General features: G+C 47.2%; 15 protein-coding genes, 2 long non-coding RNA genes and 3 other non-coding genes across 41 annotated transcripts; 13 read left to right on the top strand and 7 right to left on the bottom strand.

Annotated features, from left to right (window-relative positions):
- The first annotated feature begins 9,920 nt into the window (after nt 1-9,920).
- On the top strand, nt 9,921-60,308 carry LOC139057188 (transmembrane protein 272-like). 4 transcript variants are annotated; one of them, XM_070534996.1, is made up of 6 exons: nt 9,921-10,516; nt 47,762-47,933; nt 55,988-56,089; nt 56,154-56,213; nt 58,693-58,914; nt 59,989-60,308. In XM_070534996.1, the coding sequence occupies exons 2-6, from the start codon at nt 47,804-47,806 to the stop codon at nt 60,156-60,158; spliced, it is 684 nt and encodes a 227-aa protein (XP_070391097.1). In that variant the 5' UTR covers nt 9,921-10,516; nt 47,762-47,803; the 3' UTR covers nt 60,159-60,308. The 4 variants fall into 4 exon arrangements, with proteins under 4 accessions (XP_070391097.1, XP_070391098.1, XP_070391096.1 ...); XM_070534997.1 differs by having other exon boundaries at nt 9,925-10,516; nt 47,762-47,867; XM_070534995.1 differs by lacking the exon at nt 9,921-10,516 and adding an exon at nt 23,499-23,594 and having other exon boundaries at nt 47,762-47,867.
- A 14,926-nt stretch (nt 60,309-75,234) lies between these two features.
- Nucleotides 75,235-95,566, bottom strand: LOC139057186 (rho-related GTP-binding protein RhoC). The gene is made up of 3 exons (XM_070534992.1): nt 95,184-95,566; nt 82,813-83,043; nt 75,235-76,224 (listed from the first exon to the last, which is right to left on the bottom strand). The coding sequence occupies exons 1-3, from the start codon at nt 95,337-95,339 to the stop codon at nt 76,033-76,035; spliced, it is 579 nt and encodes a 192-aa protein (XP_070391093.1). The 5' UTR covers nt 95,340-95,566; the 3' UTR covers nt 75,235-76,032.
- A 3,752-nt stretch (nt 95,567-99,318) lies between these two features.
- Nucleotides 99,319-125,271, top strand: Hpf1 (Histone PARylation factor 1). The gene is made up of 7 exons (XM_070534991.1): nt 99,319-99,607; nt 99,673-99,709; nt 99,817-100,059; nt 101,808-101,997; nt 108,616-108,714; nt 118,242-118,471; nt 124,699-125,271. Exons 1-7 carry the CDS (start codon nt 99,491-99,493, stop codon nt 124,992-124,994), a joined length of 1,212 nt encoding a protein of 403 aa, XP_070391092.1. The 5' UTR covers nt 99,319-99,490; the 3' UTR covers nt 124,995-125,271.
- Nucleotides 125,272-133,630: 8,359 nt separating this feature from the next.
- Nucleotides 133,631-144,926, bottom strand: Spase22-23 (Signal peptidase complex subunit Spase22-23). The gene is made up of 5 exons (XM_070534993.1): nt 144,682-144,926; nt 144,463-144,536; nt 144,157-144,233; nt 143,159-143,274; nt 133,631-133,866 (listed from the first exon to the last, which is right to left on the bottom strand). Exons 1-5 carry the CDS (start codon nt 144,822-144,824, stop codon nt 133,737-133,739), a joined length of 540 nt encoding a protein of 179 aa, XP_070391094.1. The 5' UTR covers nt 144,825-144,926; the 3' UTR covers nt 133,631-133,736.
- A 6,912-nt stretch (nt 144,927-151,838) lies between these two features.
- Nucleotides 151,839-232,938, top strand: LOC139057183 (uncharacterized). 3 transcript variants are annotated; one of them, XM_070534988.1, is made up of 14 exons: nt 151,841-152,020; nt 152,145-152,208; nt 162,093-162,254; nt 163,270-163,379; nt 174,520-174,778; nt 181,806-181,976; nt 187,828-187,975; nt 195,234-195,382; nt 207,438-207,640; nt 208,389-208,553; nt 211,967-212,083; nt 212,322-212,423; nt 218,436-218,658; nt 232,762-232,938. In XM_070534988.1, exons 1-14 carry the CDS (start codon nt 151,935-151,937, stop codon nt 232,885-232,887), a joined length of 2,085 nt encoding a protein of 694 aa, XP_070391089.1. In that variant the 5' UTR covers nt 151,841-151,934; the 3' UTR covers nt 232,888-232,938. The 3 variants fall into 3 exon arrangements, with proteins under 3 accessions (XP_070391091.1, XP_070391089.1, XP_070391090.1); XM_070534989.1 differs by lacking the exons at nt 218,436-218,658; nt 232,762-232,938 and adding an exon at nt 214,033-214,347; XM_070534990.1 differs by lacking the exons at nt 163,270-163,379; nt 187,828-187,975 and having other exon boundaries at nt 151,839-152,020.
- Nucleotides 232,939-234,975: 2,037 nt separating this feature from the next.
- Nucleotides 234,976-474,098, bottom strand: LOC139057174 (sushi, von Willebrand factor type A, EGF and pentraxin domain-containing protein 1-like). Of its 3 annotated transcripts, XM_070534969.1 has the most exons (21): nt 473,907-474,098; nt 438,901-438,974; nt 438,626-438,686; nt 376,073-376,280; nt 348,299-348,456; nt 343,835-344,042; nt 303,685-303,876; nt 294,867-295,025; nt 288,274-288,456; nt 283,300-283,482; nt 280,439-280,642; nt 276,003-276,257; nt 272,526-272,653; nt 269,910-270,018; nt 266,354-266,554; nt 256,728-257,005; nt 252,900-253,113; nt 247,213-247,374; nt 241,261-241,422; nt 238,802-238,963; nt 234,976-235,158 (listed from the first exon to the last, which is right to left on the bottom strand). In XM_070534969.1, exons 1-21 carry the CDS (start codon nt 474,081-474,083, stop codon nt 235,145-235,147), a joined length of 3,492 nt encoding a protein of 1,163 aa, XP_070391070.1. In that variant the 5' UTR covers nt 474,084-474,098; the 3' UTR covers nt 234,976-235,144. The 3 variants fall into 3 exon arrangements, with proteins under 3 accessions (XP_070391070.1, XP_070391071.1, XP_070391072.1); XM_070534970.1 differs by lacking the exons at nt 438,626-438,686; nt 438,901-438,974; XM_070534971.1 differs by lacking the exons at nt 438,626-438,686; nt 438,901-438,974; nt 473,907-474,098 and adding an exon at nt 382,887-383,068.
- On the top strand, nt 371,519-371,593 carry TRNAS-GGA (transfer RNA serine (anticodon GGA)). The gene has a single exon. It is a non-coding gene; the product is annotated as a tRNA-Ser (tRNA).
- Nucleotides 371,799-371,873, top strand: TRNAS-GGA (transfer RNA serine (anticodon GGA)). The gene has a single exon. It is a non-coding gene; the product is annotated as a tRNA-Ser (tRNA).
- Nucleotides 436,826-437,013, top strand: LOC139058323 (U2 spliceosomal RNA). Its single transcript, XR_011513313.1, has one exon. It is a non-coding gene; the product is annotated as a U2 spliceosomal RNA (small nuclear RNA).
- Nucleotides 443,310-507,365, top strand: LOC139057178 (uncharacterized). Its single transcript, XM_070534981.1, has 4 exons — nt 443,310-443,606; nt 476,834-477,049; nt 489,615-491,663; nt 505,173-507,365. Exons 1-4 carry the CDS (start codon nt 443,561-443,563, stop codon nt 505,610-505,612), a joined length of 2,751 nt encoding a protein of 916 aa, XP_070391082.1. The 5' UTR covers nt 443,310-443,560; the 3' UTR covers nt 505,613-507,365.
- LOC139057176 (signal peptide, CUB and EGF-like domain-containing protein 2) lies at nt 477,004-685,135 on the bottom strand. 10 transcript variants are annotated; one of them, XR_011512612.1, is made up of 23 exons: nt 684,899-685,134; nt 671,713-672,033; nt 658,492-658,644; nt 647,379-647,501; nt 641,824-641,949; nt 632,277-632,414; nt 621,273-621,395; nt 611,950-612,192; nt 608,952-609,074; nt 593,199-593,321; nt 591,733-591,888; nt 588,941-589,063; nt 582,263-582,388; nt 580,503-580,625; nt 567,137-567,328; nt 554,456-554,674; nt 549,036-549,284; nt 542,586-542,722; nt 539,735-539,837; nt 537,656-537,838; nt 520,981-521,061; nt 520,391-520,642; nt 477,004-477,130 (listed from the first exon to the last, which is right to left on the bottom strand). XR_011512612.1 is itself a non-coding variant. In XM_070534972.1 (22 exons), the coding sequence occupies exons 1-22, from the start codon at nt 684,978-684,980 to the stop codon at nt 520,482-520,484; spliced, it is 3,408 nt and encodes a 1,135-aa protein (XP_070391073.1). In that variant the 5' UTR covers nt 684,981-685,134; the 3' UTR covers nt 516,715-520,481. The 10 variants fall into 10 exon arrangements, 9 of the variants coding, with proteins under 9 accessions (XP_070391081.1, XP_070391077.1, XP_070391075.1 ...); XM_070534972.1 differs by lacking the exon at nt 477,004-477,130 and having other exon boundaries at nt 516,715-520,642; XM_070534974.1 differs by lacking the exons at nt 477,004-477,130; nt 621,273-621,395 and having other exon boundaries at nt 516,714-520,642; nt 684,899-685,135.
- On the bottom strand, nt 576,810-577,667 carry LOC139057180 (uncharacterized). The gene has a single exon (XM_070534986.1). The coding sequence runs from the start codon at nt 577,665-577,667 to the stop codon at nt 576,810-576,812; it is 858 nt and encodes a 285-aa protein (XP_070391087.1).
- On the top strand, nt 577,710-580,492 carry LOC139057181 (uncharacterized). 2 transcript variants are annotated; one of them, XR_011512614.1, is made up of 4 exons: nt 577,710-577,992; nt 578,136-578,310; nt 578,917-579,072; nt 579,889-580,492. XR_011512614.1 is itself a non-coding variant. In XM_070534987.1 (3 exons), exons 1-3 carry the CDS (start codon nt 577,964-577,966, stop codon nt 579,013-579,015), a joined length of 303 nt encoding a protein of 100 aa, XP_070391088.1. In that variant the 5' UTR covers nt 577,710-577,963; the 3' UTR covers nt 579,016-580,492. The 2 variants fall into 2 exon arrangements, 1 of the variants encoding a protein (XP_070391088.1); XM_070534987.1 differs by having other exon boundaries at nt 578,917-580,492.
- LOC139057173 (sushi, von Willebrand factor type A, EGF and pentraxin domain-containing protein 1-like) lies at nt 682,070-855,749 on the top strand. 2 transcript variants are annotated; one of them, XM_070534968.1, is made up of 34 exons: nt 682,070-682,168; nt 692,835-693,049; nt 702,806-702,970; nt 712,178-712,336; nt 714,812-715,042; nt 715,826-716,008; nt 718,581-718,674; nt 721,770-721,891; nt 739,089-739,352; nt 739,921-740,018; nt 742,076-742,220; nt 744,653-744,862; nt 747,203-747,558; nt 748,735-748,930; nt 756,432-756,590; nt 759,868-760,029; nt 763,930-764,091; nt 770,974-771,225; nt 784,345-784,499; nt 791,067-791,349; nt 798,094-798,358; nt 799,193-799,397; nt 805,639-805,789; nt 805,897-805,953; nt 808,367-808,501; nt 812,769-812,891; nt 816,768-816,805; nt 817,128-817,226; nt 817,292-817,343; nt 819,521-819,669; nt 822,481-822,789; nt 838,800-838,924; nt 843,876-844,063; nt 855,438-855,749. In XM_070534968.1, the coding sequence occupies exons 2-34, from the start codon at nt 692,998-693,000 to the stop codon at nt 855,656-855,658; spliced, it is 5,565 nt and encodes a 1,854-aa protein (XP_070391069.1). In that variant the 5' UTR covers nt 682,070-682,168; nt 692,835-692,997; the 3' UTR covers nt 855,659-855,749. The 2 variants fall into 2 exon arrangements, with proteins under 2 accessions (XP_070391069.1, XP_070391068.1); XM_070534967.1 differs by lacking the exon at nt 682,070-682,168 and adding an exon at nt 688,482-689,172.
- LOC139057182 (uncharacterized) lies at nt 708,468-729,281 on the bottom strand. 2 transcript variants are annotated; one of them, XR_011512616.1, is made up of 4 exons: nt 729,046-729,281; nt 728,407-728,574; nt 727,212-727,401; nt 708,468-708,659 (listed from the first exon to the last, which is right to left on the bottom strand). It is a non-coding gene; the product is annotated as an uncharacterized lncRNA (long non-coding RNA). The 2 variants fall into 2 exon arrangements; XR_011512615.1 differs by having other exon boundaries at nt 727,212-727,392.
- Nucleotides 775,901-778,844, top strand: LOC135897800 (uncharacterized). Its single transcript, XM_070534982.1, has 4 exons — nt 775,901-776,198; nt 776,790-776,936; nt 777,204-777,278; nt 777,543-778,844. Exons 1-4 carry the CDS (start codon nt 775,997-775,999, stop codon nt 778,652-778,654), a joined length of 1,536 nt encoding a protein of 511 aa, XP_070391083.1. The 5' UTR covers nt 775,901-775,996; the 3' UTR covers nt 778,655-778,844.
- Nucleotides 777,836-783,736, bottom strand: LOC139057179 (uncharacterized). Of its 2 annotated transcripts, none has more exons than XM_070534985.1 (5): nt 783,307-783,736; nt 782,553-782,668; nt 781,922-782,124; nt 780,468-780,574; nt 777,836-779,316 (listed from the first exon to the last, which is right to left on the bottom strand). In XM_070534985.1, exons 1-5 carry the CDS (start codon nt 783,648-783,650, stop codon nt 779,202-779,204), a joined length of 885 nt encoding a protein of 294 aa, XP_070391086.1. In that variant the 5' UTR covers nt 783,651-783,736; the 3' UTR covers nt 777,836-779,201. The 2 variants fall into 2 exon arrangements, with proteins under 2 accessions (XP_070391086.1, XP_070391084.1); XM_070534983.1 differs by having other exon boundaries at nt 780,460-780,574; nt 783,307-783,733.
- Nucleotides 855,750-885,644: 29,895 nt separating the features above from the next.
- On the top strand, nt 885,645-888,355 carry LOC139057172 (uncharacterized). The gene is made up of 2 exons (XR_011512611.1): nt 885,645-886,574; nt 887,572-888,355. It is a non-coding gene; the product is annotated as an uncharacterized lncRNA (long non-coding RNA).
- A 24,466-nt stretch (nt 888,356-912,821) lies between these two features.
- On the top strand, nt 912,822-958,102 carry LOC139057117 (vitamin D 25-hydroxylase-like). Its single transcript, XM_070534890.1, has 8 exons — nt 912,822-913,000; nt 917,291-917,412; nt 919,888-919,994; nt 921,002-921,306; nt 928,862-928,977; nt 931,735-931,993; nt 950,268-950,458; nt 956,893-958,102. The coding sequence occupies exons 1-8, from the start codon at nt 912,822-912,824 to the stop codon at nt 957,075-957,077; spliced, it is 1,464 nt and encodes a 487-aa protein (XP_070390991.1). The 3' UTR covers nt 957,078-958,102.
- Nucleotides 958,103-969,250: 11,148 nt separating this feature from the next.
- LOC139057171 (gem-associated protein 8-like) lies at nt 969,251-985,392 on the top strand. Of its 2 annotated transcripts, XM_070534965.1 has the most exons (4): nt 969,252-969,575; nt 969,719-969,772; nt 975,358-975,483; nt 984,954-985,392. In XM_070534965.1, the coding sequence occupies exons 1-4, from the start codon at nt 969,401-969,403 to the stop codon at nt 985,148-985,150; spliced, it is 552 nt and encodes a 183-aa protein (XP_070391066.1). In that variant the 5' UTR covers nt 969,252-969,400; the 3' UTR covers nt 985,151-985,392. The 2 variants fall into 2 exon arrangements, with proteins under 2 accessions (XP_070391067.1, XP_070391066.1); XM_070534966.1 differs by lacking the exon at nt 969,719-969,772 and having other exon boundaries at nt 969,251-969,575.
- Nucleotides 985,393-990,845: the final 5,453 nt, after the last annotated feature.

The following is a 990,845-nucleotide window of genomic DNA, read 5'->3' as shown; positions in this document are numbered from 1 at the left end:
TGGACTACAACCACGCGTTTTGCTACATAAAACCACAAAGTGATTAGGCTGGCTCCCAGTCGACGACCACTTGTGCTAATTAATTTAATCCTACGGTGACACAGCTTAACTGTTTGACCAGTCACGTGGGTGGAAAATGATTTGTATCCACTGCGGTGCCTGCGCATGGCCATTTTTTATTAACTGTGTCGCAGAAAATCCGGTGTCGGCGGAGTTGTCTATGAGCAAAAATTTCCGTATGGATGCAAAAAAAGTTTGTTTCAGCAAAGGACGATACGAACACTTTGAGTCATAATGACAGCACAATTCCACCAGGACGATAACAAATACAAAGTACGAAGCATTGTCACGTGGTAGTGACGGTTAAGAAGGCAGCAAAACTGTGATTAACGAAACGAGCGTTTTATTGGGCAAACTTGTGCCCTCAAAAACAGGCTACACTCGAAGAACAGCGACAACGGCGAACACAGTCGACGATCATCAAAAATCTGATCAGCTGGTCAAGCGCATTGGCTTTTATAGATCAATCGTCGAATGTTCCAGAGTAATCACTGGGACCCGCATGCCTTCCACAAAGTTCTAAGCAATTCGCGTCGCGCACACATGCAATCAGATTACGCAAGGTTCGGTGACAGCGGATGGAACCATCGATAACATTCCAGAAACTTCCGACACATGCAAGCGCGTCCTGCGCTTTGCGATAACATTTGTTAGGCGGTGAAACGTGTCGCCCGATAAAGACAAGTACACATGTCAATATACACGGCACGTCTTCAAATAAGTGTCCAAGTCCACATTGCCTCGCTCACATATTACAACATAGACGCACGGAAAGGCACGGCCGCAACTAATTGTAACAATATATAAAATTATGTTGAGTGTATACGTATGCAATGTACACAATGGTTATGTGGGTACGCAATGGTTAACTTTACATAATTTTGTAGGGATGCTATGAAATGTGTATATACAAAAATTATCGTGCATACGAGAGCACGCCCACATGAGTCCTGGGCACCTGCATACTACGCACATTCATAATGTTTTTGATGGTCTGGCTACAACAACCAGGCTTCTCAAAAACTAAGCCATAGGCGTCCACCAGCCACCGACTGGAAATGGCATGACCACTGTCGAAGGAACTCCTCTTTGCCAAGGGAGAACAACTCTTCAGAGAAAGGCTCAGGGTATGGAGCCTCTTCAGAAGCCTTAACAGAGCGCGGTGGCGATGTCCCGCGGCCACGGACCGCTTACGCCAAAGACAAAAGGCCCCCGCAGCAATTAAAACTCGCCCAAAGCGGCAACGACCAGGTGTGACAAAGCGGTTAATTCCAAGGCCACGGAAACCATCATATACAGCAACGACGCATTGCCGCAGCATATGTGGACAGACGAATGCGAACGCGAACCCACCACGAGAGCGTGGTTGCCCAAGCGCCGCGCAACAGACCAATCCTGTGCTGCCTGACCAGAAGAAGGAACCAAGAGGAAAGGACTGGAATGATCTAGTAACCCGTAATGGTGGTTGTACGACGTGACAAACGTACCACACATGGCCGCAAAATACAGACTGTGCTAAGTACCTTCTTTCTAATAAAGGCGAGTCATATCCTTGAACATTCTAAATATTTCGCCTTAACTCTTCAAGAATTGAAAGCCACACTGAGTCTGATATGCTATCATAGGTGTAATCAAGGCCTAAAATACGAATACAATCGCTCTTTTGAAGACAGGCTTAGGCGTGTCTATAGGCAACCCATAAACAATTAACAATATTTTGAAAAATTTAGCGCAGCACCTGAAATATTTCCGTACCCGGTGAAAATTCGAAAGCTACGGGATAAGCTATTTTGGTTCCCGAGATACAATGTTATGTCATCGGCGAAGGCTGCCACCTTCACAACACCTCTACCCGGCAGTGGGAGATCGCGCACGTAAGGGTCTCAGTACAGAGTGCAGAAATGACTCAAGGCTAAGCACACTTGACGAACACCATGAGTAACGGGAAATGGTGTACTTTCACGACCATCAAGAAACACTGTGCTTCTGATATTCAAATAAGTATTCATAATAAGTTCAACAAAATTTGACGAAAAGCCAAACGAGGTCAGTAGACTAAATATGTAGCTATGTTCAAGGCTATCGAATGCGTTTTCTTGATTTAGTGAAACCAAAAGACCATGTGCTGACCTGACCAGCGTGTACGTGATTATGTCATGCGTAACAAACGAGGCCATGTATCTCTCTTCCAGGGATTGGGCATGTCTGATGGTGTCCTATTAAAGAAGGCAGCAGGCTTCCCAAGCGTCAAGTCGCAACAGCTACAAAGGTTTCGTGGTCAACGTTAAGAAGTGTAATTGGTCTCCATTCCTCTGTACAAACTCACGATGTATCGTGGTTAGGAATCGGCACAATGCGACCATCGCGAAAACTAACCGGGCATTCAAAGTTCTCAAAGCAGCGGCTGATAACAGACATGAAAGTGGCACCAATATCTTCCCGGAATGTTAGATAAAACTCAACTCACGGGCAACCCATCCGGCGCAGGGTCCGAGCTACGCTTTATGAAATACCTCATCAACTGATGGTCGTGCACAAAGACGGTCAGCTACCTCAGGTGGAACTTGAGGCATCCGACTAATCATTGTGTGAGATCCTTAAGTACCATGATCCATTTGCGTAGTCATATGCGCCATGTTTTTAAAATGCGTTACGAGTGAATGATCACGCGCGGGAAGAGACATAGCAGGGATCTCTGCTATGGCAAGAAGAGGCAGGTTATGTTGATGACCTGCGGACCGATGGTAACGACATGCAGGACAACGCTCGCCATCGATGACAAGGCAGCCAGCATCGACGATTCGAGTCATGGAATCCATGCTCTTGACGGTAACGTGAGACCTCCCATATGGTGGACGCAGTAGACCTCAGAGAGGCCAACTATTGAGGCCGTCGTGTCGACGACGGTCCATTCCCCGTAGGGACAACAACGTCGAAGACTTGGGCCTTCGAGGGAGTCCACGGCACTGTAGGCGTGGGAGGTGGACGTCTCTGATGTGAAACACGCAGGGACGTCAGCAGAAATTATCTTCTGCTTCCTCCTCTTCACTCCGTCCCGTGTGCACACGTTCGTCAGGCGCGCAACGTATATATTTAGGTATATGTATATGCCATGCCTTGCTATATGTGACATGCGGTATATGCCGGTTATAATGCCACACCATTCTATTGCTAAAGTTGCTCATACCTTGTCTTACATTGTTGTCAGTTATTCCGAGGATGATAGCCCACAAACAACTGTCATGAAACAAAACACCGATAGCGCATGCCTTTTATGTTAAAGAACCCCAGACTTAAATATTAAAAGTGCGCAACAATTACAGAAACCTGAAAATGACGTAATTTTTTTTTGTTGCGGCTTTTCACTACTTACGGGATAGGCCCACGCAAGAGGCCGCGTTTCTAGTAGAAAGCTCGCCTTCGTGCGTATAACGTTCGCCGCCAGCGTTTCCTGGCAGACATTACGGTTACACAAGCTGCAGAAACAGTCAGATATATGTGAATGCAATCGGGCGTTCCACTTTAAAGGCGAAGCATAAGCATCCTCCAAATTTTTTAATGCGTTTCTTGGGGCACTTCACGTACTTTCAGGGAGCCAACTCTCTATGTATGTATCTAACGATTTTCCCGCCTACCTGGGTCACTTGTACGTGGTCGAATGGGTAGCCTATCGGGCTGCTGCGCTGAGGGAACAAGCGGCGTTCGAAACCAACAGTCAGACACCACTTTGTCACCGAGTATGTGGCATCGTGTACGTACAGTACGTGTCGCTCTTCAACGAACCTCTTTCACGCCGACACAGGTCACTCTAGATGCGGGACTGGGCAGGTATTGCTGCCCGAAAAAAACTCTGACCTGGAACTGGATATGTGCACTGGGTATGTACCACTCGGTCTTGGCGAACCTCTTTGATGCCAACAACGAACCTCTTTGATGCCAACTTGGGCCACTGGGTATCTTCCAGTAGGCGTGTGCCGCTTGTCGCGGCTCGAGGTCGTTTGGGCCAGGATTCCATCAAGCCCATGGACGAGTACGTTCAGTAGTAGGAATGCAGGAAAAAGGGTTTATTTTACATTATTTATACTGGCTCCAGATACTGAAGCCCACTTCATGCAGGAGCATATATGCACGTTTTTAAGAAGAAAAAAAAAACAGTCAAAGTTCACTCTAACAGGCCGACTTTCCACCATAGACGCAGTATGCACCGCTCACCAACTGGACACCATCCATATCGGTGGCCTTGACGTTGACACACATTGTTCTTGGGAAACCGGAGTGGTCCATCAGGCAATTAACACAAGATCGTGAAGCAGACTGCGCCAACTTTGTAACGACGACACCAAGAACAACTACATGCCATACGGTTGCCATTGCTGCTGCTGCTGATGATGATGGCCTCATATTATGGCTCATACCCACACTGGGCGATTGGCCAAGAATCGCGTGCTGAAGCGATTAGCTATTGATGATGATGGTAGCAACTTTATTGTACCGCCGGATAAGGAGGCCCCTACTCCCCGTCCCCGGCACACAGGCCTTGGGGACGGGGGCCGGAACCTCCGCGATTAGAAGCAAGCAAAGAGGTCTTGACTCTTCGCGGCTTCTTCGGAGTTATTCGTCTACAACCCAAAGCGATTAGCTATTCTTTGGAAGTGTTACATATTCGATGAAAAAAAAAGAAAGAAAAGGAGACATACAAAAACAAGAGAAAAATAAAAAAGTTATTCGTTTTGCTAATTGTATGTAACCGCAAACGGCATCAAACACGTCCCTGTGGCTGACCCCTATTAGCCCCGAGAAAGAGGAATGGCGCCCTCTCGCGAGTGACGTCACGGCCAGGACGCCGCTCGCTCCGGCTCGCTCGGCTGCCGCGCGCGCTCGTTCCCTTCGTGTATGCTTGGGGTATAGGTGGCTCGAGCCGTACGTATTGAACAATAAGTCGGCTTCTTTCAGCTGCAATACCTTAACCACAGTTTCTTCATCAAAAGCGTGTGAGTCGAGAAACTTTGCGGCTTGGATATCGCAAGCTAAGCAGCGTTAAAGGGGTCTACTAGGTTTTGCAATGCATATATGCGCCGTGTCTATCGGTAAATTTTGACTAAATAAAGAATATCTGCAAATTCAACGCGCGAAGTTGTGTATGATGCTTCGCTAAACACTTAACATTCCTTTAGTATTTAGCTATGAGAGGTATTGCATTTTACGTGGAAGAAAAATTTGGTAATTGGCGTCAACATGTTATCCGATGTTAGAAAGACACTGCCCAGCGAAGCTGTCATCATGATTCCTATTACTCTGGTGTGTTGTTCTATTCAAATATGGCCATTCATTAATGCGTAAAAAAATAGTTAGGCGCGCATTTCTTATGAAAATGTTTGCTGCTACTTTCATCCCCCTCTGAAACAGGCCTCCAAAAAACGAATTGCTCATGGCTGCTAACACGACGGCGTGTCATGTAGAGTATTTACATAGTTAATTCACAAACACCATAGTAGCAATCACCTGAGAGAAAAGTTTCGTTGTTTAGATCTACAGCCACTCAATTGAAAGTGATGAAATGTATCATAGTGGCCCTCAGTAGCCTTTATCGACAATATGGCACACCCCTGATCACGTAACGGTAGCAATCGACTGTCCGTATTGCGAGGCACGCTATGTTCGCGAAACCCATCAGTTCACTTCAACTTCGAATTAAAACCATAAAGCATTTTTTTACAGCGCCAACTGGAATGGCTAAAGTATTCTCGAGCTACTACTACGCAGCTTAGATTGCCTACAAAAGGAAAATTCAAGCACCTTTTGTCTCACCATGTCTCGATCCAGCGTTATTTAATTATACAAACGGATAACTATTCGCTTCGTCGGTACTTAAAAGAGAACCTTGCAGGCTAATTTAAGTTTGCTCCAATCCAATCGCAAACATTCATAAAGAAAGCACCACAAGCCTTGCATATACTTTCACTTGATTTCTGACCCTCCACAGGGGGAATTTTGATATCTTCAATATGTCCCATACTACTAGTCATTGACGCTTCGACTGCTTTCTGGCTGCAGCTATGTGGTCCAGCAGGCATACTTCACTAAAAAAATTGGGCCGAGCAACATGTGTCAGTTTGCCAAACAGATTCGTCATGTATATTCCTCAAGCAACAAGCACCAGTAAATTTCTCAAGTGAGTTTGATTTGATTTGATTTATTAATTTCCATTTACACACACACATGTACAGAGGAGTGGTAAATGGAGGTGGGTGAGGGAAAAAAGCCGCACAGACGCGGCTTGAGGTAATCTCACCCTCTTAGGTACAATATGGCTGCATGGGGTAACACATCAAGCGCCATATAAATTACATTTATATAGTGGCCATAAAACATTGCAGTTATACAATATATGAAAGCACAGTGAAATATTTCCACGATAACAATGCAAAACACACTGCGGCATTGAAATAAATAAATGATATACACTTGGTAACATAGACAAAAAAAGAGGAACATAACATGCATTATTAATCATTAACAAACCCACTCTAAAGAGGTGAGTTGAACGTGTAGCACGGAAAAGGGAATATATATTGGTACATTCCTATTTGTACTCTGTAAATAGCTGTAAGCCTTCATTAACTTTACTTCAAATTTCCGCCGCTTAAAAAAAATAAACACGTGAAGAACCGCCTAATGTTGACAAGCAGTTAAAGAAGCAAGTGAGGCGTGTAGAATCTAAGCTCCAGTATTAGTTAAGTCACCGTGCTACTGCCGAGCGTTTCTGTGAGGAAATGCAAAAATTCGATATTATACCATGAACTACTCGTCGTGAGCAAACCTGTTTTAGCGGAATAAAATCAACGTAACTGCTGTAGAAGTCATATATAGCCAGCTTTGTGACATACTTGTTGCACCGCGGCAGGTATGGTATCATAACTGGATTCCTATAGGCTATGTTTTTGCGATTGTCTATCCGCGTATGAAAAACCCGCAATGGGCTGGTCTGCGTCGCTTCGGCTGGCACTGTAGCGTTGCCTTCGAGAGCTGCATTGTTGTCTAAGAAATTAGCTCTTTGAATAAATGTTCGCAAAGGAAGACGTCATAAAAATATATTTGAGACGGCCACCATAAGTATACAAGCAGAGAGAACGAGGGCGAACAAACGAAAACACCGCAGAAAGCGCCCGTACAACGCCCGAACTGTAGCAGACGACAGGCGCGAGTCCCCGCCCTGACGTCACGCGAGCGGCGCTCGCAGCGCCGCTCGTGTTCGTTCTCGGGGCTAATAACTGACGCACCGAAAGATAGTACGATTTCTGATTATAACATTAACCCTAATTTAGCAAGCGGAACTTCTAGATGTCCTTTTCTTAACAGTTTGTATCGCCGACATACCAAAAAATAGTGATCTAGAGATTCTGTTTCTTGGCAGTATGGACACAGAGGCGATATAGCGTAAGACCAGTCCTGTGTAAATACAGTCTAAGAACAGTTTACACCCTTTGGCGTGCCCCTTCTGCCACACAACGATAATCGTTATCTGCCTTGATGCGTTTACCGGTACTTTCCAGTAACGAACGGCGCGCGCGTTATCAGCATAAAACAATTTACAGCCTTTCTTCTGATAACGCGCGTGCCGTTCGTTAACAGTGAGTCTCTATACGTAGTCCATATTGTCGGTTACGCATTCTGTGCAAAATCCATAAAGCACGTTGTGCCTTACACGCTACACTTCCTATGTGTGGACTCCAGTTGAGTTTTCTATTATATATGATCCCCAAATATTTTAGAGACTCAACCTGTGGAATGGGTGCTTGCTTATAAGCTATAGAAATTGAAATCGGATCTATGACCGGGAACAATAAAATTGCGCTTTTGCTTACATTTAATGACATACAAATTATCTGAAGCCATACCTCAAGCATACTCATGTATCTGTAGTTTTTTTTATATAAAGTGTTAATGTCACTGTCAGCCGCAAAGAATGAAATGTCATCTGCATACACGTAAACGTGCACGTCCTGACAAGTGGCGATGGAGCTCATTAATTTATTAAATAATATTGTGGACAGGACTGCTCGTTGGGGAACACCGCGAGTCTGTCTGAATTTAGACGAGGAACATCCGTCCTTGAAGCAATAAAATTCTCTTTATCGCAAAGATTCTGCCAACCACGCGATAATATAATTTGGGAAATTACGACGCTGCAGAATATCCAGTAAAATTGAATGTTCAACGCTGTCATAAGCTTTAGCTATATCTAATTTCTAATATCTAATTTCTATATCTAATTCTAATTATATCTCCTTTTCCGGGCAAGTTGGGCGCGGCCCTCTAAATCAGCATGGGCACACTATATTGAGCAATTAGCTCTGAAGCCTATTTGATTTGGACTTATTATTAAATTATCCGTCGTCCAGATAGTAATTCTGCAATGTAATACCCTCTCTATGAGCTTGCCATATTAGAAGTCAGAGTAATATGTCTGATGTTTTCTATATTATATTCTACTCTTTGTTTTTTAGGTATAGGGATTGCTTTAGCTACTTTCCAATCGTAAGGTATCCAGGCTTTGTTTAAGGACTAGTTTATAACGTTTAGAAGGTCTCCAGGAGAAACATCAAATAAAAATTTTCTCATGTGAACGGTAATTCCATCAGGACCAGGTGCTGACAAGTGTAAGTTTCGAATCACTTGAGCTAATTCCGGCAATGTAACTTCAGTAAACACTGATTTGGGGGCTGATTTTTGCAAAATATAGAACATCGATGACGTGAATCTACTCTCCAAGCCAAGCTTTAGCAATGAGTTCAAGAGATTTTCTCATTTCATCGGGCGACAGATTGACATAACCAATATTAATTGGCGATGGCAGAATTTTCCGATATCTCATATCTAAACAACCATTTTTTGTTTTTTGATTTAGAAAGGAAATGATAGTGTTTCCTATCATAATCTTCTTTAGCTTGAGAAACTGTAAGTTTAAATACAGCAGTGTGAAATTTGTAATCAGACCAATTCTTGGGGCATGGGTTGTAAAGGAGCTGCTTCCAAGCTGCCTGTCGGCCTCAGTGGTCTCGCGTGCAGTCTGTATTCCACCAAGGGTTATAAGATGCTTTCTTTGCTTGTAACACTAAATTCAGCCTTGTTGTATGTTTTTTTAATTACAGCACAAAGTTTCATAGCGTTGGTGTCTTCACGCTCTTCAGAATAGGAAGCCAAATGTACCTTAAGGTTGGATTTAAATTTATTATAATCTACAAATACGCGTACCTGGGAGCATGATGGCATAATCGGGCAAGCAATGTCAAACATTATTGGAAAGTGGTCACTGCTGGTGGCACAGTCCAAGGCTGTCCAGGATGAGCTAGTGAGGGACGAACTTACCAAACTTAAATCCAATGCTGAGCGGGACTGTTTACAAATATATGCAGGAATTCTAGAGTTCAGACAAGACAGGTTATTATCTATTTTCCAATCCCACAAGCGCTTGCCACATTGGTCAGTTCGAAAGGCCCAGCACGTGTGATGGGAGTTGAAATCTTAATCAAGAATTTCGCCCTTACACCATGAAGTCACTGCTGAATCCAAATATCGTTTTCTGTACACCCGCAGGAAATTACAAATTTACAAACGAGAAAGGTAGACACCCTGGTATGGTTATATTTAAAGCAAAAATTTTACTTTCTGGAGACATATGTTTATATGAAATGTTTGCCTTAGGGCTAATGCTGTTAGTGATAAGGAAAGCTGAACCTCCGCCCTTCGATAGACGATCCAGTCGAAAAGATCGGTAGTTATTTAATTGAAAAGATTGATTGATTGAATCACATTGGCTGTGGCGGTGAAGCGCAAATGACAGGGCACTTATCGCTCTTTCTGTGTTTCTCAGGTTGGCTGGGGACCCAACGTTACCACAACCGGACTGCAGTACAACTTTTCTTGGACCTGCCCAGCTGCTTCCATCTGCAGTACTATGCTACCTGCCAAAAGCATTTTCATCGCCTCTGCTAAACTGGACATTTGAACTTCGCGCCTTCTGTTCGCAAGCCGGACCACGTGTGCCGCTATCGTCGTCGACGAAGCGCAGCTCGTAACTGAGCTGGGGGCGTCTCCTATCACATTGGCTGTGGCGGTGGAGCGCGAAGGACACGGCACTTATCGCTCTTTCTGCGTTTCTCAGGTTGGCTGGGGACCCAACGTTACCACAACCGGACTGCAGTACAACTTTTCTTGGACCTGCCCAGCTGCTTCCATCTGCAGTACTATGCTACCTGCCAAAAGCATTTTCATCGCCTCTGCTAAACTGGACATTTGAACTTCGCGCCTTCTGTTCGCAAGCCGGACCACGTGTGCCGCTATCGTCGTCGACGAAGCGCAGCTCGTAACTGAGCTGGGGGCGTCTCCTATCACATTGGCTGTGGCGGTGGAGCGCGAAGGACACGGCACTTATCGCTCTTTCTGTGTTTCTCAGGTTGGTTTCTTTCTCTACGTTACTCATCTTGCAACGCGCTCTTTCCGCTACAGCCAATCTACAAATTTGTGTTCATTTGTTGTTCTCATTGCCCTATTTTGGAAAGTCATAGACCTGCACAGCCGCAAACCATGTGGCGTTGCTGTGAATGTCGGTTTGTGATAGATGAAAGCGAATTGTTTCTGACTTGTTCACAATGTGAATTTTCGTATCATAGCGGTACCTGCTCCGGCGTTGCTGAAAGTGCCATTAAGGGCAAACGAGATCAATTCAAAAAGAATTGGAAGTGCGAATCATGCAAACCTACAGGAAGTAAAAGCTCCTCCTCTGCTAAAGCGTGTAAGAATGAAAGTGAGATAATAAATAAACTTGCTGAAATGGACCAAAAACTAAACTTGCTTGTTAGTCTACCAAACAAGGTAGACGGGATCGAACAGTCCATCCAAACACTTTCCGATCACTTTGATGAAATTCAACGAAGGCTTGAGAGCCACGAAAAGGAATTAAACACTGTCAAACAGAAAGTAGAAAAAATAGAGAAGTACGCTTCTCCTATAGGGAGCTCGATCAGATTCAGGCTGACATAGACGCACTTGAATGGCACAGCAGACGTCTTAACATTGAGATACACGGTGTACCTGAGGCTGACAATGAAAACCTACTCGAAAAGGTAAATGATCTTGCAAAGAAGCTTGAACTTCAACCTCTCTCTGAGGAAGATGTGGCAGTTCACAGGCTCCCGGCAAAGAAAGGAAAAATGCGAGGAATTATTATCCGTCTTGCACGGCAGGAACTGAAGGATGCGTGGATTGCCAAAAGGCGAGCCTTAAGAGACAATCAGGGCAACATCTTCGTTAACGAAAACCTAACCTCTCGCTCGAGGAAGCTCCTTGCCACTGCCAAAGAATGGGCAAAGGAGGCGGGATACAAGTTCGTGTGGCACTCAAATGGAAAAGTTCTCGTACGTAGGGCAAACGGTGAATCGGCAGTTGTCGTTAAGGGTGAAAATGATCTTCGTGCTCTATTGCAATGAACGCCAATTTCTTGTTGCTATTATTTGACTCTTTGCCGAAATGAATCATCTGGCATGTATTAGCAAGCAGGATTGGTTCACGTTATTGGCCACTCAAAAGAAGGGACTGTCTTTCATACATATGAACATTCAATCAGTCTCCAGCAAGCTACCTGAATTAGAAACTTTTTTTCTGATATAAATAGTCAGTGTAATGTAGTCATGCTAAGCGAAACATGGTATTGCTCTGATGATGTTTTTCGCCTGCCTTGCAAAAAAGTATTTTATAAAAACCGAACCTCACGTCGCGGTGGAGGAGTATCTGTTCTGATAGATGATTCTCTAACATGTGAACTGTTAGCCGAGTATTCTTGTATGACAGAAAACTGTGAAATGTTGTGTGTACAAACACCGGGTGTACTCTTTGCAGTATGTTACCGCCCGCCGGATGGTTTATTGGAACCTTTTTTTCATTTTTTTAGAGCGCGCGCTAGAATTTGCGTCAGAAAACAAATATAAAGTGGTCTTAGGAGGAGACTTCAACATTGATATGAGTTCCGATGGTGCTAGGAAAACGATATTTCAAAGAATTTTTGTGGCAAGCGGATGTATAAATGCGGTTGAAACCTTCACGAGATTAACAGAAACTACGAAAACCACTCTTGATCTCTTTATAACGAACTATAATCCATTCTTAGTAACTAGTGGAGTCTTAAACTGTCCTCTCAGTGACCACATGCCAATAGTCATGTTTATCCACACAAGAGCAAACGATACCGAAAAAGATAACACTGAAAAAACATTTCAGACAATAAACGAGCACACATTAACTGCCTTTCAAGATGTCTTGAGACAAGTATCTTGGAAGGAGGTTTTTCAACAAAACGAGGCAGAGCCAGCATACAACATCTTCTTAAAGAAATTCTCAGCTGTTTATGCACAACATTTCATACATAAGAAAATAAACCACAAAGCTTATCGGAAACCTTGGATGACCAAACAGCTTCTAAGAAAAATAAAGAAAAGAGATAAGCTTTATGCCAGGTTCATAAAATCTCGGAACGGCGAGGATATAAAATCCTTCAAAATTTTTAGAAATAAATTAAATAAAGAGCTAAGAAATGCAAGAAATCGCTATTATTTACGTACTTTTTCTTCATGCGAGGGACAAACAGAGAAGATGTGGAACAAGTTAAATGAACTAATGGGACGTAAACAGAACACTGAACCTATAAAGAAAGTTTCTGTAAACGGATGCATTTTAACCGGAGATAATTTAGTTAACGCATTTAATGATTACTTTACAGACACTGATTCCCATTTATCACTAAGCCTACCATGTACATTTCAATTCCCTGCAACTATGGACACTATTTTTTTCCAAGCGACAACACCTACCGAGGTTTGTTCAGTTTTTCTCAAAATGAAAGATTCATGTAGCTGCGATGCTGATGGCCTCCAAATAAGACCTTTCAAACACGTCATTCGTGACATTGCACCTGTGTTAGCTTATATTTACAACTTATGCATAACGTCAGATATTTTTCCTGAAAAAATGAAAATTGCCAAAGTAATTGTGTTATATAAGAGAGGTGACAAGCTTGGTTTAAAAAATTAGCGTCCGATATCTATTCTCCCGCAGTTTTCTAAAGGTCTTGAAAAAATCATTCTTAACCAATTAACATCTTTCAGCAATAAACATAAACTAATAACAGACGCTCAATACGGTTTTCAACAAGGTAAATCAACAGAATTAGCACTAGTAGCACAGAAAGAATATATACTGCAGAACCTCGAAAATAAGTCACTTGTAATTGGTCTATTCATAGATTTCACAAAAGCGTTCGACTGCATAAACCATGACCTCCTAGTACTTAAGCTTGAAAGATGTGGCATCAGGGGCCTTCCTCTACAGTTACTGACATCCTACCTTAGAAATCGACAGCAATATGTGGCTATAAACACTAGCATATCATCTAGACGAAAAATACAAACAGGTGTCCCTCAGGGAAGTATCCTTAGCCCATTTTTGTTTAACATCTACATAAACGACATAGTTCTTACCCACCGAGAAGCAAAATTCATAAACTACGCTGATGATACGAGTGTTTTTTTATCAAACAACTCTTTTACAGGCCTCATTGGTGCAGCGAACAACCTATTAACCCATCTCTCAAAATGGAGCCAGGAGAACTTTTTAAAAGTAAACTCGAATAAAACACAAGCAGTCATCTTTAAAACAAGAGGTACATGTACTCCATTGACCCACCACATATTTTACAACTCTGAGAAAATAGAGGTTGTTGACACGGTAAAAGTACTTGGCGTATATTTCACCGACACATTGCAATGGGACGCTCACGTGGATTTTGTACTGCAGAAACTGAGCCGCGTAAGAGGTATACTACATCGAAATCGCTACGTTTTACCAATGTCAGCTAAATTGATCATTTATAATGCACTGTTTGCCTCGCATGTAAATTATTGCCATCTTGTATGGGGCACGACATCAGCTTCCAATCACTCTAAAATACTATTGATGCAAAAAAAGATAATACGCGCTATCGCAAATGTGCCATACAACTCACACACTGAGAATCTTTTTACCAAGTACAACATAACAAAAAGTCATCATCTCTACAAACAAACCCTCCTACGCACCTATTACTTTCAGGTAAAAAACAGAAGCAACTTAATTACAAATATAGCAAACTTAAACGAGAATACACCCACATATGAGACGCGCAGCCATGAAAAATGGCTCATACCCTTTCGAGGACAAATTACGGCCATCAAATGGTCGCAAATACCTTGCCACGGCTACTAAATTCTTACCTAGAAACCGGCATTGACATCCATGCCTTGACACCATCGGAGCTCATCTGTCTGGTGAAAACTACCATTTAAATCGCCATGGTTCCGTAAAACCATATGTATTCATTGAAAGAAATGTAATTTATTTGATGTAACCCACTGTTCTTTATTTTTTTCATTTCTGAAAGTGTTCTTTGCCACCGGTCTGCCAATATGTAAAGGGGGCCAGGGACCAATCAAGCTGCCAATACGCAGCTTTCACCTTTGCCCCCTCCATTTGCTTGTAAATGGGCACAAATAAAATGAAATGAAATGTCCTGAAAGCCATGTTTCTTGCAAAGCAATTATATCCAGGGAGAATTTCGATGATAAATACAATAAATCTGTAGCTGCAGAGTGAATTGATCGGCAATTCCAATGAAGAAATTTGAGGACTCCTATGGTTGCGAAAGTATGGACTCAGTAACTGCCTTACTTAAAATGCTTTCCTTTAAGAATTCTTCCTTCGTAAGGCTGTCTTTCATATTTTTTTTGTCTTTGACTGAGTCAGAGTCGTAGCTTTTTTGACCAAGGGGATCTACATCGTTTTAACGATCGAGGATCCATGTCCATTTCATCTGCGCCCTGTGTGTTATCATTGAAGCCTGCGCATTGGCTCTGGTTGACATCGACGAATAGGCCTACAATTTGGGCATCTTGGGACGTGAAATTGGCGGTTACTTCTTCATTTGAAGGACGTGGACAGTTAATTGTTTGAGAAGTTATACCAACAGCTGTTGTGAGTGAGTGAAGTAACATTATTTCGGTCCAGAGAAGACGCAGGGGAGACCCCGCGCCACCCGGCTAGTCCCACGTAGGGACCGCCAAGCCGAGCTTGACGGCCCGATCGCGGGCAGTCTGGACGGCCAGGGTTTGGTCGCGCTGAGTTCAGGGCTGCCCAAGAGTGCAGCCCACCTATCCTCGCTGAAGGAGGAGCCGATGGCTCCACACTCCCACAACACATGGTCCAACGTTGCCCTTAGTCCACAGGCAGGGCAGTCCGCACTGGGATATCTTTCAGGGTATATGGCATGAAAGACCGCGAGGTCAGGTTAGGCACGGGCTTGTAAAAGTCGGAGGGTAACCGCCCGCGCCCTGCATAAGGCGGGGTACGGGAGGGGGAATACCCGTCTTGACAGATAGTTGTGCGTGGTGATTTCATTAAACGTAAGCAAGGCTTCCCCGCCGGGCTGGGGGACTGCTGAGGCGGCGCGGTCAGTGAGTCCTCGCGCGGCCTCGTTTGCGCCCTCGTTAGGATTAGAGGGACAACCCTCAATCGACCCCAAGTGAGTGGGAAACCAAATGAGAGAATCCGGAGAGATACTTTTGGCACATTGGAGGATGCGGAGGGCCTGGGGGGAGACCATACCGGTTTGGTAGGCCTTAATGGCTGCCTTAATTGGAATCACTATATATTGCCTCTCTCTGCGACCATCGAGCACAACCAGCGCGATTGCAACCTGTTCGGCTACCACGGGCCTCGAAGTACGTACCGTAGCGCAGCAAGTGAGCCTTGAATTGGAGTCTACGATGGAGACGGTGAATGCCTCTTGTTGATGTTGTTCCGAATATCTGTGCCATCTGGCTAGTTAGAACTTGTGCCAAGGACTCGCAAAGGTTTTCAGCTAGGCGCTCCATAGCTTTTTCCATTGCCCTTTCGACAGCATCAGCAATAGAAAGTGAAAGAGACGCGTCCGTTGCTGCCGCCTGGCGGGCTGTGACACCGGCGCATCACTGTGTCCTAGCATGAATTTCAGTTACGGCTTCTCTACGGGAACAACGTCTTCGTTCAACGATTTCCAGGATTTTATTTTCCCGTGCCTTTGCTGAGCAATTAGAATAATCAGCAGAGTGCGCGCAGAGGAAGCACCTTTCTTCCTTGCTTTGGCACTCGATTCGGCACCTCGGAGCAGGTCTACATCTTTTTCCATAACGCCAGCACTTTACACATTGGAGGGGACGAGGTTGCCCTCTGTAGATTAGAGGCCATGCCTTAATCTCTGATGGTCGAATTGTCCCTGCAAATGTGGCCATAACCGACTCAGTAAAGATCCTGTTTTTCTCGACCACACGTCCACACCGATAAACTGAAATTACACCCGCCGGTGAAAACATCTACTTCTGCCGGTGTCATGTTCACGTCGACGCTACGGACAAGCCCTTTCACACATGCCAAGTGGGGAGGGATAAATGCGCTCACTGGATTGGCGGCAAACAGCGAACACTTTAAAAGGGATTGTACACAGAACCGCGGTCTGCGGAAAAGCAGAGGATACCACCTCTGCCAAACTGGCGGACCTCAGTGATGTTCTGGAAATGGGCCGTCATCGATTGCAATTCCGCCTGTATGACTTTTGGATTCTTCATCCGTATGACTCCGTCATTGGTTGGAACAAGAGCCACATGAACTGATGTGGCGCCGTTGCGTAGATCGAAACACATCCACAGGTAACTCCTGCGGAGGAATAGAAGCGGACCAGGGAAAGGCCCCTGGTGAAGAAAAGGGCATCTGCCTGCTGTGATTCGCTAAATAATCATGATACTATCACAACAGTTGGAAATCGATAAGAGAAAAAAAGAAACAGCTACTCAATCCTTGGCCAAAACCCTGGGAGGCAAGAACAGCTCCACTGGAAGCGGCACTGGACCGCGCCGTTCGATCAGGATCAACGCCTTGTTCATTTCCTGCATCTGCTTCTTAAGTTCTTCATTTGCTTTATTTAGTGATATACCACTGTTTATTCTCCCTTCTTCTTCCTCGACTCCTCAAGACTGTACACTCGCGTCATCTTTTTCTTTAACCTTACATTTTATAGTATAACATTGCTGCAGCTTTAAGCGATCCTAAATAGTTTGTACAGTCCATGTTACCGATTGTGAGACTGGTAATAATCTTTTGCAATTAATGAACAATCTACTATAGTAGTGTTGACACAATCGTGTCTGCCTTCAACTCATATATTCAATTTGTTTTTACTCCAAATAAGTTCCACCGTTCAACTAGTAAATTCCTTTAGTCAACTAAAAGGTGACATCTGAAATTGATGATGTCACTGTGCCACACGACGGCGACATCATATCGAGTGCAACACGAGGTGTTGCGCTCGATAGTAGGAAAACGAGTGATTCTGATGGCACTTGCAATTTTTCTCTCTTAGTTACTATGCATGGAAAAGTCATGTCTCACAGTTATATTTGACAATTCATTATCAACTGAATCTTTTCTTCGTGGTGATGTGCGAAAATTATACATTAAAATAAGTTCGGTAAAAAGCAGATGCGACAGACCTCCATAAGCTCTCGCTCTTTATAGAACATGTAGAATTTATAAGCACATCATGTGGACCACCTGAAGTGTAACGTGGTAAGTCAGCGTGGCTTTTACCGTGGTGTCAGTGCCATGACGCCTCTGGTTGAATTACAACGTAACCAACAGGAGGGCTAGCAGCTTTACTAAATTATAAATAGTATTTATAATTTGATTATGTCTCAACTGGCGTACCATAGGACACTGTTCTCAGTTCTTTTGAAGACAAGGTCTTCTCTGGCAACTTCACATGGGTTTGGCGAACGTGGGATCGTGCTATCTATTTGTCCTCTTGGCCTAAAAACGGACTCTTCGCGCATCCAGAGCGTCTTAGTGAGTCGCAAAACGTATCAAAATATAGGTCTCAAGTTGACAAGAAGCGATAATTAGGCGCAGAGTATGGAAAATTAACGTTAGAGGCGTAATAAGCGCCAGTATATACTTGAAAAATAACCACGTACACTGCACCATAGACTGCATTTCTTCCGCGATCGGCCCGCCTGGCCTCCTGCGGAAACAAAAAAGCTTGTCGAGCAACGTCGACGCGAAAGTAGACAACGCCGACTTACATGCGCGAAAAAAAAGCGAATGAAAAAAACCTAACATGAATAAAAGAACTAGAATGCCAGGGGAAAAGGTAGTCTGACAATGTAACAAAGAAAATTATACAAAAGACCCGAGCACACCTAAGCACTTCTTATCAATTCTGAATGCGAAGCCACCATTGTTCAATTTAACGACGATGAGCGGCCCTTCGAGTTTTGCGCTGTGAGTAATGTACCATAGTGGTACGTGTTGCCCTAGCCAACAAGCCGCAGAGAGAGAGAGAGAGAGAGAGAGATATTGTTATTGTTAAGAAACGCTATTTTCTGCAGCCCTTTAGGGAGTACGACTCAGCGCCTTGGGGAAGGGGAGGGGGCATGAGGCGATAGCAGAGCCCAGTATCGTTAGGCAGCCATGCGGCGCATTCACAGTTTACACGACAGCCCCGTGTCCTCAAGGAAAGTGCCTGAAGGCGGAGCCGTGGTGCCGGCCGGGAAAGAACAGCTGGGATGCCGAGACCGCTGGGAGTCCGAGGCGTCGGAATGACACGCAGAGAGAAGCCCTCTCTTTGGAGAAGGCGGGACAGAAATAAAGTAGATGGTCGATTGTTTCGTCCTCGCCGCACGCTGAGCAGGCCGGGGATGAAGCCTTTGCTGTACCTCTGGAATGCCGTCCAGGAGTGGCCATTCCGGAAGAGCCGCAGGAGAGACTGCTCCTGCCTTGTGAGGCCGCTATCAGGAAGCGTGTGGGGAGGGCAACCACTGGCGACGCGCCGATCAGGGTGGATCGCCGTTAGGTGCCGCTGCAACGTGTGCCTTGCATAGTCGAAGCCTGTTACAGTGGTGCTGACCGTGACATGGTGTGCTGCCTTTGCCAGGGCGTCAGCCTCCTCGTCGCCCTGGACGCCGACGTGAGAGGGGAGCCAATGCAGCGACAGCTTCAAGCCACTGGAAACAAGGGCGCGAAGCTTATCCGCCAGCAGGGCAACGCCAAGGCCGGCGGTCTCCGGTCGATGAAGAGCTAGGAGCGCCGCTCGCGAGTCACAGAGGATCACAACCGTGGATCACAACCTGTTTGCAGCCAGATAGAGGCCACCTCAGCACCGGTGGACCTTGCCGCGAAAGGCAGCCGGCACACTCCCGAACACCGAAGGGCAGGGATCACGCAGGAGGCAGTGGCAGATCCTGAGTCTGCATGGATCGAGCCGTCCGTGTAAATGTGGAGATGTCCTTCCAGCCGGTCCTTCAACAGGAACGCCGACGCCTGGTACAAGGGGCAGGATGGGAATCGCCTCTTCGTGAGGCCCTCCGGCGTAGTAGAGACCTCCAATGGATGATGGTGCGGAGGAGGTGGCGGGATGGCTAGTGTGGGAGGACGGCCGACAACATCCTCGTACAGCTGACACGAGCTGCCCATGCGCGAGTGAGGTCGATTCAGCAACCTTGAAAGCAGAGCCACCCTACCCGGGGCACGATGTAGCCTATCATCGTGATGGAGGCCACGCTGTAGAAGCAGCAGGGACAGCGGCCAAGTCTTTGTCTTGGCTAGGGTGGCAGCGATGTGCGAGGTCCCTGACAAGCCAACAATCATCCGGATGGCTTTCCGGTGCTATAGCTCCAGGCGGTGTACGCGAACCCAAGGGAGAGCCACGAGAGGGAGTGCATAAAGAAGCCTTGACGTAGCCGCAGCGGCATATAGACGGATACCCCATTGTGGTGTGCATCTTCTGCCGCGGAGCCGCAGACGGCCAACTGCCTTTTGGACCTTGTGCACTTGAGCGATGAGCGCCTTGGCAGCTGGCGCCTACGAGAGCAATCTGCCGGCCCAAGTAGGTCACAACCTGCTTCCATGTAATGCGGTTTCCACCTAGCACCATCGGGACTGCTCGCCGGCGTTTGGCCACGCTGGGGTGGACGAGAAGAGCTCCGTCTTTGAGGACGACACGGAGAGGCCCACTGTCTGGAATTAGGAAACAACTTCGTCTAGGGCTCGCTGCAAGCAGGACCGAATGCCTGGAAGGCTTCCAGTGGGACGCCGAGTCCACAGAGCTACATCATCAGCGTGTATACGGAGATGTAGACGCGATGGAGACGGGATGTTGGAGGTCTGCTCTGATGGCCAAAGGAAGAGAAGCCAGGACCAAGCTGAAAAGGAAGGAGCTTTGGACGGATCCCTGCGGCACTCCGGTAGAGACCAACACGCAGCAGCAGCAGCCTGCGGTGCAAACGTGTCGCAGCCCTCTCCCGCAACACCTGGCGCGCTATTGGCCTCGAGCTCCACCACTGGAAAAGCTGGCGCCACCGTCGGCGTGACGTGCTAGGAGGGATCACGTGGACATAGCGGCCGCGTCGGCTGCTTCGGGCGCGCCGAAGCGAGCTGAAAACGAGTTTAAATTCCCTCGTACGCTGCGGTTTTCATTTAGTGGCGAAATTTTCCCGCTTCGAGTGTCTCCTTTACAACGCTTGAAAGCACTACAATATGTAGTGGCTGCCTTTGAAGGCGCGCGACATGGTAGGCTACTGCTCGGTGCCGCAGGGCCGGACGCACGTAACGGAGGCCGGTGTCAGCCTTATTCACACATAGCCGCAGGACAAGAAGCTGTGTGAAGCTTGGCTCGCGAAACATAAAACCGGCAAACAGTCATCGGCAACAACTCGGGTATGCAGCAAGCACAGACGCGAGGAAGATTTCTGCTACGGCGCCCGGTCTGCGATGTTCTGAAAACGCGCACTGAGACGCACGCCCGAGTCCCCTGCCCGACTAATGTCATGACGGTTTGGTCTATGAACTTGTCGATACTATAGATACTGGCAAGTTCAGTGGAGTGGAAAGGTAGCGGTAAGAAGCACATTTAAAGAAAGCATGGCATATGGTCATGTTTGTGTTATGAAATAATGCACTGGATTACAAAAAAGGAGCAGCGGGAAATTGCGCGCTGAGAACGCCGATAAACATACAGTGCGACGCAACTCGAGAAATAGTATCGAAAGGTCAAAGAATTTTCAAGAAAAAAAAGATTGAATCGTCGCGACGGCACATCACAGTATCACAGTCCCCGTAGGCGTCGAAGTCTCTACAATGAAATTATTTTTGAACAGCTCTGATAGCGCCCACGCAACAATGGTTGCTTGTATACTGTCAAATGCTCATATTCTGCGGCCTAAAGCTCATGGCACGGTGCGAAAACGCGCGCGCGGAGAAAGCGAAACAGTGCGCGGACAAGCATGCAGACGCGCAGTCGGTCGCTGCGAATCTACGCGATCGCTGCATTGAGGCTTCATTCTATTACGCTCCATTTAGTTATACAAACACTATAAGAACATATTTAACATAGTTTGCTCTCAGCGTTTACCTACCTTTCACGCAAGTAGCCGGTTCGGCAGACTCCATCGTGGCGACCTCGCGCAGTGGCGTTCACTGTACGTATTCGGTAAAGAGATAGCGACTGTAAACGATTGTGTGCTTTCAGTTGGCCCAAGATTATTATTTAGACAGTAAGAAACTTCTCTTGTTGCGAAAGTACTTACAGAAATGTCCGGGAAAGCTCGCGCGTGGTGTTTTCAGTGAGCTCTGACAGCAAAACCTATGAGGAGCGCGCCACGTGATCCCTCATACTACGCCAGCGAGGCGCTTCCGATAGAGGGCGACTCCGTAACTCCTCGCCGCCAATAGCGCCGCAGCAAGTGTTCCATTTCGCTTGCTCTGCTAACGCCTCCTAGATAGCACAAGGCCTGTGCACTTGGAACCCTGACGTCGTGCTACGTTGCCCGCCTGCCGTAGAATGTAATGGGGTGCTCCCGAGTAAGCCGCGGTGACTTTGACGTCGCCGCTATCGTCACGCCGGGCTTAACTGTCAGTTAAAATTTCGGTTCAAGTATAGCATGACGTCGTAAAGCACAGCGCACAGGCCTGGCTGTGCTCCGAGAGCGAGGCCGCATTCAGCTTGCAGCCGCATTCATTGCAATGCAGTGATAATTGACTATCTCTAGTTCGTTTTTGAACCTTGTTCGAGTGTTCGCGCAATGAATGCGGCTGCAAGCCGTCTTTTAAAGATGTGACCTATCTGTCAAAATACCGCGATGACCGTGCACGTCTTATTTCCGAAGCTTTCCACATTCATAATAGCGGCGAAGCATGTGTAAACCTTCCCTCTATTTCTCTCCTTCCGAAGGAGATAGCCTTCCTATCTCATTGATTGTAATTTTTGGCCCCTGCACATGCGGGATTCTGTTGATTCTGTGCTTTGAGATAGTGGCGGAGTATCTATGTGCTGACTGAAAGAATATAAGGCACTTGGTTGTTAGTCAGCGCTGTTGTCTGTGTCCCTTTCCTTGTTGTTTAGCGCTGTTTACTGCTCGTAATGTATCAGAAGTTTCTCGAATGTTATCGATAGTTCTATCCGTCTGTTGTTGTAATCTGATTGTATGCGCGATGCAAGCTGTGTAGTACTTTACAGAGAAGCCACGCGGGCACCAACGATTATACCCTGGAAAGTTGGACGAGTCATGCATAAAAGCCGACGCGCTTGACCCGTTGATCAGATTTTCGACTATCGCCGGCTTTGCTCACCGCTATCGTTGCGCTTGATTGTCACTGCTTTTGCTGGGCAAAGGTTCGGCAAATAAAAAGAGTTCAATTTGTAATTGGCAGTTTTGACAGCTGTGTCGTTATTCTCAGTCGCATGGCAATATGAATAACTGCGGTTTATGTCGAAGAGTCTGGCTCTCAGAGCGAAGCAGGGCACTCAATAATTTTGCCAACAAATCTGTAGATGTGTCACAGTTGTCCAAAAAAACAATGCGAGATCAGTTCCTGTGAACTATGATGCATTTATTTATCTATTTTCATATATTTTGCTCATTAATGTGAAGTTTTCTTTTGTATTTTGCAAAATGCTTATGTTCCGTTGTGCAATCATTGTCCGTGCATATGTATGAAAGCAGTCATTTGTAAGAAAATTGTTTCATAACTACTGCTGCTGCTGCTGTGTAACGGGGCAGCCACCTCGTCAAGCTACTAATCTCAGTAGCTTTTTGTGGCTGCTCCTTCCTTGTGTATTTGTTGAAGGAGAATAAAGTTCAATTCAATTCAATACATGCGTAACTTGCAGTTCTTTGAATTCAGTGCCGTGGCATGGGGGCAGTAGCCAAAGAAATCAGCTTGCTTGTCGCGTCGACACGTATCTCGTCCTCGAGGCACTTTCGCACTCGACTCGAGCCGCCGCGCATGTTCCCACGCCACGCGTGCTTCCGTCGCGAGCACCGCACGTCATCGAAGCGGCGGCAGCTGCGCGAACAGCTGCGCTCTTTCCGCCGCCGCGCCACACGAGCATGTACCGCAGCAAGGACAACCTGCTTCAGAATGTGAGTGGACTTGGTGGGATCGCGCGTTGGCCGTGCACGCAGGGCGACGCGTCTGCCGAACCCGCGATCACCCTGCACGCGACGGTCGTCCGTGCTTTGCGATGCGCAGCTCCGGCTTATATGCTACGTGCTTTCCGGGAGTCTCGGGCGTGCATGCTGAGGCAAGCGTGTGCTGTACAAACGAGATTCTCCGAGATGGCACGTATACCTATATGTCGACCGAAACACGGCGGTTTATCGTTCATATTCAAGCACGTACTTGGCTACCGTCGCGACTTTTTGCGCAGTTTGTGTGTATCGACTAAGGGCGCGTTGCAGAACCTCATAGTAGAACGAAGCCGTAAGGCGTTAGCTGTTTGCTCAATCTTTGTGCTTTAGAAACAGCGAAGAGCATGTCATATATGATGTCGCGTTGAATTTTGTTTTCTTGCGAAGAAAGAAATACGCTCACCGGTACTACAGCTTGTATGTTGCCGAGATCTGCAGCTGTGTGCAATCTGTAAGCGCTATTCTAGGCGTTACCAAAGAATATGTAACAAAATACGTTACTCGTTACGTTAAAATAAAATGAACGCGTTACCACCCTACGTTATCTATAAATAAGGCGTTATACCGTTACCAAAAGAATTGTCCGCCACAAGCGCGACGCACGCTGACTTCGATAGTGCGAAGTGGCGCTTCTCGGACGGTGTTCCAGCTATACGCGTCCGTCTATAGTGCGTGCCTGTAAAACTGCGTCACTTTCAGGTTTGAGCGCCGATATTGCTTTGCGCTTTTTAGAGTGAGACGATCTAAGGGTATGCGCTAGCCGTGAATGTTATGTTTCGTGACATTCGTTTGTTGGCTGCCGCGTTCTCAAAATCCTGAGGAGTTATTTAGTCTGGAACGTAAGACCTGGTACGAGCAACTTTAGTGATTAAATATTATAGCAGTACAACTCGCATATTCGGCACAGGTACACCTTTAAGTATGGGGTGTCCCACGGCGACGACGAAAATTCGCTTGGAGTGTCCATATAATTGCATAAAAAGTAATGCAGCTAAGTTTATCGTTACTCCATGCTCAGACATTTTAGATAGCGTGTCTTCGTTAAAGGAACTAGTAACGTGACCTTTCATGTTAATGAAAAATGCTAATGTATGTACGTCACCCTTTACAGTTGTAAAAGGTAACGGGTACGTTACGAAGTTAACGAAAGAAAAAAAAGTTCCATGTTACCGGTAACGCCGGGTTTTTTTTGTTTTTTTTTTTTTGTAACGAGTTACCACCAACACTGTGCATAGGTATATAGGAAATGCAGGCTCAGTAGTTAAAGTTCAAAATTCGCACCACGTCTACCCTCGGCTTGGTGATCTGTATCGGTGACATCAGCTGTCCTGCATAAGAAGCTGCAGGTATGTGGACCGTGGACACGGCTGACTGTTGTGCTTAACTTATTCAAACACTTTGAAATAGCTGCGAGTATTGGGGCTTGCCGAAGCTACGGGAGGCAGCGAGCTCGCGACGTTCCCGTGAAAGAAAGGCAACGCTGATGTGCACAGACGCTGCACACAACGGTCGTCTGCCCAATCGAGAAAGGTGAATTTCTTTTTCCAGAAGACACATTTGTCGAATAAAAGGAGTGCGGCCCGTCAAGGGAAGAAAACCATGGATCATTAACAACTTAATACAACTGATCGATCGTAAAAACGCTTTATATGCCCTGTCTGTGAGGTCAAGAGATCCGGAACAGCTTGAAAATTTAAAGGTTTTAGGAACCACATGATGTCGAAAACAAGAGAAGCGAGATACTCAATGTTTTCGGGCAAAAATACGCTTCGCTCTGACCTGCATGGGTTGGCGTCGACTGAGCACTCTTTTGCACTCAAATAAGTCGCTACCGATTCTCGGTGGTCTCCACCATTCGGAACAACATCTTTACGATGTGCCGTTAGCTGACGAATTTAATTAATTTCTCATTCGGCAGTCTAATTTGTCCAGTGATCCTAGGAGCAACAGTAATCCTGTGGACCTATTCTGCGACCCTCACTATAGCCTTCGCGTGACGTAGTGCTCAACCAGCCAATCCTTTTCGGCGTCGCCGAAAGTGGTCGTCGCAGAATGCGCCCCCCGATCGGTGTGTATACCGCGGAGTGTCTCCTACGAGCACTGCAGAAGTTTTTCTTCGCCTAAAATATATTGAAAACAGTCAAGCGCTGTCAGATGTCGATGACATACATTCAAATAGGCCCTGTAGAGCACGTGCCTAATAGCCCCAGTGGTTACGCACGTATATACGGTAACCTTACTTTATCTGCCTTGCCCAAATCTGTGCAAATTGCCCGTGTCGTGCCTATCTTTAAGCAAGAACGCGTTCAATAAGCACCAACAAATCTCGATATTACCGGTATATGATCGTGCCTTGGTGGTGAAGCAGCGCAGTGACAAGGACAACGCGAAGACGCACAAGAAAACACGACACTTGCTGCTCGCGTGCGTCTTGGCGTTTGTCCTTGTCAGTGCGCTGCTTCACCACCAAGACATGGTGATTAGTCACCAACTCGCCCAACTTTCTACATTACTGGACCGCTATATTCCAAAGGAATTGAAAAACATAATGCATACAAGATTGTTAGCCTACTACACAAAACACAATTTACTCGTCAACTTTCGGCATAGATTTAGAAAGCATCACTCCTGTTAGGCATCACTTGTAGCTCAAAGTCAAGAAAGTAGCTGACAGATGGAATCGGGAAATGGAAATTTGAACGCTGAACAAATAACAAATATAGTCACTTGAGTCGAGGAAGAACTTGGCCACTGGCCAAATAAAGAATGGGAATATATTGAGCTTCTAAGTGTAATAACGACAAAAATACGGAAAGAGAAACAACGTGTTCGTTGGAAAGGAAAAAAGAAACCGAAAAGCTGGTGGAACAAGGAGATACGAGAAGCGATCGCCGAACGAAAGAAGGTACCTGAGAGCACAGGCAGGAAAAGAAGGCGCAGTCGCCACAGGATGAAGTAGCCAGTAAATGGGAAATTTACCGGGCCAAAAAGTCTATGGTTCAAATACTGGTGCAAGCAAAGATAAAAGGTCAAAGTGAACATTGGTTGTCAGAAATACGTAAGAAAAAGAAGGCCGCACCTAGAATATTTTGGAACCACATAAAATTATTAGGCAGGAGGTCAACAACAATACAACATATCCTAGACGAAGATGAAAACAGACTAAAAGGAGAAGTGGCAATAAATTACGTCCGAAAAGTAACAGCCGAATCTTTCCAAGGCAATGACGAGGTTGTATTTGAAGAAAGAAAGAGCGTGAAAGAAACCCAAGTGGAAAAGGAGCTGGTGCTGACAAATTTAAACTGTAAGAAAGCGGAAGAGAAAATTCCTAAGCGCACAGCCACAGGGCTAGACGAGGTTCCCGTTAGGCTGATAAATGAACTAGGACCAAAAAGTAAGGAAGCTCTGGTGAAAGCAGTGGAAAAAACTTTAATAGATAGACGAATACCAGACAGTTGGCGACAAAGTAGAATGAATTTAATTTATAAAGGTAAGGGGGAGAAAGATAGAATCCACTCGTATTGACCGTTGACCATTACATATGTAATATATAGGCTAGCAATGCAGGCAATCAAATTAAGGCTGCAAGCATGGACAGAGAATAATGGCATTTTGGGAGAACTTCAGAATGGCTTCAGAAGAGGTAGGCGTTTGGATGATAACTTATTTGTTTTACTCAGTGTATTTAAATATCAAAAGCAGAAAGCAGACCGTTATATGTGACCTTTTTAGACATTACAGGAGCCTATGACAACTTAGACGGCAACATTTTGTAGAATATTCTCGAAGGGGAAGGCTTAGGTGGCGATTGTCTAGAGCTTTTGAGAGAGATTCACCTAGAAAATACCATTTGCGTTGAATGGGAAGGGATGAGGAGCGCGGAGAAAGTTCATATCAACAAGGGACTGAGGCAGGGGTGCCCTTTATCCCCGCTGCTGTTTATGATGTACACGGTGAGGATGGAGAGGGCGCTAAAAGGAAGTAATATCGGGTTTAATCTTTCATACAAACAGGCAGGTACAGTAATAGAGCAGCAACTCCCAGGTTTATTTTATGCGGACGACATTGTGTTGCTCGCAAACAAGCAAAGTGATTTGCAACGTCTGGCTAATATCTGTGGACAGGAAGGCAACAATTTAGGTTTGAAATTTAGTGTTAGAAAATCAGGGGTTATTGTATTCAATGAAAACATTGAACAGACAGTGGAGATACAGGGCCAAGAAATACCTCGGGTAACAGAATATAAATACCTTGGTATATGGATAAACGAAGGCAACGGATATATGGAAAGACAGGAAAAAACCATAACAGTCAAGGGGAAGAGATATACAGCCATAACGAAGCACAGAGCGCTATGGGGATATAATAGGTACGAGTTGCTCCGGGGTATATGGAAAGGTGTAATGGTTCCAGGACTTACTTTTGGAAATGCGGTTGTTTGCTTTAAATCAAGGATGCAAGCAGGACTCGGCGGGAACCAAAGGTCAGTGGGTCGCCTCGCATTGGGCGCTCACGGGAAGACTACAAATGAAGCTGTGCAGGCTGATATGGGCTGGACTAGTTTTGAAGTGAGGGAAGCTCACAGTAAAATTGCTTATGAAGAACGACTGAGCAATATGGAAGAAGGTAAATGGGCTGGAAGAGTGTTCAGGTATCTGTACAGGCAAAACGTTGATTCACAGTGGAGGAAAAGAACTAGGAAGCTTACCAGAAAGTATGCGGCCTGTAGGGTGGGCAACACAGCAACAAAGAACGTCAAACAGAAAGTCAAGAGAGGCTGAAATAATCTCATGAGTGGCGGCAATGGAAAAGAAACCTGCCATGAAAAGAAACCTGCCATGAGTAACTACTTAAGAGGAAAAAACGAAATCAGGAAAGAAACAATTTAATAATAATATAATAATATTTGGGGTTTTACGTGCCAAAACCACTTTCTGATTATGAGGCACGCCGTAGTGGAGGACTCCGGAAATTTTGACCACCTGGGGTTCTTTAACGTGCACCTAAATCTATGCACACGGGTGTTTTCGCATTTCGCCCCCATCAAAATGCGGCCGCCGTGGCCGGGATTCGATCCCGCGACCTCGTGCTCAGCAGCCCAACACCATAGCCACTGAGCAACCACGGCGGGTGAAAGAAACAATTTATGATAACTCAAAGGGAAGCTCACTACTTTTTGAAGCGAGATTGGGAGAACACGCACCTATAAAGCGAGATATAAGAAAGAAAAAGAAGCATGTGCTTGCTGCGGTAAAGCAAGGGAAACGATGGAGCATGTTTTATTGGAATGTGAAAATATCTGCCCAGCGGTCGATTTATGCACCACTGGCCGCATTGAAGCCCTTGGTTTCAGCGACAGCAACTGAAAAGTAAGCATGTCCGCAGTAGAGACTAGTAAGAGGCGATTGGAGGATTGGTGGAAGAAAAGTAGGGAAACGACTAAAAACGGAGACGTGCAAAAGCACAGTTCGAAACAGGGATCAGAAAATTTGGTTGTGGGAGTTCATAGCGTTTTTTTTTACCTAGGTAGGACATTAAGCAGTATAATAGAGGCGCGAAGCACCACCCCGTTCCAAAGTGAACGAACATCCAACCGTACGAGTGCACGCCTCGGCGTGACGTCTGAGCGACGGTCTGTGTGACGTCTCTTTACTCCCTTCATTACTCCCTTCATTACCGCATTTATATATATAAATATGTGTGTGTGTGTGTGTGTGTGTGTGTGTGTGTGTGTGTGTGCGCGCGCGTGTGTGTGCGCGTGTGTGTGCGCGCGTGTGTGTGTGTGTGTGTGTGTGTGTGTGTGTGTGTGTGTGTGTGTGTGTGTGTGTGTGTGTGTGTGTGTGTGTGTGTGTGTGTGTGTGTGTGTGTGCAAAATTGCAAGAAAAATTGGAGGACGCTTAAGCTTCGCCTTCAAGAGTGGGACGCGACAGCGTTCCCGTCGACCCGCCAAGGGGTATAAGACAATGCGCTACGGCACAGCGATCACTTACGATGCGCACCGCATCGGACTTGGCGCCCACCTATCACGCGGTGCGCGTCGAGCAACGCAGCGTTCGGCGCGGCAACGAAACGTGCGCCTGAGCGAACGGAACGAACCAAAGAACTCGGTGTCTCGGAGGGGAAACGATCTACGCCAGCCAAACGTCGCCATCGGCACGGGCAGAGAGATAGATAGTAATCTAAAGAAAGGACCGGGAGCACGGCGAAGCGTCGTCAGGGGAGAGGGAGTCCCGCGACGCGCCTGGCAGCGGTCCCATAGAGTTACTATACTGACTCTAGAGGACAAGCTACCCATAGGGCCCATGCATTAAAATCGGGAACCTCAAGAGCGCCGCCATGTTGCTACGCGCCGAGGTTGCCAGCTCCTGAGACGCTTGCTAGACTTGGTGACAGTAGTCAGTTTTAATCCGGCAACAGTAGCAGCGTAGCAGCATGGCGTCTCGCTTGAAGTGTTGTGATGTGTGCGTGCAGCCGTGTGTTTGGGCTTCATAAGTCGGTTCTTTATTCTATGTTGCGGGATGGTGTGGGTGTGGTCCATGTTGGCCGTAGAGCTGGCAGTTATGCAACCGAGGGATGATCCTGTTCAAGCTTCTGGCGCTATGCGGTTTTCAGCGGTCACGCCTGTTGCAGGAGTGTCACTCGACGACGTTACGAGCTCGAAGCTATGGTCAGATTCCTCGTTGGCGTTCCGTAATTATCTTCGCACGGGCGCGGTATGTTGCAAAAGCCGCTTTCGCGATCTATCGTCGTGACGATAGATCGGGTTTTTTATTATTATAAGTAATGATCCAGCTGTAGGGCACATGTAACCGACAAACGGAAGTCTCAGGAGAGCACCTGAGATGGTAGTAGAGCAGGCGGCGCAGGAACTCCAGGGCACCCGAGGGACAGTGGGGGGATCAAAGCTCGAAGCAGAACGGTACGTAGGTTGGGGCCGCCGAGGCAGGTGTGTGCCAGGGAGTGTTCGCACGGACAGCTCCCCTGGCACGCGCAGCCGTGCCTCGCAAGGTCGAGATACTTTAAAGGCAACTGCGCCCATGGTCTTTCTTTTGCCTCGGCGCAGTGAGCACGATTAACGAGAATAATGTGGAGGGCATCCGGTGCAGTCGCGAATGCATCATGACAAATGTAGCTCGCGTCGCCTGGCGTCTGTAGTAATATCAGAGTTGGTTGTATGAACTTTATGCATAATACGTTTTGTTACGGTACCTCAACGGAATGGGTCTAGAGGACGGTGTTGGTACATTTTTTCGTACCGCCCTAATCCTATACCCCCACTACAAACACACACATACCCCCCTTTTTTTATGTATACATACAATTCCTTGCCATGACGGATCATAGCCTCCTTTATTTTTGAAAAATAGAGGAGGCTATGGACCGATTGACCAGTTCAAGTTGTCAACTTGTCAGTAACTGTCGTAGGAATCACTGTAATAAACATAATTCCACGATCGGATTGTTTACTTTCATTTTTTGTTGTAACACTGAGGACTACATAGAACTTTATTTTGTATATGTGAGAGAAGTATGTGGATATCACGAGCTTAAGCCAATGTGCGATACACAGACAAAGCAGCTGCTACAACATGAACTGCATTGAGGGCCACACAACACATACGTAATTAAAGGTGCATAATATAGGGGGAAGCTTCATAATACGCTCTGTAGCACTGCAAAGTATAACATATATTGTATGTGTACAATAAATGTTCAAAAATACAATGCATCAATGTACCATTTGCCTTCAAGTTTATTATGAAGTTCAAGTTTACTGAAGTTTATTATGAGCATATGTACAACAGGGATCAACTAACACACCCGCAGTCGAGGTGGCTGTACGAGGTGTGCTGGCTGCCTCAGTGTAAGAAAAAGAAATTGGGTAAATGTCGACACCAGTGCCACTGCTTCTTGCCTCTGACCTGCACGTGCCTCTGCGGCATCTTTGTGCACAAGTGTGCTGGCGTGGTGAGGCGTAGGAGTCATCCGAGAGAAAGAGTATTGTTTACATGGAGGAGTGGCTGTTCACATTGCCTGTCACTTTCCCTCAAATGTTTCCTTGGCGACTAGGGTGACACACTCGCAATCAAGGTGGCTGTTCGAGGTGTGCTGGCTGCCTAAACGAAATAAAAAGAAATTAGATGAATGTCGATACCAGTGCTATTGCTTATTGCCTCTTACCTGCATTTGCCTCCACGGCCTCTTGGTTTGCGGAGTCTGTATGAGGGAGCTGCTGTGGCTAGGCGTAGGCATTGTCTAAGCAAAAAGAAAAGGCCATTTAAATGGGGAATTATGGAAATAAATGCAGTTATGTCTGCTTCTTGCACTCTTCTTGCCTAAAAGTTTTCAAACATAGTGTCCAGAACACACCAGCACTTTGACTGCTTCTGCTTTTTACCTGCAGGTGTTGTTGCGAGATCCTTAGTATGGCTGCGTGCAGCATTGTAACACTTGGTGGAGGCATTTGAAGTGGTAGCCAAAAATATAAAGAATCATCCTTGTCTGCACGAATGCTTTCAATTTCTAAATGCAGTGGTAACTATCACTATTGGTGCAAGGCCCCCCCCCCCCCACATCTATGCGGCAAGTGCCATAGCTCGAAACTGAATTGTTCCTTTATGTTTCACAAGGCATCTGATATGTCCACATTAGATGTGATGTGTTTGTTTTTATTTATCCCAGTGTGGAGAGAGCATCATTAAATGGCTGAAGTACTATAGCGCCAAACAGACGACACAAGAAGAGACACGGACGAGCGCTTATGTCCGTGTCTCTTCTTGTGTCGTCTGTTTGGCGCTATAGTACTTCAGTAATATGCACCAACTAGCCCAACAAAAAGTTCTGCTGAAATATCATTAAATGTTTTGTTTATTTTTGCGTGTCTTGTTTTTTGGTTTATTTCTGAATTTATCATGGTGCTAGTGACTTATGTAATGGCAATCAGCTTTTGTTTTGCAGAAAAACAACGAATTTCCTGACCCATTGTTTGACATCCCCTCACTCGCATAATTTTGCAGAGTATTCTACCTATATTGACTTGCTTGACCTCCACTAAAGGGTCTTGCATTTTTAAATACGACTCTTTCCTTAAAATCATTCGACACTTCTCATAATTTCTGTACCTTGGGCTTCTGATACTCTGCATTCACTATTTTTGCTTGTTTCTGACTAGAAATGTCTGCTTTAATTTAGAGCTTAAATTTTACCTTTGGAACACACGGAAGGGCTTGCCATTGCATATCTGCATAAAAGGGAAACATGTTTCATTAAACATTTGCAACATCCCATTGAAGATTGATGAATGCAGCTTGCAGTGTGATATGACTGAATGAGCCATAAAAGTAACTCATCTCACTTGGTAAATGAAAGCACATATTAGTGTGATGCACAAGATACGTTACACTAACGTGGTGGGTTCTCTTGCTTATAAAGCAAAATAATCGGTGCGCGAGAAAAAAATTATTTTTGCATAACCCTTGTACACACTGACTTAAGGAAAATGAGCTGGAGCTGTCCACATGATGTACTTATTTTACCTGCGAGTATGGTCAACAAAAATGTGTCCCAGCTGCTTAGTGGTATTCCGGATTATGTCAGTATTGCATATGTGCCTGTTGTCGAAAATAATTGAATTTTGAAAGTGCTCGCAGGGATCTGATGTGCATATCTTCAGTTTATGGGTACATGTAAAAGACTCAGCATCAAGTGCAAGTGAACGGTCCCACAGGCCCGGAGTCGATCATGCAAATAGATTCGCTGCACAAATTTGTGACCAGAAAAGATATGCCACATGAAATGGCATGCAAGGAAGTGTTGAAAATATTGCACAGTTAATAAAACGCCTAAGCTATTAATATGTGGCATGATGCACTCGTTATGCAAAACGGAGGTGAGGCGTGTAGACAGGAAACAAGAGTAGAGTATTTACAAGCAAACAACACGCGCGCCGCCAACTTCTCTACTCTTGTGTCCTGTCTGCACGCCTCACCTCTGTTTTGCATAATGAATCCTTACGAACTAGCTCAGCTTTCTGTCGTTCTAAGTCTCGATGCACTCTATTTCGTCCGCATTAGGCACTCGCCTCTTGATTACTTCGTGGCACAGAAATACTCGGTCATCAGGCTGTTTTTCTGCTGTGGCCTTTGTAGAAGCATGATTGTTCAAAGTGCAACAATTAAACAGATTCTTTGAGTTGCTTGTGGCTTCGCCAGTACAATTCCGGTGCGCTGGTCCGCCTGTCCAGCAATTTCCTACTGAAGGGAAACCTGCAAATAAAAACACCGCTCCGCATGCAGAAAAATGCTCTACTGTGACGCTTCTCGAACGATTGTGATGTACCACAAGAGCTGCCTACTCGCGTGATATTCTCAACAAGGAGATAAATTCGTTTACTTACATGTGAAGGTATATGCCAGACCACTTCGGGGCTTCGGTGGCACATAAGGCACGAGTGTGTCATAGCGTCCGATGTCGACGCGCGATCGCATGTCAAACGAAACTACTACGCATCCAAAAAACAGATTCGAAACCGAAATTCGCGTCATCCTTTATTGCATGAATGCGTACATCGTGATTTACATAAGTCACGGACTTAGCGATCGCTTTCTGTAAACTTAATATTAACGTACCACCTTCATAAAGCCATCAGGTATGCGTTTTTAGGTGACAAAGCATAAGGTGACCTGTACTTGTTCTCAGCTCTTTCAATAGTAATTGCGCTGGCCACATTGACCAGTAGCAACAGGGCGGCGCCCTAGAGGTTCCCACTTTTCCGGCCCAGCTTTTCCTCTAGAGTTGTTCTACTAACTCTATGAGCGGTCCCAATGCGCGCGCGGCGCGCCTCCTGTCGGGGCAGCGCCGTACATTGAGAGGAGGGGGTCTTCTGTGTTTGCCGCAAGATGGCTCTGCGTGTGTGGATAGCGCAGAAGAAATGCAGCGGAAACGCACTTCGCAACTCGTGTAATTGTGACTTCTGTACGTTACATGTTCATAATTACCGATATACACCGCAGTATAACTTTCCACGGCTCGTTTCGAAGGCAACACCGCATTCACTAGAGGCGCGTTTGCACCGCTTGGAAGCATCGAACTCGTGGCTGAGTGGTAGCGTCTCCGTCTCACACTCCGGAGACCCTGGTTCGATTCCCACCGGGCCAATCTTGGAAGTTGCTTTTTATTTATGAAGCGCCTGCCGTGATTTATCGCTCACGGTCAACGCCGCAAACGCCGACACCGACGACGACACCGACGCCGACGACACCGGCTTTTCTGTGACACGAGCTCCTTAACGCTATCGCGTTAAAAAGCGCGCAGCTACATTATTTAGTTCCTTAGTGAGTTTTGTCACGTTTACAGAATGTGGACTCCGTGAAAGCTCGCTGCAGGAACATCAACTATTTCGTGTCTAGCAGGCTCGAAAAGCACCTTTCGAGTTACTTGAAAATTACGCGTAATGCGACGCATTGCGAAAAACAACGAAAGAAGTGAACCCGCAATATACAACGGGATACTGACACGAAGCAAAAATGCACAACCGTCTACAATTCCCACTCGTTTCACGTTTTGCATAGAACATAACATTCAAACTTGCAGCACCATTCCAATCACAAGTGTGTAGCGCCGCGAAACGGCGCTTCCGCACTTCAAGCAGCAGCAGCCTCGCTACACTTCCCTCGCTACCTATCGTAAACTGCTGTTCTCTTCCGAGACTGTTACATTACTTTAGTTTTCTGCAGATTAATTTTTAGACCCACCCTTCTGCTTTGCCTCTCCAGGTCAGTGAAGATGCATTGCAATTGGTCCCCTGAGTTACTATATAAGCAAGGCAATATCATCAGCGAATCGCAAGTTACTAAGGTATTCTCCATCAACTCTTATCCCCAATTCTTCCCAATCGAGGTCTCTGAATACATTCTGTAAACACGCTGTGAATAGCATTGGAGAGATCGTATCTCCCTGCCTGACGCCTTTCTTTATTGGGATTTTATTGCTTTCTTTATGGAGTACTATGGTGGCTGTGGAACCGCTATACATATCTTTCAGTATTTTTACATACGGCTCGTCTACACCCTGATTTCGTTATGTTAGCGTTCTTCCAAGATTCCGGTACGCTCGAGGTCATGAGGCATTGCGTATACAGGGTGGCCAGTTTTTCTAGAACAATCTGCCCACCTTCCTTCAACAAATCTGCTTTTACCTGACCCTCCCCAGCTGCCTTTCCCCTTTGCATAGCTCCCAAGGCTTTCTTTACTTCTTCCGGCGTTAATTGTGGGATTTTGAATTCATCTAGACTATTCTCTCTTCCATTATCATCGTGGGTGCCACTGGTACTTTATAAATCTCTATAGAACTCTTCAGCCACTTGAACGATCTCATCAATATTAGTAATGATATTGCCGGCTTTGTCTCTTAACGCATACATCTGATTCTTGCCTATTCGTAGTTTCTTCCTCACTGCTTTTAGGCTTCCTCCGTTCCTGAGAGCATGTTCAATTCTATCCATATTATACTTCCAGTGGCGTAGCCAGAAATTTCGTTCGTGGGGGGCTCACTTTGCAGCTCGGCCTCCCCATTATAATTTAGTCGAGGGATAAATAAATAAATAAATAAATAAATAAATAAATAAATATATATATATATATATATATATATATATATATATATATATATATATATATATATATATATATATATATATATATATATATATATTTCTGTCATTCAACAACCTTGTTTACATTTTCGTACATATGCAACGACCAGGGGAAAATCTCAATGACGCTGTCCTTTGTTAAAATGTATTGAGCAGGAGCAGCTGTCACCGGTTGTGTATTGCGAGTAATTGCTCGGAAATTATAGTCGCAACAGAGAGCACATATAAAAAGCAGGAGTTCTGCAAAACATACGAGGGCGAGTCAAATGAAAGTGAGCCAATGCGAATATATGAGAAACGGGGTACTTTATTTAAAAGAAGTCACCATGAGTATTTAGACACTTGTCCTACTAACGAGTCGCGTGATTCCCGTCTCATAAAACTCCTTGGGTTGCTGCCTCAAAAATCTGTAAATGACTACACGTCATCTTCCGACACGAATGTGGTTCCCTTGAGCAGTTTTTTTTCAAATTTTAGCGAATGTGGAAGACGCCAGGCAACAGGTCTGGGCTGCATGAGGGATGTTGAAGCGTTTCCCACTTGAACTTTGCCAGTTTTGTATTAACCACATCAGCGACGTGGGAACGGGCAATGTCGTGAAGCAAGATGTTCCCAATGCTCAATTTTCCACGTCGTTTGTTCTTGATTGCGACACGCAGCCGATTCGACCTTTCACAATATCTGAAACGATTTAGAGTTTCTCCAGGTTTAGAAAATTCGATCAATAATGGCCCCTGACGATCTAAAAAGAAGTCAACATGACGGCCCTTGTTTCCCTTGGGAATGGTGAATTCAAATGTTTCCACTGTAAGCTTTGCCGTAGTGTTTCAGGCTAGTAGTAGCGGCACCACGAGTCATCCCCGGTCACAATTGCAGACAAAAAGTCGTCACCCTCATTTGGGGTTCTTTGACATGCACCTAAATCTAAGTACACCGGTCTTTTCGCATTTCGCCTCCATCGAAATGCAGCCGCCGTGACCGGGATTCAATCCCGCGAACTCGTGCTCAGCAGCCTAACACCATAGCCACTGAGCAACCACGGCATTTTCCATTGTGTTGGGGGTGATTGTACGCTGGCTTTGGCCCCGCCATGGATCTTCTTTGTAACTTTCATGTCCTTCTTTGAACAGTTGGCTACAACGCTTCGCAGTGGCCAATGAAACGCAATGTTCAACGTATACGGCAGCCATACGGCGAATAATTTCTTTTTGGGAAACATCTTCATTTGTCAAAAACCTCACTACATCAAGCTGTCCCACTTTTGGAGTGTCCATTATGCCACGCAACCATGTTCAACCCAGTGTATGAGAGCATTAAAGAACATTTAACCTCACCTCTGCATGTCACTTGTAAATGAGATGTGTATGTGCTACGCGCATGCCTCGAAAATAATGAACCGAACCATTATTGCGCGGGGTGAAGATACAGCTTGATACAGGGCAAAAAATTGCCACTGGAAACAAATTTCACTGCGCATATGCACAAAACCTCGCAACAAGATATTTAAATATACGTATAAGTCTCCAATAAATCTACGTACCTAAGAAAAAGTCGCTATATATAATGCGTCAAACAAGGCAGATAAACAGGTTGCGCAACCACAGATTCACAGATCACCCCCCCCCCCCCTCCCTCCACTCCCAATATGTATCGCGTGCGACGGAAGGCGACGCGGTTCGTCCCCGCTTTTCCCTCTTGCGCACACAAGACTCATCGTCGGCTCACCCCCTCCCCCTTCCCCCCCACGCTTTCATTCGCACATAGAGCATGCGGCGCGTGGTCAAGATGCTATCGCCCTTGGCCTTTATTTATACGGAACATGCGGGCAACAGCAGGAATGCGCCTGGAGTCTTCATATAGCTGCTATCGCAATAATATAATAGTATCCGGCAACTGAAGCGTCCCGTGGCCCATTACTTTCCGCAAAAGAAGTAACAAAATCGAGAGAGAGAGAGAAAACTTTTATTGTAAAGTTTTAGTGGAGCTTTCTTTCCCAGCGGTGTGGGCTAGCGTGGCGTCTGCTTTGCCGCGACGCTATCAGCCCATTCCGCCAACCGTATCTGGTCTAGCGGGTTGGAAGTTTTCGTTTTTTTCTCCCACTCGTCATGTGAGGGAGCTCGCCTAAAGAGTTCTCTCGGGGGAGGGTTCTTTTGGCATCCCCACAAGATGTGATCTTGGTCCGCAAGGGGACAGCTACAATGTTTGCAGTTTGTTGGATATTCACCACCGGTCATTGCAGCTAGCCTTTTTGGACTAAGTACAGATCTAGTCTGTACTCTCCTGAGGTTAGTGGCCTGTATTCTTGTCAGTGTCTCGTGCGGGGATGGATATATTCGCCTGGATTCGCGGTAATAAACGGTCATTTCGTTGTAGGTGTGGATACCTTCATGTCGGTCAACCCCGTCGGGCAAGCCCACCTCCCGGTTACTAGCTGCTCGGGCGGCTAGGTGGGCGGCCTCATTGCCAGGGTTGCCCGCATGAGCGGGTACCCACACCAACTTCAATTGATTGAGGTTTTTGTTAATTATTCTGAATGCTCGAGGGGAAATGAAACCTGAGGTGTAGTTACGAATCGCTGTTTTCGAGTCGGATATAATAATCTTGGTGCCCGGAATGGAGGTGCCCATGGCGATGGCGGCCTCTTCCGCCTCCACAATGGAAGATGTGTTTACCGTCGCACAGCTGATGGTGTGCCCGTCGCCATTAGTGACGGCTATGGTGTGTCGACCATCACTGGTGCGAGCAGCATCCACGTATATGGCGGGTTGGTTTTTGTAACATTGCCAGAGTGCCGCCGCCCTAGCTTTGCGTCTACCGCTGTTTTCAGTGCTCATGTTTTTCGGAAGCGGGGGGATAATGATCTTGGTGCGGATAGAGTTAGGTATTCGCTGTCGTTGCGGGATGTCTAAGGCTGGGCGATACCCTAAGGTGTCGAGGATCCGCTGTCCCGCATGTGTGCCGGATAATCGAACTATTTGAGCCCATTTGTGGGCCTCTATGATTTCCTCAGCGTTATTATGCACCCCTAGACTCAAGAGTGCCTCTGTATTAGTCCATTTTGGTAGCCCAAGAGCCTGTTTGAATAACGTTCGGATTAGACCATTAATCCGTTCCAAATCCCTCTTTCTGAGATGCAGGTAAGGGCAGACATACGCCACTCGGCTCAGAAAGAAAGCCTGGATTAACCTGCAGGCATCTTTCTCCTTAACTCCGTGCCGTCGGTTGGAGACCCTCCTGAGAAGGTTCTGTAATTGCCCAGCTGTAGTTTGGAGTCGTGCTATGGCTTCTTGGTTGTGCGTGTTTTGCTGGATCCACAATCCTAACACTCTGATTTTAGGAACGGGTGGGACCGGTTGTCCAGCTACCTGCACCTGAATGTGTGCCGGCAAATTAGCAGCCGCATTTGCGGGATTTTTTTTCCGGACTATAAGCAATTCTGACTTTTTCGGCGAACAGCTCAGGCCATTGTTGCGAGCGTGTTTCTGCACTGCGTCAGCCGCTGCCTGCAGTGATTCTGAAATCTCTCCATCCGACCCAGTGCACGTCCAGATCGTTACGTCATCGGCGTAGATGGCGTGCCTGATATGAGGAATCTCTTTGAGCTGTCGGGATAAGCCACTCATGGTGGTATTAAAGAGGAAAGGAGAAAGTACTGCTCCCTGTGGTGTACCTCTAGTGCCGAGCTCTATGGTTTTGCTTTCAATATTGCCTATGTTTACGGTGGCAGTACGTCCCTTGAGGAATGTGGTAATATAGGTATATGTTCTTTTACCTACGTTCATGTTGGATACGTTTTCTAGAATGGCTCGATGTGAGACATTGTCAAACGCTTTGTGTATGTCTAATGCTAACACTGCTCGAGTTGCACGTATAGGCGCTGGGTTAAGGATATCATTTTGTACTTGCCACAGTATGTCTTGGGTGCTCAGTTTAGGACGAAAGCCGATCATTGTCTCTGGGAAGAGGTTGTTGGTTTCGGCATAGTCAACCAGTCTATTGAGAACCACATGCTCCATAGCCTTACCAAGACAAGAGGTAAGGGATATGGGTCTGAGGTTCTCTAGACTGAGTGACTTGCCCGGTTTAGGAATGAAGACCACGCTAGCGTGCTTCCACTCTTGCGGGAGTGTACCGTTTTGCCAGTGCTGATTAAAAAGCTTAGTGATCATTGTTATGGTAGGGTCATCTAGATTCCTGAGCATTTTGTTGGTGATCTTATCTTTACCGGCTGATGATGTCGTGCGTAGGCAGCTGAGAGCGGCGCGTACTTCGGCCTCGGTGATGTCTTCGTCTAATGTTGTGTTTTCGTCTCCTCTGTACTCTATATATGCACCCGGCTCCCGTTCGGTATTAAGATATTGCCCGATCAAGAGGTTTACGAATTCAGAGTCTGTTCCCGGGAAACTGTGTACGATTTTCTGAATCCTTTTATGAGCAGCACTTTTAGAGTGTTGTGGATCTAGCATGTGTTTAAGCAGGGTCCAGGGGTTCTTTTTGCTTAACTGGCCATTCATATTGTCGCATAATTGGTTCCATTGCATAGTGCTGAGCTCGCTAGAGTAGTCCTGAATCTCTTTCTCTAGGGCGGCGAGTTCGTGGCGCAGCGTGCGGTTGATCTTATTCTTAAGCCATCTCTGCTGAAGGTCTTTATGCTTTTCCCATAGACCTAGGAGTTTTGAGTCTGGCACGGGGCCTTCCTCTTCTATCGGTGCCATGGTTGTGGCATTGTCCACATCCTGGATAAGCTCATTCGTCCACGCACTGAGGTCAGCTATATCGGTGAGCTGTTTGCGGTTTCTTACGTATCGGAATACATCCCATTTGGTATGTGGAATCAGCTTCATTTTCCTTTTATGCCCTTTTGAAGGGATAGTGATAACAACGATATAGTGATCGCTCCCCAGACTAGTTTCGGTGTTATCCCAAAGAGCACCATTGGCATTTTTGACGAAGCATAAGTCGGGTGTGGTATTCCTGCTTACACTGTTGCCGATACGCGTGGGCCTATCTGGGTCAGTGATGAGTGTAAGTTCCAAGTCACTTGCCACTGAATATAGTGCATTGCCTTTCCTAGTGCAGGTTTGGTATCCCCAGACTGTGTGCGGAGCGTTAAAATCTCCTACAATAACCAGTTGTTCCTTCTCTGCGGCTTTACATGCTTTTTTCAGGAGGGCAATAACTCTGTTGCTTTTATCTTTCGGGGAGCTGTACAAGTTAAGGATGAATACACATCTGTGCTCCTTTTTCCTAGGCAGTAGCTGTACAAACGTGTAAGGAATTTTGTCTTCCTCCAGATCAATTTGCATCGCCGTTAAGTTGCGTTGTATCGCAACTGCCGTAGAAGGTTTATTGTCGGCTTCAGTTAACTCATTGAACGTGGTATACCCAGTAATTTTGACTTGCGTGCCTGTTTCCTGTAGGGCTACAACATCTACCTTGGGATCAAAGTTAGCGAGTTGGAACTGCAGTGCTGCACGCTTTTGCTTGAAGGATCTGCAATTCCATTGTATAATCTTAATAGTTTCAGCCATCTTTTTTGGTGTACGGTTCTGCCCTTACCGGCAATACAGATGTCATTTTGAAGCCCTTAGTGTTGAGCACTTTGGTGGCTGTGGTGGAAAGTTGTTCGTGTTCCGGGCTTTGTGTAAGGCTCTGTGTACATTCAGCTCTATACACAGCACCTATCCTGGTAAGCTCGTGGGCTACCATCTGCTGAAATTCTGCGGTAGACTTTATGTGACTGGAGACTGTCTCAGCTAGCTGAGCAATTGCTACTTCTAACTTATCTACTCTGTCCATATGGTTTGAGGCTTCGGACTCCTTGGGTGTGTCCCGCACTGACGCTTTGCGTTTGTTTGACGGTTCTGCCTCCATCGATTCAAGTTCACCTTTCCGAACACAGGCCACTATTTCGCGTGCAGCCGGCGTCATAGAGGCGCCTCCAATTGGCTGCCTACTTTCTAGGGCCCTGATTTTGGCATTGGCTGCCTCTAGTTGTTGTCTCAGTGCTCTAATCTCTTCAGCGAGCTCCCTCACCTGGTTTGCACCCTGTTGAGGTCGTGCGGGCGTGGGGTTGGGCTCGGGATTGGCTGACCAGGCGACTTTCCGCGATACCGCCTGGTCACTTCGTTGTTTGGAGTTGGAGTGGCTGCGAGACTGGCTGTTGCTCCGGCTGCGCTGCCTGCTGCCACTTCTACTATTTGAAGCTTCGCGCTGCTCGGAACGCACGGAAGGGCGGCCGTGCCGCACGGCGTCTCGGTAGCTCGTTCCGCCCTCTGTGCCAGCGCCAGATGCGTTTTGTGTGCCACTCGCCGGTGGCCCTGCTGTCATCGACGTGGTCGCGCTTCCTCTTTTTCCTTCCCCGGCTGGTTGTCTGCGCTGCGCAGGTGGATAGAAGCGATAGCGGCAGCTGGGAGCGCCGGTAGGGTGACCGCCGCGGCAGATGATACAACGCGCTTTGCATGCTGCCACAGTTCCCCGTGGCGGCGTCTCATGTTCTTCGTCGCCGCAACGGTGACATCGTTGTCGTCTTGGGTCCGGACAGACATCGGAGCGATGGCCAATCCGGCGACAGTTAAAGCAGGCTTCAATCCGTTCGCGGAATGGATGCACGTTAAAGATTGAGGCCCAAAAGCGGACGTGCTTGGGTAATGTTTGTCCGGCAAATGTCACCACAATATGGCGAGAGGATCCTATCCTTCTTGCTCCAGCGATTTCCAAACCTGGATTTCTCGTGCATATTTCCTTGAATATGTCGGCGTCAGTCTCATCCGAGTAAGCGTAATAGATAACGCCTTTCACTGAATTTTCTGGGGCCGGTGCGTATGCCAAAACGGCACATTCCTGTTGCTCAATTTTAAGGCATTTGATGTTATAATAAGCTTCAGCTCTTACCCTGGATGGGGTGCTGATCAGCGCAGTGTTGCTGGTAGGGTGTACTCTGACTTGATCTTCTTGCACCGCTTCATCCAGGTTAGCTTGGGCCGCAGCACACACTGTACGCAGAATCTTGGCTGGGCCGTAAGACAGCAGGTTGATCGCGCACTGTGGGCGAATGATGATCTTGTAATCTTCGGCCGGGAGCTTCGGTAGGGGTCTTCTCTTCGGTAACGACGGCGGGCGAGCGCGATATCTCGGTGCGCTGCTTGGCGTTTCATTCGGCGTCCCTTTGTTCCCTTCGGCGGCTGGCTGCGTCTCGGCGTCAGTCTTGCGTCGGGCATATCGCCGCTGCGTGTCGAGAGCGGTCCAACTGCCGTCATTCAGTTCTGCGTCGGTGATGTTTTCCCCATCCACGAAGATTTCCATGCTGCAGAATTTTCGGATCACTAGGGTAATGCAGTGGTGTCGGCGTGGAGTCCCGCCCACGCCGGCGCCGACAGGCTTCTCGATGAGCAGAGCAAGAAGTGAACGCCGGCTAAAAACACTGGTAATAAGGCGAAATGTCCACCCACCGACCAAAACTTGGTATCAGCGTTGTCCTCTCGTCTTTAGGCTTCCGTTGGTAGCAAAACCCACTCGGAAACTTTCAAAATTCTGGCCGGAAACATTTTAGAAAGCGGGAGCCGATGTTCGCAAGACTGTCCTACTCCAACAAAATCGAACTTTCACCATGCGACAATTCGCTGCGCCGCAACAATGTCTTCCTTTTTTTCTTTTGTGGCGGGGGGCGGCGAAATAGAATAACGCAAAGGAACGCATGTTGGCTACAATCGAATGCCTGCTTTGGGCACCTAGTGTGGCTACCGAAGCAATATCGAAGAAAACGTGTGACGCTTGGTCCACAGAAAACCATACGCATAATGCTCGGTATCCTACACCGGCGAAACAAAATTTTCCGGAGAGGTTGCGCTCAAGCGAACTCGTTGCAATCCGTCGAGTCCCCGCAGTGCTGGCGGCGAGCGACTATGCATTGTTTCTTTTTCTCGTCTGCTAGCCAGAAAGCGTCCAAAACTCTGCCAGGCAAAAATGCAGTCGGCCAGAGAAAAGGAACGCGCATCCAAGTGCGTAGCGTGGTTGTCGATGCAGCACGAGAAAAACGCATGCGCTCTGGCTGGATCGGCAGCTCGCGCGTTACGAGAACAAACGAAAAAAAGAAGAGAAAGGGGCTCAATGTATCCTCGCGGATAAAAGTCTAGGTAGAAAAATAAATAAGAACGGCGGATTTAGTGTCTTGACATGGATGCTTTGGCGCAGGTGAAAAAAACGCTCATATTCTTTTCTGTGACCTGACGGCACAAATGAACCACCACAACGCTTTGTCTCATCGGACCTCGCTGCGCGCTTTGTCAGCTTGTCTGATAGCATGTTGATTTTGCCTGTCTCGTTGTATGGCCCGATGTACGACTTTAGAAAAGTCGATGCACCTTTGGCGTCAAATGTTTACAACAGCATTAAACCCACAAAGTTCAGTAATTGAAAATCTAAAGCACGACTTCGGAAATGTCAATGCACCTTTCGCATCAAAATGTTATGAAACTTTATACCCACAAAGTTTCAGAATTGAAATCCAAGCGCTCCGTATATAGATTCCGCGGCCTCCGCGAGATGCCGAGACGAGCCCGCTCGCCATCAAAACGCCCTTGAAATTTTGTGCTCGGTGGGGCTCCTTGCGTTACGATATGTGACTCCCGATGCATGGGCGTTGCCGCGATATCCAGCCCGATTTCGCAATGTTCGCGCTGAAATGTCTTTTCGAGCCTGAATTAAGGGCATTCTAGACAAAATTGAGCATGCTTTCCGGCGCCGGGAGTTGTTTTGGTCGGCGGCGCATGACAGCACGAAAAAATTTCGGGGGGGGCTGAAGCCCCATAAGCCCCCCCCCCTGGCTACGCCCCTGTATACTTCCTTATGTCAGCTGTCTTACGCTTGTTGATTAACTTCACGTTTCAACGGAGAAGCGAAGACAAGAGAACGAACGAAACTTTACTCCAACTATGATGTTCCTCCAGTGTTTTCTTTGTATGATTACAGTTCTCAACCGTGTGTCACAAATTTATATTACACAACAATACTATTACTACTTTGACTAATCTCCAAGCGAATACGGGAGTAACGATGACTAGGTTTATTAACGAGCCCTGAAAGCTTGTCCACATTCCCAGAGCAATGTATTATACCGTGAGCGGTCATTGGTTTACCCTGTGCTAACTGAATTAATTTATCTCTCCGAATAAAATTTTGACCCTTTTCATGGCGGGAATCTCGTAATCAAGTCGTTTTGCAAAAAGTAATCTTTCACTGCGATGGAAATCTCTGCCACTGTGAACATTGTATGTACTTTTTTCGCTTTTTATATTTTTCACTTGAATTAGTCTGCCTATTATGATTACTGCTATTGCAGGTGTAATTTTCTTGCACTACGCGATTTATTGCAAAATGTACGCATCTGTGTTTAAATTATTTTTTCTGCGGTTAAAATAACTTTATTGTGACGACCAGGCTCGTGTTGCCCTGAACGCCACTATAAGTTTCTTTTTTATTGCCTGACTGGGCCGCATCAGCAGCATACGTACATTTTTACGCTGTGCACGAAGAATATTGAAAAGTGCGTGCCAAATCTAAAATACAGCGATCACAAATCACACCAACATTTTAGTTTATTCCATCCATCCCTATTGAAAATAATAATTCTATTGCAAATGTTTACATATATCACGCGATTTATTGCAAACTGTATGCAATGTCTCCAAGCTGCATATTGCCAGGGACCTCAGTCGAGACTACAAGCACGGCTTTTAGTCCTGGCCCCTGCTTTCTCGAAGAAAAATAATTTTTTATCGAAACTTTTTAAAATTTCGATTATCAAAAACAATCAACGAGCTTTCAATAGGCCCTCTTCAGGACCTATTTAAAACGCGTACAATACATTCACTTCGGTTTATTCAAATTCTGCTAATGCGTTCAAGAACATATATTGGTCGTGCTGTGTCTCAGGTATGACGACCGAACAACATAGGTCTTGAAATCTTATCTTGCGCCATGTTTTCTTAATAGATTTCTTTTTGTTTTCGTAGAACAGTTTCGTTAATTAACGTTAGCTGGGAATCCTTTTATATGAGGTCGACACTGACAACTGAAGTATACGGCATCAACGCGCTTATTTCATGTTTTGCAGCGAAACATGCAGAGACGCGGCCACATTTTTGAAGTTCTATGCACGGAGGCGTTTGTGCCACGTCTTTTGTTTTTTCCTCGCAATAACTGCCAGCTTTCTTTCGAGTTGCTACTAAGCTAAGAAAACACAACAGGAGGATCACTTTTGTTGCCTCTTTGTTTTTACTAAGTGTATGGAAATCTACATTGGTATCAAACCGGTGCGTAGCCACGGGGGGGGGGGGGGGGGGGAGTCGCCCCGATCACAGCCCCCTCCCCTTCCCTCACTGTCTGTGTAACAGGGGATCCACCTGCCCTCCTCCCCTGGAAAAATTCTTGACTACGCCACTGGCGTCAGGTACAATCGTGGACGAATGAAGCAAAGGAGTGATGAAACGTTCTTTTTACGTAAACTAGATGAATGACCGAAATTCTTGAAGTTCCTTTGTAGCAGTGCACGGAACCACCCCGAAAACGCGCAGCTTGGGCACAGTTCGAACGCAGCACCTCGGAAACGCAGTGGTATATCAAAACATTCACAAAGTTGCCTGCTTGTCCCCCTTTTGCAGGCGACAAAGGAAAACACATATCGCTAGGCACTGATCCGACTGCTGTACAGACGTTTCTCGACGCGCGATGTGGGTGGCATCCGAAGAAGAATCGCAGCATTCCGGCGTTGTGGTATTTCACCTGACGTCCCCGGGCTGTCGTCCGGAAATCCGTTTGTGGTTAGCGTGGCCGTATCGGCGCTGCAATGACGTTGGTGCCTTTCTTTCGCGAAAAAGGCGCTCCTCGAGAACCCTCCCGCGTTGACGCCGCAGAGCACGCAGAGAGACCCTCCGCGGGATCTGCAGCCTTCGTGCGCACACGCGCTCTGTTTGCCGCCGAAGTTGGAAGGCCGCCATTTTGTTCCCCAATTCGGCTGGAAGCGCGTTGCATTGCTAGCTGTTTTGATACGAACACGTGCCGACGATGGCACGATATTAATCCTGTTTCTTTACTAAATTTATTTACACTTCAGGTATACTGCAGCACGCGAAGGAAACCTGCATAAGCCTTCAACACACACGTGGTCTTACGTTTCCTTTATTTAAACACATTGAATTTTTTAAATATGTTTTAGGTGCAACCTCCCAATGTAGCCTGTAAATTTCTGGGCCGTCAACACTGAGCGCGTGTACTTCCTGGTTGCTGTGATGCGCGCGTACACAGAATGCAGCTGCTAGCCATGCAGCTGGGCTCGATCGGGAAATGGATTGTCCGCGGGCATGTTTCCGAACGCCACGAGCGATGTTCGGCCCGCGGCATTGCAGCTGTTTGCTGGTCGACGTGCTGAAAGCGGCTCTCTTTTTTTTGTTTTTGTTTTTGCGCGCAGGCGACGGGGATCGGCGGCGAGCCCATCGACCTGGCGGCCGCCATGCATTACGGCAGCACCATCAACGCCCCGGCGCCCCCGGCGTCTCGCTTCTGGTTCGGCAACGGTGCGCGATTCGCCGCGTTCACGGCGCGCAGACATCGTCGTCGCCTCTGTTTGTTTTACCCTCGGGGTAAAATAACAAGTGGATAAACAGGGTAGTGGATAAACAAAGCACAAGAGTGTTCCTAATTGTACAGTGATATATTAGAGAGACGAAAGCGCGGCAGAGTATGTGACGAGATTTAGGCGGAGCATCACGCGACGTAAAGCAAGGGAATGCGCAAGGTTGAATTTTCCTCGATGTTAGGTTGTAGTTAGACAACGAACCGAGCTTTAGTTTGTGCCAGATATTGCATTAAGCTAGTTTGTTACGGATGGCCAAATCAGCGGACTTAGTCAAGTTTTGTATGGATCTGAGTGATTTCTGTAACGTTAATTTGACGGATGAAGGTGATTTGGCGAAATTACGACCAAGGTATCCTACATTATATTAGCGTTGTTGATAACGAAAGGTATGTGTAGTCCATGTTATATTGTAACTATAACGAACACTCAGGTAATTATATTAAGAAGCACAGACTAATTGTGCATTATTTACGGGGTAAACAGGTAGATTAGTATACCTTGTCTAGGCACACACGTGCATTTACACTTACTACGGCAGAAGAAGCTTGATGTGGGCGAGTTGGTTTTGCATACTTGAAGAAATGAGAGCTACGAAGACGCGGACTAAAGGAGGAACATGTACAATGGACAAGGCGCTACTTTTAACTAAATGTTCTTTTTTTTTTAGGAAACAGGAGTTTATATATATTCAACCTAGAATAGTCACCACCGTAACATCACGACCTCCCTATCTCATTAGAAAAGCTAACTCTTTTTCGATAAGTGTCACTGACGGGCAGCTAGTGCACGTGCCCTCGGAATTTGCAATGTAGAAAGCTTCTGATATCTCCCGTTCTAGTCTATTTCTAGAACGTGCCAGAAACCTGGTGTCACGAAGATACGGACGGCAATTGTGACGTTTGCAGTGTTCAGCCAGATGACCCCCTGCATTGTTATTTACGGCCCAGTTGTGCTCACGCCCCCTTTCATTGAAACACCGTCCGGTTTGACGGTTTGACGGACCTGTTGGCAACTTAGGGGTATCTCATATACGACATTACTTTTGCAAGCCGTGTACTGCGCTGCATGTTTCTTAGAGCATGGTTCGGGTTTTGCCTTTGTCAGCATAGGGCATATCTTGGCCAACTTACACGGTGCACTGAAGAGAAGATTAACACTGCGCCTTTGCGCAACCTTCTTGAGGTTGTGGGACACTATGTGCCAATAAGGAATCACATGTAATCTCTTCCTATCAAATGGCTTTTCTGTGGTAATGCCCACTCTTGCCTGTTTGATCTTTTGAAGAAGCTTATCGCAGACGCTAGAAACCAAAAGTGAAGGAAAACCGGCTAGGTGTAGCCTTGAAAACTGGTTATTAAAGCTGCTTTCTACTTTGTGAATGCAAGATTTATTTCGAACTTCCTTTAGACAAGTCATTGCAACTCCTCTTTTTTTACTAACTTGGAGTGGGCACTGTCGTATGAAATTAGCTGCTTGCTCAACCTCCGCTGACATTCGAAACAGACATGCGTGTTCATTGGAGTGAGATTGAGGTCCAGAAAGCTAATGCTGTTATCACAAGGCCTTTCGCACGTGAAGTTTAGAGCCTCCAATGCATTTCTAAAAGTGTTAATTATCGATTCTACAGTGTCATCTAGCCTCGACCCTGGAACCACGTTAACAAGCACCAGGTAGTCATCGACGTACCTCATTATGGAAGGAGCACATGAATGATTCAGAATGCTATTTACACACTTGTCAAAGGCGCTAAGAAAGATGTCTGAAAGAATGGTAGCGAGCGACCATCCAATGCAAATACCCTTGCGTAGTATATACTGTTGGTTTTTGAAACTAACGACAGTGGAATGAAGATAAAAGTTTAACACTTCTAGAAACTGGCCACTATTCACTCCGGTTGCACAACTGAACCTAACTTCACCAAAGTCTTCGATCTTGTTCCTAATGGCACTGAGCACACCGTCATGAGGAATCGCGTAATACAGGTCTTCAACGTCCAGTGAAAACGCGTACACATTGCTCCAAGTACCTTGTTCTAAAGTCAGCACGACTTCTCTAGAGCTCCGCACAAGGAAAGGGTCATCTAGGGGCAAGTGGCATAAATGGCGCTTCAGGTAGTGCCCTACTTGCATCTGCCAAGTCTTCTTCTCAGATAGCCTTTAGGGCTATTGTACGACCGAAGAGCGAACCCGGTGCCGCAACTCGCTGTCCAAGTCGGTGCCGTTACCTGAAACAAACTGAGAACACTTTGTAAGGAAAAGCTCAATCCAATTTAAGGGGTTGCCATCAAGCTTAATTATTCTTAGTTTGCATATGAGCGGTTTGTGACATACTTTATCAAACGCTTTAGAGAACTCAAGGAAGATGCAATCGGCAAAGGGCCTTTCGCCAAGAATAAGATTGCGTTTGTGTATGAAGAGTGTTAATGGAGTTCCACATGCGTACGTGTTGCGAAATTTACACCGCGATGGCGCGAAAAAAGAAAGCGACGCCAGAAAAGTAGACGCGTGGCCAATTCTACAAGGAATGCCGGCTAATGTCTGCAATTAAAGGGTTAATGTTCTTTACTTCTGCCTTCTAAAGATAAAGACAGCGGAGGCGCAGGACAAGCTGTCAGATACAGCTTGACAAAGCCGAAGCCCCCTTTCGCTTGGCAGTGGCTTCACAGTAAGGCTTTAAAGGTGCATGTTAGAGAAACGCAGTTGGTTAAAATTAATATGGAGCCCCCCCACTAGCGGCGTGGCTCATATCGCGTTTTTGGTGCGTATACACTCAAGAATTCATTATTATTTCGTTTGCCGTAATTGCCACGTAACGCTTCGTCGTGGTAAGTCCCCAACTGCAATGGGGGTCACTTTGCCATATTATTCTGAAAATTTGAACCCAGTTTACTGAGAGGAACGAGTGTTGCGCGTGTTTACATGCGTCAGCTGACCAGCGGAAGCATTCAGAATTATTATACGAGTGCACAGAAAGAAAGACGTTATGCCTTGTGCATGTATCTAGGGTTGGCTTTGCCAGCAAACGGATAAACCTAACTCTCAGGATTAGGTATGGTACTCCAAAGGGAAATATTCATGGTGATATTCCACTGACATGTGCAAACGTACAAATAATATTTCAGCTATGGTGCAGCAAGCGTTAAGAAAGTTTTTTTTTTTTTGCGGAGAAAATTTGTGTGTTCTGCTGCTGGCATTAATTACCTACTGCGTTCATCAGCCTTAAGGCTGGATGGGGCGAGAAATTGTGCACCAAGTGTGAAATGATAGTGTGCAATTATTTATCGCTTCTTAGTGTATATAGTTGCCGCTCGAGTAAGCATTACCATCACTAAAGCCAGTAAGATCCTGCAATTATTTATCGTTTATCATTATACGTAGTTGCCGCTCAAGCAAGCGTTACCATCACTAAAGGCAATAAACGTTTAAATGTTAATTACATCGAACACAAGAGCACCATTGACTGTTCCGCATGTCTGCTTACAGCATGTTTGTTTTTACAGTCACAACAATTACACGTACACTGCAGGCGAATTTCCGCCGTCGTTAGCGACGTCGCCGGGATGCTCCGTAGAAAGTCCAAGTGCGAGGGTGTAAGTGAAAATGCGCGAGGGTAAACCGAGAAGGATGACGCCCCGTCTGCTTCCCAGCCCAGCGATATCGTGCACGTTGCAAGACTGAAGCAGTGCCACCCTCCCAGTGATGACATTTAGACGCTCCGTAGCGTCGCTTCTGCCGCCGGGGGATTATACAACATGCGTGTGGTATTTGATTGCTTGAACGAGGCGCGTGGGCGCAATCACTCGAGAGAAGAGGAGGAAGAACGAACTGGGCTCGCGCTGTGAATCTAACCGGTCAGCGCTTCAACCGCTGCTGTAAATATCACCTCTAAATAGTTGCTCGTCTTACTGACTCGTCCTTCGCGTAACAACATATATATGTGTGCGTATATATGAATATATCATGCATGTCTTCAGGAAGGCATGGAGTAAGGGTAGAATACGGTTACATCAGCGTGAAATAGCGTTATTCACAAAAGGAAAAAGAAAGCGTCACATAAAAGCAGTGTTGCCACAAATACCAGTAATATTGGTGAAGTTTGTGGTCATTTATGCCCGCTACCATGGAAGCGCATTATTCTTGCATAAAACGATAGCACGCTACATCAAATTAAATACAGAAAATAAGTACGGGCGAGAATATATTAGTGAATATTACGCAAACATCACTTCACTGCAGCGTAGGTGTACCAACGAAAAATAGCCATATCAAGTGCTGGATTGCGGCGACGCACAAAAAATGGAAAAGTGGGAAAAAGAGAAGACCGAAAGAAGAACTAGGCAGACAGCAAATAACCTCTGCCATCTAGGCTGCCAGTTCATTGACAATAAATGGTGTGTGAACGCGCACGTGATTTGTGTAGAAAAATAAATTAATAAACATAAGTACGCGTACTACAGACACACTACAATATCAATGGATAAGCATTTTAACAAGGTACCGGGAAAATAGAGGCATAAAAGGACTTGTCGGAGCTAATGCGAGGACAGACAGACAGACAGACAGACAGACAGACAGACAGACAGACAGACAGACAGACAGACAGACGGACGGACGGACGGACGGACGGACGGACGGACGGACGGACGGACGGACGGACAGACGGACAGACGGACAGACAGACGGACGGACAGACAGACAGACAGACAGACAGACAGACAGACAGACAGACAGACAGACAGACAGACAGACAGACAGACAGACAGACAGACAGACAGACAGACAGACAGACAGACAGACAGACAGACAGACAGACAGACAGACAGACAGACAGACAGACAGACAGACAGACAGACAGACAGACAGACAGACAGACAGACAGACAGACAGACAGACAGACAGACAGACAGACAGACAGACAGACAGACAGACAGACAGACAGACAGACAGACAGACAGACAGACAGACAGACAGACAGACAGACAGACAGACAGACAGACAGACAGACAGACAGACAGACAGACAGACAGACAGACAGACAGACAGACAGACAGACAGACAGACAGACAGACAGACAGACAGACAGACAGACAGACAGACAGACAGACAGACAGACAGACAGACAGACAGACAGACAGACAGACAGACAGACAGACAGACAGACAGACAGACAGACAGACAGACAGACAGACAGACAGACAGACAGACAGACAGACAGACAGACAGACAGACAGACAGACAGACAGACAGACAGACAGACAGACAGACAGACAGACAGACAGACAGACAGACAGACAGACAGACAGACAGACAGACAGACAGACAGACAGACAGACAGACAGACAGACAGACAGACAGACAGACAGACAGACAGACAGACAGACAGACAGACAGACAGACAGACAGACAGACAGACAGACAGACAGACAGACAGACAGACAGACAGACAGACAGACAGACAGACAGACAGACAGACAGACAGACAGACAGACAGACAGACAGACAGACAGACAGACAGACAGACAGACAGACAGACAGACAGACAGACAGACAGACAGACAGACAGACAGACAGACAGACAGACAGACAGACAGACAGACAGACAGACAGACAGACAGACAGACAGACGGACGGACGGACGGACGGACGGACGGACGGACGGACGGACGGACGGACGGACGGACGGACGGACGGACGGACGGACGGACGGACGGACGGACGGACGGACGGACGGACGGACGGACGGACGGACGGACGGACGGACGGACGGACGGACGGACGGACGGACGGACGGACGGACGGACGGACGGACGGACGGATAGACGGACACAGACAGACGGAGACAGACAGATAGACGGACACAGACAGACGGAGACAGACAGATAGACGGACACAGACAGACGGAGACAGACAGACAGACAGACAGACAGACAGACAGACAGACAGACAGACAGACAGACAGACAGACAGACAGACAGACGGACACAGACAGACAGATACAGACAGACAGACAGACAGACAGACACAGACAGACGGATAGATAGACGGACACAGATAGATAGATAGATAGATAGATAGATAGATAGATAGATAGATAGATAGATAGATAGATAGATAGATAGATAGATAGATAGATAGATAGATAGATAGATAGATAGATAGATAGATAAACATTATTAAAAGAATTATCGGAATAATCGCTAATGGTCGGGGCCCCTAGTCTAGGGCTCCGCTGGTTCTTGCCATCTCAGCACTGTGGATCAGCATGAGTTGGTCGTCGAGGGCCGAGCTGGACAGCAGTGCCTTCCATTGCTCCTTCGTGATGTTCCTGTCGGGGTGTTCTATGCTGTGTAGCATGCACTCCCACGTAAAGTGGTATAGGGTTGGTGTGGCCCCGTACCGCGCGCATTCGTCCGTGTAGGATGTGGGGCGTATGCGATGTAATATGCGTAGATTCGTGTAAGTGCCTCTCTGGAGCCTACGCCAGGCAGCGGCATCCTCTGTCTTTAGATTTCAATAGGGTGGTGGATATCGCAAGCGACTCCCTCTGCGGTAGTTCACGATGGCTGAATAGTCGAGGTAAACATGGGTCCGGGTCTTCTGCAGCTGGCGTGATGAGTGCTCGGTTATGCACGAATCGTCGAGCTTCTCTGTCGGCCTGCAGGTTGCCCGTGATGCCAGTGTGGCCCGGTATCCAGATGATTGTTTGGGTGGTGATGTCCTCGGGGTCTTCCTTGAGTATTTGGGCTAGGATTTGTGCAGCAGGTGTTCCGATTCGTCCCTGTAGGAAGTTGCGGCAGGCCTGCTGGGAATCCGCGAGGATCGCCAGTGGCTTGTTTGCGTGTTGACCTTCGCGGCTGGCTAACGCGATGGCCAGCTCTTCGGCTTTAGTGATCGTGCAGAGGCAGGTCGATGCAGCGGAGGTAACGTGGCCTCGGCGATCGCATACCACTGCCACTGCGCGCTTTTCTTCGTCCAATACATGGCGGCGTCCGTAAAATGGGCCGTGTTGTGGAACCTGAATGCTTTCTCCGTGTACTGGGCCCTTGCTCTCCTACTGCCGTAGCGTAGGTTAGGCTCCATGTTGCGTGGTATCGGGGCAACGTGATACCTGTCCTGGACGTGACGAGGTATCGAGCAGGTGTCTTGGGTTCGTGTTGTTACAGCTTGGAAGCCCAAGGTTTGTGGGGCCTGCCGGCCCGTGCGAGTCCGCGCAAGTCTATGTTGTTGCGAGACGTAAAGCGCTTCTGTCAGTTCGCTGAGGGTGTTGTGTAACCCTAGCGCCAATATTCTTTCAGTCGATGTACTCATGGGCAGGCGGAGAGCGGTTCTGAAAGCCATCCTCAAGAGCGTGTCGGCCTGCTCCGTCTCGGACTGTGTGAGGTGGTAGCAGGGCAGGCTGTACGTAATTCTGCTCACCACCAGGCTTCTGACGAGGAAGACCCAGCTCCGGCAGCGTTGAGCTTTGAGCTCGGTTATTTTTTATTTATTTATTTTTTTATAGCGCACTGCGCACGCTGCGCGGCCTCCGGGATTCCTAACTTCCTCCTCCTTGACGGCCGTTGCACACGGATGCGGCCTGAGGCGCTACAGACTAAACGCTCGAGACGCCAAAGCAGCCAAAGCGTGCGAGGTAGCTCGCGAGGCAGAGCCGAGATTAACAAGAGCCGCCGCCAGAGCACTCGGCGGAAGCCGCGTGACGCTTTTTCGCTGGCGACGGCCGGAGCGAAACCTGCCAGCGCGCGCAATCTCGGAGGCTGCACTTGGACATTACAGAGGACACCACGGCGACGACGAGAAATCGACTGGATTCTTTGCGTAATTGCTTTCGCAGTGATATGCAGTACTTTATTTGATACCCGCAACATCAGTGATCACGCTGACTCAGTGTGATGGTCCCGCTGCATGAGGTACCGCCACTGCAGTTCGGCTGCGAAATAGAAGGAATATTTGGCCTTTGTTTTGTTCAAACAAGTGTGCATGCATATTGAGATCGTGGCCTAACTCTCCCGTCGGTGACTGTCATTCTACGAGTGAGAGTCGTCTGTTCGCGTCTTCGCAGACGAGTCCGTGCTCGAGCGTCTGCGGCAGGCCCGCGAGGACTACCCGGACCACGACCCCAAGGAGGTGGCGGCCGCCATAGTGACCCTCTGCTTGAACCACAGTGAGCGCACAGTGTATGTGCACCCCGGCTTGTTCATCTTACTGCGTCATTGTTTTTTCTTCAGTTCTCTTCACGCTCGTGGTCCTGGCAACATTCCTGGTTCCTGCTGCTTCGCTGATTATAGGTGCGTTGCGGTTGACTCTCGTGAAAGGCTCGAGGTAAAAAGCGTAGCACATGAATGTGACCGAAGGTTTAAAGAAAGGTCATAGCGTATCGGTCTCTATATTTGTCAAAACTGCACCCACTTTATTCGGTTTTTATTTCCACCCGAAAGTTGAGTGTTTTTTTAGTGAATATGTTTTATTGCGATAGCAATTATACAGACGCTCGGGGCACAGCAGACACTTTCAGTTGGGCGTCCACAACCCCCACAACCACAATGAAGCTCGCGCGCACGAAACGGTTTGCCGGACGCAGCAGGTTAGGAGTGCTGACGCGCAGGACCCGGTAGTGTGCCATACTTAGCGCCGCCACGAAGGCAAACCACAAGCCGGAGACACATCTTCGGCAAGAGCCGTATTGAAAAGCGCGCTCTCGTGGACACGCGAAAACACGCGAGAACGTCCCGCAAAGCCCGCTGAGCCCGCAGCGGACGCTACGCCGCTTTCGAAAAGCTGCGGGCACACGCAGCAGACCGTGCGTGCTCCTGCGTAGTGCGCATGCGCACTGTCGCCTCCGCAGGTTTTCTGCGTACGCAGGGCTGTTGCGGACGCCCAACTAAAGCAGTAACGACGTTTGCGCAACCGCCGTTATTGTGCGTTCCAGCTTGACGGCGCATGCGCGCGTTGGGTGAGAGCTATAGAGTTTCCTTCATTGAAAGAAAGCATATACCACAGAAAGTAAAAAAAGAAACCTTTTAATGTACGCTTGTTTGCACGTTGTAAAAATTATTGTAACATTCCGAATAATTTGCTGAAGAAGTCGAGGTGACAGTATGACGAAAACGAATTTGCAATACGCAAAAAAAAAATCCCAGAAAACAATGGTAACTACTTTATGCGTTCATGAATTTACCTAAGCCTGGAAATACTGCTGATGAAATAAATTACAGCAATAAATCTCTTACTAATTCTTTTAGCATAGCACATTCTTTGAGTGACTACGTCTATAAGATATACAGCAGTCGTTGGATGACCTCTGCTTATACCATTCATCGCAGCAATCAATCTTCTTTTTAGAGCGCAGCTCCTTGGCGCCCGTTCCCGCGTTTCGCGTCGCCGTCGGCCTCGCCCATAACGTCGCTGAAACGTGCGACCTTCACGGCAACTAAACAACATCCTGTGCGTGTGTGGAAACTAGTGCGCCAACAGTCTTCTTGCCGCGGAGTGTGTCTGTCGTGTAGCGATTACACGACGACTGTTGTGTTTTGTGGTTCAGTGCTACGAGCCAGTGCAACTGTCGCGACATCCTGAAAAGGCAGTATGGATCGTGCCATCGAGTCTCCTCGATCGGGTTCGGGCTGCCAGCGCGATCTAATCTCGCGGTACACCAACATCGAGCGTAGTATGTGCGCGTGTGGGAATGCGGTTGACTGTTCTCGTGAACCGTGCGACGTCGCCACGTAAACTTGAATCATGACGCGTGTTGTGTTTATGCCTTTTCGTCCCCGTGCACCGATAAAGAATTAGAGTACCATTATACGAAACGCACGCGGATTGGCCTAGCTATTGCTGCACAGTGTTTTGCTAACAATCCGTGTATTGCTTCTTTTGTTAATTTGCACTTGTGTGTTTTTCATCAGTAAAATGGCATCGCCGATTACTGAAATATTTTCGAGTGTAAGGGAAACTTGGAAGGAACGAGCTCGCAGCTGTATGCAATGTACTTTGATATATTGCATTATAATTTATTATTTGAAGGCCAGCAATTGCCCGACCCTCTGCGGCGGTGAAGCAGACGCTAGCACTCCCCATACGCGGGCCGATTCCGAAGATAGTTCTATACCGACCCGCGGCGGAGGTGAAGCAGGCGTTAAGCACTCCCCATACATGGGCCGATCCCGAAAATAGTGTAATACCCGCTCAACCCGCGGCGGAGGTGAAGCAGGCGTTAAGCACTCCCCGTACGCGGGCCAATACCGAAGATAGTGCAATGCCGGGCAGACCCGGCGGCGGAGGTGAAGCAGGCGTTAAGCACTCCCGATACGTGGGCCGATACCGAAGATCGTGCAATGCCGGGCCGACCCGCGACGGACGTGAATAAGGCGTTAAGCACTCCCGATACGTGGGCCGATCCTGAAGATAGTGCAATGCGGGGCCGATCCGCGGCGGAGGTGCATTTCGGCATTAAGGGGCCCACATACGTCACAGCTTCACAGGTTATCCTTCTTCACAGAGTGGAAGGGCACTGAGTGCTTTTTTACTTAGTGGAAATGTTGAAGTGACCGATCACCCTTTCATTAGACAAGGTGTATGTTTCGCACAAAATACCCTTATGGCACCTTGAAATTAATTGAAGACGGGTTTTCTGCTAAGGAATGCACCAATTTTCAACATGGTCAAAGAAAGCAGGGGTGTCGAAATGGTATTAATTTCCTCAGTATTGCGGCCTACTTCAGGCTCGCGCCGCCAAATGAGAGAGCTCCTGTGGCACGCCGCATGCAGGTGCGCTGACCGTCCACGAGTGCCCGCGCCAGCCCATGGTTCCGGTGCTGCTGGTGCTCAGCGGTGTGCTGGCGCTCGCCAACTGCGTCGGCAACGTGGTCGTCCGTTCGGGGCGCCTCCACCCGGCCGACTGCGGCGACCAGCAGGACGGGCGCAAGTTCCTCCTCCTGGGCGCCGTCACGGCGCTGCTCAACGTGGCGCTGTTCGCCGTCTTCATCGCTGGTCGGTACACTGCGTCTGTTTTCATGCTGCTCGAAAAGCAGTTAGTCACGCAGGGTGCGGCTTTCTCACGGGCAGGCTAATAGAGATGCAAGGTTTGGCACATAGAGGCAACAACAAATGAAATTTGAAAACACTGTGGGATAAATATAATAGTTGTAATTAATTGGTCATATGGATGGAGTGTACAAGCGCTCCAGTATGGCGATCAAAGTGCACATTTAACATCGTCATCATGGACAAGCTAAAGAGTTCGCAGTGATTCTGCCCAAAGCGCTGACTGTGATAGCAAAGTCTAGCGTTGCGCCCGAACTTTTCGGACGGTGTGAAAAATTGGTATGCGGGTTCGACTAACACGGATGCCAGAATTTCTGGCACAACTTAGAAGGCCGCATACGGGGCCTCTAATGACAACGCACAGGAGCCACTACGTTGCCCGTAAGGTGCCGCACCAGTAAAATTACATCACTTTCAGGTTTGAGCACTGATATTGTTTTGCGCGTTTAATAATAGTCTGAGAAGATTTAATATAGAAGGCATGCGCTGTGAATGTTACGCCTCACGAAATTTGTGGGCTGTCATTCTCAAAATTCTGAGGAATAACTTGCATTTGTGTACTAGAGAACCAAAGCAAGCCTCACCGTGCCATGTTTGATACAGTTAGGGAGAGTTACGCCTAAGAAAGAAAGAACACAGGAGAAAAATGGCCTTTAGGAGCTTTTCACATCCAGGAAAAGGGCGATGACTGCTTAAGTCTCACTTCTGTTGCCTTATATCATGCTGTACAAGATTTTCTGCGCAGCTTGTGTTGGCATGAAGAAGGCTTGATTTGCCCTTTCCTTCTGCTCCCCCCTTCCTTTTTTCGTCACGTGTGTACACTGCCTATATGTGCAGCTTCGAAACGAATAAAACCAGTTGATAGCTTGCGCTCTCTTTCAGTTTGTCTCGTTTTTTTGCCTGTATTCATCCTTTCATGCGCGCGACTCTTCCACACATAGACACGCACCAACTCGCCTAGCAAGAGGTCCTGCCTGACTCAGCGCGTGCCTGCCTTCCACTGGCCCGTTTTGCTCGCAGGCTGTGTTTACGTGTACGGCAGCCTTTGGCCATCACAAGACCGTGCCAGTGCCGACTACTGTTCACCGACGGCCTTCTACTTTGCCTTCTGGCTGCACACCGGCACGTTCATCTTTCTGGCGCTCTTGTTCGTCATCGGTCTGCTGGGAATGCTGTCCAGGTGCCGCTGAGCGGCATCGTCGCCGTGGTCAAGTGCGAACAAGACGCCTCCGTCGACGATCTCCGCAACCGTGCACTGCTCGCATCCACATGCGGCCGCACGACTGTGCTTTCAGATGTGCCAGTAAATTCGTGTCAAGAGGCACTTTTGAGGACGGTCACACAGTGTCCGTGTTTCTCAAGCGCGCCTACCCGCTCGCATAGTCAGATGAAATATTTTACACCGATCAAAAACGTTATGTGCGGTTATCACGGTTCTATGAAAAAAACTAAATCACTCACCAAATCTACATTTTGAGGAAATTTTGGGATTGCTAAGTCAACTAAACAGGGAAGTTAGACATGTCGGTGTCAACTATAGAGTCTAAATGAAAAGTGTTAAATCCTCGTTTTCGGCCCACAGAGAAGCTTCAAGTGGAACACTTAAAAAGTTTTCTCTCTTCCGTGCGAGAACGGTAAAGCCAGAGCAGAGATGTCATATCTTGAATAAATCGGTGACACTTAACGGAAGGCGTGTACCCAAAACTCGAACTATCTAGGGTAATTATGCTCTGAAATGAATTACTCAATAAGGCTCTTTCACATGCTGCGACTGTAACGACGAAAATCGGTGCAGTCGCACGCGTCGCAATGCGATTTTTAGAGGGCTCATTTCACATCATTGCGATTTCAACAATGCGACTAGTGCGACGCCCAGGGTTGCTTACTGCCAGGTTTCGTGGCACACGCTGCATAATTCTTTTATTGTAATGAATAAAACGTTTACATTATAATATTATTGACTTTTCTTGATTAGAAGCAAATAATATGCACGTTTACTAATTTAAAGACGTTAGTTAATATTTCTCTTGGAGTGCGCAACAGCGGTTTCTGTAGTTCAGTGCGACATGGCGCACGTAAACAGCTGTTCCCAGGATATCGCAGGTGGTTCAGCGCTGTGTGTTGTCTCATCTGCCTTCTATGACCGATATTACTTCCTTCTAGCGCCCTCTCCATCCTCACCATGTACATCATAAACAGCAGTGGGGATAAAATGCAACCCTGCCTCAGTCCCTTGTTGATATGAGCTTTCTCCTCGCTCCTCATCCCTTCCCATTCAACGCAAACTGTATTTTCTAGGTAAATCTCTCCCAAAGCTGTAGACAATCGTTACCTAAGCCTTCCCATTCCAGAATATCCCACAACATGTTGCGGTCTACGTTGTCGTAGGCTCCTAATGTCTAAAAAGGCCATATGCAGCGGTCTGCTTTCTGCTTTTGATATTTCAATACACTAAGTTAGAACAAACAAGTTACCATCCAAACGCCTACCTATTCTGAAACCTTTCTGAAGCTCTCCCAAAATGCCATTATTCTCTGCCCATGCTTGAAGCTTTAATTTGATTGCCTGCATTGCTAGCCTGTATATTACCGATGTAATGGTCAACGGTCTATACGAGTGAATTCTATCTTTCTCCCCCTTACCTTTATGAATTAAATTCATTATACTTTGTTGCCAACTGTCAGGTATTCGTCTATCTATTAATGTTTTTTCCACTGCTTTCACCAGAGCTTCCTTACTTTTTGGTCCTAGTGCATTTATCAGCCTAACGGGAACCTCGTCTAGCCCTGTGGCTGTGCGCTTAGGAATTTTCTCTTCCGCTTTCTTCCAGTTTGAATTTGTCAGCACCAGCTCCTTTTCCACTTGGGTTTCTTTCATGCTCTTTTTTTCTTCAAATACAACCTCGTCATTGCCTTGGAAAGATTCGGCTGTTACTTTTCGGATGTAATTTATTGCCACTTCTCCTTAGTCTGTTTTCATCTTCGTCTAGGATATGTTGTATTGTTGTTGACCTCCTGCCTAATGATTCTATGTGGTTCCAAAATATTCTAGGTGCGGCCTTCTTTTTCTTACGTATTTCTGACAACCAATGTTCACTTTGACCTTTTATCTTTGCTTGCACCAGTATTTGAACCATAGACGTTTTCTCCCGGTATATTTCCCATTTACTGGTTACTTCATCCTGCGGCAACTGCGCCTTCTTTGCCTGCCTGTGCTCTCGAGATGCTTTCTGTCGTTCGGCGATCGCTTCTCGTATCTCCTTGTTCTACCAGCTTTTCGGTTTTTTTCCTTTCCAACGAACATGTTGTTTCTCTTTCCGTATTTCTGTTGTTATTACACTTAGAATCTCACCATATTCCCACTCTTTACTTGGCCATTTGCCAAGTTCTTTCTCAACTCTAGTGACTACATTTGCTATTTGTACAGCGTTCAAATTTGCACTGGCCATTTTGCTCTCCTTGCTCTCTTTCCCAACTACATATCCCATTTTCAAAATTATGCGTTGATGGTCATTCCCTATGCTGCTAAACCCTTCCTCATCGATGATCATTTCTCTCAACTTATCATGAATTCCTTCTGTCATCAGACAGTAATCAATGGTCGACTGCCGGTTTCCCACTTCCCACTTGATCTGTCCTTCACAGAGCCCTGTATTCACGATAACGAGGTTATGTTGCTCACAAAGGTCTAGCATTGACTTCCCGTTATTGTCGGTATAGCCATCTAAATCCTGTATGTGGGCATTCATGTCACCTAATAGGGCAATTTCACCACCATTCCCGAAACCATTAATATCAGCGCTTATGCATTCCACTAACTCTTTACTCTTCTCTGTGCAATTTTTTCCGGTCCGCAAATACGTACCGCCCAGCCAAGTTTCTTTCACACTCATTGTACCTGATAACCAAAGATGCTCTTGACATTGTGAATTTACTCTTTTCTATTTGGCTCCCTGATGGATGAGCATTCCGACTCCCCCTCCCTTTCTTTCCGACTTAGTTCTATTGCACCCTTCCCAAACATAATTCTCAATAACTGGCGGCTCTTCTGAGCCTCTAATCACCCTAGCGATAATGCGTAGGAGAGAGCGATAATCACCCTTTCGCTCTCTCCTACCTCTCCCTGCTTCCCTTTGTCCTTTTCCGCGTGATTCGGGCTCGACAAGGGGCATTGTCCCCTGGGCTCCTGCTTTTTCCGCGTGGCGGCCTCAAGGTAGGTGCCGCTCTCTCCGGCTAACCCTTGATCACCCTGCATTCATTCCACGTATATCGCTGACCCTCCCTTGCCGGTCGCGTCGGGGGTCTGCGTTCTATTGTCACGCATATTCTCGTTCACAATGGCGGCCCTGTTCAGCTTTTCCTCGGCTGCTTGAAGTCTCTTTTCAACTACCTTCCGCGCATCACGCTCCCTGTTTAGCTCATTTTTGAGCTCTTGCACCTGTTTGAGCTTTTCCTGGAAAGCCTCCATTTTCTGCAGCCTAGCATCGACATCACATTGTGTGCCGGTTGATTCGATGCCCTCGCCATTCTCATCCGTTTCCTCATCTGCCTTGAGGGACCCCCCGTGCACTGCTTGCTTTCCCGTCTTTCTCGCCATGTATTGCACGGCTTTTTGCAAATACTGCAATAATATAATAATGCTACTACTGATGCAAATACTATAATACTATATCAATGCAGAGCGCGTGCCTTTTAGCAAAGACCGATACGCACAGGATCCAAATCCTCAAAATGTCGCAAAGCAACTCTCACCACTGTTTCAAAGACAATCAATGCCGCGGAGACCGAAGGTATGACACGCTCTCGCACGCGCTTAACCACGCGGCCACGCTCTCACTTTCCTACCAAAACACGCACAGTAAAACCACTGATAGCTATTTGTCTTGCCACTTCCAAGCTACCATTTAAAGACTACAAACACTCAACGTCCCACCCGGCTGCACGTGTTGGAGCACGTGGCACGAAAGGACGCTCTAACCATCCTGCAAAACAAATATACACGAAGCACACCCGCGCACCCGAAATACGAGACAAAAAAAGGAAAGAAAAAGAAAACCACCCCATTACTATTTAAAAGCAAAAATCAGCAAATAAAAAACAGAAGCAAGCTCGAAGCGTGCACAAAAACTTATGATTTCGTCGCCGCCACGAAGCCCCGAAAAGCACGTCCATTCGCCACAAAATCCAAACCCAGCCCATGTTCCTACAGTGCCATCTCATACTATCTACATGGAGTGCTTCAGCGGCGAGCGCTTCCTGAACACACTGTCCCTATTTAGTACACTGTGGTCGCGGTAAAGAGAGGAGACCGATCATGGAGGAAGGAGACTGAGAGGCCCTACCCCATGCGTGTCGAGCATAGAATTGAGTCGAGAATAACGCCCTTGTAAACAAAAGAAGCCGGCGCAAGGGCCCACGCGATACCATTAGGCCAATTAGCCCCGAGAACGAACTACAGGGGCGTTGCGAGCGCCAATCGCGTGGTCAGGGCACGGACTCGCGCTTGTCGTCTGCTACAGTCCGGGCGCTTTCTGCGGTGTTTTCGTTTGTTCGCATTCATTCTCTCTGCTTGTATACTTATGGCCGTGATATCAAATATATTTTTACGACGTCTTCACTCGCGAAAATTTATTCAAAGAGCTTATTTCTTAGACGACAATGCAGCTCTCAAAGGCAATGCTACAGTGCCAGCCCAAGGAGCGCAGATCAGCCCATTGCGGATTTTTCATGAGCGGACCTACAACCGCAAGACATAGCACTTAATAATAATCCAGTTATGATACCATACATGCCGCGATGCAACAAGTATGTCACAAACGCTGGCTATATATGACCTTTACAACAGTAACCTTGATTTTAATCTGCTAAAACAGGTTTGCTCATGACGAGTGGTTCGGGGTATAATGTCGAATTTGTGCATTTCTTCACAGAAATGCTCGGCAGTAACACGGGGACTTCATTAAACCTGCAGTTTAGATTCTTAAAGCACCACTTGCTTCTTTACCTGCTTCTCAACATTAGGCGGTTCTTCAAGTGTTCATGTTAAGTGGCGGTAATTTGAAGTAAAGCTAATGAAGGCTTACGGCTATTTGCAGAATACGAAAAGGAATGTACCAATATATATTTCCTTTTCCGTGCTACACGTTCAACCCACTTGAGAAATTTACTGGTGCTTGTTGCTTGCGGAATATACATGACGGCGAATATACATGCTTGGCGAACTGACACAGGCTGCTCGGCCCAAATTTTTGTGTGAAATATGCCTTCTCAACCGTATGGCTACAGCCAAAAACAAGTCGAAGCGTCAATCATTAGTAGCATATGGGACATATTGAAGATATCATAATTTCCCGGTGGAGGGTAAAAATCAAGTGAAGTATGTAAGGCTTGTGGTGCTTTCTTTATGAAGGTTTGCGAGGTTCTCTTTTATGTATGACGAAGCGAATAGTTCTCCGTTTGTATAACTAAACAACGCTGCATCGAGACATGGTGAGGCAGAAGGTGCTTGAATTTTACTTTTCTAGGCACCCTAAGCTGCGCTGTAGTACCTCGAGAATACTTTAAGCATTCCAATTGGCGCTGTAAAAAAATGTTTTATGGTTTCAATTCGAAGTTGTAGTGAACTGATGAGTTTCGCGAAGAACGCGTGCCTCGCCACACCGACAGGTTCCTACCGTTGCGTGAGGGGTGTGCCATATTGTCGATAAAGGCTACTGAGGGCCAACATGAAACATTTCATGCTTGCAGTTGATTGGCTCTCGATCTTAACCACGAAACTTTTCTCTCAGGTGATTGCGACTATGGTATTTGTGAATCAACTATGTAAATACTCTACATGACGCGCCGTAGTGTTAGCAGCCATGAGCAATTCGTTTTTTGGAGGCCTGTTTCAGAGAGGGGTGAAAATAGCAGCAAATTTTTTCATAAGAAATGCGCGCCTAACTCTTTCTTTTACGCATTAATAAATGACCATATTTGACTAGAACTCACCAGGGTAATAAGAATCATGATTACAGTTTCGCTGGGCACTGTCTTTCTAACACGGATAACTTGCTGACGCCAATTACCAAAATTTTTCTTCCATGTAAAATACAATGTCTCTCATAGCTAAATACACACGGAATGTTAAGTGTTTAGCGAAGAATCATACACAACTTCGCGTGTTGAATTTGCAGAAATTCTTTTTACGCAATATCTATGGACAGACACGGCGCACATATGCATTGTAAAACTAGTAAACCCCTTTACCGCTACATAGCTTGCGATATCCAAGCCGCAAATTTTATCTACTGTCGCGCTTTACGAGAAAGAACTGTGGTTCAGGCATGGCAGCAGAAAGAAGCCGACATATCCTTCAACAATTACGGCTCCAGCCACCCATACCCCAAGCATACACGAAGGGAACGAGCGCGCGCAGCAGCCGAGCGAGCCGCAGCGAGCGGCGTCCTGGCCGTGACGTCACTCGCGAGAGGGCGCCGCTCCATGCGGCGTCTGCCTCAGCCAGAGCCCGAGAGGAGGAGGCAGCATTCGTCAAAGCGTGTCGCTGCCCGATGACGAAAAATAGTGTAGCCACACAACAATAATCGTTATCTGTCTTGTCCGCATTTCCCTTTAACGCGGTGGGGCCGGTACTTCCTAGCAACGAACTGCATGCGCGCTATCAGCATGACATAGCATTCCCGACAAGAAGTGTAATCAAAGTGTAATCATATACTCTCTTAAGCAAAATTACACCCTTTTGCCACACAACAATAATCGTTATCTGTCTTGTCCGCATTTCCCTTCTTTAACGCGGTGGGGCCGGTACTTCCTAGCTAGGTAGCTTTGGCACTCCTCAGGGATCTGTGCTCTCGCCGTTTCTATTTAACCTAGCTATGAGGTCTATTGCTGGGAAGCTAGCACAAATACCAGATCTCCAATATTCTTTATATGCAGACGACATTACCCTATGGATTAAGGGTGGCTCGGATGGCTACATTCAAGATACCTTACAAGAGGCTGCAGACGCAGTGGCTACGAGAGCCAGGTTCATGAACCTCGAGTGCTCGCCCACCAAATCTGAGCTGTTAATTCTATCCGCAAATAAACGTGTTACGCCGAACATTCAGATTAACGTTAACGGGAAGGAAGTTCCCGTAGTAGACAAAATCCGTGTACTTGGCATGCACATTCAATCTAATAGACTCAATACGTATACACTTCAAACGGTTACTGCCAGCGTAGGTCATACCACACGGCTAATAGGAAGGGTGTGCAATAAGCACGGAGGTCTCCGCGAGGCAGAATTGCTAAGACTGGTACAGGCGTTTTCTGTCAGTAAAATCACATTCTCCCTACCCTATCTCCACTTAACTAGGGCCGAGGAAGATAAAGTTAACTCACTGATACGCAGACTCTACAAATTTGCCCTTGGAGTGCCAAGTAGAGCTTCTACTGAGACTTTTGGCTACAGGTACCTTGAATACCTTTCGTGAGCTCGCAGAAGCCCACCTGACTGCTCAATACCGGCGCTTATCGAACACCCACACTGGTAGGCACATCCTAAACTCCCTAAGTATTGCCCCCGCATCCATGACCAATGAGAAATTCAATATTCCCCACTCGATACATGAGCACTTTCATATCCCTCCTCTCCCTAAGAATATGCACCCTGTTCATCACGAACATAGAAGGCAACAACGAGCTAAAGCCCTGCAGAAAAAGTTATTTAACTACAAAGACGTGCTCTATGTCGATGCCGCAGAGTATCCATGTGGACATAAATTCGCCATATCAGTCGTTGACTCCACTGGCAGTATTGCGACGGGAGCATCCATTATAGCCTCTTCCTCGGAGGAGGCAGAGGAGGCGGCGGTGGCACTCACTGCAACAATACCCAATTACTCTGTCATAGTAAGTGACTCCAAAACTGCCATACACAACTTTGGAGCGGGTAGGGTTTGCAGGACAGCCCTGGCCATTCTATCTCACAATCCGCCAGCCCAACTTCTGAGCTTAATCTGGACACCTGCTCACGCAGGCCTAATCGGCAATGAAGCGGCCCACCTAAGTGCTCGAGCTTTCACGAACCGGGCACAGGCAGGGGACGGTTCAGACGCCAATAATCTCCCTCAAGCATTCACCTCCAAAGACAAATTACTTACTTACCACGACATTTGCAGGCATTACAGCCTAGGTCGCCTAACCCTCCCTCCTTTAATGATTCGGTCGTCACGCATACACGAGGTACTATGGCGTAAACTACAGACTCGCACTTTTCTATCTCCTGCCTTACGTCACAAAATTCACCCGGGAATATACCCTACTTCAGCCTGCAAGTTTTGTCCTGCCAGCAGAGTGGACCTTGACCACATTATGTGGCAATGCAAAAACCACTCCCCTCCCCCTAACCTTTCTAGAGTTTTAGGTGGTAGGGAGCTGTGGGAGGCTGCCATGCACAGCTACAACCCCGAACTTCAGGAAGCTATCCTGAGGTGGGCTGAGGTGGTAGAGGAGGCCTACCGCGAGTAGGATAACCTCCCTCGCCTTCTTCCCGCACTTCCTTTCCCTTTAGGATGGGATAAATAAAGTTGTCTCTCTCTCTCTCCTAGCAACGAACAGCATGCGTGCTATCAGCATGCCATAGCATTCCCGACAAGAAAGTAGCGGGCGCGGCGTTTTCAAGAAAGGAAACGCAAGCAAGGCAGATGACGATTATCGTTGTGTGGCAGATATACACCTCAAAGAGTGTACCTTTGCCTAAGAGTGTAGCTGTAACTATTTAAAGCCCATTTATTCTGGGCTTTAAGTGTACACTCTTATACAAAGGTACACCGTTTGGGGTGTGTATCTGCCACACAACAATAATAGTACAATACACAACTTCTCGAAAGACAGACTGCTTCTCCATAATGAATAGTCTTAATAACATAAACAAATCATATGATGTATTACTGATTGTCTTTCTGAAAGGAAGGAACCGGATACCATATGATGCAAGAGGAAATTCTCTTTTCATAGTTTTTTGTAAAATGATCCAAAAATAAAATGCGTCATGAGAAAGAATAAAGCAATGTCCTACTGTCTCGGGCTGAATGCAAAGTGTATAATCATACATATAATCCATATATATATTATACATATAATCCTTTTTCATGAAGCCATGTTTTAACTGGCAGGGTGGAACTGTGCAGCTTAAAGAAAAAAAATTCAAAACCCTTCTGCCCTGAAAAGGTGGATGACCAGCAGAGCTGTAAACAACATGGTAAGAAAACTTGTGGTAAAGACTTATTGGCATCGCTCATTGTCACTTTGTGGTCGATTTGATGTACACTGATCAGCATACTGGCAACTGCAAACGCAATCTTTGATAATGTCAAATTGATGCATGTACGCCACTGGGTGGGTGGTTGGGCTGGACCGGTGTGGTATCACAAGCAATATGTCTGCAACACGAAAAGCGCAAACCACTCCCTTTTCGGTCTCGACACATCCACATTGAAACCACTGACGACCACAGGCATAGTGTCATTGCAACTAACCCACGCAAAGTATGTAGACATGCACCTTACGGGGCTACAAGCCATTGCATTTTTTACTTGCTTACTGGAGTATGAGCCATTGCTTGCAGGGGTATGACAGTTTTCGACGTGCTGTTCTGCATGTTGTATGCATGATTAGAAAGAACGTAAGCACTGCTCACTTCACTTTGCTGAGTGCTTGTAGCCTCTGCCTTATGGGGCTACGAGCCATTGATGATGATAGTTTTTGTGTGCGGACGTGAAACTTCTATGGTACCCTAGCCATATACAGCTCTGCTATAAAATATTTTCGCTGCTGGCGTTATACATATTCTGAAGACACGGCAAAGATCTTGACCAAACAGAGACAGATAAGGCTTTCGACACATAGGTTCAGGGAAAAGGTTATGTACAATTATATATATCTCACGATGTTTGATCAACGCTAAACAAATATTGTAGAGTGAATCTGGCTTTTAAAAATGAAATAGCACCGACATGATATTTTAGGAAGTCCCATAAAGGCAATTCTTGAGTAAAGCCTGTTGACAAAAAGAAAAGGGATGAACTTGGTGAAAACACGTTGGCGGGCTATTTGGTTAGAATCCATGGTAGAGTGTATAAGCGCGACTGAACGAGGACGTAGAAAGAAACAGATACACAGACGAAAGAAGCTTGGAAGCAAGAAATACATTGCATGCCTTACCTCTCGCAAAAATGGAGGTCATGTCCCTGCCAGGTTGTCACCTTTCGACAGATGGTGGTTGTCGCAGACATCCAATGAGGTCTAGTACTATGGAAATTATTGAGAGGCACACCAAGATATCACAGCGGAATATGGTTACAATGGATATTCGAGAGCAGAGAGAGAGTTAGAGCACACATGTCTAGCCAAAAACCCCTACTTTTATGAAAATTTACACTGCAGTTCCACAGAAATGCAGGGTAGTGTTATTGCCTCAGTAATACTGGACTTATTGATGCAAAAGAAGGCAATGTCATCCGCACAAGCTAGAACTTCAATTTACTCACCTGTGCACCTGTATCATTCAGTACTTGAATTGGCAAAGCAAAGAAGGGCAAACTTGGAGCCACTTATGCAAAGTGGTTCCAAGTATATTGCGAAAACTAAAGGCAAGAGCGGACAACCCTGGTGGACAAATGGCTGTACTCGATGCTTAAAGCACCTACTCGACAAGCGCTGGAGGTGATTTTATTACCACTAGTGCCTTGTGCGGGGCAATTCTAGCCCTCTAGTTTTTCAATTAATGATTGCTATTTATCTGTTGATATGGCATGAGAAAAAACACAAAAGCAGGTATTGTCATACTGCTGTATGCATTTCCCTGAGGCACTGCACATGAAAGTCACCACCCTTGCTCGACCAAGAATCTTGGCACACCATACTGTTTCATGAGCCAACCGAGCGTGAAGCTACATGCTCGTGAATTAGTGAAGGTTCACCTTGGCTTCTGTAGGTTGCCAGTGAAATTCATTTAGTTGTGCATCGAGTGCTGTGTTACACCAAAGACGCTTACATATTGTCTACTTTTATAGGTAAGGTGGAGCGAAACCATAAAATATATTGTTGTAGCACCTGAGGTTGTCAATAAAGCAAGGCAACTAGTATTCTGTGTTGCAGCTAGAGTTATTTTCTTTGAGTTCACATACCTTGTACTCTTTACCTCCAGAGTTATCTTTGAAAGAAATCGTTCCCACAATGCTAATCTTTTCCAAATCCTTTATAAATCACCAAATTAAATAAATGCCCAAAATACAGTCAACATTCATAAAATTTAATTCTAGAGAAAGTTGGCTTCACTACATCGCTTGAAGTTGGCTTTTATTCTTTGCTTTTATATATATATATATATATATATATATATATATATATGTATGTATATATATATTGCTACGCAAATGAGGGGTAAACACTGAAGGCTATTTACACTGTATATTTACAAAAACAACAAACAACAGCAGTTAGTCTTCGTCGGGGTGCCCGCGTGTACCGTTCAAAAGAAACGCACAATATGCATGTAGCATTATCGCCGGTGGCAGAAGCACCGTCCTGGTGCACCTAAAGAGTGGCGTCAACAGGAGAGTAATAGGATTTGAGGCACGTGACATGCACATCAGTGGAATGCAGGGCACATGAGGCAATGGCGCTGAATGGGACGATTTCATATGTAACTGGAGTAACGGTATGCAGCACTCAGTATGGGCCTGTGTGCTAAGACTAGTTTTTCTGACAGCCCAACATGACGAGTCGGGGACCACAGCCATACCAGAGATCTGGGCGAAAAGTGAATGTCTCTGTGTTGATGATTGCACACACCCTGTTGGTTCTCTTGGGCTGCCAGGAGGTGAGCATAGGCAATTTCGCATGCTTGGCCTGCCCTGGTGATGGTGTCAAGGGCATATTCGCTGGCCTCCGCTGCGGTGCATGGAAATGATGTGTCAAATGGTAATGTGGGTTCTCGGCAGAAGAACAGAAAGAATGGAGAATAACCGGCAATGTTGTGGCGCGAAGAACTGTATGCAAATGTGACATAGGGTAGAGCAAAGTAGCAATTAGTATGGTCGGAAGAGACATACTTTGTAAGCATGTCTTTCAGGGTTTTAGTCAGACACTCCATGAGACCATTAGTTTGTGGATGGTAAGACGTAGTCAGCTTGTGCTTCGTTGAGCAGGACTGCAGGATATCGGCGATGACCTTCGAAAGGAATGTCCGGCCACGGTCAGTGAGCAGTTGGTTCGGAGCTCCAAGTTCTAAAATCACGTCGTGCAGAAGAAAATTGGTGACATCTGTGGCACAGCTTGTTGGAAGCACTCTGGTGATTGCGTAATGCGTGGTGTAATCTGTCACCACAGAGACCCACTTGTTGTCAGACGCTGATAGAGAAAGGGCCAAGTAAGTCCAAGCCAATGCGAAAGAATGGCTCCGAAGAGACGGTTTAAGGCACCCGGCAGGGAGCATTGATGGTGTTTTTCAGCACTGGCATTTCTCAAAAGCCACCACATATTAGCAGACAGAGTGGGCGAGGCCTGGCCAAAAAGAAGCGACGGTGAATACGGTCACAAGTGCAGGAGACGCTGAGGTGACCGATTACGTATTAGGGAGCACAACCTAGAGAGCTGACAAGGGGCTGTAAAACTATGCCCATCTCATGCTTGCATCCTTTCTTCAGGTTGTGTGAAACTGTGTGTATGTATAACATCACCACAACCTTTTTTGGTTTCCGCTTTTCCTGTGTGGTTGCGGTAGTGCCATTTGAGAAAAGCTTAAAAAGTGCATGTGAGGAGAGATGTGTAAAGCCCCTCGCAACTTGCACCACCGGGATTGTTTACAAGATTCCGCTCTGCTGCAATAAAGTTTATGTTGGCCAAACGGGTTGATGCATAAATGACCGACTCAGGGAGCACTGTCTTTAATGGCTGTAGCGGGTGGTATGCACCTACCTGCGCACATCAAAGATTGCGGTTGCACTCTGCTGTATAGAAATGCAAAGATTTTAAAGAAGTCTAATGACAGACTGGCGAGGGAAATATTTGAGGCCGGCCATATGTACGCACAATCTGCCTTGTGTGTCAGTGTCCCATCAGTTGCGCTGACTGATGAAGAAATTAGTTGTTTCCTAGGGGATTAGCATTTTTACAACTTCTGCATCTGAATGTGTACGAGCTTTGTACCTGCCTTCCGACTGCGCCCCTCCGGTTCCTGGAAAACCGTTTATCAACTTCAGTTGCGAGTGTCTGTCCTGTCCACTGTTTCTTCCTGGCTGTACTTCCGCTCAATGGCACTACATGATGTACCAACTGGCCCAACAGTCTATGCTTCTGAACTTAAATTCTAGTGACTGTTGAAAGCAGAAATTCGATTCAGGTCCCGAATTCTTTCTATGGAATTTTCAAAACATGGCAAGTTTGAAAAATACAGAAGCATAAAGTTTAAAAACTCCCATCTCTGCACCTAAAACAGATACCGCACTTTTGTAAACTTTATCCATTAGAGCATCCTAAGCAGACAAATTTGATAGATCAAGTTATATCTTACGTGAATCCGTTACACTGTTTGCAAGGGTATTGCAAATGTTTTACTCAATTCCGTGGTCTCTTTGAAAACCATGTATATCAATTTTGTCCACTTTAGATGTACTATTAGGTGCAATTTAGAGAATTGTGATATCATTTATCATTGCTGAGCTCGAGTTGTAAGCTTCATAGTTTTGTTTTGTGAAAACTTGAGATTTTTGTCGATATTTATTAAAAAATTGACAACCTAAATAAAAAATTTGCAATGAAAAGTCATTGATTTAAAATTTTTCTTTTAAAATGATAAACGTCTTCAAATTTCGTGCAGTGGTTACAGGGAAAAACAATTTCTCTTTTCCCATGTATTTAGATAGGAAGCCCCGAGCTAAATGGCCACAAGTGCATGCATAATGGCCACAAGTGCATGCTACAAATGTTACAACAAATGCTGCAGGCACGGCACACTTTAGCGTTCAATATGAACAGCAGCAAGGGACAATACAGACTAGCCAGTGTAAGGAATGCTTTGTATAAAACTAAAAGTCGGAGAACAGCATAATTGTCTTTCGTTTGACAGTGCAGCGTACCCCACCACCTATACTGGCCACTTCGCAATTTGACTTTGACCCACTGTGGTTGCTCAGTGGCTATGGTGTTAGGCTGCCGAGTATGAGGCCGCGGGATCTAATCCCGGCCACAGCGGCCGCATTTCGATGGGGGCAGAATGCGAAAATACCCGTGTACTTAGATTTAGGTGCATGTTAAAGAGCCCCAAGTGGTTGAAATTCCCAGGGTCCTCCACTTCAGCGTACCTCATAATCAGAAAGTGGTTTTGGCACACAAAACCCCATAATTTTTTAAAATTTGACTTGCACAAGTGCCAGTTCTTCACAAGCCAATGGTTATCTTGCACGCACTACTTTGGAAATACAGGCAACGTGCAAGCTCTTAGTAGCACACTACGTGGTGCAGCACTAGTCAATACGTGCAAGTAAATATCTCCCGCTATAGTTATGACAGTTACTCAAGCTAGCATAACGAGGCATGGTTTAAATTCAATGCCTGAATGCTTGTCAGGGCACATTGGTAAGGTTTGCAACATGCTAAATTGATTTTATATGAACAGCTTTCTTTGTGGCCACTATTCTGTTGCCACCATGTAGTACTAAAACAACTGCAATTATTGCGATATCTTAAACAAAATATCCTTTCTTGGTTAAGAGGCATTTGTTGGAAAGGTTTAACCTTCCAAAGCAGACGACTGGGCTGGATCATTCCTGCATGTTTTATCTTCCAAGGACCACGATGCTCTGCTGCATATGTCTGATGTGAACTCACTCAGTAACACGCATGGCTTTCGAGAACTGGTTCAGTAGGTGCAGCCAAATTGGAAAACTAAGCTTTAACGACACCAGCCGCTGTCGCTTACGTTGAGGAAAGAGTTCCCCCTTTCTGCAAGTGTACAGCCGTGCATGCCCAGCTTAAATAGACAATCACACAAGCCTCCCCCCCCTCCCCCCCACTGCATGCCGCACTCTACCTCTTCCTTGAATCCGGCAAGGCTTCAGTTATCAAGCTCATGCAAGCCGTGAAAGGGGTATGCACTCATTGCACAGAGTGTCATCTAATTTTTGTTGAAGACCATCCGGCCACCAAGAATAGATGGAAGCTGCATCACTTAAACCAGTGTCACAAATGCACTTACCCCTCATAATTAGAAAAAGAATTGCCACAGGCTTTAAGACAACATTTATTCATCAACCAGAGAGATCATACATAAAAAAAAAAAAACTACAGCATCTAGCTGCTCTTCCATGACGAAGTCATGGTCTTGAAGCAGCAGAAGAAAGCTAACACTGTTCAGTGACATTACATGCCACAAAAATAAGGAGCAGTACAAACAAAACGCGCAAAACCGCGATCTTTAAGGACAAAAAAAAAAAAAAAAAACTTTGCAAGTGTTGAACTGCCATGCTAGTCAATTTGGCCACAGGGCATGCTGTATTTTGAGCGATAAACAGCACATAGCAGAGGTGTCTAACTGTAGCAAGAAGGCACGAGTCATGATAGAAAACGTGTGACTGGCATCTCGTGACGCTGCCTCCCCGTGAAGCCTAAGCAGATAAGGGCATTATCTACTCAGAGAGACATGTCCATGGTGGTGTCTTCAGCCTGGACTAACAGTGTGAGTACATAACCAGGTTCATCAAAGAGAGTGGCAAACTTCCTACCAGTAGAAGCCTTTCACTGGCGGGGGGCAAAATGCTTTGCAGTAACCATTGTAAACACGACACAGTACTATAAAAGAGAAACAAGATCCTAGCATGGAAAATGAGAACTTGCGCAGTCATCGTGACCACACAGGAGAAACAAAAAACACAATTGTGGCACTGTGCGCAGGTAACGACTGGGGGCAGTACAGCAGAAATAGCATTTAACTAGAGCAAAAGAACACAAGTCCAGAAAAAGATTTGTTGCTTGTGGCTGCCGGTATGTGCAGGAGGGGGAGGGGGGGGTAATTGGCAGCACTCTACATAAGGCAGCACCTCTTCTTCCTCTTCTTTTTGACCTGCAGCGCTGCCCTGGTGGCCATCTCAAACACCTCCCGCACGCCCTCCTTAGTCTTAGCCGAGCATTCGAGGTAGCCAAAGGCGCTGATCCTGTCTGCCATGGCACGACCCTCCTCGCTTTTCACAGGTTCCTGCTTCATCTTGGCCAGCTCCTGTAAGATGTGGTCATTGTGAATCACTCACTTGCAAGTATTCTGTCAGCTGCAACAATGTGGTATGCATGGGAATGCCGGTATATTGCAACTTCGGATTGGCATCATTCTCAGAGAGCCAGGCAAGCACCGTTCCGTCTGTCACAAATATAAATTTTCTACTAAAACAGCACAACAGGGAAAAGCTGTTTTAGCTTTATTATTACAGAAAAACATGTTTTATTTAACTATGAGAACTTGTTATTTCACGTACAATTATATGAAACGTAAAAAGTATCAGCGGGCCGCTAAAGTTGGAGGACAGACGGCAAGATTCGTGCTCGCTTTGGAACAGTTTGTCGTCTGTTCCTGCTTTTCTTCGCTTGGTTATGCATTGTAGGTGAGTAAACTTCACTGGAGGATGTAATATGCATGAATGGAAACATTTTATGAAGATTTTACTCGAACACATTCTTTGTGTAGCCCTATCCACGTTTTAGACGAAGCCTCTTACAACACCAGCAACACAAGCCTCGCAGACACATGTACTGCCATTCCCATGACGGCACAGTGCCCCTTAGGAAACTCCCATAGACGGTGGTGCCAGATTTCCCTCTAGGTGTTATAGTGAGAAACTCTAGTAGCACTGTACTGTATGCTCATCATAGAAAAATGTGCGAATGATTAACTGGACGACTCCAATGGGCCCATAGAGTTTCTCACTATAGAGTGCGAAACTATGGATGGGCCTCTGCCCCCCCCCTTTAATGATGATGATGATGATAGCATGCTGTTGGTTTTTATTTCAGTTTTGCTAGCTGCAAAGCATTGATGGAAGGAGGGTGTCACTCTTATGCGTGCTTCGGCACAGCCTCCGCACAATTTTCTGCTAAAATGCTGTTTTGGCACCGGATGGCGCAGCTCTTCCGCCACTGGAATGAGATGAATAGGTCAACTGCGACAGGTAGATGTCACTTGGCTGTAAAAGCCCTAAAGCTAAGTCACTGTTAAGTGCTTAAAATGTACAGGTATTAAAATAATGACAATGAGTAATGTGTGTGCTACGATCATAAAAGCTTCAATACTAAAGAATGATTTACTAAACATGTCAATAGTAGTAGCACTCGTACCTCACCAGTGAGCTCTTGACTGCAAGGGCTGGGAGGTAATACTTTATAAAAATGCTATTGCAGCAGCGTCCTCTAGTAGGAGGATGTGCTACGTATACCTTGGGCTGATAACATGCAATGTTCAACATCATGTAAAAATGCTAAAACTTTCTTATTGTCAAATAGTGGATAAATGCCTAAAAACATTGCTGGGTGGAAGGGAATATGTTGTCTATATGCAGGGGCAAAGTACTTTTTTCTTTGAGTTTCTACTTCCCAACACTAAGAAGATATGAAGGACTGTTAGCACCTTGCCACATTTATCGCAGACAGGAGGATCATCACCAGTTAACAAGTATGAGTGAGTGCCATACGTACGACCTATCCTAAGATGGCAAAAAACAACTTCAGTTTGACATATTTTTTTTATTGGTAGACAGTTTCCTAGGTTTGGCTTAATAATGTGAAGTTTATTATGTGTTTGAGTGTCCCACGTATGCTGCCAATGGCCTCTCAGTTTCTTGCATAGGCAGGGCTTTAATTCTATGACAAGACAGCTATGGAAGAATTACATGCTTTTGTGGTTACTAATGTGGCTATACGGTTGGCAAGCATCACACTCAATGCCTCTGTGGCCATGTACCTAGAATAATATATGTTGATGAAGTGTGTGCAAAGCGCAGAAGATCGCATAAAGTTCAGTAAAGACAGGAGTTATTCCTTTGTGGTCAGTTTAGGGCTTTGACGACGCTCAATGGATCTCTAAATATTGCTCCCTTTTCTAGTTTTCTTTCCTTGATGTGCCGTACAGCTGACAAGAGTGGATAGGCCTCTGCTGTAAAGATACTTGTTTCCAGATGCAAACAGCCAGATTCTGAGAAGGATGGGCCAACTGCAGCACAAGAAACGCTGGCATGCGACTTTGAAGCATCAGTGTAAAATTCTAAGCATGAGTATTGCATTTACTCGAAATAATGATCGCACTTTTTTGTCCAAAGAATTGACGCAAATGCAGGGGTGCGATTATTACGTGGGTTAAATTTCCTGCAAAAACATTTTTTTTTAAACCCGCATTTGATGCAGGATGACAACAGGTCAACAAACAGGCAGCTTCCGCTGCAACAGTGTGGGACAGCAAAACATAAATGGTGGCCGGCGGAGCAAACCGAGCGCGCCGAACGCAATTTCTTTTCTTTGCTTGAGTACATTACGCGCATTGAAACAGTTTCTTCCGTGTCAGTAATGAATAATATCGTTAATATCGGAAAGTTTGCGACAATAATGTAGCCGTGTCCACTTTGAGGCGACAAAAATAGTGATGGGCGCGCTTAGCTGCCAGTGACATAGAAACGCATGGCAGGCATGCTGCGGAAACTGCGGCATTTGTCTTCACTACTATCCTAATATGGCACGTTTCCACTAAGGGTGGGCGAACATCTTAGCTGTGTTACAAGCGTCAATGTATGAATAGGGTACACTTCAAACGTATTAGTGTAAACATGGCCACTATTGTTGCCAGCCGCGATTTGTTGCGTGCCCACGAGTGCAGACGAGAAGAATCGAAAGGCGCCCTTTGTGTTGTTGACCAAAACCATTATGAAGCATACAAATAATAAAGCCAAGGCAAGTTTGGTTGTAGCTTCTTTTTTTCATAGAAGTTCGGAAAGTGATGAAAGGATTGAAATGGGGCATCTGCTTAAGAATGTTGGGTGCGTGCAGACCACTTGGTATGTCTTCAAGAGTCGTTTGCATAGCATTCGACAGATGGTAACCGCGATCATCATTAGCTAAACTTGGCACACGACATATAGCTGCGACAAGTTCAGGGTACGATCATTTACGGGAAAGAAAAAGAAATCGAATTTTGACGACAAAATTCAAGGGTGCAATCATTACTCCAGTGCGATCATTATGCCAGTAAATACGGTACTTGGACTGGAGTTTTAGGAAATGCATTGTAATGTTTGCCTGTGGTACATGTTTTGTAACTTCTGTGAACAATGTGCCACATTTTATGAGCTGCCACTGCCACGGTGGCAATGGCTTCGCTGGGACCATCAGGCTTCACTTAACGATCAAAACTCCCATTTCCAGAGAAAGTTCCCTTACGCGCACAGAAAATGGTTTTCTAGCTGAAGGTCGATTACAAAACAGCATTGCAGATGTCAAGTCGTTTATAGTTGAATAAGAGGGATGTTGTAGGTTCGCATGCACGTAAAAGAAATATGTGCTTAACTTTCTAATTGGAATTTTCCCCCTAGCTTCGTTTCTTTAGAAGTTGGTTAAATAATCTTGACTAATGATCTCATTAAGCAAAATACAAGAAAAAGGGTGACACGCTACATACAAAAGTGAGCACCATGCATTTGGTCGTGCCATATTAGAATGCATCGGCATATTCTTAAACTCTGGCTAAAGTTAGCTGAGTATGTTGCAGTTTTGTCTTTTACGCTACAAGCACATGACATTTGCCCTTTTACATGTGTCTAAGGCACACAAGTCCTCCAGTGGATTGTTTCGCCCCTGCAGCTTCTGGTATTTTTTTGGTAACCATTTACTTATTTCTTTTGGAAAGCTAGTCATACAGCAGCCACTCTTTACTGGAGACCTTGTTTCTAACCAGGCTCTAATCTTATTGAGAGGCTATTCATCCAGTTTTTCTACTAAGATTGTTTATACTGTGTTTAAAACTGATCATCTATCCCTGATAGCTGTATATTTTTGCACTAGTCAATACAAGTGTGACACCAAATTATACTGAAATAAATATTCCTGCTGTGAATATATGCGTCTTTGTTTAACTATTCAATATTCAATAAATACTATTTGTATTTGGAAAAGTTGATATTCGCCCCCCCCCCCCCCCCCCAACCTCTAGCAATACAGTCTAACCCACTTACGACGATACCAGTTTAAATAATATATCAGTAATCACAATGAGAAGCTGCTGCACCATCAATATTTGTAGGTTTTTTCATGGTGAAACAATGCACTCACTACAATGCCCCCATGCCGCATTATCACTTGTAACAACGAAGTCTGGCTGCTGGGCGTCAGTGCCAAGTGTTAATGGAATGCAAAATCCCCTATACGAAAACTTGCAGTTTCGTCCGCAAGGCGAAGCATCGATTGCGATAGCAAATTAGTAAACAGCCTGTCCGTCATTGGAGCACCCGGCTTGCTCCTGTTTACATTAGGGGTACGAAGAGCCTGAAAAATCTGCACATGTGCAATCAGTTGCCATTTAATTTCTGTTAAGCCCCCAGTCCAGTTTTTAATAAACCCTTCACAACTGGATAAGCTCTTTCGATCACAGTTTGAAGCTACCACAGTGTCGTGATATTTACAATGCTGTCTTGCTTTGAGCTTTGATGAATTTTGTTACCAATGATTGAGTAAACGGTCCTTGCAATTGTACCTTTGTTGTTTTATCTGATGCTGAGTAATTTCGTGCTGCTAGTGCCAAGTGCAGAGAGAACTTCGCATGTGTGGAGTTTGCCGATATGTCATAATACACAGGAAGGCCACCAAGCCTGATGGACAATGCCAACCATGCCTAGCCATTGACCAAGTATTTGGGCTGCTGCAGTGATGAGCGACCAGCCGTTCAGCTCACTGCTCATTACCAGCCAAGGATAGCGAGACAAAAAAAGCAGCGGTCATGTTCGAAACATCCTTTCACTCAGCAGCTATTGAAATACAGTATTTACTCGAATCTAATGCACACTTTTTTTCCAATAAAACGGGTCCAAGAATTGCACGCACGTTAGAATCGAGTACGACCCTAAATCTGCGTTACCGTATCACCATCGACAATACAAAATGGCCACCTAATACATGCTTCGAACCAAGCTGCTGTAGCTTCCTCCATGTGTTGCAGTACATGTGCTTAGGCAATGCTTCCTTTGGCTTAGGTTAGTGCACTGTCCGTCTTCCCGTTTTCTGCATTTGCTCTATCAACATGAAAGTGCCGACAGCAAGGACATGTCGCGTTCATCATGATATCTCAATTAAAAGGAAAGAGATCACATGTGCGGAGACACATGGAAATCTGGCCGTATCATGGGCACTTGGAGTTCCCGAAACTTGCATGCAGGACTGGTGGAAACAGGAGAGGCATTCTACACCGGCGGCTGCTACGTACAGCATGGCAGTGAGGCCCCTATCTTGGAAACAATCTGCGACGGAGACAGAGTCTACGCGTCTAAACACACAGCACTGTGTTCTCGTCACTTAGTTCACATTGAAGCGAGAGGTCACACAAAGGTCAATTCCTTCACTCCTGTTACTGCACTTCCTCGCTCCAGCATTTTGATAAAGAGTTTCTACAGTTATTGAGCGAGACATGTTCTTGTTGATTGTGCATGCGTGACACCATGCTTGTTAATTTAGCTAGTAAGCGAATGTTTAAAAGTTTATACGGCCGATAAATCTACTATCCTTACTTTTCGTATAGCTCTACTAATTTGCTATCGTGATCGATGCTTCACCGTGTAGGTGAAACCAACTTTTTAAAATTTATCGCAACTTCAGTGCATTGGGAGTAAATTCTTGTTTTTTTTAACTTGGAGAAAGTTGTATTTCTGTATGAAAGAATGAGGTGTGCGGTGCTGTAAAGGACTTTTTTTAGGTCATGGCAAACAGGTGTGTTACACAATTGAGAATATTCCCCTCCCCCCCTTTTTTGGTCATGGGAAACAGGTGCACATTACAATTGAGGGCGCGTTAATATCAAGTAAATACAGCAATTGTGGGCCTCCAGAGCCTTGTGTGCCTCTATTTTAGTCAACAATATGTAATTTGTAGACAAGACTAAGTAGTTGATGACAGTGCATCGTAATTTGGCACATGAGAATGGATTGATGCCATCGCACAAGTTTACTTTTGCTTTGTAGCAAGCCCTTGTGGAAATCCCAAGCTAAACAACAGAAGGTCCCGATTCACGCTGTTTGGTCTTCACTATCACAATTCACAAGAAACTTGGAACTCTCACAGCAGAGAAGCAGTGTCTTGCTGTGTTAGCAAATGCTTCTGTGGTCTTCAATATGGCACATGACCAAGTCCAGAAGATAATGTGACATTGTGAACACTATGTATGGGGACAGGAATCTGAACACAGCCCCAGAGGATATGATTCAAACTGATCTTGTGGCCTCTTTCACTGCCAAGTGGAAGAGCACAAACCAGTATTCCTTATGGTTTTACACCTGCCACTTTGTGAATGAAAATGAAGGCACAGTCATTCTCGAAATTAAATGCTTTCATTGTTTCTCACAAATGTCACTCGAGCTCATTTCTTAAATAAAAAAATTCAACTTTTCCACGATCCCACAATGAAAATGAATCAGCACTGCAGCGCTCTGATCAAATTGCTATACAAAAAGGGCAGCATTTGAGCTTCTTCAAGAACAGGCATATGGAAGGTAGGGGAAGAGAGCAATAAATGCTGATCTTGCATTTACAACTGCATGCATGCATGCATGCTGTCATGCTGACACACCTTGATTGTCGCTGGGTCTGAACGCAGGTCCTTCTTGTTAGCGACCAGGACTATGGGGACGCTTGGGCAGAAGTGTTTAACTTCCGGGTGCCACTTCTCTAAAATGTTCTCCAGGGAGTCAGGCGAATCAATACTGAAGCACATTAAGATTACGTCTGTGTCTGGGTAAGACAGCGGCCGCAGCCGGTCGTAGTCCTCCTGACCAGCCGTATCCCAGAGTGCCAACTCCACCTGGTAGTAAGAGAGAAGATTGGACACGAAGCAAAGGTAAGCATACTATAGGGTCTGCACCCCCTGCACCAGTTCACCATGCTCTACGACAGATACCATGATTTACCAAGTGCAAAACATGGTGCAGGCACAATTTATTTTATTTACTTGTACAGTTGACCAAAAATGGTTGTAGACCATGGGATATAATGCTAAAAATTCATGGTGAGTAAGATGCGCTGCATCTTACCCACTAAGGTGATGCTTTGCCAACACAGCCGGTGCTTCTACACGAAAGCTTCACAAATAGTTTGACAACACTGCTATTCCAAAATGACCGCCTCAGAACACTAAAAATAAGAAATGCAATACAAAAAACAATTTTCACTGACTAAGCTTTACAGCAGCAGCAGATGACAAAATTTGTGTGATAATCTGTTATACTATTATTAGTTAATGTTTCATCAATTGCTTTAGAAAGCAAAGTCAAATCATGGGGTTTGTGTCCCAAAGCAACTCGCAGGCTACAAGAGATCTTGTGCTATAGATTAATTTTGACCACTTGTTGTCCTTTAAAGTCTGCATCTAAGTGCACAAGCATATCTGGTTTGCTCTCCTATAGGAATGTGGCTGCACACTGGCAACCTCGGTGTTCAGCAGCAGTCCTTGATCACGTTGGGTTACAGAGCATGCTGTGATTGCACAAATCGGGCAGTGCTTGACCGTTTGCCTCTCTGCCTTTCACCAATTGCTTACTGCTACAGTTAATGTGCTTTTGCATTGCAAAAAAATGGGGTATTACTGGAGCAGCAACACATTTCAAGGCACATTTCGAGTCCAAATTTCTTGAATTTGGTGCCTGGCAATAACTTTCTAACAGGTTATACTTTGAGTACTGTCCCACTTTAATACTGCAAGTACAGGATTGTACGCTAGAGACATTAACTGAAATGTTTATTGAAATTTAAATAATTGTACTTATACTGCAAAATTCCGTTGTCTGCCACTACTATAAAGCTTGCTGAATAAATGTCATCTTTAATCTGAGCAAGCTGTTGCAGGAGCTCGCTATAGCCAGAATCTTTAAAGGCATGGACCATCAAAGAACAAAACAAAAATAAACAACATTCAACACATGATACACTTCAGCACTCGCTTGAAAGGGGCAAGCAACCTGCTGCTAGTAATGCTATGTGCATTGTTAACGTTTAATCCCAGCTACAGCTCAGTCACAAATCTCCCGGCACTGTTAATTATATTATGTCTTGTTTATTTATATAAAAAAACTTTGTGTGCAATACAAACAGGGACAAAAAAAAATGCAACACAAGGAGGAGCGTGTGGGTTTGGGGTCCCTTCCGCCGGCGAGGGCTTTCAGAAAAGCTACTCAGGCAGTACTTTGGTCCGTACAAGGTTTTACGACGCCTCAGCGACCTGAACTATGAGGTTATCCCTGACAGTCCTGCTTCCTCCAGGGCGAGGCAGCATCCACCAGAAGTTGTGCACATTGTGCGCATGAAGCGCAGGGCTGGCCTTCTGCTAAACTCCTCCAAGTTCTATTTCGGTCGCCGTGAAATGAACATGCTCGGCCATCTCGTAAACGCCGCTGGAATCCAACCTGAACCACAGAAAGTTCACGCCATGCGAAATTTTCCTGTACCTTGTTCAACAAACGATGTCCGTAGTTTTCTGGGCAAGAGTGATGGTCTGTAACGATGGTGAAAGGACGCCCGTACAGGTATGGCCAAAAGCGCTGCACTGCGAAAATCACCGCGAGACATTCCTGTTCTGTGACGGTGTAATTGCGCTCAGCAACTCACGCTTGCAACTCACGTAATTGCGCTTGCTTAGAGAGCAACTCACGTACGCTTCGACGTGTTCTTTGTTGTCAAAGTGCTGGGTAAGAACAGCGCCGAGACCAATACCGCTAGCATCCGTGCGCAGTTTTGTGGGAGCCAAGGGGTCAAAGTGTTTGAGAACTGGATGGGACGTCCAATAGAACTTCAGTTCACGAAAAGCACACACACATTCTGGGGTCCAGTCAAGTGAACGCCTTTCTGGAGCAGACACGTCAGCGGATGCGCGATGTGAGTGAATCTGGGAATAAACCAACGGAAGTATGAGCAAAGGCCCAAGAAGCTTCGTACCTCTTTTACTGAGCGAGGTTGCTGAAGGGCTTTGACCGCCGCAGTTATTGCTGGATCAGGTGTTACGCCCTCTTTGTTCCCTAGGTGGCCTAGAACTAGTGTTTGGCATTCTCCAAAGAGACATTTCTTGGAGTTTAGTAACAAGCATGCTTTGACTAGGCACTTTAGTACAAGACTGAGGCGAGCGTTGTGTTCACTAAACGTGCGCCCGAAAATCATGACATCATCCAGATAACACACGCAGACTTCGCACTTCAAGCCATGCAAAATGTTGTCCATGAAGCACTCAAAAGTTGCAGGCACGTTACACAACCCGAACGACATCACATTAAATTCGAAAAGTCCGTCTGGTGTAACGAATGCCGTTTTTTCCTTGTCTGCCGTGTGCATTAGAATCTGCCAGTATTCAGACCACAAGTCTACACTTGAAAAGTATGAGGCCGAAGAAAAGCAATCTATAGTATCATCAATCCGTGGCAAAGGGTATACATCTTTGTTGGTAACGGCGTTGAGGCGGCGGTAGTAAACGCAAAATCGCCATGTGCCATCTTTCTTTTTGACTAGAATTACTGGGGCTGCCCACGGACTATTTGACTCTAGGATAACGTTCTTTTTTTAGTATGTCATGGACTTGGTCACTGATCATCTTGTGCTCCAAAGGCGACACCTGGTATGGCTTTTGTCGCAGAAGCTGGCGAGATCCTGTGTCTATGCGAGGCTGTACACGAGAAGGGGGAAAAGATGGCGGAGCCTCTTGCTGGGACAATTCGAACGCTGCGAAGTGTTTTCGCAGAACATTTGCCAGTTCCTGACGTTGGTTAGTACTGAGTGATTTGTTTATCATAGCCATCATGGAAGTGACCGTGGCACATGCATCCGAATAGGACTCATCCTTGGCATCAGGGGCTTCTGCAAGGATGGCGAGCGCCAATACTTGATGTTCATGAATAGCCGCAAGTTTCAGACCCTCCGGTAGTATTGTGGGTTCATTGGAGCAATTTATCGTACATAAGACAGTGTGCCCGTCGATAACCGACAGTCTACAATAGGGCCCTAGAACATTCTTCTTAATGCAACTGTTCTGTCTGTTGCAGGAGAGCAGGCAACTGGAGGTCTGTTCGATTTACCTTGCACTGCGTGAACTAGTTCCTGGCAGTTCAGAAAAAGTGTCATACTCATGCAGCGCCAGTTCAGCAGTGCAGGCATAGCGCGACACTAGCGCCAAACTGAAACGAATGCTGAAGTGCAGGTAGTGCAGGCCTTCTGCTGGTCTTGGCGCTTCGCCAGCTGCACGTCGACTTTTGTTCATGGATTGATCCAGCCTGCCCGCGGTTAGGCGAAAGTGTTTTGAAGGGTGTACAGGCTGATAGATATATGGTGGAAACCGCTATGGATTGCGGCGCATCATCTGCAGCCATCGTTCAAACAGTTATTGAGCTGATGGACTCGGACACCCGCCGTGGTTGCTCAGTGGCTATGGAGTTGGGCTGCTGAGCACGAGGTCGCGGGATCGAATCCCGGCCGTGGCGGCCGCATTTCGATGGGGGCGAAATGCGAAAACACCCGTGTACTTAGATTTAGGTGCACGTTAAAGAACCCCAGGTGGTCGAAATTTCCGGAGCCCTCCACTACGGCGTGCCTCATAATCAGAAAGTGGTTTTGGCACGTAAAACCCCATAAATTAATTAATTAATGGACTCGGACAGTGAAGACGAGGATTTCGACGATGTTGTCACAATTCTAACGCTGTAGCTAACTAGGTTGCAATGCAATAGAATTCCTAAGTACTGTGAAGAAGTCGTGAGTCGCTACTTTGATTTTGAATTTAAAAGACTTTTCCGCCTATCGCACGGTTCCCAAACACGGTTCCCAAACACGCCTATCGCCAAACACGGTTCCCATCTTCATTGACGATCGGCGTCAGCTTCGTTGCCACGCCGCCTATTGCAACGCAAATGCTGCCGTCGTCTGCTGCCATGGCTGTAGCGCCTGTGCACGACCGGCACCACCTCTCAACACGGTGCAGGATCTGCCTGAACTAGCCCTGCACGACGCCTGCACTTGTTTGAAACGAAGGCCGTAGTTCAGAGGGCGCCACGTTGCACTGCCAAAACGAATGGCCGAGTGTGGCACTACATGAACTAGTTCAGGTAGTGCAGATAAATCGAACTGACCTTGGGACACATTTGGAAGACAACAGCGGTATGACGGTATCTACGGACACACAAAGCGCACTTTCGTAACACTGCAGGTGTTCCACAAATATGATGGGAAGGCTCGAATCTACTGTAATTTCTCCCGTTTAGCAATTTACATTGGCACCACACAGCTTCAGGAAATCGAGACCCAGAATTATGTCATGCGTAGCATAATTTAAAACTACGAACTCCGCGTTAAACTTTCACAGCCCAACCTAACTGCTGCACTGCACACACCTACAAGGTACAATAGTTCTCCACTCACTCCACGAACCACATCGGCACGGTCCCATGAAAACAGCACTTTTCATCCTAGCAGGCGTTTGAATGCATAACCCATTACGGAAACGGTCGCTCCAGTGTCCACTAAGGCCATTGTGAAGACGGCATCTACATGTACACAAACCTTATTTTTAAATATGCAAATTGGCAGAGGTATTTCTGTCATAATTGAAGACTGTCCAGCGGCCTCACCTCCAACAGCTGCACTGACTAGTTTTCCGGTGAAGGCGAAGGGTAGCAGCACCAGGGAGACGGTGACTGGCTTACGCAAGGGGCAGGCAGTGGTGTCAAGTTCCTATCGGAGGCCAATGAACGATTTCGCAACATTCCCAGGGTCTTGTTGGACATACCGTGTGGGTATGTGTATACATGGATAACGCGTTATTAGCCAGATATTGTTGACCGGTTGTACGTGGGTGGCTGGCGGCATTGTGCGGCCACGTTGCAGTACCTGGCGATGCAGCCCTCGATACCACAGTTGTAGCACAAGGGCAGAGGATGCTCGACGAAATGCCACTCAAAGCGTTTAGCGGGCAGAGGTCGCTGAGCTGGGTACGGCACCTTAGTAAGCTGAACAGAAGCCGTTCGCCTTGGTACATCACGGCTGGGGTGAAAGCGTTGCTTATATCGCTGTTCTGTCGGATACGTCTCTGGATGTGGCCACATCGTTTCAGCCACACTGACGTCCGTGACACACAGACGGTGGCAAAGTAGCGCATGCTGTTGCGGGTGCCGAGCGAGTGATATACTGGGTACGTAGCTGGTGGTTGAACTGTGTTGCACACAAGTTCATTGTGTCGCTACAGTCCTTCGCGTACCATTGCCCTAATAGTAGAGGCAAGGTCAGTGGACGGACTCGGGTATCGACACTGGCGACAGTTGTCATGTTCCCCAGTCCTCCAAATTTGGGTGCAATACGACGTGTCTTCAACGTCTCAATTGTACGGCAGTAACGCAAGACATCTGAGACGGACGTGAGGTCTTCTCTACCTGTCTGAAAATTGTAGACGTCTACTGCAATGCCTTTCAGAAGATGTCCGACTGCCTTCCTCAGACATCTGCAGGTTTATGATCTTGCACAACTTGAGTATTTCTTCTATACATGCAGTGCATGTCTCTGTCAGAGTTTGAGCTCTTTTGGCAAGTGTTCTTGCCGTATGTTTTTTTTTTTTGGCATCAGAGTCGCCAAAAAATTTTCCTATTTTCTCAACAAAGAGTTCCCATGTTAGGGATTCTTCGTGATTCTCCAACTGCATCAGTGCAGTCTCCCAAAAATAAAACGACAAGCTTTGTGATCGAGTTACAGTGGTTATATTGGCTCACTCGATTGTAATGTGTAAGCCACTCGTTCACATCTTCTCCCGCTCTTCCCGTGAATGAGCGTGGTTCCATGTAATGGTGTGCGGCAGCAGCTGGCAATGACCTTTGCGCGATTGCAACTGGCTCCGAGTCTGGTCCTCCGTTCTGTGGCATGATGACTGTTGTCGGCGAGAGACCGGCTAGACGGTGGCTCCAGCAAAGTTCAAGCGGTTGCGACTTCGTAGTACGGCGACGTCATGTGCCCAGCACTTCCACCACTCTGTTATGGGCTACTCTGTGTGTAGAGAGGGTTTATTAAGAAGCAACCAATGGTCCTGAGCACCAGCCGAGGTTCCGTTATCGCTAGGCCAATGTCTTCCTCTTCCTTCTCTTACCCCGTGTTCTACTACTGCTGGCAGCACATACCCAAATCATAAGAGACTTTCACACTTGTAACAATATATGGCACAGGAGCATGGCCAAGTGGGGCTGCAGCTGAGAAAGACAAAGGAGCCGCTATAATACATAAACAAAAAACGTTAGGCAACTTGTTCTCTGGAAACTGAGGACAGGCGAACTGCTATATAATTACAGGAAAAATTAGCTCCACCACAGAGAAAAGGAAATATCCCATGATCATTTTCATGAAATATTTACAGAACAGACTAAAATTTCAGTTGCTGTTGTGCAGGTTCTGAGAGAGAATGGAATTGCTACTGGTAGGTCAGAATAAATGTGCACGTCTGAAAATTAGCCCCTGAAAAATTGTTGGGCGACTGTACCTCTACTCTTAAGATGAATTTTGCCTTAAGCTGTCGACAAATTAAGAACTGTAAAACAATCGGTATGAATACGACAATCATAAGCAAGCTCCAAAATCTCGCATCTTATGATAAAATCATAAAAGCTGGCAGATATGGTGTTGCACACATCTTAAGGACTCTTCTAATTGTACTTATGCAAAATTTATTATGTGGAACCTATACAAGTTGTACGATAGGACTAACTGTTTAGTCTTGCATAGCTGATGAAGGGAATAAGCACATGGAAAAAACTGGAAGGGGGGAGGGGAAGACTCCGGTGATGTGTGTGTTACACTAATTCTCACACCTTTACAAGACCATAGGACATTTGTTTGTGGCACCACTATGTGGTCATGTAGTAGTTGGCTCCTCTCCCACAAATTCAGAATCTCTCTTCTCGAATGGCTGATCATAATTGAAGTACACTGCATGTGAAATGGCTGATTGTGTTTTTTGCGATTATTTTTTTATAACTAAGATATGAAGTCCTCATTTGATCATGCAATAGAACTCCCTGAAAAATTCCAGGTCTTCATCTTTTCCGAACCTGTACATAATGGTGCTGAAAATGATGCTTAATGTGTTAGAACCGACTTTCCCACAGAAAATTACTTTTTGAACGGGCTGCACAAGGCGTTTCTATTGTAATTACCTGTGGGTGGAGTGGCATATTCCAAGACTGCTATACAGCATGTCTAATGGCGAGTTGATGATGCCCCAACAGCAGATGTCAAGACCTCTTTGATGCATGCGCCCACAAATCTGATGTCAGCACTCAATCATTCCTGCCAAGCAGGTTTTGCCCAAAACTTCCTGGACTTGTCTACATTGCAACATTGCAATTTGCTGTGTGGTGTAATGAGAAATGCAGGATGGGAAGCCGGTATTCATTTGTTTGACTTTTTGAACTTGTTAATTATATAGCTTCTGTTTGTGACCACCAACTTCTGTTCTCGCAGTTTTCGAGATGCTGGGCATCCATATAAATGGGGCAAAATCTGGTAGCATTGAAAAGCTGCTTCAAGACCCTTGTGAGCAAAATATTTTTCCTTTGCACAGCAGACAATAACAGTGAGTAACAAAGGTATCCCACAGTGAGCACAGGCTATGTACGTATTGCATAATCCATGTTGCTGCCTTGCCTGCTAAGCACCTCCTAAGACAAAATCTAAAGGTACCAACAACAGACCAAAATGAGATTATGGCGCAAAAGAAAGGATCATGATTCACGCTGACGAATTCGAACATGATGGTTGTTCGAAGAGAAATTTGAATTCTAAATACTGTGACGGGGCATCAAATAGATGAAAACGAAGCACGATTATAAGCAGAGACAATTTACAGGGATGGCCACGATAGCTGAACATGTGCAACCTCCTGGCCATCGTCGTCGGCTTCATTAGTCCAAGGAGGTGGCTCGTAACATCTAGCTTCCCTGTCGGGCAGAGCGCTGTCTTGGCACAGACTAATTACACAAGGAGGCGGCGGCGGAAAAGTATGGCATCAACTGGGATATGTGCATGACGTCATGAGATGACAGGGTATATGGTGAACTGTACAGTGACCTGACCTCACAGTTAACATCACTAGTTGCCATAAGACTTTGTAACGTCCAGTGTAACGTGACAAAAGCTTTTAAGAAAGACACGAAGAGATGGAGTCCAGAGAAGCACAAGAGATTCCGGAGAAAAGCAGAGATGTCGGTGGTTGCAGTCACAGCGGTCTTTCTGAAATAATTGTGTCTGAGAGTTGCTCACAAGCAACTTGACGTGCCAGATGGGCTTGTGCGGCAGCATCACGGGCATACTCTGTGCAGTGTTGTGTGACAGCAGGTGGTAGTAACGGGTCAAAAGGCAATGCTGGGTGGCAGCCAAACAGGAGGTAAAATGGCGAAAAACCAGCGGTGTCATGATGGGATTAGTTGTATGCGAATGTGAAGTATGGCAAAGTGCTGTCCCAGTCTTGATGATCTTCTTCACCAGCATGTTTAAAGTGTGGCTCAGCCTTTTGGTGAGCCAGTTGGTCTGCGGGTGGTATGCTATAGTGAGCTTGTGCTCCACAGAACAGGAAAAGAGGTCATCAACAACTCTGGACAAGAAATAGTGGCCTCAGTCTGTGAGCAGGTGCCTAGGGACACCATGATAAAGGATAGCTGTCAGTGGCACAACTGGTCGGCAAAGCTCGCGTGATGGCACACCGCGTGGTATAGCCGGTCAGAAGTACGACCCTCTTATTCCCTGAAGTGGACATAGGGAATGGGTGGAGGTCTACACTGATGCGGTAGAACGGCTCCTTGGGTATGTCAATGGGCTGTAGAAGTCCTGCAGGTAATGCCGAAGGCCGTTTACGTCGCTGACAAAGGTCACACGCAATGTAGCATTGAACAGATCAGAACAGACAAGGCCAGAAAAACTGGCGCTGCACGCAGTGATATGTGCAGGGTACTCCTGAAGATGGCCAGTGGCTGGGCCATCGTGGAGTTATTTGAGAACAGTAGCATGAAGTTACTTGGGGAGAACAAGCAGAAGCTCCGGGACAACGGGGGTGGTACTAAACACCTGACAGAAAAGAATATTGTTGTGAAGCTCAAACAGACAGAGCAATGGGTAGGGCCAAAAAGAATGGAGGCGGCGTATTATAGATTGAAACGTGTAGTCACGTTTCTGTTCAGCGTGGATGTTGGCTAGATCTGAAATAGCCATGATGAAGTCACTGGTATCATGCACAGCAGTGTCAGGAGGGTAGACAGGGTAGCGTGACAAACAGTCAGCATCTCTGTGCATCCGGCCAGACTTGTACGGAACGCCAAAGGTGCACTCCTGTAGCCTTAAAGCACAGCGACCAAGCCTTCCTGTATTATCCTTCAGCAACAAGAGCCAGCAAAGGGTGTGGTGGTCCGTGACGACAGAAAACATGCAGCCATATAAGTAAGGGCTGAATTTTGCGACAGGCCAGACTAAAGCGAGGCATCCACGCTCGGTTGCCAAAAATTACGCTCCGCCGACGAGAGAAGGTGGCTGACGTAGGCAATGATATGTTCCTGGTCCTTGTCGCGTTGCGCAAGGACTGCACCTATGCTGTGGCCACTAGCGTCGGTGCGAACTTCTGTAGGGGCCAAACAGTCAAACTGTGCCAAAATGGGCAGTGATGTAAGTAAACAGGATGCTAAATGTGGTAGCTTGCTCTTGACACCAACAAAAAGAGATGTTCTTTTTGAGCAGGTCAGTAAGCGGCTGGGCAAAGTCGCCACAATTCTTGACAAAGCTGCGGATATCTCCGACTGAGCGAGGAACAGGAAAGTCTTGAGCTGCACGCACCTTGCCAGAGTCAAGTTGGACACCCCTAGCACTAACAAGGTGACCAAGAATGACGATGTGATGTCGAGTGAAATGACACATAGAGGAGTTAAGCTGCAGGCCAGTGCGGCGAAATACATTGAGATGGCTGACAGGCAGGACAGGTTCTCAAAAGTAGGCGAAAAGACAATCACATCTAGCAAAGACAAGTAGACTACTTATAGCCCCTAAGGAGAGAATCCATCATTCGTTCGAAGGTTGCGGGGCCATTATGCTACGCATTACACGGACACTTGCTTAAATAAAATTAGTGAGATCGCGAAACAAACTCCAGTGCTACAGTCTGCCTTTCACCCTCCACAATTTCTAATCGGCTTGTTGTTAAACACACCTTGTGTTTAAAAGGCTCTCGTCGTACATTATCAGCGTTTGTGCTCTCTTCAAAGAGTATTACGAAGACGATTAAAAGAAATCGTCAACTACCAGTTGTCAATCTTCTAACATCTGCGCAATTTTCGGTCCCAAATTCGTCTTGGCATGTAAACTTTTATTGAAGTGGCTAGCGCAAGCTGGGAATTTCAGAACGTCACTTTTTCACAGCTCTAGGCGCTCGCTGAAGGAAACGCGGCGAGGGGTACCCACAGAGCGCTATCGCGACCGGCCTCCTTACGTGGTACGAATCGCGAAGTGCTTCACCGGATCAGGTTTCCTCGGGGGCATCCAGCTACCGCATGCAACTTGAGGTTGTCGAGAAAAAAATAAACACACAATAACGGCGGGGCGATCATTACTATTACGTTCAGTGTGAGCTACAACGCGAAAGCACGTGGCAAAGCGGTCCCGCGTTGTAGCTCATACTGGGCACAAAAGTAGTACGTTCGAGATTCGTTCCTGCCTGGCGGCCGAACTCTAACCGAACGGCCGCGGACTGTCGGTGCCGACGACGACCGCTCGCGTCACACGGTCCGTTTCGGGAAGTACAGGAAACGTGCTAGTGATTTTTTTAGGAAGGGTGAAGAGAAACGAGACAGCTCGCTCCCATCGTCCGCGCGGGTTTTTGTGCCAAAACGCGCCGCTGGACAAAGTGCACTGGCAGACGGACTGGGATGACATGCCATCACATAAAACCTATATAAGCATACGCCATATCGATCCACCGTCGACCACCGGGCGTGCGAGCTCGCTTACATCGAAACCGGCGCACGCTAAGTGCAGATCGACGACGCAGCTTGCTCACTGCGCGATTACCAGAAGAACGCAAAGCCCGAAGCCGCATCGACAGATTTCGCGCTCTCAATTTCCGCACTACGTTACGATGAGCCGGCGCTCCTCGAACGTCAAGGCGGCCAGTAGCGCAAATGGATGTCAAACGCAAAACGCGTGCAGAGAAAGAAAAACAACAAAAAAAGAACCCCTTTTTCTCCCACACCTCCCTCACACTGTCGGCGGGGGTTAGTCATGCACTCCGCATCCTGAAGCACGCCCTCGGACAATTTCCTCAGACTAACGTGCTTGATAACGTCGCTGCCGCGACCGTCGGCGACGAAGCAACAGACGCGTTCAGCGTTCTTAACTCAGAAATAACTAATGTTTAGGCTCTGTCGAACAAGCCGCATTTCACCAGTACCCACAGAAAGAAAGGAGAGGCAAAAGAAAACGGTACGATGCCACGCGCGACCCCCGCCCCCTTCAACAGTAACCAACCATCGCAGCACGCAGGCGCTTGTCTGGGTGACCAATCTACACTGAGCACATGCAAATAATAAGCTACAGGGAAGTGGCAATAAAGAACTCTGAAATCGCATAAGTACGGACAATGGTAAGGAAGGCGACGCCAAGAACACCAACGTGATCACTTTCGCAACGAAGCCGGGTTCAGCTATGTGCTACTCTCGGATCATTCGTTGGCGACGGTTGTCAAAGCAAAGCTTATCGACAACCATATTTAGCTAAACGAGTGCACTCTGGAGCGTCCGTGTGCACGCATGTCAAATGATCGCGGAAACGTGATTAAAGAGATTTGGAAAATTTGTTTACAAGGGACGCCGCGGCCTCATTAGGCTTAAAGTGGGAACGGAACAGGGCGAGTCAAACCGATGGATAGCAACCGCTCGTACAGCTACCGGCCATACGCACCTGCTTGCCATCCACTTCGATATCAGCCACGTAATTTTCGAACACTGTTGGGACGTAAACCTCTGGAAACTGGTCCTTGCTAAACACGATGAGAAGGCAGGTCTTTCCACAAGCTCCATCGCCAACTATCACAAGCTTTTTCCGGATAGCGGCCATCTTCCGGTGCTGGTCTCACGGCCGAGCCTCGCTGTTGGAGCCGTGCTGATGCGAGTTGCGACGCGGTCAAGGCCGACACAAACGCCAAAGCTTAGGACAATCACTCGCTCTCGTATCAAAAATACTCGCATGAGACGGATAAGATACCTCTAATGACAAGCAGTCCACTCCCCGCACTTCTTACAAGAAAATATTCACCATGGAGCAGAGTTGCCAGATGCTGCCGAGCAAATAAGCAAATAACCACCCCAAAACAAGCCCGAAAAAAGCGGCGCGACTTTTGCTAAGAAGCCCAAAAGAAGCGGATGATAACAAATTTTCTCATTCTTGCAAATCGTTTAATTATAGTATTTAAAAATGGTACAAATACGAAGGGAAGGAAAACAAATCACTTTAATTATTTTGAACAGCAACAATATCAGCAAGAATGAGCGAAAACACTCATGCACTTTTTAACATTGTCCCCAGGGTAGTCTGCACCCTGTTCATTGCGCGTTTGCCAGTACATGAATGAAGTTACTTGTTGACTCCTCCAATCAATGTTTGATTTCACGGTTCAACTACATACAGTAATCGTCGGATGTGTTCGACACATCAGGAAAACCCTCTGCGTCCACTTTGGAACCATACATGTTTTTAGAGTTGAGTAGCTGCAACATTTTTAATGTCGGTTGAAAGTCCCGGCAGCAAAGACCTCGAAACTTTAGGCCATAACGTACGTGCAGGATGCCGCTAAACATAGGATTCTTCATTATGTTTCGGTGGTGCGACTTCACCAGGTTCATGTGCGAGAGCACGCGCTCGACATCGGCATTGCTAAGAGACATGGCCAACAACGACGGAGCGAACTCTGCTATTTCCTTGAAACAACTTTCGCCGCTTGCATCCTTGAAATCTAGCACTTCTACCCAGAAAGGAGCGCCGTCCTTGTTGTTTACATTTTTCCAAGGAAGGAGGAACAGCCGTCTATACTGAGCATCCAGGAGCCCTACATCACCCTTGAACAGTTTGAGGAGAGGCACATCCTGAAGGGGCAGTTTTACCTGGCTCAGTATGTTCTCGGGTGAGAATGATTTCATGGAATTCCAAAGATGAATGTTGGGAGGAAGCCTACGGGCATTAAAATAACAATATTTGCAGGAAAAGCGCGAGTAAGCCCAAAAAAACGCGACAAGCGACTGTAAAAATTTACAAGCGACTCGGTGAAAAAAGAAGCCCACATTCGCTTATATTAAGCGGAACTGGCAACCCTGCCATGGAGGTATGATGGAGGTAAAACCTACGCGACTCCACCTAGCGGCAATAATTTGCTGCTAAAATTCCTCAAATACTGTTACGGTGTACTGAAATGGAACAGTGTGTCGTCCGTACAATGGCAGAACCGGGGGGCGCTTCTGCGATGACGCCACAAGGAATTGCTGCAATCGACCGGCGAGCTCAGCGCGCGAAATTTAAACATGTTGTGCAAAACTTTCTGCATTTATGAACTAAAACATTCTCAAAACAATTGAAATTAACATAATTCAGAAAAAACAAACACTGCAAATTGTTAGGATATATCAAAACGGCATGTAAGCTTGCACGTTTCCAACGACAGATCATGCAGTCTTCCTGATCGTCTGCTCAGCGTTTCGGTTGAAGTAGAGAAACACACACTCGTCTACTCGTTCCGTTCGGTAAGCACGCATATGTTTTTAGTATTTCGAATCGTATCATGATAAGAAGCCCGGAAGGAGCACATGCATAGTGCCTGGTGGGTTGCATATGATTCCTTTCAAGTTGCATCAGCCAGAAAGGCCGTTGTCAGGTTTCACTGAAGAAACGCACATACACACACAGAGATATTTAAAAATGCAGCGCTTCCCGTGCACATAAAGGATATGCAAATGCGGTAGGAAAAGCTACAACAAGCAATCGGCGAGCTCCGTACGACCACCATAACTGCCGATCCCGGAGGTCCTGTGTTGTACCATTGTTCTCCCTCTTGCCTGCAATGACTCCAAGCTGCAGCGACAGGCGGCGCTGCATTAGACCGGCGTGCTGAAGACGTCTGCCCAGCGGTCTAAGAAGGTACCACTGGCATATTTGAATGCCGTGGGTTCAGCCCATAGAGTTTCTCATTATAATGAGAAACTCTATGGTTTAGCCGAGAAACTATATGGGTTCAGCAATTGGTTCAGCGAGAGCAGGGAAAAAGTAATAGAGTTTCATACATAGAGTCTCCAAATAAAACTCTATGCTCACTATAATCTTGTGAGAAACTCTATGCCCATAGAGTTTCTCACTGTAACACTGTATGTTGGTACAATGGTTGGTAACATGGTGAGAAACTATGCCAGCCCCGCCGCCATCGGACTAAGAGGCACGTTATTCAGGGGCGCTATTCTGGACATTCCGCCATTTTCTTCGGAGCGTGACGTAGGCGCGACGCAAACAAAATGGCGCTGGTGGCCCGGTTTTGCTTACGTAACGTGACGCCAACTTGACGTTTCGCCTAAGAAACTGAAATGAAGACACTGAATGTAGCGTTATAGGTAAAGCAAAACAGTTTTCCTCCGCAGTAAAAATAAAGCAGCTATCTCAAAGCGTATGATTGTTCCGTCGAAAACGCTTCGCGCTTCCGTCGTCTGCTGCGTACAAGCCGTCGTCTGCTTCAGTAGCTCGGATGCGTGTCCCTGGAAAATGGAATGAGTCATCGCATGTTCGTGCCAACGCGCTTGTTTTCTTTCTTGAGACAACATACGCGAACTACCAGTGGTGATGCGCGCACGTTCTAGGCCACGTTATCGCTATTTCGTGAAACGCAAGTGACTCAGCCCGACTCGGCTGGCTTAGAAACGGCCGAATATCACCGATAGCGTTGCGCGCGCCAGAGATATCCACTAGAGCGACGCAAGCGCCGGCGCTGCCATCTCTTGTTCATTTCGCTGGTTACTCGCACCGCGGGAGGAAACTTCAAGGCGCCGCCTTGCGTACATTTCTTTTTGTAAGTTAGAAAAAGGCCGTTGTCATAACTTTTGATTGTGCGAAAAGGCATTAATCTCGATTACAATACAAATGCAGCAGTGAAAAGTGGACAACATTGCTGAAAGTTTGCTGTATTCAACCAATATTATTTCGTATTTACGCGTTCATTTAAAAAACGATGGCCCAAAACACAAATGCCAACACCACCCGAGAGCGATGCAAATACTATGAGCACGCGTTATGAACAAAAGATTTTCGTGGCGCCAAACGACGGGGAAAATGTGGCGATACGCATTCCTCTCGGCTGCCATTGCATATGGCTGCCCATTAGCATAATTCGCATGGCTCGTCGCAGCAAAAATTATGGCGGAAAATCTCAGCAATGGCGGCCCTGCGCAACGTCACGCATCGTCAAAATGACGTTTACGAAACAGCCCTTCCTGTGACGCTCCTCATGAGATATTCCTTCAGCCAATCAGCAAGCTGGCATGGCGCATATCTTGAATCGCCACCACATATTCGCGCAATTGCAGATGCATTGCACTGGCTTCTGCACGCTACCGCTCACATTCTTTTTGAAGCGCTAACATCACAATATATCTGCCAAGGACCAAAAAAATGTATTAGTCCATAACATTTGCAGCTCCACGTCACGTTTCGTCATCTTGATGAAAACGCAAAATTGCATTTTGCAATACTTCCGCTTCCCGGCACAAATTTCAAAACACGTGACTTCTCGACAGCCAATCAGAGAGTAAACATGGCGGATAATGGCGGCCGTGCAGCCGCCATGCGTGTCCAGAATAGAGCCCCAGTACACCATAGCAATGTAGCGATGCGCTCATATTGTATCAACATACAAGTCGGCTCATACTTTGTAGTTGAACAATGTGATCGTATAAAATGTTTATTTTGTTGAACGTAATAAAGTTTCAGGAATTGGCATTTGGAATGAAAGGCGCGAAACGTCCGGCGTTGCCGTCAACGTAGTAGCGGTAGTTGCCGTCGACCTGCACAAACACATCCGAACGAAGGCCATGCAAAGCTGATCCGGAAGCCAGTGCAGAAGTTTAGCCAGTTTAGCGCGCATTTTTTCCATGGCGTTATGCATGTGTCGGTGATTGCCCGCCTGAATTAGGCGTTTGCAGTTTGCACACAAGCTTTGCCAGTGACCGTGTCACAAAATGCCCCAGGGTCGAAAGCGGCCTGCAAAAGATGATAGGCTGCCATGCAAATACGGGTCCAAATGTTATCGAAGAAGTTCCGACCATTTAAACAGATTTAGCCACCCAGAGTCTAAGGTATGGTGTTTACAAACATTTGTGTTGTAGCCACGTCATTTTCTTGCGATTTATTTTTTCCTCAGGAATTGGAGTGTGACGCCAGTGTTTCTGGAGGCGCACGTAAGGACTATATGCGGTGTCGTAGACTTCCTTACGTTACCTTTATAATATCGCTCTTTGTAATCAGTATCGCTTTTGTTTCCTCTTATCATATTATTACAACGCAGCTAAGGTTGACAGAGATCTGGACGTGGCACGTGTGTCATCACCGAAAAAACTTAAACCAACCGCCAAGAAGCCTGACGTGTCTACCTCTGAAACAAAAGTGGATGCAAAGGAGCCTAGCGATCTCCCCGACTCGCCTGATGACGTCCGGGAGTCTATCCGACAAAAATTTTTAGTTGAAATGCCTGAAGACTTCTATGATTTCTGGGAATTCTGCACTTCTCTGAAAAAGGAACGCCCTTCAGGTGCGACATGTTTAAAACACTCCTGCGTACTTGATCAGATTGCATGTTTTGTAGCAATAGTGACAAAATGCTGGGAAGCATATTCGTTCAATATCGAAGATTCTGGAATTAAAGTTGCTGCATACACTGCACTTCTGGCGCAGTTATTTCTACTCTCGTCATATTGCTTGACGATTTGATTGCTCTACCAGTCGGCACTGCAGCCAAAAAGTCTCATTCACATACCATTCCTACCTTTTTAGTGAACGAGATAGGAAATAAGTACAAAGCGAGATGACGATTTCTCAGCAAACAGTTTCCTTGTCATGGTGCTTTGTGAACTTGAACAGCGCGAGCAACAAAAAGGGAGCACCCATTTCTAGATTTCTTCATAAAAAAAGTTACTTTTAGTGCAGCTTATATCTTGCATCGGCCGCGTTGCAGCTCATTTGCATTAAAAGACCGTTTATGGACTTTACATTACATTACATTTACATTACATTACATATTACAGACGAGATAGTTGGGAGTGCTATGTGCCGACTGAATTTCCTGCTTATACCCTGTAGCTTATAAATTCATTTTAAGGACAACACCTCTAGTAATCAAAGCAATGCCTCCCAGTGTTTTCTTTTGTCTACACATTTAATGTAGAACGGATGACTGCTGCCACTTAATGAGAGCAACCCTATTGGTTTCTCGTTTGGTGTCACGTAAAATGTTTTCAGCATTGCATTGCACAAATATTAACAGTATATATATACATGGCAATTTATTTGCCCAAAGAAATGGCACAAAACCAATTAATATATATAATTCTTCAAAGCAGTGGCTCATTTCTTGCTGAAAGCATGGACATTTTATTGTGGCTGCTGTCTATATGCAGCATTAGTGGGCATGTGCAAGGAAAAAAGCAGATCAGTTTATTCCAAAGAGCTGGGCCGAGTGGAAAGCCTCTTGGGTGGCATGGAGGAAAGGGATGGGGCGAGGAAAAATGTTGCAAACACTGGGGATGGCTGCTGGTCTGTGGCCATTTGAGAAAAGATCAATGTTTCATGGCATGATGGACGCCTTTGCTGCATGCACCTTCTGATGTGCCTTAGCTTGCCAGTGATGTGCTCTTACTTATGCCTCAAGGATGCTCGTTTAACATTGCTTATCTCTTAATGCTACTGGTGTGTGCAGCAAGTAATACATGCCGTAGAAAATGCAGGCACCCCACATAAACTTAAATGTGAAAGCACTGATGCCACAGTAACAAGAAAGAGTTGCAGAAACACATTTGTTCATATGGATCGAAAGCAGACTGCACTCGCGCATCACCTCTTTCTATTGTGCTCAAGGAACAAAGCGGGATGTTGTGGGACTTGAACATGTTGTTTTCGTGTATTAATTACCATTCCTTCAAAAAAGAACACACACACAACCAGTTGAGTGTTTGCGCAGCTCATGTCATCCGTACCTTCTGTTTTTGTCCGTGTGATTTTTTTTGGAACCCACAGTATGGCGGGATGTAGCTTATGGCTATGCTGAACACGATCTGAGTAGCAATGCTGTGGCTTTGGAGGGTAATTTTTAACCACTTGTGACTCTTTCATACAGTGTGCTCTCATAAAATTTTTGTGCAAAAGTTTTTCATGTGACATATGCTCTATGCGTAAATGATTCTCCTAGGCATAAAACAAAATATAATTTTGGAGAACCTTGAAGCAATATGCAAGAAATATTTTGCATTGCTCTTCAGCATGTTATGCTTTTGTTTCTTTCAGATGCACTCTATGACCTGCTTGGTTTGAAGCTTGTTGGCCCCTTTGATGTCCTGGCTGGAATACTAACAAACAAGAACGTTAGGACATCCGATGACTTCCTTTGTCATTGGCGCTACTTTTATGACCCTCCTGAAATGCAAACTGTCCTAAGTGGAGATGATGAGACAATGTACCACATTGGCTATTTTAGGTGAGGCATTTTTTTCATTAAAGTTGTAAAGAAGGCAGGTAAAATATGTTGTTTCTCACACACATATTGGCACACACCAAATATCATTGGTGTGTGTTACTTAAGTATCTGATTAGACAAATCATTAATGGCCTGATGTCTTTTTATGGACATTAAACAGTGAAAGCTTTTTTTTTTTTAAGCATTGTCTGTGTACAGCTGTATAGTGTGACCCATCTGGAAAGCATGTGGTAATATTTGAATATTGGGGTTTCATCATCATGTATTATCTCTTAAGGACCCCTGCCGGGGTATTACATAAGGGGGGGGAGGAGTTACGGAAAATAAGAATAGAAACAAACGCATGGTTACAGTTTCTTATAAAACTCGGCCTGTAGATTCGTATGAGAACAAAAAAAAATTACTAAGAGACACACTGAATAAAATGCAAAAGCAAATCAGCAGAACAGTCACAATGTGAACTTGTAATGTCTGGTAGCTTTAAACTGCTGTCGCGATGTTCATTGTAAGCCACTAGGAGTAAGCATTTGATGACATGCAGTTAATGAGGGTCCTCAAAACGTCTGTCAAAAGAAGAATGCATGTTCCGAGTACGCTAGAAGAGACAGCGAGATGATACGACATATATGATGTGGCCTTGGCATCTGAGCGACAGTTGCACTGCATGACTATCTTCGACTGCAGCAGTGGACTTTTCAGACGCTTGCTAGGAAACACTTTCAGAAGTGAGTTCAAATTAGATGTGAGAAGATAGGACAAGTGCTTCTCTTACCTGTTTATTTCCTGGGAAAGCGGCAGATGGAAATTCAAGATGATGAGCAAAACGAGAGCAAGGTGAAAGCAGGAGCCAATGTTTCGACAAGTGGACTTGAAAAAGACAAGTCCACTTGTCAAAATGTTGGCTCCCGCTTTCACCTTGTTCTCGTTTTGCTCATCGCCCTGTTTATTTCCTGTCATTCCACTGCTTTTTTCTGAAGCATGTTCCTTTGGCCTGGCCCTGTATTTTTGGTAATGATGTGTCCTGGGGCACACAACTTTGACAAGTCCTCTGGAGATAGTTTGATAAAATGTCTCCTTTATTATTCCTGATATTCCAATAGCTACATACAGCCGGATTTTTGTTCCTATAGCTCAGCGAATTCGCTCCACTTCTTTGCTTTACCTTATGCATTATTTCATTCTGTAATGTGCTTAGTGTTTTGCTATACTTGCTAGTAAGCTTCCTATATCTATCCCTTCTCAATGTGTTAATGCCTTTTGCTTTGTGAATATACCAGCTGTTTGTTTTCTTTTTAGTTCGAACACGTTTATAAAATATCACCTGTACAGCGCTGTTCCAACCTTTCAGCTGCATTTATCAAACAGGCAGACATTATTTGCATGGAAAATGATAAGAGTAGCTGACTTAAAAGATTCACTAAATAACTTTTAATTTATTCACTTTAGGGCACATTTTGCAATTGCCATATTGAGGCCAAGCAGTAGTGAAGTCATATTTGCTTAGTAGAAATGGTAAGTCTACCACCATTTTTCAGATAGCGAGCACTGAATTAAATTCTGGGGTTAACTGTAATGCCAATGCGTTTTTCAGCAGATCTTGTAGGCACATACCTCGAAAGTGATTATGCTCTTAAGATTAGGGGTGTGTGAATACCAAATAGTAGATTTCAAATTGAATATCAGAAAATTTTTTGCACAACCTAATGCTTACAAATTTTGGCCAAGAAAATATGGTGCTGCACATGCTGGGAAGTCACCTTAGCATTGCATAACAAGAATCTAGGAAGCTATCAGTAATATAAGTACATCGAAATCATGGCATACAGTACAGTCTACTCTTATTAAAGGAGTACTGACACAAACATTTTCAGTGTTGTTTTTTGTGCTGTAATAGTACAGTCAGATCCTGGCACAATGAAGTCCACTTCAACAAAGTTTTCAGCACGGCGAAGATTTTTTTCATTCTCAGTCAGTGTCCCATAGAACATAATGCATCGAAATTCCCTTCAAAACGAACTGCTTCACAGACACATTTTCACTTCAACGAAGTTTTTACGAAGCAGATGAGAGGAAGAGAGTGAACTTCAATGAGCACCAGCAGTTCAGTTGGCTGGGCCTAGGCCTCCCACGATGGGACGTCGAGGTCTTGCCTCTTTGCCGCTTGAGCAAAATTATTTGAACTGTAGCTCATTGAAACCCCTAAAACTGTTTTTTCATGCTTTGACAAACCATTGACCTGGATAGCATTAAAAAAAAACAAAAAAAAACGCACAAGGTGGAGCTGCTCAGGTCATGATGAAATGTAAACAAAACAGAAAGCCGCCATGCTGTGTTGGTGACGGCGATTCAATGCGGTTTCAGGAGGAGCATTCGAGCTCCGAGGAAATGTTTTGGGTCATATTGATGAGGAAAATAGTGTGTATAAATAACATTCACGCAATAATTCTATTTTTATAGTATTTCTAATTATTCATTTTCCACAAGGTTTCGTGAAAATGACTCAGGTGTGCAATACCAATTACTATATGAAGTAGCAGTTGCAAGGTCAAATCGCGGTAGGGTGCGACGAGGCGTTCGGGCGATGCACGCTTGACAACGAACGATTGCACGCCATTTGGTCATTGTCTCTCGAACCTGTTGGATTGTCAGCTGAATCATGTCGCAGCTGACAAATAAATGCAAGTTTTTGTTGCTAGAAGAGAAGGCTTGAGATATAACCCACGCTGAAGCTGGAAAGAAAAAATCAGTCATTGTGAAAGATTTTGTAATTCCGGCTAGCTTCAGGGATGTCAGCGAAGCACAAGTAAGTGACTCAGCCGGTGCACGAGGCCTTAGACAAGGCAGTTTACACCTTGTTCGCGGAGACGCGGGCCAAGAAAATCACCCTTAGCAGTGATATTGTGCTGCAAAAAGCCCTGATTTATGCCTGTATGCTAGGAATAGATTACTTAAAGGCCAGCGTAGGTTAACTGAACAGATTATTGTCATGCCACAGCATCATCGGCAAAGTTTTGTGCGGTGAAGCTGTTTCGGCAGATAGTGACAGCACCACTTCGTGGGTGTCAGCCGGCCTCGCAGGCATCTTGAAAGACTACGCACTCTCGGATATTTATAATGCCCATGAGACCCCAGGTTCTTCTACGAGATGCTGCCCACCAGGACCCTGGATTTTAAGGGGCTGCGCTGCCACGGAGGCAAGCACAGTAAGACGAGAATAACCGTGCTCCTGTGTGGTAATATGGACGGTCTGGACAAGCAGCTGTTCGTCATTGGGAAAAAGTGCCTAACAACGCTGCTTCAAAGGAAATTGGAGCCTTCCCGTGAAGTATGGAGATAACACACGGGCGTGGATGACCCGGGCTATTTTCGGTGAATGGGTCGAAGCCTTCGACCGGGGCGTGGGCAGGCAAGGCTGAAAGCTTTGTCTACTTTTAGACAATTGTTCCGCCCACATCATAGAGGATGCCAAGCTGGAACTTGTGCAGTTAAAGTTTTTCCCGCCGAACTGTTCCTCTATCATTCAACCCCTAGCCCAAGGGGTCATCCAGAGCGTCAAGCAGGCCTACCGTGAGCGCCGTATTTAAAGGGCCGCGAAACAAAAGTGGACCGCTTTATAATGCTCCAAATTATTGCCGCTTCGTGGTGCACAACGAGAAGCGCCATAATCTGCAACTGCTTCCACCAGGCTGGGTTCACTGCGCAGGCTGCCGAAACTTGCGACTCTGAGAACGAAGGTAGCAATGGAGACGGGTTGCCATCTGATGAAGTTGCAGCTGCGTGGGCAGCCCTGCTGGAAAGTGGAGATGTGCCCGCTGATCTACGTTTCAACGAGTACATCCAAGCTGACTCGTGCATGGTGGTATGCGAAGAATTGACAGACCAAAAAATCCTGAAGAGTGCCCGGGAAGACTGTGTGTCGTCAGATGAAGATGAAACAGCCGCGCAACGGGAGCCCGGACCACCGACATCATCAGGGGTCATGGACACATTTGATACAATCAGGCGTTGCATCGGGTCCCAGGACGACGATGAGGCAATGGTTCTGCTGGTGGCATGCGAGTCATGTTGTGCCATCGCTTGGCGAGAAGCGTAAACAAGCTAAGCTGACCGATTTTTGGAATTAAAGGTTGCTTTTTGCAAAACCGAGTCATGTGGCGCCTATGTATTTGATTATATCACGACAGTGAATTTCCACGACAAAATTTTTCGCGGGCCCTGTCAATTTCCTTGCAGCAAAATTCAACTATAAGTAGCTAATGACCCAGTAGTCACGGCAGTAATTGCTTCAGAGCCTGACAGGTAATTATTTGGAGTCTTGTTTGCAGTGACCAGTCCAAGTTTCGTTTTCAGAGAGTAACAAGAGGAGACAGTAGAACTTTGTAAACACAGCGTGCTAGCGCACCGCTGATGCGCTCGCCAGAGCACGAGGTTCATGTTGCTAGTTCGTCTGATACACTTGCACGTGCTCTGCGATGTCTTCACTATCATCGTGGTTCAGCAGCAATGATTTCGCGCAGGTGGTAGTCACCGGTGTATTAGATGTGGCCAACCACTTTCAATTCGATCCACTACAAAGCAGTGACTTGGAAAATACGACTAGCGACTGCTATCAATATCCGTACACGCATCGCTGCAAATAGTACGAACCTGTCGTTGAGGGCGGTTTGGGAATGAAGCGTATTCTGGAGCAGGACACAAAGGCATGGGGATATAAAAAGATATGACAAGGTGACGACATGTGATCATAGTTCGGGCCAGGCATACATCGTTCACTTGCACCCGTTCGCCCTGGCAAACTCGACCTCAGCTTCGATAAGCGCGATGGACGGAGTGCTTACGCACATCTCCTTTTCTTTAGCTATCGCAAGCGCCTCCCATATTTCTCGTTCCGTTTTTGTATTTGATGTGCAAATGACTGTGGTGCTTTCTAGTAGCGGAGAGCATTTGCATTGTTTGCAATGTGCAGCCAAGTTTATAGGTGCTGTCAGAAGCTGGCATGTGTATTTGTGCTCCCGTAACCTATCATTTAGACATCGTCCAGTTTGCCCAATGTATACTTTCCCGCAATCTAGTGGGATTTGGTAAACCACTGAAGTAGCACATTTTACGTACTTTTTCATGTGCTTAGTCTGACAGACCGTAGCACTAGGATTTCCCTCTTTGAATCCTGCGTTCACCCTCTTGCACATGCCCTTTAGTTTTTGCGGAGCGGAGAACAGTACTTGAACATCATGGCGTTGGGCTGTCTTTTTTATCCTATGTGAAAAGCCATGGATGTAAGGCAACACCACTCATTTTTTCAATTTTTCTTTTTCTTGTGTTTTTTGCCTTTTCCTGTTGGTTCTGATTTCCGGCAACAAGTTTTCAGATTTGCACCACCATACTGTTCGGGTACCCACTGTTTCTTAAGCGGCTTACTTGCAAATCGATGCTCTGCCTCACAGCATGGCGGCATGATTTTTCAACTGCTTGACTGATGCAAGCCTTGGCGATGCCTCTTTTTATGATTTTAGAATGGCAAGAGTCATACCTCACGATTTGTTTTTCTCCTCTAGTTTTGTAGCACCAGCATATGTGGGAGCCTGTGAGCCTAAAGAAAAAGCACAAATACACGTGCCAGCTTCTGACAGCACCTAGCAACTTGGCTGCACAATGCAAATGCTCTCCGCTACTAGAAAGCACCACAGTCACTGGCACATCAAAAACAAAAACGGATTGAGAAATATGGAAGGCGCTTGCGATAGCTAAATAAAAAGAGATGTGCGTAAGCACTCTGTCCATCGCGCTTATCGAAGCTGAGGTCGAGTTTGCCAGGGCGAATGGGTGCAAGTGAACCATGTATGCCTGGCCCGAACTATGATCACATGTCGTCACCTTGTCATATCTCTTTATATCCCCCCCCCCCCTCCGCGCCCTATCTCCTCGTATATAAGCGCGTTCTTTAACAGTATTAAACAGTTGGTAGTTTGCGCTATGTACGTCCACGTCCTGTCCTTCACTTAATATTGTCAGTGTAAAACTAAGCGCAATATAACCATGAGCACATAATCTTCATTAAGCTCCATAAATAATTCAGTTGCATAAAGCTCCTTAATGCCACTGTCCCAACTCGTAGCTGTGTTCCTTCAGTGGTTGCTGTTTACATGGCATGTGCCTATATTTACAGTTTGGCCGCTGTCATTTTTTTTAAGAGGCTGAAAAAAATATCGCCTACTAATCTTGATTTTTGTGGTCACTTTATTTCAGTTCTAAAACTGGGACTATTTATATGCAATTTTTAACTTGTTAGTTCTTTACATCAATATTTTTTAAAGCAGATAGCTTTCTTTGGCTCTTTTGGACGTTTCTTGGTTGGTGGTTGAACTCTGCAAGAAAAATGCTAATTAGCTCTCTCTCACTCCCATTTGTTTGTTCAGGCCATTCGTTTACATTGACAATCATTGTTGATGGTTTCTACACAATTTTATTTTTTTTTCGTTTGGTTTCTATTGAAAATTCTGTGCATTGTCCATGCTTGTGTATTTTTGGACAAATATTTATTTTGGCTTTTCGTTAGCTGGAGAGGACAGTACATTTATCACAGAGAACAGATGGCTAATGAGTCTGGAATCTTTTTAGGGATGACCCAAAGGAGATGCCTGTATTCTTGGTGTCAAATGTTGCATCAGAAGACTGCAAATTTGTAAAGGTAGCAGGAAACCTGTTCGCTGTACTCAGGTAAGGGGGAAGTTTCACAGTATATACTTTGACATATTGCTGGAAGCTACACGAAGTAAAACAAATTCGTATATGTGTTTTTTATCTTGTGAAACATAGTCGAGCACTGCTAGAAGGAACACCTGTACAACACAATTACCTCTTTAACGAAGGATTCCGTACTTCCCACCCAAATTATCACCTTTCATAAGTATTGTGAAAGCCTCTACAGCGAAGACCGTTGCAACAAATTCTCTTGTACAACAAAAAAAGTTAAGCATCCCCAATGGCTGAATTATTTCTTTGCAAAGAATGCACGCAGCTGCAAAACCACTAAACTTTGTAGCTGCCACTGAGCTGCGATCAGTGCTGGTGATGCACCTGAAAAACCTGCTGATGACAGTGTGTGTTCCAGTCCTCCAACTCATACACCACTTGTTGCAACACAGCAGGGAAGTGTTACGGCTGACAAAAATGTCATAATTGATGGCAACATGATTATCTGCTCAGAACTGAGGACCAATGATATCATTTAAGCCATCAAAGACATTTGGCAACAACAGAGGCAACAGTGGGAAAAAGCAGGAGGAGGAAGGCAACAGTGATGCAAAACTGTTAGTAAATTGACTGTCAATAGGACCGATAGTCCTCTGAAAATATTATTGCCATAAAAATGTAGGGGTGTACAAATAGTAGATTTCGAATCGAATATCAATCGAATCAAGAAAAAAAACTATCGAATCGATTATCAGAAAATTTTTCAGAAAATTTACTGCTTACAATTTTGGAGCAAAAAAAAACACGCTGCTGCACATTCTTGGGAGTCTCTTAGCATTACATAATAAGAATTTAGCAAGCAATCAGTGACTTCGGTACATAGAAATCAAGATATGCAGTATCGTCTACTCTTACTAAAGGGAACTCCAAATTAGTATACCAGCACTGATTTCAATTCACTTGTAGCATGTAGAGGTCTGGAAAACGTTTTCTTTTTTATTAATAATATATCTGTCGAACAGAATATTTTTCCTTCTTAAAATAAATAATTAATCACGTTATAATAAATTCTCGGGTTTTACGTGCCAAAACCAAGATGTGATTATGAGGCATGCCCCATGGCGAACTCTGGATTAATTTTGACCACCTGGGGTTCTTTAACCTGCATCCACTGCACGGTACACAGCTGTTCTTGCATTTCACATCCATTGAAATGTGGCCGCCGTGGCCAGGATATGGTACTGCTCCCTCAGGCTTAGCAGCACAACGCCTTAGCTGCTACGCCACCATGGCGGGTAATTAATGATGTTATGTTGTATTAAATACCAATGAGGTTCTTAGTTTAATAGTAGGCCAATGTTTTATATCAATCCTTTATGCATAAAAAGTTTTTCTTTCCCGTTTTCCTACAAAATACAGAAGGGCTTTCCCATCTTTATGGCAATGGGCTATCGTAGGACCAATCTGCGCAACAGACAAAAGTGCGGACAGTGCATAACGTGACACAAATACCACTCCGCATATAGCCATCATTAATGTTGTGCAGGCCGACTGTAGTCGGCGTGTGCACTATGGGCAGGCGTCTTTCCAATGTCAGGGTCGGCGTGCTTCCCACCTGTCAAAGATTATAAAATCGGGAGGCTTGCAGCAAATTTGTGCGATGTTCCTCGCCCTCCCCTACATCTGCCGTCCACTCAAATGTATGCTGCCGGGCAATCAGCGCGTAGTTTTGTTACACTTTCGCACCTTCCAAGTAAATGCCAAGCTAGCCTTGTGACGAGTTGCTCAAAGCTACAGAAATGGACTCATGTGCGTCTACGAACGGTGTTTGGAACGAGAGGCCACACTAAGGTGCATCACAAAGATGGTGGCCGGGAACGACTTATTGCCATCCCATACACTCACATTCATTTGTGAGGCAGTTTGTTCACTTTCTGAGTGTCGCTCGGCTGCTGCGAATAGATCTGCGTTGATTTGGCACCAAACTAACTTTAGTCGCTAACGCCCGATGAAGCAGTGCCGACTAGGCCTACTGGCATAGAGAGTGTGGCCGTGATAAAAATTTGTCTCTGGCCATTTTGATAATGGGTCACAAGCCGTTGTGGAATGCTTGCCCCTAATATATTCGTACGGTTGGCTCATTGGTCAATCCATGATCGTTCTCGAAATTACGCATATGGGTTACTTTGCAATCTTTGCACTTTCTGAAATACACGTAGCATTTGTTGCCGTTATTTCCATTTGCGTTGCATTGTTTTGATGGTGACCGTGAAGAGATGTAGGATACAAGGGTCTGCTTTTTCCCATTGTTACCTCTGTTGTTGCCGAAGTGTCGCCTAGTGACAGTGATGAAGATGATACAGAAAGCAACAGCACAGGTGATTCAGGCCCGACAGTGGCAGAAGCTGCGCGTTATGTCAGCCTCATGAATGCAATCGTCGTGACGAGAAGAGCACCCCACAATGAAAAAGGCGCCCCACAACATCTGCAGCGCTACCGCACCCATGCATAGAGAATGTGCAACGCGAATGAGGAATCTGCCATGTGAGTGCTTGCCGAGAAGAGGGGGCTGGCTGAAAAGCCGGCTCGCAGCTCCAGTAAGGTTGAGGCCGCGGTTGTCGCTGTTAGGCTGCTGCGGCATGAAATGAAAATAACAGTTTTGTCGCGCGAAGTGAATAAATACTGCACGTTTTTTTTTCCTTTCATCGCACTCTCTCTGATTTCCATTTTTGACAGGTAAGTGGGCAATCTCATGCTATTTTGGTTAAGCAGTACTACCGTTTAGTACATACTTTTTCTGAGCTTTTGCCAACTACGATTTAACGAGGTTTAACTGTAGTAGGTATTCGATTCGTGAATGGAAATGTTAGAGCTTTCACTATTCGATTTGATTAGATGATGTTCGAGTATTCACACAGCCCTTTAAAAAGGAATATTGATAGTTTTGCTACCGATAGCACTGTTGATACTACTGCGATCAACCAAAATTCATAGTGCGATGAGTGACCATCGCACTGTAAGAATAGCTCGCACCCTGTGGGGCTCATCTTGTCCCCAAACAGTACCGTGTTGACTGGAACCTAATGTGCACTTTTCTTTCCAATAAAATGGGTCAAAAAATTGTGTGTGCATTAGAATCGAGTACAACCCTAAATCTGCATTACCATATCGGCATCGGCATTGTATGCGCTTCAAGCCTAGCTGCAGTAGCTTCCTCCATGTGGTATAGTGTGTGTGCTTAGGTTAGTCTACTGTTCGTTTTTCCATTTTCTGCGTTTGCTCTATCGGCATACAAGTGCCAACTGCGAAGACACGCCAAGTTCATCACGATGCCGCAATTAAAGGTGATCACGTGTGTGGAGGCAGATGTAAATGGGGCTGCATCGCGGGCGTTCGGAGTTCCCAAAACTTGCGTGCAGGACTGGCACAAACCGGAGAGGTGTTCTACTCCGGCGGCTGCTGCGTATGGGGCTGCCATGCGGCTGCTATCTTGAAAGCGATCTACGAAGGAGACAGTGTCTACACATCTAGGCGCACTGTGCTGTGTTCTCGTTGCTTAGCTCGCGTTGAAGCAAGAGGCCGCACAAAGGTCAATTCGTTTGCTCCTGCTACTGTACTTCCTCATGCCCGTCTCACGTGGTGCAAATTTTTCAGCATTTTCGCACTCTTGAATTCACAGTTGCAGCAAATGGGCCGTCGGACCCTTCGTGTGTGCGATCTTTTTATATTTGGAGTGCTGAACTTCTCTGTGAAAACGCACATGCGGCAAGGACGGGGAACCAATCGCAAAGTGGATCATAGACACGTCACTGTGGCCTTCCTACTTGTGATTTTTGTTGTCATGTCACGATTTTTGTTGTGATAAAGTAATGCACTCAAACAAAAAAGTTTTATGAAAACAGTTTCTAAGTTGCTTTACTTTGTTCTTAGCAAAGCGAACCGACTCCAAGAACAATTCATTCCTCCGCTAAATGCTTGCAAATGTGAAAATCACAGCTGCCACGCCCAGTGCATGTGAAATGGAATGCAAAGTTCGCATTTGCAGAAATCGTAGCTGCGAAAAATGCAGTGTAATGCAGTGTACCATGCTGCCAAGCAAGACATTCTCATCCATTTACCCCATCTAGCCTCCGCAAGTGAAATTCCTTCTTTACGTTCTCCCATACCGGACCTTGAGGATCGCGTGACGCTTATGTCATGGGCTACTTGTAGTGGCTTTGATGGGGCGACCGGACAGAGGACCTATGGCATGAGGCCTAAACGGCTGGGGCGTGCAGCGCTGAACGAAGAGCCGGACTGCTCAAGTCGGAGACCAGACAAAGAATTTTTTAAATTCCAGCGAGGGAAAACACAGCAGGCAACTTACAGCGTTTGGTGCTGAGTGGCGCCCTGATGTAAACAATTCAAAACTAAAACTGGAAGCCGACACAGGATATTACATCACCTCTCCCTTGAGAGAAACATGCGCCACTTGCTCTCTGCACAACAAAGCAAGTCATGAGTTAAAGAAGAACGCATGTTAGCAGTGTAACATGCTTGTTTCGTGATGACATCTTTATAAAATAGAAAATTCAGGTACATGTACCTATCACAGATTTTTTTTTTCTAAGCGGACACCTTTGGCTTCCCCATTTTAAAAGAAATGCACAACATGAAGATTGAAAACGAACGTGATTGCACTACATTTCTGAAGAATTTCAGTATCCGTCTTGGGAAGATGACGAGATGCACACTTGCACACACAGATCACACATAATAAAGAGTTCACAGAGTACAAAAAGTAGACAGTGCAAACATCTGTGTGCCCCCTGGGACAGCACTAATGGGTGGCTCATTCACCCTGAGCCTGACTCAAGACAGCTCTGTGGTTGTTGTGAATTGAAGATTGTGCGTATAAAGCACTTTACACTCCAAGAAGTTGGGATAGTCCTCCGTGAGAATGCTAAAAACCTAAATGAAGTTCAAAACTTTTTGGCCTGAAAAACAAATTCGCATGACGATCAGTACCGTAGTGATGATGTGCGTACTGCACGTTTACGCTACAAGAAACGTAAGGTATCCCCTATACCAGTAGTAACTGGAAGGAAAGGTGGGAAACTATCATCAAGGGATGGGTAGTCACTGGAGTGACTCCTTTCAGTTGAGGTTTCAAGAAATTCCTGTTGTGCAGGGCATTTCACAAGTTTGGATGCATTCCAATGTTTGCCATTTTCAAGCTTGAAAGTATTTAGGACTGGACGTTCTCGAGTTACGTACTCGGTCAAGATATCCTAGACGAAAGTGAGGGAATTTTGCTGCACGACAACGGTCCACGTAAGTCTTATCATTTTTGGCGAAAAAGCTGAATTCGCGTGCAACAACTTCCTTAATAGCCTGGTAGCTGTATTCAGTATCCTGATCCCAGACAAACGGTTGTTCTTGCTTTAGCACTTTCCTAAGCGGTTCTACCAATTCAGCGTACTGCGGGATCAGTTAAGAGTAGTATCGTGTGAGACCAAGAAATGAATGCAGAGACTTCTTGTCAGTTGGCTGCAGTGCATCAACAATTGATTTCACTTTGTTTGCCAGTGGCGAAATGCCATTTGCACTGAACCTATGTCCAAGAAAAGTGAGCTCTGGGACACTGTATACACACTTTGCATTTAGCTCCATGCCAGTTGCTGAGATTCTGGAAAGCACTGTTTGCAGAATTTTATCATGCTCAGCTTGTATGCAGCCCCAAATCAAAACGTCACTTAGGCAGCACAAGGTACCTGGACAGTCTTTTAGAACTGATGACATTATCTGCTGAACAGCGGAAGGTGCAGATGCCAATCTGCAACACACGCTTGAAGCGAAAGAGACCATCATGAGTGATGAAAGTAGTAAGCTCACGGCTTTTCTCGGCCAATAAAACCGGATGATAAGTGGACTGCAAGTCCAACTTCCTGGAGATTGTAGCACCAGTGAGTCAATGCAACAGTTAGTCAGCCCTCGGTAGTGGAAAGGCATCAATGATGATAGCCTTGTTGTGTTCTCTAAGATCGATGCAAAGTCGAATGGAATTTTCTTTCTTCCGAATGACGACGTGCGGAGAAACCCACTCGGACACAGTGACTCGTTCGATGATATCAGCTGATTCCAGCCGTTGCAGTTCGGCGGAGACTTGCAGTGCGGTGGAGGACGCAGTTTAGGTGAGACTGGCTGCACTGAAGCTCGAAGACGCACATCGTGGATGAAGCCCTTTACAAGTCCCGATTGTCCTGAGAACAGATGGGCGAACTCTGATGGAGTATTGTGCAGAAGAGACGGAAGCTGAACGCTTGGGTCAGCTGGAGCACTTGACACTTGTTGGCATGTAGCAGAAACAAGCTGGGTTTGAGCAGGGAACTGTCGATGCGTTCAATTCCTCGAACGGCAAACTGAAGCATAACGTCCCACTTTTCTTCACGCACAGCAGGAAACGTACATGGCTGGACAGCCTGGATCGGATGCGATGTGTTGAGGTGAACAACATCGGTAGCAATGGACTGCAATGTCTCAACTGGCTTCGCGGAGTTCGGCCTCCCCAGGTCGCGACTTTCTGCCATGCCGTCGAGCGCCGTCTTGAAACTGCTGGGTCGAAGAAGAAGGGTGGTGGGAACCGCCATCTTGCACGCCCGGGCGAGGAAGGTGATGGCTGTCGACGCCATCTTGACGTTGCGTCGAGACATGCTGAACAGAGGAGCTTTTGAAGACTTGAAGTTCTTTGTGAACTTGCTGTATGCTTCGTCCGATTTCCTGGGCTTTCTTGAGCATGAGGGACGATCCTTCGTAGAGTAACCTTTCTCATATTCTTGCTGATGCAACACCTTGCAGGATTTGGTCGCGAAGGGACTCGTCGTGCCAAGTGCTGAACGCACAAGCAGGCGCTTTGTAGCGTGGTGACGAAGTCCTGAAAGGTTTCCCTGGGTAGTTGCTTCCCATTGGTAATGCGGTGCACCAGGGGATTGGTGCTTTCTTCGTAATGCTGGTCAAAGATGCGAAAAATGTCTTCATACGTAGTAGATGTCAGGTCCGTTTGCGATGCGAGGTCATAGTAGAGACGCTGCCCCTCGAAGCCTAAGTTGCTGAGTAAAATAGCCTTCTTCCTCTCGTCTTGTAGTGCCTCACATTCGGTTGCCTTGAGAAATGTGCAAAAGTAATGTTTCCATGTGAGCCACGGTACCGCATGAATACCGGGTAGCACCAGGAAAGGCGGCATGGGGGTACGAACGCCAGGCTGGGCACTTAGAGCAAAGGCAGGGGAGTTGCGGTTGATGGAGAAGGAGATGTAGATGCGGCGTCTTGCATGCCGGAAGCAGGAGAGCAGCAGAAGTAGAACGGCAAGGGCATGTAGGAAGTAGAGTAAACTGTTTACCTCGTCGCCAGATTGTAGTGGCTTTGGCGGGGCAGCCGGACAGAGGACCTACGGCAGGAGGCCTGAAGGGCCGGGGCGCGCAGTGCTGCAAAGAAGAGCCGGACTGCTCAAGTCGGGGACCAGACAAAAAATCCTTTATTCCAGCGAGGGGAAACGCAGCAGGTAACTTACAGCGCTTGGCACTGAGTGGTACCCTGACGTAAACAATTCGAAACCGAAACTGGAAGCTGACACAGGATATTACGCCCCACCTTCATTTTTTTTCTCCTTTCTTTCTTTTTTTTCGGTGCCGTGCACTTCTGCTGATGCCGTTGCGCACAAACTGTTGTGATTGTCTCGTTTCGCGCAGCACACGATTTTGCACGCGTTGTATAAGGACACATGACTAGCGGTATAATTCAGTGGTAGACGAATACTGAGGCAGAACAAGCGGATCACAGAGCATGCACCACCGTGGGAATCGCAGAGACTGCACCACCGTGGGAACAAGCAGACGAAGCGGAAGTACATCTCTCTCACTTCGGTGCGAAGTAAAAGAAAAAACATGCAGACATTCCGTTTGTATGTTTTATTATTTCTCTAAACTTCTATTCATAAATTCAAGCAACAGATCACACAAATAACAGGTGTTGCCTTGAATAATTCTCGAAGTCATGTGTCACCACGAGTGACTTCACACTGCGGACGCGAGTACGTAGGCGCAGGGACACGAGTACGTCACCGTCCGGCTTGGAGCGTGGTTGCCGCAAGGGAAAGGGAAAACGGAGTTCGGATTGAAATTTCAGACCTTTCCGCGTTGCGCAGCGATGTAATTCTTTGCAAACACGATCATTAGCGTGTATTGTATGCTCTGCACTTGTCAGCTGAATATGGCCAGACCTGGTGAAGGGCCCTTTAAAGGGATACTGAACAAAACTTTTGCCACCAAGATTTTTCAGCCCAAATGAAAGCTTGGGTGATGAAATTGTTTGACACAACCTTATTTTCAGGCAGAAAGTAGCAGAAAATAATTGATTTTATGCTTTTTTTGCAAAAGGCTCCTAGCGGCCGTGCCATGAACTAGCGACATTTCTGTGATGTCTGTGCCGGATACCGTCATGCCAGCCATCACTCGCGTCTCATCACCAGCATGGACGGCAGAGACCGATGTCTCAACAGTGCAGTTGCTCATAAAACGGAGCTTGTGCCCAAGCTTCGTGTAGTGTCCGCAGGGGTGCACCACAGTGCTGGTGCAAGTGAAAAGTGGACCGGTGCAGACGCTGAACGGATGCCACGGCCATTCTATGTATACACTCAATATTGTGCAAGGGTCGACTGCCTGTATCGGCATGTGAATATTGTCGACACAACGTGCAAATCAGCACAATCAGCACAACTTCAGCACAAATAATTTTGAAACAACTGCAACACCTTCTTTTATTTCCAGCTTCAACTGCGTTTGCAACAGCGGCTTAATTCATTATTCGAATTGTACACTTGGACTACTCCATCGTTAGAAACTGACTACAAAGCAGCTTTGCGTCGCACTTTTATGTAAGCGTGCTACTTGTGCAGTCGCTTTCACCCGCACCTTGCATGGTTGCGAGCTCATGAAACATTGTGAGTCGGACGTCAGGCAAGCGCTGGCTGCCCACTTCTGTTGCTGCTGCTGCAAGCCGGCACCGATGATGTCATTGCAGTCGCTGCGCAGCTCCGCATGAACCGGCATGCAGCCGCACGCTCACAGTCGTCCAAAAATCAGTGAAAAAATAAATGAAATAAACAGTGTGTATCGGAACAGTAATATCATCTCAGTTGAATTTCGATGCTTCCCTCATTTTTTAAATATATTTTTTTCAGTATTCCTTTAACGAGCTGACGATAAACCATGGAAACCACCTGCTATAAAGATGGCAAAAGCCTCCTGTTTCCTGGAAGAAAACTGGAAAGCAGTATTTTCTAAGCAACCGGAAGATTGCCTTTAAGCACTTTGCAATTTCCTGAGCTTCAGAGGCAAAAAAAGCATTTAATTCTATTTGACAGACATTCTATTGATAACCACCATGGCCTTATTTGTCGTTGTGTCTTGTCTTTTCGCACTATCAAAAAAATTTGTGATAGAATCGTGATGCAAGTATTTATCAACTTCATTATTGTCACAGTACGGTTCTCCATTGCACACTTTCTTTTCCAGCAAGGAGATTTCCAAGGCCCTGAAGAAATGTGACAACTCGCAGGAAAAGACGAAGCTGCGCAAGCTCAATGGGGCACTAGTGGAGTTTGCTGAGGGAAAGGGCCACTTGCTGCAAGAGGCTTCCAAAAAGCGGCCTAAGCCACAAAGTTCTGCTTTCCATGGTGCTGGTCTTGTGGTTCCTTATGACAGCAAAACTAGTGTTGGCTACCGCAAGATGCCTCTGTCAGACAGTAAGTGTTCCGTCACTCTTAAGGCCCATTCACACTTGCAAGTCGCAAAGGGCATGTGACTATCAGTTGCCTGTGACAAGGCAGTAGCTCGGCAACACTGAGTTTAACACTTGCAAGGGTGACCTCAGGTCGCCGTCTCGTTCGAAACGAGAACTCTTGAGAACATTGTCGTTTCGTGTTTGCTGCTGGCAATGACAACCGGATGCACAAAGTATTGTATGCTGCTTCCGGGGCCTTGCTGATTGGTTTAGCAGTTTGCGACTCACAATCGCCAGGCTGGAAATTCGAGCAGCTTGCAACTGGCCTGCGACCGTCGTTTTTCGACCAATGTGTCCATTTGCGACTGTTGCTTTTCGACCAGAACGGTCGCACGAACTCTGCGACTCGCAAGTGTGAATGGGCCTTTACTCTTCAAGTGGCTATGTCCCACTTCTCCATGGGGCTGCTGTGGTCTTGTCGAGTTTCTTCCACTTCAGGTGCCCCTTTCCCAGTGTCTGTGTTTAATATTGACACACATGTACATTGCTTGTCTACTTTTTCGGGACCATTTTTTACTGTCGAGCCACTGTTACAAAGTTATTTGTTGGTTCAAGACATGCCTACATTGCGATGGCAGGTCAGTAGGAGTACGGGACAGCCTGTCCCATGCCCAGGCAGTTAGTGTCGGAGTGTTTTTGTTTGGTCTTGCAAATCACAGTGATGCTGTATTCTTTCAGTCTGAGGCTCCATTGCGTGATGTGGCCTAAAAGGTCTGTCAAGTTTGCCAGCCAACACAAGGCATGTTGGTCACTTAATTAAGATATTGAAGGGCTTGCTGTATAGGTAAGGTCCAATTGATGGCAAGCTACTCTTTCTGTTGTAGAATAATTGGCTTTTGCTCTCGTTAATGACCAGCTAACTTAAGCTACAACTTTTGAAGCACACTCAGGCAGTTGATGAAAAAGACAAAGCTTAATACGCAGAGAGGGGACAGGGGGGGAGGAGAATAAAGAAGTTAGAAAAGGTGACGTGAAGAGTACTCGTACTCTGAAGAGTACAGTGTTTTATGTGTGGGCTTGTTACAATCTTTTCAAGTATGCCTTTCCTTTGGACTAGCAAGGCACAGACGCCTATGCTACTTGCGAAGAGATACTTAACTAATTAGATTGTGCATGTGACACGAATGGTGGTGTTGCATGTTGAACATACGTGAGCATCTGATTACACTGGAATGTACGATGAGTCGTGTATAAATAACTGCCGTGCTTAACCTGTAAGTCAGATTTTGATGAGCGACAACTATGTTTGCCGCTATTGTTGTTTTTCTGGGCACAAGTTTTCTCTGTAAAGAGTTAAAGGGCACATGGGTTGTGGAGATAACTTTGTTATTTCTTCATCAAATTTGATAAATCTGCATATGCTCATTCAGTGTTTTGTGTTTATTTTGAATATCAAATTATATTTTGCATATACGTAGCAGTTGCCGAGATAATACTTAGCTTCTATTGTTTGCTGCAACAATTAAAATTTACCTGCTAAAGGGAAAGTTGCAAACAACGTATAGTTGCACACTACAGTGCATAAGGATATCAATGCTAGAAACACATACGAAATTGAACAATTATTATAAAGGAAAAGTAATTTCGTACTGTAGGCTCCTTAGTGAGCTTGTGCACAAGGCAACGTGACTGTTACTGAACCATTTGTTCGATATATTGCTTTTCACCAGAGGTGATGCCTTAATGAAAATGCCACAGGCAGCTTGTTTCTGACTTTTGAACATACTACTTCTACTGTTGGTCGCCAAAGCATAATTGTCACTGCCGTCTCTTGGGGAACATTACGACTCTAGTGTATTGGGGTTGCGTTCGCCTGCACACTTTCAACTAATGAGTGGCAGCTTTTACATTGCCCTCTTGTTTCAGTGTATGAACCAGACAACACATCTGCATTTTCCAGTTACTGATATCCATCCTAATGTTGTTTTTAGTAGGGATGTGTGAATAGTGAAATAATAGTTGAATATCGATATTCATTGAAAGCTTTGCTTCAGAGATCAGATCAACTAGTGAACATTTCTTGCTATATCAAGATACAATCGAACCCACTTATAACGATACCGGTTGTAACAATACAGTATCAGTTACAACAATGAAAAGCTGCTGCACTGTCAACTTTTGTATGTTTTCCATGGTGAAAGAGCCCACTTACTACAATGCCCCGACGCCACATTATCGGTTGTAATGATGAAGTCTGAGTGCTAGGTGTCTGTACCGAAAGGTAGTGAAATGCAGAATCCTTGAAAAGAAAATAGAACACGAGAAATTGAAGCTGCTACATGATGGCCTGCTGCTCCAACAGCTGCCGTGCATTAATTTTCCATTCTCTGTGCACCTCTGTCCCATCGCCTTTCCACCCCTCCGAACACGAATGGGCTGCACCCATAACTCTATGCCGTGCCAGCCTCTGAAACACGAATGGACCATGTCAACTGCGCTGCTCCCAGATTTTGCTCACTGGATCCGCATTCAGTGCAGTTCTGCAAACAGCTTTAATTGTTTGCATTTGTCTTTGTTTGTTGTGTCGAAATCATTCTTGGCCATGTGGTTTCTCAGCCTCGTTTGACTCGCCTCCGAAACGGAAAATGGCTGATCTGCCCGCTTATTATTGGCAATGCACGGCATTGGTGATGAAAAGAAAGCGCATGGCTATAGATTTAGAAACTAAGTGCTTCTAACTGATGAGGCAATCGGTGCAAGCATGCTTGCAACAGATAGTGACTGCGATGACAGCAGCGATGACGGGGTAGGGCACGCTGCCTCAATATTGTCCTCACAGGAGGCCTTGCAGATGATTCACTCCTTCCCTCCGGGGCTTTGTTTTCGTGAGCAACCTTCCGTGGAACACCTGGATGCCTTGGAAAAGGATGTCGGCAAGCTTTGAGTAAAGCATGCAAGGCTGACGGACATGGGGTTTTACCCAGCAAGCCAGTGAGAAATATGTGGCGAGATGCTTGTGGTGATCTCACCTCAGCATTTCTTCTAGATTTCTCAAGCTGAGATGCTGCTGTGACAAACTTCCCGCATTTTTTAAGAGGCACCTTTTGGGGCCACCAAAGCGATGTCTTGGCGGAGCTTGCATATCACTCGCAGCCTGTGACCCCTCCTTGCAGTTGTTATAGTAGTGCCATGATTTAACACTGACAGCAGCAGCTTGTTTCATGCAATCGGAGCGCCCAGGAAGCAGTTAAACAAGTGAACATAATCAAAAACTGGATGGAGGAAGGTGGTGGGGAGATGCACTCGCCTCCCTGCCATTTATAGTTTTCTCACACCAGCTCTGCCATCTCCCGATTTTGATTTTTTTCCTGCAACCCGGTTATAACAATTATCGGTTAGAACAACGGAATTTTTGTGGCACTTGAATATTGTTATAAATGAGTTCGACTGTATACAAAGCGGTGGCATTACAAAGTGGTGGCTACACCACCACTTTGCCCAGAAATAACGAAGCTGGTTCCTTTTTTTAGACAACAGCCGACAACCATTGTTTTGACAGACATGATAACCGGTGCTTGTCTTCGTCATGCTGCAGCACACTGTGTTGTTTGTGACACGTCAGCTGCCTCACGCGAAGGTGGGTCAAAAGCGAACGGTGATCCTTCAATGCTCATATTGTTGCTGAAATCACCGCTGTCTACTTCTAAAGTCGATGAGGATAGCAATAGGGGCTTGTTGGTACGGCATATCTTATTTTGTTATTGCGCAAGCTTGACAAGGACAACAGAAGGCACATCTGACATATATAGCGATGAGAATGAACAATAAATCTGTTGTTGAAAGTAGCGCTGTGTGTGTCACATTTGCCTTCTGTTGTCCTTGTCAAGCTTGCGCTATAACAAAATAAGATATAGTTCTAAAGAGCTGGGAATAGTCAGCTTCACTTTTTTCGCATTAGCCGCACGTGTGGTGCATGTTTACATTACGGTAGTGTAGCATCTGATGTCATCGACTCGTCGTAGACGCCACACGAAGCAGCTACCCATTTCAGTACCTCGTTTCTTGGCTATTTAACACTATTGACGAGTTTCCAAGCAAATTGAACCAGCCTACTGGCGACACGACTGTCAATGCCATATTAAAATGACAATATCGTAATATGGTTAAAAAAGTGCCAGAGTTGCGCTTTAAAGGGGCCCTGCAACATGTTTTTCACGTCGCCATATTTGCTTTAGATCTATTCTTACGATGTCATAGGACGCAGAGCAAAAGGTATGAAAATTGACCCACACCAACCCAAGTTATTGGTCAGAGAAAATTCAAGATACAAGCGAAATTAGAGTTATCCCCCACTCAAATTTTCACGGCTCTAGATGCCACATTCACTCTCCCATGCTGTCATGTGGTGGCACCAATAGCAGCAGGACATTAGCAAAGCTGGTGGGCTACGGTTGCCGAGCCTGCTCAGCCTGTTGACGGTGTCACCATGGCTTCTGCAAAGGGGCGGCACGTGGTCATATATCAGTGGCCATTGCGTCACTTTTACAGTTACAACAGCTTCGTAATAAGGCTGTTGGTGTGCTTATGCGCATGACATGTGATGCATCATTCGCATAGTTGCAACACCTTGGCCGAGCGTTCCTTAATATGGTTGTAAAATGTAATGCATTAGCTTTTCTTGCAGTACTGGCAGTATCTTGTGAACATAGATCACACATTACATTTTTGACGAATGATGATAGCATTAGTTCTTGACGTCACGTCCTGTGTACAAGGTACACGAAATCACTCCGTCGAGGCATTGCTATCAGTGCTGCCCAACATGCTTTTCTTGGCGTGTTGCAGGCAAATGAAAGTGCACTTATTGGGCATGCGAAGTGAGCAGCAAATAAAAGGTCAGCCCATTTGACATAGTCATGGCCGTGAAATACAGCTACAGAATATGACCATAAAGTATGTTTTGTAGGTGCTGGTTTCAATGTAATGATGAAAGTGGCTTCTAGTTCTAAAAAATAAATTGCAGTAAAACACTCTCAATACATTTCTTAGAGGATCATAGAAAAAGGACATATGATCTGGGAAAACGTAACATTTGGTAATGCTTGTGGCAGCACTACTGATGAGACCAGAAGCTATTCTCACAGAATAACCATATTTGAAGTTGAATAGGAAGCGAACAAGCTGTTGAAAGCCTGTTCTGTAAAGCTTGTTATCGCTGTCTGGTGAAGGCTCGTTTTTGGAGTGGTTGTAGCTATGAACCACAGTAAATGTATCCTGTGATTTCCATCTGGTGCTCAAGTTGAATCTTTGATGATAATCTCTTTTCGAGGACTCGCAGCCATTTTTAAACGTAGGGCATTCCACCTCCTTTCAGTTCTCAATATGATAAGCTGCTTTTAGGGCAGCAACCAGCTGCAATCTCAACAGGGCAGGGGTCTTCCTGTGCTGCACCGCCGATTTTTGTGAGGTTAATGTTTTCATAGCGATATGCGGCAGTTAATGTAGGCGCAGCCCACAGATGATGCCACATTGGCCCCTTCATGACCTCAATTTTGGAAGGAATACACATTACCTTATGGAAAGTAAAAATAGCTGGTGCTGCAGAGTGCGAAAGCCAAGAAAATTGAACAGGGACATATCAACACAATTATGCTGTACCATGCACAATGTTGCTGATTTGAACATTTGACGTCATCACAAACAAAACAATTAATGTTGAAGAAGTCAAGGTAACAAATCTGTAGAGGACAAGGTGATCCTAGTTGGGTCATAAAAAATTATTATGTAGGATAACACTGTCAATGAAAAATGCTCTTCACATGGAGCAGAAGGGACAGCCTGATGCAGGCCAGCCACAAACGACTAGGATGTAAAGTTCTTGAATCATGGTCAATAATGCGAGATATTTAGTACAGACCTCATGAAATTACAATAGGAGATGGTCCATTCATACTGAATTATGCCAAGTAAAACTAATCACAGCAACTAACACAAATACACTGTATGAGAACGTGCAAGAACGAGATGGCCAGCTGTAGGGCACTATGCCAACTTCTACACCAGCCAAGATGCTATTTTATCTGCCGTTACGCACTGCAGAGAATCTTGCTTTTCTACGTTTCTTATTGCTTGGCTCACTGCCTGAGAATGGCTGACCAGTCTGTCAAGTTGTGCCATGTTTCTTTTTCTTTCTTTTTTTTTCTTTCTTTTTCTTTCTTTCTTTTTTTTCTTTTTCTCTTCACTTTACAGCTGAAATGAAGAAATTGTTGGCCAAGTTCTCAGATGACACCGAGGGAGGAGCTCACAAGGACAAACTGCAGGAGCTTGTCACTTGGGTCCACATTGCCAATGATGAGTGCGACTATGGCATGGGTCTCGAGTTCAGCATCGCCCTGTTTTGTGCTGGCCATACTAGTCTGCACCCAACCATCGACATGCTGGGTGGCCTTGCCTACCATCTCCTTGATCGGGAACCATTTGCCCGTATCCTCAAGGCCCACCTGAAGCGCAGACTTACATCGCCAAATGTCATTGTTCCAAGCTAAAATGCTTCTGTTTGGCTTGGCATAGCAAGCGAGTGTACTCCTATATGTAATAGGAGTGTGTGGCACTGAATGGAGTGGGCATAGCAGTGGTGCCCCAGTTTGCACAGAATGATGTAATGTTCGGATGTCTGCTCACATTTGAGTATCCGTGATGCTAAGTGGTGGATATAAGTGGCGTGATTTTTCCTTACAGATGTATGTTAGTGAAGAATTTAATAGAGCTGCTGTTTCATCTTTCAAACCACGCAAGGGCATAAACATGTTTATAAAACCCAAAGTTTCGTTTACGGATGTCTTATTAATATCCCTACTCATTCAGTTTTTGGGGTTCTAACACTCTAATCGATCGTGCATTGTCTAATCTTTTGAATCCACCTGACGCAGGAGTACTTGAAAGTGACATTACTATTTTCCCCTTTTTCTGTGCACTACATCTGCACATTGTTCCTATTCCCATTCTTACACCAAAATTGTTCTCAGCAGCTATATCTCAGTGATTGGTCTTTCGCTCTTGACACCAGTGATCCGCAGGTAGCCTTCTCGCGATTTATAACAAAGTTGATATCATATTATGATACCTACTCTCAGATAAGTAAATGCAGAAAGAAAGTGGCTTCACCTCAAAATCCCTGGGTCACCGATAGTTTGGTAAAGGCCATGCGCACACGAGAAAACCTATATAAAAAAACTAAGACAACGATTCAATATAAACCTACATGCGCGGTACAACAAATTCTGCAACACACTCTCTTCATGGCTTAAAAAAAGCTAAAACCAAATATTATGAAGAAAAAATACTTAGATGTGGTTCTGATGTAAAGAAAAAAATGGCAAATAGTGGGCTCATTTTTTAATAGGAAACAAAGAGCTGATAGCATAACTAAAATATCCCACGATGGTAATACTTATTGTCCTTTACTGTTCTTGTTCACAATGTACACTGTTATTTTGTTAATCATTTACATCCCTTTATAATATTGTTACAGATGGGATGGGTTTATTTACGAGATGAGATGGTTAGCGTAGAGCAAGCAACAGGACGGTCATGCAAGGCCAACAGGTGCCAGCCAGCTCTTCGTGCACACCTCTACTTTCTCTTCCTTCGGCTGTATTGTGCAGTGCGACAGCTTCTCCGGGGGCAGACGAAGCTCTCCGAGCGAGTTATGTAGCCCGATGGTGATAGAGCTTGCGGCGGGCGACATGCACGACTTATGTTTTATGTGACCACTGGCTGTGCGAAGTCACTCTTGCGATTACGTATGTCACATCACTCAAGTGTTTCAGTATGACGTATGGGCCAGTGTATCGTGATAAAGATTTTGTGTACAGCCCCTTTTTCTGTACCGGTGTCCAAAGCCAAACAAGGTCCCCAGGAGCAAATGTGACGAGCATATGTCAATCGTCATAATGAGCCTTCGCACGATTTTGAGAGGAGAGTCCTCTCAAGACGGGCTTCTTCGGCACGACATAAAGTCTGGCCTATGTAAGAGTCATCATGTGGAGACCAGGGACGGATAGTGTCGATAAAGGTTTGGGGGTTCCGTGCTTACAGAAGAAAGGTGCATAACCTGTGACTTCATGCTTGGCAGCATTGTAAGCGTGTGTAACCAATGGTAAAATAGAATCCCAATTTCCGCGATTTGTGGAGACACATGGGAAGCATGTTCGTCAGGGTATGATTCGTGTGCTCAGTGAGGCCGTTTGTTTGCGGGTGGTAAGGGATTTAGTGCCGGTAATCACACCTACAAAGACGTAGTAGTTCAACAAGGTCTGCAGTAAACTGCCGTCAACGATCACTAATCACAATGCGTGGAGCACCGCGAGGGAGAATCGCGAAGTACAGCAGGAAAAATGAAATGCCAGATGCTGTAGCCGAAGCAAGTGCCGCTGTCTCAGTATACCAGGTCAAATAGTCCACACACACAATAATCCAGCAATGTCCGGTAGTAGACTTGGGGGAAGAGAACCGGCAAGTCGACACCAACTTTTTCAAATGGCAAGGTCGGCAGCTTAACTGGCTGCAGGATACCCGCAGAAGGCGTCGTTAAGTGCTTATGTCATTGGCAAATTGCACAGCTGGAAACTTACTGCTTCGCTGTCTTCCAGAGCTTGGGCCAATAGAAACGTTGGCGCAGTCAGTGGAGCGTCCGAGCAAAACCAAGGAGGCCTGACGTGATGTCATCGTGCATAGCCTGAAGGATCATAGGTCTCAATGTTTGGGGAACAACGAAAATTAGAGGAGCACCGTCAGCAGAATAATTAGTCTTATATAATAAACCGTCAACAATAATAAAAGGTGAGCCCCGTGCTGGTGACCGAGCGGTGTCAAGAATAGGTCTAATGGAAGGGTCATGCTTTTGCTCACGCTTGAAGGCGGTCGCATCAGGAAACTGTTCAGAGACGGTAAGGAGGTATTCATCTAAGTCATCGTCCGTATTTCGCATGCTTGCTGATGGAAGGCGAGATAAACAGTTGGCATCAGTGCGACAGCGACCACTCTAGTATGGGATGTAAAAGTTGTATGCTTGAAGCCGTAATGATTACCGAGCTGATCGGCTAGATGGATCGCGTAGTCCAACCAACCAACAAAGAGAACGGTGGCCTGTCACTATCGTGAAGTGGCAGCCGTACAAGTATGGTCGAAACTTGTGGGTGGCAAAGACTACCGCGAGGCATTCCAATTTGGTTACGGTATAATTCCGCACAGCCTTGGTAAGAGTATGGCTTGTGCAAGTGACGACTTGGTTGGCATCCGCCGTCTTTGGCTGGTGGAAGTCACGAATAGCTGCAAGCTTCTGCGGGTCTGGGCGGATGCCTTCTTTGTCGATGAGGAAGCCCAAAACAATGGTTTGACGCTCGCCAAAATGGTATTTTTTGAAGTTTAATATCAGTCCAGCTTGCCCTATGCAGTCAAGGACAACTTCCAGTCATTGGTTGTGCTCATGAAATGTCTTTCGTTCTCTTCTTCAGTCCCCTTGCTATGCTATACATTCGTATGTCCCAAAAATTGTGTCCGAAATAACTGACATCAATGCTTCCATGTTTTTTGTCTATTTAATAAGTAAAGAAAAGATCACCCGAACTTTAGAACTATATCGGTTTGAAACCAGCAAAGCAGTGCTTCCCGCCGATATGAAAAATAGAAAGGCCATGAAATGAACAAGCTGAGGACAATTGTTTTTAGGAACCTTTGTCACTCAAAAACCTCGTTTATATTTTTGTACATATGCAATGACCAGGGGAAAATCTCAATGATGCTATCCTTTGTTCGAATGTATTGCTCAGGAGCAGTTGTCACTGGTCGTGTATGGGTAATTGCACTGAAATTATAGTCGCAACAAAGGGCACATATAAAAAGCAGGAGTTCTGCAAAATATATGAGGGTGAGTCAAATGAAAGTGAGCCAGTGCAAATATATGACAGACGGGGTAATTTATTTAAAAGTAGTCTCCGTGAGCATTTGGACATTTGTCCCACTGACTAATGACTCGCGCGATTCCCGTCTCATAAAACTCCTTGGGTTGCTGCTTCAAAAATCTGACTCATTCACGTCGTTGTCCGACACGAATCTGGTTCGCTTGAGCTGTTTTTTTTTATTGCCCCAAACTGAGGAAGTTGCGAGGTGACAGGTATGGGCTGTATGGCGAATGTTGCGTTTTCCACTTGAACTTTGCCAGTTTTGTATTATGTAATTACATCAGCGAAGTGGACACAGGCATTATTGTGGAGCAAGATGACCCGATTCGTCAATTTGCCACACCGTTCTTGATTTCGACACGCAGCCGATCGAGCATTTCAAAATATCAGAAAAGCTTTATAGTCTCCATAGGTTTAGCAAATATCAGTATGGGCCCCTGGCGATCGAAAAAAAAAAAAACAGTCAACACCTTTTTTTTCTTTGGGGGTGGCAAGTTTGAGTGTTTCCACTGGAAACTTTGCCGTCGTGTTTCAGGCTCGTAGTAGTGGCCCCATAATTCTTTCCTGGTCACAATTGCAGACAAGTCATCACCCTCATTGTGATACCGGATCAGATGAGTCAAGGCAGCGCCGAACTTCATCTTTTGGCGATGGTTCGAAATCCTGGCCATTCATTGCACACACAAGAACCAATAACACAGATGTTAGGAATTATGGTGTGAACCGAACCGCGATTTATTTTCACACGCACAGCTAGTTCATCGATGCTTATCCTCTGTTCTCGTCTAATCAGCTCATCGTTTACAGTTTCGCTGGGGGTGATTGTGCGGAGGCTTTGGCCTGGTCTTGGATTGTCTTTGCAACTTTCACGTCCTTCTTTGAACAGTTTGCTCCAACGCTTCACAGTGGCCAATGAAATGCAATGTTCAATGTACACGGTAGCCATACAGCGACTAAATTCTTTTTAGGAAAGACCTTCAGCTGTCAAAAACCTCGTGACACCAAGCTGGTTAACTTTTGGAGTGTCCATTATGTCACGCAACCATGTTCAACACTGTGTATGAGAGCATTAAAGAACCTTTATCCTCACACCTGCATGTCACTTTTGTAAATGAGAGATGTCTGTGTGCTATGCACATGCTTTGCAGATAATGAACAGAACCATTATTGTGCGGGGTTGGTTGGCTCGCTCTTATTTGACTCGTCCTCGTAAATTAGAAATGCAAAGATACAATGAAGTATACAAATGCAAAGAAACAGCTTGATAAAGGTCAAGGAAGTGTCATTGGCAACAAAATTCACTGCGCGTATACACAAAACCTCGCAATAAGATATTTAAATACAGGTATAGGTCTCCAATAAATCTATGTATTTAAGAGAAAATGGCTGTGGCTTAGCTAAGGTTAAGTCCAGGATGCGAAGCATACTAGCCTTTATTTTAGTTGTTGAACCACTGTTTAGCCTGGTGAACTGCTGTTGCTTGGCTATATTTGGTTCGGCTAGACGAAGAAACAACTCATGCAGGTGAGCGCACGAGCTGAGACCCGGCTATGTAGCTACGCGGCCGCAAGCGAGCGCACGAGTTGAGCCTCCGCTTTTGCAGCTGTTATGACGTCATATGGTAGCTACGCTGCCGCGCGCGGCGCAGCAAGGAAGAGCGTGGTTGTGCGGCTAGTATGCTTCGCATAAAAGTCACAGTATATAATGTGTCAAACAAAGCAAATAAGCATGTTCCGCAATCACAGATCACAGAATCCTAAGGCCCGCCCCTCCTCCCTCCACTCCCCCCCGATATATTGCGTGCGACAGAAAGCACCTCACTTCCTCGCCACTTTTCTTCCTTGTGCACAGAAGACCGAGCCACCATCGTCGGCTCACCCATGCCACCCCCCACTCTTTCACTCGCACATACAGCATGCGGCGCACGTTCATGATGTTATCGCCCTTGGACTTAATACGGAACATGACGGCGACGTCAAGAATGCGCCTGGAGCGTCCATATAATTGATCGCAATAATATAATATCCAAAACTGAAGCATCCCGTGGCCCATTACTTTCTGCAAAAGAAGAAGTAACAAATCGAACTTTCACCATGTGACAATTTGTTGCGCCACAACTATGCCTTTTGTGGGGGGGGCACCGAAAAAAAAAAAAAACGCAGAGGGAAGCATGTTGGCCACAATTGAATGCCTACTTTGGGGCACCTAATGTGGCTACCGAATGAATATGGAAGAAAGCGCAAGATGCTTGGTCCATAAAGAACCATACTCGTACTGCTCGGTATCCTACACCGGCGAGACAAGACTTTCCGGAGAGGTTGCGCTAAAGCGAACGCGTTGCAATACGCCGAGTCCCCACAGTGATGGCGGCGAGCGACCATTGTTTCTTTTTTTTGTCTGCTAGCCAGAAGGCGGCCAAAACTCTCCCAGGCAAAAAATGCACTGAGCCAGAGGAAAGCAAATGCGCACCAAAGTGCGCTGGGCAGTGGTCGGGGCAACACGAGAAAAACACGTGCTCTGGCTGCCTCGTAAACCGCGGGTAGTGAGAACATGAAAACTGAAGAGCCTCAATGTGTCCTCGCAAATAAATGTCAAAGTAGAAAAATAATTAAGAATGTAGTTACCTTTGCTGGCTTTAGTGTCTTCACCTGGATCCTTTGGAGCAGGTAAAAAAAATGTTCTTTTCTGTTGAATGACAGCATGAATGAACCACCACAACGCTTCGTCTCATCGGACCTTGCTGCGTGCTTTGTTGATTTGGCTTGTCTCGTTGTATGGTGCGATGTACGACTTTAGAAAAGTCTATACACTTTTGCCGTTATGTTTACAAGAACCTTAAACCCACAATCTTCCGGAATTGAAAATGAAAAGCATGACTTTAGAAATGTCAATGCACTTTTTGCATAAAATGTTTGAGAAATTTATACCCATAAAGTTTCGGAATTGAAATTTATTCGCTCCGTAGATTCTGTGGCCTCGGCGACGAGCCCGCTCGCCATCAAAACGCCCTTAAAACTTTGTGCTCGGATGGGGCGGCTCCTTGCGTTATGCGACTCCCCGGTGGCGTTTTTACAATTGCTAGTAGGTACAGCGGGGCATGGAACTTGCAGAGACAACAGATGTTTGCGTGCATGCACGAGTAAGAGCGGGTACAAGAGAAGAAATGTGGGGACTTTTGCTCCTTGAATATACGACTCTGCCTAGGCACTACAGAGGAGTTTCTAAGTGCATGTTGTATACGTTTGTTCCTAGGCTTGCCGGCAGAAGTCGCGGGGTGCGGTAGTGCTGAACTTAGCATCGCAGGTTGGCAGCTGGACGTAGTTATATTTATTCAATTGTGTTTTTTACTAATTAAGACAATGTGTCATTATTACACATTATTGGCGGCGCCTCCACGACACCAAAGCTAGAACCCGGACTGGTTCGTGGCTTGGGGCCGCGGAGCCCGAAGCGTCCGAGGAGGTGTTCGCGTAGTCGCTGACAGCCAATTTTTTATGCGAACACCCCCTGGCACACTTCGGCCTCTACGGCCCCAACTCATGGGCCGCCCTGCTTCCAGCTTTGATCCCCCGCTACTGCTTGGGTACCCTGGAAATCCTGCGCCGCCTGCTTTAATATAACCTCAGATTCTCTCCTGATGCCTCCGTTTGCTGGTTACATGTGCCCACTGGAGCAGTGCTTGTAAAAAATGCAATCTATCGTTGCAACTAAAAAAGCAACCCTCGACTTATACACCAGTCAGAACCTTGCCCCTTCAGACACAATGATCACCAAATGGGGCGTCCGTGCCCACTGCCTCACCATGCGGGCAGCCAGCAGCGGAGCGTGAACAAACTGGACCGCACTCCGGCATGCCTAGGGGACAAACGCATACAACACGCGTTAAGCCTCCTCCGTTGTGCCTAGGCAGACTCATATTCAAGGAGCAAAGGCCGCCAGATTTTCGCTCTCGCATCAGCTCTTATTTGTGCCTGCGCAGAAACAAGCGCCGTGAAAATTGCCACGCCCCGCTGTACCTACTAGCAATTGTAAATACGCGTCCTGGTACATGGGCGTTACCGCGAAAACCAGCCAGAGTTCGCAATGTATGCGCTGAGATGTCTTTTTGGGCGTGAAAAAGACATTCTAGACAAAATCCAGAATGACTTCCGGCGCCGGGGGTTTTGGTCGGCGGTGCACGACAGTAGGAAAAAATTTCGAAGGGGGGGGGGGGGGGGGGCTGAAGCCCCTTAAGCCCCCCCCCCTCCCCTCTACGCCCCTGCCTCTGGTAATGTCTCAACCAGTCTTCGATGTCCTCACTCGCTTTGCCTATGAATATGCGTGCTTCTCGATGAGGTGTCCAGTAGTCAGCTTGCCTAGGGCGAATGCTTTCTTCCGTGGTTTTCTTGCGAACGTCGCCTCCGTCCGAATCGCTCATGTCAGTGTCTCCCGGTGGTAGCCCGGCCAACTATTTGTTGTGTTGAAGGGGCTAGTATAGCTCGGTCGTCCAGTGTGATCTACCCAGCACCTCCACCAAAATTGTTACGGATGGGATGTGTTTATTTACAAGATGATAGATCGTTAGCGTAGAGTAAGGGACAGGACAGTCATGCAAGGCCAACAGGCAGCGGCCAGCTCCTTGTGCACACCTCTACTTTCTCTTGTTTTGGCTGTGTTGTACAGTGTGACAATATATTAACCTTGCACGCTAAACTTCTTATATAATGTGCATTGGTTCGTTTAGGATTCAGGACATATTGACAGTGTTCAGGTAAAATGCAGATAGCCTCAATGGTTGTGACAGACTAAGGCATTGCCTAGCTGCAGAGTCCAACCAGACTACAAGATGACAGCTTGAGTGCTGTCAGGTTGTCCAGGAATGCAGTTCCTGAATGTCATGACTCAGCAGGTCCAAATGCTTGCAGAAAATTTTGAACAGTATACAACTCGCAACACATGAGGTGCTTTGCTATGACCATTCCACATGTTTACACTATGAGTAACCCTAACCGTGATGAATAAATTTCGTTTCGTACAATGTTATCCAACATGATGAGCGCTCGTCCTATGTCCTTTCACTCCGTTGTCTTGTTCGCGCTGTTACCATTATGAATGTACACCGACTGGCCCAACTTTCCATTTTAATAATGATAAACTAAGTTGCCTCAATTTCCAGCTTTGCCAACAGATACCAGGTGCACTGCAACAGGGGAGGTGAGATAGGACCATCTTGAAAGCAGTTTATAGAAAAAAAAAAACACCATTTATTTTCCCCACCATTTTGTTGCTCCCTGGAAATATATTGTGCCGCCATTTGTACAATACAATTTACAACCATCAGGGTACCTACACCCTTGAGGTGGTGTACTCCACTGGGAAGGCGAATGAGTGCATGCCTGTGCCTAGGATGTTGGGCAGGCTGCCCGCATTGGGGATGACGTTCCAGGACAGGGTGAGCGTAATATTCCTGTTGCCCCTGGAAAGAAAACAGCAGCACATTACTAGTTGCTCTTTTCAATAAATGTCTTGTACTGCTACTTAGTGCTTGCTTTGTTTCAATTGTTTTCTAAGCTACATGTTGGTGAACAGTGGCATGATAAATAGTTGCTTCTTGACATCTGCAAATGGCACTACGTGTTTATGTTCATCATTAGTGCATTCTTCTCGAACAAAAAGCACTTGTTCAACAAGCTATGTCCTATGCAGTGTAAATACCAGATACAGGTCAGTGAAATAGATGAAAGGCATTCTCAGACATTTTGAAATTATCCGACATCCATGGATACAGATTGGGCACTCTGATTACCTAAGTGAGCTGTATGGAAGCACTTGTAACTCTTAATCGGTGGTTGCATTAACTCTGATGGGCATAAGATAACAGATTGCATTGTGTCTAAAGCATTATGCGAGTGTTCTTGGTTCCATATCGTTCACAGAAAGTCCAATTTGAAAGCTGACAAGCATCTTGTATCAGATAATGTGGGTCGCGTATGTCCCACTATCAATTCATCAGAATCCCTGTTGCCCACTTCAGACCTCCTCATGGTTATAGCCTGTGTGCACAAGCTGGTACACTGCACAAGCAGCATGTGCATATTTTGTTGTGTTTACAGCACAACCTTGGTGTGTGCCATATTTTTCAGGGCTGCCCAGTTTCACAGTTCCCAATAAAGAAAAGGTGCCCTTTGTCAAGGTACCTTCATGACAGAATATGAGGGAAGATGTGCTTGGGCTTTTTCTATGTCTTTACTCTAGTGGAAGAAAAATTTTGCTTGAAACAGTCTCCATTTATAATTGCAGCGGTCTGAAGAAATACAAAACAAATAACAAAACAGTGCAAGAGGAAGTAAACAGTCTTTGCTACTGTTATGCCTTAATATGGAATTAAACAGAAAAAAAGAATACTCTAATGAGGTCCAGAAACAGCCACACGGAAAAGGCCATTAGCAGTAGTGGTTGCCCTTAAAAGTGGCCATCAAAGGGTTAATACTATAATATATGAAGGAACTTGTTTCAGTTATGCATACCTTTCACGCCAGACATTTACGAAACATTAAAAATTTATTCATACAAAAATGTTAGTTTCTCCCGAAAGGCAAAGCACTGATTGCAATAGCAAATTAGTAGACAGCTACATAAAGTAAGAATAGTGGTTTTATTTGCCGTATGAACTTGTAAACACTCACTTAACAAGCATAGTGTCACGCACACACTCGCTGTCAAAACGCTAGAGTGAGGAAGCACAGCAGCACTAGCGAGCGAATTGCCCTTCGTACTGCCTATTGCTTCAATGCAAAGTAAGCGGCAAGAACACAGCATACACAAAGCTATCAGCACTCGGCGCACTATGTCCCCATTGCAGATAGCTTTTGAGATAGGGCCGGCGTGGCTGCACCATACGCAGCCGCTGCTGGAGTACTATTCGCCCCAGTGGTGCCTTGTGCGAGAAGAAAGACGGTGCGATTCTTCCACGCTTTGCTTGCATGCATGAGATTGAGTCACAATCTTCAGCTCACCTCCGCACATACAGCATACGATGCGCGGTGATGCCGACGGTGGAAATGCAACTTGAATGTCTATATAATTGTTATCGCAATAAAAGTTAGGCTGTAGTGTTTTTTTCTTTTTTTTATGACACCTGCACCCATGTAAACCACCCAGCATGAAATGATTGTGTGAGGTTTAGTGCACAACATGCAGCAACTCCATTCTGTAGACTTGAAATACCACATTACAGGTTTCAGGGTACAATTCTTACAGGCTGTACCATTGCTGTACAAATGAGGAACACTGACAAAATCGGCACCATTGCATACATACAATAGTACAGACATGGCTTACCCCAAGCTCTGCTCAGAGAGCAGCACCATGAAACAGGATTTCGTGTGCTAACACACACAGATCAAATGAGAACAAATTAAGGCCCACAAGAATGCATTCTTTTGTTCCTGCTTTCGCCACTCAATGTGCTGTTATGATTTCAGCTTGTGTGCTTAAAGGGACACTAAACGGCAACACTAAACCAAATTAAGACCTGTAAAGTATACTGTAAAAACTATTCTCAATAATTTGACAGAAAAAGTTTCCTAGTGAAGAAAATGAACACAAAACCTCAATTTCCTGAATTTTGGGCTGAACCAAGCTACAAGCTCAAATACTTGCAGCCTCGTTTATAAGTTTGCAGAATATTGTTCATTCATTTTCCTTTTAATTGAGTGCTACAAAACAGAAGAAAGAAATGAATCAGCTTACTTTGTCAATGCAATCTTTCAGTCAGTCAAATGTGTCAAAAGAATATGATGGAAAAAAATCACCTGCAATTACGATACTCCCTAATGCGAAATTTGAGCGCAGCACTGTGTTTTTATTTCACTATATACTGGCTGGCGTGGACTACCTTCCTAGTGCAGCACGTTGCGAACGGAGTTATGTGTGGCACGACTGCCTTGCTAATTGGAAGATCGCAAGACACAGCATGTGGGTGGCACGCGGGCCCAATTCACAGCAGCCGCTGCAGACACATCTCCACTCCTGCAGCGCTTTGTTTCCATACAGACGACGCGTGCTACTCTGCCGCAATCTCGAAGCCATCGTCGCCGCAAAGCTGGTCCTGCGCAGCACTACGCATTTCTTCTCACGCTTTCGCCACACCCTCCCTCCACCTTGCACTCTCTTCGCTATCGCAGTTTATTATCTCTCGTTGCGCTCCGCATTCGCTTTCATCCTTCACTGTGTTCGTTCACTTGGTTACGAGGGACAATGCCGACGCTCGCTGCAGGAACGGGCGCCTAAGAGCTGCACTCTAAAATAAAGGCCAACTTTTGCTTTCTTGAATTTTCTAATCAAGCCTTGGCACCTGTACATCACAGATGTCAATGTAGTGTATTTGGGCTATTATGGTACAGCCACAAGTTTGCCAGTTCGTGTCCTGTGTTCTCTTAGAATGCAATGTAGTCCAATAGACAACTAAATGTCCCCAAGTGAATGCGGCCAAAATCCATGATGTTGCAGTGAGCTGGTGCAGAAACTATAGCTGGTGCAGATGTGCTATAATCGTCACTTCTCACAACTTTGTGCATCCTTTCTGGGTTACCAAGCCTCTTTTCACGGTGATGGCAAATGCTTCGTGATTGGAGGAGGGTAATTCACTAAGGGTGCGTGAATAAAAGTTTTTGAGACAGAATCAAGTCATGCCAGTAGCCCATTGTGAACAAGGCTTCCCTAGCGAAGCCGAAACGTTTTAAGGAATTATATAATTTTAGCAATTCTTTTGGTCGGTGTCTGTTGTTTTATTGCTTCATGTCCTAATCTGTGGTCATCATGGCGATATAGGTATGCACACACATTTGCATATCACCTCTGTTAAATGTGCCCATGTAAGACAATGAGTAGCTCATACACCCGTAAACGACCTCTTCATTACGACAACAGAAGTGAAATTCCACGCTGAAATGATGAGCAGCAACTGAGTCAGCTGTGGAAGACTATGATGAATAAAGCTCGTGCAGTGGCACTAGCACGTTTGCGCAGTTGGTGCTGATAACCTTTTTTAACAGTCCTTTTTGAAAAAGTTGTACAAAACATTTTTTTCAAGAACACCCATTCTTACCATTGTGCCTGGGAGCTTCTTGGGTCCCACGTGTGACAAGTGTAGCTCAAGGGCGCATTACTGGTCCCCAAGCCCACAGGGGTATGTGTCAATGAGCTTGGGCCCTTTCTGCCCTATCACAAGAATCGGCCCACATGATTTGTTTTTGTCAACATCTCTGACAAATTTTTTTCCAGATCCTAGCCAAAGACAGCTTTGCTGTAAAACGTGCTGCGGAAGGGATGGGTCTGCGTGGCGATGAGAGAGGAGACCAACGGGAGCAACCGTTTCAGTCACATGCGCACATGGCAGCCAGTGTCCTTGGGACCTGCAGGGCGGCTCGTTTTGCATGCGTTAATCTGGCTTCAAAGGTAGTACAATGAGGTAGTACACTCTATCGAAGGGACGCGATACCTTTTAAGCTGTCAAGTGAGTGCCGCACCTGCATTTTAATGCCAGCTCTGTTCATTTTTTCTCAAGTGTGGCCTTGCCCTTCTCAGGCGGGCTCTCCAGCAGCAAGAATTTTACTTTTTTGCCTTCCCAGTGTTCAGGCAAGTCAACAGACCTATGGACGGCGATGAGTAAAGTCAAAACAAAATACACTATACTTACGGGCGACTTCAATACCAAGGTAGGCAAGAAGCAGTCTAAAGACAAGTCAGTGGGCGAATATGGCATAGGCTCTAGGAATAGCAGGGGAGAGCTAGTAGATTTTGCAGAACAGAATAATACGCGGATAATGAGTACCTTCTTTCGCGAGTGGGATAGCCGAAAGTGGACATGGAGGAGCCTGAATGGCGAGACTAGAAATGAAATAGACTTCTTACTCTGCACTAATCCTGGCATCATACAAGATGAGGACGTGCTCGGCAAGTTGAGCTGCAGTGACCATAGGATGGCAAGAACTCGAATTAGCCTAGACTTGAGGAGGGAACGGAAGAAACTGGTACATAAGAAGCCAATTAATTAGTTAGCGGTAAGAGGCAAAATAGAGGAATTCCAGATCAAGCTAGAGAACAGGTATTCGGCTTTAACTCAGGCAGGGGACCTTAGTGTGGAAGCAATGAACGACAATATTATGGGCATCATTATGGAGTGTGTAAAACAAGTTGGTGGTAACTCCGTTAGACAGGATACCAGTAAGCTTTATTAATAATAAAGGCTAGCGCGAATAACAGGGACACAGACAGAGAAGACAACGGGATACCAGTAAGCTATTGCAGGAGACGAAAGTTCTGATCAAGAAACGCCAATGTATGAAAGCCTCCAACTATACAGCTAGAATAGAACTGGCACAACTTTCCAAGTTAATCAACAAGCGTGAGACAGCGGACATCAGGAACCATAATATGGATAGAATTGAACAGGCTCTCAGGAACGGAGGAAGCCTAAAAACAGTGAAGAAGAAACTAGGAATAGGAAAGAATCAGATGTGTGCGTTAAGAGACAAAGCCGGCAATATCTTTACTAATATGGATGAGATAGTTCAAGTGGCTGAGGAGTTCTATAGAGATTTATACAGTACCAGTGGCACCCACGACGATAATGGAAGAGAGAATAGTCTAGAGGAATTTGAAATCCCACAAGCAATGCCGGAAGAAGTAAAGAAAGCCTTGGGAGCTATGCAAACGGGGAAGGCAGCCCAGGAGGATCAGGTAACAGCAGATTTGTTGAAGGATAGTGGGCAGATTGTTCTAGAAGAACTGGCCACCCTGTATACGCAGTGCCTGATGACTTCGAGCATACCGGAATCTTGGAAGAGCACCAACATAATCTTAATCCATAAGAAAGGGGACGCCAAAGACTTGAAAAATTATAGACCGATCAGCTCACGGTTCGTTGCCTACAAAGTATTTACTAAGGTAATCGCAAATAGAATCAGGAACACCGTAGACTTCTGTCAACCACAGGACCAGGCAGGATTACGTAAAGGCTACTCAACAATAGACTATATTCACACTATCAATCAGGTGACAGAAAAATGTGCGGTATATAACCAACCTTTATATATAGCTTTCATTGATTACGAGAAAGCGTTTGATTCAGTCAAAACCTCAGCAGTCATGGATGGAGGCATTACGGAATCAGGGTGTAGACTCGTATGTAAAAATACTGAAAGATATCTATAGCGGTTCCACAGCCACCGTAGTCCTCCATAGAGAAAGCAACAAAATTCCAATAAGGAAAGGCATCAGGCAGGGAGATACGATCACTCCAATGCTATTCACAGCGTATTTACAGGAGGTATTCAGAGACCTGAATTGGGGATAAGAGTTAATGGAGAATACCTTAGTAACATGCGATTCGCTGATGATATTCCCTTGTTTAGTAACTCAGTGGATCAATTGCAAAGCATGCTCACTGACCTGGAGAGGCAAAGCAGAAGGGTGGGTCTAAAGATTAATCTGCAGATAACTAAAGTAATGTTTAACAGTCTCGGAAAGAGAACAGCAGTTTACGATAAGTAGCGAGGCACTGGAAGTGGTAAGGGAATGCATCTACTTGTGGCAGGTAGTGACCGCGGATCCGGATCACGAGACAAATAAACAGACTAAGAATGGGCTAGGGTGCATTTAGCAGGCGTTCTGAAATCACGAACAGCAGGTTGCCACTACCCCTCAAGAGAAAAGTGTATAACAGCTGTGTCTTACCAGTACTCACAAACGGGGCAGAAACCTAGAGGCTTACGAAAAGGGTTCTACTTAAATTGAGGATGACGCAACGAGCTATGGAAAGAATGATGGGTGTAACGTTAAAGAATAAGAGCAGATTGAGTGAGGGAACAAATGCGAGTTAAGCAAGAAAAAGAAATGGTCATGGGTCGGACATGTAATGAGGAGGGAAGATAAGCGATGGTCATTAATGGTTACGGACTGGATTTCAAGAGAAGGGAAGCGTAGTAGGGGGCGGTAGAAAGTTAGGCGGGTGGATGAAACTAAGAAGTTTGCAAGGACAACATGGCCACAACTAGTACATCACCGGAGTAATTGGAGAAGTATTGGAGAGGGCCTTTGCCCTGCAGTGGGCGTAACCAGGCTGATGATGATGATGGACCATTCCAATATTTTGTACATGTACGAGGAAACTATTTTCCAACGAAAATGCTCTCAACCACTGACTAGTAGAAAAAAATTGGCCGCACTGAACAGTTTGGCTTTTAACTACATCAAGTACCTCTGCATTGCGGGGGTTCAGTAGTACAGTAAGTGCCACTGAATGGCAACAATTACCCTCTCAGTGGCTGGGTGTTGATTGCGCGAAACTAATACAGCATGACATTTTTGAAGTAATTTTCTGAAAGCTTTTCGGTTTGCTGGAGGTCGGACAGGGTGGAATGTATTTAGTGGACAAGTGTCAAGGAATCTGGTTGCATGGTTGACAGTCTCATCAAATGAAAAAAATGCTAAGCTTCTGGTGCCACAGGTAGTGACAATGGCTGCACATGTGAAATGCGGGAGAGGGACCTCTTGGGTTGGAGTGCAATGTTCTGCTGCTACAGGCAGGGCACCTTGCTATTTTGGAATGCTTGGATGGGGAAGCACTTAGCATAGTGTTACTAGAGTGTAGCTGCTGAACAGGAGACTATCCTGTGCTGGCGAATGCAAACTCAAAACCAGAGGGGGCAATGCAGGAGCCATTGAGATGTGTAAACAAGGTGGTCACCATCTGTCATTAATGGTTTGTCTGCTGAAACTGTGGCCGACAGCGCTTCGTAGACATACCATACTTTTCTCGTAGATGCACTTGTATACATTTTCTTCCAAAAGCGACATGCTCCTTGTGCTCCTTTGTGTGTATTGCAACAGCAACACAGCAAAAACTATTTGGGGGCGGTGTTCAGTGGGAAGGGATATGCAGTCTGATCATTGCCTGCATGTAGTAGCAAGAACAGATTTGAAAACTGAACATAGATATGTCGAAGCTTAATTTTCTTTTTGATGAACAAAGCAGGCAATGAACATTGTGACCTATTTTATTTATTTGAACAAGAAACAGCTTTCTTTTCTAGCTGGTTGCATGCGCTTACCCTGTGAACGCAGTCGTGATCACTGTTCTTTCTTTTTGAGTGCATGTGCATGACCATATAAGGCTTTGTGTGTCACCTTACAGATCATCACATCCAAGCACAGACACACAGATGGCTTGTCTATCCTGACCGGGATGTTACAGAATATATTGCCAAAAACATTCTTCTCAAGTCTCTGATGAACAAATTATTGTGTATTCAATAACAGTAAATATATTAAGGAACAGTTTTGGAAGACCTCATCTCGGTGAACGGGTTGTATGGAGGGTCGAGAATCGCTTACATATTCGACGCCACAGGCAGTTTTCTTCATTTTGCATATACAGTTTCTGGCATCTATTGGTGCTTGTGTTCGGAGGCTTGTTTGACCGAGGTTACCTTGGCCATTACCTCCGCAGACAGATGTTCACACCTTTTTGTATGTACTAGTGTACCACACCACTTGTGGTCCATGTGATCTTATATTGTACATGTATGCCACCATTTTACTTCGTCCTTTTCTCTCCCATGCTTATTTTCAAGCTGCCTACTTCTCCAACGATTATCTCAACACTTCTGATGATAGTATAGCCATTTGAAATAGCCTTTTGTGGATATTATGAAGCCCTTCATGCAGCAAGTGCTCTACTCTCCCAGGACAACAGTTGTCATAACTCAGATGCTTCCATACCAGTTGTCTCGTGTAAAATGCTCCACATGTTGCTTCTGTGTGGGATTGCTTTCTCAATCAAATTTTCAGAGTACAGCAGGTAAAGTCACGGTGCTAAGCTTGCTGAACACGAAGTTAGCATAGCATATTTTTTAGCTTGATTCTTTCCAACATAACTGCATGGTTTGAACATGCTCAAGCGCATTCACTAGAATTAAGCTTCTGCCAGAGTGCTTAATGACACTCAAGCTCATTTTTTTTATAAACATCACCTTTGCATCACATTTGTTGCCTTCGAGATATGATCACGAAGGCCCCCCCCCCCCCCCCTCTCAAAAGCAAAACAGAATTGTACCCGAAACCAGTGTCCATTTCTCGCGAGGAATCAATAGTTCTTTGTCATCATTAACATACTAGTAGTACTTCAAATTTAAGCATACTCTAAATGATGTTCACACACTTTCCACTTATCTGTGAGGCGTTTTTTTCTTTTGGCATAGCCTGTGTTCCTATTTTTACAGCTCTCCAATGTCGCGGCAGCACAAAAAAAAAAAAAAAAAAAAAACTGGTGGCTGCCATCATCACAATGTGCCTGGCCACTGGTGAAACCGAGTGCAAAGCAAGACCACATAGGAAACTTGTTACTGTTATGACATGCAGAAACGCTTCTGCACGAAGCTTCTCTGGAAAAAACCACTACACATCACGTGACCAGCAACACGACAAGAATAGAGCCAGACGAAACAGCACCACGGAAATGAGTCCGGAAGTGAAAGCAGAAACGGAACCAGAAGCATCACAAGATAAGAAAGATGCAATCACAGCACCACTAGTTCGCACTTCGATCACCACTTCGGTCACCTCTCGAGCGGAGTTGTGGAACTGAAGTATGTCTAAGAAAGTAGACCACCACATGGTTTAAATGTTACATCTTGAATAGTGGGTAAATGTCTAGCCCATATAATGAATGGAGCGCATATCTGTGTAAATATAACGGCACTCACTTCAGTCCGTGGCCATCATCCCAGAAGTAGTACTTGGTGTTCAGATTCTTGTAGTCCAAAATGGCATTATCTCCCCGCCTGATGATCTTGTCCCATAAGACAACTTGATTAAGTGCCTGAAAAAAAAAAAAGAAAAAAAAAGAGGTACATTGGCATGATAAAATAAGTTGGTGGAATGCACAATACTAACAGGGGTGAGATCATGCAAACAACTTGCTTTCTGAACATTCGCTTGTGCGCTCATGATTCATAGGCACCACGCTGTCGTCAGCGCAGCAAGACGGAAGTGCGAATTGTACACTGCCTACTTGGTGATGCAGGGGGCAAAGCGATCTTTTGGAAAGCGAGATGCTTGTGCAACCTTGCCCCAGCAGAGCGCGTAAACTATGTCAGAATGTCTAATGCCTCTTGAGCTGCATGTGTTCAAACAGATCTAGGGAACGTAGACACTGATAACTTCTGTTGTGAAGTTAGATTGTTGAAAGGTATAGAAATAGCCACTCTGTCTGAACTGTGTGCAAATTTGCATCATTTCTGTTGGCACCAGAATGTTTCCTGATGTCAACTGCTACGCCTTTTACTCCAGCAACGATCTCTGCGTTATCATATTGATCTAAGCAAAAACTCGTGGCGCACGTGACCTATCATCACCCTATTGGCCTCGGAAAACTACCTTCCTCTGCGCAACAAGTCACGGTGCAGGGAGCGACGTGCCGTACATGGGGCCCAATGTCTGACATGAGCTAGAGTCCCCTGAACTAACATATTTCATTAATAAACTGACACGCCAGTAATGCAGCTGTTTCAACAGAGCACAGCTTGACAGCTGCACCCAATGGCAGAACCGGATGTAGACGCGGCGTTTTCACTTCGCAAGGTAGTGGCACTATTCACAACTATAAATGCGCTGCCGGCCACTTTGCAAGCAGTGCAACTTTCGTTGAAACGTGAAAAAGCGAAGCCGAGAAAACTTCATGATGCAAAATGTGTCCACTTACGTTGCTCTCCGTCTCGTACTCTGCAGTTACATACAAGAACAGCTGCTTCACGTTCCAGTTGAACAGGTCGGTAAGATCTGTCTGAAGTCAAGGAGGCGTCGTCAACGACGTATGGGAAGTGTAGTCGGACGTATTTACCTTGTACCAACGTATTAAGTAACATGTAAAACATCAGGACTGAAGCCGAACGACAGCGACTAGCCATGCCGTTATTGCTGTTGCCCGGTTTCAGCGCTGTTTTCCAGTTGCTTCGCACTAACAGACCCAAGTATGCAATTAAAAAAAAAAAAACATTACAAAGGATACTGGCTTTAAGGTCGAACGTGACAAAACCCAGGTCATTCTTTCCTCTTGCTGTACTAAAGTCCTGGACGTTCTTCCTGAAACACACACACAAAAGCCGCTAAGTTCAAGTATTCGCAAAATACGCGAGTGGCTACGGGGCCAGGCGACTTTCGAATTCTTTTAATGCCCAACCAGAAACGAGCGTTTAAAGAACATGCGTGCTCGGCCGAGTCAACTTACACGACAGCTTTGATGGCTTGCAGATCAACTTCTGACTGGTACCTGTGAAATGCCGTGGACAAGAAGCAGCAGAAGGTTAGCGCTGTTAATACACTCAACGTAAATGCGAATATCGCGTTGGCTCGGGAAATAACCGTGTTCATAGCTGTACCGACTTAACACACGTAATCAAAGCTACGGCGGCTGTGGCAGGCTGTAGCTGTAGTGGCGACAACCGCGACGTGCCAGTTGCCGGCACATTGTTGCTGGTTGGATGCAAGTCTTTTGGCTGAATACGACGGTTGGTTACCAAAAACGGTTTCAGGTCACTTCATGCAAATCCAACCCTGATATTTTTACACGTATAGTCTAACTGTGGCACGTATACATATAACTGTGGCACGTATACAAGTCGAATAGCCTTCGTTGGCTCTTTCGGCTGTTTTCGTGGTTGGTCATCGCATACAGTTTCATACAATAATTAGTAGAGGGAACTTGGAAGACCTTGTTGGGCGAGTTGGTGCATATTAGCAAACAGTTTTATAACTGCGCAAACAAACGACCACAGAGAAGGACAGGTGCAGACTTGCAACTAATCTTTATTAAATTTTGGGCAGGAAAGAAAAAAGAGATACCTTTGTTTTAGTATGCGGCAATAATATTGTTTTATTGTGCTTACCTCTGGTCTGTAGCGATTCATTAAATTGCATGCAGTTGTCAAATCTCATTTTAGTACTGTAAACCACATATTTTCATACAGCGTTACACGCAGCTTGCGTGAAACACTTTTCGCGTCAAATTGACCGAATTCCAGATGAGTCACTGCATTCAAAGAGCGAGGATAAGCCGCCAGTCGGTCGGCCACCTCGTTTCCTGTTACACCAATATGACTGGGAATCTATGAAAAGTGAACGCTATGGCCGTAATGTGATGCAATCGTGAACGCCTTTGCTACCGCATACTTTCGCCAGCAAGAATCGTCTTAAGAAGAATCGTCTTGAGCCAATGACTCCCTTGCAGCTTTTGAGTCAGGTATGTGAGCTAATCATTATTTATTTTGATATGAGCTATATATACTGTTGCCTCGAGAATTCTAAATATTTCTGCTGAGGTAGATGACGTCTTGTGCGTCAAACGGTATGCTGTAGGTTATTTTACAATATTGGCATGCTACATCTACATCCTAAAAGAAGAAAGGATGGTTCACTTCTTGAAGAACTACACTGGCATCACTCTCCGACTTGCAATATGAACTTTTTTTATGATGTTTTCGCCTCTCTTAGTAACAAACAGCTGTGGACGTCATGAACACCTGTGAGGAACTGCTGCCAGGTAAGTGCGCGCTCCAATTCTAGCCTGGCCGTTGCTGCGCGGCTGAGTGCGGCCGCAATCTTGGAGTTGGCGGGTGCAAAGCTACGCGAGCCGCGGTGGCTTGTGGCTGCGCTGTGTTCTGGCGCGCCTGGCGTTGGAGGTGCTGAAGCCAGAGGCAGCGTGAAGCGTTCTATCACTGCTGCTGCTTTCGCTAGCGTTGCCCAAGGTCGTGGAGATGTATTCATGTTTGTCTGTGCACACCATGGATGTTTACTGGAATTCATACGGCCGACAAAACTATACTAACCTTACTTGGTATACCTGTTCAATAATTTGCTACCACAATCAATGCTTCATCTTTCGGGAGAAACTGCGTCTTTCTTCAATGGGCCCTAACATAAGAAGGATCAGAAATACAACTTCGCGGTTATCTTCGATTTTATTGGCCAGCGGCTTCGGTCGGTTAAAGAAGGTGAGATTGAAGACAACCGCGAAGTTGTGTTTATAATACCTATACTGCATTCATTATTTAAAAACTTTTTGTGTGCAAACAAAAAGGGACAAAGAAGAGGAGCAACACAAGGACGAGCGCTTACGGATTTTCTTTGTGCACACATTGCCCCTTGTTTGCATTGTATTGTAGTATTATAATGTTTTTGCATTTACTGGATATTGATTTTCTCCTGTACATGTATGGAACTGATACCAGTGTATGTCATGCTGTGGTGAACGGACCCAGTCAAGCCTTTTCAGGCTTTTTGTCCGCTCTCCAAGCAACTGACAGATGTTGAATAAAGCTGAATTGAATTAAATATATACATTCGATACTGCAACACATTTACTGGCAATGCGCTAAAATATGAATTTGAATATTTCGCTATGCGTTCTCAATTAACCTCGTACTCTCTTTATGTGCATAATGCCACTTTTAATCCCTTCTTTCTACCTTAATGTTTCTGCATGTTTCCCTAAATTCTTGCATACAAGTCGGTTACAACTCACGCGTTAGCACTGGTCGCTGTCAGAACCCATCTCATCCCTGCGCGAAGATTATTTTCTCATCCTTCCTTTAGGCCCAGGGCCGGTGTTGCTTGTTGTTGTCCTGTCAACTCGTGGCTCATACCCCCTGTGGTGGATTGGCGAAGACTCGAGATGATAAAGCTATAAACAAATTTAGGAAATAAATTTCACTCGTACATTAAAAAAAGAAACTGATAAATCCCACCTGACAGCTTCAAGAAAATGCATGACCCAATGGGCATTCGAACTCCTCTGGACGTCTACTGGACTACCACTTCTGGATATCTTGGTCATCCATAGGACGTCCGCAGATCGCCTAAGGGCGTACGGCGGACATCCACAGGACTAGCAGGCGCATACTAATTGGCAGTCCGAAGGGTGTCCCGTGGATGTCTAGAACGGATATACGGATGTTCCTCGGACGCAAGAATTTGTTTAGGTTTTCATTGCTAAACGTCCGTCAGACATCCGTACGACGAACTGCGGACCATTAAGGGATGTCTGCAGGATGTTCATTTTTATTTAAATGGGCTGAATAGCACAGTTAGCGTAAACATCGGCTTTGTGTAGAATCTGTGCTGCAAAGATGATGCAGTATACTGACATGCACCAATGAAAATACAACTTGCACCCATGGAACAAAGATTCCAAAGCAAGCTAAGTTTACATAAAATGGACAATCACTTTCACGGAAATTTTTATTCATTTCCATTACAAAAACTCGATTTAATACATGGAGAGCCGGTATAGTGATGCAAGTGTTACAAGTACTCAAACACAGAACTGGTCACGAGACAATTGATATACTGCAAACCTGTAACATTCAGAGAAAGAATATGTGACAGTCCTGCATTATAATAAAAGCCAACAACTTATTAGCGCAAACTAAGACAAAGTCTGCAGGTGACAGCTTTTACAGCAGTACATTAAAATTTCCAGCCCCCAAGGGCTACAAGGGTGAGATGTGATCACATAATATAAGAGTGTTTACTAAGCACCACTATCGGTAGTATATCTTTAGAAACATCAAGGTGGGCAGGGCCAGGTGTAGCACTCAGGGTACTTCAAAAGCATGGTACACTTCTTTCACTATAGTACGATTATTCTTCACCTTGACATCAGGGAGCATGAGAAAAAAGCTCAGAATGCCACATGGTATACGAGACAGCAACAGAGCGCAGGCATTCACTGTTTCATTAGCGTGAATGAGTCTTGAGGTGAGGCTCCTATCCCCGAAAAAAAAGTTGGCGATCAGTACGCTATCGCGTTTCACTACATTCAGTAATGAGTATACAAGGAACATAAAGGTACTAGCAATCCTCACACCTAAAATATCACACAGCTGAGACATAAATTATCTGGACTGCGCCTTTTTTTTTTCATATTCTAGCAATACCTTGGAAACGGCAAATGATCCCTCCTTGGTTTACACATGCATATGAACAAAACTATGCAAACAGTAGCTGAAATGTGACAAACTTGCAATGCACTACAAATAAAATACTGTTTCTTCTCGAAAAAGTAAGTCACAGTAAAACAAAATGCAAATAAGAACTGAAACAGTGATTCCCGCTATGTACTAGATAAAAACTCTGGGCTGACAGCAAGAAAACAAATACAACGCTACGCATAAAAGTAAAACGACTAGAAGAGAGCAGACTTTTTGCCGCCAGCAAAGACCAGCATAAATGATAAATACTTCACAGTGAAATAACTATCAAGGAAATTATTGTTTGTAACAAATAAACATAAATCTGGAAGTGACACAGAATGGTTAAATGTGAAATATGTGTAGCATTGACTTGCTACATGCTAGTAGCCCTGCCACCTCTTCCTGAGGAAAAGAAGTAAATAGCAATGAACGGAACGGTTGATATATACTGAAACTGGAGTCCTCATGCAGTACTGCTCAATATAGTGCAGCCTTTCCGACTCACGGCCACATCGTAACACAAAAGAGGCATAATAAAATGTAATCAAACTGTTTCGTAGCCTCACCTTGCAACACACTAGAACTTAGCCATCACTTGAATTGAGATAGTAGTAAGCTTACACTTTAGCATGGTTCCTACGATACCACGTAACATGACAATGGACAACAGGAAGTACACACAAGTGGTACTGTGCATTTATGCATGTTGTGCTGTATGCAAAAGTGTGAACATTTACCAGCTAGTTCAGCTTTCTTTAGTGGTAACACAAACTGCAACGGAAGTAGCCGCATAAGACTGACAAAAATACTGCAATGGAATCGATTACAAAATAATAGAAATATAGTGAGAGGACTACAAGAAAGGAGACATGTCAACAGCAAATCTATTAAGATCGATACACACAAAAAAGGCCGTTCAGAAGCATGCAGCCATGACTTGCGAGAAAGAAAGACTGCAGTGGACTGGCTGCCCTTCACTTATTGAAGTACTCAGTGAAGGCAAAATGCCCACTGATGCCTTGATGCCTTCTATTTCACACCCTTTTGTCACTCAGAATCTGAAAAGTGACATAAATATCAGCATTGTAAATCAGTCATTCAATGGAGAAGAAAACTGTGAAAACAATGAATTTAAGCACAAAATTGTGCACAAATAATGTTACAATATCAAATGATCAACTGCAGTCTATGAAGGCACTACTCCAGCCAATACACCAGAAAAGGAATTTTAAAGTCACAAGTATTCTAGCCCGCAGCAGTGGTTCAGTGGTATTGGCGCTCGGCTGCTCGGTCGAAGAACACTCCTGCCCGGTGCACGCAGAATGGAGAAGTTGAAGGGATTTTTTCGTCTCCCATGCCGCTTTCTCTTCAGCAAATCTCTTGCGAGCTTTCTGCATACTTTACGCGCACTACACTGTATTAATAGTGGGTAGCAGCTCCCAGCAACATATGCGACCGCAAGCAATCGCGTACAGCAGCACCTCCTTGCATATATGCGACTAAAAGAAAGGCGCTCACGCGAACTACTGCGCATATGTGGCCTGTAGACCACACCGACAACACATGGTACAGTATAAAGTCCAGGCACGCTTCATCTTACCTTTACTGCGGGGCCAACCCGGCCAGGAGCTCAGGAGAAAGAAACAACAGTCTTGATCACCTTGCGCAGCCGTAGTGACAACTGAAAATGGCGCCTCCGCACTCACAATAAACGCGCGAAACGCTCGCCTTCGCGCCTTTTTCGCAGGCCAAGTTTCATCCTAGAGGCCAGCACTCGCATGGTGCTCGCTTCTCTCCCGGCGGAATGATTTCACCTCCCACAGGTGTACGTTTTCGCTGCTTCCCGTCAAGGTCGCGCCCGCGCTTAGCTCGCGCTGCGCGCGAAACGTCTCTTGTTTCCGACGGCGCCTCTTCGAATGACTGGAAATTATTGTGTTGTTAACTGTCACAACATCAATGTAAACACGAAAGGGTTAATGCCACCAGTGAAATTCTGCCGATGCACACTTCCAAAAATATTGCCGGAAAGAACCCGCGCGATAAAAAGAAATGGCCTCCCGCAAAAAAAAAAAAAAAAAAATGCAGGGTATGCGAAGCTTCAGAAAAGATTGCATTGGTAGTATTGGGTATGCTTGCGGCGCGTTTTCTGCATCTCTAGAGAAGATCGAAATATTTATGAAGTTTCCAAATGTGTGGCTGCTGTTAATTATTATTATTTGAAAAGCGTCGTGAATGGACGTCAACTATACAATGGCGCAGTTGATCTCTGGTCACATCGATGCCTGGCGAGCGTGATGGCTCGCAAAGGATATGCGTGATAACGCGTGAGCACTGTAAGCACAGAAATCATTCTGTGGCTCTGCAAGTAGTAATAATGAGGCGGTCACATGTGCATGCACGTACCTTTTACGATCACGCTGTTCGTTATAATTAGAACCAGTCCACTAACCTGCCTCCGTGGGTACCTGTATGCTCTCCACCAGAAGAAGGAAATCCCATGGGCGGGTAGAATTAGATCGAATGTGGTTTATTTTATGCCGCATGTTTGAAGACTGATTGATATTTCGCCGACAAACGTTGATGCCTCTATTGAACAAAGTTAGCTGTGGCTATAGCTTGAACGAACTCGAGGTCGGTTCTACGTTGGTATTTGCAAGCGCAGAAATGCTCAGCAAGAGAGCAGTTCGTCACTCAAATACGAACAAAGTCATGCTCAGGATATTGGCGAAATGTCCAGCACGAATGACCTAAGGATGTCCGCAGGAGGATAAGAAGTGGATGTTAACGTTAGCCCGATAATGATATCCACTGGATGTCCCCAGGACGACTGCTGTAGGACTTGGATGTCGGGATCTTATCCGGACGTCCGAGGGAGTTTCAATGCCCATTGGGGACATGGACTGAACTGAAATTTATTAAAGTAATAATGATAAAGGAAGCAGATGTAACTGGGCAATGGCTTGGATACAACAATAAATTCCTGTACGGTGGTGCAAACATCCCTTGACTGCAGTCGAGAGTCGAAGCTTCCAATGAGAGAACAGCGAGGATTATAAAATCCACGCCGACGCTGCGAATGGGAATTCCAGATTTCTTTTTCTCAGTATAAAAAAAGCGGCGGCACGACAAGGAGAAGTGATCTATTGCCTTTCCCTATAGTTAGGGATAATGCTAAGGGGGCAAGCTTCATACCAGATTTGTGCAAGTAAAAACTTTGGTGAGCGATACTGCGATCTTGTGTGCATTGAATGCCAGGAACTTAGGAGGTGCCGGTGGTGTCGTTGCTCAGGGGGTGCAGTTAACATATGGGATTAGACAACGCGTGCTGTCCAACCTATGCATGCGAAGGAGGAACCTGTGGCTAAGCATGGAACTCGAGGGTACTTGGTCAATACCCCAGGGTGGGTACGTGCCGGTATTGCCAAGGATTTACATCGAACTTGGCCCAACAGTGGGTATGAGCCATAATGTAAGAGGACAAAAGCACTCGATCAGGTAAACAAGATCAACAATGTCCTGCTGCACGAAAGAAAATCAAACCGTCGTGCACCGAATTCTTCGAAATCCAACTGGCATCTTCAACACATTCGACAAAGCGTACGTATATTTCATGTGTGGTGCACAGGGACATTAGATGTTTGCAAGTCAAGGGCGACCACGGCCTCAGTTCGCGTTCATGAAACAAATTATTCGGTTGGTTTGCATGTGGCGTTCGCCGAAGGCTGCAGTTTGGTTTGCCACTACAAGATATATGCCTCGACAACAAGCTACCACCTCGGCTCAGGGTAAGGTTTGCTTCGCACTACGTCTCATGTGGGGGCGCATTTTCATTCGAACGCTCGATTTTCCACGATTGTCATGGAAATCTGTGAAATGTGTTAATTCCAGAACTCGTGCGCTGGCGTTTTTACAACTGTACAATTCCGTACCTCTGTGACATTAAACAATGGTTAAAAGTGATTCATCCTGTAGCTGACGTCGCTCAATGACAATGTCTTGCTGAGCGAGTTCGAGCACCTGAGTATGGAGCGGAGCCACTGTGCTCTTCCCTCGCGTGAGCAGGAGCGGAGGACGTTTAAACTACGCTATTTTTAGGATTGGCCCATGAAAAAGGCTAGAAGCCCACATACCCGACACGGAAAAGTGGGGCTAATTTGCAAAGAAAGACAGTCTGCCCCTGCTACTTATGAACATTTTGTTTGATTTTGGAAGTTTGCCGAACGACACAAATTTGTTTTTGAAGCGGTCAGAATTGATCTTCACTTCGCGTGCAGTTGCGCTGTGCTTGAAATCGTTACGCCACAATTGCATAACATTTTTGTGAAGTAAGACATACATCTGAATTTAATTGAATCAAGTGTTATAAATGAGGCTTTTGAAAATGCTGCTCAAGTTTTTTCAGAGGGCAGTAACCTTCTTCAGAAGGAACTTATTGGTGCGAAAGCATCACACGGCCCATTGATCGGAAAGGTCGGCGCCTGTAGCAGCGAAACGGCACGTAAATTCCCATTGGCTGTGACGTCACGTCACGTGCGCGACTCGACAGAGCTAAGCGGGCGAAAGGAGGGGCACCTGCTGCTGCGCGCTGCAGTTGTTGCGTGAGGGCATCGCCGCGTCGGCACGTCATCCTCGCTGTCGGCAGCCTGTGTTATCCACGCGTTCCTTGTTCGCGCAAGCTCTCGCCTGCGTTCTAGCTTCGCTTCGGTAATCGCCATAAACAGATTAATGTGTAAAAAAACACAAGAATTGAAAAACGTTACCGGTAGTGAGTTTCGGACCACCCTCACAACCCAACTCTCAGAAGCCGAGTGCCTTAACCACTGGGCTAAACCAGCGCTACCTAGGTAGATGCATGTGCACTCTGCTTTATGACATTATGCTACTTGGAAAGAAATTTCCATTCCCAAGCCCAGTGTGACGAAATCGGTGACGTCAAAACCACCGCGGCTTACTCGGGAGCGTCCACATTACATTCTGTGGCAGTCGGGCAAGGTAGCATGGCGTCATGAACCGAAGTGCTATCTAGGAGGCATTGGCCAAGCGTCTCAACGCTCTCGATTGCCCACCAGGAGTTTATAACTCGAAGGACTGCTCAGGGGTGTTCAATTGGACATTAATGCTTTCGCATTCACAGCTCATAAGTGATTAGGTTTCCTCAGATTTTTAAAATTCAAATATAAAGTTTTAAATATAGTGCTTCGTTGGTCCCTCATCCTTGAGGGACCAACGACCAAATATGGTCCCTCATCCTTGAGTTGAAAAAAATAAACTGATTTGATTTGAAAAAAAAAAACTAAAGTGGTTTCGTTCATGGCATGGGGATATTTCGACGCGCAATGGACCCGGGTGTCTAGGCACTAAGAATGAAAGCAGCCAAAGTGATGTCATGGGAGAGCTGGCGTAGTTCTATCGAGTTTTATTGTGCTTTCTTCGAGAAGACGGAACGAATGCGGTAGCAACGTGCGGTTACCGTAATACGACGTCCAGACGAGAAAAATACTGTGGTAGAAAATGAAAACAATTTCAAAAGCACGTTGCGAGAAAACGTTGGCAGACCGTTGGCCGAGCAGGGGCACACTTGCTCATCGAATAAAGCCTATCGTAATCCACACATGCTAGCAGTGTAGAGGTGGGGACGACTTCTCGGTTTACAGGGGAGGGGGGGGGGGAGGGGGAAGCAGAGACTGGCTGCTTACCCCGTGCTCTCCCCTTTCTCCCTCCGTCTATAGAAGGGGACAGCATGTGAACCATATCCGGTTTCTGGGAGGATTATGCTTGGTGCCTAAGGGTACTTTGCCGTCCCATTGTTTTACCTTATTGTCGTCGTGGCCACCACGCTTGTATAAGACATCCAGTGCTGCCAACTCAATGTACCGTATTATCTCTAGATTGATACTCGAGAAATCCCTAGATTGCGAAAAAATCCCTAACATTGCTATACAGTGACGACGTCATGCTTTAGAGGGCTTCGTGCGCCCTTCGGTTCACACCTTTATATGTACTGTTGAATGATCAAGTAAATTTGTTTCGTTTTACCCGGCACACTTTGCTCGTCGCCGCACGTTCAACAAGTTGTCATTTGCTTTCGTAATGCGTCTGCTGTAAACACAGCTCTTGGAACCAAGGACGTATGAGGTGCTGTAAAAGTAGGAATATTGTGAACTGCCACGCATGCGTTCTGGAGTGTGGGGCCGGAGCACCGAATTAAATAAAAGAACGCAAAGAAAAGCACGTTGGCCGCAATCGAATGCCTACTTTGGGCACCTAATGTGGCTACTGAAGGAATATCAAAGACGCTTGGTCCCCAAAGAACCATATGCATACGCTAAGTATCCTACACCGCCGAGACAAGGCTTTTGCGTAGATGTTGCGTACAAGCGAACACGTTGCAATCAGTTGAGTCCACACAGTAATGGCGGCGGGCGACCATCGTTTCTTTTACTCGTCTGCTATCCAGAAAGCGTCCAAAACTCTGTCAGGCTAAAATCCACTCGGCCAGACATAAACGAACCCGCACCGAAAGGCGCCGCGTGGTGGTCGGGCCAACACGAGAAAAGCGCATGCGCTCTGGCTGTCTCTGGCAGCCCGCGAGTAGCGAGAACATGAAAACTGAAGAGCCTCAATGCGTCCTCGCGAATACAAGTCAAAGTAGAAAAATAAGTAAGAACGCAGTTACCTTTGCTGGCTTTAGTGTCTTCACCTGGATCCTTTGGAGCAGGTGAAAAAAAAAAAGATATTCTTTTCTGTTGAATGACGGCTCAAGTAAACCACCACAATGCTCCGTGTCACCAGACCTCGCTACGTGCTTTGTCAATTTTAGAGTTGGTACAGTTGGTTGGTAGAGGGGTACACTTAGTTAACTTTGGCTTGCCACGTTGTATGGTCCGATGCACGACTTAAAAAAGTCTACACACTTTTGGCATCTAATGTTTGAGATAACTTTGGCATCTAATGTTTGAGACAACCTAATTAATCCCACAAAGCTCCCGAATGGAAAATTTAAAGCATGACTTTGGAAATGTCAAGGCACCTTTCGCATCAAAAGTTTGAGAGCTTTATACCCATAAAGTTTTGAAATTGAAATCCATGCGCTCCGTAGATTCCGCGGCCTCCGCGAGATGGCGCGACTAGCCCACTTGCCATCAAACGCCGTTGAAACTGTGCTCGGATGGGGCTGCTTGACGTTATGCGACTCCCTGTGCATGGGCGTTGCCGCGAAATCCAGCCCGATTTTAGCAATGTTCGCGCCGAAATGCCTTTTCGAGCGTGAAAAAGACATTATAGAGAAAATCCAGAATGATTTCCGGCGCCGGGGGTTGTTTTGGTTGGCGGTGCATGACATCACAAAAACATTTCGAGGTGGGGGGGCGGGAGGCTGAAGCCCCATAAGCAGCCCCCCTCTGGCTACGCCCCTGATGGACATTCATTTTCTCTGTTTGGGTGGTTATACTCTGTGACGGTTTTGAAATGGACAAGATAGCTAGCGAATAGTGCCTTTAAAGCGTCACGTGGAGAGTACGCTTTCTTGTAGGAAATCTTTGGCCGAAGTATGCGTACATTTTCATACATGATTCAATTTACTCTTTATCGTGACAAATGGCTGACATGGCACTGTAAGGCGTGGACCTGGCACCAAGACAACTCTCCCCTTCACCACTCGCGGTAGAAGTTTGCGCACAAGCGTGCGTGCCCCGTCTGTGAAATCGGCGAGATGATGTGTGTCGCCGCGAGGGAAGCGAGCGCCGCAGGAGGAATGCGCCTGGAGGTGGAAAAGAGAATCGCACGCCAGGAAAAGTACGGAAGAGCGCGCTGAGGATGGATGGATGGATGTTATGAGCGTGCCCTTTGGAACGGAGCGGTGGGTTGCGCCACCAAGCTCTTGCTATTATACTGCCTAATGTACTACTTAGGTTAAAAAAAAGAACAAAAAGCACTATGAACTACCACAACCAAATTTTCTGATCCCCTATTGCGAACTGTGCTTTTGTCCGTATCCGTCTTTTGTCGTTTCCCTACTTTTCTTACAACAATCCTCCAATCGCCTCTTGCTAATCCCTATTGCGGACATTTTTACTTTTCCGCTGCTCTCGCTGAACCCAAGGGCTTCAAGGAGGCCAGTGGTGCCTATATCGACCGCTGGGTAGACGTCTTCACATTCTAATAAAATATGCTCCATAGTTTCCCTAGCTTTACCGCAGCAAGCACATGCTTCTTCCTTCTTATATCTCGCTTTATAGGTGCGTGTTCTAAGGCATCCCGATCTTCGAAAAGTAATGCGCTTCTCTTTGAGTTATCACAAATTGTTTCTTTCCTGATTTCTTTTTTTCTTCTTAAGTAGTTACTCATGGCAGGTTTCTTTTTCATTGCCGCCACCCATGACATTATTTCAGCCTCTCTGACTTTCCGCTTGACATTAATTCTTGCTGTGTTGCCCACCCTACAGGCTGCATACTTGCTGCCTAAGCTTCCTAGTTCTTTTCCTCCACTGTGAATCAGTGTTTTTCCTGTACAGATAACTCAACACTCTCCCAGCCCATTTACTTTCTTCCGTATTCCTCACTCGTTCTTCGTACACAATTTTACTGTGAGCTTCCCTCACTTGAAAACTAGTCCAGCCCATATCACCCTGCACAGCTTCATTTGTAGTGTTCCCGTGAGCGCCCATTGCCAGGCGTCCCACTGACCTATGTTTCCCATCGAGTCCTGATTGTATCCCTGATTTAAAGTAAACAACTGCATTTCTAAAAGTAAGTCCTGGAACCATTACACCTTTCCACACACCTCGGAGGACCTCGTACCTATTGTATCCCCAAAGCGCTCTGTGCTTCATTATGGCTGCATTTCTCTTCCCCTTGACTGTTATTGTTTTTTCCTGTGTTTCCATATATCTATTGCCTTCGTTTATCCACGTATCAAGGTATTCATATTGTGTTACCGGAGGTATTTGCTGGCCCTGCATAGCCACTGTCTGTACACTATTTTCATTGAATACCATAACACCTGATTTTCTAACACTAGATTTGAAACCTAAATTGTTGCCTTCCTGTCCACAGATATTAGCCAGACGTTGCAAATCACTTTGCTCGTTAGCTAGCAACACAATATCGTCCGCATAAAATAAACCCGAAAGCTGCTGCTCTACTAATGTACCCGCCTGTTTGTATGAGAGATTAAAGCCGATATTACTTCCTTCTAGCGTCCTCTCCATCCTCACCATGTACATCATAAACAGCAGTGGGGATAAAGGGCACTCCTGCCTCAGTCCCTTGTTGATATGAAATTTCTCCTCGCTCTTCATCCCTTCCCATTTAACGCAAATGGTATTTTCTAGGTATATCTATCTCAAAAGCTGCAAACAATCGTTACCTAAGCCTTCCCCTTCCAGAATATCCCACAAAATGTTGCGGTCTGCGTTGTCATAGGCTCCTGTTACACGCGCGGCAAAGCAACGCCACCTTGTGGAAAGTCTAGGTGGCGTTGAGCAAAGCGGGGAAGAAGAAAGCAAGCGAAGCGTCTCGGAGGAGGAAGGTAGGAGGAGGCGCGCTGGGTTGACCTTCTCTGGCAGTTTCTACGGGTTCTGCGTGGGCCACGTATGTGGGCTATGGACGTACTGGGTTCCTCTCGTGGTCACGAGGCCGAGCGCCGGGCGAGAAGGACGGAGAAGCGATGCAAGCGGCGATTCGACCGACCCTGAAGTCTTCGCCAAGCGCGGGGCACGAGCTTAACAAGTCCGGCAAGAAAGGCACGGGCTTGCTGTGCCCAGGAAACTCCGGAAGAGGAAGGAGAAGAGGAAATAGAATAGCGTGAATTGTACATTAGCAAATTGCTTTGAATAATAAGTACTGTACATTTCCTTGCATTGCCTTACCATCTTTCCTAATGGTACTTTGCACTTTATAAAAATCGCAATAGGGGCAGAAAACATCCAAAATTAGAAATAGGCCTTGAAACACAATGCCACACTTAGGCAGAATCAAAGCATTTATAAAACATTCTACGCGGCAATGTACAAAAAGGGAACAGCACCCATTGCGCTTGCCTGTGACCCGTGTTAACGAAGTGAAACGTATCTAACTTTTTCATTTGTCTCGCGCGGTAGCGCATCGTGCCACATGTGTGAAGCATGCACTGTTTGGTTATCGACAACAAGCTTTCCCCAAGTTGACAAGCGACAGCTGTGTACACTTCGGCGCCTGCAACTTCGCCGTATCGAGCTACGCATACCTGGTATATTATTACACAGGAACGATATGGCCATCACGCTGAGGCATTATATTCCAGTTTACACAACTGTGATGCGCCGGATGCCAGTCATGAGGTGTCACATTCGTCAGACTCTTTCTCCGCCGAGCACCACAGTCTAACTTGGGGCTCTATTCTCCACACGCTTGGCGGCTGCTCGGCCACCACTATCCGACATGTTGACTCTCTGATTGGCTGTCGAGAGGTGATGTGTTTTGAAACTTGTGCCGGGAAGCGGAAGTTTTGCAAAATGCAATTTTGCGTTTTCATCAAGATGACGAAACGTGACGTCAAGCTGCAAATTTTATCGACTAACACTTTATTCTGCTCCTTGGCATGCAGCTACATAGTGCGACGATAGCGCTTCGAAAAGAAAGCGAGTGGTAGCGGGCAGAAGAAGCCCGTGCAATGCATCTGCGATTTCGCGAATATGTGATGGTGGTCCAAGATAGCCGCCATGTCAGCTTACTGATTGGCTGAAGGAATATCCCATGAAGAGCGTCGCAGGAAGGGCCATTTCGTAAACGTCAATTTGACTCTGCGTAACGTTGCACTGGGCCGCCATTGCAGAGATTTTCCGCCATAATTTGTTGTTCGACGAGCCGCGCGAATTATGCGAATTAGCAGACATATGCAATGACGACCGAGAAGCATGCGTATCGCCGCATTTTCTCTGTCGTTTACGGCCATGAAATTTTTTTCATTGCGCGTGCTCATAGCATTTGCATCACTCTCAGGTGGTGTACGTTGGCATTTCTGTTCTGGCCCATCATGCAAAAAAGAAACACGTTTTTTTGTAATAATATTGGTTGAACATTACAAATCTTGTGCGACGTTTTGCGCTTTTCACCTCTGTGTTTGTATTGTAATGAGGATGAATGACCTTTCACATAAGCAGAAGTTATGACAACGGCGGTTCTTTAAGGTAAAACTTCATTTTGGTCCTTCGGAACGCGTGTCAGTACGTTGCGGGTAGCTCCCACGTCGGTACAGAAAGGCCGAGCCTCTATGCTGCGTCGCGTGCCCCAGCCCATAGCTATGCTTCAGGGTCAGGCCAGCCTCTCAAGTGATAAAAAAGTTGGCAGTGGCTTAGCTCGGCTATGCCAGGATATACGTAGCGAAAGCTAAGGCATAGCATGGTTAACCTTGGTTAATCCTGATTGCAAGTACAGGTTAGTCTGGTTGTCTAGCTATGTTGCGGCGTTTAGCCAGTCGTTCGGCGCGCTGTTCCTCTGTTCCCTGGGTGATTCGTTTCCTCTTTATCTCGTTTCGATGTCGATTTCAGGCCTCCTCCTGCTTATTAGAATTGTCGCCGTCCATACTGCTGCCTCAACTGTGGTTGCGGCGCACGCGAGCTCTCCTTTTCAATCCTCAGACTTGACCCGCCGTGGTTGCTCAGTGGCTATGGTGTTGGGCTCCTGAGCACGAGGTCGCGGGATCGAATCCCGGCCACGGCGGCCGCATTTCGATGGGGGCGAAATGCGAAAAACACCCGTGTACTTAGATTTAGGTGCACGTTAAAGAACCCCAGGTGGTCAACATTTCCGGAGTCCTCCACTACGGCGTGCCTCATGATCAGAAAGTGGTTTTGGCACGTAAAACCCCAAATATTATTATATTATTAATCCTCAGACATGTTATCAGGCATGCGACGCAGCTGGCGAAGCGAGCGGAGGCGAGCGCAACGACGAGGAATGCGGTGTGACGTCATACCAAATGGCGGCGGCGGAGAGGCGCGGCGTTGCGCAGCGGCGGAACACCTGTGGCTCGGTGCTACTAGTGGCGCATGCGCAGTAGTGACTAGAGAGCTAGAGAGAGAGAGAGAAATGTCCGCGATGAGGCACAACGTTACTAGCGATGTGAGGCGCGCGTTGTGACGTCATGTGCCTCCTAAGAGCACCGCCATGGCGAAATCGCAAGTTCGCGACCAGTAAAGCTTTCGCTTTAGAAATGTACGCAAGGCGGCGCCTTGAAATTTCCTCACGCGGTGAAAGTAAGCAGCGAAGTGAACAAAAAGATGGCAGCGCTGGTGCTTGCGTCGCGCAAGCGGATACCTGTGGCACACACAACATCGCGGTGATATTCGGACACTTCTCAGCCAGCCCAGTCGGGCTGAGTCACTTGCGTTTCACGAGATAGCGATGACGTGGCCGACAGAACGTGCGTTCATCACCTCTGGTAGCGTCGCCTATGTTGTCTCAAGTTAGAAAACAAGCGCGTTGGCGCCAATATACGATGACTCATTCTGTTTTCCGGGGACACGCATCCTAGCTAATGAAGCAGATGACGGAAGCGAGAAGCGTTTTCGTCGGAATAATGGTACGCTTTGAGCTAGCTGCTTTATTTGTACTGTGGGGGAAAACGGTTTCGCTTCATCAAGAACGTTCAGTACCTTTACATCAGTTTCTTAGGCAAAGCGTGAAGCTTGCGTCACGTTACGAAAGCAAAACATCAGTGCCATTTTGAACGCGTCGCACCTACGTCACGCCTCGAAGAAAATAGCGGAATGTCCAGAACGGAACCTCTGGGGTGCTGTTCTAGACATTGGCAAATTCCGCCATTTTGTCAGCTCCGATTGGCTGAATGCTCAAAACGATGCCACTGGCGAGTGTGAGCATGTCGCACAATTGGGCGACGTCCAGAATGGCAGGCTTGAGCTAAAGATGCGCGGCACATCACTGTAGAGAACTAAGGAAATTGGTACGCATATAATCTTGGCGTGACATCGGCAATAAGCCTGCGAAAAGAGCCGGCCGTGCATGAGATTTCACGCGTGGCTGATGCCGGCAGATAGCGCAGCGCCGCAATTCAGTCGCCGTTCGCGCGTCTCGGTCACTTTCGTTGCCGATGGCACATAATCGCCACGTTCTGCCGCCACTAAACTGTGGGGCTGGAACTTTCGTGATAGCAAAGAAACTTGAGAAGAAGCGAAGTAACGCAAATGTCAGACGAGAGAGAAGACGGCAGTACATGCACTGGAGAATAAATGCATGTTGTGGTTGAGATGAAGTTAAACAAGTGCTGTTGGGCACGTGTATCATATGTAAATCAAATAACCACAGTGCTCTATTTTAGGCGCCAAGAAAAGAGCTGACGGCAAAGGATTAGGTGGACATCGTGAGATCTGCAGGCTGACGCGAGCTAGTGTTACACTTGCTGCCCGAGTTATTGGAATTGGCATAACATAGTTATTCCGATGACTATACAAGGAGACGTAAATATTGCAGTCATGTGGCATCTGCTGCAAAGCCCGCACGAGTTCGTTGTTTTTTGTTGTTTAATTTGTTCAGACGTTATTTGCCTCGGAACACCCAGGCGCATTATGCTGCATGCAGCAAGTCTCCATCTCGATGCGTTTTTTGCACGTCTATCATAACTTCGTCTCTTCAAATGTACAAAGAGCACTTTTCATCACCGAGAGCCGCAGGAGCTGCTGGAAGTCCTGTACGTGCATGGCTCGGAAAGCGTGCACGTGTTCGGCGTGCGTCCCCTGGTGTCGGACTGCGTGGAGCTCAAGTCCAAGTTGGAATGCGGAGATACCATCCAGTGGCACGCCTACTCCATTTACGTCCATGCTGCTGTGTTCCTGGTGACATTTGTTTTCTTGTGCTCGTCTATATCGCAATAGACATTGGCCTAAATCTAGGCCTATATCTAGGCCTTGTGATGCCTTAGTCTTGAAATGCTCATTGTTCCCGGGTGCAAGAAAAAGTCGCAATTTCGCCCGAGAGGCGAAGCGTCGATTGCGATAGCAAATTAGTAGACAGCGATACGTAGTAAGGATAGTAGCTTTATCAGCCGTACAAACTTGCAAACATTCACTTACTAAATAAATTAACAAGCGCATGGTGCCACGCGCGTACAAGCAACAGGGACACGACTCACTCAATGACCGTGGTCATTCGCTGTCATAATGCTTGCGTGAGGAAGGGCAGTCTCTCCTGGTGTCTCTCGCTTCACCGCACACTAAGCGGCCGGAGCACAACGCACACGAAGCTATCGGCCCTCGGCGCACCAGAGCCGCGCGGCCGGGCTCAGCCGCGCCACACGCAGCCGTCGCCGGAGTGTGTGTAGCCCTCACCCTCTCCACCGCCCTCCCTCCCCCCCCCATGCCTCGCGCGCGATGTACGACGGCGCGCTTGTCCCCGCGCTTTCCACCCTTGCGCGCTCGGGATCCGTTCTCGGGTCACCCTCGCACTCTATCACTCGCACACACAGCACACGGAGTGCGGCCACGTTGTTATCGCATTTCGACTTTATATACGGAACGCTCACGGTGACATCAACGGCAGAAATACGCCTGGTGTGTCCATATATCGCTATCGCAATAGAATGAAGGCAATCGCAAAATATTAACAAACGTTGATTTCCTATAATAACAGATGCGACTATGATACCATGCATCGGCTTCCAACTGAGCACCAGTAAATTAGGAAAAGTGCTGTACGTGAAGACAGGTTAATTGAAGTGGGCGCAGTCGTACCGGTGAAATACAATGTGTGGGGGTATATATATATATATAGCCAGTGGATTGCATAGAATGCTTGGCGCACGCATAGCTCTAATGTGTCGCTGCGACGCCCCCGCTTTCGTGCAACTTGCAGAACTTCTTGCAATGCCTGCCGACTCCACTGTTGGGACACGATTTTTACGATGACTGGATGGACGTGGCCACGTCCAAGAACACCCTCGAAACGAAGGCGAAGCTGATGAGGTCTGTTATTGCACAAAGTGTCACCCTGCCCTTACAAAAATTCTTGTAGACTGTTTTGCATTTCAATAGATTCGTTGGTTTGTCTAAGCGAAATTTACTGACTGTCTGTGTACAAAAGATGAAATGGCGTCTATTTCTTTTTGTCTACTCCCACCCTATTGTCAGCCTATAAACAAAAGTCGATAAGGTGTCGGTTTTTTTTTGTTATTTCCGAGTGTATGTATGATATTCAATCAGGTGTTAATTATTTTAGTCTACTCCCGGCTTTCAGACTGTCTATAGAGAAATCTCGATAAAACGTCTGTTTTTATTGTCTATTTGCAGTACTGTACGAAATTCCTTCAGCTATGTACTTAATTGACCAATTTGCAGTCTATAGAATGTCTACACTGTCGAGGTGACCGTTTCACCTTTGTCAGAATGGCACGGTCATTCACTTGTATTTTACCAGACAATTAAGCGGTCTGCTCGCAGAGTTTCATCGCGGAAAGCACTGGTTTTGAACACGTAGCCTCTGGCGCACCATTGGCTGGGACGCGTAACCGACGGCTGTTTGCACTTGCGAACCGTACTAATGCGGAATGTATACCACTGCAATTGTAACGATTCTTTACGGAAACCTGTATAGCTCTTGGTGAAGCCTATATGCTGTTTCACATGACGCGATTGGGGCGCAAAAATCGTTCTGCCGCGCACGTCGCAGAGCGATTTTCGCTGACCGCTTTCACATGCGATTGCGGCAGCGCCATTTCCGACGCAGCGATGCACGCCCCCTGCCCACGAAGTATCCATGCCTGCATCGTTAAATAAAAACATCATGGAAACTAGTCAAATAATCCAATTTTCCTGTTATTATTCGATAATAAAATAAGTGCACCATTTTTTAACCTTTCAAAGCGTTCAGACTTTACGACAGCTTGCGGATGCGTTGAGCAAGACGCTGCAGAACACCGCAAGTATATGAGCGTGCCGCTCGTGCGACATGGGTGGGGTGGCTCCGTTTAGTGCACTCTAGTTTCGTTGTTCATGCGGAAGCCACAACTTTCTTCCTGGATGAGCATTTGCTTTTGCAGAAGAACAAGCTGCTAATGTTTATGAAGCTCTTTAGCCACAGGCGCTGGTAGGTGCGGCCTATTAAAATGTAACTGCGCGCGACATTGCTGAACAGAGCTACCACCACGCGGTAAAACAGGAAAGCGCCTATTTTGACGGCACTTTGTTTCGTCATGCATGGCGCCGATCGCTGCGATTAATTTAATTATTGGATTTAACGTGCCAAAACCACTTTATGATTATGTGGCACGCCGCAGTGCGGGACTCCGCAAATTTCGACCACCTGGGGTTCTTTAACGTGCACCTAAATCTAAGTACGCGGGTGTTTTGGCATTTCGGCCCCATCAAAATGCTGCCGCGATGGCCGGGATTCGATTCCACGACCTTGTGCTCAGCAGCATAACACCCTAGCCACTGAGGAACCACGGCAGGTGATCGCTGCGACTCGGCGATCAACTTGTTGGAATCCAGTCGCCCACGACGTGCGTCGCCCAGCCACTAAGCGACGGAATTCGCTGTGTCGCTGACTGAAAATCGTGCCACGTGAAACAGTCTTATGGTGGATCGTCAGCAAAGGCCATGATGACTTGAGTGAACAGGTGTGTGTCGGCGATGTTGTCAGGGAAGCAGAGTGAATTACGGCAGCGACTGAAGAACATTACATTTAGTAGAGTGCAGGGCCATTGTCCAGTCCTCGCATCAGTTTCGAATCTGATCCAAGTCTTCGTTAAGAGCACTCTGATCTGATGAGTTAGTAATGGTCCTGTAAATCACACAATCGTCAGCGAACATGCGAATACTGGAAGGTACAGCCTTGGTAAAAAAAAACTTGAACCCTCTGTGAACGGCCGGGGAGCGGCTGCGGCGCTGTCGCCGCCGCTCGCTTGCGCCGAGGACCAAGAAGGCGACTCTCATAAGCACGCGTCGATAACATCACTCGTGAGAAACTAGTGCGTCGTTCGTTCTGCCAGCTGCGAGGTCGTCTTGCGGCCGCTGTGGTACGGCGCTTCGTGTGAGTAAATGCGCTCGCCTGGGCAAAACTGCCCGGCTTCCATGCAGCGCATTATACTATAAGAATGGTCCTATATAATAATCGAAGTTACCTATTACAATTTTATCCTACACATTCAAAGGCGACAGCCTTCGCGTTATGCTTTTAGATAAACAGTTTGAATGTGTTTCGGAGTGCGATGAAAAGAAAATGATAAAATATAAACTGACATCTCTCAGTGCTGTACAGCGTTGTTCCAGGTTTTATTGTAATATGCGGGCAATTCAATCATCGTTTGTTTAGAAGAAACCAGAAGCAGTAACTTCCACTACACAGGCTCTCTTCGGAAAGGGCCTGTAACCACCGCTACAATATTTCGAATGCGTTGACCGCACTTCTCCACTAAGGAACGACCACAGGAGTGCGTTTGGCGTGGAAGTTCTTTAATTAAACCCACAGTGAAATTATGGAGACTTTTCGAGAAGAAATTTGCCCTGCCTGAGTAGCCGATTGAGTTAGACCCATTCCCTCGACATTTTGGAAAATGCGCACTACCTAGCCTTTTTTTTTTATATCTTCGTGCACGATGCCTCGTTGTCGTTAGCGCCCACTTTCATGCACACATGAGGCCAGTGTGAATTCATCTAGTTTGCATTTGGCATCACGCGTTTGAATCGCGTAAAGTAAACCAGGGCCACGAGATTATAGGATTATCGCATAGTGAAGGCGTCACACCGGCGGTGCTGTCACTGTCATGGGTTCACTGGAAGAAGTATATTGTGGATATAGTTTACTGAGGTATCGTTCGTCTCTACGAGAAAGGGCTTCACAGGCAGTTTTTTTTTAAAAAAAAGGTTATACGTTGCGTCCTTTAACCAGAGACCTCGGCTATTTTACAGTCAAGCACATGGGCAAGCTGTAATTGTTAGGGGCAACCACACACCAAGCCACACTCAATGCCTTGAAGACATGCTTCCCCTGTGATTTCGTCGAGGGACGCAGGTGCCACCCTGAAGCTAATGCTTTCTTGATTAATTTGTTACTTGTGACTTCAATGACTACAAATTCGAGATGCCATTAGGGCATCTCGACTTTGTAATCATGAAAGTCGGATCTTAGCTACGATCCTCGCAAAGTGCCCATGTTCGAGCAGGCGCAGGACTATTGATAGCGCTGTTCCTTTAATTTGGTCCCGAAAAATATTAACTGATGATTACGATACTCGGAATTGCGAAATTTGAGCGTATCGCGTTTGACAGCGGCCGCCAGAGACCGCTCATCCAGCACACGCTGCAAGGCTAGCCGGTCGGGTGGCCTTCGCTTCGCCGCGCTAGTTTTTCACGGGCGCTGCTATCGACGCTCGAGAGACGTGCTTCCCTCGCCCTCTTTGTGCTCGACGCAAGCGAGCAGAGTCGACGGTGGCAGCGCCGCGATAGCGGAGCGCCGCTGCTCCCCGGCCCTTGAGAGCGGGTTGAAGTTTTTTGACCAAGACGGGGCACAGGGTGACCATGTTTAACTTTTACGTAACTTTTCAAAAACGCCTGTGGCAGATAGCATAATTCTTGTCATTGAGCTGGATTATTCAAAGAGGCGGACATAACTATAGCAGGAGAAATTGGAACACATATTCAGCTAATTAACGAAAATTTGCTGATTAACTTAATTAAATTACGGCACGTATTGCAGTTTGCGAATTGTATCCGGCGAATTTGCGAGACTTGAAATGAATTTGCAGGATTATTTCGAGATGTGGTTTTGCCAAGTGCGGGACGGAATACATGGGAGTTCCAGCTATTTTTACGCTTCAATGCATAAAAGAGCGTTTTCTTGAGAAAAGTAATTAGAACAGCAGTGCACTCTTACGGCGACTTTGATGGCGCATACCTCCAAACTAATGTCATTCAGGAAATGACATCAAATCTTTCACGAGGAAAGGCGCCTCTCCCACATTTATTTCAGCAAATTAGTAGAGTGTACAACAGGAACTTCTGGCAAAATAATTTAATGTGCGATGCTTTTGTGTTTAAATTATACACGACCCCATTTTATTATTGACTTCACCCGCCTCCCCCTTGTTAGTCTTCCTTGCACAAGCTGTTTCATTCGGCTGTCTCTATGGCTAATTTGTTTAGTTAGTTGGATAAGTCACTTATACTAGGTTAGCTAGTTCACAGTGTTAGTTATTAGTTCATTAGTTAGAAAGTTAATTATATTTGCTCAGATAACATAGGTCGGTTATGAGTGAATAATTTTGTTAGTTCAGTTAGAATAGTTAACTAATCAGTTGGTTAGCTTTGTTAGTTTGATTAGTTAAACGGTTTTGTAAGTTACCATATTTATTTAGTTTACTTGGTGCATTACTTATTATGCAATTAGCTTATTCGTAGAGCTGTTATTGTAGTTTGTAACGTTACTTATTATTGCGTTTAGTTAGTTCATGTAGTTGTTAGAATAGCAAGTAAAGTTTTGGGTATTAGCTTGATAATTAGTTGATTGCCTTTGCTAGTTTAGTGACCGATAATTAGTAATAGGTAAAGCAGACTGGTGGGATAGTTGGTGTTGCATGTTAATATATTTAGCGCGAATAAACACACGACACGAGAGAAGGCACACAGGACACAGCATTGTGTCCTGCGTGCCTTTTCTCGCGTCGTGCGTTTCCTTGCACTGAAAATATTAACAAGTGGTTAGTAATTCTCAATTAGTCGGTATCTAGTTTAGTTATTGGTTTCGTAATACTTTACTAATAATTTTATTAATTCGGTAATTAGTTTAGTAATAAGTTGGATAGCGTTGTTAGTTCAATAATTGCCTATTTGTCAAGTTCTTGATCAATTGGTGAGCTGTGTTAGTTTGAAACGCATTCTTCTTTTTCTTTTGTGCGAGACAGCATAAATGTGCGACGTGGTGTGTGGTCCGTTTCCAGCGTAGTCCGACGCCGTATAAAAGAAACGCTGAATTGGGAGCATTTAGATAATCGTCGTCGTAATGTTGCGATTGAAATTCTTTCATGCTGTTGACCATGGTCGTGTCGGGATAGAAAATACAAAATATTTGCTTGCACCTCACTATGTCTCTGACAGAGTTGATCACATGTTCACGGTAGGGAAAATCGCATGCAAGACTGATTTACTTCGATAGTCTTTCTTTCCTAGAACAATCAGCGAACGGAACCAATTGCCGTCAAACATTGCCTCTGTTATGTCTAATGATGTTTTCTTTTCTATGCTAGCATAACCGCGTTTAAGTTTGTGCCAATGACATCTGTATTTTGAGACTGAATGTGATTAATGGTTATTTTTATTAGTTGTATGACTGACACTGTATGTATTTCTTTATCTTTTTTGTGTATATCCTCCCCCACTGTAATGCCTGTTAAGGCGCTGTGGGTAATAAAGTAAATAAATAAATAAATAAAACTAGCGTTTTCTTTTTCTCGAGACGTTTTCGTTATCTATTAAACCACGGATTCTGAAAATTAGCGTGAAAACTGGTAGTTGGGATGAATTCGCACGTCAATTCGAATAACTTGTTTTTAAATGTGAGCTAGCTTTTATGAATACATTTAAGGTGAAAATTCGCCTTGTAAGTTACAAGATAGGTGCTAAATTCATTAGTAATGACTTCATAATTTCCTTTGTCATGTAGCGTTATTGTTCTATTGTGGATCCGGCGAAGAATGGAAGTAAATGTGAAGTGAGCATGAATAACCTTGTGGTCACTGCTTTCTTAGATGTTAGGTTATCAAGGTGATAGAAGTTCAAGATTAGTGGTCAATATAGGGTCAAAAATATTGACACAATCTCGTTTGACATGCGTTGGTTGTGTTACTAACAGTAATAGATTGTAATTTAGACAGATCTTTAGGAAGTGCTTGGTCTCCGTTGGGTTAGATAATGTTTCCCAATCAATACCTGGAAAGTTAAAGTCACTAAAAAAGTCGCAATTTCGCCCGAAAGGCGCAGCGTTCATTGCGACAGCAAATTAGTGGACAGCTATACGAAGTAAGGATAGTAGTTTTATTGGCCGTATAAACTTGTAAACATTCGCTTGCGAACTAAATTCACAAGCATGATGTCAAGCGCGTATAGGGCAAACATGGACACATCTCACGTGATGACCGCGGGCATTCGCTGTCCAAATGCTGGCACGAGGAAGCGTCGCAGCAGCAGCGAACGAACTGACCTTCGTGCTGCCTATCGCTTCAACGCGAACTGAGCGGCGAGAACACGGAGCACGCAAAGCCCTCGTCGCACCTAGACTCTCCCTCCCTCTCACTCCCGGTGCCTTGCGCGCGACGGAAGACGGCGCACTTGCTCCGCGCCTTCCTCCCTTGCGCACCCGCCGTGGTTGCTCAGTGGCTATTGTGTTGGGCTGCTGAGCACGAGGTCGCGGGATCGAATCCCGGCCACGGCGGCCGCATCTCGATGGGGGCGAAATGCGAAAACACCCGTGTACTTAGATTTAGGTGCACGTTAAAGAACCCCAGGTGGTCAAAATTTCCGGAGTCCCCCACTAAGGCGTGCCTCATAATCAGAAAGTGGTTTTGGCACGTAAAACCCCAAATATTATTATTATTATTATTCCTCCCTTGCGCGTGCGAGATCGAGCCACCATCCTCGGCTCACCCATGGCACGCTTTCACTCGGCGTCACGCGGGGTCACGACGTTGTCGCACTTGGTGACGCAACACCCACAGCGTACGGCGACGCTGACGGCGATGACGACGGAGGAATTGCGCTTGGAGCGTCCGTATAATTGCTATATCGCCATAAATGCCGTTGCTTTCGGCCGAACTCGGGAACGCTGTACTAAAAGCGGAAGTGCCGGTAATACCGGGGAGCTAGGTTAGGCATATATGTATAGGGTCCTTCGTTTTCTGGTTGTGTCTTTTGAAATTCGGGGGGTTAAAATCGGGCGGTAAGGAGCTAAACCGGTGAGAAATCGTTTTTTTTTCTTCTTGTCTGTCAGGAAACCCGGGGAGAAGTCGCCACATTTGTTTTTGGCGACGCAAGGCTTGCGATTCTTCTGATGACATTTACAAAAGAGTAACACAAAACTCAACAGTTTTTCTTTGGACACAGACGTTCTTTTAGAGAAGCGACATGACTTAGAGAAAATGCAATGGCAAATAGAGCTGCTAGTAAATCATGTGACGAACTCATCTCCACGAATCCTCGTTGTCAGGCATTATTAAAAGACTTCGAAGAAACCACACTATAGCAAGCCAACAAACAGGGTACGAATCGGCGATCTCTTCTTCAATTTGTTCAGATTATTTAAACAATGAAAAAGTGCAGCACGCAGTGCGAGCGGGCATGCTTCGCAGGAGATGTAGTGTTTTTCATTATATTACAAGACTTCATAATTGTTGACCTAGGTTATTGTGTGCAAACGGCAACATTTTGGTGTCCATCCTATAGGCCTGTCGAACCTTTAGTCTTTGTCTGTGGTCATGCTGTTTTACGATTCCCCAGTATGCGCTGTTGTAACAAAATTAATAGAATACCAAAGTCGAATCAGCCACCTTTCGAACGCAACGTAGTTTGCAATGCAGTGCGGCGTAGCACTGCGTTAATTCGCTCATCCGCGCATAAAATCGGTGTTTACAGGTATGTGACGAGCGGGAAATCAGATGCAGCGCGCCCTTGTTGTATTCTTGTAAACGTATGCATAAAAAAAGAAAGAGAAGAACAAGCTTTCGTTCACTTTTGGCCGGCATGCACTGAACACATATATTCAAATGCACCGGTTTTCGCTTGTTAGAGGAAAACAAGGCATATACCATATTCATATACTAATGATATTAACAATCTGATATAATCACGACCACTTGCTTGCAGAAGGTGAGCAGCGTTCATTAGTTTCGTAAAAGCTGCACCTATTATTATTCTTTGCGCTCAGCCACTCGATCCATGTTTACGAAAGGGTAAACTTTAGGTAGAAATCGGTTGTTACCCCCGATGTTTATCAATTGCGTGTTCCGGGTGCAAAAGTCGGGAGATATCTGGTTCTAACCGAAAACGAAGGACCCTATATATAGATCGAGGCTAATGGGGTTGTATGCTTCTGACGTTGCTCTAAAGCCTTGTTGTAGACTTCGGCATATACACAGCGTATACCTGTGCCTTTATTGACCACACTATATGACCTCCGTCGAACCGCCGTGGTTTCTTAGTGGATATATGGTGTTGGGCTACTAAGCACGTAGTTTCGGGATCAAATCCCGGCTACGGCAGCCGCATTTCGTTGGGGGCGAAGTGTGAAAACACCCGCGTAATTAGATTTAGCTGCACGTTAAAGAACCCCAGGTGGTCGAAATCTCCGGAGTCCCCCCCTAAGGCGTGCCTCATTATCAGATTGTGGTTTTGGCACGTAAAACCCCATAATTTAATATGACCTCCATAGTTGCTCTCGATACTCGCAAGCTGACCTGCCGTAATGGCTTTCGCATTGCGCTGCCAAGGGCGCGGGTCGAATCCCTGCTACGGCGGCCGCATTTCGATGGCGGTGAAATGCAAGAACGTCCGTGAACCGCGCATTGGGTGCATCTTACAGAATCCCAGGTGGTCAAAATTATTCCGGAGTCCCTCCTTACGGCGTGCTTCCTAATGAAATTGTGGTTTTGGTACGTAATACCACAGAATTTAATTTTTCTTAACTATTGTAATTAACAAGATACTATGCACATTTATGGACTTGTATTTGTGAATGTGCAACAGAGCGGCCACTAGTTTATTAGAACACGCGATTTATTTTCGTTGTACGACCAATTCTTCTTAAAGCACATTTTTTTTTTCACATCAGCTAGAGGAATGCTTGTTTTTTATTTTGCTCCTCGCGTCACTCGTAGGATAGCGTACATCGCATAATAACGCATACGTCATCTTAAATGCGCAAGAAAATGGCGAACTAGAGTCAAAACGATACTGGACATCGTAAAGAGCTACTTCTCGTACATTAGTGGCAACGTTAACGAAGGCGCACGGTGGAATAGGATATCGTGTCTCGATCATATAGCGCGTGCGCTGCTCTTAAGGCACCCTGGCCCCTCCATAGCGTTTCACACGAAAATTGCCGATCGAGGGGCTTTACCATAGAACAGTGCAAAGCGACACCTTGGGACAGTGACCCGCCGTGGTTGCTCAGTGGCTATGGTGTTGGGCTGCTGAGCACGAGGTCGCGGGATCGAATCCCGGCCACGGCGGCCGCATTTCGATGGGGGCGAAATGCGAAAACACCCGTGTGCTTAGATTTAGGTGCACGTTAAAGAACCCCAGGTGGTCAAAATTTCCGGAGTCCTCCATTACGGCGTGCCTCATAATCAGAAAGTGGTTTTGGCACGTAAAACCCCAAATATTATTATTACCTTGGGACAGTGTGCTTATAACTGCAACGAACTCTAAGCGTTCTTGTGTCGTCCGGCCTCTCCTTGACGAAAACAAAAAATAATAAAAGGATGCCTTTATACGTATGCTACAGGCCATGACGTCATACTGAGAGCTGTCTGCGGTGAACCTGCTGGCTTTGGCGGGCACATGTGATTCAACTTTTTGTGAGCCTTTTATCGTTCCTACAGGAAAAAAAAAAAAGCTTCGGCCACGCATTGCAGTGGCTCAACGCGAAATCGCAAGGAGTTTTTTTTTAGATAACAATTACATGGACACTCCAGGCGCATTGCTGCCGTAGCTGTCGACGTCGCTTTCATGTTCCGCATAAAGACCAAGGGCTATAACATCGTCACCGCGCGCCGTATGCTATATGTGCAAGTGTAAGCGTGCATAGCGGACCCGGCGATGGCGGCTCAGTCACGCGCGCGCAAGGAAGGAACGTGGGGAGGAAGTGCGTCGTCCTACGTCGCGCGCAATGCACCGTGGGAGGGGAGGAAGGGGGTGACACTCTACTGCGGCCGCTGCTGCGTTCGGCGCGGCCGCGCGGGCCCTGTCTGAGAGCGATCTGCGATGAGCACAGCTGATAGTTTCGTGTGCGCTCTGTCCTCGTCGCTTACTTGGCATTGAAGCGAGAGGCAGCATGAAGGTCAATACGCTCGCTGCTGCTGCTACCACGCTTCCTCACGCCAACGTTTTGACAGCGAGTGTGCGTGGTCATCGAGTGAGATGTGCTCGTGTTAGCTTGTGCCCGCGTGACACCGTGCTTGTTAATAATAGTTAGCCGATATTTACAAGTTTACAGGGCCGTTAAAACCACGATCGTTACTTCGTACAGCTGTCTACTAATTTGCTATCGCAATCGATGTTTCGCCTCGAGGGCGAAACTACGTCCTTTTTTATTTTGTTCCTGCACGCTAGCGACGTCATAGGTTTCTTGTTTACAACACGAGGCTCGTCTACAAAACTTGCGTTCCGGACGAAATATTCAGGCCAGCAGATAAGTTGAACAGAGCAATTCATAGTACGACACGTACACTGATGTTCTTGTGTTGACATCACGAATGGTAGCATGAAGCGGCCAGTAAATATCGCCATTTTAGGGGCATGTATCGCAAGCGTGCGTGCCGACCCTTAAGAATATCTTGCGGGAATTGTGTAACTCCGAGCTACACCGTTCGGTGCAAATAAATGAAATGTGCAGAAAAATAGGTGATACAAATTTCGTGCATATCCGCATGCACGCGCATGCATGCATCCGTCCATCGATCCATCGAAACATACATACATACATACATACATACATACATACATACATACATACATACATACATACATACATACATACATACATACATACATACATACGTACGTACGTACGTACCTACGCACAAACCAACAGCCACTCTTAATAATTCAAGCGGGAACTCATCAGAATGCCAGAAAAGGTGCAAAAAGGACCTACGGTGGCGACGCGGTGACGCTGCCACACTGGCTCTACCAGTTACTACGTCACAGCTCGCGCCATAGGCTGTACTTGTGAGGAGCAAGGGTTTTAAGGGTGGGACTGAACTTAGGCCTAATCTCTCGCGGCTGTGTCTGTCGTTACGAGTGCACTTTGCGTTTAGCCGAGAGTAGTCCCCCAGCAGTCGTCTTCATTTGCACGCGTTCTCTGCCCTCGTCACGTAACGAGACGTTCCGCCCGCAGGACGAGCAGGCGCCTGCCGCAGTGCCACCAGGAGCTCCTGCGCCAGTGGCTGCTGGTGCTGCGCAAGGTGTGCCGGGCCGTGCCGCGCAGCCACACCACGCCCGCGCTGGCGGGCCACTTCGTGGGACCCTCGATGCTGTGGCGACCCGGCGCCAGCTTCGTCGAGCACCCGGCGAGCGGAGAGCACGCCGCGCTCGCCACCGTGGTCCGCTGCTTCGTCCTCTTCCTGGACGACGTGTGGAACGACGTCGACGAGAAGGTCCGTCGCGCATTTGTTCTGGCACGCGTCGGCCAGGCTCCTGTGCAGGTTGCGAGCGGCGCGCTGTGCGAGGCATTCGAGGAGCAGCCGTCTCGCGCGTGCTGCACTGCCGGGTGGCCAAGCACGCGCGTTACGCTTGCTAATGCACTAGAAAGCAAACAACCCCGGTGGACACTATACCACCCGCAAATATAATTACGCGAAATGGGTTTTATAATGCGCACGTGCAGCAAAAAAAAGCAGAATATCTATTTCAGGCGTCGGTAGAGCGCCTCAGTTTCACTGGGGCGTTCTGAAAGAAGAGTGAGGCCCCTTTTAACGCGACAGCGTTAAGGAGCTCGTGTCGCAGAAAAGCCGGTGTCGTCGGCGTCGGTGTCGGTGTCGGCGTCGGCGGCGTTGGCCGTGAGCGATAAATCCCAGCAGGTCCTTCACGAATAAAAAACAACTTGCAAGATGGGCTGGGTGGGAATCGAACCAGGGTCTCCAGAGTGTGAGACGGAGGCGCTACCACTGAGCCACGAGTTTTTTTTTCTTTATTGCCTGACTTTGACAAAGAAAGAACAGCAATAGCAATACATAAAACAAAACATAAAATATACAATGAACAGGTCGTATTGACATAAACAGCCTGGTGGGAGGCTGGCTTCGTCACATTAAAATTCATTTAGAGCCATCAATGGCTCCACCCTTGACAGCCACTCGGGGGTATCCCCACCGGCCTTCAAAATCTCAACAAACCGATGCACAGTTTCACGGAAATAAATTCGCGTTGGTCGTGCGTCGGGATCGCAGTAGTATCCTGCCATTCGAGAGCGCCAAATACTGTGGAGGCCAATTAACATTATTAAATCAAACGGAAAACCATCCTCGTTGGCAATGGGTAGATACCGTATTCCATGAGGGTCGAGGGGAAACTGTTTCTTTAACGTTCTTTGTAGTACGTCCCAAAAAAATACCCCTCCCCAACAATGAAGAAAAACGTGATCTATCGTTTCTGGTTGTTTGCAGATAAGGCAGTGAGATCCCCATGGAAGAAATAAGCCCTTTTCCTGTAAAAACATTTTTACTGGCAATGTTCCAGTGTGTAACTTAAAAAAGAAGGTTTTAACCCCTGGCGCAACTTGCATTTTTTTTACTCTCTTTAACACGTCCCTACCAGGGCCTCCACTGTACAGGGCTCTGTACATTGGCTCCGGCAGAACAACGTCACACAAATCTTTGTACAATTTTTTCTTTTTTACAGTTGATAAATATTCATTTGAAAACCTTGTTGCAAGGAATCGTACACTTGCGACAACTTCTCTAAAATATCCAAAAATGCCTCCCGTGAGTGTTTCGGTTGAAACAACAAAGTCTGGCAACGCGCGCCCGAGCCTTACTTGGCATGCGGTGCGCAAAAAAGGATCGCTGACGTCGCGAAGGAAGAGAAACCTGTTCACAATCTGCCGCAAAAAAAGGTGTCCCAGGCCCAATCCACCATTCTTGACTCCTCTGAACAAATTTGTTCGGCTGCACCTTTCCCATTGCGCATCCCACACGAAAATGGCAAAAATTCGATGCAGCTTCTGTACATTGAGTCTTGCACAATGTAACACCTGCATTACATACCACAGCCTACTAATAAAGAACAGATTGCACACGGTGGCTCTAGCAAAAATCGATAAGTTTGTTCCTTTCCACCTTTCCGCCTTTCCACGTGTATCATGCGTCTGCGCTGTCCAATATGTCGCGCTATCACGGTAGCATTCTAAAGGTACTACCAAGCACTTCGTTGGGGTCGTAACCCAGGACACGTTTGCGAAGCGGTCGGGCGTCGATTGCTATTCTCCGTGCCAGAGCCCTAGTGATTTTGCTAAGTTCACTCTGCTGCCTGTGGCTTGGCAGAAGTTCTCTACACATTTAATAGCCTCAGTTACACCTTCCCTACTGGTTGAAAAAACCGCCACATCATCCGCATATGCCAACAGCTTGACTTCCGCTGCTTGCAACCGAAAACCGGGAATTGTCTGTTTTTTCATGATGTTTAAGCACATCGCCTCTATGTAGATGCAAAACAAAAGAGGGCTAAGGGGACAACCCTGGCGTACCGACCGCTGCACGCTAATGGGGGCCCCCAGACTCTGGTTAATGATCAATCTCGTCGTGCAGTTCCGATACGCCAGGGCGACACCCTCGCGAATAACAGAACCAACGTTAACGTGGTCTAGTATGCAAAGCAAAATTTCATGCGCGACACAGTCGAAAGCTTTTTCAAGGTCTAGTTGTAAGATGGCCACGCGGCTATTTGTAATATCGCAGCACTCCAGCACGCATCTTGCTGTGTGAATATTAGTCGTAATAGATCGTCCCTTAACCCCGCACGTTTGATGCGGCCCAACGATTTCCTGGATTACTGACTGTAATCTTCGCGCTAAAACTTTCATATAAATTTTGTAATCCACATTTGTGAGTGCGATTGGCCGGTACGCTGTTACGTGTCGTAACCTCTCCACTTCGTCAGTTTTGGAGATTAAGACAGTGTGTGATCTTGCAAAAGACGGAGGCAATTTGTTAATTTTGTAAGCTTCATTAAACACTACCGTCAATATTGGCGCGATTCCACGCTTAAAAGCTTTGTAAAACGCCGCGCTTAACCCGTCCGGTCCTGGCGATTTACCAGGATTTAAATTGTCTATCGCCGTTTCTACCTCTGATTCGGTTATTGGCAGCTCTAACCTATCCTTCTTCTCATCGTTGAGTCGCGGCAGTGCCTCAAGGAACTTATCATTAAACGTGTTCATGTCGGCGACCTGTAATGCGAACAATGCCTGATAGTACTGAAAAAATGCACGCTTAATATGTTCGTTATCTTCCGATAAGACGCCCCCCCATTCTATGTTGTCTATGTGATTTCGACGAGCGTGGGCTTTTTCAATTCCGAGTGCTCGTTTAGACGGTGTCTCCCCAGCAGCTACATGTTCGGCTCTCGCCCGGACCAGCGCACCACGATAACGCTCCTCTTCTATCACTTCGACTTTTTGTTTCGTTTTCCTAATGTCATCGATCCATTTACCAGGCGCTTCGCATTCTTTCTCGAGCAGTTTTGAAAGCATAGACCTTAGATTACGTTCATTTAGTTTCTCCTCGTACGCCATAGAACAAGACCGCTCTATTGCTTTTATTTTAAGTTGTTCCTTACAAAGCTCCCACTGTTGCCATGTTTTCAGTTCTTTATTCGGCTCTATTTTGCCGATTTCTTCAACTACCGCAAGGTTGAAAGCATCGTCTTTAATCAGCTTGTTATTTATCTTCCACAGTTCCCAGCTAAAAGCACTGCCACGTTCTTTTGCCCCAATCCCGCACTCTACTAAACAGTGGTCTGAGAAAGACACCGGCACTACTTGATAACTGTTGCATTTTGGAATCGCGTCCAACGTTAGATAAATGCGGTCCAGACGGGCATGACTTGCACGCTGGAAATGTGTGTACTTCACACCACCCGCGCCTTGCATACACTCCGCCACATCCTCAAGGTTCCATTTGTCTATGATTTGCGACAGTACCTCAGTACTTGCGTCCCTGAAGCGCAGATCACTAGTCTTATCACATGCACTCAGGACACAGTTGAAGTCGCCCATGATAATCAGCTGTTTATCGAAGCTGAGACGCTGCTCAACACTTCTAAAGAAATCGACCCTTTCATCCACAACATTTGGTGCGTACAAACATAAAACACGCCATTCTGTATCGCTGAGTGCGAAATCGACAGCAACACACCGACCTGACAAGCACGAGAAATCAGCATGCACGACCAGAGCCGGCAACTTCTTAATAAAAAGGACACAACCAGCAGATGTGCCGATAGCATGGCTTACAATAGCATAGAATCTAGACGTGAAACGTCGCACCATGCTCCCGGTCTCTTCCTCACCGTCAACTTTTGTTTCCTGCACGGCCAATATATCAATGTCGTGCTCCGTTAAAAGCCGATACACCTGACTTTGCTTTTTCTTTCCTGCCAAGCCCCTGACATTAAGTGTAGCGACCTTCAACGGAGATGCAGGAGCCATTTTCGCAAGGAAGTGAAAAGGCCGAGAGCATGGTGCTTACCCTCCGCGTCTAGCGCGTGGCTAGACGCCATCGTTGAAGCCGGAGCCAGCCTGTGCAGGCTCCAAACCTTGCAGCGTAGGTGCTGTATCGCCGGTTCGCCTCTCAGACGAAACGTTAGGTCGCTGCCGGAGACTGGCCCGCCTGGCTTGAGTTGTTTTTGCAGGCGGCTCCTCGACGCTGGTGGCTGCCACCTTATCCCCTTCGCTGCCGGTGTGGCCATAAGGGCGCTTGGCTGGCACGGAGACGCTGACTGCGCGGCCGCCGCTCAGGTCAGCGTTCGGTGAGCTGTTCGCTGGGTCGACGACTGTGGGTGCCGGAACGCTCTTCCCATTCTCCGACGCCTTCGCCCGAGACGCAGGCAATTCCTTCTCCTCTGGGTGCGTCTCTCCGTTGCTTGACTTGGTTGTGTCACTGCTGGCAGGCAATTCCTTCTCATCGGGGTGCGTCTCCCCATTGCTTGACGTGCTTGTGTCACCACTGGCAAGCCCCGACGGGTTGGTCATTCCTGCTGGCTTGCCCACTTCCTCGGCTCCTTTCGCTGCCTCCTCCGCCTCGTCGACGTCCATCAGCAGCTCAGTCGACTTGTCTTGCGATGCCGGCTCCGTAGCAACCGCATACGTGCGGACGCAATCGCTGTCGACGTGACCATAGCGTCTGCATTTTGAGCACCGTGGCACCTTGCATTCACGTCGAACGTGGCCCGTACCACGGCAGCGTAGGCATTGCATAGGCCGCCCAGGCGCCACCACAAGGGCCAACTCTCCTGCAACGCGTAGCTGGTGAGGTAGGTCATCGACCTTCAAACCGGGTTTCAGCTTCAGGAGCACGGTCCTCGTTGTGGACCCTTTCTCCTTGACGCCTGAGACTCGCCATCGCTCCCGGGTCACTTCGGAAACGCTGCCGTAAGCAGCGAGAGCCGTCCGAATGTCGTCGTCCGCCACGCCGTGCAACATCCAGTGCAGCCGTAGTTTCACCTGTTGGTTATCTGGATCGAAGATAATGCAGCGGCGTCCTTTTACTTCCAGTTCCTTGAGAGCGGCCAACTTCTTAGTTGCTTCGGTGCTGTTGAGAGTCACGGCCCAAACATGGTTGATTTGGTACGCCCCCAACGCCACCACGTCGGGAAGCGCACCAGCGTTGGCTAGGGCGTCGCGGAAGTCCTCAACCCTGTAGGGCCTAACTCGTACGTCGCCGTGCAAAAACACAGTATTAACCACAACACGTCCGGTGGGCAATGTAGGCAAAATGATCTCGTAGTCCTGACCATCATTGTCTTCAATCCTGTTTCCGCGGCTTGCAGAGGCCGCTATCGCCGCTCCGCTGGAGCACATGATTCCGCGTCCGCACCGAACGGTAGCCGGAAGAAGAAATGAGCCACGAGTTCCATGCTTCAAAGCGGTACAAATGCGCCTCTAGTGAATGCGGTGTTGCCTTAGAGGCGTGCGTCGCTTGCTCAGGCGCACATTTCGTTGCCGCGCCGAACGCTGCGTTGCTCGACGCTCACCGCGTCCGATGCGGGGCGCGTAGTCGCTGCGCCGAAGCCCATTGTCTTACATCCCTTGGCGGGTCGACGGGAACGCTGTCGCGTTCCACTCTTGAAGGCGAAGCTTAAGCGTCCTGCAGTTTTTTCTACAACTTCTTAACATTTCCACTCAGTGAAAGAAGTGGTGCATCGGGCGCCCATTTTGTACACGAAACAAAGCGCCTGGAAGGACAAAGATTCACACAAGTTGATGCGATAGCCTTCTTGAAGTGCTGTTTTTTTTTCCGGCGCTACGCATTTTCGCTGACGGCGTCGCGCGCGAGTCTCGTTTGCGCAGAGCACGGTCTCGCCCGTCTTTCTGCATACGACGCGCCATCTGGCGGTGCTGCTGAGAAGTGCACGCCTGGCCTCAGGTACAAGAAGCGCGGCGCTCCGGTGCCTGCGAACGCTACAATTAGTTCCCGCTTGCCGCACATCCAGTGGTGCATACACAGTGACCCATGTTGGCGATATGTTCATTGCAGATGATTATGTCTAGGTGTTTAGAGGCGCAAGGGCCAGGTATGGCCAAAGAGCGCGTATCTAGTGCATTCATGGCACAGCTCACTAAAGCATTGGCGTGAAAGACGTTCATTGAAAAACGGCGCTTAACCAGTGAGTTTGTGGCGCAGCCTGCCAAAGCGTCGGGCTCTTGCCCCTGAGGAATCCTTGTGACGTGGTTTCGATTCCGCCTATCATCGGATACATTTAAGGGATCCTCACTGCAGAGCGGCGTATTCCCAGTGGCGCATACCCAGTTATCCAAATTGGCGTCAAATACGTTCATTGAAGAGTAGTACGTACGTACTGGCACGCGCCCAGTGTCTCAAGCGGGCATCAAAGAGGCACAGACTGAGCGACACGTACCTAGAATTCAAAGTCGGTGTCAAAGAGTTTCATTGAGCACCTGCAGTACCTACCCAACCCCGCATCTGCAGTTACCCCTGCCGGAGTGAAAGAGGTTCCTTGACGAGCGGCACGGCACGTATGTGAACATTGCCACATACACAGCGACCCCAGGTCGACTGGCCAGTGATCCAGGCAGGCGGGACAACGGTTAGATACAAACAGAGACAGATAACTCTCGAAAAGTGCGCGAGGTATCCTAAGATGCTAACACATTAACAAATAACAACAATGACAAGCTTTGCTCCCAACATTGAACACGTTGAGCACGGACCTTACTTACATCACGAATCACGATAAAAATGCAACGGAGGGCTCCGTTGGCTGCCACCTTCGTGGTGTTTATTCCCTAATCAACATGTTCCAATGCCATGTCACATTGAAATACACGTATCTGTTTAAATCGCACGCCTTTAAAGAAAATTTAAAGAAAATATTTTGCTCCATCGACACCGTGACGGTGACGCCGTGACTCGGGGCCGCTTTTACCGAAGAGCGTCTTCTCCGCAGGCGATCTTCGCCCGCAAGCGCAGCACCCGCGAGTCGGTCGTCGAGGCGATGCCGGATGCGTTCGCGACTTGCACGGCGTCCCAGTATGTCGACAGCCTCGAGAGGGAGTCGAGGCGCCAGGCGGAGCTGCACAACATGATTGTGGCCGATTCGTCGCCGAAGCCTCCGCAGGTGAGAGCGTCGCACTCCTCGGTCGCATAGTTGTCACGAAGCCGCTGCACCCAACATATGGGCGAGAAGCCCCGGTCCAGGTTAAGCAATGTGCTGGTGCACAAACACACGAACGGGAAAAGAGCAGCTGTGTCAATGCTTTTTCACACCATACACTGTACCGCAGTATATGTAATCCACTAGTTGGCGGAGAGTTGGCAGGTGCTTTTGAGCTAGGAAGACTCTGAAGAGTGCCGCACGACCGTTCGAACACAGCTGCGCTCGTTCGCGACCAAATCTACGGATCCTCTTCCTGAAAAATAACACATTTTTTCTTGTTTATAAAATATATGTCAGGGAATAGGAGGCTGGACCCCGGCCCAAACGTGGGAAAAACGAAGTGCTCTCGTTTCGTGCGTCCTATCATTCAAGCACTATCATTCAAACTCGCTGAATGCAATGACGTGTTTGACTTCATATGTATATGTATACTGAGAAGTAACGGTTTTACTCGGCAGTTTTATTCCAAAAGCACGAGCTAGCGCACCGAAGATGAAGATGCGAAGTGATGGTGATGGTTATGTACAGATGAGCAATATGACGTCCACAATAGACACTGAGAGCTCAGCACTGTTGGTCAAGGGGTTGTCGGACGAGTCGGGCTGCAAACGGATTGACTACAAGGAATCGAGGCGCTGACACACAAATATAGCGTCATTACACTCGTGGGATTTCGCACCGCAAAGGCGTTGAAAGCGATAGATCCGATGCCTCTGAGATGGCGGCGGACGCGGTCAGTTTCTGGCGTGGCGTTGTCGACGCGACGGCACCCGCCGTGGTTGCTCAGTGGCTATGGTGTTAGGCTGCTGAGCACGAGGTCGCGGGATCGAATCCCGGCCACGGCGGCCGCATTTCGATGGGGGCGAAATGCGAAAACACCCGTGTGCTTAGATTTAGGTGCTCGTTAAAGAACCCCAGGTGGTCAAAATTTCCAGAGTCCCCCACTACGGCGTGCCTCATAATCAGAAAGTGGTTTTGGCACGTAAAACCCCATATATTATTATTCGACGCGACAGCAAAGCGCGAGAACATCCTCAATGTATAACGTGTAGGACTCGCCATAATACTGCACGTGCTCAGAGAGTTTTTTTCGCGACTTCAGAGCGGGCCGTAGGCGTGCCAAAAATACGCTGGAGATGCTCTTCAACGCCGAATCTGCTAATCAAAACTTTGCTCCAATTGAATGGTGGCAGCTTTTATTGAGAGCATTGTTAAACACAGGGCTGCTATGGCACGCGTCACTAATTTTGAGTGTGGCGATTCGAACGGTAGAAGCTGTTTCTTAGTGCGGGGCGCTATATACATCCAGCATACGCGCCTGGTGTTAGAAAAGGTTAGTTTCAAGTCTGAAAACCTTTTTGCATTCTGTGACGCCAATTCGCTAGTAAAATTCAAAGCTTTGCTGCATGCTTTGAATGAGCTATAGATGGAACATGATACTATATTTATCTCCACAGGGTTCTTCAGGTTAAAAAAAAAAAAGATCTACATACCTGAAGACAAATACCACCCTATCGTCAACGAACGAGCAACTCAATGCATTGTCGAATTCAGAAAGAAAAACATTCATACTTCCACCAGAAAGGCGAAGCAGCGATTGCAATAGCAAATCAGTAGATAGCTGTACGAAGTAAGGATAGTTATTTTAACGACCGTATAAACTTGTAAACGTTCGCTTACTAACTAAATTAACAATGATAAAATGTGTAAGCGTGACTCAACGAGGACGTAGAAAGAAATAAACACATGGAGACAGCGCTGTCTTTGTGTGTCTGCTTCTTTCGATGTCCTTGTTCAGTCGCGCTTACACATTCTATTATGTATTCAAACCAACTAGCCCGTCAATGTGTTTTAATTAAATTAACCAGCATGGTGTCACGCGTGCACAGGTAAACATGAACGCACATCGCTTGATGACAGCGGAAACTGTCTGTGAGAACGCTGGAGTTAGAAATCGCGGCAGCAGCCCCGAGCCAATTGGCCTCCGTGCGTCTGTCACCTAAACGCGTACGAAACGTCGAAAGTACAGCGCATACGAAGCTACCGGCACAAGGCGCACTCTGCAAACATCGCAGATTGAAAATGAGGCCCGCGCGGGCGCGCACTTCAGCCACGTCGCAGACCACTTTCAAGACACACGAGCGCCGGCAACGCGTCCCTACGGCGTCCGCCAAAGGCGTCTACTACGGCGTCCGCGATTCGCGTGGCCAACGCCGTATGAGACGCCGCGGTTGTCCCCACTCTGTACGGAGCAGTAGAGAAATGACGGAGCTGCGGGCGAGGAGGACATCGAGGCACCGCCGGCGAAGGAGAGGGCAGGCATCCGGGCAGCGTTCGTCACTCGCGCACGCGAGGTTGAACCGCGTTCCCCACTCACAAGCTTTCACTCATACGGAACCTCACGGCGACGGCAGAAATGTCCATATAATAGCTATCGCAATTACGCGGTTAGTTTGCGTGTTCCCGCGCTGCAGGCAGAGCCACGGCAGAGCAGCTGAACAAGCGCGCACCGAATAATTACTGGCATAACTACTGGGAACCAAACCTTTCAGCAAATCTCGATTCTTGCTCTATGGTCTCGACGCAAGAGGTCATGCGTTGGGCCACCTCTGTGGCTTCACGGAGCGTTCGCTTGCCAAGGCTGGCTGCGTGACCTAATGCTCCCTCCTACACAGGGACCTGAATATTTCGCTGCGCGTGTTCGAAAAAAAAGGTTTTGCGCTCACCGCTGTGCTGTTCTTGCTCAAATTTTGCAGAATGATTGCACTGGGTGTCGACTTCGTTTAGTATAACGCGTGGCTCAGTTCTCTGCCTAGTTTTTAAGAAACAAGTCCAAATTTGCCTGCGCTGGTGGGAATGCGAGCTGCTGCCACGACGGCGAAAGCATAAACTTGTGTCGCCGCCGGTCGTCATCTGCAGAAAGCAGCGTTTCAGGGATGGAAGTCGCCTGTTTCAGGAGCGGGCAACACGCGGAAATATTGTCTAATTTGAACCATGTTCTGCAAGTTTGAATTTATAGCCAATATATTATGCAGTTCTGAGAGTTGCTGACGATCAGCAGACGATAATTGCTCAATCCGGATCATTGGACCGTGAAGTACGACCCGCAACGGCCCCGATCGCGACCAGGGGCGGCTTGCACGAACATTTAATAATTAAACGAAAATAAGAACACATTTAAGAAGGCGTTCTTAAATGTTCCTAGACAACACCTAGTCCACGCTAGAACGAGTTCTTAAATTCGTTATTATTCTCGTTATTAAATGTTCGAGCAAGCCTACCCAGCTGTGTGCGTGCGACACCGGCATAACTTTTGCTCGCATAATTTGTCCGCCTTCGTTCCAACGCGTCCGCTTCAGCAGCTGTTGTCGGAGGCTCTGATTGCTTGCGTTATCCGTTCCTTCCCCGTCAGTGCAAGCCTGCCTTCTAACTGCACCTTGGCAAAGACAAATGAAAAGGGTGCGTAGACTCCCGTATGCAGAAATGCAACTTAAGTCGAAGCCCATGCTTGACTTGATTTAGATGACGCCTGGCCTTAACGTGCCCAAAGACGCTCACTGCGTTTCCGTCGGCGCGTTCCCGATAAGCGTCACTCAAGTCAAGTACGGGCTTCAACTTAAGTTGCATTTCTGAATACGGGGTAGACCGCTTTTCGATGCAAGCCTTCATGTAGTCATGGCTCCAATATCGGGATTGTGCACGTGGGTTCGAATCCTGCGGACGGACAATTTTAATGGCGCCTAATTATTCATAAAAGAGTACCTTGTTTAAAATGATGAGTTTACAAAGTCACGAAGCTCTTTGAAGCCAGAAGGACGAAGTCTAGGCGAATATATGGGCTGACCATCGCGCCCATGCCGGCTGATGAAATTTCGCATCGGAGGCGATTCCTATGAAAGAGGGATCAACCGTAGTTTTCCAAGTCCTTTCCTCGAAGCATATGACGTACGCTACGCAGAAGCTGTGCGACAATATACCGCCTCGAGTATTGGCCTACGTCGCACCAATGTTACGTTTCTTCGCCGGAGTACAAATGCCATCGTCGATTTAACAGAGATCACATGACACAGGCATCGGTAGGGACCATTGTACAACATTACCTCGCTATCACATTACAATCCGTTTCATTTATAACCCCAACAAACGGCATGCCGTAAACTCGCGTCCAACGGCCGGAGTAGAAATCATGCCGTCGTCTTGTGATGTCACCACGCACGTGCTCGCGTCACACGCACAGCTTTTTGCCTTGCGCGAACACGCTGGTTCACCTGGAGCCCTATAACGCAAAGCTATTGCTATCCGTTTTATTCGAATCTCCTGACGTGAAATTTACGTAGCCGCCGACGCAAGCATCGACGGTGGCTCGCAGCGTTTTTTAAACAGCTCAGTCAAGAGAATTCCTTGTTTATTGTAGGTCGCCTTTATTTGCTTTCAGAACGAATAGCATTGCGTACCTTAGCATGTCTTCTTTATCAAATTGCCTGACAAAAGGTGAGGAGCACGCCGAGAAAAAGCGGGTTTCCAAGGGGCCGAGCGCAGCGAAAGTACATAACCAGAAAAGGAGGGCGGTGCCGGCGTCTGCGACTGGTCCGTTTCCCTTTGTTTCGCTTACGGTGGCTGGTCGTGCAGCGCAAGGCTATAAACGCGGCTAAAACGCATCCTCAGCGAATAAGAGTTGGACGTCGTACGCGTAGCCGAAAGGGCTCAACAACTTTATACCGCCATGCAAAAATTTGCTTTATACGCAAATAAGACTTGTTTTCCCGGCAGCTCTGAGTAGCCAGTGCCAGAGCGATGGGCGGGCAGCCATCTTCTATTCCTTTCTGAAGGGGGCATTCTCTTATATTTTTAGAAAAATTAGCTTTTGTTTGACATATTGATGTACCTTCAATGCATACAGGTCAATTTGACATGCTCAGTTTTCTTTGTGACATCCCGTAACTGACAGGTGAAGCGGGCGCAGCCCGAGATGTTTTGTCCTAAAGGGGAAAACTAATGACAAGAAAGGGGCAGAATCGCAAATAATTCTTTTTCTTTTGTTTGGTCTAACCATGCATGCTAAGTGTGTACAGTTATATCAGACGGAAACATTTCGCTGTTCTTGTGATGTCGCGTGACAGACAGGCGAAGGGCGGTGGCCACAAAAATTTGTCCAGTTGTAGAAGGCTGATAGAAGGAATAGAACGGAAACAGTTTGGAATAGCTTTATGTTATAACGCCCTTGGTAATACTTTATAAAACCCCAGACAATGCGGGACAGTCAGCTGTCTGAAAAATGTTTCGCACAATACGGACTGACGAAGTGCATCGGATGTGCATTAATGTTGCTTTCTTTTCACAGTGCCTTTAAGTTCTTTTTACAGCTTCCGTTCTATAACACCTACCAATCATGTTTTCTTGAAAGGACTACAATGATATATAAGACCAAGTCGGAAACGTATAAGCCGTTGCATGAGTGCTTTCTGAGAGCTGATTTCCCGTGATCAAACAGAAGCAATAACTAGTAATGCGAAAAGCCAGCGAGCGCCCATGTGTTTTTGCCTGCAGTAATAGTCGTATGCAAGGCGGCGTAAAATTGGTATGCAAAATTTGTTGCTAGAAGTTGTCGCATCCAGTGTATAGTCGTCTGGATGTTCGAGTTGTCGCTGCCTTTCCTGAAGGCATCGACGTACTTTTTTACGCGTAGTAAAAGGAGTTATCTACACAAATACACCAGAAAGACAAGATTACGAGGTTTCGAGGAACATGTTTCCGGTGTTTTGTCCGAACGCCAAGATATTGCACGGGTGTTCACGCGAGCGGTGACTCGCAGGTCGGTGCGCTGCGCCGGTGCAGTCGGTCTGTGCACACGTGGCCCGGGCGCGTCCGGCGGAGCCCCGCGTCACCTCCGGCCCCGTCGGGCGCGGTCTCCAAGGTGGCCACGTTTCCGCGCCGCTCGCACTTGGACGACGGCGAAACGGGTAACTACGCGCGGCTTCGAAGGGCGCCCCGAAAGGCGCTCCTCGGCCCGTTTCCGTGAGAGTAAGCCGCTCTAGTTGAGATCGACGTTGGGCCTCGATTAACTCGTCTAGCGTGTTGTGGATGCCTTAATTGTAGCAGAAGTTCCGTGCTGGTGTGGTTGGGTAGTCCTAAGGCCTGCTTATAGGCTCCCCTAATGATGATGTCCAGTTTAGTCTTTTCAGCTTTGTACCAGTTGAGAAAGGGCGCAACATAAGTAATGTGACAGACGATAAAAGATTGGACAAGGTGGATGAGGCTTTCTTCCTTCATACCCCCTCGCCGGTTGGTCACTCGTTTCAGCAGTCTGGATGTATTGGCGGTCTGTCGAAGGATCTTTGAGATAGCCGTAGAGTTAGCTCCGCTGGCTTCTATGGTCATACCAAGAACGCGGATGCAAGGGACCACGGGTATAGGTCTGCCATCCCTCAGGTTGAGCTCTATTTCCTCCTATTGGCGTTTAGTTGTGGAGCCCCGCGGGGGGCGTCCACGGAGTGTGGGGCGGTATAGGAGAAGCTCCGACTTTTCAGGGGAACAGCGGAGTCCCGTGACTTCAAGATAATTTTCTACGACGTCAATGGCGTCTTGTAGGGCAGTTTCGATTTGGCCGTCACTGCCCTTTGCAGCCCAGATTGTAATGTCGTCGGCGTATATGGTGTGTTCAATGCCGTCGAGTTTTTTGTAGTTCTTGTGCTAATCCGAGCATAACCAGATTAAACAGTATTGGGGAAATTACAGAGCCTTGTGGTGTGCCCGTGCTGCCGAGGGAGAGTTCCTCCGATCGAATGTCTCCGACCGACAGGAAGGCCTTCCGATTGGATAGAAAGTCTCTTACGTAGTTGTAAGTGCGTTCTCCACGGTTGAGCAAGGAGATGCGCTCGAGGATGGTGGAGTGCCTTATATTATCGAAGGCGCGCTCGAGGTCGAGGCCCAAGATCGCCTTCGTGTGACGGCATTTGCCATCTAGGATTTGATGCTGAAGTTGGAGCATAGCGTCTTGGGTGGAAAGATGCTGTCTAAAGCCAATTATCGAGTGGGGGTAAGCACATGTGTCTTCGAGGTGAGTGTTTACACGGGTTAGGAGTGCGTGCTCCATGACCTTGCCTACACATGAAGTTAGCGATATGGGCCGGAGATTGGCGAGGCCAGATGGCTTACCGGGTTTGGGGATGAGAATTACTTTGGCCATTTTCCATGTCCAGGGAATGGATCCCTGGCGCCAGCAGTTGTTGATGTATTCGGTGAGTTGTTGCACCGAGGGGTCATCAAGATTTCTTAGTGTTTTATTCGTAACACCATCTGGGCCTGGCGCCGAACGGCTGTTCAGCTTATGTAGGGCAGCATGAATCTCTGCCACGCTGAAATCTTCATGAAGGGCAGGGTTGGAGGTCCCTGTGTATGGGCCGTGAGGTTGAGTGGGCGCAGATGGCATGTACTTTTGACATAAGCTATTCTTAACGTGGTCCTGGCCATGTGTCTTCCTTTCTGTGAATAAAAGCTTGGTGAGGCGATCTTGTTGATATGAGCGGGTGGTGGTGCTATCAATCAAATGTTTGAGGATTTTCCACGATCGGGGGTGGTGCAGTTGCCCGTCTAGAGAGTGACAGAGTTATGTCTATTGCTGTTGACTTAGAACGCGGCAGTGAGCTTCAATTTCCTTGTTGAGAAGTGCGACCTTCCGTCTGAGTCTTCTATTGAGCCGTTGTCCCTTCCATCTAGAGAGGATGGATGATTTGGCCTCGATAAGGTGGGCGAGTCTACTGTCCATGCGCTCAGTCGGGGCGTCTGTTGTGATAATGCGGGTGGCCGATTTAGTATCAGACAGTAGATCGCATGACCATGATTCTATGTCGGTAATGGGGGTGTCCGTCGTTGCTGTTACAGGGCATTTACGGAACGCATCCCAGTCCGTCCAAGTAAAGTCCCTAGTTTCTCTCATAACGGATGGTAGGTGTGGGAGAGTAATTTCAATGATAGAGTGATCACTCCCGAGGTCGTGTTGGGTGTTGCGCCAATGGGTGTTGTCTTCGTTTTTGGTGAAAGTGAGGTCTGGCGTCGTGTCTCGTTCAGTAGAAGTGCCGAGGCGAGTGGGGAAGGCTGGGTCAGCAATGAGTGTAAGCCCGAGATCATGGGAGTCTTGCCATAAGTTACGACCTGCAGCAGAGCTGTGTCTGTAACCCCATCGTGTGTGCGGGAGATTGAAGTCACCTCCGATGATAAGGGGGCTGCTGCCTGCGATGTTAAGGGCCTTTTTGAAGAGGGTTAGAAATCTGCTATGGCGTTGAGATGGAGTATTGTAGATATTGAGAATAAATATTCCTTCCTTTCGTTTTCTGTGCGGGATGAGCTCAATGAAGAGGTGTTCGGTGCGCCGATCGTTCAAGTCGTGCGGTAATTCTTTTTCGAACGAGTGTGGAGACTCCGTGTGGAGCGTTGTTCGCAGTGAGAGAGTGATATCCTGGAAGGCTGACCGGAGTATTGTGCGTTTCCTGGAGCAAGATTACGTCGGGTTGACATGCAATAGTACGGAGGTGTTGACGGAGAACGGGTTGTTTATGGAGGTAGCCTCGGCAGTTCCACTGCCACAATGTTGTGTCAGTTTTAGTGTCGGCCATGATGAAGGATAAAGGATGCCACAGGTGGCAGGGTGGCGGCGACGGTTCCTGTGGTGTCCATGGCTACGGTTTGAGCGGTGGAAGCGGTGTGCGTGAAAAGGGTTTGAATATTAGCTTCCATGGCGGTGACTCTGTGCATAAGGGCGATTAGAGAATTCTGTAAAGTTTCCACCGTGCTTTGGAGTGTTACGAGCATATCCTTGACCTCCGAGCGTACTTGGCCCTGAGCTCCTTCTTGGAGGGCTCGCTTTTTTAGGGCTGGTCTTGAGAGTTCTTCAGTTTGGCTGTTGGTAGTGGGTTCCGGGGTGTTCGGTGCGGGTTGGGTTTTGGGTTGTTTGAGACTGTGAACCTCCTGGGTAAGCTTTTCGATTAAATCACGCATAATTGCGTTTTCTTTCTTAAGGTGTTCGATGTCTGTGTTGTCTGTGTTAGGTTTAGGCAGTGGGGGGGATTTTACGTGACCCTCTCGCGAGACGCCCGTCAGGGCCTCTGCGAAGCTCACCTTTTCTGAGGTATATCTGGCTCCTTGAGTTGACGTGGATCTTGATCTGGACCGACCTCGGTCCGACCTCGGTCTGGAGAGGGAGCGCGACCGGGACCAGTGCTTGGTCTCCATGGACGGGAAATCTTCCGATTGAAGGGCTGAATGCTGTGCTACTCGGCGTTCTCCGAGGCGCCTTCGTATAACGTACGGCGTTTTGTATCTGGCAGTACAAGCTTTGTCCGCTGTGGGGTGGGGTCCACCACACAACATGCACTTGGGTGTACACTGATGATCTTGATCTGGGTTGCGAGCTCCGCAGCCCCGGCAGATCTTGTTATTAGGGAACGGGCAAACGTCCATGCGGTGCCCGAGACGGCCGCAGTGGTAACAGATATCGATCTGTTTGTGGTACAGGGAGCATGGGATTAGTGTTGCGCCATACCGAACCATGTATGGTACGTTAGGTCCGTCGAAGGCAATGACGATGGTCGTGGTGGAACCGATTCGCTTTGCGGCCAGGGCCAGAGGATTGAGATCATTTATGATGTTAGCATCGACTTGTCTGGCGTCATCGGTGAGAGGGATGCCTCTGATGACTCCTTTGGTGGTATTATCTGCATGGGGTGGCTTCGTACGCGCTGACCTCGTGGGTTACCCCGTTGACTTGGATGGACTTGATTCTTACGTACCGGTCCGCATTTTGCGGCTGGGCGTGCTGATCACCATGATGTTTTGCTGGTTCTTCGAGCACATTGTGTCGTTTTGACTGGCTTCTGAGCTAAGTTGCGCTGCTTGAAGAATAGCTGCAGTCACTGTAGGGCTGCCGACCTTGGAAATATTGAGTGCTCCTTTGGGTCTGACGATGATCTTGATCTCATTTGTCTGGTAGTGGGAGCATGCGCCCGGCCTTGAGAACCTGAGTTCTAACTTGCTTCCTGGGTCTATAGCGAGAGCGAGAGTCTTGCTTCCTAGGTTGTTGGTCTTGGGATAGTTTTCGGCGCCGCTGCTCGTCTGGGCGACGGGCGGTACACCGACGGGAACGGGCGGTACACCAGCCCATCTCGGCGGTTAACTCTTCCGGGGAAATATCTTTGCCACATACTTGGACTTCCATGCTTCGCAGATTTGGCCAGGGGCTTGTGCGTCGTGGCAGAGCTCGCACGGACACGCGCGGGAACGTGCCAGGTAGCCTGGTAGGCCGAGCACCTGGCGCACGCGCTTAGACTTAGCACGGCGACGGCTTGGTCGTAACACAAAAGTGGTCGCAGTCCCGGAAAAATAAATGTCCCACCTGCTAACATGGTATCTACAGAGTCCTGGTGGTCTCACGGTTCGAATGGTACAAAATTAGGGCTGGTATGCACAGAAAATCGCGGCGAAAACATTTCGAGAAGATGGAGCCGATGTTAACACAAGCTATGGACGCTGCACTTCATCACGCCTCGAAGAAAAAAAAAATGTGGGAAGTTTGCCCTAGGCGTGCAAGGCTGGGTGACAGTAAAGCTAGGTCTGCTTTTGCTAAGTAGTGCTTGTTTTGCTAAGTTTTGCTAGGTCAGATATGGCTCGGGTAGGTTCATACTAAGTGTTGCTAGGTTTTGCTAAGTCTCACAAGGTTATGCACGGCTGAACTATGCTCATACTAAGTGTCGCCAAGATTTGCTAAGTAGTTTCGACAATTTCTTGTGAGGTCATACACGGCCAGGCCGGTAAGCCACACAAGCTCCAGCAAGCCACACGCATACAAGCCACAGTACGTCACAATTTATTTATTATTATGTACAATACTTCAGTACCAGTCGTCATCATCGTCGATCCGGTCTTCGTCCTCGACGTCCGACCGTCGTCGTGGTCGGGGCCGTCGGGGAAGGCTTCGCGGAGCACTGGCAAGGCAGAGCTCTTCTGTTCGAAGTTGCGCACCGAGCTGGTTACCAGAGTCGAACCAGAGCCGGTTACAGACGCGACAGCTGTGCCCAAACTCTATGCTCAGAAATTCGCGCTGGAAGCGGCCGTTCGCACCTCCCATGGATTTGCGGGCTTGGCGTTGGAAGTTCTCGGTGACGCGCAGGCCTGGAACCGATTCCCGGCGGCGCCGAGCATTCAGTCGGCAGCGTTCGTTGCCTCTGGCCCGATACTCGGGATCCTCGGCTCGGCGACGGCGTTTGTCGGCGGCGGCCTCGGCGCGATGGGCTCTCCTTCGTCGATCGTAGTCCCGCTGAGCCGCGCGCCAAGCTTCCTTGTAGGTCACAGACGCGGCAGCTGTGCCCAAACTCTGTGCCCAGAAATTCGCGCTGGAATCGGCCATTCGCACCCCCCGTGTCTCGCCGGACTTAACGCTGGAAGTTGCGAGGTGTGCCGCCGCGCTGGCTCGAGCGTTTACTCGCCTGTAACGTCATGACTCCGCCCTACGCGCGTGAGGTGCGAGGAATTTACGTGGCTCGGCGCTCTCGCAGGTGGTTGCTGGGCACCGTGAGGCGGTGTACTGCTGGGCTGATTTTTCTGGTAACGCTCCACGGCAGAACGAAAGTTTAAACAGCTCCGCTCTTAAAAAAGTCAAAGCCCCTTTCTTAAAGACAGACGGTTGAACGCAAAGCTTTACCCCAATGCAAGCTGAATCAAAGTTAAGATCAAAAGCCAGTGACCACGCAATGAACCCAAGAAATGCTGAGTGACACGATGTTATGCATATGCGACTCGATTGCTTGTTTAGGATTGTATTTTTAGAACATTGAAGTTGAATGAAAACACCTTTCGTAAGTTGCATAGCCTTTATTTTAGATCATGTAGCCGTTGATTACACGCGCACACTCTCGCGGATGACTCACCACGTGCACAGTATCGCCTTGTGATTGCTGTGGTAGACGGTCAGAGGCGTGACGTGCGTAATGCAATGCAGCTATATGCAATTCATCTGGGTAGCGTGGCGTTCAACCATCTTTCTTTACGAAGGAGCTTTGATTTTCGTCCCAGATCATAAGACCTTGTACACGCGCACTTGCTGTCTCCGATAAGCAGGGAACGCTCAATTAGTTAATCGCCACAGGGGCGATGTCATGCCTAGCAGACGCAACTTGCGCTTCCAGTGATCTGTGTGCGCATGCTCTAGTCTTGCTGAGCTCGTCGGTTCGTGCTGTTATCAGGTACTGGCCGCCTGCCAGTCGACGCTGGCGCAGCACTGCGAATGTAAACTGTAGTGTTCTACTCAGATGTGTAAGTTGGCTTTCCTTCAATGGGTTTTCGGCGCTCATGGACGAATCAGTGATACATAGAATGCTTCACTTAAAAAAAAAAATTGAAGGCCCAATCCAATCTGTGAAGGTGGTTTGCCAGCGAAGCTGTTACCGTCCACTTAACCTATTCTAATCTAACGAATGAAATTAGTGCGCCGTTAAATGCAGCGTATAACCATTTATTGCGCAACGACATTCACGACAGCTTTATGATCGCTGTGGTATACACTGAGGTTTTCGGTTCTGACAGTTGCCACGTTCTTCGCCAACGTTAGGTCGACACACGAGTCACGGATGGTGGCTGGTAGTTTCTCATTCGCTTCTACCCAGGAACCTCATAGCAGCGCCTACCCATTGTTCGGCGACTCTCGCCGCGATCCACCACGCACGGTGACACCATGCCGCCCGCGTGCGCGTGCTCTACATGTGTTTATTGCGCTAAATCGTCGATTTCTAGAAAGCCGAGTTTTCTGTGGACCGCCACGAAAGAATCGCTGGTCGGTAGCACTCTTAGAAAAAAAATTACACCCTTTGGGGCGTATCTTGTCCCACAACAATAATCGTCATCTGTCTTGCCACGTTTCCTTTCTTTAACGCTGCGAGCCCGGTACTTCCCAGTCACGAACGGCATGCGCGTTATCAGCGTGACGCAGCATTCTCGACGCGAAAGTAGCGAGCGCAGAATTTTCAAGAAAGGAAACGCAATCAAGGCAGATGACGATTATAGTTGTGGGACAAATATACACCCCAAAGGGTGCAACCGTTTTAAGAGTGAGAGGTAAGCAGCTTCGCTGTAAATGTATCGAGCCTCAGGTGGTCTTGTCATTCGTCAACGTCTGCTCGAGCTGCGCATGAAAGGTGGCGCGTCATGACGTGAGGTTCTTGGCGAACGCAGGCTTGCCGCCGCTGCATGACGAAGACTACCTCTACCCCGACTGGGCGTTTCGGTATCCCGAGTGGCAGCTGTGCGGAGAAGAGTTGCCAGCGTGGGCAAGTCGCTCCTGTTTCACCATGGACCTCAACAGCCTGCACGACCAGACCACGGTTAGTGCTCCGTGCATTTGCTGGCAGCTGAAATATATAGACCGCGCACGGAGGCGAACGCGCTTTCATGGGCGCCGGGCAACGCGGCGTGCCAGCTCACGCGCATTTCGACGGTGCAGCTAACTCTCAAGCCATTGCACAAATTCATCCTGCGGTTAGTGCAACAACACGAGAACGAATTTTGTCCATGTTTTGGACTGCACTTGCTCTGTGAGGTCACGAAGCCACGAGTTCTCGCGTAAGCCGCTCAAAGAGGCGCCATGGAATGCTGCTAAGCTTTGGACAAACTACCACCTTCGAGATGATGCGCGCAGGTTTTTTCGGTGCCAGCGGATCGCATCATGACCGCAGGCGCTCCTCAGGTCGCTATCGTGAGTAGGACTACCATGCGGTACCCGCTACCTTCTTCTTTTAACCGCCTATCTTTCATATTTGTCCGTGTTCTTCAACCACTATATATTAATCTTAAAAAGCATTCAAAAAGACCTATACCCTACCATATATTTATTGGTTTCCTACTGCCTATTTAGTAACACGGACATCTCACAGATATTGATTTTGTTCACCAAGTTCGTCTAGACGACTATCGTCTCTGCCATGGTCTGTGAATGTGCTATAGTGTAAAATACAGGTGCGCCATACTTTGGTGTGGTGCATGAAGAGTTGCACGCTCTTTCTTGCGTGCACGTGTGCACGCAGTCTTGGCTTTAACAGTAACCGTACAGTGAATGTGGCAAGTGACTTCTGCGGTAGCCGGCAATGTTGATGATAGTTCGTTAAAGGAAAAAAATGACGCCCACCCCAGTGTATTGCACGAATGTTCAAAGGAAACCCGATCGGGTTTCCATTTCCTACGCGCTCATACGTCATCGACGTCTGCGCCGTTTGTTCCAGTGAATGTCCCTGGATGACGAGGATTCGAGAAGGCGACCGGCGACGGGTCTTTTTGATCAGACATCGTGATGTGCAACAACGAGCCGTCCGCTGCGGAAATTCATTTCCCTGCGTTGTAGCAAACCTCCCCAAAGGCGTTACGAGGTGAACGTATACTACAGAGGGAATATATCCTTAAGGCGAGATGCGCGACGCTGTGGTAGGGCCAGCTCGTGCACCGTCGCACAATAACAATAGGCCGGCACGGCCTTAAATATGTTCGGGGTCCCCGGCTCGCCATTCCAGTTTTGGGCACAAGAAGGGACGAATTTGTTTGCCACGGGAAAGCAGTCGCAGCGGACCCTGTACGCGCTCGCTTAATCGCCCGCACATGTTTGCGTAGGTAAAAAGCTGTTATTGTTTCCCAGAAGACGGCCCCAAACGCGACGAATTGCCTTCGGAAGGGTGGCTAGGTTGCCTGCACACGTTTGCAGGGCGAAAGGTTTGCCACGAGTGACCGGCACGAAACGTGACCCTGTGAGGTGGGTTATCCTTCTTTCGTTACAGCTTTGGCGCCTCTCTACTGTTTGAGTGGCGAGCCGCGTCAACGTGGTGTGTTTAGAAAGCTGAGCTATTTGATAAGGATTCATTATGTAAAAAAGAGGTGAGACATGCAGACAGGACACAAGAGTAGAGAAGTGGACAACACGAACGCCGTTCGTGTTGTCCACTTCTCTACTCTTGTGTCCTGTCTGCACGCCTCACCTCTTTTTTTTTGCGTAATGAACATGATGTGTGGTGGTTCAGTTCCTTACCTGAATGACATAACACGGACTTGACTGTTCCACAGACTTGAATTGCTTCACTAACCTCGGTATGCGTTTGGCAAACCTACTGTGTGCGCACATTCCGAAACCCCCGCAGTAGACGCAATCAAAGGGAGCCGACTAAATCTACCGCTTGCCTATCACGTGACGGCCTATTTCTCGTTAAAATTTTTTAGACTAGGCTTCAAAATTGTCATGCACGCTCCCTCCAAATCTTTCCCTTCCTCCACACGCGGTGGAGGCAATGTGCGTGTGCGTGTGTGCGCGTGCGTGTGCGTGCGTGTGTGTGCGTGCGTGTGCGTGTGCGTACGTGTGCGTGTGTGTGTTGAGTGAGCTCGTGAATACTTTGCAGCGGGGTGAACGCGGTTTAAATCATACATACGGAACCTCAACGAGGTGCGACGTCATGCTCACGCAGTTCTCTTGCATTTACAGCTAAATCGTTATTGAATTTCTTTTCTGTGCGTTATTTCGGGGCCTTTGCCCAGAGGTCGTCCTCTTCACGCTGGATTCGCTTTGCGTGACTGGTCTGAAATCTGCATGCGTGCATAAAGTCACACTGCCTTCATTTTGCTTCACAGAGCAAGTGGATCGCCATCAACACGGCTCTCTACAACCGAACACTGAACCTTGCTACGCCAGAAGCTCCGCCTGCGCACGACACACTCTCGGGAGTGAGCTTTTGAGCGAAAATAAAATAGAGACTCTGAGATGAGATTCATCTGGCTGCCGTGCATGGCAGCCAGATGACAGAGCCAACAGAGATGAGCCAACAGATGACAGAAATGACAGAGCCAACAGAGCCCATGGGCTCTGTTGGGCGTCTTCCTCTCGGCTCGCGTCCGTTCGTCGTCGTTTTACGAGTCCGGTAACAATGGCCTGAAATACCGTAAGTTTGGGCATGTTTGTGCTCTATTACTGCAGCTAGCGCACAACGCAAGGACCGAGTGCCTTCGCCGGTATTCACTCTGTCCTTTCTTGTCTTGCCTTGAGAGCTAAATGCAGTAATATGGTCTTGCCGATATGGTGCGCGATAGCCAAGTGTGCTATAAGGTTGGTATTAGTGCGATATATACCGGTTCTTAAAATTTAAACTGATGCTATATACGCTTAATAAAAACACAATGCCAGTTACGCAAGATATGCTTAAGTCTGTGGTTTATGCGCTTTGCAGGACATTATCTAGCAATTAGAGTCACCAAACGCATAGTTAACAATAATTCCGTAATCAGGTTTCGCTATCACAATTACGGTGTAGGTTTATATTTGAAACGTTAACACCATCTATTTGAAGACAATTTAACTTTGTTTGATTGCCTTGGTGCGCTTCTGTTCCGATATATTCATCGTCAAATTGGACACTCAGCGAGCTAATTTTACATTCAGGGTCGTGAATCTCGACGCAATTTCGATAGGAAAAAAGAGAATTGATTGAAATGTTTTTGTAAATTATGCTCGGTGAATGTAATTTGTTGCGAAAATTGTATGCCAAAGCGTATAAGCCACGTGTGCAAGCAGATATTGCGTAGCCAGCCTTTCTACTTAAATTACCATTAATTTAAATGCGAAGACTCTATATAAGAATGGTTTAAATGCGGCACTCCTCAAAAATGAAGAACTTTGTAGAAGGTAGCGCTGTGTGGTCGTTTAGATTCTACATATGTCCTTGCGCCTGCATGCATTACCTCTTCATATAGTGAATTTTATTTTACAGCTGCGCTATGACCACATTTGACGTAACAATGACAACTTGTGTGTGCGTGTTTGTGTTGATCTTTACGCACACGCAACTCATTCATGACTGTTGAGTGCTTTTCGCACACAAAATAAGTTCAAATTTGCGCAGTGCGCATTTAATTTATGGTTTTTTTAACATTCTGTTGTTGGACTTGAACGAGATTGTTGTTACTACACACGCACTGCAGCTTGTTTAGCTCGCTCGTTGCTATAATCCAGCCATTCACAGTATAGCGGTGTTCTTTCTTTATCACTATATTTACGTATTGTTGGAAACGCGTCCATCTTTGTATACACAACAGCGATAAACGCGGACTAGACTGGATGATAATGGGGCGCACATACGCGTATTAAGCGACAAACGGCAATTCTCGATCGGTCCTTGTACAGGTAGTCCACTCGACATCATCATCATCATCATCATCATCATCATCATCATCATCATCATCATCATCATCATCATCATCATCATCATCATCATCATGGTTACGTCCACTGCAGGGCAAAGGCCTCTCCCATACTTCTCCAACCACCCCGGTCATGTACTAATTGTGGCCAAGCTGTCCCTGCAAACTTCTTAATCTCATCCGCCTACCTAACTTTCTGCCGCCCTCTGCTACGCTTCCCTTCCCTTCGAATCCATTCCGTAACTCTTATTGACCATCGGTTATCTTCCCTCCTCATTACATGTCCTGCCCATGCCCATTTCTTTTTCTTGATTTCAACTAAGATATCATTAACTCGCGTTTGTTCCCTCACCCAATCTGCCCTTTTCTTATCCCTTAACGTTACACCTATCATTCTTCTTTCCATAGCTCGTTGCGTCGACCTCAATTTAAGTAGAACCCTTTTTGTAAGCCTCCAGGTTTCTGCCCCGTACGTGAGTACTAGTAAGACACAGCTGTTTTAAACTTTTCTCTTGAGGGATAATGGCAATCTGCTGTTCATGATCTGAGAATGCCTGCCAAACGCACCCCAGCCCATTCTTATTCTTCTGATTATTTCAGTCTCATGATCCGGATCCGCAGTCACTACCTGTCCTAAGTAGATGTATTCCCTTACCACTTCCAGTGCCTCACTACCTATCGTAAACTGCTGTTCTCTTCCGAGACTGTTAAACATTAGTTTAGTCTTCTGCAGATTAATTTTTAGACCCACCTTTCGGCTTTGCCTCTTCAGGTCAGTGAGCATGCATTGCAGTTGGTCCCCTGAGTTACTAAGCAAGGCAATATCATCAGCGAATCGCAAGTTACTAAGGTATTCTCCATTAACTCTTATCCCCAATTCTTCCCAATCCAGGTCTCTGAATACCTCCTGTAAGGTCAGACTGGCAGACCTCCTGTAAACACGCTGTGAATAGCATTGGAGAGATCGTATCTCCCTGCCTGACGCCTTTCTTTATTGGGATTTTTATGCTTTCTTTATGGAGGACTACCATGGCTGTGGAGCCGCTATAGATATCTTTCAGTATTTTTACATACGGCTCGTCTACACCCTGATTCCGCAATGCCTCCATGACTGCTGAGGTTTCGACTGAATCAAACGCTTTCTCGTAATCAATGAAAGCTATATATAAAAGTTGGTTATATTCCGCACATTTTTCTATCACCTGATTGATAGTGTGAATATGGTCTATTGTTGAGTAGCTTTTACGGAATCCTGCCTGGTCCTTTGGTTGACAGAAGTCTAAGGTGTTGCTGATTCTATTTGCGATTGCCTTAGTAAATACTTTGTATACAAGCACCGAACCGTCAGCTGATTGGTCTATAATTTGTCAAGTCTTTGGCGCCCCCTTTCTTATGGATTAAGATTATGTTGGCGCTCTTCCAAGATTCCGGTATGCTCGAAGTCATCAGGCATTGCGTATACAGGGTGGATAGTTTTTCTAGAACAATCTGCCCATCATCCCTCAACAAATCTGCTGTTACCTGATCCTCCCCAGCTGCCTTCCCCCTTTGCATAGCTCCCAAGGCTTTCTTTACTTCTTCCGGCGTTACCTCTGGGATTTCGAATTCCTCTAGGCTATTCTCTCTTCCATTATCGTCGTGGGTGCCACTGGTACTGTATAAATCTCTATAGAACTCCTTAGCCACTTGAACTATCTCATTCATATTAGTAATGATATTGCCGGCTTTGTCTCTTAACGCATACATCAGATTTTTTCCAATTCCTAGTTTCTTCTTCACTGCTTTTAGGCTTCTTCCGTTCCTGAGAGCATGTTCAATTCTATCCATATTATACATCCTTATGTCAGCTGTCTTACTCTTGTTGATTAACTTCGAAAGTTCTGCCAGTTCTATTCTAGCTGTAGGGTTAGAGGCTTTCATACATTGGCGTTTCTTGATCAGACCTTTCGTCTCCTGTGATAGCTTACTGGTATCCTGTCTAACGGAGTTACCACCGACTCCCATTGCACACTCCTTAATGATGCCCACAAGATTGTCGTTCATTGCTTCAACACTAAGGTCTTCTTCCTGAGTTAAAGCTGAATACCTGTTCTGTAGCTTGATCTGGAATTTCTCTATTTTCCCTCTTACCGCCAACTCATTTATCGGTTTCTTATGTACCAGTTTCTTCCGTCCCCTCCTCAGGTCTAGGTTAATTCGAGTTCTTACCATCCTGTGGTCACTGCAGCGCACCTTGCCGCGCACGTCCACATCTTGTATGATGCCAGGGTTAGCACAGAGTATGAAGTCTATTTCATTTCTAGTCTCGCCGTTCGGGCTCCTCCACATCCACTTACGGCTATCCCGCTTGCGGAAGAAGGTATTCATTATCCGCATATTATTCTGTTCTGCAAACTCTACTAATAACTCTCCCCTGCTATTCCTAGTGCCTATGCCATATTCCCCCCACTGCCTTGTCTCCAGCCTGCTTCTTGCCTACCTTGGCATTGAAGTCGCCCATCAGTATTGTGTATTTTCTTTTGACTTTACCCATAACCGATTCCACGTCTTCATAGAAGCTTTCGACTTCCTGGTCATCATGACTGTGACTTGTCATCATGACAAGGAGGCAGTGTGGGACGGTATTATAAAGCTGCTGAGCATCACAGTAGCCCGTGCCGTTAGTCATTTCTGCGTGTCGACTCAGTTCCTGCCGCACGATCAAGCTAATAGTCGATATGAGATCGAGTGATGGGCAGTCGCCTATGCTGGCAACAGTCGTAACAGTTGCGAGCTGGCCAAACTTCGGTGTTATGCGCCGCGTCTTGAGGGTCTCGAAAGTGAGTCAATGTCGTATTGCGTCGGTGACTGAGTTGAGGCTCTCCTTGCCGATGAGGAAGTTATAAACATGCTCGGCGATTCCCTTCAACAAGAGGTCAAGCTGGTTCTTCTCTAACATGCGAAGAGTGACCGTTCCGCAGAGCTTCACTATGGCTTCTACATACGTTGTGCGAGTCTCGCCTGGAACTTGGCCTCTTTGAAGCAGCGTCTGCTCTGCTTACTTCTTTTTCGTGACGGAATCACCGAAATTCTCTTTAATTTCAGACACGAAGCGATCCCATGTTGTAAGCGTATCCTTGTGGTTATCGAACCACACGAGTGCCATGTCTGTCAAGAAGAACACAACCTTTGAGAGCTGGCTTATCACTTCCCAATGGTAGCGGCTGCTCACCTGTTTGTAGTGGGTGTGCCACTCGTCCACGTCGTCGCCAAACTTGCCTGCGAAAATCGAGGCTCTATAAGGTGCTGGCGTTGCCAGGAACCAACCACTGCTGAAACTGGTACCGAAGAGGCCGCTAGAGTGGGTACAGTCCGAGTTCCATCTTCTTCGCGTGACATATCGACCACCAACGGCAATGGAGGCAGTCCAGCCAGGCGGCGGCTTCGGCGAAGGTCATGTGGTTGGGGAACCGTAGTGGCATGGTCGAGGTGCCCCGCAACTCCGCCGAAACTGTTACGGGTGAATGTGTGTTTATTTACAGGTGAAGGCTGGCAGAGCTGATCGATTGGGACGATAGCATTTGAAATGCTGCTGGCCTTCTCTCCAAATACTGGCTCATACCCACTACAAAGGATTGGCCAAGAAGCAGGTAATTTCAACTATGTTTATTATAATTAAAACAAAAACTAAATTTGCATAACTGAGGTTTGGTTAAACAAATATAATTTAGAAATCAGAAAAATGCTGTTAAGAACATTCAGATGCAATCAGTTAGCATAAAGGAGTGAAATAATAGGAATAATTGATAATTTTAGAAGTTCAGCAAGGTACACTTTTTGTGTTTCTGATAAACTTGTAAACTGCGAGAAAATTATCCCTATGACTCGATTCCAGGGAAGTCGCCTCAAAAGAATGGTTGGCGAGGTTAGCCTAACCCAAGTTGTCGAAATGAAATTTCTAAGAGTTTTCTTGGTCTTAAAAATAGGCGGCACGAGAAAAAAAAGTGCTCAATATATTCAGGTGCGTTGGAGGAAAAACAACATAGAGGAGACATAGCGAGACCGGACCTGTGTTGGTAGAAATTTAGAGGCGGTATACGGCGTCTCACTTTGGCAAACTCTTTTTCTCGCCGCGCTGGGAGCGGAGGAGATAGGCGAACAACTTTTCGCATTAGAACCGAGGCTCAAGGTTCGCGAAGGCCTGCTCGGAACTTCAAGGAAAGCCAGGGACAGAACTGCCTCGATGTTTGCGAGTGTAAAGGGAACGAGGCACTGAAAGACAACATTCGGCCCGTGAGCACACACTCGAGTAGGTATAAAAGCCATTTCCGTCTTTCCAGCTCGACACGGTGGCACGCTCAGCGTGTTCTGGTGGTTTCACAGGGCTGCCCTACGGCATAGATTTGAAAGAAAATACGTATGGGTAAGTGTGATATATTGTTCCTAATCAGATAAGGATAATGTGAGCGTTGAAAGGGAATCTAACATAATACAGCAGCGCCTTGCCGATTAGAAAGCGAATAATTAACGCTGGTCTTGGAAGACGCTGGGCTCCGCGTCGATGACGCCATTATCTCTGCTATAAAATAACTTGATGTGATGGCACTTTTACGAGCTGATATATCAAAACACTTCTGCTTACTTTTGCGATAGCAATTATATGAACGCTCCAGGCCCATTTTTTTGCCGTTGCCATCTCCGCGATGCAGTGTGTATAGTGCAAGGGCGATAACACCGTTGCCGCGCGTCGTATGCTGCACGCGCGAGTGAAAGCACGTGAGGCAAGCCGAGAATCGCGGCTCAACTTGGCGCGCGCGAAGGAGGAAAGCGAGGCGTAAACGCGCCGTCTTCCGTCGCGCGAAAGGCCACGGGGTGGATGGTGTTATGGCATCAGCTGCGTATTTCACGACCGGCCGCAAGGGGAAAGACGATCGCGGTTCAATCTCGAGTGCGAAACAGAGGAAAGTGAGCAGGTTGGATATCAGAGGCGAAGTTCTGTGTAATGTACGCCTCTGATTGGCCGCAACAATGTGATTGGATTCCCTTGTGTAGGGAACTAGGGAAGAAGAACGTTTTAAAAGCGGACCTTTGGTGCTGAGAGAGCGTGTGCTGAGGTGTCCTGACGGCTGCAGACATGTGTGAGCTCTGACTAGAATGTGACGACTTGTTTCAATATGTAAATAATGTAAAACAAACGCCTGATCGTTCTCTCCTACTGCCGGACGTACTCATCCACATGGCACGACTAAGGATTCGTTGCCTAAACGCTACCGCGAGTCTCAACAATGCATAATCTTTCATACCCGACGCATATCAGCACTATTTGTGCCAAAGCTTCCAGGACATGCGTATCTGTGCCGTAACTTGCGCAATTCCCCACACAATGTGAGAAAAACTGATCCATCTAACACTTGCGCAGCCGCCGCTAGAATATGCAGCCTCCACATGGTCCCCATATCAAAACTACCTGATAAACCTGCTAGAATCCGTACAGAATAAAGCCGCTCGCTTCATTACACGCAACTACAGTTTCTTTTTGAGCATCGCACAAGTCAAACTTGATATTTCTCTGGAACCATTATATATTCATTGTTCATTCGCTATTTTATGCTTGTTTCATAAACATCGCCACAGCACCAGGCCATCTCTGTTACCTCTCGGAGCGCCCTCATCCATTTCGCGCCGTTTGCATAATCAGTACGGCATCCAAGCGCATACACGAAGAACATAGGCCTTCAGTTCACGAGCCCTTCCACGTGTCATCGTTTTTTGGAATTCCCGGTATTTTAACATCCACATGCAACCACGAATCATGTCATGATCAGCTGCGGGAATACCTGCAGGTGACATCGGGACGTTAGTAGTCATCATCATCATCATCATCATCATCATCATCATCACCAGCAGTAGCAGCAGCAGCGGCAGCCTGTTTTATGTCCACTGCAGGATGAAGGCATCTCCCTGCGATCTCCCATTTCACCTGTCGTCCGCCAACCGATTCCAACTAGCACTCGAAAATTTCCTAATTTCTTCGCTCCACCTAGTCTTTTGTCGTCCTCGATTTCGTTTCCTTCTCTTGGTACCCATTCTGTAATCATAATGGTCAGACGGTTATCTAGGTGCACTACATGACCTGCTCAGCTCCGTTTTTTCCTCTTGATGTCAATTAAAATATCGTCGATACCCGTTTGCTCTCTGATACAAACCGCTCTCTTTCTTTCTCTTAACGTTATGCCTAGTAATCTTTGTTCCATCACTCCTTGCGTGTTCCTTAACTTGTTCTTAAGATTCTTTGTCAGTCTCCAAGTTTCTGCCCCATATGTCAGCACTGGTAAAATGCACTGATTGTACACCTTCCTTTTTAATGACAATGGTAAGCTTCCAGACAGGAGCTGGCAATGTCTGCCGTATGCGATCCAACCCATTTTTATTCTTCTGTGAATTTCCTTCTCATGATCAGGTTAACCTGTGATGAATTGACCTAGGTAAACTTACTCCTTCACAGACTGTAGAGGTCAACTGGCGATCCTGAACCGTTGTTCCTTTGCCCGGCTATTTATCATTATCTTTGTATTCTCCATATTAATCTTCAACCCTATTCTTACACTCTCTCTGTTAAGGTCCTCAATCATTTGTTGTAACTCGTCTACATTATTGCTGAATAAAACAATGTCATCGGCAGCCGAAGGTTTCTGAGATATTCGCCGTCAATTTTTACTATTAAGCCTTTTAAGTTTGAAAGCTTGAATACTTCTAAGCACGCAGTGAATAGCACTGGAGAGATTGTGTCTCCCTGTCTGACCCCTTTCTTTATAGGTGTCTTCTTGCTTGTCTTGTGTAGAATTAAGGTAGCTGTAGAACCTCTGTAGATGTTTTCCAAGGTATTTACGTAAGCATACTGTACTCCTTGATTACGTAATGCCTCCATGACTGCTGGTATCTCTAGTGAGTCAAATGCGTTTTCGTAATTTATGAAAGCCATATAGAGAGGCTTATTGTACTTTGCGGATTTCTCGATAACCTGATAGTAATGATTGTTTTGTATATCATATTGTGTTTCTTGGTTCTTGCGTTTTTTTAATCCCAGTTTTTTTTCTTTCTTTAGTGTGCAGTACTTTACCTTTCGTTTTATGCTCTGCATATTTTCCACTTCCGTCTCCCTTACTCGATGCCCTCGGGGCCCTGTAAGGTATTTGAAATAAATAAATAAAGAAACAACGGGAAGCTAAGGCGTGCATCAGTAACCTAAATTTGTTTTACCCTAACTGTGTGTTCGCGTGAAAGATTACTATGGAGTCGTTTAGTTTGTTTAATAGCAAACCAAGATAACCACAGCGCATATTCATTAACATACCCGTTGCCACGTGGTTTCTGTTTAACCAGGTATTGCTCTGTAGCCTAAATGCTAAGAAGCGTCTGGAAAGACGCTTTCATACATTACTAACGGCGTTGTGAAGCGCCTTACTTCAGTTGGACATTGCGACAAAATACAGCCGCCTTTCCTTCTCTTCGCCGCCATTCATTGCCAAGAACTTGAGCTGAGGGCATTGATGTTTGTAAATGTGAACTGGAGAGCGGACATTTAAGGCGAGATTTGGTGCAGTTATGCGAGCCTGCCGTGCTTTGGTAATTTAGTGTTTCTCGAGGTGTTTAAACTATACAATTACGGCAGGAACTCGGGCAGCATTTCGTACGGGCACATGGTGACACATTTTATTATCTTGTTGAACTACGGCTTCTTGAATACATTCTCCGATTTCCTTTATCAAGGTAATATGGTTTTCATTCACATTGTGTGGCGTAACCTTGATCTCGACACTTCCGAAAGGACTGCGTTGTTGGAAAGAAAGTATGTTGTGTTGGTCATGAACCAGGCGTGCTTGTATAATACAGCCATTTGGAAGGCGGCATTCTGAAAACGGTGATTCACCCTACTGTAGCACGAAGCTAGGAATAGAGCCTCTTACAGTTTTCTGAGAAAGAAAGATTCGCAGTTGAATGTGAAATGGAATAAAATTACAGACAGTCTGTATCTTTTGCATGATATGGTTACAGCTGTGACGGCGTGTTTTGCGGTGGTATGAAATAACTGACGTCTGTATTTTTCGCGGCATATAGTTGGGAGCCTGACACTGCCGGGAATGGCGTATTTCTTGCAGTTCGGTGCTTGCAGGGTGTAACAAAGTGTGGTATGAGTGGAGCACCCGTTCCCCACCCTCTGTGTATCCGCAGGCCCTGCCGCCGACGGGGCCGAGCTCGGCGCCTTCGGCGTGGCCCCGGTGTCCTGGCACGAGAGGCTGCTGGTGTGGCTCCTCAGCCTGGGGCCCGTGCCACGATCCGTGGGCGTCATCCCCGACGGAAACCGGCGCTTCGCCAGGAAGCGTGGCGTCACCGTGGACCAAGGCCACGTCGCTGGCTCGCACGCGCTTGGCCGGGTAAACAAAGATTGGCGCCGCGCTCCTCATTGTCGCCCATGCACCTTGGCGCCGCGGGACACATCCTCGTGTGGTTCGAGCGCTCGCTCCCCGTCTTATTTCACACAGCGAGGCGCACGGACGGCGGCTGCAGGAGCTCAAAGCCGCCTAATCGTAGCGCTCTCTCAGGCTTGTCGCTCGTTTTTTGCGGAAGAAGAAAAGAAATTAGATAAATTGGGGGTTCGCTTCCAACGCTTTTCGCTCAGTCCGATCCACGTGACGTCGGCTGGAACATTCATTCAGATGCGCAACTGTTTGTCGCCGAGAACTGGATGGATGAGCGCAATGCGTCAACGAGAGTCCGTTTTGCATAAATATTTTTCAACAAACCAGCCTTCTCCTCAAATATGTATGAGCATAATGTAAAAATTAAACCTTATATTGAATTGAACTCCTTAATGTAAGATAGTCCAATTGTTTCTCGCAAAAGTCGTGGTGCTCAGTGATATATATATATATATATATATATATATATATATATATATATATATATATATATATATATATATATATATATATATATATATATATATATATATATATATATATATATATATATATATATATATATATATAGCGCGGCATACGATTTCGTGGGTTTTCAGCGGAATCAAAGCATATGCTCCAAATTATTCGCGCATCGCGCGAGAACGGAAAATGAGGCACGCACAGCGCTTTCGACGTGATCTGTTTATCTCGTATAATGTAGGGTGTCGTGCTGCGCGGAGCAGGTCGGGACCTGGTGCTCCCTGGCGGGCGTGAAGGAGTCGATCATCTACGTCTTCAGCGTCGACAACTTCCAGCGTCCCCGAAGCGAGCAAGACGGCCTCTTTCGAGAAGTCTCTCGGCGCTGCCAATACATTCTGGACAACTCGTAAGCACACATGCTTGTCGACAGAGCTTTCGAGAGCTTAGCGAAAAACGAGCAGTGGAAAAATACCTCGAACGTTGCCCCATTCCGCTCTTGCACGCTTGTGTCCATCATAATTTTATAGTGGTGGCTGTTACATGGGCTTGGATGTAGGTCCAGATTCAGCGGCCCCTCGTGACACATCCCACTTAATTTCATAAAATAAAGCCTTAACAGTGCGACAAAATAAACATGGCGAGATTACATTATGTATGTAGCTGTACGTACCACCTACTGGAGACTTGGCAGTGAGTGCTGTCACGCTGATGTAAGCAATAGACGTTCGAATTAAGAAATTCTGGGCGTTGTCAGTTGAGAGGAAGCCGCAAACTATTACTTTGTCTCATTGGCTAAGTTAGGAGAAATACATTTATTCAAGAATCAGAAGAATATAGGTTAATAATATATGACACTCAACTCGACAAGTGCAGTTGAATGGTCGACTAGAAATCGTTAGTTCGTCACGATCGTTTGCGTACTTACGAATTACCGGTGCAGAAACCTAATGATGTATGTCAAAACGTCATGTCAAGCTGCATCGTCATAGAGCTTCAGTTTATGGATTGGCAAATATATTATATGGTTGTCGTATATTAAATGCAAATTACAGACAGAAATGTCAATCCAATCCGAGTGGCATGTTGTTGAAATATTAATTCAGACAAATTAGGAATAAACTCAAGCAGAAGTTAGATTCGCAAGAAAGCATTACCACTTCAACGAGTTTTCAGATTGCCGTGGTGGTACGAAGACGACCTGGAGAAATGTGAACTAAATTATCGGAAGACTGGCAATGAAATAACATTGGGATTATACAGAGATATCACAACCGAATTTGATTTGGAACTTGCCTATAATTTTAACAAACATCTTCTTCAATTCCTTCGGAAGATGCAAGCTCAAATTCACCGGTGGGGTGTTTGAATGCCTCCTCATTTCGTAATGGAATAGCGCGTTCTCCCCGCAGGTGCCTGGCCTGGATGAGAATGCTTAATACAGTGGCATACCGGAATCCGTCTCTGGAATACCACACCACCGGCAATCAAAAGTTCTCAATCAACTGGAAAACTAAAAAAGAAGAACTGAAAGCTTTCCTCACACCCATGCCATATGATGCATAATTCTGGTTACTTCGTTTTGTTGTCCCGCTCCCTATCCTGCCTACTTGTTCACAATCTTTTCTTGATAAAGTATCTGATCAGGGGTTCTTTTACATTGCTGTAAATAGATGAGACTTTTTACGTTCTCTTTTTTTTTCGTTTATTTTTAGTATTTTCACCCTGTAACCATCCTACAACTACTTAGACGTGTTGAATTACCTTTGCTTTTTACCCTGTCTAATTGTGGCTTTTGGATCCTTTGTTTGCTGCTATCTGTTTCTTTTTTTTTGCCTGCGATGTATCTTATTGCTTGATTTCGCTACTGATGTTTATTGCTTTAATTAATTTTTCTGCATTCACTACCCTAGGAGGTACCGATTCATTCTCTGGCTATGGGACCTGCTTCTGTATCCACAAATTCTGTAATTAATTTATTAAAAAAAGGTCATACTTTCACGAAATTCAGTTCAGAGATATTGAGTGAAATTTTATGGAACTCAAGAACGTTTTGATTTACTTAATAGCTAAAATATTTGCCATATTTAGAAGAACCTGAACGTGTGCATTCTGAGACCGTTGCAAGATGATCAAATAAATATTCCGATAACTTGAGACTCACAGTGATTCTCAGTGTTACAGCACATATGCACACGAGAAAAAGTTCTTCACGCAAGCATATGCCGTCCATTTTTGTTAAATTCAAGCTCCCATCTCCTACTTAATTTGGTTTTCGCAATGAGTTAGCACAATTCCACTTCTAGAAAACTTCAGTGATATTATGTGACATAATATCGCTCTGATACTTGTGCTCTTCGTCGGTTTAAACAAAGACATTCGACACTATTGACCACGAGCTATTTGCGAAGTTATGTAGCTTTTTCTCCTTAAAAATACTCCAATGAGCTCTTGCGCTGTCTGTGTATAGGGGACCCATTCCGTTAAGCATTAATTCAAGTTTGCCTCAATGCTTATTATGGAACCGCCTTTATTTAAATTATACCATTAGTGATAATGCAAGTGTGACATTCAAATCTAAAAAAGAATTCTTTGATACGCTGATGATAAGAGTCACCTTATCTGCTTTAGCTTGTGGTAATGTCTCCATCAAAATCCAGCTTGACATTCAGTGTCTTCTTCACTGGCTAGACTACAACGTAATATTTATAAACAAATGTTTAAAATATGTTTTTATATTCATCCGCAATGCAAATAAGAGGCCTTTTAACGGTGTATTTAAAATATCTTTTATAAAAAATGATGAGGATGTCTTTTAAGGTGTACTAAAGATATCGTTTATACAAAAGTAAGAAAAAAGTATTTTAACGGTGTATTTACAATATTCTTTATACAGAAGTAAGAAGGAAGTCTTTTAACGATGTATATAAAACATTCTTTACACAAAACTAAGAAGGAAATCTTTTAACGGTGTATTTAAAATATTCTTTGTACATAAGTAAGAAGGAAGTACTTTGACAGCGTATAAAAAAATGTCACTGGACTGTAAATAGACTGTCAGTAGAGTAAATAGGAAGTTGGTAGAAGTTCTAAATAATGTTAATAGGCATTCTTGTAAGGGATATACAGGCAATACAGCAGGCATATATCCGTTTTTTCGCAAAGATTCTGTGTAGAATACGGAGTTTCTGGCTAAATGCCTCCGGCCAACGCTGAAGGGCAGGTTGCAAGCGTCATTTGTTCGATTAGAATAAGAATCGAGAACGGCGAAGTCGTTTAGCGCACAGTCGCTCTCTCTTGAAAGCACGTTATTTACTATTCTGTGTAAATGAAACTACCTGTTTCTGGGCTAGCATGTGCTACTGACTGCAAGGCTCTTCGCAGCGAGAGGCAGGAGACAAGCTCCCCGGCCGTAGCACGCCTAAGTCCGATGAGCTGTAGAAATTTCAAACGCGCTGAAACTCGCCTCCACTGTTCTACCGGGTGTTGCCCGCCTGCTGCTGAAAAAGTGTCCACAACATATTGTTACACGTGTGAAACTATTTACAGGATGTACTTATAAAGAGAGAGTGTTGAACGGAGGTGGAAGGGAGTCCAGAGAGGCTCAGTTTATTTTGAACCCCATTATCCTTCTCTTCTCTGAATATTCTTATTCTAGGCTATCTCGCTCATTTCGATGAAAAGTAAGCATTTTGTTCTGGTATTTTCACGTCTTGCCCTTAAATAGTTCAAGTGAATCGATATTATCTAAACGAAGCAACACCTGACAGTTTTGCTTGAAACTGATGTATTCATCCGTATAAATAGATGAACTTTACGTAGGGACAACTTCAGGAAAATGGGTCGTCGAGTACGGTGTGTTGGCGACCTGGAGATGCTTCCGAAGGACCTTCAGCGCTCCCTGGCGAAAGTAGATCTTGCCACCGCGGATAACGCCAGGTGCGTGCCTTTGGCTTACGTCACTCGAATGTGATGCGTACTTTCTGATCGCGCCGTGGTATGGGGAGCCAGGAGCGATCGGCCATATCATGAAATGATTCAGAGGGACAGTTGCCGTGTGATATACTTCCATCATTCGGTGTAATTTTGGGAAGGTGTATACGCTTGGAGCGCTGTGACGTCTCTCCGTGAGGAGGGAGCGCGTCTGAGCGCCGCCTTCGTTGGTTTTTCGGTGCAGGACGCTGACGGTCGCCTGCGTCGCCTACTCCTCGCGCCGACAGGTGACGCGCATGGCGCGCCGCCTTGCGCAGGCCGTCAAGGAGGGACAGCTTCGTTCCGAGTGAGTACCGTCAGTGTCTGCTCGGGGGTTCATTCACACGGGCTATCAGTGCGTATGTATGTATGTATGTATGTATGTATGTATGTATGTATGTATGTATGTATGTATGTATGTATGTATGTATGTATGTATGTATGTATGTATGTATGTATGTATGTATGTATGTATGTATGTATGTATGTATGTATGTATGTATGTATGTATGTATGTATGTATGTATGTATGTATGTATGTATGTATGTATGTATGTATGTATGTATGTATGTATGTATGTATGTATGTATGTATGTATGTATGTATGTATGTATGTATGTATGTATGTATGTATGTATGTATGTATGTATGTATGTATGTATGTATGTATGTATGTATGTATGTATGTATGTATGTATGTATGTATGTATGTTTTTTATCTGTGTGTGTGTGTTGGTGAGGGGAGGAGAATGGCCCCCTTGAGCTCCCCTTGACCTTAAGCACGGCTTGTAGTAGTAGTATACTAAAAGCGGCTCTCATTGAAAGAATGTCCTCAAGGCTAGCGAAAGTACGAGGGAATGGCTCAGTTGTTCACACCAGTAATTCCGAAGTAAGCAGAGGAGCGTGGAGTATGCAGTGATGTCTGAAGGCCATCTTCCATATTGGCTTTTGCCTGGGCGGCATGTGACGTCATACTTTTGTCGCGCTTTTGCCCTCCTTCCGCAACATACAGAGCACGCTCGCTCACGAGAGATAATTACGAACATTAGTATACTTTCGTAAATTACGAATATCCGTAAATATTCAATAAGATGAGCATAACGAGAACAACCTAAAAGCGAGAGCCAACGTTTCGACAAGTGGACTTGTCTTTTCCAAGGCCGCAGGTGCTTTTCTCGGCGCAGTTTATATAGGTAGGTCGCTTTTAAAGGGGAGAGGGGGTAAGCCGACTGGGCGAGGCAACGTCAGAGGGTGTGTTAGCGGCGAGGGTGTAGAATTGAAAAGAAATGTGTGCTACTCAACGTCGGTGGAGGAATGTGAGGTAGCGCCCTGCGTCAGCTAGTTGACGTGCCGCTGTAGGTTCCTTTTTTCGTGTGGAGGAGCAAGATTGTTTCGCTCGGCAATTAGCACACCACCGCAGTATTTAACACGCGCATCATACACGCGATCACATCTGTGAACTGTGAATTCCAGTGGAAAGTAATTCTTAGACAGTAAATCATTCAAAGGCCAAGTTCCAGTTAAGCAAATAAGACGGCACGAGCATGCTAGCATGTTCTCGTACAAATAGGAGGATTCCGTGCGTAGACCACGAACATTTTCGTGAAAATCGGAGCACGTTATATTAGTGAGGTTAGAAAAGAAATTACGTTATTTTGTCGCTGGCGTCCCTGGATGCATCATGTTTGCCGTTGAAAGGCCTGAACAGCCAACCCTTCCACCGAATGCTCTCCAAATTGATTTTTCGGAAAACGTTCGCGTTCATTGTGTCTGATAAGGAAGCGTGACTTTCGCACTTTGCTTTGAGCTATTGACAGTCGCTGCTATCGACAACTTTTTCCAGCGTAGCAAAAATTTCCTCGCGAGTTGTAGAAAGGGCCAAGCGCGATGCGAAAGCTGAACGCCTTTCCTGCAGAGAAACCAGTGCGCTGGAAGTACTTGCCCCCAGCGACAGCTTCGCCGTCGTGTTGGCCCCGAACTCAAGACCTAGACGCGCACTTGCCCCTCGCGATGACCCCGCCATGGGAGCCGGTGCCGATTTGAGGCTGGGCTGTTCTTCACGTGCGACGAGAAGCTGGCGGAGAGGATAACTTGACTTGCGACGTGGGACCAAAGGGACTCCAAAGGAGGCCACTCGTTTCCGTCACCTAGCTGCTGCGCGCATTTGCACAATATCTCTGTGGCCAGGTGCAGGCGAAGGCTGTCGTTTTCCTTCTTCACATCAAGAGCCACACTTGTAAGTGACGCGATTCAGTAAGCCTTGCTCGTTCAGTGCAGCATCGTTCATCGCATGACATCATCGCATGACACGATCCTGCCAGCCTTCCGCGTGAAGCTTACGATATTCGCTTTTGATGCGTTTATGATCAAATAATAATAATAATAATAATAATAATAATAATAATAATAATAATAATAATAATAATAATAATAATAATAATAGTGACCTGGAGAAGAACTGCGAAGCAACTGACCACGGCGGCGGTCAGACCTGTGACGCAGCAGAGGGTGCTAATAATCTCTGGGTCCGGACAGGCCGCCATTGGAATCTGAAACTGGCAACGTTTAACGCTAGAACGTTATCTAGTGAGGTGAGTCTAGAAGGGCTATTGGAGGAATCAGTGGGCAGTAAATGGTATATAATCGGGCTCAGGGAGGTCAGGTGGACAAAAGAAAAATATACAGTGCTAAAAAGCGGGCACCTCCTGTGCTACCGGGGCTTAGCGGAGAGACGAGAACTAGGAGTCGGATTCCTGATTAATAAGGATATAGCTGGTAACATACAAGAATTCTATAGCATTAACGAGACAGTGGCAGGTCTTGTTGTGAAACTTATTAAGAGGTACAAAGTGAAGGTCGTACAAGTCTATGCCCCTACATCCAGTCAGGATGATAAGGAAGTCGAAAACTTCTATGAAGACGTGGAATTGGGGTTGAGTAATGTCAAAACAAAATACACTATATTGATGGGCGACTTCAATGCCAGGGTAGGAAAGAAGCAGGCTGGAGACAAGTAAGTAGGGGAATATGGCAATAGGCTCTAGGAATAGCAGGGTAGAGTTATTAGTAGGATTTGCAGAACGGAATAATATGCGGATAATGAATTCCTTCGTCCGCAAGCGGGATAGCCGAAACTGGACGTGGAGGAGCCCGAATGGTGAGACTAGAAATGAAATAGACATCATACTCTGCGCTAACCCTGGCAACACACAATATGTGAACGTGCTCGGCAAGGTGCGTTGCAGTGACCATAGGATGGTAAGAACTCGAATTAGCCTAGACTTGAGGAGGGAACGGAAGAAACTGGTACACAAGAAGCCGTATAATGAGTTAGCGGTAAGAGAAAAAATAGAGGAATTCTGGATCAAGCTAAAGAACTGATATTCGGCTTTAACTCAAGAAGAGGACCTTAGTGTTGAAGCAAGGAACCACAATCTCATGGACATCATTAAGGAGTGGGCAATAGAAGTCGGTGGTAACTTCTTAGACAGCATACCAGTAAGCTATCGCAGGAGACGAAAGATCTGATTAAGAAACACGAATGTGTGAAAGCCTTTAACCCTACAGCTAGAATAGAACTTGCAGAACTTTCGAAGTCAATCAACAAGCGTAAGACAGCTGACATGAGGAAGTATAATATGGTTAGAATTGAACATGCTCTCAGGAACGGAGGAAGCCTAAATGCAGTGAAGAAGAAACTAGGAATAGGCAAGAATCAGACGTATGCATTAAGAGACAAAGCCGGCAATATTATTACTAATATGGATGAGATAGATCAAGTGGCTGAGGAGTTCTATGGAGATTTATACAGTACCAGTGGCACCCACGACGATAATGGAAGAAAGAATAGCCTAGAGGAATTCGAAATCCCAAAGGTAACGCCGGAAGAAGTAAAGAAAGCCTTAGGAGATATGCAAAGGGGGAAGGCAGCTGGGGAGGATCAGGTAACAGCAGATTTGTTGAAGGATGGTGGGCAGATTGTTCTAGAGAAACTGGCCACCCTGTATACGCAATGCCTGATGACTTCGAGCATACCGGAATCTTGGAAGAGCTCCAACAGAATCTTAATCCATAAGGAAGGGGGCGCCAAAGACTTGAAAAATTATAGACTGATCAGCTCACGGTTCGTTGCCTACAAAGTATTTACTAAGGTAATCGCAAATAGAATCAGGAACACCTTAGACTTCTGTCAACCAAAGGACCAGGCAGGATGCCGTAAAAGCTACTCAACAATAGACCATATTCACACTATGAATCAGGTGATAGAGAAATGTGCGAAATATAATTAACTCTTATATATAGCTTTCATTGATTACGAGAAAGCGTACGTTTGATTCAGTCGAAACCTCAGCAGTCATGGAGGCATTACGGAATCAGGGTGTAGGCGAGCGGTATGTAAAAAAATACTGAAAAATATCTATAGCGGATCCACAGCCGCTGTCACAGCCACAGTCAACAAGGGGACGCTGCAGGACGATGAAAAAACACGGCCAGCACGCGCCAGTTGTACGACACTACTATAACCAAATCCGTGATAACCAAGGTTGGCTATCCCACACAAGATTAACCCTTGCTGCCTGGAAAATGTGGAAGTAAAAAGAAGCCAAGAGAAGACAGGAAAGACCGAAAGCAAGAGAAAGACGAAGATTAGAGAGGAGGACAGGAAAAGGTAACTACCGATTTCCTCCGGGTGGGTCAGTCCGGCGGTGCCGTTTACGTGAACCGAGGCCAAATGGGTGTGTTGCCTCTGCCGAGGGGCCTCAAAGGTCCTGACGCTCAGCATCGGCTCAATCCCCAGGATCCGCTTTTCCGCGGACACGGCTAAGCCACGCACGGTTAAACGCGTGGCTTAGCGCGCTTGCTTATCGCACGCTTCCTCTCCTTCTTCATCATCATCATCATGAGCCTGGCTACACCCACTGCAGGGTAAATGCATCTCCCGTATTTCTCCAACTACCCCGGTCATGTGCTAATTGTGGCCATGTTGTCCTGGCAAACTTCTTAATCTCATCCGCCCACCTAACTTTGTGCCGCGCCCTGCTATGCTTCCCTTCCCTGACCATCGGTTATCATCGGTAATGACCATCGGTTATCTTCCCTCCTCATTACATGTCCTGCCCATGCCCCATTTATTTTTCTTGCTTTCAACTAAGATGTCATTAACTCGCCTTTCTTCCCTCACCCAATCTGCACTTTTCGTATCCCTTAACGTTACACCCATCATTCTTCTTTCCATAGTTCGTTGAATCGTCCTCAATTTATGTAGAACCCTTTTCGTAAGCCTCCAGGTTCCTGCGCCGTACGTGAGTACTGGTAAGATACAGCTGTCATACACTTTTCTTTTGAGGGATAATGGCAAACTGCTGTTCATGATCTGAGAATGCCTGCCAAACGCACCCCAGCCCATTCTTATTCTTATGATTATTTCAATCTTATGATCCGGATCCGCGGTCACTACCTGCCCTAAATAGATGTATTCCCTTACCACTTCCAGTGCCTCGCTACCTACCGTAAGCTATTGTTTTCTTCCGATACTGTTAAACATTAGTTTAGTTTTCCGCAGATTCATATTTAGACCCACCCTTCTGCTTGCCTCTCCAGGTCAGTGAGCATGCATTGCAATTGGTCCCCTGAGTTACTAAGCAAGGCAATATCATCAGCGAATCGCAAGTTACTAAGGTATTCTCCATTAACTCTTATCCCCAATTCTTCCCAATCCAGGTCTCTGAATACCTCGTGTAAACGCGCTGTGAATTGGATTGATCCAATTCACAGCGCTGCACGCTGTGCTGATCCACGAATTCCGATCCACGCTGCATTGGAGAGATCGTATCTCCCTGTCTGACGCCTTTCTTTATAGGGATTTTGTTGCTTTCTTTATGGAGGACTACGGTGGCTGTGGAGCGGCTATAGATGTATTTCAGTATTTTTACATACGGCTCGCCTACACCCTGATTCCGTAATGCCTCCATCACTGCTGAGGTTTCGACTGAATCAAACGCTTTCTCGTAATCCATGAAAGTTATATATAAGGGTTGGTTACATTGCGCACATTTCTCTATCACCTGATTGATAGTGTCACCTGATAGGCTGGATAGATACTGAGCTCCCATGTGCGCCAAAGCTACGGGAAGTCGCCAAGGAAGACCTTATGTTCAAAACACATGCTACAGTTGTTTGAATAAGTTCACGTCTGGTGTGATCCTTTCTAGTGGATGTTTTCCCTCAGAGATCTTATTGTGATTTTAAGCATCGCCAAGAGCCATCACAGATCTTCGCTCAATTCGCCCGCCTCGCTCTTTCCGACTCGTGCCTCAGCGACATCACGACCAACCTGGTGGACGACTACGCGTCGCTGGACGACGGGGCCCGCGTGCAGCTGCTGCTGAGGACCTCGGGCGAGACTCGCCTTAGCGACTTCCTGCTCTGGCAAAGCAGCTACGCGCGCCTCCACTTCGAGTCCAAGAACTTGCCCGAGATCGGCTTCACCGATTACCTGTGGGCACTGATTGAATATCAGCTGCAACGTCCGCAGCTTCAGGTGAGCCTGTCATTGTCCACTTTCTAGGATCGCATAAGTGCCCCAGGAACGCGTATGTTTATGAAGGAGGGCAGTGGAATTTCCAAGTCCTTGGTCGTTATTTTCGCTGCTGAGAGCACTGACCGAACATTCAGGTTGCTTTGTTCGTGAAGCACACTGTCGAGGTATTTATGGTGAGAGCGTAGCCTAGGTTATGCCTGGAAAGTTATCCGACGACTTTCGGCCAGAAGGGGCAAAGCGCGCTGCATGTTGGAAATCCGCTAATGAGAACACGGGAAGAACAGTCGGTGAACAGAAGAACAAAATCGCCTCTTATCTTGGCAGAATAAGTATGGACAGCCACTCGCAATCGCTCACTAACATTTTTTTGAAGATATGCACTCATTCGCGCTCGTGCGCATCAGTGCTCAATCATACTTGCCTTCAAGGCGGACTGTTCGTACTTAATATGCTTTCGATGCCGTGACTGTAAAGTCCAATAAGATAACATGGTGAACAACTTTTATTTGGTCCTGCAGGGCATTATGCAATCGGTCCTAGACGTGGGGACGGTGAGCTTTTTGCCTCAGCGCCGCCTCGCGGGCCTGCTGGACGGCCCAAAACTGCTCGTCAAGGCTCAGGGCGGCGGCCCAGAAGGGTCTCGGCTGTAGTGAATGTCTTATCGCCTATAATCGCTCATAACATGTGATTTATTGTGGCCGGGGGACGATCTGCATATCTTGCATATATTTGTGGTGTATACCTCTGGGAAGATTCTATTTAACTGGACTGGGTTTGGCTAGGAATTCGTTTGTAGCTGGCGCCTAGCGACTGCTTGCTCCCTGTTAAGCTTGGCGTGAGGTGGTGGAAACGTTCTTCTGGAGTTAAAGTGCATTGTGGTGATATTGTATCTAGCCATACGGTCTCGCTCAGCCCGTCCTGCCCCACTGTTACCCGAATTAGCGTGGTCGGTCATGTCGCGCGCGAGATTGGGCGCTACCGGTTGGGTGGTGTTTCTCCCTCCGAAGTAATGTGTGCGGGGAACCAGCGACAGTGCTGTGGTCTTTGGGTCTATCTGAATTCTTGATAATGTTGTACGCTATAGCAGATATCCTGTCTTTGGGGAAGTTACGGATGGCTGAGAGTCACTGAAGACGATTTGACCTTTTCCGCCGGCTAGGGCTAATGGTGGTTTATGGTGCAGGCGTTTTTGATCTGAGAGTTAGTGTCTGTGACTGCCGGGCGAAAGGCCTGTGGATTTGGCGATGCAGCGGTGTCCACGAGCCGCACTTTTTCCCCCTTGCCATAAGAGCGCACCAGGGCCGTTGCTCTGCTTTCCTTCGACCTTGTTTGTATGCTGGGTAGACGTTTCTCGGTATATTCTGGACCCTGATGCTGTCACAGACCTGACGCGGGAGCCGAACTTTCGGGCCATGCTGGGTGGGGTAAGTGATATGTAGTTTGGCAAGGATGCTTCGCCCAGCTTCGCTTATAGTGAGTCGCTCCAGGTGAGATATTCTCTGGCCCTCAGCAAATTCCTCCAGGGTATTGCGCACCCCCTGTTGCAACCGTAACTCCGTACTCGCGGAGTTGGGTAGGCCTAGTGCTGCCTTGCAGGCTTTGCTTGTAAGGGCGTCAGGCACGTACCCAAGGGGGGGCCCGGGGGGGGCCCGCCCCCCCCCCGAAATTAAGACGCATACCCCCCCCCCCTCCCCACCCATGCCACCACTTTTCACACACATTCCTAAAGCGCCTCGAAATCAATGTTGAAACTTGACACCTCTTCGGCGGTCAACATTTTGCTGCCTTTTTCACTCCTTTTGGATGGCGGTAGTTATCGGCATCTTTTGGGGGTGTGAAGGACAGTTTCCTCATCGATTCGGTGTCCACGCGATTATCTCGAGATGTGTTCAGTTGTCACCATCTTTTCGACGGTCACGCGCTTCGCTGTTGCTTCGTTAGTACAACCTTCTTCGTTTAGACTGATCCAGGGACCAAGAAGGGGATTCGATTCGTGGTCAGCTGGTCTGTATGCACGTGGGACGAGTTGCGGACAGAGAAAACGCCAATTGCGTTTAACTTTTCCTTTTGCTTCATTATTTCCTCGAGTAACGCTGACAGATTCTCGGAACCATATACCCGCGATATGGGTTAGGTAAGGTGAAAAATAAAATAATGCGAAACAGCGTCCATCATCAAACCCTGCAATAACCGTTAAATCCATAAGCAACATGAATGTCATCTTTTACCTCGTCTGGTTTTTGCCTAATTTTACAGCATTTTTCGTGCAAAATTGGCAACCGGAAACAAGAGCTGCAAGGCGTTGAGAAATTAAGCGATCTACTAAGGAATCCATTGTCGGCAACCGAGGCAACAACCAAACAGGAATAAAAGTGAAAGTTAACAAATTGAACCATTGTTTATGAAAATATTTATAGATCAACATTTTTTTATTTAAAGAGGAAGTAGAAAAAACGCCGCCGGAAGTGGGGAACAATTCCGTGTGTTTTGAATGACGCTTCTACAGTTATCAGTCGAGCCGCCTGACGTAGCCATTTCTCTGCTGTGCTTATGTGAGTCTTATGAAGTGTCTTTCTAAGCTTCCGCGGTGGGCGTAGTACGTCTAGATTCGCAGCGTCCTGCGCCCTACGAGGTTTCACTGGACTGGAAGCCACGCATCGTTACGTACCTTCCCGAATAACCATACGAGTCGTTTGCGGCACTTGGTAGAGCATAAACCAGGGATCCAAAAGAACTGTGACTGTTCCGGAAATACATATTTCTCTATAGTTCTTCCAGAGCTAATTAGAAAAACGCTACTATAGTCGGATACAAATTCAGTCTGCAGTGAAGCCCCGCCCACGCCCCATAACCACCAGCCACTGTTCCTCCGGGAGGCTGCAAATAATTCGTACTTCAAACTTTTTCTGTTACCCAAATAAGGCGGTAACCACAAAAATAGAATTATTAGCGCGCAATTTTATACCCTTTGCCTCGCCTTTTATAGTGGAACGGCCAAACCCTAATTCTTTATTGAACTGAAATGATATGCCTGCCTTGCTGCAACTATTTATTGTCAAGTTTCACTTTAGTTGGCAGTGAAGTTTCATGAGTAAAATGGGTTCAGCAGTGAAATGAACGGCACCGCGGACTTTTGAAGAGTGGAATGCTCAGACTCCATACACTTTGTTCATGTCTGTTGCACACCTCATTGCTTCCGCGATGAAAATACTTTTCAAGAACAGACGCTCCGGAGGTATCAATTACGACGCCATTTTGAAAAGGCCGCATGCCGGCGATTTCATTTGCTTCTGTGATCGGCTGGCGAAAAAAAAAACAACCCCCCCCCCCCCGCAGTTTGTGTGCCTTGGTTGCCAACTGCTGTTTCTTTAAGTTGTATTCTACTAAAGTAATCTTTATTTTACAATTTGGCTCTTTTACTTGTCCTTGGCAGTGTTCTTCCTGCGCAAGTCCATTTGACGTAGTTCCTTGTTTGCCAAGTAAAGGAGAAGTGTATCGCACAGGGCGTACCTGTAAAATACACCTTATTTCATTTCTCTCTTGTGGGTTTACGTGTTTTTATGACGAATGGTGGACGTTATTCACATTTGTACCAGTAAAGTAGCCCCCCCCCCTAATTTGCATAGAAGTTACCTTGGGTTGGGCCCCCCCCCCCCCCCCCGAAGAAAAATCCTGCGTACGTGCCTGAAGGGCGTCGATCTTGTTTCGTTCGGCCATGGTCCAGTTATGGAACCTTGCCACATACGCAATGTGGCTGATCACAAAAGAATGTATGAGGCGGAAGATACTTTCCTCTCACATCCCACATCTTTTGCTCGTGGTTCTCCTGGTCAGGCGCATTGCGTTGGACACCTTGGATGTTAATTTCCGGACGGTTTCCCCGTTGACATCATTCGTATCGATAATAATTCCGAGTACTTTAATCCTCTTGACTTTTGGAATTATTCCTCCGCATTGTGTGCTTAGTTCAATTTCTTCGTAGCTTCTCCCGCGGTTGTATCCCTTCGGTGGACTGCCTTTCAGGTTAGGAGGATATAGAAGCAGCTCGATTTATTGGATAAGCAACGGAGACGCGTGTCTTTGAGCTAGTCCTCAACTTTGGTTTTGGTTCTTGTAGTCTTGTTTCTACCTAGCCGTCGCTGCCCTTCGTTGTACATATTGACACGTGTATTTATATTTATCGGGCGACCAGGTTTCACCGCCTAACAAATCTTATCGCGCAGCGCGGGACGCGCTTGCATGTATCCGAAGTTTCTGGAAAGTTATCGATGCTTCTATCCGCGTGTCTGTTGTCGCCGAACCTTGTGTTATCAGATTTCATCGCGTGACACGAATGGTGTAGAACTTTGTGGAAGACACGCGGGTCCCATCAGGTAATCTGGAACATTCGACGACTGATCTATAAAAGCCGACGCGCTTGACCCGCTGATCAGATTTTCGACGATCGCCGAGCGTGTTCGCCGCTATCGTTGTGCTATAAGTGTAGCCTGTTTTGTGGGCACAGGTTCGCCCAATAAAAGTTAGTTTTCTCGTTCACAGTACTGCTACTGTGTTATTCAACGTCACGACCACGTGACATCTGGTGGAGGTGCTTTTCGTCCATGTACAGGACGCCCCCGACAAGCCGTGATCCCAGCCCAGACCGCGAACAGAACACCAACGTAATCCCGGACCACCGAGCAAGCCGCCGTCTTCAACAGCTGCCCCCGGAGCACGGACTTCTACCTGAGAAGACCAAGAAGATTGTGGCCAAGGCAACCGCAATGGCAGCCCCAGCGTCCCCCATCGTCCTGCAGCAGCCCAGGGAACCACCGACGTTCCGCGGTTCCACATTTGAGGACCCGGAAACCTGGCTGGAAACGTATGAGAGGGTCGCTACGTTTAACAACTGGGCAAGCGACGACAAGCTACGACATGTCTATTTCGCATTGGAGGACGCCGCCAAGACGTGGTTCGAGAATCGAGAAGCCACCTTGACGACGTGGGACCTCTTCCGAAGCGGCTTCCTGAAAACATTTCAAAGCGTCGTGCGAAAAGAGCGAGCCCAAGCTCTACTGGAGACAAGAGCGCAGCTGCCGAATGAGACGATCGCGATTTTCACTGAGGAAATGAGCCGTCTGTTCCGCCACGCCGACCCAGAAATGTCCGAGGAGAAGAAAGTACGTCTACTGATGCGTGGCGTAAAGGAGGAACTTTTCGCCGGTATGGTAAGAAGTCCACCGAAGACCGTCGATGAGTTTCTTCGTGAGGCGACGAGCATCGAGAAGACACTGGAATTGCGGAACCGGCAATTTGACCGACGCACCAAGCCAACAAGCTACTCCGGAATTCAATCACTGGCCACGGACGGTTTATGCGAGACCATCAGGGCCATCGTGCGCGAAGAACTGCGCGAGGTCTTGCCATCGTCGCAGCCTCAAGTGGCCTCGATCGCCGACGTCGTGAAAGAAGAGGTGCACCGATCGCTAGGAGTTCCTGAGGTGCAACCACAATTACCGCAGCCCCAGCCAGAAGCGATGACTTACGCCGCCATCGCACGCCGTCAAGCTCCCCCTCCGCGACAACGCCAGGTCCCTGTAACGCCGCAATTCCGTCGTCCACCGCCGCCGCCGCCAGCACGCCCACCCGTCGCCCAGCGCACCTACGCGAGGAAGACGGACATTTGGCGCGCCCCCGACCACCGCCCGCTCTGCTACCACTGCGGCGAAGCCGGGCACGTGTACCGCCGATGCCCATACCGCGACCTGGGATTGCGAGGCTTCGCCGTGAACGCACAGCGCCCGAGGGAAGGTGAACGCCCTCGTGACATCGCCGATTACCTCGCCGCTACTCAGTGGAGCCCTCGACGACCATCCCGTTCGCCGTCACCAGGCCGCTACCTGTCGCCGCAGCACCGACCATACACCGGCCCAGCCCGGGGCCGCTCTGCGAGCCCATATCCGGAAAACTAAAAGCAGCAACCGATGGAGGTGCGGTTGCTGTTCGTCGAATTGACGAAGATCCTCCGCCGCCGACGAAGACGACGAAGAAACCGTCTCGACGACCTAATGACGACACGCCGCCGTCCCGACGAAGTCAGGAAGCCAAGACTACACCGACGAAAGACGACTTGACGAAGCGACGTTCCAGCTTCAGTTCAACACGACGCAGCCGTGATCCGACGCCACGACCTAACTGCAACGCCAGACAAAGAACCACCGACCTTGACGTGCTTCTCGACGGCCACGCAGTCACTGCCTTAGTCGACACAGGGGCCGATTACTCCGTAATGAGTGGACGCATCGCCGCCCAGTTGAAGAAGGTTAAGACTGCATGGGAGGGCCCCCAAATTCGGACCGCTGGAGGGCACCTCATTACGCCGACTGGAATCTGCACGGCAAGAATTACCATTCATGACCGGACTTACCCTGCCACCTTCGTTATCCTGCAACAGTGTTCACGAGACGTCATTCTCGGCATGGACTTCCTGAACCAACACGGCGCCATCATCGACCTGAAGTCGCAGTCAATAACGCTGTCGGAAGATCAAGCGATACCATCGGAGCGCCCTTGTAGCCACCACGCCTTGAGTGTGTTCGAAGATCAAGTGAGCATCCCGCCTCGCTCCAGCATCGTTATTTCGGTCGGCACCGAAACACCCGCTGACGTAGAAGGCGTCATCGAAGGCGACCAACGTCTACTACTCGACCGTGAAATTTGCGTCGCAAGAGGGATCGCTCGACTGCACGGAGGAAACACGAGAGTGTTGCTGACAAACTTCAGCCAGGAGTTCAAGCACATCAACAAGGGCACGACGATCGCATTCATCGAGGAAATACAGGAAACCAGCGATGCCTTCGTCCTCTCGGATTCTGTTGCATCTACCCCGACGACCGTGGTTCCCGAGCCAGACTTCAACATAAATCCAAGTCTCCCCGTGATTAAGCAGCAACAGCTCAGAAGTCTGCTTCGACGATACAAAGACTGCTTTTCGACGTCATCAAGGATTCGACAAACACCAGTCGCAAAGCATCGCATAATCACCGAAGAGAGCGCTCGACCACTACGCCAGAGCCCTTACCGAGTTTCGACGCGAGAACGCGAAGCTATAAGACAACAAGTCGACGAAATGCTGGGCGACGACATCATCCAGCCGTCGAAAAGCCCGTGGGCGTCTCCAGTTGTTTTAGTGAAGAAAAAGGACGGAACCCTACGTTTCTGCGTCGATTATCGTAGACTGAACAAAATCACGAAGAAAGACGTATACCCCCTCCCACGGATAGACGACGCATTAGATCGGCTCTGCCATGCTAAATACTTCTCATCGATGGACCTCAAGTCTGGCTACTGGCAAATAGAAGTCGACGAAAGGGATCGCGAAAAGACCGCCTTCATCACGCCAGACGGCCTCTATGAATTTAAGGTTATGCCGTTTGGACTGTGCTCGGCGCCTGCAACGTTCCAGCGCGTGATGGACACGGTTTTAGCAGGATTGAAGTGGCAGACCTGTCTTGTTTACTTGGATGACGTCGTCGTCTTCGCCGGAAATTTCGACGATCACCTTAAGCGGCTTGCGACAGTATTAGAGGCCATCAAGTCATCAGGGCTCACCCTGAAGCCGGAAAAGTGTCACTTCGCTTACGATGAGCTTCTATTCCTAGGCCATGTCATCAGCAAATCTGGAGTACGCCCCGACCCGCAGAAGACAGCTGCCATCGCAAAGTTCCCGCAGCCAATCGACAAGAAGGCAGTGCGCAGATTCCTTGGCATGTGTGCCTACTATAGGCGCTTTGTCAAGGACTTTTCACGCATCGCTGAACCGCTGACGCAGCTAACTAAATGCGACGTCGAGTTCAAGTGGGAAACGCCGCAGGCCGAGGCATTTCAAGAACTCAAACGACGCATGCAGTCGCCGCCCGTACTTGCGCACTTCGACGATCACGCCGATACCGAAATCCACACTGACGCCAGTAGCCTAGGCCTCGGCGCCGTCCTGGTCCAGAGAAAAGATGGACATGAACACGTGATAGCTTACGCTAGCCGGTCGTTGTCAAAAGCGGAAGGCAATTATTCTACAACCGAAAAGGAATGCCTCGCCATCGTTTGGGCTACAGCGAAATTTCGCCCTTACCTATATGGCAGGCCATTCAAAGTCGTCAGCGACCATCACGCCTTGTGTTGGCTAGCGAATTTAAAGGATCCCTCAGGACGGCTGGCACGGTGGAGCCTCAGACTACAAGAATACGACATCACCGTAACATACAAGTGCGGACGAAAACACTCAGACGCCGATTGCCTATCCCGCGCCCCCATTGACCCGCCGCCGCAAGATGACGAGGATGACGACGCCTTCCTTGGAATAATAAGCGCGGAAGACTTCGCCGAACAACAACGAGCGGACCCGGAACTTAAAGGCCTCGTCGATTATTTGGAAGGGCACACCGACGTTGTCCCCAGGGCATTTAAGCGCGGATTATCTTCCTTCACGCTTCAAGACAGTCTACTCGTGAAGAAGAACTTCTCGCCAGTCCGCGCCAATTACCTTCTTGTTGTCCCGTCAGGACTTCGTCCAGAAGTATTGCATGCCCTACATGACGATCCGACCGCTGGACACCTCGGATTTTCCCGGACACTATCAAGGATACAAGAAAAGTATTATTGGCCGCGCCTGACCGCCGACGTCGCCCGTTATGTCAGAACATGCCGAGACTGTCAGCGACGCAAGACACCGCCGACAAGGCCAGCCGGATTACTACAGCCAATCGAGCCTCCTTGCCGACCATTCCAGCAGATCGGGATGGACTTGCTGGGACCCTTTCCGACGTCAATAACCGGAAATAAGTGGATCGTCGTGGCGACGGACTACCTCACCCGCTTCGCTGAAACAAAAGCACTGCCGAAAGGTAGCGCTGCCGAAGTGGCGAAATTCTTTATCGAAAACATCCTGCTGCGACATGGCGCCCCAGAAGTCCTCATCACCGACCGAGGAACGGCCTTTACAGCGGAGCTCACCCAAGCCATTCTGAAATACAGTCAGACAAGGCACAGGATGACAACGGCTTACCACCCGCAGACGAATGGTCTTACGGAGCGGCTGAATAAGACCCTCGCCGACATGCTAGCGATGTACGTCGACGTCGAACACAAGACCTGGGATGCCGTCCTGCCGTACGTAACATTCGCTTATAACACGGCGGTGCAAGAAACAACACAGATCACGCCGTTCAAGTTGGTTTACGGCAGGAACCCGACGACGACGCTCGACGCCATGCTGCCGCACGTAACGGACGAAGAGAATCTTGACGTCGCTACCTATCTCCAGCGCGCCGAAGAAGCCCGACAGCTCGCCCGCCTGCGAATCAAGAACCAGCAGAGGACCGACAGCCGACACTACAATCTCCGACGACGCTTCGTCGAGTACCAGCCCGGCGACCGTGTTTGGGTATGGACCCCTATACGCCGACGAGGACTGAGCGAGAAGCTTTTGCGTCGCTATTTTGGACCGTACAAGATCATCCGACGTATTGGTGCACTGGACTACGAGGTCGTGCCAGACGGCATTTCGCTGTCACAGCGGCGCCGCTCACGACCTGAAATTGTCCACGTTGTGCGGCTCAAGCCGTACCACCAGCGTTGACGAACTTTGGTACTTCGCGTAACTGACCTGTGGACTTTATTTCTTTTCGTTGTTTTGTTACTTACGTTTAATAAGTGTCCCTTTGTGTTTCGCTCTCTTTGTAGCATCGGGACGATGCTTTTTAAGAGGGGGGTATTGACACGTGTATTTATATTTATCGGGCGACCAGGTTTCACCGCCTAACAAATCTTATCGCGCAGCGCGGGACGCGCTTGCATGTATCCGAAGTTTCTGGAAAGTTATCGATGCTTCTATCCGCGTGTCTGTTGTCGCCGAACCTTGTGTTATCAGATTTCATCGCGTGACACGAATGGTGTAGAACTTTGTGGAAGACACGCGGGTCCCATCAGGTAATCTGGAACATTCGACGACTGATCTATAAAAGCCGACGCGCTTGACCCGCTGATCAGATTTTCGACGATCGCCGAGCGTGTTCGCCGCTATCGTTGTGCTATAAGTGTAGCCTGTTTTGTGGGCACAGGTTCGCCCAATAAAAGTTAGTTTTCTCGTTCACAGTACTGCTACTGTGTTATTCAACGTCACGACCACGTGACAATATCGTGATATCGTCCACGTAGAAGTATGGCTGCATATCGTCAACTTCTTATAGTTTCTGTGAAAGGCCCAGCATGACGAGGCTGAAGAGCATTGGGGAGATGACAGATTCTTGGGGAGTCTCTCACTGCCCAGCGTACGCACTTCTGTTCTGATGTCGCCCGCCCACAAGGTAGCCTTGTGGTTGGTCAGCAAGTCCCTTACATAATTGTACGACCTCTTGCATAGGTTTAGGCTTTGTATCTGGGCGAGGATAGCTGCGTGTTTGACGTTCTCAAAAGCCTTTTCCACGTCCAGGCCGAGGATGGCTTTAGTGTTTCTGGTACTGTCGTCTAAGACGTGGTGCTTGATCTGGAGCATGGGGTCTCGCATAGACAGGTGAGCCCAGACGGAAGCCGATCATGCTGTGTGGGTGGGCTCCAGTGTCTTCAAGGTGATTATTAATGCGGTTGAATAATGCATGTTTCGTACATTGCGGACGCATTATGTTAGAAATTTTGGTCGTAGGTTGTTGAGGCTTGTTTGTTTGCCTGGCTTGGGAATAAGGATTACCTTGAATGTCTTACTTTGTGCGGTGATGCTGCCCCAGGTCCAGCATTCTTTAATGTAGCTTGTCAGCTTGTTGATCGAGCTGTCGTTGAGGTTCCTGAGCATTTTGTTGGTTATCTTTTCGGGACCAGGGGCTGACTTCCCGTTGCAGTGGTGTAAGTCTTTCCTGATTTCTACATCACTGAACTCCTCATCCAGCTGAGAATTATCCCTCCCCGTGTAATCGCTGTGGTGGCTCGTGGGGCGTTGAGGGAGGTACTTGTCTCTGAGCGTCTCTGCCACCGCGCGCGTGCCAGCTGTTGCCGATTCACTATGGAGGAGTTTCTGCAGAGTATCCTTCTGGTGAGATGTACCTTTAGTGTCATCGAGGAAGTATCTGAGAAGTTTCCACGTCTGGGTATTGTGGAGCTGACCATCAGCAGCATTGCAGACTTCGTCCCATTACTGGCGACTGAGAGTCCGACAATGATCCTCTATAATCCTGTTAATTTCGCCAGCTTTCTTGCCTAATGAGCCGTTGTTCCTTCCATCTGTTCTGCATGGATGACAGCTTCAATGAGATGTGCGAGCCGGCTGTCCCTTTTTTACGTTGCTATTTCTGTATCAGAGGGCTGTGCCGCCTCCCACGCGTCAGCGACGAGCTCGGTCATCCATGCCTCTATGTCTATGATTTGTTCCTGTTCCCTATTAGTCTGTGTTTTCGGAATTTTTCCCAATATTTCCAAACAAACTTCTTCGGCGGTAGAGGAATTCCAGCTAGCGAGGATATTGTTATTTCAACAATTGCCTGATCGCTGCCTAGATCATCTGTTGTATTGCGCCACTCGGCTCTTTCTATGTTCTTCGTCAAAGATAGGTCGGGCGTGGTGTCCCTGAAGACTGCCTTTCCCGTTCTGGTTCATATTCTTGGGGCAGTTATGATTACAAGAGCGAGTTCTTGTGTGGTTTGCCATAGCCGTTTCCCTTTGGCCGTTTCATAGCCATATCCCCATGTGGTACTTGGAAAACTGAAGTTCCCACCAATTATTATCGGATTTTGGCCCGCAAGGTCCCACTCGCAGCGTTCTCTTCCGAATATTAATCGTGTGCCTATGTTATCATAATACAATATATTGACACGCAAAATGGAAGCATGAAGTTTGAGCGCTGCTCAAATTTCGCATTAGGGAATAACGTAATCTTTGGTAATTTTTTTGTTGTTGGTTACACTTCACCGGATCTCAAGAGCAAGTTTAATTTCTGACTTGCAAAGTTAGGTAGTCTTTTTCACAACTGTGTTCTACCCAAAGGATCTATGTATTTTTAGTGTATTTCATCGTCAGCAGTTTGGTCGTGTTATATAGAAAACAAACCTCTCCTGAAACATTTCGAGCCGACTGTTCATGACGTGACGTTGAAGCGTTGTAGTCACATTGAACGCCGCGTCGATGTCATAGATTAACCTTACCGTTGTTCTAATGAATGCCCTTTATATTGCAAGCTCTGCCTCCTTGTGGCTGTCAGTTGGCGAATGAGGACGGCAGGTTGCATTGACCCCGCTCGTCCCAGCGAATCTCTGCATGGGCTCGTCGTCAGTTGGTCCTGTATTTGCTCGGTTGTTGATTAATACAGGTACCGGAATTTACGGCGCCATTTGTTGGAAATACGCGCAGGAGCACACGGTGTTACGACGTCGGATCCTGGAACCTTGCCCTTGGCATCCGACGTTACGATGCGGTGGGCGACCAAGGGTGACTTGCCATGGGCGCCATTGAACAAGCGTACGAGTAGGGACGAGAAGTAGCTTTTTCAAAAACTTTACACTTGATTTACATGTTGAGTCAGCGAAGGATGAGAGATAAGAGATAGAAATGTGCATGGCGAGGCCACTTATGTAGCACCGAGGACCTTAGAAAGGTCCCTAGTTCTTTATGCAGGGAAACCATTGCCATTTCCTCCACAGGAGGTAAGCACCGTGCATTAGCGGGTTCGCTTGGGCCATTGTCTTCCAGTGGATTGCAAGGCTACCTTTTTTGGGCCTTGGGTGAGGAAGTCGTTCCGTTGGTGGTTCCAACTGGGCTACCCCTTTTCCTCCGGAAAAAGAAAATGTCTGCATGGTGGCCGAGGGAGTTTCTGGCCCGAAGTGGGAGATGCATTTATTCGGAGCACGAGAAACACACATCCAAGGTGGGGCACTTAACGTCACATTACCGCAAAGCCACTTAACTTGAAGAGATTATCCCCTTGTTGGTGGCCGGAAGTCTTTTTTCCTTGGTGGTCCCACAAAAGCGCAATCGAAACCCACGCCAGCGGGTGGGCACCAGGCCACCAGGCCTGCAGACGTGAGTGGCGTACAACACTTTCCTTTTGTTGAAGTAGCGAGGCGTAATAGCGGGAAGAACGGGTGTTGAACAAACGCGGCGATATAACAGAAGTTCAAAATAATGATCATTAAGGGCAAGTGGGGATGAAGTTTTGCCCTATTGCCAATTTAACGCCTTTTAGTTTAGTTCTCAATTCGTTAACTCTGCTTACAGTGGCCCGATTCTTGGCGCATCTCCCATAGTGGGTACGAGCCATGTTCCGAACGTGCATCTTTATCATGATCATCATCATCATTGTCTTGAACGTATTCAGAGAAAGGCAGTAAGGTTTATTTTTAAGAAATTTTCAGCATTAGATTCACCTTCTCATTTACTACAAGCAAATGGCATTCCCGTATTACAGGCACGAAGGCAAAAATTTAGATTAAAATTTGTTTCCCAACTTTTGGAAAACAAACTAGCGCTATATACATCAACCTAATTGTCACCCTTAGCTAGCAGGCCCACCCGAAACCACAATGAAAACGCCCTAACCCCATATTTTGCTCGCACAGACATATTTAAGTTTTCTTATTTCCCGAGAACCATTAGTGAATGGAACTGCCTTATCAAAACAAGTGGTCAAACTATGAAATAACCTTTCTGAGCCTGTGTTATTGTTTTTTTTCGTTGCTGTTTCTTTTGTACTTCTTGTATTTGTATCGACCACCCTGCTTGGACCATGAGTCCGCCGTATTGTATAAATAATTAAATAAATAAAATAAAATCATAATCACCGTCATCATAATGAACAGTCGTTCAGCTTCGCCAGCTTGTTAGTGAGTACAGGGGCTTTCGTGGTCTGTAAACTAATTAATCATTCCGCCACCATGGTAATGTTTTGCCACTAAAAATAAACCACACCTTTATTGAGAATGAAACGGAGAGCATAACTTTCAAACAGCCAGCTGAGCTACTGCCGACTATGCTCACCCTCATAGTGTTATTTCACGTGCGCCAGCCTAAGAGCGATCCCCGAGAGGCATTATGCTGTGTAAGCGTGCGCCTGTAGCATTCTTTATTTTTTCTCTTTATTTTCAGGCGGCAAGCCATGCTTCTGGTGCGGCAACCGGCACTTCTGTTGACCGGGCTCTGCGGCAGCGTTCTTTTCTGAAACGTGTCGAAGCCGAGAGAAGTGCCAACCTCGAACGACTCGCACGTCTATGATGGACACCAGCTGATACGACAGGAATAAAGAGGCGCTAACTAGAGTGGTCATTCCTCGAAGTCTGTTCAGGTGCACAATCAAGTGGCTGAGAGCAAGTACTATAGCCAGGACAAACATTGCTGCAAGGACAGAGCAGAACTTTTTTAGGCTTGTAGCGCAGCTCAGAAAGAGCAATAAAGGAAGTCGGAAGTTAGCGCTCACTCTGTTTTCCGTTCCCTTTCATTACCCCTACCTCCTACCTTTTTTGCTCTTTCTGAGCTGCGCTACAAGGCTAAAAAAAGTCATGACATACCAACTCGCCCAAACTGCCACGCTTTTGACAGAGCAGAAACCTTGACAAACAAGCAAGTGCTCGCGTTCAAACACACTGGCTGAGAAAAAAGTGCGGCAGTCTTACCCCCGTGCTCAGAAATGTATCTTACCTTGAAGCCCACGCTTGACTTGAATGAAAGGACGCCTGTTGTGGATGCACCAAAGGAAACGCAATGAGCGTCTTGGGAACGTTCACCCGAGGCGTCCTCCATATCAAATCAAGCATCGGCTTCAATTTAAGATGCATTTCGGAATACGGAAGTTAGGCTATATTTTCAAGTGACTTCGATGGCCGACTTGAACTGGTAGTGATCCATCATCAAAGCGATGCAGATCTTGATTGTGTCACTTTATGGTGTAACACATGGGAACTAGGTCAAATGCAGATAAAAGCTACCGCGTAGCATTTAGCAAAGGGAAGCACATACCGAACACAAGGTACACAGTCGGTAATAAAGTACTCTGAAAAGTCGCCGAACTCAAATGTTTACGCGTGCTTCTTTCAGAAGATATTTCATTTAGTCAGCATATTAACAACGCCGTAAAAAAAAAAAAGCTGCCAGCAAGCTTAGCCTCGTTATTCGGAATCCTGCAAATGGTGGAGTGCTGATCACTATAAGACTGCACTGAGAACACGCGTCCAACTTATGGGACCGTGATCAAAAATGGCTTATTTAAAAAAATTGAGGGCATACCTAAATGTGCAGGTGAGGTTTATATTAAAATATAAAGGGCCCGTTTGGAATTAGTACTCCTTGTATAGAACAGACACAGTGGCAGTAAGCCCAACGACAATAGCAGAGAATAGTGTGATCCTCAAGCTTGTCAATCGCCGTCATTTTCTTGCGTGAGCTATGCTTCACTATGCTTATCCAAATAGCGACAATATTCTTCACGACAAAATCAATATTCCTGGGGAGATAGTGTCATACACACGAAGGGTAGCATTGGAATCAAACTTTTTGACAGAAGGCGGTAGGAAAACCAGCTGAAGCTAATGCCTGCAATCTTTGATAACTCAACTCGTATGAACAAGTTCAGATATATCAAGCCCCACTGACTCTCAAGCAGGAGGGATCACAGCTGTAAAATTAGAGAAATTAGCTGTTGTACAAATTGCATGAAATTCGCTCAGCTGATCAATAATTTGTAACTAACAGAGTAATTCTTGCGCGGTGTTGTTCTCATGGCTTGTATAGCATATTCTAAAATTGCGAATCCCTCGTTTTATAGTCATCATCACTTCAACTGTTGGCTTATTTGCATTGTTGTTATTTTTGTACCCACTGTCCTGCTGTAACGCCTTGGAGCTGGAGGATATGTTGCAAATAAACAAGACGGCCGAGGAAACGGTAGCAACAATATGTTATCACGAGGTATGCAAGAGACATTGTTGAAATAATGCACGTGGCGTAAGAAACAGACATCGCAACTGAGCATAGCTGTAATGCTGCTTCTGCATCGCGCGCTGACGGACCGCAACATTGGGCGTGATTTTACGTCCTTCGCTTTCCGCGTTAAGAGACCCAGCTTTATGACGAATGGATGGTCCAATATGACGTCACTAAAGTAGAGTACATGCAGCTGATAAGCACGTGCCAGGAAGGCGCAACCACGTCTTTCCTCCACTTGGAAAGCATACCATCCGGCAAACCGGCAAGCGCAGTCCTCGCTTTCCGAAGCGCCACAACTTTTTCAATTCTGCAGCTTCTTCCGTTTTCCTTTCACCGGGAACGAATGAAGTTGTGGTCTTGTTAAAAGCGGAAGTCACCATGTCATGTTTGAAATTATTTTAATATAAAGAAAGGAAGGCACCCAGACAGCTGATATGACTCCACTCTTCCTCCCTTGCTCCGCTTTTCTTTCCTGTGCCGCAGTGGTTTTCGCAATGGTCGCTGTGAAATCAGTGCTGGCGAACGGCACCTTCTCCTTTTGCACAGATGATCATTGTTCAAGCTCTGAAAGAAAATGAGACAACGGCACCGTAAATTCATGTAGTCTTTGCTTAACGATGATTTGTATTCAGAAAGCGGAAAACACCATGCACTAGAGCGTGCGCTGCATGATGCCTTGTCGTCACGGAAGGCCTAGTGCATTTCCTCTCCATTATTTCCTATCCTGATCCAATACACGGATACGCTATCTGCTGCGGCGTTTACTATTATTGTTACTATATTATTATTAGTAGCAGTACGTTGCCTGTCGGTATACAATTGAATGAAATTGTCCGTCTCTCGCGATACATTTGCTTTAAAATTAAACCGACATGTCTGTTCGTCCTAAGAGTGCGTAGTTACATGGTGATATTAGGATATAATCACACTAAGAGGATAGAAAACTGAGCCAATTGGTATTGCTTCATGGACCGCCATGGATTAAGATGCAACTTTTTCTACAGCACTAGTATTCATCTAAAATAAAGGGGCCGACATAAGGGCAACAAGCAGATAACATTAAGTAAACAGACCATCTCGTTGCCGTCCGGTGCTGCTCATGTGACGCAATATGTTAAAGGCATGCCAATACAACCTGTATGCAAATACAAGCGGAAGTTTGCCCTGCACAGAAGGTACGCGTGTCTGCTCCGCTGACAGCCACGTCATAATGATAATAGCTGACCAAAATAAACTCAGTGCCCTTCAGCTCTGCGAGGAAGGATGACCAGCGAAGCTGTGCATGCGGGTCCCTTACGGCAACCTGCGCCGCGGGTCGGCCCGGCATTGCACAACCCTCGGGATCGGCCTACGTATCAGGAGTTTTGTGTTTACACATCGACGTGATCCTGGGGGAACTAGCCCTTAACAGCCTCGCTGTAGATTTGGTTGCGGCATTTTGTTTCTTATTTAATTGATCAATTAGATAATTAATTACATAATTAATGCCGAAAACCAAGGCGGGAGCAATGGCCCGAGCGTGTTCGCGCGGTTGCGCGGTGAGGCGCCAACGAAGAAGATGACGCTGGAACAAATTCTGATGATGACAGTTTTGTGTCTACACGCGGACACGGTCCTGGGGGAACTAGCCCTTTATAGCTTCGCTGTAACATCTTGCGCGCTTCGCGGAGTCACCCTCAATGGACTGTGAACCACGGGTACTTAGCAATTTGGGTGGCTTTTTTTGCGTTAACGCGAAGACCTAAAAATAAACAACAAAAGAAAGAGGCTAGCATAGACAAATGGGTGATGGAAATAAAAGCGCAGCTTTTACGCAGACCGTGCACAAGGAAGACATACAAGTGCTGAACTCACAACTGAATTTTTATTGAGAACTTAGCGACATATATGTGTGGAATAATTATCACAGTGCGAGAATAAAAAAAGGAGAAAACCTTTGCGCAACAACACGCAGTCTTCCGTTTGTGCACATACAATAAAGGCATTTTCCACTTATAAAGGTGCTGTATTCTTTTTTTGTTAATGTGGTTGATGAATGCTGTTGATGGCGCACTCGAAGGCGATAAAGCAGGGAAAGGCCGAATCTGCTTGCGTTCTGCTATCGGGAGGTTGTGTTGTCACAATGTGCTCGGTACTCTGCTTTCTGAAGTAGGAAGTCTAAGGTCAGCAGACACCCAGAGCACGTTGTGATGAGACTGTCTGAGAAAGTCCTAAAACAGATTAAGGAATGGGGTAAAGGTTCAAGTACACAAAGCCGGAAGGGGCAGCGGTTAGCGGCCCTATCGTACTTGCATCGTATGTCGCACGGTTTACAGATTGTCGGCGCCAGGTATGACGTCGGTATTGTTGCGTGCTCTGCACACCGTAAGTTATCTAGCTTCTGCCCCCTGTGTTTGAGGCAAGGTTGAGGGTGCTCTTAGCGAGGGAGCTTGCAATGTCAAGCACAGAAGAATATAAAATATATATATATATATATATATATATATATATATATATATATATATATATATATATATATATATATATATATATATATATATATATATATATATATATATATATGTCAGAAGAATATAAAACAGACATTGTGTATAAGCTGCCCTTATCGTGTGGACGGTGCTACATGGCTCAATAATAAAGAAGTATAAATGTCAGATTAAAGGGAAATGAAAATAGAAGAAAGAATAACCAATCGACACACCTTCACCTGCACAGCCTGCATGTAGGTGTATGCAGGACTTTAGGAAGACTAACCCCATCGCGAGTCATAAAATAGTAACGTGCTCGATCGGGCAAGCTTAACTCGTTCAGAAAGTACAAGAGAGATGCATCAACCGTTCATCAAACGCTAAAATAAAAACAAATACTGCACATTGACAAGTGGCAAACACCTTGATTGTGTGTGCGCGCGGAGCGGTGTGGTATGTACAAAAGGAAGATCTTCTGCTGTTGCGCATGAGTTCTCATTATTTGTACCCTCGCACTGTGATAGTCGTTATATATATATATATATATATATATATATATATATATATATATATATATATATATATATATATATATATATATATATATATATATATATATATATATATACATGTGTGTGTGTGTGTGTGTGTGTGTGTGTGTGTGTCGGTAAATTTTAAATAAAACTGTAGTAATGATTGCAGCGCTTGTGTTCCTCTTTTCCACGGTCTACGTAAAAGTTGTGCTGTTTGTTTCCATCATGTACCCGCACCAACTCGTCCAAATAGCTGCTCTTATGAGCATAGACAAAGAGCACAGCGTAGCATGCTCTTTGTCTCTGAAGAGCAGGTTTGAACGCTTCGAGCTATACCAACGTGATAGCAGGTCTGTATTCATCACACTGCAAAACAGGAGCAAAGATATACGCGGCGACGTGCCGCTGCTCGCGTACCGGGGCTTATCTGCGAATGCACAACTGTCGGCTTAATAGCGTGACGTCACGGCGCAGTCTTACTTCAGAGAAAGCGTTGAAGCAGCGCTAGTGTCGTTATATCACCACGTCATTGAGAACGCCTTGATAACAAGTTGCGAAAAGCTGGAGACTGCGCTCGCGTATGCTCTAGCTATAACATGTAATATTCTGTGAGATCATTTACGCAAAGACAGATGAACGAGGAACATTAAGTTACATTAGTAAAGCATGCTGCCGCAATAAGAAACACGCCGCAGCTACCGTAAGAGGAGACTCGGTAACCCAGCATAAGTGAAAGAAGGCGACGACACCGCTCTCACGCTGGCGCACCAGTCCGCCTTGACGCTGTCAATTTTGACAGCGTAGTCTAGTTTCTCTATCGGCAATAAGGAACTACGGTACATTACAAGAGAACAGCCTTCTTCCTCCGGAACGCATACGAGAATGTGCTTTGGAATCCGCGATGAAACGCTCGACGCTGGCGCCGGTGGTTCAGCCCGGACAGGAGAGCGGCCAGCTCATTTTATCAGTTTTTTTCCCATCAGAAGAGTGAAACAAGAAAGAATGATTTACCGGTTCTTAAACATATAGCATCACTACTTAGTGTCCCTTAAAAGACCTGTGCGAGAAAACAGCCGATTATGACTTGCACGGCAATTTTTTTTGAATGACACCCTACGGAATCGAATGCCACCCGAAGGACCGCGCGACTAACTCGTTGCGGTCATTTCGAACATCTTTGAGTGCATACATAAACCTGGTCCTCACCAATACACTCCAGGTGTGACTCGGAGCCTTCCTGCAGGGTGGTCGTCCGAGTGGGGCATGGGGCGCACGACTTTTGGCCCCTAAGCTCCTGGTAGGTGCCTTTCTCACACGGCATGCAGGGCTGCAGGCCGTTGAAGGAGTGCGTTCCGGGTGTGCAGTATTCTACATGACACGCGCGCAGCAAGCAAGGCGCACGTTTATGATAGTTAATACATTTTTTACTAAACGTTGAAGAAAACAAAAAGCAGAACCTTTTCAAACCGAGAAATAGCGATACCAGACACCTAGGACAGACAACATGACAATGTGGAATCCAGAAAGGAAATATAAATTTCTGCTCTAGCGCGCTTGTACTCTGAAACAAAGCCTAATGCAGTTACTTCTGTAGACTTTGGAATCGCAAGTCGGCGTTGCTTACTTCATTTCCTGCTTCGAACACCAGTGCGGTTAGGAGATAATGTCTTTCCGGATGTGCATTTCTCGCATAGGTTTGTCCAGTCAGTGTGCTTGAATTCACTGCAATCTGAATGGGGAAACGACTGTGGTGCTCGTATCTGCAGCTTGCTATTAGCATAGCGGCGACTCGATTTAACAACAGAAATGATCGGCTATAGTATAAAGCAGTAACCTTACGCACAATTTATTTTCGCCAAAACATCAACAATAACATCTGTGTGCTGCTTGCTTTGGGTAGAAAATGTGATGTTCCTTATCTGAACAGCGTTAATAACTGCCAAAGGAGGGGAGTTTTCAAATAATTTCATTTGTTATACCCTCGGATTCTTGTGGCATCACAGAGGGATCATAAGTGAAAACAATGAAAAATCTAAATAGTAAGTGAAAGGAAAATCAACCTGCGGTAGAGGATATGTGAAAGGCGACTGCAAGACTGATGGCGTAAATGTATAGGACAAACTGAATGAAAGCACATCGCTGCCTTAGAGTAATAACGTTATTGAACAATCCATGACGTTCATTACGAACTATGGTTAGCAGAAGTGTATCCAGCGAAAAGCCCTTCTCTGGCTCAAAGGGGACACTCGTGGAATCAATCCATTAATACATCCGCACGCCTGTTCGTGCACTGTAGCGCACATATGTTGTGCATCTTTTTTGGCACTGCGTGAAATCACCCTCCTATGCGAGGGGCACGCTTAGGAATTTCTACGGTAATACTCCAGTCAACACGCAGGCGGTGTTAGCTTAGTCGAGTCACATACTTTTAATTCATTTGAGATCTGATTAGCCAGGAAAACAGCTTTCTGAAACCAAAATTTTATCGCTGTACTCGCTACACTAATCATATCGAATCGTTGGATGTGGGTTATGCCCGCATAGAGGTAATGATAAAGCGGTTGTTAGTTAGAAGCGATGTACCGTTTTATGCGGTATCGTTCATAAGCGGCTTGCAGTGCGTATGCTCAGGGACGTGCCACGATGCATATTGCGCATACTCAAGTGAGCCCATTGTTTAGGAAAGTGGTGCACCGTACACTGTCCCTCATGCGAGCAGTGGTATAACACCGGAGATGATCTGCGCTCAACACAGAAGAAAATGTAAGCGCTTTCGCACTAATGGTGCAACTATGCTACGAAATCCTAATTACTACGTGCGGACTCACAGTCAAGGTTCATGTTCCGAGTACGATTGCCAATTCGCTCATAAGTAGTGATCGCTTTTTTTTATTAAGGGTTGGCTAGAAATAGTGAAAATACATAATACTGGGGTCGAAATGGACAATCAGGAGCACTGAAGAGAAATTTCTCCTGTGAAGAAGATCGGCATGCTGAAAATCCCCGTTGCCATCGCGTGGCTCGTACACAGTTGGATCTCCGGCTGCGCCCTACCTGCTGGCGCTGCGTTTGTCGCTGCTGCTCTAGGATCCGAATAAACCCCTTTTACACTCGCATTACATGTCAATCGTAGGCTGCAGCTAGAGAAAGGTAAATCTGATACTAAGTAACTAACTAAGATATAGATAGAGATAATTTATTTGAAAGAAGGCAGAGAGAGAGATGGGCCTGAGCTAACGCGCTCTAGCCTGCTACTCTACACATGGGGCAGCGGGAACATGGACTTAAAGGTGTGATGAGGGATGATGATGATGACAACTAACTAACTAACTAACTAACTAACTAACTAACTAACTAACTAACTAATTAACTAACTAACTAACTAACTAACTAACTAACTAACTAACTAACTAACTAACTAACTAACTAACTAACTAACTAACTAACTAACTAACTAACTAACTAACTAACTAACTAACTAACTAATTAACTAACTAACTAACTAACTAACTAACTAATTAACTAACTAACTAACTAACTAACTAACTAACTAACTAACTAACTAACTAACTAACTAACTAACTAACTGGCCAGCCAAATAAACAGAGGACATGCTAACTATGCAACGACGCTTGGGCGAATTCGCAATCGAGAGCGAAAGCAACCTTTGCAGTCGGCCTCGCGAGAGCTTCCAAAGGCCTCGGTGGTGGACCCAGCGGGACAGCGCTTGCATCGCACCTGCTGGCGTTCGTCCTGGTACATTCCTAGCGGACAGGCTCGACACGTCTCAAGGCCATCCTTGGAGAATGTGCCGGGAGAGCAAGCAACTGCGGGATCACAGAGAGCAGGCCGAGGTGAAAAGAAGCAAAACTGATCGAGTTTGCACTGCATAGACACGACGCGTATTATTGCTCTATTGGCAACGGCAACCGCCACATCGACGACGAGGTGCGCTGTCGTCATTTGCATGACGAGTATAGGAGTTTCAACCAGGGATAACGCTTTGAAATATCAGTGCGCACAGCTTGTCCGAAGACAGCCTTAAACAGCCGTAACCAACCACAAACATTTGAGTACTCAGCTTACATGAAATAAGGAAGCAGAAAAGAAAATGTGCCTACCCTGACAAAAGAACACGCTACTCCTTTCATGATGTACAGAACAGCGGTTGTTTACGATACTGTCCTGTAGCAAATGCTACACTGCGCTGGGCTATGTATAAACAACTAGTGAGGAGCATCGTGTCCAGACGTGTCTTAGCAGGGTTCGGTCATTTGCAAGACCCCTGTAAGCAATGCCCACCTTCATTTCACAGCACACATGTTCTGTGGTAATACAAAGAAGAAAACTGCACACTAAGAAACGAAGTTTATTGGACAAATACAGCCTGATAACTGCGTTCGTGCGACGCCTATTGTACTGTCTATGAGAAGAATGAAGCTTCCTATGTCAACTGCGTTGTGCTGCACGTCTGTGACAAATGATGCGACAAATGTACCTTGGTTTACTTATTTTTTAAAATTAGATTATGGGGTCTTACGTGCCAAAACCACTTTCTGATAAAGAGGCACGCCGTATTGGAGGACTCCGGAAATTTCGACCACGAGGGGTTCTTTAACGTGCACCTAAATCTAAGTACATGGGTGTTTTCGCATTTCGCCCCCATCTAAATGCGGCCGCCGTGGCCGGTATTCGATCCCGCGACCTCGAGCTCAGCAGCCCGTTTATTTATTTCTTACCTACAGCGCGGAATGGTGGCCGTTACAGTCAAGGGAATAGTACAATTAACGATATGCAAATACAGATTGTTTGAGGCCCTTCAGTCTCTTGCCGCGTGACTTACTAAATCTTTTTTGTGGACATTTCTCGATCCAGTAAAATAATTTTAAGGCCACACCCTTCCTACCTTGCCGTCTTTCTGCTTGGTTTCGTGCCCCTTAACCCTGGAAGTGTCTCAAATATAAAGTTTCCATTATCCCAGAGAGAGAAGGAAAGACAGGGTACGTCCAGTTTGCTAGCCTACACGTAGAAAGGAAGATCGAAGACTGAAGGACAGGGATTCATATCGGTTAGGTGCACGTGACAGGGAACAGCGTGTCTACAGCCGGGTCTGTAGCCTTCAAGCCCTATTCTGGCCTCATGAAGCAGTGAGGCCAGGCGTCCAGCCCCTCTGCTTCAATAAAATTGTTCAATCTGATCAAGCGCGACAAAGGAGGTCTCAATAGTATACTAACATCTGCACCGAGTGCACAAGGGCGCGTAAGCCATTACAATGCGATAACTGCTTTAGTTAGTGAAGACTACCCCTACCCACAGCCGACACACAGCAGTGTTGCGTCATATCTGCAGTTGAAATGATTGCATAAGCGCAATTGTAATTATGAAAAGAGGCTGTCTAGGCAACGGGTGTACTTCGGCGGAGTAATCCAATGATATTACGCGCAAGATGGCGGCGAATCTCTTTTCGCAGCGTCCGCACTTCATAATGGTATATATATGCAATGTCGGTGCTGAAGTGTGCGCCCATCGGGTAGTGCCGTCGGCAAGGTGGTTATTAGCCATGTGAGAATGACCCGGCAGCCGCTGAAAAATTATGCCCAGCTTCCTGCTTTGAGCACTGCTTTTCATGTAGTAAAATTGACTTCTTGCTCATTTCCGCATGTTATTTCGACAAGCGCATCGCGCGCAAAACACAAAGAAAAGCGGTAAGGACTCGTGCCGAGCAAGAAAACTGACATGCCGGCCAGGAAGGACGTACTTTTGGCTTAGCGCTGCTCTCGGCGACAGCTGACGCACCGGAAGCGCAGCGAAGAGGCCGTTTACCCCACGGTCGCGTGGCCCGTAAACTTTCACTGTCGACTGCACATACTAATGGCTCAACCACACTGAACGGCGCGGAACGAGCCGTAGCTTTCCTAGCGAGAGCAACTGCCTTCACTTTCAAGAGGCTGCGAACTCTTCACGCTGGACAGCTTCGAAAATGGTCGCAATACTCAAAGGCAGCACGTGCAGTGCCAGCTCAGCTGCACAAGGAAATGGTGTCAGAGGTTATACCTTGGCACTGGCTGCGTCCCTTACTCCCCCTACCAATCCCGCGAGGAAACCCTGAACGCGATCCCCGTAGGTGTCGTCGATACATAGTGGCGGCTGCGCGAGCTCGCGTCGATAACATACTCTGTTTAAGAATCATTTTGGATTGCTGACCTCATCAGCTTGCGCAGCAGAGGGCGATGAACACGTTGTGGTAGTCCCCAAAGGGACTCTAAAAGAAAATATTCAATCAACGTGGGCTGCTAAAAGACCATTCCAAAACCTCACAGGGCTTATTTCGTGGCAGGAAAAGACTTCGTTTACGCGTAGATAGCGTCTGAAAAGTGCGCATACCTTAAGCGCGATTCAAATCGTCTTCCCATAGCGGGGAGTGGTGACTTTGCAAGCGCCATCACTGTCCTTCACTGCCGTCGATGAGTAAACGGATGGTGCTACTGTTTTTTTGCGCAAAACGCAAACGTTCGTTCATTGAGAAATCGAGCGATTCGCCGCTGCAGCTCCTCTTGGTCAAGGGCGTGGTTCGTTCGGGCTACTTGTAATCTGTGCATGTTCCGCGAGCCAGCAAAACCAGCGCAGGAGTACGCTATAACGAAACTACTGAAAAGCCAAAGCGTATGCGGTGCAACGTCGAGCAAAAACGAAACATTTCGACCACCCGCGTCGTTTTCAAGAGTAACGTCAATGAGTTATTTTTTCTAAAAATAGCTAGAACTGGAGAACAAGCATTTTCTTCCGTCCTATAATGCAATACAACGTTTGTATTACGAGTGGTTGAGTGTTAGTGACAGAAATATAGTGAAGTGTGTCTACGTCATCGGGCTAGTGCTTGAATGGACCTGTTGAGTCTCGAATCGTACATTTACCTCAATTTCTCGATTACGAAAGATTTACTCGCAATAATACTGACACCTTAGACATTCTCGAGCATAATTGTATTAGTGTCCTTCTAAGGGCGACGACTCCCCGATTTATTCGTTGCTGCCTGTAGGTTGCAAGTCGTGTCCGACATTGACTCGCTTTTGTGTGCATTCCCACTCATCGCTGGCGCCATGGAAAAAGAAATGAACCTGGGGTCTGCCGAGGCGCTTTCATCCAGTAGGAGTTGTTTTCTCCTGCTGGCGTCGCGCTAACATGTCGCGCACCCTCGTATTAGCCCCGACAACGAACTACAGGGGCGCTGCAAACGCCGCTCAGGTGACGTCAGGGCAAGGAACCGCGCCTGTCGTCTGCCGCAGTTCGGGCGGACTCCGGGTAGCGTGCGTCTGGGCGCCTTCTGCAGTGTTGTCGCTCGGTTTGCTTTCGTTCCCTCTGCTTGAATGCTTATGGCGGTCATGTCAAATATATTTTGGCGAGGTCTTCGCTCGCGAAAATTTATTCAAGGAGCTTAGACGACAGTACAGTTCTCAAAAGCAACGCTACAGTGCCAGCCAAAGGAGCGCATACCAACCCATTGCGGGTTTTTCATGCCCGCTTATCGACAACCGCAAAAATATTGCATATAAGAATCCAGTTACGATACGATACCTGCCGTGGTGCAACAAGTACGTCACAAATGCTGACTATATATGACTTCTACAACAATTACCTTGATTTTATTCCGCTAAAACAGGTTTTCTCACGACGAGCTCATGCTACAACATCGAATTTTCGCGTTTCTTCACAGAAACGCTCGACAGTAACACGAGGACTTAACTAACGCTGCAGTTTACATTCTACCAGCACCATTTATTTCTTTAACTGCTTCTCAAAATTAGGTGGTTCTTCACGTGTTTATTTTAAGTGTCGGTAATTTGAAGTAAAGCTAATTGAGGCTTACAGCTGTTTGCAGAATACGAAAAGGAATGTAGCAATATATATCCCCTTTTCCGTGCTGCACGTTAAACTCACTTGAGCAATTTACTTGTGTTTGTTGCTTGAGGAATTTACAAGACGAATCTGTTTGGCGAACGGACACAGACTGCTCGGCCCAAATGTTTTAGTGAAATATGCCTTATGGACAGCATGGCTTGCAGCCAGAAAGGAGCCGAAGCGTCATTCATTAGTTGTATGGGAGATATTTACGATATCATAATTCCCCAGTGAAGGGTCACAAATCAAGTGAAATATCTAAGGCTTCTGGTGTCTTCCTTACGAAGGCTTGGGAGATTCTCTTTTATGTATTGATGAAGCGAATAGTTCTCCATTTGTATAATTAAATAACGCTGGATCGAGACATGGTGAGGCAGAAGGTGCTTGAATTTTCCTTTTCTAGGAACTCTAAGCTGCGCTGTAGTACCTCGAATATACTTTAGGCATTGCAACTGGCACTGTAAAAAACTGCTTCATGGTTTCAATTCGAAGTTGTACCGATGGGTGGCACCAACAATGCGTGCCTCGCCATAACGACAGTCGGTCGCTGCCGTTGCGTGAGGAGGGCGCCATGCTGTCGATAAAGGCTACTGAGGGCCGCCATGGAAGATTTCATTGCTTGCGATTGCTTGGCTCTCGATCTTAACCACGAGACTTTTCTTTCAGGTGATTTCTGCTATTTTATTTGTGAATTACTTATGTACATACTCTACATGACGCCCCGTCATGTTAGCAACCATGAACAATTCGTTTTATAGGGGCCTGTTTCAGAGAGCAGTGAAAGTAGTAACAAACTTTTTCATATGAAATGCGCGCTTAACTCTATTTTTTACGCATTAATATAGTGGCCATACTTGACTAGAACAACTCACCAGAGTAATAAGAATTATGATGAAATCTTCGCTGGGCAGTGTTTTTCTAACACGGATAACATGATTACACCAAATACCAAGATTTTTCTTCCATGTAAAGGCAATTTCGCTCATAGCTAAGCACTAAGGGAATCTTAAATGTTTAGCGAAACAGCATACTCAACTTCGCGTGTTGAATTTGCAGATTTTCTTTTTACGCACCATTTATGGACAGACACGGCGCATGTATGCATTGCAAAACCAGTAGACCCCTTCAACACTACATAGCTTGCGATATCCAAGCCGCAAATTTTCTCGGCTCCCGCGCTTTTGAAGAACGAACTGTGGTTCAGGCATGACAGCAAAAAGAAGCCGACATATATTCTTCAATAAGTACGGCTCGAGCCACCCATGCCCCGAGCACACACAAAGGGAACGAGCGCGCGCGACAGCCGAGCGAGCCAGAGCGAGCGGCGCCCTGGCCGTGACGTCACTCGCGAGAGGGCGTCACTCCACGTTCTCGCCGCTAATAGTTTAAACACCGTTGGAAGAGCGCTACGCTAACCCCTGCTATAGCTGTCACTGCTTCGCGCTCTGGACGAAACAGACAATTTTTGTTGTCCACAGTTATTTGCTGTCTTCAAGTAGGCTACTGCCTGAATTACATTCTTCCCCATTATAACGCACGTGCCACCCTGAGATGTTCCTTACATGTGGTCTTGATTCTTTGCCAGTTTTATTTCCCAGAAATGTTGCAGCCATTTTGCAGCCCTCCAAGACGTAGACTTCAATAATTTGTCCGCATCTCTAAGGTGATTTTCTGCGTATACACTTTCTTGTTAGCCATTAGATGTGGCGCGCACTCACGCTTGCAGTCGTCGATGCTTGTGCTTTTGGGAGTCGCGGTAGAAGCATTGCGAGGGCACGGCTTGCAGGACAAGGCGCCGTCTTCATCCTGGTAGCTGGCTACGGGACACGGAGAGCACCGGTCCTGGCTTCGCTCATGGAAAGTCCCTTTGGGACACTTGGCTGCATAGACGGAGTGAGTGAGAATAGTTGGACAATGTTACACAGAGTGTCTACCAACTGCAAAAACCGAGAATTCTAAGGGATTTTGAATAGTCCTGAAATACTGTGGGACCACTAAGGGAATGTCTGCTTGTATCATGGAAAATTAGGTGTTACGTTATTGAAAGGGAACGAAAGTCGCACTAATGCTCATTCGAATAACAGAGAGGAATCGCCACGAATCGACTTTGACACCGCGTCGTTGGCTGGAGGGGTTCGCAGTGTACAGTCGAAGCCAGATTTTTGGCACATGCGATAATTCAGATAGCTTCGTGGCACCAACACGTGCGCCATAGAATCAATGTATAACCAACCAACCACCAACGCGTGCGCCATAGAATCAATGTATAACAACGTCTGAAATTTCGGACGCAAGAAACCTTCGCTTAGAACTGGGGTTAAACAGCACGAAAAAGACGAGCACACAAGGAAACGAATACCACACACAAGCGCTGACTGCCAACTGGAAGTTTATTTGAAGTTCACCGGACATTTACACCTTCTTTCAGCATAGGCATGCACACATCAGTCGCAAAAACATCTGAAAATCAACAACATAATATTATTTCTTCCAAAATGTGATTTCTTTTCCCGACAAGGCAAGAGAGGGAGTGCTTACACATTTATCTCCTTCCTTTCTAATGTGAAAGGCCTCTACTATTTCGCTTTCCCTCTTACCCTTTCCTTTCCCAATGAATTTTGTCTTTTCAAATATGGGGGTGCAGTGACACTTGTTACAGTGTCCGGCTAAATGACTCCCATAGCCATTCTTTAGGTTAGTGCTGTGCTGACGAGCTCTTTCATTGAAACACTGTGCCGTTTGAACTAAGATCTTACTAACCCTTCGCTGTCCGATTTTCCGGACTTTTTGTCATGACCGCAGGTACGAAACGGCATTAGTCAAAGCAACCATCACTGCCATTTTGATTATCTCGCTGCCTCGAAGGAGGAGGAGGAGGAACTTTATTATTGCAGAAACCGTTGCGCGGTTTATTCCTGGGTGGTTCCCTCTGACAGGGCTCCACTGGCGATCGCGGCTCGCCGGGCCTGGTCGAGGGTCGCCAGTTGGCTTCCCAGTTCCAGTTCGGAGAGTCTCGCCTCCCAAGACCACGTAGTGAGTGTGTGTGTTGTGACTCGTGGCGAAATTGCGTCGCCCGGACGGTCGGTGCACTCGTGTGTTATGTGCGCGAGTGTCGCTGTGTGATTGCTACACCAGGGACATGTGTCTCGGACCGGCGCTCTCTCACGCAGATCCGCTGGCAGCCATAGCCATCACCGCGGCAGCGCTAGGCCTAGCGGCTTCGACGTTCGCTATTAACCTTCTTGCTGTTCGGTGCCGTGCTTTTCATTACGTCAATTCGCCATTTCCAGCAATGACACCGGCTCCGCCTTCGTAATCCTCGCGATTGGATTCGAAGCTAGGAAAACACGACGCGTTGAATAATCGCGCTTTTTGAAAGTCAGCTTTTCCATTATACATCATTGTTACGCGGTGAAGCATACGTGAAATGTTGCGGTGAAGGTTAACAAGTGTGTGAAGGGGCAATTGTGACGGGATAAATTAAGTATTCCTTAATTATACACGCCCGCACATGTCATCGCTTGTCACAGTACCAGCACCGATGTGCCTAATAAGTGTACTGACAGGCTTTCAGAGCTTTTTCAGACGCGCCTGTGACAATTTGAGCTCTTAAGGGCAGTAAAAGACATGCATTCATTTTTTTGAACATTTTCGCGGCTCCTAGGGAGTCCAAAGAAAGAGGGCGTTGACTGTACAACAGACCAAGAGGATGCTTCAAATGGTCCGTAGGGTGAACGCGAGATGGAAGGGCGACGAGAACACAAAGGACCGACGCATTGCGGAATGAACGGGAAAGGAAGTGTGCCGCCGCTTCTTTAAAGGAGCTTGCACTCTAAAAGCAAAATGTTGGCTGACGCAGGGATGCAGACGTCCCTCATCCGAACCAAAATAAACTGTTTAAAGCAGTGAAACGCAGCGATGAGGCGTTATTCATGGGCTAAGAGTATGTCAGGACAGTTGAGGTTGACTTTCCAGAGAATGTCACATGTGACAAAGCTCAGCCATCATACCAATGAGCTTCCTATAACTTGATAGAAATAGCTCATATTCAAAAATATTGGTTTCTGTATGCATCTCCTTTTTATTCGTATTTGAGAATGTTCGACTCGACTCCGCCGACCCGCGACGGAGGAGAAGCAGGGGTTCAGCCCTCCCCATACGTGGCCCGATCCCGAAGATAAGATAGTGCCATGCCGGGCCGACCCGCGGCGGAGCTGAAGCACGCGTTATGCACTCCCCATACGTGGGCCGATGCACAAGATTGTGCCATGCCGGGCCGACCCACGGCGGAGCTGAAGCAGGCATTAAGCACTCCCTATACGTGGCCCGATCCCGAAGATAGTGCCATGCCGGGCCGACCCGCGGCGCGAGCATCTCAATACCTCTAACTCTCGTGCAGAATTAAAGTGGAAAGTTGGGCGAGTTGGTATGCCTCCATAATGGTAACAGCGCTAACAAAATGACGACGGAGTGAAAGGACACAGCGCTCGTCCAGTGTGCTACGAAGTTTGGAGTTGCGTTTAAATTACATGACACAGCGGTAGTATGGGAAAAACCTTACAACCTCACTAGACAAAAGAAGGCATGGCTGAAATAAGAGCTTGCAAAGATAATGGACGCAAGTATTATCCATCCGTTCGTATCACCCTATGCATCGCTGATAACAACAGCACCCAAGGAAGATGTAAGCCTCTGACTCTGCGCGGGCTATAGAGAAATTAACAACCAGACACACCTCGCTCCATACGATACGCCTAGGATATATAGATTTATTGACGACACGGATGGATGTAGTTGGTTTTCTAGGATATACCTTTGTAAAGGCTTTTGGCCAGTACCACTACAAGAGGACACAAAGCAGTATACGGCTTTCGTAACTCCGTTTGACATCTACGAATACAACCGCCTCACCTTAGGATGTAAGAACTCGGCCAGGAAATTTCAGAAAATGCTGGATATAGTTCTGGATCCGTTCATTGGCCGCTTCTGCGATGTCTACGTAGAATATGTTACTGTGTATTCGAAAAGCGAGCGTCTACATAACACCTGGCACAAGTCCTCGCAGCTTTGTTAGAAGCCAACCTAAAGTCAGTTTTAAGAAACTTCTTCAAGAACAAGGTGATTTTTTATGGCCAGAGTACTGGATGACACTACGAAGAACACAAAGGAAGAATCAGTGGCACGCATTCAAAAACTCGTAAAACGTTTTGACATTAACTCACTACGGGTGGTCTTGGGGTTGGAAGGACATCTTAGAGCATTTATCGAAGACTATGCTCTCGAAACTACGTGTCCGACTAGACTAGCACAAAAAGACGTACCATTCTGTTGGACGGGTGACTGCGAGGGGGCCTACACAAGGAGCTTCAACGAGCTATCTCGTCTGATCCAGTCCTCAGGCTTCCGGACTTTGCTCTACCAATTGAGCTCAATACAGGTGCCTCGCACTACGGGACGGGAGTGAGACGCAAGCCAGCCGGATAATCGGCAACTAAGCGCAATGGGCTACTATAACTAAACATTGAAAAAAAAAATCGAGGTGAACTACACGACGACAGAGAAGAAAGCTCTAGCCGAGTTAAGAGGAAGCTTTAGCTCAGGCCCAACTCCGACGCGGCCTATTCAAATACATGTAAAAACGCAAAAACGTTTTTTGAAATAACCCCTGGACCGATTTTAATGAAATTAGTTGCATTTGAGAGAGAAAGTTAAATTCTAGTCACTGTTGGAAGCATAATTTTGATTTAGAGCTTGAATTTCGTTGAAAGGATTTTCAAAAATTCAGACGTTTGAAAAAAATAGAAGCACGAAGTTTACAAGCTAATAGCTCTACATCAAAAACAGATATCGCGATTATCTAAAAGGCATCCATTAGCCCATTCAAAGCGGACAAACTTGATATGTCAGTTCACATCTTACGTGAATTTGTTACGTTGTTTACGAGGGTTCTGCAAAAGTTGTAATTACACATTACTCCATTTTTCGAGGTTCATGTGTAACATATCAATTTTGTCCGCTTTACACGTGCTATCAGGTACAATTCACAGAATTACGATATCATTTTTTCTTGCTGAGTTACGGAGTTGTAAACTTGATAGTTTCGTTTTCTGAAAATTTGCGATTTTTGCCAAATCTTAATAAAAATTTGACGCCCTAAATCGAAAATTCAAAACCAACAGTCACTAGATTTTAAGATTTCCTTTTAAATGCAGCAAACCCCGTCAAATTTGGTGCAGTGGTTGCCGAGAAAAACTAATTCTCCTTTTACATGTATTTAGATGGGAGCACCCGAACTAAAGCTTCCTCTTAAGGGCAATTCGGTACTTCTGTTCCTACCTGGGAGGATCAGGTTGTACACAGTTCACGAGGCGCTCGCCCACCTTTTGATGATGGCGGAGCCGAAAGGAAACTCGCACGGTGGGTCAGCGAGCAGTGGGTCACCGCTGAATCAGCTTCTATAAAACGTTTTCAAATACCATCCCAGGTGAGATGAAAACAAGGGCGGCTTTAGGGAAACGGCCGGGGCACTTAAGGGGGCTCGGAAGCAGAGGAGAATCAAGACGTTAGAAATGGCGACATCAAGAGTACTCTGTTTATTATGTGCGCGATTACTGCCATTCTATGTTTGAAATTTTCTTGGAAATATATTACCGAACAGAACGCTTACCGAATTCCGACTTGTGATTCACCTTTCCCTAGCAAACGTGGACGAGCGCGACAAAATCCCGACGGCTTCCGTGCACGCTCCTATGCGGCACGGGAGAGTTGAGAACAAATGAGGCGCCGGTGGGGTCACGTTCCCAGATTAAAAGCCGGCCTTGGTATCGAGGCTCCCTGTTCCCACCAGACGGACTAGGCCGTCTAGTGGCGCTAGTCCACGCCTCGCATGTGCTTGTATATATATACGGAAAATATTGTCTGAAAAACATGGCGCGGGTTTAATTCAGCCTTGTGCGTCAGAAATTTGAATTAATTTTTCATTCATTGAAGAGCGGGACATACCCCGTGACCTAAGTTGGTGCAAAAGAGGTTCATTGAAGAGCAGTGCATGTTTAGCGGCACATACGCCATGCAACACACCTACTGAGCCAAAGTTGGCGCGACGCTTGATTTCGAACGCAGTTTCCTCAGCACACGATGCTCTGCTAATTGGAATTCTGGAATGAGGACGCCTCTCCAAAGCTTCAATTATGTAATAAACATGTTTATTCTCCACTCATTGGACAATGAACTACCTAGTAACCAAAGTTGGCGGGAAAGGGGTTAGACAGGGGCGAACGTAGACAAACATACCGCAAGCCGGGGGAACTTTCGAAAGAATGCTAATTGCACTAAAATTCCAATATTGGGTTCTGACACACTGGCGGCGATCGCACGAGGTCGCAGGTAGATACAACGCACTCACCGCAACCTTGAGCGCTGCGTGTCTCTCCCTCTGCGCAAACTATGACGACGTCTTCGGCCGATGAGTCGATGAGGTCCATCAACACGGTCAAGTTCTCGCGGCCGTTGACGTCTTGGAGAACAGAAGGAGATATTTCTCTGATGCTGTTGACAATTTCGTCAATGGCTGTTTCGATCTCTTCCATGCCAGTGACGAAGCGTCCGGTGCCATTCGCCTGCGACCAAGCACGTTCGTCATGTGCTTGTATTTCATTTACATTGTTTCAGTTTCATGAAGTCGATTATGATGTTATTTTATCAAGCATATCATAAAAATGTAGCTTCAAAGTACCACATCAGCCAGAAGCAAACAGTAATCACCCAGCCGTATCGCGTTACCGAGTCTTATTACCAAGTGTTAAGACGCGAACCAAAGTGAATTATGACAAGCATTGGAAAGAGCGCCGTTCGTAATCAAGTTTATTGAGGACATACAGGTTCACCCAGCGACTGGAAGGTAGGCAAAGTGCTTCTTGTCGTTTCAACTACAGAGCTATTGCGCTCAGCCATAGTCCCTAGTATTCCCTGCAAGCTTCTAGAGAGGATATTTATTCCAGTGTCGTAGTATTTCCTGAATCAAACAACTTAAATATCAACACGGTTTCCAAAAAACAGTTCGAGTGCGGAACACAACCACTCATGTTGACCAACGACTTATTCTCAATTGTTGACCGCTGTTCTTGCATTCATTGTAGCTTTAGAGATTTCTATGATGCTTTTGATACAGTGCGTCACCGTCTCCTCTTGAAACCTAATAATGACACCCAATTACTTACCTGGATTGAATGCTTTCTTCATAATGGAACAGAGGATGCATATGTTAACAATTCCGTTTCACTAACCACTCTTGTGTCTTCTTGCATGCCGCAAGGTTCAGTCCCGGGGATTTTGTTATTTCTTATTCATGTTAATGATCTCCCGAGCAACTTAACATCCAAATTGAGATTTCTTGCGGATGACTGTGACATATCGTGAAATAACCAACGCCAGAGATTCCCCTTCACTTCAACCAAATTTGAGCATCATCTCTTCCTGGTGTAATCACTGCTTAAGGAAACTATACGTTAATAAATGTAAAATGATCACATTTTGGCACCATAGTGCTGTTAGTACCTTTTCCTACAAAATTAACAACTTTAAAATATTGCTACGGAATAGTATTACCGATGACGAAGAGGCAAGCAGTACGAAGACGACGACAACGATTGGAGGCTAGCGCGGGCGGCACACATACCAATTACGGGGGCTGTTCCGCCATCGGCGACACGTACAACAAGCGTCGTGGCGGGCGTGATTATTTTTTTCAGGCGGGTACGAAAGTCCGCGCTCATTACCGACAAATGCGCCCCAGTGTCTATAAGAGCAGATACAGGAACACCGTCGACTTGCACGTCAAGAAGGTTCAGATGAGTGGGCAACGTCAGTGGAGGATTTGGCGGCGTAGGGAGCAATGCAGCGTCACCTCGAGGCGCTGCATCATTCAGTTTTCCGGCTGGGAGCGGCGTCCGAAGGGAGTCGGCGAAAAGGAGCGACGGGGCTGGGGAGAGCGAGATTGTCGTCCTTGGGGCGAAGGTGAACGAGAATAGGGGCGGTTCGGCGCAGGAGAGTCAGTGGCGGCATTATCGGAGCGTGCGGCATAAGGACGAGAAGGGCCACCCGAGGGTCGAGAATAGGCAGTATAAGCAGACCGGGTCGGGGAAGTCCAGCGACTTCGACAGTGCCGAGAAATGTGCCCGATGCGACGGCAGTGAAAACAAATGGGCTTGTCGTCAGCAGTGCGCCATTCAGCTGGGTTGCGGAAACGTGGTGGGTAAGACGATGCGGGACGGGGCGGAATCGAAGAAGCCGGATGGGTATCAGGGTGATGGGCCGAGCAGATGGTGTGAAGGCCCATGTTTTCGAACTCCTGGCGGACAACTGCCTGGATCAGGGAAACCGTGACTGCCGGTGCGTTGGTGGGGCTGGAGTCGAAGGCAGCCGGATAGGCGGCCTCAATCTCACGCCGAACGATCTTGGTAATATCGCCGGTGTTGTTGGGACGAGGAGCGTCGGCACAGGAAGAAGTCGCTGGGGTGTTGGGCAAACGGGCAAACTGCTGATCGATACGTCTGCTTTTAGCGAGTTCCAGGCGGCGGCACTCTTTGATAACAGCATCCACCGTCGCGACGTTGTTGAACACGAGCAAGTTGAAGGCGTCATCGGCAATGCCTTTGAGGATGTGGGATACCTTGTCTGACTCAGGCATGTGTGCATCAACTTTGCGGCACAGAGCCAGGACGTCCTGAATGTACGTGACATAGGGCTCTGTTGACGTCTGCACACGGCCGGAAAGCGCCTTCTGCGCGGCAAGTTTGTGACCGTAGGGGTTGCCGAACAAGTCTCGGAGCTTTTGCTTGAACGAATCCCAACTGGTGAGCTCCTCTTCGTGCGTCCGAAACCAAACTCGAGGTGTGCCACCGAGGTAAAAGACTACGTTGGCGAGCATGATAGTAGGGTCCCACCGGTTATTGCGGCTGACGTGTTCGTACAGGCTGATCCAGTCGTCGACGTCGTCCCCATCTTTGCCCGAGAATACGCCAGGATCACGAGGAGCAGGGAGAGAGATGTAGGTCGTCGAAGTGGCAGGAGGGGTCCTAGGCGGCTGAGTCGAATTGTCATCGCCGGGAGCCATGAAGCTAGGCTCGACGTACCGTCCACTGCGAAGCTCCGTGACGAGGTACAGGGAACGTCCACCTCCACCAGATATGTTACGTAAGAAGACGCAAATGAAAAGCTATATACAAGTATATTTACAACGTAATACGCCGCACTTGGCCAAGAGGCAGATTCTATAGCGTCAGATAAATATTTAGGTATTCGATTACTGAGGGTCTATAATGGCAAACTCACATCGAATAATTGACTTAAACACTTTCTGCGTCGCAATTATTCTCGTGCTGTCGCTTCCTTTAAACGCAAATTGTACAAAAAATCTGTAAGATCTAAACTAGAGTGCGCTTCATCAATTTGAGATCCACCTGCCGCACAGATAACATATATACTGGAATCCATTCAAAACCGTTTCGCGCGTTTTATTGTATGCAATAATTCCCGCGCTGAAGCAGTATCAGCCATTAACGCTCGCCTTGATCTGTCAGACCTCTCATTCAGAAGAAACCTCGCCTGTCTATTCCTCTTTCATAAAATTACTGCAAGAATGATCAACTAAAATGTCTTATGATTTCACCGCCTCTTTAGGCGTCATCGCTAAACGGACCACAATCTCAGGGTACAGGTGCTAAGTTGCCGAGCAAACCTTTTCTGCAATACATTCCTGCTGAGGACAGCATCAGACCTCCCCGCCTCGGCCGCCAGTAATCCTGATCATTCGTCTTTTCAAGCTGCCCTTTTAAACAGTGTTTTAACGCATGCGTAAACTACTTCTGCCCGGATGCTCCATAAGGATGCTGTGTAACGCCATTTGGCATTGAGAATTACCCATTCGGTACCCATAGCGCCGTCCATTTGGTCATGGGCCACCCAGTGACCCAGGTAGGCAGGAAAACGGTTGGAGACAGCCACATAGTTAGCCCCCGGAAATGCGTGAAGTACCCTAAGAATTTCTAACGCACAAAAAATGTACGTATATTACACGGAGTACAATCCCTGTCTTCTCTGTTCGTCCCCTGCTTCACTGGTTGTGCTGCTCACACATACACACGTCAACCGTGTTTTCCTTGATCACGCAGATGTTTCTGGTAACTGCGCAAGTGCACTTGAACCCAGCCGCACAATAGATCGCATGACTTACACCGAGTTGCAGCAGGAGCTCGGCGTCCACGCCTGCCACAGATGCCAGCACGCTCCTCCGCTGTCGCCGCCCGCGGTGCTCGGCATCCCCGCAGGTGACCGACACCCTGTCCAGGTTGCACGTGTTGCCGGCCGTGCACACCGAGAGTCTTTTGCGCGCTTGGTAGAAGTTGTCCTGGAAGGCCTTCTTGATGGCTGCCTGGACGCTAGGGTCGCTGCAGTCGCCCGAGTAGTAGTGCCCGTGGTACATTCTCTTGGCCTGCGTCGGTGATGCCATCCCTGTTCAAGGAGATGAAAGCGCGCGAGTGGCGCTGTTGTAAGTGCAACTGCTGCGCGTTGACAGACGCAAACAGAGGCCCTGTGGATGACTTTGTAGCCACACTCAGAAAACAGGGGTCAAAAAGGAAGAGAAAAATCAAATGAGAGGAGGAACCAACAAACCATATCGATGAGTTCGCCCTGTTCCGGCAAAAAAGAAAAGCAGAATAAAATACACTGCTTTTTTGCAGAACTTCGTTAAAGAAAGACATGCAGGGCAAACCAAGACCTTCATGTAGTGAGAATTAAACAAAGACGGGCGCTCCTCAACTAGTTTATACCACACCTGAACCACATATATGCACATGAGCACAGGTTTTAGATGCCGTAAAAGTCTAGTTTCCGATATCCATTCTAGACATTCACCAACTAACCAAAAAAGAGCTCCTTAGAGATCGGGGATAATAAGTGCATCCCCTTCAAAAAAAGTTAAATAATGGAGTTTTACGTGCCAAAACCACTTTCTGATTATGAGACACGCCGTAGTGGAGGACTCCAGAAATTTCGACCACCTGGGGTTCTTTAACGTGCACCTAAATCTAAGTACACGGGTGTTTTCGCATTTCGCCCCCATCGATATGCGGCCGCCGTGTCCCGGATGCGTCCCCTTCAGGCAGCAGCGCCAATCTGCATGCCAGCACGCTCGCAAAAGGTGCTGAGCATGCACCTCTGGCTTTTAGCGCGGCCGATACATGACCCCCGAAATCATTTTTCACGCTATAGTAACATTAAACGTACTGAAAAAAATAAACAGCGTTTAGTCAGTGGCAACTCTAGTATGTGCCTAGAGTCCCTAATTTCACATTGTTCTTGAATTTTTCAATGTTCATTTCTAGGTTGATCTGTATTGCGGAGTGGGATCACTGTAAGCCTAACTCCAGCTGCATTATTTTTTCAGAACTGAATTGGTTGGCAGCTCATTGACAAACGGGGAATATGAAGGCGTAAATAGCAGGTTAACCGGCTTTGATTACCTGCCAATTCGCGCCAACTGACTCGCGATGCAAAGCGGGATTTTCGTTACCGAACGAGGGTGGGCAGAAAATTGTCCGGATATACACCACCATACGCTGTGGTGCGCCTGTAGTTGTAAGAAACGTTTGTATATCAACGTGGTGGTCGCTACAAAGTGGTAGGTTTCTGTTGCGTGAGAGCACTAAATGTGGTGGTGGCTTGTCACAGAATACACAAATCATGGAGAAACAAATAGCAGAGACCACGAAAAACATAGATAAGAAAATTGATGCTCTTCCAGCAGGAGTGCGGCATTAGAAGGAGCTGGTAGGTAGCATGCAGCGGAGACCACGTATATGTGGCTAAAAAAATTTTTTTGTGGGAAAAGGGAAGGTGAGCAACAAGGAAATTAGATGGATATAGGTAGATCACAGCATATTGCTTAATTACAATTAAATTATGGCGTTTTACGTGCCATAACCACTTCCTGATTATCAGGCACGCCGTAGTGGAGGGCTCCGGAAATTTCAACCACCTGGGGTTTTTTAACGTGCACCTAAATCTAAGTACACGGGTGTTTCCGCATTTCGCCCCCATCGAAATGCGGCCGCCGTGGCCGGGATTCGATCCCGCGACCTCGTGCTTAGCAGCCCAACACCATAGCCACTGAGCAACCACGGCGGGTGTACAGCATATTGTAGACAACGCATCGACCACAGAAACAGAAATGCTGGCTCTCTCGTAATGGAGAGCAGATGCAAGAATGAAATGGCCACCGGCAAAGCAGATTGGTTGGAGATGATACTAGCCACTATTTTGAAATGGCTGTAGCGCATGTTCGCAACGGCACACCCCACGGCTTAGACGCTGCCGCATGCGCCGCGGAACTCGCGCACCGCTGCCGTTGAAAAGAGCACGCAGCGCCAAAAGATGACAATCAAGTGTATAAGTGCCCTGTGTCTGCCTTTTGAACGTCGCCTATCGGAAATGACAAATGAAACTTCAGCGCACTAGAAGACACAGCTTGAGTGATATTCTGAACGAACATCAGGAAGAACTCGGAAGCAATAGTTTTTTTTTTTACTTGTTTGGGAAGCCACTAGCGTATGCAATGCGGTCTTGACTGGTTTCTGTGATGATCTCGTTTTGTTCTCCCAACTTGCCCGAATGTTCTGGTTTGAGTGCCGGGATAACTGCTCTGGCTTGTAGCTCAAGGTAGCTCGAAGGCCGCCTACAACGGGACATAACAGCATTTCATGCTTAAAACACAAGGTGCTGTGCCTATCGCTTCTGCTGTCGTTCCTTGTCTACAATGCGTGGTGATCTACTTATATTTGTGCAAGGCCAACTACCTGAATTTCTCTTTTAGTCAACAAATGAGATGAGCTGTAGAATAGATAAATACGTGTTAGAGAATAGAGTGAAACCACAATGGTGGTATTACTAAAAACAATATTGATATGGAACTAGTAGCAGGAAAGGAAGACGGGAGTAAGTAAACTAATACAAGTAAGACTATTTGATTTCTGCACCACAGTAGGTTACCGCAAAGGCTGCGGTCCCCGAGTGACCATGGCAACAGTGAAGGCAGTCGAAAATTCGTTTACCATATGTGACGTTGAAATGTATATTAGTGTGTGGTCACCGATTTGCATAGCCTGAGGCACTATCATACCCAATAATCTTTATTTTCTCTTCGGCAAGCTGCTCAATTCCGCCGCCATACAACAGCGTAATAGGAGCATTCTGTAAAAATACATATATTTCAAAAGATTTGCCGAGTTTCAAAAAGTTTCAAACAGCAACGTTGAGAAAGTAATTTGTTTTTATAACATGGCATATACAGCATTTAGCCGTCAATATGCGATTGGTTAGGGCACTGTTTTGCTCCTGACGAAACTATTGCTTTAACGCAGCCATGATGCTGGGTAAGTGCCGTAAATGTGCATGGAAGTACCTTCTCGACGTTGCTATTTGAAACTTGTTGAAGATTGCCGGATGTTTAGAAATATGCTTTGTTTTTGAAAATGCTGCCCATTGAGCTACGCTGGTGTATTGCGGTGAAGTTAAACAAATTGTGCAAGCGGCAATGTCAAAAAAATCCTGGACATGACTGGTGCCAGCGTTCATTGTTCGTTTGGAAGGTACCACATGATTCTGAGAAATACGCTTTATATGGCGTTGCAGCAATTCGTTACCTTGAACGCGGCCGTAGCTCCTGACGGAGGCGTACAGGTTGCAACAGACGTCGCTGGAGCGTAAATTGGAGTTTAGCCAGGAGAAGCTCCTGTACGTAGGATGCGCTAATGAGTCATGAAACATTTATAAAAACGTTTTGACGCTTCCAAACATTAAAGCACTAGCGAGAGGCCCGAATGCTGCCGTATGCTGCCTGAATCTACGCTAATCCCAGCCAGTGCCAAGTGAGTAACCACTGCGGCGACACTGCTCAAAAGATGCAGATTTGTCTGCAATGGTATGGCGGCGCCATTTGTCACCACGCGGCGTGTTTCGTTATGTTTTGCCTCAGCGATGGCATTAGGCGCCACCATTCAGTTGCAGTGACATGGCGAGCTGCCTGCGTGTGACCACAGGCTGCGCCTACATCCCTCAATATCGAGAACTAATCTGAAGAAGACCCCTAAGATAACGTCCAAACTTTGCTGCCGAGCTGAGAGAAAGCATCGCGAAAGTGTTCAACACCATTCATTACCCGTGAAGGAGACGAAGGGGCTAGGAATGACGATTTGTTTAGCCTAAAGTGGGCAGGTCTAGGCAGGCGAAGTGGGGCCATGTAAGGCGATGATGTAACTTTCTTGGTATCCGATAGTCTGCGCAGACCTTGACAAAAGTGCTACTGCGGTGAAAATTGAATGTTCAAGCAAGCATAGGGCGCTAGGTATTTGCAAATAGGGATAAAGGTGCCGCCAAATATATTCCGGAACCTTATTAGGAAACTATGAAGAACAGCCATAGATCTAGAAACCTTTAGGAAGTGCATCCGTATCCTATGCAATGTGTCAGGAACAGCCCCGTGTGGATACCACGTCATGATTTCATTTGCCGCAAGAGAACTATGGAACTATATACAATACACAATCACTTCGATAATATCCTTTCTTGAATTCAAATAAACTGTTCGTACATTCGAAATTTAATCCCCATAATGCTCAAAATATTTGTAACCATGCGTATTCTGGCTGCAGCTAAGTATCAATTACTTTGTGTGCCGTGTTTTCAATTTTACAGCTTTAGTTAATACCACGTCTTCGCTCTTCTCCACGACCACATATTTCTTGTCGTAATAGACCGCAGTTTAGGTTTGGACAAAACATGTTAATGCGCTCTGGACTAATATGACAAGCTTCATACACGTTCTTCGAGTTATATCGGGGCTGAAGTGGGGCCCTTCTGGATGAAGTCTGCTCCAAGTGTCACAGGCGCTTTTCGTGCGCTAGATACATTGCAGCATGTCCGTTTTACCTAACATGAAGTCATCTTGTCTGCGTACGCTGGAGAGCCTTCAGGCACAAGCACTGCGGATATGCGTTGGCTTGCCACGCTGCACGTCAACCAACGGTATAGAATAGACGAAGCACGGGCTTGCCCTATCGACGTATACAGGTACTGTCAACATGTTCGATCCCATCTTCGCCTGCCGACCACACACTCACACCATACTCAGTCATCACTTTCAAGAACCAACCTAGATTTTGACTTTTCTAAAGCAATTTGCATGTCATGCAAGCATTATGTATGCAAGGTCACCGACATCCAGGCCACTGACATCCTCGAAACACCTCCTTGGACAATACCGACACCAGTAGTGAGGCTTGAAATACCTGGGATTGTGAGGAAGTCCCACGTTTCTTCCATTGGCTTGTCCCATATATTTACACTAGCTAGTGGGACTGTACAAGTATATAAAGATTGTTTAGTCAGACCATCTGCCACAGCGGTTGCATTTGTAGTCCCGCTCCTTGACATTACCCGGTATTTTCAATTGGACCGTAGATCGACATATACGGCTGAGGAGTCGTCTGGAATACTGTCCGTTTATGATTACTCGGACACCTCACAAATGGAGCTTGTTGTGAGATGCCGAATCAGCATTGCAGGCGCTAAAAGGCTTTTTCAATGAAGGGCCATACGACCTGCTTGTGCCGAATATCACAGAACATCATCACAGTGCCCAGCTTGGTAGTCACTTTGTCACTTTTAAATGTCGTTGTGATGTGATTGGCAGTGAGATCACTCACAGCGAGGCAACATCGGCACTCTCGTCCTCCGATGAAGTGTGCAGTGCCTACTGGCAACCTGACACCTGCAATGCATATTATGTGATTGCCCAACTTATATTCTGGGGCGACGGACGTTGGATAGATAGATAGATAGATAGATAGTACTTTTCCCCAAGCCAGCCTTGGTAGGCAACCACTGTCGGGGGCGCTATTACGGTCCATGGACTACTTCAATAGGGTCAACTCAAGCGCTGTTGAAGTTCCTGCATGGCGCGACACTAGACAAGCGACTCTAGTAAAGCCACCGCCTAATGTACATAAGCACTCACCACTTCTCATCATCCATCCCAGTGCTTTCAGTCCCCTTCCCTCTTTCCCAGAGCAGAGTAGCCGAGAGTAGCCGACTAGAGCCATCAGATCAGGTCGACTTCTCTGTATTTCCTAACAATAAAATCTCTCCCTATCGTTTTACTGAACACAAAACAGAGGGAAGCACTTGCTGTCTAACGTCATCTCCCAGGACGAGCTCGACCTGCTCCGGAGAGCGCGCCGGGCGGCTGTACGGCTCATGGGGCTGTGGCTCCGCCCGAGGCTTCCCCGCAGGGAGTGCCCCGGTAGGGAGCGCGTCTGTCTTCTGCACCTGCTTTGTGTGGTCGTTAGATATCTCCTGATGTTGTTTTCTCATATTGACGGAACTCTTACACAACTCCGACAGAAGTTCATGGGTCCTACCTGTATATACTTTTCTTTGTAATCAATTATGTTTACAAATATTTGCTTGATTGATGCTTCATTGATGATTGATTGATTTATTGATTGATTGCGCTCGTGCTCGCAGGAAGGTTGCATGGAGACGGCACTTTCGGCGCTGGCTTTCGCTCCTTTCTGCACCCCCTCCTTCCCGTTTCGTGGACAGACTTTCCGCAGCTAGGGACGAAACGCAGTGCTGCCGACGCTGCTGGTCTTTCAGCTGAAGACTAACATGATTGCATCTCGACTCAGCCTCGGAGACCGCCGTCCGCCCTGCAGCGTGCCCCGGCAATCGCGACCGACCTATGGGCCCAGAGTCGATAGCGTGGAGCCACGCGAGGAGAGCTCAACTCCTTTCAGCTTGTCCTCATGCGCTTCCACATTTGCGTTTATCACCTCAGCTGCACGGAACGCTGCGCAGCTGCGGCTTATTTGCAGCTCGTTGCCTTCGTGAGGAGGTGGGAATGAACACCTTCATACGGAAAAATTAGTTCCTGTCTCCACTGGTCTCAACAAGCCATGGTCGGGACTCATCGCGAAACGTGATCGGTTATGGTCTTATGGTTAGGCTTCACAGCTGTGATTGTTACGGCTGCCGCGAACGAACTATGAGCATCTGAAGTTTCGCTGGTCCGGTGCGTTCTCGAGAAAGGACGAACAGCGGGCTGTCATAAGGGATTATTAGAAGGCGCTAGGTGCAAGAGTTTTTAGCGCTGCATTCGGCCAACAAAACAAGGGCACTCCTAGCTCGGACAGATACAGCTACAGAGAAGCCTGAGAGTACAAAATGTAACTTAGAAAACGCAGGCGAGGGAAAAGTGGAATGAAATGTGCCTAATGAAACGGCATCCTGACCAACGAAGCCCCATTACAGCTGAGCAAGCGATCAAACAGTCGGGTGCGAGGAGCAAGGCCCAGCTGTCTACAGCGCCATCGAGGAAATGATAAAAACAAGGGAAACTACTACTGCGTGGCATGAAAGCAGGATGAATGCAGCCTACGACGGCAGAGGAGATAAGAATAAGGCAAGTTCACACGCACCACGCTATTACAGTGACGTGGGAATTATGCCGAGTGTGTCACATAGCTTAATCTAAGATATAAAAAGACAGTATTGCATCTTGGGAGATTGCAACGAAGCACATATCGTTCGAAGAATCTACCCTGTTTTCAGAATATGTTTTGTAATCACAGACAGAGATAAACGGGGTCGGAAAGGCAGGGAAGTTAATCGGAGAAGGTTCTGGTTTGCTTCCCTGCACTGGGGAAATGGTAAGTGAAAGACGGAAAGGACAGTGGAGGGAAAAAGCAAATGCAGGAAAAATAAATAAAACAGGTTGAGAACAGGGCTGGGCAACTATACTTTGCAGTTGTATCATGAAACCATACAAGATACTTGGGCAACAAGTATTAGAGATACAGATACAAGATACTACCGCAATTATTGTATGCGAGACGATACTTTCCACTTGTATATTAAGATACTTAGATACACTTACTTAGATACCACTTGGCCAATTTATTGTTATATATCTATGTAATGTAGCAGCAAACGCGTACGCAGAAAAATGTTTGCTCGGAAATTTCTGGACACCGACCAACTTTGTTGCATTTGAATGAAATGCCTGTTAGTATCAAAATTTCTGTCTTCCTTGTTGAAAGTATCAAATTTTCACTCCGAAACAATTTATCGAGGTTGCTTTAGCTGCTTAAGATGACAGCTCTTTATAGGCTGCACTGTCAGCGGTTTTTACTTGTTGCTTTTGTAATTGATGGGAGTCTCTGCTTGCCGACCAGCTAGCCGATCCCCATCTAATTATAAGAACGTGAACAAGAAGCCTCCGCACGATGGCGGAAATACCACTGTGTTGCTTTACCTTGTCCGTCAGCGTATTACCGTTTACGAATGCAACGTAGCCCAAAAAATAGCTTTTGGTGTTTTCGAGCAACAATCGCGGACATAAAACGGCCGTCTTATGCACCCTGGAAGCAGCGCCATCCACGCTTTAGTTCACAACAGTCAAACTTACACCCATGATGTCCTTCAAGTCGCGGATGTGTGAAAGCCACTATACTCCATACAAAGCCGTCAACGGTGCGGAGACTTCTTGCAGTCCCTTCGTTCGCAGCGCGCGACTGTTTTTTTGTAGGCTAAGTATTGAATGAAACAAGCTTTAATACTGACAAACAAGCGTACTGCGGTGTACGGCTGCGATTGCGTCGTTTTAGATCATTTTCATTTTTGTTCTTTTCGTTTTTTGCAACCCGTCGCGAAGAGCCTCACGTGCATGCTCGGGCCAGCGAACGCTGTCGGCGCGCAGCGAAGCGTGGACCATAGAGTTTCCTAGAAACTCTATGGACGGAACATAGCGCGGAGTGATACAATTCTTCTTGACCGAACTTCTTGCACCGCTTCCACAGCGTTGACTGCTACGTATGCAACGGAGTATAGACGCAAGGCAACTCCATTCTTGCATTCTTCAGACTTTGTAACAAAGCACTAGGCAAGAGAAACTTCGAGAACCACACTGTAGCTGCATCAGAATTTGCGCGAAAGACGCTGCACGCATGGGCGTACGCAACACAGTACGGCGGCTGCGAGCGTCATGGCACCGACGCAACTAAAATTAAAAAAAATCTGGAAAACAAAAGGTCGGTTGTGCCGCGCAGATGTTCATGCGTTTGTTTTTATCGAGATTGTGCGAGCACCACCACGTGATTCTGTTCGGACGCGCAGATCTCATCGTCTGCCCTCGCTGGAGGGCTCTGGCGGAAAGATGAAAGAATGCCGCTGCTTTTAGTTTTATTCAGGTTGCTTAGTGGCAGCAGTGGCAGCTTGAGAAGCGGAGTTGGGCCAACGTTTATAGTTTCGCACGGCGATGTTGCCATAGCCGTGCGAAACTTGTATGTTAACATGCATGACACATTCTTTCATGTATCGGAAATACAGATAATGACACACGTCTTGCCAAACGTATCATGATACAGATACAAGTTACCCAAAGACTATCCAAGATAGTATCTAAGATGGATGTATCTTCTATACTGCCCAACACTGGGTGGGAACGCCCGTGAATAGCTTCGTTAGTACAGCAAATTTTTTAAAAAAATGTTTTGAAGTTTGACTCTCAATGTTTTAAAGCGTGCTCGGAAATACCCAGTAAATTTTTTTCCGTGACATTTTTTTTGACGCATTACTTTTTTTGTGAGCACTCTAAAGAACCCTCGAAATATGGGGAAAAGAACTCATTGCACGCGTCTTGTTTGCTTGGTTTTTAAAGCTGGTTCGTGCACACCAGTCATGACAGGCGTGCATTGGAGACCTGTGTACGTCATTTTCACTGCGAAGTAGCAAGGAACTCACGAGCGCAGTCCGGCCACGGCACGCTCATCCCCTCGGGCTCGGTGTGCCATCGCCGGTCCTTGGCGCAGATGTACCACTCGGCCGGCTTCTCGAGGAAGTCGAACTGCTCGTTGCAGAACGGCTGGCAGAACTGGCCGTGCATCCATTCGTCGCACGACAGGGCCCCGTTCAGCGGCGCCGGGTGGAACGGACACTGACTCCCTGCGAACGAGTGTTGCCTTTTGTCCGGCGTCATTTTCCAAGGTGTTAGCACTGTGAAAGCCGGCTCCTACGACAACCGTAATCCACTCATAGGCAATCGTATTACCCTGTATCACAATAGCCGGCAACGAATGATGAAAACAGCACGACGGCTGCAAAAAGAGGCTTGATCGAATATTAGTGAAAGGCGCAACAGCGTTGGCAAATAATTGTCTGTTTGGTTTCTGGTATAATGGCTCAAGGTACTACGGGGGTATAGGCTACGAATCACAACGTTGCTCCAAGTAACGTTGATGAATCGAGTGTTAATAGGGACGTGGCAACGAATAAACGCTAAAATAAATTCTGTAAGTAACTATTCTGTAAATAACTCTAAATCGTGTTCATACACGACTCGCATTAATGACAAGGCAACTTGGTTGGTTAGTTTGCCTCTATGAATGGCTCGTACCCGCTATGAGGGATTGGCCAGGAGTTCGATGAGTTAGGCAAGTAGTTATTTAAAACAAAGTATTAGTCGGAAATTTTTGTAAGATCGAAGGAAAGCAAAGTAACATAGCATCTCAAGAAACGACATCGTCCTGATTCAGATATACATTTCTCAGTCTACGCGCAGACAATAACCTAAAGAGGAGGCATTCAAGAACAAATGACGGTATGGGATGTTCCTTCTTTGCGCTGCTGCGTCACAATTTTCACATTTTAACCTACAAAGAAACAGAAATTACAAAGTTAATTTTTTTTGCATAAAAATGTTTCATATGATAAGGCGTTAAGGCATTTAGACCTTCAATGATTATGTTGACGCACGGAGGAATTGCGTATGTTTGGGAAATATTAAGTAGCGCAGGGTTGACTAAGATAGAAAAATCTTGAAATGCGCTCTGCTATAGCACTGGCTTTCTGTCTTCTTTAGTTCGAACGGACGTTATTAAAAAATGGCCTGTGACAGCCCAGTCCCGCATTTGGAAGCGGATTTCAGGAAGAGGCAGAAAATATCAGTATGAGGAATCCCAAAGACCAGCTAGATAAGAACTAGATAAAAAAAGAGGGACGAATAATCATTTAGCCTTTTGTTTATTAAGTGCATTTCCTCTCTACGATTGTTTTGTATATGCAAAGCTAATATTACCAACATTAATTATTAATAATTTTAGGACACATGTTGCAGTTCTGAAATTGAAGCCGAGTAGTATGAAGAAGCAGTGTCCACCGCAAAGCGGTGGTGGCTGAAGATGAAGAGAAATAAGTGCAGTTTTTCATAGGTGTTTGCTTTATTTAATTTGGGTGCTTGGGCACTGGTGGGCCCAGACATGAATGAGCGGGCCAACTAATTATCAGACGCTTCCCAGTGTGGCCAGTTAGTTTCTGCCGTTCCCCCAAACGCCTATATCACTGCCGCTAGGTTTAGGAGATTAACAATGAGGAACGAGTTGCATAAATCTAGCCTGGCCTCGCATCCTGACCACTACCACCCACTGTTCCTTTAGAGCCGTAAATTCTGCTCAACATGTAAATTAGAGGTCACTCTAACGAGACTGCGTTGCCGCATCCCGACATTAAATTTCTATACACAGGGAGCTGGCTTGGCTGCATCTGCTTTGTGTGTGCAGTGCGGTGAACCGGAAACACCTCACCCTTTTCTCCTTACGTGTCATCGAAACGCGGCCTCTCGCGTGGGCCGCGATGCGGCAAGCGCCATCTGGAGGTATTGCAAGGAACGAGGAGTGGCCTCCAAAATACGCGCCGGCGCACGCAAATGGCAGACGCCGTGGCCGGTCTTTTCTAGTTTTCGCGTAGCAGAATTATGTTTTCTCGTATAGTCAAATTACCATCCCAAGGATGTTATGTCTGTAGGAGGTAAGTGAGTCGTAGTTTACAACTTTTTCACGTACTTTAGCTTGAGAAATTGAATTAGTTCAGTAGCTTCCTTCCGCTACATGAAGTGCCTGGTTACGGGTGGTTCGAAAATCATCTTCCAGAAACGCCGTCCGACGTAGGAGTTCCTGCGGCACTGGGCCGTTATCGCTATCGCGTTAATCTCCTACAAATTGATTGCCTGTGTAGTGCTCGAACGCTTTTGACCAGTTATGGGGGCCAATTGCGACAAAGGCGTGAGATTGGAAAGTATATTTAATCATGCATGAAGAGTGCGTATGCACGTGATTTTTTAGAAGGAGAGTGCAACACAAAATATAATAAATCTCAAATAAATTTAAAACACATACAGTGCACATTTTGCACATTTAGAAATGCTTATAAACTACTATACAGCGTAAATAAGTAATTTCAACCACTTGAGCGTATACGCTAAAGAGGATGAAGGCGAAAACCTGCGTGCTCACGAGGCATTCATTACATTACTTGACATTTTCATTCTAATGCGCTGTTACTTCCTGTTGTTTTCTCCCAACGAAGGTCGGGGTAAGAGTGTTTTAATTAGGCCTGTCTTCCCTAATTAACTTCGCGGTAATTAACACCAAAGTTAGGATGGATAGTTGGGGGCGTTGGTTAAGCATGATCTGAAATGAAACCGCTAAAACGACGATGGACGACGAAGGAACGCACACACACAGGGCGCCCTGTGTGTATGTGTTCCTTCTTCGTCCACCGCCGTTTTAGCACCTTCACTTCAGATCATTGACACCAGAGGACGAGGGTTCGACTCCCAATTTTGGTGCCATTGAATTTTGGGGCCATAACGCCGGATGGTCAAATTTTCGTAACACCGGACGATCACATTCGTCTCCCGTGGGCCGCCTAAGGGTTTCGCCTTAAAATACGTCAGAATTTTTTTTTTCTGTAGTTTACTTGCACAGGTACGTAATGCACTACGTGGAGCGATACGCAAATCAAAGAAGCCGCCTATGGTTTGATCACGTGACTTCTCCTTTTTAGTCAACCACGAGGAAACGCTTAAGTAATGATAACGGAAGGGTGAATCTTATAAGCCGATGCAACTTGCGGCATGCCGACGGCTGAATTGTTTGCAATGATACCATTCTTCTGAGGGCGTCGCAGAGCTCGTAGAGATCCCGAACGTTGCCGAACTCGGGCCATCCTGCATAGCACCCTAGGTTGGCAAGAGCTCTTATATATACGTTATAGTGGCTCTGGCAAAACCATTGTGTAGCGCAAATAAAATAGACACGAAAAACACAAGAGTGGACCCAACGGGCGGCATACACTCAAGAGTGATTCATTACAGAAGACCAGAAGAAAAATAGAACGCTCATGAGCACAGGTTCGCCCTGTGGTCTTGCCTTCCTAGTGTTTGTTCTATTTTCGCTGCAACGGCCTCAGCAATTCCCGCGTGTCGGTATAAATTGGAGTGAATACGGTATATCTTACTTACTTGACACTTTTACGTGGAACACGCAGGTCGCAGAATTGCCGTGCGAGTCTCGGGCTCTGTAGACGACTTGGTGAACTCCATGCCCGAACTTTGAAGGTGAGTAGTGGTTCTAAAAACATAATTCAAAGAGAAAAATTGGCACAGAGAATGCGTGTCTTTCTTTCTTTGTGATGCGTAGGTTCCCATTTAGCGGATCGACAGCAGAGCGCAGAGTGGGGATTGAGGCGTGTTCCACCACCCGACGCCGTCAGCGCCACAGAGGGCCCCATCCACGCGAGCGCAGTTTCACCGACAGCTGTTCAGGCAGCGCGACTACAACGCTGGGGCAAAATGTGCGACGAAAACTTCCGAAAAACACTTCATCGAAAGCCTGAAAATGGCTGTGCTAACGTTGAATGTTTTTCCCACGTCAAGTAAAGCACTCGATGAATACGTGAGTAAAATTATTAGTAGCCAATAATATGCCAAAATGCGCTTGAGGTGGTATTCAGTATAACTTAGACGATTGTGACCACTAAATATGTTCCAAGGTGGTCATATAGAACTGCTTGCTCGCAAGAAGTGCATATTCTTTATTTTAACACACCGACCCAAGCGTAAGTTAAACGCAGTCATATTCTTGCACAAGGAGGCCTGAATGCGGGCGCGAGCTCGCTGTACTGAAATACCTACGTAACTATCGATGAATGCACGACGAGTGGGGATGCTTAGGTGGTTCGAGAACACGCTGTGTTTTAGCCTGGCCACTGCGACCATGTCCGAGCTCAGCGGTCACTGCATAGCAACTGTGCTCCGCGAGTAGCGCAGAGGCGGTTTCCGACCAAGACATACGGCCTTGACAGAGCGTTGCCATATTTTACACATCTGGAGCCCTTCGTCCCGAATAGCCAAGAGGGCAAGTCGTGCTGCCCACCTTATTCTATAGGAATTTTTCCTCTGCTGGAAACATGAACGTAGGCGAACACTTTTCCGCCAGCCAACCAACCCGTTTTTAATTAGAGAGCTCGCTCCCTAGCTGGCTTCGTGCACAATTACCTTCGGGCATACCGGAAGGCCGTGGGGCGAGTCCCAGCAGTCGCGCAGAAACGTGTCAAAGAGCTATTATTGTCCTTTTGACAGAGCGCTGAAGGGAGCAGGGCACCAGAAGCAGGTTGGCTGACTCGATGCTAGGCATTATATACAGTGGACAACAAACGAGTTATCAGTTACCCACTCACCGCTAAGCGGGCAGAAACAGTGAAAGAAATTCCGCCTAGACTCGTACGAAGCCGTGTCGTGTTGCTGTGTGTAAGTGTCCTCGCTCTTTTTTAGGTCACGTGTATACCATCCCCTGTACTGGGTGACAAAAAAAAAATAGAAATGTCAGCATTATCAATAGATAAGTACAAGCGGTTCCGCGGGCCCAGGAGGCAGAAAATACTGCCGTGACCAGAAAAGACGACCAAAAATTACAGACGAAAATCACTTCGTATGACGAGGGCCGAAAAGTGCGCCGGTTAGTGGACCGCTGCTGCACGTCATTGTGGCACGTGGTCGAGCCTTCTTTGCTCTCCCTCCTCTCCTCTCCCTCCTCCCGCCGTTCGGGTGTCAGCAGACTGCGCTAGACAGTTGCATTTCAGTCGGGAGCAAATTTCCTTCCCTTCGTTATAATGCGAAATAATTATATGCCCCATTACGCGAAAATCCGGCGTTGTCATCGGCGGCGTGACCGAAAGACGGTACCAAATATGGCCGATGGCGCGATGAGTAAGCACACATCAGAAAATGCTTGAAATGACGTCAAATTCTACAGGCAGGTCTCTGTAAAGAAAGCAAAATCGAAAAGAAGATTAGATAAATTTCGCTCTGGGTGGGAATCGAACCCGGGCCTCCCGGATGCGATACGAGCACGCTTCCCCGATGCCAGCGTGGCTTTTTTCGTTCATTGCCTGTTTCGGGCTACTCCATGTTGACTACTCAAGGTTGACTAAAATTGTGCCTAGTGCGTGCGTCGCTGCACACGTGACGTCACTGCCTCTGTCACTGCGTCCCATGTGTCGCTTGCTCTTTGGCTTTCACCGGTACTGTGTCTACTGTGATGCACTCTCAACGACAAATCCTGAGTGCATAAAATGAGGTGTGCCTAGTCCCTTCGTCATTGCACACGTCAGGTCGCTGCCTCCCGCGCGTCAGTTGCTCTTAGGCTTTCATCGGTGCTGCGTCTACTGCGAAGCACTCTGAAGCGTCTACCTCAGCTGCAGCTGTGAAACGTGGTCGCCAACGGTAGCACTCCTCAGAAGACGAAGCAAGGGAACGCAACAGAAGACGACGTAGTCACTTCAGATCTACAGTCAGGCATAAAAAAAAAATTAAGCGTTCTGCAGCGAATGTTTCCAGCTTGCGACCAACTTATGCGCCAACATACACACCGATTCAGCAGAAACAACTTTAATGCATGTCGAAAACATCAATCGAAAACATTTCACCTAAGCGATTAAAATGCTTTCGCATTCCCACACATGAGCAGTCTTAAGTGCCTCTGCTGAATAGGTATTTAATTATTTTTTACTTATCTCTTCGTTAAATAAACAGTCAATTATTGCGTCGTAGAGGAACATGCAAATGTAAATAGCGCACCGCGTCTATGCGTAGCTGGTTGGAATTGTCCACAAAGAGTGGTTTCTCCCACGTGACCGTCACTTCGTTCTCACTCGTCTCGAGACTCTGGTCTTCTGGGCAGTTGATGACATGGGGCGCCTCGTCATCTGCGAGGAGCATGCAGTAAATAGATAGATGAATAAATAAATAAATAAATAAGCTTCCGCCCAACAGTGTACGTTGGTGAAGGAAGGGAAGACGGCTAAAAATCTGCACAGGCTGCAGCTTGACAAAGCAATGTCCATCCGAGCACCAATGCCAACAGGGATAACGTGTAAAATGAGAATACGCACAAAAATTTGCTACTCATCAATCATATCCCGCTCCGCGTCCGCTCTTTCATCTTTCATCCACGAAAATAAAAACGCCGACGTTCGCCGCAGGGACGGGTGCCTAGACCTGCGCGCTAAAAAACTGTCTGAAATTAAAAATTCTGGGGTGTTACGTGCTAATACCACGATCCGATGATGGGCACGCCGTAGTGAAGTACTATGGTATTACTCTGATCGCCTGGCTAGGCTTCCTCAACGTGCACCCAATGTACAGTACACGGGCGTTCTTGCATTTTGCCCCTAAAGAAATGCGGCCGCCGCGGTCAGGAGGTAATCCGTGACCTGCTTAGCAGCACAACGTCATAGCCCCTAAGCAACCACGGCGGGTAAACTTGGATTATTAAAGAACATCCCGCCTTGCGAAACTGGTGTTTAACCTCAGTAATGTGTCAGTGAGATACATTTTCCTTGACTGTCCCTGCAGTGTCGGGTTCTTAGCGGCGAGCTTGGATTTTTTAACCTGCTCTAAAGTGTATACCTTCACATTTTATTGCGATAGCAATTACATGTACAGTTCAGACAATTTACGGCCATCGTCGTGATGTTCTGTATCACGACGTCAACATCGCGTCAACATCGCGGCCGCGGTACCGCATATGCTATAGGTGAGAGCGAAAGCTTGCGAGGTTGAGCAGAGAAGGATGGCGGCTTGATGCAGCGGTGTCTTCTCGCGCTGACAAGGGAGGAAGGCGGGGACCGCGTGCACTGTCTTCTCGCGCGCGCAAGGAAGGGGGAGGGCACATGTGCGCACTCCAGTAGGGGGGGGGGGGGCAGGGGCAGGTCAGTCTCATCTTCTACTCCCGCTGCGGTGGCTGAGTGCAGCCTTGCACGTCCTATCTTGGAGGCGATCTACGCAGGCCTCGAAGGCCATATTGTCGCGCGCCTACTACGCGTTGAAGCGATACGTAGCGCAAATTGTAATTCGCTCGCCGCTGCTGCCACTCTTCATCACGCCAGGTTTCTGACAGGGAGTGTCTGGGGTATATATAATCGAGTGAGATGTGTTGATGTTTGGCTGATCGCGCGTGACAGCGGGCGTGTTGATTTAGTTTCTAAGAGAATGTTTAGAGCAATTCATGCAGCTGATATAAAACGACCAATCTCACTTGGTATAGCTGTCTAATAATTGGCTATCGCAATCATCGCTTCGCCTGTCTGGCGAAACTGTGACTTTTTAGTGCGATAGCAATTATAAGGACAGCCAGGCGCATTTGTGCCGCCGCCGTGATGTTCCGTATAAAATCCAAGCGCGACAACATCGTCGCCGCTCGCCGTATGCAGTGTGCGCGAGCGAAAGCTTGCGAGGGTCAGCTGACGATTGCGGCTCAATCTCGTGCGCTCAAAGCAGGAAAGCGGGGAGGAAGCGCGCCGTCTTCCGTCGCACGCGAGGCACCGGGAAGAGGTTAGGGCCGTTCTACTTCGGTGGCTCCTATATTCGGCGCAGCAGCGCGGGTGCTGTAAGAGTTGGGGTCGGGCGTTTATAAAGGAGTAGCTGGCCCATGCCGTCAAACACCTCATCCACACCGAGGAGAGGAACAGATTGTCATCGCGAACGATGAGTACTGGGTTTACTTCCAATATCTGCATGAGGAATAGATAACGTTGCCTCTGAACAGTCCAGCGAGACTGAATCGAAGCACCCCTGAGGAGCCTAAACAGTCCGCTTAAATCCCCTTGTACTGCCTATATCCCTAGACCAAGGAAATGTGCGGCCGCACCTTCCTCCAACCAGTGCGTCCAAAGTCGCCGAACGCTCCGCCATGAAAGCGAGTGTGTGCACAATCACTCCGACGCCTTTGTTCGCCGAACAGAATCGGAGAAATACCCCTAGGCGCACCCGGTTCGTTGGCCCACAGAAAGGAGGGGACGCTCGTATACGGGAGAATTCATGCTTGACTCAATTGTGTCTTGACTGCTGGCTTGGCCCAGCAATTAGCTGGTGTGTCTGCCGATCGGCTTTGGCGGCTAGCAGCGGCTGTAAGGAGGCGGCGTAGAACTACTTTTTCCTGGAGTTTCTTGGTCCCACTGTCGGGCTCGGCGGCAGAGTGGCATCCGTCAACCGCGTAGTCGTCAGACGTGTCTCACCGTGGTGTCGCCGCTGGTATGTCCGGTGAGACGTATTGTTAGCTTCACAAAGCTGAATGGTCGCAGAAAAGCAGGAGAGGCTCGAAGGACGCTGCCCCCGCTGGCAGATTGTAGCAACGCCTTATCTCGAAAGCGATCTGCAATGTGGACGAAGTACGCGGTCGCGCAGGCCTCATCTTCAAAGAGATCTGCGATGTGTACAGTGTGGGTGGCTTCTTATACGCTGTCCTTTTGACGCTTAGTACGCGCTGAAGCGAGACGCAGCATGAATGTCAATTCGCTCATTGCTGCTGCCGTGCTTCCCCACGCCAACGTTTCTACAGCGAGTGTCCGCGGTTGTCGAGTGATATGTGTTCATTCATGTCTACTTATGCGCGGATGACACCATAGTTGTTAATTTAGTTAGTAAGCGAATGTTTACAAGTTTATACAACCGATAATATTACTATCCTTACATCGTGTAGCTGTCTACTAATTTGCTATCGCAATCGATGCTTCGCCTTTCGGGCGAAACAGCGACGTCCCTTCTTGCTTACGGAATTTTCGGCTGGACTTCTCAGGGTGTCCCGGCGGCGCTACAACGTTGTACAAGATAAAAAAAAATAAAATTATGGGGTTTTACGTGCCAAACCCACTTCCTGATTATGAGGCACGCCGTAGTGGAGGACTCCGGAAATTTCGACCACCTGGGGTTCTTTAACGTGCACCTAAACCTAAGTACACGGGTGTTTTGGCATTTCGCCCCCAACGAAATGCGGCCGCCGTGGCCGGGATTCGATCCCGCGACCTCGTGCTCAGCAGCCTAACACCATGGGGACTGAGCAACCACGGCGGGTATTGTACAAGGTAGGATACATTGCAAGTATAATCTGGAATGCAGTCAGGCTTCGTTATCCATATCTGGTGCCGTAACAAAGTTTGGTTACGGCCTTATCTGACCTCTGCAGCGCTGCCGCAGAACACCACTCAACAATGCCGAGTGAACAGTGACCTTTTCCGGTAAACTAAGCTTGTCGCAGCCCCAGTACGGGGCACTTACCGTGTATGGTGATTGTGAAGGTGCAGTTGGCCTGTAACCGCGCGCGGTCGACCACCCTGAAGGCGATGCGATGCACGCCCAAGGGGAACCGGTGGGGCGACACGTAGTCGGCGGGCACCTGTTGCAGCACCAGTTTGTCGCCGCCGTCATTGTCATTGTACCGCGGTTGTGCCCACGAAACCTTGGCGGAATCCCTCCGTTGTTCCGCTGCCATGACGATGTCTTTGGGACACGAGATCTTGGGTTTCTCTACGTCTGGAACACAACATGTTCAATTGCCTCGTAGATCACGTGTTAGGCCATGGATCGGAGCGAACTCCAATTTTTTCATTCATGTAGACATAAAACGGCTGAATGCTCTCATTATACAACCGCTTTAGTGATCCTAACTAATGACGTACACTGCCAAAGCGCAAGCAAAAGAAGGGACGACACGAACGTTCTGTCCTTTCGCGCTGTCGATCATGATCCGATCACCCAGTCTGGTCTCAGCTAAACTGGCTGCACTTCAGAGAGACAGCAATACTGCTAAAATTCGACTGCTACAATCGGATTTTTACTCGAGGGCGAAAATGATGAAAAAGTGGGTAAATCCTAAACGAATAATTCGATGGCAATGTTTTCAGGTCAGTACCTGCTGCCCGTAAACCCATATCGCAATTCTGAAACACTCTATCCGTTGGATCATTTAAATCGGACAAGTAAGAACTGTTGGTTTAGAGAAAACAATTATAATGTTGGCGCGAGTTTTTCAAAAGTGTGACTACTTGAGAGCGCTGTGCAGGAAATGAACATTGCACGTGTTACGCGATACAAACGATGCATTCTACAGTTAGGGAGTCGCAAAATTGAGACTGCATTTTGAATTTCGAGTGTTTTGGTGTTTTGGTTATTGAATAATATTGGAAAAAAAAGGAATCATGACCAAAATAAGGATGCTCCTAACAGTGGGTTGATTATAACTTGTTTATTTTTTAAATGCAACATGCTTTATCAGAACTTGTGTAATGGATTCCGAACAATAGAACTGCTCGTTTTTCACGTATTGGTGGCGAGTACTTACGGAGTCGCCATCTGTCGGAAGCGCCACCCTTGCGCAGTATGAGGTAACACGCGGCGCGCTATTCATAGGTCTCGCTTACGTCGCTCAATAAAACACCACGCGGCAGCCCTCCTTGACATTTATGTAAGTATGTAAGTACTCTCAAAACGACGGAAGTTTTTGACTGTCGATATAATAATCTTGGACAAACTGAAAGCAAAGAATCGTTTACAGACGCTATCTCATTACCGATTACGTACAGTGAACGCCACTGCGCGCGGTCGCCGTGATGGAGTATCCAGAACCGGCTTCTTGCGTGAAAGGTAAGCAAACGCTGAGAGTAAACTATGTGAAATATGTTCTTATAGTGGGCTGTCTCTACAAACAAATGGGGCATAACAGGATGGAGCCTCAACGCAGCGATCGCACGGGTTCGCAGCGACCGACTGCGCGTCTTCATGCATGTCCGCGCACAATGTTTCGCTCTCGCTGTGAGCGCGTTCTCGCACCGTGCCGGGGGCTTTACGCCACAACAAATGAGTATATGACAGTACACTAGCAACCATTGTTGCGTGCACGCTATCAGAACTGTTCAAAAATAATTTCGTTATAGAGACTTCGACGTCTACGGCGACTCTAATGTGCTGTCGCGACGATTCAATCTTTTTTTTGTCTTCTAATTTTTGGACATTTCAATATTATTTCTCAAGTTGCGTCGCACTATATGTTAATCGGGCTTCTCAGCGTACGACTTCCCTCTGCTTCTTTTTTGTAATCCATTGCATGAATTCATAACACAAACATGACCATATGCCATATGCCTTTCTTAATGTGCGTCGCGGTAAGATCTTACCGCTCCCTTTCCGTTCCAGTGAATTTGCCAGTGTCTAGCAGCAACAAGTTCATAGACCAAACTATCGTGAGATTAGCTGGGCAGTGGGTGCGGGCGAGCGTCTCAGTGCGCGTTTTCTGCTACTCACCGAACATCGCAGTCCCGGCGCCATAGCAGAAATGTTTCTCGCGTCTGTGCTTGCTGCCGATGTAGCCGATGGCTGTCTGCCGGTTCTAACTTTCGCTAGCCAAGCTTCACGCAGCTCCTTGTCCTGCGGCTACGTATGAATAAGGCTGTCATCGCGCTCCGTTGCGTACGTCCGGCACTGCGGCACCGTGCAGTAGCCTCGCATGCTGCACGCATCTAAAGGCAGCCACTACCTATTATAGTACTTTCAAATGTTGTAGAGCAGACACCCAAGGCGGCAAAGCCTCCCCACTTAATCAGAACCGCGGCGCAGGTGCGACTTTAAACTTTCATTTTCAGCTCGCTTCGGCGCTTCCGAAGCAGCCGACGCGGCCGCTGTGTCCACGTGATCCCTCATGTCATGTCTACCTTGAAGGTGCCCCTGACAGCCGCGCTGAGCGCGACCTTGCGTGCGTTGCACTCTGCCACTGCATTTATGCCTGCGTGGGAAACGGGACGAGTGCAAGAGGTCCGGAAGGAGGCCTCGCTCATACTAATATCGAAACCCGGTAAACCACTTGCGGCGGAGAACATGCGACCAATATGGCTAACCTCGTGCATGGACAAGGGGGCGGAACATGCCATACATAACCGAGCATCGCGGCACATAGAGAGAGAGGGCCTGTTCCCACATAACATGGTGGGCTTCAGACCAGGCCTCTCCACACAGGACGTAATGTTACTACTGAAGAAGCATATAATTGACGGCATGACCACAGACCAGGTGCAGCGGTGATCGAAACCCGGTAAACCACTTGCGGCGGAGAACATGCGACCAATACGGCTAACCTCGTGCATGGACAAGGGGGCGGAAGATGTCATGCATAACCGAGCATCGCGGCACATAGAGAGAGAGGCCCTGTTGCCACATAACATGGTGGGCTTAAGACCAGGCCTCTCCACACAGGACGTAATGTTATTACTGAGGAAGCATATAATTGACGGCATGACCAGAAACCAGGTGCAGCGGTGGCGCAGAGATAGAGCATCCGCCTCGCGTGCAAGAGGACCGTGGTTCGAATCCCAGGGCCACGCAATTTTCCACCAGATTAAAAAAAATCCACGGGTTGATAAAATTGCATAAGCAGGCCTGGTGTGCGGCCTGATCCCGGTGACCAGAACCGGTAACGCACGCCCTGACCAGAGCAGGATTGGCCACCCTGGTGCAGCACTTGGCCACAACCTCCTATATGAATACAACAATCTAACCGCGGCTCTCAGTCTCCAGCAGCTGCGAAGCAACTGAACACGGCGTCGTTCAGACCTGTGACGCAGCAGAGGATGCTAAGAATCTGTGTATCCGGACAGGCCGCCATGGGAATCTGAACCTGACAACGTTTAACGCTAGAACACTCTCTAGTGAGGACAGTCTAGCAGTGCTATTGGAGGAATAAGCGAGCATTAAATAGGATATAATAGGGCTCAGTTAGGTCAGGAGGACAAATGAAGCATGTACAGTGCTAAAAAGCGGGCACATCCTGTGCTACCGGGGCTTAGCGGAAAGACTAGAACGTGAAAATTAAAACCACTGCAGCTATCATCACGGACAAAGTTTATTTCGACATTTCTCAATAGTCTCTACAACTTGTACATTCAAGATTTTGCGTTTATATCAGGGCTTTAAAAGCTGAGGAATTATTTATCATTAATTAATTACCTAAGCTTGAAGTAAAATACATTGAATTGCTAAAGAGGGTAGTTAACAATACCAAGTTGGTTTCATTCATGTAACTTACACGATGATTTTCTTGTTGGCCCAATTTAGCTGAAACGCCCTGTATAAAGATTCGCGCTGACGGAGAGTGCCGGCTTAAATATGCCCGTGCATTTTTTCTGTTGTTATGTAGCCGAGCCAACATCCGTGTTCCACGCGAAGCGATGAACAGGAATAAACAAAGCGAGAAGTCAAGTACATGGCCTAAAAGTTTAATTAAATGAGTTGCCCACTGGGTCTGCCAGCGGGACTGTGGCCCTGCCATAGCGACACCGGCAAGTACATAGCACGCGCTAAAATTTGTTCTGATCACGACCACGGACACTGATGCATCTACTCGTTGAACAGGTGTCAAGGCGCGTACTGAGTTAAGCTTAGTGCGCCCCTCTTTTGGTGCACAGTGGGCTGAGCCGCCGACTTGGTGCTAGATTTTCGTACACAATACTGCACGGACGCTGTTCTTGAGCGATATGCATCGCGGTACGCGATAGCGAAGGACAGGGTACTATGTATGCTCCCAACAGTAGTCCTGGAATGTATGACGCGTCATCTTGCGCCAACGGAGCTAAGCTGTTACGTTAGAACGTGGCCTCCGGGATCGCATTGGCGCGCTTCTACTCGGAGGCCACGATCGAGGACGGGCGTTCGGTGTGGACACTCACCAACACATGCCATTTTGGAGAAGTCCTCGCCGCCGCTGTTCCACTGGCCTCGGTCGTCGCAGTGCAGAAGGCGTGGACCTCGGAAGGCGAATCCCTTGCGGCACTTGGGGGCGAAAACATCACCGAATCGGTAGACCTTTGCCTGCCTGTAGTAGCCGACGTCTTGCGTGTTTGGCACGAAGGGAGGTGGCGGGCATGAGACCGCTGCGCGGAGACAGAAAACGCACTGTCCACGGGCGCGCACCGCCGCAGGCCCTGTTATATATACTTCACCAAATTATCGTAACAGCAGAAGACTGCAAATTCTAAAACGGTCGCCACTGTTGTACGCATGCTGAGGCTTGCCTTCACGTTCAGAAATTTCTCATATTGGCCAGAATAGCACGTAGTATACGAAGCGACACTAGGGGGCTCTATTGCAAAGGGATGCAGAGGGTTATACAGATAGATGAACAGCGAGATGAAGAACAGAGAGAACAGAGAGATGAAGATGGCATCGAGATAATTACTGAAGCAGTAACTAGGCTGGCTTCAGAGGCAGCAATTGAAGTGGGAGGCAAGGCACCAAGGCAACTAAATAACAAAGGACATAATAAAGAAACGACAAATAATAAATGTGTCCAACTCAAGAGATAAGACAGAATTCGCGGAACTCTCAAAACTGACCAACAAGGCGAAAATAAGCGATATTTGAAACTATAACGTGAGAAATACTGAAGAAGCTGTAAAAATTGATGCAGCCTGAAATCAGGGAGAAAGAAACTTGGTATAGGAAAAACCAAGATATATGCACTGAAAGATAAGCAGGGTAATACCATCAGCAATCTCGAAGATCTAGTAACGGAAGCGGAAAAATTCTGGCCTGTACAGTGCCCAGATCAGTCAGGATACCTCTACTAGACATAGCAATGAACATGATACAGAAACTCTTCCTATAACTAGCGATGAGGTCAGAAGGGCCTTGCGAGACGTTAAACGGGGTAGAGCGGCAGGAGAAGATGGAATAACAGTCGATTTAATCAAAGATGGAGGAGACCTAATGCTAGGAAAACTGGCCGCTCTCTATACGTAGTGTCTATCGACCGCAAAGGTCCCAGAAAACTGGAAGAATACAAAGATTATACTAATCCACAAAAAGGGAGACGTTAAAGAATTGAAAAATAATAGGCCGAATATCTTACTCCCAGTATTAAATAAAATATTTACCAAAATAGTCTCCAATAGAATAAGGGCAACACTAGACTTTAGTCAACCAAGAGAACAGGCTGGCTTCAGGGAGGGATACCCTGCAATGGATGACATCTATGTCAATAATCAGGTTATCGAGAAATCCGCAGAGTACAATAAGCCTCTCTATATAGCTTTCATAGATTACGAAAATGCATATGATTCAGTAGAGATACCAGCAGTGATAGAGGCATTACGTAATCAGTGAGTTCAGAACGCTTACGTAAATACCTTGGAAAATATCTAGAGATGTTCCACAGCTACCTTAATTCTACATTCTACACAAGAAAAGCAGGAAGACATCTATAAAGAAAGGGGTCAGACAAGGAGGCACAATCTCTCCAATGCTATCCACTGCATCCTAGGAAGAAGTATTCAAGCTATTAAACTGGGAAAGCTTGGGAGTAGGGATCGACGGTGAATATTTCAGCAACCTTCGGTTTGCCGACGACATTGTTCTGTTCAGCAAGAATGCAGACGAGTTACAACAAATGATTGAGGACCTTAATAGAGGGAGTGTAAGAGTGGGGATGAAGATTAATATGCAGAAGACAATGATAATCATGAATAGTCGGGCAAGGGAACAAGAGTTCAGGATCGCCAGTCAGCCTCTAGAGTCTGTGAAGGAGTATGTTTACTTAGGCCAATTAATTACAGGGAACCATGATGATGAGAAGGAAATTCATAGAAGAATAAAACTGAGTTGCATCGCATACGGCAGACATTGTGAGCTTCAGAAGCTTACGATTACCATTGAAAAGGAAGGTGTATAATCAGTGCCTTCGGCGGAGCTGACATATGGGGCAGAGACCTGGAGACTCACAAAGAAGCTTGAGAACAAGTTAAGGACCGCGCAAAGAGCGATGAAACGAAGAAAGCGAGGCATAGCCTTGAGAGACAGAAAGAGGGCGGTTTGGATCAGAGAGGAAACGGGTATAGCCGATATTCTAATTGACATTAAAAGAAAAAATGGCGCTAGGCAGGTCATGTAAAGCGCAGGCTAGATAACCGTTGGACCATTAGGGCTACAGAATGGGTACCAAGAGAAGGGAAGCGCAGTAGAGGAAGGCAGAAGACTAAGTGGTGCCATGAAATTAGGAAATTTGCGGGTGCTGGTTGGTATTGGTTGGCGCAGGACAGGGGTAATTGGAGGTCGCAGCGAGAGGCCTTCATCATGCAGTGGACATAAAATAGGCTGATGATGATGATAAAGTGGCAGCATTTGTACACAAATTGCGGCTGAAATTGCATATTGAGTTGTGTGCAGCGACCCTGATGCTGCTACATGCGTGACCAATCTTAATATTTTTCCTCCTGACGAGCAAATTATATTTGACATCCCACAAAAAAAAAATTACTTGAATCCCTTTAAATCCCGAATACCAAAGACAGATTGCTAAGCAAAGGGGTAGGTATCTGTTATCTCTTGCATATATATCAGTCACTGTAGAAGAAGTGCATGCTTACACGTGCTCCGATAAACAGCGTAAGAATGCTTTGTGAACAAGGGTTCCAATAATGCCTACTTTTGCCGCTAACGGTCAGGGACATAGGCAGAGGGGCATACCGGGAGACCCCTTCGAATTTACGGGGATGAAACGGCGTCACCCGCCCACCCCGGCAAGGTTTCTTACGCTCGCAGCGCAGCTCCTCGCCGGACCACACTTTCCACTCGAGGCACGTCCTGGTGGCGCCGCCGCCGACGAGCTCGTACCCGCGGTTGCAGTGGAACGTGCAGCTGTCGTTAACATTCCATGGGCTGTCGCAGCCTTGAACATAGCCGTTGTCCAGGTCCTGCGGCTTCTCACACGTTTTCGCTGCAACGACGAGCCAGTTGGGTTACCTGCCGCAGTGGCTGCTCCATTACATGCAATCTAAGCTGATATATAAAAAAAGTAAGCACTCAGCCAAATAAGTAATCTCCCCTGAAAACATCGTGGTAACCAGTGTTGACAACTCTTTTTGGAGCATGTTGCTAAAGAGAGACAAAGAAGACGACAAGTTTTCGCTGAATTTCCCGCAATGTCGGTAAAGTTGTCGCTCGAACGGCCGAGTGATTTTTAACAGCGTAAGCAGTTTGTAGCACTATAAGGTAAGCTTACATGACGCAACGCATCTACCGAAACATCTCACGTTGGTTCAGTGTCTGTGTAGTGAGGAATGAGCAGTAAGTTTTCCAGCAGGGTGCACATAGCTTTAACTTTACTGTTATGTTTCCAAGACAACGGATGATGACAAATGAAATTATGTCTGTACCTTCAAGCTGTAAGCTTCAAAATACCGCACGGCCGGCTAAAGGAACACGGGTAAGCTGATTTTCTTGGTACAACGATGCACGGTTAAGGTTAACCCTGTAGCTATTATATATAGTGACGTTCATGGGAGAACTGAGTTTTCTGGCACGCGTTAGTTCAAGTTGCTATAACAGCAAATGAAAATGACGTGACAATTGTAGCGGTCAAGTGCTACGGTGATGCCTCTTGCTCCAATTTAAAGCTGCGTGTAATATTAATTGATACGAAAGCCGTGAGAAACGGAAGCTGTGCATATTGACGCCTGCCTTTCTACAGTTGACGTGTAGTATTATTCATCTGTTGGGTTCTATGCCCTATTATAACGTTTATTACAAACAGTAACCATATCTACTGCTACGCCTGGTGACGTCCACCAACCGAACTTGTTTATATAAACTGCAGCAACAGCAGAGCTAACACCCGGTAGAATTAGCTTTGTAAAGAATGAAGGAAAATTAACAAAAATATGAATTTCGTAAGCCCAATTCGAGGTCTTTCGGCTCACTTAACCACTGCAGATGGCATCCGTGAGCGCCATCTTTCATCTTTCTTCCCCGCATCACCCGAAGTAGCGTTCCAGACCTGTCGCTGTATAGCCAGTATACCTGTCCCCCGTTATAATTATTCTTTATATCTCTCCTCCGCGAGGGCACAGCGCGGTTACTTTAGATTAATGAGTCCACGCGCTGTACAGCCAGTTTCTGTCACCTACTCTCATCAGTTCAACAAGGAACTGTGATGAAAAAGCAGTCCTTGAAGCAAGCTTCATGACTTCAAAATAGCTTAAGTGCGTCGCCGAAATCGTTCAGTCAGTCGTTAAAAGATCTCGCTTGTAACCAAATACAAAAACATTGTCACTAAACAGACCGACAGAAATGTAACAAAACTACCAATATGTTTTTACGCAAACATACACGTACACACACACGCACGCGCGCACCACAATTAGTGATGTCTCTTGCTTTCCGCTTCTGGTACATGCAAGTGCACCAAACATACACGTAAACTCTCGCAATGTAAGGTCCGCTGCGTCTGCCAGTAGTACGGTTGAAAAGCTTGGTCCTGATTGGCTTGGGGACAAGGCTTCCTCAAGACAAACTTATTGTATAATTCGTTTCACTTCTACTTTGTATAAACTTTGCACATGATAGTATCAGAAAGAAAGAATGTCAGCGGCTCATAGTGTCCTCAATTACTAAGACCAGTGACAGTAAGTACGACATATTCTGAATCAAGACTTTGCTCTTTTGTACGCAAGGCGGACAGCTTAACCTACCAACCCGTTGTAAAAATGAAGAAATAAATAAACAATACTGTTGCAAAATACACGCAGATGTCAGTAAGAGGGATAGGTCAAGTGTCTTCGTACGTGGCCAAATAATAGAAGGTAGCTGCCAGTGACCCCTGTTCGCTTATAATATATGTCAATGGCGTTGGTGCTGCTGAGCTCGAGGTCACTTGTTTGATTCCGGCCGCATTTTCATGCTGGCGAAATGTAAAAAACGCTCGTGCGCCGTGCATTGGGTGCACGTTCAAGAACGCCAGCTGGTCATATTAAATCCAGAGTCGCACATAACGGCGTGCGTCATAATCAGGTCGCGGTTACGGCATCTCAAACGACAGAATTCAATTCGTTGTTTGTTTATATCCTCCTTATCTGCGTGTCTTTCGCACCAGTATTCTTTTCCAGTCACACCTCAACTAATCAACCGGATGTACAGCTTGGCCCTCTGATTCTAAGCTCATTAGTAACCGGTGCTATATCGTTCATGGCATTTACTCAGAATGATGGAAGGATCTTTCGAAGAATACGAAAAGAATAAAATGGTGGCCAAGTATACTGGGTGTCCCACATAACTTGAGCCAAGAATGGAAAAATAAAAGGCGCGTCGGAAGCGAATTGAACCGAAGGCATACTATTTGCAGTAGCCTATAGTAACTCAGATAACCTTTTGTTTTCCCTATAACTCACTAATTAATTAAGTTTAATTACCCAACCTTTTCATTATTGGCTGAGGACCCCAGGTATGCTGCCCAGATTTGTAGAGCACCTTCAGAAACCACCGAACGAGTTGTTTCCTTTACGATACGTGTCACGTAGTCCATTCTGGCGAATCGCAAAGAAAGCCCGCGAAATATGAAAAACGCCACATGACGTAGAGCTTGCGCAGTGGTATTGTGCGGCTCTCCAGCGTGCGTTGGGTGAACAAGGTCAGCTGCATCGTGACTGGCGACGAGGAAGCGGCAGGGCGTTCCTTATCTCTTCGGCAGCGCTCGGCCAGCAGCAAGCATTTTCGCTGCCATCCGACGGCAGCCGACCTTGTCCACCGAACGCACGCTTGAGAACAGCACGATACCACTGCGCAAGCGTTTCGTCACGTGGCGTTTTTCATATTTCGCGGGCTTTCTTTCCGACCCGGCAGAGAAAGGACTACGTGACACGTATCGCAAAGGAAACTACTCCATCGGTGGTTTCTGAAGGTGCTCTATAAATCTGGGCATCATACTTAGGGTCCTTAGCCTATAATTAAACAGTTGGTTAATGAAACCTAATTGATTAGTGGAGTTAAGGGGAGAACAAAAAGTTATCTGAGTTACTATACCTTACTGCGAATAGTATGCGTCCGGTTCAATTCGCTTCCGACGTGCCTTTCATATTTAAATTCTTGGCTCTAGTTATGTGGGACATCCACTTGGCACACTAGCCGGGTCGTCGTAGTGCGTCGAATTGACAGATGCCGCGAACTTCTTCACTTTTTTTTCTGCGCAGCCTCGGCGCGCAGGCTAAAAGTAGTGAAGCTTACATGCGCCTGTTCATTGCATTTCAACAGCACAACTCCACGTTGCAAGGTTGTGTCAAAAGTAATTGACATTTTCGTGCTGATGCCATGGTTTCCAGACGTTTGGACCTGACTGTGCAAATATCGCTCCTAGATTTCTTAAGAAGGAGGGTACACATAGTAGGCTGTATGTCGGCATACATTTTTCTTTTTGCTTGTGGGAACGGTCACGAAGAAATGAAGAACGAAAACAGTGTAAATGTGGATTAAGTAATGCATATAGGCCCTGTCCGTGTATACAGACAACATCAAGCAGGTGGGCTGCTCAAGATAGTCGAGGTGTTTTTTAAAAAAATGCTGACTCCTGCTGCACGTTGGTTCTGTATACTCGCTGGGCTTTCGTATTAGGAACCCGGCATGTCAAGTCGAATGTGCCATTTATCGTCACATAACCGAAACAAATCCGCTTTGAACTTTGTCATTATTTGCCAGGGAGGTAACATGGGGGCACCTAGCGTTCTCCGCCCGGTTGGATACATCCGCTACCCTTAACAGCACCTTCTGATTCTCGCAAACGCTTACAAATGCCCTAAATTCAATGAGGAATCAGTATTAAAAGAGCGCAACGATCAGTTCATCGAAAAACTAAGAGAAGCGCATTCTGAGAGAAAAAAATAAATATATATGTGTTAGATTGCCATGAAGCACCATTTTTGATTGCGTGTTGCAATTTTTAGGCGTAATAGTGTGTTTTTCCATCTTTGCTTATTTCTGTATTTTACCGCTTGCAGGATTTTACCTCGTGGTGTGTATTTATATCTTGCGTATTTCTACGAAGATTGCCAAAAATCATGAAGATCCCCTGAAGGAGACGGAACAATTCCAGCCTTTGAGTTGCATCACTTATTGAGGCGGACATTACTTGCACGAAAAATTGAATTGCATAATTGACTAATTAGTAAAACTTACTAATTGCGTTTTGGCTAAATAAATCAGGGCAGATTATGCACTTTACAAGTTGTAGTTTGGGGAGTTCACAAGTCGGATCGGCTTGGAACGAATTCTCAGGGTGACATAGCAGTTTGGAGACAATAATTACCGAACTTTGCGGAGAAATACGTTGGCGGTCAAGTCACTTTGTGCTTCAATGCACAAAACAGCATTGTGCCAAAAAAAAAACTAAGTGGAACGACAACGTTTTTTTACCTCAACTTTAATGGCGCATATCTCGAAAATGGTGTCATTCACGGAATTACTTCCAAATGGATATTCTTTGTAGTCTCGCCGGTTACAATTTGTAAAGTGCAATATGTGCTGTAAGGTAATCAGTTAAACTTAATCAGTGAACTTTAGTAATTTGTGGATTATGCATTTAGATTTCTCATGCAATCCAGCCCATGGACTTCAAGTGGGGTATCTGCGACCGGCCATATTAAAAAAATTTGCCAGTCTTCGCAGAGCTACCTAGTATGCTTATTTGCAACCAATGGACATTAGTTGTGCCGTTCAGCCTTTGCGCTATGGGCGACCGCACCTTTGCACACGCTCGTCTCCCCGCTCCAGCTGCCGTCGGCTTCGCAGTAGCGAGTTGCGGTGTCACCTCCTTCGGCCATCTCGTGCTGGGAGTCACACTGGAGCAGGCACTCGCCTTCGTACTCGGTGTCGCATGCCACGACCCGGCCGTGCTCCGGCGCTTGCAGCGGCGGGCACGTGATGGCTGAAGAAAAGCAAATGACTGGATCACATACAACCGTGCGGCTTGGATGGCGACGCGGATGGTCGGCGTATGGCGAGGAGTGCTTTCTCGCCTACGCAGTCGCAACGTTACGAAGCCAACAGATAATGAGGGAAGCTTAGAGGACGGTACTTGCTGTCTTTTTTAGCATAAATGTAGAAATGGTAAATTAAAGTGAAACGAAAGTGGACGAAGAAACAAATTGCCGCCGCTGGGAGCCAAACCCACAACCTTCGCATTATAATGTGAAGGTTGTGGGTTTGGCTTTCACCGGCGGAAAATATTTTATTCATTCACTTTCATTCGTTTTATTTTATCATTTCTACATTTCAATTTGAGAAGAAAACTACAAGTACCTTCCCCTATGCTTGCCTTGGCTTCATTATCTGTTCGCTTCAGAAGGTTATGACTAAAAAAAATTCGACCCATAGCTCCACAAATATTACGGCTTCCAAAAAGGTTGTGGCCCCGCACACTATATAAAGAAGGTCACTTATAATTGTGTTCATTTCCATAAAAAATAAACCACAAGGAACACTCTACGCGATCTACATTCTTCCGATTCTCTCGCGATCAACACAAGCGCTATCCTTCTTGCTGAAAACCTTAAGCATCCCACGCCAAGTCCTCGCTTAAAATTAAGCCCCCATTATCAGGTTTTTGTGTGATTTTTGTGCAGCAGTGCTCTGTACTCTCTAGAATGGACATATGAAGCGACTGGCGTCGGCTGATGTCAGTTTGCAGCGTTGGCCGCTGCGTCATGGTTCATTCGGCACTAGTGTTTTGATTTCTAGGATGGGCTTGAGCCACCACTCCGAATCGCACCATAAAGGCCGGCGAAAGAAGGGGCGAGCAACGGGCCGCGCATAACCGCTCTCGGGCGGCCCATTTGTGAGCGCCAAATATGCCTCGGTCCGCCAAGGCCTCGCCAGCGGCGCATGCGTTGCGCTTGCTTCTGTTGTCTTGGCTGCAGCCTGGCCTCGCGGTTCAGTCGGGCCGCGTGCCAATGCGCGTACGGCCCACCTCGTCTGAGTAGCGAAGGAAGGCGACGCGAAGTGTTGCGTGGGGCCATGCAAAACAGGCGTCGGGCGATGAGGCAACCAGGAGCAGCGCCTCTCGATGAGTTATCGTTGGTCCCTCAAAGGCACGGTCCACCCCGACTGCAGCAAAACAAGCCCTCGCCGCAAGATCCGCTCTCGCGCGCGCCGCTTTCGCAGTCGTTTCAGGGCCCGCCATGCCTCGTCCTGCCGGGACGCGCTGCCCTGCGTAGACCGCGTTACTCATCTTGTGACTGACAGCGCTGCTCGAAAGTGCGTCGCTGCGCTTATAATGACACCGACGGCCGGACGGAGATTCGAATGAAATGCACGCCTTGAGAGGCTCACTGAGACTCGCCGCATCTTCGGGCTCCCAAGCCAGTCACCAACGCTGCTTTCAGCTCGTAACTGAGGCAGCGACTGTTCGTTTGAAGAAGCGTTTTTTCGAGGCTGCAGTTAACCGACTTGACGTTGACGTGGAGTATAGGGGTGAAGAAACTGTCCTTGACTAGTTTCCGTGAGTTCATCATAACAGAACGTTTTGGGGTTCACATTCCTTAACATCATTACGTGCTGCCTTGTCGGTTGTTAGAAATGTGGCACACAGAAACTCAATTCCAGTAAAACGCAACTGCCCTCGCAGCACGCATCAACTCTGAAGCGGGTACGCACACACACACACACACGCACACGCACACGCACACACACACGCATACGCGCACACACACACACACACACACACACGCACACACACACACACACACACACACACACACACACACACACACACACACACACACACACACACACACACACACACACACACACACACACATGTAAATACACGTACGCGTAAGGACGCTCGCACACAACACACGCATGTAAATACGCACATACACATACATACACACCCGCAAGCCAACACACACAGACATACACACACGCACGCACACGTACACAATAGACACATGTACACAACAAGAGAGTGCGTGTAGGCCGTTGCAGGAAATGTTAGAGCCGTAGCGGCAATGCCTCAGAGACATCACCGATTCTACAACTACGAAATTCTGTATACACATCATGGTCAGCTACGCCACAGAAACAGTCATACGTAACTTGCAAGGTACGACATATATACAATGTTCATCTCAGAATAGCAAGACGTAATAACAAAATTTTATTGACTTAGGAACCGGTTAAACAGTAGAATGCCTTGCCCTCCATAGTAAAAGAAGAAAAGAAGGAGATATTAATGTACTTCATCGTTCTCATTTGTATATACAGCCATCATTATTCCTGTTCTTCTTCGTGCGGCAGCCTGGGAAGTGCGTGCGCAATAAACGGGTCTGCTAGCGCTGCCTGTCCCCGTCTTCTTTAAAGGTGGTCGAGACACGTCAAGTTCCCGACGCTCCTGCGTTTTTCTCCTATACCTGGAGGCACGTTCCGGCGGCCGCCTGCGCCACCCCTATGGAAACGTCGGCCGCTGGCACAGCGCAATGTCAGGTTCTTGAGAGGATATCGTGCACGCAAGGGCAACCTTGGTGCGAATATTCTACAAAGCCGTTTGTAGACGGAATGCGACCTCTTCTCAGTGGACCCACACAAGATTGAATAAGCTATATTTACAGCACATGCAGGAACACTCAGAATGAAACGTCGTTATAGCTGGAATCAACAAGCAGGGTGCGATCACAGCTACAGAGTTGCTCTGCACGTTTCACTACTTCGCCCATTAACGACGCGGTAAGACAGAGTCACAATGATCGTATAAACGCGGGTTCACGGAGAAAAATTGTCTCGGCCCAGATGTCGGGGCCGTCACCGAGGATGCGGTCGTGGATGAAGCGCCGGGTTCCTTGTCGACGCTGGCCTCAACGCGACGCTTCGTAGTCGTGACCATGCAGCACGGTCGATGAACGGGTCCCAGCTGCGATCTCCGGGAGACATCAGTATGGCCGGGTGCTGGATCGGCACTTAGGAATGGTTGGCGCACGGGTCGTAGCCGCGATCTTTGGGATGTGTTGGTAAGGCCGGGGCGCAGGAGTAGCGCCCAGCAACGGTCAGCGTGGCCCAGATCGTGCGGCAGGCCCGGGTCCTTTCGCGTGACCGGTAAGACGGCTCCATCCACCAGGCAGAGCTCGACCGTGGACCGTCGTCCGTGAACATCACCGAAACAGTCCGATCCCTTGGAATGGCAGGGCCGCCTCCTGGTTCTGCTTAGGCACGCTTCTCCTTTTTCCCGCTCCACGAACCGGCATCGCCTCCTTGTCGCCAGTCTTCCGGGCCCCCGCAGCGCGCGCATTCACGCCTCGGGCCTGCCGCTTCTCTTTTTTCCTTCTCCTTCTTCAGCTTTCCGCCACCTGTCTGCTATTCTCTTTTTCCGGGCTTTTGCTTGTGTCTCCCAGGGATTGTGCTGCAATCGCCGACACAGCGTCTCAACACAAGTCCGACATCACGCGCATCATATCACACGCTATCACGACCCCTAACGCAGCCACACCCACGACATCGGCTGCACTGACATCGTGCACCATAACCGGCCCTCAACGCGATCCAGCAGACTTTATAGGTATTCGCGGGGACGACGTCGACAAATGGCTCGACAATTACAACCGCGAGAGTTCAGCCAATGGGCGGACTGACACACAGAAGTTGACTAAGGTCGTGCCCTATCTGACCGGTGCTGCGAAGACGTGGTATTTTAACCACGAAACTGACATCGCCGGCTGGTGAGCTTTTACCACCAGCCTACGGAAAACCTTCGCGTCTTCAGCTGCTCGTGCAGAAGTCGCCAAACAGAAGCTCGCTGCTCGTGTCCAATTTCCACATGAGCCATATACTTCGTACAGCGAAGACGTCCTGTCTCTCTGCCGCAGCACCAACATTGGAATGACGGAAGCAGAACGCATTCCCCACATTCTCAAAGGCATTGGTTCCGTCGCATTCAATGCCTTAGCTGTTCACAATCCTACCTCAGTTTCAGAAATTAAATCGATGTGCCAGCGCTTGGACGAGCTTCATTCCCTCCGTCTTCACCATGACAGCGACCTTTACCTGCCACATCATTCTAACCTACGTGCTCTTATCCGCACTATTATTCGCGAAGAACTTCAGGAGCAGCAACAGAGGTGATCCACTCTTGCTTCTGCCCATTCCCCAACGTTCGAATTGCGCAACATCCTGAAGCAGGAGCTGGCACCCATGAGGATCACGACAACGTTTGTTGCAACAGCAGCGTTCCAGAGGCCCACATACGCGGATGCCGTACCTTGGTATCCTCAGTGGCATACAACTCGTCCGTCTTGCTTCTACTGCGGTAAACGGGGCCCATACCACGTTACTGTCACCCCCGCCAGCTGGATGAAAGCCGAAGCTATGTCGATTTCGGACGAAACGGGATCCGAAGACCCGATCCTTACTACCCATGTCCGTCTACTTTCCCGCAGCGTCGTTCGCCATCTCCTGCAGCGTCTCTACATCTACCTGAGGGCTCCCGTTCGGCCCGACGACGTTCTCCTTCGCCCTACCGCCGCTCTGCATCACCGCTTCGCCCCATCTCCCGCCTTGCTGACCAACGCTTGGAAAGCTAAGGACTGCAGTCTTTGGAGAGATAACTGCTCCCTGTCGAACGCTAAAAATACCTTCTTGTCGCCCGGTGAATATGCTGTTTGCAACTCTCTAAGGTATTCCTGTGCAAGCTCTCGTCGGTACCGGTGCCGCTGTTTCCGTTCGGCGTAGTTATTTGTGCTCACGCCTTCGTAAAGTCAAAACGCCTTGTCTTGGACCTGTATTGTGCGGCTCAAATAGCATCCTAATTCACTCCGACGGACAATGTATGGCTCGTGCTTTGATCGACGGCACTCATCACAACATTGAGATGATTGTTCTACCCACGTGCATCCATGAACCTTCTGTCGGTTAGAACTTCCTGCATTCTGCCTGCGCTGCTACGTGTATATCACGTAGGGAGAGCGTCGTCCACATCACGGATAAAGCGGGTGCACCTATTTTGGAGTCGTCTCCCTTCATTCTTACCTTCGCTGTCTCTGCAGACTATGTCCTGCACTCTGGTCGCGAGCAAGTTGTAGCTGTCACATCCAGCCAGGTAGACGATGGAGACGCACTAGTTACCCTTTCTTCAGGCTGCACTTCACGAGGAATTCTCGTCGCCCCTTTTCTCGTCCGGTTTTCCTGTGGCTGAGCTGTTCTGTTGGCCTGCATCACAACATCAGACCCTGTGTTGTTGACAAAAGGGATGACTCTGCCAACATTCACTGACTCTCCACTGATCTCTGTCCAGCGCTCTCCCCTTCTTCGTCGCCAGTATCGGCCTCAAGTTTGCATTCTTGTTCTCTCCGACCCATAGCTGGTTCTGACCAAACCGTCGCCCAGTCAGACGCTTTATTCGCCCTTCTGGCTAAGCACAAATCCTGCTTTGATAGCTGTGCCAGTGCACTGGGCCATACTTCCGTGGCTGCACACCACATGGAAACCCATATCGCATTTCGCAGCAGAAACGGAAGGTCATTGAAGAACAAATTGGTGACATGCTAGCTTGAAATATTATACGACCTTCATTCAATTTCCGAACTCGGTCGCTCTGGTGAAAAAAAAAGATGGTTCCGTTCGCTTTTGCATTGATTATCGGGCGCTCAATAAGAATACACGCAAGGATGTGTATTGTATGCCTCGAAGTGACGATGCCTTATACACACTGCAAGGACAATCTCGGGTCATTTGGCTATTCATTGCCGGGATTGTTTCTGCAAACCTATGTTTGAAAGTACTTTCATTCTGTATAGGGCTCACAGCAGGATGACAAGGGAGATTGTGGAGGCCTACGAAATTGCAAAATTAGAGGAAAGCTGCTTGAGCAAGGCATCAGCGTCGCTGTCTGAAAAGAAGATCCGATTCCTCGGTTTATCTTTGTAGCCATTGCAGTATATGTTTTCACCATGCCTTACATACGTGTACGGTTCATCGACATGTACCACTGACTGTTCCTTTTTGCTGTCACGTTTATTTCCGCTCATACGGTATATATTTATCGATGCATGCGAAAATAAAATCTATAGTTGAAAGTGGAAAACTGTCTCTGTCTATCTGTTTCTTTCTATGACCTCGTTCAGTCGCGTTTATACACTCTATCATGGATTCTAACCAACTAGCCCGCCAACGTGTTTGAACCAAGTTCTTGCCAAAGTCATCTACGACTTACTTCGATCATGTGCTGCTAAACACAAGCTTACTAAGCTTACCATCCTCAAACTAAAAACTTTCTTTTATACCAGGGTATGAGCCATCTCTCCTTGATCAAAAATACAGGCGGCGCAATAGTACACCGGCTGCACTCACGAGTGCAGGGCACTCCAGCGGCGGGGTCTCCAGCGAAGCCCTCCTTGCAGGCGCAGTCCCTCAGCGAGCGGCTGCCTTCGTGGCGCGTCTGGCTGTTTGGTGGGCAGCTCGCACACGGGCCGCTCTCGTGCGTCTCCTTGTACGTGTCCGGCCTGCAAGCTGGATCGTCGTGAAGAGCACCACTTAGGCAGCGTTCTCGTGGGTTCCACACAGTTGGTTAGCGCAAAAAAAGAAAGAAAAAAAAAGAACCGTGTCGCATAAGACTGAACCGGTGGCAAGTTCCGAGAGGTTTTCCTGCGGCGAAGCGCCCAAATTACCTGAGTTTCAAATATGTAGAAATACGCGACGTTTGCCGTCTGCAGTGTGCCAACCATCACAAACTTTTTTTTTCGGTTCACAGTATACACTGCAGACCGTTGGAAGATCGGCAAAGGCCCATCCTCCCTTCCGTAGTTCGAGGACATGCGGTTGCAGCATAAACTTTACAAGAATGTTACAGTGCTTACAAAGTTACTAAGTGGAATTCAAGCATTTTCCATATCCCACGTAATAACAGCAACAAATACAACAATAACATGTACAAAGCTAAATTTTTTCGGCAACGCAAGTCATTATGTCGCGTGCGAAATAGTAGCATAAAAAGTCGGTCATGGGTAGTTGCAAAGCATTCATTAAAGAGGTAAAAATCATAAGAAAGCCACTAAACAAGGAAACTAGGCGAAAGGTACGAGGCTGGTTTACATCTCTCCTAACAGCAAACTGTTTAAAAGATTTGAAGGAAGGTTAACGTTCGAATGTTCCATGTTGAGAAAATCCTAAGCAAATCTGTAGGCGTCGCGCTGGCGTAGGAGTACCATGCTTTGGCGCGAATTTACGGAAGTCTTTTGCTTTTACTTTTGTTTTCATTTTTCAAGAAACGAATGAAGAGTTTCGAAGGCCAAAACGTCTTGCTTTCGGCTAGTTGGTTCATTATAGCCGCAAATTGTGCCAGAGAGTAAATGGGAGGAGGAAGGAGACCACGGTCATCGGGAAGCGCCTTGGGATGGTCGTACGTTTTTAGCTTGACTGAGCATTCTTCTCTCTATTTTAGTTTGGGCAGTACCGCACTTCACGGTTCGCTTCAGCGGTGCAACTCTGCACGACGCCGGTTGTTTCAAGAAACGCAAGTAAAGTTTAGACACAGTTGTTCAACTTTCGTTCGGAAGGCGTGCAATCTTTTATGCGCCGCGGCAACAGACGGCGCTACAATAGATATGACCGCGTTTCTGAAATGTGATGGAAATCGCGCCGTTAAACGGGCCGACGACAGCACACATGTCCATAAGAATAGCCAGCGTTCATGTGTGGCCCCCGAAAGTGTTCAGGGACAAGAGAAAAGGCGCGTTTGAAGTCAAGCTGAAAGTAATTTCTTCACCGCTTCTTCAACCTATCCACTTTTTGGCGCCACAGCCAATCAGCACTTCAGCAGCAGATGAAATGGACATGTCCACTAGGTGTACTCTTACAGAATACATCCCCAGCCCAGTTACGCTCTAGGACGAGCAGAAACAGAAGCAGCTGGAGCCCGAACGCTGCCTAGGGATCGTGGGGACAACCTAGTGGAAGCTGCGCTTCAGCTGCCGCGGCTGTGACCAGTGAGTAGAGGGACGCCCCACCGGAGGCCGCACCTGCAGGCTGACGGCACCGTCTCGAAGAATCCATGCGGCTACAATCGGCCGGCTAGCGAAGTCAGCCGGGATATCCAGGCACCTCGGTCACCTCTCTGCCCTGACCACCTGACCAGGTCAGCCTTGGGCCGAACGTCGGACACAGCGACATCGGACCTCGATACATCGGCGAGCCTACCGACGTGTCGTCGGGAGGAGTGACGACAAGGTCACGTGACCACGTTGATGGACGCAATATAAGTATTTTCAACTTGCTAACCCATCGTGTGTGAGGACTTTAAAGAGCACCTTACTTTTGGTTTGTAGTACGTATTCCTTGTAGATTGATATATATATATCCTGTACTAGAAGAGAAACTTGGGCGAGTTGGTGGTGATTCATGTTTCGAAAATTACCAGCGCAAAGCAGACAAGGACGAAGGAAAGGCAGAACATGAGGTTAAGCGCCAGTGTCGTAACCTTCTTTTTCTTCGTCCTTGTCTGTTCTGCGCTGTTAATTTCTGCAATATGGATATATTGTCCTTTGGTGTTTATGTCACTTCAGAGCTTTTCTTGGTTCAGACGTTCGTTGCGTTGTGCTTAACACCTTGAGACCTTGACAAGATATTGGTGATCCTACCAGGATATATTTCCTGAATACTCGGTCTCACACTTCGCGAGAACAAGGATTATGAGAAGCTGTTACGGTATCCAGTTCTCTGGGACTAATCCACGAGAAATTGCGTAGCCTTTTCGATTGAGTGCAACAAGAAGCTCGAGATACGCGAAGCCGGAAGGAAAATTCCGTTGTTGAAGTTACGTTTGGCTAACGCGTCTGTCAGAAGGGATGACGCGGACAGATCGTCTGTTTCTTTGGAGATGGAGCCACAGAGAACAAAGACGATTTGTTCCCGAAATTAATGGCTCCATTTAACGACAAGAGAGACGACTTTGACGCTTATCTGCGTTGTTTTGAAAGAATTGCTGTGGGACAATGTTGGGAGTGAACCGTGTGGGCGACAGCACTCAGTTTCTGTTTAGTAGTTAAAGCCTTGAACATGTTCACGAGAATGCCAGCAGCTGAGTCAATGGACTACGACAATGTCAAGAAAGCTCTACTGGAGAGATTCAGGCTTACTTCAGAAGGATTCCGTGGGAAATTCCGGAATTGTAAACCAGAACAATCAGAGACTGGTAAACGATTTTGATAGATGGATGGAAATGGCAGATACACAGGTGACATATGAAGGAGCCAGGGAGCGCATTGTGACCGAGAAATCGCTTGACCGAAAAATTTCTTACTTGTAGCCCAAAACTCAATGTTTTTTTGAAGGAACGTTAATTGAATCGCGCAGATGACTTCGCTGAATGTGCAGATCAATTTCTGGTAGCGCGAGGCTTAAAGAACCTAGGCAAACAAATGATGAAACAAGAAAAACAGAAGAGGATATAAAGCAAGTTAGGCAAGGTGCGTTACCTAAGGTACTCAGATGTTTCTTGTGCAACCACGTGGGTCATCGTGCAGTATATTGTCGTGTAGGAGGAAGCACACAAGCGTATAATATTGTGACTTGCTGACGAAGAAGGTGTTTTCTTCTTGGTCGAAAGAAGACGACGCTCTGGACTTCACGCACTGTCTACCATCTTGTACTCGCACGCCCAAATTGTTAACTCCCTTGTTATCATTATTATTTTTAGGCACCTAATTAAACCGCCCGATTCTTGGCCAATCCCCCACTGTGGGTATGTGCCACGGCCACTAAGGACAACAACAACAACAACAACAACAACAACAACAACAACAACAACAACAACAACAACAACAACAACAACAACAACAACAACAACAACAACAACAACAACAACAACGACTACCATCTTGTCAGCTGCTACAATTATTGTAAATATCCTGTAAATGTATGTCTGACTGTTTTTTAATTATGGTAACATTTTTGGTGGATGTTGCGGGATTATTATCAAGACGGATTTAAGCAGCTGGCGCTCCTTGGCTGCATCTACAATGCCAGCTGTAGGCGAGGATGCTTCGGGCTCGTCGGGACCCACGCCCACCGTCATTCTTGCACAACCCCGCGACACAGGAACCTTTTTTGGCACCGATGACACTGATGGGGAAGACTGGCTTCAACTATATGGGTGGGTGAGCGCCAGCAACCACTGGGGCCAGACCATCATGCTCGCTAATTTGATATTTTACCTCGCGGGCATGGCACGCGTCTAGTTTCAGAACCACGAGGAGGAACTTACCAGCGGGGACATTTGTAAACAGAAGCTCAGAGATTTGTTTGGCAATCCTGTTGGACGTCAGCGCACCACCTAAAAACACCTCGCTTCGCGTGTCCAGACGTGCACTGAATCCTACCTCACGTACATCCAGGACGTGCTCGCTCTGTGCCGCAAAGTGGATGCGAAGATGTCCGAACCCGATAAAGTTGCACATGTCATTAAGGGCATAGCAGATTATGCCTTCCATCTCCTTGTGTTCAAGAATTATTCCACTGTGTAAGCCATTATTACCGAATTCTACATTCTACATCTGAGGCAAGATCGGATATCCAATTTTTCAGGTTAGATATATCAGTTGCAGCGGTTTGCTCCCGAATTTTGCGAAATTTGTCCCAATCCGCTATTTTGGAGTTGCTTTTGGGTGTTTTTCTTGCTTCTATTTGGAAAGTTGTTTAGATGACCTAATAATCGCTGCCAAGTGAGATACATGTGTTGAGCCATCGAATATACCCTATGTTTCTGCACAGTGAGAGGTCTGGAGATGTATCGACACTGACACTGTTGCCAATTCTAGTGGCAATTCGCGCGTCATTGAGAAAATAGAGGCAAAGATTCTGTGCTGCAATCCGAATTTGGTTTCTTTGGTATTGCATCTTCCGTAGCCCCATGCGGTACGTTGGGCATTAAAGTCTCCCACTAAAAGAAGTTGGGCTCTTCCTGCTATTCTAGCAACCTTCTGAAGCAGACCTGGAAGCAAAGTGCCTTTGTCCCTAGGCGAACTGTATACATTTAGGACAAAGCAACTAATGTTTTCCTTACCCTGTGGAATGATTTCGATGAGTGTATAGGGTACTGTTGTTCTGGCGATGCTGTGCTGAATTGCTACCATATTGCTCTGAATGAGCATTGCAGTGGAAGGGAATCATCCTGTGCGGTCATCAATGAGAGACTGGAAAACCTTATAGCCAGGTAATTTTACGCGGCGTTAGTTTCTTGAACGGCTATAATCTCGGGATATTTTTGAAGGCTTTGAATGTGGAACTGCATGTCGGCTTTCTTGTTTCGATATCCCCTGCAGTTACACGTCATACCTGAATTGCCTGGCTGAGCGGAGCCATGTTGGCTGAGGGATGGGAGTACTATGCGTGGGGGTTGAATTTTCGGTGCTGGAAGCGGGCTTTGCAGTGGTTGAAGGGATTGAAGTCGTTGCATGATTTGAGAGTGAAAGATGAGAAACATGTTTTCAACTTTCTCCTCAAGCTATTACGTAACTGATACATTCGGCATCGGCTTTTGGCATGGTTACAGATTTAGATGTGGGTTCCCTATCTGAAGGGGCTTCCGCCATCTTTTTGGCTTGGGGTTCCCGATCAGAAGTTGCAGGGCGTTTGAGCCCATTGCTGCTGCCCGTAGTGTCCATGGTTTGGTCGTCCATGGTCCTAGGGCGCGGGTTACCAGCGCAGACATTTGGCGGATTGGCGAATAGATTGCTAATGTTAGCCTGATTAGCTGCTATCCGCTGATCCACAGAGTCAAGGTGCTTATTTATGTTTGGAATGGCTTGGAGAATTTCCTCAAAAGGGGAGTCAATTTATCTATTTCCTGCTTCTGGGACTTCTCTTGGGGGACCCTGGCTACCCAGCTCACCTGTTTCTCGGGCTTGCCTATGCCTTCCGGCCCCTTGCTGTTACTTCTTTCGCGGAAAGGTGACGCCACCTTCCGCATATAGGTGGAAATGAGCTAGACCGGTCACAGGCGGCGTATTGCGTTCCTTGTTCACTCGTCTTCTCTTGGCGTTGCCTTGGCCTTGATTCACGTCGTGGTCCAGCTTTGGAGTTCCAGTTCTTCGGCGCAGCGGGCTTAAGTTGATCTGCGAAGCAGTACTTGCAGTATTTGCTCAATGTTGCATGTGCGCCTCCACAAGCAATGCACTTGGGAGTGCAGTGGGGTGGTTCGTTAGGGCCTGGCGGTGGGTGTTGTTCGCCGCAGCTGTGGCACAGCTGCTGCTGCGGCTTGCTGAAGACATCAGCGCGGTGTCCAATCATGCGGCAATTAAAGCATGTCTCGACATTTTCTCGGAATTTATTGCCCTGTAACAATGCCGACCCGTAGTAAAGTTCGAAGGGCGCAGGTTTGCCGGGAAATGCGACGAAAACGAAACGAGGTTTGCCAATCCTTCGTGCAGAAATTATTGGCGATTCTGGGTTGCGACTTACTACAGCATCCAGTACTTCACTGGGCGTTTTTCTCAGGTGGTAGGCTCCGTACATAATAACCGTGAACGACTCGCCGGGTGATGGAACATATGGCATAGTCGGAAAATCCTTGCCTTCCAGAATGACAAATTGCAAGCGGCGATAACTTCTGAAGTGGTCGGGATTTTCGGTGCCGATAGTGATCGTGTTGTTGCATGGGTTGACTCGAACACAATCTTCCTTTAATACCAGTACAGGGTCTAGATTCACTGAGATAGCGATTGCCTGATGAACTGCTCTTGGGCTGTAAGCCTGAAACTCAAAGCCTCTTGGTCACACGACTACATTATGGCAGTCTGCCGGAAGGCGAGGAAGGGTCGCTCTGCGAGGGCGTAGAGCTGACTTGCTGCCGGCGGAGGGAATTTGGGACGCGCCTTCGATGAGGTTGAATCCTGTGGCTTCCATTTGGCGCCATTTCTTCCCGCGTTTTAGCCGCGGGCGGATTGCCTGGAACCGAGGTGGCTGCACTTCTGGTGGTGTCCCGGGACTCGTCCCCAGCCCTCTTCGGAGAGTTGTTGCTGGGAGACGTCTTCACCAGCAACGGAGTATTCCATTCTTCTTGGCTTAACGGGTTCGCATTAGCGCGGTGTTGTCGAGGAGCGTCGGATGACGCTAGGTCTAACACGACCCAGCGTTCCTGTACACTTGGCGATGCAAAAAGCCACTAAAGTGATCACTGGATGACCCACCTTCACAAGAACTGGCTTGGACAGTCGGGGAGCACTGTCCAGTATCACCATGGCATGGGAACAATTGCCTATATGGCGAGTAACGGGCATCGAGCAGGATAAGAACACGTCCGCTCGCTCCAGAGCATCACGATCGAGCGCCCTCCTCAAATTTTTCAAAATCTGTTTAACAAAATTCAAGCCCTAAAGCGAAATGCTGCTTCCAAAAGCCACTTGAATTTAACTTTTTCTCTCAAATGCAACAAATTCTATTAAAATAGGTCCAGGGGTTATGTGAGAAAAACGTTCTTGTGTTTTAGATGTATGTGAATAGGCCGCGTCGGAGTTAGGCTTGAGCTAAAGTTTTAGCTCGGGCCCAACTCCGATGCGGCCTATTCAAATACATGTGAAACGCAGAAACTCTTTAGAGAAAGCTTTAGCTCGGGCCCAACTTTGACGCGGCGTATTTAAATAAATTTAAGACGCAAAAACGTTTTTCTGAGATCACAAATGGGGCGATTTTATTTAAATTTGTTGTATTTGAGAGACAAAGTTAAATTCTAGAGACTGTTGTTAACGGCATGCTGATTTAGATGTTTAATTTTGTTACAAGGATATTCAAAAAGACTGAAATTAAAAAATACACAAGCGCCAAGTTTACAAATTATTAACTCTGTACGAAAAACAAATATCGCGGTTCTGTAAACGGCATCTATTAGATCACTCAAAGCGGACAAATTCTATGAGCCAATTTATATCTTACGTGAATTCGTTACGTTTTGTGCAAGGGTTCTGCAAAAGCTGCATTTCCATATTAATAAATTTTTGAGATTCACGTTTAACAACTTTGTCCGCTTTATATGTACTATTAGATGCAATTCACAGCATTGTTATATAATTTTTCTTGCTGAGTTACAGGGTTGTAAACTTGATAGTCTCATTTTCTGGAAATTTGCGATTTTTGCTATTCTTTTATAAACGATTGACGCACTAAATAAAAAATTCGAAACCAAAAGTCTGTAGATTTTAAGCTTTTCTTTCAAATGCAGCAAACCTTGTCAAATTCGGTGCAGTGGCTGCTGAGTCAAACGAATTCTCCTTTTACATGTATTTAGATAGGAGAACCCGAGCTAAAGCTTGCTCTTAAGCTTCCTTAGTAATTGTGCGCAAGGTCACGTCGGTTCTGCCATGCTAATTCTCTACAAGCAAGTTACACACGTGGAGCGGCGTGCCGCCATATTGGAAGAAGCTCCTGGCTTAAGGCATGATGCTATTTAGACAACGCTGTCACATGCAGTTAGAAAATTGCCACACAACGACATAAGGGCTGTTTCGAACTGCCTTTATATTTACCTGATCCACAGGTCGTCTGGTCGAGATGAATGTGCCTTGAATGGCGGTATTCTTGCACATCAAGCTAGCGCGCCATTACTCTTTCAAATGCTATACTGAATCATTCGTTTATGAAAATGTATTCTTTCGCGATAAGTGCATGGGTGAAATATCCCCCATGAATTCCCTTGCTTTTTAGAGTTTAAAAGCACTTTTGCTCAGTGCTCTGTTCCACACATTAACTTTTGTTTCGGGCAAACGAAAGCACCCACAGATTCGTCCACTCTTTCGCATTAGAGGTAGGCGAACCATGCGAGACAGGCACGCACGCACATACCGTGTTCTATTAGCTTACCTTGAACCATTCCTAGCTTTATTCGTATCTTGTGGATCATCTGCTTGCATTCGAATTTAATGTGAAATGAGCCGCCGGCGCCAAATCTCCCAGTAACCATGTATTGAAGATAGTTCCCCTTATCACATTCTTCTTGAGAATCAATCAATCAATCAATCAATCAATCAATCAATCAATCAATCAATCAATCAATCAATCAATCAATCAATCAATCAATCAATCAATCAATCAATCAATCAATCAATCAATCAATCAAGTAATCAATTAGTAATCAATCAATCAATCAATCAATCAATCAATCAACGAATGTGTCACTCACGTGTGCACTGTGAATGGAGCCCGCTCCCGTAGAATCCAGGTCCGCACAGGCAGGCACTGAGGCCCGTCGACAGGGAGCAACCACACACCGCGTTCTTGTCGCAGCAGGAGCGCCCTCCGGCCATCGTCCCGCGGCAGAAGCGGTCGCAGTCTCGTGGGTTGTCCCTCACAGTCCACCGGTCCGTCGGCACAGCTGCATGCGTGAAAAAAATAATACACGCACATCATGGCTCGACAGCTCTTGTCATGGCGTCGACTGATATGCACGGGTGTTGCCGGAAGTCTCGTGTATCCTAAGAATTTGCCCGCAACCAAACAATAAAAAGGAGTCAAGTGTGGGTTTTTATTTTACATGCCAAAATCGCAATCTTTCTACGAGGCATGCCATAAGGGAGGGGGGGCTCGCCGTCTCTCTTCCCCCGCTGCGCTCCACGTTCGCTCTTTCATCCTTCGCGGTGCTCGTTCGCTCGGTTACGCCGAGGGAAGCCGACACCGACGCTCCACGCCGGAACGCGCGCTTAAGAGCTGCGCTCTAAAAGGACGTCACCTGTATGGGCAATGGTGTTAGTCAGCTATCTAGATACGGAACGTTTTCAGACGCATGCGTGTGGCTATGAATGGTAATGCATACATAAGGATTATCTTGCGCAATAAATTCAGTTGGAAGTAGCGCTTTATATGTCCTCCTTCTTTCCGCTCTCCGTATTTCTGCGCTTTACCTGTCTTAAAAAGTCGCAGTAACAACCACCTCGGACGCAGACCGTAGCTGATTATGGAGACAGCTGCAGCTACACCGTTTCAAATGGGTGGCCACGTTTAATGACGGGGATGAGCGCCATAAGTTCAAGAATTTTTATATCTCACTTGAAGGCTCGGCTCGAGCATGGTACGAGAACCACGAAGATTCCCCCATCGGCTCTGATGTCGCTTTGCTAAGCACGAGGTGGCGGGATCCAGCTAGTTATAGCAATGGTCCTATGTGGGCGGCGGCAATAAAGCGAACGAAAATGTTGATCTTTGGGCCAACAGGAAAGGATGAAAAAAATACGACGAGGAAAAAGGCGGAAAGTCGCAGAGAGTCAGACGAATTAAAATGTAGCTCAAAGAGTGAAACTGATTTCCCAAGCCTGAAGCCTTCTCCAGCAATCCAGGACACAGTGGTGTCATCGCGCAGCGGACCAGCTAAAGCAGTCAAATCAACGAACAGAGGCCCCGTAGACGAGAAGACTTCTGAACAACCGGAACAGAGAAGGTATGTGTCTGCACTGCAGCGACCCCAATCGCGTTCCGATGAAAAAAACCACAAGAGGACTGTCAGCAGGTGCTACGTGCTCTCTTCAAGGCCTTGCGATCACACATAGAGAAGATGCCGGCGAGCTCGATGAAGGGCATGCTCGAGTCCTGGCTCTCGAGTCAGTGATTCTAAGCTCTGCCTCTTCTTAAAGTACTGTTAGGGTTGGCGTCCCGCACCTCGTGCACAAAAAACTTTCTCTCACCCGACTTTCTTCCACCAGGCCTCGTCGAAATGAAGCGTGACTCCCTAATTTGTCATGACCGTTTCGAGTGTCTGCTTGTCTGCCGGAATCCCCGCAGCGTACAGGCCTCTTTTGTGTGTGTATGTGTTCGTGGGTGTACGAGTTTAGAGAGGCCCTTTCCTCGAATTGGGCCTAGAGGAGAACTTCCACGAACCCGCAACACGCAAAAGAGACGGACAGGCGTCTACAATTCCAGGAGGCTCTCTGCAGGTTCCTCTCTGCAGCAAGCTCGGTAAAGGTCCTCTCTGCAGCACGCTCCTCTCTGCAGCAGCTCTTTCTGTGCCGTTCACATGACGTCGACGGAAGCAAGATCTCGCCCACGATTGTAGAGAGCCTATTTAAGGGGCTCCGAAATGCACTTTAAAACACTTCATGCTCTTCTCATTTTCTTTCATCTACCTTTGAATAAATCGTGCAAGTTTCGCACTAGAAATCGTCTCGCCGTTGCTTGGTCGCCATGGTCTACCGCATGCCTGCAGCCCGCCGACAACGTCACGCTACTCAATAAGTGACGTCGGTCGAGCTTCGATAGGCAGGCGACGCTACTCCTCGGCAGCAGACGATTCGCTACCCTGGAGTACGCAACAGCCCATAGCAATATGGATGCGGTCAGGACACAATGTTCACCATCTCGCCGAAAGCTGCCATTTATTATGCAATGGAACTGTGCGGGTCTTGCGTGCCATTTACCTGAACTGTCGCTTTTCTTACGCAACATGCCTGTGCCAATATTGGCCCTGTCCGAGGCTGGTCTTCCAAGTTCCAGGTCAATAGTTGGTTATGTCGTACATGGAAACGAAAGTATTCCGACATTTCCGAACGGAAGCGCCATGCTTCCTCTGATGTCACCAGCTATGTCACCAGCTACCTCTGATGTCACCCTCAGATAGCCAATACGAGTGCTTAGAAGCCATCCACAGAAAAGGTACTCGACTTTGCCTAGGAGTCCCTCAGCCAGCTTCAAACAAGAAAGTGCTCTTCGAAGCTGAGTGACACCCTCTGCGAATTCAGGCTTCTTATACCTGTGTCACACGGGCACATTTGGAAGGCCTTCCAGTCGACGGCCTTCGAAATGCCACAACTCTATCGAGTCAAAGGAGTTGTCGCGCTGCTACACGGCACTTTCGAAAGGCCGTTGAGTGGTTCAGGCGTTTCTCGTAAAATTGTGTGGCGCTGCGGATCTTTACTTTCGTTTTCATGTACCGAAAGGTTAAGCAACATTAAAACCACTTAAGAGCCCTATAATTTCTTTTATGTTTGTTTATGCATTTAAAGAAATGTTTATACATTGCCATACATATATGTTTAGCTTTTAAGTTGTTGAGTAGCGAAACTGCTGCAACGTTTGCGTCGCTGCATGTCGCTGTTGTCGAGAGTATGTGCAGATTGCGCATATCAAGTAGCAAAAATACTTTATTGAATAATTAATAACACTCATATATAGTATTTTTAGAGAATTTTGGTTTGATTTGTTCTTTCCAACTGATTGTACGAGCCCATTGTGAACGAGAGGGCATGTTCGCACTGTTTCCGTTTCCGTTGCTCAAAGGCCATCGAGATTTCGATGGAGTTGTAAGGTGCTCCGTTGACTCGATAGAGAATTGACTCGGCGGCCGTCGAAACCGCCCGTGTAGCAGCTCGAACTTGACCTTTGAGTCAACTGTCTATCGGTTGGAAGGCCTTCCAAACGCCCGTGTGACACGGGTATTAGGCTCTCGTGATCCAGCTACTACGATTGAGTGAGTCTACGCCCGGCAAAGCCCTGTTACGACGTATAGGTAATACGCCACGCTCACATTTTTATGCAGCACTGAACACGCTTCGCGTCTTAGGATGGCGCTGCTTGAGACAGAGGGAAATGATAGAGCCACCCTGGACATTCGAGGACATCATATGCAACTTAAGTGTACCACGATTACAGTCAAAGAGCTGCATTCCATCTGCAGAAGCCAAGTCACTAGCCCTGGAACATTTGAAAACGACTTACCCGAATCACCTACAAGTATACACAGATGGCTGTGTCAAAGCAGACGAAGACCGCTGCGCAGCTACATTCTATATCCCCCCTCTAAGATATACGTGGTCTGGCCGTTTGGACTGTATAGCCTCGTCAACAGTTGTGGAAGGCGTAGCAATAGCTTCTGCTTTGCGCAAACTAAAGACTGTGCCTCCACTGAATGTGGCTGTCCTTACGGACTCAAAGGCCGCATTACTACAACTATAGGGTGGTCTGCCATCCCTCTAGTTCCCACGCAAATCACTAGCCATAGTGAAAGAACTCAACAACAAAGGCTTTACAGTAATGTTTCAGTGGATTCCCCCCCACATTGGTATTTCTGGCAACGAAAAAGGTGACGCGCTTGCATACACAGCACTCTATCATCCTCCCAAAGTCAAGGCTCCAAAGAGCAATCAAGTGAAAAAAATCTGACATTTGAAATCACTTTGAGTCGCTTTGGGTTCCACCGCAAATGCCCTGCGTAACCAAGAGATTTCACCGAGAGGAAGCCTCACTTCTATATCGAATAAGGACAGGATCCGCTAGTACACCGGCCTGGTTATTAACGCGACAGCGTTAAGGAGCTCGTGTCGCAGAAAAGCCGGTGGCGTCGGTGTCGGCGTCGTAGGCGTTGGCCGTGAGCGATAAATGCCAGCAGACACTTCATGAATAAAAAACAACTTGCAACATGGGCTGGGTGGGAATCGAACCAGGGTCTCCGGAGTGTGAGACGGAGACTCTACCACTCAGCCACGAGTTCTTTTTTTTTCTTTATTTCCAGCTTGGCTACAAGCCTCAAAAGTGTTTGTGATCATAGATCACACTCGTTTTATGTGTGTCAAAGTATCCAGCATTGACAACACAGCTTCATCGCAGTCATTCATCTTGTACACGTCACGCACCTTCACAACCATTTCCACAAAATATTCATACACAGTTCGGCCTTTAACATCGCAATGTCTATATGCCAACAGACTACGCCATACTGCGTGCAGTCCAAGTAAAAAGATAACATCCATCTGTTCAAAATCGCGTTCAGGGGGTAAAAAACGAATGCCATGTGGATTGAGGGGTAGGTCTATCTTTAACGTTCTCTGTAATATATCCCAAAAGAATATGGCATTATTACAAGCAATGAAAACATGTTCAATCGTTTCAGCTTTGTTGCACAGAAAGCATCTGCTTCCCCATGGCACATAAATCCCTCTTTCCTCTAGCCACGTTTTAACAGGCAAGGTTCCCGTGTGAAGCTTGAAGAAGAATGTTTTCACGTTCGCCGGTATACACATATTTTTAACCCTTTTAAGTACGTCTTGCCCAGGCCCTTGTTGAAAATTTAACCGATATAATGGAACAGGGAACACACTTTCAATGAGATCCTTCATAAGACGCTTTCTTTTTACATTGGAGAGGTACTCAAGGGAAAATCTCGCCCTAAGGAAGCGATAGGACGTTACAACTTCACGCAAGAACTTTGAAATTGTGTAGTGAGGGTCAATGGCTGAAGAAACAAAAAATTCAGGCATAGAAACTGTTAACATGGTTTGAAAAAAACAACATAGAAACGGGTCTCTTTCGTCCCTTATCAATATGAAACGTGATACTACTTGCTGAAGAAACAAGTGGCACACCGACAGACCGCCTTTCTTTACTCGACGAAACAAATTTGTCCTTGATGTTCGCTCCCACGTCGAACACCAGATAAACGTGGCAAATATTCGGTGAAATTTTTGAATGTGCTTACGTGTACAATACAGTGCCTGCAGAAGATACATAATTTTCGCAACGAGAAAAACGTTACAAATAGTGGCACGTGCAAAAATCGACAACTCACGGCCACCCAATGCTTCGGCCATCGCACGCATTTCATCCGTTTTTTCGAGCCAAAGTGACTCGTTCTCACGATACCCATCCAAAGGTACCCCCAGGTAAGTGCTAGGTGTCGTGAGCCATCGAATATTTTCAAAAACACCGGGCGTGGCAGTCCAATGGCCATGCCAGAGACCAATACTCTTTTGCTTATTGATTTCACTGCCGCTTTTCTCGCAAAACCTTTCAGTAATTCTTAATAATGAGCTAACACTCTCCCCATCTGCAGCGAATAGGGCAACGTCATCTGCATAAGCTAGAACACGTACTTCCCAGGACTGTATCTTAAACCCCCTGATTTCTGTACTATTAACTATTTTTCTACAAAGCGGCTCCAAAAATAAAGCAAAAAGTAACGGACTTAACGGGCAACCCTGTCGAACGGAAGAAAGTACTTGTATGCGTTGTGATAGTTCACCATTAACAATTAAATTGGTACATGAGCTTTGATATGCCATTTTGATGCCTTTACACATGACGGAACCAAGCCCTACATAATTAATTAATAAAAAGAGAACACTATGTGGTACCATATCAAAAGCCTTAGCTAGGTCTATTTGCAGCATCGCTACTTTGAGGAGAGCGCTATCGCAATATTCTAAAATGCTTCTAGCTGTATGAATATTTGTAAATATTTTCCTACCTCTGATGCCGCATGTCTGATGCGGCCCAACTAACTTCCGTATAACTCCCTGCAGCCTTGCTGCAAGAACTTTCATGAAAACCTTGTAGTCAACATTAGTCAACGTAATTGGCCTGTATCCCGTTACATTACGTAGTAAATTTTTTTCTTTGCCTTTTGGGATAAGTACTGTGTGCGCACGATTGAACGATGGTGGTAAAGTCCCCCGCTCGAGTGCCTCTGAAAATACTTCATGCAATGCTGCTGCCATGTCCGTCTTGAACGCCTTGTAAAATGCCGCGGTAATCCCATCCGGACCAGGAGATTTGCCCGAGCTTAGTTCCCCGATAGCCCTCTCAATCTCTTCCATACTAATATTCATTTCTAATAAATTCGTTTCCTCTTTGCCTAGCGTCGGCATTTCTGCCAGAAAGTCATCCTCGTAGCCCGGAGCCTTTGGCTCACGACAAGCAAACAAATCTCTATAGTAACTTTCAAATGCCGTCATGATAACTTTCTGTTCTCTGAATATCCTACCATTATATTCTATTTCCAATATTTCATTTCCTCGGGCGTATGCCTTTTCATCCGACAAAGCTCGCTTTGTGGGTACTTCCCCCGCTAGGTATTTTTCGGCTCGTGCTCGTATAATTGCGCCTCTGTATTTATCCTCCTCTAAGCTTTCTAGTTTTCTTTTAATGACTTGCAGTTCTTGTGTCACCAACCCCGGATTAGCTGTTTCGATTCGCACCAAGTCTTCGAGCTCCTGCCGCAACATCTGTTCATGTTTTTGAGCCTGATACTTCAAATGCCCACCTCTTTCTATTGCGGTCAATTTTACCCTTTGTTTAAATAACTCCCATTTCTCTGCGGCACTGCGTAGTGTGTCATTAAAAAATTGATGTATTTCTTTTTTTGTTTCATCTATGAACACGTCATCCTTGAGAAGCTTGGCATTCAATTTCCATCTTTCCCATTCAAGCTTCCTTTTTTGCTTTTGGCCAATCTCGAAGGTCACTAAACAATGATCACTGAAAGAAACAGCATCAACATCGTAGTTCTGACACAAAGGCGCTATCTCCGAACACACATACACTCGATCTAGTCGTGCATGGCTGGTGCCTTGAAAGTGTGTGAAATGCTGGCGACTTCCACCTCTTGCGAACTGTGCCACATCATTTAAAGAGAATTTGCTCACGCATTCTTTAAGATACTCAGCACTTTCATCATTTACACGAGCAGTGGTTGAACGGTCTTGCTGATTAAGGACACAATTGTAGTCACCCAACACAATCAAACACCTCTCACAATCAAAATACATACTCAATTCGCGAAAGAACAAACATCTTTCATGCGGCTTTGTAGGTGCATAGACACAAATAACTCTAAATTTCGCTTCCCCGTAAGAAATATCGCACAAAACAAAGCGTCCTTGCAAGCAACTTGTAACCGTTTCAACGACAATGCCAATTGAATTTTTAACAAACAACATACACCCGGCTGATGTTCCCACCGCATGGCTCACGCATACATTGTACCTCAAAGAAAATTTTGCTACCAAGCCTTCGGTCGCCTCCTCTCTGCTAACCTTCGTCTCCTGGACCGCAAGCAAATCTAGGTCTCTTTCTTGCATTATGCGTTTGACCTGATATTGCTTGCGACTAGCCCCTAGACCCCGTACATTGAGCGTACCGACGCGTAATGGTGCAGGTATACTAATCATGATGATTGTAAGCGCGAGCCACCAGTACAACGCTAACCGTGGCTCGACCTTGCAGTGGGAGTACCAGGGTATTACTTATCGCGTCCCTGACCCCGAACCGGCGATGATGACGCCGACCGGACTTCGGGGACATATTTTTTACCCTTGGCGCCAGCAACGCGGTGCCACTGACGCTCCAGGCGTTTAACCTTGCGTTCGGTGTTGTCCTCCGTCAACTTCGGAATGCCTGTTCTGGGACGCTTCCCGCGTCCCGCGGTCGCTCCCGTAGCGTCTGCTTGATATTCGGCCGTAGTGATCTCGGTGCTGTCGCTCATGTCTTCCTCTTCACTTGCTTGACTTAAGGGCAGTGACTCTTGCGTGCAGCCTATTTCGGCACTTTCCTCAGTTGCCTTCGTCAAGTCCCGACTGTCAGGTGTCGTCCCTCCAGTTTTCTCGGCGTCAGTCTCCCGGGCCTTGTCTTCGCATTCCTTGGTGTTGCTGTTCGGGGCAGACTTTTCGGCCTCCTCCGCGTCCATTATGTTCCCTTGTACTTCTTCTGTTGGGAGAGCCGTTTTAGTTACTCTGGCGTAGCTCCTTGCACAATCATTACTTTCGTGTCCGAACGCCCGGCACACACCACATCGTGGCGTCTGGCAGTCCCGTCGAATGTGTCCTTGCCTGCGGCACCTCAAACATAGCGGGGACCGGCCCGGGGCCACAAGAAGGACGGTGCCACTTCCCAACTTGAAAAGATGAGGCAGGTCATCAAGCTCAACACCTTCCTTAAGTCTCATTCGCACCACTCTCGTCGTGGATGTCGCATGTTCAAAACCGGCGACGGACCAGTTGTCGTTCGACACGTCAAGGACGTCACCAAAGCTGCTCAACGCTTGCCGAAAGCTCTCACTTTGGACAGCAAAGTCGACCCAGTGCACTTTCACGGTGACGTCTTGCTGGACGGGGTCAATGACAGCGCAGAAGCCGCCCTTGACCTGAAGTCCACCCGTTTTCACCAGGGCATCCTTGTCCGCCTTGCTGCGCAACTTGACTAGCCAGACGTGATTCATCTGGTATGCTCCAATACCCGTGACGTTCTTGATGATACCAGCGTTCTCCAATGGTTCGCGAAAATCTTCCAGCCGATATGGTCTTCTTGCCAGGTCCCCGTGCAAAAAAACGCACTGCTGCATGCTCTCGCCTGAAGGCAATGTAGGCAGCAACATCCTATAATCCGAGGGTGCAGAAGAAAGCCTGTCACCGCGGCCAACGGCGGCCGCCAAAGAACCTCGCACGGAGCGAGCCATCACGCGTCCTTCCTCCTCGAAAGCCGAACGCGGAGTCCCAGCCACGAGTTCGATGCTTCAAAGCGGTACAAAAGCGTCTCTAGTGAATGCGGTGTTGCCTTAGAAACGAGCTGTTTCTAAGGCTCAGGCGCGCGTCGCTTGCTCAGGCGCACATTTCGTTGCCGCGCCGAACGCGGCGCTGCTATAGACGCTCACCGCGTCCGATGCAGGGCGCGTAGTCGCTGCGCCGTAGCCCACCGTCTTACACCCCTTGGCGGGTCGACGGGAACGCTGTCGCGTTCCACTCTTGAAGGCGAAGCTTAAGCGTCCTCCAATTTTTAACCCGGGGCGAGATGAAAGGGACGCTCTCCTGAAGAATCTGCAAAAAAAGGACCTTCCGCATGCGTGCCTGCACCACCTTACATTTCCCGAGGGCTCAGTTATAGCCCGCGAAGAAACTTCACGTCTCCTTATCAAATTCTTAACAGATACTGGTTTGATGGACATATGGTAAAATCCTTCAGCGGTATTGTAAGAGACGCTCGGGCGGAGCAATTTCCGACGTTGATCTCCAGGCTAAACGCGCCTGTTGCTACAATTCACCACCACCACCACTCAGTAAAACATTAAGTACCAACGGCGATAGGACTGATCCTTGGGGTAGACGTACCTCTTGACTGTTCGTACATTAATGAAGACAATCCGCATTGAGAGCAGTAAAATTTCCTGGTGTTTTAGAATTAATAAACACACGCGACAAAATACTTTGCCAGACAAGCATTATCAAGGGCCTTCATTAGGCTTACTTGTTATACGCTGTCATACGCTTTAGTGAATACCAAAGTGACTAAGGCTGCACATTTTTTGCGACATCGCGCTATAATAGTTGAATATAACTTTCTAGCTCGACATCGGCACGCCAAATCGAGCCCCCACGTGTGAAGCCAATTTGGCGTGGGCTCAAAATCGTGTTCTCTATCAGGCAATTATCTGTACGGTCGTGTAAGAATCTTTCGGTGAGTTTTATTTGGTTAGATGCAAGAGATATTGGCCCAATGTTATCTAAGACTTTGCCAGACAAGCGTTGTCAAGGGCCTTCATTAGGCTTACTTGTTATACGCTGTCATACGCTGTCCGGCACCTTACTTCTTTATTAATGAGATTGCTTTTGCAAGTGTCCATTACGGAGGAATCCACAAATTTTGATAGAATGGTTTACCGTGGTAAGTGACGCGTGCAGCGATATCTTAAATTAAGTTTTTATTATTACCGTAGTAATGTCACCGGGCCTGGTGCTGTATTAGGCAGCTGGGTTAGTATATTTTTCAGCTCTGAAAGTGTAACTTCTTTGAAGTATTCATCATGAGTAGGCGGCGTAGCCTGATAGGGCAAAATCGACTTAGAGCAGCTTTCTAGACCTTTAGCTATATATTCCAGTAATTTGGCCAACTCGCGGGGTGTTGGAACCACAAAGTGGAGTGCCACAGAGTTTATTTGTGCCGGAAGGACTTTTCTATTTCTCAGAAATTGAAAGCGTGCTTTGCTCTTGGTGGCCTTCGAAAGAAAGTGGAAGTGCTTGCAATCAAAGTTGTCTTTCGCATTTGCAACTGTTCGTTTAAATGTTGTTGCCGCGAACTTATAGTCTGTCCAATTGCTAGGATACTCGCAAGTAGTTTTTGCAACGCTGCTTTTTTTATCCTGTAAACGCGTGATCACTCTGCGTTTCACCAAGGGTTAGAAGACCCACACTGCTCTTGTGCGACGAAAACTAGAATATACGTGCATTGTATGGGACCATTATATTAAACGCAACATTGGTAGTCCTGAACGTATTCAGAGAAAGGCTGTAACGTTTAAATTTAGCAAGTTTTCCGCGTTAGACTCGCTCTATAATTTAATGCATTCTAATGGTATGCAACTGTAACAGACACGAAGGCAAAAATTGAAATTAGAATTTCTTTCCCAACTTTTGAATAACGAACTAGCTCTACATCTACCACCTTGTTTATCACCCTCAACTAGCAGGCCCACGCGACACGACCGACAAGATGCGCTAACGCCATATCGTGCTCACACTCACCTCTTTAAATCTTATTTTCGAAGGAGCATATATGATTAGAATTGCCTTACTGAAACAAGTGATCTTATGCTGAATTAACATTTTTGAGCTTGCATCGGTGATGTTTCTTTGTTGCTGTTTCTGTTCTTGCTGCTTTATTTGTACTTGTATCGTCCGCGTTGGACCTGCTTGGACCTTGAGTCCGCGCTATTGAATAAATAAGTAAGCAAGCAAGTAAGGAAGTAAGTAAGCAAGGGGAAGCAGGAAATTCACATTATGTGTCCATTGAGAACCGTAGCCAATCCCCCCTCGTGGGTTACGTGTCCTAATTTTGAATCGCGAAGCAGAACACGAAGCAGTTTGTTTCCATGTGACTGCTTTGGTGTTTCCCTTCGCAACGATACTGCCTGAAGGCTTGAGTGGAATTTTAAAGCAAGGTCAATTTATCACGCGTATATCGCATATATCTTTTTAACATTGAGCACGCTGTTATACGATAAACACCTCTTGGTGACAAAAGTACAACACTCTTGACGCTTGCGTCTTCTATGTCGAACTTGGGCAATGTGCGTTGTCATTCTTCTACACAATCAATGCGGCCTCTCGTATAGTTCCTGCGAACGGTTTCTATTGCTTAACAAAAGACGGGAAGGGGAGCCAGGGAAGCGGCTAAGAATTTAGTTACTAAATTTTAGTTATTAAACACCATCTCCCCGAATATTTCGCTATTTATATCCAGCAGCTTGAGTGCGAAAGCTTTGGTACTTACACAAATGAGCCATTTTTCAACCATCGTACGGTCTCGCCGTTTAAAGCTCTTTTGGAAGTCTCGTAACAGTGCGCCATGTTGCAAGGTAGCTTACAACACGATAACCACGCTGCAGCCTGTATACATTTAGGAAGGCTAACACTTCTCGCGTTGTCGCCTTCCTTACGTCGACTGCACGTACGCGCCCTGTAAGTAAACTTCGCTCGTTGTTTTTCTGTATTTTCGCTAACTGACTTAACAAATAAGTGCCTGTTTATTTTCGCGCTGCATGGAAACTGCGCACACGATGTCTACGAAATAACAGGATGACACATAAATAAGCTTGGTAACAGGCGCGCACACAATAACAGTCTGTACTGAAGTCGCCAGGCGCAACTAGTGTAGCGCATTGCATGATTCGAAACAGAGAACGTCCAGCACTGAACTCGACCTGCCAAGTTATTCGATTCATTGAAATATGAGCACGCGCTACTTGCAAGATGGCGATTCTCGCCGAACGCTTTGTGCTGTGTCGTTAGGGCAGAAGGGACCAGCTTTTAACAGGCGTGAAATGCGCAATACGAGATCCTTTACTGGGCGTCAAGCGAAGCGCGGAGGTCACTGCGAAAGCGGAGAAATGGAACACGTGACCGCGGCCTGCGTGCGTCCGAATGCCATTAAAGGATGCTTTGACGAAACGCGCGGGACCCGCTACGCTTGGCAAAGATAGCGCTTGTAGCGGAAATATGTCGGAGCACAGCGCGTAACGGCCCGCGCCATAAATTAGCACCCTTGTTTACCGCTGAGAAGGGGTGCACGGCCCACATGCGACGCGGCGCACGCATCGCGCCACTCCAAGCGCGCGCGTCTTCGTTAAGATTGCCGCGCTTGAACGGCGCGCTCTGTCGCCGCGTTTCTTCGCTATCGGCTGACCCCGCGCGTCCTAAAACGGAAGGGCTCGACCGGAAAGTTGCGCACAAAAACAAAAGCCGAAAATGTCGGTCGCCCAGCATCACGAGCGAAGCAGTAGCGCCGCGAAAGGGTTGGCACAGATTGAGAGCGGCCCCTTGAGGCCTTGAGTGCGCGCTCGAGCGCCTGCCGCCGAGTTGAGTGCAGCTCGTCGCGGACGGCGCCAGTGAAGTGTGCCGGCACCGCGCCGTCGAGCTACGCATGTTCGGTCCTTCGCTATGGAGCACCCAGGAGTGGTGCGCGCTTGCAGAGGTCACGTGCATTCGCTGTTGAGGCGCGGCCATTATGAGCGTGGCGGAATTCTCGCAGAAGCCCCGCCCCGCATTGCGAAGGGCTCGCGATAGGCTATCGTTACCGTTTAGCATCACACGCATTGTACACAGTGCTCCGTTTCACAGTAGTGCGCAGAGGCAGAGCGCCGTCGGAATCACCACACAAGACGCACGTGTCCTTGCGCGACCTGTCTTTCCACGACACAGCATCGTCTGCCCATTCGGGTCAGATCACTATAAATCAGAATGGAGAAAAACACTTGGTTTTGTTTGAACTGTCTGCATGCGGTTGTTCTATCAATGCAGGAAACATCGGCAGCAAATTAGATATCCACGAGGTTTCGTGTCATTCTACCTACCTTAAAAGCAAGTGGTCAATTATTTTTGTGCGTGTCAGTGCTTAAATTCCTTATTTTACTTCCTTTAATCTTTTTTTTTTACATACTGCAGGCCTTAGATGGGCCCAAGCAAGGTAGGGAAATTTCACTCTTATTCAACTAATTTCGTTCTTTCAGTAGCACACAATATAATTTAGAACACAAATAATAATTTCTCCACAATAAGTAAAGCTCAGGGAATGCGACTGCATGAATTTTCAACAGCCGTTTCGTAGATCTGCGAGTACTACCTATACTGATCACTATCATCATCATCAGCAATGGCTCCAGCCTGGTTGTCTTGGCTCGTCGGTGCGTCTCGGCACTAGCGCGCGAGCGTGCTCGTGCTCCCGCATTCGTCGGTGACAATTATTAATTAATTAATTAATAACTAATTAGTGGATACGACGACGTAACCAATAAATGAGAAAGACGTTAATGAACCGTCGGGATTTACCCAGTGATAAACACCAGGTAAGCCCGTTTCAGCTTCGCTGGTTAACCATCTGTACGGAGTTCTTTCGTTGACAGTTTTTTGTTTACATTCTATGCTTCCAATTTACTGTCTCTGTTTCTTTCACTTTCTTTTTTATGACTCGTGGTGGTTTATTTACGCTTTTTCATTTCCCTGTACTTGGTTGTCAAGTTTCTTGACCTCTTCCTCTATTCAGGGTCCACGCTTCCGAGGCAAAGAAATTTGTGTACTGCAGCAGGCCGTTCCTATTTCTCCATGTTCCTTACTATTTCTTCAAAACTCATTTTGCTCTACGCTCCTCCGACTTGGAAAGAGGACCAACCCATGTCATCCTGCACTGCCTCTTTGTTGCTTTTGCCCTCGGCACCTGAATCCAGTCGACTCAACAACCTCGGTGTAATATCCCACGTCGACAACATTTCGGATTTAAAACACAGAATTGCATTTGCGAACTTAAGCGCTGGCACCTTTTCACTTTTTCTAATTCCTCGAACCACCTCGTATTTATTATAGCCCCGAAGTGCTCTATGGTTCATTTTGCATTTCGCTTCGATCCCTTTCATTTTAAGTTTATCTTAGTAAACACATAAGGGGGCAGGGGGGGGGGGGTAAGTCCTTCCTTTATTTATGTGTACACCCAGATATTTATATTATTTTACTGTGAGTATGACCTCCTGTTGAATTGATACCACGCCATTACTCGTCTCTTCAATAAAAATTCTAATTCCCTATTTTTCCACGCTTAACTTAAAGCCTAGATTCGTTGTTGCATTGCCAATTACATTCGCAAGTCTCTGTAAATCCCTTCCCTTGACCGCTGTTAGCACTACGTCGACTGCATACATCAGCCCAGGGACCTTCTGTTACACCTTTTGTTACGTGTAAGGCGCTGACGCAATCTTCAATGCCCATGGCGCCAAGCAGCGATCAGGGAAAGGAACACCTCGAGGAGGATGAGCAGACGACAAGGGGTCGTCTTCACGTGGCCAGTACGGGCTGTGCAAAGCACTTTCTGTGCAGGCACTGGCTTCCGTTCACTTCTCTTGCGCGCACGATGATCGAAGTCTCATTCTTTCGGGCGAAATCCTCAGAGAGGGATTGGGCGATTATGATGCTATGCATTGGCAAGCTTCTGACCACACCGATGAGGCGGATGATTTGCCCTATTCCAGGATATCGCAGCGAGTTCTTCCTTTACGAAGGATAAATAAAAAAGCGCCCATTGGACAGAAACTATAAAAAGACGCTCACGGCGCACGGCTGTCTGGATCACTTCCTTTAGTTTCGTTATTGTCTGCACACCGCTTGTGAGATTGTTCGCAGCCATATTAAATGAATAAACTTTTGTAGTAGGCTTGTTAGGCCCCCATGTTTGATTATATCCTAAACACGTTCTAATTTATGAGTATTGTGAAAAATGCATAAGTTCGGTTGCATAAGTACTAACTTTGAAAGAACTCGAAGCAATGTGCCTTCCACTGCACCTTTTTCATTACTATCGGTCTCTCTCGAGCGAAATATTCATAATTCAGATAATGAAGATTACTTTTAACTCCAGTGAATGTGTTACTTCCCCTGGTATGTTCATAAAGTCTAACATATTCAAGTGGTTGAACGGCTGCTTCATTAATAAAGAGCGTCCTAGATAGCTGAGAGATAAAATGGTATTGCTGGTCGCTCATTACAGATCACAGCCTCTATTTTCTTGTGAAAGGCAGGGTAGATACCGTTGTCATACAAGACAACACCACAGCAAATGTGTTAGCAGGTATGTGTCTATACATATTGACATTTAATTAGGTATATAACCACAATACCGTTTCAATGTGGCCCATAATGTCGCGTTATCAAAGTGGCATGGTGCCCTACAACGGGCTTCCATGCCCGCCTCACTCACAATCCTCCTCTGGACAGCCATGTTGGTTTAGCGCGTTCGCCACCTGTAGGTCGCGTGCATCGCGAATTCCTGTCGCATCCGCGTAATGGAAGTCTGCGGGAGACTTCGACAAAAACCAAATCGATGCATTACGCGAACGTGTTTCCGATAGGAGCCCGCGGTGGTGGCTCATTCACTACACGACAAGCTGCGCACCACACGCTTTGGGCACTGTTTAAGGAACTCCAGATGGTCAAAGCCGCGGTGCGGCTTTGGGTCCCTAATCAACAAATTGTGATCACGTCTGAACAATGGCAACATCAGCTCGCAGCAACTGTTTAATGACACTTTATGATAGCGCATGGAAGACATCCGCTAATCACTACGAATGCGTTAAGCGAGACGCTCGATAATGTCCCATTTAGTTAGTTAATGTAAACAAGTTCGTCATGAACGCCGAGGTCTTTCATTGCAGTGGCCGTGTGAAACGAAACAGGGGAGCACGTGTCTTGCGAGAGCCGGGCGTTGACCCTGGCGCGCACTGTTTATAGCGTGAGGCGCACTTGCCGCAGGATGGCACGAGTTCGGTGAACGATTAGAAACGAGCGTTGCACGAAGGCGGACAATGTGCGACAAGTTTCAAGGGTGGATGCATTGGAAAAGGTAGTCCTATTACTTATCGTAATCGGTGCGGAATGGCCCTAGTTTAACGCCCGGGCTGAATCCCTCGCTGTAATTCTATCTCCACAAGAAATTGTTCTTTATTTTACACAAAACGAGTACAATGTGGTGTGGGAAACCGGGGGAAAAAAGCTGCTCGTGGCAGCTTGACTGGCCTCAGAAACATCCTAGCAGCAGTGCTAAGCAACAGATGTCAGAATAACTATTTAAAGAAATAGCGAATATATCAACACAATTACATTGATCATCTAGTCAATAAAGAAAGATGTGTATTTTGAGGCATAATTATATCAGACACCGTTGAAACATGAAGGAGGACGCAACTGAATCATTTAGAGGGGGGAAAGAAAGAGATCAGCTCAAGAACACGACAGTACATCAATTTCATTACTCGTCGGTTCATTAAGTAGCCTGGGAAGCCTAGAGCATCCCATTTGCATGCCGTGATTGGTACGTGATTAAGGTGTACGTGCCTGTATTCCGGGGTGGTGTAGGGAGCACTGCGCTTGTTGAGTTGGGCTATTAATTGTACAACGTTTATATTTCTTTTGTGTTCTTCTTTATAAGCATTTGCCAGACGGTATTCCACAAGATTTGTAATTTTGAAAGTTTTAAGCTCTTGAAGTAAGGAGGCTGACGAGAAGCCGTATGGCTTGTTACATAAGGACTAAGAGCTTCCTTTTGTAGTACGTATAACTTCTTAATCTTGCTTGCGGAAGTCGTATCCCATACAAGCCAACAGCAGTTTAAGTGATTCTTGAATAAGGAATTACACATAATAGCTGTTCAATAGAACGTGGCGAGAAAGTTAAGTGAATATACGAGACCAACGATTTGGGGAAGTTTGATAGCAAGGAAATCTGTATGTATATTCAAGGTTATGTGTTGGTCAAAGTGTACGCTAAAGATTTTACAGATTCTGCGGCTTCAATACTTGGGCAATTAATTTTAAAGTCTTCCGTCAAAGTGACTTGCACATTTTTAGCCCGAAACCGTACAACTCTTTAGTTTTATTGCTATAGCAATTATACGGACAGTATAGGCACATATCTGATATCGGTGTTACCGCGATGTTCCGTATAAAGTCCAAGGGCGATAAGATCGTCGCCGCGCGCCGTATGCTGTATGTGCGAGTAAAATCGGGCGAGGATAAGCCGAAAATGGCGGCTCAATTTCGTGCGCGCAAGGGAGGAAAGCGGCGACGAAGCGCGCCGTCTTCCTTCGCGCTCAAGGTGCCAGGGGGAGGGGGGGGGAACGTTCTACTCCAACGGCTGCTGCGCATGGCGCGGCCGCTATCTTGAAAGCGATCTGCGATGACTGCAGAGTCTAGGTACGCTGGGGCTCATAACTTCTAGTGCGCTGTGTTCTCACCAATTAATTCGCGTTTAAGTCAGAGGCAGCACGAAGGTCAATTCGCTCGCTGCCGCTGCCGCGGTTCCTCGTACCAGCTTTTTGACAGCGAATGCCCGTGGTCGTACAGTGAGGTGTTTTCATGTGTGCCTGTGCACGCGTGACAGCATGCTTGCTAATTTAGTTACAGCGCGACTGTTTACGAGTTTACATGGCCGATGAAGAGCTAGTATGCCTACTTCGCATAGCTGTCTACCAATTTGCTGTCGCAATTGACGCTAAGTCTTTAGGGCGAAAGCGCGAATTTTTTTTGAGGACACAATACTTAAGCCATTTTTTGAGTTACCAGTCCTAATTTTTTTCCAAAATAATATTAGCATTTGAGACTAAATCAATCCAATCTTTAGACGAAAGAAATAACGTGATGTAATTAGCATGGATTATATATTGTGAATCTCGATCAATGTTAATTAAATCATTGACGCAAGCCTTAAAGAAAGGGGCCCTAGAATGCTAGCCTATTAAACATCAATAATTATTGAATGAGCTTGAGATGCCTTATAGTTTATTTGTACGCACAGTATTTTGTGATTTAGTTAGGATTCAATCAGGTCAAGGGAAATGCCACGAATTCAGTAATATTTTCTTTTAGAAAACAACAGTTCAGAGTTAATTGAATCAAAAGCTTTCTAGAAATGGACAAAAATACTCGGTGTAAGCAGACATTTTTCAATATTGTTTAAGATAAATTATTTTTGTTCCAGTAGATCGAGCTGAGTGGGCCTACATATTATCGACAGGCGTACTGCTAGGTCGTTAAGAAATTGGGTTTATCTAAAAAGTCAATTATCCTGCATGATATAATAACCTCCAAGCCTTTAGAAGAAAGAGGGAGAACCGACACAGGCATGTAATTTGAGAGCACGGTTCAATCATGCTTTGTAAAAAATTGCTGTTAGTACGCCGTCTGCATATTGCGCGGGTATAGCACTGACGTGAGGCAGACATTGTAAACATGGACCAACGACGGAGACACACTTGCATATTGTCAGCGTCCCAGCCATGACAGTTACTAAACTCAGAAATAAGTGAAGGAACTTGTGATTCAGCTGTAGAGTTAATGGAGATGGTGCCTGGGCAAGTAGCAGTAATAAAGCGGCAGATTTCTGAACTTAGGGGTTGATGAGAAAAATAGACAAATAATTAATGAAAGAATTAGGTAACAAATTGCCGCTAAGTTCAGCCCCGTTATGCACGAATCGTAGCCCAGTGGTCGGGGTGGGTAATAGATTCATTAATAAATTGAGCTCATGCTTTGGACTATTGTTGCCGCATAGTGCGAATGCTTTGTAGCAGAAAGCAAATCTTTCTTCAGGCTCACCGCGAGCCAACACTTCTGGCCAAGCTGTCCCGGTATTCCACGCCACACCGGAATTGTAAGTAACGAATAAAGTTCTAAATAGAGATTTCTCTCTCTTGCTTTTCAATTGCGCGCCATCGAGATGTAATGCTCGATGGCGATTTTTTTTTATCGTTACCGAGGCGCTAGCAGAGCCCACACTTCCTTTTTGTAATTCTATGCCGTGGTATGAAAGCTGCAGGCGTGGTGGCACAAAAATGCAACCTTGACATTCCAACAGTGTCAGCAACCCCCGCCCACCCTCTTCCTTCTTCTTCGACAGACGAAACACGGGAGACCTTTCTGTGCGGGGTCACCGTGAGAACGGAGACAGGCGCGGGGAGAAAGCCCACGCGGTGAAACGGTGCATTGTTCAGATCTAGTTTGAGACCCGCTGAGGGGCGCTGTGGTCGCCACGTTGCACAACACTATGCGGAAGCGGTGCTCGAACCGTGGACCCCCCATCTCGACCTCTGAGAGAGGGCTCGCTGAGTCGCGGAGAAAGAAAAAAAGTTATATTTCAAAAGAAGGTCAAGTCGACACTAAAATGATGGTGCTTCTGGCGCACATAAACATCTCGTGGTAATCAAGCGACCCAAAATTATTTCGGAGGACTCGCAAGAAACTTGGCGCCGAAAGGACCCGGGACAGATACGGCGACAAAATGGTAGCTGTGGTCATTAGAAAAGAAGATCATTCTCCTTTTCTAGTGCGCTTCACAATTCGCCATCACTCAACTTTCTTGGCCAGCTGATAAATCTTTACACAGGAGGGTTTCTTTCGGGCAGTGCCGCTGAAAAAGGCCTGATAGTCACAACGGCTTTTATGCCCATGAAAGGTGCAAGAGTGCTCTTTGACCAAGAAACTGAAATTCATAATGCAGGCCGAGCGGTGTCGCCGGATCGTTTTCACGGACGGAAAGCTTGGCGAGGGCTACCAGAGGCTTCGGATATCTTTTACTGCGCCTCATCTGAGGACGAACATATGAATCGGGAGCTCCTGTTTGAAAACATCATAAGGGATAGCTTGGCGGGCAACTGAACTAATTTTTATGAGCTTCATTATCTAAAAAAAAGAGTGAAGTTCCATCATTTCTATATATATAGAGGGGGGGAGGGGGGTGCAGTTTAAAAAGAAATGTCGCAAATATGTAAAGGAAGAACCGTCAAGTCGCCATTTCTGTAACCCAACCATAAAACAGGGTGTCACAATTCAGCAAGGTGCTGCACCTATTGGTACACTTACAGTGGACAGGAATAATATGCTATGCACTGTTCTGAAATATAATACATTTTTTATTTGAGTATCACCGAACTCGGATAAGAAGTCTATTACGTAGGCCACAAGCTAAAAATTAATATTTGTCCGCTTTAGAGGGCGTAACAGCTATAGCTGTTGGATCCTCCATACAGGACAAATATGCGGCGCTATAACGTAAAACTATTCCAAACTTTTCTATTCCAATTCTGCGATCAGCCCTCCGCGATCGGTCAAAAACTTTTTTGGACCACCCCCACTTCACCTGTCTATCACGCGATATCACGAAAACCGCGATAGCTCCCCATCTGATATGACATGTACACATTGATTATGCATGATTTGACCGAACAAAACAAAATAGTTATTTCTGATTCGACGCCGTTTCACCATTAGCCCTAGGCTAATGGTGAAGAGTTTTCAGGCTGCGCCCACTTCCTCTGCCTCTCACGCGGTGTCACAAAACCGCAAAAATTCACTGCGTCCAAGTGACGCAGTGAATTTAAAGATGCGTGTTAAAGATGCAATAATATGCCGAACAAAATTGAATTTTTTACACAGTAGCCGCAGGCTGCGCCGTTCCGAAAAGAATAAAAGATTGTTGCCGCCGATCGTTCAGGCACTGGCTACTTGCACCTGCCGGAGAGCCCGGGTTTATTTGCGTACAATAAAGCTTTTTGCGTGGTCGTATAACGTTTTTAAGCACTTTCGGCACGTTTGCGACCTGGCTGTGCCAACTCTTCTTTGCTGAGGATCGGTTTTTGCGTCATTCTTAACCTTCCGTGGCATGCCACCACGAGTTTCGACCAGCCACCGCAAGCTAAGTAACGGAAAGCGGACCAATCGCACATGCTGGCACCACCCTCTTCATCCGGTTATCGATGTTCAGTGCACTGGCTCGACCCCATCGAGTCCCTCTCCAGATGATCGTGCTCGTCGCCTCTTGTGAGCCAATTAGATATAGGACAAGGCGTTCAGTGTAGGCCACGTTATTGGTTTTTCAAGCATACAAGAGTGACCTCCTGTGAACGAGGAGAGCGTTTGATTGGTCTGTTCAGACAACCCTGCGGGTGACCGCCCGATCCGTGCGTCGGCGGTTACGCACATTAGACGTCAGGAGATTGAAATAAAAACATATTTGAATAGTTTTACGTTACAGGGTCTATGGTGTCTTATAAGATTGCAGCTTCCGCATGAAAAACCGATATCACAACTGTGTACTCTCTATATAGCGTACAGGATTGTGCTATAGGTGTTTTCATGAGTAGCTGCGATGTTTGAAATTGAATGAATCAAGATTTGTTTATATACATATCAATTTATATCATAATGTATAAGGTGAGCCCCTTGCCGCAGGTGGGTTCGGTTCCGACCTGCGGCAAGTTGTTTTTTCATCCGCTTTAATTTCCATTAATTTATCGTTTCTTTATTTCATTTATTAAACACAAGTAATTTCCCCTATGTTGTCCTTGGTACCAGTGTTTGTTGGCTTCTCATGACATGACTAATAAAAATCGGGCCCCTCGGTTAACCCCTTTCTTGTCGTTTATTACATAACGAGGGTCTCGAATCCGGCAACCTTGATGCCTTCAGGTAGCATATGTGGGTTTATTGACCAGTTGTCTCCACCCAAAAAGATCACGTTCTCGTGACGCCTGCGGCAAAAAGGACGTTCCACGTCCGCGGCCAAGGTCTGTGAGTGGTGACGCTGGTTGAACTCCAAGGGTTCTACTAGTAAACATAAATACCCAAGAAAGTGGACAGGGAAACAGCGCCGCGGCAGCTCAATTGGTAGAGCATCGCACGTGAAATGCGAAGGTTGTGGGTTCGGTTCCCATCTGCGGGAAGTTATTTTTTCATCCACTTTAATTTCCATTAATTCATCGTTTCTTTATTTCATTTACCAAGTGAGATGAGTTACTCTTATGGCTAATTCACTCAAATCACACTGCAAGCTGCATTCATCAATCTTCTATTGTATAATGCAAATGTTTAATGAATCATGTTTCCCTGTTATGCAGATATGCAATGGCAAGCCCTTCTGTCTGTTCCAATGGTAAAATTTAAGCTCTGAACTAAAAGAGACATTTCTAGCCAGAAATAACAAGCAAAAATGGTGAATGCATAGTATCAGAAGTCCAAGGTACAGAAATTTTGAGATGTGTCAAATGATTTTAAGGAAAGAATGGTATTTGAAAATGCAAGACTTTAGTGGAGTTCAAGCAAGTCAATAAAGGTAGAATACTCTGCAAAATTATGTCAGTGATGGAATGGCAAACAATGGGTCAGGAAATGCATTGTCTTTCTGCAAAACGAAAGCTGATGATTGTCAATATATAAGTCACTTTAGCATTATGAGACTGCTGCTTGATTGATTCAGAAACAAACGAAAAAACAAGACACGCAAAAATAAAGAACAATCTAGTGATGCTCTCTCCACACTGGGATAAATAAAAAGAAACGGATCACATCTAACGTGGGCATATCAGACGCCTTGTGAAACACTAAAGGAAAAATTCAGTTTCGAACTATGGCACTTGCCGCATAGATGTGGAGGACCTTGCACCAATAGTGATAGTTAGCACTGTATTTAGAAATTGAAACCATTCATGCAGACAAGGATTGGATTGGATTGGAGCCAACTTTATAATTTTTTATACTTTTGGATACCACTTCAAATGCCTCCACCAAGTGTTACAATGCTGCATGCAGCCATACTAAGGATCTCACAGCAACACCTACAGGTAAAAAGCAAAAGCAGTCAAAGTGCTGCTGTATTCTGGACACCATGTTTGAAAAAATTTAGGCAGAAAGAGTGCAAGAAGCAGACATAAGAACTGCATTTATTTCCATAATTCCCCATTTGAATGACCTTTTCTTTTTGCTTAGACAATGCCTACGCCTAGGCACAGCAGCTCCCTCATGCAGACTCCATAAGCCAAGAGGCCATGGAGGCAAATGCAAGTAAGAGGCAAGAAGCAATAGCTCTTGTATTGACATCTAATTTCTTTCTTTTGCTTACATTTAGGCAGCCAGCACACCCCGAACTGCCACCTTGACTGCGGGTGTGTCACCCCAGTCGCCAAGGAAGCATTTGAGGGAAAGTGACAGGAAATGTGAACAGCCATTTCTCCGTGTAAACGATACTCTTTCTCTCGGATGACTCCTACGCCTCGCCACGCCAGCACGCTTGTGCACAAAGATGCCGCGGAGGCACGTGCAGGTCAGAGGCAAGAAGCAGTGGCACTTGTGTCGACATTCACCCAATTTATTTTTCTTACACTGACGCATCCAGCACACCTCGAACAGCCACCTTGACTGCGGGTGTGTCAGTAGATTCCTGTTGTACATATGCTCATAACAAACTTCAGTAAACTTGAACTTGCTAATAAACTTGAAGGCAAATTGGACATTGATGCATTGTTTTTTTGAACATTTAGTGTACACGTACAGTATGTTATACTTCGCAGGGTGCTACAGAGCGTATCTTGAAGTTTCCCTCTATATTTTGCACTTTTAATTACGTATGTGTTGTGTGGCCCTCAATGCAGTTCATGTTGTAGCATCTGCTTTGTCTGTGTATCGCACATTGGATTAAGCTTGTGATATCCAAATGTGCAAAAGGCCAATACTTCTATCACATATACAAAATAAGGTTCTATGCAGTTCTCCATGTTAGAATAAAAAATAAAAGCAAGCACTCCGATTGTGGAACTGTGTTCATTACAGCAATTCCAATGACAGTTATTGACAGGTTGACAACTTGAACTGATCAATCCGTCATGGGAAGGAATTGTATGTATACATATAGAAAAAAAGGGGGGGGGGGTATGCGTGCATGTTTGTAAGAGGGGGGTGTATAGGATTCGGGCGGTACGAAGAAAATGTACCTGCACCATCCGTTAGACCCATTCCTTTAAGGTAGCGTAACAAAGCGTATTATGCATAAAGTTCATGCATAATTCTGATATTACTACACACGCCAGGCGATGTGAGCTACATTTGGCATGACTCGCATTCGTGGCTGCACCGGATGCCCTCCATATTATTCTGGTTAATTTTGCTCACTGCACCGAGACAAAAGAAAGATAATGGGCGCAGGTGCCTTTAAAGTATCTCGACCTTGCGAGGCACTGATGCGCGTGCCAGGGGAGCTGTCCGTGCGAACACTCCCTGGCACACACCTGCCTCGGCGGCTCCAACCTACGTACCGTTCTGCTTCGAGCTTTGATCCCCCCACTGTCCCTTGGGTGCCCGGGGGTTCCTGCGCCACCTGCTTTATTATATTCTCAGGCGCTCTCCTGAGCCTTCCGTTTGTCGGTTACATGTGCCCTACAGCTGGATCACTGCTTGCAATAAAAAAAAACGATCTATCGTCGCGACGATAGATCGTTACAGCAGCTTCTGCAACATACCGCGCCCATGCGAAGATAATTACGGAATGCCAACAAGGAATCTGACCACAGTTTCGAGCTCCTAACTCGTAACCTCGTCGAGTGACACTCCTGCAATAGGTGTGACCGCTGAGAACCGCATACCACCGTAAACTTCAACAGGATCATCCTTCGCTTGCATAACTGCCACCTGCACGGCTAACATGGACCACACCCACACCATGCCGCAGCACAGAATTAAGAACCAACTTATAAAGCCCCAAACAAACGGCTGCACGCACATCACATCCCCACACCACAAGCGAGACGCCATGCTGCTACGCTGCTACGGTTGCCAGAATAAAATTGACTACTGCCACCAAGTCTAGCAAGCGTCTCAGGAACTGGCAACCTCGGTGCGTAGCAACATGGCGGTGCTCTTGCGGTTCCCGATTTCAATGCATGGGCCCTATGGGTAGCTTGTCCTCTAGAGTCAGTGTAGTAACTCTATGCCGGCAGCGCGGTGGCCAAGCAGTGTGCACGACGCTCATTTCGACGCCAGGAGAATTCCGTTCGCTGTAGACGCCGGATTCTCCACTGGGAACGTGCCATAAGATGGTGGGTTGTATCGTCTCCAACCAATCTACTTTGCCTATTGGCATTTCGTGCTTAAATCTACTCTCGATTACTGGAGAGCCAGCAATATTTTTAAAGTAGCAAACTGCACAAAGTCTGATTGACCTTCCTGCCTTTCCTTGCTCCTTTCTTTCTCTCTCTCTCGCCACAGTTTTGAAGGAGCGCAGTGGAAGTGTGCTTGGAGTCCTTTGCGCGATCGAACGCGCTTTTTCCACAATTAGCTGGAAACATCGCCCTCAACTGTTTCTTTGTAATAACCGAAGTTACCTGCCTTGCCAAGGTTACTTTCATTTCACTGTCTGTACGTCTGAGCATCCACCCAAAAGCGTGGCATATTGCCTGTCTTAAGAGACAAATAGCGACAACAAAAAAGTGTCGCTTGTCGCAATTTCTGGCAAGAGTGGGGATCTCTGAATATTGTCATCATCTTTGCCTTCCCACCTTCACACCCATATTTTAGGCAGAATTATTAGCGATGGCGTTAAGGTAACTTCCCCGAAATGCCTCATTACTGTTATCGTGAGCGGCTCGCCTTTTCTATGCACAGCTCTTACTATATCCTAAAATTCTAGGATTCTGTGAGCATTTTGTTTCATGGTGCCTCCGCACATCACACCAGTTCATTTGCTTTGGCTACCGGGTCACTGTGGGTTGCACTTGAATAAAATGCCACACTCACTCGCACGAGCATCCCCCAATAGCCCTGTCTCCATTCTGTCGACTTCCGTTTGTGTAAACTCGGCTAGGTGCAGAAATTTCTCCATATCTCGAAATTCCGCACAGTCCATTTTTACACCATCTTCTGAATTCCACCATCTTTCTTTCCCGTGAAATAATAAATGGTGTCCTTCAAGACAGTTTGAAATTTTCTTTGCAAATCCATGCCGTATTCCTTCGTTAAAATGTGCTTTAAATTTTGCGTTACGGTTTGCAGGTATGGGGTGACTGTGTTACTTTTGCAACGCACCTGAGTCTATCAAAAATTTTTCTTCCTCTTGTGCCGCCAATATTTAAGTCAGCTTTCGCCAACTTGGGCTCTCGCTGTCTTCACCAGCCATTCTCTCCCTCGGGGCGTCATCGCTGGCATCGAGCCGCAGGGATGCATTCCTTGCAATTGAGAATTTTATTATACCCGCAAAATGATTGCCTCGTTAAATTGATAAAATTAACAATCATATCTCAATACTCCCTCAGCTTACTTCTCCTTTATAAATTAATGTTTCCTTAACCCACGCTGTCATATGCAAAGCTTTACAGACAGCGTTAGGCTTGTTGCGCATTATATTTTGCCAGCCATCTGTCGCTACTTCGCATTACGGGCCAAAGCTCAAGTTTCTTAAGACCTGCGAAATGCATCTCCGTTTTATCTAGTGTTATGCAGGCTGTCGCGCGAGAGGCTTGGGCGGGCGTCAGGACAAGGTCGCCATCAACGCAAGCATATGATCATTTGGCTAATGCTATACTCACCAATAACTGGCAGCACTGCCGAAGGTACGAGAGGGGCACAGGTGCGTGCGTTCAGATAAGCACAGTGTGCGAAGCGTGACTGAATAAGCGGCATTACCGTTACCACATGCGGGGTTAGAAGGTTATAAGGTAAAAGTGAGAGTGGAGGCGTCTATTCTCCGGTAGTTGATACTAGACTAAGGAAATATGCTATGGCGAAAGAGTGCTTTCTATGCACGTGCCATATTGGTCGCAGAAGCGTGAATGTGCAGAAACGAGAATAGAGCGTGCTCGCAAATCAAGGCTGATTGTCAATACTTCGCCGATTGGGTTTATATTTTCGTTTACTTCTTGTGGCCCCACTTACGGTACGCTAAATCATTTCGATAATTTTATGTGCTCGTTTAGGAAACTGCTAGAGGAATTTCTTTTGTCAGTATAATCCTTGTTTTGTTCGCTGAATATTTGTCGTTTGTGCTGTAGCTTTTCTTCTGTGTACCGAATCGATCATGAAGGACTTGTTTTAATTCTATATCTTTCTTCACCTAGTCTTGCTGTATGCTAAATTTCTTACCCTCTCCTGTATTAGTGCTCAGAGAACTCCTGTACATCTGATAACGCTTAACGTTAGCATTTATTCTTTCTGTAGTACACACACTTCTTTCTGAGCCACTCCTTAACGAAGATTACGGCACAGCCCATATCCTCTCCCCCGTTTTCGCACGGCGACAGCTGCGGGCGGACGACTGTTCGGACCGAGGTCCTTGACCGCAATCAAGCGGGCATTCCTTGCACGTGAGCTCGGCGCATTATAAAGACGCGTGCGTCCCGCCGGCGAAACGTTCGCTTTCGCCGACGGTGAGTGACGCGCCCTGTTCCAAGAGATGGCCCTGCGTCGCCGTTCAAAATGCGAGCAGCACCACGAGTATGTTTGCATATGCGGCCGCACCCACGAACGCTCCGTCGCCTTCAGAAACAGCGGGTGTTCGCTGTGCCAGACGGCCCTCGCTCGCATCTGTTCGAGTGTGCGACTTCAAAAGCGTCTCACTGAATTTCGACCCTAATAAAAATATTCTGTCATAGCGCCGAAATTTGCATGCTCATCACAGCCTAAGTATAATGGGAGATGCTACAAAAAAAGTAAATATGAAAGTACACCAAGAGCAAATTGAAAACACCTCAGTTTCATATACGTAGCAAGCAATGCTACTGCTGAAGATACGCAAGAGTGCTTGGTCCTAAATGTCTCACTTCGCGCGTATCGCAGTCTTCGATTCGCCACTGCATTATTTACTTCAGGTAATACGACTTTGATTAGATCGACTGTAATTACATCTTCGCCTGCCGCTTTTCAATGACATACGCCTTGCGAGAACCTTGTAAATTCATTGCTAGTCAAATAAGGAGCATCTGTATCCTGTTTCTCACTACTTCCAACGAAGGTAGCGCGGGATGAGGTAGCCGCCGTAACCACGGTTTATGCCGGCCAGCCATAGTGCAGCGGAATCTCGGGAGCGGCCTGTGCAGCGGCCGCGCAGGTTAAGCCCGCTAGCGCGTTCTATTTCCGCGCCACCTGCACGTGAGCCCATCTCCTTTTTCGCCGGCCTTGGAGGTGATAGTCGCGCTGCTACAGGACCCCCCTTCAAGTGCGAAGCGCGATTGAAATGAAGCCCAATGTCAAGTCCAGGCAAAGTGAGCAGACGGTGTCGTCGTTGGTAGTGCCAGATTCACGTAATCCGAGTGAGATGTACCAGGCAGCACCGACAGCGTAGGTTGTGAGCGAGGCGCAGCTACAGTGATACAGTAGTGTGGAATCGTGACCTACCGCAGGTTCTCATAGATTCCCGGGCCTGTAGAAGTCGGAACTCCAAAAGTAGACCATCTGGCACCTCGAGACTTGCGTGGCGATAGCGCAAGTGTTGATTAGTCACAATGTCGACGTAGAAGTGACGCTCCAGCTGCAGAAGTCAGATGGCAGAGCTGCTCCTGTAAAACTTTGGTAGGCCATGCATCCGCGGAAGGTGTGAGCCCAGAACATTGGAGGACTTGCCTGCTGCTGCTTTCGGTGAAATCTTGAATGCCGATAGCATCAGGGTTGCAGTTGTCGCAGAATGCATCGCGATTGAAGGTTGTGCTTGTGGCGTCACCATGCCTGCGAGAGTGAAATTCGCGCCTAGTGGAGCCGGTGGAAGAGCGACTGTATCGATGATGAGTGAGGTGCCCCCGGACGGAAAGCGGACAGCTTGCGGGAACGTCCAAAGAAGAAGAGCAGCGGGCCGTAGAATAGCTGAAAGCGCTTTCGTTTGGCCTACTGAATTTCTTGGAAAGAGTTTCCGCGCAGCACCCTTTGATCTGGGGAAGAGGCTCACGAACTGAGTAGAGGTCTGATGTTGGGACCGGCGCGTGCTGAAGATCGGCACGGGTGGACGCAGGCGATGAGAGACGACAAGACGCGAAATGACGTGACGGTTGAAATGGCGAAAGGCTGGTGTGGCTCGATGTGGCGTAGTGATGGCTGCCCGCAAGTCTACGTGCAAGTCGGGGCCGGAGGGCGAGAACTGGAGCCTGCAACCTTGTTGAGCCAGAAGTGGCTGCCCAGTTGGATGTAGACGTAGATTTCCCGGACTCCCTACAACCGCGGGACGTCTGCTTGAGCGCGTGAGGCCACGTTACTCGTTTTGGTAGAGTTGGTGCGCTGACGCTGGCGTGGCTGGGCTCGGTCGTCCGGTGTCACCGATTTGTTGGTTGACGCTGGCATGGGTGGGCTCGGTCGTCCGGGTCACCAATTTATGGGAGGCGGTGGGAAGAGGTAGGCGTCGTAGCCACGGTTTATTTAGGCCGGCCAGCCATGGTGCCGTCTGATCTCGGGAGCGGCCGTTCAGCGGCCGCATAGGTCGAGCTCGCTAGCGCGTTCTGTCGCCGCGCTACCTGCACGTGAGCTCATCTCCTTCTTCACCTGCTTTGGCAGCGATAGTCACGCCACTACAGTAGCATGGCTGCTAGGGGGCTGTACAGGTCACCATAGAATTGTTCTACTGCTTTTAGTAGGTCATCGAAATTGCAGATGGCATTACCCCGATTATCCATGCACTGCAAAGGGTTTGCCCTGCCTTATGCCAAGTTTTCTTCTCCATCATTTCATGCCGCGGTCATTTTTTTACTGAGTCCTCAATCTTTAGACTGTATACTTTATAACATCGCTTGCGTTCTTCTTGTTTATCAGCTTTGACAGTTCAGCGAATTCCATCTGATCTCTTGAGTTACACATTTTCATGCTTTCTTACTCGGAATTGCTTACCTATTGGCTGCGTTGGTGCCTTACCCCCACCTCAACTGATGCTTCTGAATTAAGCATAGCTACGATTGCATCCATTTCCTCTATGTTATCATCATCCTTTTGTTTTAAATCTGCATATTCGTTTGCGAGCACCAGCCTGAATTCGTCTGCTTTTGCCTTGACTGCGTGTAGGTTGGTTTGTTTCTTCTAGACAATTTTATCAGTTCTCTTTCAAATTAAGAGATATCGAGTACCTCACTAACCTACGGTGTCCTTTACCCTACCTAACACTTCTACATGCTGCACTAAGGTGGCATCGGCACACATCTATTTATTTTCTTCTTTTGTTCATTAAGCGTTTTCCAGATCCACTTCCTGTTACTGTGCTTCCTGAATATGGTAGCCATTATTGGGAGTCTATTCCTTTCCGCAAATTCTACCAATATCTCTCCTGCATAGTGTTCCTAAAATAATAATAATAATAATATTTGGGGTTTTACGTGCCAAAACCACTTTCTGATCATGAGGCACGCCGTAGTGGAGGACTCCGGAAATTTTGACCACCTGGGGTTCTTTAACGTGCACATAAATCTAAGCACACGGGTGTTTTCGCATTTCGCCCCCATCGAAATGCGGCCGCCGTGGCCGGGATTCGATCCCGCGACCTCGTGCTCAGCAGCCCAACACCATAGCCACTGAGCAACCACGGCGGGTCGTTCCTAAAATAGACGCCGTAGTTGCCCATTACTTGTTCCCCAGCCGAATTTTTCTCAGCTGTAGCGCTGAAATTGCTCGTGACTACACTGTACTGAGTTGCACCTTTATCATTGCTAATTCAACATCTTCATCAAAATGTCCTATTCCTTCATCATCATGACCGGAGGTTGGAGCATAGGCTTGTACTACGTTTAATCTGTATATCCTATTTAGCTTTATTGCGACAATTGCTGTCCTCTCCTTAAGGCTGTGGTATTCATCACTCTTGCCCGCTATGTCCTTATTAATTAGAAATTGTACGTCATATTCACTCTTATATGGAATATATCTTTATCAGAGGACATGACCATTAATTACCACTGTATAAGCCTCACTTGTTCTTCGAACCTCACTAAGACCAATAATATCCCAGGCAATGCTTGATAATTCTTCAAAGAGCCCTGCTAAGCTATCCTCACTCGAGGGAATTTGCCGTGGTGGTCTGTGAGAATCCAGAGATTCTTATCAACATCTGCCGCGTCACAGGTCTGACCGCCGTCTAGGTAAGCTGATCCGCTGTCTCTGGGGACTGAGGACTGGAATCAAATCAAAGATGGAGGAGATGTGTTTGAAAAGCTTGCGGGCTTCTCTACGCAATGCCTCACGACATCAAGTGCACCAGGGGGGCTGGAAGAATGCCAACATTATACTGCTTCATAAGAAGGGAGGCGTTAAGGAATCAAAGAATCAGAGGCCCATTAGCTTGGTTTCACTATTTTTTTGGAATATGAACGAAGATAAATTCCAATAAAATTAGCGCAGCACTTGACTTCAATCAACCAAGAGAACAGACTGGCTTGAGAAAAGGATATTATACAATGGATCGCATCCATGCCATAAATCGTTTAGACTCACCGCAAGGGGGCCAACTCAGCGGACTTGTTCCACATGAGCTCCCGATTCAACCTGAACTTCTTGCGGGCTGCCACCAGGAAGCGCCAGAACGTCTGTATCGTTCAACTCAGCTCGAGAAGTGGCATTCAGAGAGACCGTCCGCAGCACTGTGAGTTCATTTTTCACAGATTTACACACATTGACAGCCCACTGTCAAGGCGGCGGCCGCCCACCTAAGCCTACGGATGATTGCCAAGCTATGCTCCCCGAGGCCACGCACCTCCTGCCCTTGTCCGAGCTCTGATAACGAGCTTCTCGCCTCGTGAACCACCTGCCCGCCGCATACCGGCCTTCGAAGGCGAGGTACGCTTAATTTCTTACTCTAGATGGAGTATCAAGTGGAGAGTGAGGATATCTCACCGGAACAGATTACTGAAGATCAAGGTTGGCAGTCCGCGGGGGCCAGAAGAGTTCGCGCCGAAACGCGCACGGCTGGCACTAATGCGCCATCGCCGCAGCCGGGGGCGCGCCATGGCAAATCAAGCGGTGCTGCGCTAAAATCCAAAGTGATACGAGGGGGACGATTGCCCTCACTTCCTCGAGATGATATCAAGATTGGGATCGGGCCGCGTGGTGGACTCAATATCTACAAGATTGGCTCTGTTACGGTGGCTGACGCAATAGTCGCCGCGCTGGCATCAGTCAGGAAGATCTATGCCAAGATACTCTATGCCCGAGTCTACAGCAAAATATTATGGTCGCCAGTACTCCCAAGCGCGGGAACGCGGACCGCTACGTCCGGATGAGGCAGATGCTCATCTCGGGCAAGGTATATGAGCTCAGTGCCTACGAGACGGCCCCGCACTCCACGTGCAAGGGGGTGATCCCCAACATCCCTCTTCAAGACGGCCCTGATGTCATCGATGGCAGGATTGTCAACACCAATAATCCACTCGCCTTAGCAGCTAAGAGAATAGACCGGCACGGTCGTCGTCGCGTTCGACGGGCATCGTGTACAGAACATTGTCAGGTATGGACCGTTACTCGTGCAGCGCTCGCTCTACCGCAAGCAAATCGACGTGTGCTATACGTGCGGCCGCCTCAGACATCGCGCCGACGTGTGCCCCACTCCTGGTAACACGATTTGCCGTGGCTGTGGAGCCCATATAGTCCCGATGAGCTGCATCAATGTACCTCCAAGTGTAAACTCTGTGGTGGCCAGCATCTCACGGCTAATAAGGACTGTGCTCAAAGGTTAAAGATGCCATACATTGTGCGTCGTCGTCGCAGTGAGTGCGCCAAGATGGCCGCTGCCGCGTCACCATCCCCTCAGCGGGGCTACGATACTGCGGACGAGTTCCAGGCTTCGTCCACTCCGGGTGCTCAGCGCCGAGGATGCTCCCGTTCCAGGGGCCGCTCTGCCTCCTGGGCACGTTCCGGCTCCCGCCGTGGTTCCAGAGGACGGGCCTGTTTTCGGCCTCGCTGCAGCTTCAGGTAGGGGCACGACACATCGAGGGTGACCAGGTCCCGCTCCCGCACGCCCACCGCCCTTAGAAACAAGAGGTTGACGCTCTTCTAGGCCGACAAGGTTCGAGGGGAACGTGAGGGCCCAAGAGGTGACGACCTGCCTCCCGATTCACACCACGCAGACGAGCTCGAGGAGTTGCGACGAGTTAATGAGCAGTTCAGGAAAGAAAGCGCGCAGGTTGAGCAAAAAATGAGCAGGCTAGCTGCGGAGATGGCGGAGATGAGGAAGCTTGCGCTTTCACCGTCCTCGCCGCAACCCGCCTTGGCCTTGGTCGCCATGGATACGTCCGAAACATCCCACGGGTCTCGCACGCCCAGCCGTCGAGCGGTAGAGAACAGACAGGAAGACGAGACTATAAAATTACTCTCGGAACTCAAGAATGCCTTCGCGAGCACGCAGGCTAGCTAAGTAAGGGTCCAGGAAGCTACAGCGCACCAAAAATGAGCTTAGGTGCACTCAGTGAACGAAGAATGAACTTGGAGGAGGTCGATGCCCGGAGAGAACCGAGCCCCGCTCCTTCGCAGGTCGCAGCATGACGTCATGTACTAGCACCCCCGACGGAGGGCGCGATTCTCAGGGCCGCTCAACGCTTCTCTCAGCATAGACATGGATAGTGCGGACGAGAACTTTAGTATCTGGCAATAAAACTGCGGAGGGTTTCCCAACAAGAAGCCGCTTTTGCAGGAATATTTAAGAACTCTCACAGCTAAGCCCCAAATTATCACTATTCAGGAATTTGCAACTAGTACCCCCATATATCTGGCGGGTTGTCTGGTAGTATCATCGCATTCAGGAGGTAGAGGAGTTGCTATCCTTGTCATGTACATCATGACCGAAATCCTCATGAACCCAACCAGAAAAGGCCTAAGAAGAAACAGCCTCTTTTTCCTCAACGTATACTGCAGCCCCAGCTATCGCAGGGCGAGGGCGAACTCTCTCCTCAAGAGGCCGTCAGCCTGGCCGGTGGGCACCCCCTTGTCGTCGTCGGGGACTTCAACGCCCCACATAGGGTGTGGGGGTACACCCATGACACGCCCAAGGGACGCGAGCTGTGGCAGACTGCGATGGAAGTTGACTTGACCCTTATCACCGATCGGGATTTCCCCACTAAGAGAGGCAACTCCACATGCGGGGACACTACCACAGACCTCTCTTTCGTCAAGAACGTAGGGGAGATCAAGTGAGTCAACACGGCTCTAGACCTCGGAAGTGACCACTATGTCATCGAAGTCTCCCTCGCGACTGCACGCTATAGGACGAAGAAATTCAAGTTGATCGACTGAGACGTTTTCCGCAAGATCAGAGCCGAGCGCGCACCGACAGTCGAGACAGATTTTGAAGGTTAGTGCAAAGGGATCAGGGATGACGCCGCAGCGGCAACCAAGGACGTCATCACTGACCTCGACATTGAAAAGATGGATAGCGGGTTGGCGCACCTGCTTGCAGCCAAGCAAGCCCTCCTCACGAGATGGAAGGGGCAGAAGCATAACAGGAGGCTCTGATAGAAGGTTTCCCAGGTTAACAGGGACATCGAACAGCTCTGCAAGAACCTGTGTAAACAACAATGGGAGGAGCTCTGCGAATCCGTCGCGGGTCAGTTCGGATCAGGCAAGAAATGGGGCATGCTCAAACACCTTCTAGATGAGGGCAGCACCAGATCCAGCCCGAGACCATCTCTCGCGCGAGCCATCCACCTCGCTGCGGACTCTACCCCGGACGAGTTGATTGTCGACAGGCTCATAGACAGGTACCTGCCAGTCGCGGATAGCTCTACCCCGACCCGGTTCCCTGACTACACGGGGTGTGCGGTGCGGGACTTAGACCAGGATTTTATTGCAGCCGAGATCCGAGATGTCCTCTTCTCCTTCAACGTCAAATCTGCCCCTGGCCTGGATGGCGTCACTAACAAGATGCTCAGCACTCTCGATAAAGAGTCGATTGACTTCCTCACTGAAAGGATTAATGAAGTCTGGAGCAGTGGACAGGTCCCCACACAATGGAAAACGGCCTGCACGGTACTAACCCCCAAACACGGTAAAGCACCAGGAATCGACAATCGAAGACCAATTTCCCTGACATCCTGTGTCGGTAAGATCGCAGAGCATACCCTGCTCAACCGGCTCAAGGTGCACATCGAGACCAATGACATGTACACCAGCAATATAATTGGTTTCAGAGCCGGCCTCTCGACACAGGACGCCATGAAGCTGATAAAGCATTAGATAATCGACCGGAGCACGGGAGATACCTGATCCATCCTTCAATTAGACCTGCAGAAGGTCTTTGACAATATCGCACACCAATTCATTCTCCAGTCTATTGCGGGCCTCGGGCTCGGGAAGAGGGCCTATGACTTCGTCCTATCCTTCCTTAACCAGAGAACTGCGAAGCTCAAGATCGAAGGATACCTCTCGCAAGAGATCAGCTTCGGTTCACGCGGCACGCCTCATGGCTCAGTCATCTCGCCAACATTATTCAACATCGCAATGATCGAGCTTTCCAAGGAGCTTGCGAAGATTCAAGGAACCAACTATACCGTCTACGCAGATGACATCACCATCTGGTGCGTTGGCGGGAGCGTCGGCCAACTTGAGGCCGCCATGCAGAGCGCCATCGATGCGACCGAGCGTTTCCTCCGCCCCACTGGGCTAAGACGTTCTCCATCCAACTCTGAACTACTTCTCTACGATAAAAGACAAAGGCGCAATCGTGATTGCAAACCGGCGTCCGAAAGCGAAATACGGCTTTTCACTGGTGACGGGTTCCCAGTGCCCAGAGTGGACTCGCTCCGAATATTGGGGACGTATATCGATTCAACGGAACCAATGGAACCACACTCAGAAAGATCACCGTCAAGACGGACAGTGCTCTCAGCCTCATCCGGAGGATCGCCAACAGGCATCAGGGAATCAAGGAAGACAATCTCATCCGCATTATACATGCTTTTGTTCTCTGCCATTTTTCGTACTCGGCGGCCATGCGTGATTGACATGTTGCAGAGAGAAACAAGCGCAATTTACTCATCAGAAAGTTCTTTAAGCTTGCCCTCGGCTTACCTGTGCGCACCCACACCGAAAACCTGCTCAAGCTCGGAGTCCACAACACGCTCGAAGAAATAATCGAGGCACAAGAGCGCTCACAGCTCCTGAGGCTATCCAGCAGCCCGGCGGGTGGCAAGATACTCAATGAGATGGGCCTCAAACCTGTCGACCAGTGCCCCGACGCCGTGCGGATTCCCAGCGACAACAGGTCTCAACTGCACATGGCGGCCATTCCCCGCAATATGCACCCCGCAAACAACGTTGGTAGACGTAGGCCCAGGGTACAGCTCTGCTCGAGCATGTCCGCAACAACCACATTGATGCAAGCTTCGTGGATGCCGCGACATATGTCCATCGAGAGGCATTCGCCGTCTCCATCGTCGACTACGATTCCAGGCCCACTTTCTGCGCTACGGCACGCACTTTGAAGCCCGTGGTAGCCGAATAGGTTGCAATCGCACTGGCTGTGCTCGATGGCCGCAGAGAGGCAATATATAGCGATTCCAAGGCAGCCATTAATGCCTACCAAATGGGGATCGCCTCTTTTAAGGCCCTCCGCATTCTCCAAAGGGCCAAAAGTATATCTCCGCATTCTCTCACTTGGTTTGCCGCTCACTTGGGGTCGACTGAGGGCGCTCCTTCTAACCCTAAAGAGGGCGCGCACGAGGCCGCGCGAGGACTCACTGATCGCGCCGCCTCCGCAGTCCCCCTGCCCAGCGGGGAACCCTTGCTCACGTTCCATGAGGTTACCACACACTACTATATGTCAAGACGGGCATTCCCCTTCCCGCACCCCGCCTTATGCAGGGCGCAGGTGGTGAGCCTTGAGCTTTTACAAGCCCGTGCGTACCTAACCTGGCCGTTCTTCACGCAATATACCATGAAAGGTATCCCAATGCGGACTGCCCTGCCTGTGGACTAATGGCAACATTGGATCATGTGTTGTGGGAATGTGAAGCCATCGGCTCCTCCTTCAGCCAGGATAGGTGGGCTGCGCTCTTGGCCAGGTCCGAACTCAACGACGAAACCCTGGCCGTCCAGAGTGCCCGCGATCGGGCCGTGAAGCTCGGCTTGGTTGTCCCTACGTGGCACTAGCCGGCTGGCGCGGTTTCTCCCCTGCGCCTTCTCAACAATATGGATTTAATAGATTATGAAACTGAATTTCATTCAGTAGAGATATCAGCAGTTATGGAGGCAGTGCGTATAATGAAGGAGTACATGAGGCATACGTGAATATATTGTGAAATATGCACAAAGATTACACAGCTACCTTGCTTCTCCAGAAGAAAAGTAGTGAATACATATCAAGAAAGGGGCCACGCAAGGAGACAATATCTCCAATGCTATTCAATGCAAATAGATGCTTGTTTGGACGCATGCTTGGAATGCATGCTTGGAAGAGTGATGGAACGAAAGAATGTTAGGCGTAACGTTAATAGGACGAGAGCAGTGTGGAGAGCAAACGGAGATAGCCGATATTCTAGTTTACATTAAGAGAAAGAAATGGAGCTGGGCAGGTCAAGTATTAGGGAGGGCAGATAACCGGTGGACCGTTCGAGTTACAGAATGGGTGCAAAGGGAAGGGAAGCGCAGTCGAGGACTGCAGAAAATTAGGTGGCGTGATGAAATGAGGAAATTTGCAGGCACACATTAAAATCAGCACAAGACAGGAGTAATTGGATATCTCTGGAGGAAGTCTTCGTCCTGCATTGAGCATAAAAGTAGAGTGGTGATCATGTTACAACTTATGACGCGAGGTTACGTTCTGCATGTAGTAAATACGAATTAATGCGTGACGATAATGACTAAGGCTCATTTTTACCTCGAATTACATGACGCCTACCATCATCGACGCCTAGCTACTCTTTAAGAGACGCACTATTTCTCGTTCGTGAATGCGAACTGTGAGAGAGTCTCTGTAGCCTCCGTAGCGCTATAGTATAGCATTGCCTGCTGTGTGTGAAAAGGCGTACAAAGTGCACGCCGCCAACACATAAGAATGCTCGACAGTAGGAGATTTAACTTGAGCCCGCAAATCGCAAAGCGTTTCGCTCACAGCAGCTCATTTATATTGGCTGGCAGCATTCACTAACAGTACAGTGTCCAGCATCAGGATTGGCGGGCATATGCTTTTACAAACAATTCTAGCGCGAAAGGTTTCTGTGTACACGGCCTTCCCATTGCTTCGTACTTCAGACATTTGGAGCGTAAGTTTAGTTAAAGCACAAGCAAACATGTAGCGACGAACTTATTTCCGGAAGTAAGTTTGTGCTCTGCAATAGGCTGTGCCTCATTGAGTTTGTGACTCCGACTATCCGCGCGGGGTACGACGCGTTTCCTCAGTCGACACTCTTGCTGCCTCGGAGTCGTCAACGACTACCGCAGCGTCCAAAAATGAAGCAGAAAGGATAGAGCGTTATAGTTCCGCGTCACCTGCTATGAGGAAATGAATGAGCAGTCGATTTGGTATTTTGTCTAATGCCCAGCTGGTGCAGCTGATGATTTTATTCTGGCTTCTCGTGGACAATAATTCGTTAGAGAAGGCTCAACGCTGACCACAAAAAGATGAGAAAGTTTACTGTCAGTAAAGTTTAATATTCAGCAGGCAGTCACGTGACGCGATAGCATGGAGCTCCGACATGAATCTCACGTCGCACCGTTATCACCTACACATAAATACGGTAGCCCGCTAGCGCGATATACTTATGTTTTCCGCCTGTTTCGTTGCTCGTTTAAGTAATGAAGCCATCAACAGCTTCCTTGCATCCTTTAGGTTTATAGACGTAAAAAAAGCGGTGCAGTGACCAGAGCATGCAGTTGCTGGCTTTTCATTGCGATAGCAATATATGGACACTAAAGGCTTCGCCTTCGCCGTAATTTTCCGTGCATATTTATGTTATGTAAGCTTCAAGTTCATTTGTACCACATTTGCAATGTAGATGCTATGCTATTCAACCGCCAAAGTTTCTCCGACCAAGTCTCATTACTTACTTGACTGAATTATTCCTCGTAATTCTTGAGCGCACAAATAAAAGCAACGAAACATGTCGATCGACCGGGCATGACGTTTACCCTAAATCTTCCGAGACTGTTAAAAAGTTCGGAACAATATTATTGCTCACAATCTGTAAGCGATGTAATTTTGCTGGCGCCGCTTTTTACAAGTAGCGCAGTGGTGCCTGTGCGATGCCGTTACAGGCCGTACACAACATGACTAAGGGTGCCAGAAATTTTGGCGCACCAGCGTATGTCACGTCCGGGTATATAGCAGCACCCACGTGCAGTTATGAAACATCGTCCGAGTAGTTCAGGAGCAACTCATAACCTTGCTATGGTTGTCTGTGCTTCGGCCTTCCGCCGAAGCTGGCAATTGTTTTATACAGCAACCCTGATGATGACACATCTCGTGACGTCGTGCTACATGAGGATGCGCTAGGCTTGCTATTCACTTGCATTCAATAGCACGTCTTGGCAGTAATACCACAAGACCGCTTATGAAAGCTATACGGGTGCGCGGGCGAGACCATCAACCTAGCAGACGAGCACGTATGGAATGCAGTAACCGAATATAAAGACAGATGTACTTTGTCCAATGTTAGTTTTCTTCTTGTTTATTGACACAGTGGTTGAGTGCCACACCACTATAGATATTTGCATCAACACTCCCGTCCGAAGCTGCATCTCGTTATCGAGGTAATATGGTAATACCCGACTTGTCTTAAGAAAATATGAGCTAAAGTGATATAGCAAGAAGAGTGCGCAGTGGACAGCACTGCGGGGCACTTGCCTTGGTCATCGAAGGTCTTCTGAAATTGCGCGAAGCTCTCGCATTCGAACACGTGGTCTTCCGAGGATGCCAGCATATCCAGGTGCCTTCTGATGGAGCGTCCGATGCTGAACACGAATATTTCTATGCCGGCACCCTTAAGCTTGTCCGCTTCTTTCACCGGATCCGGGCCCATCGTCGCCAATCCATCCGTCACCAAAACCAATACCTGCAAAACAAGACCAAACTTGGGCCGCCGTTCATAGTTACTGAAGCTCAGTTAGCAATATTAGGGTTATGCGCCCATTCGGCGGTAAAACTGAAACGCAGTTGGAGCGTGAAAATTGAAACTTTTCTTGCGCGTTTCAATTTTTGGAATTCGAGCTGCTCTCTGTGAAAAGACGGTATACTAACCATTTCGAAAGGCCAACTGTATATGGGACAGACTGTTGTGTACAAAACTGCAACCATCGTTATAAAGATATCCAGCCCTACACTGCTTCAGCATACCGGGTCTTTCACGTAACTTGAACCAAGGATTTAAAGAAGGTTCTTAGCCGCAGCCGAAAGAAACCAAGCAGCATATGGTTTGCCGTCATGTGGCACTTCTTGGAGTATTTCTTATACTCTGCCTAATTAGTTAATTAATTAAAATGAATTATGAAATATCTTTAGCATTCACTTTAGGGTCACTTGCGTTTTGTTGCGATGTAGACGGGACTCAGAAACCACCCATCCAATCTTTTGTGGCAACGTACATGCTGCGTGGTGATTTTTTTCGGCGTTTAAAGAAAGCCTGCGAAATACGAAATAAACCCACGCGACTGCTCTCGTGTGCTATCGTATTGCAGCGCTCTCAGCCGCCCTTTGTGCGCAAGAACCGTGCGCGCGGACCGCGGTGAAGTGAGCGGCCGGAGCTCTAGGCATCGGCTTCACACTGTGTCAGCATCTTTGGCTGTGGCACACGGAAAGGCCTTCTTCCCTATCAAGCGATAGGCTCGACGCACGGTTGAGAGCGCTGAATACGATAATCGCACGAGCGCAGCCACGTGGTTTTATTTCATATTTAGTGAGCGTTTGTTAAACGTCGAGAAAAGTCGACATGCAGCATTTAGTTTTGCCAAAAAAATTTCGATCGGTCGTTCGTGAAATCCCTCTACACGGCAACGAAACGCAGTTGGACCTAAAGTAAATGCTAAAAATTATGCATAATTCACTTCAGTTAATTAACTAATTACGTGGAATAAAATGAATGGATGGATGGATGGATTGTGCCATCAAGCCCTTGTCATTATACTGCCTAATGTACCACCTAGGTTAAAAAATAAAAAAAAGAGACAGAAGAGCACTATGAACTACCCCACCCAAATTTTCTGATCCCCTGTTTCGAATTGTGCTTTTGTACGTCTCCGTTTTTAAGAATACTCTAAGGAGCGCCACCTGACGGCAAACTATATGTCGTTGCTTTCATCCAGCTGCGCTTATCCACTTTGTCAAAATCCTTGGTTCAAGTTACGTGAAACAACCTGCATAGCAAAAATTCTCAAGGGGGTGAACTGCTCCAAACCTCAGAGGACTGGTCAAGAGCACTGATAGTTGCAAAAGTGAAGGAAGCATGGCTACGTATAGACCCTTTTTGCGGAAATTCCGTGGCCGCCGCCATATTTGATCACGTGGTGAGACGTTCATTCCATGCCCTAACGTGCCTTCGCTGCTTCCGTGTTTTCGAGGGACGTGCATGACACCGGTGCGGCTCACAAAAAGTGTTTAGCCGGATATGGTAGACGGCCTAGGTGGATGATACAAAGCTTTGGCCACAGCTTCATTGGTGATGTAAGCGTTTTCGGAGCTCATCACGTTTGGTCCAAATGGCGCTAGCAGCGTACACGGTGCTGTGTTGTGCCACACTGCGTGCCTACATGGAAGCAACGGGCGCTTCCCACTCCCCACTTCGTTCTTTCGAAGTGGTTGCTCTTGGTGACAACCGGCAAGGCTCCAGGAAACTGCCGAACCCTTTCCGTGGCTCGAACTAAGGAGTCCGGGGACACAGAACAGCATGACGAATCCACTGACAGCCTTCAGAATTCCACAGAACTGCCGACCTCTGCCGTCGAGACCGGCTTTATGCAGCTTGAAATTTTCCTTTGTCGAAAGAGGAAATTGATGGGGTTGACGTCATCGACGGTCCTGCCTCATTCCTGCCGATGATGGGACACCCAAAGGGATTTAAAGCAGAGCGCGCCCATTGCTAGGACAGAGAGTCGTCACAAGCCTGCTGCGTTGGCCTGGTGCGCTCTTCGGATCCGCTACTTTATGCTATTAGCTGCTATTACCGGCTATATTGCACATACTATATAAAGCTTTTCGTCTCCTCCTCGTTGGCTCTAAGAGTCCGTCTCTCCCATCTTCTACCCTGAGTCGCAATAGCTGGCACTGAAAGAGGGGCTAGAAGTGTATTCCAAGCTGTCCAGACTTTCCGCTTATGAATTAAATCAGGACCAGTGTTTTTTGCTGTTCGTCCGCGTTCCGCCGGGCCGTTCTGCCGGTGCATGGGCGTTACCACGAAATCCAGCCAGATTTCGCAATCATCGCGGTGAAATGTCTTTTCAAGGATGAAAAAGACATTCTAGACAAAAGCCAGAATGATTTCCGGCCCCGGTTTTGTTCTGGTCGGCGGTGCAAGACAGGACGAAGAGCTTCTGGGGGGAGGGCGCTGAATAATAAGCCCTCCCCCCCCCCTTGCCTAGCCACGCTCTTGGAGCGTAGGTAACGCCGGGTCAGCATACTGGTCAACCCACACACAGGAATTTGGAGAGAAACCACTCCCTGGCGTATAGGGGGTCAACGTAGAGCAAATGACAGTATATAGGATTTGCGCTGGTTCATAATCCCGTCGCAAACACCCGACGGACAAGTCTTTTTGTGTAGACGAGCGTGGCGATTAGGCACGTCGAGTTTCAGGTGCTTGCATCCGTTCCATTCATCGCCGCACACAGTGAGCTGTAACATGGGTGCAGCACACGCATTAGCACACACCACCATAACAAAACCACCACTGTGCCACGACAACATGGCTGCTACAGTGAAAGAGTACTACATGACTTCCTTCCTACTTTTGTTCTATCGCGGAGTGGGTAGGGCCTCTACTCACTTTCTTCCTTCCTCCATGGTCAATAGTAAAGGAGACGAAACCGAGTCAAGTCCTGCAGGGGCGCGTTTATTCCAGGCGCGGTAAATGTGTGGCACTGAAGCGCTTTGTTGTTATTGTTAGCTTCTATAGCAGCGGTGCCTGATTACAAGACCCCGTTATTCGCGCTATTTATCGAGGGCTGTCGCAGCAATGAGTGATAGGCCAAACGAGGCATGCCAGCGATTGTCAATTTGGCTTCGTACCCTTCTCTGGGGGACTGAAGCCGTTGAATAAACGCAGATTGCTACCATGGAGCCAGGATCACTACTAGTGGCTCATCGGATAATGCAGGCAGAAGGAAGCTACTGCGAGCTATTCTAAAGCCGACGACGCCAAGGCACACATGTTGGCACAACAATTACAAAGATTGAACATTTCAATCAGGAGGCATACTTCGCTAATAAAGCATATGAGCAGCCTCCTGAGGGCGACCTCCTCGTCGCCTGCCCTCACCATGACGGGGTTATATATGTGAGGGTTGAGGATTGTAGTAGAAAAGCCTATGACGCGAGGACGAAGGAGAGCGACTTAGCGAAGTGAGGCTAAAAGAGCAGGTCGCCGCTGAAGCTGCTATGGCGGTCCGCTTGCATTGAATCGCGAAGACGTGGATGCGCTATGCTAATGACACCCGCCGATTTTCGTCGGTCGATTTCCGGTGAGCGCAGTCTTTGAATAGTTGGGGCTTCACGTCAATGCGGTGAAGCGAGCAGAGAATGTCTCCTGATGGCCGTGTTGGCTGAATCTGACTGTCGAAACAGTCAGAGCTTGCTGTGACACGGCAAAAACACAACGACCGTCGACTGTAGGGATTGTTCCCTGTGATTTCTATACGGGCTGCTGGTTTGTTTTGTGCTAAAAAATCGACAGCAGGCTAGTTGGCTAAACAAGCCTAAACCTGTGTTGCGACAATTACGAACAGATTATACTGCAGAATATACACAAATTTTTAAATTAAGAAATATAAGTATATGGCCACATCATATTCGCCGCAACGAGGCCATCGATGGTCACCGATTAAGGTAAGCTCTTTTTTTCCTTAGATTTGTAGAAGATGCAATAATATATGTTACATGAGGGGCAACGGCGCACGCTTCAATGACTTCTGTTTGTTGTTGTTGTTGTTGTTGCTGTTGCTGGAAGTGCGTCCTCCCTTGATGACGAACACAACGCCATAGCGAAAGCGTGAGATAATCATCTGTCCTTACGCAAAACGGCCATTACTGAGGCCTTGCTTAATTGTTTATGGAAATTTCTTCGAATCGCGATCAAAGTATTACTGCAAGTGAAGCGCTCACCTTGCGCGTGTGTTTGCGGCTGTCGTGGAACAGCTCGTGCGCCTTCTGCAGCCCCGCACCCGTGTTGGTTGCATGGTGGTTCAGGTACTGCACGCCTTGCGTCAGCCTCACCAACTGGCACTTGTTTCCTGGTTCCTTTAGGAAGTTGGCGTGCACCACTGCGAGCCAGGGAAGAGTCGAGGCGTCTTGAGAACGCGTGTACGCGACGAAAGGAAAAGCTTGCTTCAACTCTTGTTGCTTATGTGCGGCGGCGAAATCTGTGGCCAAAGTAAACCACGTTTCTCGCCGCTCCAACACTTCGAAACTCAAATATGTCGTGTGTACGAACACTAGCAATTTCGAATATGAATCGAATAGAAGAAATATTCAATTTGAGAATGTGACACAGAACATGAGTTGCCTTGCTTCACTGCCAACCTGAGGCACTGCTAAAACAATGTAGTTTATGGTTTCACAATTATTTGCCTACAAATGTGGACAAAATGCACGCAAATTTGGTGTAACACAGCGCTCATTATGGACAACTAAACGAAGGAAAATTAACTTGTGTCCTAAACAAATCAAGGTCACTATGCTGTGCCGAGAATATAAGTAGAACAATGGCGGTGCAGTGCCTCGGGGAAATGCTTGCAGCAGTGCGACAATATCTGCTTTTCTGTTTATGATCACATCAACGGACTAATCGTAATGAAATCATTAATAAAAAAACTGGAAAGCTAGAATTGCCCCGAACAGGGCACTACTGGTAATAAAATCGCCTCCAGCGCTTGTCGAATGGGTGCTGCAGTTGACATGCCGAGGGGAGTCCTTTCCTTTCATCAAGAAATGGAGGGGGCTGGGCCCCTGACTTAAAGCACTGCCAAGCGCTACATAACGTACTAGACTTTAGGAAACCATCAAAGATGCGTGTAAAAAGACGTCTTAAGCAGTGATGGAGGTATACCATCAGCACCACAAGGAAGGGAATGTTTGACGCTTTTCATACCCTTGAGAACAAGGTCTTCATTTACTGATAGCGTAAATACCACACCCGTCCGAGAAGGAAAGTTACTGAACTAGAACCATTTTTTACATCAAATACCGAACAGAAATGTTCTGCAATGGCATCAGCAGCGTTAGAAACAACATCGCCACTTTCATCAACAACACATACATCTCTGGCGCTCTTTTCAGAAAAGTGAGAAAGCGCACGTGGCTTCATAAATATATTCAATCACGTGTCATGCACGTTTCAACACATTCAGTGTTGTAGTGATCAATGTTATAATAAAATTTGCAAAGACAACGGCGATACCTAAATTCAAGTTCTCATTCACCTATAGGCCCGGTTGCCTTGCTTTTCTGTGTTCGCGGTCTTTCAGTTTTATTGGCGTTTTTAGTTATTTATAGAAAACCAATGAAGGAACTACGACTTTTTGCATGTTCTTGTAGGCATGAATATGTGTATGCGATCTTCAATGACTTCCCTAAACAAATTAATCTCGCCATCAGCATCAGCGCACACTCTACGAACAATCAGTACACGACTTCAAGATAATGTTACAAGCCAGCGTAGACTCCAAGGGAAAAGTTGAAGCTGAACTTCGTGTTGTTATCGGAACCGATGCTGCTTTTCTGTGGTACAAGAGTTAAAGGAACAATTAAAGTAGGATGGAACTTGTCTGGCGCAACCAGATGAACGTTGATTCACATGAAGGAAACATCAAGATTCGTGCGACAGAGATGCAGAGCGTTGCCACAGCAGTTCCCAGTGAAGTTTAGCTGTTGCATGAAATTAAAGGAGATGAAGTCAATCAAAGAGTGATGTATTTCAGAAATTTAAAATGAATTCTAGCAGACGGTATTGCTATTCGATGTAATTACGGGTAGACAAAAGTCTCCGCTAATTAATATATTGTGGTTATATGGAGGCTATAATAGTTTCTATTGATGCCAGGATAAGACCAAACGCTGCAGGAGTTATGTCAGGTGCTACATAGAATTCACCAAGCAACAACCGTTCACCACCTCAACAGCGCATGTCCATCCAAACAGCCACGTGATCACACTCTAGATCCAAGCGGTGGAAACATTCCATCACACAATCAACAGTGATAAGGACGCTACCGCCTTTCTGCTTCTTCGAGCAGTAACGTCACTCCATACTAAAGACGTTATAATACGCAGAAAAATATACAGTAGATGCTATTCCTCGTAAAAACAAGGTTTCCCGTAAGACTACTACAGAATAAGCAGAACAAATAGTGCTTGGAAATGAAAGTTGAAAGTCACTTTAGCACACGCTAAAGAGGATGAAGGTGAAAGTCTGCGCGCTAAAAAGCATCTTTAACAGTTTCCTAAAGTCTAGCATGTTTCCCAGCGCTTGGCAGTACTTGATATCAGGGGGACTGGGTGGGGAGCCCGACCCTCCTTCATTCCTTGAGGAGGGGCTCGGCCCCCCTCGTCAGGTCAACTGTGTCGCCCATTCGACAAGCGCTGAAGGCGATTTTATTACCAGTAGTGCCCTGTTCCGGGCAATTTTAACTTTCCAATTCTTCTATTGATGATTTAATCGCAATAAATCGGTTGATGTGGCATGATCATAAACAGGAAATAAGGTATAGTCATACTGCTGCATGCATTTCCTCGAGGCACTGCAAATGACGGTCACCACCCTTGTTCGACTAAGATTCTCGGCAAAGTATAGTGTTTCATGAGCTACCCGCCGTGGTTGCTTAGTATCTGTGGTGTTGGGATTGAATCCCGGCTACGGCTGCCGCATTTCGAAGAGGACGAAATGCGAAAACAACGGTGTACTTAGATGTAGGTGCACGCTAAAGAACCCCAGGTGGTCCAAATTTCCGGAGTCGCCCACTACGGCGTGCCTCATAATCAAATCGTTGTTTTGGCAAGTAAAACCCCATAATTTAATTTTGATTGTTTCATGACTTATCTGAGCGTGAAGCTACCTGGTCGTGAATTAGTGAAAGGTTCACCTTGATTTGTTTAGGTTACAAGTCAATTTTCGTTCGTCTAGTTGTGCATTATGAGTGCTTTATACCGAAGACGCATGCATTTTGTACACTTTTGTAGGTAAGTAATTTACATTAACTTATTATTTGTTTAGTTCAACTAGTAAGTGCCAGAAATTTCCCCTCCGTTGTCCTTGGTGTCTTTGTTTGTTGGATTCTTATGATGTGATTAATAAAAATCGGGTCCCTCGGTTCCCTTTCTTCTTGTACGCTCACGAGACATTCATTAAATTACTCGACATTCTCATTCGACTGCGTTGTTACGTCCTGTTGTTTTCTACCATAGAAGGTCATGGGTTTGAGTGCCTTAATTGATTACAACCTAATTAACTGTTCCTTAATTAACTTGGCCTCAATGAACACCGAAGCTCATGGCTTCGATTCCGACCAATTATCGGGGGTTCCACCATCAATGGCGGCATCATCGCTTTTGGTGTTATTCAATTTAGGTCCCACCAAAGGTCCCACCCTTACGACTTCCAGTGCCTCGCTGCGTAATTTACAATAGGCAGCGAGGCACTGGAAGTCGTAAGGGAATACATCTACTTAGGGCAGGTAGTGACGGCGGATCCGGATCATGAGACGGAAATAATCAGAAGAATAAGAATGGGCTGGGGTGCGTTTGGCAGGCATTCTCAGATCATGAACAGCAGGTTGCCATTATCCCTCAAGAGAAAAGTTTATAATAGCTGTGTCTTACCGGTACTCACCTACGGGGCAGAAACCTGGAGGCTTACAAAAAGGGTTCTACTCAAATTGAGGACGACGCAACGAGCTATGGAAAGAAGAATGATAGGTGTAACGTTAAGGGATAAGAAAAGAGCAGATTGGGTGAGGGAACAAACGCGAGTTAATGATATCTTAGTTGAAATCAAGAAAAAGAAATGGGCATGGGCAGGACATGTAATGAGGAGGGAAGATAACCGATGGTCATTAAGGGTTACGGAGTGGATCCCAAGGGAAGGGAAGCGTAGCAGGGGGCGGCAGAAAGTTAGGTGGGCGGATGAGATTAAGAAGTTTGCAGGGGCGGCATGGCCACAATTAGTACATGACCGGGGTTGTTGGAGAAGTATGGGAGAGGCCTTTGCCCTGCAGTGGGCGTAACCAGGCTGATGATGATGATGATGAAAGGTCGAGGGTTCGAGTTCCCCCAATGGTCGTTGTAAGGTCGCTCTGATTGTTCGGGTTCTTAAGTCTCACGAATCAGCCTCGTGCTTTGTGTATAGAGAGGGGGTTCACTTCCCCCCATGTCAGCGGGGCGACAGTTGCTGTGTTATGTGGGGTCACAGGCAACGCGCAGGGTTGGGTGACGCGTCGCGGCAGGTGCCAGGCGGGCGAGTGCCGATTCCTGGAAGTCGGTATTGTGCGCACGATGTTGGCAGTCCGCCGACGGGTCACACAGACCAGCCTTGAAACGGACCGCTGTACAAGGTATTGTGGGTCTGGCGCCCGCTTGCCTGACTAATTGGAGGCGCCGCCGAGGTTAAGCAGGACTTAGCAACTCTGACCCCGTGCCACATGCAGTGAGCATGGACCTAATCTGCTACGCGTCCGGAACGTAATCGCCAGCCTTGTTGTTGGGTGCGACTGCCTGCGTGGTGTCGAAGGCCAGCTTACCGTGCACGCTGTAGGAATGCGATACACACGTAAAGAGTTCATTCAGACGACGGCGTCTTGGAAACACGCACTCGGAGAACTTTGTCTTGTAGACAATAAGTTTGAAGGACAAGGAGGGTCATCCGTCTCCCACGCGGCCAAACTTTGAGTACAGCGGCATTTCGTGGTGCCGGTGCCCTGCTTCCGAGACATTTGCGGCCAAGACGCCGTTGGGATTTGAAACGGTCTAGCGATAACTTGTTCGGGCCTGGCGTGTTTTGCTGAGCCCGTCACTAACTACGGCGAAATGAGAGGGCAACGGAGTTTTGGCGAAGAAGGAAAAGAGCTTTGTTTTCCAATATGTTTATTTTTGAGAGTAAGCCCATCCCTGTGGGTTGTGGCTTAAGAAACGGTTGACTCTGATTGGCAACTGAACCTGTGGGACGGGCCAACGAACCTACCGCCTTTTTTTCTTTGTATATTTGGGGCTATAAAAATCGGGACGACATGCTGTCCCTCAGACCTGGCTGAAATCAGGATTGCTGATAGATCAGTGAGCCTCCGTACTATGTACGTTAAAACGAGTCTGGGCTCTAACAGTCATTGAGACAGTAGAAGAGTGAGACTTTGTTTCTCAATTGTTCAAGTTTGTAATGTATTTGTTTTACCTGCCATGTATATAGAAAAGTTCACGTATAAATATTTCTTGTACATATGACCTCATCGTTTCCTGCCTGCGTTTGATCATCAACTGCCGATCATCGTCCGAGAAGCTTCAAGTTCCAACGGTGAAGCGAGGACGGAGAACGAACGAAACTTTACTGTCGTAGTCGGTACTATCAATTTTAGTACATTTAATTTTGTTGCCATAACGCCGGACGGTCAATTTTTTGATAACACCGGACAACGGATTTTGCGACCCATGAGCTACTTAAGGATTTCGCTTTAAGAAGGCTTATTTACTTTGCTGCGCAGGCATCGAACATTTTGACAGAAGATGCATGCGTCTGATGCGCCACTGACACGTCGATCTCCTTTTGTCTCGTCTGACACCACGTACTCTTCTAGCTGCTCCTCGCACAAGATCATGCTGTCGTGGAGCCTACTACCAAGCGCATCGAACAAACATGATCTTGGTCACAGAGAAGAATCGATGAGACGGTTGCGTCGTTGGATATCCAGACGCGGAACGACGCATACTCATCGTTTTTTGCCTTGAGCCGCTTAAAGGAATATGGTGTCGCGCCCACAACGGCAAGATTGGCAGCAAGCGGCGAACTCGTGCAAACAGTGTGAAATTTTTGAGGAGACTACAATAAATTTTTATATCAGGAATAAAAAATTACAGAAATTCTGAGAATTGAATGTTAAAACGTTAGCCTTGCTTGGCTCAGCTGTGACTTCGTTTTTGCTTAGTGTTGCTTACTTGGCTCTGTTGGCTAATGCACGTCTATCCATGGTCTTTCCGGTTCTCTTTAACCGTTCTTTTTAAATATTTTGCGCCGCACTAATTTATACAACTTTATGTTTGAAATGTACAAATGTGGCAACCCAGTAATGGCCATGATAGCCAGTAGCATCGGCAAAAAATACGATGACAATGCAGTGCGCTTGTTGGAATGTATAGAAGGCGAAGATTTCAGGCAGCGGGCATTTACATCCTATAAAACTGACTGCAATGCGTAGAATTGTATTGATTTTCATCCGATGCAACAGAGACTCATATGGAATGTCTGCTTATGCACCGCACATGTCACAACTTTAATGTAATCTATACACAACTCGGTGGCCTCATTTAAACATAAGCTCACAGACTTGGACCGAACCTCGAGGCTGAGTTCATGTGTGCCTGGCTGAGTAGACGTTTGGTGAATATGAGTCACAACAAGCTTTGCTGGGTTGAATTTTGGTGATTACGAGTCCAAGCAAGCTCAGCTGAGTAGAACTTTGGGGAATATATGTCAAATTAAGTTCAGCTTAGTAGAATTTTGGTGAATATATGTGGAAGTAATCTCAGCTGAGTAGAATTTCGGTGAATATGAGTCGGAGAAAGCTTGACCGAGCCTGAGTGTGCGTGAGCTGGGCTGAGTGAAATTTCGGGGCGTCTGCACAAACACGCGATTACATTACACCATGAAATAAAACAGAAAGCTGCTGCATGTCATAGTCTCACAAAAAAGGAAGATTCAGATAAACAAATGTCATGCTTTCTCACTATATCTTCAAGTTGCGTGATACTTATTTCATAGAGGTAGTAATTTGGGATATAGTTATAGGAGTTTATGTAGTAATACATGTAAATACAAACTTATTAGCAACATTGCCTCCGGCTTTTTGGACACGGCCTATGTCTCGTGATGTGCCTACACACTTTACTAGCTGTGGACGTGCCAGAAACATGCGCGTTTGAAACAGTGCTATCATTCGCAGGATAGGATGTAACCGGCTAACTTCATCGCATGATTTTCATTTGCTTTTGTTGAATTTACGTGCTCTCTAGTGTTTATAAATACAAGGTGTTGCCTGCTTTTCACATTGTTGCATGTGTTTAACAGGAGGTAGAGAGAGAGGCAGGGAAAGGCAGGGGTGTTTATGGCTAAGTAGTTTCTTGGAATACTGCGATATGTTGCGACCTGCGTAAACAAGTATTCAATGAACTGAAGTAAGTGCAATATGTAATTACCTTATTAAATTCTTACTCTTAAGTCTTAAAGTATTACTTCTTTAAATTGTAATACAGGTGCACTAAGGATACAAAGTCAGCAACACATTGAATGTTTATTGATTATTGTGCATGAAAAAAATCATAATCAGAAAAAAGAGATAGAGCTGTTTAAATGATGCGTATTGCACATTAACATTCTTTTCCTAGTGAAAAATTGAATATACTTTTGTAGAAAATATATTAAAATATGTAGTTTGCATGTTCGCTTTACGAGCTTGCAAGCAGCCACGTCTTGCAGCGGAAGTAACAGAACTTCGAAATAAGATATTTCGCTGGGAAAAATACGCGTGAAAGCCGAACCTTAAAGACCCCACTCGACATGGTCGCGCGCATATTTTAGCGTTGAAACGTCGGATATATTATGCTGTCATGTCGTATCCCCTCGACACAGCATTTGACCGCAGTTGTATATTGTTTAAACTACTCCATCCTAAAATGCATACCGCGCTACAACTGGGGCGTTTTCGTATACCGCGAGTAGCTTGTACACAAGGACCCAGAAAATTGGGACGACATAAGAAGACCATGTCTGCTTGTGAGGGACACCTCGCAGTATTTGCAACACGCGGCGCGTGTGAATAACGGAAACGCACAGAGAAGTACATAGTAACAGCAGCCGAAGCCAACATAGAAAGTGCAGCTTGATTATCATTGTATCGCGTCAACAAATACATATAGATCACAGAACCGAATCTGACCTACGAGTTTTTAGCTTCCTTGTTCACGTGTCCGTGCTGATAGCACGTACCGCTTGCGCAATCCGCGGCTCCACTTAATTAGTTTCACTGCTGAAGGCTCGCTCAGCCAGTATTTATAGATGAAGAAGTAACGCTGTGTTGTGCGACCGATGCTATTTCCCAACACAAACGGCGAAGTAGCTCTCGCGAATCTCGGTGTGATTTGGATGAAAACTCGCAGTGATCGCCGTGATCGGTGTGACGTTTGACCAACCGCTTGGTCGGTGGTTGGTGCGATTGCTGTCGCAAAACTCGCAGTGATCGCCGCGATTGGTGTGACGTTTGACCAACCGTTTGGCATGTGGTTGGTGCGATTGCTGTCGCAAGACTCGCAGTGATCACCGCGATCGGTGTGACGTTTGACCAACCGTTTTGTCGGTGGTTGGTGCGATTGCTGCCGCAAAACTCGCAGTGATCGCCGCGATCGGTGTGACGTTTGACCAACCGCTTGGTCGGTGGTTGGTGCGATTGCTGTCACAAAACTCGCAGTGATCGCCGCGATAGGTGTGACCTTTGGCCAACCGTTTGGTCGGTGGTTGGTGCGATTTCTGTCGCATGCGACCAAAATCGCCCTTCCGGTGCAATTGAAATAGCCTCATGTGTAACAGGCTTTACGTATGAGGCGTGCATGGCAGCGGCAGTCCTCTTTCGCTCTTCCCTAAGAACACTCGGTGCCATTGGGCACCGCCATCACGAAGCCCGCACGTGGCCTTCGAGATAAATGGCTCGCCGGTGCGTGCAAACGCTGAAGAACGCGTACACTCAGTAGCACGTACTCGGTGATACAAGAAATTGAATACGCATAATCTTGCAATATAAAATGCGAAAAGCTGTGACATATACATTGCAATGGTTTGTGACAACAGAACACGTGCAAATGCACACTGTTGGTTCTAGGGTGCTTAAGCAGCATGGTAAATAAATATTGATACTCTCCGTAAAAATGATGTCTGCCTAACTACAATGCATGTCAACAGCTTAAGTATTATTAAGATCACAAATGAGAACATTTGCGCACTCGTTTATACACTAGAGGAGATGACACTGCTGGTTTCACAAGGAAATAGATGAAACACATGAAGCTATTAGAGCTGATGCAATCTTTTTCTGCATGAACGTGATTTAGCGCTTCCCTACTGCCCAAATAAATGTCCTGAGGTAAACCAAACTGAACAGCAAGAACATTTGGAACCAACAGGTACGAAATACGGGCGAATTATCATGCCTGCAACTGTTTAATAGATTAAATTCAGTACTTTAGCTTCAGTTTATCAAGGGGTTATTGGGTTCTGTGGGCGAAAGAAGTTGCCGGCGGATTCGAAAAAAAAAATACATTGATAAGGCTACTCATTTACCCATGGCTACGGCTACAACGAGATGAAAAATGTGACGCGCGTCAGATTTCGCTTTCTCTTTCGTGAATGTCTGTATAACGATGGCTTCGCAACTGAAAGTTCATTTCGGAAACAGCAACGTAGGGCCCTGACTGCCCATATGTAATGAAGCATCTTGTTTGTTAACTTGCTCTTCGCCTGTAAGTTAACGAGACAAATATATTACATAGTGATTGAAGCAGTAATATTAAACGACTCACCGGTATTGCCGTCCTCAGTCGCAGCTCGATCTGGCTCCCATTTCGATGCAGACGTGTTCCATATGACTTGCGACTGAAACCTACCTTTCGGCCTTACACCCCAAGTGAAATAATGCAAGATATCGAAGCGCAATAAACTGGTTTTAGCACAAGATAACCAACCGATGTACGAACCAAAAGATCCGTACCTACCGTGCACGCGAACATACCGGTAAAAATTTTAAATCGAGGCCAGAAGTCACGTGGGAGGTCGATAATGCTGAAGGCTATTTTGTGTTTAAAATGGCAAAAACAAGACATTGTTATAAAGAGTGCAATGTAAAACTGGGAATGATGATTTTGTACTCTTTGTCATGTAATAAAAACGCTTCGTGTATTGTTGAAGGAAGTTTGTAGGTTATAATTGCGCTTACTACGGCCTCTCTAGCGGGAGAAAATGCGCTAACGGGGGAACCTCTTTAATTGGTGTAATATGCCTGTTTTTTAGCAGCGCCGCACGCTCAATCTTTTCGCCCTCTGTGGCCATTTGTTGAACTTGAGAATGTTCGGGGCCTGATGTAGACACGAGCGGTTCCACTTCGGGCCGAGGGGCCGACAGTGGCGCCACTCCTACCATGAGCGCCATCTGGTGAATCGCCCGCCAGGGAGAGCCCGCACAGCCTCGCAGATATTCATTAAAAGACGGCAGTGCGCAGGCAGTGCCGCCCGCGGAGCGGTGGCTGGACGCGCGCATCTTGTCGTCCGTGTACAGAGGGCGGCTCCGCAATCTTGCCAAGAGCCGAGTCGCGCTACCTGGGGTGCGCCATAACCTCTCCACGTGCTGGAGGTCACGCTCTGGTAGCAGTAGCGACAAGTCTCTTCTAGGGTGGCAGCGATGTGTACGGTCCTTGCCCGGCCAAGAATCATACGGGTGACTTTCCAGTGCTGTAGCTCTGGGCGGTCCAGGCAAGCCCGTGTTAGGGCCACGTGAAGGAGCGCATAAAGATGCCTCGACGTAGCCGCGGCCGAGTCTGCTCTGCTTGGAGGCGCCTAACGTGCGTTCTACCATAGCACACAGCAAAAGCACATTTACAGTGCCGTTTAAACCTTTGTTACCGCGTACTGAGAAGGTGACAGCATCCATTAGCGATCGCAGTGTCATTATAACAAGAGACCGCGCTGAGGAACAAGTTGGTTTTCCCATTTTCTCTTCTCGAGGTCGTGTGTCGTGGCGTTGTATCTGGTAATAGCCCTGCAGTGCCCTACAAGCAAAATTTCTATAGCGCGACAAAACTGGCATGGCCGAGAACATAAGTGCAAGCGTCTCCGACAAAGTGGCCGTAGTGTTTGTTACCAACGCGTACATATCGTCTACGTCCATCCTTGCAAATAATGCAGCTCGCGATTCGTAATGATCTTGTGGGTTGGGCTGAGTGAAAAGTCATTATTTCGAAGAATCAATTATGTACACATTGCCCGTTACATTACTTATGCTTGAACCGTTTCGGGATGAACTGGTAACAATTATAATTTTTTTTTCGGTTCAGCTTCGGTTCGGCATCAGGCACATTCTAAAAATGTCGGTAACGTTCAGGTTCAGTCAGGGCTGGAATTCCGACTCGGGTACTGCTTTTGGGTCGGGTTCGGTTCGACACCTTGGTTTTGAATACTCGGCCCTTGTTTGAAGAGAACAAATGTGAGTATTTAGGGATCCACCTTTAGTCTGTCGTTGCTCCTTGCGTTTGGTCAGTGGTAACGTGGTACAACAGCTTTCTGCGCTTGGAACACTTCAAGCCTTCCTGTTCCCGTGTGCTAAGCAATTAACGAACCCGCGTACCATATAAAGCAATAGCATTTGCGCAGTACGAATGTGTGTCGCTTTAAAAGTGGCACTAAACGACTGAATTTGATGTTACAGGGTCATTGCCGGCATCTGAAAGGAGCCGGCCGGTGACAAGCGTCGCGCAGCCTCGAATGCAGCGCCACCGCCTTCCAACTCACCTCCCCCGCATGGTAGAAGCAGACAGTGTGTCGATCGACAGCTTTCCTTCGTGCGACTCGGAGGACAAACACGTCGCTGATGTCAAGGAGACTACACATCTGGGGACGCGAACGACGTGTTTGGAGTCTCTGCGCACGCGCCACCGAAATACTCTCTCGGTATTTGTGTACATGGGCGCAGTCGTCCTCGTGATCTCAGCTGTCGTATATCTTGCCTTGCACTTGTCAGCTGCAGAGAAGCTGGCCAGAATATGACGAATGAGCTTCTCGAATAGCGAAGACAACGTACTACAAGCTGGAAAAAGGAACTGCGTCCGATAAGGCGACGCCTACGCGGAGTTCGCGCCCTGTCACCACAAACTTTGTCTTTCGTGGCGCCAGCGGTGCTGTGCGTTCGCAGCTATGAACTTGACCCGCTGGCACGGTTTTCTGACTCCCGCGTCTTTCGTCTACGCCGGGTGCGGCAATCCCAGCATCGCCGACTGTTGGCTGCCGTTTTCCAACAAGGACGCGACAAAATGGGCTAGACGCCGCGCGTGGTAGTCGGTGCGTGCTGCGTGGACTCCGATGCGGATGTATCGCTGCGATGCGTGGGACTCGCGACTGGGCTGGCGCAACTTCGAAATGGCTGCAGGGTACGTCGCCATAACGAGCATCAAAAAAGCACCCACAAGAGCTGCGCGTCCCATCTAGCTTACCGCGATTTGCGGTGGTGTAGATTATACTTATTGCCTGCGAATGTAATCACGCGTGCTTTCAATTCATTCATGTAGCCAAGATATGCAGCGTGTGCGCTAGCGTACTACGACAACGCATTCTTGGTTTATACCGCGAAGAGACACATACGAAGACTAGACGCAGACAGGACGAGCGCTTCTTCTAGTCTTTCTCTGTGTACCTTCACGCTATAAACGAAGAATATGTTACTGTACTAAATTCGCGCAACTGTCCGTCCTAGCAGTACGATCCGGTGATGATTCCTTGTGATGATAAGCCAGAGCGCAAGCGTAGACGGCCAGCAGCTACTGGTCATCTACAGAGCAGTTATTACAAAACACAGGGTCAAATTGAATGCGGCTACACTAGGTCGCTCTACAATATAAAAGACTACGTTTATAACTGAATAACCGAACCCACAACCTTCGCATTTCGCGTGCGATGCTCCACCAATTGAGCAACCGCGGCGTCGTTTCCCCATCCACTTTTTGGGTATTTATGTGTCCTAGTAGAACCCTGGGAATGTTAGCCAGCGCCGCGACTCACAGACCTTGGCGGCGGACGTGGAACATCCTTTTTGCCGCAGGCGTCACGAGAACGTGATCTTTTTGGGTGGAGGCAACCGGTCAATTAACCCACACGTGCTACCTGAAGGCATCAATGTTGCCGGATTCGAGACCCTCGTTATGTAATAAACGACGGGCCGATCAGTTAACCCCCTTTCTTCTCGCCTATAAACCCGCATATGCTACCCGAAGGCATCAATGTTGCCGGATTCAAGACCCTCGTTTTGTAATAAACGACAGGCCCTCGGTTACACAACGAGGGTCTCAAATGCGGCAACATTGATGCCTTCAGGTAGCGTGTGTGGGTTTATTGACCAGTTGCCTTCACCCAAAAAGATCACTTTCCCGTGACGCCTGCGGCAAAAAGGATGTTCTACGTCCACCGCCAAGGTCTGTGAGTGGCGGCACTGGCTAACATTCCCGGGGTTTTACTAGGACACATAAATACCCAAGAAAGTGCATGGGGAAAGGGCGCCGCGGCAGCTCAATTGGTGGAGCATCGCACGCGAAATGCAAAGGTTGTGGGTTCGGTTCCCACCTGCGGCAAGTTCTTTTTTCATCCACTTTAAGTTCCATTAATTTATTGTTTCTTTATTTCATTTATTAAGCACAAGTTTTTTCCCAAAATGTTGTCCTTGGTGTCAGCGTTTGTTGGTGAGTTGCCAATCTCGAAATTCTGTGGAGTAATTTTGTTAAGAATGTAAGACATGGTATGAGCAAGTTTCGGCATAGAAAGGTGTGGCTATACCCTACGGGGCTCTACCTGGCTAACCTCCTTACATTCCTCCTACGACAACTCTTTCTCGCTACCGCTTTCCGTGGGTATATGTGATTATATGTTGGTGATTGAGGACTTGGACACTACGTTGAAAACGTGCCATGTTTCGTTTTTTTAATAAGTTATCGTCCTGGTGGAATTCTGCCGTGATTGTGACTCAGTGGTCATATCGTCTCTTGCTGAAACAACCTTTTTCTAAACACCGCAGACTACGGCACGTACTAGCTTGAGGTTCTTCAATCGAACGATGCTATTGGCAGACACCGATCGCACACGATGCTTCTTTACGGGAAGTCTTCAGGATGTGGGAGCGCCCTCTGCCACCCGTGGTTTTTCAGGGCGTTCGATGAAAATGTACGTTCACATTTCTTTAGCATTCTTTTTATCCGATTCCATTAATTGCTTATTCATATCAGCGGGCGCCCAATATCGGCAATAGCAAACGTGGAGCTTCGTGCGAGCCAATGACAGTGGCGATTGCAGAGCACCACTCGCGCAGGTAATATACTCAGTCCCACCATTCAACTAAGGGTTCTGAACTTACGTGTGCTACAATGTTGGTCGCTTAGTGTTGCACAACCGAGTGGAGCGCATTCCTGATCATATATATGTCTTGGTTAATTTTTGGCGTCACCACTCAAGGCAGTGCGCAGCTAATAAGTGCCGCAAACTGCAATAAGGTCGTTGTTGCGCGCAATAGGCGCTGAAGCAGCGCTCCCACATCAACACAGCCCCGCGCCTTGAGTGCGTTGCACTCTTTTGGGGTCAGCATGAGTCAGGTGTAAACATTGGCAAACACGAGTGCTGGCACGAGACCATGACGGAGCCGAGAACATGTCAGGGAGAAAAACGCAGCTGTGGCCTGGGCTGCGCTGTTTTGGGCTATTCTGGGACTCCATTTATATATGTGGAACGTAGTGGACAAGAGCGGATGCGGGGCTGAAGTAGGTGACAACGGCGTAGCGGGCGATGCGTAATGCAGTCTTCCAAAGGTGTTTCCAGATAACAGCTTTTCTGGTTGCACATGCAGCGACGCTATTCACTGCATCTGTCGAGGCTCGCTCCGGTTCGTCCTGCGCTGTTGTTTCTTCGGGGAGTCTGCACGATGAGCGGCGGTTTCGACTGTTCGCGCTGTTTACTTCGGACTAACAAAACAGCTGGCAAGTGGACGTCTGATTTTTTTTCAAGGAATTGTGAAACAATGCTTTCCCCTTTCGACAACGTAGAATAATTTCGCGGATGGTTGTTTTCCTTTTGTTATAGCGACGGTGCATACACAGCAAAATAATTCAGAGCCTTAAAGTGAATAAGGGCGTAAATCTGTCTATGCTCACACCCTTATACCCAAAAAGGTTGTAAACGTCAGAGAATTATAAACACATTTACGTCCTTATTCACTCTTAATGCAAATTATTTTGCAGTGTATATCGATTTAAGTGGGGGTGTGCGAATATTCGGGACTTGCGAATAACGAATGGAGTAGTGTCTATTCGATTTCGCTTTGAATGGCATGTCGCTATTCGTAAATTGCGAATATTTTTCAAGTACTATTGGAACATTTCAAATCGTCAAACTGCGCCCACATTAACATAAAGCTGGCGTAAAAGTACCGAAATTTTTTTACCTCAGCGGGCACAGTATAGACATAAAACATGAGAACTTGCGTAATGGAGCAGGCTATGTCGCTTAGGTAGCCTTACTTTTCAGGATATACTGCGGTCATTCGCGTTCTCTCAACAGTCGTGTGCATGCGAAGGAACATCTCCTTGCTTCTTATGCTCCATTTGTGCTTTTAATCAACAATGCTTCTTAACATATTATGCAATGAGAGAAGCTGGCTAACTTTGAGAATACTAGGATGTGAATATCGTTTTATATTAGTTTGAAGAAACGGCTGTTAATTATTCGAAAACTTTTCAATATTCGATTCAATTTGCTTCTAGCCCAATTCGATTCGCATTTGATTCGGCCTCAAAGATCACTATTTGCACACCCCTCGAATTGAGTATTGTAGCCCGCGAATGCGTAAGTTTACCCCCATCGTTAGAACAAGGGAGCTAAGGTCAAATTGTAGTGGAAAAAATTGGTGAATGCGTAAGCTTCGCCTTACAGAAAGGAAGATGACATCATTCAATGATCCCCGACTGCTTCTCACGCTTCCTGACAATTGCGCCTTATGCAAGCATAATGTTTTCCGGGAAGCACTGGTGGCGCACGATATGCACGAAGCCGAGCTTTCCGGTGGAAACACGGCTTCTTGCGTGGGCCGCTCCCGGAGGTGTGCACAGCCACATAAAAATAATAATAAAAGACGTCATTTTCTGATTTCTGTAATCTTTTTGCACTTTTAATATGTAAGTCTGCGAATACTTAAAATAAAAGGCATGCGTTGCCGGCGTTTCGTTTCATATTGCGTTTGTTTGTGAGCTGTCATTCATACAATTCCGAGGAATAACGTTGTCAAAAATATAAGAGAAGCTACGAGCAACTTGAGTGATAGAATGGTGCGGAAATATAAACCGCATACACCCCTTGTCATATAGCAAAGCGTGGCATAAAGAAATACCTAAATATATACGGCAATTTTCGCTCACAGAACGCCAACGCTGGTTACGATGCCGACGCTGACACCGGAGTTTCTGCGACACGGGTCCCTTAACGCTGTCGCATTAAAATTCGAAGGCATCATCCCCAATTTTAAGGTACATGCTGCAAGTGAAGCGGTTTGCCAACATTGTTAAACTGAAAGCTCAAAAATTATTCACAGGCAACATAACCTCAAAGTTGTTTGCGCACCGCATTATTTCGGCAAATAATAATCTGATAATTGTATTTAAACATACGAACACCACCCATGTTGGAAGACACCTAGGCTAGCAGTTGTCTGATAGCACCCACTCTAAGAAAAGGAGAAAGTCTAGGACAAATTATTTATCCATTTTACAATTTACTCTACCATCGTTATGACCTTCACCTTTGAACACCGAGAAGTTTTTCCCTAGTAAGATTTTACCCCTGTATTATTTTTTACTGATTATACCCGGACCGCCCAATACTTGGCCAATCCGCCGCGGGGGTATGTGCCACTTGTGCAGAGGAACAAAAACAGCACAACACACAGTGTGGTACAAAAACAAAGGGCATAACTGCAGATGGTAGTCGAGTCCCGCAGCTAAAAAAAAAAATTGCAGAAAAGCTTTTTGGGCCTTATATACGTTTAAAGCTGCAAATATTGAAAATGGATTCATTCATGTTATGCAACGTCCCGAAGTAGCACATTAATGAGATGACGCTTCGCAGAATACAGCCGTCGCACAAAAACTGCCCGCCTGCGTGGTCCGATTGACCGTGGTCCTATGCGGCGCAACACGCGTTAATGCCATTTTAGCATTGCAGATAACTGTAGCGTTTGGGCAAGCGTTTCTTGTATGAAGTACGTATGACTCCCACAGTGTGGGTGCGAGAGCGATTCTGTGATCTTTCTCCAACTCAGCCACAAGTCAACTTTCACCAAAGGCAAAGCAATGAGCACGCTTACACCAGCGTTGGTTGGTTGACAAGCAGAACAGTTAAAAAAAGCGAACGCAGCCGTCGTGGTGAGCTGTCAGCGCTATGAAATCTTTTTTTCGCGAGTGAGTAGGACTAAATTAAAATCAAATTATGGGGTGTTAAGGGCCACAACCACAATCTGATTATGAGCCACGCCGTAGTGAGGGACTCTGGAAATTTGAACCACGTGGGGTCCTTTAATAAGCCTAATTCTAAATACATGGGTCTTTTCACATTTCGCACCCATCGATATGCGGCCGCTGTGGCCGGGATTCAGTCCCGCGACCTCGTGCTTAGCAGCACAACAGCATAGCCATTAAGCAACAAGTGAGTAAGATGTTGGACGAAAATCACGTAGCCACTTCATTTGCCCATTAAGTGTTATGCCAAATTATCGATTCTACACAGAATTGTTTAGCTTGAAGTGTTTCAAGCGTGACCTATGTCATCGCAAAGGAAGAAAATCTAAAGAAATGTCAAGTCCATTTTATAGAGGTGCTCCGTTTGTTGAGGCGACCCGGGTAGCTCGCAGCGTTCCAAGAAATTGCGGCCGAGCGCATCAAAGACCTGTCTTCCGTAAGTGGACGCCATCCGAATAAACTGCAGCGCCTATAGCGGACTGTGCACGTTGACAAGTAAGTTGCTAAACAGCACATTTGTTCGCATTGGACTTCTTCGATTACGCAAACCCGGCCAATCGAGAACTGCCTGGTACTGTTGTCCTGCATTCGATTTCCCCGGCAGCACCGGAAGCTCTGACCACCAATCCGAATGCTGCCGGAATCATGTTATTTTTGTCAAGGACTGGCAGTCCCGAACTGCCCGCATACTTTCGGAGCTGTCAGCACATTTTGTTCGAGCAGTTAGCCACAGCGCCTGCCGTGTTGTGTAAGACGCCTTGTGCTTCTGCGTATTTTACGTTCTCAAGACGGCTGTTTGTGCGCTTGGCAAACGCGATTGTTACATCGGTGCTTTACGTACCGTTGTGCGAGCTTTTCATGCACCGTGTAGTTGGTGGCACCTTAGTCATGCTTTTTTAAGGTTCTTGCCCATCCGTCAGGCTCATGTGCTTAACTTCCATGGTTGGTTTAGGGAGACATTCCGAATTTTGAGCTTAATATACTCATTGCTCTGATCAGCAAACCGGTGGTTTTAGGCATTCAGGGGATGTGAAAGTGGTGTACGAAGGAGCACATAACCTTGTCTGTGTGATTTTTCGACTGTAGCAAGGAGACAATATCGCCCAGTTTCGCCCATCGTTATTGATGTGCTCGCTTTAGGGCGCGAGCGATTACGGTAACATTCTGCGATACAACGCACGGGCGGTCTCTCCGAGCGTGACCCACATAGGTGCTGCGCTCGAGCCAAGTCCGGGCGACGGGGCGCACTTGACCTCGGGCGACGCCCGGTGGCGCCCTGCAGCGTTCACTGTCGTTCTCCACGGTAGCACACTTATGAGGATCATTTTAGATATATGTTTTCAATGTCTTCGTTCTTCCAAATTTATCGAAAAGGCCAATTCCTGCAGAACACTTTATTTCTCAAAGAGAGCGTTAAAATGCCAGCTGACGAAGCTTAGTCCAGCGTGGTGCGGACTTTTCGTGCTCTGTTCTACACTATGCAGCGGAAGTTCACGTAGATAATAAAGTCATTATCATGATAACATAGAATATAACACCTCAATTAAGGCCAAGGAAATATTTGGTGTGGGGAAACAAGCACGTAGCGATACCTGGCTACATAAAACAACTACCAAGGTTACGTCAATTTAACCGACGAAAACTTGTTTGCTTACGACTAGTGGTTCATGGCAAAATATTGAATTTCGAAATTTCTTCGCCGAAACGTTCGTCGGTAACACGAGCACTGAACACTGCAGTCATGATGGTGCTCTAGTGAGCAAGGTGCAAGTATATCTTACAAGCCATGTTGGAGTTACATGTTAAAGAAATATTACAGCAGGAGGGCGCAGAGTTTAGAAAGAAATTGAACAGGAGGACCTGCTATAGTTACATAAGTAGGGTAATGATACAAGTAGAGAATTAGTGCGGATGTCTTAGCAATCTAAATACTAATAATCAGGTAAATTGATTATTAATAACAATACAATTAGGTGCATAGTATAATGGTATCACTAAGCAATCAGAGCACAAGCAAGTCAACAACCAGCATAACAAAAGTAGCATAATGAATAATCAACTTCACATAGTCCACAAAACCGAATTATTTGCCCAAAATATGAATTAGCATCAGAAAGAAAAAACAGTAATGCGCGGAAATGACATGTTGGCAGTTAATTAGGAAAGTACATTGAAGCCGCTCAATTCCCTCAAGAGGAAGCTTTAGCTCAGGCTCAACTCCGACGCGGCCTATTTAAATACATGTAGGCCTATTACCGGGTGCATAAATCACCGTATGCTTGACAGGAAAACTACCTCAAAGCTGATCAGGTGTTATAACAGGGCTAATTTTGACCAGATGAATCTCGAATTAACCACTTTTTCTGGGCGGTTCTTAGCCGAATGTACTTTCCGTTCCATTGAACAGAACTGGTCGCTGTTCAAAACAACCCTACTTAACCTCATTACAAGATTCATACCGGTTATCTCAATTAGGTGCAGTAAAAGAGCGCCTTGGTTCAACGAACGGCTGCGAAGAGCCAATAAAAAGAAAAAGCGTTTGTATAGGCAGGCAGTTGCTAACAACCTATTAACTACGTGGGAAACCTACAGGAAAAGCGACAAGGATTACCAAATAATGCTGAAAGCCACCCGGCGCCAGTTTTTCAGTGACGTCTTACCCACTATGCTATCTAATATTCCCCAAAGATTTTGGAGCGTAATTAACCCACATTCACGCCCCATTTCATCCTTAACAAATTGCAATGGTGATCAGCTGGATGATGCCCATTCTGCTCAACTTTTTAACAACGCTTTTTCGTCTGTTTTCACTCATGAAGTCATTACCCCTTCTTTAGCACTCAGTTCACTTCACGATTATTCCATGCCCTCTATAGTTATAAGTGATGGTGGTATTCTTTCCTTATTAAATAACCTTAAAGATACTACAAGCACCGACCCGCTTGGCTTTAACTACAAAATTCTTCGAAATATATCTCAGAGTATTTTTCAAGTCCTTTCTGCACTTTTTTCTCACTCTTTATCATCTGGCTGCATCCCTCATGACTGGCGAGTAGCTAAAGTAATCCCAATTTTCAAATCTGGCAGCCGCTCTGATCCCCTAAACTTTAGACCCATTTCACTGACTTGCACCTTCTCAAAGCTCCTTGAACATGTCATACACACCCATATCATTAATTATCTTGAAGATCACAACATCATATATAAATATCAGCACGGTTTTCGCAAGGGATTTTCTTGCGACACTCAGCTTGCTGGATTTACTAACGACTTATTTACTTTAGTAGACGCCGGGTTTCAAGTCGACGCTTTGTTTCTCGATTTTTCTAAGGCATTTGATCGGGTCCCCCACCATAGACTACTACTCAAGTTATCGCATCTCAATGTTCACCCTCAGGTTTTAGCATGGATTAAAGACTTCCTCTCATCTCGCGTTCAGTTCACAGCTGTTAATGGTTCTAACTCTTCGATGGCTCAAGTCACATCCGGTGTACCCCAGGGGAGCGTGCTTGGTCCCCTGCTCTTTCTAATATTTATTAATGACCTACCCAATTGTGTATCTTCCCAAATCAGACTGTTCGCGGACGACTGTGTTGTGTACCGAGCCATTAAATGTGAAACTGACCACCAATTTTTACAAACTGACCTCGATTCAATTAACACTTGGTGTTCATCGTGGCTAATGATGCTAAACCACTCTAAGACAAAGCTGGTCTCCTTTACAAGAAACTCTTCCCGCATCCCAACTGCATACACTATTAATCACGTAACAGTTGAGACAGCTTCTACTTACAAATATTTAGGGGTTCACCTTCAGTCCGACTTAACCTGGAACTATCACATCGATCTGATTTTAGCAGCTGCTAACCGTTCTCTTGGCCTCTTAAAACGTAACCTTCGACACGCTCCAGCGCCTGTGCGTAAACTTGCTTATATCACCCTAATCTGTCCGAAAATCGAGTACGCTTCAGCCATATGGGACCCGGATCAAACCTACCTCATAGATAACATCGAATCCCTGCAGAACCGTGCTGCTCGTTTCATTTTTTCAGATTACTCACGTTTCATTATAGCGTCACATTGTTAAAGGCTCGTGCTGGTCTTGATAACCTTTCCCATCGTCGCAAACTTGCTCGCTTAACACTTTTTCACAAAATTTACCATCATCCGTTGCTTCATGACGATTTCTTTCAATCGCCATCGGCGGTCTTTCCACGCCGTGACCATCCTTTCAAGATCAAACGCATCATTTGCCGCACATCTTTTGCGAAATCATTCATACCCAAAACAATTATTGAGTGGAACCAGCTGCCTGCTTCAATCGCAACTGAAATGAATTCGTCCAAGTTTCATGAACTTCTAAAAAATGAATGTGATGAGTAGCTTTTTTTTCTAGTTTTGTTCCATTACCGCAATGTGTTTGATTTTTAATATATATACATTTTTTGTGTTTTGTTTACTACGATGCGTTTTTTTTTCATTATGTCTCATTGAGTGTTGTTGTTCTGTTTTTTTTTTATTCTTTGCCTATTCCTTGAATATGCTTCTCTGGGTTGCTTGTAGAATTTTTGTCACCCCCTATGTAATACCCTCGTTGTGAGGGCCTTTAGGGGTTTCTTGAAATAAATAAAAAATAAAAACATGTAAAAAGAAAAAAAAACGTTTTTCAGAGCAAACCTCTAGAACGATTTGATGAAATGTGTTGCATTTGAGAAAGAAAGTCAAATTATAGTGACTCTTGAAGCGGACTTTCGGTTTAGAGCCTGAATTTTGTTACAAGAATTTTTGAAAATTGGGAAGTTTGAAAAAGAAAGAAGCACGAAGTTTACAAATAAATAGCTCTGCATCAAGAACACTTATCGCGCTTCCGTAAACGGCATCCATTAGATCGGTGGAAGCAGACACATTTGGTATTTCATTTTATATATTATGTGAATTTGTTTCGTGGTGCACAATGGTTATGTAAAAGTTGTATTTATATATTACTAAATTTTTCGATATTCATGTGTAACATGTCAATTTTGTCCGCTTTAGACGTACTTTTATATGCAATTGACAGAATTGTGTTATCATCTTTCATTGCTGAGTTACAGAGTTGTAAACTTGAGAGTCTTGTTTTCTAAAAATTTTAGATTTCTGGCAATTTATATAAAAGGTAGAATAAAGGGAAAATGAGACATCCACCTGTTTGTAGCAATTGCTACAAAGGAAACCCATACGGGTTCCTCGAAAGAAAAGCCTCATAGTTGAAGAAAAATTCGTCCTGGTCTTCGTCCTGGTTGAAGAAAAATTCGTCCTGGTCCGGGACTCGAACCCGGGACCACCGCCTTTCCGGGGCAGCCCGCTCTACCATCTGAGCTAACCAGGCGGCTAGCAGATGGCAGGGCGAAGTCGAATTTGTCGACAACACGAAGCAAAGGCAAGAGTATGACGTAGTAGTTCTGCGGAAACCCGCAAGGTGGAGAGAAGATTGAATAAAGGGAAAATGAGACATCCACCTGTTTGTAGCAATTGCTACAAAGGAAACCCATACGGGTTCCTCGAAAGAAAAGCCTCATAGTTGAAGAAAAATTCGTCCTGGTCCGGGACTCGAACCCGGGACCACCGCCTTTCCGGGGCAGCCGCTCTACCATCTGAGCTAACCAGGCGGCTAGCAGATGGCAGGGCGAAGTCGAATTTGTCGACAACACGAAGCAAAGGCAAGAGTTGACGTAGTAGTTCTGCGGAAACCCGCAAGGTGGAGAGAAGATTGAATAAAGGGAAAATGAGACCTTGCCTTTGCTTCGTGTTGTCGACAAATTCGACTTCGCCCTGCCATCTGCTAGCCGCCTGGTTAGCTCAGATGGTAGAGCGGCTGCCCCGGAAAGGCGGTGGTCCCGGGTTCGAGTCCCGGACCAGGACGAATTTTTCTTCAACTATGAGGCTTTTCTTTCGAGGAACCCGTATGGGTTTCCTTTGTAGCAATTGCTACAAACAGGTGGATGTCTCATTTTCCCTTTATTCAATCTTCTCTCCACCTTGCGGGTTTCCGCAGAACTACTACGTCAAACTCTTGCCTTTGCTTCGTGTTGTCGACAAATTCGACTTCGCCCTGCCATCTGCTAGCCGCCTGGTTAGCTCAGATGGTAGAGCGGCTGCCCCGGAAAGGCGGTGGTCCCGGGTTCGAGTCCCGGACCAGGACGAATTTTTCTTCAACTATGAGGCTTTTCTTTCGAGGAACCCGTATGGGTTTCCTTTGTAGCAATTGCTACAAACAGGTGGATGTCTCATTTTCCCTTTATTCAATCTTCTCTCCACCTTGCGGGTTTCCGCAGAACTCCTACATAAAAGATAGAAGAGCTAAATAAAAATTCAAGACCAACAGTCATTTGATTGTAGGTTTTTCATTTAAGTGCCACAAACTTCGCCAAATTTCAGTGGTTGCCGAGAAAAACGAATTCTCATACATGTATTTAGATAGGAGCACCCGAGCTAAAACTTCCTCTTAAAAAATAGTTTTTGGTGCGCGCGGAAAATGAATTAACATTGTGCGATGACTTTCTTTCGAGGCGTAATGAATTTCATATTGCTATGCATGAAAACAGAGCTGTAAACTTGCCGTAATTAGTTCTTACCACAAGCAAAAGAGGTGATTCCACTGGGTACAACTGTTGTTAGTAAGTTCTTCTGGATTTGATGTAGTGATCATGCGTAATGAACCTGTATGTTATTATACGTAGATAATTTGTGCCGGAATAATTGTCGTAGCGGATTTGTCACAGCGATCTACAAGGCAAATAAAATAGACTCAAAGTCGTTCCGATGGCTTGGTTTTGAAGGTGCTGCAGATGTTTAATATGAGTAAAATACCTGCTGTCAGAAGATGAGCAATACGAAAGAGCTATGAATGTAAGCAAAGTGCAAAAATCACACAATGTGAGTTCGGAAATAAGTACGTGCCTTTATAATACGGATAATACTGATAATACCCAATGCAATATTTTTTTTTCACTATTGAACGAGTATGGGCATGAAATTTCGGTTCAGTATCTAAGATGACGCCAAGAAATCGGGCTTCAGCTGAAATCGGTATGACGAAATCGGCAAATATTAACAGATGTATGTTCATTGAAACTCGCAAGGAATGGAACACCGCGAATGTGGTTTTAGTGGGATTGATGAGCAGCTGCTTATTTTTGCACCATAAAATAATGTTTAAGTCGATGTTTAGTTTTGACTGGAGCATGGGAACTGTGTTACTGGAGGTGAAAACCATTGCGTCATGAGCATATAGATAAAATTTGCCCTATAACGAACAGTCGAGCAGTCAATAATGAAGAGAAAAATAAAAAAGGCCTCCTTTGGGGATTCTTAAGTTGATGAGCTTGGACGATGATAAATGAACGTTAACCTGTACCTTCTGAGTAGATGAATAAAGTTTAGCGGAATAGTGCGCCGAACGTTTCTAGTTTAACAAACAGTATGCGATGGTTTAGGGTATCAAAGGATTTCGTCAGTGCAATAAATACTAAGCTTTTGTGTAAGCAGTTTCAATAATTTCTTCTGTTAAGGTGATAAGCGCCAGTTCTGTAGAATATCTTTGACAAAATCCGAATTGCTGAGGGAACAAAAGATTGTATTTTATCAAGCAATACTTTGAACGGTGGAATAGTTTTCAATCACATCACTGCAGAAAGGAAGAATACAAATTGGCTTATAATTTTCGGATAAGTATGGTCCCCTTTCTTAAAGACAGGAACAATACTCCCATCCTTAAGGCGGACCGGAAAAATCACCACAGAGAACAATTTATGAGTGATTAAAGCCACTACCGACAATATTTTCTTGGAAATTACTTTGCAAAAGATCGATATTGTCTAAACCAGTACTTGGAGTCTTATAAGACATGGTGCCTTGATGAACTTCGTCTGCATTCATCGGATGCGAATGAAAGGAATGGCTGCACCTAGGTATGTAGCATATTTCTTAAACCTGGACTTTAGAGCAGAATTAAAAAGTTGCGACTTTACTTTCTTCTGGAGGCTAGTTTTTTATCATTTAACTCTAGCAGTGGTCTACTAATCCACAGATTTCAGGATGAACGAATCCACTTCGTCGATGTAGTGTTAGTGGTAAATTTTTCGATACTATATGTAAATAGTGTCAAGAAATGTACAAAAGCCTCTTCTGCAAAATTCTTTGGTATAACCGGTGTCCAGTCGGCAGCATTAATTGTCTGCGTAAACATAACTTAGTCAAACCGCTGCTGTGTCAGGTTATTACCATTGTGAACTTTTCGGAGACTAAATTGTGTTCATCATGGTGCTCCCGCAGGCTGACACCGTATTATCGCTGTCATCAAGTTATCGCTCAAGTTATCACAGTTTCTCTATATCTTATGGATTCTCTATATACGCATGGTAAAGAGGCGTGTTTTCTAAAATTTTGCGTCCGGGACGATAATAGCGTTGTACGCGTCAATTGTTCGAGCACCAGCTCTGTAATGTGCGGCGGGACATGTAGCGAATGAACTTGACTCGTGAGATTTGATTCAACAGTCTACAACTGTGCTCGCCGCAGTCGTGGTAATTATAATTTCCCGTGTCTTTCTGTGCGCAATGAAGTTTGCCTAATAAAGTGTTATACTACAAACTTACACGTATTTAGATGCACCGTGATTGTAACTTGACAAATGTACTACGCATCGTATGGCCACAGTTGCCATTTTAGCAATTTTCTCACTAGATTTAAGCACATTTTAGTTCTGTTTAGCGACAATTTAGTAACCGGCGACTTCTTTAGCGACGTAAAGGAATAACACGGTAATATTTTAATGACTTAGAAGTTAAAAAACTGGCTTCGAAATTACAAGCTACGAAAGTTCGTTGATATCCGCCATACGGAGCGTGGGTTATGTGATCATAACAATCAACGGTGGTCTGCAAACACGACGACCATGTTGGTTGCGATTCATTGCTCCGGTGCAAACAGCATTCATATTAAGCTCACAAAATGCACTTTATGTTTAAGTTCTTTATAAGACATTAAGTATAGGTCCTAATGCTACGCGTGCTATAATTTTACTAAGAGCGTTCCGTTAGTGGAACAGCAAGTGTCGCAGGAAATCAAGCGACCAAATTTTATTTCAATAAATTTCAGGGTGAGGTTGGCAACCCAAGACACATCAACTGTAGAAAGATGAACATATCGGAGCGTATGGACTCGTCCACGCGAATACGAACGCACTGCTTCAGCTCCTCGCGCCTTTCTATTAAGTGGATGCAGCACGGAGCTTTCAGGTGGATCAAGACACGGCAACGTAACATTTCACTTGTATAAACGACAACAACATGACCAAGGTCGCGCCACATAATTCAGTTCTTGTTTTAACAGTGCCAAAAACTAGTGAATACGCAAGCTCCATGAGTACCAACAGCGTCCTTGCCTATGAAAGTCTGATGACCCGTGTAGCTGTGAAGCCGTGCTAGATTTGTAATCTTAAGATTATAAGGTAAATGCAGTATTTCATGCGAAATGCTTTAGCAAAGTAAAGGTGGTCGGCGCCATGTCGGTAAATTCACGGTTTATTCTCCTCAGCTGCTCGGACGCCTGACAAACGTGAATCGTTTCAAACAAAGCCCTACGTCATATTAGCTTATGTTAGTGTTCCGAAAATGCTTGCATTATGTATTGCTCACTCGGCACATTTAGGGACAATTTCGGTGAATTTGGAGTAAAACGTAGCGAAACTTCAGTGACTTCTCTGTCGCGGTTTAGTGATGCGCTTTATAAAACGTTGGACACAACGGACTGATGGCTGACAACAGTTATGCGGTTCGAAAAGAGAGGCCGCATCGTAAAATTGCGTATACCGTAAATTCCAATGTTCCAGTAAATTTGTAAATTCCAGAAAACTTAATTATACGCAAATTGCAGTACTACAACAAGCTTGCTTTGTGGTCTCAGGGACCAGTGCGTTGTGTAATTACACTGGGCTCAGCAGACGACATTAGCCAGCAGAGTGACTTCCGGTGAACCCTCGGGCAGCCTCCGGTAACTAGGTCACGTGATTATGACGTGGCCTTCTGTAATAGTGCAAGCTGCGCGCTGTAAACGTACTGTCCGAGTTAGGTAAATCAAACAATCCCCTCGGTATACAAATTCCGGCTGGCGAACCGTTACTTTTGATAAGGTGTATTGAAAAAAATGAGTTGCACTGATCTCTCTGCGCAGGGCTCCTTTGGGCAGCATTTCAATGCCGACAGAGGTTGCGTGCAGAAGAGAAGAACGGCAGCGGAAAGCCTTAAATACGACTTTTGGTACGTGATGAAAGCATGTTCCTCGCCCCGCCAAAAAAAAAAAGGAACCTTGAAGATGAATAAAGGAGAATAAACGGGCTCACCTGCGTCGTCGCTGAATGACACAACCGCGACTCGAGTGGCGTTTGGCGTCACCTCGAAGTACTTGAGAAAACTGTGTACGAAGCCGAGCTGCATCTCGAAGCCCGCCGCACCGACACTGCCCGACCGATCGAGCAGGAAGACAAGGTCGGTGTTGTTAGCGTCCAGGCTCTCCCATCGCAGCCGACGAAAGTCCGATTGCTGCGGGCCCTGCAGGTATTTGAAATCGTAGTTTATGCAAAAGAGGCGTCAAAAGCCACTTGTACGAACTGCCTGTGACGCTGTATCCTTTTTTTTTGCCGCCTTTTAATTCACGTCACCGCACTAGGTCTGCCGTTTTTACATATGAAAACGTATCACTCAAGTGCACTGCTATTTACCCCATCCGCTGTTGGTTGGAAGAACGGAATTATGTATCGCAGATTGCTTTTCATGTGTTCCACCTTGCCTAATAAGCATGGCTGATCGTATTCATGTTGTCTGACATGACATGGCAAGAACTTTATTTGAGTCCTAAGAAACTAAGATCTAGGGGAGCCGAAGGCTCCCCCAGATCAACTCGGTGGCTCCGCCAACGAGGCAATCGGGAGACGAAGTCCCGCCGCAATGTCGTGGGCCCTTTGGACAGCCTCGAGTTGAATGTGGAGATTGCTGTTCTTGAGGAATACCTCCCATTGCTCTTTCGTGATGGGTAGAGAGGCGTTAAGGGCTGGGCACAGTGAGAGGATGAGTCATGATCGCATTTGGGGCACGACTGCGAGTGGCCAGGGTCTATCCTGTCAAGGGACCGAGGAGTGAGATACGAACTGGTTGCAGAAGTCTGAGTGCGCTAGCCTGAGGTTTGTTCAATTTGGGGTGGGTAGGTGGAAATGTCCTCCTATCCAGACGATAACGGGGAACAACTTCGTGGAAAGTACAAAATGAATCTTTGTGGATGTTGACTTGGTTCCAAGCCTGGCTGCCCTCGACAGCACGGTACATGAAATCGAGCGCTCTCCGGTGGGCCTGCTCGTTAGGATTACATTCCAACAAGGTAAATGAGCCATCTAGGTGGGCTGCGTACCCCGAGATGTGGTATACTCCTTCGCTGCTCTCTCGAGTTTTTTGAAGTGCTTTGTTCAAAATACTGTTCACCTGTTCAGACACGAGGGCGGTCGACAAGGATCTAACCGCCTTGCGCGTGTCCGAGAAGAGGATAGGGGGAACTTTTGCACCGTGAAAAGCTAGAGCGATCGCCGCTTCCTTCACCACATGGGCAAACTTAGTCCAGACAGAGTCTGCATTAATCAGGTTGCCCCCCGCGCGTACAACCGAGGCAACGAACTTAACCTCACTGTCATATCTGGCGGCACCGATAAAGAGGACACCTAGTTTGTGCTGATTGATCTTTTTAAGGATGGACTTGGCTCTCGCGAATATTCTACCCTCGTTATGGACTGGGTTGTCTGCTTTTCTGTTTTTGTGAGGTATTTGCCTGCCTCTTTAACAGTGGAAGGCAGATGAGTGAAAATACATGACGTGGAACGATCGGCGATTTCGGCTTGTGTCAAAACACGATAGAATGCTTTCTGATCTCTTTGTGACGCTACTTTCCGTACGCAGTATCAAGGTGCGGGATTTTCTGATGTTAATTCATATTGGCTGCCTTTATTTAGTGCTCGTTTTTTTCGATAAGAAACACTGGTCAAATTTTCGAGAATGCGAGAGTCATAACTTACTGGAAGGGGCTGCAGCTTGGCAACTTCCAGGGCACAGCATAACTTTTTTTTATACAGGTACTTCACGAGTTCGACGTGGGAACATGATGTGAAGGAGGGAATATATATTTTTGTTCTGCAGAGAGCGATCGGGACAATATAAAATAAAATGGAAGAAAATAATGAGAAACTCTTGGTTGCCCGAAATACAAAATGAAAACGGTAATCAAACGTTTATAAAATGTATTAAAGACGACGCATAAGGTTACGAATCTGATAATGACAATTGACTGATAAACAGGTGCATGCGCTAGCAACACACACGCGCCCACACACACACGCACGAGCGAACACACACGCACACACATGCAGTAGTCGTTTTGAGACTTCTATTGCTTCAGCTGTTCGCGGCATACACTGCCTCCGGCATAATCCCATCTTGCTATGGCATTCGCTATGGCACCGCGGCATTCTGACAACTGTATGACGACGACGCAGTGACGACGATGGTATGACGACAACCGGAATACGAAGTCAGAATGATAACGATGACACCGACCGCGACAGCTGTGGACGATGGTGGGCAACAGCGGCGCAATCACGATTGAAGACCACAGCATGATCACGATAGAGTGAAGAAGGAAATGACATCGATGAATTGATGAACGCAATGTGACGATGGTGGCAGGCGACAATGGGATGGCGTTTAGAAGTAAAGACGATGGTAAACGACAGCGTGGCGACATGGTATGACAATAATATGACAACTGCGTGTCGATGATGGCGTGACGACGACCGAATGACGACAGCCGAATGACAGAGTTAGAATGAAGACAATGGAACGGTCACGATGGCATCATGGTGACGGTATATTAATGAACGCATAACAACCACTGTATGACGAAGATAACATGACAATGCTATGAGGGCAATGGGATGATGAATGTAGGAGGATGATGGCGTGATGGTGACTCTATCACAAAGTCTGTATGACGAGGATGACCTGACGACAATGACGTGACGACGACGGCATTACGAGAGTCTACTGAGGAAGTTCGAGTGCCGACAATGGAACTCCCACGACAGCATCATGGCGGCTGTATCACAGCGAAAGCATGACGAATGTATGACGACGGCATGGCGGCGACGTCAGCATGACGAAAGTCGGATGAAAAAGCTGGGATAATCACGATGCAACGAGCACATACCTATAGTGGCCCAAGCTGGTGGACAACTTGGGTCAGCGTAAGTAGACAGACAGACAGACAGACAGACAGACAGACAGACAGACAGACAGACAGACAGACAGACAGACAGACAGACAGACAGACAGACAGACAGACAGACAGACAGACAGACAGACAGACAGACAGACAGACAGACAGACAGACAGACAGACAGACAGACAGACAGACAGACAGACAGACAGACAGACAGACAGACAGACAGACAGACAGACAGACAGACAGACAGACAGACAGACAGACAGACAGACAGACAGACAGACAGACAGACAGACAGACAGACAGACAGACAGACAGACAGACAGACAGACAGACAGACAGACAGACAGACAGACAGACAGACAGACAGACAGACAGACAGACAGACAGACAGACAGACAGACAGACAGACAGACAGACAGACAGACAGACAGACAGACAGACAGACAGACAGACAGACAGACAGACAGACAGACAGACAGACAGACAGACAGACAGACAGACAGACAGACAGACAGACAGACAGACAGACAGACAGACAGACAGACAGACAGACAGACAGACAGACAGACAGACAGACAGACAGACAGACAGACAGACAGACAGACAGACAGACAGACAGACAGACAGACAGACAGACAGACAGACAGACAGACAGACAGACAGACAGACAGACAGACAGACAGACAGACAGACAGACAGACAGACAGACAGACAGACAGACAGACAGACAGACAGACAGACAGACAGACAGACAGACAGACAGACAGACAGACAGACAGACAGACAGACAGACAGACAGACAGACAGACAGACAGACAGACAGACAGACAGACAGACAGACAGACAGACAGACAGACAGACAGACAGACAGACAGACAGACAGACAGACAGACAGACAGACAGACAGACAGACAGACAGACAGACAGACAGACAGACAGACAGACAGACAGACAGACAGACAGACAGACAGACAGACAGACAGACAGACAGACAGACAGACAGACAGACAGACAGACAGACAGACAGACAGACAGACAGACAGACAGACAGACAGACAGACAGACAGACAGACAGACAGACAGACAGACAGACAGACAGACAGACAGACAGACAGACAGACAGACAGACAGACAGACAGACAGACAGACAGACAGACAGACAGACAGACAGACAGACAGACAGACAGACAGACAGACAGACAGACAGACAGACAGACAGACAGACAGACAGACAGACAGACAGACAGACAGACAGACAGACAGACAGACAGACAGACAGACAGACAGACAGACAGACAGACAGACAGACAGACAGACAGACAGACAGACAGACAGACAGACAGACAGACAGACAGACAGACAGACAGACAGACAGACAGACAGACAGACAGACAGACAGACAGACAGACAGACAGACAGACAGACAGACAGACAGACAGACAGACAGACAGACAGACAGACAGACAGACAGACAGACAGACAGACAGACAGACAGACAGACAGACAGACAGACAGACAGACAGACAGACAGACAGACAGACAGACAGACAGACAGACAGACAGACAGACAGACAGACAGACAGACAGACAGACAGACAGACAGACAGACAGACAGACAGACAGACAGACAGACAGACAGACAGACAGACAGACAGACAGACAGACAGACAGACAGACAGACAGACAGACAGACAGACAGACAGACAGACAGACAGACAGACAGACAGACAGACAGACAGACAGACAGACAGACAGACAGACAGACAGACAGACAGACAGACAGACAGACAGACAGACAGACAGACAGACAGACAGACAGACAGACAGACAGACAGACAGACAGACAGACAGACAGACAGACAGACAGACAGACAGACAGACAGACAGACAGACAGACAGACAGACAGACAGACAGACAGACAGACAGACAGACAGACAGACAGACAGACAGACAGACAGACAGACAGACAGACAGACAGACAGACAGACAGACAGACAGACAGACAGACAGACAGACAGACAGACAGACAGACAGACAGACAGACAGACAGACAGACAGACAGACAGACAGACAGACAGACAGACAGACAGACAGACAGACAGACAGACAGACAGACAGACAGACAGACAGACAGACAGACAGACAGACAGACAGACAGACAGACAGACAGACAGACAGACAGACAGACAGACAGACAGACAGACAGACAGACAGACAGACAGACAGACAGACAGACAGACAGACAGACAGACAGACAGACAGACAGACAGACAGACAGACAGACAGACAGACAGACAGACAGACAGACAGACAGACAGACAGACAGACAGACAGACAGACAGACAGACAGACAGACAGACAGACAGACAGACAGACAGACAGACAGACAGGCGGACGGACAGACAGAGACAGGCGGACGGACAAAGATAAGCAAAGAAGCCCAACTGCATCAAAAGCAATCATTCATCAGCCCTTTCCCTCCCCGTCCCTTTTCTCCAGTGTAGAGTAGCAGGCCAGAGCAAGTTATAGCTCAGGCCTACCTCTCTGCCTTTTCGTAAATAAATTTCTCTCTCTCTCTGAAATGCAATCTACAAAAGGATAACACGTGTAAGCTTGAAAGCCCTCAACTATTGTACTCACCGACACAAAAACGAAAAGTAGATAACAATAGCGTAAGCGGGCATAAAATCATGACCTGCAACTGAGCCCCATAAAGTTCCAGTTACATAAGCCTGTAATCTGCATTCCCGTTTTGCTTTAACGTCATGGGCTGTGAGAGACGCAGTAGTGGGTCATTCTAAGTTATATCACAGGAGCTCTTTACTGGGCACCCAGAAAGTTGCACAAGGACAGGTAAACTTAACCTAGTCCATTGGATATTTGGACCTTAGCCAGATTGTACATTCAGTTTCCCTGCTAATATGAAATCTCTGATACAACTTCATTTGACTGCATGTCTACTGCCTGGCTAATTACACTGATCTCAGATATATTTCTGCCGCAGGGATCTTGCCGCACGTTGCGGAACTTGGACAAACCCTCGCTACGAGGTGACTGGGCATCGTGCAATGTGCAGCGCAGACGACGTCCCCAATATGCGCATATAGAAAATGCGTTCTTCCGCTCTTATACGGTCAAAATAGCACGAATGGCCATAAATATCTACTCATGAACGCCCACGGAAAAGTCATACACACGATCGACTACGAAGCGTGCAAAGAGCAGAGGCTGCGCGCCGAGTAGCCTTAGAACTTTTGACATAGCGAGCTGCCTTTTAATGGACAATCTCGCACTTAGCCTGGCTAGAACACTGAAAGGGCCGAGTTCTGTGACGGTGTTAGTGTCTGAAGTGAAGATGAATTTATTCTTCCCCTCGTATCACGCTTGTAACATCGTCCATTAGCATAGGCCTACGCTATGGTTGTGCTTAGATGACAGCGTATACTTACGCATACTTTTTTGATCTAGGTCACTGCTCAAGTCCCTTCTCAATTATTCCGTGTTAACCTTTCGCCTTTTATTATTTTTTGATCTAGGACGCTCACCGCACTGTTCCGAACTCATATTGCTAGTGAAGCGGTGTGAATCTCAATCTGCGTGGGCGTTCTTGCATCATTGCCTGGGCCCAGCTTCATTTGCCGTTACTCTCGGCTACCATGCGGAACGCGAGTGTTTTGTTTTCACGATGACGGCTCACTTGTGGCTCCTCGTGGTGCGATGCCCGTCTTATTCGTCTTTGCGCGATGCTCGTACCACCATCGCTAGTAACCGCTGTGCAAGCTGAGCGGAGTCCTTGTAAGGCAGGAAGGAAGTGCAACGAACATGTGCCAGCCTGTATAGAATTACTTCACAGACGAGAGTGTTTGCGTAGAGGTAAAAAACGACCACCCACCTGTGCCCAGATACGGTTGTAGAGGAGCAAGGTGATTAAACAGGCCTGCAGAGCCTCAAGCGCCGACATCGCCTTTAAGCGGCTGCCAATACCCTCGATAAGCTCACTGCCTGGGTGCTCGTCGCACTCTAGAGACAATATTTGTCTCCCCGCTGGAAAGTTGCCTGCGTGTGAAGTTGCTTGCTGCCAGCCGGCGACGTTATCGCCGCTTATGGTGCCTCTCGCACTTCTGTAATGGAACACCGAAAATCGCGGTGTCCTCATCGCTTGCAATTTGACCAAGCACCCGTCAGTCTGATAACGCGCGGGAAGGAGCGTAGCGAAAGAAAAAAAAAACGGAACTGCGCCCTGTTCGTATGGTGTATCGTTGCGCTGAAAAGACGGTGCGTTTCGAAGCACTTCTAAAGGCATTATACACTGTCGTGCACTCTGTGATGATAATTCTCGAGTAGTCATAGCAGGACTATGGCTGTGGTCTCATCCAAACTATGAAATAAATAAAAGGGAAATAGGTTGGTCCGTTCTTCTTCATAAAAAAAAAATGCACATGCCATTCGATAGAATGCATGGCCATGTCCCGGTGCTGTATGTTGGAAAATATTAGGTCTGGCTGGACTGTACAGTAATTTCTAATGTTAACTATACACGCGATGACAAATGTTATAACACTATAGGAAACAATCGCTTAGAGAAAAAAAAATGTAATTGAATGAGGTGACCTACTCTTACGATCACGTATTCTTGTGCAAGGACAAGCAGTTATGAGTCCGAAATCCCATTTGCATTCGTCGTATGTGTGAGCTTACTACAAGTTACTTTGATGCCACAACGCCTAAATAACGATGCGACAATACGGCGCCTCTCAGTAGCCGGTCGACAGCAAAGGAGTGTTCTTATCTGGAAAATAACTGACGTACTGACTCCCAGCAAACAACTTTTTAGCTGGAGCTGTCCCACAAATGCACCCCAGGAGATGTGAACTGAACCGAGAAACGTCCCAGGAACGTTTTGGCAGCATGCACTTACCAAGAAAAAGTTCCTGCTAAGGACCTCTCCATATAGTCACCCATTAATTTCTCTATGCCAGTTGCGTATAATTAACCGCTTCGTTGACGGTAGCATTTGGACATCTGAAAGCAAATATGAGCCAAATTTTGTGCGCCTACAACCCTCGGGGGCGGTCCTCAGTTTGCCGGTATAACAGCGGGTAGAGACTTATGTAATTGGCAGTGGCTGTATTTATCGCTTCCTGTAAATTTTCAGATGTCACGCAAAGGAAAGCGGCTGCCTACATCAGCCTCGCCGCTCGTTCCTGCTACATTCGATGTTGCGTAATATCTGCAACTGCACAGGAAGTGATAAGTACAGTGACCAGTCACATGTCTCTACATATGCTATATCGGCCACATGTGTGTGCCGCTCACAATGGTTCTAGGTGCTCAAAACTTGGCTCACACGTACATTGCAGAATATTGTGTTTCGACAGGAGAGACATACTTAAAATAACACTGCTTCACATAAGGCACTACTGCTTTGTTAAAATATATCTAGTGACAGAGTAAAAGTTCAACATCACAATGAACACATGCTTCCCTCGTTATTTCAGTGGGTACAAAATTTAAAACAATGACTAAAATTGATTGGAATTAGGCACATTCTGTGTGTCAGGCCTTAAATTTTTCAACAACAATAATGAGCAGTGTTTACATTAGGCAGATTTAGCTTCGAGCCCCCCCCCCCCCTATCTAAACACATTGAAATGAAGAAATAGTTTTTCTCGGCAAGCACTGCATCTACCCGTTATATTTTACTTCTCTTATTCTGTAGGAAGACACGCGTCTTGTGAATTTCACATGCGGCCACTCAACAGTAACACTCTATACTCGCTGACAACTTTCTGTGGCTATGAGTGGCTACGAAGGGAAAGCCACAGAGCCAAAGAGCGCATAAATGAGAGCGCCTCTGTGAAGAGTCCCGCGTTTTCATGCACGTTAGTTTAAGCTGGAAAGGAGAAAACATAAGTGCCTTATTAGCAACAGTTTAATCAGGCAAAACACACCAAAGAATGTAAAATTTTACTTATTTTGTGGCTTTTCCCTTCCGCGTCTCGGCAAACGCAAAACCGCCGCACGTGGATGCTGTGTCGATTCAGCGTCTGTTCCTAGCCACCAAAAAAACTGTCAAACGGTGGTGAACTTCTTGGGGCGGTAACACATGTGCAGAAGCTCCACTCCCATAGCTTTCCCTTCATAGCCACAGAAAGTTGTCCGCGAGTATAGTCCTTATTTTCTTTGCAGATCTTGAACTTCTGAAAAAATGATTATAACACTGCGAAACAGAATAAGTGCGCGCACAGCTTCGGTAAGTTTCCAAATAGCTTCGTGTAGTCTACCTACAGCAATTATTATGCACTCATCACCCTTGCTTAAACCAAATTACATGCACAGCAAATATGTTGTGGCGTAAGTCCAGATATCTTAAATTAGTTGTGAAACTTTTTGTTATGGTGAATCAGTATTGCTAGATGGAAATTTTTTCACCAAACTTCACATCCATGTACAGCTGTGTAGCCATTCTAAGGGAAACAGCTCTTGGTCGACATTATCCGCTAATATCGAACCAAAATTTTTATCTACGTAACCCCAGAAAGTCAAACATATCATTTTGAAACGTTGTTTGATATCTCACACAGCTCATTTGAGCATGGACTTGAATAAATACGCTCTGCTATGCGAAACATATTCCGGAACGGTCCGGGATTTACTATTATATATAAATAATATTAAATTTGTCCTTCGAATTGTTATTTTGAAGATCTTGTCAGTTTGTGTCTCGCAAAATATAAAAGCTGGAATATTACTTCATCACATGAAGCAGGGTAAAAAGGAGGACTTTGACTACTGAAAGATTACAAGAAAATGACAACCCGGCTGACTTCGCCAGCCTTGGCCTAGCTCTGCCAGCTCTCTCCCATGTTTAGTAGCTGTGTCGCATATTTAGTAGAAACTGTATAAAATGTATGACGCCTGATTGTAACTTGTGAGTGCTAAAAGCTTAAAAATGATACTTGAAAACTTCAGCCGATGACAAAAAAAGCATCACAGTCATGTCATAGTCATAGTCATCATAATCATAGGCACAGGCTGCATAATACGACTGCGTGAGGTGGTGCGAGTGCGTTGCGCGAATTCGACAGAAAGTCTCTAATGTCCCATCAGGTCGGACTGAAATGAGAAAATGAATAAATTGAAAGAAATAAAATGCGCGAGATCTGGTGTGGTACAAAGCAGGCTGGTTCTTGAAAACTAAATCCTAATGTCCGATATGAAGTCATCAGTGACATAGATTACATTCCTGCGCAGTATTTCAATATCCAAAGCCCAAATCATAAAGAACTAACTTCCGCCGGATTTTCTTTATCTTCCCGCGTCCTCAAAAGCAGTGCGACGCTCGCTCTATGCCAAAGTATGGTGGCTAGCACAGCCCGTCCTTCCATACCAGATCACAGAGCCTGGAAGCCGATTTACGTTGGCCGACGCCGAAAAACCATCGGAACCTTGTTCCTTGGGGTTGGGTATGAAAATAAAACCAATGTTGGTACAAATCAGTACGAATTGCCCAACAGGTGCCCCGTAATATTCGTGGTCACCTGCGTTCGAAGGCTACAATGGTTCAGGACTAACGCACAATGGAGAAAAACGAAGCGGACCGCTTATTCCACACTTGTGAATAAATGAGCCCTGGCACGATTATACCGCATAAGGGCGTTCATATTACCTTTTTGTAGCACCCGTATTTCATTCTAGCCTCACAATACACGCATTACTAATTCGTGACTTCGAAGTACGTGTTCACAGTCACATAGAACTCAAACCGCTTCGACGCACAGCGCGCAGCACAAAGAGCCGTTTGCAAGCTGGTCTCTTGAATTTGGGCATACGTACCTCACGGAATGTTGAACAGCAAACCGAGGGTGTTGCTACAATGCCTGAAGAGGCTCGAAACAAAGAACCATAACAGGCACTAACGAGTAGCACATGCACCATGGCACCGCACAAATTGCACTCGCGAAGCTATAGGCGCCGTGTAGCTTAGCGGTATTTCAAAATGAGCCCATTTTTTAGTACAATTATCCTAAGAGCTCTGCAAATGCTTCGTTCTCATAGGCCAGCGTGTTAAACGCTCACCTACGACGGTGACACAAGTGAAATAATACGCGCACAAGCGAAAAGCAACGCTCGCCTTCGGATTCGTTGCTCAAATTTGGTACCATTTCGGGTCTAAACAAGCTATTTCGCTTTTGATATCATTTTAACGGAAATATTTAGTCCCGCAGAGTTGTTCTGGTGACTAAAGAGGACTGTTTTGTTTCGATCGCGTTTTAACGAAAACATTTATTTTCGCAGAGCAATCTGAGGCTCTTTTTGGTTCTTAGTAACTTTAGTTCTTTTTTATGCTGGAAAGATGTTTTGATAATGTCTCGCAAATGTTGCTCTCGAGTATAGACATGTCAGCCATTTGCGTAGGTCCTGGGAAGTTGTGTGGTTTGTTGGGCTTGTTCCTGCAGCTTCTTTACAAAGGAAAAAAAAGCAGAAACAACAATTAACGCTGCTTCTTCGCAACTGGGTCGTGCGCATCTCACAAATTTTATATTATCACGTGGTAATGGTTCCTGCTGAACTCCAATGGTAAATATTACAAGTTCTGTCCAGCGGGGAGAGTGCCAGTGGGAGCACGCAGTTGCGCACAAGCGCATTTGGAGGTACCGCAATTCCTTGTACCAAAGTGGCACTTTTCCTTTTCTCTCTCTTTTCTTGCTCGGCCGACAGAGAGTTCTGCCGCACTCTCATGACATGATTGCGTGCGCATCTTTAGTTGCTTCGGTGCATAAACAATACAAGGCGAGAACTCTCGCGCTCAGGAAGAAGATAAGCGTCTTTTCCCTCTTCATCTAAGCGGCAGTCCTGTAAGATTCCCTAGTTTGGACTTGGTTTGGCAAACGGAATATATTGTCTACTACACGCTTACAAGCGCTACTTTGTCGTCGTCTGAGGCAGCTTTCCCACATCTTCAACCCGATAGCTGCTGCGCTAGTCATGATTTTCTCGAGAAGGAAACGTATGTCAATGATATGTCGGGAAGGTTTTGAGTTGGAAACGTTTTCAAAATCGGTCCTAGAGCGGGTCGCTTGCTAAAACCGCATGTAAGGAAAACAGGTTGTAGTATTACCGCTTACATCTTTGTAGCCGTAGTGCCCAGGTGCCTTACTTTGCTATCTTTGTGTAGAGGAAAGAAGACATTATTCGACAATCATGCATGTGTCGCGTGCACAGGAGTGGCAATGCTTGGCGAGAGAAATCACGGAGGCATTTCACATTGGAAAAAAAGAAAGCACTTGTATTAGCGATACGTCGGTTGTTTTGCGTAGCAAGGAAAAGCAGTTTTCAGAAATGATGCTGCAATCTGTACGTTCTTTCATATGACGCACTTGTGGCTTGATGGACAGTGCTTTTGCGCGATCTTGGTCTGCTGTGTATTTGAGTAGGTGAAGTCTACACAATAAAAATTACTTGCGAGTAGCGCATGTCCTGTGTGTCGGTGTTTTCTCCTGTCCCGTCTTGAAACTGCGCTTACCTAAATTCGTTTATTAGTATGGATCACCTAGCCCACCAGCAAATTTCTTTTACAGATGGCGTCGTTATCGCTCCACTAAGGACGGAGCTAAATTTCGCCACTCGCTCACTGTTGACAGAGACATAGCTCGGCAGCACGCTTATCGGTCCGAAATGGGGTGGTAGCATTTGAGAGAGCTTACTATGCTGTAGTAGGTATAGTCCGTCAGACTCAAGCTGATGCTCAGCGAGAGTTGTAAGACCTACAAGTGTACTATGCTAGCAGAAATTTCACACTTCCGCGGTTATGGCGCCACCCGAATTCGACAGGCAGGGTGCTGAAATGGCGAGAAGAGGCGCAACCCTTTTGACAATGGCGGAAAGTGTCCATCTTCAGACAAAGTGCAAAAGTCTGAGGCATGAGCATATGCCCGAACCATCTACGTGTGCGGCAGGCTCAAGTCACTCTGGGCAGTCTCGGGAGGCATCAATCAGTATAGGGGGGTCGATTCTTCACTCTAGTGCAAGCACCTCCTGCAAAAAAGAGAGGGCACACTGCGAATAGGCCGTGAGAACGGTTGCAAATGTATACCTCAAAACACCGCCCCCCCACCCGCCCCACTAGCTGTAACATAAAATAGGCATGAAATCTTTCTAATGCGTGAATAAATGTACCTTGCGCATTTTGTTACCTCATTTTAGTGTCCTTTTTCCCATACACCTTATGCAGCACGCGCAAGATGTTTCATGTACCACACTGCCACAATTGCACACATTAAAGAAAAAATACTGCTAAAAGTAAGCGGTAATTATTTGGGGAATGCTCCATAAGACCATTCGAGGCTCCGTAAGACCATTCGTCTGCAGGTGGTAGGCAGTCGTCCTCCTGTGGTTTGTCTGGCGGTATTGCAGAATGTCTTGGGTGAGCTCTGCTGTAAAGGCCGTTCCCCTGTCGGTGATGAGGACTGCTGGGGCACCATGTCGCAGTAGGATGCTGCGGATGAAAAATTTTGCCACTTGGGCTGCGCTACCTATCGGCAGAGGTTTAGTTTCAGCGAAGCGGGTGAGGTAGTCCATCGCCGCGACGATCCACTTATTTCCGGATGTTGACGTCGGAAACGCTCTCAATAAATCCATCCCGATCTGCTGAAATGGTCGGCAAGGAGGCTTGATCGGCTGTAGTAAACCTGCTGGCCTTGTTGGTGGTGTCTTGCGTGGCTGACAGTCTCGGCATGTCCTGACGTAACGGGCGATGTCGGTGGTCAGACGGGGCCAGTATTACCTTTCCTGCATGCTCGACAGCGTCCGGGAGAATCCGAGGTGCCCAGCGGTTGCATCGTCATGTAGGCCGTGCAGTACTTCTGGACGCAGCGCTGATGGAACAACAAGAAGGTAGTTGGCGCGGACTGGTGAGTTCTTATTCACGAGTAGGCTATCTTGTAGCGTGAACGAAGATAATCCGCGCTTAAATGCCCTAGGGACAACGTTCGTGTTCCCTTCCAAATACTCGACGAGGCCTTTTAGCTCCGGGTCTGCTCGTTGCTGGTTAGTTAGCTGAGCGTGGGGCGATTTCTAAACTTATTCAACAACCATGCAGCTAAATGCTGCGAAGCTTAATGTGGGGTGATTAGAAAACTGTATGAACAACAATGTAGCAAAACGCTCTGAACCTTGATGTGGGGCGATTACCAAACTATATAAGCAACCATGAAGCCAAATTCTATGAAGTTGATGAGGTGCGATTACAACACTATATAAACAACCATGCAGCCAAATACTCTGAAGCTTGACGACGGGCGATTAGAAAACTATATAAACTACCGTGCGGCCAATTCTTCTGAAGCTTGATGTGGGGCGAGTACTAAACTATATAAAAAAGCATACAGCCAAGTGCCTTGAAATTTCACGTGGGCGATTACTAAACTATGTAAACAAGCATGCAGCAAAATGTTCCGAAGCTTGACGTAGGTCGATTTTAAAACTATATAATCAACCATACAGCCATATGCTCCGAAGCTTGATGCGGCGCGATTACAAAACTATATCAACAACCATACAGCAAAATGCTCTGAACCTTGACCGTGGGCGATTACAAAACCGTATGAGCAACCACGCAGCCAAATGCTCTGTAGGTTATGTGGGGCGCTAACAAAACTATATCAACAACCCTGCAGCTAAATCCTCTGAAGTGTGATGTGGCGCAATTACAAAACGATATAAACAACCATGCAGCCAAATCTTCCGAAGCTTGCTGTGGGGGAATTAGAAACCATATAAACAACCATGTAGCTAAATGCTCTGAACATTGTGGTAGGGTGATTACAGTATATAAACAGCCATACAGACAAACACCCTGAACCTTGGTGTGGTCCGTATAGAAAACTATATGCAACCATGCAGCAATATGTTCTGAACCTTGATGTGGGGCAATTAAAAGTTACGTAAACATCTTTGAAGCCAAATGCTCTGAAGCTTGATGTGGGGCGAGAACAAAACTATACGAACAACCGTGCAGGCAAATACTCTGAACCTTGATGTGAGGAGATTAAGAACTATACGAACCAACATGAAGCCAAATACAGTAAAGCTTGACGTGGGGAGATGACAGCGCTATATTAACTACCATGCAGCTAAATGCTCCGGAGGTTGATGTGGAGTGAGTACAAAACTTTATCATAATCATGCATCCAAATGCTCTGAACCTTGATGTGGGGTGAATGCAAATCTATATATGCAACCGTGTAGCCAAATGCTCTGAACCTTGGTGTAGGGCGATTACAAACTATATAAACAACCATGCAGCTAAATGCTCCGAATACCGATATGGGGTGATTACTGAACTATAAACAACCATGCAGCCAAATGCTCTCTGAAGTTGATCCGGGACGTTTACAAAACTATATAAACATCCATACAACCAAATGCTCTATACCTTGATGTGGGCCGATTACGAAACTATATAAACAACCATGCAGCCAAATCTTTTGAAGCTTGAAGTGGGTGGATTACAAAACTATGCAAACAACGATGCAGCCAAATGCTCTGATGTTAGATGTGGGGCGATTACAAAACGATAAAAACTAGGATGCAGCTAAATTCTCCGAAGCTTGATGTGTGGTATTCCAAAACTATATAAACAAACATGTAGCTAAATGCTCTGAACCTTGCTGTTGGGTGATTAAAAACTACATATACAAACATGCAGCAAAATGCTCCGAAGCTTGATGTTAGGCGATTAAAAAACTATATAAACAACGATACAGCAATATACACTGAAGCTTGAAGTGGCGCGATTCCAAAACTATAGAAACAACCGTGCGCCTGATGCTCAAAGCATCATGTGGGGCAATTACAAAATTAAATAAACAACCATGGAGCAAAATGCTCCGTAGCTTGACTTGAGGCGATTACAAAACTGTAAAGCTAACCATGAAGCGAAATGCTCTGAAGTTGATGTGGGGTGATTACAAAACTATATAAACAACCATGCAGTCAAATTTTCTGAACCAAGATCTGGGGTGATTACAAAACTATATATAGAACCATGCAGCCTAATGCTCCGAAGCTGGATGTCGGGCGATTACAAAACTATGTAAACAATGATGCAGCGAAATGCACCGAAGCTTGAAGTGGCGCGATGACAAAACTATATAAACAACCATGCAGCAAAATGCTCTGAACCTTCGTGTGGGGCGTTTACAAAACTATATACAGAGCCATGTATCCAAACGCTCTGAACTTTACTGTGGGGTGATTACAAAACTGTTTAAAATACCATGCAGCCAAATGCTCTGAACCTTGATATTGGCCTATTACAAAACTATATAAACAACTATGCAGCCAAATGCTCTGAATCTTGATGTAGGGCGATTACAAAACTATATAAACAATGATGCAGCAAAATGCGCCGAAGCTTGAAGTGGCACGATTAAGAAACTATATAAACAACCATGCAGCAATATGCTCTGAACATTCGTGTGGGGCGATTACAAAACTCTATGCACAGCCATGTATCCAAACGCTCTGAACATTACTGTCGGGTGATTACAAAACTGGTTTAAAAACCATGCAGCCAAATGCTCTGAAACTTTACCTTGGCCTATTACAAAACTATATAAACAACTATGCAGCCAAATCCTCCTAACCTTGATGTACGATGATTACAAACTATATAAACAACCAGGCAGCTAAATGATACGAATCCCGATGTGGGTGATTACTAAACTATAAACAACCATGCAGCCAAATGCTCTCTAAAGTTGATACGGGGCGTTTACAAAACTATGTAAACATCCATACAGCCAAACGCTCTATACCTTGATGTGGGCCGATTACAAAACTATATAAACAACCATGCAGCCAAATCTTTTGAAGCTTGAAGTGGGGGGATTACGAAACTATGCAAACAACGATGCAGCCAAATGCTCTGATGTTAGATGTGGGGCGATTACAAAACGATATAAACTAGGATGCAGCTAAATTCTCCGAAGCTTGATGTGTGGTATTCCAAAACTATATAAACAAACATGAAGCTAAATGCTCTGAACCTTGCTGTTGGGTGATTAAAAACTACATATACAAACATCCAGCAAAATGCTCCGAAGCTTGACGTTAGGCGATTAAAAAAACTATATAAACAACGATACAGCAATATGCACTGAAGCTTGAAGTGGCGCGATTTCAAAACTATATAAACAACCGTGCGCCTGATGCTCCGAAGCATGATGTGGGGCGATTAGAGAAGTAAATAAACAACCATGGAGCAAAATACTCCGAAGCTTGACGTGGGGCGATTACAAAACTGTATAACCAACCATGAAGCCAAATGCTCTGAAGTTGATGTGGGGTGATTACAAAACTATATAAACAACCATGCAGCCAAATTTTCTGAACCTAGATCTGGGGCGATTACAAAAGTATATAAAGAAACATGCAGCATAATGCTCCGAAGCTTGATGTCGGGCGATTACAAAACTATATAAACAATGATGCAGCGAAATGCACCGAAGCGTGAAGTGGAGCGATTACAAAACTATATAAACAACCATGCAGCAAAATGCTCTGAACCTTCGTGTGGGGCGATTACAAAACTGTATACACAGCCATGTATCCAAACGGTCTAAACTTTACTGTGGGGTGATTACAAAACTGTTTAAAATACCATGCAGCCAAATGCTCTGAACCTTGACATTGGCCTATTACAAAATATAATAAACAACTATGCAGCCAAATGCTCTGAATCTTGATGTAGGGTGATTACAACCTGTATAAACAAGCATGCAGCTAAATGCTCCGGATCCCGATGTGGGGTGATTACTAAAATATAAACAACCATGCAGACAAATGCTCTATACCTTGATGTGGGCCGATCACGAAACTATATAAACAACCATGCAGCCAAATCTTTTGAAGCTTGAAGTGGGCGGATTACAAAACTATGCAAACAACGATGCAGCCAGATGCTCTGATGTTAGATGTGGGGCGATTACAAAACGATATAAACCAGGATGCAGCTAACTTCTCCGAAGCTAAATGTGTGGTGATTCCAAAACTATATAAACAACCATGTAGCTAAATGCTCTGAACCTTGCTGTTGGGTTATTACAAAACTACATGTACAAACATGCAGCAAAATGCTCCGAAGCTTGATGTTAGGCGCTTACAAAACTATATAAACCGAAACAGAAAAATACTCTGAAGCTTGAAGTGGCACGATTACAAAACTATATAAACAACCATGCACCTGATGCTCCGAAGGATTATGTGGGGTGATTAGAAAAGTAAATAAACAACCATGGAGCAAAATACTCCGAAGCTTGACGTGGGGCGATTACAAAACTGTATAACCAACCATGAAGCCAAATGGTCTCAAGTTGATGTGGGGTGTTTACAAAACTACATAAACAACCATGGAGCCAAATTTTCTGAACGTAGATCTGGGGCGATTACAAAAGTATACAAAAAACATGCAGTATAATGCTCCGAAGCTTCATGTCGGGCGATTACAAAACTATATAAACAATGATGCAGCAAAATGCACCGAAGCTTGAAGTGGCGCGAATTCAAAACTATATAAACAACCATGCAGCAATATGCTCGGAGCCTTCGTTGGGGCGATTACAAAACTATATACACAGCCATGTATCCAAACGCTCTGAACTTTACTGTGGGGTGATTACAAAACTGTTTAAAATACCATGCAGCCAAATGCTCTGAACCTTTACATTGGCCTATTACAAAACAATATAAACAACTATGCAGCCAAATGCTCTGAATCTTGATGTAGGGCGATTACAAACTGTATCAACAAGCATGCAGCTAAATGCTCCGAATCCCGATGTGGGGTGATTACTAAAATATAAACAACCATGCAGACAAATGCTCTCTGAAGTTGATCCGGGACGTTCACAAAACTATATAAACATCCATACAGCCAAATGCTCTATACGTTGATGTGGGCCGATCACGAAACTATATAAACAATCATGCAGCCAAATCTTTTGAAGCTTGAAGTGGGCGGATTACAAAACTATGCAAACAACAATGCAGCCAAATGCTCTGATGTTAGATGTGGGGCGATTACAAAACGATATAAACCAGGATGCAGCTAACTTCTCCGAAGCTAAATGTGTGGTGATTCCAAAACTATATAAACAACCATGTAGCTAAATGCTCTGAACCTTGCTGTTGGGTTATTACAAAAATACATGTACAATCATGCAGCAAAATGCTCCGAAGCTTGATGTTAGGCGCTTACAAAACTATATAAACCGAAACAGAAAAATACTCTGAAGCTTGAAGTGGCACGATTACAAAACTATATAAACAACCATGCACCTGATGCTCCGAAGGATTATGTGGGGTGATTAGAAAAGTAAATAAACAACCATGGAGCAAAATACTCCGAAGCTTGACGTGGGGCGATTACAAAACTGTATAACCAACCATGAAGCCAAATGGTCTCAAGTTGATGTGGGGTGTTTACAAAACTATATAAACAACCATGGAGCCAAATTTTCTGAACGTAGATCTGGGGTGATTACAAAAGTATGCAAAAAACATGCAGCATAATGCTCCGAAGCTTCATGTCGGGCGATTACAAAACTATATAAACAATGATGCAGCAAAATGCACCGAAGCTTGAAGTGGCGCGAATTCAAAACTATATAAACAACCATGCCGCAATATGCTCCGAGCCTTCGTTGGGGCGATTACAAAACTATATACACAGCCATGTATCCAAACACTCTGAACTTTACTGTGGGGTGATTACAAAACTGTTTAAAATACCATGCAGCCAAATGCTCTGAACCTTGACATTGGCCTATTACAAAACAATATAAACAACTATGCAGCCAAATGCTCTGAATCTTGATGTAGGGCGATTACAAACTGTATAAACAAGCATGCAGCTAAATGCTCCGAATCCTGATGTGGGGTGATTACTAAAATATAAACAACCATGCAGACAAATGCTCTCTGAAGTTGATCCGGGACGTCTACAAAACTATATAAACATCCATACAGCCAAATGCTCTATACCTTGATGTGGGCCGATTACGAAACTATATAAACAACCATGCAGCCAAATCTTTTGAAGCTTGAAGTGGGCGGATTACAAAACTATGCAAACAACGATGCAGCCAAATGCTCTGATGTTAGATGTGGGGCGATTACAAAACGATATAAACCAGGATGCAGCTAACTTCTCCGAAGCTAAATGTGTGGTGATTCCAAAACTATATAAACAACCATGTAGCTAAATGCTCTGAACCTTGCTGTTGGGTTATTACAAAACTACATGTACAAACATGCAGCAAAATGCTCCGAAGCTTGATGTTAGGCGCTTACAAAGCTATATAAACTGAAACAGAAAAATGCTCTGAAGCTTGAATTGGCATGATTAAAAAACTATATAAACAACCGTGCACCTGATGCTCCGAAGCAATATGTGGGGTGATTAGAAAAGTAAATAAACAGCTATGGAGCAAAATACTCCGAAGCTTGACGTGGGGCGATTACAAAACTGTATAACCAACCATGAAGCCAAATGGTCTGAAGTTGATGTGGGGTGTTTACAAAACTATATAAACAACCATGCAGCCAATTTTTCTGAACCTAGATCTGTGGCGATTACAAAAGTATATAAAGAAACATGCAGCATAATGCTCCGAAGCTTCATGTCGGCGATTACAAAACTATATAAACAATGATGCAGCAAAATGCACCGAAGCTTGAAGTGGCGCGATTACAAAACTATATAAACAACCATGCAGCAAAATGCTCTGAGCCTTCGTGTGGGGCGAACAAAGAACTATATACCCAGCCATGTATGCAAACGCTCTGAACTTTACTGTGGGGTGATTAGAAAACTGTTTAAAAAGCCATTCAGGCAAATGCCCTGAACCTTGACATTGGCCTATTACAAAACTATATAAACAACTATGCAGCCAAATGCTCTGAATCTTGATGTGGGGCAATTACAAAAGGAAATAAACAAGCATACAGCCAAATGCTCTGAAGCTTTATGGGGGGCGATTACTAAACTATCTGAAGAACCTTGCAGCCGAATACCCCGAAACCTAATGTGGGGTGATTACAAAGCTATGTGCGTAGTCATGCAGCCAAATGCTCTGAAATTGTTTTGGGACGATTATGAAACTGTAGAAACAACCATGCAGCCAAGTGCTCTGAACGTTGACGTGTAGCGATTACAAAACTATATATGCAATCATGCAGCGAAATCTTATAAAGCTTGAAGTGGTGCGATTTCAAAACTATATAAGCAACTCTGTAGCGAAATGCTTTGAAGCTTGACGTGGGCCGATTTTAAAACTATATACACAACCATGCAGCTAGATGCTCCGAAGCTTGATGTGGGGCGATTACAGAACTATATAGACCCTTGTCATGCTTACAAACAGGCTTCCCAGAAGACTTCCGATTAAGCGAACTGGAGCAACACAATTTAAGATATGTGCAGAACCCTCCACCTAGCATCAGTTTTGCTGTGACGTTGGAATGTTCTACAAATGAAGTTTATTGTTCGGTGAAACACAAAAAGCCCATACATGAGATCGACACATGCCGCACTTTCTTGCTATCGGAACGCACCAAGAATACATGCCCGTAGTAAACTATGCGCAACATCCTTTTTCTTGGCTAACTTGACTGTCAGAAACTCATGACCTGAAGTTTTCTGGATTCAAGTATTGACTGCTGCCACAGCGTGGACATAAAATGTCGACAAGCAACCATGTAGTCAAATGCTCTGAAATTGTTGCGGACTGATTACAAAACTGTATATACAACAATGCAGCCTAATGTTCCGAAGCTTGATGTGGGACGAGAACAAAACTATATAAACAATCACGCAGCGAAATCTTTTGAAGTTTGATGCGGGGTGATTGCAAAACTATGTAAACAACCATGTAGGGAAATAGTTTGAACCTTGCCGTGAATTGATTAGAGAACTATATAAACAGCGATGGAACCAAACACTCTGAATATTGATGTGGGGCGATTAGAAACCGATATATGCAGCCATGAAGCCAAATGCTCGCCACCTTGATGTGGGGCGTATAGAAAACTATATATACAACCATGCAGCCAAATGTTCTGAACCTTGATGGGGGCGAATAAAAGCTATATAAACCACCATGCAGCAAAATGCTCGGCACCTCCATGTGGGGTGATTACAAAACTATATACACAACCATGCAATCAAACGCTTCGATCCTTGCTGTGGGGTTACAACACTATATAGAGAGCCATGTAGCCAAACGCTCTCAACCTTGACATTGGCCAATTACAAAACTATATAACCAATCATGCAACCAAATGCTCTGAATCTTGATGTGGGGACGAGTGCAAAACCATATAGACATGCATACAGCCAAATTATCTGAAGCTTAAAGTGGGGCGATTACTAAACTACATAAGGATCCATACAGCGAAATGCTCTGATGCTTGACGTGGGCAGATTATAAAACTATATAAACAACCATGCAGCTAAATGCTCCGAAGCTTCATGTGGTCGTTTACAAAACTGAATTACCAACCATGCAGCAAAGCGTTCCGAAGCTTGATGTGGGCCGATTTGAAAACTGTATAACCAACCATGCAGTCAATTGCTCTGAAGTTGATGTGCGGTGATTACAAAAGTAATAATATTTGGGGTTTTACGTGCCAAAACCACTTTCTGATTATGAGGCACGCCGTAGTGGAGGACTCCGGAAATTTTGACCACCTGGGGTTCTTTAACGTGCACCTAAATCTAAGCACACGGGTGTTTTCGCATTTCGCCTCCATCGAAATGCGGCCGCCGTGGCCGGGATTCGATCCCGCGACCTCGTGCTCAGCAGCCCAACACCATAGCCACTGAGCAACCACGGCGGGTGATTACAAAAGTATATAAACAACTATGTAGCCAAATGCTCTGAACCTTGAGGTGGGGCATATAGAAAACTGTATATACAACCATGCAGCCAAATGTTCTGAACCTTGATGGGTCGAATAAAAGCTATATAAACCACCATGCAGCAAAATGCTCGGAACCTCCATGTGGGGTGATTACAAAACTATATACACAACCATGCAGCCAAATGCTTGGATGCTTGCTGTGGGGTGATTACAACACTATATAAAGAGCCATGTAGCCAAACGCTCTCAACCTCGACATTAGCCAATTACAAAACTAGATAACCAATCACGCTTGGATGCTCTGAATCTTGATATGGGGACGAGTACAAAACGATATAGACATGCATAGAGCCAAATTATCTGAAGCCTAATGTGGGGCGATTACTAAACTATGTAAGGAATCATACAGCGAAACGCTCTGAAGCTTGACGTGGGTCGATTATAAAACTATATAAACAACCATGCAACTAAATGCTCCGAAGCTTGATGTGGTCGATTACCAAACTGAATTACCAACCACGCAGCAAAGCGTTCCGAAGCTTGATGTGGGCCGATTAGAAAACTATATAAACAACCATGCAGCCAAATGCTCTGAAGTTGATGTGGGGTGATTACTAAAATATATAAACAACTTTGCAGCCAAATGCTCTGAACCTTGAGGTGGGGCAATTAAAGCCTAATAAACAACCATGCAGCAAAGTGTTCTGAACTTTCAGTTGGGGCGATTATAAAGCTATATTCACAGGCATGCAGCCAGATGCTCTGAACCTTTCTGTGGGTTCAGAGCGTTTTTACCACAGGCATCACTTAACGTGACGCCTGCGGAAGAAAGGATGTTCCGCATTCGCCGCCAAGTTCTGCGAGGGTGGGGGGGGGGGCGCAGGCTAACGCTCCCAGGGTACTACTAGGAAACAAAAGTACCCAAGGAAGTGGATGGGGAAACGGCGCCGTGGTAGCTCAATTGGTAGAGCATCGCACGTGAAATGCGAAGGTTGTGGTATCGTTCGCCACCTGCGGCAAGTTGCTTTTTCATCCACTTTCATTCCCATCAATTTATCGTTTCTTTCATCTATTAAGCAGAAGTAATTTCCCCCATGTTCTCCTTGGTGTCAGTGTTGGTTGGCTTCTTATGTGACTAATAAAACTAGGGGCCCTAGGTTAACCCCCTTTCTTCTTGTGCATTGCGTATCTTGCTTGTTAATGCCGACGTAAACGATGCTATCTGAGAGCATCACTCTTAAAACAGTTGCACGCATTGGGATGTATATTTCTTCCACGACAGTAATTGTCATCTGCCTTGCTTGTTGCGCTAGGTACTTCCCTGTTGAGAATTCTATGTGGCGCGGGGCTTGCAGCGTTATGAAATGCGGTCGACACATGACGTTTATTGTTACGGGACTAGATACGCTCCAAAGGGTGCAAACTTATTATTGGCACGAGCACTGAGTGCCACTCTTTTTTCTTGCGCAGCACTTCCGGTTGACCTCCTGAGACGAGCGGGGACAAAATTGAAATGAGAAAAAAATAGAAAAAGATAGTAGAGTACAAAATTCGTGGATTTCATTACAGATATTATATTAGAGCATTAGTTTAGTACAAGTTCAGTTTGAAATTTGAAATTACTTATTACCGCACACCAAAGCACAGAATCGTAGATATTAGAGACGTGCCACGTGAGCACGACTTTGGTGAAATTACTGGAAACACGGAAATAGAAAGCGGAAATGAGGATGTCCATAATGACGTCATACACAAGAAAGTGGCATGATATTTACCCGGGTCCTTATTGGAAAATATTTGCTTCCGTGTTGGGTGCGTGCGTTTCGTTCGCCTAAAGTTAACCTAAAGAACACCAACGCCGATGTGCGAGTTCCATTAAGACACGCCCAAGTAAAAGATTAGGGTCGCCTAATGTTTTTTTAAGAGTCTAGGGCTTCCTTGTAGTTTTCTGGACTATTCCTCCTCGTTTGATTTTTCTCTTTAAGTGAATATATCCTGTCCTGTATGGGTATACGATAGCGAGTTACCGCGTTATTTGTACGGCTGAAGCGGCAATGCGGCATTGCAGAAGCCTGTAATATTATAGCTGATAACCCGTAGGCTTATGAAGTAACGACTTAATATAACTGCACAAACTTGTGTTTTGTGTAATCTCTTGGAAAGAGCTAAGGTGCGGTCCCGTGCATTGGGGACACGTTAATAATCCCCCTGTGGTCAAAATTAATCCGGAGGCTTGCCTCATAACCAAATCGTGGTTAATCGACACGTGAAACCCCAGAACTCTAGTTAATTTAATTCAGCTAAGCTGAACTTAAGGATTGTGTTCTCAACTTGTTACAACCGTTCCTATGGAGAGCACTACATTCGTCACATATAGAAGTGCACGAGTCGACATCTTCATAGACATGGCCCGAAAAAATGAAAGTGTCACTAGAGACGATAAAATACGCGCACACGGTGAAATAGCACTTATTATTGCCATAAGAACAGAGATGCTTGCCAAGATTTTATCGTCTCCATTAGATTACTATTGTCGCCATTAGATTATTGTCTCTTCAGATTACCGAATGGTACAAGATGAATGTGTACTAACTATGTATAGGCTAGCATGACGTCCTGCTCATTAGCGTAGCCAATTCTGATTTGTATGACGCATTTTCATTCATTCATTCTTTCGCTCATCCAATACCATCCTCAGTACCATGGGACTGAAGATGAGTCATCGCATGCGTTGCTTGGTCCAAGCTGCTTCGCGAAGATTCGCTCGACGACTTCCTGTTTGGAGGAAGAAAGGCTCGCGCAGGCGCCCTCCCAATATAGAAGGTGCGCACCAAGGGTGGCCGCCAAGGGCGCTCGACGGCCGGTTACCGATCCTGTTTACACAGCGTGGTCCCAACGATGTTTCTTTATCGCGTGTTGCGCCACGCAGGAACCTGCACTGGATGAGTCACCGCATTGAAGATAAGCACGCGCTGACGGCAACGGGAAGACACGTCGGAGGGAAATTCCGCACGCATCGAGAAAGACGCGCATCGCGCTGACACCACTGTGTTGACTCCGTCCTTGCCAGTTTCAGGCGAGTGCTGGTGTTAGCGACAGGAACAGCCGGCGCAAGGGTGCTGCAATAGCGTGCCGTTGCAGTGATTCGCGCAGGATGTGTGAACGCGCCCCGAGCGCGAAAGTGCGTGGCGTCGCGTTGCATGCTCAGGCATGCAGGCGTTCTTCACGAAAGGGATTTCGCTATGGGTCTCCTCGGCGAATGCGCCGCCAAGGCACACGTTGAAGCAGTATGTCCCTTGTGGCCGAGCTCGCAGCCAGATTGACATTACCCCCTTCAGTCACGAATTACGATCGACTGTCGATACATGTGCAAAGCATACATAATTTTATGCCAGTGCGCTTGATACTCCACTAAAAGCACGTTCGTATATCGACTGTGCCTTTTATAGTGAGTCATCATAATTACAGAGTAACTAAATATTTGAATATTGTAGAAAGGATTGAATCACCCGCTCGAATTACATGCACAAGATATTTATTGGCGGTAGGCATTCGAAGAACGAAAAAAACTATTTCGAGGTTGCTGCCGACATGCCTCGCATTAAACGTCGCGTAAAACACGGTAGTGGCTTCACCAAAGCGGTACTCTGTAACGATACATATTACTTAGAAGTCAAATGGAAGTAATTTGGCTCAGCAGGTTGTTCAAGTTTAATGTTTGTGCTCCATCCCTTACTACTATTCCACGGAAATGGCAAGAATAGGTTACCACCACAAATGTGGCCGCAGTGACCGAAGGGTTTGTTACAGCACTAGAAAAACAACAACCCCGCTTAAATTACTCACATCGGCATTTCTTCCCAAGCTAAGGTATTAGGCCTGTAACCGTCGGAAGTAGTGTATCACAAAGGAATCGCGCAAAACATTTGACGCGTTTTCGAGGACGCTGGCTCCATGCGAGGGATAATGTCTCCCCATGGGCAGCGTCTGATTCGTGTTTGTGTAATTGCGCGTACTCACAGTCGTACTTGTTTACCTTTTTCTGGGGAACGTTTTTCACCAGCTAACAAATGTTATAGAAGTTATAGCTAAGCGCTAGACGCGCGCTGCTGTGTCGGAACTTTCTGGAATGCTGTCACCGATTCTCTCTGTTGTCGTCACCGAGCCTGGTTGAGTGCGCGTCATCCAAGAACGCATGCGGCCATCAACGATTACGCTGGAATGTACGACGGGTCACGTGTAAATAGCCGACGTGTCTTACCCGCAGATCAGATTTCGAGGATCGCCGACTGTGCTCGCCACTCTCGTAGTGCGTTGAGTTCACTTGTTTTTTACTGTGTAAGCATTATTTGGTGAGTATCACAACGACTTCTATCTTAGACATTTTACATCTGCGAAATAAATGCATAATTAGTCAAGTTAACACATTTACGCGTTATAGTAGTTTAATAGTAGATGAGGTTGAGGTTGATGTTTATTATCCTTCAAAGATGAAAGAGTGAACTGTGACAAAAGGCGGTAAAGCCTCACGAGGTCACAGTTCCCCAATACAGTCGATACAGAAGTGAGCAACACAGAAATAAATATTAACATAGTATGATAGTGAACAAAATACATTGCATCAAACGACAGCATTACCATGAGAAATATTACTTTTTATTCAAAGACAGTGCACCATAAATCTAAAGCAGTTATAAACATGCCATTAGGTCGCTAAAGAAAACACACACCCAAACAACTTGACATCAAAACAAGAGATGCTTCACTAAGTAAAAAACAGAATATGTTGAGTCAGTGCTGATTAGTAACTTTTAGATGTCTTTTTCAAACTTGTTCTTAGGGAGATCAAACATGACGCTTAAAGATGAGTTATTCAGAACGACTGGAATCTGGTAATCGAGTTTTTGTTTGCCTTAATTTGTCCTCGTTTTAGGGACCAAGTTTCTGTGTTGCCGAAGGGGGTATTTAGTAGGAGGGTGGTTTGGAGCAATGGAATACAAACCATGACGATGGATGTACTGGAACAGGCGAAATGTGTAAACATGGTTTGCTTTAAGTAAATTATGCTTATGATAGAGTGGTAACGTTGGTAGGTTTTCCTGCCTACCATGGTAACCCTCAATAGACCGCAATGCCTTCTTTTGCAAAAGCAATAACTTCTGAAAATTACTTATTGTTGTATGGCCCCAGACCAGTGCACAATAGCACAATTTGGAAAAAAAATTGTGTGTAGCATATGGACACTTTTAGGAAAACGGGCAAGAGATCGATGATCCGGTAAAGCCAACCAACACTTTTACTAAGGTCCGTAAGAAGTTTTGAAATATCTGTGTTCTATGACAAATATTCATTGAACCAGACACCAAGAAACTTCTGAGTTGTTACCTGTCGCAGTTTTGTGTTGGCGTTTATTAGGTTAAGTGTGTAATGAAGAAAGGCATTAATAGGTCTGAAAATTATGTGCCTGGCTTTTGACAAGATTAAACTAAACTTATTCGCCTGCATACAAGCTTATAATTTTACCAAATAAGCGTTCATGATTGTTCCCAATTCCGGCTGAGTACGTGATGTGAAAAAATATTTGTATCGTCAGCGTACATAACCCAATCTGGAGAATCACGTATGTTACAGATGTCGTATATATACAGTAAAAACAAAAATGGACCTAATATAGATCCCTGCGCAACCCCTTTGGTAATGCGCAAATGGTTCGAAACAAAATTATTCCATTTAACGTATTGTATTCTCTTATTTAGGTAACATTTCAGCAGGTTTAGAGATATTGCGCGTATGCCGTAATTGCTCAGTTTACTCAAAAGAAGTTCATGCTGTACGCAATCAAAAGCTTTCCGGAGGTCTAAGAAGAGACCGAGAGTGTATGCTGTGGATTCAATGTTGTCGATGGCCTTTTCTTCAACGGCGAGTAAAAATTGCTCAGACGATTTATTTTTCAGAACGCCATACTCAGAGGGGTTAATAATGTTATGAGCGCAAAAGAACTTTTCTAATCTACTATTAATTGCTCCTTCGAATACCTTCGATAGCATTGATACCATGGAGATGGGACGATAGTTCGTGATCTCATTTCTATTTCCATCTTTATATATAGGGCAAACACGAGCAATCTTCAGTTCACCTGGGAACGTACCACTTGTGAACGTCAGATTTATAATATACGCGAGAACTTCGCATACTAATGCAGACACATACTTCAATGATATCGCTTTGATGTCGTCATGGCCTGCTGAGACATTGTTTTTTATTTTCCCAAAGTAAGTAGCTATTTCGTGTGGGATCACGGGTACCAACGAAATAGAGTTAGGCATAGTGATAATAAGGTTGCATACGGGAGCATTCGATAGAACTTGATCTAATGTATGCTTGTCAGCTTCAATGAAGAAGTGGATATGGTGTTAGCTAATTGAGTTCCGCTAGCTTGGCAATTAGATGCAGCGATTTCTGAGTGGTCCCTGCACTTGTGTTCGTTTAATAGTTCGTTTATCTCACTCCAAACTTTCTAGCGGTCATTATAAATTCTGGAGAACCGTTTCGTATAGTAAGCTGATTATGGAGACATTAGGTCTTTATTTAGTTTATTCCTAAATTTTTTGAACTCTCTAAAAAGGGCTGCATCGCGAGTACGTACAAAGTCATGATACATTTTGTTTTTAATACGTATCCTGTTATATAACACTTTATCAGCCCACGGCTTTCTAAATTTTCGGAAGTTGTGTTTTACCTCGATTGCAGGAAACGCAGCATTATAACATTCCATGAACTTGGCAAGAAAAGCAGTATACGCCACGTTGACTTCAGAAAGGCTGTATACGTTCTCCCAGCACATATTCTGAATAAGAGTAATAAATTTGGCGAGATTTTCATCGGAAGTGACCTCAGTTACCCTGGAGGTATTTTTGGCTACTGACCTAATGCGTTTCAGAGGAAGAAAACAAAAAATCGGGATCTGGTCACTGATTTCAGAAGATAACAGGCCAGACTCCGTTTCTGGAGACACCGTATTTGTGACACAAGCATCCAGCAGGGAAGCTGTAACAATGTTAATTCTAGTAGGCATGTTTCTAGTATTTAAACAACCATAAGATGCTATAAGGCTATTAAATTCGCGCGTACTGTGATCATCGTAGCATGAGGTTAATGTTAACATCACCCATTATTACAGAAGGCAACCGGGAATTGGCGAGGTTCAAGAGTAAGCTTTCGAGAAACCTGAAAAAAATGTAGTTTGCTCCCTGCGGGAGGTCTGTATACAACAGCTACAATGACACTGGACTGTGATACGGCTAAACACTCAACACTGGAATTTGTTACAGAAATTTCGTCTAACACACACTGTGTATAACAACTCTTTACACACACGGCAAGACCACCACCTCTCATATTCGAACGAAGGAGGCCATGCTACTGGTAATTTTTGAGTGGAAGGTGATCATCACGTGTTGTAAGCCATGTTTCGTTAAACAAAACCACATCAAACGGTCGGTTTATTGACCCAAGAAACATATCTAGACCGTCACGTTTGTTCTTCTTACTGCGGTCATTAATATGCACAGCAGAGAACATTTCTGTGAGAGGAGTAAACTTAATTTTAAAGCAAGAAGCATCACAATGAATACAGTGGGGCGGGCGATCCATGACAACGACTGGCTAGTCACCAGCTGACAAAGATGTGGATGCCTACTCGGTCATTTAACTCAAGTCGGATCGTGCACAAGTTTTTATTGTGTCAGATGTTTCATCCCTGTGTGCAAAAATTTTGCCTCCGTTCGTCCAAACAAATTTCCAACCTACTTCTTTCTTACGGGAAATGGTTGCTCCCAGCAGTTGTTTGTTACCGTAAGTCAAGTGTTCGTTTACATAGATGCGTCCGCTATCAGTGAGACCAAGGCCATTATTAGATAGCGCGTGCTTTCTAGCCTTAGAAAGAAATTCATGACGCTTATCTGGTGGTATGATTGGTAGTATTAGAAAAAAATACTTCTGACTGGGGTTCGGACCATGGAAAGCAGCGTGGCAGGCAGATGACTAGGTGAGCCACATGATATTCATGTTCTCTATTCATTCCTTAGTTTCCTACGGTTCTACAGTAATGCGCAAGCATTACCTTAGCAAAATTCGCCCGTCCTGTACCACCTTATATCTGCGACATCATGGCGCAATCGATCACGTTAACACATGTAACCATCATAATAGTGTAATAGTAGATTATTGGTAGAGTTAAAAACATGGAAATAAAAATTGCTTACGTCACCGTCACCACGTCAAGGTTGTAACAAAAATGAAGATAAAGTAATACACATGGTAATAGACATGTAATAGTTATAATAGTGTAGTGGTACGTGATTCACTGCGTTAGAAAAAAATGCTGGTGACGCCGCCGTCGCCGCGTCAAGGTCGTAACGAACAGGAAAGAAAAAACGCTATGGTGTGGCAAAAACAAATATGGTTGTGTCGGCGTATCGGCTCAGTTGATACGATTGATCTGCAAAATAAATGCATATATAATAGGTCAGGTTAACACATGTAATCTCTATAATAGTATACTATTTGCTGATGTTTACCGATGAGTAGATATGCATAAACTATCACCTAGGTAAATAGGTAAGCTAAAGCGAAGAAGCCGGGCCAAAGAATGCTTACGCACTAGCAGAGTATCTCAGAATTTATGCCGCATTTTCTGTGGGCGCAAGTTCGCCCAATAAAGAGTTAGCTTCGTGACCCATAGTTTTTTCTGCTTTCTGGCCCTTCACCATCTCTACAAAGTGACGATATTGAAAGTGTCTAAACAAACTTATGTACCTCAGATATGTTAGGATTTTAAATTTTCCAGCGGATCTCCACCGTTAGCGTCAATATATATATATATATATATATATATATATATATATATATATATATATATATATATATATATATATATATATTGTTTTGCAACATTGCCTGCTGCAAGAATATAAACTTTCTTTAATTTTAATGTTATTTAATTACTAATTGAAACGGAGTCGCCGCGGCCATCCCTAGCGTACGGTGACAACTCCTCTATTTCATAATCTTTATTGAAAACAGAGAAAGAATACAACAAATCAACAACAACAACAACAAAAGCATGAATACGACACCACGGGCGCGTCCTGTCTGCACGTTCCCCAGCAGCTGTAAATATGTCCAACTAGCCAAACCAACTACCCCAGATTATTTTGTGATGCCTAGGAAATGTATACGCCTTGTATTAGCACCGGTGACTGCTTCTCACATAGAGATCCGCAAGTAATACCGTCGACAGGTATGAAAACGAAATCAAATGAAAATCACATTACACCTGTTACCTCACCAAAGCAGCTTGATGCGCTCCCCGTTCGACCACGCAATACCCAGGGACCTCGGTAGGCGGTAAAATGGTTAGAAACGAACATAGATAGATCGATACAAAGTTGCAAGCACAGGTGGTTGGCTCCCGGAAAGTGCACGAAGTACTCTGAGAACGATAACGCACCAAGTGCAAATGGCAGCAACACGGCGTGCGTACTCCATTCTAATAGCTCCCACTTGGGACTTCATGTTGGTTGAAGCATGAGGGTAGGTTTAAAGCCGGACGCTTCCGTATTCACTAGGAGGGAGGGAGAGGAAAGGGATGGAGCATAACGAGATTTGAGGGATTTAGTGGAAGGAAGGAAAGGCGAGCCTATAGGAGCGAAAGTTGACGCACACCGTGTCCACAAACGCACACCGTGTCCACAAAGGACAAGTGGACTTGTCTTCTTCAAGGCGACGTATGCTTTCCTCGCCACAGTATATATAAGTGGGGTTCTTCTAAAGGGGAGAGGTTGTGATTCATAAGGTATGATTCATACCTTATCCACAACTTGTGGTCATACCTTATCCTCAAGTTCAAGACATTGCAACCAATAGGCATAAACGTTTCAAAGGGAGCTTTAGAATCTATTCGCTATGCTAAATTTCAAGCTATAGGCAACAACACTTCATCTGATTTCTTGGCGTATCCCCCACCCCCCGCTTTTTTTCCTTTCCTTCCCTTTTCTTTTTTTTTTTGTCAGCCGGCGTGTCAGACGCCCTTGACATGCCTGCTAACGCGCGTGCGTTGACAGACCGGGGTGGGTGAGCGGGCATGGCTTTGACCTTGTCCACAGCGTTCCTTTGCTCTCAATTCGACACGCTAACACATTTTCCCTCGTTTCCGCATCCTCCCGCCTCACACCCTCCCCCCTTTAGAAGAACCCCACCTATATATACTGTGGCGAGGAACGCATACGTCGTCTTGAAGAAAAGTCCACTTGTCGAAACGTTGGCTCCAGCATTCACCTTGTTCACGTTTTGCTCGTCGTCTTGTTCGGCTTGTGCAACTTTTGGAGTGAATACGCTGCTTATCGCTTTTAAATGAGTATCCATATTGTTTGCGCACCTATGGCCAAGTTTTTTGTACCTGTTTGTGTTGACCTCTAGTCAGGCCTGTGTAATGACTTTATATCTGCATGCCGAAGTTGGTGTCTGCACGCCGAAGCATCCTTGCAATGTAGATAAAGAATTAAATTTATAATGATGCCAAAAGGACAAAAAATACGATTGAAATGACATCAGATAAACGGAAACGATTCTAGCTCGCATGTTCAATGGCAAAAGGATGTCCATTATTAACTGGTGGCGTAATTCCTCAGGACTTCAGTGACTCGAATTGGGTCCCAGTATCCGTCCTATAGCACTAGGAAATGCAAAGCTAAGATTGTCTGGGCCCCGCGCTGCTTGCTATATTTTAAGAATGAACAGTACCTTACATGAAGCAACAAGCTGAATTAGTGAATCACTTAAATGGCTTTTCAAGCAAATCTAGGCTGTCCACACTCTGTTAAAGGACACCTTACACACTATCGCACCACAAGGCCGAAGAACAAAGACGCAAACCGAACAGCTGTGTTCATTCTCCGAAGTTATAGCTGGCTGAATTATTCCGCTCGCGATGGATGTGTACCAAGCGCTTAGCACAACCTACATGGACTCGCTACGTCTTTTTATCTGTACAAAACTTAATGGCCTAAGCTATACTTGATAACACAGGTATATCCATCCCTTCATTCCCTTGTCAGTGCATATATGATATATCCCCCGTGTCTCATCTTCGTTATTGTAAGACACTCAGTGTATATGTCTGTAGAAGTAGTGGAGCATAAGTAGTACACAAGGCCTGAAGCTACCGTCGACTATGCGAAAGTTACAAATGTCTTTCGCCAGCCCCTTGACTCTGTGAGTTATAAAACAAAAGCAATCGTTGTTAGAGTGGGGTAGCCTCGTCATTGACTTCTACCGTTAACACATTTATTATTTATACAAGCCATCTCGACAGTTTATCGTAAGTCGAGACATTATAATGTAATAACCCTCTCCTGCTCTTGCGTCCTTCCTGCCATTTGCACGCGCGAGCCTCGAGTTAAGAGCTTGTCATCAGCAAAGCATCTGCATTATTCGGAAGGCTGGCCCAATGAATCATTAACATGGACTGCCATCACGCTTCTGCTCACGCGTCCTTGAAGTCGGTGATAGAAAGCGTGTGTAACAACGCGCCCTGCACATGAAAGTCAATGGAGGGTGAGAGACGTGCGCAGAACGGATGCTTCGATTTGGGCGCGCGGGCGAACAGCCGCGGGCGACGAGCTTGCCGGCGGCCAGTTACGCTGCGCACTGCAGGCAGCCACAGGCGTTAAACTCCGAGCAATGCGGCTTGCTTGTTGACGCCAACCGTTCGAAAGAGATCAAGTTCCAGGGTCGGCATCGTGGTCGTCTCAACAAAAGCGCTATGCAAGCGCCGATCTGTCGCAGCCCTCCCGCGGCGAGCGTGCTTACAGACTTGTGCACGTGGCCTTGTCCCGCTACGCCCACTGCTTGGAAGGTGTCGAGTGTTCTCGTCGCGGGTGCATCAGTGGACGCGGCGCATGTGACAAATGTGCGCGCTATGCTCGAGGCCGTTGTGGCTGCGTGTTGCGTCTGCCGGGTGAAGCTGAGTGCCCCCCCCCCCCCCCCTGCCCCTAACGTCGAGCTTTTTTGTTCCGCGGCCAGCACGTGTCCTTGGAAGTAGAGCGCGAGTTGACGCCATAACTGGGCAAAAAACAAGCTGCACACTTGCTTCTCGGAGGTAGTTGCTCTATTAACTACGCCAGAGCAAAGATGAGCATGGGCACAAAGAGTGCTGACTTTTATTTATGTTGTCGTGAAGACAAACAGCTCCCTAGTGCGCTACTTTCAGACGCTGCTACAATCTATGAACAGAAAACTGTGGTTGTGGATGAAACCTTAAAGATATAATGCAGAAAGACTTGGGTGGTTGGTGCTGACGTGATGTACCCTCTGACCACAAAGAAGAAACAACACACAGAACAGCCTTCGACGCGTATCTCTTCTTTGGGGGTGCACCATATCATGTCATTAAAGATGCACGTATAGCTGAAGTTTTATGCATTCTTCTCCAGGTCATCATAAAGGCATGTTCATCCTCCGCCTTCTTCACGTATGTTCATCTTTTATTGCGTTGGCATTCTTAGAGTACACCATGCACTTTTCGGGAGTTAACCATGTTTGTATATATGCATGTTCGTATCTAACCGTTTTCCCGCTTATACCTGGATCACTGGTATACCGTGGTCGAATGGGCAGCCCATCGGGCGGCTGCGCTGAGGGAAAAGGGTTCGAAAGCAACCGTTGGGCCAACTTGGACCACCGAGATGTGGCAATGATTACATAGGTGCCGCCCATTCAACTAACCTCGTTTCAGCCGACATGCGTATACTGTAGATGCGCAACTGGCCAAATACCGCGGTTTGAAGAAACTATTTTACGGTGCCGTGGAGCACAGGGTATGTGTCACTCTGTTTGTACCGGCCTTCAGTTAACCTCTTTGATGCCAACTTGGGTCGCTGCATATTTGCCGGCAGGTGTGCGCTGCTCACCAATCAACGTGGTCGACGCCAATTTGGGTAATTATATGCCACTCGGGAAGCGGTGCTCTACAATGACGAAAAAATCGCCCATATTTATTCGCTGCTGAGCGGAACACGCGTCAGAACGGTTTCTGAAGGACAGCAACCAAACGCATTAGCGAGCTGGACCATGAATACCCTGGGTACGTGGCGTTCCTCAATGAACATGTTGCCAATTTGGGTCACTGAGTTTGGGCCACTCGTTGTGCGGCAAGTGAGCCAACAATTCTCAGCGTTCGCTGGCACCGGCGCGCCACATTTCTGGTCTCAAATGCCATGTGCGGACTTCTCAGCAGTGCCACCAGAGGACGCAGCGTGTCCAGAAAGAAGTACGGGAGAGGAGCCCCGTTCCCGCGCTTTTCTCAACGTTCCCACGCACCAGGCCGGGAATTTCGGAGGCCACGCGCAGGTTCGGTCGCGGCGGCGCTAGAGTGCGCCGAGTGTTCATAGGGAAGCGCGAAGCAGGAGCACTGCTGCAGTGAGCGCCTCATATATAACTCGTTCCGACGCTGACAATACGTTGTGCACTATATTGAGCCAATGCTAAACGCATTAGCGTATACAGTCAACGTGAGGTGGGTTCTGCCGATTTTTGAAAATCTTGCTAGTGAGTTACCATTATTTTTCAGTAGTAGGTATGATTCTAGCCTCTTATCATGGACCGATCACAAAGACAGTGCCGATTAAAAATGTTCGTCCACATGCGCTACTCTGTATGTGCCCATGAGGCCACTGATTGCCACCAAGTTCTGCATATATATATATATATATATATATATATATATATATATATATATATATATATATATATATATATATATATATATATATATATATATCAGTAAAGCATAGAATCACATGATCCGGCAGAGAAATAGTTCAAAGAATAGGAGCACGTAGGAAATATAACAAGAGTTTACTCACGTTTCGGCCGGGGTCAGGCCTTCATCTAGAGTTGATATATCGATGCTCTAATATAATGGTAAGAGCATCGGGCTGCTGTTGGAATACTGCCGTCCGAGACCTTTATTTACGTTATTTATACTAAATATGTAATATAAACATAAATTTTTGTGGTATACATACATGGACCACAGGCACGCGCCACAACATAAGGAATTTCCCACGTGCAAACTAGCCCGTTGAGGCGCTTGGCACGTTTTATTCACAATATAAATTATATGAACACTACATGATATATTTCGCCGTCGTCGATACTTACACATAAAAATGATGGTTTCCTCAGTTTTACTACGTTTCCCGAAGAACATTACTCACATTGACTGCAGCCTTTCCCATTGCTTCAGAATATGAACGACAGGGGGCGAAATACCCGATGACGATGACGATGATATATTGGTGTTATTGGCGCAAGGGCCGAGCACGTGGCAAAACCTACACAGGTTCGTGTTCCACTCACACAAACTGCACACAGTGCTACACAGAAGCAGCTGTGTTCTAAGACCTCAGGTTAAACACCTTTGACTGCTGGAATTCAATTGAATTCTGCTTCAATTCAGTTTATTAATTATAGTGAAGTCATTATATGGGTCATGAGGCGGAAAATCCAGCTCATTATCGGCGTTGGCTCAACCAATGTAATCGAACACTCGACTTTTGGCGGGAATCAAAGCCACAAACTTTGGTGTTAAGGCGATGTTAATTAAGGTACAGATAATTAAGATATACAACGGGGGTGTGCGCCTCGCAGCACTAGTTCTAGGTTTGTAGCGGTAGGCTGAAACAGGTCGGTGCAATAGCGAAACGAGAAGAAAGCACTTCTCGTCGTCGCCTTCTTTTTCACCAGCACTATGCCCACTGCCCAGTGCCTTCAGTACGATCACTCCTTACCGAAAGAGTAGCCATCCTGGCGAAAGAGTAGCCATCATAAGGACAGTGGAACACAGTGGGGTCATGTCACTGCTTGAGCCGGGAAACGTGGACAATTTCCTGGCCGTGACTACGCTGGTCGCAAGGCGCTTCCATTGGCTCGATGAGGTAGTTTACTGCGGATGTTTTTTTCGGTGCCTGATAAGGACCGTGATACTTCGAGAACAGTTAGGAGGGAATGCCTGGAGGAGTAGAGGGCACCCACGACCAGACCAGCGAGCCAGGAACAAAGCACGTAGCCGTAGTGGATGAATCGTTGCGGTGCTTTTGGCGCCACTGGTCCTAGGATGTGAACGAACGAGCGAGCTGGCGACATTCTTCGGCGTATGCATCCGCTCTAGAAACAGTCATCCACTCCGAAGCATCTGGCCGGTAAGGTAGAATGGTGTCCATAATGCATGAAGGTTCGTGTCCGTAAAGGATAAATAATGGAGAGAACCCAGTGGTGCTTTGCGTGGCAGTTTTGTAAGCGTAGGTGACGAAAGGACAGAATGCGATCCCTATTCGACTGGTCAGATGAAGCATAACATGTCGCCAAGAGTGCGGTTAAAGCGCTCTGTCATCCCATTAGTTTCAGGATTTTATGCCTTGGTAGTGCGGTGAATAATGCTACACTTCTTTAGCAATGCTGAAATGACGTAGGAGAGGAAAACCCGACCACGGTCGTTCAGTAATTCTTGAGGTGCTCAATGGCGTAAAATCGGGTTTTGAAGTATAAAACTGGCGACGTCTTTTGCTGTGGCAGACGCTAGGGCTGAAGTTTCAGCGTACCGCGTGAGGTGGTAGATAGCAGCAATAACGCAGCGGTTGGCGCTTGGAGTGTTGGGAAGCGGACCGTATAGGTCAATGCCGACGCGGTCAAAAGCTCGCGCGGGACATGGTAAAGGTTGCAAGGGGCCGGCGGCATGTTGAGGTGGCGTCTTGCGTCGTTGGCATATGTGGCATGACCGGACATACTGGCGAACGAAGCGGTACATACCGCGCCAGCAGTACTGAAGCTGGAGGTGAGAGTATGTCTGTAGTACACCAGCGTGGCCGCATTGTGGGTCGTCGTGGAACGTGGCGCAGATGTCGGAGCGGAGGGGTCGGGGTATAACAAGCAACCACTTGCGGCCGCTGGAATTGTAGTTGCGGCGGTGCAGCAGGTTACCCCGAATGATGAAGCGCGCTGCTTGACGACGGAGCGTCCGAGAGATCGGCGCTCGCGACTGGCTAGACAGGGAGCAAAGAGATCCATGGGTCTTTGCGCTGCTCTGATGGCATGTCGGAAATGTTGAGGCCGAAGGCCCGGCAGGTGGAGACAAGTGGACAGGACCACAAGGCGGGCGTGACCAGGTTCGAGCATCTGCGTCTGAATGCTTTCGGCCTGCGCGATAAACAACGCGGACGTCATAGTCTTGTAGGTGAAATGCCCAACGGGCGATCCGAGCAGTTGGATCTTTTAGTGAAGATAGCCAGCATAGGGCATGATCGTCGGTCACGATGTCAAACGGACGCCCATGCACATTAGGACGAAATTTTCCGATAGCCCAAATGATGGCCAGGCATTCCTTCTCAGTAATCTAGTAGTTCGCCTCGGCTTTGGTAAGGGTGCGGCTGGCATACTCGACGATGTACTCTTCGAAGCCATCCTTGCGTTGTGCAAGAACAGCGCCGAGCGCAACACCAGTAGCGTCCGGTGAACCTCAGTTGGAGCAGAGGGATCGAAGTATCGCAGTACTGGAAGAGAGGTGAGAACGCGTCGCAGTTCTTCGAAAGCGTCATCGCACGCAGGGGACCAGGCCGATAGGTCAGAACTGCCGTTGAGAAACTGAGTCAAGGAGGCGATGATAGAGGCAAAGTTACGGACGAAGCGTCGGAAATATTAGCACAGGCCGATGAAGCTGCGAAGCTCTTACATGGTGGTTGGTTTATAAAACTCGGATACAGGTCTAAGTTTCGTGGGGTCAGGGTGGTTACCATCTTTTGAAACTACATGGCCGAACATAGTAGGCGTGCAAGCGCCGAAGTGGCATTCCTTCAAATTTAGTTGCAGTGCTGCAGTGGAGAGGCACACAAGGACTTGCTCGAGGTGGCTGAGGTGTGACGCAAAGTCGGTGGGAAAAACCACTGTGTCATCTAAATAACAGATGCAAGTTTTCCCTTTCAGCCCTCGAAGAATGGTGTCCATCATTTGCTCGAAAGTGACAGGCGCGTTGTAGAGGCTGAACGGCATGACGGTAAATTTATATAGCCTATCAGATGTTACAAAGGCTGTCTTTTGGCGATCGACCTCTGCAATTGGCACTTGCCAGTACACGGAGTGCAGATCCAGCGAGGAAAAGAATTCCGCTCCCTGTAGTCTGTCCACGGCATCGTCGATGCGCGGCAGAGGATAGGTATCTTTGCGCGTTATTCGGGTAAGGCGGCGATAGTCGACGCAGAACCGTATAGAGCTATCCATTTTTTTAACGAGGACAGCAGGAGATGCCCAGGGGCGGCTAGGGGGCTGGATGACGCCACGCTCCAGCATGTCGTCAACGTACTGGTCGATGATCCGGCGTTCAGCGGCCGACACAGAACACGGACGCTGGCGCAATGGTATTTGTTGACCGGTGTCGATACGATGAACGACTGCGGACGCTCGGCCCTAGGTTGGCTGGTCAGTGTCAAATGAGGCACGAAAACGCTGGAGGAGCTTGGTTCTTTCTGTGTGCTGCGCAGGTCTGAGTTCGGCATCGATGGCACGTACGAGCGAAGACGTCTACAGGGGCATCGGTCGCGGCGGGAGGAGTGACGGAACAAATCGGAAGTGATGCCGTATCACCAAACATGGTAACCGGGAGAACGCAATCGAAAGCTTCAGAGATATCCAGGCACTCGCCGCGGATTAGGGATGATTGGCGGGCGGATGGACTGCGCACGTAAACGGCAGCAGAACCGTCGCAAAAAGTGACGACAGCAAACGGAAGGAGGAAGTTCCCGCAGCGCGCACAAGTGGCCAACGGCGTAAACAGAACAGACGAGTTTGCAGCACAGTTACACGACACAGGGACCAGAGCGGAGGAGAAATGTGCGAAACCAATGTCAGAGGCGGCAACAGCTTTAGGAGAATAGTGGTCGTCAGGGTGAAAGCACGGCGCTGATAATGAAAGTTCGGCACGAGTGCAGTCGATAAGAGCTTGATTGACTGATAGGAAATTCCATCCAAGAATAACGTCGTGCGAGGAACGAGATAGGACGAAAAATTCCATAACCTAAATAACGCTTTGAATGACGACCCGGGTTGTGCACGACGCTGAAGGGTGAAAGCAATGCGAGGTTGGCGTACGCAGCAAAAGAGAGGTAAGGGTAATGGTCACTTTGTTCAAGTTGCGGCAAAGCTTCTCTCTAATAATAGCAACAGCGGCTCCGGTGTCAATGAGTGCATGTATACTGTGACGCCCGTCTACGGACAGTTCAATTTTGTTTTCCGGGGAAAAATGAGGCCTTGAAATGTTTGACGTAAACGCAGTTCTTGCCTCTGGAACTGCGACTGTTAGTGTTTCTCTCGGGCTGGGCTGGGTTGGCGAACCATTGGGGAAATGGATCGGCGACGTTGGGAAGGCGACCGGCGTGAATCGAACGGGTGGCGACTGTAAGACGACTCCTGAGGAAGGTTACGTGGGTGCTGACGCGGAAGTCGAGCATACCTGTAGCTTGAGGGGCCCCCAATGTCAGGTAAATGGTGGCTGCGACGGCGCCAGAATCGTGCTGCGTGGCCCGAAAAATGGCAGCGATACCATATTGGCCGGTTATCAGGTGATCGACACGGGTTCACGAAATCTGATCTGCAGGTCTAGCGCGTCGATTTTATACGTGACTTTTCGAAGGTTCCAGTGTAATCGCTTGTGCCGCTTGGCTTCCAGAAAGTACTACACAATGTGCGTCGCTCATCAAATGGGATTACAAAACAATCCAAAACCATGACACTCGAAACAAGCGCGAACGAGAGCAAACTAAACAAGCGCGAGCGAGAGCTGACGCGAGCAGACAATAGGACGAAACAAGCGGTCTCGATGAGACCATATACAAGTACGCATCGAGCGGTCGGGCAGGTCCGCATGAAATCAGTTTCACACGTGCACGTCACTGAAGGGGCCGCTCTCACTGCTGTCGGCCGTTCGCGGCTGACGTCTTTTAAAGCGAAGCTTTCTTTTCCTCGTCCTTCGACTTTCCCACTGCTGCTACTGCTGTCCACGTCGGGGGATGGCTCAGTGCATGGACGTGATATGAAGTTGGTGACGCCGGTGCACAAAAAAGTGCAGTCACGAGAAAATGCCAACTTGTACTTTTTACATTGAAAGTAATCTGTGATGATATATATGAATGGCTCGAAAAAAAATCAAGTCATGGGGTTTTACGTGTCAAGACCACTTTCTGATTATGAGACACGCCGTAGTGGGAACTACTGAAATTTCGACCACCTGGGGTTCTTTAACGTGCAACTAAATGTAAGTACACGGGTGTTTTCGCATTTCGCCCCCATCGAAATGCGGCCGCCGTGGCCGGGATTCGATCCCGCGACCTCGTGCTTAATGGCTCGAAGGAATAAGTGCTTTCCAAAGAGGCCCCATGTCGGTAGATGTCGTGGTACCATGACCGCCTTCGAATAATCGTATTACCTCTTTTTGCAAAATACAAATGTTTAATAATTGTTTTCAGTCGTTGTTTCCTAATTAACTAAATAAGTAAGTAAGCTGAGAGCAAAAAAAGGGCGTACTACATTACTTTCTTTAGACATAATGGAACAAAATCACGAATCCTATACCTTGAACCTACTAGGCTAGGTAATTGAAATTTGACTTTATTTGCCGAAAACAGCAACAAATGCAATGCTGTGGGTTACCAGGAAAAAAAAAGCTGTTTAGGACAACTTGAGGGGACCTGACCACCACAACAGTGAGCAGCATACGTACGAAGGGTGCAATGCAATACGACAACACACAGCAGTGCAATGTAACAACAACCTTTCACCATGCAGATACTAGAAACTAGATATGTCGTTAAAACTCTCGAAGAAAAAGAAAACAGAAAGAAAACTGTCTTGGAATGAGACGTGAGCTCCTAACACAGCCATAAGCAGTATAATATTATAGAATACTTTAAAACGTTCAACGCAATCAAAACAGATGGTATTGGCTAACAGGAATTCACTGCCAGTTGGCTCCTATTTATGCATATGCTTCTCAGTTGGCTTAATGGAGTATATGGTCTCCTCGCTGCGCTCACGGCCCGCACGCTCTGATATCGCGCACGCCGGACCACCACCTTAGGGTTCGAGCAGCACTCCGATCCGCTACGCATACACAGGCGGCCTGCTCCGTCAGTGGGTCGACGCGCCCCGCCGGCCCCAGCTAGGGCCGAGCAAGGGAGACCCTAGGCGAAGCGCGCGAGAAAGAAGGAATAACATTTAGTAAGTTGGCATTCGATACAAACACCAGTTTCATCAGAAACTCCGAATATAAATCTAACTGCGACACAATACGTGGCCAAATGGACCGCGACAGAGAGAACAAAGAACCCACCAGTAAGAGGCTGCCTATCCTTCGGTCAGCGCCTGCCATTGGGCACCCTACAGCGTGGAAAATCGAGAGAAACGACAGACGACCAGACGGGGGCACGATCGGAAGACGCTGCCCCAGGACATCGATACGACGGAAGAGCGCCCACCGAGGCCGGGACCCCGCCGAAGTAACCATCGGCCGGCGGCGGACAAACGGCGGCAGCGAGGAACACGTACGAACCTTCAGACGGCCCCGTCTTGCGCCCGCGTACCCGGAGCGCACGCAAGCAGGGCCTGAATCCCGCCCAAATGTCGGCCATTGGGGAAAGGCGGTTGATCTTCCCGTGCACGGGATGGCATCAGAACGACAGTGTTTTATGACGCGCTGCCACCCCATCCAGGCAAGGAGGAGAGGGCCACGGAGCACCCGGAAACGCAATGCAACGGCTCCACACAACCACCGCGAGAGCCCGAAACCCCAGAAGTATTAGTTAATTTGAGGGAGGGCATCCTGTGGCTTTATGTCAACTGGCATCGGAAAAAAGTGGCGACCCAGTAAGTCCGTGATTCTACACAATTTACCAACAATCTACTTATAACATAGTCATACCAAGTCACGTGTTCGTCAAAGAAAAGTTTTCAGCGTATTTGCAGATAACACTAGAACTTTCTCACTGTAATTTAGCTTAATAGGAGGGAGCTTAACAGATTCGTTGCGTGGACTGAAGAGGATTGCTTTGGTTTGATTAACGTAAATTTTTTTGGTAATTGCGAGTTGCCCAGTCACTTATTTTATTTAGTGAATTCTTTAGTGAATTTAGTGAATACTAAGTCAGCATCTCATTTGCGGGAAATAAAGAAACTCGTGTTGTCCACTTATACTATGTATTTAGCAGCCCTATCTGCATTAGTTATTTTATTTATGTAAAATGCAAAAAGAAAGCGTCCCAAAATAGTACCCAGAGAAACGCTCGACGTTATACTTGCTTTTTTGTCTAAACATTCACCTGCAATGTTTACAAATTGTGACCTATTTTTCAAACAAGAATAAATGAACAAATTTTGCGACTCCACTAATACCATATTATTCGATTTTTTTAAAAATGAAACGCGACGATCAATTAGGTCGGATGCATTCCTGAAATTCCAAACAACTCAAGTACCATGTTCTCGGATTCAAAAGTTACCAGTATAAACTCCTTTTGCTGTAGAAGAGTGAGCTCACAAAGACCATCTTGTACCGGGCTCATGAAGTGGTCAACAAAATTTGTAAGACGTTTTAGAAATGCCTTTGCTAAACCTTTATAGAAAAGAGGCAAAATCGATTCTGGCCTGTAGGTGTAGCTATGCCATGTTTATTTCCTTTTTGATATACTATTACTATCGCTTTTGCAATCACCATGTTACATGGAAAAATTCCTGTAAGCAAAGTTAAGTTGAATATACGCTTGAGAGGAAGCGCTGGAATATTAATGGCGTGTTTCAGAGGTTTTATTTGAAATCCTGGTGCATCATTTATCGATTAACTCAAGAAAAGGTAAGCCGTCACTTCGCTTTCTGCAATAGATTCGAGAAAAACGGTGTGATCAGTACAAGAGTTGATGCATCAAGTCTGCATCAATGTTTGGACCTGGACTAAAAGAAAGAAGCGGAGATGAGTGTCCTAAGAGATGTTATCCTTGAAACCACGCCCTCTAGAATTTTTGTGTTTTTACTTGTTCTACTCAATTTCTTTTACATGCTTGGTTTCATTAACATCTAATTGTCGCTTATTTATGCACAAGCACTCTGGCAATAAATCTAAATACTCATTAATTTTGTCTCGAGGTATTGTAGAGAAGCGTTCGCGAAGAAAAGATTTGTGTCGTCGGCGTACATGATTAGGTTAGGTGAGATGGGAATGCTTCGTAGGCCGCTCATGAAGAAGTTAAATAATAAGGGACCAAGTATGGAATCCTACGGGACACCAGTCAACTACGTTCACAAGTGACGAGGTGAACTGATTAAATGAAACAAATTTTTACCATTCAGTCAAGTAACTTTCATTAGCTCCAAAGCCTTCGACGTATTAAATATTCACAAAGTCTAGAGAGGGGTGTACCATGGCTGACACTATGGAATGCTTGACTCAGGTCCAAGAATAAGCCTATCGTGTATAATCGTATCTCAATGATTCCTAATATATTGCTTTACATTCGAGATTGCATGTTCGCAAGACATTTGAAAAGCATATTGCGCCTCACTAATAACAGCATACTGCCTCAAGAAACTTTCCCAACGCGTTACAGAGCACTTTCAAAAAGCTTTGAAGAAAGCGGTATTATCAATATTGGTCTGAAAGTATTTGTAGTGTATTCAGCGCTGCCTTTGGGAACTGGGCAAACTCTGACAATTTTAAGTTTGGTTCGAAAATTTCCAGATGCAAACATTCTATTGGTAATGAGGGCTTAGACTCGTGAAATGATATCAGGTGCAACCGTGAGCAAAAGTATACGGAAGGATTGCGTGATAAAACTCATTTTCTCCTCTGTCTGATAATGTAACACGAAATTAAAAACTACAGTTCACACTTGGCATTAAGAATTTTCTATCGCACTTGTAAGTTTCCGTTTATGCGTGTTAATTGCGAAGAAATTCTGCTTTTTGCGGCGACCCTGTGGTGCGCATACTTTTGCTCACGGGTGTACATACTTTATCGGAGATGTCATAATACTGTCGAATCCTGCAGCATTAATATTCTTAAAGCCAGCGATCACTTTTTCTACTTCACCAGATGTCACCGGAAATAGTACCAAAGAATGGCTGTTTGGTAGTTACTTCATCCTGGTATTCGATAGCCGGGTTGCCACAACATTGACCAAAGTGGGTATCTAAGGCGTTGACTCCTGCAGCTGCAACTAAGGTGCCATTTGAAAACGAGATACGCGGAGACTTTCAGAGTTCCCTTTCTTTCCGTCCAGATTCCTAAATTGCGGGCAATTTTTTCCTTGGGTTGATATAAATACACGAGAATATCTTTTCATAGTGTTGCTTTTTCGCATTTTCTTAGTTGTGAATTAACTCGGTTAGTCAAGTTAATTCAGAGCTAGAAAAAGGTGCTTTGTCTGGCCGTATACACAACTCAGCCCATGCTGAGAAAGAGAGAATGCAAGCAGTCTGCCGTGAGGCCTGCTAAATCAGATGCGAAATGTTTACGAAACACAAAAAGAGTGGTTTTGCGGAAGAGCAGCCGTAAATATTTGTCGGTAGAAAGAAGCTGATTCTTTTATATTTGCTGACTCGTTTTCGGGATCTTACTGGTTAGCGGCGAGCGCTTGTGGGCTATATTTATAAGTTAACGCACTAAAAGTGTGTGTACTATGTGGAGGCACATGGAAAGGCTCAGTTGTGCATCTTCTACGGAAGCTCGGGTGCTAATATTTAGAATCAGTTTTGCGTGCCTCAAGGTTTACTCGGCGAATGGGGTGAATGCACTTTCGTGCAAAGACATCGTAAGCCCGCGCATGTATACGCGAACTAGAGACTTGTGTTATTCTCAGTTAGCCGGAAGTACGCACATACTAGACTTGAGGGAACGGAAGAAACTGGAACACAAGAAGCCGATCAATGAGTTAGCGGTAAGAGAGAACATAGAGGAATTCCGGATCAAGCTACAGAACAGGTATTCAGGCTTAACTCAGGAATAGGACCTTAGTGTTGAAGCAATGAACGACAATCTTATGGGCATCATTAAGGAGGGTGAAATAGAAGTCGGCGGTAACTCCGTTAGACAGGATACCACTAAGCTATCGCAGGAGACGAAAGATCTGATCAAGAAACGCCAATGTATGAAGGCCTCTAACCCTGCAGCTAGAATAGGACTTGCAGAACTTTCCAAGTTAATCAACAAGTGTAAGACCCCTGGGGGGGGGGGGCAGGCCCCCCTTCCCCCGAAATTATACGGCATACCCCCCTCCTCCACGCCCACACCACCACTCCTCACACACTCCTAACGCGCTGACAAATCAATATATTCGGCTGTCAACATTTTTATGCCTTTTACAGCGAGAGCTGTATATGACTAACCTTACATAGCGTTTTCGTCATCTGTCAACAGAAAAAATCATCATGTGGGCAGATCCTGGTGATAGTCCAAAAAGTGTCGAAGCTCAATGGCACATACCTCTGCGGGCTCGGGAACCTGTAACTCGCCCTTCGAAATATTCGGGATCGGACCACGTATGGGAAGTGCTTAATGCCTGCTTCACCTCCGCCGTGGGTCGGCCTGGCATTGCACTACCATCGGGCCGACCCGCGGCGGAGGTCAAGCAGGTATTAAGCACTCCCCATACGTGGGCCGATCCCGAAGATTGTGAAATACTAGACCCACCCCTGGCGGAGGTGAAGCAGGCGTTGAGCGCTCAGCATACGTGGGTCCATGCAAAGGTAGTGCAATGCCGGGCCGACCCATGGCGGAGGTGAACAAGCGTTAAGCATTCCCTACATGTGGGGAATCACTTTGCTTTTCGTTTGAGAGCTTTGACTGTCGTCAGCTTTCGCTGCCATTCCACCTTCACAGAGTGGAATGATAGTAAATTTTTTCACTCCTTTGGATGGCGGTACTTATCGGCATCTCCTGCGGCGCGAAGGCCAGTTTTATCATCAATTCGGTGCCCGCGCGATTAACTCGAGACGAGATCAGTGGTCACCATCTATTCAACAATCAGGCGCATCGCTGTTCCTTTGTTAGTTCAACCTTTCTTGTATAGACTGATCCAGGCGCCAGGAAAGGGATTCGGTTCGTAGTCAGCTGGTCTGTGTGCTCAAGGAACGAATTGCGGCCGGAGAAAACGCCAGCTGCGTTAAACATTTCCTCTTGCTTCATTATTTCCTCGAGTCGCGGCTCGACGTGACGCTGGCAGATACTTCGAAGCATATACTCGCGATATGGGTTAGATGAGGTGGAAAATAAAATAATGGCAAACAGGCGTCCATCATCAGACCCTGCAATAACCGGTAAAACTATAAACAACATGATTGTCACCCGTTATACCTCGTCTCGCTTTTGCCTAATTGTACAGCACATTTTATGCAAAATCGGCAACTGAAAAAAAGTGTCGCCAGGAGTTGAGAAATTAAGTGATCTACTAAGTGAGAGAGCCCAGGTAACAGCCAAATATGAAGGAAAAGCGGAAATTACCAATTTAACTGTTCGTGAAAATATTATGGATCAACTTCTCTTTATTTAAACAGGAAGTAGACAAAAGGCCACCGGAAGTGGAGAATAATTCCGCGTGTTTTGAATCACGCTTCTACAGTTATCAGTACAGCCAGCTGACGTAGCCACTTCTCTGCTGTGTTAATGTGAGTGTTTTTCTAACCTTTCGCGGTGGGTGCTGTACGTCTAGAACTGCAGCGTCCTGCGTTCTACGTGGTTGTAAGGGACTGGTGCCCACGCATCGTTACGCAACTTCCCAAATAGCAATACGTGTCAATATTGGCACTTAAATTGGTAGATCAATAAACGAGGGATCCAAAAGAACTGATTGTTCCGCAAACGTATATATATTTTTCTATAATTCTTCCAGGGCTAATTCAAAATACGCTACTACAAATATATTTTTTTACTTTCACTTGTTTACTTGTTCTCGGCAGCGTTCTTCCTGCGCTTCTGTCATGTGCGAGTCCATTTGATGAAGCACACAACCGCCTGCATTAGCTAGCATCCCCAACCTCAAGCATAGCCTATACGCAGACGATATCACCCTGTGGGTCACCGGGGGCAGCGACGGAGACATCCAAGACACGCTGCAGCAAGCTATCAACGAGGTCGTTGCATACGTAGAACCGCGCGGCCTGGCGTGTTCCCCACAGAAATCGGAGCTCCTTCTGTACAAGCCTAATTGGGGAGGTCGACGTCCAGACCCTCACCCACCCGAGATTGAACTCCGCGTGCACCAGCAACGCATACCTACAGTACCTAGCATTCGTATCCTTGGCTTACGCATCCAACAAAACGGCAGAAACACGGACATACTCAAGCAATTAGATAATCATGTACACCAAACCACTCGCCTCATTGCACGCATCGGAAATCGACATCACGGCATGAAGGAAAGCAACCTTATACGCCTGGTAACCGCCTACGCCTTGAGCAGGATCACCTATGTCGCCCCGTACCTTAGCCTCAATGCAACTGAGAAGTCCAAACTCAATACCATGATCAAGAGGGCCTATAAACAAGCCCTACATCTTCCCATCACCACCTCTAACGAGAAACTTGACGCCCTAGGCATTCATAACACCATAGACGAGCTTATTGAAGCGCAACGTATTAGCCAATACGAACGACTTGCCCATTCCACCACGGGCAGGCACATTCTAGGCACCCTAGGCATAACCTACACCACGCAATTCGGACCAAAAGTACCCATCCCTCCAAACATTCGTGATCAGCTAGTTATCCCGCCCATACCTCGCAATATGCACCCTGAACACAATCCGGAGCGACGTGCAGAAAGGGCTAAACAACTACAAAAGCGCTACGACCAAGCCGCTGACGTAACCTACGTAGACGCAGCAGACTACCCCAACCAAAACGCCATGGCGGTCGTCGCAGTCGCGGGTTCGCAGTACCACCTCTCCGCGGCCGCATCAATATTCGCCACGCAACCCGAAGTAGGAGAAGAAACGGCCATCGCTTTGGCCTACGCGGCTACCAATGCACACTGCATCATCAGCGACTCAAAAACGGCCATTCGTAACTACGCAAGAGGACTGATAGCACCCCAAGCGCAGAAGATTCTCTCTGGCACTCCTCCCTCAAGGCAACGCCGCGTGCAGATCATCTGGGCCCCTGGTCACTCGGGTCTGGCTGGAAACGAAGCCGCACACGATGCCGCCCGAGCTCTCGCACACCGGGCGCATCATCCTTCTCCTGCGTCTTCCGATCCCGACCAGCCCTCTGTTTTGCATCGCGGTCACGCGCGGGACCGAATGGTCACGTTCGGAGAAATTCTACTGCACTACCGCAGAGAGCGGTTACGCTACCCCCCAGCACACAAATCACTGACTAAGTCTCAATCCACCACTTGGCGACTCCTTCAAACACGAACTTTTCCGAACCCCGTGCTTTACAACCGCATGTACCCCGACGCATACTCACCACTCTGCAAAGCGTGCAAAGCCCGCGCCGACCTCAATCATATTATTTGGCAATGCCCCAAAGCCTCACCCACCAACACCTCCCGCACTAACACACGCATCATTAGTACGGCCGAGCAGTGGGAGACATTGCTGCTCAGCTTAGACCCAGAGGAGCAGCTCTGGGCCGTCCGGATGGCCGAAGACGCCGCCAGAAAGCAAGAACTGGCCGCCGTCTGAGGAAGGGGGGGATTGGGGGTTAGTCTCCCGACCCTCGCCACCCCTTAACCCCATCAAGGACACAATAAAGTTTTATCTCTCTCTCTCCATTTGATGTGCTTTCTTGTTTGCCAAGTAAAAGAGAGGTGTATCTCACAAGCGTACCTGTGAGGTACATCTTATTTCAATTCTACTTTGCGGATTTACGCGTCTTTATGTTGAACGCTGGGCATTATTCACATTTGTACTAGTAAAGCTACCTCCCCCCTCCCTCATTTGCATAGGAAGATTTACTTTGGGTTGCCCCCCCCCCCCCCCCCCGAAAAAAATCCTGGGTACGTGCCCGGTATGACAGCTTACATAAGGAAGTATCATATGGATAGAATTGAACATGCTCTGAGGAAAGGAGGAAGCCTAAAAGCAGTGAAGAAGAAACTAGGAATAGGCAAGAATCAGGTGTATGCGGTAAGGGACAAAGCCGGCAATATCATTACTAATATGGATGAGATTGTTCAAGTGGCTGAGGAGTTCTATAGAGATTTATACAATACCAGTGGCACCCACAACAATAATGGAAGAGAGAATATTCTAGAGGAATTTGAAATCCCACAAATAATGCCGGAAGAAGTAAAGAAAGCCTTGGGAGCTATGCAAAGGGGAAGGCAACTGGGGAGGATCAGGTAACAGCAGATTTGTTGAAGGATGGTGGGCAGATTGTTCTAGAAGAACTGGCCACCCTGTATACGCAATGCCTCTTGACCTCGAGCGTACCGGAATCTTGGAATAATACTAACATAATCCTAATCCATTAGAAAGCGACGCCAAAGACTTGAAAAATTATAGACGATCAGCTTACTGTCCGTCGCCTACTAAGTATTTACTAAGGTAATCGCAAGTAGAATCAGGAACACCTTAGACTTCTGTCAACCAAAGGACTAGGCAGGATTCCGTAAAGGCTACTCAACAATAGACCATATTCACACTATCAATCAGGTGATAGAGAAATGTGCGGAATATAACCAACCCTTATATATAGCTTTCATTGATTGCGAGAAAGCGTTTGATTCAGTCGAAAGCTCAGCAGTCATGGAGGCATTACGGAATCAGGGTGTAGATGAGCCGTACGTAAAAAATACTGAAAAATATCTATAGCGACTCCACAGCCACCATAGTACTCCATAAAGACAGCTACAAAATCCCAATGAAGAAGGACGTCAGGAAAGGGAGATACGATCTCTCCAATGCTATTCACAGCGTGTTTACAGGTGGTATTCAGAGACCTGGATTGGGAAGAATTGTGGATACAAGTTAATGGAGAATACCTTAGTAACTTGCGATGCGCTGATCATATTGCCTTGCTTAATAACTCAGGGGACCAATTACAATGCATGCTACGCATGCAATGCATGCACGGTATAGAAATTATGTTCACAAACTAAACAGCCACATTTTGCAACAATCTAAGGAACTCCAGGGATTTCATTTTTTTTTAGTTATAGGGTAAAACCTGCTTTGGCGGTTGGCAGCACTGCTATACCATGGCAAGGGAAATGAACAACCACTGCCATCAGGGGCCACGATCTGGAAAGAGGCGTAGCTTTTGTGAGATAGCGCTGTTTTTCGTGTACAACTTATTGCCGATGCTATTACTAAAAGAGAAAATTTTAGTGCCCTTCCACTCTGTGAAGAAGGATAACCAGTGAAGCTTTGTTTGGTGCCTATATTGATAACTATATTGATTTATACAGTTATTGCTATGTTGATTGAATAAAGACACAGCGCGTAACTTCGCTGTTTTTATCGTCTTTATTTTGTCTTATTCTTTATCACAGTGACCACAGCTTTGTGGTCACTGTGGTACACCGCAGTCGGTTTTACTACTATCCTAGACACGTTTTTGCCAAAGATTAAACCTATACACGACCGCGGAAGCGTGGTCGGCACATTGATGTCCGTGTAGCTCTAAATCCCAAACCATTCCACCAGGAAGGATACAATCCACTTGCCGTCGGGGCGTGCCAGGTCTTTAAGGTCGTTAGGGTGCATTGACACGTTTTTTTATACTTTTCCACCCTCCGATGGGAGCGAAGGAGCGCCGCCATCCCACATTTTCTATGTAGCCATGAAGGTCATGCGTCGTAGCATCGTCAATAAGATTATAACTCTTAGAGCCACAGCCGTGACTTTTTTTTTTGTTCGTGTACGCGCGTACCGTTGCACTGAAGGAGTTTTTGGCGTACAGGCGAGAGACAGACGGACGGATGAATCGAAAACCCGTACGCAACTTGTATGTAAAAATGGAAATCAGGATAGCGCCTTGCACCACATCCAACTCGAGCGGTGCTTTTTAAGCATGAAATGCTTATGGTTCCCGTTGTCGGCAACGTTCAAGTGACCTTGAGCCAAAAGCCAGAGCCGTTATCCGGGCACTCACACGAGAACACCCGAGCAAGTTGCGAGAACAAAACGAGATCGTACAGGCAAACAACCAAGACCAAATTACATACGCTAGTTACTGCCCGAACAAGTTAAAAAAATATTGCTTCCGAGTTGATCCAAATGTTTGTTCACGATATCACTCAAGCTGTAACTTCTAGTACGCTGAAGTTTTATTTGTCATTTCCAATAGCGACGTTCAAAAGGCACATACAATATGCGCTTGAATGTAATCTTTTGGCGCTGAGACAGAGTTGCTCCTTTCAACGCCAGCGGCGGCAGCGTCCGGCGTAGCGCGGATGGCTCTTCGACCGAGACGAGACTTGCAACGAGTCTGAGACAGGAAACTATTGCTTTCAAATGGCCCAGTGCACAGTGTGGTGTGGTGTGGTGGGATGTGCCATTGCGAACATGCACTACACGCATTTTAAAATTAGGGCCAGCAACCAATCATCTCCAACCAATCTGCTTGGCCGGTAGCCATTTCATTGTTACATCTACTGTCGATTACGGGAGAGCCAGTATTATTTCACTCCCAAATAGAGGGCCAATTTTGAAGTATGGGAGTCTGTGGAAGCCAGATTTTGAGATGTTCTTGCACAGTGAAAAACGATTTGCAAGGAAACAATGGCGTCTGTCGTAGGAGGGTGTTTCATACAAACTTCAAGCTCGAATTTGAGCTCGTCATGGCAACGCACCTCGGAAAGGCCTGACAGTTCAATAATTGCTTTCTGCATAACAATCTCACAAAATCAAGCGCAAGGTGACGCCTGATGGGCAGTGGTCAATCCACTGAGTGCTTTCAACGACCTGTTTCGATCCGACATCAACCTCGCGGAAAGTGAGGTCGTGGGTTCAATTCTGGCAGGCGGTGCATGCTTGTGTGCTGTAACTCGGCTCAGCTTGGCCATCGGCTGTAGATCCCGCATTCCGTGACCGCTAAGTAACCGCGGGAATTTCGAACGTAAGACTGTAATGTGAGAATGGTCTTGTTCGCTGGTGTAAAAATGTGGGATACTTGCAGGAGATGTAGGAAAGTTTGTATGCCCCTTGAAAAAGCATTTTCTATGAAAACAGTATAGATCTTGTTACGTTAGGTAGCAAATGTGTGAATACGTTCAATTCGCTGTTAGTAAATCCGAAAATATTTTTATGTGGGTCGTATAGTGTGACAATGTACGTACTCTATGGATCCGCAACTAGTCAATGTTTATGGATCCAGATGCGCGCATCACCACTTAATGTATATCGCTTTTCTTCTAATGCAATAAATATATTTGACCTCCAGATTCACCAGATGATGGATTTGAGCGGCTTAGCGTGAAGCGACCAGTCTCCCATCTGACTGCAGATGCTGGGCCAGGGTGCGGCATTGTTTCGAGTGAGAGGCGCACGTGTGCGCTACGTAAAGGGTCGCTATTCGCGGCGGCGGCTGACGGAGCGCGGCCAAGTCAAACAGCCGAGCGGTTCGCTGGCTTCGCGTCGTAAAAGCTTCGAGTGAGCAGGCCCTATTATTACACAGCGATTCCCTGCTGGAAGGTCGGCGGTCAACAGCGCAGCGTGCGCGAGTCGCACGCAGCCAGAGGCGCTGCCGCTTGTTCTCGCCGTCGGCTGTGCTTCTGCGTGGCTGGAAAGCGATGCGGCCGGCTCGGAAATAGTAGAACACTGCTCCGCGCAAGTCGCGTGGCAACAGTGCGTAAACAGCTGCCGTACGTGCGAGCGCAGGCGGAAGAGTACGTCGTTTCAGGTGTGGGCGAGCGAAAGTTGAACGGGACTTGTGCAAGGCAGTTCGCATCATTCGTGTCGCGAGCGGAATTCGAGGGTCGTCTAGTTATTGAGCCAAATAAATACGCGCAAGCTTTCACAGAAATGATGCAGAGGTTGACCATACCTTGCGGGTCGAAAAACAAATTCTGTGCTCGAGTGCGCCGCTTAACCTTCTAAAATTCGGAAAAAAAAACCGCTAATCTGGTAGAGAAGTGAGGCGAAAATTTGTGTTCGATGTACCAAGTGCTTTTACTCATGTTCCTGGATCCAAAATACAAGTGACACGTGACGCGTCGTCATATTTTTTTCACCACACTGACTTTTTATAAAACGTCTATGGGCGTAGCGAACGTGGCGTTTTCGCAGAGGATATGTAATACGAGGCGGACATAGTTTGCCGCTAATAACGCGAGTATCAGAAGGCTTCATTATTCGAAGCTTAGCGGCAGTATTTAATGTGACATACTTGGAGGCACGCACGTCTTAACGCATCCAAATATCCAAATCCCTTTTTAAGTCTTGAAAAACACTCCTAATTCGAGATATTTATCACCAAATTGCAACGCTCAATTCGGGAAATATCTTGTGCGAGCGTGCAGCACCGAAAAGGCGCGCAGCACCGATAACCCCCGATCACGAAGTGCCCGCCGAAGCTTGAACGACGCCATGTCGCGGCTCGCCAAGCAAAACGCGCCGCACGAGCACCGGGCGCCGGCCAGCTGGCGGCTGTCGCAGCACAAGACGCGGTCCGCCTGGGCTACGATTGGAACGAGGCAGTTTTCTCAGCAACAGACGCGCACCGGTTGAACGCCTTGCTTGATTCCTATGCTTGTTCGAACCTGGGCCGCTATCTTGTACACGCCCGAAAAGCCGACGTTCAATTTCGCCTCACGCGATTGGACTAGATTGGCCTAGGCCGCGATATCGGCGCAGCCTGGACAATCGCGCGAAGCGATATCGAACGTCGGCTTTTCGAACGTGTACAAGATAGCGGCCCTGATAAGCAAAGCATTGTCCGATCAACATCAGTGTTCGAGCGCATACAGCCGGTCTGGAGCGCGTGCGTGCTCCACACTGGCCATGATACGGCATATACAGTTGTACATGTCGCGCTATTTGTGTGTAGAAAGCGGAAACGCTTGCATCGAGATCAACGCTGGCTACAAGGTACCGTGAATGTGCAACCTTTACTGCAAAATGCGTTTCCCCCGCTAGGCTATGCGACCTGGCACTGCTGTCTATATGCGAAGCTTGTGCGTCCGGTGCCTGCATAAGCATTTGTCGCGACGTTGAAAATAACATTTCGTCAGTTTTTTTCGTCATGGGGAGACTCAACTCAATAATGATATCGGGACTCAACTCTTCGGCACTCCCGGCGTGCTCGGTCTAGATATTGCCTGGACTGAGCGTTGAAATTCGATGGTCAATGTCTCGAGTTAGGCGCAATGTTAATGTGAGAAAAACGGGGGTCGAATAAAATGGCACTGCCTCCAAGTATGTCGTACAAACAACTGCCCCTAAAGTTCTAATAAAAATAATAATTGAACAATCTTTATAATTATGCATTTTAGGCTTACGTTATCACAGCCAAAACATGTTTGCCTCTCCTAGAAACAACTATGTAAGAACGCCACGCTCGCTGCACTCACAGTCACCTAATGAAAAATCTGCATAGCCTAAAAAAACTTCATCGGGCGGATATTCACGAAGACGCGCCGACCGACAGCGAACGGACAAATGCCAGTCCAAAGCAGTTCATACTAACGAAAAGCAGTGACAGTGACTGAGCATCCTACCCAAGCGGTGGGTTCACTGTCTGCACCGATTTTTCTTTTGAATGTTTGCAAAATATAATGTTATTTCTCGCACCCATCTCGTCGTGATGTCGCGGTGAAAAGAGGGAGGGTGGGTCATTCAAGATTTTTCGAATCTAAGCACCCCCCCTCACTTTGGGCATAGCGATCGTGAAAAAAGGGGGTGCTTAGAATCGAGTAAATACGGTACTAATAGATATACACACATATACACAGATATATACCGATATGACATATCTCTAAACACATACGCATACACATAGATACAGTATACACGCCCTCGTTTCATATTAAACAATAATATTCCAAACAGGTTAGCAAAGCACAAAACGAAAATATATATAAAGAACGCGATTTATATGCACAAGCTTGAGAGAAACTCAGCCAGGGAGAGCTGTAACACTTGGTCGTTCCTTAATAAATTCCAATCACAAATCGTTCTTGGGAAAAAATGAATATTTAAAACAATTCTTTTGTGTTTGCTATGGTGTTAATGTTCGACTATGCCGCTGTGTGGTGTTATAACCCAAGGAAAATCGAATAATTGTAGGTGCGTCAACAGTAACATGTCCCGCTAGTATCTGATATAGAAATTTTAAACATGAGTGATCGTTTCTCGTGGCTAGAGGTTTTAGATTAGCTCTGGTTCACAAGTCAGATGTCAGAGTTACAGATGTGCGGTCATAACGATTGTATATAAAGCGAACTGCTCTTTTCTCAATCGTTTCCAGCTTTTCAATATTTCTTTTTGTGAATGGATCCCAGATAACGAAAGCGTAATCTAACCTAGGCAGAATGCGTATTTATACGAAAGAAGACGGACTGTAGGAGTGGACAGTTTCAGAGCTCTGCGAAGGAAAAATAGTTTGCGTTGTGTGTTTGCTGTGGCTTGATCGATGTGTTTATTCCACCTAAGATCACTGGTTGTGAAGAGACCTAAGTATTTATACTCTGTAACTTCGGTAAGAAAACTGTTATTGATGCCGTATTAATAAGTGAGGGGTAGTTTTTTTGTATTTGTCATTGCTACTGTTTCTTCAAGATTGACATAAATTCCTTGGAATCACCTGAGAATGCATTAACGTTTATTCCCCATATTCAAATTCTAAAAATAAAATGTCTGAAAACAATGAACCTTCTGAAGCTTCTGTCACGCACTAAAGGAGGTAGTGATCGAAAATGCCGTCTGAACTTATATAACAGTCTTGTCCACTCCCGCCTAGATTATGGAGCAATAATTTATAATTCTGCAACAACTCCTAGACTAGACAAATCCTAGACCCCCTTCCCCATCTGGCTATCCGTCTCGTGCTTTCAGGACCTCTACGTATCACTACAATCTACGTTGCTCTACAATCCACAGCCTCAACGTAGAATAAGATCAGTGGTCACCTCATATTCAGCGGTCATACAAAAGTTTTACATACTTTCTGAGAGTACAAGCGAACATTGAACACCCTTCTTATTCAACCATAAACGATAACGCCGATGCTATGCTCTTCCATAACCGACTTCGAGTAAGGAAGCCGTTTGCTTTGCGTGTGGGGAACCTCATTGAGGAAATGGTTGCTTCAGTTCTTGAACATTGTCTTATGAATCAAGCAATACTCTTACCGCCGTGGCAGTGGCAGCTCATAGACTGTGATAAAAAGTTTGTAAATGTCACGAAACGTGCGCTAGAGGCACATATTAAAATGCATTTCCTAGAACTCCAGTATAAGTACTTTTGCACTCAGTTTTACACAAACGCTTCCAAGTCACATGCAGGAATTTCTTACGCAGCCATCGGTCCATCCTTCTCGCAAACCGACGTACTACACCCGGAAACAAGTATATTTACGGTCGAATCTCATGCAGTATTGTCGGCAGTGAAGCATAGAAGGAACTCAAAACTTCGAAAAAGAGACATATTTGCAGACTCCCTAAGCGTTGTAAGAGCCCGGAAGTCACTCTGTAAACAGAAAAAAGCCTGTACTTAGACCTCTCCTCCTTTCTGTGTAGAGCGTACATATCTAACCAGCATATCATTATATGCTGGGTACCTTGCCATAGAGGCATCGAGGGTAATGTTCTAGCAAACCAAATGGCCGCATCATCTACATCGTAGGCTACTCTTACCGCTGCGGTCTCTGCTGCAGATCTGAAGCCTTTCTTACGAAGGAAGCTGCGAAACCACTGGCAATGCTTGTGGGACGCGGAAACAAATAATAAGCTGCATGTGATCAAACCACAGTTAGGTTTCTGGCTCTCCGCAACGAAGTCACGCTGAACAGATGTCCTATTCTGCCGTCTCAGAATAGGACACACATTCGTCACCCATAATTTTTTATTTACTGGAAATGAAGCTCGAATCTGTGGTAAATGCGGGGTGATGAGGCTGACCGTCCTCCACGTCCTACTGGAGTGTCGGGAAGCCAAAGCTGGGAGATAGAACCATTTTCCTCTGACATACCGCTATTGTGTCCCACTTCATCCTGCTATGTTTCTTGGCAGAGAACTACTTTTTTACACCACAACAGTCGTCGGTTTATTGAATGATGTCCTACATGTAATTAGTCCCATACACTTGAAGCGCTTCCTCTGTTCAGAGGATGCCACTGCGATAGCAGTATTGTATAGCCCATGCCTCCAGGCCCTTGTGTCTCAATGGTTGTGGTGAGGCCGTAATGCTGTGGCCAATCTTTGCATCGGACGTGTTTTGTATATCATATCATTTTTCGCAATGCACTTCAAGGTTCATAGTACACGTCATTTGTCATCACCATAATCTTATAACACGTACATTTTACGCAGTTTAGAGCGTCTATTTTTGGGCCCCTTTTACAGCCACGTCACATCAACTTCATAGAAGCCATCACTCCACTGCTATCTCAGTAACACTGGCATGGCACTCTTTGGCCATACCTGCCCCTTGCACTGCTAAAACCACGCATTCATTCATTAATTCATTCATTCATTCAAATCTCACGAAATTGCATTTGCTTCAGAAAAGAGCAGTGCGATGTGTTGCGAATCTTCCTGGCTCATTTTCTATGAAACATCTGGTCCCAAAGTTTGAGATTTTACCTGTATTCTTTTTGCACAATTATAGGTTAATTTTGTGCTACAAGTCACATTTGAAGTCTAAGGAATCCATTGTGGTTGCTCAAGCAGATCTAAACGTAAACCGCAGCATCCGTGACACTAGGAATAAAGAAGAATGGCATGTCCGTACACCTCGAACGAATCATGATCAGCAATCATTAACATAGACTATGCCCATTCTGCTTAATAAACTCGCAAAGGAAGGGTATGATCCTTTGTGTAATCCAAACCATGCAACAAGACTATTTTGTCAGTTAAGCCTTATTTGCAACTAGTACGTGTTGTGTATATTTTTCGTTTCGCTTACAATGTACTCACGCATGCGTGCTAACACAGAAGTTCTACATGTATATATGTGTATAGATCTGGTGCATATGCTTGTGTATATGATATGTATGTGTATATGCACATATTGTATATCTATATGTATAAATATTTGTAAGTTTGATGTAAAATATAAATATGTATGCATATGTGCATTATGTGCACGGATCTTTCTTTTTGCTTGAAAGCGGATTTCGTTCCAAGCATTACTTCGTTTTCAAGTGTCGCATTTTTCTCCTGTTCTGCAGTGCTCTGCTGTCAACTGCATAAGGAGCGGAACCCTCGTCAAGCTGTACCCCAGCTTTTAGTCCTGTCTGCTCTTTTTCAAGCTGAAAAGAAAATAAAGAGTATTGATTGATTGATTGATTGATTGATTGATTGATTGATTGATTGATTGATTGATTCAATAATTCATTCATTCATTCATTTACGGTGATTTTGTATACGTAAAGACGACGGGAACGCCGCCCCGAGGATCCGAGGAAACTAGACACGCGTGACGTTTCCACGGGACCGCTACCACGGGAGAGTGGAAGGAAAGGAGATACGCAAGCGCTAGGAACGCCGACAAAGGGAGGGCGGCGCGATCATGGACGTGGCTGAAGTGTAGTGTGGTCAGAGTGTGTTGCATCACTAACGCTGCTAACTGGTATTTTTTAGCCATTTGTTTACCTTTTAGAATATACACCTTTTTGTCCCGTTTTTCTCCTTGGTTGTGTAACCCATCGTTTTGGTGTTTGTATCTGGAATAATAAAAATTATATTCTTATCAGTTTAGTATCTGATACGTGTTGTATATAGACCCAAGATATTAAACTTATTTTTGCAAGTTGGCGGAGGGCATGAAGCCTGCTTCACCTCCGCCGCGGGTCGGCCCGGTATTGCACTATATTCGGGATCGATGTAGGGTTTGTGGTCTACGGACATCGATCCGTTGGACCTGTTCAACTCTACGTTGAACAGGTTCTTCATTGCATTGCCAATGAACCGTGATCGCGCACAGTTATGACATCGCGTGACAGCTCACGACAATGTGATTATAATGGAATGACGAAGAAAGATTCACGTAAAGAAACGACGAAGGCGTTATGGCGACGATGGTTTGACGATTGATGACGTTGCTGAAGTGGTGGCAATTGCAAAATGACCGCGTGCCGATGTCGGCATCACAAGAGTCAGATGACAAAGCTGAAATGAAGACGATGCAGCGACCACGACGACATCACGACCCCGAGCCCATATGTAGCGGTCCCTCTCGGCTGTTAGGGAACTTGGGTCACTGGGTTGGCGTAGAAGGCCTGACGTCATGCACGGTCATGCACGAAGCTCGAATGAAGACGAAGGAACGAACACGACGGTATCACGACCAAGAGCGCGCATGTCTAAGCAAGTAGACAACCGTTGTCACTGCGCCATTTATTCTTCATTTGTGTGAGTCTTTCCCAATTGTTTTCACTGTTCTTGAGCCAGAATTAGAAGCCTGTTTCAATTTTCATTGGACTTTTGGTCATTTCCACGTAGACGGTATGCGCCAAGAGTAAAGGTAAAGCAAACAGTACGGCTTGAGAATTTAGTATTCCGACCACCCTGCAGCCGCACAGCACTGTAGTAGCCCTGGTTAATCAGGTAGCACTCGGGGATACCTTTAAGCATCTATGCCTTGTGCAACGCTGAACAACATTTCTTCCACCACCTCATTTGGGTCACGGAAAACTGTTACATATAACGAAACGGGATTCTCTATTTCTGTTGCAGATAGTGAAATCTTTGTGGCCGGTTCTGACATGGCATTGCATAGCAAGAACTTTATTTTGGTCCAGAGAAACTAGGGTCCGAGGGCACAAGCCCCTAGGTTAAGTCGGTTCTGACAGGGAAAAAATAGAGTGCGCGCGACAATGCAGATAGCTATGGAAACGGGGTGCTAACGAGCACCTAGGCACATCTCGTGCTGCGGTTACCGCTTTCTCCATTTGGTCGCGCATTAGCAAGATCAGGAAAACGCTTTGCCGAAAGGAATGAGGCAAGCGCCTCTGCTTAATTTTTTTTGTATCGGTGCTAATATCTCAGCATGCAGAGATGACGCGCTACCAGTAATAAATCCAAAAGCTTTCGATAATCCTCTCTCTTACACAAGAAGAATTGCCGTAACAAATTTTATCAACCACTCACATGGAGAAACAGTTTTTCTCAGAACCTGTTACTTGTAGAGATCACTTTGACAGTGCTTCCATGTCGCGAGGGTTCGAGCAGTTACAACTAGTGGCTGAAAACTAGCGACTATTTTTCGTAAAAAGATTATCTTGTGTTCATTCATTTAGAACATGCATCTAAGGAGTACCTTTACGCAAGTAACGCAGCGCGGAGGCACAGCGTTTATGGTGAGGCTGCCAAGCACAACCTATGCCGAGTGCGACCGTGTGGAGTATGTACGGGACCAAGGCCACGCAAAGAAACTAAAGTGGGTGAAACGCAGTTTCTGTGTGTAGAGGCACCTGCTTCGTGTTAGCGACTTGAGCAATATTACCTTGACTGAGAGGGAGGGCTTCGTCTTGGAAGCAGAAAGAGTAGGTACCTTGGATGCGGCACTGTGAGAAAATTGCGTTCAATTTCTTGTAAGGCCGGTACAAAAGGAGAAGCATTGATAGTGATAGCAACACATCACACAGCTGCGTGGCGTAAAGTTCGTGGTTTTATCAGCCGTTATATTTGCAGTAAACATTTCCTTACTAATTAAATTAGCAAGCACTTGGAATCGATGTTACATCGTTCAAACGAGAAAATGTATCAATGACTTCTTACGTGAACATGCAACTCCACTTAAAGGCTCCCTGCAAAGTCATCTCGGTGTCCCTAGTCAAGGCGGGGTGGTTCTCCTGTGTTTTAGAAATGCAAGATAGTTAATAAAAGCACCGCGAACCACAACTACGTGAGATTTTTTAAATCATTAGCATTTTTACCCGTGGAGATGAATGCACCAGCTCTGCATCCCTTCCCCCACTGGTGAAATATATAGAATATATGTTGTTATGATCCCTTGGTCCCTTTGATACATCAACCAAGCAGGTGAGATGAAAGTGATGTGTGCACTCCTTGGTGGGCTGAACAACCTCACGTTCTGGTCTTGACTGTGAGAAAGCTGCCTACTGCATTGTATTCGTTTGTGGTCCTTTTCATTCTTCGCCCCATGCATTGCCTGTCAGGAAGAACGGCCTCAAAGGGTATCTGATGACTCTTCCAACTGGCTGCGCTCACTCCCTTTCATGTTCGAAAACTGCAGAATACAAAATGCTACTGCAACCGGAGAGTATACGCGAAGATTTTGCAGCTTTTTGCATGAAAGGGAATAACGACACCTGTCTGTAAACACGCCGTGGCTTTTTCTGCCAGTTCTTGACAAAAAATACAGTCGCAAATTCAAAATTTATTCAACCAGTATACATTTCAAGCAGAGACAAGCGAATATATGATGGATGGATGGATGGTATGAGCGTCCGCTTTGGAATGGGGTGGTGGGCTGCGCTACCACAGCGGAGAAGGAAGGTCCCAAGGCGCGACCTGCTTTCTGATTTCGATCCACAGAATAAAAGAATGCAGTATAACATGCTAAGGAAACAAATGCGAAACCAAGGTATGGATAATTGTTACTTTATAAGAAAGGTCGTCACCTTTCTTTTAAATAATTCTAAAGAGAAAGAAACTTTTATTGTGTAAAAGTATGTTCTTGGAATGGTCGGATCCCTTTAGAAGCTATTTGTTTCAAGTGGAAATTTAACGCATTTCACAATAAAAACGAATAAAAAATCCAAGTTGATCTGCGTAACTACAATGAATTGCAGTTGTTATGGGATGTAAAACGAGTATAGTTGTCATTTAAAGACGTGTGTTCTGAAAAAAAATTTGGAGGACGCTTAAGCTTCGCGTTTAAGAGTGGAACGCGATAGCATTCAAAGAACCTTGACCGCTTCTCTCTCACTCTTCCCGGCAACTGGAGCGTATGTAACCGTAACGTTTGCCGGGAAACGCTGGCCGCGAACGCTATGCACGAAGGCGAGCTTTGTGGTCGAAACGCGGCCTCTTGCGTGGGCCACCGAAGCGGCGGAGGCGAGCGCCAGCTGTAGGTACTGCAAGAATTGTATGGAACCGGGCGCGTCGCTCTGTGGCTCCCGAGACACCCATCGCTCATCCATGCGCAAATGGCGGACACCGCAGCACCGCAGCTCGTCCGTGAACGCCGCGGCCGGTCTGTGTGTGTGAAGGAGCCTCTTTGAGTTTTCGCGTAACGAAGTTATGTTTTCTCGTACACTAAAATTACAATCCAAGAGCTATCACATATGTAGGTTTGTGTAAGTCCTAGTTCACGATTTTTCTACGTATTGTTGCATGAGAATTCAATTAGTTCAGTAAATTCCTTGCATCACATGGAGGGCCTGGGTATGGGTAGTACGAACCCAAATCGAAACGACGTTCGAAGCCGAACGCCGACGCTGAGTTTTCAGCGACACGGGCTCCTTAACACTTTCGCGTTATGCCGAAAACAATATACGATAGACGTGTTTGAAGCCAGGATGGGAAGTTCTTCTCTACAAGTGAATTGCGCCCAAGCTGTCCCTCGTATTTGTTTCAATTCGTGAATAACATTGTGCATTTCGCCTTCAGAGTCGTATACATTGCCTCGTCGAGCGCTATACACCGTGGTTGACCTCTTCGTTCGTGCGTCTGCTCTTCGCTTGACGACATTAAGAAAAACACCAATGTGTTACTAAGAGGAAGCTTTAGCTCGGCCGCTCCTATCTAAACGCATGTCAAAGGAGAATTCGTTTTTCTCGGCAACCAATGCACCAAATTTGACGAGGTTTGTTGCATTTAAAAGAAAACTTAAAATATAGTGACTGTTGGTTTCGAAGTTTTGAGTTAGGCCTTCAATTTTTATTAAAAATTGTCAAAAATCAGAAATTTTCAGAAAACGAAACTATCAAGTTTACAACTCTGCAACTCAACAACAAAAAATGACAATACAGTTCTGTAGATTGCAACTAATAGTACATCTAAAGCGGAAAAAATTGGTATGTTACACATGAATATAAAGAAACTGTAATACGCAAATACAGCTTTTGCAGAACCCTTGTAACCAGCGTAACAAATTCACGTAAGATGCACAATGACATATTGAATTTGTCCGCTTTGAATTATCTAATGGATGCCGTTTACAGAGAACCGCGATATCTGTTCTTGATGCTGAGCTATGAATTTGTAAACTTCGTGCTTCTATTGCTTTCAAACTTCCCAATTTTTGAAAATTCTCGTAACAAACTTCATGCCCAAAATCGTAATTACGCTTCCAAGAATCACTATAATTTAACTTTCTCTCTCCAATGCAATATATTTAATTAAAATCGGTCCAGGGGTTATCTCATAAAAACGTTTTTTTGCGTTTTACATGTATTTGAATAGGCCGCGTTGGAGTTGGGCCCGAGCTAAAGCTTCCTCTTAAGGGGAGACAGTTTGCGCAGAACTAATTGGCACGATAAAGAACCGCTGATCGCTTTCAAAACTACCGCAGCAAACAAATCAAATCTAGTCAGATGTTTGTAAACATAGCCATGTAGTCCATGTGTGAAGTCACTCAAGCAACTTGAGTCTCATGGATACAATGCATATGGAGGAATTCATGCGTGAGTAACGCATGAACTTTCAGCACAATTATATGCTATATATAGCATATACTATATTATTTATTTATTTATGTATTTATTTATTTATTTATTTACTCAAAATGTACGCACTGGTTCTAGGGCCACATTCTGCTTTCGAACTGTCTTGATTGTCTGGACGTATTCTCCAGCATGGTGTTCTTGTGGAAGCTAGCTGAAGTAGGCGGACCCTTGCGTTAATGCTGGGCCGCAGTGTAGCATCAAGTAAACGCGGCATATTTCGCTACCTGAGAGCTGTCAGCCGTCGTTTGTTTGCAGAAATGAGCTGCAGACGATTGAGGCTTTTAAATGTAGAGCTTCATAGTTGTGCAGAATACATAATCAAATGATGGTAAAAGTGTGTTCGGCTTCCTTCTAGCTTTCCAGATTTTCAGCCGGGTCATCTAGCGAATTAATGCCTAACGATTCTTGTGCTATACTGTGACTTATAACGCTTTTATGAGAAGGTAAAAAAAAACATAGTATGTGACGTTTCCACGGGAAAGATATTTCCGTCAGACCAAGGCAAATAACAGAAACAGCTAACCGGGTTGAGGAGGGTTGTTTTACTTTCCTGGGGACGTCGTGTCAACTACAGAGCATAGCGAAATAAAGGCGACGCTGCCGGAGCGACTCTTTCTGTAAACCAGCTTCAACGAATGGTCCTTTGTTTCGTCGAGACGAAGGAAAGATGGTGAGGGATACGAATGGCGCGCCGTTCGCCGACAGCGTCCTCTCTCCCAGCGACACTGAACTTGGCGCGCGCGCCACGGACGGTGAAAGGCAGCGTTCACGGGCGTGACTCAGCGCGGCTCCGTAATGCGACGCTATAAAGAAGCGTGACACCCTTTCTGTCATCTTCTCGTTTCATATGCGCCATCGCACCGGCCGCGTAAGGTTCCAACAATAACCGAGCCTCACCAGTTGGAAGAATGGCGCGCACCATTTCATTCGGGCTGCCCTCGGGTATTCCGTTTCTGAAGTGCCAGCCAGCGTCGGTGCTCGCTTCATTAAGCGGCTGCCGTAAATCAGAAGAGGGGCAGAGGAGAAAAGACAAAGCAAAACTGAATCGGAGAGACGCAAAACAAGCGGGGTGAACCACAGCCGCCCACGACATCCTTCGCTGCCGCCGCGTTCCGGCGGGAACGCTTTTCGCGCCCAGCGCAAGATCCGTCAAGCGCCGACCTCTCCTCGCGAGGGAGAGAGGCGGCTGGGAGAAGGATCGCCTGTCTCTGCACTCCACTTGTTTTTCGCTATCTTGTCCCCTAGCGAGCGACGCGGTGCAGAAGGATGCACACAAGGCGGGCCCAAGCGGAACTGGTCCCCGGACTTTGCCGTCGTCTACTAGGAGTGGAAGAGGGAGGAGGGATAGGAGTAGCAGACGACGCCGGCGGCGCGCAACTTTCGGAATGTGCGTTTCGGAAGTACTCTGCACCGCTCGCCCCTCTTCACTGCGCGCAGGCAACGTCACGGTGACGTCACTCGCGCCGTTGAGACTGGAGGGATGACGACGGGGAGCAAGTAGAGAGGGGGCGTCGGTCGGATCGCCCTTTCCCGCCGCGAAGAAAAACAGGGAGCCGTTCGCTTATAAACGCACTTGCGGGGCAAATGGATCACTAGGGCGTTGGTAGGAAACCCACGCGGAGTTTTGCGCGCAGATTGCAGTGGTTCGTCCACACGTAGGTTGGTACCCGGCGTTCTCGTCCGCCGTCGACCGTCCGCCTGACGCCCAGTTGGTTTTGTGGTGGTGCCCGCTTTGCCGGCACAACATGGGAATCGCCGTAGTACCGTGGCTCCTCAGCGCGCTCCTCGGAGGTGAGTGTGTCTTGGCTGTCTCGTATCGCGTCGTACGCGGGTTATCTACCGAGTTCGAGAAACGCGTTCGTGCGCGTACCGTGTTTTGCTTCGTCGCTTTCAGCGAAGGCACAGAGCTATCGGAAGACAAGTGGGTTCTTTCGAACAGCGTATTTGCCAACGTTTTATTTAAAACATTACAATAAACTGTGATTCATTTTGTTTACCTGTTCTATCATAATCTATCATCTATAGAATATCAAAATCAAAGCTGAATATTTGAGAAAGCGAATCTGTTTCGCAGCTTATGTTCCAGATAACCATTCGTGTTCCACAGATGTCTATAGAACATGATGTTTTAAATATTGCACGCATATTATATATAGGTAGATTTGTCCAAACAACATTACAAATGCATAACATGGATAAGTCCCATCCCGATCATCTCACTGTGACGTTGTAAGAATATCGCAGCTGGACGTATGTGACCTCTAACAGATGCTCACTTTAGGCATGTTTATAGAACATCTTGCTGATAATTTTTTTCAGTGTGTGTTAACGCGCTATGCTTGGAGTTGCCACGGTAGATGTACTCAGGAACAAATTCGATGTAACGTTCGCAGCAGACGCGCACTCTTTGCTGGGCACGCGGAGCAATACTGACGAAAGGCATCGCGAAATAGGGTAGGGTGGATGAAGAGCTTCCGACTACCGTTTCAACAAATTAAACAACATAACTCTGTCGTAGAGAAATGGAGGGCCTGTGGGGCATCTATTCGTGTCTGGTGAGAGAAAAAAAAAAGTATTTTTTTTTCATGTTGTTACGGCATACGTTAGACGTCACGTGACCACCAGCCCAACGCCATAGCCACGGGGTACCACGTTTTGGAAAAAAGAAATGATCTGAAACTTTTCGACGCCTTCACTGTCTAACCTGAGCTTATGTAACGTCCGCGAAATTTAAGCACCACACTCAATGTGAAGGGCATTTCATCCGCCATAAATGTCGTAGAATACATTATTTCCAAATATCTAGACGCATCAAATATTAACTAGAGAACTTTAATTACAGCCCCGTTGCGTTATTTATATTTGTTGGATATTTATTCTTTCATCATTACCCGCTAACATTGTATAATTTCTTTCCACTCCTTTGTTTCTTCTAATTCCCTGTATCCTGCCCTCACGCAATAATCCTTCGGGAGCCTGTGAGTTAACTGAAAAAATAAATAAATAACACCCATACGGCATATTAAAGAAATCTTCAAGAAAACAAAATGTAGTCAATCGATATGACGTAGCGCCTGCATCTATACGACGTCAGTATGTAATGGATAGATGGATGAACCTTGTCGCGGTCTTTTAGTGCGCGTTCAGTATGTGATGTTTATAAAGAATCAAATTATAAAGTAGAATGAACGTCAATAAGGCATCCGGCTACATGATATATTTTAAAAAGTTCACCGACGATTACTTACTCCCTAATGCGAAATTTGAGCGCAGCTCTATACGTATTTAATAAAAGGGAAATGAAACATCGACCCAATCGTAGCAATTGCTACGAAGGAAACCCGTACGCGTTCCTCGAATAAAAAAAACCTCGCAGCTGAAGAAAAATTCGTCCCGATCCGGGATTAGAACCAAGGACCGCCGTTTTTCCGGGGCAGCCGCTCTACCATCTGAGCTCACCACGCGGCTAGCAGAGGGCAAGGGGAAGTCCAACTTATCAACAACTCGAAGCAAAGGCAAGAGTTTGACTAATAGTTCTGCGGAAACCTGCAAGGTGGAGAGAAGTAATTAATAATGGGAAAATGAGACATCCATCCAATCGTAGCGTGTCAGTAGAACTTCCTTGAGATGTTATGACGAGACGTAGACGAATGGATAATACCTAGATGTTGATAGGATATCATTGGGGTGGGGACGCCTTTACGGCTACAAGTTAGACAACAATCCTCGGTCGAAAAAGCAAATTTACGCAAGGTAAACTCACCACAAAAGCGTGGTCTCGCATTTTGTTGTTATTTGGGCATATTTTATTTTTACGATATTAACTTATATGATCCATTGTAGCAGCGCTCCGTAAACGATATACAAAAATGAAAAAGACTGGATACGCTCTTTTATTTTGTTTAGTGCGCGCTGCTGCTAATGGGTCGGTTCCAACTTGCCCGGTTCGCCTTTCTTGCAGGCCATTTAAAGAAGAGTTTGACTATTTTAGGTGGCAACGGCTAGTGCTCGTCAGTCGAAGGGCAAACATCAAGTTAACGAACCAATTAGAAAATGCTAAACCATAAACTGAGTTTATGACAACAACAACGACGACAAGAAGCTCTTGCAAACGAGATGTACGAACTTTTGTATATCGGACAAGTTTATCATCTGCGCGTATATTTCAGTCACTATGGCAAAGTGTGCTGGAGTTATCCGTAAAAGTTCAGCAGCGGCAGTTCTAACCACCGTACGCCTTAACGAGGTGCAAGGTGCCGTGATCTTTAACCTTATTAAGATGGTTCATTCTCGGGCATTTGTTCACGAACACGTTACGCCACATGACTCTCGGTCTTTGATAATGATAAGCAAGGTTTCTGTGGTTCAACGTTTCACGAATGTGAAAAAAAAATTTCTATGTGGGGGCGTGCCCATATTACTCTGCATGTGTAGGTTCCCAGCTTGTTGACACATGTTGTTATCGTGCAATTGCATGCAAATTTCGACAGAAACATTCCGAAATGATGCGAACACCGAGTGCCGAGCTCAAGCAATTATTCTGTGAAGAACTGCGCCCGAAAGTGGCGGACTGCACTGGAGTTCGCGCTGTATTGCCAAGCGCCCATCCAAAGCAGCAGTGACGTTTCTAGTTGGGCTGGTTTCTCGTTTGGATGACAAGAGCGCTTTTGTTGCCCTCGGTGCACTTTCTGCTCCAAAAGGAGTCTGTCGTCCAAACCAGACAATGTGGCGTTAAGGTGTCTGTCGTTCTGTGCAGGGTAGTCGCAGAGGATGTCCCTGACAGCTGTGGTCATCTTGTAGGGCTGTCTTGTAGAGATAATAAGGTCTTGTGAACGCTGTCTCGAGCCTCAGTCTGTGTACTAAAGTCGTACTCTTTACACTTTCGGTGGAATACCAGAGAATTCCCCGCACCGCTGCCCTGGGCAGTTCGTACTGTTTTGTTTTGAACTCGCGTTTTATTTTGAAGCATATATGAACTGTCTCAAGCTCCAAAAGAGACAATCAGCATTAATTAACACAAAATTTAAATATGCAACACGTTGCACATGCTGCATTATGCACAACGCTATATGAAAGGGTCTCACACACTGTACTGCATTGGCCAATTCGTGTGGTGAATTCCCTCCAAAATATGAGCGAACTAGCAGAATTTAGAACCATCCGAGAACATACTTCGGGACTCGTATTGACGGTAAGCGCGAAAGTTTAGTAACCGCAGGCAAACGAAATGAAAAACAAGTGTTCCAATAATTATCGAGATTGACGCGCTTCCTCGTCATCGTTCACTATTGCGGGAGAGTTTTCTACGCCATTAAGCCAAGAACACCGCAGTCGATGCGTTTTGTGAAAGATAAATCGTTCATTGCGGTATTCTGTCATTGCTACACTGTTGCGCGCGCTAAACTTTTAGCGCGCACGGCGTGCCCAACAAAGGTTGGCACGCGGGAGAACGGGACGCTGTTCAACTTTGTGCTTTTTTTTTTTGTCGGCTGTAAAAGTGTTGGTAAGCGCATGCATCAGCATGCGTACACCGCGAGTGCGAAAGATCCTTTCTCGTGTGTGGGGGAACGCTGCGTTCGCCGAAGAGTGCGGACGTGCCTCACATGCGCTCCGTGATTTTGGGGTCCTTTGACCCGGTTAATCCCATCGGACTACCGAAATTCTGGTCGGAATCGACGTCGGAAGTGAAGAGGACCACGAGGATACCAATTTCAAGCCGGTGGGTCCTTTTTTCGGATTTTATCGGCATTTGAAGTTCCCACGTGGTCGGCAGGGCGTTACGTACGGGGCTCCGCGGCCTTCCCGGCTTCGGCCCGCGGTGAAGACGCATCGGAGCGATGTCCCGAACGAGCAATCCGAGCTACGACCAACCCGTGACCTTAAGACCGACAAGATTTTCGGCTGAATCCCAGGAAAACATGGAAGAAGACTTCCACGACACCATCGAAGTGGCCCACATGCAGCAAGACCGAGACGGCCTCGCTGCAGCAGGGATCCAAGCCCCGGGAAGCAGCACCTCAACGATCCAACGCTCACAAGTAAGCGGAATCGACAGAGAAAAAGAAGACGACTGGATAGTCGCCATGTCGAAGAAACAACGGAAACGCCAAGACGGCGGCGGCAAGCAGCAAGTCTTGGCGGGAAACGGCCTAGATTGCGTGCCTTTTTCAGGGGCGACGAAGAACGCAGCTGGCGCGCCAGCCGCGGCGGAGAAGAAGGAGAGGGAGGGAGCGCCGAGGCGACGCCTGCCTCCGCTCCCCAGAGACGACTTTAAAATCGTCCTCCGGCCGAGAGGACTCGCAGTCAGAGACTTGCACCAACACCACGTGGCGCGGGCGGTAGTCGCGGCTACCGAGCGGGGATGTAAGGAAGAAGACCTGATCATCCGGCTGCGCATTGGATCGAACATCATAATTGTGAGCACCAGCAACGAAGAAGCGGCCAAGAAGATTATGCGCATCAAGCAGCTGAGCTTCGGAGGCAAGAACTACGCCGTAAACGCACACGTGGCGGCGCCGGACGGCACGCTACGCGGGGTGATCCACGGAGTGGATCCGGAGACTTCGCCCGAGGAACTCAAGGCAAGCCTCAGAGTTCGCACGCAAGGCGTGAAGATCCTAACAGCCAGAATGCTCGGGAGATCCAGCACGGCCATCATCACCTTCGACGGCCCCACCCTCCCGAAGCAAGTTCTCTACCACAGCGGAGAATTTTGGTGCTACCCGTACCGGCCCACGAGGCAGGTATGCTACACCTGCGGCCAACAGGGGCACCGAATGGACGTCTGCCCGAATCCGGAGACTAGGGCCTGCAGACAGTGCGGTCTCCAGAACCCGGCGGCAGACCACCCATGCACACCCAAATGCCTGCTGTGTGGCGGCGACCACGTGGCGGGCACGAGAGACTGCAAACAGCGACTCAAGTCGGCGAGCGAGCTGCGGTGGGGCCCCCTGCAGCAGCAACGCCGTAGCCGGGGCCGCAGCCGGGGAAGAACACCAAGATGGTTCCGTGACGAGAGTCAGGAGTCGGGCCGGAGCAGCCGCGGGGGCAGCCGGAACCGGAGCCAGAGCCGGGGATCCGAAAAGGACGAGTCCTTCCCACCCCTGGGCGGCAACGACAAGCAGCAGCAGAAGCAGACGCAAGGGCAGAGACAGCAAAAGAAGAAGAGCGGCGGCGTTAAGGTGAGCTGGGGAGACGGCCCTCCCAAATCACTCTTTGCTCCGCACTCGAACACAAACAACACACAAACCGCACGCGAGAAACAGCTAGCGGAGGAAAATACGACACTTAAACGTGAACTTGAGCAGCTTAGGAAGCAGCTAAGCGAGGTTATCAGAGAACTACGTGAATCGAGGACAGGCTATGCCCCGCCTAGGACTCTGACCCCACCGCCTAGGGCGATGGAGACGGGGCAACAACACCACGAGGGAGGGACCTCCAACGATGACCTTAAAACCTTCATGATGAACATGCAGAGGCAGATGCAAGAGCAGATGCAGCAGTTAAAAAGCGAAATGCAGCAGGGACAACAAAAGTTTGCCCTGTTAGAACAGAATGTCAGGACGCACATCAAGAGCCAAAACACACAGAGAATAACCAATGATGCTAGAGACAGATTACTTAACGAACGCAGGTTCGGCACAGAAACCCCCAACGCAAATAATGGTAACCCATCATGGCAGAACGCCTCCAACAATTAGAGATGTGGCAGTGGAACTGCAGGGGGTACAGGCAAAAACAAGGCCTCCTGCAGCAATTCATCTATGCCAGAGGAACCCCACCAGACGTAATTATGCTACAGGAAACAAACTGCACCCCTACGCTTAGGGGCTACACGTGTCAGGAAAATGGCCGTACGGCAACTCTCATTAGCAAACAAGTAGTAGCCATAGCACATAACGAAATAAAGGACACCCGGATCGAACACGTGATCACGGAGATAATCCCCAAAAAGAAAGCACGATCTAAAAGCACTTATATTATAAACCTATACAGCCCGCCCAGACAGAAAGATGGGGACTTTATTAGGCTCTTTACGGAGGCGAAAAAGTTCGCGGGGAACAACACCCTAGTAATAGCAGGTGATTTCAACGCCAAGAGCCCGAGGTGGGGCTACAATAAAGACGACAAGAAGGGACGTGGCATTTGCGCTGCAGCAGAACAGGCAGAGTGCGAATTGCTAACCGACGAACACCACCCAACTAGACAGGGGAACAGCGTCAGTTCAGACACGTGCCCTGACTTAACCTTCGTAAGGGGCGCCAGACAAGCAGAATGGGAGAACCTGCTCGAGAACCTTGGAAGCGACCACCACATAATAAGGATCAGCACAACCGCAAACAATATCAAGCGGAAAATAGGCAAGGTCCGCCTAACGGACTGGGACGCCTTCAGAGCACACTGCAAGCAGATCAAGGGCGACATTGTATCTGCGGAGGAGTGGAGCCAGCAACTCAGACAGATCCAAGAACTCTATACTAAAGAGGTGGATAGAACCGAACAAACTCCGGAGGTGGACAAGCGGCTCCTCAAGCTATGGGAGGCGAGACGCGGCCTCACCAAGCATTGGAAAAGACAGAAGTTCAATAGGAAGCTAAAGATTAAAATAGCCGAAATAACTAAACAAGCGGAGGAGTATGCAACGCAGCTGGCTAGGCAAGGATGGCAGCAATTCAGCAACGCGCTGAACGGCACCCTCAGCACGGCCAGGACGTGGCAGATCCTCAAGTCCCTCATGGACCCGAGCAAGAACAAATCAGAAAGCGGCAAATCGATTCAGAGGCTGGTGCACCAGTACACGGGCACGGACGAACAGCTACTCGAGGAAGTCCGGGTCAAATGCTACGGCAGAGACCAGGTCGAAAGCTACCAAGAAGAGTACCAGGGCGAAGAGAATCCCACCATGGATCGGCCCATAACGAGAGAGGAAGTCGTCGAGGCGATCAGGTCGGCAACAAAAAACACAGCAGCGGGGGCGGACAGAATCAAGAACTCGCTCATAAGAAACCTCAGCGATGGCGCCATAGATCAGCTCACAGCCTACTTCAACAAGCTCTGGCACGAAGGAAAAGTGCCGGCCGAGTGGAAACACGCGGTAGTGGTAATGATCCCGAAGCCAGGCAAGAAACTCCAGGTCGAGAACCTCAGGCCGATCTCCCTCACGTCGTGCCTGGGCAAGATGTACGAGAAAGTAATCACAAAAAGGATCCAGTCGCACCTAGAGAGGAACCAACTGTACCCAGACAGCATGTACGGGTTCAGAGCACACCTGTCTACGCAGGACGTACTACTCCAACTCAAGGAGGAAGTACTCGAGAAAATGCCGAGAAGTGGCGAAAACGTTGTCATGGCCCTCGACATAAAGGGAGCCTTCGACAACGTGAGCCACGCCGCCATCATGGAAGGCATCAACAACACCAACTGCGGGAGAAGAACCCACGACTACATCAGGGCCTTCCTGAGCGACAGAACAGCGACCGTGGGACTAGGCGAGCTGAGAAGCGACGTCTTCACCACGCCTTGCAAAGGAGCACCCCAAGGCTCCGTGATATCGCCCGTCCTGTTCAATATGGCGATGATCGGGCTAGCAAGACGCCTCAAGGAAATCCCGGGCATCCAACACGCGATGCATGCCGACGACATCACGGTGTGGGTCACCCAAGGATCGTTAGGGGAGAAGCAGGACAGACTACAAGAAGCTGCGACCTGCGTAGAGACCTACGTCAGGGAGAGAGGCCTCAGATGTTCGACGGAGAAGTCGGAAATCATCAGAATCGGAAGAAATCCTACCAAAGCCTCGCTGGAAGTAGTTCTAGAGGGGCAATTGATCCCAGAGCAGAACATGGTACGAATCCTAGGCATGTGGCTGCAGAGCAGCCGAAAATGCAGCCATACCATCAGCCTGCTGAGAAGAGCCGCGGAGCAGGTTGGCAGAATGATCAGTAGAGTCTCTCAGAGAAGGTACGGGATGAAAGAAGAAGATACCCTCAAACTCGTCAACAGCCTAATCGTTAGCAGAGTTATGTACTCCTTGCCCTACCACGCAACAACAAAGGCGGAGCGAGAGCAAGCCGACTGTATTCTCAGGAAGGCATACAAGATTGCTCTACACCTGCCCAGAAACGCATCAAACGAGAAGCTACTCCAACTCGGAATCAGCAATACCTTCGATGAGCTTGCCGAGGCTCAATTGGGGGCACAACTCATCAGACTCAGAGGCTCCTCTACGGGAAGGGCGCTCCTGAGAAGGTTGGGTCGGAACACGTGCGGACTGGTAGACAGATACGCGGACGTACCGGACGACCTTAGAAAGACCTTTAATGTAGGACCCCTGCCTAAAAACATGGATCCTAACCTACACGAGGACAGACGAACAGCAAGGGCCGAGCAGCTAGAAAGGAGGCTAGGCCGGTCAGAGAACACAGTCTATACGGACGCCTCCATGTACGTACATGCAGGGAAGCGCTTAGCCGCTACGGTGGTAGCTAATAGCACAGGAGACATGGCCACATGCGCCTCAGTGGAGGTCGTGGGCATAACGGAGGCCGAGGAAATTGCCGTCGCGCTGGCGGTAGCAGAAGGCTATAGGAAAGGCCGATCCCTAAACATCTTAACAGACTCGAAAGACACGTGTAAAAACTATACGAAGGGCAGAATTAGCGGCATGGCCCTCAGAATAATCAGTGGGGCAGCAGCCTCTGCTGAGCAGACACCCATACAACACATAATCTGGGTCCCAGGCCACGCAGGCGTAGCGGGGAACGAAAGAGCAGACAGCCTAGCTCGAGGGCTTACATACCGAGCAGGCATGTCAGATGTTCTGGAGCTTCAGCTACTAGCATGCGAGGGGGGATACACAGAGACATTACAACTATACAGGGGGACTAGATTCAAGTACCCACCACCACACAAAGCCCTCACGAGGGAGGAAGCAGTCGGCTGGCGTAGGCTACAAACAAACTCCTTCCCCAACTTGTACATCTATAACAAGATGTCACCAACACAATACAGAGCAAACTGCCCCTGGTGCGGCGACACACCCACACTATACCACATCACATGGGAGTGCGAACGAAATAAAGCATTCCACCAACACGAATTCCCGAGTGCGGAGCAATGGGAGAGCCGGCTCACCAGCAGCGAGCTCGCGGCCCAAAGGGCCTTAGTGCGGCACGCTGCTGATGCAGCGCGACTCAGTGGAGCCCTGGACTAGGGGCCCAACCTTGCTGAAGAGAAGCCTCAAGTCGCCGGCGCCAAGAAAGACGACGGAGGCTTCGAATCCGCGAATCTCTTAAACGATCTCATTAAAAGTTTTCTACTACTACTTCTCGTGTGTGCCACATCTCGGCTTTGCTCTTCTTACTCGGGCCTTGTGGAGTTCAAACCATCTTCGTGAAATGCTCGTTAGAGCTAGCATTGCTTGATTTGTTCGTCGAGCCACTCAGACGGCCGATGAGAGAAGGATTCGCCGCTGGTTCCGCAGGCGAGCTGCACCTGCAGTGCCAACTGTCAGCTGCGGCGCCTAGGCAGATTCGTGTAACCATGCAGACATGAATTGCACTTCTTGTTTGTCTGTGCTCTTGCGATACTAATCGACCCGTCTGCACTGATGCAACACACTGCAGGATTCGTCGTCTCTTTCCGGATTCACGCAACGTCGTCTGCATAGCGCAGTTCCATTACAGGCTATCAGCGATGCGAAGGCAGCGCGTCACCAACGCAAACGGACGTTATAAATACCGGTTGCTTCGACCTAAGTGGAAGCAGGCGAGACGGAATGAGTGATGCTGCCAAAAGGAGCGTCGAGAAGGGGCTTGTGTTCTTCGACTCGCGTAATTATACCAGCGTGCACGTCTTTCAGCGCCACGTATCGAACTCGCGGATCGCGCTGCATTCCACTGGTTCGTCCCCTCGAAGCGTGCTCTGCGCTCGCGCGAGGTCGCTGCAGCACCACGTGCTCGCTCTCTATTTCAGGCAGTCGCCGCGCCCAACAACAACACTGCCCGTCTCCACGACCCGAGGGCGAAGCGGGCTGTGTGCAGCCATCCCCGCGCGCGCAATCAAAGGCTGCTAGATGATCCTCCATACTTTTTTCCGCTTTCTCCGGCCGTGTGTGTTGAAAGCGGTACGCGCTTACGGTACATTCGACTGGTCAGTTCGCACCGATCTCTAGACTGAACCCAGAGAGCCCCACTCGAACGTTCAGCTGCTCCGAGCTGCGTGATCGGAACATTATCTCGCTCCCAGCTCGAAGGTGAGAGCGCCTCCGAGCGGGAACGCCATGAATGAATCAGAGAGCTCGTGTGTTCCGGCCGAGTGCTCGATATTGACCGACCGAGTGTAATCTGCACCGCGAGAGCGCCGCTCGAAAGTGACTAGCCGAATGCGCCATTAAATTAGGTATACAAACCCTCGGAGTTTGGAAAGTAAATGGGGTCCCGTGGTCAATGCACGAAAGTAAGTGTTCTGAGGAGTAAAGTTATGCCCACTCTCTCATTTGACGCGGCCAAAAGTGATTCGTCTTCTATGTCGCCGGTTCAGTAGCGCATAATTTGTCCGCGAGAGCTTTGTGGTGGGTCTTCGGTACATCCATGTTGTTAGCCTTCTCGAATAGTGCATTTTGTTTCACACCCTGCTTGAAGCGAAAGAAGGTATTGCTGTCGCACTGCTGCACTTACACGCGAAATGATAATTTTTTAGCTTCTCGCTGTCATCAGATCGTTGAGGACCCTTTCACAGCGCAGCGCGGAGGTGAGATATCACCGGCGGAGATTAACGAGCTCCCCTATCTCGTCGTGATAGAAACGGCGTGCAGGACGCGCCAGTCGGTCAATAGAGATAACACGCTTTGTGAGAAAAAAAAAAAAGACGCATATTTTTCTGTAAGACGAAGCATCGAATGCGATAGCAAATTAGCGGACAGTCATACGAACTAAGGATAGTACTTTTATCGACCATATCAAGTTGTAAACATTTGCTTGCCAAATAAATTAATGAACATGATGTCAGCGCGCTATTGGATCTTGCCGTTGAGTGCGGGAGTTGGCCGACGTTGAGAGGGATTTCGGGATGAAACTGAAGGTCTATTTATATTATTTACAGTAATAATACAAAGTCATTAAGAATTATAAAGTCATTGATGGCCGGTAGCAAATCGGACGCTGCGGCCCGTCGCAAGAAGCGAAAGAAATGGATGAATGAGCGAGTGCTTCTCTCTGCTCTCTGTCCCTCGCTTTTAACCCCTTCGGTGTCTCGGGGTCACATCATTTTCGGCCAATCATCGACCCCGCTCAGGTACAGTCATTTTCCTCTAATGGCAGGCGCCCGTGCATGTGCCGTCACATTCGGCCAATGGGGATGCTCCAAGGTTTCCACTGTCGGACGGGTGACTTGTCACCGGTGTTGTCTTGGGGTTGCCTCTAGATCTGAAAGCGCTCAGCTTGAGGAGACGGGTTGTTTTCGAACGAGCTTTCAGAGCTGCAAAACAGCTTTGCTCGGGACCAAGATTACCTGGAACCGTGCAAGGCTCCCGTTGCGCTATCGGTAAGAGTCAAGCAGGGGTGCAGACAATAGCTCGACGCGCGGCGTCTCGGATGGGGGTCGCCAACTTGTCTGACAGGTCCGGGAACGTGTTAGATGCGCTTCTGCGCACCTTAATTTGAATGCGACGGCGATTGGATGTGGTCGGGGAACTCGAGTGATGACAGCAAAAGGGTCCGTATCTAACAGCGCACAGCAAACATGGAACACATCACACTCGATGACTACGGACATTCGCTGTCAAAGCGCTGGCGCGAGGAAACGCGGCAGCAGCAGGGAGCGAAGTGACAATCGTACTTTCTAGAGTGTATTAGAAGACCATTGTCTAGTACACTCTAGTGGTGCCTATCGCGTTAACGCAAAGCGAGCGCCGTCGACACACAGCACGCATAAAGCTACGAGCTGCCGACGTACCTAGACTCTGCCCCCAATGCAGATCGCTCTCAATGCCGCTCGACCGCGCGCAGCATCGATATGCGCAGTTGCAGCAGGAGAGAACGCCCCCCCCCCCTCCCTTGCCCCCGGTGCCTCGTAACGTTGGGTGCCTCGCGTGCGGCAAAATACGGCGCGCTTCCTCTTCGCATTCGGCTCTTTCGCCCGGCGGGCGAGATTGAGCCGCAATCGTCGTCTCCCCTCGCACATACAGCGTAGGGGGCGCGGTGCCATCGCCCTTGGAATTTATGCGGAGCCTCGCGGCGACGGCGACAGCAGAAATGCGCTTGGAGTGTCCATATAATTGCTGTCGCAATAAAACGAGGACAACGCGCACAAGACACTATATTCGATAATATTAAGAACGAGCAATTGTATCTCCGCGTGATTATAGCATTGACAATGATGGAAGCAAATCGCATTCGGAGAACCTAGCGCAGCTTCGGGCTAAGGGAATCGCGGCACAATTTGTTGAAGAGAGCGCAGTGTGCCAAGACCGTTCGCTGGGTTTCTATTTCATGAAAACTTCTCTCGAATCCGAACAGCATCGCGCACGCTTCATCCAAGGCATCTCCGAACGCGTAATGTGACGCCACAATTGCGTCCTTAAGCGCTTGCGAGAGCAGACCGGGGAATCGTAACGTTTAATGAGCCGCGCCTTCATTAATGCGCCTTCGGCCGCGGCGCCGCCTGTCTGGATGCGAGACGGGAGAGGACCGTTCCTCGTTGATGACACGAGCGTCCGACGCTCGTCGCAATTAGCGGCTGCCATTGAAGCTGCCGTGGTCGCGCGCCGAGGCCTCCGCGACGGGCAGGCGGCGGTGCCCCGTCAGCCGTGACGAGCCCGCGTCGCACAGGCCTTGGAGCCTCGTCAAAGCTTCGGCTCGTCTAGCGGCGGTGCGTCAGTGAACGCTTCTTGATTTGGGGCAGTGCTACTGACAGCGAGGGGTGGCGAGCACGCGAGACTACAGCGAACAACGACGACCGAGGATTTGGGGCCTATACCACAATGCTTTACTTTAGAACCTCGTACGAGTCCACATGGGACATGCGCGATTTGACGCAGCTGCTTTACGTGGCCAGAATTACACGCTCGTGGCTCAACGTTCATACGTGAGTAAAGTGGGAGTGTTGCTAGTACTTTACGTGCACTACCACACATCCCTTCAAGATTGACCTTTAGCTCCCTATTTTGCCTAAAATAACACATTTAAATACTTTTTTTTCCACGCACCATTGCTGATTGGAACTGCTTATGTCAATCGCTTCATTAGAACACTTTGTGGCTATTGTATTCGGACTTTTAAACTTTTTTTTGTTGTTGGCATGCATCGCGCATTGTTCTTTTTCATTTGTTTCGTCCTCCCTGCATGCACCTGGATCCCGCAGTGTACGTGTTAAATAAATAAATGATAAGATGCGGTCGCAGTCTGTTACGCTTTCTTTTCGGAGCAGGCAGGCTTAGGTTGAGAGTGAAACGAGGAGCGGCAGCGGCGGGCCAAATTGTGGTGCGCTGCCTCCCGAGGGAGATAATCGACACGCCCCCCCTCGCCGCATTGCGTCGCCCCCGGGACGTCCGGCATCCTTCCTCTCGGCGGGATCAAAGAACCGCGCGCGCACAAAACTTCCGCCCTGTCTGGATTGGGGCGCATTTGTATCCCAGACCCACGGCTTCAGTGATGGCGGGACTAGGAATTCTCGTTCGCCACTTTTGCGGTGGTGCTTGCATAGACGCTGAACTAAGCGGCACGTCCTCTGTTATAAGCCTTAGATGAGCGCCTAATCCATAAAAAGGGAAACACTAAATAATTAGAGAATTACCGGCCGATTAGCCTGCTTTTGGGTATTGTGTAAAATATGTTCAGTGAGGCAATTTGAAATGGAATCCGGGCAACACTACAATCAAACTCTCTTTATATAGCTTTTATAGATAAACAAAAGACGTTTGATTCGGCAGATATAGCAGCAGTCACGGAAGCATTGCCTAGTAGAGGAGCACAGGAAGCATACTGAATATTTTCGCAAAGCATTATGAAGCTTCTACAAGTACCGTAATTCCTCGCAAAAAAAAAACAGAAAGAAAGACAATGAAAAAAAAAAGCGGATGACATTACCGATTAAAAGGCATCAGGCGGGAATGCATAATCTCTCAAATGATACTCACTGCACGCTTGAAATAAGCATTCAAGCTGTTAGACGGAGTGGGATTACACGCATGTATCAACGGGGAACATCTCATCAAGCAACGGTTTGCGGATGCCCTTTTCAACAACGCGGCAGACAGCAAATGATTGAGGTCCTCAGCTGACAAAGTCCGAGAGTATTTATGCGGAATAGTATAGCGTAACGTTTAATAGTCTAGCAAGTGAAATAAAATTCTTGATTGGTAGTCATCCTCTGTAATTTGTACATGAGTGCGTCCGTCTAAGTCAATTAGTTACTACGACGCCAGGATGGTGAGAAATACATCTGCATGGGATGGAGCGTATACAACTGACATTACCAAGTCCTAAGCGGCAGTAGCTTACAGTTGTCCTTGAAAAGCAAAACATGCAATAATTCAGGGGTCTAATCGACAAATAGAACCGTTCTTAAGGGCTTTTTTGCCATTGGCCGGCTGCTTTCACTAACAATAGACCGTTTTAGTTTAGCGTCTCCAACAGCGCGTAATTGCATTACGTAAAGAAATAGCGTCGTCCTAACTGCGCATGCTCGGAACGTTATTGGGTTTCTGTGGTTTACGCGCGCTATGATAACGTACATTAGAGAGTTTTCGTTTAGGGCACGCAAGCGGTTTGCGCACGCAAGAACTAAGGGCGCCGGTACTGCGCACGCGCAGAGGCACTGCGCATGCGCAGTACCGGCGCCCCTTGTTCTTGCGTGCGCAAGCCGCTTGCGTGCCCTAAACTAAAACACTCTATTATTTGGCGAGTTTAACGTCCGTAATATTTACGGACGCTAACAGAGTTGTCGAACATGGCGGCACCCATGGCTCCCGCTTCAGCGGGAATTATCGTGATGGCAACTCTCTCACCCGCGTTGATCGCCAATAACTATTGTAATGAGATTTACATTTCTCTAAACTCAGCTGAAAGGTTAGTTATGAGCGCATTGCACGTCCATTTTCTGAGATCGTTCGGCGATTCTGGCGCCCGTACGCCTAACGAGACGCGTCCATGTAGCAGCAGCAGGATGGTTACTAATGGACCATCTTGACTTGGATAAGTTTGGCACGAGGCACCACACGGCGCCCTGTTTTATAGCGTTTTCTTTACGTTTGCGTTTGCGTAAGGAAAACTAAAAGACTTGGAAGGACACGCACCGTAACGTCCCGCAAAGGTGCTTACGTTTAGCGTACGTAAGGCGACAAACGCTATTCTAAAACTGTCGAATATGTCCAGCGTCAGGTTTGGTTGGCTCTATCTAATCCGGACAATTCTAGCGTAGGAGCTTTCCGTGAATACGGGGCCAGTTCTACGGGTGCTAGCAGATAGGGTAACTAGGTATTTATACCCTGTAAGCTAAGTCTGCGCCCTTTGGGGCTTATCTCGTCGCAGAACAATAGTCTTACACCCTTGTCACACGGGAAGATTTAATGTCATTCGAATCAAAATGGCATTCGCATATAATGCCACTAATCGGGATTTACACGGGAAAATTTTATGTCATTCGAATCGAATGACACTTGCCATCGAATGAGTTAGGGGAACTCATTCGCGTTCGATTTCGAACCGAATGTATACTCTAGACCCCAGATACACAACAGCGACACGCAGCGGGAAAAAATAATGCGTGCACCAGCAAAGTCAGAAGATATTTTTTTAGAGTTATGAGAAGGAATAATTATTTTTGCCGCGATGATATTTTCACCACGGGCTGTGCTCAAGCGCTGTTACTCTTTGCACCAGGAGTCTGTTGCGGCGCTCGGCCATATGGGATGTGTTGATCGGAGTGCTTTTAGTTGTGAATAATTGGCGTCAAAATGTTTTCATCCATTTTAAACGTAATCGCAAAAGTTCTTAAACACGTTTAATAGACACAAGATGTATTCGAATTTCACAAATTTTGTTCCAGATCGTCATTGTTATCATTTGTGAATGCCCCTATATTTTACTGTGTAGCACCGCAAGAAACCGAATGGCATTCGATGCATCGAATGCCATTCGATTCGAATGACATTAAATCTTCCCGTGTGACAGGGGTATTACTTGCCCGCATTTCCTTTCTTTAACGCTACACGCCTGGTCACGAATGACATGCACGCTATCTGCGTGACACAGCATTCTCAACTGGAAAGTAGCGAGCGCGTAGTTTTCAGGAAAGGAAACGCAAGTGAGGTAGTTGGCTATCATCGTAAGCAATCAATCAGGGTACGCGAGCCATCGCGCCACCAGATCTCAGAGGCCATGCTTGAAGTTATGTCAGAGTGAACCTGCCTGAGCACCCTTGCTGTCTGAGAAGCAGAAAATGTTATTATACCATGACTAGGTTGGGACTGTCACTGGCCGGATCTCCCATGTCGTATTCCCGTTGAAATGTAGAACCTACAAAGCGCGCACCTTGAGCAGACTTGCCGGTGTGCCACCTGCTCTTCTTCCTGGTAGGCCATAAGTCAGGCGCCTGATTGGCATTCGCCCGTCCTTCAGTTCGGGAGTGCATCTGATGAGCGTTGTCACTGCGCTCAAGGTCTTCCAAAGGAGAACGCCGTTTGTCAAGCACTGCGCATGCATATTAGCATGCTGCTTCTTTGAATATATGTAGCGTCACACAGCTCTTGGCGAAACCTAGGCAGACCACATTCCTCAAAACCATTACGTTCTTCACACCACGTGATGGTGCATCTGGGCGTACCATCCTCAGCGCCCCCACAGAGCCTCACGGCCTACAGCGGCCACGCAGCGACTAGGCTTCATCCTGAGGGAATCAGTGCGTCCCAACGAAAGCCGTTGTTGATTTAGCCTTTCGGATCTTAAAATTGACATTCAGAATCCTTCTGGCTGGCTCATCTACTGAGCTTGGCTCGCTCGTTCGAAAACATCCCGCTTTCGTCTAATTGTGTGGGAGGACTTCGCTTGCGCGCTTGGCCAATCGCTTCAATGAGGTGCACAACGTACTGTTGTTCTTGCGAATTGTGAACAGTGCCCGTAACAGGGGCAGCACGCGCGTCACCAAAGCCGGTTCCCGATTTGGCCTAAATTTCTTCCATTTAAACCACGGTCGCCCTTCTGTACCAATGGCCTCGATCGGTCTTGGCACACGTTGAAGATGAACCTCTTGCGAGAAAGATAAACTCACTGAATAATATCGTATAGTGTATGTACGTGCACCCTCAGCATGACCGTCACCAAGCGTAGGAAGGATGCCCAATGTACAAGGATTAGTCGAAAACCTTCTTCAAGCTTATTTTTCGTCGCACATGCATCGTACGGCAATGCTCATTCTTATGAATGCTTAAACTGTTAGCATGTGGCGACTTTGAGAACATTACAAAAACAATGATTCGCGATGTCAGAAGTATACGGATCGCTAGTGCTATCTACCAGACATGGCCTAGCTTTCGCGACACTACTCGAAAGTGCCGTAACTCAATTATGTGCGCGAAAGTGCGCAATATGATTTAATCGTGAACGTAAGGAACTAAACTGCTATAAGGATCGATGCATTTCGTAGCAATACAATTTAACAAGTAACAAAAACCGAAACGTGGTATAAGCAGCCGCGTTAAATCGGGAACAAATCGATGTACGACTTTGATGTATATTATGTGTATGAAGTGCGTTGATGCGACTGCTTTCGAAGCACTTTTACAACGGAATTAAATTGACTGTTACGGGTGTATGCGCTTCATGTAAACGGGTTCAATACACTTTCAGAGGCTGCCGTGCCGTACGTGAACAGTGTACGTTATTTCCGTGTACCTTATCACTAGGCGGGAGCTTTGAAGCGCACGAAGTGCCGGTGTCTCGCTGATTGCATTCCATCACCCTTTTTTTTATTTGGTGCCTTAAATTGCACCTAAAATTTCAAATGGCATATGAGCATATGAAATGAAATAACTTTATTTCCCATAAGCGTTTGCAAATTTATGGTGGGGTTTCAGGAAAATGGTGCTCACTGGGAACTTGAGTAGCCCAATGTCCCATATTGAACAGCAAACTACGGGCAAAGCACCCATTCAATAAGTAAAAAAAAAATGCGAGAGAAAGATAGAAAACATGGGCGGAGAGGCAGAGAATTCAACCAGAGTAATTGTCCGGTTGGCTACTGTGCACTGGAGGATAGAGTAAGGACGAAAAAGACGAGGAAAAGAGAAAATTAAAAGAAAGGAAACCTGTCCACGCACTAAAATTTGTTAATCAGTTCCGATGGCACTCGAGCGCTTTTAAAGTAGTTCGGGCCGAGATCGGCTGGGTCTGAGAATTCTGGTTTCCGTTATAGGGTTTCCTATCTTGTAGAGCGCGGTGCTGAGGACTTTATGCATTGAAACGACGACAATCGTACATAAAGTGCGGTGTCGTCTCTTGACATGCGGCAATTTGACATTCTGGCCATTCCGATGAGGTAGGAGGAGGAATATGCTATAAGCATTCACAGCCTGTGGAATTCATGGTACTTATGCACAGCGCAGTTGGCCTCTTCCAATCGAAGCATAAGGACGTGATGAATGTGACCGGCTGCCTCGCTTTAAGACATGCGCGCTTCCGAGAATTGATGATCGCGCCTGAAGATTAGCTGCTGACCTTCGGGCTGCCCGTGCCGCACCATATGGACGTACACGCAATTAACAACTTTCGCACATCCATATGTAAGTATAGAGTGTGTTACTTATACATATGTAAAACCTGTGGCCGATGCCACCCGCGCGTGGATTTTGCCAGGGAAGGCTTAGCTGGGCAACGCCCAAGGTGGCTCTGCACGCGCCTGCTTCCCCGGGAAACATCTTGCGCTCGGCGCTCACATAGGCACCGGGTACAGCGTCGCCAGGAACTACGGAGACGCCTTGGCTTTCCCACTGCGTTGGCACTTTGCATGTGCACGCTGCAGACAGGCTCCAACAGCGTGACCTCGATTGTAGTTTGTACTATATGCGCACGAGTAAGAGCGAGAGCTATGTGTTCTTTCGCGAGGCTGTGACCTCCTATTTAAGGTTAAAGAAGGCGATGCGTCGCACTGCTTCGGAATTAAGTTACTGTGAACCGCATAAGCACGGCGAATGCTTCACCGCGCGCTGAGTTGCTGCTGCAGCCTCGGGGCACACTATGCTAGACACCTACGTACAGACACAAGGTAGTGGCAGTGCACTGCCAAAAAGGGCATGGTGAGCCTTTTTTCTCTAAAAAGAAGTCGATGGCTAATGATGTTACTTGACTGCATAGAATAGTACAGGTTAAAGTGGGCATAGACAACCAGAAATCACCAAAATGAAAGTGGGTGAAACGGAGACAGTACATTAGATGCAAAGAATGTAGACCGTGAAGGTTTACAATAATGGAAATAATATTTACAAGAATGGAATCGATACCGCTGCTCTTGACGGTGCGGATAATCATATGTATTCTCGTATTTGGACATGTGTCCGTGCGAAATTGCCATATACATTTTAGTCTGCTTGAGAGCGCAATGTAAATGTTTTTATGTATATTAACCAACAATTCAGTGTAGCCTTGCCCCCACTTTGTCAAATTCATGGTCGTCGTAAGAAGCTGATGGTTCGTCACCACCCGTATCTCTCTTCTGCGTTCTTTGCACCAGATGGCGCCTCCGCGTCTGCCGGGGTGCGTAATTCTAGCTGGCCTTAATATCTGGTTCTCTTCGTCATCGATACTGCTCTGTTAAAGACGCCCAGCTGAGCTAAGGCAGTTCCCGTATCTTGACAATACAGCCTACTGCATAGAGTCCAGACGACAGTGGTTATGGAGTCTGTATACATTAAGCACTTGAATGTAAACTGCGCACTAAAATCCTGACAACACGAAGCATGTGCATTTCACTTCTCCTCATAAGTTATATGTACAGCGCACGGACCCCTTATAGCAACCGCGCGTCATATTTAACGGCTTTCTTGAGTATGTGCCGCTGGGCATGTATTGGTACCTGGCCAATCCTCTAGAATGGATACGTTCCGCTAAGGTATGGAATGCTCAAATGTACTTAGATATACGCGTCGTACATTTTAATCGCTGCGCCAACGTTTCATTCTTTGCATCCGCCCGACTTGGTGTACATAACGGCGTAGCTTGCAAATGCTGTAGCGCATAAACATGAACATTGCATGAACTTGCAGGTTTTCACAGGGTGACAACAAACACAGTTTGCGCATCGAATTTAGTCTTATAGCCTTTATAATTAATGCCTTCACTAAAGCTTCGGTTTGCATAGGTTCAATTTTGTGCGTTGGAGCTGCACAACATTTCTAAACATTACTCCCTTTCTTGCCTGCACACACAGCTGCGAGGCGGCTCACCGAAACGAAGCCACAGGGGCAGACGCGCCCTGACGTCTGTTCAGTGCGCCCTGCTTTGCCTTTGTGCCTTGGTGGCGCTGCAGGTCAGCCTGCAAATAGAGCAATGGTACGACGGCACATCTACAAGTCAAACGCGTGCGCCAAACGGTGACTGCTGCTGCAGCTTGGCGACGCTCGTATTCCGCGTTGACAGTGAAGAGCGCGCTTCTAATGCAAGCCGTGAAAACTTAAAGGTGTTGCGAGCTCTAAATATAGGCGCCCGCGAACCGAGCGCGACGTGCCATCGTTGAACCCTCCATGGCTAAACTTCTTTCCCCCATCATCGTGTTTCTGCAATGAGAGAGAGAGAGGCGACTTGTCATACTCTGTAATCTTCCAAGGTGCGGGAAGATATGGGAACAACATCTGCGGTGAAAGGGGCTAAAATAGTCATTTTCTTGGGTAAAGAAAAAGAAGTTGCGGAAGCTTTCAAAAAACTCTGACATCCTTATGAACGTACTAAGGCTGTGCACAAGGTAGACGTCGACGAGGAAAATTAAAGTGCGCATAGTGAATTTCGCGGAGACTAGAAAGAGGGGAAAATGGAGGATAAAATATGAAGAATATGAAACAGTACAATAGCGAGAGCAGAACACATGCTCTAGTCTTTATAGTCATTCAGCCAGGCAGCTCGAAGGAAGCGTGCGGTCTGAGCTCACCTCACCCATTGGAGGCTTCACTCTTGCATTTTCAGTACAAGAAACGACGGTACCTTGCGGAGCTTTGCTCTACTCAAACGATACCACTGCTGCACTCAGCGAATAGAGTGCACACCTCGCACTTTGAGCATGCGTGATTGAGCTCGTCAGCAGGGTGTGGTGCCGTAGAGGCTGTGGCAGAGCAGGTGGTTGGGCCTCGATGCGTGTGGTGGACATTCCTGCGCATGTAGACGTCCCTTCACAGCAGCCGTGTTCTGTCAGCGACAAATTCAGTAGCTTCTCTGTATGTCCAATTTTCCTGACAATTTCTTTGAAGGTTGCGGACTTGTTCCTGATTTGAGGACAGTCTTTGGAAGTGGCGTCTTGATATAGCCCCGGCAGTTCGGGCACTCGAAGACGGTTGCACGACACGCGTCTTCCTGTGTGCAGCAGCGGGCACGCACCACTGGTCCCGCCGACGCGACCTCCACGTGGGCACTGAATGGGTGAGCGGTGCCCCGAAAATGGCCGACATGACATGTGCGGGGATGGTGTCCCCGTTAAATGCAACCTTCACGCAGCGCGTTTCCAAGGCTGCCATTGTGCAATATGTGACACTTTCGGTAACAGGCTTTATAATTGTTCGGAGGTCCGCGCTCTGGATATCCATGTCAGTATGATCGATGATGCCGGCTGTGGTCACATAGTCTTCTGAAACCGTACTTTGATGTTGCCCGGCTGCAAAACATTGAGCAGTGCGCCCATCGCGCTCCTGTTGATAAGATCAATGCAAGAATGTTTCTCGTGCTGTTTATTCTCGCGTTTTTATTCTTATTTCGAGCAATGTTATCCGAGAACAACGATAGAACTTGCGCTTTCAGGACGCGCATATTGGTCGTCTTGTCACCTGGCAAAAAGTATACGGCCAGCGCTGAGGTACAGGCTTCTGCTCACACGACGCCGAGGATGCCTTGTGGCGCAACGCGGTCAATCTCCGCTTAATCACCACCCGGGGAAATAAAACCCAACGTAACGTTCCTGTGCAAATAAGGGGGTGGGGGTGCGTTTACTAGTACAAATGCCAATGACGTCCATGTTCGCCATAAAGACTCGTAAACTTGCAAAAGAGAAATGAAATAAGGTGTATCTAACAGGAGTGCCTGTGAGATACACCTCTCATTTACTTTATTAACAACGAACCACATGAAATGGATTCGCGCAGAAAAAAAGCACAGGAGTAACACTGCCAAGAACAAGTAAACAAGCGAAAGTGTCAAATAAAGATTTCTAGTAGCGATGTTGAATTACCTCTGGAAGAATTATGGAGAAATATATATTTGCGGAACAATCACAGTTCTTTTGGATCCCTCGTTTACGGCTCTACCAAGTTAAGTGCGAAACCTGACTCGTATTGTTATTTGGGAAGTTGCGTAACGATGCGTGGCCGCCAGTCCCGCACAACCGCGTAGAGCGCAGGACGCCGCGGTTCTCGACTTACTGCACCCACCGCGGAAGGTTAAAAAAACACCCACATAAGCACAGGAGAGAAGGGGCTACGTCAAGCGGCTAGACTGATAAGTGTAGATACGTCATTTCAAACACACGGAATCATTCTCAACTCGCGGCGGCGTTTTCTCAACTTCCTTTTTAAATAAAAAGATGTTGATCCAAGAATATTTTCACACAACGCTTAAATTTGTTAATTTTCACTTTTCCTTCCCGTTTGGCTGTTGCCTCGGCTCTTTTCCTTAGTAGATCGCCTTATTTCTCAACTTCTTGCGACTCTTGTTTCTAGTTGCCAATTTTGCACGAAATGTTCTGAGCAATTAGGGAAAAAACAGACGAAGTAACGAGTGACATTCCTATTGCTTATTGATTTAAGGGTTATTGCAGCGTTTGATGATGAATGCTGTTTCGCATGACTTTCTTTTCCACCTTGTCTAACCTATATCACGGGTTTATACTTCCGAGTATCTCCCAGCGTCTGGGCGAGCCGTCACTCGAGGAAATAATGAAGCAAAAGGAAAAGTTAAACAGAACTGGTGTTTTCTCCGGCCGCAACTCGTTCCACAAGCATACAGACCAGCTCACTACGAATCGAATCCCTTTCCTAGTCCCTGGGTCAGTCTAAACAAAGAAGGTTGAACTAACGAAGCAACAGCGATGCGCGTGACCGTCGCAATAGATCGTGACAATTGAATGCATCTCGATTTAAACGCGCCGACTACGAATCGATGAGAAAATTGGCCTTCACACCTCACGAGATGCCGATAACGACCACCATCCAAAAGGAGTGAAAAGGCAGCAAAATGTTGACCGCCGAATGGCTGTCAAGTCTCAAGATTGATTTGGCGGCGCTTTAAGAATGTGTGTCCGGAGTGGTGGCGTGGATGGGGCGGCGTGTGGGGGTTATGCCCCTTATTTTCGTGGGGAGGGGGGGCGCGGGTCCCTTCTTGGGTACGTTCCTGCTACCCATTCTACTTCAGCAAGAAAATATTGTTTGAAATAATCCTCCCTTTTTTTTTTCAGGAACTACGAAGAATGAAACGCCATCAGATTTATTTATTTAGTTATTTATTATTACTCTAGCTGCCAGAAGCAATAAAGAGGGAAGTGGGTTACAGCGCATGAGAAAAAGAAACAGGTCTGAGCAGTTAGAACGTTTGAGTAGAAATGCTTGTGATTATACGGTTATAGCTAGAGGTTACAACGTCATGATATTTAAAAAAAAACGTCATGATAGATTGGTAGGAAAATAAGATAGTAGAGTGGTAAACACAAAATGCACTTAGGTTACAACCATACAATAAACAAAAACGGCTTCGATTACACAATGTTAGCTAGAGCTGCTCGAAATCTTTGGTCATCGTAAATCGATACGACTTCACCAGACAGATGGTTCCATTCCGTAGATGACCGAAGGAAAACTGACTGCAAAAAAGTGTTAGTGTGTCATGATTGGCGATGAACCTTATAACGGTGGTCAATTCGAGACGATACGCTGAAAAATGACATCATTTCTAAGTGTTGAACGACGGTGTAATTTGTGAAAAAGAACAAAACGAGCGATTTTACGACGAGGAGTGGGGTAAGTGCGAGGTTGCTTTTCATGGTTGCTTTTGCGAGGTTGCTTTTTGCACACTTGCAGTTCTGTTGTAATTACGTAACACGAAACTAACTGAATTATTTTGCATGGGTTCTGATGAAATAATTAGTTTGTCAATGGCAGGATCCCAAACAGCGCATGCATATTCTAGTTTCGGACGTATAAGGGTAGTATAAAGAAGCATATTTAGGGATGAAGGCGCGGTTGAAAAGTTAAGCCCTAGATAGCCGCGCATGCGGTTAGCATTGCGGATTACGTACTAAGTATTAACATTCCAAGATGCGTTAGCAGAGATGTGAACACCTAGGTATGTATAAGAGTGAACTAATTCCAAGGAAACATAATTTAGATCACATGTATGCATGCATGCTGTTAGTTATTTGCGATGCAGGCATCGCTTTATATTTGCCAACATTTAGTTCCATTAGCCAATGCTTGTACCAGTTAGCTACACTGATTAGATCAGAGTGAATATGGTTAGGATCCTCTGCATTAGTTACTTCACGAAATAAAAGAATCATTAGCAAATAAGTGAATGTTAGATGATAGTGAGGAAGGGAGGTCGTTAATATAAATGAGAAACAAAAGAGGCCCGAGCACTGAACCTTGTAGTACAGTGGAAGTAACGCTTCGAAGGGGTGAGTTATGGCCGTTTGCGGTTAGAAATCGAGCGCGATTTGATAGGAAGCATGCAATCCACTTCAACATGTTAGTGTCAATGTTCAGCTGACTCAGTTTATAAAGTAAATGTTTATGACAGCCCTTACTAAATGCTTTAGCGAAGTCCTAAAACAATGCAGTCTGCACAGGATGAACGAACGAGAATTAGATGCAACTTGTTGTTATGCTGACTACAGGGAATCACTAGAAACTCACATTCCCAATAAGTTGTTCACGGTCTAGTTGCTTTTCCGTGCTGTTTTATCGCTATTTTAAGTGACAGTTTCTGGGAACATTATACATATTAGAATTGTTTTTTATTGTGTATTTATTAGTGTACCTTGCCCCTCCTTCTTGGATCATGGGTCTGCAGTATAATGTAAATAAATAAATAAATAAATAAATAAATAAATAAATAAATAAATAAATAAATAAATAAATAAATAACATGAATGTGAACAATTGTTAAGATAACTGAGGCTGAAAATTCATACGTGTGAAAAATTAAGTCGGCAAAGCTGAATGAGCGATAATATTCGCCAACTCGGGTGACCGAGTCCACCGAAAATCAAAGGCCGCGACAGCCGAGTAGAAAAACAGCTCGGAAGCGGCGCCCCCCGCGGCCTGTGCCATAGCGTGTTAAGATACGGCAATGGCATTGCAGGACGTGTAAATGTGGGGAGCTCACAATCAGTCGCGATAGCGGCTACGCAAGCTCTTTCTCCCACGGCGCATGATCCAGTGCGCGTCGGCCCACATCCACCGTCGCGGAATGGAGTGATGACGTCACCACCGGAAAGTTAGGCCCGTAGTGGCACGTGCCACGCGCTCCGTGGCTTGTTCTCGTTGCCACCGTGGCCGGTTCCTCAAAGAACGCGCCGACTGTGCACGAATCGTCCTTTCCCCCGCAACGGCGCCGGAAGTCAACCTATCTTTCACCGGAAACTTCGTTCCTGCCCCTTGCCCTTTCGTTTCTTCATTCACCGCCGCCGTGCCACCAAGGCCCCCTAAAAGCGTGCATCACTGCTGGAAGCCGCACATGGATAAGGCCGGCCTCAACGGAACGAGTCGCACGCGAGCGCGGGTCGTGATTGGCATTCGCTGCTGCGTCGTAGGCTGCTAGCGTAACTGATTCGAGCGCGAGAGCCGGCCAATCAGAAAGCGGTGCCTCGCGGTTCGATTGCCTTTGCTGGCGACGGCCTCGTGCTGCACGGCTTTGCCAGCACGGAGCACATCGGGCGGCGCGGGGTTCCTGTTTGTTGACGGTGCCGCTCTTTGCGGAGGGCGTGGGCCAGATGGCGGGAACGATGCCCTCGCCGGGGCCGACGGCCGCCGCCTGGCACTGTGCGCGATTGTGCGTTCATCCTGCGCTACGACGACGCACTGAAATTGCCGCGTGCGAATCGGTCTCGGAGATGCGGGGCATTCCCGGTCCGTAGCGAAGCGCCATACGCGTGCTACGATAGCGCTGCTGGGGCTCGTGAATAGACACTTCTAGTTGGACGTCGTACATATGTAACAAGCCTGAATGCGCTGCGGGATAGAAATGCGCTGAAAGGAACGCATCTATTTCACGGATGCATTCGTGCACCCCTGACAAGATGTTGCGTGCGTATTGCGCGACCAATCGCTGCCTGACGCTCTCATGAGGACTCGGAACAAACGAGAGTGCGTGGTGGCAGCAATGGCTTGTGGCCGTTACTATGGCCTCTGCGATCGTCTAACACGCGGATCATAGACGCCATGCCATTAATGAAACTTGGTGCACTTTTGACGCTTGGTGGCGCTGAAAAGCATTCATAACATAAAAAAAAATATGGGGTTTTACGTGCCAAAACCACTTTCTGATGAGGCACGCCGTAGTGGAGGACTCCGGAAATTTCGACCACCTGGATTCATAACATGGGAAAGCGGGAAAACGGCAGGCTGCAAAGCGGCATAGCGGCAAAGTTAGGGAAACGATGGAGCTTGTTTTATTGTAATGTGAAAATATCTGCCCAGCGGTCGATTTAGGCACCTCTGGGCTCCTTGAAGCCCTTGGGTCCAGCGAAAGCAGGGGAAAAGTAAACATGTCCGCAGTATACTTAGTAAGAGGCGATTGGAAGATTGGTGGAAGAAAAGCAGAGAAACGACATACAACGGAGACGTACGAACACAAAGTTCACAAAACGGGTTCAAAAAGTTTCGTTATGGGAATTCATCGTGTCTTTTCCTTTTTCTTCTTTCTTTTTTAACAAAGGATATTAGGCCATATAATAACAACAGCTTGGTGGAGCACCCCACCACCCCGTTCCGAAGCGGACGCTCATAGCATCCAACCATCCAACATCGTGTATATGACATGTGCAGTTGAGCAAAACGCTTCACGTCACGTTAAACTAAATTTGTTGTGGAGCGTTTCCTTATTTTTTATTACATACACATGTATGCCCAACTAAAGGGGTCTCTCACCTCTACCATATATGCGCGAATCTGTGGGGTGCATGTTCTGTTTGTTCCGAGACCATTCTGAATAGATGGCGTGCAATAAAGTCACCCTATTGCTGCCATGTTGCATGGCGAAAAGCTGCGTCCTTTGGAGTTTCGTGCGGTGGTTCTGGCACAGAGGCCAGCAGCGTTCCGACCGCCTCTCTATGGCACCAGAACAGGTAATATATACTATAACTTTGCATGTTCTAGTTCACTGTACCCGTGGCAGTGAACATGATGCATTCACGTCATCTTATTGCCGCCATGTTGGAGAACCAACGGGGTGAGAAGCTTCGTCTCTTGGGTCACGCGCAATGTATCTTACCGTAATTATCACTACAGCTATGCCTACAGTATAGCACTGCGTGTGATCTGCCAGGCTAGCATCTTTTCAATACAGAGCACATCTGTTGATGCGTGCATAAGCGCAAACGCCGGCAAAAGAGCGCGGACGGCGCTGGCAGTGTTGGGAGCGTACATTGTCTCGCTGTCTCTGTTCCAATGGCAGGTTTGCTTTTCATCGCGCTTCCGTCTAAAGAATGGGCGCTTCTGGTGACGCTCGTGTTCAGTGACACTTCTCTCAAAAAACGTCGGTGTACTGACACAAACTGTTTGCCGCTTCCACATGACTTAATCGCGTCTGCCAACAGCTAGTTTTATTGCGTCACCAAGCAGTTACCGGAAAGGAAAAAGAGCGTTGCTTGTTTTTTCTGACTGTTATTTTCACAACCGGAAGCATATACGCATGCACATACCCTTAAATTCCTGGGATGTATTGTTAATATTATTATTATTATCGTCACATTGTTGTGGGCAGTAAAGATCTTCTGAGGAAATGTAACTGAGACCAGTAGTTTGCACATTCCAGATTTAAATTCTTCAGAATAACGCTCTTTCAGAAAAAGAGCGTTAGGAGCCCCGTGTCGAAAACTATCCGGTGCTGGTGCCAAAGCCGGCAGCGTTGTCCGTATAAGAAAAAAATATCTGGAACAGCGCATTCCCATCCACACAGGCCCTGGGCGTTGCGCATAGGCGTTGCTGAACTACTCGAGTTTCTAAAAGTAAAATGCGCAAGAAAATTCGTAGAGTACGACTTACACACAACCTTCATGCATAATAGCGTCGGATTGTAATTTAAATATAGGAGAAAACATAATTCTGTAACGCGGCACCTACAAAACAAGCCCCCTTTCAAGCTGCCGTTTCAGGTGTTAGTAGAAGCGGCGTGCCCCCTCCTTCCAACACCATCCAGATGGCACTCATCTCAGCGCATCCGCGGCAGCAGCGGCGCCCACCGTGGGTTAAAAAAAAAGAACAAGAAAGCTCGCCGTCGTGCATAGCGTTCGCCGCCAGTGTTTCCAAGAAAACATTACGGTTAGATAAGCTACAGTTGCGGGGAAGCGTGAGAAGCAGTCGGGGTATTGAATTGTTATCGCGTTCCACTCTTAGAGGCGAAGCTTAAGAATTTTTTTTCGTTGATGACATTATTGCGGGGACGAAGAATAACATGTGCAATATTATGCAGGGTTTATCGAATAAGTGATTTATTTAAAGAGTAAAATTCACGCATTTTATTCATATTGTTAGCGTAATATTCCTCTAGAGTAGCGTCGATGAAGAAAACGCTTTCGATCTGGCATGCGCATTCAACCATTTGGTTAAGTGCTTTCCTTCCTTGTAAATGTAAGTACGTTTCCGTGTTTCGTCCGCCTCCCCGTTACAATATCTTCGACGTAGGTTTCAAACAACCGGGCCCATATTTTGTTACATTCCAGTTCATACTCAATTCTTGTCATGCGTGGCCGATCCCAGGAAAAACAGTGATGCGGCGATTTCCGATTCTAGAAGTCGTGTAACGATTCGAGCAGTTGTTTTTCACCGACATAGCTGGTTTAGCGCCACTTTGTCGACCCACAGCGCTAGTTGGTGTAAGGCTGCCGTGCTTGGGGCAAGATGCATGCAGGGTTACGAAGAGCGTTTAACAAATGCGTACTGTACACTATGCCGTACCGACATTTGGCTGCGGTCGCTCTCATGTGGTACAGGGCAGAGTTGCATATAGGAGACTCATTTAACCTAAACGACCGTTGTCCGGTCGAACGCCGTCTAACCGTGCGACGCGCGATCGCGATTGGAAGTGCAAAATCAGCAGACAGTCAAGTTCTATTCAGACATAAGCTGGGCGTTTGCATTCCGCTCGGACCGGCATGTGCTAGCAATGTTGTTCAGACAACCGCCTTGCTCATAGCGGTCGCGCCGGCAGGAGTTCCTCGCTCAAAGTCGAGAGCGGAGCGGGAGAGTGTGCGTGGTCGTTTCGTGTTGGAGCCGAGCTGATAGCGCGTTAGTCGCCTCCCAGCGAGATGTGCTTAACAAAATACGAGGTCCATGCACGCAGTTCCTTGCAGTACGCGTGAAATCGGATCGTATAAGCGGCGCTCAACTGCCTAATGAAGGAGTGTGCGCTTAAGGCTCACTCACACTATAGGCCGACCCGACACCGATTGCGGTCTGCCGACTGTCGGCGACAGCGCTTTTTTCCTTCGTGTCGGCGCCTCTGTCACACTGCACCGACGCCGACAATCTGCCGACAAGGCGCCGACACGAAGGTAACAAACGCTGTCGCCGACAGTCGGCAGACCGAAATCGGTGTCGGGTCGGCCTAGTGTGAGTGAGCCTTATTGGTCGAGGCCGTAGTACACAGCAAGTCGATTACCTTGTATAAATATGAATCGTCATGCCTTTACCTTTTGCGAGTGCCTACACGTTTCCGTGATTCCTGCCTTCCCTGGAGCCCGTGCAGCTTCGGGTATTCCATTCCGCCAATCTGCGGCCATACAGATGTTGTTTCCATTTATTTTTCTCTTCTTCTGAAAGGTGCTTGTACACGCCAGATGCCCTGGCGCGAGCCACTCCGGAGGCATAGTGGCGCAATGCCGACGCCCCCACACGGCGCTGACAATAGCTGCCCGCGCGGCGGCCCTCTCGAACCCAAATCTGATGCGATGTCAAGGTCGAAGGCAGATGGCGCAACTGTATCGCGGGGGAAGATCTCAAGCGCTCGATAGGCGGTTTCGTGCGTTGTGTATGCGCCATGTAAAGGCACCGACAATGGGCTGAGACTCAGCACGTTGGATCCCGGTGAGAGGCTGACCGCCGCTCTACGACGATCGACGTCGGCGCGGTTTCCGCCAGGCTAAGGGGTGTGGCAGGTTCCTGTTTTGCGTCTTTTCGTGAAATACAAGCTCGCGCGAACCTACACCTTATTTCGCAACCAACATTATGTTTGCGCTTTTAAGCGGGCGCCTGTAGCGGTGCCAATTATTGCACGTCGGCTGGCCAGTGTGCTGTAACTTCTGTCAAGGTTTCGCGTGTAGGGTATAGGAAACAACGTCGAGCGCTCGTATTAAATCGAAGCTTTCTACGTCTCACAGATTCGTCCGCTAGCCCTGAAAATGCACTGCAGGAAAGCCAACTTACACATCTGCGTAGAACACTACAGTTTACATTCGCAGTACCGCGCCAGCATCGACTGGCCGGCCGGTCGATTGATAACCGCTCGAAGCGACGAGCTCACTAGCAGTAGCGCATGCGCGCAAAGTTCACTAAAAGCGCAGGTTGCGTCTGCTAGGCATGCTCTGTCGCGATTAACTGAGCTTCCCTGCCTATCGGAGACAGCAACTGTGCTTGAACGCGGGCTTGTCTTGGGTTCTGGAATAACAAAATCAAAGCCGCTTTCTTAAATAATAATGGTTGAACGCCACGCTACCCACACGAACTGTATATATCTGCATTGCATTAGGCACGTCACACAATGCATTCCCGGCAGTCGGGCCGCAGGTGGAGCGCACGGCAGAAGAGGCTGGCGTACGCGAACGCAAGCGTAGCCTCGTCAGTGAACGTGTGTGCGTGCAATCAAGGGCTACGTGATCCCAAATAAAGGCTGCGCAATTTAACCAAGCGTGTCTTCATTCAACTTCAACGCTAAAAAAATGTGATCCTAAACAAGCAATCAAATCACATATATTATAGCAACAGGTCGCTTAGCATTTCCTGGGTTCGTTGCGTGCTCGTTGGCTTTGAACTTTGAATGTGTTTGCATCGAGTGAAAGCTTCGCGTTCAACCATGTTTCTTTAATTCTGTAAAAAAAGGGGCTTATAAATTATTTTGCCTGCTTTCCAAGCTGTAGGCGAATCACCTTGAACGTCGCTATCTTTGACGTTTGGTTTTGCGCGTGCCTTGAGAACCCTGGCTTCATGTTGGTTTCTGTTTGCGCTTGCCTTTAGGTGTGTAGTAGACTGACGATTTGTATCGCAGTGGCCTTCACGTTTCTCGAGAGCACGGACCACTTCATGGTGCAAAGTTTTTCATTCATCACCAAGAAAGATGCTGGTACACACAAAGCACATATTGGTTCACGCGGACTAATACGGTGCTCCCGACCCACTACACTCGTTAACCGTTCTATCGTCTCGTATACACGGGAGCTTGACGCGCGCACAAACGCTCCTCCAGCTGGCCTTGAACTTGCTTCGCGGGGGACAGTGCGCTGCTGTCGTTCTTGCAGACATATTGATGAAAGAAACTAACTGGCAAAATCCGGCTGTAGAGTTGTCCGGCAGGAAAGGCGGCACACCCAGCTGACCACTTCGAACGCCTCAGCATGGCTGCAAGCCTTTCTAAAGTGTTCAATTCACTCGTCATTCGTTTGTACATTTTTTCGTTGTATCTTATCTTGTGAAGGCACTTTTTTTTCGTCTTTTACGCATGCATGACAGCCACACCAAGAACTGTAATCTCAAAAGTTATCCGAAAGACGAGCACTTCAGCGTGAGCGAACTGGTTCTTCGAATCTTCAGTTCTGCTCTGTTTATCTTGGTCTGATTGCATTCAGCCTCATTACCTGTCAGGTATATTTATTCAGATAAGATTGCTTCTACACTGATGATAGCGGGGCCTAAATGCAAATCCCAGAGGGAGCTCATAAAATGATCATATCTATATGGGTCCATATTCTCTTGTCATAGAATTTCCCGTCACTGCGGTTGTTTTGTTGCTTTGTGTCGCAACTTGGCCGCGTGAATTCTCCCCTTCCCACTGTAGCATAGACTAGCCAAAACGCAGCAATAGCAGTACTAGGTTCGTAGACCTTGAGCATAGTAAGTGTCGTCAGTGCACCTATAGCAAGAGAACCAATCTAACGCTATTATTTGGCAAGCTTTCTTTGCGAACCCTCCCAGACCTCCCTGACTCTGGCTCCTGGGTGCTGCGGTCTTGCGGAATAGCCAATTCGAAAAAACAGAAAGAAAGTCAATTAAAAAAAATTGAAACACGTTGGCACCTTGGTGCCCCTGCACAGCAACCCGATGCTTTAATCTGTAGGTCACATTCGCACGTATGTCGACGAGCTAATCGCGGCGCGTGTCACACTGTGTGGCGCGGGTACGCTGGAGAGCATATGCCCGCGCGACCCCTTCTTTTTTACCGGCAGGAAAGAGATGGGCAAATAAATTGCATTTAATGAACGGCTCAAGAAAGCTTCGCTTCACATAGTTTCCAAGCCAGGAGTAGTGCCTGCACAAGTTTGTCTCGATGATTCCGACATTTACAGCCACAAATGAAGAATGAGCCAGTTGATCGATATCAGTGAACTATGGTTACGCCTTCCCGCAGCCCTGCTTGCGAGCCCGTCGTCTGGTCACAGTGAGGACCACTACGTGGGCTGCCCGGCGCCCCGTTCTCCCGAGAACGGCCTGAGCTTCATCTTCAACAGGGGCCGCCTGGTGCGCTACCGGTGTCACCCAGGATTCACACTACGTGGTCACAGCCAGGCGGTGTGCCACCACAACAGCTGGAACAGGCCTGCTCCCGTGTGCCTCGCCAAAAACGGTAGGCCACCCACTTGGCACTCTCCCTTCTCAATTGGCAGGAAAGATGTGATAGGACACTGGCAACCACATGGCAGCGAACCTGCATGGAATCAGAAGAAGGAAAATGAAGAGCATCACGGTCACGTAGCCAGACTTTGCAAGGGAGCTCTCCGTGAAGCCCCTCGCCTTTGCCCTCGGAGTATGGGCCCAACACGTGATCTCTGAGACTCAAGCTATTGGCTGGGGATATTTGGTTCCCGGTAGTTTTTAATGGATGCGTACTTGTTCGGCTGCCCTGCCGTAGCCTGCAGAGCGATAATGCTAAAATCTACCGCGCGTTTCGAAATGACAATCTCGTGTTAGGCCAACGCCTTTAGCTTCAATCGCGTTGCGTATATTGGCGGCGAGGAGCTACGGAGTCGCCATCTGTCGGAACCGTCTCACTTGCGTAGCATAAGGGATCACGCGGCGCGCTCCTCATAGGTTTCGCTTACGGCGCTCAATAAAAACACCACGCGGAAGCTCTCCTGGACACTTATGCAGGCACTCTCAAAGGAGGGAAGTTTTTGATTGTCGATATAATAATCTTGGGCAAACTGAAAGCACAGAATTGTCTACAGACGCTATCTCTTTACCGAATACGCGTACAGTACGTGAACGCCACTGCGCGCGGTCACCGCGATGGAGTATCCAGAACCGGCTTCTTGCGTGAAAGGTAGGCAAACGCTGAGAGTAAACTATGTGAAATATGTTCTTATAGTGGGCTGTCTCTACAAACAAATGGGGCATAACAGAATGGAGCCTCAATCCAGCGATCGCACGGGTTCCCAGCGACCGACTGCGCGTCTTCATGCATGTCCGTGCACAGCTGTGAGCGCGTTTTCGCACCATGCCGGGAGCTTTAGGCCGCAGCATATGAGCATTTGACAGTACACTCGCGACCATTGTTGCGTGGACGCCATCAGAACTGTTCAAAAATAATTCTGTTACAGAGACTTCGACGCCTAGCTACGGCGATTGTGATGTGCTGTCGCGATGATTCAATCTTTTTTTGTCTTCTAAATTCTTGGACATTTCAATATTATTTCTCGAGTTGCGTCGCACTGTATGTTTATCGGTGTTCTAAGCGTACGACTTCCCTCTGCTTCTTTTTCGTAATCCAGTGCATTGATTCATAACACAAACATGACCGTATACCGTGCCTTTTTATAATGCGCGTCTTACCGCTCCCTTTCCGTTCCAGTAAACTTGCCAGTATCTAGCATCAACAAGTTCATAGACCAAACCGTCATGACATTAGCCGGGCAGCGGGCGCGGGCGAGCGTTTCAGTGCGCGTTTTCTGCTACTCACCGAACATCGCGCAGTCCCGGCGCCGTAGCAGAAATGTTCCTCGCGTATGTGCTTTCTGCATACCCGAGTTGTAGCCGATGGCTGTCTGCCGGTTCTACGTTTCGCCAGCCAAGCTTCACGCAGCTCCTTGCCCTGTGGCTACGTGTGACTAAGGCTGTCACCGGGCTCCGTTGCCTGCGCCCGGCACCGAGCAGTAGCCTACCATGCTGCACGCCTCCAATGGTAGCCACTACCTATTATAGTACTTTCAAATGTTGTCAAGCAGACAACCAAGGCGGTAACGCCTCCCCACTTAATCAGAACCGTGGCGCAGGTGGGACTTTAAACTTTCATTTTCAGCTTGCTTCGGCGCTTCCGAAGCAGCCCACGCGGCCGCTGTGTCCACGTGATGCCGCATGTCACGTCACGCCGACGGTGGCGCTAGCTTTTCCAGTGGTCGAGCTTGCTGCCAATATGTTGCGCGGAGTTCTCTACTAGTTCTCTCCTTTAGCAGTGGCGACTTGGTGGAAAGAAATTTGTGAACAACGAATGCTTTCTTCAGGAAGCGCAATAACAGGAAGTCGACCAGGAAAACATCAAACGGGGAAGCACGAAGAGATAGATTTCATATTCTGTGCCGACCCCAGTATTGGGCAGCTCGTGAAGAGAAAGTCCGATCGCAGAGTGATTCTAACTCCAGAGGTTGTATTGCAATGGCCGAATTTTCAAAGCTAGTGGTAAAACATATACTTAGCATTCGAAATTATTCGACTGGCTCTGAAATTAGTAAAGAATGTAGGTAGCATAAAATTAATTAGAAGGAAAGGAGGCATTGGAAATATGACGAGCTTTATTGGGCCCTAATAACTTTTTCTGGGGCGAGTTAGGGTTTGCTGAACGACATGGTATTGTTGCGCAAAAAAAAACTGGAAAAGAAACATTCCAAGGGACATACAGAAGAGATAGAAAGACGACTGTCAGATACTCAGCGGCAGCAACGATAGCTCAGCTGGATCCGCGAACTGGCACGCAAGACGTGATGGCGACAGCGCTGTCTAGCGTGCCGATCTTCTCCTGACTTCGAGAGACGCGCTGGCGACAGGACTTTCTAGTGACATTCTTCTTCGTTACGATTGCCCCTTGGCTGAAAAGGAAGCCGTCCTGGCGACCTACAACGACGACGAGACGATGGGCTCATAATAGGGCTTGAGCCTGCTTACATGAATACTTTCACAACCACAGCGACGGTTTTCACTTGCGGTCATCTGTGGCTCGACGATGTAGTTGACGGGCGAAGTTTGGGCAATGACGTGATAAGGACCGTCAAATTTCGTTAATAGTTTGAAAGAGAAGCCAGAACTCACAAGCCGGACCCAAAGCCATACAAATTATTCAGTTGGAAAGGTAGGATCACGTCGGCCGCTGTCGAGTCGAAGATTCTGGCGGGAATGGAACGTGGTAGTGAGGGAGCGGACAAGCTGCCTACATTCCTCAGCATGTTAGTGGCGGTGGAAACTGGAGTGCACTCTGAAGTGTCTGAATCCGCATTTCACGGTGCGACGGCGCATGCGCCCTGCTCCAGCGGATTAGTCGCAAAACGTTTTGGAAGGGACGCGCGCGCGCGTGGCCGCGCGGCCAGATTTCGGGGGAAAGTGCCCCGCAAAAGAAAAGCTCTTGGACGCGCGCTGTTGAAAAACGCTCGTGCCGTGTACCGCGTTGAAACTCTACTGGTAACTCGACGTCGGTGCGGTGCCGAAAACGTGCGTAAGACTGCATGCAACTCCACTTTGAAACAGAAAAGGGCCAGGGCTTCATCCGGACTGCGCCGTGAACCACGTAGTTGCCGCCTTGCATTGACGGCTGTCAAATTTATCGATAAACCCCTGCGTTACACTTGGGCGACGCTTCAAAAACACGTTGCTGACGCCGTCTTCTTGTAGCGTCGACCCACTGTTGCTGGTGGTGGCAGCGAGTGCCAGACTTAATGTACTGTTTTAAGGCGTGGTAACAAATGGTCTATACGAGATCGACAAGACGCTGACGATTGGCCGACTATTCAGCACTGTCTCACTGAGACCATTTGATCGTAATAGGCCGACAACGACGCAACCGACGGATGCGAGTTGTCGTATAGCGCGACGGGCTTTCGTGTCGACAGCACCGACAAAATCAGCGTGATGACCGTGATAGCTTGATCGAACAATATGTGATCAGCCGTCGAACCGACAACGCGATAGCTGCAGCTCATTCACTTGTAAATATAATTATTCGCGCTCAAAATGCGTAGACATGCCTTCGAAGTTGAAATGCAAGAGCTTCAGTCCTTTCAAGCCGCGCACGTTAAGTTTGAGCCAATGTTGATGCTGTTTAGCGAAGTTTGGGTTAGGCATGACCCCGTCTAGTTCGTGCACTCGCTACTGATGGAGCTGAACTTAAAAAATAAGCAGTCAGGATGAAGGAAACCGCTGTTATACTTCAGTTGTGGCCTTATAGCGATTTGATAAGTATACTCATCACTTCGCACGGCACGTACACAATAAGCGGCGACACAGCGCTGTGCCAACATATTGTACTTTGGTCACCGTACCCGAACGCTGCCGGTCGCATTCCCGTAGATGGTGGGTCTGTGTGTGTTGTTATGCTGACTTTCTTAATTCCAAAGAAGCATTGTTTACCTCTGCGTCAAACAGGAAAGGAGAGCCAGTGCATTCGATACAGCAGCATAAACTCGCTCAGTTGCCAATGGTGTCAGCGATGGTGGCATCCGCCTTTTTGCGAGAGAACTACACTGAATATAGGTGGGGACTTATGCAGAGCACAGTTTTTCTCTAATAATAATTTATAGCATGCTCAAACTGTAAGTATGATGAAGCTAAACAAAAGCGAGAATCAGTAGTAGCAGCCCATAATATATAGGTGTCTGGATCACAGTTGCAGTTGTTTAAGGAACTCGGCCGCTCATACTGACTCGTCTGTATGTTTTGCTACGTTTTGAGATTATTTCACATCAGCGATGCGCCGTTTCTACAATAACCGAAGCTTACAGCGATCTAAAGCTGTAGGGGTAAACAAATGCACCGCTTTGGGAAATCCCACGTGGAAGGCTGCACTCGAAGGCTTTTTGAATATGCGAAATGTTTAGTGAATGTTTAAAAGGGATGCAAAAAGCGATGTGCAATCGCAGACATCAACGACAACGAACTCAGCCGCGTCGGCAGACGGAACTTAGCGTGCCTTTATCGGCCGCGCTGTTACCACAAAAGCGCACTCGGGCCTGTTCGCCCATTATACTTGATGAGTGAACGACATGCTGCCCCGGAGAAACAATTAATAATTAATCATGATCCACGAACCGCACAACCGACGTACACTCAACATGGGCGCAGGTACACAAATCAACCGGCGAAATCCCCGACACCCTTCCAAAACGTTTCCAGCGGCGTGCGTCAGAGGGCAGCACAGGAACATGAAAGAGGCGGATTATATTGAAAAAATTGTGTCAGTGGTGCAGGAAGGTTCACGGCCATAGCGAAGAAAAACGGAGAGAATCCGTCTGTGGCTTGTTTGGCGGTGTCTAGGCGCACGTTGTAACAAGGTTATCTATGGAATGCTCCGAGGCCACATACATGGACAGCATGTCGCCGAGAGTACGGTTGAACAGTTCCGTCAGGCCATTGGACTGGCTGTGATAGGTGGCGGTACTGTGAGGTGTAATGCTGCATTGATGACGGACAGACTTGACTACTCTAGAGAGAAACACGCGCCTTATAAGAAAGTTCACGAGGAGCTCCATGGCGTAGAACGATGGGATGGAAGATGATAGAAGTGACGTCTTGCGCTTTGGCCGCTGGGAGGGCAGCGGTTTGCGCATGTCGCGTCAGGTGACCAACCGCGACTATGACCCAGCGGTTGCCAGCAGCCGTACGTGGGAGAGGACAATATGACTCAATCCCGACACGGTCAAAGGGGCAGACTGGGCATGGAATTAGCTGCAACGGAGCAGCTGGAGGAGGAGGAGTCATATTTGCGACGTTGGCAATCGGTGCACAAGCGGACGTATTTGCTGACGATATTGTACATGCCCCACCACTGATATCGAAGCCGAAGGCGCATGTAGGTCTTGGACACGTCACCATAGCCACACTGCGGGTCGGTGCGAAATGAAGCGCAGATATCGCTACGGAGTTTACGTGGGACCACTAGAAGCCATTTGCCGTCATCGCAATGGTTATTTAGGCGGATAGCCGCCATGGCTGCTCCGTGGCTATGGGGTTGGGCTGCTGAGCACGAGGTCGCGGTATCGAATCCGGTCCACGGCGGCCGCATTTAGATGGGGGAGAAATGCAAAAAAAAAAAAGCACCCGTTAACTTAGATTTAGGTGCACGTTAAAGAACCCCTGGTGGTCGAAATTTCCGAAGTCCTCCAATATGGCATGCCTCATAATCAGCTAGTGGGTTTGGCCCGTAAAACCCCATAATTAAATTTTAATTTAATTTAGGCGGCAAAGAAGTCCATCTCGAACTGTGAAATGTGATTGTTGACTGCGGAGCGCACATATAGTTCATAAGTTTCAGAAGAGTGGCTATCCGTGGGTCCTCTTGCTGCTCTGAAGCTAAGTCGATAATATGAAAAGGTAACAGAGCGGACGTCAGGGGCGAAGCGCTGTCGACGTCGGGTGGATTCGCGAACGTGGTAAAGCGCGTCGGCGTGAGAATGTTTGCGCCCCGAGCGGTAGATTCACCCTGATGTCGTGTACCTGTGGACGTAGGGTCCGTCGCGCGACGCCGCCAGAGGGATCTTTGAGGGACGGAATTCAGCAAAGCGCATGGTGGTCTTTGACGATGTCGAAAGGTCGATAGGGAAGGCAAGGCCGAAATTAGGACAAGAGCCCACACAATGGCTAAATGTTCCTTCTCAGTCACAGAGTGTCTCGCCTCAATTTTGGCGAGAGTTCGGCTACGACGTACGTTACGAGGTACTCGCCAAAGCTGGGTTCTCGTTGCGCTAGCACTGCACCCAGGCCGAGGCCGCTGGCGTCAGTGTGAATTTCCGTAGGAGCATTCTGATCGAAGTGGCTTAAATTGGTGGCGAGGTAAGTAGACGACGCAAGGTGGTAAATGCGGGGTCACACTCTTCTGAGCTGGTCACTGGTGCTGCCAAGCAGCTGTGTCAGGGGCGCAATGATGTTAGTGAAATTTCGCACAAAACAATGGAAATATGAGCACAGGCCATCGACAGGCCACAGGCTGTAGGGGTTGGAGGACGGACTTCGGGATGAAAACCAAACTTGGGAGTATTTATTTTACATTATTTACAAGGAGGTGAGAGACAAGTAACCGTCGTACAGTCATTACGGGCCGGCAGCAACTCGGACGCTGCGGCCCGTGGCAAGAAGTTCGAGAGAGGTGAATCAGGGAATCAGGGAATGCTTCAGAATGCTCAGGTCTCTCTGGAAGGCTTCTTATAAACCCTTCGAGCACTGGAAGTCGCGTCATGTTCGACCAATGGGAGAGTCCGCTCAGATGACGCCACTTTCAGCCAATGGTAGGCGCCCGTGCGATGGTGTCATACCCGGCGAAGAGAGTCGCCGCTTGGGCCCCCTTGCTTGATCACTTGATCCCCCTGCGGTCTTGCCTCGCAGAGTTGCAATGCGCTTCTTCAAAGGAGGAGAAGGAGGGGGGGGGGCGCTCATGCTCCATTGTACGTGTGCCCACCTGCTCCCGGTGGTACGGCTCCGCAGCGGTGGCAAATGCCTTCTTCAAAGGCGAAGAGGGGTGATGATTGGGCTCTATTGCCCGACGGCCTCTTCTAATCCCGGCGGCGTACGAACTTGTTTGCAAGTGTCCTGCCTCAGGAATGTGGCACCCCTGCTTCTGCATTCCTCAATTAGCTGTGCTGCGATTCGAAGTGGTTTGGGGAACTCGAAGTAGCCTCAGGAAACGGCGCCATATCTAACAAGGCCCATCTAACCAGGCTAACCGCTCGCTCGGATTCTTACGGCGCCATTTCATAGCTTCTAACAGCACCGTTAAGCTTCATCTGTATAGGACGTTAATAAAACCTAAACCAGAATATGCTTGCTCCATCTGGGATTCTAATCAGATAACCTTAATTACCATTTTAGAGTCTGTTCAAAACCACGCCACCCGTTTTATTGTTTGAATATTTATTGAATATTTATTGAATTTATTTATTTATTTATTTATTGAATATTTATTGAATATTTATTGCTTGTTTGTTTTATTGTTTATTGTTTGAATTATACTGTGGGCACGAAGTCCATGCAGGGTGGATAATACAATGCTACAGGTCACAAGTAAAGCAATGTCAATACAACAAAATGCTGTTACAAAGGTAAACAATCGTGATACAAGATTTATAAAGGCAAGTCATTCCATTGATTAATGGTGCGTGGAAAAAAAGAGTATTTAAATAGGTTGGTTCGCGCAAAATAGGGGGTAAGTGCATTTTGTTGATGTTGGCGAGTAAGTCTCGTTGCTAGTGGACTTGCATACGTTGCCGCGTGGACTGCCAATTTGTTATTAAGTAACTGAGAAAGAAAGTCAAGCCGTAGTGTTTTTCGACGCGATTCAAGTGTATGAATATTATTAGACCTCATTAGTTCAGTTCAACTGGATTAAACAAAACAAACAAAACCCAAAAACAAAAAAAATAAACAAACCGTCTTTGGTTTCGTTCAAGTTTCTTTATGTTACATTGAGTGTACGGATCCCAGATAATACAGGCATACTCGAGCTTCGGTCGAATTAAGTAGTAATAAGCAAGCAGTTTAGCAGAGGATGGGGCGTGTTTAAGCTAGCATTTGAAAAAGCACAGTTTACAGAAGTCAGAGAAAGATATATTTTGCGCGTGAAGGTTCCAGGACAGGTTACTGCAAACTGTGACACCTAAATATTCATAGTGACTTGTTTAAGTGCAGAGTAGCCTAGTACATAACTATAAAATGTTTTCTTGTTGGAAATGGGCAGAAAAACACTTTTTTCGACATTCAAGGTCATCCCCCATTGAGTGCACCAATAGAAAATGTTACTGAGGCTATCATATAGCTCATCTTGGTCAATAGCGTGGGTGATTTCTTTAAACAATACACAATCGTCGACAAATAGCCTTATTTGAACATTCGGCTTTACAACAACAACAATGTCATTCACGCACAGGAGGAACAACAAAGCGCCCAGTACAGTTCCGTGTGGTACTCCAGATGTCAATGGAAGACAGGCCGAGTGATGCCCACCTACACCCACGAACTGTTCGCGATTGCTTAGGTATTCAGCGATCCAAGAAATAAGTACTTCTGGTATGCCATAGTTCTTTAGCTTATATATTAGTTTAGAACGAGATACCTTATCGAAGGCTTTAGTAAAATCCAGGAAAATTACATCAATTTCGTTGTTATTTTCAATGGAAGAAACAAGAGTGTGAATGACCGTGATTAGTTTTGTTACTGTTGAATATTCCTTTCTGAAACCATATTGCGAGTTGGTTAGAATTTCGTTCTCACGAACAATTTCATAGAGGGCTTCTGCAATAATGTGCTCAATTAGTTCACAGCAACTTCACGTCAGTGAGATCGGGCGATAGTTTTCTAAAAGTAGTCGGTCGCCTCTTTTAAAAATGGGCACCACACAAGATGCCCTCCAGTTCTTCTGCAAACTCAAACACGATAAGGAAGCATGCAATATGATGACAAGTTACTTCGCGAGAGGTTAGGAATATCGGCGAAGAAAAACATTTGGTATGTTATCGGGTCCAGAGGAAGTCTTACTTTTCAAGTTAAGTAGCATTGAGAGCACTCCGGGGTAACTAATAATATTTGAAAAATTTGAAGTATTTGCAGTTTTTGTGGCACCGGAAAGGCCACCAGTTGCAGCAGACAATACGCTGTTGAAGTATATATCGAATTATTCGGAAATGCTTCCGGGGAGCACTCCGGTGTAACTAATAATATTTGAAAAATTTGAAGTATTTGCAGTGTCTGTGGCAGCGGAAAGGCCATCAGTTGCAGCACAAAATACGCTGTTGAAGTATGTATTGAATTGTTCGGCAATGCCTCTTTGTTCGTTACTAATAATGCCGGTAGCAGAAATCTGTGAAATTGTTTTTTTTCTTCTCACTCCTGGCCGTCACCTAGGCGGGGCCTTTGCCCCCTCCCTCCCCCACTAGCAGGGCACGCAATAAAATTATTTCCTCCTCCTCCTCACTCAAGTAGTTCCAAAATTTAGCTGGGTCGGTTTTAATTAAGCTTGGTAGCGTTGTACTGAAATAATGTTCCTTTGAACGACGCAGTGCCCTAGCAAGGCTTCCGTTGGATTCTGCTATGACGTTAAGTGGGGCGCGGTTCTTTTTTAGTCTTTCCACTTTGCGTTTTAAATGGATGATGTCTCGCGACATCCACGATGTTTCGTTGTGTACTTTCTGTCGTTTGTTCGGCACAAACTTATCGAGGCAATATGGGCACATGCTCTTAAAACGTTCCCATAAAATACCAACATCACCGCTATCGAAATCGGTACGACATGCTTCCAAGGGATGAATAATTGACGCATCATCCGCACGCGAGTAATCTTTGTAGTAATGTCAATCAGTTTCTTCTTATACTCTATGGCAAGAACTCGGCACAGAAACATTGGATAATTTGTGATCACATAGCCCGTGTTCTATATGTACAGTGTAAGCAACAATACAGTGCGGAAGGAACACTACATCTAAAACAGAACTGCAAGAGCCGTGAAGCCGAGTCGGCTGCTTTACGACTTGTATAAGATCGTGCTCTAACATTATGTCGAAGATAACATTTGCATCATTTCTGGCATCAAGCCGATCCCAATTAATACCAGCGAGATTAAAATCGCCAGCCAAAATTATTTTCTTGCTTTTATGCTGGTGCATGTGAACCTGCAGTTTGGCTAAGAATTCTGGAACGGCGTCGGGAGGCCTGTATAAAGCGAAGAGAATAAACCTCTGTCTATAAAAAGAGCGTTTGACGCACAAGCATTCGAGTTCAGCAATGTCATTTAGTACAGTAGCATCTATTTCATTTCTAATAAGTACCGCTACTCCACCTCCCCTAGTTAAGCGATCCCTGCGGAAAACAGTATAAGAAGGAGGTAACATATTGTCATCAGATATTTCAGTATGAAGCCACGTTTCTGTTATAATAGTAATGTGCGGATCGCACTGCATTAGGAGTAATTCCAGTAACTCAATTTTATTTTTAATGCTGCGGGCATTCATATTTAACAGGCGAATCATTTTCCGTGCAAGGGAAGTATCACGTCATGCGTCTGTCTGATCATTTCGGCGATCTGTCATCGATGGTGAATCAAGCTTACTTTTCTTCCTTGTTGCTTGTCTTGCTTCGCGCTTTTCCAAAGTAGTTCGCGTTTCTTTAACGTTGACTGCGAATAATCATTATGAATGAAGATAACCCCATAAGCTTTCTCGCATTTTCCAATATTATCTTCTTTCCGGTATAGTCTTGTAAATATAAAATGATAGGCCTTTTGCCCTTTTGTTTACCAAGCTGGTGAATACGCGCTATCGAATCGCATTTTACTTCCATTTTATCTCGGAACACTTCCTTAAGTACTGTTTTCTTGAGTAATGCTTTTCTTTCATTAGGGCCCTCCGGAATGCCATGAATAACAAGGTTAGACCGCCTGCTTCGATCCTCAAGGTGTGACAATTATTTAGTCTGACAGCATAAAGAATGTTCTATCGACCGGAGTGAAGAATGCATTTGGCTTGCTTGGTCTGGCATAGCTGAGGTTTCAGAGAGCTTTCTTTCAAACTGAGCAAACACACGATGCAATTCGCTGATCGCACTCACGGTTTCTACAAGTTGAGATTTTAGTTCTTGCATCTCATTAGGAAGGGCAGCTTGCCCATCTAGCAGTTCGAACAATTCCCTCTGAGTGGGGCCTGGGTTTTGCTCAACGTCGCCACACAATAGAAGTCTACAGACGTTAACACAGCTGTACGCAATTGCAAGACACTGTGTGGGGCACGGTCGGACCACACTAGAACGTTTGTCACTATGAAATGAAATACGAATATAACTGGCCTGCACAACGCAAAGTAATCGCTTGGTTAGCGCCATGGCAGTGCTGTGTCCGCCGTGCCCACAGAAGTCAAATCGGTGCGTAGCTTCTTATATAACGGGAGCCCCAGATGACGTCACACCACGAGGACCATAAGGTGTCGCCCGCAGCGTAGGGCTGAGGAACAGTGACGACCTCGTGTGGTTGAACGCAGGATTGACGAGAACTAGCTGTAACCCATCGTCGAGGAAATGATGATCGAGCTGCGTGCATCCGACTGTTATCGTCGCAAAACCTATGATAGCCTGCACAACGCAAAGTAATCACTTGGTTAGCGTCATGGCAGTGCTGTGTCCGCCGTGCCCATCTTCGCAGAAAGGACTTGCCGACGCCGACGCCGCGAAACATGTAACTCGCCATTGTTCATCTCGTTTATTAGTGTTCAAGTTCCTTCACGTGTGATTACAAGTGTCTAACTGCACTTCTCATTATATGTAAATAGCTAGAGGAGGGATCTATTACAGATTACTCGACTTAAGGCTGGGTCTGCGCTGGCAAAACGAGCCCCGCGCCTTTCTTCGTGTGTGGTGTGTGCGTATGCGCCTGCGTGTGTGCGCCTCTTCCTTTGTGTCGTGTGAATCATTGCGCTTTCCATCCGCAAGTACGCAATAGCAACTCTCCTAATCTTCAACATGGGCGAATATACGAAAATCGGGATAACCTGCTGCCAGATCTGTTTGACTTAGCGCGGGAATTCAACTACGAGGCTCCTTGCTTTTCATCCCTCTCCTTCCAGGATAGCACCAAAAACATCTCACGATCACTTCTCTACCCTCAAAAATAAATAAAAACATACAGCAAGCCTGCCAATTTTTCTTCATCACCATGGTCGCAGACAGCACACTCTGTGCACCACGGTTAATAAAACACGTAAGGCATAACGCCTGGGTTTTAACGCCCGACTTGGCTCTTGGCTTTCACCAATATAATTCCGTATTTTTTCGACGTTCTATAAGTCTGCTAGAGATAGCGCTGAGGTACACGCTGAATGAAGATAAAAATAAAAACTTTAAATTTGTACACTCCGCGACACACAAAACGTAGAGCTAAAACTGGTATACGATGAAAACTTTTTTTACGCAATTGAAGTTTACGTCCCGAAGTTCTGACGTTTGCTTCTTTTAATTCGCAGCGACGCGACGTGGCACGAAGCTGCCTCACCATGGCGAGGGAAAACACGGCCATGGGGACGTGCAGCCGTTCGATTGGGACTCCATGTACAAGGAGGACAAGTTGCCGCTCATCAACGGCAGATGGAGGAAGCCGCATCAGCGCGTCTTCTCTATGAGCGGGTCTAAGGAAGCACTGGAGAGGACGGCCACCGAGCAGCAGCTAATAGACGATGAGCTCAGGATTGCTGAGATGAGGCACCGCCAGGAACAGGACGCTCGGAGGAGCAGCAGGGAGGATAGCGGGGCCGTTCGCGAGTCTGTGCAACGAGATGCACTGGAATCGGACACCGCAAACGAAGGCAACGATGTGCCGACGCCCGAACCTTTAGAAGTAGAGAAGCACGGTTTCTCGCATCACAGTGTCGCGACGTCGCATTCGGCCGACAGCTCACCACACTTGAAAAAGTATTACAAGTGGAAGGAGGACATCCCAAAGCACAGCAGCGCAAGGTACTCCGTATCGAGGCTGGCGAAGGGCCGCCATCCTTCCTCGGGAGAGCATGCGTCGTCCAGTACGTCGGCGGAGCAAGACGATCGCGAAGAAGACGTCGAGACGTCCACTGAGTCTTCAAGTACTCCGATCCCAGCGACCGGTTCTGCACCAAAGGAAGCTTGGCGGAAGCAGTCGGACATACCTGATTACTGGAGGAGCCTCTCTGGAGGATACAGTGCCGAGAGGCGCGGACAAGATCGTGGCCAGGCACTCAGCTCTGATAAAGAGGAAACGACGACTCACAAGACGGTCAGCCGCGCGTTCAAAAGGAGTTACCTTCATTCAGAGGACGACTATGATCTCGAGGATGACGATGACGACGACGACGACCGACTCGACACTACGCAGTACAGTTCCACAAACAGAGGCGACCTTAGTCCTTACGACGGTGAGGAAGGCCGCAGCAGATTTCCTCCGCGTACCGTGACCTTCGAAAGGGGACCAAAGGGCGATCGCGAACCATACGACCAGAATTCCGGCACCTCACGCCCGGTGGACTATTTCGGTCGTCCCGTGCAAGTGCTCACCGGAGAGAAAGCGCACCAGCAAGAGGCCTTGTTGCGGCGCCAGTACGAGATGGCCCAGCAGCACAAGCGCGCTAAGCTTGAAGAGTTCAGGGGTCGTCCGGAATCGACGGTGCGATTTGACCCTCCTCCGCCCAACAACGCTCCCGTGACGTCACGGCCGATTGACTACTTCGGCAGGCCCGTACAGGTCCACACAGGCGAGAAGGCTGCCCAGGCCGAGGCGCTTCTCAAGCGCCAGTACGAGATGGTCCAGCAGAGGATGCGGGACAACCAGTTCGAGGAGGCCCGCAAGCGTCCTGACGCCGAGTACTTTCCGAGGCAGGGAGTGAGCGAGGACGATCGGCGAGGCGACATTCCCGTGCGAGAACGAGGAGACAGAGAACCCACCCCGCCTCCTGCAAGGTACCTGGTCACGTCGAGGCCCGTGGATTACTTCGGCAGGCCAGTGCAGGTTCTTACGGGGGACAAAGCTGCCCAGGCCGAAGCCATGCTCCGGAGGCAGTACGAGGAGTACCAGGCACGGCTCAACAAGAGGCCTAGCGAGCCGGACTACGCTGAGGGCAGACCGGTCGAGTTTGATCGCAGGCCCGTGCAGCCCGGACCATCGAGTTCGCCCCCGTTCGACCACTTCGGACGGCCCGTGCAGGTTCTCACGGGCGAGAAGGCGGGCCAGCAGACCGAGTTGCTGCGGCAACAGTACGAGATGGCCCAGCGCAGTGGTTCGCTCCAAGAGGCGAGAGGCAGACCGACCGAGGAGGTGCACCACCGGCACCGGCACCACCACGGCCACCAGTGGAGCGAGCAGGGGACGAGCGGAGCGCTGAGACTGAGCCGAGAGGACATGGAGCTCATGAGCCGGCTGTCGCCGGAGCTGCGCGCCAGCTTTCTGAGGGACCTGCGCCAGGCCCGCATCAAGGAGGAGACCGACCCGGAGAGGGCCAACCAGTTCCTGAGCCGCTACCGCAGCCAGGCATCTCATCTTGCCAAGTGTAAGTAGGCCTGCTGGTAGCGACGCATCACACAAACTCTTAGCGAAAATTATTGCTAAACTATAAAACTGGCACAGTCAACCACAAAAGTTTACGGACCGCGGTATCTCAGGATACGTTCAATTTCCGAGCAGCCTGTAACAGTAGTCGGTAAAACCGAACATTACAATCTTGTTCCCATATACTGCAGAGGCTGCAAATGCGAATAGTAGGCTGCGTTGTGAGGCTGCGCAGATATTCAAGTTTTTCTCAGACTATATATGTACGTGTTACGTAAAATTTTGTGGTTGACTGTGCGACTAGTGCGACAGAACGGCACCCAGGTGAGAGGAAATGTGAGCAAAATACGCGCCCCGTATCAATTAGCATGCAACCCGTTTACTATCGACGTTAGGGACATTTCCCCCAAACGGTAGCTGCCTGTGCACCAAATGTCACTGACATTGAATGTAAAAACGCCTCATACCCGCATATCCATATATTAATGTCGGTACCGCCTTGGACAAGCAAGCGCGTTAGTGAATCAAATCGCTCGTCATAGCTTCACACTAAAGACCTTGTTCGAGCCAGCGAAAACAGTGAGCGCTCACGTGAACGGCTAGGATATACAAGAGCGTCGTGTTTTTTTTCTAGCTCAAGCCTGGGTCACCGCAATACTGCCGCAGCTCTTTTTTCTCACTTGAAAGCTTAGCAGACCAACGAACCGGTTCGTAGAACAATGTCTGTCTTTATGCCTCGTCGAAACCATAAGCATTATTGCCGGCAAAGGGAGGCGTGCTGAAAGAGTCCTCCTTGTTTAATAAACCCCCTGCCTGTTCAGAAGCCGACCCAGCGTATGTTTGTTGACGCTGCTCCAAACATGAGGCGGCGCAGGGACGTGGTTGATCTATGAGTCACGCCAGCCCAGGCTCCGAGAACTAAGTGTGCGCAAGGAATATCCGAACAAGCGCTACTAGTTTGGCAGGGGTGCTTGTTCGACTCTTGGTGTCTTCAGCTGGTTCACCCGGGATGTGCGCTGTTCTGGCTTCTTTTGTATAGCAACTTCTTTCGCTGATTGAGGGAATAAAATGTCTTCAGTAGCGCGTGCAAACATGCGAAAGATAAAAAGAAAAGTTGTCTTGAGAAACAATTTCCGAGCCGATGTCGCCAGGCACATGCCCAGTCTACCGCAGCCTGGTCGTTAAGTTCATGGAGCGAAACATTCCCCTTTCGCAAATTTCTGCCGCGTGTCAAAGTGTGGAAGCCACTAAGGCAGAAGCTAACCAACTGGTACCGTGTGAAATAAACAGGTGAGCAGAGCTTCTTCCCTTAAACTGTACGCGCTCATTTTGAGCTGAGCAATCAAAATCTATTATCAGTGCTTAACATGCCCATTGCTAAATGTAGCATTCTAGTGTCCTTGATTTCTTCGTTTAGAGCGACAGAAAATTGAATTAGTTGGTGAAAATTCATCGTTATTCGGACGTTAACGCTTTGTCAATCTGCAGCTGCTAAGACAGCGTTTCCTGAAACTCTTGTGTCTTTGTATTCGTTTCTAGATGGAAATAAATTATTATTATTACTATATTATTATTATTATTATTATTATTATTATTATTATTATTATTATTATTATAATTTGTAGCGTTCCTACTTAAAGGACACAGTAAACGTAAAGCATTGCTGTGGAACTGGCGTCCATCTTGTCTACCCTTTTATTCTCACTTCCTTCTTCTCTTCTCCTGAACCCAGACTCCTGCGCTTCTTCATCTTCTATTCCAAGGCTCATACCGCTTCACCCTTCCAGGTTTCTTTTGCTAACCCCTCCTGGGGTAATACTTGAAAACGTTTCCAATCGAAGCACATTCAACTGAGCCACGTTCGCCAATGTACCACACAGTCTTCAATATTCCTTTCTGAGTGGCCGTCTTTGTCACAGAGTAAGGACCATAAAATTTGGCATTGGATTCTCTTACTCCTTTCCTAACTAGAATGAGGTCGGTGACTTGAATGTCTGGAATATCTGAGCAATGTCTCTTGTCAAAATTTTTTTTCATTCGTTTACGGTACCTCTCCTCCTGCGATTTCTGTTTCCTTTCCTCGACGATCTGGAGATTTTCTAACAGCCCAAGTTCACGGTCCGCCTGAAGAATAGGGGTTTCTCCTGAAGAAGCGAATTGCGGGCTGCATCCCAAGCCGCTGGTGTAGGAGCGATTGTGATGTCTTACAGCTGCTTCTAAAGAGCATTTCCAACCACCAGGGAAACTATCGTACATCTTGATGTATTGTTTAACATCTCGTATAGCACGCTCTGCAAGCCCATTCGCTGCGGGATGGTATGGCGCACAGAACTGGATTGATATATTATGGTCTCGAGCCCATCTTGCTAGCTTTTCGCTCTTGAACGCTGGACCGTTGTCACATACAATTGTCTTGGTTGTCCTAAACATATCCCGTTCGAGAAGGGCGATGACACTATTCGCATCTTCTTTTCCTGCCCGTGCCGCGACCATCCTGGTGCATTCATCTATGGCCAGAAGAAAAGCTTGCGTTTTTCGGACTCCTTCTCGTTTCTTATTTAGCTCGGCGAAATCCAGGTGTATAACTTCAAAAGGCACGTTTGAGTGGCAAGGTATTATCATGGCGTCCGTAGGCTGCTTATATTTCACTTTGTTGATTTGACAAATGTGGCATGAACGAACGTATCGATTGACGTCGTCTTTCATGTGAGGCCACGTAAATCTCTTGACTAGCTTGTTGTAGGTGCGCCAAAATCCGTCGTGTCCTCCAGATTCTGGGCTATCGTGGTACAAATAAAGCACCCTGGAAACCAGCGTTGGCGGGACTTGATAGCGACCTTCCCTAAAAATCAATTGTTCAGTGCCTTCCCACAATTTAATTTCATTGATTTCTGCCGATTGTTCGTTGTTGGCCTGTATCATCAGTCTAGACAATGCATCTGCATCAGTCAAAAGGGGTCCAGGTCTGTGGGAGATGGTGAAATCGAACTGCTGCAAATAGTTCACCCATCTGGCGATACGTCCCTTAGGTTGGGTCATATTCAAGAGATGAGTGAGGGCTTGGTGATCGGTGAACAAAGTAAACTTCGCACCTTCTAGGTACGTACGGAAGTACTGAATTGCTTTGAGGACTGCAAGAGCTTCCTTTTCAGTAGTGGTGTAGTTGACTTCAGGTGGCTTGAGGGTGTAGCTGTAGTAACCTACTACGTGTCGCTTTTCTCGGCCGGATGCTTCTGGACATTTCTGGTACAAGACTGCACCTGTCCCATAGTGTGAGGCGTCGGTATTCAGTTCAAAGGGTAAAGTGAAATCTGGTATGCGTAGAATAGGGTCAGCAGATATTCTGTGCACCAGATCACGGTAGACTCTCTCACATTCCTCATTCCACTCAAATGGAACTTCTTTCTGTGTTAGGCGCGTGAGGCATCTTGTTTTGATGGCAAAGTCTTTTATGAAGGGCCTGAAATGTCCTGCTAATCCCAAAAATACACGCAATGAGTGTACGTCATATGGTTTTACCAGTTGGGATATCCTCTCGACGGACTCTTGTTTCGTGCTTTTGGTAGTCCCATCAAAGACTCTTCCAAGAAACACCACTTTTCTTTGAAAGAACGCACTTTTCTTAAAATTAACCTTGAGGTGTGCCAAGCTCAAGGCATTTAATACCTGGGACAGGTGTGCCTGATGCTCCGTCTCGGTTTTGGAGAAGACGATAATATCGTCTATGTACACGTTACAAAAGACACCTAGGAAAGGCTTCAGGACTTCGTTCATAATCTTCTGGAACCATGCTGGTGAGTTTTTCCAGCCGAAAGGAAGCCGGTTATACTCGTACAGGTCGAAGGGCGTGATAAAAGCAGTGTACATTTTTGTTTCTTCGGTTAGCGGGATCTGCCAGAAACCTTTGCACAAGTCAATACGTGAAAAACATCGGCAACCACCTGTCTCATCTATAATCGTGTCTATCTTCGGCATGGGAAATGGTATAAGTTCTGTCTGTCGGTTGAGAACCCTGTAATCTGTGCACAGTCTGAAAGTTCCATCTTCTTTCGGCGCAATAGTTATGGGAGAGGCGAAGGGTGACACCGAAGGCCGGATTATATTGGCGTCTAGCATTTCCTGCAATTCCTTCTTCAACCATATCTTGCGCTCTCTTGACATGTTGTAAGGTGATTTTCGGATGACGGTCTTGTCGGTGAGTTCGAAAGGCACCTTGTGTGACGTCATCGCCGGTGGATAGCTTCCTATGCATACTAGTTCAGGATAGGTCGTTGCAATATCCTCCGCGCAATTGACAACTCGCAGGTTATCCTTTCTATCCGGCTGTGTCTCTTGCCTTGATAGTCCTTCCACTAAAACCGCATCGTCCCAGTATACGTTGATTTTTAGTTTCTTTATATCTGGTCTGGATAGCAGAAAGTCATACGTCACCCCCTCAATCACCAGTACTTCACTCGCTATTTCATGACCTTGGAACTCGATGTTTACTGAGGCCCACTGATTATGCATTGTCACTTTTCCATCGTAGCCTTGCACCCGTAGTACTCTTCCACTATGCAGGTGACTTGCATCTACCAGCTTGGCATTTATTATAGACACAGAAGCACCGCTGTCAACCAAAGCCATCATGTGTCTGTTTCCCACTTTCACAGGGATGTGAAGTAGGCTAGAGCAAGTTAAATAAACAGTCTCAGTTGTGGTCATCGGGTCGGACTGATCACCCTTGTTTATCAGTTTTTTGTCGTCGGAGCCTCTTCAGCGTCCGAAAGTAGGGGAACAGGGTCGCTGTCGATGTTATGCACCCGACCTCTGGGAACGCGCCAACCCAAGCTCTCTGTGCCGCCTGCAAGGCGGCGCGGTTCTCGCTGATTACGGCTTGACCAATCCGTGCCGGACCGTGTGAAGTGACCGCTTGAGCTAGCGTTTATATTTTCTTCTGAAGTAAATGATATGTCGTGAAGGCACTCCAGGAGCCCGTCCATAGTTTTAGGTGACCGTAGTTGCACTTGCTTCAGGACTTGCGCGTGCAGTCCGTGCATTATTAGTGCTACTACGGCAGACGGAGGAAGCATAGGCTCGGCCAGCTTTAAAAGGCGGCATTTGTCAAAGAAATACTCTACGAGGGAGCCTTGCTTGAATTTGAAATTAAGCGCGGCGTCCCACCTTTGCACTGGGTTGCTTCGGAATGTCGTCAAGAATTTTTCTTTCCACTGATTCCAAGAGTTGCCAGCCTCTTCAATAATGTGCAAATCATACCACTTCCGTGCAACACCGCTTAAGTAACTACGCATGTTAGTAATCTTGTCCTCATTAGAGTGCCAGTTGTTCTTTCCAGCGGCATATTCATAGAATTCAAGCCAACCTTCTGGACTTGATGACATGCCGTCGAATGCATCAGGTTCTACAAATTTAGTCACTGGCTTCTCAGCGTTTAAAGAGCTTATAAGCGATGTCACCAGCTGGTTTTGTTGCGAAATCTGTTCTTGTTGTAGCCGAAGTGCTTTCAAAACGAGGCTCACCTCTTCCGTCGACGACTGTGATCCAGAGTCCTTCCGACGCATCGGTTGAAGAACTAATTCGTCGAAGATCACCAGAGGCAAGTTCACGTTCACAGCACCCTTCCGACGTAGTTCATCAGGGTCCATGGAAGCCTTCTCTAAAACCAGGTTCATGAGTTCTGCCGAGTTGAGTTCGCGAGGTAGTTCCACCGCTGGTTCATCTTCAGCTTGGTATCTCGAAAAGATGATCTTGTCCGCGGAGGTCTCCTCAAGGAAAAATCTCACCCACATGTTGGAGTTCGCTGTCGGCTGCGCCAAAATAATGTAGCGTTCCTACTTAAAGGACACAGTAAACGTAAAGCATTGCTGTGGAACTGGCGTCCATCTTGTCTACCCTTTTATTCTCACTTCCTTCTTCTCTTCTCCTGAACCCAGACTCCTGCGCTTCTTCATCTTCTATTCCAAGGCTCATACCGCTTCATTATTATTATTATTATTATTATTATTAGTAGTAGTAGTAGTAGTAGTAGTAGTGGTGGTAGTAGTAGTAGTATATTCAAGTTATAGTTATATATTGTTATTATTCAAGCTCATATTATAGTTTATCACGTTCGGACATTTCCATTGTGCGTCCCGATAAGTTTCGCCTTCCACAGTGACATGAATGAATCCTCTCGCTTTGCTTTCAATCGTGGTGATTATGTTGGTTTAGATGATTTCTTGTCCACCACAAATAGACCACTTGTCACAGACAGAACCAACGTTGATGACCAAGCAGATCAATTTACGAACCTTGTTTTGAGGAGTATGCGCAAATTCATTCCCTAGCGCAGTCCTAGATGCTCTGAATATCCCCACTGTTTCTCATCTGAACTTATAGACTGCCCTAAACTATAGAGATCGCGCGCACTCCAGATCCAGTAGTCGTGTGCCTAATGAGTAGAGAGAATTGAGGTTTTTTTCGAACTCCCTGTCTTTAAGCGGGATCACAACTCATATTTTGCGTTCTTAGAAAAGAGCACCTACGACCGGCGGACGGAATTTTCGAAGTATATCCCCAAGCGCTCTAATAAACGTGGAAGTGTTTTCGCTTTCTCGACTCTAGAGGTGTATAAGACCAAACAGTCGCGGATAGTTTCATTTCCCATTTGTCATCTTTATCTGAAACATCAGATTTTAACGCTGGTGTGAGTCGGCAGCGCACCACTGTGCCTACATCTAGCGCTGCGTTGTTGGCATCGAATCTCGGCCACGACGGCCTCAATCGGTGGGGGAAAATGCGAAAACACCGGTGTGCTTAGATTAAGGGGCACGTTAAAGAGCCCCAGGTAGCCCAAATTTCCGGAACCCCCACTACGGCGTGCCTCTTGATCAGATCGTGGTTTTGGCACGTAAAACCCCCTAATTTAGTCCTGTGTTTGTTATGAAAAGCTCATCAGCGAGTGCCCTAACTGCTTGAATCTTTCCATATCCTGCGGTCTTGATGGAATCCCCTCCCCGACGCTAAATGCTTACGACAGCATATTTGCACCAATATTGACACCTATATTTACGACTCTTTGAATACTTCCACTTTCCCTCACATGTGGAAAGCCTGCTCGCGTTTGTCCTGTATTTAAGTCTGGGTCTAAAGCTGATGTCACGAATTATCGCCGGATTTGTCTTCTCTGTGCCACGCCTAAGATTCTTGAGCTCGCTCTTCACAACATATTGTCTTTTACTCTGAAGAACTCACTGATTCCGAATCAGTATGGATTTCTCACCGGCCGCTCCACTATCACAAATCTCGCCAGTTTCATGACGCAAATATCGGCGCCGGCACTTTAAAGGGAGCAAGTTGACACCTCAGCAAAGCTTTTGATGTAGTCAGGCACTCACTGCCTCTGATCAAGCTTACGCACTTTGGTGTTGACTCGTTAATACTCAATCTCTTGCGTAGTTATCTTCTTTATAGAGCATGGTATGTTAACGTCAATGGTCAAACGTCTTTTTTTTATATAGAAACTGGTTGACATCCCTCGAGGATCAGTGTTAGGACCACTACCATTTTTAATGACGTTCTTTTCACTATTCGGAATCTTTCATTGCTTCTATACGCCGATGACATCAAGATTTTAATCGAAATTTACACAGTTGATGACTGTGATATCCTGCAGCGTGACCTAGATTTTTTTCCCAAATGGAGCAAGGATAACAGCCTCACCTTGAATGATGCTGAGACCAAAGTCATGACTTTCATTTCATATCATTTTTCATTGCTGAGATGGAGTTGTAACGTTAGTATTTTCGTTGTCTAAAAATGTTTATTTTTGCCAATTTTTAGTAAAAATATTGACGACATAAATAAAAAATTCGAAACCAACAGTCACTAGATCTTAAGTTCCTCTTTTAAATGCAGCATACGTCGCCAAATTTCGTGCAGTGGCTGCTGAGGAAAAGAAATTCTCCTTTTACATGTGTTTATATAGGAGCACCCGAGCTAAGGATTCCTCTTAAAGAGAGTCGAGCACATACTTCACTTGCTTGCGACTTAAATTCCCGAGGGACCGCTATGAAATATTTGGTTTTGAGCGTCCATATTTGTCACCATGCGCTAACGCTACGTGACACCTCAGGTTCTACGCCTTGCCCTTCAAACAATCGGCGAGCCTCGTACATATTGTTTACATGCCTTTCAGAAAGTGGTCTAACAGAGAAGATTTCCCTAAAGCTAGCTTTGCGATTAGTAAGCTTTGAAATATTTGCCATTGTCTCACTTCTATAAATAATTTTGAGGCTCAAACACACACTTTCTTGAAATATTCCCCATTTTCCTCCACTATCCCTTGGAATTAGCCAATGCAGCCCCTTACTCCTCCCTATACACAATATCTGCTTTTCAATAAAGAGCTTCTCTCAATATCTCATGGTTGTTATAGACGTAGCGTAGAAATACTCTACAACTCAGTGTTAGCAAAAGTTGTTTATTTTTCCAAAGAATGGTGCAACTACCAAAAATTACCGAAAACCTTAAAGCAGGACTCAAAAACATTCTTAGCACTTAACACCAAACGTCTAGACATTTACTATTACGAAGGTTGCTTGAAAGAAATAATGAACGACAAAATTGATATCTTTTACAGGAAGTGCCACCTTATCGCCGAATGTCAATGTAGAATCGGTAAAAAAAAGCTTTCAATTGAAAGTATTTTGTTAGCACTGAAGAAAGTGAGACACTAAATTTTATTGGATAAAGGTTTTCGACATTACCAATTTATTTAGTACAACATAGACCTTTTGTTACGCTTCTAACCAAACGTAAAGGTCGAGTAGGTTTTAGACCCACTCTCACATCTGTATGTCTCGAAGTGGCGTACACATCCTGTTTTGTTATATCGTGCACGAGGCTACTATTCAGATATTGTACATGGTCATGGTCCGGCAGTTTCGGTAGAACATATCCTCATCAAATGTTCAGTTTTGCCAACATTGGGCGACACATGGTGATCGTCTTGACGTTTAAAGAGGTGGCCTTTATCTGTGAAGCAATTTCTCGGTCTCTTGTCCTGTCCTTATAAACAAAGGGAAGCTATGATAGCTTTGTGCGATGTTCTTGTTAGTAGTGCCTTCATTAGTTACAATTAGTACCACTTGAGTGGCGTATATGTTTTCCTATCATTACATCGCTATTATTTATCTTGGCTTTGATATTTCGCGTGCGTTTCCTTATGTCAATTTGTTACCATTATAACTTTTCCGCGTTAGTGGCTTTTTTGCACTTTCATTTGAAGCGAACTATTTGAAAAACGAATAAAGGCTACTGGCGGTTGTCACAGGTCATTCGCTGACTCTGTACTGCGCATGATTTGCGCAGATGTAATGTTTTTTTCGTATGTTTGTGGAGTGCATGTAGCGCGTTTCTTTCACTCTCAGGCAGGTCTTGCCTGTCGTGCCACGCCTCTGTAAATCTGAGGGGCGGGAGTAGAATCGGACCTGTGCCTTCGACCACCGCAGCCCACCAATGCTCCGACCACGATCCCGCGCGCACATTTCACTTGCCGAAGCTCACTACAAGGCTTTCTGTGGCCGCACAGCCAAAGCTACGCGCACGCACGTGCTTCTGCTTTTATTGCGACAGAAATTACATGGACACACCAGGCGCATTTCTGCCGTCGCCGTGATGTTCAATATAAATTCCAAGGGCGATAACACCGTCAGCGCGCGCCTTATGCTGTATGTGCGAGCGAAAGCATGCGAGGGGAGCCGACGATCTCGGCTCAATCTATCTCGCGCGAGAGGGACGAATGCGAAGAGGAAGCGCGCCGTCTTCTTTCGCGCACGAGTCGCCTAACGTTGCGAGGCACCGGGGGCAGGGGAGGGAGGGTTGCTAGCACCAGGGTGATCTGGGTTGGGTCTAGGTGCGTCGACGGCTCGTAGCTTTGTGCGTCCTGTGTGTTCTCGGTGCTCAGTTTCCGTTGACGCGACAGACAGCACGAAGGTCGCTTCCCTCGCTGCTGCTGCCGCACTTCCTGATGTCAGCGTTTTGACGGCGAGTGTCCGCTGTCATCGCGTTCGATATGAACAGGTTTGCTGTGCGCGCTGACGCCATGCTTGTTAATTTAGTTGGCAAGCGAATATTTACAAGTTGATGCGGCCAATAAAAGTACTATCCATACTTCATAAGGTTGTCTGCTAATTTGCTATCGCAATCGATGCTTGGCCGTGCTGCCGAAACTTGGGACTTTTAAGGCAAAAGCCTTAGATCTCAATGTCTTAAGGTCGCGTTGTGAGTTACAGAAAATGCTATCGCTCATACCCCCTTAAGGAAGAAGCTACAAGCGCTCAGCGAAGCGAAGCGAACAGTGCGTACATTCATTGAAACCAGCCAATACAACACACAGAACAGCAAACGTTTCAAAAAATGGAAACAGCAGCGCCGGAGGAGTGTTCTGAGGAAGGGCGACGGAGTATAGGACGGAAATATCAGTGGCGGCGCCCGTAGAACGTTGTGGAAACGGCAGCAGCACGCTCGCAGCAGCGCGCTCGCGCGTTGTATACGTCGCCACGTGAGCTCAGAGCTTCATTCCACATCACTGTGGGGGACGACCCACAAGGCCCAAGTCGCGGTCGGGGAATACCGAGAAAGTACGCCACGGCGGAAGTGGCTAGAGCAGCTCGAAAAGCCGCTCGTAGTAGCCGCCGTTCTGGAGGAATTGACTGTGGCTAAAGCTGCGGCAGCGGCCCGACGAGAGCAACATGCTGCCACTAGTTCAACAGCAGACCAACAGAAGGTCGAAATAGGCCTTGGCCTTCACATTCTAAGAAAGTTCTAAGCATCACCTGTAATTTTTTCACTTATTACGCTAAGTAGTGGCGACGTTTTGCTGGCAAGACCAGGCATACCAGACATAGACACCAGAAAGCCAAAACTCGCAACAGCAAGTAACGGAAATCCTTTTCCTAAGCAAGCTGCTTAATTGTTAAATCTTGAACAGAAATTTAAATAATAAGTGGTACGATTTATTTTGCACAAAGCTTCAAGTTGCTTGTATCGTGGGGTTCATGCGCATGTTCAGTAAAAAAAAAAAGAAAAGGAAATGAAAAAGAGTGCACTTCATCTTCGTAGCCTTGGATGCGTTGCCACAGAAAGTAGTCATGTGGCGCTTGCGTTCACGCGTGCCTCACGGGTTTCGTGATCTTTTCTCGTGACAGCTCGCGCTTTGAGACGCCGTGCTAGACTTCACCGCCCGTTGTATCAGCCCACATTTGCCAGCACTTTCCTCGTAGCAGCTGACGCTACGTAGAAAGAAACTCCGCGACACTGCTTGGCCTTCATGATTGGCCCATGCCGAAAATGTTTCAATGTTTCATGCGATTTGGAAGTTTGTATGCAATGAGTCGAAATTAACTCATATTGTTATTATGATCGCCGGAGCGCAAATGACATGGCTGTTTTAACACACAACACATGACATAGCCATGGGTATACGTACGAGTGCATAACACGTAGTCACTGATCACGTCACAGTCCTTGTTTCTCTCACTTGTAAATCGAGAGAAACAAGGACTGGATCCTAAACAAGGATCCTAAACAGTGCGCTGGATCCTAAACAGTGCGCAGCTCGTGTTGAACGACCCGAGTATAAGTCATACCGCCGGCGTCACATGACTGTTGTCGCCGTCGTGTTAGTGCTCTGATAAAACACACGCTAGTATTATACAGACAGCTGTTCGTATTGCACAAACACGTTGGTCCACAGGATAAATCTTTGCGTAATCACAAAGAATTTTGCTACTAGCAAACTGCTTCGCGTAAAACCGATATCCGCAGGGCATCGGATCTGTTCAATTTTGTATATTAGTTCAATTTTCCTGTTTTTGTTGTTAAGTCGTGTAGTATATATATTGTATGTATACACTTACGATTTTAAAATAAGGAGCTCTTTAACAGTCTAACTTGCGACACTTTGACAGGTAATAAACTAAAACACAAACATACGCAGTTCTGCTTGAGTACGCGGTTTCAATATGTTGACACAAATGGTTGTCGAAATAAAACAAGAAAAAGTGCGGAAAAAGTAAATGATAGATTATAGAACGTGAAAGGTAATCCGTCCATGGGGGAAGGAAAACTGAGGAGGGACCCTGACGTCACTCTTTGGGAAGCTAAGTGAAGCCCGAAGTTGGCGTTGGTCATGGCGTGCTCCGCCTATCGGGCCAGCTCTCCTCTGTTCTTTACATTTCTCGCGAAACCACGCTGCGCTGCGTGCAACCGGGCTGCTCGGACGCGTGCGCTCCGCAGAAATACTAAACAAAAGGATGCAAACGCGATGTCTCATCGCATTACCACTGCCGAAATCATGTTGAAAGAAGTTCATAATGAACTTCGCAAATTGGGCTGTGGGGTCGAATCGGCTACTTTTACCGGCTTTTATAATAATAAACATGCCGTATGATGCCAGCCAACTGAACTGTTCTCATCAACCGCAGGTACGGGCCGCTGGCAAGTTCTTGCGTGTTTTAAAAAGAAGACACCTGCCTTCTACTTACTGTTCTCTGCTTGGGCTTCCTGGGGCTCTCAGACGAACTTGCGAGCTAGATGTCTGGCGATACGAAAAAAATGTACGCATTCTCACTGCACCGCAAGAACGCCCTGGAGACACTTACGACACACCGACCCATTTGCGATCCATTTGGAGTTTATGAGCGCAAACACATATTCTCGCTGTGGCTTGAGGTATTGTCGTGCTTTATTGAACAAACGTCGGGTGGCCGCGCATCACTACGACAGCGCGCCGGCGACGAGGCAGAATGTCATTTCCGACTCCGCGTTTAGATTCATTGACTGCGGCCTGAGGTGCCTTGTTCCCACGGTAAGTGAAGCTTCACGGAACCAAAGTTTTGCGATAGCCGGCGCACGGTGCAGAACAGTACGCGCGTAGAACCGGCCTACGTGCGACCATGTAACATCCGTTTGATGTGTTCATGGACGTACGTTCTGTGGAGCCTTGCTCACTCTTGCAGCGCATCCGCTAGCACTCACTTCCCTGCGCTTCTCGCGCGCACTGATAAGATACGCCTGCGGTAGGGAGGATTTGTTCCCTAAGTCAAAGCAGCCGCTTCTTTTCTGTCGTCCAGGATGAAGCGTCGGCTGGCAGGCGCACGGTGCTGAGGGCAGCAAAATGCACATATTCTGCGTAAATCTCTCTATACCCCAACAGCCCCGACACAAGCCTTAATCAATACATCATTACGTTTTCTTACGTATAATCACAGATGTCACAGTTTACCGGCACTTGGATTTGATTGACGCTGTATTTGGCATAGCTAGTTACCACTTTCATTGGTCTTATTAGGTGAAAGGTGCTTTTTGCAAGCTACAATATTTGCTGCATCCCCCCACCTTCTCTTCTTTTCTCGGATGTACTATGCTCGGCAAATTGAACACCGACTACTTTACTGTATTGATTTCTGCATGTAGACTTTCACGGACGCACGATTGAGAACTATCCACACATGTCTTCTACACGCAGCTCTGTCGACAGATGAGGACAGCACCACCGCGGATCCCGGCGACGACGATGACGATTACGACGACGACGAAATGCTCGGCGATCAAGCCTCGGAAGACATCCCGCTCACGACGGTGAGCACTGAGGACACTTCGTCCGAGTCTTCCGAGTCCAAGAACGTGTCCAGCAAGCACTCGTCGAACAAGGCCACGTACGACCAGAGCTGCCTGCAGGACCGGAGGCTTGGCCGCTCTTTCCTCAGCGCACCCAAGGTGAAGCACGCGTACGTGTACAAGTACGAGCGCAAGGTGCTCGCCAAACCACCGCAGAGCCACTACGTGCTGGCCCGCTACAAGTGTCTGCTGGGCTACAGGCTCAAGTATGTCAAGGCGGACGCCCTCTATTGCCGGCATCGGCAGTGGATTGGCGAGCACCCGACGTGCGTCAGGAACGAGAGTTAAGCGGCCATGACCGCACTTCGTCTGAACCGACGGCATACTTACTAGCGGACGTACCACGACAAAAGCGAAAGAAGCGCCTTTGGTACTGCCGAGAGTCGTATACGAGTTGGCTGCTCCTGACGTGACTTAACGCCGCTGCGTTAGACTTAGCATTCACTGCCCCAGACTGGGAGGAAGCCCATCCTGATATGCGTCAAAGGTATACGAGCTTCTTATTCTATTTCTTTCCCTTTACGCACCGCCGCTGTCCCAAGAAAACCCGCCTTTCTTTTGCTTGTACGCGGCCTAAATGCCTCGCGGAATCAGTTGGCCGTAGCCATTCGCCTCGCCCTATACGCGTGTGAAATTGACACACGAATCGTGTTTGGTCAATTCACCGTGTGCTCAGCGGTACATCCTACACATCGCTCGGCTAGAAGTGCGTATGGAAATTGCTGAAAAGTTTAAAGGATGAAAAAAAAAGGAAGCCGAATTTGCTCTAGAGATTCTACTTAAAGCTCCTGCGTGGTTGTATTGATTTCTGGCTGAATAATTGGACAGACAAGATAGAGTCCTTTCGACACTTCCCACACTGCGCTGGGAATTGGTAGCCTGCATTGTGCACCAGGTTATACCTCATATTTTAAGCACTTTTTATCGGCAATCAAAAAGCTCCGGCGATAGCTCTCGTTGTTCATTTTCCTACTACTTACTTTGTAAAAAGCCCAGCTTCCTTTGGTACGTTGATTGAAAAGAGCGAGCACTTGCCAGAGCTTTATCGCACCGGTGACTATCGCAAAGAAACGTTTAGAAGAAGCTTTTTGTGCCAAATGAAGCGTAGCGTTGAAATTGTAGAAAATGTGGTCGTTATGTTAATCTGTTTTTCGCATAGTATAACACGTTCAACACAATTTCATTCATGCCTGACAGAAGCACGGCGCTAAGCGAGTACTAACAAATCAGATCATGCCTGTCTTGACATCATGTGGAGTTTGGTCGGTGCGTCGGCAGCATTTTAAATGACTCCCTCACAGTACTGGCGAGCTCACACTTAAAGAACGACAGTGAACTGGTGCCTTGGTACAAATCAAGCACGTGTACAAACTTTATAGTGATTGGGCCTTCGCAAGACGGAATGTGCAGCGTAAAGGGTCACTACAGCTTGGAACAAACACCGTGCAGCGGTTGCTCTGTTACGTTTTATATTCGTGCATTTAGCAATGCGCGAGGTGCCTTCGAGAAACCACCGTCTTCAGCTACTCTGCTTGGCTGTGCCCGCATAGCGTGGACGGTGTAACCGAGCAGCGTAAAGTAATATTTTCTTCAAACAGCGAGTTCTGAACGAGAAATTCCGCGCTGCGTCAAGTGCGATAAACCATTGCCCCATTCTTCATTCTTATGCTGCCTTTATTTTATTGCCCTTTGTGACATATTCCTTGCGTGCTTTCATTTTCATGCATGCCTGGCCATTTTTGTAGAAAGTTCGTGTTAATGTGTGTGCATAGTCTGTGCTGTTGTTTTATTAGTGCAAGTGTTATTTATACGGGGTCCTCGTCTTCCATGTATATAAACGAGCACAGGGTCACTTCCTGATACTTTCCTGTTTTCAAAATGTGCTGACATCTTGCTTTGCTCTTCTTTTTTCATCGAAGCAACGAACTGCCTGTCATTAGTTTGTATCAACATGCCAAGCGACGCAAAAATATGTATTTATTTACACTCAAGAAATGTATAATATGTCCCGCGAAAAAAATAAAGAGCTTGTAGTTCGCTCCGTTTGTCCCCGCAGCCTGTATTTTTTGCGCTAGCACCGATTAAGCATCACACTTCGAACGGGCGCAACGCAGGTGTGTGGGTCGCAAAAGGAATTGGTGACGCAGGCGTTTTAGCCAAACTTGAGAATCCTTAACATGTTACCCGGCTTGTTGGTGTATAGTAGCAAATAAAGATTGCGACGACCCCAGAGGCGTGTCTATACCTTAGTGGTCGTCTGTTTCGTAAAGGGCGTTTCCGTGCTGCCTAAAGAGAAACATTTATTTCAGGAACAGAATAGGCACAAGTCGGTAAAGCTAAGAAAATTGTATTGCCAGAACACGACTGTGACTGAAGCAAAATGCCTGTGCAGAACCACTGTCAAGTTCAGCCAGTTGGATGTGAATGTTCTACCACAAACCTTGACAGGGACTAGAATAATTATAGGAAAAAAGAGAACTACAACAAAAGCGCAGTTGATCAAACCAGAGCCGGAAAGCTACGTCGAGAAAGAAAGAGCATGCGTCGACGCGAACGTTTTCGAATGTTCATTAAAAAAGTTGGAACTCTATCGGTGGACTGTCTTTGCCTAATTTCTCTTCGAAATGAGATATCCGGTATACCCGGGTGTCGTCATTCGTCTCAACACTCAATGTCAACGCTGGAACGTGTGGGGGCCCAAGGAGATCCGGAATAGCATGGCGGCAGCGACAGACAAAAAATGAGGAGACAGAAAAAGTAAGTATGGTGGGAATCTTTAGCCCGCGAGATAAAATATAAATGCATGGAGACTAATAGATGGTTTTCATTGACAAGCGCTGCACCGATCTTAATCAGTTCTATTGTGTTTAAAAGATTAAATATTTGAATGCATTTGAAATAAATTGAAGTATTTGAATTTACCTTAAATATGAGAATTGTTGGCCCAGAGATAAAGCCTTCTAAGAAGCAGCAACATGGCATTATTTGTGCGTATAATGGGGTGCGCTTTACTGGCGTTTTTCTGTGTATTAATGTTAATGCGGTACCATTTTACAGAGCGTTGGTGCGCTTCGGCGATACGAATGCGTAAAAAAAAAAAAATCGGCGGATCCCACGCACTGTGGGAATCGATGTAATCGAAGCTTTGCATGACGTTTGCTTTGGTTGACGATAATTAGCGGTGATGTTCGCAGCGAATGTATAATTTCTTCAGTATTTAGTCCAATACGAGAGTGGTCAGCTGATGTTCAACGTTAGCTTACATGCACTGTTGCTGTTTGCCTGTGTAGTCCACAGAACACAAAGGGAGACGTGTGTACTTGAGGTGCTCTTGCGTCTCATTGTTCATAATCACCGAGAGGGTTGATTTGAGCATTGCCTCACATGGCACATCGCATCGTGGCAGAAGCGTTAAACTATAACTGAATTATGGCGCTGTACGTAATAGGTAAGCGAATTGTATGTACACTGTTATGACTGACCTGTCAAGTGTAAGAAACGTTCCGGCGTGCATTTCCATTCCGAGATCATTGCCCTCTTCCCCAAGAAAGCGTCACCCCTTTACGCCCTTAGCAGACTCAAAGGGAAGGACGAAGAGGCGAAGAGCTCGTACACTTCTAAAACTGACAAGGATACTTACACAGGTTCCCCAAGTATACCAAGAAGACATCGATGACCACAAGACCGCGAGGGGTTATCTAATACCATCCTGGCCCCCCGGTTACTCAGAACCGCTCGAGACTCGGATAGGGCCACAACCATGTACCAATAAAATCAATACATTCTTCTCTACTTTTTTTGATCATCGCAACACCCGCCTTTGTCGTCGTTTCCCGATTCTTGCGGTGGAGACCCACCTCACCCGGTCGACACTGTATCCGATGAATGGCAGAAATGGGATACTCCACCCTTCGTCCTGGCTTTAGCAGAATGGTGAGCGCTTGACTTCCCGAATTTTCCAGGTTTTAGCTCGTGTGTTTTCTAAAACGGCAAATTGGTTTCTGTGCGTGCAGGCTCTTGTTGAAAGCTTGCACACGTCACAGCAGAATCAGAAAGTTCTCGTTCGGGATAGACCATGGAATTAAGCAAACGAAGAAAGCCCCAGTTGTTGTTACTACGTGAAGAGCTGGGAATTGAGGTGTGGAAAAGCCAAAGAGCCAAAAGCTTACTGAGGCGACTGGGAAGTTCGTCTTAAGTACAACTTTTCAGAAGCATGGGATGAGATAGAAAAAAAAGTATTTAAAATACGAAAAGTATTCTAAAAGGAAAACCTCAGTTCCCTTCCACTTTCTGAAGAAGGATGACCAGCGAAGCTGTGCATCTGGGCCTTTTAATGGCGAACTGCATCTCCGCCGCGGGTTGCCCCGGCATTGCACTATCATCTGGATCGGCCCACGTATGGGGAGTGCTTAACGCCTGCTTCACCTACGCCGCGGGTCGGCCCGGCATTGCACTAACCCCGGGATTGGCCCACGTATGGGGAGTGCTTAACGCCTGCTTCACCTCCGCTGCGCATCGGCCCGTTATTTCTCTACCTCCGGGATCGGCCCACGTATGGGAAGTTTTTTTGCTTACGACACGAAAATTTCCTGGGACGGTAGAGGTATAGAGCTTCGCGGTAAAAGGAGCTGAGAAAGCTGAACAAAACACTGCGATAGAAAGGGGGAGAGCTGAGAAAGCTGAACAAAACGCTGCAGAAGAAAAACAAGGAGCTGAGCAAAACGCGGTAGAAGAAAGGCATAGAGGTGATCAAAAGGGAGTTGCAGAGAGAAAGGAACGAGAGGAACAGGGAGCTCACGAACTAAAATAAACGAACTAGATGTGCAGCGAGATCTGGCCAGGCAACCAGCAAATCACATCTCAATAAATGAAAAATGTTCATGTGAAGGAGTGAAAATAAGGGATCTCATGCCGTCGTACATGGTAAACAATGAGATGAATTTGTTTCTCGTTACTTTTGAAGGAACCTGCGAGAAAAACGGGTTGGCACTAGAGAGTTAGCCACAAGAAATTCTGACCGTTCTTCCTGGCGAAGCAATCTAAATAATTGCAAGGCTAACGCACATGACTATCAGATGGCTATCAAATATCGGCTCTCAGCAGAGGCTTTCTGTTGTCGTTTTCGGGAGACAGCTAGAGCGCCGGGCAAATCTTTTGAAGATTTCGCTTATAAGCTGAAAACCAACTTAATTGAGTTGCTAAAAGGGGAAGATGCATTGGGTTGTCACGACAAGGTCGGTGACTTAATCTGCATGAAGCATTTCTATGCGTCCTTGAGAGAAGAGATGCGGCTTTGGATTCAAGATAGGTTGGCCAAAAGAGCTTGGAATGTGTAATGCTAGCAGTAGAATTCGCTGCACGTCTTGTTTACGAGAAGACGCGTGTCAGGCCATTCACTAAATTCAGCAAAGAGGAAAATAGGCTCCACATTCACCACGAAAAAGCAGGAGGTGGGACAAAACACGTCCAGCCTGATAATTCAGGAGAGAATAACGCCGCAGTAAGAGACGAAAAAACAAACAAACAAAAGGCGTTTGACACAAGAAAACCGGTCATCTGTTTCCGTTGCCAGCAACCTGGGCACCTTGCCATCGGCTGTCGGAAGCCTAAAATTTTTTTTTCTTTCGTGAATGGCGACGATGAGAACTTGGCCCTCTTAGAACTCTACATTCGCGACTTAGTAGTGAATGGAATATATAGTAAGGTACTTAGGGGTTCAGCTGCAACAATGGAGGTTGTCCACTCTGCGTTTCTGAAACCTGAGGATTTCACCGGGGAATATGCATGTATCCGGCATCTAGTCGAGAAGAATAGTATTTGCTTGCCCATAGCTAGCGTGAAGATTGAAGTGCCACAGCAGCAGTGTCGCCAAATGTATCGAGACATTATCCCGACTTATCTTCATATATATATATATATATATATATATATATATATATATATATATATATATATATATATATATATATATCGCGGCAAAAGAAGAGAGCAATTGCGTAGCAAGAGTAGAGAGTGACTATTCCAGAGGACGTTCCTTGCGGACATGAGGCTTGTTTAAGTAGCCGCAGAAAGGTCAAGGAGGCGCTGAAAAACTCCCTCATACCTGCGCACTTGAGCGACGTTCCGGAAGCGTCAAAAGCAGAGGAGAATGCCGTGGTGGTCAAGCAGGGCAGGAACCCGGCGCTCAAGGATTTCAAAGGCACATTCGACCACCACCTCGCATGGCAAAAATTTTCGAGACGGCGCAAGTTAAAACGAGCGAAGTATTCAGCGCAGCGAGAAAGACGTCACACCGCAGCCCGTAAGACAAGGGAGCCAGCTATCGCGTAAAGCTTCAAAAGGTTCGTTATGACGGTTTAGAAAACGGAGGCGTCGCCTAACAACAAAGGAGGACGCGTCCCTGCGAGTAGGGGTGCGACTGAAAGGTTCAACCTGGCTGTGATATGCATGTACGAACAGGGCCAGTCAGACAGTCCCTGCAGTGGAATGCGCCGCGAAAGTGAGGGCAAAAGGGAGGCGATCCTTCACGTGTTTACGGCCTCTCCTTCAGGGACAACAAAGCAAGCCGCGGGCACACAAAGTGGCAGGCGACGACAGAGGGCAGTGTATGCATGACGCCTTAGGTTGCTCTCGGCGAGGTCGCAGAGCTGTCAGAGAGCGATCCAATTCGAGTGTGCATTAAGAGGTAGAAGCTAAACATTTCGATAGAATTGCCTGTCTGGTTGGGAAATTGATTAGGACTTTCTGACTGACTCCAACCAAATAACTGAATTTTATTAGCCCAACGTTTCGGAGCCCATTCGGCTGCTTCTTCAGGGGGTTGTTGTTCGGGGGATGGCGGTGTGCAGCTTTTAAAGGGTCTTTTGTAAAGAAAGGAAGGGGGAGCATGGAAAGTGGGGAGACACTTCACAGACGGGAAGGTGGAGAGAAACAAAAAGGGGTGTGGGGGTTGACGGCTGCCGTAGTGCTGGCGGGCTGGGAAGACCGGTGCTGGGGAAGCTTGGCCCGCGGGAGTGCCGCTGTTGGGAGGCGAGGGGTGGGGGAGGTGACAGGGCCGCTTCGACGTTTTTGTGTTGGTGAACCGAGCGGGCGTCTACCTGGCTGGGCATCTTTCTTCTTTTCGTCATGTCGCCAAGGCCATGGACATACACCGAGGGTAGGTTGCCCTTCATGCGGTTTATGTTACCCCCCGTATTCTGAATGTGTCATGACTCCAGTAGTAGTCTCTTCCGCGAGTTCGTCTCATTTTGAAGGATTTCAGTCTCCTGGAAAGCAATTTTGTGGTCGGCGTCTTCCGAGTGTTCGGCGACGGGGCTGCGTACACGCTTGAAGGTTCTGACGTAGTTCTCGTGTTGTCTGGTCCTTTCTTTTAGATTTTTGGTTTCCCCGATGTACGACGCCGGACAGTCGGCACAGCTGATTTTGTAGACGCCTTGAGTTTTTTCTTTTGGTGGACGATGCAGTTAATTCAGTTATTTGGTTGGAGTAAGTCTGAAAGTCCTAATTAAGAGGTAGTAATTGTAGAGTTAGGCGCATCCATAAATTTCTTGTTTGTAAATATAGCGCGATAACATTTTTTAGTTTGTTAGCTATTAAGAACTTATTAGTTTGTTGCCAGGGTTTCCGTTACACTCAGAATTTGTGTTTATTGTTTGTTGTACGAGCCAGTTACAAAAATTCGCAGCCAGTGTTGCGGCGATGGTGACTAGTGGTCGGCCTGATTTTTGCAGATAAGCTTTGAGATTGGAGATTTCTTGAAACAAGCCATTTTGGGTAACTCAATGCTTAGAGAGCAGAGTAGGTGCGCATATCGGTCACCATTGCAGAAATTTGATTTGCTGAAGGTCGTTTGGAGACATAAACATTATTTTTTTTGTTCTTGCGCGAAGACAGTGTCTTTTTTACGTTTTAAATGCCACTTAATGGATCAGTTTAATTCAGAGTTGAAGCGGTTAACAGAGCCCAACACGTTTTGCATTAAAGGCACTGGTACTGGAAGGTAGCATTGACCGAACGAGTTACTAACTGCACGGCTTTTATCCGTTTGATCATTTTCAATGCGTTCTTAGTCTATCAATAACCGTGGCCTACTCTAGAAAAAAAAAAGAAAGCGTTAGGCATTAGGTTGGGTGAGCTCCGCACTGAAATCAGGTTTTCTCCTTCGTTAGTTTTCGGGAATCTCGAATGAGGGCTGCATTAACGCTTCTGATACAGTTCTATGTGAAGGACGTGTGAGCCTGGCAGTTCTCATGGTTAGCTGGGTGCTCTCTCTTTGTTGTGCCTTGGGCTTGGCGTGATTTACTTCCAGAAGGTGTCACCTGGCATGCCTTGGAAGGATCGGTGAAACGAAGCATAGGCAAGCGTTCTACCGGTCTCTTCGAGGTGCCTGGATATTGCAACCACTTCCAGAGCTCCTTTGGTGGCGGACGGGCTATGACCGATCTGTCAAGTGTGAGAAACGTTCAGGCATGCGTTCCCATGACGAGATTATTGCCCTCTTCCCCGGAAAAGCGTCACACCTTTACGCTCTGAGCAGAAACAAAGGGAAGGGCGAAGAGGAGAAGACAAGAACGGAAAGAGCTCGTACACTTCTCAACCTGACTAGGAAACTCATACTTCCACAAGTTCCCAAAGTATACCAAGAGACAAGACACCGACGACCACAAGATCGCGAGGTGTTATTTAAGGTCGTCATATCCCCTGTGTTAATCATAACCGCTCAAGACTCGGATACAGTCACAACCATGCACGAATAAAATTAATGCATTTTTTTCAACTTTTTACAGCGAAGCTTGTTTACTTATATTGTTCAAGGAAATTTTCGTGTCGTTGTAAGCGAAAAACTACCCATACGCCGGCTGGTACCGGAGATAGTGCAATACCGGCCCGACCCGCGGCGGTGGTGAAGCAGGCGATAAGCACTCCCCACACGTGGGCAAACTCCGGAGCTAGTGCATTGCCGGGCCGACACTCGGCCGAGATGAAGCAGGCGTTAAGCACTTCCCATACGGCGGCCGATCCCGAAGTTAGTGCGATGCCGGGCCGAGCCGCGGCTAGGTGAAGCAGGCGTTAAGCACTCCCCATGCGTTCGCGAATCCCTGAGGTAGCACATTGCTGGGCTGAACCGTGGCGGAGGTGAAGCAGGCGTTAAGCACTCCCCATACGAGGGCCGATCTCGAAGATACTGCACTGCCGGGCCGACCCCCGGCCGAGGTGGAGCAGGCGTTAAGCACACCCCATACGGGGGCCGATTCCAAAGATAGCGCAATGCCGGGCCGACTCGCGGCGGGGGAGAAGCAGGCGTGAAGCACTCCCTATCCGGAGGTCGATCCCGAAGACAGTACAATACGGGCCCTACCCGCGGTGGAGGTGAAGCAGGCATTAAGCACTGCCCATACGAGGGCCGATCTCGAAGATACTGCACTGCCGGGCGACCCCCGGCCGAGGTGGAGCAGGCGTTAAGGGCTCCCCATACGTGGATTCCGAAGTTGTGCACTACCGGGCCGACCCATGGCGGAGGTAAAGCAGGCGTGAAGCACTCCCTATCTGTGCGTCGATACCGAAGATAGTACAATACGGGCTCTACCCGTGGCGGAGGTGAAGCGGGCGTTAAGCACTCTGCATACGTGGGTCGATCCCGAATGCCGGGCCGACCCGTGACGGAGGTGCAGTTCACCATTAAGGGGCGCACATACACACCTTTGCTCGTCATCCTTCTGCAGAGAGTGGAAGGGCACTGAAATTTTTTAGAACCACGGTAGAGAGGAACGGGGGGGGGAGGTGAGGTGCGTTTTTTGCGTAAACACGGTGAAAACACGATGAAAACGCTTCTCTCAGATAATACGTTTGTTTTGCGGCGAAGAAACGTAAACACACCGTATGTGTTCAATGTTGCGGCGCAGAATTGTCACCAGGTTAACACTAGGTAGGAAAATGGCAAATTAACACTAGGGTAAAGGAACGGTAAATTGCGCTCTGCTATCGTTGCAAACGTTCATGGGCAGACTTGGCAGTATTTCTGAATCATTAAGAACGAGTGCCCGACTGTCCTGCCGGTCGTATTGTCCGTAAGATCCTGCGTTCTGCGAAAGGTTCCGCGCATCGCGAAGTAGCCTCCCTGCCAACATATGGTGAAAATGCAGCACATCGCCAACATGGAAACTGAACACACAAAGTGAATAGAACATTTCGTCGCTTAATGATTTATACCCACAGTGATGCCAACTTACTTAATTTTTCATGGCCCATATATGTGCTCCCGTATATTACATAAATGTCGACCTTTTCCCCCCGCTGTCTATATGTTCTGTGCGACAACGAGAGAACAGTGCTCCTTTTCTAAATTTTAGTTTTTGTTTTTTTTTCCGTGCCTATTAACTCGCGTGCTTACTGAACGGTCCTCTATCAAGCGCAGTGCTTCAATTTTGCTGGTGCTCGAGGAAGGCCCTCTCGGTATTGAGAAGTTGAGAAAAAACGCTCGTCGGTAAATGGCATCGCCCTCACAAGTGGGCATCGCCATCGAGCCGTAGCAGCATCGGTTAATTTCGTCGGCCGACATCTGGTGGTGTCCTGCCAAGATGAGGAGACAAGCACTGAACGACCAGGTTGGCCCGTCTTAACGTGCGCGTCAGCGATGCTGCCGGACGGCACAACACCGGGAGTTCGACTATATTTTCAAGTACCAATTAACTCAAGTGCTCACAGTTGTGTTGGCTGTTACAGCTTGCCCCGTCCATAAAATAAGTGGCCACGGTTAATTAGTCACTGACAAAAGTAATATAAGTACAGTGAGCGTCACAGAGTCAAAAATAATTGGCCAATTGGAACACTTGCAGAAATTAAATAATTACGTGTGATTACGTATAAGCCTGCAGGGAATTGACAATGGTCATGTCACATGGGCATTTCTGAACGGCTATCGGTCCTATTGTCTATGAAATCCTGAAACTTGAAGAAATTGTAACCTTCCTACACGGCCAACGTAATGTGCCAAAAACAACAAAAAGTCTTACTATATTAAATCAACTAGACGCACGATAAACAGGTCGCGGGCTAATAATCTTCCCACACCCGCATGCTGCGCCACCTGACCCATAAATAGTCGTGCGCCGATGCTCATTTATCTATTGTGATCAAGGGACACGTATGGAGCCCGAAACGTCCTGTTCTTAATTTTTCTTTTATTCTTGGCGAGAGAGTGTTTTTTCGACACCAGTATGCTTCCTCGCCAGATGAGTTTTGGTCGAACACTTGACTACGGCCAACGTGACTGCCGTTGAAATGTTTCCATAATAATATCGATACCAAATTCTTCTGGCCCAAAGGCCACCAGCGACAACTCTGCATCCCTAGAGTGACGGGCCCTGAAAATCATACTAACTACAAAAAAAGTGCACACAAGTGTCCATATCGAGCGACTTGAGAACATTGGTGTTGCTAACTGCACTGCCTTTTATGACGTGAGACTGGCATTCACTGTTCCTGCAAGACAGACAACGAACTTTATTTAATCCTGAGGAGCTACTGTCAGGACCTCCTAACGGGAGGCCTTTGTAGCCGCTGGCCGCACCCACGCAGAGGACACAATGCCGTGACGCTCCGCCCTTTCCTGGGCCATCTGGAGAGCCTGGGTTTGATTTTGGAGTTCCGTGCTTCTGATGGCTTCGTCCCATTCGGCTTTGCTGGAGACGAAGTCGTTAGGCAACGCGGGACATCGCCAGAGCATGTGAGCCATAGAGCAAAAGATTTCACTACAGTTGGGACAACTAGGGTCTACATCTGAGTGCATCCTACTCAGGAATCCCCGCGACGGGAAAGATCCCGTCTGCAACATTCTAAGTGCAGCTGATTGACCTCTGCTGAGCTTCGGGTGAGGCAGAGGATAAATTCTCCGACAAAGTTGGTAATGTTCAGTGATTTCATTAAATGTGAGGAGTGGATCGTTCTGCTTAGTCCCTTCCTGCCCATCCGGAGCCTCGAGACCGTCGCGGCGCGTGAGTTCTCGCGCACGGTCGTGGGCCAGCTCGTTGAGGTTTGGGAAGCCCTCGAGAACGTTCGTGTCCATGTGTGCGGGGAACCACGCGATATAATTTGAACCGGGGCAAGCTCTTTTCTCTAGAATAGATGCCGCTTCTCGTGCGAGGTTACCCGATTCAAAAGCTCTGATTGCATCTCTCGAGTCGGTGTAAATGTAGGAACGCTCTGGGTCACACAAGGCCAGTGCAACCGCAATTTGCTCTGCTATACTATACCGAGGACAAGGAGCGAAGCATCCGCCATCGTCTACAACCGACAACGCTAACACTCTCCTGTTCCCGTACTACACCGCATTGACAAAGACCACGGAGTCTCTGTCATCTCTAACTTTCTTCAAGATGGCTCGTGCACGGGCTTTACGTCTGCCCTCGTTATACTGTGGATGTACGTTTCGCGGGAAGGGCCTCCCCAGGTAGGTCGCCCTCGTTTGTCGTGTCAGTGTTATGCGCTGGTTCTCCATTATCCTGAGAGCCATGCCAACCTCGTCGAGAATTCGCCTGCCAGCTTTGGTCTACAATAGCCTAACCACCTGGGCAGTGACCTGTGCCTCTATGATCTCGTCTATGCTATTATGTATCCCGAGTTGACCTAGTAGGCCGGAGCTCGTGGCAATAGGCAAGCCTAGCACTTTATGATATTGCGCATGATAGCATTTAATTTGACCTTTTCTGTTTTTCTCCATACTAAAGCTGACGCCACATAGTTAATATGGCTCATGAGAAACGCGTTGTACATACGAAGCAGGTTGTGTTGACCTAACCCCTTCTTTCGCTTGGACACCCTAGCAATTTACCGCAACATATTGTCCGTCTTGGTTGTAACGTGAGTAATTGTTCTGGCATTACAGCCCCTCGCGTCTATGAGCAGGCCTAGGATCTTAACCGAGTCGACTCTAGGAATTTTCTGCCCATTATTCGCGTATAATACTACGGGTCGAAGGGTGCCAGGCCCCGAACCCCTTGCCTTGCGGGTCTGTAAAGTAACAGCTCCGATTTACTCGTAGACAGGTTGAGACCCGTGTCCGCGAGGTGCGCCTCCGTCTCATCCAAGGCCGCTTGTACAGCTTGCTCCATTTCAGCTAGGGAGCCACCTGGACACCAGATCGTGATGTCCCCTGCGTAAAGTGCGTGACCTATGCCCTGGAGGCCACCTGGCCTGTCTGATAGACCCTTCATGACTGTATTGAAGAGTAGTGGCGAGATGACTGATCCCTGAGGGGTACCCCGAGCCCCCAATTCGCACACACTCGACGGAATCTGCCCCAACTGAATAGTAGCAGTTCTATTCATGAGAAAGGACCTGACAAAGGCCTGGAATTTGACTCCCTGGCCTATCTCGGCCGTGGCCTGCAGAATGTATCTATGTAACACTGTATCGAACGCCTTAGTGAGATCCAGGGCGAGAATCCCTCTCACGTCCCGGGTGCCGCTATCAAAGATGTGCTTTCTTAGCATTAGCATAACTTCCTGCGTCGATAGGCTGGGCCGAAAACCAACCATATTGTGTGGGAAGAGGTCTCTGCGCTCTATGTATCCGGAAACCCTGTTCAAGATCGCGTGCTCAGCTACCCTGCCTATGCACGAGGTTAGTGATATTGGCCTCATGTTGTCCAAATGAAGGCGTTTTCCTGGTATAGGGATGAGTGTCACCATAGCCGACTTCCGTCCGTCAGGCACCTGTCCTGTCTCCCATACCATGTTCAACTCCTTAGTTAGTAGTTCGACTGCCTTATCGTCCAGGTTTCGTAATAGCCTGTTAGAAAGTTTATCCGAACCCAGAGCCGATCTGCTGTTTAAATTCTAGAGTACCGCCCTGATCTCCGATTCTGTGAAGGGCGCGTCCAGTTCCTCTACCGTCGAGCACTCGATTTGCGGTTAATCCTCTTCCTGCGTCGGCCCTATAGGAAGGTACCTATCCGCGATCACTTTCAAAAGTGACTCTTCAGTACCTCCCTCCTAATTGTGCCGGTGTATGTGCAAGAAAGAAAATTATTTTTACGAGACGCAAATAGTTTGTTGCTGTTCGTTTTCTTCAAACGTGTTGGTTACGGCGCGCTATAGTGTCAACACGTTCAAAAGGAAGCTCGTGTCCGCTGCTTGAACACCAGTGATCTTTCCACAGATTTGAACAAGACTCTACACTCGACAGAATGTTGACTCGACGGATGTTAAATCTCTTCCGCGCTGAGTAGAAGGTATATCGGTTCGAATGCTTTCGAAATGCCCACGTGACACAAGTAGGAGTCTCCGAAATTGCACACGTGGCCTGATTTCGGAGACCACGCATCCCCATACTTTGTGATGTTTTTCTGATGAAACCCGCTAAATACATTTGGGAAATGCAAGAGTCGGGCTACAATGAAATGTCTTTTTCGGGCAATATATTGCAGTTGTATAGCAGCAGAAGAGCGCGTTCATCCCATTCGTGGGGTGTTTGCTTGCACCGAAGTAATGACGGTAATGTTTTTTTAAAGTTCACTTTTGTTGCCAATGGAAGCCTTAGAGCGAGACGTTAGCGAGATAGCCGGAATTCCGAGCTTATAGCTTTTTAGCGCAAGAAAAGATGCACGCAGTCGGTCTTTTTCCGAAACATTGAAACTGCGTAGCTGAAATTGGCGGGCTAGAAATACTCTTCAGTCCTGAATGCCAGCAGCGAACTATATAGCCTGGGCTCTACGCAACTTGCGCGACGGGGAGCCTGAAATCCTGGTGAAACTTAGGCGAAGTGATTGGCTGCATAGCGTGGAATTAATGAGTTGCAAAATAAAGGATCGCGACGTATAGCTTTTTAGCGCAAGAAAAGATGCACGCAGTCGGTCTTTTTCCGAAACATTGAAACTGCGTAGCTGAAGTTGGTGGGCTAGAAATACTCTTCAGTCCTGAATGCCAGCAGCGAACTATATAGCCTGGGCTCCACGCAACTTGCGCGACGGGGAGCCTGAAATCCTGGTGAAACTTAGGCGAAGTGATTGGCTGCATAGCGTGGAATTAATGAGTTGCAAAATAAAGGATCGCGACGCGTTTCACTCGCCTTTCTTCATTAGTTTAGTTATCGGTGAAGCACGGCCGCACGGCGAACGCTTTCATTAGGCATGATCGAGTGCGGCCGCCGCCGAGCTCCGTCACGAGGAGCACTGCTGTCCCACAGCGCCGGAGAGTGGCGTCGCTGCTGCCGGGCACGGTGCGCACGAGGACTGGCCCGGTCTGTCCTGGTAGAATCCCGGCTCGCAGAGGAAACACTGGCCCACGTCTTGCGACCAGTACATCCCCGCAGGGCACTCCACTGTCCATTGCAAAGAGGCGATCACTGGTCAGGCACTACTGCGATGTTTCAGCGTTTCTCAACTCTGTCGCGAAAGAACAATGCGATTGCACACGGCCATAAGTCTTCAAGTCAGTAAGTATATAGTGCCGGCTCCGTTGCCTCTACATCCGTGTTTTGTCTGCGCATCATATGGCCCACTTTCTCAACGGCAAAGAATAATCAACAGGTTATGTGCTCAAGTTTCGATCACTCAGCTGTTGCGTAAATTCGCCTGGCCTTTCCGTTGAGCCACCGCATCTAAGCTAGCATCTCTGTAATACATTAAGATGGGAGACTAGAAAAAAGGTCATGCCTACCGCATACGTTGACTTCTCCGTCGAGTTCCTCGAAGAATTCGGATCCCGGCGGGCAACCCATCGCCGAAGCTGGAGTGTACGCTGCACAAGTAAAACGATGTCGAAGGGTCAGCCGAACCGATTATTCTCTGTTGCTTCGTAGGGAACGTTTCCAGAAAATGCGCATTTTCCCCATCAAGTACGTGCAGAGCGCGTGAGACATAACGAACAGCCGTCGTGTGTAGATACTCGACAGTCTCCCACCGCGAGACGCGGACATTGAACAATGTGATGTTGAACGTGGATATTGAACAATGTATATTGAACACCTAACAACCAAGAGCATAAGATGTGATTCACCTGCGAAATTACAACAAAGCACCTGACCCTTCCTTGCGCACTAGCAAACGGCGTACTTACTTGCAACCGCACAAGGTTCTCGTCTTCTTTCAAATTTTATTCACACGCATGTTGAAATCACTTTGAACATATTAGTACTATGGACCTGGAGGCTTTAATTTGCTAAAGAAACGCGGAAAACAGTGGGCACGAAACACTTACACTTTTCGTTCTGCTTTAAAGGGGCCCTGTAACACTCTTACAGCATGGTAAACAAATTACAGTAGACGCGTCAAAATGATCCCGTGCTTAACCGAGCCAAATTTGCACCCACAGCAGATCACCTGCTGTGGGTGATGAAATCAATTACAATCGATCAAATCAGATTACAATCAGATTACAAATCAGATTGAAATCAAAGTACAAATAAGCTGTCGTGCTGTGGGTACAAAGGCTAGGCCAGCCGAGGACTGATGGCTCCGCGTGCACTGTGTTTTACCGCGCCTATTTTGCGCTGCAGCGGGATGCAGCCCGAATAGCGACTCTCTCGCAGCTACTGCCGCACTTCATTGCACCAGTGTTGCCATAGCGAGCGTTCGCGGTCATCGACTGAGATCTGCTCATGTTTGCCCGTGCTTGATAAGTAAGTGAATGTCGACTGCAATTTATACGACCAATGAAACTACGAGCTTTGCTTTGTGTTGTCTAATACCTTGCTAGCACAATAAATGCTTCTCTTTTAGGGTGAAACTGCGAATGTCTTTAAAAACAAGGCAACCTGGCTGATTGACAGACACACCCCTCCTAAAGTCATATCAAACAAGCGATGATCGGGCTGGGTCACAGCAGAATGTTTTGAACAAAAAAATAGTCGTCTTTTTCGACAAGCTAAACATTAGAGTGATAGACTTCGCTTGTGCGCGTATGGCAACGTTCTTTCCGCGTATCGCACTGCTATGACAAGGGTCCAGCACAATTGTCTTAACAATACGCTGCCTTCACTGCTGACTACTAACCTGTCTAAGTTTCGGAATATTATCAAGCATGCAAAACAAAGTGCCATATCGCATAGTGATTCTGATGATCACGTTGTGAGCAGCGAAGCCTGTTCTGCATTAAATGAAGCTATCGTGATGTCTTTTTCTTGTTCATGTGCAGTTTCAATACCGCAGCTACAGAACAGCTGTCCGATGGATCCTGTTGCGATTGGCTGCGCAGGCATTTCAAATTTATCCTGCAACCGTAAGTTGTCCTGTTACTGCAGCATTGACGAAGACAACACGACATTTCTCAAAAATACTGCGGTGCGCTGTCCAACATTCTTATCAAATGTATTCACATAGTCAGTCCAGTGTTCGAATATATCTTTGGCTGGAACGTGGGAAAGTTGTCCCGGTATTTAAAGTTGGTAAGCCACATTCTATCCTAAATTAGAGGCCAATATCTATAACAAGCATTGCCCATAAGTTAGACAAGCATGCAGTCTAATAACATATTTAAATCTGGTAACCCACATTTACGCCTAAACTGTAGGCCCATATCTAGAACAAGTATTCCCCGGAAATTACTCGACCATGTAACATTTACCAATCTCACAAAATTTCAAGCATCTCACTCTTTTCTCAGCGACTTTCAGCAGGATTTTCACCGGAACTGCACTTGTGCAGCACAACTTCGCCCGTGACGTAATTTCGGCGGCAGAATGCGTTTTACTTGATCTCGCCAAAGCGTGCCAGAAGATTTATTTAAAATGGGCGCATTGGCCCGAACATCCTCAAGGGGAGCGAGTGGTTCCCGTCTGATCGCACTCAATATGTGACGGCTAACACGTGTTCCCCCTGAGCTGTTAAATCTGTTGTTCGACCAGGGCTTTCTCTTCGGCCCTTTACTGCTTATGGTTTATATATATTATTGACCCTCCAAACGCTCTAACCTCCCCCACAAAATTGTTTCCTGACTACTGCGTCATCTTTATCGAAACAACCAGTATAAATAATTTTGCTCTTCTTCAATCTGAGCTTAATAACCTATCTGACTGGTGTAACAAATGACTAATGACACTTAGCGCAACGACATGCAAACGCACCCGTGTTTCTTGCCTCTCCACCCTTTCGAGTATTTCTTGGATTATTCTATCAACGGAACAAAATCGCAACGTGTCTCAACATATATCTATCTAGGAGTTCAGATAACCAGTAATCCATCGCGGTATCAACACATAACCTCTATTACCAACAATGCTAATCGCGCCTTGAGAGATCTTCCTAGAACCTTGAACCAAATCCCTGCATGTACAGTGGTGAGCAGCCTTGTCTAGAGCGCGGCGACGGTGCTCTGCGGAGCAAGTCAGCGCCATCTAACGTTACGCTCTGGGTTTGAGCTATGCGTCTCGTGCGCTTGCGCGGCCAAAATAAAGCGGTGCCTGCTCGTGGGTTCTCGGCCTCAGTTCTTGCGCTTCAGTCCGCCAGGGCCGCGCTGAATGATATGTAACAGCGGCCGGAAAACCAACGCGTTTCGCGCGAATCACGGGGCGGCTAGGCAAGCAAGTGCAAGTGATATCGGGTGATCGCGCGTTTTTGAAGCACGTCCAAGTGATAGCGGATGATCGCACGTTTCAGGCACAGACCAGGCTAAGAGTGCGAGAATTGGGCCTATATGGCTGTTTGGTGTGTATTTTCGTCGCCTATTTTCGTCGGCTGTCGCCCTTAGCTAAATACGCAGTGCAGATACACGCCGAAAGACATTATGGCCACGGCGAGTGGTGCCAGTGCAGAAATGCGCGGTGATCTGCTATCACTCGTGCTTGCTTGCCTGGCCGTCTCGTTACACTCGTCAAACACGGTGGCACGGCGACGCCCTCACCGCCGTCACAGCGTCACAATTGCAGGCAGCGCGCCCCTCGCGGCACGAAACGAACTCGCAAGGCGGTGGCTGGACAAGGAAGCGATGAGCAGGCATGCCTCTGTTTCTGTCGCGCATGCGCGCGGGACGCATAACTCAAACCCAGAGCGCAACGTTAGGTGGCGCTGACTTGCTCCGCAGAGCACCGCCGCCGCGCTCTAGACAAGGCTGCTCACCACTGTACTGAACTATTGCTATAAGAAACAATAATTCGCTCAAAGCTAGAACAAGCTGTAGCAATATTGGATTCTCCCCAAAACGTGTTTATTGAGCAGAGCTTAGAATGTCCCTTTAATGAAATTTTTCTGTGGCCTTCCAGACCTGACCATACGAAGAAAGTTTTCTCACAACCAGAAGAAATTTTTTTCACAACCAAGCCCTTCGGGGTTAATTCATTTTTGAACCATCGTATTCGTCATCGTGGATGGACCACCACCAACAAAGTGACCCTTCCTTTTCGTTGCCCTAATCTTCAAGTACTGGAATCACCTTACTACTACCGTTGCTGCCACAGAATACAGAAAGTCACTAAGACTGCCATCAAGAACACATTTTCTTATTAGATGCGCTTGACTTCTCTGTTCTGTAATATTACAATGATCATGTAATCCAGCTCCTTTGTAACACCCTCTGGACTTTAAGGGTATTCTAACAAATTAAACATGAATGAATGAATGAAAGTGTGAGCAACGGTAACAATGTTCGCGATGCTTTACGAATTCGAAAATTCCGAAATATGACGCTTTCGAAGTGTCCACATAAAAATTCAGTTTTGTACTTACGGTACTCAGTGGCCGTCGTCTAGGCTAGTAGGCTCTCGCACAGCGCAATATTGTTGCTTGAATTAGGCGCCCTACGAGAGATTTTGGTGACAGCTACCGTATTGCACCGTACTACGATACTGTATGGAGCATAAATTTGGAAGTTGGCAAAGAAGCTTGAGAACAAGTTAAGGACCGCTGAAACAAGCAACGCAAGGAAGAATCCTAGGCACAACGTTATAGACGGGAAGCCAGCGGCGTGGATTAGAGAGCGAGTGGGGATAGCCGATCTTCTAGTTGACATTAGGAGAGAAAAATGGAGCTGGACAAACCATTCAGTGCGTAGGACAAGTAACCAACCGGTCGTCTATTAGAGTTACAGAACGGATGCCTAAAAAAAGGAAATCGGTATCGAGGATGGCCGAGGAACTAGGTGTTGTAATGACATTAGAAAATTGGCAGGCACAATTTGGAGCCACTTAGCGCGAAATAGAGACATTTAGACATCGCTAGGAAGGGCCTCCAGTGGCCATAAAAACAGGCCGATGATGACTGCAGTGCGCGTCTATGTGTCCCTGTGCGACCTGCCTTTGCGCGTTAGCGGTTCTCTACACATACTCACCTACAGGCCGCAAGTTGATGCGCACCGCGCTGTTTGTAGTGTTTGCAGTTGTCTAGATTTAGAGCGAGAAGCACGCTACACAGAACATATAATAACCCACGCAGTCGCTTAGCGGCTATGGGGTAGCGCTGCTTAGCATGAGGTCGCGGGATCAAACCTCGGCACTCACGTGGGTTGTGAAGCTGCAGACGAATACGAATTGAGTATAGAAAGAATAAAAGTCATTTTGCTCGCAGTAATAACGACTAGATTTTGAAGTTATCCTATGAAGAGCAATGCTGTAAAAATCATGTTCAACGGTGTTTTAGCGTAAATCGAATTTTTTTAATGGTTCCGTTGCACTCTCCTCCTCCGCCTTTCTCCTCGCGCTCCTTTCACTCTCGCTGTCTTTCAGTTCTTCATGCATTTCTTCCCTCGAACACCACTTTTTTCCAGGTGAAAAAGAAACTTCATAAAGAAATAGCTGTCTCTCCAACAGGGTAGGCAGTTCTACTGGCGAGCAAGAGTTACGTGCGGAGCTTTAGAGCGAGAAAAAAAGAAACCGTCGGAGCCCATCTCACTATGACTGTCGGCTGTAATTCTGACATCTATCCCGGTGCCTTCACACTGAGCAGCAAAACATGACACGTGCCACGCACAGGTCTCGACCACATTATCTGGCCATGCGCCGCAGCACCACACACCATCAAACACAGCAGCAATCCTACATTCAGAATCAGCACGCCCGAGCAGTGGGAGGCCACGATGCTCAGTCGATCCCGGAGGATCAAATCTGGGTTGTCCGGCTGGCCTACGCCACCGCCAAAACTCAAGGTCTGGCCGCCGCCTGAGGAAGGGAGGCTCCGCATTAGTTTAAACGTTTCATGCAGGCCGTTCTCGCACCCAACTTGGCCTGGAAAATATTGTTTTTCATCGACATACATACATACATACATACATACATACATACATACATACATACATACATACATACATACATACATACATACATACATACATACATACATACATACATACATACATACATACATACATACATACATACATACATACATACATACATACATACATACATACATACATACATACATACATACATACATACATACATACAACTGGAGGTTGAATCGCCTTCCAACTTTTGTCGGGTTAAGCTGCGCGGATTTACGGCGTTCAGTGAGCGGACAAAGCGCGCTGGTCCAAACGCGGCTGGCTTCCGGCACAGCGCGCCGAAAGGCGAGAAGGCCGCGAGGCCATCGCTGATCTACGGTGGCCACGATCACCCCCAAATGAACTCAGACGACCGGCCCCCCTCTCGACCATGCCGTAATTGCTTACCCCGGCCCTTTCTTTTTTACCTTTTCAAATTTTCGATCCAAGTTGAGCTGCTAACCGGTTGCGTTCGCGGCCCGAGAGAAGAAGAGTCCGGAAACAAGAAAAGAACGACAGCAAGCAGCAGGAACGTCCCTCAAACGGCGTGCCTGTGAATTGGGTCGCGCAACCGCCTGCAGAAAAAAACAATACCAACAATTTTGGAAAATAAAAACAACTCGGACATTAGAACGAGGCCACTGTTCTCTGAAGCACACATGGCTCGGATAGGCGAGACTCCGCGTGTGCTAACCGCAGTGCGTGCCAGGGACGCTGTCATTAAAAAAAAACTGTTCCGCGCCGTAACATTGAAAGATGTGAAAAAAAAGTAACTGAGAAGAGTGTAGCGAGCTGCAGACTACTGAGTACGAAGCTTTTGAGTGCAAGGAACAATTTGGAATCCGAAGCGACTTTTGTTAGATAACTGATCGCTATATTGGCTAAATCATTCCGGATAATTCACGCCCGAAACATAATCAATAAAATACCCCCGTTTGCGGAAAACGATTGCAGAACAGCGTCCGACCCATCCTCTTATTTCGTAGCCTGTCTTCTGAAATAGCTTGGGCTATGTTAGCGTGTATGCGCATCAAGGGGCGTTCAATGATGGGTTTTGCAGAGGGGTGACTTGACGGACCCTTGGAATACCTCCTTTGGGTGCATGCATTGATACAAGAAACAAAGCTACTCTTAAACCTATTGATTGCGTGTCTAATTTTGCATCATCCTTGCGGATAAATGTTATCGTGGCTTTGTCATCGCTGCCGTAGGCAGCTGTAATGCAGGCGTTTCCAAACTGGGTTCCGCGACCGGTATATCAGGCTTCTGAGTGGGGCCACAACGAATTCGACTCGATGCCTCCTTGTGATGAATTTTACATTACAGTTTAGATTTAACAATTAAAGCCACCCACTCCGTACATCGGTAGTCTTCGCGAGAAAGATTCATTCAACGCAACGATCATCGAGAGCCCGTGAATAACCACATCGGCATGGGAAACAGAAGTAGGGGAGGGGGCACTCGGGGAAAGCAGGCGGGGCCACAGAGTTTAGGCAAAACCTGCTGTGAGGGATGACGATCATGATGATTTATTGACCTCCGCTTTGAAACGAGGCGGTGACAGGTAGGTATCTAGCCTGCTTGAGATATTCATAACGTGAAGCCGGGAGACTCGAGATCGAAGGAAACGTTTTAGGCACCGTAGCTGAGGTTCGAAGTGCTCGCTATCGCAAAAAACGTATACTCGACGTAGGTTTCGCTTTTAAAGTGCGCTCTTGTGAATGCCATCCTGATGGATATCCTAGGGCGCATAGCTCACTGGCTTGGATTTGTTGATTAGTGGCAGCACAGTGAGGCTCGCTGTTCATTCATCACCGGACGATGAATGTTATACTTGAATATACCGGCGTGGCGACACTCAGTGAGCCTCACAAAACTCCGCCAGCCGGAGTACTGTACCGTAACCAAGATGGCGGACGTAGCAAGTGGTTCGCAAATGAATACACATTGTGAATATCCCCCTTCAGCAATTACTACCCCTAGACACCTTAGCTTCTATGCGCAGACTCCATGATGAATGGAAGCCCGCGACTACGTTCACAACAGTATAAGATGCAAGCAACATCCTCCATATTTAATTTCCAACTTCAATGTATCCGATCTCCAGCGTACTGCGAGGTACCCTTGAGCTCAGGAGGGAGGTGGGGCGTCGGCGCGCATTGGTTGAACGGCTAAAATTAACCTATCGTCTGGTTTCATGCGGGAGATCACGTGCGCACGCAAATTTCTTCGTACGGGAAGGTTGCGGATTCTGTCACCACTTAATGGCACTTTCTAGCCTCAATCTCAACCAAAAAATCCATCCATCCATCCATCCATCCATCCATCCATCCATCCATCCATCCATCCATCCATCCATCCATCCATCCATCCATCCATCCATCCATCCATCCATTCCATCCATCCATCCATCCATCCATCCATCCAGCCATCCATCCGCCCGCCCGTCCGTCCGTCCGTCCGTCCGCCCGTCCGTCCGTCCGTCCGTCCGTCCGTCCGTCCGTCCGTCCATCCATCCATCCATCCATCCATCCATGGATGGTTGGATCCATGGATCCATCCATCCATGATCCATCCATCCATCCATCAGCGCGCTCCTTCGTACTTTCCCCGGCGCGCAATCCTCTTCATGTCCAGGCGCCTTCTACGCTACTTCAAACACATATTCCCGGATTTCACTAGCTGGCCAGTTACGCTTGCGCGTGAAAGAACGCGGAGTCTATGGCGTTTAGGTGACGCTATCCTCCGGCTCTGGTATGCGAGAACGCCGGGAAGCCATATTGCTTGCGGATGCTACATGGGACAAGTGGTGAGAGTGTCTATGTTAGCAGTGAAGCTCGTATCTCAAAACTATCGGTTCCAGCGCGACACATGAAATATTTTAATCTCGGCTAATGATGAAACAGTTCAAAAAATCCCTGCGGTAGAACTCTCCCTAGAGAGCACGCAAGAATTTCTAGCGTAAAACCAAAATTTGCTAGGTGGCCTGGTGAGGGGCCCTTTAAAGGCGTGTTAACACAAGATTTTCCTGTCTTTTTTTTCTTGCTTTAGATGAAGGACCGATACCGCTTAATCCCAGGAAATACACTGTCAAACCTGAAAACGTGCTAAATATTATAATACAACCGCTTTTCGACAGCGAATTTTGATTTCAGTTCAGCTGTGCTGTGACTTCAAGACACAGTATGTGGTCACGCGTAAGCAGGGACGTTTTGACACTGGCTCGGTTGTGCTCTATGCTGCTCCGTCGGCCCTCTACGCGATCACCAGCATACGAAGTGGCCGAGCGAGCCGGATACATGTTAGAACATAGTCATGTCTTGCTCCGTCGTGACGTCACAGCACAATCCGGCGGTACAATAAAGTTGCTATCATCATCATCATCCTGTCAAACAAAACTGTAATTCGGTCAGGACAGCTATTAGAATATTTATGGCACTGTGAGGCTTCATTGTCACTGTATTGTTGTCTGATTTCGAGGTCTTCGACCTTCATTTACCTTAGAAATATTGATAGTAGAAAATACCATGTCACTACCCGCTAGAACATTCTGTCTGTAAATTAGGAAAATTAACTAAGCGCACGACCGCTTTGTCACTTCCTTCACACTTTGTCACGTCCTTCCTTTTCATGAGAGTGAACGGCAAGAACAATCCTGTTGGCCAATTGGCCAAAATAATTCCGGAGCCCTAAAAAGGCTTTATAACCATCTCTGCAGTTTGCCGATACAATGTGAACTGAACTTTAAAGTTCTAACGCAATACATTTTACACATATGAAATGCAGTTGTAAAATGCTGCTATAACGGGGGTGCCAATGTCATGGTGCTGTTGTTTTGAAGCCAATATAACAACGGTTATATTTATTTTTAAATTTCAGCGCATGATGTTGTAGACATGGCAAGACTGCTGTCTCAGAACTATTTGTCCCAGTAAAATCGGCAAATTAAAACTGTGACGTCCCTAGCAGAGGATGATCGACTGCTCAACAGTAAAACGTCATAATTTCGGTCAAGAAAGAATAACTCCACTACCATAAATGTGGTCGCGCTATCAATGAGTTTACTAGAAGTTGGATTGCGCAGCTGTTTAACGGGGTACGCCGAAGAGAAACACACTGTGTTCACCGTGTTGTGTGAGATTCTCTTCTGTGTGTCCCGTATAAATGTTGCGCAATCCAACCTCTAGTACGCTGTACCATCAGGCCCAGTCTTCAACCTTATAAATGAGTTGGAGTGCTTAAAAAGGGCCAGGCAGAACCGCGCCTAATGGTAAGGATCGTCCCACGACTGCATTCTATTCATCTCAAACAGGGATTACACAGTTCATGTGGGGTTACCATGGGGGTACTAAGAGCACAACGGGACTCGCGAGATGGCCGCCAAACGAGGCTAATGGATTCAGCTAAGGAGGGGGCAACAGGGCAGACGCAGCTCAGCAACACAACGAGGGCGCGCTCCGTGAACACGTTTTGAACTTCTTTAATCGGTCATTGTTCTCAGTGCGAACGCAGTCAAGCTGAATTGATGGGATGGGCGATAGAGCGGAAGACACGTAGAGCTTTACTAAACAAAGAAAAGCAAGAGATGAATGGAGGCTTTGAGAACAAAACATTGTTGCTTGTGCCGCATCAACGACACTTGAGAAAGAAATAGAGCGAGTTTGGCATTGCACCACTGGAAACGCGAAGTATTCACAACAAATGTTTAGGCGCGGGACATGCCTTATATTGCCTGCTATGAGACTACAATGAACTCTGATTAGTGTGTAGTATTCTAATGGGTACGGAGAAGGGGCTAAGGCAAACCGCTGGCCATCACAGGCCCACGCTGCTGCTTCAAAACCCGGTCTGCTTCTCGGTGTAGATGCTCATTATCCTGGTTGCAGTATGGTCATCGCGGCAGGCTTGCACATAGCATGCATTTCACGGCAAATACTTCGCTGAGGTCACTATCGGGCCAGCGGCACCTAGCGGCGAGGTGGTCGGCGATTTCGTGGTGCCCGTTATCTGGCCATCTGCGCTTGCAGCTTCTTCTGTGGCGTCGCATTACGGTGGACTCCCAGCGACTTTAGAAGAAGGCGCACCGCAAATACTTGATGCCGAAGCATGAAATAGGCCATTGAGTGCAAAAGCTGGCCTATGAACCAGCGAAACGGCACCTAATTCACATTGGCTGCGAGGCTGCGTGACGAGCGTGCCTCGAGGATGCACAGTGAGCGAAAGGGAACACCTGCTGCTGCACTTGTGCGCCAGGTGTTGCGTGAGGAGAGAGGGTGGCTGACTGACTCGTCCATCTTGCAGTCGTTAAAGCTAGAACTAAACAGCGTGAAGTCGATTGCTACAACTTTGGAACAGCAGGTGCTATATCTGCAGGTCAAATTATAAGAGCTTGAACATAGATGCAGACGGAATAACATGATTGTGTACAGCTTATATGAATAAGACAGTGAGACAACGAATAGCCCAACGAAAATATTGGCAAATGACCTGTTCAAGAATGAGGCAGGACCCACTATCATTGGCATAAAGAGATGTCACCGACTAGGAGAAAAAAGAAGGGTAAGTCGTCTAGTGATCATAAAATGTTTAGATTACGAAGAGAAAGTCGCTGTTTTGGGGCCTTGTTCAAAGTTTGGAATTCAAAGTTTGAATTCAAAGTTTGTTCAAAATCTGGAATTATTACTGCTGTTATTATTATTTTTTGTTTGTTTGAGTAACTTTTACCGATGTTTACTTTGTATTCTCTTAGCCCCTCCCCTCTATAATGCACTATGTACCTTGAGGGTAAAATAAATGAAATGAAATGGAATAATGTCGTACCTAGGTTAAACAAGAAAAAAAACACTATGAACTCCCATAACGAAATATTCTGATCGCATATTGCGAAATTGTCTTTTGTACGTCTCCGTTTTTTGTCGTTTCCCTACATTTCTTCCACCAATCTTCCTATCGCCGCTTACTAATTTCTACTGCGGTTACGTTTACTTTTCCACTGCTCTCGCTGAACCCAAGGGCTTCAAGGAAGCCAGTGGTGACAAAATCGACCGCTGGGCAGACGTCTTCACATTCTAATAAAACATGCTCCGTAGTTTCCCTAGCTTTACCGCAGCAAGCACATGCTTCTTCTTCCTTCTTATATCCCGCTTTATAAGTGCCTGTTCTAAGGCATCCCGATCTCGCTTCGAAATGTAATGAGTTTCCCTTTGAGTTATCACAAATTGTTTGTTTCCTGATTTCGCTCTTTCCTCTTAAGAAGTTACTCATGGCAGGTTTCTTTTCCATTGCCGCCACCCATGAGATTATTTCAGCCTCTCTGACTTTTAGCTTGACCTTCTTTGTTGCTGTGTTGCCCACCCTATACAGCCCGCATACTTGCTGGTAAGCTTCCTAGTTCCTTTCCTCCACTGTGAATCAATGTTTTTCCTGTACAGATACCTCAACACTCTCCCAGCCCGTTTACTTTCTTCCATATTCCTCAGTCGTTCTTCATACTCAATTTTACTGCGAACGTCCCTCACTTCAAAACTAGCCCAGCCCATACAACCCTGCACAGCTTCATTTGTAGTCTTCCCGTGAGCGCCCAATGCGAGGCGTCCCACTGACCTTTGGGTCCCATCGGGTCCTGATTGTACCCCTGATTTAAAGCAAAGCACCGCATTTCCAAAAGTAAGTCCTGGAACCATTACACCTTTCCACGTGCCTCGGAGCACCACGTACCTATAGTATTACCACAACGTTCTGTGCTTCATTATGGCCACATTTCTCTTCCCCTTCGCTGTTATTATTCTGGCTGTGTTTCCATATATCTACTGCTTTCGTTTATCCATACACTGAGGTATTTATATTCTGTTATCCAAGGTATTTCCTGGCCCTGCATCGTCACTGTCTGTTCACTGTTTTCATTGAATACCATAACACCTGATTTTGTAATATTACATTTTAAACCTAAATTGTTGCCTTCGTCTCGACAGATATTAGGTAGACGTTGCAAATCACTTTGCTTCTTAGTTAGCAACACAATGTCGTCCGAATAAAATAAACCTGGAAGTTGCTGCTCTACTACTGAACCCGCCTTTTTGTATGAGGGATTAAACCCAATAGTACTTCCTTCTAGCGCCCTCTCCATCCTTATCATCTACATCATAAACAGCAGTGGGGATAAAGGGCACCCGCTGCCTCAGTCCCTTGTTGATATCAACTTTCAATTCTCGCTCCTCATCCCTTCCCATTCAACACAAACGGTATTTTCTAGGTAAATCTCTCTCAAAACCTGTAGACAATCGTCACCTAAACCTTGTCCTTCCAGAATATCCCACAAGATGTCGCGGTTCACGTTGTCATAGCCTCCTGTAATGTCTAAAACGGCCACATATAACGGTCTGCTTTCTACTTTGGATATTTCGATATCAAAAGTCGAAAGTAGTTCAATATTGTGCATCTGCTACATGACCTGCCACCTGGTGTAATAATATGCAACTGGAATTCAAAATGTGCACGTACAGACGCTACGCGCCGCGCATGTCACAACGCATCTCCTCGCAAGCTAGGACGCATTTATGCGGTAGTTTCCCGCCGAATGCTCGCAAGCGCTGGCGTGGATCAGTGGAAGAATAGCCGACTACCGCGCAGCGGGCCCCAGTGTGATCCCGGCGGCAGGCACGTACCCAGAATTTTTTTTCGGGGGGGGCCCTACACCTCCATCATCATAATCATCATCATCATCATCATCATGTTTTCTGTCCACTGCAGGACGAAGGCCTCTCTCTGCGATCTCCAATTACCCCTGTCCTGCGCCAACCCATTTGAACAAGCACCCGCGAATTTCCTAATTTCATCGCTCCACCTAGTGTTTTGTCGTCCTCGATTGCGTTTTCCTTCTCTTGGTACCCATTCTGTAACCCTAATGGTCCAACGGTTATCTAACCGGCGTATTACATGACCTGCCCAGCTACATTGTTTTCCTCTTGATGTCAATTAGAATATCGTCTATACCCGTTCGCTTTCTGATCCAAACCGCTTTCTTTCTCTCTCTTAACGTTATGCCTAGCAATCTTCGTTCGATCGCTCTTTGCGCGGTCCTTAACTTGCTGTCAAGTCTCTGCCCCATAAGTCAGCACTGGCAAAATGCACAGATTGCACACCTTACTTTTCAGTAATAATGGTAAGCTTCCAGTCGGGAGCTGGCAATGTCTGCTGTATGCGATTCAACCTATTTTTATTCTTCTGTGAATTTCCTTCTCATGATTAGGGATCCCTGTGATTAATTGACCTACGTAAACGTACACATTGCAGTAGTACTCTGCAGATTTCGCGATAACCTGATTGATGACATTGATGTGATCCATTGTAAAGTATCTCTTCCTGAAGCCAGCCTGTTCCCTTGGTTGACAAAATCCAGTGTTGCCCTTCACAGTCTTTAGTGGCCGACTGGCGATCCTGATCTCTTGTTCCTTTGCCCAGCTATTTATCATTATCTTCATCTTCTGCATATTAATATTCTACCCCACTCTTACGCTCTCTCTGTTAAGGTCTCCAATCATTTGTTGTAACTCGTCTGCATTGTTGTTGAATAGAACAATGTCATCGGCAAACCAAAGGTTGCTGTGATATTTGCCGTCGACCTTTACTCCTAAGCCTTCCCAGTTTAACAGCTTGAATTCTTCTAAGCACGCAGTGAATAGCTTTGGAGAAATTGTGTCTCCCTGTCTGACCCCTTTCTCTATAGGTATCACCCTGCTTTTCTTGTGTAGAATGAAGGTAACTGTAGAACCTCTGTAGATATCCTCACGCAAAGGACGAGTCAGTAAGACGAGAAGCTATTTACAGATTATATTTACAACAACGGTTGCAGCGCTGACCGGTTATATTCACAGCGCGAGCCCAGTTCGTTCTTGCTCCTCTTTTCTGGAGTGATGGCGCCCACGCGCCTCGTTCAAACAAATAACACACGCATGTAGCAATATTTTCCAAGCTTTTTACGTAAGCGTTCTGTACTCCTTGATTACGTAGTGCCTCTATGACTGCTGGTATCTCTACTGAATCAAATGCATTTGTGTAATCTATATAAGCCACATAGAGAGGCTTATTGTACTCTGCAGATTTCGCGATAACCTGATTGATCCATTGTAATGTATCTCTTCCTGAAGCCAGCTTGTTCCCTTGGTTGACAAAATCCAGTGTTGCCCTTATTCTATTGCAGATTATTTTGGTAAATATTTTATATAATACTGGGAGCAAGCTAATAGTCCTATAATGTTTCAATTATTTAACGTCTCCTTTTTTGTGGATTAGTATAATGTCTGCATTCTTCCAGTTTTCTGGGACCCTTGCAGTCGATAGACACTTCGTATAAAGAGCCGCCAGTTTTCCAAGCATTATATCTCCTCCATCTTTGATTAAGTCGACTGTTATTCCACCTTCTCCTCCCGATCTTCATCGTTTCATGTCTTGCAGGGCCCTTCTGACCTCATCGCTAGTTATAGAAGAGTTTCTGTATCCTGTTCATTACTGTTTCTAAGTGAGGTATCGTGACTCCTCTGGGTGCTGTATACAGGTCAGCTTAGAATTTTTCCGCTGCTTCTACTGTGTCTTCGAGATTGCTGATGATATTATCCTTCTTATCTTTTAGTGCATACATCATGGTTTGTCCTATGCCAGGTTTTTTTTTTTTTTACTGATTTCAGGCTGCGTTCATTTTTTACGGCTTCTTCAGTCTTTCTCATGTTATAGTTTGGAATATCAGTTATTTTCGCCTTGTTGATTAGTTTTGACAGTTCCCCGAATTGCGTAACGCTGTGCGGCCGCCAGTCCCATACAACCACGTAGAGCGCAGGACTCTGCGTTTCTAGACGTACTGTGTTCACTGCAAAAGGTTAGAAAAACACGCACATAAGCACAGCAGAGAAGTGGCTAGGTGAGGCGGTTCGACCGATAACTTTAGAAGCGTCATTCAAAACGAGTAATTGTTCTCCACTTCCGGCGGCGTTTTCTCTACTTCCTTTTTAAACAAAAAGATGTTGATCCATAAATATTCTCATAAACAACGGTTAACTTTTTTATTATTCGCTTTTGCTTGCTGTTTGGTTGCTTCCTGGGCTCTCTCCCTTAGTAGATCGCTTAATTTCTCAACTCCTTGCCATTTTTGTTTCCAGTTGCCAATTTTGCACGAGAAGTGCTATACAATTAGGGAAAAACAGACGAGGTAACGGGCGACAGTCATCTTGCTTATGGGTTAAGGGTTATTGCAGGGTTTCATGATGGACTCTCTTTCACATTATTTTATTTCCCACCTTATCTTACCCATGTCCCGTGTAGATGGTTCCGGGCATCTGCCAGCGTCGCGGCGAGCCGTACCCAAGGAAATAATGAAGCAAAGGGAAAAGTTAAACGCAATTGGCGTTTTCTCCGGCCGCAACTCGTTCCATGAGAGTACAGACCAGCTGAGTAACAGCCGCATCCCCCTCCTGGTCCCAGGATCTGCCTACACAAAGAAGGTTGAACTAACAAAAGCAACAGCTATGGGCTTGACGATTGAATAGATGGTGAAAACTGAACGCATCTCGAGTTAATCGCGCGCGTGCGGAATCTATGAGAAAACTGTCCTTCACATTACAAGAGAGGCCGATAACTACCACCATATAAAAGGAGGGAACAAGGCAGCATAATCCTGACCGATGAACAGCTGCCAAGTCTCAACATTGATCTGGCGGCGCATCAGGAATGTGTGAGGAGTGGTGGCGTGGGTGGGGAGGGGGGGGGGGGGGGTATGCCACATAATTTCGGGGGGGGCCCGGGCCCCCCCGGGCCCCCCCCTGGGTACGTGCCTGCCCGGCGGGAATTGGGTTTTTGTTTCCTTATTCCCGACGATAGGGGCTTTAGACGATAGCTGCCACGTACGCCGGCTACCGGCGGCGGCGGACACCATCGTCAACAGAAATCGCTTTTGAAATTAACCCATAACAACTTGCGCTGCAGAGGAGGCGCAACTCTGCTCCCTTTGGGAGCATACATGAGGATGTAACTAACTGAGACGTGCGCTCCCGTGTTCACTATCATGAAGTTTGGGATTGTGCTCTAGGTAAGATACCACGGCGTATAGAAAACGCTTTTCAGCAATGGGCTGTGTGCCTCCACTCGGACTCACCCTGACAGTTCGGTATCCAGGACCTCGGTTCCCAGACGCCGGCCAGGTCGCAGGTGTAAAAGGACACGTTACCGGGCAGCGCGTACCCGTCTTCGCAGCTCGGCTCGCACACAACGCCGTGCAGCCAGTTCTCGCACTCGGTGCTGCCGTGCGCGATGTCGGCCGGCAAACGGCACGCCTTGCCTGCATGCGCCGCGCCGTGCAGCAGCTAACATGCAGCATACATGAACTCAAGGCATGTCACTTACGGGTTACGCAGCTGAAGGAGCAATGCGCTCGCGTGCTGTCCTTGCGAGTGTTACTGTCACTATTACAACATGATGGGCGAGCTTAAATTCCCGAAAATTCGCGTCGTGGTTTAAAAAAAAAAAAAGACGCCGCATGCAAAAGCTAAGTTCTTCTGGTTTTAAGCCGTTACATCCTAATACGCAACTTGCACGGGCATAGGCATATTGAAATGGGTTGACGTAACATCATCAAAGGAGCCTGCAACAACAGTCGTCGAAGACGCGCTTTTTTACCTTTAAGCTTGTCACTCGTCCCTGTCACACAAGCAAGACGGGCAGATCGTTCACGGGGACAGCTTCCGTTAAGAAGGATGAGTGGGGCATAATGTTAACATATATTTGGGCATGGTATCGGATTCGGCATAAAAGTTGGCAGCGAGGTCGAGTCGGACATTACGCCAAGATGTGCTGTGGCGTATTATCGGGTTTCGAATTGGATTAGTAACGACGTAGAGTAGGACATTACACAGAGATATATCGACGTGTGGTATTTGGCACAAAGGTCGGCTGCGAGGTTGAGTAGGCCGCTTAACCATGATATGCTCTGGCGTGGTATCGAATTTGCAGAGAAAGTTGCGATTTTGTGTGTGTGCTATAACGCGCCTGTAAAATTTGTCATGAATCACGGCATGGTATGAGATTGAAGACAGCGCTACATAAAAAAGAAAAACTTATCCGTAGGTTTAAAAATTGTCCACCACGTTTTCTGCCACAAGCTTTTTTTTTTTTATCTGCAGTTTAGAAAGTGTAGAAATGAAGTTTTGCAATCTGCTTCCTGAAAACAATAAGTGAGAGAGGCAGGAGAGCTAGCAAATAATTGAATACTCGGCAATTCCACTTTCACGCTTGGCAAAAAGCTTTCTACTTTTGACGGCTTTTACAGTCCGTCAGATCAGTCAGATCAGATCTCGCAACCATTTACAACCCTAGTTCATTATTAAAAAGAGAGAGAGAAGGTTGAAAAAGAAAAAAAAAACTGCCCCGTGTTATTAAAGGTTGTGTGCACCGAGTACATTTTGCACGCGGTAATTCTACGCTTAAAAAGGCATTGGTGACGCTGGGGGTGCTTAACATGCAGAATATCTGCTTGTAAGGCAGCTAAATCGTATTTAGTTATGAGTTGGTTACGCTTAGTGGAAACATGCAAGGACTCAGCTGCACGCGGCGTATTCTTCGCCATGACATATGCGTTAAACCATCCAGTAACTACTAGACGGAACTGTGGCGCTGCAAGCAGGGACGTTGAGCCAGCATGGGTCCTTCTGGCATTAGCTGGCTTCGTGACTGTGAAATGGGATTATTTTTAGGAAAGCATTATGGATAATTAAATGAACATCATTAAAGTTGCCCGATGGCAGCAATCGAACACAGGACCTCTAGTACAGAAGCCGGATATTAGAACTATTACGCCACGGGCGTATATACAAATGGAACCACTGCAATTAGCAGTGATTATGCATGGCTGCAGAGTCTTATTACCTTCTTCATTTCACAAGCATAAATTGTTTTGAAATTTAGTCATATTTAGGCCTACTACATAAATCGTAATAAACGAAGCCATAATAAACGTCTGAAGCATGAAGATCAAAGAAACCCATGTTCTACACAGGGTGGCAAAACGATCGCCACGCCAGAGCTCCCTCTAGTGGTTGTAGGAAAAGATGTGCGGCAAAGGACAGCTGCAGTGTCGGTTTATAAGATGAACACGCAGAGGCGGCAATGTGTGTTGGCGCTATTCAAGGCCGAAGGTAATTCGCAACAGAGAGGTGACAGGCGTTTATGGTATACTTACGTGAAACGTTCACGTGGAAAGTGCAAACTGCCTCATTTCCAGCAATGTCCCTGGCCGTGTAATACATGTTGTGCACGCCGAAGTTAAATACGGATCCTGGTGACTGAAAAACACGAAACGCAGGCACACCGTCGTTAACGACGAGGCTCGTCACCAACATGTATATACTAGCAGGCATGCCTTTTACTATGTGACCCAAAGTGACCTTCGTCGCAAACAGCCAGCCCAAGGTCCGCGGGGGTGTCATGGCCGTGTATCTGGCTTCCTGCCATCGCTTCTGGTGCATGCAGTCAAAAAAGCGTGGCCTTCGAGGTGTATGTCTGTCACCGCGCCGTTGCTGGGGTGTGGATCTAGAAACCACGAGTTTTCGGGCTTTTCTTGTCGCTGCTTGCCTGTAGGTTCGCGGGTGAATGCGGACGCGAATTGATCTTGCCTATTTCTTGCAGAAATAATTCAACAGTAACTACTTGCTTCTCGGCCCATCATTTGAGTTATCAGACCGAATGGCTCATGAGGTGCCATCGCTCAGGAAAGTGCCATTTCGTACTCATAGCACTGTGTCCGTCGCTGGTCAGATAATATAGTTGTTATTTTAGGGAACGTTCGCAATATATCTATGGGTAATAGCTAAGAACGGTATTTAACATAACTTGTTAATGCATATAAATTACTGTCATATGAGTGCGTAATTTGATAGCAAATGATATGTACCTTATATAATTTCATTGAATATCGTTTCTACATTTTCACATAGAATCATATCAAATTCATATAAATTTATGTAAATTCTACAGCGAATGTCACTAAACGTTTCGGCGTGACAGCCTGCAAGTGGCACTAACGACGTAGTGCGCTCGCTGGAAGTGGCACTAAATTCACCCGTCTGACAGGGCTGACAGTTCACCCGTTCGGATGGCCGCGGATTCCCCAGTTGTTGCGACCCGGCAGCCAGCGTTGCTTGTTGTACCACCATCTGCACCGGTCCAGGCCATAGCCAAATACAGAGTAACGTTTCTTCACCGGAGCACACGCAAAACAAAATATACAGTCTAGCCCGGTTATAACATAGTCGGCGGGAATCGGAAATCACTTCGCTATATCCGCTATTTCGTAATATGTGGACTATGAAAAAAAATGCAAACATGGGAATGGGAAATTGAAATGCCTTCGTTATAACCGCTATTTCGCTATAAGTGATTTCGTTATAACCGGGCTAGACTGTATATAGGAAAGAAATCTTCTTGCCATCGCCGCCATAGCACTATCGCCACCGTCTTTCTTTCTGCTGTTGTCACAAACGCGTTCGCTTCACAAACTAAAATGCCCACCTCAACCAAACACTATACCATTTGGGAACGTTTCTTGCAGAACCCACAAAAGATGCTCACAACCCACAAAAGATGCGTCGATTCCCACAGTGCGTCGGATCGCATATTCTTCTAAATGAGTTTTGATTACAGCAGCCGTGTGAAGGTGACATATATGATCGCGTAGCCCTCGTAAGAGCTTGTTTCATACAAGCTTTATCGTTCGGCTATGTGAATATTGAGAATCACACGGCTTATATGCATTACGTGCCTAAAATCAATAATGGTCGAGGAAAAGAAGTTATTCGCTTAGTAAAGCAAATAACCGCGCAAATTATTCCTTTCTTGGGGGCTATCAATTTGCATACTACAGATAACCTCACTTGACCGTGATTTCTGTGTCCCTGAATTCAAAATTTTGCAGAACGATCGCATTTTGGCGCCGTCCAGATCGCGGGCCCTATCTGGAAAGCGATCTGCGATGACTACAGTCTAGGAGCGCCGAGGACTGATAGCTTTGTGTGCGCTGTGTTCTCGCAGCTTAAGTTGCTTGAGGCGATAGGCAGCACGAAGGTCAATTCGCTCACTGCTGCTATCGCTCTTCCTCACGCCATCGTTTTCACAGCGAGTGTCCACAGCATCGAGTCAGATGTGTTCATGTTTACATGTGCGCTCGTGAGATCATGCTTGTTAATTTGGTTAGTGTACCAATGTTTACAAGTTCATACGGCCGATGAATCTACTATACTTCAGTAAAGAAGATCCTTACTTTGTATAGCCGTCTAGTAATTTTCTATCGCAAACGATGTTTTGCCTTTAGAGTGAGCGAGTAACTGTCTTCATTGAAGTGATAAATGGTGTTAGTGCACAAATACAACGTCGGACAGCATGCAGTTACATTATCACATTGAAGTCAAAATAACACCAGAATGAATGAAATCGAACTTGTTGCTGCTTTTTTTTGTTAGTGTATGGGTTTTCCCCAGCCTAGGTATATATATATATATATATATATATATATATATATATATATATATATATATATATATATATATATATATATATATATATATATATAAAGAAGAAGAAAGGACGTGGGCAAGGCATGTAATGAGGAGGGAAGATAATAGATGGTCATCAAGGTTTACCAACTGCCTTCCAAGAGAAGGGAATCGTAGCAGGGGACGGCAGAAAGTTAGGTGGACGGATGAGATTAAGATTTTTGCAGGGGCAATATGGCCACAATCAGTACATGAGCGGGGTAATTGGAGAAGTAAGGCCTTTGCCCTGCAGTGGGTGTAGCCAGGCTGATGGTGATGATCATGACGAATGATTTAACAGGGCAAAGCACAGGCACTGCACACACACACACACACACACACACACACACATATATATATATATATATATATATATATATATATATATATATATATATATATATATATATATATATATATATATATATATATATATATATAGCTCGCATTCGCCGAGGATCACGGACCGCCCAGACCCAATCGTGTATGGTCTGTTGTCCTCACCTGCGTCGACCTCACAGATTCCACATCCACGTTATCGGAGAATTCAGGCTCCTCCCAGGTCACTGGGACGCCTTCCAGAGTGGTGGATATCGCCGTCACGGTGCTCGGGCAGCGCAACACTTTCGGAGGCTCTTTGTCTGCAATGTGCAGAAAAATAGGCATGACCAACAAAACGACGTGGACCTTATTATGGTTATTGCATCTCTTAAAAGCTGCGCAGATTTCTAGGGCATATTTTGTAGTGGGTCGTGTTTGCACATGCCAAAGTGTGTGCATGCGTGCGTATGTGCGTGCCTGGTAATAAATACAAAAACTGAGGCTGCCAGCATTCGCTATGCCGCCAAGTCGGGTGACAAGGCAGTCTTAGTGACGCCGCTCACTCAAAAACAACTTGAAGGACGCTCAAGCCTTGTCTTTAAAAGTGGAATGCGATAGTATTCAAAGATACTTGACTGCTTCTCACGCTTCCCGGCTACTGCAGCTTATGTAACCGTAATGATTCCTGCAAACGCTGATGGAGAACGGTTTGCACGAATGCAGGCTTTCTGGTTCTTTTTAAGAGCGAAAGCAATACTACGCCGTGTCTCTCAAGGTCAGTCATGTCGTCGCAATGACCTTGAGCCGCTGGACCGCAAGTGAGGCAGGTGTGACGTCACGCCACGTGATCCACTGTGGAGAGGCGTGGCAGCTGCGCTCGCTCGGAGCCTGGCCACTGCGGATACCATGCACGTAACTAAGCGACGGCTAATGGGCGGAATAGAGTCCGACGTAGCGTGGGCGCGCGCACTGGCGCAGCCGACGTAATCGGACGCAGCCAACGCGCTCCGACGCGCCCGGCGACGAGTGACGCTCGCCACGCGCATTTAACGGCCGCTTCGCCGGCGCTCGGTCGCTCAGTCTCGCCATGAATGGCGCGCCGGCTTGGCCGTCTGGGCGTGCGCTTCAGCGCAAGCGACAGGCTGAATCCAGTCATCCAGTAGATATAGCTAGACTGCAGGTTGAGGAATCTCAAGCAAAGGCAAAGTTGCCTGCTGAAGCACCGGAGCAAAGCAAGGCCAGATTAGCACGTTACAGAGAAGCTTAACAAGCGCGGAAGCGTGCCAAGATCGAAGGTACTGCAAACGCCGCCATCGTTCAGCAACGCCAACAAGCAGGAGAAGGAGGCGAAGCCGTGGATAGAAGCAACGGCACCCACTACGAACGTATGACGAACCACACTCTTTGGCTGGCGGCAAGCTCGACTAAGACGGCCAGGTTTCACGGGGACTTCACGGACAACCGATTTGTGTAACGTGTGTGAAAGACTGTGGCCTAACCTGAATAAAACGCTGTGCGCATACTCTTTGCAAAACCAAACAAACAGGCCTTTCGCTCGTAATAACTAGGTTTACAAGAGTTAAACCTCAGCCACTTTTTTTCTTCTGTCCCCAGCACGGCGGGCGCCTCCTCTGCCGCCGATGCTCGGAGGCGAGCACCATCTGAATGGTGTTGCAAGAACTGAGTGGGGCACGCCGCTCTAAGACAGACCTCAAAGCTGGAAAAGGGGCTTGTGTTGAGTTTCCGTGTAAGAGAATTTTGTTTAAAAAAAAAACAATCCGACGCTATCATGTCTTTAGGTTGTGTGTAAGCCGTACTTTACAAATTTTCTGACGCTTTTTCCGTTAATAAATTGAATTATTTCAGTAACGCCTATGCGCCACGCGGAGGCCCTGCATGGTTAGGGTTGCGTGGTTGGGGATAATTTTTCTCGACAACGCCGCCGAGACCGACACCCGATTTTCTGCTTTTAACGCTGTCGCGTTACAGTGCTGGTCACATCTGCCGGTTATATTTGCGTGCGCCTGCAAAGGCATGGATTTTATCGATTGTGACAGTCCCGCGCTTGAAGGTACACAGAATGATATGGAGTATGAAATAAAGAGATAGACGTAAAAAAACCAAGGGGATCAAACAAACGTACACAGGGAAAAGAAAATATAAAAAATAGGCAAATGACAAACAACGGAGGCATACAAAAGTTACAGTGATGTTTCACTTCGTGGGCAAGAGTGACGCGCAAGCGTATGTGGGTGCTATAGCGCACTGGACGCCATCGGCTCTCGGCACGCCTAGACGCCTGCACTGTTCGCATTGCAGATCGTATTCGAGACAGGGGTGGCGCAGCCGCGTCATACGCAGAGGCCACTGTAGTAGAAAGCCCCGTTGTAAGCATTCGCTTACTATCTAAATGACCTGACATGGTGTCAGCGTGCACAGGCCACCATGAACACTTCACACTCGATGACCGCGTTCACTCGCTGTCTAAACGCTGGCGTAAGGAATCGCGGCAGCAGCACCGAACGAAGTGTCCTTTGTGCTGTCTATCGCTTCAACGCAAACTGGGCGGTGAGAACACAGCGCACGCAAAGCTACGAGCTGTCAGCCCACCTAAGGCCCCATTCTCGAAATGCATGACAGCTGCATGGCCGCCGTTATCCGCCATGTTGACTCTCTGACTGGCTGTCGAGAGCTCGGGTGTCTTAAAAATTTTGCCGGGAAACGGAAGTTTTGGAAAATGCAGTCTTGCGTTTTCATCAAGATGACGAAACGTGACATGGAGCTCCAAACTTTATTGGCTAATACACGGTTTTGGTCATTGCTAGCTATATTGTGACGTTAGTGCTTCAAAAAGAAAGTGAGCGGCAGCGTACAGAAGCCAGTGCAATGCACCTGCAATTTTGCGAATATGTGTTGGCGATCCAAGATAGGCGCCATTTCAGCTTGGTGATTGGCTGAAGGAATATGCCGTGGGGAGCGTCACAGGAAGGGCCGTTTCGTAAACGTCAATTTCACGTTGCGTGACATTGCGCTGGGCCGCCATTGCAAGATTTTTCGCCATAATTTGTGGTGCTACGAGCCGCGCACATTATGCTAATGAGCAGCCATATGCAATGGCGGCCGTGAGAAATACGTATCGCCACATTTTCCGCGTCCATTGGCGCCATGAAAATATTTTGTTCATAATGCGTGCTCATAGTATCAGCATCGCCCCGAGGTCATGTTGGCATTTGTGTTTTGGGCCATCATTAAAAAAACGCTTTCATATGAAATAATATCGGTTCAACATAAACTTTCTGCAACGTTATTCACTTTTCACTGCTGCGTTTGTACTGAATCAGGATTAATGCCTTTTCGCCCAATCAGAAGTTATGACAAACGCATCGCTTTAATTTATGAGAAGAAATGTGCGTAAGGCGGCGCCTTGAAGTTTCTTCCCGCGGTGTGAGTAACCAGCGAAATGAACAAGAGATAGCAACGCCCACGCTTGCGTCGCGCAAGTAGATATCTCTTGCGCGCGCAACGCTGTCGGTGATATTCGGCATTTCTCAGTCAGCCGAGTCAGGCTGAGTCATTCGCGTTTCCGAGATAGCAATAACGGGACCTAGAACGAGCGCGCATCACCACTAGTAGGTTGCGTACGTTGTCTCAAGGAAGAAAACAAGCGCGTTGGCGCCAACATACGATCACTCATTCCATTTCCCGAGGACATGCTAATGAAGCAGACGACTGACGACGGCTCGTACGCAGCAGACGACGGAAGCGAGAAACGTTTTCGACAGAATAATCATGCGTTTTGAGCCAGATGCTTTATTTTTACTGCAGATGAAAACTGTTTTGCTTTACCGAGAACCTTAGGTTCAGTGCCTTCATTTCAGTTTCTTATGGTATCTTCGACTGGTCGCTTCCATCCCCCGAAGCAGAGTCGGGCAGATCCGGCGTTCCCCGAGCTCAGAGGTAGAGGACGAGCGCGCAAGCCGAACGAGCGACTCGCTCTCGCAGGAGGCAATGGCAGATGCTAAACCACGTGACTACTACCAACGTCCGATGTTTCGCTTATCGAAAGGTCCCGGCGCTGCCGCGAAGACCGGCGGACGCGCCGGCGGGACGAGCGTTCGTCGCAGTGGCCTAGGTTGCCTAGGGTACGGTGGGCCATCGCCAACAGCAGCGACGCGGCTCTGCGATGACGTTTCAATTTCGACGACTGCTCCGACGACAGGGCTCGGAGCGCCTCAGAGCGTTAGAAGATGGAGGAGAGCAATCGAAAAGAACCAGCCGAATGCAGGGCGGGCACCCTCTTTCAACCAGCCGAAGACAACGCCGCTCGCGAGAGCGCACCAGAGCGCTCAGAAACGACCAGTCGAAGATGGCATTAGGCAAAGCGTCAAGTTGGCGTCACGTTACGAAAGCAAAATGGGGTCACCAGCACCGTTTTATACGCGTCGCATCTACGTCACGCCTCGAACAACATTGCGGAATGTCCAGAATAGAGCCCCTGGACTGTGCCCCCAAAGTAGATCGCCTTATCCGCGCAACCGCGCCGTAGGTCAGTATAATATACCGCTGTCAGGTTATACAGTACCATGTAGTACCGTTCAGTACCGCATGGTGGCACGGTGGTAAGGGGAGCATTCTCGCATTCTTTCCTCGTGACAGCTTGTACTTTGAGACGCCGTGGTTAACACGTTACAGTTACAAATTTGCCTCTTCATTGGGCGACCTTGTGCGCTGCAAAACAAGTAACGCTCAAGCACAACGATAGAGGTGAGCGGAGTCGGCGATCGTCGGAAATCTGATCTGCGGGTGAAGCGCGTCGGCTTTCATACATGACTCGTCGTAGGTTCCAGTGTAATCGCTGTTGCCTGCATGGTTTATAGAAAGTACTACGCAATTCGCGACGCGCATACAATCGTATTACACAATGCTTTGGTGCCAACAGCCAACGGATGGAACCATCGATACAAATACCTTTATTTCAACATCAGGGATATTAGGGGTGCACCCAAAAAGCCTATAACTGGCTCAGCCTATGACTGGATCAGAAACTTTTGATACATGCCGGCGCGTCGTGCATCGAGGCATAACGTTCAACATTTGTTAGCCGGTGAAAAGCAGTGACTGAAGAAAGATGAAATGACGACGTGCGGTACTCTGCCGCCATCTCATAGCGATGGTCGCAGAACACGTCTTGCGCGGCACTACGCTTTTATTCTCACGCTTTCGCCATATCCTCCTCTTCGCGCTCTCTTCGTTACCGCCACCTTACATTCCCCGCTGCGCTCTTTCATCCTTCGCTGTTGTGCTCGTTCGCTCGGTTACGCCGACGCTCACCGCAAGAGCGGGTGCCTAGAGCTGTGCTATAAAAATGCTTCGCAGATATATACCAATCTGACAACTGACATGGCGTATGCGGCCGGCTGGCTACGATACAGGCCGCGTTGCAGCACGGTGGCGTCAGCTAGCGCGGCTATACTAACTGGCCTCCAGCATGGAGCCGGTATGCCGGTAGAAGCGCGTTTTACTTCGGGCGGCCCGGACGGCCGCGCCCGCCCGCCCGGGCCGCTGTATCTTGAAAGCCGTCTACGACGGGGCCAGAGTCTGCCACGCACTGTGTTTTCGTGGCTTAGTTTGCGTTGATGCGAGCGGCAGCACGACGGTCCATTTGCTGGCTGCTGCCGCCCCGCTTCCTCGCTCCAGCGTTCTGACAGCGAGTTTCCGATGTCATCCAGTCAGATGTGTTCATGCTTGCTTGTGCGCGCGTGACACCATGCTTGTTCATTTAGTTAATATGCCTATGATTACAAGTTTACACGGCCAATAAAACTATCCTTACTTCGTATAGCTGTCCGCTAATTAGCTATCGCGATCGATACTTTGCCTTTAGAACGAAACGGCGACTTTTTTTCTTCAAGCGTTACACCGAACCTTGCTTGTTTAAATGTAGCTAGAGGAAAGGGGCCATGTGCCATGTGGAAACAGATACTTTCTGCGCAACCAAGCTGAAGCTGTTCAACATGTTTTCATTGATTGAAATAACACCAATTTTTTTCGTTATATTGGAGAACTTTAAAACTAGGCCTATCCCTTAATACACATAGAAGTCGGTTTTTGCCACCTGAACGTGATTTGCTACAGATTATCTTTATTTTTCTTACTCGCGCAGCATCCAGACCGGCGTAGTTTGTTGGCATATCGACAATGTGGTGTTAAAGTTGATGTGTACTTGAATACTTCGTGAAAATGGTTGTGAAAGCACGTGATGCGGTGTAGTGTCGTGAAGATGTAGTGTCAACGCTCGATGCTTCAATACATATAAAGCGAGTGTGATCTGTAATCACCAGCCCCTTTTTACACTTGTAGTCAAGCTGGAAATAAAGAAAAGAAAACGACCGTTGCATAGTGGCTAAATCATTCGGCTGCTGCGCGCATAGTTGGAGATTCGACGCCGGACATGAAATTTTCTTTTACAGAGGTCCGAAGTGTGACAAGACAGCAAAGCCTGCATGCAAGATTTGGATGGGGGTTCCTTAGATCTATTAACCTCGCACAAAGTGCCTGCAATGAGCCAAAGAATGCAATAAAAAACACACTGTGTGGATAAAAGTGCGAAAGCATGGCGAGATTCACGCCTACCGTCCACCGTGACTTGGAAAGAACACTTGGCAGTGGAATTGTCCTCGGGGTTTGTAGCCACGTAAGTCGCCTGCACGTCTCCATAAGGTACGAGCTCCGAGGCGTTTGGGAAGCCGTCAATGAACAATTGGACGTTGTTAGCTTCCACGTTGGTGTCCGGCTCCGGGAGTTGAAGGTACATCGAACTCTGGCCCTCTGGCAGGACGAGTCTAGTGCTCGAGGGACACGTGATGCGAACAGGTCCTGCGTCTGGCGGGGAGGACGGAGACAAGAATCATAAACACAGTCATAGACCAGGGTACTTCATGCGTGTTATAAGCATTTCGAAGTTCTCACACCAAGCAACCTTTTAATGCACACTATCTTTGCTTCAGTCAAGCGAAAACTTGAGTTTTTAGTTAGACTGACATTTGCAGCTTTTTTAACGTTACCTATACTCCGCTACTAAAGAGAATCGAGAGCGCGTAAACTTTAATTTCAAATCAGCAAGATTTGAGTCCGGCGTCTTTTAGTGGGTCTGGGCACCCGCCGCGGACGCGGTTCCGAGACCTTGTCTCGAAGCGGCTTCCTCGGCTCGCTGGACGGCCCAGAGTTGTTCTGTCAGGTCAGAGCTGAGCAGTGCGGTCATCCAGCGTGACTGGAGGCTGGCGGTGGAAGAGACGGAGGGGTCGGCACTGCCCGACTTGTTTGTGAGGTCCCGACACTCCCATAGCATGTGATTTAGTGTGGCAACCTCGCCACACGATGTGCATCTGTTTGTAGTGTACATGTCTGGATACATGGCGTGCATGAGTCTGGGGTTTCTGTAAGAGTCTGTTTGTAATTGTCTGAAGTGTACTGCTTGCGTCCTGTCTAACATAGCGTGAGGGAATGGGTATATGCGTCTTTGTAATTGGTAGTGTGCCGTGATGTCGTGAAAAGTGGTCATACGATCCTCCCATGCCCAGACGTTTGCAGTACCCCGCGGGGGCTCTTCCTCCGATGCTGCTCGGTGAGTCAGGCCTCGAGCAACGCTGTGAGCCGCTTCGTTGGGGGTGCTCATTCCAGTGTGTGCCGGGATCCACAGCAAATGCCTTCGGGTATCAACGTCGGCCTCTCCCTGGTGTATGGGATGTCGCTGGAGTATCTGATACGCCTCTTGCGAGATGCGCCCATTTGCAAAATTGCGAATTGCCGTTTGCGAATCACAGATCACGTATGTAGCTTTGGTTTGTGTGAGGGCCAGTGCTATGGCCGCTTCCTCTGCCGCTTCGGCATGTGCCGTGTTCACGGTGACGCTCGTGAGGTGGTTGCCTCGGTGGCTAGTAACTGCTGCCACGAAACTCTTCCTGTCTCGATAGCGGGCTGCGTCGGTGAAGACCGCATCGACGAATATATATATATATATATATATATATATATATATATATATATATATATATATATATATATATATATATATAGGTTAAAATACCTTACAGGCCCTATGGGGGCATTGTGTAAGGGGGGTTACAAAACTGAACGCATAAAAATAAGAGTAAGCAGCCGTCTGAAATCTGGTACAAAGGATGCGTCTCAATTCAGGGCTCTTCAACATTACTAGAAAGATCAAAACACGAAAAGGAAAAACTAAAGTAATAAAATGCCAAAAAGGCATACCTCAAGGAAAAAACACTAGTAAAATTAACATAAGGCACCAATACTAGAAAGAACAATACAGGAAAAATTGACAGATCAAGGAATACAATGCTTCAAGGGATATTATGGGACAAGTACGCAAAAAAGCAATTATATATATATATATATATATATATATATATATATATATATATATATATATATATATATATATATATATATATATATATATATATATATATATATATATACTGGGCATACAAGTGAACACTTGACGCAGCATGAAATGCCAATTGATAAGAGGGAGATCGCACTGTATCAATAGAAATAAAAATACCGCAAGCAGTTTGAAGCACACTGCCAAGTACAAGAAACGAGATAAAGTGATTTGTCAGCGCTATTATGAAAAATGTTCGTGTAGGAGATGACGAATTTTTTCTTGATCTAACTCGGAAGTGGTGTTATCAGGAAGATTGTTCCACAAGTGAATGGCCGTAGGGAGCGCGGAAAAGTTAAAAGCATATGTCGTACCGTACATGCGCGCAGAACAAGTGGTTTCGAAGCCGGCAAACCGTGGTGGCTCACTCGGGACTGCAATTTTGCGCACTCATCTCGTTCTGTAAATAGGCGTGCCCAGACAATATGTCCCTTTTGTTTCCTTTAGCAACCGAAAGAAACCTTGCGCAGGCGTTGTCCATCTAATGCGTTTTGGCGGATCTGTACGGCCAGCACATACTCTCGTCGTTTACGTAAATAATTTTTGCTTGATGTGTCAGTGCGTAGATACTAAGGGGAGATCTGACCAGTACCATGCCACTGACCTGCTCCTCGAGAAGACATTCATGTAGTTCACGAATGATCAGAAGGCTAAGATGATCCTGGCTCTGGGGGCGGCGCGCGGCGACAAGAAGGCATCTGCAGCGTTACTTTTTTTTTTATTCCGATAAAGACTTGCCCTTAAGGCATAATTCTTGGAGCGTATATGTGTATTATATGTGTGCTGTGAGGCCTGTGTTGTGTATGAATTGAAGCAGTGTTTTGTGAAATCTGTTGTCATGTATCCAGCGGTCATAGCTGGTTGTGTAGCGGTGGTCGGCTTGCAGTAGGAGACGCGAGCGTTCCGATTGTAAACCCGTACAGCCACTGCGTCGGGGCGGACGCGCTGTTGGCAGAACACAACAGACAACCCTAGAGTTTCCTACAAAATGTTTGTAGGAAACTCTATGCAGACAACAGTCCAAGCCCCTGACCTAGAAGCCCGCCCTCCCCCGCTCCGTTTTTTGTCAGCGCACCCTTTTATATCTCCTGGCGGACGGTGACGTCACTAGAGAGCTCGGACGCCGCAGCAACCTTGCAACGCGGGGGTCGCTCAGTAGAACGCCGAAGCATTTTGATGCGCTTCGGTCCACGTTCATCGGAGCACTGGTTGCGTTCGATGCAACATCACAGCAGCCAAGCTATTCCGGATGTGGCATTGGGGAGGACACCCTAGTCCGTCAACAATACTTAGAACGTACGAAGTTCTTTGCGAGACGGGTAGCTTCACAGGAAAACGACGCAGGACTGCGACGGTAGTTCAACAAGAAGAAATGGATGTTTTGGCATTCTTTGCTGCTATGCCTCACGGTAGTGTGCGCGACGCCAGTGCGGAGGGCGGAACCTCAAGGTCATCAGTGTGGAGGATTTAAAAAAGAAAAGGTAATACGCACCTTTACCATCTACATCTTCATCAAAAACTTGAAGACCGAGATTTTGAAAACAGACTTGACTTTGCCAATTGGAATTTCACAAAATGTGAAGAAGAACCGGACTTTCTCACTCGCGTGCTTTGGACGGATGAGGCTAATTGTTACATCAGGGTTTCGAAATGGAAACTTACTCTCCCTCAGCGGCTGCTGTGATAGCGACGCTGAGTCTATCCAAGCATAGAGTTTCTTACAAGAATTACTAGAGAGAACTATGGCGCTAGTGTCTACGGGAGCTGTAGGGAGAGTGGTTGTAGCAGCATGGGAATTATTGGAAGTTCACGGATTTGCTTAAAGTTCGTCCTTTTGGCTTGAAACGGCTTTATTACTTTCGTAAGCTAGTGATTTTCAACAATGTACTGGGTCATAAATAATTAAATAAACATCATTAAAATTGTCCGACGGCAGGATTCGAACACAGGAACATAGCACAGTAGCCTGATATTGAAACCATTAAGCCGTGGACGCATGTATCGACAAGCGAATGAAACGCCCTTATGACATCACAGGCATGCCAGTGGCATGAGACGCTTGGCACCTGGACGAGCTCAATCATTGCAATTAATAGCAATTGTGCGTGTTCGCGGTGTCTTCTGCACTTCGAAACGTATAGATTGCGCGGAAATTTACGACAATAATATTTATATAGCGTAATATAGAAAGCCACAAGAACGTCTGGATCCACAAGCACGAAGATCAGACAAATCCATGTACTTCCCATCATTTCCATGGTGGTACAACGACTGCAGCGCCAGAGTTACCTCTAGTAATTATTGTATGAAACTGTATGTATTCAAGGCGCCGCGTTTTCGATAACTCAGTTATCAACCTTGGTCCCCGTCTGCGTCTCTCTTCTGGCCACCGTCCCGGTGTGCCCAATGTGCTCAGTTCTTGGTGACGCCGACATAACACTAATTTCTCCAGAAACACATAGGTTAATCTTCACACGCACACTACTGGAGTGATATGGAATCCCTGCTGACTGGCACAAAGATGACACCAATACCAGTGGTCGTTTAATGTGTGGTGCGGTATTTTTGATGACAACATCATGGGACCCATGTTTTTCGACAACGCACTAACGACGCAACGACATGTCAACGACACCCTCGAGGGCCCCGTCAACGATGTCTGTTGCAACGTTCCACTTACGCACCTTCGGAACATCTGGTTTCAAGATGGTGGTGCTCCTGCGCATAGTAGTAACCAGCCTCGAGCGTGGCTACTACTATGCTACTACTATGACAAGCTTTTTCCTCGACAGTAGATTGGTCGGCACGGACCATGTTGCGGCTTAGGGTGGCGTTAGGCCAAGGAATCCACCAAGCCCATAGACGGCTACTTCAGGTTGTAGGAATGAAGGAAAAAAAGGGTTTATTGGCTTAGTTACAGGGCTCCAGTTAGGGAAGCGCACTCCATGGAGGAGCACATTAAACGTCCGAGTTCACACCAGTACCCTCTTTCCCACTGCTCGAAAAGTCTCCGTTTTTAATACCGTCATCTTCCCTAGACGAGTCGACTAGGGAATTTGAAGACTGTCCAGCAGCAAATAACAATCGTCGGATCCGTTGCGATACCACGCCATGCTCGCAACACTCAGCAATAACCCCGCCTCCGAAGCCCGATGGTATGGAATATGCGGCAGGAAAGCAACCTGCAATTCCAAGGTCACCGTCGTTGTTCGGTAACATTGGATGAAAAAAAAAATACTGAATGTAAGTACACACGACTGCTACTACTATGAAGTCGGCACGATTTCTCTAGAGCTCTCGCGCTTTTGAAAATCTTGGTCCAAGGTAAATGGGACACCTGGTATACGACGCATGACAATCTCACAGGTTTAGATAATAAATTATCAATTACGGAAGAAAAACAACAGACACCTGCGTCCTGGAAGGCGTAACGGAACCCGAGTGCGATACTGTAAGACGAAACCTTTTTGTGCATCTCATTTCACCCGACACGGAGGCGCCCCTAAGCGAACGTGCCGGTTGTCGGAAACACCCGCGCGAAAGGTTGGGACGAAGTGGAAAGCGGGAAACAACGATGCGGGCCCACCTTTCTTGCAGGTGCCCGCAGGGTGCTTCCAGTCCAGCGTCTTTGCGGACCCCGATGTCTTGTTAACTTCGCACGTGTTGACGCGTTTTCCCAGCAGCCTAAAACCCGGGTTGCAGTGGAAGTAGCACCTGGACTTGAGGTAGTTTGCGCCGGTGCTCTGGCACCGCTCAGGCAGCACCTTGCCGTTCTCCGGATGCTGCAGCGCGGGGCAGGACAGGCCTGTTGCGGAGTAAAGAAACGAACAGATGAACTACTGTCAAGCATGCTACTTGATCGTTAAGAGCCAAGTATCGAAATATGTTTTGCGGCATTGGCCTTAGCACCGTACATCTTTGCGCGTAAACAAAGATAGACAATGGTCAAGAGAAGGTACGAAGCGCGTCGTAACGTGTCTTGTTTTTCCGTGTGCTTTCCCCTGCACGCTGCCTGCATTTTCAATCCCGGTTTGTCAACATGCCCACTCGCATAGCCTTTGATAATCACCTTGTATAATGGCTATTCTTTTGCTGATGCTGCTGTTATGCTACCACTGCTTCTTCTTTATGCAATAAACTTCTATAAACTCGAGGCGCGTTCGTGCCGTCGGCATCGCCGTGTTGTCCTTGGTGCGATGGTGTGCGCGCTCTGCCCGCGATCGTTGGAGGTCACGTGATCTGCTACCGGCGAGACACAAACTGTTGTCAGAAAGAAGCTGCTCGGAATGTTGGCGTCGAAAGGAACGATACATCTAGAACGAAACTTCGTCAGCTGCCATACACGAGGACCAAGGGAAAAAAGCCCGTGGTACGTTGCGAGGCCGTGTTATAACCGAATGCCACGAACGGCAGGATCGCATCGCAGTTCATGTGGCCGGGGCATATGTACATTTCAATCATGTTTGAGAAGGTATGACGAAAACGCTCCGTCAATCCGTTGGTCAGAGGATGATAACAGGAAGTCATCTTGTGAACAGGGTTTGAGGCGCGCAGAACTTTGGTAAGAATGGAAGGTAGGAAGACTTTGCCGCGGTGCTCCATGGCCTAAATAAAAAGTCGGTTTCGCGCGGAAAGCGAAGTACCGATTGCGATAGCAAATTCGTACATAGCAATACGAAGTTAGTAGTCTTATCGGCCGTATAAGCTTGGAAACATTCGCTTATTAACTGAATTAACAAGCATGGCGTCAGCGCGCACAATCCAACATGAACACATCTCCCTTGATGAGTGCAAATACTCGCTGTCGAAATGCTGGCGTGAGCAAACGCGGCAGCAACCGTGAGCGAAGTGACCTTCGCGTGGTCTATTGCTTCAACGCGAGAGCGACGAGAACACAGTGCGCACAAAGGCACAAGCCGCGTGCAGATCCCTTTCCATATACGGTGCGCGCTAAGTTCGAACTTGGCGGAGTCGAATCCACTCCCCGTCGCTCCCGCGCTACCTCCCCGCTTTCATCCATATATGGCGCGTGAGATTGAGCCACAATTGCCAGTTTCCTTTGCGCCCAGTCAAGAAATGCGCAGTTGCTGCCGGAGCACAACCAACAAGGACCTGTGGATCGCGCTGGCGGTTGTAGATGGTCACGACGAATGGCGAAGGCTTCAGCGGAGTGGCAGCATTGGACATGCCTGGATTCGCGGTAGCGAGCGTGGCCGGTGGTGCTATGCGGCCACACGAGCGGAGCTCCAGTGAGAACGTGCGAGAGGTCTTGGGGAACGAAAGGCACCTTTCACCACTCATATATAGGAACCGCTTTATTGCAGTCGAGCACCCTGCGACCACGAAGATCAAGCTGATGATGATATATACAGATGAGGAAAAATGTACATTGGATGATGATATGTAGATATGAAGATGAAAGTCAGGCAATGTGTTACCCTCACAGTATCTCAAAAACATCCGGATGCAGTGGGGGGCGCATGTGCAGTCCCTGGAGCGAACATACGGCCTCTTGAACTGAGGAGGAAGTGGAAGAGCCCGGCGTGAGATCATCAAATGGGTTCGGGAGCATGTGCGTGAGGCAGAGCGAGAACTGTGGCAATCTGCCGTGGCCTCGAAGGAGAAGCGTCAAGTGTGGGTGGACAAATGGGAGGCCATCACGACGGAACTCTTCTATGACAATAGTAGTGACAGCGCCCTCCTTTCCGAGGCACGTGCGGGCGCTTTCCGCACCCGAGGCTATCGCAGTCCCTTTGATTGCACCGCCCAAGTACAAGCCGCTGTGTGGAGGGGATGTGGTGGCGAGTGGCAAATGATGGGATACCTAACTATTCTTTCATGGCGTTCGATACTTGCGCGCGCTACAGGTTTTGCTCCGGCCGTCCCATTCGGACGGGGAGAGCGTAAGTTCGGTGGTGCGCGTGGCTGGCTCCGCACCACGGCGCTCGCACCCGAGGGTTTTTCGTGCGTCGAGGAAGCTTTCGGGGGCGCGCTGCGGTGGCACTGTTGCTGTGGCTTGGATGAGGCGAGAAAGAAAACGGGATTTTGCACTGCTATGTGATTCCTTACTGATTAAAAAATGACGGCTAAATGCGTACGTGGGGCCAAGCGTCTGATGGGCCATTCTAAGATGTGTCAAAGGGACTGACAACGGTAGCCAAAATCATATCGACACTCCGAGCACATCTATGCCGTCGGCGTCACCGTGAGGTTCCGTATGAAGTACAATGACGATAAAATCGTCGCCAAGCGGCATGTGCTCTATGTGCGCGAGCGTGAGCCGGCGAGTGCGGCTCAATCTTACGCACGAAAGGGAGGAAAGCAGGGACGAGGCTAGCCGTCTTCGATCGCGCGCAAGGCAGCGGGGGTGGGTATGCGGGGCTTCTAATCAGGACGGCCTGGGTGGTGGCGCCCACCTGCGCGGGCCTCTGTATCTGAAAGGTCATCTGCAACGGGGACAACGTCCACCGCGCGCTGTGCTTTCGCGGCTTAGCTCCCATGGATAGGAGACTAATGAGTGATTTTAAAAGAGAAAAGGAAGAGTTAATCACAGCGCCGGTACTGCCTCTCGCGCGAAGGCACCTCAGCAGCGCTGTAGGGACGGGGGAAAGGGATATAAAGAGTAGGGGGAGAAAGGAGTGTATAGAGGTGCTAGATAGCCGAGTCGTAAGGCACGTCAAGGAAGGCGCGGTGGCTGCAGCCACTCGTACAAGTCGGCGCCGTCCAAGTAGTGGAGCAGCGCCGTGAAGGTTCGCCCGATCACCGAGGGCCGACGGAAAGAGAAGCGCCTCGGGGCTCTCGCACGGCAGGCCGAGGCGGCGATAGGCGTTCGTGAGCGCGTCACGATGAGCAGAGTACTACGCGCGGCACCGCAAATGTATGTGCTCCAGGTCCTCCACATCGGCAGGCAAAAAGGGCTTCCCGTAACTTGAAGGCGGTGCAGGCCCACGCGCGGCAGCAGCTTCGTAGGGTTGCCACTGGCGACGCGGGGGTCCGGATGTCGTGCTCGTAACATGCCGGCCACGGTGTGGCAGGCAACGTCGAACGGCGCCACCACGAGCGACCGGGGGACTGGCGCAGTGTGGGCTGTCTTCGCGAGCCGGTCAGCCTCCTCGTTCCTGCCGATGTGGGAAGGCACCCACAGGAGAACGAGGTCGCGTCCCTCTTCGCAAACGCAGCATGAAGGTCCTTTCGCTAGCTTTTGCTGCCGCACTTTCTCAATCCAGCGGTCATCGCGCATTGCCGGTCATCGCGCATTTCCGCGCGTGACACCATGCTTAGCAATTTAGTTAGTATGCCTATGTTTACAAGTTTATACGGCCCATAAAACTACTAAGAATACTTTAGTTAGGATTTTTCACCGTGTTCTTTTTCAGGTATCTAGGCACATGAACCACACAATCGTTTGTATCAACTAAATGACTTACACAATCTTTTGTATGGCAATGAGTACAATATGTACCTGATGCGCTGTGCATAAATAGATGGTTGTTTAAAATAAACGCCCGTTGGAAATAGCGGCAGTCCTGTCCTATGTGTTCTTTCCGTCTTCGTCTTTAGCGAGTGTTTATGAAAACTGTGATATCTTTACTTTGTATAGCCATCCACTAATTTGCTATCGCAATCGATGCTTCGCCTTTCCGTAGAAACTTCGACTTCTCTGGTTTTTTTTTCAGTGCAATCGAACGATTACTCGGTAGAGTGTCGGATCGTGCAGTGGCAACGCGGAAAACGTTGTGGAATATTTTTTATCAGATTTTTTTCGATCGGCAGTAAGGATGCAGTCGTTGACTACAATCATGCTGGAGACAGTGATAGGTAAGCGTGATAACGATTGTACGTCAGCATTTGCAGGAGGTAGATGACAAGAGCGGTCATCTACCTATGAAAAAGCATTATTTTGTTTATCAAACCGACGTTCCTGCGATTTATGTTTTCCAAAGTGAAAAATTATTTCTACAATAATAGGTATGTGCTTTCGTAGTTTTCTATCCAAGAGCTTTGGCAATTGCAACTGAATGGTGTTATTTAGCCAAGCCAAGTTCCCTTAAGTGAAACGACGTGTTAACACGTGATAACACGGCGTATTAACACACAATTCAGCGTATTGCCGGAGCCACGTGAGCGCTTTTGATTTCTGAAGCATGTCGTCCCTCGAAGATTTATTTGGCGTTTTCTTGCCACTGCTATCACGCTCCGTTCTCGAGCGAAGTAGTAGATTATCCATAGAGTGTACACTTAGGCTTTTATAGCGTACCGCATCACTAGTGCAACTGTAAATCCAACCGTCTACAGCACCCGCCGCGGTGGCTTAGCCGGGTGTTGCGCAACTAAGCACGAGGTCGCGGGAACAAACTGCGGCCGCGGCGACCCCATTCCCTTGGGGGCGAAATGCAAAAACGCCGGCGTCCCGTCCATTGTGGGAAGTCAAAGACCAGGATTAATTCCAAGTCACCCACTAAGCTGTGCCTCATAATGAAACCATGGCTTAGGTAGGTAAAACCCGAGAATTCAATTCAACTGAACCACCATTACGGCTCGGCACCGCCTACGTAGACTTGGCAGCATGAAAACAGAGCTGATCTGAATAATAACGAGAAAACATAAGCAATAGTTTGCCCTCAGCGTGAGATAAGACTAAATGATGGCGGATTTTAACATTTATTTATTGCTGCCAGGGCGGAGAGCCAGTTACAAACGCGAATTCGGACCAAAGCGACCGGTCTAGGCTGGATGGTCGCGGCTACTTGCCTACGTAATATGGTTGGGATGCTATTGCGGTTACAGGCGGTAACTACCGCAGTGATTCGCGGTATAAAACGCGCATGCGCAAAAGCCCAACATCTGGGTATCGCTGTAACGTATCGTGCGCCAAGCAAAACTAAATCTTTCTAATCCCACCAGTAATCAGACAGTTACGCCCGGAACTATATTCCACTGTGCAAGAATATTTCCTGCGTACTCTTCGTATCCGTTGGGCAGTCCTGCAAGTTACTTCTTGTGAGAATGAGTATAGAAAAATGGAGGTGGTTTCGGTATCGCTGCGAGCGGACGCGCTGTGTATGGGCTCCTCCTTCGAAGTCCACAGCGACCGGTCATTTCGACTTGAGCCTCTCAACATAGCCACCATCGTATCCGGGAAGGTGAGCCGCCCATTTTGAGCCCGCCTGGGTGTCATTATCCCGCCCGGGTCGGATTTATCGGCCTTTTCTCCGTCTGCCTGGTGCACGCTGAGGCTACGCCTGTCTTAGGCCTAGCATCCGTGACCCCCACAGCCCACCCAGCCATGGAATACCAAGTAAACGGCACTGACATCGACCCCGCCGAAGCCCTAAACGGGGAATGGGAGACCGTCCTGCGTCTCCGCAAACAGCACCGCCCCGCGCCTGCCACTCTCCCCAGACGGAACCCAAGGGCGGCGACGGCCGTTCAACCGCCGAGATATCCCGAGCTGCGGCGCCGCCAGCTGCGCAGCGCCCGCTCCGTACGCGACACGCGCCTCTCCCGCAGCTCCCGCGGGGAGACTTCAAGATTGTTGTCCGACCACGCGGCGGTTTGGACATAACCAAGGAGACCCCTCGAACGCTCTTCGCAGCAATCTGTGATGCGACCAAAATCCACCTGCAGGAAGCGCTCGCTCAGGACCAGGTGCGGCTGCATCCAACAAACAATACCTTGACGATCAGCACTCCAGAGGAGGCTCGAGCTCGAGCTTATGCCCAAATGAAGTCAATCCGCATCGGCACGAGCGCAACTGATGTCACCGCATACCTCGCTCCGCCCGATGATGCCGTGAGGGGCGTCATTCACATGGCCTACAATGATGAGTCAGGATGAGTCGCACGGTGAAATCCTGAAAGGACTTGTTCCCTTCAATCCTCAACTACCAATTATTGACGCTCGGTCCTTCGGGAAAAAGCGATCCATTATTATCACTTTCGCCACCGGCCCCCTGCCAAAGGCTGTCCGCTTTTGGGCGGGTATTCACACTTGCTTTCCTCATCGACCAAAAATGGAGACTTGCTACAACTGCCGCCGTATCGGACACCGCCAGGATGTCTGTCCCGTCCCAACTAGCGGATGTTGCCACAATTGCGGTGACAAGCACACGCCAACGGAACCCCCAACCTGTACACCCAAGTGCATTGTCTGTGGGGACGAGCATCATACTGGGAATATTCAGTGTAAGTACCGGTACGCACGCCCGCCATCACGCACCCAGCCAACCACCGGACGCCAGTCAAGAACCCGGGAGCAGAAGCCAGCCCCGCGAAAGTCATCGCGCAGTGCAAGCACTGCGCGCTCCCTTTCACGTGACCGTAGCTACAAGCCCCAGCAGGACCTCACCTGGGCCGACCGTGCAAGAAAAGCGCCGCCTGCCCCCGCCCAAAAAACTCCGGACCACAACGAACGGGAGCTCCGGGCCCTGCGGGAGGAGGTAAGACGCCTCACAGTCCTCACTCAGAGCTCACTTCCCTCTCCTACTCTTTCTCACTCCCCCCCAACTTCACCTCCTACTCTATCACAAACCAACACCGCTACCTCTCAATCACCCCCCTCAAAAAAACAACGTATCACTCCCCCACCCCTCACCTCCGAGCCGATCGATGTCGACTCCAAATTGAAAGACCTCTCCGACCAATTTGACAAAAAACTCAAAGAGATTGAGGTTCGCCTCGAAAGCAAATTCAATACTCTCATCACTGACCTCACTACGAAAGTGGAGACGCACTTGGAACGCTGCATGGAATCTATGCTTCAGAAAATGGTCAACCTCCTCGAAGCACGCCTCACGCAGCTCCCCCCGCTCTCTACCCCCCTTCTCCCCACAGCACAACTAACTGCCATGGAACCCCACATCCCAATAGACGCGAGACTAGCCCCTCTTATCCATCCCTCTAAGCTCCAATATGGCGGGACGGGGCAACAATAACTCCCTTCACATCATAACCTGGAACTGCCGCGGCTTCCGGGGCAAGCGCGCGCCCCTGCAGCTTCTACTTCCTACACTTTCCCCGACACCACAAGTCCTTCTTCTCCAAGATCCCGCCAATCAGGCCACACTCCCCAGTTACAACTCCACACACTCTGACACCACAAACAGACCCAGGGCGTCCACACTTGTGCACCGCAACTTAACACACAAGACACATTACATCACGTCAGAGACGCCCTGCGTGATCACTGAAATTATCCATCATACACATACACTCCCATCCATCTTTATTGCCAATATCTACCACCCCCCATCCCAACCGATGGCCTCGTTGGACTCCCTCCTCCGAGAGTTGTACCGCCTAGCAGGGAAGCACCCCGTACTAATCGGTGGGGATTTCAACAGCCAGCACACTGACTGGGGATATAAAACAACCACACACAGAGGTCGCAGGCTCTGGCTGCTCATGCAGAACCTCCAACTTTCCGTCCACAACAACTTTCAGATGCCTACGCGAATCGGCAACAGTGTCAGCATGGACACTAGTCCGGATCTGGTGATCAGCCGCTCCCTCCGTGATGTGACCTGGACGAGAACACAACACACACTGGGCAGTGATCATTACATTATACAAGTCACTGTCCCATTCAAACCACCCCGCCACGCCTACATGACACACAAACTCATTAACTGGGACGCTCTCCGCACCGCGCGGACTACCCTCCCTGACAACCCCATCACCGACATCACCGACTGGGTAGACTCACTTCAGACTGACATCCAACACCACACGCAGCTGATTGAAACCACCACAGACACCCCGACACTAGACACCCGACTCGCCCACCTCTGGGAGGCCTACCACAGCCTCCTAGAAAGGTGGAAACGGGGTAAACATAACAGAACACTAAAGAAACGCTTAGCCGCTTTACAATCCCAAATTCAACTACATTCGGAGGAGCTCTGCCGCTCAAATTGGGGGCAAGTATGCGACGGCATCGCCGGCAAACTGACAACCAAAAGAGCGTGGCACCTCCTTCGACACCTCATCGATCCATCGAAAACAAAAAACACCACCCAGCACCACGTCACCCGGCTCATATACACACACATGGACAACCCCGATGCTCTCTTGGGTACACTCCGCGACACATACACTTCACCTGGCATACCATCTCCTCTCCCCTCATACACACGAGAGCCGAACCCCGAACTCGACACCGACATAACAGAGGCGGAGGTCAGAGCAGCCCTTATTACTCTCCGCACCAATTCCGCGCCCGGCCCCGACCAGGTCACCAACACAACGCTTCGTAATCTGGACAATCAATCGATTACTCGCATCACGGAGTACTTCAACCAGTGCTGGAAAGAGGGCACTCTCCCCCAGTCCTGGCGACACGCAAAGGTAATCTTTATTCCGAAACCCAACAAACCGCTTACACTCCAAAACCTTCGCCCAATCTCGGTAACCTCGTGTCTCGGAAAGCTTTTCGAGCATGTGGTATCAGCGAGGCTCGCACAGCACATGACAGACCATGACTTATACCCTCACAGCATGGTGGGATTCCGCCCCCATTTGTCCACACAAGACGCCATGTTGCAAATCACCCATGATATCTTCGATCCGCTCATTCCAAGCCACACCAAGGCAGTCCTGGCTTTGGATTTATCCAAAGCCTTTGATCGCGTCGAACATCACGCGATCATGACTGCACTTTCCCCACTGAATGTGGGCGCACGTACGTACACCTACATTCAGGCATTCCTCACAGCACGCACGGCCGAGCTGTGGCCCCATTTCGGCCCGCTCACCTACCCCACATACTCACTAAAAAGCGTAGGCACCCCGCAGGGCTCCGTCCTCTCACCTTTCTTATTTAATATCACACTCATCCCCCTAGCACGACAATTGGCAACCGTTCCTCACCTGAAACACACTCTCTACGCGGACGACATTACGCTATGGACTACCCATGGCAGTGATGGCGCCATACAGGACACCATCCAAGCAGCCGCCAATCTGACCCAAAACTATGCAGTTAGCGTAGGACTTTCTTGTTCCCCAGAGAAGTCAGAGCTGCTGTGTATTCGTCCCAAGAACCGCAACTTGCCCTGCTCCCCCATCGTCATCGAGCTGGACGGTAGACCGATACCAGAGGTCGAAACCCTCAGGATACTTGGTATGCATATCCAGAGTGATGGGAAGCACACGACTACACTCCGGAGACTCAGGCGGGTAGTAGGGGCGATCTCGCACCTTATCCGCCGGGTCTCGGGCCACCACAGAGGCATGAGGGAGCGTGATCTATGCCGACTTGTTCACGCCTTTGTACTCAGCCGTGTACTCTACTCCACCCCCTATCTCAAGCTGTCTCGCCGTGAAACTGACGCCATGGACGCTCTTATTCGCCGGGCATACAAAGTCGCCCTCCACCTTCCCATAAATACACCTACCGACCGACTCTTACAATTAGGCCTCCACAACTCAATCGGGGAACTTGTAGACGCGCACCGCCAAGCACAATACCTTCGTCTCACACAAACCAACACTGGCCGGTACATACTGCACTCCCTTGGAATCCGGATACCAGCCAACGATCCGACATTACGCCCCATACCAAAACCCTTACACCGCGAACTGCTCATTAAGCCACTCCCCCGTAACATGCACCCCGACCACCACGATAAGCGCCGCAGAGCTCGAGCTACAGCGCTGCACCGTTACTACGGCTCGGAACCGGACGCCGTATGGGTAGACGCAGCCTGCAAGGGTGATGAAGCGGTCGCTGTCGCGGTGGATCACACTCTCTCTCCGATTGGAACGCACACACTCCCCCGAGACACCTCTCCCGAAGCTGCAGAGGAAGCCGCCATTGCCCTAGCTATTATCAACACAGAAGCACGGTCTGTTTTATCAGACTCCAAAACTGCAATCCTAAATTTCGCACGAGGCCGAGTCCACGTCCCTGCTTTTTGCATACTGGACTCGCCCGTTGCACCCCCGCCCCGTCATGTGGAGCTGATTTGGGTGCCCGCGCACTGCGGGAATCCTGGTAACGAGGCCGCCAACCTCTTAGCCCGAGGTTCTTTAAACCGGGCTCTTGCGGCCTCCGATCCGGGATTCACGAAGGAGCAAGCGCACACTTTCAACGAGCTGACGAATGCCTCCAAGGCGGCGCGTCAGCTGTACCCCGCACCGCACAAATCCCTTAGCAATCGACAAGCAACCCTTTGGCGCCGATTACAAACTCGCACTCTCCCATCTCCTCTGACTCTTTCTCACTATCACCCTCTTTTCCTCACATCAGCCTGTAAACTCTGTCCCGAACCTCGCGCTTCTGCTCTCCACCTCCTTTCTCATTGCCCGGCGGATCCTCCCCCGCGGGGCCTCGAGCACCTGAAGACCTGGGAGGACTGGGAGACCCTGCTGCGCTCTGGAGACCCGGTCGTGCAGACCATGGCTACTGATCGGGCTGCCAGCGTTATGGAGCGACGCAACATTAACGCTTGAGTGCAGTGGGGTCGTGCGGGGGCCCAGGGGCCTGCGTGCTCCAAACTCCTCAGTCTCACAATAAAGTTTTTATGATGATGATGATGTATAGAAAAATTATTTCGCTGTTAATTTAAAGAATGATGGTTCTTATAGGCTTTATATTTTCTGCCACTAATAGTAATACCGCAAGTTCTCTAGCTTTGTTCCTCCAGTTTTCAACACTACATTTTACTCTCTTGTAAACAAAACTTTATGAGCACATATTCAATGTATAAATTGAATATCTGTAGAGAATACGGCGTTACTCTAAGAAGAACTATAACCTTGTTATAGTCGGGGGCATGCAGAAAGGGGGAAACAGTTATATCTAACATGACAGGTGGTGCTGCAGCAAGCAAACGGCAGTATTGGAGAAGTAGCTTCCAGGTTTATTTTATGCGGACTACATTGTGTTGCTAGCTAACAAGCAAATTGATTTGCAACGTCTGACTAATATCTGTGGACAGGAAGGCAACAATTTAGGTTTGAAATTTAGAGTCAGAAAATCAGTTGTTATGGCATTCAATGAAAGCAGTGAACAGACAGTGGAAATACAGGGCCAGGAAATACCTCGGATAGAAGAATATATATATCTTGGTACTATATGGATAAATGAAGGGAATAGATATGTGGAAACACAGGAAAAAACAATAACAGTGAAGGGGAACAGAAATGCAGCCATAATGAAGCACAGCGCTATGGGGATACAATAGGTACGAGGTGCTCCGGGTTATGTGGAAAGGTGTAATGGTTGCAGGACTTACTTTTGAAAATGTGGTTGTTTGCTTTAAATCAGGGGTATGATCAGGACTCGATCGGAACAAAAGGTCAGTGGGACGCCTCGCATTGGGCGATCACGGGAAGAGTACAAATGAAGCTCTGCAGGGTGATATGGGCTGGAGTAGTTTTGAAGTCAGGGAAGCTCGCAGTAAAATTATTTATGAAGAACGACTGAGGAATATGGAAGAAAGTAAATGGGCTGGGAGAGTGTTGAGGTATCTGTGCAGGAAAAACATTGATTCACAATAGAGAAAAAGAACTAGGAACCTTGCCTACAAGTATGCGGCCTGTAGGGTGGCCAACACAGCAACAAAGAAAGTCAAACGGAAAGTCAGAGAGGCTGAAATAATCTCATGGGTGGCGGTAATGGAAGAAAAACCCGCCATGAGTAACTACGTAAGAGGGGAAAACGCGATCAGGAAAGAAACAATTTATGATAACTCAAAGGGAAGCTCATTACTATTCGAAACGAGATCTGGATGCCTTAGAACACGCACCTATAGAGTGAGATATAAGAAGGAAGAAGCATGTGCATGCTTACTGCGGTAAAGCTAGGGAAACGATGGAGCATGTTTCATTAGAATGTGAAGACGTCTGCCCAGCGTTCGATTTAGGCACCACTGGCCTCCTTGAAGCCCTTGACTTTAGCGAGAGCAGTCGAAAAGTAAGCATGTCGGCAATAGAGATTAGTAAGAGGCGATTGGAAGATTGGTGGATGAAAAGCAGAGAAACGACAAAAAAAAAGAGACGTGCAAAAGCAAAGTTTGCAATAGGGGATTCGAAAATTTGGTTGTGGGAGTTCATAGGGTATTTTATTGTTTTTTGTCTTTATTTAACCTAGGTAGGATATTAGGCAGTATAATAGCAAGAGCTTGTTGGCGCAAGCCACCACCCCGTGGCCAAGCGGACGCTCATAACATCCGTCCATCCATCCATCCATCCATGTGCATCCATCCACCCACCCACTTACCGGCAGCCAAATCGTGTAGCCCAGCCATCATACTTCGCGTACGCACCTTCGCACGTCGGCGGTCCGTGGGTCCAGGTGCCTTGCATCGTGCACTTGGTGACATTGGAACCTTCCAGATGAAAGCCCGCGTTGCACCGAACGTTGCACCTGGTTCCGATAGCTGCAGAGCTGTCCACTACTGGCGGGTCGCACGTTGTTACGCTGTTGGACGCCTCGACGAACATTGGGCAAGTGACGGCTATCAAACAAAAGCGAAAAGATGGCATCACATGCTGAGCTCAGCTCCGGCAGAACGTGAATCGCCGTCTAATTTTGTATGATTCTTATTCACATTTAAAGCATGCAGGAAGCGCTGCGCCATGGAAATTGTGAGCTTTTGATTTCCCACAGAAAAATGTGTTATCGCGCAGTTCAAACGGGGTATCAAATTGTTCTCCAGCGACTGGATGGCCATTGCCGCATTTTTGAAAGCCATCCTGCTGGTCAAGCATACCCAGTGCGCCCATACCAATATATATATATATATATATATATATATATATATATATATATATATATATATATATATATATATATATATATATATACATATATATATACATATATATATATATATATATATATATATATATACGACGCGACACAGCGCTAACAGCTGTGTGTTTATTGCGCGAGAGCAGATATATATATATATATATATATATATATATATATATATATAGTAGGCAAAGAGGGATTCTTCAGGCTACCTTTCAAACGTAAAGAACTTGAGTGGTGCTACAAGGTAAACAGAACACGTATTTAATTTGGACAGTTGCGATCGGTGGACCGAACTTCATCAGGGTTTACAAAAAAAAAAAAAAAACCTGATGAAGATCGGTCCACCGATCGAAACTGTCGACATTAAATACTTGTTCTGTTTACTTTGTAGCACCACTCAAGTTCTTTATATATATATATATATATATATATATATATATATATATATATATATATATATATATATATATATATATATACACAGTGAAGTAGACGCGCGTATGAAGCGGTTTATTGACGTTTCGGCCGGGGTCCGGCCTTCATCAGATTTCTGATGAAGGCCGGACCCCGGCCGAAACGTCAATAAACCGCTTCATACGCGCGTCTACTTCACTGTGAATATTTACCCGGACCCAGAACTGCTTTTTTTCTGGTATATATATATATATATATATATATATATATATATATATATATATATATATTGTTACGTCCAAGCGCGTCAAAGGGACGCGGGGATCAAGAAGAGAGGGGAAGAAGAGAACGAAGACTGTGTAGCGGCCATTCCTGTTGTTCGTAGCCTGCCGTTCCTGCTCTCGTACGCCTAAATAAACCCCTTTTCCCCGTGCTTGTAACAAATTGGTGGACGGTGCGGGGTACACCTCGTAACCACGGAGCCTACGCTGCTACAACTTCGCCGAAGCCGTCGACTTGCCGGACTTCCGCCACCATCACCTGACATGACTGAATACGCCTGCCAGATTCCCGAAGGTTCTGACGCGACTTCAAGGCCAGCGCCTGGGGTTCCGTGGCAATACTACCGGGTGCCACTCACTTTCGGAGGAAAAGCCGGAGAAGATGTCGACGAGTGGCTCACAAACTACCGAAGGGTGAGCCGATCTAACGGTTGGAACTCGACCGCACAGTTGTCAAATGTTGTGTTTTCCCTTACCGACACTGCACTCGTCTGGTATGAGAATCACGAAGACACGCTCACTTCGTGGGAGCTTTTCGTAGAGGAGCTCAGAGCGTGTTTTGGAGACTCTAGCGCCAAAAAGAAACGCGCCGAGCAGACGCTTTCGCAAAGAGCTCAGATTCCCGGCGAGACCTGTACGACTTATATCGAAGAAGTGCTGAAACTGTGCAAAATAGTGAACTCTCAAATGTCTGAAGAGGACAAAGTTGGTCATTTGTTGAAAGGGATAGCCGAAGACGTCTACAATTTTTTGATCGGCAAAGAAAGCTTGGATTCCGTGTCTGACGTCATTCGCCACTGCAGGACCTTTGAGACGCTGAAGATGCGACGGATAATACCGAAGTTTGGTCGCCTGGCTAATGTCACGACGGTGGCAAGTGTAGACCCGAGCTCGTGTGTTGACCTTCCATCCACTATACGGCAGATTGTTCGCGAAGAGTTGCTCCATCAGGAAGAGATGTACCGTTGCACACCCGGCATCACTGGCGCGTACTCACCGCACGAGATGAGAAACACGGCCGTTTCGACATCATGGCAACCCACGGTGAACTCCATCGAGTATAGGTCTACCCCACAAACGAGAGGGACCATGAGCTATCAAGGTCATGACTACGACCAACGCCCACGCCACACACACGCCTCCCAGCGGCCGATGCCTAGCCATGATGAATGTCATCCACCTGCTGTCTATGCAGTCGACAGCAACATGCGCGACTACATGGAAGAACATCGCAATTCGAGGCATCTGCCGGTGTGTTTTCAATGCGGTGTCGCGGGCCACATAGCGAGGTTTTGCAATCGTCGCCCAACAACGTGGAATCGTCGCTCGGGGTCCTCAACAAGGACCACACCTCCTACGAGGACAACTCAACGGCCATACACCACCTCTTGGTCAGCTGGCGTCCCTCCTGGCAACGATTACTGGCAGAGAAGCTTCCGGAGCCGCTCGCCGGCATCTGACAGGAGTTTGACGCCACCGCCAACTTCTCGTGCACCGCGTTTACGTCAATCTCCATCGCCAGTGCGCCGCTCAGCCTCGCCTTCACAACCGGAAAACTAGCTAGCGCGGCCGATGGGGGTGAGGTCGCTCGACACGTGCTATTGACAGAAATGCCCCCTGCAGTTGCTATGATTAAGAACAAAGTGCATGTACTTGTTGATGGTGTTCCTACAATGGCTTTAGTGGATACCGGGGCAACTGTATCCGTAATGAGCCTCGGTTTTAAAGGTCGGTTGGGGCGCAAAGTTGTATTTCCGTGGGACCAGGCTGCAACGTTTTGTGGAGTGAGCGGCGAGTCGTTGCGCCCTGTTTGTGTGTGCACTGCTGAAGTGTCCCTCGCTGGTGGAGTTTTCGCGACGGAGTTTGTAGTTATTCCCCGATCGACGCACGAAGTGATTTTGGGCATCGACTTTTTGCGGCAGTGTGGTGCGACCGTTGATTGTCGTACAGGGGAAGTTTGCGTCGATGGCCATGTTTCGTGCGAGCTCTTAGAGGAGACTTGCAGTCAAGGTGAACTTTGTGTGTCTGCAGATACTGTTGTGCCTGCGTCCACCTCGGTGTGCGTGCCGGTTGTATGTCGCGGTGAAGTTCGAGACAGTTTCGATGCCTCCGTAGAGCCAATGCATCTAAATTGTGTGAAGAAGAACGTTTTTGTCCCTCATTGTGTGGTATCCATCGGCAACGGGCGTGCTGGCTTGTGGACGGCCAACTGCTCGGCAGAACCCGTCCTGCTTCCAGACGGCTTGAAACTCGGATACTTTACAGAATACACGTCTTCGTCCGTAGCCGTACTAACAGACTCGCCGTGTGAACCTGCTGACCTTCGCCACGTCTCAGACAAAAAGCTTCTGTCTATGATAAACAAGTCACTCAGCACAAGGGAGCGCCATACCTTGGTGGATACGCTTTCTAAGCATCTGTCAGTGTTTGACTTTGCGCAGCCGGACAAAGCGTTCTCGATTCCCGAGTCACGAACGCGCCATACTATAGATACGGGATCTGCGCGCCCGATCAGGCAAAAGCCTTATCGCGTGTCGCCTAACGAGCGCAAGATAATCGGGGAACAAGTGAGTGACATGATGAAAAATGGGATAATACAAGAGTCCTCGAGTCCTTGGGCAGCTCCGGTCATACTCGTCAGAAAGAAAGACGGTAACTGGAGATTTTGCGTCGATTATCGCAGATTAAACGCCGTGACTAAGAAGGATGTCTACCCGCTTCCCCGGATTGATGATGCAATTGATTGCCTTCATTCGGCCTCTTATTTTTCTTCAGTGGACCTGCGCTCAGGATATTGGCAAATCCCGATACACCCGACAGACAGAGAGAAAACAGCCTTCATAACCCCGGATGGATTATTCGAATTCAATGTGATGCCATTTGGGTTGTGCAATGCTCCAGCAACCTTTGAAAGGTTCATGGACACCATTCTGCGTGGGTTAAAATGGAACATCTGTATGTGCTATCTTGACGACGTTGTTATATTCGGGCGCACATTCAATGAGCACAATACGCGCCTCGATATTGTCCTTGACTGCATCAAAAACGCCGGCCTGGTTCTGAACTCCAAGAAATGTAAATTTGGTGACCGTCAAACCCTTGTGCTGGGTCATCTTGTTGACAAAGACGGTATCCGGCCTGATCCCCTCAAGACGGCAGCTGTTGAGGCATTCAGTGCGCCGCAGTCAGTGAAGCAACTTCGTAGTTTTCTGGGTCTTTGCGCTTACTTTCGCCGATTTATTCCTGGTTTTGCTGACGTCGCTTATCCTCTGACAAATCTGCTACATAAAGACGCACGGTTTGAGTGGACACCCGAGTGCGAGTCTGCATTTCGTCAGCTGAAGTTCCTGCTGACCTCCCGACCTATCCTTCGCCACTTCAATCCTACTGCGCCGACAGAAATCCACACAGATGCTAGTGGCGTTGGTTTGGGTGCCGTCTTGGTCCAACGTTATGACGACCGTCAGCACGTGATTGCTTATGCAAGCCGCTCATTAAGCAAACCTGAACGAAATTACACGGTGACAGAGCAAGAATGCCTCGCTGTCATCTTTGCAGTTCAGCGATTTCGCTCTTACTTGTACGGACGCCCATTCCTAGTCGTCACAGACCACCATTCCCTGTGCTGGCTCGTGAATCTTCGCGACCCTTGTGGTCGCTTTGCGCGCTGGGCTTTGAGGTTGCAGGAATATAACTTCACTGTTTCCTACAAGAGTGGCCGAAAACACGCTGACGCAGACTGCCTTTCCCGTATGCCGCTTGCCACGACGGACTGCGACGCAGACGATTTTGATCATCTCGTCGCTTCTGTGACACCCGCTTTTCCAGATATCGATGTGTTCAAAACAGAACAACGGACAGACACTAAATTGGAGCCACTCTTTACTTCTGCCCATTCAAGTGCAACAAGCAGCTACTGCGTACGTGACAGTCTCCTGTACAAAAGGAACTACTCAAGCACGGGTGCACGCTTCCTTCTAGTGGTGCCGGAGAGTCTCCGGCCAGCAATCCTTCAGGCTATGCACGATGACCCTACCTCCGGGCACTTAGGCACTGTGCGCACACTTTATCGCATTCAAGAACGTTTTTACTGGCCCCGGATGCGACATTCGGTTGAGTTTTATGTCGCCAGCTGCATACAGTGCCAACGTCGGAAACGCCCAACCACTGCCCCATCTGGTCTCCTTCAGCCTGTGCCGCCTTCCAGCTCACCCTTTCGGCAAGTTGGAATTGATCTGTTAGGCCCTTTTCCAAAGTCATCTAAGGGGAACCGCTGGATAATTGTCTGCGCCGACTATTTCACACGCTATTGCGAGACGGCGGCTATACCATCAGCAACTGCCACCGAAGTATCGCTGTTCTTACTTCACGCTATTGTTCTACGACATGGGCCACCTGGTGTTATCATAAGCGACCGGGGACGACAATTCACAGCGGATATAGTGGAAGAGCTTGTGCGTTTGTGTAACTCGCACCTCAGGCACTCGACGCCGTATCATCCGCAAACGAACGGCCTCACTGAGCGCACTAATCGAACGATCACAAATATGCTTTCCATGTATGTTGCGTCCGATCACAAGAATTGGGATGAAGTTCTACCGTTTATTACTTACGCATACAATACCGCCAAGCACGAGACAACCGGCTACAGCCCCTTCTTCCTTCTATATGCTCGGCCGCCCCGGTATACGCTCGACACTGTCCTCCCTTTTTACCACCACGACAAGCCTACGGTCGCCGATACGCTGTGCCTCGCTGAAGAGGCTCGGAGACTTGCGCGTCTTCGGACTTTGGCATCACAAGAAAACTCCAAAGCCCGCTACGACGCACGACATCGGCCTGTTACATATAACCCTGGTGATCTCGTTTGGCTTTGGACTCCCACAAGGAAGCGCGGTTTGTGTCAAAAGCTGCTGGCAAACTACGATGGACCGTATGTTGTCATCGACAAACTCAGCGAAGTGAACTATACTCTCGCGCGCCTCACGAACACTGGTAGACGTTCTGCTAGGACACAAGTCGCGCATGTCGCACGGTTGAAATCATGCACGCCACGACAAGCTAGTTGACTCGCCCAGGGGGCTTTGTCTGCGAGGGGAGGTATGTTACGTCCAAGCGCGTCAAAGGGACGCGGGGATCAAGAAGAGAGGGGAAGAAGAGAACGAAGACTGTGTAGCGGCCATTCCTGTTGTTCGTAGCCTGCCGTTCCTGCTCTCGTACGCCTAAATAAACCCCTTTTCCCCGTGCTTGTAACAATATATATATATATATATATATATATATATATATATATATATATATATATATATATATTATATATATATATATATATATATATATATATATATATATATTGTTATATATATATTGTTATGTTATATATATATATATATATTGTTATATATTATATATATATAATATATATAATATATATATATATTATATATATATATATATCTGCTCTCGCGCAATAAACACACAGCTGTTAGCGCTGTGTCGCGCTTTTTCTTTCATCGTCCATGTGCATCAGTTCAGTTCAGTTCAGTTTTATTCCTTAAAGGCCCCCATTTCAGGGGGTGTTACATAAGGGGTGGGATTACATTTGTAGTGGGAAAAACAAACAGCGATGGTGATTTAACATTGAAGGTGATCTGTTACGCGTTCTTGAAAAGCAGGTGTTGAAGCGATGGCGACGATGTCATGGGGTAGGCCGTTCCAGTCCGTGGCTGCTCGAAGAAATAATGAAGCTGAAAACGTAGTAGTACGTGATAGTGGGCGGGCAACTTGAAGGGGATGACTGGTGCGGTGAGATATGCGTGATGCGGCGGCGATATACGGTTCTTGATTGAGAGGAGAATAAAAGAATTTGTGATAAAGGGTGAGGCTAGCAATGCGACGACGAAAAGAGAGGGGTGGCAGTCCGGATGTAGCTTTCAAGGATGAAACACTGACGTCATATGAGTATGAGGAATGAATGAATCGGGCAGCACGATTCTGCACAGCTTCCAATGCGGTGATTAGATAGGCTTGATGTGGGCTCCAGATGGGGGATGCATATTCTAATTTGGGTCTTATAAGTGATTTATACGCGAGCAATTTAACATGTGGTGGGGCAAGACGAAGGTGGCGTTTCAGAAAACCGAGTGTTTTGTTTGATGTTGAAATGATGTTACCGACGTGAACCTGCCATGATAGATTAGAAGAGAGGGTGACTCCTAGATATTTATATGATTGTACTTGCTCAATCTGTGTGTTAGAAATTAAATATTGAAAGAGATATGGATTGGGACGACGAGTGAAGGACATGAGTTTACATTTACTAGGATTGAGGGACATTAGCCAGTTATTACACCAATTTAGTACGCTGTTAAGCTCTGTCTGAAGAGTGTATTGATCGTGACAGTTATTAATGGTGCGGTAAATAACACAATCATCTGCGAAAATTCGAATACTACAGGAAACATGTAGGGGCAAGTCGTTAATATATATTAGGAATAGGAGGGGACCGAGGACAGAACCTTGTGGGACGCCTGAAGTAACCGGGAGAGATGTAGAGAGATGGCCGTTAAGATAGACAGACTGAGAACGGTTAGTTAGGAATTCTTCAATCCATTTGAGAATATTAGGGGGAAGGTTCAGCTTTGAGAGTTTTAGTAATAGCCGGCGGTGGGGAACCTTGTCAAAAGCTTTAGCGAAATCAAGAAAGATGGTGTCGGTCTGCATATTACGGTCTAGATTAGTGTGCAAGTCGTGAAGGAAAAGCGCTAGTTGGGTTTCGCAAGAGAGGCCCTTACGAAACCCATGTTGTGAAGGGTGAAAAAAATGGTTTCGGTCCAAGAAGTTTATGATTTGTGAGTAAATGACATGTTCCATGATTTTACAGGGCACACTAGTTAATGAAATGGGGCGGTAATTCAAAGGCGAGTCTCTGTTACCTGATTTGTAGACTGGAACGACCTTCCCCGTTTTCCAATCAAGAGGCAAAATTCCTGAGGAGAGTGACTGTGAGAAAATGAGACATAAGTATGATGCGCAAATTGATTCCACATTTTTCAATAGTTTTGAATTAATCAGGTCCATACCAGCTGATGATGAAAGTTTCATATTATGAATTATGGATGAAATGCCTTCTTCGACGAACGCGACTGCCGGCATGGGGGTATCTAAGTTAAAGGGTGGTAATTGTGAAGGTGCGTCGAGTTCGGTAGTGAACACAGATGCGAATGCATGGTTAAATATTTCTGCGCAGTCGTGGTCAGTCACCGCTTCATGTGAATAATTCGTTAGTTTAATATCGGGAGGATGTGTTGGGTTTAAAACTTGCCAGAATTGCTTGGGGTTTCTTATAAGTAAGTTAGGTAAGTCATTATGATAAAATGAGTACTTGGCGTTACGAACAGAAAGTAGGTATGATTTTTCGGCCTCGAAGTATTTTCCCCATGCGGCAGGCGTGTCGTTTCGTTTGGCGGTACGAAACAATCGTTTCTTTTTGTTTTCGAGTCGTTTTAAGTGCTGGGTAAACCATGGTTTATTGCGATTAGTATGAAAGGTAATCCTTGGTACGAACATATTAGTGAGATGATTTAATTTGTTCTTGAATATCAGCCAGTTTTCATGAATTGAGCGAGTGTGAAATGCGGATACGTATTCAGGAAAAAAGGTGTTAAGTTCTTCAGTTATTGCATTATAGTTACCCTTATCGTAGAGTTGTATCGTTTTATCGGATGTCTGTTTTTGAGTCGAGGTAAATGCGAATAAAGCATGCATGACTTTGTGATCGCTGATTTCAGGAAGGTAACTGATGGATGATACATTCTCGGGGCTGCTTGTTAGTATCAGGTCAAGCGTGTTTGCTGATTCTCGTGAGACACGGGTTGGTTGGGAAATTAATTGAGTGAGGTTAAAATTTAAACAGACATCGATGAAGTTCTTCTCCTCTGCATGACACGTTATTGTGGAACTAGCTATGTTCTGCCAATCAATATCGGGGTAATTAAAATCACCAAAAAGAAGAATACGGGCATTTGGATATGTGCGGACAAGTTTATGAAGGATGTTGTTCAGGTGACGTGGGAAGTCTGGATTAGTCTGGGGGGGCCTGTAGCAAACGCCAAGCAGAACTGTTACGGGGGGAGCGCAGCAGATGAGCCATATGGCTTCAATGTCGGATGCGACGTCAACAACAGAGCATGATATGCCTCGATGAATGGCAATGAGAACACCGCCCCCCCGTTTGCCTTTTCGATCGTTCCGATACACGTCGAAATTGGGTAAATCGGCCAAAATTTCCGTATCCGTTACGTCACTATTTAGCCAAGTTTCTGTTAGTATTAGTATGTTGCTCCCGGATGACGACATGATGTTTGATATGAGTTCGCACTTTGGAAGAAGACTACGGATGTTAGTGAATATTATCGAAAACGAGAGAACATTGTGCGGTGGAGCGGCTCGACGATTTGTTAAAGGTTTGTGACGGGGCAATTGCTATGTTATTTCCTTAACGGTTTGGGATGATGCGTCAAATACATAGCGTTTTGGGCCGATGTGCAGGGTTTTGAAGCGCAAGGAGTACTTGTTAGAATTAGCTTTGGCAAACACTAACAACTGTTTACGCGCATGGCGAACGGTGCGGGAGAAGTCCTCTCCAATACTGTAGCTTGTATCTTTCAATTTACGGCCATTTGATAGCAGTGCGTCTTTGGTTTTATGAGATAGGAATTTTACGATTACGGGACGAATTCGATCGGCTGAATGATTTCCGAGGCGATGCGCTCTTTCAATGTCGTTAGGTTCCAAGGTTATATCAAGATTTTTGCGGCAAACATCAATGACTAGTTTTTCTGACTCGGCCCACGTTTCAGCGCTAGCAGGGTCGGGGATACCATAGAAAATAAGGTTATTCCGACGCGATTGGTTTTCCGCGTCATCCAGGCGTGTTTCTAGTTCGTTAATCTTTTTAGCTTGGTCGATTGTGGTTGACTGCATTATTTCAATATCGTTTCTGAGGTGAAGAAGTGTTTGGTAATGCGTTTCGAGATCGGCCATTCGTTTGTCTAGGCTTGCTATGGTTTGGTCTGTTGTGTTCAGCTGTGTTTTGAGGCCCTGTATTTCCGTGATTAACAGGGTCTGTCCCGCGCTTAGCTTCTGTAGTTCGGCGAGTACAGCAGCGTTGCCCTGAGGGCCAGGGTTAGTCTCAACATCACCTGATAGCATGAGCAAGGAATGAATTACGTGAGCGCACTCAACGGCAATGGCAACACAGCAGTGCGGGCTCGGAAACTGCACCAACATATAATTACTGGATTTTTTAGCGAAGAGGGCATACGATGAACTGACCTGCATCGCAAAGGTAAGCGGATTAGGTGGCTGCGCTGTGGTGCAGTCACCGAGCCCACGAAGCGGCGTCAGCGGATGAAGCTCTTTTATGCATGCCGGCACTGTCGCTGATGTCGATGTGGCCATCCATGGTACTGTGATTTCCGGTGTGTGCAGCTCCTCTGGCGGCATATCCAGTAGGGACGAGCATCCGTCGGGAGGTGGATGGCAGGAGCCAGGGTCATCCCCAGTGTACGGCAGTGCGCACACCGATGACGCCCCCGTAGACAGGCCTGCCAGGGACGGCAGCAGTAGGCTGGCAAATGCGAGGACGGTCGTCTGCATCGCAAAGGTAAGCGGATTAGGTGGCTGCGCTGTGGTGCAGTCACCGAGCCCACGAAGCGGCGTCAGCGGATGAAGCTCTTTTATGCATGCCGGCACTGTCGCTGATGTCGATGTGGCCATCCATGGTACTGTGATTTCCGGTGTGTGCAGCTCCTCTGGCGGCATATCCAGTAGGGACGAGCATCCGTCGGGAGGTGGATGGCAGGAGCCAGGGTCATCCCCAGTGTACGGCAGTGCGCACACCGATGACGCCCCCGTAGACAGGCCTGCCAGGGACGGCAGCAGTAGGCTGGCAAATGCGAGGACGGTCGTCTGCATCGCAAAGGTAAGCGGATTAGGTGGCTGCGCTGTGGTGCAGTCACCGAGCGCACTACTGTGTAAATAATGCCAAACTGAGCAGCCCACCAGTCGCTACATTTGAATCAATATGTTATATTTTCAACATATTCATTTTTCGTGGTGTCCTTTCTGGTGGTGTCCCCCTTTTGCCGCAGCTGTACTGAAATCGAATCGATACACCACTTCTTTTTGTCCTGCCACCAATTCTGAAACAAGAGAAAGAGGTTACCTGAAGCTCCACTTTGCCAGGTTGAATGAGCAATCAACATTTCAGGTAACAATATCTAGTGGGTCTCGACGCAAAGACTATAGCGGCAGGGATGTTTCTTGCACCGTGTTCGAATTTTTAAGACAAACAAAACGATTAGCATGTAAACGTTTTCTAGCTTTACTGTTCTTTGTGCACTGTTCATTTCACTGAAACCTATTCTCAAAATCTTTTATTAATGCGGACGTTAATATCTTCTTCGGTAACTTCAAACTTATTATTTTGCGTCAGTTAGTTTGACTGCTCCCTCGGGTATCATTACAGTTTCTTTTTCTTCAGTCTTTACGTTTTCTTTTGTTTTTGTTTTTTGTTTCTGCATTACAGGAAGAATTTAGTTTGGGCCTCCTCCTGATGCCCGATTCTTGGACTCAGTGGCGCCATGAATTGTCTGTGCGGATGCTGGCGTGCTGCTGCCTTGCCTAGTGCAGAAAAACTTGGGCCATGTGGACCCATTCCTGGCCAATCCCCAAATATAGTTAGGTATATGCATGCAATATGACCGAGTTAAATATATGGTTTGGTTGTATTGCTCCCCTATTTAGTCATTAAGTTGCTCACACCAGGTCTTACGTTCTTGAATAAATTATTCCTCAGGATTTTGAGAATAGCAGCCCACAAACAAATTTCATGAAACATAACATTCTTGGCTAGCGCATGCCTTTTACCTTAAATCTCCTCAGGCTATTATATATTAAAAGTGCAAAACAATATCAGTGCGACCACCTGAAAGAGATACAATATTACTAGCGGGGCTCTTCACGGGTAGCGTATAGAAGCGTCTGGGTGATGTCATTACAGGGCCTACATGGCGTGTTCAAGCTTGTATGGGCGCCAAAACTTTTGACACACCCGCGAATACCGAGTCTGTCGGACCGGCGCATAGTTAGACCCCCGTCCGAGAAGTTCAAGCGGAACGCTAAACATTGCTATCGCAGTCAATGCTTCGGGCGAAACCACCAATTTTATTTATGGCGAGAACTAGCCACATCGCTTTACTAGATTTTACGTCAATTCATATCGCGCTGCCCCTACACCAATATGTCTGCGTCAGTGTAGTATATTTTCGCAATTGGGTTATATTTGCAGAATCATCGTACTTCATTTCCGTCTTATCTCACCTTATAAGGATGTCCACATGTGCGTGGGATACGTCGAGTATTTACCGATATCGCAGGGACGAAAGCTTTGATGAAGTTACGTGCACAGACAAACGTCATATGTGATCTTTTAGTATTGCTCGTCTCTTTTTGCTTTCCGTTTGTCTTTCTTACGGCTACCATACTTTGCGTTTTCCAGAAAGAAAAAACTGACAAAGCATCAAGTAAAAAGCCAAAATAGCAGCACCATAAGACTCTTCTGTTCGTGCATTTCCTCAAGGTTCGATTTTCATTACCTTGAGAACAACAAAGAAGGCAACACGCATTACAAGCGAATACTAAAAGTTTCCCATTTTCTTAGCGCATCTATAGTTCCGAATCAATACTTCTAGGCAAAATTAAGTATTTCAAAATCATTAAGTTTTTCAGTAAGCGTGTGTGTGTGTAAACATCTGCACCGGGAGGTTAACGTGACATCCCGGATTTGAAAATATGTATGCCTTGGTTCTACAGGGAGCCAGAGCGGCAAAAGTCAATGAGCTCTTTGTTTCGCTTCACACTGTGCCCACTGCTTCAATGCTGGGCCATTGCTACTCTCACCATATATGGAGTACAGCAAATATACAGCTTTTCGAGCCTGGAAACGTTCAAAACATGCATGTCGCTCAGCAGAAAAGTCGTTCGCAGGCTATAGTACTCATATTTCTAGATGCATATGCAGCGAAGAATCGTGGCATTCTTACTCGGCACTTGGCAAGTGGTTCGCAGCTGGACGAAGCACCCAAACAAACGTGCGGGTGATGAAAAGCTTACCGGAGCAGGTTTTCAGGTCCCCAGTGATCTTATATCCTTTCGGACACTGACAATAATACCCTCCTTCAATGTTGACGCAGATGTGACTGCAAGTGTGATTTCCCATCGTGCATTCGTCATTATCTGAACACAAAGAGAAAGACACAGCTGCCATTAGTTGCATCGTAAGCGGCTGAGGTTCGCTCGTATGTACGTAGGACAGACTCTTCTAACGAGGGCGTTAAAAGCGCGTGTTTGATTATGGGTGAAAGAGCGGTTGGTATAGGAATCGTGTCTGACTATATATGTGAGAGGTTCCAACGAACTCACATTCACTCTCAGGCTCTGCTGGTGGCACCAACAAGGTCACCAGCATTTGAGGCAGTTCCCGTTCACTCACTAAACATTCCTATTAACTAGCTGCCGTAATAATTTGACAAAACTTACATTAGATATGTTACGAAACGTAGCGAGTGAAACAAGGCGTCCATTTTGAGAGGCCTCGACCGCGCCTGATTATGCAGGAACCCGCGAAAAAGGAACACGCAGCAACATCATTCAAAGGATAAACATGGCGGTTTGATGCAACGACAGCGACGATGGTAGCGGGAAGTCGCATAGCAAGAAATATTTTTCGGGCGAGAGTAAGGGGTGGGAACATGGCCGCTGTGTCACCGTCTGCTAGAGGGATAAGTGGTAGTGGGAGAACAGGCAAGAAGTTCTGACAAATTGAGTGAGTGTCATTTTTTTTTTGCTTCAGAGCCTGCGAGTTCGGTTCCCTTGCTGTATAGGGAGCGCATCACGACAGGAGCGTAATGCAAAAAATGCCGCTCTTAAGCTTTTTTTGCGTTTTATTTTTGACGCTGACACTGTTCTTTAGACTCTTTATCGTTCAATTGTTCTGTCCCTTTCATTGCTTCTCACATGGTTCTGTTTATGCGCGCGGTCACATGTTTTATGAATTTTTCAGGTGAGTGACTATTGGAGATTTTAGTTTTGACGCAGACGCTGTACTTAGGCGCCTTTATTCATGTTTTTTCCGTGTTATTCGTGGGTCATTATTCCCATAGTCATGCGGGTTTTATCACTGACTGGGCCTTACGCATTTTAAGTGTGTTATGTTGTGGATAGTTTGATAGTGAAGCGTAAACGGTATTTTTTATGTCTCGTTTTTTGTCCCTGTTGGCTTGAAAAAGACTATACTCGATGAATTGCTTCCCGTGCTGCTCCACGTGTGGTTCTTGTTTGCTCATCTGATATTTTGTGCCAGATACGATTCGTGAGTGGTCGATAGATTGCTGTATTTTATTTCTAAAGTTCTGTGTGTGACTCGGCTTGATTAACCTACATAAGGCAGGCTTGTTGGGGAAATAAACTTCATTTTGAGTGGCGCCGGTCCTGTCTTTTGTATTTTCCTTCTTGAGTCCTGCTCTTCTGCTGCCTTGTCTTTATTAATTCAAGCATGAACCAACTAGCCCAAGCAAGAGTTTTACTAGAATTTTACCTAAAATGAAGGAGGCCAAGTAATCAAACTTACTCCGAAGCCCATCGCTACGGAGTCTCTCATGAACCCCACGTGACTTGGGAGGCGAAACGAGCCCATCAGCTTGGGACGCCTTATCTCGCTCACTCATTTTGTTGAGTACCCCAGGAACAGCTTTCCATTGTATGTTTTTCTGCTTTAGATGACTAATCAACAAATAAAAGACGCCGTAATGAGGAAGTAAATATCACCATACTTGCAAAAACTGATTAAAAGGATTGTACAAACTGTGCCGCACCGATGCATTGGAAGCTGTCGCTGGCAGAAAGCGTGTATCCGGGCTTGCAGGAGCACTTGTAGCTTCCGTGAGTGTTGATGCACAGCTGGCTGCAGATGCGGGGATTTTCCTCACATTCGTTGCTGTCTGTTTGCAAACGAAAGGAGAAAAGAAAAACAATGGCGCTTTCACAAGCGAGGCTTGCGGGGTGACACCGGGGTATAAAACGATTGACATTTCTCCGGCATCCTTGGAGTTCAGTTCTGCTTTCGTCTCACTTAGGCTTCGGCTATTTCAGGACGTGGTTTGCGAATCGCTACCCTTTAGCCATAAATGACTCGTTTATAACAGCCGCGCAAGTTCATATTACGTTTTTCTTCATAGCACGATTCCGCCCCCCGTACGATATGAGTTTCACTATTTACGGTATCTTATTTACGCAGTGATATACCTTTTGTTCTCTTATCGTTAGCCGTACTAATTCGTCTCGCATGACTTCATACTGCTGCCTTCAAGTTAAGGTTCGTTTAGTTTTACACTCATGGTTTACATAAATGCGCAATAGAGACGAAAACGCGAGATAAATGGTACAATTGAAAAGCGCCGACTTCAAGCCCTGACGTCTGTTTCAGAAGAAATACTCAAATAATTCATTGTGAAGAAAACAAACAAACATTTGTTGAAGTGTTGGACGTAGAGCAAAGTACCATAATTGCATGGAACCTCATTCAAAACACGAGGAAGCCCTTACAGAATGTAGCAGCTTCAAAACAGTATGCCACTTTACAACACCAATGTAAAACTGCGAATAACTTTTTCAGCGTGTCCAGCACTGGCGTACTACCTTCGTACTTACGCACCTACGCGCCATTTGCAACAAAGCACGAAGATACGCGGCCAATTTACATCTTCCTCCAAATCGAAACTCGCTCAAACGCGTCACCACGACGAATCTGTCGAATGTTGGTCTGCTAGGGTGGTACTCGGTAAATTTTAGTACACGTTTCCACACTCAGCTTGACGCCCTAGGAATCTCTCCGCTTGCGCCAAGTTTCGTCCATGCTGCTTTGTTTGGAATTCCAGCACAGGTTTGTTGAGCCGATTACAAGTAAATATTTTATTCCGAGTCAACGCTGGGGCCAACCGCTGAAACCAGTTTCCCCACAAATGGGATAAAAGATTTCCCGAGGCTTCCTCGGAATTTTTTAGTTTACGGTTGTTCACTTTGTCAATACGGTTTTAATCAAAACATACTTTTTTTTTGCTATTCCAAACACTTCAAATTTATTGTTTAAATTGACCTTCAAGTTCGTTTTGATAAATTTATATAATGAAGCCGCTGCACACAAGGTGACATGTCTTAATGCAAGTCAAGTTCCGCTAACCAGAGTTCTTCGCGCTAACAACTCAGCCTCCTGCTCAAAGCTATAGTCACCGAAGACGACGTCAGCACGTTTATAATTTTCTCGACGCGCAAAACAAATTTCACCATAATCATCATCAGCCTGTATTATGTATACTGCAGGACGAGGGCCCCTCCCTGTGACCTCGAATTTACCCTTGCCCTGCGCGAGCCGATACAAACTTCCGCCAGCGAATTTCCTAATTTCTTCACCGCACCTAGTTTTCAGCCGTCCTCGACGGCGCTTCCCTTCTTTTGGCGCCGATTCTGTAACCCTGATGGTCCACCAGATATCTAACCTACGCATTACATCACCTACCCAGCTCCATTTATTTCGCTTATAGCCATTTAGAATATCAGCTATCCCCGTTTCCTCTTTGATCCACACCGCTCTCTTCCTGCCTCTAGCCATTACGCTTATCATTTATTTTTCGTTGCATTGCTCATTGTGCGGTCCATAACTAGTTTTCGCACTTCTTTGCCAATCTCCAAGAATCTGCCTAATACGCTAGCACAGGTATGATGCACTGATTGTACAATTTCTTTTTAGTGATAATGGTAATGCTTCGGGTCACAATCTGATAATATCTGCCGTTTGCGCTCCAACCCGTACCATTCTTCCGTAAATTTTCTTATCATAATCAGGGTCCCCTGTGAATAAATTACCTAGGCAAATATAATCCTTCGCAGACTCCAGAGGCTGGCTGGCGATCCTGAGTTCTTGTTCCCTTTCCAGGCTATAGATTATTATCGTTGTTTTCTGCATCGCCCACCGTGGTTGCTTAGTACCTGTGGTGTTGGGCTGCACAGCACGAGGTCGCGGGATCGAATTCCGGCCACGGCGTCAGCATTTCTATAGCGGAGCAATACGAAAACACCCGTGTACATAGATTTAGGTGCACGTTAAAGAACCCCAAGGTGTGAAAATTTCCGGAGGCCCCCACTATGGCGTGCCTCACCATCAAACCGTGGTTTTGGCACGTAAAACCCCGTAATTGTTTTTCGTTTCTGCATATAAATCTTAAATTCACCCCTACACTTTCTGTTATGATAATCAAATGTTTCTTCTAACTCGTCCGCATTGCTGTTGAAAGAGGACAATTTCATCTGCAAAACGAAGGTTGCTGAGGTATTCGTTGTTGATCCTTACTCCTAAGCCGTCCCAAATTAAATTGCTTGAATACTTCTTCCAAGCCTGCAGTGAATGGCATGGGAGAGATTATGTATCCTAGTGTGCCCCTTTCCTTATAGGTGTCTTCCTATTTTTCTTGGGGAGAATTAAGATAGCTGTGGAATATTTGTGGATATTTTCCAAAATATTTATGCAAGCCTGCAGTACTCCTTTAGAACGTAATGCCTCTATGACTGCTGGTAACTCTACTGAATCAAAGGCATTTTCGTAATATATGTAAGCCATATAGAGAGGCTGATTGTACTCTGCATATTTCTCGATTACGTGATTGATTACCTGGATGTGATCTATTGTACAATATCGCTTCCTGAAGGCAGTCTATTCTCTTGGTTGTCAGAAGTCAAGTGTTGCCCTTATTCTATAGGAAATTACGCTGGTGAATAGTTGATACAGTACTGGAATAAGCTAATGGGCCTATAATTCTTCAATTCTTTACCGTCTCCCCTTTTGTGGCTTAGTATAATATTGGCATTCTTCCAGTTCTCTGGGACCTTTGAAGTCTGGAGACGTATAAAGGGCCTCAAGTTTTTGAAGCACGTTGTCTCCTCCATATTTGATTAAATCAATTGTTCAGCATAGAATGAGTCAGTATAGAATTATTCCGCTGCTTTTACTATATCTTCGAAATTGCTGATGATATTACCCTCCTTATCTTTCAGTGCATACACCTTGGCTTGATCTGCCTTGGTTGCTTAGTGGCTATGGTCTTGGGCTGCTAAGCACGAGGTCGCGAGATCGAATCCCAGCCACGGCGGCCGCATTTCAATGGGGGCGAAATGCGAAAGCACCCGTGTACTTAGATCATGTCCAAAATTCCGGGTTTGGATTGGTCCAATTCAGGATTTGGATTGGTCGAAAATTCCGGAGTCCCCCGCTACGGCGTGCCTCATAATCAGAAAGCTGTTTTCGCAGGTAATACCCCATAATTTACTTTATTTAAATCTTGGATTGTCCTATGCCAAGACTACTTCTCGCTGATTTCATGCTGTTTACATTTTTTATTGCTTCCTGAGTCTTTCCTCCGTTATAATTTCGAACAACCTTTATTTTCTCATCGTTGTTCAGTTTTGACATTTCTGCGAATTCTATATGATCTCTTCAGTAAGAGAGTTTCATTATTTGCGGTTTCTTTATTACGTCGTCCGTTTCTCGTGAGAGCTTGCCTAGAGCTTCCCTTGGAGCCTTGCCTCCCACTTCAATTGCTGCCTGTGAAGCTATCTTAAATTAGGAAGGTACAGCGCCTACTAAGACGATCACAAGAGGGGAGAACGACACAGGACAAGCGCCAACTAATTCTAATTCAAGTATGCACCATCTAGCCCAAATGAATGTTGTCCTGAACTATGAAGCTATCTTAGTAATGGTTTCATTTATTACTTTTATGTGGTTTTCACCTCTCTGTTCTCAGGCTGCATATTTGTTTGCAAGTACAAGCCTGAATTTGACCGCTTCTACCCTTACTGCATGTAGGTTGGCCTGTTTCTTCTTTACTTTACAATTTTACTCTTTCTATCTTCAAATTGAGGTGAATCCTAGCCCTCACTAACGTATGATCACTGCACTTTACCCTACCAACATTTCTACATCATGCACAATGCTGGGATTGGCAGAAAGTATAAAAAGTTCGTTTTTTGTTTCACAATTAGGGCTTTTCCAGGTCGACCTTTTGTTGTTTCGCTTTCTGAAAAAGGTGTTAATTATTCGAAGCTTCTTCCTTTCCGCCAATTCTACCAGCATCTTTCCCCTAGTCCTTCTAGAATCTACGCCGTTCTTGTCAATTGCTTGTTCACCAGCTTGCTTTTCCGCCACTTTTTCGTTGAAGTCGGCAATTACTACAGTGTACCGAGTTTGCAATTTCTTATCGCTAATTCCACATCTTTATTAAACTGATCTACTTCATCATCAGCTGGAATGGAGAGTGGTGCGTATAGGTTTGTACCACCTTTAATCTATACATATTAATAAGTTTTATTACAACGGATACCCTCTCATTAATTCTCTAGAATTCGTTAATGTTGTCAGCTATGTCCTTATGTATTAGAAGTATTACACCGTATTGCTTCTTATCTGGGAGTCCTCTATTGCGGAGGACGTGACGGTAAGTGAGTAGTTAGTGAATAAGCCTCACCAGTTCTTCTAACCTCATTAAGTCCAATGATATCTCAAACAATGCCTGATAATACGTCAGAGAGTGCTGCTAAGCTAGCCTTATTCGAGAGAGTTCGGGTGTTAAAGGATGCCAAGCTCAGTTTTCATTGGTGGCCAGTGCAGGTCCACAGAGATTTAGCACCCTCTGCTACGTTACAGGTCTGACCGCCGCCTTGGCCAGTTGCTCCGCAGCTGCTGGGGACTGAGGGCCATGGGTTAATTGTAGAAGTCATGAGGGAGGTAGTGGCCGTATACTGCACGCGGAATGCAAAGTACTGTTCTGGTGAGGGAGTGTCTCTTGTTGAAGCCTAGTGGGCGTTCCTCATGGGATTAGTATGTCCCCACTGGTTCTCGGCGTTTTTGCAGGCATCAGGCCCCATTCCAAGCCAGGATATGTAGAGAGCTGGAGGAGGTGCATTCGAGATTACCAGCTTAAGATTTAAAAAGAAAACAAGATTGAAAACTCCAGGATTAGAACTTCTAAGAGAAGCAAGCGCACAAGTTAGCTCAGTCAGATAATGCTTCAGGCGGCGAGGCATTTTTATGGCTGAGAATTGCAGCCCAGAGGATCTAAAATGCGTAAAAACTCCTTTGGTTTATCTGCTATAGATGTGTTTTGCTCATCGCGATCGTGTTTTGAGAAAGCTAGTTGTGCTGCTTCTAAAGAACAAGCAAGGAACTGATTAATAGCCACATGAATACAGTATCAAATTAACTGGTGGATTTTCATGCTTCGAACAATGCTTAAATGATTCACGAATTAGGTTTCTGAGTATTGCCATCTATATTGTACTTTGGGTGCATCCTGGTGCAGTCTACGTTTCTAACATTTGGAATTTATTTTGTTTAGCTGTGTGTTTTGTCGTGCACGACCTTTGGTTATGATAGCTTAAAGATGTGATGTATACTTTTTATTGTAGTTATGTGCGATTTGTTATGTGTACTGTTGCACTTTTCTAGTTGTCCAGTTTCCTGAAACTGATGCATTGCAATCCTTCTTTGACGGCGCTGAACTGTCATGAATTGCGGAGGGACCGGGACTTTGTCAGTCTTCAATGCCAATAGCCCTTGCCCCTGCAGTGATGTTTGTAAATTGTTTACACTAAATAAAGTACTTTCTTACTAGAAAAGACGCTGTCACTACGGCTATCCTATTGTTACAATGACTTGCCACAAAACCTATGCAGATTCTGGAAACTTTGATTTTTTCCCTAAAGAAAATTTAAAATCTCTAAATCTGCAGAAATTTACATAGAGCTGGCAGCACTGACTGATGCCAACACATGGAGGAGGAAAGGTATAAAGATGATAAATATTTTTCTGACAAAAAGTCACTAACCTGCAGAGTTAGTCAGGGAGACACGTGACACCGTTACCCTTCAATTTCTAGAATCTCGATAAACTATATTTTGGATAAATTTTTATTCTCCAGTTCTGCAGTGAGCGTCAAATTGAAGTAAGCTCTCCTTCGGTCTATTTGTTGCTTCACGCCTCGTCTTCTTGTATTTTTCGCGTTGTTTACTCAAGGATAAAGTTATACAGACATACACACATTCCTACTCCTCGATACATTTCCGACCATCACAACCAGTGATTTATCACAGGGCTTATAGGTGAGGTTGTAGACACCTCCAACCGATTAGAAACAAGTCACGCTGCTCAGCCACACTACTAGTCACATGGTGACTAAACTTGGTGCCAATATGCGATAAAGTCTGAGAAGTTTAAGAACTCGCTGCACTGGATGAAATTGCACCACTTTGTCGCAGCTGTTGGTCGGCTTGAGAAATGAAGAGACCGGCGAGGCAGTGCCTCGCGTGTAATCTTGTTGGCGCCATACTTCGACCATCTGCTAAATTCTTGAGCATTGATAATATCGGCAAAATCGTGAGCTCGAGTAAGAGGTCTTTCCACTTCTGATCGCCAGATGAAGAAACAGAAGTGAACAAGCGCTTACCAACGCATGTCAGATTGTCGGCCATCAATTTGAAACCAAGTGGACAGCTGCAAAAGGCACTTCCGCCAACGTTGATGCAGTTGTGGGAACAGTTAAGCGTCTTTTCAGCGCATTCGTCAATGTCTGAAAGAAACATCATTTCTTAGAGACAGCAGGGTTTGAAAAGAATTTGCACTTTCTTTTAGTAAAATTCGTCTCACCCGGTAAGCGCCGTTTTCCGGAGGCTTTGTCGGCATTTTATTCGTAGCATGCGCGCAAGTGTCGTTCTCCCAGGAAAGAGAACTCTTACAATTGAAAACTGATGGTGGCCGGTATTATCTTAGGGAACGAATATCAGCCTCACAGTAAAAATAACTAAAGGCATAATTGACAAAGCTCTTCGTTCGTACGGTCCGTTTGCCATTGGCTGACTACCTTCGCTTAGAAAATGTGTAACGTTACTTTTTTGCTGCCACAAGGCCACTGGGCCACATCAGGCCTTCTGCGGCCACTTTTTGATGGAGGAAGAAATGCGAAACCGACAGTTTACCATGCACTGTGGGTTCACGTTAAAGAACCACAGATGGGCGAAATTAATGCGGAGTCCATCACTATACGGCATGCCTCATAATCGTATCGTCGTTCTGGCATGTAAAACGTCAGATGTAATTATCTTTGGCTGCCAGTTGCTCTCACAAACGGGTCTACGCCGTAGTACGCGCACTTGCTTTACATCACTAACGTGACAACTTCATCAGGAACCATGCTTGGAGACTTAAAGGTTGTGAGAACAGGTATATATATAAGACAACCCAATTGACGCCTACCTGCCTCTAACGTGCACGTGGTAGCAGGTACGCCCCAATGTTACTCAAGGCTTGCTCAGCTCACCATGTTATGATCATGTCAGTGTGACAACCTACTCTACTCGAGGTGAACATTACATTATAACTGTCTTCCGCATTCCGGTAAGCTCGCGCGAATCCGCATCCTCATCAGAAGACGACCGCATGACACTCACAGATTATTAGTATCGTCTGTCTCCCAGTCAATGCGTGCATTTTATGACACAGTGCGAAGGCGCTCCGAATATGAATAGCTTTATTTGCTGTTGTTGCGGTAGCAATTATACGGACACTCCAGTCGCCTTTTCGCCGTCGCCGTCACCGTGAATAACACTGTCGCCGCGCACCGTACGCCGTATGTGCACGCGAGGGAAGCCGACTATGGCAGCTCAATCTGGCTCGCGCGAAAGAAAAGCGGAGAGCGAGTGCGCCGTCTTCCGTCGAGCGAAAGGCCGCACAGGTTGATACCAGGGAGCGACGGGGCGGCGTGGTGTTCGGCAGCGACTCCGCATTTCGCAACCGGGTGCAAGGGGAACCGACGATCTCGACTCAATCTCGCGTACCATATATGGAAGCAAGCGGGAAGGCAGCGCAGGAGGAAGGGGGGCCGCTTTGACGCTGCCGACTAGTGCGCTCGGGAAGGGATCCCCCGGTGGCTCGTGCTTTTGTGCACGCTGTGTGCTCGCCACTCCTGCGTTGAAGCGATAGATCGCACGAAGGTCACTTCGCTTGCTACTGCCGGCGCGCTTGCTCACGCCAGTGTTTGGACAGCGAGTGTCCACGCTTATCGACTGTGATGTGTTCATATTAGCGTGTGTGCGCTGACACTATAGTTGCTAATTCAGCGGATGTTTCGAAGTTTATACGGCCGATAAGAATACTATCCTTACCTGGTATTGCTGTGTACTAATTTGCTATGGCAATCGATGCTTCGCCTTCCGGGCGTAAGGGCGACGTTTTTGTGTGGGGCGCCAAAAAGCACGATCCACAAAACACGTGTCATATTTTCTGAGTACCTCCAAGCCGTGTCACGCGCGCTCAGCGATCAGCTTCCCTCGGTCGAGTGCATTTACGCTTGCTGCTTTTCCAGCTAGTTTTAGAATTCTTCAGGGGCAGTATTCACAAAACTTTTCGTTCGTTCATAGGTGCTTTTTGCCATTGGCCTGCCACCTTCGCAAACAGTTGGAATGTCCAGCATCAAGATTTGCTGAAATTGGTTGTTACGAACATACCTGGCGTAAAAGCTGTTGGCGAATACGCGTCCAGTCGTGTGAAAAAATAGAATTCCCGTTGCAATGTTATAACATATTCACGTAAGCGCGGTCCCAACCGCTATCCCCTGAATACGGCCATTTAAGTGCGTTTTTTGGTTAGCTTACCTATCTGTCCCGTCTTGGTATTTTCCTGTAGCACGCGAGCGATGGTATAAGTAAGCCCGATCACAGTCATAGCGTATGCGATACGACTTCCGATGAATAAATGGGTCGCCGCATTCGCGTTTATTTATCGGAACGCGCCTCTTCGTGGCCAGCGACAGCAACGCGTGAACGGAGCCACATAACTCTGCACCTGGCCATATCGCGGCGAGTGAATGAAGGAAATGGCGATGCACTGAATCGTTTCCTTACTTTGGTCTGTATTGACAACGTGGAACAGACAGAAAATGCATTATTGCGGAAACCCATGCAGTGCTGTGTAGGGATATCAAAGGTTGGCGCAGAAGGGAGCCTGCAACTCGTTTGTATTGCTGGGATTGGAACACACTGTTTTGTGTGTCCTCTTTGTGCCTACTAGGCAAGAGTGTCATGTGCTACCCTTGCAGCGAGGCAAGTGTGCCTCTTCGATTCTCGGGGCGCCGATCGTTGCCTCCGTTGCGCTGTTCCTCGCGCAAGGTCAGGAGTCGATTGGACTACTGGTGCGCGTGGTCCGTCTTCACTTTATGTCACGTGATTGCGGGAACTTCCGTACCTACACACCACTCGTCGCCGACAAGGCTTCTGCGGTAGCCCGCGCTGCAAGCGCAGTCTTCCTTGGACGCCTTTCGTGCTCCATTTGTGTGGCTGTGGGGAGGACACTTGTCGCACTGGCTGGTGGCGTCGTTCTTGAATGTGTTCCTGGGGCAGTCTACAAAATCAGAGGCAGCGAAGGCAGAGAACTAAGGCAATGGCAGACTCTATAGGCATGATGGTTAAGTAACAAAATGCCATCACGCAGAATTCCCAGAGCCAAATGCTTCATTTATATCCTACGTATTACAGTCAAGGGAATAAACAGACGTGGGCAACGACGGCAAAGAGTGAGCCTCAGATGTCAGAAATATATATAGCTTTGGCGGCACATTACCGATTCACATCAATACAGTTCGAGTTCCTTAACTATTCATTACAGTTTTCCGACACCAGAATGAAAAACACAATGTTAATAAAGGTTCAACAGAGAACAAGTAAACACCTAAATAGCCTTTTCATAAAAATGAAGCGAGACAAACCATATGATCGCTTTTATTTTACATCTTATACCATTTTGGTCCCAACCGCGCCAAATAGCGCAAAGGTATCAAGGTGACAAATAAAAGGATTTTTCTAGAAAACCATTTCCCTTCAAAAATAGCGAAGAGTGAAGAACACACGTGACACCGTTTCCTTGAAGTCCCCAAGTTTGCATCAACTATATTTCAAATTAAGTTTTATTCCATGGTTCTATAATGAACGTCAACTTGAAGTCAACCTTCCTTCTGTTAACCTGCTTGACGCCTCATCCTCTCATATCCCTTCACGCCTCGTCTGCTTAACTTTGTGAGAAAGGCCGCCTAAAAGCTTCGTTATTCTAGCACATCTGTGACCTGAGAGTCTGCACCTAAAGCAACTACAAATTAACGCTTGTGCGAACTAAATATTGTCACGTGGTCGTGACGTCAAAGAACACAGTAGCAGTACTGTGAAGGACAAAACCAGCTTTTATTGGGCGAACCTGTGCCCACAAAACAGGCTACACTTAAAGCACAACGATAGCGGCGAACACAGTCGGCGATCGTCGTAAATCTGATCAGCGGGTCAAGCGCGTCGGCTTTTATAGAGCAGTCGTCGAATGTTCCAGACTAATCGTTTGGACCCGCGTGCCTTCCACAAAGTTCTACACCATTCGCGTCAGGTGATGAAATCAGATAACATAACCTTCGGCGACAACAGACAGCGGATAGAAGCATCGATAACGTTCCAGAAACTTCGGATACATACAGGCGCGTCCCACGCTGTGCGATTACATTTGTTAGGCTGCGAAACGTGGTTGCCCGATAAAGATAAGTATACGTGTCAATATGACGCTTTAAGAGTGCAGAAGATCGCTCTATCTCCCTCTCTTTTTCGAAGTCCGGTATAGTGGTGTCTGCTAGTCTTACTGCTTCATTTGTTCTTGGCAACGAAAGTGTTTTTCACCTTTACAGTATCGTTGGGCAGAGCCGTGAGGAACCCTTCCTGGCAGACAAACACAATAGTAGCTCCCTCTGGTATTCACGCATACATCAGGGCAGGGTTTTCCAGTGACGCACTCGTCTATGTCTGAAAAGTACAAAGGCAATCTGCTTGAGCCAAGGGGTATAACACCGCTGGGAGAAAGAAAATCAGCACAGAAGTTTGGCAAGACTGCGCTCCACAGCTGTACCGTGCTTCACCAGTGCAAACAATTGAATTGTATATCTATGCTATTTGGCTCTGTTATACAATCTATTAAAGAAAACTTGCCATAAAACAAGACACCGTAAAGGTGAAGAGAGAGAGAGAGAGAGAAAACCCCTTGAATTAATTCTGGAGAGGGTTTCCTGACAGCTTGTTTAGCACGTTACTCCATACGGGTATCCGGAAAAATGAAATGATGTCCACATTTCCCTACACAGACACACAACATACACAAAGCAACACTAAACAAAACACAGCACTCAATACTCGACTAAAGTTTCTCATTGAGACCAGTGTCTGTAAAGAAAGCGAGAAATGTCTTGGTCGCGCGGGATGCACAGGCATCGCTAGCCGATCGACAAAGGACCTATCTTAACTGACGGGATGACATTCTGTTGAATGTTCAGATCGGAAAACAAGGCCGTTCTTTGCTGTGTAAGATCCTGCAAGCGCAGATTATGTGGGCTATGTTTTCCCCCATTTTGCAGGCAGGGCACATGATTATGTTAAATAAGAAATATTTTCTGTATGTCACGTTTAAACGAATTCGCCGAACAAACGCTCGGCCGCGCCTGTTAGGGCCACAAGGCATATACAACTCGTACGACGAGTCGTAAGTGCAAATAGGCCCGTGGCACTTTTTAGAATCATTCCAGACAGCGCGCAACGCAAGACACGACACCAGAGCTGACCCATATATCACTTCTAGACAAAAGTATTGAAAGTATCTCCGTAGAGTTTTGTGGTGAGCCAGCAGCGCAGTCTGCATGTCTGCAGACTGCGCTGCATACAGACTGCAGTCTGCATGCTGCAGTGAGTAGCATCTGCACTGCATGCATCTGTGTGCTGCAGTGAGTAGCATCTGCAGTCTGCGTGCTCCACTGCGGTGCATGCAGTCTGCAGTCTGCATGCTACGCAGTGAGAAGGCATCCACTGCCGGGCAACGCTGTGATGCGTGCCGAAAGCGTCGGTTTGCATGCACCTCATGGCGTAGATGATGTGGTTGTTGGCACGTCGTAATTCCAGGCATTTAAAAAAAATGCGGCCACGATTACGTAACTGCCTAATGCGAAAATTGAGCGCACACGGGTTTTTCTTCCGCGATATATTGGCTGGCCCGGACAATATGTCGTGTGCGGCACGTTGCAAATAGAGCGAGGTGTGGCGCGACCGCCTCGCTTATCGGGAGATCGCAAGAGCCGGCGCGTGAACCCGATTCACAGCAGACGCCGCAGACAGACCCCCGCTCATGCAGTGCTGTGTTTCCATGCAGACAACGCTTGCTAGTCTGGCGCCATCTCTTGCCATCGTAGCCGCAAAGCCCGTCTTGCGCAGCCCTACGTTTCTCACGCTTTCGCCATGCCCTCCTCCTCCGCTTTCCTCCTCGCGCTTCCTTCGCTATCGCCGTCTGTTTCTGGTGCTCTTTCTCTCCCCCTACTTTCATTCCCTACCCCCTGTGCAGCGCGGTTGAGGTGTCCTCTGCTGAGAGACAGTTACTGCGCTGCACTTTACCCCGACCTTTCCTTCCCATCAAGAATCTCCTTCTCTCCCTCTGTGTTCCGCGTTCACTTTCATCATTCGTCGAGTTTCTTCGATCGGTTACGAGGGACAACTCCGACGCTCTCCACAAGAACGTGCGCCTAAAGGGCAAGATACACTCCAACGTAACGTACGCGAGCACGTTCGTCGAACTCAGCGACGTCACAGAAGAACTGGGATCTATACTCTAGTGACACGAGGTAACATGCGTGACTAGCGCCCTGGGGCGCGTTCCAACGTCTCCGGCGCATTAATAGCTCCCCTCCTATTTTTCGCCGGCCGCGTCGGCGAAGCGTTCCCGGCATTCCTCGAGCGTAGCGCGTCAGAGAAGCATCGGCCGCCTGCGAAGTCGGCGCTGGTGCGACAACGTTCGGTGGAACAAGGAATGAAAGTACCCAGAACGTGTGTGAAGCTTCGGATTCTGTGCTCGAACGGCTCCTCGAGGGAATCCGCTCCCACCCGTGCGTTTACGACGCAAGACGAATGGATTACCGCGATCAAGCAAGAAAAAACATTGCACGGGAAGCCATCCGCCGTCAATGCGGTCTCGCTACAAGTAAGCTTCCTCGCTGAGTCGTGATATGCGATACTGAAATAAGTTACTCACTGCTGGGGTAGGCGTAATTACGTTTTCTTTTAATTTCTGCTGTTTTTAGTCGAAGAATGCATGAAACTTTGGAAAATGCTGCGATATCGCTACTACCGCGACGCAAAGGCTGTGGAGTTGGCGAGGCGCAACGGCAGCGGCTTTATTTCGAGGAGAACGGGGGAATTCGCGCAGTAAGTGTAATTCTACAAGAACTGTGGCCGCCGAGAAAGTGAGTTATTTCGGTGTTCACCTACCATTCTGGTAAACATGCAAGCGCTGAAGACGATTGCGATCGTGGGTGCGTGTGTTTGTGTGTGTGCGCGTGTGTTTGCGCCCTTCAATTGTTTTTCTAGTTGCAAAACAGTGTACCATTACGGAGTAGCTCAAGCCACGAAGATGCGTGTGCGGCAGCGTCCAGCAGCAGGCATGAAATTATCGGTGCACTTTTGATGTCAGTGGTGTAGCTCGATCATGGGGCCAGTGAGCAGGAAATGAAAACTCGACCAAATTTCGGGTTGTAGTATCTAGTGTAAGATCACAAGATTGTGCCTTGTGTCCTGCCAACTGAGTACTAAGCAAATTTAACAGTTGTTTGGTAGGGTCCACGTTGGCACCAAAATAATCTCTATAGCACTTGTGATCTTATGTCGACTGTGCGAGAAAGAAAACTGACAAACAATCAGAGCTGTCTTTATGCTTAATTGCAGCCTCTCGCAATGTAAAAAAATGAGGACGAGAAGATGACCAACTGTTTACTCCCTCCGATTCAGGCGCTTCTAAATTAGTAGGAATGTTTTAATTAGAGGGAGGATATAACATGAAGCTTTCGAGCTGATAATAGAAAATCATCGACTTGCTGCGCTAAACTGTGACACAAAGCGCACGTCGCGAGTTCGCAGGAAGTATGAGGAAAAGGTGAGGAGGTCTGTCAGGGTGCTATTGCCGTGACGTCGCTGGTGGGACAGGCTCCTCAAAATGAAAAGCTAACTTCGAGAACATTAGTTTGTTTTTCAAGTTGGATTGCGATTAGATAAAAGCTGCATATATATATATATATATATATATATATGTATATATATATATATATATATATATATATATATATATATATATATTGTAGCGAGATATAAGCTATTCTTTGTCATCTGTACATGATCATCATCATGTGGGGCTCATATGGGGTTCTTCTTCATCATCGCTTGTGGGGCTGGCTCTCGAGTGTGATCCGTGCTGTGGGCGTGATCGCTTCGCCGTATCTTCGGGTCGGAATAAACGTAGTGACAACTGCTACGTCACAAGTGGTGGAGTGTGCGTTTCGGTCCTCCGTCCTCTGCCTCCCCGCTCAACCTCCTGGAGCTTCGATCGGGTCGCCGATTGTGCCAGCTGTCCGCCACCATGTCGCAGGACGAGCCAACAGGCACTTCTACTTCCACCATCTCGGCCTCGGCTACCCCAGCCTCCCCGTATTGGGTTGTCAGTGGACACCAGCGTGATCCCCATCTGTTTGCTGGACTTCGCGGGGAAGACGTCGAGGATTGGCTGGACGACTACGACCGAGTGAGTTCGGCTAACCGTTGGGACGATGCGTCCAAGCTACGTCACGTCGCCTTTTATCTGACCGGAGTAGCGAAGACTTGGTTTTTCAACCATGAGGTTGATTTCACGAACTGGGGCGCTTTTAAACAGCAGCTCCGCCAAATCTTCGGCACACCGGCTGTTCGTTCCGCCCTCGCAAAAAAGACGCTCGACACTCGCAAGCAACAAACCGGTGAATCTTATACGTCGTACATCGAGGATGTGCTTGCTCTTTGTCGACGTGTGAACCCGGCTATGACCGAATCAGACAGAGTTCGCCACACCCTCAAAGGCATCGGAGCTATTGCTTTCAATGCTTTAGCCATCCAGAACCCCGCTACCGTTGCTGATATCGTCGCTACTTGCCAGCGCCTTGACGAACTCGAATCAGTACGGTTGCAGCCAGACACCACTGCGAACACTACTGCCGACGACCCTACTTTACGAGCAATGATACGCGCAATAATACGAGAAGAGCTCCAGTATCTTGGCTTAGCCGCAGGGCCTATGCCTTGTCATGCCTCCGATACCAATCTGCGAGACGTTATCAAGGAAGAATTGGCGTCCATGGCTGGTGCAGCGTACACGGACCCTCTAACCCCTAGGGCCCCATCCACGTACGCACAAGTAGCCGCAGCTACTCCAGTCATCGTTCCACTGATGCCTCCAAAACCAACACCGGCCCCCATCGCGTCCATGACTACCAGCGCACCTACCCAAACCAGCTATCCGCAGTGGCGTCCTCCTCGTCCCATCTGCTACTACTGCGGCTATCGTGGCCACATAGCACGTTTTTGCCGCAAGCGCCAGCAAGACGAGCGTCGCGGATATGACGTATACGAACGGGATGACTTTTCGCCCGGAGCTACTTTTCAACATGTAGGGAGCTTCCATGACCAACGCCGTCCTTATGGTCCACCGCGCGGACGCTCTCCATCGCCTACTGTAGCATCCGAGACGGCTTACCGTCCTGCGAGACGCCGCTCGCCGTCCCCCCTTCGCCGCTCTACGTCCCCACTGAGACCTGCTTCTCAATTCGCCGATCGTCGTCCGGAAAACTAAAGTATGCAGCTTTTGGAGGAAAAGCTGCATCGAACGACAGGACAGAAATTCCTCCATCGAGTCCGTGCAATGTGATATTGGTTGTCATAGAAGGTGTACAAGTAGAAGCTTTAATAGACACTGGTGCTAGTGTTTCAGTCATTCACTGGGAATTGTGTTCGCGACTTCGGAAAGTTACGACCCCCTATGATGGACCTACGCTACTCGCTGCTCAAGGGGCTGTCATTCGACCTATCGCCATGTGCACAGCTCGTATTTCTATCGATGGACTTCTGCATTACGTACAATTTGCAGTGCTGAGTTCGTGTGCGCAGCAGCTCATATTGGGATGGGATTTTCTTTCTACTGCCTCCGCCTCCATCTGCTGTGGGCAACGCGTTCTCCACATGACCGACACGACATATTCACTTCATGCAGACGACGCACGACTTCACTTTCTTGCTGCAGAAGATACCGCGCTACCTCCTCGCCATCAAAGCATTGTGACTATCACGTCTGATGTGATTGACTGCGGCGACGTGCTCGTATTACCATCTGCACGCTGTCTCGCAAGAGGGATTACCTTTGCATCAGGGCTGGTTAGGTTTGATCATGGCTCTGCGCTTCTCTACGCTACAAACCCGACATCCGAAAAAATTCTCATCCCTAAAGGCACTACATTGGCTTCCGCCACCGAATCGGAGTCTATATCTGTTGTTTCATTTAAACCAGCTTCCTCTGAAGTTCCTTGTACCGGACGGACCGCATCTCCTTCAGCTCTTGCAGCTGCCATCAGTTCCGACCTGACACCTTCGCAGTCACAACAATTGCTTGCTTTGCTCCAGAAACATGAAGCTTCGTTTGACGTGCATTCAGCTTCGTTGGGAAAGACTTCGATTACGACGCATCGGATAGAGACAGATGGTACATCCATCGTGCGCCGTAGACCATATCGCGTATCGCTAGCCGAGAGGAAAGTCATTGACGAGAACGTCGCCGACATGCTCCAACGGAATATAATACGCCCTTCTGCTAGCCCTTGGTCTTCCCCCGTTGTTTTGGTTCGGAAGAAAGACGGCTCTGTTCGATTTTGTGTCGACTACCGAGCACTTAACAAGATCACACGCAAGGATGTATACCCTATGCCGCGAATAGACGATGCCTTGGATTCCCTGCAAGGTGCCGAGTACTTCTCCAGCATCGATCTACGTTCCGGCTACTGGCAGATACCTATGCATGAGGACGATAAAGAGAAAACAGCGTTTTCAACACCAGATGGGCTCTACGAATTTAATGTCATGCCATTCGGCCTCTGCAACGCACCCGCAACGTTCGAGCGCATGATTGACACCGTTCTTCGTGGCCTGAAGTGGAAGACTTGCCTGTGCTATCTGGATGATATTGTTGTTTTCTCGTCAACTTTCTCTCAGCACCTGCAACGTCTGGATGAAGTTCTCACATGCCTTGCCAACGCTGGACTTCAGCTAAACACCAAGAAATGCCATTTTGCGAGCAAGACGATTAAGGTACTCGGTCACATCGTGAGCAAAGATGGCATTCGTCCTGATCCTGACAAGGTTTCGGCAGTTCGGCACTTCCCTCGTCCCGAAAAGACCAAAGATTTGCGCAGTTTCCTAGGCCTCGCCTCCTATTTTCGCCGATTCATACGAGGCTTCGCCTCAATAGCGTCACCTCTGCACAAATTACTGGGTTCTAATGTTCCCTTTGTGTGGTCTCCCGAATGTGAATCTGCGTTCGCCCATCTGAAGCGCGCTCTCACATCGGAACCAGTACTACGCCATTTTGATGAAGCTGCTCCTACCCTCCTGTATACGGATGCTAGTGGTCATGGCATTGGTGGCATTCTCCTACAGCGAGACGACGCTTTAGGGGAGAGGGTCGTCGCATACGCAAGTCGCGTTCTGACAAACGCCGAAAGGAATTACACCATCACAGAGCAGGAATGCCTAGCTATCGTTTGGTCTGTACAGAAGTTTCGACCTTATCTTCACGGCCGCCATTTCACCATCGTTACAGACCATCATGCATTGTGCTGGCTTTCGACGCTGAAAAACTTGTCTGGACGGCTTGGTCGGTGGATCCTTCGTCTACAGGAATACGACTTTACTATTACCTACAAGTGCGGAAAAAAACACCAGGATGCAGACGCGCTTTCTCGCTGTCCGCTTCCTACGACACCATGCAATGGACCTCCAACTACCATCCGTGACAAGCTTTCGCATGACCCCTCTTCACATGCTTTCTTGTTGGCCACTGTAGACGAGATGCCTAAACACGACAACGGATTCTTCCAATCTCATCAATTGGCGGACTCTTACTGTCGGCGCATCATAGACCGCCTTCAAGGAGCTTCGCGCCCACCTAACGCCCGCCTTCGTCGACAGCTGACGCAATTTAAGATTGACAACCGCGTCCTGTACCGTCATGTCTATCACCCTGACGGTCAGCGCTGGGTTCCTGTCCTGCCACGCTCTCTACGTGCTCATGTCCTGCAGGCTTCTCACGACGACATGACTGCTGGTCACCTTGGTTTCCAGAAAACCTATGACCGCATCAAAGGTCGCTTCTACTGGCCTGGATTGTCCGCCAGTGTAGCGAGGTATGTCGCTTCCTGCGCCCTATGTCAGCGTCGAAAGCTCCCTACATCAGCTCCAAGCGGACAACTTCAACCGGTTCCTTGTCCGTCGCAACCATTTGACATCGTTGGCATTGACCTGTATGGTCCTCTTCCTGTGACTCCCACCGGTAAACGATGGATTGTGACAGCCGTTGATCACTTGACACGCTACGCCGAAACAACTTGTGTGAGCTCTGCCTCAGCCTCTGAAGTTGCTGCATTCATACTTCAATCCTTAATACTGCGCCACGGTGCTCCTCGCGTCCTCCTGAGCGACCGTGGAAAAGCATTCCTCTCGCAACTAGTAGACGAAGTACTCAGAGCCTCCGGAACCACCCACAAGACTACCTCCAGTTACCATCCGCAAACTAACGGCCTCACAGAGCGATTTCATCGCACGCTGTCAGACATGCTAGCCATGTACATCGAACCGGATCACAGAAACTGGGACGCAATTTTGCCATTCGTGACTTTTGCGTATAATACCGCCGTTCAACGCACGACCGGTTACTCGCCATTCTACCTTGTCTATGGTCGTTCGCCCAGTTCCTGTCTTGACGCATCTTTCTTCGCGCCAACTGTCAATCAATGTCCATCCTCCTGTGAAGAATATGTGTCCCGCATTCTGCGTTGTCGCCAGCTCGCTCGCATCAACACCGAAGCACAGCAACAGGACCGCAAGCAGCATTACGACGCCTCTCATCGCGTCGTGTGCTTCCGCCCTGGCGACGAAGTGCTACTCCGGACACCAGTTCGTACTCCTGGCTTGTGTGACAAGTTTCAACTTCGGTTCATCGGCCCCTACAAAGTCTTGGAGCAGACTTCCCCGGTTAACTATCGCGTGGTACCAGTTATTGTTCCAAGTGACCGCCGCTGCCGCGCTGCTGAGGTTGTCCACGTGTCCCGTATGAAGCCTTTCACGAGGCGTTCGCCGCCCCTTTGAATTGCGGCCAGGATGGCCGCTCTCACGCGAGGGGACATTAGTGTAGCGAGATATAAGCTATTCTTTGTCATCTGTAATTGATCATCATCATGTGGGGCTCATATGGGGTTCTTCTTCATCATCGCTTGTGGGGCTGGCTCTCGAGTGTGATCCGTGCTGTGGGCGTGATCGCTTCGCCGTATCTTCGGGTCGGAATAAACGTAGTGACAACTGCTACGTCACAATATATATATATATATAAACGAGAAGAAAGAGGGTTGACCGAGGGGCTCGATTTCCTTATTAGTTATATCAGAAGAAGCCAACAAACACTGACACCAAGGACAACATAGGGGAAATTACTTGTGCTTAATAAATGAAATAAAGAAACGATAAATTAACGGAAATGAAAGCGGATGAAAAAACAACTTGCCGCAGATGGGGAACGATCCCACAACCTTCGCATTTCGCGTGCGATGCTCTACCAATTGAGCTACCGCGGCGCAATTTCCCCATCCACTTTCTTGGGTATTTATGTTTCCTAGTAGAATCCTGGGAGTGTTAGCCAGCGCCACCACTCACAGACCTTGGCGGCGGACGTGGCACGTCTTTTTTGCCGCAGGCGTGACGAGACCGTGATCTTTTTGGGTGAAGGCAGCTGGTCAATAAACCCACATATGCTACCTGAAGGCATCGAAAAACCTGAAACTGCGGTAGCGTGAAACCTGAAGCTCTACCTGAAACTGCGGTAGAGCATCGCACGCGAAATGCGAAGGTTGTGGGTTCGGTTCTCACCTGCGGCAAGTTGTTTTTTCATCCACTTTAATTTCCATTAATTCATCGTTTCCTTATTTGATTTATTAAGCACAAGTAATTTCCCCTTACCCGCCGTGGTTGCTCAGTGGCTATGGTGTTAGGCTGCTGAGCACGAGGTCGCGGGATCGAATCCCGGCCATGGCGGCCGCATTTCGATGGGGGCGAAATGCGAAAACACCCGTGTACTTAGATTTAGGTGCACGTTAAAGAACCCCAGGTGGTCGAAATTTCCGGAGTCCCCCACTACGGCGTGCCTCATAATCAGAAAGTGGTTTTGGCACGTAAAACCCCATAATTTAATTTTTTTAATTTCCCCTATGTTGTCCTTGGTGTCAGTGTTTGTTGGCTTCTTCTGATATATATATATATATATATATATATATATATATATATATATATATATATATATATATATATATATATATATATATATATATATATATATATATATATATATATATATAATATTTACCTTTGCGACGAACCACCAATACAGATTAAACTATTTGCAGCAGACCACTGTGTTGCATACAGAGCCATAAATAACAGAGCTGACCAAATTAAATTGAACAATTCCTTACACTCCATTGATGAATGGAGTGCAAGGTGGGGCTTCAGAATAAAATCTTCTAAAACAGCTTCCATTACGTTTCGCGCAAGCCCCTTGACTTTACTTACTCTTTAGGTAACGTTACCATCACAAGAACTGACAACAATAAATATTTAGGCATCACACTACCAGTAAGTTCAATTGCGAACCGCATGTTGAAAATGTCTATCGGGGTGCACTACAGAAATTGTCGATCTTGAAAGGGAAACTGCGTAGCACCCCTCCTGCGGTAAACCTAAATGCATACAAAGCGCCAGTACGACCAAAATTGGAATATCCATCGGTTATTTGGACCCCTTGCTAACGATATTTGTTGTTTGTTGCGCCGATTACAAGTAAATATTTTATTCAGAGTCAACGCTGGGGCCACCCGCTGAAATCAGTTTTCCCATAAATGGGATAAAGGAATTCCCTAAGCTTCCTCGGAATATTTTAGTGTACGGTTGTTCACTTTGTCAATACGGTTTTCATAAAAACATATTTTGTGTAATTCCAAGCGACTTCAAATTTACAGATTAAATTGATTTTCAAGTTCATTCTGATAAATTTAAATAATGAAGCCGCTGCACTCAAGGTGACATGTTGTAATGCAAGTCAAGTTCCGCTAACCAGAGTTCTTCGCGCTAACAACTCAGCCTCCTGCTTAAAGCTATAGTCACCGAAGACGACGTCGGCACGTTTATAATTTCCTCGACGCGGAAAATAAATTTCACCATCATCATCATCAGCCTGTTTTATGTATACTGCAGGACGAGGGCCCCTCTCTGTGACCTCGAATTTACCCTTGCCCTGCGCGAGCCGATACAAACTTCCGCCAGCGAATTTCCTAATTTCTTCACCGCACCTAGTTTTCAGCCGTCCTCCACAGCGCTTCCCTTCTTTTGGAACCCATTCTGTAACCCTGAGGGTCCACCAGATATCTAACCTACACATTACATTACCTACCCAGCTCCATTTATTTCGCTTAATGCCATTTAGAATACCAGCTATCCCCGTTTGCTCTCTGATCCACACCGCTCTCTTCCTGCCTCTAGCCATTACGCTTATCATTTATTTTTCGTTGCACTGCTCCTTGTGCGGTCCATAACTAGTTTTCGCACTTCTTTGCCAATCTCCAAGAATCTGCCTCATACGCTAGCACCGGTATGATGCACTGATTGTACACTTTCTTTTTAGTGATAATGGTAATGCTTCGGGTCACGATCCGATAATATCTGCCGTTTGCGCTCCAACCCATTTCCATTCTTCCGTAAATTTCCTTATCATAATCAGGGTCCCCTGTGAATAAATTACCTACGCAAATATAATCCTTCGCGGACTCTAGAAGCTGACTAGCGATCCTGAGGTCTTGTTCCCTTTCCAGGCTATAGATTATTATCGTTGTTTTCTGCATCGCCCAGCGTGGTTGCTTAGTACCTGTGGTGTTGGGCTGCACAGCACGAGGTCGCGGGATCGAATTCCGGCGACGGCGTCCGCATTTCGATAAGGAAGCAATGCGAAAACACGCGTGTACATAGATTTAGGTGCACGTTAAAGAACCTTAAGGGGTCAAAATTTCCGGAGGCCCCCACTACGGCGTGCCTCATCATCAAATTGTGGTTTTGGCACGTAAAACCCCATAATTGTTCTTGTTTTCTGCATATAAATCTTAAATTCACTCCTACACTCTCTGTTATGATACTCAAATGTTTGTTCTGCCTGCATTGTCGCTGAAAGAGGACAATGTCATCTGCAAAACGAAGGTTGCTGAGGTATTCGTTGTTGATCCTTACTCCTAAGCCGTCCCAAATTAAATTGTTTGAAACTTCTTCCAAGCCTGCAGTGAATGGCATGGGAGAGATTATGTATCCTTGTGTGACCCTTTCTTTATAGACGTCTTCCTACTTTTCTTGGGGAGAATTAAGATAGCTGTGGAATATTTGTGGCTATTTTCCAAAATATTTATGTAAGCCTGCAGCACTCTTTGAGAACGTAATACCTCTATGACTGCATGGTAACTCTACGGAATCAAAGGCATCTGCGTAATATATGTAAGCCATATAGAGAGGCTGATTTTACTCTGCATATTTCTCGATTACGTAATTGATTACCTAGATGTGATCTAGAGTACAATATCCCTTCCTGAAGCCAGTCTATTCTTTTGGTTGTCAGAAGTCAAGTGTTGCCCTTATTCTATTGGAAATTACGCTGTTCAATAGTTGATACAGTATTGGAATAAGCTAATGGGCCTATAATTCTTCAATTCTTTACCTTCTCCGCTTTTGTGGCTTAGTATAATATTGGCATTCTTCCAGTTCTCTGGGACCTTTGAAGTCTGGAGACGTATAAAATGTATAAAGGGCCTCAAGTTTTTCAAGCACGACGTCTCCTCCATATTTGATTAAATCAACTGTTCAGCATAGAATGAGTCAGTATAGAATTATTCCGCTGCATTTACTATATCTTCGAAATTGCTGATGATATTACCCTCCTTATCTTTCAGTGCATACATCTTGGCTTGATCTGCCTTGGTTGCTTAGTGGCTATGGTCTTGGGCTGCTGAGCACCAGGTCGCGAGATCGAATACCAGCCACGGCGGCCGCATTTCAATGGGGGCGAAATGCGAAAGCACCCGTGTACTTAGATCATGTCCAAAATTCCGGATCCGGGTTTGGATTGCTCCAATTCATGATTTGGATTGGTCGAATATTACGGAGTCCCCCGCTACAGCGTGCCTCATAATCAGAAAGTTGGTTTCGCACGTAAGTCCCCATAATTCACTTTCTTTAAATCTTGGATTGTCCTATGCCAACATTTCTTCTCGCTGATTTCATGCTGTTTACATTTTTTACTGCTTCCTGAGTCTTTCCTCCGTTATAATTTCGAACAACCTTTATTTTCTCAGCGTTGTTCAGTTTTGACAATTCTGCGAATCCTATCTGATCTCTTCAGTTGGAGAGTTTCATTATTTGCCGTTTCTTTATTACGTCATCCGTTCCTCGTAAGATCTTGCCTAGAGCTTCCCTTGGAGCCTTGCCTCCCACTTCAATTGCTGCCTGTGAAGCGATCTTAGTTATGGTTTCATTTATTACTTTCATGTGGTTTTCACCTCTCTGTTCTGAGGCTGCATATTTGTTTGCAAGTACAAGCCTGAATTGGTCCGCTTCTACCCTTACTGCATCTAGGTTGGCCTGTTTCTTCTTTACTTTACAATTTCACTCTTTCTATTTTCAAATTGAGGTGAATCCTAGCCCTCATTAACCTAGGATCACTGCACTTTACCCTGCCAACATTTCTACATGCTGAGATTGGCAGAAAGTATAAAATAAATTCATCTTTTGTTTCACAATTAGGGCTTTTCCAGGTCGACCTTTTGTTGTCACGCTTTCTGAAGAAGGTGTTAATTATTCGAAGCTTCTTGCGTTCCGCCAATTCTACCAGCATCTTTCCCCTAGTCCTTCTAGAATCGACGCCGTTCTTGTCAATTGCTCGTTCACCAGCTTGCTTTTCCGCCACTTTTTCGTTGAAGTCGGCAATTACTACAGTGTACCGAGTTTGCGATTTCTCATCGCTAACTCCACATCTTCATTAAACTGATCTACTTCATCATCAGCTGGAATGGAGAGTGGTGCGTATAGGTTTGTACCACCTTTAATCTATACTTATTAATAAGTTTCATTACGACAACGGATATCCTCACATTAATACTCTAGAATTAGTTAATCTTATCAGCTATGTCCTTATGTATTAGAAGTATTACACCATATTGCTTCTTATCTGGGAGTCCTCTATAGCGGAGGACGGGACGGTAAGTGAGTAGTAGTAGCCTCACCAGTTCTTCTAACCTCACTAATTCCAATGATATCTCAAACAATGCCTGATAATACGTCAGAGAGTCCTGCTAAGCTAGCCTCATTCGAGAGAGTCCGGTTGTTAAAGGTTGCCAAGCTCAGTCTTCATTGGCGGCCTGTGCGGGTCCACAGATTCTTAGCACCCTCTGCTGCGTTACAGGTCTGAACGCCGCCTTGGTCAGGTGCGCCGCAGCTGCTAGGAAGTGAGGGCCATGGGTTAATTATAGGGGTCATTAGGGACGTAGTCGCCGTATACTGCACCAGGAAGGGAAGTTACTGTTCTGGTGAGAGAGTGTCTCTTGTTGAAGCTTAGTGGGCCTTCCAAGTGGGATTAGTATAGCCCCACTGGTATAGTATAGTATAGTCCCACAGGCCCCACTCTAAGCCAGATGTAGAGCGCTGGAGGAGGTGAATTCGAGAATGCCAGCTTAAGATTTGAAAAAAGAGAAAGAAAACTGAAAATTCCAGGATGAGAACTTCTAAGAGAAGCAAGCACACAAGTTAGTTCAGTCAGATAATGCTTCAGGCTGCGAGGCCATATTATGGCGGAGAATTTCAGCCCAGAGAATCTAACATGCGTAAGACCTCCCTTGCTTTATCCGCTATAGATGTGTTTTGCTCATCGCGATCGTGTTTTGAGAAGGCTAGTTGTGCTGCTTCTAAAGAACAAGCAAGGAACTGATTAATAGCCACATCAATACAGTATCAACATTAACTGGTGGATTTTCATGCCTCGAACAATGCTTAAATGATTCACGAATTAGTATTCTGAGTATTGCCATCTATAATGTACTTTGGGTGCATCCTGATGCAGTCTACGTTTCTAGCTTGTGGAATTTATTTTGTTTAGCTGTGGGTTTTGTCGTGCACGACCTTTTCATTACGATAGTTTAAAGATGTGATGTATACTTTTTATTTTAGTTATGTGCGATTTGTTATGTGTACTGTTGCACTTTTCTAGTTGTCCAGTTTCCTGAAACTGATGCATTGCAATCTTTCTTTGACGGCACTGAACTGTCATGAATTGCGGAGGGACCGGGTCTTTGTCAGGCTTCATTGCCTTTAGCCCTTGCCCCTGCAGTGATGTTCTAAATTGTTTCTAAATAAAGTGCTTACTTACTTGAAAAGACGCTGTCAGTACGGCTATCCCACTGTTACAATGACTTGCCACAAAACTTATGTAGATTTGGGAAACTGCTTTTTCCCTAAAGAAAATTTTAAATCTCTAAATCTGCAGAAATTTACCTAGAGCTGGCAGCACTGACTGATGCCAGCACATGGAAGAAGAAAGGTATAAAGCTGATAAATATTTGTTTTCTGAGAAAATGTCACTAACCTGCAAAGTTAGTCAAGGAGACACGTGACACCGTTTCCTTCAATTTCTAAAATCTCGATAAACTTTATTTCGGATAAATTTTTATTTTCCAATTCTGCAGTGAGCGTCAATTTGAAGTAAGCGCTGCTTCGGTCTATTTGTTGCTTCACGCCTCGTCTTCTCGTATTTTTCGCGTTGTTTATTCAAGGATTAAGTCAAACAGACATACGCACATTCCTACTCTTCGATACATTTCCGACCATCACAACCAGTGATTTATCACAGTGGTTATAGGGGAGGTTGTAGACACCTCCAACCGATTAGAAACAAGTCACGCTGCTCAGCCACACTGCTAGTCACATGGTGACTAAACTTGGTGCCAATATTCGATAAAGTCTGAGAAGTTTAAGAACTCGATGCACTGGATGAAACTGCCACACTTTGTCGCTGCTTTTGGTCGGCTTGAGAAATAAAGAGACCGGCGAGGCAGTGCCTCGCGTGTAATCTTGTTGGCGCCATATATCGACCATCTGCTAAATTTTTGAGCACTGATAATATCGGCAACATCGTGAGCTCGAGTAAGAGGTCTTTCCACTTCTGATCGCCAGATGAAGAAACAGATGTGAACGAGCGCTTACCAACGCATGTGCGATTGTCGGCCATCAATTTGAAACCAAGTGGACAGCTGCAAAAAGCACTTCCGGCAACGTTGGTGCAGTTGTGGGAACAGTTAAGCGTCCTTTCAGCGCATTCGTCAATGTCTGAAAGAAACAGCATTTCTTTAGAGACAGCAGGGCTTGAAAAGAATTTGCACTTTGTTTTAATAAAATTCGTCTTACTCGGTAAGCGCCGTTTTCCGGAGGCTTTGTCGGCATTTTATTCGTAGCATGCACGCAAGTGTCGTTCTCCCAGGAAAGAGAACTCTTACAATTGAAAACGTATGGTGACCGCAATTATCTTGGCGAAGGAATATTACCCTTCGATATTACCGTTCGAAGGAATATTACCGTTCGACCGCGCAAAGAGCGATCGAACGAAGATTGCTAGGCATAACGTTAAGAGAGAGAAAGAGAGCCGTTTGGATCAGAGAGCGAACGGGTATAGACGATATTGTAATTGACATCAAGAGGAAAAAATGTAGCTGGACAGGTCATGTAATGCGCTGGTTAGATAACCGTTGGACCATTAGGGTTACAGAATGGGTACCAAGAGAAGGAAAACGCAATCGAGGACGACAAAACACTAAGTGGAGCGATGAAATTAGGAAATTCGCGGGCGCTAGTTGGAATCGGTTGGCGCAGGTCAGGGGTAAATGGAGATCGCAGGGAGAGGCCTTCGTCCTGCAGTGGACATAAAACAGGATGGTGATGATGATGATGATAATGATGGTGGTGATGATGATGATGGAGGTGGTGGGCCCCCCCGCGAAAAAAAATCCTGGGTACGTGCCTGTTCTGAGCTAATAGCTTTCATCACACCCCTCAGTCGTACTACATTCTGCTGGAAGGTGACAGAAAAAACCACGATATCGCCAAGAGAAACGAGAAAGGTTTTCCATTTCAGACCGCTGTGCACAGTGTCCATCATGCACTTAAAGCGCGGATGATGGCGGAATAAAGTACCTTCACTCCTCTGTGTGTTACAATATGTATTGCTTATTGAGGAGGGCGGTGCAATCTGCGGGCGGATCTCGCCCTGCAGCCTTAATTTTTTAGTGGAGGTAGTTGTGTAGGAAACACAGGGTGTCGATGCGGTGGCGTCTGAAGAGACGGCACCGCAGATGGAGACTGCAGGCAGCGACATGGGGTCGATTGATGCTGCTCCTACACAGAGGTGAAGAAATTAATTTAGAAGCATTGCGGGCTTCGCATACCCGCATCGGCATATGAAGGCCCCTTGCGTCCATACATTTTGTATTTGGCGCCGCCAAGAGGCCTTGGGGTGAACACGAAAGGGATGGCAAGTAGTGGGACACAATTTGAAAAAAATTTTGGCTTGAAACAAGAAGTAATTTGATAAGCGTCTCTCAGTTTAGAAAAAATGCAAGGCGCCATCAGAAGTGTTATTTGTCATACTTTTAATAGGCCCACCTCAGTGTACAAATGACGGATAAACAAAGCCCAAAAATAGGTTGTTTTTTATGTTTATTGTTGCCTGTGTGCACTGCTGCGCAATATATCTACCTAAAACATTTTTCGCGTAAAGTACCTCTTAGGCACTTTTATAAAATTTGTGCCTTTGTGTGATTAATTAGTCCAACAAGGGAATAACGAAAACATAATGCCAAACAGGGAACGGTTTTGCCATTTTTGACGGCTTAGATAAGATGGAGGAGTGTATAATGGTTAATGAATGCAATTAGCCGTAAGGCCTATTTTTAACCTCCTGAGAAATGTAAGTGTTGGTTTTTCATAATTGGAACGCAGATTGTGCAACGCCTTTTATGGTGCATACTTTCGTGCCTTACAAGAATGTTCCAGTGGTGCATGAGCCGGTAAAAAACGTTTTTCGGAACAAAAATTATCGTGGAATGAATTTCCGTCTTATAAGCAAGCGCCAAAAATTTCTAGAAAGAAATCCCAGATAGTCGACCTCCAAGTTTGGTACAGTTTGCATGGAAGGGCCCATGTATGAAATAGATTAAGACATATGCGTTTAAAGTTCAAGAACTCCTGGAGACATCATTGACTGCACTACGCGAAGAAGAATTGAGCAGTAGCTCTTACCGCCTATGGGGGCCACCTAAAGGCGCTTCCGGGAGAGAGAGAGAGAAATTTACCATAAGAGGAAAGCTCAGAGGCCGGACTTTCAAGAGAGGTGTACAAATCGGCAAGCTTGCCATGTGCAGGTGACCAAGGCGTAGATGCAGGACGCTGTGTGTGGGAAGGAGGTTACCTATCTGGGCATGTTTCAATCTGTCTGAACACTGTAGTTACCGTTAAATTCAAGTGCTCAAAATGCGCCGCCTGTTTAATACCCCGGTCATACGGGCAAACTAAAGCGCACTTTGAGCGAGTGCATTCACCGAGTGTCATTTTGGCAGCGCGCTGCCTCACGAGAAATAAAATACTTCTTTCAAATTGGTGACCATGGCTGCCGGGATTCAGAAGGGAAAGCATATATTTGTAAACAGCCCGAGAGCGAGAGTAGTTTCTTGCTCTTCTTTTCTTAAAAATTTTTATTTTGGTTTGCTGTGTTGCACGTTTCCTTACCTTGTAACGTCAGCTATTAAAAAAGATTTGTTAAAAGTTACTACGGGCTCTGGTTTCAATGTTCGATGACTTATTTCTCGCTCAATGCGAACGAGGGCACGCCGCCGATGAGCGCGATCTGCGCGAAGTGGTGCCACCGTGGCAGGCAGCGAATGACGTCAGCGGTGAAGTGCACTAGCCCAGAGTGCACTTAACTTCGCCCGTTTGAAAGGGGTATTAGATCCTTTCGTCAAAAATGTAACTGGTTGCTCAAAATGGAATTGAATTCCCTAGAAACGAAGTTATCGTTAAATTACAATGACCATGCAATAACTTTATTATAAGTAATTAAATGTAATTCGTTACATGAAAGTCGCTTTCTTATAACGGTTTATTTTTCTGCTAGATAATTGTTGGTGCCGCCTGCTGTAACACAGCCACTTACCTATGCAACCAGACTCGACGCGAGCGAAGCCACTTGAACAAGCTGCACTTGGAGTCCTGTCCGGCTCTATTTCATCGCCGTAGTCGCCGTAGCCAGATTTTTCTACTTCGTCAGCGGTCTCAAACGAGTGCCCTTCTGTAGTCGTCGCATCCGGCTCATTGCGGCACACGTAGCTGCCGTTTGTGTTCCGGCAGCCATGGGCGCACTCCGCTCTAACCTCCGGATTCAAGCACTCGTCGATATCTGGAAGGCGCAGTCACCATTGGCCGCCATCTTTGAGTTAGAAGCACAGCCACGAACAAGTCAGGCACAGGCATTTCAGCAGGGTGATGGTTTGTGCCAGTTGGTATTCCATCTTAGGCTGTGTGGTACAGCGCGAAGCAGCTGTACCTCGCTTTTTTTCTCGCGTCCCTGGTCCCTGCTTCGCGCTGTACCACACAATCTAAGACAGGCATTTTCTTGAGAAATCGAGAAAAGAAAACGTGGGACACGGCCCGCGTTTACCTGATAGAGATGCTTTCCGCGTAACACCAGTTAACAGTTAAAGAAATATATTTTCTGAACAGTTTGCCAGAACATCTCAAGCAGGACCAGCCTAATAGAGCTTAAATGCACCCACTAAAAGTAGGCGAAGGTTTCTTCTTTAAATGCAAACTGGGGAAATCGTGTCTTTTTATATTTTTATTTTTTTACGCGTATGTGCGTTGGGTACATTTTTAAAATGTGTGCACCAATAACAAGGCCGGAAAAGGAGTGATGTACCAGCCAAATGTTCCCAGAAACTAGTAGCTAATCATTTCCTGAGATTGGAGATGGGACTGACTTGCGATTCAATTGAGCTTTAGATTAGGTGACGCCAACACGCACCCCGAATATTAATGCTCGAGAAAAGGAAACACGACACCAGGTAAGCGAAAAGAAAAAAAAAGAAGGAGAGAAGAAGGAATGCTAGAGGAAATGTCAGCCTGAACATGTGCCAATTCTTGCTGACTGGTGTGGTCGGCTTTCTAAGGAGTGGAGACTAGAGGGGGGGGGGGGGGGGGGGGGGTATAGAAGTGAGATGTGGTTGATATTACTATCTTTGCAACATTGCACATTGTCCTGAGAAATAAAAGGAGTGCCCATGAACACAACATCAGAGGAAAAGTAAGAAAAGGAACATATGTGTTTATTATTATTATTATTATTATTATTATTATTATTATTATTATTATTATTATTATTATTATTATTATTATTATTATTATTATTATTATTTGTTTTCAACACATATATACATTTAACGGGAAAGGGAAAGCAAGGAGCAGGCTGGCAACTGTCACCCGAAGGGGCACAACGCCTCCCTAGTCTTCAGAAGGGAGGTGACAGTAACACAGAAATGGAAGATAGGAAGTAGGGGAGGAAAGAGGAAAGAAAGAGCAACAGGACAAATCTAAAGAATAAAGCAAAACACACAGTACAGATCACACACAGTAGGGCTAGTCACTGAAGGTCACGCTACTATAGAATGGTAAATAGAATGGTATCGACGCTACAAACGTGAACCTAAGTTCGTTAACTCTAGAAAAGTTAGTAGAACGCGATGAGTTTGATCACGTTTAGACGCACAACCACTTGGTACAAACATTCGTCGAGTGTTGTGCACCGCAGGCCAAGGTGATGATAGTCTCTCACTAGCGACATGCGCTGCGTACTGAAAGCGGGACACTCAAATATAAGGTGCTGAAGTGTCTCACAGCAGCCGCAAGTCATACACGATGGACTGGCCACACGTCCTTGTCTGTATAAACGTTAGAGAACGTTCACGCAGCCAACCCTCAGCTTGAGTAGTTGCGCTCTAGCGCGACGAGGCAAGCCTCGACCGTGAACACAGTGCGGGAACGTTCCATTTGCGACGCGCTGGTCTGGATGCTGCTTGAGTAGGTGGCGACGAATCAGCAGACGAGGGCCATCAAGCTTGCACAAACTTTCAGGGCAGCCACAGTTGTCATGAGGGCAAGTTGAAACCAGTCGATCAGCCTCTTCATTTCCGGCGACTCCTACATGTGAAGGTATCCATTGAGCAACGAGAAATACCCCACGTGATGAAATTTTGTTTGCAGAGCCAGTAATGCTGCGCACAACTGGGCAATCACTCTGACTGCGTTGAAAACTGCTAAGAGCAGCGCGGGAGTCCGTAAAGGTGAATCTTCGACGGGTTTAACTCCTCTTGCACGTATTTCAGTGCAACAATAATCGCTTAAGAAGACAATCAGGAAGTGGGGGAAACGAAGTTCGCATGAACAAACATAAAAAATTCGGCAACAGCGCCGACCGCCGATTACGGAGCCCAACGGGGGGACGCGGCAGAGCTTTCATACAAGTCTGCAGGACGCCAGTCGTATAGGCCGCCACTATCACCAAATATGGTGCACCCAAGGTTCGATAGCCAGTGTTAAGCCTTGCCGCCAAGAAGAAAGGAAGTAAATGGAAGAGAGAAGAGAGGGAAGGCCGAAAGTGGAAGAGAGAGATGAAGATTTGAGAAGAGAGAGGCAGGACAAGGTGACTGCCGGTTTCCTCCTGGTGCGTCAGTCAGGAGGTGCCGTCTATGTGAAGCACAGGTCAAAGGGATGTGTTGCCTTTGCACGGGGGGGGGGGGGGGGGGGTGCTTAAAGGTCCAAACACCCAGCATTGGCTACACCTCCTGGATCCCCCTTTCTCCAGACACGGCTAAACCGTGCACGGCTACACAAGGGATGGTCCGACTCTCGTGTGCTCAGGTACGTGGTGTCGGAACACACCAAACGTCTGCTGGCACAGACGCCCCTGCGGGAAGGCACACCTGGAGAGACATCGTTTGGTCGCATCCAGCACCTCTAGCAGTCAAGGCGGCCGCATACTTAAGGAAGGAGTGCTTTTTGCGTCGTACAAATTTGGCAGGACGCCAAGAGATGCGATCATCCACAATTAACCCCAAATGACGGTGTTGTGGCACCCAATTTATAGGCGTTTCGTCAAGCTACACGAGCGCGTTCTTTAAGGTGATATGCTATTGCAGCCGATTTAGCAGGTTATATGTGTAGACTAACTTCCCCAAAGTACTCCGAAGTCGCGTTTAGCGCTATATGCAAGCTTGCACGAACCGTGGACCGAGGTGCGAAGGGCCGCTTATCCACATAGCAATGTCATCTGCGTAGATAGCTATGCTCACAGAGAGGTCACTGTCCTGAGGGAAACGACTTGGAAGAGCGGCGAGTACGGTGTTAAACAAAAGCGGCGATGAAACATTGCCCTGTGGGACGCCGCATTTCACATTTCGGTATTCACTAGCTATTGCTCCGACACGCACTTTCATCCGGCGCTCCGATAGAAAATCATGCACATAGTGGAGCAGATGACCAGAAATTCCCGCGGTTTCAAGAGCGAAAATAATCGCCTTATGCTGAACTGAATCGAAAGCTTGCTGTACATCTAGGAAGAGCATGTAGGCAGAATGCCTGTTTCCTTTAGCAAATTTGAGCGCTGAGAAAAGGTCTGATATGCTGTCTAGAGCTGATCGGCGGCTACGAAAACCACTCATGACATCAGGAAAAAAAATCTGCTTCTCTAGTGTCTAAGTGAAACAAGACCATTCGCTCCATTAACTTGATGATATTATAAGTTAGGGATATTGGCCGGTAGGACTTGAGGTGTCTTGCAGGGCGTCCGGGCTTTATAACAGGTATCACCACGGACGATTTCCATTCAGCAGGGATTACATCGGTTCTCCATACTTCACTCTACTTGTCCAATATACGGTCATGAAAACTCTTATCAACGTTCCGCAATGGTTGATAGGTCTCACCTTCTTCACCTGGAGCAGTGTAGCATTTGGAGAGGCTCAGCGTGTGTCGCAGCTCCTCAAGAGTAAAACCTGCCTCGTCCGTCTAGTAGGCTGGGCCGTAGGAAGTGATTATGGTCCTCTGACTTGTCAAAGACGGAAGGTCGCCATTTATGGCGTCGCTGGATACAGGAGAGACGAAAAAGTCTGAATATGTTTCTGCTACAACTTTTGCTGACTTACCAGTCGCTATTCACAAAGCAGTCGTAGGATTATTGCAGATTTCAGGAGTGCGGAGAGCCTTCAGTATACACTTCCAAAACCACTACCAGTGTTGAAAACACTACATAAGGCTTCCCTGCTCTTGCGACGAAGCTGTTTTGTATGCCGTCGTATGGCTGCATCAATGCGATTATACACAGTCCAGTCGGTGCGTCGTTTAGAGCGCTGTGCTCGCCTATAAGTGCGCCATCGACATGCGCGAAGCCGCAAAAGCTTTAGATCGTGGTTTGGTTTGCCCATACTCCGTCGTCGTTGTACTGTAGCATCCCGTAAACACTCACTCATCAGTTTGCACAGGCTGTCTTTTGATGGCGGCTCTGAGATTATCTGGCGGAACTTGTCCCAGTTTCTCACTGTATACACGGCAGTCAGGCGACCCGCAGTATGTGTTGGTGTTAACCAAATGGGTTAGCACCAAAAGCGCCACGGTTCAGGTTCACATAATCAGGCTAAGCACACATCTGTCGTTGATATCGCAAGGTCTATAGTGGAATGCCCCTTTGCTCAACCTATAAATGTACGTGCACCATCATTCAGTATTTCCAGATCGTTTTTGATAATGCTCTCGTGAATTCCTGCCCCACGATTGTTTTGGAGACGGCTAAACCATCGCAGATGGTGGGCATTAAAATCTCCACGTAACACAAACGATTCACCACATCGAGACACTAAGCACTCAAGTAGTGAAGTATCTGAGGGACGTGTAGGCCAGCTGTATATGCTTGCCACTGTCGTATACACACCCCTGAGGGATACGGTAAAAGCTGCACACTCAAACTTATCGTCACAGATGTCGTCTGTGTCAAGAACCGCGAAATACCGAGTCAGCACGTGCGTACACTGATGCTTTGGAAGCATTGCGCGTAGGCGTCGCGTCCACACACTAGAAAGAGCCACAAGCTGGTTTCGTGCATCGAGTGCTACTGTGGACACCAACGAAGCCTGGCAATCAATATTCGTCTTTCCTTAGTTTAGTTTCCTGAAGCGCTATGATGTCTGGTGGAGTCTTCACAGCGATGAGCCGAAGAGTTAGATCAGCGTGCCGCGGTCGCATCGACCTGACATTCCATTCCTGCAGAAAGGGGCGAGGCTGCTGACAACCGTTAAAATTGTTTCCTGTAATACGTCTAGAGAAGACCATGGAGGACTGGAACGAAGTCCTCCAAAATTTGCTCTGCTGCTGATGCTGATGGTGTCTCACGACTAGCGATTAGAGATCTCATGACGTTGACAAGCATCTTCAGAAGACTGACATGTTGCACTTCGTCGTTGGCTAAGATCAGTTTACGTACTGCGTTTGCAGTGCTTTCCACTATGGTCGCAGTCTTTGCAGAGACTTGTTCCGACGATTTTGATGGCAGCGCTGGCCACGATGAGTCTTAGAGGCAGAAGGTCCGCCCCCCCCCCCCCCCTACTTTCCCATGCATTGTGTCTTAGTCATTCTTTGAACGCGCTGCTTTCCCAGTCGCTGGAGTAGCCCTAAGGCGACGCAAGCTTTGATGTCCTGCTGCCTTTTTTTGGCTTTCTATTTTAGTCTTTCTCTTTCATTCTTCAATGAGGGACATCCTTAATTTGTAGCAAAATTTTCGCCATTACAGTTAGGGCACCGATATGCCTGACTTTCACAGGAATCGACATGGTGATTCCCACACCCGCCATGGTTGCTCAGTGGCTATGGTGTTGGGCTGCTGAGCACGAGGTCGCGGGATCGAATCCCGGCCACGGCGGCCGCATTTTGATGGGAGCGAAATGCGAAAACACCCGTGTGCTTAGATTTAGGTGCACGTTAAAGAACTCCAGGTGGTCAAAATTTCCGGAGTCCTCCACTACGGCGTGCCTCATAATCTGAAAGTGGTTTTGGCACGTAAAACCCCAAATATTATAATTGATTCCCACAGCATTTGGCACAGACCAGACCTCTGGTGCAAAATCCCTGAACATGACCAGTCTTAAAACACTTATGACGTTGCAAAAGCCGTGGTACGAAAGGTTGCAGCAGGATAGCACACCAGTCCAGCCTTTATATGACTATAGGCAGCTGTCCAGAGGTAAAAATTACCTTCATGCACTTTTGCAAGTCCAGCCTTCGAACATTACTTATATTGCATGGTGGCGTGCTAACGATCATGCTCTTAAAAATGTCGTCTTTGAGATCCAAGTCAACATCAGATACGACAGCAGCAGCTATAAGTGTATCCTGTGGTATGTAGGGGCGCATGTGGACCCCACATATTTCGACAAACCAAGTACAGTTTGCAACATCTTATCATCACTTGTGTCAACGGCAATGGCATTATTCCAGGGGTTCAAGCGAACGTCGCGGATTAGTCCAGGGGCAAGTTTGAAGGAGAAATCAATAAGTCTCTGTCGGGAGCTAGCATTCAGGCTTACCATCGCGTCGACGGGCATGAAAGTTACTGTCGTAGTCTTGATGCTGCTGTATATGATAGTCGCTTCATTTGAGGACGATTCCTGAGACGTCCATATTGGGCGGCGGCGCTTGACAGGCATGAAAGCATCTGAATCTTCCGATCTTGAGCCAGAAAGCTAAGAATCAGCAGCGTCGGATCCTACTGCCGAACTGAGCCGCTTCCGAGCCGCGGGCGGTCTATGCTTACCACCAGACGAGTGCAAGACCATATATTCCATGGCAAGCTCCGCGGGGAGGGTCTCCCAGCAGAATAGGAGTCTTTAGGGTTCAGCACAAGCGTCGTTGCCTGTTACTGATGCACGAAAAGTATATAGAGAAACTGCAGCACCAGAAGAAAACCACCATCCGAGCACAAAAAACTTTCTATATGACACGTAACGAAATTTTAGCCACAATTGCCAAACATGCGACAAAAAATCACTGCAAGAACGCCCTGGGGAGACTTGTCAGTGCGTAAAAATTCCTTCCAGTCACTGATATTTAGTCACTATGCAGGGTGTCCTAGCTATCAAGCAACGCTTTTTAAATATACACGAGCCATTTTACGCGAAGATAACGAAGTACGTGTTGTTTACACTCGAGTAGAACAGACGCCAGTAAACTTTTTTGATGACATTCAATTTAATAATAAATCGCAATTACCTAATCTTTAAAAACTTTTCTGAATAGCGTGGTGTCAACGAATAATTTGTGTAAAACTGAAAAAAAAACGGTTTTCAGCCAAGTACTTTTCTGCCCATTTAATTTTTCTGGCTGATAAACAAAGCCCTCAAAACTTTCAAAATCTGCCTTCCAATAAAGAGCGCGAGGAGTCCCTCTTTCTTTGTCTTGTGAGAGGACTAGAGAAAGGAAAATCACATAGATATTCATATTGATATTAGTGCATGACAAACAATCCGCCAGCATCAAAAAGCAGCGCCCTCAAACTCGCTCCACCGAAGTTAATGAGCGCACCCATTCCACGAGGCATCAACCATTGGCACTCTTTACCTTTCAACACCGAGGCACCACTCTGTCGCGGGTCGGGAGAGCCAGACAAAGCGCCAGCTCTGCCACTATCTGTTATGGGGCTTGTCTGAAGGCGCTGCTTTCAACTGGCACGGTTGTTCTTGGAGTAAGCTTCCGTAATGATAGGTATATGCCTAGAATGACTTTAAATCAAGGAAACGTACACATATCGTGCCGCAGCGCTGTTTGACTAGTTGCGAAGTTGAAGCTTCCTTTGGGGCTGAGTTTCATTGCGTTCGTTCTAACACTGTGATTTAACCGACTTGCCTGTCTGGAGTAACGATAGTGTATAGCCCACACGAGAGAAACACTATACAACCGCATTTACGCCGATCAATACTCTACTCTCTGCAAAGCGCATTATCTGGGCGCCAAGGCCTCACCCGCCAATACCCACAGCACTAACACTACACGCATCCTTAATACGGCCGAGCAGCAGGAGAAGTTGCTGCTCAGCTTGAACCTAGAAGAGCAGCTCTGAGCTGTCCGGATGGCCGAAGACGCCGACAGAAGGCAAGGACTGGCCGCCGTCTGAGGAAGGAGGGGTCTGGGGGTTAGTCTCCCGGTCTCGCCGCGCCTGGACCTCACCAAGGACACAGTAAAATTTTATTTCTCTAGATGTTGCCATTCAGAAGAACGCTGTAATTGATGCGTAAGGGCTTAATACTGTATGTTCACGCCCTCACTGCAGCAGAATTCCACACGTCGCCTTTGCCACTGTTGTAAAGAGAAGTCCACCATGCCAGCTAGCAATTTGCATGTTGCCGTTATGTACTGTATAATAAGAAACGTTAAGAGGAAGCATTAGCTCGGGCCCAACTCCGATGCGGCCTATTCAAATACATGTAAAACGCAGAAACGCATTTCTGAGATAACCACTGGGCGATTTTAATGAAATGTATTGTATTTGATAGAGAAGGTAAATCCTAGTGAGTGCTGTGTAGCAGAATTCCAATGTAGAGCTTTAATTATGTTCCAAAAATGTTCGAAAATACTCAAGTTGAAAAAATATATAGGCACCAAGTTTACAAATAATAAATCTGTATCAAGAGCAGATATCATGGTTCTGTAAACGGCATCTATTAGATCATTGAAAGCGGACAAATTCAGTGTGTTAATTTGTATCTGACGTGAATTCGTTATGTTCTGTACAAGGGTTGTGGAGAAGCTGTAATTCCATTTTACTAATTATATTGATGTTCATGTGTTACATATCAATTTTGTGCGCTTCAGGTGTGCCTTTATATGCAATTCACTGCATTGTTATATCATTTTCATTACTGAGTTACAGGGTTGTAAACCTCATAGTTTCGTTTTCTGAAAATGTGCGATTTTTGCTATTTTTTTATAAAAAATTGACGACCTAAATCAAAAATTCGATAGCGACAGTCACTAGATTTTAAGCTTTTCTTTCAAATGCAGAAAAATTTGTCAAATTTGGTGCAGTGTTTGCCGCAAAAAGCGAATTCTCCTTTTACATGTATATAGATAGGAGCACCCGAGCTATAGCTTCCTCTTCCGCTTTTTGATGCGTGAAATAGCTTAAGTCAGAAAGTCTAAATACATATGTCTGAAACTTTCGTCACGAATAAATCATAGTGTGTAGGAGGCGGGTAATGTAGCTCCACTTGAGGAAACATAACGGGACACTCGGTGATTCATTCTGATTTGACTGCATATATACTTCCACGACTCCGATGGTTTCGCTCGGCTTTCGAAAGGACCGTGCCTCGACGTCGATTTCGAATATAGTGCATTACCAAGCGCGCGATTCTTATAGATAATAAGTGGGCGGCTCCTCACCTTCACAGCTTTTTCCATCGGCTAGGCGCCTGTAGCCCTTGCGACACTCGCAGTAGGCGGATCCCAGTAGGTTTACGCACCTGTGCGCGCAGCCATACTTGTTCTCGATGCACTCGTCCACGTCTGCCGCAGAAAACGAGAAAGCAAATAGCAGGCTCCGGCGCTTTTGCACCCTGATATCATACCTACCAAAAAACTGTCAGCGTAAAAATTTACGCAAATACCGTCGACGATCACTGTCAATGAAAGCGAATAGCCGAACGCTCCAAGGGAGCTGCTCGCTTTGAATGGAATCGTGGCCTTAATTATTTAACCATTTAATTAATTAATTAATACAGTATTGCAGCCAGCAGTGCTTCTCAAGCAGGAGAGGGTTACGTGAGATGGGTTCGGCAACAATATGACGACATGTATTGTTTGCAGCGAGGACATTTATGTTGCCTTTTTTTTTGTCACCGCGTGGTTGGATCCAGACTCGATCCTCTCAAAGAGCGGCGACAGTTCTGCCGCAACGCGAGCCCTTGGCGTCGGCGCCTTTGTTTCCACTTTCGACCAACAAGCATCGCGACCGCCAACCACGAAAACGAGAGAAAGAGCCAAGCGCACTCCCTTTTAAAGATAAAGTACTGTGGCCAACAGCTGCACTTCGAGGGCATGCATAATCACTTTAACGGCGTCATTCCCGTATACGACTACTGCGCTGACAAGTTCGTAGAAACTGTTTTTCACAGAGTTTTGCGAATGAGATGCTCGCTAGAGGGACTAGCCGGCGCCACGTTTTACGAAACTTTCTAGGGTGTTTGCATTGGAAAAAATCGCTATTAGATCATTCTGTGTGTTTTGCTTTCGCGCTTTTCAAATGCCTGTATTTCAATCGCGCCTACAGAGCTTTTACAGCGAGCAGTATACATGCACGCTGCGCACCTGGAGCCGCCACAGGCACGCCGCCATTGAACGCCTTCTCAATTGGGAGCTCTGGGGAGGCCGGCGATGGCTTAGCACTACTTTAGCTGTGGAAGATATTGTGCACTGCGAGAACAGCGACTTCAAGCCTGCACGAAGAGTGCCCGTATACCTAGTCATGCCACACATGTTTGCGCAAGGCGACAAGCTCGACCGCCAGCGCCGGATTAATTTTCAGCCTGGAAAGAGCTCGAGTAATGGACTGCAAAGTACCACAGCAGCTAATACATCCTTTTTTTATGACGAAATGACCCATTCTTCCACAGATACATACATGTTTCCTTGGCATATCAGCCAGAACGTGGACTCAGCACCATTTGGTGTCAATGGCAAGAACAGCATTTTCCCGGTGACCAATTGCAATTATTGCACTGTAGCTTTGATAAATAATGATTGTACAAGGATAGTTCCAATAACTCAGACATTGTGACAGTGACCTGGATGCATAGTAGCTCCCTGTTACCAGACAGGACTTTCGTTTTGTATACTTAATACAGATATGACCGGTCAGAAAAAAGAGAATGCTTGGAAGCACACAGATTTAGAGAGGCATCAGAAAAGCACCTAAGCGGCAACTAGTTGTATAGCAGAAATGTCAAGCGTACAGTGTTACAGAATATTTACTCGCCATCATGGCCCTGCGAAAGTCGATGCCCAGCGAAGATGTTGAAAACCGCCACTACGAATGCGGAGGGGGGCCTGCAATGTTTCATTACTTTAGCGCAGTTGTAGAAATGGTAATTTAGGGTAATGACGGTAATGGGAGCAATGGTAATTTTGGCGGCATGCCGCCGCTGGTTGTATTGCAATTTCTGTTTCTCTTCGCCGCTTCTCGATAGTCCTAACTATGCGTGCTGCAACAAGACTGAAATCAGTTGCTCGGCTATTTCTTTATATACGAAAGGCTAGAGACGTCACACCCCAAGTCGCAAGCTGCCTATGTCGCGGCAGCTTGCGAAACAGTCATATCGACCGGGAAACGTATGCGGGGAGCGTTTCGTGCTACGCAGTATCCGGAGCACCTTATCATCAGTTATGTGTTTCCGATGCTTGCTTTGTGCTTGCTCTTTAGTGAAACGAACGCTTTTCTGTATGTTGTATGCGTGATTCCAAATAATGTATGCACTTTTCGCTTCACTTTGCTGAGTGCTTGATATCACTACCTTACCAGGGTACGATCGAGCCATTGCTCCTGCCGTGCGCCACCGCTAGGATCTGCCCACATTTCTGCTAACGGACGTGGACACCATAACATTCTATGGAAACAAGTTATTACTCCAAATTGGCACCACAGAGGCAAGAGCATTTCGAGCTTTTCTTTACACAGCTTTGAGCTGATCGACCGCCGGTAGCTCGCTCTGTGCTCTGGTCAAGTGGTCTAGGAGAACCGATTGCCGGCAAGAACTGCCAGGCTAACAATGGCTGCCACATCAACACAAAGTTACTGTCACCACTAGCACAAGACAACACATAATGATGAGCATCGATAAGCTTATAAGTCAGCACTATGTCCTCACCCTGCCATTGAAATACTCGACCAACTTTTACTTTACAAAGCAGTAGCGCAGTGAAACGGGCAGCTATAGACAGGCGCGCGCTACTTTCCTTTCTGCGCCTTGAATAACATGGCAGGCGTGCGGTCACTCCATCACATGCAAAATTCCAGTCTTCGCTTGCACGAATGCACTTTAATATCTGCCGTAAGTAATTGGAAACAACACAACCAGCTAGTTATCTGATTAGCGCTGGCCGCAAAAATGACGTGGTTGATATCAAACAACGTGGTCGGCACCGGTCCCAGACACGCATGTTCTGCTCGTGCACGCGCGCTAAATTCCGGGCCAAGTTGTGGCACGTGTACAGTTAACGAGGGGCTACCGACGACAAAGGGGGGAGGGGGGGGCACACACGACCGTATCAGCCTCACAAATCTACCGCCGCGACGGCAAGCATATCAAGTGTAAAAGCGAACGTTGGGCTGTTTTATTTGTTATCTTCGTCAAGCACTAGCGCAGCCTAACAGCTATAGGCAGACATCGCGGTAGGTACCGCGGCAGGCACCACACAAATTATTGGCAGGGAATCCACGCGATATGAACGAGAACTGATTGAAGGGTACCATATCCGAAAACATGGTCACCATCAAAGCGTGTACCCTCGTTATCGCTGTCAAAGAAAGAGATAGCTTATTTAGAAAAATATGGTTACTAATGTCATTTTGGGTTTTGTTGATAGTCATCTGGTATGTACGACGCATGCGTGCTCTGGCTGCTCTGCGAACTTCTGTGTGGTTGTTTTCATTAAACTTGTTGCTAGTCCCAGCGTGTGTCTGCCTAATTCTCTCATGGTGTTTGCGTCTTAAAGGCTGGGTTCCACCATTTTTAAAAGTATGTACCAACAGGCCCAGCAACAGACTCTTCTGCGATTTGTTTCTTCTACAATAGGCAGGTTTTTGCATGTGTGTGCGAAGGAAAGGCAACTGACTGCATGCGTCACTGCAATTTCCTTCACGACGTGCAAGGCACGCTTTTTAGCACGTTGCATCAAAACTGGGGCACATCATCCCGGTGTCCTTAGCATGTTTTGCCTTCTAGAGCCTTCGGTTGGCCATTGGACACGCATATGCAAAATTTTAAAGTCCGAAGCTAGAAGAGGGGTTGGCATATGTAAGATTGTCTTCAGTTGCTTTGCTTGAACGGGAAAAAGGACTATCGCTCTTTGGACACACTGCCGCAACACCGTCTTATGGCTGCACAGCTGACTGAAGTTTATTCGAACTCTATGCGACCGAATCTAAACCGCGAGCCGTCGACAGGGCGTCCTGGTGGATCGGTTACATACCTGCAAATTCCGATAGTGCCGCCTGATACTACTAGAAAAGGGACCAAAATTCAGCTTGGAACCCAACATGCCCCATCGCGTCTCTTGGGAACGGTTCATCGTATTGCCAGCAAGGCGTCGTCGGAAGAAAAGGAACGCTGCATATCTGAAGGTGTGGATTCCCTTCTGCATTCTGATGAGAGGCCACGTAGAAGTGGCGAGCACTCACCACGCGCCGTTGTTCGCTATTTTCGCGAGCCGAACCTCAGCCTACTACAGCCTGATAAAGAAGACAGGTTTGTTGTCCTTCCCCGCGAACTTATCTCAGAGAAGGTATGCAAGTGGTTGCAAAGAACTTTAAATAGGTAACCCAAAAACCCGCGAAACTCAAGACAAACGCTATCAAGCTTCTCAGTGTTACGAACTTCAACCGCTGCACCACGATTACGGCTTTGTGGTCCCGTAGCGCTCGTCACCCGTTTCGTGACAGAGCGTTGGTAGCGATGACTCCGAGCCTGGCGTCGATGAGAATAACAAAAGGGACTTTATACATTATATACAGGTTATCATACAGGACATGAACGGGTCGGCACTGGGGCCGAGTGCTCACAACAAACGCGACTGTTCTCGCACGACGACGTCCGGCGAAAACGCGTTACACATCTCACCCCAGTCGGGACGACACTCTCTCCCGGTGGGGTCGGCAGATCCTGTTTTCGAGCGGCGTGTTGCTGCTTTTATAATCCCCGAGGCCCATTGTCACTCAAACGGCCCAATACAAAGTCAGCACACGACGGTCGTCCGAGGGGTCCAACCAGCGACCGCGCTGGCCACCCGGTTCAAAGTTCGCGCGCGCGGTGACCTCCAGGCAAGGGAGGTGCGGCGCCGGGCTGTCGGGCACACGCGGGCACGTCTAAACACGCTGCTTCGCCGAGGCTTCTCCTGCACGAAGGCGCAGCCTCTTGACTTGTGAAGGGAGAATTGTGGCGCTCGCAGGATAGATTCTGCACCTTGCAGATTCGGGATCCGGGCTTGTGGTAATGGCACAACAGCATCCCCGCCCTCAGATAAGGCGCCGGGAAGACGAGCTGCCTCCACGTGGCTCGGATGCCAGGCGCGCACGTTCGTCAGGCTCGTCCAAGTTCACGTCCATTGTCGGGACGCCAGGTAACTTCACGTGCCCAGGTCCAACTCGTCAGGACAGGAGCTCTGCTCACCACGTCGTCGCCAAGGCACCTTGACCAGCTCCGCTCGGGTCGTTCCTAAGACCTTGCTTCTCGCCACTGGTCCCGCTTGGTCGTTCTGCAGCTTGCAAAACCGACCGGCAAAAGGCAACACCCAACACGAACAAGTGCCCTCTGTCTCCCGTCAAACACCAGACAAGGCCATAATTCAAATCAACCTAACTAAATTGTTTTCCCCTTTTTTTTCTCCCGCTGCAACAAGAGGCAGGTGTACGATCTAGCGCACAAGGCTTAAACAATCAGTTTTCAAATTAACAACACACTAAAATAGAAACAATTATTAATCAGCAATAATAATTACAAATAGAATGGTCCCCTTGAAATCGCTTTGGACCGAAAACATACTTCTGAGGAAGCAAATGAGGTCATTCATTTTTCCCGGCGATATTTTCGCGGAATCTGAAGCTGCTTATATTTGCGACCCTGCTTATCCGTGTAGCGGCGGTACAATAAGCCAGGTTCCTTGCCAAATGAAACCCCCTTTTTTTCCACTCCCCGTTTGACGCTCTTCCTCAGATCGGCTAATGAACAAGCTTCCTGTTGCTCGCGAATCAGACTTTTTCTTTCAACTGCAGCCTGCTCCTGCCGGCTGGCGGAAACCGGAGCGAGTGCGGAGCCCGCGTCGCCTAATTGCGGCGTCGAGTCTATATCGCGGCTAGCACTGCACGCGTCACTCCCACTCACTTCCAGGACCCGCTCGTCTAGGCCAGCCTCCGAGCTCTGCCTCTCCCGTGACTGCTCGCCACTCAAGTTACCGTGATCGGTCCGTGTGCCGCACCGCCTTTCGCCTCCCGTCGCTAAGTCAAGTTCCTTCGACAGCGGGCGCGCTTTGGATCGCGTGGGGGCCATGTACGCCACGTCGGCAAAGAATGATTTGCCCTGATCCCTCAGCAGCTGCTCCGAGCTATTTGAGAAGAGGTAGGAAAATTGCTCCGGGAGGGCGGCTGACACAGCGGCTTCGGTGTTAAGTTTCCCAAATTCTCCTTCAATGCTAACCGTTGCGATCGGTAAACAGACACTCTCCTTCTCGGCCACTTGCCGTATCCTAACGCACTCTCCCGTAAAATCACTCGAGGAGACGAAAGACGGGTGAACAACGTCCATAGTTGCTGCAGAGTCCCGCAGTGCTCGGCACTTCTTGCCGTTTACCTTAATTTCCTGCACATAGGGCTCCAATAGACGTATGTTCTTGTGAGTTTCCCGTATCGTTGCAAAAGCAATTCTCTCTGGGCAGCTTGCAGCGATGTGCCCTTGCTTTTTGCAATTGTAGCAGGTTAACGGTCTCCGTTTTTCAAAAGAACGCGTCATTTCGTTTCGCTGTTTCGGACCATCGTCATCATTCTGAGATGCATTCTGTCCATCCCTTACAGTTTCTTTGGGAAGGGACTCGTCGTCCTGAAACTCGCGACGCGTGATTTCCTTCCGTTCGTCGGGCTTCCCGGAAAACACATCTCTTCTATCTGCTTTTTCTACACGCACTGCCTTGCTGTGCAAGCTGCGGCGGGTGTAATACTCTTCCGCTAACTCTGCTGCCTTGTTTAGCTTAACCTCCTTTAGCCTATCTTGCAGCCAGAGCCGGACATCCTCATCAATGCAACGGTAGAACTGCTCCAACGCGATGCATTCGACAATTTTGTCGCGGTCGTCGTAAACCTCTTCGCCCTTCAACCATTCCACCAGGTCGGCTTTTAGACGAAACGCGAAGTCAACATTCGACTCCTTACCCTTTTTTGCGTACCGGAACCTCTGCCGGAAGGCTTCGGGCGACAATTTGTACTTCCGCAGTAGCGCTTCCTTCACATCACTGTAGCTCTCAAACGCCTCTTTCGATAAGCAAGTTATTACGTCTGATGCCTCCCCAGGAAGCAACGCTAACAGATTCTGTGCCCAGAGGGATCGCTCAATGCTATTCCGTTCGCACACGTGCTCAAATTTCACGAGGTATTTGGCCATATCCTCTCCGACGACAAAGGGTGGAAGTTGATCGCGTATTCTTGGAACGTTAGAAGTGAGACTAGGCGCTGGCGAGCTATTTCGGGTCTCCAACTCTTTCATTTTAAGCTCGTGCTCACGAATCTCTCTCCTTTCCTCCATGCAACGTTCCTTCTCCCTCTTTTCCTCCTGTTGCTGTTCTCTCCTTTCCTCCTCTTCGCGACGTTCCTGTTCTCTCCTTTCCTCCCTTTCCCGTCGTTCATTGATATCCGCCCAGGCCTCAGCGGCCTCCTCAGCCGTTACGTCCCCAGTCCTCATGACCTCAAGGATCGCATTCTTTCTTTTGGTTGAGCCCAACTCAATGCCCAACTCCTCACAAATTTCGAGAAGTTCCTTCACCTTGTACTTCTCCATCGTTCACACTGTCCTCCTGCTGTTTACCCTTTTTGAATATACCTGCCGTACGCTACTATAACACTACTAGTAAGACATATGCAAGTATTTCACACACTGCCCTGTTTACCCCCTCAGCATCCCCTGGTTTTCAAAACACTCTTACTAGGCTTGAAACACACAAGGTTATCACAATGCAACACCAAATCCTTCCCTAAGCTACTATAACCTGTGTCAGAGAAAGTCTGGTGTTTGAGGTAAACTTCAGGCACTCACCGCGCCGAGGTAGCTGATGCCGGTCAATCCCGTAGCTGCCATCCAGTGTTACGAACTTCAACCGCTGCACCACGATTACGGCTTTGTGGTCCCGTAGCGCTCGTCACCCGTTTCGTGACAGAGCGTTGGTAGCGATGACTCCGAGCCTGGCGTCGATGAGAATAACAAAAGGGACTTTATACATTATATACAGGTTATCATACAGGACATGAACGGGTCGGCACTGGGGCCGAGTGCTCACAACAAACGCGACTGTTCTCGCACGACGACGTCCGGCGAAAACGCGTTACACATCTCACCCCAGTCGGGACGACACTCTCTCCCGGTGGGGTCGGCAGATCCTGTTTTCGAGCGGCGTGTTGCTGCTTTTATAATCCCCGAGGCCCATTGTCACTCAAACGGCCCAATACAAAGTCAGCACACGACGGTCGTCCGAGGGGTCCAACCAGCGACCGCGCTGGCCACCCGGTTCAAAGTTCGCGCGCGCGGTGACCTCCAGGCAAGGGAGGTGCGGCGCCGGGCTGTCGGGCACACGCGGGCACGTCTAAACACGCTGCTTCGCCGAGGCTTCTCCTGCACGAAGGCGCAGCCTCTTGACTTGTGAAGGGAGAATTGTGGCGCTCGCAGGATAGATTCTGCACCTTGCAGATTCGGGATCCGGGCTTGTGGTAATGGCACAACATCAGTCAGCTTGACATGGGTAAGCTAAAGGAGGTCCGCAAAGCAAAGATGGACAAACTGACTGTCTTCTTTGCAGTTAAGGCCCATATGGTTGACTGCCCGTCTAGAACCATTGTCACGGAGAAGGGAACCTGTCAGCAATCGGTAGGCCTTTACTTGCAACGCTAGCTAAAAACACTCGCTGCAACTGATCCGTTTTCTGCCACTTCTTCGGACTGTGTGGTGAACTTTCTGCTTGAAAAACAGCCCTGTGCCAACACGGCGTGTCCATTTCACTCCATTTTCATTGAGAAATCGCCTGGTGATTACGTTGGCGATGATGATTGGGTGCTCTGAATTTTTTATATTTAATATGTTTTATGTCTCCTCTAGAGCCATGTTTAATATTTTTTGAACATCCATTTAAATTGCCCTTTACGGTGACGAGTGAAGAGTTGCAGTATGAAAACGTAAAATGACTTCCGTTGTTCTATATGGGTGCCACATCTGAGGATTTTGCTCTGCCTAGAAAAGTAGTTATTATGCGTCCGTATAACCATGTTATCGGTATGTCCTCTGAAGCAGCGAACAATGGTGCGCTCCCTCACCACCACCCTTCGGATGGAATGGGGAGGAGAAGAAGCATTGAACTCAAAGAAAGTGCCTTGAGGTACTTCACCATGCCAATACAGGCCATTTACATTTACAAAAAAAAGAATAATGGTCTCACAAATGATTGCTCCAACTTTAGTGCACGAAAGAGAGCGAAGAAGCGAGTTTTGACACCCGTAGAAGTATAACGCAGCAAATGATGCTGCTGTAACTCGCAGTTTCCATGCAGGCTGTGTTGCAGCATTATGACGTCAGATTACACTGCCGCAACCGTATACCCTCTTGGCTAACCGCGAAAGCGGAAACAGTATAACGTGGTGTGAGATACAAAGTTACGGATTACTGGTTAACAAACCTTGCACGTGAGTTGTGTTATATTTGATTGAGAAATGCGGAAGCTAACCTTTCTTCCGTGATCACGATCATTACGTTTCCCAAAAAATTCAGGGCTCTGACCCAAGTTGCTATGCATTTGAAAGGATCGCGCCGTCTCACTTCGGCCTTCACCGACACACGAAAACTCTTACGGGACTCCCCTTAACAGATTCGCAGTAAAGGCGACTAAAGACAGTCACTAAAAGACTCCGAAAAGAGAAAATTGCCATTAAGGTGACTATTGGCTTGCTAAATTGCCAGAACTGGAATGCAATAACTGTATATCTTCGTGGACAGGGTTAATCAAAGCCGCAAAAAATAACAGTCACTTAGGTATCTTTACCTGATTCGAATGCGAAAGCATTAGGACTTGTCTAAGTTACCACCTCAAATTAGAACTCCACCTTAATGCGCCTTGCTCTAATTTGTACCAACTTTAATCCGCCTTAGTCGCCCTTAAGTCACTTTAATCCCCCTTAATGCATTTTTTTTTTAATTGGCTAGTTCCGACGTCGTGGCTGTACACTGTGGGATTTCGCAGTGCGAGCCGCAGCGGGTCGAGTGCCGGGAAGGTGACGTCCTCGCTCGGTCATGTGAGCTTTGGTAAGATTGATTGATAAGAACATTTGGTAACATTGATTGATGGTAACATCATTGATAACAACGGACGACGGATTTTCGGTGTCATGGGGCATGTAATGCTGTCACATCCCGTAACGGGGGCAACATGTGCAGACGTTGTCGCTCATTTGGCCTGTACAGGTTCACGCTGCCGCTTCCATCAAAGTCATGGCGGAGTTTTCGTTGCATCAAGATATGGGAACACTGTGGCAAAACCACCGATAGGCCTCGACTGTTGCGGGTAACAGTGGTAGAAATAGGCCTGCAGAATTTAGGATTTACAGTCTACTGGCGACCTAATAATGATCGCAGCAGTCCTGTCCAACCACTTCATCAAGGAAAAATGAAACACCCTTCCAATCTTAGCAATTACTACAAAGGAAACCCATACAGGTTCCTCGAAATAAAGGCCTCGCAGTTGAAGAAAAATTGCCTTCCTTGTCCGTACTTGAACCCGGAACCACCGCCTTTCCGGGGCAGCCGCTCTACCATCTGAGCTAACCAGGCGGCTAGCAGATGGCAGGGTGAAGTCGAACCCATCAACAACTCGAAGCAAAGGTAAGCGTTTGTCGTAATAACTCTGCGGAAACCCGCAAGGTGGAGAGAAGTAGTTAACCCGATTTGTGGCAATTGCTACGATTAAGTGGATGTCTCATTTTCCCTTTATTAATTCATTCTCTCGACCTTGCGGTTTTCCACAGAACTATTACTTGAATCCCCTACCACTCCAGCTAACTAACATATGTGACTGAGCTCAGGTGCCGCCGTCCCTGAGTACATGTTCATTCAGGCGTTCTGAGGGTAAGCTGCTCTGATACAACAGCATTTTCGGGATTTCACGAACATGTACCCTAGCATTGTTTCACTTGAAGGAACTTATCGTTAGACGTAGGCCTGAATTCTCTTCCCTTGGAAGCGTTCGCCGTCGGCCGTTATACGTTCACTATCATGATTAGCCGACGGCAAACCGTTCCGGTTTACATAGCAAGTCACATACCGGCTCTTTCACCTCTTAGTAAGAGATTGCAGGGGTACGCAGGCCTTTAGCTGGTGCGCCTGCGGTTCTTTAAACGGGCGGTAGTTCCATAGCAGTCAACCAAAAAGATACCTTCGCAGTGCTTGCTGTTTCTAGAAAGTTGCAATCCTTGAGGACAAGAACAGATGGCTGCGCTGTCGCCTGAATGGCAAGTATGAGAGCAGCCGCCATTATTTTCCGCGCAGTAGTCCCGAGGGCGAGCTCTGATGTCTGAAAAGAAGAAGAAAGCATAATTAACCTCCAGCCGTGTTACATATTAACATGAACATGAGTGGCTTATACAGGACAAATTATCTGTATTTAGTCGCCGTTTGTGCTGTGGCCTCTCTGTACGTTCCTGCAATGTCGTGTGGACTGCTTTCTCAGAGGCGATGCGTCGCGGAGGAGTCGCTGCGGCAGCTGGAGACGGCAGCTAGACGATACCGACTGGGATACGCGCTGGGGTTTACGATACCGACTGGGATACGCGCTGGGGTTTACAGCGAACCCATCTCCGATCACCTCCCACTTTTTGTTGCTGCTGACATTGATATAAAACCAGAGCGCGAGATCAAGAAGTATGTTTCTAAAATAGATTATGCCCTACTACGAGAAAATCTATTGGCCATTGACCCCAGTGTAATATACCATGATGACGTCGATACAGAGTTTAGTAACCTAATAGACACGCTTTCGCAAATGGTTACTACCTGCAGCAGAAATATTAGTGTTCGCTCTTACGAAGCACCACTATGCCCTTGGATGACTGAGCCAATCCTCGCCGTTCTAAAAGAGAAGGATTCATGGTACCGTAAGTGGAAGCAACGCAAGGATAATGTTTACTATTCCAAACAATTTAAGAACCTGCGCAATAGATCCGTGTCGATGATGAGGGCACGAAAAAAAGCGTATTACATGCGTCTCGTTGAACAGGCTTCTGGCAATTCACAAAAGGTCTGGAAAATAATAAATGAAGTTGCTGGCAAAGCCAGTTTGCGCCGTGTTCTCCCGGAAGAAATAGATCGCAATACTACAGAAAGATTTAATTCCTTTTTCACCAATATCGGCCCATCATTGGCTGCTCAACTCCCTGAATCACAACAAAATGCTGCATCCAATACAGTTCTCAATACTTTTGTAATGTTTGAAATCGAACCCCATAAAATTTCATCCATTATTCTCAGCTTACCAGGCAATAAATCTGCCGGACTGGACGGAATTTACCCACGCATACTTAAGGAAAACACTGATATCTTGGTACCCATCTTATGCAAACTTTTTAATCATTAATTAAAATGTGCAAAGTACCCCTCTGCACTAAAGATGGCCAAAGTTGTCCCGGTATACAAAGATGGAGACCGATCCAACCCGTCAAGCTACAGACCCATTTCTGTCCTAAGTGTTATTATTAATATTTACGAAAAGATTTTATCCAATAATATTTGCAAATTCTTAGAAAAATATAACCTACTCTGTCAACAGCAACATGGATTTCGAAAACATCATTCAACGGCAACTGCAGTCCTAAGCCTAACTCAATTAATTAATACAGCATTACATGAAAACAAACTGGCCGCTGTTGTATTTGTTGATTTAAAGAAAGCGTTTGATACCGTGGATCACGCTATTATGCTCAACAAATTAAACCGCTATGGATTTCGCGGTGAAGCCTACAGCTTACTTTCCAGCTACATCGAAAACCGTCAACAAGCTGTAGTTATCAATAACATCATATCATCACTTAAATATTTACAGACCGGGGTTCCTCAAGGATCCGTTTTAGGGCCCATGTTATTTTCATTATACTTGAATGATTTGCCGAAGGTCCTAAGTTGCTGTGATATTTTAATGTATGCTGATGACACTGCGATCATTGTAACCGCAGACAACCATGAGGATCTAGAAGCAAAGACAAACGCTGAATTGAAAAAAATTACAAGCTGGTTTTCTACTAACAAGCTTACGATTAATTCAAGCAAAACCAAATATATGGTATTTAGCTCACGAGCAAAAGTCATTGACAGCTTCCAAATTAACATTTTCATTAACGACCACTCACTAGAGCGAACACGGTCATTTAAGTATCTTGGTGTCATTCTAGATGAACATCTTCACTGGGAAAATCAGATTAGCGCCATCTGTTCAAAGTTGGCTTCTGGCTGTTATGCCTTATTACAGGCCCGCGATTGTTTTAACACACATACACTGCGTACCCTTTATTTTGCCCTTATTAACAGTCATCTAACATACTGTGTAGAATCATGGGGTTTAACATACAACACTTACCTTGATCCTATCCGGCGATTACAAAAACGGGCCATCCGAATTATAACACAAAGCAAGTATACTGAACCAAGTAAACCAATTTTCCAGTTATTAAATATCCTTCCTTTTGATCTTTTGCGGTCTTTAAAGATAGCGCTGTGTGTAAATAACATAGTAAAATATAACCAACCTTTCAATGCCTCCCTGTTTCGCTGTCCTTCTCGACTGACGAGAAACCTCACACATAGTAACTTTAATCTGCCACCGAATAATAACATCTACAGTGAAAGATTGGTGCAGTTTTCAGGAGCCAAGGTTTGGAATGCTTTACCCCCAGAAATAAAACAGTCCCACGAAACAAATAAAGCATTAAGAACATACTTTTTGAGCCTTATTTGATCTATGTGACAGTCGTTCGCGGTTTGTGTTTGTTGTACAGTGTTCATTACAGATCTTTATTCATTCTCCTGTAAAATGCATATTATATATATATCATTGTATAGTGTACTTTGGTCTTTCGCCGTGATTTTGGGCTTTCTATTTTACACAAGTGTTGTGTCATTGCCATAGTGTATTTTTGTTTCTGAACCCCACACTAGCCTCTGGCTATGGGTTCAGTCAGTGTCTGATAAGTTGTATGGCAAGAATAGAAATAAAAAAAAATAAAAAGAAAATGAAATGAAAAAAAATTAAATACTGGGATGCTGCGTAGCCAGTTTCATGTTGCGCTTGAGCGCCTTCTTGCCCTAGCGGCAGGACTCGTGTTCCAAAGGTGGATTTGAAGGCGTCGCTCTACGCCGTATACTCATGTGCTCATTCACGGTGTCAGTCAAACTTCTCTGGGAGTTTTCTAAGTATGCGTAAGCATTGTGCCACTTGGTCATCTCCACGCAGCCCGGTGTAATCATCAATGTTATAAAAACTTCATCCGACCAGTATAAACGACAGCTCTGCGGCGACACTAACTGCTGAAGACGGCGCCGCAAGGTGAATTGATAACTCAAGCAAACTATTGCAGGTGGCGGCGCTAGGTGCGCTGATGACGTTCCTACAACTTTAAGCCGTTATCGCTCTTTAGCGCCTAATCCATGCGCGTCGAACCATTATGAACCGTGATCAACCGTACTGCGACGGCTGCGTAGGCAATCTGCGATGGGGACAGAGTGCGCCGAGTGCTGATAGTTTCGTGTGGGCTGTGTTCTTCCCGCTTAGTTCGCGTTGAACCGAGACGTGTGCTATCTTGAAAGTGACTCTGCGATAGAGGCAGAGGGTGGCATAGCTTCGTGAGCGCTGTTTCTCGCCACTTATAGTTCGCGTTGAAGCGACAGGCAGTACGAAGGTGAATTCGCTCTCTGCTGGGGGCCCTACCTTGAAAGCGATTGTATTGCGTGACGGACGGAGGGACGATTTTCCTAACTTGGTAACCATAGGAATGCTCACGCATTTACAAGTGTTTGACCGCAGGGAATAAGCAGCCGTCATTCGCTCTGCCATCGGGGTCCCTGCAGAACGCGCGCGCACCAGCGGCAACGTGTATTGACACCCGTAAGTCTAAGCAACAGACTCCCCCCACACTTTGATCTGCTACTTTGAACTGGGCGTTAATTAATTTCGCCCTAATTAGGTTTCTTTCTTGATCAGTGACCCCTGAGAGCGATTGACCTCGATAGACGTGTTCCTCCACAGAAGTAACCACTACGGTTGCCGGTTCGAGTGGCTTCACTATATTTCAATTAAGTGTCTCTTAATTAACTTAGCCTAATTCAATCTGCCCGAATTAAATTTCCCTTAACTAAAGTCGTCAGCTGCTTCGATTGGCTCACTTGGGCTCCCTTGACTTTTTGGACTATCGTGTGGTCGCGCTAACGCCGCCTCATGAGTCATACAATGCGTTCGCAATAATGAATAATTAGTACTAATCAGCAACAACTGATTACAGCTACTAATCAGCCACTTATAGCTACTCATCGGCAACAGCTGATTAGCAGAGCGCACTGGACGGCCATGGCAGCTGCGGTCCTGGACTAAGGACTATACTGCGCACTCCGGGGGAGCGCAGTAGCGTTTTCAGAGCTGCGTAATGTTGTTTTTTTTATCAATCTGCTATATAAACATTAAAAAACGCATCGTTGAAAACACTTGCTGCGTTCGTAAGTTGCGAAATCGAAGGACCCGAGTACCTTCGCTATGGTGTATGGAATGGAGCAGTGTGTCGTCCGTACGGAAAAACAATGGGAGAACTGGGGACGTTTCTGCGATGACGCCACCAGTAGGACGCTGCGATCGACCGGCGTGCCAAGGGCGCGAAATTTACACACGTTGTGCAAAACTTTCTGCATTTAAAAACTAAAACGTTCTCAAAACACAACTGAAATTCTCATAATTTGCAAAAAAAACATAATACAAACTATTAAGATAGATCAATAACGCCGTCTATGCTTGCATGTTTCCGACCACAGATCATGCAGTGTTCCGATCGTCTACTCAGCCAATGGCTCAGCGTTTCGGTTGCAGAAGACAAACAAACACTCGTCTGCTCGTTCCGTTCGGTAAGCACGCATATGATTTTAATATTTTGAAAGACACTACAATGAAAAGCTCAGAAAGAGCACCTGCACTGTTCCTGGTCGGTTGCACGGGATATCTTTCATTTTGTATCAGCCACAGAAGCGGTCGCCAGGTTTCACTGAAGAAAAAAATACTGCTCTGTGACGAATGTGGCCGCTAACGCGTGCGCACTCTCTCTCGCTCACCCACGCACACGCACGCACACGCACGCGCGCACACACACATGCGCACACGTGCACGCACGCACACACGCGCACACACACACACACACACGCACGCACACACGCGTACGCGCACACCCACACACGCAATACATCTGCAAACCAAGCGCTTGCCGTGCGCATAAAGGATGTGCGAACGCGGCACGAGGGAGGAGGAGAAAAAACTTTATTCTGGTCCTATACAAGATGTTGCCACCTGCCTGGCTAGTCTGATATTGGGACCGGGAGGTCAAGCCTCCTAGCAGGAAAAACCACAGCAAGCAATGGGCGAACTCCAAACGTACATGCATGACCTCCGCGACAACCATCACTACCAATCCAGGAAGCCCTCTGCCGCACCATTAGTTTTCCTCTTGCCAGCAATGAATCCAGGCTGCAGCGGCAGATGACGCTGCAGTAGACCGGCGTGCCCCAGCAGTCCCGGCCGTAATCGCAAAAAGAGGCACATTTTCGCCCCCGGACAACACACTACCCTATTCCAGTACACCATACCTTCGCCAACCCTTGCTCCCGCCCTCTGACGGCGAACCAAGGCACGGGAGCGCCCGCGATATATGACAGAAAGTTAAACAACTGAACCTAGCCTAGCAACGTTGGGCCGAACTGCATCAGGAGCCATATAGAAAAGAGACTAGAACAGAGCACAATAGGAAATGACATAAGCTATATGCTGGAAGGGCAGAAGGTAGCTCAAGTACTAGCCGGACTGATGTATGCAGATGATATTGTACTGCTTGCTGACACCCGAGTAGGGCTACAGGAACTAATGAGCATATGTGGAGAGGAGGGAGAAACATCGGGACTGCAATTCAGTAGAGAGAAGTCTGGGATAATGGTATACAATGAAGAAAGGGGGGAACCATTCGAAATACAAAGCACTAAGATTAATCATGTTGAAAAATGCAAGTATTTGGGCATATAGCTAAACGAGGGCAAAAAGTACTTCGAAGAAGTACTTTTTGCTCTCGTTTAGCCATATGCGCTTCTGCTCATCTCGGCTCATCCCGTTACGGCACAGTCAACTATGATTGAAAAAGTGAAAAGGAACTCAGCGGTAATGAAACACAAGGCACTTTGGAACTATAATAGGTACGAGGTGGTTAGGGGCTAATGGAAAGAGGTTATGGTACCTGGCCTCACATTCGGAAATTCAGTACTGTGCATGAAATCGGAAGTTCAGGCATGCATGGAAACGACACAGAGAAGTGTAGGCAGGTTGGCCTTAGGAGCACACGGGAACACCCCAATCGAGGGAGTGCAGGGAGACATGGGATGGACGTTATTTGAAGGTAGAGAGGCAATAAGTAAACTAAAATTTGAACAGAGACTCCCAACACTGGAGGAAAAAAGGTGGGCAGGAAAAGTGTACAAATATCTGTACATGAAAAGTTTGAACACAAAGTGGACACCCAGAACGAGGAAGCTGAGGAATAGATACGTACAGCCGAGGGAGGGGGTCCAACGTGGTTCTAGTGTGGGAAAGGAGGTGAAGGAGACGGAAAGAAAAATGTGGGAAGAAAGAATGCTCGGAAAGCCAGCGCTATCAATGTATAGGTCACAAAAACAGGAGATTAAGAGAGAGCTCTTATTTGATAACTCGCGGGGCAGCTCACTATTATTCGAGGCTAGGACGGGGGTTTTGAGAACGAAAACATACAGGGATAACTTTGAAGACGTGGACCTTCGGTGCACAGCTTGCGGAGCCGAAATGGAGACCACTGAGCATATAGTGCTGAGATGCACCGACCTTCGCCCGACCCTGGCAGAGGGAACAGTGGCATATATGGAAGGGGCATTAGGTTTTCCCGGGGAACGAGGGCAAATAAACGAGAAAAGAGTGGCAGTAACGAAGAGGAGGCTAGAGGATTGGTGGAGGAAGTCAAGGGATAGATAATACCATAAATCGGAGAGATAATGTTTCCTGTACTGTTTTAGATAGTTATCCTGGGGGGTAGGAGGGGAGTAAAAACTAGGTTAAGACAAAGAAGATATAAAGAAAGGGAAAAAAAGAATAATAATAAAATAGAAAGGGGAGCAAAAGGCTAGGTGGCGCCAGCCGCCGCCCGTTACAAAGGGTATAGCCACCATCCATCCATCCATCCATCCATCCATCCATCCATCCATCCATCCATCCATCCATCCATCCATCCATCCATCCAACAACTCGACCTTGCGACGCACCATTTGGGGGCAGGAGTGCTGTTGTGCCTGGCGATCCCCCGGAACAAAGCATGCTTCACCGGCAAACATGCAGCTGTCTCGGGTGCTATTCACATCTCGTCGTTAAAGGGCCCCTGAAACGGTTCGGACAAATTTTGTAGACGCGTAGGGTACAGCTTAAGTAGAACATTCGCACCACAATTTAAGTGAAGCGTTACGTATTAATGCAGCTAAAAGCGAGTAGAAGTTACCCTCCTACCCAGCCAACTCCTCAACTCGTTCGCCGAGCGAGCGGGGCTAAGCTCCGCCTTCACTGGTCCTGCGTCACGATGCGACGTCACATCGTCCACTTCCAGTTGTTTTGAAGCCCGCCCCCGCCCGCGCGAAACCTCTCCGCTAGCCGCTTGGCTGTCGACCCCAAGCGAGAGCTATCGAAGCAGCGTGCGTTGCGAGCATTCTGTCGTAGCGCCGAACGTGTCTGGTATTCCGTTAGCCACAGGCAAGCTGGTCATATCGGCAAATGACTGGAGGCATAAACTCAAGCTGATGAAGGAACTTTGGCGCAGACGTACGTAAGCGGCCTGATCGGTCTGCACGGTCCAGACACTTGTTGGCGCAGCGCTTAACCAGCCAAACAAAGCGCTAATATTGCTCTAACCAAGTGTAAAACATTTTAAACATTTATAAAAACAACATGTTGATGATTACACTCCTGCGAAAAATACGCACCAGCAGCAAAAAAGAATACGCTTCGTTGCTGCTACTGTGTATGGTTGAGCTCTATGCCACCAGGTGGCTGCACCGTGAAGACCATTCACATTTGCGCTTCTGCTCATCTCGGCTCATCCCGTTACGGCACAGTCAAGCGGCCAGACCCTGTCCCCTTGCGCTTACGTTTGCCCTAATACGGGACTCGCGAAACACTAGTGCGTTGGTAATCTTCCGGTGTAAAGTGACGGCCACAAACGCGCAAATCCTGGCGCCGATCGGATAGCGGCAGTCCGATGCGCAGCAGCCAGTTCGCTCGTACGCTGCCCTGCAGAGGGACACGATGTCGCAGCTTGATATATTGCCAGTCGCTACGTTTGCAGTCCACAAGGCAACAAAGTCGAATCATAGTGCTTGCGAAAAGACTGAGACCAACTCTGACCGCGGAGCTCTCGTCGAAATGGAGTATGTTGTAACACAAGCAGACGACACTTGCTGTGTGCCGGAAGTGCTTAAGTGTACTGAAAAATTGTTCTTGTGCATTCTCTTTCTGCTACTTTCTCTTTACAAAAACAAATTAACTAACATTCCAACTATTACGAAGATCATTTGTTTACCACAAAGTTGGAAAAATTATCGATCACGCGCCCTGGTCAGCCAATCGTATAGCTCGCCCCACTGAGGTCATATGGGTGATTTCGGTCATATGGGTAGGGGCGGCTTAAAATTCCGCCGAGCAGTGCGCTGCGATCGGCAGCGATGCGCATTTTTAAAACCTTATAATAAATTACACGCTTTACGCAGAGCACTTAGATGTGTCAATTAATGATCAGAAGGACCTACTCTAACGACTCAGTACGTTTGTAGAAAATCGTCAAAAGCGTTTCAGGGTCCCTTTCCAGCGTTATCCGAGTCTTACGGACAAACAATTATGTTCCGTATCATCGGCTTTTCCACCACCCAGAGCTGACAGGAGAGACGAGCGCCCGTCCGTACTGCAAGCCCGTACCTGGCGCGGACGGTCACGCGCAAACAATGACAGTTCACTTCAAGACGACAACGCCGCCCTCCGACTACCGCGAAAGCTAGTCTCCCGATCCTAACAGATTGACCGTCACGAAGAGGCCACTAATTGATGAAAAGGTCATTGTCGAGGACTCCCGTGGGAACAGCGTGGACAGCAGGTTCACAGTTTGCCACGTGGCTGTCTCGTATTGTGCAACGTTTGAGACCAGGGAATTCGGCAAAAAGGTGGGTGTCCGGCAAAAAAGGTGGGACGTTGGAGCCGGTGCTTTGTGAACGGTTCACTGTTTGTGATTGGCCAGTGAATGCCCTTGACGAGTGAGAGGGAAATAAACGGGATAGAAAGTGAATCTGGACTGCTGTGAGATGAGGCTCGGACATGGAAAGACTTTAGCATGTAGTGTGCTCCGAGAGTTGGAGACATTTTTGCAAAGCGTTATCACGTACATTTGAATATAAAGCTTTTTCCCATCTCTTGAACGCCGCTCAAGAGTCTTCTTTGTCCTGGCACCTAGCATGGCACCATCCATGGAACCTTCATGGCCGCATGGACACCCGACTACACAACACAACGTAACTTGTACTATCGAACCAATTTCGCCATTCGCTGCTGGTGTGTTTCAAAACTGCGGCTCATCAGCCCTACGGACCCAACTTTGGAGTCACTTGTTCTGCATATATTGCGTACTACTTACCTAAACAGGATGTGCCATCCGCGGCCAAGGTGTATCCCGGAATGTCGCAGTGGCACTTGAAGGACCCGAGCGTGTTCTCACACCGCAGCTTGCAACCTCCATTGTACACCGCACACTCGTTTATATCTGTTAGAAGGAAATTCGTACAGAGGCAGAGGTGAATGAGGTAGGCACACCAGGGTGCGCTATAGGCCAATAATGTTTTCAATATTAATTAAGTTCCAGGGTTTTGCGTGCGAATAAGATGGTGTAATTATGAGGCACACCTTAAGGGGGACTGCGGATAACTATCACCACTTAGTGTTCTTTAAGGCGCCCCTTAAATCTAAGAACACAAACGCTGTTGCATTGCGGCCCATCGAACACAGTTGCCAGGATCGAACTTGTGACCTCAAGTTCCGCAGCGCAGCGCCCTAGCTACAGCGCTACCGCAACAGGAGATGAATGTTTTCGGCTATACCGTGACTGCCTCATTGCTATTCATTCTATATAAGTCGTGCCCTCAAGTGCAGACTTAAACCTAACGCTGGTGTCAGACCCACGTTTCCCTACGAGGCTGGGAAACTCGGTCACCAGAGACACGACGCCTGATCTCAGCTTCACTAGAAATGCGGTGGCCACGTGGTCCAACTTACAGGAGAACTTGGGGAGCGACCACTGCATAATAGAACTCAAGACGGAAATAATAGCAGCTCCTCCCAAAACTTATAAATACACAGACTGGGACCTCTTTAGGAAAATAAGAGGTGAGGATGAGGCAGTCTACGACACGTTCAGTGAACTGCTTGTACAGATTCAGATGGATGTCGAGAAGAAAGTTACAAAGAAAGTTACAAGAAATAGTTACAAATTTTGATGCCCCAGGGATGGACGCAAGGTTAGCGCACCTCCTGGAAGCCAAACGCTCTCTTCTCGAGAGATGGAAGACACAAAGGCTCAATCGCAGGCTACGGAAAAACATCGCGGAGCTCAATAAACTCATTCAGGAGCATTGCTACGAACTTAATAAAGAGCAATGGAGAGACGCCTGCTCGGCAGCGGATGGAAAAATGCGCAAAGGAGGCAAATGCACCCTCTTCAAACATCTCTTAGGAGATGGACAATCCAAATGTAATCATAGACTAGTCATAGACCGATTAATTAATAAGGAAAAAATAGAAGGCATCTCAGAGGCCTCCATATTTCGGAAACTAGCGAACAAATACCTTCCCATTGGCCGAAGCCCGGGTTCTCCCCTCCCTCAGTACGAGGGCGCGCCTGCCCCAGATCTGGACGTCCCATTCTCGGAAGCTGAGATCAGGGAAGTGCTGCACAATTCAAACGGAAGATCTGCCCCAGGCCCCGACGGAGTCACAAACCGGCTCTTAAAAATTTGGACGACAAAGCAACTCAAGCTTTAGTGAAGGAGGTAAATGAGGTATGGGAGGAGGGCGTTGTACAGGAGAGTTGGAAGAAGGCCATAGTGGTCCTAATCTCCAAGCCAGGTAAATCACCCAGCTTGGAGAACCTCCGTCCTATCTCCCTTACTTCTTGCATTAGCAAAGTAGCGGAACATGCAGTGCATAACAGGATATCGAGACATATCGAGCGCAACGAACTATTCCCGTATTATATGGTTGGTTTCAGGTCCTTGCTTTCAACGCAGGATGTCATGCTTCTGCTCAAAACACAGATATTCGACTCTCAAAGCAAAGATGTGAAAGGGGTCCTCGCACTGGATCTATCCAAGGCATGCGATACAATTTCACACGACTGTATCCTTCAGGAGATATCGGCCTTGAACTTAGGAGTTAAATTCTTCTCCTTCGTTGCATCCTTCCTCGAGAGCAGGATGGCGGCCATAAAGTTGAGGCAATCAGTCTCGGAATATTTCACACTCGAAAAACGGGGTACTCCCCAAGGGGCAGTTATCTCACCCCTTCTGTTTAATATAGCAATGCGCAAGATGTTGGAAAGCCTTGCAGCAATTCCTTACGTAGGTCATCCATTATATGCTGACGATATTACAATCTGGTGTCCTGGAGGATCGGAGGCTACTGTCGAACAAGCTCTACAGGAGGCTCTGGATGTTAGCCTTTCTTGAAATCTACGGGACCGGCACTCTCGCTTGAAAAGTCGGAACTCCTGCTGTACAGGCAGGCTAGACGAGGTGCTAGGGGAGACACCCCACTCGATCCGGTGCCCATTAGCGTTCGTACCAGAGATGGGCACACCATCACTAGAGTAGACTATATCAAAATACTAGGGCTTTCAATAAACTCAAAGGGATGCAACGCTACGAGTATAGCCCAACTCACCACAAAAACTAAGAACATTATTAAATTAATTATGAGAGTGTCCAACAAGAAAGGCGGCATAGGCGAGGATATACTCCTTAGGGCTAGCCATGCTTTCCTCATCAGCCATGTCATTTACATAGTCGCAGCCCTCAATTGGACGAAAACGGAAATGGATAAATTCGACACGCTTATGCGCAAGAGTACCAAAAGGGTGATCGGCGTGCCAATCACGGCTAGCACAGAGAAACTCATGACATTGGGAGTACACAACACAACTTCGGAATTAATAGAAGCCCAAAGATCAGCGCAAATTATTAGATTCTCAAACTCCAAAGCAGGCACAAGACTTCTGGATGCGGCAGGCCTCCGTCCTAGCTTCATTCAGGGAAATACCACGCAACTCGATATTCAAACAAGGAACTCATTTATTGTAGACCCTTTTCCAAGAAACGTCCGCCCCCAACACAATAAAGGTCGAAGGTTGGCGAGGGCTAGAAATTTTTTCAAGAACGTATCCGAAACAGAGACCTTTGTTGACGCGGCGCGACACGCCAGTGACAACAAGTTCTCCGTAGCCATAGTCAATTGCAGGGGTGAACTCCTCTCGGCAGCCTCGCTGAAGACCTCCTCGGTCGATGTGGCGGAACAGGCTGCTATAGCTCTCGCATCACTGGACTCAAAACGCACTACGGTGTACACGGCCTCCCGAGCAGCCGTTAGAGCATTCGCATCGGGAGTGATAGCCAAAGAAGCAGCCAGGATTGTAAACGGTAAACACCCCTCTGACATTGTTCACCACATAGTCTGGTTCCCAGCTCAGATGGGACCAGACGTATTACCAGGTCCCCTGAATCCCAATGAGATAGCCCACGACCGTGCGCGGAGTTTCGCATGCCGCGACGGGATGGTGTCTCGGGTGAGCTCGGGAGAGCTCGTCGACCCTAGTCGACCCTAGTCACGGGGGTCGACCCTAGTCGACCCCCGTGATCCGCTAGTTACTTTTCATGTAATCACATCTCGTTACAGAGGGAATAGGCAGAGTTTTCCTTTCCCCCATCATAAGCCCAACAGGCCACAAGCTAGCACTCTCCGCATGCTCCAGACGGGGTCCTACCCCTCTAGGAGCTTTCTCAACATGCTCCACCCGGACATCGATCCCCTCTGCCCAGATTGTGGCACTGAATTTAGCTCATTAAATCGCATGCTCTGGCAGCGCCCTGTGTTACAGGATTTTAGGAAAGAAGAAGACTGGACGAAGGCCATCACAGACCCGAGACAGGACGTCGAGCTCCTGGCTGTCCAGAGGGCCCGTGAACGAGAGGAGAGGCATGGCCTCTCTGTTCCGACATGAGACTAGCCAACGGCTGGGTAGGGACCTGCAGGCCCACGCTTAGCTCCTCAGGACCCCAATAAAGTCTTTTACTACTACTACTACTACTACTACTACTACTACTACTACTACTACTACTACTACTACTACTACTGATAGAAAGCCGAAACTAGAAAGATAGGAGGAAAGATAGAAAGATAGAAAACCGAAGATAGAAACTGATTAAAAGCCGCAAGGCACAGCTACTTAGGTAGTGCACGGTTGCACTACCTAAGGGGGTTCTACAAAAGGGGGTTCACTAAAGCATCGTACGTGTACATGTTACGAAGATAAGCAACCGATTACACGACCAAAACACTAGTCGAGTTTTCTTTTTTCTTGTTGTTTCCTTTATTATTTATGGCCACTAACGTCCAGCTCATTGACTACCCGGTTTCTCCAGTTGAGTGCCATTTATGCGGTTTATCAGAGCGCACTCTATCTGGCTTTTGAACGTCACTAACGGAAATGACAAATAAAAATTCAGCGTACTAGAAGTTACAGCTTGAGTGACATGGTGAAGAAAGATTAGGAAGAACTCGGAAGCAATATTTTTGTAACTTGTTTGGACAGCAACTAGTGTATGTAATGTAGTTCTGTGCGAAGGGTTGGGGCCAGAGACCACATTTTTTCGAGTTTCGATTGGTTGCCCGAATAATCTCGTTTTGATCTCCTCTGAGCGCCCGGACATCGGCTGTGGCTTATGACTCAAGGTCACCTGAAGGTCGCCGACAACGAGAGCTAAAAGCCTTTCATGCTTTCATGTTAAAAGCCTTTTATGCGGAGCAAAATGGTGCCAGCCAGGTTCTTAGCGATTACAATACCACAGTCCCCCTAACACCTAGAATACAAATCAACAAAGCGCAGTGCTAGACGAAGCAAGTACGACCTCATTGTCGCTGTTTAAAAGAGAACTCGATTATTTTTGACGTGTGCGCCATAGCAGTCCCGGGTCGGATTATTTCATCCAATTTGCTGCTGTTTGTCTCAAAACAGCAGTTTAATTCTTGAAATGGTACAATAACGACATTTCTTCACTGCATCTCTTTAGGGAATAACACAAAATAAGAATGTTGGAATTACCTGTATGGAATTCTAAAGAGCGCAGGTATTTCAAACCAGACATTTACGTGAAACGCACTTGCTTACGCTGTTCCTGGCCTAACCGCTCTGGCGAGTGCGAATAACATTTAACCAACACCATTTGTCACAATATTTAAGCTGGACACGTTTAAGCTATTCAATTCTTTCCTGTAGTGACAGATGTCTTTCCCGCTGTTGTTATAATCGTTAGAATTGGGGCTTTCATTTGCATCATATGCAAAAGACAAATGAAGCGATAGCACATTAGTGGCATCTCTGCATTCCTTTCTTCTTAAAGAGTGCGATAATCAAGGGTGCCTGGGTCACTCGGAGTCTCGATTGGAGGGTAGGGCAATGCAGCAAGTCAATGATCACGTGCATGCTGCTGCCCTTTTGCTGACGAATTTATGCAGCTGCAGTGAATGTGGCAATCGTGCTTATTGCTTCCCATGTAGCTTCCCATGTATGCTTCCCACTTTGTACCGCCGTGGGAAAAGCATGAGGTTCGAGGATTCGACATCGCTGCACTCTTTAAACAACAACCACAAGGAACGCGTTGCCTTCTTGTTTTCAGGGTTTCGTCTCCCAGCATCGCCGCGTCTATATTTTGCTTAATTGCTGGCCGAAATTGTGTTTGTGGATTCCATCTTAACTTGAAAATTCACGATACTTGTTTCTGCCTTACGGTATATATAATGGCTATTGCACACTGTGAAACGGTCGCCCGGACGTCACGCAATGCTCTCCAGAAAATACGTAAGGAGCGAGTCACTTTTGATTTACACTCAGACATGGCAGCATCGTATTTAATGATCACCATTTACCTTTGCACGATTTTCCGTCTGTGTCGAGCTTGTAACCAGCAGGGCAGACACACCGGAAGCTACCATCTGTGTTGACGCACTGACCCTTGCAAGTATTCTGCTGCGTTTGACATTCGTCGATGTCTGCGTACGGACAAAAAATACGAAGTAAGACAACGCAAAAAATATGTTCTAAGTTACGCAACAAAATTTATGCGAAGAGTACAAAATATGCAAAAATTCAGATGCCGCACAGTGACGAAGGATCTCCGGCGTATTTTCGACTTGTCGACAGGGGGTCTTGCTTTTGACAAGGCATGTTGACTGGCAGCAGAAGCAAGGTTGTCCGTTGTGGTGTACCACTTCCCAAGTACACGAGCTAGAATGTGTTCGAGCTTCGAAACTGATTAGGTAATGGTGTACCTACGAATGACAACTCTAAAGGCGATTCTCGCGGTAGATAGTTGAATAAACTATAAGGACAAAAAAAGTGAGGAGTCAGTGAAGCCGGAGCTAGATGTTCGAACCATCATTATTTATCAAATTTTTCTCATTTCAGTCATGTTTTATTTGACAACAACACATAAAGACACTATTGCAAGCACAACAGACAAAAAGAACAAAACGTATTTGCTTCTTAAACATTGGTGCTTTATTATTATTGCTTGCTCTTTTCTTGCACGACTTATATTTAAACCTACATCGCAACATCCCGACTGACACAATATTTTTGGATTTTGAAAAACAGTTCGATAAGGACCCCCACGGTCGTCTCTTAATAAAGCTATCCCGTCATAAAATTTATCATTGTGTTCTAAGCTGAATTGGACGGTTTTTAACCAACCGTCAGCAGTTCGTATACGCTGACTCACACTCTTCATCCTTAATACCCGTGCTTTCAGGCGTACGTCAAGGTACCCATTAGAAGGGTACCTCAATGTACCCCTCCTTTTCTTAATGTACATCAATGACCAGCCCTGCAATACTTCTCATATCCGTCTCTTCGCAGATGATTGTGTGGTTTATCGAGCAGTTGCTAACCCCACTGACCATTTGGCGTTAGAAAATGACCTATCGCGCATACAAAACTGGTGTAACACTTGGTTCATGTCAATAAATTTAGCTAAAACCATGTTAATGTCTATTCATCGTCGTCGTAATTACGAAGAGCCTAACTACAGCATCAATAACATGCATATTTCAAGAACTGATTCATTCAAATATCTTAGTATGTATATCTCGCGCGATTTAACTTGGACCTGTCATGTTAACCACATAGTAAGTTCTGCTAATCGTAGTCTAGGTTATCTACTCCGTAACCTTTTCCTCATTCCTCCCTCTATTAAACAACTTGCTTTTCAAACCTTTGTGCGGCCAAGCTGGAGTATACCGATGCTATTTTTGACCCCCACCACAATAATCTTATTACCGTCCTCGAGTCGGCTCACAACCGCACGATACGATTTATTCTGTCAACTTAATCGTACAATTCAAGCATCTCAGCACTAAAACCCCAAATAAACTCACCCTCTCTAGCCTCACGCCCTCGAATAGCACGTCTTAACCTTTTTTATAAATTTTTCCATTGTTTGCCTTTTGACAACCCGTACATAAAGAAAGCACATTGCATTCCCCGCACCAGTCATTCTAACATTGTATAACCCCCACAAGCCCATACCGTGACTTTTCAGAAATCGTTTTTTCTGCGCACAACACGAGACTGGAATGCCCTGCCCGCCGAAGTTGCCACTATCATCGACCCCGTTACATTCAAGCGGCTCGTTAAAAATATCGCTTTGTACTTTGTAGTATCTTTCTTTGTCACTAACCCTCCCCCCCCTCCCTCATGTGATGTCTCAGCAAGAGACCTGTGAGGAAATAAATAAATAATTTCACCGCAATTTGTAGCGTACTGTCATTCCTTAGGCGTTCACAAGGTCTCCGAGCTATACTGATTTCTAAATAATCTAGTACTATAATCACAAATGCTAACGTTACTCGTAATGCTGTCTGGTTATCTTCGTCGAAGCGGGCTTTCTATTTTATTTCGTAATTTACTTTTGTACTAAATGATGATTCACGATACAGCAGAGAACGCTGCGCCGGCTTCAGACAAATTCTGTCACCCTCACTTGATTACTAAAACATGCGAAGCAACATGCTACGAGCCAGGTTATTCGCGATTACAATACCACAGCCTTCGTAAGACCTAGAATACAAATCAAGAAATCGCGATGCTAGACGAAGTAAACACGACCTCATTGTTGCTATTTAAAAGAGAACTCAATTATATTTGACGCGTGCGGGTAATAGCATTCGCGGTGCTATAGTCACAGGCACTATTATTCGATGAATGTTTGCATTGCTTTGCCGGTTCCACCCCAAACTCTGTTTTTCTTGTGTTCAAAGCAGTGTATTTCTTTATAGTCGCGCAGGGCACTCGTAAGACATCAGTTTGTTGTTTGGAGGCGTTCCGCTTTCAATTTACTGGTTTTGCTGTTGTGCGGAGGCGACATAGAGCCGAACCCAGGGTCCGATACTGCACAGTTTGAACGAATACTTTAAGGTCAAAACACAATATTGAAAAAGCTGTCAGAATGGAGAACAAGTTCTGTTGAAATAGAAGGACGGAAGGCTCGTATTGTGTGATTAGAAGAAACAATCACAGGTGTAGGAGACATTCGTTCTACATTGGATAACGTCGAGGCACAGCAGCATAAAAATCAGGCGACATTGTCGGCTTTTGGTTCAAAAATTGACGATATTGAGAATAGTCAAAGGCGGGACAATCCACTTTTTTATGGTTTTGAAGATAGCGATACTGGCGAGAACGCGACTAAATCACGCGAACTTGTCTCAAACCTGCGTCGCACGAAACTGGAACTCAATGCTGTTGGAATTGAGCGCGTTCACCGGATAGGAACCATTCGCGCAGATAAGCCCCACCCAATTATAGTGAAGTTGTCCTCTTTCAAAGAACGCCAACAAGTGTTAAATAATGCACGCAGGTTAAAGGACACGAGCTATATAGCATTTCGGAACATTTTTCACGCGTGGTGAGGGATAAGAGAAATCGTTCATGCAATTTCGCAAAACAGTATAGGCAAGAAGGTAAAAAAGCAGTACTGAAGTTTGATACCTTGTACATGGACAACAAACACTATCATATTGATAGCGTGACCAACAAAGTGAAGTAGATGTGACCACCACCACTTACTAAGACAAAAGAAATGCTCGGTGTTTTGGTGATAAGCTGCAGGAGCATAAGAAATGGAAGTCCATTCTTTCCGTATACTTGTTAGATCAGTTGCGCCATCAATAGTTAATGGCACCTAGTCATGGTTGGACTCGAGCGTCTTGAATTCTGAAGTTTTTCCAGATGGCTATCATTGTTCCAGACGCGATTGAGGATCAAGAGGGGAAGGGGTATTTATTCATGTTAGCTCAAGTTTATCGTGTGGGCCTCTCGAAGGTTCTACAGCTGATCCTGAGCCTGTTTTTTTGCAAAGTGAGGCTATCCAATGGGAAAAGTCTAGTTATTGGACCATATTACCGGCCTTTCCGGATCATCATCGTGCGACGAGTTTATTCGGCTGTCTGCTTTCCTTGATTCGCTTGAAAACGATATCCTAATACTAGGGGGATATCTTAATCTTCCGCATATAGACTGGTCGTGTGATGACCCTGTAGCGTCGGTCACTGGCCATTTGTATTGTGCATTTTGGGATCTCTCTCGTCTGTGATTTACGTTTCAACAGTACATTCGTGATGCATCACGGAACGACGGCATAGGTCATATACTTGGTTTGCTCTTATGTAATGTTCCAAACATTAAAACGAATGTGAATGTACTTCCCGGCATCAGTGACCATTGTGTTTTACTACTGATATAAACGTTCAATATGTGTCCGTGCCGAAAAAGGAACACAGAAAGATTTACGTGTATAAGGGGGCTGATTTTGGTGCTATAATTTCGACGTTTGAGTCATATTTTCCTACTTTTGATGCATTACGTGATGAATTGAGCATTGGAGAGTTATGGAAGCTGTTTAAAAACAAGCTTTTTGAATTGCGCGATACATTTGTTCCTACTCATGTTAGGTATCTCATCTAAACGGTCGCACAATAAGCCTTGGTTTAATTATCAGCTGCGCACACTAATACAAAAAATTAGGAGAGTTTATCTCTAGTTTCGGAGAGCGAAGTCCCAGAATAATTGTTTAGAGCTGATATGTTTGAAAAGAAGCTTTCAGGGTCTTGCGGAACAGGCCAAGCACACTTATTTTGGAAACGTTGGTGTGAAGTTGCTCAATGATTCCAAAGAGTTCTGGAGATTATTAGGTGTAACGGTAACGAAAACTATTCTGTCCCCCCCCCCCCTAAAGGGCTCTGAACTCATCATTGATGCTGATGAAGACAGAGCGAAACTTTTTTAGCAATTTTTTTCTTCTCACTGTTTAGACTAAAGCGTTCTCGCACTGTTACAGTGATCTTCCAAATGGAAATTAATCAGATGCCTGAGGTTATGTTTGGTGTAGAAAGTTTGCATAAATCATTGCAGGAGATGAAGCCGGCAAAAGCTTGTGAGCCTAATGACATTTCGGCAGTCATTCTTAAAAACTGTTCTGGAATATTGTTTTTGCTTTTCTCAGTTATTTACAAAGTGTTTGTCTGAGTCTTGTTTACCGCCTGATTGGAAGCTGGCACGGGTTGTACCTATTCACAAAGGCGGATCGAGAAGTGCCGTTGAGAACTACAGACTGGTGTCTTTAACAAGTATCACATGCAAGTTAATGGAACACATAATTTATACTTCAATCATGTGGCATATAGTTAAGCACAATATTATAAGCTCTAGTCAGCGTGAGGGGTTTTTCATTGTTTACACAGTTAGTAGAATTTTTTCATGATCTGACCTCGGTAAAAGACAAAACCAAAATAATAGACTGCATATTTCTATATTTAAAAAAAACCTTCGATGGTCTGCACATGATCTTCTAGTCTCGAAACTTAGGGCCTACAAATTGGGAAACAGTGTCATAGCTTGGGTTGCCGAATAGCTTCCTGCAAGACAGCAGTCTGTGGTGATGAACGGTGTTTCTTCTGTATATGTTCCAGTGACCTCAAGTGTTCCTCAGGGATCAGTTTCGGGTCCCTTTTTATTTTTGCTCCTTATTAATGATATTGAAAGGGACCTTACGATTTCATTTAGGATGTTTGTGGATGACTGGGTCAGTTATAGCGTCAGAGGTAACGTAAGTGACATTTCATCATAACAGATTTATTTAGATATTACAGGAACATTGCGCAATACGTGGGAAACGTCACTAAATGTTCAAAAATGTGTTCACGTCACCTTTTCAAGAAACAGCGCATTTCAGTCATGCACTTATACCTTGAGTAACATGGCATTAAAGAAGCTTGACGAATACAAATATTTAGGAATTTAGGAATCTGACTTAACGTGGAACAGGCACATTACGCATATTGTCACGTGGTGATGACGTTGAATAACACAGTAGCAATACTGTGAACGACAAATCTAACCTTTATTGGGCGAACCTGTGCCCACAAAACAGGCTACACTTATAGCACAACGATAGCGGCGAACACGCTCGGCGATCGTCGAAAAACTGATCAGCGGGTCAAGCGCGTCGGCTTTTATAGATCAGTCGAATGTTCCAGATTAACTGATGGGACCCGCGTGTCTTCCACAAAGTTCTACACCATTCGTGTCACGCGATTAAATCTGATAACACAAGGTTCGGCGACAACAGACACGCGGATAGAAGCGTCGATAACTTTCCAGAAACGTCGGATACATGCAGGCGCGTCCCTCGCTCTGCGATTACAGTTGTTAAGCGGCGAAACGTGGTTGCCCGATAAAGATAAGTACACGTGTCAATATTAAGGATGAGACGATAGGGTCATTGGGATTCCTGCGCCGTAACTTCAGTCAGTTACCGGATAAACTAAAAGAGCACTTGTATTTCACCTATGTTCGTAGTTTACTTTATTACGGTTGTATTTGTTGGGATCCGTACACGGCTGATCTCGCGGAACAGCTTGAAAGAATGCAGAATACAGCAGCTATGTTTGTTCTTAATAAGTATGGTAGAAAATTAAGTATCGCAGAAAGTAACATTAACTTGTCGTGGAAGGCATTAAAAGACCGGCAAAAAAATCTCAGGTTGAAATTTTTTCACGCTGTTTATTATTCATAAACAGCGGCTGAGAGAGAAAGATACATTAGGTCGCCATCTTATACATTGTTGAGACGCGACCATGCACTGAAAGTCCGCGAGTTTCCTTTCAGGGGTGACGCCTTTAGGTATTCTTTTTTTGTTCGATCAATAAGGGAATGTAATCCTCTTTCAGTGACGTTGTTAATATTGCAAACAGTGATGCGTTTTATCGCGCTTTATGTAAGTCATCACTTGTTTCTTCCTTTAAATGAAATCCCCCGGCTGTAATGCCCGCATGGGCGATGCAGGCATGTAATAAATAAAATAATTAAACAACTGTGATATTACAAAATTTTATCAAAACTCAAGGCGGGTTTATCCGCCCCCTATACACCAAACTCGACAGGGCCCAAGCGGTAGACTGGCGGCAGCTACAAACAAAGACCTTCCCCAACCCCGTCCATCTCAGGAGGATATATCCGGACGTGTACTCAGATGATAACTGCAAGCTATGCAGCAGGGCTCACGCAACTCTTAGACACATTCTCTGGGAATGTGACGTTATATGCGAAGAAAATGCAGTTTCCCCAGATGAAGCTGCGGCGCGATGGACGGCCGCGTTGCGCAGCTCAAACCTCGAAAATCAACTATGGGCCATCCAGCAAGCCCGTGAGGCGGCGAGGAGACAGGATCTCCGGACCTCCTCGGGGGCGGCCTAGGCCCAGGCCACGAATTTGCCGGATTGTTAATAAAGTTGTTACCCCCACCACCACCACTACATTGTGAGTTACCCATGGTGATAATGATTTATCGGCATCCCCTTTGAAATGGGGCGTGGACAACTCGTCACGTCACAGTTAAAAAAGACTCGCCCTCTGTGGCTGGATCGAACTGCGGTCTGACCCAACCGCACGAGCCCGACGGCACGGACCTCGCGCCAGCTCGAGACCGGACGCGCGTGGCAGCACGGGTGCGCCACCATGGCGCCAGAGACGAAGGAACGGAATGCAGAAATTGAGAGGATTTGATTGACCGCTTCACATAGATTCCAAGAGTTGCCTTGAATCAGCGTGAACTACGTCTTGACGATTTCATTTTAAAGAACACCGCATTTACTTCAATCAAAGTTGAAGAAGGTAACAACCTGAATCTGCGTGAGGCACGGCGAGCGTGTGGAATTGCAACCGCATTCTTTCCCGCGTCTTCTTCGAGTTTTTTTTCCCTTGTATCCATCATTGCTATTCGCTAGCTTATCGCGCACAAATGAAATTACTGCGTCGGTACAATGCGCAGCTACAAACCTACCGACATAGTTATTGACACTTCGTTGCGCTAGGCAATGGCAGACTTCGCTGTCGCGAAACGAAAAAAATTGGACTGGGCGGACTGGGCAGGCACTTTGTTCATTCCAGGCAGTCTTAAACAACGCTGTCATATGCTAGATCATTCCAAGTCATCGTGCAAAAAAATTATAATGTGCATGACCGTGTTGCGGAACTCCGGGTCTGTTGTCCTCTTGCAACAGAAGCGCGCATCTTCAACTATAGAACAACAGGCTAGCCTTCACAGCAGGCCCCGGAAGCTGTCACTAAGCCGCGACCCTTCTCACAGAAGTTCCCGTCTTTTAGCGCCCAATAGTCGTATGAGTCGGATTTTCAAGAGAAAATGTTATTCGAAAATTACGAATGCACAATTTCTGACTCGTAGAAAAACTAACAATTCTTCAATTCGCATGCGAACGTTCGAGCACTCGCACGCTCTCATTTCGTCTGGCTGTGTGTTCTTCGACCACGTTTTCGAGGCGAACGCTAAGGATGCTCTGGGTAAGAATGCGACGACGAGTGAAGCGTTCTTGTAGTTGGTCTAGTTGGACCGCAGCTTGACCTTGCGGTAGTCAGTGCTTTTATGCGAAGCATATTACGAGAGCTCAACCCAGCTCCTCAGGCGCGGCGGTGTCGCCTTCAATACCACGTGACACCGTGACGTCACGACAGAGGAGAAACGGGGCTCCAACTCGCGGCGTCGCTCGCGGCGTCGCGGAGGTATATAAGCAGCTGCGCTTGCCTCGGCTAGACACTCACGAGGTGAGATGCCTCCTGGAGACAGAGCTGCTCGTTGGAATGAGAAGCGAAGGTTGCGGCTTGCTACAGAGACTGATTTTCTAGCTGGCTTTGGCTCAACTCTTGCAAGATGGGCTGGGTGGGAATCGAACCAGGGTCTCCGGAGTGTGTGACGGAGACGCTACCACTGAGCCACGAGTACGATGCTGCAAAGCGGTACAAAAGCGCCTCTAGTGAATGCGGTGTTGCCTTAGAAACGAGCTGTTTCTAAGGCTCAGGCGTGCGTCGCTTGCTCAGGCGCACATTTCGTTGTCGCGCCGAACGCTGCGTTGCTCGACGCTCACCGCGTCCGATGCGGGGCGCGTAGTCACTGCGCCGTAGCCCATTGTCTTACACCCCTTGGCGGGTCGACGGGAATGCTGTCGCGTTCCACTCTTGAAGGCGAAGCAGAGTAACGCATGAGTTGTTTCTTCGTCTAGCCGAAACAAATATAGCCAAGCAACAGCAGTTCACCAGGCTAAACAGTGGTTCAACAACTAAAATAAAGGCTAGTATGCTTCGCATCCTGGGCTTAACCTTAGCTAAGCCACAGCCATTTTTTTTTCACGCATCTATCCTACGGCAAAAGTAGAGATCCATATATACGACACATTTTTTGGCAGCTCTGCAGGCTGTGTTGTATTACAGCGCAGCTTTATTTGTCCCTTCCTTCGACTTTCGCACTGCTGCGTCTGCTGTTGTCCGGCACGCCGCTAACGCCGCACACGTCAGGACGTAGTTGAGACGCACGCCACTAAGGCCGGCCGTGTCGGGACGTGGTCGAGACGTGGCCACGTCACAAAAAATTGGCAGTTGCTTAGCTCGGCTATGCCAGGATATAGGTAGCGAAAGTTAAGGCATAGCATGATTAGCCTTGGTTAATCTTGATTGCAAGTCCAAGTTAGTCTGGTTACTAGCTATGTTGCGGCATTCAGCCAGTCGTTCGGTGCGCTGTTCTTTTGTTTCCTGGGCGATTCCTTTCCTCTTCATCTCGTTCCGATGTCGATTCCAAGCCTCCTCCTGCCTATCAGATTGTCGCCGTCCATACCGCCACCTCAGCTGTGGTTGAGGTGCACGCGAGCTTTCCATTTCAATCCTCCCACATGTTATCAGTAATGCGACGCAGCTGGCGAAGCGAGCGGAGGCGAGCACGACGACGAGGAACGCGGCTGACATCGTACCAAACGGCGGGCGCGGTAAGGCGCGGCGCTGCGCAGCGGCGGAACACCTGTGCCTCGGTGCTACTAGTGGCGCATGCGCAGTAGTGACTACGGAGCGGGAGAGAGAGAGAGAGATAAATATCAGCGGCGAGGCGGGCGTTGTGACGTCATGTGCCTCCTCGGAGCACCGCCAAGGCGAAATCGTAAGTTCGCAGCCAGTAAAGCTTTAGCTTTAAAACATGAAAGGCATGCGCTGTCGGTGTATTGTTTGATGAGATTTGTTTATAAGCTGTCATTCTCAATTTCCTGAGGACTAGCTTTGTAAAGAATGTAAGACAAAGTATGCGCCACGTGGAGGACCTGCGTGGTTGTGGTTGAGAATTATTATTCGCGAAGCGACGTCCGCGGCGTTGACACCGGCTTTACTGCGATACGAGACCCTTAGCGCTATCGCGTTAGTATGTGACAGGAGTGTGGCACAAAGGAAAGACGACCAGGGAAGCTCCTGTCAAGATTTACGCCGCGTCGCGTCTGCACGATGCCCTGGACGCCTAATTAGGCATGACGCTTCACAAATGCTGTGCAGGAGCTGCGGCGCTTGTCTCCATGCCCACCCGAAACACCAACGACAGTGGAAGGGGGTGGGGAGAGTGTTAGCGAAGGAGTAGAGAGAGAGAGAGAGAAAGAGGGAGAGAGAGAAAAAGAGAGAGAGAGAGGAGATAGTTTTCTGAGCTACAACGCTACGACCCAGAATGGCGCCGAAGCGTGCAATTAGTGCCGACAAGGCGAAGGCTCGCATAACGCGTTGAGCGGTGCAACAAGCGGAGCAGGCAAGGTAACATTTCACATCCCGTCACGACTGTCGTATGCCGTCACTATGTCAGCGCCAAATAACGTCAGTGAATGGAAATAGCAGACAAAGCTTCGCTTACATCGCTTCCCACAGTGCGTGGAGTCTGGATTTTTTTGCACAATGCCCTTGTCAATTACGCTGATCTTAAACCGATCAAATTTGACTGCACAGCCAGCATTATGGAGATGTAAACGAAGCACAGCTTCGGTAATCAACGGCACCAAGTCTACCACGGTAAACTTGAGCATCTGCTAGCCTTTCCAGATAATCATCTTAGACATCCTCTTGCTCGGCTGACACCTCGTCGCCCACTCGTGTCATGTATGATCTGTACCGAGCCAGTGTAAACAGCCTACGTTACACTTCCACACAGGATGAGAGTTTTATGAAAATGCACTCAGACGCCGGATATCATAAAACGCAAAAATATTACAAGAACTTCACAAAATGAAATAGCCTTGTGCATTCGTTGCACCCAATTATACAATATGAACGAATAACTCCTTCTGAGCGATTAAACGGTTGCCTGGTTGTGAACTTGTGCTTAAATCCGGTGATAATTGTGACACCTGCTTACGTGCCATTATTTTAGAAAGCTTCTCCAAAATATGTAAAATGAAATATGAGTCGGTATTTTTACAGAAGTCACAGGGTCAATATAATGTGACTCAACTTAAACTCGCGGTTATTATGAACATTCCCGAGAAAAGCGTTGTGTAATAAATAATGTTGTGTGAAAATAAACTGAAGTTTCGCACAAGGTGCCGAAACAAACATGCCGATCGATGCCCAAATCTTATCATTTGTTACACTGAATATGAAATTGCGAATTATTACCTATGCACTTTGTCCCATTGACCGTATAGCCTCGTTTGCAGAAGCAGCGTGTGGTTTTTCCATCGAAGTAACAGTAATGGTCGCACCCGCCGACGTCATCTTCGCAGTGGTTTTTTGTTGTTGGTTGGCTGATATGGCGAACAGCTGGTAAACCTGAAAACAATGAAGAAAGCATTAACCTGTAAAATGACCTCGACACACTCACACCATGAAGAAAAAGCGAGATAAACTATCAGTGTTTTTTTTTTCCTTTAAGCGGAAACCGTATGAAATATCTCGAATACAGAGGGTTTCCCCAGCTAAGTTTAGCCAGAATTCAAATATATGACGATGCACGCTAAGAGGACGCGAACAAATATATGTTGCTGACTACTTATTGTACGGAGTAAGACGCACAATTTTTTCTGTTCAGCCTAATTGCATAATTGGTCAAGATTAATTAACAAACTTCCCAAGCAACAAAATTTAGCCAGGAATTCTAAGTAGAACGATCTAGAGCGCTTTGCAAAACGTCCGATTAAACTGTAACTTTCTATCTGTTAGGTATTATTAGTGTTTTCCCGCTTATTTCAGATGCCCACATAAAAAAAAATGCCACGGGACTTGCCCGCTTGCGCGTCGTGATTGCAGCGCTTCCAAACGTTCTCGTACAAATGAGCATAACATCTAGCAGTGTGTGCTGCCGCTTAAGAGGCGGCAGGGCAGCGACGCAGCCGTTGGCTGTTCGATTTACGCCACCGATGAGCTGTTCGTGATAGCGATCAGCAGGTGCAGGGCAACACACCCGGCTAAATGCTATGTTCGTTTGCACGCGGAACATATACAACAACGGATCGCTCTGCAACTTTCTAATAGTAATTTTTTGCCTAACTTTGTTGCTTCCGAAGTTGGTTAAATATCATCATCGTCATCGTTGTCGTCGTCATCATCAGCCTATTTATGTCCACTGCAGGGCCAAGGCCTCTCCCTGCGATCTCCAATTAACCCTGTCCTGCACGAACCGATTCCAACTAGCACGCGCAAATTTTCTAATTTCGTCGCACCACCTAGTCTTCTGCCCTCATCTACTGCGCTTCCCTTCTCTTGGTACCCATTCTGTCACCCTAATGATCCAACGGTTATCTAATCTGCGCATTACATGACCTGCCCAGCGCCATTTCTTTTTCTTAATGTCCATTAGATTATCATCTCTGATCCAAACCGCTCTCTTCCTGTCTCTTCAAGTTATGCCTAGCATCCCTCGTTCCATCGCTTTCTGCGCGGTCTTTAACTTGTTCTCAAGCTTCTTTGTCAGTCTCCAACTCTCAGCGCCATATGTCAGCACCGGTAAAAAGCACTGATTGTATACTTTCCTTTTCAATAATAACGGTAAGCTCCCAGTCAGGAGCTCACGATGTCTGCCGTATGCGATCCAACCCATTGTCATTCTTCACTGAATTTCCTTCTCATCGTGAGGGTTCCCGGTGATTAGATGACCTAGGTAAAAATACTCCTTCACAGACTCTAGAGGCCGACTTGCGATCTTGAACTCTTGTTTCCTTGCCCAGTTATTTATCATTATCTTTGTCTTCTGCATGTTAATCTTCAGCCTCACTCTTACACTATCCCTGTTAAGGTCCTCACTCATTTGTTGTAACTCGTCCGCAGTGTTGCTGAATAGAACAATGTCATCGGCCAACCGAAGGTGTCTGAGGTATTCGCCGTCGACCCTTACTCCTAAACCTTCCTAGTTTAATAGCTTGAATACTTCTTCCAAGCACGCAGTGAATAGCATTGGAGAGATTGTGTCTCCTTCTCTGACCCCTTTCTTTATTGGTATTTTCCTACTTTTCTTGCGTAGAATTAAGGTGGCTGTGGAATCTCTGTAGATATTATCCAGGTTGTTTACGTAAGCGGTCTGTACTCCTTGATTACGCATTGCCTCTATGACTGCTGGTATCTCTACTGAATGAAATGCTTTTTCGTAACCTATGGAAGCCACATAGAGAGGCTTATTGTACTCTCCGGATTTCGCGATAACCTGATTAATGATATCGATGTGATCCATTGTAGAGTATCCTTTCCTGATGCCAGCCTGTTCCCTTGGTTGACTAAAGTCCAATGTTGTCCTTATTGTGTTGGAGATTATTTTGCTAAATATTTTATATGATGCTGGGAGTAAGCTAATGGACCCATAATTTTTCAGTTATTTAACGTCACCTCATTGTGGATTAGTATAATGTTTGTATTCTTCCAGTTTTCTGGGACCCTTGCAGTTGATAGACACTTCGTATAGAGAGCCGCCTGTTTTTCTAGCATTATGTCTCTTCCATCTTTGATTAAGTCGACTGTTACTCCATCCTCACCTGCCGCTTACCCCCGTTTAATGCCTTGCAAGGCCCTTCTGACCTCCTCTCAAGTTATGGGATGTGTTTCTGTATACTGTTCATAATTTTTTATAATAGAGTGCTCTTGAGTCCTCTAGGTACTGTAAAGGTCAGTATAGAATTATTCCGCTGCTTTTATTATACCTTCGAGATTTCTGATGATATTACCCTGCTTATCTTTCAGTGCACACATCTTGGTTTTTCCTAGGTTAAGTAAGCTTGACTAATTATGCAATTAAGCAGAATACAAGAAAATAGTGTGAATTACTCCATACAAGAGTCAGCAACATGCATTTGATCGCGTCGTCTTAAGTGCATACTGTTGCGATAGCAATTACTATATGGGCACTCCAGGCGCATTTCTGCCGTCGCCGTCACCGTGAGGCTCCGTATGAGTGAAAGCGTGTGAGGATGAGCTGATGAGTGAAGGTGTGAGGACCACACAAAACCGGACCAACCGTCGAGCATCTGAAGACCAGCCCTGAAGACCAGCACTGTCTGGGGAACACGGCCAAGCTGTTGGCTCAGGTCCTCGGCATCCTGGACTATGGACGCCGCCCACCTCGGACAGCTCCACCGTCAGCACATTTTTACAAATAAAGTTTATTCCTCCTCCTCGTCTTAACTCGTACAGATAAGCATTTGAAGGACAAGTCGCTCACTCTGTTACCGGCCGATAAAAAGGTAGGTTTCACGGTTATGCATAAATTGACATATCAAGGGAAGGAATCGGAGGCTGTCGTTGATACCAATGATGAAATTTCGCTGGAAAAAGTAAGGTGTAACACAACAAAGCTGTGCAATAGGTTTAATCTGGAAGGCCGGGCCCAGTTGATCAAGAATAGGGAATTAGAAGTATTATTCTCAGCGACAACTCATAAATGGGATTGTCCCTTCCAAGTCATCATCTCAGAGAATGAAATCTGACAGAAATGCTTAGCATTGTTCATGCAAAGGTATCCGAAGTTGTTACCAGTCAATGCTCTATTTTTGGTAAATAAGTCGGAACAAGTGCTCAATTTTTTCAGACAAGCAGAATAAAAACCTTTCCCAATTTTCTATTGACTTTAAAAGATCTTTATTATTCCCTTCCTCAGACCGAATTAATGTCATGTGTAGCCGAAGGCATTGTTAGAATGAAGGTGGTTTAATTCGAAAATACTGCCGGGGTATCATGTGAGCAGTTCATTGAGCTCCATTTCTTTTATATCAACTCGACTTATGCGACGTGGAGTAGGAACATTGTTCCATGCTGGAGTGATATATTTCTAGTAAAGCGTTACCAAGCCCTTGACGAGCATGTGAATCACAGGGATGTTGTTGCAATGTTTAGATTCGTAGACGACTATTTAATTGTGAGCAAAAACGAAGCTAACAATTATGACTCGGTGGTTTCATAAACACTAGCCATGTTCAGTTCGGACGTACTTCCTCCAGCACTGACGCATGAAGTGCTTAAAGACAACTTAATAAGATTTTTAGACTTAGCGTTGCATTTCTCGTTAGGAGGTGCGTGCTATAGTGCTACAAACGTAGATGCAATAAGCCTGTACGCACATCCGCTCACTTCTGTCCACTCGAAAATGGTAAAACGCGCCGTGATAAGTTCGTATTTGCAAAATTCACGGACGAATTTCTTGTCAGCATAAGCTTGAAATAAGCTTGTGGGTCCAAGCTAAACGTCTAAGTAAGTCAGGCTATCCTCTGAGCCTCTTGACCACCGTAGCTAAAGTGTGAGTACGATGTGTAAGGCAAACTTCTGGGAGGGGACCAACAGTACTAAAGCAAAAATTGGTGGCCGTATTTCCATACACATACACCATTTCTCATAATCGGCTAAGTATAGAGAGAAAGTCCGGAGTAGTCGTAATTTTTTCCGTTCCCGAACGGTTGCAAGGTCTTTGCAAAAAGGTTAAAGGAGTACTGATACACAAATTCGAAGTCGAGTTAACGTGTGAGATCGATTTATGTGGGCACACAGACATCGTCTGCAATATATTGTCACGTGGTAGTGGTACACGTGCACATATAATCGGCGAATATAGCTTAGAACATATTTGAAGTAAATATTAAAGTGCGCGCAGCCAACGGCAAAACGTAGCACCTCGCGACATCGATATTAGGGAAGGAATGTAAACAAGCCAGAAAACACACCGTCACGAGTTTGCGCTGCCATAGGAGCGAGCCCTGCGAGCAAGTTTCTCCCCGCTCAGATAGCCCCGATGTTCTTTTTTTCGCCGCGGACGGCAGCGCGTAAAATCAGCTGAAATTTGTTTCCGACACGAAATACCTCTTACTGGAGTGACCTCGAACGTTTGCATGTCATAAAACGTTGCACGAAATAGTAAATCATTGGCGTGATTTCGACTCGCAAGCGGTCAGCGCAGCCGCCGTAGAAATCATCTGTGCGAAGTGACTCGCCTGGCTAACTTGTTTTCTCATCGCTACCAACTACGTCGGGGAAAACTAATTGTATTGTCACTTATAAGCGAGATAAATGTACCGATGACGATTGTGTTGACGAATATAGGTGCTTTATTACGAGCTGCGAACGGATCGCATGTGCCGTCGGCCTCGGATCCGACGGCCAACGAGCTAGGCCTATGCCGTTTCCTAGCGATCGCCAGCTCGCCTGGCTTGCTGGTTCGCTACCGTTGGCGTCGATGAGCGGCAGAAGTGGTCCGAGTTCGTGTGCGGCGCTGGACGCTGTTACGGTTGGTCTGTAACACCCCGGACAAAAAGGATGCTCAAAGACCATGCCTAATCGAAACGAAGGATGGATTCCCAATTTGCTATGGTTGTATCGAGTGGTTGCCGGTCTGGCAGGCGCCCCGCAGTGATGACAGGCTCCTTTGTGTGTGCGACTCCAGGGGGGCACCCTTTCCGAGAACTGTCCGACTCTAGGGGAGACCCTTTCCGCGAAACAAACAGGGCCCGCGGGTTGCCGCCAGAGGAGGCAAGCTCGATCGTGCAACGTCACCTGGGAGAAAGCATCAGCCGCCCATATCCGACCAGACTCAGCGCATGTCACGTGACGTTGACGTGAGCAAGATCCCGCCTACGATTTTAGTGAGCCTATTTAAGGGGCCCCGCAGTGTACTTTTTCAATTCATTCATTCTCTTCTTCTGATCCTTCATCAACCAATGAATAAACAGAGCAAGTTCCGCATTAGAAATCGTCTCGTCCTTGCCTGGTCGCCATGGCCTATCGTACGCCTGCAGCCCGCCGGCAACACCATGCTACCCAATACTAACGCTGGTCGAGGTCCGAGAAACAGGCATCGCAACAACGCTTAGAAAGGACCCCGTTGAATCGCAGCCAGATTTGCTCATTTCGAGCGTGCCTGGTATTAACAATACCCGCCGAGCTCAGGGCTGTCCAATGATCTTCCACCAAGACTACGGACCCCCAAGCCTGATGCCGTGGCAACTTTAGCCAGCCTTGTGTCCTCCTCCGGAATATGCTTCATTCACAAAGCGCCCTCGACGAATGGTTTGTACTACTTGTAGCAGTGCGTACGCATATTGATAGCTGTCGCTGGCTGCACTTTACGAGTCGCTGCTTTGTAGTGGATCCAATCAAAAGTGGTTACCCACGTCTAATACGGAGACGTTCCCGGACACTCGAAGGGAGCGGTCGCATCGCCCCTCGCTCCGACGACTACGGCTCGCCCGCCATCTCGCGCGCGCACGTCTCCGCCTTCGACCGCGCTCATGAGCGCAGCACTTTTCAGGGCTCGCACGGCAGCTGGCACGATCTACTGAGCCACGCTACCGCACGGAGGCCCCATCTCTTATGGGTGACCCTCCGAAGAAGCAGCAGAGGAAGAGGCCGAAGAAGCCATTTCCTGGCTTCAACGACGGCTCGGATTACCGACGAGCCCTGCAGCACCACCCTCGTGGACAGCTACCACGTACCGGCAGATCGCCTCCCGCCTTGCGATGGAAGCGCGGGCTGAAAGCACGTTCGCTACGAGCACTGTCGGCTGACTCGACGAGCTCCACGCCATAATGCCCGCCTACGCAAGGGAGTGCGACTCCATCCGCACGCGCCCCACCTGCTGTGAACACTCCCTTCCGCGCATTTCATTTCGATGCGCCGAAGACGACTGCCAGCGGCCACCACGCCGCACCGTCCGCTTCAACGGACCCCACCGAGGAGGCCCCCACTTCCGCTGCCTCCACCGACGACGGTGGCAACTGCCCGTCGACAGGCTACATCAACGAGATTGCCGGCACTTTTATCTTGCCAACCGCTAGCATGATTGGTGCCGACACTACGTCCTCCCGCACGGATGCGACCACCTCGCCCAAGGCAAGTCCTGTCCGGCTGGATTGCCCATCGTTTTTGTCGCCGGCGGCCTGCTTGTCGCCCCCGCTCACCAACACCGAGCCCACAGCACCTGCGGCGGAGGAGGGCTCGCGCTCGGCGGCGGTGTCCGCTCCCGTCGACGACGACGATCCAGCTGACGGCCCCTCGTCCAACGAGAGCCGGCCGAGAGCGCCCACCCCTGCCCCAGTTGCTGAGGGAACAGGGGAGCTCATCCTGCAAAACTCTCCGCTACTGCTCGCGGCCGCCGAGGACGCCCAAGCCTGCCAGCCGGCAGCGGTACAGCCCAAACAAGCCGCAGGAAGGAGACGCCGTTACCGACGGTTCGTCGACTTCGAGCCGCACACCCCACCCGTTGACGACGGTGTCGCTCGCGATACAACCGTCACGGTTCTTTGCCGTCCCATCGGGCGCAAAGCCACTTTCCTCGCACTCTCACGGGATGGTATTGCTGCCCAGCTCTCCTCTGTGCCAGGCGGGAGACGCGTTCGCGTGAACTTCCGCCGGAATGTGGTGGCTGCTGACGTGGCGCGCGGTGCCGACTTGGCGCCCCTCCTCGAAGTGTGCGACGTCGGCGACGTGGCGGTGCGCCCCAAGGCGCTACACAGCAACTCCAGTGTGGGTGTCACCCATGGGGTCGACACTTCTTTCGACGCCCGCACGGTTCGAGAAAACCTTGAGGCCCCCGTCGCAGTGCTTTCATGTTCACGGAGTGGCGCGAGCGTCACCGTCACCTTCGTCGGGAGCGTCGTGCCGACAAACGTGCGGCTCTTCAAACAGCTGCGCGCCGTACGTGCTCGTCTGCCCCGACCACTTCAATGCGACCGCTGCGGCGTTTTCGGCCACGCCGGCGCCACCTGCTTCCGCGACGCCCGCTGCCTCCACTGTGGTGAGTCGCATGCTACAGGAGACTGCCCCGCAGAGAAGCCCCGCTGCATTAATTGCGGCGGCCGTCACCCGTCGACCGAACTGAGCTGTCCCGAGTGGCAGCGCGAGAGAAAGGCGACCGTGTTGCTGTCATCGTCTCAGCGGCCCCTTTCGCGCAAAAAAAAGCGCTTGAGCTAGCCGGCGCCGCACCGACCGAGCCGCGTACAGCCGCTCCGTCTACGTCTGCTCGCTCCCCGCAAGGCCGATCTAACAGTGACGCCCTGCGTGGCCGCAGCACCCAGACAGCCGCAGCTGAGCCGTCACGCGGCCCTCAGACCGCTCTGAACGGCGACTCCAGAGACGCGCTAATAGCCGCTCTCGCTGCTGCACTCCATGCCCTGCTCGTCCAATGCCCAGCTATCGATAGCAACGTACGTCAAATGTGTGATACGGCTCTCGCCGCGCAGGAAGCACTGCTTCATCACGACTAGGCGCGTCACCGCGCCACATAAGCGAAGGCCGCCAACTTGCCCACGCGCGCTGTTCGGGCCGCCGCCGCCGCATCTCTTTCACCCCTCTTTTAGTTCCCTCTCCCACTTGTGCAGCGCGGTTGAGGTGTCCCTAACTGAGAGACAGTTACTGCGCTGCACTTTACCCCAATTTTTCCTTCCACAAACAGGAATCTCTATGTCGCCCTAATACTCAAACAGGCAGAGCAGTACTTCGCAAACTCGCATACAGCGAAAACTTCATAGCAGACTCAGATGCGAAAGCCCGATTGCCGCCACTTCTTCGTGACTCTATCTCAGTCGCTCCAATACCTCGCAACATGCATGCAACATACCACAAAGACAGAAGACAAGCAAGAGTCAGAGCGCTGAGCAAGAAATACTCAAAGGACCCCAACACGAGATATACAGATGCGGCAAAATACCCAGGTAGAAGAGCATACGCAATTACCGTGACCAACAACCAAGGGAAAGAGCTAATCGCTGCCACCATACCGGCCAGAAATCCAGAAACGGCGGAGGAAGTGGCCATCGTCCTCGGCATCGCCACATGCAAAGACACAGCAATCATCTTGAGCGATTCGCAAACGGCATGTAGAAACCTACGAAAAGGCCGAATTTCTGCCGCAGCAATGAAGATTCTGAAAGAAATAACAAGACGTCAAGAACTGCCCGAAACCTACGTCGTATGGACCCAAGGCCATGAACTTCTGGCAGGAAACGAAGCAGCACATGCTGTCGCCCGAGAGCATACCAACCGGGATTTCGTGCCACATGGTCTCCGGAAAGCGACGAGGGTGGAGGACATTACCATCAATTACGCCGTAACATTGCAACATTACCGACTGGAAAGAAGACAATATCCTCTACCACATCCAAAATTAAGCAAGGAAGAAGCCACCGCCCTCCGCAGACTACAAGCGAATACTTATGTCCATGGAATTATCATGCACCGAATGCACCCCACCGAATTCTCATACCTATGCCGATATTGTGAGTTACCAGACACCCTACAACACATGGTGCTGGTGTGCCCACACCGCGAGAACAACACTCAAGATGATGCCCCTGAACCGCTACAAGACATCGAAGAAACGTGGGAGGCAATGTTAAGGGCACAGAGCCTGGAAGATCAGTGAAGTCTGGTGGACCGGGCCCGGGCTGCGGCATTAGCCAACGGCTTTCTGGACTAAGAGAGCCGCCCACCTAGGGCGAAGAAAGAACACTTTCTCGCTGTTTCACGCAATAAACGTTCATTCCTCCTCTCCCTAATACTGCGGCAACTCCCGCCTGCAGGAAATAGTCGCCGCTGGAGGACGAAAACGAGAACGATGATGATGGCGAGGACATCGCAAAGCACGTGCAGACGTAGCGGACGAACTAGCAACCGCGTCCCCAAGGCCTGTGTGCCGGGGACGGGTAGTAGGGGCTTCCTTATCCGGCAGTACAATAAGGTTGCTATCATCATCATCCTCAACACGAAGCTCGCGTGCTGGCGAGGAAGGAAGGAAATCAACTTTATTCAGGTCCTGCAGGCCACGAGAGCTTTGGGCTCTCATGGAGTGGGCGTCTCCCACGACGGAACCGGGAGGTTGAATTTCCTGGCGGCGTCGTGGACCTGCTGGACGGCCCAGAGTTGGGGAGCGAGTTCTTCGCTCCGGATTGCTTTTTCAAACTTGCGCTTGTCCGGTTCGGAGTTTATGTGAGCTTGCGAGTACGGCCAGAGTAAATGACATACGTTAAGGGATGTATTGCAATTGGTGCAATAAGACTTCTCGTAGAGCTCAGGCATGTAATGGTGTAATCTGTTTTGCGTGGGGCATGTGTCTGTTTGTAGCATTCTGAGTGTAACCGCTTGAGCTCGAGTGAGCGTGCTGCGTGTTGCGTGCTATACTGTCTGCGTTGTAGATAGTTGTGTTTAGTGATTTCATTGTATGTAGTGGGCGCGTCCTTATTCTCCGAGTGGTTGGGTGAAGCCGCGCGGTCTGTAAGCGCGCGCGCAGCCTCGTGTGCCGCCTCGTTAAGCTTGGGGACGTCGCCGATCTTTGGTCCTAAGTGTGCTGGGAACCAGTATATGAAGTGGTTCTTAATATCTTTCTTTGAAACAATTCTGAGAGCCAGTGCGCAGACCATGCACTTTTGGAAAACTCTGATAGCGGCTATGGAGTCGCTGTAGATATGGGAAAGATTGTCGTCGGTGAGCGCAACAGCGATCGCAACCTGTTCGGCCTGTTCAGGCTTCCTTGCAATTACCGTGGCTGCATATCTTGTGGATCCGCGGCCGTCCACAACCGCCACTACGAAAGCTTTGTTTCCCGCGTATGCCGCCGCGTCTACAAAAGCTCAGCGTTCACGGTTCGCCAAGGCTTGGTTAAGAAGGAATTGTCCTCTCGCTTGTCGTCTGCCCCTGTTGTGTTGTTTTCGGGGTGTACATTTCTGGGTATAGGGCGGACCGTGATCTTGGCGGGGATGTCCCGTGGGAGGTCCGCAAAGTCTTTTTCTGTGTCTCCTTGAGCAAAGCCTAGCTTCTCTGAGATCGTGCGCCCCGGAGGCGTCGTCGAAAGACTAGCAAGCTGGGCGCACTGCTGGGCTTCGGCAATTTCGTCCAGGGTGTTGTGCATGCCCAGGAACCCCAGCTTCTCGTTGCTGGTGCTGGTTGGAATGCCGAGGGCTTGCTTGGTGACCTTTCTGATTTGGGCATTCAGTCTGTCTCTTTCGAATCGTGTCCAATTGAGCATTGCCGCAACGTATGCGAAGTGACAGGTGACGAACGCGTGTATGAGTTTGATGAGATTATGTTCCTTGAGACCCCTGTGTCTATTGGCAATTCTTCCTGACGTAGGCCCTCGTCGGGGCGCGCGCGCGCCCAACTGCAGGCATAAATAAAGTTGTCTCCAATCCAATCCAATCTGATGAGCCCAATAGCGTTGTTGGTTTTGATGATGAGCTTCTGAACCGTACAGGCATTGACGTCTTTAGTCTCTACGGCGAGCACGCTGGCGTGCGTACGTCACAGTTTTGTGCGATCACGTGCCCAGTTGTTTTTACATTCTTTCTTTGACCAGCTTGTTGCTCTCTGAAACCGAAACTTGGACTGGTCGCTACAAACAAGACGCCAAGTAATTACATGTCGTGCTCTGCAGCAAATGATGTTTCGTGCCGTGATTACTGGGTAATTAGCTACTCACTGCAGCGGTAAAACCAAGATGGGAAATTTTTGTGTCAGTACTCCTTTAGTGCGGAGCGGAGAGATAGACCTGGTAGCGTCATAAAACCACGTGGAAAACACGTAAATTCCATTCAAGGTGGTGTATATTCTACATCTTTGTCATTTAAGCACGCGTACTTAGGTAAAACAGGTCGGTGCCTTAACCAGAAAGTTAAGGAACACCAGTACAACGTCGAAAAAGCGGTGCAGGCCATCTAGGAATTGTTGTGCCATTACCACAAGCCCGGATTCCGAATCTACAAGATGCAGAATTTATCCTGCGAACGCCCTTTGGACAAAGCCGGGGCTGCGCCGAAAGGCACAGCGCCCTAATTCTCCCTTGACAAGTCAAGACGCTGAGCCGTCAGGCAGCGGTGTCCTGCGGAGAAGCATCGGCGAGCGACATGCCCAAACGTGCAACCAAGTGCCAGACAGCCCGGCGCCGTACCTCCTTTTGCCTGGAGGTCACCGCGCGCCCCAACTTTGAACCGGGTGGCCAGCGTGGTCGCTGATTGGACCTCTCGGACGACCGTCGAGTGCTGGCTTTGTATTGGGCCGTTTTAGTGACAATGGTTTCTCGGGGCATTATAAGGCCGGACGCCACCGCCTGGAAAACCGGATCCACCGACCCACCGAGAGCTGAGTGCCGCTCTCGACTGGAGTGAGATGTGTCACGCGTTGCAATCACGCCGGACGTCGCCGTGCGGGAACAGTCGCGTTTGCTGTGAGCTCTCGGCCCCAGTGCCGATCCGATCTTGCCCTGTATAATGACCTGTATATAGTGTATAAAATCCCTTTCGTTATTCTCACCGAGGCCTGACTCGGAGTCTTCGCTACCAACGCTCTGTCACGAAACGGGTGACGAGCGCTACGGGTCCACCTCAAAGTCGTAATGGTGGTGGTAGCGGTGCAAAGTCGTAACAGAATCCAGTGCTGAGACTGTGGCTGTGTCCCACTCTACAACAACACGACCATTCTAAGGCCCAAGGCAGAACGACACGTGAGATTGTTGAAGCGTGTGAAATCTAGAAAACGAGAGAAAAAACGTGTGAGGTTTCTGTTATTGACCTTATCGGATAAATAAATAACGTTTCTAAAACTATCGCCTTGAAATGACCAGGTGCAATGTGATTACATTAACCATACGTGTGGGTTCTTTACTGTATCTTTATATGTTTCTCTCCTCGGTTTTATTTTACATCACCTCTCATTGTATAAATAACCCGTGCGATCAAATAAAACGTTTAGTTGAAAGCTGGCGCAATGTATGTGTCTTCTTATTCTTGGTCCCTGTCGTATCGCATTGCTCCGTGCCTATTATAGCTCCAGCTACTCGCTCACTCTCATTCTTTCGTGTTCTCAATCTCCGACTAGACGGCAATTTGTGCCAAAGCCCACTCTAAACTTTTTTCCTTTTGGTCAAGCTTCAGCCAGCACAATATTTTTTGGAGCTGCGCCTCTACAGCCGCAGCCTTGCAGCCAGTGTAACTCTTTAGGCGATGTTGGAGTACAGTTGGTGACGTCACCGTAGTGGCAGGGAAAAGTTGCGCTGCTGCAGTGTAACGCTCGCGCTTTCTTTCAGAAGGCGTAGACGACGTCAGTATCAATGTCACTGCCCGGTGCGCTTATTCGTTTAGCATTCCAAAATCCATAGAGCAGAACTTTTTGTGAAACCTTGCTTTGACTTTAGTCGCTTAGGCAGTGTCTATATATACATTACAACGTGAATATTACGTGATTCTTCCGACATTTAGAGCTTGCAATTAGGTGTTTGATAGATGTGCCATCATTGAGATCACATGTGTCATAGGTACATGAATGACCAGACTAAAACGTGTGGCAGTTGGAAATATAAAAGCAGCATCTTGCGCTCTAGTATACTTTTCTCGTAGCTTACCAGCGTATATAAACGAAAATATGGCTATCAAGCTTTTTACCCACCTTTTGAATCCAGGCAGTGTGGAGGTGGCCGTGTCCACTTGCCATCTTGGCAAGCAGTCACCATATATGTCGTTGTGGCGCCGTAGCCAAACTTGCACTGGTATGTCACGTAGCCCGGTCTTTCTCTCAAGATAAGTAAACTTCCTTCGCCAATTAGTGGTGCAATTCGGCAATTCTGACTGTCTTGAGAGCCTTGTCGAGGCACAGATCTCTTCACTCTAACACTGCAGTTACTTTTGTTGCCGTAAGAGCAGGGCGTCATTGGATATGGCTGAAAGGGCGGCATAACTTCGGTAGAAACTCCCGGCTCAGATCCTACAGCTATGGGAAAGAAATAGAAATAACACATCAGTAAAAGTATCTTTCTTTCTCCATATTACTGTAAAAGTAACTATACTGCGCAAATGTTCTACAGGATACATTGATATGCACTTGTGCCATCCAGGAAATTAATGTGGTTAATGCACCGAGAAAGTTTCTCCTACTGTAGGCGTCTTTTTCTAGATATGTTAATCTGTGTTTTTATTGCCCCGTGACAGCTCGTCTAATATGCATATTTCGTTTCTACAGTCACTAGAGATTATGCACCACTCCAAGGCTGGTGCTAAAAGGGGCCAGCATGTTTCTTCTTTAGCGTTGTCATGCAGCTAACAATCCAGCCCAACTAGAACTAGAGCCACTCCAGTTAATATAGAAGTTTCTCACACCAGTCGTAAAAAGTTTAGATAGGCCATGTTATTGGCGGCTCAATGTTGTAGGGCCCGTTAATACGCGTCATGAATCTGCCAAGTCTTAGGCCGGCTGACTCTTCAGTCAGTTCACAGACATCTGTATATACTACAAGACATTAAACTTGCGGCCTGTAGGTTTCGTAAACAAACATTGCATGAAAACAAAGATAGTTGTTCCCGTTAACTTCAGTTAATTTTATAGAGATTCTTTGACCATTGCTTATGTTGATTCCCACAAATGCAGTGGATCTGCATCATACTTTTTTACCCATACTGCTGGCTATATTGGCTATTACTGGCTGGCCACATTTTGTACATTTCAACACGACGATGAATGAATAACTGTGATGCAATGTATCAAAAAAGAAAAACGCTCATATCACTGCAAGTACAACAATCAGAGCATGAGACAAACACATGCACGTAATAAGGTGCACACGATGGTTGAATACATGTTGTGGGGTCTGCTATGGGGGATATCTCACACCGTACTCTTGGGACAAAGGAACGACAACACAGTAGTGTAAACAATCACAAGGGCATTTATTGCACCTTTCATACATCAATGCCTGCTAGCCGAGTTGCTATCCACAAAACATGCCGATGGGCGCGCGACAAATCTAGAAGTCCGACTCACCGCGACCGGAAGCGAGCGAATATGTTCGCCCCATGCTGGATCCCAACGCCTGGTCGCTCGCGTGTATGGTCACGCGAATCGTGGCGCGTTCGAAGGCGCTCGCGGGAGACGTCCCCCGCCGCGCGCCGACCCGCCGGGACAGAGGGCCGCTGCACGTGCGGTGCGGCACGTCCGTCCCGCTGGCTGTCTGGAACCCAAGAGAGAGAGCGCCTCTCCCGCACCCAAGTAACCCCGCAGCGGCGCGACCGTCACGCCATCTCTCGCACCACGCTTGTACCACTCCAACGCCGCGGCCCACGCGGCGACGCCGCACGGAGACGGGGCTATGCGGGAAAAACATCAGGGGAGGCGCGAGGGTCGCGCATCCCCACAATGTACAGACGGTATAGCTTTGCGGCCGAGTTGGCAGCCATCTCTCGCCAAAGAAAACACACGCCAACACTGCAATGAGATCACACATGGTCATGTCGCTTGCAGGGTTCACGGGTCATACGAGAAACATACATACGGCCCACACGAGCTCAGGAGACCAGGGTAGGTAGTAACGAAGAAGAAGGTCCCCTAAGGGAACCTCAGACTAGTATCGCCGTCAACAACAGAAAAAGGAGCAAACGAGAGAGCTAGCCCTGCAATAGGCTTCATAAACATGCAGGACAGAAGAAGAACAGAAAAGTTGCTAGAGATTGAGGAGCAGCTAAATAGAGAACAAATAGAATAAAAACAGGAACAGCGCAACACAGGACGAGCGAGTAAACAGGACAGAGCGCTGACAAGCAACCAAATGCGTAATTTGCAGAAGCAGCATATAAATACATCATGAAGGTGACATAAAGAATAGAAAAAGAAGGATAAGAAGGATAAGTGTCAGCCACGAAGATAATCAACTTCTTATGTTGAGAGCATGAGGGACACAGAGCTGGCACTTGACAGCTCTGCGTCCAATGTTCAAGAGTTCCGGGACACTCTATTTCCCTTCACTAAATTCACTAAACATTTCTATCTGGAGGGAAGAAGCTTTGCTCCACCACATAAAAAGCTCACAAGACTTCAGGCCACAAGACCTCAGGCAAAGGGCCGAAACCGCGGTCCGCTCTCAAGATGCCTTTAATAAAGTTTTTTCGTATCCGTATAGCTAGACCACGAAAGGAACAAGTACATAGGACGTGCGCAAACTTCCAACTGTATTACAGAAGCCGTTACAGACATTTAGACAGCCAAGTTACAGCCAGCCAAGAAGGGGCAGACTAAATTTGAATGCTGAAAAAATAACAAATATAAACACAAGAGTGGTGAAAGAACTTTGCAAATGGCCAACCAAGGAGTGAGAATATATTCAGCTGCTCAGTGTAATCACCACAGAAATACCTAAGAATAAGCGACATTCTCATTGGAAAGGAAGCAAAGAAACCGACAAGCTGGTGGAGCAGAGCGGTACGAGAAGCGATCGCCGAGTGGAAGAAAGCATCACGAAAGCATAGGCACGCAAAAATGCGCAGTTGCCGCCGTATGAAGTTGACAGAAAATGGGAAAGATATCGGGCGAAAAAAAATGAATGGTTCGAATACTGGTTCAACCAGATTAAAGGGGAAAGTGAATGTTGGTTGCCAGAATTACATGAGAAAAGTAAAGCCGCGCCTAGAATATTTTGGCACCGCGTAAACCTATTAGATATGAAGTCCGGAACAATACAACCACATATTCTTCACAAAGATGGAAACAAACTGGTAGGAGACGCGGCATTAAACTACATCTCATAGATAACACCTAAAATTTTCCAAGGCAATGACGAAGTGGTAGTTGAGAAAGAACATGTTGCAGTTTCGCCCAAAAGGTGTAGCACAGTTTGTGATAGAAAATTGCCAGACAGCTAGCTATACGAAATAAGGGTAGTAGTTTTATTGGCTGTATAAACTTGTAAACATTCCCTTACTAATTAAATGAACCGTAATAGAATATGTAAGTGCGACTGAACGAGGATGTAGAATAAACCAGACACACAGAGACAGCGCTGTCTCTGTATGTATGCTGTCTCTGTTTGTAGTTTCTTTGTACGTCCTTGTTCAGTCGCGATTATACATTCTACCATGGATTCTTACCAAATAGCCCGCAAACGTGTTTTAATTAAATTAACAAGCACGGTGTCACACGTGCCCAGGAAACATGAACAGATCTCGCTCGATGAGCGGGGAAACTCTATTTCAAAATGCTAGACTGAGGAATTGCGGCAGCAGCTGCGAGCGAATTGACCTTGGTACACCCTTCGCTTCTACGTGACCTAAATGGCGAAAGCACAGCGCATAGCTACGGTAGCTACCGGCACTACGTGCACTCTGCGAATATGGCAGAACGCTTTGTAGATGAGGCCCGTGCAGGCGCGCACTTTCACCAAGTCGTAGATCGCTTTCAAAAATTGGAGGACGCTTAAGCTTCGCCTTCAAGAGTGGAACGCGACAGCGTTCCCGTCGACCCGCCAAGGCGTGTAAGACAATGGGCTACGGCGCAGCGACTACGCGCCCCAAATCGGACGCGGTGAGCGTCGAACAACGCAGCGTTCGGCGCGGCAACGAAATGTGCGCCTGAGCAAGCGACGCACGCGGGAGCCTTAGAAACAGCTCGTTTCTAAGGCAACACTGCATTCACTAGAGGCGCTTTTGTACCGCTTTGAAGCATCTTTGAAACATCGAACTCGTGGCTCAAAATAAAGAAAAAAAATGGCTGTGGCTTAGCTAAGGTTAAGCCCAGGATGCGAAGTATACTAGCCTTTATTTTAACGCGACAGCGTTAAGGAGCTCGTGTCGCAGAAAAGCCGGTGTCGTCGGCGGCGGCTCAGGCGTGCGGCGCTTGCTCAGGCGCACATTTCGTTGTCGCGCCGAACGCTGCGTTGCTCGACGCTCACCACGTCCGATGCGGGGGGCGACGCCGCGAGCGACGGCGCGAGTTGGAGCCCCGTTTCTCCTCTGTCGTGACGTCACGGTGTCACGTGGTATTGAAGGCGACACCGCCGCGCCTGAGGAGCTGGGTTGAGCTCTCGTAATATGCTTCGCATAAAAACTCGTGGCTCAGTGGTAGCGTCTCCGTCTCACACTCCGGAGACCCTGGTTCGATTCCCACCCAGCCCATCTCGCAAGCTGTTTTTTATTAATGAAGTGCCTGCTGGGATTTATCGCTCACGGCCAACGTCGCCTACGCCGACGACACCGGCTTTTCTGCGACACGAGCTCCTTAACGCTGTCGCGTTAATATACGGCGCCCACAAGGTCGCGCCGTAACCAGCAGCCGTCGGAGAACACCTCTCTGCCTCAGCTCACGCCCGTGCGTCGCGCGCGACAGGAGAGGGCGCGCTTCCGGCCCGCCGTCCTCGCTCGCGCACGCGAGATTGCGCCGCGTTCGCCGGCTCACCCTAGCACGCTTTCTCTTTATCACCTTATCACGATTTTATCACCTTTGGATTTGCTAAAAAACCTCACGGCGACGCCTGCGCTGACGGCAGAAATGCGCCTGGAGTGTCCACAGAATTGCTATCGTAAAAAAAGAGCACGAAAGAGAAGCAGATGGGAAAGGAGTTGGTGCTGAGAAATTTCAGCGATAGCCAACGAGAAAATTCCTAAACGCACAGCTACATTACATGGTTAGACGAGGTCGCCATTAGGCCGACTAATGAACTAGGAGCAAAAACTAAGAAAGCTCTTTCGGAAGCAGCAGAAAAAAATTCACCAACGATTTCGATACTCCCTAATGCAAAATTTGAGCGCACCTATATACGTGTTTTCATATCGTGGGCCAATATATTGTAGTGTGATTATATAGGTGCATGGTTTATATTAGGAAGAGAATGCTGTGAGTGGCATGGTTGGCGCGGACAATCTGTCTCGTGCGGCACATTGCAAACGGAGTGAAGTGTGGCGCGCCTGCCAAGCTAAGCTAATCGGGAGATCGCGAGAGGCAGCGCGTGGGTGAAGCGTGGGCACAATTAGCAGGATCCATCGTAGACTTCCGCTCATGCAGCGGTTTGTTTCCATACAATGGACGCGCGCACTCTGGCGCCATATCGTAGCCATAGACGTCCGCACGCCAAGTTCCATCCTAGACGCCAGCGCTCGTTTCTCCCCTGGCGAAACGATTTCACCTCCAACGGGTGTATGATTCCGCCGCTTCCCTTCACGGTCGCGCCCGCGTTCAGTTCGCGCTGCGAGCGAGACGTCTCTTGCTTGCGAAGGCGCCTCTTCGGATGACCGGAAATTACTATTGTGTTGTTAACACTCACGACAGCAATGTAAACACGAAAGGGTTGATGCCACCAGTGAAATTCTGTCGATTCGCAAGAAAATGTACGAAAAAAGCAAACGACAGACATGGATTACTGCGGTGCGCCGAACGAAGTAAACAACTGGCAAACGAAGTCAGCTCGTTCATTGATCACTCATGAGTGTATGACGATTTTTATATGTAGCCCACATGAATTTCATGATTACTCGGTATATAATCCCTTTATTCATATAAAAGCTTTCAGTTGTTCGCCCAGTGCTTGTCCTGTCTTGTCTCTAGCAGAGACGGCGCAGGCAAACTAGCCCCTGCGGTGTGGGTATACGAAGCCCGCGCCAGTGCTTTATTTCCATTTCTGGTACCGTTGGGCGCGCTGCATGCCTTAGTAATGACGTCATTGGTGAGCGGGTGACGACGGATGGATGGATGGGTGTTATGCGCGTCCCTTTTGGAACGGGTCCGTGGGTTGCGCCATCAAGCTCTTGTTATATTATTGCTTATTGACCTACCTACGTTAAAAAAAAAAGGAAGAACGCACGATGAATTCCCATGACCATAGTTTCTTAAGCGTTATTGTGAACTTTGTTTTTGTTCTCCTTCGTTATTTGTCGTTTCCCTATTTTTCTTCCACCAATCTTCGTATCGCCTCTTACTAAGTAATCTCTATTGCGGACATCTTTACTTTCGCCCTGCTCTCGCTGAACCCAAAGGGTTTAACGAGGCCAGTGATCCCGCAATCGACCGCTGAGCAGATATCCTCAAAGTTTATTAAACATGCTCTATCGTTTCACTAACTTTACCGCAGCAAGCCCATGCTTCTTTTTCCTTCTTTATATCTCGCCTTATAAGCGCGTGTTCTAAGGCGTTCCTGACCTCGCTTCGAAAAGCAATGAGCTTCCCTTTGAGTTATCGTGGATGGCTTCTCTCTAAGATTTCATTTTTTTTCCTCTTAAGCAGTTACTCATGGCAGGTTTCTTATACATTGCCGCCACCCATTAGATTATTTTAGCCTCACTAACTTTCCACTTGACGTTGTTTTTTGCTGTATTGCTCACCCTACAGGGCACATGCTTGCTGCTAAGCTTCCTAGTTCTTTTCCTCCACTGTGAATCAATGTTTTTCCTGTACAAATATCTGAACACTCTCCCAGCCCATTTACTTTCTTCCATATTCCTCAGTCGATCTTAGTAATCAATTTTACTCTGAGCTTCCCTCACTTCAAAACTTATCAAGCCCATATCACCCTGCACAGCTTCATTTGTAGTCTCTCCGTGTTACGACCAATGCAAGGCGTCCCACTGACCTTTGGTTGCCACCGAGTCCTGATTGTACCCCTGATTTCAAGCAAACGACCACATTTTAAATGTAAGTCCTGCAACCATTACACTTTCCACATACCCCGGAGCACCTCGTACCTATTGTATCCCCATAGCGTTCTGTGTTTCATTGAGGCCGCATCTCTGTTCCCGTTTACTGTTATTTTTTTCGCGTGTTTGCATGTATCTATTGCCTTCGTTGCACCATATACCGAAGCATATATTCTTTTACGTGAGGTATTTCCTCGTCCTGTATTGCCATGGTCTGTTCCCTGTTTTCATTGAATACCATAACACCCGAATTTCTTACGCTAAATTTCACACCTAATTTATCGCCTTTCTGTCCGCAGATATTAGCCAGACGTTGCATATCACTGCTTTTTAGCTGGCCACACAATGTCGTCCGCATAATACAAACCTGGAAGCTGCTGCTCTACTACTGTACCCACCTGTTTGTATGAGAGATTCATCCCGATATTACTTCCTTCTAGCGCTCTTTCCATCCTCACCATGTACATCATAAACAGCAAAGGGCACCCCTGCCTCAGTCACTTGTTGATATCAACATTCTCCTCACTCCTCATCTCTTCCATTCAACGCAAACGGTATTTTCTAGGTAGGTCTCTCTCAAAAACTGTCGACAATTGTCGCCGAAGCATTCCCCTTCCAGAATATCCCACAAAATGTTGCGGTCTACGTTGTCATACGCTCCCGTAATGTCTAAGAAAGCCACATAAAACGGCTTCCTTCCTACTCTTGATATTTCAATACGCCGAGTAAGGACAAATAATTTATCATCCAAACGTCTACCTATTGTGAAGCCACTCTGATGTTGTCCCAAAATGCCATTATTCACTCAACATGCTAGGAGCTTTAACTTAACTGCCTGCATTTCTAACCTGTATATTACTGATGTAATGGTCAATGGTCTATACGAGTGAATTCAATTTCTCTCCCCCCCCCCCTCACCTTTACAGATTAATTTCATTTTATTGTCGCCAACAGTCTGGTATATCCCTCTATTTTTTTAGACTTTTTCTACTGCTTTCAACGAAGCTTGCTTACTTTTTGGTCCTAGTTCACCAATCAGCCTTACGGGAACCTTGTCTAGCCCAGTGGCTGTGCGCTTGGGAATAGAGTTACTGTATATGCTACCACAGGTAGCAGAGTTGCGCATCTGTTTTATTACGCCGCTAGCGCTTCTATTGGCAGAGCGTCGTCACATGGTAGTCAGGCAACCGTGCATTGCGGAGAAGCAGATGCTCGGGCCAATTTTTGTATTTCCCGACGCCGCCGCTGCAGCGAACTGGATTGACACAAGTTATCGCCAGTCAAATTCAAAGCGAATCCGGCCGACCTTGGCGTTCGCTGTTCGCGTGCGGGCTAGCTGCGGAGAGTTAGCTATATAGCTATGTCAATGTAGCTATGTCAATCCTGTGAGAGAAAAACCTTCACTACACTCCCACAGAAGGTTGCTTTTGGAATCCCTGCAATGAAAAGGCACATAATGAAGTGGTACTTGCAGGTGTGGCTGATATCCAGTGTGGCTGATATCCAGTGCCTGCTAGTAGGTGGGTACGTTTCTACAGCAAGTCTAATGGGGTACCAGTGTCGAAATACTAATGGTTGGTCATTGATTCACCAGTAATGTTTTAGACTGCCTACACGATGAGAGCTTTGGCACATAAGCAGGTGTCTCTAATGCAGAACCGAGTACCCACTATCCAGTGTTCAGCGCAGCGCTGGATTATGGGCCCAGTGCTGCGCGCTGGATGCTGACAGGCGCGGCGTACTCATGGCACTGGGTACTGGTAGGAAAAATAACTCTAGCGCGTTAAATACGCGGTGCATATGTTGTTGGAATCCAAAAAGCAACAGAGAGCGATTTAGTGCAATAAAAAAAGAAAAAAAGAAAAAAAAAGCTCCGGCCAGGATTAGATCGTCGGACCTACAGATCCCAAGCCCGGTACTTCACCACTGCGCCACGCCAGGAGGTGGTCATGAGTGGATAATGTGCCATGTCAAGGATCGAGAAGCAGTTTTAGTTTTAGAGATGTCTCGCTCAGTCATGGTAGATGCGCTATCGCCCTGCATATAAAACTCACGCCTGCACCACAAAGAAAATTTTGCTGTCAGTATTCAGTAGCATGCTCGGAAGCGCCACATCGATTTTCATTTGCGACTGGTATTTTAACTTTGAAAAAAGTTCTAAATGAACCGCCGACCCGGGACACTGTATGGGCTGTTACTACTGATTTGGATAGCTGTTTCTTGTTCTTCACGAGAAGGATATGCAACGTTTTCTTAGTTCAGTGATACCTTTTAGTCGACACGTCTGTCTAGTCATATATCTTCGTCAGAGAAGCGCAGGCCAATGCCGGCAGCCTTCCGCGACAGCACATATATACCTGTGTTTATGACGCGTCACATCGCCGCTCATCGCTATTTGTGCTGGCACTGTAAACATGAAAAAATGGTTTATTTAAGAATACCGATGCGAAAGCTGAAATATAGAGTGATTTATCCGTGTTAGACTTCTTGATTCCTGAGCCTAGGCGCGCCGAGAGCGTGCAGACGGACTCGGCGGATACGCTAGGCCGAAGCTTCGGTGGGGACCGATCTCGACGCCTTTTTCTTAGCGATCTTATGCAGTCAGCTGTTTCGATGCGCTTTGTTTGCGATTAGGCGGGCAAGCAGTCCAAAAGCGTTGCAAAACCACCAACGGTCGATCGACGATACGGTAGGCATGCCGCCTGCAAAAACGGAGTGCGGCTTCGCCGCATAGATGTGGTTGCTTCCCAGGCAAGATGGCGGACCTACGCGCAACTCTGCTACCTGCGGTAGCATATACAGTAATTCTACTTGGGAAATTCATGTAGCGCCGTCTCGTGGCCGCCATGGAGTACGTCTCCTGCGGCACTCCGCTTTCCACCTCTCCTTCTTGCCATATTCTCCTCCTCCGCTTACCTCCTCATGCTTTCCCTGTAACCCCTCCTCCGCCGTCACGCTCGTCCTCTCTTCGCTATCGTCGTCTTTCGTGCTCCGATGCGCTCCGCGTTTGTTCTGGCGGTCACGCCAACGCTCAACTCAGAAAGGAGCGCCGAACAGCTGCGCTCTAAAAGCTCCCAAGTGTAACGCCGAAGGTCCTATGAATGTCCCAACCCAGGTAGCGCACAAAGTCTTAAAAGTGTCAAGTTTAGGGTTAGAACGGATAGAATGGATTTCTGACCTTTCTCGACGGATTCAAGACGCCTCAGACTACTCATCTTATGTATGATCGTTAGAATCGTTTACAAAACGTTTTCAAAAACGCTATTTGTATAATCGTCTTCTGGAAATTCTATTAAATCAATGTTTTTGGCGTGTTTTCTTTTTTTTTCTTTTCGTGACGGAATCATGCTTATTCCGCAGCCGTTGGGGCATCGCGGTCGACAAGGCAGGTGCAGCGCGGGAGACTGAGCTGCCTGAGTGCTGTCCACCATTGGGAATTGCGACAAGTGGACAAAGCAGTATGGAATAACGTTTGGATTCTCCGCCTTCTGTGAAACTTCTCACCTGTACTTGGTGAATTCATTGTTTCTAGTTATTGCTAGCAGATATACGATTTCCGGAGCAGTCGTCAAAAGTGTAGTTACTCCTGATTATAGCGTACCGTAAATAACTTAAAAGTGGCTGGAACGGTCGCATTCAACACAGCCTTAAAGTTGGTATTTATTTCCGGCGTCTATTTTGCTATTGTATCGTGAATACTTGAAGTGTAAATAAGCCTTGAAGGCTCCTAATGTTGCTAATTTTACGTTGTGAGCAACTTTTTGAACATGCACGCTGCTGCTGTACGATAGCTCACAGGCCCTGAGTTACTACGACGCCTTCTCGATCTGTGGGAGATAGAACACGTACTTTCCAAGCCTATAAGGAAGAGAAACAGCCCCAAAAAGTGATTACTATGTACGTTAACTGTCCATGGGCTTGCTTTTTATTTCTGAGTTACGAATTAAGAATAGCGATAAATGCGCCTTACATGAATTTGTTGAGATGCACGAGGTAATAATTCGCGTTCAAAAAGTGAGCCGAACACTACAAGAAAACATACGAGGGCAGGAGTAACACATACTACACTGACGCCACCCTACACAGAACACGTACAGCATGCTGTACAACCACAGTGATAGATGGCATTTACAGAGAAGTAACGGCCACCACAGCGCGGGCCTACAAAGTGTGCGAGGCCGAGGAAATAGCAGCCATGACAACGGCTATTGCCGCGCACACTAACACAAGTGAGGAAGCCCACGTCCTGACCGACTCCATGCACCGAAACTGTAGTATCTGAATGGCAGCCGCCAAGATAATAAGTAAAAATAAATGCCTTGGCACAATCAAACTAATACCAGGCCATACTGGCATCGGGGGGGAATGAACTCATCGCGTCGTGGCCACTGCGCACGCCACATACCAGTGGGGTGAGCATCGAACCCGAACCGGAAGACTCGAGTCGATCGCCAATCCTTAAATATTACAAAACGGCTCGAATTAAATTTGCCCCGCCCCATATCGAAAACTAAGCAAAGCGGAACAGGTGACTAGGAGGCGGTTGCAAACCAAAACGTACTCGCACCTACATCTCCTACAGAAAATAGATAAAGACAGATATCCAGATGAGTGCCCGTGGTGCAGGGCCGAGCCTACACTGGTCTACCTCGTGTGGGAATGCGCCAAGGCTCCTCAAGACAACACTCACCAAACCACAACGCGAGAGGGATGGATGGCCTTGCTCTCCAGTGTTGGATACGGACCTTTTTCCTGGCATCACTCAAGTTCCTCGACCACATCAAATCGCCGTCGCATTACAATTATGGTAGCGGACCCGTCAGACAGGTTGGCGACCCCCGCCTCATGCGCCGCACGTCGAGCTAGTGTCGCCCCCCCCCCGCCCTTGATTGACTAACATCTAACATCTCCTTTAGCGGCTAACATCTCCTCCTGTATCCCCCTTTACGTAGAAAATTGTGTCAGCTACCATCCCATCCACAGTTTCCAAATTAAGATTTTTCTTCAAAATGATTTACAAATGGCTGAAGACTGGTGTGAAACTTGGTTAATGTTTTTGAATGTCAAGAAAACTTCGCAGATCTGCTTCCACCACCGGGCTTCCTACGAAGCATTTAAGTACGTCGTTTCTGGCTCCGAATTATCTTCAGCGTCATTGTATAAGTACCTGGGCATCACAGTATCTCATGATCTCAGCTGGTCGCATCATATAGCAAGTATACCAAAGGAAGCCAACCGCGTCCTTGGCTATGTCCAGCGTAAACTTAAGTTTACCCTTTCTCACGTGAAACTGCTAACGTACCAAATATTTGTTCGTCCCAAGTTGAAATACGCGTGCGCAGCTTGGGACCCGCATCAGATTAGCCTACAAGAGCTCTCAGATCAAGAGCCTACAAGAGCTTTCTCAGATCATTCTCACAATTGTAGCGTTACTGAACTAAAACATAGTGTTAATCTTCCCAGTCGTGAGTCACGCAGAAAAATAGCACGCCCGTCCCTTCACCACAAGTTTTATCACTCGTCTCTTGCTCCCTCGATTATCATACCTGCTCATCGCCTTTCACTCCGCAACAGTCATTCTAAGGCTGTATATCCACCACCAGCGCGCACTACTACGCATCTCATCTCATTTTTCATTTGAACAGCGAACGACTCGAATCATCTGCTCACCGACGCTGCGCACCACTCCAATCCTAGCCACTTTCAAGTCATTCATCGAACACTGGGCACAAATGTAATACCTACCCCTCACGTAAACTTCGCACCAGGGGCATTCCAGATAGTAATTAATTATGAAATAATTATTTATAAGTAATTGATTAATTAATTTCATTGTGCCCACGTTATTACTTTTTCGCAAAGGCGTCTAACAACTTTGTGTAAATTTAATTGCGTGCTTTAATAACAGCATAAAATACGACACAAAGCAAGGCTGACGACCTGAGCAGCTATTATATATAAAATTGGATTTATGCGCAGAGAATGAATTCGAATACCTTTGGCACTGTCGGCGGAGTGTCCACCTCAAACTAAAGCACCCAACTTGGCACGCTTATGTCGAATGAAACACACAGTATGCGTCGAATGCGTACACGGCCTAGATGAAGAGGCCCCGGCACTACAGTAGAGTTAGAATGTGCTAACCAACATGATCAAAAGAAGCGAAATCTCTTGAAAGGGGCACTGACCGTAGATTAGTAACGTGAGCAGCACGACCGATCCTGCGCAGAAAAGGTTCACCCTGTTGAGTTTCATCGCTTCGGAGTTCATTCCTCGGCTGCGTGGTCGGCGATCAGGGAGAAACAACGGTGCAAAAAGACTCTGGGCACCGCTTACTGCAGAAGGCGACCAGTGCCCGGAGACGACAGCGCCCCCTGCTTACGACGCGGGCCGCGCTTCGGGTGCTTCCTCGCGACACATGCGCAGCGGCTCGCGGCGCATCTGACGCTCGTTATCAGACCGCGCATCAGGCTGCAATCTCGGCGCGCGCTACGGTTTTTTTTTACTTGCTCCCAGTTCCGCCTCTGCGGCACGATAATGTCGCACTCGGGTGGTAGCGACAACTGCTGGCGTCACACACTGGCCACCTCACTGGTAGGCTGAGCAAACCCGCATGCACAAAGCAAAATGTTAGTTTCGCTGCGGCGTGCCGCCCCCGTGGGCCTTCACATCCACGTGCGTGCGTCAAGAAAGGCTCTCGACGCCCATATCCTGTAAAATTCTATACAGGCCGCAAAATGGAAACACGATATTTTCCTTGGAAAATTAGCTCCGGTGCTCTCGTGTTCAAGTGGCTGTTCATAGGTATCGTTATACGCAAGTGCTTCTGGATATCGCCAGAGTTGACATGCTCCACGAGATTGCAACCGCTGCACATGAGGCAACCGCGTATGCAAATTTTGGCTATACTGTGCTTCACGAGGATCTGGCACAGAAGTAGTAGCTGCAGCTGGACAATCAGTGTGTGTGTGTGTGTGTGTGTGTGTGTGTGTGTGTGTGTGTGTGTGTGTGTGTGTGTGTGTGTGTTTGTGTGTGTGTGTGTGTGTGTGTGCGTGCGCGCGCGTGCGTGTGTGCTTGCGTAATACGGCGTGTACCTTATTTATTTGCATTTATTTAGGACGTGCGACCAATCTCATAAGGGATTATTGCACGAAGGGCACAAGGTCAAACAATAAACATGATAAAGTCGTAGTAAGAATGTGAAAACGAAATGCGTAATATGATTAGCAAATTGATGCCGTGACGGCATCAACGCCAACCAAATCATTTCCGACCGTGCTATTCTACTCACTTTGGATGTTTCTGCCCTTTACACCAACATTCCCATGAGTGAAGGAATTGAAGCCGTTTCTAGATCCCTCGCAATCAATCCCCAAGCGCACGCTCCTGAAGTTTACTTATCGCTCCTTAGGTTAGTTCTCACGCTCAACTATTTCGAATTCGATTCTATACACTACCTGCAAATTTTCGGCACTAGCATGGGTACGCCATTCGCTCCCGCTTATGCGAACATTTTCATGGGACAGCTTGAAGTAGACCTGCTGAAATCCTACCCTTTAAAACCCCACACCTATCTTCGTTACACTGACGACATATTTATAATATGGGAACACGGCACAAGCGCCTTAACCGACCTAATTAGCCATTTCAATCGCTTTCACCCGAGTATTAAATTTACTGCTCACCACTCTCCTAGTCAGATCAACTTCCTGGACACGACGGTCTACATAGAAAACGGAAAACTGAGAACGACACTTTACCGGAAGCCTACAGATAGCCAGCAATATTTAGACTACAACAGTCATCACCCGCGACATTGCAACCAAGGAACTTTTGTCGGACAAGCGAAACGTATCAAAAGAATCTGCAGCGAAGACCACGATTATATCCACCACCTAAATGACCTTAAAACAACGCTAGCAGAAAGGAACTATCCCCAAGTTGCTCTCGATAGAGCTTATGATACCGCGTCAAGATTGGGGAGACAGTCGGAATTGGCGAAGAGACAGCCCACACTAGAATCTGACAGACCGCCGGCCTTTATAACAAAATATTCTAATGCACTCCCAAACCTAAACAACATCCTAAGAAAATAACACCCAATATTATCAAGTAACGAGCGTCTGCGAAAAGCGTTCCTGGTTGTACCTAGGGTTACCTATCGCCGCAACAAGAACTTTAAAGACATGTTAGTGCACGCATAAGTCAGCCAACAGCATTCCCCCGTAATAAAAGCATGTTGTCGCCTTAGGTGCAAAACCTGCAGGCACCTTCAAAGTGACATTAAAATTAAAAGCACCGCAAATAGTTATACACATGAAGTCAAATCTAGCTTCACTTGTACAAGTTCAGATGCGATTTATATGCTTGAATGTTCCTTCTGTAAGAAACAATATATCGGTGAAACAGGACAATCAATGAACGTCAGATTAAACGGACACCGCGCGGACACAGCTAAAAAGCTTCCCAAGCCGTCGCCGAGCATTTCAACCAACCAGATCATAACTTTGATGAACTTAAACTCTACATCTTACAGTCTAATTTCCGTTCTGAACGAGAAAGAAAATACAGAGAATCATACCTTATCCATAAGTTAAAGACATTGCAACCAATAGGCATAAACGTTTAAAGGGAGCTTTAGAATCTATTCGCTATGCTAAACTTCAAGCTATAGGCAACAACACTTAGTTGGATTTCTTGGCGTATCCCCCCCCCCCTTTTTTTTGCCTTTCCGTTCCTCTCCCCCCTTCTTTTTTTTTCTTTCCAGCCGGCGTGTCAGACGCCCTTGACACGCCGGCTAACACGCGTGGGTTAAAAGACCGGGGTGGGGGTGAGGGGTGGACCTGGCTTTGACCTTGTGCACCGCGTTCCTTTACTCTCAGCTCCACAGGCTAACACACCTTCCCTCGTTTCCGCACCCTCCCGCCTCACACCCTCTCCCCTTTAGAAGAACCCCACCTATATAAACTGTAGCGAGGAAAGCATACGTCGCCTTGAAGAAGACAAGTCCAATTGTCGAAACGTTGGCTCCTGCATTCACCTTGTTGACGTTTTGCTCATCGTCTTTAATTTCCATCTCCCGCGTTTCCCGTCTTTTCCCTGCATCGTTTTATGTGTGACTTCGCCGAGAGCGATGAACTATGACAAATTTGCTCAATTCCGGCCTCCTTGCTTGTCAGAGACATGCATTCGTTTTAACTTTATTGCGAAACACAGCCACGCAGCAACAAGAAAAAATAAGAACGAGAAAAAAAAAAGGCTGCCTATGTGGCTTGCAAGGTATGTAGTAGTATTATAAATACCAAAGGTGAGACAACTTTAATTTCCGACTACTGACGGATACGCTTTAGAGATATTTCACGTAGCCTGTCAAGCGTGACTCCTGCATTTTTATACTCTCACAGTTTTTTCCTTCTATTTTAGCCTCTTTATGATAAGGTATTGAAATAAAAGAGAAGGCCAAGGAAATGTGGAATGCGTAGACAAATATGGCTGGAACGGTAATGCACATAAGTGCGAGAACATCATTCCGCGCATGGCGAAGGCGGAACGAAACTCACTAGCGCGAGATTACAGTTGGAAGCTGCTGCGGAAAACGAAACCTGAGCAGCAGCGACAGAGAAGGCGGGAGCAATTGCGCGATGCGTGGCAATCAGTTAGGTCCACGAACTTCCCGGCCCGCTAATCTCGCAGAGACGGAGGGCCGGAGCACGTTGTCGCTTTTAGTTTCTGTACGTGGCAGCCGAATACGAAAAGCCCTTCTTTAGGTAGAAAGAATGTGTATCTATATATATGCAGTGAACAAGAAAGTGCCTTCACTGTGTGTAGGTTCCATTATTTAGCAAACGGCAGACGACGCTCTTACGGTGTAAGCGCAATTCGTGGGGCACACTGTAATCAGCTGGTTACTCCGTAAGGTTGCGATAAGCCGACATATACGGGAGCGCTCCACGCGGCAGCAAGCTTAGCCACAGTCAGCTCAGTCGGCGCCTATAAGAGACCGCCGCATCTGGCAGACAGAGAGCTTCGCGATGCGTGGCGTGCCGCACTTGGTAGTTGTTCTCGTTTTGGCATGTCCGGTGCTCTTGCACGGTCTCAATCTCACTCCGGATCTCCAAGATTTCGTGAGCACGCTAGAAAAGTATGCCAAGCAGAAGAACGACATCGTGTTTGTGCTCGACGAGTCTGGCAGCATCGGGGCGGAGAACTTCCCGGCGGAGCTGACTTTCACCGAGCTGATGGCGCGCCTCCTGGTGGTGTCGGAGGACTTCTCGCGGCTCGCGGTCGTCACCTTCTCCAGTGACAACGTCAAGCACATCGACCAAATCTCCGACGGGGGCAACATGTGCGGCTTCGTGCAGCAGGTGAACCAGATCCCGTACCGCACAGGAGGCACGAGGACCAAAGAGGCGCTGCAATATGCAAGCCATCTGCTACACAACGGCCGGACGGATGTCAATCGGTAGAGAACGCCTTTGTCTGGGACGCATTACGAGGAAGCTGATATGTGGGCAATCGCTTTTAGTCGATGACGCTTGTTGCTTTTAAAAGAGAATGATAAAGTCTTCCGACTGTCGGAAGTTGATTTTAGATTTAGACCGACAAGTTATTTTACTAAAAATTATAGATCTAAGTAATTCAGAACACGAATCTATCAAGGTCACAACTCGATAACTCTGCAACGAAAAATTGTATACCATGGAACGCCTTTATAACGAAATGCTGAGAAATTACTCGTTATACATCCTCGTAAGAGTTACGCACCGCAGTAGAACCGAAACAGAATTATTCCTTCGCTACGGAGACCATTTCATTGCAGGGGCACTGAACTGTAATTCTGTAAACTGCGCCTAATATTGCTTCCAAAGACCGCAAAATCAATGTATTGCATACCGCTCTTTTCGCGAAAGCATTATAAATAGTGTAACATATTTCTGTTCGCTGTAATACATTATGTCACATTTGCCCGTAAAGATAGTCCTAAAAAAGCAGTTTACAAAACTGCGATATTGGTTCTTGCTGCAGTTAAGTATTTGCCAACAGCAAACTTAATTTTTCCTTTTTGATGACCAATTTTGGACAATTATTGAAACAATATCTAGGCCTTCAATCAAAATACCGTATCCTAAGAGAACTAGCAATTTATTTTTCATCTGGCAAAGGCAACAAACTTCATTCGTATCGGTTCAGCGGTTGACATAACGTGCATTTCAATAGGTGCTTTCAGAGTTGGTCCCGAGCTAAAGCTTTCTCTTAATGTTCCGCAGCTTCTTTAGCTGCAGTGCGAGATTTGTTGTTAAAATCCACCTGTTCAATAATAACGAGAAGAAAACGGGTTAACCGAGGGACCTGATTTTTATAAATCGTATCGTAAGAAGCCAACAAACAAAGACACCAAAGACAACGTAGGGGAAACTACTTAATTGTACTTACTAACTGAATTAAAGAAATGATAAATTAATGGCAATGATAATGGATGAAAAAAACAACTTGCCGCAGCTGAAGAACGATCTCACGTCATCGCAATTCGCGTGCGATTCACTTTGTTGCGTGTTGAGCATCGCACGCGTAATGCGAAGACGTGGGATCGTTCCCCACCTGCCGCAAGTTGTTTATTCATCTACTTTCATTGCCATTAATTTATCACTTCCTTAAATCAATTAGTAAGTACAAGTAGTTTCCCCTATGTTGTCCTTGGTGTCTTTGTTTGTTGGCTTCTTATGCTATGCCATATTAAGAAATATTGAGCAACCATTCCTCATCTAGTAAGATGAGAAAATTACTTGCTTAGCTGGATTAGTTAACTTAAAAAGTAATGGCTCTAATAAAAAAGGCAGAAACTCAATGGAGATATCTAAAAGCACGTAAGCATACCTGACAATTTCAAGTTGGTTCATGGTCAGATTTACGTTAGACCATGTGTAAATTTCAAGTTGACCCACCAACAAGTTCCAGTTGGCCCACACGCTAATTTCGAGGTCGTCCACCCCCAAATTTAAGTTGACCGACCTCCAAATTTCAAGTTTCCCCACTCCCGAATTTCAAGCTGGGCGACCTTGAAGTTACAGTTTGCTCAGCTCCAAAATTTCGACTTGACCTAACCCCAAATTTTAAGTTGCACCACCCCTAAATTTTGAGTTGGCACACCTCTACAATTAGCTTCCCCATGCATTTTCTATGGAGCTTCATGTATCTCTATGCCTATTCAGTGTAAATTTTGCTGTTGTTTCAATTGCTCCTTATCACTTATAAATCTGCCAATCATGTATGCATTTGCACTGTTATAATGATTAAATGCCCTAACTTTGGAAATTACGCTTTTTTGCCCAGATACAAGGCATTACACTTTTCGCATGATGGTGCTGGGGTCACGAAAATGAATACCCATTGCGACGTAGGTAGAAATTGTTCACGTGGCGACATTCACATGAACTTTACTTGATCATTATTAGCCTAGAGCGTTTCGATGGCCTGCGACTTGGATTGTGCCGCTACTTGGTGCACCCGCGAGGGGCGGACGAGAGAGAAGAGAAATTCGCCGCGCCTCGTACGCATGCTGCTCTTCAGGAGCCCTCACTATACGTGGCCTTCCCATAACACCTTCACGACACAAATCAATTGCTATGCGGGTTCTCCTTTTACGTACGAGAGTACTGATAGCTGCTGTCGCCGTGGCAGCTTGCGCAACAGTGATAATGTGTTGCGCCAGCGCTCGCCGCAACGTATGCGATGAGCACTATGTGCTTCGGATTGAATGTAGACGCTGGAGCCCCTTGTCATCAATTGTGTGGTTCGCATGCTTGTTTTGAGCTCGTTCTTTATTGAAACCTATGTTGTTGTGTATGTTGTATGCATGATTCCAAATACTGTTCGCTTCACTATGTTGAGTGCTTGTGGCTTCTACCTTACGGGGGTATGAGCCATTGCATTTGGGGGTATGAGCCATATGACAATAGTTTTCTGATGATGTTACGCTACGAATAAATCCCGGGATCATAGTTATAGACAGTTTATGTGGAAAAGAGTTGGCCCCGGTGCCTTAGGTGCAAGGGCCTACAATGCTCGCGTTCAAAGAAAGGTAGCAAGCAGTGCAGCTCTGGAATCTAGATTTTGAATAGGCGGATTGGCTTTTCTGACAGTCGAAAAAGAGGAAAGGGGATAGTGGCAGAAGTTTGGGGCCGACGGCTCTGTACCCCTTACTGTAGAGCGTATAACTTATGTGAGTATTCTACATGAGTCTCCCTACCACCTAACGCAGCAATAGTCTCGATATTTGTCGCCCTTCGAAAGCTTTTTGCAGACTTTCAGAAGTATCCGCGCGACGTCACCACAGCCGTCCATCTTTGGGAGTCCCTCGGTATCGATCGTTACTATGCCCTCACGCTGACGACGTACAGAGGAAATACGCGGCACCGCAGTCGTATCTGAACGTCACTCTAGAAAACAGTGCTCGAAGTAATCATGTCGCCAGGATGCAAGCACGATGTGCGAGTATACCACTGTCTTAGGAGATGGTCGCTGTGATACACGCTTATGATTGTCAATGACACTTGGCAAAGCTCACCGCACGGTATACACCGTTGTTCACAAAGAAGCGTCCTTGCTTGGTAGCGCCGTGATCTACATCGGAAGGGAGAGAAATACCAAGAAAGAGCGTAGATTTCAGTGCTCTTCCTGTAAGTTCTCTCACTTGCTATGTAGATCGTCGCGCTGCTAACCAAAACCCAACGTTACCAACATGCCCGTTCAGCCACCCTTGCAAATCACAAAGCGGTTGCACCAGCTGAGAGCTGTGGGTGAGAGACCTTTGTTTGATAAAAAATGGTTGGCTCATCTTTCATACGAACCGGTCATATCACGAAAGTTAAACGTGTATTCTAAGAAGCGGTCTGCAGCTTCGATGCGCATTCCGAAACACAAGTCCACAATTGTGCGCAGCCACTTATTAATCACAGTTTCGCTCGAATGGTGAAGCGACAGCGATACGAGGCACACGAGGCCTGCGCTGCTGCGCCGCGTCCTTTTAAGTGCACATAATACGGCTCTGGCTACCACTGCCACTCTTTCAATGCCTGCGCAAAGCAGCAGCTTTTCATTCATGGAGGTTCTCTTCTTTCTTTGCAGTATAATCGTTCTTATATCGGACGGGCAGGCGAACAGCGGCTCCGAGCCAAACTACGTTGCCAGGGACCTCAAGGCCCAGGGCATCACAATATTTGCAGTAGGAGTCGCAGGTATCAACAAAGACGAGCTCGAAGCGGTCGCGACGTCCCAGGAGCACATCTACATGCTCCGCAACTTTGCCTACATCAAGCAAGTGAACGACGACCTTCGAACAGGTACGAGAAGCGGGCTATACTTCACCAACCCTCATTTTCTGCCCGCGAAACGTTATTTAGTTCTTCTTGTTGCTACATATTAACAAAACGTTCGTTTTTAATGCGTAAGCATTCTCTGGCTTGTACCCAGCCACATCACGCGAAAAGTGCAATGCCTTGTATCTACACAAAGTGCGTAATTTGCAATGTTGTGACATTTGATCGCTATTAGAAAATAAATGTAGATGATTGGCAGCTTTTAAGCGATAAGGAACAATTTAAAGGAAAAATTATAAACCGGGAATCCCCATAACGATACATAGGGCTTTTTAGAAAATGGATCGGGAAGCTCGTAGTAGAGGTGGGCCAACTGAAATTCGGGGCTGGGTCCATTTCATATTTAGGTTTGGATGAACTTGAAATTGGGATGTGGACCTCCTGAAATTTGAGGGTTTTCCAACTTAAAGTTTAGGGTAGGGCCAGCTTAAATTTGGATATGGGCCAACTTAAGTTTGCAAGTGGCGGAACTTGAAAATTGCAAGTGGGCCAACGTAAATTTGGGGATGGGCCAACATGAATTGAGGGGCTGGGCCAACTTGAACGGTTGGACCTACCTAAATTTGAGGCTGGGTGAACTTGAAATTTGGGAGTGGGCGAGCTGAAATTTGGCGGCATGCTTACGCATACTTAGACAACTCCAGTGGGATCTCTGCGTTCTTTTCTTGGATAACGTAATTGTTAAAGTTATCGCAAAATACTTGGCGATTTGGTTTGATTCATTTGATAGTGTCTTTGTCAATGGCTGTATTCTTCTCGTATTTTATGAGCCGTTTAAAGGAGCCTCTAACACCATTTGAGGACTCGGCAGTATCAAAGATACATCTATCTTAGATATTATATAATGATACTCCTTGCGTAGCCTGAATTTGTATCATAGTACATTTGACCGGATGCGTATGAGTATGTGTATTTTCGACACGTGATGCGAGGTATCGTGTGCCTTAAGGTGGAAGATTCACGCATACAAAATTCATTGAAAGCGAGTCACAACGCACGAAATAGACGGCAATTAAATTTATTCTAAGAGAGACACTTTGGTGGCTAACTCATTTGAATGCGATTAACATTCGTTGCCTTCTTCAGGTGCTTTGACCCTGCCTGCCTGACTGCCTGCCTATCTATCTATTATGCGAAGCATATTACTAGAGCTCAACCCAGCTCCTCAGGCGCGGCGGTGTCGCCTTCAATACCACGTGACACCGTGACGTCACGACAGAGGAGAAACGGGGCTCCAACTCGCGCCGTCGCTCGCGGCGTCGCGGCGGTATATAAGCAGCTGCGCTTGCCTCTGCTAGACACTCACGAGGTGAGATGCCTCCTGGAGACAGAGCTGCTCGTTGGAATGAGAAGCGAAGGTTGCGGCGTGCTACAGAGACTGTTTCTAGGTGGCTTTGCTACGGCGCAGCGACTACGCGCCCCGCATCGGACGCGGTGAGCGTCGAGCAACGCAGCGTTCGGCGCGACAACGGAATGTGCGCCTGAGCAAGCGCCGCACGCCTGAGCCGACGACAACGGCTTTTCTGCGACACGAGCTCCTTAACGCTGTCGCGTTAAAATAAAGGCTAGTATGCTTCGCATCCTGGGCTTAACCTTAGCTAAGCCACAGCCAGTTTTTCTATCTATCTATCTATCTATCTATCTATCTATCTATCTATCTATCTATCTATCTATCTATCTATCTATCTATCTATCTATCTATCTATCTATCTATCTATCTATCTATCTATCTATCTATCTATCTATCTATCGTCATATCTGTTACCCCATAGCCGTGACGCTATTGTCATCACGCCATCATCGTCATCCCATGGTCCTTATACTGCTGTCCCTATATCGTCATCATACAGTCGTCACGGTGCATTCGTTGTCACATCATCGTGATGCCGTCGCGGTCGTTCCATCGACGTCATCTTAACTGCATCTCTCGTCGTGCCGTCGTCATGAGGCCGCCGAAAAGCGCAGGGCGCCGTTCCTTTGAACCAGCACGAGCCGCGGCAAAGAGTCGCACCCACGTGTAGCTTGAACGCCGTTGTTGTTGCTGCCCGTCCAACTCCTACCCACGATGGTCAAGAAATGGCTTCTAGACTATTCCAAGTTACAACCACAAGTACACTTTCAGGGATGCTACAGTCTATACATGTTGCAATGAAAACAATATTAGCTGGAATAATTATAATAAATAATTCAACAGCAGACTAAAAATGAAGATACAAATTTAAGAGGGCATTCAGTTGCACTCCATCGGAAATTCCTTTACCTCGGAGCAAACATGCCTTGTCGTCAAGTCCTGAAGTAGAGGCCTCTGAAGAAAGAGTCCAAGCGGTATGCTAAACCTTGGTTTCGCTGACGAAGCTTCGTGCTTCGGGTGAAACTGCCCTTTTTTTTGCAGAATAAAAATTGGTTGCAAATGTAACTGAGGCCCTAGACCATGATGCAATGACGCCTGCGCAAGTGAACAAGAGCATAATGCAAATGAATCTTGAGTAAAAGAGTGGATCGGAAGGAGACACAGGAAGTCTTCAGTGTGGCAGTTTGCAGAATGGGATGCGAATTTCAAATACCACTCAATTGGGACAGACAAGAAGTTTTGGCGAACAGATATAGTAAACATAGCACCTATTGTACATAACACTACCGCCAGTAAATTGCGATTCCGTTAGCTTCAGAATGAAGCACAAAGAGGGCCGTTTTGCTTGAGTTGAGTCTGATGGCACTTGCTTTAGACCAGTGGTGCAGAATCTGTAATTCCTGGTTACCTTGTCGATTACAGCTTTCCTCTTCGCAACCTTTATGAAATAGATTATATAGCAACAGCTGCATAGTTCAGGTCGAGTGTGATGTAACTGCGACAGCACGTAATCAATATATAGTAAGAAGAGCGTACGTCTAAGAACAATGTCCTAACTTGTAACATTACCACCAGAACACGCAATTTCGACACTAACTCTCGAGAAGAGCGTTCCATGGAAGAGACCGTCATCCCTACACTTAAGGAGGGTGACCATCGCCACCGTAGGGAGACGACGCATTCTTTTGTGCTCGTGGTTCGAGTCCCGCTAGATACGCGGCATGGCGATGGCACACATTGATGCGTCGTCATGAAGAGGACGCAATAGGTGCCATAAAGATATAATTTAGCTTTAACAATATCCCGATGCTCTGAATCAAGTCGCATTTTCCAAAGTCTGCTATAGAACTTAACGACAAAAAACTCGCAGTTTCGCCTGAAAGGTGAAGCATCGTTTGCGCTAGCAAATTAGCAGACAGCCATGCCAAGTAAGAATAGTACTTTGATCAGCCGTATCAACCTGTAAACATTCGTATGCTAACTAAATCAACAGGCATGGTGTCAAACACGCACAAGCAAATATCAATACATCTGACTCGACGACCGCGGAAACTCGCTGTGAGAACGCTGGCGTGAGGAAACGCGGAAGCAGCAGCGAGCGAAGTGACATTCGTGCTGTCCAACGCATCAGCCAAAAGTGAGCGACAAGAATACGCAGCACGCACAAAGCTACGAGCCGCCGATGCACCTAGTCTACACTTTAACCCCAACACACATCGCCTTCAAGATACGGCCGCGCGACCGCTTGCATCCGCAACATACGCAGTTGTAGCCGGAGCGCGGCCCCTCCCTCTCCTTCCCCCGGTGCCTCCCGGCGTTGAGCGGCTCGAGCCGTGAGTGAGTGAGTGAGTGAGTGAGTGAGTGAGTGAGTGAGTGAGTGAGTGAGTGAGTGAGTGAGTGAGTGAGTGAGTGAGTGAGTGAGTGAGTGAGTGAGTGAGTGAGTGAGTGAGTGAGTGAGTGAGTGAATAAACTTTTATTTGGTCCAGCAAAGCGCGATAAAACGCGCACCTGGCTAATCCCACGACGGGACTGACAGATCTAGTCTGCCGGCCCGATCGCGGGCGCGCTGGACGGCCAGGATTTGATCCTCAAAGACGGGACTTCGCAGGAGGGCGTCCCACTCTTCCTTGGTGAACTTCGGGCCCAGCGACCCGCACTCCCAGAGCATATGAGGCAACGTAGCTACCTCACCACAGGCCACGCAAGAACAATTCGTATAAATCTCTGGATATATGCTATTAAGGGACGCCGGATTTGGGTACGAGTTCGTTTGCAGTAGTCTTAGTGTGACCGCCTGCGGCCTGCTTAACTTGGAGTGAGGCATACGGGGGAATACGAGGCATACGAGGGAATACGTCGCGCTCCACATTCGGCCTTTAGCGCGGGCGGGACCGCGATCGTCGGCCGTCCTCTCCCGCGCCTTCGCTCGCACACAGAGCGCGCGCCGGCGGTGTTGTCGCCCAGGGAATTTACATGGAACCTCGCGGCGACGACGCCGGTAAGAATGCGCTTGGAGTATCCATACAATTGTTACCGCAATAAAATAAATACTGCGGGTTTTCACGTGCCAAAAGCAGGATCTGATTATAATGTACGCCGTACATTGCAAACTCCGGAATCATTTCGAGTTCCTCGGGTTCTTTGGGTGCACCCAATGCGCGGTATAAAGGATGAAAATCACTGCTTCGAATAACCCAGCATAAATAAATTTCCGTGTAAGGTCTTCGAATGTTGATTATGCGGTACTAGTGGCAACCCCTTCGCTGAAGCCAAATTGGTGACGTAAAAGAATGCCTAGCTTTAATGCGATTAGCATTTTGAGCTTACTAGTCCCCCTTTGTGTGCTGCTTTGTAACCACTTTAGCGTGACTCTGAAAAAATACGGCATATCCTGCGATGCGTTAAGATCACGGTTCCGTCAGCATAAATTAAGGACGATGTTTTACCAATTACATCACGTGTGCGCGCCTAGAAATCTCACCAGGGGCGTAGCCAGGGGGGGGGGGCTTATGGGGCTTCAGCCCCCCCCCCCCCCGAAATTTTTTCGTGCTGCCCATGCACCGTCGACCAAAGCGACCCCCGGCGCCGGAAATCATGCTGGATTTTGTCTAGAATGGCTTTTTGACGCTCGAAAAGACATTTAACCGCGAAGATTGCAAACTCGGGCTGGATTTCGTGGCAACGCCCATACACCGGGAGTCACAAAACGCCAAGCAGTCCCATCCGAGCACAAAGTTTCAAGGGCGCTTTGATGGTGAGCGGGCTCGGCGCGGCATCTCACTGAGGCCACGGAATCTATGGAGCGCATGGATATCAATTGCGAAACTTTATGGGTATAAATCTCATAAGCTCTTGATGTGAAAGGTGCATTGACATTTCCAATGTTGTGCTTTAGATTGTCAATTGCGGAACTTTGTGGGTTTAATGTTGTTATAAACATTTGACGTCAAAGGTCTATTGACTTTTCTAAAGTCTTACATCGGAACATACAACGAGACAAGCCAAATCAACACACTAGCAGACGAGTTGACAAAGCAGGCAGCGAGGTCCAATGAGACGAAGCGTTGGGGTGGTTCATTTGTGCCGTCATGTCACATAAAAAATATCAAAATTTTTTTTAACCTACGCCAGGACATCCATGTCAAGACACTAAAGCCAGCCAAAGTAACTACGTTTTTATTTATTTTTTCTACTTTGACTTTTATTCGCGAGGACACATTGAGCCTCTTCAATGTGTTTTTTTTTTGTTCTCGCTACCCTACCCGCGGGCTGCCAGAGCAAGCCAGAGCGCATACGTTCTTCTCGTATGGCCCCGGCCACCGTGCGGTGCACTTCGGTGCGCGTTCGGTTTGCTCTGGCCGAGTGGATTTTCACCGGACAGAGTTTTGGACGCTTTCTGGCTAGCAGTCGAGAAAAAAAATAGTCGCTCGCCGCCATCACTGTGGGGACTCGAAGGATTGCACCGCATTCCTTGAGCGGAACCTTTCCGGAAAGTCTTGTTTCGCCGCTGTAGGATACTGAGCAGTATGCGCATGGTTCTCAGAGGACCAAGCGTCTCATGTTTTCTTCGGTATTCCTTCCGTAGCCCCATTAGGTGCCCGAAGTAGGCATTAGATTCTGGCCAACATACTTGCCTATGCGTTTTTTTTTTTCATTTCGGTGCCTCCGCCTCACAGAAAAAAAAAAATACATTGTTGCGGCGCAGCGAATTGTCGCATGGTGAAATTTCGATTTTGATACTTCTTTTGCGGAAAGTAATGGGCGACGGGACGCTTCAGTTGCCGGATACGTTTATGATATTATTGCGAAAGCAATTATATGGACACTCCAGGCGCATTCCTGCGATCGCCCTCATGTTTCGTATAAAGTCCAAGGGCGATAACATCGTGACCACGCGTTGCATGCTGTATGTACGAGTGAAAGCGTAGGAGGGGAGGTGGAATGGGTGAGCCGACGATGGTGGCTCAGTCTTGTGTGCGCAAAGGAGAAAAGCGGGGAGCAAGCGCGCCGCCTTCCGTCGCGCGCAATACATCGGGGGGAGTGGATGGAATGGGGGCGGAGTCTAGAATTCTGTGAATCTATGATTGTGCAACATGTTTATTTGCCTTGTTTGACGCATTATATACAGTTACTTCTTACATACATAGACTCATTGGAGACTTATACGTATACTTAAATATCTTGTTGCGAGGTTTTGTGTATACATGCAGTGAACTTTGTTTCCAGTGACACTTTTTTGTCCTTTAGGAAGCCGTATTTTCGCATTTGCGTATCCCATTGTATCTTTGCATTTCTAATGTACGAGGGCGAGCCAAATGAAAGTGAGCCTACCCTAATTAACCGCGCAATAGTGGTTCGGTTCATTATCTGCGAGGCATGCGCGTAGGAGAACGGCATGTCTCATTTACAAAAGTGACACGCAGGTGTGAAGATAAATGTTCTTTAATGCTCTCATACACTGGGTTGAATGTGGTTGCGTCACATAATGGACACTTCAAAAGTTGAACAGCTCGGTGTCGCGAAGTTTTTGACAGCTGAAGGTGTTTCCAAAACAGAAATTAATAACCAAATGACTGCTGTGTACGTTGAACACTGCATTTCATTGACCACTCTGAAGCGTTGGAGCAAACGGTTCAAAGGACGTTGCAAAGACATTCCAAGACCGGGCCAAAACCATCGTGCAATCACCTCCCACACAATTTCAAAGGTTCATGAGCTGCTGAAACAAGAACGGAGGATAAGCATCGATGAACTGGCAGACCGTCTGAACATCAGTCACGGTTCGGTTCACGCCATAATTCATGAGCTTCTCGGTTATCGGCTCTTTGGTGCGCAATGGATCCCCAAGAGTTTTATCCATCGCGAGAAGACCGAGAAGTTTCGCTCTACCTTGACTCATCTGATCGGGTATCACAATGAGCATGACGACTTCTTGTTTGCAACTGTGATCGGGGACGAACCTTGGTGCCACTACTACGAGCCTGAAACACGACGGCAAAGCTTACAGTGGAAACATTCGAATTTACCACGCCCAAAGAACGTAAAGGCCATCATTTCCGCTGGAAAAGTGTTGTTGACTTTTTTTTTCGATCGACAGGGTCCATTACTGACAGAATTTGCTAAATCTTGAGAGGCTATCAATTGTTTCCGATATTGTGAACGGCAGCGTGTCGCAATCAAGGACGAACAACGTGGAAAATTGACGAATGGGGTCATCTTGTTCCACGACAATGCCTGTCCCCACGTCGCTTATGTGGTTAATACAAAACTGGCAAAGTTCAAGTGGGAAACGCTGCAACATCCGCCATACAGCTCAGACCTGTCACCTTGCGACTTCTACATTTTGGGGCAGCCGAAAAAACTGCTCAAGGGAACCAGATACAAACTTTTTGAAGCAGCAACCCAAGGAGATTTATAAGACGGGAATCACGCAACTTGTTAGTCAATAGGACAAATGTCTAAATTCTCATGAAGACTACTTTTAAATAAAGTACCCCGTTGTTGGCTCATTCATTTGACTTGCCCTCATATATCTTGCAGAACTCCTGCTTTTTATACGTGCTCTCTGTGGCGACTATAACTTCGGGGCAATTACTCACGATACATGACAAGGGACAGCTACTCCTGCGTAATACATTGGAACAAACGACAGCGTCATTGAGATTTTTCACTGGCCATTGCATATATACTAGAATGTAAGCACGGTTCTTGAATGACAAAGTTTCATTAACATATTTGTCCTCAACTTAATTGTTCAGATCATTGCCTTTTAATTTTTCATATCAGTGACATGCACTGCTTTCCTGGTTTCGAACTGATATAGTTCTAAAGTTCGTGTGGTATTTTCTTTACTTAATAAATAGACAAAAAAACATGGAAGAATTGACGTCAGTTATGTTGGGCACAATTTTTGGCACATACGAGTACAATATTTTATGAAAAAATACATATTTTACTTGTATTTACAGTGCGTAACTTTCAAGAATTCGTTTGCAGCAGCTTTGGCAATGACAATGCAGTTATTATTCATGTATTTGATCCGTCGATAAATTGTTTAAGAGGAAGCTTTAGCTCGGGCCCAATCCGACGCGGCTTATATATTCGAATACTTGTAAAACGCAGAAACGCTTTTCTGAGATAATCCTGCTGATCGCTTTTATTGAAATTGGTTGCATTTGAGAGAGAAAGTTAAATCCTAGTGTCTGTTGGAAACAGAACTTCGATTTAGGGCCTGCATTTTGTTTAAAAAATTTTGGAAAATTCGAAAGCTTAAAAAAATAGAAGCACGACGTTTACAAACTAATAGCTATGCATGAAGAACAGATATTGTGGTTCTGTAAACGGCATTTATTATAACAGTCAAAGCGGACAAGTTTGCTGTGTCAATTTGTATCTTACGTGAATTGGTTACGTTGTGTACAAGGGTTCTGCAAAAGCCGTATTTCCACAATACTAAATTTTTTTGAGATTCATGTGTAACATATCTATTTTGTCCGCTGTAGATGTACAATTAGATGCAATCCACAGAATTGTGATATCATTTTTCATTGTTGAGTCACGGAGTTTTAAACTTGATAGTCTCGTTTTCTGAAAATTTTCAATTTTGGCCAATTTTTAATAAATAACTGACCACCTAAATGAAAAATTCGAAGCCATTAGTCACTAGAAATAAACCTTTTCTTTTAAATGCAACAAACCTCCTCAAATTTGGTGAAGTGGTTGCAGGGAAAAACGAATTCCCCTTCTACATGTACTTAAATAGGAGCACCCGAGCTAAAGCTTCCTCTTAAGGAGGAGGCTGAGCTGCAACGTGCAGCTACACACACACACACACGCATGTATATATATATATATATATATATTGGGCCAGTGGCGTAGCCCCCCCCGAACAAAATTTCTGGCTACGCCACTGAATCTCACGTAACACTTTCACTCGAGCAAGTCAGCGCGTAAAGACGCAACAGGCACGTGAGTGGTGTCGCACGACTACATTTAAGTTGAGAAATCAATCTTTTAGCTGACAATGCAAATTAATGTTTTGCGCGTGAGAAAGGAGCCTATGCAATTGCGCCTTGGCCCGAATTCCAGAGTCCCAGCTGGAGAATACTGCAGCTGCTGTTGGAAGGTCGCGAAATTTTCATAGTGCAGCTGCACATGCTGTGGATTAATGCGCCACAATTGCGGCGCATGCACGTATTGCTGCGATTCACATCAGGCTTCCTCCACTGCAAATTGTCAATCACGCTGTCTTGAGTAAAAAAAACGATTTGTCGCCACGTTGTTTCAATGTTAATTGCATTACCATAGACAGACATCGTGTTCTACCGCGATTCGGTGAATGTTCACCTGACTGTTGTACGCTCTGGCAGACATCCGTGAGAGCCAGTGGGACGCTGTCGCCGTCCAGGAGTGCCTCCGGGAGAGCGGCCAGTGCGACTCCAACGCCATCTGTGCGTGCGGTGCCCAAGGAGGAACCCACCGCTGCGTCTGCAAGCCGGGCTACGAAGGAAGTGGCACACTGGGCAACTGCCAGCGTGAGTAGCGACGCGTGCGATTTTTCCGAGCTTCGAGCAATACTCACGACGCATGACTTTGTTTAGGCTAGCAAGGCAATTCTTCAAGGCTTGATTTCGTGGGTTTGTCAGCAGGGAGTAATATTGAAGGGCAGAATCTCCCTTGTAATACGAGGCATTCTTGCCGAGTTTAACCTGCTTTTCTATAACGAAAGATCTCGACAACTGCCTGACCCTTTTCTCAATTGGGTCGATCTAGAATAGAGCGCAAACTAAATGCGTGGGCCGTTCCCATGAGTATGAGCCACTGGGTTTATATCTCTCTCCCTCTATCTGTAATATATATATATATATATATATATATATATATATATATATATATATATATATATATATATATATATATATATATATTCTGCACCAAAAGGTTTATGTTTCTGCGAAATGTGTATCCTATGTGTCTCTCGGCAGGTAAGCACACACACACACACACACACACACACACACACACACACATATATATATATATATATATATATATGTGTGTGTGTGTGTGTGTGTGTGTGTGTGGGTGTGTGTGTGTGTGTGTGTGTGTGTGTGTGTGTGTGTGTGTGTTTGCTTACCTGCCGAGAGACACATAGGATACACATTTCGCAGAAACATAAACCTTTTGGTGCAGAACACGTACACGATTCATAACAAACATTAGTTAGAGGACCAAGCATGCTTCGCATCACCTATATGTCAGTTGGAATCGAGTCCGCTTTCGTTTATAGATTCTTACGTCTGAACCGCAGAAAACCTCACGGGTTTCGAAGTATGTCCGCAATTGAGGCCATTTCTATTACAGCGGAGCTGCGTCTATAGGCGTTCGAATAGGTTATATCTCTGATTTCATTGTGTACCGAGAGAACTACATCATTTAAGCAGAACTTTTTGTTGAGCTAGTTGTGCATGTTACTGAAGTACTAAAGCGCCAAACAGACGACACAAGAAGAAACACGGACGAGCGCTCGTCCGTGTCTCTTTTTGTATCGTTTGTTTGGCGCTTTAGTACTTCAGTTACATCATTAAACGTTATATTTAAAATAAATTACGGCCACGGTAAAGGCAATATGCAGGCTTATTTCAGAGTGAGTTGGTTAATTAGGTGCCAAATTAAGATGAGTACACTCTAATTTTCCTCCTGTTTAGAAGCTTACACGAAACACAAAGCTTCCCTGCTGCTCTGCGAAAAAGAAAAAGAAAAGGCTTCATTTATTTTATATTTCGAAAAAAAGTTGCCTAAGGCCTGGAGTAGATGTCGATGAAGTGGGGCTCGGGGTATACCATGTGTTCCAGCTAACGCTTGGCAAGCTAGTAAAAAAAAAAGAAAAAAGAACGGGCCAGCTCGCACTTCGTCGCGCGAGGTTTAAAACAGCGAAGCTGGTCGATTAGGGCCACCTCGTTCAAACGCGGTAGTCCCGCTGGCTTGGGAGGATACTTGAAGCCGTTTTTCACGCTAAAATGCGGCACCTTCCCGCGTAAGACCGTTTCTTGACAGGCCCCAAACAGCCGCATCTCGTCGTGGTCGGTGGCCTCCGGGAAGATGTCTCGCAGCACATACATGCCTTGTGCACGTTTCTCGACAGACTGAACCGTGTTTGGCGTCGACAGGTTCGAGTCAAACCACAGTCGATCGCACACTCGGTAGGAATGTCCAAACTCTAACCAGAGGAACTCACGTTGAAACCGAGCGTTGTCACCCCCGGTTGAAGCGCGAGCTCGGCCTCGCACGTACTCGGTCTCCCGCACTGCAGGGTCTTCATGTAATCGTCGTTGCTTCGCAGTGATCCTGGCTCTCTCTCGACTGGCGTATTCTGGGTCTTCGCGTAGTCACCATCTCTTGCCTTCGCCCTCTCTGGCCAAGTAGGTCGGATTGGCCCGTCGATGCCGTTGTTTCTCCCGCATCGCAGCAAGTCTAGCTTCGCGATGCGCAGACTCTTCTTCCACAGTACAAGCTTCCCTAGACCGCCCCATGGCATTAACTGACCGAGCCCCAGGGCTGAATCTCCGTATATATGGCTGCCATTGGCTGTTTTTAAGCAGACGCTCTTTCGACGCTAGCGGCAACGTCCCCTTCAGTTACAGCCCTAGCTGGAGGGCGATACTTTAGCAATATGGCGGCGTACATGAATGTTTACGTTGTCATGGCAACCTGAACAGCAGCCGTGCGGCGCATCCTCACCCTTGCGGTCTTTGTTTTTCTTCTTTGTTTTCATTATGACGAACCGCTCCGCTCCCTCTCCACTCTTCCCCACGCTCCGCGCACCTTCACTTTTCCTTTCTTTTTGCTTGTCAGCGGCGCGTGTCTTTTTCTTATCGCACGTGCGCGCTCCTCCTGGCATTTTTTGTGGTGGTGGTGATAAACTTTATTGAAAGGGGGAAGGGTAAAGAGGGACGTGGCTGAGCGTTAGGGCTCAAGTAAGGCCCTGGGCCTGCTTGGCCTTCTCCGCCCAGTCCACCAGTTCCAATTGTCGGTCGACGTCCCCGGAACTGAGCCAGGCTGTCCAGTCAGTCTCGCTGCTGACGGGGGGATGAGAGAACGGGAGCGAGGTGCATTCCCACATTATTTTTTGTGAACTGGCGCGTGGTGCGCCGTGGGTTCTATTACGTTAACAAGCACGCAGTCTTGTCCACACTTTGAGTATGCCACGATATGCCGGTACATAAATTGCACTTCCAACGCAACAGATCTTTCGCCTAATTTTATTGACTTCCGTTTCCGAAAGCAAATATTTTGCCTAACTTGGTATGATACACGCTCACAAAGTGAACAAAAGTGAAAAATGCATGACATGTACATGACTACTAAACAACACAAAAGTTCGCAGACAGTGAAATAACAAAAAAAGAATAAAACTCGAGTGAACGCGAAGGCCGCTTTATGTACACACATATAACAGATTTTTATATAATGCCCTAAAGACCAAAGTGTAGAAGAGCGTCTGATATGCGCACCGAGAGCCTTTGATATAATAATGGAGATATTGCACAAAACTGGACTACGTGTATGACACAGTCATGGCAACTAAAGAGAAGGAAAATTCACTGGTTTAATGACAAGAGCAATGGCTTGCCAAATTCCTAAAAGAAGAATAAAATGCTAAGATTGTTTTATTGACAGCCACACCAAGAAAGAACACATGAACTTACTTATAAACCTGCACAAACGTATATGAAATGCGTAACAATTTCATTACTACTGATCGAAATGAAAAGACATGACAGAACAAAAATAACATTGCACTAAAAACGGAAATACACATTATCACATTATTTTGCACTTCACCACAAATTTAGTAACGGTTGCAAGCGGGAGCAGAAGGTAGTTTGCTTTCGCAGCGGCACATGCGAAACATTCACAGGAAGGCTTATTCTTCAATCAAAGACCACGTGAATTAAGCCAACACGACTTTTCTTTCACGACGAATGCAATGCTTAGCAGTAAAATTACGTCACTTAAGGCACTAAGTCATACCTACGGGGCACTCCTTTGTCTAATGAACAAGAACTGCAAAAAATCTGCATATAGGACACTTGCAATGCTCATACTTTCCAGAAAAATAAAGTGTATCATGCCTACACATGAAGGTTGTTCGCGCGGTTTTCCCATCGGCAATTACTGAGATAATACATAAACACGAACAGTAATTTTTCAGCTGTTAGTACGTTTGTAGAGCGGTGACACACAGAAAAAGCACTGATGACGGAATGGAAAGCTAGGCGAGTCAGTGAGCTTGCAGACTGAGACTTGGCACAGAAAAACAAGCCATTGACCAGGTAACAATGAGGAGGAACCTCTATTTGTCAGCTTTCTCTACCCGTAAGAGGGACGTGTAGCACAATCAAGGCGCAACGACGTCCGGAGACCCATGGGGCACACACATGCAAAGGGCCGTGTTCGTGTACATGCGTCTTCTGTGTCCTTGGGTCTGCGCGTTTACCTGTTGCCTTTAGGCACCCGGAAGAATCTTGCAGGGCTTGTTTTCGAGGTATTCGTGCACCACTGCACGATGCACGAGCGGTGCGAGTCGTGAAACGGGTGAAACTCCGTGGAGCACAAGCACACAGCTATCTAGGGCCACGAAACTGACGAAGCTGCCCACGCCGGTCAACGCACAGCAGCGCAGGCTTCGTAACAGCAGATAATGAAACATGAAACTATGCGCGCTATGTTGGCGCTGGGCCGGCGGGCGCGCGTGATGACAGTCGAAAGTGAGCGAGTTACGTGGGAAGGCGAAGGGATAGGAGTTGAGAGGAGGGGCGAAAGGGTCAGCCTCCTCGTGCGCCGATCTAAGAGGCCATGCAAGAGAAGCGGACTTGCTTTCCCGCCCTCCCCATGGATGGCACCAATTCCCTCTGCCGCGGAAGCGGCGGAGTTTCCGAGGCAGAACCGAGCGCCGCCGAGCACAGGCTTTCATATCCTCTCCAAGGTCAAGCGCATGCGCATTCCTAACCGTTATCATGGCGCTTGTGCAGATCTCGGCACGGCGGCGAAACCGGCTGCGCGCAGTGTCTCCCTCGGTGGGCGTCAGTGGAGTTTTGTGATACGCGGTCCATTTTACCCCGAGCAAGCACAGCTTCACTGTTAAAAAAGATGGTGCAAGATAGGAACACAACCGCTGTCTTCGGTCGTCGGAGGCCCGACTACCGAACAGCGCAGGTTACAAAATTTTGTATTGTGCCGTGATTTTTAAATCGTTTTTCTGCTTTCGAAAGCTTGTGTAACGTTAGGTTATATATGCCTCGGTTTCAACGCAGTTTGCCTCTTTAAAGTACCATTCGGACGGTTATTTTGTACACAAGAATCCAGTAGTGCAAGTTCGTTCATTCATGCAGCACAGCGAAGTTCGAGATTCACTAATGGCTAGATGGTGAGCGTAGCTGAGTTTTATTGAAACGAACAGCAGTATGACGACTATCGCTGAACATGTCATCTTACAGTGGCCTCGTTATTACACTGCAGGAAAGATGGCCGATGTATTCAGTGGTGCCAGAAAACTATGCACTCTGAATATTTTTTTATAGCAAAAAGCAGATTGAATGAGCTACGAAAACGCTGGAGGCGTATGGTGGCGAACAGGTTAATTCGTGAGGAAAATTGAGGCAGAAATCGTCTATGTTGATTGTAAAGCTATGCGAATGGCTTAGTTGTACCACAGGAGTTATGATATAATTAATAAAAATCGGGCCCCTCGGTTAAGCCACTTTCTTCCCGTCCTTTTCTAACCCTTCAACAAAACCTGGCAAAACCCTGCAGAGAAAGTGCCACAGTTGCCACCTTGAGGCCAAGACTCTCATCGCAAACGTTGCCTTCAGTGGTGACTTGGTAGACGAGGCTCGAAGATCCATATCCCTCCGCTGCTTAGCAGTTGTTACGGGGACGGCGTTTCGGCGACTTTCAACAGCGTCTGCTTGGAGATTGAACCAGATTGGTCATCGGAGAGGGTCCGGCAGGGAAGACGAGACGATGTAAAAACAAGTCACAGACGTTTATTGCGTGGTTGCGGGTATGCGTTGCGCTCCAAGGCAAAAAGTACAAAAAGATTCAACGTCCGCGCTGCTGCAAGCACGGGTGGAGAAGATGTGTCCGTCGCGTCCCACTGGTCTTCTTGTGCCCTACACCATCAGGGCAACCGCTTTCTCTCTTGCCTTCTGGTAGAGGGCCCTGTGAGCACACCAATCAGTTCACACAGAGTATGAGAAAGACCACTCCCTGACCATCCGCACAGAGGAATACCGAGAAAACCCACTCACTGGTGTAGAGATGGGGTGCGTATTCAACATCGGGTCAACACATTGGGCAACCCACTCACAGGAATTCGGAGAGAAACCACTACCTGGCGTAGAGGGGGTGAATGTAGGACAAAAGAGAGTAAGATTTGCACTGGTGCATTATGCCGTCGCACACACCTGAAGGACATTTCTTTTCATGTTAGCGAACGTGACGATTTTGCACGTTGTGTTTGAAGAGCTTGGTATCCATTTCCTTCGTCGCCGCGCACACTGAACCCTCTATAAAATTTTGCGAAGCCCTAACCATAAGGGTGTTACGATTGCGACAGGAAAACAACCTTAAGGGTGAAAACATTTTTACAGTGTAGAATGCTGTTGAGTTCTTTAATACACCTGTGGCTCACAGGAAGACATCACCAATGCACAAGCTTTAGCAAGCTATTTGCCCACTGCGATAGTCACTTTGATAGTTACTGCGCCATGGCGGCCGCATTTCGATGGGGGAGAAATGCGAAAACACCCGTGTACTTAGATTTAGGTGCACGTTAAAGATCCCCAGGTGGTCTAAATTTCCGGAGTCTTCCACTACGGCGTGCCTCATAATCAGAAAGTGGTTTTGGCACGTAAAACCCCATAATTTTTTTATTTGATAGTTACTGCGCACTATTTCATTCTTCCACAAATGCAAATTGCCACCTCAAAGCAGTTCTGAACAGTTGAGTTGTGCACATCCTATACCCTATATCGAGGTTATCGCGCCATTATACACGTAGTGAGTTGAGGGCCGATATACGCACCTCTAGTGGGGGACCTGGCTAGGTGCACTCAGAAAAGGAGCAGCCGTATGACGTAGTTTTCTGCATCGTTACACGTGCTTCTATGTTTCATTCACGTTTTCGGAGGAGAGAGAGAGAGAGCATTAATTTCAACCCTCCAGGTCGTTGCTCTTGAGGACGAGTGGAGGAGAATAAGCAACACCCGTCGCATGTGTGTGGTGGCCATAGCTCCATGGCATGTCGAAGAACAATTGTTGCGGGATGGGGTGCTCAAATACATAAAAAAAAAGCTTTCCAGTTACGTGGTTCTACTTAATACCCACGAGGCCTCATGGGCAGAGACAACGGGAGAAATGAATTGCCGCCGTTCGGCAGGAAATTTATTGTTTTCACGCTTCGCTTTCTTATCTCGGTATTTGTTGCGCTCGATCATGTTTACTCGGGTAAGCGCGAAGTTTATCAAGACCTACCCACGTTTGGTACGGTTTGTCAGCAGTGCAGCATGCGGGTTAAGGCCATGTCTGTTAGGTATTGAATACCGCTTGCCGCCTCTACCATTTGCCGCTGCTTTACCTTGCTCTTGCCAGGTTGCAAGGTTGTACTAGCGCATAGTGTTGTGTCGTAAATCTGATAAGGCTTGCAAGGAGGGATTTTGTTTATATTATGCGGCCCGCATTAAATCGTCGCGCCAGCTGTCATGCAGTTGATGTTTTTGGATGTACCTTATGCGTGGCTTCACGCATGTTAAACTGTTTCTAGTTGCTTCTGCATAACAATTGTTGATTTTTTGCGATTATGCGGTTTTCGCGTAGCCTCGTTTGTAAAGGCCTTAAATAATGCTGTATTTTGTAGGAATGATTACAGGCATGTGTTTCTGTAACAGATGTTTTTCTTTTCGCCGGAAAATATGTTTGATATTGTGGTTGCTTGCAAAATGTGTTAGAAGAGAGGTAGTGCAGAGTGAGGATGGCTGTTAGGTACTACATATGGCATTGCTGTTCGAGTTTCGCTGAAAAATTCTTGTCATGTTTGTGAAATCGTCACCTTGATGCTGTCTGAACAGATTTGCCACGCAGAGTGCCTTTTTGCGTGTGTATTTTGTACTCAAGTGAATGCTTATCTTTTGCAGCGTAGGCATTGCACTCCTACGCCGCAAAGGAGTGAACCATGCCTAGCCTTGAGCGCCCATCTTCTGTAACATTCGAAAAATAAATAATTGCTTGTTGGCAAGACTTTAGCTTTGTACGTTTCGAACCAGTTCTATAGGGAAACTTGAGATTGCGAAAACTGCAGTGGGAAAGGCAGTTCGTCGACGTACGAAGCCGCAGTGCATGGGTAGGGAGGCGCTAATTCACGCTTTTATTCACCCATGCGTTTATTGACTTCGTTGACTAGCGTATGCATTTCCAATTACAAATCTGTAATTACTCTTACTGAGGTCACTTTGACGGCACATATTCAGCGATGTCATGTGTAATCATCGGTAGAAAGATCACTGCAATGTGTGCCGGCATCGTGCTTTACGGATTCGTCTGAGATCCAAATCTGCGCCAACGACGTGTGGCTATCTTGAGGTCCGCAATAATTATTGGGGCAAGGGTAGAATTAAAAGAAAACGATTGAGACATGATTAGTCAACAAAACGAAGCGGCTACTTAAATACAAGCAGGCCTCGAAGCGCTTGTCTGCGGGGTGCACCTCGCACGTGTATGTGCACTGGGACTCCAGTAACGTCGTGTCCGCTCTCACAGAGGCCTGCGCCTTTTCTGCAGCTGCTAACGGTCACGTAGCGGTCTGGCGCCCAAACGAAGGCGAAACCGCAGGCGCGAACTTAAAGGGACACTAAAGTGAAAAATGATTTCTTCTGCATCAGTAAATTACCTTTCTACAAGCTAAAAACACCACTCTTACAACGATAGGACGTTTGGTAAGCCAGAAAAAGCGCAAGAATGAAATACGGGTGGCGACGCCTACTTGAGTTCCCGCACCTGGTAGTTGTGACGTCTTGGATTTTGATGGCGTCTTCTGGCGCCTAGTAATTATACATAGCGGTACAGGTTGATTACATTGTGTTCTAAAGGAACCAAATAATAAACATGGCAAGTTTCGGGAGCCTTTACTCAGCCAACGTGGCCCAAATGCGAAAACATACTTTGGAATCCCTGACGTCACGTTGACGTGCCGGCGCTGGGGTATCGGCGCGAAATCCAAATAGTGATACTTGGACCTTCATTTTCTCATATAATAATCAAACTATTTTATTTGAAATGACTGCCTGCAGGGTTCGCAAACAATGCTTCATTAGTCTAAACTCATTTATTGTTTTGCTCTAGTGTCTCTTTAAGCCATTCTTGCTGCAAACGGTCGTGGTCTGCTACTGCATCCCGAGCGTACTTTCGAAAGCGCCCGCTACATTACATAACCACCAGTCGCGCCACTGTAGGCGGTGCACTACACCTCTATTGGAAGCGTCGAAAAGAAAACTATCCGGCTGCTTTAACACATGTAACTCACGCTTGAACATGAAGCACGCACGACGCTTTCACAGAAAGGTTGTCCTGTGACTGAGTAGCATGCATGAAATAACTTTTGCGCTTCATGCTGTCTTTTGAAAGCATCACTGACGGGTAGAATGGCCGAACCCCGCTGATCCGCCACTGCGATCCATGCGCAGGATGCGGCCGCGGCACGTACAAGGAGCACGCCGGCTCTAGCAACTGCAAGCCGTGCCCGCCCAACTCGACCACCAGTGGCGAGGGCTCCACGACTGAGGCCCAATGCTCCTGCATTCCAGGTTACAAGGGTGATCCCGGAGGTCACGTGCCATGTAGCCGTAAGTTCGAGTTTACCTTGTTCTCTTTTATTGTGATAGCAATTATATGTGCACTCCAGGCGCATTTTTGCCGTCGACTTCGCCATCGACGATTTACCCGCCGTGGTTGCTCAGTGGCTATGGTGCTTGGCTGCTGAGCACGTGGTCGCGGGATCGAATCCCGGCCACGGCGACCGCATTTCGATGGGGGCGAAATGCGAAAACAGCCACATTTAGGTGCACGTTAAAGAACCCCAGGTGGTCGAAATTTCCGGAGTCCCCCACTACGGCGTGCCTCATAATCAGAAAGTGGTTTTGGCACGTAAAACCCCATAATTAAAATTTTTTTTCCACGTATCAAGTCCAAGGGCGATAACACCGCCGCAGCACGCCGCATGCCGTACGTGCGAGTGAAAGAGCGCGACGAGAGCCGACGATCGTAGCTCAAACTCTCGCGCGCAAGGGAGTAAAGCGGGGCGGAAACGTGCCGTCTTGCGCTGACACCGTGCTTGTTAATTTAGATAGTAAGCGAACGTTTGCAAGTTTATAGAGCCGATAAAGCTACCATCCTTACTTCGTATAGCTGTCTACGCATTTGCTATCGCAATTGATGGTTCGCCGTTCGGGTGAAACTGCGACTTTTCTTCCTTGCGCTTTCTCGTTCTATGTTTCGTCGTTCGCGTTCGACGCGGTTCATTGCTGCGTATTTTAACTCGGCTTCTACAGGTTCTGTTTCCACTCGCACTGCACAACTCCGACTCGGGGCTATGCTTACATGTGGATAGGTAAACAGTGATCCCGAATTGATTTCACTATTATAGCTTTTTGTGTGCCCAAGCATTGAAAAAAATTAAAATAAAATGGGGAAGCGTACACCCCAAGGTAGGTACAGGAGGCGTGAATGCCAATAAAAATAAAGCATCCCAAATGAATTCTAAGCAATAGCCAATTATGAAAAGAAAAAGCGGAGGCAAGCCTGAAGTATAAGACTGTACACATAGGCATACACCTTTGAGGATGATTGAAAGGCCTCACGAAATCTAAGAGCGTGCTGTTTTCACGACGTGTCACGATAGCGCGCACACATGATATATATATATATATATATATATATATATATATATATATATATATATATAGAGAGAGAGAGAGAGAGAGAGAGAGAGAGAGTGTGTATCATACAGGCAGCCAACAAGGACACCAAGGACAGCCTGGGGGAAATTACTTGTTTTCGTTAATTGAACTAAACAATATAAAACTAATCGAAATCAACATGGATGAAAAAAAAAACTGGTCGCAGGTGGGGCAAGAACCCACGTCTTCGCATTACGTGTGCGGTGCTCTTTGGCAGCTACATTGGTAAGAGCATTGTAGGTTCGTGCCCCACCTGTGGCCAGTTGTTCTACATTTATTTTCACTTCAATTAATTTATTATTTCTTTAATGCAAATAATAAGTTTAACTAATTTCCCCTATGCTGTCCTTGGTGTATTTGTTGACTTTTTTCCACGTTCAGTAATCACACACAGATCTCTTGCGCCTTCCTTCAGGCGCAGATGTGGGCTTTCTGGATGGTGTTTGTTGCTTTGGTTGGTGCAAGAATATTACGAGGAGCAGGCATCACTTATGCGCAATCAAGAACAATATGCACACACGATTTCTGCAGAAGCTGACGCTGAGCACGGGTAGCGCGATGATATCGTTCAGCTGACACGACGACTTCGCTGCAACCGAATTCCCAATACTGCATATGCCGTGAGGGTAGGTGTATCGGCTCTTTGATAGGTCATCAAGACGGACAGAGAAGGCACACGAGACAACACACAGCGCTGAAGAACCAGCTGTGAACAGCTGTTTACGTACGCCGTGTCCCTTTGCACTTAACATCGGAAACCGCCGTTGTGCACTCCAAAACAAATTTAAATTACAGAACACGCGTATCGTTTGCTCCTAATAAACACAGATGAATAATATCATAACGCGCACGTTTTTTTTTTCATTACATTAAAATAACTATGCGCATCTGCCACAAAATCTGGCAGCAAGGAACAGTGAGCGTGGAATCAGTGGCATTGTTGAAATTGCAGTCATGTGAAATGAGCCCTCTAAAAATTGCTTTGTGATGCGTGCGACTGCACCAATTTTTGTCGCTTCAGTCGCAACGTGTGAAACAGCCTTGAACCGTATCAAAACGGGAGTAACAGCGCAAGACACAGGACATAAGAAGGAGACGGACGGAGCCCAAGGACACGGACAGAGCGCTTCGTCCGCCTCCTTATTACGTTCTGTGTCTTGCGTTGCTACTCTCTTTTTGAAACGGCTCAGGGCCGAACCGCCGCTGTCCAGACGGTCGCTCAAAGACGATGTCAACAAGTCTGTGCCATGCACTGACACTATATGCGCTTTACACACAATGCACTTGTTTTCCCGTGCAACACGTGCCATCGGTCCAATCTTTACCGCAGCTCTGAGGCGTGCATCGATTCCGTTTGCGCAGCCATCAAGTGCGCCCCGCTGTCGGATCCGGCGGGCGGAAGCACCATTCCGCGCAAGTGCGGAACCAGTTTCGGAGACCGGTGCGACTTCCTGTGCGCGGAAGGGCAGTGCCCCTACCAGTGCGACCGGGCCAAGCTGGCCGCTGGCGACCTGCCCTGGAACCGCGTGACAAAAGTGCCCCGCGTCTGCCAGGCAGACAAGACCTGGTCCGGGCCGGAGTTCTTCTGCGAGAGTAAGCGGAGTAGCTGAACAGCACTCAAACGAGTTAGGCGGCTTATGATAGGTTCTCTCGAAAGTCGGCGCCCGCCTGCCTCAGGATATTTTGTTGTTGAAATACTTATCTTCCTTTCCCAGCAACGTATGCTAAATCGTGTAGCTGTCCGTGAGCCTCCTGTTACAGAATACACACATTCGTGAAGGCCGGGCATCAGTGTAGTGATGAATGAGGACATAATAATTATCAAGGTACGAAAACCTTCGTACTTGCTCGAGCCTTGCATCGCGTGTCTTTACGACACGTGGAATCACGTGTCTACGACTTTGTCGCACCATTCTTGCGTTCTCAGCTGCGCTATGTGACGTCATTGGCGACTTGTAGCCCAAATAAATTGTTTCAACGTAATGATAATCTGGTATACCATGATTGGAGCTACATTCTCGGTCTTCTTCGGCCAAGGTAAGAGAATCCAGCTTTATAAATGTCTATCTTCAACAGCACCACTGATGACAGAAACAAGCAAATGAACACAAGACATGTGGAGGACATTTATTTGCCCATTTATTTGCCAGTGGTGCTGTGGAAGATGGATCGTTGGCAACTTGCGCAATCAGTAATACTAAAAAGCTTGATTTACGATTGCCATTAAACACATTACGCGCTTCAGGCATTTTCGAAAGGACTGTGAAGTCCTCAAAAAGAGGATGTCGCTAGTATTATACGGTGAAACAGCATCCCTCGTAGCTGCCGCCTAAACGATCACCTAGCGCATCTTGACGCCAGATCCTTTCGGCGCAGAGGTGCGCTGCCCAGCCCTGCAGCCTCCGGCGAATGGCGTTCTCAATTGCTCAAGCACCACGCTCGAATTCGGCACCACGTGCACACCGGGCTGCAACCTCGGTTACAACATCACCGGCGGCGACCCACGCCTGACATGCTCCATTCAGGGTAGCTGGAAAGGTCAAATGCCCACGTGCAAAGGTAAGCTTCCGTTTCCATTTTAGCTCCATCACTGCAGAGTTCTTGCCCGCTAAAATACAGGTAGTTGTCTTATGTCTTCTCTGGCAAAATTTTATACGAGGTATATATATATAGTCAAATCAAAGGAATCCAACAAACACTGACACCAAGAATAACTTAGGGGAAATTACTTGTGCTTAATAAATAAAATAAACTATAAATTGTTGGAAATGAAAGCGGCTGAAAAAACAACCTGGCGCAGGTGGCTACGACCCCGCAAGCTCCGCATATATATATATATATATATATATATATATATATATATATATATATATATTGAAATACCATGGTCGAGACGGCGCTTTATTCCAAGAAGGAAAAATGGCGCAGACGCAGAAACGAACACGAGCCGATGATTGATGATGACTTTGTACAGATGAAGATGAAGTCCGCATAAATGCTTACAGTAATTTCCCCGTGGAAGGAAGTGGCCAGCCTGGCCGCACATTAGAAAGTGGAACGGAGGTGAAAGGGCTTCAGGCGGCAAACGTGCACGATCTCTGTTCCGCGGCAGCATCGGTCAGTTGGGGCATCAACAGGTGTAACGTATGGGTGGGACAACGTATGGGTGGGATAACGAACGTATGGGTGGGACATGGTGCTATTATATCAATAACAATTTCACAGGTTTCACCCTAATATCGTCTTTATCACAGCTCCCAGAATTATTTAATGCAAGAAATACGGTCTCTACTTCTGACTCATTTACAGGACTCAGGAAACATGTCTGATCTACGGTACAATTTATGTAGTCAAGAGCCATCACATCATAGTTATTTCTCTGGAGATCAATAAAAAAATCATTGAACGCATCAGCCAACTTGCTGCCCGGCAATGCTTTATTTTTCTGAATAATTTTTATAGCTTGGTTTGATAGGGACGGAGGATTAAGCCCGCTTTTGAGCTTTTTCCACGTCATGTCAGTCCTAGAGGTTGAGTTAAAAAAGAAATTGCAATAATACGCATCTCCTGCGGTTCTGATATCTTTCGTTAGTTTGTTACGAAGGCATTTGTATGTTTTAAAGAGATGAGAATCACGAATTTTCAAGAACTTCTTTACATCCTATCCTTCGCTTGAATTCTAGTAAGTAGACTTGGCGTTATCCAGGGCTTACATATTTTTTTACTGCGTAAGGTACTTGTAAGGAAATGATGCATTATATAATTTCACAAAGCTACTCAAGAATAAGTTGTATGCATGATCTGCATCGTCAGTGTGACAAATGTCCCAATGCTCATGGAGGCTACGTTTAGATAAAGTACCCCGTTTGTCATATATTCGCATTGGGTCACTTTCATTTGACTCGCCCTCGTATATTTTGCAGAACTCCTGCTTTCTATATGTGCGCCCTGTTGCGGCTGTAATTTGAGTGTGATTACTCACATACACGACCGGTGAAAGCTGCTGCTGCGCAAAGCATTGGAACAAATGACAGCGTCATTAAGATTTTTCCAAGTCATGCAGAACAGAGGGCTCGTCAGGATCGGAAGACGCTGGAGGATGCGCCCTGCGTGCGAGCACTCGGGCGGCATCGCGGGTGGATTCGTTTTCAGCCAGACGCGAGTGTCCAAGGGCCCAGATGATCTGGACGCGGCGTTGCCTTGAGGGCGGAGTGCCGCAGAGTACCTTCTGCGCTTGGGGTGCTATCAGTCCTTTTGTGTAGTTGCGAACGGCCGTTTTGGAATCGCTGATGATGCAGTGTGCGTTGGCTGAGGCGTAGGCTAAAGCGGTGGCCGTTTCTTCTCCTTCTTCGGGTTGCGACGAGGCGGTATTGCGAGCCCGCGACTACTGCGACCGCCATGGCGTTCTGGTGGGTGTATTCCGCTGTGACCAGGTAGGCTACGTCTGCGGCTTAGTCGTAGCGCTTTTGCAGTTATTTAGCTGACTGCACGTTGCTCCTGTTTGTGTTCAGGGTGCATATGGCTAGGTGTGGGCGGGATAACTAGCTGAGCGTGAATGTTCGGAGGGATGGGTACTCTTGGTTCGAATTGGGTGGTGTAGGTTATGCTTAGGGGGCGCAGAATGTGTCTGTCCGCGGTGGAATTGGCGAGTCCTTCGCATTAGGTAATACTCTGAACTTTAATACGCTCGTCTATGGTGTTGATAATGCCGAGGGCGTCCATTTTCTCGTTAGAGGTTGAAATGGGAAGATGTAGGGCTTGCTTTTATGCCCTCTTGATCATGGTATTAAGTTTGAGCTTGTCAGTTGCACTGAGGCGAAGGTACGGGGTGACATAGGTGATTCTGCTCAAGGCGTAGGTGTTCATCAGGCGCATCACGTCAGTTTCTTTCATGTCGATTTGCGATGCGTGCAGTGAGGTATTGAAGGAATATGCACGGCCGGAATTAACGCTTGTTAACCGAGAATATACCGGTTATTGTAACGCAAGCGTTTTATAACATTGAAAGACGCTGTAAAATTTTTAATGCGATACTTCTCAGTGACGTATATCTGAAGTAAAATTCAATGAAAGTGTAAGAATATTATTACTCCATCTAACAGATCTCAACGAATTATGTCTAATACCACAGTTGTCGAGTGTCAAGCCCTCAAAGTAAACGACAAGCTCGATGTCAGCCCTGGCAACTGCAAGAAGCGACCATCGGCTTACGACTTTCTTTGCCAGTGAGTACACGCTGCACAATTTAACATAGTCATAGTGTATCCTAACGTACTGTGATCGAAAAGAGTTGCCAGGACATCTAGGCCCAAAGGAATGCCTTTGCAAGGGATGCTCAAAACACTGCTCAGCCCAAGGGCGTGGGATCAAATCCCGGTTGTATTTCGATGGTGGCGAACTGCAAAAACACCAGTGCACCGCGCATTGGGAACCCCAGGCGGTCAAACTTCATCTGGATTCCCCAACAATGGCGTGCCTCCAAATTATATTGCCGTTTTGTCACGTTTTGACACGTGATGCGCTTATATGCTAAAAAAAATAGACAAATGTCATTCTGTTCGCGCCCGAGTCACGAGTGTTTCCCATCATTTCGCCGCGGCACCTTTCCAAAAATAAAAAACCATATATTTCCTTTCCTTCTTTTCAGTAGCAGTACGACAAATATATCAAAACTTCAAAAGAAGTGAAAGTTGAACAAGTCGGTGCGCTTGCATGATTGCAAGCGCACGCAAAGTCAAACATAAAAAAGAAACTAGCAGGAGTGCTGAATCTAATCCGAGGGCCAGCACTGCGTCCTGAGCCGAGCGTCCCAGCGTTTTACTCTTCGTGCGGTGGAAATTCTAGGTTTCGGGCATACGCAGAAACTTAAGTTCTGTGGCTTTACGTGCCAGTGCCACTATATGATTACGAGGCAGGCTGTAGTGCGGGACTCCTGAATAATTTTGACTACCTGGGGTTCTTTCTTTTTCATTGAAATGGAAAGAGAGAGATGTAGTGGCCCTCTAATATTGACGACTACTCCTTTTCGCACAGCAGCAACAGCAACATGAACAAAATACCTCACGTTCTTAAGATGCACGTTTGGATGGACGTTTTTCGCCGCCATCGAAATGCTGCCGCCGCCATGCGCTTCCGCGGCGTCGTGCGTAGCAGCGCAACGCCACGGCCACTAAGCCGACATGGCTGGTATTTTGCAGAGACTTAAAGGCCAACTGCAAGGAAATTTCACTTGGGCTTAACTGACTATAGAGGCCTATAGCGTATACTCTCGAAGTAATCTTGGGCAAGCCGCAGGGCTGGCAATCGCCTGATTTTGTTATTAGCAGCTATTAAATAGCGCCTATGCAGACGACGCGTGCACCTGGCGGCAAGTTGGTAACGATGCGGATATGGCGCATATTGAAGATCCGTACGCAACTGTTGATCTCTCAGTTGCGCCAGATTGCGCCTAGGCAGCCAGGTGCATTGCTCGCTCGTCATTTGCCAGTATGGGCGTCTCCCTCTGCATGCGTTGTCCCTAGCTGTTGCGCTTGTGATAGTGTTGCAAGGATGTCGATGCGCTTCGTGGCGGTCGGGTGCTAGAATGCGTACTCGAGCACAAGCAATGGCTGTGCAGCACGCAACGCTGAACAGAGGAAGGCCGAACACATCTTTCCCGTCCCAGCTTTCCGAGCGCAAGCATGCACCGCGGCGCGGCCGGCACATGCGACGCGGACCAGTCGACGCGCACCAGACATGTAAACTGCAGTAGACAAGCTGCACTTCATCACAGTCACTTACCCATCATGATCTGCTTGGCATACGATTTCTCGAGTTGACTATATGCCGCGATGGCGCACGAAACCGAAGGTAACATTCAAAGGCAACTTGTATTCAACGGCGACATTCTCGAGCGATCAATTCTGGTAACGCATCATCTTCAAGATGTTTCGCGCGTCTCTACATCGGACGCGTCGAAGTGGACGAAGGAAATCCTTTCTGAATCAGTGCCGGAAACGAACGGGAAACGCATGTTGCATTTGTCACGAAGGAGAACGCGATGCGGCGGTCATGGTGTAGATGCGGCGTCAAGCCATGCAGGAATGCAATGCCGCCACAGCTAAATAGGCGAATATTCATCACGGCCGCAGTCCGGCCTCTCTGGGCGGCCGCGAGTATATGCACACTTAGCACTAAGCGCCTCTAGCCCGGCCATGCCAAGTCTCAGCTCTTTTTCATCCCGTACTACAGATGGTGGTAGTTTTCTGGTCTGTCTAGGCAGCCCACATGGAAACAGTGCTTTTGCTTGCATGTCGGCTCTCTAGATCGGTCGACAAGTCCAGCGCTTCCAGCCTGCCAGGCGGCGGCCGGTGAAGTCGTATACGTCATGCCGGAGACGCGAAGATCGCTAAATGTTTATCCTGCGCTTTTGACGTGACCCGCCGGGGCGCGGCGACCAGGCGTTGCCGCAGCGCTATAGCGGACAACGGCGAGCGAGCGCTTATTTCATGGTCGAAGGCACAAACGCAATACGATCACTTCAGTGAACCCTAGCAGCTTGCAGCTGGTTAGCCAAGCTAGAGCGTGATGCACCCTATTCCAGGTGCTGCGGCGTGCGATAGGACATGTTCTATTCCAGCGCCAGCCACACAAAAGTGTAGAGCGTCCAATTTTCGCCAATTTAGCGTAACTGCGCCACGCGTGAGTCGCGTCCGCGTTAAGCCGGACTATCGTGCACTTTTAGCTTGGGCAACCCAATACGCCCTTCTTCTAGCGGAGGTGGAACGGATCGAGTCCCTGCTGTTGAACGTAGACAGCCAGGCAGAGAAAACCTGCTGCACTCTCAGAACACTTCTCATTAAAGGAACATCGCGGGCGCGCAACAGCATTGTCACAGCGCACGAAGCAGCTAAGAAAGTGTACTACTGTGACTAGCAGACGTGCAGGACCTTCGCTGCTGATAAACCGCAACAGAATACAAGCAAGGAAAACAGACAGCACGGGCGCTGGTTCTCCACATTATTGACTGTACGTCACTACTGCCGGGCAATAATGGCGTCGTTTTTTTTTTCAGTTTCGGTATGAAAAACCTCAAATTTTGCGAGCTCTTTGTGACGGATTGAGCTGCATTTCAAGCGTAAGATTTTGCACAGGCTACTTCATGTCTAAACTATGTAAAACTAGGTTTTTCACGTGGTCGTAAATTTCGTAGCAGTTGGCCTTTAAATTGATACCCTCATGTAGGCTTCATGTGGGGGTCACGGCGAGACCAAGGAAACTGAGTGAACGCCGGGTATCTGATTTGTTTCACCGACAAGAAACGCGCTGCTCAACGCTGCAGGTACCACTGCAAGGAAGGCTGGACGCTGGTTGACAGGGACACCAAGAAGCCAGTCGACGGAGTGCGGAAATGCTTAGCAGACGGGACATGGCTGAACGCCAAGCAAAAGATAACATGCCAAGGTAAGTGATGGCATTATGCGCGTGGCGGTGGCAACGGCATGCGAGAGCTTCCGAAGCTACGCTGTTCGCCATTTGGTACTTTGGAATTTGCGACCTGTTGTCTGCAAATGCGGACGGCAAAGGAGATGAGCTCATTCTTCAGCTGAGCGACAATTAAATATTTACCATATATGTGATAATTCTCAAGTTGAGCTCCAGATAAATATTTACCATATGTGTTACGGTGGTGTGATCCCCTATGGCGGGAAAGTGAGTCAGCTTCAATGGTTTTCCATTCAGCAAAGTCGCATAGGTGTGGTATGAGTGTTTCGTAGCTCTTCCAGATGGCCAGGCCAGTGTAAACAATTGAGTCAACTATTAATTAATTCATTCATTCATCCCCTAGTCGGCCTCTCTCCACAAACACACACACAAAAATAAAGTCAAGCTAGTTACAGAACAGCGAAGCATGCGGTCCTTTTCTCAAGTTTGAATTCGTGTTTAGCGCTATTTTCATGAGAGTCTTTTGTCTCGTCGTCGTTTTAGTAGATTCGAACTTCGGTTCCGGATTGCGCACGCTCTTCAGTTGCATCAGGCTGTGACTAAACCACGGTCTATCACACCTTGCAGCTATGGCCGCACTCACGGTGGAGGAATTCTCTCTTGAACCGTCTATCGGCACCCTACGTGGGAGGAATCTTTCTGCGTCGACGTCTTTGCTCGCTAGAATAGCAGTTTGGACTTGTTGGTTTTCCATGCTGCTGTTAACAGCGCGAAATGTAGACAAGAGACGAGACAAGAAGACGCCACAAGCGCTGTGATGTCTTCTTGTATCGTCTCTTGTCTACATTTTGCGCTGTTAACAGCAGGGTCTTTGCTCGGCCTTTTACTCTCGAAGTTGAGGTTTAGCTTGCCCCTGCTGGCGCTTGGCTTGGATTGCCTTATCTTGAACGAGGGGGTTGGCTTGCCTCCACTGGCGCTTAGCTTGGGTTTCCCGTTTTCAATCCTCGGCGGTAGCGGCTTCCCTCCGATGGCACTTTGCTTGCGCTTCGCGCTCTCGAAGCTCGGGATTTCCGCGACGTTGGCACTGCCGCTCTCGTGCGATGACCGTTGCCGCTCGCGCCGAGCGGAATCCATGGAGCGAATGTTGCCGCAGCGGCGAAACACCTGCCCAAATACCCCTCTCCTTCTGCATCCTCTGGCGCGAGCTCTGATTGGTCCGCTCGCATCCCGGCGGAGCCCCGATCCTAACCCCCACCTTAATTGTTTTCCCAGTGACTCTACCGCTGCATAAAGTCCATTGATAATTTGAAAGTAGCGACACTCTCCTCCCCGCGGCGCTTTCCTCGTCGATTCTCTTTGCCCGGCGGTCACGCGTGCTGCGCACGGCACGCTTTTTCTCCTGGTCTCCCGCGGACGGGTCACATCATTCTACAGAGGGGCGTTATTTTGTGCCATTTGTGCGCCCCAGTTGTGTTGAAAATTTTCAGAAATTGTGATGATAGCATCGATATTGCTGAAGGCAACGTTTATGAAGAGGCTGGTTTTTTTTCTGAAAGCCTTATGAATGGGTATACTAATGTAAAAGGAGCTTTGAGGTGAGTTCTATACTCCAGACAATCTTTCTGCCACATGATGAGATGCTTTACTTGGTGCGTCTGATCTAGTATTCCTTGTGGCACGTACCTCTGCGTGTGGCTTAAGCGGAAGCCTTAGATCTCTGTTTCAAGATCGCGTTGTGAGGTATAGAAAATATCACGTCACACAAGGGCGGCCGGAAGCAAACCAAAGCATGTCCAGCCATGTATAAGAGATGATTGCTGATTAGCAAAGTTAATTAATAAGTGATCAGTGAATGTATCAAGATGAATTACGGTGTATTAGGGAGGATTAAGGTGAATTAAGGTGGATTAAGGTAGATGAAGGTGGATTAGGGTGGATGAAGGTGTATTAAGAAGGAATCAGGTCTATGAATGTGGATTAGGGTGAAATACGTTGCAGTGCTAAACAGTATTGCGTGCAGAATATTCTCCGCATTACTACATCATGACCACAGTCATGATTGGTTGCTCAGCCTTCGCAGTCAAATCGTATTCATGCAATGATTTCAGCTCGTGTTAAATCGATGGAAAGTGTTTCCCCACAGAATAAATCCGAATAAAGGCGGTTTTAAAATATTCGCTATTAAAGCGAAGATTCCCGGCCTCCGCCTAGATATTGATATCAACAGCAAGCGTGCGCAATCATGTGAACAACCCCTGCATATTGTCTGTATCCGTGCGAAAACCAAATAATAATTATCGCCAGCTCGTGCGTGCGTGGAAGTTCAGTTCAAAGCAAATTCCAAAAACCCAAGGTTTCCTTAGGTATCGCTAAGAGACACGAATGCGAAAGCCTTGTAAAACCTACTGTAATTCACCTTTATCCACCGCCATCAACCCTTAGGCACCTTAATCTACCCTAATCCACCTTAATCGACCCTAATCCACCTTAACCCACCTTAATTCACCCTAATCGATCTTAATCATTCATAATCAACCCTAATTCACATTAATGCACCCTAATAAACCTCAATCCTCCTTCATCCACTTTAATCCGCCCTAATCCTTCTCAGAACGCCTTAATATTTGTTCATGCATCTTAATCCTCCTTTATACACCATAATCTGCCTTAATCCACCCTAATCGGTCATAATATTCCTTCATTAACCGCACTTCACCTTCATCTTCCTTAATCCACCCTAATCCTCCTTAATATACCTTCGTCCTTGTTGATGCACCTTAATCCTCCTAATACACCCTAATACACCTTAATACACCCTATTCAACCTTAATCCTCCATAATCCACCTTAGTTCAATGATTCATAAATAATTTATTAACTTGGCTCCTCATTAATATCTTATACACGGCTGGACACGCTCTGGGTTGCTTCTGGCCTTCCTGGGTCACATGATATTTTCCGTTTACAACGCGACCTTGAAACAGATCTAAAGGCTTTCGCCTTAAAACTTCAAAAAAAGCAATGTGGACTAGCTAGCGCTGGTCACCTGCAATACTACGGGTATACTTGTAACACATTTTTTCAGGGCCTGCATTCAGTGTATGACTGACGCACACATCAACGTAAGCTGACCATAATTTAGCTCCTGTACAAGCAGCTATTACAATTTTCAGTAAAGCAGGCAACGGATCCTAACTATCGCGAAAAGTGCGATCGAGAGGTTGTATTTTCGCACATAGATGTTCACAGCAAAAAGCAGAATCTCTAGTGCTGCATTTCCGAATAAATAACGACAGTTGATGACGTGCGAGGTGATGGAGTCCGAGCAGAATATTAAGCACACTGAGGACAACCTCATTTCTATGCAACATACAAACTTCCGCAGCGAGAACGCTGGTGAGCAGGCCGGAAGAATTAAAAAAATTCAGAATTAGGGGACACTTCGATACGAGCAATAGTAAAGACGTCTCACTTCGCAAACAACACTGGTCTTTGTCAGAACAAAGTTCTTTCGGCCAATGTTGTGCAGCCACTGCTTCCTGCGCAAGCCGTCAAGCTTTCCTTGTGGTATCATAAAAACTGCATAACCATCTTGACTCGTCTTGCTTCAGTTATATGCGCAGCAGCACGGCCTAGCGCTAGCACAGAGAGTAGGAAACACAGCGTACAACGTTCGCTACGCCGAGCCAGTCGAGCTGAGGAGAAAAATGGCGCGGACGAAAAAGAAAAACACGCAAAACGCAAGATCCGCGCGTTTCCAAGGGCAACGGGAGGGAGACCAATCGCCGTGCCAGAAAAACTGGCGCAAGACCGCTTCCCGCGGAAGGGGGCGGGGGAAACGCAAGGGGCGAGGAGGACGCGAGGAGGTCGCGCAGCGGCGGCAGAGTTCAAAGAGTCGCGGTGCTTTCAAATTAATAAGGTGCTTTACCGATGGATGGATGGATGTTATGAGCGTTCCCCTTTGGAACGGGGCGGTGGGTTCCGCCACCAAGCTCTTGCTATTATACTGCCGAATGTCCTACCTAGGTCAAACAATAAAAAAAACACTATGAACTCCCACAACGAAATTTTCTGATCCCCTATTTCGAACTGTGATTTTGCACGTCTCCGTTTTTGTCGTCTCCCTACTTTTCTTCCACCAATCCTCCAATCACCTCTTACTAATCCCTATTGCGGACATGTTTACTTTTCCACTGCTCTCGCTGAACCCAAGGGCTTCGAGAGGCCAGTGGTGCCTAAATCGACCGGTGGGTACACGCCTTCACATTCTAAAAAAACATGCTCCATATATAGTTTCCCAAGCTTTACCGCAGCAAGCACATGCCTCCTGTTCCTTCTTATATCTCGCTTTATAAGTGCGTGTTCTAAGGCATCCCGATCTCGCTTCGAAAAGTAATGAGCTTCCCTTTGAGTTATCATAAATTGTTTCTGTCCTGATTTCGTTTTTTGTCTCTTAAGTAGTAACTCATGGCAGGTTTCTTTTCCATTACCGCCACCCAAGGGATTATTTAGGCCTCTCTGACTTTCCGCTTGACGTTCTTTGTTGCTGTGTTGTCCACCCTACAGGCCGCATACTTGCTGGTAAGCTTCCTAGTCCTTTTCCTCCACTGTGAATCAATGTTATGCCTGTACAGACACCTCAACACTCTCCCAGCCCATTTACTGTCTTCCATGATCCTCAATCGTTCTTCATACTCAATTTTACTGCGATCTTCCCTCATTTCAAAAGTAGTCTAGCCCATATCACTCTGCATAGCTTCATTTGTAGTTTCTACAAACCGCTCCTACCACTCCTACCCTCGCCGCGCCTTCTGGCGGTGAGCTCGGGACCCTGCAACCCCCCCCCCCCCTACGTGACACCGCACGCTAGGCGTGAACCTTGCTTGCACTTATGATCATACGTCCCGCGAAAAAAAAGAAGAAAGATGCAGTTTCAGTCCTGGCGCGAAGTAATAAAGCGATACCTGGCAGGGCAATGCGCGGACAGCCCCCACCACGTGTCCACGGACTACACTGCCTACCGGATCGGCTATCTGTGTTATAACAGTGTATACAGAGTCCGGCCACTTTGTTGAAAGAAAAAAACAACGAGAAAAAATTCGCAGGAACTTTTGCAAATGAATTCTGCATTTCAACGCGTGTATTTTATGCAAGTATGGATACCGCTTCCTGATTCACTGCATAATGCTGTAGAAAGCAGTGTCAGTGACCGGCACATCTCTAGTATTGGTAATGATTTATTCAGCGAATGTACTCTTTTCATACTAGCGCAGTACTCTTTTCATAGTTTAGCGCAGTCGGGCGATTAACACATTTGAATTTTAAACAAAACAACTCACCAATAAAGAAATATCGGATACGAAATATCGTGAATGTACAAACAGGGCTTGTTAGGCTGCTGGATTCTCGTTCCTTCTGTAGCTCGCCGTCCCGCGTTACTTAGTGGTAGACGACCGAGGTTGACGTGCCATGGGCACTGGGCAGGGAAGCAGGCCACCGGCAGGGACCAGGGCGTTGTGGCTGCGAAAACTTGAAGGATTTATTCACAACATGGCGAACGATTGAGATGCGATGAGACCCGCCATGGTTGCTGAGTGGTTAAGGTGTTGGGCTGCTGAGCACGAGGGCGCGGGATCGAATCCCAGCCACGGCGGCCGCATTTAGATTGGGGCGAAATACAAAAACATCCGTGTACTTAGATTTAGGTGCACGTCAAAGAACCCCACGTGGTTCCTATTTCCGGAGTCGCTCACTACGGTGTGGCTCATAATCAAATCGTGGTTCTGGAACGTAAAACGCAGTAATTCTTATTTCTTTTAGATGAGATGAGAGTGAGATGTACACGGCGGGGACACTTAAAGAGACCCGATTTTACAATAAACCACTCCTTGTACCTCTGGCGCTGGAGCATTTTGGCCTAAAGTCACGTGCCAGCCCCAAGTAGTCTCAGGTTGGCGGCTGAGTTGCGTGAGAAGATCCCTCCTACCACCAAATGCCTCAGGTGGACGCATCGTTGTCGAGCGTAGAGCTTTTCCTCTCCGCTCTACTGACTCTTTCCAGCCAGGCAGAAACACTTTCAAAGCGCCAAAGAGCAATTTGCGTCAGTAGCGCTGTACGCGATGGCTTCCTTCATTTGCAACTGAAGCTGGGGCGCATTCATTGGTCACGACGCCAGCGTCTTTCACAGTGCGCAAACTCTGTGCCTCTTTGGTGGACAGGTGGAAGATTCTCCAACGCCGCATAGCAACTACTACCTAGAGATAGTCGTGTCGCCCGAATGCTCTTATTTATGAGCTGACGCAAGGCTCAATAGATATTTCGCATATATTGTTTGCATAAGGATTTGCGTCAGCGTTCAACTACACGAACTAACAATAATTCCGGGTATTAGTTTCTTATCCACTACCTCAAGCCTGTTCTCTAGTGCCACTCGATACACATTAACAACACGCCATGTAATAATCATATCTCGCAGTTGGATTCGATCAGTTGGCAGCATGGCACTCTCAAATCTGCAAGGGATGAGTCACTCACCACACTTCATTGGCCTTAGGCGGAAGGCAAAGTCGTAAGAGTGACTGCGGTGGGGTAAGAAGGTCCCAACGCGCAGTGGCGAGCAGCGACTGTGCAGAAGGACCGGCATTTCAGCTTTGATCTTCGGTGACGGACCCTTGGTTCGTGGCAGGTCGCTTCTCGGGAGTGCTGAAATGAAGTCGTGCAGCCGGGGTTGTAGCGCTCTTGTCTCGCGTCTTTCCGCTTGGTCCTGGCCCGGTTATGTTGCAATTACAAGCCTGTCTCGTAACTCTTCTTTATTTTGTTTCGACAAGCAGTCATTTCAGAACGGCGTTGAGCCCATGACCACAAAGAAAGCTAGCACAAGGCCACTCTCGCCTGAGACTAACCACGCCGTAGCATCGTCGATGAATTCAGGCTTTAAAGAAAGTGATCGCTGCTGCTTTCCGACACCTATTAGGCACCCTCCTCCAAGAGCATTAAAATTGCCATTTCCGAAACTCAAATAAATGGTCGCACACAATGCCCCAACAATTAATTTCAAAAACAGGAAAGAAAAAAACGCATCACCTGCAGAAATAACCTTGAACCGGAAGAACTACCCAGAGAGAGCAGTACTCGCATGATAATTTCAAGTATCCAAGAAAGAAATTCACTTACCAATGCAAATCACTAGCCTCGTTTCTCACTTTTAGTCCCGACGTTCCGAAAGTCCTTCCAGTCAACTTAGGGCGAGGCAGCAGAGTAAGCGACAGAGGTTAGGAGAGCGCAAAGATATCCCGAAACATCCTAAAAGAAACGCGTCATAAATCCTACATTTGCTATACTGGTCTTGAATAGCAGCGGGCCCTTCACACCGGTTAAGACTCTACTACAACAGTCACTTATTCTCCCACTTCGTCTTCCTCATCGTCTCCTATTAGCGCACAGCTTCTTCACTCGAAATGTTTCCCATATAACCCGCAACATTGCCCCCCCCCCCCCTCCCGCCTCGGAATGCTAACCGTCCCGGTCAGCAAGGTATGACATTGAATGAAGGCATCAGTGCACGATGCTTAAAAGCCATGACGTTGTGGAATGTTGAGAGCAGCGGTCTATCCTTCCGATGACGGACAGGCTTTTCGCGCAGGACTGCGCCCTGTGACTATGTAGGAATACGTGCCGTCTCAATCGGAACACTAACGACAGCTCGTAGTGCGACGTTCCAGACATTGCCCTTAACCGTGCATCCGACATTGTTGTCGAACTTAGCGTCCTCGTTTTTGCCCAGAGAGATGAAAGTACTCGAGAACGCCGACTTCACACAGGAGCACTTCTTAGTCGCGGTCTTCTGCCTGAACAGGTTCCTAAAGTGTTCGGCTGGTGGAAGGCTTTCCTGACCACTTCGCTCACGTGCAGCTTGCGCACCTCTCTGCATTTCAGCGTGTGCTGACGAACATTGTGGTGGTCCTTGGTCTCCTTGTCAGGGGTGTTGCCTAAATCTATTGCCACCTAAGTTGGCCTCGTCGTAGTATGCGTGGTGTCCGTTGGCTTGTTTGACTGCAGCAGGTCATCTTGGCTTGTACGCAGAGTGAAGGTAACCATGAGCTCGGAATTGGCAAGAATCCGTTTCACATTAGACTGCCACTTCACCGGTGGGCTGTCGCTACGAATGGGATGCAGGCTTTGCTCTGTTAAGTCAGGGCCAAGGTCGATCCAAATAGGTCGCGAAGCTTCGGGCGAAAAGCGGTTCAAAACAAATAGTCACCGACATCAGCAAGGGTGCTTATGGGAGCAGCCATTGAAGCGCGACAATGTTTGGAGGGAACAAACATTGGGAAAGAAAGCGTTTTTTAATTAAAGCGAGACGCAGTTAGATTCTTTAAATGAAAATAAAATTCCTTATCACCCGCCGTGGTTGAATCGCGGCCACGGCGGCCGCATTGCGATGCGGGCGAAATGCGAAAACACCCGTGTACTTAGATTTAGGTGCACGTTAAAGAACCCCAGGTGGTCAAAATTTCCGGAGTCCCCCACTACGGCGTGCCTCATAACCAGAATATGGTTCTGGCACGTAAAACTCCAAAATTTAATTTTTTAAAATTCCTTATCAATTTTATATATGCGTGACGAGTAAAGAAAAGACAACTCTATTTTATCATTGTCAATAAATGCCTTTTTTCAGCGCCCATCATAAGAGGGAGTTGACGCCGCTATCGCTTGCAAATCAGTGTAGCTCTTGAAGTGTCCAGAAAGGCGCGGTCGAGAAGCTCGCTTGTTACTAATCGCCCCCCTCACACGTAGTGCTGTTTTGCTTGTCGACGTTTGTCTGAATTTGGTGGTGCGGTTAGCTTCATCGTTTCTCAACCTGTTCAGTCAAAAGCAGTGAGTTACGACCACCAGATAATTGCTTACTTTAGTTGTTTTCGTGCGACTGCGCAGGCCAACGGGTTGGACGCCCGACGATAGAACCAGTACGGTACACCTAAGCGTTCGTCGGAATCCAAAGAAAGTATGTTCTGTTCAGGGGTGCGATTTCGACGCCCGTACGGCTGGCCTTTTCTTGCATCGCTTTCCGCGCTGAAAAACCGAAACGCCCATAAGTCGGATAGCGGAGCATTTAAATATACAGCTCTAATGGCAGAACACCAAAACAAGTTTCGCCCCTTTGAGAACAAGATGACGTCACTTCTGTTTTTAACGGATATGGCGTGTCATCGTTTTCTTTCTGCCACCGGAAGTGTTCCCTCCTCGTACAGATGGCGCTAAGCGCCATGAACCGCTGATGAACCGCAATGCTTTGAAGGTATGGGCCTCTATGGAAGTTTCGCTACCAGGTATATTTACCGTGTCCGGGCCCTCTTCTTACATTTTGACATCTGAGGCGACCTGCAGTATTTGAGCGGTGGTGACGTTGCTCTCGGTCGCTTGCACGTTCATTGTGGCATTCGAAGATTGTCTAGGCCGTGACCTAGTAACGGGGTCAGGTACTTTTTCCGGCGCCGGGTACCAAAAGCCGCTTATTTCTACAGTAGCGTGCTTGCTGTTCCACTCGGGCGTATTCGGCGGCGATCAGAAGCCAATGCGCGCAGAGGCTGTCACCGGGGTGTCTATTGGTTCTTCCCCTCTGCTTTGGTCTTCTCCTTCACATCTCTTCCGTTGCCTTGTACATCTGCGTCGTTAGCACGTACAGGAGTCACCTAATCCACAGATTTCAAGAAAATACTGAGGCGCCTCCTCACAGCTGTCCTACTTCACTGCATATTCAGTAATTCCCCTGTTCCACTAGTCCCGAATTTGTTTCACGCATGCAACTGGCTGATCAATCGGCGCCAAGGAAACGCAACATGCGGCCGCAGGAGAACGCGCAAGTCTGTTAGCCATCTCAAGCATTACTTGCTGCACCATCACCTCCCACTTGCGATTATACACCGCCAAAACTCCTTTAAAGTTAATCACCAGTTCGCCCCACAGGCGCTGCAGACAAACAAACAAACAAACAAACAAGCAAACTTTACTCAAACATCATAGAATGTTTAGAGGCACGCACAAAAAGTTTTCAACAGGCTTTACTGGGTCCGTGCCCCCTACAAATGGCACACAGCGAGAAGAGGGCGGTCTGACTAAGCTGATTATTGCTAAGCTCATTAACTAAGCTTATTATTGCGAGAGCAATTATATAGACACGTGTAGACACATATAGTGCATTTCCGCAGTTGCGTCGCCGACGCCGTAGAGTTCTGTATAAAGTCCAGAGGCTAAAACACCATCGCCACGCGTCCCGCTGTATGTCCTTACTTCGTATATAGCTGTGCACTAATTTGCTCCCGCAATCGTTGCTTCGCCTTTCGGGCAAAACTGCGGCTTTTTTTGCAGTACGTATGCATTAACAATGAACATAGAAAATAATCACTAATGTCTAGCACAACAAGCAACCATCTAGGTTATCTTACTGGCTGATAACCCCGCCCCCCTCTATATAGGGGGTGACTTTTACTGCGGTGGTTGCTGCGTATGGCGCAGCCGCGTGAGCACCGCCTCGAAAGCGACCTGCGATGCGGGCAGTCCCGGTGCATCGAGGGCCGGTAACTTCGCGTGCACTATGTGCGCTTGCAGCAGCCTATGTTATGCACACTGCAGGACGAAGGCCTCTGTCTGCAATCTCCAATTACCCCTGTCCTGCGCCAACTGTTTCCAACTAGCACCCGAAAATTCACCCGAAAATTTCCTAATTTGTCGCATCGCCTAGTATTCTGCCGTCCTCCCTTGCGCTTCCCTTCTCTTGATACCCATTCTGTCATCCTAATGGTCCAACAGTTATCTAATCTGCGCATTACATGACCTGCCCAGCGCCATTTTGTTCTCCTAATGTCAAATAGAATATCGTCTAAACCCGTTGGCTCTGTGATCCAAACCGCTCTCTTTCTGTCTCTTGAAGTTATGCCTAGCATTCTTCGTCCCATTGCTCTTTGCGCAGCACTTGGTCTCAAGTTTCTTTGTCAGTGTCTAACTCTCTGCCTCATATGTGAGCACCCGTAATATGCGCTGATTGTTTACCTTCCTTTTCAATAATAACGGTAAGCTTCCAGTCAGGAATTCCCGATGTCTGCCGTATGCGATCCAATCCATTTTTATTCTTCTGTGAATTTGCTTCTCATGGTCAGGGTTCCTTGTGATTAGTTGACCTAGGTAAACGTACTCCTTCACAGACTCTAGAGGCTGACTTTCGATCCTCAACTCTTGTTCCCTTGCACGGCTCTTCATCATTATCTTTGTCTTCTTCATATTGATCTTCAACGCCACTCTTACAATCCCCTAGTTAAGGTCCTCGATCATTTCTTGTAACTCGTCTGCAGTGTTGCTGAATAGAACAATGTCATCGACAAACAGAAGGTTGCTGAGGTATTATGGTCGTACGAGAAAGTTTTCCAACAAAGCTTTAACGTGATCGTCCCATGACATGTTTCCCGAAAAGTCGATTCCTAAGGTTTTTTTGCGAAAGCATTATATGCCCCGTCATCCGTCAGCCTGACCGAAAGATGGTACCAAAAATGGCCGACGGCGCAAAGAGCAATAACACGTCAAAAACGCTCGGATTGACATGAAATTTTTCAGGCAGCTTCCTGTAGAGAGGGTAAATTAATGGCTCTGAAAAGAAAATTTATACTTTTCGATCTGGGCGGGAATCGAGTCCGGGCCTCCGGAGCGCGAGACAAGCCCGACGTCACCGCAGTTCTGGATGACTGAAAGTGTGCATAGTGCGTGCGTCATTGGCCACGTGACGGCGCAGCCACTGTGATGGAGCAGGCGCCACGTAATGAGTGTATAAAATGAACGCGTACACGACATTCCGAGGTCTGCCATTGGTACAATGCTTTTGCGTTCCCACACGTAAGCCGTCTTAACCGTTTCTGCCGAATTTTAGCAGAGCGTCAGCTTCAACCTCAATGTTACATATCATGAGAGGTGGAAGATGGAAACATTTTTGACGCGGGAGGAACAATATTGCTTTAGTCATTTGAATATCGACCTTTAAATATTATTCAAGAGTCCATGCATTAAATACTACCGATGTCTTATTAGCTCGTTCAGCCTGCTCGACATCTGAAACACCTGAAATGACTAAGCTCGTGTTGTTGGCGTATACGAAGTACTTTCATGCATTATCAATATTCACGAGTTCATTAACGTATAGTACGAAGAGGAAGGGGCCCAACATGTTTCCTTGAGTAACACCCGAAGTTAGAGCTTTTACTGAAGAATGATGTCGGTTAATGGCAACGAACTGTATGCAGTGTTGTAAGTAAGAATAAATTAAAGAAAATACTTTCCCACGGTAACCATAGTGCTCGAGTTTCAGAAGAAAGGTGCGATGATTCATAAGATGTAAAACTTTAGTGAAGTCTACAAACGTTCCCACAACCACATTTTCATTTTCAGTAATTTCTTGTATGAATTCCTTCTCAATAAGGAGAGCTAGTTCACGCGCCATCTTTTAGTGGTCATACATGTGATGAAGTGATTATTTGGCGATTATCAGAAAAATATGTCATGCACTTAAGGATTATATCTTCAAAGCCTTTCGCGAGAACTGGTAGAATAGGAATGAGCAGGTTTTTAGACCTATCATCCTTGCTCCCCTTTTTGTAAATTGCAAACTTGTAGGATTACATGTTACTTGTAAAAACACCAGATAATAAACAAATGGTAAATATGTGTGTTAGACAGTGTGCAATGATATCAATAGTGTACCTGACTGGTCCTGTTGGCAGGCCAGATGCGTCTTGCAATTTAGTGTTGTTTACTGATAGGAATACTGTGGTTACTTGGTTCTCTGCGATTGGTTGTAGAAGCAATGTATATTGATTTTGTGGTCCCATATAGCGTAAAGCTATTGTAGATACTCGGTGTTGGGGCAACTGATAGAACATAGTCAATAAAGCTTTAGTTAGATTAACACTATTTGTTATAAGTGCATCTTAAGATCGTCCTCTCAGAGAATTTAGACTTTTCCATCCGTCCTGGGATTGGCCTGGACATGAGCTGAAAATATTTGTCTGATAAACCTTTTTGGTAGCATGAACCTCCTTAGTAACGTAGTTTCTGTAATGTTTAGGCTCTTGTAGTGTGCCTAAACAACTGGTTCGTATGACGTTTGCATAAATCTAATATCGCTTATTTGTCAGCTTTAACATGTCTGCGGTAACCCACGTCTTGCGAGCTTTTTTTGTTCGATTAAATGCTTTCAGTTGAAAAGAGGTATTGTAAGTGCCTGTGTATGGTCTAATAAAGTAGTCATATGCCATTTAAGGATTCCTCTCACTGAGCAGATCGTCCCAGTTTATTTCATTTCATTTCATTTTATTACCTTAAAAACCCCTTGCTAAGGGTATTACATAAGGGGTGGGAATACATTAGTACATAATTTGTATAATACGTTACTGAACACGCAAACAACAAAAAACTACATGAGCTAAAGTGTTACAGACGTCAGCGCAAATACATAGACCTAAATAATACAAACTAAAGTTGCGCGAGCATATAAGTCTGTTAAGACAGGTCATTTTCATTGTGAAAAGTGCGCAGTGACACTCTCCATGAACGTAGAAGGGCAAATGATGGCGGCGATTTGGTGGAGCAGGTTATTCCAATCTGTAGCGGCATGGCAAAACAATGAGGCGGAAAAGGTAACAGTGCGCATGCGAGGGCGGCCCAACTGAAAAGTGTGCCGTGTACGGTAGGATATAGGGTGCTTGATTAAGCGAGCTGTGATAAAACTTATGGAAAAGTGAAAGGCTTCCAGTGCGCCGGCGCGTGCAAAGGGGAAGTAAATTCAATTATTTCTTGAAGTAAGATATGCTCACGTCATATGAATCATTAGAATGGATGAACCTTGCGGCGCGGTTTTGAACGGCTTCGAGTGTGTTGATGAGATATGTTTGGTGTGGATTCCATATGGCGGATGCATATTCTAGTTTCGGTCGGACTATTGACTGGTAGGCCAGTAGTTTAACAGGTTTGGGGGCACGTTGTAGATGACGCTTGAGAAAACCCAGCGATTTCTTAGCAGATGAAATGATGTTACTGACGTGTGTTCACCAGGATAAGTCGTTAGATATAGTAACACCTAGGTACTTGTAAGCTAAACGCTCCAAAAACTCCGATGATTTTTCTGTATTGATAACCGAGTAACTGGTTTGTTCTCGTGCCTGCTTGTTAGTGTGAAGGTTTTATTGCGATAGCAATTATATGGACACTCTAGGCGCAATTTTGCCGTCGCCGTCGCCGTTAGGGTCTGTATAAAGTCCAAGGGTGATAAAATCGTCGCCGCGTGCCGTGGGCTATATGTGGAAGTGAAAGCGTACGTGAGCGAGCCGGCGATCGCCGCTCAATGTCGCGAACGCCAGGGACGAAAGCGGGAAGGAAGCGCGCCGTCTTCCGTCGGGCGAAAGGCTCCGGCACGAGGGGGCTCGTTTTACTCCGCGCGTGCCCGCCCGGGCCCCTGTATCTTCAAAGCCGTCTGCGACGGGGACAGAGTTCGTTGTGCTCGGTGTTCACGTTGACGCGAGAGGCAACACGAAGGTCAACTCGCTCACTGGTCTTGCCGCGCTTGCTCACTCGAACGTTTTCACAGCAAGTTTAAACGGTCATTAACTGAGATGTGTTCATGTTTGCTTGTACGCGCATGAAACCATGCTCGTTAATTTAGTTAGTTTGCCTGTGTTTACAAGTTTATACGGCCCATAGACTACTATTGTTACTTCGTATAGCAAGCAGTCCACTAATATGCTATTGCAGTCGATCGCCTTTCGGGCAAAACTGCGACTTTGTTAAAGGACAAAAATGGGGAAATGATAACTTATGGCGTAGTTAATGACACCACACATAATAACCTGGGAATTTGAATTTGTTATTGACAGATATAGGAGCTTTTGAGTGTGTCAAACATTTGGGTATGATTACTTACATTCTCCGAACGGGAGGGTATGGGGTGACGACAAACCCACCCCGCATGCACTTACAGATGGTTCGACAGCTAGTCGGCGATAAGGTCGGCGCCTGATCTACCGTGGACCAGATGCATGAGACGGGAGGCGACGTAAAAACACACGCTGTATTTAATAAAATAAAATCATGCAGTGACATGACAAAAAAAGAATAAGAAAACTACAAGCAGAGTGTAAAAAACTTCGCGGAAGGCGTGCGGGTCACACACAACTCATTGTGACACGACATAGGACACAAAGCCAACCACGTGGAATTTCTAACACTCGCGAAATAAAAAAAACAATTACGCGACCAGTGGCATAGCTAGGTCGTCGGGTACCCGGGGCCCATAGGTCTTCTGTCACCCCCCCCCCCCCCGGTTGTATCCGGCGGAAAGAGGGGTGTCTTCTGATGTATATGACACACCCCCACACCCCCCACTGGCCACTTGCACCCGGAGCCTATGGCCCCAACTCATTGGCCCCAACTCATCGGCCCCAACCCCCTCTTTACTACGCCACTGTACGCGACGCAAGTGAGGAATACACGCGACAATAAACGCGGCAAACACTACACTGACAGAACATATAAAATGAACACGCGATGAATAAGTAAATGAAAGACGAAACGTGATTTAAAAGAAAAGGGTCTGGCGGAAAGTTCCGAGAGCACGTTGGAACACGAGTTTTATCTATAGCGTACTCGCCGAGATCCCGATCTGAAGAAGCATCGGGCTGCTGGTACCTCACTGCCGAAGATGTTGACGAACTTGCACCGTCTGTCGATCTACCGGCGAAGACACCGGCCTGGGGATTTCAGCCTGCCGACCACAAGATCAGCTGTCTCTCGGTGCATGACCACGCTGCTCCGTCTTCCAAACCACTCTCCCCGGTCGAAGTGGCTAGCCCGGCCCTCGCCATGGTCTGGCGACCCAAGTGACGAACCGGTCCGGCGAGGTCAAGAACAATGGGGAGCTTTCCTCCCTATAGCCGTGTAAGCGGCGCTGTGGCTGCGGTGGCAATGGCAGCTGTCTCGATATAGACGCAGGCACGCACTTTTTTCAGAATCAGAATCAGAATTTATTGTTAGAATTTGGGTCAAATTACATGTATTTAGTATGCAGGAGGAGGTCCCATAGTCAAAGACTTTGTGACAGAGTGCTCGTTGTCATTCTTGAGGGTGGTGTAATAACATTCGGACGGTAGTGTCTGTTTAATAAGGTTTAACTCTATTTCCATGCTACTGTCGGAAAGGTGGTTAATGTTGATATTGCCACCTAAGATTATGTTGCGTAGTTGGTCGTTAAGAAATTCTGAGATAGAATCCAAGGAAACAAAAAAGGACGAAGGAGCGCCGCGAGGCGCTAGTACATGTTGTCATGTCCGACCGCTCGCCACCACAATGAAATGAGGAAGTGAGGAACGAGTAACTCAGTATTTAATCTACACAATTAAGGTTGCCTCATTCCATGCAAACACAGGAGTCAATCTCTTCCTTCTCTCCTTTTCAAAAGCCGTGCCCCCCTGGTATTCACGTTGCCCAGTAACAATATACCCTTCTCGAAAACCCTGCAATACCCTGAAACCCTGAAAACCCTGAACAATACTGCATGGAAGAGTGGGACACACACACACACACACGCGCACACACACATTCACTCCGGATATGAATTTATTGTCGGCAACCGGAAGACGTTTAGGTGATTCATTATCTGACTGCTGTACTTTGTATATGCTATTCGACAAGACAGCCGCAGTAGCCACCGTGTGCAAAGTCTTGGAGGGTTCGCCTAGTAAGATTTGCTTTAAAAGGAGTCAGCCCAACGTACAGCGACGTCACGTCACATTGGAAATGACATATTGAAGAGATAAAGGGGATGAGAAAGGCAGGGAGGTTAACCGGATAAGATTCTGGTTTGCTACCCTGCACAGGGGGGAGGGGAAATGAAATATTAAAAGAACAGCGGCGAGAAAAAGCAAACAAACGAAAGAAAAAAGATAGGGTAGGCCGTGAACGTCCATGAGAAATACAGTCTGTCCAATAAACGAGAAGAAAGGGGGGTTAACCGAAGGGCCCGATTTTTATTAGTCATATCATAAGAAGCCAACAAAAATTGACACCAAGGACAACACAGTGGAAATTACTTGTTCTTAATAGGCCACTCAAACGTAACAATTCCGATAGGCAAGAATGAGACGTGCGATATTAACAATGAAGACGCTGTCGTTTTATTTCAGATGTGCAAAAGCCCATGATTGTGAACTGCCCTCAAGATGTCACGGTCTACAATGCCCCGGGTAGGCCTTTCTCCGATCCAGTGCAGTGGGAAGAGCCCGTGTCCACCGACAATTCCGGCTCGTCCACCGTAAAACTCGTGTTCCCGCTCGAGATCACGACTCTGCCGCACGAGTTCCCGATTGGAGAGCACGACATTCAATATGTTGCCACTGACTCCGAGGGTCTCACGTCGGACCCGTGCGCATTCAAAGTGTTCGTGCTAGGTGAGCAAAAATCACTCTGTACTTGTACCTATTCTGCTAAGCCGCCTCTCTCTATGTCTGTGGCTGCGTTGCTAAGAATTATGTTTACAGTTTAGGGTAACATTGTAGGAGAATGTAAAATGAGCTCTGCGAAATCCCGCAATGGGTAGGGGTGCTAATGACAGGAAGAAACCGTCATCCACCCGTCAGTAGCATGAACTTGAAAAAAGTCCATGAATTATTTATGAGAAAGAAAGCTTTGTAGCTGAAGAAAAATTCATCTTGGTCCGTGTCTCGAACTCGTGAGCAACGCCTTTATATCACAGTCGCTATGTCCTTTGAGATAAACAAAGATCGATGAGAGCGGCCGAGTTAATCGGCAACTCGAAGCACACTAATTTATTGTCCCTGTACTTCGAGAATAATGCAATCGAGTATAATTTTAGTCGACTTCCCGCCACAGATTCTTAACATTTATCGTATATAATTCTGTCTATCGTACATGTCCCATATCTCGCGTACTAGCTCACGGCTCGTGAAAATTGACAATAAAGCACTGCTTATTAATGTTTACTTGGTTTCATTATAGATGTGGAAACACCATTGGTCACCTTCTGTCCGGACAACATTTTAACGGTCTCTGGCACGCGTGAAACTAACGTCACTTGGGAGGAACCACGATTCCTGGCAAGTTTCTCTTTCTGATTTTGTTCTTACGCACTTTGTCGCCTTTTTTGCTGCTGTACGTACCGTCTTTGTCCCGGGGACCTCGTTTGTTGCTTTTTCTATCAGCTTTTTAGGCAACGAACTACAAGGGCACCACAATATTATATGGTGTCCAACACACGAGGGACTGGCAGGAAACGCAAGGGCAGAGCGTATTGCTCGAGGATTAAACGTCCGAGCAATGGCATGGCCTCGCGACGGCCTTCCACCAAATTCTCGTCACATACTCCTACAGCAAAGCAGGAGCGGAGACGCTTTGGACATCCTCACTCCGATTTAAACAACCAACAGGAGAGGGACTGGCGTCGCATTCAGACGAATACATACCCCAACCTGTACCACCTACACAGAATACAGCTCACGAGGTTCACTGATGAGTGCCCGTGGTGCACGGACACACCTACAATAAAACACATCACATGGGAGTGCCCCAGGAGGCCTCCGCACACAGACAGCCCCGTGTTGCACCAACATACACTAATGAGGAATAGGCAGTGGCAGGCATGGCTTGCGGACAAGGGTCGGGAGAGCCAATTGGCTTTTCTGGACCAATCCCAGCGAGCCGCTCGTGCCAGTGGGGCCCTGGAATAGGGCCCCAACTATCATGCCTTATTTTTCTTATATTTATTAAAGTTTTTACTCTATGCAGCTGCTCCTTGCCCTGAAGAACACGGTTTCAGGTCGAGTCATTCGACTTCCAACCGCAGAACTAAGACTATCGCAGGAAATTATTACGTCCTTACACCATAACCTGCTCGTGGATGTACTTCTACATGAAGTAAACATAAAAGTTTGCTTTAGTTGATCGCGGGTATCTATAATAAAATTACAACACTACGGCTTCCGTGCTAACATCCCACTCTGTTTCTAGGTACATAAGCAAAGCGCCAAGAAACAATGAAAATGAGTAATCTTTCATCTTGCTTACTGAAAATATATGTAGAGATACCAAAGGATAGCACAGGACGTTACGAGAGTTGGTTTTCGTTCATAAAAAGTCGTTGTTTCGACCGAAAGGCAAAACATCGATTGCGATATCAAATTAGGGGACAACTATACGAAGTTAGGATATTAGTTTTATTCACCGTAAGATCTTGTAAACATAGGCATACTAACTAAATTAGCAAGCATGCTGTCACGCACGTACATGCAAACATTAACACACCTCATTTTATGACCCTTGAAACTCGTTGAAAAACCCTGGAGTGAGGAAGCGCGGCCGAAGCCGCAGTTGACCTTCGTGTTGAGTCTCGCATCAACGCGAACTAAGTCCCGAAAACAGCGCACGGCGGACTCTGTACCCGTTGCAGATAGCTTTCAAGATACAGCGGCCCTGGTGGGCGCGCTGTACCCGGAGGGAGCCTTGCGCCCGACGGAAGACGGCGCGCTTTCTTCTCTGGCGTGCACGAGATTGAGCGCGATTGCCGGCTCACTCTCGCACGCTTTCACTAGCTCATACAGCATCGCCCCCGGACTTTATAGGGAACGTCACGGCGGCGCCGATGGCGATTGCGACGGCAGAAATGCGCCGGGAGTGTCCGTATAATTGCTCTCGCAATAATAAATGTTAAAAACAAAATTTACAAGGAGAGGAACAGCACCACCGCATCACATGACGTCCTCAGAAGATATTGGTGTGGCACATTAGCGCGCTCTTCGCCCAGCCTCCGCTGCGCTGACAACGAATGTCCAGTGAGCACGTGTTGCTGCACATATAAAGAAGGGCATCCACACACAAGCGAGCAAAAATAACGCAAGTTTTCATTACACCATCGTCTTTTATGCCTTTGTCAGCTTAAATTAACATAGAATAAATACAATGCAGACGGTGTTTGCACGCGAAAGCAGTTCGCAAGAATGGACTTAGTTTTGTAGCACGCTTGTGAGGTGGTGATCAATGACAGATCACTTGAACAATCAAAATATTGTCCATCTGTGAGCAAGTCGACTCTAGATTCTCAGTGGAAATTAATATAATGCCCGCGCAAAATTATTTCATGATTGTTCTCTCTGTTCAGGACTACGGGCCCGGAGAGCTGCAGGTTGTCAAGGACAGAGAACCAGGCAGCGCTTTCAGCTGGGGACCACCAAGCACTGTCACATACCATGCGACAGACGCATCCGAGAACACCGCGACCTGCTCATTCCAAGTTATTGTGAAACGTGAGAGAATATGCAACACTTCGTGCGTGAACAGTTGTTTTAGCATGTCTGGTATTCCGGTAAACGCAAGCGCACTGGGCTTTTCACCGCATCAGCAGATGGACAAACGTGGACGGCCGGCACGATGCAGCCACCTGGTGGCGCAGAGCTCGTCAAGGCAAACACAGCGAATATTGCAGTAACCAAGTATTTTACTTTGCTACTGGCGCATATTTTCATCAGAAACGCGATTACGCCGCTGCCGAAAATTTACACCAGCAGCCAAGTAGAATATACTTGGTAATTGCAATATTGGATCCGTGTTTGTCCGGTTGAGCTCTGCCCCTGAAGCTGGCTGCACTGTGCAGTGTCGCAAAAAATGCGGTGTAGACGCCGCGGGCGTCGCTTGGCGAGCAATCCTTTTTCAACCACAACCGCGCAGGCCCTCCACGTGGTGCACACCTTGTCTTACATTCTTTACAAAGTCATTCCTCCGAATTTTGAGAATGACAGCTCATAAACAGATGTCATGAAAGAAAGGCCCGACAGCGCATGCATTTTATGATTTTGTGACATGGCCACGCCTCGACCACACCCCGACGCGGCCGGCATTAGTGTCGTGCGTCTCAACTACGTCCTGACGTGGCTGGCGTGCCGGACAGCAGCAGCCGCAGCAGCGCACAACAGCAGCAGCAATGGGAAACTCGAAGGGAGAGGCAAAGAAAACCTGGCTTTAATATGTTCGAGCCTGTGCACTTTGTTGGGCTTTGCCTGGCGGGCGATTTACTAGATAGCAGAACGTGCGGCTGCGGAGCGAGCATGGCGAGCGGCAGCCGCTCGCTCTACCTTTCGCATTGCCAGGCGCCCGCAGACGCTGTCACGCCGACGGCGAAGCCCATGATCGTCGACGACGAGGAATAATATGCAACGCGCTTCACGTATCCGTCGGACGACGACTGCGACATTCCCCCAATTAGGAGTTGGAGTTCGCCTACGAATCCGATGAGGAAATGTAGTCTCAACACCGCAGTACCGCTCTGAAAATTACTGTCATCGCTCGGCAAAGTGGTGTCGTCGTGCTTAATACTCGTGTCATCGGCAAGGAACACTCAACGCATTGTGCGCGAAACACTAATGAGAACTCCGCAAAATGAAACAGCTGAGATATCGGAATATGGCCGGTTTGTTGGCTTGCGTTGCTGCGACCTCATAAGCAGCAAAACTGCACTCGGAAACTTAGCTTTGCTGCACTAAACACAGCTACATTTCGCTGCAACACTAAACTTGGCGACATAACTCAGCGACAATGCTCTCGCATTTGCACATCATAAGAATCGCTTAGGTGCCCCCCATAGTTTCTACAGCGAATATGCTAAGGCCTTGTTCTCCCAGAATCGTGTCCGTGTGCAGACACAAACTCCCCATACGTGGCCCGATCCCGAATATCGTGAAATGTCGGGCCCACCCGCGGCGGAGGTGAAGGAGGCGTTAAGCACTTCCCATACGTGGGCCGATACCCAAGCTAGTGCAATTCTGGGCCAATCCGTGGCGGAGGTGAAGCAGGCGTTAAGCACTTCCCATACGTGGGTCGATCCCGAAGATAGTGCAATGCTGGGCCGACCCGTGGCGGAGGTGAAGCAGGCGTTAAGCACCTCCCATACGTGGGCCGATACCGAAGATAGTGCAATGCCAGGCCAACCCGCGGCGGAGTTGACGGAGGCGTTAATCACATACGTGGGCCGATCCCGAAGATTATGCAATACATAGTCGACCCGCGGCGGACATGCAGTTCGCCATTAAAGGGCACACATACACAGCTTCGCTGGTCATCCTTCTTCATAGAGTGGGAGAGCAGTGTTTTTTATTCCTGCCTTACAAAGTATACAGTACTAAACTAATATCAAACCGATCGAATCAATTTTCATTGCATATTGCGATGTTCACAGTAAAATTGTGGTGTATACTATTAAGTCGTCGTCGGGTCAGCGGCTACCTGTGTTGGTAGGTAGGTTATCTTTAATTTTTTCCTCCGTAACTACAAATACTAACAGAGGGCTAATTTGTATTTTGTCAATAGTAGCGCATTCTCCAGATGCTCTCAGTGGCTGTGTACTCTCTGTGGTGACACCTCGATTAAATACCGTATCTCTCTCTTTCCTTCTTTTCTCGCTTCTAACAAGTGTGCAAGCGCAGAAATAATATGCCATATTTAGTGTTCATGTGCTTCGTGTTGTCCTGGTTAGCTCATATGGTAAGAACAACCGCCCCCGAAAGGCACCGGTCTCGGGTTCTATCCCCCGGACCAGAACGACGTCAACTGCGAAGCTTTCTTTCTCAGCCGTATGTTGTCACATGATTTAGCGTCATATATCGAATGCATTATTTGGAAACTCCCCAGCGTATTTTCCAAGGGGCAGCTCTTATTCATTACTGTATTTCTCTTACGTTTGCAGCTTACAAGTGCCCTTATGTTGCACCGCCGAAACACGGTTTCGTGACGTGCGACTCTGAGACTGAGCGTCAATTCTGCAGTGTTTACTGCGATCAAGGCTACGAGTTCGTCTTCAAGCCAGACGCCCTCTATCGATGCAAGCAGACAAAGCAGGGGGGACACTGGAGCACTTTCTCGAAAAATCACAGATTCCCGTGGCCAGATTGTGCTGGTACGAGCTTCCCTTCCGATCGGCGGATACCGAGCTGCTTAAGTTTTCGTAATTTTTGCGCACGACTTAGCGTACGAGCAACAAACCAGCCTGCTGTAAGAAGTTGTGCAGTTGCACGATGGTTGCTTCGAAACCGCATTCTCCTTGCAGGATTACTTCGAGAGGAATGGAAAGGACGAATTACCAGCGGCGCCTAAGAATTATCTTTTGGTTTGCTATTCTTTATGCTCAATTCTGCATTGTTTAAGCGCCATATTGTTTTGCTTTGTTTGCCTGAATAACAGGACAAACAAAATTTTCGATTGTAGAGGGAACCTTCTGGGCTATTTTGGGACGTAGCACCCTTGAAACAAAGAAGGAAAAACAACTTGTAGAAGGCCTCGTTTCTATAATGTATTACGTTACTTCCCATAGCATACCTTCTAGCAAAGTAATCAGTGATTAAAGGAATATTCAAGAGATTACTGCGGGTGATGCTTTAGGAACCTGCATGGTAGAGTCAGACCGACATGTGTGTCGCAAAAAGGCGAAAAGGGTATTTTCCTCAGCGAAATACTACGTTGTCCAATGAATGTTGCCACCAAGAACTTTTGCGATTGCAATCGCCAGTGAAGTGTTCTCGATTCATTATACTCAGGCCTTTACAGCCATGGTACGTGGCCTAAGTGTAGCCACAAAATATATATAGACATGTATATGAACGAGAAGGAGCGAACGCGAGGGGCCCGATTTTAATAATTCATATATGACAAGCCAACAAACAAAGACACCAAGGACAGGATACGGGAAATCACTTGTATTTATTAATTGAACTCAAGAAATGACAAATTCATTCAAATGGAAGTGCATGAATCAATAACTTACCGCAGTCGGGATACGCTCCCACGTCTTCGCACTAAGCGTGCGATGCTCTGACCAATGGAGTGCCGTTTTCCCATCCGCTTTCTTGGTTGTCTATGTTTACCTACTTGAACTAATCCTGGTAGTCTCGAATCCGCCAGCATTGATGTGTTCTGGTACGATGTGTGCGTTTATTGACCAGTTGCTTTCACCCAAAAAGTTCACGTACGCAGGTTACGCCTGGAGGCAGAAACGATGTTTCACATCCGCTGACAAGGCTTGTGAGTGGTAGCGCTGGATAACACTTCCAGGGCTAATTCTAGTAGATAAACATAAATACCATAGGAAGTGGGATAAAAATGGGGGCACCGTAGCCCAATCGGTACGAGTATCGCGCGCGCAATCGGAAGAGGTGGGTTCGTAACCCACCTGCGGCCACTTGTCTTTTCACCCGCTTTCATTTCAAGTAATTTCTCATTTCTGATATTCAATTAATAAATAGAAGTAATGTCGCCTATGCATCCCCTGGTGTCCTTGCTTGTTAGGTCCTTATATAAGTATGTATATATATATTGCCACCTGCAGTAGTGGGTACAGTGCAAGAGAAGAGGCAAGAAGAACAAAAAGGAAGAAGCGCGCGTGCTACCCTCGCCCGCTCGATAGCCAGGGCACACCGCCGTGTGTTTCGAGAGCCAGTAGTCAGCATTAAACGTCGCCTTGAAGGCACGTGACAATATATACATACGTAGCGCCTGCTTATCGCTATCATGAACCGTCGCGAGGGAAGCACAATGGTGGCATAAATCGCACAGCTAACGCTTGCGTCACTGCCCTGTCGCCTTTTAAGCGGTAGCACACGCGGCTAGATGCTATGTTTGTTTGTGCAAGAAACGTTTGCGAGTGCTCCAATCGTGACGCGCTAGCTGGCATGTCACGTGGTATTTTTTTATTATTTCGCGTGCATATGCAGTAAGTGGAAGAACACTAATGCCCAATAGATGAAAGTTACAACTGCCTAATCGGGCGTTTTGCAAAGAGCTGTACAACTTTCTGATTCGAATTTTTTGCCGCACTTCGTTGGTTCAGAAGTTGGTTAATTAATGTTTTCTAATTATGCAATTAAGCAGAATACAAAAAATAGCGTGACTTACTCATCCACTAGTCAGCAAGACCTGCCGGTCCCGACGTGGGACTAGCCGGGTGCGCGACGAGTTCGCGTCCTCGCCGGACCTACAATAAAGTTTATTCACTCACTCACTCACTCACTAGTCAGCAACATGCACTTGATCGCGTCGTCTAAGAGTGCATCGGCTTATTTTGAAGCTGTGGCTACCCTATATACATACACACACACACACACACACACACACACACACACACACATATATATATATATATATATATATATATATATATATATATATATATATATATATATATATATATATATATATATATAATTGTTATTTAGCAAATGCTCGTCACGTTTCTTTGATGCAGTTTCTTCAAGGAGCAAGAAGACCGACTTTACCGTCGATTTCAAGTTTGCTACAAACTCCTGCCAAATAAGCGAAAAGCGCAAGGCTGAGCTCAAAAAAAAGTTCTTCGAACGGTTGTCGAAGAAGCTGAAGCGGTTCCCTGGCATGTGCGAAGCCAGCCAGGGCTGCACGGTCGACAACGTGCACATCGCGTGCGACGCCAAGACGCCGCTGGACAATGTTCCCAGGGTGCAGCGGAGGGACACCGGCGCCCGCATCGCCAGGAGCCAGTCGGACGACGAGTTCGACCTCAGGATCTCCTTCAGGATTCCTTTTGGTGGCGACTTTAACGCAACACACTTAGTGGAAGCTTGCGAGGTGAGTCGCTGGGCTTCTTCTATTTGACGTCTCAGACTGTACAGGACTACCCAAGGCTCTGCATATGCAACCCTCACAGGTTCAAAGCACCGGCTCGGGTTGTCCGGGACTGTCGGGAACAAGTAGTAGTCGAGTAGTAGTAGTAGTAGGCCCATTGTAACGAGTAGTAGTAGGCCCATTGTGACATTGTGATGGTCGCTGCCGTACAAGAGCCTCGATCGATCGATCGATCGATCGCTTTGAGCGACTGTTTGCACCAAGCTTGTGCTTCCACGGACGGTGAGACACATCGCAAGGGCACGTGTAGCGGCATAATACGACCAGCGCGGGAGCCAGTGCCAAGGCTTCCCAAACGCCCATGTGACCATTTTATGTGTCACGACACCACGGCACATGCACCTCCCGAAAAACGAAAACAGGAAATGATTCGGAGAAAAGCTATTGTAGAACGTTATTTAGGGTACACTGTGTCTTGCCAGTACATCTCCTGGGGTCTGTATTTAAATTAAAAAAACAGAACGTCAAAAATATTATGTCAGTACTACCTTCATATGGCGGCTAGTGTCTCAGTCATGAGCACACTGGTATGACAGGCATGGAAAGTGCAGTAATTAGTTGCTTATTTGAATTATTGGTTATATAAATAAACTAAAAGTAAGTGAACTAAGAAAATTACGAGTGGCCGCAGTAACTGCCTTGAGCGCAACCTGCTGACACCTGAACAGTGGTCAGCAGTGGGAGTTAGTGGCAGGGGAGCAAAACAACAATAAGAGAGCATAAACTGAAGAAAACTACTCACATATATAATAGTATCCAAAGCCGGCTTGATAAGTTTGGAGACGCACTCATGCGCTTTGTTCGGCCTTGATATTCCCGTGACTGGAAGGAGACGACACAAGTGCTGTAAGGTTGTGCCCTCCCCGTCCGTATTTTGGTTTTTCGCTTCCAAACTGAAGCTCTTCATTAGTTGGATCAGTGGTTGCGGAACGCGCAGTGCGTTGCTGTCTCTCGTGTTTATTTTTTGTATGGACACCGTTTGGATAGTCAAGTTTCGTCACAGCTGCATGCCTGTATGAATAAAAATGGGGACTGTGTTTGGCCATCGCCTGCGGTTTCTACGGCATTGATAGTTGCGGATTACTGACTGCACTGTTTCTTTTTTTTTTCATTACTTAGCATTGCAAGAACACCAGCCTTTTTCACCCTAGCACAGCTCAAGAAGCGGCGCTTTCAGCGGTTCTTGAGGAAGCATCGACGGAAGCGGTGAATAGTACTGTGTCCGAACTGCTGCCGGATGCCTTGCTTGTCGAAGCAGCGCACTCAATAAAATCTGTCTGCGAAAGAGGCCAAGTCTCCAATGGACTTTTGTGCGGTAAGCTGACGCGACGACTTCAAAGTAATTATGTTTGCATGAGTGACAGTCTTACGAATTTATTCGACGAGTTAATAGGAACAATAGACATAGGAAGATACAAGAAACAGCTTTCACAAGAACTTGTAGCTTTACATATAGAAGGCAGGGAGCTGAGTAACACATGGTTATAATGATGACATGGTGCTCGTTGCCCAACAAAGAACAGAGACGCCACCTAACTCTAGTAATCGAATTGAAAATGAGGTCCCCGCTATCACGCTTCACTTAAACACAGCAAGATGGCTCGTGTGTTTTTCTCGTTTTGTATATAGAGCTTTATACCTACGTCTCCTATGATTACTTATTCGAGGCACACTGCAAAGAAGTTAAAGTAAAAGGAGGGAAAGAAAAAAAGGAGAGAAAGAAATAAAGGAGGGAAAGAAACTAGGGAAAGAATATAAGGATAAAATTATGAGTATCAGCTCACAGGTGCGCTATATACAGTGAATACAGGGCAAATCGGCTCTGCAGAATCCCGCAACACAAGCTGTAGGAAATGTCATGAAAGTGGTGATTGCCGTCCACCTGAATGTACCACGAAACTACAAAGAAAAAGAGGGAAAGCTTCGCATTTGAGGAAAAATTCGTCCTGGTCGGGGACTCAGGCCCGGAACCAGCGCCTTTCCTTTGTGGTCGTTCTGCCGGCTGAGATAACCAGGAGGCTAGCAGATCTCAGCGCGAAAGCGAATTAAATGAAAACTCGAAGCAACTTTCACGACAACTTCCATAATACTTCCTCCACCTTGCGGCATTGCAGAACTGATCTGCCCTATTCAGTGTTCCAGTGCTTGGATTTGAGCGTTCAAGCACTGGGACACTGGGCGCTGCGAGGGCTCCTTCAGTAATAGACAGTGGCCCATATGTGTGGTTTAGACGCTGGCCAATATATGTGACAACGCAACGACAAATCTAGGTCTTGTATTTAGCACAGAAAAAATCGGAAATTATGATCTTTAATGAAGAGAGGAGTAACTACGTGGTGTCGATTTAACAGCAAGTCCTACCCATGTCAAGCAATATAAGTAACTCGGCGTATACATAAACGAAGAAAAGACTTACTCAAGCACCCACCAAGACAACCTGAAAATAAAAGGGAAGTGGAATGCCACAATAATGAAACGTGGGGCACCTTGGGGCCACAATAAATATGAAGTGGTATATGCGATCTGGAAAGGAGTCATGGTGCCAGCGCTAACATTCGCAAATCTCATTCTGTGCCTAAAATTGGATATATTGTTTGGATTGGAAGTTAGCCAAGTATCGGTGGGCTGGTTGTCTTTGGGAGCCCACGGTAAAACCGCAAATCAGGCAGCGCAAGGAAACATGGGTTGGGCAAAATTAGTTTTGAAGGAAGACTCAGGAACATCTATCAAAAGAAATGGGCAGCTAAAGTGCACAAAATCGTGGAGACAGAATGGAGGAAGAGATCAAGGAATTTGGCAACCAAATACAGGGTAATTGAAAGTGCAGATAGACATACAGGAGGAATAAGAAAGAAAGTGAGAGAAACAGATACAGCCAATTGGATGCAAAGAGTGGAAACGACAAAGACCATGGAGATTTACTAGAATAAAAAAAAGAAATCAGAAAGGAAAATTTGTACGATAACATGAATCGAAGTGTCTTTCCGTCTGAGGCTGGAACTGGTTGCCTAAGGACAAAACCATACCGGAGCAACTATTCTTAACGAGAGGTGTATGTAGGCTGCATGGATCCAGAAAATTGCTTTCGTGCGATACACACCACTTGAATTCATGTCCGACTTGCATTTTAACATGGATAATAACCTTCAAACTGATTGCAGTTTTCTAGACAACTCTAAAGCATTAGATTGTGCTGCTCACTCTCGGCTGATTTCAAAATTACCTGCTTTGGGATTTGACTCGCAAACACTATCTTGGCTTAGAAATTTTTTGACGTTTCGTAAGGAGTTAACAGTAGTAAATTTTCCTTCTTCCTCTCTTCCTGATGTGACTTCTGGCCTGCCATAAAGTATTGTTAAAGGTCATTTGCTTTTTCTAATTTACGTTAATGGCTTACCCTCTAACATTTCCTCCTGCATGCAACTATTTGCCGATGCTTGCATTATATATAAAGCTATTAAGTGTCCTGATGACCAGATGACCACATTCGCCTTCAAAACGATTCAAACCAAATCCATTTCTGGTGGCGGGATTGGCTAATGACCCTCATTGTCAATTTCAAATAGAGCGCAAGAAATACACATACACATATACGACACACGAAAGACGTGGACAACCGTTGCTACCAACTGTTTCTTCCACTCGACTCACCCTCCGATTTTATAAAGTGATCCACGCACAAGTGTCACGCCCCTTTTTTCGTGCGAATTTGATAAATTAAACAGATGAACAATACTGCTGCCCGCTTTAGATATCAGAATTCACGAACTCTAGTTCGGCACCGTGCAAAGGAATAGATGCTTCGCTTACAAATATTCTAGTGGATATGGAATGTTTCTAAAGCCACTCGATGCGTGTGGTTTGCAGACTTTCCCGAGAGGGTAGTCTCAGAAAAAAAGTGATTCGCAACCACACGCGATGATATGAGCAACCAAATGTGCATATTTGTCCTCTTTTTTTCTTAACATTTAGCGCGTGCTCCCTGAGCCGGTCGTTGATGCACCGTTCGGTTTGACCAATGTACACTTTTCAACACTCCAAGCAAACTGAATATACTACTGTCGCACACCCTACGTGGGGGTGTTCATGTCTGGTTTTGCAACTTCGCTTGCTGTTGTTACGACTTTGCACCGCTGCACCACTATTACGACTTTGTGGTCCCGTAGCGCTCGTCACCCGTTTCGTGACAGAGCGTTGGTAGCGAAGACTCCGAGCCAGGCGTCGATGAAAATAACGAAAGGGATTTTATACATTATATACAGGTCATTGTACAGGACAAGATCGGATCGGCACTGGGGCCGAGAGCTCACACAAACGCGACTGTTCCCGCACGGCAACGTCCGGCGAAAACGCGTGACACATCTCACCCCAGTCGGGAGCGACACTGTCTCCCGGTGGGTCGGCGGATCCTGTTTTTCAGGCGGCGCGCCGCGTCTTTTATAATCCCCGAGGAACCATTGTCACTCAAGCGGCCCAATACAAAGTCAGTACTCGGCGGTCATCCGAGAGGTCCAACCAGCGACCGCGCTGGCCACCCGGTTCAAAGTTCGCGCGCGCGGTGACCTCCAGGCAAAAGGAGGTGCGGCGCCGGGCTGTCTGGCACACGCTGACACGTCTAAACACGTCGCCTGCCGATGCTTCTCCCGCAGGACACCGCTGTCTGACGGCTCAGCATCTTGACTTTTCAAGGGAGAATTTGGGCGCTCGCAGGATAAATTCTGCATCTTGCAGATTCGGAATCCGGGCTTGTGGTAATGGCACAACACTGTCAACGCAAATCCGAGGGCACAGCCTGGAAAGGTTATTAGGAGCCGTGAAGACCACAGGAACGTTATGTCTGTTCGCGACCTTCTTCAGGTTGTGCGAGGTCCTATGGATAAAAGGCAGCGCAGACCCAGCGTCCGTCGCTGGGTCTGCGCGCTTTCCGTTCCGGCTCTGTTCTTGGCCTTGTGCGGGAGAGATTCGGCCACTACACCAACAAGCAACTCATGAAATGCGGCTGCCAATATGCGACCAATCTGATTTTCAAAGCTATGCTGCATTGTATGCGGGCGCGACTTTCGGAGCCCTGCATCCTAGCACTGAAACGCGATGACCCTTTTCACTACTTTTGACTGGGCAGAGCCAAAAGGCAAAAGACCCTCCTTGACCCACGGGAGGTACACCCAGCATACCTGGTCAGGCATCCCGAAAGATGGTGTACTCAGGCGATTTCTATTTAACCGTATTATGGCTGAATTAACCCATATCCTGCCTGCCACCTTGAATTATGCAGACAGTTGGTGCATATTGGCATCTGACTCGAGTGCTCAAATAATTTAGCAGAAGCTACAAGCTGGCCTAACAATAATTAATGATGTTTTGTAAAGCAGATGTAAGATTATTTCACATGAGAAAACTCCTATACTTCCTCTTATAAGGAAATGCCGCAAGATATTCTAGCTCGTGCTAGACTCTCAGCGCCTGCAACTTGTGCGACAACACAAGTTCTTACGTATTATCATAGACAGACAGCTATGGTGGGCTCCCCAAATAAAACAATTAGAAGAGAAAGTCAACTCCCTAATCAAAAGTGCCTGCCGGGATTTATCGCTCATGGCCAACGCCGACACCGACGCCGACGACACCGGCTTTTCCGCGACACGAGCTCCTTAACGCTGTCACGTTAAAATTATTCGTCTATTTTCTGGAGTGAGATGAGGTAGCTCAACCTCTTCCTTATTACACATTCACTCGGCGATCATTAGACAAAGAATAACATGCTCTACACGAGTGATTCATGGAATATCCTGTAATCTAGATGAAACAATTCAAATATTGCTGGCCACAAGCTTTCGCATGTGTCTTGGCGTTCTGCGTGCATCTGCCAGTGCTTTGGTAACTGCTGTGTCCCGCCAAACAACTTTTCATGCACTAAGATTTACGGAAACTTGCCGCAACTATTTCGTTTGCCAACACAACACGCTAACCATCCACTATGCCAAGACTTTCAGGATATAACGGCTACACGTATACTTGAAGATATACGGCGGTGCAAAAACTTACTGCCTGCTTACGAACTGTGGCCTACTTTCGCAACTCATCCCCATTGGCGACAAGCAATTCCAGAAATAGTCACTTGAGTTCCTGTAGTAGGTTGCAAGTGTGATATGCCCGTAGTAGCGATAAAGCAATTAACTTTATCCCATCTTTACACTAAATACATAGATTGCATTCACGTGTATATCTATGGACAATGCTGGAAACAAAGCTCTACATCTGCGTATTGTCTACCTGCACACCAAAAGAAAATAGCTTATAGCTTTGACCAACTTACAACGTCCACAACGGCACAAGCTTACGCAATACTTTCTGCTTTACGTTACATATCTCAGCAGTCAGAACCACTTCGCAGGGTAATTTTCAGTAACTCACAAGACTGATTGCTGTGCTTAAACGCAATCAGCTTAAACGTCACATTGAGATACAAAATACAGAAGACATACGTCATAGTGAAAAATCTACAACACGACATAGCTTTCCAGTGGATTCCAAGTCACTGTGAAATCATAGCAAATGTAAGAGCTGGTCATATGACGCGTGCAGCACATCAAGAGAATTAATTATTACCACTTCCTCTAGCGGCGAGTCAGGCACGATGTCTGTTGAAGAAACTATGCGGTAGATTGTTCAAAGAAACTTGGCTCGTAAATGATGCGCAGAGCTCTCAATTATGTAATATAGATCCTGGAATAGAATTCAATATTCCATTGAAAACTAGTCGATCTGTTGAAAGATCAGTTCATAAGCTTCGGCTAGGCACTGCGTATACACTAAAAGCTTCCTTTATAGGATAAGAAAAACTAACAGTGCCACATGCTCATTTGAAGAGACTGGAGAAGACATAAAACACCTTATTTTACAGTGTAAAAACCATGATACTCTCGGCAAGAACCTTTCGGAAAAACTACATGGCTTGCATATACGGTCACTATCCTTAGGAAAAATTTTAGGTGCATGACCAACAGAAAAGCTTCAAAACATCACTACGCGTGCCTTAGTACACTTTTTGGAGAAACCAGAAGTATCACAAAAGTACTAAGTCATACAAGAGTTATTGCTCGCATTGTTATTATTACCAGGAACCCTTGATTCCATGTTCACGGTGTCTTCGTGTTGATGTAGCTTTTGTATTTTTTGTATCTAGAGTGCGGCATTCAAGAGGGCCCTCAATCGCATATTCTCTGTGAACATCTTGGTTTTGTGAACATGTATGCTATGTAAACTATTCATGCTATGTGAACCCTTCTGTGGCGCGGACATTAGTTATGTGGCAGTACTTAGACTTAGTACGTGAATATTCCTTGGTGTGTTTATTAGTCAAGTTTTCTGATCGTTGACAACTTTCCGACGATAACTATCATGTAAGAAAAGAGGAGTAGCCGCGGCCACACACAGACACCAACCCCTTCATAAATACAGTTAATAAACAAAAATGCAAACACCGCAAAACATTGCTTGCTAGAATTGCTATAGAGCGAGAAAGGATAGTATATAGCACATATAATTTAATATGTAACGCTATATTGTGATTTTGTAGGACAAACGAGTGCGGCGTGAGAATTGCACGCAAGCTGTCAGTTGGCGGGTTAAATGCTTCAGTGCTCTATTAGTAGTTGCTTACAAATCTGCGACATGGGAACGTTTTCTGAGACGATCACCTTGGGCGACAGTATCGCATTAGCGACACTATCGCCGTCAGGCGCGCGCTGATTCGCTGGTTGAACAGTCACGCGAAGGCGATAGCATCGCCGAGGCGCTTGTCGCAGTATACGTCCCAGGTGATTATATCAAGAGCATTTAAACGGCTGGGTTTGCTGTTTGTGTTCCTTGCGCTACGCTGACGACGAAGACCGTGGTGGTCGTCGTCTATAAGTAGTGGTGTCGCAACGCAATCTAATGAGAAAAAAATGGAAGATTCGCCTATCACGCCATTGCTCGCGCTGCATACAATTCACAAAACCAGTACATCGGTTTTCATAGCATGAAATTCTGAGCCACAAAGTAGTGAACGTACGCTCATCTTTGTTTTGCAGTGAGGCGCGCGACCTCATCTTATGGAACATGGACCTGCTAATAGATGAGCACATGAAAGGTTTCGTTACTTCAACACATTTGGTGTTACAAATGAACGTCGGCAAAAGGTACATGAAGTAGACGGGGAGTGGCTTCCGCGCACAAGACAAGTAGATTTCTCGCCTCGGACACTTGTCTTCCCAACTCGAATCTCCAAGCAGAAGCGGTACAGGCTGATCACTGCGCTATATTTCGGCTCGATAATTTCGACACGGACAAAGAGGTGGTGGGGAGGCTGTTGCTAAAGCATTGAGTTCACCACCAGAGCCTGCCGTGTTTATCATTATTATTATTTTCTTGTACCGCCTAAGGAGTGCCGGCCTACCGATGTATATTATGCGACGTTTCTTAATATTCTTAAATGGAACTGAGGGTCTACGTAAGAAAGATTTGTTTGGTACCGACTTAAAATTGACTTGCTTTCTTTGAAAAAAATTGTGAAATCAATTCGGCTGTTGCCTGAGGAGAGCGTTTGTTCGTTTTGCGAGTATCTGTAGAGGAAGAAAAAATGCTCCTTTCGAGAACCCAAATTATTGCGATATCGAAACATTACGCTGCTCCATTTATTAAAAATAAAAAGTAACCACCAAGCGTTTAATCTAGCGGTGATGAGAGCAAGTCATTTCTAGCTTCGTCTCCAATAAAAGACAGAATAGCGTTTCTTAAGTGCCACTGCAGTGAGTCCATATCCTTGCTTCCAGTGAACTGCCCCGTGGGGACCTTCTACGGCAACGAGACGAGCTGTACACCGTGCCCGATAGGTACGTACTCCGACCGGGAAGCAGCTGACTCGTGCGTTCCCTGCCCGGCCAACAAGACAACGTTGACGGAAAAGGCGAGCTCCGAATCTGAATGCCGAGGTAAGAACTCGCTGGTCGCCATCGCGCAACTCTCTTCATCACGGTGTGGCTTGACTGGAAATGTCGAGTGTTACCGAAGAGGCCGAAGGGAGGGGGCGGGAGACTTCCCTGCTGTCGTCAGTGGACCCTAATGCACTGCGATGCCCATGCGTGCGATACTCAGCGTCTATACGTCGACTCCGTGGCGCTGCTGCCCGACAGACGCGTCGACATTTTAAGGCGATAGGGGCCTCGCGTCGCGCAAAATCCGGTGTCCGCGGCAATATATGTTAGAGAAAAAGTGTGTATATGTGTGTTACCGTGTATATATGTGTGAAAAAGTGTACACACACACCATATATCCGGCCGAAACGTCAATAAACCGCTTCATACGCGCGTCTACTTCACTGTGAATATTTACCCGGACCCAGAACCCAGAACTGCTTTTTTTCTGGTATATATATATATATATATAAACGAGAAGAAAGGGGGTTAACCGAGGGACCCGATAATTATTAGTCATATAATGAGAAGCCAACAAACACTGACACCAAGTACAACATAGGGGAAATTGCATGTGCTTAATAAATGAAATCAAGTAACGATAAATTAATGGAAATTAAAGTGGATGAAAAAACAACTTGCCGCAGGTGGGAACCGAACCCACAACCTTCGCATGTCGCGTGCGATGCTCTACCAATTGAGCTACCGCGGCGGCGTTTCCCCATCCACTTTCTTGGGTATTTATGTGTACTAGTAGAACCCTGGGAGTGTTAGCCAGCGCCCCCACTCACAGACCTTGGCGGCGGACGTGGAACGTCTTTTTTGTCGCAGGCGTCACGAGAACGTGATCTTACTCACGTTCCGCGGTAGCTCAATTGGTAGAGCATCGCACGCGACATGCGAAGGTTGTGGGTTCGGTTCCCACCTGCGGCAAGTTGTTTTTTCATCCACTTTAATTTCCATTAATTTATCGTTACTTGATTTCATTTATTAAGCACATGCAATTTCCCCTATGTTGTACTTGGTGTCAGTGTTTGTTGGCTTCTCATTATATGACTATACATATATATATATATATATATATATATATATAGTTCCGGCGCTGGTCCACCAGCCGGACCAGCCGGAACTGCCCAGAACTGCTTTCTTTCTGGTATATATATATATATATATATATATATATATATATATATATATATATATATATATATATATATATATATATATATATATATATATATATATATATATATATATATATATATATATATATATATACATATATATATATATATATATATATGCCTGCCACGCCTTGCTACACCGCATGCGGTATATGCAGGCTATAGTTCCACACCATAACATCACTAACGAAGCTCATTCCATTTTTTACATTCTTAATAAAATTATTCCTCAGAATTTTGAGAATGACAGCCAACAAACACCGACAGCGCACGCCTTTTGTCTTAAATTTTGTCGAACTTCAATATTACAAGTGCCACACAATTAAAGAAACCTGAAAATGACGTAACTTATTTGGCCCAGTTTGCACTACCTACGCAAGAGGCCGCCTTTCTGCCCGAAAGCTCGCCTTCGTGCATGGAGTCCGCCGCGAGCGTTTCCCGGTAAACACTACGGTTACACGAGCTGCAGTTCCCCGGAAGCGTGAAAGGCAGCTAGGGATCTTGCAATGCTATCGTGTTCCACTCTTAAAGACGAAGCTTAAGGGCCCTCCAAATTTTTGTTGCACGAGATCATTGCGCCAGCTTTCCGCCCGTTGTATTAATACACATTGACCGAGATATTACACACTACAACAAATTAATTGCAAACGAAATATCGGGCATCACAAATAAGAGATAAATGCCTATACCCTATACCTGTCCATCCTTGTCGCAGCTACTGTGATTTACAGCTTGCCAAGCAAGAATAGTCCCGTACTGTCCAAGACCCCTGCAAACGCTTACAGGCCACGGCTGGCTCTTGCACACCAGACCACCTTTCTGATGGTGTCCATGACGTGCCCCGAACGTGTGTCGGTTTTGTCGACCCATTTCTCTACGGAGCAAGCTGACGAGTACGCACCGATCAGCAAAAGAACATCAGATTATAGACGTTATAACGTAAAGCTATTCAAAAAATGTTCTATTTCATTTCTTCAATCGCCCCTCCACCATTTGTCGTCGCTTGTCTGTGACTCGACGTCACGGAAACTTAATAAGGTTAAAGATTGGGCCACTTGGTTTTGCATCATAATGTCATAGCAGCGCGAACTATAGCATGTCCTTGTTACCTTGCCGACACATGTCCCCGTGTGCCTCTCTCTTTGCGTTATTTTGCTTTAGTTCGTGCTGCTATGACTTCACGTCACGGAAACCGCGAGAACTTTTCCTCTGCTATCACCTGTGTAAACAAATGGTGCATGATTAGACTGAACAAAAAAAAGTATTTCTGATTCTACGCCATCCTCGTCATTATTCCTCTGCTATCGATCGAAAGGTTTCAGATTTGGCCTGTCTGTCACGTGACGTCACAAAACCACGAGCACTCACCAGGTCTAATTGACGTATATAGATGTATTAATATTCCGAACCAAACCAAGATTTTCTTTTAATTGCCGAAGACTGTCGCGTATGAAAAGGAATACAAGTGTGCTGCCCACCGATCACTCTGGCACTAACTGCTCGCAGCTGCCGGGGAGGATGAACTTATTTGCATACAACAACAATTTCTTCGTGGCAGTATAACCTAGTCGAGCCCTTTTTATGCGACATCGCTCTGCCAACTCCTCTTTGCTGGGGATCCGTTGTAGCAGCTTTTTAATCATTCGGTTTCACGCCGCCGGGATTTTCGACCAGCCACCGCAGGTAAGGGGAAGTGGGCCAATCGCAAACGCCCCACAACACCCTTCTCGCCCGGTTATCAACATTTAATGCTCTGGCTCGGCCCCACCGAACCCTTTCCACTTATGCATGTTCCTCGCCTCTTGCCAGCCAATTAGGTAAGAAGAACCTGTGAAGGCAGGCAACACTATTTGCTCTGAAAGCAAGCTTAAGTAACCTCCTATAAACGAGAAGAGCTTTTTATTGGGCTGTCCAAACAACGCTGCGGGTCACCGCCCGATGCTTGCGTCAGCCGTTACGTAAGTTTGACGTCAGGAAATGTGAATAAAAACAGATCGGAATAGTTTTACTCTTTATGGTCTCATGCCTCGCTGCGCAGTATACGAATGCTCGCAGCTACCGCCTAACGTTTACCTTGAGGGATGCAGCTTACCTTTGCTACCGCAAAACAGCGCTCTGCAAGCCTGGGACCTGGTCCACAACCGGCAAGGAGCCGTGCACTGCGTGCGGCACGGACGCTTACCAGGACCAGAGCGGCCAGTCGTCGTGCAAGAAATGCTCAGCCGGCTTGTCGACGGGCCAATGGGGCGCCGACTCTTCCGCGGCCTGCAGAGGTGCGTCAAAATGCTGGCAAAGACTGCCACTGATTTCTCTCGTACGTTGAGCGCGTGTATGCCTGGGTCGCGTCGACCTCGCTGTCTGGCTCAATGGGGCCCCAAAAGAGAGACTACGAAACGTCTCTCGCTGGTAATGCTGAGTTACTTTCCGACAGGCGAAACTCCTTAAACCAAAGAAATTTTGCTTAATCACTTTCTCGAATAATCTTGCCGGTTCGAAATTTAGCCTTACCACCGCTAGATGGCACGATGTTTGTGGCGGGCGGGTGTTTTTGCCAGCGCTCAGTGACTGCGACGGAAATATGTATTTGTTTTTTTTTTGCGTGCTATGAGCTCGATCTTGTTTTCTTTTTTATTTGCTGATATTTTTAGCCTTGAAATTGTAATTTGCTAGTTTTCTCTTTCTTGTTTTTTTTGTGCACGCGGATGTATCTCGTGTATGTTTGGTATTGCAGTATCTTCAGAACGTCCTTTCTCTACCACGTACGTGTTTCAACACGCGCAGTGGTGTGGGACGTTAAGTCTTTATAGCCTTTAAATAGTAGTTTGGTAGTGACAAAACTATTAGCTATTAGTGACTTTAGTGTGTGTGTTCAATGGTATCATGAATATTGCTTTGTTAGGACAGTGAGAGCGTGGCCGCTTGCTTGAATACGTGTGAACATCTGGCATACCTTAAGCCTGTGCGGAATTTATTGCTTTTAAAACATTCCTGATAATTAATTTGCGGCGTTTTAAGGACTTGGGTCCTATGCGTATCAGCCTTTGATTGTAGGCACGTGCTATGAAAGCTTAGATGTTTGCGTTAGAACAAAGTAAGCGCATCAAATGGCAAGAAAGACGGGAAAGCGTGCAGTGTACCGGGTTTCCTCAAGGTAGCCGAGTGGAAGGGTGACAATGGAGGGTATAGCGAGTCCATCCGCAGACACTGTGATGTCGATGCTAGATTAAAGAAAATGGAGGCTTTCCAGGATGAGCTTGTGAAAGCGGTCGAAAATCTCAAATTGTTCTAAATATGGAGCGCGATGCACGGAAGGCGGTAGAAAAAAGACTAGCGCAGCCGAGAAAAGGCTGAACGGGGGCCCCCATCATGAATGAGAATGGCCGTGACGATGGAACGCCGTCTCGCGACGTGACAGGAAAAAAAGTGCCAATAAAGTACGGGGAATGCGTGCAACGTGGGGTGGGGGTAGCTGGAAAGAGCTTCACCTTCCTTGAAGCGGCCACGAAGGTAAAGCAGGAAGGCAGGTGTCAGTGACCCTTGTCAAGTCCTAATCACGCAGAAAAGGGTGCAAAGACAAGCAGTGAGAGGCCTCGCTAGTAGGAGAGTGTCAGAGGGTGATAGTCGCCGGTGACTCAAGCCGGGCTAGGTGCTCAGAGGCAATTGTGGAGAGGGTGGAAGGCGACAAAACAGTGGAGATAGGGACATTTCCAGGGCGGACATTGGGTTCTGTCATCATCATAATAACAATCATCATCTTCATCAGCCTATTTTATGTCCACAGCAGGACCAAGGCCTCTCCCTGCGATCTCCAATTACCCCTGTCCTGCGCCAACCGATTCCAACTAGCACCCACAAATTTGCTAATTACGTCGCACCACCTAGTCTTCTGCCGTCCTCTACTGCGCTTCCCTTCTTTTGCCTTCTTTTTGGTACCCACTCTGTTACTCTAATGGTCCAGCGCTTATCTAATCTGCGCATTACATGACCTGCCGAGCGCCATTTTTTCTCGTCATGTCTGTTTGAATATCGCCTATACCCGTTTACCCTCTGATCCAAACCGCTCTCTGTTTCCTAAAGTTTCGCCTTCGTTAAAGTTATGCCTGCAGCATTGTTCCTTCCATCGCTCTTTGCGCGGTCCTCCACTTCTTCTAATATTGAATTTATCGAATTTAATATCGAAGTAATATAGAATTTAAACTCTCATGCAGAAGGAAGGTACAGTAGTAGACCAGCAGCTTCCAGGATTATTTTAGGTGGACGACATTGTATTGCTAGCTAACAAGCAAAGTGATTTACAACGTCTGACTGATATCTGTGGACAAGAAGGCAAGAATTTAGGTTTGAAATTTAGTGTTAGAAAATCAGGTGTTATGGTATTCAATGAAAACCGTGAACAGACGTTGGCAATACAGGGTCAGTAAATACCTCGGGTAAGAGCATATAGATACCTTGGTATATGGGTAAATGAAGGCAATAGATATATGGAAACACAGGAAAAAACAATAACAGTAAAGTGGAAGATAAATAATGAAGCACAGAGCGCTATGGGGATAAAATAGGTACGAGGTGCTCCGGGGTATGTGGAAAGGCGTAATGGTTCCAGGAGTTACATTTGGAAATGCGGTGTTTGCTTGAAGTTAGGGGTACAATCAGGCTTCGATGGCAACCAAAGGTCAGTGGGATGCCTCACATTGGGCGCTCACGGGAAGACTGCAAATGAAGCTGTGCAGGGTGATATGGCATGGACAGTTTAAGTGAAGCTCAGACTAACATTAATAATGAAGAACGACGGAGGAATATGGAAGGAAGTAAATGGACTGGGAGAGTGTTCAGATGTTTGTACAGGAAAAACAGTGATTCACAGCGGAGGAAAAGAACCACGAAACTCGCCAGCAAGTATGCGAGCGGTGTGGTGAGCAACATACCAACAAAGAACCTCAAGCGGAAAGTCAGAGAGGCTGAGATAATCTCACGGGTGGCGGCAGTGGGAAAGAAACCTGCTATAAGTAAAAACTTAGGAGGAAAAAAAGCGAAATCAGGAAAGAAATAATTTATCATAACTCAACAGAAAACTCAGTGCTTTTCGAAGCCAGATTAGGATGCCTTAGAACACGCACTTGTCAATTGAGATGCCACAAGGAAGAAGAAGCGTGTGCTAGGCAAACTATGGTGCATGTTTTGTTAAAATGTGAAGATATCTGCCCAGCGGTCGATTTAGGCGCCTCTGGCCTCCTTGAAGCCCTTGGGTTCAGCGAAAGCAGGGGGAAAGGAAACATGTCCGCAATAGAAATTATTAAGAGGCGATTGGAATATTCGTGGAAGAAAATTAGGTAAACGAAAAACAAGGAGGCGTACAAAATCAAAGCTCCCAATAGGCGTTCAGAAAGTTTGACGATGGGAATTCCTCGTGTGTTCTTTTTCCGTTTTCCTGATCTTTTTCTTTTTTTTAACATAGGAAGGTCATTAGACAATATATTGGCAAGAGCGTGGTGGTGCAACCCTGCAGCCCGTTACAAAGGCATCCATCGATCGCAAGCGCGGGAGCCTGGTTGCAGCGCACGCCTCATACATGCGGCGCTTTGGCGGAGAGTGTCGCTACAGTGCTTCAATGCCAATCGTATTAATGCCGACGGCCACTCGGACATATTGTCTGCCATTTAGTCTTTGCATTTTCTTAACAGTATATACTGTAACTCATGCGTACACTATGCACTAGCTTCCGTTAAACAGTCGGGCCCTGAACATTTTCCTGCGAGCAGTGACCGGTATCAGCTTGTAGACTGATAGGCCCAGTTGCTCGGACTTCGTCGCAGGGTACGCCGCCGGAAGACGCGAGTTGGCGCACGCTTCTGAGCACACGATGCAACCTGGCTGATGCCTTCCGCTATGAAAAGCGTAGCGTGCTCGGCCCTCAGCTAGCCAAGTCGGAAGGTTTGGTTTTTGCGAAGCCTGCCGAGGCGCTGTAAGCCACAATTATCGCGTCAAAAACGCAAAGCCCGTAACCTCTAACCGTGGTCGAGCAACAGTGTTGTCTTGTCTGCGTCACGGCAAACATGAGTGCGTGCGCAAACACAGCACAGATTCTAACAGAAGGCTGTGTGCCAAAAAGAGCTGTGGGGGATCAGTGGCTTGCGGAAGTGGCAGTCACTTTCTCCTGGTGTACCGTCTTGCAGATATGTGCGATGCCGGAACGTACTCGAAAAACGGACTCAAGCCATGCACCGCCTGCCCCATTGGCCATTATCAACACGGCAGGAACCAAACCACCTGCATTGCATGCGACGCCGGACTCAGCACCCGCATGATCGGCACCATCAGCAAGTCCGACTGCGTGGGTAAGTGTCCGTTACATTTAGCGTGTCCTATTTATAACGGAGCTGGCTAACCTCCCTGTCGTCCCTCTCCTTTGTCTCCTCCTCTTGCTCCTTTATAACGGAACAAGTAGCCAACATGCTTATTCCCTAAGGCAGGTCAAGCGCACAAGGACACGGACGGCAAAAAGAAGATAAACAAGGTGCTTCTTCCAGCTAATTTTATTTCAAAGAACCCCCGTATATATACATTCACCATTCAAGTTACGGCGCATGTGTCCCAACCAATGATAACTATCTCGTTAACTGCGTGAGATGATGCCTCACCGCGCATGCTCATACCTTGCGCGCGTCTGCTGAACGCTATGATTACGCTATGAAAACATGAACCGATAAAAGGTGTTGACCAAAAGACCGTCAAAGGATAAAATGACGAGTATGAAAAGCTAGGAAGCGCTATATTGGGGGTGTGAACAAAATAGAGTGGCACACTAAAACAGCTGTAATCCCAACGCACCAAAGGTTAGTCAGTCAGGAAACAGGAAGGAAAGAAAGGCCGGAAAGCAGAGTGATTAGAACATGTGGTGTTCTCCATATCTTAGCGTTGTAGATAATTAAGTTCTTTTCTCGAGGGCGACACGGAAGGGGCGCTGACGCAACTCGGGCCAAGTCAATCGATGCACCATGCTTCGAAAGTTTCTCGGGCGAAGGATTCTCAATATCTTCCGATTATGACAGTCTGTTCTAAAAGTAGGGAACACCGATGTCTACATGTGGTGCAATGCAAAGCCATATTGCTGTCCGATTGAAAAAATAATAAATTATGGGGTTTTTAGTACAAAAACTACGGTTTGATTATGAGGCATGTCGTAGTGGAACGCACATGAAATTTGGAAATCCTGGGGTTCTTAACGGGCCCCTAAATCTAAGTACAGAGGTGTTTTCGCATTCTGCCCCCATCGAAATGCGGCCGCCGTGGTCGGGATTCGATCACACGACCTCGTGCTTAGTAGCCCAACACTATAGCCACTAAGCAACCACGGCGAGTGGTTGCTCAGTGGCTATGGTGTTGGGCTGCTGAGCACGAGGTCGCGGGATCGAATCCCGGCCACGGCGGCCGCATTTCGATGGGGGCGAAATGCGAAAACACCCGTGTGCTTAGATTTAGGTGCACGTTAAAGAACCCCGGGTGGTCAAAATTTCCGGAGTCCTCCACTACGGCGTGCCTCATAATCAGAAAGTGGTTTTGGCACGTAAAACCCCAAATATTATTATTAACCACGGCGAGTAATAAATTTCTGTTCACATGACGTAAGTTCTTATTCATGAATGCGCCCGCAGGATAGCCGCGTGAGGCTGCTTGATGAGCAACACTATATAATTTGCGGTACTCTTTACGACGTGTAGCAAAGCTTCCTCTTAATGAAGCGCAACTAAAACAGTGTACTCAAACTTTCAGTTAATTATGTCTTAGTGCAGCAACTAGTCAGTATGTAGGCTCGCTCACGTTGACCGCAGCTGACTGGAGAATTGAGTCGTTGCGCTCGTTTCTGGCCGCTATTTGTTGTGAAAATCATGGCGAAGAAAAGTAGTTATCAAAATATGTCTTTAAGCCACCTGGTTTCACTACTATCTGCGGTGGCATGGTTCTAAGGTGGCCCGAATGCTACGGAAAAGTTAAGCCCCTTCGCCTAAAGGCCAAAGCGATGACAGCGATCCTAAGGTTTAGCGTTGCGTTTGAACTCCTTGGACGTTGTCTCTAAATGCGACATGCTGGCGCGATGTTGGCCCAACTCGGCAAGATGACTGCTGCTAAGCGGAAGCAATAGCAGGCGCCTAACGACGAGGCGTTGTTAGCATCGCACTTGGATTGTGCACGAAATGAGACGAGAAACCACCGGCGTTAGCCAGTGTCCAGCCGGCTCGACGTTTGCTGCCCACTCCGCTCAAACCAGCGTCAGTCGATCATAACGCACCAGTTCGGTCGTGTGGCCGGGCCACCACATACCCCAGAGAGAGAGAGAGGGAGAGAGAATTATAACTGAAAGACAGGAAGGTCGACCAGGACTCAGCCTGGTCGCTATACCCTACACTGGGGGAAGGAGAAAGGGGAGGGAAAGGTTAAGAGAAAAGAAAGTTCGCAGTGGACATCGCCGACCAATAATTTTTCTGCTCTATATACCAGACGGTCACTCATTTCGCATCACATACAGTTACTCAATCAGGTAGATTCAAAAATCGCAGCAGTGCTTTTGTGGCCTTCTGTAGCTGGGATATGCGTAGCCATTGTCCTATGATCTTGTTCAAGGTGAATGGTTTTCTATCCAACTGATTTAGAGCTGTGCAGAGGTCATGTCTTTCATTTTAAAAACATAGGCAGTAGCACAAGCTGTTCTATAGTCGCCTCGGCACCCCAGGCGTTGCACTCGGCGCTATAAGCCATTATAATCAAACACGCATATGCATTGGCGAATGCGGCGCCCAAGCGTAAGCGGTGCAGCATTGTTTTCTCCCTTCGCGCAAGCCCAGGTAACAGCCGCGGCCGCATAGATGGGCCGAGAGAATGTAATCCATGCAGCGTGAATTCAGTTGTGTGCCACTTAATTACTTCGTTTTGCACAAAACAACGGACACAAGAAGGATGACCACGACAAGGCGCTACTCTCAACTGACATCATTTTAGTGCGCCCGCCAATGCATTGTGTGCCACTTTTCTAATGTGATACGGTGCACTATCTTTCTTAGCACTAACTTGCTTAAACACGACGTCGTGTCCTTTCGCGATCATATGATGGTACGTTTGTCGATTGTCCGACATGAGTTGTTCATAGGACCCGCAACGCAGAGCTGACGAATGGCATCGTAGGGCCGTCTTTGAGCCGCAGAAGTTGCGCAACAATTAGCCTGTTGGTTGTTAATAAATCAATGACACCTCGGAAGGCAACAAGTTCCAAACCGGTCGATGTCCTAACGTGCGAAAACTTGCATCTGATGCTTATTCGTCATGATCGTATAACCACTGCACTTATTCGCTCCGAGCTGGTCTGAGTGGAAAGCTATCCGGGTATACGTGGACTCGGTCAAAGTAGAAAGTGTGCAAACAATCCAGAGCTTCTTGCTTCAAGGCCACGGTAGGCAGGTCAGTCTTCTTACAGTAAAGCTGTCTATGGCTAGGATCTGGAAGGCTAGGATCTGGAAAAAAAAACGTGTCTGAGATGTTGACAAAAACAAATCATCATGTGGGCCGATCTGGTGATAGTGCAAAAAGGGTCCGAGCTCAATGCCACCCACCCCTGAGGGCTCGGGGACCTGTAACACGCCCTTGACCTACTCTAGTCACACGCGGGACACAAAGCGGTTCCAGGCACAAGGGAAACAAGAGAATTTCTTCAAAAAAAATTTTTGTACGACTTTTTTCAAGAAGGACTATTAAAACATTTGTGGCGTTAACTGCCCCGCAAATGCGCTGTACTCGCAGGCAACTTTCTGTGGCTATGGAGGGAAAGCTAGGGGCACGTGACTGTTGCACACGTGGTACCAGGCCAAGTAGTCCGGCAGCGTTTGACAATGCTTTTTGCTCCTCAGAACAGACCCTTAATTGAGGCAGCTTCCTCGTGCAACGGTTTCTCCGTACACCAGACGCGGAAGGGCAAATGAAGTCGGTGAGGATAGCTATAGGGGCTTAGTAAAGCAAGCTATAGCTATAGAAGCTTGTTGGTACAGCATATCTTATTTTGTTGTAGCGCAAGCTGAACAAGGCCAACAGAAAAGCACATCTGACACACAGAGCGCTATGTGTGTCAGATGTGCCTTTCTGTTGTGCTTGTTCAGCTTGCGCTACAACAAAATGAAAGAAGGAAAGGCAAAGCCGCAAAATAAGTAAACCTTTACACTCATTTGTGTGTCTTATTAAACTGTTGCCGGCGTTTAGGATTTGTCTTCTCCTGTCTAAACTTACGTGGACTAGAACACGGGACACAATTCAGAAGCCTCTCACTTGTGCGCGCTTTGCCTCCGTAGGTTACCGTTCATAGCCACAGAAAGTTATCCGCAAGTATAGCGCCACTGCTGGCGCGTTTGTCGTCGTCGTCTCCTTGCACAGCTTGCTCCACTGTGCAAAAAAACTATCATCAGCAATGGCTCGAGCGTCGTCGTCTTCCACAACTGGCTCCGTTGCCGCTCATCATTCCAGCGTATAATTTCACTTCTTTTCTGTCGTCGTAGTGGGGAAAGCTGCGTTTGCGAGGGCATGAGCCACTCATTGTCTTACGTGAGGGACACATTTAGTAACAGAAGTTATACGCGAATGTGTGTGCGCACTTATATCGCACTGATGACCACACATTAGGACAATAAATATGTTCGTACCTTTGTTCAATATTCTTTGTCACATCTGTAGCATGCGCTAAACAGCTTCGCTGGTCTTCCATGTTCGCAGAGCGGAAAGCCTCTGAATTTTTTCTTTTATTCCTGGAACGGAAAGGCGCACTTCAGGTTGTTTTAAACATCACAAAGTTGAGGGTGGACGTGCCGAGGGTGTGAAGCCCGATAGTAGGGAGGCACGATGGATGCTGACCACGTTCGAGAGTGACGCCTGCGGATTGTCGTTCTGGTAGGCAGGTAAGGAAGCCTGACTGCATCCGTGAAACGTGAAAAATATGGGCCCTAAGCATGTCGGTGCTAATGTGAGACATGATGGGATGTTCTTGAGCCATTATAATTGTTGCTGCTCTTGAGGCGCTCCGCGAAAGGCCGAGTTGAATGCGTAGTGCACACTCTGAAGTGCTTGAAGATTTGAATTGCATGTTTTAGCAAGCATGGGAGAGATGCAGCGGAGGAATCCAATCAAACTTGCTCGATACAACTGTAGCATAGATACCACTGATGATCCCCAGGATTTGCCGGCGATTAACTTGAAGACGTAGACAATAGATGTGAGCTTCTTCAAGTGGGCAATCTCAGGGCTCCAGGAGAGGTCCTGTTCAACAATAAGCAGACGAGTGCCATATAGGGCGACATGATGCCAGTTCCAGTGGTGACTTATCTGCTTTTAGCAGGGGTACTAGGCGGCTGCGTTTCCATTTCTGTAGAACGACGCCATCTTGTCATGACATATTAACCAGGTTGAGCAGTTCTCGTCGCGTTTCCCGACCTAAGTGGCGTAAAACAGTATATGTTATTCCAGCGGCCCCTGGTGAAGACGAATGCCTACAGAGCGTCATAGCAGCATCTAACTCTTCTGTATAGAATGGAGCGTCCAGACTTGTTTCCCGTGGACTAGGAATGTAGCCGAAAACAATGTCAGGGTGTAAAACTGTCCTGCCGACGACTTTTGTGCAAAATTCCTCTAGCACGTCTATCTCACGCCGTTTTTTTTTTTTTCACAGCAAGAAAGTTGAAAGGGTGTCGTTGCGGGAGGCATGAGCGAAAGCCCCGAGGGTACGCCACCCACGGGACAGTCGCTTTCGCATCCAGTGACTCAGAGAAGCATTTCCATCCTTGATCCTCTAGCTTATCTATTCAGCACTGTATCTTCTTTTGCGTGCGCCGAGCTACCCTGAGGTTAAAAATGGACTTTGTGGGCCTGTACCTCCTTTCAGCTCGGCGACGTAGTGCATGAAGCCTTTCCAATTCAGTTATTCTGTACGCTTTGATGAATGCGTGAAGCAACGCATACAGTCTTGCATTCCGTCTTCAATGCTGTATTCCAACTTGCCTGCGATATGTTTCTTGCATGTGTCTTCTACAATATCTTCAAAGACTGACCAGTCGATAGAAGGGGGCGTTCTTCTCCGGCAGCTGCTATGGTGTCTCGATGTCCTCCTCGCCCGCCGCTCCGTACAGACTGGAAACAACCGCGGCGTCTACTATGGCGTCCGCGATTCGTATGGTCAACATTATAGTAGACGCCTTTCGCGGACGCCGTAGGGACGCGTTGCTGGTACTCGCGTGTCTTGAAAGCGATCTGCGACGTGGTCAAAGTGTGTGCCCGCGTGGGCCTCATCTTCAAAGTGAGCATCAATGTTTGCAGGGTGCGCGTAGTGCAGGCAGCTTCGTTTGCGATGTGATTTCGACGTTTCGTTTGCGTTGAAGCGACAGAAGCACGGAAACAAATTGCCTCGCGGCTACTGCCGCGATTACTAACTCCGGCGTTTTCGCAGAGTTTCCGCTTCCATTGAGTGAGATTTGCTCATATTTACCTGTACGCGCGTGATACTGCGCTGGTTAACTTAGTTAAAGCAGGTTGATGGGCTAGTTGGTTTGAATCTATGATAGAATATGTAAGCGCGACTTAACAAGGACGGAAAAAGAAGCAGACACAAAGACAGCGCTGTCTCTGAGTGTCTGTCTACGTCCCCGTTGAGTCCCGATTACATATTCTATCATTGCTAATTTAGTCACTAAGCGACTGCTTACAAGCTTATACGGATGATAAAACTACTATGCTTACATTATGCAGCCATCTACTAATTTGCTATCGCAATCGGTGCTTCGCCTTTCGGGCGGAACTGCGAATTTTTCTTGCTATCGTTGTAAAACACCCCTCCCCCCCCCCCCCATATAAAAAATTTCGACCCGTTTTAGTGATGATAGATAGATAATGCGGTTTTACGTGCCAAAACCACTTTCTGATTATGAGGCACGCCGTAGTGGAGGACTCCGGAAATTTCGACCACCTGGGGTTCTTTAACGTGCACCCAAATCTAAGTACACGGGTGTTTTCGCATTTCGCCCCCATCGAAATGCGGCCGCCGTGGCCGGGATTCGATCCCGCGACCTCGTGCTCAGCAGCCGAACACCATAGCCACTGAGCAACCGCGGCGGGTGGTTTTAGTGATGGTTCGTTCGGCTTGGGGAAGGGAAATAAAGCGAGTGCGTTGCGACTGGCTCATTGTGTTGGTGCAGCACCGGACCATTGCAAGCGGCTGCAGCCGTGCGCCGACGGGTCGACGTGTGTGGACGAGCCGAGCGGCTACCGGTGCGTGTGCCCCCCCGGTCTGAGCGGCACCCGCTGCGAGCTGGACGCAGACGACTGCGCACCGGGCTTGTGCCAGAACGGCGCCAGGTGCATCGACGGCCGGGACTCGTTCACCTGTCTCTGCCCTCCGGGCTACGTGGGCAGCGCGTGCGAAATCGACGAGGACGACTGCGTGTCCGGTGGGTCTACCGCTCGCTTTAGCAGGGTACACTAGCTGATTGCACTTTGTGTACACGTATATTGACGCGTTTCCAGTGATTATGTGGGCGCGCCGGCATGAGTGGTCTTGCCCGCTGAAAGACTGGCATCATGAGGAAACATATCGACTGTTGGTTGCGTGAGAGCCGATTGAGTACAATACGTGTAGCTTTCACAGCGAAGCTGTTAAGGGCTAGTTACCCAGGATTGTGTCGGTGTGTAGACACAAAATGATCATCATCAGGATTGGCTCCAGCGTCGTCGTCTTCTTCCACAGATTGCCACTCCTCGGCGCTACCGCACGAACGCGCTCGTGCCGCTACTCCCGCGTTCGTCGTCGTCATTAATTACTTAAGCAACACAAAGACGTAGCCAATTTTTGAGAACAACTTTGATGAGCCGTCGAGACCCACCGAGTGATAAACACCGGGACCGCACGTTTCGGCTTGGCTGGTGAAGCTTCGCGGAGGTGACGCAGGCGTTAGACATACGTGGGCCGATCCGAGGGATAGTGAAACGCCGGCCCAACGCGCGCGGTAGGTGCAGTTTTCCATTAAGGGCCTCACATACGCAGCTTCACTGGTAATCCTTCTTCACAGAGAGGTAGGGCACTGATATATACATGTGTATGTGTGTGTGTGTGCGTGTATGTATGTATGTATGTATGTATGTATGTATGTATGTATGTATGTATGTATGTATGTATGTATGTATGTATGTATGTATGTATGTATGTATGTATGTATGTATGTATGTATGTATGTATGTATGTATGTATGTAACATCAAGGCAAGTTATACAGTCTGATAGTTTTTGCGCATTGTCGCCTCAACTGTAGGTGTCCCATGTTTCAGTCGGCTAAATCATTGAGTCGCCTGGAACGTTTAGTCATTTCGTAAAACTTAACAGCATAAAGCTCGTTGTCGCACGCTTCCCGTGTTCGCATTTACGACTTAAGCGTACTTTTCTGTTCAGCTGTTCGCGCGTATTATTCACCTCTTTCTACTTTACTGTCATTGTTTCTGCATGGATGATGCTTTCACTGGCCAAGATTATTGCCAAGATTTATTTATCACAGCGGAGTAGGAGCCCGTTCCTGCAGCGAGCTTCGGCATTTTCCCTCAGCACAACCGAGTGAAAAAGCGCAGCAAAGAACAAAAGAGCAAACGCGAAGTGCTGAAAGCGATGAAAGATGTCCGTGCATCCGTGGCAGCGGCGGCGCCGGAGCGGGGAGAGAAAAAGAAAGCTTGCCTTCTTCCGTGGTATTGGCGACGCCCAAGCGGGGTAAAGAAAAAATAACGAGAAAGCTTGCCTACTTCCGCAGCAGTGGCGATGTCGGAGCAGGGTTAAGAAAATACAACCAGAAACCTCGCCACCTTCCGCGGCAATGGCGATGCCGGAGCAGGGTAAAGAAAAAAATAATCAGAAAGCCCGCCTTCTTCAGTGGCAGTGGCGATGCCGAAGCGGGGTAAAGAAAAAATAACCAGAAAGCTCGCCTTGTTCTGCGGCAGTGGCGATGCCGGAGCAGGGCAAAGAAAAAGTAACGACAAAGCTTGCCTACTTCACCAGCAGTGGCGATGTCGGAGCAGGGTTAAGAAAATGTAACTAGAAAGAGCTCGCCTTCTTCCGCGGCAGGGGCGATGCCGGAGCTGGGTAAAGAAAATAACCAGAAAGCTTTCCGACCTTCACAACAGCGATGCCGGAGTAGAGTAAAGAAAAAATAACCAGAAAGCCCGCCTTCTTCCGTGGCAGCGACGATGCTGGAGCAAGGTAAAGAAAAAATAACTTGAAAGCTGGCCTTGTTCTGCGGCAGTGGCGATGCCGGAGCAGGGCAAAGAAAAAGTAACGACAAAGCTTGCCTACTTCACCAGCAGTGGCGACGCTCCTGGTCTTCGACGGCAGTGGTGGCGCCGAAGCGGAGTAAAGAAAAAATAACCAGAAAGTTCGCCTTCTTCAGCGGCAGTGGCGATGCCTGAGCAGGGTAAAAAGATAGCCAAAAAGCTGGCCTACTTCCAGAGCAGTAACGAAGCAGGAGCAGGGTAAAAAATAACCAGAAAGCTCGCCTTCTTCTGCGGCAGTGGTGGCGCCGGAGCGGAGTAAAGAAAAAATAACATGAAAGCTCGCCTTCTTCAGCGGCAGTGGCGATGCCTGAACAGGGTACAAAAATAACCAGAAAGTTGGCCTACTTCCAGAGCAGTAATGAAGCCGGAGCAGGGTAAAAAACATAACCAGAAAGCTTGCCTTCTTTGACGGCAGTGGTGGCGCCAGACCGGAGTGAAAAAAAAATAAATAAAAAAATTGCTGCAAAGCTCGCCTTCTTCTACGGCAGTGGCGATACCTGAGCGGAGTACAAAACTAACCAAAAGCTGGCCTACTTCCAGAGCAGTAACGAAGCCAGAGGAGGGTAAAAAAAATAACCAGAAAGCTCGCCTTCTTTAGCGGCAATGGCGGCTCCTGCCGAGCGGTCGTAAAAAAATATCGAAGGACGCTTAAGCTTCGCCTTTAAGCGTGGAACGCTGTAGCATTCAAAGACCCCGAGTGCTCCTGACACTTCCCTGCAAATGCGGCTAACCTAAACGTTTACCTGCAAAGGCTGGCGGCAAATGCTACGCACGAATTCGAGCTGTCTTCTTCTTTTACTTCGTTTCCATGCGCTGCGGGCGCCACCACTGCCGTGGTTGCGCAGAGGGGGGTTTCGTCTGGATGGTATTGGAAGGGAGCGAGCTGAACACGCCGCTCTCACTAGGGCAGACCTCTAACGGCAGCTGCAATATGTGTTTGTGTTTGAGTTTCCGTGTAACAGAATTGTGTTTTCTCGTATATTCAAATTACAATCTGACCTTATATGTGAGTAGGTAGTGTTTAGGCCATACTTTACGAATTTACTGACGTATTTTACTTTGAGAAATTCAATTATTACAGGAGAGCAGATTTTTGGGCTAGTTGGTTCGTTGCATCAATTGAAGTCATAGCTCTGGAGCTTGACGCGGACATGAAGGACGGCAGGACGTACGCTTTATTTCAGTAACGCCTATGCGCCAACCGGAGGGCCTGCGTGGATCGCGATGCGTGGTTCGAGATGATTTTTCTCTGACAGAGGGCGACACCGACAATGGATTTTCTGCGATGAGGGGTCTTCAACGCTGTCGCGTTAGAAAGTACCAGGACGTTCATCGTGTCGCGTAGCGTTCGCCGCAGGTTTTTCCTGGTAATGATTAGGGTTGCGTATTCCGCAGTGCAGGGAAGCGCAAACTGCCTCCGGTTTGTACAGTATTGTCACGTTGCAGTGGCGGGGAATATTTATAGCCGTGCTCTTCAAGACCGAGCAACTTACACTTCACCCGGAGAACACAGGGATCGATTATTAACATATAATGAAATCACGAAGCATTATTATTTAAGCAGATGGGAATACCCATTGCCACACGGTAAGCTTTGCAGAGCCCAAGTGGTCACATTACGTTTGCTACAGACAAGAACATACCCAAGTCCAGATTTTATTAACAGGATCTATCCGGAGAGGGAAACTCAAACCAACTGCAATAAGTGCAATGGCATCATTACTCTTGACCACATGCTTTGGCAGTGCCCCGCGGCCTTCACAGACTGTCGCAAGGAACAAGAATGGTGGCGGCAAATGCTACACAGCGAATCACTCTCTGACCAATTACGGGCAGTCCAGAAGGCCCGCGATGTGGCTGAAGGGCTCGGCCTGACAGTCCCAGCGTGGGAGCGGCCCACGTCAACCTAGGGTTGACCTTCAGGACCCAATAAAGTTCTTCATACCATACCAGTGGCGGGGAACAATACAGAAGCAAAGGCTAAGGATCACAGAACTAGGCCTTGGCTGGGCTAACCTGTGCCCACAAAAGCAAGCGACACCGAAAGCACGGTAGCGGTTAGCATAGTCGGCGATCGTCAAAATCTGATGAGCGGGTCAAGCGCGTCAGCTTTTATACGCGAGTCATCGAATGTTTCCGATTAATTGCTGGTGGCCGCGTGTCTTCGAGAAAGTACTACACAATTCGCCTCGCGCATGCAATAATATTACACAACGTTTGGTGACACAGACAGCGGATAGAACCATCGATAACATTCGAGAAACTTCCGATACATAAATGCGAAGGTTGTGGATTCGGTTCTCACCTGCGGCAAGTTGTTTTTTTTTATCCACTTTAATTTCCACTAATTTATCGTTTCTTTATTTCATTTATTAAGCACAAGTAATTTCCCCTATGTTGTCCTTGGTGTCAGTGTTTCTTGGCTTCTGATGATATGACTAATAAAAATTGGGCCCCTCGGTTAACCCCCTTTCTTCGCGTTTATTACATAACGAGAGTCTCGAATCCGGCAACATTGATGCCTTCAGGTAGCATATGTGGGTTTATTGACCAGTTGCCTTCACCCAAAAAAAGATCATGTTCTCGTGACGTCTGCGGCAAAAACGACGTTCCACGTCCGCCGCCTAGGTCTGTGAGTGGTGGCACTGGCTAACACTCCCAGGGTTCTACTAGTACACATAAATACCAAAGAAAGTGGATGGGGAAACGCCGCCGCGGTAGCTCAATCCGCCTTTTGCGACGCCGAACTGCGCATGCGCAGTGCCCTAGCGGCTGAGGAGCGAAGCGATTTGGCAGGCGCTAGAGCAGACGGCGGACGGCCGGGGCAGGCGCTGCGATTCTCAGCTGCGCTATTCTCGCTGCCGCGCGCACGGCACGCCTTCCTAACATATTGACATCGAAATTTGGCGCGATGCCAATGTCGTGTGTCGCGTACGGCTGCAGTTCACGTGACAGTCCCAGCAGGACAGTGCGGTTTTTCCGATTTCCGTCGGTAAAACGAGATCGACAGCGCCGTGAAGCCTGGATTAGGGCTGTGAAGCGGCAAGATGCGCAAGGGCGTCCATGGCAGCCGTCAGCAGCATCTCGACTCTGCGGGAAGCACTTTGTGACAGGTATGCATCCACATACGTAGTTCTCTGTTTTTGTCGTTACTGACTCATACGAATAATCTCGAGAAAGACGCAAATGTGTTTGAGCTAGCGAAACAAACGTTCTCTTGCTCGCGCGAGCCGGCCGAGTGAAACGCGGTGCTTTATTTTTTTTTTAATTCTTTTTTGTCGTCATCTCTGTGCGGCCGCCGCGTTGTGCTTTACTTTGTTTTTTTGCTGTCATCTCTGTGCGGCCGCCGCTAGAACGCCGTCTTTAGCAACTTTACACCGTGCACACTTTTACTACTTCATAAGCGTTCAGCGAGTGCTCGTGATGTCGGCGTAGTTATCTGTTGGAGCCAAGCGCGCCTGCACTGCCGGGCAGATTTGGAAACGGCGTGCACTGTTTAAGTAGCTGATGGTGCTAGTTAGCAATCGCTGCTATTTGTCGTTTCATCATTCTTGTCGACACCGAGTATAGTAATATTTCTTGAAGAAAGCTTATGTTCGTTTAGCGAATAGCGATGTAGTACGGTTTGTACTATGGCTCATTTTCCCGTGCTGCGCTTTCTGGAGTCGAGTGGCGCGTCTTATTGTGTAACGGACACATTCCAGGGGCACCATCACTGTCACCCAGACATCCGGACTTCATACCGACGCTGTTCGTGTATACAGACCAGTTCAGAAAGAAGGACGCGGTCGACCGCCATGTTCGTACCGCGGCGCGTTCCAAGAGGAAAACAGGCGCTCCACCAACAGCAGGTGTCACCGGTTCCGGGCATACTGGCCATTTTCTGGCATTTTTGTAGGTGTACATATACTTTATGTGGGTAAAACACGTATGCAAACTGACATTCTGTTGGCCTCCCCATTGCCTGTGTATGTACGCCAAGCACTATGGCACACTATAAAGGAATATATGCAGTGGTGAAACGTGATATTTGCCCTAAGAACTACACTTCATGCCCTATCCGAGTCATGCGTTTTTGTGTGTACTCATACTATTTTATTACTCACTTTACGTCACAGGTACAGAGGTTTCAGGTCAAGGAGGAACTTGTAAAGGTCTCAGTGATGGGGAACCAGACACGTCCTGTGTTCAGGGTGAGCAGTGGCTTTTGAACTAATGGCAAGCACACTGTCACATTATGCAGCTGGAAATGTTTTCTGAGGCTCACCTTATGTTGCTCATTGCGAGTCTTGCACGTTTGCGACATATGAATTATCCATAATTTGCTTTCAGGTGACCAGGTCATTAGAGTAGTGCACTCCGCACAAAGTGCGAATGCTCAGAGTAAATGTCAGTGTTCAATGAATTGTGTCTAAAGCAATAGCGTCACTTTATTGCATTTGTTGATGCAAATGCAGGTGCAGACTCTTCATTCGACGAGGAAGGAGCAGCTGATGCACTCTTGCTGCTTGCAACATCCCCAATGCTCACTGAGCCACAGGAGGTCCTAGAGCCAACGCCCTTAAGCAGAGAGGAGAACACTGACCACCTATTAACTGAAAATGTGGCATTACAACGGAAAGTCAGGGATCTAGAACTGCAATGCAGAAAGCTAAAACGCTGCACGTTTTCTGTGGATACTATTCACAAATCGTCTTTTAAGTTTTATACAGGACTGCAAAGTAAGGAACAGTTTGAAGCACTCTTTAAGCACATTGAAAAAAATGCAGAACGCATGGTTTATTGGGATGGAGGAAAAACACAAGCAAAGGAAAGACAGCTCTCCAAGCGCGAAGAACTTTTCATGGTGCTGTATAGGCTGAGGACTGGTGTTTGTGCCAAGGAAGTGGCTCGAATCTTTGGAATTTCTCAGTCATGCCTTAGTCGCATCTTTTGTACATGGGTAATTTTTCTCGATAAAGAGCTCTCAGCATTGACAAGGTTTCCCACATTAGCAGAGATCAAAAGGCACATGCCAATGGCATTCAGTGACTTCTCAAACACTAGAGTCATCCTTGATTGCACAGAGGTGAGAATCCAAAGACCTTCAAAACTACAGGCACAGAGGCATACTTTCTCCTCGTACAAGCATTATAACACGTTCAAAGCACTTGTTGGGGTAACACCAGATGGCTACGTTTCATTTGTGCCAGATTTGTGGGGTGGGCATGTTAGTGATAGCGAAGTTGTCGAAAAATCGGGCCTACTGGGTTTATTAGATGCGGGGGACGGTGTGATGGTCGACAAAGGCTTTAGGTTGGAGGGCGTTTTTCCACCATCTATTCAAATCCACATGCCACCATTTAAAATGGGGAACCAATTGTCAGCTAGTGACGTGATTGCCACCCGAAAAATAGCTGGCGCTAGGATCCATGTTGAGCGAGTCATAAGACGTATCAAAGAATTTCATTTTTTAGACAAACCACTGCCAATCAACATGCTCGACATTATTGACAGCATTTTTAGGACTTGCACCTTTTTGTGCAATTTTCAACAGCCAATCATTTCAATCAATAATGAGAACAAGTAGCCAGCTCGCACATCTCTACTTCAAATGAGCCTCTTTTACCATGCTTATGACCTGAAGAGACCAGACTGTGTAACAACAGTGTACTCTCATACTATATCACGTGTACTTACGACGACGCTGTCTACTGTGCTACCTTCTGAGGAAATTTGTATTTTCCATCTCTAAATAAATGATACTGCTTTTTCAGTTATCTTCCATGTACACTGCACATTTATTTTGTTATGTCTATAGACGTAACGGCTATAGTTATCACCAATGCTACACAATTTGCTTAGGCCATGCTATTTCTTTTCATTTTGCCATAGAAAACAAAATACTTCGAAACAGTTTAGCCGAGCTACGAGCCGAGTTTGAAGCTTTTAAGTGCACGGCAAACAACAGCACATCACAGCAACCCATACAAATTGCGGACCACACTTCCAAATCACCACCACAAACATCACTGCAACAAAGTACCGCCTCCAGCACTCATTCGTTAACGCTGCAACAGTTAGCACAAAACATGCAACTAATGTTCGCAGAGCTACACAAACACCACACAATTCTTTTAAACATTGAGGCAGTTAGCCGACCAATCTGCTCCATGTGCCAGGTTGGATTTGCGGCCTGTCCAATCGTTGACTCGAGAACTGCTCTGCTGTCCACCGAGAGGGCCTGTATAGCTGCAAAAAAAACTGTATTGTTAATTTATAGGTTTAGAATCCGTTTTACAAGTCGTACAGCAAGCATTACATTGTATTAAAGCAATGAGAAGTAGCATGACGTCAACAAAGCATCACTTGTCATGGCAATGTTGAGCTATTTGGTGGGGATTCATCGTGGAAGGAAGTAAGGGGTGCAAACATGGACACAAGAGAACCAGACAACACAAACACTGCAGATAGGAGCTAAGTGTACTAGAAATGAAGCTTAAAATGAGAGAAAGTTCAGCTAGTTGGTAGCGAATCGCACTAAAAGAAAGTAACGCATGCAAACATGGATACAAGAGAACCAAACTAAGTAAATGCCATGTTGTCTAGTTCTCTTGTTGGTGTTTGCACGCCTTACTTTCTTTTATGTTGAATCACTTGTCAGAAACTTAATACCATTAGGTTAGCTTTTATTTACTCCTACAAAGAAACCCCTACAGGCCTACTCAAAGAGGCGAAAGTACTTAGGTTGTGTCAAATGACACAACTGCATATTGCAACGATTAAAATGTAGGTAGATACTAATCTCCTACAAAATTGTACAGCTTACTTTCACAGTGACATAAGAATTTTTCTGCAGCTTGTAACTTGCATGTGCTCATTATGTTTTATTTTTTTTTTCGCTAATTATGCTGGTCAACATAGCTAAATCGTAGAGTTGGTTCAGTATTGCAAGTATTTAAACATGCCTAAAAACAAGAAGAGCAAGACAAATGTGCATGCTTTCAATTCCATGCTCTGCTAAAACACAGTCAACATATATATATGACAAATGCCGTGCATGAATCCAGGTGATGGACTCATGCTAAAGGAACATCCATTATACATTCACACAGTGCTTCACAAACATGCCATAGATGAAGCAGATATGTTTGAGGACCCTGTGGGTGCTCACACACATCGAGTTATGCGACAGCCCTGTAAAAGTTAAGAAATGACAAGACACTAAGTCTAAAAGTGACTGCTGCATTATCTGCTGCTCAGTGGGATACTTGTGAAGGTGATGCCCAGAGACATAGGTGGGCATTCTTATATAAATAAGACAGCCTCAGAATGACACGTGCCAAGACAAAAAGTTGCGAAAAAAGTAATAAACAAGGAAGTGGACTTTCTTACCATCAAACCTCTCTTGTATGAGTCTTTGACAGGTCTCACTGTGGATGTCTTCAATGTCTGGGACCAGTGGAGTGTCTGAAGCTTCTGGTGCCACTTCACTGGGACTGTGTTCATCCTGGAATATAGTGCTTTACATAGACAGCGCAGATAACATGCAAATGTTAGCTTAGTGACTACCTTGAATAGTAGTGCAGCTTGAAATATACGAAGCAGCATAGTAAAGATTTGAGGATTTTGTAAACAGGTCTTTGACAGCATCATAATGCGCCAGTGGTGAGAAGCGCAACAAAATAGGTTCAGATTGTGGTCTCATACCTGGCATGCCTTATTGCGCATGGTTGTTAAACAAGCAAACTCAGTATTGTACTTCTGAATCATTTTTCACATTTTATTTATTCGTACTCTAAATGCCTTCTTTCAGGGTGAGCAAAGAACAGTTTTGAAAGTAAGCAAACTACAAGCTTACTAGCATTAGAAAATTAAAAAAAAACATTCAGATGCAGTGACATGAACTCGTGCTAACATGTGCTGTAAATCAAGAGCAAATGTAAATATGAAAGTGCAATAATGTGCATGTTGCAGAAGGGGATAGAAAAAACTCAAGCCATACGTAGAGGTAAACAGTAATCAATGCACATCAGATATGCCAACGCAAGATTTAAAATTCTTTAAAATTAGGTTCAGCAGCTCTGTGTAGAGAAGTTATTCCATTCAGCTATAAAGCATGGTATGAAAAATCAAGGGACACTTAATACACGTAACTAAGGAAACTATGTACAGATAATTTAATAAGACTTGCCCAGCATGCTATACTCGCATGCTTTGCTGCATAAGTTGCAGGTGATTGGACAGTCTCGCATGATAATTATGTGAATCACATGTGGCTATAAGAATTTATGAAGCAGGCACTGGGGAGTTCATCACCGACTTGATACCTACAGTATTACAGGAGGCGTCAAAGGTCTTGTCATTTGTAAAGGCACACAGCATTTGAAAGCCCTTAAATGTATCACACTTTGGAATTCACAGTCCCTTACTGCTGTCATGGACAAGACAAGCTATAGAATGGAAGTTGAACAGATGTTTGTGTCAGTTTAACAGTGTATATGTGCATGAATGCTCTCGCATTATTTCAGTCATCACGAGATAGGTTCTGCCAGAATTTTTAAAATAACTTTGGCTTTAAAGAGGTTTAGTTGCCTCAATTAACCAAGACTTACATCACAGGTTTGCTGCATCATCTCATTGCTAAGCTTGCAGATTGTTTAGTGAAATAAAAAAGAAAGTCACCGTATATAAACACTACTGACATTAGTGTTATACTGATGCAAACTGTACTTCGCATAAAAGCACAGTAAAAGGGGCTCTCAAACTGTTCCTGTCTGTCGTCACATGCTGATGGAACACTGCTAACTCTTATTTTAACAGATCACAAGCATGCAGAGTTAAGTGTAGCACTTACAAGTGATTCTCCTGGGTTTTCTTTGCTCATATAATGGAGAAGCAGGCAGTTTGCTGCCACCTTTTCGAGATCGGCAGCAAGCAGAGATGGGTCACTCGGTGAGAGCCCTGGCAGTGGATCAAACCGCCGCCTTTTCGCACCTTCATGTTTCCTTGTGTGAAAAGTGATGTCTTGCAGAGGCAGAGGTGGCTCATGCTTTTTGACTGAAAAAAAAAGTTTTGTTTGTACAAGTACAATAACGAAATTTTAAGTGCTTCCTGTGATGTTTAGCCAACGACCACATCCATTGTAAGAAAATTAAATGTTGCAGTTTGGGATTATTTTTTCTCTGTGCAGGTCTTGTAGTTAAGAATTTATGAAGCGACACCAATATGTGTTCTTAATTAAAACCAGTAGCCTATATTTGTCCACATACCAATACTCATGTACGCTGTAAACAATGTAGCTGTGTGAATGAGTTGATATTCAACAGCTGCTACCACGAATGCAAACTTTACAACACGTTAAATGGTCAACACGGTGCCACAAAGAACCGTTTGCAGAAAGGGGCCGGAAGTGTGATCACAGATTTTTTAGGCACTTTTGCCGCCTCCTATGTTAACTAATGCTTGCTAAGTAGTAGCATTCTTACCTTGGGCAGGAACAATCCAAGCACATGGAACTTCCGTGCACGTTGCCGCATCCTTTTGCGCCAAGTGAATGGCATGAAGGATTAACCCAACAAAATGTTGGCATGTGCCGCTCAGGCTGCAAGAATAAAATGGAAGAGGAGATGAGTTTTCATGCTCAACAGGTATTCATCAAGGAAAAGATGGGATCAAGTGTTTATGAATTCGAAAGAACGGGTTTAAGTTCACGTCACTCAACGTGAAATACATGCGCCAATCTCAGACATGAGCCGCACACCACCACTCGCGCGTTGGCCTTGTAACACCATGTGCACACATTAACAGCATCATTGAACGATGCGATGCGGCTTGTCAGACAGCTATGCCGGCACGAAGTTAGGTACAACTAGCGGTTTTACAGTAAACAGCCAAACTTGGAAGTCATTCTCGTTATATGCCTCTAAATAGTGTACTGTGTGATACCGGCAATCCAAGGCTGTGTACGGTCGCAGACAAGTGCAAATTGGTATGCTGCACGACCGTGTCGATCGGTATACATGCAAATGCGCAAAAACAAGAACTCCCCGCTTTCTTCATTTGCAGTATGTGTATTTTTTCAACATTTAAGCAACCGTACCTTTATATAAGCGAACAGCTAGCCCAAAACGGCAGGGCCGGTATAGTTATGAATTCCAAAATTTAACCCATCAGACTTAAATGTCCAGCACGCGGTTCATGCAGGTCGCGCTCCAGATGTAGATTAGAAAGCTTGCTCACCCTGCGGGGCAGAGGCAATGACCAGCCAGGATGGAGCCCGACGCCTTGGAAATCGCGGCGTGCACGATGTAATAGCCGCCTTTCATTGACGGTAGGCAGATACTACGCAAAAGTCCGCACGTGGATTCTGCTGACACGTCGTTGTACATGACGTTGCGCACGTATCCTTCTTCTTGGAACATCGTTCCTTTCATTTGCTGTCGCGCGAAGCGCGCTCCGCTCGACACCATGTGTTTTTCGAGCTGCGCTTCCGTGGGTATTTTGACGTTACCGAAGCGCTTTTTCCAGCCGTTCGTCACGCTGAAGAAACCTCCAGGTACAAAGCAGTCATCAGCGGGCTCCATGGCTAGCGGACGGCGACAAACTGTGCGCACACGTTGTTGCGGTTTTCACTCACACGCTGCTTGCTTGCACACGTGTCTCGCGTGCGGCGGCTGTCTGTCGCGGCGAGAGCGACGCCTGCCAAATCGTTTCTCGTGGCCACCGCACAGTGGCGCCACAATGCATCGCAAAAGGCGGATTGGTAGAGCATCGCACGCGAAATGCGAAGGTTGTGGGTTCGGCTCCCACCTGCGGCAAGTTGTTTTTTTCATCCACTTTAATTTCCACTAATTTATCGTTTCTTTATTTCATTTATTAGGCGCAAGTAATTTCCCCTATGTTGTCCTTGGTGTCAGTGTTTCTTGACTTTTATGATGCAACTGGGGAAGTATTCTGTAGGAGTCCACCTAGTGGACTGTCCATTTCGGTCTCTGCTGATTGGCCGGGGCCGCTAGTCTCCTCCTGGCTCGTACAGCTGCATCCAATCAGCAGCGGCCGAAATGGACAGTCCACTAGGTGGACTCTTACGGAATAGCCCTCCCCCCCCCCCCCCCCTCCCCGCTACTCATGGATTCCATTTGAAAAACAGGAGCGCTGCTGTTTAGATGTACTGTGCATGCGACAAGTTGATCTTGCGGGAGCTGCTGCTGAATGAGACTGAATCGTGCCAGCAGTCCTTTCGTGAACATTCCGATATTGTTGCGCGTTCGTTTGCAGCTCCCTGCTTGAACGGCGCCACGTGCATTGATGGCGTCAACGAGTTCACCTGCCACTGCGCTAGGGGCTTCACTGGCAAGCGCTGCGAGGCGGCCTTCCACCACTGTGCCATGATGCCTTGTCGGAATGGCGGATCCTGCTTCGAGAGCTTCGCTGTAAGCGGCAACGACAAAGAGAATTATTATTATTATTATTATTATTATTATTATTAATATTATTATTATTATTATTATTATTATTATTATTATTATTATTATTATTATTATTATTATTATTATTATTATTATTATTATTATTATTACCTTCTAATGGTTCACCGTTTTCCTCTGGGGACGCAACGCTCCTGCCGCTAAAGGCACCGCTGTTCTCACAGCTGTACAGAACCATGCGTCGAGTGCACGGAATTTTGCCCGCCCATTCCGGGTATCATGTGTGGCTAGCGCATATTACTTGTGTGCTGACTATGAAGATCTCACTACCTATCTATTTTTAATGCGCAGCATTCTTCGGCTAGGGGTCCTGTGTCATTTTCTGATCCGTTCCGTCCTTCCTTACGTTTCACGTCCCCCAAAACATGTAGCGTCATGTAGGCTTGATCAGGTGAATTTCTGTGAATATGCAAACTTATGTAGGTTTACCGCCACCTTCTTTTGGGCACACCAACCTCCTATACGACACTTTGTCAAAAAGCCGCCAGGTGCCCACAGACATGCGCCCAATGCTGAAATGATAGAGTTTCATGCAATAATTACTAGAGATAACTCTGGCATGGGAGCTGCAAGTGGGGTAGTTCAGCCAGTATGGAAGTGATTGTTAGTAAAGATATTATTGCAAATAGCATTCTTTGTCTGCTTAAGCCCTTTTGTATCTATCTATCTATCTATCTATCTATCTATCTATCTATCTATCTATCTATCTATCTATCTATCTATCAATCTATCTATCTATCTATCTATCTATCTATCTATCCTCTTTCGCTGACGCCGTGGTCCAAGTTATTGACTTGCTTGGGCCACTAGGTATGTGCTCTAGTCGTGATACCGCTGCGGTAGTCCCATCGTCGTCATTCCACCTTCATGACCTTACTCTCATCATGACGTCGTCGTCACGCTTTCCACCCCGATCCAATGTCCCGAGTTGTGTAATAGCTTGGGGTACTAAGTGTACCGTCATGGTCGTTGCATCGTCTTGATACCAGCTTTGTCACCTGACTCTCGTCATGCCGTGGTAGACACGTAGTCAAACTATAATTGTCATCACTGCAGTAATATCATCCTATTGTCCTCAGTCGACCTCCGTCGTTACATTGAGGTCCATTTTTCTTGGTCGTTCTCTTATAATTGTACTGTCGTCATTATATCGTGATTATGGCGCCTCTGACATACCATCATCGCGAGACAGTCGCTATCATGCATCCGTTGCCACGCCGTCATCGTCATGCCGTCGTGGTTGTGCCATTGTCATCACAATAGCTTTGTCATCCGACGCCATCGTCGTGACGCTACCTTAGTCATAGAGATTTCGCGCGTACTCCGGTGGCCTAGCAGTCGAAACCCTCCCCCATCCATCACTGTTGCCCTCAAAGGCACCCATTTCCCTCAAGTCCCGCGAGCGAGGATGCTGGGAAACCATGTACAGGCGGACGCACGCGCGAACCACACAATACATCTTCTCAGACGGGAGGCAGTAAAGATAATCCACATGCTCCGACGAGTCAGTAAACGCCGCACGGGTTTGAATGAGCGTGATCTGCTCCGGCTCACGGAGGCTTGCTTAGTCAGCCGGTTGACATAGCGTCTTCCCTTTCACAGGCTCGCTCAAGGACAGACGGTGCATGTGAACACCGTCTGGCTGTCGAGATCGCGCTAGGGTTTGCTCATTTCACCTCAACAGAATGCCTTGTACCCTTCGGCGCAAACAACACCCTCGTCGAGCATCTGGAGGCACAGTGGGTCAGCCAACAATGGCTGCTGCTGACTCCCGCCGGCGTCCACCTCCTAGGTAGGCTGGGATACCCCGTCCCAGACCCCCTACAAGGGAATGCACAGCGTACTGTCATCACATGCATTTCAAACGTTCTGGTTTTTCTGCCCAAATTCAAGCACATGCACACCGAGCACGCCGGACGCCAATGTCGTGCACGACTCATCTCCTCACACATATATTGGGCGCTCAGCCGGAGAACACAACCGTATTATACTGACGCAGCACCATCCCTTCGCAGCGTTTACCTGAACGGCACAGCCACAGCCTACATCACACAGCAGGCTCTAATCACAGACTCCTTTTGCGCACACAGACACCCGACACACGAGCATGAAATGTCTGTTTCTAGCTTCTAGCACACCAGCGTTGTGACAGAAATTGCTCGTGGTCATCGAGTGAGATATGTTTATATTTGTCTGAGCGGGCGTGACACCATGTTATCAGAGGCGTATTTTCCAGTGTGTGGGCACGTACGATGGGAAGGCATGCACCTCCCCCCTCCCCACGCACACACACTTGTCAGAGTGGGCACTGTTGGCTGCGCACTGATAAATTCAACAAAACAGCTGATGCCAAGTTTTTTCAGAATTGCGCCCACATAGGTACGATTTCTTTATTACATATCCCCTGCTCGGGCAGCTAGGATTGCCTTTGGGTGCCGCCGCCACGTGCTGTAGCAGATGACGCTCGGTCGGTCGCACTAGGAAGGGTTGCCGTACTTTGCGGTGCGAGATGCCTACGGGACGCGCCTTGCAAGCCTGGATTGCTAAGAAAGCTGTCACTGGGCAGTCCTAAACAACTTTAATCTACCATCCCTTGCATCATTCCGTGTTTGTTGGGGCCGTCTAACCTAACCACCTAGTTAAGTGTGTTCTTCTCTCCTTGAAGTCGACCAAAGTCTCTTCAAGGTGATTATCGGCGTTGATGAAGCAGGAGGCAGGTTGGAGGTAACAAAACTTGAAGGTATATAGCAACGAAAATATTTACGCAGTCCAATGCAGAGTTAGCAAAAGAACACTGATGCAAAACAAACAAGTAAACAGCGCCTTACTCTTCTACTTTCTCTTAAGTTAGAGCCTAGCACAACTGTCACTACATACGACCAACCGAGTCTCACTGTTCTACCACTAAGTGGTTACGGCCCAGACTAGTGTTGCAACGTACGGAGTCTTACTGGTCTATCAGGTTTAGTGATTACTGCGTAGACTGAGGAACAAGCACCTCGTCTCGATTGTTATAGGTGAAAGAGACAAAGAAAAAGAGCGGTAGGACCATTAGCCCATCCACGAGAAGCAGTTGCCAATGAGAGTTGAAAGCCTGCTTAAGCCACAACCCAAAGGGCTGGCCTTACTCTCAAAAGACTTCGTCTCCTCCTCCTATTTCCACGTGGTCAGTGACGGCCTCAGCAAACAGGCCAGGCACGCACGATTTATTGAGGCCATCTCGAACCTCAGTGGCGTTTCTAGCCAGTAGGGGGCTCAGGCACTGGTGTCCCAACACCGCGTATCGCAGTCTCCTTCAATGTTTTTCCTCGTGGAAAAATAATAACCGTTGGCGGCATCCGGACTCAATGTTCTTAAGACGACGCTCTCCGAACGCGATCTCCGCATGCGCACCATGCCTCTCTTTACAGTGAGCACTGCAAGTTGTAACTCGACAACACGTGGGCTCATCTCAGCGCTCAAAACAAGATACACGTGGTTGCCGCCCGGATGCGTAGGGGCGTGGACCCCCGCTCCGTACGTGCAACACGTGGTCAACATTGCTAGGTCCCTCTAAACCTCGGCGGCCTCACCTCATTCTTTGCGCTGTGCCAACCTTTATCGCCTAGCTTCATACACCCGCATCGTGCACCTTGAAAGTGAGAGAATATACCCTCATGAATAAAAATGCTCTTCACAACCTACCTGAGGAGATTTATTCTGAAGGCGCTAACTGAGTGGCGATGGGGGTAGAGCTAATCAAAGCTCGTTCTTGTGCTGAAGCCCTGGCCCATATTCTATTGTTCGTAGCACCAAAGCACACATACTGCAGTACACGTAAGCAACTGATATTAGGCACCGTGGTGACGTCGTACATTAATTTACTCTAAAGAAGAAACTAGATCACGCAGAACATATTAAAACACACAACTTTTGCTTGCTGACTCGAACACATTTGTGCATGAGGAAAACCGTATACAACGTGGGTTGTTCTGGCGACTTTTTCATCATGGGTTACTAGCAAATGGTGACGCAACAGAGTTCATTTGTGAGTTCGTGCAATGTATTGACTACTTACAGCTTTTAATTTCTTAAAGCTTCGGGGAACAAGGTACAGCAGCAGTAGTAAACCATCGCTACACAGAGGTGCTGAAAAACTATAATGGTGGCAGTTTATTAGGGATCAGCGCAACATGTTCCCGTTTGTAAATGTGACTTAACTAGCAATTTTCTCATAAAGTGATTCCTAGTCTGAACCGATATATAAGGCACCGTGAGTACCAGAGAGGGTACAGTGCACTGGCTTACGCCGATCATAACAATGAGCCCCGTCATCGAGGTAGCACCAACAGACAAGATCGGTTGCACGAGCCCTCTATACAGTGAAGAGGGTGAAATAACAGAGCATGAAGTCAGTTTAAGCGCATTTGCAATTACAGACGATGTAAAACGCAGTCATTCATTAATAAACGACAAGCAGTTTCCGACTGCAATCGCAGGTGAGGCACCTACTGCAAGCTTGCAGCTTATTTGTATCAAAGCAACAGTGCAATGTTTACTTCAATGAACAATGCATTTGACATGGTACGACCGAAACAAATGTGCGAGCAATTTTTGTTTTGTTTCCCTATAAAGCGCGCGCTGGAACACGCATGCACGCGTGCGCATAACGCTGTAACATGCATGAACAAAACGACACATAATAGGGCGAATTCAGTCTGGTTCATCATTATAGCCATCGCGTCTTGTTGAATTCCCTCCCTTTGGTTGTTTCGTGTTACGTTAACTCTAAACAAGCGGAATCCTCGTGCAAAATTACAGATGGCAAAAACCAGCAGGGCAGACGAGCCCGACCCCCAATAATTGTCGTCGTTAACGTTTTAATTAAAAAGCAGCTAGAAGTCCGACGCTACTAACGAAAAGTCAAGAATTTCACTTCCCGTAAAATGTGTAATCCGAACAGGAGACGCACAAAGAGGCTTCGAGCACAACAATAGTGTGAAGCGCAGATCACACCAACGTGTAGTAGTGAGCCGCCGGCGAAAACCATGGCGAAAACGCGCAATACAGCCTGTTTCGCGAAGAACTGATGCAAGACACACGGTAGACAACATAAGCGAAGCTAGATGAAACCACTGAATACCTAATGAATGTACAGAACAGCTGAGTACGGAGAGGGGGGCACACAACTTGCATAACGTGCCGAACTGAATCCATGATCATTGCATGCGCCAGTGGTCGTTTTTTTTTTTATTCCTGCCCCTTCCTCCAATATTGCCAGCACTGAACGAGGTGCCTGTCTACTTCACTACCGCCGACGCTAATAATGTAATTGCAGTGCAATGGCGCAGTGTGCCACCGGCGTTTCGCTTCTGCTGTCAGCCCCTGCTGCTCGAGCATGGAAGAATGATTTAGAGTAGGGTAGCTCGATGCCAGGAAGGTGGGCATCGAGGTACCCTATTGTTTCGAAGTGTCATGTGCGAGCCCTGGGATGAAACAATATGTTACCCTTGATTGTTCATAAAGTCAAGCTCCGGTGGTGCCAACCTATCTTGCTTTGGGAGGTCGTTTTGTCCATGGCTTCTTTTGTTCGTTAGCACTGATGGTCACCGTACTTTTACCGTGCGGTTTGGCATTTCGTGCACTCTGAGACAAAACATCTACAAACGTTCCTGAGTCACTTATTCTGAATGCGCTTACCAAAATAGAGTCTGTGACACCAGTAGTGTCCTGTTACCGCAGATAAATATATACTCGTATATTTCAGGCACCTGGGTTTTTTATGCAACATCTATTTTCATTGTTTCATTGGACCAAGACGTCTATACCCGTTTATAGTCGTTTTGAGACGTTTTTAAGAGGTCCTGCATTTGGCGGGTACCATGCCTCGCTGTCATACAATCGTGGTTGTGCCATCGTCGTCATCACGTCACCGTCGTTATATACCCCTAGTCGCCATCCTATTACCGTCAGGTCATCGTCATCATTTAGGAATCGTCATCTAACTGTCGTCATACAGCCTTTGTCGCTTTCTCGACGTCATTGTTTCTTCGCAATTCCATTGTTTTCACAGTGTCGGAGTCATGCTCATGCGTTGCCTTGGCAAGCGAGTCTCATTACAAAGCAGCATGATACCAGAGTATGTCGCATACAGTCGAAGCAGCGGAAGCTTCACAATGACCTCTATTGATGCTAAATAATTGCTACTTCAAAAATACCGCGTGTCGCTACATTGCAGGAATAATTATTGCAGTACCATCGGCAGTCATCGTCAGATTATTTCTGTCGTATTTTTTTCAGCACTGCAAGTTGATTTTTGGACGGAGTATTCGACCTTCATTTACCGCAAAAAATGAGGGCTCGAAAACGTCCTGTGAGTGGTCATTTATTTCCTTAGCGGTTTTAAAATGGTGGTACCTTGTCGAAACCGAGAGCTGTATTTGATGGCATTCTAGATCGACCAACACTAACGCCGACCTGTGCTGGGTCACTGTTTTGAGACGAATCCTCACAGAGGCGGACGATGAATCGCAGGGCTTCCGCTGCTGCTGTCCGAAGGGCTTCACGGGCGAAAGGTGCGAACTCGTGCAGCGCGCCTGCTCGCCCAACCCGTGCGCCAACAGCGGGACGTGCGTCGTCACCGGGGCCGACTCGTTCGAGTGCGCCTGCGCGCCAGGCTACGAGGGCGACCTGTGCGACCGAGACGTGGACGAGTGTGCCTCGCAGCCGTGCCTCAACGGCGGCACCTGCACGGACGGCCGCCACTCGTTCACCTGCCACTGCAGCGGGCTCTACGAGGGCGCCACGTGCGCTGCCGGTGAGGGCGTCTTTCGCTCCTTTTTCCAAGCGTGAAGAAGTCACAGGTGACGACCACTAGTCTTCCTCACTCAGTTAATACACTGGCAAATATTGGTCGGCTGAAACAAGACAAATAGTACGAAACGTAAATTACGGTCAAAACGCGCATACGTATAGGCAACCGCAGCGCAGAGCGGAAACGCCGCGGCGAACACCACCTAAACATGTCGAACGGCCGGGGGTCCTCCTCCGTTCCATTGCACTGGCGAAGCGATATTTTCTCAAGGTTCGTTTAAAGTGCGTTAAGGTGCGGATTAAGGTGTGTTAGGGAGGACTATGGTGGATTAAAGTGAATGAAGATGGATTAGGGTGATTAGGTGCATTAAGGAAGATTAGGATGGATTAAGGTATATGTAGGTGGATTAGGGTGGATGAAGGTTGATAAAGGTGCATTAAGGAGGGTTGTGGTGGGCTATGGTGTATTGAAGTGAATGAAGGAGGATTAGGGTTGATTAAAGAGGATTAAGGTGCATTAATTGGGATTAGGCGAATCAAAGTTGATGAAGGTGGATTAAGTGAATGAAGGACGATTAGGGTGGATGAATGAGAATTAAGGTGCATTAAGGAGGATTAGGGTGGATTATATTAAGGTCGATGAAGGCGAATTAAGCTGGATTAAGGTACATTAAGGTGGATAAGGCCGATTAAGGTGCACGGCGGATTAGTATGGATTAACGTTTATTACCATAGACTTAACAACCTTAATCCTCCTTAATCCAACCTACTTAATCCACCCTACTTAATCCACCCTAATCCACCCAGGTCGGCCCGTGCACAATGAATGACGGCATTGGTGGCGGGTGAGAGAGACCACTCCAGGATAACTTCTTGGGAGCACGATGAAATCACAATAAATTCGACAGCGTATACAACGTCTTCGATGAGAACACGAGCGGTGCACGCCGCTATCAGGTGAATACGCCGTGCTCTTGCTGTGCGGCGGGAGAATCCTGCAAGGGACGTCGTGACCTTTCGAAGGAAGCGACAAAGCTTTGCGTCCATAACTGATGCAGCGGCTCCCGTGTCCATGAGGGCATATGTGCGCACACCGTCAACTAACACGTCTATCACATTGGTCGGACTACGTTGAGGACATTCGCGTTTCGACGGCGTCGCAGCCCTTGCCTCATGGACTGCGACAATTAGTTTTCCTCTTCCCAAGCTACGGGACGAGGCCGCATCGGTGATGGGGAGCGTCGGCGTGGAGAAGGTGAGCGGCGTATGTTGGCAGACCGGCGGAATGGTGGTGACGCAGCCCGATGTTCGTCGTCGTAATATGGGCACAGTGAACCCACCATACGACTTGGCGCATATGGTGTAGCGCTAGGCGACTGCACGCGACTACAGTGGTGTGCGACGCAGCCTGCGTAGCCGCACGCAAAACATATCGGTAGATTGATTGTCTGCTGTACACCACCGAGTCGCTGCGGCAAGTCCCATCCATGTGGGAGGACGCGTTGGACGGGGCGGCTGCTGACGTGATTGCATGGCAGGCTGTTGTCGGGGCATAGCTAGGACTTCGGCGTACGTGAGAGGTCCCCGTTGAAGGAGTTGTTGGGGTTGTGTGACGACTTCCGCGTAGCTGAGTGACACAGCCATCGGATTCTGTTGGGGCCTGGCCGTGACTTCGGCGTAGCTGTGAGGCGTAGCCGCAGGAACGTGCTGGTGGTTTTCAGGCAAAACCTCGTTTATTTCTTGCGCTATGGCACGGCGAAGCGGAGGCGCAAAACTCGGCGTTGGCGCGTGTACCGACTACGACTCTGCGAAATCCATCAATGAGAGTTGCCGGGCAACTTCCTCGCGGACGAACGCTTTCATTTCTGCGAGCAAAGCTGCCTGGTCGGACATGGCAGCCGAACCAGGGCCGCTATTTTGTAGCGATGCCTTACGCCTTATTCTATGCTATTCTTATCATCCACCACACACGGCCGCCTGATCGCGTTGACTATGTGGGCAGACCGTCGCTCTGATCAGTGGCCAAGCGCGAAAAGCCTGAAAAAGCATAGAATCGGAAAAGGCATTTTTGGCCAGCAACATGTTAAAGGCGTCCTGTTCTATACCCTTCGGGATGTTTTGGATTCGATCAGACTTCGCCATGGTCGAATTGACTTTCCGGCATAGGTCCAGGACATCTTCAATGTAACTAGTGAATGTTTCACCTGGCAGTTGTGCTCGTTTTCGCATACGCTGCTCGGCACGCATCTTGCGAACAGCAGGGCGACCAAATAAATCGGCTAGGGAAGTCTTAAATTCGGACCATGTCTGAAACTCTGCTTCATGACCACAGGCTGGCCACACCAAGGAGGTAGAACAGAACATGGCTCAGTTTGGCCGCTTCGTCCCACTTGTTACGGGCGCTTACCCTGTCGTACGCCGTGAGCCATTCGTCAACGTCAGTGTCGTACACTCCAGTGTAGATAGGAGGGCCGTGGTGACGAGGCATCCCGGGACACGCAGTGGGTGGGGGAGGAGGCGTTTGCTGGGAGGCGTCGTGGGGCATGGTAGATGGTAGGGTACGGGACCGGAGTTCCAGGATGATTGTCTAGAGGTAACCCCGCACCTCCACCAATTCTAAAAGTGGTTATTTCGTACAGATCGAAGCAGCGCAACGTCAACGCTCAGGCCTGTGACAGCTTCCAAACACGAGAGTCGTTGCCTAGCAAGAGCGCTCGTCCCACTAGCGTCTCTCTTTGTCGTCACATTATATATATATATATATATATATATATATATATATATATATATATATATATATATATATATATATATATATATATATATATATATATATATATATATGGTTACGGTATCCGCGAAGACCGGCAGTGACGTGAAATATGGCCGATACGGCCACAAGTGAAGCATAGAGGCTTTTCGTCTGGAGTGCGTGCGCCATTCGGCCGGATTGGGATACCGCCTTGGGGCATTCAGGCTGCGGGTGCGTATGACAGTGCTGGACGGAGTGTAGTCAGGTCGATTAGCTGAGCAGACGTTGGTCAAGCCAATATTGGCCAATTCCTGGCGCACGACGGACTGTATCAGTGATACGGTCGCCTGACAATTGTCGGGGCCATGGGTTGGGGTTGTGACAGGAGATGCGGCTTTTATTTCACGTCAGATGATATGTAGGACGTCATCAGAGCGATCGGGCGTCGGCGGACTGCGGAGGTCTTCGCAGGTGGACGTAGCAGCCGTGTCAGGAAGGCTGGGAAATGGCTGGGCAATGCGGCGACTCTTGGCGTCTTCAAACCGCCGGCATTCGGTAATAATGGCTTGCACAGTGGAAGAATTCTTGAAAACAAGGAGGTGGAAGGCATCATCTGCTATGCCCTTAATGACGTGTGCAACCTATCAGGTTCGCACTTCTTAGGATCCACTTTGCGGCAAAGAGCGAGCACGTCCTGGATGTGCGTGAGGTAGGATTCAGTGCACGTCTGGACACGCGAAGCGAGGTCCTTTTGGGCGGCGCCCTGACGTCCAACAGGCTTGCCAAACAAATCTTTCAGCTTCTGTTTACAAATGTCCCAGCTGGTAAGTTCCTCCTCGTGGGTCTGAAACCAGAGGCGTGCCGTGCCCGCGAGGTAAAATATCAAATTAGCGAGCATGATGGTCTGATCGCAGTGGTTGCTGGAGATCACCCGCTCATATAGTTGAAGCCAGTCTTCAACATCAGTGTCTTTGGTGCCAGAAAAGGTTCTTGGGTCGCGGGGTTGTGCTAGAATGACGGTGGGCGTGGGTGCCGACAGGCCCGAAGCATCCTCGCCTTGTGCTGGCATAGTAGATGCAGCCAAGGAGCGCCCGCTGCGTAAATCCGTCTTGATAATGGTCCCGCAACCTCCACCAAAAATGTTACGGGGTTAAAAACAGTCAGACGTATATTTACAGGATATTTACTATAATCGTAGCGGCTGATCCGACCAAGCTGACATCTTCTTCGTCAGCGTGTCACAATATATATATATATATATATATATATATATATATATATATATATATATATATATATATATATATATATATATATATATATATATATATATATATATATATATATATATATTGATACGAAGAGCTGCGAGAAAATGGTTTTATTTACAGGAGATGGACTATGATCGTAGCGTGATCATAGCACAGCCCGGCCTCTCGCACTCCTCGTTCCCTTCGTCTTCTCTTCTTTCTTCTTGTCCGTGGCTTTCGTATCCGTTACATTTCGCCGCAAGCAGACGAAGCCCGTGGGGCGAGTCAGGATGGACAAGCAGGGTAGAAAGGTTTCAGGCGAGCAATATGAGTCAGCTGAATTCTGCTTGATCGCCGACCATTGCACAGGAGGCGAGCTATGGCGTAAGTGAGTTCGCTCAGGCGGTCCACAACTACAAATGGGCCTGAATATTGTGACAAGAACTTTTGGCACAATCCACGCTTGCGTTGCGGTGTCCAAAGGAGGACCAAGTCACCTTTTTCCAACGATACGTGTACGTGACGGTCGTCGTATCGCTCTTTCGAAAGACTTTGCGAGGCCAGAGTACGAAGACGAGCTATTCGACGGGCTTCTTCAGTGAGACACGAAGTCTTCGATAAAGAATCGCCACTGGGCAGAAAGAAGGGTAAGTAAGCGTCCAGAGAGCTTCGCGGTAAAGTTTTGTTAGCGGCTCAATGTAGGCCGTGCAGGTTTCGCCTGGTACTTGCGCACGTTGCAGTAGCGTCTGTTCTGCCCTTTTCCTTTTCGTCGCGGAGTCGCCGAATCGCTCTTTGATTTCCGAAACAAATCTTCCCCATGTTGTGAACGTTTCCTCGTGATTGTCGAACCACAGCAACGCAGTATCCGTTAGAAAGAACACGACGTTCGAAAGCTGAGAAACGCTGTTCCACTTGTTGGCGGCACTCACCCGGTGATACTGGATGAGTCATTCCTCGACGTCTTCGTCCGATCTTCCGGCGAAGGGACGCGCACCTCTCAGTTGTAGAACGGAACTCGTCGGCGCAGCAGTTGGAATGGGCCGTTTGTTCGCCTGCGTCGTGGGACATATTCAAATCTGGTAGATTCGGTGGGAGTCCAGCAAGGCGACGGCTCCGTCGAAGAACTTGTGGTTCAGCCTCCGTCTTCGGGTGTCGATTACCCCGCACCTCCACCACAACTGTTACGAAGAGTTGCGAAGAAATGGTTTTATTTACAGGAGATGGACGATGATCGTAGCGTGATCGTAGCGCAGCTCGGCCTTTCACACTCCTCGTTCTCTTCGTCTTCTCTTCTTTCTTCTTGTCCGTGCCTTTCGTATCCGTTACACTATATATAATATGCGTGGAACTGCGCCTGCGAGAACTAGCTTTCGTAGCCCTTTGCTGGAGCTGAGCGAGGTAACGAAGGAACCGAAAAGAAAGAAACGCGCCATGTAATTAAATGTTCTCATTAGGAGGGAGCTTTGCACCGGGGCCAACTAGGGTGCGACCATTTCAAACGAACATGCTTGAAAGGCGCAAATTGGAAAATTACGCGCTGAACCATTTAAGGCTGTTGCATTAAGGAGAAAAAGTGGCCGACTTTAGGAAACGGAGTTTTGATTTGTGGCCTCAGTCTTTTACAAAAATTGGCCAAGATGGGGAAGTTAAGGAAACGCACAAACACAGACACAACGTTTCTATATCCGTAACTGCACCGAAAACAGATATATCAGTTACCTAATCTGCATCTATTAAAGCATTTACAGTGGTCAAATATGATACATACGCTTCGCGCTAGCGTGAAATTCTTACAATGCTTATTGCAACAGTCGTAATCACGAAGCTTCGTAGAAACATTGTTCCTTGTGTCGCTGCTTTGCAAGACTTGAAGCGCGTTGCGCGAGCACAAGCGGACACACATGAATCGCCGTGACTCGATCGCCATCGATAATTAATGGACGACGTTATTCGTCAGTAGTAAAGAACAAGGTAACGTTAGCGATGCGGATAAACAGTACATCGTGCACGCACTGCGCACGTCACTGCGTGAGCCATGTCTAAACTTTTCGTAGATAGCTCCAATTACGTAAATTACAAATACCCTATAAGGACGCCATATGTCGGTGGCTATGACGAGCTCGGCTTCGATATATTCGGACCAATGATCATCACTGAGCTACACCGAGGAGACGCTTAATTGATCCAGTGAGAGCATTTTGTGTTTTTAGTTACTGCCAGCGAGGAGTCGGATGTTTATATTCTGTTTTATGACGCGTCCTTCTTCGCTCTTCGAGAGAGAGGACACAGCGCATGTCTTTATCCAAGTGCCGCTATTTCCGGGCGTCAGTCATCAAGCTCAGCTCTTCCCCAAGCATTTATTTACGGCTTCCACTTTTGAGGTCACTGACATCGCGACTCGTGGTGTCTGAATGCGAGGGCCCCTTAAAACATAGGCGGCATCGTGGATGTCCCATGACAACGCGCATACACAAAACACGATCTCGATTGCACTAGGTACTGCTGTGGATAATACGAGGTTTGAAGGCCATGTTCTATGCACTGTACTAAGATGGAATATATAGGCACCTTGAAGGGACGAGTGCTATAAAGAATGTTTTTATCGTTCTGCCTGCAAATGTAGAAATGTCGTTGGCGACGGAACACTACCACACGTGACGTGGAAAAAACGCAATGCAATTTGCGACTCCTGTATTTGTTTACGTTCTGAGATCAACATTAGTCCATTGTTTTTTTTTTCGTCCAGTACGTTCGTCGCAGTTCTCTCTACACTTCCCGAACGCATCCGTGCTGAACTTCGCCAAGCTTCCGGTGAATCGTGCCCTGCGCGCTCTCACGCTGTCCTTCTACCTGAAGACCTCGCAGACCAAGGAGCGAGGCACCGTGGTCTCCTACGCATTCGTTGACCCGCGCACCAAGACTCTACACGACAACGCGCTCACCATCTCGGACCCCAACAAGCTGCTGCTCTACGTGTTCGGCGAAAGCTACGACACGCAAGCCGTGGCCAAGTGAGCAGCGCATCTCTAGAGGGCGACCTCATTCTCAGCAGCACAAAAAAAGAAGTGTGCTGCGTGACGCCTTCCGAAGATGAACTAAAATTTGTGTTAAATGTTATACATTCATCGCGCTGTCTTCTAGGCGCCAGACAGGACACGCTAAGGAAAAGACGCTCTCTGCTTGGTGGCTAAGACACCAAGATGAGTCTGTGTCAACTATATATCCCAAATTTCAGTTCTTCCTTATTCTATTACTTGTACTACATCTGCTATCTTTAGCGTCGTTCTGCGTCCACTTCTTGTGTTCCGCGTGGCGCCAAAGACATCTGGAGGTATACGCAACAATGAGACGAAACGAAAAAGACATTTCTAACGCCCCCGTAAGCCTAAACTTACGTTTTACCTTGTACCTATGTGGGCAGCCTCTTGAAATAACGGCACATTCGACTCGGGGTTTATGAGCGCTGTCGGAACGCTCTGATAATCGTATAATAAGTCAGTGACTCTGTGTAACACACAGGAAGCACTTTTGTAGCGTTATTCCCGCTTTGCTAATGCTATAGGGCGTCACTACTTCCTTAAGCGGCCTTCGAAGCTGCGCAATGGTAATCGAAAGCGAGCAGTCGAATGTGCCATAACCATGGGCTAGTTCACGTGACATAGCACCGCCCAAGAAGTACCACCAGTCATGAGGGCGCCAGACAGCGGTGCTCCGCAGGGCTGCCGTGTCGCCCTATCCGCGAGCGTTCCGCTTACGTAACGTTAAATGTTGTCACTGGTTTTCTACGACCAGTAGTAGGACCAAGCTCTTCGTGGCACTCACCGCTTGCGTTGCGCTCTCCGCAGCGACGGCCAGTGGCATCACTGCGCGGTCACGTGGGACAGCGCAGACGGTCAGTGGGTCTTCTACTGGGACCAGCGGGTGACGGCACAGGACACCAGGGCGGCCGGCGAGTATCTCTTCGCCGGTGTGCTGGTCCTGGGTCAGGACCAAGATGACCTTGGCGGGAACTTCAACGGCATCGAGGCCTACTCAGGATACGTGGCAGAGGTTTGCACGTCGTCTGCACTAGACATTAGAGAATGTCAGTTCCGCACATAGCGCGAAAAACAGGGTCGAGTCATCGCCACGCCCCATTTTTTCTGTCATCCTGTCTTTTTGCGCTGTCTCCTTCTCCGCTGAGAACAGTAAAGGACAGGGTGTACTTGAGGAGCAGACGAGGTCATCCATGGGTGCAAGATGATTCACTGTCGGGTGCGATTCCGCGTGCAAATCTTAAGGGGACTGGACGAGTGTAGATAGACCACTCAATGAGCGCGCCGCACCTATTCTCACACGTTGCGCATTGTGAACAATATTAACGCCCCTGGGAAATATGTACGGCTTCTCTGTTGATTGGCTGAAGATTATAACCGTCGGGCAACCATGGCGCTCGCTAAAATATCCATTATGGCAGGCGTGCCAGTGACTAACAGGAGCAAGGGGATGGCGATTCGGTTTAGTTGGCCAGTGTTCATGTTGCATATTTTTGAAGCGCGATGTCGTATACGGGAGGCCAGAACACGTAAAGAACGGGCAAGCGCAACCTCGAACAAGCCCCGAAAAAGATAGTATACACAAAACATCCCTCGGCGAGGCATGGAGAGCGCTTCCTTAGCTTTGTACGTAGGAGACACCGTTCTCATGGACGTGGAAACAATTTCTCCAAATGACTCAAAATTTTCAGCTTCTTGCACGGTGAAAGAGCGGACATCTGCAGGGAGATGTTTGAAACGTGAAAGATGGTAGTACGAAAGTAGGCAAAGTGACATATTAAATGGACAAAACAATTCCTAGGCCTGTGTACGCTCTTTCTAGTCGCAGCTCAAGTACTTTCACAGGTGCCAGATGCCGGAAACTTTTGCAAGTTCACCACAGGTCAAGGAATCGCCAACGTTGTGAATATCTTTAGGGAATGTCCCCACAGATCAGGTCTGCGCAGCCGCCCCAACAGTTCCGAGGCCATGGCGTTGCTGTGACGCAAGTTCCTTGTATTTGGAATGGGTTATGTAATCGGCATACTTTTAATGAGCCTAACCAGCGTAGGAAAAAGACGGCAGCAAACTGGTCAAAGCTGAAACACTTCTCCTGCACCTACTTTACTTCTGCAGCCAGCACAGCCTATGGTGCTGCTTATTTTTATTATTATTGTTGGACCTTATCAAATAAAACTCTTCCAATCTGTTTTTATTCCAAACTCCTGACGACCTACATTACTTCTGCAGCCAGCATGGCCTATGGTGCTGCTTATTTTTATTATTATTATTGCACCGTATGAAATAAAACTCTTCCAATCTGTTTTTATTCCAAACTCCTGACGTGCAATTTACGTAACCGGCGACGCGAGCATCAGGGGGCTACCGGCAGCGTTGTTTCAACCAACCAATCAAACACTCTCCTCGTTTATAGGAGGTAACTTCTGTTTGGTTTCAAAACGATTAGCATAGCCTATCTTGACAGGTGACCCACCGTGGTTGCTTAGTGGCTTCTGCGTTGGGCTGCTAAGGTCAAGCTCGCGGTGTCAAATCCCGGCCGCGGCTGCTGCATTTAGATGGGGTCGAGATGCATAAACCGCCGTGTACCGTTCATTGGGTGCAGGTTATACACACCCAGGTGGTCGAGATTAATCCGTAGTCCTGCACTGTGGCGTGCTTCACAATCATATTGTCGTTTCAGCAGGTAAAGCCCCAGAATGTAATTTTTATTTATCTTGACACGTCTTTGTTATATAATTGGCTGGCAAGAGTAGAAGAGCACGCAGCTGTGGGGAAGATTACAGTAGGAATGAGCCAATGCAGTGAAAGTACAGATGACCGCAAGAGGAGGGTGCTGCCGGCGTCTGCGATTGGCCCGCTTCCCATTGCTTAGCTAGCGGTGGGTAGTCGACAATCACGTTGGCGTGCCACGCAAGGTTGAAAAATGCCACTAAAACAGATCCTCAGCGAGGTAAAGTTTGCATAGCAATGTCGTAAGCGTGCTGAAAGGGCTTTGCAATGTTATGCTGCCATGTGAAAGTTTTTATTATGGGCGAATAAGTTCCCCGGCCACTCCGAGTAGCCATGTATTACAGGATGATCGGTGGGCAGACATAATGATGTTGTTCCTGTCGGGACGGGGCAGTCTCCGGCTGTTCCAGAATAAAATTCAGTTTTGTTCGCCATAATAATACGTGCACGTCACTTTCACGTGGTGAGTTTTCGCAGCTTTGTGACGTCGCGATACAGACAGGCCAAATTGGTAGAGCACGCAAACGGTTGAGCAATAGCGGCGTGCTAATGGCAAAAGAAGATGTAGAATCTGAAATAATTATTTTTCTTTTGTTCGGTCTAATAATTTATAATCACTGTGCGCAGGTCCTATCAGATTAGTATTCGCGGTTTTTCCTACGTCGTGTGACAGACAGGCGAAATGGGGTTGACCAAAAATTATTTGACAAATCGTGGAGGACTGATTGTAGAAACGGAATAGAAAGAGTTTGGAATAGCTTTACATTTAGCGCCGCCTCCCATTCTGTATGATCCGTAATTTCTGTGTTTGTCTTTTGTGTATATGCCGCGCATGCCCGTGAGATGTGGTCTAAAGTTGGCGTGGCTCCGCACCATGGGCGTGTGTCCGCATATCTTTCGGGATGAATTTTATGGAGAATGTGCAGGTTGGTATATGCATACGTTTGCAGCTTTCTCCGTATAACCTGTTCTTCCTTACAGTTCCACTGCCAGATTTCGCACTGCGAGGCGCTCTTCCGCTGAGCGAAGACGCCGTCGTGCAAGCGTTGCCGAGCGAGCCCGCTGCTCAGCTTTTCGTTGTCGCGCCTGGCTACCTGCGTAGCGCATCGCTGCGGGGCCGGCACTCGCTTATCGAAAATCTTCGTGCTGCTGACCCGATATTGCGCAGGCACAATCCTCACAAACCAGCTTGGAAGGACCATGTACAGCTGTCGCTCCCGTATATATTACCGCTGTGTGTTCCACAATTGTGGAGCATATATTAACACGTTACCACGTTTCTATCATCTGCTAGCTCCTTTTACGCTAACCAGCGTGGCTTTGGGAAAGGTTATTCGGGGCGAAACACAGTTTTCCCTATTCCTACATGACCTGCATTCAAATCTACATGTTAACAATCCTACTGACACTTTTTTTCTCGATTTTCAAACAAGCGTTTGGTAAAATATGCCAATCGCGCCCGTTAATTAAAGTTTCACGACCTAACCATCAACCCTGATTCTGTAACTAGACCTTTGAATTTTTAAACGATTGCCAACAGCTTTTCATCACTGAATCGTTTTCGTCAATCATGTTCCATGTAACTTCTGGTATCCCGCAGGGCACGGTGTTAGAGCCTCCGCTTTTTCTCATATATATTAATCCCCTGCCTCCTAACATTCCCTCTACTATAAGACGGTTTGCCAAGGACTGTATATTATGGAGCCCAGTAACAAAAGCATCTGTCGCTGACGCTTTACTGCATCAACCCCTTTTAGCAGGCGCTTGGTGCAATAAATGGCTTATCCCGCTTAATGTCGACAAAACATCTCTCATATCGTTCCACCATCGCTGTAATAACACAGCGCTGACATTTATGGCTGCCCTATAACACTAACCAACTCTGTGAAATATCTTGGCAGTCACTTCGTACCTCGTATACACCTTACCTTTAGATCACGAATTGTACTAGCTAAGCACTTGGATACAGAAGCCGTAATCCCACCCTCGCACCCGTTCCCTTAAACACCACGTTACATGTCCCAAACAAGAGCATGCTAGCGCTGCCTTTAGTCCGCATGAAGCAAGCCTAACCAGCCAACTTGAATCAGTTCAGAACCACACGACTAGATTCGCCTTTTGTAACTACATCTATAACGCCATCAGAAATACACTAAAAAATCAACTAAGCCTTCCAATCCTAGCCTCTTTCCGTCAGGTAGCGCGTCTTTGTATTTATCATAAATTCGATGACGCGCTTCCAGCAGGCAACCATTTATCCACTCAGCTCATAGCATCCCCCGCCACAGCCATTCAAGTGCCGTTTATTCTCAGCGTGCTCATACAGAAACCTTTCAGGCATAGAGTTTCTCACTACATTACCTAGAGGGAAATCTGGCGCTGCTGCGCTGTGGTATGCATGAGAATGCCGGTATATTGTGGATTCGGATTGGCATCGTTCTCGTAGAGACAGGACAGCTTGAAGACGCGCTTGGCAAGTACCGTTCCCTCTGTCCCAATGATTCACTTTCTACTAAAACAGCACGTGAAAAGCTGTTTTAGCTTTATTATTACGCGAAAACATGTTTCATTTAACTATGAGAACTTGTTATTGTGTGTACGACTACATGTTACATAAAAAGTATCAGCGGGCCGCTAAAGTTGGAGGACAGACGACAAGGTTCGCGCTCGCTTTGAAACAGTTGGTCGTCTGTTCTTGCTTTTCTTCGCTTGGTCATGCATCGTGGGTGAGTAAAGATGTAATATGCGTGAATGGAAACATTTTATGAAGATTTTACTTTGAGAACGCGTTGTTTGCGTAGCCATATTTACGTTTTAGACGAAGCCTCTTACAACACCAGCCAACACGAGCCTCGCAGACACATATACCGTCATTCCCATGACGGCACGGTGGCCCCTTAATAAACTCCCGTAGACGATGGCGCCAGATTACCCTCTGGGTGTTATAGTGAGATACTCTATGCTTTCAGGCACTCATTACGCCTACATACAGCCCAGCCTACATACAGCCCAAGACTGAAACGACCTACCCAACTACATCGCTCTGACGACAGACCACATCCACTTTATAGCGGCCATCGAAGTGTATCATTCCTGAATAGTTTTTACCGGCACATCACTGCCCACCACTCATGTAATGCCTCGCCGGGGCCCTTGAGGTATATATTGAGGTATAATAAGTAAATAAATTAATTAATTAATTAATTGCATACTAGAGTTTTAAGCCAACTATTGATATCACGTTACGTGCTTTGTTTCCTATTTACCTTCTCTGTTAATTTATGAATGCACCACTACCAAGACTTATAGCTGTTCATGGGCACTTCAAGAACAAATGAATTGAATATAATTTGTACTATATGCGAATAACTGCAAAATTAATCCATAATGACATGAAAGTGACTACCTTATTTTAATCTATTTATTTATATTCCGTTAAGACACGGCAAGGTTGTCTACTGTTATCAAGGTGCCTGCCGATAGCGTTGGGGTAAACTGAGCAAGTTGGCGCAGGTTCATAATCAGGGAACATTGAACACTGCCCCTGCGGCAATCTATTGAACTTTGCTAAAATACACCAGCATAAATCAAATGGCAGCATTCTTTTGAACGCTGTTTCAGAAGGCTGTTTTAATTTCAACAACCTTGAATGAGCAACGTCGAGCTGATACGCCCTTCTAGTAGCATGTGTAATTACGGTACTAACTCATATTCCTGCTGCGTTATAGCCTGACCAAAACACTGTTGTAACTTATCAATGGACGTTGCTAACTGCAAGTTGTTGAAATTCAGGCAACCTCGTGAAATATATATATATATATATATATATATATATATATATATATATATATATATATATATATATGTGTGTGTGTGTGTGTGTGTCTGTGTGTGTGTGTGTGTGTGTGTGTGTGTGTGTGTGTGTGTGTGTGTGTGTGTGTGTGTGTGTGTGTGTGTGTGTGTGTGTGTGTGTGTGTGTGTGTGTGTTTGTGTTACTGTACTCTTATGAAGGCTGGTCGCCCCACTTTCAATTTTTGTTTTCATGCTGTCGATTCAGTTACGCTGTTGCACTGCGGTGAAATTCCACAGACAGCTGAAGGGGCAATATCTAAATTTTCCGGACATGCGTATTAAATTTTTCGACGCAATAGTTACCAGTAGTTGCTATAATGCAGACGGCTGTTGCGTCACTGTAACAATAAAAAAAAACTGCTTCAACGACCGTAACGCAATAGTAGTCAAGAGCTCTGAAGTGCAAGGGCATACAGTGCGTGCCTGCCTACATGTTTCGGATCGCTGCTGTCAAGCCCAGCTTCTCACCCATATTCGATGTACAATTAAGTATATATAGCACATTATTTTAATTCAACAGCACCAACAACTTGTTGAAAATGGGATGGCTTTACCTTTTTCTTCGACACCAAACGATTTCCGTCACCGATACAGACGTTATTGTTTTGGCGTTATGTGTCAAACCGTATTCGTTTGACTAAACAGCTTCTTTGGACGCGTATTTATTCCCGCAGCTCAACTTGTGGGATTACGCCATGTCTCCAGACGAGGTGAAGCAACTTTCCCTGACATGCGGTCTAGCGGGGAACGTCGTCTCCTGGCCCGAACTTCGCCAAGTCGCCACCAGTGGCCTGGTCACTGATGACTACGCGGAGCCGTGCAAAAGTCAGTGCTTGAAGATGCGCCTTTGTTTCGTGGTACAACTGTTACTTGACGTTGCTTCTCTACTTTGCCACTACGCATGAAACTAATCTCCTTCGCAATCCATCCAGCTACACCCAGCAGCATGGACGTTTCGTGCCACAGTGTCTCAAGCTCCTTGGAAAGCCGTAAGTTGATCACCGATGCACAGGAGTTTCACTGGGTGCTGAAGAAAAATTATTAACTTTAATTCAATAGCAATGCGTAAGCAATAATTTCCATATAATGAAAAAGGTTGACAATTTCAACTTAGAAACTTTTCTACGTTTTTCCATCGCAACAAATCGCAATTTCACGTTAAAGAGCCCCAGGTGGTCAAAATTTCAGGAGTCCCCCACTACGGCGTGCTTCATAATCAGAGCGTTGTCTTGGCACCTAAAACCTCATAATTAACGAATGCCAGTCAGCAAGCAGATACGATTGCATGGGTGCTCTTGACGCGAAAGCGTCAAATGGCGCATTGGGCGAAAAAGGCGGCGTCTCTCGTCTGTGGCAGCGAAACGGCACCTAAACGCGCATTGTCACTGGCTGCGACGCCACGTCATCAGCTGCGCCTTGACGGAGCAGAGCGGGGGCACTATACTGCCGCTGTAGCGCGCCAGGTGTTGCATGAAAGGAGAGGGCACCTCACATGCCCCCGCTCTCTTTCGCATTACTAGACAAGAAGAAGCTGGGGCCGTTACTCCGCACTGACTCATCCACTTCACGTCACTAAGAGGGTTCTCTCTTTTCAAGTGTGTCTCTGGATGTATGAGCCACCCGCCGCAGTTACTTAGTGACTATGGCATTCTGCTGCCGAAATCCAGAGTCCCCGCCACGGCACCGCTTTCTGATTGGGCGTAATGCAAGAAGGCGTATGTATAGTATAGTTCTCTTCGGTTAACACCAGAAGATCGAAATAAGTCAGAGCTTTTAGAGCCCGTGTGTTGCTTCTGGAACTACCGAACCTGTCGGTAATGATATACGTGGTTTTTCTCTTTTGTCAATTCTGTCCAGCGGTGGCAAAGAAGAAACCGTGGATATCGAACTATGGCGAAATGAAAGCTATTTCTCTTCTATGTGATTATTATAGCTACGCACCACCACTTTGCTCAGGACACTACAAGTGTTTGACGGCACGCCTGACGCGCAACTTTCCGTCAATAATGGCTAAATAATAGTTTTCTCTCCTCATAATGCCTGCAGCCACTGATTAATTTGTTTATGTTCTTATTGTTCAATATTTATTAAAGAACGCAACATGTCTGATTCTATACATGGTGTCCCGTGTAAATTTAGCCAGATTTCAAAAATATGCAGATGCCACGTAGCTGGACAGAACAAAGATAATGTTCTTTGCCGCCGCTTGGAGATACTCGGATTGTTTGTTTTTTCATACCGTCCAATTAGATAACTAGCCTTAATTAAATAATCAACTTCTCAATTTTTTTAATTATATGAAAAGTGTCAATGAGAAAAATGTAGGGCGACGTGACAAACGCCCGATACAGCTTTCTGCTGCTCAATATGCGCTGCACAAAAGTGTTTTTCTGAGCGTGAAAGAATCCCGCGAATACACGCAAAGTGCCTCGAGCGGCCGGTCGCGCGGCAATATTGCGTGCATATGCGGGCTTCTTTCACGCTCGGAAAGCACTTTTACGTAGCGCGTATTCGGCAACAGAAAGCTGTATCGGGAGTTTGTCATGTCGCTCTACAATTTCGTCATTGACACTTTTCACATAATTGTAATATTTGAGAAGTTGATTACTTAATTAAGGCTAATTAGGAAATTTGGCAAATGAAGACAATAATCTGAGTATATCCAAGCGACGGCAAACAACATTACCTTGGTTCTGTCCAGCTTCGTGGTATTCGCCCATTTTTAATGTTTGGCTAAAGTTACGCGGAACACCCTGAAGAAGGAATCATATTTAAATATTATCTGGTAATGAGGATTCAATTGAAAATCCACGAAGCCTATCTTGCAGTCATACCTCCAGCTGTACAGAATAAAAGTATACAACTCAGACGTATCCGTGACTGAAGGCGCCGAATCCCATGTGACGCTAGTCTACTCGCAGCACGCATCCTACGCATTATCCTCGCTAAACGATTGGGAGTAGAACACCAGGCCAGCAGCAGATTGTAAAGGTTTTCGTGTCACTTGCAGCGTTTTCTTCAGGAATTTAAATTATGTTTGTAAACCTTGCATTATATACCTTGTTCTTTCTAAGCAAATTATTTTCTTGCATTGCATTTCAGTTATGGTATCATTACGTAGTTCTAAGTAAAAGTAAAGTGAAGCGAAGGGTGAAGTTGGAGGGTGTGCTAAAGTGAAGCTTCGGCTTCATTTTAGCACACCCTCCAAATTTAAGGCAACGATAATGCGTTACCACGATTAAATGAGCAAGAAAAATAGTGTATCTCTCAGCCGAAATTGAAGCTTGGCCTTCGCGCCTACCTCGAACCTTAGAAAAATTGCAGAATGCAGAAGCTTTCTGGACCGCAGCGCTTATTCATTCGCTTATATGTTTTGGTCATCTGCGGTTCATCTGACTGCAGGCACGCGCTGTTCCCGAAGGGTGCCGCCGTGCAACACGTCCCCGTGCCAGAACGAGCAGCAGTGCATCGAGAACGACGACGGCTCTTCGGAATGTCGGTGCAGCGACTCGTACGAAGGCAGATATTGCCAGTATGGTAAGCTGGTTGCTCAGCGCAACGCTATACTACGTTAGGTTACTCACTTAACGTAGCCTAACCTAATCTAGTAACGTTGGCTTGTCCCTAAGTGCACTGACGCAGCCGCACAATATAGGCCAAGTTCAAGGCGGTATAAAAAGGATAGGCTTGTCGGTCCCTTTTACGTACATGTTCCCCTTGGCTAGCAGACCATTTCAGTTTACAGATGATCAACTGGGCTACATGAGCAAGGGCCGCCAGCGATGGCGCTCCTGTCACTATTGTGGTGTATGTTGGATAAGTGGATGTCACGTTAGCACGCACATGTTGTCCAACATGCACGCAAACACAGGGCCACCGTCGACGAGACACGGCATGGAGGTGCAATGGCAAACAACCCTTGGATTTTATCACACGCAAAACTATCTGGGGAAGCCAAGTCCCCTTGTCCAGACGTTGAATTCAGCGACATTTCTAGTTCTGCCACTACGTATCTGCATTATGTATAGGTAGGTTCTTTCACACAACAGCAAATAAACCAAAAACAATCGCCATACCACGACAAGCAGCTGTTCGTGTCTACCGAGGCATATCAGAATCAGAACAACTGCTTATTTCATAACATATACGTACATTTCGGCATGAAATATATACAGGAGGTCTCATAGTCAAGGACTGTAAAAGGGGTACCTCCTGTTACTGCTTACAGACATAAAAATAATACTTGTTATTACAGGAAACGCAAAGTTGATGTTTGCACGATTAAAATATGATTGTAAATGTATAATAAATAAACATAGGCATGAAATAAAAGAAAAAAAAACTAAGTCGCAGCTTCGCCCGAAATGCGAAGCATCCATTGCGACAGCAAATTAGTTAATACCTGTAAGAAGTAAGACTAGCAGTTTTATCGGCCGTATAAACTTGTAAACGTAGGCATACTACAGTTGAAATTCGAGGGAAAGAAGTGATGACCACGATCGAATTATTTCGTGAAATCAGGCAGTTAGGATAATCGAGTAAGGAATTTTTCGGTTCTTCTACATCTAAAATTATATCGTAGCGACACCCAAAAGTTACCGCGGCATTGTACTTGGCGCTAACCCACGCCTGCGCCTATGAAAAGTCCGCGAGGGTGGCCCAACTACCCCCGCCCCTAGCGCCATCTGGTACGTAAGAACGCTGGTGACTGCTGAGTCCGTTGTTCCGTGGCATGGGCGCGTCGTGCAGCCTCGTCAAAATAAAGCTAGGGCGGTGACTAGAGTGCCTAGATGTATTAACGCGATAGCGTTAGAGCTCGCGCTCGAAAAAAAAAACGCCAGTCTGCGTCAAAATTAGTAAGAAATCACAGCTTTTTTCTTTACGCATTCCTTTCTAGAAAAGCTTCGTTAAATCGCGTTTGATGCACGATAGTTTCTTTAATTCGGGTTGATGACATTAAACCTTACGGGTACTTGCAGTGGAATGGAAATTTCTTCGTTAGGTCACGAACTTCGTAAATCGGGTTTTGTTAGATCCAGCTTCAACTGTAACTGAATTAACAAGAATGGCGTCGCGCACGCACAAGCAAACGTGGACACATCTCACTCCAAGACCGCGCAAACTCGCTGTCAAAACGCTGCAGCGAGCAGGTGCGGCAGCAGCAGCGAGCGAATTGAACGTCATGCTGCATCTCGCATTAAAACGCGAGGTAAACCAGCCGTGGTTGCTTAGTGGGTATAGTGTTGGGCTACTAAGCACGAGATCGCTGACCGAATCCCGGCCACGGCGGCCGCATTTTAATGGGGTCAAATGCGAAAACACCCGTGTTCCTGGATTTAGGTGCACGCTAAAGAACCGTAAGGGGTCCGAATTTCCGGAGATGCCCACAACGGCGTGCCATGGTAATTAGGTCGTGGTTTTGACACGTAAAACCCCATAATTTAATTTCAATTTAACGCAAACTAGGCTGCGGAAACACAGCACGTGGCGGACTGTGCCCCCGTCACAGATGGCTTTCAAAATACAGGGCGAGCGTAGCCGCCCGGAATAGAACCCCCCCCCCCCCTTCTCCATCCGGAGCCTCTCGCTGCGGAACACACTGCAAGTATAACCAATGGAAATAAACGAGGACGCAAGAACACATATAAACTGAACAAGAGTTGTGTATTAGAGCATACTGCAAATGTAACCAGCTCAAGTAAACGAGGACGCAAGGAAACATATAAACAGACCGGTAATGGTAATGTGTTAGAACGCAGGAGAGAGCTTGCGCGGTCAAGGAACTCGCAGATGACACGTGCTCCCGAGAGAGAGGGTGACGTGGCGTCAGGGCGATTGACTGCTGGCTTTTAACGGCAGTGGTGCGATCGCGCAAAATCGCACCATGGTTCTCGCACCTTAAGCCAGAGACACATGGTGCGATTTCGGGTGCGATCCGTCGTACGACCATTGGCATCGGCACCCAACAGGTTCTCGACAGGATCCGCCGCGTATGCGACCAACTTGCTGGACGTGGCACGTCGGTCGGACGGCGGTATAGCCAACGACAGCAGCGGTATAGTCTGCACGTCGTGGCCACGTGGTAGACCCGGCGGGCGAGAGCCTCGCCGCTCCGATCGTGCCCGTGATGTTTTCTTTTCTTTCCTGGTCTGAACTCGGGCCTCTTTCGCCGCTGACGGCGGCGCATAAATAGGCTACAGTTTGTTTCTGACATGAAATAGCTTACAGGATAAAGCGATCTCGAAAGTGTGCGTTTTTTAAAAGGTTACGCGAAATAGTGCATCGTTAGCGATATTTCTACTCGGAAGCGGTCAGCGCAGACGCCGTAGCGATCGTCTATGCGAAGCGGCTCTCCTGAGTGGCGGGTTTTCTCACCGCTGCTAACGGCGTCGGGAAACCTAATCGTATTTTCACGCAAGACCAACATAGATGTTTGGGCATTGATCGTGCTCACGAATGCAGGCGCTTTATTAGGACCCGCGCACGCACGGCAAGGGCTCTCGGCCCCGGATAGACGGCCGGCGAGCAAGGCCTACACCGTCTCCCAGCGATCGCAAGCTCGCCTGGCATGCTCGTTCGCTTCCGTCGGCGCCGATGAAATCAAACGTACTGTGATTTAAGCGTAACGTAACTGTGCACACGTTGTTCCAACTAACATAGGCGCCTCGTTATGTGGTCTACAAGCGATCGTGCCATAAGCGCCACCGGTGTCGGATTCGATGGCCGAGCGAGCTACGCCTGCCGGCTCCTAGCCACCGGCGGATGTCAGCTGCGCCGGCACTGCGAACGCGGCCTGGCGTAAACACGTCTACGGTGTCCGCATAGAGGTGTTTATGTTGTAATCGTTTGTTTCAAACAAGAAAGCTGTGCAAATGCGTTTGCTTTGCCTTTCTGTTTGAAGTTACGCAGCAATCCGAGTTTCCACGCAGGGGCGCCGGTTCTGGGCGGAGCTACGCACCGCTCACTCATTCCTACCATGTGTCCCGAATCGCCGCATGCGGGAAGTCGCACATGAGGCACCGTACGACGGATCGCAAGGAAAATCGCACCATGTGTCACAGCCAGAAGACTGCCACGTGACATGCACGCTCACGCACGGCACTCATTCAGTCACGCGGAGGCGTTGGGGAAGCGTATCGCACCTCGGAGGCCCCGGTTGGATTACTGCCCAGACCTAAATGTACCTAATGCTATTTTCAAAGGCATTGATTTACTTTGGCTACAGGTAATTCACTCAGAAATTTGACGTCAATAAGAGGATTTTTTGTTTTACTCTTGCCGTCGCCAGTTTTCGGTACCATCACTGGGTCACGCCGGCGACTACAACGCCAGATTTTCGGGTAATGGGGCATACAAGGCTTTCAGATTAAAGAAACAATGCACGGTACATTTCTGCTCGAACAAGATGGCGGCTAAAGAAGGCTTGAACTGTCGACGGGAAGGTAGCCTGCCCACATGTAAACATAGTCGCGGCGCTTTGTGTAAGCTACATTCGTACGTTCATACACGCAAAGTCAATGTACAGCGATGCTTTTCCTAGCTTTTTCTCGGCGACGCTAGATAACGTCATGTTGCAGAAACGTGTTTCAGATGGTTCCAGATGCACTTCGTTACTTCGGCCAGCAATACTTCGGCTGGAAGCTGTTTCCTTATAGCTGTCAACGTAGGCTGTTCACAATGATGGCCGCAATAGAAACATCCCCATAGATTACACAGTTCCCCCCGTGATGGTTTCATTTGCTGCTATTGTCTCAAGGTGCATTGGCTGAGTTCATTATTTCAAAGTTGTTATTCTTGTTTGCAGATGTTGACGAATGTCTGTTCGGCAGTCACAACTGTTCCCACCTGTGCGTCAACACTCGGGGATCGTACGCATGCGCGTGCCCGCCAGGGATGACTCTCGGGGATGACGGCGCCACGTGCCTGGGTAAGACGCGCTTCGTCGGAACAGACGGCTGGGGTGCGATCTTGTACGCGTTCCAAAATAGAACGGAGGCGGTTCGTTCCACCGAGCCGCATGCGATTGGTCAATTTGAACCATGACGAATGGCATGATGTCAACTGTGACGTGATATCTGCTGTCAATCATTCCGTGTCGTCGGCTATCGGACGAAGGCAATGGAACGGACTGCCTATTTCGCGACGTAAAGAACGGACCGCCTCCGTTCTATTTTGGAACGCGTACAAGATCGCACCCCTGATCTCGGTGATGACAACAGAACGCGGCCAACAATTGGTCATCAAGGAAGACGAAGCGAAAGCGTGAACAACGAAGCGCCCCTATGCGCACGCGCTTCCCTGCAAAGCTTTCGAACGGAAGTTCAGAATAATGATTGGTGCCGCTTTCTGTTGTATACTGACACAGATAGCATGTACCAAGCGTGCATTGTGGACTTTAAAGTCATCTATAAAAAAGAAACATTCTACCGATTCAGCTCGCACTGACGGACAGGAGCCAGGAGCTGCTGGAAACATATGGGTCCCGTAACTAGGGAACCACCCCGTCTGGTGCCTGCGTGCACCACCGATTTATTTCGGGCCCAGCAAATGTTGCTTCATCATCATCATACTGGTATTGTATGCAGGAAGATGTAAAATATCTCGCAAACCATGAATAAGCAGTTATCTGCAAAGGCAGGTAAACAGTTTCAACAAGTACTGGGAACTTGTTGAAACTAATGACATAAACAAATTAAATATTTTCAGAGTATTTAGAAATAAGCTCAACGCTAAACTGAAAGCCGCGAAAGAAGGGTGTTATCGAGCCTGTTTTAACGATGTGGTGAATAATTCCGCTGTTCTGGAAGCCAGTGCACAGCCTTATGACATAGAGCGATGTAGCTGATGTTGACAAGATGCCCATCAAAAACAGAGCTGCCCGTGCAGCAGACCTTTCGAATGTTTTAATTCCGTAGCCGTTGGAGAGACCCCAGCAGTTGCAACACAGCAAATACTCCCTCGATTCGCAAGACAGCAAACTTCTCTGACACCATCGTGTGTTTTTTTTTTCACATGACTGAGAATAAGGATAAAAATGTGCTTTCTAGCCTAAATAATTCCAACTCATGGGAGGCAAATGATACGCGAATTAGGCTAATCAAATTTATTAAGGACATAATTGCGCCGATTGAAGCTGAAATTCAGAACTTAGTTATCTCTCGAACAGGGGTTGCCTTCCGAAGAAAATTCAGAAAGAAAAGGTGGTAGCAATCCACAATCGTGAAAAAAAAAGGACGGAAATAACTTTAAGACATTTTCCACTTCACCGGTATTTTCTAAGTGCTTAAGAAAAAATCATGTACAAGCGATTGTACAGTTTATCTGACCTGTTGTACCTAAACGATGAGGAAATTAAAATAGTCTTGATATAAAAAGCACTTGGAGTTATATTTTCAGAAAGTTTATTTTGCAACAAACATATCGAGCTTCCTTGCAGTACACTAAACAAAATAACAGGACTATTACAGCGACACTAGCTTGTCTTACCCACTATTGTGAAACGAACTGTATATAATTCACTGCTTCCATGTACATTTAATTATTGTCGGCTAGTGTGGGCAACATCAATGCAAGGCGTCAATAAATTAAAATTATGTTAGAAATGCACAACTCGTGCTGCAGCAAATATTTCTTCCAACCAGCACACTTCTAAATATATTTTTTTTTACATGCAAAATAATGTCGGTTGAATTTATTTACTTATTTCGTCTGGCATACATCTACGGATTCGCCTTATCGAGGAAAATGTTGACCACATGAACTCGTTCAACATGAACCCTCGCACGATTCCATATAATTGTCGCACAAATTACGGGCGGCAATCGGTATCATACCGCAATCCTGCTCTGTTAAGCATGCTGGCTAATAATGGACAAAACCAGGATACTGTATACGTCCGCTCGTTTCTTTTTCATTCATTTATCACAAGATACCCCTGTATGGTTCTTGCTTGCTCTTGTGGTAATATATATTAATATATCAATTCAAGAAAAGGTCCTCATATATATATATATATATATACACACACACATACTGTTTAATTATGCCTAAATCTCAGTTTCCTGCTGTTGCATTCTTTTTCTAAATCGAGCATGTACTTTTTAACTGAATCTATCTCCTACGCGTACACTTTTCTTACTGTGATGTGCAAACTTTTCTTCGCACACCATGTGTTTCTCGTAGATTACCTAGAGATTTATTTCAAGCAACATTGTACATATGCCAGTGCTGCTCACTGTCGAATTCTAGCCAGGGGGCCTGGGCTTAGTAAAGCTTCAGTTAAGCAGCCTTTCCCGGCCGCTTCCTTTCTCTTCTTGAGATGAATGAAGTTTGATTTACTATTTCGCAACTTTTGTTTTGATGCCCCGGCGAAGAGCAAGAACGAGGCCAAAATCCAATCAAAGTGGGCTGTTTAAAGAAACTTGAGTTCTTGGGTCTTACGTGCCAAAACCAAGAGGCACGCCGTAGCGCAGGACTAAGTTTGACCACATGGGGTTCTTTAACGTGCACAAAATGCACGGTACACCAACGTTCTTGCACTTCACTCCCGTCGAAACGTGGTCGACGCCGCCGAGGTTCGACCCCCTCGGGCTTAGCAGCGCTACTTTCAAGCCCCTACGCCACCACGGCGGGCCAGTTTAGGAACCGCCATCCTATTACGCTGGCCACGCAAAGCTCCCAACGCTAAAATACCACTGTCCAAGCACTCCGTACAGATGGTTGACCAGTTAAGCTGAAACGTGCGACCCCGGTGTTTATCACTGGGTTAATCCCGATGGTTCGTTAAACGACGGCTTGGCAGGCTGCCGGATCCTCGAGTTGCTGCTTGCGCTCGGCTGCACGAGCCTTTTCTTGTGCGCTGGCTGCAGCATCAGGACGGTGCAGACGAGCTCGTTCCCGGTTCGCGGTGTTGCTGATCGAAAGCTACCTGCTCGTAAGAAGTACGTATGAGGCGTGGTCTACCCATTTCGGAGTCGGAGAGAAACTGCTGCGAGCGCGCTCGGCTGCTATGGAGAGCAACGACGACACTACTTGCGCCGCTAATCCATCAACAGCTAGATAGCACAAGGCCTTTTCACTTTGATCCATGACGTCATCTCACTTGGCCCCTGAGCACGCTGAGGACATGCTGGTGGGCGAGTTGGTTATACATGTTTACGACGTAGGCGCCAAATAAAACGACGGACGAAAGAAGACGACACGGGATAACTACCCGACTGCCATAGACTGCCATAGAATCTAATGGGGATGCTCTTGAGTAGGCAACAGTGATTTTGACGTCTCCGCTTTCATCACACCAGCCTTGTCAATGAAAAGTTTGGGTCGCGTAGCGTTAAGGCATGGATCGGAGTAAACAGGCCTTGTGCTGTCTAGTTGGTGTTGGCTAATGGTGCGCCTCTCTTTCTTCCTTTCTGCTTTAGCGCATGTGCATGGGACTGCGCCGTAGGAGTTTTCGTCATACAGGTGACCGACAGACGAATTCGCCAGCCATATACAGCTTCGCTGTAAAAATTGCGCCTGTACGTAACACACGAAGCTCTTCATGGCGTTCGGCACATTCGGATTGTGAGCACGCTATGTCGTAGCGTGCACAGAAGCTTTGCGTGCGCTTTACTGGAACTGTCAAGCGCTGAGCCATACGTCACTAAACCCAAGTGCAGTTAGAAGCTAAAGATGCCATCAGATTAGTTGTGATTATTTGCACCACAAAATTCGGCTGCACGCGAGCTTTCCTTTAGGAAGAGGCTGCCTTTGTTGGCGTTGTAATGCGCATGTCACTGAATCTTGTTCTGATTCCTTGCAGATACGAGTTACTGTGCCTACGGTCTGTCCACATACCTCGTGAGTATTTTACGAGCAATGCTATTCTTGCTGTCAATAAAAAGAAAACATTTTAGCAGGACAGACAGTACGGTGCCCGCGAAAGTACAAGCTGCAGAGATTACAACGATGTAATAAAAACAAGCATGGAAGCCTGTCATTAGCAAGAGCGGAAGTAACAGCCTTCTTCTTTTTCTACGCGCACCGTCAAATTTCCTATCATCAGCAGTGTTGCTTTCTGCAGCCACGGATTCACTGGAAGCACTGACAACTTAGCTTTCACGCACAGGCCTTGAAATGAACGTTACGTTTATAGCGAATTACAATGTATCTTTCTGCGCAGGAGGGAGAATCATGGGAGCGAGATTGCCAACAGTGCACTTGTGACAAGGGGGTGGCCACTTGCTCTCCCATCGTGTGCACAGCCGTGAGCTGCGGTGCGGTGAGTATTTCCCGAAATGCTTTTCTGAGTCGGTTCACTCACTCACGCTGGTTTCACGTTGCCAGGGCCAAGTCCTATTCAAGAAGTCGGATCAATGTTGTCCGTCCTGCGTCGAAGGTATGTGCGCTTTTTCTTGTCGCCGCTATAATTCGCGGACCTCATGTGCACAAGAGGGATCACTTATGGCGTTCCGGTCTTTACCTGATTAGCAAAATTTACTATTATGGCAGATACCACGCGTATATCTGCACATCGGTGATAAGCGAGACGTTCTTTGACGTCTCCTTCAGTTCTATGCAGCTCTTTCAATCTCGTTTTGTGGCCTTCATTTCCTTACCACATGCGGCTGCCTCTGTTGCCGACTTCTTCACTTCTCTGTCCGCCGACCTTAAAATTTATTTGCTCTTGTTCGGCTTGTCTATTCGGGATCGTACCTAACATGTACATTCTGCGGGATTGGCCATGAATGTTCACATAACCAGTGTCCTAAGCTGTCTATCCGGGCCCATACACAGCAGCACATGTTGTCGTACTGGCCGCGAGACTAAAACCCCCGAAAATTCGTAAAGTAATGACACTCTCCTCCTCTGGCTTCACTTCTCGTTTCACGCCTCTTTCACCCTCCCTCCTCGACCGCGGTACCGCCTACAACTCTCGAGCGTAGCAGACAGCCCTTCGCAGAGTGAACCCCAACATAGCGAGGCGGTCCGGTTTAAGCGTTCGCGTTGACTTTCTAGATCCCCGTAAATTTGTGTACTGCATAGAATTTCTATACGGAGGGTTATAGAAATACAGAGATGGCAGCATTCTTTTTCTAGTTTTGATCACTATTCTTTAAAACAAGTATCTAAACGGGCGCTAACGCCATACCATGACGACTCCGGAGGTATCGCATGCGCCACAATTCAATCAATCAATCAATCAATCAATCAATCAATCGATCAATCAATCAGTCGATCAATCAATCAAGTTTTATTTTCGCCGCAGACAATACAGTGGGGCCAGAGAAATAAAGCTGTATCTGTGCAGCTTGACTAAGCTCTAGCCACCCGTACAGCAGCAGTGACACGACGATTTGGTATATGGGTTCAGTTATGTAACCATCAGCAAATAAAGAAACGATCAGACACTTCTATCACAAATGGCAATTACAAGAACAATAACACAGCGTACATATTTCAATGAATAATTAGAAGCATAAGCAGTTTCAAACAGGTCAAATGAGTTTTATTAGTAAGCGCCAGAACGTCCACAGTTTTCCGGTCTAGTTCATTTAGTGTAGTTGCTGGAGCGTGGTCAAGTTGTTCTTTCCCATAATGGGTGCGCGAGAAGGGAACGTAGTATGGCGGTAAGAAGGAAGGCTAAAACTGCGCGAAAAACCGCGCGAAAGGCGAAACTGCGCGAACTGGCTAAAACATTGGGAGACCGATGAAAGAGGAGGACTTGTATTCTGATTGTTTCGATGGCTAAGCCTCCCCCATCATAGTTCAAAATAAGCTTATCTCATCGTAACAATATGGCGCTCCTTATTATTGCGAAAGCATTATAGGCCCCGTAACGCGAAAATCCATCGTGGTCGGCGTCAGCGAGAGATGGTACCAAAAATGGCCGACGGCGCAGAGTAAGATCACGTCGTAAAATGCTCTGATTAAAGTTAAATTTCTCAGGGAGGCTTCTGTAAATGAGTAAATTATGAAAGGAAAACTTGGTATGGTCTGGGTGGGAATCGAGCCCGGGCCTCCGGGGTGCTAGACGTTTCTTCGACGACGCCTCCGGTTTACCAAAGGCGTGCGCACAGTAGGTGCGTCGTTGCACACGTCGCGCAGCCACCTGGCTGACTAAAGATGCGGCCTAGTGTGTGCGTCATTGGGCACGGCGCAGCCAACGGTGAGTAGGTGGCGCCACTTCATGAGTGTATAAAATGAGCGCGTTCATGATGTTCCGAAATATACAAACGGTATAATGCTTTCGTATTGCCACACGTAGGCAGTCTTAAGTGTCCAATTCTTTTCGTGTGCTCATGGGCGCGTGTGTGGCGCTTGTTACCGTTACTTTATATTATATGTTATAGGTGTTCACGTAACAATTTTGTATACAAATGCAGGTGCTCGTAATACAAGAAGAAAATTCTATCGCGAGTTCTAAACTTACAATTTCTTGAGCCCTTTCTCGGTTCTTGTCTTCAGTTGCGTTCCTTTCCCGGAAACTAATATGCAGCAACTCAGCCGACATTAGGTTTTGTACAGATAGGCAGCGTGCGCGAGCCGCCTTTGTTTGTGTTTGTTTCTTCGCAGAGCAACCCAAGTGTTTACTACTGAAGAACAGCACCCTGGTTACGTTCGACGGGCTTTCGTTCCCCCTTAGCCGGGAAAGCGAGTTCGTCATGTTCCAAGACTGTCACCACGGTCATTTCTACGGCCACGTCAGCCTCTCCAAACAAGAGGTCAGTAATGATTTTCAATGCTTCAGACAAAGGGTATACACATATGGTGTACAGCATACAGCATGGCGCTGTTATCATGTAATAAAATGTCTCATCAACTTCAAGTCCTGAAACCACACTCACAAATTACTACGTTATCTGCTTCATTTTTGCCTCTAACAGCATCAGATTACAATTCCCCTCCCCACCACGGTGTCGCTACCACAACCTAGGTTCATTGCGGATGATTCTTCGCTCGAGCGAAATTAATTGCCCGTTCATTTTCGAATGCCCCATGTAAACCGTGTATTTGCCTTTTATTGTCACCCTTTATTCGTAGGTATACCTACCTTAACTTTTTGTTTCTTATCTATGAATGTTCTTAGGTGAAATTCTTAATTGGTTGTACCTCATCCCATACCTAACATTTCCGATACAGGGGCCTTTAAAGGCCAATCTGCAATGGTATGTTGAACTGCGTTAACAACCCTAACTAACGATAGTGTAGATATAGAGGAGCCTCTGTGCAAAATTTTACTTTTCAGCGACGATCGTGAGTGCCATAATGAGCTCGCAAAAACAGCCATTTTCTGATACTAAAACTGGAAGAAAACAACAGTGCCATTACCGCTCGCCGGGAATGACGCATCACCTAGACTACGCGATTTATCGACATGGCCTCAAAGATTGGGCGGTGCCCACGTTAGCCTGCGGGCATAGAGTTTCATATTAGTATAACTAGATGGAAATCTGGCTCTGCGATCGTTCAACCATCATGGGAATGATGGGAAGTACAGGCTACGGATTGGCATTCTGATGATTGGCAAACTAGTCTACAAGTATTTTTTGGCAGTTTTGGTTTCTCTCCAAGCGCAATTGCTGTAACCTGCAGTGGGACAGTGCAACGCAAAGCTCTCTGCCTTTGTTATGTTGCTCGAAGTGGCGATAGCGCGCTGCGCCAGATGCTGGGACTATGTTTGTGTCGCGGCGTGGTGTCAAAGTTCTCACGAGAAAGCGACGGCATCGTCCACGTTGAAAGAATATGTTTTGACCGTTTGAACCTTGGTTTGCTAAGTGTGTTAGGTTGGCGCTGTAGCGTTGCGTGCTTTGTGAAGCTTCAGAATAGGAAAAAGAAGGCACTACTCGTACAAGAGATAGACAGTTGTACTTATGGTGGCTTGACGATCAAATTTTTTTAGGGCTTCATATTATGCATTGCTCGTTTATGTGCCCATTGAAATGCGTGTTTTAGGACTTTGAGAACACAAACTTACTTGTGGTAGGAAAGGTTGTTGCTTCCTGGTTCTAGTCTAGTGTTGCAAGATGTGTAAGTGCAAAGCCACGCCATAACGCTTCGGTAGCGGTACGTCAAAATTTAATGAAGCATACACGTAGGAGGCCACAAGCGTCCTAGCTAGCACTGCAGCAGATGTGCTTAAATGTACTTGACGACGATCAGCAATCATGACAGCTAACGCGGCCTTTCGAAAGAGCGAGAGATTTTGCAAGTGCCTGTCGTTTGCGAGAAAAGTCTCGCGTTCGCAGCGAGCAGGCGTCGTAGCAAACAACACTTGTAGCATTCCTCTCAAGGGCGCAACACTTTCTCACAGTACAAAATTTTAATTTCCATAAATACTTGATGAGTACTTCTTTATAAGTACATGCACGGTTGTTATTGCTGCTGTAAAATAAATAATTCTTTTCTGGCGTTAAATCCGGAACAGAATTGCACAAGAATGCATACCCTTGTGTGTCCTGGTGTAAACCATAGTAAACCGTGCTTCAATCTCAAAGTCATACAAAGTTTATGTAACGTGTTGCGCATTACATAAGACACTGCAGAAATAAAATTAGATTTTACGCGATAATGTTTGAGTATAGCTTCTTTTACTGCGCCGGAAGCAAACGCCGCTATTCTGAAGATCCAAGTCAATTCGAAGCCTGTACTTCTCATCATTCCCATATAGGTTGAGGCAACGCTCAGGAGAGCACCCGTAGACACTAGCGCCACATTTCCCCCCTATTTAAAAACTCTATGCTTGGGGAGCTGTAAAATCCCGGAGGCCTGTGTGCTGGGACCCCCCTATACTGCAGACTCTTAAAAAAAGTTTACGCCCTTTGGGTCACAACTTGTCGCACAACGGTAACAGTGATTTGTCTTGTACGCATTTCCTTTCTTTAACGCTGCGAGCCCGGTACTTCCAAGTCACAAATAGCTTGGCGTTATCAGCGTGACAAAGCATTGTCGACATGAAAGTAGCCAGCTCGGAGTTCGCAAGAAAGGGAACGCAAGCAACGCAGATGACAATCATCGTTGTGGGACAATTAAGTCCCAAGGGGTGTAAACTTCTTAAGGAGTGCAGCGACAACCACAAAGTACGTGGGCCGTCAGCATGGGGGCTGTTTGAAGTCTTCTGTCAAGAAAGCTACACAAGTTCCAGCCCTGGGGTTTTGCCAAGTTCGCTTTAGTGGTATATGTAGTCATTCATAACAAGTATAGCCAAAATGAAATTTCGTTGCTGTTGGCCCTTAAATAAATAAATTGATCTGACCTAATAATGTCAGCTTTGTGCGTGTGAGAGAGAGAGAGAAATATAAGAGAGGAAAGGCAGGGAGGTTAACGAGTGGCGCGTCCGGTTTGCTGGTGTAGGAATCAAAAGAGAGAGGGAGGAGATAGAGCGCAGTTTCGCGAACTTCTACAGGCGCCCCTCGAAGCTTACTGGCACGGCACAGTCAGGCCGTGTTCCCTGTGACAATGTTGCCCTAAACAAGTCAGCAAGGAAAGCGAGCCATTCGCAGTTGGGCTGATCGCAGTTCTCGCCGACGACGCAGGTCGCCGCGCACGTGTTCGTCCACTGCACGAGGGCCACGCTGTTCTCCAACGGAAGCGCGGCGGTCGACGGCCAGCTCGTTCCGCTCCCGCACGGGGGAGACGACGTCGCGCTCGAGGCACACGGCGGCGCGCTCGAGCTGCGCGTGCACCGCCACGGCCTGGTTGTCGCGCTGCATGCGAACGGCACCGTCGTCGCCTCGTTGCCGCACGGCTTCGACGGCAAGACGTGCGGGCTGTGCGGAAACGCCAACGGCCAAGTCCGCGACGATCTGACCACCAAGCACCACATCAGCGCCAAAACAACAGAGGCGAGTCTCTCCTGCAAAGTGCGGAGCGTGCACGCTGCTTCCGTAACACAACTCGGCCTTTGACGAGCAGCCATGTCCGCCGTCTTAAGAATGTGCATAATATTCTCTGCCGTTTCGCTTCCGAAGGTGTGCGAATATTTACAGTATGGAATACATATCAAGTCTATTTGCAATTCTTTCCGGCCCGTCGCCACGTGGGAGCGGCCCGCAGCTCTGCCCTAGGGCAAAGCTTCTCACGACCTTGTAATTAAGGTTCTTTGTCTGTCTGTCTGTCTGTCCGGCAACGTAATATTCGGCACTTTCAAATTTTCGGTCATTGCGATATACAAAATTTTAGAACGTTTGTTCAAGCCTGTGTGGGAAAGGCCCGTGCCAGTGGTGGTCGCCTTTCGGGCACTGGCATTGGTCTCGGTGAAATACAGAGGGGTGCGTAAACATCAAAGCGTCCTCTTTTGTTAGATTGAGGAGGCGCACATATCCGGCAGTATTAGAATATGAGGAAACTAAAGCTGCGTGGTCCGTGATGTACGGCCGGCTTAACTCTTTCGGGTGACCAAACCATGATGTGTTTCCCCGGTGCGCCGACCTTACAAGTGTCGACACGGACGTGGAAGTCCTGTTTATGACGCGAACGGACCCGTCAAGGTATTTCGAATGGGAATCGAGCAATCTTTACTGTTGGATTGGTGTTTGATCGGAGAATACACTTGCAGAAATTGTTCAGTCCTCGTGTCTCTTGGAATACAGCGACAGTCAGTAAGCGGGCACTGCTGCACGAAAGACGTAGCAGTGCACTCATGGAGCTTCTGTGTGCAATAACTGCCACTCATAAAACAAGGAAGATTCGACTATTGTCCCCATTTAGGCAAAGCAATTATTTGGCCAACCTCATCCTCGCAGCTGTTTTAAGGACACCGGTGGTACTTAGTACTTAGCTACTTCAACGAATACAACACTTTGCTGGATGCAGTGGTTAACCAACCATTCCGCTATTTAACCCCATCGTCAGTGTGCACCACATGACTAAAACTAGATCCTCAGTTGACGTCAGGTCCAGATCCTCAGGTCGAGCCCTCAGGTGCAGATCCAGATGTGAACGGCATTCCATGCAAGTATGAAATTATGTAGACATGCTGTCTTTTACCAAATGTACTCCGCCCATACTTCACATTTTATGACTTGGATATAAGCAGCGCTTGTGAAAAAAGTTAGGACACTCACGGCACTCACTTAATTTTTTTCCAGCAAATCAGCAAGATGCTGAAATTCCCACCACACGACCCACGTTATCCATCCGACCGCAGAGCACAGTGTCATGGAGGAAGTAAGAAACTAGGCGGGAGCGTCACGTGACAATATTAAAGCCTTGTAATAAGAAAAGTCGCAGTTTCGCCCGAAACGCGAAGCATCTATTGCGATAGCAAATTAGCTGACAAATATACGAAGTAAGGATAGCAGATTTATTCACCGTATAAGCTTGGAAATGTTCGCTTACTAATGTAATGAACGGGCATGGTGTCAGTGCGCACAAGCAAACATGAACACATCACACTCGATGAGCGCGGATCATCATCAGCAGCAGCAGCATCAGCAGCCTGGCTACGCGCTATGCAGGGCAAAGGCCTCTCCCATACTTCTCCAACTACCCCAGTCATGTGCTAATTGTGGTCATGTTGTCCCTGCAAACTTCTTAATCTCATCCGCCCACCTAACTTTCTGCCGCCCCCTGCTACGCTTCCCTTCTCTTGGAATCCATTCCGTAACCCTTAATGACCATCGCTTATCTTCCCTCCTCATTAAATGCCCTGCCCATGCCCATTCCTTTTTCTTGATTTAAACTATAAGGCATCATTAACTCGCGTTTGTTCCCTCACCCAGTCTGCTCTCTTCTTATCCCTTAACGTTACACCCACCATTCTTCTTTGTACACCTGAATTAAAGTGTAAACCTTAATTACTGCACCTGTGTGCGCCATGAGCAGTTTTTCGGCGAATAAATGGGCCCTCGTGGCCCAAACTTGCTTCATCCGCCTGCCATTCCTCGCCTTGGTTCTCCGCCTTGCAGATATGGCTGTTTGGTCACCTTGAAGAATGTTTGCAACTTTGCCATCCACATGCCTGCTCGTCTCTCTTTGGTCTGTCTGAGACGGACGGTGTGTAACGTCTTCACGGAAAATACGGCGTTTGCTCTAAGCGAAGCGAAGCGAGAACGCCAGGCCTAAGCTACAGCCGCGTCAAAAGCATTTTTCTCGTTCTTGTGATATTCACTTGAGTTATCCAGCACCCACGGAGATAGTCATCGAAGGCAGGTAGCCGGTCTACCCTTCCAGGACTGATGCGATCGCCGGCAGAAAAAGACGGAGTGGAGGAAGTGTGTATTGTGTTTACGAGAGCGATCGGATGAACTCTCATAAGCCGTCGACTTCGTGATTTCCCCAATCAAGTTGGTGGCTCCGTCCACGACGGGACAGGGAGGTGGTGGCTCTCCGCGACGTCGCGGGCCCTCTGTACGGCCCTCTGTAGTTGGTTCGTGAAATCCGAGCTCTTCAGCAAGGCATCCCACTTGGACTTGTATTGAAGGTCGGAGCCCGCGTTGTACTGGCACAGCCAGAGCACGTGGTCGAAGGAGCAGCACGCATGACCGCATTTGGAGCACGACTGCAGGAAGTTGGGGTCTATCCAACTAAGCGCTCTGGGCGTGAGGTAGGACTTGATCTGTAAGAGCCTGAAAGTAACGGCCTGAGCCCTGTTCTGTTTCGGGCTGGGGGGGAGTAATTTCCTCCTGCTGTTCCTGTAATGCGACGTAATTTCGTGAAAGGTGGTAAGATGACGTTTGAAGGGGCATTCCTGTGGGAGAGCCGCACCTTTAGCTCGGGCGCGGTTTGTGAATTCCCGCGCCAGGCACTTGGCCCACTCATTAGGGTTGCCACCCGCTTGGTTAGTTACATCGTTCACGTGGCCCGGGAACCACGCTATGGTATGACCTCTAGTTTCTTCTCCCGTAGTAATACGAAAGGATCTGTTGACGATGCCGGCTGGGTATTCAGAAATTAGAGCGAACGAGAAAGCCCCGACCGCCGTGCGCGAGGCGGAGAAAATGGTCGTCGGGCCTTTTGCGGCTTGAAGAGCCAAGGCTATCGTGGTTTCCTCCGCCTCGTTCGCGTGTTTAGTGTAGATTGACGCGGCGCTGATAAGTGTTCCGCGCGTGCCAACGACCGAGACTGCAAACCTGTCTTCGCTGTCATATTTGGCGGCGTCGACGAAGAAAGCACCGGCCCCGTAAGGATCGAATGATAAAAAGAAATCGTTGCGTAACTAATAAAAATTTAGTCCTGTACAAGATATAATACTCACGTCTTCACCGTACAAGTTGTGCTGTTCATTTCATGCACACAGTAACACGTAAACAGAGAATGCGCACAGACCTTGCGATTATGAAAATAAAACAGCACAACTTCTGTCGACATGTTGCACAAACTAGTCCCCATAAAAGATGTTCTATACAGTTCTCAGCTGGCCTTACTTCAATTTTATCACTTAGTGTAGTTACAACATTTCATATCTTTATGTAAACCAAGGAGGAGGAAGAAGAAGCCGAAGGGAGCGGATGCACTTCACGCCGGCTCTGTCTTTCGTAAATGATTTCGCAGTGTTTATGCAAAATATCTCTGTAATTTTGCACCATCATCTCCCGCAAGTTATCCTGACTCTACCGATATTCGTCTTCAAGGTGGGAACTGCATTTTCACCGCTTTATTGGACCATTTCTGCCGAGCCGCTGCACCGCCGAGCTAAGCTTACTGCTAAGCTTAGGGCTCCGGCCGCTACGTGAGCCGCAGTTACGGCTGCGCGTCAAATTTCTTCAAGCCGCCATGGAAATACAAGTTGCAGGAACTGACATCTCACTCACCGAGATTTCCGAAGAAGCAGGATGGTGCACCATTGGCCCGCGTGAACGACTTCTTCCTTGGGGCAAGCGCGCTAACCCTAACATTGCATCAGCCTCCCAAACCGGCGTTGGAGACACGAACAAGGCGCAACGAGGCCCGCGCGCTCACAAGCAGCAAGTTCTGAAGGCAGGGAAGATGCCCACTCTTCCACGTGATCACCACAAAGTAGTTATCAGGCCACGGGGCGGCTTGAACGTTGCAAAAGTCGGGGTCGTCCGCCTCGCTTCGGCCCTATATAGGGCGGCAAACGTATCTCCACAAGACGCCACGGAAGACATTGTCTGCCCAAATATTCAGCAAAATATCATCGTTGTGAGTACCCCTCACTCTCCTAATGCAGAACGGTACCGCCGACTCGACAGCTTTGAGGTCGACGGACACAAGTTCGAGATACGGGCATATGAAACTGCGCCCGACTATACAGTCAAGGGAGTCGTCCGAGGCATTCCTCTCGAAGAAGACGCGAAGGACATTCACCTCAATATCGTCAACAAGAGGAACCCGAGTGCCTTAGCGGCCAAAAGACTCAGCAAGACCACGTCGGTCATCATCGCCTTCGATGGTGGCCGAGTACCAACGTGGGTGTACTACGGGGGTGCTATGCTCAGGTGTACCTTGTACAGAAAGCAGATTGACATGTGCCACCAGTGCGGACGCGTCGGCCATCGCATGGACGTCTGCCCGAACCCCCAAGACCGTGTGTGTAGAGGCTGCGGAGCCTCGAACCCAGACCCCAATCACACATGCACGCCAAGGTGTCACCTTTGTGGGGGAGCGCATCCCACTGCGGACAAGGCCTGCAAGGCTCGATTCAAGACCCCCTATCTTGTTAAGAAACGACGCGGAGACCGACAGAGGGCAGCTGCGGAGGCCGCCCTCGAGCTACAGCAACAGACCTACGACCAACATTTCCCACCTGCCTCCCGCTCCCGCTCTCGAGGCCGGGCCCGGTCTCGCTCGGTTGCGGGGTCTCCATCCCGCCGGCAGAGCAGGTCTCGGAGCCGGGCGCGCAGCAAAACTCCCAGGGCGAGCCGTAGCCGTTCGAGCTCTCGGCGTCCGAAGCAAGCCGGCCAGCAAGATTCGGACCTACCTGACAAGGTGAGCTGGGCAGATGCGGTTAAGGGCTCGCTGAGACGCTCAGGGAGCTACTGCCTCGACTCCAATACTGCCTACTGCCTCAGAACCCAATAATAAGAGGGACCCCAGGGACGTGGCATTAGAAGAAATGCAGCGCGAAAACGCACAATTACGTACGGTCGTGCTACAATTAACCCAAGAAATTCGAGAGATTAAACAGTCGATGGCGCAGCCATCTATACCTAAACCTCCTTTAGTCCCGACTCCCGTCACGAACGGTAACGACAGTGCGGCGCCGCCCACAAAGAAACGCGCGGCGGCCAGTTCCGAGTCTCAACAGCTCGAGAACCTCGAATCAGCAGTAAGTGATTGGCGCAAAGCACATGTCACGATAAATGACTGGCGGAAAGAACAAGAAGAAATGAGGAAGCTGCTATCAGAAATTCAAACCGGGATGCGCAACATCGGCGTTGCGGTCAATAACCTCACTGCTCGAACAGACAGGGTTGAAGTCCATATAGACAAAATCGAGACTCACATAGGCCTTCGCCCAAGCGTGGAAATGATGCCCACCATGGGCCCTACAGTCATTCACCCTAGCCCTATTTCAGGTAACGCACAAGTACAGCACCACGATGGCCAGCCCCACTAACGAGCTCGTGGTGTGGCAGTGGAACTGTCGGGGCTTCACTAAGAAGCAACCACTGCTGCAACAATACGTCCGACACGCGCAACCCAAACCCGACATCATAATGATACAAGAAACAGTAGGTACCGTACCAAAGCTTCCAGGTTACACTGCGCATGCCTCGCCGATTCCCGTTGATCGCGGACTTGCAATTTTAATTCGGAAAGGGACAGTAGCGCAAGAACACAGCGTAAGCGGCACACATGCGGAAAACATGCTTGTAGAGCTCCTTCCCAATAGAACACGCAACCACAGTGTATTTCTCCTCAACGTATATAGTAATCCGGCTCACTCACGGGCTCGTTTCCTCTCTCTGTTCCGAGGGGCGCTTGCCTTGGCGGGCGCAAACCCGTTTCTGGTCGGGGGAGATTTTAACGCCCCGAACGAGGCCTGGGGCTATGGCTACACTACCGCCAAAGGTCGACGCCTGTGGCAGGACCTACATGATGCCGAGTTAACTCTTATTACCGATCCCACGGCGCCGACCCGCACGGGCACCTCTACGGCGCGGGACACGACACCAGACCTGACGGCGGTCCGTAACATCCCTCAAGCAATGTGGCGCAATACCTTTGAAGATCTCGGTAGTGACCACATGATCATAGAAACACGAATTCCTCAAGCGGGTACACCCCCTTTTCCTAAGCTATTCAAATGGACGGACTGGGACAAATTCCGAAAGCAGCGAGCTGAACAGAGAGGTGAGGAGAACATCGATGACATCGAGGCATGGATGGAGACGCTCAACGACGACATGAACAAGGCGACGCAGACGCTCGCACCCGAGGTCCAGGTTGACAAGATCGACAGCCGGCTAGCCCACCTCTGGGAAGCCAAGACGTCACTAAACGCAAGATGGAAAAAGCAAAGGCACAACCGAAAGCTTCGTAAGAAGATCGCACATATCAATCGCCAGCTGGAAGAACATTGCCGGACCTTAAGCCGCCAACAGTGGTATGACATCTGCAACGCGGTCGATGGGCAGCTCCACAATGGCAGTACGTGGCGCCTCCTTCGTCACCTCTTGGGGGAAACGCAGAGCAAGTCTGCTCAGCAAGCAAACCTGCAACGCTTTTTGCACAAGGAACACGCTACCACGAGTGATCACCAGCTCGTGACACGCCTGGTAGCCAAGTACTTCCCTCAACGGCCCGATGTTCAACACGGAGATTACACTGGAGAAACAAATGTGACACTCGATGAAGAATTTCACGAGTCAGAGATCCGCGCAGCTCTCCACGACCTTAATGGCAAATCAGCACCTGGTCCCGACAAGGTTACGAACAAGACTCTAAGAAACCTCGATGATGCCTCGATAACCGCTCTTACGGCATACATCAACAAATGCTGGCGAGCAGGTTGCATCCCAGAGGCGTGGAAACGCTCTAAAGCAGTCCTGATACCGAAGCCAGGCAAGCCGTCCAGCCTCGATCACTTGCGGCCATTTCCCTCACATCCTGCGTTGGCAAGGTGATGGAGCACGCGTTCCTCTCCCGCATCAACCACCACATCGAGGACACTGGAGCCTACCCACCCACTATGGTGGGCTTCCGGTCACACCTCTCCACTCAAGACGTCATGCTCCAGCTCTACCACCAGATTATCAATGACCCAACTAGTGGCAACCGGGCCATCCTCGGTCTAGATTTGGAAAAGGCATTTGACAATGTAGCACATGCAGCAATCCTGAGCCGCATAAACAAGCTCAACTTGGGTGAGCGAAGCTACAACTACGTCAGAGACTTCCTGTCGCGCCGCACAGTCACCCTCGCGGTCGGCAGCATGACATCCGACGAACATACACTAGGAAGCACCCGCACTCCTCAAGGATCGGTCATATCCCCGCTCCTTTTCAACCTCGTTATGCTGGGTCTCCCGGCCTACCTCGACCAGATCGATGGCCTCCATCACGCCTTGTACGCAGATGACATCACCCTGTGGGTCAACAAGGGCAGTGATGGTCAGATAGAATGCACCTTACAAGCAGCGGTCTCTGCAGTCGAAACCTACCTCCAAGACACAGGTCTCCGACTATCTCCACTGAAATCGGAGCTGCTCGTCTACCGCTCGCGCCGCCGGCCCAAGCCTACAGCCGAATCGCGCCAATGTGACGACATAATCCTCTATACGCAAGACGGCTCCTGCATTCCCCGAGTCCCGAAGATACGCATCCTAGGCATGCATATAACAGCCAACGGGTCAAACATAGAAGCTATTCGCAAAATCGAAGGAAAGGTTACAGCGGCTACCCGCCTGATCAAACGCATTACAAACAAGCACACGGGCATGAAGGAGGACAGTGTCATGCGCCTCATACACTCTTTCGCAATCAGTCACATCACTTATGTGGCTGCCTTCCACAACTGGAATGTCACTGAAAGGGAGAAAATCAACACCCTTATACGCAAGACTTACAAGATCGCCCTTGGCCTACCGGAGTCCACAAGCACTGCTCGTCTGCTACAGCTGGGGGTATACAACACGCTTGAGGAAATTGTGGATGCGCAAAGAACCTCTCAACTCGAACGCATGTCTCTGACAGCCACGGGCCGCTACATCCTGCAGAAACTCGGCTTCAACTACCACGTCCAACACGGTCAGAAACAGGTCATTCCACCTGACCTCAGCGACACGCTGATTGTCGCCCCTATACCTCGAAACATTCACCCCGAATTTAATCGGGGCCGACGCCAGGCCCGTGCCAAGGCACTGCTGCGCTCCTTGGGTGGAAAGAGGACTACGCGCTTTGTAGACGCCGCAGAATACACACGAGAACACCGGTTCACGGCGGTAGTCGTAGACGTTAGCTCCCGGCTTACGCACGCGTGTAGTGTCGCAACAGAATACCCCGAAACAGCAGAAGAGGTAGCAATTGCGCTTGCGCTTACCGACCCCCTCTGCGAGGTAGTTTTTAGCGACTCACAATCCGCAGTTCGCAACTACGCGCGGGGGCGCATTTCCTCCGAAGCTCTCCAGATTCTAAGGAAAGCTGGTCGACAGCACTTAGATAACACCGCCATCATATGGTTTCCAGCGCACGTCGCCACCCCCACCGATGAGGGCCTCATTAACTTGAACGAGGTAGCACACCGCTCTGCGCGAGAACTGACCCGCCGCGCAGAATCGGAGACCGCCTCTTCGAGTTCAGAACTGCTGGCTCAAAACACGCGAGAACGCCTGGTCAGGTACAATGACATCACCAAGCACTACCAGCTAGGCAGGCGGTTGCTGCCCCCACCTCACCCCATGCTGAAACGTCGCCAGGCAGTCATCTGGCGACAATTGCAAACACAAACCTTCCCCAATCCGGTGCGATTGCAGCACATTTTCCCCGCGCAATACCCGACTGCTCTTTGCAAATTATGTCAGGCAACTAGAGCGACACTGTCACACATGTTGTGGGAGTGTCGGGTTACATCAGCTACAATGGCAGTAGCTCCGGAGGCTCTTGCGTCGAAGTGGGCCGCCGCTCTGCGCAGCTCCAACCTCAAGACACAAGAGTGGGCTGTCCAGCAAGCCCGAGAGGCGGCGACGAGGCAAGGCCTCGAAGTCCCCTCATGGGAGACCTGAGCCCGGGTCGTCAAATTTGCCGGATTCAGAATAAAGTTGTTTCCATCCATCCATGTAAACCAATTTATGGATTGTATCCGCGGCATGTAAGAATGCATATATTAGACCGATGACAGTACCTGAACACGCAGCTTTCGAGGCGAAAGCCTCAACTGGCTCACACCCCCGATGGCCTTGAAAAAACGCGTCCAATGGAACAAAAGCTATCATCATCAGCACTGGCTCATACACCTTAATCAAGCAAAAAATGCAATAGCTCATTCCTATCATAATGAGGAGGCTACAAGCACTCAACAAAGCGAAGCGTACAGTGTATACATTCTTCGGAATTACGTATACAACGTACAGAAACGCTGCGTCTAGTTGGGTGGTACAGAAAAACGATGTGACCTCGTCAGTGGCTCATACCACCGTAAGGCTGGGGCTGCAAGCGCTGAATAAAGTGATGCGAACAGTGCATACATTCATTGAAATCACCCATACAACACACAGAACAGCATGCGTTTCAATCCTCTGCTTAAAGAATGCAACGACCAGTCGGGTAAATTTCGTTGGTGCGAAACTGACACCGTTATACGAGTATGAGTGCGTGAAGCAGCAGGTAAGCGTTGAAAACGAGCCGAAGAAGCCAAACTGCGAAAGCAGCAACGTGACTATGCGTGATGCCGCATTACCAAGTGTGCATCAGGCTTTCGCCTTCACGTGCTACTGCAGTGTAACATGCTATCGAACTTTTTATTTATTCTTTGCCATCGCTTATCAGAGTGGTTTTGTTGATTATACCATCTAAATAACTGAAACGTTTAACGTTTAATATACCAGCACTGAAATAGCGAACGCAGTCATACTACTTTGCACACAAGTGAGGTCAATTCCACTGCTCATGATTCTGTCACGTGTTGTTCTTCCGTCATACATGGTGACTGCATTTGAGGTCATGAGTTCTGACTGATTTTCACTTGGGCCGTTCTAACAAGTGAAATCTACCTCTTCAACTGTCAATTTCGTAGAAAGGCACCGCTGAGCCGATGGCTGAAACTCCAATTCCTGCACGCTGTGGGTCAATCAGATTGTGTGCGGAAGCAGCGGGATACATCACTTCAGCTACACCACTATTCCCACAGCTAAACCCGCTACATGTACTTAAGTCGTTGACAGAGGCAGAGGAAGATGCTGCTCTTATGCAACACCGTCAGTCATATCACTTGAAGTGTGAATGGCCCAAAGCTTCTGAGCATATCGGTCACAACCATTCGACAGCACAAGTGGGAACTAAGCTTTAGAATAGTGCCACCATCTCAGCTGGCTTGTTATGATGCTCTTGCCTGCACCTTCCTTGTATATATTTAATAGGATTTCTGTTTTATCAATTCGCAGTTTTCATAACATTTACTGCAATATTAAGGCACAGCACTCATACCATTTTTCGAGGAGGTACCTGTACATGTATAGCAGAGAGAATTTAAGGGTAAGTTAAGAAATATGCCGGAAAAAGTACGTCGAACAAAGTATCTTCAGATTAGAAGATATACCACCAGCAATACGTGCAGATTCAGAACGTACAATAAGCACCATTTGCGGAAAACGGACACTTGTGATCCCGAAAACATGCTTGCCTTTTGAATATTGACGTAAAGAAATATTGCACGCTGGACTTTTGTCATGTGCCGGAGGGTATATTATTGCCACAGGGATGAGATTAGCCAAAAGGGATAGGAAATTGTATTTACAAAATATATACAGAGAGAGACGGCTGCAGGCAAGATGGCAGAACAACAACGCGAACGCTACTCGAATCGTCGTCTTCACCGTCTTTCTGTAGCATTCTTCCATGCACGGCAGGATGCGTGCTTCAGTGCGCGGGAATAGCGTGCAACAATACCAAAGGTCAGGTACAAAACGGGTGTAGTATGTAGTAGCCCATTATGAATGCGCTGCCCAAGTTACACCAAACATGGCTATAAGTCTGCAAAGCATTGGACCAGCCACCATATGTATTTCTGTTACATATGCTCAGTGGCTATGGTGTTGGGCTGCTGAGCACGAGGTCGCGGGATTGAATCCCGGCCACGGCGGCCGCATTTCGATGGAGGCGAAATGCGAAAACACCCGTGTACTTAGATTTAGGTGCACGCTAAAGAACCGCAGGTGGTCGAAATCTCCGGAGTCCTCCACTACGGCGTGCCTCATAATCAGAAAGTGGTTTTGGCACGTAAAACCCCATAATTTATTTTATTTTTATGTCTGATACATAAGAAATACGTTGTACTGATCATTCTGAGCTCTGAGAAATGCATGCAGTTTCAGTTACAACTAGGGCACACACACACACATATATATACATATATATATATATATATATATATATATATATATATATATATATATATATATATATATATATATATATATATATATATATATATAGTCCCGGGTGGCTGACGTGCCTCCGGTATATGCCGTGAGAGTGCATGGGAAGTGCGAATACATGTTCTGTACTCTACAATTCAGACGCTAGCCACTGCTTGCTCCTCCCTCCGCATGCGCCTCAAGCGGGCTAGCGGAAAAACCAACAAATCCAGTTTCCTCCACCCTGCCACTTCAGTGGTCATTCTGTGTGACCTGTTGCCCCTTCTTGGAACCTTAAACCTAAGCCCAGGGGCGCACTTGCTTTGCGAATCCCACGCATATATTCTTTTTGGAGGAGGAGGAGGAATAAACTTTTATTGTAGAACCAGCACTTTATGATGGCCGGGCCTACGCCTCCCACGAAGGGACGTCGAGGGCTTGCCTCGCCGCCGCCTCGCGGGCGTGCTGGGTCGCCCAGGTTTGGTCGTCGAGGGTGGAGCTCCGCAGAGCCTCATGCAACCTCGACGAGAGAGTCGTGGTGTTAGTCTGTGCGTACTGTGCTGGGCACTCCCATAGCATATGCGAAAGCGTAGCCGAGTGAATTCCACAGCACCGGCAGTTGGGGGTAGTGTAGACGTCCGGAAATATAAGGTGGAGGCGGGCGGGTGAAGGGTACGTGTTTGTTTGTAGTAGACGCAGGGTGGTAGCCTGCGCCCGGCTGAACTTTGGGTGAGGCGGGGGGAAGATTCGGCGACTCAGGTAAAAGGCCTTAACAAGATCGTTATAAGTTGTCAGACTGTCCCTGGTGTCCAACTCATCTCCAGTGACTCCGGCGCGGTTGACTAGGCCTCGCGCAATGGAGTGGGTGACCTCGTTGAGATTGGGGAGGTGTGGGTGGACAGGGCCCGCATGGGCCGGGATCCATGTTAAGGAGATTATGCTGTCTTTAGAATGTGGTGCCTGGCAGAGGATGCGAAGAGCTTGGGGACAAATACGCCCTTTGCTGAAGTTAATAACGGCTGAGCGAGAGTCACACACTATGGTGTGACAGGTGGGATCTAAAGTGGCCAGGGCGATGGCCACTTCTTCAGCCGTCTCTGCAGTGGGGGTAGTGACGTTGCAGGCATGGTGTAGGGCTCCATCACGTGTGGCAACGGCCACAAATCGTGTGCCATGGGAGTATCGGGCTGCATCAACAAATGTGACGCCAGGTACGTTGGCAAGGGCTTTTATGATAGCTCCGGCCCGAGCTTGGCGCCGGGCCCTGTTATATTCAGGGTGCATATTCCTAGGGATAGGGTCTATGTAGATCCAGCTACGGATGTCGGTCGGGATCGGTTGTTTGGGGCCCTGTTGCTGATGGTAGGTGAAGCCAAGCGTGGACAGAATAAAGCGCCCCGTTTCAGTATGGGTGAGCCGTTCAAGCTGAGAGCGTTGTTGGGCTTCAATGAGTTCGGAAAGGTTGTTGTGAACTCCCAGTTGGTTGAAGAGTTCAGTGCTGGTGCAATGTGGGAGACCAAGTGCTTGCTTGTAGACCCCTCGTATGAGGGTGTCGAGCTTGTTCTGCTCAGCCCGGTACCAGTTGAGGTACGCAGCAACGTAGGTGATGTGGCATATGACAAAGGATTGGACGAGTCGGAGAAGGCTTTCTTCTTTGAGTCCTCCTCGACGGTTAGATATACGTTTAAGAAGTCGTAGGGTGTTTTGAGATTGGGCACAGATCTTGTTGAGAGCCAAGGCGTTGGAGCAGTTGGTAGAGATGGTGAGACCAAGAACCCGGATACTAGGGACGTTTGGGATAGGACTGCCATCTTGAAGGCGTAGGGTGATGGCGTCACAGGGTCGGTGATCAGATTGGTGTTTGGGAGGGCGACCCCGCTGAGTGGGCTTGTATAGCAGAAGCTCCGATTTAGCCGGCGAACAGCGCAGTCCAGTCCCTTGGAGATAGGCTTCAACCGTGTCAATCGCCGTTTGGAGGGCTGATTCCACTTGACCATCACTGCCTCGGTACGACCAGATGGTGATGTCGTCGGCGTAGATGGTATGGTTGATATTGTCGACTTGCTGTAGCTGCTTGGCAAGGCCAATCATGACTAAGTTAAAGAGCATGGGAGAGATAACGGAACCTTGCGGGGTGCCTTTGCTGCCAAGGGGAAGCTGGTCTGATCGTAAATCCCCGGCCGAGAGGGTAGCCGTGCGATTGGAGAGAAAGTCACGGATGCAATTGTAGGCTCGCTCTCCCAGCTGGAGGTTGGAGACTTGATCAAGGATAGCTGCATGGGAAATGTTATCAAAGGCTTGAGTGAGGTCGAGTCCGAGAATGGCTTTCATGTTACGAGAACGATCGTTGAGCACTTGATGTTTGAGCTGCAACATAGCGTCTTGAGTAGAAAGGTGAGGGCGAAATCCAATGATGGTGTGGGGATAGAGAGAATTGTCCTCGAGGTGACTGTTGATGCGTGCTAAAAAGGCGTGTTCCATCACCTTGCCTACGCATGAAGTGAGGGAGATGGGCCTTAAGTTATTGAGGCTAGATGGTTTGCCAGGCTTTGGGATTAAGATAACGTTGGCAGTCTTCCAGGCGGCTGGAAGGGCACCACTGCGCCAGCAATCGTTGATGTAGTCAGTCAGATGGGACACGGACTCGTCATCGAGATTGCGAAGGCTTTTGTTAGTGACCCCGTCTGGCCCTGGAGCAGAACGACCGTTAAGCTTGCGTAGAGCGGCGTGTATTTCAGATACGCTGAAATCGGCGTCTAGTGTAGGGTTGGGGCTACCGATGTAATTGCTGTGTGGACTTTTTGGAACAATATATTTTTTTCGCACTGTAGCTGGACCACAGAGTTGCCGGAACCGGCCGTGCGTTGCATTTGTGTGCTGTGGCACTGTGTTTCTTTCCACAAGTTGCCGCTCTTCTGTCTTCTTTCTGGCCCCTTCTCTATTGTGCCCCCCGCCACCCTATTCAACTTGCTTCATACCTGAGCACATCTTTTTATTTTTCTGCTTCAGTTAAGGTTTGATTTTGCTTGGAAGTTTACAAGCAGCAAGCACGAAATTTATTTGTGTGTGTGTGTGTGTGTGTGTGTGTGTGTGTGTGTGTGTGTGTGTGTGTGTGTGCGTGTGCGTGTGCGTGTGCGTGTGTGGCACATTCTTATATTTAGCAGAGTGAAAGAACACGTGAGCAAGCAAATCAGCAAGCTGTGTGCTCAGTGGTAAAGAGGGGTCACTTTGCGACTTACGCAGCTGTATTCCGCGACAGTTGTGCGTGTGTTGCGTCTTCTTGCAAGATGTCACTAGCACAACAGCAGAAACTGCGCCATCGCGCGAACACAACCGAGCATAGATGGCAATATATGGGGATCCTCGGACGAATCACTTTCGGTGATACTATCACTGTCGCGTGACGTAAAACGCAGCAGGTTCGACGATTCCAGAGGTATTGCTGAAACATATAATGCAGTGCATACTGAAAGTGATCGTCCGAGAATGCATTCCATGTCGCGACATGATGCGATTGCAATACATTTTTAAGAGGTGGCACAGATAATATGAATGTGGAAAGTTTCGGACAAGGATGACCGCGCCAGTGCAACACATGCGGCTGTGCAACAGAATGTGAGAATGTGACAGCCTAGAGTCGCATATTAACCCTGATGTAATAGCTTGAACTCACATCTGCAAAAATATGCCAGTGACGTCTGCTGTTAAAGGTAGTTGCGAACCTTGAACACCTTTGCTCCGCGGAATGGTTACCAGCTATCAACAGACCGCATCGTTCAATCGGATTCAGCGTACGATCCGCTCATGCAGATTCAGCGTACGGGTGTCCGCACGCAGGCGTACGCCGCCGGAACGGAGCAACGGATTGAGCGAGTTTGGGGCATTGTAGGCTTGGCCATGAGCTGGAACTTTGTGATGGTCAGCTTCAGCTGCTTGAACCGATTGCGCTTTGAGACGAAAGTCGCCAATAGACAGCTTCTTGAAAAACACATATACTTGCGCAGATGAGTTCCACAATGACAGCGAGGTCTAGTTCCCTGAATGGAGGTCCTTGACCGCTTAGCAAAGCTGACGGGCCTTCGCGCTGGAATGCTTGACTTTTCAGCAGTTGCATGATGCCAGCGTCATGTCCTAACGCTAGTTTCAATCCCATCCTCGGACGTTTTCAGTAAGGTGAAAAATATTTGTTAATAAATCGGATATCCTGTTTAGGAACCTCTAAGCGAGTAAAGACCCCTAGCCAGTTCCGAATATTCGTGTCCTGTATTTCATTCGAAACTTCCAGTGCTCGTACACAGAAAATCGACCATCGGTTGCTTTTGAGCGCAGATCACACCAATATATCTTGTCCTCTAACTTGCAACGTGTCACCTGCAGGAGTTCCTCGCAAGTTGGAGGCTGCCCGCAAAAGACCGTGAAGGAAGGAAGAATAAGTACGCGGCCTGCAGCGATCTCCCTCACGCGGTGGCCAAGAGTGCAATACAGACGTGCCGAATGATCAGGTAACACTCATTTTGATAAGCCCGTCGTTTTTTCTTTGTAATTCTAGAAAAGTGGGCTGTTTGGTTTGTGGACAGTGAAGTACGAGTACTTAAGTCTTAAGTACGAATAAGTAAGTTTCCTGCGTGATGCGGGGTTCAACTATAACTCATATAAAAGACGTGTTAAAAACGCATGCCGAAAGTTCCCAAAAATCAGAAAGATGAGGCACGCAAAGTGGAATATAAAGTTGTGCTATATTCCTAAATAGTACCAGTGGCACCCACGACTATGGTGGAAGAGAGAATAGTCTAGAGGAATTTGACATACCACAAGTAACGCAGGAAGAAGAAAGCCTTGGGAGCTATGCAAAGGGGGAAGGCAGCTGGGGAGGATCAGGTAACAGCAGACTTGTTGAAGGATGGTGGCCAGATTGTTTTAGAAACACTAACCACCTTGTATACGCAATGCCTTATGACCTCGAGCGTACGGGAATCCTGGAAGAACGCCAACATAATCCTAATCCGTAAGAAAAGGGACGCCAAACAGTTGAAAAATTATAGACCGATCAGCTTACTGTCCGTTTCCTACAACGTATTTACTAATGTAATCGCAAATAGAATAAGGAACGCCTTAGACTTCTGTCAATCAAAGGACCAGGCAGGATTTCGCAAATGCTACTCAACAATAGACCATATTCACACTATCAGTCAGGCGATAAAGAAATGTGCGGAATATAACCAACCCTTATATATAGGTTTCATTGATTACGAGAAAGCGTTTGATTTACTCGAAACCTCAGCAGTCATGGAGGAATTACGGAATCAGGGTGTAGACGAGCCGTATGTAAAAATACTGAAAGATATCTACAGCGGCTCCACAGCCACCGTAGTCCTCCGTAAAGAAAACAACAAAATCCGAGTAAAGAAGGGCGTGAGGTAGGGAGATACGATCTCTCCAACTCTATTCAAAGCTTGTTTACAGGAGATATTCAGAGACCTGCATTGGGAAGAATTGGAGATACGAATTAATGGAGAATACCTCAGTAACTTGCGATTTGCTGATGATATTGCCTTGCTTAGTAACTCAGGGGACCAATTGCAATGCATGCTCACTGACGCGGAGAGGCAAAGCATAAGGGTGGATCTAAAAATGAATCTGGGGAAAGCTAAAGTAATGTTTGACAGTCTCGGAAGAGAACAGCAGTTTACGATAGGCAGCGAGGCACTGGAAGTGGTAAGGGAATACATCTTCTTAGGGCAGGTAGTGACCGCGGATACGGATAATGAGACTGAAATGATAATAAGAATAAGAATGGGCTGGGGTGCGTTTGGCAGGCATTCTCAGATCATGAACAGCAGGTTGTCATTATCCCTCAAGAGAAAAGTGTATAACAGCTGTGTCTTACCAGCACTCACGTACGAGGCAGAAACCTGGAGGCTTACGAAAAGGGTTCTGCTTAAATTGAGGACGAAGCAACGAGCTGTGGAAAGAAGAATGATGGGTGTAACGTTAAGGGATAAGAAAAGAGCAGATTGGGTGAGGGAACAAACGCGAGTTAATGACATCTTAGTTGAAATCGAGAAAAAGAAATGGGCATAGGTAGGACATGTAATGAGGAAGGAAGATAATCGATGGTCATTAAGGGTTACGGACTGGATTCCAAGGGAAGGGAAGAGTAGCAGAGAGCGGCAAGAAAGGCCAGTAAAGTCTGAAAATGGACGTCCCACCTTAAAGAAAGGTGTTCGCCAATTCCCGGTGACTTCACAAATTCAGTGATGTGCTTGAATCCGTGATGGTGGCAAAGAAGGCTGCACAAACATTCAAAAACGACGGAGCCGATGTGAGGGACGTCTGCACCTCGGCTTCTTCTCCTTCTTCCCTTCAATGAAACTGTAACTAGGCTGGCTTCAGAAGCAGCAATTCAAGTGGGAGGTAACGGACCAAGGCAAGCAATACGTAAAGCCTGCAAAGTAATAAAGGACATAATAAAGGACGACAAGGAATGAAAGCGTCCAACTTAAGAAATCAGGTAGAATTCGCGGAACTGTAAAAACTGATCAACAAGGAGAAAATAAGAGATATTCGAAATTATAACGTAAGATAGACTGAGGAAGCAGTAAAAATGGACGCAGCATGAAATCAGTGAGAAAAAAAACTAGGCCTAGGACAAGCCAAGATATACGCACTGAAAGATAAGCAGGGTAATATCATCAGCAATTTCGAAGATATAGTAAAAGCAGCGGAAGAATTCTTTACTGACCTGTAGAGTACACAAAGCAGTCACGATACCTCCATTCGATATAGTAATGAACAGGTTACAGAGGCTCCTTCTATAACTAGCGATGAAGTTAGAAGGGCCTTGCAAGACATGAAACGGGAAAGAGCGGAAGGAGAACATGGAATAACAGTCACTTTAATGAAATATGGAGGAGATATCATGCCTGAAATGTTGGCGGCCCTCTATAAGAATTGTCTCGTAAGTTCAAGGGTGCCAGAGAACTGGAATATTGCCAACATTATACTAATCCGCAGAAAGGGAGACGTTAAAGAATTGAACAATTATAGGCCCATTAGCTTACTTCCAGTATTGTATAATATATTCACCAAGATAACTTCCAATAGAATAAGGGCAGCTCTGGAATTCAGACAATCAAGAGAACAGGCCGGCTTCAGGAAGGGATACTCTGCAACGGATCGCATCCTTCCTCGAAACCCGGAAGTATAAAGCGGAAGTAATGACGTTACGCAGGACGGCACACGCAAAAAGGTTGCATGACATTTAACCGGCTAATTAATGAAAAGCAGTTGCCTCCGAGTTCGGTTCGTCTGTTGCGTTCGCCTAAAGTTACCCTAAAGAACACCAACGCCGAAGTGCGAGTGGCACCAAGAAACATCTAAGTCTAAGATTAGAGTTGCTTATCATTTCTTTTTCTCACTTTTTTGCATTAATACAAATCGTTCAAAACACCAGTGGAAATGCGCGCTGGCGCCGATAATCTGCTCCGGTGGCTATTTATAATATTGTCCCGTTGTCGTGAGGGCGAAGAATGAAGTAGCTCCAGAGGAGTTAGCTATAAAATTAACTGTTCATAGGGCGAACATATGGCGAGGAAAACTAGTAACACTCAAAGCACAACGATAGCGGCGAATACGGTCGCAGGTCGTCGAAACTTGATCTACGTGTCAAGTGTGTCCGGCCGCTAGTTATACCCGACTCATCGTGCATTACAACGTAATCGCTGGCGCTTTTGTACACTCCAATAAGTACACACCTCTATTCGCTTAGCGCACGCAATCTAATTAGACAATTGATGTAACAGCACGCAATATAAGGAAGGGAAGACGCTAGAGACCGAGTGAGCGCTCTTTTCACTCGGTCTCTATCGTCGTGCCATCCTTATGTTTCGCGCTGTTACATAACATGCAATGAACCAACTTGCCCAGCTAGCTACCATTCTGGTTACACAACATTATTTCGTCATATAATCAATGACATTCCAGTAAGTTTCCGTACATGAAGGCGCGTCTTGCGCCGAGCGATAACATTCTAACAGTTGTTAACCGGCGCAATACGGTCGCAGGTAATTGATAAACAATTTATACGCGTCAATATTATTGCTTTTTTTCTTGTCATATAATGACGAGGATCATAGTTACCGATGCTGCAGTGGCGACGACGACGCTGATGCATCTGTGAATCAGCCGACCTGCGGAGCATGTTTACGAGGCTTGTCCTCACCCGACATATACGCGCGGGATTTCAAGCTACAACATCACCGCACTGCGAGGGTGGTCGAAACACATTTGCCCAAGTAGGCCTTGAGCCATTAATGTTGCAATAGCAACTATATGGACACTCCAGGTGCATTGTTGCTGTCGCCGTCATTGTGAGGCTCCGTATAAAGTCGAAGGGAGACAAAATCGACGCCGCGCGCGGTATGCTGTACGTGTGAGCGAAAGCCTACGCAGGTGAGCCGGCGATCGCGGCTCAATCTCACGCATGCAAGCGAGGAGAGAAAGCGCGCCGTCTTGCGTCGCGCGGAAAGCTCCGAGAGAGGGGGGGGGGGGGGGAGCGGTGCGTTCTACTCCGGGCGGCCGTGGGCCGCTGTATTTTGACAGTCATCTGCGACAGAAACGGTTCCGCACGCTGTGTTTTTGCGGCTCAGTTCGCGCCGATACGAGACGCAGCACGAAGGTCAATTCGCTCGCTGCTGCTGCCGGGCTTCCCCACTCCAGCGGTTTGACAGCGAGTTTCCGCGGTCATCGAGTGAGATGGGCTCATGTTTGGTTGCGCGTGCGCGACACCATGCTTGTCAATTTAGCTTGCCTGTTTGCATCTTTATACGACCTATAAAGCCAGTATGCTTACTTGGTACAGCTCGCTGCGCAATAATTTGCTATCGCTATCGATGCTCCGCTTTTCGGGCGAAACTACGACTACATAACTACATTAGTGTCCCTTTTTTACGTTGTGGCTTGTTACGTTAGGACCAGACTCAGTGTGATCACTCGTCGTAAGATAGACGCGCAGAAGACAAGCGACATCAAACTGAAGTTGTTTCCGAAATATCCTTCATGCTTTCGGCACCTAAAGCATGCCAGCCATATTTGAGGGCTGCGAAGAACCATGCGTACGTTCAAAACCCAAATGTATTGATATTTCCTAGGTTATATAGTCAATGTGCAGTTTTTTGGCACAAATGGTTTTCAGCAGAACACACACAGAAAGAAAGAGACAAAATAAAAAAGAACTGGCTATCTCGTGGTATAAAGTTTGTGGGATACGAATAACAAACATTTAGTTGCCAGTCCATCTTGTGTCGTCGTCCCTTCTGTCCGTGCCAGTACGTTCTGCTGGAAACCACTTGTGCTGTGTGCAATGAGCGAGCTCACAGCGAACGCTATTCTGCGGTTTTTTATATCACCTCGACAGTTCTAGAAATGTGCAATTGCGACTTCTCTTTCTTAAAGAAACAACAAGAACCTGCAGGCCTGCTTCAGGCGCCTCGAAAACCCGTGGGTGTTCTTCGAGAACTGCGTCGAGCAGATGTGCTCATGTCGAGGAAATGGCTACTGCTACTGCGATGCATTCGCTGCTTTCAAGTTGGCCTGCGAGCAGCGCAACATCACGTTCAACCAACTGCCCGGCAAAACATGCGGTAAGTTTTGTTTCGCTGTGCGCTCCATCCGTTCGGTAAAGTAAGTAATGTTCCCGTTCGTTGTATGAACATGCTGTCCCGGTTCTCCTCTTTTCTTATTTATGGTTCTATTTTATTTATTTATTTATTTATTTATTTATTTATTTATTTATTTATTTATTTATTTATTTATTTATTTATTTATTTATTTAATACATACTGCTAGCCTTATATATAAGGCTGTAGCAGGGTCGGGACACAAATACAACTGTGAAAGTGGTACCAAGCATGGTTAACAGTTTATGTTAATAAGAATTCCAAATATTGTGAACAAAGATTTCCTGCAAGTCATGTCAATGTGTGCAATTCGTATACACAAATGTATTAATAGCACTATAAACATATATTAAAAAAAAGAAAACTTACCACGAAAAATTACTGACATGAAAAACACCGATAGATACATTTAATTTTTCAAGCTAAGGCAGTAGAGAAATATAATTGGTTAGTCTTGAGACAAACATATCAGTTGAACTACTACCAACGACGTGTTCAGGTGGTGCATTCTATTCTGCTATTGTCCGTGGGAAAAATGAGAACTTAAATGTATCGTTGTGTAATCTATACTCTTTCAAGTGTCCACTATGTTTTGTTCTAGAGGGCCTGGTGTCTGAGAACGATAGCAGTTGTCGGCTATTTCCGTTTACTTCATTATTTAAGAGCTGGAATACGGACTTGAGACGTAGAAGCTTTGCACGTTTGTTCATTGTGAAAAGACCTGCTCTCGCAAGGAGTTCAGAAGGCGAATCACGACGTCGATATTTGTTGTACGCATCTCTAATTGCTTTCCTTTGTACTGCTTCTAATTTATCAATACACCTTTTCGTGTGCGGAAACCAACCTATAATACCATATTCAAGAATTGAGCGAACTAATGACGTATATGCTAATAGTTTTGTACTTGGTGAAGCAGTCCGATGTGACCGTTTTAGCGAGCAAAGAGCGGAAAGGGCCTTACCTGAAATATGACACCTGTTTATCCCATTTTAAGTCTGCGGAAATAATTACCCCGAGGTACTTGTAATGGTCAACGACTTTTGACGGTACTTGATCTATAACATAGGTCAACGTCAGAGGCTTGATTTTTCTTGATGTTGTCATACAGACAGATTTATCTAGATTAATATTCATCTGTCATGATCGGCACCAGCTCGTAACATTTTTAAGTGCATTGTTCAGAATAACTTGGTCTGTAGTATTGTTGACTTCTTTACATATTATGCAATCATCTGCGAACATGCGGACTGTCACATCAGAGTTCTCAGCTCATTCATTAATAAAAATGAGGAAAAGAATAGGAGCTAGTACTGTTCCTTGCGGCACTCCAGATAGAACAGGTGAGCGTTCGGATGAGTAACCGTTGCACTGAGTATATTGGGTCCTGTTAGAAAGGTAATTTTTAATCCATTTTGTGACCTTGCAATTACCAAATGAGATATCAAGTTTCCAGAATAGACAGTGTGCGATACCTGGTCACAGGCATTTGATAGATCAAGAAAGATAATGTAATATTGATGGAGGTTGCGAGGTCATGGATTGTTTCTGTTAGTTGCGTTGTCGTCGATCAGCCTTTTCTAAAGCCATGCTGATTTTCACATAGAAGTTTCTGGTCGTTGACGAACTGCATAATGTGTTTAAGTATGATATGTTCAAATGTTTTGCAAACAGTACAGGTTAAAAAAAAACCGGCTGATAGTTAGAGGGATCTGTAGCATCTCCAGATTTATTGATCGGTATAATTTTAGCAGTTTTCCATTCACGCGGTAATTCACCAGTGTTCATAGATTTTTGATAAATAAGTGAAAGGTATTGGGCCATCCACTCGGCGTATCTTTTCAGAAAAGTATTTGGAATGTCATCAGGTTCACTGGATCTTTTCTCATCAATGTTAAGAAGCAGTGAAAAGATCCCTGATTCCGTAATAATGATCTGGCCCATTGGTTCCCTTCTAGTCCGTTCATCGATTCCTATCGAGGGTAAAACGCCATTTTCAATGATGAAAACAGAGTTGAAATAGTAATTAAACGTTTTCGCTTTCTTTAAAGCTTCAGTGTGTGGTAAGTTGTTTTCTTTATGAGTTCGGGAGTTCAAATATTGCCAGAATTTATGGGAAGCCGTTTTGATAAAGTTATTTAAAGTAACATCAAGGTATCTATCTTTAGCAACTCTTATATTTGCTTTTAGAGAATGGGAGAGCTTGCGTATTAGTTCAGTTAAGTGAGATTCGTCAGACCTATCTTTAGCTTTTCTTGGCCTTGTAATCCTACGTTTCATGTGTATTATATCACGGGTTATGCGCAGATTCTTTTTATGCATTCTCTTTTTCCTTACGGGTACAAATGATGTCAAACAGTTTTGAACAATGTTCTTAAAAATAGCCACGAGTCATCTGCTTGAACTGTATCGTTTTGGGAATCATTAAGAAAAGCCGAATAACAGCTTTCAAGAAAATCAATAGTGGTGACGTCATCATATTGGACCAGTCTAAAACATTCGTGAAAAGCTCATTCTTACGCTTTGGTGAGTGCAATAACATAGAACATTTAGTTGCTTTATGGTCTGATACAACGTCCAATACTTCCCCAGGTGGCACTGTCTGAAAGGACAGTGTCATATCAAATCCCGAATACTGCAGCTTGTAGAAGTGATGCGAGTGGGTTGTCGAATTATCGGTCGTAAACCGAAGTTGAATGCTATCTTGAGCAGTGCTTCTGCAGAAGCTACTTCTGTGTGCCCACTGCAATTCAAATTCCAGTCTATGTCAGGAAGATTGTAATCTCCAGTAAGACTGATTTGTTTTGCGTTTTTAAGTCGAATTTGCATATATTCGGTCAAAGCTTGTAACCCATCTACTCCTACGTTAGATGCGCGATACTGTGTTTCAACCGCAGCAGATAAGTTCGCCTACTTAATCTTACACGAAAGTGCCTCGGCGCCGTCGATTTGTGGGAAGAGTGTTACCTGAATGTCGTCTTTCACTAAAATTGCAGCTCCGCCGACTAGTGTTCTTCTGTCGCTGCGTAGCACTACGTAGGCCGGTGGAAAGATATCGCTGTTTGATATAAGTGCGGAGAGCCATGTTTCGGTGATACTGACGACATCAGGACTATGCTCAAGAAGGAATGCTTCCAGTTCGGCCACCTTGTTTACGACACTTCTGGCGTTGATATTAATGACGGTAAAGTTTTGATATGTCTGGTAGGGTGAGCGGTTACGTGCTTTGCTTAGTTTTTTGTGACTCCTACTCTGGTGTTCGTCTCCTCATCCCAAGTGAATTAATGATCCTTGATTTTAATTTTGTCAAAGTGGTGCGTAACCATTTCTTGTCTCTGTTTGTGTTGCTGCTAACCCAGATATTTTTTCTTATGTTCCGTACTCTCGTTGAAAAGTCTTCGCCTATAGATACATTAGAGTCTTTTAGTTTCGAACAATTTCTGAGTATTTTAGGTTTGTCTCTGACGTCAACAAGCTTGAATATTACTGGTCTTATTTTGTTTAGCTTTTTTGCACCGAGGCGATGAATTCTTTCGATGCCCGATATTGTCACCCCGAGCGTGTCTCTGAGAAGTTTGCCGGTAATTTCCACCTCGAGAGTAGCCATAGTCTCAGTTTCGGTCTCCGTAATGCCGAATACTATCAAATTAGACCGCCTGCTTCTGTTCTCAAGTTCATCAATTTGTCTAGCCATACGATTGACGCTGTGTTCCAGCAACGATACCTTTCCTTCAGCAGAAGTTATATCTTCTAGAAGTGCAAGCTTGTCAAGCGTGGCAGGTGTAGCTGTTAAGGATTCATTGGTTCTCTTGTTTTCTTCTTTGATAGTATTTAGAACAGAGGCAACATTTCGAATCTCTACCAAGATGGCCTGCGTGTCAGATCCAGAGTTGCTCTCGATATCGCCATCCACTAGCAATAGCAATTTTAAAAATTCGAAACAATGGCTAACTATAAAACACATTGGCCGATGGCACGACAGCACCAGAAGAAACGGGTCATTACTGTGATAGCATTTTCCAAAATATTTTCTCACCTGAAGAAGAAAAACGAAAGGGTTTGAGGACCACATGTTCGTTGCAGTGCCGCCGTGCCCAATGCCGCAATGTTGTAAGCTGTTCACTTTAAGGCCGATCCACACGACGAACCAAGTCCGTGGGCCGATCGGTCACGTGATGCGACGTCACGGCCCGGCGCGAACCGGTTCGGCGCAGAGCACATCCACACGGCGGACCACCATAGGAGACGGCAGAGCGGACCAACCAGCTACACTCTCGGCCAGAGTGTTATCATTGTTATCATTCTGGCTCGAGTCCCACAAAGCCGGGAACTGCTCAACGAGGTATAGAAAATGAAAAAAACCTCCTCGTCACTCCAAGAGGACACGGTGTTTAAAAAATAGATCTGCTGCACGCACGTGTAGGCGGAACGGCGGACATGAAACGACTGGCTTGACTGGCTTTTGCTGAGTCGAAAACTAGATTGGATTTGGCTGAAGACACTCTGTTGCCGGACAACATTCGTTGACTAAGCCAAAATCGCTGCGGTTTGCATGCGGTCCGCCGCCAAAACGGAAGCGCGAAAAGCCTCGGCGATTTGTTGGACCGCGAGGGCCGCGGTCTTGCGCGGGCCAACGGCGGTACGCACGAACTGGTGACGTCCTATCACGTGATGCGCGGACCGCGGTCCAAAAGCGCAGTTTGGTCCGTCGTGTGGATCGGCCTTTACAGGCGTCAGTCGTTCATGACGTCACGTAGCCTGGTATCAAAGTATGATAGCTGTCCAGTTGACATGCCCGTGTGTCGGCAAACAGGTCAGCCCATGGAACGTCGCAGAAGTCCGTGCCTGTACTTCCAACGATGGTTTGTTCTGGAAGTTGCGAAACGTGCTGCTTTCTCTGGGTCGCCACCAGGATTCACGGTATTGTCTGAAGAAGAAAAACGAAGGAGTTTGAGGACCACATGTTCGTTGCGGTGCCGCCGTGCCCAATGTACCACAAAGCATCATAGATAAATAGTCGAGGAACGAAGGGGGGAAGTCGTGACAGAAAAAGAAAGCGTTCGACGAGAAAACATTTCCGCTCAATTTTTATACCGGTCCATTTCTGGCTAATCCAATGGCTACTGAGTCACTACACAATGTTCATCGTTTTAATATTGTACCGCAGTGACGTGCACGTTTTGACGTTGAGCGTCTTTAAAATTGCTTAAAGGGGATCACTTGCTAAAGCCACAAGTAACGAAAGAATATTAAAATATTGTCGAGTCTACCTTAGCAACCCTACTACCAAGGCACTCTTAATGCTATTCACATTGGTATCATTGTGTAGGCGAAAGAAACCATTACTCAATCGCGCATAGTTCGCGTTTCCAGATGGCTACATTATTGTGCCATCCGGGAAGACGACAATGACAAAAATGCTAGAATGAGCAACGTGTATAGCATACCTTATTAACTCAAGCAGGCTACGTGACTATTTGTCACCGCGCCGTTTCAAAGGGATGCCATTAAATCATCATCAGCTGCAGAAGCATGACGCAATAGGGGCTAACTATACTCTTGCACGCAGCGTTCAGAGAGGTTTAGCTAGGCAGTACTTTTGTTCATCGGATTGGTCGCTTTTGAGAGAGCCATAGTAATTATCCGTCAAACTCGAAATGGAGCACAACAGGAGTTACAAGGCCTGTATATAGTTCCTACCAAACTAAGCCACCAAAAGCCATAAAATTGCGAGTGCTATTTCCTCAAAGGCAGCCGGAGATTATCAGGGCTCAAAGCTGATTGCGTTCAGTTTTGCCTCCGGTTTGGGCTTGTTCCCCATATAATTCAACCATTCCGGTCAATTGCGGTCAATGCAGAAAACGGGGGCACACCGATGACCATGGTTGCGCCAACTTAGCCCTGGTCGTTGTGATACCCTTCTTCGTTGACCCATACTTCTGCTATAGTGGCAGAATATCTATCACCATAACCTGCTGCGCCTTCGTATGCCAAAATAGTTTCAGCTAAGACAAGAAGCTCTTCTCGGTACGTCCGGTAAGCGCTACGGGTTAGGAAGAAAGACATGGATTCATCGAATTGGGAGGGAGAACATCAGACCAAGATTCTCCACACCACTATACGAGGTAGTTGCGAGTCTCTCATAGTGTAGTTCTACGCGACGTGTGCTTTGTTTATATAAATAGTACGGTCGTATTTGGTACGCTTAATCGTATCGTACGCCAACAGACTTCAATTCGCGGGCACGCGAGGCTGCGTGCGAAAACGGGATTACGAAACCTTTAGGAATCAGCGCATTCCTTTTGACAAGATTTGAGGCTCCAGCGTGAAAACTCATCTTAGGAAAGCAACTGTCTGCACGCTCTGGTTACTAACTAGCCTTGTTTAGAGCGAGTAGCTTTGTTTGCCTCTTTTGTTCGTGTTCGTCATTGGCGATCGCCCGGTGGACTTGCGATACAGAGGAAAAGTGTGCGTGCTCTCCGGAAACAGCGTTCGTCGCCAAATGACAGCATCATAAGTAATTGAGACGTACGTGTTAATCCGAGCCAGCTTTAAAGTGTGTGGAGGTTAAGATGCGGCGGTGGAGCACTCGCAAAGCAAACGTGCAGTCGCCCGCTCGTTCGCTGGCTGGTTTAGTCGTCGTTCACTCGTTCGTTTAGTCGTTCGCTTACTCGTTCGACCACTATGTCTTAGAGACACACGTAATGAGACAACAAATGGAGCCTCAATTGAACGACTGCATCACTTCACTTACCGCAATTTTGGCCGCGTCATAGCGCGGCAATTCCTTGCGCGGTCATCACTTCACCAAAGTCATACCTCGCAAATGGTATTTCGGAATGAGCGCAACCGTCCTAAATGCATGCACCTTAGTGTAACTCGGTTCGCGACAAGTAAGTCACTTCGTGAACGGACGAGTTAACGCATGATGAAATGTTATCCGTTATGAGTCACTAACCTGAAAAAATAATCCACTTGTTTGATTTTGAATGAAGCGCTGTTGCTGCATTCCAGCTTCGCGAACGAATAGAAAAAACTGATTTCATTTTCTGTATGTATATACGCAGAATCCCGGCTCAATGATCGGCTGCGCGTATTTTTGTCGACTTTGAGGCACGAGAAACATAATAGCACCAGCGCCCACCTCTGAGCCTTTGCGCGTGTTTAGAGGATTGGCAAGCACGCACGTTGGTGGCACTGTAGCTTGTAATACTCTATGGAACCTTCAGAGCAGCGATTGTTCGTGCCCCCTGTCAGCCTTTGTACGTCATAACTGATACGCGCCGCGAATTCACATGGTAAGGACGGCGCGGATTATTTAGGCTACTGAGGGCTTACTGGAGGTTAGGATGTAGGCATTCAATCGTAAATGCGTTATTTACAACAATTCGCCATAGCATCTTGCGACACTTACTTGACAAGTGTTGCGTACCTAATTGTAGCGCACGCAATACATTTCAAGTCATCATGGCACAGTTTTAGCGCTCGTTCAGATAATTTTCTTTAAAAATAATTATCAAACAGGAAAGAAAGCTACTGCCGTCACTGAATATCTATAGCCCTCCGTGTGGAAATTCTATGCTGTACACGCAGTTACGCGAAGTTATTAAGCCAACGCCTCAGGCCTTGCTATGCGTGCATTCACTCTGCGAAATGTCGTCTGCTATGTTCGAGTGGTGTAGGCGGCGCCACGGTCGAGGAGGGAGTGTGAAAAGAGGAGAAACGAGGAGTCATAGAGTTTCGTATTAGTATAACTAGAGGGAAATCTGGCGCTGCGATCGTTCAACCATCATGGGAATGATGGGAAGCACAGGCTTCGGATTGGCATTCTGTTGACTGGGGAACTAGTCTACAAGTATTTTTTGGCAGTTTTGGTTTCGCTCCAAGCGCACTTGCTATAACCTGCAGTGGGACAGTGCAACGCAAAGCTCGAAGTGGCGATAGCGCGCTGGGCCAAGCGGCTGAGATGATGTTTGTGTCGCGGTATGGTGTCGAAGCTCTGACGAGAAAGCGACGGCATCGTAAACGTTGAAAGAACATGTTTTGACCGTTTCGACGTTAGGTTGGTGCTGTAGCGTTACGTGCTTTATGAAACTTCAGAATAGGAAAAAGAAGGCACTCTGATGCAAGACAGACGGTTCTACTTCTAGGGGCTTGGCAACAAAATTTTATTGAGAGTTTTACTATGCATTGCTCGTTTATGTGCTCATGGAACTGCGTGTATTAGGACTTTCAGAACACAAACCTAATTTTGGTAGGAAAGGCGGCTGCTTCCTGGCTGTAGTCTAGTGTCACAAGATGTATATCTACTATCTCTATAGTAGATGTACTATACCATGTAGCCCAGCAAGCCTTCTGGGGCTAAAATGGGAGCACAGCGCCCACTTAGTTATTATTTTTAGGGAGCAGCTAAGCAGCTCTCTTCCACAGATACGCCATCCCACATCAAACCTTTGGTATTCTCCATGTCTGTTGATATCATAAAGGTGTCACGTGAAGCACGATGCCTGTCAAACAAATAGGTTTCTCCATGAGCATCGTAATGCCATGAGCGAACAGTCGTTGCCTCGCGTGGCGCTCTGTTCCCAGCGAGTAGTGCTTGGCACTGTGAGTAAAACTTAACCTTCAAGTTAACTACCGTTTTAATGCGATAGCAACTATATCGACACTCCAGGCGCATTTCTGCCGTCGCCGTGAGGTTCCGTATAAAGTGCAAGGACGATAAAAAAATCGTCGCCGCGTGCCGTATGTTGTGTGTGGGAGTGAAAGCGTGCGAGGGTGAGCCGGTGATCGCGGCACAATCTCGTACATGCAAGCGAGGAAAGCGGTGAGGAAGCGCGCCGTCTTCCGTCGCGCCCAAAGCTCCGGGCTTGGGGCGGGGGAGGGTAGGGAGGGGGCGCGCGTACTACTCCGGGCGGTCGCCCGCCCCCTCCCGTGCCGCTGTATCTTGAACGCTATCTGCGACGGGCAAAGTCTCCCGCGTGCTGTCTTTGTGGCTTAGTTCGCGTTGATGCGAGACGCAGCAAAAAGGTCAATTCGGTCGTTGCTGCTGCCTTGCTTCCTTGCTCCAGCGTTTTAACGCGACAGCGTTAAGGAGCTCGTGTCGCAGAAAAGCCGGTGTCGTCGGCGTCGGTGGCGTTTGCCGTGAGCAAAAAATTCCGGAAGGCAATTCATAAAGACAAACAACTTGCAAGATGGGTTGGGTGCGAATCGAACCAGAGTCTCCGGAGTGTGAGACGGAGACGCTACCACTCAGCCATGGGTTAGGTGGTTCAAAGCGGTACAAAAGCGCCTCTAGTGAATGCGGTGTTGCCTTAGAAATGTGCCGTAGAAGGTTAAACTGCGGTGTATATCGGTAATTATGGACATGTAAATTACAGAAGTCGCAATTAAACGAGTAGCGAAGTACGTTTCCGCTACACTTCTGCGCTTGGCGCACACGCAGAGCCATGTTGCGGCAAACACAGAAGACGCCCTCCTCGCAATGTACGGCACTGCCCCGACAGTTGGCGCGCTTCTCGCCCGCTTCTCTCCTTCGACTCGTTTGAGCGCATTGGAGCAGTGCAGGAACCGGTTCGAGGATGCCCCAAATTTGTTCTATGTCGTTGTGTGACTCAAGAGCATGCCGAGCGAATGTGTGGGCGGTGCGAACGGGGTGCGATAAGGCTATCGCGTTCCACTCTTGAAGGCGAAGCTAAAGCGTCCTCCATTTTTTAGAGCGAATTGCCGCGGTCATCAAGTAAGATGTGTTCATGTTTGCTTGTGTGCGGGCACCATGCTTTGTAATTTAGTTAGTGTGCCTGTGTTTAAAAGTTTGTATGACTGATAAAACTACTATCCTTCGTACAGCTAGCTTTCCACTACTTTGCTATCGCAATCGATGCTTCTCCTTTGGGGCGAAAATGCGACTTTTTAATAGCGAAGATGTTTATGCGAACCATGTGCCGTCGTTGTCGGACTTCGCTAAAAATGTGCCGCGTGACCTAGTGGGAGAGGAAAAGAAGAACTCAACAAGGGGAAAAGGATCCCCTTGTGAGAATGCTATCTTATACGTGAATATATGGTTGTCACACGGTGCATTTTCGGCGATCGAGCCAGATCGACATGAAATTTACCGACGATTGATTCCACCCTGCCTCGAAAGAAACAAATGTTATGCTGGCGGTTTGCAGCCAACGAACCGTACCCAGAGATTGAAACGCGGTAATAGGAGCGCGTGGCTTCCGGTGCCTCTTGCGCCAGCAAGAAGTGCCGGCAGCCATGTCAATCGTCAAGCCAATCGAGCCACTTCGCGAAACCTTGCTCTCATTACTGGCCCGCAAAAATCGGGTGAAGCAACTTGCACGCGAAAAAAAAAAGCACGGCAATTCACACAGAAACTCTACGCGCAGAAAAAAAGAAACACTGGGAAAACCGCAAAGAAAGCAATCCTAGCACAGTCACCATGCGAAGCACGCAAAAGCGAAAATTAGGTGAAAGAATTGTTAAACAAAAGAGTTATAATGTATTCTGCGTGAGAAGTTTGACTTGCGTGGTCTGACACTCGGTGCAGCTAACACAGCTTCTCTGTTCGACCATCTTCACGGGCTGGAAGGGGTGGGGATTTTTTTCTTCTATTATCTTTATAAGATGGGAGCACTGTGGTCATGATCAGCTACGGGTTGTTTTCTCTCTTTCTTTACCTTTTTATCTTGACACGACTTCAGCACTAGCACTAAGGAGAAGAAAACCTTTTTTGGGGCGATGCTGTGTCCTCAAGGCCATAGCACTAAGGGGTGGCCATTCCTGTAACGGGAAAAATCGAGCTAGGTGGTCGTGTCTGTTCCACACTGCGCCTGGACGTCTACTCCTGATGCGTGTGAAATTCAGAACAGTCAAGAAGCTTTTCATTTCACAGTCTAACATTTGTGGTTTATTCAAAACGAATAGAATTTTTTTAGTTACCCCTGCTACTATCGCAATACGATGCAATCTCTCATTTGATCGATTTTATTTTCTGAATGATTTACGATTTCCATGCAATCTTTAGCATAGTTTTGAGTTTAGTATAATAGTAATCGGTCATAATTTTGTCGTACAGCAGGAAACAATTCAAACTAATTTTCTTTTTTGCAATCTAAAGTCGATAAATTGAGACCAGTAGTATTCTTAGTTTATTAGCTATCGAATACATTACTATTTATGACGTATCGTGTGGACAGCCATTAAATGCAACGCTTCTTTTGTTTAACAATAGCGCCACACAAGTAAGAACAAAATGCCGGTTAGAAACTTTTCAGATCAGGCATTGCGCTGCCGAAAAGTATGACCATCAAAGCGGTAATTATTTTCTTGCTTGCAGAGAGTCTGTGTCCGGCAGGAATGGAGTTCCTGACGTGTGGACCCGTCAACATTCCAAGATGCTCGCCCCAAAAAAAGCTGGCCAGAGATTCCTGTATGCCTGGCTGTTTCTGCCCTTCGTTCAAAGTTCTGCACGAGGGGCAATGCATTGATAGAGAGTCGTGTCCAGCAACGCCTTGGCGTAATTTCCGCAGAACGTATAGTGCCAATGAAATCTCATAATTTCGGTTAGTGTATGCACGTACATCTCAGCACCTTCTATCACACAGGTCTTATCACGTAGATTTGCCTATTGTGAAATAAACTATTTTCAAGAAACAGCTGTGTAAAACTGCACGACATTTCTTTTCTTCGTTTTTGAGATGCCTCTAAAGCATTTAAATATGCAGAACATTGTGTCATGATCTTGATCGACTTTCCTGTCGCAACATATTAGTAGTCTTCTCAGGCCGACATGAATTCTAACTACAATTGACGACTTTCTGGTGCAACTTGGTGGTGGGAATATATTTCAAATATTTACGATGTGAATAGAGGAGGTTTACTCGGTGTAGAGCAATTCACCGAGCACATTCACGTGTTGCACACCATCAGTCCCGCTATTTCAGCACGTCATTACAGCTGCAACATTACGTAAGTCAGAGCATAATGTATGCAAGGATTCAGAGTCTGTTTATCATAGCTAAATTTTGTTCTTCAATCTGCATTCTCTTCCCTTTGTGGAAACAGCTCTTGAGTTAATCCGTTCTAAACCAATATGCTTGTGGCTCCCTGCCACATTGATATGATCATGTGCGCACCTAACCATTCGTGAAGCTATGACAGTGCACTACTTCAGAGAAGCACTTTATTACGATTATACTGACGCTCTAGGCGTGTTTTGCCGTCGCCGCAGCTGTACGACTGCGCATGCACAGCCAACTTGCGGAGAAGCGTACGCAAACGACGAACGATGCGTTTGGCCGTCATGTTGTGCTCAATCAGCTCTGCAGTTCTGCCCTCCACGGATGGCATTAAGAGCGTTGTGCCATAACAAACACAAGGAGGTTGGCACACAAATCTGCTCGCACAAACATTTCCGCTGATCAATTCCATGCACACCCCACCACATTGCGTACACCTTCCTGAGCGGAACGGACATCAAACTTGAAGCCAAAGCTATTTAACCATTTCATTGGGCGTTTGCGAGCGGTTTTCCATCGATCAAATATCGTGCACACTGGAGGTGGGACGGTGCTGGCGGCGCAGCTCGTCACGCTATAGCATCGGGTCCCTAGATAACACGGAGGAAGGAGAAACCCTAATGTCAATCTTCGTGAAGCTCAGTGGCTACGCCATCTTGCGTGCTAGATTCTCATTTCTCGTTTACCTTTCTCGCCTTCTGCGCGCTGCCACATCGGGCTGCGCGCACGCTCGCGCCGCACTGATCCAACCAATCGATTAAATCGCGGTGTATTGCATCGCAATACGGCCTTAGCAGGCCCACCTGCAATTTATGAGAAAAAACGCGTATGCTGGTCCTGGCTTTCTAGGAATCGCTTTCCTTTATTGAATACTCGGGCGGCCGCGGAGACGTGACGAGCCACAGCGCGCGGACGAACAGTCCGGCAGAGGAGAACGTCGTTACGCGTTTAAGTACACCGACTGCGGCCTGAGGTATAGTGTTCTCAAAGTAAGTTTCACGGAAACAAAGTTCTGCGGCGCCGAACAGTGAGAGTGTATACGTACGGCTTGTGGGTTGACAGGGCCTACGTGCGACCATCAGCCGTTTGATGTGCGCGGAGGCGTACATTTTCCTGCCGAGTTCACTCTTGCACCGCATCCGCCACCCTTGACTTACCTGCCCCCCTCGAGCACACAGATAAGCTTGATGAAGTGAGAGGAGCTCGTCCCTTTCTCATTCCACATGGCTGTTTTACGTGCCAGAAATGCATCGTCCACTATCAAGAGCAGGAACACTGTACAGCTGTCACTGACGCGTAAGGAGTTTACCTACATATATTGAAGCACGGCGATTTCAGTCTGTGATGACACGTTAGCGTGAATCCATCGAAGACGGGAAATATATTCTCAAGTTGTCCTTCGTCCGTGGCGTGGTGCGTGGCGTACGGCGTCGCATGCGCGCGCGCTCGTTTGACGCTTTTCAAGCGAAGCTTCTATTGGCTCACAAGTGGCATTGTCGGGGTTGCGCAAAAAAAAACCCTGCTGTCAGAACAGAGCAGCTGCAAGAAAGGGTGCTTTGGTGAATTGACAACTGTGCCAGCACACGAGCGTGAGTCATTAGCAAGGATTCCAGCTGCATAGGCGCGGGCTCACGCCACGCGCGGAACCAATCAGAGCCGTTTGGCTTCCGCCGGGATCGGAAAGGACAGCAAACAGTTTCGAGCGCGCTGCTCCGGCTTTGTTCCCGTTCAGTTCAGTCTCGGAAAACAGATGCGACGGCCACGAATTGTGCGTTCCCCCGAGGAACGGGCAGCCTTTGACGAGCTGCAGCGAGAACTCGCCTGTGAAAGGGCTCGCCGCCGGGCGCTGATCCAGCCGTTACTGCCACCCGAGCCCAGGGACTCCGACAGCCACAAGAAGAAGATCCCGAGCCGAGGGAGCAGAAGGCCGAAGCAATCCGGTATCGTTATTTGTGGGTTACTTAACCGTGACGAAGGTCAGGCGCACGCAGGACAACCTTCGCTTACCCCCATTTTTCGATAAGGGAAGGGTTGGTCTGTTCTTTTATTTCTTTCATTCCCAGTTGGTCTCAACAACAGCTGGGAGAGCATGGTCTAGATAACACAGCGTAACAGAACACGGAGACTAACGCAATCTTGCGCGCACGACGACTTTGCCATGGTGCAAAACCTACGGAGCAAAACATGTGAACGTACACGACCACAACACAACTGCCATTGTAGCACGACAACCTGGGCACTATAGCGAAAAAATACCACGTGACTTCCTCCACCATTTTCTCCATGCGCGCGGAGAGGGTAGGGCCTCTCCTCAGTTTTTTCCTTCCTTCATGCTAGTTAAAATTCAGGGACCATGCGCCAGCCATTGTGAGGCGTCCGGTGTTTCTGCTGCGCAGCAATGAAATGAAGAAGCCAGCCTTAGTAAACAGCGAAGACTCAAATCGAGACAGAAAAGTTTGAGAATAGGAGAAAACTTGCCCATGATAACAATGCTTCCGTTGCGCGGGGAGTTAAGGCGGAAACCACAGGGAACGTTATGTTAGCGTGTCGAATTATCTATTAAGATGTCAACGAGGGCACTAATATTGCCGGAGGCAAGGGGATCTAGGAATAGCAAAGGAAAGCTTAATGAACATGGGGTGAAGAATAGTAACAGACGACTGGAATGTTGGGGGAGCTAAAGCAGAAAACATAAAGAATAGAGTTTAGAGCAATATAGTCCAGGATCAACGGTTTGTTAACACGAACCATAAGTCCTAAATACCGAAAAAGGGCGCACAAGAAAGATAAATGCAACGAGTTTGGTAGCATCTGTCGTTACCCCGTTTGCAAAGGGACGCTCAACTTTATTTATTTATTTATTTATTTATTTATTTATTTATTTATTTATTTATTTATTTATTTATTTATTTATTTATTCACAATACTGCCAGTCTCATATCAAGACCATAGCAGGGGCGCTATGCAGGATGCGCCGAGTTTGGCGAAACTCGGGATCTTCACGAGCTCTGGCGACACCCCAAAATGAAAGCACGAATGGTACCGAGACACAGTTTATCTTTCGACAAGCCTCCAGTTTCATTGGTTTATCTAGATTCACTCTGGCTGGCTATCATTTCTTGGGCGTTGCCTTCTGGGCGGTCGACAAACTGGGGCTCACGTGATCATACCGTCGGTGCATGGTCGTGCCTTCTTTCACTTGTTTGTCGTTCCACCGAGTGCATGACATGCAGAAGCAAGTTGTAAAACAAATGCATTTAGTACAATATTATTAGTTACTTTAACGTGGTTTAGAAGCATTTTGAAGCTTACGAGATGTGCACTGAATGCGTCTTAGACTAATTTGTAATTTAGTACCCTTCGCATTATACCACGAGGGAGCGCTGTAGTGGCGTCATCACATCCATTCACCGGGCAAGCATGGCGGCTAAGCATCAGGGAGGCCCAGTGTAAACAAACCCGTACAACGAGCTTGCAGTGCGCGACGTAGTGATCAGGCTCGACGAAGGCCACTATTTCTTGGATAGTTCTGTTCCTCCGTGGGCAATCTTCCCGTGCACCCGGTAAGACTGCCAATAGCTTCGGCGATTTTACAGATCGCAACGCGCACCTACTGTTCACGGCGAAGTGCTGAAGAAACAACTTGTCCGGTGCTGCTTCTGCGAGTGCGCCGAGTTCCTCCACTCTGCGTGACTGCGAGCGTCACGAACATTACATTGTGTGGGCAAAAGGTAGACATCCTATATAGCTACGAAGCGACGAGGTGGTACCGACGATGGATCTCGCTACCAACACAGTGAAGGAGACTTCGACAAACTGCAGATAAGTATATTTCTACTGTTTCATATTTAGCATAATAAGAGTGCACGGATTAAGTCACTTTCGTAGTAACGAACTGAATGTCCAGCAGTTTAAAGAAGGCAGTGAGAACCAATGAGTGTTCGTGCTTTTACGTGCAAGTGGGCCCGCTAAAATATGGAATAGATGAAGGTAACCTCCACTAACTTGGTAAGGCAACAGAAATTCATGAGTGACATTAAGCTAGAAAATTTATGGAAGAGTATCTTTATCCAAGTGAAATATCAATAGCAAGTACTGATATAAAGCAGGAAACTTATACAAAAATTTCATGGGTTGAACAGCACATGGAAGGCATTACCGAATCGTGATCGCCATGTTACCGATATCCTTGAAAAAAGTCTAGAATCATTGCATTCCACCGGTTATGCAATATGGGACATAAACCTGGAGGTTAACAAAGAAACTTGAGATGTCAAGGACTGTGTAGAAAGCGAAGTAACAAAAATTGTTGCAGATAGCATTAAGGCAGGAAGACAGTGGCGTAGTAAACTGTGGCAACTGATATGCTAGTTGAGATTAAAAAAGAAAGGAATCGGCAGGCAGGCCATGCACGTATTCGATCACTTGTTGCCAATTCATATCAGGTGATTACATAAGCATTACAGAATGAATGTCAAGGAGAGAGAACTACAGCCAAGGATGGTAGAAAATTGCGTAATGGGACAAGAATATGATGTTTGTAGGCATAGGATGCAATCAGCTCGTATAAGACGGGATTGTAGGGTGAGGCATTTGTTTTGCAGCGAACAAAAATAGGTTTGTGGTGCTGACAGTAGAGACTCGTGAAGGTGCAGGGCCACCTCAGCTGCTGGCACACTAATCAACATGACAATTGGCTCTGAAAAAGAAAACCCCAGTTTTGAAAAATAAAGCAATGTTGTCCCAACGCATTGTTTTACTATGCATACTACACTAGAGGCTTCCACATTTAAGGGCACTTGGTACTAATAGTGCAACGAGCATTTTTCTTTGTAAATAATGGTTTGTACGTGGCTGATTCATTCCAATACACTTTTTTGCAACAAAACATTCTGCTGCTGGAGCCACTCAACCGCCTGGTGGCAGTAGGCGAGCGCCAGGCACGTGCTCTTGAGAGTGTGGCAAAGGTCCAGAGGGCTGCTCCGCAACAGTAGTATCGGTGCCCTCACTGCTCTCCTGTCGAGCCCACAGAAGGCACCTTATAAAGGAGCTTTCAGTTTAATATTTTGTTTATTATTCAGGAACATGAATAAAATTATTGCAGTAAACATTGTGCTGTGCATATTAGGAGACTTATAACATGCACTTTGTGTCCCTTCAAAATAGGCAAAAACGTAAGACAACCTGTGCCGCTCTTGGACCATGTAAATAAAAAATACACTAATGCAGCATACACGTCATCATGCTGTTTGTTCTTTCTATGTGCAAGAATACAGTGCGTGTTCATTAGCCACAAGATGAACGGTGTGTGTAATTCACAATGAAGAAAGGAAACAGCAGGAGCTTAATAATGCTATCACCTATAGACTGTGCATATGACTGCAACACTCCCCAATTCAAATGTGCCATGCATTTACAAATTACATGCATGTTCGATACCACATATTCTTTAACATTGTCTTATAATTGCATGTACCATATTTCACACATCTTAAGCCCTTGCATAGCACACTTCTGATGTATCCATTTCATAGGCCAAATAATTGTACACTTTGTCCTTTTGTGTTGTATGAAAAGCAGCATCCTTTACAGTCGGATAAAACTTCAGAAGACAGGAGAGGCCCCACCCAGATGACCAAAGCGCAGCAGCCGATTGCCTACACGTCTAAAGAAATAGTCCCTCTCCAACGAGCAATATTAGTCTGTCTGGCGGCACGATATCAGTCTCGAGTGCGTGCCCATTGGTGCAGGCTTGTGTTCACCTGCCTTAAAGTGCAGATTCCGCAGCCTCCTAAAGTTGTATCCGACTATAGAAACACGTAATGCCTTGCACCAGTTGCATAGGCTTCTGCAATTTGATAGCACACAATGATCAGGAGCAGAAATCTATAAAGGCATCCAAGCAAAGCTGGCTGGCCACACTTCCATTATGAGGGGCTGAAAAAGGTCTCGCCAAATATTTCCATGACGTCCTTGAAAAAGAGGTGGTGTTTGGCACTTCTTTAGAATCAAAAACAGATTACACTGAATGTTGTGTAGCACGTCAAAACAAACTGAGCTTGGTTATTTGCACAGCATGTAATGGGAGGTCGAGCTTCACATAGGAAACAAACTGCTCTGTCCAGTACAATTTTGAGGCCGGTATGGCACCTATTATGGCACCGGTATGGCACCTATTATGTCAACAGTATCTATATACAAATTACACTTTTCACAGGCCATTGATTTCACCATTATTTTTGTGTGATGGTTCTTTCAATCAGCGCTTGTATTACATGAGCAGGTGGATTTGAAAGCAAAGCTTTGTTTGCAAACCTTCCGACTTCCATAAGTGTGTGGCAAGGCACTGGCATGTTGTCGAATAGCTCACACTTCCTCGGTCCTGCACCAAAGAAGCCCAATGCTCTATTTTAAGTTGGATCGCACAACAATTCAACGGCACACAAAGGAGTGTAACACACACAGCAAAGCATTCTGCTGTGTGTTTTTCTCTTTGTGCCCCGTCGAATTGTTGTGCAATTAAACTTCAAGCTTCTATACCAATACACCGTCTTCAACCTCACCAATGCTCTAGTTATTAGGCCACAATGGTGCACATCTTTGAAATTTCCCAACACAAATTAGTTCTCCAAAAAATCACAAATGTTAAATTTTGCAGCACAGCTGTATGTATGAACGTGCCATATTCTTTACCACTAAACTCACAGGAATCAAAGAGGCAAGCATTAACGAGCCTTGCTGCCGCCGTTACCATTATCATCATGACACCAATGGAAAGACAGTGCCACGTTTCAGTAAAGGGAGTGCTGGAGGGAAAGGTGTGACAGCGAGGGCTTACAATAAAAATAACAGTTACGAGACATGTTCAATGCCAACATATGCTGCATGTCGCTCAGCCTACTTTGGCAATGCGGCAAGTGTTTACTCGTTTGGGCATATCACGTTTTGTGTAGTTATTGCTCTAAAGCTGTACAAATGGTCTATTTGCTCTGCAAGTTTTATTTTTATCATGGTAGGTTAAAGACCCACTTTTCATTGGCATCTGCACCACATTTCTCCCGATATGTAATAATGCCTTGGTGGTTCATGACATCTTCACGTACAGAGAGTTCTGCAGAGTATCGGATGTGCATTGTTCTAATGCTTAAGAATTAGAGCCCCATTATGAGATGAAAATATACAATTTATCCATCCAAAATAACGCCGCCCCCCCCCCCCCAAAAAAAGAAGATGCACTGAACCTCTGGCACATGCATCGACAGTGAACAGAGCAAACAATCTGAAGTATTTTCTTCATGCAAGCCAACACACTAAGATTCTCAATGCATTTTCATTTCGCCACAAATGCATAGGCACAACCGGCTTGGCGCAACATCCACATCTCCCGCTGCAACAAATTGTGCAATGCCTCGCTGTTTCATAGTGCGGCCGATAGATTACGCATGACCAAAATTCAGCATTGTGCATACTTAGTAACTTCACCAATGAAGAACCCCAAGTTCTTTATGAGATTAGGATTCATAGGTTACTTCACACAATTAGTGATATCCATTTATCTATTTATACTTAACCCCTTTCCCAAGAAAGTGAGCCATTTGGAAGGCACCCTGACAGATAAATAGAACAATCGACAAAAAGTGATCAACCAGCGAAAAAGTCTGTTAATCACAGTAACGCTGACATTGAAGGCGCCTTAGTTCCTACGTACGTTCCTTCGACACACCCGACTACGTTCGTAATGTTCCCACGAAGTGGGAAGCATTCTTTTATATATGTCCGCTCCGCCGCAGTATTCTGGAAAGCTAGCCACCGCTTACGCACTGCCGCATCGATAAGCGCGTCAGACACATCTCTGACACAGTGGCTAACAGTAGTTTGATGGCGTCCGATGTAACGCTCGGCGCCGACGCTTCCCTGAAAACTCCCAGTCCCGTAGAAACGGAGGGCACAGATGACTTGCTCTAAGACGGTGAGCGAATGAAGCCCGCCACGCTGTCACCGCAGACGAGAGTCTTCGCCTCGCTCGTCACACAGCCAGCACACTGATGTCTTCGACAGGCGAAAATGACGCTGAAACTCCCCGCCGGTCATGCAGGTGAACGGGTCCGGACGGTCACACTGACGCTTGCTGCCGCTGGATGCAATGCCGCTGCCGCTGCTGCTGCCGCCGCCATGTCCCCGAGTTGAACTCGGAGGGGGTTTCGCGATGTACGAGTTTAGCACGAGTTCGCCTGTCAATCAAAACCAGAGGTCACGCCCCGCGCGAGGCATGTAACTATTGCGCGCGCACCCACTACAGTTGGGCCACGCCCAACTTATCTGCCGGCAACAGCGACGCGGTGTCGAGCTGAGAGGCATCAACAATCTTGACCGCCGACATAAAACACGCACAACGCACTGTCATCGGTGATGTACTGAGCACCACTATCGAAAACAAAGCGTTGACTGTCGCTGGCACACATCTTCTCGGGCTGAGATGGCCGCACAACACGGTTTCATTGCCTGCATTGCGGCGCGTAGCGCACAGTAAATAATTATCGGCACGTCACTGTAGGTGCTTGCAAGGCGTCGAGGGGGACGACGATGCTGAGGAGGGCTTATTGCAGCAGTCGTTTCAGATAGCTGCTCTGTCATCGGTGATGAAACGGAGCCACAACGTCGTAAACACGATCAGCGTCCGAGAATCGCTCGCTCTTCTAGGCCCAGTGCAATGACATTTCTTCATCACAAGCACTGCGCACTCAACAGTTCCAACACATCTCTCCGTTCGAAATCTGATTTCATAACTGCACACAAGAGTCCTCACCTGCCAAAATGCGAGTGCTGCGGTGTCGTTACGATATCCATCTGCGATCGCTGCTGGCTCCAGCAGAGGTAATCCGCAAGCACCTTCGACTGCACAACACACTCATATACTGCGTACGTGCGCTCAGAGGCGCCTTCACTGGGCAAGCGATGACAAGCGATGAATTCTGTCGCTGGGGAAGCACGCACGTTTCGCAATGTATCGCAAAGGCTTCGCGCACAAAGATAAACTGGTACATTTTCACTGAACTGCGACACTACGCACTCTAAAATAACATACCGCCATTTTACAGCGACAGCTGTTGTGTCGTTTTTAGTTGGTAAAGCGGGGGCCTTAATAGCCTAGTGAAGCGCCTGCGATGAACAGCCGTACCGCGGCGCTGCGTTTCTATTCCCCTAATAGAGAAAGAGTGGCCATGACCCTCCATGGATCATGACCGACTTTATTGAGAATAGCACTGCAGCGCCCCTAGGCGACTTATCACCGTATGAACGCCCTCGTGCGTGCGACCCGTTTCAATGTACCGCTTCTAAGCTTTCGCCTCCCTGTCGCCACTCACGGCAAGATGTGCAAAATTTAATAATTTGCTCGATCTCCGTTTATCATCACAAATTTCTAGCATTGAAAACGAAAAACAGATACCTAAAGAAATAAAAATGTGCGTTATTTTATTTGTCGCATTTTAACGTATTCGTTTGAGTGAAAGTGTAGGTGCAAGAATGCGCCGCATGTACCCCGTTCGCATTCGATGGAGGATAGATAGATAGCGCCCGAAAGATGAGGCACGCCCTTGACGCGCCCGGGAAAGGCGTGGCAAACGGCTCACGGCAAGTGTGCTGACAGACAGCGGGGCAGTCACGGTATCGCTAAGTTGCGATAATCCGTTGATAACAATACGCGGCGCTGGCGCGTTTCGTTGTGCAGCCTTCTGCGCTTGAAACGTGGAAGCAGCGTGCCGCGCAGGGTGCGCTCATGTTGTCATACGCGACTTTCTGTCTACATATTTTTTGCCTGCACCTTCGGCCCGTTGCGCGCTATCTCCGTTCACTGACTGCCGTCGAGCAAACTCGGGCAAAACTCGGGTGAACGAGAAACTCGGGGCATCCTGCATAGCACCCCAGGTGGGCATATGATCACACGTACAATGCATGTTTTATGTACTGAACGGTAAGAACATCAATACATGGAAATACATCAAACAGGTTCAATGCACAGTGTTACAACAATAATAGTACGAATAACAAGAGCAACTCACGTAAATAGTACACTTCAGGTTACATGTACGTAAATATTATTACAATCATATAAAAACAAAGAAAGAAACAAAGGAGGTAAACGTTTAGCAAAGTACAGAAAATAGGATTCCTGACGATTATATGTGCAAAAGAACTATTTTTTCCTACTTATTTCATCTTCCAATAACTTAACAAAAACAGACTGCGATACTGTGTTAGTTATAGATGCATCTAGGTTATTCCACTCGAGAACAACACTGGGATAATGGAAGACTGAAAAGTATCGTTATTACAAAGGAACTCGTTTAGTGTATACGGAAGATTATGACGAAGTACACGGGATTAAAAAAAAAGCAACGTATGCTGAGGCATTTATTTTTAGTCGGTCGTGTAGTAATTGATGCAGAAATTTTAGGCGAGTTCGTTTTTCTCGAACAGCCAAAGCTGCAAGCCCTGACTGTGTCAAGAGAAGAGTAGGGGAATCACTGCACCGCTATTTTCGGTGGATAAACCCAATTGCCTTTCTCTAGATGCCTTCAAGTTTAGATATGTTTGTTTCAGTGTACGGGAACCACACGACATTAGCATATTCAAGGACAGGTCTCACAAATGTAATGTAAGTTAAACGTTTTAGTTGCTGTCAACCGCAGGCACCTTTTGAGAAAAAAAGAGTGTTCGTAATGCACAAGAAGTAATTTCTTTATGTGTGATGTCCAGTTAAGGTGGGACCTTATTGTTAAACCAAGATACTTATGCTGTTGAACTTTAATTACGAGGCTGCTGTTAAGTGTGTAGTGTAAAAGCGATGGCTGCTTTTTTTTTGTTACTCTCATGCAAATCGTTTTTTTTTGTCATAATTGTCATTTGCCAGTTATCACACCATTCTGTTATTTTTGCTAGTGCATTATTGAGCAGAACTTCATCCTCGTGATTACGTATTTATCTCTATATTATGCAGTCGTCTGCAAAGTGTTTAATTTTACCATCAATGTTGTTTGTAATGTCACTGATAAAAACCAAAAATAACAGCGGACCTATTACTGAGCCCTGTGTGACCCCTGATGTAACCGGCATCGGAGCAGATGGGATGTTTTAGATGACGACAAATTGGGATCGGTGAGATAAGAAGTTTTTTATCCATGCAGTAATGGGTCTATTGCCAGCCACAGCTGTAAATTTGGCAGTTAGTTTAGTATGGCACACACAATCAAACGCTTTACTGTAATCTGATAAAAGTAGGTCAGTTTGATTATAATTATTAATACTTAAAGCAAGAGCGTGTAACACCTCTGTTAGCTGAGTGACTGTCGATAAACATCTTCTAAAACCGTGTTGAATATCTACTAGAATATGTTCTTCGAAACATGCGTTTAAGCGTTTGAGAATAATGTGTTCAAAAATTTTACATGATGTGCTGGTAATTGAAATTGGTCTGTAATTGGATGGTAGGTTAGTATCGCCTGGCTTATGAATCGGTACAATTTTAGCAATTTACCATTATTCAGGTAGGTCTGACATCGAAAGTCACTCGGGGTAAATAAGGCCAAGATATTTACTGTTACATTCAGCATATATTTTCAAGAACTCCTTGGGAATGTTATCGGCACCGTTTGCTTTCTTCACGTCTAACTCAAGTAACTGCTTAAATATTCCGGATTCGTTTATTGTTAATGTGTCAATAGTGGGGAATGATGACAGACTGTGCCGATCCCATTGAATACCCATGTGACTGCCGAACAGACTCGCTGCAGCGAACGAATGAGCTGCAGCCAGATTTCGCCGAGAACGCAGCCTTCCTACCTTCCGTCGTCGCCGTTTTGAAGTTAAATTGGAGCCACGCGCTGAAAATCGGACTCCGGTAACAGCAGTATCAGCTTAGAATGTTTCCTAGTGGGCAAATTAGAGGGAGTTCTGCGTGGCGAAAGAATGCAAAAGCGGTTTAAGCGCTCATGAATTTTCGCAGAGAATCAAAATGGTTGCCCGCCAAATTTAGCGGCCGTTTTTACCTCACGGCGGTTCTTCCGCCAGATTTGGCTGTGGCCTGCGGTGATTTCATCAGAGGTGTCATCACCTTAAAGACACGGTACATAGAGGCTCCCTATGCTTTCTGGTTGAGCAGAGCCATCTGGCGTCCGCCCCGCTAAGTTCCATGCGCTGCCACTGCTTACTTTCGTACCACTGGTGAAGGGACAGTTTGCCTTCTCTAAAGTTGGTTCTTTATTCTATGCTCGCACTGACTATAGGCGAGCGCGGCGCTTCTCCTACACGTGGTCAGGCAGAGACCCAGGCGTGCGTCTAAATGCTGTACAAAAATCCCTCACGTGACCTGATCCTAGGTGCCTAGGGATAGGATCGTTTAGAGAATTTTGAGAAGGCACGATGGTGGCGCCAAGTAATGCCGTGGCGCCATAAGTTGGTTCCTTATTCTATGGTGCCATGTGGCGCGTTGAATCTCTGGTCCGCGCCGACCGCCGGTTGCAAGATGTTTGCGCGGTGGGTTCAGTATTTGTTGGCGAAAAGTAGTGCAGCAGTGGTGGTGTGGCATGTCGGCTTTTGGTCTCGGTGAATTCTGGTAGTGTGAGACACGTATTTCTGAAGAATTCAGTGGTGCTGACGATCGAAATATTCAAGTCGCGTAGCGGCTCGGCCCGTGTTCACCCTTTTCGGCAGCGTCATCGCGTCGCGCATACACCTTTACTTGACGGGCGTCGGAGGCGGAGGTATTGCACGTGTACCTCGCCACGATTTACGTTACGTAAGTAATACAATGCTTAAGGTGGTATTTGATCATAACTGTTCACGCGTCCTTGAAATCGGGCAGCGCATGTTTTCATCGTGTTCAGCGCCAGTGCGCTATCCGTGACTTCATGTGATTTACTTTTATTGTGGGCTTTACGACAGTTATCGCGTAGTGCTGTGAACTTAACGGAATTTTAGTGACATCACATGGTCTGCCAGAATTCCACGAACTAAAATGCAGAGTAGATGTTTAATATTATTCGTACTAAAGGCGCGATAAACACGGTGAGGTGGAGCTTAATACGGTGCCGTTATGTTCAGTTGCATCTCTGCCCGTTTTTCGCGCTCTTAGATTTGCAATGGCACGCAGGGCTCTGTGCAAAGTTGCGACGAATGAATGTGTATATGCGTCCGCAATAACTTCACCGCAACACATTTGTGTAATGCGATGACGCAAACAGTGTATTGCGGTGACGGGTACTGTGGCAGCCCTAGTTCCAGCTTTGATGTCCCCGTTACCCTGAAGATAATGCTCCGCCCGTTTTACTATAATCTCACAACCTCACAACCTGTGCTCTCAAACTCTCTATTTGCCGCTATTTTTATTTTTACATGATGAATGGTCCCACCGCAATACATATATGTAGTGAGGTGAAGCTCGTTAAAGTTGCCAAATGCTTTGACAGTGTCAAACCTAACAGTTTTATAATGACATGGCCAATACAAGAGCCCAGACCTTCACTTTAACAATTTTATTAAGACTGTCAATCTTACAGCTTGGAAAAGCAATGTAAACACTTCAAGAGTTTATTAGCAAGTAATACTGGAAAGCACAAGTCTAGTGGCCAATGGTGTGGTGAATTGCTTTGCACACTCAACCGACACACCTTAAGTGCTTAAATATTGCTAGCATATTGATGCAGGTTGATCAGGCTTACTGCGATATTGGTTGCTTTACAATGGACATAATAGTGTTAGATAAGGGGACGCAAGCGACTCGTATGCTGCTTGGTTATGCGAACCACATGGGTCCCAGAAGTACCCAAACAGGGTTCTTGTTTACGCATGCTGCTTGCATCCAGTAATCTAAAGCTCCCCAATGTCAGCAATATAAAGAGAGGCTGTAAAAATGAGCCTTTGGAACTTCGCAGGTCCAATTTTTTTTCCTCTATACCCGTACAACCTAAACACTACGCTGTCATGACTGCATCTGGCTAGCTCATTGTGAGCGGCTTCGAATACGAGTGAGTACTTCGCACGGCCGCGCCGTACTTCAAAGTGATCTGAAACGCGGTTCATGCCTTTGTGCGCGCTGTCTTCTCGCCGCTCTTGCGTTTAAGCGATACACCGCACGACAGTCACTTCGCTCGCTGCTGCTGCCTCGCTTGCTCGCGCCAGCGTTTTGACAGCGAGGGTCCATATGCTCGTCGAGTGTCATGTGTTCATGTCTGCTTGTGCACGCTGGCACCATGCTTGTCAATTAAGTTAGTAAGCGAATGCTTCCGAGTTTATACGGCCGATAAAACTACTGTCCCTTCTTTGTATAGCTCTGCAGTAATTTGCTATCGCAATTGATGCTTCGCCTTTCGGGCGACACTGCGACTTTTTTTTTCTCTGCTGAGAACTTTCTTCCTGCTACGCCTGCTTGCTTTTCCTGTTTTCGTTTGCTTTTGCTATTAACAAATACCGGGAATGGTCGAATGCTGCGTACTGGCATCCAGAAAGTTTGCCTTCTGATATCATAAGCAGTGAAACACCAGAACATTTCAGAGCAGTTCGTTCATTCTTGACGCCCTTCACTGCTCCTTTCTGTCTTTTGCTTTCCCTGCTAGCGAGCAATCTTTCATGCTTTCTGCGCTCATCCTTTTACCTTGAATCAGTATTAGTGCTGACATGGAGCTCCAACTTCGAGGCACAGCTGGTCTCCACGTTCTTCAAATAAAGCTTATTCAGATGCTGTCATTTGAAACGCTGCGGACCTCCCAGAACAAATAGTATTTTTCAAACACCCCACTTTCACCCCCAGCTTGCTCCGGAAGGCTTCGTCTTCCATTTACTTCAGCTGGAGGTTGAGTCGCTTTCCAAGATTATTTAAAGTAAACCACTTTCATTGCCTTTTAGCCCGTTTTTTGTGGGTGCTGTTCGGCAGTCGGTGGACGATGGCTTTGCGATAAGGCGCCAGCGCTCTTTGACACGCATCTGCTATTGCGCGTTATCTTTGATGTGTCTGAAGGTTTAAACTCAGTAGTGCAGCGTTCGACAAAGAAATCGCTCGTTGGCATTTTTTATTGATAATCTATATTAAGAACCTTCATTCTTTATTTGATATTTACAGCTTAGTCAATCGTTATATTCAATACATAATAAAAAATAATTATCATTTTTGTTTCATGGCTGGATATGTTTGGCTGTCTCCTGTAAAAGTGCGAGGTCATCTAGTCATATACAGTCTTCGTAACATAACGTTTGCAGACTTTCTGCAATGCAGCTAAATTTGTTTTATTGCAGCACCACCTAAGATGAAGACGCGGCCAAGCCCGTTTACGGTTCCCGAGCGCTCAACAGGCGCATGGAATGGGAGTGGGTACAGGCCCCTACGCAGCTGTCGTCGTGGGGTACACATAACTGCGCATAAATGTGTCAGCGTGCTGCATCTGCTAATTCTAGGCTAAGGACGCGTTACGTGACAGGTTCCTTTCGCGCGTTGCCTTCCCTTTCTCTCAACATGAGCCATTTAGGCGACATTTGCAGGCTTTTCATACCTGTACTTTTCGAATATCAGTGAACGAGAATCGCAGAAACCTCGGCGTCTGCGTCCGGGGACACTCGTCACGATTACAGCGCAGCGGTTACAAGGCAAGCGCACAATGGTAAGTTTTTTCTCGATGTTTGTCGCTCAGCCGTCGCCGCAGCCCGTTCAAGGAAGGGCGAAACAGCAACAGTAAGGCCAGTAGAGGCACCCGAACAAAAGGTGGGGATTTAGTTTCTTCAGGATTATTGAAAACTGCTGAAAACTTGTTGAAAACAGAATAGTCGGAGAGAACCTTGACGCACCGCAGAGGCCTGCGGTTCCCAAAATTATTGCAGCCGTGAGTCCTGTCGCTCGCGAAAGTTCCAGACGCCACTCGCTGCTCTAGCGCGGGTCTCCCGGACATCGGCGCTCCGCCTTCCGCCGCGTGCGATGGCACCGGCAAGCTGTTACCAGCCTAGGTCTCTCTTTTACTGTTTGTCTAGTGAAATCCTGAAGGCGCATTTGATCAACAAAGCTGCAGGGAACCCTCTGTTGTACTTGGGAATGCTTGTGGACCTTCAAAGTGTTCGCTGAGCTGGTGCTGCTCTTGATGTGCGCCTATATACTAGAACAGACGTGCGAAAGTTACTTTGTGAACGCGAGTCAACAGTCGATGAGTGTAGCTACATGAGGTAGGTCATATTCTAAACTGTTGTAGCGCTGTCACAGCACAGAAGTACCAGTGTCCTGTCACGTGTGCCTTCTATGTCCGTCTCGTTGTGCCTGCGCTACGGCTAACTAGGAGTCTCTTGAATGTTTATTTATTCCCACAAAACAAGTAAAATACATTGTTATGGTGGGAAAGTGGGAAAAAAAGCTACACATGACAGCTTGACTGGGCCCAAGAACCCAGAAACATCCGAGCAGCAGGGTGGAGCTACATATGCCGTAATGACTATAAAAAATTAGCGATTATCGCATCGCTGAAGGTTTCTCTTGCAAATACAGGCCAAAATCTATCGTCAAAGCGAAATAAGTCATTGCTCTTTGAAGAAACGGTAGCAAAACAGGAGGCCCCTGTAGCCACTCACTCCCCCCCTCCTCCCGCTAGGTCTAAAGGAAAGTAGAAAATCACAAGTGTTATGCAGACACAACGCGCTTGTTGTACCCTATGTGAAGCGCTTCTTTAAGTGGCATGCTACTAACGCCGATGCGTACATTTGTCCTTACTCTCATCCTGTGGAATGTGTAATCTGGTGCAACGCGTACGCACTACACCGTTCACAAGATACGCCGAAATGCAAACAAAATATATTACCCGGTTTTGCGTGCCAAAACCACGATATGATTATGAGGCACGCCATAGTGGAAGACTGCGGGTTAATATTTATCAACTGGTGGTGGGGTCTTTGACGTGCACCAAATGCAAGACACAAGGGCGAGTTCCCCGAGAGTTCTCTCGGCACATTGAGTAACGTATTTGATAACGGCGGCATGACACTTTCGAAAACTTGCTCAAGAATTATTTTTAAAAAGCTGTATTTGACACACAGGCATTTAACTTGGCACACAAATCTGTCAGTGTTTCTCGCCAATTTGTGCTGAATTTGATCCTAGTGGCATTTGCAGGTATGCTAGGGCTGCATGATGCATTTTGCGCCGCTTGTAAAACTAAATCATAAAAGAGCTTTGGAGCACTTGAACAGGTAAGTTAATGCACAAGCCATAATTAATTTAAACGATTTCAATTTTACCTACACATAAAATAGTGGTTCCTTTATTTTCAACCAATATAAACTTGGTGTAATGCGACAGTGGGAAACAGTTTAAAATTTTCATATAGTGCTTTCGAGAAATTTCTAAATGAATCTGGTACAAAAGCTGTATTTGATCTGCATACATTCAATTCGTATACATACATATGCCATAGCGTTCCATCATGTTCCCTAAACTTGATTTCCGTGGCATCTGTGGTTATGACAGGGCAGCGGGCTTAAATCTTGTGCTGCTCCTAAAACACACTCATAAAGCTCAGGGCACTTGCGTGCATAATTTATTGCAAAGGCGACAACGAACGCACACATTTCAACTTTACTTGCACATCACCTAGAAAGTGCTGCGCCAAACATAAACAAGGCACCTTGTTTTGTTCATCGCGTACACCTGAGAAACCAACTATACAAACGAAAAACAGTGAAAAAGCGTTTGCAATACTCCCTAATGCGAAATTTGAGCGTAGCTCTATACGTGCTTTCATTTTGCCATACATTGAGTCATATAATTTGGCACAGACATGGAGCAGAGTCGGCAACCGTCGAAAATCTGATCTGCGGGTCCAGCGCGTCCGCTTTTTTATACATGGCTCGTCGAAGGTTCCAGTGTAATTGCTGGTGCCGCTTGGCTTCCAGAATGTACAGCACAATCGGCGTCGCGCATACCATCAGATTACAAAACAATCGCAAACCGTGGCAATCGAAACAAACGCGAACGAGGCCAAACCGAGCAAACCGAACAAGCGCGAGCTGACGCGAGCACGCTACAGTATACGAAACTAGCGGTCCGGCTGAGACCAGATGCGAATACGCATCAAAAGGTTGGGCAGGTCCGCATCAAACCAGTTTCCCGCGAGCACGTCACTGATGGGGACGCTTTCATTGGTGCCCGCCGTTCGCGGCTCGCGTCTTTCATCTGCCGCTCCGCGTTCGCTCTTTCATCTTTCGCTATTGGGCTCGTTCGTTCGGTTACGCCGTGCCACCGACCCTCGCCGCAGCATCGGGTCATTAAGAGCTGCGCTCTAAAACATTGGTTCAGCAATTGTTTGCAACCCTTCTAATTAATCCAGAAACCTTTCGCCACACATTGCACTTAGCATGATTCTGATTTCGACGAAATATAAACTTGGCGTAACGTGCATTTATCCCGGGACACTAAGACGCACAGCTGATAACGGGTGCTTGAAACTTTCAAACACATGATTAAGAACTTTTTGCGAGAGTTGTATTTATTCCACACGCGTTTCAATTCCCACATAGATTCGCCATATCCGTCTTTCCGTTATCGCTAAATGTGATTTTCGCGACATATGAAGTTATGCCAGGCAAATTGGCTAAATTCCGCGCGCTCGTAGAACACTTATAACGGTTCGGAGCGCTTGCATACGTACGGTATGGCAAAAGCCGCAGTTAGCCCATTTACTTTGCCTACACGTAAAACCTGGCCCATTACTTTCACCAAACGCGAAATAGGTACCCCGCAATCGGTGCACCGGACGGACCTCATTTAACGCATGGTAACACCGACAGAACGAGCGTTCAATAATTATTTGTAACGGTCGTAATTAAGCTACAAATGTGAAATTTTCGCGACACATTGCACTTAAGATGCCCCCTGCCAAGCATGAAGCTCTTACTTCATCTCTTGCGGCCAAACTCGAAGCATGGCCTCACTCACTGCCAAATACGAAGCTCTTGGCCCGCCCAATGTATCAAGTAGTTGACATCCTGAACTTCAACACGGCAGCAGAAGTAAAATCGCTCTCCCTCCGCATGATTATATATATATAGAATGGGAGCTCCCACGCGTCCGCACACCAACTACAAGCGCTCCTTGCGGCCCCGTCCGCCATGCACTCTGGCATTGCAGAGGTCTCGCTCGCAAGCGCGGCCGTAGTACACTGCTCCGCAGCCAGGCAGACCAGACGTCACTGTGATCTCGGCTCAGCCGTTGTCTCCATAATGTTGTGATCCGCCGTTCACCCCTTGGTCACGGCTCGCACGATTATGGGGAACGGGCCGACGGCTTGTCAAAATGGTTCTCAACATGGATGAATTATGACCAACGCAGGATACCTCGTTCATGAGAGGTTTCAGCGATTAGCAATGATACGGCTCTGACCTCTCAGCAGCACAAACTGGCGTGTCAGAGACGCGCTCAGTGCGATGGCCTGGCCATTACCTCACAGAGTACGATTGGCGTCGGCGAAAAGGGCGACCTACCTCCGGATTGGTGGGACCTGATGTCATCGGCCCCCTGATACCTGATTAGGGGAAGTGACTAAACAAAGGTCACGCAAGGCACAAAAAGAGCTACAGACAGCGGGATCGAGGGATCAGCGACCACCACTTTATCATCAACTTTTCTGTATTTTTTGCATTTTTCTTGTTCACATAAATATATTCGTGTTTGTCCAACGTCCTGAATATCGGACCCAGCCTCACGTTCACTTAGCTCTTCAAGAGGAAAGAGGATCCCACCTCTTCAAACCTCGAGTTGGATGGCAGCGGTGAGATAGTCTGCGCAGCGCCTCGACTTCGGCATGGTAAGCCACGCTTAACGTGGTTCTTCCTGTTAGCAAGGGTGTTAGAAGCCTTGTTGAACGATAACTTGCTTCAATACTTATTTCCTTGAGAAACTTGTCAGCAAAAGAGAGGTAGCCATGGATTGGAGGAAGTTGAGCAGAACGAACCTAAACGCGATCTGCGGGGAATTCGGGATTGATTGTGGGAACCAGCTAAAGGAGGCGGAAGTCATCGAGGCGATAGAGGCAAGCGGCAGAGCTGACGAGGAGAACGTGGAGGCTTGGGAGGATATTCAGGGACAGAGGTAACGCGAACGCAAAAAGGAAGAGGACCAGAGAAAGAGAGAGCGGGATGAACGCGAGTACCAGAGAGAACGAGAGCAGAAAGAACGCGAAAGGGATGGGCGAACGCGGCAGCAGAGAATGCGGATGGAGGAAATGGGCAGGGAACTCCAGTGTCTAAGGGCGCTGTAGGCACGGTCTAGGCTGCACGTATTTGAGGACGGCGAAGACATAGAAAGCTTTCTTGAATTTTTCGAGAAGGTTTGCGCAGAGGTGCAGCTGGACCGTGACCATTGGTCGGTAGGGTTGGCAGCGCAGGTAGATACGCAGTCGCATGGCGACAAAAGTGCACATCAATTTTCGCATTACGCTTGGGTGGTCAGTGCACTCACTAGGTGGAAGAGAAACCGATCGCTCGATAAGACTCGTTGAAGTTAGTTAACTGAAACGACAAATGTCCTCTTCGTCTGAAAAATTCTTCAACAGACCTTCGGACGAAGAAACAAAGTGCAGTACTGTACGGCTCATCACATATACCAGATTTCTGGAGCCTTGCTTGTACTCACTGAGCTGCACGAGAGCATGCTCATCAGAGGGTTCATCAGCAGTCAGGGTTTGTATGCAGCTAGAGCAGAGATTATTTGCAGAGATGAAGGGCCTCACCAAATAGCCTGCGAAGTGGGCAACGATGTCACTTTCTACTGGAGACAAAGGCTCGACCTCTGTGCAGTCGAGGTATCTAACAATTCTGCTCTCACTTCTTGTATCTCTGTAGAAAAGAAGTCCACCAAGTAGTTGTCATTAGCTTCATAACCTGAGTTTTTAGGTACTTTGAGGAACTGACTAACTGATACGATTTTGAGTGCATTTTTGACATCGTATGCACTGGGCACGGAAGAGATCATTCGGATCACGGAAAACAAGTTTCCGAGACAAACTTGCGCAAATGTTCCCGTCAAGAAGAATGTGTAACCACATTTCTTGAGCAGAATTTCATGCAGTTGAAACACGACAGCAGTGGAAATTAGCGCCCCAACCATGCATGGCTTCCACAACTTTTTGATGCCAATGCTTAAGCTCTCAACGACTTCAACTGGGAGTTCCAGCGTTGAAATGGCCTTTTCATATCTAATTTTATTTAACAAACTCGGAGCAGCAACACGGTGACGTGCAGTCATGATTGTGTACCACTTGAAAATTGTTTCAATCAACCATGCAGTCGTTCCAGCTTCGGGCGGAAGCTTCTTCCTTTCCACAAGGTGCCTGGTAGCTGCAGGTGCTTCACGGAAGAGCAGAACTGCCACCCCTACTTTCATCATTGTGAAGTGGCCATTCGAAACATGGACGGTACTTAGATTGGGAGTCCACTTTTAACGGCTCCATGTCTAACTTTAGCACTGCTTCAATGTACTCAATCGACACATCTCTGCTCGGTAAATTGTACTTGACCACTATTTCGTCACTGACTTGCATCAGATTTTTCCGTACGAGGTGCTCTCTGACACGTTGTAGAACGTGTGAAGAATCTGGCATAAAGAAAAGCGACATAGCATTGTTACATGGATTGAGAACAGTGCATGTAGTTACAGAATAGCGGGAACTTGACAAGATTAAGCTTCGTCACATTGCATGGTTGGAACTCCCCATGTCGCATGTCACGCGAAGCACGCGCAATGAAATATATGCACAAAACCTAATTAAATTGAAAGCAAAGTCTCTCAACTTCTCTCCATTCACAAAAGCGCCCGGGAAGTGATAAGCGATTACCTGCTTCCAGCGATTGTTTAAGCCACCAACCATGAAGGCTAGCACGTGGTTTGCTGCTTGGTCAGTTTCAGGGAGCGTCGTCTTGCCAAGAAAGCCATCATCACTTCAACCTAGCTCAACACAGTTACAAATCTCCATTTCAACCAGGAAGGAAGCGCAATCATTTCCGATGTCAGACATCGCGTCCGCCTTTACTTTCATCATGCTTATGATCTCAGTCAAGACAGCGGGATTAAATTACAGGTGCTGTAACCATCTGCAAAGCGTTCTGCGTGACGGAAGAGAGTTGGTTGTTTTAAAAGCAAGTCATATCCAGCAGTTACGGGTAAACTTGAGCTGCAATGCTTTCTTTGTAGTTTCTGTACTCCATGCGCTGCCTTTTTGGTTTCTTCTTTCCAAAGCAGCCTTTTGATCCTAGTTCAAAAGCTTTTTTCCAGCCGCTTTGTCTTTCTGGTAGTTGTCTTCAACTTCTTTTTCACTGACAACAAGCTTTCATGCCATTCAGTGTTTTTCTTTTTCATGTCTTGAAGAGCCTTTCGTAGCTCACATGCCGAAAGCGATATGTCTTCATTGGACTCACGCTCAACTGTAGTATTTTCCAAAGAGGAGATACTATCTCGGCTGTCTTCTACGGTGTCGTGGAGGTCAACTTCTGGAGCAATACTTGAGGAAGGGTTGTTTTCCGTACCAGCAAGTACGCATGCGGCAGGCCACCTTGCAGGAGGACTTCTTCGCTTAGGCCGAGCTGAAATGAAAAGATCAAGAAAAGACGATCGTTGTATTGCGTCCACTAAAGATTGCGGATATAATATATCACAGTGCAATTATTACTCACGTCAAAATTGAAGCAGGGCTGTTGACTTCAACAGACAGCACCCATCCTGTCGATTTCCCTCGCACTGGTACACTTCAAAGTGCTTTTATAGATAAGTACAAGTAAAACAACAAAAGTGATTATTGACCTTTAAATTGATATGAAATGATGGCTTGTAAATACAGAGAGCCAATTAGAGTGCCTAGAAATTAATGTTCGCAGAAGTAATGCTGCATTACCTAGCTTCACACGTTTCGAAGAAGCGCACAGCTACAACACACACCATGCCAGAAAACGCCGAAATATTTTGGTCCCATGATGCCCCTTAACTCCACTGCACCTGAGCATACCGTGCAGAGGCATTTAAAGACCATCACTGTATTCACTACGATCGGGAATGAGCACGAATGACTATCGGCTTACGAGCGCCACGCTACAAATATATACAAGTCTAAAAAATCAGCTATGTAATGTAACACCCTGAGATCCGCAAGGTATCTGCTGAGAAATCAGGGAAAATCACAATGCTTTGCTTGCCACGTACACAAAAGCCGCTCTCCCAAGACGAAGCACTGCGTTCTTTAGTCCCAAATAACCAGTTCCAAAAAAAGAAAAGAAAAAAAACAAGAGACACACACGATGTGTGCTTCCCGTGAAAAAGTAAGATAGGTGGTCTACGTGACGATTCATAGCTAACGTAAGACTATTTCGCGGCTCGCGGCTAAGAGGGACACTGAAGCCCTGTATGCCTGCAACAGAAGACGAAGGACATGGAGTACGTCAAGCCACCGGAACCTCTGGGCCTCGCGACCAACGGAGGAAGGACGCGGAAGCTGTTCAGGCAAAAGTTCGATGTTTTTTTTTTCTGGCAGCCACGGAATGCTCTGAAAAACCGAGGCCAGAGGCAGCGAAGACAGCACTTTTCTTTAGCGTGGCTGGTGAGGAGGCCCTCGAAGTTTGCAACTCCACGTTCAGTGAAAGCGAGGACAAGCAAGACTATGCGACTGTCATGCGACTATGTGACTGTCAGCAACAAAACATGATTCACGAGCGTTACGTCTTCTGCTCTCGACTCCAGAACGAAGCTGAACCTTTTGAACAGTTCCTTCGCGCGCTGAAGAGACAAGCACAGTTCTGCAACTTCGGAACGATGATGGACAAGATGGTGCGGGGCCAAATTGTCTTTGGTACTAACTCGCCGAATCTCCGGGAGAAGATGCTAATGGACAAGTTGCTTAGCCTGGATAAAGCTGTTGCTCTATGCAAGGCGGCGGAAACGTCAGCACGCGAGAACACGCTGTGGCGGAAGACAGACGGAGAACACGTTTTTGCAGTATCATCGAGCCGAAGCGCTGTGCAAGGGCCACGGCAGGTCTTTCATTGCTCCCGCTGCAGCCGAACACATGCAGCACGACGCTGTCCACCGGAAAAACATGCTACTTGTGCAAAAGGCGTAACCATTTTGCCTCATGCTGCGAATCAAGAGAAATCATCCGTGAGGTACAGCACGAGGCGAAGACGCAGGACCAAAACAACGATTTCAATGTGTTGGACGTCGCCATCGGAAATATTAGCAGTGACCGGGACTGGTTCATGACGGCTAATATTGAAGGCAAGAACATCAACTTCAAGATCGACACAGGGTCTCCAGCAAACCTTACACCTCTGTCGCTTTCTTTAAAATTGAAAGTCGGTTCGCTGAAGAGAAGTCAGGCAGTTGTACGGACGTATAGCGGCAGCGTCATCAAACAGCTCGGTTCATTCTCGACGCACATTACGATTGGTGACTGCAAGATATACAGTGACTTTTTCGTTGTTAAGAAAGACCACCGCGTCCTCCTGGGTATAAAAGCCTCCGAGCACTGGGGGCTTGTCAAGCGGAATGTTGATGCTGCCCCTTCAAGATGTCAATTCTGGGTTGTAGCGTTGTACCTCACAAAAGTGCCTCCTTTCTCTCTATTCTCTGGCCAACATTCTCCCCACCTCCTCTCTCTACTGTCGTTGCTGTTGCGGATGAGCATGGAGAGAAGCGCGGCATCTCCTGAACAGCATTTGTGAGGGGTCACGCCTATTTAGGCGTCCAGAAGGCATTGTGCAGATGCGACCCGCCGTAAATCATGAAACGAGCTTTTCTGGTCGTCTTTCCTTCGTGCCACACTCCTGTCATGTACTAACGCGACAGCGTTAAGGGCCCCATCTCGCAGAACATCAGGTGTCGACGCCGCGGGCGTCGCATGGCGAATAATCATTCTGAACCACAACCGTGCAGGCCCTCCGCGTGGCGCACACCTCACCTCGTAATCTTTACAAAGTTATTTCTCGGAATTTTGAGAATGATAGCTCATAAAAAAATGTCACGAAACAAAACACTGACAGCACAGCTCTTTTACCTTTTTGTGACATGGCCCCGTCTCGACCACGTCCCGACGTGGCCGGCGTTATGGCGTGCGTCTCAACTACGTCATGCGACGTGCCGGACAGAAGCAGGAGTGGGAAAGTCCAATTGATTGATTGAAACTTTCATTAGAAGGGAGGGCCCGTGGCCTACGATAGGGGTAAGGAATGTCGAAGGAAGCGGAAAAGAACGCTTCGCTTTAAGATTACCAGATGGCGCTGCGACAGCTGCAAGCAGAGTGGCTCAGGCGGCGTGATACATACTGCATGTATTTGCTTAACACATCGTCCTTATGACTCCAAACGGCCTGAATGAGTTTGCAAACAGTTTGCAGTCAGTTTGCGAGCGCCCATGAATATGTCCCGTGCCGCCCATGTATGTACTCGATGCGCGGTCGCCCAGTGGCGTCGCGCTGCCGAGCGAGGCGGCAATTCTGAAGGGGGCTGGCGCGCCGTGGGTGTGCCGTGCGTTTATTTGGGCAGTCGGAATTATTCCGGAGCGCAACCACTATGGCGTGTCCCATAACTGAGTGCGCAGTTTCGAGAGGTTAGGCTACATGATTGCCCTTTACCCTTGCGCAGGTTGTTGCAACGGAAACGGTTATAACTGTAGTTTTTCAATAGCTAGCGGTACACGACCTCCTCCTGTAAGCACAACTACAAGAAAATTTTTCGAAAATGTAACATCTTGTGCTGCAGCCGTTATGGAGAGATTGTCACTGTTAATTATCTCCAAATAAGAATTGAATTATCTTATGTTGAGCCCAATGAGGGTGGGAATAAACGATGTGGACAGGACAGAGGCAACAGGAGAGCGTAGGGCCTGTCGACGTCGTTTCTTCGCGTCCCTATCCGCTGAACAGCAGAACACGATGCACCAACTGGCCCAGCAGCCAACGATCCTGAAGGATTGAATTGCTCAAGCTGCACGATAGGCTACAGACGTTTTGAATATACAACATTTATTTTGTTTCCTACTTTTAATAATACGCAAGTTTGGTTGCTTCCGCGTACAGATATATTACGTTTCAGGGTTTTCAGGAGGAAGAAAAAGCCTTCTGATGAAGGGCTAACGAAAGTGGTCGTCCGGGGACACCATTTGCTTTGACAGCCCTAATCTTCTAAGGTTCTCCACGCCCGTGGAGCTCACGCTGGCTTTCGTGCACGCAACAGCAACATACACGTCGGGCTTTACCTTTTATTATTGGCCCGGTCATAAAGCATCAAGATACCTTTCTACCATGGTTACGCGGCAGCAGCTAGATACTCACGTTGGGAATTTCTCTGTATGCCTTAGCTAGTGTACACAGCTGCAATATGCGTCAAAAGGACGTTGACCACTGATATACGTGACCGTTTCCTGCTGCTAAGAAAATTCACTCGAATCGTTTTTCTCCGTTCTCTCCCAGCGTGGATGACGAAATAATGCAACAAAGGTGTGGGTGCTTTCCAGGGCAACCTGGATTACTCACTTTTGGAACACGCAGCTGCAGCGGCCAAGGACGCAATATTTGGCTTCGTTTCCCTTCATCGCTTTTTAGCGCACCCCGCCAACGTGCTGCGTTGTCGTCCGGCGCGAGTGTGTGCCACGGTCAGCGGCACTGCGAGGGGGAAATTCCGGCGCGTGAAACACATGTGTCGGCTCCTAAGCTCGCTCCGGAAAATGAAAGCTGGTATTTAACCGATCAAGTTTCAATCTCGAGGTGGGCTCGTCGTAGCAGTTTACCTAGAACTATATTATGTTAAACCCAGGTGAGCCCGATCGAAGCGTTTACTGTATCGGGCGTTTTGCTATATACACAGTTTTATTGAGGGCGCTGCAATTGTGCGATCACAGAGCAGTCTATCGTCCGGCGCAATGCTGGTATGTGTGGTGTTGTGCCATTACCACAAGCCCGGATTCCGAATCTGCAAGATGCAGAATCTATCCTGCGAGCGCCATAATTCTCCCTTCACAAGTCAAGATGCTGCGCCTTCGTGCGGGAGAAGCCTCGGCGAAGCAGCGTGTTTAAACGTGTCCGCGTGTGCCCGACAGCCCGGCGCCGCACCTCCCTTTGCCTGGAGGTCACCGCGCGCGCGAACTTTGAACCGGGTGGCCAGCGCGGTCGCTGGTTGGACCCCTCGGACGACCGTCGTGTGCTGACTTTGTATTGGGCCGTCTGCGTGACAATGGTGCTCGGGGATTATAAAAGCAGCAACGCGCTGCCTCGAAAACAGGATCCGCCAACCCACCGGGAGAGAGTGTCGCCCCGACTGGGGTGAGATGTGTCACGCGTTTTCGCCGGACGCCGTCGTGCGAGAACAGTCGCGTTTGTGTGAGCTCTCGGCCCCAGTGCCGATCCGTTCATGTCCTGTATGATAACCTGTATATAATGTATAAAGTCCCTTTTGTTATTCTCATCGACGCCAGGCTCGGAGTCTTCGCTACCAACGCTCTGTCACGAAACGGGTGACGAGCGCTACGGGACCACAAAGCCGTTATCGTGGTGCAGCGGTTGAAGTTCGTAACACTGGATGGCAGCTACGGGATTGACCGGCATCAGCTACCTCGGCGCGGTGAGTGCCTGAAGTTTACCTCAAACACCAGACTTTCTTTGACACAGGTTATAGTAGCTTAAGGAAGGATTTGGTGTTGCATTGTGATAACCTTGTGTGTTTCAAGCCTAGTAAGAGTGTTTTGAAAACCAGGGGATGCTGAGGGGGTAAAAAGGGCAGTGTGTGAAATACTTGCATATGTCTTACTAGTAGTGTTATAGTAGCGTACGGCAGGTATATTCAAAAAGGGTAAACAGCAGGAGGACAGTGTGAACGATGGAGAAGTACAAGGTGAAGGAACTTCTCGAAATTTGTGAGGAGTTGGGCATTGAGTTGGGCTCAACCAAAAGAAAGAATGCGATCCTTGAGGTCATGAGGACTGGGGACGTAACGGCTGAGGAAGCCGCAGAGGCCTGGGCGGAAATCAATGAACGTCGGGAAAGGGAGGAAAGGAGAGAACAGCAACGTCGCGAGGAGGAAAAGGAGGAAAGGAGAGAACAGCAACGTCGCGAGGAGGAAAAGGAGGAAAGGAGAGAGAGGGAGCGACGTGAGCACGAGCTTAAAATGAAAGAGTTGGAGATCCGAAATAACTCGCCGGCGCCTAGTCTCACTTCTAATGTTCCCAGAATACGCGATCAACTTCCACCCTTTGTCGTCGGAGAGGATATGGCCAAATACCTCGTGAAATTTGAGCACGTGTGCGAACGGAATAGCATTGAGCGATCCCTTTGGGCACAGAATCTGTTAGCCTTGCTTCCTGGGGAGGCATCAGACGTAATAACTTGCTTATCGAAAGAGGCGTTTGAGAGCTACAGTGATGTGAAGGAAGCGCTACTGCGGAAGTACAAATTGTCGCCCGAAGCTTTCCGGCAGAGGTTCCGGTATGCAAAAAAGGGTAAGGAGTCGAATGTTGACTTCGCGTTTCGTCTAAAAGCCGACTTGGTGGAATGGCTGAAGGGCGAAGAGGTTTACGACGACCGCGACAAAATTGTCGAATGCATCGCGTTGGAGCAGTTCTACCGTTGCATTGATGAGGATGTCCGGCTCTGGCTGCAAGATAGGCTAAAAGAGGTTAAGCTAAACAAGGCAGCAGAGTTAGCGGAAGAGTATTACACCCGCCGCAGCTTGCACAGCAAGGCAGTGCGCGTAGAAAAAGCTGATAGGAGAGATTGGTTTTCCGGGAAGTCCGACGAACGGAAGCAAATCACGCGTCGCGAGTTTCGGAAAGATGAGTCTCTTACCAAAGAAACTGTAAGGGAAGGACAGAATACATCTCAGAATGCTAACGATGGTCCCAAGCAGCGAAACGATACGACGCGTTCTTTTGAAAAACGGAAGCCGTTAACTTGCTACAATTGCAAAAAGCAAGGGCACATCGCAGTGAGCTGCCCGGAGAAAATTGCTTTTGCGACAATACGGGAAACTAACAAAAACATACGACTATTGGAGCCATATATGCGGGAAAGTAAGGTAAACGGCAAGAAGTGCCGAGCACTTCGAGACTCGGCAGCAACTATGGACGTTGTTCACCCTGTATCAGATGCGTGCATGACTGTGCGCCTGTTCCTGACATGCGCGCTACGGTCGGCCCGTTATCACTCGGTCGGCTATAAAAGCAACACTTCCCAATAAACCTGCGTTCTTCTTGTTCTGGCTATCTTGCTGTTGTCACGTCCTTCGCGGCACGCATACATGGTGTCAGAAGTGGCTACGACGGTCTAGCTTCGGCAGCCGTGGAAGACGAAGCATGGAACGGCTGCAGGCACCGGAGCCCCTACGTCTGGCGGGGAACGTCTCGGCATCGTGGAAGCGTTTCAAGCAAAAATTTGAGCTCTTCCTGCAAGCAACGGAAGTGAAGGACCAGCCGAAAAGTGAGGCTTCGAAAGCTGCACTTCTGCTGAGCATCGCATGACTCACTGGTAAGAGACCAAATTGTCTTTGGTACCAACAACGCTAAGCTACGGGAGAAGATGCTTCGGGAGAAAGAGCTGACGTTATTGAAAGCGGAAAATATGTGCAAAATTGCAGAATCAGTCGCACAACAAAATGAGGTGTGGCGCAAAGCAGCGGGCTGCGTCGATGCCATTTCGAGGCGCACAAACGAGAGTAAGCTTGGCGGGGAACTGTTGCAGTGCAGGCGTTGTAACCGCAAGCACAGGCCGAAGCAGTGCCCAGCATTTGGAAAAAAATGCTATGTGTGCCAAGGTGTCAATCACTTTTCTATGTGCTGTAGGAAGTCGACAGAAGTGAGTGAAGTCAACAAACTTCAAGAGAGCGATTTTGATGTCCTAGATGTCTGCAGTAAAGGTGGAAAAGCCAATGAGTGGACGGTAAATGCTCAAGTTAATGGTCAGGGAATTTCCTTCAAGATAGACACGGGATCACAAGCCAGCCTCTTGCCATTTTCGGTCTATCGGAAACTACCATCAAATGAACTACAGCCGACAAGCACAGTGCTGCGGGCGTATGACGGCGGTGTCATAACGTGCTTTGGGACAGTGTCGAAAATTGTGCATGTTGGAAATGCACACACTCCGGTGAAATTCTTCATTGTAAAAAATGGTCGCCAGCCCATACTGGGACTAGAAGCCAGTGAGTCCTTGGGACTGGTTCACCGTACTGTGGATGCTGTGAACGCGGCTTCTGTATATGGTCCTCTGAAGGATTTCAGACATGTCTTCGAGGGACTTGGTTGCCTGAAGCAGTCCTATCACATGGTCCTGAAACCTGGAGCAGTACCGGTTGTCCAGCCAGCTCGTCGTGTTCCTTTGGCCCTGGAGGAGCCTCTCAAAGATGAACTCGAAAGAATGGCGCGGGCTGAAATCATCGTGAAAGAACAGGAGCCTACTGACTGGGTAAGCCCCCTGGTACTTGTGAAGAATGCATTGCAGGTACCTGAGGGTTGTCGACAGGCGTGCTCGTTTCGGTTGTGTCGTCCCCGTCTTCGCTGCTTGTTTCATCATAAGGCTCATCCGTTCGTATGAGGTGTTTGCGGTTGCGCCGCAGAACTTGCCCATCTTCGGTTACCAGCTGGTAGGACCTTGGAGCTTGCGTGCCTCTTACCCTCGCTTTCCGGGACCACGTTCTCGTTCCTCGCAGCCGTACTACTACTACGCAGTGCAGTCCCTAGGGTACATGGTGACGCCAACGACAGAGCGCGAATTGAGGACAGAAACTGCGCGTGACAGCTACCTGCAGGTAGTGGTGGAACGTTTGTCAAGGAGCCAACCCATTGAGGGTGAACTCAAGCCTTTTGCGCAAGAACTATCTGTTGTGAATGGGGTACTTTTTAAAGGCTCCAAAGTAATCGTACCCCAGAGTATGCGGAAAAAGATTTTGTCCAGAATTCATGCGGGACATCTTGGGGTTCAAAAGTGCAAAGAGAGGGCACGTCGCCTTGTTTTTTGGCCAGGTCTTAACCGTGAAATTGTAGCGCTACATGCGAGGTGTTCGACCTGTAAGAAATATGCTTATGCGCAAGCAAAAGAACCTCTACTGATGCGGTCAGTTCCCAGATGCCCGTGGTACAGGGTTGGAGTGGATATATTTTTCTTTGCTGGGGACTCGTATCTTGTGGCTTATGATGCCTTCTCGAACTTTCCAGAGGTCCAACAACTCCAGGACACTACCTCAAGGACTACGATAGCTGCACTAAGCGCTATCTTCGCAAGATATGGCGTCCCGTTAGAAGTTTGCACGGACAATGGTCCTCAGTTTTCGAGTTATGACTTCGCCATGTTTGCACGAAACTATGATTTTTCACATGTAACTTCTAGTCCTCATTACCCGCAGTCAAATGGGTTGGCAGAAAAAGGTGTGCAGATTGTCAAACGCATCTTGAAAAAAACGCAGGAGTCCGGGGACGACTTCTGGCAAGGACTACTGGCTTATCGCTCAGCTCCACTTGAGGACGGGCGATCTCCTGGTGAACTGTTGCAAGGGAGGCGCCTTCGAGCCAATCTTCCCGACTTCCATGAAGTACCCTGCACAGAGGTGAAAAAGCACTGCCAGCACGCACAAGGCAAACCATTGCCGAAGCTTTCTCGAGGGGACGTAGTACGGCTGCGAGGAACGAGAACGTGGTCCCGGAAAGCGAGGGTAAGAGGCACGCAAGCTCCAAGGTCCTACCAGCTGGTAACCGAAGATGGGCAAGTTCTGCGGCGCAACCGCAAACACCTCATACGAACGGATGAGCCTTATGATGAAACAAGCAGCGAAGACGGGGACGACACAACCGAAACGAGCACGCCTGTCGACAACCCTCAGGTACCTGCAATGCATTCTTCGGCCGGATCAACATCGCAGGCTTCGGAATCCTCCCGAACGACTGCTGGGGCGCAACAGTGCCCAGCCAACACAGAAGGAAGGCCAACACCGGATTCGGTGCTGACCCCAGCTCCGAGAAGATCGTCCCGGAACACTAGACCGCCGCAACGCCTTCGCTATGACGAGGCATTTAATCAAATTGCTTAACTAATGTCAAGAGTCTGTTTTGTTTGTTTACATGGAAGGATGTATCAGATGCGTGCATGACTGTGCGCCTGTTCCTGACATGCGCGCTACGGTCGGCCCGTTATCACTCGGTCGGCTATAAAAGCAACACTTCCCAATAAACCTGCGTTCTTCTTGTTCTGGCTATCTTGCTGTTGTCACGTCCTTCGCGGCACGCATACACACCCGTCTTTCGTCTCGTCGAGTGATTTTACGGGAGAATGCGCTTGGATACGGCAAGTGGCCGAGGAGGAGAGTGTCTGTTTACCGATCGCAACGGTTACCATTGAAGGAGAGTTTGGGAAACTTAACACCGAAGCCGCTGTGTCAGCCGCCCTCCCGGAGCAATTTTCCTACCTCTTCTCAAATAGCTCGGAGCAGCTGCTGAGGGATCAGGGCAAATCATTCTTTGCCGACGTGGCGTACATGGCCCCCACGCGATCCAAAGCGCGCCCGCTGTCGAGGGAACTTGACTTAGCGTCGGTGAGCGAAAGGCGGTGCGGCACACGGACCGATCACGGTAACTTGAGTGGCGAGCAGTCACGGGAGAGGCAGAGCTCGGAGGCTGGCCTAGACGAGCGGGTCCTGGAAGTGAGTGGGAGTGACGCGGGCAGTGCTAGCCGCGATAGAGACTCGACGCCGCAATTAGGCGACGCGGGCTCCGCACTCACTCCGGTTTCCGCCAGCCGGCAGGAGCAGGCTGCAGTTGAAAGAGAAAGTCGGATTCGCGAGCAACAGGAAGATTGTTCACTAGCCGATCTGAGGAAGAGCGTCAAACGGGGAGTGGAAAAAAAGGGGGTTTCATTTGGCAAGGAACCTGGCTTATTGTACCGCCGCTACACGGATAAGCAGGGTCGCAAATATAAGCAGCTTCGGATTCCGCGAAAATATCGCCGGGAAAAATGAATGACCTCATTTGCTTCCTCAGAAGTATGTTTTCGGTCCAAGTGATTTCAAGGGGACCATTCTATTTGTCATTATTATTGCTGATTAATAATTGTTTCTTGTCTATTTTGTTGCGTTATTGATTTGAAAACTGATTGTTTGAGCCTTGTGTGCTAGATCGTACACCTGCCTCTTGTTGCAGCGGGAGCAAAAGGGGATAGCGATTAATTAGGTTGATTTGAATTATGGCCTTGTCTGGTGTTTGACGGGAGACAGAGGGCACTTGTTCGTGTTGGGTGTTGCCTTTTGCCGGTCGGTTTTGCAAGCTGCAGAACGACCAAGCGGGACCAGTGGCGAGAAGCAAGGTCTTAGGAACGACCCGAGCGGAGCTGGTCAAGGTGCCTTGGCGACGACGTGGTGAGCAGAGCTCCTGTCCTGGCGAGTCGGACCTGGGCACGTGAGGTTACCTGGCGTCCCGACACTGGACGTGAACTTGGACGAGCCTGACGAACGTGCGCGCCTGGCATCCGAGCCACGTGGAGGCAGCTCGTCTTCCCGGCGCCTTATCTGAGGGCGGGGATGCTGTTGTGCCATTACCACAAGCCCGGATTCCGAATCTGCAAGATGCAGAATCTATCCTGCGAGCGCCATAATTCTCCCTTCACAAGTCAAGATGCTGCGCCTTCGTGCGGGAGAAGCCTCGGCGAAGCAGCGTGTTTAAACGTGTCCGCGTGTGCCCGACAGCCCGGCGCCGCACCTCCCTTTGCCTGGAGGTCACCGCGCGCGCGAACTTTGAACCGGGTGGCCAGCGCGGTCGCTGGTTGGACCCCTCGGACGACCGTCGTGTGCTGACTTTGTATTGGGCCGTCTGCGTGACAATGGTGCTCGGGGATTATAAAAGCAGCAACGCGCTGCCTCGAAAACAGGATCCGCCAACCCACCGGGAGAGAGTGTCGCCCCGACTGGGGTGAGATGTGTCACGCGTTTTCGCCGGACGCCGTCGTGCGAGAACAGTCGCGTTTGTGTGAGCTCTCGGCCCCAGTGCCGATCCGTTCATGTCCTGTATGATAACCTGTATATAATGTATAAAGTCCCTTTTGTTATTCTCATCGACGCCAGGCTCGGAGTCTTCGCTACCAACGCTCTGTCACGAAACGGGTGACGAGCGCTACGGGACCACAAAGCCGTTATCGTGGTGCAGCGGTTGAAGTTCGTAACAGTGGGCACACTGGAAGGTGGACAGCGAACTTGCTGTTGACAACGAGTGCGTCGTTTTTGCGTTTTCCTGAGAGGTCTCAACAACTTTATTGCGATTGGAGTATTTCGTTACCAAGCTTCGATACAGCGGCAATATCGAACGGCGACGGGTCCGCTGCCATTGTAAGTATATACCCTTGAGCTTTATTAAGGTATCACTCAGGGGACAATAGTCAAAGGTGTCTCCATCTGCCATGGCGTGTGCCACACAAGTGTATATCGAGGTAACTAGCGAAGCTCCTAGGAAACACGTTTTGCTAGCTTTCGTGCCCATAATTTTTTTTTCAAATATCTCCGCAGGAAGGGCCCTTAACATGGAATACTCAATAAAACTACCAGGTGGCAGTGGCCACAAATTTGCCGCGAACAACCAGACAAGCGCGACGCGTCGAAAGGATGTGCGCCCTCGTAGGTCCGTGCCTGCGCGAGGGCAGCTGCCGACTCGGGAGAAATGAAAAGCACTCGCTGCACGCGTCGAAAGGATGTGCGCCCTCGTAGGTCCGTGCCTGCGCGAGGGCAGCTGCCGACTCGGGAGAAATGAAAAGCACTCGCTGCAACAGCAACTTGCTGACGGCGTGTGATGCGCGGCGCTGGCCAGACAGCTTACCGGCGAGATTCGGAAGCACGCGAACGCGCTCGGCACACAGAAGGCTTCGGTTACAGAACGTAAAAGAAGACACCTTCATAGTCTTCGCCGGCACGTATTGTTTACATAACGCATCCCCAGACAACTAACATATCGTCAGCTGCCAAGTATGATAATCATAGAACACATTTCAACAAAATAACAGCGCGAAGAAACCCAACATCAAGAAAGGGGCCGCATATGGAATAGCACACTGTGAAGGTTATAAACAGGGCTAAGGTGCCTGTAAGGCCAGCCTTTCTGAGGCACCTTATCCCTGTTTATAACCTTTATACCACAGCACCAAGAAACAGTTGACTTCGTCCATTGGATGATCGCTGACTCAAACACACGCACCTTTCGCTCAGTTCGATCACGGGTCTGTCCGGCGTGCCCGCGACCGGGCCGGTGGGCTAGACCTGCCGGTCCCGACGTGGGACTAGCCGGGTGCGCGACGAGTTCGCGTCCTCGCCGGACCTACAATAAAAGTTTCCTCACTCACTCACTCACTCACTCACTCACTCACTCACTCACTCACGGGTGCCGAGTTCGTTGCCGTGCGCTACTGGAGGCAAAATATTCTGAATATAGACGCGATGAAACTGACGGCGTCAAGTCCTTTCTGTTTACGCTAGCAATTCAAAGCGGACGCTCGTCTGCAACCTCAACAGAAGAGTCCATGGAGTCGCCGCGGCTGAAGGTGCGCTTTACATTCACTTCCGAAAGTTATTTGTGCAGCCAAATACAGCACAGTGGTAGACCGTTGACATTGATGATCTGATACCGCAGCAGTCAGAGACGGAACACGTTAGAATCACGCCTCATTCGCCTCAATCGGGAAGTTCCAAGCTCCCGCTTGGTGAAACGGCGACCCACGTATATCAGTGCCAGGAGGAGAGCGGTGCGGCGCGCTGACTCGAGGCTACGTTCCTCCTCGCCGATAAAAACGTCTACAGGCCCTTTTCGCGGAGTAGTTTGCTCTAGAGAAACGAGATGGTGCTTTCAGTGGCGCGCCGCACGTTGCCTCATTGAGAGCGCACCGATACAAAACCATTACCTCTTCTGTCCTGCTTCTGTGCGATAAGCTGTGCGAAGGGAAACAAAGTGCTTGCTAACGCACGGTGCTCCATTCGTGCTGTAATATATATAGCTGTAGTGGGAAATGGTGTGCTCTAGTTGGCTACAAAAATAGTGACTGGCACGTTAAGGAATGGAATCAATCTGTGTGGCCATTTTAACGGTCCGCTGCTACACAACGGCAGCCTGTGACGCCGGCCCTACGCGATGCACGGCTTTTTTTGGAGGATAAGCGAAATCGCTCATCCGCCAGCATTGCTTCGCTAACCTCAAAAAAAAAGGGGGGGGGGGGGACTCCAGCCCCAGAACGTCGGCAAGAGTGAGTACCGCTCGTTACACAGCGACAAAGAGATCAAGTAGCACCGCTTCCTGGCATAGGATATTAAACTTTATCTGGACATCCACTCCAACTCACGTACGAACTTGCGGCTGCTCTATCGCTGGTGAATGGGCGCAGACTTAAATCAATGTGCCGAAGCATGGGGGACAGTGACTACACCAACATCACACGAATGTTCCAAGCTGAACGTTACCTGACGCTACACAGAGTAGGCGAATGATCAACGATAATATGTCTGTGCTAAAAGCTATCACAATGTGTAGGACACCTACGTTCCAAGCCCCAATTGTGAGCAGCATGAACAAATATATCGAAACTGAGCACACCCGCGAGTGAATAGGCAAAGGAAACACAACCGGAAAGTGACCGCACCGAGGAATATTACTTGGAAACATGAGAAGTCATTGCTTCAAAGTGTTTGCTAAATAAAGACCGAATTGCAGAACACACTGATCCTGATTTAATTCATAAGCGGAAAGTTTGGACAGCTTGTAATAGATTTCTAGCCTCGCTTGCAGTACAAGAACCACGTACGCTGCTCGCGTCGTTTGGGCAATGCTTGAATAGCTCCGAAAGCGCTTGTGCATGTCCTCCGAGACTGTGACGTTACATTATGGGGTTTTACGTGCCAAAACCACTTTCTGATTATGAGTCACGCCGTAGTGGAGGACTCCGGAAATTATGACTACCTGGGGTTCTTCAACGTGCACCTAAATCTAAGTACATGGGTGTTTTCGCATTTCGCCCCCATCGAAATGCGGCCGCCGTGGCCGGGATTCGATCCCGCTACCTCGTGCTCAGCAGCCCAACACCATAGCCACTGAGCAACCACGGCGGGTCCGAGACTGTCGTCCACCCACCGTGCACGATACCCGCCGAAACAGAGGTTTTGTGAGCCGCACCGGGCGTAGTGCCCATTCACTGCAAATACGGAGGCAGCTGAGGTAAGCAATGGACGCGACACCACGCGATTAAACACGGCGGCGCCCGCAGGATTGCTTTGAAAAGTGGCGCAGCGCACGCCCACGGATGAGCCACTGCTGGCGGCCTTGATAAGTGGACTCGGGAAAATAGTTGACTCGGAAAATAGCCCGTCCACCGTAGTTTTCTGCGTCGCTGCTTGGGCTTCTCTGTTTGATTCGCGTTTTGGGAGCGAGATAAGCAACCCTTGTCGCATGCGTGTGGTGTCCAATGCTTCAAGGCCTGTTAAAGAACAATCGTTGCCCAGTGGGTTGCTCAAGAACCTGCGAAAGCTTGCCGGCGACACGGTTCTAATCGTTTTTCGCGACACCTCATGAGCGGGAGTAACGGCAGCAATGGATCGGCGCCGTTCGGAAGGAAATTTCTTGTTCACATGCTTCTGGGAATAATTACAGGCAACTGCTTCTTTAACAGCTTTATTATTTTGACCCGAGCACATGTTCAGTGTTGTGTTTATTGGGAAATGTGTTCTAAAAAGGTAGCTCAAGGCGAGGATTGCTCACTAGCATCGCTTTTCAGCGCAAAGTTCGCGTAGTGTTGGTAAAGTATTCATGCCGTCTCAGCACCTCCACGCAGATAACTTTGTTTCTTTCACAGCTGAGTGCCTTTATGCCTGTGCGTTTTGTACGCTATTGAATTCTTTCTTATTGTTTGCGTCGTAGGAGTGCATTGCATAGGCTCCAAAGCACCACAGATATCCATATACTTTGGGCGGCGCTACTATGCTTTTGAATATAGCCTGTCGCTTCCCTCTTCTGTAGCATTCCAAAAAAAGTCTTTCAAGTCTTGCAATCAGGTCACTAAGGAAGTTTCAAATTGCGATAACTGCAGCATGGAAGGGCAGTTAGTCGATGTACGCATCGCAATTCTTTCCACGACGCAGCACTAACTCGCACTTTTTTTATTCGCTAGCATATTTTTTATTCGCTAGTCCTCCGCAAAGAAAGCAACAAAATCCCAATAAAGAAAGGCGTCAGACAGGGAGATACGATCTCTCCAATGCTATTCACAGCATGTTTACAGGAGGTATTCAGAAACCTGGAGTGGGAAGAATTGGGGATAAAAGTTGATTTATGGAGAATACCTTAGCAACTTGCGATTCGCTGATGATATTGCCTTGCTTAGTAACTCAGGAGACCAATTGCAATGCATGCTCACTGACCTGGAGAGGCAAAGCAGAAGGGTGGGTCTGAAAATTAATCTGCAGAAAACTAAAGTAATGTTTAACAGTCTCGGAAGAGAACAACAGTTTACGATAGGTAGCGAGGCACTGGAAGTGGTAAGGCAATACATCCACTTAGGACAGGTAGTGACCACGGATCCGGATCATGAGACTGAAATAACCAGAAGGATAAGAATGGGCTGGGATGCGTTTGGCAGGCATTCTCAGATCATGAACAGCAGGTTGCCATTATCCCTCAAGAGAAAAGTGTACAACAGCTGTGTCTTACCAGTACTCACGTACGGGGCAGAAACCTGGAGGCTTACGAAAAGGGTTCTGCTGAAATTGAGGACGACGCAACGAGCTATGGAAAGAAGAATGATGGGTGTAACGTTAAGGGATAAGAAAAGAGCAGATTGGGTGAGGCAAGAAACGCGGGTAAATGACATCTTAGTTGAAATCAAGAAAAAGAAATGGGCATGGGCAGGACATGTAATGAGGAGGGAAGATAACCGATGGTCATTAAGGGTTACGGACTGGATCCCAAGGGAAGGGAAGCGTAGCAGGGGGCGGCAGAAAGTTAGGTGGGCGGATGACATTAAGACGTTTGCAGGGACAACATGGCCACAATTAGTACATGACCGGGGTAGTTGGAGAAGTATGGGAGAGGCCTTTGCCCTGCAATGGGCGTAACTAGGGTGATGATGCTGATGATGCTGATGATGATGATGATGATGATGGTGATGATATCTGGTGACTTCGTTGACTAGCGTACGCATTTCCATTACCGAATTCTCAATTGATTCTCTTCAGGCATCTTTGACGGCATTTATTTGACAGTGTCACATGTATTCACGGGTAGCGAGCTCACTACAATGTGTGCCGATGCCGCCACAGGTGGAGTTGTTTGTTATACAAGACTGCACCTTCGACGTGTGCCTATTATGGGGTGCAAAAACAGTATTACAGCAATATTAAAAATAAATATGAATGATCGAGACATTAGATTAGTAAAAGCATGGCTATAGACACGAGCTCCACTTCCTGTGACTGCGCTTTGTTGCGATTGTCTGTAGGATGCGGACCTCGCACGTACGCGGACTGGGTTGCCACAAACGGCCGGTAACATCGTGCACATGTTTTCTCACACCTAGGCCGGCGCCTTTCCTGCAGCTGTCGCCGCGAAGTAGTGCTCTGTCGTCCGAACAAAGCTGAATTCGCAGCCTTGAACTTGAGCCGTCCTTGCTATAAAAAGCTGTCTTGTACTGATCCCGAGTGTACTTTCGAAAGGGCCCGCTAGGTGGCCATGGTCGTGCATAGAGTGCACTACAATATGGTTGAGTGGGGTGAGCGGCTGGGGGCGGCGCATGCTTTGCAGTGAGACGCGCGACGACGAAAAATAATGTGGCGGCGCTGCGATCGAAGTGGATGGGGCCGCATCAAGGTCGCACCGTTCGAAACTGCTGGTGATCATAAGGGTCATTCGTACTACTTCGCGCGCTGGTATACGCGTTCAGACCACTCAAACGCTGTTTATGACGGCATATGACATGTACTCATGCCTTGCGAATAGATGCCTTTCTTCTTTCTTTCTTCTTTTTTTATGCCGCCCGGTAATTGCGCATGCATTGCGGCCGCAGTGTCGGCTTTCGTTCTACCATGCTATTGTACGGTTCCCTTTGGAGAGCAAATATTTTCTTGTTCTTGAAGCAGCATGCATCTCTCCTGCCTTACTTTTGCACATATAGTTTTCTATGTGTCTTGCAAAACGAAGGCGGAAAACATACTCAAACTTCCTGCTTGCCGCTTCAAACAAACTATTTGCGCCATCCGGCGCCCTGCACTCAGATTTACGGGAAGGATTATTACAAAAACAAAAATAAAAATGCACTGCAAGATTCCATTCATGTTTCCGTATTCCTCGGGTGACAGAATGCGCAGTAATTGGTAGGGGTCCTTGTGTTGCGGTCGCACCTCGGGAGCCAAAAACAGTTTTAGGTAGCCATTGTACATACTAACCTTTGGCCCGTAAGCCATGTGAAATTTTTATCCAGTCCATTCTTAACAACGGCAATAATAAAAAAGAAAAAAGGCGGCGTGGTAGCCTAATTACGGGCTACGTACTGGATGTGGCATTGCGGTGCTAAACTCGAGCTCACAGGTTCAAATCAAGCCGCAGAATTCGACGGAAATAAATGGAAAAACACTTGTGCACTTCTGTTTCGGTGCACGTTAAAGAACGCCAGGTGGCGATAAATGAACAGGGTGCCTCATAATCATATTGCCAGAGGTAAAACACCAGCATTTGTTTAATTAAAAAAAGGTGATAGCTGCGTCCTTCGGTTTTTTTTTTCTAGGGGTGTAAACGAAAGAAGTTATTCTCAACTGTGATTTCTCAGAAAAACACGTTACGCTTATCTTATATTTCATACCTAAATGTAATGGCGTTCCCAATTCTATCCCCGCTCAACAACTACTGTATTTTAATAGGCTGCTTTCAGTTATCCGGTGCATCATCATAACGACAATAATGAAGCAGTTAAAGGAACGGCATGGCTCACAGACACGTGAAGATAATTGTAGATCTGCGGTGTTCGTTGAAGTCGAGTGTGGTACCACATTGGGCACCAAGTTTTAATGGGTTGCAGACATGCTGAGACTGTAAAAGAATATTTTCCTTGCCTCAATTCCGTTTCTTACCCAGTCTGGCCTCTCGCTTTCTGATAAGTCAGCTTACATCGACGTCAGAAATAAGACTATAGAATAAAGAACTACCACAGAGGGCACGTTGTGCTTCACATAACTGGGGAAATATACCCGCAAGTCAAAACCCCGAGTTCTCAGCTAGTGTAAGACGAAGACGGCAGAGCCATCGCGTTGGTGAACCAATTATTCCATGCCTGGAAACAAATTCTACACCTAGTGAAATTAATAATCTAAAATCATGGGGGGTCGACGAGCGAACAGTATGGAAAATCGCAGATGTTGTGCTTGTGTCCAAAGTATTGCACGGCATGAATTACCAGCAGTGCACAAAAAAGACAACTCATCGAACGCGGGCACCGGGTAATGACATGTCTTTCCAAATTTACCATGCTTGAAGACCTGTACACGAAAGAGCAAATGAACAATACCTTGACAGAGTAGAGTTGCCGCCTGCGGCCCAAACTTACTGCCCCAAGAACTCGGAACCTGGTCGCAAGATACTATGCCAGCTAACATATGAGATGCAAAGACGACTACCCCTTCCTTCAGAAACACAACCTCAGAAGCATCAGAACTCGAAACACAAGCGGCCCAAACAGTGCCATATGGGGGTAAACAATTAGTCCAGGAGACTATATGCAACTGCCAAACACATAGAGGAGGTTGCTAATCATGAAAACACGAGCAGACATCAGGAACATATAGTACATTGATGTGGCAATGACAGTGTAACAGTAGTATTACACTACATATTAAGTAGCTTAAAGTGGGGACTATTCCAGGACATCCTACACCCAGCAAAGCTGGACTGAAAGCAATCAAAGCATCACTTGCATTGTAAATTTGCAGACTACAACATCCTGCATGGCTGCATGGATTCAGCAGAAACTCTCAGGGCCCGCACATCTCACAAGATTGTCAGGAAAATCGAGAGATTGACATGTGACTTGCAAGCACATCGCCAAGAAATTAGATTGCAGGCTGCATAGCCATGTAGATATTCCAGGACAAAGGCGGGCTCATGAGCCCAACATAAGAACTAAAAACTGGACAAGTTGGTGTGTACTCATCAGAAACTACAGCGCAACAGATAGACAACGCTGTATAGATATACGCACTGTAGTTAATGAATTCATATGACTGCGCAGGATGAGAGTGATGGCCCCTCACAAGGCCGCAATTTCACATCCAGATCTATGTCCACACACACGCACGCACGCACACGTGCAAATGTTGCAAGGAATCAACAGGATGACACTCGAGAGGGATGAAGGCTAACTCCAACTAAGGTTTATTGTGTCAATGAGGAGATTTATACAGTTTACAAAAGATACAGCAAGAAGGTCAGGTAAACAGTTGTGCTTGATGCTACCAAATATAAATAAAAACGTTACAGAAAGAAAATAGAGATAAAAATTACAAGTGCAGGAAAAAATAACCATTACAATCGCCATTTGTATATACCAGGAGCTTTCAAGAAACGCCGTTCGTTTTCCAATAGACAGACTGACAGCTGCTTGCTTCTGCAAGTACACTCTTCCGGTTCCTTGCCATTCCAAAAAAATACTTGAGTTTATTGGAAGGTAGTCGCTGGCGCAGTTGGTGGTGACATTGTTCTTCCCTTCTTGGCTTGTATATTTATTTGTATTTTTTCTCTTTTCTGTTTCTCATTATGTTTGGTTTCATCAAACTCTGGTTTTTAACTGCATTTCTTGCTGTACTACTTTCTAGTAACCTTTATAAAGAACTGATTCTTCACAATGAAGCTTCTGATTAGTTGGAAGTTAGCGTTCCCTGTTCTTACTGCATCACACTATACGCTCTTGAAACATTGACCAAATAAAAAATTTCACAAGGTACTTCTTCTTCGACAATGCACGCTCAGATATCTCGACATCCGAGCCTGCATTGTAGAAGTAGTAGCTAGAATTCTTTGCAGATCGGCCGCCTAGAGGAACTATGGAAACTGTAGATCTAAAAACGCTAGCAGAATCTTGTGCCAACATGGCCTCTGTTACGCTTTTAAATATGGATGCGTTCCCTGTTGGGACCTGTAAGGGCACACATCAGTTTTTGCTTCTCCTTTTTGTGTAATTTCAATTTATAGCTTGTCAATCAGCTGTTACTCGGCATGTTTAATAAAAGTTTATTTGTTAGCCTTATGGTGGCATAAAGGTTTTCATTCTCTTTGTTCTGTTGTAGTCAAGTATTGTATAAGGCTGTGCCCTTCTTCCTCTCGTAACTACATTTTTATTCCCCCTCACCTAACACTCCAACCTTGAAGCCTGCGAGGTGTATTTATGAATAAATAAATACATCAGTACAAGTCATTAATTTCTCTGCATACACTTCTCACCACCCCTCCCTCAATAAACGTCACTGTGTTGATGTCTCGCAGTGCGCATCCACATTAATTGCCGCTTGCATTTTGGTATAGCTTGTAAAAAGTGCAGTGCGTAAGCATTACATGACATTAAGGCATTGACCTATGCGGTGCATAAACAAACCTTGCATGACACGTTGGATTGTTGAAAATAAGGACAATTGTATATATCGCAGTTACGCTAATAGCATTTAGCTGACCACATGACAAAAACTTCACTTCGCATAGATTCCAACACGTCCATTAAATCTGCAGTTCTTTTGTTTAATAATGTGGTCAGTACAGGTTGGCCACATCTTGAAGATTTGAAAACAAAGTTAAAAAATTGACCGCCCTTCCACTACTGTGACGAGGTGTGCAAGCGAAGCTAGAGATCCGCGGCTCTTCGTTGTCGTAACGCTTCGGCTTCGCGCTCCCTCATTGCGAGGTCGGCCCGTCCACGACGAGCCCTTTCTCGATTGAGTTCCTGGCGACGTTCATCAAACGCCGCCTGTTCTTCGGTCGAACGCATGACGCGTGGCCCGCTGCCGCTCCTTCAGCGCAGCCTGCTCTTCGGCAGAACGACCCAAACGTGGCCTCCCCATCTGGGGGAACGCTGCGAGTGAGCGGCGGAGTAAAACGGGTGGCGTATCAGCTCCGTGGATTTCCGGCTCGAGCCACGGCTAAAAACTATGCACCCCACCAAGACAGACGTCAATCGACGCAGCAAACTATATATACCACCTGGATGCCGAAGTTCACCAGGTGGGCCCACTTTTGAAAATTTTACAACCGAAGTACACCCGACTATACGTGGGCGACGCCATTAGGCCTAACGACGACGCTGATGCCCGGCGGCGTGGAACCGGCCTCCCGAGGTAAAATGGCGGCCCCGCGTCATTTTCGAGGTTTTACAATCCCTCAGGCATGGCCTGGATGACTGTTTCAACATCAGAAGACCAAAATCCAACTGTCATATTTCGGCACCAATCTCCCAATGAAGAGGTCGCGCAGCACTCGCTCATTCAAGCCAAGATGGCGGCGTCTGCCACCGTCCCGGCATCCGGCACACCAGCCGGCAAGACGCAGACTCCTGTCTCGCGCGTTGCGGGAAGCAAACGCAAGGCCCTTACCAAGTGGAAGCCTCGCCCATTCCCAAGATCAGGCCTTGACGACTTCGTGGTGTTGCTCAAGCCACGCGAACATGTGTCGCTGCACAAGCCTTTTCGGAGATCGGCTACAGCGCCGGCATTACGGCCTACCTAAAACCCGAGGTGGCAAGGTCTGTTAAGGTTCTGCCGTCCCGTGAACAAAACCTCATAGTGATCCACACCTCGAACCCGGCGGCGGCGGATCGGCTCCTCCGGGACATCTTCCTAAACACCGAGCGTGGGGCGATTCCGCTCCACGTCAGCAACTCGGACATCACTGAATCGCTTCGGCAGCAGGTGCAATGGTGAGCAGGCACCATCGTCGAGGTGAGGAAATTCGGCTCCTCGAACAAAGCTCGCGTCACCTTTGCAGAGAAACTGCGCTTTGTGAACTACGAGAACATGCTTGTCCCAGTGCAAAAATACTAACGGACGAGCCCTGCCTGCGGCCTATGTGGAGCCGTCGGCCACGGAGTGGATGTCCCTCCCAACACGCAGCCGAGCACGTGCGGACTCTGCGGGCGGCAAGCGCCGCATATAGAGGGGGCGCGGGCAACTAACGAGTGCTTTCCGCGGTGCTCGGTTTGTGGCGGTGGACACTCCACAAACTCGCGGGGTGTGCGGCAAAATTCCGCACACACAAGATGGCTGCGCCGAAGGGTGGCTTAAAGATGAAACTTGCGGTCAAACAGAAGAGCCGCCATTTTGGCCTCCCCGGTGACTCACTGAGCCGGGATGACAGCATGGATGGATGGATTTTCATGTCATTTCTTGTATTTCATCCATACTTTTACGGACTTTTTTTATAACGTGCTTTTTCGTGTTTGATTGTAAATGACATGTCTAATGATGTATTTGATCTGTAGATGTTGTTTATAATAACGCTAATTTGCTGACTATTGATATCACCATCAATGTTGTTGTTACTAACCGAGGGTCCCACTACAGTACTTTCACTATAGGACCCTCGTCTGTATATATGTCATGTAATTACTTTTTTTGGAACCAATAAATCTGAATCTGAACCTGAATGTGGTGGATGTTATGAGAGTCCCCTTTGGAGCGGGTCAGTAGGTTGCGCCACCAAGCTCTTCCCATTATACTGCCTAATGTCCTACTTAGGTTAAAAAAGAAAAAAAGAAAAAGAAAGAACACCACGATGAATTTCCATAACCAAATTTTCCGACCCCTATTATGAACTTTCTTTTTGGACGCCTCATACGTTTCCCGACTTTTCTTCCAGCAATCTTCCAATCGCCTCTTACTCATCTCTATTACGAAGATGTTTACTTTCTCCCTGCTCTCGCTGAACACGAGTGCTTCAAGGAGGCCAGTGTTGGCTAAATTGACCGTTCGACAGATATCTTCACATTCTAATAAAAAGGGCTCCATCGTTTCCGCGGCTATACCGCAGCAAGCACATGCTTCTTCTTCCTTCTTATATCTCTTCTATAGGTTATAGGTTATAGGTTATAGGTTATAGGTTATAAGGCATCCTGTTCTCGCTTTCAAAACTAATGAGCTTCCTTTTGAGTTGGCGATGGCCAGATGGCGCCGCCAAAAACACAATCGGAAGCTCAAAATTCGCATCGGCTAGCTCACTCAACGAGCGGCAGAGTACGTGGCCCAGCTCGCCGACTCCAAATGGGTGGACCGATGCAACACGGCCACTAGACAAATGTCTACCAGAAAGCTGGCATCTCTTTCGCACATTGATCGATCCGACTCAAACCAGAAATAAGACACAAGAACATCTCTAACGGGCTATCGATAGTATCGACGGAAACACCTCAAAATGAGCATGCAAACTACGCGATAGAGCAGGACCCCAGAGGGCCAGCGTACTCATATGCAGGTTCCGGGAAAGCAGAGTTGGATCAACCATTCTGAATCCACGACCTGAAGGCGGCCTTGACTAAAATGAAGCGAGGTACGGCGCCGGGAAGAGACAAAATAAGTGAAATTACTTGCCAACTTTCCCGACCCGGCCTACGAGGCGCTCCACGCATACATAAACGCAATCTGGCTCGGTGAGGCACCGATCCCAGTAAAACGGAAGACCGCCCTGGTCACTTTCATTCCGAAAGCCGACAAAGCCACAAGCACGGACAACCTCCGCTTCATCTCCCTCACGTCTCGTGCGGGAAAGTTGATGAAGGCTATGGTGCGAGATAGGCTGTCCGAGTTTTTGGAAAACCAACACGTATTCCCAGACATTGTGTTCGAGTTCCACCCGCACCGGTTCGCGCAGGATGCCCTGCTTCAACTAGACCGCGAAATTCTAAAGCCCGTCGAATACACATTCAATGACAAGACAGTACTCGCCCTCGCTTTAAGGGGGCTTTCGACAATGTCACACACGACATAATTCTGACGCACCTCTCTCAAACCAACTGCGGACACAGCGCATTTCAATACGTTAGGCAATTTCTCTCCGACCGGTAATCGTATATATCGTTTACAAGATGAAGAACACGGATACAAGATGAAGTGCACGGTCAAAATGGAACTGTCCCTAGGAAATGGAACCATCACATAACACGATGAGATCAGCCTACTGGGTCTCTTTATTCATAAACAACGCCGAGTCGAGACAACACTAGCCAAACTGCGCAACGTGGTGGACCAGGTGGGCCGCATCGTCCGCCGGGTTTCCAATAAACGCGGAGGGCTACGGTGTAAAGACTCCTTGCGTCTGGCGCGCGCATTCGTAACCAGTCGAGGCTTGTGCTCGACCCCTTACCTCGCCCTTCGCAGGTTCGACGTAAGCACCCTCGAGATGATTCTCCGTAAAATTTACAAGCGTCCTCTCGGTCTCCCGGTCAACACGTCCAACCAGCGTCTCCTGGCCTGGGAAGAGTCAACGGCTTCGCAGAACTCCGAGAAGCACACTTGACGAACGACTCCACAAGACTCCCAATGACGCCGTCGGGTCGCCGCCTTTTTGCCCGACTACACATCCACCATCCAACACAGACGGAAAAGCGCGTGCGCGTCCCCGAAATCTGGAGATACGCCCTGCACGTGCGCCCTCTTCCGGCCAACATGACACGATGCAACCATATGGGGCGGCGCCTCGCGCGGGCGCGAACCTTGGCGCTGAAAGATGGGAACAAACACGGATTACAATACGTGAACGCCTTCGGCCAATACCATGGGGGGTAGTATGCGGCCGCAGTCGTCCACGAAAACAGCGCGGTGAACGGCCTTGCGTGCAAAGCACGAGACTTGTGCTGAAGAGGTGGCCATCGCGCTCGCCGCCGCAGATCAGAACTCACGGGTCAATATTAGCGACTCGCGAGGGTCGTGGTTTTCCTTCATTCCCTATTTTTCGAACTGCATACTTCAAGACAGCAATTATCTCGGGGCCTCCGCGTCCCGCACGATAATGTGAACTCCCGCGCACAAGGGTCTCGAAGGCAACGACGCGGCCGACGCCGCAGCCCGCGCGCTCACTTTCCGGGCATGGCCCTCGCCTCCCCTCGATGCAGGCAACTGAAGCGGGCATAAAACTCTGTAAATAGGATCTGTTTAGGAATACCAGATAGGAACGAACAATGAGGCTTTCCTTCTCACTTTCTTTGGCTGAGTAATCTGGATTGAAACCACTCCCATTGGCATGTCGTAACAGTGTTGATCTAATACCGGTTAAATACATGACTAGCGCAACAAATCTAGATTATTGCTATAAATTACAATGAAGGAACTATACCATTTAATAACATTATTAATATAATAATCGTAATATTTATTTCCACAAAACAGGCTAATCGTGAGCGACGTGCGAGGCTGCGCAGCAAGGTGAAAAGCCCTACGGCAACTGCACCTGCCATGGGCCTACGTTCCAGCATTGTGCACAGAACGTATTAATACGGTCTTCTTGTTATAGGTTCACAGTATACTAACAGCGCGAGACACAGGACAATAAAGTGGACGGCAGGCGTACGTGTCTTTTAGAATGCTATGACGCCACGTGCAGGTTTCCACACAAGCGACGGTAGCTGCTCAGAAAATTTGGTGTCGCCTTTTGCATCTTTAGAAGAATTCAGAGAGGACTCCTATCTATATTCACAGCACACGCACCGCGATGGACGAAACACGCTGGCGCTAAGGTTGAGTTTCGCAACACAATTTCCATTCCACGTTGAGTAATCACACACAGATCATTTGCGTTTAGGGGCCGACGTGGGCTTTCGGATTGGTGCTTGTTGTTGTGTTTGGTGCAAGAATATGGCTAGGAGCAGGCACCGCATATGCGCAATCACGAGCAATATACACACATCGTTTCTCCAGAAGCTGACGCTGAGCATGGGTAGCGCGAGGAACTCGTTGGGCTGACACGACGACTCCGCTTCAGCCGAATTCCGAATACTGCACGTCAGGTGAGGGCAGCTGTGTGAACTTGTCGATAGGTCATCCGGTAGGTTGTTGTAACGCAGGCAGAACGACACAGACACAGAAGGCACGTGAGACAACAGCAGCGCTGAAAAACTATATATCTGCGAACCGTTGTTGTTTACGTGCGCCGTGTCTCATCGCACTGAACTTCAGAAACTGCCGTTGCGCACTCTAGAACAAATTTATACTTCAAAAACTTTCTTAAATTACCAAAGACGCGTAATATTTGCTCCTAATAAAGACAGATCAATAATATTATCATGTGCATGTTTTCTTTCTTACATTAAAAGATTTATGCGGCGTGTGCCACGACACATAGTAGCAGCAAGCAACGCTGGGCGTTGCACGAGTCGAATTGTTGACATCGCAATCGAATGGAATGGAACCTCTAAAACTTGCGTTTCGACGCGTGCGCCTGCACTGATTTTCGTCGTTCCAGTCGCAGCTTTTGAAACAGCCTTAAGCCGTGACCCATTTTTATCTCCCCACGACTGTACAACCGTCTGTGAGGTTTCGCTGAAGATGAGCGCACAAGTTTGCCTTCTAGACGCCTCATGCTTTCCCAGCGCTCGTAATGTGCTTATTTTTATTCGCCGGCAACTCGCAAAAGCTTTATCTTCTTGCAAACGTCAGATCACCTGTCTTTCAATTGTGGATTGACCATGTACAGCGGTCGAGGCCCCATAAAAAAATAGCGTATGCGAAATGCGCCAAGCCTCTCCGAAGCTCGGTCTAGATCTCAGTGAGGAGCTGGGATTGTACCTTCTGTCGCGAAGCACTTTGAGCACTAAGCGTTCGCGACTAGAACGTTGGAGCAGCGAGAGGTAGTGTAGCCGACCGAGCACCGAAACAAGGTTGTTCTTTCTCGTCGTCGTTGTCTCTCTCCGAGCCACAGCCCCACTGCTCCCTATTTTACAGTAGTTATCTCCCCCGCGGAGGAGGAGGCCGTCCCGGCGACCTACGGGTAGGACAGTACAGGCGGATCATAGTAGGGCTTGAGACGCTGGGCATGCACAATTTCGCGTCCACGACGGCGATGATCCAAAGGTAGCTCGAGGGATTCCACAATATAGTTGACTGGAGACGTTTGTTTGATCACGCGGTATGGGCCTTGGTACTTCGACGCGAGTTTCGGTGACAGTCCAGTGGGAGAGGCTGGAACCCAAAGCCACACTAGTGAGCCAGGAGCATAGGCTACAGGAGCATTGGAACTTTCTCGATGGGGCTTCTGGCGTTGCTGGTCTTCTGACGTAAATATACGGGCAAGCTTGCGACACTCTTCTGCGTGTGCAGCAGCTTCAGATAGGGTAGTTGTTTCCGTGGAGTCAGGGCGGTACGGAAGGATAGTATCCATTGTGGAAAAAGGTTCGCGTCCGTACAGGAGAAAGAAGGGCGAAAATCCCGTGGTAGTCTGCGTGGCGGTGTTGTATGCGTAGGTCAGAAAAGGTAGAACATGGTCCCATTTGGTTTGGTCGGATGCAACGTACATGGCCAGCATGTCACCAAGAGTGCGATTAAAGCGCTCGGCCATGCCATTAGTCTGCGGATGATACGCAGTAGTGGTGCGATGAATGATGCGGCATTCATTGAGGAGAGCCTCGATGACGTCGGAGAGGAAGACGCGGCCTCTGTCACTGAGTAATTCCCTGGGAGCTCCGTGGCGAAGGATGATGTTGCGCAGGAGAAACCAGGCGACGTCACGTGCAGAAGCGCTGGACAAAGGGGAAGTTTCCGCATAGCGCGTAAGATGGTCGATGGCCACGATTACCCAGCGATTGCCATCTGATGTGGTTGGCAGAGGTCCATAAATGTCGATGCCTACTCGATCAAAAGCACGTGCTGGGCAAGGCAAAGGCTGCAATGGAGCGGTTGAACGACGAGGGGGATCTTTACGGCGTTGGCAAACCAGACAGGAGCAGACATAATGATGGATGAATCGATACATCCCCCGCCAGTAGTAACGAAGGCGTAGACGCGCGTATGTCTTCAGTACCCCCGCATGCGCACACTGGGCATCGTCGTGGAACGCTGCGCAAATATCCGAACGCAGGTGGCGCGGGATGACAAGTAACCATTTGCGGCCGTCCGGGAGGTAGTTGCGACGGTAGAGGAGCCCGTCGCGAATGGAGAAGTGATGTGCTTGGCGACGTAATGCGCGATTGTTAGTGGGTGTCGATGGGCTGGACAAAAAACGCAGCATGGACACAATCCATGGGTCTTTCTTCTGCTCCAGAAGAATGTCCGTGGCAGCAAGGGAAGACTCGGACAATGAGGCCTTCGGGAAGCTAGCTTCGGCTGTTAGTGGCGAACGAGACAAGGCATCCGCATCCGAGTGTTTTCGGCCAGAACGATACAGCACGCGAATGTCGTACTCCTGCAGTCGAAGGGCCCATCGAGCAAGACGACCGGACGGTTCTTTTAAGGATGACAGCCAGCACAGCGAATGGTGATCAGTTATGACGTCAAACGGGTGGCCATAAAGATACGGACGGAATTTGGTTATGGCCCATATTATAGCGAGGCATTCCTTTTCTGTGACAGAATAGTTCGATTCAGGTTTAGTGAGTACACGACTGGCGAAGGCAACGACGTACTCATCGAAGCCAGCCTTTCTCTGAGCGAGAACGGCCCCAAGGCCAACGCCACTGGCATCCGTGTGAATTTCAGTTGGAGCACTGGGGCCGAAATGGCGCAGGATTGGCGGTGACGTCAAGAGACGACGCAGCTTTGTGAAGGCGGCATCGCAATCCGGTGACCAGGTTGAAAGGTTGGGGCCACCATGAAGAAGCTGCGTTAAAGGCGCTATTATGGTGGCAAAATTGCGGATGAAACGGCGAAAGTATGACGCTAATCCAATGAAGCTGCGCAGTTCTTTCAAAGTTGTTGGTTGGGGAAACTGGGCAACAGCTTGTAGTTTCGCCGGATCAGGGAGTACACCTTCTTTCGACACGACATGGCCGAGGATGACCAGCTGCCGGGCAGCGAAGTGACACTTTTTCAAGTTAAGCTGGAGGCCAGCATCGGCGATGCACTGTAGGACGCGTTCAAGTCGAAGTAAGTGGGAAGGAAAGTCCGGTGAAAAGATTACGTTGTCGTCCAGATAACACAGGCATATCTGCCATTTGAGGCCGCGCAAGATGTTGTCCATCATTCTTTCAAATGTGGCAGGCGCATTACACAGGCCAAATGGCATCACGGCGAATTCAAATAAACCGTCAGGTGTGATGAAGGCTGTTTTCGGACGGTCTGACTCAGCCACTGGCACTTGCCAGTACCCGGATCGTAAGTCTAAGGAGGAGTAGAATTCAGCGCCTTGGAGGCAGTCTAGCGCGTCGTCAATACGGGGTAGTGGATAAACGTCCTTGCGTGTGATCTTATTAAGTCGCCGGTAGTCCACGCAAAAGCGAAGTGTGCCGTCTTTCTTTTTTACCAGCACTACAGGGGAAGCCCAGGGACTGTGTGAAGGTTGTATGACACCGCGTTGGAGCATGTCTGCAACTTGCTCAGCGATCACGCTACGCTCCGTGGCGGATACACGATACGGCCTGTGGCGTAGAGGTGCATGGTTGCCGGTGTCGATGTGATGGACAACAGTGGAAGTACGGCCTAAGCGAGATTGTTGTAGGTCGAATGACGTGCGAAAGCGGTCCAGAAGATGGACGAGCTGGGCGTGCTGCGCTGGAGTGAGGTTGGGATCAATACTCTTGTAAAATGTTGGGTCACACGGCGGCGTGGGAGGAGAAACTTGAAGGGCCAGAGCATCAACAGGAGGAGAAGCCGGGTCATCAGGCACATCGTAAAGGAAGCTTGGTTCGATTTCGTCGGCATAACCAAGACACTCACTGTGGAGCAGCCTAGCAGGGCAAGGAAGCAGGTTCGATACATAAAGTGCGCTCGAACCTTGTCGAATGGCAAGAAGGGCAAAAGGAAGCAAGAAAGGATGGCGGCGAGCAACAAGCTTAGACGGCGTGAAAAGAACTGTGGAGTCGGAAAACCCAACGCAGGAAACGGGTACAAGTGCGGCAGAGCATGGAGGAAGCTCGGTGTCGGTGGTGACGAACACACGACGGGAAGTGTCATCAGTATCTTCAAAAACGTTGGTGCCGAATGGCGACAGCGCGAGTTCAGCACGGGCACAATCTATAACGGCATGATGAGAGGACAGAAAGTCCCATCCTAAAATCATGGCATGGGAACAGCGAGGCAGAACAACGAACTCAACATGGTATAAAGCGCCGCGTATAACAACACGCACGGTACACTTCCCTAAGGGTTCAATCGGCGCAGCGCTTGCTGTACGTAAGGAAATGGCAGAGTATGGCGTCGCGACTTTTCGAAGGGTAAGACGAAGCTGATCCGAAATCACTGATATTGCTGCTCCCGTGTCTACAAGCGCATGAACGGCAATGTCTTCTGCATAAACTTCAAGGACGTTCGCAGGAAATAAATGAGGTCTTGAGGAGTTCGCTGAGATCGCAGTTCTTGCCTCCGGAACTGCGGTCCTTAGTTTTCCGCTCGGATAGCTTCAGGACGACGGATAAGCGGCGACAGAGAACGCCGACGGGGAGACGGAGACCGACGGGTATTGAAGGGTTGGGAAGGAGGAGGCGAGGCTTCGAAGGGCTGAGCGGCAGTAGCAGAACGGGACGGAAAGTCGAAACCGTTACTGCGTGCCCTCGGAGAATCAGAAGGATACCATCCACGTCGGCGGCAAAGCCGTGCGACATGCCCAGGTAGGCCGCACGAGTAACATATAGGCCGATTGTCAGGGGTGCGCCATGGATTGAGAACAGCCGGCGGAGATTGTTGGAAATACTGCCGAGGTGGGCGCACGGGCTGCTGTGGCGGCCAGTAGCTGCTTGGGGGGGCAGAATATGTTGCAGCTGCTTGCGGAGGTGAGGGAAAGCCGCTGGTAAGTCGGGATTGATTATCTGCAGAAGGAGGCCTTGGATTAGCGACAACGGCAGCGTACGTAAGTGGCACAGGCGTAGGAGGTGGTTGATGAGCAAGGGGTACTGCGGTAGCGACTTGTTCTTGTATCATGTGACGGAGATCTGGAGACAAGCGCGGCTCTGAGGCTGGAGCGACTGGCAGAAGAGAGAGTTGGCGCGCCACTTCTTCTCGTACAAATTGCTTGATTCTGTCGAAAAATGCTGAACTGCAAGGAGTAGAAGTGAGACCATCACACAGAGCTGCAAGCGCGACGTCCGGAGCGAGTGCTTGGCGCGTAGAAAGCCGTTGTTTGCGCAGCTCCTCATAGCTCTGGCAAAGCGTGATGATGTCGTTGACCGTCTGAGGATTCCTTGCCAAGAGCATTTGGAAGGCGTCATCGTCTATGCCTTTCAAGATGTTCCTGACCTTGGCATCTTCGGTCATATCTGGGTCTATACGCCGGCAGATGTCAACTACATCTTCAATGTAGCTCGTAAAAGTTTCGCCCTTTGTTGGGCACGACAGCGAAGCTGTTGTTCAGCCCGAAGTTTGCGCACAGCAGGGCGACCGAACACTTCTTGAAGTGCCGTTCGGAATGCTGTCCAGGTAGAAAAGTCAGCCTCATGGTTGCGGAACCAAAGATGGGCGACCCCGGAAAGGTAGAACGGGACGTAGCCAAGCTTGTCAGCTTCAGACCATTTGTTGTGCGCACTTACTCGGGTGTATGATGACAGCCAGTCCTCTACGTCATGATCGTCAGTGCCATTGAAAATGGGAGGATCCCGTTGGCGAGGCGCACCAGGACAGACGACTGGAGGCGGCGCCAGGGGTGGCGTGGTAAGACTAGTCTCCTCAGGCATGGGAGATGTGACAGGGATCGTCCGGCTTCGGAGTTCCAGGTTGGCAATAAGTCCAGCACCTTCCACCAAATGTCGCGAAGCACTTTGAGCACTAAGCGTTCGCGACTAGAACGTTGGAGCAGCGAGAGGTAGTGTAGCCGACCGAGCACCGAAACAAGGTTGTTCTTTCTCGTCGTCGTTGTCTCTCTCCGAGCCACAGCCCCACTGCTCCCTATTTTACAGTACACTTCTAACTTCTGGCCTTGCATTGGCACCTAGCACTTGAGAAAACTACACCAGCCCAAACTTAACGAGGAATGAATGTAAAGAGGAGGCTAGATACAGCCTCCGATGGCGGTAATGTGCAGACTAAGCCGCTTACTTTGCGATACAAATGGTTACGTCTCTTTTCATTTGAGCCTTGCGTCTGACTTTTATTTTGTGACACCAGGTAGATTCTAACCAAAACTAATGTTCGAACTACCGTGGTGCTTGAAGTTATATTATGAGGGTGACAAAACATCACTTCGCATCAAGAGAGGCACATATTCCTGTAACCCGCCTGCTGCAAAGAACTGGAAAAAACTAAACGTTTCATCGTAATACCGATTTTACTACAGGAACAGAATGCCAAACGGGAATTTCCTTTTAAAGAGAAGCTTCATTTGCCTCTTCCTTCGACTTTCCCACTGCTGCAGCCGCTGCCTTGCCTGCCGCGTCGGGGTGGCTGAAAGCTCACGGCACGGCTGCGAAAGACCAGATAGGCGACGACGTTTCGGTAGAGCAGGGCCACAATTCCCTCTGACGTGCCCTAGGGGTCATCACAGTGCCTTCTGAAGTTCTTTGGGGGATGCAACAATGCCCTCTAGACGAATTAGGCGTGGCCCTCGGAAAAGCATTCAAGGAGCTGCCACGCTTGCCTCCGTGGTCACGCACAACAGCAGCGACAATCCAGGGAGGCGGTAGGGATAATGCTAGGGAGGAAGTGGAGAGAGATGAGGCAGGGGTAATGGGTACAGCCGGATCCCGTACGGACGCAGTCAGGAAACGGGTTAATTGACTTCACCCATCTGCGCGCGTTGCAGTTCCCCTGACATGACCAGGGCGAAAGAGAATGCGTCGTCAGAAAGCATCGCTCATTGGGCTCTCGTCAGTAAAGGAATGAGTTAATGAATGCACGTCTCTCTGTGTTCTGTGTACGACGTGGACAAACAGAAGTGGTGCCGTCAAGGTAACGTTTAACTTTACATCACGCGTGTCGTATGCTGTCAACGTGACCACCAAATAGCGCCAACGTGCGCAAGCAGCAGAGAAAGCAAAATTATTAATAAGCGCGAAAACAAGGGAAGACAGGGAGGTTGGAGAACACAGGGCGAGCGCTGTCTAATAACTGAAATTCAACAAGGTGATCGAACAAGATGTTGTTAGACAGCGCTTGGTCCGTGTTCTTCTAACACTGTGTCTTGCGTTGTTTTCGCGCTGATCGATAAGTATGCATCCTTCCCAACTCACCTATCTTTCTACCTTACAACACAGAAAGCTTTGCTTGCATCGATTCCCACAGTGCGCGGGATCTGCACACTTTTAAAATATGGATGTCGATGCAACTAGCGCTGTAATTGTCGCGTAATAACCAAACTGATTATGAACAGAAAAAAAATGTTAGTAAAGAGTTATTACCGCAACCAAGTAACTTCGTTTAGAGTCGCATCGCAGTGAGCAAATCACCTACGCAACGTTTAACGTTGACCTACAGTTGGCTGTCACGGAGCTGTCTAGTGTCGCCCATAGCCCGACATTTGATCGTTCTCTTGCCCCATCTGGTCTGAAGTCCTTCTCGTGCAGTTCTCCGGCGCCATTTCGTTGTGCTGCAGCGTCGTTGTGCCATCGGTAGCCATGGCGCTGCTGTCGCTGGCGGTGGCGCTTGCGCTTGTGCAGAGGTGCGAGCGCCCCCCGACGACGCTACCTGCGGGTCCCCGCGGTGTGCCCTTGCTGGGAAACCTGCTCTCGGTGGGCACCACTTTCCACCTCAGACAGTGTCCACGCTGGGCGGCACTGTACGGGACCGTGTTCATGTGAGCGCTCTTGTCTCTGTGCATGCTCCGTCAAATGCCAGCCAGCTGAGCATGTGTCTGACAGCAGTGCAGGAAGGAGGGGTGCACAATTCCTGCAGTTCTAAAGACGCCAATGGAAACTGACCCTTGTAACCTTTAATACTCGAACTCTTTCGAGTGAGGCTGACTTAGCAGGACTCCTTCAGGAACTATCATACATTGTTTGGGATATCGTCGGCCTTAGTGAGATTAGAAGAACTCGTGAGGCTCATACACTACTCAATAATTGACATGTCCTCTGCTATAGAGGTCTCCTAGATAAGAAGAAATAGGGGGTAGGATTCCTAATCCATAAAGACATAGTGGGTAATACTGACTAATTCTACAGCATTATTCAGAGGGTAGCTGTAGTCGTAATCAAACTTAAAGAGAGGTATAGATTAAAGGTAGTACAAGCCCACGTTCCAACCTGCAGTGATGATGATGATGAAGTGGATCAGTATTATGAAGATGTAGAATTAGCCATGAGAAAAGCGCAGACTCAATATACTGTAGTAATGGGCGACTTCAATGCAAAAGTAGCGAAAAGGCAGGCTGGTGCACAAGCAATTCGCAACTACGGCGTCGCTTTCAGAAACACTATAGGAGAGATGCTGGTGGAATTCCTGCAAATTAATAAGCTACCAATAACGAACACCTTCAGAAAGCGTAGCAACAAAAAGTGGACCTGGAAAAGCCCTAATTGTGAAACAAGAAATGAAATTGACTTGATACTTTCTGCTGATCCCAGCATAGTGCAGTATGTATAAGTGATAGGTAAGGTAAAGTGCAGTGATCATAGGTTAGTGAGGGCTAGGACTCACCTGAATTTGAAGAGAGAAAGAGTAAAATTGGTCAATAAATACACCAACCTAGACGCAGTAAGGATAAAAGCGGACAAATTCAGGCTGATACTTGCAAACAAATATGCAGCTTTAGAACAGCGAGGTATAGATAACATAGAGGTAATGAACGAGACTGTAACTAGGCTGGCTTCAAAAGCAGCAATTGAAGTGGGAGGCAACGCACTAAGGTAATCAGTAGGTAAGCGCTCCCAAGCAACGAAGGACCTAATAAAGAAACGACAAAGATTGAAACAGTCCAACTTAAGAGATCAGATAGAATTTGCGGAACTGTCAAAACTCATTAACAAGTAGAAAATGAAGGATATTTGAAATTATAACGTAAGACAGACTGAGGAAGCAGTAATAAACGGACGCAGCTTGAAATCAGGGAGAAAGAAACTCGGAATAGGACAAGCCAAGATGTATGTACTGAGGCATAAGCAGGGTAACATCATCAGCAATTTCGAAGATATAGTAAAAACAGCGGAAGAATTCTATGCTCACCTATACAGTACCCAGAGCAGCCAGGATAGCTGCAGTGGAAGTAGTAATGAACGGGTTACAGAGGCTCCTTCTATAACTTGCAAGGAAGTCAGAAAGGCCTTAGAAGACGTGAAACGAGGAAAGCCGGCAGGAGAAGATGGAATGACAATCGATTTAATCAAAGATGGAGGAGACATCAGGCTTGAAAAGCTTGCGACCCTTTATACGAAATGTCTGAAGACTTTAAGGGTTCCCAGAGAACTGGAAGAATGCCAAAATTATACTAATCCACAAAAAGGTAGACCCTAAAGAATTGAAAAATTATAGGCCCATTAGCTTACTTCCAGTACTGTATAATATATTCACCAAGATAATTTACAATAAAATAGGGTCAGCCCTTCAGTGAACTAACGGAACAGGCTGGCTTCAGGAAGGGATACTGTACAGTGGATCACATCCATACAATCAATCAGGTAATCGAGAAATCTGCAGAGTACAATCAGCCTCTCTACATGGCTTTCATAGATTACGAAAGGCATTTGATTCATTAGAAAAACAAGCAGTCATAGAGTCATTACGTAATCAAGGAGTACAGGAAGCTTACGTAAATATCTTGGAAAATATCTACAAAGATTGCACAGCTACCCTAATTCTGCACAAGAAAAGTAGGAAGATACCTATAAAGGAAGGGGTAAAACAAGGCGACACAATCTCTCCAATGCTATTCACTGCATGCTTGTAAGAAGTATTCAAGCTATTAAATTGGGACGGTTTAGGAGTAAGGGTCAACAACGAATATCTCACCAACCTTCGGTTTGCAGATAGAATTGTCCTGTTCATCAACACTGGGGACGAGTTACAACAAATCATTGAGGACCTTAACAGAGAGAGTGCAAGAGTGGGGTTGAAGATTAATATGCAGAAAAACAAAGATATTGATCAACAGCCAGGCAAGGGAACAAGATTTCAGGATCGCCAGTCAGCCTCTAGAGTCGATGAAGGAATACGCTTACTTAGGTCAATTACTCACAGGGGACCATGATCATGACAAGGAAATTTACAGAAGGATAACATTGGGTTGGAGCGCATACGCCGACATATTGAGATCCTTACTGGAAGCTTACCATTATGACTAAAAGGAAAGGTGTACAGACAGTGCATTCTGCCGGTGCTGCAAATGTCAAATACCCCTTTCTCGCCGATTAGTCCTGGGCGTTGTGCATAAAGTTCTAATATGTCGCACTGTACTCTATGTGACTTTCAAACACAGCGCAGTATGATATCGAACTGAAGAAGCAGTAAGTCCACCTGTTCAAAAGCGCAACGGTCTGCCTCCCTACAGAGGCTAACGGGGACACCACTCATAATGGCTTTCAGCGACAAGTGAAACGCAATAAGATAGCACAACGGACATCGTGCTAGGTTCTCGCTCTAGCGTCACCTACAGTTGAATATATATATATATATATATATATATATATATATATATATATATATATATATATATATATATATATATATATATCATTATCGTCAGCCTGGTTAAGCCCACTGCAGGGCAAAGGCCCCTCCCATACTTGTCAAACTACCCCAGTCATGTACTAATTGTGGCCATGTCGTCAGAAGGTATATATATATATATATATATATATATATATATATATATATATATATATATATATATATATATATATATATATATATATATATATATATATATATATATATATATATATATTCCAAGAAAAGGGAAGGGAAGCGTAGCACGGGGCGGCAGGAATTTGGGTGGGCGGATGAGAAGTTTGCAGGGACGACATAGCCACAATTAGTACATGACCGGGGTAGTTTGACAAGTATGGGAGAGGCCTTTGCCCTGCAGTGGGCTTGACTAGGCTGACGATAATGATACGTATATATATATATATATATATATATATATATATATATATATATATATATATATATATATATGTGTGTGTGTGTGTGTGTGTGTGTGTGTGTGTGTGTGTGTGTGTGTGTGTGTGTGTGTGTGGGTGGGTGGGTGGGTGGGTGTGGGTGTGTGTGTGTGTGTGTGTGAAGTTGGATGAGTCTTTGGATCCAGCGATTTCAGGTGCTTGAGGATAGGACGCACGAAACGACGCTATTTTTCCGACGTCTCGGCCGGACTTCGGCCAGACGGTATATATATATATATATATATATATATATATATATATATATATTTATATATACACACCAGCGGTTACCCATGGTGTTCGGTCCTCTTCTTTGTCAGTGTTTATTTGCGTTACGGTGGCTTCACATTCACAGCTTTTCTGTATTGGTGCCATGGAGCAGTGCGCATCGCTGTGCGCATCGCTGTGCGCATCGCTGTGCGCAACACATGGCAATGATGTAGCACTTTTTAAGGCAGGGATGCTGCAGCATTCTCTGCAATGAATGTATACATGTAGATATTTGAAGAAATCCTTGGTGAAAACCACAATAAAGACAGATGTTTACCGACCAAGTAAAGCTTATTAAAAGACAAGATGGTTCGGCTAAGCCTCGTTTACAATCTCAGATTGTGAACAATTGTTTTTGATTGTGAACAATAATTCTGTTCACAATCAGATTGTGAACAAGGCTTCCGTATGGAAGACGAAACGTCTCGTCTTTTAATGAGTTTTACATGGTCGGTGTACGTCTTTGTCATGTCTCATCCCGACCAGATGCGCTTACGTGGAACTCTCGATTATATATGACAGGACTGCGATCGTCCTGTCTTCTTCAATCTCGGTGTCTTGTCCCAAGCGCAGTTTAAGTCCACAAAAAAAAACATCGTTAACGATGGTGTTTGCATTTTCTTATTTACAGCTAATTCAAAGCTCAAGTTAGGTGCCTTTCAAAGCCAAAGCTAGGTGTCTGAAAGCTAAGCGTGTGTGGTATGTGTACTCTCAACCAGGGTAAAGCTGGCCGGCATCAAAGTTGTGATTCTGAATGACTACGAAACCGTCAAGAAATTGGTCACAAGAAAAGAGCTCCTTCATCGCTCCAAGGACTGGGCGCTCACAAGCACCACAGAAGGTATGACGTGCTGTTAGCTGGCATTACTTGTTTTGCGAAAAAAGAACACGCCTTGCTTAGGGCGCACTAAGCTGCATTGTAAGCGCCCTTCGAAAAGTAAGTACTAAACTGATTACTTCCAAAGCTTTCGCCTCGATGCCGATACAGAGCCTAAGCGGCAGCAAGCACGCCATCAGGCAATACTTATGCGCTAAGTTAACATTCGACAGCAGCCTGCATCTGTAATCAAGATAAATGCGTGACGTTTGCAGCGACAGTGGTTCCAGAACGGAAGCTCGGACGACGCTGTTCTGCTGCCACGTGTGTTTTCGCTCTGCAGGACGTTTCGTTCGCGAAAACACCTGGCATCCACACTTCGCAGCTTGCGAAGGGAAGAATGCGGCTTTATTGGTACAAGAAAATCAGTAATCAGTGAGGAGACTATGACTTCATTAAACAGCACAAAACTAGCTTTGAAGTGTGCAGAGAAGGGGTAGTGTACCTAATCCCCCTCACATTTCGCAAGTGAGTAGGGCAGACAGGTCGCTGTCTAAATTATTGACGCTGAAGACATTTACTGTTCAATTCCACGGGGTGAATCGAAGAAATGTGTGCTAAAGTGCACGGACTATTTGATCTTGTCGATGAGTGCGGGAGTTGGCGGATGTTGAGGAGGATTTTGAGAACTGAAGGTTATTTACATTATTTACAGTAATAACACAGTGTAATGAACAGTCATAAAGTCATCGACGGCCAGCAGCGAATCGGACTCTGCGGCCCGTGGCAAGAAGAACGAAAAAAACTCTTCTCCCTGTCTCGCTTTTAACCCCTTCGGTCTCTCGGGATCACGTCATGTTCAGCCAATCGTTGAGCCAACTCAGGTGTCATCATTTTCCTCTAGTGGTAGGCGCCGGTGCAAGTTTCGTCGCATTCGGCCGATGAGGACGCCCCAAGGGCTCCATTGTGCGAGGGTTGACTTGCCTCCGGCGTCGCCTCCTCGCCTGGAAGCGCTCAGCTGGAGAAGACGGGTTGTTCTCGAACGACCTTCCAAAGCCGCAAAACAGCGTTGCTCGGGACGAAGATCAGCTACCTGGAACCGTGCCAGCCTCCCGTTGCACTTTCGGGAAGAGAAAAGCATTGCGGGGGGGGGGGGGGGGGGGGGAGACAATAGCTCGACGTGCGGCGCATGAGATGGGGTCGCCAACCTGTCTGACGGGTCGGGTAGCGCGGTAGACGTGACCCAGCGCACAATAATTGGAATGCGACGGCAATTTGATGTTATCGGAGAACTTGAGTGATGCCAGGGAAAGAATCCGTATCCAACAGGACATATACAACGATGAGCGCGATATTGTATATAGCTGTCCTTCTTCCGTTATTACTCTCGCGAACATTTTGACATATTATTTAAAATGCCTATTGCCTATTGATTTTGTCGTACCAAGAGGGTCGTTTGCCTGACTTTTGCAAAATAAAGAAGGTATCCGTATAGGGTCCAGAATTGCTCCTCTTCTGAGCAATATTTTAGGCGGGTTGCGCTTATGAGTGTATTGCATAGAACATGGATGATATGGTTATTAGAATATTCAGGTCCATTAAGCTGTGATAGCAAATGCTAACCGCCTTTCTTTAACCAATGTTTGATGCAATTGTTTTCGCAGAATGCCGTAAAGGCCTCAGGTATGAGATTCCCCACGTAAAAAAACTGCACGTCCTGGATTTGATTCATAGTAAGGTTTGTTACAGCGCAACACAAGACGAGGAGAAAAGAAGGCATAAAACGACGACACGGCGCGGTGTCGTCGTTTTATACTTTCTTTGAAGATGTTTTATTTTTGAAGATGCATGTTTTATTACAATAAGAAGATATCTTCACATTCTAATAAAACATGCTCCATCGTTTCCCTAGCTTTACCGCAGCAAGCACATGCTTCTTCGTCCTTCTTATGTCTCGCTTTATAAGTGCGTGTTCTAAGGCATCCTGATCTCGCTTCAAGAAGCAATGCGCTTCCCTTTGAGTTGTCATAAATTGTTTCTTTCCTGATTTTGTTTTTTCCTCTCAAGTAGTTACTCATGGCAGGTTTCTTTTCTATTGCCGTCACTCATGAGATTACCTCAGCGTCTCTGACTTTTCGCTTGACGTTCTTTGCTGCTGCGTTGCTCGCCATCCTTCTCCCCCTCGCGTGCTCTCACTCGCGCCCACACAACATACGACGCGCGGGGCGCGGTAGGGGGACCTTATGCGAAACATCACAGGGACAGCAAAATTCGCCTTTAGTTTCCATATAAATGCGATCTGAATAAAAGCGCTTTAAAACTATGCAGTGTGCTGGAAGTCATGGCAGTTCCCACATGCAATCACCTCTTCAAGCTACAGCGTTTGTCTTGCAGCATTCCGCCGTTCAGGAAGTTCTTTAAACCAGATGCATGTTGCATATTAGACGGTGTTCTTCTGTGTTGGTTTGTAACCATAGCTTGGTGATTGATCCTTTTCAGGCTTATCGGCGCTCAACGGCAAAGCTTGGAAGGAGAACCGGAGGGTGTGCATGCAGGCGATGGCTGAGCTGGGATTCGGCAAGGATATAATGTGGATCAGAGTCCAGGCATGAAGTATTTCTTCTACAACACGCAGTGAGCGAATCACTGACGCTGCAAAATCCAAGAACAGTAGATGAGATTAAGCGTTTCGTAGATTGGTCGGGAGCTTGATTTTATTCGGTCGAAATTATCAAGGTACAATTGCGTTCTCACAGAATCGTGACAAATGCGCTACCAAGTTTTAATTAAGGCGTATATTGCTGCTTAGACACTATCATCAAGAAAAATATCTCTTCCCAGTACTTGCTATGTTTGAAAAGTGGTCATCAGAGTTCGTACTAAAGTTAACATTTTCAGAGAGAAAGAGATAACTGAGACGCGAAAGGCTGAATTGAGCTTGGCCGGAAGATAAACGTCCAGTTTGCTAACCTGCACCGGGGAAGGGTAAGCTGAGACGAACAGATAAAAAAGAAAACTACAGAGAGAGAGAGAGAGAGAGAGAGAGAGAAAAGACACAGGCACACAGATACCTAACGGTCTTCACACCAGAAAGCGACGAAGGCGCTACTGAAATTTTTACGGTTAAGTGACCTAGTTGAACGACTCGGGCACTCTTTGAGAGAGTTTCCTTATGGCCCATAGGGACCGAAGTCTATATGCGGCCCCGTCCATTGGAGACCATATACTTTAAAACTAAGATTCCTCATATATGTCTTGAACCCTTGAATCGGGATGCGTTCTGAATCAAAAATACGTGTGAAGTGAGAGATATTATACACACTCGGATAGCTGATTAGTTATAGGTTAGGTTTTATGCTCCACAAATAAAAAATAGAAATAAGAAGCAGCAGGATTGGTCGATACCAAAAATAACCTCACCTGCAGCTTCATTGAAGCAATTTGCGAACTAGCACGAGAGCGCCCGACGCACGGGGCCGTTCCGTTACGTACAAGGCCCATGTTCGACTTCGTTACCATGTCGCTGCAAGGGGAGAGAGCTCTTAAGCGTTGCATGCAGAAGCCGCGATCGACAGCGCTACCAACCGCGTCAGCCTAAGACGCGCTTTCGCAGGACGAAGTCCAGCACCTGGTCGAGACGCTCGCCAGGCGCGACGGGAAGCCGGTGCCCTCTCGGCGCCTGCTGGCGGCTAGCGTGTGCAACTGCGTAGCTCTGTACTTGTTCGGCCAGCGTTATGACCTGGACGACCCGCGGCGTCGCTCTATGGACCGACAGGTGGAAGCCTTCTTCCGCGCCGGGGCTTCGACGCCCGTCGAGTTTCTGCCCGCGTGGCTGAGGCGATTGGCCAGGCTGCTCCTGCCGGACTGTCGGAGCGCCTTTGTGGAGCGCTTCGCCCGGCGAGTCACTGAGTTTTCCAGGTGGGCACTTTCCACCACTGATACTACAGAGCGAACACATGAACAGACAAAGCGAACACACGAGCGAACCGCAGCCATGGCCTATAGCTGCACAGCGCCCGCCTCGGCTGCGAGAGCTTGTCGGATCGATCGCCACCACCGCCAGGCACCCACTGATTTAAATGGGCACAAGTATACTTCGGCCTGGCATTCGGCTATCCTCAGGGGTGATACGCTTGGGAAAGAAGCCTGCGCCCTAAATTCCCGTGGAAACCCTCGTCAGCACAAAAAAGACGCAGTTTCGCCCGAAAGGCGAAGCGTCGATTGCGATAACAAATTAGTGGAGACCTTCACGAAGTAAGGATAGTAGTTTTATCGGCAGTGTAAGCATGTTAACATAGGCATACTAACAAAATTAACAAGCAGTGTGTCAGCGCCGAGGGCCAAATGCGCTTGGAGTGTCCATATAATTGCTATCGCAATAAAAAAGGCGGGCTTTGATTTATACTAGAATAAGCCTCTTTGTCAGTCTCCAAGTCTCTGCCCCATATGTCACCACTGGTAAAATGCACTGATTGTACACCTTCCTTTTCAATGATAATGGTAAGCTTCCAGTCAGGAGTTGGCAATGTCTGCCGTATGCGATACAACCCATCTTTATTCTTGTGTGAACTTGCTTCTCATGGTCAGGGTTCCCTGTGATTAATCGACCTAGGTAAACGTACTCCTTCCCAGACCCTAGAGGCCGACTGGTGATCCTGAACTCTTGTTTCTTTGTCCGGCTATTCATCATTATCTTTGTATTCTTCATGTTAATCTTGAACCCCACTCTTACACTCTCTCTGTTAAGGTCCTCGATTATTTGTTGTAAATTGTCTGCATTGTTGCTAAATAGAACAATGTCATCGGCAAACCGAAGGTTGCTGAAACATTCGCCGTCGATCTTTGCTCCTAAGCCTTTCCTGTGTAATAGCTTGAATACTTCCAAGTACGCAGTGAGTAGCATTGGAGAGATTGTGTCTCCCTGCCTGCCTCCTTTCTTTATAAGTATGTTCCTACTTTTCCTGTGTAGAATTAAGGTAGCTGTAGAACCTCTGTAGATATATTCCAAGGTATTTACGTAAGCGTTCTGTACGCCTTGATTACGTAATGCCGCTATGACTGTTGGTATCTGTACAGAATCAAATGCCTTTTTTTAATCTACGAACTCCATATAGAGAGGCTTATTATACTCTGCGCATTTCTCCATAGCCTGATTAGTGACATGGATGTGATGCATTGTATGGTATCCCTTCCTGAAGCCGGCCTGTTCCCCTTGGTTGTCTAAAGTTCAGTGTTACCCTTATTCTACTGGAGATTATTTTGGTGAATATATTATATGATACTGAGAGTAAGCTAATGCGCCTAAATTTTTCAATTCTTTAACGTCTCCCTTTTTGTGGATTAGTATAAAGTTTGCATTCTCCATGTTTTCTTTCAGTCAGTTTTCCACGCATTAGGTCTCCTCCATCTTTGATTAAATCGACTGTTATTCCATCTTCTGTCGCTCTTCCTCGTTTCATACCTTGCAAGGCCCTTCTGACCTCATCGCTAGTTATAGGAGGAGTTTCTGTATAATGTCTGTTACTATTTTTAATGGAGGTATCCTGACTCCTCTGGGTACTGTACAGGTCAGTATAGAATTATTCCACTGCTTTTACTATATCTTCGCGATTGCTGATGATATTACCCTGCTTATCTTTCAGTGCATACATCTTGGTTTGTCCTATGCCAAGTTTCTTTCTCACTTATTTCAGGCTGCGTCCATTTTTTACGGCTTCTTCAGTCTTTCTCACGTTATAGTTTCGAATATCACTTAATTTCGCCTTGTTGATCACTTTTCACCGTTCCGCTAATTCTATCTTGAGTTTGACACTTTCATTTTTGTCGTTTCTTTATTAGGTCCTTTGTTATTTGGGAGAGCTTGAATACTAGTTGTCTTGGTGCCTTGCCTCCCACTTCAGTTGCTGCCACTGAAACCAACCTGGTTACGTTTCATTCATTAGCTCTATGTCATCATCATCTCCCTGTTCTAAGTCTGCATATTTGTTTGCAAGTGCCAGTCTGAATTTGTCTGCTTTTACCCTTACTGCCTCTAGGTTGACCTGTTTCTTGTTGACTAATTTTACTCTTTCTCTTTTCAAATTGAGGTGAACCCTAGCCCTTACTAACCTATGATCACTGCACTTTACCCTAACTATCACTTCTACATCCTGCACTATGCTGGAATCAGCAGAAAGTATGAAGTCAATTTCATTTCTTGTTTCACCATTAGGGCCTTTCGTGGTCCACTTTCTGTTGCTACGCTTCCTGAAAAGGTGTTGATTATTCGAAGCTTATTCCTTTCTGCGAATTGTACCAGCATCTCTCCTCTAGCATTCCTAGAATCGACGCAGTAGTTGCCAAGTGCTTGTTCACCAGCCTGCTTTTTCCCCACTTTTGCATTGAAGTCGCCCATTACTACAGTATACTGAGTTTGCACTTTTCTCATCGCTAGTTCAACATCTTCATAAAACTGATCTACTTCATCATCATTGTGACTGGATGTTGGAACGTAGGCTCCAAAATCCACTACCATTAATCTCTACCTCTTATTAAGTTTGATTACGACTACAGCTACCCTTTCATTAACGCTGTAGTATTTGTCAATGTTGCCTGCTATGTCCTTATGGATTAGGAATCCTACCCCGTATTCCTTCTTATCTAGGAGACCTCTATAGCAGAGGACATGTCGGTTATTGAGCAATGTATAGGCCTCACGAGTTCTTCTAATCTCGCTAAGGCCGATGATATCCTAAACAATGTCTGATAGTTCCTCAAAGAGTCCTTCTAAGCTAGCCTCATTCGGGAAGGTTCGGGTGTTAAACGTTGCAAGGGTCAGTTTCGATTGGCGGCCTGTCCGGAGCCAGAGATTCTTAGCATCCTCTGCTGCGCTACAGGTCTGACCGCCACCTTGGTCAGGTGCTCCGCGACTGCTGGGGATTAAGTGCCATTGGGTAATTGAGTGAGCCATTTAGGAGGGGGTGGCCGAATACTGCATTAGGGGGGCCAATTCCTGTTCTGGTGAGGGAGTGAACGGCGGTCGTGACCGCCTTTCCGTCGTGAACGGAAAGGCGGTCGTGAACGCAATCGAGGACGACAGAAGACTAGGTGGAGCGATGAAATTAGGAAATTCGTGGGCGCTAGTTGGAATCGGTTGGCGCAGGACAGGGGTAATTGGAGATCGCAAGGAGAGGCCTTCGTCTTGCAGTGGACATAAAACATGATGATGATGATGATGATGACGATGATGATGCAAACAGGATGGACCTGCACTCAAGCTTGAGCCAATATGAGCTTCCTCTCCGTGATGCGCAGCATGCAAGGAAAATGTCAATTTCAACCACTTCCTCGCTGGCGCTTCAGGGTCGGGCCATCGCTTGCGTCATCTATTCGCCTGTCTACGACATAGTTTCCTCTAAAAGTTGGAACTCTGGCGCTAGTGTCTGCGCAAGCGTAAATTATAGCGGTTCACGCAGCACTCGTCGCCGACACATTAATTGTGGTTATTGCGACGTGGATTTGCTTCAACTTTGTTCTTTTGGCTTGAAACGGCTTTGTAACATCGTGAAGTGACCATTTTCAAAGTGCTGCGCAAGGAATGCTGCAATGAATACGCATTCGAACAGGCACTAATTGCGTTTAGAAAGCTATGAGCGCTTGGCAGTGTAGAAATAACGCCACAATAATGTTTCAAGTCACAATCACGAATATAAAATAAATCCATGTGCTAACCGTTATATTCATGGCAGCTTAACTATGTCGCAACGCCAGAATTCCCTCGACTAATTTTTGTATGAAATTTGACAATTTGTGGGACGCCGAACCCATGGACCTATGGTAACACGTGAATTCTAGGTCACTCAAGTAGCGCGGTTCTGAATAGGTGAAACAGGCGCTCGGGGCGGCGTAATTGTTGGCCCGTGCCGACAGACTAACCCTTTTTGTAACAAACGTCTTAACCGAAAACCAACCTGTTGTCTTTACACAAACACCTGAGCCCTGTCATAGTTTACAGACAGCGAGATACATCCGATCTCTTTAAATAGTCTACACGTAATGTTCAAACATAGCATAGATGCCAATTCGTCTCGGTAATGATTGAAGAAACACTAGCAGAGTTTCTATAAACACTTGGTAACCTACTTGTGGTTGTAAATCAAAGGAAAAATTATAACATTCAATGTAATCCCTATTCATTAAACTGTCAGATACAGTAACATGTAACTAAATATTATACTGCGCTTATGAGATCCGAACTGGGTTTGATGTGCCCGCTCACCCGTATTTCTGTTGCGCCCACAACGGCGGCTGTCGTCGACCAACTTATGTTCACGGGGCAAACGGCAAGGACTGTTCTAACATCTGTTGAACGTTCTGTTTAGACGGCGTCCACTCTGGCAGCCTACTAGCTGTCAACGAGACGGGCAAATTGCGCCCGTCTTGTTTCGTGCCGTGGAGCAACTCGCTGGGTCTCGTGCGCAAAGAACGCGCCAGAACGAGCCTCGAGCAAAGCGCGAACGCTGCCGCGATTCAAATGGCTGCGATTATTCTGCTGCGCTCGAGCGGTTGTCTAACGTGACGTGTTTATTTTTTTCTGTTTTATTTACAAAATGCTGCATGCAGGCCCATGCGGGCCGAAGCAGGAGTGGCAATATAACCAAAGATAAACATAAAAGCGTTCAGAAGAAAACAAGCAAAACACTCACATCTCTGTTGCGAAAGTAACAAATCAAAATTTAATCGCATCTATTAAGTCAGTGCTCTTTAACAAAGGCAATGGTAGTGCGATCCATTCTTCAATAGTACGGGGGAAAGCGGAAATTTTGAAAGCGTTAGTTCTTGTTTGGTAGGGAGTTAAAGATCCCGTGTGGTGATGTCTGGATAGTTTTTCAGTTAATGGGCGCGCATATGGAGCAGGATGGATCGAGTGTTTGTTACTTTTGAAGAGAAAAAGAGAGTTAAGCCTTAGACTTTTCCGCCGTTGTTTTAATGTCTCTATACCACGATTCTGCATGATTGTTGTTGGTGAGTCGGTTATACACTCTTAAACAAAATTGCACCCTTTAGGTCGTAGCTTGCCACACAACGATAATCGTCATCTCTCTTGTCCGCATTTCCTTTATTTACCGCTGCGAGCCCGGTAGTTCCAAGTCACGAACGGTATCTGCGTTATCAGCATGACAAAGCATTCTCGACAGCAAAATAGCGATCGCGGCGTTTTCAAGAAAGCAAATGCAAGCAAGCCAGATGACGATTATATCGTTGCGTGGCAAGATACGACCCAAAGGGTGCACATTTGTTTGAGTGTATGGTTCTCCGAAAAAAATCAACCTAACCGCTTTTCGCTGAATCATTTCTAGTGCATTAATATTGTGCTTATGATGTGGATCCCAGACGGTGCATGCCTAATCCATTTTTGGCCTAATAAGAGGTTCACGAAGCTTAGTTTCCGGGGACGCTTGCTTTAGTTTATGGCGCAGAATACAGAGTTTGCGAAATGAGGCAGCCCGTACGCTAGAGTTATGAAAATTCCAACTTAGGTTGTTAGTTATTGTCACACGAAAATATTTATATTGGTTTGCTTCAACGAGAGGATGAGTAGGAAGAATATAGGGTAACACCCACGTATGTATTTTATTGGTTATCTGAATGTGTACTGTTTTTTTTTTCATTCATCTTCATGTCCCACTGTTTACACCATGAAAAAATTTTGTGAAGGTTAGTATTCAGAAGTTCCTGATCCTCTCAGCAAACAAGCTCATGCAAAAGAATTCAGTAGTCTGCAAATAACGAATTTGCACTGGTTCAATGATAGCGTTAACCATACACAACTAAGTAACAAAAATTTTATAGTGAGGCAGGCTCACCAGGTCTAAAACTTGCCAAAATTCCAGTAGGCCGGGTCCAGTAACACTGAAACTCGCCAAAAATCTAGTTAGCTGCGCTCACTCAGAGCCACCACAATTTGATCAGCGGCGTTCACTCCGATTGATGCTCACCAAAATTCTACTCAGCTAGGCTCTCAGACTCGGAGTCACAAACATTTTGTCAAACGTGCTCACTGACAATACGAGGACAAGCTCATTAGAAGCACCAGCGGCGGCTCCCGCACCCATATTTTCTCACTTCAACATTGTTTAAAATTTTCGGTGTAAACACCATGTACATACAGAATAGGCTTAAATATACACACAGGACAAAGTGTATTATATTTTTGATAAAAATTAAATTATGGGGTTTTCCGTGCCAAAACCACTTTCTGATTATGAGGCACGCCGTAGTGAAGAACTCCAGAAATTTCGACCACCTGGGGTTCTCTAACGTGCACCTAAATCTAAGTACACGGGTGTTTTCGTATTTCGCCCCCATCGAAATGCGGCCGCCGTGGCCGGGATTCGATCCCGCGACCTCGTGCGCAGCAGCCCAACACCATAGCCGCTGAGCAACCACGGCAGGTTAAATTTTTAATAGAGAAGGAGGTCGCCAATTACCAAATATTTATAAAAATATGAATAGCCCGTCCCTCGAGAATGAATATGTTGTTGTATGTTCACCTTGCTTCAAATTTCTTTGCGGGCTTTTTTGGCCCTAAAGAAAACCTGCCGACTTCAGTCACCCCTTCGGCATTTATCAACGGTGTGGGAAATGCACGTGAATTATATGTGTTTCAGTATTTCTTCTTTTTTGTCGTGAGCAATACCAACGATTCATAAAAAAAAGTCTTCTAATAATTTAGAACATTTATTAGGGATGGAAACATCGCTTTTGGCATGCAGAGGAGATAAATGAACACAGGGTGTAGCAACTATCATGCACCAAGATTTAAAGTTATAGCAATAGCTTTACTTGACAAAAGCCTCATGCGTGTTGTTTATAGTGAAGTGGAGTTACCGCCAGTAATTTTTTTCGTTACTGAGATTTAATTAGATAACTACGACTAGTTATCTAACTCGAGAAGTGATGTCCTAATTATCAAAATGTCAGTGAACAATTTGCAGGCACCCCCAAATGACATTTAACTTCTGTATTTTCAGCGACGTACTAATTGGGTACTAATTTTTTTCCGACTCATAAGTAAACCTCGCTAAATATGAAAAATACCGTGTGACGGCGCTCTAAACCGCATCATAAAGCAGTGCCCTCGAACAGGCCTCCGCTTAGTTGGTTAGAACGAAACGAAGGAAAACATCGTGATCGAGCCTGTGCCTTCCCTGTCGCGCCCCGGCCGAAGTAACGCGTCGCGTTTGGTGTTGCAAACAAGTTGTGATATCTGGTGTCCTAGCGTAGACAAAGTGCATGGATGGTCCTTTTCTTTTGCGACTGAACCTATATATATATATATATATATATATATATATATATATATATATATATATATATATATATGCAATCATTTACGTCATTTGCAATGGTGGTGCACGCAGTGCACGTCCTTTATTTTTTTCGTGAGTTGTCTTTACCGCTGTGATTCGTCGTGTTCTGCAATCGATTGCAGAAAGCAAGTCGCCATTGCTCAGAAGACTCAGGAAGGCAGCCGCCATGGCTCATTCATCGACGTATACCTTAGAGAAGCACAGAAGCGAGCCTCCTGCGTCGACAATAGCCTTACAAGTAAGACATTCGTTTGGCGTTTCAAGCTATTGATGGGTCGGTGAAGGTGTGCTGCATGCTCGTTTCAAAGTAAATATGATAACTTTTGCAAACGCGGAAAATAGGGTGAGCAAAAGAAACCCTCAAACTTATGCAACAGCTTGTACTGAGCGCCATGCACTAAGTATTCATGTTCTACTTCATAACGTTCCATCCGCGTCGCTTCTGTCAACATTATGGAACACCAACTTACGCCCGTCGGCCTCAGGGTGCTTCTGTGCTTCCGATGAGAAGAATTATGCAGCGTGTTTCACTCAACCTGAGCCAAACTTTACAAGTTACAGTGACGTTTCACTTCGTTAACGCGTGTGACGCGCAAGCGAATGAGTGCTACAGCGCACACGACGCTATCGGCCATGTGGTGCGCCTAGACGCCTGCACTGTCCGCATCTCAGATCGTATTCGAGACAGGTCTCGCGTGGGCGCTCCATACGACTTCGGAGCCGTCGGAGTAGAACGCCGCGTTGTCAACGTTCCCTTAGTAACTAAATTACTTAGCGTGATGTCAGCGCGCACAGGAAAACACGAACACTTCACACTCGTTGTTCACACTCGATGGCAAAGAAACCCGCAATTACACGAAATATTGCGGCGCGACTGGCCACTCGAGGCACTTTGCGTGTATTCGCGTACTTCTTTCACGCTCGGAAATACACTTTTGTGTAGCCCGTATTGAGGAACACAAAGCGGTATCGGGAGTTTTATTGCGACAGCAATTATATGGACACTCTAGGCACATTTCTGCCGTCGGCGTTGCCATCGCCGTTGGGTTCCGCATAAAGTCCGAGGGTCCAAATGCGCGAGGGTGAGCCGGCGATCGCGGGACACTAAAGGTTACTATCAAGTCAAGTTAAAGTGATAAATAAATGCTCTAGAACGCCTAAAACGTCAATATAATCGCGAACAGAGCTTTTGTAAGCGAGAAAGTGAGGTGAATGCGTGACACGATTTGAGACACGATTTGAGACCTGAGAGATTTGATCGTGCTAGTAGTTGAATGTTCCTGTGTATTCTCTAATTGTGTCCTGCATTTACCTAAATTTATGGATTACTATAGATCTATTCGCGATAATATTGGCGCCTCAGACCTTGTGGAGTACTAATCAATCACATTAGCTTGACTTAATATTTGCCTTTAGTGTCCTTTTAAAGATGATGCAGTGCTCCATAACTGCATGACATTCTTCCAAGTGCGTTATTTTTTTCGTTTAACTGTCAGACGCTACATTTCTTTCCAGAACCTCTATTTCATTTAAATGCGTAAGCATTTGTATGCTTGCTTACTCAACAAGGAAAACCATCCATCCGTCTGTCCCGTAAGACGATCGCCTTCAAGATAGCAGCGAGCGAACTCACCTTCGTGGCGCCTTTCCCTTCAACGCCATCGAAGCGGCGAGAACACAACGCTCTCGCCGCACTCGGCCCCTTACCCGGACCGTTTTCAAAGCATACGGGCCCGCGCGTCTCTGGTCAACGCCAAGCAAGCGGCGAGAACACAGCGCGCGAAGCTATCAGCAGTCGGTACTCTCTGCCGGCACAGCAGATCGCTTTCAAGATACGGTCCGTGCGGCCATGCGATACGCAGCCGCCCGAGTACGTTTGCTCACGGTTGATAATGCTTCAAAGCGGATAGATAAGGCGCCAAAGGCGATAACGGCTAATAATGATCGGAATGTCAGCAGTGCACCTGCTCGCGTCATCAATGCACCTTGCGCCACCATCCGTGCCAGTTCGTGTCGCCGCAGCGCTGTCGTTTGTACTGGTCGGATCAAGTTTCAGAACATTGATAATGACACCGGGCTGCGTGGACACAATTTCAGAATGCTTACGCATACTCAGACAACTCCCAGAGGAGTCTCGGCGAGTTATTTTTCATGTCGCGTTCGTTCATATTTTTTTCTGAGCAAATGTACCTTATGTTCTGTCGCGTCGACTTTGCTTAACACGCTTTTTTTACTTTTCTTTTTTACACCGATAGGGCTCATCCCTGAGGTAGTACAGCCTGTGGTGGAATGCGGCTAATCTTCTACTACGCTGGCACTATAATTACGCCCATATAGATAATTTTACCTATTCTTTGCTAATTCTTGTTCCTTGTCTCGTTGAAACCCACATTTTAACAAATTTTGAGACTCGCTGCGACTGTGCGAAGGCGCGAAAGAGCCGTTTTTTTACTAAGAGCCAGGATTATACACAGATCCCAGGTGCGTCAAAACTGTGTGAAGTCGCCAAGGACCTCGCCTTCAAAACTGTGCAGAAAGCATCGACGATTGTCGTCAGTGTATAGCCGAGCGCGTTTACAAATCTATTCGCGTTATTAAAGGAATGATGCGGCGCTTGAATGTGCATATATGCTAGAGTGAAGATATTTAGGGAGCGTTTGTTGTTTCAATGCGGAATTGCGTAAAGAACAGAGCTGTCAACCAGCACATGTGTTTGCGCCGTTCAACCCCATACGTCAACCCTTCTAGAAAGCAAGGAAGCGCACTTGGCCCAAAAGTGAATGTTAAACATTTTCCATAAATAATCGTTAATTAGCTAATTAAGCGGAATAAAAAAGATACTATAAGAACGCCACATGACGACAAACCGTATGCCGCTGGTTTCATTCAGCTGTGGTTAACCACTTACATCCTCCGTTCCACGGGTGCAACAGCGATAAGTCATCAGCCGGTTGTCTGGCGCGGCAGGTTGAGCGACTTGGTTGTTATTGTGCAGTGTCGTGTCTGGTGGGCAACGTGACTGACCTTCTGCTGGGCGGCACGGCGGCCTCCACGCTGTTCCTGCACTGGCAGCTGCTCAACGTGGCCGCGCGCGCCGACACGCTGCAGGTGGCGCTGCAGCGCGAGATCGACGCCGTGGTCGGCCGCGACCGCTCGCCCGCCTGGGGCGACCGCACCCGCTTGCCGCTGGTCATGGCCTGCGTGTGGGAGACGCTTCGCTGGAAGGCCGCCACGCCGCTGGGCATACCCAGGGGGTGAGTCTCTTTCTGCTCTCGCAAAGCGGAACCCTTTCGGAACGCGGTTCAGGGCCGATTTACGCTCGAGCCGCCCATCGCCGCAAGCCGCACCGCACGCGTGCGGTCGCGCGAAAGATTGCACGTATCAAGCACTTGTGCGCAAATTACCGTTTACACTGTGTACACAGTGTACACAAGCACTTGTGCGCAAATTACCGGATTGCGGCGATGAGCGGCTCGAGCGTAAATCGGCCCTTACGCATTGTACGTCTCCTTTTGTCGCTTTTCTGTCACGGAAGCGTCGAACGACACGATGGTCAGTGCGATGTCGCGGAGCGCAGATCTGTGAGTGAGTGAGTGAGTGAAGAAACATTTATTGTAGGTCCGGCGAGGACGCGAACTCGTCGCGCACCCGGCTAGTCCCACGTCGGGACCGGCAGGTCTAGCCCACCGGCCCGGTCGCGGGCACGCCGGACAGCCAGGATTTGCTGTTCCAGAGCGGGGCTACGCAGAAGCGAGTCCCACTCCTCCTTGGTGAACTTAGGGTATGTTGACCCGCACTCCCACAGCATGTGCGCTAGAGTAGAGGTCTGCCCGCAGGAGGGGCATGCGTCGTCGCGATACACGTCCGGGTAAGCCTCGTGGAGAACGGACAGACACGGATACGTACTAGTCTGCAGAAGCCTAAGAGAAACGGCTTGCGCCCTATTCAACCTGGGGTGAGGGGGTGGAAAGACCCTTCTAGACATGTAGAAGAATTTAATAATCTCGTTATGAGTAGCGGGAGCATCCCTGTGGCCGTAGGGAGGAGGGGAGTCGGTGCTTCTTGCAGAGGAAGCGCGGTCGGTGAGGTCACGCGCAGCCTCGTGAGCAGACTCATTCAGGTTCTGGGGGGCACCCTCGACCGACCCTACGTGAGCTGGAAACCAGTGGATTGAATGATGCGTGAGAGCATATCGATTCGAGTTGCTAAGAAGACGAGCAGCTTGCTTGGCGATGCAACCCTTCTGAAAAGCCCTAACTGCCGTTTTGGAATCGCTATATATCTCGGACCCACGACCGTCTAGCAGGGCGAGGGCGATGGCGGCTTGCTCGGCGACTCCGGGGTCTGAAGTGCGAATGGAGGCGCAATTAGAAATCTTTCCGCTGGAGTCGACCACAACGATGGCAAAGGTCTTCCCATCGCTGTACTCCGCGGCGTCGACGAAGCTTGCTCTAATGTCTCGTTGCTTTATCTGTTTGAGGATGGCTGCTGCTCTGGCCTTGCGTCTGCCCTCGTTATGGACGGGATGGACGTTTCGGGGCACAGGGGCCACTTCGAACTTGTCTCGAATGCACCTAGGGATCGGGGTACTGACCATCGGGAATCCCGCAGGGTGGTAACCCAACTCTTCGAGGATGTGTTTACCTGCCGCTGTGGTGCTCAGGCGAGTGAGTTGCACACGTTCTTGGGCCTCGGCAATCTCCTCGGCAGTGGTATGCACCCCCAGCTTGAGGAGATCCTCGGTATGGGTCCTGATGGGTAGCCCGAGAGCCCTCTTGACCACTTTGCGGATGAGAGCGTTGAGCTTGTCTCGCTCCGCTCTGAGCCAGTTGTGCATGGAAATTGTGTACGTAAAGTGACATAGCACGAAGGCATTGATAAGCCTGAGGAGATTGTTTTCCTTCATTCCTCGGTGCCGGTTTGCTATTCTGCGAACGAGGCGGAAAGCGTTGTCCGTCTTTGCGATGATCTTGCGGAGAGCCGTTCCGTTCCCGCCGTTGAATTCGACAAACATGCCGAGGACCCGAATAACGTCGACCCTGGGTATCACCCCCCCGTCACAAGTACGAAGACTGATGCTGCTTTCGGAAACTGGCTTCCAATCTTTGGGTCTGCCTCCCTTCTCTTTTCTGTAAAGCAGAAGCTCCGACTTGGCGGGGGAGCATCGAAGTCCGGTGGGGCGGAGATACTCCTCGATCACATCGATCGCCTCCTGCATGGATTCTTCGACTCTGCCCTCGCAGCCGCCGGGGCACCATAAGGTGATGTCGTCGGCGTATATGGTGTGCTTGACGCCCTCTACGCGTGCCAACCTCTCGGAAAGACCAATCATACAGATGTTGAACAGGGTGGGTGAGATGACGGCGCCCTGAGGAGTGCCCCGCCCTCCGAGGGGCACATCGTTGGAGCGGAAGTCCCCAATGCGAAGCTTGGCCTTCCTGTCCGTTAGGAAAGAGCTGACGTAGCTATGAAATCTGTAACCGAGACCCAGGTCTGAAATGGTCTTTACGATGAAGCTGTGGAGCACGTTGTCGAAAGCTTTCTCGAGGTCCAGACCGAGCAAAGCCTTGACGTCTCTGGAACGGCCATCCACAATCTTATGCTTTATTAGCTTCATTGCATCTTGCGTCGAGAGTCCGGCGCGGAAGCCGATCATGTTGTAGGTGTAAACCTCGTTGTCTTCGAGGTACGCGTTGACCCTGTTGAGGACGACGCGCTCCATGACCTTGCCGACGCAGGAGGTTAGAGAAATCGGCCTGAGGTTCTCGATGTTCGGGGCCTTGCCGGGCTTGGGAATGAGCACCGTACAGGCCATCTTCCACTCTGCAGGAACAACGCCGCTATTCCAGCACTCGTTGATTTTGTCGGTCAGGAAGACGATCGACGTGTCCTCGAGGTTTCTCAACATTCTGTTGGTGACTCCGTCTGGACCAGGCGCAGACTTGCGGTTGAGTGCGAAGATGGCCTGTCTGACCTCGGCAACGGAGAAGTCTTCGTCGAGCTCGGGGCGTGGAGGGCCTCGGTAGTCCGGGAGTTGGGTCACTGGATCTCCATCGCGACAGACGGGCAAGTACTTCTGTACGAGTTTTGAGACGAGCTCATCAACCGTGTGAGACCTGGTGGCTTCGTGAAGGGCCCGGGCCAACGTATGCCGCTGATTTGACTTTGAACCGCTTTCGTCGAGAAGGTGCTTCAGCATACCCCAGGATTTGCCGTTGCGCATCTGTCCGTCGACGGATTCGCAGAGCTCGTCCCACTGCTGCTGGCATAGCGCCTTGCAGTGTTCATCGATGACCTTGTTGAGCTCTGAGATCTTTTTTCGGAGTCTGCGATTGAGCCTTTGGCCCTTCCATCGGCGGAGCAGGGCGTTTTTGGCCTCGATCAGGTGGGCAAGTCTGCTGTCCATCCGCTCGACGTCGAGATCGGTTTCTACTTTCTTGGTAGCCGCGGAAGCGTCGTTCCGGACGCCTTCGCACCATTCTTCGAGGGTGGCGGGTGCCCTGTCTTTGCCGGGTTCTTCGCGAATCTTGCGAAAGCGGTCCCAATCGATGAACGTGAATTCCTTGATCCTACTCCGAGACACCTTGAAGTTGGTCTCGAGAATGTAGTGGTCGCTGCCGAACTCCATGGCGGTGTTCTCCCAGCCCACGTCCTCAACGTTCCTGACGAACGAGAGGTCGGGTGTCGAGTCCCGGGTGACGGAGTTGCCGATGCGCGTAGGAAAATTCTTGTCAGTGACCAGAGTGAGGTCCATCTCGTTGGCGTCTTGCCACAGGTTGCGCCCCTTGGTAGTGTCGTAGACGTAACCCCAGATGCCGTACGGCGCGTTGAAGTCACCGACGACTACTAAGGGTCGAGGGCCGGCCAAGTCGGTCGCTTTCTTGAGGATGGTCTTGAACTGCTGGCGCGAGTCCCTGGGGCTGCTGTAGATATTGAGGACGAACACGCTGTTTCTGCGCTGATTCTGCTGTGGTACGTTGAGCAGGATCTCAACCATGACGTATTCAATTCTACCACTTGCCAGCTTGAGGTCGTGGGTGAGATGAGTCAGCCTTTTATCAATCAAGGTGCAAATCCCTCGCCCCCCGGGCAGGCCCGACACGGCCCTGTAGCCCTGGAGCGAGGCGGCGGAGACTAATGTTTCCTGGAGAGCAATGATTTGAGGTTTGACAGCGAAAGACCTGAAGAACTGCTGCAGAGGGGCTTTTTTGTTAGAATACCCCCTGCAGTTCCATTGCCAAATGCGAAAACTCTCTTTGGACCTATCCATTATGGCGGACCGGATGGACTACCACCTAATGGGGCAGTTAGGGCTGTGCAAAGACTGGGGCCTCCTGTCGCCGCCCTGGTTGGATATTGCAGTCTAGCTTCCTTTAGTATGGCGGGAACGGTGAGCGGTTGGACGACGGAGGCGGATGAAGCCATTCGCGCCTCAATGGCATCTATGCGATCAGTGAGAGCTCCGAGGCCCCTGTTGGGGTCTCCGAGTGCAACCTGAATTTGACGAACGTTATCGGTGAGACAACTGACGCTAGCAGTGACCTGTCTGAGGCCATCTGCCAGCCCAATGAGAGTTTGCTTAATCTCGCTGACTTCTGCGGACAACGCTCCCGATTCACCTGTTTGTTTTACTACTGCTCTGCGTTTGGTGGACGTCGCAGTACCGTCTACTGGGGCTGGGATTGGAGTCTCTGTGGCCCTGCCTGGCGCACCGTTATCCGACACATTCGAAACGAGTTTCCGAATCTCTGCCATTTCGTTAACTAGCCTCTTGATCGTGCTCTTGAGATCGTCGTTCTCTTTGCGTAAGCGAGTGACTTCCGCGTCCCTAGCTCGCTCTGGGTGTTGGTCGTTACGAGGTGCCTGAACAGCTTCTACATTGGCACCGGGCTTGGGACGTGCCAGATCGGCCCAAAGGAGGGTCGGCTGCTTCCCCAAATATGTGGAGGCGGGCTGAGGTCCAGATGCTGGCTGGGTTCTGCAACCCGGGCCGCCCATGGAACCGGATCTGGATCTGGATCGGACTCGGCATCTTGACATCGACCTGGCCCTGGAGGCGGAGCGGCTCCTGATGTGACCCCTGGAGCGGCCACGAGACCGGGATCTCCCCCTGGACCGGGAGCGGCTGCGACCGTGTTGGCGTTCACGCGATGCTTGCCGGGCTTGATTCGCGCCTTCCATGGGCGGGAAATGTTCGGCGTTGAGGGCGCGGGAGCGTTCCCCCCGTCTGCGTCTGACGAGATATGGCGTCTGAAATCGTCGCTTGCACTCCTTGGCGGCGGTAAGGTGGTCGCCACCGCACAGCTTGCATTTGGGATCGCAGCTATGCTGGGCGTCGGGGTTTGCTTCTCCGCATCCTCTGCAGATGGCGTCGTTCGGCGAAGGGCAGACGTCGGAGCGGTGCCCGAGCCTGCCGCAGCTATAACACACGTCCATTTGCTTGCGAAATAAAGTGCACCTGACAATAGTGCCGCCGTAGGAGACAAAATTTGGCACTCGGTACCCCTCGAACAGGACCACCACGGTGCCGGTGTTCTTGATTCTTTTGGCGCCCAGCGCCGTGGGATTTCTCGGGTTTACAAGTTTTTTGTCGATCACCGCGGGCCCGTCGCTAAGGGAGACGCCTCGGATGACGCCCTTGCACGTGTAGTGGGGGGCGGCCTCGTAAGCGCTCACCTCGAAACGTTGACCGGCGACGGAGATGCCCTCGACGCCGACGTAGCGTGCAGCGTTGTCCCTGTTTGGTGTGCTGATCACCATTATGTTTTGTTGAAAGTTAGGACACATTGTGTCCGTGTCTCGCGACGCCGAATCGAGCCCGGCAGCCTGCCATATGGCGTCGGCGACTGCGGTAGGTCCGCACTTGCTGATACACAGGCCTCCCCTGGGCCGCACGACGATCTTTGCCTCTTCCTTGGGCATCGGAGGCATCCTGGCTCCTCGAATTATCTTGCCTTTAATGCCCGCGAGGTCGGCGCTACGCCGAGCGTGGGAACTGGTGTTATGCTGAACGTCGGCCGCACTGGCATTGGCCGCATTTCTCGTGCTCCTTGAAGAACGTCTGGCGGCAACGAGCTGCCACCCTGAGTCTTTAGTGAAGTCCTCGGGGGATAAAAACTCCCCTTCCACCTCACACTCCATCACAAAGTCCGTGGAAAAAGCCTCCGCCGAGAAGAGGTGGGCTAGCGATGCCTTGCCTCGCGAACCCTAACACGGTTAGGCTCAGCACACAGTCATGGCGTAGTCGAAAGAAAAACGGCAAGAAATGTCACAAAAGTCCACCCACCCACAAAAGTCGGGTATCAGCGTGTTCCTCTTGACTTCACGGATCCGAAAATGTAGAAAGTTCAGGGGTACACACTCGAAAAACATACGAAAATGTTGGCAAAAAGCGGGAGCCGAGCGAACCACGTCAAATGTGGCTGAAACCCACTGCCACCACCCAGCGCAGATCTGTGAAAGTAGCGTCAATGAGCGCTTGCGCACGGTGCATACTCTTGCCCAAACATCGCGGGGTAGCCTATTCCGTTAAACTCCGCATAGCCCTTTTTTGACAAACAGCAGCGCTAACTAGACGACGACGAAAAAAAAATTCAAGGCCGTTTCGCCCTGCGAAGGAGGATGACCAGCGTAGCCTTAAACATCTTGGTAAGAAACGTTCGCAATCACTGATAGGTCCTTTTCAGACCACAGTCAGTCACACACACACCACTGAAGCCAAACGTAGGGTCCACGAAGTCTCGGCGGAATAGCGCATCCGCATCACTGTAACTATCAGCTTTCCCAGCGCGGTACCTCCGTCATTGCGCCGCATTAATCTCGGGGGCTTTCCACTCGAGCCCGCCGCTTACCTCCCCGGCACGCTCCTCGCCGGCTCGTGGTGCCCGACGCTCACGTCTGCGGTCCCGAAGTTGCGCCTCGTGAGCGGCTTGTTATCCCGCAATACGCTCTACACGCGGCCTCCCCATACCAGTGCACGCAACATACTAGCTGCCTACTCGGTTCCTTGCGCAGACGTGGAAATGCCGCAGATAGCAACCGTCTGCCATGGCGGGCAGTTCATAAGACACTACCTCTGACAACTCCGAAGGAACACAACAACAAATGACCCTTCCCTATTCATCTTTCGATTCCTGAGATACATGAAAATCTGACCAGCACTATTCCAGTTGGCCCAGCTGCACTGATTTGAAAAACGTGGAAACCATCTTAAAGTATTTACGGGTGGTAAGCAGCGACCGCTCAAGGCGCTGCAGCAGCTTTCTCCAGCCCTTCGACTGACATAGGAAGGGTGTTTCGAATACCTCTTCCATCCTCATCAACAACTGCGGAGCTGGCAGCGATTGATGTTGCTCTGAAGTACGTACAGGAAGAAATAAGCACATCGAAGGTCGTCATCCTTACAGACTGTCATGCTGCCTTTAGCAGGCTGTTGAGGAATGATGCCAATAGCCCAATTCTACGCAGTATAATAGAGTCCGCGGACAAAATTACTTCTCGTGGGGTGTCCCTCATTGCGCAGTGGATACATTCGCACGTGGGTATTGCTGGAAATGATGAGGCTGATCGCCTCGCTTCAAGCTTGTACTTGACTGCCCACAAAATTCTTGTATGATTGAGAACGCCCGTGTGTTGATCCGCCCATACCTCCTAAAGCAGCACCCAGACCACCGTGTTGCAAACGGCTCGTTCCCTCCCCGTGCTCGTGGCTTGCCTAGTAGTGCTAGAGCACTGTTAGTGAAACTATAGGAATTCGCTCTGTGTTGGTGCGCAAATACTTGTATCGTCAAGGACGTGTGGACAGTCAGTCCGTCGTGTACGTCCTGTGGCTCCTGTGAGACACTTGAACACATTATACTGAGTGTCCCGCATTCGTCACACAACGTGCACTGTTCGTTAAGGAACATGGACTGATTGGACTCAAGTGTACGACCTTTGACATTGCCTGTTTCCGGTTTGGAGGGCTGCTCAACGCGGCCAGCCTCTAGAGCCTTGCTAACTTTCGCGCAGAAAATGAGTTGACCTCCCGTTTATAGAAATTTTTTCCGCGTTCCTACTTTCTTTTGTCCGTGCCTCTGTTATTTGTTTCCTATCTTCTTCTCCTCTTTGAAAGTAGCAATTTAGTAAGCAGAAAGTAGTAAGTAATTCGAAACTAGCGACACTCTCCTCCCCACGGCGCTTTCCTCCTCGATTCTGCTCCCGCGCCCTTTCTGCCCACGGAACACTCGGTTCGGCTCCCGCGGGCGGGCCACAGTATTCGATTGAGGCGCATGACTTTGGGCCAGTTGGACTCCTCAGTATTGTCGGAAACATTTAGAAATGGTGATAACAGCACCCAGAATGCTGAAGGTAATGAGGAAGTTGGTTTCTTCTTAAAGCCGTATGCACGGAGTGCATGGACGTAAAAAGAGCTTTGAGATGGGTTCTATACTTCTGCCACATGATGAGATGTTTTACTTTATGCATCTGTTTTAGTAGTGCTTATGGAACATCTATATGTGTTTGTATTCTTTCCTTGTCTGTGCGCGCTTGTGCACGGCAGGTATTATATTTGGCGTGCCTTCCTACAAAGAATTAGTCGCGAGTGCGTCGTCCGTCGATGCGTTTACCTTCGCAATGTGAAAGAATCTTTGGCACTGTGGCCTCTAAACTGAATAGGACGCTTGCGCAATTTCAGTGCGAGCAAGCGTGCGCGATCATTTGAACACCCCCAGCACATTGTCCATATCCGTGAGAAAACCAAATAATAATCGTCACTCACTCATGCGTGCGTGGCAGCCCAATTCAAAAGCAAATTCAAGAAATGGAAAATAATGCAGAAACTCCACTGAAGTTGTCTAAGTATGCGTAAGCACACTTCCAAGTGTCAGTTCACCCGCACCCAAATTTAAGTTGGCCCAACCCAAAATTTCACGTTGACCGACCTCTAAATTTCAAGGTGGCCCACCCCCAGATTTGAGCTCGGCTTATCCCAAAGTTTGAGCTGGCCCACCCCAAAGTTCAAAGTGGCGGAACCCCAAATTTCAGTTGACCCACGTCCAAATTTCAAGTTGACCCGCCCGCAAATTTATGTTGGCCCGCCCTTAGATTTTAACCCCCAAATTTAGGTTGGCGCACACCCAAATTTCAGTTGGCCCACGCCCAGATTTCAATTTGACCCGCCGCCAGATTTCAAGTTGGTCCACACCAAAATTTAAAATTGGCCCACCCCCAAATTTACGTTGCCCCACTCCCAAATTTCAAGTTGATGACCGTCAAATTTTAGTTGGCCTAGATTTCAACTTGGTTTATCCCCGAATGTCAAGTTGGTCTACCGCCAAATTTATGTTATACCACCTCCCATTTCGAAGTTGGCCCACTCCTACCAGGAGCTTCCCCACGCATTTTCTAAGGAGCCCTATTTATCTCTATGGGCATGTTTTCTTTGGAAGGGGGGGGGGAAGGGGGGGGGAGTTATTGTTTCTTATCTTTCATAAAGCTACCAGTGATCTACATTTATACTATCACAACGACTAAATGTCTAAATTTGGGAATTTACGCGTTTTCCTGAAGTTACAAGGCATTACATTTTTTGCGCGATGTTTTTACTCGCCGAAGAATGCTTACGCACTGAAAACGCAATTTATACTAGCTATGGTCGGATACAACTCATGTATGCACTAAGATCCCGCCAAAGCCCTCATAACCACCGGTCGCTGTTCCTCCGCGAGGCTGCAAATAGTTCGTTCTTTTCCTGTTCCCTAAATAAACTGGTAACCACAAAAATAAGATTACAAGCTCGGAATTTTGTACGTTTTCACTCGTCAAATGTAGTGGGACGGTGAAAGCATAATTCTTTATTGAATTGAAATAAAATGTTTTTTTTCGCTGCAACTATTTACTGTCAAGTGACACTTCATTTGGAATTGAAGTTTTATTGAAGTTTTATTGAAGTTGAAGTTGACATAGAAGTATTAGTTTGTTTTTTGCACAACTTCTGCAGGCTTAGAGTGACGCCTGTCACCGGCAAAAGATGCCGAGGGCGAGTGGGGCTATACTAATCCAGGTACGACCAAATTAGGAAGGCCCACAAAGCTTCAACAAAACACTTTCAACGTTTAACACCCGAACCCTCTCGAGTGAGGCTACCTTAGAAGTACTCTTTGAGGAATTATCACACATCGTTTGGGATATCATCGGCCTTAGTGAGATTAGAAGAACTCGTGAGGCTTATACAATGCTCAATAACGCACAAGTCATTTGCTATAGAGGTCTCCTAGATAATGAGGAATACGGGGTAGGATTCATAATCCATAAGTGCATAGCGGGCTACATGACGAATCCTACAGCATTAATGAGAGGGTAGCTGTAGTCGTAATCAAACCAAATAAGAGGTATAGATTAAAGGTTGTGGATTTTGGAGCCTACGTTCCAACATCCACCCACGATGATGAGGAAGTAAATCAGTTTTTGAAGATGTTGAATTAGCGATGAGAAAAGTGCAAACTCAGTATAGTGTAGTAATGGGTGACTTCAATGCGAAAATGGGGGAAAAGCAGGCTGGTGAACAAGCAATTCGCAACTACGGTGTCAAATTTAGAAACGCTAGACGAGAGATGCTGGTAGAATTTGCAGAAAGTAACAATCTTCGAATAATGAACACCTTTTTCACGAAACGTAGCAACAGAAAGTGGACCTGCAAAAGCCCTAATTGTGAAACAAGAAATTCAATTCAATTCAAAATTGGTTTCATACTTTCTGCCGATCCCAGCGTAGTGCAGGATGTAGAAGATAGGTAGGGTAAAGTGCAGTGATCATAGGTTAGTGAAGCCTAGGATTAACCACGATTTGAACAGAGAAAGAGGAAAATTGGTCAAGAAAAAACAGATAAACTTAGAGGCAGTAGGGTAAAAGGAGACAAATTTATGCTGGTACTTGTAAAGAAATATGCAGTCTTAGAACAGAGAGATGATGATGAGGATGATGATGATGATGACATACAGGTAATGAATGAAACCGTAACGAGGCTGGCTTCAGAGGCAGCAATTGAAGTGGGAGGCAAGGCACCAAGACAACCAGTAGCAAGCTCTCCCAAATAACAAAGGACCTAATAAAGAAACGACAACAAATGGAAGTGTCAAGAAAAGTGATCAACAAGGCGAAAATAAGAGATATTCGAAACTATAACGTGCGAAAGACAGAAGAAGCCGTAAAAAATGAACGCAGCCTGAAATCGGTGAGGAAGAAACTTGTCATAGGACAAACCAAGATGTATGCACTGAAAGATAAGCAGGGTAATATCATCAGCAATCTCAAAGACATAGTAAAAGCCGCGGAAGAATTCTATACTAACCTGTACACTACCCAGAGGAGTCAGGATACCTCAATTAGAAAAAGTAATGAACAGGATGCAGGAACTCCTCCTATAACTAGCGATCAGGTCAGAAGGGCCTTGCAAGACATGAAACGAGGAATAGCGGCAGGAGAAGATGGAATAACAGTCGATTTCATCAAAGAGGGAGGAGACATGATGCTTGAAAAACTGGCGGCTCTTTATACGAAGTGTCTATCGACTGCAAGGGTCCCAGGAGATTGGAAGAATGCACACATTATACTAATCCACAAAAAGGGAGACGATAAAGAATTTAAAAAATTATAGGCCTATTAGCTTACTCCCAGCCTATATAAAATATTTACCAAAATAACCTGCAACAGAATAAGGGCATCAGCGGACTTTAGTCAACCGAGGGAACAGGCTGGCTTCAGGACGGGGTACTATACAATGCATCACATCCATGTCGTTAATCAGGTTATCGAGAAATACGCAGAGTACAATAACTTTCTCTATATAGCTTTCACATATTACTAAAAGGCACTTGATTCAGTAGTGATACCAACAGTCATAGCGGCAGTACATAATCAAGGGGTACAGAACGCTTACGTAAATTCCTTGGGAAATATCTTCAGATGTTCTACAGGTACCTTAATTCTACACAAGAAAAGCAGGAAGATGCCTATAAAGAAAGGGGTCAGACGGGAGACACAATCTCTCCAATGATATTCACTGCGGGCTTAGAAGAAGTATTCAAGCTATTAAACTGAGAAGGCTTAGGAGTAAAAACCGACGGCGAATATCTAAGCAACCTTCGGTTTGCCGATGACATTGTTCTGTTCAGCAACAATGCAGACGAGTTAAAACAAATGATTGAGGACCTTAACAGAGAGAATGTAAGAGTGGGGTTGAATATTGATAGCAAGTCGTTAGGCGCTCTGTTCGTCTGCTTCCTGGGCGATTCGTTTCCTCTTCATCTTGTTCCGATGTCGATTCCAGGCCTCCTCCTGTTTATCAGAATTGTCGCTGTCCATACTGCCGCCTCAACTGTGGTTGTGGCGCACGCGAGCTCTCCTTTTCGATCCTCCGACATGTTATCAGGCATGCGACGCATCTGGCGAAGCGAGTGGAGGCGAACGCAACGACGAGGAACGCGGTTGACGTCATGTGCCTCCTCGCAGCACGGCCACGACGAATTCGCAAGTTCGCGGCCAATGAAGCTTTCGCTTTAAAATATTGCGCATATTCTTTCAGTGTGTCGCGTGCGTCTGGTTGATCATATGGCATATTCGCGGACACTATCAGGTCATTTTATCGAGTACTTCATGTTAATGACCCTTCGCAACATCGTGTTATTTTTTAGTTGTTTATTTTGTAAAGATTGATGCCCAGGTGCCAGGTAAACAATGTTTAGAAAATCGCACCGCGAAAACTTTAGGAGCACGAATGCTATAGTTGGAGACAACCTAAACTACAGTTGGCAAACAAGGCACACAAAATCGTCATGAGACCTTTTCAAAATGGCGTCGTACTTGATTGCTTTAGAGCGTCTGCTGTTTTTGAAGGGTCTTTTCATTGGCGGAAGCTATAGGGTGGGCAACAAACGTGGAGAAAGTGTATGGAGTCTGAGCCTTTCACTCTTCAAAAGTCCACGGTACAGTTCATTTCACTGCCGAGTCCGTTTCATTACTCATGAAACTTCACTGCCAACTGAAGTGAAACTTGACAATACGTATTTTCAAGTTTGCACTCGATTTTCTTTCCATGTTAATATGCACCAAAAAGTCCAGCTAAATATCCTTCTTCACAATCAATAGTTGCAGCGAAGCAAGACAGTATTTTGGACGTCCCTGCAGTTCCTTTCCAGCCAAAACTAGGTCTCTTCGTATTGATCGTGCGGGCTGTTGCGTGCTGTTTGGAAGTATTTCTTTAGTGAGAAGTGCTATTGATCGAGGACTCAATCTGAATTCAGTTGTACCCATGCGTTCATCGCATCGTAACATCAATGCCCTTAAGGTTAGTCTATATACGTTTCCTTGCAATTTTTCGTGGTTGGACAGGACCACTGACGAACCGCTGTCGGCTTGCTGGCGTGCTTTCAGAACTGGCCGCTGGCGTTGTGCACGTCCTTTTGAGATAGCGCAATTGTCAAGCATTATCCAAAGGCACATAATTTTCACCTTGGTTTCTCGGTTTCTGGGCGCTATGCAACGATGAACGCTGTCCTTGTGCGCTGGCTTGGCTGCTGAGCACTAGGATCGGTGCAATCCCAGCCGCGGCGGCCGTGTTTCGATGGAGGCGAAACGCAAGCCGCCTGTATACTGTGCGACTTCAGTACAGGTTAATGAACCCCAGATGGTAGAAAAAGACAGCCCTCCAATGTGCTGTCCCTCATTACCAATGTGTCACTTTCGCCACTTATCCAATGTCACCAAGGAGTCAGTAGCTGTGTTTGACGATTTGAGGGCACTCACTTTCGCCACTTATCCAATGTCGCCAAGGAGTCAGTAGCTGTGTTTGACGATTTGAGGGCACTGTGCAATTATCTTATGCCTAAATAAACTGTCTTTGTACAGCCTTGAGTAGAATCACCCTAATACCGTTTTAATCATCTTAATTGCCCAGATCAAATGTGTGATGCACCCTTGAACTACAGAGCAAGCAATTGGGTTCGGTAACAATGAGCATTAAATGGTGGAGAATTCATTTCAAATGTCTTAGGTGCATGTCTGATAGATGCACTAGCCAAACATTGCCTTATATTAGGCACGCACATGATCTTACTGCAACTGGCAGTGCTGCTAAGTTGATGTGCATGGCATGTCTCACAGCCCATGTACAGCTTCCCGAGGCTAAACGCCACATACTATACATAACAGTAAGCGCAGGCGTTCATAGAAGCAGCAGATGTCAAAAGCCTAGCATCCTTGATTAGCAAGTGCCATGAACAGAGTACTGCAAGCATAATTGTACTGTTGCAAGTTTTAAAAATCAAGCTGCATGTGAAAAGACATTTGCGAATTCATTTGTCCAAGATCGGTGCTTGGTTGAGCTGCACTGGGCACTTGGATGGTATAAACAGGCAATATTTAACTCATCAGATATTGTAACAAAAGTAATTTTTGTACAGTAACATTATATAGCAATCCACGAGGCAATGTTGCTGCGTCTTTTCACCATTGTTCCTATTAACTTACTGCTGTGGCAAGAAATTTTTGAGACACAGACTAGCAGACAGACTTTCTGTTTATTTTTCCATTCAATCAATATGCGGTGTTGGGCTCGAATGAAGACACCCAAGACCAGTGGCTTCAGTGTGACAAAAGAGCGTGCATTAGACTAGGACAACGTACACATATGAACAGATGTGCATACATAACTAGCGTTGACAGTAAAACATTTACACCTCGCTCCCTCTGTCAGGTGTTAACTTGATCATTGATCATTGGAGCCTATTGGGAGGGTTCACGAGGAAATACAGAACATGAGAATTAAACATGGGGAACAACAGGAAGATTACGCCCTCCTTATGCCTTACCTTGCGGGCAAACCTTGTCCTTGTATTTGGATTGCCCAAATAAAAAAAGATGCATGAGAACTATGGTTGGGTATCACCCAAGGGGGCAGACTGCGGAGAGAGGATTGTTGATGCACTCATTCATACAAAATGCAAGATAATGTCGAGAGAACACATGAATTTGGAGCACTTCTTGCCTTGCCATGAAAGGCGAAATCCTGACTGAATGTAATCAACTTGCTGCTCACTGCCAATGTCCACTGTTCAGAGAGGAGGAAACACAAGTGCAAAAAATATGTCATATCTCACTGTACTCTAATTCACTGTACGGGGATGTAAACACATTAGGGACTGGTCCTCTGATGTCTGCGCTGATATTTACGTTGCGCTTAAGCCAAGAAAATACATTTGTCGACGTTGGCTCACTTCTACCTATTGACTATAGTGACTAAAGTGCTGACTTCAGTCTTTCACACACTGGCTGGAGACCAACGCCGCACAAGCACTGCTTTTTGCTGTCCTCCTGAATTATAAAATTATAGTTGCGATCAATTATGATGGTACTACAATCATGATGCAATCGTAACCGCAAATAATGGTTCAACTGTAACCTTTGCAAAAGAATTGAGTAACCATGTAGTGAGACAAAACATCCGGAGCAGTGTCATGTCACACACTGGCAAAGCCAGCATTCATATACGCTACAGAAAAGAACTTGAAAAACGGGTCCCTTAGCACTTGCGTATCTGGACAAACAGCTGGCCTAATGTGCACCCTCAGGGACTCTGTAACCGGGCTTCCCTAGCAGCAACAGTTCTCGCTTGTCCAAAACAACTGAGACATTGTAATTGCCTACTGAAAATTACACGCACAGGAAAATATTTACAAGCAGCTTCGTGAGAACAGAACCTACTGCTCGAGGCAAGTCTGCATAAGCATTGTATGCTATGCATGGATCAAAGAGTTCATTTACGTGCATTACTTAAAAAAGCCCATACATAATACATATTGTAAGACATTTCAAATTCATTTGGAATGTTTTTTTTTCTAAATATAGGTTTCAACGGTAGCTTCAACTACTACATACATGGAAAAAAGCAGTATACATTTGACAAGCAGCACTCATATGGCCAAAGCCTTGGTTGTGCTGTTATCGCCCTGCCATGTACAACAACGTCTCGTCGGTCCAGTCAAACCGCTTATGGCAGCTTTTAGCCCAGGAGGACCTTTCTAGTGTTTACTAGAAGAATTATAAAGTTGAAGTTGAAACGATGTTTTATTTGAATGTGAAGATATCTGCCCAGCGGTCGATTTAGGCACCACTAAACTCCTTGAAGCCCTTGGGTTCAGCGAGGGCAGGTGGAAAGTAAACATGTCCGGAATAGAGATTAGTAAGAGGCGATTGGAGGATTGGTGGAATAAAAGCAGGGAAAAGACAAAAAATGAAGACGTACAAAAGCACAGTTCGCCACAGGAGATCAGAAAATTTGGTTGTGGGAGTTCATAGTGGTTTCTTTCCTTTTTTTATTGTTTAATCTAGGTAAGACATTAGGAAGTATATTAGCAAGAGGTTGGTCGCGCAACCCACCGCCCAGTTCCAAAGGGGACGCTCATAACATCCACCCATCCATGCGAACATTGAGAAATGTATGGGTGGGTAGACACATACAAATCCGCTGTAAAAGGATAACACAAGCGCTCGCTCGCAATTAATGCTTGTTCGAAAAAGGACACGAGTATACTACAAGCTAATGCCAACCTGGCCATGATAGAAGCCATGAATGCGCAGCAGAGACTAGCTGGGTGCTATAGAAGACATGTCAGGTAGAATAAGTACGTGTGTCACAAAATCTAACTACGAACACTGGCGGCGACAATGCTGGCGTTATGAAGAGCGCCGGCATGCAGCGGGCAGCGAACGATACATGCGGCCTCTCACATCGACGCGTCTCGAAGCGGCAGACGGTACGGACGAAGAGCCGTTTCAAATATAGTTTATCCATTCATTCTGAAACTTCAGATTACACGACCTCCAACACGAAGCGCGCGGGAAGAAGGTCCCCTTAAAGCCAACAGCCATCGCAGCTCGCGTTTGCCCCCACTGCCGCTTACCTCTGCGCATACTCCACCGGCAAGACAGGGCAGGCAGGCGGCGCCCCATACGCAGCCACCGCTGCAGGCTAGAGGACGAGGAGCACGCTTTCCTCCCCTAGTGCGCGCTTTATCTCGTGACCTACAACATTGAGCGAGCGGGAAGAATGCGCGCATCTAGCCACAATCATTCTCTGCTCGCCCTCGCGCGCTGTCCCTCACGACTCGAGGCTTTGCCACATGCCCCTTCGCATGGCATTGGTTTCAAGTCATGGTTCATACTTCGGGGATATTCTCAAGGAACTTACGCGAGTGAGTCCCCGCAATGCGGCACGCAACTGAGAGCGTCTGTGTACGCATCTGCTCATCTGTTCTAATGTTTACCTATTGCGAGCCGCAGCACCTCTCTTGGTTCGTATTATAATATATATCCAGAAACTGTCTATAGGCGCTGCCCTCAAAACACTGCGCCATTGTCTCAGCGTCATACAATGCGATTCCGCAAGGTTTTCTAGTGAAACACAACACGTACGCATTTGTACGTGGCTATACATAGCAGCTTGCATCACAAAACTAGCGACGCGCCATGCAGCAACAGTTCGCCCCGATGTTAATTGCTGCGCTCAAAAGCGGCAAATAAAAAATGGCTGTGGCTTAGCTAAGGTTAAGCCCAGGATGCGAAGCATACTAGCCTTTATTTTAGTTGTTGATCCACTGTTTAGCCTAGTGAACTGCTGTTGCTTGGCTATATTTAGTTCGGCTAGACGAAGAAACAACTCATGCGTTACTCTGCTTCGCCTTCAAGAGTGGAACGCGACAGCGTTCCCGTCGACCCGCCAAGGGGTGTAAGACAATGGGCTACGGCCAGTGGCGTAGCAACAGGGGGGGCCGGGGGGCCGTGGGCCCCGGGTGCAAGGGGACAGTGAAGGGGGGGGGTGTCATATACGTTTGAAGGCACCCCTCTTTCCGCCGGCTACACCCGGAGAGGGGGGTGACAGAAGACCTATGGGCCCCGGGTGCCAGACGACCTAGCTACGCCACTGGCTACGGCGCAGCGACTACGCGGCCCGCATTGGACGCGGTGAGCGTCGAGCAACGCAGCGTTCGGCGCGGCAACGAAATGTGCGCCTGAGCAAGCGACGCACGCCTGAGCCTTAGAAACAGCTCGTTTCTAAGGCAACACCGCATTCACAAGAGGCGCTTTTGTACCGCTTTGAAGCATCGTACTCGTGGCTCAGTGGTAGCGTCTCCGTCTCACACTCCGGAGACCCTGGTTCGATTCCCACCCAGCCCATCTTGCAAGAGTTGAGCCAAAGCCACCTAGAAAATCAGTCTCTGTAGCACGCCACAACCTTCGCTTCTCATTCCAACGAGCAGCTCTGTCTCCAGGAGGCATCTCACCTCGTGAGTGTAGCAGAGGCAAGCGCAGCTGCTTATATACCACCGCGACGCCGCGAGCGACGGCGCGAGTTGGAGCCCCGTTTCTCCTCTGTCGTGACGTCACGGTGTCACGTGGTATTGAAGGCGACACCGCCGCGCCTGAGCAGCTGGGTTGAGCTCTCGTAATATGCTTCGCATAAAAGGACGTGTTTCCCAATCCCTTTGGCAGTGCTGCGGAGGACGTGGTCGTGGACGGACTTCTCATCCCCGAGGGGACAACGGTGATGCCGAACCTGTGGGCCGTGCACATGGACCCCAAAGTGTGGAAGGATCCCGCCAAGTTCGACCCGACCCGATTCCTTCCGGCCGATGGATCGGCGCTCACCACGAGGCCCGAGCACGTCATTCCCTTCTCAATCGGTGAGCGTGGATCGCGGCGATCGAAGAGCTCTCATTTTGTGCGCGAGTGTTCGCCGCTTGACGACGAGGCAGGGAACTAAACGTTGTTTCTTTTTTGCTATTGTTATCAATATTGCTATTATTTTAACTAACTGCATTACAAGAGATGCACGTGGTACCTCTTAGAGGGCGCGGGCTACTCCTGTGCTCTTAATTCGAAGGCGAAGAAGTGTGAAACAAGAATGGAGGAAAGACAGTCACGATCGCCCCGCTCGGCCGTTGTCTCTTGCTGTGCATTCAAATAAAAACGCCGACCGCTTCTAGCCTTAAACGCGTACTATCAATTGGTTCACATGCACAAAAAAATTGATTCGCAGGAGTTAACAAGCTTTCGTGTTGATGTACACACGACGACTCTCGTCAGCGGAAGACACAGCGCGCACAAGTACTCACATAAGTGCCATAAAAACAACGATAATAAGAGTGAATACGGGAAATACGTACACAGTAGACTTCCGTCAATTCAACTCTGGTTAATTCGATCTTGACCGAAGGTCTCGGCTGGCGCCCATACATTTCTATGTACCCAAACTTTCGTTATTTCGTAACAATAGCCTTCGCCTAATAAGTGAAATTAAACTCGTCAGCTTCGCCGCAATACAGCAATATTAAGCGGCGAAGCATACCAAGAACGGAAAGTGCCTCAGTCAGGCGACAGAGTGTGCGTTTCATATTTGTACAGGCGCCAACGCAACGCAGCAGTAGGAACACTTAGACGCCTACTAAGAATACTGGCAGAACATTCAAAGCTGTTTCTGACCTTGCTGTGGCGATTTGACACCTCGTTTTGCTCGCCGTCCTTATCTTATATGCAAGACCATTAACGAGCCGAGCACGCGTCCTCTAATTATACGCGCGCGCGCATAACTGTCGCGTAAAAACTATCTGCTCTTTGGGAAAGCTAGCAAAAAATAAAGCGTTAACGTAAAAAAAACTCAGTAAGTCAAGGGGACATTTAAACACGAAATAAAGCGAGGGTCTATCTAAAGCTATGAGGGCCTGCCAGTAAGCTTACTAGGCGTCTCCGCTTCTCCGTGCTAGTACTGTGACCGAAGATGACGCATATCCGTGTGCAAATTATGGAACAAATGTTATGTGTTCCTTAATGTGGACGTGCTCGGCAAGATGTGGACGTGTTTGGCAAGGTGCGCTGCAGTCACCATATAGGATGGCAAGATCTCGAATTAGCCTAGACTTGAGGAGGGAATGGAAGAAACTGGTACATAAGAAGCCGATCAATGAGTTAGCGGTAAGAAGGAAAATAGAGGAATTCCGGATCAACCTACAGAACAGATATTCGGCTTTGACTCAGGAAGAGGACTTTAGTGTGGAAGATACGAACGACAATCTTATGGGCATCATTAAGGAGTATGTAATAGAAGTCGGTTCTAACTCCATTAGACAGGATGCCAGTAAGCTATCGCGGGAGACGAAAGATCTGATCAAGAAACGCCAATGTATGAAAGCCTCTAACCCTACAGCTAGAATAGAACTGGCAGAACTTTCGAAATTAATCAACAAGCGTAAACAGCTGACAAGCTGACATAAGGAAGTATAATATGGATAGAATTGAACATGCTCTCAGGAACGGAGGAAGACTAAAAGCAGTGAAGAAGAAACTAGGAATAGGCAAGAATCAGATGTATGTGTTAAGAGACAAAGCCGCCAATATCATTACTAATATGAATGAGATAGTTCAAGTGGCTGAGTAGTTCTATAGAGGTTTGTGCAGTTCCAGTGGCACCCACGACGACAAGGGAAGAGAGAATAGTCTAGAGGAATTTGAAATCCCACAAGTAACGCCGGAAGAAGTAAAGAAAGCCTTGGGAGCTATGCAAAGAGGAAAGGCAGCTGGGGAGATAACAGCAGATTTGTTGAAGGATGGTGGGCAGATTGTTGTAGGAAAACTGGCCACCCTCTATACGCAATGCCTCATGACTTCGAGCGCACGGGAATCTTGGAAGAACGCTAACATAATCCTAATCCATTAAAAAGGGTACGCCAAAGACTTGAAAAATTATAGACCCATCAGCTTACTGTCCGTTGTCTACAAATTATTTACTAAGGTAATCGCAAATACAATCAGGAACACCTTAGACTTCTGTCAACCAAAGGACCAGGAAGGATTCCGTAAAAGCTACCCAACAATTGAGCATATTCACACTGTCAATCAGGTGATAGAGAAATGTGCGGAATATAATCAACCCTTATATATAGCTTTCATTGATTACGAAAAAGCGTTTGATTCAGTCGAAACCTCGGCAGTCATGGAGGCATTACGGAATCAGGGTGTAGACGAGCTATATGTAAAAATACTGAAAGATATCTATAGCGGCTCCATAGCCGCCGTAGTCCTCCACAAAGAAAGTCCTCCACAAAGGGGTATTCGGTTCTGTGGACGAAAGAAGTTGCCGGCGGACTCGAAAAATATGTCTATATTGATAAAGCTGCTCAGTCACCCATGGCTACAACGCGATGAAAAATGTGACGCGCCTTCCGATATCGCTTTCTGTTTCGTGAATGTGTGATGGCCTCACAACTGAAAGTTTATTTCGGAAACAGCAGCGGGGGACCCTGACTGCCGATATGTAATACAGCATCTAGTTCGTTAACTTTCCTCCACCTGTTAGTTAACGCGACGAATATATTACATAGCGATTAAAGCAGCGACTCAGCGCTACTGCCTTGCCCAGTCGCAGCAGGATCCGGCTCCCATTTCGATGCAGAAGTGTTCCACATGACTCGCGACTGAAACCTAGCTTTCGGGCTTACACCCCAAGTTAAATAACGCGAGATATCGAAACGCAATAAACTGGTTTTAGCACAAGATAACCCATCGATGTACGAACCAAAGAATCCGTACCTGCCGTGCACGCGAACATACCGGTAAAAATTTTAAAACCAGTCAAGAAGTCACGTGGGAGGTCGATGATGCTGAACGCTATCTTGCGTTTAAAATGGCAAAAAAACAACCAAGTTGGTTATAAAGTGTACTATGTAAAATTAGGAATGATAATTTTGTACACTTTGTCATGTAATAAAAGCGCTTCGTTTATTGTTGAAGAAAGTTTGTAGAATAAATCAGCGCTTACTACGGCGCCTCCAGCGGGAGATAATGAGGACACGGGGGAACCTTTTTAATTGGTTTATTGCGCCTGTTTGTTGTTGTTTTTTAGCAGCGCCACGCGGTTGATTTTTCGCGCTCTGTGGCCATTTGTTGAACTTGAGAGTGTTCGGGGCCCGGACCGGCCTGTCTGGCCGTGAGTTTATGCACACTTAGCACCGAACCCCTCTAGGCCACGAGACATTCATCTGAGGGATCGCCGGTCGTTTGTGCGCAGGCGTGAGTAAGAGCGGGCGCGAGAGAGACACTGTGGGGGCTTTTGCTCCTTTAATATATGGCTCTACCTAGGCACTATGGAGGACGTTTCTTGGCGCGTCTTCTATGCGTTTGTCCTCTAGACATACCGGAGTGCGGTCGAGTTTCTTTACGCTCTGCCGCTGGCTGCCCGCGCAGTGAGGCAGTGGGTACGGACGCCGAATTTGGTGATCGCTGTGTCTGAAGAGGCAAGGTTCTGACTAGTACGTGTTGTATAAGACGCGGGTCGCTTTTTTAGTCGCGGCAGTATACTGGATTTTTCACAAGCACTGCTCCAGGAGGGCACATGTAGCCGGCAAACGGAGGCCTCAGGCGAGCACCTGAGGTTATAAGCGGCGCAGGATCTCCAGGGCACCCAAGGGGTAGCGGGGGCATCAAAGTTGCAAGCAGGGTGGCCCGTCAGTTGGGGCCACAGAGGCCTAAGCGTGAAAGGGGGTGTTCGCATAAAAAATTGGCTGACAGCCGATCTTATATACCCCTGGCACGAGCAGGCCTCAGCGAGCCCCAACCCACGGACCAGTTCGGGTGCTAGCTTTGGTGTCCTGGAGGCGCCGTCAATAATACGAAATAATGACACGTTGTTACAATTAGCAAAAAAAGTACGTTTGAATAAATATAATCACGTCCAGCCGCCAACTTGTGACGCTAAGTTCAGCACTACCGCGCCCCGCGACTTCTGCAACACCAGTCAGAACTTTGCCTCTGCAGGTACGCCGGACAGACTTCCTCGCGCCTGCGGCGCTGGTGCTGGGTCAGTCATCGTCACCGGCGGCCTTTCAACCACTTGCGTTCAACCGCGGTTGCTAAGGCGCTCTGCCTTCCAGACTTTCAATATATGATGCCCAGGCTCTACTACGGTATCTACTGCTCCTACGGAAACATCTGTGATGTTATATACAAGGTACATCGCCGTAAGAAGCTAAAAAGCTACGATCCGCCACGACTGGCTTAGCCCGCTGCTTCACCTACTTTACCGCGCCGGCAGCCAGCGTCCGGCCGATGCCGGCACGCCCACAACACGCAGTACGTAGGCAGAGTCATATATTCAAGGGGCAAGAGCCCCCAGATTGTCCCTCTCGCGCTCGCTTTTAGTCGCGCCTGCGTACAAACGACTGGTGATCCCTAAAATGAACGTCTCGTCTCTAGCCCAGTCATGCCAAGCCACAGCTAATCATCACCCTTCACTACAGGTAGCGGTAGTTGTCTGGTCGATCTCATCGGTCGACGAGTCCGGCGTTCCCAGCGTACTAGGCAGCCGCCGGTGAAATGGGATGCATCATGCCGGAGACGCTAAAATCGCTAAAAATTTATCCTGCACTTTAAACGTGACCTGCAGCAGCGCGGCGATCAGATGTTACCGCAGCGCTAGCGGAAAAGTGCGCGACGAGCGAGCGCTTATTTGTTGAAGTCGCAAATGCAACACGATCGCTTCAGTGAACCCGAACAGCATACTGCTGCTGTTCAGCTAAACTACCGCGCGATACACCCTGTTCCAGTTGCTGCGGTGTGCGATAGGACATGTTATATTCCCACGCCAGCCACACAAGACTGTAGAGCGTCCAATTTTCGCCAATTTAGCGTAACTGCGCCACGCGTTAGCTTGGCCACCCCACTATGCTCTTGTTCGAGCGGAAGAAGAACGCATCGAAGCCCTGCTGTTGAACGTAGACAACCAGACAGAAAACCGGCTGGACTCGGAGAACACTCCGCGTTAAAAGAACATCGCGGGTGCGCAACAGCCTTGTCAGAGCGCACTGCAGGACCTGTTCACTGGTACACCGGAACGGAATACAAACAAGGAAAGCAGAGAACACGAGCGCTAGTTCTACACATTCTTCACTGTATGTACGTCCTTCCGCCGGGAAATTAAGGTGTCGTTTTTTTTTTTCAGTTTCGGTATGAAAAACATCGATTTTTGCGAGATCATTGTAACGAATTGAGCTGCATTTCAAGCATAAGATTTTGCACATATATACTGCATGCCTAAATTACCTGAAACTAGGCTTTTTACGTGGCCGAAAGTTGCGTTGGAGTTGGCTTTTAATGAATAATGAGCCGCGTCGGATATTCTGCCGAGCAGGTAGGGGAGAGTCGCATATTTTTCATTCCCTTCGGTCTCGTAAGAATTAGGCCCTCCACGAAGCTGCTAGGCTTCTTAAGGAAGTTTCCGTCCGTTAACACACGAAGCACTCTGCGATCTGCGCAAGACACTTGACCAAGGCTAAGTGATGGCCTTCTTTTCGAGGTTTTACGCAAGATTCCAGTCAGCGTTCACGATTACAGGTAACTTTACCCATAGCAATGTATCTCCCACAGTAAAAACCAGCATGAGCTGCCCATCAGCATCAATCGAATCCCATAGCGTGGATACTGTGGCGTATCGAGCTCCCTGCTGTATGTGTTAAGCTTCGTCAGCTTCTTCGCGTTCCTTCATTGAAAGCTTCTGAAAGTGCTTTTTGCAGAAAGGTCATGCCCATGCTTGGTAAACTGGGTCCTCTTCTTTAATGTAGATTTTAATGAGTAGCGAGAACATAGGAAGAAAATGGATGTAATAAATCTGGACGAAACTTATAACCGGATGAGTATTGTGATCACAGTGTTACGTCAATGTCACATTCACTGTTATATCGTTACTATTAATGTCTGGCAAACACTGTCACATTAAACAACCTCAACCGAACTAGTTCATTTGATCTTGCTGTGAAATTTCGCAAGGAAAAAAGCAGCGGTAAGCGCAACGTCTGTTCCTTTTAACGGCAAAACGCAGGTCACTGTGTTCGGACACATGCCGTTGCGGCTAATCTAATCAACTATAACCTAGCCAAATATATTCAACAGATTTTGCATTTTTATACGTTAAGCAAAAATAATATTCTGCAGGTAGGCAAGCAGCCTACAAAGTGTCTATCAAAACTGGATGAATATATTTGTATGATTACAGGCAAAACAAGCTGGTCCAGAGCCCTCCTGTCATTCCTTGTACAGAAAAACTTACTTGTAGGCAATTCTCTTGCAGGCAAGAGGAGCTGCCCGGGCGAGGCGCTGGCCATTGTGGAGATGTTCCTTTACACGACCCACCTACTACACGCATTCCGCATCCTTCCTGAGGAGGATCAGGAAGGCCTGCTCGAGCGCATAGAATCCCTGGGTGCCCGATCCAACGACTTGGCCTCAGTGAGGCTCCGCTTCTTCAGGCGGTGACAGCGAAGATGCTCACGTGACCTCCTCCGCGACACTCCAGCAGCGCGGGGGAGGGAAACACATGCATGGACTACTGCGAAGCGTTATGCCTGAAGCGCAAATTGGCAGAACGCTGCAACGCGGTACTTCGGCAATTTTAATCCCGTAAAGTTTAAAGGCTGTTATGGGAAACGCTTTCGAAATTCATTAAAGTAGGAATAATTAAACGATTTCCATTTCCTCTGGATTTCTTTTACCACATAGGCATACAATTTAAGTTCACTAAAATAGTAATGCTCGACAACTAGTTATGAAAATTAGACAAGCAGCTTAAATGGAGGAGTCCGGCAACAATCTAAATGAAATTATTGAAGCCCGTCATTGGAGAAGTTCATAACGGGCTAGTGTCATGCAGAAAGCTGCTGCCGTTAATTCCGGCTAAGTAACGAATTCACGCAAATTTCACCTCGAAAGGGAAAGAAAACTGCCGAAGACCGCAACTGTCACGCCATGGGTCATAATTGTCGAGACTACTTATGCACCACCATCGGAGGAGCATGATGCAAGAAAGTTGCGCTGCGTTACAGGCATACACAAATATTAAAGCATATATTTTACAAGAAACTAACAACTGCACAACTCAAGCACGTGTTCCCATCTTCATTTGAGCCGTGTGTGAGGCAGTTCATGTGTGTAAATAATTATAATGACGCGTTCGGGAAACAGTGGAGAGCATGCACACTTATCACTATGAGCAGTCCTTCGGGCGTTCTTGTTACACTGCAGTCATGTCCTCCTTCGTCATTGCATCTCGATATGAATGGGGCAAGAGGACGCGCACCACTCTGGATCACTGCTGCGTCCACAGCAAAGCCTTCAGCGACACAGAACAAACCTCTCGTTGATCTAACGGTTCTTAAAAAAATTATGGCAGAGCCAATCTCAGTATCAGTGTCGAAGGCAATGCGATTAGCATTCGTGCAATGCGCCGGCACATCGAACATCCTTTAATCGCGCTACCGCACACCCCTTGAAGATGCATTACCAACAAGCCCACATTGCAACCCTCGTGAATATCTCACATTTATCTAAGATCGGGATCGGTAGTGGTCATTCCAAGACTTCTCTTGCTTCGGCTATATGCGACGTGTTCCGGTATAGTCCCAGGTTTTGCTTCGGTACTCGTTTTCGTTTCGTTTCGTATTCGTTTTTCTCAGCTACAACTGCACCAAATTTGACTGGTTTGTTGCATTTAAAAGAAAAATTAAACTCTAGTGATTGTTTGTTTCGAATTTTTGCTTTATCAAGTTTACACTACTTTATTTTGCTTTATCAAGTTTACTATCAAGTTTACAACTCTGTCTTTCGGCAACGAAAAGTGATATCACAATTCTGTGAATTACATCTAATAGTACATTTAAAGCGGACAAAAGTGATATGTTACATATGAATCTCAAATAAACTTAGTAATATGGAAATACACCTTTTGCAGAACCCTTGTAAACAACGCAACAAATTCCCATAAGATGCAAAATTATATATCGAATTTGTCCGCTTTGAATGGTCTAATGGATGCCGTTTACTGAACCGCAACATCTGTTCTTGATGCAGCGCTATGAATTTGTAAACTTCGTGCTTCTACTTTTTTCAAACTGTCGAATATTTGAAAATCTTTTTAACAGAATTCAGGAACTAAATCGAAATTCCGCTGCAAACAGTCACTAGAATTTAACTGTCTCTCTCAAATGCAACAAATTTCATTAAAATCGGTCCAGGCCTGGGGTTATCTCAGAAAAACGTTTTTGCGTTTTACGTGTATTTGAATAGGCCGCCTTGGAGTTGGGCCCGAGCTAAAGCTTCCTCTTAAATTGTATCCGACTATAGTAGCGTTTTTTGGATTATCTCTGGAAGAAATATACAGAAATATATCTTTGCAGAACAATCACAGTTCTTTTGGATCCCTCGTTTACTGCTCTAACAAGTTAAGCGCCACAACCGATTCTTATTGTTATTTGGGAATTTATTTGCGTCTTAATTTCGGGGGGGGGGGGAGGGGGGCGGGCCCCCCTAGGCCCCCCCTTGGCTGCGTGCCTGATTTGGGATCGCACCTATGCAGAGCGTCGGGGTTTGCTTCTTCGCATCCCCTGCAGATGGCGTCGTTGGGCGAGGGCAGGCGTCGGAGCGGTGCTCGAGTCGGCCGCAGCTGTAACGCACGTCCATTTGCTTGCGGAATAAAGTGCGCCTGACTATAGTGCCGCCGTACGAGACAAAATTTGGCACCCTGTACCCCTCGAACAGGACCACCATGGTGCCGGTCTTCTTGAATATTTTGGCGCCCAGCGCCGTGGGGTTTCTCGCGTTGACGAGTTTTTTGTCCATCGCCGCGGGCCCGTCGGTAGAGAGAGGCCTCGGATGACGCCCTTGCACTTGGAGTTGTGGGCGGCCTCGTAAGCGCCCACCTCAAAACGTTGACCGGCGACGGAGATGCCCTCGATGCTGATGTAGCGTGCAGCATTGTCCCTCTTGGATGTGCTGATCACCAGTATATTTTGTTGAAACTTGGGACACATCGGGTCGGTGTCCCGCGACGCCGAATCGAACCCGGCAGCCTGCCAAATGGCGTCGCGGTGACTGCGGTAGGTCCGAACTTGCCAATACACAGGCCTCCCGCGGGCCGCATGACGACCTTTGCCTGCTCCTTGGGCAGCGGAGGCATTCTGTCCCCTCTAATGATATTGCTTTTAATACCCGCACGGTCGGCGCGCTCCCGAGCGTTCGAACCGGCGTTATGCTGAACGTCGATCGCACTGGCATTGGCCGCGTTTCTCATTCTCATTGAAGAACCTCTGGCGGAAAGAAGCTGCCACCCGGAGTCCTTAGTGAAGTCCTCGGGGGCTCCTTCCACCTCAAACTCCATCACAAAGTCGCTGCAAAAGCCTCCGACGAGAAGAGGCGGGCGAGCGATTTCTCGCCGCGCGAACCCTAACACGTTTAGGCTCAACACACAGTAACGACGTAGTCAAAAGAAAAAACGGCAAGAAATACCACAGAAGTACAGCCACCCATAAAAGTCGGGTATCGGCGTGTTCCTTTTGACTTCACGGATTCGAATATGTAGGAAGGTCAGGGGTTCAGACTCGAGAAACATCCGAAAAGTTGGCAAAAAGCAGGACCCGAGTGAACCACGTCACATGTAGCTCAAACCCATTGCTCATTACCGAGTGCCTGAATAAACTTTTATTGGGTCCAGCAAAACGCGATGTGAAGATTATTGTTGCTCTTCAACGAACTTTTTTCACGGCGACATGGGTCCCTGTAAACGCGGAACTAAGCAAGTGCTGCTTTGAGAAGAGACTTTTTGACGCCGCTTCGGAGTACTGGATATGTGCCACTTGGTCTGTGCTCGTCTCCAATGAAACGCTTTGATGCCAACCTAGGTCAATGGGTATGTGCCAGTGGGCAGGTCTTCATTGAACGTCTTTGACGGCCACTTAGGTAACTAGGTGCGTACCACTGGGGATGTGTCGCTCTAGATTGCCGAAAGATATCCCTCAAGTTTCTCCGACGCTGAGTGGAATCGAAACAACGTCACAAGGGCTCCTCAAGAACACCAACCCGGTGCATTAGCAGTCTGCGCAACAAGTGCAGTGGGTGTTCGCCGCTTTTCAATGAGCCTCTCGCCAACTTATTGGGTCTCATTTTTGAAGCCTCGAAGGTGAGGGGCCGATGCAAGTGAGGACTCTTATTCCGAATGATTGTGCTGCTGGAGAGTCGTGGCTGTTGCGCCGAGGCGCACCAGTTCCTGAGAGAATTAACGCACGGGGGCAAATCGGTCCTGGTGAACAAGTTCCTAGCTGTCATTCAATATAGACGCCCCGTTTTGGAACAGCCTGTAAGTCCGCAAACTTGAGTCAGGCAAAGGAAACATTTTTTTTTTTACAGTCCCATTAAAACAGGGTGTCCAATGTAGTACCACACTTATCTTCAACGAACACGGCAGATCTAGAAATATGTTTCGGTATATGTGAGGCATGCCGTTCCTTTAGATGCTTCAGTATTGTTCTCATGATAGTGCACCGTATTACTGAAAGCAGCCGTTTATATTGCAGAAGCTGCTTAGTTGAGCGGACGTACAGTCGGGAACGGCATTACATTGAAGGTATGAAATATAATATAAGCGTGACATGTTTTTGTCAGTAATCAGACTCGAGAATAATTTCTTTCGTTTACATCACTAGAAAAAAGCCGAAGGACGCAGCTACCTTCTTTTTTTCTTGTTCCTTTTCAATTGAACAAATTCTACCGTTTTACGTGTGGCGATATCCTTATGAGGCACCCTGTTCAGTTCTCACCACCTGGGGTTCTTTAACATGCACCTAAACAGAATTATGAATTACGAATCGAATTCCGCGACCTGGTTTGGGCCTGTGAGCTCGAGTTTAGAAGCGCCATGCCATATCCGCTTAACAGCGAAGGTGTTCAGGGCTACTTTCCCCACTACCACGACCGCGTGCAGAAAAAATCACGAAGATAGTACACTACCGGGCCGACCCGCGGCAGAGGTGCAGTTCGCCATTAAGGGGCCCCCATACACAGCTTCGCTGGTGATCCTTCACAGAGTGGAAGGGCACTGACTTTTGTTGTTGTCAAGCATGGACTGGACATAAAATTTCACCCGGCTTACGGGCCGAAGATTAGCATATATAATCGCTACCTAAAACTGTTTTTGGCTCCCTAGTGCCGTCCGCAATAAAAAAGAACCGTGCCAATTACTCCGCGTTCTTTTACGCGAGGAAGACGGAAACATGAATGGTATGTTGCACTGCAGTTTTTTTTTCTTTTTCTATCAGAGTACTTCCCGTAAATCTGAGTACAGGGTGCTGGATGGGCCGATATGTTTTATTTGTTTGAAGCGGTAAGCAGGACGTTTACATGTGTGTGTGTGTGTGTGTGTGTGTGTGTGTGTGTGTGTGTGTGTGTGTGTGTGTGTGTGTGTGTGTGTGTGTGTGTGTGTGTGTGTGTGTGTGTGTGTGTGCGCGCGCGTGTGTGTGTGTGTGTGTGCGCGTGTGTCTGTGTGTGTGTGTGTGTGTGTGTGGGGGGGGGGGGGGGGGGGTGGGTGGGTGGGTGGGTGGGTGGGTGTGTGTGTGTGTGTGTGTGTGTGTGTGTGTGTGTGTGTGTGTGTGTGTGTGTGTGCGTGTGTGTGTGTGTGTGTGTGTGTTTCTGGCTGCGCTTCGCAAGACCTACTGATGAAAAACTATATGCGCAAGAATACACACGATGGATACATACTGCTTGAAGAACAAGTAAACTATTTGTTCTCCAAAGGGAACCGTGCACTGCCATAGTAAAATGAAAGTCGACACTGCGGCCGCAATGCACGCGCAGTCACCGGGCAGCATTAAAAATCGGTAAAATGAAATAAAGGAGAGAAACAAAGGCATCTATTTCAAGGCATAAATACATGTCATATACAATTATAAACATCATTTGGGCGGTCTGATCGCAAACAGTGCCGTTATCAGATGGCAAGAGTACTTGGCACCTGGGGGTGCCGCGTCCCAGTGCTTACATGTACGCATCAACCCAACATCATCCGATACATTGACCCCGGCACTCCCTTTCTACACGGGCTGACTGGGCGGGGTGCTTTGGTTCGGGCCCACGGTCCTTCCCGGACAAGGGGGCTGTTGTGGTGCAGCACAACTGAATTACTGCACTCAACACACAAGCAGCCATGTCGGTCTTACAGGACATAAGCCTGACTGACCCTCGGACTGCCTTGACGCAAAAATAGGTCAAGGCATACAACCATGGCGACCACCAAAGCCATCCGCGCAGCAGCGCGACCACACGAGGGTGTGCCACGACCGGTTGCATCTCTGGGCTCCACTGAGCCAAACAAAACCCCGTAGAACGACTGGTACACAGGGCCGAGCCGAGCGACCTTAGGAGCATGCGTCATAACTTAATGGAGAGCTTTCCACCTGATTCATCAAAAATAACGGCAGGAAGAGCCCACACTTCGAGAAACTTCTTGTCGCCCAAGCGATGCCACCCCCGGGTGAAATGTAACCCGGCCTCCTTCCGTGCTTTCGCGAGCACTTCGTGAAGGACCGGCGCCCGTTCCCCGAAAATTACATCCGTGTGCCAACCAAACTTGATATGAGCACTCGGCGAGAAGAAGCACGAACTGGTTGATCGCCTGATTGGGCAATGGGTGCAAAAATCAAACCGTCTGGTATGGAACACCTGGGAGCTTAAAGAGACTAGCAATACTTTGGAGAAGAGCTGCAGGAAGCAAACACTGCGTAAAGATATTAACCGAGCCCTCACGACCGCCACAAAAGGGGCACACTCCACGAGCCGGGACGGCTTTGAGGGGTCTGTAACTCAACGGCAGACACACTCGCGCCAGGCGGTACATGAACGTAGCTCGCCTAGCGTAGAGGAAACTGGCCGTGATGAGCTTCCAGTTTGGCCTGCGGATGGACAGGTCGTACCTTTCGCAATGCGGGGGGAGACCTGAGGTGAGCATATCGACTAATTCTTGGAGTTGAAACTACGTAGATGCCGGGGTGTACCTTGCGGAGGCTTACCAGAGAAATGGCAGCCACCGCATAAATGGTGGACGGGGAACCTGACCGAGGCACACAGTGGGAAAATGTGCTCTGCGAAAACACGCAGAGTCGAGTGCTAAGAAGAAAGTAGGTTAAGCTTCGAGTTAGGAGCATATTGGAGTTAAGAGCGACCTCGGTCCACCTGATGTGTAGTGCAGTAGCCACGATGCCCAGGTCGGGAATTCCGAGTCCTCCCTTATCCCTAGGCAATTTGAGCACCTGCCTAGCTACACAACCAGTTGTCCCCTTCCAAAGAAAGCGAAAGAGGACCCTCTCCAAGATAAGCTTGGTTCGGGTTGGAACAGGAGACACACATGCCACATACGTCAGGAAGGAAAACAGAAGTGAGCGAAGAATTGTCGCTCGAGCAGTCAATGGACATGACAACACACTGAATTCCTGAATCCTGGTTTCGAGCTTCTCCTTAGCCTGTTGCCAGTTTTCAGGAGAGAGACCGTCTGGTTCGAATTGGAAACCTACAATGCGCAACCTCGTTTTCACGAGGAGACCATGTACGGGCTGCGGACTGGACGGAGTGGAGTTCAAGTACATGTCTGCACTTTTCGACCTATTCAACCTTGCACCGCTCGCCTCGCAGTAACTGTCCATGACCTCCAAGACGCTGCAAGCTGATGCCTCGTCCGGGACGACAATGGAGGAGTCATCAGCATAGGCAAAGAGTGCAACCGGAAGGGAACCTGGTGGAAGGATAGGAACCTGCCAATTCTACTGTCACAGGATGACCTCTGCAGAAGCGGTTCAAAGGCGAGTACGTAGAGGGCAGGTGAGAGAGGGTCCCTATGCCGTAGAAAGCTTGGACCATCTGCAGAAAACCCACACTAAAGCCAGCCTCTTCCAGAACACAGAAAAGGTACCTATGGCTAATGATGTCGAAAGCCTTCTCCTGATCGAAGGAGCAAAAAAGACCCGGAAGTTTCCTGGTATTTGCCAACAGGAGAAGGTCCCTCACTGCTACACCGTGAAGCTGAGTGGAGCGCTCCTGGACACAACATGCCTGGTATGGACCCAAAACAGTGTTGAGTACTGGAGTGAGTCGCATACACAGGCACTTTGCTATGAGCTTATAATCGCAGTTCAGAAGTGTGATTGGACGCCATGCTCTCAGATCGGAGTTTCTCGACTCGTCCTTACAATGGAGAGTGATTAGCCCCTCTCGTTGAGACGCTGACGAAGTCCCTTCACTGAGTAGCCTCAGTGGTGCGAACGGCTTCCCTAACAGTGTCCAGAACTTAACATAAAATTCGACTGTCAGACCATCGGGTACTGGACTGCGATTATGCTTCATAGGCTTCAAAGCCGAAAATAGCTCGTCCTCATCTATGGCTGAGTCACACACTTGTGGCGGCTTAGCTGGTGAAGCAAAAGGAAAGACAGCTGGAGAGGCAACTGATTCGGCATACAACGTCATGTAAAACTGCCTCACCAATGCAAGAACTCCATCTGGTGAATCGACTATGCTACCACTTGGATCTACTACGGAACAAAGAGTTGTGCTCTTCCTTGAAAGATGCCTACGTAGGACGTTGCGCGCGAAGCAGTACGAACGGCCCCGCCGAGCAGAATCGCCAGCAGTTTTCAATGGCGCGACTTTGATGCGGCCCTATCCAGTTCGATCGCAGCGCTACCATAGAATTTTTCGTCGTCGCGCGCCTTACCGCAAAGCATGCGCCGCCCCAGCCGCTCGAACCACTCAACCGTATTCTAGTACACTCTATAGAATAACCACTTCTATGGGACGCTCGCCACCAGTGGAGTTTACATGTACATTGACGCCGCGGCCCGCAAATTCTTGTAATATACAGCCAGATATACACCCCAATGGGTGTAAACTTTTTTTAATGTACACTCACACTCTTAGAAAAATTTACACCCTTTGGGGCTGCGAGCCCGGTACTTTCCAGTCACGAACGGCATACGCCTTATAAGTGTGACGCATCATTCTCGACAGGAAAGTAGCGAGCGCCGAGTTTTCCGGAAAGGAAACGCAAGCAAGGCAGATGACGATTATTGTTGTGGGACAAATATACAACCCAAAGGGTACAACCGTTTTAAGAGTGCATAGAAAAATGTACACCCTTTGGGGCTTATCTTGTCCCACAACAATAATCGTCATCCGTCTTGCCCGCGCTTCCTTTCTTTAACGCTGCGAACCCGGTACTTTACAGTCACGAACGGCATGCGCGTTATCAGTGTGACGCAGCATTCTCGACAGGAAAGTAGCGAGCGCCGAGTTTTCAAGAAAGGAAACGCAAGCAACGCAGATGACGATTGTTGTTGTGGGACAAATATACACCCCAAAGGGTGCAACCGTTTTAAGAGTGTAGTGTCAGAAACGTTTACACCCTTTGGAGTGTATATTTGCCACAGAACGATAATCGTCATCTGTCTTGCCCGCATTTCCTTTCTTGAAAACGCTGCGATCGTTACTTTCCTGTCGGGAATGCTATGTCATGCTGATAACGCGCTTGCTGTTCGTTACTGGGAAGTACCGGGCTCGCCGCGTTAAAGAAAGGAAATGCGGACAAGACAGATGACGATTATCGTTGTGTGGCAAATATACACCCCAAAGGATGCAACTGTTTTTAGTGTGTACACTCTTAGGCAAAGTTACACCCTTTGGCATGCCCCTTCTGCCGCACAACGATAATCGTTATCTGTCTTGATGCGTTTCCTTTCTTTAACGCTGCAAGCCCGGTACTTTCCAGTAACGAACGGCACGCGCGCGTTATCAGCATAGAACAGTTTACACCCCTTGGAGTGCCCCTTCTGATAACGCGCGTGCCGTTCGTTACTGGAAAGTTCCGGGCTCGCAGCGTTAAAGAAAGGAAACGCATCAAGGCAGATAACGATTATCGTTGTGTGGCAGAAGGGGCAAGCCAAAGGGTGTAACTTTGCCTAAGAGTGTAGAGTGTATGTTGTTTCACCAATAGGTGTTCATTGGTTTCACTGCTGCTCAGCAGTCATGGAGGCATTACGGAATCAGGGTGTACACGAGCAGTATGTAAAAATACTGAAATATATCTATAGCGGCTCCACAGCCACCGTAGTCCTCTATAAAGAAAGCAACAAAATCCCAATAAAGAAAGGCGTCAGGCAGGGAGATACGATCTCTCCAATGTTATTCACAGCGTGTTTACAGGAGGTATTCAGAGACCTGGATTGGGAAGAATTGGGGATAAGAGTTAATGGAGAATACCTTAGTAACTTGCGATTCGCTGATGATATTGCCTTGCTTAGTAACTCAGGGGACCAAATGCAATGCGTGCTCACTGACCTGGAGAGGCAAAGCAGAAGAGTGGGTCTAAAAATTAATAAGCAGAAAACTAAAGTAATGTTTAACAGTCTCGGAAGAGAACAGCGGTTTACGATAGGTAGCGAGGCACTGCAAGTGGTAAGGGAATACATCTACTTAGGACAGCTAGTGACCGCGGATCCGGATCATGAGAGTGAAATAATCAGAAGAATAAGAATGGGCTGGGGTGCGTTTGGCAGGCATTCTCAGATCATGAACAGCAGGTTGCCATTATCCCTCAATAAAAAAGTTTATAATAGCTGTGTCTTACCAGTACTCACCTACGGGGCAGAAACCTGGAGGCTTACGAAAAGGGTTCTACTCAAATTGAGGACGACGCAACGAGCTATGGAAAGAAGAATGATAGGTGTAACGTTAAGCGATAAGAAAAGAGCCGATTGGGTGAGTGAACAAACTTGAGTTAATAACATCTTAGTTAAAATCAAGAAAAAGAAATGAGCATGGGCAGGACATGTAATGAGGAGGGAAGATAACCGATGGTCATTAACGGTTACGGACTGGATTCCAAGGGACGGGAAGCGTAGCAGGGGACGGTAGAAGGTTAGGTTGGCGGATGAGATTAAGAAGTTTGCAGGGACGACATGGCCACATTAGTACATAACCGGGATAGTTGGAGAAGTATGGGAGAGGCCTTTGCTTTGCAGTGGACGTTGATGATGATGGATGATGATGATGATGGTGGTGGTGGTGGTTTCACTTGCCAAGACAAGCCAAACTCGATCCTTTCCAGGGTTGCCAGATTGGGCTATTAATAGCCAAATTGGGCTGCTTTTTGCCCGAGTTGGCGTCAGAATTTTTCTTTTTGACTATGTGGCTATTTTTGGGCTACTTCTTTTTCCTGTGTAAAAAAAGTAAAAATAGTTAAGCAGAAATGAAAAGCACGCTGGAATTAAAATGCAGAAGACAGCGGGTTAAAGAAATTGAGCGCGTCTGTTGCAAAATCAAAATTTGCAAGTTCTATGTGAGAGCTAGAACACATATGCATGACAAAAGGTCAATGATCGTGTCCTTTTGATAATTTTAATTAAGAAAGCTGGCCTCAGGAAACACGTCGCCATCCGCGAACACCCGCGCGCGCGCCAGCGAACATAGACTGTTGCTATATAGCTGTTTCCACATGTGAGCTTTCGGCGTTCTAGATACGTTTTAAGCCTGAGATGGTTTTAGCTCCAGTTGACGATGCGCCGCGGGTGACCTCGGTGCCAGAACGGAGGAACAACACCGAGCTGAACCTAACCGACATTTGCCGAATTTTCTGCCTGCCGCATGACGCCTGCGTGGCAATTCGTTAGGACCCTTCCTGCCCAAATTGGCCCTGCTCCATCACCAACGTAGAACATATTCTCTTCCGTTGCCCCACAGCCATCACAGCCATCCGTTCCCTACACAACTCCAAACCCTCATCCTGTGTTTGCTATCATCAAATGCCGCCGTCGAACGATGTGTTCATGCAGCCAGGTCTCGCTCAATAAAACCAACCTTCGAAATAGAATGCCGAACAAGACATTGGTAGCGCTCCTCCACGTGATGTTTGGCCTGGCCAGGAACGGAGGCTGCTGCAATGATTTTAAACCGGACCAAGAATTTTTGCCCCGTTTCAGCTCTGACATTTTGTACGGACCAGCAAAGCAGTTCCACTTCGCAATAAGCTCCTGATGCTCAATCATAGCATACTTTTTTATGTCTATATGGCGTACTATATTTTGTACCAACCGCCACCTATTGTGTAAGACTTTGTCTTGCAATTTTCTGTAGTTTTGTTTTAGTGTATTGTGTGGTATTAAGCGAAATTATCATGAGCTGGAAGTAATATAATACCGAACGCATGAATGCATGCCATTGCTTAGCGTGTTTAGAGCGCGGTGCTATTTGTGTGTGGTTCTTTTCGTGATTTTTTGGTGCTCAGGGAAAATAAAACAGTGCATTTGCAATGAAGACCGCATTTGCCTTATGAATTTGCTTGCATGCCAGCGTTCTTGCGCTTCTTGCGCTTGTGCATCATCTGCAGTCTTCCTCTGTGACAATGCGCGCGTAGGTCATGAGTGATCAAGCGTGAGAAAACTAATATAGAGGTAATCTTGCGGAAAATTAATTTAGTATGCTTAAGAAATGACTTCACAAAAAGACAAAGCTTTTTGGCTACTTTTGGGCTACTAAAATGTTTCACTTTTGCCTGCATTTGGGCTACTGCGGAGGCCAATTTGGCCACCTGTGGTTGGAGCGATCTGGCAACCCTGATCTGATTCCTTTTTGTATTTTTAAATTGGCGTATGCAGTTACAAAGGCTCTATGCATTCTGATTTGGGCGGTTTTGGTTTAATGGTACAAATAAGTGATTAGAAGTGCTTCGTCGTGTGTTCGCGGCGGTTTTTCTTCTAGTGCGCGTAGTCGGCATGCGACCTTACGCATCACTCAATACTGAGTCTGAGTCATGCATGCGTGGTCGATGGTACCAGAATCCACTGTTCAAGCGCTACTGGCATCACTATCACAACACACTGAACTGGTTTCAACATCACCAGCAACTTTTGCGTGATGTCGCCGCCCAAAGCGCAGCGTCGACTGATTGTGAGTCTCAAACTGAACATAGAATCGTCAAGACACCGCTTAACAGCATTGAAGTAACGTCTGGAGCGTTTGCTGCTTTAATTTTGCGAAGAGTAGCGCATTTAAATGGTGCTTTCTTTCCTCCCCATAATTTTCCATGTTAGGTAACACCTATAATGAGAGGAGGCCTCTTCAAACTTGCCAAGAACTGTCCACATGTAAGTGTCATGCAGTTTCACTACTACTGTATGCACTTGGCGACGGGAATAGGCGATGCTGGGAGCTTCGTATTTCTTGTAAATCTAAAAATGTTAAAACACCTCCCGTCACGAGGAGGGTATTACATAAAGACACGAGCCACATAACACATCTTGGAACGCGACACACCATAGCATAAATATTCGCGTACGAATAAATTACAAAAAGAAAAAATTGGTTGTGCAGTACAAAAGGTAATCCAAAGCAATGAACACAATGGCACAACAAAATGAAAGCAGGGGCGGGTATTTTGTGAGAGTCCACCTAGTGGACTGTCCATTTTGGCTGCTGCTGATTGGCTAGGGCCGCCCATCTCCTCTCCTACAGCTGCATCCAATCAGCAGCGGCCGAAATGAACAGTCCACCAGGTGGACTCTTACAGAATACCCTCTCAGGCTCAGCACATTACGTGCACACAAAATACTTCAAACTTAATGAGGCAATCTTCGTTCCATCTGCTTAATGGTATGTGTTGTCCCCGCATCTCAATACAGTTTCTTAAAACTGGATCCTTGCTGGTGCCGGAAGGGTGACCTCGCACTCTCACTTGACATGATTTCAGATGAACACATTTGCTATTACAAGACGAGTCGCAAGAAATTTGCAAAGGGGCAAAATGCAAGAGTAGCCGTGTACTGTGCACTGGGTGCAGGTCGAAGAGCCCCACTGAGGTGGTAAAAATTAATCTGGAGTTTCCTGCTACGGCATACCCATTATCATATTGTGGTTCTGACACATAAAACACCAGAATTTAATTTTCAATACTTGAAAACATTTTAACAGTAAGGACCAAAATAAAGTAACACTAGATATTATGGTGACATACAATGAATATTTTAGGTGGCGTGCTCCCCACTCCCTAGAGTTTGCTTTGTGCTTGCAGTTTAAACTTTTGAATAAATTTTGTGAAAACAAACTAGACAATCTTTGCTGGAGTAGTGGGGGTAAATCGTCGGGCAGTGTTCTCTGCAGTTGGGCTCCATGTAGCATGCTGTGGTCATGAATGCCATTGATTAGGATGAGTCCTATCTTTCCCTCACTTGCACTGCGTCTTCCTTTCATCTGCCCTTTTGGCGTCCTGAGGGTCAAAACAATGCCTAACCTCCTTTCCAAGATGGTGTTTCACTGCTTGGGCATCAGTGCATCTTTGTATTGCGCAACACCGCTCCTTCGTGTCAGGCCTTGTTTGCCAGCATAAGCAGCTCAGCTTGACATCCTTTGTTTCCGCTACAGCTAGAACTCGCAATGCTGGGACATTGCAGAAAATTCCGGGTGATAGTGGGAGATTGTTTGACAACACAGAAAAGTGACCAAGCAATGGCTTTTCGCCATGACCTGAGCAGCATACGGCAGCAGAAGACTAGGCACCTTCGAGAAAATTCTCAAGTCTCAGTACACCTGGGAATCATTCATAAGATGACTGGCTTTCCTTTGTTGTGTTTCCCTTTGTGCCTATCAAGCTACTTGGCTGTAATGGGCATTTGCAAAATCTTGAATCTTCACAAATGGGAAAGATTGTCATCCATCCGAGAGCAGCACAAAGTTTAAATATATTATGCAGATCCCACGGGCTGTGGGAATCAGTGTAAGTGAAGCTTTCTGTGCTGTTTGCTTTGATTGACGATAGGTAACGGTGATGTTGATGATGAGTGTTTCATTTCTTCAATGTTTAGTGCAAGACGAGAGTGCTGAGTTTATGTTGAATGTTACATTGTGTGCACCACTGCTGTTTGTCTTCATTGTACACGTAACACACAGGAAGAGGTGTTTGCTTGAGGCGTTGTTGTGCACCTTACTCCATAACCTCTGAAATAGTTGAGCATATTCATTTCCTCTTATGGCACATTGCACCATGGCAGAAGCATTAAAGTTTAATTGAATTATGGGGCTGTACATGCCAAAACCACAATCAGACTATGAGGCACATTGCAGTGGCAGGCTCCAGATTAATTTTGACACCGTGGTGTTTTTTAACATGTCCCTAAATCTAAGTGCATGAGAGTTTTTTATTTCACCCCCATTTAAATGCAGCTGTCACAGTTGGGATCTAATCCACGACTTCGTCCAATGCCATAGCTGCAAAGCTACTGCAGCAGGCGCCGAAGTGTTGACGTGCGACCGCTTCGGTAGTATCACTTAGACCCTGCGGTGCGCTATATTCAATGTGGCTCTGCTTCTGCACACCCTACTTAAGTTGTCCACTTGACATACTTCAATGGTGTTTATTTTTCAGAAATAGCAGAAATGTACCGTCATGTACGTTGAACTGAAATTTATCCGGCTTCCCTGCAACCACTGTCGTGTCTATAGTAGTCATGTCTACATCTTCTCTGGTGAGATGTGTTAATGGCCACGCGATGCAAAAAAAAATTATAAATAAACTGCCGGTAGTAGGCGCAAAGGCCCAGAAAACATCGCACCGCCTTTTTATCAGATGGCATCGGGAAATTAGTGATGGCAGCAATTTTATCAGGGACATGTTGGACACCTTAATGACTAACGACGTGATCGATGAATTGAGGTTCTTCAAAACCAAAATGGCACTTTTCAGGGTTCAAAGTTAGACCAGCTGAGCGTATTGCTTCAAATTCCATCTTCAGTCTTCGTAAGTGCTCTTCGAACGTGGCGGAAAAAACAATCGCATCGTCATGATATACCAGGCAGGTTTGCCATTTGAGGCCTGAGAGTACCAGGTCCATTAGCCGTTGAAAAGTTGCTGGCGCAGAATACAAACTGAAGGGAAGCACCTGAAATACATAAAAGTCCGTCGGGCATCACAAATGCAGTCTTTTCACAGTCTCTCTCATCAACTTCGATTTGCCAGTAGCCGCTTTTCAAGAGCATCGACGAAAAGTGACATGCGTTTCATAGCCTGTCCAGTGAATCATCGATACACGGTAGTGGATAAACATCTTTCTTGGGATCTCGTCGAGTTTTCAATAACTGACGCAGAAGTGCAGCTACTGCCCTTCTTTTTTACCAATACGACAGGCGGTGCCGAAGGATGGCCGAATAACCCCATCCTTGAGCATTGTCTTCACTTTTCTTTTTATTGCCTCGTACACTGTGGTGACACACGGTAAAGATTCTATCGAGTGGGTCTTGCGTCAGCTTCGGTGATAATGCGGTGCTTAGTGGGCGACATGTGGCAAACTTTTCATGCAGGTGAGACGCAGCTGTGAAACTGATTGACGAGCTCAAGAAGGCTGTTGTATTTGACGGGCGATAAAGTTTGACTGACATCAACCACAGGTGCAGGCCTAGGCACGGTAGACACCGCATGCTCCACTAAGAGGTGGTCTTGTATTGGGGTGAATTCGTCGAAGTAAGCAATAGCAGTGCCTTTAACAATGTGTCAACATTCCCTGCTAAAATTTGGTAGCAGGAGCTCAGCATGTCTGTCAAGTAATAACATTAATCAGTGGGTTAAGCAGTTGAAGGCTACGCAGTTTGTTGGACAAACCCCGTTCTGGTAGGCCATCGGTAAGTGACGAGTCTGTAGAGGCTATATGGGAGAGCTGATCGAACTGCACTGAACAGGTATGAAACTTGGAGAGTTTTCCTTTTATTTGGTGAAGATATCACATTTATATCTTGTTTCGTTGATTTCCTGTGACTAGTCGAAAGTGCACCATGACTTTACAGACGCACTGTGTGTGTGCGTGCGTGTGTGCGCATACATACACAAACATACAACTGGGACCACTGGTTATGTGCTGGCAGCTGTCCTAGCCGAGTAGACAACTTCGACTATGTGCCTCTTCTTGGCCAGTCCCCCCCAAATTGATTTGCTACTATTTTGAGACGAGGAGCATGAAACCTTAAATGACAACTTCGGCACTGGGTATTTGCTGCTGAGTATCATCAGTGAGAAACAAATGAGTTACTTAGACAACTTGTGCAACCACCTTTCATAATCACTTGCAGTAATATAAGCAGGAGCATTGATAAACTTAGACATAGCATCGCTTCACACGGACTTCAGAACGTGCATTAGCATAATTTTTTGTCTGTGGACAAACTTTGGTCTGTGATCGAGTTTTTGATGGTTGCGGAGAGTACCGTAGAGCATTAAAGTTACAGACAGTGGAGGAAAGTCCATTGGTGCAGTCACTATAAATGTTGTCTTTGTATGCCCAGGCATGCTGTTGTGTTGGCCACTACTACATGCCAACATGAAACTCTGGGCCAGTGATTGGTAATGTGACACAAACCCCAGCCACTGTGCTTCCTATATTAAATTTAACATGGCCAATTCTGTGTATTTGGCTTTTAAAATCATATTAAGTGTTGTTTATTACATGGTACTTAACAAGAAATTTCTTTATGCTGTAAATTTATAGCACATTCCAATACCTGGGTTTTATCGGTAATGCAGATAGAGCCCTATAATTTGATGCGGGATTATGAATGCCACCCTTGCGTACAAGGCATATGCAGGTTAGTTTAAGGTTGGAAGGGAAAATGCAATATTATGTACATGCAGCAGATAGTACGAGCTATGGTTTGGGAGATAAGACTCAACATACTTGGGAGGTACAGCACTTATTTAATCAACACCTGTAACGATGCTATTACGGGTCCTGTTTATTACTAATTCTTTAGAAGGGGTGACTAGTGCAAAACTAATTGAGTTAGGCTGTCTTGACCTTTATGACAATGGTACTTGGTCACTCTGACTGGAAAGTGACAAGCTGTTGCCAATATTCATTTATGGCCATAGTTTGGCATACTCGCAAGTCCACTGATTCGTACTCACTCCAGGCTGATTTCAAAGATGGGTAATGTAGCATCGGTGAGTAACGAAGGAAGGTTAGTATGAATGGACATGTGTATGCACGTCAGTGGGTGCTCAGTGTCAGTGGAAGCAAGTATGAACACCAGTGAGTTGTAATGTTCATAGGCAGAAGGGGGGGGCGGGGGGCGCTGTCTCATCACCTGTGTCTCAGGGAAAGGTTTCTCAGATGTTATGACCTGTTTGCTTCTTTTCGTAAAGCTGTCTAATACAATGCCCACCTGCTTTGGTTTCACTGATACTGGCAGTATCGCAAATAATAATGTGCATATTGAGCTGAGCTTAGTGCAGTCGCACATTTGGTACATCATTCTTCTTGGTGTTTTCAGTGGAGACGGTTTCGCTCATTAATTTGTAAACGAAGGTACCACTGGACTTGCTTTTTCAGTGGCGAAAATTTGTTACTAGCATTTTCTTCGGCTGAGATCTGTTTCAGATGCACTGCTCTAGTCAGTGTTAGGTATTTGTAAAGCACTGAAGAAAAGTGCTATATGCTTGCATAAATGCACAGTTAATTCTGCCATTGTGTGCAAGTCATGGCCAGATGTTTGAAGTGCAGTACGATGATTGGGGAAAATTGCAGGAGAAAGAGCAAAGGCTGTTTGGAGACACTTTCATGAGTTGGCTGAATTAATGATGTAGCAAACAGCAGTTGTGGAATGTGGGATGGCTGCCCAAGTAGTATGCAGACTGCCACTTGCCTTCCCAACTGTGCACAACTGCTGTGCTCTTATACTTTGTTGCTTTTAGTGCAGGCTTCGCAAACAGGGCAGGATGATCACTTTGAGACTCCTGAGGAGGGTGACTTTGAGATGCCAGTGACTGAAGAGCTGATTGCTTTCTTTGAGCACAGTGCACGGCATCGTAAAAGTCTTGGTGAGTACCCCACATTGTTATAACCTTAAAGCAAGGTTCATTGGCATTTCATGGATTGTTGCATACAATCTAGCACTTTTTTTTCTCTTGCCCACTGCTGATCCATTATCTTTCCAGTTCTGCATTATTGCATTTGCATTTTGCAATTCAAAGATTTGTATGTACTAAAATCTGTAACCACTTCTGCTATATGACCCATAATCATATCACCTGTTGATTTGTTCTTTTCTAGTGTCATTTCTTTTGTATGTACTAATACATGTACCCACTCCTGCTATGTCTCGAAATAGAGACAGCAATATTTGTAAATAGAAAAAATAAATAAACATGAGGCAGAGATTCCCCTTGTTTTTGCAGTTAAAGGATAATTACAATTCAACTTATACAAAATGACTAATTAGAAAATTATTTAGTGCAGTTGTTAATTAGTAGCAGTGGGTAAATATTCAGTTTCTAATAAAATTAGAATACATGCTAACTATTCCTATTCAAAGCTGCTTTCTTGGATTATTCTAAAGTTTTTTACAAGGTTCCACACAGCAAACTGCTACACATTATTTAAGTGGCACCTTTTTCTTGAAAGTGAGCAACATACTGGAATGGGTGTGACATGAGCTCTGCACTCCAATTCATCGGTTCCTCTCATTTGAGGGGGTGCCTATCGCTTTCCAGGGTGCATTTATGGTAACCCTTCAAGGTCTGACAAATCTGTCCGACGACAAAGGAATGGTTACAGCACAGGGCGAAACACTTTTCTAGAAAATTATGAAGTGTGTGCATAGCATGGGTCTGGTATCTCTGGGCTGTTACACTTCATTGCTGACGTTGCCTATGGCAAAAAAAATGTTTGGAAAACTACAGGAGAGAGCAAGTGATTTATTATGGCAAATAAATTATGCCGAATCCCACAAGGTGCAGGAAAGGTTATGAAATTATTTATGATTGTGATTATGAATTGAAACCAAAGCTTTTTATCTCAAGCGAAAAATAAACGCGTGAACTTGGAGGCTGACCTTTCAATAGGCTTATCAAGAACTGACCTTGTTCAGTCTGCGAAAAATGTTAGGTGTGTTATTTGATAACCATGTGTCATGGACTGATCACATAGACTTCCTCGCAAGAAAACAGCTGAAATTACTCACGCTGCACTCTCTGTTAGACTTCAGGCTGTCATGAGCCTATCGTAAAGGTGAGAAACAAAACCAGTCATACATTACGTCCTTAACACAGTTAGTTAGAAACCGAACAGAATACAGCACACGATCACCCGAACAATGGCATGTGCCACATCCTCGAACCAACTATGCTTTTCAAATGCTATATCATTACTTACCACGCCTCTTAAATCTTTCAGGGTCAATGACATAAACGTATACGGCGTCGCGAACAAGTTCAAAATGGTCGACATTGTATATTTACGGCGCCGTCTGTACGTTTAAGAAGCACGCCAATTTCCTAACTTATTCTTTTCTGTCATGTGCTGCCACTATGTGGGAATATGGCGAATTTTTTTCACGCGCCTTCCCTCTCTTAGTTTTCGTTACATGGTTTGTTTTAGAGCTAGTATGCTTCCGCGCGTCTATATACTACTGCGCGCGGGTGGGCGGCGGTTTGGGTTTTGTTTCGCGGGCGGTTTTGGCTTCTTACGCTTGCAAAACTGGTGGCTATCTCGTTACTAATCGCTCAAAGGGTGACAGCTTGTTTCTCGCTCGTTTAGTGCTCACAGGGGTGCGCATAGGAAGGATGCCGCCGTGCATGCGTTTCCATTGCTTTTTTTTATATTTGAGACTCATGAAAACTTATTGCCTCTGGTTGGCTATCAGATGAAGATTAGCAGAAGTTTGGCACACATTTTACTTTTTTGACGGGCACACAACCACACAGTTTTCTTTAGTGCGCGCACCTACGCAGTTCGATTACGCTATGGACATAAATATTAGTGTAAGAGCAGGAAGATTTGACACTTGCGAAATATTCTCATGTGCGCATTTTCAAAGCCTTGACCTATGTGTATAACAATGCATCAAATCTTTAATTCTTATAAGTTTATTTCCTTTTTTATTGTTGTTATTCATGAATAAAGAGTACATATATACTAACGCAAAATATTTTGTTCTCACTTAAAGGTCACCCTAAAGAAATTGCGGTACATTTTTTTCGAAACAAGTCCGTAAGAAGAATTGGAATCTGCAGTAAAAGAATCGACCCTGGGTGGTCACATATAGCGGGGGAAAATGTGACCCTCAAAGGGTTAAACACACTCGTGCGCAATAACATCAATGTCACTTCTTGCTCTGTTTCGCATTTGTACAAGTTTTTCAGCGAAATTTGATCGTGACCGAATTTGCTGTTTCATGCTGCTTTCTGAAATTGTAAAATTTTGCAATTTGCTGCTTTTTTTCTCATGTGTAAACTGCAGATTGCTTGATCTCTTGCCGTGTTTTCTTATATTGAAACATTCTTTTTTTGCCAGCACAAGTTGGCACGTGGAACTGGCTCTGCAATGGTAGTGCCATTCACGACTTTGCTCTGTTTCATGCAGGTGTTCGCAGGAATCGATTCTTGACAACTTTGTCACAACATTGAGCTTTACAGCGACTGCACAGATTCATCACTGGGACCATTCCGGCTTAACGGATTAGCTAATCAAGCTAGAAGCGGAAAATGTCAGGCCGCCGAATTTGGAAGGTGCAGTTTCCTGGACAACGAACCTTCGGCGACCTACGTACATCACTTCGAGCTACAAAAGTCATGGAACATCAGTCGCTCACTGGGGCGTGGATCCGGCTCTGCGATGGCGGTGCCATTCACGACTTTGCTATGTTTCATGCAGGTGTTCGCAGGAAGCGATTCTCGACAACTTTGTCTCAACATCGAGCTTGATGGCGACTGCGCAGATTCATCACCGATACCGTTCCGGCATAACAAATTAGATGATCAAGCTAGAAGCAGAAAATGTCAGGCCGCCAAATTCGGAAGGTGCAATTTCCTGGACAACGAACCTTGGGCGACCTACATAAATCACCTCGAGCTACAACAGTCGTGGAACATCAGTCGCTCACTGAGGCATGGAACTGGCTCTGTGATAGCGGTGCCATTCACGACTTTGCTATGTTTCATACAGGTGTTCGCAGGAAGCGATTCTTGACAACTTTGTCACAACATCGAGCTTTGATAGCGACTGTGCAGATTCATCACCGGGACCGTTTCGGCATAACAAATTAGATGATCAAGCTAGAAGCAGAAAATGTCAGGCTGCCAAATTTCGAAGGTGTAGTTTCCTGGACAATGAACCTTGGGCGACCTGCATACATCACCTCAAGCTACAAAAGTCCTGGAACATCAGTCGCTCACTGGGGCGTGGAACCGGCTCTGCGATGGCAGTGCAATTCACAACTTTGCTGTATTTCATGCAGGTTAGTCTTTGCAAACCCTGTGGCTTTTATGGCATTGCCGGTTCCATCCCCATTGCTTTTCGCATCTGTACCTTCTCACATAGATAATAGAACATGCGTTTACGTAGGCGTTGTCACTTTGTGCTTTTTCATCATTTTGCTTTCTATCTTTTGCTATTGCTTGTGTGCAGTAATGTTGTGCTGAATCCCGACCCTGATACTGCCCTCCTAAAGGAACTTTTAAGTGGCCAAAAAGAAATCAAAGAAAAGTTGTCATCCATAGAAAACTTCCAGGCTGAACAACAGGTTGCTATGACTGATTTAAGAAGCCACTTGGGTGAGCTTGAAGCAAAGATAAATAAAATTGATGAACTACAGTCGGCAGTTTCAAACAGCCGGATAACAGTGGAGCAGAATCGGGCTAGAATCGACACTCTGGTGCCTAAAGTTGATGACATTGAAAACAAGAGCAGACGTAATAATCTGGTCTTCTATGGCGTTGACGATAATGATGGACATGAGAGGGCAGTCAAATCTGAAAGCACAGTGTCAGAACTGTGGCGGTCTCATTTAGAAATAGAGCAAGTTAGCATTGAAAGGGCACACCGATTAGGCAGGTTTAGTTCACAGAAAAAACGGCCACTAATAGCTAAATTTGCCAGTTATAAAGATAAGCAGAGTATTCTAGTTATGGCAAAAAAGTTTAAGGGCACATGTATTAGCGTCTAGAAGGATTTTCAGAGACTGTGCAAAAGAAAAAAAGATGTTATGGGATTACACCAAAATGCACTGCAAAGAGGGTGATAAAGTAAGCCTTCGTTATGAATCTTTGTTTCTCAACAACATGAAGTACACTTATAATGAGGCACTTCGTTCAGTAATACAATCAGGGTGACAGTGAAGCAACGGTACGAAGCTCAAAGTATTGCTTGTCAATTGTAGAAGCATTGCAAATAAGGTTGATTTCGCTAACCTTCATATGACTAATCCCACTGTCATTCTTGGAACCGAGTCGTGGCTGAACAGTGAAATTAGTGACAATGAAATATTTCCCGTAAATTATGCGGCTTATCAGAGAGACAGAGATCGACAAGGGGGCGGTGTGTTTATATTAGTTAAATAGAAGGTTTATTCTAAAATTAGAAATAGAGCCACGAACAGCTGAATCTATCTGGGTGAAGTTACGATTGCAAAATGGAAAGACTGTGTTGGTCTACTCCTTGTATAGGCCTCTGGGAAGCCAGATTAATGTAATCAGTGATTTGAAAGAGGAAACTGGAGACAGTAAATAATGAACATATTGATACACGCACCTTCCCAACTTAGTGGCTGTGGCATTGCACTGCAAAGCTCGAGGTCACAGCTATGATTCTGGCCCCGACAACTGCATTTGGATGGGGGTGGAAATGTGAGAAACACTCGGCATGTGCTTAGATTTGGGTGCACGTTGAAACACCCCAAGTGGTCAAAGTTATTCCACGAGTCCTCCACTACAGTGTGCCTCATAATCATATCGTTGTGGGGCACATAAAGCCCCAAAATTTAATTTAAATAATGACTTTTAAGCACGCAAAGGCTGTGGGAGGATTGATAGATTTAATTTTGCAGGTACATGATTTCCTTGTCTAGTAATTATATAAATACAGTGCTGATGCATGAAGGGCCGCACATAACAATGATAAAGGCATTGATGATCTCACGTGTGCACTGATCACCATGCCTCTTGATGATGCTGACTTCCTTTACTTTCGGGCTGTACCCATATGACCAGCTATGAAAAGCCAGGTTACCACCATTCATCTGTGTTATGTTGTTAGCATGCTCCCAGGGACAATCAGTGAGGTGATCATTGTCTGATCCGTGTAGAATCAGCTGCAGCTCAAAGGGAGGTCATAGACGACCTTCATGATGCAGCTTGTGAAGGGCAAGGTTCTGCATATTGTCAGGATTGGGGGCTCAATCCCGTCACTCGTGATCCCTTGTCAAGATTGGAGTCCGGCATGAATTAGAAGGTAGCTGGCCCATGCCGTCGTCCAACTTATCCACGCTGAGGACGTTGATGAAGGGAAGGACTGCTTCTCATCGAGAACGAGGAATATGGGTTTATTTACAATATTTATATCAGTCTAACATGACTGTTTGAGAAAGTACAGCAGTCTAACATGACTGCTTGAGAGAGAGTGTCAGTGCAACATGACTTCTCAAGAGAAGTGTGTCGAGCATCCGCACAACAGCAGTTTTTAAACACTCGGTCCTCTGGCCATACAACGCGGCGAACGTTCGTTTCGTCGGCGCAAACTAGCCGCCTCCCGCAGGACGGCCTACGCACACAAAGGCACACGCGTTGGAATGTCTGGAGCCGACGTCAGAGGGGCCCCGTAGCACTCGGAGCCGTTCCGGGTAGCGCGTTGGGGAGTTTGGGAACAATAGTTGGCCCGCCGAACTCATTCCGTCACAAAGTCGATTTAGTCACGCTGTGGCTAGAAGTTGGCAGCAGAGCTCCCGGTATGTTGCCCTCATAGTCGTAAGTGGGTGGCAATCTTGCACCGCAGCTGACCATTCTTAACAGCGCTGGGGGGTTGTCTTCACAGTCGTAAGTGGGTGGCAATCCGGCACTGCAGCTGGTCATTCTTAACAATATTCTTAACAATATCCCTTCCTTTCCAAATGTACTCAGAATCCCCCTGTCATTCATGAATCATTTTGTGATGTGTCTGTGTGTTGCATTGACTGCTTTTTTTCTGCGTGCTATATTTTCCCTCCCTGTGCAATAAACAACATTAGTTGGAAGTTCTGTGCCAGTGTTCCCTTAATTTTATAGTTCCATTTTCACATTGTTTGTCGTTGTACCAACATAAAACCCACAAACAACCATTTTTAGGTAGTATATTGCCCAACTAATGTGTTGCTGCACAAAGAAGCAGAGGGGAAGCATCATGTTCCTCATTATTCAGTATTTGTATTGCCTTATGTTGAATATGTGACATGAAACTTCTGGTGCACAACAGCAAGTACCTTGTTTATTGCGAGATTGTCAGTTATCTACAGAAGTGAAGACGAGCATGCATGTCATCAGAATGTGTCATCTGCAGCGCCGGATAGAATTTGTATTTATTCAAGCAAAAATTAGTGCAACAATGCACAGGTCCTTTCATTTTGTTTTATCAGTCTCAAATGCTCATTCCTCTCTTATTTGCTTAATCAAGGTGGCCTTTGTTTTGTACCGTTATGTGTGGAGAGACACAAAGGAACTAATTACTATGTATTTACAAGAGCAGCGCAGCCAGAGACCAAGATGGAAACTAACTCATGCCAAGCCCAGATGCCCATCTTTCTTTGCACCATGTCTTAAGCATCTGTTGTATCGCAACAGTACGAACCTGTAATTATATGAGACTCGTCTGTTGGTGTGCCGCCAAGCTGAAAACTGGTAGGTACCATGGCCAATAGCAGACAAGACAGGAATCCCTGTGCAGCATGGGTAGGTTGTGTAAATACCAGTACAGACAAACTTTAATGTAACGAACATGGATATAACAAATTATTGGATTTAGTGAAGTAAATATAAAATTGCGCAGCGAAAATAGCGTAAAAAATTCTAGACATCGAAAACGCTAAATCCAACATGGTATCAGTCCGTATGCTTCGCATGTGCGGCCACAGATGTGTGCCTGCATGGAAGTGCAGTTGGCAGTTCCTTTCTTCAAGGCCTTCAACCTGGCACAAGTTGGATATTCAACCAACTTAAGTTTTCAAAGTGAATGCTATCAGAAAATATACAAACTATTGCGTATCCATATGAGCTTGAGGCTTTATACCTTCAGGTTATAATTTCAACATATCAGAAAACAATGTTATCTTTCTCAGGCACTCGAACAACTGAACCTCTAGGAGGCTGACTATTAATGTGTGGGCTGAAGGAAAAGCCTGGATTCGAGTAGGATAATCTAAAATATTTGGTCAACTTAAAAAAGAACAGCTGCTCTGGGGAAACATGGCCATGTGGCAGATCGTCTCCTGATGCATCGCTGGGAGCCGGCCTAGTTGGAATTGATTAATTGTGAAACTTTGCACTCAACGAATGGGGACAAAGAAAGATACACAAGGACAAGCGCTCGTCCTTGTGTATCTTTCTTTGTCCCCGTTTGTTTAATGCAAAGTTTCACGATGTCTCCTGATGCCGAAAATACTCTGTATGCTCATCCACATCTCAGTCATGTCCGTGATGATGTGCTTTTCGAACCTTGCCGACTAAAGCGTCACATGTAAATCCACACGTGGATATGGGACACATGGATCGTTTTGGGACATCCATGGAACTTATTGTGTCGGCTGGGTTATTGTGAACCCAGCAAACACAAAAGACAAGGTGTTTCACAGGATAGTTATTTGTCGCATGTTTGCTTAGTAAAAGGCTATGCTGAGCGTCTTTCATTGTGAAATAAATAGCATCACCCTGCACTCTAAATGCCGAAGTCGTCGCCATTCTTTGAAATTTACGTGCACTGTTTTGTAAGATTATGTAGTGCAACATCCTTACGCTATTGAGATGTGCCTATTGAGATGTGCCTATTGAGTTCCCATTGGTTTGTGGAGAGGCAGAAGGCATTGAGCAGGGCGACTGAGTTGACTATGGTGTATGCATATGGTGTACGCAATGGGCCAGCACGGCCTAAAACATGGCCGGGGTCTCTGGCTCGCCAGTTTGTCATTGGGCCATTGGGCACAAGATGGGATGAATTTTTTCACACGGAAAAGGAGTCGCTGTGGACCCTGCATGCTTGCTTAATCACCTGCACATGTTTCCAGGGGCGAGGACATCATTGTTTCCCAAAAGATGCCCCCAAACTCAACGAATCGCCATCGGAAGGGCAACTTGGTAGCCTTCACACGTTTGCTTGCAGGGCGAAAGGTTTCTTAATTTCCATGAAACTGCCTTGAAACGCGACCAGTCATCCTTGAGGTGCAAGTTGGTTGTTGGACACAATGCCGGTTAATTACCTGATGCCTTCATTCACTACAGCCTTGGTGCCTGTCTGCTGCTTCCTTACGCGGCAAGCCGCGTGGTTGTTCGGTGTGTTACCTGACTGATATAACAGAGGCTTGACCGCTTCACACACTTGAATTCCTTCACTCAACCTCAGCGTGTGATTGCTGCACCTACTATGTGCGCATATTCTGAAATCCCTCCACAGACTCAACCAAAGCGAGCCAACTGAATCTACTGCTTGCCTATCATGTGAGGGACTGTTTCCCATCATCCCATTCCTCAAAATTTTTTATAACTAGGCTTCAAGATTGTTATTGACGCTCCCTCTTAGTTTTTTCCTTCCTCCATTCATGAAACACTGCCATAGCAAACATGACGACCACAAACGAAGTTGCCGTCATGTTGACTTGCAGCAAACCTCAGATTTGGTTGCCAACTCCCCACGAAGCGGCGCTTGGTTTCAGTGCGGCCGGTGGAGCATCTAGGGACATATTCTGCAACGATCACTACGGCAATACTATTGCCTTCACGTGACCTGGTGCTCAACCAGCCAATCAGCTCATCCAATTTTGCTCTATCTAAGCAGCTGTCAATATGTTTGCACTCATAGACATTGTTGAGCGTGAGATCAGAAGTTAGACTGACGACCGCAGTAGCAGAGTACCAATTCACGTGCGGTTCCCTCCTTGTCCGAGAAGTGTATTGGCGGCATGTGCGTCTTGGTCAGCAGCTTGGTTTGGTTTGCAGTCAGTAAGCCAACTTGCCGATCCCACGCAAACACAGATTACACAGTTGCGTCTTCGCAGCGGTGCAGGGTGTATGTATGTAATTTATTGTTTGCCTTGTCAGCATGGCAAGGTGTCGACAGGTTGTCAAAATCTGTAGGAGACCCTTTGCTGGCCCATCTGAAGCACCCCGCTTGCATTTCTTTTGCATAGACTTGATCGCTATGTTTTTTCCTCCACTAATATGTGCATGCATGTTTATAATGAATATAGGATATAACGAAGGTATTTTCGTGTCCGAAGCAACATTGTTAAACGAAGTTTGCCTCTAGAACACTGTATTGTCTGCTTACATTGCAGGCGACTCTGGGGTCGAGCAGAAGTATCAGTGGCGGCAAACGACAGCTTCAGCCTCCTGCCGGCACCACCTGCAGCTGTACGGGCCGGCAGCCGCAGCCGCAGTGCGAGGCATGGAGACTGCCATGCAGCTCTCCTTCGAACACTTCACCGACAGCCAGCAGCCCAAACCATGGCCAAACATCCCGCTCAAGCTCTGACCTTGCCATTAAATGACACGGATATGTATTGTGTGTTCTAGTCCGCCAGTGAAGAATGGCCATCACACAAAATTTGCATCCAAGCTTGCTTTCCTGTATAGAACGCGAATGAAGAAGCCATCATTGAAGGCTGGATGAACGTCACAGCGTGTGATCACCTTTACAGAATCGTGTTCCTTTGAGAGAGCTGATGTGCTACACGCAAGGGCAAAAATAAATGGAATGAAAGATTGAGACACAGCCATGCTGGCTTTGTCTACAAACGGCTCTTCCTTGTCCGCCAGCAAGCGACCCTAGCTTTCTTTTGCAACCTGCTGCACATCCCCACACCATCCATGAATCACAAAAACCTCAGGAGCATATCAGCACACATGCGAAGTGACAGTCTCGCTGCAAACCATAATGCCAAATGGTACCACGACATGGTATATCTTTTAATCCAGCACCCTAGTTGAAACTCCATAGCAATCCCTACTATCCCTATAATCCTGGATCTTCATTCCAAGGGCTATCCATCAAGCAAGGATCTGTTACGGATGGGGCGCTTGCAGCCAGCAATGAAACTTTTCTATACTCTGTCTCAGAAATAGTTTGCAGCACTGCCGATGGCACAAGGCATACACAGTTAATATCCTAGTGCAGCGGAATATAGCTCCGGGTGCAACTGTCTGATTATTGGCGGGATTAGTGAGTTTTATTTTTTCTTGGTACATTATAGATTACAGTGATATGTGACATGTTAGAACTCTTGCACGTGCACATCGTATACCGCAAATTCCCGTGATGGTGAGCAGACTACACGGCCTGGATGAACACATCTCAAGGGGCATTCAGCCTTCCTATTAGCTAAGAACTCCTGCAGCTTCCGAAGTGCTGCAAACAACTTGTTAGATGGTGCAGCTGGCACGCGCTCGCTAACCAATGAGGTATCCTGCTCTCTTCTTCCGCATCTACGCTTTCTGTGCATTACTCTCGGTTTTTGTTGTAGCTGAAGAAACTTATGCACTTTTCTTGTGTCACCTTGGCACAGCCATTCTGGGAGATTGGCCAAGAATGTGCATATACGAATACCACATACGCATTGCTGAAGTTGTCCGGGCCCATACCCAGTGACCCAAATTGCCTACTAGGCCGGACAGCAGCAGCTAGCTGCAAGTAGTCTACTTGCGCACATACCCAGCAGACCATGTCGCTTTGGCAAGACAGCACATACCTATTGACTGCGAGATCGAGTGTACTTCGCATTGATTTTGGTAGGTTCTGTGATCCATCGTAGTGCCTAACTTTTCACATAATCCAACCTAGCGGCCTGCTATCTGTTCATAATTGTTCCAATATTTTTTATACTGTTACAGGTGTGATTTTTACTTCAAGCTGGAATATATGAGAACCACCAGCACGTGTACTAAAACGACCTACCAAATTCCAAACTTCATTTTAAAAAATCCAGTAATGACTATGATTGTTAACCACATTCTACAAATAACAAAATTGTTAGCAGTTTCTACAAATAAAAATATCGCCATGTATGTTCTGTCCCTCTGCTTTTGAGCACAAAAGTAGTAGCCATCTTGTGCTGATTTCAAGTGTTTTCCTTTATTTATTTTATGCATCTTCAGATATATATATTATTTAAATGTGTGCATTTTAATGCATGAACACTATTCCTTCCACATTTTACTATGGTGAGTTTTTGGACCAAGCGGTAATAATGAAATACGTGTCTGAGAAACTCATTTTTATAGTTTCACCCAGTTGCACATATTATGTTTGTCTTTTACTTTCCTGTTATTTTTTTCTCTATCTGAAAACTGCGTATTTGTTGTCAAAGAAATGGATAGTGCATTGTATTGAATGAACTGAGGAAAACGTCCGAAAATGAACATTCTCTGATCAATAAAAAAAATTTCGGCAGATACACTTAAAGGGCCCCGCACCAGGTTCGGCTATTTTGACCTGACAAGCGCCGTGCATACAATGTACTCTGGAAAGAGCTTATATTTCAAACTGAATGTCGTTTGCCCTTGTCCTCACAGGCACCGCGCTCCCAGCCGAAGAGCTGACGCGTATCGCACAAATGCGTCTACGTACATGGCAGTGTTGCGATGTCACTTATGGCACATGATTTCGATATATATTCAAGGCGACATCTGTTATTTGTGTAATCTGCTGCTTCAATAGACGTATTAAAGTTTAGAGGAAATAATGAAACACACAAATCGAATGTCTGTGTTTTTGTTTTACTTCGCACTGCAGCAAGAGAGATGCACTTCTGTTTAGTCTGCTTGTTCCCACATAGTGCAGTCGCATGCGCAGAAAATGAAACTATGTCATTTGCTACCATATTCCAGCACACAGCCATGATCTGTGATCCACTTGTGTCATCCTCAGTATATGTGTAGCGCTGACTTATACCGCTAGTCAAGTGTTCTCATGCACAGCGTGCAAAATCATGCACTGCACGAAACGAGACAGACACAACAGGTCACGTGCGATGCCTCCAGCTTAAGTGTGCTGTGCAGTGAAAAAAAACAGCAGGGTCTGTGACATTTGCATCACGTGATCCTTGAGCTCCGGTATGGGAGAACACAGTACGAATTTCTAGCCTCCACTTGCGGAGGCTAGAAGGGGCTGGAATCATCATGGGTTTGCGGCACTGGAATATTTATATTGTGGCTATTCATGAACCAATTCGAAAAATTCTTGTGGGAGAACACTTCCTAGAGGGCACGTAATAACTTCCAGCATATAACCAAAATTTTCTATGTGGGCCCTTTAATACTGCTTATGTGTGGGAATGCTAAAATTGTTGCTTTGGTAAAATGTTTTCGCTTCGGTATTCATCCGCATGTCGTCGTGCACGTTGTAAACTTGCATGGCATCCCTCTTGAGACATGACGGCGGTGGTAAACCTCATTTTATACACTCATAATTTGGCATCGAGAGTGATGTTTCCACTCGCCAGGGCCGTGAATAGGCGGGGGGGGGGAGGTATTTAGGGGGTCCTGACCTCCCCCGCCCCCCCCCCCTCAAAAAAGTATACAATCTAGCCATAGGGCTACCGATCACCACCAGCACGGACAAGTTGCTACAATTAGGCCTACACAACTCGATAGATGAGCTCGTTGAAGCGCAATGTACGGCACAATATGCACGGCTCTCCAAGACTAGCGTTTTTGCGGGGTTTGCGGAGCTTGCGGGAAACATGGCGGCAGTCCCGGTTGCCCGCTTCGAATTGAATTTGGCGTTGCTTTTGTAAAATGAACTTCGTTCGTAGCAAATGACTGTGTTAACGGCTTTCGCTCAGTCTCGGGCCGCTTCGACGGCAGAGTATTATGGATAACCTCGTTGTGCTTTCGAGATCGCTTCTCGTTTCCAACGAGTCAAAACCTAACAAAAGAAACGTTCGAGATGTCAGCGCCACCTATCGCTACAGGCCGGAAATAGCCGCAACGACGGCATATGGCCTCTAAGATCCGAAGATATCGCCAGCCAACTAAAATTGTAGGAAACGTGCGCTGCTTAGCGTACGCTACACTTTGCGTATAGCGTACGCTATAAGTTGCATATGCTAAACACTAGAGACTTTTAGCGTGTCCGCTATTCCGGCAAACCGTGGCGGTTTGGGCGGATTACCAGATGGTCGGGGCGTAAACGTGAGCGGCCAGATTGGTGGCGCCAGCTGGGGGTACAAAGCTCAACCACCTAAACACATAGTCAATTACTATATTCTTCTTAGCTGGGGTGTGTGTTTCCGACAGCGGCGTAACACAGTTACGCCGCTGCCTGAAATTTGCACCAGCAGCGAAGCAAAATAAAGTTAGTTACTACAATTTTAGCTCTGTGCTTATCTGATTGAGCTCTACAACACCAGGCGGCTGCACCGCTCCGGTTGCTCACGTTTACGCCCCCGACCATCCGGTAATACGTCCAAACCGTCCCGGTTTGCCGGAATAGTGGACACGCTAAAAGTCTCTACTGTCTGCTAACTCGTTTGCGTTGCGTACGCCCGCTATACCCGCTGTATCGTTTAGCGTTCAGCGCATGCGCAGTAACGACCCGCTAATTTTTAGCGTACGCTATACTAAAAGTAGAGACCTTTAGCGTGTCCGCTATTCCGGCAAATTGGGGCAGTTTGGGAGGATTACCGGAGGGTCGGGGGCGTAAACGTGAGCGGCCTGAGCGGTGCAGTCGCCTGGTGTTGTAGAGTTCAATCGGACAAACACAGAGCTAAAATTGCAGTAACCTACTTTATTCGGCTTCGCTGCTGGTGCCAAGTTTTCGCAGCGGAGTAATTGTGTTCATAATTACGCCGCTGTCGAAAATTTACACCCCAATGAAGAATAATATAGTAATTGGGTCTGTGTTTAGGTGGTTGAGCTTTGCACCACCAGCTGGCGCCACCAATCTGGCCACTCACGTTTACGCCCCCGACTATCCGGTAATCCGCCCAAACCGCGCTGGTTTGCCGGAATAGCGGACACGCTAAAAGTCTCTAGTGTCTTATATCTCTGGAACAGCGCAAACGAGCGGCGCCATCTTAATCTCATTGGAAAGCGCATTTCTCCGTCTTCAAATCTGCCGCTACAGCTATCTCCTCCACACAGAAACAAGCACACAAAATGTAAATTATTGAAGGTCGTGCCGGAGTCTGCGATTGGCCGCACTTGCCACGTGACTCCAGCACGGTTTTCCATTGGTCGGGCGCTACGCGGACATCGCAGATTCGCGCGCGGAATCCTCGGACATGCGGCTAAGAAGCCTTTCAGCACTCGGTGCTTCGGAATTCACGACCAAGCACATCACGCACGTAATCCTCGTACCGCGGCTAAGCATATCGCGCATAGGAGTCTCCGACTCAGTGATCAAGCACATCGCGCGCGGACATATTGGACCCTCGCCTAAGCATTTTGTGCATCGGCACCTCGGACTGCGTGACAATTAAGTGCATCAAGTGCCTCTCCTCGAGTCCCCGTCTAGGCATTTCCCGTGTCGGCACCTCAGACTGCGCGAATAAGAGCATCGAGTGTCGACTCCTCGAGCTCCCGTCTAGGCATTTCCCGCGTCGGCACCTCGGACTGCGTGAATAAGCGCATCGAGTGTCGACTCCTCGAGCCCCCGTCTAGGCATTTCGCGCGTCGGCAGCTCGAACTGTGTGAATAAGCGCATCGAGTGTCGACTCCACGAGCCCCCGTCTAGGCATTTCCCGCGTCGGCAACTCGGACTGCGCGAATGAGCGCATCGAGTGTCGACTCCTTGAGCCCCCGTCTAGGCATTTCGCGCGTCGGCACCTCGGACAGCGCGAATAAGCGCATCGAGTGTCGACTCCTCGAGCCCACGCCTAGGCATTTCGCGCGTCGGCACCTCGGACTGCGCGAATAAGCGCATCGAGTACGTGTCCACTCCTCGAGCCCCCGTCTAGGCATTTCGCACGTCGGCACCTCGGACTGTTTGAATAAGCGCATCGAGTGTCGACTCCTCGGGCCCCCGCCTAGGCATTTCCCGCGTCAGCATCTCGGACTGCGCGAATAAGCGCATCGAGTGTCAACTCCACGAGCCCCCGTCTAGGCATTTCGCGCGTCGGCACCCCGGACAGCGCGAATAAGCGCATCGAGTGTCGACTCCTCGAGCCCACGCCTAGGCATTTCCCGCGTCGGCACCTTGGACAGCGCGAATAAGCGCATCAAGTCTCGAC

The sequence above is a fragment of the Dermacentor albipictus genome, chromosome 3, assembly GCF_038994185.2.
Source record: "Dermacentor albipictus isolate Rhodes 1998 colony chromosome 3, USDA_Dalb.pri_finalv2, whole genome shotgun sequence".
Lineage (NCBI taxonomy): Eukaryota > Metazoa > Arthropoda > Arachnida > Ixodida > Ixodidae > Dermacentor > Dermacentor albipictus.
Note: the sequence above shows the minus strand (reverse complement) of the source record. Positions and strands in the feature narration are given on the sequence as shown.

Coding starts and splice junctions, on each gene's coding strand:
- LOC139057188 (XM_070534994.1), top strand. CDS start 23,562: ATGTACCGCAGCAAGGACAACCTGCTTCAGAAT. Junction 23,595..47,761: donor AGGACAACCTGCTTCAGAAT/GTGAGTGGACTT, acceptor TTTTGCGCGCAG/GCGACGGGGATCGGCGGCGA. Junction 56,090..56,153: donor GACCCTCTGCTTGAACCACA/GTGAGCGCACAG, acceptor TTTTTTCTTCAG/TTCTCTTCACGCTCGTGGTC.
- LOC139057186 (XM_070534992.1), bottom strand. CDS start 95,339: ATGGCCGCTATCCGGAAAAAGCTTGTGATAGTTGGCGATGGAGCTTGT. Junction 83,044..95,183: donor TCGAAGTGGATGGCAAGCAG/GTGCGTATGGCC, acceptor TCTTACTACCAG/GTGGAGTTGGCACTCTGGGA. Junction 76,225..82,812: donor CAGACCCAGCGACAATCAAG/GTGTGTCAGCAT, acceptor CACATCTTACAG/GAGCTGGCCAAGATGAAGCA.
- Hpf1 (XM_070534991.1), top strand. CDS start 99,491: ATGCCCCAGGGTCGAAAGCGGCCTGCAAAAGATGATAGGCTGCCATGC. Junction 101,998..108,615: donor TACCACATTGGCTATTTTAG/GTGAGGCATTTT, acceptor GAATCTTTTTAG/GGATGACCCAAAGGAGATGC. Junction 108,715..118,241: donor AACCTGTTCGCTGTACTCAG/GTAAGGGGGAAG, acceptor TTTCTTTTCCAG/CAAGGAGATTTCCAAGGCCC.
- Spase22-23 (XM_070534993.1), bottom strand. CDS start 144,824: ATGAACACGGTTATTTCCCGAGCCAACGCGATATTCGCATTTACGTTG. Junction 144,537..144,681: donor CAAGCCATCAAAGCTGTCGT/GTAAGTTGACTC, acceptor TGTGTGTTTCAG/GAAGAACGTCCAGGACTTTA. Junction 143,275..144,156: donor AGTACGAGACGGAGAGCAAC/GTAAGTGGACAC, acceptor TTTTTTTTTCAG/GCACTTAATCAAGTTGTCTT.
- LOC139057183 (XM_070534988.1), top strand. CDS start 151,935: ATGTCCTGCTGCACGAAAGAAAATCAAACCGTCGTGCACCGAATTCTT. Junction 212,424..218,435: donor GAGGGACAGCTTCGTTCCGA/GTGAGTACCGTC, acceptor CTCGTGCCTCAG/CGACATCACGACCAACCTGG. Junction 218,659..232,761: donor TGCAACGTCCGCAGCTTCAG/GTGAGCCTGTCA, acceptor CTTTATTTTCAG/GCGGCAAGCCATGCTTCTGG.
- LOC139057178 (XM_070534981.1), top strand. CDS start 443,561: ATGGGAATCGCCGTAGTACCGTGGCTCCTCAGCGCGCTCCTCGGAG. Junction 443,607..476,833: donor CCTCAGCGCGCTCCTCGGAG/GTGAGTGTGTCT, acceptor GCCTTCCCGCAG/CCCTGCTTGCGAGCCCGTCG. Junction 491,664..505,172: donor GGCATCTCATCTTGCCAAGT/GTAAGTAGGCCT, acceptor TTCTACACGCAG/CTCTGTCGACAGATGAGGAC.
- LOC139057174 (XM_070534969.1), bottom strand. CDS start 474,083: ATGCCTCCGGAGTGGCTCGCGCCAGGGCATCTGGCGTGTACAAGCACC. Junction 266,555..269,909: donor GTTCCACGTAAAAGTGTCAA/GTAAGTAAGATA, acceptor ACTCGTTCGCAG/GGAGTCAGTGTCCGTTCCAC. Junction 247,375..252,899: donor ACGCAGCGCTCAAGGTTGCG/GTGAGTGCGTTG, acceptor CCGTCTATGCAG/CCAAGTGTCCCAAAGGGACT.
- LOC139057180 (XM_070534986.1), bottom strand. CDS start 577,667: ATGCAGGTCAGTTCATCGTATGCCCTCTTCGCTAAAAAATCCAGTAAT.
- LOC139057181 (XM_070534987.1), top strand. CDS start 577,964: ATGCGAGGACGGTCGTCTGCATCGCAAAG. Junction 577,993..578,135: donor CGGTCGTCTGCATCGCAAAG/GTAAGCGGATTA, acceptor CGGTGTGTGCAG/CTCCTCTGGCGGCATATCCA. Junction 578,311..578,916: donor CGGTCGTCTGCATCGCAAAG/GTAAGCGGATTA, acceptor TCTGCATTACAG/GAAGAATTTAGTTTGGGCCT.
- LOC139057176 (XM_070534972.1), bottom strand. CDS start 684,980: ATGAACTCCGAAGCGATGAAACTCAACAGGGTGAACCTTTTCTGCGCA. Junction 632,415..641,823: donor GGATGGCACATCCTGTTTAG/GTAAGTAGTACG, acceptor TCTTCTTTTCAG/ACATCAGAGCTCGCCCTCGG. Junction 537,839..539,734: donor TTTCCACGTGAACGTTTCAC/GTAAGTATACCA, acceptor CGGCGCATGCAG/GCAAGGCGTGCCGTTTGCCG.
- LOC139057173 (XM_070534967.1), top strand. CDS start 688,742: ATGCGTGGCGTGCCGCACTTGGTAGTTGTTCTCGTTTTGGCATGTCCG. Junction 805,954..808,366: donor CTCAAGCTCCTTGGAAAGCC/GTAAGTTGATCA, acceptor ATCTGACTGCAG/GCACGCGCTGTTCCCGAAGG. Junction 817,227..817,291: donor CAGCCGTGAGCTGCGGTGCG/GTGAGTATTTCC, acceptor TCACGTTGCCAG/GGCCAAGTCCTATTCAAGAA.
- LOC135897800 (XM_070534982.1), top strand. CDS start 775,997: ATGCCAATGTCGTGTGTCGCGTACGGCTGCAGTTCACGTGACAGTCCC. Junction 776,199..776,789: donor CGGGAAGCACTTTGTGACAG/GTATGCATCCAC, acceptor GACACATTCCAG/GGGCACCATCACTGTCACCC. Junction 777,279..777,542: donor AGACACGTCCTGTGTTCAGG/GTGAGCAGTGGC, acceptor ATGCAAATGCAG/GTGCAGACTCTTCATTCGAC.
- LOC139057179 (XM_070534983.1), bottom strand. CDS start 783,650: ATGGAGCCCGCTGATGACTGCTTTGTACCTGGAGGTTTCTTCAGCGTG. Junction 782,125..782,552: donor TTGGATTGTTCCTGCCCAAG/GTAAGAATGCTA, acceptor TTTTTTTTTCAG/TCAAAAAGCATGAGCCACCT. Junction 780,575..781,921: donor AAAACCCAGGAGAATCACTT/GTAAGTGCTACA, acceptor ACTATATTCCAG/GATGAACACAGTCCCAGTGA.
- LOC139057117 (XM_070534890.1), top strand. CDS start 912,822: ATGGCGCTGCTGTCGCTGGCGGTGGCGCTTGCGCTTGTGCAGAGGTGC. Junction 928,978..931,734: donor CGTCGACAATAGCCTTACAA/GTAAGACATTCG, acceptor GTTATTGTGCAG/TGTCGTGTCTGGTGGGCAAC. Junction 950,459..956,892: donor CGTCATTCCCTTCTCAATCG/GTGAGCGTGGAT, acceptor ATTCTCTTGCAG/GCAAGAGGAGCTGCCCGGGC.
- LOC139057171 (XM_070534965.1), top strand. CDS start 969,401: ATGCGACCTTACGCATCACTCAATACTGAGTCTGAGTCATGCATGCGT. Junction 969,576..969,718: donor AAGCGCAGCGTCGACTGATT/GTGAGTCTCAAA, acceptor TTTCCATGTTAG/GTAACACCTATAATGAGAGG. Junction 975,484..984,953: donor ACGGCATCGTAAAAGTCTTG/GTGAGTACCCCA, acceptor CTTACATTGCAG/GCGACTCTGGGGTCGAGCAG.